Genomic DNA, 1153433 nt, shown 5'->3' with positions numbered 1-1153433 from the left:
TAGAGAGACGATTGCCCTGCAGGTTGGTGTAAAAAGCTTCTGACCATGAACATATTAAGCGCCTGCATTCTTAATGTGTAAATCATAGATAAGAGATTGAATAGTATAATGGCTGAAGCTAAATCAGAGGTGGGTAGTTCTGTAAAAGAAATAAAACAAAACAAAATTTCCGGTGAGACCGTGGTTTCTCTTGCTGAATTCAGTGCTTAACCTTTCAGTTGCCAAACTGTAAATTTAGCTGGTGCCAATAGGAAGTAAAGGATTGTATCTCCTGTGTTCCTAACAAAAGCCCAAGAAGTATGTCTTTTGCCCATCGAGCATCCCCAAATCGACCTTTATTCTGTCATAGAATACTGTTTCTAGAGGTGATAGAATCCTCAGAACATCTTTTGGTATCATCTTTTTTATTTATTTTTTTAGGTCTTCTTTCACAATTGGGGAAATAAATAATATAAATATGTATATATATATAATAATTTATTATATATATAATTTATTATATATATATAATTTATTATATATATATATATATATAATAATTTATTATATAAATAATTTTACCATAACCCATGAGGGTCAGTATTTTGTTTTAATGGCTGGAACTTACCTAACTTCCTCGCATTCCAGTTCTTATAAAGGTCAATGCCTGCATGATAAGTGACAGCCTTCATTTCTCCTTTGTAGAATAGAGACCTTTAGTTCCCACCACTCTTCTTTCCTGGCCTGATCTAGCTGACGCTGATGACGTTGAAGCTTGACTGACACGAGTCTGCCCCTTTGGTCTTGGAGAATGACTCCTCAGCCCGTAGTGCCAGTCGTGGTGGTTTCCTTATTCCCACCAGATACTAACCCTGCCTCCATCCTCCTTCCTGATCTGTGTGGAGTGAACTGAAGAAATCTCTCATTAGAGCAGTAAATGCCATGGAGTGCAACTACAGTATCTTTTTTTGTAAAACATGCTTTTGTGACTTTATCATAGGGAATATACTCTACTAGAGATGTCATCAGTCTATCTAGCATACTATTTTTGAGCAGGAAAGGATCTTCCTAGAGTCTCTGAAGGTGTCCCACAGAGATAATCACCTACTGTATCTCTCTCTCTGGTTAATTCTGTTCTGATCTCAAATGATCCCTAAAATATTGTCAGTGCAGTGTGCTGGTGTATCCAATTTTCAAATGACAAATGAGGCTAGAAGAGGGAAGAAGGCTCCCGTTTGGCTTAGGTGGTAATGATAGGCATGGAAGTGACAGAGTTCACTTCCCTTATCCAGATGTAGTGTAAACAATAAGCAACCAATTTGTCTCCAACTTCCCCAAGGTGAATGCAACAAACCATGTCTTTAACAATGAAGTCTAGAAAAGATCTTATAGTCTAGTTTTATAGAGAGAAAAAGCGTAGATGGTAGCTCTGAAAAACAATTTGAAAGAAGAGAAGAAAATCACACTCTAATTCGGAGCATGCAACTCTTTAGAAAAGGAAAATATATCAAAAGTATATAATGTTGTCTTCAAGGGGCAAAGGGGTGGTTTTACCCCCCAGGGAGTGGCCTTGTCTGAAGATGTTTTTGGGTCAGGAAGTTTCTACTGACAACTAATATGTAGAGGCGAGAGTTACCACTAAACCGCCTCCAGTGCCCAAGACAGCTCCTATAATGAGGAATTGTCAGCCCCAAGTGACAGTAGTACCGAGGTTGGGACTCTCTGCTTTAGAGTTCACCTGGTCCACCGTTTTTATCTTGCATATGAATAAGCTGGGGCTCACAGATATTAAATGACTTTTTTAAAGTTTTAGAAGTAATCGGAACTGACTGGGCCCGAACACAAAGCTTCTCTCTTTGAGGGCTGACTTTTCCACGCGTATACACTCTTTCCTAATGTTTGTATATTATTCTGAATTTCTTTTAAAAAGCTTTGTGATGCGCGGAAAGGGGATGACATTTTCTTTCTGTTTTTCTGTGTGTTTATATGATGTGTAAAACTCCTTCTTTTCATGGAACTAGATACTGTAAAGGAAGCTTCTGTTTGACAATGCCGGCCATGTAGGATGCTACAGGACATCCGAGTTATTCGTCTTTACCAGAAAGAAGCTGGTGGCCTTCCTGGGGAGAATGCGGCCAGCATTATGAGAAGGCATGTAACAGGTTCGGGGCTTAGGACTCACTGTCCCAGCTACACACGCTCTGCACTATTTCATTCCTGGGGTTACTTAATCATAGCTTTGTGTAGTTGCATCTGCCATTCTTGAGATCCGGTCCTCCACCCGGACTTCTTCATTAACTGTTGATTTTACTGAGGAAATCATCTTAATGTCATTATTTCCTGCCTTCCTTCCTCCTCCACATAATCACCTAATTATATATTAACAGGACTGTTTAGAACTCTGAACACAAGCTTTTAAGTTCTCATGTACCGATGTTCTTTCTTTGCTCACTTAGCTAGTTTTCAGGCCAAAATAAAACATGTTTGGATTTTAAATTTTAATTAAAATGGCATATGTACATTTTTCTATTTTTATTTTTTTTTTCACAGTGCCTGCCTTCAGAACATACTGTTGTCTTTATCGAGCACATACTATGTGCCAGATTAAGTTGTAAGCACAGGGGATTCTGTAGTGAATCCCACAGACAGAAGCCCTGTCATTATAGAGCCTCCATTCTTGCGAAGGATACAGATAATACAAAAAGTAAATATATAGTTCAGCAGCAAAACATGGCAGGTGCATAGAGATTGACAGCGCTTACTGCTTTAAATGAGGTGGTGGCGGTGACCTCTCTTAGCTGGGGTATCTGGAAAAAAAGAATGTTCATGGTGGGGAATAAAGAACTTAGAATAGGAATATTTTTGGTTCATTCAGGAAATAGCAGAAAGGCCTGTGTGGCCAGCATGGAGCAAAGATGTGAAGATAGTAGATGGGGATAGAGAGGGAGCCATGGGTAAGAAATACGGATCCTTGTGGGCTGGTAAGAATGTTCTGTTGTTTTCTAAAGATATTGAGAAGGTACTGATGGTTCTGGGCAGAAGAGCACCCTGACCTGCCTTGCATTTTGAAAGTACCACTTTTGCTGCTCTGAGTTGAAAGACTACAGGTGGAACAAGAGAGAAGTAGAAAAATCAGTTAAGAAACTATTGTAGTTATGTAATAATGATGGTGTGACTGTTTTTGTTTTCCTGAAAAAGCACTTCATATGAATATCTTACATTTGCTTTTGTGCTTGACAACGCTGTTTTCTAGACTCTGGAATATAACTTCCTGTTTTTCCATCCTGGATCCATCACTTATTAACAATTCAGTCTTAGAGCTATAAGTTAATCTGTTTGTGATTCAGTTTCCTCCTTTCTCAAATGAAGTTAATAATGGTATCCCCCATAAAGGGCTGTATGAGATGTATGTGTAAGGTCTTTGAATTGTTCCTGGCTTATATTAAGTACTATGCTATTATATTATTATTATTATTATTATTATTATTATTATTATTTTATTCTTCAAATGAACCAGTGAGATAAATATTCTTTTCTCCCCTAGAAGATGAGTATGTTTTAATATGGTATTTTTCAAGTTAAATACTTTTGTTTTATAGATGAAGACCATGATCAACAACTGATAGATGAGAGTCAGAACCCAGAACAAGGACTTCTGTCTCTAGAACCAGGGCTTCTTCCTCCATACTATACGGTGTTCAGGTTGTCAGATCTTCCTAAGGTCCTTGATGGACCCTGTGATTCTCCGTTCCCTGTTAACTTCTCAGTCAGATTCTACAAATTTCCAGCAAAAATCCCTTGGAATGACAAAAAACAGACCCATATCTGTCGTGAATATACCTTCAGAAATACTCAGTTAAAACAGTGCAGTATTGACAAGGGAATAGACCTATAGAACAATGGAATAGAACAGAGGACCCAGAAATAAGCTTACCTCAATGAATGAATCTTTGTCAGTAAATCTTTGACAAAGCTGCAAAACCAATTCAATGAAGGAAAGATTGCCTGTGTAACAAAGGCTGGTGTGTATTCATAGGGCAAAATAATAGAACCTCTACCTAAACCTTATAGGTTACACAAAAATAAACTCAAAATGGATCATATACTTACGTGTAAAATGTAAAACTAAAAAAAAAAAAAGTTTTAAAAAAACATAATATCTCTAAGATCTAGAAATAGGCAGAGTTCTTGTATGTCAAAAGAATAATCCATCAAAGGAAATGTTGATACATGAGACCTCATCAAAATTAAAAACTTGCTTTGTGAGAGAGCCTGTGAAGAGGTTGAAAAGACAAGCTATGGAATGGCGGGGGGGAGGGGTATATTTTCCAACAGCATCTCAGAGGAAGGACCTAGAATATGTGGGGAACTCTCAATATTAACAGTAATAAAATAAAACAATCCAAACCTGGTTGGGAGACATGAACAGACCTTTCACTGAAGACGAATTATATGTGGCAAATAACCACATGAAAAGATGTTCACCATCATTAGCTAGCGGTTCTGATTTCAGATTGTACTGTTGCTTTTCTCAAAGCATCACACGAATTGTCCCAATAAATTCTTGACTTTTCAGGTTGAGAAAAGAAAGAGTAAAGCTCCTAGATGTGAAAGCTCTCTGCACAGCAGTGCAAATAATTACTGATCATCTACACCCTGAGTCCACAGGCTAGAAGCGCAGGAGTCTGAGATGGCATGGGACATAGTATATATCCTCTGGGTTTGTGATTTCACAAATCAGATCATTGCTGTGAACTGGGAGTGGTCAGGGGAAGGCTTCCCAGTGAAAGGTAGAACCCAGAGTTCGGACCTCGCCGGTTGAAAAATATCTTATAAGGAAGGTTAGCGCTCTGCAGGCAAGGGGAGTGTGAAAAAGCATGGGATGGAAGTATCAGTGGCTCGGGGTAAGCAGGTTTATGGAGGAGAAACTGTCAGCGACTCCTTATGGAGTCTGCTCTTAGGTTCTCCAACTGAGGGGTAGCTGATATAAGAATAACACTGAAATCCTTCTGCCTTGGTCTATCTTAAAAACAGAACTGTGCTAGTCTCAGAAAAAGTTCAACGAAGGAGGTATATCTGAATAGAAGTGAATAGAGCCCAGCATGATATACATATATTTTTAGGTTTCATTCTCTTTTCTTCAGCTCTTGTGTGTACGTGCATGGCTGCAATGTGTGCAGCGCTGACAATTATTAAAACCATTCTTTACTCATAAACTGAGAATGTTTGACAACAGAGCTGAGGGAGAGAAGAAACGACTGGACCCCTACAGTGCATTTTCGTGCTACCCACTTTTTTTTTTTAAGATTTTTTTATTTATGTATTTGACAGAGGGAGAGAACGAGAGAGCAAGCCCAAGCAGGGGGAGCAGGACAGGGAAAAGCAGGCTCCCTGCTGAGCAGGAAGTCCGAGGAGGGACTCGATCCGAGGACCCTGAGATCATGACCTGAGCTGAAGGCTGACGCTTCACGGACCGAACCACCCAGACGCCCCATTCTACCCACTTTTAAGAGGATCTCTACCTGTCCCTGCCCACTAGCTTACATCTCATTCTCGAGTTACCTTTCTCTCAGGCAGATTAGTCACCTGCCTAAGCATTTGCGGCCCTGACTGAAGGCCAGGGAATGCTAACCATGCCCCCTGAATTGAAACGGTTCAGTAGGTGGAGGCAGACTCATCTCACTAATTATATTTTTTGGTAACCGATGGGAATATGTGGAAGGGTTTCCTCCTCGGATAATTGGATCTTTTCTGAATGACAACTCTTCCTATTTATTAGCTCCACGCGCCTTTGAAAAATGCGCTCGTGCGGGATCTCTCAAGAACGTGTTGGCCAGATGCGGAGCCGACCTTGGGTTAGCCAGTGACTTTCTGAAGCAGTTGGCAGCTCTCTCGGGTTTGTTTCCTGGGCCTGAGTTGTGCTCATGAAGTAGGGTCTTGCATGCTTTCAGGGAGCAGATTTCTTTGTTAAATGTGAACTGCAGAGCGGGAAGGATCTTTTTTCTTTATATTAATTATTTAAAGGGAGCTGATGGGAGGAGTAAAGGCTCCAGGGATTGGCTGCTTATGTGCAGATTCTGCTGACCATGGAGAATAAACGATAACTCTATTTTAAAAAGACACGTGCAGTAGTTTAATCATCTGTACTAGCTTTACTACTTAGGCTGTTTCAGGAAGTCGCAGTGAGATTCAGGGCAGGTGATGGGGTGGGGGCAAGTAAGAGAGGAGCAGATAAAGCAGTTATAAGGAAAGGGTAGATAGGATTTGGCTATGTGTGCCTGTTTGTAGTGAATCGTTTGGCTCTGCTTTGAGGTTTGTTGCAGGTTGACAAAGTGGAACCCTGGCGGGTTGGTTTCACCTGCGCTGCGATCATGCCGTGACTAAATAATGTAGAACTGAAGATGGAGATAATAGGAGGCTGACATCTGGCTAATTGCCATTCCAGTTGGGGGTTGCCTGACAGTTGAGTGGAATTGCTAGGCGATGAGGAACTTTCAGTGAACCGTGATGGGCAGAAGTGTCTGCTCAAAGAGGTAGAGGAGAGCTGGGCAGGACAGGGAGGGAAGTGCCCGCCCTATCCTCCCTCTCTTGTTTCCTCCTCCTGGGGTATCTCAGTAGAAAAGGCTACTCATTTAATGTCAAGTGGTTTGCAAAAAGAAAACAGAATAATCTTAGAGACAGAGCAGATTTTGCAAAGCCTCGTGCTGCATTAATTTGTCTTCACTTTGACGGCACCCAGAATCTACTTAGGCACCAGTCACCCAAAGGTCCCTTCCAGAGCCAGTGCCTGCAAGCTGCTCTGGACCCAGGCCCTCCAAAGCCTAACTTCCCAGTGCTGCCCTACACAGATGCGGCTCTGTGATCCTCCTACAAGCTCCAAGGCTGAGAAGTGACTTCGAGTCATCAAGCTTTTTCTGTGGCTACTCATTTCCGGTACCCTGCGGTGTCTGTGCTTGGTACTATAGTCAATAAATCTATGTTAATTTACTTAAGAACATTTCCTCCTTTACCTTTAACCACCCTCCCAGCAGAGGCTTCTCAGGTAATATGTATACAATTTATCTGCCTCAGTGTGGGGCCAACTTAAGACGACTAAGTGGAGTGATACTAATGGTAGAGTTTTCTGGAGATTTCTAAGTTGGTGGATAACGTCCCTAGAGGAGTAATATGTGGGCAGGTTGTGCTGTACGAAACCCCTCACATCTCCCCTGATTTGGGGAGGTAGCATACTTACTGATTCTATATGAACTTTGGCTCCTGTAATAATCATGGTTTTGCAGGTTGGATTTAAAGTACCTTCTGTGCTATGACTATGCATTTAAAATATGTATATATAGGCAATGATTCTTCTCATCTAGAATTTCTTAGTAATTGTTAGGGTTGGGGAATCGAACAATTCTTTCCGTTTTATAACGCTGTGGTTAAAAGTGCCAATAATATTTTGCGTTTTATGGCTTTGGTTGGTATTGTTTTCATGCGTAAGAGTTGCAGTGCTGTAGTTGAAGTCTGTGAACAAACTATGTGGCCTTACGTGCAGTTTTTTAAAATTGCTGTGTGCTTTCCAAAGAGTGAATTTCAGGTTTTATTTAAGTGTGCGAACTGAAAAGAAATGTTTAAGAAAAATAATGTATTTTACTGGTGTATTTCAAGCCAAAATATCTAATGAGGGATTTTGTTTTGTCTAGAAGTTTTGTCTAGAAGACAATCTTATTCTTTTCCTTACTTTGTGCATGGATATTCAGACTGTGATGCCCTGGTTTTGAGAAAAAACAGAAGGTGTACTTGATTTATAAGTATTTTTATTTGCGAGTTAATTAAATTAATACTTTGGGGGTAATTAGAATTTAATAAAATAAATTCTGCGTCTTATTTTTAACTGTGTGCACTAGTTTGGGGAAGGTGTACAAGATTCTGGGCTATAGCATTTGAACGAAGTTATCATGATTTTAAAACTAAACTGAGACAAGTGGAGGGTTTGCCCCATGAATTGTTTATTAATAAACCACAGTTTTCTCTTCTATGTTGACTAAAGGGGACATAAAACTTTATATTGGCTTCTAACCGCGCTCCAATCCCTCATCTTCATACTACATCTCCAGGCACGGTAAACCGCAGAGTTAAGGTGGCACTCAATAAATATTTGTTGGAGGAATTAATGAATAAATGAATAATTTAGGCAAAACATATCTATCAAGCCTTAAAAAAAAAATCTCAGTCCTCAATCTTATTCAATATGTATTCCCTGGAAGCCTGCTTTGTAAAGAGCAGTAAAGTAGAAATTCCCAAATGTTAAGAAGCTGAGGGCTTAGTGGGAAAACTAAGATATTAAGGGAACGACGAAGCAATCCTGAGGCAGGGTGCAAGATGAAGGCGTACTGTTGAGTTACTTGAAATAATGACATGTCTAGGGATGATTATCTCGCACCCATCCATGGCGGTACAACATCCGTGTAGCCCTACCATTTCCTTATCATTTTCATTTTATTCATACATCTTCACAGGTGTGTTGTCTCATTCTAGATGCCATGGCAGTGCTGGACATGCCCAACATTAGACAAAATGGCCAAGTTAGATTTTTCCTCTTGTGCTCTTTATTTTTAAAAATGTTTTTTCTAGTCACTTTATTGAAGAATAGTTTACAAATAAATGCTTAAATTTTAAGTGTGCATTTCAACAAGTTGAAATTTGACAAACCTATATACCTGTGTAAGTACCACCTCAGTCAATATAAGGGTATTTTTATCTCCCCAAAGAGTTCCTTGTACCCCATCCTAGTCCTTCTTTTTATTCCCCACAGTTCACTGGTGTTTGTTAATTTCTTGGGGACAGTGTCTTCTGGGTGCTTCCTAAAAGTTACATCAAATTCCCGAATGAGGCCCCGCCTACATCTGACCAAAATCCCTCTTTTTCTTTCTTCAAGCTGGGCTTGCCAAATAAAACAGAAGACACACCATTAAACTTAAATCTTGGATCAACAATAAACAAAGTATAAGAAAATTTTATAATGTTGCAATATTTAGGACACAGGATAAAAAAAAAAACTGATTTTCTGAAATATCAATTTAATGGGGCATCTCAGCTTTTTGTTTGTTGAATCAGGAAACCCTACCCCAATTGCCACTTTATCGTTGCATGTAATTTCACCAGCCCTTTAGAATATAGGAGTCTAATTGAAAAAAAAAAAAAGGGGGAAAACACATTCAGGTATCAATGCCTCGTAGCTAGATTAATATATGGTCAATATGGTCATTAAATTAAGTATATTCTTATAGTCCAAAGAGGAATTTGTTTATCCAGAGGATCAGTATTCTGGAGGTAAATTTTGATCAGAGGTATTTTATAGTGTTCCATGTCAAGAGAGCCATTAATATCTACTTTTCCTATTGAATAAGCAAGATGAGGTTAGGTAAGGTATTTCTTGGTAATCTTACAACACCAGGGGCAAGTTACTTGACCTCTTTGCACCTCAGTTTCCTTACTTATAAATTGGATATTATAATACTGCCTACTTCAGAGGTTTGATGTGAGAATTAAGTAAGTTAATATATTTCTGTACTGAGTGTGGGGTGTGGCCCATTGTAAGCGTGTGTTGGCCGTGGCCACCAACTATTTATTCACGTAATACCAGTAGAGACTAATCATTCACTGTCACATGCAATTTATTTATCTTTTTATTTACTTACTCTTCTCTAAAATGTGGAGAAAGAACACTGTATTAGGACTAAAGAATAATGCCTTTTAGTTTCAGATCTACTTCTGGTTTTTAGGTGACCTAAACTGGGCCTCAGTTTCTCATTCATAGACTCCACATAGTTGGATCTCAACTTTGCAGTACCTAAAACACATCTGAGGTGCTTGGGGGAAAGTGCAGGTTTCTAGGCTTCTCATCAGACATCTTGATTCTGGAAGCCTGGGGATGAGCCAGGGTAAAGAACATTTTTAATAAGCTTGCTAGAGAATCAGATGCAGGTGGCCCATGGACCACATACTGGGAAACATTGGACTAGATGCCCTCTCAATTTTCTCCCATTTAGTAGTTAAATGTAAACAGTGTGATTCAGAGCAATAAGCAAAATTGTCTATCCAGAGGTTTAAATATGTCTTATGAATGTCCTACCAAAAGCATGAAGGCCAGTTTCAAAAGCTGTATTAACTCTATATTGTGAATGCCCGTGGTTACTTGTTTATTGGGCAACTTAATCTAGAAAGGTTCTTTCATGAATTTTCATCAATTTTTTAACAAAGCTCTGTTGCAAATGGTGAATTATGCATTAACATATGTTCATGCTAATTTATACACTGGTGACAGATTTTTGGCATGGAATCAATAATTTACAATTATATTTTTAAAAAGTTTGTTTATTAATAACATCAAGGAATTTTGATTATCATTTAGATAACAATGCGTTGTTCGAATCCAACAAAAAATGAACAGAATTTGCAGTTCTCAGATGTCTGCATACTTGTCCAAGGAACAACAAATGAATCTGAAACTAACAAGATAAATATCTCCTGCTCTTCTCAAGTAATAGTTTTTATAGCCCTGTTGGATTCTACAGCCCTGTTGGATAAGCCCCAATATCTTGCCGTCAGATGGAAATGCAGGGTATTATTACACCAACTTTTTCTGATATCAAAATAATTATAGGCTAACTTAGTTGAGTCGTGAAACAAGACATAAATTATTTTGACTATCCTCTTGAAAAATTAATACAATTTGTACTTCTGAATATTTTTCAAAGTTAAGACAAAAAATTCCGATAAAGAAGTAAACATAAACCTATTAAGGAGCTTCATTAGTGTGCTTCTATCTCTCTAATGTACCTCTATTTAAACACACTTTTGAAAGTAAACCTTGTTTTGAGATGCCTTTATGTAGAAAAAAAAAACATTCTAATAAAATAAGTAAGTTAGAGGGTGATTGTATGATTAAAATTTTTTCTGCTTTAAAAATATTGTAGATCCTTTGAAGAAGCTCCTGCCCTATTATACTTAAATGTGATATCGCAAATGGTTATATGCTTAACTTTTTGGAAATATAATTGTTTTGTAAGTAGAGGTACAGCTTTTCTATACACAGCAATCATTTTATCACTCATTGCTATTAATTTGTAAAGAGATCAGCTCCTGGACCTGACAAATGTATTCCGAATATGGTTGAAGAAAATAAAGTTACTAAGACTGAATCAATGATATGCCCGCTTTATCCCTCCGGAACGGAGAAACCAGAGGGCTCGTGAGCTTCGATTATGCATGCTATACTTTCATATTAACATCTTTGCAAATATTCTTTGCTGGAGTGGGAGAGGTGGAGAAGAACAGAACACCTTTTTAAATTAGATTTTTAATACCAGGTAACCCATTCTGGTAGAAGGCCAAAGCAAATTATTCCTGTGATCATAATAGGGGTTTTTAAGTATTTTCATTTTTTTTAATCATAGAAGGAACATAATTTTGTATAGCAAAGAGAAATGATTTTAAATCTTCATTCTCTCAATTGTTAGTTGTGTCAAGTTATATAACTTCTCTGAGACTTTGCTTTTCATCTTTAAAATAAAGATTATAATGCTCTCTTTATTGGGTTGTTATAAGAATAAAGTAAAATTATTTTTACAAGTTCCTGAAACAGTATCTGGCATTTAGAAGTCAATCAATCAAGATTTCAGTGTTCATTTCCTTCCACTCTGCCATAGTAAAGACATCCCTGCGATACTTATTGAAGACCAAAGCTTTACCCCCATCCCCTTAACCCACTTCAATATTTAGTTTATAAGATATCATTCTGCCTCTGTTGGTAGGTTGCTTTGCATCCTGGTGGCAACTTGTCTCTTCTAAATTCATCTTCCAGTTTTTACACAGCCTACTTTCAACCATCTATAACAGTCTGTTTCAGGGGCTGGCAAACTATGGCCTTCTGGCCAAATCTAGCCACCCACCTGTTTTTGTAAACAAAATTCTTTTGAGACACGCAGCCATGCCCATTCACTTAAATAGTGTCTGTGGTGGTTCTTTTTTTCAGTTTAAGAACAGATTTGAGTAATTGTGTTAGAGACTTTACAGCCCACAAAGCCTAAGTTATTTACAATTTGTCCACTTAGCAGAAAAAGCTTGCAGACCCCCTAATACACCATGGATAGACTTTTAAAATGTAAATGATCAGAAAGTACTTGTTGACAAATAGATGCTCAATGAATGGAGAATAGAAAATAATTGATAGTTATCATAGAGATTTCTTAAATCTCTCCTATGCATGGTGACAGTGAGGACAAAGAAATAATATAATCGAGGAGAAATAACAGAGAAAGGTAGAAGCCAAAGGGGATGAGTTCTGCCATTAGCTACTACTGGACCTTAATTGAATTAAAGCTGTCTCTGTGAGCCTCAGTTTTTCTGTCAAGTGAAAATAATTTCTGTGAAACCTAACATCATAAGTTCATGTTGCACAAATTTGTGATATTTTCACATCATATAACCTTATTTTGTTTATGTGATAATGATCCTAATTAACACACCCTACATAAAGACAGAGTTCATAATTCATTCTTTTCAGAAATTTTGGGGGAAATGGTGTCCTTGGGGTAGAGCCAGGTATGAGTTAAGCAGAGATAAAGAATTTATCCTTAGAAAGCATTCAGGGATGTAGGAAAACGTGTTTCTCATGGAACAGCGTTTCTAGAGGGCCCAGTGGAGAGAGAAGGAAGAATGAAAGAGAAGAAAAAACACAGAGCTTGGAGAGAGAGGAACTGAGAGGAAGAGATAAATGGCCAGCGGTCTTGCAATGAGGATATTAAGCATGGTGAATTTAGTGGACAGGTGTTTCTAACCAACTTGGTGATAGCAATCCCTGGCACATGGGAGATAAGAGACAAGGTCTTCAGATACTGCTGGTGACTGTAGGGTAGAAGATGTGCTGCTTGATAAATGGCAATTCACGGCAGTCTGATCTTCAAGAGGCTCCTTATGTCCAGTGAAATGGACCCTGACCTAGGATTCAGAAGACCTAGTTTTGAGGCCAGAGTATTCTGCCTTGTGTCACTATGAGCAAGCCTCAGTTAATTCATCTGTAGATCTAGAGTATCATCCCTGTGTACTTTAAAGGAGTATTCAGAAAGTTTCATGAAATAATGTGCCTCAATGTGCTTAAAATACTCTTCAAATATATGCAATTTTATTGAATGTTATTTTTGAGTGACTTCAGAAGAACATGGGCTTTTAGTATATTTTCAGTAGAGTTGATGGATTTATATGCCTGTGCATGCACATTTGCACACGCACACACACGCACACACATGTGCAAACACAGGCACACTCATTTTATAGGTCAACCTTTTTAGGTAATATGGAAATAGGGATATAGTAAGATGCCCCCTTTGTGCTAGTCTTGTGGGTATTTTCCACTCACTACATTCCAAATACCTCCAGAAATCTTCAGAATATATCTTCAGGTGCTAATGTTTAAATACCCAAAGTCACACATCAACACCTTTTTACCCAGTGAGCAAAAGAAAGATCTTTCTAGAGAGGAATCCTTTTTTTTAAATATCACCGGACATGGAAAACACTCTGATAGGTGTGCGATCTAGGGCTTTTACTGGGTTCCATTTACCTGGATTAATGAAGAGCTACATTACAAATGCTTCTGTTTTCTCTGTGATGAAGGAAACACTCACTGAGAGGTGATATCATATCTTAAGAGTAAAACACTGCGTTTAGAGCAATTTGTTCTTCCTCTTTTTAACTCTACAGTAAATGGTATCCACATACTGTGTTCAGTCTGCCGGGGAGTGCGAAAGCAAATATGGTCTTTCTTTAAACAAAGGAGTTCTATGTAAGAATACATAAAACGATGATTCTTTTGTTATATTAAAAGCATAGCTAGGAATTCCACTGATGAGCAATTGGTTGGAAATGTTTTTATTGGTCATGATTTATGGATGACAAGTTTGAGTAATCATTGAGCTTAATTGCACTTAAATGAAGGATTTTTTTCCCCAATTGTTTATCTTCAGGGCAAGAATGGAAAGAAATGTGTTAGAAAAATGCAGAGTTCAGTGGTTGTTAAATGAGCTTCTTAATGTTTACATATGTAACAATTTAGATCATTAATATATCCGTGCTGGAGAAGCTGACCATCTCATCCAGTCTGCAGAAAATCCCGCACAAACTATTGCTATTTTGCTTTTGGGTAAACACACAGCCGTTCAATTTCAATCACAAGTTAAGGTTTTCCTGAGGTTAATTTTGGTCTATTTGAGTGGCTGGTAAAAGTATTTTCAAGAAAATGAAATCATTATGCTTATTTGGCCTGTAGTAGGGGCATTAGGTCAAGAGTATCTAGGCTCTGCCAGTTCTGGGGAAGGAGGGCAACTAGTCTGATCCCCAAGGGCATTGTCTTATTTCTACAGAATGATTTTCTAGGCAGCCCATTTTAGCTTTAATATGAAGGGTCAGCAAAGCAGATTTGCATGCTTTCGCAAAATAAATAAAACCACTGATTTTTTTAAGCTCTAAAATCTTGTTGTTGCTCCTTACAGCTAAAGATGATGTAGAATCCTGTCGCCGACATAATGGTGAGTGGCACAAGTGGTTTAAAGTTCTCAGATCAGTATACAGGTATAACGAACTGATCGTGGGTCAGGCTGGACTCTTGCGTAGGCAAACATTTCTCTCCTGTCATTTTTCCTTTATCTCGTTAGTTCTTTCATAAATACTTGTTGCACAAGCTAACATTCTTCAAAAATAAGGCCTCTCTTTGTCCCCCCCATATATATATATATATATGTATGTATATATAAGTGTGTGTGTGTGTGTGTGTGTGTGTGTGTGTGTGTGTACACTTTAAGATATGTTTCAAATACAGTGCACCAGGTGTTTTTTTGTTGCTAGGAACCAAGATTTACTCAGCTGACCTAAGAAATGGGAGACTTTTTATAAAGTACACATGAAAATAAAGAAGTCAGGAATTTTGACCCTTTATCTAGGTTTTCCATAAGAATTCAGAAAAATCTGCACCACCAGATTTCAAAGAAGAACAAGTGTAGTGAGTGGTACTGCCAATGTTTTAGTCTGTTCAGCTGCTGTAACAAATTCCCATGGACTGGACGGCTTACACAACAGGAATTTATTTCTCAGAGTTCTAGAGGCTGAAAGTCTGAGATCAGGGCACCATCATTGTCCGGTTCTGCTGAGAGCTCTCTTCCGGGTTGTAGACAGCCAATGTCCCAGTGTATCCTCATGTGATGGAAGAGGGGAAGGAGCTCTTCCATTTCTTTTGTTATAGGAACCCTATTCCATTCCTGAGGGCTCCACACTCATGACCGAATTACTTCCCAAAGGCCCACTTTCCTAATACCATCACATTTGGGGTTAGGATTTCAACATGTGACTTTGGGAGGGTGATGCAAACATTCATTCCCCAAGAGCAGTTTCAGAGAGACTGGGGCCTGGCTCAGGAAATGGAAATCAGTAACTGGACATAGAGCCTTTCAAGATTCATCAGCCCTAGTGACCTGTTCATGCTATAATTAACTTTGATCTCTGGGCTTTCCCACTTGCGGTTTCTGCTTACTCATAGTTTTTAGCACCTTGTGGATTCTCTTTACTATGTTAGGTCTATCTGTGTTTTGCACAAATTTTCTGATAGAAGATATGGTTGGTATAGTAAGACACCGATATCAAATTTAGGTCATACTTTCACCACTTAGGCAACCGGTCAGCACATAGACTTGTAACACTTGGATCACATGTCTAATATTTATCAGTCAGCTGATATAAATGATAAACTATGCCCACCTAGTACCATTCTGTACACAAGAGGCTATGGGCATTGTGAGGCTCAGCCTTTCTCTGCAGTGGGTTCTCTCCATTGCTTGTGATAATTAGAAGTGAACCAATATTCCAGCATTCATCTTTGTGCCTGGTTTTCCAAGAGAAGAAAACACAAATTTTCCTAATTTGTATTATTAAATATTCACAAACAATAATTAATATTCAGGATTGGGACTGGTTTCTCCAGGTAAGAGGAGGAGCAATCATATCCCTGTTACTGCTAGCATTTAAAACAGCTGTTTACAGCAGCAACACATTGCTGTTTCCTCAAGTTTCTCCAGGTTTCTTCAGAAGCCATTGATATCATCTGTTCCTCAGAGTCTCAGACTCTCATCTGTTATAGTCACTCATGCCAGTGGCTTACACATATAAGAATTATTCCTTATCATATACATTCTGCCCATAAGAAGAGACATCCACCTCTGCCTTCCTTCTTTGTCACTTCGTGGATACAATGATGATAATATCAGCTCCAGGCAGACTTCGGGTGCTGTGAATCAGAGAAAGGAACACCTCTACCCCTTCACCTATGTGCCTTTCTGGAAAAGTACCATGGTTGATCCTCCTCTCCAATCAAATAGAAAATTTCAACACATTTCTAAAATAAACAAAAACTGTAACAGAAAGTAGTAGTTAAAACTTTGAACACAGCTAAGACCTACTAATATAGTTCAGTGAAATAAGAATATTCTACTATGGCACCATATATTACATACTAATGAATTTTAAAATAGTATATTTTAAGCAATTTGTTACTGACAAATAATTTCATATGCATTGCTATGTTTCATTAAATAGAAAGTCCAAGAACATTATCTGTCTTTGAGGGGTGACACATATTTTACACACACACACACACACACACACACACACACACACACACACACTTGTGACATGGTTTGGTTTTGGAGCTGCATGAGGTCAAAAATAGTTAAGTCCTTTGTCTAACTTCATCAGCAAAAGAAGCAGGAAGGTGGAGTGAAGACTCTGATCATTTGAGAGCGTCTTTCTCTAGGTTTATGTCCTAATTGCACCAGTTTCTGGTCATGTGACTTTGGGGTAGTTACTAAACATTTCTAAGTAAGCCTCAGTTTTGTCATATGCAAAATGGGCATTGTTGCAGAGCTACAAAAACAGAGATAATGCATGTGAAGCATAATCGGTAGATGCCACTCAGGAAGGGTTCAATAGGTGGAACTAGGACTTTGGGCTTTATGGTCAGTGTTCTTCCTACTCCATCTTACTGGAAGAATTAAAAATATCATTTTGCAGAGAAAAGGAATGAAACTGTCAAAACCTAGAAAAAAAAAAGTCTTGATTATCTTTATCCCAGAACATTTACTTGGTGTCCAGAAACATTCAGAGACTAGCACTAGTAGGTACTGGAGGAGAATCCCTCAGATATACAGAGATCTGTTCCTTACTTTCCCAATGGATTTGGAAAACTGAGAAGAGCACGAGCTGGTACAGCTTCCAGTAACATCAGTCTAATCTATTTTTATTGGATTTAGTGACCCCAAAACAGGAAGGCAAGGGTTACAGATAAAAGACCTAGAAAGGTGGTCCCAGAAGTGAGAACCACTGAAATCTCACAAAGAGAGAATATAAAGGAATAAGGCAACTCATCCTCTAAACAGCTGCTATTTACTGCACAATTTCTGCTAATGTCACTGTCTTTGGGGTGTCCTTCTACATGTTCAGACATCTACTCTGAAGCTGTCACTGCTTATAAACAGCCTCCTGTTCTCTGGGCTATTTTGTGGGAAATTCCTTTTCTCCAGGGCTGCCTTGGAACTGATGAGTCAAGCAGTTACCTAGTGTTTTATCAATCCTACAAACTGCTCTGAAGTGTGTGATGCATATAAACAATAAAAAACCCAGGGCTTCTGTCTACAAGAATGCCACATTTACTCGTCTCCAGAAGATACAGAAGCTACTAGAAACCCTTGAAAAGCGGTTGAAAATGCTGGTTTTGTTTCACAACATTTGCCCCCAACATCATTCAAAACCAGCTTTAAAAAAATAAATATGATAGTCAAAAGATAAACCAGTTTAAGTATATTTAAAAAGTAAGGCCATATATTCATTACAATATAGTTTGGATATGGCATTTTAAAATACCATACTTACTTCCCTGGAGAATCATACTATATATCCTAAAAGTAGATAATTGAAATATGTTTCTCTCTCTCTGATCTATAGCCTGTGTGACCCCAGTAGCTTAATGAGTTTCCTTTGTTTTTTTTTTTTTTCTTTTTTTCCACTTGAACTCTTCTTGACTTGTGAAAATTACTCAATAATGCTGCTATATTAGAATATTTCAACCACCTCCTTTGACGCCCACATTCCTACATCCCTTTTATAGTTTCTCCTGCTTCATTGTTACCTATTGCCATCACTTTCTCTGAGGTTAGTGTCTTTACTAATACCTCTTAAGGTTTTCTGGAATAATCCAGCATGATCCATGTTTTATTCTTGATCTTAAAGAAAGAAAGAAATTAAATCCCCCAAACCAACCCACCGTCTTATGCAACTATTACTTTCTGTGAGCCAATCTCATTTCCATAACCACCTCCACTCTCTTACCTCACACAATGCAAAAGGTAGAGATTTTGCTGCAGTCTTTCTGACAGTGACATCATTACTCTCAGCCAGCATCAAGCGTATGGATATCCTAGTGTACTCTGTGCTTATGCATACATTTGTGGGAATGTGTGTAGAACTTAGTCTAAATTCAAAAGTGATGCCCATCCTCTAGTTTCTTCTACTGTAGGAAGAATATATTTATGCTGACACTTAGGGGGGAAAAAGACAAAAAATTCATACTGGGCATATGTCTTATGCATTATGACTCGTAAGAGGATTTCACACCAAAGCTAGATCTATTCTCTTGAGCGTTCCTTAGGGTATTTTTGTTTTTCTAAATTGTAGAAACTGGATAGTTCACATTTAAGTTTCACCAAGACTGGTTCTAGAACCTGACCCATTATTGCAAATTGTTGTATAGAGTGAGTGTTGTTTAAAGTCAAAATATTATTAACATTAATTTGAATTTGAATAATGTTTCTGTAGAAGGCAAATGACATTTTTAAAAGGCGTATTCTGGGAGCTGGATTTTCTGTTGAGGTGCTGCTCAATGGGGAGACAACAGCTGAGAAATGCGCATCACTACTGACTGAAGGATTCCTGTGTGGGAAGCCCATCTTTCAAAAGAGTAATTCATTGTAAATTAAGGGAGGGAATTTCTTGCCCAATGGGTGGTAGGAGACAGAAGAGAGTTATCTATAAATTCTTTCTTATCCTTTTTACCTTTTCACAAAGGCCACCTTCCCTAACCTAGAGACAAATTGCCAAGTGTGATGAGATCTAATTCATATAACGTAAGACTCATGCTTTTAAAGTGTACTGCTTTTGGGGAGCCTGGATGGCTCAGTTGGTTAAGCATCTGACTCTTGGTTTTGGCTCAGGCCATAATCTCATGGATCATGGGATCAAGCACTACATCTAGCTCTGTGCTCAGCTGGGAGTCTCCTTGAAGATTCTCTCCTACTCCTCCCTCACAAGCTCACTTGTGTTCTCTCTCTTTCTAAAATAAATAAATCTTTCAAAAAATTAAAAATAAATAAATAACTAAAGTATGCCACTTAGTGGTTTTTAGTATATTCACAGAGCTGTGCAATGAACACCACTATCTAATTGCATGCTATTTTCATCACTCTAAAGAGAAATGCCGTACACATTAGCAATCACACCCTTTCTCACCCTCTCTCCAGGCCCTATCTTGCTAATATACTCTATATTCGTATGGATTTGCCTTTTCTGGACATTTTATATAAGTAGAATCATACAATATGTGACCTTTAAAAAATGTAATAGGTATTCTTATTGAGATAATTATAGATTCACGTGACATCATAAGAAATAATACCCTGAGGCCCTGTGCATCCTTAATGCTAACAGCTTACATAAGTATAGTCCAATATCATGACTAGGATACTAACATTGAAAACAGCTACCAAAATATTCAGATTTCCCGTTTTACTTACAATCATTTGTGTGTGTGTGTGTGTGTGTGTGTGTGAGTTCATGTCCCTGTATTTAATTCTGAACAGTTTTGTCACGTGTGTAGGTGTATCAACCACTGAAGTCTAGACGCAGAAGAATTCCAAAGGGATCCTTGTAGTCTAGTGTTGCCCTTTGAATGCCCCCTCACCATTGCGACCACTCAGCAGGTCTCCATTTCTAAAGTGGTATCATTTCAAAAATGTATACATAGAATCAAACAATATTTAGGATTTTGGGATTGAACTTTTCTACTTAGCATGATTCTCTGGAGACCATCCAAGTTGTTGCAGATATCCATAGCCCATTTCTTTTTCTTTCTTTTTTTTTTTTTTTTAAAGATTTTATTTATTTATTTGACAGAGATAGAGACAGCCAGCGAGAGAGGGAACACAAGCAGGGGGAGTGGGAGAGGAAGAAGCAGGCTCATAGCAGAAGAGCCTGATGTGGGGCTGGATCCCAGAACGCCAGGATCACGCCCTGAGCCGAAGGCAGACGCTTAACCGCAGCGCCACCCAGGCGCCCCCCATTTCTTTTTCTTGCTGAGTCATACTCCATTCAACCATTTACCCACTGAAGGATAGTGGGCTGTTTGAAGTTTTTGGCCATTATGAATAAAGGTGCTATGAACATTCTTATAAAGGCTTTTGCATAAATTTTCATTTCTCTGGGATAGATGCTCAAGAGTACAGTTTACAAGTACAATATGGCAATTGTATGTAAGTTTGTAAGAACTTGCCAAACTGTTTTCCAGAGTGGCTGTATCACGCTAAGTTCTCATTGACAATGTATGAGCAGTGCAATTTCTTTGCATCCTCACCAGAATTTGATGCTGTCATTATTATTAATCTTTTTTAGCCATTTTGATAGGTATGTAGCAAATATGTTGCTTTTGTGACTTGCTTATTTCACTTAGCCCATTTCATGGTTCATCTATATTGTAGCTTGCATCAGTGTTTTAATTATTTTTTATTGCCAAATTAGGTTATATTGTATGGATAAACCACCTTTTGTTTATCAATACATGAACTAATGGAAGAGTATGTTTGAGAGTTAAAAAATTATTTCTGAAAAAAGTTTCCTATTAATGATATTAAAAGTATAGCTTCAATTTTAAAAAGCACCAGGCACTGTATTAGATGCTTCCAACGCATTCTCTCATATGAGTTTCATAATAACCATAGTCATGATGGACAAACTGGAAACTCACATATTAAGCTTATGGGAAAAATAAATCTATCAGGAAGACTTACTTAACTCAGCTAAATCAATTTTGAAAATGAAATTTTAATACCTTCAATTCACTCTAGACCCTACCATATGCATCCTTATCTCCCATTAGATTAATTCACATACTTGGCCTGCTTGGCCTCAGGAGGAATTTGAGTTTGCCAGACTGACTGACTTTCTAAGTCATCGTACAGATAAAGAGATTAAGGTTCATTCATTCACTGCACAAATATTTGTTGAGAGCCTAATATGCATTGGACCTGTAGTAGATGCTGTGATTCAGAAAGGCTAATTAACTTAGCTGAGGTCACAAATTTAGTAAATGGAATGATTAAATACTACATTTCATATTGAGAGTAAAATTTTGTCTTTAATGCTTATTTTCTCTGAATCCTAATTAAAGCGATCCAAGGAAATATTTTAAATTTAAGGTACTTCATTAGTGATCTTTAATGTTTCTTACATAAATGAAGTATTAAGTATTATTTTGAAAACATAATTTCTACTCAGCTTGTCAGATGCATCGTATTATTTTACTTTGTTGGCAAAGAATCTAATACCCAAGCTCCCTGACATGTTGGCTCCCCATTTTAAGTTTTGTCCAGCCTTATTATGGATAGCTGGAACACAGATATTGAGTACAATATATCATTAAGTCCACTAATAAACTTGAGTTGCTCCTTTACCACTTTTCTCCATCCCCCACTGTCAATGAGTAATTTATCTCCAGCAGCAATATGCATAAGTTGCCTTTGAAAAGAAGGGACATGCTATTATCAGTCACTACATGAACGAGTTATAGCCAGCTCCATCATAGGAGAGAACAGATGATTACAATCAATAATCAATCAAAGAACTAGTGACAGTAATCATACATCACCTTCTGTGGAAGCTTCACTCAAAGCTTAATATTGCTAGATCCAATTTCTGGTTATATTGGGTACTTTGCCATTATCCTGAGCCCGCTCCTTGCAGAGCAATGCTGAAATGTGGAACAGCTCTACTTGGGCCCTTTCCCTTTGGAGAGGTAAGAAGCAGTAGAAGCAGAATTGAATGTGTGAGAAGAAAACAGCAGCTCCAGACCTTGCCCGAGTCCTTATTACTCATTTACCCTATTTTCTGTACAGCTCAGGCTGTATTGGGTATATCCTTGCAATACAGTCCCCTGTTAAGCTGACGCATTTGTGAAATTAGGTGGCAGAAATTTTATAACTAGATGTTAAAATCATGTCCATTAAAACATGCTGTCCAGTAAAAGGCACGGTCTCTATAAAACCAGAATTAATTTGAGAAGATTGTCTGGGAGGTTTATTGGGCAGTGAATGTTTTTTAAAAACACTAAAACAATTCTTTAAGTGGAAACAATATAAAAATGCAAATGCCTTTCTCTTTAAAAGGAAAGGAATATATTCTGGGGAAGTTGGTTTGTAGTGATTTTACACATTCAGTCATTCAACAAACATTTGCTGAGCCCCTCCTGTGCACAAGGACAACATAGATCTGTGCCCTTCAGAACCAAAATATTGGGTAGAGGGGGGAAAATATCGGTGCCTGATGATACAGCACAAAGTGCTTAGGGCTGTTAAGAGTTTATGCAACATGCTTTGGATCACAGGGCCTGGGGCGGGGGGCGGGGAAGGGGGGAGTCTGGAGTCCTCCGGGGGAAGGAACTTTTAATTTGGGAATTGGGGGGAAAAAAGTGGAGAAAATTCATTTCAAACACAGAATCCAGGCAGGCAGTAAGGTAGGATAGGAGAACAAAAGAGCAAAGCATTTTCAAGCCAGAGTATAAAGGTCTGTGTAGTTGAAAAGTAGAGGAAGGGGCAGGGGACTTTGCCAGGATGGATGGTACATGGGAGAGAGGAGGAAATGGAGCCACACGGTTATGTGGGAGCTAGATTGTCGAAGGGGAAGGTGAATGGACCGATGTGGAATTTCAAGAAACCCCCTGACCATAAAAAGGGAGAAAAGACAGAAACGGAAAGTAGCAGGCTGTTTCTCCCTTAGGTATTTTACTCAGTGTAACTTTTTAACCTCCTCCAAAAAGGACCTCCTAGAGATGTGGGCTTCACCATAGGGTCTTCTCTTACAGGTCCAAGGGGAATTTTTGAAATTGGGAGCAGGACACTGTTTTATTCATGTAAGGATTTTTAGTAAAGCTCACAGCATCGATCGTATTAAAAAATTGAGTGGTGCCTGGGTGGCTCAGTTGGTTAAGCAACTACCTTCACTTCAGGTCATGATCCCGCGGTCCTGGGATCAAGCCCTACATGGGGCTCCTTGATCAGTGGGGAGCCTTCTCCCTCTCCCTCTGCCTGCCACTCTGCCTACTTGTGCCCTCTCTCTCTGTCAAATAAATAAATCTGTTTAAAAAAAATTAAGGGCGCCTGGGTGGCTCAGTCGTTAAGCGTCTGCCTTCGGCTCAGGGCGTGATCCCGGAGTTCTGGGATAGAGCCCCACATCAGGCTCTTCCGCTATGAGCCTGCTTCTTCCTCTCCCACTCCCCCTGCTTGTGTTCCTTCTCTCGCTGGCTGTCTCTCTCTCTCAAATAAATAAATAAAATCTTTAAAAAAAATAAAAAATTAAAAGTTGAGTGTTCCTCTGGAAGAGGTGGCTTCCATCTCACATAGGGCATAGGGCTCCCAATCTTAAAGACCAGGCCAAAGTGGCTGTGCTTGACTAAATCAAACTATATCTTTATCTAAATCTTCCTTAAAAAGGAGTTTGGAAATACCCCAAATTCCATTTTTTCCCCTATGACATGTCCCTTTTCTTTCAAGTTAGAATGCCTTTTTTTTCCTTTTATTACTGATTCTACTTCTATTTGAAGGATCATTTCAATGTTTTATAAAAGAGACTTCATTCCCAAGAAAACTCCTAGACATTTTGACAGAGACATTTGAGGCTCTTAAAACCATTTCTCCTTTAAAGTGCTGTATTGCTGACAGTGAGACCCTCTCAGAGAACCAGGTTTGATTATTATTTTCTTCATGTAAGGTTTAGACTCAGTGCCATGCCTTCCTGATTTTAATCATCCTGAAGGAGATAGATGTTGTCAGTAATAGGGTCCAGGAAGCCTTTGCTGTTTGAATGGAGGGTTATTGGACTTGATTCTTTTTATACTGGAGAGTTTAATCAGGAACTCTGAGTTTTCTTCCTCTGAGTTTCTCCTCAGGTCCTTGTCTCATCACGGGAAAGCCGTCTTCAGTCTGGAGGACAAACACCAGCGGAAACAATAAGTTGCCGTGCCTTTGCTTCAGGAAATATATAAATAAACACAATCATCAGTAAATAAACAGATCAAGTAATACTGAAAATCTTCCTTATGGTATTTTTAGACCTGGGCTGCAAAACATAAACAAGAAACCGTTGGGTAGAATTTTGAAATTATTAGCTTTCATGGGTTCTAAAATAAGGCTGCTGTGGGGTGGGTTTTCAGAAATTAGCTTTTTCAAAATGATGTTTCCCATTCAGTGTTGGAAAGTAAACACAGCTACTGTTGAGGCTGCTGCCTGGAGGCAAATACATAGTTAGCTGAAATCTTCTTCTTGGATATAAATATCTCCTGCGGTTTCTAAGTTAGAGAGTTAAAATTACAGTTCTAGAGGAGGGAACCACAGTCCGCAGCATGCATACATTTTTGGACCCCCTATAACCATCCCATCTCATCAGGTTTTATAGGTCTGGGGGGAAAGAAAAAGCAAATAACATAAAGAGGAAAAAAATGCAGATTCTTACAGAAAAGCATATGATTTTTCACTGTCTGTCAATGCAAAATGTTATGTTACCCCCCCCCCCCCGAGAAACTGTGATTATGTCTCATGCTGTTGTCCAAAACTGGTCAGTGGTCTCCCCACGTCTGTGCCCCTCTCTGCCCACCTTACAATCCTGTTTTGCATCTCTGACGAAGTACAGCTCTTAGTCACGAGTGCTAGAATTTTCTGACTTTTGCCCATCCCTGTAGGATTACCTTTTTTTTTTTTTTTTTCTTTCCCACAATCCAAATCTTATAGTTTTCTTCAGGTGCCAGCTATGACCACCTGACTGAGCTTACTACCCTGGATTCCATCTGTCCATGAGTCAGCACCAGGAGACTCTTCCTGAAACAGAACTAAACATTTCATTCCAGCATTCAAACAACTGTTAGATTTGGCAGGGTTTCCTCCATCCCCCACACGTCATCGGACCGCCACAACTGGATCCCAACCTCTGTGTCAGGTGTGCCCTCCTCACAAGCCTCTCTTGCTCACCTCCAGCTGCTGTCACACTACACAGGGCCCTGCCATCTGGTAATTTCCCAACTTCTTGCTGCCTTTCTGCCTTGTTCACACTGTGGAGTCAACCTGAGCTCTCTCTTTTCTTTTGCTACCCTTTTCAAATGCCAACGGTGGTGATGTCCTCTCCTCTCCCCTAACACCGCTATTCTTTTTTTTCACTTTTCTGAACCTTATCACATATTATTTTATAATTAAAAAACACACATGCAAATATATACACCTTTACCAACACCTATGAAATCTTTCCTGATGTTACCTGTTCGAACTGAGCGTCTTCCTTTTCTATTCTGGCTATATTTTGCCTCCATTATTTTTTACTACATAATAAACCTTGTCTTGTATTTTTGTTGGTTTTGTCTGTCTCCTTCCATCCCTCCTCACCTCAGACTGGAAGCAGCTTTAGGATACCTGCTGAGTCTTCGCATCTTTGTATTTCTAGTCACCCTTTCAAAAGGCCCGATCATAGGGCTTTGCTAGACTCATAACTCCCCAGAGAGCTGCTTGCCTTCCTGCAGTATCCTATTTGTCTTAACATAATTCCCTCTCTAGTAGTTTCTTGTAAACATGCGTTTTCTCTTAACCTTGTTTGTAAACTCCTTCATAGCAGTGTCTATCTGTTCTTCTTTTGTATCCTACTCTTCATGGCAGAGTAGGATTTTAATAAAATGTGTTGGGTGAATGAACGGTGTATGGTGGGCGGCACGGCATCAGTGCTAAGCTTGGCTGGCCTAGGGTTGACAGACATATGTGTAAAAAAAATTAAAATGAGCTTCTTTTTCTTTCCACATGGAAAGGGGTCTGATTCCAGCAATTATATGTGAATCAGCAATTTGGGTTTGGATGTTAAGATGTGAACTGGTGTTGGGATTTCTCCAACTCTTGTCTATGATTCAATGAAAGTTTTGAGTTCCTTCTTTAATGCAAGATTTTGTGGGGCTTCATTTATACTATTTTCAACTTGGAACCATAGAGAGATATTTTAAGAATCAATGAATCCCCAGGGAAAGTTCTGAGTTCTTGAAGGAAATAGTCTCTGTGAAAGCCCAAGGGAAGTGCAAGCTAAACCCATGGGAGGAGGGGAGAGCTTGATTTCAAAATTCAGTTATCTAGGTAGAAGACAGTGTGAAATCTTGGGATTTCTGGTCAAATTGGAATCTTAGCAGCTGTATTCACTTTTTTCTGGTCCTATGATATGACATTCAGCGGCATTATCTTAATATAAGTGGAATGATTCCTGTGTCATCGTTCCGGTTTTTTTTTTTTTTAAGGTACGCATTAGGAAGTTAATATCTCCCTGTATTTTAAAACCATGTCATACCCTTTTAGTTGACGTGATCACTTTGTCTTTGTTTTTTTAAAGGTCCTTCAATTTGAGTGGCACCAAGGAATTTGGTCTTAAGTATGGTTACTGCTCTTTTTCTGAAGAAAAGAGTTATTCACAACAATTGGGTCTAATTAACTTTGCTCTGTTAGTGAAGGGAAATAGGGAGCCTGGGACCTGAAACATACAATTATATTGCAATAAGTTGGTAATGAAAGATATATAGAATATCGAAAGGAAATCCTTTAAGAAGGAAGTTTTAAAAGTTAGTTATGGAAGGGTATGTTCCTTAGGTAATGTTACCTTAGCATGGCAGGGATGTGTTCTTATGTGTAATTGGTGTCTTCTTTCAGTGCCTAGCATAGGGCCTTGTTCAATGGCAAATCAAAAAAGCAAAATAAAAACCCAGCAAATAAATGGATATAATAAGAATTTGGGCAGAGAGTAAAAGAAGAGTGGGAACTATGATTCCCTACTAGCTTACCATCTGAAAAGGAGACACGCATTTAGCAATAATGGAGCAGTACCAAGCAGTGCACAATTAAATCCTTGGGGGAAATTGTGGACTGTCGTAGTCATGGAGATATCTATGGCTGAAACAGAGCTTGACGCAGAATTTGAAGGAAGTATAGAATAGGAATTAGCAGAATAGAAGAGGAAAATCACTCCAGAAAGGAGAAAGATGTAAGTAAAGCTATGGAAATAAGGGACAGTAGGGCTCTATGGGAAGTTCAGAGAGATGGCCATCATAATAGGGAATACAGGTTCAGGTTGAAAAGCAGTAAAAGATAAAATTATCTGGAAACTATACCTACCTATAAGTGGGGAGCTCGAATATCTACAGTGGATAAGCTTGATCTGATATGAGCAATGATTCATCTTTCTAGGCCTCTAATCTTTAAGTGTGTGTGATTAGAGGTAGATTTCTCATTTGTGTTATCCCTTGGAAATTATCTGGGACATAGTAGAGCCATTTTCCTCCATAGACAATGTAATAACACTTTTTGTAAGTGTGAGAGCCATCAGGATTAAAGTGTGTGTGTGTGTGTGTGTGTGTGTGTGTGTGTGTGTGTGTGTGTAAACCCCTGCATAATCCAGAATAGGTGGCTGAGCAAACATTTGACTAGAGAACTAGAGAGCCTATAACTATATGGGGGGGGGGGAGTCCTCATCAAAGTCCCCATGATTTTGATTTGGGGAGTGAAGTAAACAGAAAGAGAAAAATAAAGATGAGAAAAGGCAGGAATAATAGTCCTGTAATTTGGATAATTTTTCAACTACTTGAAGATCATAGAGATGAGTTTATCTCTTAGAGGGGAGGTTTTGGGTCTCAGTGTTTCAAGCACAGATCATGGAGAGCAGAGGAAGGAGTGTGGTAGGGACACCATAAAACAAGGTATCAGCTCCTGATTGGTATGAATCAGTGCCACACATCCTTTGGCTCTCGTTTTCCTCATGCACAGAATGAGGCCTTTCGAACTGATCCTTCAAGGACCCTGCCAGCCCTATAAATTCTAGAAATTGAATTGCCTTATTAAATTAAACACACTCTTCTGATTTCATCCTTTGTTTTAGTTGTGTTAGTCTCATTTCCACAATGAAATTATCATGGGATTCAGAGAACTGTGGTTCAATTGAATTAGTTTCTGTGCTAATGTCTCCCATCCTTTTAACAAGAACACACTTGTTCAGAAGATGGCCGATGATGGGAGAAGAGCCACCTCCTTTCTCATGTCAAAGGGTGAGATAAGGTCAGGCACACTCCAAGTTGAGTTTCAGGGCTTCCAAAAACCTGTGGCCATAGTGTTCTTAAAGTAGAATTCCGGAGTGATGTGTGGCAGATGGGAAAGTTTATGTGGCCTTCATGCTGTTGATTTCAGAGTCCAGTTAGGCTGGTTAAGCTTCTTTTCAGCAACCCTGTATATGTCAGCTGTTGTTTCACACACACACACAAAAATTCTTCGTTATGGTATGTTTCAGCCTATCACCTTTTCCCCCTTTCTCAGAGGTTGAGAGAGAGAGAGAGAGAATACAAGAATTGCTGATGGGCACAAAATGGAGAAAAATCATTGGTATAAAAGTATAAGCAAGAGTCAGCTTAAACCCTAATCTTGCGTATATCTAAAAACATCTTCTGCCCACAGTAACTTACTCATTCACCTACAAACTCTGTTCTGTAATTTATTATTCACCATTTGATGAGATTTTTATTAAAGTTGCATTATCACTTATAGAAAACTAAACTAGTATCATTGTTCTGTCATCAGTCAGGGTGTCTCTGTGGAGATTTTAGTCAGATTTTTATTTTGTTATGAGGGAAAATTTGGTGCTTTAATATATATATTACATTGATTATCTGTCATGAGTTGGCACCAAGTTTTCATGTTCCCAGAGAAATCTTTCCTTTTCATGCTTATGTTTCGTAAGCTGCTGGCTGGCCTGTCTTATGGCTGAGACCCATAAGAACAAGTAAAGTCTGCTTTTCTAGTAATTAGTCAAAAGACAATAAGTCAAGAGACAAAGCCAATGGGTAGACGCCCTAGTAGCATTTTCTCCTAGAAAATAACTGGGCAGCAGCAAGTTATAAGCATCAACCTGCTCTTGAGCAGTGTGTCATTGTCCCTAAACCCGTTCCAAAGGCCTTGTCTCATTTGGGCCACAAAATCACCCAGTGAGCCAAATAGAGCAAATGACATCATCTCTACTTTATGGATGACAATATGGTGGCTCATTGTCTTTATGAGACTTACCCAGATAGCATGGTACATAAGGAGAGGGAGCCAAAGGAGAGAGAGATCTTAATATTTCTAGTACAGTGTTCTTCCTGCCACTCTTGGCCATCTCACTCATAATTTCTTCTTGTTCAGTAGCCATATGGTCTTCTCCTTCTGCTCTAACAGGCAAGAGCAAATGAGCTCAGAACTGTGAAAGTAATTTTAATTATATCTTCTCATTGCCCCCAACACTGTTGATGATTCTTTTTAGTGCCAATAATAACAACAACAATGATAACAATAATCCTTGGAAAAATTAAAAACTTTAACCTTCACTTTCCACCATGGATAGAGATAGCTTTATAATCCTGGGAAGAGCAAATGTGAATTCTACTCTCAGATCTTCTGTATTCTAACTCCATTACCTTTGGAAAGGCATTTTGATTTTTGAGTGCTTGTTCTTAGAACTGGAGGATGATAGGGCATGAATAGATAAACACAAGGATCCTTTCTAACTTCAGTATTTGGTAAGATTTGGACCTGAGTTTTGCTATTTGTGGGGCAGAATAGAAGACTTTCCTTGGCCTTCAGCCTTTCTGAGTAGCCAGAACAAGGCTCTGCATCCTTGATATTCTTTGAAAATGCTGTCAGTGGCTTTCAAATTCATGTAACCTGGCCATTCTTCACTTTATTTTGTATTATATATTTTTTATATTATATATGTATACCTTGAACCCAGATCCTCTGGGAAGCTCTGAATGGGAAACACCTAGGTGTGAGGAGACGAGGTTAATGACTTTTGCTTCTAAAAAAGGTATATTTTTATCATTTTAGAGCCGCACTTTTATAGTATTATATCACCTATATACTTCACATAAGGATATACTAGGACCTGTATTGTTACGGTCAAATGGCTCCTAAAGTAAAAACATAATAAAATGTATAGTTTTTACTATAGAATAATTCAGCTCTCATCTTAGAGGTTGCCTCAACTTTGGGGAAAAAAAAAAACTTTAAAAATATTTTTTAGTAGCATTCACTTAAAAGCATTGAAATAATAAGTTTGTGTTGGGCAATGTTTAGAGTACATGATAAATGCTCACTATAGGCTTTGCAAACATTTGAAAATTGAATTAAAGGTCAGCAGAAATAAATTAAGCCATAGACCCAGTGTCTGACTATAAATATGGAGAATCAAGTATGTTGTGATACCACAGATGTTGCAGAATTTCTGTTTAAAAAGTACTATCAAACGTTCTAATGTATTGGGGGAGCAAGAGGTTATATTTTGGAACCCTAGTCTAAAGAACCAAGAAAATGAAGAGCATCCTGGAAGAGGATTTATGATATGATAGGAGGAGGTGAAGGTGTTGTGAATGTTTATCTTGGAGAAGTAATAGGGAGACATGATAAATACCATTGGATGTTTGGAGTTCTGCCAGAGAGTGTTGGCCTCAACTTGTTCTCTAGTTCCTTGAATTTCAGTCTGGAGTTTAAAAAGATGAGAAAGGACAGATTTCACCTCAACATAAGAAGTAACAGTTTATTGGTCAGGTCAGAAGAGTAGCTCCCTGGGGAGGCTGAGTTCCTGAGGTACTTCCTGGTGTTTGTGCACTTGTTGCTACCTGAGAGCCATTTTCTGCAGTAACTGTCAAGTGCAATCTTCTGCAGCGGTTTTTAAACTTTTATAGGTCATGTGTCCCTCTCAAAATTTGATGAACTCCATGAACCTTTTGTCATGGAAAACTGCGAAAGATTCAGAGAGTGGCCGTGGTCCACGGACTACCCTTCAAACTGTAAACGCTTAGGGTCTGTGGACCTGTGATTGACAGACGTGACCACCGTAACAATGGCCTATATTTTTTAGGAAGACCCTCTTGTTTTGGGGGGCCAGGGAGATGGGGAAGGAGGACATGGACAGACATACTTATCTCTTCCTTGCCTAAAGTAGGCCTCCTGGATGTGAACTGAAAGTTACCTGTTTTCCTTGTTTATTTTGCCAAGTCATTATGTTCTCTCTCAACTGTTTGAGGATTCTCCTGCTGTCACTGGCTCTCCCTGAAGTTCTCACCTTGTCACGCTGAGAGAAGAGCACCTGGTGATAACTAAATTGAAGCACTGAATGTTTTGACACCAGCCAAGGAACAAGCAGGTCATTTGGTCTATTTTTAATGTCATTCCAATCGGCATTTCCTTCTAGCTTTTTTCTTGTGGCACCTCAAGACGCTCTTCCCCTGCTGCCTGCACCCTGTTGTGAAAAATGCTCATGATCACACAGGTCACATCTTCTGTCAAGAACAATTGGCTTAGCATGCTGGGTCTTTGGTTCACTCCCCAGGTCTTGTTCTCCTGTGCTCTCCTATGCACATCAAGGTTTCAGAACAGGGAACAGAAAGACAACTCGTGGGGTTTAGTCCCCAGTGTAAAAAGTTCCCAGTTCATCTGGCATATATATTGGTGTATTTTCACTCTTTTAAAAAAAGAACTTCTTCCCTTGGATTGACTGAACGTTTTCTGGAAAACTGAAGAGATTGGCAACAGGTAACAGGTTTCTTTTTCTCCTGAGTTATAACCGTTATAATCGCCCATTAAACCTGATGAAGGTTGGGTTTTTGAGAGTGATACTGGGCTGTGTTATACTTTTTCAATTGCCACTGCAGCTCAGGTTGGAGAAGAACAATTAAGAACTGTTTTAAGACTGCTTAGCAGTTCAGAGTTGTGTGATAACTGAAGAAATGGGGGGGGCGGAATCTAAGAAGCCGACAGCACATCCAATCTGTAGGGAAGATAAGAGGCTCAGTTAGATTGTGGAAGGAAGGACCTCTTTCATTCAGTCATTTGCTATACCTTAAGGAGGGGTAGCTTTTTGGGATTTAGTCTGTCAGAGACTGTGAGAAATTGAGTCCGATTTGGAAGCTGCTCCGTCGGGATTGCAGGAATCAGAGACCCAAAGGCAATTCCTGAAATTGCCCTGGAAAGTTTAAGGGTGCCTTCCAGAGTCTGTAGAAGGTAAGAGAAGGTACTGGATAGAACAGGGCTTTTTGCTGTCCTGGTATTCCCCTGCAGTGTTACCCAGAGCCTGCAAATCAATGCATGTGCAATGTCAATTCCACGTCTATTGACTTATAACATTATATGAGTTCCAGGTGTGCAACATAATGATTCATTGTGAAATGATCACTGCAATAAGGCTTGAATTGACATCTATCACCAGACGCAGTTACAAATTCCTTTTTCTTGTGATAAAAACTTCTAAAATCTACTCAGCAACCTGACCTATTTTGCCCCCTGACCTATTCTTTGCCTCTGGCAACCATTAGTCCATGCTCTGTATCTGTGAGCTTGTATTTTATTTTTATTTTTTTTTCAGATTCCATATATATGTGAGAGCATGTGGTGTTTGTCTTTCTCTATGTTGCTTATTTCTCTTAGCATAATACCTTCAGGATCTATCCATGTTACAGCAAACAGTAGGATTTCCTTTTTTTAAAAAAAAATATATGGCTGAATAATTTTTCCCCTCTCTCTCTCTCTCTCTCTCTCTCTCTCTCTCAAAAACACACACATACACATTTTCTTTATTTATCCATGGATACTTGGGTTGTTTTCGTGTCTTGGCTATTATAAATAATGTTGCAGTGAACACGGGGGTGCACATATCTTTTCGAGTTAGTGTTTTCATTTCCTTTGAATCAATGCACAGATGTGAAAATATGGTATTACATGGTGATTCCATTTTAGTGTGGCTTTTTTTTTTTTTAAGGATGCAACCTCATAGGTGATCTCTTAGTACTTTTGTTATAGAATAAACCAGGTAAAATGTTCATTATCCTCATTAGAAGATTGGTCATTGGAAAATGTTTACTGATCACTGAAGAAAATAGTTCCCTTGTACCTGCATGATGGTATCAAATTACATAGAAGGCTTGGGAAATTACCACAGGTTATTCCAATAAGGATCATATTTGGAATTTTTCTGATTTCTCCCGTATAAATAGTTCTGTAAGAATATTATGAAACCGTGGGTCATGCATTTTCTAACTTTGTGTCTTACTAGTAAACTGTCATGTACCCTCTACAAATGAGTGTGAAATTCAGGAATAGAATGTAGCAACAGTTCGTTTTACTTTAACATCTCTACTCATTTGGGCAGCTTCTGATTTCAATGGTCACTCATAACAAAACTTTTCCAATTTTATATTATGTTAGATGCAGTCAGGAATAAAGAAAATAAGTAAATATCACCCCATGACGGCCATTTAAGTGTCAAATAAGCATCGCTTGTTTAGAATGTCCATATGCAAAATACTGTATTAGGTCCTATGAAGGGTTACTAAGAAAGCAAAAAGAAGATTCCTACGTTCAGAGGGCTTACACTGGAATTGCAGTGGGGATAGGGGTCTTCCTGAATGCATACACAGGAAATGCCAGTAAGAATCTACAAAACTCAAAATGAATACAAATAAGATTATGTCAAAAGGGACATGGCGGATCTGTAGTTAAAACAGAAGACAGGAAAGGTGTTGGTCAATGTCTCTGACATTCTTTAGATCTGGAATTTATAGAAGAGAACTCTAGATTGACAGAGAAGAGAGATTTGAGCGTGATAGTATAAAGAAGTACAGATAAATACCGTATTTATGGGGAGCAGCAAAGACCGGATTGGCCACAGCTGTTGAAGTAGATCGTTCTGCTGTTCTCGGACAACTCCTGCATTCCTCTGACAGTCCTTAGCTGTGGAAAGCTATCAGAATGGTGCCCACCACCCAGCGTGGGAACAGGATGGTAAATTGTTAGCACAGGACAGAGTGTGGAAGTCATTTGGGCCTGGTCTTATTCAGCAAATAGAGAAGTCAAGGCCCAGAGAAGATAAGTGATTTATTCTTGTTTATGAACACAAAACAAAAAGAACAAATAAGGAACCTTGTAAATATAAGCTGGGATCAGGACCCAAGTATCTTGAGACTTTGTGTGGAGCTCTTTTTATCATGTTAGTATTCTATTTTTCAGTTGAGACTTGGGCTGCTGGTTGGCCAATTCTCATGCTCCGTGAACCTATAAAGCAGATGGGAACTGCATGTAGCTTAGAGAAAGAAAGCCAAAGAAAAATTGCTTCTACCAAATTGCTTGCAACGGATCCAATTTAGAAGTCTGCCAGAATATGGGCAGCTAATAGAGATACACTCATAGCTTGGTTGGACCTTCCAGGTCAGTGAAGTGAAAAGAGCACTCTGTCTGGGGTCAGATGATTTGGTTTGACATACTAACTAGGTTGTCTTGTATGAACCATTTGGTTATTCTGCAGTTTCTTATCCATAAAACAATTAGATAAACTTAGAATCCCTGTGAAATAATAATTGTAATTCTAAAATACCATGGTGTTTATGCAGAAGTGGTTTTTGTTTTGAGTTCTTAACATCCAACGGCTGTCACAAACTGATTTTTTCAGTCCTCTCTTCGCCAGATTGGTGCTCTACGTTAGTACTGGCACTGCTACTTAACCATGCAGCAATATAGTTTACTGCGGCTTTTTTATTCTTGATCTTGTAAGTGAAGATGTCACTGCCCTGCCTTGTCTATGGAATTATTGCAAATTGGGAAGAGCAGAAAAAGAAGATACTCAGAGATTGCTGCTGGACACACATTAATGTCTAGCCACCTTACTACACTCTCTTATGCGTGCATGCCTGCATTCAGCAACTGTTTAGTGAGTGCCCATTAATATAAATATATTAGGCATTTTGGGAGATACAAATACAAAGATAAATTCTGCCCTCAAGGTGTTTATAGTCAAAGTGAACAAAACCAGTTTCATAAATAACTGTATATACCATAAGATAACTTGTTTAGGCTTTTGGAAGACCAGTGAAGGAATATTTACTCCTAGTTGGAAGCTTTAGAATGCTTCATAGGGAAAATGGATGTTTACAGGCTCCAGTGAGCATCATGGGGTATATTCTTGTGAAAATAAAGGGAAGGACATTTTAAGGTGAAGGAACAGCGTGAGCAAAGATAGGAAGTTAGAGATGTTGAGAGGCTCTGTGGGGGAACTGTAAATTAGTTCTACCAGGACAATAGTTGGCAAACACTTTTGGGAAAGGGCCAGAGAGAAAATATTATGGTCTTTTCAGGGTATACCATGTCTGACACACCTGCTCAACTCTGCCATAGAGCACACATGCAGCCATGGACAATCCGTAAATGTGTATGCGTGACTGGCTATGTCCTGATAATAAGACTTTATTTACAGAAGCAATCAGCACACTGGATTTGGCCCTCAGGCTGTAGTTTGCTGATCCCTGGATTCAGATATGGAGAGAGGGAACAGGAGTAGGCTGGAAATGGAAACCGGGTCAGAATATCTAGAGCCTTCTACTGCCTCCCCTAATTTCAGCATCCTGTTTGTTAATATGGCCTTTTCTTTCCTTTGTAGAGTGTCTTACTCAAATTTTTAATGCTTTGGCCCTTTTAAACATAAGCGTTCTTGTTCCCAAGATTATGCAGGCAATACTTCTTAACCTATCTTCAATATAGTACAATACCCCAGGGAACATTTGGGACATAACTTGAGCCGGGGGCTTTAATATAAATAATTAGTATGTGCTTCCACCAAATGTATTAGTGCTGGGGTAACCAACTGTACTGGTTTGTCAAAGACTGAAGGGTTTTCTGGGACACAGAGCTTTCAGGGCTAAAACCAGGACACCGCTGGGTAAACCAGGGTGCTTGGTTGGTTGGTTGGTTGGTCACCCTAATTAGTGAACATTAGCATCTCAAGTGGGAAGCAAGTGCCCAAGTCAGTTCCAGACTGGTGATACGTCCTTTGAGAGTGGGAGATTGCTGACTTTGCAGTTGTTTCACAGAAGCAACTTGTGCACGAAGAGAACAGGTGAGCCATGGAAAGCAGTTTCTGGTTTCAAAATAGTGGGAGGCAGCGCATGCCAAGTGCATGCATCGGTTACGTCTCTTAGAATCCCCAGTTGGGTGCTGTGAGCCTTGAAGGTGCTGAGGTCTAGCCTTGCATAACATTTCAGCAAAGATTTTCACACTTAAGTGGAATAATGGGCATTTAAATTATGTAGGAATTTTACATTTTTGTTGACAAGATATAAATAATTTGTTGAATATGTATCCAAAAAGTCTCTTCTTCTTTATAATTACTTATTTCTATGGGATGATGCAAAAAGTACATGTTTCAACGTTGAGCTTCTAGAAAGTTTTGCAGAATATTCCTCATTGATTAAAGGTTTTTGTTTGGAGCTGGAAATCTCTATATTGAATCCTTCCTAGTCATATTTTCCTTTTCTTTTAGAGGAAATCACTGTTGGGGTGCTAAAATATGTGATTAGGGGAAGTGAAGATATTAACCACAGTACACAGAGGTTTCTGATGTGGGACTCTGAATGTACTTTTTCTGACCTTCGCAATTTGAATTTTCAGTGGTGGGAACTGACCGAGTATTTGATTTTGGAGAGTGTATGTGTGTGCAAGTATAGGTGTGTACACACACACACACACACGCACACACACACACACAAACACACACAAACACATACATATATGAATTCAAGCCATGTTATATACTATAAACTCCAGCATTTAGTATCACATTCTCGACGTGACAAGTAGAATCACCCTTGTGCACACTGGAGATAGAGGAAATTCTGGCTTTGATGCATTTCATTTAAATAATCTTCTCTTCCCATTTTCAGCCAGCTCCTTCTGTCAAAAGCAGAAGTTTCTATCTTATACACCACCTTTTGGCCCCCTGTCTGGGTACTTATCTCTTGAGCACGGTACAGTTTTGTCCATGGTAACTTTATTCTTCCCACACCCTTGTCTCTGTACCGCTTTCCTAAGTATCTAATGAAAGAAGTTCTTATAACTATTTCTTTACCCAGTGAACCCGTATTTTTCTGCTTATCTGTACTGACTCATTCCTCTAGTTCTTCCTAAAATGAATAAGAGAATACTTAGAGTAGTAAGGTAAAGAACTATGATCTAGGACATTCATTTTAATGTTAATTTCAGGTTGGTGTCATAGCTTCTTCTATTTTATCGAACATATCAGTTAACTAAGAGTTGCATCTGGGGCACCTGGGTGGCTCAGTGGGTTAAGCCTCTACCTTCGGCTCAGGTCATGATCTCCAGGTCCTGGGATGCAGCTCCGCATCCTCTGCTTCTTCCTTTCCCTCTGCCCCTCCCTCCTGCCCGTGCACTTTCTCTCTCTTTCTCTCTCTCTCTCTTTTTCTCTCTCTCTCAAATAAATAAATAAAATGTTAAAAAAAAAAAAAAGTAAGTTGCATCTCTTACCATGTACGACGTTATCTGATATAGGACATATAAACTGTGACTCTCATGGCTGATAATTATTTTATACTTCTGTCTGTTCCAGGCACTACATCGATCTCTTTACATAGATTATTTAATTTAATCTTCATAAAAACCCCACATACTATGTACTATTGCAATTCCCATTTTATAGATGAAAAGCTGAGTTATAGAAAGCTTAAATTACCCATCAAGGCCATATGCCACAAAAAGACAGAGCCAGAATTTGAACCCAGCAAGCTGCTCCATGCTTCTAACTCTCTATACTAGATAGTCTTCCATTTTAAATGAAATTACTCAGGGCCCTGATCATTCAGAGTCCTCTATGCTCTAGAGTGATTGTCTTAAACCTCACTTTTCATCATGCCTTCTGCAGAAGAGATTAAAATATGAGCACTCAAAAAAATGTTATTCTCAGCTTAGTATACGGGAAAGAATTCCCTCAGCAACCTGTGATGTGGGGTTTTTAAAAGTGAATGGTAATCCATGAGCCCATACTGATATAAATCAATGATCAAATAAGTAAGTGGGGGGAAAGATAGATATCCCTTTCTGAAGAATTTTAAAAAGTTCACATAGATATTCCCTTCTCCCAATGAGGTAGAACATAACTCTTCACTCCTTAAGTGAGGACCACACATAGTGGTTTACTTCCAAAGAGTAAAATATGGAAAGAGAAGGGAAAGAGAATTTTATAGTAGAGAAGAGTGACAAGCGCTACCTCAGCCTAAGTGATGAAGGTGAGAGCGGGGAGAAGTCCTGTCCACAGTGTACACCCTTCTTGTGATGTGAAGAGAATGGCCCTTTATGAATGCAGTCTTCCTCCCCAAACCCATAACCCCAGTCTAGTCATGAGAAAAATATCAGACAAACCCCAGGTGAGGAGTATTCTACAAAATACCCGACCATTACTCCCCAAAACTATCAAGGCCAAAAACAACAACAAAAAAGGAAAATCTGAGAAACTCTCATAGCCACAAAGAGCCTAAGGAGACATAAGGATTAAATATAGTGTGGTATCCTGGATGGATCCTGGAACAGAAAATGGATATTAAATAAAGACTAAGGAAATCCGAATCAAGTATGGACTTTATATAATAACAATGTATCAATATTGGTCCATCAGTTGTGACAAATGTACCAGACCAGTTACAAGATGTTAACAGTGGGGAAACTAGTTGTGGGGTATATGAGGAATGCTCTATACTTATCTGACTTTTTTTTTTTTTTTTTGGTAAATCTAAAACAATTCTAAAATAAAAAGTTTATTTTTTAAAGAAATGAGTGATAAAGATAACGTAGAATGAGAGATATATAGATAGGAGGTAGGGACAAATACTTTTGTGTCTTTGTGAATAAAATTTTTCTGCTTTGAGAATTCAGAAACAATCCTGCTGTGTATAGCATAAAGCAAGGTCAAAGAAAAGAATGTTATGGAATTATCCAACAAGGAGAGAATCTGGTCAGTGGCAAAAGTATAGAACTGGTGCCAATGATGGAGGTCATGACAGAGCGGGCATAACGGGGACTTGGCAGGCATGTTCTCTTAATTGAAATGTCAGCTCTGTTGGGTACAATCTATGTAGGAAAGCACAGAACAGAAAAAAGGTGACAAGGTGGCATCATACTTCTGAAATATTAATAGTGGCAATGAACTTCAACTTGTCAATGAAATAGATAGTAATGCATTTAGGAGAAGATACAGAAAATTCAGAGGAAAGGAAACCTCAGTAAACCTCTATCATACATTGTAATATTGATATGATTATCTTTGAAGAAATACTTTAACTTTGGGTCATAAAATTGTGCTACCAAAAACATAAGATTTAACAGATCAAAAGTTCTTCTTTTGATAAGACAATGATCCAGTTCAAGAAGGGAAAAGATGTTCAAACTAAATTTTTAGTAGTAAAGCTGGTAATTTTTACAGGCAGTCTTTGAATAATGAAAGAGCATCTCATATTCATAAAGTGCTAAATTAGAATAACTTATGAAGGGTCATTCAGTTTCCCTTCCCATTACCAATACTCACTCCCTCCCCACCCCCACTATACTCTTTGCAGCATAAATTAATATTCCTAATAGAAGAGCCATTGAAAGAGGTAAAACAGCCTGTCCTGGTGGCATATTGTATTCCAAATGCTTAAACTGCAGACAAAATTTGTATCTTCCTCTTACTGTATGTACTAGGATATGTACCTTGGAAATTTGTGAGTTTGGTTTTGGTATACGAAGTATTGATATATGTCAGAGAAACAGAAGGTGGAAATGACATTTTCCGGGCTTTTAGATATCAAATCCAAGAGGCTTAGAGAAATAAATCATTGAAACAAAGAAGGCCAAGTGAGAAATCAGTTCATCCCGTAGTAGGATACATATAGATGTGGAGGTTTACAAAAAAGTGCTGGATTGATGGGTAGGTGCATGAAAATAGGTAGGAAAATGTGCTGAAGGTCAAACACACGTAGACTCTACCTTCAACATTAGGAGAATGGAGAACAACAGAAATTAGGAGGGCAAAGCAAAATGACCAAAGAATCATTCAAAGTCACTCAAAAGGGGTCCAAGAAAAGGGCTAAATATAACCTGAAATTTCTTACATGATTCTTGCTACCATTTAAAATCACTCTTGGGGCACTTGGGTAGCTCAGTCAGTTAAACGTCTGACTCTAGGTCTCAGCTCAGGTCTTGATCTCAGGTTCATGAGTTCAAGCCCCACATTGGACTCCCATGTTGGGCTTTTAAAAAAATAAAAAATAAAAAATAAAATAAAATATGGGGCACCTGGGTGGCTCAATCAGTTAAGCATCTGCCTTTGGTTCAGGTCATGATCCCAGAGTCCTGGGATCAAGCCCCACATTGGGCTTTCTGTTTGGTGGAGAGCCTGCTTCTCCCTCTGCCTTCTGTTCTGTCTACTTGTGCATGCTCGCTCCCTCTCTCTCTCTCTGTCAAATAAATAAATAAAATTTTTAAAAAATAAAGTAAAATCACTTTTGAGATATAGGCACCCCAGGACCCGAGGTGAGGATAGAAAGTTGAATATATGGGAAACAATACAGACTGATCTTAGTATGAGAAAAAATATAATAATAAAGAGCAAAGATTTTTTGAAATCATAGTTGAACTGTTTATAAAGAAACATAATGGAGAAGTGTCTGCTTATTAAATCACAAGTCACAGTTCATTTTTTAAAATCTGAGAAAGGAAAAACATCTACCAAAATTCAGAGCAACTATATAGGTATTTATTCCATTGCCTGCATTTTTCTACATATCACTTATGCAAGGAATAATCAAAGTAGTTAATTAACTGACTTAAGGCCAAAAATATCACCCTCATTTATCTCAGTAATTAAAATGACTCTTTGACCTGAAATATCAGAAAAATATTTTTAAATCTACATGTGTAGGTGCAGACTACATGTAAAGAAATAAGAAATAGGCTAGAGCCAGAAAACAAACAAAAAAGCCTAAACAAACAAAAAAACCTAAGTAAAAGTGTATTTATACTTCTCAAACTTTTCACTAGTGACATAATTTCTATAAGAAAGGTTGTGTATATGCACCAACAAAAATTTAAAACATAATGTTTATTTGCATTTAAGAGTTTAAAGAGATTATATGGAGTGCTACAAAAACATTATTGTGTTTAAAGCTTTAAGAGGAAATATCTTTTGAAAACATTGAAAAAAATTTTGGCACACTTAGTCCATTCTGAAAGGGTGAGAAAAAAATGGATGATGTACAGCTCAATGACCCAAATTTGGGTGGAGATTTTGAAAAGTTCTCGTGTTACTTCTAGTTAGAGCAAGAACAGAATCAAGGATCTGCCTGCAACTGATGGTATAATACTGAAGGGCACAGAGAGAAAGCAAAAGATCTCCACACCTGTGCTATTTCTGTTTCTTCTGCCAGGACCAAAAGGTCTTGGATTTGACTGTTGTACAATGAATATATGAAATATATAGATGGAGTAGGGCCTGCTGTGACATAGGGGCAAAGCGAGTGTAAGTTTTGAAGTTGCCCTGAATGAGTTCAAGTCAGCTTGGCCAGGTGACACAAAGAGAATGATCCATGAGATCAATGAACAACTGTCAAACATAAATTACTGTTCAATAAAAATTTATTATGCACCTCCAGGAGGCAGGCACTGTGCTATTTTCTGAGAATACAAAGATGAATGAGTGAGGAACCCCGCCTTCACCGAGTGAGTGCACACTCTGGGAAGAAAGCCAGAAATGGTAAACAATAATGACAGTGTAAGGAGGGCAATTATACAAGCTCAGAGGGGGTCTAGAGGAGGGCAATGAAGGATTAACAGAAAGGATGCTGTTTGCACTGGCTAAAAATGAATAAGAGGTTTCCATATGGTCCAGATGAGAAAGCCATTTCAAAGGAAAAATGTATCTAAATATATATGCAAAAGCCATATAACAACAATATATAACAAAGATATAACAATAGATGTTATGCAGTGCTACCTTACATCATGTGGTAACATCCGTCAAAACAAAAAAGAGCATAGGAGTTGGAGAAAATAATTCTAGATTCAATTTTCTATTCATACTTACTGGCTACTTCATTTGAGAAAGTTATTTTCTGAATCTCCATTTTTTTTTACCCATAAAATGGGGTAATAAGAGAGGCTAGGTCAAAGGGTTGTTGTACTAAGTGAAATATGTGCTCAGTAAATGTTATTATATTTAAGATATTATTATTATCAAGATTACTTATTGTTAGATCACAAAGTAGAAATGGCCTCATGTGAAAGGAAACATGGCAGATATAAACAAGAAGAAAGGATGCTCAGTGGGTTAGTAACTGAAGGAACGCCCCAAGGATTTGGATTAATGAGGTATTGTCCATTTTGACAGGACAAGTGTTAGTGACATGCTACAGGTTTTCTATCTATCGCTTTTAACATTTTAATCAACGTGGAGGAATGCTCATGACATTTGTAGATGACATGAAGCCAGAGGGGCTATGATGACTTGGGGTGATGTTTTCCAGCTACTACGTGATATTGACTAGCTTGCTGAAACAGTTGCTTCAATCTGAGAAGATCAAATTTAAAATTTATCATCATAGACTGGTGATGGGTAGTAAGGAGGGTACGTATTGCATGGTGCACTGGGTGTTAAACACAACTAATGAATCATCGAACTTTACATCAGAAACTGGGGATGTACTGTATGGTGACTAACATAATATAATAAAAAAAAACATTAAAAAAATTTGGCATGAATAATATAAAGTTTTAACTTAGAGTTTACCAAGGATCAGTGACAGAATGAGGTGAGATCTGTATTATCAGAACCATATGTGGAAAACAAATCATTAGGATTTTAGTCAAGGTGAATTTTGGCCAAGAATAAGAGAGCTAATGTGATTTGGATTACATAAAATAAAGGTGAAATATACCTGCAGTGATAAGGGTAGTGGTCTCATTTTTCTCTGTTTTTGCCAGAGCACATCTCCAATATCAAACTCTAAGAAAAATCTATAGATGAATTAACCAAATTCACAGGATTACCATTAGGATAGTAAAGGAACTTAGTTCTTTCATTTATGAAATGTAGATAAGGTCTGAAGAAGAGACAAAGGTAACATAATTTGTACCCTTAGACACCTTGAAGACTAGTCATGAAGAAAAGGAATTAAATGAATTTGGATAGAATCTGAGGGTAGACTGAGGATGAATGAATGAATGATAAAAGATAGATTAGGGCTGGCATAAGAAGTCAAATGAGTTCTAAAGATCGGAAGGTGGGAGGTAATGTGGTCAGCTAACAATGAAAGCTTCCAAGCATAGTCTAGTCATACCCGGTAAAGACTTTACAGCAGTAACTATTGTCAGGAGTGACTTGGGCTAGATGGCCTTTAAAGTTTCGCCGAAATCCAGAAATCTTGCGCTCTGTGATAATTATTAAGATTTCATAAAGAAAAATGTTAAGCCATAAGAGCAAAGTGACTGTTTTGGATGTGTACCTAGAGTTAGTCTGGTTTGGACTACTACTGTAAAACCAGGAGGAAGACTAAGCCCATCCATAATAAAAACCTTTCAAGGTCTTATGCTGTGGGGAATTCCAAGCAAAGGCTGAGGTCTAATTCAATTTACCATTTATGAATGATCTGGAAGAATTAATAACATGCACACCAAAGTCCCTAGATGTTTCCTTATTTTGGGAATACAGAATTATAGGCAGAAAATGAGGAACATTTATTTTTCCTTTGGGATGTCAGTGGAGCCCTATATGCTGAAAGAATGATCTAGATGATTTATTTACTTCTCATTTGCACAGCCTATATTTCTGTAGTAACAAAAATGATACGGTAAAGGCTGGGAGCATGATTTTTTGATACCAACTATTAGTGATGCTCATAGGAAGTCGAAGTATTCAGGGTTGCTCTTCAGTAGAGGTTTTGGTTTGTTAATTTGGCTCTAAGGAGACTTTGATTAAAAAAATGTTATCATTTAATTATATCAAACTAAAGGGTAGCATCTGGTTTTGATTCATTTAATCTTAATGGGAAAGAACAAGTCATTACTTAAAGAGTGTCTTATAGCCCGTGTTATTTCTAGTATTTTTAGAAATCATTTATTCCTCTTCAAATTGATGTGCTGTAATTATTCATTAATAATTCTTCTTGATGTCTCTGGAGTCATTCCATTACCCACAGCCATTATGCATCATTTTGTGAATGTTTGCTATGATATTGAGATATCTATAGCTCACTGAGTCATTACATCCATCGGTGTATATCCTTTTAGTGAAGAATATCTAATTTATTATGAATCAAATTTCATTGAAATATTTTCCAGGAACTTTAAAAGCTGCTCCTAAGTCCAGGGAGAAGAATATAGATATAACCTATAGATACCAACTCCTAGACATCTGTCGTAGAGATCTTGACCTCGGCTGGAGAATTCCAGCCTTGTTACTGGGTTAGTGACCCAGAGGAGATCTGTTAATCTCCTCCTGGGTTCTAAATTGTAACAGTAAGCAACATTCCGTGGAATCATTGTCATAACTATTTTATCCACTTAGTAGAAATTTGTATTATGAGCTCCATTATGGAGAGGCTCAAAAGGACCTTTAGTGAGAAGACCTAGTAACCTAAAAGAATATAATTTCTTCTGGATAATGACATTCTGGATTTTAAACAGCCACAACTCATTTATTAAATTAGGAAGAATGGCATTGCATCATAGGGTAAAATGTTTAGCAGGGTTGGATAATATTTGTTTTAAATTAGGATCTGCTCAAACTTTAAAATTCTTTTTTTTTTTTTTTTTGCTTTAATATCTTTTCCTCAGATGTTAAATCAATCTAATAGTGGATTAAGCACTTTCTAAATATTTATAAATAATTTTCCCCATTTCTTAGAAAATACCAGATATTAACGTCCTTCAAGCAAGTCCAATGGACAAAGGAAGGTTATAAAACAGATACTTTAGTGTATGATTACTCACATTACAAAAGGTTCTTTAGTTACAAAAGGATGGAATTTAGAGTTTCTTTAAATCTGAGCCTCCATTATGCATTTAAAACAGCATTTAGACATCCAAACCATCAAGAATAAATCTATTGTGTAAAGTAACGTATCCTTCTATTACCTTATTTGTGAACTTTGGTGAAATGAGTTATTCAGTAGCTGATTGACACAAGTCTGGCAGGAAGCGAGGAGTATGAAAAGCAGGAATTTCTGATTCTTGAAGCTGTCGTACAATCCTATATCTGCCTCTGTAAGAATATTCATAACTAGTTATTTTGAAATAACAGTAAAAATATTGATAGAGTATTTTAAAAATAGAAATTATAAAGCTTAGTTTCACCAGTCACATAGAAATTCCAGAAATATTTTTTTTAAAAAAAGAATACATTAATTCATTAAAAAATAATTATGAAGTGTACATTATTTGCTTGGCAATATTAAAACAACAATTAAAATTTTAAAAGCTATAGTAGGATATAAATATTAGTTTATAGTGGTTATCATTAGGTGATATTACTGTCTTAAATTCTGCATTGTGTGTTGTGTTCTTAAAAATAATGATAATTATTTTTAAGCAGAGGAAAACAAGAATAACAAACCATTTAAAATTTTTGAAAAATAAATATGCCTAATCCCTCTAATTAAAGCCAGTCTTTTTTTTTTGTTTGTTTTGTTTTGTTTTTTACTTTTTGGTAAATTCAGCTTCAAGTATTCTTATGTATTTGGTTTTTACTTTTTAAATAAAAATGTGAGCATATCATATATAAACTTTATGCTCTAATTTTTTTAGAAAAAATTAACTGTCAAGCTTTTTATACCATGTTACTATAAACTCTTTTATGATTATCATTTTAATGATCATGCCTAGCCATTTATTATTGGAAATGTAATGTTATAGGAAAAAATTACTGAAAAAATTATTATTTGGAAATAAGTAAGATTTTTGCTAGTATAAATAATGTTACAGGATAGCTTTCTAGAAGTAGAAATATTGGCTCAAAGGGTACTGAGCACGTTGAGGCTTATTCTGCACATATCGCCTAACTGCTTTGAAATGTTTTCCCTACTTTATAATAAGCATGCAAATATGCCTATTCCGTGAAATTGTCACCACTTGTATATGTGTGTGTGTGTTTTATACATACATATTTTAATGTATTTTATATACACACACTTTTTTTCTGAGTTACGGGTGAAAGATTAAGTAGTGTTTCTATAATTACAAGTGAAATGAACATTTTCCACTCAAGATTTCATATTTGCAGAATACTGTTTTTCTCTGTTTTGCCCATTTCATATTGTGATTTAATATAAAACTCCTAGGAACTTAGTGAAATCTATAGAAGAGGGCTCCTCAAACCCTCTTGGCAGAATGTCTTCTATTATCCAAGGACTGGTGTCCAGTCAGTGGAAGTGGGAAAGAGAATCTAGGTCTCCTGACTCCTGGTTGAATCATATATATCAGAATTTTAAGAAAAATAAAAAAAATAGATATACTAACTTTTGAGATGGAAAAGACATTTTCTAGTGATGAATAGGCTTATTATGTTTTCGTAAATTAATTGATGTTCAGAATAATTAGAAACACAGAATCTTAGAACTGGAAGAAACTCCAGCTAATGCAACCTCCCATTTGATAGAGAAAGAAACTAATGACTGGACAGGTAGTGTGGTTTTCTCCAGGTCAGGTTATGAATAAATGCAGAAATGAGAGTCATGGTCTCGCCTCCTGACTGCTGGCCTTTCCACTGCCCCAGATAAGCTGCGTTTTTTTTCTTTCTTTTATCCATATATTAATTTACTTCCTTACTAAGAGAGACTGTTTAAAAAAATCATTCTAACTCCATCAATTTGTTGGCATAGAAGGTTACTTATGAAACAGATACTCCCTTTCTCTTTTTCATGTTGTAAAAGAGTTAGACAGCCATAAAGCCTAGCATACAATGCTGACAAACTACACAAAAGAATCAAAATCAAATTAAGTGATCAAAAATGAAAACCAAAATGCCGCAGTGAGGATAACGTAAGTCATGTAAAGCAAGCATAAGTATAATACAAAGACCTATTTCTGTCTGATCCTCTCGCTCACTCATGTTTAGGTTACAAATAACTTATTCTTAGAAAAAGGGAGAGCCCCACATTTGATTTATTTTCCCATCCAAGTAAATTTTAGAAGACTGCCAAAGCTTTCCACATAAATCTCAAATATCTTCCCATATTGTGGAGGAGAGGGAGAGAAAGAGAGAAAAGAACTTACTATTTATGAAGGTGATCAGATGGGTGTAGGAGGAGTTAGCTTTTAACTTTTTCATTTATTATTTTCTAGGAGTTAATATTTCACAGAAAAGCAAACTATAAATGATGTCTTTGGAGAATTATGAACAAATAGCTTGGAGATTTTCTTTATTTAAAAAATATCTTCTTGAGTATAGTTGACACACAATGTTACATTAGTTTCAAGTGTGCTACATAATGCTTCAACTTCTCTATATGTTATGCTGTGCTCACCACAAGTGTAGCTCCCATCTGTCACCGAACAGTGCTATTACAGTATCGACTCTATTCCCTATGCTGTACCTTTTTTCTCATGACTTATTCATTCCATAACTGGAAGCCTCTATCTCCTACTTCCCTTCTCCTATTTTGCCCATTCCACCTCCCAACCCCCTCCAAAGCAACCATCAGTTTGTTTTCTGTATTTTTTTATAGTCTGATTCTGCTTTTTGTTTATTCATTTATTTTTTCTTTGTGTTTTTTTTTTGTTTTTGTTTTTGATTTAGCATATGAGTGAAATCATACGGTACACGTCTTTCCCATTTCACTTGGCATAGTACCCTCTAGGTCCATACGTGTTGTAGCAAATGGCAAGACTTCAGAGGATTTCCCATATTTTAAATTTATAGTTCATTATTGCATGTATACGTCCCCTCTCTTTCTCTCTTTTTTTTTTAATAGGGACAAATAAAAAGTAAAATTCCAACTTGATAGTTATTTATTGGATTAAGACAGGATCAGCAAACATTTTCCATAAAGGGACAGATAGTTATATAATACAAATTTCTGGTTTGGAGGGACACATGGTCAATGTTGCAGCTACTTGACTTGGGCTCTGTAGCAAGAAAGCAGCCACTGTAATAACTGGATGAACCAGTGTGACTACGCAACAATAAAATTTTACTTATGGACATGACATTTGAATTTCATATAATTTTATTTGTCATAAAATATTGTTCTTTTGATTTCTTTAATTTAAAACACATTAAAAAAGCATTCTGAGCTCACTGATACGAAAAGAGATGGCCAAAAATTAAAAAAAGAAAAAAGAAAAAAGAAAAAGAAAAGAGATGGCCAGTCAGATTTGCCCTGGGGCTGGAGTTTGCTGATGCCTGGTAAAACTGAGTATCTTCATCGCAAGGATTTTGGTAGCCACCCCTATGATCTCTTTAATAAACAAGTGAGCTTGTTTATGAACTAGTGAGCCTTTCACAAACTCTCACACTGCATCCTTCTACTGTGGAACAGAAAAGAGAAAGGAGGGAAGGAGGGGTGGGGGAGAGGGGAAGAGAGAGGGAAAAGGGGAGATAGAGGGAGAAAGCAACCAAGAAACATCTCATAAATCCTCCTTGACTTTGATCTTTCTTGAATAGTTATAGCTCCCTTTATAAACCCATACACCTAAGCTTGATTTTTTTTTTTTAAGGTGTTGTCTTTTTAAGATAAATGTTTACAGTGTATCAACTTTCTTTAAAATTCATCATTTTCTTCCCGGAGATGTTTGTGTATGTTACCTTTTGTTTGGATATGAAAATTGCAGTGTAATGTGTGTAAAATGGTGGTAAGTGGTTGTGACCTAAAATATTTGCTTCTTTTCTTAAATACACTAATTTCATCATTTTGAAAAATTCAAATGGCTAAACAAGAAGAATGATTCAGATATTGTATTTTATTTAATAGGTATCTGTATCACTTTTTCCATATAATTTCATCTCTACATGATTCTAAACATCTAGATATTTGGAAACAAGGTTGAACATTTCACTTTGTAATCTAGATGTTTGGTGTTATGCAAATATATATTAATAGAATATACTGAGCCATTGTTTTTGAAAGTTTTTATGGATTTCTTAATTATCCATAAAAATGATGATTTATCAACTTACAGATACTGAGAAATTTATATAGAGCTATTTGTAGGTATGGATGCCTAAAAAATTAAAATATCTATTCATATTTTAGAAAAAATATGTTGAGTGTTGGAATCGATCTCTGCCTTTTTCTTATTTGTACTTAGTTTATATATATTTTACATATTATAAGTGTGCCTGAAAATATCAATGTAGAAACACTGAGTAAATGAAACCTTAGTTTTTGAGCCAATAGCTGCTGTGAGCATTCATTGCAATGCAGTTACTTACTCCAGAAGTCAATCCAGGGTTTTCTCTTCAAAAAAAAGAACCTCATCCTTAGAACTTTGGTGGAATTTTATAGTGATATTCAGTAGGTGGTGGGTTTTACGTTAAATAAGAAAATGCGTCTGATGAGTGCTTTGTAAGTTAAAAAGTGCCGTACAAACATTAGTGATTATCTGTTTAATTTCCTTTAAGACACTCAATTCATTTTTCTCCATCTTGTTTCAGAAGCTATTTCTAAGTCGGATGATAAGTGTTATCATCACTGGTTTCCCTTTAGTAGGCTATGGATACATTCTAATTTTATTATTTTGCAACTGTTAATCAAGAATAATTTATTAAATGATGGGCTCCTGGGTGGCTCAGTCAGTTGAGCATCCAACTCTTGATTTCAGCTCAGGTCATGATCTCAGAGTCATGAGATCAAGCCCCGTATCAGGCTCCATGCTCAGTGTGGAGTCTGCTTGGGATTCTGTCTCTCCCTCTCCCTCTGCCCCTCTCCCCTCTCACATGCCCGCTTGCTCTCTCTTTCTCTAAAAGAAATAAATAAAATCTTTAAAAAAGAATTTATTAAATGAGTGCTCTATCTAGCCCCCTATTAAAGCACCATGCAGAAGACAGGTGTCACAGGAAGTAAAATTTCACAGGCGGGATACTGGATGTGGCAAAATCAGATTCACAGAAGAGTTAGAATTTTACCCTGGACCTAAAGGAGGGGAGGAGTTTGGGAAAGTGTTACCTGAATAGAAAATAATAATAATTATTATTATTATTAACAATTTGGTATGTTCTCCTGAAATGTTCTCTTGTTGAGACATGAGACATGAATTTTATGCAGAGATAACTGTACATTCTTATCAGAGCCTAAGCCAGCTTTGCTGACTACTAGCTGTAGGGAAATCATTTCCTGGGCCACAGGTTCCTTACTTTATGTATAAAGGGATTAGATCGCTTATACTGAAATAGCTGTTGTACTCTGTTTAGCCATGTAAACTTTTATTTACATGAATGGAAAACAGCAAATAAAAGTGACCTTGTTGAGTTTCAGAGGAATGAAAAAATGGCCAGGCAATCATTTTGTTAATTTTTAGTCTCCTTTTTACCTTTCTGTGAACAATTTTCAACACAGACGGTTCGTCCCACGGCATGATTTACATATTGGCATGATTAAGAGAAAGTGAGGCGATTAAGAGAAAGTGAAGATTACATATCGTCAAGTGTAAGCAAAGATGGTGTAAGATACATCTCTAAATATATTAAAGAATAAGACAAATGATAGTTTTGCTCATTTTCTTGGAACAAAAGTAGGAAAATGGAGTTCCTAAGTCAGCATCTGCCATGTGAATCCATTGGAGACTCACGTTAAACTTCAGGACAAAATTCTGACATTTCTTGACCAGCTCAAACATCAGTTTGTGAAAAAGAAACTCTTCGTCTCTTGTATAAGAAGCAGCAGTGTTCATCACATCCTCAGTAATTGAAAAGCATCTGTGCATGATGGGGAAAGGAAAGAGGCAGAGTGCAAATGAAGTCAAGTATTAGTTTTCCAAAACTGAGTCTATTTGGATAATCAAAACTACATATAAATATAGGTTTTTAATGCCAACTGCTGCTTTACAATAAATATTAATTTCACTTTAATTACAGCCATCATTACTGTCAGCTCGTTCAATTGTTCCTCCACACATGAATGTAGATTCAGAAGAAATCAAATCTTCAACTCTTCATGTTGTCAGAATTCATAAGTAGGAAAACATGTGCCCTGTCTTTAAAAATTAATTGACACTGGAGACACTTTGCCAAGTTCCTGCTCAAGCATTTCATTCAAATCCGAAGGAGGGATGTGTTTAAATAGGAGTATAATCCCTATGGTATATCAGCAGTAGTATGTTTAATACATTCTCTCTTAAGGAGGTGTAATGAAGTAAGGATGGGAAAGCTGACCTTGTGACATAAAGTTTTAGAATCTTTGAAAACACTGAGTTTAATGTCAGTTATTCTCTGATGACTCTGCCTCAGCTATGGTAACTATAGCTCTCTGCATGTGAATCTAATTAAAAGGGCCACTTGTCATTAAATAGGGCTTTGACAGTCTTTTGTAGGTTGCTTCAAAAATTACCGAGTTTGATTTTTTTCTCTACTTACATTCAACTAAGTCTTTAAAATGGTCTCCTACTAAAATTGCATTAGCACTTCCTCTTTCCTGGCATTTCTTCTAGTACATTCCATTTAGCTCATCTAATTGAGATCTGCTGCCTAACCTGTGGCCAAAGCCTGTAGTGCCACTCAGCAAGGTTCTGTGCCAAAATCCCAGGGAGCACCCCTTTTTTCTTAGTCAATGGACTTGCATCAGCAAAGTTTTGCGAACTGATGTGGGAGAACAGATCAATGGTCTTACGGAACATATTCCTAATAATAATAACTTTTAAATGCAGAGTGTCAGTACTCATCATTGTATTTCATGCTAGTTAGCATCCATTTCAGATTGTTCTGCTGTTCTCTGTTTCTTGTGACCTGGTTAAAATGAAATATGCCATCAATAGTATAGATTCTTTTTTTTTTTTTTCGTTTTGAGAACCTTTATTTTTATTTATTTTTATTTTTTTATTATAAACAACAATTATTTTATTGAGCTGTTAGAATTTTCATTGTGCCATACATACTCTTTGTCTTACCCTATGCTTGGAGAATAGATACAATATGCCTCTTGGCTCATTGAAATTGAAGACATCTGTGTTCTAATCTTATTTTGTTTCATGCAGCAAAGGTATATCAGGAGGGAGACATTTATTAGTTTATATATTAGCTTATGTTTATGTAGCTTGGTTCCATGTTCTTTGTGTTATTATTCCTTACTCCTATTATTATTTTCCCCTGTATACATCCTTGGGTTAGCTTTGCTTTTTTTTTTCCATAATAATATTTTTATTATATTATGTTATTCACCATACAGTATATCCCTGGTTTTTTATGTAAAGTTCAATGATTCATTAGTTGCGTATAACACCCAGTGCACCATGCAATACGTGCCCTCCTTACTACCCATCACCAGCCTATCCCGATCCCCCAACTCCCTCCCCTCTGAAGCCCTCAGTTTGTTTTTCAGAGTCCATAGTCTCTCATGCAGAATAGTATAGATTCTACATTTATAAGTTTTCTTACTGGATGTTTTCTTTTTCCAAAAGAATTCATGTTTGGAGAGTACTACAGAATACAATCACAAGAAATACAAGAGACTTTTATAGGAGAACAGGTGCTTCAATTTATACATTTCCATGATATTATTTACTTTATAGTCATTGTTCTAAATTGTCGAGTTGACTGAAATAAATTACTGGGCTGAGAATTCCTTGCATTTCTTGAAGTTGATTAAATATATGCTCTTCTTTTTGAGTTTCAAAATCCCTAAGTATTTGTTAATCATCATCTTCTTTTTCCTCGTGTTTTTAACTGTGGAAGTCAGAAGTCATTTGTACCTAATGTCATTATTATGTCCCCCAACTTTTAAAACACATTTTGACAAATTATATGTGCGTTTTCTTCAAACTGAAATTTTAAGAATGAGTAACTTCCATAACAGGGGGGAAAAAAATCTCTCCCAAGTTGAGATGATTCTTCTTTCATTGATCCCCTGAGCCTGCAGTACGGGGTATTTTTATTATAATATTTTTGAGGTGAGGGACTTCTTCCAGCATTTTGTAAGAGTTAGGTACGTGGACTCAAGAAAAACCTAGGTACGTACAAATATGTAAAATTGCAGAGGCTTCATGGAACCATCATTCAGGACCCTGGAACTCAGGGGGAGAAGCTCTAGTAGTTGAGAGTCTGAACATGTCCCTACCCAAGAGCACGGATTGCTTAGGGGACTGTACATCAGGACGGGTAGCTAGAGTTTATGATGGTGGTGTGACACTGGTTTCAGTAGAAGCTAAGCAGGGCTCGCAGAGGGGAGTGTGTTAAAATTAAAAGAAAATGCAAAGTTCATAAGGGACAAGAAGGACTTCTTGCCTGGAAAGAAGCTGGTCTTGGGTGAACAATTGATCTAGCCAGCTAGATGGGCTGTGGTGGACGGCTCCTCTTCTACCCTGGACCTAACTGTATTCTATGCACTTGAAACATCTGTCAGAATTACAATCACATTTTCTCAAAGTGGAAAAATCCTGTTGTAAAATAGTCTGTGTTCCATTTGGAAAGGTCAAAAATGATGTTGCTGCTGGGGGAGCTTACTTTAAAGCCAGGAATGGGGAAGTACAACATTCATGGGGCTACAAAGGCCAGAAAGACAGGGCTAGAGTCCTGGGAAATTGCAGCTAGGATCTCCCTGTGCAGGGCGGAGTATAATGATGACACAGTGTGGCTTGGACATGTTTCTCAATTATACCATGTACCAGAAAGGGGTATGAATGTGCATTTATAAAAGGCACAGAACAATAGAAGTGTTGCAATGCCTGAATTCACGTCAAAGCATAACAGGAAGGGACATGGGGTTTTCATGCATCTGAATCCGGGAGTTGCCTTTTATAATGATGCCAGCTTAAGAATATTAACTTTTATAAAACATCTAGGACAGTAAGACCTAAATGCTGATTGTTATTATAATTGGATTGGACCCCTATGAAATGGTGATATTCAGCTGCATTTTAATTTAAAGTTAGAATTTTATCAGTTTCGACCTAATATTACTTAAAATAGCAAAGAGAACTTTCATCACCTTTTCAAAATTTACTGACAAATATTTTTAAAATGAATTTAAGAGTCAAATAGTTACTAAATGAATAAATATCAATTTATTCACAAATGAAATGATTCCACTGTAATCTATTTTAGATGTTATTGTAAGTGCCGCCTTCTGTGAAGCGGCCAGACTGGGCGAGCGGCATGACATAGCGGGATGAGAATGGGTCCTGGCGCTGCTGAGACCACCTCATTCACCGGTGGGCTGAACTTGGGCTTGGGCCCTCTTCAATTTCTCTGTGCCTCAGGTTGTTCATGTATAACACAGAGATGAGAGAGTCCCTTTGCTGGGATGGAAAGGTTCTGTATATTGATTGTGATGGTTGTTATATAAATCTATACATGCGATAAGACGTCACAGAACCATATACACACACAGACCCAAAACACACCATGCACACAATGCAAAAGGTAAGGTCTGTAGTTTAATCATATTTTGCAAATGTCAATTTCTTGGAGTTCTTTTTAAGATTTTATTTATTCATTTGAGAGAGAGAGAGAAAGCACAAATGGTGGGGGGAGGCAGAGGGAGAGGGAGAAGCAGACTCCCTACTGAGCTAGGAGCCCAACTTGGGGCTCAATCCCAGGACCCTGGAGATCATGACCTGAGCCAAAGGCAGATGCTTAACCATCTGAGCCACCTACGCATCCTGATTTCTTGGTTTTGATAATGTTTTGTTTGGGTAATGATATTTCTGCAAGCTTTCAGCACAGAGCAGGAGAGCACATTGGGTGGTGGTTATGTAAGACCTTTCTGTACTATTTTTGCAGTCTCTATGATCCTTTATTTCAGAATAAAAAGTTAAAAAATACATTAATTGTATGAGCCATTAATCCCACATGTAGATATTTCCCCTGGGAATATGAAAACCTGTGCTCACACACACAAAACTCTATATGGATTTTTATAGCTGTTCTAATCCTCATCACCCCAAACTAGAAACAACCCCGATGTCCTTCAACAAGTGAATGGATAAACACTGGGGTATATCCATGCAGTGTAATACTCCTTAGCAATAAAAAGGAACAAACTTTTAATATAAGCAACAACAATCAAAAAACAAAACAAAACAAAGAGGTGAAAAGAATGATGGCCCCTCACCCAGTTGTTGCAATGATTAAATGAGATTGTATACACATGGAAGTTCTTGGAAGATGGGCTGATTCATAGTGAGTACTTTGTAAGTGTCCACTAATATTTGTTCTTCCAAAAACATATCCCATGTTCTGGACTTTTAATATATTTCCCATTTTTCTCCTAAGTTGGACAATTAGTATCTATAACTGTGTGTGTCATATGTTTACTGTAAGTCACTGTGTGGATGAGCTTATGGACACACCCCCACACTTCTCACTCAAGTATGCACGTATATACAAAGCATGGGTGAAGTGCTAGACCTCAGCAGGGAACATGCGAAATAGGGTCTCAAATCTCTGGAGCTCCAATTCTAGAAAAGTATTTTTTTTTAATGCCCAAGCTTTATTTAAAAAAAAAAATGTTTAAAATTCAAATTTAATAAGGGTTGAAAGAAACAACACTTATTGTGAGATTCTCTTGTGCATTATAAATACTATGATTATATCTATATCTATATCTATTTATATCTATATCTATATATCTGTATATCTATATATCTATATCTATATCTATATCTATATCTATATCTATATCCCTGATGTTGAGATACAGTACTAACATTTACCATATGTGCTGACTGTGCTAAGTCAGGCTTTTATGATGGAGTTGTTATATTTTGAGGAACATGCTTTGAATCATTTATAAGTCTGTGTAATAACAAGCTATATCATCACAGGATTTAGTGGACTTTTATTGCCACCTACACAGACAGCCAGTACTTATTCATCAATCTGTACTGTGTGTGAAGTGCTGAGCTGTAGAAAAGAGGAACGGGAGGCATTTGAGTCCAGGCTCTGGAGGAAGAGTCACCTGGGTTCAAATCCTAACACTGTAACTTGGCAGGTCTGTGGGTTTATACAAATCATCCAATTGATCTAATCCTCTGTTTCTTCCCCTCTAAGAGGAGCACAGGACAAATTAGCAAGTTCACAGAGTTTCAGTGAGGTAAAGGGCTTGTCCCAAGACCAAGCATATATAAGGTGCTCCGTATGTGTTAGCTGTCATTATTGTTATGTACGTAATAATTATTTGAGGAAACATGACTCCGAGACTTAACGAGAAAGAAATGCAAGATGGCGTAAGATCCCATGCTCTATAGAGAAGCTCTTTAAGGGGAGTATCAACTATATTCTAAGATACTTGCATTAAGCTTCACGGGCCATGCGGGGCTTCCTCGGGGTCATCAAGTACATGTGAGTTTCTGATTGGCACAGTGTGGGAGGAGATGGAAGTTTATTTAGTGACTACTAAAATTCTGGCACTGTACTTACAGAAGGGTAGTGTGAGCAAATGTCATCAAGAGAGGATATGAGTGGGGTGGGGCGGAGTTGGTGGAACAGGGAGCTAGGTCAATTTGACATCAGCTGTTTATGGTAGAGCTGCCTAGTTCATGAAGGACATGCTGGCCATGAAAAAGCCAGGGGCATCACACGTTACCCATCAGTGCTGTTTGTATTTTCCAACAACACGGGGATTCAATGCAATTTCTATAGCTTCAGTTATAGAGCACGGTTTTAAAGTCTGTAATCTTACAGAGTTGTAACTGCAAACAAAGGAGAAGGAGAATAAAATGGAGACAATGCACTGGATTAGAAGTCAGAATGCTAGGATCCAGTACCAGTGAACTGGTTCATCTCTAAGGTATCTAATCTCCTCACTTTTATATTTATCCATAGATTGAGATATCTATAGATAAAAGAGATAAATGTGTGTGTATGTATGTGCGTGGCTTTACACATATTTATCTCTTTATCAGTTGAGGGTGTTCTAATAGTTTTTTACTAATTTAAGTGGTAGGTGCTGGCCATTACTAATTTAATGTTATTTATTAAGCATATTTTATTTAAGTAATTCAAACTGCAGGCTTTGCAGAACTAGCAAACCTCTCACTAATGGTCTGGCAGTACTTTGAAGCAGCCATAATTATACGCATTCTTTCTATTGGATTGTCTGCTGTGGCTTGCTTGATGGCTTAAAAAAATTAAATGATGCTTAAATCAAAATTCCCATTGGTCTGCTTACATGAAGTAGGTATATCTCCCATTAATATAGAAATATTTAGATACTGAAAGCAAAGGAGATGTATCGTTTAAAATGCCTACTTGCTTTGAAACATTTCTGTGGCTTGTTGGTTTTGCATAAAACTTTAATGTTAAAGTTAAAATAGACCATCTCTTGATATTTCAGGGGGGGAAATACTTTAAATGTATTGATTCCTTTTAGTAAAATGGTTTCAAGGTTCATTAGTAATCATACTGCAACAGCAATTTTTAAGGAGTACCAGAAGTTAAAACAAGCCCGTTAGCATGATTTTCATATTTGTAGAAACTATTTTGATCTCCTATTATGATGTTGAAAACGGCGTTAGAAATTTGATCACAAGCAGCTCATTCTCACCATACTAAAATTCATTGCGATAGGTCCCTGCAGTCTGATTTAGTATAAAACATAAAATTGATGTTTCTTATAGATTTTGTAGACATGAGCTTGTGTGTTTGTGTGTTTTGACAATCATTATTATTTTGCTGAATGCCTTTCCTCTCTCCTTTTTTATCGTGTAGTTCTACAAAATGGGCATTGAAGTGGTTTGATGCCATTTTTTATTAAACTGTATTTAGGGAATGAAGGTATTTAAACATTTTCCAGTGGGCTGTGTTATGCTGAGCAGTTTTAGCATGTTTTAGGGATCACAGTTGGATCTATATATAGGGTAATGAAAGCTATATAAATATAATTTTGTAACTTAGATTCTTTGTTATTCTGTTGACTTCGGTCTTTTATGTCGTAATTAGTTGCAAAGACCAGGAAAAAAAGTTTATCTTAAGTGAAAAATAGACTTTATTCAAAGGACATGAGGAGATCTGTAGAACATAAACTTAGAGCCCTGCCAGGAATGTGACTCAGCTCCCCAGTCTCATTTGAAAATTCAAAATGGTCAGGAAGAAGAATCTGATAAAGAGAGAAAGAGAGTGCTGAGAGGATGTGACGAAGAGAGCTTATATATTGGGGGAAGCTCCTTATATATTACAGATAATTTCCTGAGAAAAGGGCATACGTGTTTCACTGCTTACATTGTTAATGGTTGCTTGTTCATGCAGCAAGACCAGGGTCCCTATTCTCTCTCTCATTTTGCAGTATTCTTTTCCAGACCTGCTTAAGAAAATCATTTGAGAGTCTCCAAACCCTTCCCTCTATCTTATTCTTGAAAATGACCATTAATTGCACCCTGGAATGCCACTGCAACCTTTCAGCCTTCAGTGGGCCTTGAGCTATTCCCCAGTGAGTGTGTTCAACTCTGTGAGCCTGTCTTTCCCATCAGTGATCCTGGACCCATCAATACCTTACCTTTGTGACCATAGGTATAAAACAGGTCAAGGGTGTTGAAGTTGTGGAGGGTGGTGAGGTATAGATATTGGGGCAGAAGCATACCAATATACCAATGGGACTCTGCATCAAGCCTGAGAAAGCATTCCGTGCCGGGGCCCCTTGGGTGCTGGCTCAGTTCTGCGCTTTCTGTTATTAGAAGCTTTAATGACTCCATCAGTTTGTCCACAGTCGTAACATACATGGCAGCAGGTACAGATTCCAAAGGATTGGGGTGTCTAAATGATTTAATAACGGGTACTCACTGGGTTTTTTTTTTTTGGCAAGTTGTCAATCCAATGGCAAGATCAAAACCCACTTAGAACATATATGTGGCAGAGAATGCACTGTGATTAAAGACAATAACAAAAAATATTTTGGAAGGACTTACCATTTATTTTTAGCAGTATGAAAAACATAAATTTTTGAACATCAGATTATGTGTCTCCTGTGGAGAAAACCTCATAGAAATAATTTGGGCTTTCGAGGCTTTTACAATCTAAATAGACATCCAGGGCCGACTGGCAATAAACAGTGACATTAAACCAAAGCCCAAGTAGGCGGCCCGTTATAAATATCACCCACATGGAAAGATCCACCGTGGGAGCTGGTGACTTAAACAGCATCAGAGAAGAGGGAAAGGGAGAATTGCCGGTCTTAAGTTTTTCGTTGCCCTGTCTCATTTTTCACCACTCTGCTTTCTGACTCTGCCTAATCGACATTTCAAGGCAGCCTGGACCTGTCTTTACCTGATTTCTGAGGTCTGAAGCTGATGACAGTCAAAGTGTGTTCCCTGACAGAATTCTGCCTCCTGGCAACATAGACACAGACTCCAGGGACACACTGTGTCAGAGCTTCTAGACCTCCTGTAGTCAAGAGACAGGCAGTCAAGGGTTTGAGCTGTGTTATTACCCATGAGGCTTTGCTTTAAAGCCATGCTAAGGGGGAGGGGGATTCCGGGCTTGCTCAGCGGTTGCTGCCTGTGTGACACCTCCAGCCTTTACTTGGGGACTGGAACACAGGCAGACCAAGACTCTTGTGTACATTTAGAAAGGTCAATGGGAAGAGCAAGCAAGCTTTCTTCTTGGGAGCAATATAGGTGTGTGGGGGTTGTGGGGGGTTTACATTAGGAATAATTGAATGTGGAGAATAATCCCTATTCCCTTGGGTACATTTTAATAATGCAGGTGACTGATCCACTTAATGTCTGCCTGATTTGAACTGTGCACTGCTTGGCTTTTCATTAATAATGAATTCACAGGTAAACAAATGCTTCACATTAAATGCCTCTTTAAACTGTTTAGTGTCTGCTGCCGGGAAACCTATTAAGCATTATGCTTTAGGAAAAGCAAAATTGAAGAGAAACTGTATGTGATACAATGAAAACAACCTTCTACTATTGTCTTATAATGGGAGAGTTCACACATACCCCTGTGCCATGTATTAGGGAAAATTCCAAATAATGTCTTACTCTCTTAGTAATAAGATAATAAAGTAAATATAATAAATAATATTTATTAATAATATGCAGTTTATTAATATATATGTATAAATTTATATTTAAATATAGATTTTAAAATAATAAATGCATGATGCTACTTCTCTACTCCATGGGTCTAGTTAATTAGAGGTCAGGGAAGACAACCAATATCTTTGTCCTCAGCATTTAAGTTGCTTGAACTAAATCATCCTCAAGGTTATTTCTTCTGAACTGCGACTAACTATGCAAACAGGTTTCAAGGATTTAAAAATAAGTAGCGCTTACTTAATAGATGCATTATAATTGTATTTTTACAACCAAATTCAAGAACCACTTCATTTACTAAATTACGTGAGGGTATATCAAAATCAGAAACTAAGATCTTAATTTCTTTTAGAATTCCATGTGCTTTGTTTTCCCTTTGGCTGACTCCCTCCCCTTTGCCAAAGCCTGAACTACCCTCTGATCGGATCATCTGCTGTGTATTCCCATTTAATTTGTTGGCCTGGCCCTGCAACTCTGTACATCTCCGATCAGGGAGTTTTCTAAATTTGGAAAGGCTTTTAAGATTATCTTGCCCAATGCTCCCCCTTATAAATGGGCAGAGAAATTAAGTAACTCAGTTAAGTGATTGGTGCCAGATCAGGCTAGTGTCAGGGTTTCTAGATTCTGTGTTTCCGGATTCCTAATTCCAGCTCTTTCTCTCACAGGATGACCACCTCATCCAATTTGCCAGTGATTTTCCCAGTTTTAGCACTGCAAGTCCCATGCTCCAAGAAATCCCTTATTCCCCAGGAAACCAGAATGGATGATTACCCAGCCCAGTCACCCCACTTCTTCTGATAGGGTTCCATGCTCTCTTCAGTCTCTTTTCTACCTCTGGTTTCTAAATAGCTTGTCTTGATATTTAATAGCTTATAAACCAGAAAATTTACTCTTCTGTCCAGTATGCATTTCTACAATTGACTATACCTCATATTCTTTTGCATATTTTTGTATCATATCAATCATTTATCCATTTGTTCATTTAGCGGATATTTGGATATCTACCATGTTGTTGATCACTTCATCAAATTTTATGTATATATGTATATATGTGTCTGTGTGTGTGTATATATATATATATATATATATATATATATATATATATATATATATATATCATGCTTCCCAGTTATCCATCCTCTGTGAAATGTTGGGTTTCTCTTTTAAATCCATCACGCTTATGAGTAAACATTTAGAAGAAGGAGTGTGTGAATGTGGAAACCTGCATTTGTGAATATGGGTGTGTATAAAATAAAAGTGAATTCTTTGGCAATGGTGACCAAAAACAAAAACAAAACATGGTATGAGATTCCTAACACACCATCAATATTAGCAGTATTTCTTCCCAGCAACACACTTTTTCCTTAAGTCCACTGAAGCATAAAATTAAAACTTCTTCATAAAGCTGTTAGAGCTGTGGAATAGTTCTTTAGAACCAAAAGTAGAAGACTCCAGAATTTGGGAAGTGAATTATAAAACTGAACTGATTTAAGTGTTAGAAGATATTGCACTCAAATAAATTCAACCCATGAGTCAAGGCAGTCATAGATTTAATGTAGTTTGAAACTATGAAACCTTTATAGTTTTAAGCCATGAAAGTAAGGAATGAATTCTCCTAAATACCTTTGTTGCTTTTTTCTTTTTCTTTCTTTTTCTTTCTTTTTCTTTTTTTTTTTTGGTCCTGGTTCACTGTTTTTAAGTCCCTCACTTTGTCCCCTTCTATCAACATAGTATATTAATGTTTTTGTGTCTAATGCATCAGCTAATAACAAAGAGAATAAGCTCAATGTAAGGACAACATTTAAATAGACTTCAATTATTTTTCACGTTTAAATAGACTTCCATAAAAATAAAGCACATTTTTATGAGGGTTTAGGATTTCATACTACTAGACCCTCCGAATCCAGGTGGACTACTCTTAACTCTGCGTGTGAGCTTGAGCAAGTCATTTAACTCTGAGAATCAAATTTCTGGACTCAGTGATGGGGGTTGGGGGAGTTATCATGAGGTTTTCATAAGGATTAGGGGCCATAACTTATCAAGACACCTGGAATTTAGCACCCTGTTCATGTGAGGCATTATTACTTTTTGTCTAATGTTGTAAGGGTAGGTGGCTTAGGGTTTTACTGAGTTATATCTTCCGGGACCAATTCTATTTTATTCTATTTTACCAGAACCAGCTTCTATCTATATCTATTCTGCAGAGAAACAGAACTCACTAAATAACCTTAGGGATTTTGATACTAAGTTACTAAAACACCAACGATGCAATGATGCCTACAACTCACTTGATGTGTCCATGTGGTCGTGGAAGTAAAGCTTCTGGAAGTGAAATGTTCTATTTTGTGCCTGGTTTCCTAATGTGTTCGTGTATCAGCTCCCCAATTTTCTTACTCTTTCCTATGATCAATCACTAAACATGATTTCCTACTATTCTTGGACCATTGAATTAGTTTCTTAGTTGCTTTTTTTCCTACCCTTGTAGAAAAATCACACTGTAGTGCAATTTTTTAGGAGGCTGGTGATAATAGTAGTAAGTGTAATTTATGGTTTCCATGGTAATTCACATGTATCATCTCATGTAATCCTCACAACTACTCTGTAAAATAGAATTGTGATTGCAGTTTATTGTTTCCGGCATACTTTAGGAATACAAAAACAAAGTTATGTATGTCCTGTTTACCTGATTCAATATACTTTTTGCCCTTGTAAATAACTCATGTCATTGAGGAAAGGTAGTAAGATAGTAATAATAAGGGCAGAGAGAATGTTTCTAGCAATGAACATAAATTAAAAATAAATAATTTAAGTAGACATTTGTGTTCTTTATTCAAAAGAGTAAGCTAAGTAAGATTTCGCCCCTAAACGTCATTATCATGAAGAAGGGATTATTACAGTGTCTCCTGTTAACAAATTTAACAACCTAGTCTGTTGTGATTCTCCAAGATTTTTGTGGCCTGGGGTCCAAAACATCAGTCAGTCATCTTCATGGTAGACAACTTCTTTGTGAGGAAAATGGAGAAAATAAATCCATTTCCACTCACTAGAAGCCATCATTGAATGCTCCTGAAGAGAAGAAACGTCCATGGATGAGAAGAAATGGGAAATGTCTACAATACAATACTAAACTATGAAACTAGGAACAGCAGTGGACAAGAGTTAGCTGTCTTCTGGTCCGGAAGTTTCCCCAGCCTTTTGTCATTGACAAGGGGACTGAAGTACAAATGGAGCTCGATGACTTTTTCCACTGTGAGCTAGAGCACATCTGCAGACTAATTATAAAGAAGGCATCTACGCAAATGCCATCGGGGTCAGGACCTGGAACGCTGCCAGCTCTCCAGAACCTAGTGTGTACTCCCTCCCACCTTATATTCACTACCTGTGGTTCATTCCTCACAAAAATAGTGTACCTTTGTCTCTTTTTATAACCGTGCTTTCTGTACCTCTCCTTGCACTTCTTTCACTCAGCATGTGTGTTGGTGCCATCCACATAGTATGTGTGGTTATGTTACATTTTTTTTTAAGATTTTATTTATTTATTTGACAGAGATAGAGACAGTCAGCGAGAGAGGGAACACAAGCAGGGGGAGTGGGAGAGGAAGAAGCAGGCTCATAGCGGAGGAGCCTGATGTGGGGCTCGATCCCATAACGCTGGGATCACGCCCTGAGCCGAAGGCAGACGCTTAACCGCTGTGCCACCCAGGCTCCCCATATTACATTTTTCTGACTGCATACTATTCCATTTTGGAATATATACTATAATGTGTCAACACAGTCATGATCTGGGTTTTTTCCAGTTTAGGGATCCTGCACACAGTGCAGCTCTGAACGTTTTCTGATATGTATTGACATACACGAGGGCAGATTCTTCAAATTATATACTTAGGAGATTCATTGCTGGTGTGTAGAGGAAGTACTCCTTCAACTTTTCCTATTTATGTTTCTACTCGCAGTGAATGACAGTTCCAATTGCTGCACATCTTTGCAATCACTTGCTTTGTCAGACATTTTAATTTTTGCCAATCTGGTGGATTGGTAATGCTCTCTCAAGGTGAATTTTAATTTGCATTTTGCTAATCACTAATGAGCTGAACACCTTTTCATATGCTTATTAATAACTAGGATTTCTGCTTTTTATGATGCCCTTCAGTATTATAGCTATTTTTTCCATTGGATGAACAGCATTATTAAGTAAAAAAACACCATTTGAGAGTTTCTCTTCTAACGGTTGCAATAGGGAGTTCAAGCAGAATCCCAAAGTTGAATTCTTAACTTGATGGTTCAATAGTTATTTTTGGCTGTCATATATTCAAAAACCTTTATTCCCTTCAAATTTCTTTTTCTTTTCCAGATAAAGTCTTGACAGTTCTTTTTCTCATCTTCTTATTCATTCCTCCTCCCCAACCCCCTCCGATGAAACAATGTAAGGTTAGTAATTTAGAGCTTAGAGCAGTCTCTAAGGAAAGGAGAAAAACAGGGAGATTGTCCTTGGCCCCAAACTTTAGAGCTTCTCCCACATTTCATTGGAAATAAGCAAAGATTACTAATCTTTTGGCAGAGATTACTGCTGTTTGAATTTCTTCTGAGGCTACTTATCTGGAGCTTAGGAAAGGGAAATTTTAAGATGCCAGACTTAATTTTAAAAACAAGTAGTTGGGCAGCCATTGAGCAAACGCGAAGAACATAATGACAGGTAAAGGGAAAGGAGGTGATTTCACCTACCAGTGCTAAAAATGTCTTGAGAATGATTTATAAGCCATCAACTCATTACACCCCTGACTATCACCAGGGATCACCAAGGCAACAAGGATGATGTTTCACAATATCCCTCAGGCTTTATCTCTGTCTTCTGAAGCAGTTTTGCTATTCCTTTCAACCTGATTATTTACACGTATATGGCAGTCTTTAGGTGGGGCAAAATGTGATAACCTATTGCCCTCCAGACCATGCAGATCTAACCTTAGACAGTCATACAACTCAGATGAAAACAGCAACAACTGTAATGTTTTATGATTATTGAGCACCATTTATAGCAGAAATGTGGCGAGGACTCTATTAGTTGAGTTCGCTAGACTTGGAGCCAGAAAGTCAGCCTCCACCCTACCTGTAAGTTATACTTGTTTTCTGCCCACATGTAATGTGGAGCAGAGTCAAACACACCCTATGTCAGTTCACTTAAGGAGCCAGTGAAGGATGGTGAATTTCATGAATTTAGATTTGCATATTCCCTGATAGAGATTTCTTTAGTTTTTATGTTTGTTTTAGGTTTTTTCATTTTTTTCATGTTTAGTTTTTGCTGTTTTCTGTGTATGCATGAAATTTGCATTCTTTGAAACTCTTACCACTCCGGATCTTATTACTGTGCTTTGCTTTGTTTTATTTTATTTCTAGTGTCCTTTGTTCTCCCTCTTCCTTCTTTTCAATTATGTTACTATTGTTAAGAGGTCTATGGCACTTGCCTTCTAGAACTATCCTCTTAAAGTATACTGTAAAACAAAATTACTATAAAAGCGTATTGCAAGACAAAATTAGAATAGATATCAGGTGATTAAGCAACTGAACTTTAGGTAATTTAGCCAACTGTATATAAATGTGCAAATTATCTTGTAATGGATAGCAAAATAAATTCAGATACTTAAGGCCAGCACTTCCTTTTTGTCTTTCTTTGTATTTTTTAAGAAAAGGAATAATTGGGCTGCTTTTTTTTTTTTTTTTTTTTTTTTTTTTTTTTTTGGTAAAGTGGTTGTAATCATTATTTTAGAAGCCAAAATGGAATGTTTCCATTTGCTTCCATGAGTATTTCAGTTCTCATGAGCCCCTTTTAAAAGTGTATCTTTTATGAATTTTGCCTTATTTATCTAGTTTTTAGGCTTCAACCTCTGTGAAGAGAAGGCAGATCAGAATTGACCCCTTCACCCCCAAGTCCCCATTTGCTTGCCTGTGTCCTGCCCGCCTGTCCCCAGACTGAGGACATGTCTGTCTCAGTACAACCCCCAGGCACCCAATGCAGGGACCAGGTCGAGGGGCTGCGAGATTGATTTCCTGTTACTTTTGTAATTACTTTTCCTTGGGAGATTTCTTTATTAAGATAAAAATACCCAAACATTCTCAAGAATGCTTTTTGGAATATTGAACTAGAGAGTCCTAGAGTGTCTTACCTGATAACGTCATAAGCACCAGAACAAAGACTAGAACAGTCTTTTTCTTTCTTCTTCCTCCCAGAATAGCAATAATAGTGATTTAACTTTTATTTTGTAGTTTATATGTGTGTGGGTATGTGTATGTCTCTGTGTATTTATAATTTTTGAAACACTGTTAAAGTAAGCTGAACAGATAATGGCCATATTTTATAAACAAAGAAACTAAGGCTTAAGATTAAGAGTATAGTTTGAACTCAAATCTTTAATCTGCATGCAGTCCCACATTGCCTTTACATATTAATGTGCTCCTATGGAGTTTGAGGATGAACCTACCTAGGAATTGTTAAGGCGTCAAAAATGTAAATTAAAAACCTTGAAATGATTAAAAGGTACAACCTTTAGGAAAGATCAAAAAAAAAAGGTACAAACAATTTTATCTGAGGAGAAATTATATCAAAATCCCTGTATTAGTACATAGAATAATTCTGGAAAACTGTACCAGATCAAGAAAGGAGAGGAAGAGTAAGGAAAATTTTTTAGTATATATTAGAAAAGAACAATGGATTGATAACAACACACATGTCAATGTACTGGACCTGTGTTTCTTCCTGACAGCCACCTTTCAGGTTTTGAGGACTATTGCAGTGCTTTTCTCTTGGGGAAACCAGACCTCCCCCCTCTACGCCCGCATGCCCCAGGTTGGCCTCCATTGCCAGTGGGTGGACTACTTAAGCAGCAAGAGACTATATCACAGCATCCTTTCTCCTGGCCCCCGTGAATGCTTCAGGGATGGCTGTTTGAGAGGGCTAGTCTGGAAAGGTGGCTATCTCAGAGGAAGAGACATGGCAAGAGAAGCAGAAACACAAGATGTCAGGAAACTCTCCTCTCTGTATCAGATCTGTTTTCCAGAAGTTTAAAAACAATCTCCTCATGGCCTTGATTCTGACTGGGTCATACAGCCACAGGGAATTGGGGTTAGGCCCTGGATTAAGCCACAGCTGAAGCCACCTCTACTAAGTATTTTAAAATTATATAGATTGATAAATTATCATTTCTGCATAAGACAGTGTTGTTTTATTACTCGAAAAAGAGAGAGTTATCATGTTACATAGCTTGGTAAGAATCTGGATGCCCGGAAGACCCTGATCAGGCTCCAGTTGGAAGACTCAGATCAGATAAAGGCAGGAGCACCAACACTGTCATTGTCACTACTGTCATCATCATGATCCTGGAACCTTCTAAGTGATATGGAATAACCTTTTTAATTCTCCCAGCAACTCTGAAGCAGGTACAATGACTATTTCCATTTTCCAGATGAGATTAACCTTGACTCTTAGCCATTGTGCTATACACACTAGAGCTAGGTTTCCAAGAATCAGTATCAGTAATAAATCTATTGAGTTGAATTCAGTGCTTTTTGGACACTTCATACTCCTCCTTGAAGTCTCTGTTCAATTTGTTTAATTCCAAAGCTTTTATCAAGTCCACTGTGGATCTGATCTCTCTTCCATCCAGTTGAAAAGGATGTCTGTTTATCCTATAGGCTCACTTAGCACTTTGGCCATTAATTGTAACTTTAAAAATATATTAAAAAATATAAATAAATAAATAAATAAATAAATAAATATAAATATATATATATATATATATGTATGTATTTGTATGATGTGTAAGTATACATGTATGTGTGTATATGTATTTGTATTTTATATTTAAGACATAGATTGGTGTCACTGCTCTATGAGAGTTGTATGATCTTGGGTGAGCTATTTAAGCTCTCTCTTTAGAAATATGGTGAAAATGATACTCAAGTTACAGTATTGCTGTGAAGATTAGATAATTTGAGGCAGAGCTTTACCACCTCCAAAGTTCCCTATAATATGAGAGATTATTATATTTTTTACCCACCACAGCACTATGCTCTGGATGCACTTGGAGCTCAATAAATATTTGTGAAACTGAATTCAATGAGGAGTGAGAGACCCCTTAAATAAGTAAGAAGTGAGATAAGTATTTGTCTTTGGCTTTGATGTCCTCCGCCTTCTTCATGCACGCTCACTTTTCTTCCCTTTACTTTCTTTCTTGTCATTCTTCACCTTTCCCATGCTGCTTAATATCCCTCCTTTTCTTCTAAAATTTTCAGCAACCATGGACATATTAGAGACATGTCAGTGATTTTCTAGATTAACAGGTTGGTGATAGGACTTAGAGTTTGCAAATTATTTCTTACCAATTACCAGATGCACAGACCATCTTTGGAATCGGTCCTAAAAACTTTCTGATCGGTAAGGTAGGTGCCCTTGCCCAGAAAATGTATTCCTGTGGCCAGAAACTACTCACTAGACTTAGGTTTGTGAATTAACTGCTGGTAGCCATTAGTGCACTTAATATACACCAGAGAACAATACACATACCAAGGTACCTCATCCCATTATCTTCTCCCCCATGCAGATTTTTATGATTCTTTTTATAGTCCATCAGGGTAATGTAGTATAAATAATCTAGACAAGGCAACTTCTGAAAGCTCTATTGATTCATCATAAATACACGCGTATGACAGGCCACATAGTGTAATTATCATTTCTGGACTCTAAATATTATAAGCTTAATTGGAACTCTTCAACCCATTTTCCCCCCTGTTCAAATCTGCACAGAGTTTTCCAGAGGTAGCCAGTTAATGAAGGATGTTTTTAATATCAGCCCAATATTACCATCCACGTGTTGTTAGAAAATGTCTCCTCTGGCCTCTCCTCCTTTAACCAGGAGCTGGTTTTCAGTTTGGCACTCGTGGTTCTCTCATGCTGATGCAGAACGTAGGTGGATTGTGAAGCTTAATGGCATTTAGAAGCATTACTCTCCCTACTCACGGTTATACTGGTTATTTAGCCAGGGGAGTTCTTGTCGAAATAAGCAGCGACTTGATTTAGAGCTGCAGAGCTCTAAGCTAGTGTACCTGTTTGAAGTGACCGTACCATGGGAGTGTTGGGCATCAGCTCTACACTTCAAATCAGAGCAAAGGGCTGGTGCTTGCAATAGTGCTGGCTTTCTTTGCATTTTTACTATCTAATTCTCCATCACTTTGCGGGAGCTAGATAAAAGATGACTCGGGACAGGGCCATTACTTCCCTTGACGGCTTCAATATATCAAAACAGGGCAAGCTTTCGTGTACAGTTCCCCAAATGGGGACACTCTCTTTTATAGCTAACCACCAGCTGTGAAATCGAGACTGGTCAGGAAGTCAGTGAGAAGGAGGGAATTTTAGGAGTGGCCCTGGGAAAGGAGGGAATGAAGAGAATGACAGCTCTTCTTCCTGATGTCTTTTAGAGTTTAATACAATTTCTTTAATGGTGGGACACATGAGATGTATGTGACATGATTTCAGAAAGCATTGTAAGAATCATTGTTAAGTCCGGTGTGTATGTTTCCAAACAACTAGCTTTGAGAATATGATCAATAGCATGGCAGTAATCATCAGGTATCTGAGATGGAGGATTTAGAAGGGCCCCTTTGCCATTGGCTCTCTCTTATGTCCTAAAAATGATCCCGAAACAACCTTTTTTATAAACAGACAATTAGAATAAGACCTAATATTTTGGGGAGTTTCATGAGAACGTGGAAATTTTTTTCTCTTTTCTTTCCCCTTGTTAATCTAGTCCCTGCAATAGTTGACATAAAATAGTCACTTTGTAAATACATGTTGATCAATTTGTAATAAAAACAAGGAGAGAAGTAGCTCATTTCACCTCCTTCCTTCTCAAAAGCACTTGATGCAAAATTCCCAGAAATAAATCTGCCTCTTTCCTATCAAGCAGTTTTTAAGGACTTTCAAAAAATGCTAGAGATAAGCTAATGGACATTTTACCAAGACAATTTTTTTAATTTACTTTTTTTTTTTTTTTTTACTTGTAAAAGGTAAAGAGTTATGTAAATTTGGAAGTATATATATATATGTGTGTGTGTGTGTGTGTGTGTGTGTATTCAAATGAGAAATTGCATTATAATCTGCTTCTAAATGTTGTCTGAATGGTGAGCTTTCCTTGGCAAAGTTTATCACTTATCAGTTTGGTTTAATATGAATATTATACCTTGTACTTTGAGTGATAATTTAGGATCATAGTTATAAGTTACAAAATTGAATGAGAAGTGGAAAGTAAACTGAATAAGAGTTAGCATTAATTTGGGTTGTTACAGATCTTCTCAGGTTTAACAATATAATATATGACTTATGTGAAGAAGGGTTTTGAAAAAAAAAAAATTTAACTTGACAAGGTTCCTCTAAATATAACTCACCTTGCATAGAAATGCTCCATTTCCATAACCTTAATTGCTTTCTCTTTCTTCCTTTTCTTTCGCTCTCATCTCTGTATTATTCTTTGAAAGTGTGTGTTTCATCAAGACTGCCTACATTCTATTGTTAATGCCTAGAAGCCTATAGTGAATGTCTCAAAATTTGTGTTTCTGGAAGTAGCATTTTCCTGTAGCTGAATTGTAATAATTTGAGAAGTCTGAAGTGTCTGAAGGTTGCAATAAGCTAGACAAAGAGATCTGGCTTCATTTGCCCAGCCAAAATATCAGCTGAGGGCTAATTTTCTTCCTGTGATGAATTGCACAATGTGAAAGATTTATAAAGTCAGTCGGATACCAGAAAGGAGTAAGGAACACGCATGGTAGTCTTGTTTTTATCCAGGAGAACAGAATTTGTCAACACACCAGCCCCTTTTGGGAAACTGCTCATTAAAGAGATATTTAGGTGCAAATAGGGGTATTAGATGCAGCATTATATATGAAGACATTAATTTAGTTAATGGAGAGAGAGAGAAAGAGAGGGAGTGGGAGAAGGAGACGGAGGAAAGGAGGACCAAGCTGGCTAAAGCAAAGAGAGATAGCAGTTGCAGGGACTCTTAGGAACCTCTTTGCAAAAGGCAGTGTAGTGCAGTGGGTTAAATCAGAGTATAGACACTGGAGCCAGAGAGCCTTGGTTCAAATTTCACTTCTCTTTACTAGTGACATGACCCTGGGCAAGTTATTGGCTCTCAGTTTTTCCATGTCTAAAAATGACCTTGGAGTGTTTTGTATGATAACTAAATGAAGGGTGAGATGTAAAATGCTGAGAACTTGGCATGTAATAAAAACTCACAACATGTAAACGATTACTTTTTTTTTTTTCTTACTCTGATGGTGAGAGGCTGTTGCTTGTTGGCCAAAAAAAAAAAAAAAAAGAGAGAGAGAGAGATTTAGACAAGTTCACCAAAGGTTTTTAGATGAACTTAGGGAGGCCTGGTCCTCCCCCTAACCTGTGAGGCAGCGACTACCTTTCCACCTAACACACGGTTATGTTGGAGGCAGTCCCTTTGTCTGATCCAGCATGTTGATGCTAGTAGGCTTGATTTTTTATAGACATATAATAGATGGTGTTAAAAGATAAACTTTGAAGCATATTAAAATTTTTAAGAGTTTATTTGAACAAAATTCCGTTTGAACCAGGCAGTATCCAATCAAGTAGATAAAAGGAGCGCCAAGGAGCTGTACGAAATGAAAGACTTTTCTAGGCAGAGGGGAACAGAAACAAGGAAGTTATACTAGGCAGAAAAGTAGGTTGGTCATTGCAAAGTTACTTTCCCTTAGGGGCTAGCATGGGTCTATCAGGCAGATTATCTAACTAGTTTTAATCAGGTGAATTGTGATTGGCTTAAGATTTCATTTCTGGGGGACGCCTGGGTGGCTCAGTCCTTAAGCGTCTGCCTTAGGCTCAGGGTGTGATCCTGGCGTTCTGGGATCTAGCCCCAGGTCAGGCTCCTCTGCTGGGAGCCTGCTTCTTCCTCCCACTCCCCCTGCCTGTGTTCCCTCTCTCTCTGGCTGTCTCTCTCTCTGTCAAATGAATAAATAAAATCTTAAAAAAAAAAAAAAAAAAGATTTTATTTCTGGGAGAGTCCATTGAAACTGTACTTAAGTCTTGGTTTGGTGATGTGGGGCTTATTATAAGTGATTCCATTTTGGAGCCAATGTGTTATTTTAAAAAAAGTGGTTATAAACCTAATAGTTTGTTTGACTGATCATCCATTTTGAGTAATTGGTTTGCTCTTTGAACAATGTAGTGTTTATGACATCCCTGACTAGACAGTCTGAAAGCCTACCCTTCTTGAGCTCAGTCCATTCTACCCTGTGGCTGTGGCTCCCCTTCTTTGCAGTCCATAGATATTTCTAGGAGGCAGAATGACTCCAAATTATCCTGTTGGCCCCCTTCCTGCAGAATAAGGACGATTAATTGCATCTCTTTCCTCCCTTAGCTCTTTACACAGTTATATTCAAAGACTTCACAGTTAACTCAGCTTTGCAACTCCCAAATCTCTCAAAGTTTTAGGGAATTTATATTAAAATATGGTTGAACTCTGCTTATTAGGTTCATTTATCTAATGGCAAGTATATTCTTTGCAGACTCAAGGTGTTAACTAGTGATTGGGTCTTCTGAAAATAGATAAGGGAAGAGATAGTCCACAATCTTCTGTACCAATCTTAGACCAGGAGTTGAGGGTGGCTCACATGTTAGAAATATCTTACTGATATGCTTTGGGTTGATAGATTTAATTTATTGCCATTAAAAAAAAAGGATCTTCTGCTTTTCTAATATCCTATATGGAAACCCCATTCCTTTTATTCATGAAAAAGATTCAGTGAAAAATACAATGTGGACTTGTTTTAGAATATCACTGTCTCTGAAGTTCCAGCATCTTTTCTGTCTGGCCACTACTATCTGTTTTGTATTCACCAAAGTAATCCTTCTCTCCCTAATCAAAGCACTACTCTTGCTTTAATTGATTGGATTATTTAATATAACTGTTTTCTTTAAATCAGCAACTAAATCAATTAATGAAAAATGTCTATTCTTGTCTTCTGCCCATTTTTAATTGGATTATTCATTTTTGGGGTGTTGAGTTTTATAAGTTCTTTATGTATTTTGGATACTAACACTTTATCGGATATATCATTTGTAAATAACTTCTCCCATTTGACAGATTGCCTTTTAGTTTTGTTGATTGTTTCCTTCACTGTGCAGAAACAGTTTATTTTGATGTTGTCCCAGTAGTTTATTTTTGCTTTTGCTTCCCTTATCTCAGGAGACCTATCTAGAAGGAAGTTGCCATGGCTGATGTCAAAGAGGTTATTGCCTGTGCCTTCCTCTAGGATTTGTATGGTTTCCTGTCTCACATTTAGGTCTTTCATTCATTTGAATTTAGTTTTATGTATGGTGTAAGACAGTGGTCCAGTTTCATTCCTTTGCATGTTGCTGTCCAGTTTTCCCAACACCACTTTTTGAAGAGATTGTCTTTTTCCCATTGGATAGTCTTTCCTGCTTTGTTGAATATTAACTGACCATATAGTTGTGGGTTCATTTCTGGATTTTCTGTTCCATTGATCTATGTGTCTATTTTTGTGTCAAGCACCATACTTAGATTACTACAGCTTGGTAATGTAATTTGAGGTCCAGAATTTGATGCCTTTAGCTTTGCTTTTCTTTTTCAAGGTTGCTTTGGCTATTTGGGGTTTTTTGTTATTCCATGCAAATTTTAGGACTGTTTGTTCTAGCTCTGTGAAAAATGCTGTTGGTATTTTGATAGGGATTGGATGAAATGTGTAAATTGCTTTGGGCAGTATAGACATTTTAACAATATTTATTCTTCCAGTCCATGAGCATGGAATGTTTTTCCATTTCTTTGTGTCATCTTCAATTTATTTCCTCGGTGTTTTATAGTTTTCAGAGTACAGGTCTTTTACTCTCTATGGTTAGGTTTATTCCTAGGTATCTTGTTTTTGATGCAGATGTGAACTTTCCAAAGATATAGAGATTGTCAACAAACACATGAAAAAATGCTCAGCATCACTGATCATCAGGAAAATACAAATCAAAACTACAATGAGCTATCACCTCACACCTGTCAGAATGGCTAAAACCAGCATACAAGAAAAACAGGTGCTGGCGAGGATGTAAAGAAAGGAGAACCCTCTTGCATTCTTGGTGGGAATGACAACTGGTGCAACCACTCTGGAGAACAGTTTGGAGGTTCCTCAAAAAGTTAAAAACCCAGCAACCTACAACCTAGCAATTGGATTACTAGGTATTTACTCAAAGAATACAAAAATACTAATTGAAAGGGATACATGTACCCCGATGTTTATAGCAGAATTATCTATAAATAGCCAAATTATGGAAATAGCCCAAGTATCCACTGACTGACGAATGAATAAAGAATTTGTGGTATAAATACACAATGGAATATTACTCAGCCATCAAAAATAAGGAAATCTTGTCATTTGCAACAACATGGGTGGAGCTAGAGGGTATATGCTAAGTGAAATAAGTCAGTCAGAGAAAGACAAATTCCATATGATTTCACCCATATGTGGAATTGAAGAAACAAAACAAATGAACAAGTGGGGGTGAGAAAGAAAGAGACTCTTAACTATAGAGAACAAATTGAAGGCTACCGGAGGAGAGGTGAGTGGGGGATGGGTAAAAGAGGTGATGGGGATTAAGGAGTGCATGTGTTATGATGAGCACCAGGTGTGGTATGGAAGTGCTGAATCACTATATCATACACCTGAACCTAGTATTATACTGTATGTTAACTGGAATTTAAAAACTTAAAAAAATAAATCGGTCAATGAGCAATATTAGTTAGGGTGCTACTATATAAGGCAAGGTTTTAAATGAGAAACAAGAAAATTACAACAGAATAAAAGATTCTGAGAATATTTTTTTCAATTTTATTTATTTGAGAGAGTGCGTATGCTTGCTCATACATGAGTGGGGGGAGAGGGAGAGGGAGAAGCAGACTCCCCACTGAGCAGGGAGCCTGACATAGGGCTCTGTCACAGGACCCTGAGATCATGACCTGAGCCTAGCTGGCTGAGCCATCCAGGTGTCCCTCAGAGATTTTGTTAAACTATTAAAGATGTGATAAATAAATTATCAATTAAAACGTAAGGAGAATCTTGTGTGTGTATATAGCAGTTAAATTTTCTTAAAAAATGTTTTTTTAATGGATAACCGAAAAAAAATGACTATTTGTGGACTCTTTTACCTACATACAGTATTATTTTTAGTATTTTGACCCACATGTGCATATACAGTCACGTATAAGTGAAAGTCATACCTGATTGAAGTTGATTTCTCTGTGTTAGGGTTTCAGTTCAAAAATGACATGAAATCAAAGAAAACAGTGCAGGTACGATAGAAAATATCAGGAAACATCACACATTGAAATTAAATTGTTAACGTAAATTTTTTGGGAAATTTAATCCCATAAATGCCATAGATCATCTAAAGTGGGAGTGAGGTAAGTGGCTTCCTGATGCTTAGTTCTAGGACATATCTCGGAAAGGCTGTGCCGCCATGCTTTTTTCCATTAATAGTAGGTATCGAATATATTAGAGCAAAAGAATAACAAACCATTTGTAGATTATTTTAAGGTCGCCTAATAATCTGTATGTATGTATGTATGTATAGGAGCTGTCCTTTATAATGTAAAGAAAGTGACAGCTTTTGTTCCCTGGAGCCTAACTGTAACACAGAATATCTAAGTTAATGTCAGTTGGTGATTTATAGAATCCTTGTTTTATATTAAGCTTTTTGCTAAATACTTTGCATATATTATCTTAATCCCTTCAAACGGGCATTATCACATACTCTATTTTGCACATGCACATATTGAGATACAGAGGTTAAATGACTCAAACAATGTTATGTAGCTAATACATGCAGAGCAGAAATCCAAAAAGAAATTAGCTTAATTTAAAAGTGCCCAGATAAACCACTACGCTGGACAGAAGTTGACCTCACTTCGCCACCTGCTACTATGTGTCCCTGGTTCTATGGCATAGACCCTGGACATATTCCCATACGTCACATTTCTCTATAAATCTTTTCATCTGCACTTAGCATCGGCACACAATAATTAATAAATGTCCGGAATTGCATTAGAGAATAGTAGTTTCCTTTTCCAGAGAATGTCTTGAATAGCTGAAGTGACACTTAGAGGAATTCTTTTACAAAGCACACGCTCACTGGAAAGGTGCTCACTTCATTTCTAATGCTTAAGGAATATACTGAAACTTAGCATTAAAAACATGCCTTAACCATGGCCTTCTTGGAAACCAACGTAGCACACAAACCTGCCAGGTGAAGAGTGCTTGCTCTGGGCAGACAGTTGTATTAGGAATTGAGACTCTGAAAGCATCAAAGGCATTCATTTTGTTTGTCGCCTTGCCCCAAAGCCGAGCATTTTTACATGGCCAGAGAGAAAGGATAAGAATAAATCTCTCCCCTCACTTTTCAGATATAAATTGCCACCTGTAACATTACTTTTAGATAAAGAGAACTCACATAGGTAAGAAGGGTTTAGGACAGAGTTGAAATAACCAAAGGAGGTTGGCTTCGTAACTAAAAATAATTAACAATTATACAAATTAGGAATTTGATGTGTTTTTTTCTATTGCAATGGCTAGTCATTTCTTCATTCAAAGAAGATATTTAGATAGATGTCATTATGGGAAACATTTGCTAAAAATGGGTCCTTGATAAAAAATGGTTAAGGAATATGAACACTCATATTCTTTGATGGACTTGTATGTCTAAGTTGAAGGTGGTTACCCCATCCTTCGTCACCCAACAATTAAAGTTGATAATAGAAGGTGAGAACAAGGATGATTCAAATAAATTTCTAAGTATTCTACTCTCCTACAGCATGTACTAGCTGTAGGGTAGCCAAATTAGATCACCAACATGGTCACACCTCACAGAGTCAAATGAATGGTAGATCGATAAATTCATGTTTTGAGCTGAATCTGAATAATCAGTATCAGCAGTAATGGAGAATGATTAACAGATTTATTTTCTTCTTATTTTCATTTACATTCTCAGTTGAAATGTGCTACTTCTATTTGAAATAAGAACCCCTAGTTTTATTGTGGTTTATATCTTTATTCTTAGTGGACAATGGCAGTAAGCCTAAATTTCACATATACAATTTTCACCTCTCTTACTTTATAACAGGAATTCAACTCTAATGCATAGTTTCTTTTTTTTTAAGATTTTATTTATTTGCGAGAGAGCGAGTGAGCACACATGAACGGGGGTGAGGGGCAGAGGGAGGGAAAAGCAGACTCCCCACTGAGCAGGGAAGCTGGACGCTGGTCCTGCTCCATCCCAGGACCCCAAGATCATGATCTGAGCAGAAGATAGACGCTTAACAGACTGAGCCACCTAGGCGCCCCTCTAATGAATATGTTTTAAGTAAACATTTAATTCAAAGCATGGCAGGGCTACTCCATTGTTCCACTCTGGACTTTATGACGTCTCACTTATCTGTCAATATACTAGTCATGTGCAAACCTAACAAATGATTTCTGCTATCGTAAAGCTCGGGGACTTTATATTCTTTCTGCTTTCTGTTCGGACTCACAACAAGGTACTTTTGTGATACCATTTTGCCTGTCAGATTCTTGCACTTTTAATGGAAACTCCTAATGACCTACTCTTATCCCAGAGGTTAAGTTTCTCATGGAATATTAAAATGTGAAAGGTAGATGGAGCACTTGGCTAAGAGGACCTTCTCCAGTTGGTGCCGAAGACAAGTTATATGGTGTGCACTCTACTTTGGTACCGGCCCTTCATGTGTAACTATTCCATAGTTTCTGGTCACCATTATTGATTCTCTACTTCTTGACAGTTGTCCTCTTACTATAAAATAATTTACTAGAAAATTTGTTTTGCTACATTGTACTTACACCATGCTGAGAATTTTCCACTCCATATTTCTGCTGTGGCTTCGATAAAAAGTAAACGAATGTTCACTTGCTGTATCCTGTCAGTTCTCCATAGTCTCTAGTGACAAAAGCTGCTTTTATAGCTTCATAGCATACCTGGTCATTTTAAGAGAATTCCTTCAGCTTTATGGAAGGGGCCTTTTGGGTAGGTCTATGGCTCAAAGAAGTCTATAGGTTTTGTTCCCTCTCAACTTGACCTCTCCAGGTAAGGATACCTATAAGAGGTAAATGAGAGTTACTTTTATTCAGTGATTCAATAAATATTATTGATTACAGAGTGGAAGCTATGCTAGATGCTGAGCTTATACTAGGGAACAAAAATCTCATTTTTTAAATAGTCTAGTGCAGAAGATAGATAAAAACAAATAACTACCACTAATGAGTGCATAGTTCCAAACAAGGCTATTGGTGGAAAGAAGGGTACTCTCAAGAGGGTTGCCTCTTTTCTGGATATTAGAAAAGTTTTTTTTTCTGGGGTGATGTTTAATTTGAAACCTCAAGGGTAGTTTTTTGGAGGAAAGATGCCTGTACTGAAGGACCAAGCAGGAGGAGTATGCATGTATAAAGACCCAGTGGGAGCAGGCATGGAGAAGCCCAGAACACAAAGGCATAGACATCCACTCTCATTTTTTTGTTTTGTTTTAGTTGGTGTGTGTGCACCGTGGCGTGCTGAACTTCTCCACTGAACTCAAAACACTTCCATAAAGGCACTCTCATCCATGAGTGATTGTCAGAAGCAGTGTTCTTTGTGGGGAAGATGATAGAAAATTCTTATTTTGCCATGTTGATGATGTCACTCTATCCTTTTCCAAAATTTAGTCTTTAACATCAAAGCAGTGAGAAGCCAGAAAAGGGCTTTATATTAAAGATACTTGAACAAAGTCTTCGGTACTACTTTTACTAATCTGGGACCCAAGTTTCTGAGTTATTTATTAGGCAATACCAGGCAATATAATTCATGGCTCACCCCTATGTTAATTTAAATCAATAGAACAGCAATTTGGACACCAGATTGACTTTGGAAAGTGTATATCCATGGAAAGAATAGGACATAGCTCCTATAGTTTTAGTCAAAAGGATATAGCTTTAGGGGCGCCTGGGTGGCACAGCGGTTAAGCGTCTGCCTTCGGCTCAGGGCGTGATCCTGGCGTTATGGGATCGAGCCCCACATCAGGCTCCTCCGCTATGAGCCTGCTTCTTCCTCTCCCACTCCCCCTGCTTGTGTTCCCTCTCTCGCTGGTTGTCTCTATCTCATAAATAAATTAAAAAAAAAAAAAAAAGGATATAGCTTTAATGTACTTTGAAAAAAATTGTGGACGTTGGCTCTGGATGATCTCAGTATTTGTGACTGACGAACTGTGTCTCTTTCAAATTTCATATGCTTTTTAGCAACTTGAAGAATGGTTATTGGGACTTGGAGGTCAATAAGACGGCTAGACAAAACAAAAAACAAAAAATACATACACATACACACACACAAAAATTCTTACAAATTTATGTAGAATGACACTCCCGAAAAAGTATGGGCTACAAACACTTCTCATTGGATGTTGAAGAGCGATAAAAGAGATGCGAGAAATAAAACAGTCACAGAAACTAATTTCTGCCATTGCGCAATGAATGTGGTGTTCTATGATGCAAATAACACAAATCTTCCCAAGAATGAGAACCCTCTAAGCTTTTGGGGTTATGTATTGAGTTTCCCTGAGGCCTTTGGATCCTTTTTGACAAGACGATCCATGTGCAGTATTTGGATCTGATCTGGAGTTGCACGTCCACAGTCCTCCTTTCTCTCTTGTGAGTCTGCAACACAGAGAAGGACGAGCCAACCCTGTGTTTAGTCATGCGTCTTCAGTGGGTTTTGCACAATCGTCTTCTCCGTTCTGCCTAATAACATGCTGCTAACATTTTACTTCATCTTAAATGCAGCTCAGAAATAAAAAGACCCTATAAGCCTTCTTCTGTTTATAGTGCCAATCAATTAGAGCCTTCAAGCAATTATTGACTAATTAATAGCTATCTTAGGGAAAACAGAGAACTTATTAGGGACTTACAGTAGAATTAAAGCAAGTTGTCTGTGTATAATTCTGTTGGTAGAACCAACATAGATAAGCTCTACAATATTGCTAAAGTTTGTAGAAATTACTTGAGTTCTAGGTTTTAAGGGGAAAAGAGAGATTCCTTGCTGAATTCTGTGTTGATGATCTATTGATTTGATCCCCTGGCTTGCAGGTGTGCTTTTGGAAAAAATCCAAGGTTTTTAAAGATAGATATTTTATATAATTAAATAGAATAGTGCTCTGAGGACAGTTTGAAGAACATGCTTTATTAAAGAAAAATAAAATGTGAAATTCTGTCCCAGGGTCTATTTATTCTTTTACAAAATTATCCACCAATCTTCCCTGGCTTAAATGTTATATATATAATGTGTTTTATGTATGTGTATATATATATATATATATATATATATATATATATATATATATATATACACACATATATATGTATTATATATATAATATTTTACTATAATGCATATATATTTTATATCGTATGAAAGTGGATATGGTTCTATTTTTAAAGCCTAAGCTATAGGTTAACATCATCCCATAGGTGGGTATCTCAGCACTTCAAAAACATTCATTACTCTAACCATGCCAAAGCAGTGCAATGTGTATGTTCATAATTTCTTTTATAATCAGTAAGCTAGACACTGTAGGGGGTAAAGAGAGTATATAAACACTTTCCCTGTCCTCAAGAAGTTAGCAGTTTATGTGAGGGAATAATGCCTCTTTAACAAGCTGATGATAAATTTGTACTTTTGGAGCTTTGCTGGTGTTGGCATATATCTGTTTCCTGAATTGTAGCTTTGTGTCTATAAGCAGGATGTGTAAGTGCTGAGAGTGTAGAGATCAAGTTCAACAGATGTGATTCTTGAACGGTTTGAGCAGTAGTGCAGCAGGGGCACTGGCCATCAGGATAGACATGGCCATCAACAGTCCATGTGGCCTTCCCAGTGCCCTGATACCTGGTGTTCCCGGCATTAGCCCTGATTTCTGTGCTAATAAGCATAGAGTAAGTTACTTGATAAATACTTGTGCTAAATTAAGCTCTACAAAGCAAGATACACAGATAAGTCCTTTTACCATCTCTGGGTGACCAAACAGGAGTTTATAATCTGAGTGGATTTTTCCCCCTAGTTAAAACACCATTAAGCTATTAATGTAATGGATTATACACTGTCGATTACAAGTAGGTAAATGTCTTCAAATAGGCTGTTCCTTTAAAAATCAATAGTGAACCCAATTCAGCCAGCATTAAAAATATTCTGCAGTTATATTATTAAAACACTGAAGTTTTAGACAAACTGCCAAAATAAATTTTTATTTTTTTGTTTATAGAAAATTTTCTACCATTGCTTCAAGTTGGATGTATTAGAAAACATTGATTCTATCAGAAACCAAATGCAGTTAGTACTAAGCTTCTATGACCTGAGTGGGTCATAAAAATTCTATTGGCTTTGAGATTATAATAATTTTTTAAAAATGCATGTTCATTATAGGAAAAATTAAATACATTTAATTTTAAAAGAATAAAATTGCTTGGTTAACTACCACGCATATGTAAGTACTACCAACTATTTTGATGTGTAACGTTGCATTCTTTTGAATATAAATTAAAATAAAATGGGTGCCTGGGTGGCTCGGTTGGGCATCTGCCTTCAGCTCAGGTCATGATCTCGGGTCCTTGGATCAAGCTCCGCATTGGGCTCTCTGCTCAGCAAGGAGTTTGCTTCTCCCTCTCACACTCCCTGTGTGCTCTCTCTCTCTCTCTCTCTCAAATAAATAAATAAAACCCAGAAATTAAAATAAATAAAACAAAATTTAAAAATGTCATTTTGCAAGCTGCTTTTTAAATTTATATTATTAAACATTGTTCTCAAAACATAATTCTTATTGGCTGTATGAAATGCAGTTTTAACCTGTTATTTCCAAAATTTTCACTTTTAAATATAAGACCTTATTTTTCATGCACTTCTTCTTTCATGGCTAGTTATCCTTAAAATAAATTCATGAAAAAAATGCAGTTGTTTGATCAAAGCATGTACATATCTTTAAGGTCTTCACTGTACACTGTCAAATTACTCCTTTCAAATTCCTAAGTATCTCTTACGCAGCCCTGTAGTCACTGACAGTGTTGATCACAGTCCTGTGTTACTCAAGGGAAAAGAGCAAAGTTTAAAAACAAGCATGCTCTAGTTTTTTTTTTTTTTTCCCGTTTTTTTCTGTTTTTTTTTTTAATCTGTGGTGGCAAAAGGTGGTTAAGATAAGAGAAGAGCTGGGCTCTCAATTTTTTCAACTACTCTTTTTCAGTTCACATCTGGAATTGAAATAATAATCCCTAAAAATAACCAGATCAGTAGTTCTCTAGGGCAATGCAGAAGGAGCACGTTCCAGAGGAAGGTAGGAAGCCTCTGAGTGAGCTCAGAAAGGACGGCGGTGTGTTTGACCTGGTGAGCTGTTCAGGGGCTTCTGTGATAGAAGTCAGATGCTATTGGTTAGGTTCCTGGTGGAATTCACCCTGCGGAAGCTCCCGCATTATCCCTCCTGCCCCGTGAGTGCAGAAACACTAAATAAGGACATAGAAATGGGGACAAGGCAGTGCCCTTGCATGTTTCACCATTATTCGAATTGCTTAATGAAATATGAAAGGGAAATGTTACGTCCACTATCAAGGCTTTATTTATTCACGGTGAAGGAAAGTTTTGTCCTATCGAGGTTTATTCCCTCGCCCAAATCCTCAGGGGCTAGTTACTGACAGAGACACTTACTCAATCACAGATTTGCAACTGGGGCTACGGACTGTGTTTTATGTATTTAAGTCTTCAAATGGGGGAGAAGGGGTAGGAACACCTTTTTTCACTCCCTCTAGTGTCTTATCCAAAATATTCTCAAACCTGAGATGATGGTCTAAATTTTTTCTCTTAAATCCACTTTCAATTTATTGAGTTTTTCAGAAGCCGATGTCCAGCCATTTTTTTGGAAATGTCCAAGTCAGAACTTTGTGAAGTAGACACATGGATTATTCACATGGTGTGGTCTGCACCCTTCCCTTACCCAAAGCTCCTTCAGCAGCAAACTCCCCCTGGTGCCCAGAACACAGATCGTTACAGCTAAGACTTGGGATGAACTGTTTTACCAAGAAATTCCCTCTTAAAATGGAAATGTATAGCTTTATCTGTTCACTGTTAACACACTTATCATTTGGTTCTTTTTGCTTTACATTATTCTTTCAAAACCAGGATTACTTTAATAATTTAAAAATGAATATGTACACATCTAGCCTGAGAACAATGCATTAATTATAAAACAAACTTTTTAATCACATATGGGAGGTTTTCTCAGCCAACCTCAGCACTGTTGGCTTTTGAGGCTGGATAATGTTTTGTTATGTGGAGGGCTAGGGCGGGGTGGGAGTGGGGTGTGTTCCTGTGATTGTATGATATTTAGTAACATTCTTGGCCTCTACCCACTGGATGACAGTTGCAATGCCCCTTACCCATTTTGGCAGCTGAGCATTTGTCCAGACATTGTCAGATGTCCCCTGAGGAGCACAATCACCCCTCTCTGGTTGAATCCACTGACCTAGAGGGAGTAAGGCACGGATTCACTCCTCCAGTCTGGATTGAGTACCTGAGGGACATGAATACCCAGAAGTTCCTGCCCCCATGGAATGTAGTGTATATTCCAGTGCATGTGAAAAATCTTGAAAAGTCAGAAAGCTCTGCAGGGCCACCATATAGACTGCACATCAATAATATGTTCCTGGACAAAATCGAGAATAAGCTCTTGGCTGGGAGGGGATCCCAAAGGGTCATTCCTTAATTAATTATTTCACCAAGAACTTGCCCTCTTCAAAGGAAAGTATGGTTATATTAAATCATAACCCCAGGAAAATTCTAAGAAAGAATGCACCCTGGATGGATATCAGGTAAAAGCTCGTGGCTTCTGGATGGCTTTAGATCCAGAACTGTCTCACATGTAGCTGGTTCTTTAGCAGTGGCCCAGAAAGAGAATGACCTATCAGGAGAAGTATTCAGATCACTACTGCATGCTGCTTGCTGTTTACTCATTCTTGTCTCCTGTTCCTTTGGCTATGTTTCCAAGCCCAAGAGCCCAGGTCTTCCTCTTGGTTTGGCTTACTGACACTCCCCCTCACATGTAGGTATATCTTAGTGACCTCCAGGTACCGACTTTGCACTGTCTGTTGGAGAGGAGCCATTGCTGAGGCCTCACTGCTTTTTCCTGTTACTTCCATGATCTAACCTTGGCTTTATTCTTCCTCACCGTTGGCTGCACGGGGCAGGATTCTAGGTCTGCTGCTTGTTTGAGAGCTTCTTTTTGTTGGGACCAGCCTAAGGATCAAGGAAGAGAGGATGCACCACTTCCCTCTTCCAATTCTCATGCAGGATAATTCTGCCAATGCCTCTTGCATCACAATAAGGCACAGTCCATCTCCAGCAAGGAAGAGCCCACTGAAGGACAGAAACTTAAAGACACACAGCTCACATGTTTTTGGCTAACGAGTCTTTGCTTCCAAGATAATCATGTCTTCTCAGGACTTCTTTATTCCATGCCTAAGGAAAGCCCAGTAAGAAGACCCCCCTTAACTGAATCCCTTGGGAATGTGCCAAGCTCTTAGTTGAGGTATTTCTTGAAATTTCTGGTAGTCTCTGGAGATGAACATTTAGTTAGTGGGTGCTACAGACTTTGTCTTGACTTTAGGTGGGGAACACCCTGATCCTCATTAGAGCGACGTTCCTGGAATCTGTGTTAGAATCGTCAAACCAAATTATTTTTTCTATTTCAGAAATTAGATTTCCTTTTCTTAACTGAACTTGCTTATTACTGACACATTTGTTAGCCCTGCTGCTGTAAGAACTGTGTTTCTCCTTTGTTCAAAAACACATACTCATTTTTAAACATGCCTACTCTCTCTATTTAATACTTTCAAGTAACCCTTCTCTTGGGGATTCAGCCTCCCCCAAATAAAAGTCCTCATTTTATCCCCTTATCATTACCTGGCAGGGTGTCTGTTTGCATTATAACCACCTACAATCATATTTTATTGATTCTGTCCCAGTTGGTATGAAATCATTTTCCAATTCACACACGTGTAAAAGCATGGATTTCTGGGGTAGATCTCTAAAAACACTGAATTCTGTATACATGTAAATCTACATACATGCAAATCTCTTAGCAAGAGCAAGGGAAAATATAGATCTAACTGGTAGATGTAGGAACAGAGCTTTTGAGTTCCAAATTTCAGCCATAAGAAATTCTTCTTTCGGATGCTTCTCTTAAAGACACCAGATTTAATACCAGTGTTTTGATCCATATTCAGGCACTTTAGAAAGGTTATAACCTGTACAGATTAGAGCTTTTATGGAATGGTGTATGTTTTATAACTATTGGCTTCAATTTGGATTACTCAGCACTTACCTTCTTTTTGGAATACATCTAGAAGGTAACAGTCTCTTGTTCACGTCATTTATTTATAGTGTTCACCTAATAGTGACCTTTTCAGGGCAGCCTTCTACCCATAAGAATTTCCAAGTAATGGAACTTACATTCTGTTACTGGATTACAGACACATTTATTCAGGAAACATATTTCAAATATAATGTGTCCAAGTAAACCAATCTGTGTGTTGCTATTTCAAGTGATGTCTAAATTATATCACCTCACTAATGAGTTCAACAGTGTTCTTGGAGCACATTGAATCTGTAGAGACCTTAGAAGTCATTTAACCCAGTAATTCTCAGTGTGATCCCTGGATATCACTAGGAGCTTGCTAGAAATGCAGTTTCGGGCCTGGCCCCCAGGTCTACTAAATCAGGGACTTTGGTGGGTGGGGCACAGGCAGTCCGTGTTTTAACTCGTCCTCCACATGATTCTGATACACACTTGGAACCAGTGATCTAACTTACTGTTTTTACCATTGAGAAACTGAAACCCGGTGTAATAAAATGGCCTGCTGACAGACATGGAACTACCTAGTGATAGTATCAGACTGAGAACAAATTCTAATACTCTTTCTGCTATCCTGTCCGCCAGTGAGGTTGCTCTCTGTACCTATCAGGGGTGAAATTGTTTCATTTTCAACAGCTAGTGCCAAATTCCTCCTTCATGGCCACTTTTTGAGCCCAAGTCAATACTCTTCCTACTGAAATCCGAATGCCACGAGGGCCCCATGCTTGTTTTGTCCCTGAGCTCCCCTTTCCCTGCTTGGGCATTTAGTTGAGCACCTAAGTACATGCAGCCACTTATTAAAACAAAACAAAACAAAAACTCCAGGTCTTCCTTTCCACAGGGGCTTTGTGATTGGTTTTTTCCTGTTTTATTTCACCACATGCTCTCCTTTTCAATCTGAACTTCCGCAAGCACCAAGAAAGACTTGGCGAAATTCTTTCTATTTTTGCCAGATAAGTCAAGCTAAATGCAATTCCATCTCCTAAAGTCAATTTGCAGAAGGTGTCTTTGAAACAGCCTATGAAATTGTGAGCAAATGAAGTTTCATCTTGCTGTTAACGAGATTGCCTTGCCAAACCTGTCAGCACTAGAGCTGACCCTTTTGTGTTATATTGTCTGCTCCAGCTGGTGCTATTGGCTGTTAATCAGAAGTGTTTATACTTTTTCATTCTCACTTGATTTCCACTAGCCTGCTCGACTTGGTATTCAGAGTTGGTTCATTGCAGAGAATATTGTCGCAGCCCTGTCCCCTGTCTTCACATTTTACTGTCAACTGTCAGTGATGGGTCAATATTGCTTCTACTAGTCTTCACGAAGTAGAAAATATGCGATCACACCAATTAGGTGGTTTAAGCATTTTTCTTTTTCTGTTCAGCCTTCCTTTTAGCTGCCAAAACCGGGCTAGAATTGAAAGGGAAGAAAAGGAGTTATTAGAGACCAAATCTTGGCTTAGGGTGCTAAGAAGATTAGCCTGGTGAAACACCAAAATCTTTAGGAGGGCAGAGATCAAAGTCCGGAACCCAGGGAACCTGTGCCCCCTTTTCCACTCTGCACACTGGTAGCAAATGGAATAATCGATCCTTTGGAAACAGTTTGCAGGAACTCAAGGCATATTATCATTAATGATTTTGAAGTGGCACATTGAGCAAAATGCTCTAGAGTCTTCCCAATATTCTCTGACCCATTTCATGGTTGTGGGCTTAATTGAAGGACTGGGGGATGATGTAGATGTTCCAGGGGTCTTGAACTTGTTTGTTTCTGACAGCACTGAATTGGTTGGGTGGCCTTCCATCATCAGTCTTCCCACGCTCATCATTCTTCCCCCCCCCCCCCCCGGCTTTTGACATCTGCCATGTTAGCTACATTTTTAAGTGGCATGACATTGGAAAATGCCCACATTTTGGAGTCGGTGAAAATTTTGGATCCAGTGAAAGCTGGGTAAATGCCAGCGTAGTCACTTTCATGAGCTTGTGTGGTCCTTGAGCAAGATATTAAAATTCTCTGAGCCTATTTATATCTGTAAATTTGGAATTAAAAAAACAGAATTAATAACATTTAGTTTGATGTACTTTTTTTTTTTTTTTTTTTTTTGCTATTTACTATGCATTATGCTAACTGCTGAGGCTAAGAATAAATATCTGCAAGAAGGCTAAGGAAACAGAGAAGAGGACCACATATTTCCACTCAAGCACCCCAGTATGACTTCCTCATGAAAATGAGATAGTAGCTGAGTTTTGAAAAGGAGATAGGTAAGTCAGTGTTGGGGAAGGCATTCCCAGCAGAAGATAGAGTCTAAAAATTGGGGATACACGGAAGCTCAGCACATGATGTGAACAGCTGATTATTGGCAGGTAGAATGGGTAGTGGGCAGTGAGTGGGAGCCAGAGATAAGCCTGGACAGCCAGCTCAGGGCCAATGGGGGATGCCGTAGAGCTCAGATTTCTCTTCTCTTGTGACATGCATGTAGCCCATGTAGCAACTTAAATATGGAGTTTCATAGTCAAATGCACATTCACATTTGACTATGAAATTTGTGTTTGGATTGAGCAGTTGGGTAGCAGGGTAGTTGGTGCTTTACAAGAGACCAGAGCCAGTGTGTTAGAAATGCTAGTTAACTGTAGGGATGTTGTGAGTAGTATATAAGGTAGCGGTGTAGTTCTTTACGAACCATGGGTGAGCACCCTTTTTCTCTGAGGAGCCAGACAATAAATATTTCTAGTTTTGTGGGCCGTATGGTCTCTATCACAACTACTCAGCTCTGCCCATGTAGCAGGAACGCAGCCACAGACAATATGAAAGGGAGTAAGTGTGGCTGTGTTCCAATAATCCAAATTTGAATTCCCCCAATTTTCACATGTCAAGAAATATTATCCTTGTTTTGATATTTTTTCAAATATTTAAAAATACAAACAGCATCCTTAGCTCACAGGCCATATGAAAATAAGCAACAACTGCTTTTGGCCTTTGCATGGTGCATTGCTGCCCCTGCCCTAAGTAATTATTCTGCCTTTCCCTATTTTCTCTGGCAACCATGCTATTCTCTTTTCAGGCTACTTAAAGGCCACCTTTTAAATAATTTAATGAAATTATATTTTTCAACCTTTTTTCTTTTTTCTTTTTTTTTTTTTTTTTGCTTTGTTCACGAAATCCTTTTATTTCCTATAATCGTTAAACTATTTTCCTACAGCTTATTTTTGTCTTGAAACTTCAAAATGCTGTTCTTTATATCTAGGCTTTCTGTTGACCTGGAATAGAGTTTTGAATACAAGGTGAAATTTAAATCTGATTTGCTTTTTCTCCCTCTATATTAATAACCAGCTTTCTCAGCTCCATTTACTGAAAGGACCATCTTTTCCCCACTGTTCCACAGTCCTGCTTCTGTCCTCTGTCAAATTTGGTAAACACATGAGCCTGGTTCTAATGATTTTCCTCTTATATCAGTCATTTGAATATCCTTTTGCTGATACCATGCTTTCTAATTATTATGGCTTTATTATAAATCTTGATAATTGGGAGAGTAAATATTCCAAACTGTGTATGTGTGTGTGTGTATTTTTTTTCGCCTCTTTAAGGCGAATTGCTTTTTCATAAGCATGTTAGAATCATCTCATCAGTTGCCACTAAAAAACTCGTTGTATTTTAACAGAGTTCTTTTTCATTAATAGGTTAATTTGGAGATAGCTAATATCTTTACAATATTGAGTCTTTTCATAGATGACCACTGTATGTATTACTTCATTTCTTGGGCCATCTTAATCACTTTCAATAAATCTTTATAATTTTTTCATAAAGATTTTGCACATTGTTGGCTATGGTTATTTTTTTTAACTAAGTAATTTGCTTTTTAGTTTTGCTTTAGCTTGTAAATATTCTTTGGATTTCAACGTGTTAAAAATTCTTGACCCCAGGGAGTAAATTTGATTTTTGGATATAGCCAGAAGTTATACAGTGCCAAGATTGTGAAAGAGATCCCGTTTTGGTTAAAATTAAGGTAGTGCAGTTCTTCCACAGAGAGAAGTTTTCACATAAGCTGCTTCTGAGTAGAATTTCAAAAAGAAAGCCCGGAAGTTTCATGAGAAGTTGGCAGTCATTTGACTAAGTTGCTGTTTTGTAAGGGCAAAAGTCTTATCTGGCTTTATTAATGTAGAAATTTTTTAAAGAAACAGTCTATTACACTGTATATATTATTATTATTATTTTTTAAAGATTTTATTTATTTATTCGACAGAGATAGAGACAGCCAGCGAGAGAGGAAACACAAGCAGGGGGAGTGGGAGAGGAAGAAGCAGGCTCATAGCGGAGGAGCCTGTTGTGGGGCTCGATCCCACAATGCCGGGATCACGCCCTGAGCCGAAGGCAGACGCTTAACCACTGTGCCACCCAGGTGCCCCTACACTGTATATATTATTGAATGCTCTTTATGCATACCTACATGAATATCTTACTATACTTGCGTGTTTCTCATTTAATCATAGTTCAAATTTCTGACATTAATGTATCTGAAATTTTGACCTAACTTTGTAGTGTACCACTTTCTTTGTCCTACGGAGAAGTGTTTATAGATTTCCTTGCTTACCTGCCTTTGCAAACATCTAATGTCTTGTCAGCTTTGCTCCCTTTGGCTGTCAGTATCCAAGTGTATTCAGTTTTCCTCAATGTGTCTTGACTTCTGGTTCTGAAGCCTCTAATGCCAAATTGAAGGTGTTTGTCATTTTCTCTTTTTCCTTCCTTTTGGTGTCACATATATGTGAACTTTTCTTCTCTAAGTCTTTGGCAACTTCTGAGGTTTGCAATTAATATTAAGAATTTCCCAAAGTGCCATGGTGGTTTAGGTAAACTGCTCCTCTATATTATCAACTGTCCTTTTAAAATTTGCAGGATGTGGGGCACCTGGGTGGCTCAGTCAGTTGAACATCCAACTCCTGGTTTCAGCCCAGGTCATGATCTCAGGGTGGTGAGATCGAGCCCTGTGTCTGGCTCTGCAATCAGTGCTGGAATCTGCTTCAGATTCTCTCTCCCTCTCCCTCTGCTTGTGCTCTCTCTCTCTCTCTCTCAAATAAATAAATCTTAAAAAAACAATCTTAAATCTTGCAGGAAGATGTGGCATAAATGCTTGTGCTCTTGGATCTTTTTGCATCACAGTATTATCACAAATGTACATATATTGTTCTGATCCATATTTTGCTTACCTCTAGCACAATATTAACTCTAAAACCTCTATATTCCACAGTCAGAAAATACTTACTCAGTCTTGAAATATTCAATCAACACATATCTCTGTAACTTCCACACTCTTTCAGCTTTTCTTATAATAAAGTGATGGCTTCATGACTTCTCCCATGCACTAAACACTTGCTCTTGAATGAATTTCCCTTAGTTTGGATCAGTGCTCATTACTGCGGTTTTGCAAAGAAATTAAAGGGAAGGGGGTTTCACATCTTTGATGCAGTGACCATGCACATGTGAATCTACCCAACATATATTTCATTCTCAAAATGAAAATATTCACGTATTTATGACCCAAGGGGAGATCTAATTCTGATGGACACACAGTGTATTAACTTGAATGTGTGATACTTTGTCGAACGTCTCTTTTGGTACCAGATTACTTTTGTAGATATTGTGGAAAAATGGAAAGCCCTGATTTATTCAAAGGATGAGACATTTTTATAAATGTATATTTCTGTGCAACTTATACTGTTAATCACACAGGGTCTTCAACTTTATTTTTTAGCGTTGTTAATTTTCTCAAATGTCTGTATCTGGTATTCCCCATACCAGCAAAGTATAATTTTGTAAAAATGGAAATAGGATTCAATTTGCAAAATATTTCTTTTAAGTGCTCATTTTTCCTCTTTCAACATTATGCCTACAATTTGAGTCATTGCCATAAAGGAATCAGTGACACCTGGTACAGTATACACATTCTACCTGCCAAGAATAACTCATAAATTAAATAAATTGTGTGCATAATACAACCAGTTAAACCTCTTCTTTAAGTATATGTCTTTATTAAAATAATGTATGTTCAAGAATGAGTCACCTTCTTTTCTTATTAATATTCTAAGGAAATACAGTGCAAATACAAAGAGATGAACATTTTTTCCAATTAAAAGGGCTCTAATAAACAAGATTTTACATAAGTTACTTCCTATTTATCCACTATTTATCATGATTTGGCTTATTTTGACTGTCAGCACTTGACAAAGGAGTGCCTCCTTTCCACATGCTTTGCATCTGTTTATTTAGGATTGCTTTCCGTAATTAAGAGGTGTGGCTTGTTGTCAAAGTTAACCTGAAATATTATCTAAACTTAGAAATCCTGCTGCCTGACATAATCCATATTATAGAAGATAGACAAGTTTTTTATACGTAACGATCAGTAGATACAAAAAGTCATACATTTATATTGACAAGAAAAGATTATTGAGTAGGTTTTTAGTTGAATCAAACTCAGTGCTTTTCAACATGCAGCTCACAAATCACTGCTTTAAAGTCACCTGGAGAGTATTTTTTAAAGTGCAATTTCCAGGGACTGACTCGAGACCTCCAAAATCAGAATCTCCAGGGATGAAGCCTGGAGCGCCCATGTTTAAAGTGAGATTACTGTAGGTAAACCATTGCATGCTAAATTTGAGACCATGTAGTGACTGTAGTCCAAATTCTAGCCTAGAATTGGGACCTTGAGCCACTCATTTATTTAGCTTTGGGCCTCTGCTTTCTCATCCATTGGCTCGAGAAGTGAGAGTGTGACCCCTAACTCCCTCTCAGCTCTGAAATTCTGTAGACAGGGCATTTTGAAAGATAGTAAAGAAAAAGAGGATCGGAAAACTAAGAAGACGGGAACACTAGATACATAGAACACAGATTTCATTAAAGCCATAGGGGGAAAAAGGAAAGTAAAAGCTAGTTGTTTTTTCATGTTGGACATGAAAACTTCTATTTTTAACAACCATGAAAATTTTTGAGAAACCCTAAACAGATAGGGAAGTTAGTACACACACACTTACAGACTTTATAGATTGTTTTAACCTAAATTGTAAATTGATAGCGCGGCATCGAGGACCAAAGCAAACCGCAAAACACATCTCAAGTTAAATGAAGAGAAAAGGAAACCGGAAGGAAGCAACACCACAAATATTGGACCTTATAAGGATTTTTTAATTTAATAAAGAGGAAAACCTTACAAAGATAGAACCTAAGCTTTTTCTATGGTATTTCACAAAGAAGAATATAAGCCTTTCTTTCTTTATTTCACACAGATGGCTTTAGTCTTCATTTTTACCTTTCATTTTATGTGTATTTACTAAGAAATTTGTAAGTGGGTTTTCTTTGGAATTTTTAACTTTGACCGTAATTTATATTAGGACTTTACTTTCCTTATCAATAATTGTTGGGTTTTATAGTAGCCTTTGGAAATGTATAAAAGGAAAAAAAAATGATGACCTCTAAAATGATGTAGAAAAGTTCTTAATTAATTAATTAGCTAAGCACTCCTTCTCACTCTCACTGCAAATTGGTTTTCTTAAAATGTGTTTTCTTCATGTAACTCTGCCGTTCAACAGCTGAGAGCCTCATCTTGGCATTTGAGGATTTCAGTAGTCTTGTTTTATCTCATCAACCAACCAAATGTCTCCTTCCTCATCAACTTCATTATCCCAACCCAGTCAGTCCCATCTCTGATGATAAGCTAGTAGAGAAAGCTTTTCGGGGAGCAGGGATGAGCTGAACGTCTGATAGCTTTTATGTGCATCAGTTACTGTTTTATTCAGCTGCAAGAAACAGCAATGGCTTAACCCTTAGTGGATATTTTTTTCTCACCCTGTAAGAAGTCTGGAGGAATGAATATGCTGTAATTATTTAAGCAATGGCCCTTCCCTCATTTTTGAAAAGTGGCAATGGCAGCTTCCCCTTATTTCTGAAGTGAGAGCAGAAAGAATAGAAAATGATCAAGAGTTGCACCATTTGTATCTGTCCCTTTATATTGGGAAGGGAAAGGTTTTAGCAGGAATCCTCTTCCTCAGATTTCCGTCTAGATTTCATAGGCCAGAGTCACACATCATATGACTACTTCTAGCTGCAAGGGAAGCTTGAGAGTGAAGCATTGGCTCTTTTGCTTTTACAGTGGGAAGTAGAGAAGAAGGGTGTGGGGATGGTAGGCATCCAATAGCCTGGCCCATGATAAGATCACTGTTACTCTTTTGCTTTGTTACATCTTATGCATTTTGTTACATTTATTATTCTTATAATTTGTTCCACTTGATCATGGTATAAATTGTCCCCTCAATTATGTTATATACTTTGCCAGAGCAGAAGTTAGTGTTCCCTGTTTGGATACCTCAAAGGGATTAGTCCAGAGTGGGCATTTAATAAATATTTGTTGACATATATATTTAATAAATACTGTTATCTATGTTTAGGCAGAATAGATTACTGTAAGAAGCTGAAGTTCTAGAATAAAGAGTGGAATTGAGTCATTAATCTCCTATTTAATAGCTATATCATGGTCACTGGCTTGTCATGTAACATCTCGGAGACTCATTCCCTTATCTGTAAAATGGGAGAAAAAGCTAAATTTAATTTATTAGCTTTGTTGAGACAGAAGCATGGATATGCATGTGTAAGCATATAGTAAACAATTAAACACTAGGTTAGAAAAAAATAGCCACCATTCTTAATAAAATACTTCTAGTATTCTGGGAGAAAAATAGGCTAAGTGACAGGTTCGCAAGAGGCAGAGGAAGTTATTCTCCTACTGTTATATGACATTTCTTTTAAAGTGGTACAACTAAACCAGGAAAGAGACAGCAATTACAACTAATAAGCTATTGCATTCAATTTGTTAGGCTTTCATGACTACTTCTACAGTTGCTAAGATTAACTTGCCATTTGTTCTGATATTATTACAGCACCAAGCAGCAGAAAAAGATGTGGCACTTTAGAAGAAATGTACAACTCCAGGAAATATAGTCTAATCAGAGGTCCTGCCTAATATGGAATTAAGAACACAGAGTGTGACAAATTTACAATTATGTGTGGACAGTAGCATTGAGCAATATATCGGTGTTCTGATTTAGGTACTAAATAGAGAGTGGAGCGCACCTTGTCTGATTGTAGTGGGTGGTGCTGCTGTGCTTACTGGAGTTCTTTTACTGTGCTGTACTTGATGGCTGAACTAGACTTGGCATATCAGAGTGAATGTACCTGAGTAAGGGCATCACTGATTCAGGATAACCAGAATAGTTACATTTTAATTCATCACTCGATCCACCTTTGCTTCCTTCTGAAATCCACTTAGTCTTATGCAACCTGACAGGGGTTGTAGTTGGGGCTAGGTTCACAGTGGTACTATCAATTAAAGAAATTGAAGAAAATGCTATAGCTTATGTCATTCAGATCAATTACAGTTTAATACTATTGTATTTCACCTATCCTAATTAAAAGATTCCAGGAAATATTTTAATATTCCTATCATGGATGTGTTCTGCAAATTTTATTTCTATTACTTGATTACTTGATTTTTAGGAAACAATATTAGAAACCCCTAAGTGGTCAAATCAATGTAATATTCTCATCAGGTTCTTTGGCAGAGAGGAGTGTGTGTGTGTGTGTGTGTGTGTGTGCTCACACACATGCACATGAACCCAGATTTAGCCCATGGCCAAACCAAGTCAAGACCATTCCTAATTTTATTTTATTTTATTTTATTTTTTTAAAGATTTTATTTATTTATTCGACAGAGATAGAGACAGCCAGCGAGAGAGGGAACACAAACAGGGGGAGTGGGAGAGGAAGAAGCAGGCTCATAGCAGAAGAGCCTGATGTGGGGCTTGATCCCAGAACGCCGGGATCACGCCCTGAGCCGAAGGCAGATGCTTAACGACTGAGCCACCCAGGCGCCCCAAGACCATTCCTAATTTTAAGAGGGGAGGGAAGCACTGTCATCTGAAGAGAATTAGATGTTTGGGAAATGTAGTAATGCCTATAATTATCTGTTCTTAGGGATTTAGATATGTAACATCATTTGATAAGTCTCTAATTTGCTCATTACATTTTTAAAAATGTGTCTATTCTCACTTGGAACTCATTTGTTTGCCATGGAGTCCAGATATATTCACACTGGATGTCAAACATGAATGTTATTACCTCTTATATTATCATTTGAAATCTGCCTTTCATTTCTAAGTGATGTGTGAACTGCCTGGCCTTAAAGAAGTGAGAAACAAGGGTGCCTGGGTGGCTCAGTTGGTTAAATGTCTGCCTTTGGCTCAGGTCATGATCCCTGAGTCTTGAGATCGAGCCTCACATTGGCTCCTTGCTGAGCGGGGAGCCTGCTTCTCTCTCTGCCTCCCACTACTACTGCTTGTGTTCTCTCTCTCCCTGTCAAATAAATAAATAAATAAATAAATAAATAAATAAATAAATACTTAAAAAAAAAGTGAGAAACAACTGAATCTCTTCTATAAGAATTGATATTTAAAGGTAAGACTAGAAAGTAGTTAACCAGATGATAAGTCAGCCATATTATGGTATACTTTTACCATGTTAAGTTGTTATGTAGGGGGGATGGGAGAAGTGTTTCAAACTTTGGAAGCTTGGAATCTATTAAATTAGCCAAAGTATTTAAATTTGTAGATAGCTTGTTTCTAAGATGTTAAAACACTTAACTTCATCAGTAAATCAATGCATTTTTACTGATGCAACATTCAAAATATCTGGGAACAGTGGAAAGGCATTTAATGTCATATTGCTCAAAGTTGTAATCCTAGCTTATATTATTGAATATAGGCCAAATGTTATATCTAATCAAGCAAAAAATTCTAAAAAACAAAAACCCACAAAACTTCAGTGACAACACAATACAAGTAGATTTCTTGATCATGTAAACTTCAATATAAACTCCTCCTGGCAATGGATGAGGTGAGAGTCTCTTCCATTCAGTCACTCAATGCATTTAGTGTCTCTAGCTTCTAGGAGATTCTGCCACTTCAACACAGAATGTTCAAGGTCACTTTAGATGTCACTTGGCGGTAGAGTGACAGGGGGAAAGAGAAAGGAGAATATCATGTGAGTGGTTTGATGAGCCAGGCTTGAAAGTAACCTACCAGAAGTTTTCTAAAACTCAAAGAAATTTCCACTTTCATCTTCAAGCACGCCTGGAAAATGTAGTCTAGCTCTGTGTCCAGGAGGAAAAGGAAATGCATTTTGGTGAACACAAAGCAATTGTTGCCACATAGTCCTACCATTTCCTATCTGTGTAGCATTGAGCAAATTGCTTAAACTCTCGGATCTGTTGTCTAGTTCATAAAAAAAGTGAAATAAAATAAAACATCATACTTGCCCGATTGGATTGTATACAGTTTATAGGAATGATGCATTTAAATACCAAATGCAGTGTCTGGCACAAATAGCTAAATACAATAGCTATCTCTGTAGAGATACCATATGGTACCATATGGTACTCAATAAGAAAGAAAATACATACATATATCATGATTCTCAATGACTTGACAATCTAGTTGAAGAGAAGGACATCGTAAGATGGCAAGATGCATGTAGGTATATTTACTGGATGCCAGAATATTACACAGTGGATAAGATCAGTGTTAACTAGGATTTTATTAAGAGGGGATTCATGGAAGAATTAAGATTTAAGTCAGGCCTCAAAGAAGGGTAGGATTCAGATGGAGAATTCAGATATTTTGTATTTGATATAGATTACTAAGGGGTATTTAGTTTGTGTCTTTATATCAGCATCTTTTTGCCACGAATGTGGGATTTTGGGAATACATTATTGGAGTAAGTTATGGGGAAAAGCAAATGAAGTAAGCGTATTGAACTAATGTAGGTCATTGGAAATATTTGGAAAGCAAAGTTGTGGCCAACCTGTGATAAAGCTATTGTTTGTAACTTCTTTCCTTTTCAACCCCTTTTGAAACTTCTGGGAACTGGCATCCCAGAGGAGAGAATAGACATTTGTATGAGTCTATGTATTTTCATGCATGTTGAAATGCTACAGGTGATTCTTGCTGTATTTGTCAGGATGGTCTGGGTTATACTGTAGTAACAAATAAATAACACCTCTCAGTAGCTCAACGCCACGAAGACCATGTGTCTGATATGGATGAGCAGGAACTCTGCTCCAAGTTATTGCTCACAGCTTCAAGCTAGCAGAGGCTCCAGGACTTGTGATGTCGTCATTTCAACCCAGGACCCTGTGGCCACGGTGGCCGGAAAGGAGAGGACCACTGTGAACTCCCTCAGAAGGGAAGTGGAGGCTACCACTCCCACTCAGGGACCATTGGTCAGAACTTGCCCCGTGGCCCCGGTCTGCAAAGGTTGAGGATGTCTCTCCTTGCACCCAGAATATCACAAGACAGTTACGTAAAGCGAGCACTTGAAGTCCCTACAACATGAATCCTACCACTTAAAGACTGCATCTCTGAGATCTAATTGGGCAAAGCGGGGTGGAATGAGCAGTCTTAAAATAAGCATACAGCTTTACTTTCTGAGAGGAAAATCTTCACTACCTACTCAGCCAGGGGTTCATAGCTCAAATCTGAATCAGACAAATCCTTAGGGTAAGGAAATGTCCTTTTTCAGAGTCTTTTCTGAAGGAAGTTAGTTGCTCAGACCTCATTTTCTTAGGTTTTTTAAATTTCTTTGATTTTAATGAAATCGCTTATATGTGCCTTGTACGTTGTCTAGCATCATGGGGACTATGAAGAAACTATGAGATTAGCCATCCCCTCTCTTAAATGTATAATATAGCTGAAAGAAGATTTGTACCCTATAATCGGTTATCAATTCAATGTGAAATAATGTGTAAAAATTATGTGAAAATCATTGGAAACAAAACAAAACAAAACATTAGATTTCTAGGTATCAGAGAAATGGAGACGCATTTCCAGGAGGAGATAACTTAAGTCGGGCCTTGAAATTGGATGAGCAGTAGGAAAGATTGATGGTATTTTAAAACAAGGGAAGCAATGTGTATTGTGGCATAAGTACAGGGATGATTATGACATGCTCCACTGAGGAGCCGGTTTGGAGCCTCCAGGTCCTATATTCAAGGATATTTTTTCCTATATTTTGAGGAGAACCTCTTCATAGGAAAGTGACTTTTCTGATAGTCTGTCTCATGACCATCTTTCTTCCCTCTGTTCCATGCCTTCACCCTCTTCCCTTTAAACTTCTCAATCTGTATCATACTGTTTACCATTTTCTTCCCTAAATCAGAAGTTGTGATGTCTAATAGTCTGTTGTAAGCAGTGGGAGCTCCATCTCACAAATATTCAGAGCACCTTGCGTGAGCAAAGTAAGGGGATTTGGAGAGCAATATACCACAGGCCTTGTTCTGAGCTCCATATGGTATAGTCAGGTTGGACCCTGTGCACGTAAATAAAGATTTCAGGAGAGAGATCAAAGCAGGGAGGGAGATGAGCTCACTGAGGGCATGGCCTTCCCAAGGGGGGCAGAGAGACCTCATGGAGATGATGATCTTTTAACTGAATCTTAGAGAAAGAGGAAGACTTAGCCACTTGAAGAGAAGAGTAGGAGAACACTGGGCAGAGGGGACTGTATGAATAAAGACATAGGGGTGCAAGCGATCCCTGGAAGTTAACCTATCAGTGATTTGGCTCATGAGTGTATAAGTAAGAATCAGGTTGGAGAAGTAGTTAGGAACCAATCATTGGAAAGCATTAAATGCCAGCTTACCAAACTTGAATTTTATGGGGGAGAAAGATGCACTTTGGAGCTACTTTTATGCTTAAACTCTCCACTCATGAACCATCCTAGATAAGCTTAAATTCTTGAATCTGTCTGAGAAGAAGGTAATTTCTAAAACTTAAATAATGATATATGTAAAAATCAAACTCTGCTTTGTGTCACCATCTGTCCTGAAATGTATCTACACCTCACACAACTTCATTACATCAAATTCTACTACCTGGCAATTGTCCTGTTTTCTCTGAATATGAATTCCTGAGAGTGGAGCAAGGCCCACAGATTCCAGCAAGTGCTTGTAGCATGCATATCTGACTGAGAGTCAGTGCAACATATTTCAATAAAATATGAATCCAGGCATGCACAGATTGAGACATATTACTTGCAAATGTAAATAAATATAAAGGTGAGTTTTTCTGTTTCTTGACAGAAAGGAATATTTGATTCATATGTTTAATATGTTTTACCTTTTTTGCAGGGGTACAAACTCAGGGAATGCAATTCATCATACAGGGGAATTTCAGAAACAAGTTTCTTAGAAATAGGAACTACAGATCAGAGGGTGAAAGGTAAAGAAACCGAATAGGGTTTATCCAAGGGGGGAATTTAGCTGTGTTGATAATTCTTCCTGTGTTTAGGGGTTTGGAGGAATATCAGAGGCTAAAGAGGAGAGGTCTTGATCTTATACCAGTGTAGCATCTGATTTTCTGGGTGGTTTAAGCAAACCACTCACTCCGTTTATAACTAAGATCCATTAAACATCCTCAGGTTTGACTCTGATGTTGAATTAGGTCTAGATGAACTCCATTCGATGAAGCCTGGTGCTAACAGGGCCAAAATTCTTTGCTTGGGACCTAGAAAGACCAATTTTCGCTGATACTTTATTCTAGTTTTCTGGGTATCCTGATTTTAAACATTCTTCTCTGTTGTCCCCTCCCCCCCCGAAAACAACTTTCCTCAGAATTTTCAATATGTATATAACATGCCATAGAGTTCTGATTATTTCTTATATCTGGAAGGGGACCTGAAAAAAAAAAATGTCAAATTGTCTGTTCTGAATTTCGTTGAGAAAACAAAGGACAAAAAATGCTAGAGGATGTAGGTGACTCAAATGAACTGAAATCTTTTTCAAGAATACAAGCTATCGAACAAGAATCGCATTCACGGTACGCTCGTGGTATTACCATTGTATAAATTAAACACAGAAATCTTCTTGTCTAGTTTTAAAAGAATTTTTACCACAGAAAAGACAAAATAGGAAATGTATCGTTCCTTAAAGAAGGTGTTCACAAATGCTTTTTTTCTTTAATTTTAAAATATTGTGTATTGTCTGTGAGGAAACTCAGTATATGCCTGGTAAGATTGACCATAGATTAGGCCTGCAAATGTATTAAGTCACTGAGTCACTGAACAAATTCTTTATTTTATTCAGAAGAACTAGGTCTAAGTCTACTGATTCCAAGGATGGGAAATTTTCTTTCTACGGAGAAATTTGCAAGAGAGTAATAATTGAAATTAACATGGACCTTCCCTACTAGGGATTGGCCACCTTTTTCTTAAACGGTCAGGTAGTAAGTATTTTAGGCTTTGGGGGCCATGTAGTCTTGGTGACAGCTGCTCTAGTCTGCTTCTGTAGCATGAAAACAGCCAGCCAGTATGCAAAGGAATGGATATGGCTGTGTTTTAATAAAATCTTATTTATGAGCCCTTACATTTGGATTTCATCAAATTTTTATATGTTATAAAATCTTCTTTTGATTTTGTTCCAACCGTTTAAAATTCCAAAACCCATTCTTAGCTCATGGGCTATACAAAAACAAGTGGTGGACTGATTTTACCAGCAAGCCATACTTCGTTGACCTGAGTTTACACTGTCAAATAGTTGGCTTTCTTCTTTAGGTTCTTTTGGTCTGTTTTAAGCATTGCTCCCTTTTGACAGCATTTAGGGATGGTTGTTGGTAAGGTGATTAGAATAAAGATCGGTAAAATGTTCTAACTATGCTTAATATATGGTGTTATTTTTTTTTTGTTTTAATTCTCACCTTTATTTATTCCTCTCATAAATGTCCAATGCCTTCCTCCTGACAACCATATCTGCATCAACCACTGTAAACTAATGCTGGTTTCAGTTCACAGCACGCATCTCCCAGGCCTGTGGTTCCCCTTGTAACAGGAAGAGAATTCCCTGCTTGTCATCTTTTCCCTGGAGGACTCCGGGCCCCATTCAATTCTCACACCCCTTTGAAATCTGCATAGCCATTCCTGAGCATACCTATAGTTACAACAGAGTCTAATATCTAATTACTTATATACTGTCACACATACTTTCCAATTCTCTATGGGAAAATTCATCCCTTTATTAATATGGTGGTTCATTCTTCAGCCATCCTTTGATACGAAGCATGTGTCTGAGCATACATTGGTGAGTAACACACTCAGATTGGCTGAAACAGATAGATTGCCCTTTTTCAAAACTTCCAACTATACCCTTTGTTACATTCTTATGTTGGGTGTGTCCTATTGGCTCTTTAAAAGAATTATGGAGAATAACAAAATGGTATTAAAAAGTGAAAAGGTAATAAATGTTTTAGTTATTTACACCTAGGATTTAGTTCTGACACTGTGTGACTTTAGGAAAGTTAAGTAAAATCTCTAAACCTCAATATCTCATCTGTAAAATAGGAATAGTGATTTTTACCTTGCAAAGCCATACAATAATTGAGGCTAAATTATATTACGTGCTATATGGTATATAATAGGGGCTCATAAATGGTAGCTATTATTAGCTTACTTCAATATGTAGTAGCATGGGAATATGAAAAATATACATGATCATATGTGATTTGGAAGAAAACTTCAGAGTTAAGTGAATAATACGTTAAAGGAAAAACAAACAGAAGGAGTTGATATACGTGTGTGTGTGTGTGTATTTAATTTTTTTTAAATCACTGAATGTTTTTGTTCTATGAGATTTCATTTTGTGGACATTCAGCTTCTGTGTACTAATGAATCTCAAATTTATGTGATTACTCAGACTTTTACTTTATTTTTTTTAAGATTTTATTTATTTATTTGACAGAGAGAGAGATAGCCAGTGAGAGAGGGAACACAAGCAGGGGGAGTGGGAGAGGAAGAAACAGGCTCCCAGCGGAGGAGCCCGATGTGGGGCTCAATCCCAGAACACCAGGATCACGCCCTGAGCTGAAGGCAGACGCTTAGCGACTGAGCCACTCAGGCGCCCCTAGACTTTTACTTTAGACTGATATATCCAGATACTCCATTCTAGACTTTTACTTTAGACTGATATATCCAGATACTCCATTCTAGACTTTTACTTTAGACTGATATATCCAGATACTCCATTCTAGACTTTTACTTTAGACTGATATATCCAGATACTCCATTCTAGACTTTTACTTTAGACTGATATATCCAGATACTCCATTCTAGACTTTTACTTTAGACTGATATATCCAGATACTCCATTCTAGACTTTTACTTTAGACTGATATATCCAGATACTCCATTCTAGACTTTTACTTTAGACTGATATATCCAGATACTCCATTCTAGACTTTTACTTTAGACTGATATATCCAGATACTCCATTTCTTTTCAGATACCTCAGTATTCCTCCTCACTCCAAACACCATCCTGTGCTAGAATCTTTAGCTCAGTCAGGTGGTGCCACCGTGCAATCACCTGCATGGTCCAGAGACCTGGGCATCTTTCCTGCCTCTTCCATCTTCTTCGTAACCCCTCCCTGCCAAATACCCAATTGTGAATTTCCAGGCATTTTACATCTCAGATATATTTCTTGCCTTTATTTGTTGTCATCACCTATCATATATCTATGCTTGTATACTCTGCAATTCACTTTCCCCACCATGGCCAACGTGCTGTTAACTTTTTAAAATTTTTAATAAAATTCTAACACGTCACTCTCTGTTCACAACCTTCCACTGAGTTTAATGGCTTTTAGGATGAATAACTTCCTCAGTTTGGCCTGAGAGGTCCTACAGGATTGGCCCCTGCTGTCTCCCTCACCAGTCTCTTTTTATCTCATCACCTTTGATCTCCTGCTTCTAGGCACACTGATCATATTTTATTGCTTGAATGAACCATACTTCTGGCTCTAGAGTCCTGGCAATTGTGTTACTTTTGTATCGCATGCCGCATTTCCTTAAATGGATTTGATCTTGGGAAATTTCCATTCCCTTAGAAAATACACCTCCTTAGTACATGTCAGCACTTCAAACACCTTGCTTATGGACTGGAGTGGTTAACGAGCCAATGACTGACCAGTTCTGTTGTTGAGAAACTAGGAAAGTCTACCTGTAGCATAGTATATAGTTTTGAGGTGTTTCCCATCAAATTCCTCAATGTTTGTCATCCATTCTGTTGCTATTGCTTTATCTATAAAAAGTATGAAACAAAAGGGTCCATATCTATCTAGAAGCTGTTCTTTTTTTCTCTCTCCTTCTGGGCTTACACATAGGATGGACTTAGTGTTGGCCAACGTATCTCTAGGCAACCTCTTCTGGGAATTGTCAGTAATAAGAGTGCTCTATTTGTGGGGCACCGGGGTGGCTTAGCCAATTAAGCATCTGACTCGTGATCTCAGCTCAGGTCTTGAGCTCAGTGTCTTGAGTTCAAGCCCTGTCTTGGGCTCTGTGCTGGGCATGGAGCCTACTTAAAAAAAAAAAAAAAAAAAAAAAAAAAAAAAAAAAAAGCTCTGTTTGTATGCTTATTTTTATTATTGTCTTCATATAATATATTTCATGGGATGACTCCAACAAAATTATAATGTGTGAAAAGGTATCATCATCATCATCATCATCATCATCATCATCATTATGTTTAAAAAACATGTGATGACACCTGTAAGGTATCTTCAGAGAGCTGGTATCTAGAAGGCACCAGATTAGAAACCAAGTAGCTTAAGAGCTTGTCTAACACTTTTCCACTTAAATCATTTGAACCCCTCATTTTTTCTTATCTATTTTCCAAAGAACCATGAGTGTCCTTAATTAAATCAGTAAACACTATGGTCACATCCAGATAGAGGAGAGACTGTCAACTCAGAGCAAACACAGGGACACACGTTGGCTCCTACACTGGTGACTTTATATCCAACCCCGGGAAGCTACCTCAGCATCATGTTGTTTCCAGAACACATGGAAACATCATCCTAATTAGAATAAAAATGTTGGGAAGTGTGTTTTTGTTTGTGCCAGGAGGTTAAGCTCAGAGCAGATGGATTCCAGACTGTTCCAGAATAGATGATCCAGTACCAACACTTTCCAAATTGGTTCCTCTTGCTTCTCTGCCAGTTTGGAATCAGACTGTAAAGTTGTAGCAACCCCTGCCCCCATCACTGACTGTCAACATTCCTGTTTGTGGAATAAATTTCCTATATGTTTAAAAAATATAATTTAATGCTAGTATTCAAATAAAATAATGATGACTCTCAGTTGGTCAGGAGGACAAACTGTGCTAGAATATGAGCTACTGACATTAAAGATCTCTTTTGAAGGTGACCTAATCAATGTGTGACCTTTGATCAGAACTCTTGGGTACACCTTTCAAAACAGATGAGCGTTATTCTCCAAAGATCTCTAAGGAAGGAGATTGCGTAACATCCATAGGCATCCTGCTTTTCTGAAAGTAAAGAAAGGGACACCTAGTAACCCAGTCTTTTCAGTCGCACCTAAAAATAGTGAGAACTTACTTCTGACAGCGTTGACAGCTGTGCCAGCAATTTGTCTAAGATATGCATTTTAACATTTACCTTGAGGATAATACCTCAGCCCTGCTTTCCTTTACTAGGACCTGAAGTTGCGTCTCTCCTTTTTTTCCCCCTTTAAATATGTCGGGGAGGAAAAGATGAAAAAGGAAAATTGGCAAACGTTTTCCCTGCCAATAATGAAAACAAGACCAGAGAGACAGTCCCATGGTGAATAAAAATCTTGAATATAAAGCATGTTATATCTGAAAAGTCTCAAATTTCAACAGCATGATGACATAAGTGTCTCTATAATGTATCCTCAGTTGATGGTATCAGGAGAACCTAAGACATCTGAGAAAATAGCAATATAAAAACGAGCATTGGGGCATGTCATCTAGAGTGGCAACTAAGAGAATCCTGTTTGTGGGCAGAAAGCTCTCCCTCCCTCTTCTCACTCCATCTCTAACTCAGCATTGAATTAAAAAGAAGGAAAGAGAAATAATTTCTTTTTCCCTTTCAGCAGAAAATGTCATGGAAATGTCAGAGTTCCTTCTGTGTGATCACTTCTCTCTTAAAAGTCGATAGCTGCAAATCATTGAAACACTAACTGTATTTGGAAATATTAATTCCAAGTAAAAGCATCATTTCCAAGAGAGGTGGGCTGGCTGTGAAACTTTGGAAAAGTGCTTCCGAAGAAAATGTAACCTGGAAGCACGATACTCCATGACAGATCCTTAGGTTCTGGTAGATTTATGTTCCGCACTGACAGATTTATGTAACTCTCTTTCTGTCCTGCCCTCAGGTCACATCCTTTGAGAGCTCCATTCATTGCTGTTTCTCTGCCATTTAAACATACTTGTAATTCTCTTTTCAAGATTCAAAGTGGTAGGAATGCCCCCTTTTGAAAATTGACATTCACACATAACACATGGGAAGAATGGGGCACGTTGAGAAGCTATTAAGTCTGCTCTCTGGCTTTAGGCAGAACTGATCTCATGTCATGCAAATCAGTATCTACTCACACTTTAAAGATCCCTGTGTCAGTGTTTTGATCTTTTTGTGTAACACAGATCTTATGTTAAGTTTGCTATCAGAAAGTCTCTCTTCACTGATGTTCCCGAACTGCAATGTATGCTAATTCATTTTCCGTATGTAACAGGATGGTGCATGGGGCTTTTAATTAGTTATCAAGGAAGTTTGAGGATAATCACAGATGAGTTCCCCTAGATTATTGAGATCCTGTGAGGAGCTCTTAAACATTCGTGAAAGGTAGCAGAAGTGGTCAGGTCAGGGGTGGGAGTGGGTAGAGAGAAGTTTAGAACTGGATGTGAGAACCCCTTTTTTTATTTGAAAGAAATTATGGATGGATGGATGGATGGATGGATGGATGGATGGATGGATAGTAGATAGATAGATCTACAGAAAAGTTACAAAGATACAAAAGAGGATTTCCATATACGCCTCACCCAGATTCCCCCATTGTTAACATCTTGTGTTACCATAATATATTTGTCAAAAGTAGGAAAGTAACATCGGTGCCTTACCAATAACACAATTCCAGACTTTATTTGGATTTCACCAGTTTTTTCTCTTTCTGTTCAGAAATCAAACCGGAGCACCACATTTCATGTAGTTGTCGTGTCTTCCAGTCTCCACCAATCTATGACAGTTTCTCATTCTTTCCTTGTTTTTTATGACGATGAGGAGTACTGGCCAGGTTTAAGATTCCAGTTTTATTAGACTGGACTGTCATGTACTAATACTGGTAAGCTAATCATAGTTGTTTACCTAAATGAGATTGTCTTCTAATTAAAAATGACCAGAAAGTCACAGGGGACAGATATGTCACCAAGGAAAGATTGAAAGAGGTGTGACAGAGTATGTTAGAAGGCAGTGTTTGAGAAAAATGAAGCCTTTTCCTACGTGTACCTTCATCGAGTTCAGAACATTGGATAAATTAATTACATTTGTATTAGGGAGGAGAGAAAAAAGACGATAGCCATTCCAAATATTAGAACTAGATACTATGGGCATTCAGAACGAGCCCATCCCTTAAGGAGTTTATAATCTAGTAGGGGATATAAAATGCGTACTATCTAATTCAAAATACAAACAGATAAATGCTGAGGCAATTGAGAAACAAGTATTATTTTCCCTTGAAAGGGAGGGAAGAATTTGAAAAGTTAAAGATGATGAAAAAGTACATTAGGTGGAAATTGGCTTGGAATGGGGGTGGGTGTGTGGACTGTTATTCTAAGCATGGGAACAAGAAAACATTGGGCTTATTTTTGGAGGTAGGCAGGGTATTGCAGAATAAGAAGCAGAAAGGTGATTTGTAGGAGAGACCAGAAAAGTAAGTTGATTAGAGGTTGAAATAAGGACTCTAAATATTTTCTGGGCTAATGACTTTTTCAGTAGACAGTGGGTTGGCCTTAAGAGAATGAGTCTAGGTGGATATTATGGTCAGAGCTTGCCTTAGGAATGGGAGTGTTGTGGGAGGGTATAGTGTGGCTTGGGGAAACATCAGAAGCTGAAGGGGAGACATTAAAAAACAAAGTGAAGTTGAGGGAGGGGAGCCCATTCTTAATAGTCCTCATTTTCTCATTATTGAGGAGATCACATTATCTGTAGAAGGTGAGAATGAGGGATACTGAATACATGTTTAGAATAATTGCTATGAGGAACAGCATGGGGGCTTAGTCGGTCTGAGGTTAAACATAAAGACTACTGGTAAAGATACATGACATTTAGGAAACCTAATCAGAGTAGCTTTTGACTCTCAACCGTCTTTTGAGTTTATGATTCCCAAGGTGAACCTTGGCTCACTTTCCCTATTTACCTTGGAGACCACTTTTTGTAGCTCCAGTTTGAGAGAAGGCCAGGAATGGGGTGCTTGTTTGCTTTTTATTGTCTTATCTTTGCTTTCCAAAGTTACCTTTAAAGAAAACAAACAAATCTACTACTAAGAAATGTGAGTTCATTTTTTTCCTTAAAAAATAGTAATAATGAAATAATAAACATCTGTAGTGCTATAGTTTGTCAGTGAGGCATGAAGGGAAGCTTATTTTGCTTACTATTTGAGGCAGTTTCCAATCTAGTATTTAATGGACTTGGTTTTGAAAAGATGACTGCCAGATCAAGCAACAACTCATTCATTTGATCTGTTTCTATATAGCCTAAGGCCAGGCCCAAAGGTATGACAAAATACCTAATATGAGAAATCTAATTGCATGACAGTAAATCCATGCAGGGTATTGGGCAAGGAATTACAGGGAAATAATTCCAATAACTATGTTAAGTATACAATTGTGTAAATATTTTACATTAGAGATCCCTTAGTCATTAAAGTAGTAGGCTTGCTATTACTGCCCATTTGTAAGCTAATATCATTATTGACCTGATTCCTATTAGAAAGAAAATTTCTCATCACTGCCACCATTCTTTAGAGTAGACAGAGTTATTCATAGAATCATAAAAAGTGCAATGGAAGAAACTTTTCATACCACAGGATCTAACCTCCTGACAAATCAACAAAACTTTTTTATTCCATTTACTTATTTATTTTTGAATCTTGGTCACAGCCTTCATGATTATGCATGAAATGATGCAGAATAAACTACTTATTTTGTTTAACTTTGTCCCTGGTTGAAGACCCTAAATCTATAGCTGCATCTTTGTAGATAGCCAAAAAAAGGTCCCTCTTTAACTTTAACCCATCTTTTGGATATGTACCAATAAATTTAATCATCATCCCAAAGCTCCTCATCAAATTTTATAAAAGAGCTTTTATTCACTTACTGGGCCATCTTTGCAAACTAAACAGCACCATTTCTTCCAACCATTTCTCAAACAATATAACTTCATCTTCATTGGAACAATCTTTAATCTCTCAGGTGCCACGTAAGAGTTTAATGACCAGAAATGACATAATTCCCCAGCTGTGTTCTAATATCTTTTATTCTCTAGCTTGTGTTTTATTAATACTGGCTACTGTTTTAGCTTCTTTAAAGAAGCCCCTCAGACTTTTAATGCAGACAGAACATTTGGTCAACAAATTCCCTAGATAGCTTTCACTTCAACTACTTGTCAAGACAGGATTCTCTTGGTTATATTTATCCAATTGATTTTTTTTTTTTACTCTAAAAATAAATCTTTACATTTATCTCTGCTACATTTCATCTTTTTTGCCATTGTTTCAGTCTATTGGGGGAGATTCTTGACAGTTTTGTTTGTATAAATATGTTTGACATTTTTGTTTCGGATGGATCCCCAAATAGAACATTCCATCCTAGATATGCTAGAGGTAGAGGTGCTAGAGATCCCAGATGTTTTTATTTTGTTTTGTTTTGTTTTTTGGCCATCTACTAATTTGACTGTGTTCTTCATAAAAATATCGCATTTGAACACAACGAAGGACAGAGCTCTGCTTTACTCCACTAGACAACAGCTTTAAGATTTTTATTTTTTAATTTTAATTATTTAATTTTGCTTGTTTTTTGTGGTAACGTTTGGAGCTCATGGTTTTTTAAACATTTCCCTTGAGCCGGAGTGAGTCCATAAGCCGATATTCTTTGGATGCAGTTGCTCAACATATTACAAATCCAACTAACTTTACTTTCATTTCACCAGTATTAGGCTATAAAATAAGACATTGTCAAAGATCTTTCAAAATAAAAATTAAAAAAATCAAGATTTGTGTTACAGATTTCCTTCTATAAATTCTTATCCTTGCTGAGAATAAAGCATCTGTGTCATGAAAGCTAGCAATGGCACGTGGACCAGTTTGCTCCATACAAAATCTAAGGCCCCTGTCATAACACTTTCTGATAACTTTTATCTTTGAAAGCAGCTACCTCCCAGTGGGAACCAGCATAGGCCACAGTCATAAATTAATGCCTAGGGCTGGATTATTAAAACTCTCACCTACTGTATTAGAGGAAAGATACCAGACACTAAAATGCTTGGATTAAATGGCTACTTCTCATCACAATTGTAGGTGTAACTAGAAGAGCCAAGGAGACCCCCCTGTTCTCAATCCCTTAACGTCTATGAAGAAAGTGAGATCCCCATTGGTTTTTGGATTTGCCAGTCAGTTAAATGACTGAGGCAGGTCGGGAACTGTCTTGTCTCCCAACTCCTGGTCTAGTGCTCTTCTGGCCCTAGATTTGGAGACTGAATTTACTCTTGGCTCTTGTCTAATTTTGGACAAATTCTGTACCTCTCAAGCACCTACTCTCCTTATCTGTGAAATGTGGGGTTGGATAATTATGAATAAAGCTTCCAAGTCCAGCTTCCTATTACTTGGGCAAAGGGAAAAGAAACTACAGTAACTGGAGGGTTTGACTTATTGAAATTCTTGGTAACGCTACAGAGGATAGCTTATAATTACATGCTCTAGACTCTGGTTCAGTAACTACCAAATGATGAGGACGTCTTGACTATGTTAAAATTAACCTATCTTCAGGGGGTTCTGTAATACAACTGCTGCTTAGCTAAATCTCTCCATAAGCCTATTTAAGGTTATATATAGATAATAATCAGAGTAACTCTTTAGTGAAGGAAATTCCTTTCTCAAAAAATTTTTTTTTTCTGGGGTGGTTTGACCTTCATTTAAATTTTAATTTTGGGGTTTTGTGTTTATTTTTACATTTTGAATTACCTTTCAGAGTAAACCTGAGCTAAATTAAGGTCATCCTACATTTTTTTTTTTCTGTCCCCTCTTTGCGATGTTTTCCCTCTGTCTTAAGTAGATAATTTGGGGGGAAATAGCTATGTTATTTGATCTTAGTATGTACAGATTGAATGAGCCATCATTTTCTGTGCTGTGGTGAGACACTACATAGAAGTGTCCTAGTCAAGAACTATAGGCAAGCATGGGATTTGCATTGGCCTCTGCATTTATACTGAAAGCCAATTATTTATTTTTAATTTCAAAAGTAGATTTCTCCAAGAATGGTGATGCTCCCCAAAACTGTTGATTCTCTCTCATTCTTTCCATCCAAGAATTGGTCAGAAGAAGCCTGGGTGAAGTGGTGGAGAAACAATTACTTTGGATCAAGACCACATTGCCACCCCTCAGGACGGTTCTTCTGTGAATGGCATTTATAGAGCATGGCTTGCGGCTGCTAGAGCGACTTCTTCATTTACAGTGTGGATGTTAACTATTGTTGCTTTTCTGTTTAACTTTGGCTAATATGTTTAGATGCTGCTTGGCTCCAAATGCAGGAAATCCAGCAAGCTGAATTAATCGATTTTCCTCTAACACGATTGTCCTAGAGAAATGGATATTGCCCCACCATACTGTGAGATGCTTAGTACAACACTGCTGGAATAACTGCACTGGCGATGAACTTGAGTTTGAAAAGGGGATTAGACCTCTGCTTCTGAAGGCTGCCAAAGGAGGAAATCTGCAGCGGAGTTTGGGTCTCGGGAGGGCTCATTAGACGAAAATTAAGTGAGGAAGTCCTGTCTTTTTTCCCCTCCCTCTTTGCAGTTACTCAGTGTGCCTTATTCCTTCCTACCCAAAGCTTACAACCTCGCTCTAATGTGCTTTCTGTGCTGTGGGTTTTGGCCACAGGCAGAAGAGTTGAGTAATTGCAAAGGGGAGTGCATTTTAGCATGAAGGCGATCATACTGACCATCTGATCAGCTTGGAGGGAGTGAGGACTCTTGCCGTCACGCACACACTTCTGTTTATTAGGTCTCTCGGTACTACACGGCAATTGATTCCCATCCGGACACAATTCAGAGTGTGAACTTGAATGTTTACAGGTCTCTCTGTTTTTGACCAGGGTTGCCTTGGAGCTGATAATTATGATACCTGAGGCTTTCTCACACCTTTCCTTTGAAGAGGTACTCATGCTTCATGTCATGTAGCCAGAATTACTTGCGCTGCCATAAAGGTGAAAAACAGCTCACCCAGAACAGTACTCAATTCCAGACGCCGTGCTGGGTTTTGACTTGGAGCCGAATATACTTTATGTAGTATGAGTTTACTCTACATTCTGTTATTCTTCGTCAGTAATAAAAATCTATTTTCATCCCATGTACACACTCACAGAAGAGAGAGATTAAAAGTAGATTAGGCCACAAAAAAAGGGGGGGTCAGAAGCTAGGCACATATGGAATGTAAAATTCGTCTTCAAATACAGATAAACTGCAATCCGAGATTCAGAATAACACTTTACTTTCTACCACTTTTTTGAGTTACTCTTTTTTTTTTTTCGTTTTTTACTAAAACCCAAAAATTCTCCACAAGAATATACAAGATCCTGATAACATTATTCTATTTGAACATAGGTACACGGCAGCTGAAAAGAATAGGAAATTCTCTAGAATAGTAAGTGATTCTAAAACCTGTGTATCAGGGTCATCTGGACGGTCTGTTAAAAGAGATTCCTGGGCCTCATCCTTATAATTTTTCAGTAGGATGGGGCAGGGGAAATGGGGGTGCTGAGAACTTGATTATCTAACAAGATCACAGGTGATTCTCATGCTGCTGATCCAGAGTCCAGCTATGAGAGCAAGTATTGTCTATTAGTAGCATCTCTATTAATAGATCCGTATGCCCTGTACTAGCTTTGTGGCCCATTGGGAGGATTAGAAGCCTTCTTTTTCTATTACTGCCCCCTATTATCACACTTCCTTCACTACCATACCTTTTATTAGGTTAGCAAAAGGTGATCAGAGCAGGAATATTTGGTCATGATTACTCTCACTTTCATGGATCCAGTCTCCTTAGTGACAGATGCATGTTTTACATCCACAAAGGACACGTCAAGAAAATAAATTCAATAATAAAATGTAGGGGCCCCAATTTCTTCTGAGATGTACCATCAATTATTTCCCCTTCTCTCATCTTTTAACCCAGGGATCTTCAAACCTACACCTTGAAAGCTGGCCATTTGTTTTTTAGATAAAGGTTTTCGGCACACACCCACTCTCATGCATTTACGTGTTGCCTGTGGCTGCAGTCGCCGAGTGGAGTAGTTGCACCTGAAAAAGAAAATGAAAACTTGGTAAGGTTTGGAGTTGGGAGTGAGGAGGAGATACTAGAATGTTTTCACCACGGTTTTTCTCAGGTACCAAGAGCGGGAACTCCAAGAAAGAGAGAATTCTCAGCAGAACTTGTCTTTCCCTTTAAAATCACATCATTCTTTCATCATAATGAAAAGAGCATTAGGAAGTGAGTAATGAAAGCAGACGCATTGTCTTCAAAACTGCACAGCTGGGAGAGGTTGGAGTTTGGCATCTGCATTATCAGGAGATCTTCCTTCCTAATTGTTTTGTTTTTGAATGGTGGCGGGAGAGAGGCACAGGATTATAATTGTCCATTTATTGCTTTCTTTGTTTTAGTCTTCCAACAAGCAGCAAGACAACCATGTTTTCTTACTGTGGTTTAATCTCATTACACAGTTTCTCTGTGACTAAAGCCTTAAGCTAACAGTTCATAACGGGATTACATAGATTGGCTTATTTTCCACAATTTTCTAAAACAAGGTTATTCAAGGATACTTCCTTGGGTTGTATTCTTTTCCCTTATGTTCTGTTTTCTTTCTCAATATTCAGGTCTTCCCCTTTCAATCTTTACCTCACATTTCTTTCCTTTGCCACTAACCTTCAGTTTAAGAGATTTTGTACAAGAAAAAGCTTTGCATGCTCTCCATCTCTCTCTCTCTCTTTCTCTCTCTCTAAGGCAGGGTTGCTTTAAAGCTTATCATAATGTCAGCAAGGATTTGAGCATTAATCAGCAATGCACATGTGTATATTGAATACACAGAGAAAGAGGTTTATGACAAGAAAGCCAAACAAGGTTTCTTTTAAATCTGCTGCTTTCCTCAGAAATGGTAGGTTATAGGATAGTATTGGCATCACCTTCACACCCATACAATGGATTCAACTTCAAGGGCAAATAATGATTTCTTATGTAATGAAAGGAACTTAACATATCCTCAGACAGTAAATCACACAGATGAGATCCCTCAATAAAGCATTTGTTTCAAAGGCAAACTATTAACCAAGTGCATCCCGTAAATTGAAACAAAATTAAATTAATCACAGGCTTGCATCCTGTAATTAAAATTCCATATATAAATTAATTCAAATAAAAATATCCAAATATAAATTACTTCTCTTCTGTTTTTGCACTCACTTTTTAATGAAAGTTGAGTAAAACAGTGTCTCTTGTTAGTAGTTTAGTGTAAGATGGAAAGACTCATCACCTTTCAGTCGTGGTATCACGAAATGTCTAGTGCTGCCCCAGTTTTATCATAAAGGTTGTAGAAGTCTAGTTATGGGGGAAAAATCTTAGGATTGGTTGGAAGTTTGTTTTTCTCACTGAAACTGAAGTGGGTTTTGGTATGTTGTACTTGAGGCCCCTCTTTTTTTGTTGGAACTCTCTTACAAGTAGATCGAGGATCAGTGGCTAGTGGTTTCAGTGGTATTACAGTCACACTTACTGCTTTGGTGACTACTATACATGTTTACAGTGCCTGAGAATGATAGTATTAGAGCTAGAAGCAACGTTAATATTACTAATGGTATTATAGAGTAAGACCTTGGAAAACTGACTCCAATTAATCAGTAAACATATCTATATCTATATATCTATATCTATCTGTTGAACATCTCTCCAATGATGACGAGCACGGAAGTATAGGTGGCCTTTGCATCTCATCAACTAGACAGGACACCCAGAGGCTTAAAGGCATAACTAGGCAAGGGGATGCCTGTGAAGTGACAGTTGGCATATGCAGAGAGTATTATGTGAACTCAGAAAAGGGAGAACGATGAGCTATGACTTTTTTTTTGGAATGATGTAAAACTTAAGACATTTCCTTATTTATTTATTTATTTATTTATTTATTTATTTATTTATTTTTAGAGTTTATTTATTTGAGAGAGAGAGAGAAGAGAAAGAGCACACGACCAGGGCAGGGTTGGGGGGAGAGCAGAGGTTAGAGGGAGAAGCAGAGTTCTAGTTGAGTAAGGATCCCGATACAGTCTCAATCCCAGGACTCCAGGATCATGACCTGAACCAAAGGCAGACACTTAACTGACTGAGCCACCTAGGTGCCCTGAGAAATTTTCTAAATTATTTAGATTGTGGGAAACAAACGGATATATTCATTCATCATTTATTCATTTAAGAACCATAGAGTACCTTCTGTGTGTGTTTCCCAAATCCCCCCCTTCCTTTCTGTTACAGTGAAATCCTGGTCCGTCTTCAGCTTGGAAGCGACGATCCCAACCCTCTTACCCTCTCCACTTATTTCACTCTGTTCATTGCCACTCTCAATTTCCTGTTTCCTTAATACCTCTCTCTCTACTCCATCTCTATAATCACGTGCTTTGGTATCATCCACCTTAAAATAAAAAGAAAGGAAACAAGCAAACCACCTCTTTGTTCTACACCCCACCCCAGACATTGCGTAGATCAGGCTCCCATTCACAGCAAAGCCTCTTGAAGGAGTGGTCCTCACACAGCTTCACTTCCCACTCTCGCTCAGCCCCTCCTATCAGATTTTGCAGCACACTCTTCTCAGGGTCGTGTGACTTCCCCGCACTGAATCCCACTGTCTGTTCTCCCCATCCTGCCTCACATCCCAGCATCTTTTAATGCAGGTGATCACATTCTCCTTGGCAAACTTTCCTTGAAGCTTTCCTCCAGTCTCTCGTTTCACTGGCAGTTCCTGTTCTGTCTTCCCTTCCTTTATTTGAATCCTAATATTTGCCGTAAATCGGGCGTGCTCTGGGCCCTCTTCTCCCTGTATATACACCCTGCCTGTGTGATCGTAATTGGCATCAAGGTAATGGACATCACTTAGAAGCTGGCGAGAGCCAGCACGTTTCTCTCCATCACTGCCCATTTCCTCGCAGTCTTGAAATTACCCAGCTGGACTGAAACCTTTCCACATGCCTAATAAACATCCCCAGCTCTGTCCAGAATGCAACTCTTGATTTCTTTTCACAATCTGTTCTTCCTACAAGTGTCACAGAGTTGGAAAGCCAAAAATGTCCCTTCCGTCTTGACCTGTGTGTATCCCGCATTCAGTTCACAAGCAGATCCTCTCAGATCTTCCTCTGAAACGCATCTCCAGTCTCTTCACTTCTCTCATGTTCGCTCCCATCTACCTCCCTGGTCCAAGCTAGTTGTCTTTCTCCTGGAATATTGGAACAGCCTTGTCAACTGGTCTCTGCTTCTTTTTTCACCCCACCTTTGCCACTCTCCATTTTTCTCCACGCAATAACCAGAGTGAGCTTTATAAGACTCAAATCAGATTATTTCCCTCTTAAAATCTTTCAGCCCCTCTCCACTGCATCTGAAAGCTGATCTCCACATAGGGCTTTATAGGACCTGGCAAATGCCTTGCACTTCCAGACAAGTATGAGCCATTTCTTTCTCAGTGCAGTGCATTCCTCTCACATTGCCTTCTTTCCTGTTCTTCAAACGTGCCAAGACCTTTTACGTTTCAGGGTCCTTGTCGTCTTGGGACAGATTTCCATATGCTTTCCTATCTTCGAGCTCCTGTTTGAAAACTTGTCTCCTCAGAGAGGTCTTTTCTGGTGGCTCTGTGATCTTAAGTAGAGTCCTGTTAATTCTAGACCCCACCATCTCCGTGTCCTTCACTGAGATTTTGCCATTTGCAATTATGATGTGGTTTTATTTGACTGTTGGCCACCTCCTTCCTCCAGAATTGAGCTCCGCAGGGGTGAGGAGGGGGTCTGCTTTGGTCACTGCTGTGTTCCAAGCACCCAGAATGGTGCTGAAGGGAGGCGGGTGGTCAGTTAATACTGGGGATGAACAAGATGCCTTCACAGTACTAGGGACATGGGCATGTGTGAGACTGCAGACCTGCCTTCGGGTCGCTGACAGACACACAGAACTTACTGCTTCTCCCTGAGCCTCAGATTCCCTCTATGGGAAATGAGCATAGTGGGCTTACAAGGTGTTGCTTATAAAGAGAGGACAGAACTGCAATTATCTTGTTGTATAAAGTCCATGTTGTTTACTGGGGCTTCCCCAGTTTAGCCCTGCTGAGAACAACTTCCTTCTCTCTGTAGAGATCAAAACCCCTGCTACTGGCTGCTTCTTGAGGAGCAGAGAGGAAAAGCGGTGCTTACTTCGGAGCGAGCAGAGGGCGGTCTTTGCACATGTTTATCTCTTTCAGGTCACTGAGCCTGAGTTTGGAAGCGCATCTGACCACTGGTTCGGTGCTACCACTCTATATAATCCACTCCCTCTCTGGTGGCACTTGGGTGACAGACACTCAGGTGTCCTGAGTCAGTCACTCCCTGCTTTGCTCTGTGTCCCAGCAGCTTCCCTGGTATCTCATACATTCCTAGTTCCCTCAGACCCTCTCTGTTTTTCCAGGAAACTGGTGTTCTGTGTAATGTGGTGGCTCCAGCTCGTGACGTATTTGATGTGCGGGTACAACTTTCTGAGGAAAAGCATTTGCCTTTAACCTTTCCAATTCTCGTTCTCTGTCTCCATGTTTGAGAGTGTATCATTGTGGGAAAGGGTCACATCTTTCCTTTGCTGTGAAGTCTTCCTAAGTTAGAGCGATTTCAGTTAGGGTGACTTTGGAGACTTTTTTTTTCCTATGTAACAAAATCATCAGAAATATTTGCTTTGTGCTTATAAAAAATTTAACATACTTGGAAACTTTTTTTTATTATGAAATTCCAAACACAATTATGATCATTATTAAGGCACTATTGTGCAAACCAGTGCAAGAGGACACCATCTAATGCCTCTTGCATTGTAAGCAAAGTAGGGTTTGTTTGTTTTGTTTTTTTGAGAGAGAGAAAGAGTGCCTGAGTGGTGTGGGGGCAGAGGGAGAGGGAAAGAGAGAGAACCATCTTAAGAATCTTTAGCAGGTTCTACCCCCAGTGTGGAGCCCAGGGTGGGGGCTTGCAGGGCTCGATCTCATGACCCTGAGATCATGACGTGAGCTGAAATCAAAAGTCAGACGCTCGACCAACTGAGCCACCCAGGTGCCCCAGCAAAGTGTTCTTTTAAATATGTCATTGCTTTGCCGGCCATATTCTGATATATAGTGTTTGTTTTTCAATAAACTAGGCAGCTGTGCCTGTTATAAGCTTGCCTTCATCTATGTGCAACCCCTTCATGCTGTCATTGAGTACCAGAGACTGTTGGCTGTGGGGACTTGTCAGTCCATTAGAGCTGGTCAATGTGCCAGGGATATCCAAGTGATAACCCCTCTTCCCCTGTCCCCCAGTTTTCCAAAATGAAGCTTCAGAGTCCTGTGAGGACAGAGGTCCACCTGGAAAAAGGGGTCCTGGCTGCTCTACAGGGAGCAGAATGAGGAGAGAGACAACCATGCTGTAAATGGAATGTGGTCTTCCATTGGTAGAGCTGGCCTAAATGATAGCGTCTTTGCCTCAGATTCAGTGCCACCCTATTGCATCGTGTTCCTGACACTACAGGTGTAGTTGACATTCACCTAAAGTGGGTGTCTGTGAGGACAGGATGGCAGGTGCCTATTGGGTGTCAGCGCCAACACACAGGCAGTGTCTGACCCCCCACGCACTCGTAAGGATCCTTTCTACTCTCTGAAGCCATTCTTCTCCGGTTGTGTCACTGAACAAATATATTTAAATTGGCACTGCCACGCTGATAGTACTATGAGGGAAAGAGGAGATCTAGGAGGAAGTGTGTCTGCTAGGTTTCAAATAATTCTGCCTTTTCAGGAAGTGGAAGGAATTTGAATTAATTAGACTTTGCAAGAATCTCAAAGTAGAACAATACATTATCTACCAATTTGTCCATCAGAATATTATGTTCAGTATTTTCTTCTAGCTTTGCCCTCAGCACGATGCCCTTCCTATTCATTGTAGAGTTTTTCATTAAAAATGGGGGGAGGGAATCCTCAAATCTTTTGGTTTTGCCAAGTGGGTTTCTTATATTGCTGTTGATATTGATTTTTTTTTTTTTTTTTTAGCTGAGAAAATAGAAACATGAACATTACCAAAACTTGGTCTGTTGGAACCCTATTCCCAGATACTTGGCGGGGGGGGGGGATTCACAAATGATGTGGGGTGAGATCACATATGAAATATTTCTAATTTAACAACTAAGAGAAGATATGCGAATGAAACCTATGCAGGAATAAAAACCACATACTTATCCAAATACTCTCTTAGAAACCTAGTCAGTTATGATTGAATGGAGACATAGAGTGTGTGTTTGGACAGTCCAGGAGCTCATTCTTCAAAAGTCTTCTCTACTGACTGAGATAGGGAAAGGCTATGAATTCTGGGAATTGGATTCCTTAGAACTCAACAGATTGATTAGAACATGAGGTATTAGGAAGCAAAATCTCCATCTTTCCACTTCATTTCTGGACTGTGGTTATGCAGTCTTAAGCAATTGACTTTATTTTACTGAGTCTCAACTTCCCTGTTGGTTACTGGGGATGACAGTAGTGTTGATATGAAGTTCAATGAAGATAATGTTTATGAAATTATGAAACAGTACTGCCTGGCACATAGGAAGGCACACAGTGAATGTCATCGTGCCAGAGAACGAATGAAATCAAGGGCAGGGCTACTTAGGTGAAATAAAATAAAGCTGATGTTTATTGGCTTCTGGGAAATCTCTGAGGACAGCTGCTATTTTCCTTTCTTGGTTAATCCTTACAAATCTCTTTAAAAAGCAGCAAGAAGCTAAGACTTGGACCAGAAGGTGATAGGATGGCAGGAAGTGATGCTCGAGCGTTTTCTCTGATTCCAGTGAGCTACCACGTACAAGGCACGTGAGGCGCATATGCATATGTACAAGGCACCCACATATAACTTTAAAAGGCCATTTACTTAGAGTTCCAAGTGACCTTTGAGCAGTGCCTTCTTACCAATGTCAATGTTCTAGAAACACATATCTGAAAGAAGTGCCTGAAATCCAGAAACTTTTGCAGTTTTGGGTGCTGTACACTTAGTATGCTATTTCTAGCTGTTCCTTTTTAATTGGTTTCCCCCCCCCCCCCCGCCCTTAGTGTTGCATGCTGGAGAAGAGGCACTCACACCAAGGCTTCTTTTCTCCTGACACTTGCTAGATATCTTAGGCCATTTGAAGTCCTGTTTTTCTATACCAACTTTGGCCTGAGGGGAGAGAGGAGGCAGTAGGGTGCAGGGGGGAGGGAGGGTACTCTATATTTGTTCTAATAAAACGGCTTAAAAATGAATGCATTGGGGGCATTGTTTTCTAACATTTATTGTTGCTAATATGCAGTTGTTATTTACTTGTATGTTTATATTAAATGTTCCTTATGCCGGTATGATAGCCATAGGCTTGACTAATAGAGGGAGAGAGAAAGTAGAAGAAGAATAAGCATAGAGGGAGAAGGCGCCAAAAAATGGAAATAAGATTGGTTATTTGAACAAGAGGTCTCCAAAATGGATAGTTTCCGGAGAAAGACAAAACCTTGCACAGCTAGTGGTTCTTTCTTGGCTCCCAGTCAATTTATACTCTAGGAAGCTATTGTTCTTTTCTTTTACAGCCTTGCTCAGTGAACAAATCTTAGTGGGGAAAAAAAAATGCTTGCCTTATTGTGAGGCTATCCCTTTTTCCTCATCTTCTGATTTGGTGTCTGGCCGGTTTCCTCAGAAGAGGAAGACTTCCCAGGGGTTTGGTATGCCACGCTTGTCTCTGCTGTGGCTTCCATTTTCAGGCTGGGTTTAACTAATTTTGTCACCATTGGTCTGAAAATAAGCTACGTTGGGTGACTTGTTTTTCAACTCAATGCAAATTAGTTTATGCTTGGAAATTTGCTGATCTTCTCACCTCAATTGGAAAAATGTCTGACTATATTGATTAGCAAAATGAAGGACTCAGCCAGGTCAAGTGCATTTTGGATGCTTCTTAAATTGTCCTCAGTCATCCCTTCTTGGAAAATGGAGTCTTGTGACAAAGGCATTAAGATAGAGAAAACAGCCCTACCCAGGTCTTCTCTACCTCCAGGGAGTCCTTCACTCCAATCTAAGGCCTTTATATATACAGTTTCTCCTGGAGGAATGTTCCATGCTAACTCCTTCAAGTCACTCCCATTCACCTGTTCAACGCAAACATCAGCATCATTCCTCCAGAGATGTCATTCCCCACTTCCCAGTCTGTGCTGCTGGCCTTTATCACGCCTTGTCATAGAACTGTTTCTTGCTAAGAACAAATTACCCAATTTGTGAGTATACATTCATCAGGCTGATAGTGTCTTAACTTGTTCCTGCTTCATCAACTACCTTGTAAATTCCAAGAAAACAGGGATTGCATCAGTTTTTGCTCATTGCTCTCTCCTCAGTAGTAAACACAAGGCTTGGCACATAGTAAGCAATCAGCAAACGTGTTGAACAAATGAAAGTTGTACAAGTGCACAGCCTACTAGATTTTGTATTGCAGATTGACTTGCGTGGGACAGAATAAGGAGCCAGGGTGTAGCCGGACCCTAATAAGATCAGTGTTAATTCAGTGGCTGCCAGTGAAATTGCTCTGCTCTGCTAGTTAGCACCTCTGTATGTACTGCTTCCAAGTTGAAATTCCTGTTCTACTCAGGTAGCTTTCAGTAAATTTAAAATAAACTAAAATTGAACTCATTAGTCATTTCATTATTGGCCGCTCCCTCCTTCTGTTACCCTTCTTAATGGATTCATCCTGCCTTCTTAGGGCTTAAATTTCTGCATTCTGATTGTGAGCATGCCTGTGGTTCCACACTCCTGTTTGTTCTTCTCTTCTGCTAATGATCCTTATAACTGTTTTCTGCTTATTTTTATAGATTGCCCAATCTTCTTTACTAGATTGTTTATATTTCTAAAAGCATCTGATTGATTGCGCTTCTCCTTGCATTCCTGCTAAACTTAATGGTCTCTGCTGCCCTTTTCATTTCTAAATTTTAACTGAGATGAATTTCAATTTTATTTTCAGGAACCACTTCTGAACTCTGGGAGTTTTCTTTATTTCTGACCAGGATCGTTCTCAGGAACAGTTAAAAATTTTCAAATAATTGGAAATTAGTAATCTTCATGCCGGTAAAAAGTAAATAAATAAATGAAAAGCATTATGGACCTTAGGACTTAAAATTTCATTTTGTTCCAAACTGTGTGTGTCTATCAGTCTGTCTATCTATCTATCTATCTATATCTATCTATCTATCTATCTATCTATCTATCTAAATACATATTTGAGAGCCAACCCCATTTGGGGCATCCATTCATGCTGTTTATTCTCAATCTGAAGCTTCTGTCTTCTGGTCCTTTGAAGGCAGAGCTAGCACCAGTGGACAGGAGGGTGGGATGTGGTGGTAGGAGGTAGGCTGACACTTAAGATGCCCAACGTTTTCTTTTCTTTTCCTTCTTCAAAAAAGCCAGTGCCATTGATGGAGGAACTCAAGCTGGGAATAAGGAATTGTCATCTTGGTTCTGCCACTAATTAGCTGGGTGTCCTTGTGTCAGGTCAGTTCCCCTTTACACACCTTAATTTGTCCATCTGCAAAATTGATGGGACAAAATTAAGTTAATTCAAAGACCCCACAGGTGCTAATGGTCTAAGACACTTAGAGAACTTTTGATATTTTCGCAACGAATCTTGGCTCATTTGCAACAATATTCAGTGGTTTCATTGTCAAATGACAGTTTCCCTAGAAGATACAACTCTGTCTTTGGAAGGTTTTACCCCCAGAGTTTGGCTCTTTTCCGCATGGCTCCAGAGAATGGAGTAGTTCCAACTTTCCTCTTCGTAGATCGTAACTCACCGCGATCAGAATTCCATGTGTGTTGGAAGGTGCAATCACAAAACAATAAGGCACTAGGTGATATCAAACTGGGATTTGTAGGGAGAGAAGACAGTGCTTTGATGCTAACTGTGCAAATATAAGACTGAGGCACAGAGAGTACACGGAGCAGCCCTAGCCATTGGCAGCTGGATGGAGCTGCGACCCCTTGACAGCCATGACACCCATGGAGCTGGAACTGTGGTAGATGGGGGATTCCTTTGTTTGGAGGAGTCACTCTCCCCAGCATTAAACATCTCATTAAGTGTCTTCCTTAATTTTAGTGATGTCCAGAAGCTTTCAGAGATAATCTGAGCAGTCAGTGAACTGATGTGTCTGCCAGGGCATGAATAGCATAGATTGTTCCATGTTTGCCCTGGGTCTATCAGCAGCAATAAATTTTAATCGGTTAGGCACTCTTCAAGCATGCTACTGTTTGCCAAACACTATTTTTGGCAGGCATCTGTAACAAAGCCTAATGCATTATGCATATTATTTCCACAGTATTTCATTGTATTAGCACATGTAGTATTTGTATGGAATTTTTGTAAATTCATTACCAAAGTATTATCATATTAATGACTCTGGTTAAAAAAGTATTAGAAAAATATTAATATTCATAGTGAGTATACATCATAGGACAGGGAAATGGGACTAATCTATTATCATTTGAATTTCAGAGAAATATTAGCATGTGTATAGGAAAAATAACATAAAGGTACACAGCAAACATGAAAAAAAAATTAAAAACCTGCATGGCTTTGATGCTTCCTTGAAGACTGAATGCTCAATTTCAGAATTGTAATGACAGTCATTATTACAGATTAAATTATAGTGAGGGATTAGTTTTATTTAACAGTATGATTTAGTGGTGGAGACCTGGAAAATTTATTTAACTTCTCTGTGTCTTATTTCTGTGATATCCTGATCTGCTAAATCATGCTTTCTCACTTCTCTTCCCTCCTGTTTCCATCCTTCCCTGCAGTGCAGAGGGCATTAGGCCTTTGAAACTTGTTCAACTCTTTCTCTTGCTATATGCTCAGAAAGGGAAAACATATACTGTGGTAAAATTACCTATCCAGACTGGAAGGTAACCCAGTAATTCAATTCTCCAGCGAAGTGTGGGATTTAGCTCTATTAAATGTCTCTTGGCATCACTCTTACCATTCTTACAAGATGGGGCCATAGAAATTAGTAATAAATTATTTTCTCTACCCTGCTGGAGATTGTATTATTTCCAGTGGTTCCTAGCACCTTGATTTGTCTTGTTCCTCTAAATTTGACAAATAATGTCTAGAGCACTCTTCCCTTTAGAAACTACTTTACAACACAATAGTTTCTCACTGTCAGGAAATGTTATAGCTATTCTTCTTTTCACAAGTTTTGATTCAGATAACACCTCTCTCCAAGAAGCTCAAAAGTCTCTACAAGTATTGCTTTCCATTGCTTCACAAGGGCCCATGAGCCCTTTGATGTAGGGCAATTTGTTCTCACTGCTATTAAAAAAATGAACAGTCATCTCCCAACACAGCACTGTGCTAGGCAACAAGTGACTGAAAGAACACTGAATTTACTATCCAGAAATAGAAACCGAAAGGCATCCTATTTGAATAGGCAGAAAGATAAAATGCACCCACTCTTCAACATCATATAAAATTACTATGATTTAAATTAGAAGAAAAAGTAATTCTTTTTAAGCAGAGACTTAACACATTTAAAAGGGTAATTAGTGTGTTTTTAAATATAGCTGAGTCATCCACATTTCTGGAGACCGTAAGTATTGAGTCTTCATTCCATGCCACTCACAGATGCGTAGCTAGTGCAAATTTTTGCTCAGTATTTCTACATAGATCCTCCTTTTTTTTTTTTTTAAGATTTTATTTATTTATTTGACAGAGAGACAGCCAGTGAGAGAGGGAACACAGCAGGGAAAGTGTGAGAGGAAGGAGCAGGCTCCTAGAAGAGGAGCCTGATTTGGGGCTCGATCCCTGAACGCCGGGATCACGCCCTGAGCCGAAGGCAGATGCTTAACGACTGCACCACCCAGGCGCCCCTAGATCCTCCTTCTTGACTCCTGTTCCATTTTGACTACAAAAAAAAAAAAAAAATCAATGAGACCCTGACCTTGCTGCTCCCATGTTTCATGTGCTAATTCTTAACTCGAATTAAACTCCCTCTGGGCAAAGAGCATTGCCATCTTACACTGCTTTCCCCCAAACTCAAAGTAACACACAAGGTACAAATATGGCACTTACCAAATATTTCTTGCTCCTTTTGTCCTCAATTTTTGTACTGCAATAAAAAAAATTCTGGAATTTAATAAAAATTTTTGAGAGCTTTCCTCAAACTATTTTCCTTTGAGGAAAAGGGAAGTTGGATCATTCAGTCAAACCCCGCACAGTAGTGTGTTTTGTAAACATCTGAAGGAAACCTCAATGTAAAGAGAAAAGAGACACGTTTTATGGATGGACAGAAAGCCACTTAAAAGGGGGAGGGGGAATCAATGTCTCCAGACCATTTGACACAGTCCCAGTGTTGGGTGTGATTTGAGGAGAGGATGCTCGCGCGCTGAAAACAATCGGATAGGAAAATTTTCTACCTGCAGTTTTCAAGCTGTTGACCCAGTTACCACAGGTGCCCTGGGATGCTTAAGAACTGACCTTCTCAAGGACATTTTCATGGTTTTTAGTCTGAAAATGCCACACTTACTTTCTCCTTGTAGTTTTATTCTCAAAGAGAGAAGAAGGGTAGAAGAAATCATGGAATATCGGAGTCTGCAATAACTCATCATCCTTAGTGACACCAATTAAAACTAGCCTACATGGTTTTTATTCTAAATTTTTTTCTTTTATTCCTAAATGATAATTTCTAAACTCCTAATTACCAACTAATTGTAGTCCCTGGCCTCCAGTCCTCCTACAGAGAGATGTCCACTCTTTAGTCGCTCATATATAAGATACAAGAAAACAGGAGTTTCAAGCCCCGAGACTTCTGTTACACAACTGAACGTATGAGCATCCCTGGACCCCCTTGGGCTGAATCAATATCAATTCTGCAGGCTTGTCTGTGCAGTTAGAGGCAGTGAACTGGTTAAGTGGCCGTGTCCACTGAAAATTAGTATAAATATTAGTGGAATTTGGTTGAGAGTGGCTTGACAGACTGCTCTGAAAAGCACATTCAGGAGCATTGACCCCCCCCTTTATGGCAGATTTGCATGGGAGGCTGCACCTCCTTTGAATGCATTTTATCTTCTATTTAGGAAAAACAAAACAAAACAAAAAACCCAAAAAACAAACAAAAACAAAGGAAAGTGTATGGTTGTGGCTCTCTGTTCATTTACTTTTGTAAGAAGACAATTTACCATCGATGCTGCATTTGCCTTGAGTTTTCTCGAGGTCTTGTATTTGAGTTTTCCCATCTGGTGTGTACCAGTGAGGCTGAGGGTTGATCAGATTTTGACTTAGATGCAAGTGAGCACTGGTGTGATGAAAACCAGAGTGCTTCTGGCCTGAGTAGTTCATTGCAACCAATAAGATGGGAAAATGCACATGGCCTAGATTTCTGTGGAAGAAATCACAATAATTCTCACTCTATAAAGGATGTGGAATGTTCTAGGGTTATTAAATTGTCTTCCCCCATTCACATAAATTATCCAACTAGTTGTTCTGCTTTCATGACAAATTTTTATTTCCACAATATGTATATTATGCCCAGAAGAGTACTGTAAAATTTCTTAATTCTCTCTCAAAAATTGCTTGCCAATATATTACTGGATTTAAAACAAAACGAAACAAAACAGCAAACATACAAGCAAAAGGAATGGGCAAGTTATGGAGTAAAAGGTCGTCCTCACGGGATAACATTTTTACCACACTTCATTTCAAAGAATGTGAAAGGATAATCCCAGGTACATCATGGGCATCATAAAGAGTAAAAACAAAAGCTTATTGGCATGTTTTAATTCTTGACTTCTACTCCAAGTTTATATCTGCCAGGTGGCCTGTACTAGATTTACAGCAGACAGATCAAAGGTTCAGTGAGTTCCTGACAGAGAATGAGCTCTAACAAGGAAAATTTACCTAAATTCACCGTTTCTGAAGTCAACTGAAAGAGCAACACTAGTTTAAAATATATGAGGCTTGACTCTAACAGACCTTCATTTTTGTCTTAATTAGTCAAGAGCTTCTACTTCCACATGATTGTTATCCCTCAAAGTATTTATCTTCGGAAGCTAGGTATTTATGCTTTTGGAATTGCTTTCAGATTTATGTCAGCTATGTTAGAAAAGGGTAACACATTATCTTAGAGCCATGTTTTTGCTTCAGTGTGCATGTTTGACAAAGTGGAAAGGAGCGAGAGGTTTGGGTTCAGGCAGTCGTGGGTTTGATCTGCGAGGCACTCACTAGTCTGGCCTGGGCCAAGTCATTAACCTGTCTGAGTCTCAGTTTCCTAACTGAGCACAGAGTAAAATGGCATGCATTGGTTTATCCCTATAGCGCAATCATAAGTGAGCTTTGTAATCATCCTGAAGTGCCTTTGAAGGTTTCATGAAATTATAATTTATGTAGCATTTTATAAGTGCTCATTTAACAAAAATATGTTGCTCCATATACAGTCAAAAATAGTAACTCCAATATTGACCTTCTCTCTTGAACGTGCTGGTGGAGAGTTTGTCATTGATGATAAGGCCAGACTCTTCTTCTGCCTTACTTCTCTGCCTCCTGGGAATGTCAGGCCTTGGTTTTAATTATTCCAGGCTTACAGGCTTCAGCTGCACCTTTTCAGCTTTTTGCATCGAGGCTAACATTTCCTGTGCATGTTGGGTACTCCTTCTGCCTGTCCAGCTTGCAGCCTGTAATAGCCTTCTATTCACAACTAAAGTGCTGAGGAAGGGTGTTGCCCCTTGTTCCCTTGTGTCTAGCTTCCCTGCTGGAGACTGGGTGTATCTCACAGCTGTGTTGTTAGTCCTGTCTTGCCACCTAGTGATAACTAAGGCTCATTGGTATTGCTGATCTAAATTTCTGTGGCAAGCCCAGGTTTCACGGGCAGGCCCAAAGCAGGAGATGCCCATCGCACGGACATCCTTTAGGTAGATCTGGAACCCAGTGCCAACTGGGCCTCTCCCACTCGGATTCCATCATTAACACCTGCAGTAGCCACTTTAGAAACATCATCACTTTGGCTCAATTTACTCTATTTCTGAACTTTTATCTGGCACAAACACAATACCAAAAATATAAACATGAATCAAACAGTGTCCTATCTTTATAGAATCCTCAATTTGGGAGAGGAGGGAGTACTTCTTGATATGACTTTGTAATGTTTTTCAAAGTAGGTTTAGTCAATATTTTATTCAGCGAACACTGATCTAACCCTTGCTGTGTTCAAGGGATTTTGCTACGTACGACAGAGAGCATGGAGAGTGTGGCACGTGCTGGGAAAAGGGAAACAAGACAAACATAGCCTTGTAAGCAATTAATGAATACGAGAAAAGAATAGAGTAAGAGTTAAGGAGAGATATGGTAAAGAGAAAATTGATTCTTATGTAAAAGATTCTGGTTTATGAAAGAGTTGGCATTAAGGCTGAATCTTGAATTATGAGTAGAAATTAGATGTGCAGAGAAAAGAAAGAAAAAGACTTTCCAGTTTAAGTAAAATGTGTGAGTGAAAGTGTAAAGGCAAGAACATCTGTGCCGTTACTTACAGATCGATGGAGTAAGTGGAATGCTGGGATAGCTCCTGTGAGCCCCCAAGGCTCAGCTGTGCACGTCTCTTCCGACTTGCTGTTCGGCGACATCATGTCTGTAGCTTGAAAACAGATCTGATGGGGTATTTACACCACGAAGTTGGTAAACTGCACTTTCTCTCTAGAGAAGCAGTCATTAAACGTTTTCTAGCATACCCTTGACTAGAGTGACCTTTTCCTCAAAGAAACATTCAGATAAAACTGCAGTTTCTATCATTTATCAGATGAAAACTCTGTGGCTCAGTTAGGTTAAATGACCCGCCCAGTATAGCATAGCTAAGTATAGAAGCAGACCTAGAACCCATGCTAACAAAATTCTTCTATAGGGATTTAATACCAGTGAGCTTTGTGATTCTGGATACATACCACTATGTCCAGATGCCAGAGAATGAGGACACCGGGTCCTAAAATTCTTAGTGGCTGTGCCAAAATCTGGGTGTCCCACGTGTCCTTTCATATACCTGCGCTTGAGACTGGATTGTGTGCCCAACCTCTGACGTCCATGTCTAGCTTTTACTAGGGTTGAAGGAAAAGGAACAAGAAAGAAGAGAGGGTAAACGTGGAAATTAACAACCTTAAGGACAAAAATGAGGCAACTTTAATAGAAAGAATCTGGGAAGATTAACTTCAAGACTCCACAACAGAAGAAATGCCTTGGAATTGGGAGACCTTTGGGATACAATTTTGTTAACCTATCTAGGTTTCAGTGTCCTGAAAAGGAGTGTGCATCTAGGTAGTTGCTTTGAAACATTACTGCTTTTCTGATTCTGTATCTTTCCTAAGCATTTCATATGGTATGATGAACAAGACATTAATGATAGAACAAAGACACTGAGGAGAGAGGGATAGACCAAGTGACTTCTCTCTCAATACCTGAAGTTGCCAAAATAGAAAATTTTCAGCTTATATATATAAATGATTTGGGGAACTTCAATTCCATCTCCTGGAAATTTATACCTTTTATCTCTGTGTTGATTGTTTCTGGCATTGTTAGAATTTGGATAATAGCCTAAGAAACAATGAGGTGAGGAATGGAGTGGGAGGATGAATTCTTAACAGCACTCTCAAAGGAAGGAGATCATAAACTTGGGTTTTGAATCTACAGTAGGAATACTTTACATGGTAGTAACCCAACTCTCCTAGGCGCTTAGGAAAGTGTACTGGTCTTCTGGGAACTGTTGTCTTCCATGCAGCTTCTGGAAAAACAGTAGCTGGTCAGGATTGGAGAATTAAATGCAAATGAATATCTGGTCATATATCACAATGGGAGAATATTGATGAATAAGGCCCCACTGACCCTATATGTCTTTAGCTCTATAAATTTGGCTGTGAGAATCCAATAAAGCTGATGGAGTAAGCCATCACTGAAATGTTCCTGATGATCAAAGAGAAGGAAAAGACAATTAAATGTAACACTCACACAATGGCTAAGGATTGGAACTCTAGAGGACAACAGATCGTGGTTTGATGCTCTATAATCTTAGGTAAAAGAGCCCTTTGAGCTTTATGATAAGAATAGTATTGAGGTATTAATTGATGTTAGGGCTAAAATAAGAAGGAGTTACCGTATGTAAAGAATCCAGCACAGTTCTTGGCTCTTAAAAAAAATATTTACTAAATGGCAATAAGTTAGGGTTCTAGAGTTAATGTTATGGTGATAATAAACATGGTCATCATCATGATGAGCTCCCTTGTCTCTTCCCCTCCCCCCTCCCCTGCCTTTCTCTCTCCCCTGCCTTCTATTCCCTTATCTCTTTGTTCTGTTTCCTTGTCCCAGCCGTCACCAGCATCACCTGAAAACCTTCACCATTCCCAGCCCTCAGTCCCCTTTTTACTGCTTCCCCTTCTCTATGCAGAAAAATGCACATCTCTGTCTGCACAACAAATCTGCACGTAATTCCAGGAGTGCATTAGTAATCTGTTCAAAATAAGTGGAGGAAATTTAACTAAAGATTAATTTAGTTCCAAATACTATATTGATTAAATAATATCTTTAAAAGGTTGCTTAGATACACAGGAGGGTCAATATAATGCTTCAGTTATTCAACAGTTTTATATATCTGTGTATATATACATATGTATATATACACACGTGTATACAGAACACACATACATATATATCCGTAAGTATTTGAAGTCTATTTCTTTTATCTGGTGTATGATACTGCATCATATCATACACATTTTTTTCATCCATTCCTAAATGATGAAGCAAATACATCACTTATTCATTTCAACAGCATTTGGCTAGTGCGTGTAGAGTGTCCATTCTGTTCCAGCCCTCGGGTGGTGTGAAATGCAGAGAGGAAGCTGACGCGGTAACTGCTTTAGGATCAGGGATGAGAAGATACTGGCACAATTCCAACCACTGTTATGTGAGGTAGAAAGATCAAGAAGAGGTGGAGGAATTAGCTGGCTTCGGTTTGCAAGAACTGCAGTGGGAGGATAAATAAGGCTTTGCAGACAAGGAAGCCTGGAGAATGGCACTCAAAAGAATTAGAGCAGGGGTCACAGCATGAGCAAGGTCGGGCTGGAGAGAGCAATGCAACCACAGGAAGCACATAGTGCTTCACTTGACTCAATTAAGAAGAGTGTTGAAAGTGCAGAAGAGGCAAGAAGGAGGCCTGACACAACAGGCCGAAGCTTAGACCTAATACGTCAGTCGATGCAGATTTTATCTTTGTGGTCATATGCTCATTGCCCAAGGAAGAAAAGCCCTTAGAAGAAGGCAGGAGGGAGGGGGGCTTAGAACATCCACGCTGGAGCCAAAGGGAACCTACCCATGAACAGCTGGGTGTTGAGGTTGCTGTGTGCAGGGTGAGGGCAGGTGTCTCACCTTGATAAAGAAATACCTCTTGTCTCCCTCCAAATGCAAAGAGCAAAAATCTCAGACCTTCTCCCACCCCGTTTTGTTGTAAGGACACAGCCAGCGTGTTCTGCCATTTTCATTTCTCTGGATATTCCGATATACTCACTGAAGTTCCTTCAGTCAGTTCAAGAAACCAAACATGTTATACCCTAGTTTGGACACAGTTACAGTGAGTCAAACAAGATTTTAGGAATGTGGGGCAGTGGGATAACCATGCTTCTGCAGCTCTGCATGGCCTTCCCATGGGCCCTTTGAATGTCTTAACCTCACTGTGCTTCGGCCTCCCTGGGTGCCTTAGCTCGGTCAGGCTGCTATATAAAAGATAACATAGACAGGGTGACTAAAGGAACAGAGATATATTTCTCACCAGGCTTGAGGCTGGGAAGTGTAAGATCAAAGCAGATTTGGTGTCTGGTGAGAACCCACTCCCACTTCCTGAATCATAGATGGCCATCTTCCTACTGTGTCCCTGCATGGCAGAAGAGGTGAGGGAACTCTCCAGGACCTCTTTTATAAGAACGCTAATTCCATCTAGGAGGGCTCCACTCTTGTGACTTCATCACCTGCAAAGACTCTACTTCTTACCATTATCCCATTGGGGGTTAACATTTCAACATAGGAATTTAGAGGGACAGAGACATTGAGTCCATAACACTGGGTTTGGCTCTGTCATTTGTCTTTTTATCTACTCACCTTGGTGAGCCAGAGGGAACGAGAATGCCTTTCAAGAAGATCAGTAAAGAGTGTGTGGGGGGAGGTAGTAGCAGTGACTACAGCAGTAACAGTAGTTTGGTTAGAAGGTGGCATGAAAATATGTGGTGGGACAATACTTCTAAATTTGTATCATGTCCTCCTTTCAGAAAATGGTCATTAGAGTACTGATTATGGGAGCATAGGCAGACTTCCCATGGGGACTGGGATATGCGAGTATCCAGAACTTACCTCCTGCTGGGAACTATCCAAGGTTCTGAGGGCACAGAGAATAATAAAATAGAAAATAATGAGGAAGGGTTAAGTGAATATAATTATTATATTTCATTGCTTCTAAGGCACACATTTTCATATTTTACCATCTTTGAATAGTCGTTGTTGGGCAGGGAGAAGGAGTGGCGGATGATCATAGTCTGAGCAAATGCACGCAGCCTTACTGATTTACTTCAGAGAGTTGGAGGACAACTCTGGACAGATTTGGGAAGCACTGTTTTAAGAAATACGGTATCACAGTTTTCCCTAATGTCAGAGAGCAGTATAACTATATGGAAAATTCACAGATAGCCACAATTCTGATTCAGAAAGTGATTAAGAAATCAGACTCTGAGTGTAAAGTTCTAGGAATAATTTACTCATACTTCTGCTTGTATTTTCCTTTTTATGTATGACCAGAGGGACATGTGATTAAAAAAAAATGTATAAACTAAAATTCTATGTGACAGGAAAGGATTGTGCCATGGTTCAGTTATCTTTCTTAGTGGCATAAAAATTATCAGTGCATCCCAAGTTAATGTTTTTAATTTAAATAGACAGTTACTACTACACAGTCTGATAAATGCCATATTTGAAATCTGCACAAAAGACTAGTGAACCATAGAGCTCCTGGACATTTGGGGTTTGCCAGAGGAGAGGACATAAGATTGAGGGAGTTGAAGGATGAGTAGGAGTTTTTCATTTAAGAAAGAACATTCCAAACAGAGGGTGAAATGTTGCCTTTCTTATCATCTGTCAGCTTATTTCCCATCGGCCAGTCACTCCAGGTTCTTTACCTCAACGTTATTGGAATATGGGTGTTGATTATTATTTTATACCTTTCAGCCTAAGACCAAGGATATTTAACCACGTAGCTTTTGTCCCTCTTTGATTGCCCAGGAGAATGCATGGAACAGCTAACTTTCAATCTCTTACATCTTAATCCATTTTTGAAGGTTTAGAGCTCCAAGCCTTTGTGTTCTTTCTCTTTAGGTGATAAAATCTAAGCTATATTTTTAAAGTAATGCATTTATGCCACTACTTTTCCTAGCTTACGTACACAGGACAACTCCTGCTGGATGAATTATTATTCCTTCATTTTATCAGAGGCTAAAGGAACATCTTTATTTGGAAACCTTGAAATTAGTACCAGGTTGCACCATTAAAGGATCAATTTCCCTGCATATTGTCAGTAGTACAATACATATCAATTCTTTTTTTTTTTTTTTTAGGATATTATCTATTTATTTGACAGAGAGAGAGAGATCACAAGTACGCAGAGAAGCGGGCAGAGGGAGAGGTAGAAGCAGGCTCCCTACTAAGCAGAGAGCCTGATGCAGGGCTCTATCCCAGGACCCTGGGATCATGACCTGAGCCAAAGGCAGACGCTTCACTGACTGAGCCACGCAGGTGCCCCAGTACATATCAATTCTTGCTACTGAAAGCCATGACAGGGTCTGTGATTTGGAGTTGTGGGCAGTCTGGTTAGGGAGAAAATACCTAATCACAAGGGCTATCATGAAGCAATAGAGAGTGGGGAAGAGGGAGTGGCTAAACAGATCCTTAGTTTAGTGGTGATTGGAGCCAGTAAGAAACCATCATCATGGACGAGGATAATGGCAGCAAAAGGACGGAGCAGGAAGCATCACCTTTCATACCGTCTTAGTGTACAAGGGTTGTCACAACAAAATAACACACATGGGATGATGCAAACAGCAGAGATTTATCTTCTCATGGTTCTAGAGGCTAGAGGTCTGAGAACAAGGTGTTGGCTGCATGGCTTCTTTTGAGGCCCCTCTCCTTCTTCTGGCGCATGGCCCCCTTCTCACAGTGCCTTGTGTGGTCTTTCCTCCGTGCACACACATCCCTATGTGCACACATGTCTCTGCGTCCACATTTCATCTTTTTATACAGACACCAGATTGAATTAGGGCCCACCGCAGCAGCCCATTTTAACTTCATACCTCTTTAAGGACCTGTCTCTAAATATAGTCCTATTCTGAGATTCTAGAGCTTAGGACTTCAATATTTTAATTTGGGGTGGGGGGGACAGAGACACACTTCAATCCATAACATACCTCCTCATCTCTTCGGGATTAAATTGTGAACCTAAATTGTGCAAGACCCCAAGCTTTATGCTCCAGGCATGAAAGTTTCTGCAGTAACTTGAAAATGCTTCATGTTACATCAAGACTAGGAACCCCTCTTTTTAGCAAAGGAGTCTCTTCCACCTGCTTCGCTCAATTGCTTTTATTGTTTATCTGCAGCTGCTATAAATATAAACCACCCAGCCTTAAATACTCCATGCAAGACTACAAAAATAAATTTATCCCTGCTGAATTGTGGAACTGGAGTTTTCCTAAAGGTGAATGTGCTGTATTGGATTGCGTCTGCACCTTTTCACGTTAATCCACTAATCACCTGCACCTTTAAACACCCACTCTGCCTTTGTCTGTATTTTTAAAGGGAGGAGGGAGAATACAGACCAAGAAGAGTAAATTAAAATTTATTCAAGCACAGTTGTTGTGGATGGAAAGCACAGATCTGCTTGGTGGAAGTGAGACACCAGGGACTTGGTGAGCCTACTTATTGTGGGTGAACATTGAGTCAGGCAGTCTTAAGAGGAGGTGAAACCTATCTTATTTAATGCATCGGCAAATTAACAATTGAGGTGTTGTGTTTCCTACCGTCATTGAAAATGGCAGGATCTAAGTGGAACCTTTGAAACAAAAAAGATTAAGTTTCCTTTCCTGTGACCTTGAGCAAATGGACAGTAGTTTCTGCAGTTTGATTCAGTGTCTTCTCTGAGCCATGGAAGGGATGATATTATTCTACTTTGCCTGTTATTGAAAACCTTCAAAACAAAAGAAAACAAAATGTTCATTGTTATTTAAGGCAATGTTAAAAAATAGCCTAGACAATCTGTTTTTTATATATAGATTCATTAAATAATGACTTTTTTTAAAAAAAACGGACACTCTATTACAAATAAAAGTTAACAAAATTTTTCTCCAATGAGAACTTAATAAAATTGTCTAAATTCTGTCTTGCAGGAAAATTAAAATAGTTCTTAAAAACAAAATAAAACACATTTCTTCGTAAAGTTTCAGTGATGCACTTCAATTTAGTGCCTTTGTCCCTATAAATAGGGTATGTATTATGTATCAATGTATTATATATTTTATAATATACATAAATTTATATAATGCATATATAAAATATAATACACAGAATGTATAATACATTGATACACAATATCTATTTATATATGCTGCATAAAATATTTCAGTATAATTGCTATTTTAGACATAATGTATTATATAGTGCTTACTATGCGTTATATATTATACATTATATGTATACATAGTAAAATATAGTGTGCAAAGTTAGTACAACTAATTACTAGCTTACTTTCATAAGATGATAATGTAAACTATCAAGTGGATACCAAGCCACACGATTCTTCACAATAGACATTTGAGACAGGGTACGTTTTTCATACACACGTAGCAAGCACTGATTGCAAAAATGTCAAAGGAGGGACCTGGGTTCTGATCTTGAGTGGTGTCTTGGCCTGTTCCCTGTGGGTGAATGATTTTCTTCATATCTGAAATTTCCTGCTTGCAAAATAGAATGAATATGTCCTCTCTCCACGCATGTCTACGAGGGTGTCTTGCAGGGGTTCTGTGTGGACAGTGCACTAGACATCCAAGAGAGAGGAGATGGATCGAGGGCCTGGCCTGATGAGCAGCATCCTTATTCTAACAATGCAATCCCATCTCCAGAGCTTATCCAGCATGCAGCGCACACTCAGGACAGATAGTTCCCTGCACTCAGCCCCCTTTCTTTCAGACACATCCGTGCCTTTACGTACCCTATTGTCGTTGCTCTGGTATTCCTTACTTCTCTCTCAGTTATTTAAATTCTATTCAGACTTAGGCTCTGATTCAACAACCACCCCCTCCGTGAGGCTTTTTCAGACTATCCTAAAACAGATGTGTCTCTCAGTTTAAATGTCCTATACCAATGTCATCCCGACCATGCAGCTGGGCCTGTGGATGTTTACTAATGTAATACAGATGGGACATGGCCGCACCTACTGGCCGATACACATATTGTCATGGCCAAATTCCATTTTATTTTATCTCATTTTATATCTCTGGGACGTTTATGTTTCTAGCAGCACACAACTCCTATCCATATAAGTGAAGCATCCCAGCACACTGATTTCCCCAAGAAAGTCCCCATAGACCTACCTTCAGAAATAAGAGCCCTCATGTCCTTGTGCTGTGGCTTTCTCCTGGACATCTGCAGGCCATTGGAGGGAGGCATCTATCTACTATATGTCATGGTGCCCACTGTGAGCTTCCTCACCTCGTAAGATTAATATTCAGAGAAGATATTATCACTGCTTCACTCCATTCCCTAGTCTCGCAAAGGCGTGACAGTTGAAAGTCCCTCTCCCATACACTGCACCACACATTGTCCGCATGGAGAGCACGGCTTCTGTCTAGCCTCCCTTGCTGTCCCTTGTCAAACATAGAGCAGTTTCCATGCACATGAAAAGAGAAGCAGAAGCAGTTTCTAGTGCTACCATCTAATTTGGGTCCACAAGGAGACTTATCACAACCCTGGCCTTGGGACACATGCTCAACAGAATAAGGCAAGGGCCTTGACTTTGTTACACATATAGTCTGTTATTTTTTCTTCATCTTTTCTTTTATTCCTATTATTAATTATAAGCACCATCAATTACCCCAAGGGTTTCCCAAGAGGATGGTATTAAGATTTATATTTGAAGTAAAAATCCATCCTTAGTACTAGAAAAAATAAATCAAAATGCATGTCCCCACGCATGAAGAGCCAGAAATGCCCTCTTCAGACCTCTCAGATAACACACTGTCCTATCATGACTCTCTTCTGAGGAGATACTTAGAAACTCTTGATTCTGCCCTCGTCTTACTTATAGAAGGTGAAATGCAGCGGATGTGGGCTGGCTGGGTCTGAGGCCCATCAGAGTTTGTCTTTTTTCGTCACGTATTGATAGAGACAAGGCAAAGTAGGAGAATAAAGTGAGTGACCCCATATTATGGAGCAAGATCGAGTCTATGCTGAGCCAGAAACCGGGCTGTGCTCTGAGCCCAGTGCGTGATTCACTGTGCCGCACTCTGTCTGATGTTCCCCACAGCGTGTGTGAAGCAAGTGCCAAATGCAGTTTCCTTCCGCACGAGCGCTCCAGTTGGCTGCGTCCCCTCTCCTCCTGGCTTCTTTGGGTCTGAGGATTGCTCATGGAGATTATGCTGCCGGACTTCGCCACATGGCAGTGGCTACATTTCAGTGTTAGCTGGAATCATTTCCTGGGATTCTGTACTAGAAAGAATTTTCTGAGGGTCCCCCTAGGCGAGGGTCAACATTTTCTCAGTGTAGGTGATCCCTGTATTATATTAATAGTCGGGATTTTATGTTAACCAGTGGGGCTCCAGCATTTTTCGTGGATACCTGCAATGCGCCTGAAGTGATGTTAAGTTTTCTTTCACTGCAATCTGCCCGTCTTGCTTCAAACAGATCTGTTTCACTTAAGGCCAAGTTTCAGTGTGTTAAAGACAGCTGGGTAGATGTAAATGCCACTGATAAACCAAGAGATGCATGTCCTAATCCCAGCTTGGCTAGAGAGGTTGCATTGTAATTCTGTGTTTATACATCAGTTTCTGCATGGGATAGAGACCACCTCCTGGGTGTGGACTGGATCTTCTTCTTCTTCCTATTGCCAGGAATCCTAAATATTGTGTCCGATGAACTGGATTGTACTAGCCAAGATCCCTTGCCTTTCACATACCCTCTCTAGGTCTCAACTTTTACAGCGTAAAATGGTGGAAGAACTGATTCATCATCACAGTCCCAATGTGACCATACTGTAATTCAACACTTTTGATTCTCTTTGACTAGAGGTGGTTTTGTCTTTAATTCTCAGCCGCGTAAGAGAGGCCCCACTTACTGTGCTATTTCCTATGCGCAGAATGGGATGAGTTCGATTTTGAGTTATCTGTTACAGAGGAAAGTAAAACTGAATATTCTTTAGTGTCACAAAACAAATTTATGGGGAAGGGGGGAGTGTTAATTCAGGTGAGGCCCCAATTACCGTTTTCCCTGCCAGAGCATCTCCTCTCGCAGATGTAGAAGCCATGACAAGGTTCATCCTCAGGGTTTTCTTTCAACTTGCAATTACTTCTCAAAAGGGCTTTGGTTCATGCAGCCATTGGCTTCTGTTTTTGAGTAGATGATCCGATAACCCAACTCCTATACATATATTCTTTATCTTTACATAAAGCCTTTTATCTGAATGACCCTGGCACAGCCTGGGCCCCATTCACCGTGTATCTGATTCAAAAGCATTTAAGTAGTCACACCTAAAAGGCTAAGTACTTTCGGTTTGTGTCAGTGACCCAGAACTCCAAAGTGATCTTCTTCTCACCTTCCGGTTCTACACCGTCCTGATTACAAAATTCTGCTTTCTAATTAATCTGAGAAGCGTGATGGGGTTAAAAGGTCGCTTCACATCACTTTAGGTCTGCACATCTTCCACTTCAGGTCAGTGGACTCCTTTCAACGAGAAGTAACTGTAGCAGGGTTTTGTTTTGTCTTCACATGTGTTTTCTGTAGAGTAATCGGGAATGGAAATGGTGAAAAGAGGTTACCTGGATCATCCATTCTGGACAAGACTAATTACTGCTTCAGAATATATTTCTTTTCTTTCTTTAACAATTTTATTTATTTATTTGAGAGAAAGAGAGAGAGAAAGAGTGGGGGGAGGGGCAGAGAAAAAGGGAGAGAGAGAAACCCAAGCAGGCTCTGCACTCCGTGTGGGGTCCGACACAGAGCTCAATCCCAGGACCCTAAGATCATGACCTGCGCCAAAATCTGGAGTCGGACACTTAGCCGACTGAGTCACCCAGGCGCCCCACTTCAGAGTATATTTCTGTTGGTATTTGAACATCCAAGCGACATTTATAGATTGACTCTCCTATGAGTTGTTTTTACTAATACCTTTAATCATTATGGAGGTTAAATCAACATTCCTTATTCAATATAATGCACTACTAGCTCTTCGAAAGCAGGTGTGTGTCTGCTTGCGTATTGAAAAAGGACCTTGATAATAATCTACAAACTAAAATGAAGATGCTTAACCTGCGGCAGTTGTCTACACCTGATCAACCTCCTGGCATTTTAATATTTGCCAGAATCTACCTTTCTATCTACCTTTAACTATTGCCAGGACAAAAAGGTGAAGCCCGAACAAATGAGTCTCAGTAAAGTGTTTAGACCGCAGCCAGATACCAGCTTTGTCCATGAAGTAGCTACAAATTAATGAATTGACGTACGAGGTTTAGAAATAAACCTCCCACTTGTGGAGTGAACGATAATGTAAAATACCATAGTGTTATCCTCCAGGATTCCACATAAAGAAAAGAATAGGACCGAGTTACCTAAAAATGTCACTGCCTGGAGGGAGCCACTGATTACCTTCCCTAGATCAGGCCTACAGAACATCTCATCCGGTGACCCTAAGTGACTCTCTGGTGGTGACAGAGCTTACTTGCATTCTCCCAATGCACCACTTTTTATTTGTGTTTATGCAGTGCTTCACTGACTTCAGCTATTTAAATTTTTAATCTAGAAAGTCATTCTGATAAGAACTCATATAGTCAGGAACCAAATGAACCAGGCCGAAACAAGTACAACTGTCGAACATGTGCAGATGCCCTGAGCTTTGGAATGTATTAAATAATTTAGCTTCCCAATTATGGAACGTTCACTTATGCTTTCACTAAAGCTCCACACACGCTTTTGTGCCACTAAACCCAATATATTTCTTGTTTTAGAATAAATTTTTTAAAGTTAAATTATAATTAAAAAAAAATAAAAGTGGAATGGGAAGGAGTACCGCAAGCCTTACAACAATACAGGTTCATCCTAACCAGCATAACCACTGATAATGGAGGTATACCAAGGACTAGTGACGCAAAGGTTATAAAGAACAAATGGAAAACTTATTTGGTACTTTGTAGTCTGTCATTCCTGTTTTACGGATTTGACCCATGAAATCCACAGTTTAAGTGATTTGCCTGAGTCTAACCATTTCAGGTTATATTAGAACTTGGAAGTGATTCAGAAGTTCTTGCCTTCTAAATCTTGGCTGGCCAGTCAATGGCACAGAACTGGGAGCCAGTTCTCTTGAGTCCCACCTCAGTGTTCTTTCTGTTCCACCACACCACACCTTTACTTGATTGGTAAATATATTAGTAGACTTGTGTTGTTTGTTTGTTTTTTAAAGATTTATTTATTTGAGAGAGAGAGAGAGAGCAGGGGGAGGGGCAGAGGGAGACAGAGAGAGAGACACATAACCAGACTGTGCACTGAGCATGGAGCCCGACGTGGGGCTCCATCAGGACCCTGAGATCATGACCTGAGGCAAAACCAAGCGTCAGATGCTTAACTGACTGCACCACCCAGACAGCCCTAGTAGCCTTGTATTTTAAAGGAGAAGTGAAGGAGGTCCTCACCAATTATTTTGCCCTATCTCTTCCCACAGCTGCTCAATCAGTACATTTTTCCTTGGCAACAAAGGGGATTTCCATAAATACGTAACTTTTCAATGCATGCTTCTATCCTACTCCCTCTTTCCAACCCCCACCCCCCGCCACTAAATGTTGTGAAAGGGAGAATCCATGAAAGGACTTATGGAACCACTGGGACCGGACAGGTAAAGCAGAAGGACCGTTTGATTGCGTGCTTCTGGGAGGCAACTGAACCAGTATTGACTGTCACATCATCCATGTGGCTGCGTTGCTCTGGTTCAAGTTTACAGCACCTTGGAGTCAACTTTTTAAAAGAGACTAAGGTGAATCTGAGGGTCACCTGGGTGACCCCAGGGTCAACGTGCCAAAGGTGTGACTTCAATCACATATAAAGGAGAAAAAAATCTTTCTTAACCATCAAATTTCAGATTTGAGTTTGTGTAGCCAGGTGTTCACTCACGCTGAGAGGGCAAGGCTCTTTCCTTTGACCATCAGGCAAACCTTATTGGAAAAAGTCTGGTGGGGAACAAATAATGACTTAATACTAAATGAGCCAGAGTGGCCTCAGAACCTCAGGAAGGCTCAGGAATCGAGGCAACAGGTGACTTTGATGGTGGAGATGCAGAAGGAAACAGAATGCAAGTAGAGTGAGTGGGACTGAATATGGAACATTAGACCTACAGACTGTCCATGATCCCATAGAGCTGAGCAATTAGATTTCCCCAGCTGCAGCAAAAGAGGGAGTACACACTTTCCAGAGGGATTAAGTCAGAGCGGGTCAGCATTTAGGGATCGCCAAAACAAATGGAGTGGGAATGAGGAATTGTACTGAGAATGGGGGATTAGGTGAAAGGTCTGCAAACTGGATGGTGATATCTCACAATCTCTCCATCCTTTTGGCTCTTCTCATGTTGGCAAATGGAATGTTTCCTCAGTACCGCCATAGGAGATTGGAGAATTCCTCTCTGAGAAATTGCTCTGCCCAAAGGAAAAAACCCAAGGTGCTGACCTTAGAAGTTGCCTACCAAACAGCTAGAGTGCAGCCTGCAGTTGACAAGGCCCATTTTTGTACACAAGATTTTCAGAAGATTTGTCTATTTATTTATTTATTTATTTATTTATTTATTTATTCATTCATTCATTTTTAAATAGATGCGGATGTTTAAGGATCACCAAATGCATGTAAAATCTTCTAAAATAAAGACTGCAAAAGCAGCAAATAGAAAGGAATCCAAGAGTCCAAAATCATGCAGGAAGCAGAAGGAATCTTAAAACAAGTGGAATAAAACTTAAATTAATATTCTGAGAGAGAGACAATATAAAGCAACCATGAAACAAGAACACTCAGTTATAAAATAAGAGGGAAAACTTAAAAAATAAGACAAAGTACTCAGAACTTAAAACCTGGTATTCCTGATGGAAGGGATGGAAAAAGCAATGGAAGAATTGGAAGATAATGTTGAGGAAGTTCCTCACAAACAGATGAAAAAACAAAAAAAAGGCAGAAGGTAGGAACAGCAACAACAAAAAATATTAGCGGATCAGCCTGAAATAGTGATTCTATAACTTTACTTGCACCAGAATCACCTGGAGGGCTTATTAACACACAGGTTGCTGGGCCCCTTCCGTAGAATTTCTGCTTCAGGTCTGGGGTGCCACCTGAGAAGGCACGTTTCCAAGTTCTCAGGTGATGCAGATGCAGCTGGTCGGGACTAGACCTTGAGAACCCTGTTCTGGGAGAGTCAACACCTGAATAACAGCAGTTCTCAACAGAGAAATCCAGAAAGCAGAGGGAGAGGAGATGGTGAAAGAAATAATTCAAGAAGGGCATGGATTTCCATATTGAAAGGGTACATTGACTGCCCAGCACAATCAATGAGAAAAGATTCACCACAAAGGGACATAATGATGACATTCCAAAACTTTGGGGATAAATACCTCAGGGATAAACATGCTCAGAAAAAAAAAAAAAAATTCACATACAAAGAGTAAGGAATCAAAGTGGACTCATACTTCTGAATAGCAATACTGATAAAACACTGACAGAATGCAGTGTATTAAGATAAATTATTTTCAAAGTGAAATTCTATGTGCAGCCAAATTTCAAATGAGCTTAAGGTCTTTCTAAACATTCATTTCTCAAAAATTTTATCTCCTCCTTTCTCACGGAACTACTTGAGAATGTGCTTCTACCAAAAGTATGTATGGAGGTGGGGGGGGGAGGCAAAAAAGAAGTCTCAGGATTGAGAAAAGATGCAAAGGGAATTCTCTGGACAATGCTAGAAGGAGAGCTTTCAGGTGACAACTGAGTGGCAGGCTGTCAAGCCTGGAGTGGACAGTAGCGGCACTTCTTAATGGACTCCATTGTGTTCAGCTTTATTGGAAAAAAAAAAGATGTAGTTCCCTAGAAGAGTTTAGAGGGTTAATTAATGAAAATTGCATAGAAAATTGGTCAAAAAATCATAGGAAATAAACTGAGCATTGCTGGAGGGGAGGGGGATGTATGGATGGGGTAATTGGGTGACGGACATTAAGGAGGGCATGTGATGTGATGAGCAGTGGGTATTATGTAAGACTGATGAATCACAGAGCTCTACCTCTGAAACCAGTAATACAATATGTGCTAATTAAAAAAAAATACAGTGTTAACCTTAAAAACAGAAAGAAAATTAGGCAAATAAAAAAAGTATTAACCCTAGCTAAAATTAAAATTTGTATAAGAAAACATACTTAATCATTGCACATTATGTGACCCTACAATGAACATAGTCATATTAATGTTTTAATGTATTTTTAAATTATGCTACATTTATGCAAGAAAGTAAGAAGAGAAGTATGTTTTAGATGGGGTGAGACAGTATTCAAAACAACTGCACTACGTTCTTACTTTGCATAGTAGAAAGTCGTTAAACAATTTTTAAAATGGAAAAAGTCAAGAAATCATTTTATTTAGAATGAGAAAAGAATCGGTAAGAGTTGAATGTGGTCCCTCCTGCAAGTGTAATTTTTATCTGAGTAGGGCTATGTCAGCAGATGGTTGTTTTATCATTATAGACTGGAAGTTTAATTTGACATTTACTGTGGGCATACATTGTTTTGCTGTTAATAAAAATTCTTAAAGGAAAGAAATAAACTTAATCTCAGGCATGGACAAGCTGGAGAAGCCTGAGAGGAAGGAGTGGGTGGAAGAGAGATCTGGATTCCTTCCAGAGATGCAGTGGGTCTCTGAAGATGAAGTCTAGAGAACGATTCTAGACAGCTACAGACTTGAGTCATCTGTGTAAGAGAGGGAGCCCATTTGTTCCAGTTCTTTTGAACTCTAATTTGGGGGGGGGGATATATTTTAAAATCATCTATCTGCTCTATAAATCAGTTCAGTGGTCCAGTTGTTTCAAAGCAAAAATCCTAGTGGCCCTATCTCCTTGTTACCATCATGGCTGGATGATGTGGGCATTAGTTTAATGGAGCCAGGGGTATGGAATGACTCCATTCAGATACAGCCCTTACCTCTGCCAAGGTCCTTCTTCCATCACTGAAGACAGAACAGCCTCTCAGATGCTGTCTTTCCACCATCTCCTCATCAAATTCCTGGCCCAAAGAAGTAAGGCAGACCAGTAGCAGTTTTATTGGCCCTGTTGGGACATGACTGTAGGATGTTGACTTCTCCTTATGGCCCTCTAGGTAACTGACTGTGCTCGTCAAGTTATGAGAAAGGCCATCTAGTGGTTGGACCTTCTTGTCCCTTTTCCAACTGCCAGCAAGCTGAAGGCAACACTATTAACATTTAGGTTGATGTGTGGTTTTAGCATGCAAAGCCCTCTTGTTTCCAACATCATCAAAAGCTGGGGGCTGATGAGCTAGAGTGTTTGGTTTTGCTCCACAATTTATTTACTGTAGCGGGGACACTTCTGGGTATGGCTTGCTGCTATCAGAAGAGCTGTGCTGTGCCTCAGAAAAGCTATTTGTTGATGAAACACTAATTGTAAAATAGTTACCTCAGAGAACCCAAATGTAATTACATTAAGTTTAATTACATATCATTAATTATATAAAATATTTAAATTGTTATGTGGAATTGTGCTGCACAAGTTGCTGTACATTTTTCTGGTGTGTGGAGCAGATGTGCTTGAAGAGTTTGGATGTCATCCAGAAGTTAGTGAATTGTAACTGTTTAGATAATCGGAGCCTGATTTATACCATCCATTGAAAAACAATAGCTACATATTTTCAGCAATGTGGCAATATCAAAGGTAAGGATAAAGTAACTTATGCCTAGGTGACATTTGATAATTACAGCCTAGTCCAAACTTTAAGTTTAGGCAGCCAAATATAGGGAAGTCAAAAGTCTAATTTCTCATGTAAATCAACAGCAGCTAAACAAGCTTTTCTTGTTTATACTGGGAGAGAGCCATTCCTTTCCCTGCTGTGAAACTGACATTTTATTTAGGATGCTGGGATTATGAAAAGAAGAATTAAATCATATGCTTTGTTCCTCAGACATTCTTACTTACTCAAAGTAATCCACCATTACTTTGAAAATGTTTATATACTTCACTTATATTCCACTCTCTCATTTGAAAGCGTGGTGAGGTTTCCATACAAGGAAAATAGAAGAACAGTCCTGGAAACTCACAATAGATTTTGTTTTTCCAGTCTGTGACTGGTACTTATTAGATCTGATACTAAATGCAATGATTGATCTTCAGTTTTGGTAAACACACAGAAGTACTGAAATTTGCTCTCTTAAGGGGTTTGTTTTCATATTTACACCAGTTTGGAGGAGAGCAAAGCAGAGAAACAGTCTTTAAATAGAAATGCTACAGAAAGGGAAAAAAATAATATTTATGACTTGGGGATTTCTGCCAATCAAATATTTAGTACAATTCAAAATTTTATTTTATTTTTGTTTACACAGACACTACTATTAACAGTACCTTTATTCATTCAACTTATTTTAACAAAATTTCACAAAATTTGGAAAAAGAAAATAACTCATTATTAGTACCTCACCAGTTGCCTGTCGTGATGTGTCACTTCCACCAGCTTTGGAGAGGATCTCTTTTACAGAAGTTCATTTTCAGGATGACCTGTACTTATAACTTATAACTTAAACTTTTTTTTAAAGATACCTCCCAAGTATTTTGATAGAAAATCTTTACGATTATATTTCAAATAATTGTGTATAGATATATGTTTACGTATGTGTTTGGTTTTATGGGGTCATCTAATAAGAAAATAATTGAATGCTATATACACGGTCTATGTCAACTATACCGCAAGGTACAACCTGAGTGTCCCAGTTTGGGGTGAGCGGCCAGAAGAAGGATTGCAGTCCCAAGGTAGAGTGTGGAATAGAGTGGACACCTGTCCAGACTGAAGATCAGGATGAATGAAGGCAGGGACGTTCAGAAGGTTTGTGCCCAGGAAGATCTGTAGAAGCTCTGGTGAAGCCCCTGCAGCCTACTAGCCTTCCCAGGGCTGAAGGGAACTTGGTAGTTGTAGGGGTTAATTCGCCTCTACCCCCACCCCCTAGTGGAGATCCAGTCAGGTACACCTGTTACAATGTCACTGGAGCAGCTGCAGCTTAATACTGCAGGTGATTCATGAAATAATTGTTATTATTGATAGATGTCATCTTGCCTATTTTGAACTGAAACTTGCCTTCCAACCCCAGAGTCAGTACAATCTGATTTCCTAAAGCTCTGTTCTAAGTCAGTCTTCCTGGCTCAGACCTCACAGGAGACTTTAGGGTCTCTTTGTCTTCAAGAGCAACAGGGGTGTCAGAGCTCATCTTAGAATCACCCCTCTTGCCTATGACAGTGTCAGGAAATAAGAACAATTTATCCCTGACAGCTTTAGAAACACTATCTACTAATTTATGCACTACTTCTCCTTGGATAATTGGGATCCAGACATGTTCTGCATAACAGCCCCTGGCTTTGGGAGGGCCCCAGCTTACCAACTGCTACCCCTGGAGGAGGAAGAGCCAGAGGGTGAGCAGATTGTGCCTTTTCAAAAAAAAAAAAAAAAAAAAAAAGAAATTAGGGGTGGTAAGGAGGTTGGAAGACAAAGGAGGAAGCATTTGATAGGTCATCTGTCAGTAGGCCTTGATAGAAGCTGGTAGAAGAACAATGGAAAGCCACTTCAAAGTGAACAATGCCACGCTGAGTATGTGCCAGTTTAATCGAACAAAAAGAAAGAAGACATGTCAGCTATTAAACACATTCATTAAAGGGTGTCCTTTTTTGTTTTTTTTTTAACTCTTTAGTTTTTCCCACTATTTTTCTCTTCTGAGCAGGTGGAAAAAATGAATGAGTCTATCAAAGCAGGAGGGAGGTGTAAGGTTGCCAACTTTCTGGAAAGTCAGGCAGGAATATTTGAATTAATTAAATATTTATTATTAGGATAGAGGTTGTTTAGAGAATGAAAAACAGGTAAAATTCTCTGGTTTCAAGTAATCTCACATGTTTGAAAATTTCACAGAGTAAGTGCCCCCTCCCCCAGCTTGTTTTATTTTCAGTTATATCCAAAATAAAGCAAGATCAAATGCTTAATTTGAGGTTTGGGAGAATTAAAAAATAAGAAGATTTCAGATTTTAAAGCTATGATTCATGAACAGGAGACAAAGGGAAAAAAGGGCATTTTCACATCCATGTTTTTGTGATAATTGGAAAAGAAAAAAAAAAGAGGCAAAAGAAAAATTTAATTAAGTGCTGTTAGTTCACAAATGATTTCTCATCTCGAAAGTGTCTGATGTGCTGGTCTATGCTATGAATTTAGAGATGAAAGAATAAATATCAAAATGTAATAAGAACATTCGGCTCTAAGAAATTCCATATGAGTTTAAGACAATGAGCTACTCAGCCGCAAATTCTGTCTTTGACAGTAGAGCAGAGTATGACTTTTTTTGTGTATGAACTTCTCAAATAATGGGAGATTTGATTAAAACTACTATTTCCAGTATCTGATCAATTCACTGGAGTTTCCTACTGAAGGCTTATGTTTCTGTAGTGAAGAACACTTCATCTTCCTGGCACCTGTCGGTTGGGTTTGAATCAGATGTAGAAGTACAACCGATTATTTTGCGCTCGACTCTTACCTCTTCAACTAGATATAAGTGCCTTGTGGCCGTGATTTGTGTCTCATCTGTCTTTTGCAGTGCTCCAAGGTAGGAAATTCATGATACATAGATTGGTTTAGGTGTTTATTCATTTATTTAGAAATACTGATTGAGTTCCTACTGTACCAGGCATGGTTCCTGATGTTGCTTATTTAAGAGAAAAACAAAATAAATATAAGTCCCACCTCCATGGGCTTATTCTTCTAGGGGGTGGGTGGTGACAGATGATACCTAGAGGATACATAAACCCAGAAGATAACAGGAGTGTTCAAAGTGCTTTGCAGAAAAAAAAAAAAAATATGATAAGGGAGTAGAGAGTGATGCGTGTGCTCCTTAGGACTGGTGGTCAGAAAGGGCAAGGCCTCTCTGCAGAAGTAACAATTGGGGAGATAATAAAATGAGATGAAGGGACTACCAGCCCAAATGTCTGGAGGAATAGAGCTTCCACAGAGGAATGAAGAGCCCCGAGGCTCTGAGGGAATTGGGCTTGATATGTTCCTCAAGAATCTAGGAGCCTCCGTTCAAGGTGAAGGAGGGAACAGGGGTATACCATGCAAGTCCTTCTGTGCCCTGACCTATATTTTCAAGTAAAAGATCTCAGCCCTTTACTCTTACTAGTATCAGTGTAACCCAGTCAAAGCCCACAACTCTTCCAGGACCAGGGACTATAGCAACTCTGAGGACGGAGTACCAGAGCAAGGTGACCAGTGTCCACTCTGGAGATGAGGACAGACTTCAGTGGCCAAGTCCTAACTGAAGTCAGGATGTATCTAAATGAAATGCCCGTGCCTCTGTTATGTTCGAATTATTTAAGTATAAAGTTTAAGTAAATCATTATTGGAAAATCATTCATTATTCATCAATAGATCTCTCCCCTATATATATTGATAGTATTTGAATAGTACACCAAACTCATGTGTATATAATTCTAAATGATAGTAGGCTGTAGACTGTCACGTTGTCAGACCTACACCAACAGGGAACGACCGGATTTTGAGTCTATGTGAAATACTACCATTATTGCTGAGAAATATTTTGTGTTTTCATCCAAAACTTCCCCAGCAGGGTCTTTGACATTACATATGTATATATTTTTTCCTCATGTTGTTAATGGAAATAGTGACTATATATTACAATAGAGCTTATATTTATCATTAGCTTAGTGACCCCTGCTGGGAGGCATAAGATAACCATCCTTAAATTCAAAGTTGTGTTTTCAACCACATAGATGCTTGGACCTCAAACATGAGTTCTTTATAATCCAGGATAATTGATTTTGCAAATTGATCACTATGCCTATCTCTGAAAGCTGTTATTCACTGTAGGGAAGAGCCCTTGTCATACAACTGAGAGTGTGACCAATTCTAAAAGTGACATATTTGAAATTAGCACATTCTTCCAGATTGTCTGTCTCTGTTCCCTCATGTTGCTAGGTCTATTTTATGTTATTCACCAAGTGGCACTTCTTGATCTCTTTCCAATATGCTTTAAAAAAAAAATCAAAAGGCACAGATGATGTCGTTTTCCATCAGAATCGTTTTTCTCCCATCACAATAGCATGATTCAGTATCATACGCCAACTTTTGTATCATCACATTTGCAGAACTAAACTCTTCAAAAGGGAGTAAACACCCCACAGAGCAGAGGCCTTCTACTATTATTTTCATGAATATTTAAAGAGCCAGATGCACTTTTGTCAAAGTGTAAGCTTTTATTTATGTAGACCTGTATAAATTTTTAGATTCTCCTCATCTCCATCCTAAACCATGTTGTCATACAAAATCAGTTTACATAAACCAATATGAATAGCATCCACTGACCTATGTTAATCTCTGTGCAACAGAAAAGTTACAATTCAATTAAGTTTATGCTACAGGGTAACAAAGGATTAGTACAGAATACTGATATGAAAAGATTTATGACTTCTGGGGCACCTGGGTGACTCAGTAGTTAAGTGTCTGTCCAGCTCTTGGTTTCAGCTCAGGTCATGATCTCAGGGTCCTGGGATTGAGCCCTGAGTCAAGCTCCCTGCTCAGTGGGGAGTCTGCTTGTCTCCCTTTCTCTCTACCACTCCCCCCACTTACCCTCTCTCTAAAAAATAAATAAACCTTGGGGGGGGGGACAGAAGATCTGTGACTTCTAAAAACTGACCTAAGCATATTTAATAAGAACACTTAAAAATGAATATTTATGTAAAATAGTTTTATTAAAAGTGATGTATGTGTGTGTGTACGCTTTATAGGCTAGTCACTTATAAGATGTCAATAGGTAAATTCAATTAACGAGACTCCAACTGTCTGAATCTTTCAACTATACAGTAAATGTTTTTGTTTGTTTTGTTTTGTTTTCTGTATATTCCAGTATTTATGGGAGATAGGTATAGGGGGAGATATGGAACCCTCCCTCCCTCCTTTCTTTTCTGCCTTCCTGCCTTCCATTCCTCTTTTACATTTTTGCCCTAGCTTTGAAGACTTTAGATTCAGTAACAATTCCACTGAATTTAGTGTATTCTGTGTCTAGATACATAATAAAATCTTGCAACTTAGGGTGGATAATGCACAGAAATGCTCCTCTCCTCTGTGTAGATAATACCTTTTATTTTTTAATTTCTCCTGTGGATTGGAAGGAGCTAATAACATTTGTTATGATATATGTCTCTCCCATTTTTAAACTAAACTGCAAACTTCATTTGGATTTCAACTCACTTTTCTTTCATTATTGTCCTCTCCCCGTTTAAAATTCAATCTAGAAGCCCACGTTGTATTCGGTTGTTATGTGTCCTTCTCCTTGGTATTCTCTGGTCGGTAATAGTTTCTCAGTCTTTTTAAAATTTTTCATGATCTCAGCAGTTTTGAGGAGCCCTAGTCAGGGATTTCGTAGAATGCCTTGTAATTTGGGATTGTCTGATGTTTATCTTTTCTGTTATGTGTTAGGTTTTCTAAGGAATGCCATAGAGATGAAGTGTCCTTCCTATAACCTCCTGTGGGAAGGTATATGAATCCATATGACTTATCTTGATGATGTTAACTTTCACCGCTTAGATAATAAGGTAGAGTTTGCAGTTTCTCCACTGTTAAGTAGTAATTTTCTTTTTCCATACTCTAGTGTTTGGAAGTGAGTCACTAAGTCTAGCTCATCCTCAAAGGTTGGAGGAAAGAGGGCCCTTTTTGGAACATGGGATGTACCCTCTGAAGAGGTAGAAAAGAATGGATGGATAAAAGCTATGGCTGGGTTTGGATCTCATTGTTAATATTTCACTGAGGACTTAAGACGTGCGAGAGGACACACTCTGCTCTTGGAAGTGGGTAGACTGCGATGGGGCAAACTCTTCTACCTTAGGTCATTAATCTTATTCATAGCTGCTGGTGCATGCATTAGGTTCTGGGCTCCACCACTGAGGACTGAGGTCAGCTACAATGGCTGAACTGGCTGGGCATCTCTCTTCTATAGTATTTGATACTCAAGGAGATTAGAATGTGCCCTTTCACATTACTACCTCAGATGTGCAAACCTTGCTTTGTCACACTTGCTGATGTGCCATGGACCAAAGCAAATCATTTGACCAAGTCCAGAGTTGATGCCAGAGGCACCATACAAAGGGATGAACACCCAGAAGTGTGATTCAGTGGGAAGCTTTCATGTAACAATCCACACATTTGAGTAACAACTAACTAGTTGAGAGTAGAACCCAAATCAGTCCTACTTCAGTATCCCTCTCCACTGTAGTATATTGAAGCCAAGACATGTATTTTGTTCTTCCATTATGTTTACTAAAGCAGGAAAAAAAAAAAAAAAAACAAACAACTGATACTTTCAGGTTTTCAGTAATAAAGGTTGACAAGAGTGTTCTGTTTAACCTTTTAGATAATTAGCACATTCAGTGGACCATATTCTTTCCTCAGCATTTTTACTATGTTAAAGTACGGAAAGAGTAAAAGGGCTAGAATAGGAATCAAACAGCTTGTGGACCGTATCTAGTTTTGACTACGTAGGTGGGCAACCTTTAACAAATGATTTACCCTTTTTTGGCCTGAGTTTAATTACCTGTAAAATGAGGATGTTCACTAGGCTTTAAAGATTTTTCAACTCTAGAAAGTCCTATGATGTGTTCTTTATTTTTAATCCACACATTTTCCTTTTTTAACTCATTGCTTATCAGAACAAGTGAGATGCTGAAGTCTGGCCAGGTCCAGGAATGGAACGGTTAGCAGAAGTAATCTGGGTGCGTGGTTAACAGCAAGACGCCTTCATAGTCAGAGGCAGAAAGAGATTCAAATCCCAACTCGGTCACCCGTAAACATTAAGTTCTCAGGTTTAAGCATTAAGAGTGACTATTTTGAGAGGATTAGACTGAGTTAGATAAATTAAGTTAGACACTCAGTAAGCCATGCCTCATATAGTAAGTGCTCAAGAAATGGTGTCTACCACTAGTTTTAGGATAACTACTATTGGTAATAGCAAATCAGACAACATTTTATCCCATAATATGTTAAATTTTGTCCTCTACTAATCAATATATGTGTGTAAAATGATCTGTACCCTAGGTGCCCGACTTGTATCTGAGAAAATTTTCACAAACCAGACCTTGCTCCTAGGAGATGGATTTGTGGGAGATTTTTCAGTCCATTTTACAGATGACTGAACTGAGGCCAAGTCTTTCTCTGCAAGTCTTATTTCTGTGCTGGGCACCTAGAAACAGAGTCAAATTAGACCTGCCATGGCCCTCTCCCAAGTCTAACGTTAGATGCTGGGGCAGGTTGATTTTTTTTTTTTTTTTTTTTTTTTTTTTTTTTTTGTTCTGTTGGTGTCGGTGTTGTTTTCTTTTCCTCTTTGGTTTGTTTTCTTTTAGGAGCTGTTGGGCCTTAATTCACACAGCTCAGGAAGTAGCACTTGACCTATTTTGTCACTCAATGATCTCTTCCTAGAGGTTGATTTCCTTCTGCCTTGAATTGAATTCATTTGGGGGTATAAATTTTATCTTCTTAGATTGCAGATGCCTTGGGGGTAAAGGAAGCATTTTTGATATCTTTGTTTTTCCCTAAGCACTTAATACAGAAACATGAACATAATGCATCCTCTAATAGGTTTCTAATGTAGCCCAAAGAGCTCTAAAAAGCAGTGAAATTTAACATCAAATAAGTTTAGCCACCATTCTGTGATAGCCATGACATCATGTATTTAATTTATGGGATGGACTTCAGTTCTTAGATGAGTTTCTTTAATTCTTAATACCAGGGTTTTAAATTTTTTTGTCTTTGAATAAATTCTTTAATCGCAAATATTGCCCATCCTTTCAACCAGGTGGCATATTTTAGTATCACTAAAGCTGATTCATTAATGCTGAAACTATCTTCGCCCTATAATTATGGGAGACTAAGTGTGCATACATTAAATAAGAGGAAGTAAGACTTGTAATGCCTATTCTTGAGCCTGTGCTGAGTGAGGCTCCAAGTACTTGGAAGAATCTTCCTGAACCACACATTGATAAACGTTATTGTAGCAGATGTTATGTCACATTGTTCTGCTATCCCTGTTCTGAGGCTCTTCTTATTGTTGTTCCTGTTATTATTTTTGTTGTTGTTGTTGTTCTTATTTTGCTTCAGTGTGTAAAGACATCCATCCTGCGCGATTTGGGAAACTGAACTCCTCGTTCATTGGTAAAGAAGGAAATGCCTTCGTTAGAGATGAAACCACTGGCGACTTCTCATAAGACTTGAGGGCAGGAGAAAATGTCCATGACAGACTCTCTCTTTCTGCTTTTCTCTCTCTCTCTCATTTTCTTTCTGACAAAATGGAAAAGAAAAAAAAAATGCCTTCCTCAAGAAACTGCTGCACTCCGTTGTTTTTGATTTTCCACATGAGAGGATTCTATTTAAGCACAGGAGGGTCTAGGAAGGCTGGCTTCTTGTTGAGCAGATGTATTAATACTTTTTCTCCTACAACTTGTAGCCTGATCAACTGCAATTATTTCAGGAGCCAGGATAACCCAGGATTCTGAAAACAAATACATCAAATGCTTTTTAAAGTCAAGACTCAGGCTAGATACAGAACGAACGAAAGGGAGGTATTTACTGCATGCGTTACTTTCCCGTGTAAGTGTTTACAAACTACAGGGACAGACATAAAAGAGTAACAGTGATGGAAGCACCATGTCATGCTTTGAATGGACTGTGTGTTCTTGATTATACTGATCAGCATTTGCCCTTTAGACTGACATCAGAAACTCCACCCACAACCTGCCCCAGGCTGCTGGAATCCATGTGACAGGATGGCAAGATTAACGTTAAAACACACAAAAGGCAGGAAACAAATAGCACTGCTGCCATCTTATTGGTTGGCGTCCTCCTGGGATGATCTATAATCATTTCTTCAGCTTAGAAATCAGCCTTGTGGTCTTGGGAGTATTATTGAAGCTCTCAAGCTCTGTGGGTTTTCTCCCCTCTATTGTTCATAAGAGTTCATTCATTTTGCCATTAATTTTAATAGAGAGAGAAGGTTTGTTTTTTCATTGCCAGTGTTAAATTTTGGAGAATATAAAGCAGAACAGTAAAAAGAGAACAAACTCTGGCTCCTAAAATTTATTTGCTGGTCAGTAGTGTTAAATTTCTTTCCATTCAACATGTAAGAAGCTTTAAAAAAAATATATCATCCTTTAAAAAAAATGTGCTCAAGCGTCAGTGTGAAAGGATGTTAGGAGAGAATCATTATCATCTCTGTGTGTTTACAAAGAACACACATGAGTATATACACACATAGTCAAAAAAGTAGTTCTTTAAGAATTCCATGCCACGAAAGATTTAATTAACCTTTTCACTAGGAAACCAATTCTGCTTGCTGCCTTCATTACCCCTTCCTTCTGTTTCCACCCCGTGGCTCTCACACTTTATTTCTTTCCTCTTCTTTTATTCCCCCTATCCTTTGGCCCATTCTTTCATCAATGATCCCATTGTTAAATCTGCCAGCTGGTGTTGGAGTCCCTTATTCCTCTCCATTTCCGACTGCAACAACATACTTCCATACTTGAGCTCTGGCCGCTACCTACTTTACTGCGTCTTCTATTCCTTCTCAATTTTTAATTGAAACACCCGTACCAACCCAGGAGTCTAAGGTCAGTTGAAAAGTTGGACAGTCTACAAGGAATAAGCCTTTGAAATACTATTTTTCCCACAGGGCGTAACAATTTGTCTTAAATGAATGTCTTTTAGGGAAGTGAAATCAAAGGAAATCCACTACAAACACACACACACCCACAAACTCCTTCATTTATTGGATGCTATATGAAGGAATTTATAATTATCCTAATTCTGCTATTGTTATGGTTTTTGTTTTAAGTTTGAGATATTAAAATAGACTCCGGAAACAAGGAAATATGCCCTCCTGCAAAGACTGAGGAAGATATTTAAATGACATGCAAATAAGCATTACATTTTTGAGTGTCTTCGTTCTCAAACTTTTAGAAGTTATCTTTTTTTGTTGTCGATGATGATTTATAGCTGTTTTCCTCCACTGCATTTCCTCCTATCTATTGTTAAAGGAGAGTGAGGGTGTATATTCATATAACCCCCATGCTTGTAATGCCTAGACATGTTGGTTGCTAGGTAACAGAATACTATGAGGGAAGCAGGGCGTGTAGTGTATATCTCTGATCTAGCAAAAATGCAGAAACCACCGCAGGAGGGAAGTTCTCTGCATTTCCTTGCATTTTTGCTGAACTAAACAGAATTATTATTGCATGACAAAGTACCACTTAGCCTTATGGAACTTCCTGGCAGTTACAGTTTAATCATTGCTATAAAGAATCCATAAGTCTTGCTTGGTTATTTCTACAGGATTGTATGGTAGGTTAACTCCACTGGATCAAAACTTTGTTGTCCATGTTCCTGCTCCCTTTGGTTCCTTTTAGGTTATTAAAGTTCACGTCACCAGGCACTTGAATTGAGGTGCTAGTTTCTAATGTGTTGCATTTGAATGGACTTTTCAGAAAATCCTCATATCTTGTTTAAACAAAACTGTAGCTAGAATATAAAGTCATCTAATCAGGGAAAATTGCTCAGAATTCCACCACTGTCAAAAAGAAAAAGAAAAATTTCTCTTCAAAAACCTTAATTCTTAACGCAAATGGGTTGCATGGAAGTGTTAGGCATCAAGAAAGAGTCAGAGATGGGTCAGTTCATTCTTGAAATATTTTCTGGGTGCCCAATATGTGCTTAGGTACCGGACACTGATGTTGCAGAAAATGAGACAGCATCCTGGCCTCCCCATACATGTGGGGAGAGATATACACAGATAATTACATTGTGGGAAACCTTGAAGCAGAGCATAAGGAGAGAGTTTTGGGAGGATGGGGTGGCAGCAACCAGCTAGCCCTGGGGGGTTCACAAGGCTTCAAGGAGTTGTGTCTTGAACTATGAGTGGTTTCCCAGAGAGGGAAGACAAGTGACCTTTACTGGCTTTCTCAGGACACTCATCCATCAGTACAGAACACTGTTGCTTAAGGATGCCTTTCTGGACTTGTTTATCCAGGTGGGATTCATTTATCATATATTCTCTCAGCTCCTTCCTTCCTTCAGTGGTTTTATCTCAGGTTTTAATCATATATTAAACAGATATATTTAATACCTTAATGGAGATCACCACCTTTCTACATCACAAGACTCTCTATGTTCCATCAAGGAAAGCGACATAGCTATTTCCTCACATTATCCTCATGGAACAACACAGTGTCTTGCGCGTAGTAAGAACTTAATAAATGTTGAATGAATGAGTGGGCAGACTCACAAATCATACCATTTAGGTAGCTGCCTTCTGTGCTTTCATGGTGTGAGTGGTCAAGCTCATATTCTCTGTCTTTGATATTCCTAAAAGAAAAACAACAACAACAACAACAACTATTCTTTAGTACACTGGCCTTCCTAAGTATACTATATATATTCTATCATAAATCTAAATCTAACAGATATATTCTATAGCTTTAGCCTTTGCCTAGTACACAGAACATGAAGGAGAACACTGTCAGATGAATTCTATAGATAGTTAAAACACAGAAAAAAATACTGGTACTTCTTCATTGTCCCAATTACAGTGTCTACAGTAATCTCCCAAGAGTCCATTAATAAATTACTGTGGGGGGTGGGGACAGGAGTGAGGATTGACATTCACTAAGTACTTAGTTTTTGTCAGACTTTAGAGTATTCCCTCCATCTATACAGTAGTCCCCCATTATCCATGGTTTTGCTTTCTCTGGTTTCAGTTACCCGCAGTCAGCTATGGTCTGGAAGCAGATCATCCTGACAATGAGAAGGTTAATAGTTGACTAATGCTACATCATAGTGCTTATGTCACTCACCTCACTTCATCTCATTGCATAGGCATTTTATCATCTCACATCACAAAAAGAAGGCTGAGTACAATACAGTGAGATATTTTGAGAGCAACAACATTCACAGAACTTATTACAGTGTATCGTTATAATTGTTCTATTTTGTTATTTATTGTTAATCTCTTATTGTGCCTAATTTATAAATTAAACTTTATCAGAGTATGCATATATGGGGAAAGAAAACATAGTATATATAGGGTTCAGTACTATCCATGGTTTCAGGCATCCACTGGGGGTCATGCACCATAACGCCTCCCACAGCATGATTTAGATATTCTTTTAGTCCCATTGTACAAAGAAGACTCGAAGGTCTAGAGAAGTTAAATGGTATTTTCTAAGCTCACAGTAAGCAAATAAGAGAACTGAATGTCAACTCCAGGTCAGTTTGACCCTAAAGCTATTTTCTATTCATTACTCCCTACTCCTCTTGCCATCATTCTTTACTATCTGAATCCTGAGAACCACTATATATATATATATATATATATATATATATATATATATATATATATATATATATATATATCAACTGTTTCTTGAATCCAGATTTGCCAGTTAATTTCCATGTCATCAGGGAAATTCTCTCAATAGGAGAATTTTGCATTAGGTAAAACTTCTCAGAAGTAGAAAAATTGTTATTTATTCGCTTATTCGAGGGAGAAAGTATGCTTTGTTGTCTCTTTATTTTTGTAAGCTTTTATTTTAATTCCAGTTAACGTACAGTGTAATATTAGTTTCAAGTGTACAATTTAGTTATTTAACACTTCCATACATCACCTGGTGCTCATCACAACAGATGCACTCCTTAACCCCATCCTCTATTTTCCCCATCCCCCCCACTTTCCTCCCCTCTGGTAACCATCAGTTTGTTCTTTATAGTGAAGAGTCTATTTTTTGGTTTGCTTTGCTCTCTCTCTCTCTCTCTGCCTCTTTGAAGCAAGGAGACTTACTGATTGGTCCTTTGTCAGCATATATTAAATATTGACGATTGGTGCTAACCCTGACTTAATTCAGGGACCGTCAGTTGGGTCCACAGTGAGTGCATTCCTGGGTTGAATTAGAATCAAGTTTTCTTTTCAGTCTGCTTGTGCAGCAATGTAAGTAGTGGACAATGTGAGGAACAGACAACGTGAGAAGACTGTTCCCTTCATAACAGAATGTAAAGTTAAGTGCCTCTTTTTTTGTAGCTGAAAACGTGAATATTTAACTTTCACAGTTTGTAAATAGGATCCTTTATCTTCTAAGAAAACACTGTAATTATATACTTTAAATATTTGTAGCCTAAATATATCTCACTTAAATCTAGGGAGTTAATAAATGTTTTCAATATGGTTTATACTAGAAGCTTTGAGAATCTGGTAACTTAATTTGCACTAAAAGCACTTAATTTTGTGAAAGCCATACCAAACTTGCCATTACTAGCTGCACAAATAGAGAGGGCAGTTTGCTAATGGGGTTCCATTTGTGGCAGTTTATGGACTACCTAACTACCCAATTTACTCACCAACGCACTTCCAAATATGAACCAGTCAATGTGAAACACTGACTGGCTTTTAATTCAATAGAACGCTTTACCTATTTAGATATAAATGAATAGAAACATCATATCAGAGTGACATTCACTCTATAGACCAGTTACTGGTGACACAAGAGTGAGCAGAGCAACAACAAGAAATCCTGCTATGACAAAACATATAATCTAGCAGGAGAAGCAAGTATTTATTAAAGGATTTCCAGGCAAATGCACCCCAAGCTTAGGAACGAGATAGTGGGATAGGAGGAATCCTGGTGTATTCAAGGAACATGAAGGAAGGTAATGAGCCTTGGAGAACCATGAGCAAGAGGATATGCTGTGGGAGTTGAGGCTGGAAGGTGAGAAAGCAGGAGCTAGACCATGCAGGACATTGCAGGAAATTGCTTCAGTCTGAATGATTGTGTCCCTCCAAATTCATATGTTGAAATCCTAATGCTCAACATGGTCATATTGGGAGGTAGAGGCCTTTGGGAGATGCTAATGTCATGAAGGTGGAGCCCTCATGAAAGGGACATGTGCTCTTATGGAAGATACTACAGAGCTCCTTACCCCCTTCCACCATGTGAGGATACAGCAAGAGGTCAGCAGTCTTAACAACTGGTCTTCATCAGAACTTGACCGCATTGGCAGTATGATCGCACACTTACAGCCTCCAGAACTGTAGGAAGTAAATGTCTGTTGTTTACAAGTCACCCAGTCTGTGGTATTTTGTCATAGCAGCCCAAATGGACTAAGACAGAATTTGTGCATTTAGTTTTTCAGTAAACACCAAGCATCTGCTATGAGGTGCTATTCTGGGGATATACAAGTGAACAAAACTGATTAATCTCTAAGAAAACAGATAATTAACAGCTAAGCTCATAAATAGAGAGTATGTCAGGTGGGAAATGTTATGAAGAAAACTAAGCAGGTGAGGAGGACAGAGAGTGGTGGTGGGGGAGCTGAGAGAAGTTACTGGTTTATGGAGAGCAGCTGGAAGGACAAGTTGACATTTGAATAGAGCTCTAGAGAAAGCGGGCCATGTTAAGGGTTTTAGTCTTTCTAAGAACAAGTGCTAAGTCATTGAAAGTTTTTTATGTAGAGATATGCCATGCATACCACACTCTAGAAGAATCAACCTTTCTGTAGGCTACAAAAATGATGAGAATTAGTAGAAATAGGAGACTAGTAAGAGAATTATTGCAGTTGCCTAGAAGGAGGTGATAGTAGTCCAGACCATGTAGGTGTAAGGGATGTGGCTGAATGTGGATGAATTTCATCCCCGGAGCTGGTTTTTAATTCCATGTGGTTGTAAGTGACGGTGCTGTCTGTCTTTGAAAAGGGTTCTGAGCTAGCAGTAGGAAGAAATGATTTTAAGTCTTTATCTGTTTCACCTTCAGCTCCTTTCTGTTTTATACCTTCTCTATAAAAGGAGGTAATGATGGTTGGGTGGTCTATCTCTTAAGCTTTTGTAAAGAACAGATATATAACAAAGGCTTAAAATTTGTAAAGGGCTATATCATATAAGGTGTAAGCAGTTGTTATTCACTATAAATATTATAACTGTATAAATAACTGTTTTTCTAGACTAGCAGATGTACAGCTTTTTATTCTTTTGAGTTTCCAGAGCGAATAAAGAGGTGATGCAAAGAAATCCACTATATAAATAATGAATATTGCAATTTAGATAGCATATGCATATGACTTAATATTAATTGACATATTGATTGAACTCAGCTGACACTGCAACAATTTCTAAACCAATGCCTATGTCCAAATTTAAGTTTAGATATGGAACTAAGTGTTCAGATTCATTCCCAGGTCTCGGGCCACTGAGCTTGTGAATAATCCTCTAAGAGCTCTCTTCGGAGATTCTCAAAAAAACCTGTTGGCTATAGGAAGGAGAGGAAAACACATTTCCAGATGTCAAGACCTCTCTAGTTTAGAATCCCTGCAACATTCCTCTGCAGAACCCATGGTTCAAAACATCTTCGTACTCTGAATCGGGAACTGGCAGAAATCTTTGTCTTATATACATTTACAGATGGAACATTCACACAGCCCCTAGTGGAAAAAACAACCAGTGGAATTCTTATATGCAGATTATATGAATTCATTTGAATAAAATTGGGCTGTTAACTTATTTTGGATGTTAGGAATCTCTAACCTCCAACTTGATATGAAATATATATGGTCCTCATCTGTACCATTTTGCTTTGCTTCTAACAGGGATTATACCACTGATGTGTTGATTTTGATGGTGCTCAACACACACAAACACACACACACACACACACACACACACACACAAAACAAAAAACAAAACACTTCATTTATTTGCTTTGTCAATACTGTTCTTCTAACTCCCTCTGCCCATTTATTAAACTAAACGTTTTGGACAGTGTGGTTTATTAGCTTTGCTATGAGGTTATATTCCACAGATATCTGACCTTTTGTAATCATTGCGTGGCCAAATGAAATAAAGCACATGCATTGAAGCAGTGAATAAGGTTTGGGGTTAGTGAGTTTGATGGAATCACAACCAGTAATTTTAAAATGTGACTGAATTCTTCCCACATTTAAAATCTTTCATTATGCTACTTCAAAGCTAATTTCTTTCTTGTTTTTCTGAATAGTTGCTTCCATTAATCTCACTTTAGGTAATGATGGTAATGATACAATTATATGTAATCATTGCCTGAATTCAATATGCAACACATCAGTCCCTTTATGTAGTGATTGTACAGCTCTCTACAATCTCTGGATTTGGAAAGTTTCCATCATGTCTTGCCAAGATGAGATTCAAAAGTCTCTGACATTTTGCATAACATCAGTCAAGACGGGCGTTCCAACTGTCCCTTGCAGTGATTGGGCAAACTCATCCATCTGGCTGGTGCTCATTGAAGCTATGGGTGAGGACATGAGACAGGCTGAGCAGGGTTTACTATTTACATAAATTCCAAAGCACTTAAACTATTCAGAAAAAAAATAAAAACAAAAAACTAAGAACAAGAGCTTTGAAAAAGGCTTGTAAGTGTGCAGGTGGCTAATCTGCTTAAACTGCTAATGACACAAATCATAATCTAAGTGAATTTATTATGCTTTTGTACGAAGTGAATATTTATTTCAAAAATTTTAAATCTATTTTCCTAAAATTTACAGTTACTATTACTATCAGCTGTCACTCGGTATTAGCCTGTTTCTCAAAGTACTGATAGGCAGATGTGTGCTTCTATTTCTTTCTGGTTTTGTGCTATGTAGATACAAATTTGTTTAAGTTCTGAAGACACATTTCGACACTTATTCAATTTAGTTCAATTAAGACTTACTATTTTCTGTATGTTCTGACCCAGTAGAGTTGAACATGCCCATATCTTCTAAGAATTAAATAATTAAATATGCAAATAGCTTTAAGGTACTAGCTGACTCTTTATTCCATGTTTAATTTTCTTTCTTTCTTTTTTTAAATCTCATTCTCTGAGGGTAAATACCAGGACTTCTTTGGTCTCCAGTAAATATTTACAATTCATCATTTTACCTTGACCCGATAAATTTGGTTTATTGATATATTTTTAAAGGATGCCGTTGGGACAGTGTGGTATGGGTCGCAGTGGGTGGGATGGCAGTCACCTTGATCCCCCAGTCTGAAATGGGCTTATTTCTTTTTAAAATCCCTTTTAGCACCTCTAAATAGATTTTCTCTCTAGTTCAGAAACATACCTTTTGTTATACTGATATCAGCTAGCTAATTAGCATCTATCTACTGGTTTTAAAGGTATATCAGATTTAACTTAACCAAATGGAAAACACTTGATTTTTCCCTCTTAAATTTAATCTTCCTCTTACTCATATCTGTAAACAGACACTACTATCGATGAGTGGCTCCAATCAAACAAGCAAGCAAACAAACAAACAATTAGAACGCTCCTGCTTCCTACTCTTCTCCATCTCCCCATCCCAGCCACTGGCAAGTCCTAGAAGCATGACATTGAAAACATAGCCTGCACTGCTTCCTGCCTGTATACTGTACCACGACCTTCTCCACGCCGCTACCACCTCTCCCCTGGTCTACTGGAATGATTATTAATTAGTGTCTTTGATTCTGTCTTTCCCTTAAGATCTGTTCACACTAATTGTTAAAAACATTATTTATTGTGTCTTTTCCTGTTGTAAGCTTGGAATAAAATCCAAATGCTTCAAATGGTCTTTTAAAGCTCATAGTAAGCTATCCCACCTTACTCTGCTAGTGCATCATTCTGCTCTCTACATTCTTTACTACTCTCCAGCCATATTGTCCCGTTTTGGATGTCCTTTTTGAACACCTCAAAACTGTTCTTGCCATAGGGCTTCAGCACTGTCTGTTCTCTCCATCCAGAATGCCCTTGTCCTGCATCCTCAGAGAGGCCTTCCCTGATCTGAAGTCACCTTTTATCATACCACCTTATGTTAATTTTCTGCAGAGCTTTGCTATTTTTTTTCTTGATTGATTGATTGATATCTTTTTTCTTCCATTAGAATGTAAGCTTCAAGAGAACAGGGACCCGATCTCTCATGTTTATTAATTATCACCAGTGTCTAGAGATACGCCTGGAACACAGAATGAGCCCAATAAATATTTGCTGAATAAATGGATAAGCCCTTAGGGGAACAGTTAATGCCACATATATTGGATGATGTACGTTGGAAAGAGGAGCAGACTCAAGTGAAATTTTCCTTCCAAGAGAATCTTTAGCCAACTCTTAAAGAGAAACCAGGGCACTACTGGAATAATAGCGTTTGCTTCCTCTTCAATCTCACTTCCCTCTCTTCCTCCCTCTGCTCTTCATTTCTTAAATATTTCTTTTTCAGGCACTGTTTTCAAATCATGACTGGGTAAGGTGGAAGGAATTCCAAGGTAAATTGGAAAAGATTCCTACACTCATAAAGCCCTCCCCTTCGAGGAAAAAAAAAAAAATAAGAGATGCACATGGATAGCTGTGACTCATATTAGAAAGCTGCTGTTACGGAAGCAGACACAATCCAAGCCTTCTCCCCAAGGGCCAGCTGAGAGTTTCTATGTCAGCATGGACACTGGAAAAAATCTTGCCTTAATTCATAGGGACGCAGGCCAGGCCACTGTGCCCCCACCCGGGATGTCTTCGTGCTCAGCACCACCAACGTCATTCAGTTTAGCTACTTCTCAGATCTTAGGAATTTTACTCCGGAGGCTTCTCTTACACTTCTTTCTGAACATGATGGCATTGGATGTTAATCTCTTCCTTTCCTTTCCATTTCCTTTCCTGGTCATGCACTCATTCCTGTTAAGTTTTTCCCGCCAACTGACTATATCTCATCAGGGCTACTTGGGCTGAAGCTTAATAAGGAAGTTTTACATACCTTACCAGAATCTCTTCTATCCTGGCCTCACTTTGTATAACTACTCATAACATGTCAAGTCTAAGCTTTAAGAAGATTTCCCTATTTTGGTATACTGATCAATTCCCTTTTCTTATGAAGGAAACAGAGTAGTAGCTGACAGTGTTTGGGTAGTCCGAGTGAGACGCTCTGAGATCATAGAAAATACATGTATTGGTCCATTTCCCTGGTTTGGGATACAGACCCCCTAAAACCCTTGTGCTTTTCTAAGTGATGAGAATAGTAGAAATATCGTTTGTTTTAGTATTTGTTCTTTGACCACAATTCCTGACACAGAGTTCTTAAATCCCTTGGAATTTTCTGGGAGGTAGGAAAACCATTTGTTCTAATGAGGCAACCCTTGGTGGGCTCCTGGGTGGGGTCTGGTCACAAGAAAGACTGAGCTATGACGAGAAGCTTGGGGTTCTTAGCTCTACCCCCCACAATTCTCCAAAAAGAGGGGAGGAGCTAGGAGTGGAGTTAGTGATTGATCATACCTACCTGGATGCAGCTCCATAAAAATCCGAGAAGTATGGTGTTCAGAGAGCATCTAGAGTTGGCGGATATGTGGAGGTGCTGGGAGAGTGGCTCAGAGAAAGCATGGAAGCTCTACACCCTCTTTACACATACCTTGCCGTACATATCTCTTCCATCTGACTATTCCTGAGTTATATCCTTTTATAATAAACTGCAATCCAATAAATAAACTGTTTTCCTGAGTTCTGTGAGCCATTCTAGCAAATTAATTCTCCCTCCCTGAGGAGCGAGTCATGGAAACCTCTAATTTATAGCCAGTTGGTCAGAAACAATCTGGATTTAAGACTGAGGTCTGAAGGTAGGGGATGAGGGGGGGAGAGTCTTATGGATTGAATCCTTAACCTGTGGGAATCTGATGTTCTGTTCATAGATAGTGTCAGAATTCGGATAAACTGTAGGACACCCAGCTAGCATCACAGAGAGTTGTTCGGTGTGGGAAAAACCTCCAATATTGGTGACCAGAAGTGTAAGAAGTGAAGTGTTCTGTATGAGTAGTAAAGGAGAACCACACAGGAAGAGTGAGTTTTTTCAAATAGTTGTTCAGGATGGAGTTAATGTCTCCTCTACTTTATCAGCCTATATTTCCAAGAACAGTGTCCCAAGCCCAGAAATACCTAATTAAGATCCTGAAGGAGAATCCTATCAGAATACATAAGATCTAGAGCCCCGTTAGATCAGCAAGTTATCACCACAGGGCAGCCTTTCTTATTTCCTGTCAACCATACCAGAGTTTCTTGAGTAGAACAAGTAAGTTCAGTATGATCCATGAGCTCCTTTGCACATAATTCTAAGAATGCCATAAGTCTCTCTGAGGTGGAATTAGGAGGACTGAAGATAAATCAACCACTGTTTGGGGCTGAGGTCCTAGCACTAATCTTCCTTATTGAGAACTTTTCTTAATGATATGTTTGCCGAATTTTTAGTCTTTCTCTGTAATTTCCCCCTGAGAACATGAATGTTTGGGCTAATCTGTGGAATCTGACTCAATGCCATTCTTGTCATACCCAGAACATAAATCATCTTGCCCTTCTGTGTAATTTCTTCCAAGAATCTTTCTTGGGGTCGTTCTACTCCAGCTTGGCCACAATCTTCCTTCTCTCTTCTTAGACACAGACTATAATTAATTCAGATTGAGACCCATGTCTCCTGACCCTCAGCTCAGCAATTTTTACTCTATAAATGAATCTCCTGCCCAAATCTATTGTAAATATTGATTCTAAAAAGACTTCAATGTAGTCCAGTTTGCTCAAGCAATATGGAGACAGCTTGAATTTCTCTTGGAATATTAGCTAAATACTTTGGAAGTATGTGAATATTTTTGCAAATAAATTTAGGTAATGTATATACACACAAGTTAAATATGCATCCTAAGACTATTTTCTTGCTACTATGGACTGTTACCAAGCAGAATAAAACAAAACAAAAGAAGACAACAATAATTCTAAAATTCAAAGCCAAATATTGTTACTCAGGTGTTTCATGGGAATTGGCAGTGTCAGCTAGAATCTAAATGTCTTTAGAAATCAGGAATCTATAGGCATTGTGGATGGGACACAGAGGACCGGTGTTGAAACACGTGAATATTCAAATGAAGCCTGTCAATCCAGAATAGCAATGGATTATTGCCCTCAAAGCAAAGATTACTGCACTCAAACAAATAAGAGAACAAAAATCCAGAGAACAGTGCTTTCATTTTCATTACTCTTCAGTTATCTTTGGCCATTCTTTTTTCTTAGCTTTTCTGCTTTGTAAGGGTCTTTGACTCAAGACTGTTTCATGATCCACTGAAATCTGGGGAAACCATGGGTCTCAATTTCCTACCATTTCCTCGAGTACACTGTCAGATGTGACCATCCAAGAAACCTTTGTAATAATGAAGTTTTTGAAAATATTTGGTGACTTTTTTTGTATTTTGATATATTGGACAATTAACAATAAATTTTCCCCATGGGTAAAACAATATAATTCCAATATTTCTTTAGAAAAATACCGAAAAGAGTAGAAGTGGTATAGGCACAGCTGCTGCTCAAAAGCAAATAATTGTATCCTCATCATAGGGAGGAGAAAAGGAAAGCTTAGAGTGATTGCAATTTGCCACATATTAGAATTTGTTTTATACAGGTCTGTGTGACTCTAAAGCCAGAATTATTTCCCAGACTTTAGGCTGTTTCAGGTATTCTATCTAAAGAATGCTGCAAATAACATTAGCTCTTTTGTATAGTTATGAAAAAATATGGAATATTTAACATTCCAGTTGCTCAGCTTCCACACTAAGCAACAGTAACTTATTAATCTCTCCAATAAATCCTAAATACAGAAAAGATTAAGGCAGTGTGCATTTATTTTGATTAAAATAATTTATGTAAATTTTAATTCAAATTAGGCTCAGCCTTAGGCACCTAGAATATTAATTCAGAATCTAGTCTTATTAGTCCCGATTCACATGCTCAGAGTTTTGGCCAAGGACATCGAAGCACCACTTTATCTTTATTAGCCATCAATTGGCAAGCATTTATTGAGTACCTTCAAAGCATTGGGGAGGAGCCGGAACCTCAAAGAAATTGCCATCTGTTTGGGGCAGCATGACTAAATCACTTGAAACCATTTGAAAAAGAAACAAGATAGTTCATAATTAAGTGTTAATTTGGTATAGAAATTCAAGGAAGCAGGAGGTTATTGAAAGCACCTGGATTCATTGAAAATTTTATGGAAGACTTTCCATTTTGGGTAGCCTTCAAAAATGTGGAGAAACTTTGGGTAAATGGAGAAGCATGAAGGAATTCATAGGTAATGAGTATGAAGGTGTGAAGTCATAGAATGAGGTCAGATAAATTGATGTATCAGATTCCAAAGAATGCTTGTGGTGTGTGTTGTCATCCTATAAACTGAGTTAAGAGTAAGGACTTGTGCTTCTTCGTCACCTTCTAGCTTATGCACAGGGCCTAGCTTGTTGTAGGGACCTAAAAATACAGTGTGGCTCTCCGATGTGAGAAGGCAGAAGAGTCTGGATTTGATATAGGAAATGGAAAATATAAATTAGAAAATATAAAAACAACTTGTTGTCTTATTTCGGTTGGCATATACTTGCTGATTTTATTGGTATCACTTTGCTGAAAAGATTTCGTTAACTGTGGATAAAAATTTATTCGCTCACTTATGTATACATAATAGCGGAGGTGAGGATAGAACAGATAATGATTGGATAGTTCATTTTGCTTCAGACTTCTTTATTGTATCATCTTTTCTGAATCAGATAAAGGTTAATGATTGGTTTGCATTCGCACTCCTGAGCACATTTTAGCAAAAGTAAAATCAAGTCTGTTTTGACTGGAAGAAGGAAAAAGCCCTGAGTGGAAAGTAGATTAAAGATAAACGTGACATTTTCCTTCATTCAGTCAGTCATTGCAGTAGCCAGTCTCCAAGATGACCCCCAGTTATCTCTGCCTCCTGGTATTGACACCCTTGTATAGTTTCTTCCTGTTGAGTATGGACAGGAATGATAGTATGCAACATGGAGATTAGATCATAAAAACCAATGTGACCTCTCTGTCTCTGTCTCTTTCCATCTCTGTAATCACTCTTTCTGGGGGATGCCAGCTTCCATACTGCGAGTTGCCCTATGCAGGAGTTCCATGTGAGAAGGAACTGAGGCTTCTTACCAACAGCCATGTGAATGAGCTTGGAAACAGACCCATCGCCCAGTCAAGCCTTCAGATGACTGTAGTTCCAACTGACATCTTGACTGCAGCCTCATGAGAGACCATGCACCAGAGATACTGGGCTAAGTCATGCTAATGTTAAGTCAGTCAACATATCTGGGAACACCATGTGAAAAGCATTGAGTGCTGTGGGGATATAGAGACATAAGACCTTGGATTCTGCCCTGAAGAACTTAACAGTTGAGTGCAGAAAATAACATACATGTACAAATACCTACCATAGGATTTCTGTACCGTAGAAAAAGGATTGATTGAGCAGCAGGGGCTTCATGGCAGAGGTCAAATTGGGGCTTGAAGGATGAGCATCGTTTACACAGATGAAGATCTTGAGGAGATATTGCATAAACTGTTCTATTGTGTGATAAGATTGACAGCATTGCAAAAATAGAGTGGCTGAAAGATCAAGTTGTTAATAACAACAACAATAATAATGACAACAATAACACTACAGTATATTTTTTTATTTTAACAGTATTTCCGCCAATAGCGATTTTTTTATCCCCACAAAAACCAAGCGAGATGGGAAGAATAGTCATTATTATTCTTTTTTTTTTTTTTTTTTTTTTTGGCTTCCTGGGTGGTTTCTTTTTTTTATTTATTTATTTATTTATTTATTTATTTATTTATTTTAATTAATAATGATTTTTTATTATATTATGTTAGTCACCATACAGTACATCCCCGGTTTTCGATGTAAGGCTCGATGATTCATTAGTTGTGTATAACACCCAGTGCACCATGCAATATGTGCCCTCCTTACTACCCATCACCAGTCTATCCCATTCCCCCACCCCCCTCCCCTCTGTAGCCCTCAGTTTGTTTCTCATAGTCCATAGTCTTTCATGTTTCATTCCCCCTTCTGATTACCCCCCCTTCCTTTATCCCTTTCTTCCCCTACTGATCATTCTAGTTCTTATGTTCCATAGATGAGAGAAATCATATGATAGTTGTCTTTCTCTGCTTGACTTATTTCACTAAGCATTATCTCCTCCAGTGCCGTCCATGTTGTAGCAAATGTTGAGAACTCATTCTTTCTGATTGCTGAGTAATATTCCATTGTATATATGGACCACAACTTCTTAATCCAGTCATCTGTTGCAGGGCATCTCGGCTCCTTCCACGATTTAGCTATTGTGGACATTGCTGCTATGAACATTGGGGTGCATATGGCCCTTCTCTTCACTACGTCTGTATCTTTGGGGTAAACACCCAGTAGTGCAATGGCTGGATCATAGGGTAGCTCAATTTTTAACTTTTTAAGGGACCTCCACACGGTTTTCCAGAGTGGCTGTACCAACTTGCATTCCCACCAACAATGTAGGAGGGATCCCCTTTCTCCACATCCTCTCCAACAATTGTTGTTTCTTGCCTTGTCTATTTTTGCCATTCTAACTGGCGTAAGGTGGTATCTCAGTGTGGTTTTGATTTGAATTTCCTTGATGGCTAATGATTTTGAACATTTTTTCATGTGTCTGTTAGCCATTTGTATGTCTTCATTGGAAAAGTGTCTGTTCATATCTTCTGCCCATTTTTTGATTTGTTTATTTGTTTCTCGTGTATTGAGTTTGAGAAGTTCTTTGTAGATCTTGGATACCAGTCCTTTATCTGTAGTGTCATTTGCAAATATATTCTCCCATTCCGTGGGCTGCCTCTTAGTTTTTCTGACTGTTTCCTTGGATGTGCAGAAACTTTTAATCTTGATGAAGTCCCATAAATTCATTTTATCTTTTGTTTCTCTTGCCTTTGGGGATGTGTCATGAAAAAGGTTGCTTTGGCTGATGTCGTAGAGGTTGCTGCCTATGTTCTCCTCTAGAATTTTGATGGATTCCTGTCTCACATCGAGGTCTTTCATCCATTTGGAGTTTATTTTTGTGTATGGTGTGAGATAGTGGTCAAGTTTCATTCTTTTGCATGTAGCTGTCCAATTTTCCCAGCACCATTTATTGAAGAGACTGTCTTTTTCCCACCAGATGTTTTTTCCTGCTTTATCAAATATTAGTTGCCCAAAGAGCTGAGGGTCCATTTCTGGGCTCTCTATTCTGTTCCATTGGTCTATGTGTCTGTTTTTGTGCCAGTACCATGCTGTCTTTGTGATCACAGCTTTGTAGTACAGCTCGAAATCCGGCATTGTGATGCCCCCAGCTTTGTTTTTCCTTTTCAACAGTTCCTTGGAGATTCGGGGTCTTTTCTGGTTCCATACAAATTTAAGGACTATTTGTTCCAGTTCTTTGAAAAACGTTCTCGGTATTTTGATCGGGATAGCATTGAAAGTGTAGATTGCTCTGGGTAGCATGGACATTTTAACTATGTTAATTCTTCCGATCCATGAGCATGGAATATCTTTCCATCTTTTTATGTCTTCCTCAATGTCTTTTAAGAGTGATTTATAGTTTCTAGAATAAAGGTCCTTTACGTCTCTGGTTAAGTTAATTCCAAGGTAACGTATGGTTTTTGGTGCTATTGTAAATGGGATGGATTCCCTGATTTCTCTTTCTTCGTTCTCGTTATTCGTGTACAGAAATGCAACTGATTTCTGAGCATTGATTTTGTATCCCGCCACGTTACTGAATTGCTCTATAACTTCTAATAGTTTGGGAGTGGCTTCTTTTGGGTTTTCCATATAGAGTATCATGTCATCTGCGAAGAGAGACATTTTGACTTCTTCTTTGCCGATTTGAATACCTTTGATCCCTTTTTGTTGTCTGATTGCTGTTGCAAGGACTTCTAGTACTATGTTGAATAATAGTGGCGAGAGTGGGCATCCTTGTCGTGTTCCTGATCTTAAGGGAAAGGCTTCCAGCTTTTCCCCATTGAGAATAATATTTGCAGTAGGCTTTTCATAGATGGCTTTTATGAGACTGAGAAATGTACCTTCTATTCCTACACTCTGAAGGGTTTTAATCAGGAAAGGATGCTGTATTTTGTCAAATGCTTTTTCGGCATCAATTGAGAGGATCATATGGTTCTTGAGTCTTTTCTTGTTGATATGATGTATCACGCTGATTGATTTGCGAATATTGAACCACGCTTGCATCCCAGGTATGAATCCCACTTGATCGTGGTGGATAATCCTTTTAATGAACTGTTGGATTCTATTAGCAAGTATCTTGTTGAGGATTTTGGCGTCCATATTCATTAGGGAAATCGGTCTGTAATTCTCCTTTTTGAGGGGGTCTTTGCCTGGTTTGGGGATCAAGGTAATATTGGCCTCATAGAATGAGTTTGGTAGCTTTCCTTCTGTTTCTATTTTTTGAAATAGCTTTAGGAGAATAGGTATTATTTCCTCTTTGAATGTTTGGTAGAATTCCCCAGGAAAACCGTCCGGGCCTGGAGTTTTGTTATTTGGAAGGTTGTTTATCACTGACTCAATTTCTTCATAATTAATTGGCCTGTTTAAGAAATCAATTTCTTCCTTTTTCAATCTTGGTAGTTTATAGGTTTCCAGGAAGGATTCCATCTCTTCCAGATTGCTTAGTTTATTGGCATATAGCTGTTGATAAAAATTTCTAATAATCCTTCCAATTTCAATGGTGTTCGTCGTGACCTCTCCTTTTTCATTCATAATTTTAATAATCTGGGTCCTTTCTCTTTTCTTTTGGATAAGTCTTGCCAGTGGTCTGTCAATTTTATTGATTCTCTCCAAGAACCAGCTTCTAGTCCTGTTGATCTGCTCTACTGTACTTCTGGTTTCTGCTTGATTGATTTCAGCTTTAATTTTGGTCAACTCCTTCCTTGTGCATGGATTAGGCCTGTCCCTCTGTTGCTGTTCCAGCTTCTTGAGGTGAGAATATAAAAACTGCATTTTAGATTTTTCTATTCTTTTGAGTGAGGCTTGGATGGCTATGTATTTCCCCCTTAGGACTGCCTTTGCAGTATCCCATAGGTTTTGGACTGTTGTATTTTCATTCTCATTGGTCTCCATAAATTGTTTAATTTGATTTTTGATTTCCTGGTTTATCGAGTCATTCCTGAGCAGGATGGTTCTTAGTCTCCAAGTGTTTGAGTTTCTTCCAAATTTTTCCTTGTGGTTGAGTTCCAATTTCAGAGCGTTGTGGTCTGAGAATATGCAGGGGATAATTTCAATCTTTTGGTATCGGCTGAGACCTGTTTTGTGTCCCAGAACATGGTCTATTCTTGAAAATGTTCCATGGGCATTAGAATAGAATGAGTATTCTTTGGTTCTGGGGTGTAGTGTTCTATATATATGTATGAGGTCCAACTCGTCGAGTATGACATTCAAAGCCTTTGATTCTTTGCTTAGTTTTTGCCAGGGTGTTCTGTCTATTGCTGATAGTGGAGTGTTGAGGTCCCCTACTATTAATGTATTTTTATCTATATGTCTCTTTATTCTGGTTAAGAGTTGGCTTTTGTATCTTGCTGCTCCCCTGTTGGGGGCATATATATTTATAATTGTCATATCCACTTGTTGAATACTTCCTTTAAGAATAATATAGTGCCCTTCTGCATCTCTAACTATAGTCTGTAGTTTAAAATCCAATTTATCTGATATGAGAATTGCTACCCCAGCTTTCTTTTGAGGTCCATTTGCGTGAAAGATGGTACTCCATCCCCTTACTCTCAGTCTGAATGCATCTTTGGGTTCGAAATGAGTCTCTTGTAGACAGCAAATGGATGGGTCATTTCTTTTTATCCAATCTGCAACCCTGTGGCGTTTGAAACCAGAATTCAAACCATTAATGTTCAGGCTGAGTACTAGAGATATGCTTTTAATTCTGCCATGTTGTCAGTAAAGTCTTTGTTTGTATTGGCTGTGACTTTCTGTTTTGTATCACTCTTGGGGCCTTTTTACTTTTATAGAACCCCCCGTAATACCTCCTGTAGGGCTGGTTTCGTGGTTACGAAATTGGCTAGTGACTGTCGATTCTGAAATGTCTTTATTTCTCCATCAATTCTGAATGACAGCCTTGCTGGATAAAGGATCCTTGGCTGCATGTTTTTCTCTGAAAGAGCTTTAAAAATGCTCCCCCAACCCTTTCTCTCATTCCAGGTCTGTGTAGACAGGTCTGATGTAATTCTGATGCCTTTGCCTTGGTACGTGAGAAATTTCTTTGCCCTGGCCGCTTTCAATACTGTTTCCTTGGATCTCATATTTGCGAATTGCACTATGACGTGACGTGGTGTAGGTCTGTCATGGTTGAGCTTGGGAGGGGTCCTCTCTGCCTCTTGGACACGAATTTTTGTTTCCCTTGCTAGATTAGGGAAGTTTTCAGCTACAATTTGTTCAAATATCTCTTCTAGACCTCTGTTTTTCTCCACCCCCTCAGGGATGCCGATGATTCTAACATTGGATCGTTTCGTTGAGTCAGTAATCTCCCGTAGCCAACATTCGTGGGCGTGGATTTTTTTAAGACCATCTTCTATTTTTATTTTTTCCTCTATTAACCCATCCTCCAATTCACTAACCCTTTCCTCCACTTCCGTGACCCTGGCCGTCAGAGCCTCTAGTTTTGCCTGCATTTGGCTCATAGAATTTTTAATTTCTGTCAAATTCGCTCTCATTTCCGCCCTTAGGGATTGTATATTCTCAGTAATATTTTCCTGAATACTTTTTTCAAGTCTACTCATTATCTTGACCATTGTTACTCTGAATTCCATTTCTGATAATTTGGTTACATCCATATCCGTTACTTCTGTGGCAGAGGCCCGTGACTCACTGTCTTTTCTTTGCTGGGGGGGGCTTCTCCTTCTTGTCATTCTGATGAAGAGAGGTTGCGGGGTTTCCAGAGCCCAAAATTATTGACTGGGTCCCAGGCCGTGCCTCTTGTTTTATAGGGATCTTAGAGATGTGGGCTTCTTCTTTAAAGATTTTATTTATTTACTTATCTGAGAGAGGGAGACAGACAGTCAGCAAGAACGAAACAGAAGCAGGGGAGTGAGAGAGGAAGAAGCAGGCTCCCAGCGGAGGAGCCCGATGAGGGACTCCTTTCCGGAACGCCGGGATCACGCCCTAAGCCGAAGACAGGCGCTCAATGACGGCGCCACCCAGGCGCCTCCGGTTGTGGGCTTCTTGATTTTTCAGCCTGCCTTCTGTGTTCTGGGGGAGGGGCCTGCCGCGCCGATACTCAGGCAACCCTGTTTGGTTAGAGTCTCCGTGTCCCCTGCGAGGGAGGATGGGGATGGGCACTCTCTGAGCCGGTATTTCCAGGCTTTTGTTCTCTGGCGGCTTTCCCTGGCGGCCCGCTATGCCTCTTCTGAGAGTCAGAGCAGCAGAGGCTGCATTGTCGCAGAACAGAGGGATTGCGGCCCGTTCTCCACTGATGTTCTGGCCACTTTAACTCTGTTACTGTTGGTGCTGCTCAACCCTGCGGAGTCCCGGGATGTGCGCCCCACACCCGGCGTCCCTGCCCTCACTTCCAGGGCCGGCGCGTCTCTGTCCTTTGTGTTTCTAATGCCGCCAGCCACCGGCCGCCCCGCGCGCTCCCGGGTCTCCCGGTCTCAGTCTATGCCCGGTGAGCACACCTCGATTCCGGAGTTTCGTGAGAAGCCTGGTGGCGCGCGCACCCGGTTCAGGGTCTCAGTCTGCTGTTTCGCGGGTGCCGACCGCGAGTCCGCCCGCTCCCCTGTGCAGGTGGCCCGCCAGCCGCCAGCCGCCCCACGCGCGCTCCGGGAGTTCCCGGTCTCAGTCTGGATCCCGTGAGCACACCGGGATTCCGGTGTTCCGGGAGATGCCTGGTGGCGCGCGCGTTCACGGCTCACTGGTCTCAGTCCGCTCTCTCGCGGGTGCCCTCTGTGTGTAGTCATTATTATTCTGACTTTATCAGCAGGGAAGTTAAGATTCTGAGGGACTCAACATTATCCCCACGATAAGACAGGCAGTAACTGGTAGAGATGGAGCTTATTAGGCTCCTTAAAAATAAGTGCAAAGTATAAGTCAGTGTATACAATGAAATAACCTTAATTAATTACAGAAAAAGTACTAGAAGGAGTCAGAAGGAAGTGAAATCCGTTCTGTAGAGTTCTAAAAAAAAAAAAAAAAGAGACAGAGAGAGAGTTGAATGGTATGAATGGTGCCTTAGTCAAGAAGATTGGCAGTTGTTTTCCAAAAGACTTCTCAGGGAGGTGAATTTACTGATGTCAGAAATCAGAGCTTTGTAAGCTCTCAAACCTGACGTAGCTATCACATAAGCAGGTCTGTCCCTCAGGGGAATATTTGTATTAGCAAAACACACAGACAAATTTATTAATTTGTAATGAGAAAGGTCACTACCATGTACTTTAGAATATTCTGTTGGCATAACTCGTACATTTATTCCCTTTAGGCAGGCATTAACAACTTGGCGATGCCCATGGGCTCAGGATGAAGAGAGTTGACTAGATGAGTGTAAGAGGCATTCCTTGGCCTGGGGTAAGGGTGGGAGATTGAGGCACTGTTTCCTCTTTAGAGATCACCTTGCCAGGAACATCAGTTCCCTGGCCAAGAGTGACTCATTTCTCAATAGAAATTCTTTCCAAAACTCTTTCTGTACCAGCTTCCTAGGGCTGGCTTTACAAAATACCAAAAACTGAATGGTTTGAAAGAGGCAGAAATTTATCCTTTCAGTTAGAAAGATGAAAAGTGTCAACGAGGCCATGCTCCCTCTGAAGTCTCTAGGAAAGAAGTTTCCCTTGCTTCTTTTGATTTTGGTGGCTCCCAACAATCTCTGGCATTCTTTGGTTTATAGCTGAATCATTCCTATCTAGAATTCCATAGACACAGAGTGTTTTTCCCTCCATGTGAGTTCTCTCCTTTTTGTATAAGGACACAAGTCATTGGATTCAGAGCCCACCCTAATCCAGTATGGCTTTCATCATAATTTGATTACATCTGCAAAGACCCTATTTGCAAATAATGTTACATTCATAGGTACCAGAATTAGGATTTGGGGGGAAGTTAGTTTTGGGGGAACATGGTTTAACCCACTCTACCCTCTTTCCCCATGCTTCTGCTCTTGACCAACCTCACACACACCCTATCCAGGTTAGAATCTTTCTGCATTCAAGTATAATTTGGGCCTGAGAATCTTTCTACCTCATTAAGGTATCTTTGCTCATAACTGACCTCACCTTAATTACTTTAGAGAAAAGAAGAGTAGGAGGGGTTGGAATATTCTTTCTTAATTAACTTGGTTTTTTAGTGATTTTTTTGTTCCAAACACCAAATCTTTCCTTTATTCCTGAATTCACAGATTATAATTCCTGCAATTGCTACTCTATCAAGAATCCACTGTTAGTCATGGGAGCTTGTGGGGATGGGTAGTAGTTTGGGAATCAGTGCCAGTGCCAACAGGGGGCTTGGGAGGAGGGTATTAGCCCCTTCTTCAAATCATCCAAACAGAAAGCAATAACATTCTTGGACAGGGTAATGCTGTTTGATTTTTCAATCTTACATCAAATGCAGACAAACGCACCTTTACCAGGTATCTTACTTTTTCTGTACAGTGTAAGTTGCTGCAAATAAAACTTCAAGGGAAGTTCCCTAGCCTCCACAGTAACCAGATGGTACCTTGTAAACCTCTAACATATAGAAGTTCCAGAATAGCTTCTGTTGTTAACTAGCTGCATTCTGAGCTTACTTTTTAGAAGCCCTTTTCATTTATCCCATTTCTAAATTCACAGTGGAAAGGTACTTGTAGTTATACCGTATGCATTTTCAGGTGAGTAAATCAAATTCACAAAATCGGAGGCCAAAAATAATAAGTGTGGTTACAGAAAACAAAACAAACAAACAAACAAAATTGTTGGATAGAAATGTGCTGTTTTAGAAAAAAGCGTCTCTGGCCTAGAAATCAGAAGACTTTGGTACTCCTGTTAGTTATGACCTTATACTAGCGACTTTTCCTCTCTCTGTATTGTCAACCTTCCTTTCTATACACGGTCTCTGTATGTATTCACTGGGCTTTCATAACAAAGTATATAGACAGGGTAGATTAAAAAACAAGCAAACAAAAAATATTTCCTCACAGTTCTGGAGACCATAAGTCTAAGATCAAGGTGTTGGCAGGTTGGTTTCTTCTGAGGCCTTTCTCCATAGCTGTTCTCCCTGTGTCTTCACGTTTTCTTTCCTCCATGAGTGCCTGTGTCCTAATTCCCTCTTCTTATGAGGACACTGGTCATATTGGATTAGAGTCCACACTCATGATCTCATTTTAACTTAATCATCTCTTTAAAGACCACATTTCCAAATAAGGTCACATTCTGAGGTACTGAGTATTAAGACTTCAACATACAAAGTTTGGGTAAGGAACAGAATTCCAGCCTTAATACATGGTGTGTGGTGAGAGTCAGATTTCCTAGTGTTAGAAAGTTACAGATAATCAAGGAGACTAGGCTGGAAAGGACCATATGGTATTGGTTTAGAATGGGAGTTATCAGTAAAAAGAAATTGATTAGTTGAATATAGATAGATATTCAGAAATAATTGTGTATGTGTGTGTACATGGGCCATCGTGCATACATCTGTGTCCAAGCTCAGTCTGTGGTGGGGGGCTAGAAGCAGTGACATGCCCATAGCAACAAGCACTTCCAGCACCTTGATTTTGGCTTCTAAACACCATTATGTAATGAAAGAAACCAGAGCTCCTTGGAAAAATAGCTGATTTTAAAGCTGGGCAGAGAAAGTGAAAGATGAACCTGGAGCATCCAGTAGTGCCAGAAAGCAAAGAAGTGCTCAGAAAATAAGAAGATGTCAAAGGAACACTGGAAACAACTCAGAAGATCTCCCAACTACCAGAACTGAGAACATTTGGGCAAGAAAATAAGTAGTGTGGTATTGGATTACAACCCAAATTTACATAACCCAAAGTATAAAAATATACATACATACACACAAGTACGTACTGATATAAATAAGCAGTTAATGAATAAATAAATATGGGGGGGGGGTCACAGATCCTTCTTATAACAGTATTCCAGATAATATAAATGTGGAGTAGACTTAGTTATCCTCGTCCAAACAGTAGAGTGTAGAAAGGGAAACGTCAGTAACTTCACCGTGGAAAGCCCCACCAGCCACTAGCTTAACCAAGTGATCAAGGTTATCACCATTAATAAGTTGTGTTAATAGCATGCACAGTAGGATGTGATGAAGAGGGAACTTCAACTCTGTGGTACTGCTCCCCAAACCTGTTTCCCCAGTCTAAGCATCAGAAAAGCATCAGGCAAACTGAGGGGCATTCTACAAAATACCTGACCAGTACTTTTCAAAACTGCCCAAGTCATAAAAAGAGAAAGACTAAGAAACTATCACAGACCAGTGGAGATTGAGGAGGCATGCCAACTGAATGCAGTGTGGAATCCTTAATTGAGTCCTGATAGAAAAAGAATACCCGTATAAAAATTGGTTACTCCAAATGAAATCTACAGTTCAGTTAGTAGTTAAAAAGAAAAAAAAAATAGGAAAGGCAAGACTTGGATCAAATGGTTCACTCTCCTGTGACTATAGAATTCCTAAATGTTCTAGATGTGAGGTTAACTGAGGACATGTCTCAAAGAAGGAACTTAAGGTCTTAGTGCTGGTTTTTTCTTCTTTCTTTCTTTTCTTTTTCTTTTTTTTTTTTTTTTCTATTTTTAAAATGCTTCTTCCTACAGATTTTCCTTCCATTCTTAAGAGAGGGAGAGTTGCAGAAGACTTCCCTGCAGGTAAAGGAGCCCTAGACACCAGGTGGCCAGCAAGAACAAGAATTCGAGGAGGGAGAGCTGAGAGCTGAGTAAGGAAAGGGTGGTCCTTAGAAGGGAGTCTCAGGGGAATCATATTCTAATCCTGACTGCCTATAGACGTGTGACCTTGGACAAGTTATATTTTTATGCCTTAATTTCTTGTCTGTAAACTGAGGAATTAGAAAATATCTAAGGTTCCAATTATAACATATAATTCTACTGACTCTATACATACATGCGGAACAATCTGAGAAATAGGGAATGTAATTTCTGGGGCAGGTCAGCGACGCTCTTTCATACACCACAGTGACACCTGCTGGGGGAACGGGGTTATCTCCCTGGGTTGGGTAGCTTGGAAAATCAGATCTTGTGTGAGAGAAAATCCTGTAGACTGGACATCAGCTGTAACTTAGATAAAACATTCCTTTTGAAAGGACTGACTTTTGCTGTTCTCTTTCTTGCCTCCTCTCCTCCTTTCAGGCATTATCTAGCATAGTTCTGGCACTGCCAAAAATTAACTATGACATCTTAGATGCAAATTACTTAACCTCTTTGGGCCTGGCTATCCTCAGTTTTAAAATGGGAATTAAAAATGAGGACTTTGCATTGCTTTATGAGCATGAATTGAGCAAATCCAATTCCAAGGCTGTGATTTGTTATGTAATTCTTTATTTAGGTGGATAACATGCAGACTTTTCTGCCCTGTGATACCCATCAAGTATTAAACGACAGTAGTCTGTTCATGTCAAATGACAGAAGGTCAAAGAGCAGAATCCTGGCTGTTCGTGTCTTCAATAAAACCCAGAATTATGTCAAGAGGAGAGATTTAATTTTTCTGAATGTGAACTGAAAAGATTGGAAGAGATAGTTTTAAGGTAGTATTTAGCAGCACATGATTTATGGTTCATAAATCAGCAATGTGCAAGTCGCTGACAGATTTTCTCCTGGGGGGACCTGAGCAGCAGGGGAGAAACACAGTTGTGGGGCCAGCCAGCATCCAGTGGGAGCCTTAGTGAAAGATTGATAACTTGGGAATATTTTCACCATGTGCGGATTTGTGTTAAATAGGTTTTCGAGAAAGTTTCTTCTCCAGCCCCGGCTTTACGTTGGCACATGTTCTTATTTTATTGTAAATTAGATTTTCTGTGATAAGCTGCTCAATTCTCTCTTCTGTGCATCTGCTCTCTTCTTTGTGGCCATGGGAAGGGAGGGATCAGCTGCAGGGTACCCTGGGGACTTAGGCTTCTGGCAGAATGGCTCATCTCAGGAAGGCTCCATCCCTTTTATACATTTTTTTAAACATATATTTTGAAGAGGTATTGAAAGTGGGATTATTTCCTTAGAACTCAGGGATCAGAAAGTATTCCCTGGAAACACTTCACTGAATGATGCTTCTCCATATAATGTAGGGTTTTATATATCCTAATTTAATGTAATGAAGTTCTCTTACCTACTTTTTCTTGTGATTCTTGCCAGGTCATGTGATACTCATCAGGCATTATTACTGTGTTCTCACGGAGCAGGGGACCGAGGCACAGAAAGGTTGCCCAAGTTAGTGATAGAGACAAGAACCTTCCAGGGTCCTTCAGTCTCTCGGTAGATAGCATCCCATGCCTCTGGAGTGACCCTGTCATTGCGTCTGGGAGACAGAAAGCCATTATTACTGAGATAGTCATCTAACTATTGTTGTTGCAGTAAGTTTCCTGCTTGTGTATATGTGTGTGTCCTTGTAACTCTGGCCTTTTACTCAGAAGTTTTCATCCTTATGTTCACAAATGATATTTAAATGTTTTTGATGGTAAGGATCTTCTAAAAAAATACTTTATATATATATATATATATATATTTCTGAGGAGAAATATTCTGACTTTACCAATTGTTTTTATTAAAGTCAAAATATCATGGACTAGGATAATCAAGAACCTCCGTTCTGTCTACAGAAGAAAAAAAAAAAAAAAAACCTCAAACTCTGTGGTCTTCTCACACTCTCCTTGAGCTGGTACAAACTGCCTTTTTAATGTTACTTTATCCTATTTCCCATCCCCACAAGATAACTCTCCAACTTGACTGTGCAGTGGATTCCTGGCCCCATCTCACACTTACAGAATCAGACAAATCTAGAAACTAGATTTTCAGCCACGTCCCCAAGTATGTCTGATGCAGCGAGCTTGTGAGTTGACTTAGTGGAACCTGTCAGTCCCACACGATCTGCTTTGCTCTAACGTGGTCTTTGTTTGCATAATTTGTTGCTATCACTGTGCCCGATCTTACTGCCCAAAAGACTACTTTTATTTCAAGACCCAGGTCAAATGACCTGGCATTCATGAAGCTTTGGCTAATCCTTTCTACTGCAATTAATTCTTCCTATGTCACCGTTTTAGAATATATTTGTGTGTTTCCATTTAGCTCTCATTGTTTATCTGGGTCTTTTCCCCCCAAATGAGAAGATGGAGACTCAGCCCCTAATGCCACATCCAGGACAGAGTTCTCAAGAAGGGTTGACAGGGTGTTGACTCTAAGTGTATGGGTAACTTTGGAGCACAGAGGTTCTAATGTTACTTCATTCTGGAGACAGAACCAAACTGATCAGGTCTTTCTGTTTTGCCCTCATTCTCAGAGTTTGGGGTTAGCTGTTATGGATTCCATTTAGCTCCATCCCTCTGCTCCAGATGTCCTGTTAAGCTTGAGCTACCACCTGACAGCCTAGTTTGTGGTTGAAGGAAAGAAATAAAGAAAAAGAAATAGATCATATTTATTAAGGAATTCTCTGGGCAGTTGCCTTGTTTAAATTAATCGATGAATGGTGGACTAGAAAGTCTTCAAAGCCCTGCATGATCCCACCTTTTGGTTCTTTATTAGATAAATGTGTCTAATTTTAAGGATGCTTCACACTTTGAAGACAATATTCATTAAATGCTGACAATTATTTTAAAACATATGTGTGAACATACTTTAGTGTGTGCATTTATCAAGAAATAGCATTTTTTTTTTATTTGTTTGAAGCTTTCATCTGAAAGTGCCTTCACACTGCCACAAATACACAAATAATTTAGCGTTCAGAATAAGGGTTTTGAGTACAGGATTTAAAAGTATTTAGATATAAGTGGATTGTTAAATAGAGAAATCACAAATGCCATACTACTAAACATAAAATTGAATATGAAATATAATTGTTGATCCAAGAGATTCCATTGAAGAACAGCTGTTTAAGCCTTCTGGAAGACATTTTTGGAAGTATGATTGAGAATCTATTTTGGATGTAACAGGCACCTTCTTATATTTTCCTATATTTTTCTTCATTATCATTAAAGGGTATCATCTGCTTTCAGTTTTGTATTTAATTTGAATTCACACTCATACAATAAGGTCACCTACCTTACTCATCTCTGTGAAATCTAATCTAATTTTGGAATAAGGCAGAAATCAAGGCCCAGATACCACTCTTCAAGTGTCAGAAGGCCTAGGTTGAATTGGGTGCCTTGTGTTAACTCCACTTCTGCTATGAAGAAATGATTCCTTTCATCCAATAAAATCTTTTAAGAAGTAATAATACAATTAGAAATTAAGCAGAAAGGTCAGCTGAGAAGTAGGAGGCATCCCTGAGCAGCAATGATGAATGGCTCTAATCGTCCTCATGTATGCATGTGTCCTTCTCAAAACACAAAACAGGACAAACTCTTTGAAGTTTTTTCTTAAGATAGAATTTTAGCAACACTTTCTCTAAATCCCAAATCACAAACATTTGAAAAAAAACCCTGATTTTAGAGAGGAAGTACATTTCCTTAGTCTCAGATAGCAACTAAATGATTTTAGGGAGTAAGTACTTTTCCTTAGTCTCAGATACCAACTAAATGATGCAAAGTCCCTCAGCCTTGTTACAACAGTCAGCTTTTGAACAATCTGAAATGCTCACAATGTTCAACAAAGACTCAGCATTTTTACTTGATCCAGTAATGTTGAGCTTCCTGAAAATTGTTTGCTGTGACTCTCTTTCATCCTTTAACTCTGTAAAGATTATTAACTTATCTCTGCCTCATTAAATAATGTGTCTGCATCAGAGCTGACCTGTTTAAGAAATAATACATAATTGTTTGGGAGCGAGGATGAATTGGTGAGATTTTCCTATCTCCTTTTTTTCTGAGGTAGTAAGGATCTCACCTCTGTCTCTGATTATCAGATGATGGTTTACAGAGTTGGTCTTTTTTCCAACCTCATTGGCATCTCTCACTCTCTCTTTATCATGCTCCCATGGTTCTTGAAAATATGTTATCTGGGGCGCCTGGGTGGCTCAGTCATTAAGCGTGTGCCTTTGGCTCAGGGCGTGATCCCAGAGTCCTGGGATCGAGCCCCACATCAGGCTTCTCCGCTGGGAGCCTGCTTCTTCCTCTCCCACTCCCCCTGCCTGTGTTCCCTCTCTCTCTGGCTGTCTCTGTCTCTGTCAAATAAATAAATAAAATCTTAAAAAAAAAAAAAACATATTTTCTTTTTTTAAATTTTTTTTTTAATCAACTATGTGAAAGATGAGGGTCTTAAAAAAGGACACTTCCAGGACATAGGAAATATAATGGCATGGCCATCCTTAGGACAGGACCAAATCATGTGGAGTGAGTTACATGTTCTTGAATAAATGAATAAATAAATAACAGAATGAATGTAAGAATTCTTCTCCTAGTATCAACTTTAAAGGAAAATGAATTCACAGAATTACCCCATGGCCTGAGTAAAATCTTCCATGCATATATAGAATCAGAAAATGTCAGTTCCAGAATTGGGTGAGGAGGGCAGCGTGTATAGGTTAACTTTACAGGCATGAGCCTCAGAGCTCTTAGAGCACAAGCTGGCTGGAAGTAGGCCCTGAGACCTTACCCTTAACCAACTGTGCAGCCATCAGGCTAGGGATGGCTTCATACTGAGGGTATCATGTCAAGAAATCCCATGTGGCCATGGATATTGTCATGGCATCTGAAGGGTTTTGTTCAGTAATTTTCTCTGAGATAGCTGAGGAGACTATATCCAGACCTACCCTCTCCCCATGCAAGGTTTAGCTGTCATGGCAGCACCAATGATAAGTCTGATGGTATAACTACCAGTATCCAAGTGCCTTTAGGAGGAAGAACTTCAAGATAGTTATTCATTCCAGATGTGTTGGATCATTCATGAATTTAGCAATCAGAATATCAGTGATTCAGGAAAAATGACAAGTGAAATGTAATGTGTAGGCTATTTGTTGGTGAATTCCCCAAACATGATTGTGCTTAATATCTATGGCAAATATAGTTAGTTGCCTTTTGTGGTGCTTGAGGGATAAGAAAGATAGGCACCTTGAGGTTTGTGGCAGGTTTTAATCATTTGCTACTTTGTATCCTGATTCTGTTAGGGTAATTAGGATTTTTTTTTTCCCTCTGAATTGGAAGCCAGCAGACATGATCTAGTCTCATATCCCCAGTTCTGTCCTTTTTTTGGTAACAGCTTTATCGATATATAACTCACATACCATACAATTCACATTCATTCATTTAACATGTACAATTCACTGGTTTTTAATATATTCACAAAGTTGTGTTATTTCTGTCCATTGAAGTATCTATATCACTTTGGATAAATCTGAGTCTGAGTTTCCTCATGTGTAAATTACGAGTGGGTCGATATATATTTTAGTCTTCTTTTGAGTGGTGAGTCTATAATTTCAAGACTCACCATAATCTATTTATGTAAAAAGTACACACATCATAAAATATAGTAAATGTTTTATAAGTTATCATTTTGGAAGATATCCTTCTCCCTCTCTCTCTCTCTCTCTCTCTCTCTCTCTCACACACACACACACACACACACACACACACACACACAAATTCTTCCCTCCATGGTCTCCAACTCAAACTTCCTCTATCATTCCACATCCACTTTATGTCCCACCTCTGTACTTACTAACTGAACTTTCTCCCCACAGGCCCCTTCTCATGAACATCCGCTATATTTTTTCTATCATGTACATAGATTGTCTCAGATATGGGCTAATACAGTTTTGTAGGTATAATTTTTCCCTAAGCAAGACTATAAACTTGATTCTTTTTATCCCACACATCACTTTCCACTCATACTCAATGAGTAGTTGTTGAGTCTCTTATATACAATTATTCAGAAATAAACTTGAAATCTTAAAATGTGGATGAGTTCTTCCTGGGCCAAATGCCAGAATCAGCTTACAAAGGCTCAGATATTTTGAAAATGGAAGCACGTTAGGAATTGCCAGGGCAGAGGTAATCATTGTGATTGCATCCGTGTACCTTAACATACAGGCACTTACTGCCCCAAGTAGCAGCACATGGTATTGATTGACTAGCATTGCCAGTGCACAATCACATATTGCTCCAATGGGAGTTAATAATTAAACCTGTACAAAGCTCTGTATAACAACCATATTGTCATGGTAAATTTCATCGGACATGGTGAGTTGTATCTATGATAGCCTCTGATCAATGACTAATATTGTTTGGGAGATTTTCTAGTTAAGCAACACATGGTGACTTCTGATAAGGACTTATCTAATATAATAGATGGCAGAAATCCATTTTTCAATACAATCAAGTATATATTGTATTAAAAAATCTTTCCAAGTATTTTCACCTTAACTTTGCTAATACAGTTAGAATTTTTTTTTTTTTTTTAATTTAACAAGGTCTGGTGCTTTTCTATTGCTGTCCTAGCTACAGTAGCATTGATACTTGAAATGTTATGTATCCTGAAAGAGGGTAGTGATAACAGCCTAGAAAATGGTTGTGTTCTCATTACCTGTGCCCAAAGGCCATAGCCTGGAGCTTCTTTCTCTGTGAGCCCAATAGGAAAACTATCAGCAGTTGGAAATACACACATAAGCTGTGGGAGTTTCCCTCCTCCCAACCCAGTAGGCAATATAATGAAAATGTAGATGCTGTAATAAACTATGGTAATATCATGTGTGACAAGCATATTTTCCCCCTTCACACCAGGTTACATGTTTTCTCTTAGTAAAGGAGAGAAGAGGCTGATCCTCATAAAATGTTTCTGAGACCAGTGCTTTTTCCACCTCTTAATTTTTGTGTAATGAAACAGTGCCCCTTTTGAATGGTTGCTGCTTCCGCTCCTAGTCCCTGTATACTGTGAGACACAAAATTATTGTATAGTCTTTATTATTTTTAGTTCTTCATCGTTTTCTTCTGACTGCTTCCCTTTTTCTGGCTCAATCCATTATCTCTTCTTTGATGTTCCTGCCATACTGTCATATAGACTCCAATCTTACTTGTAGTTGTCAACCCGCCTTGTCATCCCTCTCCCAAATTCACTGAGCGTTTACAATATAGCCCATGCTCATCCTCATCATCCCAACTCTTACTTGCATTGCGGACCATCCAAAAACTAGTCACAAGATCAAGTTCCTTAATCTTTGCCAGTCCAATGACTGTCTTCTCTGCACCCTTGAGTATGGTTCCTATATGTTCTACTTTTTCTGGGTTAGTCCTATTCATGCTTGTTGTCATGACATTGTTATTAATAACACTCTCTTTAATTCTCCAACATGTTATTTTTCCTGTCATATTTCTGTTTAATGTTCTTATTATTTCTCAGTACTGGAGTTTCTCTACTTAAAAAAAAAATGTGGTATATTTCCTTTCCATCTAGACCAGATCTGGTATGGCCCACTTCATCCCCTTTGTGTTGTCATCCCCAAATTCTTGCTCCTTTGGCCTTGTGGGGGTTTCACACTGCAAACTGTCATCCTTAAGTCAAGCCAATCATTTGCTTTCTAGGGTCTATAACTGCCTTCAGGACATTCAGCTGTTTATCAGAATTTTGCTACCACAAATCTATCGTCACCATCTTTCTTTGGCTTCCACAATACTGGACCATACATTTACAAGATATTGGTCCCCTTTTTTTAACAGCTATCTTAAAATCTCAAAGGAACTTTCTGCCTATTTTGTAATAAAAACTGAGGTAGATTCTTGGAGGTAAGCTATTTCATCTATCTATCATCATACATGGACACTTGTATACATTATCACCCACTTCACTACTTTTTCTCTAGGACTGGAGGGAGAGCTTTTCTTTCTCTAATCCATGGCCAGTCACTCTCACTGCACCCTTCTGCTCTTTCCTGCAACATTTCATCGATTATTCACTCTTTTTTTTTTTTTTTTAGTCTTTTAATTTCTGATATCTCATTCTCTACAGGCTCCTTCCCCATAGACATTACCTATGTTACTTCTACTCCAAAACAAAACAAAACAAAACAAAACAAAACAAAACAAAACAAAACAAAAATCTTTCTTGGCCCTAGCCTGTCCTTTATTTACTGCCTCATCTCCAGTCTTTCTTTTTAGACAGAAAAGTCTACCCTTCTTTATCCCTTGTAATTGGGTGCCTCCATCACCTCACTGGTTCTTTTCTAGAAAATAACATTAATGATTTTCCATTTGTCAAATCTGATGCTATCTTCACAGACCTCGTCTTACAGGCTATCTAATGACATTTTACGACACTGACCATCTAGTTTTATTTCCAATATGAAAATGGCCTTTCTCGTTAACCTCTTCACTCTTCCAAAACTCTACACAAAGTTATCAAGGCAAAGCCAGGTTTGAGCATCAGGGAGCACAGGTAAATGATAGGGGGCTGCGGGTAGCTCATAAAAATGTTTCTGGGAATGTCGGTGGATTTTATGGGTTTCGTCATCTTGTTTTCACACTGCTTCTTTGGAGGTTTTTTTTTGTTGTTGTTTTTGTTTTTTATTTTTTTTTTTATCATGTCAGGTCAATTTGTTACCTTAAAATTATTACAAAGGATTCTTTTTGGAAAATGTGTTCAGATGACATGACTTGTGTTAAAACTAAAAGGAAATGGAATCAAATGGAAAAGAAAAGAAAAAAAAAAACCTAGGCAGATAAAAAAAAGAACAACAACAAAAAAGTTTCTATGTTTCTCATGCTTAAATTGTGGACAGACATGGAAAGTCACTGCACAGGGCCCAAGGGTCTGTGAGTAGATCCCTAGGATCTGATATTCTCCCCCATTTTCCACTTCCCAGTGTCAATTTGGAATCAAAGAGCTATGTAGGAAATAGCTGATCTACATTCTTATACTAAGTCTGAGTAGTTGCATGCTACTAGTTAAGTTTCCTATTATTTAAGGATCCCTTATAATGCTAACATCCTATGATCCTATAAAACTAGGTCTAAAGTAGTTCAGAGATATGAGTGAGCTTTATAAATATAATGTGATACCATTTTGAGTCTCTGTCACTATACACATAAAACTTTCAACCCTTGTACATGATGAAATTCAAATATAATAATTATCTATCTTCTAACATTAAAGGAAAATATTCTGTTTTTGCATGACACAATTTATTATCTGCCCTATGTCCTTATAACATGGATAGCCCATTTGTTTAATAAAAAAAAAGATGACAGCTGGTAATTTATTTATTTACAAATTAGGGTCCTGACTTAATAAATAAATACTTGAGGCTTTCAAAGGCAGTCACAGTTATTTTTTTAAGGAAAATTATATAGAGACTGTTTCCAATTACATTTAGCATTTACGAGAGATGTTCTCCTCATATCCTCAAAGTTCAAGCTTTATTAAATGAAGATGGTGATTGAAAGCTTTTGCTCAAGAGCCTGAGCTTGTTGGAAGCACTTGGGTGTTGAAGCCCACGTTGCAAATGAAATAAATGGCATGCCCTCTTGATACACAAACAACACACTAACTATCAGCCATCGAGTCAGGATTATGGTGGTATTAAACAGGCTGGCCTTTATCTTTTTTTTTTTTTTTTTTTTTTTTTTTTGTCACACACGTAAATTATTTCTTACTCTGTGGCTTCAGAGTGCCCCTGCACACTTGGCTTCTTGCTTATACTGATGCCTTTTCAACCTTTGTGTCTGTTGGTATAAGAGACTTTTAGGATTTTCTTTCAATCTTTTTCTCTTAGCCTCCGTCATGTCTTTTCTTTGAGCTGGAAGATATGTTGCAGCCTGGCCATTTATATTCTGGCCCTAATTTATGACTAATCATGCCTCTGGTACTCTTCATGCATCTTAATATGAAGCTTTGGGGCACTTGGTTCCCAGGTGGTGAAATTATCCTGGGCATTGTGTCCACAGCTGTGTCTCTGGCATGGTCTCTAAGGATCCCCTTAAAGAATTATGCTATGCTAAGTGTGACTATAAAATAACAAGGCTGGCTTTCATACAACAATATAAATACTTGTCTCATTTCTTTCTGAGTACAGTTCATATCTATCCCTGTCTTAGAGATAGGAGTGGGTAATTATCAGTTTCTCAGATAAAGATGGCTGTCCCAATATGAATTTTGATCTCTGAAAATTCCCATTTTTCAGACTGATTAATTAAAGGTGGCAGCAACCTCAATATGCATTTTTGGGAGAATGAAAGGAGGCTAGGTGGCTAGAGGAATATTAGGAATTCTGATGCTTCTTACATGTGGTATTTGGGATTTTGTATTTGAAAGGAAGCTGACACGGGAAGAAAGATACATTACTGTTTGTGTGAAGATCCTTTCTAGTATGCGTTATCCCATTACCAGACACAACAGTCCTTTGATGCCCACGTTGGTAGTCTTCACAGAAGGGTGGGGTTTCTGTCAAATGTCTCTCTTAAGTAGATAATTGGTCTGAAAGAGAAAAATGGGGCCTACAGGAAGCACAGGGTCTCTTTGGAATGTGTCCAGTGGAAAGGGCACGAGACTGAGAATCTAAAAACGCAGATGTTGGTCTGACATTTATCATACTGAGCTGTGTGTTGGTGCACAGGTCACTTAGCTGAGTGCCCTGCTTAGAATGTGGCCTGACGCACAAAAGGTACTCAAAAAACTCTTGCCGAATGATAAATGAATTAATGATTTATTAAAAATCTATCATAGGATTAGACAACTGGGTTTCAAAGCGTAATCTTTTCTTTCCATACTAGACTAAAAGGACTTTACGTTCCAGTGTATCATCATAACAAAGACCCTAAGGCAGCTGGGTAACCTCTGCACAGGAAGGATTCCCCATTAGCTGACTGCTAAATTTTAGGATGGTAAAACATTGAGAGACATCGTAATGAGGCCGTGATCAAAGTCTGTTCTGTTCCTAGTGCCTGATGAGCTTCTGTCACTGAGAAAAGTGTAGATGTTATAAAGCGAAACTGACATCTAGACAATAATAAAATCCCAAAGTGGAAATTAATTCCATTTATATTAAAAAATTCATTGGAATTTTGAACTCTAGGGACATAGGTCTGGGTCAGATAATCCGGTGCATGAAGAGGCTTCTGGATCCTCACACAGTACTTAGAAAACAGCCCTGGGTTCATCATTGTCCTCTAGTTTCCCTCTCAAGAAGAGTCCCGCAGACCAAGACTTGATAATTATATTTATTATGAAAACCCAGGGTGTGATGGTTATATTTTAGGATTTTGTGAAATATTTTACAAGTATAATGAGGTTTCCATTATTTCTTGATAGCTATTTGTGAACATTGTTTCCTTGGACATTTTAAGTTTCTGGAAGGCTATTTTTGAATCCTGCTCATTTCTCTTCTTTATCACCAAGTTCTAGTCTAAGCTTCACCTCAAAGCAGATTATTTGCTAATCAAGAATAATTGAGGGTGCTGCCCGCTCCGGTCAAGCAGTACTTTCGTATGTACATCTTTTCATTTGTTTACTCATCCCTCCTCCACCCACAACCACCAAGCCTTGTACCGGGTCCCATGATACACACTGGGGAGAAAGAGATGAAAAACCCTAGGTGTTGGCCTTAAGAAGCTGACAAAGGGATAGTCACAGTGCGCAAACACAAACATATGGTGAGAAAAGTGCTCTGAGAAGAGCAAAGTATTAAACTCATACCTTTCTGAGCTTGAGGTGAGGAGCAAGGGATCAGAGGAGGTCTCACGAAGAGAGAGTGTCTGAGCTGAGATATAAATGAGGAGTGGAATTAAACAGGAGAGAAATGATGTGGAGGGGGGAGGGTACGGGGGACCGGGAAGTGAAGGTCTCTAGGCTGTATGAACAGCGTGTGCAAGGGCATGAAAGGGAGAAAGTCACGTGCTTTAACAAACTAGATGTGGAAACAGTAGGACTTTATTTTACTGTGACACAGGAGAGGAACAAGAAAAAAAGAAGGAATGAGAATATATTACTAACACTTCTCTATTTCTACTGTGATATTTAATTTTAAATGTATCGTTTATATGATTTATTATTATTTCTACATATTTGCTTAATAGCCATTGCTTGGATAGGGAGATAAGAGTCCTGCATTTTGGTGCTAGCTTTGACGATTTCTCAAAGAGTGATACAAAGTAAAGTTTGTGGTATCTGGCCCTCTTTTTCCCTTCTTATCTCTCCAAGTTAGTCTTGAATTGGCAAAAAATCTGTCATACTTTTTTACATGTAAAATTTCTGTAGCGTCAACATATTTGAAAAACGCTAACCCAGAATCCTGGGAGACAGGATCACATTCAGAACAGAGGCCCTGTGTCTAAAGAGGTCAACACTCATTTGCATAGACAACCTGCAGAGCAGTTGGGGCAGGTGTTAACAAAAAGAAGCTGTCATAGTCTCTGAAATGTTCTGAGTCTCAGCCATGAACTGTCCCAGCCACAGTCACGGTCACTGCATCTGAGTCTGTAGGTAGCTCAGCTTTAGAAGGTCAAAAATTTGTTTCCTGGCTCATATGAGTCCCAATCAACAATGTTCTAAAAGATAAATAAAAAGGCTAAAAGGAAAGAAGAGTGTATGTGAGAAAGCAAATCTGATTTTTTTTTTTTTTTTTTTTTTTTAAATGCTGTGATGCAATGGAATTGCAGCAAACCTACCAAGTAATCGAGCTCTCATATGAGCTAGAGGAAAAGGAGCCTGGGTTAAATGGTCCAAAAACCATGGTCTGGGAACACTTTCTGTATAGCCTCGTACCAAAAACTATCCCCTTGTCCACTGTTACTTGTTATAGTCTTAGGAATTGGAATGCTGATCAAGCTCACATAAGAAAGATTCCTTTTGTATTCAGTCTCTTTCTGGCATTTTGCTCCATTCTTTGTGTCCAGCCCTACCTTCCTACAACCAAGCCAGCAAAAGACTTTGTTGTTATTAAACTTGGAAGGGCACCTGGACTGCAAGATACCTATAATTATCTCCATTTTACAGGTGCGAAAACTCACCCTCAGAGGGTTCAAATAAGTAGTCCAAGGTCACATATCCTTTTGAAGAAGCTTTTTCAATTCAGCGAATAAACAAATTAATAAGATTTTTCATAGCAGTGAGATAGATTTTTTTTTTAATGATTGAAATAACAGAATTAAAGAGGATTAATGCATTTGTGCTCTTCAGAGTGTGGTGAAACAGGCATTCTCAGACATTGCTGGTGAGACTGCACTGGCCAAGTTTCCAGAAATCAATTTGGCAGTTTTATCAAAGGCCTTAAGAATGTTTGATATCCTTTTTCTTGATCCAGTATTTCTCATTCCAATCTATTTTAAGGAAATAATTAAAGATGTGGGCAGAACAGACATAAATAGATAGATAAATAGATAGATAGCTAGATAGATAGAAGCTGATTGCAGCTCTATTTTTAATAACGGTAAAAAATTAGAAATAGTCTACTTTGTCATCCATATGGACACGGCTGATTAAAGTATGGTGTAATCATAGGACAGAATATTATGCAGCTATTAAAATACCTTCGAAGAATTTTATTTTGCATGAGAATATACTAGTAGTGCTAAGGAGAGAAAATGCAAGATAATAGAATGTGCATTGTGACTTGTGTGAGTGCGTGCACACAAAAAAGAGAGAGACCCACTACAATATGCAGGGAGCACACCAATATGTTATTTGTAGTCTTCTTGGTGGATGAGAGTGCAATTTTAATTTTCTTCTTCATACTTTACTATCTTTTCCAAATTCTCTATAATAAGCAAGGATTTCTTTTAGCATATGGAAAAGAGATTTTACTAACCTTAGATTTAACTGCTTTGCATTTCCAGATGAACGTTCCCTGTTCCACCCCTAACATATAAGATAGAAGGATGGGAGAGAGGATGTTGGTTGGGAATAAAGGCTTACCAAGGACAGAAGCTGGTCTCCTTAAGACTTTATGTGATTGCTTAGGAAAAGATCTATGGCATCCAACAGCATAACTTTATTCTGCCAGGGAGCACAGAAAAGTCAAAGACTTAATTTTATACCGTATGGAAAACCACCCTACCCCAAATCAGCACGTCCTACCCTTGTTCCAGTCATTCTGTGCTGTGACCTTATGTGAAAGTGTATAGTATACCAGTTACTGTTATATTATAACTCTCAGTTTGTTGTCGATTGTTTCCCCTCGCTGGACTGTAAGGAACATAAGGGCACATACCTTGTCTGTCTCACTGCTCTATGCTCAATGCTGAGAACATGGCCTGACACACAGAAGTTCCTCGATAAACTTTTGTTGAATGATAACTGGAATAATTAATTCACTACCAATCTGTCAAAGGCTTTAACCTCTAGTCTTTGAAGTTTAATCTTTACTCACCAAGGCTGTTGGTACACTCTCAGACTTGACGTTGGCTACAGATTTAGATGTTGGGGAAGAAAATGGATGGCTCCAAGAATCATAGCATCTTTGACTGTGCTGCCTTTATTTGGGAGATGATGGGGGTGCTACTGTCCGACCACGGGCTCACTTTGTCCTTCTAACCCAGCAGGAAAGCACTGGGACAAGATGCCATTTTTCGGGTCCCTTGTGGCATCGGCCTATCATGTGTCCCACTCACTGCTAGTTTCTTCATAGGGAGTTTGGGAAATCACTGACCGTTCTGCGTGTCTGACCAGTACAGGCCGATTGATTATATATATTTAAATTTCACTGCAACAATAAGTCTTGCGCACATCTAGGAGGATGAGCAAAGTCATCAAAGTCAAATAAAGTACTTTCCCACCTACTTAATTTTCAAATTCACCAACTGTTAGGTAACACAATTAAGGGTACTTATTTATATTAAATTAATAAATAAATGTAATCTTATTGTTCTACTTATCATAACAACCATTTGTAAAACACTCACTATGTCAACATTATATTAAATGATTTACATGCATTACCTATTCAGCCTTCAGCATAACCTTATGACATATATGCTATTACCCCATTGTACAGATGAGAAAAATGAGTCTATTACAATGTAGGTGTGACTGATCATAAGGAGATATGATTCTATACATACTGCAAGTGAGAATCCTTAAGCACTAAGTATCCTAGACATTCCACAAACACTTAGAGCTGGAACTAAGGTCAGCACTCCACAGAAAAATATCAGGTCACATTGGGAAGCTTCGTTTTTCTGAAACATTCCTGCTGGCACTCTTCATTTTCATAATCCAGCATTACATAGTTACCAGTGTTGCCTTTCATCCTTACGTTATTTGATCATCTCATTGGTCTGCTTCAAACCTGTGGGCAAACTGCTTTGCAGAGGCAGAGGGGAGATCTGTGAAGAGACGTCTGTTTCAAAGGCTCAGAGTGTGATGAGTTGCTGAGTTTGTGTGAGCTCCTCCAAGTTGTCCCCCCGGCCTGTCACCTGTGGAAACATATTTTTGTTACTGTTGTTGAGTTGTCCTGACTCTCATCCTTTATACACTGACCTCCATTCCATCTTCTTGACTTTTGAATTAATTTTCCTAATTGGTAGAAATAAGACATTTGGGACATAAAGCCACTTGAGAGCCTAGCTGGGTTGTTTCTGAAAGCGCCAGCAATGGAGAGAACCCAGGGCTGTGAGGACATGATGCCAGATTCTTTCAGTGGCTCTAGGTCAGGCCTTTCCTCATGCACACCTTGTCTTTAACTTAACGATATTCAAATACTGCCACACACTAGGCAAGAGAGAAAGGACAGTAGCTAACTTGCGCTTACACAGCCATGCAAAAGAAGACCGGAGGACTTACACTTAGCAGTCACGGAGTTCAAGAAAACCATGGAAACCAGGGACCTGTTCAAAACTGAACTTTTGTTTCAGCAAGGGAGAGAGAACAAAAAATAAAAAGACCTAAAGCAAAAAGGGCAAAGCTTTAAGACACCAGTCTGGCCACCTGGGCACCCGTTGGGATTTTGGGTGCTTAATGGCCTGTTAATATTTTGAATCACAGTCTGCAGCATGAGAAGACACAAAATACTCCCTGGGGTAGCCCCCATGCACTTAATGGATCTTTTACTTTCAGCTTCCTGCCGGGAAGTGTTTAATTGCATCCATGATTGAGATGATCATTTTTATTGTGTTCAGCCCAGAGCTAGGGAGAGGGGGCCCCTCCTTGGGCAAGTTTTGAATTTCAGGTTATTTGTCATCTCTTAGCCATCATCAATGGTGCTGTTACTGTCATCATCATTATCATCAGAATGGGAGTGTTGAGCTTGTAATTGCATGTGGCACTGTGCTAAGTGCAGTACAAGGAAGGCACTTGGTTCTTGCTGGCCAGACGTGCATAATCAAAACCTACTCCATGCCGGAGCAGACCAGTGTTACAAGTTCATGCAAGAACTTGAAAGAAAGGAAGATGAAAACACTGAGTAAGCGAGCAGGTCTTAGGAGGATTTAACTGCCTGGGCTCTGTGTTAAGACTACAAACTATCATCTGGGGACTTTTAGTCTATTTAAGTACTACCACTAAACTGCTAGGTTCCTGACACTGTCCTAAGTACTTTGTGTGTGTTATATATAAACTCCTTGCAACAGCCTTAAGTGATAAATGCCATGATTATGCCCAGCCCACTCACCAGATGAGTCCACGCTATGAGTAGGAAGCAGAATGAAGATGCTAAACCGGTCTGTCTGACCTCAGGGTCCATGGCAAGGTAGCATTTAAACCCTGAGAAGTCACTGCCACATTTCGTAGGAAGTATAACTTTGGGACAGACTTTGATTGCATTGCATTATTATTTGAAAATTTCAGTTAGCACTGTGTTTATAATGATATAAAACCCAGCTAAAAAGACAAAGTGAGAAAGAGCAAACAAGAATGAAAGCAGTTGATTAAGCGTAGTAACTTTTTTAAAATTAGCTCCATAACATTTTTTTTAAGTGGGCTCCACACCCAGCCTGGAGATCTATGTGGGGCTTGAACTCATGACCCTAAGATCAAGACCTGAGCTGAGATCAGGAGTTGGATGCTTAACTGACTGAGCCACCCAGGTGCCTCATATATTTTTATTAATATCACAGTTTTTTTTTTTTTTTAAGGTTTAGAAATGGTTGTGTATTGTGTACTGAACTGGAAGGAATGTGCTACGTTGGGTGAAGGTATGATCCTATCTGGGTGCTGAGTGAGTTAAAACTTTTTGATAATTTAGATAAGTGTCTCGTCTATTTGAATTCTGATTATTTGTAGGCACACTCATCCCCTATTGCATTTTTGACTATTTATTAGATACTGGTTATCCCATTAATAGGATTCACTGGTTACATGTTACTTAAGGATTCCTTCTAAGTTGATACTATGTGTACTGATAATCCCATTTTCTCCCTCCTCCCCTCATACTTTCTCTCTTTCTCTCTCATAATTGCTCTTTGGGGGAGGTGGGTGGGTTGGAGGAGGAAACATGCCATTTAACCCCTTCTCCCTTCAATTTTCCTTTCTGAAGGATAGATTTATTTTTAATATAAAATTCTCCAATTCTTAATTTTATTAGGGCATTTGAACATGCAAAACGGTGTTACAAATCGTTCCATTATAGGAAATTCCTACTCTCATGGAATAATCCTACATGAAGAAGGCTCACTTTGGAGGGCCACTGAAAGTTCCTACAGTCCTCTCTCTACTCCTAATTAAAATAGCCCTCCTAAAATTGAATTGCTTCCGGCCAGTATGTTGGCTGTGCGTAGGTATGTTGGCTGTGCATAGGTTTCTTGCCCATTCATATAGTCTAAATGTATAATCCGCCACCCCCACCCCCAGTTACCTGCCGACACTCCATACTGGTTTGTTCTTGAGGGAGCTGCTTTTTTCTGGGTTTGGAGGCCATAAATACAGTAAAAGGTGTTCTAGCTTATGAGTCAGGTGAACTGGGTTCTCCTTCCAGCTGTGGCACTAATCAGGTGTGTGATCTGAATCAGGTAGTGACCCTTCCGTGCCTTTGTTTCCTCATCTGTAAAAAGAAGGAATGGCCCAGACATCTCAGTCCTTTCTCACTCTGTGGCTCAGTACTAGAGAGCAGATGCAGGGCTGGGGTCTTCGTTGCTCTCAGTTCACTGTTTACTGATTCACCCCTCTGGGGAGGCCCTTGCTAGGCCCTGGCTTGCCTGCCCCATGCCTGCAGGCTGTGTCTGCCTGTTTCAGAGCACAAGGTCCCCAGGGGCTCCTCTTTTCCTTCCTCCTTTGCATATGAAACAAGCAATCTGTTATGTTGGCAATCAGTTACACCTTGTGAACTCCAGGCTTCCTTGGGCACTGCCATTCTGAGGCTGTCCTCTCCCTCACCTGTCACCCATGATGGACAGTGGGGGGAGGGGCAGTGCTCCTGACCTCACTGGTGGACAGCAAGGAAGCTCTTGAAGATGTAATAGGATATGGCGGTGACAGCTGCTCACTGAACCCTCTGTAATCTCACACGTGGCTTATGATTGAGGGTCAGAATGTTGTGCTTGGCAAGGTCCTTTGTGTGACGGATGGTGAAGATAAATAAGTATGATGCCCAATTAGGAACACCATACAATTACCCTTGTCCATACTGGAGACACAGCTGTCACAAAATGGTTTCACCAGCAAGAGGGAGAAAGATGGGATTTTGTTTGGGGCTGTCATGAAAAAAAAAAAAAAATCAGCATCTTCCATATGATTTCATAACTCCTTATCTAAAGAGTATGTCCTAGCTCCCTGTTGCCCTCCTCACATGTGCATATGATTTTATTTCCCTTCAGTTTCTCTGAGAATTCTCCTATTTTAGTCATAGGCAACCATTTTTCCATTTTAAAACTCTCTGATCATCGTTTAATGAAGATTCTAGGGTATTAAAACAGGGCAGAGAATGGACTCATAGGTGGGAATCTAACTGGGATAACAAGTGACCGTGACCAAGAACCAGAGTATGAGATGTTCCCCTGCTCTGTGATCTGCCTATTCATCTGTGTAAACAGAACAAGAAGCCGAACGCAAACAGGAATCTTCTCCCTGGTGAGAAGTGACCACAAGAGGGCCCCAGGGAGCATAAGTCAATGGAGCTTCTGCAGATTGGCCAAGAGTCCTCTGGATTCGTAAACAGGATGAACAATACCATTCCACAACCTTTGGTGCAGAGGGGAATGTGATATTTAGTGGATCAAGGCCCATAAAGCTAAATAAAAATGTTTTATATTAGGTCATTAAACTGTATGTCATAGAACCTTTAAAACAGCACACAGTATAAATCAGAAGTTCACGTTTATAGGGTTGCTTTCATTTAATCGACACTATTGCGGCATTTGAAGCTTGGGTCACTCCTTACTTCTTTCTGGTTTAAAATAAGAGAATTTCTACATCTTGTTTGGTCCAGGAAGGAAACGTCTATCTGCTCGTGGGCTTCTGTGACGTCCAGCCCAGGGATCAGTCTCGGTGCTTCTCACAGTGGTCTCAGATCCTCGAATTTGAGTGCTCCATAACCACACACAGTGAACTTTGCCCACAGAGTGGAGGTGGTCAGCAGGGTAGTGATTCGAGAGGCTTAAAACTGCATTTATGGGTAATGCACACGTACATAACACACGGCTCCAGGGGCCTCTGAACCCGTAAAACCACCCATTTTAGAGTTTCACCGGTGCTCTTCTTCAATGGATAAAATACCTAAAAAGGCAATTACTTTTTGGCTCTTCTGAGACATGACTTGATTTAGCAGGTGCTAAATGGAAGACGTTGTACATGAAAGTGTATTCTGTAGGACTCAGTTTATACCAGATTCAAAAACAGACAGAACTTTTGATGCTACTGAATCAGACATTTCAAAGTGATGAACGTGGTAACTTTGATGGTGTGTATATTTTAGCAAACACACACACACACACACACACACGGACAAAAAACAAATAAAACCCAGCATAGTTTAGTGAGTTAGAAGCCATGAGAGGGGCTGCCATTGGTGCATCAGTGACTACAGTGGGGCAGGAGGGGAGCCTGGGGGTCAGCTAAGTCTCTGTCATCTGGGCACGGGCTACACCGGCGGTTCATTTTGTGAAGATTCTCCGAACTGCATATGCTATGGCTCGCGTACTTTTCTAGATCTGTGCTTTGCTTCAGTAAAACATATACCCCAAAAAAGTGCCCAATAAGTCTTAGTTGATCTAACTTAATTTGACTGGGGTGTTGGTCACAAGTGTGAAAATTAACTCTATTCTCCTGTTCCTGCAGGTATTTGGGCAGAGATAATTGAATAAAATTATGTCACTGCATAATATTTCTATTATTTCCTTATTGCAAAAATTGAATTAGTTTTAAGGAAAATAGGGCGAGATTTTGTCGGCATTTCAACCGCAACGCCGCCTACTCTCTATAGCTGCTTTCCTTCCGTGAAACTGTAAAGCATGTGCGGCTGTCGCCGTCAGTGCACTTAGTCTGTCAGCTGTGAGCAGCGGGACACGTATTCTGCTTCCCTCAAAAGTTCTGCCTCCGTGTCGTGCTGAGGAAGAGTGACTGTCCTTTTGTCCCGCAGAGGCCGGGGAACCATCTGAAGGGATGCTCTGCATCTGTATCGTGGGAAGCTTGAACAAAATAACCTATATGGCCCCCTTCATAATTCCCAAATTCCGATTCTTTTATTCCCCTATGTGTCTGTATGTGAATTTTCAAACTGACTTATGAATATGGGTCCTTATCTCTGGATCGGTTTCTTGTTCAGTAATTTTGTGAAAAAAGTCACAGTGGTTACGCAAGAACACCAGCGCTCTTAGACACTATTCATTTTCTAGCCTTGCCATAATGAGTTACCATGGATTAGGAGGCTTAAAACCAAAATTTATTCTCTCCCAGTTGTAGAGGCCAGAAGTCCAAAGTCAAGATGCCAGCAGGCCCACTCTCCCCCAAAATCCACAGGAGAGAAAACTTGCTTGCCTCTTCGAACTTCTGGTAGCTCCTGGTGATCCTTACTTAGCATTTCTTAGCTTGTAGCTGCTTCACTGCAGTCTCTGTGTTTGCCTTCGCATGGCTTCTTCCTTGTGAGTCTGTGTCTTTCTGTGTCCTCTACTCTTTTTATAAGGACATCAGTCATTGGATTTAGGGCCCACCTGAACAGGATGATTTCATTTCGAGATCCTCAATTACATTCACAAAGACTTTATTTCCATATAAGGTCACAGTCTGAGGTTCCAAGAGGATATCAATTTTGGTGGGGACACTCTTCAACCCACTATAGACACCTTCCTGAAAAGAAGATTTATTTATTTTTTTTTTAAATCAACCTTAAAAGTATGTGGTGGAGCTTGCAATAGATGTAAAGTGAGTGGTTAAGAGAATGGAGTTTTTTGACAGTTCCCAAGGGGGTCAGGGAGGGAGATTATACAGTCATCTCTTTGGACAGCATATTATTATTGTGCCCCTGAGTGTGCCAGGCACTCTATAGGCACTGAGTGTAGAGTGGGGACCATAAAGGAACGGAAGCCCTCCCCATGGCAATTATGGTCCGGGGGGAGCTCAACATAACTTACAAAACACAAGAACAAATCCGTCACTGCAAATTGTTAAGGAGGCGATACAGCATACCGTGAGAGAGAATTGTGTTGGGAGGAGGTCCTGCTTCTCATTTGCAGGCCTGTCAGGAAAATTTTCTCAGAGGAAAGGATATTTAAGCTGAACCAAAAGAGTGGTAGGAATTAGCCACGTACACATTTGGGAAGACCATTCCAGGTGGGTAGAGTGGTGAGTTCAAAAGGCAAAAAGGAGGCCTCTGAGGCTACTGCATGATGATGAAGGCAGAGGATGAAGAGCGGGTGCAGCAAGCTTGATCACGCACTTGTGGCGGTTCACATTCAGGATTCGTGGGACCCTGCGATAGGACTTTCTGAAAGGTTGAAACAGAGGAGTAGCATGCTCTGAATGTCTTTTTAAGGTGATCTCAGGTTGATGTATAGAGAAGAGAGAGGGAGAGAAAAATGACACCCATGGTCTGAATACAGAACAGTGGCATAGGCAGCCTGGGCAGAGACCTGGCTCCCCAGGAAACATGCCATATGTATTCCTGTGGCTGCAAGTGGTCAGGAGGATTCCTAAAGGTTTATTTCCAAGGCTGAAGGCAAGCCTGACTCAATAGAGATGTGTACAGCTCCACTGTGTATAAAGACTTGACTTTTAAAAAAAGATGAAATGAAAATAATTTTTGACTGCATCTTATCTAAAATTAACAAAGGAGATTTTACCATGTATCTCTGCTCATTTGCTATGAAATTTTTGAATTATAATTTTGAATTATGTAGGTCCAGAATTTGATTTATGCAGATGACATTGATTACTGAGATGACTAGTGTCAGCTAATTAGGATTTGGAAATACTGTCACAAAGGATGGGAAGGGCCTCCTAGAGAAGGGCGAGTCTCTCAGACCTAGAAATATTGGCTTGTGGTGCCTCTGAACCAGCGGGGTACCCCGCCTCCTACCAGAAAGCTGTGTGGCACCTTCCTTTTAAATATCAGTTGAGGCAACCTTTGCCAACAGCCTTTGTTTTCCATCTCCAGAGGACCTGGATTTTGGGTGCAAAAAATGAAGATCGAGATGAGATTAGATGTAAGGAAAGATGTCTCCTAACCATGAAAATAATACACCATTTAACTTGTTATTAGAAACCGGTTACATGCATGCAATCGTTTGAGCCAGTAAACATGTCTGCATCTCTCCCACTGGATTCCCTAACATGCTACCTCTTCCTGCTCCCTATGCACTTGGCTGGGGGAAGGCTAACATTTGACTATGGCAAATGAGTTCATTTCCTTGGCAGACAACCACATGCTCCTCACAGCAGAAGTCCCCTCATCTGAAGGATAACTAATGTTGTGAACACATCTTCTGTTCCAACCTGAGCCCCTCTTCCCTTAAGAAGACCGATAATCCTTACAAATTACATAAAAAGAATCTGGGTGCCAGAGGTGGTCCGGGGCAGAGATGGCCTTGGCAGAGAGCCCCAGCGCCACTGCCCCGTCTGCCTAGTATTAGCCACATGAGTAGGCTGCCTCCATCAAAATCAATAGGACCGTATGGCAATGTTCGGATCTGAAATTATTTCAAATGGGTTCCTGTATAGTTACAACTCTGTACTTTTGCAATCTCCGTGATTTCAATTTGGAAAGTCGTTCAAGTGCGTAATTTAATGTTGGGCTGTTCCTTCTGTTTTTCTGTCAAGCTCACAAAATTCTAAAAATAATGTTATCATGAAGCAAACTTTGTGCTTAACAGGACACTGAGGGGTTTATAGTACTATTTGCTCCGAGTATGAAAGATTGGTCAGATTTGACTTGATCACCACAGCTCTGGGTTTTATGAAGACAAGTCGTAGTTTTGTGAAGTTAACTTTTAACTCTCAGATTATGTCTTACCTCAAAAGAGAAAAGCTAAATTATCGATGAACATACAACTGGCCATTGTCCAAAGGCAAGGTGGGGAGGACTTCACTGAGGAAAATGTCACTTACTAAACTCCCAGTGACTCTCCTCATTCATGCCTATTAACCCCAGATTCTTCTCCATGCATGATGGTCTCCTGACCAGAGAAGTATCTCAAATCACATTTTAGAATTAGGCAAAGTGCATTTTCAAGCTGTGTAGGTACATGTTTTAAAGAGCTCTAGAGTTTTTCAGGGCTTGTTATAAAAATATTTCCTTGTCACTCACCTCAGCTCTTTTCCTCTTTAGAAGTAACCACATTGAAATCCTGATTTTTATGACATTTTTCTCCATATCTCTAAGTAACATGCTTATATTACTCCTTTTTAAAAATTTTTCCATTTGGGGCATTATCTACTGACCTCCTGCTGTGACAGATACAGAACTGACTTTTTTAAATACCTCTTCACCCATTCACCTCTACCATATATGTGCCCTGTTCTCATTCTTGGATGGCCAATAAAGTTCTATCTTAATTTTGTTTAAATGAGTATTCAGTGTTTATAATATGGAATCAGAGTATACTATGGTTACTTTTTGCCATTTGTATGGTTTTGTTTTTCTGTTTTCACGTACTTATCTTTTCATTATGAGCATAAGTATCCCTCCAGTTATCCAGGTTTATCTGTCATTGTTTCTTCCCGAGCTACTCTCTCCCAGAGACTCTTGGCCTGATCCAGTGTGGAATGGTTGACTCCTGCACAATGAGCAGCACTGTTATCCCAGGACCCTCTTTCACTACTGTTCTGAGAATCCCTCCACTTTCCCTTCTACATTGCAGCCCCCATTTCCTAAAGCTCATGCTCCCTTTATTGTCTGACTTTTGGTGGATTATATCGTTTAGCAGCTTCCTAAGACAGGGTTCATGGAAGAAGGGAGAGTTCTATTGCATGTCAGAAAATGTTTTTAGGGGCGCCTGGGTGGCTCAGCTGTTAAGCATCTGCCTTCGGCCCAGGGCATGATCCTGGCATTCTGGGATCGAGCCCCACATCAGGCTCCTCCACTGGGAGCCTGCTTCTCCCTCTCCCACTCCCCCTGCTGTGTTCCCTCTCTCGCTGGCTGTCTCTCTCTCTCTGTCAAATAAATAAATACAATCTTTTTTTTTAAAAAAATGTTTTTATTCTTTCCTCTCACTTTATGGGTAGTTTGGTTGGGTATAGAATTCCTATTAAGGGAAGGTTTTCCTCCAGAATTTGAGGGTATGACTCTATTGTTTTCTAGCTTCCAGAATTGCTTTGAAACATCTGATAAGTTCTGATACCTGATCCTATTAGGATCTCTGTCTCTTTGTTTCTCTTTTTTGGGTACTTCCAGGATGTTCTCTTTTTCTACAGTGATCTAAACTCCCATGATAGACCTTGTCATGGATGTTTGTCATAATGTGGGTATGGGCCTGTTTAATCTGGATTTGTACCCTTCAGTTCTGGGAGATTTTCTCGAATTACTCCATTAATAATGTCTTCTCTTCCAGTATCTCCATCAGCTGTCCTCAGGACTCTTTTTATTCAGTGATTGAAGTTCTAGAACTAATCTTCCTAATTTTGTTTCCTTATCATATTTTACATGTTTTTGTCTCTCTGCTTTAATTTCTAGACTGTTTTTAAATAATTAAATTATTTATTATCAATAAATAATTGTAAAAATCCAAAATGTAGCCATGATGAATTAGACATGATATTCAACACAGATAGAATTCGGAAGATCTACCACTGATTGTGCCATTATGGGTAGCACAAAATCTGTCTGTTGTCACCATGAGTGAAATAATTATTGCAGATCAGAGGTTAGGAGAACACTGAGCCATTGTATAACCTCAATGGTAGGCTGGAATGTAAACGAGGAATGCCTAGAAAAGAGCAGGCATGACTTTAGTAGTCCTTCATACCAAATTATCATCTCCAAAGGGACATGAAGACTGTACTTAAAAAACTCTGAGTTCCAGAGGGTGAGACTTGGCCATGGAAGATCCCTACAGCTAGCATATTTGAGGTAAGACAAATTATTCATCATGGCTCGGAGTGGTCTATCCGACTGGGGAGCTGGGCTCATAAGGACTTGTTTAGATTTTAAGGGCCTCGCCAAGTAAGCTATTGTTAAGGACTTTATGTACCAGAGTAAGGAATTGTTGCATAAATCAAGAAAACAGTACTAGAAACCCAAATCATACAGACAAGATAAATCGTAGAAGTGAAGGCATAAGTGATCCTAAGCCTCATCCTCAGACACCCTAATTCCTTGATTTATGGCAATGTGACTAATTCTAGACACACTAGCTTGTAAGCCTGAACACTTTAACCTGTCTGGTCAGCCTTGTCTCAGGACTGGGAAGGGTTGATTCTGTGAGCTGAAAATTGTCAAAGCCACAGCTGGATGGGCTGGGAAGAGGCAGACAGGGGGAGTTTTGAGCATTTTCAGATCTTCATGACTACCCATCACTTTCTCCACCAAATATCAACCAATATTTTTCCTTTAACTTACCCTGTTCCCTTGTTTTCATAGATTGTCCTCTTCTCTATTTTTTAAATCTAATCTTAATAGTTTTAGTTCACCTACACTTCATATTTTTTCTCTTACTTTGCAAATGTTGCCTGTTTCCTGTGGTAAGCCAGAATTCTTCACCTCTCCTCACCTTGAAATTGTAACTTAATCCAGAAATCTTCCCAAGATTTACAAAGAGAATAACTTGATCAGTACATCCCGGTTTTTTTTAGAAATCATGTGCATGTCTTTTAAATGTTGTCTCCCTTTTTCCATAGTAGCCTAAGTAGTCTTCTTGAAGGAAAGGCTATCTTCTCTCTCTCTTTTTTAAAAGATTTTATCTATTTATTAGAAAGAAAGCAGAACAAGAGAGAGACAGAGAGAGAGAGACAGAGAGCAGGAGCAGGGAAGAGGGGCAGAGGGGGCAAACAGCCCTGCTTAGCAGGGCGTCTGCCTTAGGGCTCAATCCCAGGACCCTGGGATCACTACCTGAGCCAAAGGCAGACTCTTTTTTTTTTTTTTTAAGATGGAATGCTTCACGAATTTGCGTGTCATCCTTGTGCAGGGGCCATGCTAATCTTCTCTGTATTGTTCCAATTTTAGTATATGTACTGCTGAAGCGAGCACCAAAGGCAGACTCTTAACCAACCGAGCCACCCAGGCACCCCCTATCTTCTCTTTATTATGCCACTCAAACACCTACACAGACCCAGCATGGGTACACCAGCACAGTGAGCATGTCTGGCTCCGTCTGGCCCTATCTACAAACTTGAGTGGAGCCTTCACCTTCCTTTATCTTACCTGCCATGAAAGAGTCATCTCAGGAAGGAATTAGAGTACAGTCCTTAACAAAGTTGTTACCTCTCCGAAGCCCACCAGACTACATCAGCTGAAGTCTCTGGTATAGTTTGGGATTGGTTAACCAGGAGATGCCTGCCCATGGGTGACCACACTTTCCCTGAGGTTGAGTCGTCTTTGGCAGGATAGAACAAATACTTAGTCTCAGGGTTAGGGCTCCTGACCAAAGAGAGCTCAGAAAGGCAACCCATGCCAGGGTCTGAGCAAAGCTGAGAGTCTAGATGGTAAGAACATACTTCATTCTCTGTTGTGCACGGCATTGTCTCCTAAAGTCTCTGCCCTGCTTTTGGTTGTAGGCACTATTGATCATTAACTTCACTTCTGGATCCCTTCCCTCTCTGGAGAATGGGGGTTGGGGCTGAAAATTCCAAGCTTCTAATCATGGCTTGGTCTTTCTGGTGACCAGTCCCTATCTAGAAGCCCACCAAGAGTCACCTCATTAAAATAAATGACATTGATATCACCCAAGAAATTATAAGAGTTCTGGAATTCTGCATTAGGAATCAGGATCAAAAACCAATTTTAAAATAAAAGATGCTCCCAGTACTCTTATCACTTAAGAAATTACAAGGAACTCTATGCCGGGAACTGAGGGCAGATATATATAGATATACAGATATATAGATAGACATATATCTATATATATATATGTGTATATATATGTGTATATGAATGTGTATGTATATGTATGTGTGTATATGTGTGTGTATTTGCAGGTGTATATGTGTGTATTGTTTTCTATTATTTCACCATGAGAGAGGATGGTTTTATCTAACTAGGAATGAACAATTAATGTGTTAAATGGAGTAGATAGTTTTTTTAATACTTTTTTTTTGAAGATTTTATTTATTTATTTGAGAGAAAGCAGAGAGCATAAGTGGTGGGGGTGGGGAGGGAAGAGGCAGAAGGAGAGGGAGAAGCAGACTCCCCGCTGAGCAGGGAGCCCAGTGTGGGGCTAGATCCCAAGACCCTGAGATCATGACCTGAGCTGAAGGGAAACACTTAACCAACTGAGCCACCCAGGCACCCCAAAGTAGATAGCTTTCATGGAGATGACATATCTAAAATATATTACAGAGTGGGAAGCAATAGACTAAGGCAATAGAGATGAGAAATGTTCTTTAGAAATGAAATGCATACCAGTTCCTCAGCTTTATTCCTTCCTTTCCTCAGTAGAGATCAGTCCAGACATGGAACACCATTGTTTGGATCAAATGTTCATGGTTGGGGGGTGCCTGGGTGGCTCAGTCAGTTAAGCATCTGCCTTTGGCTCAGGACACAATCCCAGGACCCTGGGATAGAGCCCCACATCCAGCTCCCTGCTCAGTGGGGAGCCTGCTTCTCCCTCTCCTCATCCCCCACTCCTTCTGTCTCTTCCTATCTCTTTCTCTCAAATAAACAAATAGAATCTTTAAAAAAAAAATGTTCATGGTTGGGTCTAACACTAGTAGGTCTGGATCCACTACCCCACCTCTATACACACTCATAATAACATTTTTATACTCTTCAGTATCTTTTTATGCACATTATCTCATTTAATCAGGTGGAATATGTTGAGCTTCTAATATAATTTTCATTTTAAAGATAAGTACATGGAATGACAGAGAAATAAAGTAACTTATTCAAGGTCATACGATGCTGAGTCATCAAATTCTGACCTATGTTGATCGTAATAAATGATCAACTGTTAAACACTCACTACAGGCACCATATAAATTCTTTATTTTAAAAAAAAATCCCAACAGCTTTAGCAAATGGGTAGTGATAATTATTCCTGCTGTATAGAAGAAAAAAGAGAGAGTAAGTAATTTGCTGAAGTCACATAGCTGGTCAGTGGCAGAGATTGGACTTAAATGTAGATATGCTTGCCTCTAGAGTCTGTGACCTTAACCATTACACTATGGCTTGTTTCCTTCTCCTGATGTCTAGTGAGTTTTGCATAGTATGGTCACTTCCTTGTTGAATCCCATCTCTCATCTTAGTTGATTTTGCCATTTGTAGCATCATCTCCCATCTTCTCTGCTGGTCCACCTATGTTCCTTTCATATCTTGTTTTCCATATGCCTCACTCTCACCTGGCGTCCCAAAACACTGGACCCTTCAGCATTGTCTGTGTATATCTCTCTTCTTTCCCTAGTTATTTGGAAATATTTAAGGCATGAACAATCTTTATAAATTTTATATTTTAATTCTTTGCACTGGAACTGAGGTCTCCCAACTACAAATGCAGTCTTCTGACCAAAATCAGTCTCCAGAATCAGAGTCAGGAAGATTCAAGTTCAAGCCCTGGCTCTACCACTGATTAGCAAGATGACAGTGGCCAAGTTATGTTGCCTCTTTGAGCCATAGTTTACTCATCTATAAAGTGGAGATAATGGTAGTAGCCACTTAAAAGTCAAATGTGAGGAATATTCTAGATAACGTGTAAGAGATTTTTAACATAGTGAGTAGCAGATACATGACTTGATAATCAAATTTGTTATTAGTGTTACCATCATTATTAATCCTAATTAGGAAAGGAAAACTACCAGCTTTGGGAAAGACCCCACACTTGAAGTTTCTCTTGCTTAGAAAATCCCTGGGTATTTCATAAGAGTCTAATAATAAATAAGAGTCCTTCTCATATAACTCAAAATAAAAGGTATGTTCATCTATTTTGATAGAAGCCATCCCTAGGTATGATATTAGAGGAGGTAGGTGTGTTGTTCCAGCAATAATAGATTTCACCATCATGAGAAAGCAGTAAGGGATGGAAATCCATAGTGATTAGTTATGGCAATTAAAATCTTCTTCTCTTCGCTGTGTGGGCAGGCAATCTTTCCTAGTCCTTTACCCTCATTGAATTTTAAAAATTGTGCTATTCTTTTGAAAATAACTATGGCTGATCAACATTTTTTTATATGGTCAACAGAAACATCTCTTATTTGTCTGAAACTGCTTTGGGTTAATAAATTATTGGGATAAGGACTTAGAAAACATGACAACCAGTTTTGATGTGAAGCTGACAGCGTAATGAATAACAGAGTTTCAGGATCCTGCAACTTTGATTGCTTTTCCTCCTCCTATTTGCTTTGTTCATCTCCGAGAAGAAAATGATCCACATTTGTAATATCACCTAATCCTGCTGTTGGACATTAAACATTTATTTTAAACATTAAAACTGCTGAGCTTGCAAGTTTATGACCCACCAATACTTTTATTTATTTATTTTTAAATTTTAATTTCTTCATGTTGAAATTGCCAAATCCACTGATTTGAAAGAAAATGAGCTCTGGAAGATGTGACTTTTCATGAAGTGTAACCAAATACAGCTGGTCAGGAGAGCAGGGAAGGGGGATTTTGCTGGTGGTGCTGGCTGGAATGGCAGGGCTGAAAATGCACACATTTGTTATTGAATGCTTTACAGTTTGGTTATGTTTGGATTATGGTTTTTAAAATATCTTTGGGTTTTGAAAACCCAGAACAATGTATTCATAACCCATGGCCCATCAGTTTTATTGTGGCGTTCATTTTTAGAGAAAGAGTGGTTTTGCATTTGCAATGAATCGGCTGTTTGCTTTCCCAACTCTCCCACTTCATTAGAGTGATGCAGTTTATTCACCTAATGGTAAACATTTTTCCTCCCAATTCCTGGTCAGTGCTTGGCTCGAACTAGAGGGTTGCATTTTCAGAGTGTTGGTGTGTAGTCACAAACCAGTATAGCTTTTCGATTGATGAGGATGTGGTTTCTGGGATTTATAAGTACTTTTCCTGTGTAATTATGTCTGCATGCCCTGCCTCTCTCTCCCTCTTTCTTAATGAATAAAATAGAGAGCTATTATGAGGGGATCACAAGCTACTGTAAAAGCATTCAGTAGCTGTTACTGATATAAATTATTTGGTGCCTGTGGCCTTAGAAATAAAGTTCTTTCTCTTACCGGAGGCCGCTAAAATGCGGTGACACTTAGAAGATATCTTACCAAGTGTGCAGACTAAGGATTTCTGTGTGTAGTTTTACCGCCATGCCCTCCATTTCTTAGGCCAAGGTAGTTTGCATGCCTTCTCCCAAGATTGTTATACATGAAAATATAAGGATCACTGTATATTGATGCATCTTCTAGAATGTTGAGAGGCAATGAAAAGAGACAGGTGCAAGCTATATGAAAGATGATCTCCTGAACCCTTTGTTGAGATAAACGTACTGTAAATGGGAATGCACTGTGGTATATCGTCAGGCGGGTCTTTCAGATCTCTGGATGTAGAGAATTATATTGTTGTGTCTCTGTCATGTCAGTTTATTTTGTACTCACATGAGCAATTGCAGGGATGCACAAACTAACATATCGGTTATGAGAGGGCCCAAATGAGGGCCTACGGATGGATGAGTTTCAATAGCCAATAGCTGACAGGGCTGAGAGTCCTGAAGGATGATTTCATGGACTTGTTGCATCTTTCATGCAAAAAAGGATTCGACAGCTGTCAAAAGGGCAGACTGGTCTCTCGAATCTCTAGGGATCTCTGGGAAGAGTGTGTATATTTGGAGAAGTGATTACAAATACTAATGGGCTCTGAGAATCACAAATCAGAAAGCACGTGCTTCCGAGACTTCACTGCCCATAGGGTCGAATTCAGGAAAATTGGATTTTTAACAATTACTTTTTTTTTTTTTTTACTAAGTATAGTTTCTACCTTGAATAAAAAAGTATTATAATGGGAAAAATGAAAGCTTTAGCACAACAGGCAATATATCGGGTTTGGTTTAATGGTCTGCTTGGTTGTTGTTGATTTGCTTACTTTTTAATCATTCCCAAGTCATTAGAGAAGACCTCACTAATCCTTGCTTCCTTGATGTTTCTGTCTCTAAAGAATCACAGAAATAGGAACTATTCCTACCTTTGCTAAGTTACATATTCAGATTTTAATGCTTGTAGTTTTTCTTCTTATGGGATTAGAATATTGGTCTATGCTAGGGTCAGTGAGCAACACTGCTCTGAGAGGGAAGGGCCACAAAGGTGGCCCATACTGGCTGGGATGTTTGGGGGGGCATGTGGACTGTCCTGGTTAAAGAGCTAAGCTATATGAGTCAGCTCTTCTAAATGTTAGACACGGCAGGGACTTGGAAGTCACTTTGTCCAAGCTCTTCACTTTGTCCAAGGCATTTATAAAATGTTGAAAGCCAAGAAACCTAAATTCTCTTCCTGATGATCCCATCCTGACTGCATGGCCTTGGACAGCTAATCTTCCTTTTTCTATATATCATTTACTTTCTCTTGGCTGAGTGAAATACACTTATTTCAAAGAGTATTTAATAACAAATTTTTTACATAATCAAATAATCTTTTGCAGTTTGCTGTAATTAACTTTTTTCTTTTTTCCTAAATGAACATTATGTATGGTTCTTGTACTGAAGGGTATAGGGCAGTGGTTCTCAACTGGAGATGATTTGGCCCCTCCCACATGGGAGAGGCATTGGTTGGTAATGTCTGGAGATGTTTTTGATTGTCGTGACTGGAAGAGGAGAAGACAGAATACTGGCATTTAGTGAGAAGAGAACAGGAATGCTGATGCACTTCCTACAATGCAGAGGGCAGCTCTCCACAACAAAGAATTATCCAGCCCCAAATGTCAGTAGCGCCAATGTTGAGAAACCGTGGTCTAGAGGCGTGCCCTTTGAAGAATGCCACAGCATCCTTTTCTCTTTTCTTTTTTCTCTTTTTTTCTTTTTTCTTTCTTTTTTCTTTTCTCCCTTCTTGTTTCTTGTCTCTTCTCTTCTTTCACTTTTTCCCTTCTTGCCTCACCCCATCCCACCCTGCATCTTCTATCTTCTCTTTTCTTCCTCTCCTCTTTCCTCCTCTCTTCCTCTCTTCTTTTCTCTCCCCTCCCTCCCCTCCCTCTTCTTCTCTTCTCTTCTCTTCTCTTCTCTTCTCTTCTCTTCTCTTCTCTTCTTTATCATGGCTCTAAGAAGAAATCCAGTAAGAACTGGGTTCCTGTGAACTCCAATACAAATATGTCTCTGCAATTGATATTTGCAAAACAAACAAACAAAAAAACTTTAAAAGTTTGTGAAATATTGAAGATATTTGTAAGTAGTGGGTCCCAAACATGAAACCCTTGTATATCGCCTCTTACATAATTAACAACTGGCACAGCTCAGCAACAATCAATCAGAACTGATCCTGGCAGGAAGCATGCAATATGGCTTGCAGGCTGACGCCGGCAGAATTCAGACCTTACGTGGATGAACACCATAGACGACCAGGAAGACCAGCTGAAATCTGGAAGAGAGGGAAGATGGCTGTGGGCGGCCTTGGTAGTTGCCTTCTCTTTTTCACATAAACTCTCATGGTTTCTTGAGGGAAATCAGATAACGCAGCAACTCTTTGCACCCAGGAATTAGGCATTTTCAGACCTCATTGGTTTTCGAGAGCAGTCTGCTTAATCTTTATCCCCTGTTGCAAACAAATCACTAGACAGGCACTACCACCCAACAAAGGGATAAAATTTGTCCATCTATCATTAAGATAATTGTTATTGATTAGTCTCCTTGTAATTTTCTGCTTTTTGTTTTTAGATGTTGGTTATAAATCACACTCACAACAGGCACTGAGCCTGTGTTTGTGTCTATTATGTGGTCCTGATAAGGCTGGTCAGCGTTGTTCACCTTCCTGATGCGAGTGATTGAGATTGATTGAAGCGCTTTGCTTGTCCTATCCTAGACACTGTGTAATTAATGTTTCATTATGTTAATACATGCAAATGTGAGAGTGTGTGTTTGATTGGGAGGTGAGAGAACAAAAAGGGATTAAAGAGTTCACTCCAAAGTACAAATTAATTTATTGCATTGCTAACTGGCCTCTGAGGAATGGGGGAGTAGGCTTCAAAATGAAAGGAAAAAAACCACACAAAAAGAAAGAACTGTTGAATGTCTGTGTTTTTCAGCAGTGGGATAGTTAACAACTACAAAAAGGCTGTTCAGTCATATGATGGAAGCCTTGTCCATGCGGTGACTTCAGCAGTCCATGTCTCCTTCTGTAGAGAAAGAGTTTAGGATGAGGAAACCACAGGTTATTTACTCTTTACATATACAGGCATTTATACGTATGCAGACCCCATTAGAACCACACTGAAGTATTAATGCAGCACAGTGATCTTTCAGACGCAGTGAGTGGTTGCTTATAATGACTTCGTGACCGTATTTACAATGTATCCAGAAGGAAATTTCACCCCAAACCGATCATCCACAGGTCTGTCCCAATTATTTGGTTATTATCGCATGTTTTTTCCTGTTCTTCACAGGGATCATTTTGATTATTTCCTAATATATCATTATCTTTAAGTTCTGTGATTTACTTATCTATTGCCCTAATATTAGGTAGGTAATATGTTTCTATTTAGCTGGATTTGCTATATCAAACACTGTAATTAGCCTTTTTTATGTGCAGTAATTCCTGTTCTATTGAGTTCTTTTCTTTTTTTTTTCTTTTTTAAAGATTTTATTTATTTATGTGACAGAGAGACAGCCAGAGAGAGAGGGAACACAGCAGGGGGAGTGGGAGAGGAAGAAGCAGGCTCACAGCGGAGGAGCCCGATGTGGGACTCGATCCCGGAACGCCGGGATCACGCCCTGAGCCGAAGGCAGACGCTTTAACGACTGCGCTACCCAGGCGCCCCTATTGAGTTATTTTCTTGAGGTAGATTCTTAGGAGTGGATTTCCTAGAACCTAAATGTTTTTAGGACTTTAGGTATACATTGCTTTCTTTAGAAACCTTCCCACTCCCAGTATCTAGCATATAGAGACTTAATAAATAGTTGCTGATTTAATTAAGCATACTACGAAACTTCAATAATTTCTAACATTGCTACATTAAGGTTTTTTTTTTTAAGATTTTTATTTATTTGACAAAGAGAAAGCATGAGCAGCGGGGAAGGGACAGAGGGATTTGCCCCCTCACTGAGCAGGGAGCCAGGTGAGGGGCTCTATGTGGGGCTTGATTCCAGGACTCTGAGATCATGATCTGATCCAAAGCCAGAGGCTTAACTGACTGAGCCACCTAGGAGCCCCACCACATTATGTTTTTTAACTAATCACACCTTAATATGGATAAAAGTTACTGAATCTTATCTTCCACTAGGTGACACTAGGTTTGAAAATGGGAAATTGAAGAAAGGAGCATTCAGAATATGACTCAGCAAAGAAGGGCAGGGGTGGATGGCATTTGGAGAGGAGAGCTGTGACTCTGGTAGGAAAGCTTTGGGTATCCAGGGGATGGAGGGCCTGGAAGGGGCAGGTTAGAGAATGCCAGAATAAACACCATTGTTTCCTATCCAGAATTTATATACTAGAGGTATTATAGGGGCATCGTTATAAGATATACTTAACTACTAGTGTTACATAATTTTATTTATTTTGTTTAGTTTCTTTGCTTTCATTTCTGATGATTACTTCGGAGCAGGGGATGGGGTGGGGATCTGTGGCATGCCCATTTCTTTTCATACTCTATGGCTGCTTTCCTGCTACAATGGTAGTTGCTCTACAAAGCCAAAAGTATTCACTCTCTGACCCTTTACAGAAAGGAGAAGAAAAAAATTTTAAGAACGCAGATTCCTAAGAAACAGGAAACAGAAACTCCTAGAGAAACAAATCTGACAGTGAGAAATGGAGTCTGGAGTCAAAGATATTATTTCAAATTCAGACTCATCCATTGGACAAATTATCATTTATCATAGACTTCAGTCTCAGTTTTCTCCTCCCCCAAATCAGCATAACAATAATTTCATTGAGTAGCTGAAAATTAAATCATGTGATGGGTTTCAGTATTAGTCCCTTTGTTCTTCCCACCCACAAAGGAAAAGTTTCAAAAAACATCATGAGTGTCTCCATTATGTAGTAGTTACTTTGTATACTGTCCTGATGTGGTCAATTGAAGATCCGTTCACGCTATGTAAATTAAAAAAAAAAAAAAAGTATTGTTTATGAATGAAATTAATGCAACCAAAAATACCTCAATCTTCTATAAGTATCCCCTGCTTTTAGCTATGGTCCTGCTAAACTGTTAGTTGCTGATGTCAGCATTGACTAGAAAAGGTTTTTGAACATATTTATCCATGTCAAAGCATTAACCCACGACTATTAAGCAAAAGGGCATAGAGTTGTGAGTCATTGAATGTGATGGAGCAGGGCTCTCCCCTATGATCCCACCTTTCATGCTTCATTCTGCCTTTATTCTTCATGGTCAAAGCCAGTGGAGTTAACAGTGTCTAAGTGGCCAGAGTTCCTTCTACCATGACTCATGTGTCATTTTTCACAGTCACTTTGTAGACCGACAGGGAGGTAGGATACTTTTTGGTTCACAGTCCTCTTCACTGAGACTTACCACATTTTTAATCATTTGTTTTCAGTTTCTTTCCAGCTACATGCCAGTCTGATGAGCCTTGAGCCATCCCTTTCCAGTTACCACCAGAAAGTATTCCAGTACACACTGGCCTTTTATACCCACCCAAAAAAGTTTCTTTCTTTCTTTTTTTCTTCCTTCAAAGGAGTTTCCATTAATGAGTAACCAACATTTAGAAGAGAATGAGGCAATAATTCTCTTTAGTTCCAAATTTATCTAAAATCCCAAAGCATGACAGTATATTATGCATTTCAGAAATAGAAGTGTATATACTATATTTTCAATATAGTTAATTCTGAATGCTTCTAGTGCCTGACAGGATTTCTCACTATCAGATAAAAATACAGATTTTGAAAAAGAGTGTCAGTATGAACATCTGTATCATCTTTAAAAAAGGGATAGGTTGAAGACCATACATCACAAATTGCCTAAAACAATTCTAATGTATACATATTGTCCCGGCATAATTACAAATTGGTCCCCTTTCAGTCTCGGAAGTATCTTATGTGATGATCTAGTCATCGCACCAGTGATTTAGCTTGAAATTAGCCAAGAGCGCAACACACAAATGTCATAATTAGCCTGTTCTCATATCATATACATTTTTTGGTTACATTTTACTTTGTTTTGCATTGATGGTAAAAATGATTGACACACTCTGATGTTCAACATCAATCCCATTTAAAAGCTACTTTCAAAACCTTCACCAGCTGTGTTACTGTGTCTATATTTTGGAGATGCCCAAGCGGGCATCCATAAATTCCTTTAATGTGTGGACCTGGCCTGATCTTCTTTGGGTCCTGCTTGCTCATACGTGAGGGGCCACAGTTGTGTCCTGCAGCCAATGAACTATACTTTAGACCTAGCGGAAGGTAATTACTAAAGGAAGCTCAAAATGTTCGTTCATTTTTCTTCATTTTCCTTTGGTTCATGTCAAAGATAGTAAGAGATTCTTCTTCCCTGAGATGAACACCATTCAGTGTTTTTGTTTGTTTATTTGTTGTTTTTGTTTGTTTGTTGTTTTTGTTTTTTTAATGTGTGTTCGTCAGTGTAAAATGGTGAAGCCATTTTACACCAAGTGATTTTGGGTATCACAGAATCATTGACTTTATCCCTCTTCCCAGATTACATAGTCACATGTCCAAAAGATTTCAGTGCCTAAACCCTGTTTGACAGATTTCCTGAAATAATGGTAGCTTAGGCACAGTCTGTATCAAATATTTCAATTAATACCATGTGTTTTTTTCTGTTCCACCTCTGAGCTGGTTTGGCCCTACCTGGCTATGTATTCTACTTTTATATAGTTTGAGAAAAAGAAAGGGTTTGGATAAAAAGCAGAAAGAAGGAGTCTTAAATTGAATTAAGACAAAGAGCTAGATTTTCTGAGCCATGTGACCTTGATCAAGATAGTTCTCCTCTCAACATTTTTTCCTGCCTGCAAAATAAAGTTAACAATCTCTTCCTGCTTAACAGGATCAAATGAGGCTGCCATGTAAATTCTAGGTATGTTACTAGAAATATAAGAAAAAAATAAACAGAGAAAGAATACAATGTTTGTAAGCCACAGTGCAAACCTTCAACAAGTCTTAATGCAACACTAACCTATGACTGAAATGGTGAATAAGCCCAGCCCCAATTCCCAGACCAGCCTATGCAAGAGAGAATGGATCTGGCTGTATGTAAGTGACTTTGATTGTTATCAGTTCTTTTCATGTCTGTATCACTCATTCCCCTGGATACACAATAGCAAGGACGTGTTTTTCATATATATATTTTTTAAGTGGAGAGAAAAAAAGGATTGGAACAGTAAGAGATTTCATTTTTTAATTATGCTGAAAAGATAGTAACATGTTTGGCAATATGATTTAACATGCATAATAATTATGGCTTTTAAAATTACAGTCTTGGGGCACCTGGATGGCTCAGTCAGTTAAGCTTCTGCCTTGGCTCAGGGCATGATCCTGGGGTCCTGGGATCCAGCAGATGTTGTCAGGGTCCCTGCTCAGTGGGGGGTCTGCTTCACCCTCTCCCTCCACCCCTCCTGCCTTCTCATGCTCCTGGGCTCTCTCTCAAATAAAAAAATAAATAAAATTACAGTCCTGGCTTATAGCATACAAATCAAAATGTTATATAACATAGAATAACCCCCTTTTATGTTCCAGTGACATCTAATAAGTCCCTGGCTTTTCCGACCTGGAATTACTGTGAGGGTAAAAGATCTGAGGACATTAGGAAAGAACCCGTAAGAGGGGCAGAATAAAAAAGGAAGCAGACATATTTGTCTGGGGTTCTGCATATCGGGGAGAAGGTGTCTACAGCTGATGAATTATGGGGGAGCCCACATTTGAGATGGAGACCGGTGTGCTACACTCCGTAAACTCAGCCCATTTTCTGCTCTTGGTTTTGCTTGTCAGCTGAGAGTTGTGTATAAATTTACTTCTGAGTGTTTTATGATAACACTTGGACTCTTTAATGAATTTACAGTTTCTATCATTCCAGGGAACCTGCTGTTTATTATTTAGATAAATTTTAGGTTTTTACTATTTCTAAATGGTGGCATAGACTATCATTGCTTTGGTTCTTATGATTTTTTTTTTTTTAATTAGTGACAATATGAAAGAAATTTGTTAAAGGTCAAATAAGATAAATATATGAAAAGTAATTGGATAGAAGCTTATCCAGGAATGGTAAAAAGCAGTTAAACAACCACAAGAACCCACAAGTTACTGTTGGTGACACTGTGACAGTTCCCTAGCTCTGAATTATGTAGACATCTTTTATTGTTTTTAAAGCCACTTTACTGAGGCATGCTTGATATACAAAAAGCTGTGCATATTTAATATACACTAGATGAGTTTGGAGATAAACATCAACCTGCGTAGCTGTCCCCACCATCAATGCCATAAACATAGCTATCACCTCCGAAAATTTCCTGTCACTCTCTTTTTTATTTTTTTAAATTTTTTGTGAGTAAAAACATTTAAGATATGTATGGCCTCTTTGCAAATGCTTAGGTATACAATACAATATTGTTAACTGTAGGCACTATGGTATATGGTAGATTTCCAGGATTTATTCATCAAGTATAACTGAAATTTTGTAGCCTTTTTAAAGCCAATGAAAAACTCAACTGTACTGGGGCAGCAGTGGGCTGCACTCTACTGGCTTAACTGCAATAAGGAAACAAAGTAACAGCTTTTCCCTTTACCTTGAATACTTATTCATGCAAGATGAAAAAAACTAACAAAGCTGTTTTGCCTTTATGGCTTTTTAGTAAATGATGATATGATAAGAGCATGTGTTTTATATATCATCAGCAATTATAAAAATATATTTTCCACAGAATTCCTCAATTCTGCCTGCTAAGCCTCTGGAATAGGTACAGCTGGCTGCAGGGACATTAGGCAACAGGGGGAGGGAGGAGAAGAGGGGCTGTATAAAGGGTCTGAACTGGAGGGCTGTTGGAAGGAATAAGGTAGCTGGAGAGCTACATAGGCATTTAACAGATGTTTAATAATATGTGTGAGTGAATGAATGAGTATAATGAAAAGTTCATCTGTGTGCACAGCCTATAGATTGGATATTCTTGTTAAAGCTCTTGTAAATGGTAAGTCCATTGCCAAGAAGAATGCAGTGTTGAAAGTAGTGAGTTCAGCACAAGGTGGCAGCTCCAGGCTTGAATCCCTGGTAACTATGAATCAGCAGTATCATCTTCCCAGAAGAGGGGTCGAGGACTACAGCCTGAGACAGGACCACACTCAGCCCTCTGCTTGTTTTTGTTTGTTTGTTTAATAACGGAGTATACATTTTTCACTAGTCACATGTTGAATCATCATGTAAGTTTCTATATAATATCCTCAGGGTTGCCTCTTGGCCCAGGAAGCTGAAAACCGTGTACCCTCTGGCTCTTGCCAGAAAAAGTTGGCCAACTTTGCCTCTGAATATGCAGGGAAATGTTATCAGTATGGATATTGATTTTGGTTTTATTAGCAGTCCTATCCAGTAATCTCTGTCATTCACAGCCAACTTAGGAGAATTAGGTCATGTATGTTATGATTCTCTTTTACCGATTTAAGGAATTTTCGTAAAGTATTCATGTTTTTGTTTATACAAGTTTATTCAATAAATATTTATTAAATACCTCTGAGATAGGTAAAGACTACTAAGGGTTGTGTGAGATAAACAAATACAATATATTTCTGCTTCCTTGAAGTTTTCAGTAGAATAAGGAAGAAGTTCTTATGAATATGCTATGTGATAGGAAGAGTAGAGCCTCAAGGGAAGTAGAATAAAATATTATCTCTCCAAGTGCTAGAACAGTCAGTCCTATTCAGTGAGACTTCCCATCTCTGTGAGGACTGTGTCTAACTTTTACATGTTGTAAAATGGGAACCTGATGAGAATTAGTGTTTATTACTTAATTGGCTTAAGATTTATAACTACTTCTAAGATATTATTGGAAGACACGCCGTATTGGAAATCAAGTCAGCTGAGAGTCACTTGTAATGAATATACCTCCTAGAGAAGTCTTTGTCCTGCGTTTGGTTCTGTAGTAGGGCTTGGCAAGCGAAGGATGTCTGAAAGATTCAGTCTACAGAAGTTTAAAGATTCTACCCAGGAGTCATGTTCTGGACATGCAGGTATCAACTTGATTTTATGCATTTGAATAATGCATTTTTTGAAATACCGAAATGGAAAGGTCAGTCATTCCGTGGCCCCCATGTTCAACCCTGAACCTCTGTGCAGGCACAGAGAACCAGCGATACTGGCCCTCTCCTGGTAGTATGGCAGGTCCAAGGTAATAACCACTGGATTCTAGGGAAGGTTAGAACATTTCAGGAAATTGCAACAACTAATTCATTCATGCAATAAGCCCTTTTTTTAAGGTAAGAAACACACTCGTTTCTTCATCTTTTAGGTCCTTTAGGTGAGGGACACATAAATAGTTCCTTCATCGTTGAAGTTCACATAGCTCACGCATATGTTCCATATTTAGGGTTCAGAAATCCCCTTATGGTTCTGATCTTCCAAAGAAACTTCATCCTTACTCCCCAAGTCATGCCCCATTAGCCTTGAATCACCAGTTAATAACATACAGTGTTTAATAAACACTGACCTGAACGTTTTAAAGCTCATTGGCTCTCAGTTCCAAAGTTTATATTTCTCTTATCATTATAGGTTTTCCTTCTTGATGTCATTCATGGACTAAGCAGGAAAATATCACTTTTCTGCTGAGACAGGATACAGTAAATATCACAACAAAATGAATGACAGCATGTTAATGAAACCCACTGTTTGGCCTCTGTTTTGAGAAAATGGGACTCATTATAACACAAATGTTTTATCAGTATGGGTCCCCACATCAGACTTTATACCGCAGTGTCAACCATGAGGTTTGCTGAATTTTTAAGGCTTTCTCTGGACCTGTCAGACCTTTATGGAATTAATCCTTTATATTAGTAACAGCAGTTTCCACAAGATGAATACTTCATTTCTCATGAATCATAATAAAGCTGCCGTGCTTTGTCGGTGGAGTGACCTCTGTGGTCTTTTATCTTCAAGGGAAAAGATTAGACTCTCCCTCTATTTATGGATAATGAGGTGGGTGGTTGTTGGTCTCTTGACACCTTCAGTAACTGCACCTCTTTGTGGACTCCTATAAGTCTGTGATAAACTGATCACAGGGTGATTATAGCAAATCTCTTCATATAACAAATTTTCTCCTTAAGAGTAAATTTTTTGTAAGTAGCAAAGTTAATAGGTATGAACTCATAAACTGCTTAATATTAGAGTTGAAGACACCTAGAAGTTAGCTAGTCCAACATCCTTGTTCTCTTAATGAGTAAATCTATTCCCAGTGGTGTGGCCCAGGCTTGGTGAGTGACAGAATTAGACAAAGAACTCAGGTCTCCTGACCCCTTGTGCTAAGAGCTTTCTTTTGCAACAGACAGTATGCCTTTTTTTGCATATAAATTGCATAAATTGCTCCATTGATCTACTTGGAGTCATCTGGGACTTTTTTTTTTTTAACAATGCACATTTAATCCCTCAACAACCCCATGACTCTACCTTCAATATGGATCCCGAATCTGACCATTTCTTACCACTTCCATTTCAGGGTTTTCATCTAAGTCCCATCATTTCTCACCTGGGTGTTGGAAGTAACTTGCTGACCTGTTTCCCGGCTTCTAATGACCCCTGTTCTCAACACAGCAACCGGGGTGACCTTTTGCAGTAGGGTTTCTCATCCTTAACATAGTGATGTTTGGGGCTGGAGAATTCTCTCTTGTGAGGGGCTGCCCTGTGCACTGTAGTCTATATAACAGCATCCCTGGCCTCTCCCCACTAGATGTCAATAGCACCTTCCCAGTTGTGACAACCAAAAATGTCTCTGGACATTTGCCAGATGTCTCCTCGGGGGCAAAACCTTTCCCTAATGAAAGCTACTGCTTTAAAACATAAGTTAGACCTTTTCACTTTTTGATCAAAAGGCTTCCATCATTTGTCAGACTTAAAATAAAGTTCTTTTGCTTGCCTTCAAGGTCCTACAGACCTCCCAGTGACCTCTCAACCTAATCTCCTTGAACTCTTCTTCTCCCTCAGACTGATCAGTCCTGTCCTGTAGGTCTTCCTACTGTTCCTGGGAAAGCCCGGTCACACCTCAGGACCTTAGCACATGCCCTTCACTCTCCATACAGAGTTCTTCCCCTAGACACCTGGTCTATGTTTGTTATGGACTAAATGTTTGTATTCCCCCAAAATTCATATGTTGAAGCCCTAACCCCCAGTGTGTATGTAGAGGTAGAGCCTTTGACAGGTAATTGGGTTTATTTGAGGTCATGAGGGCAGAGCCCCCATGATGAGATTAGAAGCCCTATAAGAAAGAGAGACCAGAGTGTGTGCACACTCTTATGAGTGAGTGGTCTCTCTCCCTCTGCCTCTATTTCTTTTTCTCTTAAATATTATTACAACCATGTGAATAATAAAGCAAATCACTATGAATCAAAAAATGAATCATTTCTCAGAAGGAAATGCACATAAACTTTTAACAGTGGCTTTCACCAAGTGAACAGGATTATAGGCAATTATTGTATTTGGTTTTGTGTCCACATTTGCTTGTTTGTGTACAGTAAATGTAAGTAACTTGATTAAAAGTCCGTTAGTTCCCTCAAAATTAATGGCATCTTCAAAGCTTGCCCACTCTTCACTGTCATCTGGATGGAGATATTCCTATGTGCTGGGTGCCCATTAACTGGCACTTTTTCTAAATACTCTGAATAGTCTTCCTTATTATTCTCGTTGACAGTTGTGCCTTCATGAAAAGCTGTCCATCCCTCTACTTTGAGAAAGACTGATGAAAAACACAAGGGTTGGAGAAAGCCAGCTTACATTTAACCAAAACGAGGGGGGGTTAAAGGTTCAAACCCAGGGCAGATTAAGCAGCACATCAAAGTTTCTCTTTTAAGTGTTAATTTTGCATGAAGCCAAGGGAATGATAACCTAGATGTCAGACTGTGTTACCTGTTGAGCTGAAAAAAAAAAAAAAAAAAAAAATCCCATTACAGTTTGCCCAGTATCACACAGCAAAATCAAGCTGTGGTTTAGAGATTTAGCTCTTAAAGCAGCAAAGGGATGAGGAAGCTACTCTCCCACTCTATCTTGGCCCTTCTCGGTTCTCTTTATTATTGGGTTTAGCCAGAGGACGCTCAGACAGTTGCCTGGGGCACACACTTCTCACCCTATAAAAACCTCAGATCTTAGCAAAGCTTCCTCTGCCTTGTGGAAGACGCCATGTGCTCAGCATGTGTGATGTGGAGCCTCTGTGTGGGCTCACTAAGCAATTTCTGCTGGGACAGTTGCTTCTTGCACTTCGAATCCTGTATTTATATTTCTGAGTTTTGCTCCCTGTCTTGTAAAGGGAAGAGAAAAGAAGAATCACTGTGTCAAGAACAAATCGAGTTCAACAACCTTTCTCCATGGATATTTGGTGGTTTTGGTCTAGGTCAGCAAACGTCCTGACATGAAAATCACTTTTCCTGATTCAATCATGGTAGCTTTCCAAGAGTTCACTCTTCTCTTCAGAGATGTGAGAACTGAGCGGAACAGGATGAGTTCATATACTATTTGGTTACTTTTGCCATGATTGCAAGGAAGTGAATTCATAGGGATACGAAAATACAGGATGCCCAGTTAAACGTGAATTTTGAGTAAGCAACAGATAATGTTTTCGTATAAGTATGCCCTGTGCAGTATTTATTTAATAGAAGTATTTAGGACATATTTATATGAAAACATTATTTGTTGTTTACCTGTATTCAAATATAACTGATATCTTTAATTTTTACTTGCTAAATCTGGCAACTGTAATGGGGGAGGAACTTGAAGTGTCCTTTAAAATTTTTAATTTAAATTTTCATCCAGAGCTTCCCTACATTTTAATGATACTTAATACATTGCCAGAGTAAAATGTACTTGTATTTCTTCCTGGCAAGTCTTCCTTTGCATTATTTAAATTAAGAAATAAATTCCACAACATCTAATTCACTTTTAATTCCCATCTGTTAGTGATAAAAAATTGTCTTGAAGTTGTACAGCTTCAAAATATGCTAGTCTTTAGCAAAGACTGGAAGGTACACGATTTTTTAAAAAATACAACCACATCTTTTGACAATTATTTTTACTTTGTCTCTTATCAAAGTGGAAAAAAAGGCACCGACACTTCATAGAAACCCCAGTGGTCATTGGTTCTTGTCTTTCAGTGAGATACATTGTCTTGCTCTGGGCTGGCTGACCTTAAAGTCTCGCATTTAGATAGAGCACTTCAAGTACCCCACCCCACCCCACCCCTCCCCTACCCCCGCCCAGGCTGCAGCAGAGTGAGTGCAATCCTGGTTTTACCCATCTAGATACTGAACTGAAGTGAGGTGTAGGTCAGTCAAGCAAGTGTCTAGCGTTCTAGTGGTTTAAAAGGCTACAATTATACCATGGAGATAAAATGTAATGAAAGAAGTACAATCTGATAAAGAATACTATATTTACCAAAACTTCTTTTGAGAGAGGATTGTAGCTATCATAGCTGATCAAAGGAAATCTTTTGACAGCTCCTTATATGAAGAACCAAGGATATCCCAAGGAGCACTTTAAATATTCAATAGACTAGAATTTAAATTTGGCTCAATGGAGTACAGCCCATTGGGGTCCGAACAAAGTGCTGGTTATGAAGTGGAAAGCTGAGGTATGGTCAACAATAACCCTCTTCCCTGGCCCTTTCTCCACTTTTCCTTAACCTTTCAAAGAGAAATGTGCTGCAAATGTTAATAAAATATGTGTTGAGAAGGTGTTCAGCTAATTGCCTTCTTGGATCACCCCCATAATTTCATCTCCCTACTTAGAAAAATAATTGACCCAAATTATGTACATTTCCCAAATATTGAAAATTATAAAAGGACAGTATAAAGAACACAAGGACCCCTATGCTCTAGGCCAGGCCACCAGATGTTTTGGAGAAGCAGTTGTCAAGATTTGGTGAATATGAAAATCCCCTGGGAGGCTAATTAAACCCTTTGGGACTGTACCCCCAAAGTTACTGATTAGGTAGGTCTGGGGTGGGGCCTGAGAATGTGCATTTCTAACAAGTTCCCAGTATTGCAGTTGCTAGTCTGGGAACCTTGGTTTGAGAATCACTGTTTCAGAATTTATATTCTGAAATCCTAAACCCAGTAAAGGTCACGTATAGTTAGGGGTTCTTTTAATTCTTTTGTTTTGTTTTGTTTTGTTTTACTTTGTTTTGGTTTCTTTGCTCTTTAAATTCCACATTCCAAACCAAACCCTCAGAAGCATTATAAACTTTCGTTAGGGCTGAAATCCAGAGTTATAATTGTACTTACAATAGGTGTTTAATGACTTAAGGGTATTCCACCATTCATAGAACAATTTTACTTTCCTTCAGTGGAGGTCTATTTCCTTAACTCAGGAAAAGCAGATGCAGTAGCATATATTTCTAAGAAGAGATAAAGATGGCAGAGTTTTCTGGGTTGATTACAAAAATTGGGGATCATCTGAATCTCCAAGCATCCCAAGTGAAAGTTTTGTAATTTGAAAGAGATAAAATTTTGCATAGCACGTTCTATGGGGACTTGTACGACATTTTATAATCTTAAAATCTTTTCAGGAGCTGCTTTTTACTTTTATGCTGCTTTTCATAAATTCCATTTTTTTTTTTTTTTTTTTTTAGCTTTTATTGCTTTAACCAGAAGCTTTTACATTTTGGACTTGGAAAGGAATTTCTGACTCCGTGAAGAATTATTTTTCACACTTAACAATGTTTGATACTGTAGATAAAATGTCATACTTTAAAAAAAAAACATTCTAAGTTAGTCTGTCTCTGTGACTGAATGGTCTTTGAAATTAAAAAGAATATGAGAAAGAGGGCATACACAAAGGAACTTAAACTAACAGAAAGATTTTTACTATTTGATTATTTGGGCGAGTTTCTAAAATACATTACAGATCTTTTCTATCTCTAGATACTCAATTAATATAAATTTTGAACAGCCTTGACAGTGTTATTTCTGATGTTTGTTTATGTCTGACAAAACCAAAGCAAATAAATGTTGGTATTTCTCCTTTGGGTCACCCCTCAAGCCCTCCTCTACATCTATATTGGAAAAACATTGAGGGATTTGATGTGTTATTATGTGCTTATAAAGTACAGTCTTTGAGGGGGCACCTGGGTGGCTCAGTCGTTAAACATCTGCCTTCGGCTCAGGGCGTGATCCCAGAGTCCTGGGATCAAGCCCCACATCGGGCTCCTCCGCTGAGAGCTGCTTCTTCCTCTCCCACTCCCCCTGCCCGTGTTTCCTCTCTTGCTGGCTGTCTCTCTCTGTCAAATAAATAAATAAAATCTTTAAAAAAAAAAATACAGTCTTTCAGAAGAAGATGAAAATAAAGAATCATGTCCAAGAACAATATGACACTATATTATTTTTTCTCATACTGACACAGATAAGAAAAGACCAATTGGTTAAATGCATCTTTGGCTCTATGCCTAATTCCTACCCAGAGAAGATCTAGAGATCTTCCCAAGCCAACACTTGGAGGGAGAAGAGGCCCTGAGACTCACTCATTCTAATCATGAACTCTGCTATCAGACTCAAACATTCAGATTTCTTAGTGGATGGTATTTAGGTACTCTCAAATATATTTCTCCAAAATATAATTAATTATGTAATTTTATAGCAGGCCAAAAGATCACTTCTTTTCTGAAGCAAGACAGAGAAATGTTACTATATAAAGAAAGGTTCAACAGAATGACCACCAGCATCTTAAAAATCAACCCAGACCAAAACAAACAAAAATTTCTCCAGTTGGCTTTCTTCTGGATGAAATCCCCACCATAGTCATTCTAATGTAAAATCCTCTGTAAAATTATAAAGTAGGTAGTTCCTGTTGACTCTTCAAAAGCATTCTTCTGTGGCTTTCTGAGTATTGCTTTCCCTCATTTCCCAGGGTATCTGTCCCCCATCCAACTCTGCCTGCCCAAATTCCAGCCACAACTTTCCGAGCTACAGGCTCCAAAAGTGATTTCTACTCCTTTGTCTTCTTCAGTTTTATCATCTATCTTTCTCTGTTCAAACATTAGATCAGTGTAGTTGATTTCAGATGGGGATTCTTTGATGAAACAATTGGATCAAAATGATTTCATATTAAAATATGATACACTGGTTGGCAAAATACCTCCAGGGGGAACTAGTACCCTAAGAGAAGAGGGAGGGGGGCAATCCAAATTGAAGTCAGTGTACTGTGTTAGGGGGACATCTCTTAAGCCCATGTAAAATATCTCCCAAGGGAGTGGAAGCAGCTTATGGCTCCATAGATTGGAACTTTGAAAAAAGGAACATTGGAGACAGATGTATTGCTTCTCAACAGATTCTATTGGCTTGAGTCCATCTTTTCTAAAAACTAAGTGACTCATGCAAGTTACTTAAAGCAGTGAGATACCTATATTCCACAGCAATGTATTAAAAATGTAATTGTTACAAGGAGTACAGAAGCTCAAATTGCCAGCAAAATGCAAGGATAGACGTTTTGAAGAAAAGTTAATCTTTATTTAACTTTCCTAAATTATGTACTCACAGCACTGAAAGCTGTCATAAACTCCTTGTTTCAGATTCAGTGGATTATTTATTTGTGATAATGGGCACATATACTCATTAACATGCTGTCGTAAACAGCTGCATTCAATGTATTATGTGTTCTGTGACATGAATAAGGTGTTCAATATGAGGTTGTTGTTTAAAATATAGGCCCCAGGAAGAACCAAAAAGCAATAAATGCTTTTCAATATAGGTGCCTGGTCTTGAATTCTAAATTTATTTCTACCCTATTAATGCCACTTGTATGGAAATTGCAGGTATTACTCTAGTGAAATATCTGGACATTCAAGGACATTGGAACTTCTCTCAGCTTTCCCATCCTCGGTATCTCAAGCTAGGCGTTCGCTGACTAGTGTTTCTTTTCTTGTCAAGGAGGGTATCATACACTTGGAGAAGTCATTTACAGCAACATCAGTCTGCATCTCAGTAAGTTCAGAGCAGGATTCACCTGATGGATGCCTTCAACCCATACTAGTTCTGAAAGTTTCCAAACTAGATGTTGAATTTAGAGATTGTTTAGTTCCGTGCCTTCATTTTACAGATGAAGGAACTGAGATCTTGAGGACTTGAAAGACGTGTTTGAGTCATGGATCTTTAAAAATGCCAGGACCAAGAGCTAAATACCCAGACCCCCAATTTGATATAGTTCCCACTAGAACAATAGGTAGTAAAAAGTAAGTTGGCTACACGAAAATGATTTGGGGGAGGGGGAGGGGGAGCTTACTGGGCAGTGAGGGGGCTAGGCTGTATCTTTTGAGATTTTTACCAATATTACTTATGGTAGACTTAAATGCTCACTGCTATTTTATAATTTATATTAATTTGAGCAAAGTTTCAGCTGCTTTCTTTGAGTGAATGGTCTCATTGGATGAAATGAGTGTATGATGATAAATGATGTGGTTTACTGGGGAAGTTCAACAGAGGAGCAAAAGTAAAAGATTTCAAATAGAAGGCTTAGAAAAATCGAGTATGACAGGTAACATTACAGAGGAACAGTGAGAAACTGTCCAGCTCTTATCTTAACTGGAAAGTGGGTATATACAAAATTAAGAAAGAATCTGTGCATTGGAGCTAGTATGGATCAACCCTTCATGAGAATATTGATGATGGCAATTTACATGCCTGCCTTTTAAATGACAGAAAACTAGAAAGTTTACACAAAGTACACATACGTACAAAATTGTTTCCATTACAGAAAAATTGAGGAAGCAAATGAAATTGAGGTTGTTATCCTGAAATACATGAAGGCTAAAACATAATTTAGGTGGTATTTTTAAAGAAATTAAATGCTTCAGAAGAATAAAGGGCTCTTAAAAGGAAATGTCCATCTCCTCTGCATTTTCACACAATGTAATTCAGGAAAAAATATGAGATTAAACAGAAACAAGAAAATTCAGTTATACTCTAAGAACAATGAAATATTAAAAACAACGTACCAAGAGCCATTGTAGAATACCTAGCCCCAGAAATGGTTAAAAGTGAAATTAAAAGTAATTCGACCAGAATTATTTAGGCATACAGCTGTTTGAGCAAAGGGTGAGCCCAATGACCTCCAAAAACCTTGCCAAAGCCTATGATTCAACAACCGAGCATTCTGCTAAATGCTATGTTGTGAGCCCTGAATATAATATATTTTAACTAATTATACTTGTTTCACCCCCTCAGGATTCTTAAATGACTTTCTCTTCCTCCTGTTGATTTCTTATGTTCATTTATGTTTATAAAGAAAAAAGAGAGAGAGAGAGAGAGAGAGACCGAATATAATATAATATTCACTTAGATTTCCTGGATCACGAGCAACATTCAGATGGAAATTAAGACACTTCAGGGATTTGTGATTTTAGGTAGTAACATTATTGACTTGCTTCTGCAAGTGGGGATTTCTTACCTATTTTAAAATTCACCAGAGCTTTGTTCCAAATAACTTTCCCTACAGTATTCAGAGTTGATTTTTGTTGTTGTTGTTGTTGTTAATGAAACACCATGCCTGAGTAGATTTTTTTCAAAAAATTAATGGGGGCTATAATCAAAATGCAGAGGTAGAAAAAAATCTCCCAAATCCTAGGGACACTACTACTACTGCTCCACTACTAACCATTGTTACTTTAAGATATCTAGTTTTATTTGGAAAATATTAGTTTTTTTCTATGTTTTTAAGCATTGACTTATAAGTGACAATGGCCATGTCTAGATTTGTATTAATTTTTAATTTCTCATATTATTACTTTTTGGGTCAATTGTTTCATTAATTTGGTTAGCTCAATTGGGCACTTTTTTTTGTTGTTGTTGTTCCTTTAGCAGAATATCATTTATTCTTTGGTATTTTTCAAAGGCCCCCACTTTTTTGAAAAAGTTTTGTAAAGAAGAGGCAGGGAATAAGAGCCTGTGATCTCTTTGAATAAGTGAACATATTTATTTTCCTATGCTTTCTTGTTCCAGGTTTCCAGATTAAGCCTTTCACATCACTGCGCTTCCTGTCAGAGCCTTCTGATGCCGTCACCATGCGGGGAGGAAATATCCTCCTGAACTGTTCTGCGGAGTCTGACCGAGGAGTCCCGGTTATCAAGTGGAAGAAAGATGGCGTCCACCTGGCCTTGGGAATGGATGAAAGGAAGCAGCAACTTCCAAATGGCTCTCTGTTGATACAAAACATACTTCACTCCAGGCATCATAAGCCAGATGAGGGACTTTACCAATGCGAGGCATCTTTAGGAGATTCTGGGTCAATTATTAGTCGGACAGCGAAAGTTGCAGTAGCAGGTAAGTGGATTCTTCCTTTTTCTCCTCTCGCTTCTTCATCTCTTCTTATTCCTTTTTGGGGGATAAGAAAACCATCTTTGCAGAAACAGTATACATTTTTAAGATAAGGGAACAATGTAAAAAAGATATATGCAAATTCCCTCATGGTTTTGACTTACTTTTTCCTTAATTGTTTGGAAAACAGTAGAAGGATCTCAACAACGAACATAGCATTATGAAAATTTTAGAAACAAAGACTGCCTCAAGTTGATGTACTACCTGTGTCTAGGGGCAAGGCTTTTCATTAGCTGAAAAATATTAGAAAAAATGATTTCCTAATTAATTTCATTTTACAGAATCACTAATGCTGAAATTTTGTAAAACTTTTTTATTTTTATTTTTTATTTTTTGCCTTCAGAGCAGTGAATTTTATTTTAATTATAATGGCTTGAACTGCAATGTATAGATTTCCAAATGAGAAAAAAAAATTGCAGTCGTGCATCCAAATATGCTTGGTAATATGTTGACTCAATAATTAAGTAATAAGATAAATAGTTTTTCCTTTCCATCTGAATATTTTCAAGTGGTATAGGCCCTGAAAAAAATAGTATAAGATGTTCTGGAATCCATGGATATTATGCTCTCTGCCCCACTTAATTTGGTTAGAGGGCTGCTTAATAATTATGATTATGATTATGGTTGTGATTATTTTGGCCCCTGAAATGTTGGACATGCAAGGAGAAGACTAGTTTTATTTGTTTCTGTAATGATTTGGCTCAAAGTGGGCTTTTTAAAAATTATTATTTTGACATGGGGTACAATGCAAGGCAAATGGATCCAACTTGAAGGAAGTTTAAGCTTTCAAATGGGTAAACAGGTTTGAAGGGTTACTTTCAAACTTAATCTTTAGTTCTCAGTACAAAATTAAACCAATAGGGCAACCATTTGATATGGGCTTCTTTTCCCAGGTCCCATTTTGTCTAAAGTCTAGAATACTGATAAGAATAAAAACTCATTTTCAGCAATAACACGTGCTAGGACAATTGGACAGGACCATCACTCCAGCACACAGTCTTCTACTGAGGGTGTGAGGAAATTCAAATCTGCAAGAGTTGTTCTTGTCAGGTGACAGCATAAAAAATTAGATTTTATCGATACACACTCGGTACAGAAATCCAGTTTCGTGCCACAAAGGAGTATCACAAACCAGACTGTGCCTGAGCAAAGATGTCTTGGTGGGCCAGGTCCTCACCTAGACATACAGGGGCCAACCATCCCGCTTTAAGCAGGATGGACCGGGCTTTAGCATTTACAAGTGCCATGCCCTAAGAACCAAGCCCTCAGTCTCAAGTAAAACTAGGATGGTTGGTTAACTCACCTGGCAGTACCCTGCCTGCTTTAGCAATGACAGACCAAAGCACGGTTGCAGAAAGTCCTCTTTACTCAGGAAACCCGTGAGGTGGCATTCTGATCATGCAAACCAAGGCTATCAGCCCCCTGGGTCCTTTGAGTGATGGGTGTCTGGAATTTGATTGATGAGCATAAAGTGTAGAGAGGACTGAAAGTCTATGTTAATTATGATTGATTAAAAGGAACTAGAGCTGGGGATTAAGGTAAAATCTGCTTTCCCAGAATATTCCAAGTGAAGTGGAAAGGGTGCAATTTGATTTTCTCTAGTGTAAGAATTTCTGGACTCTCAGATCCCACCCATCCGTCACCCATGCTGCTAAGGTAGTTCTGCCGACTTAAATGAGCGAGGCTGGCGTTGCGACACCCTATTCTCATCCGATGCATGTGTGCTGTTAATGAAAATGACCTGATTTGCTGTGGTTTCAGTCTCCCTGCAATCTAGATTCACTTTTACCTGCTCTGTTTCAATGGTGAAATGAAGAATGATCCCTTCCCTGTGAGATATTAAAACAAAGTGGCTTCAACTTTCCTATTCTGTAGAAGGATGGGCCGGCAGATTCAGTCACTGAGTTACAATCTAATATTAGATTGTATCATTTCAAGGCAATGAGGCTGTTCACAGCATTTTAAACACTTACCATGCTGTTTGGCAACACAGCATACATCAATGTTATGTCTGTCGAGGTTAAGATTGCCAAACCACTGGAATGCACGAGGGGCATATATCTTCCTTGTAATAAAGACCATGGGCCTGATTTAATCTCATTTTTAAAGCATTAGCAGTCAATAAACCAGTCACCGCTAAAAGGTAACAGTAAGCTTTACTTGAGTGAAAAAACAACAACAACAAAAAAAACCCAAAAAACAAAAAAACCCTGTTTTGTACCCTCAAGTGTGGTGTAGAGTCCATTTAAAATAATAATGCCTCTCTTCCATTTTTGCTTTCTCAAAGTGTCCTTTGAGAAAAAGAAATGTGGCAAGTGCAATCTGTCTTTAATCAGTCAGAGCATTTCATGTCGTGATCTTGCCATGCACCATTCATCCTATTTTATAGGAACTTCTCACATGTTCTTCAGACTCTTAAACCTAAGTGCACATTTAGCTGAAGCGGGAGGGGGAGTAGGAAAGATAAACGAAGGGCTACCATCCCATCCAATGTCTTATTAAAAGTCTCAGTGTGGGGCACCTGTGTGACTCGGTTGGTCGAGCTTCCCACTCTTGATTTCAGCTCAGGTCATGATCTCAGGGCTGTGAGATGGAGCCCTGAGTGCTGAGCATGGAGCCTGCTTAGGATTCTCTCTCCACTCCTCCCTTTGCCCCCCCCCCCCCTTTATCTCCCTCTGTCTTTAAAAAAAGTCTGAGTGTAACAAGCTACTGACTCTTGGTATTCCTGATAATTGCGAGTTCTATCAGTAAGGCTATTACTTCATTTGTAAGCAGCTTGGCCGGTACTGGCCGAAACTTGGGAATTTTATTTGTATCCAGTTGGCTCTAGTCTAAAATGGTGCAGTGTTTCTCTGATATGGATATTTCTGTTTAGCCGTCTAGATTGAGACTTTTAAAGAGAGAAGCAGAGCCAGACTTTATCTGCAAAGCTTCTCCTTCCCTTCTCTGCTCTGTACCTGTCAGTGTTGGGCGTATTTAGTAGTTATTCGTTAGATATTTGTTTTGCCAGTGAACACATGGAGCTTTATGCCATAGATGGGGAGGTTTCCATTGTCAGGGAGTAAGAATTTCTGTCCCTTTCAAGGGTCCATCTAACTAGACTAAGAATAAAATTGACATAAAACAGATTAACTGGAGAAAATGGAATTTAATGACATGCATACAGGGAATCCACACAGACATGGAAATCCCAAAGACACTCAGACAAAATGAGGTACATATGTTACTTTGAGCTAAGGAGTAGGGTAGGGATCTGGGATTTCAGAGAAAACGAATGTACTTCACAGGGCAATAAGAAGACGAACACAAGTTTGGTAGTTAGAGGTTTGCCCTGCCATATGGATGGCAAAAATTTTCAAATAAAATTTATTTCCTCTGATAACCCTTGTTCTGGGAAAGGCCTCCAATTTAGATTACTCTATATAGTTAAGGGAGGGGCAAAAGTTTCTCTTGAACCCATAGGGTCTCTATTGCTTTCTGCTCAGAATAATCTTCATGCCAAAGTGGTCCATGTTGGGGCAGCTTGTCCTTGGCTCCTACACTGTCAGTGTCATCTTTGTTTTCCTCTTCCTCCTCGACTTCTCTCTCTCTCTCTTTTTTATTTATTTTTTTGAACTTGATGAGATTAAACATAACTACTTGATGGACAGAGTTGGAATAATTTTATTTATATCTCAGTAGTTGATAAATTATTGGAATAATTTGATTTATATCTCAGTGGTCTATAAATTACTTAGCTCTTGAGGACTTTGAAAGTAGAAGGTGGACTGTGCTGGAATAGCCATATGCTACTTAAAAAAATAAAGGCACGTGCCCATTCCTCATTCCTTCTGAAATCCGAAACATCAAGGTGAGCGTGCATCTGGCCAAGCACATTTTCCCTACTCCAGGTGTTGCCAGCTTTCTGAGCCTCTGGATTCTCGTCCGTAAAATCGACATAAATAACCTACCTCTTAAGGCTGTTCTGGCTTTTAAATAACATTTAGCATGTAAAGCCCTGGCACAGAGTAGATTCTTATTCAATGACATCAGTAATAGTACAGATAGACCTAAAAATGGATATGATGATGTTATTACAATTAGTATTATTAGGAAATGACACCTTTGACTATTCCTTGTGATGTTACAGAACATTTTTGGAGGGGTTGGGAGAGAAAGAAATATAGGCTACAAATCGTGAGCTATAAATATTGTCATCTCGGATCAGATATCTGCTTTTGCAATCTACAAGCACACGCTGGCAAGCCCGAATTGAGTTTATAAAAAGTTGCATCTGTGCAGTTTGTTGGCAAGCTGTGCAGAAACCTGTTTGACTACAAGATTGACTTTTCACAATGTGATCTCGTGCTCTGTGCATGAAGCCAGTATAATCTGTACTGGTCAGACCAGGAGTTCCAGATCATGCAACTGCTGTTACCATTTCAGAAAAAGACGCCTGGCCATCTTCTCGACAGAGCCTCCTTAATGTCCTTCCAACTGAAAAAGATTCACTGAAGTTGAGTTCACTGGAGTGAGTCAGTCTGGACTGAGGGTTTATCATAACCCCCTCTCCTCTGGGGGAGAGGGGAGTCAATGCCGGTGTATAAGAAAACCAAATCACTGCTGAGCGCCTCTGAATAATCGTGAGAGCACCATCTTGTATATTTTCCCTGACACCACCACCGCCCATCCGCCACCCAACATGCCCGCCCAACCACCCCCTCCTTGCCCACCCACCTCCCCTGCAGGGCTATGAGGATCACACTTGGAACCTAAGTGCTACCTCTCCTTGTATTTACTCTCTTGGGGATGCAGTGGGATCCACTCGTTCTCCTCAGGTAAAGGGACGCTGATTGCAAGATACATCATAGAACATTTGCATCCAGGTAGATTCTTCTTTTGTTAATTTTTAAGCATTTACATCTTGACTATTAAAACCGCTGACTTTTATATAATATTTTCCTCTTTGTACATTATATTCATATGCATTAGCTCATAATGCTCAAAAAAGCTCTGTGATACAGATACCCAAATTGATAGAGAACAAACCTAAAAAAAAAAAAAGGTAGTGACTGTCTACAGGCAGAAACTGGAACCCACATTCTCTAACTCTGGCTTATTCCCTTATCACTTTGCTTCTCAATCTGAGAAGTAGATGGAAGGACACTGAATAGATTCCTACCTAGTCATTTATTTTTTAACCAATAAAACTCTCCAAAATATAAACAAAGGGAAATTAACAGTCATTGTCATAATAATAATATTATAATAGGTTTTATTTATCCATATAGGCCCTTGAAAATATCAGCTCCCTGTGGGAAAACACTATGATTTGGTTGTTTTCTTCTAAAAAGAGAGATTTTGTTACAAAAGCTGTATTTTAAATGATGACACATGATAAATCTCTCCTAAAATATAGAGAACATGTAACTTTAAAAATAAGCTTATATATACTCTTTATAGGGGCAAGATTTTTCTTATCTTTTAATCTTTGTAAGTGGTTTTATAATCGAGGCTCAGTTTGCATTTTTTTTTTTTTCTGTTTCTTGAAAATCAAGGAAATAAAAGGCCAACTAAATTGCCTTTACTTGAATTGTTATTTCATTCAGGAGCATATTTTTTTTTCTTCCCTATTACAATAGATGTTTCAAGATGCAAATTGTCACACACTGCTTTTAAATAACACAGGCATTATAATTAAAATTCCCCTGTGTTAAAAAAAAAAAAAATAATTAGTTACTTGCGGAGTTGTTGTAGTGAATTCCCTTCCAGAATGCCTCCCATTTAAATGAGTTATGAAATAATTAGTGAAAGCATATTATGGTGAGAGAAGCTAGAATCGCCTCGGCTGAATGGAGCATTTTGTGAAATGATAATCTGACCTTTACGTTTTTACTTAAAAGGAAACAGAAAAGGGAGCTTGTCTTAAGAGAAGGGAGAATAAACTACATTGCCTCAGGTCACTCAAATGTTATATAAAGGAAACAGCAAGAAAAATGCTCATATTCCTTTTCTCTGCAGGAACAAATATAAGAATCTTGCCTAGAAGGTCAAGTTCATCTGGTCAAGCAGCTTGGAAAATGTATCCCAAGGCCCTCGAATACTCTCAAAATTCTATTTTGGGAAGGTGCAGTTACAGAGCAAAGCTTTTTTATTTTAAACCAATAGGGGTAGTATTTATTTTCAAACAATAAGTAGGAAAATAAATTGTTCAGACTCCATAATTCCTAATGCTCTTAATTATCTCCAGTTAGCTAAATGTCCCTATTGTTTTGTGGTTAAAACATGAGAAAGAGAAAAAAAAAAATATATATATATATATATATATATGTATATATATATGAAAGAAGGAAATGTGGTGTTATAAGTAATTGTGTGCGTGCTAATCTTATAATTTTCTTTTAATTTTATTGCTAAATAAAACTGGGATAATCACCAACATTGCCCAATGCCTCCTTACCCGCATCCTCCCACACCCTCTACTTAAATAATTGCATTTTAAAGAATAGGTTTTTAGTTGCCTCCTTCCTAAGTCAATTAACTCTGCAATAAAATTAAAATAGAAATATATTCCTGAAAAATATGCACAGTGGAAAGACATCTTCTACATTATAAAAACTACAAAAGAGAACTTGACAGGGCTTTTTATAGTAGAAACATCAACAAAATAAATTTTAAAAATCGTCCTACCTTTCATTTCCTTTTCTTTGTTACGAATTCTAATTCATGTGACAATGGAAATAGCTAATTATTCATTCTAAAAATCATTATCTTAAGAGCACTGTTTTTTGTTTTTTGTTTTAAATTCAAACCTTAAGCTAGCTGCAGTGTGATTTTTCCTGCTACTATAATAAAAATGAAGGAGTAATATTTAAAATAACTCAGTGATAGTAACAGAAAACTGTTTTGCATTCTAGAAGACCCCTTTGGAATACAAAAGCTTGATTTTTTTTTTTTTTTGATAAATGTCAGACCTAACAAAGACTTAAAATCAGAGTACATAGATAGCTCAGATGGCATCACTGTAAATCTCTGATGCAATTATGACTAATAATAAATTTAATAAAGCATTTTTACTTTTATGTACCTATCACTTGTCCTGGTTTTTTTCCTATTATATTTTTTATGTCCGTGGTAAAATTTATTATTTAAATGTAATATTATATAAAGACCTTTGAATTGAGGTATTTATATGAGACATAAAGTTTTTCTACAAAGTAAGGAAATCTTGGAGCTTAGGGGATGTTCTAGAAACTATGTTAGGTAAAAGAAATAGAAAATCTCAGTGTATGTAGTCCCTAAATCATTTTAAATTTTTTCTGTTAGAATGTAGATGAAAGTACTGTTAGTGAAAGCAGTTACTCATCTCCCTTTAGGAAATTATTGTTTTTTAGTGGTCTAATTTTATACTTACCATCTATACAGATTCTGCAATAAGCAGTCTAACCCATTGGCCATTACTCTCTTGATTGTTAAAAAGCCTATTATTTAGTAGCTGTGAGAATTAGAATAGATCAGAAGAGTTGATTCCTAGTGAGTAGGGAGCCAGGGGGATACAGGAAGGGACCATGCATTTTTGATGTGGCAAATAACTTGTCTTCGACCTTGAATCCTGCATTTAGCATAAAACAACAACAAAACAATAATATTGCATATTTTTGATAGCAAATAAGTAAGCAGGGTAGGTCCCAAATCTGCCGTCTCATTTCCCAATACACTGGGGACACACACACACACACACACACACACACACACACACATACACACTTACATAATAAATAATGTAATATAGTATTAATATATATAAATCTCCCACTGCTATAGCTGAAAATTCTTTAGAGGCTTTTTTTTTTTTTTTTGAGGCTTTCTATTAAAAGACAAAAACTATTGCCTTAGCCCCAGAGCTCAGTGTTTTCAACTGAAAGGCAGGTTGGAAACCCTCTCAAAGCATCTGAGAAGCTGCTTTTGTTCACATAATTCATTTCAGGTTCTAAACTGGGGCTTGTCTCTAAATGCCTCTCAGGTATGGATGTTCCTGCTTTAACTGGACCATATAGAGCTCTGAGGCTGTGATACTGTGATTGATAATAAGAAATATATAAATGGCCTTCATCCTGTTTCTGGCACTGAGCTCCTAAAACCCTGGGTACTTCCTTAGTCCTGAGAGCTGTTAAGGTCTTTTGCTATGTTAATGAGGTTGACTTTGGGATCCCACTCTTGAATGGGGCCTGGTTAGCAGGAGAAACAACCAAGTGATTAGAGGGTTGAACTTTCAGTCCCACCCCCTTGATCTCCTAGGAGGGAAGAGGGGCTGGAAGTCCATCCAGTCAGTAGCTAAGGGTCAGTAATTGAAGCCTCCAAAGAAAGAAAAAAAAAAAAAAGGTCAGTGATTGAAGCCTCCATAAAAATCCAAAGTAGGTTCCAAGAGTTTCCCTGTTGGTGAACATGCAGAGGTGCTGAGACAACGGCACCTGGGAAGGGCATGAAAGCTCCACACCCTTCCCCACACTTTGTCCTGTATCTCTTCCTTCTGGCTGTCCCTGAGTTACACCCTTTTATGATAAGCCAGTGATCTAGTAGGTAAAATATTTCTCTGAGTTCTGTGAGCTGCTCCAATAGATTGATCTAACCTGAGGAGGAGGTGGTTGGAACCTCCAGGCTGTAGCCAGTGGGTCAGAACCTGGGCTTGTGACTAACTAGCCTCTGAAGTGGGGAGTGAGGAGAGGACAGTAGGACTGAATCCCTAACCTGTGGAATCTGATCTGTCTGCAGGTAGAATAGACATCAGAATTGAGTTGAATTATAAGAACAGCCAGTTGATGTCCAGAGAATTGTTGGTGCTGCAAAAGAACCTTCTCTACACATTGGAATTGGGTTCAGGAACCCAAAATAAGGACTTTAATTTCCTTAAGGCAGTGAAGCCCCTGGGGTAGTATGATTAATTGAGACTCTAGTGAGCAGGGGTCAGATGAATTGCATGTAAATAGTTCATTAAATATTGGTGCTGGTGGAGGATATGTGTGTGAGAGAGGGAGAACCTGTATTGTACTGTTTGCATGTTTTCCATGGTGATCTTTAAACAGGTTTATACTATCTATATTTCAACCTAGGTTGTCCAGAGATATTTAGACATAAATATACACCATAGAGACAATTGCACATACACTCACACACCTTTCCATTTAGATGGCTCTTCCTATCTAAGCCTCTATGTCTTAAATCCATTGATGAACACCGGAGTCATAAAACCTACTGTTTGATTTATAGCCCCTCTACTTTTGTTATTCTATTATACACATTGTTAAAAATTATATTTTACAAAAAAAAAAAAAAATCATTATCATTGTAATCCTGAAGCTCTACCACCCTTAAAAGGGGCTGCTCATGAGACTTCATTTGCTGAAATTTCACTTGGAGGATTTCACCAATTAGGAGTCTATTTAAGAAAGTGTGTTAAAGATTAATAAAGCCTATATATAGTCTCAACACTATGTTTCAGTGCTGGTTGGTTTTATTGGCCTAGATTTTGTGGCCCCTCTTGCAAGAAGACTTCATCTCCAAAGGCTGGAACATGACATAAAAAATCAGTATTTCTTTGATGCAAGCATTGGTTCCAGGGGCATCCTTTGGGTCCCATAGGGCATAGGGCACTCCGTGAGCAAGCATTGTGGCTATTTCTCTAAGCTTATTTCCAGTTGAGTCTCAGCCCTGGAGGTGCCTGTGTTTGAAGAATGTGGTTGTAGATAAAGTAAATGCCTGCTTTGAATACCCCACAACCCCCATAACATGCACACTGCATATATCTGGGGTTTGTTTGTTTTTATTATGCAGTAGTTCACATACCGTAAAATTTCACCTCTGAAAGCAGGTAATTCACTCATTGTTAGTATATTCATCAAGCTTTGCGGCATCTTCATCCCTCCCTTCATGCCCTGGCAACAGTGAATCTACTTTCTTATTATCCTTTTTTTTTTTTTTTTTTTAATTCCAGTGTAGTTAACGTACAATATTACGTTAGTTTCAGGTATACAATATAGTGATTCAGCAATTCTATACATCACCCAGTGCTCATCACAACAGATGCACACCTTAATCTCTTCGTTGTCTGTTTTTAACATAAGTGAAATTATCTGATTATCCTGTAAATATTCTGTAGCTTTTTTTTTAATACAGGGATGTATTTTTAAACTTTTCTCTATTCTAACAGATGAATCTCGTTTTTTAATTCCTGCATAAGATTTTCTAGTTTCCATCCATATATTGATATGGGTTTGTTTCTAATTTTCACTTTTGTTAATAACGCCTTCATGTATATTTGTGGATTCAGTGAATACTCTGTGGTGCCTGTCTTTTGCAAGTCTCTTAAGATCTACTCCTAGCAATGCAATCGTTCAGTCAAAGGGTATCTGCATTTTAGCAGATACTGGTAGATTCATTTTGTTAGCCTGGACCTAAAACATCAGAGGTCAGTGTTTGTTTTATTATCATTGAGCAAACAGAGCCGGCTTCTCCTTAACTTTTAAATATCACTGAAATCTGCTTACTCTAGTAGGCGTGGTGATGACACTGTCAGTGAACAGCTACAGGTATTTGCCTCACTTAAAAAAGAGAGAGAGAGAGAGAGAGAGAGAATCCTAAGTACAGCAACCTGGGAGAATATATCTCACCTGTGTCCTAAGGTTTTCCTGATACGTGTCTCTTCTGTCTTCTAGTAGTTGTCACTCCGTGACTTGGGGTTGAAGTGACCCTTATATAGAAACCAGAATTTCCTGGGGCGCCTGGGTGGCTCAGTCGTTAAGCGCCTGCCTTCCGCTCAGGGCGTGATCCCAGAGTCCTGGGATCAAGCCCCACATCAGGTTCCTCCGCTGGGAGCCTGCTTCTTCCTCTCCCACTCCCCCTGCCTGTGTTTCCTCTCTTGCTGGCTGTCTCTCTGCCAAATAAATAAATAAAATATTAAAAAAAAAAAAAAAAAAAAGAAACCAGAATTTCCTAAGCTTTATATATACCGTCAAAATGGCATTTGGTCATATGGGCATTTGGTCATATGGGAACTTTATCTAGTGTCCTAAAGACCCAGATTCTGGCCCCCGCTTGCTTCTCTAGCCCTGTGTATAACCCCATCCACACTCATTCCTTCAGTTTTTATAGAAGTTTCTTAAACATGCATATGCTAGTGCTCGTGACTTTGCACACTATTCTGTATGTCTTACTTTTTCATCCCTTGTGTTAACTCTTGCATTTTTTTTTTTTTTTACAAGATCATGCAGCCCATCTTTAAGAATCATTAACTAGCCCCTTGGGATCGGAGGGGCCCCATCTTCTGTGACCTCACAGTGACCTGGGTGTCTTCTTGTCAGAGCATGGAACATGCCCCACTGTATATTTATAATACACATACATACCTCAACTGCTCTAGTGTCATTGGCTTAGTGATGAGGCAGATATTATACTGTAACTCCCCTGGCTGAACAGACTCTTTAGAACCTGGCTAGTTGCACGGCATAGCACAGTGGTTAAGAGCATTGGGCTTCAGAGCCAGCCAGGCCAGGTCTTTGGATCCTATCTCTGTGCTTCACTAGTTCTGTAAACTTGGCCACCTATGGAAATATTCTGGGCTTTGTCTTCCGTCTATAAAACGGGCCTACCATAATATGGCTGCTGTGAAGATAACTAAGCAGTGCTTAGCAGAGGGCCTGGGACTTTGTAAAGGCACGGTAAATGAGGGCTTATGAACAACAAAATTGGGGTATTGTTGAAAATTCCCTGAGTAGCCTGCAGCAGAGGGGAAGAGAGAAGCTCTGTGAGGAAGCCTCCTTCTCCTCTATGGGGACACATATCTGTATGCCCTTGATGCTCTAACTGTCTGGCCTGTTTCCCATCCAGAGGCTTATCCTTCCCCATCCACACAGGCCCTGTGCAAACATGTGAGGTTCTGTGTGCCTCTTTAAAACTCTTAGCACCAATGCTGTGGGATCAGTACATCTTCCTGAGTAATCAGAGTTAATGAAATAATGACTGCACGACAAAGTACTTAGGTAATATTCAAGGTTTTGACTTTATTCTTTCATGATATTGAAACATAACACCTCTTAATTCTCACTTATCCACAGTCTGCAGTCAAGTTTGCCATGGCTTTGAAGAGCTTTCTGAGGACTAGCCAATGTTGGGACTCTTCTCTCTTCTGAGAAAGCATGTGACCTGCCAATTGGCAGGTTACCCCAGTTGGTATTTAACACATAGTGAAACTAAATTGTCATTACAGATATCAAAATATTGCTAGAGTTAAGAGATTCATGTTGGTAATCTGACTTGGGTTAATAGCCATGTTTTGTGGTTTTTTTTAAAGATTTTATTTATTTATGTGACAGAGAGACAGCCAGTGAGAGAGGGAACACAGCAGGGGAGTGGGAGAGGAAGAAGCAGGCTCCCAGTGGAGGAGCCCTATGTGGGACTCGATTCCGGAACTCTGGGATCACGCCCTGAGCCGAAGGCAGACGCTTAATGACTGTGCTACCCAGGTGCCCCAATAGCCATGCTTTTATACGAATCTTGATTATTTATAACAGACTTAGAAAATTATTCCCCCCCCCTTTTTTTTTTTTTGAAGTTTATTCACTTATTTAAGTAATCTCTGCGCTCAATGTGGGGCTCAAACTCACAACCCCGAGATCTAGAGTCACATGCTCTCTGGACCTAGGCAACCAGGGGCCCCCATCCCTCATTATGATGTTTGTTGTCTCCTCGTGTTCAAAAATGCAGGCAGTCATCCTGTTTTGCCAGAGGATTTAAATTTGTTTTCTCCAACGCTAGGCTGTCCTTTCTTTTTTCTCCCCTGGATTTGTATAAATATCTGCAGTAAAACTGTTTGTTTGTTTGTTTGTTTGTTTGTTTGTTTCTTTCTTTCTTTCTTTCTTTCTTTCTTTCTTTCTTTCTTTCTTTTTTTTAAAGGCCTTTTGAAAGACTCTTAGAAAGTATTTTAATGATCGGCATTATTTATGTTGCCTGTGTGGCTATGTAAATAATCCCATCCCTTTCTCCACCAGCACTCTTACAACCTAACATACCTTCAGAAAATGTGAATGCAATTATAAGGTAATGGTGCCCCAGTAAGCATGTCAGTGCTGGGGAAAGGAAACATGGGGTGTAGAGCTGAGCATGCCCATGCGAGGCCCGTGACGATAAAAAGGATGTTTATAAATGAAATAGTGCTACAAATGGCACCACACTTTGGAGGAGGGAAGCAATTTGGTGAAGTAAAAGATGTTAAATGTTTTAATTTTCTTCTATGCCAGTAAAATCTTGTAAAACAAGGTGACATATTAAATTTTCTATACTACAATGGCTCCAAGAGCCTGTCAACATTTTCATTATAAACTCCATTTTCGGAGCTTTATAACTCGGCTTTAAGAATTCACTCTGGCCTGACATTTGGAGTGCAAGGTCTTACCTGGGGGACATGTGTTTCACATGTTTGAGAAATTATGAGTTTATCCATTTTTCAGTTTATAATGAGTAACCTTTTCATACTTTTTCGCTTGGCTGCTGTGCCTCAGAAATTACAGGCAGAAAGAAGGCTTACATGCGGTGGGTCACCAATGGGGGAAAAAAACTACAAATATGGTCAACACAGGTCAGGGCTGCTGATTTTCATCACTAAGACGCCCAGTCATACTGGCCACTCTGCCTGTCCTACGGAAAGCAGAGAGAGCTCTACTACGCAGCCCTTAACAGTTTAGACTAAAGCGTGCTACCCGGGAGGTCTGCTATGCCAGATCTCTGCAGGGGAAACCCCGATTGACTGGAGAATTCTTAGTCCCCGCTCTGTTTATTTCCACATTTGTATTATTTTGTGGATGATTTAAGACCTTTTCCCTAAAGCTTTACTTCATTTTTTCAAATCTCTGTGTGGTTTGTTGTTAAATCTTCTTGGCAGTTGTGTTACTTTGTTTGATTGTTTTCCCTTCTATCGTATTTAGCACTCAGTAGGTACTCAGTCTATATTATTTAATTCTTTAATAATACAGGCACCCTTTGTATACTTCAGAATGTCTACAGTTAAATCTTTGAAACAACTACTTTTGGGGAAGGAAAGACCAAGGAGGAGGCAATAGAAGAGAAATCTGTATGTTACCATTTGGAATGGGGCTTTGAAATGTCCTGAGGACCTACTACATGGCATGGCTTACATAAAAGAGCAAACCATAAGCTCCCTTCTAGAAGAGGGTAGAGTATCTTCAATAAAACGTGTGATATAGGGGTGCCTGGGCAGCTCAGTCTGTTAAAAGTCTGCCTTCAGCTCAGGTCACTATCCCAGGGTCCTGGGATGGAGCCCTGCATCTGGCTCCCTGCTCAGCAGGGAGCCTGCTTCTCCCTCTCCCTCTGCTGCTCTCCCTGCTGTGCTCTCTCTTGCTCTCTCTGTCAAATAAATAAATAAATAAATAATCTTAACCAAATAAATAAATAAATAAAGGCTGTGGTATCAAGTGCCCAGTCATAGGTTGAGTTTCAGGAGAATTCAGGAAATCACCGCTTCTGGGCATGTATTCAGCATGATTTCACTCCCACGTAATTGTATTTTTATACAGCTGCCAAATTCATGTTACAATGTGAGAAGCACCCAGTGTATAATCCCAACACTTGCTTTTATGGTGTGAGGACCCACTTTGTGACACTTACCTAAAAAACAACATAATTTATGTCCCACCCAATCACCCTGAATGCCATATCCCTTAGGAGGAGACTGAGGCACAGTTTAAATAGTTTAGCCCACAGCTGATGAATATGCAAAGCAGGCTTGAAACCCAGGTCTTTTAGACTTCAAAATCACATTCTTCCCGCTAAGCCATCACGCTTTTTCTTAATGTGTACAAGGACATCTGTTTTTGTTTGCACTTTTCTATCAGAATCAAGCTATGCCTAGCCCATAAGTGGCTGACATTTTCCAATGAAACATGTTAGGAGATGCAGGCTAGACTCCAAATTAAAAAGAAAAAAAAAAAAAAAAGTTGGGGGAGGGGGTAGGACTAAAGGACTTGAATTAGTTTAAACCAGGAATCTGAATTTCTTTTCAATTTCTCTTGCCTCATTATCCTCTTTCTTGCCTCTTCCTGTAAGCCCCACTGCAGTGAATGACACCCCATCCGTTGAGTTGTCCAAGACAGAAACCTGGGCAATTTAATTTTTCTTCTCTCATCTACCTAAAATATTCTTATCCAATAGCAAGCCATGTCTAGTCTTTCTAAGAAACATTTCTTCCCCTTTTAAATAGACTTACTTTTTTAGAGGACTATGAAGTTCACAGCAAAATTGAATCGGAGGTACAGAGAGTTCCTGTAATATCCTATTTCCCCACACATACACAGCCTCTCCCATTACTGACATTCCACATTGGAGTGGTACGTTTATTACAATTGATGAGACTACACTGACATATCAATATCCCTCAAAGTCCATAGTTTACTTAAGGGTTCACTCTTGGTGTTGTACATTCTATTGGTTTTGACAAATATATAATGACATGTGTAACTACTGGCAACCACTGATGTTTTTTTACTATCTTTTTAATTTTACTTTTTTCGGAAAGTCATATGGTTGGAATCATATAGTATGTAGCCTTTTTAGATTGTCTTCTTTTACTTAATAATATCCATTTAACATTCCTCCATGTCTTTTAATGGGTTAAAGCTCATTTCTTTTTCATGCTGAATGATATTCCATTGTCTGGATGTACCACTGTTCATTTATCCCTTCACTGACCAAAGGACATCTTGCTTGCTTCTAAGTTTTAGCAAATATGAATAAAGCTGCTATAAACATTCATATGCTTTGTGTGGACTTAAGTTTCAGTTCATTTAGGTAAATACCAAGGAATGGGATTGCTAGATTGTATGGTAAAGGTATGTTTAGTTTTATAAGGAACTGCCAAAATGTCTTCCAAAGTAGCGAGCGGTACCATCTTGCATTTCCACCAGCGGTGAATGCGAGTTCCTGTCACTCTACACCCTCACTAGTATTCGGCATCATCAGTATTCTGGATTTTGGCATGTTAATAGGCATGTAGTGGTATCTTGTTTTAATTTGCATTTTCCTGATGACAGAGGACATGGGGCATCTTTTCATGTGCTTATTTGCCATCTGCATATCTTCTTTTGTGAAGTGTCTGTTCAGCACTTTTGCTCATTTTTTGAGTTGTCCATTTTCATATTGTTGAGTTTATATTTGGGATGACAGTGCTTTATCAGCTATGTCTTCTGCAAATATTTTCTCTCAGTCTGTGTTCTGTCTTCACATTCTCTTGACGGTGGCTTTCACAGAGCAGAAGTTTTTAATTTTAATGACAACCAGTTTATCTTTTTTTTCTTTTTTTTTTTTTCATGGATCGTACTTCTGGTGTCGTCTTAAAAGACACCACCATATCCAAGCTCATTTATGTGTTCTCCTATGTTATCCTTCAGGAGTTTTATAATTTTTTGCTTGACATTTAGATATATGATCTATTCTGAGTAGTTTTTTATAAAAGGTGTAAGGTGTGTCTGGATTCCTTATTTTTTATGTAGCTGCCCAGTTGTTCCAGCATCATTTGTTGAAAAGACTATCCTCTTTCCATAATTTTGCCTTTTCCACTTCGCTAAAGGTTAGTTGTCTCTCTACAACTGTTTATTTCTTGTTGTGCTTCTTTCTTTCTATGTCTACTGCCTCTAACTAAAAAGAAGCCACCATCATCCCTTGCCTGCTTCTCGTACAATTATCTGTTAATTAGATGACAATCTATTTTATATACAGAGGATAAAACAGTCTTTTAAAAATATGTGAAGTTGTTCAATCATGTCCTATGTTTCTAGGATCAGATCTAAACTCTGTAATGATCTAGAAGCCCTGCATGATCTGGCTTCCTCCTTCCATCCTTTCCCCCCATTTTCCTCTCCTTCCTCCACAGCCAACTTCATTCCTACTAGTTTCTATGCCACGCTCTAGTCATTATAATCTTTTTCAGTTCCTTGAGTAAGCTGTTTCCTCCCACACTGAGACTTGGATTATGGACTCATCTCCTGGAGATCCTTTCTTCAGTTCCTCTTGGTTAAGCTCATTCGTATTCATTCTGCAGAGTTCTGGGTTGTTTTTTTGTTTGTTTGTTTGTTTTTGTTGTTGTTGTTGTTTTTAAGATTTTACTTATTTATTAAAGAAAGAGAAAGAGAGAGAGAGAGAGAGACTGAGCAGGGGTGGGGAGGGACAGCAGGAGAGGGAGAAGCAGACTCCTTGCCGAGCAGGGAGCCCGATGCAGGACTCGATCCCCAGGACCCTGGGATCATGACCTGAGCCAAAGGCAGACATTTAACTGACTGAGCCACTCAGGCGTCTCAGAGTTATGTTTTGATGTCACTTTTTCTGGAATATCTGTTGTTCTTCCTAGGGCTCACTGCTAACTGCTCTCAGAGGACCATGCCTCAAGTGTCCTTCATAATGATTGCTGGTTATAATTTTATCATTATTTCTTTAGCATCTGCCTACCCCACTAAAATAGAAGCTTCCTAAGTGCAAGGGAAACCATGTCTGTCATCTTCCCTGATGTAGTCACAGTGGGCACAACATTACAGTGTCTCAGTGTCCAACCAGGGCTGTGGGCAGTAACTAAACAGGAATCATCACCAAGGGGTGGGAATTGCAGGGCAGGGGAGCTGATGGTTAAGTCCCTGATTCCTAGATCCCAGGACTTCTCTGTTTACCTGGGTGTCAGGTTATCAAATCATGAGTCAAAATATTTAGTTGTAGTATAGAAACAACCCAGACAGTGGGGATTTTGAGAATCACGGGAACTTATATTCAGAGAAGATCAAAGTCTTTATGTAGTAGTCAAAATATTTGTTCATGATCACAAACTGAGAGCATTAATGTATTCAGAGTTCATCTTCCACATCCTTCAAGGCTCCATAGTCCACAAATCATTTTGGTTCCTTTAGATGGCCCCTGAAATGCCAAGGAGGATAGGACAGTGAGTGTTCTTGGCCTCCCCTCCCATCAGGCCTTCACAGAGGAAAACTGGGGCTTTCTATCTTTTCTATTCTTAAGTAATAACTGCTTTCCCTTTCAGAAAGCAGTTTTCAAATGTTTCCCCATTTTAAGCCTCAGTAGGCCTTTTTTTAAAGAAAGATTTTATTTATTTATTTTAGAGAGAGCATGTGTGTGGGCAAATGGGGGGAGAGGCAGAGGGAAAAGGAGAGAGAAAATCTCATGCAGACTTCATGCTGAACACAGATCTCAGGACCCTGAGATCATGATCTGAGCCGAAATCAAGATTCATACACTTAACTGACTGAGCCACCCAGGTGCCCAAAGCCTCAGTGGGCCTTTTATTCAGGGTTTGGGAAGAGCTGAGCTCTGGGTGGCCCAATGTCAGCATGAGCAGCAGACCTCACTCACAAACCTGGAAGCAGGCATGAGATGGAGACCGTATATATATTTTTTCCAGTTAAGAAAAATTATTATGCGCAAAAAATGAATTCAATATTTAAGCTAAATGGATAAATTGATAATTATTTTTCAGTTCTGTTCAATTTTGAAAATTATTTATTCAAATTAAAAAGGAGCATGCCCAAGCCCCTTGTTAGCTGGTATTGCTGATTTCTCTAGCACGTTCTCCCTTCAGTAGCCTCTAGGCTTCTTTCAGATGTTGGATGTAGTCTCTCTTTTCTACCCTGTGCTCCAGGTGTGGACAGAGAGGCTGGAAACTTCCTCTGTGTAGAAACACTAGCGAGTCAGTATCCAGAACCCAAAGACATTTCGGAGCATTATACTCTCAAGAATATGGGGATGTAGATGGAGACGTTGTATCAGAGAGCTCTCTAAGAAGTTTTCTCTCGGTATTTTATCTATTTAAAATGAGAGGTAGGAATTTCTTTAATATCCAGAGCCTTCTGTAATGTTGATCTCTCTCTTCCCCTTTCATTACCTTTCTATTTTAACTAACTCCTAAGTGCAATGCTTTTTAAGGAACTTGGTAAAAATACCAGGTCCAGGCCTTGTCCTTCTTCAGTGAAGCTGTTTTCTTTATTAGCTCCCCAGATGATTCTGATATATACTGAAGCATAACATGTATGTTGTTTCAAGTTTACAAAAAATAGCACCATACCTTGTTACTCTATGATACCCCACTCTTTTATTTTATAATGTGGTTATTTATTCTGTGGTGCCTTCTTTTTACTTATTATAGTTGACTCTGGATTATTGGAAGCTATTAATTACCATATTTCCTTTATTAAATGGTATTGTAATAGCAAATACTTAAGTATATTGTAATTTTATCAATTCATGCTGAACACTTCTTAGTTAAGGAACTTCATGTTAATAGTTATTCTTTCAAGAATATCCCATTGTACCATGATTAAAAACAGTCAGTAAACCACGAATATCAGGAGAATAAGAGGTTTGTGAGAGTGTACTGTGGGGCACCAGCAATATATTTTTGAGAGAGACCCTGATTAAATGCATCTCTGTGGATTGTCATGGTTTATGGCAGAAGTGATGTGATGATTTGTGCTAGAGGTTTAATAAGTTTAGAGTTGAAAATTTATTCTGCTTTCATTCCCTTCCCTTTGGCTGATAGTTACTGTCTAAGATACTTCATCACAGAAACTACTGTGGGAAGGCCTAATAAGAAGCTATCATGCAAAGGGTAGAAGGAGGCCTTTACGGTCTGTATCAGAGCTGACTGTATTCTCTATTTGAAGAGATAAGAGGGGCGCCTGGGTGGCACAGCGGTTGAGCGTCTGCCTTCGGCTCAGGGCGTGATCCCAGCGTTCTGGGATCGAGCCCCACATCAGGCTTCTCTGCTATGAGCCTGCTTCTTCCTCTCCCACTCCCCCTGCTTGTGTTCCCTCTCTCGCTGGCTGTCTCTCTCTGTCGAATAAATAAATAAAATCTTTTTAAAAAAAAAAAAAAAAAAAGAAGAGATAAGAGCTCAGTTTAGAGAATGCCCTCCCTTCAAGGAAGTTTCAGTCCAGTAGAGCCTGTGATCCATCACAGTGATTTTATTTTGTTTTATTTTATTTTATTTTATTTTATTTTATTTTGGGGGGGTTGGTTGGTTGTTCTGCATGATAAAGACTTACTCAAAGCAGAAACTCTCCAAGGAGTGAGTCAGCATTATCTTTCCAATTTCTTGCCTCTAAAGGCAAAGTCATTACAGTACAGTACACATCTATCTCTGTCTTGCGTCTCCTGGAGATTTCCTACTTTAATACATATCCCAGTGTATGAAAATATTTTCATTGCCAAGAAAATGAACTTTGTGAATTGGTCCATTGCCTGGTTTTTAGAGTGCTTTGGGCATAATTCCTCAAATGTGGATTGAGAGCGTGGCCATGGATATCATGTTATGGTAGTTCAAACCTTTCGTACTTTTAATGGGGGTAGCATCCCTACCACGTCCTTGGGGCTGCTGGGAAGAATGGCAGCAACTGGAAAAAACTTTACAAAAGGAAGTAATTTCAATGCAAGAGCTTGGGTTTAAATTACTAGATCCCAGAAACTTACAACTTTTCTATTAAAGTTTAAGCTTTCAGTTAGACATCTGAAACTGGAATGTTGGCCTTTCAATACCTAATATTGAAGATGTTTCCTCTTACCTGATGAACACATCATATCAATTTTGTGATCTGAGTGCCAGTTAAGTTGATAGCCGAGGGGAAGGGGTCATCTTTATATTTTATATCTTTAACTGAGTTCCATTTGAAGATGACTTATTTACCAACCAAGCTTACATCTCTTCCCAAGAACACTTGAGGCACTGATAGAAAAAGTTTGTAAGAATTGGAAGGTACAACCCCAAAATAATAAAGAAAAAATGTGGGACATATGTATACAACAGATTGCAACAATCTGTAGACAGCAAAAGTCAGATGCAGGAGGGGAGAAATGAAGCAAGCCCAAAGAGGCTGCAGCCAACCAGTATTCCCTCATAATCATCTCTGGTGGGTAGGTGTACCAGTTTGAAATTATCAGAGTGATGTGGGACCTGGAGAGCAGTTCTGGAATGAGAGCCCCAGATGTGTGACAAGTTAGGTAAGCTGTGAGCAGTGGTTCAGAGTGATCCCTGATCAGCTCTATAAGCATCACATGGGAGCTGTTTAGAAATGCAAATTAACAGGCCCTGTCCCAGACCCATCGACTGAGGCTCTCGGGTGTTGCCTAGTGATCTGTGTTTTAACAGGTCCTCCAGGTGTTATAACAGTCAGTTTATAACCACTGGTCTAGTGCCCCCTGGGTGGATTACAGCTAAGGGTGGTGTTGATCTGCCTGGCAGAAGCTTGAGTACCGAGGAGAACTTCAAGGTAGGAGGGAGGGGGAGAAAAAAGAGGGAGAGGAGGAGGAGATATTAACAAAATGCCCAGTTGATTGTCTCTACAGCTGTCTTCTGCCCTACCCATTTGTGCAGAATGCCTAACAAATAGTCACTACTTCGTAAGTCAAACAGGAAGGCTCTTCTCTGAAAATATGAGTGGACTGTCTAGGGAGATATAGAACAGCAAAAACCTCTGCATTTTGGCATAGAGAGGTTCCCAGCACAATAGGGACGCCTCAGTCACTCTCACAGTAAAGTATTTTGACTCTGACAGTCTCTCCAACCTACAGAGACCCAGTAAATATTTCTGTTGGTTCACACTTGAATATAAATTTCACAGCAAAGGGTCACCAACCATTTTAAGGATTCTTACAGCACGATAAAGAAAGGCAATCATAAATAAATCTTAAAAATCAGAAAAATTAAGTCATTTGAAGATAATACAGGGAAACAGAGTTTTGAAATAACCACTGATGAATAATATTAGAGAAACTTAAGAAAACAATGTATTCATAAACCAGTAACAGTAACTCCAAAAAAGAAACAATTGGAGAAGGAAAACAATCTCTTAAAATATATATATATATATATATATATATATATATATATATATATATGTAAATTTTAAAAAATCAAAGGGTTAGAAGATGGAAGAGAGGGAATCTTTAAGACATTTCTCTTAAAAAGAAAGCTGGAAGGAAGCAAAGATAAGAGGAAGGGGTCAAGATTTCTAATATCTGGCTAATAGGAATACCAGAAGAGAGAAAAGATAAAACGGAAGGGGAACACACTTAAAAATATATAAAATAGTTTCCCTGATATGTCTTCTAATTAAAAAGACCTGTCAAGTGTTGAGTTAGATGAAAGAAAAAGGCTTACACTGAATCTGTTATACACTTTGAGAAAGTGGAGGACATAAGTTTCCGGAGGGACACACACACACACACACACACACCCTGACCCAAACAAGTCACCACCTGACTCAACAAACTGGATGCAAGAAGACACTAAAGCAAAACATCTTATTTATTTGGGAAGTTTTTTTTTTTTTTTCAACCTAGGAATCCTTAAAAATTTTATTAAGCTGTTGATCAAATGTAAGCATAAAATAAAGTCACTGTTAGATGTCCAAGGGCTTAGAAATTATATATCTCATACCTTTCCTAGGGAGTTACTTGTTATAACCAAGGGAGCCAAGAACTAGACAGTAGTTGACTAGCAGCAGGGCTGGACCAGGGTGAGTCCCAAAATATGTCCTACACATTTAGGCTCGGATTTCTCCTGTTTTTAAAATGTTGGTAGTTTTTTCATCATGGGTGTTCTGCATTCATTTAATTAAAAAACTGCATTTAAAACATCATTTTATCTTCAAATTGAGATTTTTGGTGCCCCATTAAGGTTTGTACCTAAGGCATCTGCCTCACTAACCTCATCAGCCCTGGCCCTGACTAGTGTGTTTCCTGAGCCTGCTGTAACAAAGTACCACAAACTGGGTGGCTCGTGTCAACACACGTTTATTCTCTTATAGTGATGGAGGCCAGAAGTTTGAAGTCAAGGTGTCAGCAGGGTCATCTTACCTCTGTAGGCTCTAGGGAGACTCTGTTGTTTGCTTCTTCCAGCTTATGTTGGCTCCAGGCATGGCTTGGCTTGTGACTGTATCGATTCACTCTGAATCCATGATAGCATCGCCTCCTCCTTACTTGGGGGTCTTTTTTGTTTGTGTCTAAACTCCCTCTACCTCTGTTTTGTAAGGACAGCTGTAATTGGAAGTAGGACCCACATGGATGATCCAAGGATGATCTTTTCATCTCAAGATTCTTAATTACATCTATAAAGACACTGTTTTAGGGATTAGGACATGCACGTATCTTTTTTGTTGGGAGGGTGGTGGGTAAAATCAAACCCACTACAAGTAACAGTGGATAAAAAGAGAAAACAATGAAGGAATACCCCAGAAGGACACGTATGCAGCTGACAAAGACAGCCACCAAGCCAGACTGCATCAGAAGGGACTTGGCGGATTTAATGGAATGTTTGAAGTAGAAAATGATATTATTAATGCAATTCTTTTTTTTCTTTTTTTTTAAAGAAGAAATATAAATGCCTAGAAAAATTTAAAAATAAGAGCAAAAAAAAAAAAAAAAAGCCATTATTGTATACTACTTGGCCCATCAGTAAGCAATACTTACATAATTTTGAAAATGTAAACAATTATTAATTTTGACCTTTTTGAATCAATGAACAAGACATTATTAAACCTCTCCTGAAAAGGTAAGAAAGTATCTGGCACACAGTAGATGACAAAAAGGAAGAGTGATTTAAAAAATAAACAACAACAACAACAAAAAAACAATGGATAGAGAGAGTAATGTTCTCTTGTTATGAACTATGAAGTCAGGAAATATGAAAGAAGAAGAAATAGAGTTATGGGTATTATACTACTTATAAGTTTCAATGGTAACCAATATGGATCATTTCAATAGCGATACACCAGAAGTGGAATGGTGGTATAAATCCTCAGCTATCATTGTGAGAAATCAATAAATAATGTCTAAAGTTGATAGATCAAGAAACAAACACACCCCTGTAGAGATATGAAAGAAGCTATAAGGAGAGTTTTTATAAGTTTGCTATGGGGTACATCTATTGCATTTAATATTAAGCCTTTTTCTTTGTTGTTGTTTTTTAAAGACTTATTTATTTATTTGGGGGGGTGGGAGGAGCAGAGGAAGAGAGCGATTCTCAAGTGGATTCCCCGCTAACCAGGGAGCCCAGCATGGGGCTTGATCCCATGACCCTGAGATCATGACCTGATCAGAAATCAAGAGTTAGATGCTTAATCAACAGAGCCACCCAGGTGCCCCTTCTCTTTGGTGTGTTAAATGTGCACTTAACACATCAAAGAAATAATGAAAGAACCCAAAACATTTTCTTGCATTCCGTGGTTTGAAAGTGTCTTTTAATGAATCATGGAGGATCTTTTCATGGATAGAATTATTTTTTAAATTAATTTTAAATTAATTTTAAATTAATTTTAAATTAATTTCATTACTATTTCACTACTTCTCAAACTCTGCAGATCATTCAGTTTTTTCTTAGGCATTAGCTGTTACTTTGGTAAAATACAGTGAATGAATTAATATAAAATAAAAAAAAAGGCATTTGATAAGCAAACATAATTTTTAAATTGGGCCCAGTAGACATAAATTTTCCATGTCCAATTTTTATAAAAGTTTCTAAAAACTTCCTCTCAATGTATCTACTTGCCATGTGACATACTGGTAACAGTGTTGACGACTTTGGACAATTTTAAGAGACACAATTTGAGCAATGGCCTAGTTTTAACTTTTTTCTTTCTTCTTCTTTTTTAAAAAAATTCCCTATCTCCCTCCCTCCCTCCCTCCTTCCCTTCCTTTTTAGTGTTGCTTTTTCCTGTCTTGCTTAAGCAATCCTGCCCCACTCCAAGATTGTCAAGATACTACTTTATTATCTCCTAAAAGTTTTATCATTTTTCTTTCTACACTTAGGCATTGACTGGGCCTGACTGTTAGATATGGCGGGAGGTATGGTTTTAATTTCATTGTTATCTTATCAATATCCCTTTCATTTTTCCCCTTATCGGTTGTCCTCTGCCCCTCCATTGACAGGATCATCCTTTTTTCACTGCTCTGCAGTACGTATAGCATCCCGTTAAAAAAACATCAAGGATCTATTAGTGTAGGCTATGTTTCTGGGCTCTGAACTCTCTGTCAGTGTTCTATATACCTCTCCTTGCATCAGCATGTCAGTTGGATTGCAGTAGCACTGAAATAGCTCTAAGCATATTTTCCTATTTTGCTCTTTATTTGAGTGTATTTTGGGTTTTGTTGGCCCTTTGCATTTGCATGAAATTTTAGTTGACTTTGAAAGTTTCTCCCAAGACGGGAGTTGAGACATTGATTAGAATGTACTAAACTGTAAATGTTTTTGGGAGGAATCATCTCTACAGTTTACATCTTTATATTTTTGGGCTTTCCAATATTGAATATGATTTTCTTTCTCTTTCTTTCTTTCTTTCTTTCTTTCTTTCTTTCTTTCGGTCTTTAAAATTCTATTTTGAAGTCTGTTTAATCATAGATATTATTTATATCTTTCTATAGATTTATTCCTAGTACATCATGTTTATGACTGCTGATGCTTTCAACAGTTTTTTAAACTATTTTATTTTATTTTATTTTATTTTATTTTATTTTATTTTATTTTTTTTACATAGGATTTGGTAGATTGATAAGGTATATAGAAATGTAGGCAGGTAGATAAAGAATCCAAAACCTGGCTCAATTCTTTTTCACTTTACTTGTTCAGCCTGACATTCTTTTGGACTTTACTATTTGAAAGTTAATAAAATTCATGGTCATCTTGTTAAAAAAATATTAATGCAGGTTGTTTATTAGACAACATCTTTCAAAAGAAATAGCCTATAGAGGGAAATACAAGGAAATAAGTCCTAGGTGATAGAAAGGTTGGGATCCACCAAACTGTGCTGTCTCTTCTGGATGAGTGCAAGTCATTGTAGAGAATTGAGTTTTATAGTCAGTATTTATTGAATACCTGTTTTATGTAGGTATCAGAATAACCACACTCCTCCTTTCAAGGAGCAGGAAGGATGGAGGAGTGTCATGGAAAGATACTCATTTTTTAACAAAGTCTTCATCAATTTGAGGCTGATGTTGTGCCCATCTATTTATATGTGAAAAGAGTAAAGAAAGCTTACATTACTTTGTTCTTTAAAGAGTTGGATAGTTGAAGAAAATGACTTTTTTTCATTACTGATTAAACACACAAGGAAAAACTTCAGCACTAAGAAACAATGTGTGGTTTTTTTTTTAAGAAAATAATTTCTGAACGATGAAAAGGATCATTTCCCATAAAGACAGGCAAGGTAACATACAATTGAGTAGAAGTCAGGAGGTAAAAGACTTTTTCAGTTAATGCATTTCCAGAACTAAGCACAAAGGTGCTTCCTAAACAAAAAGACCTTTATAAATGAGGGCGCACTTTAGACAGACTCTTTTCAAAGGACCCCTATTTAGTTCAACAGTCTCCTTCAAATGCATTGCATTTTAAAGGCTTAGAAAGTAATGATACTCTCTCTAGAATCCTGTGTTTAGTTTTATTATGAAAGTTTTGGTAACACAGGTTTGTAGCATCCTGCTTTGAAACAGTCTCATGGCTCTGAGAGGGGTGCTTATGATATTTAGAAGTCAGGAGAGGGGGGCGCCTCCTGGGTGGCTCATTCGGTTAAGTGTCTGCCTTTGGCTTGGTGTCATGATCCCGGGGTCCTGGGATCAAGCCCTGCATGGGCTCCCTGCTCAGTGGGGAGTCTGCTTTTCCCTCTGCCCCTCGCCCTTGCCCTGGCTTGTGCTCACTCTCGCTCTGTAAATAAATAAATAAATAAATAAATAAATAAATAAATAAATAAAATCTTTAAGAAACAGAAGTCAGGAGAGGAAATTTGAGTTTTTATATCTTGTTCTCCCAGCTTCCTCTGGTCTCCTGTGTTTCTCTTATCATCCCTTCCCTAAGACAGCTTCTGATGCTGGACACTCTAGTGTCCCACATCCGTTTCCCTTGGCTTTGATCCTACTTCTGGAAGTTGGTCTTTCTCCATGTGTATTCCCTACTATAGCTTCCTGGCTTGCTGGCCTCTGGATCTGACCTCTCATGAATGTGACTTCCTAGACCTTGGACGACTAGCTATCTCCTTCGAAGCTTAATTTGACCCCCCAGCTCCCAGGCTCACTTCTAAGTTACTTACAAGAGAAACATTTGCAAAGTTTTGTTTTTATCTCTAATACTCTGTTAAGAAAGAAGTAAATTCCAGAACAGTTTAGGGGAATTTATTCCCTATTATACTCCTCCTATAAACATTTTAATTTTAAAACCTGACTCTCTACCTAGAAGAATTAGGTGACAGATTTGCCCAGAAAGGTAAATCATCACTATTTTATTATATCACATAACACTGGTGAAAGGCTTAAATGTCTTTGGACAGATGGTGCCCTGTGAGATTCAGGGAAGCTGAAAACAAGAGACCATACTGATTCCCAGTGTGCAGATGTTTCTAAAATTATGTTGTGCGTCATGATGATAAACAGACCTACACTACAGATACTTTCTGAGAATAAGCATAGCTTTAAACTCTATTTTACATTTAAGTGAAGAATGAAAATCATGCAGGAAATTCAATTTATATAGGCTGTCATTTTGAATGAGTTGGGCATCCCTACTTGTTCCTTTGGAAAGAACTGCTCTAAAAAGTGGTTTTAACATCTATTTAAACTCTGTGAGTACCATAAGCATATGGTTATCCGGAACCCAAAATAATTTATTTTCACTCTGCGTCAACTTTTATAACACAAAGAAAATCAAAGTACATAAAAATGCTATTACTTCTCACAGGGCAGCCTACTTTTAGTCTCAGTATCCTCGGGCATGTATGATAAAGATTAATTGTTAATAATGTAACTTGGGGCCTGACAAGATCCTATAGTTCTTCCGAATCCTTCCAAAAATTAAGTTGTACGCATTATAATGTTGAGTGCATTTTATTGTATTTTCTGTAAAAGGCAACGTAGTGGTCCAAAAGATGATCCTGATACAATCCTTGCCTCTAGGCATTTGGCAAACAGTCACTTAACCAGCGTCTTCTCGCCCAACCCCTCCAAATATAGGACTTTACTGAAATTCCTTTAATGTTCTATTTTACTCTGCCTTATAGGGCAATATAGTTGTTGTTCTTTTTTTGGGGGGGGTGGGTTTTTTTGTTTGTTTATTTGTTTTTTTGGTTTGTTAGTTTTTTAAGTGACTTAGTATCAGGCTATGGCAAAGACTTGGCAAACGTCTCTATCCTGGCTGGAGGAAGTGGCAGACTAGGCTGGTTCATCAGAGAAACTTCCTAAGTACAGTGAAGCTTCTGTCCTTTGCTGAAACTCCAAATACCTTCTGAGTTGGGAGGAAGCTATTCAAATTGGTCAAGGATTTGTGTGCATGTATGTCCTTGAGCTTTTTTATAATGGGGAAAAAATGAAAGAGTTGAGTAAGGAGGGAAAAGAGATAACAGAAAGGAGGAGGAAGTGAGAAGAATAGACCATATTTAAAGTCAAAGACCACTGGGGCACCTGGGTGGCTCAGTTGGTTAAGTGTCTGATGCTTGATTTTGGTTCAGGTCATGATCTCAGGGATGTGAGATCAAGCCCCACATTGGGTCCCCTGCTCATTGGGGAGTTGGCTTGAGATTCTCTCTCTTCCTCTTCCTCTGCCCCTCCCCCTCCTCTCAAAATAAATAAATAAATCATTAAAGTCAAAGACAAAGTTTTCTTTCTTTTTTCTCTTTTTAATGTTTTTTTTTTTTTTAAAGATTTTATTTATTTATTTCACAGAGATAGAGACAGTCAGCGAGAGAGGGAACACAAGCAGGGGGAGTGGGAGAGGAAGAAGCAGGCTCATAGCAGAGGAGCCTGATGTGGGGCTCGATCCCCTAACACCGGGATCACGCCCTGAGCCGAAGGCAGACGCTTAACCGCTGTGCCACCCAGGCGCCCCATTTTCTCTTTTTAATGTTAAAAATAAAATAGGAACTGCTATTATAAACTCACATAAAATTTTTTTTGTGCTGTGAAGCTAAATAAATATATACATATTTCTTTTTCTTTCCTTTTTTTTTTCTTTTTAAGATTTTATTTTTAAGTAATCTCTCCACCCAACATGGGGCTTGAACTTACAACCCCGAGATCAAGAGTCACATGTTCTACTGACTGAGCCAGCCAGGCTCCCCAGTACATACATATTTCTAAAGCTCTTGAAATTAGAAACCGGCTAGCTATTCCATGGCTACTTGGTACTTTAATTAATTTGTAAACATTTAGCAAAGCACATGTTCTCATTCTTCATATGATGTATGTAGTAAATTGGGAAAAAACAGAATTTGAACCCAAGTCAGTCTCATGTCAAAGCACATGCTTGTTTATAACCATAGTAGGTTATAACCCAGTGATTTCAGCAGTTTTATCCAAATACCTAAAGTTAACTCTATTTTCAAAATACTCCTATGGAAACCAACTGGTACCCACTGGTCAACATGTGAGAAACTATTTTAAATGTCCTGGTGTCTAGGTGTGAAGATGGCTATTACAAGGATCATAGCATCATATTCATTTCTTAATAGTAGATAGAAAAAAATCTCCAGCTTATCCATACAGCTTAATTCCTGGTATTTCGTTTTATCTCTGTTAGTAACTAGTGATATGGTAAATAATGCCTATTACCGTAATTGAATCAATTATAGAGTCAATGGCTAGTATGGCTAATTACAAGGTTAGACTTGTTGTAAAGTGTTCAAATTTTCAATTCTGATTGTTCCTCAGATAAATAATTTTCTTTTTTCACTTGACTGGGAGCTCTTTGAGGGCAGGGGTAGTGTTCTTCACTTGGAATCATTAATGGCTGTCAAAGTTCTAAGACACAGTAAATATTAATGAACATTTGTTGAATTATTTTAAAAAATATTCCTGGAATATACTTTCACCGTAATATATGCTAATACTATTCATTTTCCTGTAGTGTTCAGTGAATTAATAAAATTAGTGTTGCAGAGTTCCTGATGAGAAAAGGCATCCATGGGTCCTACTCAATATGTACCTTCAGCAAAATTTGTTATGAAAGTCTAAGTGTTCCCTAGCTAATACTGTGATCCAAATGCCTGCAGAATTAAATGCAGTATGGCATGTGATGTTTTAAATGAGTCATGAAACAAAAAATGTATTCCAATATTTTGACTTTTTGTGCAGTCTTTAAGGGCAATGATGGGGTAAAATAGAGTATTCCTTTCTTTCTTTCTTTTTTTAATGAGAGATGTTGGGAGATGCTCTACAAAAAGACATTCCCAGTAATGTTTGAGCAGCATCTTATATTTGAAATGTATCTTTTATTCCTTGACTCAAGGTACAGTTCCTAAAGTATATAGGTGAATATGAAAATGTCAATATGTTAGGTATATAAAATTTTGTCCTTCTCATTTAAAAAAATGTATTGATGTTATGAGTAGGTGCATATATAAGCAAGTTTGAGAAAATCTTTGTGTGATAGCATTTTCAATTGCAAACAGATGTTGCATACTTCTACAGATCAGTGACTGCTCATAAATAGCAAAACATACATTTTATTAACATATCACATTGTATTCAGGAGTACATTTTGTTCTTGAGAGACTGCAGGCAGGGTAAAGCACCAACATTTTTTTGTTTGTTTTTGTGTTTTGGGTCCCCCCTCCCCCCAATGTATCAAATAGCTTTTGCTATATAGCAAACCATCTCAGAGCTCAGTGGCTTAAAACAACTGTTTATTTAATTCATGATTCATTAGATTAGCTGGGTGGTTCTGGTCTGAGCTAGCTGGACTGGTCTCCCTCATGTACTCATGGTCAGTTGGTGTATTGGTGGGAGTGGCTTGTTTATGATGACCTTGACTGGAAAGACAGGAACTTCTCTCCAGGTAGTCTTAGCCTTGAGCAGGATAGCTTGGGATGGTCCACATGAGGGAGCCATGGAGATCACAGGGTTCCAAGAGTTGAGAGTCCAGGAATACAAGGCCTGTTGTCCCTTGCTCCCTAGGTTGGAACTCACAGTGCAACTTTTGCCACATCCTGTTGGGCAAAACCCATCACAAAATGAGCTGAGATTCCAGAAATTAGAGAAACATACCCCTTTTGATAACATTGCAGTTCTCACACCAGCTTCCTCAAGAAGTTAGTATCTTTTAGTGGTAACCATAACCACAGCACAGCTAACACCTATGGGGGACTCCCCATGTGCCAGACATGGTGCTAAGTACTTTCCATGGATTAAGTCCATTTTCACAGTAACAATATAAAGTGGATGCTACTTTTTCTGATTTCATGGATAAGGAAACTTTGTTACAGAGGGGTTAACTATTTTACAAGATCTGAAAGTCCTCCAAAACAGAATCTTCTAGCCAAATAAATTTGGGAAATGCAAAGTTAAACAATAAAGAAGGCTCTATCTGTCTCTTCATCCATCCGTCCATCCTGTGAGACTTCTCAAAGTTTTGATTATAATAATTTGCATTGTGAATCTTACAGGGGGAAAGTGATGAGCCACATTTCCCAAATGTGGAACTTAGGAACCCTTCTTTTTATGGAGTATCTATTAACATCTTACAAGACAGCAGCATTCTGTGGACTCCACTTTGGTAAATTATATAATACTGTACTTAGGGTTCAGACGGGGAGCCAAATCACCCTGAATTTATAGCCAGTGTAGCTCTGTTATTGAGAATATAAAGATGTATGCAAAATGCTTAATTTTTTCCTCTCAGTTTGCTTGTTGGTATAAAAAACATAGACCCTATAGACGTAGAAAAATTAAGCCAGTTATAGCTCTGAATCACTTCAAGTTTTTTGATCCACGTTTATTTGCTTCTTAGTGTTCTGTTCCCTTCCCCTTCCCCTGCCTCTGCCTCCCCCCCTCTTTTAACCACCCCCTCTTCTCTTTGTATCGACACCGCCTGGAGCGGTAGCTCAGTGTTAACTGTGCTGACAGTTGGCAAATAGTACTACAGCGTGGCAGTGAGCTACTGAGGGAAGATTATACCTGTGTCAAATTGCTTCTGAATCATTTGCTTCAAAATAGTCAAATTAGAAAGACCTACCCCCACCCCACCCCACTACTTTCTACCCCCACAGCCACACAGATGAGGCAGTAGGTTGGGGAAAGTTAGGTCTAATCCTTTAGTGGTTAGTATTTACTATTTAACATCACTTTTGCCAGAGTAACAGCCTTGAGGAGGGGGATTCTAGAATCAAGTTTAGGCTATATATGGGAATTTAAATATTCAGGTAGAGGAAGTAAAATCTTAGCATGCAAAGCTCCATAAAAACAAACAAACAAAAACAGTGTGCCTGTGTGTGTTTGTGTGTGTGTGTGTGTAATTTGCCTTAGAGACATAGCATACTTATTTAACTCAGGTACTCATTTGGGACTTTATAAAATAATAAGTAATGACCTACAATTAACAAAGTAAATGCCAATATTTTACTTAGTCCTCAAAACAACCCAGTGGAATAGGTACTTTTATCTTAATTTTTATAGATGAAGACTAGGAGATTGGAAAGGTAGTATAAATCAGTTATAGTCACACAGGGAGTGAGAGGAAGGTGGGATTTGAACCCAAGTCTGTTCAACTAAAGAACCTGGGATTTAAGGAGTGTGTAGGATAATAAAGAGCAGTGCTGAACTACCTAAGTGTACACGATAGATGGAGTGGCCAAAGTCCCAGGTTGGCATGGGCTGAGCTGTGGTCTTAGGTGACCGTTCTTATTTTCACACGTGTTTGCACACTGCTTTCCTGGGCAAGAATCCCTTTGGCAAGAGGGATCACCTATGGGTGAATGGAGGAGGTTTGTTGCTGAGAGGAATGTAAGGGCTCCTTGAACCTGAACCCATTCTGATCCAACTATCCAGAGATTAAAAACAAACAAACAAACAAACAAACAAACAAACAAACAAGAAAACACATAATTATAAGACTGGGCATATGACCAGAAGGAACTCCTACAAAACTCAGAAGGCTGGGGCATCTGCTGGGAGACCGCTCCAGCTAAGCCTAACCCTAAGAGAAAAGCTTAAACCTCTTAATTCAGAGGAAAATGCTGATCTCTCTGTACTTCAGCCTGGAGGTGAAGGAGAGTTGGAAATTCAGCGGATCTTGAAGAAAATGTGAGAGGCAGCCACAGCTGGGTGTAGTCAAGGGCAGCCAGAGGTACGTGGGCAGCCAGAGGTAGGTGGGCAGCCAAGGCAGGTTCTGGGACTCCCAGAAGTAATTGGGAAGTGACTCAATGCACGTGCAAGGCACCTGGATCGCTATATAAGGGGGGGGGGGGGCTACTCACATACTAGTAACCACAATTGTGCCCATGGGCTGGGTAGGTCACATTGTTGATAAACACTGATACATACACACAAGTATGCCTCTGTATCACTTCTCTCTTACATCACCACTACGCCCAACACTGATTATTATTTTTAAATTCCCATTTGTCTTATTTGAGTTCAGAGATCTATCTCTATCTCTTCATCTCACTTTTTCTATTTAACATATTATTGACAATCAGTACATGCTCACTAAATGAATGTATGAATTAATAGGATAGATCTATGTATATTTATATATATTTATGCACTCAGTTGGCAAGAGATGTATATGAGGCCAATTTCTAAGCAGTCACCTATAAAATTAGAATTTAAAGACAGTTAATGGTTTTCTTCACCTCCACAGACTCAGGTAAGCGCCTAATAGCTCAAGGATAGAAAATTCTGTTTCTCAAGATGGTAGAATCATAGTCAAAGTATAATCTAGGGCCAACACCTTTTCACTCCACATAAATCAGCAGCTTTTCTTAGAAATGTGGGAGGAAATATTCTTTTTTGGTTATTCCAGAGGACGAAGATAAACCCGAGACTCTGATGAACCAGAGGGTTCATCAGAACCCTCTAATGGAAGTGTTGGGTTTGTTTCCCAGAGAGTTAATTCATTCAGAACTGACATCCTTCCCCAAAAACCGTAATACATGCATTCTTCTAAATTATTCCCTGTTTACAAAATAATCATCCTTCACACACAGTTTCAGAACTTCATACTATGTACTAATATCTCTATTCTGTTTTTTAAACCTTGGAGACATGAGCAAAGACACATTTGTTCATTTACATTTATTCTGCATTTCTATAAACAATTTTATTTTTATTTTTTTATAAAAACAATTTTAAAGTCTTAGATCATTGATTAGGAGAACAGCTGAGTGTGGCCACGTTAAAGATTGATAAGTGCTATTATAATGTTTCTCTGGAAGATCATCGTGGTTCTTCAAAAAGTACAGACAAGGAACCACAGTGATTGTTTCTGGACAGACCAAGTGGTCAGGAATCAGATGTGCAAAGCAGCACACTTTGGGAGATAGGCACTCAACCTTTATGAAAACCATGGATAATGATAACACTGAAATCACTTATAGTTGAATATATTTTAAAGCTAACAAAAGTAGGGGTTAGCACCTGCTTATCTTCCCACACTACAGAAGAGATTAAGCTGTAGGAGAGACAACAAAAGAGCATGCAGATTCCTCCTACTCTCCATTTTGCCAGTACCTGGGGTTTATAAAACAGATCTATAATCTCCACAGAAACGACGTGAATGCCCAAAATCTGTTTTCTAATCCAAGTTTTCTCAGGTGGTGGGTGTGAGGGTGGAGATAGGGGTAGGGGGGAAAGAGGAGAGAATTTCAAGATTTAAGCTTGGGATGGGAATTAGCACAGCTCCTGAGCTCCCCAACAACTCAACCATTCTTATTTGGTGTTTTCATTCTTGGTTTTGAAGGACCCTGATGAAGACAACATTACTGTATTTCACAACCCCAAGTGGCATAATTCATATCTGAGACTAGTGAATGAGATGTAGGCATACCCTGCATGGCCCTACATGGCAGCCTTGGTTGCAGAGGAGAGGTGAGCTGTGGCCACCCCCAACACTTCCAAAATGCAACAATTTAACAGTATCGATCATTACCTTTACTCACATCCCACCATGTGTTATTCACATTTCATGAGAACATGTTAAATACTCTGTATTCTTTATCTCTTCTAGTGCATACCACTTTGGAGATTAGTACCTGTTATTTCTGTTTCACCTGAAGAAACTGAGGTTAGAGGGATGTCTAACTTGACCAAGGTCACTCCATTTGTAAGTGTGATGGATGGGCCATGACTTACATCCAGACCATCTGTGCCCAAATCTGTGTTCTTCTTCATTGAACAGAACTCTCCCATTTACAAAATACTTTTGTATAAATTAACTCATCTAATCCTTACAACAAGTCAGCTGGATGGATCAGAAGGATCAGAGACTGACAGACAAGAAAGATGAGCATCAGAGAAGTTTGGTTATTTCCCTCAAGGTCACATAGCTATAAGTTCTTTAGCTCAAACCTGAAAATTTTAAGTTTTTTTTTTTTTTTTTTTTTTTTTTTTTTAATTAGTTGCTGTATTTCTTTCTTATGGCAAACTTTATATTTCCCAGCATAAGGTTTTTCAAATCTAGCCTTTGTTATTAAACCAATGTGTAACTTTAAGCAAATTACTTAACCTCTCTGAGTCTGTTCTTTTTTTTTTTTTTTTTTTTTTTCTAAGATAAGTATAACAATACAGACATGATTTACATTAAAATATCAGCAAACAGGTCTAGCCAAGTGCCTGGCATATTTTAGGTACTCTTGCTTTCCTTTATGCATTCCTTTTAACTCAAATGGGGTAGTTTCAGGACAAATAAAAACGCTACTTACACAAGCAAGTAAAAGATGTATTAACAACTGGCACCAAAATTTATCTTAGGAAGGGAAATTTATTTGTCAAAATATCTTAATAAGCGTTTGTGGAAGGTGTGACTCTGAGGGCATAGATATCAGCAGGAAGCCTACCTTTCACAATTTTTCTGGATAAGAAAATTATAGGAATTTGTGTTTTGTGCCCCATACAGGAGGAGATCAGAGGAAGGTGGGGAAGGTGGGGAGGAGAGGGAAGAACGAGAGAGATGGGGTGAAATAAGGGTGCATGAGCTGAGCAGCCAGGGATATTCTCCCACGGAAGGTTCTACAAGGACATTTTCAAAAATGGGAAGTCTATTGTTCAATTTAAAATCCTTTTCATTAATTGGATTTAGATTCTACCAAAAAAATCAAATTTCAATAAAGCCTACCAACTTATATGTTTTATGTCCCATCTGGTTTAGAACAGAAATGCATGGTTGGAAATAGAAGAGACCCTAATTATTATGGAAGTCATCTTGGCATTCTCAGAAATCTGGGACCCTTGAGGACCCAACACAGTTTTGGGGTGATCTCAAGAGACAGGCAGCCCCAGGGGGCATATGGGCTACACAATTAATTGAAAGTCCATTTAAAGTCAGTGGACCAAAACATGGTTCCAGTTTCAGCATGATTTAGATACATTTGGAAGGGACAAACCGAAGACCTTAAGATGCAGGTTATTAATCAGTTTTTGGCATATTCCAAACATACCCTCAAACCATTGACGTTGACAGAGAAAGAAGTAATGAAAAGTTCATTTCTGAATCTCCTTTATTTTTTCAATAGACTTTATTTTTACAGCAGTTTTAAATTTACTGCACAGCTGAGCAGAGAGTTCCCATATATCCCCAATCCTCACCCCAACTCCTGCCAATCTCTTCTACCATCTGTATCCCCCATCAGAGTAGTACTTTTGTAGTGTACAACCCATATTGGCACACCATTATCACCCAAAGTCCATAGTTTACATTACAGTTCACTCTGGGTGAATCTCCTTTATTTTCAAAGAAACTTGGTCCACCGAGACACCTGCCCCCATAGCACGGTGAGATGTCTCAGCATGTCTGGCTAGGTTGTCGATGAGTAAATGTAAAATGTAGCCATTTCCCTGACAGATGACCTGACTTGGCTGTGATCTTAATACATTCATTCATATTACGCATCTTGTCAAAGAGAAAGCCATATATATAAATACAAACATACGTACTTGATTGTTTAAAAAATGACAGCAATATCCAAAGCATAGCTATTAGTTTAGTAACAGGTCACAGAAAGAGGATGCTGGAGGCTTTCAAGGAAGGAGAAACATTATTACAACTTTGTCCTCAGGATCTGGCTTTTCATTAAATATCAGCCTGAAATAAATCAATTCCATCATATTCTTCTTTATTGCCCCTGGACTGGTTTTTACAAGATCCATAATAATCTTGTAACATTTGGTATTTTTACTGACTCTACTGCAAACAGGTGTTTATCCTTCTTGCAAAATGCTGTTTTAACATAGGTGCAGATTTAGGAGTTTAACGTGATTTTGTGTTCTCCTATTATGAGTGAGGAATATCCAATTACACACCTCCTTTCTCAGGCTTCCCAGGGAATGTATGGGAAATATTTCATTCACTAGTGGCTTGGTCCAGGACAATCCCAATCCCCTTTCATGTGTTAATTCTGACTGATGCCACGTTAAATGTCTCAGGGGCCTTGGCTCTGCTGTTGCTATGACCACTAATGCTTTGTGTGGCTAAAACCCACACTTAACTTCAGTTCTGAGGCTGTCATTTCACAGTTATTCCCTAGCAAGCTTTCCTTTATGTATGGGATTTCAGAAGCTTAGATGCCCTGAATGAGAACTGGTAGAAACACACGCGTTAGGGAGGTTGGGTTTTAGGCACTAGTTAGTGGAATGTATTGCTGTGTCTGAAAGGTTTTATTCTGGATTTTTAAATCAGAATATTAGTGTGATGTTGATTTTATCTCTTCATGTTGTTCTTTTACCAAATGTTTCCATATGACGTTTACCTACACTGTTAGGGAGTTTCATAGGTAACATTCTAGTGGACAGTCTGTAATTTTGACAGTGACTGATGCAATTAAGAGGACTTGTGTTTTGTTTTGTTTTGCACCTCCCCCCCTAGAATGTTTCAGAAGCCTAGACTGAGCTGTAACATTTGTAAAGAAGAACAAATGCAAAATAGAAAATAATTTCACAAATGTATCATTATTAAATACAAAATAGAAAACAATTTCATGATATTTCATGTTATTATTTTAAAAAGGAAAAATAAAACCAGCATGGTCAGAGAAAGGCATAGATGCTCCTTATTTTGGAAGGGACAAGGAAGAACACTATTCCCGAATCCATAAATCAAAGTAGTATCACCAAGGGAGTGTCTACTACCACCTGCTGGTTGTCAGGAAAGAGGTGGCTTTGTCCTATGGATCCCTTGCTTTACCTGCACCGTGACAGCTCTTAGGATGACCAAGCTGGTTAAGTGAAGGTGTTCTTAAATGTACCCCTGTTGTTTTTACTTACCTTTCCTTTCTTTTGATTGAGAGTTTCCTCTAGTCTTTGTTTTCTTTAATTTTCTAAATGTTTTTCTAGCTGATCTGGACCCCTGAGAGTTTAGAGCTTTTCAGTTGACTCATTAACCAATGAGAGCATTTCTTTGAGCTGTAGGTTTGCATGATGATCTTGCCTAAAACTGTATCTACTTCTTTCAACTCTAGGTTTGTGTCTACAAAAGCCTATCCCTATATAATCCTCATTTCTAGTGGATCAATAATTGTATTTCTGTTGGCATTATTGACCAGTTACCTCATATCTCACTGGTTCGGGTACAACAAGATCCAGAAAGAGCTGCCAAAAATGAGAGCTAGAAGTTTGAGGGAATTTTTGAAACATTCAAAGTTTGGCATTGTAGCAAAAACCATTATTGTTAATAATAAAATGATTATGATGATGGCTGCCAGTTTTGAAAATTTTGCCAAGGAAAGACCCTAAAATATAGTTACCCAAAATGAATCAGAGCTGCCACATGGTATCATCATTATTTTACTTAAAAAAAGGCTTTTTAACAACCCAAAAAGTAAAAGGAATATATTCTCAAAAAAAAAAATTCACTTAAATTAAAATGAAACAAATTGGATATATTTAGTTTACCAGAATTTCCCAATTTTTGAAAATTTTCTTCATGCACTAGGAGCTAGTGAGAGCTTCACCATGGACTCGCTTCTGAAGACAAAAGGAGAAAAACAGAGGGTGTGGGATGTAGATAAAAAAGTCTAAAGTTGAAAGGGGATCACAAACCACTAGCAGATGGGAAACTGCTTGTGTGAATGGGTGCTGAGTCTGGTGGTTGGTGCCTCCGAGAGAGGCACGTTGATTCAACACCTGAACAGGAAGGTAGATGAGTGACTCTAAAGACCAAACACCAGGGGTCTCAAATCTGAAGAGGCAGTGGTCCATACAGAGAAGGCAACATACAGGTAATTGATCAGCTAAAAAATGTGGCAAGTCATAGAATTCAGAGTGTGGACTTCATTAAAAAAAAAAAAAAAAGTATATGTTGCTAAAAAAACACCACCACCAACAATAAAAAGTGTTGAAACCCTCCCCACAAAGGATTAAATACACCATACAGATGAATGGCAGATTGTCATCATCTGTAGTTTCATGCAGGTTTTCTGAATAAAAATGACGACTTATGAATAATGTAACATAAGATTATTTCTACATGTTATCTATATTGACATAATAACTTTTTTCTTATCACTTTTAATTGTATTGAATATCTGATAAAAATACCAGATCAGTTTTATTGGTGATATCCATTAGTATGTTGGGTTAGCCACATAGATGGGCTCATCGATTTTAAAGAAAGCTGTCGTGATACAATTTAAGAGAAAATGCCCATGCTCAACAGCACTGGGTTGGTTAAAAGGAATAAAATTGGGCAAGGAACTTTTCTTACAGAAATTAATGTTGGAAAATGAAATTATATTGGGGAGGTGCTGATAACTTACTGAAATCACTGAGGAAAACAAATGTTTTCATTTAGGTTGCAGATAAATTTATTTTCATATGTTAAATTGTGTAGCTATTGGAATTCCTTTTTTTATACTAGAAAAGTAAACAATTTTAGCACTGCCAGCACAATCACACTCTTATTAAACATAAAAGAAAAGGAATCAATATGGTAAATTACAACAAGAGAACATATTTCTTTATAGTTTTTCATTATTTTTATCTAAGATCTGAATAGACAGATTTTAAAACATGCTTTTGCTTCAATCCCAGCTCTCATTCTTTTATGTAATTTACATCAATCACACTTTCAATTATCTCTATCTTATCAACAACAGACATTTGGTGAATCTGAGGAAAGAAAAAAACTGAATGCCTACCAAAATTCCAAATTACTCTAAGCATTCTTTTTTGAAATCTTAATTTATATTTTGTATTTTGAGAACTAAGCAAACCTGGAATTCTTTCAAACAGCAACTTTTAAGAATTTGCCACTAGTAAATTGGATTAGGATTTAGCACCAACAAGATCTATGAAAGTGATTTGAGAAGAAAAATAATCTGATTATCATAAGTAGAAGGCTTGTTGAGTTAGGAGAAAATCACTTAATATTTTAGAGGTTGACTGATAATGATTGAATTCAGTTTAGAGCATTTTTTTTCTTTCAATATGTAGGATTACAAAATGGAGTGTTTGTAACTCATCTCAAATACCCTTCCTGATATTATTTTTATTATATATTTTACGTGTATTTCACTTAAATTTTTTATAGGCTATCTCTTTTCTTAGAAAATTATTTTCTTTTCCCCATGATCAATGTGTATGCCCTACACACACACACACACACACACACACACACACACACACGTCTATAAATTGAGGTTGACAAATTAATTGTTATTTCAGGCAACAGGGAAGACAAGTACCTCTAGTACAACTAATATACTAGTTGTATACTACTAGACAACTAATAATTCATTTTATTAATATTTGTCTTCAAGGAGAGGATAAGGAATGTATCAGAAAGGCAGAAATTCACATATTGTACTCACCTAAGGTCTTAAATCCCAGAGAAGAGAGAAACTGGCAAGAAAGTATCATCCAAGAGCAGTTCTTTCATCTTAAAAAATAATGATTTAGTTGGATGGTCAAAACCTCAGTAGAACCCAAGATCATGTTTATTTTCAAAGCCTAAGGACATGCATTTCCAAAAAAACTCAGAGGCTTAAATAGTGCTTAAGAATTTCCATTTAATTAAAGTGGAGGCAGATAATCATGGTCTAGGTCTGAGCTGTCCTGCACTGCATACTTGCTGCTCTGGTGCTCGAAGGCAAAACTCCATTAAAATTCAACAGATCTTAACAACTGCTGAACATTCTTGGGTTGAGAGTTTGATAGTGTATCAGGTCGCAAACTTAAGCCTCTGGGTAAAGACAGGCCAGGATTCTGCGGGTGTTAGCAGTGATCACCAGCAATCAGCAGGCAGAAAACTCTGGTCTTCTGAAATTGCACAGCTTGGAGGGTCTTCACTGAGCTGTTCCACTATTTTTTTTTTTTTTTTTTTTTTTTGTAGAGAACAAAAATATGTAACTTACGAGACCCCAATACGTGGGCTTAGGATGTATATGTTTTAAAGAAAATAATGTAAGCTTTCCTTGGTTCTCTGTGATGAAGTTGAACTTAATGACCTCCAAAGATCTTGCCCTATAAAACATAATGATTCCAGGATAATCTTGTTTCTTAACCCTGTTTTCTAGTGCAGCTAGGCACTGGTGTCTAATCTTGGTTGCTGTTGCCTGTCACCAGAGACTGTCTTTTGTGGAGGAGGAAGAAATTTTCCTGAACCCTGTTAGGGTTCCTGACTAGGTTTGGAAATTAATAAGAACAGATTAACAGGAGAAAAGCAATCAGATTCGATTGGATTTTTACATACATGAGAACCCTCACAAGAGAATGAAGACCCAAAGAGGTGTCCAGAACAGGAAGCTTTTATAGCTTTTAGACAAAGAAACAGTATATTTGTGGAGAATTAATGAGACAAAGGTATTTGGGCTGGGAGTAGTAGATGATGAAATAACTAAGAAGATAAGGTTGAGTTTAACAAGATTTGTACAGATTTCTGGTGATAAGAATGTCTCCTCTCCTCCTGATTCAGGGAGCACACCTTTCATATGAGAGTTTTATGACCTGTTTCAGGGAAGAAGGGGGAGAGACAAGAGTGATTTTCCTGCCTCTGCTGTTTCCTCAGATTCCTTCAGATTAAAGTATTTAATATGCCAAGGTGCCATGTTTGGGGATAGCATGTCCTGAACCCCCTCAACTGCTTAATTTTAAAGAATGTTTAATGCCACATAAATGTGAATGCTCATTCCTGGAAGGAATTTGCTAGTATCAGTAGATGTTGTAGGTATGTTTACTGTTTCCTCAACAATAAAAATCATATAGTCTAGAAAAATCTTCATGAAAATATATCAGGAATGAATCTGTTCATTCACAGTGAAATACAAAATGTCTCTGGACGAAGGATATGTTTGAAAGACAATAAATTAGAGCATATTATCTGTAAATCTTTTATAAAGTGGTAGAGAGACAAGGACTTTTTTTTTTTTTAAATAAAAACAGTTAGTGCCTATAAGCACCTCCATTATGTAATTAAACAAAAAGTAGTGATATAAATTAATGAGTTACTAAAGGTGAATGATCATTAGCATGAATACAGTTGCATTTAATTGCAAGGAATAATACTATACCTACCATCTGTATCTCAAAGTTGAGGAAACTGAGCTCTGAGGCTTTGGATAAAATTGAATTTCACAAGTTGAGTATCTAGTAGACACTGCTAATATGCTCAGAGAAGATTTTTCCAGTCTCTATCATATAAGATCAGTAGTTTTCCGTGACCACAAAATCTAGGTGCTGTTGAATATCTACTGCCAAACCCAAGAAGCATCATGGGGATCCTATTTTAGTCCTGGAGCCAAAAAGATTTATAACAGAGCAAGAAGAACGATTTAATATGGATACTGAGTCAAAGATAGGAATTAAGTATTCAATGTAGGTGATATAAAGAATCTTACTAATTCTTTGAGGATTTTGTTGTATATTTAAGATATAACACTTTTTTAAAGACCTAAATCATGCAATAGTTATTGAAACATTTTTTTAAAAAAACAGGTCAACCACTGCTGTGAAAAGATCAGTTGAAGTGTAAATATATTAAGGTACATGAGGGGCAAAAAAATGATGGTTAGCAGGGAAGAGAGGCAATGTGTGATGTATAATGGTCATCCTCTGTGCATGATGGGTCCCATCTGGGCCACCAACTGTCAGGCACTAGGGATCAGAATGGATTCCACAGCATCACATGGCCTGGATTAAGGGATATACTTTAATAGGGGTCAATAAAAGGAAAAGAAGGTACAATGTGATGGTTAATGTTATGTGTCAATTTAACCGGGCCACGGGGTGCCCAGCTCTTTGACAAAACATTATTCTGGGTGCATCTGTGAGGATGTTTCTTGGTGAGATTAACATTTGAATTAGTAGACTGAATAAAACAGATTTCCCTTACTAATGTGGGTGGTCCTCATTCAATCAATTGAAGATCTGAATAGAACAAAAAAGGTTCAGAAAACTCTGCCTGCTTGACTGATTTAGCTGAGCCATTAGTCTTTTCTGGTCTTTGGATTCAGACTGTAATATCTGCTCTTCTTGGGTCTGGAGACTTTTGGATTATAGCTACACATCAGCATCCCTGGGTCTCTGTCTTGCCAGCTATGGGTCTTGGTACTTCTCAACCTCCATAATTACATGAACCAATTCCTTGCAGAGTGTGTGTGTATGGGGGGAGTGGGCAATGTGTTCTTTTTCTCTGGATAACCCTAATATACACATGTTCTCTATTCCTTCATCCTCCTAGAAGTGTGCTACAGTAAGGGCATCATGGGTTTGTATTTCCATGCAGGAATCCTGCCTGCCATACCTATCCTAGCCCCATGAGCCAAGTGTGAAGGCGGTCTTATCAGTGGAGGGACAAAGAAATCCCTTGGGTGCCAGCCAGTCTGGATTGGCTTAGGACTTGTATATAGAATTTTTCTGGTATGTTAGCAGCCCAGCTCCTGGAGATCTTGAGACCCATTGGAAGTTGCTAACTTCTTTTTTGTGGGAAAGAAGCCACAGATAGGTGAGCTTGCGTAAAGCCTGCCCTCTAAGATAAGTGGACCTCTGGTCCCAGTCACCTTATTTTCCATGTAATAGAGAGTAAGCATTACAGTCCTTTGTGTGTCTCTTGATCCTTGAGTCACACATTGCTGGATTACACTTGATGATCTTCACAAATGATATTGTGAAAATGCAGTCATTGGGAAGTTGTTGCATATTAGAAGAATTCAGGATAGAAAATAAAGATTAGTGAATAATAATAGATTAAAACACATTCTTGAGTATTTGCTCCAGATTTCTTTTTTTTTTTTTTTTTAAGATTTTATTTATTTATTTGACAGAGATAGAGACAGCCAGCTAGAGAGGGAACACAAGCAGGGGAGTGGGAGAGGAAGAAGCAGGCTCATAGTGGAGGAGCCTGATGTGGGGCTCGATCCCATAATGCCGGGATCACGCCCTGAGCCGAAGGCAGATGCCCAACGACTGCGCCACCCAGGTGCCCCTGCTCCAGATTTCTAATGCCATTCCCCTGAATTTTAGTTTATGGATGATTTGTGTTGAAAAGTAGTTGAAAATATAAACTAACTAGAATTCAAAGGCTTTGGAATGCCAAGGAGACTTTAATTCGATATGATGGACAGTGGGAAATGCAGACTTTTCAGCAAGTAATAAGATAAAAAGTAGGGTTATATTAGAAAGAGAAATTGTGCATGATTCTCTGGAGGGATGAGAACACAGGCAGAAGATTAGTTGGGATGCTGTTACAGTAATCCATCGAGTGATTAGGCCCTGGAATCAGGTGGTGACAGGGTTAATAAAAACGGGGGGATATTGCTGAGAGTTGCTTCAAAGGATAGGTCAATAAAATGTGGTGACTCACTGGAAATGGATGATAAAGGAGAGGGCATAAAGATAACTTCAAATTGCAAGAGTAAGCAACTAGAAAAAAATATGGTTTCAGTTAGGGCAATCACGTGGGTGTATCTGCTGTGGGCCATAGAAGATGAGTGATTTTGGTGGGGGAGTGACATCCAAGTAAACCTAAATACAGGCCTAATGATTATAATGAACCTTGGGACTGGTTAACATTTATTTGTCTAATGCTGAATGGAAATGAGGTAATTGCTTTAGGCTGAATTGTGTCCCCCTCTCCAAATTCATACGCTGAAGCCCTAATCTGCAATGTGACTGTATTTGGAGAAAGAGTCTATATGGTGATCATAGTTAAATGAGGTCATATGGATGAGTCCTTAATCCACTAGTGCTAGTGCCCTTATAAGAACAGAAAGAGACACAAGAGCTCTGTCTCTCTCTCCACTATGCAAAGGCATGGTGAAAAGTCAGCAGTCTGCAAGCCAGGAAGAGAGCTCTTACTAGACACTGAATCAGCTGGTACTTGACCTTACACTTTAAAGCCTCCAGAACTGTGAGAAAATAAATTTCCGTTAAGCCACTTAGTCTGTGGTATTTTGTTATGGCGGCCTAAACTAACTAATACAGTAATTTTCATGCTTAGAAAATAAGATAATTATGTTTTACTCTGCCTAATTAATTACTGTACTTAAGGCACAAAACAAGAGAGTAAGCATCAGAAAAGCAAAAGTAATAATAATCATTCATTATTAGATAATTATGCTATATCTTCAAATATATATATGAAGGCACAGAATGTAAATATCTTGGAAAGGACATTGACAACTTCAGTTGGATTTGCCTTTGGCATTTTTTGCTTCAGAATTATATAGAGATAGAGATCTATCCAAAGGCAACCAGTGTTTACACATTTGTAAGCAGGAACCACTTTGTTAGAGTGCTGATAGCAAGAAGAAGATAAACCCACCAATTAGTGAATAATAATAATAATAATAATAATAATAATAATAATAGAGACTAATAGTTAAGTACTTGCATTGTGCCGGGTATTTTTGGAGCATCTCATGTATATTCATTTAAATCATCTTTGTACAACCCTATTAGGCAGGTACTATTATTAAGCCCACTTTACAGAGGAGGAAAGTGAGACGCAGTGAGTATCAGTAAGCTGTTCACAATCACATAGCTGCAAAGGAAAGGGGAAGTAGTGAATGAGAAGAATCAGTGGCCATTCATAGATCTCAAAAGTAATCATTCTTGTGGAAGAGAAAATATTGCTAAATTTTTATGAGCTTTTGTTGAAAGGTAGTACTGAACCAAAGGATCTTGGAGAAAAGAGGCGGGAGCCTAAATCTCCACTCAGTGAAAGCATTTCCTCTTCCCGATGCTCTGACAGTTCATCCAGGCTCAGAGTGAATACTCCCAGCAAGAGAGTAGTTCTCTCTGCTTCCCCAAGAAGCCCTTTCCAAGGTGACAGTGCACCCAATGTTCCAGAATTCCTCAGTGTATTGAGCTCAGATCTCTCTCTGTAACTTTGGTACTTCTGTTTGTTTTCCTGTCCTATAGCTCTTTTCTTGAACCCCCACTGGGCTTCCTCCTGGCTAACTGAGCATTTTCCAGTGTTTTCTTGTTCAGTGTCACCAATGTGTGTTACCATTCCCACTTTACAAATGGAGAATATGAGGCTGAGAAAGTTTAACAACAAAACAAGGCACTGTATAACTCAAAGTGTACGGCTTAACCACACACAATAGGAATATCCAGTGACCACTGACTCCAGCAGCCACTTCACCCTCGTTGCCCTTTCCTGAATTCTCTAGTTAGCTGCGCTAGTATTAGCTAATATTCCAGATGTTGTATCACATTGGACTTTTATCTCTATCAATCCAAATACTCTATTTTTATAATTACCACTTAAGATAGCATTGATTTAAAAAAAATAACTTTTTATATTTAAAAAGCCATGTCCTTATTATGCAATATTAGGATGCAAAAATGAATAATAATACAAATTCTCTAGTATTCCTGATCAATCATTTTTTGTATGAATGTATCCATTGATGTATTTTCTTTTTTTTTTTTTTTGAGATTTTATTTATTTATTTGAGAGAGAGAGACAGAGAGGGAAAACACAGAGGGAGAGCGAGAGGGAGAAGCAGACTCTGCTGAGCAAGGAGCCCCATGTGGGGCTCGATCCTAGGACCCTGAGATCATGACCTGATCAGAAGGCAGACTTTTAACCAACTGTGCCACCACCCAGGTGCCCCTGTTTTCTATAAATATTTATTTTTACATTGGTGGCATTTATACCACATTGATTTTTGTGTGTCCTGCTTCTCTTCCTTAGTATCGATAACACCAACATTTTATAGATAACTCACGAACTGTTTGTGAACATGATTTTAATGACTGATATTCCATTATTAGCCCTTTTCATTTTGTTAATCTTTTAGTGTCCGTCTTCACAGAACAATACTAAATTTATTATAAATGATTTGGTGATTAGAATCTTTGTAAATATCTTGTGTTATTTATTTTTTTCCCCTGTATTTTAAGTTACTTTCTAAGGAAAATTTTCAGAAAAAAGACTTCTGGCTTAAAGAGTATTTGAGAACTAAAATTTTTAAGTCTCTCTCTCCACACTTGCATACACACACACACACACACACACACGTACACACACACACACACACACGTACACACACACAGATATTTATGTTTACTTTTTAATTTGGTTGAGTCTCTTGTCGAAGGATTTTTAATAATTTATTCTCCTAGATGCAATTTATGAAAGTGACTTTTTAAACTGTGTTCTTTCCAACAATTAACATTGCCATTTGGATGCTAGTTTTGGGGGGGAGGGTTGGCTTTTTTTTTTTTCTTTCTCTAGTTTTTTGTTTTGTTTTGTTTTAGCAATGTTTTTATACTGTTGAATTTGGCTCTTGATTTTATGATCAGCTGTGACTGCTCATATTTTTAAGAGTCTGATTTTTTTTTTCCTTTCTATATCTGTGTGTTATTTTTTAGAAAAATCTGGCTACCATGTATTGCTTCATCTTCCTCAAACATAACATGTAATTTGTTTACTGTACACCTTGTTCAGATTATTTCAGCTGTCTGAAAACTCTGGTATCTCTGAAAAAAAAGAGATACTACTCAAAGCCCTTTTAAAAGAGCACGCCCTCCATGTAGCCTCCTCTCTTAGAGCCAGGCAGGACTAGTTAGTCGTTGCTTTTTGTCTGCACTGTTTAAATCACCATTGCAGACTTCTTCATGTTGTATTCTAGCCACTTCTCTTTTTATCTAAACTAAAGTCTTCTTAAGGAGGAGTCACGGGTTCTCATGTTCCAAGTGTGAACACCTCAGCCCCCATTAAACCAAAATATTATGGCACATGGTATGCTTAATACATATGGGTTGAATGAATGAATTAAACCTTCGTTTCCTTGAAGCCCAATTGTTCAGAAATTCATTCTGACCAGAGCCTATCATGGAAATATGAACAGCAGCTCAATAGATCTGATACAATGACCAAACCTTCCTTAATTGCTGTTATACATAAATCTCACCTGGAATGTGTCAGTGTCTTTATCCCTATGTAGGGTTGTGTGGAGAATAGGGCACCTGGGGAGAGGAAGAAGGGAATCAGGTTAAAGCCACTTGGGGAAATAGTTTGCATACCATGCTAAGTGGGTTGTTATGCTGTTGATGGTATTTAAATGTCATGGGCAAGCATGAAATGCTGTATGTCCCTGTTTCCAAAAGGCAGTGATAATACTTTCTTGACCCAGTCCAATTTTATGTTCCTGGAGGAAGCAGGGTAATTAGAATTATTATTCATTCTAACACATAGGGGAAAAAAAGAAAAAGAAGGTGGAAATTTTATGTGTCCAGTAGACAACATTTTGACACTAAGAACAAGTGTAAAAGTGGTGAACTGTAAATGCCATTAATCACTTAATGTTGCTTGTTGCGTGTTTGGGTGTGAATGCTGCTCTGAGTTACTAAAAGGTAAAACACCGAATGAGACAAAGACCTAAACTAAGTGTACGAGAAAGATCATTAGGTCTGTGATCTACTGAGTATTTTATTTAGCTAGCATCTGAGATTCTGTTGTTTACCATCTTATGATAGGCTCTGTATTCCCACTCTTTGTGTACTAACCTCATAGCTGGCTGTCAGAACTTTCGGGGCACAGCATGCCAGGAAATGCATAATGCAGCTGACTTGAAGGGGTGTAATGGAAGCCAAAGCCAGTTGGTATGAGAAAGGCCTGTCACTTCCATAGCAGTGCCTGTTTTGAGACTATATGCAAAAGGATGGGTAGAGATTTGAAACATTTCACCTATTATATCTAGGATTCTCATTACTCAGTGCCTCATATTATTTATTCTAAGATGTATCATGCAGAGAATTAGAGGTTCGTGACTTACCACTGCCGTGTGAGGAAATAAGTGTTTAAGTGTACATTCCAGTATGGAAAAGGAGACAAAGAGATAGGGAGATAAAACTCCTGCCCCAGAGAAGATTACACTCTTTATACAGAAATATCTTGCAGATAAGTAGCCCCTAAATGAATATAGTATAATCAAGGACTTTGTTGTATTATTTAAAATGGATAGAAGGGTCATTGTGAATTATACTATCAAAATTGAAGCAAAGAAACAAAAAAAGATCAGAATAGAGCTAATAACTTTGCTCCTCCCAAATCGAGTTGCCTCTTTAGATCCCAAAATATGTTCTTGCTGATAAAACCCAGCAGGTTCATTTTCCCAGCTGTCGAGGGGGGGGGGGGGGAATAAACTGACAACATTTTCTCAGTTTTAAAATGTGTGCCAAACTTTTCTCTTAAAGTTTTGGTATCTGTGACTTGATGTCAAAATTCGAATCAAATATAAGGTAGCACATGAGTTACCCTAAAATTGCATATCACATTCTTTTAATTCTATCATATTTGTATCTCACGAACTCCAAAGAGCATAATGGTTCATGCCCGTGGTGCTCGTGTGGCTAACCTATAGCGTCTGCGTGCCTTTTCCTCTCTGAAAAAGTTAAAAAACCTGTCTCTTACTCTCTTATAATCCAGCTGCCAGTTATTAATAAGGTACCTTGTCTCACCCAGTATGTTTCTGAGTAAATTTCCTTTTTTGGAGAAAGATTGACTTGTGAACTTGCATATCATGTTGCCAGTGTGGGATGGGTGATGGTTATTGATAAAGCATTCCCAGCGGTGTCTATAGACATTCGGTTCTGTTCCCCCCACTTGACCCTCCATTGTCAAAGGATACTTGGATCTAGCAGTTCCTCCCACGAATTGGATATTTGTGAAGGTTAACAAGCAGACTAAAAGACTAAATACTTGCTATCATAGTTCCCAAACTCCAAGGATATATAAGCCATAAGCACCTTGGCGAGTGATAATGATGATCCTTTTCCACAGAAATAAAAATAGGATTAAAATGTCTTTGCCTAAGGTACATGGATATGCACACATAAATCCAAACACCTATGCACACTTCCTTGTTATTGTATTTTTAGAAAATTTAAAATTTTTTTTCTTTAAATAGGAAGATTCTAGGTCAGAAATATAAAATATCTTCAGTATTTTTGTAAGCAAGCCGCATATTCAAATGTTTTCACAAGATCCCTAAAGCCCATGAGTTGTTCCAGAGTTCTACTGAACTCTACAGGATAACTGGGCCCATTCAGATGGACTGTAAAATCTAATAGGAAGAATGAGGCAGCAATGTGATATGCCCAACTTGGGGCTGGCGAGAAATTCTGATATCCCGATACAGTCTTAAATTCACATGGGGTCAGGAAGTACGGCAGGAGAGTCATGGCGTATAGAAGGAGAAAAAAAAATTCACTGTGAGTGGCTTAGCGAAGGCACACAGCCGTCAACAAATGCCTTTGTTCAGGTCTAGAACCAGAGATGCTAACGACGGCAAGTTCGTTCAGAGTAGGAAAGGCAAAAACTGAGGAGTCTGGAACCTTCATGGCAAAATCCCTTTATGAAGAGCCTGCCCCACTCTCTGCCTTCTCAGTGCTGGCATCTGAATCGCTGAACTTGAAGAAAAAATCGCAAGACCTGGGACCTGTATCTGCCGGCAACACCAAGAGAAGCAATCCCACTGTTTCCCTGGTGAAGTTGCTTTCTGCTTCTGTGAGATTGCTTAACAGTTCCTGCTCTGTGAACTCTAGTAGGCTTTCTTCTTCCTCTTTCTTACCTGCTGTATTCACTTCTTAATTGTCAAGAAAAGGGAAGCAATCACGGAAGAGCATTCTCATTCTCTCAACACAAGACCTACCAACCTATTTGCATCCATGTCAATGCTGTTGCGTTCTACTCCCTGTCCTTCCCTGGGTGACCTGTCCTTGCTTCTGTCTAACCAACTACTCCATGTATATGCTTTACCTCCCTTCTCCACTTACCTCGCAAGGTGCATCCCCCTCCCTTCCTCCTGCACCATTTCTTTTATCATGCATTGGATCATTCTCATGAGCCCCAAAATATGTTGTAGTTGCTTCCATTCAAAAAAAAAAAAAAATCTGTTGGGGCACCTGGGTGGCTCAGTGGGGTAAGCATCTGCCTTCAGCTCAGGTCATGATCTCAGGGTCCTGGGATAGAGCCACAAGTCGAGCTCCCTGCTCAGTGGGGAGTCTCCTTCTCCCTCTGCCTCTGCCACTCCCCCTGCTTGTGCTTGTGCTCTCTCTCTCAAATAAATAAATATAATCTTTAAAAAAAATCTCTTGGCAGAGTATTTCCCTCAAGGTATTGTGCCATATCTGCACTTCTCTGTATAGAAAACTATTTTGATAGTGTTCCCTGTAGTATTGTCTTAATTTCCTCGTTGTTTCCCTTCTTTATCATTTATTCTGACATCAGTCCCTTTCAATGAGTTTTTCCTCCCATCCCTCCACTGGGAATGTTCTCTGAACGTCATCAATGACCTACATCTTGCCAAATCCAAAGGTCTGTCTCTGACCTTATTTTACTCAACTTCTCAGAAAACTTCTACAGTTGATTACTCCTTCTCTACTGGAATGCATCTAAATATTTATTTATTTATGAACCCGTTTGCTTGTTTGTTGTCTTTCTTCATCACTGCAATATAAGAGCAAGCACAGTACTGTATAACCCTAGGTCCTTGGTCAGCTTGTCATATCTCTGGTATTAGGGACTGTTGCCTCCCCAATGTCCGGAACAGTACCTGGCATATGCTGGGTGCTCAAATGCTACGTCATTTACAGAATTATTTAAGCTGATTTAACAGATTTGAGTAACAAGTACATGAGCTCATAAATACAGAGCTTATATGTGAAACCAAGATTTTAGGAGTTGGAATTCTCACTGCTTTTTCTTCTAGCACCAGAACAGGCTCTTAGTTTAAATTGAAAATTGAGCTTTGGAATCTCTTTATTTCCATTTGAAATGAATCCATCCAATATGTCCACTGAACCGCACAGCTTAGTGCGGACTTTCTTCAGTTGACTCAGGATAAATAAACATATTCAAAGAAGCCATTAATCTGGATTAGTATCCTGTGAAAACAAGACCACATCTCAGCTGCTTCTGTGGAACTATGGCTAAAAACGGGTGAGCCCTGTATTCTTGTGTTCATTCACAAGCAACACTTCTGAGATGTAGTAGCCCCTCTCCATGCTGAGATATGTGTCAACAAGAAGTAGAATGTGCAAAATATCGAATTACCGTCCCCGTGTCCTGCCGTCCCCAGCACATTCCAAAGGTCTCCATCCAGCTATTGACCTAAATAATCCACCTGGGTCTAGGCTTCAGCCAAGAAGTCTGTTTATAGTCCAGAGTAAGCTGATAGCTGAACTGGGAGGCCTTTTCTTATTTTTAATTATTTTCCCCTTGAGAACACAAGTAAGCTTGCGCATCCTAAATGTATGAAAATAATAAGTTACCCCCAATTCTAACCCTGTTTCTTTCCTCCGAACAAAAAGAAAATAAAGCTTTGAGAGATTGCATTCAAATAAAGTGCTCATTCAGGACTGTCAGAGACTCCCTCGGATGGAGATTGAGGAGAGCTTTGTGGGATCCCTGGGTTTTAGTGAAATCATTGCAGCCATGTGGCACTTCTTTGCCTGCAGATAAAAATGCTGGCCTTTATGATTAGGGCTGCAAAGTGAGTGGGAGATCTTGGGAGTTTTCTTAAGTTGTTCTGTTTGAAGAATTTAGCTACAAGGAGTTTGATTAAGATATATGTTTATGGATGCTTGACTATAGGATTTGTTCTAGCATTAGCATGCAGTCGAGACCATTTGGGGAAGATTGTTGAGATGTTTAAATTTTTTTTTTCCCAAGAAAATGTGTCAAAATGGGAAAAAATGAGTTCAAATAACTAGAACCTATAATCATATTTGTTTTTAATTCTTCTCCCCATTTGTTTTTAATTACATTGAACCAACATTTGCTGAAAACCTATGAATTCTGCTGAATTCTGGGTGAATTTATAAGTGGATGCCATAGTCTTTATTCTTAGGGTGTTTTGCTTCATGTATTGAAAAGATATATTTAGAATATATTGTTAAGCAATGTATTTATAGTGTGGTCTCTGATCAGAGATATGTAGCCTAATTTCCTCCACTTCCTGGGCAGTTATCTTTGAAAAGGAAAGATTTTCCAGGATTGCAGAATCCTATAAAAGCCAAAGAAATATTCTGTCTTGAGGTTACCTTCTATTTCACTTACTAAGGTGGGATATACCTTGTACATTTCACAAGGATTTTTTTTTAACAAGACTCAAATAAACAATCTTTTTATTGTGTTAATCATAAAATTCAAGGATCAGAATCATGGTTTTGATTGTAGTTGATGACTGTGAGATTTTCATATGTGGTATCTGTGGTTGACTGAGAATGGGCCAGACAACAAGGAGAGCATGAGGCGAGCACTTTCAAGTGGTAACCTGTCCAGGGGTGAGTAAAGGGCACCAGAATGAGAGGGATAAGAAGGCATGAGATGTTGATGTCAAGGGGGTGTCAGGTGTGACAGAACAACACGGGTGTATTACTGGTGAAGCTGGAATGCCTCTCAGTTGTTTGAGCCACCTGTGCTACTTGGAAATGAGTGAGAAGCATGAAACAAAATGGCATAAGCCATAAGCCCTTCTTTTTTTTTTTTTTTTTTTTTTTTTTTTTTTTTTAGATTTTATTTATTTATTCGACAGAGATAGAGACAGCCAGCGAGAGAGGGAACACAAGCAGGGGAGTGGGAGAGGAAGAAGCAGGCTCATAGCGGAGGAGCCTGATGTGGGGCTCGATCCCATAACACCAGGATCACGCCCTGAGCCGAAGGCAGACGCTTAACCACTGTGCCACCCAGGTGCCCCAGCCATAAGCCCTTCTTGCTAAACCTGGGAATGGAGGCCAGCAGAAACTAGTGAGATCATTCTTTCACAAAGGGTAAATTGCAACTCTGTGGCTACTTGGTATCTTTCCTTCTGAACTAATGTCTCTGGCTGACTTGATTTATTCTCAAGATTTTGGCACTCTGAAAAGTGGGTCACGTCCTCATCTTGATGAGAAATACACCACCAGTTTTCAATAAAGGGAAAAGTGACAAAGTCATTTCTCAACTTTAGTTCCACTAGACTCTCTAAAAGAACTCGAAAGTTATTTTGTTTCTTTTACTCCCCTCATGCCTCCTGAGTGATGACAGATCTACTTCAGAATTGTGAAGGAAGATAAACAGAGGTTAAAAAACATGAAGTGGTCTGTTTATTCTGCCCATTCATGAGAAATGTCCTGCAAAAGCTGTCTGAACTGTGGACTCTAGCTGTTCATCACGGGGTGCTGGCGGGCTTCATTCCCATAGGAAGTTATAGGGAATGTTCTTTTGATTGCTTTAAAACTGTATTCATAGCTAGTCTCTTGTGTGTGGTTGAACTTCAGAATGATTAGTCTTGAAGAAAAAAATATATATAAATAGATTTCCTAATGCTTGAGCATTGAAAGAGGAGAAAAACTAGAAGCTTAGGGTTTTAGAGCCTCTGTAATTTTAGAAATGACAAAACCTGCCATCGCAGATCTAATCAATGGAAGACTCAAAATATAAAAAGAGGACTTGCCTGTGGCACCCAGCTAGTTAGTGACTGAGTCATTCCTCAGTCTCTTGAGTTTAAGGCCAGTAATCTCTCCCTTTTGACATGCTGAAGAAGGCCTGACTACTGAAAACTGAACACAAGCAAGATGGGAATTAGGGAAAGGAAATCAAACTTGAAGCTCTGTTTTTCCATTCACCCCTTATACAGATGTTTCTTTAAAGTTAAGATTTTTGAATAAGCAATTTGTTATGGTAAATTTCTACTAAAAGATTCTAAGGATTAATCCTTCTCTTTGGAAAGGGAACATGGGATAGTAATGAGAATGGATTCAGACCATCCACACTTTACCTGTCCAACTGGGAGATATTGATCAACTTAACCTATCTCTTGGCTTCCTCCTTGTTAAAATGGTCATGACTCCACCTAACTCATAGGTTCTTATAAAGACTTAATTAAAACATGCATCCTAGGGCTCCGTGGTTGTCCTTGGCTCCAACTGCCCTTCTGTGGTCTCCCACCTGGCTCCTTGCCCTGAGCATCCCCCACCAGCCTTTGCACCTGTGACATCTGTCATGTCAGGTGCTCCCAGGTTCTAGCTACACAACAGTGGTTATATCATTTGGGCATGTCTCTGGGTGTCTCTCCTTCTTTACCCTCTTTGTCCACCTAGAGGAAAGTGCCTGGTGCTGGAGGTGTTTTTCATGCTTGGAAGACCTATTGGACTAAAGCAAGGCTACCATACTCATCCAGGTTCTGTCCCCATTGGTTTTTGTACAGCACTGCATTAAGAATTGTTTTCACATTTTTAAATGTTTAAAAAAATATTTCATGAAATTCAAATTGCAGGTTCCATAATCAAAGCTCTCCGGGAACACAGTAAAAAATGCATGTCATAGCTCAGGGTCTGCTAGAGGAAGCTGCTATATTATTGTTCTTCTTAAGTAAAATTAAACAATTCATAATTCTAAATTTTATAGTTTATATGAACTTGCATCTAACTTGTGGAAAGTGAGAGGAACAGCTTGAGGCTTGTTTGCTTTTTTGGTTAGGCTATTAATTTTATAAAGTTATATTGTATACTTTATACATTATAATGCATAATTATAATTTACAGTCTATAATGTACAATGGAAATTACCTGTGGTTTGTTTTTTTTTTTTAACTTAGTGACAATGGGTGCAAATAGTATAGCACAATATTCTGAAGAAGTATCTCTGCTCTTGAAATTTCTGATAAAGTTTCAACAACTAAATTTCAGACCCATGGGAAATATGATGTAAGTGATTTTTTTAAAATCAGTGTATATTTTAAAAGAATTGTGAATAAGCCATAAACTGCCCTGCCGTCCCACACACCTGGGAGTGAAAATCAGTGTTTCTTCTAAGAATTTTCATATATATTTCAGACAAAAGTTGTACCATGTTCACATTCCTCTAATTTGACCTATGGATGGTCAAAAATGCAAACCCAGAAGCCAGAATACTGAAGAAGTTGTGATGAGTTATAGTTTGGTAGGTTTGCCTCTACAACAAACATAATAATAATAATAATAATAATAATAATAATAATAATAATAGTATTGTTAGAGAAAATGCACAAGCTGAACCAAAGTTTCAAATAACTCTTTCTCCCAAGTCGTTCACAAGTTGTCCTTGACTTTTACTTTTCGATTTTAAAGAGCACTTGAATAATAAAATGTGTTACTATTGCTCTGTTTTTTCCTTGCAACTAAACTCAAAACATTTACTAAAGATACTATTTTAAGGTACCATTTCAAAAATTTTACCACTAGTTTGTAGATGATTTGTATTCAGTTGTGCAACACAATAGCAAACAGTATTTTCCCCTTCATTTCGGCATGGACCATCTATTTTTCTGCCAAAAGAACTGCAATGCCATTTGTCTTGTGAAAATTGTGTCAGGAAGGTATTTCAAGAGCAGTAAGGGCAAAGGGATAGGATTAGATGGTTGCGTGCCTACCCCCAGGAACACAGGTCCTGGGTTTCCTCCAAAGAGAAAATGTAGCTTTTTTCCTGCTGTTGGGTGACTCTTATACCTGGATCAACTTTCTGTTTCCCATCCAATAACGTACTTCATTCTTCTAATTTAAAGCATCCTCAAATCCAAACTCATGCCAGCATTTTGTCTAGGTGATTTCAGCTGGGAGACTGACTGTTCTTTCCTTAGATATCCGTGTTTGCCTGTGGCCTTCCCCATATTTCCAATACGCAGACTTGGAAAAGTCAGAAAAGTAGGAAACCAAACTACAAAACAAAATTAGCGCGTTAGTTGTAGAAAATGATCAGCCTTGCATCTGGAAGAAATGTGAAAAAGATACTGAGAATTTTCTCTGTATCAGTCAAAGGTATCTTCACAAAATATATCAGAATTTTAAGTCAAGAAGTGCCAGTTTTGGAAAGTGTCATTCATTGTGGAAACCTATACAATTTTGTCTTAGGCCTAACCATAGCTTAAAACATTTTGGAATCTTATCTTTGGTGATTGGGAAGGGAACATTCAGAATCTGTGTTTGTGGTTTTTGTTTTTGTTTTTTTTCTTTTTTAAATTCTTTTTATGGGAATAAGTCTTCTCCCTTTGAAGGAATCTTCTTCAAAAATAATCTATTGCATGTATGTTATGATCATCTTCAGCAATGGGGTTTTTCGATTTTTTTTAAAAAAATGAGGTAATTCTAGAATATAATAAATTTAACTTTCTTTTGTGGTTAATCATTTATTCACATGGCAAACATAATTGAGCTAATCACTCCAAGATGATGGTTTTTGAAAAAGCCAGAATGAGTTTTCATGGGTGAGATGCAGCATGGGTTTTAGAAATATAACTCTGTGTGTGTGTGTGTGTGTGTGTGTGTGTGTGTGTGTGTATCAGTATCAGTGGTCAGTTTAGCACACCCAATCAGGACCTGGAGGAAGAAGCTACTCCATCTCTGAGTTTATGTAGGTCCTTTAGGTTCATCCATCTCAAATAATGTTTTGTTATTTAAATTCCTTCTCTACCAGAGGTTCCTAACTCTTAGGAGTTACTGGAATCTTCTAGCAAGAACTTTTAATAACTACAAATTCCTGAGCCCCATCTTTGGGTACAGGGGCAGGAAATAGCATTTCAGGTTGCTTCACATGATTTTGATAGAGCACATCTACCAAATTTGTGAGTTTGCTTTTGGGAAATATATCCTTAGAGAATTTCTAAGCAACTGCCCTAGTCTTGTCTAACTAATAACCCAAAGTAGGTTTGAATACTTATAGTGACTACAAAATTACTACTTGCCTAAGTCCTCCATATTCTTTTGAGGAGGCTTGCCTGCATCAAAGAAACCAATATTAAATGAAAAAAATGTGTCTCTCTCCATTGGGATAAATTCTATTACTTGGGGGCCACGTAGAATAAATCTAATTCTTAATCCATATAGTAGCTTTTCAACTGTTGTGGGTCATGGCAGACACTACCATCTTAGTCATTTCTTACTTAGAAAATATCCCTAGTTCTTTAGGCATCTCTTTATGTGACTTGGTTTAAAATCTGCACATTCTCTTTGCTCTTCTCTGAATTTACCTCTGAGATTTTCCAGGAAGTGTAGTGGGTGTTTAGACTCAACACAAGTCCCAGTAGGGATGGCATCATGGATGTGTGACCAGCCTCTGCAATCTCACAGGACCCCCACATGTTTTGAAAAGCCCTCTGCTTAGTTTAATGCTCTGTGGTCACTGACTTCAAATTTGTAATGGTTTTTGAACAAGAGCCCCCACATTTCCGTTTTGCAGTCGGTCACACAAATTATGTAGTCAATCTATGTCCCGGCTCTGGTGTGATCGGTTGTCATTGCCCATGTGCACTGTAACTAATGTAGCTTGAATATATGTCATTTGCTCTTCAGCGGCCCCCTCACTCTTCAGTTCATAATCTGTTTACTACCAAATGTGACTCTGAGATCTGTTTTTACTATGTAGCTACGTCTCCTTCATGCTGGATTTTTGAAATCGTTGTTGGAAATGAATAGAAGATGCTGCATTAATTCCAGTTAAGCATGGACCCTTAAAGATTTAGTCCATGTCTCCAGACTATTGAGATCTTATTATGTTCTGATTGTGTCATCCAACCTTGTCCCTCTTTATTTCATGCCACCAAAAGACACTTATAATCCAGTCTCATAAAGAGATGGCAATATCATCGTAGGGGGAGTTTTTTAAAATTTGAGGGATAACAGTTTCAATAAATGTGATCAAATTGCTAAAGTTGGTTTAAAGGGATAATATCTCCAGTAGCGAGGGCATGATCTCTTCTTCTTATCTAAAGATACTTTTATAGTTCTTGTTGTTATCAAGAATTGGGATGTAAAATTAATACAATTGTGATGGAGATCACTGCTGAGGGAAGGCCCTGTCCCTAAAAAGATATTGCATTAAAGACAGCTCAGAATTGTAATTATTTAATGTTAATATTGAAAATCTGTGTTTCTGCCTGCATTGGCAGTGAAGTTTGGGTCGGAGCCTCTCATGTTACCAGTTCCTTTAGTTGATGCTTTAGTATGTGAGAGAAGATATTTTCAAGTGAGGAAGTTACATGAGATGTAAAGATGCACAACCACTTTTAATAAGTTATTTCCAAATTAAACAATATCTATCTATCTATCCATCTATCTATCTGTTTACTTATTTAAAGTCATCTCTACTCCCAGTATGGGGCTGGAACTCACAACACAAGATCAATAGTTGCTTGCTCTTCTGACTGACCCAGCCAGGCACCCTGAATTAAACAATTATTTACTTTTATATTAAGTTCACCATAGAAAATTTTAAGGAAAGTAAAACTTTTCCATATATGATGATGTCACTTTTTATCTCAGCCACCTTTATGGTCAGGTGATGAAATATAGATTAGTTTGCTCATCTAATGAATAAAAAAATTAGGTTGAATTAAATACTAGTGTGAATATCTGTAGTCTGATTAATTAGATTTAAAAAATATTTAGATAATTTATCTATTTCCCAATTTGTTCTGAATAATCATTTACTCAGAAATACAGGCCGAGAAACAATTTACATTTGGGCTGACTTTTATTTTCTCACAGAAAGCTATATGCAATAGGGAAGTCTTTTACCCAATATGTTTTCTGAAGTCTCTCACTGTGCAGTAACAGGTTCAAGAGTGAGTTTACAGTAAGATCACTGCACTGGTAGGAGCACCTTAGTTCTGTTTTTCAGTGTTGGAATAACTTGACAATTGACTTTACATTTATTATTTTCCCATCATCTCTAAAGCGAAGGACATATCATTGCCCCTCGGTGAAGTCTCTCTAATCTCCAACATTGTAGACATTTGTAAATTTGTGAAATGCCTCCAGAGAGATGGGACAGTATAAATGATTTATATTATTGATTAACTTGACACGTGGAAAGCCTAAGCTCAGAAATTAAGAAAAGAAAAAAAAAAAAAAAAGACAGTTCCTCTGTTATGGTCCCATAGTCTGAAGGAGTGACAGTACTCAAATCTCAAGAAATGCTTGGTAGCAGTCAAAATGATACTTTAAAAAAAGCACATGGGAATTGTGCCCACATGTGTATATATAGATATATGCACAGATGTATATCTGTACAGTTAGTCATTCATTCATCAAAAAGAATTTTGTGTGTAGTTTTGCCGGATATTGTTGTAGATGCCAGGGTTACCGTAGGGAGCACCACAGACAAATACCTGTCTTGATGGGCTTACACTCTGGGGGAGTGGGAGAGAAGACAGGTAACAAATAAGGTAACGAGGTAAAATATACTGTGCACTAAGTAAGATAATGAGGTGAGACTATTATATTAAAGCTGTAGCAAAATGTTAAGCAGCATATGCATGTGGGGGATCTAGGGAAGGGGATTTCCCTTTAAACATTGTGTCCAGAGAATTGCCTGCTGAGAAAACGACCAAGATCTGCAGGCAGTAAGGTGGGAGCCATAAAGATATATGAGGAAGGCTGCCCCAGGCAGAGCAGACAGAAAGTGCAAAGGTCTGGAGGTGGAAGCTCACGTGCTGTGTTTGAGACACAGCAAGTAAACCAGCATCGAGGGAGGTGAGTGCCAGAGGAAGATGAGAACCACACACCATGGGAAGCTGGATCTCATAAAATATTGTTGGCTGGTTTGAGGACTTCAGCTTTTGTTCTGAGTGAGCAACACTATTGCTCACTCACTATTGCTATTTGATAGAATTCCTGTGGCCATCGGGTTGAGAACAATCTAAGCAAAAGCAAAAGCAGCAGACCTGTTAGGAGGCGCTCGGATGACAATCCACAGTCAGATACTATCTTTTCATAGTTCCAATTACTGTCAACACCCTACATTATCTGCATCCTGGTCTTCTCGTGAGGAATTTATTCACTCACTTAAAGCTGTATTATAATTGTTGACCAATACAAATTGCTGTGGTAGTTGCTCTAGGTTGAAGTTATAGGATTTTGGCTGTTAAAGTACATGTGGCCTGAGATGCCTGTTTTCTCTACCTTCATAAACCCAGGACAATCCAGTTCAATCAGACAAGGGTTGACTGAGCACCTGCTTTATGCCAGGCACTGTTCCTATTATTTGGGATACATCAGTGAACAAAAGAGGCTAATAACCCTTCATAGAGCTGCATTTTAGAAGGGAGAAAACAGAAAAATAATGGAAAAATAATTGACACAGTAAATAAGTGATCAAACTTATTAGATGATTATGAGTGAAATTGAAACAAAAATAGAAAATATAGACCAAATTAAGGGGATAGGTCAAGTCTTGGTGTTAATCAGATATTCTGGATATTAAGAAAATGAAATATAAGCAATACTTCAAAGTATTGAAGAAAGTTAGTTTTTGGGATTTCTGGAAGAAGAAGATTTCAGGCAGAGAAAAACAAGCACTGACAAGCAAGAGGCAGTGCAAAAGCTCCAAGGCAGAAACTTGACTGTCAGTTTCAAAGTATAGCAAGCAGACGAGCATGTCTAGAGCAGAGGGAGCGGTGGAGAATTAGCAGGGGGTAAGCTATGAGTACATGTGAAAGCCAGATCATGTAGCTGCTTGAACGCCCTTGTAGAGATTTTGGATTTTGCTTTGCATGAAATGGGATGCCAAAAGAGGAAGAAGTATGATCTGACTTAAGCATATCATTCTGGCTTTTTGTGCTATACTAGGATACAGGAGGGCAGTCATGAAAGCAGAGAGGCCAGGTAAGAAGTTGTTACAATAGTACAGGTCAGAGATGATGAGGGCTCAGATGACGATGGTAACAGGAGAGGTAGTGAGAAGACTTCATATTCTGGTTATATTTTGAAGGTAGATCCAACAGGATTTGCTAACACACTGGATATGGGGTCTGAGGCCAAGATAAGAGAACAGTAACATTTTGGGGCCTGAGAGATTAGAAGGGTAGGATTGCTCCCACCAATGATGTGGAGGATTCTAACGATAGCATCAGGGGAAATATCAGTCATCTTATTGGAACAGGATATTCTTGGACATCTACATGGAGATGTTTATGTAGGCAGTTAGTCTATAAGTCTGCAGTAGGGATGAGGGTCAGTTACTGAAGATATAAATGAGAGAGTTATCACCTTAGAGTGGTATGAGCCGTGAGGCAGCATAAGGTCTTCAAACGAGTGTCTGGAGATAGAAAAAAGGTAAAGAGCCCTAAAATTCTCACTGCATGTTTTGGGAAAGAAAGAAAAGGAAGAGAGAGAGAGAGAGAGCGAGGAAACAGAGGGAGAGAGAGAGAAAGAAAGGAAGGAAGACAGGAAGGAAGGAAGGGAGGGAGGGAGGGAAACTTCTAATTGGACTTGATAACTTCTGGAATATCAGTCAAGGTCTGTTAAATAGCTTCAACTCATTTCAGATTGAAACTGTCCTTTACCCTTGTAGCATGTCACCTGACATGAGCACTCCAGTCACTTGGTGGTGACCATGTGGAATACAGTGCTACAGAAATTATGGTGGCTAGACATGGGTTCCATGGAGGAAAGAGCCCCATGATGGCATGGTGAGGTCTGCCAAGGGAGCAAAACAGGAGAAGGATAGCAGGCATGCCACGAGATGGCTCATCTTAGTCTGTACAAATCTCATAAATGAAAACTCTATTTAAGGATTCTTACTTTTGGGGTCAGACTTTCCTTAGGGTTACAAAGACTTCTTCCCAAGAAATCTGTATTTACCTGTGTACTCTCAAACAAAAACAAAAACCTATGTACCCCAAAATGTTTATATACAATTTTAGTCAGACTTTGGGGAGTCATCTATGGACTTTTTTTTTCTAGAACACCTTCTCTATCAAGTCAAAAGGTCTTATCAGATTAACAAATTTTCTTTCAAAATTCTTTCAGCTTCTATATTAATTAATTTGAAGTTTGGTACACTCTGTCCTATTTTGCATGAGTAGCAAATAGAAATGAAACACAGTTATTCCACTATTATCATTGTTATAACCACTTCATGGAGAAACTTGCCAAGAATAATTAAAAGTTATTTGCAACTTCATTGCCTTTTTATTGGCCATTGACTTTGTAAACAGAAACTAGCTCAGGCCAAGTGGCTCATGTTTCATATAGTTTTCTGGGTTTAGTGTGCTTATAAAATCTTTCATTACCAATGTAGTAAGCGGGACTAACTGAATTGATCCCCTGAAAGACAGATGGTAATTCCAAACATTACTAAACAGGGCTATATTTCTTTCCTAAAATTTTAAATTTATACATTAGTGATGTGAAACTACTCTTTGATTAGCTGTATCCATCACCTTCTGGCATACCAAAAAGAGAATAAATAGCCTCTTGTTTAATAGTGATATGATTTTGCCATCAAAAATTAGGCAAGGAATGAGACACATAGAACATTCTGGAATCTAAGTACTGCCAGAAAATGTGCCCTAGTTTTAATTAAACTAAAATAAAGCTCATTGTTGTGTGGCTTTCACATCTACCTAATCTACATTAATTACCTCCATATAGTAAGTCCTTCTCTCTGGGTACTTGGGACCCATTTTCAAAACAAATTCTTCCTGGTTATTACACTGATATGCCATGGTCTTCAAACTCAAAGATCCGTTGGAGGGCTAGTGAGGCTCTTTTAGAGCCTTAGGGGATGATTTGTAGCCAGCTGTTTTGAAATTCCAAACCAAAACATTTCTGCCACACTTTAAGTGTTCTAAACTCAAATCCTCCTGGGGTAAGGTGATTGTGAGGTTTGTCATGAATGGTGGGCACAGATTTGCCCAATGCCATTCAAGACATCCATACACTAAGGAGATCAGGCAGTCAGGTCACCAAGCTCCAGCTTGGAAGTTCCAGGTCCCGTGTGTTTAAGTGGGCACAAAGCAGCTTCTGAAGAAAACAGGTATCTCACCCATAGCTTACAGCTGTGGAGGAGGGCTGGGATACACACAGGTAGGGTTACACTGGCTTTGCAATCTTCATGATGGGAGCTTAGCCCCCATGTCCTCTTCTCTTTATAGCACAGGGATCTACTTTTAGTTAGCACAGCAGGGCATGGACTCTAAAGCCCTTCTTAAGAAGTGAGGTTTTATTTTATTTTATTTTTTATTTTGTTAGGGACTCCCAGGTCCCTAACAAAAAGGTCATTTATCAAAAAGAGGTCATTTTTACTTTTTTAAATAGTTTATCCCAGGAATTAGAAGAGCCCATGCTTAATATAATATTTTGTGAAATCCTCTTAGTTGTCTGCCCCAATTTCTCAATGCATTTCTCGGTCCTTTCTAGTTTGGCAGCGTAGCTATTCATATGCATTAGGAAGAAAGGTTTTAAAATAGTTTGAAGTCCAGTGTACCTGATATTTCAGTTTACAAATGTGACATTTAAGGAAGATTGTAGCGATGGTTGAAGTGCATAGACCAGAAGTATTAGCATTATTTGGGAACTCGCTAGAAGCTCCCATTCTGGACTGACTGAATCAGAAAGGGATAGGAATCCCAGGATGTACTGAATCATCTTGGGATGTAAACTAGCACTTTGTGTTTTCACAAGTCCTCAGCATTAGTCTAATGCTCCCTGAAGCTTGAGAACCACTGGTTTAGGTGGTGTTTCTCAAACTTTCATGTGCATAGGAACTGCCTGAAGAGCTTACAGAGGGTATGGCCGAGCATCTTTGCGTATAACACTGTAACAAACAGCCAAGCTGATGCGTCCCTTCTACACCAAAACATTTGTGACAATAGGTTTGGTGTAGTATGTATATGACTTTCTTTTACAAAGTAATTTAGAGCTTTGAACCAAACCACCAAAACTGTTATTTGAGAAACTGGAAAAGAAATATGCTTCTAAGGGACACCAATTTTTATCTCGATCCTATAACTGTGTGTTCTTTACTATGGTTAGATAAGATACCAAATCATCATAGTCTAATGCATTTAATAGATTTTATCTTATTTATTTTTTTGCATTTAAAAGATTTTAGAAAAAGAATAAGTGTTTTTATTGGGAAATTCTGTGTGTGTGTATATATATACACACACATACATATACACACACATATCTCACAGAGTATGTATGTGTGTATGTATATGTTTATATGCAAATATTGATATACATACGTATCCCACATGCCAACATATAACTGCATGTTCCTTTCATGTGACTGCCCATTGTTAAAAGGTTTTGTCCTTTGTAAATTCTGTGAAGCTGAAATCATTTGTGTTGTATTTCTTAATTTCTTTGTTTCATTTTTTTCATGGGGAAACAGCCCTTTAAGCATATTGACAATTGATTCACTGATAAAGATAACTGAATTCAGGCCATTTAACATTCTATGGATATTTTATAATTAATGAAGTCGGAATAGTGGGTTATTTATACAGTATCATGTATGGCCAAGGAAGAACTGACTGGCTGTTTTCATAAATCCTGAAAGAAACACAATTCATATTACAGTCCTTTTCTTTCCAAAACAGAAGAATAACTCAATTTTAAAGCACCACAGAGGTCGCCATACTATTTCAAAATGATTTACCTTCTCTGTTTTCCCCGCTTTCCAAACTTGTTTTCTTTTCATTTGAAAATGTGGATTTTTAACTAGGGAAAATGTTGCTGGTAGACATTTGATGCTATCACAGGTTATAATAAACCACTGCTGATTTCACCACATTGGAAATGTATAAGGTGGTATCTTGTGACTGAATATTTTTGGGAGGCAGGTTTTGTTTTGATTTTGGTTATGATACCTCATAAGATCCTATTCCAAGTCTATAATTTTGACCCTGAAACTGAAATTATGGCTTTACCAGTTCAGGCAGCTGTAAGAAAATATCATAGACTGGGAAACCTGTACACAGCAGAAATGTGTTGCTCACAGTTCTGGAAGCTCAGTAGTCCAACACCAAGGCCCTGTCTGATTCAGTGTCAGGCAAGGGTCTGCCTTCTGGTTCATGGATGGCTGTCTTTCTGCTGTGTCCTCACACGGAAGAAGAGGCAAGACAGCTCTCTGAGCTTCCTTTCATAAGGGCACTCACTCCACTCAGGCGTGCTCCACCCTCATGACTTACTGGCCTCCCAGAGGCCCCATCTCCTACTACCATCACAATGGGGGCAGCATTTCAACATATGAATTTTGGGAGGGGAGAGCACAAACATTCAATCCATAATTGGCTTCAAAGAGAAAAGAAATTTTCACTTTAACATAATGAAATATTTTCAAAGTAAATTTATTAAAAAATTAATCATTGTCCTCATGTGTATGTGTATATAAAATTCTGAAAAAAACTCTATTTTAATATGTATACATGTATGTAATACATATGTGTGTGTATACACTTAAAACTAAATGCATTCAAAACTGATTTTTTAAATGGATCTTCTGTCAAAGTCATTAGTGACTCCAGTTAAACATCTTTACAATATAATTTTTATTAAAAAATATGTTTTTGTCTTGGTGTAGAATTTAACAGCTTTTCAAAAAGGATTTAGATACACTCCATGGGAAAGAATAAAATAAAATTTGCATTTCTTTGTTTTGGACATTGCTCACCAGCCATTTTTAGAAGATCACTCTCTATCTGTCCTAGCTGTAAATTACATGATTTTTAGGAGAATTGAGGTTTTAAGGGATACTGTATTTTTATATAGGGAATTTTCTTCTGGTCCATCAAGAATACTTTTGCTTTGATATTTTTGTTGAAGAAATAATTTTTAAAATCTGGTTCTAATTCTTAGAAAATTAGATTTACTGATTGTATTTGAATCCCTTTCTGGTCATCAATGAATTTGTAGAGTTGTTCAAGATAATACTGGCATGTATTAGTAAGAAAAAAAAAAGTCCTGTGATTATACACAATGTCAGTGATCATGTTGGCTGTGTCTTTCCCATAGACAATTCCAGAGAAAAAAGGTGACCTAACTGGTAAGAAATGAATTATTATCCTATCAACTGTTTAATTTAAACCTCAAATACAATAATTGAACAAATATTTTTTGAATTCCTACTAGGAAGCAGATGTTATTCTGAACACAAGAATGAAACCTAAAACATAGTCCCTAACCTAAAGAATCTTGGCATTTTAAGAGTTGATCATATGGAAACATTAAATAATAATTCAAAGCATTGTATCTTACAAATGACAAATAGGCCAGGAAAACAGTTAAATTATGTAGGAGTTTAGAAAAATGGGAAGATGAACTACAATCAGAATATGGGACTTGAGTTCAAATTTGAAGAGAACCCTAGCAGATAGGTCAAATTTAGGGAAATGCAAGGAATGGGTTAAGAGGGTTCTATGAAGGGAAATAACTGGAGTAAAGATGTGAATGAACTTTATATATTTAACAGAAAGTGACAAATTATCTTGGTTAGATCAAGGGACATGTGGAGGGGTCACAGGAAAAAAAATATAGATATCGGCTATGTAGAATTAGGCCACATTTTGGGTTAAAAAGGCAGAAGAACTTGGAAAGCCCCTTAGCCATATTCTGGTTCCTATAAAACTCTTTTTATTTGCTATGAGAAAACATACAAATGAATGACCCATCCAATAATATATGAAAATAAAATGCCTTTGTTTTTAATTGATGCAAAAGTCGTCTCTCTGTTAAATAAAGTGATGAAGTGAGTACACGTGTATCCATGTACGCTCAAGCACATGTATTCGCAAGTGAGGGCTGGTTGGAGTTGTCATTTATCACAATAAAGTTTGCAGCTATCCAGCCAATTAGGCATGAGGAGAGCAAAGACTTGGTAAGGTGTGCTTTGTCTCACTTTGCTCCGGAGACGTCTCCGTCTCTTGTGCTAATCAACAGTGACATGTTAAGTCATCCTGAGTGACAATTACAGACCTCTCATTAGAGGAAATGATTGCGCAGCTAGGCAGATTGATGAGCTGATTGGTGTTTCCCCAGAAGCTGAGCTCCTCCCCACCAGCCTCCTTTTGACAACATTGCTGAATATTATCAAATATGTATTTAAGGCAATTCAGGTAAAGCATCTTCACTTGGCAAACAGGTTATGATTGCTTAGAAATTTATGCTGAGAGCAGAATCTAACATCTCTCTTTGAACTGTGATAATACTCATCATTCCGAGAATGCTGTACTTTTTTTGGAGTGCTTTCCCCCCTCAGTTTGTGCAACAGGATGTGTAGTGTTGAGGGTCAGGTCTCACGTTTTGTTGATACGTGGAAAAGGCAGTAGGTGGACAAAGCACTTCGCTGATGACTGCCTGGGCAATTAAAAGTGGAATGCCAGACTCCAATTTCTTTTCAAACCTTGTACTTCCAATTGTAGGTATCTTTAACTAAAATATGGTTCACTTTTTTCCACTACTAATTAGTTGACTCCAGCCCTGGAAAAGAGGTTCTCAAACTTGAACCCCCATCCGAATCACCTGCAGGTCATGATCAAACACAGAGCACTGGGGTCTATACCTAGGGTTTCTCATTTAGTAGGTCCGGGGTGGGCCCTGATTTACTTGCAGTTCTAAAAAGTTCCCGGGTAATGCTAATGTTGATGGTGATGCTGCTGGTCTGGAGACCAGGAACTGCTGCCTTAGAAAGACTATCAAATCAATCTCTCCTGAAGGAGTGACTTTTTGGTGATTGCTTTCTGTTGTCCAGATATTCAGCTTTTGAGTGTTCCCTTGGAATCTTTCCTAGCTTCCAGTCCTACATGACTCTGACATCTTTCTGGGCATTTTGCTCTTGTACCTGAATAAATGCTTTATTTCCTGCTTTGCTTTGACTTTCCAGCCATGCCTCATGGTCTCTCTCCATGAGGCAGACAGGCAATTCGATAGCTAGAATAAGTCGGCCAATTGTGTTTTCTTAGATTGGTTTTCTGATTTGCTGTTATCCAGGCACTGATACAGTTACACTGTGCTTAAATTCTCAGGGGCACCAATACTTGTAGAACCATTCTAAATGTAACTTTTGTCAAACTAATCAGCTCAGTCTGTCTTTTTGATGGATGGTTCCTCTGTCAAAACATAGATATATTCATTGTCCTCAAGAAATGATCGTAGATATGAATTATGCTGATTAGTCATGATCAGATTGAGTCTCAGGATCTTTCTAATCCAAAATGGCCATGCATGGCCTTAAGGAAAATAACTAAAAACCTGTCCTACAGCCACTCTAGCATTTGGAGGCTAAGTGGTAAAATATCACCCTCATTGAACTATGTACATTATCCACATATGTTTTCAAAAATATTTTATTTAACTCCTGCTATGTGCCAAACACTCTTCATTGGGCTGGGAACACAGCAGTGACCTGAAGAACAAGGTAGGCACTCATGGAACTCCTATTCTCATGGGGAGAAACACAATAAACAAGGAAATAGATTAAGAAGTCAGATCACTTCAGAGAGCTTAGATGCTATGAAGTAACTAAAACAAAAGATGACATGATACAGGGACCGGGGGGGTGGAGTATGATAGGTAGAAAGATCTATCCGGGTCTTTCTGAGAAGGTGGACTTTGGGCTGAGACCTGAAGGATACAAAGCAGTCATGCATCTGTATCTCTGTGTGGTAAAGGTAATGGTGAGGTTTGGAGGGATGGTAAAGGAAGAACTTTAGGAAGATGTTAACAGAAAGTTGCAAATGTTTTGAGTCTGAAAAAGCTGAGGCCTTGTTGCTATGGAAGAGAGTTTGATTTTCTTTTAAGAGAGAGAGAAACATGGAGAGGTGACAATGTCTGCTTTATATTAAAAAAAATTACTCTGATGCATGGAGAATGCATTGTAGGAGATTAATACTAGACAGGTTAAGAGGTGAGTTCATCAGGACTTTGTTTCAGACATTGACCTTGAACTTGCAGCTGCAGCTTCTTTAACTAAAAGGTTGCTAAGTTATGTCTACCCAAAGGTCTTAGATTGACCATACCAGGAATTTGGCTTTTGCCCTATATAAAACATTGTTAAAAAAAAAAAAAAAAAAAAAAAAGTAAAAGCCATTCTGGCTGAGGAAGGAATTGTCATCGGCTGAGAAATGACAGTGAACTGGAGTGTTAGCAGTGGATATAGTGAGAAGTGGTTAGATTCAGTACCTATTCTGAAAGTGAATCTGAAAAAGCTGGTTAAAAATGAACTTAGGGGGTAGGGCAGAAATTATCTGTGCCCTGTCCAGATATGCTTTGATAGTTGGTGAATCACCCTCTAGCTTTTGGGAGTATGAGCTATCAAGAGCTTACGTTGCCTTTCTGTTGATTGACAGAGAGACTGGGTGATTCCCAGTTCCATGTAAGACCTCCATTTATCTTCTCTTTCTTCCTACAACTGTGATTTTCCAAGTATGGTCTTGGGAAAAGTAGCATCAACACCAACTGGTAACATGTTAGAACTATAACTTCTCAGATTCCACCTTAGAAATTTCTACTTAGAAATTCCGGAGGTAGTGTCTAGTATTGAGTGTTTTAACAAGCCATGAAGGCGATTCTGAAGCCTTCTCAGGTTGAGAACCACTGCAATAAAGCAATCCCCCAATAAATCACTTGAACGGGAATTTCCTTTCACGTTCCATTACTGGGAAATGCAACCAAATCCAAAGAAAGAAGGAAAAACGAGAAATGAGAGCGAGTCCTAGGTTTGTGGCTTGAGCATCTAGCTGACTTATAGTTCAGTTAGCTAAGATGAGAAAGACTTACGGGGAAGATTGGAGAAGGCAAGCACTTGGTTGAGACTGAGGTACTTATGAGACATCCAAATGGGCACACCGGGTAGGTAATCAATATACAAGTCCAGAATTCATGTGTAAAGTTAGGACTGGGTTCTTTAATTTCAGAGCTTCCGCTATATGGATAATAAAACCTATGAGTAGATCCTAGACAGATAAGAAAAGAGGGTCGAAAGAACCTCTAATGTTTCCATGTATTGCAAACTATACACAGTAGGTCTATGTGACTTCTATGTCTAAGATTGTGTAAAATAATCACATTGGTTCCAAAACACTGTACATAGAAAAGAATAAGTAAGAGCTAAATGTATTAAGAATGTGGCTATCTGTAACATGTGTGTGCAAAGGGTTTAACAGTTTTTGCTAATTACTAATTAATTCAAAGTCGATTTGGCCATAAGGATGTATAAAGATTTTTTTCATCTGCTAGGTGGAGAGGGCTACTTATGGAAGATCACACATATACACATACACACACACCCACATCTGATGCCAGAAAAGCAGAACTTGGTGAGATATCATGAAGAAAATTCTGATCCATGCATCCACATGTGAAATGTGAGGCAGAGAAATAGAAAGATTGAAGCTGGAGGATATCCTGGAAATGGCAATTTTTGCACAAACATATACAAGGATGAAACTATTTCAATGATCATAAGGAAAGTGCTTCATTGAAAGAATTTTTATATTTTTATACAGTCACATTATTAAAAATTAAATTTAAGTGTGCCCAATAACTCTGTGAATGCCTTAAATACTGTTGCTTCTTTCTAACATCATTTCTAATTTTTGCTTTAGTCATGCGTTCAATAAGAGAAAGTAAATCTCATGATTTAAAAAAATCATACATCATACCCAGGATTTTTCATTACTCAAAAAGCCTATTAAAATACCACCCACATTGCACACATGCTAATGTCAATTGCATCAATTACTTACGATGCAAAATTTAACCCAGTTTCCAGAAGCAGATTGTTGGAACAGATTTTCAGTATTTTTCTGCTATTTAGGGACTAGCACAGGTGAGGCAGAACAGGAGACATGCAGGGAGCTTTCAGGACTGACTCATCTTCCAGGAGTGATTTTTCTGTAGGCAACTTGAGTTCTTCTTAGAACAACATTAGCATTATATTACATGGGACTTACAAGCATGGGTTCTGAAGCCAGATGTAATAACTTAGATCCACCACTCATCAGCTGTATGACCCCGGACAAGGGAATTGATCTCTCTCTGCTCAATTTTCTTGTCTAGTAAGTGACAACCTCATAGGTTTATTGTGAGGAGTAAACAGTATAACAGTTATAAGGCAGTTAGTGCATTTCTTGGAATATAGGAGGTCGTCAGTAACACCTTTAACTTCATACCCATTGCCCATAGTCTCTGAGCTACAGGAATACCCAGGCAAATGTATCATTAGATGAGAAGATGTCTGTCTGCTAAGAAGATAAACTTCTGTTAAGACTTTGTATGCTATTAATTGATGTGGAATAGTATAGTCCTTTTTTTTAAGCAAAGAAAATTTTATCATATTCTGTTTCTAACAAGCATCCAAGTTATGTTCACCTTCATTCTTTTTTATCATTTTATAATTAGAGTAATCTTATTTCTGTTTCTACTGAAACGGTAGAAGGAAGTAAGTCAAGAAACTATGTTTTCCTTAACCAGGTACAGTAGAACTGAAAATCATCATTTACCCAAGATTGATGTTTTGATTTTGTTTTATAATATTTCATGCCAAAGCATAAAATGGCAAACTAGCTTTACAGAGAGTTAATGTGGTATACTGACATGAACTATGGACTTGTAACTAGTAAATGTATATCCTGGCCTTCAGCTACCCTACATTCATTCATCTGTGTATTTAGCAAATATTTATCGAGTATGTGAATATATACTAGTCACTATTCTAGGTAATGCAGTAGTAGGCAAAACCAAGATCGCCTATCTCATGGAACTGGTGCTCTAGTGTCAGTATAGAGAAGTCAACAAATTAACAAATAAATATGCTGTATGCTGTACAGTGATTGAATGCTAAGAAAAATGCGAATCGGGTAAAGGATAGACATTGATGGAGAGTTTTCTGTTTGTTTGTTTTGTTTCGTTTTTAATAATTAATTGTCATTTGACCATACACATGCCATTCAGTCCTTCTGTTTTCTAGTTTCCCCACTTAGTGTATGTGTTTTGGGGGAAGAAGGGGACATGAGATTCTGGGGCCGTCCAGTTGTTAGTTGGGACTGACCCAGGATACTGTGTAATCACGTGATGTGGAATCATCCTCTGTTTAAGAAAAGTCATCTCCAGTTTGCTTTAGCTAATACCTGGCCCCCCTGCATTTTTTTCTACACGCACACATACTAGTTTGTTTCCTAACTCCCGCATTATTGTGTAGTACATTACAAAGCAGTTTGCAATCATTTTCTCACATTAACTCACCACTTTATTCATTGTTTCCTTCATTTAATATGTATTGAGGTAATACCATATGCCAAGAAGCATGCTGGAAGATTTAGATCAGTATGAGTATCCCCGTATCACAAAAAAGAAGTGGAGCAAATAAATATGAACTACTACAAAGATAAAGAGCAGATCCATGTAGAGTTAAATCTAGAATTCATCTCTGAACACATACTATGTTGCTTCTTTTATTCATGTGCTGTCCTTGTGAACTCAGAGAAGGACAGGCCTTCTTGATGTTTGTTGTCTCGGTGACATCTATGAGAGAAGATGGTCTGATTTTGGTCATTAGAAATCTCTGCATAAGAAGTTCTGTATGAATGGCTCAGGATTTATGCTCTATAAGTAATGTATTCCATGAAGTAACTGCAAAAAAAGAATCCTTTGGTCAAGGAAAGAGAAGAATTTGCCGTTAAAGAAAGTCGGTTTTCTGCCTAACACAATGAAAACATCTGTCCAAGAAGTATTCATCTGTGCTAACATCTGACCTCCTTCTTGAGAAGATGTCAGTGAAAAATGAACTCAGTGAGATGCATCCCAGTTCTCTTGGGGAAAGAAAGACCGAGAGGACACAGGAATAAGCTTGAAAGCAGACCCTAGGAGAAGACTGAGAGCCATTTCCAACAATATTTCTCATGTGTTACCAGGAAAAGACAATGCATCTTAAAGAAGACTGAGCTGTCCAGGCAGCTTACATTTCTTCATTGAACACCTCCCTGTGACCTACAGGTACTCTGAATACATTACCTACAGGTACTCTGAAAGAGAGCTTGTTATTGACACTTCTTTAAAGTGTGAGTGATAGTAAAAAGCAACAATCACCTATGGATGATCTCAGCAATTCTCCTTGACAGAATAGTGAAAGCCTTCTTAATGCAAAGCAACAATGGACCAAATGCAGCAATGGCCCCACTGAAATTATATTGTGATTCCAACAGGAGTCCATCCTCAATCCCCCAGGAAAAAGACCCTGCAAAACTCTGGAGTAAACCATTAGAGGCTGCGGGACTTACTCCAGTATCAGGTCAGGTACAACTTCTTGAAAATACAGGGAGGTCTCAGTTAAAATGCTCAGGTTCCATGTAAAATGCTAGTCCTCCATCAGAGGACATAGTATAGACCCAACAAAATAGCCCCTTCAATAGAAGCAATGGCAGATGGCATAAGTAATGGCATTAATTTCAGTCATCTTTTTTAGGAAGTTGATTAGTTTCCAGCAGGTAATAAACTTCTCCACGTGGTTCACTTCTCTCTCAGGAAGCATGCATTGAAGAAAAGATACCACCAGATTTCTTTAAGGACCATAGTGCTATGGAAGGGAAAATTTTTAATGAAGAGGCTCTGAACTTCAGAGACTTAAGCTTTAACTCTCCTCCTCTCCCCAACACACACATTGGTGGATGCTTCTTTTAGTCTTCCTTGCAGAGGTTGGAGACATTAGGAAGTGGTATACTTGGTCTGACCCTAATTGTCTCTTGTGGTAAGCTAGTCATAGGAAAATGCTGATGGCCGAGCTTCAGCTGGAATAAGGAGTGGTGGAGTGGGGGACTTCCAATGAAAATTCAACAGTCATTGAGATTGAAAGTGTGTGTGGGAGCGCCTGGGTGGCTCAGTCGGTTAAACATCTGCCTTCGTCTGCCTTAGGTCATGATCTTAGTGTCCTGGGATGGAGCTCCCTGCTCAGTGGGGAGCCTTCTTCTCCCTCTCGCTCTGCCTCTCCCCCTGCTGGTGCTGTCTCTGTCTCATGCACTGTCTCTCTCTCACTCAAATAAATCAATAAAATCTTACAAAAAAAAAAAAAAAAAAGAAAACTGTATGTGATGGAGATCTATGTAGAAGATCAATGAAAAAAGTGGATTGCTCAGAGATGTGTGCAAAATGTGATGTCTCATTCTGGGAGTGGGCACATAGATCTGCCCCAGGGTATAAATGCAGGGAATATCATCATGGGTTCTGACCTGCTATGCAGTTCAGAGTTGGCTTGTCTGACCTCTTTAGCAAATGACTGTTATGTTATAGAACCCTGACATCATAGGTAAAATGTATCCATTTAATTTTTTTTTTTTTTTTAAACATGGAACACTCTCTGCTGAGATGGGCTTCCACTCTGGAACCTGTTTTTGTCATTATTTTTCTTTCCATCTCTTTGTACGTGAAATCCTTCAAGTAACATGCATCCAGAAATGTTTTCTGTTCTCAGTTTAGATTTGGTTTGCAAGTTTTGCTACCTGGTCATCCTCTTCCTGCATTGATGTCTGTGTCTTAGACTTATCTTTGAACTTACATACTCAGAAGAATGGTCAAATGTTTGACATTCTGTAAAGTACAAGCACTGACCAATCAGAGTCAATGTCAACCATCTTGTTGGAGCAGAATCTGGAAACTCCCTGCTAACATGTCCTTGACCTATTGGTTTCTGTATATTGAGATATTGGTTTTTGTATATTGAGATGGTCCATGGAGGTATGAGGGTGTATGGGCATCACAACACTTGAAGGCTCAGATTAGAAACCATTTGATTATTAGAACAGAAATATTTCAATATTTTAGCAAACGGTATAGCCATAATGATGCATGAAATTTAGCTTTTTCAAATGGAAATTAGAAAGCCATCAAACTTGGCATCAAATTACTCACTAAATGACAATTTTGTGAATGCATAAAGATGCTGTCATCAGTTCATCTTTATGCCACTCCCTACCCCCACCCCAATATATACACTCCCAATTGGGCATATTCTTCAAGCAAGTCTAAAAATGCTAGGTTAAACCTAAGTTACAGGGAACAGGTGCAATTCCCAGTGATGAACCTCATATTAATTTATCTATGATTTTAATCTTTGAGAAGAGAGTAGTAACAAGAGAAGGGGAGGGGAAATAAAACTGCTTGAGTTCAGAACCTGGTTACCCACCATGTTAGCTATGACCTTGAATGAGTGCCTTCGTTTCCTCATAGGATTATACTGACAGCACTTTGTTTAATAGGTTGATGTATATAAAGTCTATACAATGATCTGGTTTGTAAAAAAAAGCTTGAAACGTGCTCTTATTAATAATTATTATTTCCCCGGTTTGACCATTAGATCAAGGTTTATTACCCCAACTACAGAATTGTTTCTTCTGCTTTGCTTTGCTAGTGTGAGGCAATCTTGTAACAGCATAATACCCCCCTTTGAATGATGCAAGCATTAATCAGCCCTGTGACATTGCGCAGGTCATTTGCCACTTTTTTTCATCCATAAAACATAAATAGGAAGCAGCAATTTCCAAGATATTGTGAATCTAACTGTAAGAATTAACACTAATTAGTGCCTGCTGATTACCCTGTCCCATAAATTACCTGGACATGGTAAAGCAGGTAATTTATGGTGAACAGTTTTTAAATTTAGAATTTTTTAATTTAATTTGATTTATAAATATTGTCTTTAATGGGTTCAGAATTTTGTGTACTAGTTGGAATGGCCTTCTCCTTTCCAAGATTATACAAGAATTCTTGGTTTATTCTAGTAATTGTTTAGTGTATTTATTTACAATTATATTTATATATTTTATCCATTGGAATTTATCTTGTTTAATTAGTTATGGTCAGGCTCTGACTTCATGAATATTTTCCAAGTGGCTACCCAGTTGTCCCAAGAACATTGATGTAATTATCCCTCTTTTCCTAATGGTTTGAGATTACACTTATTTTCCCATGTATGTTAAGTGATTTTTGGACTTTCAATTCAGTCCCATTTTCTTTCTTTATATTTACACTCAAATACTTTGTGTGGCAACTTACAATGTCAGGCACATCCTACAACTTCTTTATGATTAATTTTTTTAAAATTATTTTTAAAGGGGAGCGATGATACTGTGTACCTCAGAGATGTTGCAAACATGGAATTGAATAACACTTTTAAAAATTTAATATAATATCTGGCCCATTCTAAACTGTCAAAAATACTTGCTGCTATTACTGAATCACAGCATTATTGTGTTTTCTTCCTGCTGCTGAATTTCATTTCTATTTTGCAATCAGTTCTAATGCACTGTGTGTGTGTGTGTGTGTGTGTGTGTGTGTGTGTGTGTTTCCAGGATGTTTTTAGACAAATTAAGATAATTTAAAGTCATATAGTTTCTGAGAAAGCTTTCCCTCCTAATTCTTTGGGTTCATATGGCCCAGCGGGAACCTTTTTCTAGACAGTATGCTCTCCACTGGGCTGCTGTTGGCATCTGCCCTAGGTCAGCCCTGCCCTAGTTAATTATGTGTTGCTCTTCCCTCTTGAAAATAAGCTAGAGTGTCTCTCCTGCTTAAAACAAAGATTGATTCCCTGCTGGTCCCATTTTTACAAAACCTGGCAAAGTGGATAGAACTGGCCCTTTTTTTTTTTCTTCTTCCTCTAACTCTGCAAGGAAAACTTTACTTATAATCAAGAAAGGGAATAGTGCCCTTAGCTGAGCAGCTGAAATTAAATCTAGTAACTGTGAACTTGGTGTAGGGCATGAACAGTGTTGGAGAGATCAAGGCTCAAAAATTCACAGGCATCATATTATCCTTTGTACCTGCTCCCAAGCAGAATCTCAAGATTTTTTTTTTTTTAAATAAAGCATCATTGGCAACAAAAGATGCCCCCAAGCAGCAAAGCTCATAAAAACTAGCTTTTATAACCTGATTATTTATTAGAATGTTTTCCCATTTTTTAAGGGCAGAAAATCTAACATAGAATTTTGTAACAGAAGAAGGAGCCAAAGGGATATAGATTTCTTATGTACCAGCCAGTAAAATGAACTTTTGATTTCAGTATTCACATTTAGAAGGTTTAGCAGAGAGGCCACATGGACTTTTCAACTTTATTTGATTTGAGAGGTAAAAAAAAGATAAATATCCAAGCCCAGGAGTAAAGTCTTTTAGAACAACACAACCCCAAGGTCATGAGAGAACATTATTGCTCGTGGGTGAAATAGAATTGGAAGCAAATAGAACTAGAAATTATAGAATTTGATAGTTGTTGGGGTTTATTTGTTGGTTTTTAAATCTTCAATTCTGGATGGCTAGAAATAATTCTTTTTTCTTTCTATTCTGAAGTATGGAAGATCAGCTGCTAAGTCAGAAAATTATTTCCACATTTTTACTTTCAACCTGTGAAATACCTCTAACATCATGTGCCCAAGGGCAGAGCTATATGGAATATTTTCCATGGAAGTGGAGTAATCAGACAGTCAAAATTTGGAATCACTCCCAGTTCTTCGGAAGTAAAGTTAATTAATCTGGAAGCACATCATTTGTGTATAAGAAATTCGAGAGAAGTGTAATTAGTTCAGCAATTAGTTTTAACTTTTCAGAAACATTTCTCAAAAATAGGCATTAAAATCTTACCCCTCCTCCTTCTAACCGTATTTTTAACTGGTTTATTACAGCTGGTTGTTAAACGTGCTGTCTCATTGGTTGATCTTGTTGTAGAGGGAACAATCCATTGTCGGCTCTGTCTGTACAGTAAAGTTCTGCTTTATCTACATTCTCGATTGTGACTTATTGTTTGCTCCTAATGAGTGTGTGACTAGGATGTGCAGTGGACATTGTTTAACATCTTGAATAGAAAAGGAGTAATCATGCTTCCTTGAAAATTGTTTTTTTTTCCAGCCATCCCTTAGAACACACTTCCTCTGCTTATTCTCTAAGTGGAGTTTTGCCTACACCCATACACACCCAGATGATGATTTTGACAAAAGAACTGGAATAAAAGTTGTTCAGGAAGTGGGATTTAAATCATATTATGTATAAATTTTGAGACCTATTGTTTTCCCCAAGTTAACGTAACTTCTAGGGTCAGGTTTCATTTTGTGTTATTGAACACATTCTAAATCTAGATGGCTGTTTAACCAATTTTGGTCAGATAAATTAATGACTGCCATAAACACCTTTAATTTGATTTTTATCTTTTCTACATTAACATAATCATAGTGTTTCATGGGTTCAATATTCTCTTTCTCTCTCTCTTTTTAATTTCTCATGTTTCTAGAAGTGAATGAAGAAGGAATTAAACAGGATTTTTATTCTTATTATTTCAAAACTGCTAGGGGAAAGTCCACAGGTAGATGATAAGTAGATGATTACAACTAGTGGTATATTTATAATCTGTCAGCTCAAAGTCTATACTGTCTTTTTATTCAAAATGAAGTGACTGCCTCTCCCATTGTCTGTCACAGTGGGTTAAGAATGGAATTTGAAATTGTTACAATGTATCTAGCCCTTTTAAGACTGTATTTTCCCCATTTTTATATGTCTTGCTAATAGATTATCCTTTAAGTTTATGCAATTTTAGTAAAGTTTATTAAATACTATATACATTTTCTTAAAATATTTAAAACTTAGTCTAGAAATTATCACATTTCATATAGAGTAGGATTTCCAGGGCCGTGGAGTTCCAAACAGTCCACTGACTTCTGTGTGGCAGTGACTGCTGCACATCATAAACCTCTGATTAGACACTCTCTCCATCATTCCTTTCATTTTATATCGAGTTTGTAACCCTGAACTACAGAAAGATATTTGGTTAAAATTCCAGTCATAAAGTTGTGTGTGTGTGTGTGTGTGTGTGTTCGTTTCATTTTGAGTTATTCTACTTCTACTTTCCTGTAAACCATAATTTCCTAAACTCTCCTAGCCTGTTCCTCTTTTCCAAATAAATAGCAAATTGAGTTGAGGGAACCTGAAAATGGACGACGCCAAATCTAATATGCTGAAGGTCAATTGAATCTAAATGGATATATTAAAATAATAGCAGAATTTCAACAGTCAGCCATTCAACATATATTTGTTGAGCACCTACTCTGTGCTAGGATTTATTCAACTGCTGGATATTGGAAGAAATGTAGATAATAAACAATGGACCATAATGATGGAAGTATTGTTTTAACAACCAACTTTACTACAATTATAATCTTATAAAGAGCTTTTAACCAGCTACCAGATGATTGTCTCATATGTTATAGTAGCTTACCGTGCATGGAGTAGTTGGAATATGGAATATAGCTTTTTTTTTTTTTAATGCAATCTATACAGACCACACAAACATACATCCTTCTTTGGCCATTACAGTAAAAAAAAACTAATTGATTTTATGTTTTCATATATCAACCGCAGTCATGGTACCACTGAAATATATTTTAGCTGGAAATTGGCATTCTATCTCAAGAAAAAAAAAAAAAGCTAACATATAAAAAATAATTTCAAAACTCTCTAACTAGGCTTACAGGCATAACAAGAAAAGAAATCAAAATGATTATATTTTTATATTCAGGATTGCTAGTACTTTTTATATAAGCATATTGCTTCAAGGTACTCTCCAGCAATAATTTTTACTTTTCCATATTAATTTTTAAGGTAGACTTTAAAAAGATGAGATGATTGCTTCTTGTCTTTTCTCTCTCTCCCTCTCTCTCTCTCTCTTTAATTATATTTGCTCAACAAGTCGAGAATAACAAGATTTTGGAAGCCTAAAAACAAAAACAAAACAAAATCTCTGGGTACCTAGTATACTTTATGTAGGTTGATTTTCTAATGTCCTATGAGCAGGCAAATCAATACAAAGTGAATGTATTTTCTTTATTTCTATGGCTGTTGATAATATATCAAACTCAGTTGGTTTACTAATGTTAAATAGACCCTTGAGGTACATATAAATTTATTTTGAACAAATAATTCAAGAGGTATCAAGCATGTATTTTTTATATAGTTTCAGTGCTTAGATGAAATTTTTAAGCTTCTGTTCTTTTCCTGCAATTCACATAAGTAACAAGTATATGTATACTTAGATATCAGTTATGATGGGTAATAGTTGCTATTATTGAAAAGTCAACATTTATTAAATACTTATTGTCTATTCATTATATATTTATTATCTCCATTGGTAAGTGATTATAAAATGAGTCAAGGGCACAGTGATGTTTTTTCTATAGTTAAAAATTCAACATCTTGAAATACTCCATTTCTTTCTTCCCTAAAGTTTTTGATTTTGCATTCCTCATTTGCAAGTCATTAACTTAATTTCATCTTGGTTTTTCAGTTCCTCTCCTAAGATCAAATGGCAAGGCTGAGGCATTGAGACATAGTGACATAGTGTCAAGGAGTTTGGGCATAGGCAAAAGTAGAGACAAAATCCACAGTGAGAAGACTCCAGAGTTGAGCAGGACCAGGGCAACTGCTGGTGTACCTAGTAATTTGGGAATCCCGTGTTACTTTTGCAGACCAGGGAGCAGATGGTCAGGTTCAGAAGTTCAGTACCTAGCAGAGTGCTGAGCACAGAATCCATGCTCTGTAAGCATTTTGAATGAATAAGTGAATGATTGAGCAAAAGAAATTCATCTAAGACCATCCGGTCTTGAAATAGTTAGAAATCAGAATCAAGCAGCATTATTTTCTAACTACTTACTACATGCCAAATATTGTACCGTGAAACTTTTCATACCATACTGCAGTAAATTCTATAACCATTTTATGAAAGAGTCCACATTCAGGTGTGTAACTAGCAGGGAAACCAGATGTCCAGATTTCAGCAGGAAAGCTGAATAGATGGACTTAATCTATAGTAGAGAAGCAGTTGGGAAGGTGAAAGCGATACTGTCACTAGTCCTCAGGGCTTTGTCTGCCTTTGGAAATTAAGCTGATCAACACAGGAAACTAACAAATTGCCTGATTTTTAGAGCACAGAAGCAGAGATCCTAATATCCCAATATGCCGGGCTCTCACTGCTCATGGGTAAGGGACCAAGGCCACAGGTCTTGTGAGCAGGCAGGGTAGGGATGGGCCAACATGCAAAACAATCATAGTTGAATATTGCAGCATATGAGCAAGTCAGAGATGCACAGATGCAGGCTGCCTGATGAACTCAGGGGCAGGAGTCTCAGTGTTTGGGTTTTTTTCCTTATAAATGAGCAAAGTCAAGAGTTATAGTAAAAATTCAAAGCCCTAGGAGCAAGGAGTTTGGACTTGGCTCCCAATACACAAATCATTAGCTGTCCAGGTTTGGGCAAATAGCCTTCCTTGACCTCAGTTTACTGGATTTCTCAGCTGTAAAGTAGGAATGCTGAATACCAGGCTATATGGCAGAAGGAATTTTAATAGATTTCATAAGTAGACCTGAGGCTGTTGTATGTGGTCAGTGCCTCTAATTTCACATCCCAGTGAGAAGTACAGTTAATACTCTAAATATACAGGCTGATTTTACTTCTTTTGATCCTGTTTTGCATCATGAGGACAAATTATAACTGCTCATTTATTCAGTACTCATAAATCTGTATCTACTGAACTGAGACGGTTTCTGAAATACTTCTCATATTCTTGGAGTGATTGGTATGATGGTTGGATGGGTGTGTCTGTGGGGTAGAATGGGGAAGATGAAGGTAGAGGATTAACATTTCTCAGCCTTAGTCAAAATTAAAATCAAGGCTAAACCTATCTTAATCCATCATTAAGATTTAATGGAATTCTCTTTCCATGTTTTACTCTTGGAGTAATAAATAAATAAATAAATAAATAAATAAATAAATAAATGCACGCATATAGAATTAGAGTCAAGTGCTATTAATTCATCATTAACTGGGCATCCTACATCTAAAGCAGTTGATTTACTCACTAGGCTTACATGCACAGTAGACATGCCGCCAGCAGCCATTAATTCTTTTCAGTTTTTAACCGAGTATCAGCTCAAGAACACAGAATCACACTCAAAACACTTGCTTTTATTGAAGCTGTTTATTAGTTATCCATCACATAAAGGCCTCCAGCAGGGTTCGGGGCTATGTGTAACTCTAGAAAAGAAATCTTTGGTGTCTTCCTATCCAAAGGTGTTTCCACTGACTCATTAACAATGGGTATGCCTTTTGAGAGGCCTCCCAAGGACTGGCTGTGTTTCTGTTTGTCAGAGCAGAGATAATTGGCCCCCACAGGAATGAAAGCCATGACCTGGGTTTCTTAAGTGAAACTGTCAGAAATGGCTTCCCGGGTCAGACCTGCAGTCCAGGCAGCCTCGCAACTCATGCTGACAATGGAATGAAGAGGTAGTTTGCACAAGGATGTGATCTGCCCCCTTGAAATCAGGCAAACCATGGAGGGTCATGCTCCAGGCTGTGCATGGGTTTCCCTTTGCACTCTGCATGGGGCTGTTCTCTGTGAAGCAGCACAGCCATCCCCTTCTGCTCTCAACTCTTTTCACCCAGCTGCCAGTGCTCTCCCTACTCCCCGATCTGTCTCCCGAGGCCACTTCCAGGTTCTATTAATCTTTCCTCCTTATCCCAACTTTTCATCTTCACTCAGATCATCCGTGACAAAGTCTGGCAATTCCAATAATTTGATCTGAATGAGGATCAAGATTTAGACTAAAAGAGTAGATTTTTTTTTTTGTCATTACTTCTTTCCTCCCTATAATTTCTACATTCCAGAGACAATAGTAAGCAGAATGGGGTCCTATATATGTGTATGATTTTATAAAGTTTAAAAATGCTGTGTTAATCAATGACATACTCAATGACTTATTTTGTCAGTGAGGATGTGTCCGTGATGTGGTACAAAGATTACACACAGACTTTGGAATTAATAATGGCAGGTTTAGTTCCAGGTATACCAAGGATTTGGTACTATGGACCCAGGACTATGGTACTATGGATGAACCTCTGTAAGCCTCAGTTTTCTTATTTGTAGAATGGGAGTAACCCCCTGTACCCAATCAAGTTGCTAGTGTGATTGGAGAAAGTATACGGAAACCCTGAGTAAGGTGTTATTGTCAAAGGGGCATATGTATAATCTGGCCACATGGTTGTGAAGATGGTGACTGAGGAAGGCATTAGAGTCTAAATTCTTATGGAAGCTTGCTTTAACAATGAGTTAAGATGCTTATGATCACTCAACTCAGGACCACAGAAGTCTTTAAAAGATTTGAGCCAGTATTACAAAATCAGTTGCATGCCTTAAGCAGTTAATTTATTTTATTTATTTTTTTACAGATTTTAATTATTTATTTTAGAGAGAGAGAGCATGAGCAGGAGGGGCAGAGAGAGACAGAGAATCTCAAGCAAACTGTACTCTGAGTGCTCTATCCCAGGATCCCGAGATCATGACCTGAGCTGAAACCAACAGTTGGACGCTTAACCCACTGTGCCACCCAGGCACCCCTTTAAGCAGTCAATTTAAATATATTTGTGTATGCATGTGTATGTGTGTGTATATAAATGTAAATATACACATGTATATAATTTGATTTCTCCCGTTTACAAAGGCATCTTTTTGAGATTCTAATGGAACTTATGATAAGAGAATTATTGTTTTGATAGTCATAAATTAAAAAAGCAAAAACAAAGAAGTGGCATATCTGCTATTATGAATTTAGTAAACAAAATTAAATAAGATTTTGTTTTGTTAGTCATTATAGTATCTTTGCATTCCTGGAAAATAGTTTTGAATGTGCTTTGAAAGTCATATTAATAGGGGCGCCTGGGTGGCTCGGTCGGTTAAACATCTTCCTTCGGCTCAGGTCATGATCCCCGGGTCCTGGGATCGAGCACCATATCAGGCTCCCTGCTTTTGGGGAGCCTGCTTTTCCCTCTCCTCCCAGCTCAGCGCTCTCTGTCGCTCTCTCTCTCTCTCTTTCAAATAAATAAATAAAATATTTTTAAAAAGTCATATTGATAGCTTTGAGATAATGATCAATATATATATCAATTCATGGGCTTCTTTCTGGAACTGTAAAGCATGCACCACATTTACCCTGGAGTTCCTTGGTTTACAGATTAGGAATAACTGCTATACAACAAGCTATGTATAAATTAAAGGAAATTTTGGTTTTAACTACCAATTCTTACAGTTCGGGCTATTAGTGTGGATCTCAGCTCTACATCCGTGGGTTGCATTCTGCATGTTTAAGATGATTCACATCCTCTTCTTTTAATTTTCCTGTGTCACCAGTATTTTGTTATTCAACTGATCCGTCAACATTACACATGGATTTGGGGGAGAAAAAGGTATAAAAAGATATCATTTATATCCCTTCTTTAAAAGATTGTATTCTCTGCTAAAAACAAACACTAAGTAAATGCCTAATGGGGTGAATCTGGGAGGAAGTGCTTTTAGTAAATTCAGGCCATAGACATGTTTGAGTAACATTTTGCTATCTTTGCTCTAAAGACACAAGCTAATGGATGGGCTAGAGTAGCATTAATGAGCTCACTCCATTAAATTAGTTCTTTTTTCTTGTTAAATATCCAAAAGAGAAAGATGGTCCACTTAACTAGGAAAAAAAGTTTTCATTTTAGTGCAGTAGAAGCATGATGCATATTTCCTTTCTAATTTAATTTCTAACCATTAAGACTCAATTCTATAAATGACCCACTGAAGCACTTGGAGAGATTAGAGAAGTATAAACTGAATGTCATTTGAATTTGGCTGGCTAGACACCATGATGTTATATAGCATAATTCGAATTTAAAATCATGTTTTTATGAGGCCACCAAGTTGAAGCCCAGTGACTTCCATGAACAATTACTGAGAAGGCCCTCAAATGGAATATGAGAATTGATCTCTTCTCTGGTCACTGCTGTTATTAAGGGTCACATTGGTCAGGGCTTCCAGTCACAGTGATTTGAACTTTTGTTAAAATAGTCAGTTTTGCTCTCAGAATCATAGGAAAAGGTTACTTTCAGTCTGTGGGCTGAGGGAAAAGGATTACAGCTCTAATGAGCCAAATCTGTGCAAATGAGAAAATAATAATCTTCTCATAATTAGAACTTCCTTTTTTAGACTAAATGTTGGCCATGAATTTTTCAAAGGAAGAAAAATCATTTTATTATTTGGTTAAAAGAATATATGTAAATTAATGCCAAAGACCTTACTGGAAAGGGGGAATTGAAGTGGCTTTGGCTTGTTTTCACAAATACGTACATTGTTGGAATCTCATTCTGATTTTCTAGTCAAAACAATCATTGTTCTTTTCCATGTAGTCCAGACAGCAAGAACCAATATGTTGTCTATTCAGGAAGTACTTCATGGTTACTGCATAAAATAATCACTTTCAGTCTTTCTGAAAATTGCCCTGTGGGGAGCAGGGTGACTACACCCACTTTACAGGTGGAGGAATGGAATATGGCTTGCTCAATGTTTAAGCAAATTCTTTAATAGCAATTAGAATTTAGGAATGTTGGCTCCCTAGTCCTACCCGTGGGCCATGATAAGCAGCACTAACAGTTGCAACAGTGATGGTGGCAAGAATCGAGAGCAGAAATCATTTTATTAACCTAGCAGCGCTTGGTTTATGAGCAGATTTCATTTTGAACTCAAAACACAGAGAAGCATATGTGTATGTGGTGGTGGTTGGGTGCTCAGACCTACCCATAATGAGGTGACTTATTACTTAATAGAGACATACAATTCTGCCAGGAGTCCTGGGCTCCATTTTTTTTTTTTTTTTTTGGTTGGGGGGGGGGATCTTTGGACCCTTTGAGATCTGTATGTGAAGTTCCTTATCCCTCTGAAACCTGACCTATCCAAGGCTTGAGGCCAGGCAGTTTAGAAGTCAAGTTGGAGGTTAATAGCCATTTAGAAAACTTTTCTGGAAAGGGCAGTCCCAGAGGGGAACTAAAACTGAAAGGGAAGACAGTGAACATAGAGGAAGTGAGCCCTGTGGAAGTGAGCCCTGTGGAAGTGCACACCACAGCAGAGGAGGGCTCCAGACATTAAAAAATGGTGCGTGTGTGTGGGGAGGGTCACAATGGGGAGGCCCTGGAGTGGTGGGATGGGGTGGCAATGTTTGTTTGCTTGTATTGCTTGTAGGGGGTTTTGGAAAGCCAAAGTTCAAAAGTTGGGAACTTCCCATAATTAGAGTTATCCCCCTTTCCGTTCTCAAAGGAGTATCACTATATATTATCTTGATTAATCACCATGGCAAAGCAATAAGATAGTCTGACCAATAATCATATTGTTTCCCACATTTTAGAGATGTTAAAAATATCCCATAGTGGGGATGTGGTTGCCCCCCAAGATCACAAAACTGGTTGGTGCGAGACTGATCCTTTGTTGAGAACTAATTGGGTATTGGTCTAATACTTACTCACTTCACAAGAAGGAACAGGAGGCCCATCCCTGCCTTTGCTGGTTTTCGTGGCCTGTGATAGACCTGACTTATCACTCATGTCTAGTTGAACACGTCCAGAAAATGTAATAAAGTAAAAACCTCCGAGGCAGACTTTGGTAGTACTGACAGTTATTTCTAAGATAGATAAAACAACATTAATGAGCTGATCTAGTGATTATTTATGGTTATAACAGGGGTTACTGCTCCTAGAGACAGGGCTTTGATCAGATGGCGATGATTATAAGACCTTTAAAAAAACTTCTCCATTACTCTTTATTAGTTGTTTGGGCTCCTCTGTTCACTTCAGTTCAGAAATAGAAACTATAAAAAAATAAACTAGTATACTTTTATAGAATAACTAATGACAGAAGGCCTTTGGAAATTTTCCAGTTTAAGGTAAACTGTGTCAATCCTATCGATAACCTACTTGTAACTTCTTAATACTGTGAAGTTCATTGGAATCAGTGCCCCACTGAGTTCTAAATTCCTACAAAAATATTTCCATTTTCCCCACAAGTCCCACCCAAAGCCATCCTCAAATAAGCACACAATCTTAATATGAACAGGAGCAATTAGATAATTCTCTTAGTCTTCAAGAGTCAATTTTCCCTTCAGGACTTCCTCCTTCAACATTTGCTAAATTTGCCCTGCTCTCCATAGCACAGTCAATAGTAGAAGGGTGAGACAAAGTATCTCATTCACTCAACATAAAGCTGTTGAATCCCAGCCATATGTACGGATGCATAGTGGTTATCTTAGTTTTGAAAATAGAGCCACAATGCAGAAAATATGGAAAGATCAATTAGCAAAATGCAGACCAGCTTGTCCTAGAAGAGTGTAGAATGGCTTGGCCTATTTTAGGGTATTTCTTCACTTCCCCACTCAATCTGAATTAAAGCTTTAGCACTTATATCCTTCTGGCCCTGCCAAAGTATAGCCCTCAATCGGTGTGTAAACCTCATGGGTGTGAGGGGCTATCACTTGTTCAATGTTTTACCAACGTGAAGGTATACCGTGTCTATGAAAGCCTTTTGATTTACCAAGGGATAATGGACCAGTCAACGTGTGGAATAGTGCTAATGTGGCATGGCTTGATCTTTCTAAATTGCATTGCTGCCTCGTGGGCATTACGACAGTCAAGTTAAGAACCTAGTAGGTGGCATAAGTAACTTCGTGCTTGCCAGATGGACAGTATTGACGTAAGTGATTAAGTTTGGACGAAGAAGGGAAGGGACGGTTTTCCATGACTAGAATATGAGTATCTGCTGTCGAGTGGTTGTCCCTCAGTTCAAAATCCAATGAAATCAAGCTGATGAGATGAAGCATTTGTCCATACAGGGTTTAGAAAGGAAGGTTCATTATAAGGATTTGATCTAAGACTACTTTCTTTTATTTTCCTCTCTCTTACAGGCGTTTTTCTTTTTGTTCCCATGATCAGAACCAATGAGTATACTGCTCATGTTTTCATTCTGTGTCAGACAAAAACTCATATTTCATTGGTTGAGAGATGAAGATGAGGTCCTTATAGATATCTCTGGTATTAAAACACATGTCATAAACTTAATTAAACTGGCTACAATTTTCCCAGTGGATCAGGATTCAAATATACTCCTGTAGAATAAAACACAAACGCTATTAAGAATTAGATGTATTCAAAGAGATGAACCAAAATGTATCTTCTTATCTTATAAGCCAATTACTATTAACCATAGGCAAATAAGAACTCTCTTTATGGTTTAAAATAATCATGAAGGCCCACTTAACTTAAAATGATTTTCAGAAAAGCTGAATTCTAGCACCGAAAAATAATTAAGTCATCACAGGGACTTCCTTATAGTCAAAATTGACCACTGTCAATATTGGCATAGTATATAGATATTTAAATACAAAAGTAAAATTATTTTTGAGCTTATACTCCATTGTTGGTGCATTGTCATTCTTTATACCCAGCTGACTATGCTTGGGAAATGATGAATCCCCTTTGATGAAAAATTTTCAGGTTTACTTTTTCATCCAGTCCATGATCCTATCTAGATTATCTTTCCCTCATGGGTTCCTATTGCTGCCACGCATAAAGTTCGCTCTAACCACAGAACCAAAAAGTTGTGTTTTGGATTTTGAAACTTTTTTCCTGAAAAAAAAAAAAAAAAAAAAAAGCTACTTTCTATGATTCTTTGCTAGAACCAATAAAAATTTCCCCCAATGCATTTAAAAATTCTCTGCAACTCATCACTTCAACCTAGCCATCCAAGCAGCCCTGAATATAACGTGTTTTAGTTTTTTACTAAAGAAAATGCGGTCGCATTACAACCTGCCTGTCTTCCTCTGACAGGCAGAGATGTGAAATGCAAACATTGAATACAGTGTTCTCTGTACACTCATAAAACACCAAGAAACACATGCAGCAAATATAATAGTAGGGAATCAAAGAGAATTGCAGTCTCGAGTATCATCTCAGCTGTTGATAACAACTAAATTCGCAGTCAGGGAAGCTGTAGTATAAAACATCCATGTTGTTCCTGGTGCCGAAGCCACCTCTGGTTTAGGTGGAATTGCCAGTAAGGGGTTCCTAACAGTGCTGTGGTGCTCAGCCCTTAAAAATCCTTGGGAGGCTTCTGTATTTCTCAGGCTTGTGGTTCTCTTGCCATGCTACCCGATTTTCAAGGAGAAACAGCTAAACCTCATCAGAGATGACTGTGGTGTCTTCTGAAGACTTTCTTCTCCAAATTGAAGCTTTTTAAAAGAGAGGGAAATCTCTTTTTCATCAGTTGACTCTATTGGAACACCTGCCCAGGGATGAGGAAATCAGAGCCCATCAGGGCTTATTTGAAATACTTTAGACCCTGTGGGTGAGATAGAGCACAAATTAAAACAAGTCTTTCCATCCTTTCTTTCATTTCTTGCCACTTACTTGGTGTGTGTCCTGATGAACCTAGCGATTTATAGTTTATTGATCTGATATTCTTGGTAGCTTTAAGCAGATCCATTTTAGCACTGGTCTACACTCCTTTTCTCCATGTTAAATGTTATTTAGAGTCGTGTTAACTAATTTACTAGGATTATTATTATCATTTTTTTTTTACTACTAGGATTACTTATAATAATTGGTTTTTAACAGGTTTGGCCTACAAAATCATATTTTTTTTTTACTCGATTACTATATTATTGAACTATACATTATTAAGAAAGCCCTGTATTTAGATGAGATGTCAGAGTTTATAAAGAACATTTTTAAATTTATTTATTTATTTATTTATTTATTTATTTATTTATTTATTTATTTTTGGTGTGTAAAGAACATTTAGATGCATTTCCTCAAACTGCAGAACTGAGCTTTATGGTGGCAATTTCCATATTATAGGCCTTTAATCCTCTAGGGTTAATTCTGCATTTTAATGGCTAACAGAAAGAATGGTCTGGATCAGTGTTTCTCAAATTTTAATGTGCTTATGAATCCCTTGGGGATCTTTGTAAATGCAGATTCTGATTCAGTAGTCTGGGGTGAAGTCAAAGAGTCAGTCTCCAGCAGTCTTCAAAACAGGAATGTAGGGAGACCACATGCATAATTCTGGGGCGTTACTGTAGACATTCTGGCCTTCCATGCATCCCCTTTAAAAGTGCCTCCTCCTTTTGCTTTTGAACTGTCCCCTAAAATACTGACCTGCCAATTTGTTGTCTCTTGCCTCCGGCTCTCCAACCCCCTAGAGCAGCATTGCTGAATAAAACAAAATAAAACAAAAACAACAACCTAGGATGCCCAGTTAAATTTTAGTTTCAAATAAACAATGAATAACATTTTAATATAAGAACATCCAAAATACTGCATGGGACATACTTATACTAAATGCTCATTATTTATTTGAACCTCAAAATTAACCAAATATGCTGTGTTTTATCTGGTAAATTTACCCTTGAAACTAATGCTTTGATGTGGTTTGGTCAGATCAACCTCAATATGACTGATTTGGAGCCAGATAAGTCTTGTGTTGTGGAGGGGCTGCCTTGACTATGACAGGAGATTTAGTAGCATTCTTGGCTTCTACCCACTAAATGTCACAACTGGGAACAAGGTGAGGAGATGTCTGCAGGTATTGCCAGTGTCCTCTGGGGGAGCAAAATCACCCTGAGGTAAGATCCACTGATCTAGAAGAAGAGACTGTGTGTGTGTGTGTGTGTGTGTATGTGTGTGTGTGTGTGTATGTGTATAGATGTGTGTGTATTTGTTTCTAGCCAAAACTAAGATTTCAGGAAAGTTTTGATCATTTTTTTTTAGTCTAGTATGATATATAATGGGATTTTCCAAGGTCAGTGGAAATTATGAGATTATTGAAAAATTGAGAGGCAAATACTGTTATACATTTACTTATGAATCTGTTTTCTTATGCCCTGTCACCCCAACACATGCATCAATTTAACATTTAAATGATGAATTAATCATAATATTCATTATTCCATTTCCCGAGTATATTACCCCATTTTTATAGCCATGGAATATCCATTTGTGTTAAGTGCCTATGAGATTAAACTCACACTCTCTTCCCCAGCATCCCTGATTCCACTAACTCCTTCCTCCCTCTTCCCTCCACCCTCTCTCCTTTGGTTGTCCATCTGTCCCCTAACAGTTCTCTCTTGTTCACTTCATTTTGTAGTGCCCACCAGACTCACACCACTCAACGGTTGTGGTGTTGCACAGCATTTTCTGATTACATGTTTCCCTCATGTTGCCCCCCTTAACCTGCCTCATCACCATCTTTTCAAGCAGTCCATACCATGCACCTGTCACAAAACCCTATCTATTTCCTGAACCTGGAAGAATCACTCTCTCCTCTGGCACTTCTACTAACTGGGTCTCTCTCGTACGGCACAGCACACTTTCTCCCTTGGATTAGAAACGTTGGTTTTGACTCTATCCCTCTTCCTCACCTGAAAAGACCTTTAGAGTAGGTTTTGGGGTTGGTTCAGTGTTGCATCCTCTATGGGACCATTCACATGCAGTCCCCCAAGTGCTCCACCTCAAGGTCTTGGCTGGCTGTGTTTCGTCGCACAAAACCTCATGGCCTATTCCCTCACCTCTTTGAGCCCTTTCCTCGGTCAGGCCTTAGCTGAACTCCCTATCTAAAATCACCAGAGCTCCCAGCTTCCACTCACTTTACTCCCTTTCCTGACTTATTTTTGCCCCATGATAGTCTTCACCCTCTCTTATACTTAGGTTTTACTTGTTTGTTTATTATCTGATTCCCTTTACAAGTATATAGTTTTTATTAGGGCAGGATATTTTTATCTCTTTTGCTTATTATTCTTTCCTTGGCGCCTGGAACAATATCTAGCACATAGTAGATGCTCAGTGAACACTGCTTGAATACATAAATTAATGTACTAGAACACCTGAAAATACTTCAAAAGGAAGTAGTCTTAAGGATCTTTGGTACATGGGAATATACGTAGAATGACTGGTAGAAACAAAACTATTTTAGCCATTACCCAGACACAAACTCATCACTTTATAATTCTATCTTGCTTTTATGTCATACAGAAGCCTTAGGAGAAAAAGCTGCTAAATGACATTGATTGAAATTTGGAGGGAAGGGTCCTGAAAAGGGTTCCTTTGCTTAAACTTCTCTAATACCAGGTTCTGCAAAATTCTACAATCCCTGACATAACAAATACTATATTACTCGTTACCAGCTAAGTAGCTGTAGAGATCAAATTGGACCTAAAAGAAAGTGCAAGAAAGCTGTTTCACAAAGTGTTGCTTCTTTTTCCTTTTACCTCTTTTATTGTCTTCATAAAAGTTGCATTTAAAATAAGCAGGTGCCCTCTGGGGCTGTGTCTACATGGGATGTTAAGGTATTATGCGATCCTCTTTGTGCAATTAATCACACATATTAACTGCCCGATCGGTAGATTATCCTCCCAACCACATTGACCAACTGCACATGAAATCGACTAGTTCATTTAGAATTCCTGAGCCAGCATTGCCATAGACAGGAATCAGACTTTTTTTTTTTTTTTCCCTAAAGGACTAAATAGTAAATATTTCTGGATTTTCTAGTCATCTAGCCTCTGCTACAACTACACAACTCTGCCACTGTAGCTTGAAAACAGTCATAAACAATTGGGGGACGAATGGCCATGGCTAGCTTCCCATTAAACTTTGCTTTATGGAAACTTTGTTTTCTAAGGATATTTGAATTTCATATAACTTTCACATGTCATAAACTATTCCTTTTTTTATTTTATTCAGTCATCCTTACCCTGAGGGCTTTACAAAAACAGATGGCGGGCCAGATTTGGCCTGCAGGCTATAGTTTGCTGACCCCCGCCAGAGATGTTTTGTTTCAAGATGTCCTCCTAGGCTATTCTAGTGCAATCTGAGCAGGACAAGATCAGAGTAGCCATGATAAATGTGTGTGAGGCCAGGCCCACGTTAAATGAAAGAAAAGTAAGATTGTGAGTCAGACAGCCATTTGCAACAGGTTTTGCAAAACTGACTCTGAGTTTAAAATTCAGTTGAGACTTTGTAGATTCTCTGTGCTTTTATCTAAATCCTGTTCTCGCTCTGCGACTTCCAGGCTTAATCAATGCAAGCTCACCTACCCTTGAACTACCTTTTCCCCTAGCATTTTAAAGTTAGCATTAATATATATTTGTAGAAGTGGAGAGTCAAGCATGTTATTTTCTTCCTTTGTGCTGCTTAAAGCTTTAGGTTGTGTTTTTCTCAACCTGTATCATTTTAACTGCAAAGATAGTTCCAGCAAAAGGCAAAGAAAAGATGTTCAGAGTTTGATACTGTGCAATTAAGACTTAAAGGCAGTAATTGTATAAACTTCTGTTTCTAGATCTTGTCCACAATGATCATTTCCTTTCTCATCATTAACAAATGTTTAAATAAATTGCTTAAAACATATAATCTCCAATGCTTTTATAATACAATCTTTGTGGAAACCAGAGGCTGGCTCTCCCAATATATTTTAGGCAATTGTTTATCTCAACTTCCTAATTTTTTTTTCTCCAAGAATGTCAAAAGATGCATTTCCAAAACCTCATTGTATAGCTCCTCCAACTGTTACTGACCATTATTAATGTGGTCGTGACTGTTCAATCCAATTTATCTCAGAATTAGGCAGTTTACAGCCTCTAGACCAGACCAAACCATCTGCCCTTAGATGTGTTGGTTTTTCCAAGCAGGAGACCTTTCTGATGTTCCTTTCTGAAGACATGAGACTCATTTCATCTTGGCAGGAGGAGACTGGGTTTAGCCTTTGAAAAGAAATCTGTTAAGATGCTGATAATGCATTTTCAGTCAGTAAAATTAGCCTTTCCCTTAATAAATGAAACATTTTCTACCCACTTTATATCACAAAGGATGAAGACTTCTTGTCCTTTGTTTTAATTGTAGATTTAAAATATGTTTTCATCTAAATGCATTAGCACTGAGCTCCCCTACCTCCCCAACTTGTGCTTCCTGTTTGGAAAGCTGATTAAATGGTTTCATTGCTGATTGGCTGGAAGCCTATACAACTTCCTGGCTGCAGGCCATTAACACCCTGGCCAGAAGTGCTGACAGGAAGATGAAGAGATTTACACCCTCTGATTTCTGCATTAACAACAAGGACAAAACAGTATGTGGTCTTGTCAGTGGATAATACAATTTAAAGATATGATTTCTTTTTCCACAGGTGCATTTGTCTCTGAAAATTAGCAGTTCAGCTTGGTGTGAATAATAAGGCATCTTCTCTCATGTGTCTGAATCATATTAAAAATCTGTATTATGGATAAGTTCCTGATTTATAAGACTATTGCCATTTCTCTAAAGGATAGAATTGGAATCAGCTAATTTTTTTAGATTTTTATTCTAATAACTTGAAAAATTAGTGGGAAGGAACACGTATGGAAAGTGATATGCTTTTTAAAGGGCAAATACATACGTATAGATTAGTGGAGATGTAACTGTTAGTGATTTCAGTTATCTAAGACAGAACTGATTTGTAACAACCAAGAACAATGTACTATCATAATATGATTGCTTTGCCCAATTCATTCTCTCCTCATTTCAGTGATTAACTTACATTTTTGCAGGAATATATGTGAAGTTAAGTGTGCATGCATATATGTAAATTCACATGTAATATAGAGGGATATATGTGTGTATTTGACTATAGTTGTGTGTATGTAAGTATACACACACACACACCTCTCTATATCTGTATCTGTGTCTATGCAACATATATATACAGACACACACATACACAAACATATATGCAATTTATTAAGCATGTACATAAATACGCATATATGCATATGTCAGTATATCAGATATAGACATGCATTCAGCTGTAGAGAACCTCTAATAGATAAAAATTGGAAAAAAATCAGGGATGGGTTAAAAATAATAATTTTATATATTCAACTTTGCATTTTTGTATAAAATTGTTAATTTTGAATAATCTTGTATATTCATATATTTTTTCCATAAAACAAAATGATTGGATTTTTGTTGTCTCTAAAGCCTCTTCCAAATTTAAGTGATGAGTCTAAGATTTGTTTATCTTTTTGTCCCTCTCCTGAAACCACTTAAAAATTCTGGAAATTATGGTAGATAATTATTGGAGGATAGAAAGACCGTAGAAGTAAGACAGATGAAAGATCAGGCTTTCAATAATCAATTGGCCAATAGTCATTGACCACATGCTATAAAGACACTGTGCTGGACAGAAGGAAATACAAAGAACTGAAGTCTTATTCTTACTTTTAAGAAACTTAGAGAATAATTGTGGAAAGATATGTAGACATTGACATCAAAGCCATCAGTGTAAAACAAGGATTGATAAGTGAGTTAGAAAAATGCATAACCAAGTCCTACATTTCAGAATCAGGAGTGGGCACTTAAAAAAACATATAAATCTTGTTTCCACAATTAATTTCCTTACAAAACCTTTTCTTGATAGCTGTTTCAAAGATAAACAAATTCCTTGAAGTTTGATTGATGATAGATAAGTGGATAGATAGATAATCTAAATAGATACATAATCTAATTCTATAAGGTCTAAATTATTACAAGTTATAAGTTCTACACTGTTATAATGAGACTTTCCCATAAATTGAAGTCAGCACTAAAATACAGAGCAATGGAAAGTACCAGTCATAAAAATTTAAGATGAAATTAATCAACTGAGGCCAACTATTTTAGAATTTCCTCAATTGATGACCCTTTACCTAAACGGGCAAAACAAAAATAATCATTCCTGAATGTGATCAGACTTAAAACAAGAGTACTATTCAGTGTCTTCAGTATATATGACACTGTACCATGAATGTTCACCAAAAAAATAGAGCAATATATGTATCCTTGAGCAATCTAAAATTTAATTGGGTATAAGAAGGGATGCATGAAAATATAACAATACCAATAAATAGTTGATAATTACCAATGAATGCCACTGAGAATAAATTCAAAGAGATATTAGAGAAGAGAAGGGAAAAATAGTTTTGTTTGGGTCTAGGAGTTGAGTTGGGTTCAGATACTTTACTTGAGCATTCAACAAATATTTATTGAGAGCCTACTAAGTATCAGACACTGAGGATACAGCAATAAACAAATCCGGTCAAGGCTCAGCCCTCACGAGGTGTGAAAAAGTAAAGAAATCAGACAAGTAATGGAGAGCAGAAGGTAACAAAACTGAAGAGGTAGATGGGAAAGTACAAAGCCATGTTCAGGAGCTCAGTGGAAGGACCAGTTAAAATAGGACATATGGTTGTTAAGGAGATAAAGATAAGAAGTGAATGATCTCCTAAACCCAAGAAAAATATAAAACTATAAAATATATAAAATATAAAAATTTTATTTTTATATAAAAATGTAAAATATATAAAAATATAAAATATATAAAATATAAAAACCTAAAAAAATATATAAAATATAAAAAAATATATTCCCTATGATACATATCTGATAAGACATTTGGGAAATAATACTATGTTCTGAGATCCCCAAATTTAAGCTATATCAGGTTAATTCTTGGTAAATTTACAGGTGAGACGTTGCCTTAAAAATGTACCTCACCCATCTTTCATCAGATTGATGGACTTCATGGCATCTTACTAGATGGCTTTAGATCTAAGAATCAATTCAATAGCATATTTCTGGAAAGGACAAATGGAGATTACAGTAAAATGCCAATACGTGTCTCAGACACCATTCTGATGGAGAAATATCTGTAAATCACTCTAAAGACTGTCACAAATTCTCAAATGCTGAGGCCAAAAGAGTAAAATACATAAAAAGGGTTTACTTCAAAGAAAGTAAAATTGAAAGTGAATTGAAAGAACTTGGCAAAATTTAGGATAAATCTAGCTGTTTTAAATTTATACTTTTGATCTTCTGTCCATTGAAAGCTATATGACTTTAAAATAATAGTATTTTAGATAGTCATTAAGAACAAGAGTTTTATTTACACAAAGTAAATTAGGGTAAGTGACTCTAAATTAATGAAAAGCCTCAGTAAGTTATATAAGATAGTTTACTTGTGATTATAAACAGAGGGAAAAAAGGGTAATTCAAATTAACTTGAGTTGGTCACTTTTTGCAATTTTGGGCAAATTTTATTGGCATCTCTCAACCATAAATCTCCAAGCTTATGTTTAGGCCTCTGTTATGAATATTCATGATAAAAGCCTAGTAACTGCTGCATCTTCTGCTAGATTGGCAGCTTCCTTAGAAAAGTGATGAGGAATGTTTTATTTTGCCTCGATATCTCCAATGATTGCCGATATCTATTACTATTAGATTATTAGATTAATTTGGTTGAATTTTGGTTTAGGAATGTGAGGTCTGGCCACATATTAGGTTGTTTAAACATAGAATCACAAGGTTATATAATTTTATATATGCAAAGAACTTTGATGATCACATTTTCTAGTCCTTTCATTTTTGAGATTACAAGATTTAGATCCAATAACTTAGCTGATCTCTTACTCTGGTTCAGTGTTTAGTACCACATCTCTTATTCAAGTATCTTTTTGTTGTTGTTGTTACTTTCTTCCAAACCACCACATCTGACCCCACTTTAACCCAAGCAAAATCCCTTATGTCACAACCTAAATATTTTATGAAATCTGGGCTCATTCTTGACTTATCCCTTTCCTTCACAAACCACACTCAGCCTTCAACAGGTCCTTTTAATTATGCCTCAAAGTATACCTGCTCTCTCTTTTTCTTCATTTTCACTGTTACCTCATTTGCCCAAGCTGTGGAGCAGAACACTGTGCTCTGGTTATCAACCCCAGTGGAGGTCTCTGGGCACATCTGTCCACTGTATCTTGGTATCAGAATTGCCAAGGAACACATCACAGTCAAGCGCTGGTTAGAACAATGCTTTGCTCGCCTAGAGAAGAGACAGAGTAAGGTCAGCTCCGGTAGTGGGTGTCAGACGCCACAGCTTGTGAGTTCCCTGGCAGCTGATGCAGGGCAGGTGGTCTACTCTCACCCCTTCTGCACAGCAGCAGAAGGGCCCTAATCCCTCCTCTGTGGAGTCTTCGATACACTTTGCTGTGAGCGTGTCTGAGCGCCACTGACGTACACACTTAAGCAGAACAATGGAATACTCCTTGAGCCTGAAACAGAGAAAACTATCCTCATTCTAGGTTGTAAACTCAGTACAAGCTGTGTGGGCTCTTTGTCTCTTGGTAAGGAAGTGTTCAAGGTCCTAGGACCATTCTTATACAGCTGGGTAGGGTCTAGAGACTGAACGCTGGACTCCGCCTTTCCCAACATAAGCCATACTTCCTTTCACGTAGACTACCGTTATGTTCTAAGATTCCTGTTTCGTCCTTGCTTTCACGAACAACTGACACCCCACAAATATTCTCTGCACAACAGCCAGAATGATCTTCAAAAAATGTAAACCCAATCATGTATTTTCCTTGCTCAGAATCTCTTAATCATTTCTCAATGTAGTTGAAACGAAGTCCAAACCTACTGAGATGGTATAAGGCATCTGAATTGCCTACCCGTGCCTACATCTCCAGTCTGATCTCTTGCTGGGCTCCCCGTTGCTCAGTGCTCTTCAGAGCTCATGATCTATTAAACAACCAGGTTTTTGGTTTTGTTTCTTCAAGAAATACTTCTTAGTACTTTAATGCTTATTTACATTCGTAGTTCATAAGAACTGGCAAGATCAATATACAAGCTTAGAAGAAATTTTGTTGCTGATTCTATAAAAGCTGTTCAAGGATGCTAATACTTGAGGCTTAAAGCTATTCTGGAGGAATATTCTGTTTCCTACCGCACACACCCGTACCCCACTTCTGGCCCTCTTAGAACCAGGAGGGACACATGTCTGTGACTGCTCAGGCTTGCCTCCTTTTTTCATCTTTCTCCTTAGTCCAAGTAACATATGATACATTTGGGACCAGGAGAATGAGTTCACGACTACAAGATTATCAGGAAGGGTGATTTGCCATTCTCTCATTTGCTGAAATTCTCCTACAGTCAAGTGATTGCTGGGGAGTAAGTACGAAACAGATAAGTCTGAGTAAATGAGTATTTCAGACTCTTGTGGTGGGCTTTGGTTCAGGTGAGTCTGAGACACATCCCAAACTATGAATGTAGGTGTCAAACAACCTTTTTTGTTCTTCCTTTTGAGTGACTCATTATATCAGATATATTTGGTGACTCTGGCCCAAGCTACCAAAAAAATTGGTAATTCTTTAATTTTTTTTTTTTTTTTAAGATTTTATTTATCTATTCGACAGAGATAGAGACAGCCAGTGAGAGAGGGAACACAGCAGGGGGAGTGGGAGAGGAAGAAGCAGGCTCATAGCGGAGGAGCCTGATGTGGGGCTCGATCCCACAACGCCAGGATCACGCCCCGAGCCGAAGGCAGATGCTTAACCGCTGTGCCACCCAGGCGCCCCAAGATTTTATTTATTTATTTTGTCAGAGAGAGAGAGCGAGTACACAAGCAGGGGGAGCAGCTGGCTCCCTGCTGAGCAAGCAGCCAGATGTGGGACTGGATCCCAGGACTTAACTGACTGAGCCACCAAGGCATCTCTTTAAAAAGTTTTTATTTGCTCAGGGTCTCAGTACAAAAGGTAGAAAATCACACAAGCTCAGCAGTTAAGCTGAAATACCCTGGCTTTGCATTTTCGTTGTGCAAATGCCCAGCACGTGAAGTCATTTCACCAGCTCCAATTTTCTCCCAGTAGGTACTTCCAAATCAAAATGAAAATTACATAAATTTACCAGAAGTCTTTAATCTAAATTCTTATTTTTGCTGGGATTTCTTGATTCTCATGTTACTGATGGATTTGGTGGGGAGGAAAAACAAAGATATTAAATTATGAGAGAAAAAATGAATCATTTTGATATATTTGATGTGAATCTTAGCTATTATCAAATTAATTTTAATCAATTATGTACTGAAATAAAGGTAATGAGCTAACACTACTCTCTCTGCTGCCTAGTTGAATTGAAAACTTATTCCATTTTCATTTCTCCTTTCTTTGGTCTGTGTCTACAAGTTCTAAATATAGGACTCAGCTATGTATTTTTGACGGGAAAAAAACCAATCATTTTTACTGAGAGGTGGGTGGTCCTACCAGACAGAGAATACAACATATCGGCATAGAACTTCAGCAAGGCCCTTTACATCCATGTAAAGGTTATACTTTATATTACTATACCTAATAAAGTGTCTAATATGTACTCACTAAGTGCTACTGGTACTAACAAAAACAAGCATTTGAGTTAATAGATGAATAAGTAGATGGTAATTTAATCCTTTAGATAATATGCTCAGTTGAAAGTTTGAAACAATCATAACCCAATAGATTCTTATTTCAATAATCTTTCAAACATAGAATAATCCCTTGCTGAGTTTTTCTGCTTATTCACTGTTATTGGGGCTTTGTCATGTTTCACTCATGAAATATGCTGAATGTGAATCTCATTTTTCTCTTCTGAATTTCCAGAAGATTATTACCCAAATAGTAACTGTATATTAATATAAATATAAAATAGTGTAATTTGTTATATAACATGATATAGTGTGTTAACATAGCACACAAATATGTTATCAATTTTTTGTTCATTAATATGGAGATTAGTCAACGTTTATTGAATGCTATTTGTACCAGGGGAGTAATACTAAGTTATAGGAGTTACTGCTTCTGTCCTCATGGAGCTTATAGTAACTCTGTAGTCAAATACACATCATCTATGATAAAGTTAAAGAAGCTGACTTTGATACCAGTCTCTCATATATGGTAGAAAAAAGCAGTTATAGAGATGCCTTAGTGTTTTTTCCATTATCTGTGGAGTTATTTACCATAACTAAAAAATGTTATAGTCTTCAGATTAACCATTTCTTGTTTTGTTTTGTTTCTTTTCCCCACCTTGTTCTTCTATTGAAAATGTCCTTTTGGATCTTGGGCACCTATTGAATACCCATTCATTATTCAAGACCCAGCTCTTATTCCACCATTTCTGGGTCTCATTGCTTATTATTCCTTTTCCAACAGACATCACCAGGAATTATTTCTTCTCTGCTCCCACAATGCAGTGTATTTAGATAATATCATTCTTGTGTATTTGCTTTTCCAACCAGACTGTGAGCTGTTTGAGGAAAGAAGCTAGTATTAATTGTTAATTTTGTCATTGTATGCCTTAGACAATTAGGATGATGCCTGCCACACATTAGGTGTCCAGTGAATGTTGACAGATTATATTAGTTTGAGTTTTCCAGAGAAAAAGAACCAGTAGCATATATGACTTTTGAACATCATAGGTTTGAACTCTGTGGGTTCATTTATGCACAGATTTTTTTTATTTTATAAATGCAGTACAGTACTGTAAATGTACTTTATTTTCCTTATGATTTTCTTAATAACATTTTCTTTTCTACAGCTTACTTTATTGTAAGACTATACTATATAATACATATAAGATACAAAATATGTGTTAATTACCTATTTATGTTATCAGTAAGGCTTTTGGTCAACAGTAGTCTATTAGTAGTTAAGTTTGGAGGAATCAAAAGTTATACATGAATTTTTGATTATGCAGGCAGTTGGTACCCCTAACCTCCATGTTCTTCAAGGGTCATCTGTTCGTCTGTTTACTGTAAGGAATTGGCTCATGTGATTAAGGAGGCTGAGAATTCCAAGGACCTGTACGTGGCAAACTAGAGACTTAGGAAAGCCAATGGTGTGTGTTCTTGAGTCCAAAAATCTGAGAACCAGTAGAGAAGATGGTGTAAGTTCCAGTCTGAGTCTCAGTTCAAAGGCATGAGGAAACTTATGTTCAGCTTGAAGACAGGCAGAGAGTAAATCCTCTCTTACTCCACCTTTTTGTTCTATCAAGACCTTCAGTGGATTGGATGAGGCCCACTCACACTGGGGAGGGCAATCTGTTACTCAGTCTACTGATTCAAATGTTAACTCATCCAGAAATATCCTCAGAGATACACCCAGAGTATCTTTTTTTTTTTTTTTTTAAGATTTTATTTATTTATTTAACAGAGACAGGGAGAGAGGGAACACAAGCAGGGGGAGTGGGAGAGGAAGAAGCAGGCTCATAGAGGAGGAGCCTGATGTGGGGCTCGATCCCAGAATGCCGGGATCATGCCCTGAGCCGAAGGCAGACGCTTAACCGCTGTGCCACCCAGGCGCCCCCACCCAGAGTATCTTTTAACCAAATACACTGGCACCCTGCAGCCCAGCCAGGTTCATATATGAAATTAATCATCACATTGACTAACTGACTGAGTGAATGAGTGAATAATTTGGAAATCTCCATAAGGTGATATAATCAGTGGTGGAAGGGGTTCATGGCAGGGTTATCAGGAGAACCTAGACAAAGTAGGGAAGGGATGGTAACAATGACATGATATAAAACAAAATATCATACAACTCTAAGAGCTTGCTTTTTTGTTATTTCGGTTATTTGCCTGCTTTGAATTAAGTACAATTTACAAGTTGGCCCAACAAGTATCAGGCACATTCATAATCAACTTTCATGAGTGTTGTGACCATTCATTAGCCATGCATAATGAGATTAAACTTGATGGAAAGCCTAAGCCTGGATTCTGTAAAATTATTCATTACTATTGATTACAAACCAATCTCAGGATTTATAATAAGAACTTTATCTGCAAAGTAGGGAATGAAAATAAAGTTATGGTCAAAGCCTGTCAAGAGAAACATCTCTTCATGAAATCAATATGTTCTTGAAGAGTCACTTGCAATTGAATATAATACACTGAATAGAGCATTAGAATCATTAGCAAAATTTCCTTTTGCATATTTAAGATATGCTTATTTTAGAAAAAAAGAAAAATAATTTTCTCTCACTTTTAAGAATGTGTATTAATATAATTTTACATGGTTGTGTAATTTTTAGTACAGTGGGTATGCAATAATTTGCCTATGCAATCATCAGTTGTAAAATTAGCCCATTTTCTATCATTCACTATTTTAAACAATGATGTACTGAATTGTTTTATATATCTAACTCTTTTCTTCATATATTTATGGATAGATTCCTAGAAGCAGAGTTCTTGGATCAAATTGTTATGATGCACATTGCCAAATTACTTTTCAATGGTAGTATATCAATTCATACTTTCAGAAGCATTGTTAGTCATCATTTTGAAATCTTTGCAACATTAATAGGTTAAAATGCTATATTATTTTTGTTTATACAGTTGACCCTTGAACAACATAGATTTGAATTGCACAGGTCCACTTACATGCAGGGCTTTTTTTTCATAAATGCAGTGTAGTACTTTAAAATGTTTTCCTTATGATTTTCTTAATAACATTTTCTTTTCTCTAGCTTACTTTATTGTATGAATGCAGTATATGATACATATACAAAATACTTGTTAATCGACTGTTTATGCTATTGATAAGACTCTCAGCAAACAGTAGACTATTAGTAGTTAAGTTTTTGGGAAGTCAATATTATAGTCAAATTTTTGACTGCCCAGGGGGATTGGCACCCTTAACCCCTGCGCTGTTCATGAGTCAACCGTATTTTCAGTTTTTGATTTCTAACAAACACTTTTCTATATTGGAAGTTTATCCATTAAAAAATTCCATTAAAATACTATATGAAAATCTTATAATAAAATAAGCAAACAACCCCTAATTGATCTTCATTATAAATATGAGTTTCCACTTGGCTTAATATATCTATACAGGTAAGAGACCAGATTCAGTCATCAAAGATATGACAGTAAACCTAAGAGGAAAGGTAACCACCACTATCCAAGTGTTGCTATATAGCTCTTTCTGTAAAAATGGATTCTATTCTAACTTTCATGTAGAATAATGGCATTTATATTCAATATAATTTGATTAGATTTTATGAAGGATCTATATCCAAGAAGACAAGATCATGCAAGTTTAAGGAAAAGGTGGTAAAGCTTTCTTCATTATTTAATCTTGTGCTGAGAAATAGATATTCTGTAATAACTCAGATGAATGAAAGAAAAGCTATTAATGCTACCTAGATGAATGCTTCCAGAATCCACCTCTATTGACGTTGAAGTCAACAAAAGACATGGAGGGGCTGAATCATGCTTGTCCGATTGCTGATAATGAAATCAGGAGGAGCAGGGCGGATGGTACATGGTGTAATTCATATCTGAGAACAATCTCCAGAGAAGAGTTGGGGTGTGGAGCTGAAATCCAACTCTGGAATGCTGGCCAATCCTATGGAGCACCTTTTTAAACTTCATGCCTTCAAAGATCAAAGATCACTCTTTCCCAATTCTTATAAAGGCACCATGTAGGCTATCGGAGGTCCAAGCAATATTTTTTTTAAGAAAGATGGATTGGGAATCCTGAATTATTACATGGATTTGAAGACCAGGAGTCCAGCAAGGCTGCTTGGTGAGATTATGATAGAACAGCATTCAAACTGGCTCTTGATCTCCCATAGATTATAGGAAACCCCAAATAACCACCTGGTTCCAAGCCTTATGTCTAATTAGTCTTCAAGGATTGGGAAGTGTACCAGTCCTTCAGAGCATTTATAGTGGACAGACCTCTGGGGGGATTCTGAGCAACACTTACTGATGGCATGTCTCCTTGACGACTTTTTGCCTAGGGGATGAGTTCATTGTGTGCTGCCATTCTTGTAGAGCAGGACCGACAAACTGTGTAATTTGCCTGTACGATTTTCCTTTTCATTTCATACTTCTGTTACATCCTTCTGAGGTTCAACTAATTACCCACATGGATGTTTCTTATAAGATCACACACCAGGTGAGTATGGCTGGCACCCACCAGACATTCTCACTAGATTTGTTTCACAATGCCATGTTGGAGCAACTTTTCTTTAGCCAACTACCTAGAAGTCTGTAATTTTGCCAGTGAAAATGAAGCTAAAACAAAAATCTGGAAAAAATAAAGAAGGGAAATGATAATTCTCGGAGGGACATACTGGCAGAAATGTGCTATAACAAATTCTAAGAATCCTTTATTGGTCTTCTGGCTTCTGAAAAAGACCAAACCTGGAGAATTTCTCTTTAGATTACCTTAATTCTCTTCCCTTCAGCTAATTTGCGAATTAAACGAGGGCAAACAAGGTCCTGGCTTTGAAGGGACGTAGCCTTGAGGCTTTAATTTGGAGCAAACAAAGCATTTATAGCAGTTCTCTGGCAGGTGTAGAATATCGCCACGTTGCTGAATATTTAAAAGCGAGGCATGTTTCCAACCCCAAAGTCTGTCCCCCAATTGATAAGTCTCTTTTTATTAAATGAATTTTAATTACTTAATAATTAGACCTTCCATAGGAGGAGATGGGGATCCTGATAGTCTGCCAAAGAGGCTAGAGGGCAAATCAGAAGAATGTGCCATTTTCAGATTAGAATTTTAAAAAAGGAATAGGCCCAGTCTAGGGGTGTGCGGGTGGATGGGAGGCCTCCCTAGAGGCAAAGAGTCTTGGCATAAACCTGGACTGCAAAATGCTTTATTTCTACTTCTGCTTAAAAGCCAAAGTAGTTTAGAATTCAATGAATGAAAGCGCATGCTAAGATGTTCAAACTTTCTGACTGTCTGGATCCGATGGAAAGATTTCTCATAGTCTGTGTGGTGTGTGTATGCATGGGTGGAAGGGTCCAGAGAGACTATTGTTCTCATTATTTTAATTCTGGGAGCCTAACACTTTTGATGTCCCTGCAGATTTAGCAGCTTTTCATTCATTGCCATGGTGATATTTTACCTCATTTTTTTAGCATCACAAAGGAAAAGCCTAAATGAAAAATGTTTGCTGCTTTTGCTATTAACATTTCTACTGCCTCAGTGACAGCCAACAGTTTGGTTGTGCCTGGCTCCTGAGGAAATAGGTATTGGCTGGAACCTGATTGATGGTTGCAGCCATTGCTCAGGCTGTCCCAGCTGGGTGGGGGCTGGCCCGGGCACCACTGATAACGTTGTTCCTTGGGACAGTGATTTGCAAGGAAGGAAGGATGGGAAAATTTCATTCAAAATGTATATCACTAGTCGACAATTTAAACTTATGATGCTTGGTTAAAAGGTTCATGGATGCACTACGCATAGCCTCCCCCCCCCCCATACACAATCCATTTCAAATGAAAGGCTTCATGGTTTGACTTCATGTAAGTATATTAGCCTTTGCTGTTTTTCACATCCCCTGAAGAAATACCTGGTTTCTCCCATTCTGTATGCCTCCTTAGCCATTGCTGTCCTTCCTAGACTTCCCAGTGTTTGGAGTCTGGCATATTTGCCTAAACAAAATATCTTATGGATAATATATTTTTCATTCAACAAATATTTGATGGACAATGATATGTCATGTGCTCTGCTAAGTCTGAGTGCAGAATACAATAGACTTAGCCCTGCTTTTGTGGAATTTTACAGATTAGCCGGGAAGATGACTGTTAAATCAATGCCATAGCTAATTAATTACAGCTGAAGTAAGTGCTGCAAAGGAGACATACAGAGATGATTGGTTCTATCTAGGCTTGGGGGAGGCCTCTCTGAGGAACTGAGAATTCTGGTATGGCACTGGGCACTGTTAAATCGCAGGTATTCAAGTGCTGTGTTAGAGAAGAGCTTAAGAGAGTAAACTTTACTCCTTCTTGCATGGGTAGGTAGTAAATGTTCTAGGAAAGAATTGTGGTTGTGGCTGTTTAACAGGTCTTGAGCAACATTAACAAAGTAACATATATAAATGGACCCTTAATGAATCCTTTCACTGTTAAAATTAGTACTAAAGAATAACTGAAGGATCTTTTACAAAAATCCAAATAAACAGGGTGAGACCCATTTCTCCATGATACTTGCATAATGGTTGTATATCTCTTGCTAACAGCACTTAATGCTTACTGTACAACTATAATTAGGATAGTTGACGTCAATAAAATTTCTGATACTGAAGCTTAGGCAGTTTTACTGACTATTAGGAACTTATAAAATTTGAATTATAAGTGTCTGTGTTTATCATTTTTGGGACAGGAGATAAAATGGAGCTCCCATACATGTCTGACTTCTCCAAATGCAAAACAATGTGTTCTCTCCTTTTAATAGTTCCCAAAGTAATACCTCCCTAGTAGGTGCTGGTCTTTGCTAATGCATGGAGGTGCAGATATTGTGTGGACCTGCATTTTGACTGGTAGGGGACACTTCTAAGAGTCCAGGTATTGCTAGATTGAAAGTTGCCGTAGCATCCTGGGTCAGACCAAGTGTGAAGGTAGGAACCTTGACTGCAGTTCATTCTTGGAAACAGCCTTTTCTCCAAGGGTAACAGTGAAAGGCCTCCTGAAAGTATCAAAAATTAAGTTTGTAAAAAAAAAAAAAAAGAAAGAAAAGAAAAAGAAAAGAAAATGTGTGTGGTATTTTTAAAAGTGCCATATTTTAGGCTGGTTTGTCCCTGAGAGTACTTACTAAACAGCCGAGTTTACCCCACACTGTGCAGCTACTTAGGGATTGAGGAGTGCGGGGGTTACTGATCTATAGAAGAAACTCTACTTGAGACATTTCCATGGGTTGGGGAAATAAGGCGTTTTAAGAAATATGATAATTCAACACTAAAACTTAAAAAAACCAAACAATCATACATATTGTAAACGTTTGAATGAGTTTTGCTCCTATTCTAGTTCCATCTGTAGAGACAGTGACACTTACAGGTCTGTTGTGAGGATAAAGTGAGGTGATTTATAAAGGTACTTATAATAGTGCAAATGTTAAAACTGAGACCTTGCCCGAAGTTGTCCAGCTGGTTAAATGGTGAAGCAGAGAAGTGACCCCAGGTAATTTGACCAACCCATGTGTCTCCTTCTTTACCATCCCAGACTGCCACTGAGTATGCTAGGATGTGATAGAGCCAACACTCAAATGCAATTATCAACATTTATATATCTCAATGCTCTTTTTAAACATTTAGAGTCACCTAGAACCTCAACAAATATTTGTGTATTTTGTTTTTCTTGTTATACTCTGGAGGCATAAGATACCCCTGCCCCACCCCCAAAAGACCCCACATATACAAACCATAGATACTTTTCAGTCTTTTATTTGTATAACTGGCTTTGTCATGTTATCTGTAAATTATCACTGCTGTAAAAATTCAAAAAATTCTGAGATGATTTCCAGGAGGCAAGACTAGAGAAAAGGGTTTGTTTTTTGTTTTTTGTTTTTTTTTGAGTCAGTACCTTATGAATAACCACAGCTTTGATAGATAGATGTTTTCCTTTTTAGAGGAAACTTGAGAAATACAATTAAGAGGAAGCAGGTTTAGGGAGTAGACCAGTTCAATAGATCCAAGAATTATTTTGCAGGAGTTGTGGAAGATGAGCCTGGAAAGTACCTTGTGCTAGATGCTTGGGTAGCAGTATTTGGGGTATAAGACAATACTAGAAAAAAACTGGGACATTAGAGTTTCTTAAATGAAGCAAAAACTTTGGTGATTTAGAAACAGTGATCTTTTCCTATGTTTGGGATATAGTAGGGTGAGAAAAGAGTAGAGATAGGAAGACCACTTGCGCTATGATTACAATGGATCAGATGTGTTTGAATCCAACTTTTTTCAAGAAAAGGCTCTTGTGGATCAGGAAGCTATTTTTCACGAGGACCTAGTTAAAATTATACTTGTATCTCTCTATGAGTGAAGCACAGGAATCATTTGTATTGCCTAACAGCATAAAATGGCTCTTCTGAAAATACTGTATTTCATTCTTACGAGTTGCAGTGAGTTTAATGTTCATTACTAGGTGTTCATACTCATGCCTTAAAAATATAGTACTAAGGTGATAGCCTATAACTTCTTCTTTTAATACTGTTGCTGGGTTGTTACACCACCAAGAGATGTGAGTGCTAAAATTGGCACAATATTGGGAGCATTAATTTAAGCCATATAGAGCCTTGTAAACTTACAATTGCTTTTTGATGTGTTGGGTTTGCTTTGCAGATACAAAAAAGAAAAAGCTACAAATCATGTTTATAATTTCTCACTGTGTCAAATAATCAACTATTTGAAATTTTCAAACATTATTACATCATTAAATTTTAAATAGGATACAATTCTGACCTCATTTATTAAAATACGAAATAATCATAGAGTGCATACTAAAAAAGCATGTGGAATATTAACCAATTCCATTAAGTCTAATTATATTAATATACAGTCTTATGTCTTGTGTATGATCCTTCCAACTGGTTGAAGTTTACATAAAGGAACCAGTTGTTGAGTATCAGTTTGAATTCAACCATACCTCATTTTATTGCACTTTATTTTGCTTCCTAGATACTGCATTTTTTACAAATTGAAGGTTTGTGGCAATCCTGTGTCACACAAGTCTATTGGCCTCATTTCTCTAACAGTATTTGTTCACTTTGTGTCTCCATGTCACAGTTTGGTAATTCTTCCAATGTATCAAACTTTTTCATTATTATTATATTTGTTATGCTCATCTGTGATCAGTGATTCTGATGTTACTATTGTAGTTGTTTTGACACGCCATGACCTACACTCATATAAGATGGCAAACTTAATCTGTAAGTGTTCTGTGTGCTCTGAATGCTCCACCAATGGGCCATTCCTGCATCTTTTTTCCCTCTACTTGGGCCTCCCTATTCCCTGAGACACCATAATATTGATATTAGACCAATGAATAATCCTTCAGTTGTCTCTAAGTGTTCAAGTTAAAGGAAAAGTCATACATCTCTCATATATATATAAAAAAAAAAGCTAGAAATTATTAAGGTTAGTGAGGAAGGTACATCAGAAGCCAAGATAGGCCGAAAGGTAAGACTTTTGCCCCAATCAGCCAGATTGTGCATGCGGAGGAAAAGTTCTTGAAGGAATTTAAAAGTGCTATTCCCATGAACACACAAATGATAAGAAAGTGAAACAACCTTATTGCTGATATGGAGAAAATTTTGGTGGTCTGGATAAAAGGTCAAACCAGCCACAACATTCTCTTAAGCCAAAGCCTAATGCAGAGCAAGACCCTGAATCTCTTCAATTCTGTGAAGGCTGAGAAGTGGTAAAGAAGCTGCAGAAGAAAAGTTTGGAGCTAGCAGGCGTAGTTTGATGAAGTTTAAGGAAAGAATCCATCTCCATAATACCAAAATGTGAGGGGAAAGAGCAAATGGTGATATAGAAGCTGCAGCAAGTTATCCAGGTCTAGCTAAGATAATTAATGAAGGAGGCTACACTAGACAACAGATTTTTAATGTAGACAAAACAGCCTTCTATTGGAAGAAGATGTCATCTAGGATTTTCGTGGCTAGAGTGGGGAAGTCAAAGCTTCAAAGGACAGACTGACTCTCTTGTTAGGGGCTAACGTAGCTGGTGACTTTCAGTTGAAGCCAGGGCTCATTTACCATTCTGAAAATTCTAGGGCTCTTAAGAATTGTGCTAATTCCACTCTGCTCTATAAATGGAACAACAAAGCCTAGATAACAGCACATCTGTTTACAACATGGCTAGTGAATATTTTAAGCCTACTGTTGAGACATACTGCTCAGAAAAAAAAATCATTTCCTAAATATTACTGCTCTTTGACAAGGCACCTGGTCACTCAAGAGCTCTGGAGGAGACCACAACAAGATTAATTTTTTCATGCCTGCTAGCACAACATCCACTCTGCAGCCCATGGATCAAAGAGTCATTTTGACTTTCAAATCTTATTATTTAAGAAATACATTTTATAAGGCTATAGCTGCCATTGATAGTGACTCCTCTGATGCAACAGTGCAGTTAATTAAAAGTCTTCTAGAAGGAATTCACCATTCTAGATGCCACTAATCACATATATGATTCATGGGAAGAAGTCAAAATACCAACATTAATAGGAGTTTGGGAGAAGTTGATTCCAACACTCATGGATGAGTTGGAGGGGTTCAAGACTTCAGTAGAGGAAGTAACTATAGAAGTGGTGGAAATAACAAGGGAACTAGATTAGAAGTGGAGCCTGAAGATATGACTGAATTGTTGCAGTCTGATGATAAAACTTGAATGGATGAGGAGTCACTTCTTACAGATGAGCAAGGAAACTGGTTTTTCAAGATGGAATCTACTAATGGTGAAGATGCTGTGAAAATTATTGAAATGAAAATAAAGGATTTGGGATATTACATAAACTTGGTTGAAAAAGCAGCAGCAGAGTTTGAGGGGGCTGACTCCAATTTTGAAAGAAGTTCTCCGCTGGGTAAAATGCTATCAAACAGCATCACGTGCTACAGAGAAATCGTTCATGAAAGGAACAATCAATCAATGCGACAAACTTCATTGTTGTCTTATTTTAAGAAATTGCCACAGCCACCCCAGGCTTCAGCAGCCCAACCAGTCAGCAGCCAGCAACAGTGAGGCGAGACTCTCTACTAACAAAAACCAAAAAACAACAACAACAAAAATTGCCGAAAGCGCCAATGATGCTTAGCATTTTTAGCAATAAAGCACTTCTAAATTATATTATATAATGCTATTGCACACTTAATAGATTACAATAGAGGGTAAACATAACTTTTATATGAACCAGCAAACCAAAAATTCATCTGACTTATGTTATTACAATATCCACTTTATTGAGGTGCTTTAGAACTGAACCTAAAATATCACCAAGGTATGCTTATACCCTTTCATTTAATGTTTTATTCTCTTCTGTTGTGTTTATTATCTAGAATATAGTGAGTTTTTGAAACACCACAGACATTTAAATGTAAATTAGGTATTGAGAACTTTATCCATTGTGTATAACTTATACAAGAGTGTATAGCTGAAAATATGTAAGTATCCAGATATTTTACCAACTTATTAAAAATATTTTATTCTTATATTTTATAAAACATATAATTTGTGTGTATAGGTAAATTATTCCCAACTTTATTTCCTTAACTATAAAATAAAATATGGAAGTGGAGACCAAGAAGAAAACTATTAAATAAAAAAAAATTGTTTAAAATCTATTGTCCTACATAACCCTCACAACATCTGGCTAACTATCCATTGCAGTGTTGCCTTATGTAGTATATACGGCCATTCTCTGTTTAAGGACATGCTTTAAATCTATACTTTAGCAGTTATAGATTAATGTGCTTATTTTGAATAGACTCTAGACACTACACTACAAAGAGTATAGAAATTGGACTTTGAACAATGAGCTAGGACACAAGTTAACAGATTCCTTTTGGTCTTTACTCAGTGGTAAATCTAGCATAGTTATAGATTAATTCTGGATACTAAATAAGAATAGAATTATGCATGTGGCTGGCACCCCCTGTAGATATATTTGTAGTGTGGAGACAAACAAATCCATGGATCCAGATTCTAGAGCCTTACCTGGGGATCCAGATGACTAATTTTAGTACCTTACGTTTGGGATAGATTTCAATTGGTAAATTAATATTTGCACAAGTATGAATGGTTCTGCATGGTCTAGAATTAATCATTCTTACTAAAGAACAGCCTTAATATTGCATTTATAGATCTTCAGGTCTATTAATGTAAATGGAGGTATAATGAGTAGCAAACCATCTTTGGCAGCTTCTAACTATTCCATATGTGATATTGATATAATTTCCTGTTTCATAGATTCAATTATCTGGTGGTTTAAATACTCTGATCCCTGAAAGAGATATGAAATTCCACGTTCACCTAGGGAAGGAGGCTTCTTTATGGCATTTCTGATTGTCTCCCATATTTAATTATGATGTTTTAACTAAGTCATCTTGTCTTTCCCCTTTTGACTCCAACAAATTTTTTTTCAGATTGTAAGGAAATTTAGGTTTGTGAGAATTAACAGACCCAAAATAAAACTAATAGTAGTTAAAACTGAGCACAAGTAGAATTTGTTATTGACTACATATGGATGGGAAAATTATTGGTAAAATTTGATCCTGGGCCTAGGAAATTTTGACTTAATTAAAACAAATCTATAAAATTAAAAAAAATCACAATAACATAAAATATGATCAGGAAACCTTGAGGTGAACCCCAAAATGATGAATGAATTAAATTTTATTATGAAATTAACACACAATGAAAACAATTCCAGTAAGACTGAAGTGAAAATCAAAATATTGGAATATAACTGTAATGAATGAAACATGAATCAAGGAATTTAAAATTATTTAAATAAATGAACTCTAGAAAATAAAATTGCTAATGTTCTATCAGTGATGGCATAATTCATTCAAATATGTTTATGTTTAATCATTTAAAAAGTTTTCACAGTTGAAACACTAGAGTCATAAATATCCATCTAGTCACAAAAAGGGGGCTCAAGAGGGCAAGACCAAAATATTTTCTACCCTTCTCATGTAAAACATCATGATGTGGGAGACTTCTCTTTCACCATGCTCATAGTAATGGCCATTTATTTTCTTTTTGTCATTTCCTTTTTCCTTTTCCCTACATTTGCTTAATCATCATATGAATGCATCTTTTCCACGTGTTATTGTACATGAACATTACAATGGTTGTGTGAGTCGAGTTAGCTCTTATCCCATATTATAGCCCATAGAAACGAAAAAAAGTTACCAAAGGAATCATACAGAGTGGATCACCAGCCAGGCTAGACACACAAGCTAATCTAGTTCATTTTCTCAGTTTACCACAACTATAACTGGCAAATACTGATGATCATTTACCTTAGGCAGTCAACCCATACGAGAGTGTTCTGTTACTATAATTGGTGGTTAATGGCACCCATTTTTCTTGAAATTGCTGTAGGCTATGCCATATGGCCAGTCCTTCGTGAATCTCCTTAACTTCATAGTCCTCTGTCCAAAGCCATGTACTTGGAAGCACATAGGACCAGGATTCAAAAGAACTAGATTGTGGGGTGCCTGGCTGGCTCAGTCAGTAGAGCGCATAACTCTAAATCTCAGGGTCATGAGTTCAAGTCCCACATTGGGCTTGGAGCCTACTTTAAAAAAACAGAGCAAAACAAAAAAAGAACCAGGTCTTATTTGCAGGATTGTGTGAACTTGTGTGTAGGATTCTATTTCTCTGAACCTCGATTTTCTTGTGTGTAAAATTAGGATGATCTTGTGTATTCTGTTTATTTTACAAAGCTGTTTTATGAACGAAGACTAACAAAATAGTAAGCTTCTAGAGATTAATAGCAATTTTTTTATCATTTTTTAGCCACAGAAACTATTGTGATATCAGACACATAATGCACCAAAATATGAAGAACAAGTGAGATGAAATTTGACAAAACATAAAATACAATTTTCTATAAAGAATACAGGTGTGATTATTTTTATTGGTGGTTATTCTGTCTTATCTGAAAGATTTATCCTTTCTTCTTTGTTTTTCCCCTAGGACCACTAAGGTTCCTATCCCAGACAGAATCTGTCACAGCTTTTATGGGAGACACAGTGCTACTCAAGTGTGAAGTCCTTGGGGAGCCTATGCCAACAATACATTGGCAAAAAAACCAACAAGACCTGACTCCTATCCCAGGAGATTCCCGAGTGGTGGTCTTGCCCTCTGGCGCCTTGCAGATCAGCAGACTTCAACCGGGGGACATTGGAATCTATCGATGCTTAGCTCGGAATCCCGCCAGCTCAAGAACAGGAAATGAAGCAGAAGTCAGAATTCTGTCAGGTATGACTGTCCTCTTTATTTTCTTCAGAATTATATTCTTTGGAGTAGTTTGAACAACAATTTTCCCTTCAACAAATGCTTTGTGATTGTTTTTAAGTTCTGGGGGTTTGCTTTACATTTCCCCCCCTTCTTTCTAAATGAGCCATTAGCTGAGGGTAAGCCAAAAGTTTTTTCTTACTCTTCCCAGTCTTGTATTTGAAGTTTCCAGAGAAATACATATTTTCCTTATATATCTGGCTTCATTCATGGATGCATTCACACATCCATTAATACACAATGAGTGCTTCTTACTGTAAAGCTCACTGCTAAGCATTGTTAATGTATTATTTTATTTTCCCCTGATAGCATTCTAAGTAGTGACTATTATCCCCATTTTCAAAGGATGAAGGTGAGGCTCTGCAAGGTTAAGAACCTTCCCCAGGTTAATACTGAAGATTCATTTACTCATTAATTCATATACTCATTTCTGAGAAACACTGTGCTATGTACAGGGATGTAGCAATGATTAAGACTGACACAGAGCCTGGCTTGTTAGAGTTTGGGTGACATGGACATGTAAATCATTACAATATAGTGTGACTGATACTATGATAAGGAAAGTAGTTTCTCTCTATCTCTTCTCTTCCTTTCTCTTCTCTGGCAAATGTATGACTGTGGGCTCCTTTTCATCTCCTAAACAACCAGAGGTTAGACTGGAGATTTTCTAACATCTCTTCTCTTGCAATAACTGCTACTATCTTCTATCTATGTAATATCTACTTTCTCATTTAATAGCACTTGGAGGGTTTACAAAGACTCACTTGTGAGAATCACAAAGAAGACACACACTTGAGTCATTGTGACAGACTCCCTATCAAAGCATTGATGTTGGCTCTTGTCTCTGCATGCTGTGTATAGTTACCACAAGTCCTTCAGCTAGGTAGAGGGTAACATTCCTATGTCTCTTCAAAAGTAAACTGACAATTTGAACATTCCCAGGTACTTTGATAAGGACATCTTTGAAGCCTCTTCTAATTCTTTTGTGTACTCTTTCCTCCATCAGTCACAGGGATACTGACTTCAGTGTGTCAATATCCATCAGCACCACGATTTCCTTCCATCCACTAGGCAGTGACAGATGCAAATGTAGCATTTATTCCCAACACACACATGCATCTATTTAGGCATCCATTAGCTACACAAAAATTTTAAATATTTATATTCACATGTCCTTAATAATGCATCTAAGTCAATCAGATGGGAAGCCTAGGTAAGCCACATAGAAAATTGGCAAGACTATGTTAGCCTATCTTAATATGACTGAACGGTCTGTTTTCCAGAAGTATTAAGGGATAATGTTGGACTAATTAAATATTAAATCTGAAATAGGAAGTTTTGAAAGACACAGAGACATAAGCATTAAATCACCACTTACATTTATTTGTTCACCTTGTAAGACACATTTGCATTATAATCTGTGGAGATTTATTTAAAGCCAAATTTCATATTGTTAATTTGGCTAAAATCAAGAATATGTTGGGGTACTTTGGAGGTGTATGGATATTTTTTATCTGAATGGAAACAAATTTTTTGAAGTTATTAGAGCTAATGAGAAATTTTCTCCAAGTTCTGTGAATTCAAATACAAACTTTAAAAAGGACTTATGAGCTGAAGTAATACACACACACACACACACACACACACACACACACACTCATTATTGTTGTACTTGGTTAAACCTGTCTCCTATACTATTGACCATGTAGAGGATCTGCTGAAGGAGCATATGTTTGTCCCATTTATCACTGAGTTTGCAAGTTGGTTTAGAGGTCAAATACACAAATCCATGACAAGTACAAAATTGAGTAAGAGAATGGATGGATGGATGGATGGATGGATGGTCAATCCCAGTTTCTTTTAATTGCCATTTATGATTTTCTCATTTGTAAAATCTTGCTAATCTTTTCTGACTCAATTTCTGTTTTCTGTAAGTACTGATTTGAGGAAATAATAAATTACATAGATAGATGACCCACTCTCAATTCTAATGCTAATTTAATCAGGTAAGAAGGAGTCAGTTAAAATAAGAAAACATCAGATTATTAATATGTGTTATAAGCATTAAAGTCATATCAGAATAGTCACCATTCTTTAAAAATATATTCTTCTTCATGGTCATTTAAGTACCATCTTGACTGATGATGTTATCTATCTGTTAGTTTGAAACGTAAATGCTAATGTGTGTAGAGAATTATCTACTACTAATTAATATATAATTTGGTATTCCTACTCAAGTTCATATAAAATAAAAGTTGCCCCTTTTATATATTAAGTGCTTGATATCACCAAGTAACTGAGATCCATTAAATTCAGATTTTAAGAATCAAATAGTTGTTTCAAAATGTTGCTTTTCAATGTATTCACTAAATAATTCAACAAACTTTTGAGTGAATTTTATATACCTGCCATCATGCTGGTTGCTAAGAATACAAACTTGGGAGACTGTGCCCTAAAACAGCAATAGCGTAGTGGGGAAAACATGGGGCGCCTAGGTGGCTCAGTTGGTTAAGCGTCTGCCTCCAGCTCAGGTCATGATCCCAGGATCCTGGGATTGAGGCCCGCATTGGGCTCTCTGCTCAGTGGGGAACCTCCTTCTCCCTGTCCCTCTGCCAGCTGCTTCCCCTGCTTGTGCTCTCTCTTACTCTATCAAATAAATAAATAAAATCTTTAAAAAAATAGACAAAGGAAGTAGACTGTACTGTGAAGGAAGAAATATAGTGGTTCCCTCACATAGAAACTCCAGCTGCCGATTTTGAAAAGCAAGGAAGTGCACAGCAGGTCAGAAGAGCAGAATCAGCACAGCACAGAGAAAGGAGACATAATAGCTTTTCAGGGGACCTGCACTTCATCTTTTTAACAAGGCCATAGGGCACAGGAAGTGTTGGAGTGGAAAACCTGGAGGTAAGGAAGATAAACTGAAGCGAGGAAGGTAAGGTAGAATGTGCGGAATTAACCTGGAGAGCATTGACCCATAGTGGTATCAGCCAAGATTCGGAAGCGAAGATGAGGGACGAGATCTTAATTAAGGTAGTTCTCGAAAACACACCACGTAGGGCATATGAGGGAGAGGATAGAATCCGGGCTCAGTAAAAGCTAGGGGGTGGCACGTTTCTCTGGGATTGGGTGTGGAATAGTGGTGCTAAGATGTTCAAAATAAATTGCAAACTTTGAAATGTCATACCTGGTTAAAATTTCCCCATAACATTTTATATTTTCCAGATTAAATGAATAATTACTTATTTCATTCAAAGGTAGGGAAATCAGTAACTATTTTGATCAATGTTTTAAGACAGAAATTGAATTCTTATGCGGAATTTACATTTTTAACAGAGTAAGTTAGTAGTAAATTGTCGTAAAGGGTTTTTGTTGTTGTTGTTGAAATATTGATAATACAACACTAAGTAAGATTGAGATGGTTTGAAGTATTTTGTTGCATGTGATGGGGAACGTACGAGGTATTGAGGGCCACTGGGATCGTCAGGTTCACTTTATTCGGTTCTCATGACATCTGAGTGCCAAGCGGTAGATTGAATTGCTGAATTATAAATCTGCTTTGGGCACTAGGTTGACTGAAATAACTGGCCCGTACACTGAAACTCTTATTTCAGTTTTCTTAATGGCCTAATTGAATTGATCAATTGGTAATTCAATCTATTGTTCATTCGTTTAACTGCGATTAAATGACTCTGGGTCCTGGATAGACCTGAACTCTGAATATCGGTACGATTAGAAGCGTTGGCTTTTAATGGAATCAGTTGGACTAAAGTATATTTTGAATGATTTTTCTCTATAATATTCATTTTTCTTGAAATGCATTTTAACAGAAATATTTCAAAATTCATATTGTTTAAAGGAGAACTATTTTTTTTGTTTTAAAACAAACGGTTTCTGAATTGTGTTCATCACCAAGAATTTATTATTATAACATTTTTAGTTTGACTAAATATTACTTATATTACAAAATTAATTACATTTTGCTACTATTTGTTTTATAATTTCTGCAGAATAATAGTTTGTAGGAAAAAACAAAGAAGACACATTCTTTGTTTTGAAATATACCATTAAGCAGAGAGTTCATTCATGTAGCCATATGACTAACAGAAGGCCAGGAATGGCAAATTCAGGTAAGTATATCTAGTTCCAAATCAGCACAGACAAGGAATAAGTCAGTTCTAGGTGGAAAATTTGCAGACTCCTTGTAGAGATGATTCTTTTGCTAGATATTCAGGAGATAACCATTTGTAGAATGATAGCAGATGATAAATCTGGAAGGAGAAGTTGAACCTATTTTTATGGAGAGCATTGAATCCCATGTCTAGGAATTTAGACTTGATTCTATTCACTTTATTGATGGCTGGGAATCCTTGAAGGTTTTTGAATAATATATATCATGATATAAACATACACACAGAAAAACAGAAATAAGAAAGCTGAGAGCAAATCAGATTAACGTATTACTGGTATTACTGATATTTTTGTATCATATTCAATGTTTTTCACTGCACTAAAGGATTTTCCCATAGTTAGCTTCTTCTTCTTCTTTTTTTTTTTCTTTTGGCTAGTTTTGAATAAAACTATTTCTTATGCCATGCTATAAATAGAACACTATTAACCTTTCATAGATCTAAGTTGGATAAAATTGTTTCCTTTGTTTCTCTCTTACATGTACATAGAAAAGAATGAAATATAAGATGATATTATAATTGAACCATGTGAAGTCCACGTTTCCTAAATATTAGACTTAATTCAGGCTGCATGAAGGAGTCAGCATGTGGACTACTATAGTCCATTTCCTATTGAGTTAATATTGATCTATTGAGCCATTATTACAATAAGTTGCTAAAAGCATGGAGTATGATACCAGACTAAGTATAAATCTCCGTCATACCACTTACTAGTGGTGCAATTTAGGGCAGGTTACTTAATCTAAATCTTTATTTATTTTACAAAATGTAGAGAGTAATGTCACATATTTCTAAGGGTTGTTATGAGGTTTTAACTTAAGAGGCCAAATATAATGTTTGGAATTGCTAAGTCCTTAGTAACTATTATAATTACTTTCAAATATTAGAATTCAGTCTTAAAGAATTTGATTCTTATGTCAAGATTATTCATCTGAGAGTAAATTACCTGATTTTGATTCTGGATATCTAAGTGTTCATTTTTTAGTGGTAGTTACACGTATTTTATGCTATTTACCCACAGTACTGTGTCTCTGCGTTTGTTTTTCACATCCATTAAAAGGCAGAGTATAGTCAACTATTCCTTCTCTAGTAATGCATTGCTACGTGGTTTTCACCCTAAACTTTCCATCAACATCATTTTGTTTGCTATACAAAATATTGCAGAAGTCACTGGCTTAGAAATAAGAGAAGATAAATAAGACTTCTGGTATTTGATCTTTATTAGTAATTAACAATTCACTGAATCTTCTAAAATCCTTTGTTTCCTTATTTGTTAAGAGAAAAGGTTGGCCTGGAACAGCCTTTCCAGAATTTCTGCCAGGGCTCTCATTTATTATTTAATTCCACATTCATCTCCAACTCCACCTTTGTAATTATGGCATTTAAGAGTTCAAGTTTGCTAGACAAACTCTAATTATTAGAAACTGGGGCTCCTGGGTGGTTCAGTCGGTTGAGCATCTGACTTGATTTTGGTTCAGATCATGATCTCATGGTTGTGAGATTGAGCCCCGTGTTGGGCTCTGTGCTGGGATTGGAACCTGAATAAGATTCTATCCCTTTCTCTCTGCCCCTCCCATCCTCCCCCAGCTCATAAATAAATAAATAAATAAATAAATAAATAAATAAATAAAGGGAGGTGCCTGGGTACCTCAGTCATTTGAACAGCCAACTCTTAATTTCGGCTCAGGTCATGATCTCAAGGTCCAGGGATTGAGCCCCACATCAGGCTCCACACTTGACAGGGAGTCTCCTTGAGGATTTCTCTCCCTCTCCCTCTCCCCCTTCCCTCACTCACTCTCCTCTCTCTCTCTCAAATAAATAAATAAATCTTTAAAAAAACACAGAATTGGGGTGCCTGGGTGGCTCAGTTGGTTAAGCATCTGCCTTTGGCTCAGGTCATGATCCCAGGGTCTAGGGATCAAGAACCACATTGGGGGGGGGGGGGTCCTTGCTCAGCAGGGAGTCTGCTTCTCCCTCTGCCCTTCACCCCATTTGTGCTCTCTCTCTCTCACTCTCTCTGTCTCTCTCAAATAAATAAATAAAATGTTAAAAAAAACTATAAGGCCATGCAAAAACACAATCATTGTGTCAAAATCAATCTCATAAAATGAGACTATCCTACTTTTAAATTAAATTGAATAAAATGGTTTTTAGCTAGTTTATATTGTCATAAAAAACACACCAAAAGAAAATTGGATACCTTTTATTGTATACAACTGGCCATGTAGTGAAATGACCAAGTTCCATATCATGATATGCTCTACCCGCCAACCCCCAACCATGATAGCTTTAGCTTGCCCTCTTTGGGAACCAGGGCTGGGCAGAACATGGAAGCCAATGGACAGTCATGGTATATTAGAATTAGTTATTGTAACTCAGGTCTTTTAACCAATGTGAGATAGTAGAGATAATCAGTGTTTTGTATACACTTGATGAAATTCCATTCAGATACACAAAGTTGATATGTTAGTAAGCCTAGGCTGACTTGGAGTGGATAAATAGACAGTGTCTCTTTGATTCTTGAATTTGTTAAAAAAGAAAACATGTCTTCATTTCTCAGTGCTGTTTTGGGGACATCGGTCTCGTCCAGAATTCCAAGGTAAAAGTATTTGAAATACTGGGTGATCTATTACATTTTTCTTGCCATGCCTATTATTCTAATGTCACTAGTGATCTCTCCTGCAGCAGTTCCACTAATTTTTCTATTTTCATTCTTGACCTGGAATGATATTAGATATTGTTTATGTGATCTCCTCTTAACTCCCGTCCCCTGATGCGTTGCTATTTCTTGTAAGGTCAAAAGCAAAAACGGTATACTTCGGAGTATCCTCTATAGGAAGGAATAAAGATTCCTTGAAAAAGAGATAGTCTCTCTTTTCCCAGGAGTCTTTTAGGACTGATATATGGTCAGCTGTGCATTTACTAGGAATATGACACTAAGTAGCCCCAGCATGGGTGACTGAAGATTCCAGCAGTCTGCCCTGACTCATAAACAAGGGGCTTTCTCTGAGTGTGTGTAGAAGCTAAACCTAAAACCTGTGAGGGCAAAAGTCACAAAAATCAATGAAGGAACTGGTAGAGCTTCCTTCTCTGGTCCTGCTTGATATCAGTTTATTCCTAGAGCTTAAAAAAGACATATAGTCATGAGTTATGGGCATACCTTTATTTTTTCAACATTGGCTAAATAGGAAATAACCCAAGTACTTTTTTTGATTCTTTAACAAAAACAAGAGTTAGAATAGGCGTGTCTGGGTGGCTCAGTCAGTTAAGCATCTGCCTTTGGCTTTGATCATGATCCTGGGTCCTAGGATTGAACCCTGCACCTACTCAGTGAAGAGCCTGCTTCTCCTTCTCCTCCCTGCTCCTGCTCTCTCTTGATATCTCTGTCACGATCTCTGTCTCTCTCTCTCTCAAATAAAAATAAAATCTTTTTTAAAAAGAATCTTAAAAAGTAAAAAAAAAAAAATCTTAAAAAATATAAAATAAATAATTACTTTTCTAGAAAATTTTAAATGCTACTTTATGCATTTATATAAGTTATGAAGATTTCTGGGTTCCCTAAACTAAGTTTGACACATCATAATGACAGCATTTGTTTTCTAGGACTCTACTGTCGGCTGTAAAATTACAAAAAAAAAAAAATATATATATATATATATATATATATATATATATTCTATAAATTAAAAACTACTTCCTTCAATCCTGCTACAAAATGAAACTGATAGACTTAAAATTTGCCTGTGAGACAGAAGAGATATAACCATATGCCAATGATAAGAATAGACACTCCGCTTTCTTCTTCCAAACTCTATCTACAAATAGCAGTATGTGTGTGTACATGGAGAAAGAAAGAGGAAATATGAACAGATGTAGGAATATTTACAGAGAGGGAACGTCATTTTTAGTACTGAATTGGTGTAAATGAGGAAGGGAAGTAATAGAATTGTGGAGTGATGACTACTAACTCCTGAGAAATGGTTCTCTTCTCTGTTCAAAGCTCCTTGGCTTTCAGCCAGATGGAGGGTTTTTTTTTTCTTTTTTTATTAAATAAATTTTGATTCCTGTGATCAGTCTGGATTAAACTGGTTTTTAATAAAAGACACTCTAAACACAGAGTTAGAAGGAGTTTGATGGAATTTTTCACTCCAAGCACATATTATTATACCTGCTTGTGTTTGAAGACACAGGGTACCTGCTGAATTTCCTGAAACAGAACTAGATGGGGGGTGGCTAAGGATCCAGCAGGTGAACAGTAGGTTAGCTTGAAATTGAGGATGCAGACAGAAAACTCGCTCTGTGAAGTTAAATTAATTTGTAACTCTTAAGCCTGGGAAGAAATCAAAGAGAATATCCCACAGTAGCCTGCAGTGTCCTTTCATTTCCAATTGGAAAAGTGTTTGATATTCCATTGGGACAGTCATTTAATAAAGAAAACCAAAGAGTATACAACAAGGAAAAAAAAAAGGTTTGCATTCAGAAAGCATAAAAATTAAAAGCAAGTACTGGTTATTTTGAGGAAGATAGTTATTAAGTTGTGAGAACTGTTTTTTGTTTGTTTGTTTTTGTTTTTGTTTTGCTGACACGGATGCCAACAGTCCATAATTAAATTTCTCTCTGCCTCAGTTATCCTTTAGACTCAGCCATGAAAGTTCAGTGTTGATATTCATAAACAGGAATAGAGGAAAATGGCCCCATGAAAAGAAGGTCATTGTCATCACGGGGTGAGCATGCTTTCCACTGTGCACGGGATAGTGCCAGGGACATCTAATGTCCTAGAATAATTATAAAGAGAGTTACCTTTCACTCTGCAACATACCCAGTGTTGGATAATATATGTAGTGAGCCGTATCTATCATGAGGTAAGACAAATTCATGTGGCTTTAACATATTTGGGAAAACCTGAAAATGCAGAGTCAAATTTAGCTTCTATTGGGGCGCCTGGGTGGCTCAGTCGTTAAGCATCTGCCTTCGGCTCAGGGCGTGATCCCTGCGTTCTGGGATCGAGTGAGTCCCACATCGGGCTCCTCGGCTGGGAGCCTGCTTCTTCCTCCCCCTCTCCCCTGCTGTGTTCCCTCTGTCACTGGCTGTCTCTCTGTCACATAAATAAATAAAATCTTAAAAAAAAAAATTTTTAGCTTCTAGCTGGCCTCACAGACTCAGTTAATTTGGCTACTGTAACATCTAATAGAAACGTTTTCTTTAATTGAAATGCCCTAAAAATAGAAAATATTCTCTCTCTCCGTTTACCCGTGTTCCTTCTCCATGACTCTTTGAGTAATGGACCCTGAAGACAGTTGAGTTCTTATTTCTAAATATGTGAAATGTAGGTAAATGTGTCAGGTTATGTGATCCAAAATACTGTTGACTTTTAATAATCTATTGCTGAAAGACGGTGACTGGAAATACTTAAGTTTTTCACTGCCTTTACAAATGAAAGTAATAATAATGATAATAATAGCAAGAAGAAGGAGGAGGAGGAGGGGAATGACATTTACCTTTTTTTTTTTTTTTTTTAAGTAGGCTCCACACCCAGCATGGAGCCCAACACAGGGCTTGAACTGAGATCAAGACCTGAGCTGAGACCAAGAATCAGATACTTAACCAACTGAGCCCCCCAGACACCCCTACTTTATCAATTACTACTTCAAGGATACAAACCTATTCCCATGTTGAAAGGAAATGTGCTTCCTGAATATCTCAGAAGATAGGCTTATTTGTTTAAACTGTCTACATCAGGGGCGCCTGGGTGGCTCAGTCGTTAGGCGTCTGCCTTCAGCTCAGGGCATGATCCCAGCATTCTAGGATCGAGCCCACATCAAGCTCCTCTGCTGGGAGCCTGCTTCTTCCTCTCCCACTCCCTCTGCCTGTGTTCCCTCTCTCCCTGGCTGTCTCTCTCTCTGTCAAATAAATAAATAGAATCTTAAAAAAAAAAAAAAAAAAAAAGACTTAGTTTAAAAAAAAATAAAAAAATAAACTTACTACATCAGTTCTCAAAGATTGGTCTAAGGATGCTTAGTGTTTCTCGAGATGCTTTCAAGGGATCTGCAGGTTCAAACCTATTTTAGTGACAATACAATTTTTTTTCATATTGTTTCACCATGTTGACTAAGAATACCTTTCATGAAGCAATAAAAATTATTAACTTTATTAATTCTTAATCCTTAAGTTCATATATCTTTCAATATTCTGAATATCTAAAGAGGAAATACATATGAAGGACGTCTCAGTACATTAGTTTTTGATTTTTGCGATCATTTGAGTTTCAGGCTGAATTAGCTCCTTTTTTTTTTTTTTTTATGAAACACCATTTTTACTTGAAAGGGCAATCAACAGAAAAACTGTAGCTATTCAGACTTGGGTACTAGTTAGACATTTTCTCAAAAATGAACAACGTGAGCCAGTCGGTTTAAGGAAAATAGTATCTGCTGCCAAGAATGAAATTCAAGATTTTAAGTTAAAATTAGAAATTTGGAAAACTTGTATCTGCCACTAGGAGCTTGATAGCATCACAACATTAAAAGACCTTTCTGAGGGGATTGGTGGTGATAGTAACAAATGGGATTTTTTTTTTTTAAAGATTTTATTTATTTATTCGACAGAGGTAGAGACAGCCAGCGAGAGAGGGAACACAGCAGGGGGAGTGGGAGAGGAAGAAGCAGGCTCATAGTGGAGGAGCCTGATGTGGGGCTTGATCCCAGAACGCCGGGATCACGCCCTGAGCCGAAGGCAGACGCTTAACCGCTGTGCCACCCAGGCGCCCCCAAATGGGATTTTTTTGATACCGTATAATGAAATGTGTCAACATTGAGAAGATCTGTCTAATTCCCTGTGCCATCCCAAATGACCACAGATCGATGGACCAGTATCATGCACGGGTAAAAAGATCTGTTCAAAATGCAGGATAGACCAACAGATTTTTATGTAACAGTGCAAAATGTTTATCAATATGGGGTCAGAGTCTGCATTCCAACTTACTTGCAAGAAACTACTTACTGGTGTAGTGTTAAAGGATAAAGTCTACAATTATTTGAAAAGGTTATTAAAATATACCTTACTTTTCCAATTATATATGTTTGACATCAGATTATTTTCATATAACTCAACCAAACCAACATATCAGAACAAAGTGAATGCAGAAACTAACACACCAGTCTAGTTATTCTCTATTAAACCACTCGTTAAAGAAATTCACAAAACTCAGGGCGCCTGGCTGGCTCGGTCAGTAGAACATGTGAGTCTTGATCATGGGGTTGTGAGTTCGAGCCCCATGTTGTGTGTAGAGATTGCTTAAAATTAAAATCTTTAAAAAAATTTGTAAAAGTATGAAGTATTACCCATCTTCTCAGTAATATTTTTATTTTGGAAATTGCAGTTTTAAAAAATACACATACTATGGTAAGTTATAAATAAAAATTTAATATTTTTAAAAATCTCTCAATTTTGAGTTTTAATATGTTAAATATTTATAGCTATAACCTACATAAACAAAAATTCTTAAGGGTCCTCAATAGTTTTTAAGAGTACGTTGGTTCCTGAACCCACACAGTTGTGAGATCCACTGTCTACATCATGAATCATTTTCCTAATGATTATAGATTAGTCCCCTCCAACTCAGATAACAGGTTAAGCTAAATAGGCTAAATTTTCCATTCAAAAAAGAAGGAAGGAAGGAAGGAAGGAAGGAAGGAAGGAAGGAAGGAAGGAGAGGAAGGAAAGGAAGGCAGGAAGGAAGGAGACTCTTGCTCTCTCAGATTAGCTCTTTTGCTACCAGGATGACAATGAGATCAGGTCAATGAGATAGGTCAGATGGAGAATCATGCCAATACTCCCCACCCCCCAACAGGAAGAAGCTAAACGGGCTCTTAGTCTAAGCAAATCAGACTGCTTGTAATCAATTCAGAAAAACCGTTGCATATTTGTTTGCATTCACTTCCATGAGTATCATACAAAAGAGGTCTGCTTCTTTTTTTTTAGTTTTTAATAAAAAAAAGAGGAAAAAAATCCATTTTTGCTGGTTTGATTTTAAAGCTATTGCCCAATATGTTTTCTCATATCTACCATTGCATTATCCTCTCATTTTTATTTTAAAACATACAGCACATACATAAAAGCATATGAAATGTATGTGCAGTTTAAAGAGTAAACATAAAATGGCCATTTGTATACCTATCACCCAGTTTATGAAAGAGAGTATTACAAACTGATATTTGATGCCATTTCCTGTGATGAAATCATACTCATTAAGTAACTGGAAAAAATTGCCGTGTTCAGCCTATTAGCTGAACAATTTCATTTGGATATGAGTAGTCAATGCCCATATAGCAAGAACAAAAACTATTTTTATGAATATTTCCTAATGCCATCTTAGTCCCAGTAAAATCAATTTAGTCAACAGAAGTCATGACCTAAAATTTCGAGTTTATTCTTTCCAGGGCTTTTCCATCTGTACTATTTTAGAGCCTAGAGAGAAAACTTTCATCTGATCTTAAATACATGCTTTGTGTTTTAATCATTGACTCTTATAATTTCTTTGTTCCTTGTATAATTGTTATCCACCTTGCAACACTAGAATTTAAAAAACACTCTACTCTAAAAATAATATGTTTCTTAAAAAAAACTTTGAAAATGGAGAAAAATCCTAAGATGTAAATAAAATCCACTCATGATTCTGTCACACAAAGATAAGCTTGGCCATTGTATCTCCATCCTCCCTCTTTTAAAACATAAATCTACTTTCTTGATACTCCTCTTTAAAAAAAAATCACATTTTAGGGAAGAAAAATAAGGCAAATATCTATTGCTACATAAAAAAAAAACACTCCAAAATTTAGTGAATTGAAATAATTTATGATCTCTTATAATCCTGCAATGTATCTCAGCAATTCCTCTCCTGGTTTCACTTTGGCACCCTTGTGTACATTTGGCTGAAGTGGAAGGTTCAAGATGGCCACAATCACATGTCTGTCAGTTGGTGGTGGTTTTTGGTGTGGGGGACTCCATTATTCTCCATGTGTCTTCTTCAGGTAGCTAGACTAAGATGCTAGTCTCAGAAAGAGTCATGGCAGAAGCTGTAAAATCTCTTGAGGTCTTGGCTCCAGAGCTCATACGGTGGGTATGATGCCCACCATAATCTATTGGTCAAAGCACAACACAGCACCAGGCCAGATGTGAATCATAGGGAACTAGACACTCCATTCTGGATTGGAGGAACTCACACAATTTGTGATCGTATTTAATCCATCACAACATTGTGAAACATATGAACTACTTACTATTAAAGAACATTTCTATTAGCTTTTTGGGGAATTTCCATAATCTTAGAATTTATGAGGTTATATATTTATAGATAATTATCTTTGGAGAAATAAAACTGAATTTCTGTAGCAACAGCTGACATTTTTATACCTATCATCAGGTCACAAATACTAATGCCTCCAATGAAGCTACAAAGATAATAAACATAACTGAAATGGGCCAGGCAGAGATTGAAGTCATCTGGAATATATACGCTCTGTCTAAAAAAGTAATAGCAGATGGTTACTCAGTGGCAATACGAGCCCAGTGATGCCTGAACTACTGATATTTTAAGATAAAGATAAAATCCCAATGAGTTAACGTTATTTTGTGTATCTTCATAAATTGATTTAGAAGTTTTTATGGAAAGACAGGAGACCTAGAATAGTGAGAATAATACTGAAGAAGAAAGTCAGAGGATGCATACTGCCTGATACCAAAACTCATTATAAAGCTACTACAGTCAAGATGGTGTGATATTGGCAAAATAGGCACACAGATCAATGGAACAAAATAGAACACCCAGAAACAGACCCACAAAAATGGTCAACTGATCTTTCACAAAGGAACAAGATCAAGTCAATGGAGAAAGGATAGCCTAATGGTGCTGGAACAATTGGACAGTCTTATGAAAAAAACAAAACAAAACAGGGGCGCCTGGGTGGCTCAGTCATTAAGCATCTGCCTTCAGCTCAGGGCATGATCCTGGCGTTGTGGGATCGAGCCCCACATCTGGCTCCTCTGCTGGGAGCCTGCTTCTTCCTCTTCCACTCCCCCTGCTTGTGTTCCCTCTCTCGCTGGCTGTCTCTCTCTCTGTAAAATAAATAAATAAAATCTTTTTTTAAAAAAATGTTTTTATTCTTTCCTCTCACTTTATGGGTAGTTTGGTTGGCTGTCTCTTTCTCTGTCAGATAAATAAAATCTTTAAAACAAACAAACCAACAAACAAACAAACCCCTAGTCAGAGACCTTATACCTTTTTCTAAAAAAAGTAATTAAAAATGGATCATAGACCTAAATGTAAAACATAAAACTATAAAAACTACTAGACAATAACAGGAGAAAATGTAGGTGATCTTGGGTTTGACAATGAATTTTTAGACTTACAAAATAGTCTAAAATAGACTATTTTACAAAATAGAAAGGAAAAATTGGTAAGTTGTGATAGTGATAATTTCTGCTTGGCAAAAGACAATGTTAAGAGAAAGTAAAAACACGCCACAGACAGAAAGTATTTGCAAAATACACATCTGATAGAGGACTTGTATCCAAAATATACAAGCACCAGAAACTCAATGATAAGAAAACAAACAAATTAATTTAAAAAATAGACAAATATCTGAACACACACCTTATTGAAAAGGATCTAAAAGATGGAAACCAAACATATGAAATATGCTCAAGATTATATGTCATTGGATAATTGCAAGTTAGAGCAATTATAATGCTAGACACCTATTAAAGTGGCTAATATCCAAACAGTGGCCATACTAAATGCTTAGGAGGATGAGAAGTAACAGGACATTCATTGTTCTTGGGATTGCAAAATTGCAGAGGAACTTTGGAAGACAGTTTGGGAGTTTCTTACAAAGGTAAATAGTTTCACTGTACATTATAGCAATCACTTTTTAAGGTACTTACCCAATTGAGTTGAAAAGTTATGACCAGACAAAAATCTGCACATGGACATTTATAGCAGATTTGTTCATAATTACCAAGTGATCAAGGTATCCTTCATAGGTGAATAGATAAACAAACTATGGTATACCCATATAAGGGAATACTATCCAGCAAGAAGAGCAAATGAACAAACGAACCCCCCAAAGATATAGAGGGACCCTAAATGCATATTACGAAGTGAGATAAATCAGTTATCAGAAGACTATATTCTGTATAATTCCAACTATAGGAAAAGGTACAACTATAGAAATAGCAGAGAAACCAGTAATTTTCTGGGGTTTGAGTTAGGCATGGTGGGGGTATGAAGAATAGGTAAAGCTTAGGGGATTTTAAGGGTGGTGAAACTATATGACACTACAATGCTGAACACATGACATTATGCATTTTTCAAAACCCATGCAACTGTACAACACAAAGAGTGAACCTAATGTATACTATTGACTTTATAATAATGTATCAATATCAATTAATTGTAACAAATGTACCACCCTGGAGTAAGTTGTTAGTCATAGGGGAAACAATGTCAAGGGATGGGGAACTGGTATATGGAAACTCCATACTCTTCAATTTTTTAGTAAATTAAAATTAAAAAATAACAAGCACAAACAATCTGTTGATTTTGTTTTCTAATAAAAGAAAATATAGTTGAGTTGAATTATTGGCTCTTTTATGGATAAGAGGTAAATTTCCTTTTAGACATAAGATCAAAATAAGTAGATCTTACTTGATGTTGTGGATAGTAGTATTAGAGTGTGTGTGTGTGTGTGTGTGTGTGTGTGTAGAATAGTATAGTAGCATATTATGCAATATATGCCGTTGGAACATTTCTGCTGAGGAAGAGGTGATGGAAGTAAAGCATTCAAATAGATAAGACTTCGTTATGAAGATAGCTATTTATAAATGTACATTTTGGAAATTGTCCATTTCAGGAAATTTATTGTTAAGTAACATTATCCTTCAAACCATTCTCATTTGATTTGAAAAGTCACTTTCAAAAAGGGAAATGACACATACCACCAGCACCTTTTTAAGCTTTTGAGACTTTTTTTCCTACAATATTGGCTTAATAAGTATTAACACATTTCAAAAATTCTTTCAATATTTTCATTGTGAAGAGTATTTATTTTTGTTGCTGTAACAACCAGAAAGAGATGCGAGAAAACCGAAAAAGTGTGTATTTGTCTTTCTCCACACGGACTACTTTAGATGACAGTTACCATTCTAACCATTAACTGGAGAGTTGGTATTCTTTTATTAACCTAAGCTCAAGCTGTGTGGAGTTGGGTCAGGTCAAGGAAGATTAACAGCAGTGTTAAAATGTGTCCCAGATCTCCTACCTCACTTCCTCTCTGCTCCTCTATGCCTCACACTATGACACACTTGGGTTTAATTTTCCTTGGCAATTCTCCATCCACCCCAATGCTAGTTTTTTAAGATTTCATGGCCTCATTTTCTCTGCTTCAAGATTGTGCTTTGCGTTTGAAAAATGGCAGATTACGTGTTAATTCCATAATGCATTAAGTTGAAAATAGCCAAATCAAACTTCCATAGAGGGATGCAGATTTTAATAGGGATGTGGAAATATAGCATCTTAATCTTAAATGAACTTTGAGTGATAGAAGTTTAGTCAGCAAGCAGGTCAGAGGACAACACCATGGCTGGGATATCCTAACCCTAGACTGCTATTGGTGTGTCCCAGGCTTTAGGAGTGATATATATGTGGTAGGTGGAAGAGGAGCTCTTAACTCTCATTGAGTTTTCTCTTGACTATGTTGAACCAGGATTTTGTAATTTTTTTTTTTTTTTTTTTTTTTTTGCTTGTTCCACCTGATACAATTTTAGCAACTTTGGAACAAATAAGTTCTAAGGTGAATGGAATGAGTCTTTAGGTTGAAAAGACACTGTTTCAGTTACCTGCTAGTAAAAATGAATAATGTTGGGGTGCCTGGGTAGCTCAGCAGGTTAAGCATCCAGCTCTTGATTTCAGCTCAGGTCATGATCTCAGGATCGTGAGACGGAGCCCGTGTTGGGCTCTGCACTGAGCATGAAGGCTGCTTGGGATTCTCTCTCTTTCTCACCCCCCAGTCCCACTCACTTGCTCTCTCTTCTTCTGTGAAACAAACAAACAAACAAACAAACAAACAAACAAACAAATAAGTTAAATGAATAATGTGGGTTATATAGAGCTAGAAAATGCATTGGGTGAGGTAGGAGGATACAGGAGCTCTTCATCTGCAGAGTCTGGGCTCTAGGGACAAACTCTTTGGAATGTTGTTAAAAATTAAAAAAATGAAGAGAAGGCTTAGAAACAGCCTAACTTAATGTATACAAAACAAAATTTAATGTAAGGTCTATTTGGAAGACAGCAGATTTTTTTTTTCAGTACCTTCTACATTCTTTTTTTTTTAAATACTAATTTTTTATTATATTATGTTAGTCACCATACAGTCCATCCCTACTTTTGATGTAAAGTTCCATGATTCATTATTTGCATATAACACTCAATGCTCCATGCAATATGTGCCCTCCTTAATACTCATCACCATCCCCCTCCCCTCTGAAGTACCTTCTACATTCTACCTTCTCAAGACTTGCATGTTATTTAACACAGTTCTAACAGCCACAGAAGCAAGAGACCAAGCAGAAGGAAGTGACATAGATATTAGTGGCAGACAAATTGAACATATCAGAAAGTTACAGGAGATCATGTTTAGAAAAATTATTGATCATATTGTCTTGTTCTCTAATGAGAAGTTCACAAGTCCTGCAGCCCACATGAGTGACTTGTCACCTCAAGCTTCTGCCTGTTGCCTTATACCATGATGTCATCAACAGCTAAGAATATTCTATCATGGCCCTGGAAACTAGGGATGGAGAAACCTTTTAAGAGTCTAGTTGATACGTTTCACTGGTAACTTCACAGTTTTTCTTTCCTTCTTCTCTATTAGAGTGTCTTATTAGGAAAAAAAAATGGTTCAATCTACATCATTTATCTTTACGGTGTTTTTCATAAAAGATGTTGATCCTGTGTTTTCTTTCCACAGACCCAGGACTGCATAGACAGCTATATTTTCTGCAAAGACCATCCAATGTGGTAGCCATTGAAGGAAAAGACGCCATCCTGGAGTGTTGTGTTTCTGGCTATCCTCCCCCGAGTTTTACCTGGTTACGAGGAGAGGAAGGCATCCAACCCAGGTATCACAAACTGAAGACTTCCGAGAAGTATATGTCACTGTTTCTCTTTCTCTAATTTGATATAGGTACTGAGAAATACTAGAGTTTTTGATGATAAGTGATTTTTCCCCTGCATTCCTTGACATTATACAGTATGTGAAAGACATTTACCCAATGGAATAAAGAGATGGGGAACAGAGTCAAATCTACGAGATCAATTCAGAAAAGAAATTTAGAAAGCCAGTGCTGCTGTTGAAAACGCCTTGTCCAAAAACTATTCCGCAAAGATACTTTGGAGGATCTCATCCTAAGGAAGTGGTATAGAGAGTGAAATATTTATCAAGAAATTAAAGTTTTCTTTTTAATTTTTTTAAAGATTTTATTTATTTCTTTGATAGAGAGAACACAGGTAGACAGAGCGGCAGGCAGAGGGAGAGGGAGAAGCAGGCTTGCCACTGAGCAGAGAGTTCAACGTGGGGCTCGATTCCAGGACCCTGGGATCATGACCTGAAACGAAGGCAGACGCTTAACTGGCTGAGTCACCCTGGCACCCCAAGAAATTAATGTTTTCTGAATTGAAATATATAGCATGTCATTATAGGGTCTCTGCAACTTTTTTCAGCTCCAGTTATACCTTTCACAATCCAGATGTAACAATTATTTAAGATAAGGCAAAAGGAAACCATGGCTGGCTTTGAATTATTAGACGTTCATATTAAAGCATAGTTAGAAAGTAAACTCTTAATAGAATGGAACACTTAGCCCGGAATGTTTTGATTAAATGGATTTCACTTAAGAAATTAATTTCATTGATTTGGAGGTCTGGTGTGCTCCTTTTTAGCATATCCGTTTTCTATGATGAGATAGGTTCATGGACAATAACTTCAATCTTTAAATTTCATCTCCCCTCTATATTTATATAACAACACTGTATGCTATGGTGTCACTCTACTTCTTAGAATATTAAAGCATGTGAGAAATCTGGTTGCAGCTTTAGCATGTCAAAACATGTTTTCTGAATGTAGCCAGACTTTCTTGGTACAGTATGAAAAGTGGGGCTGTACCACCGTTATTAAATCAGATGTCAGGACACAAGACATTGACTTCCACTGTGGGGAATCACTTTCTCTGGAGCTTGTGGTCCTCATATCCAAAATGAGAAAATTACACCAGATTATCTGTAAGCTTCTTTTCAGTACTAATCTTGGTTCCAGGTTTAATCTATTTAATTTCTTTGATGACTGCACATAGCCTTCCAGTGGGAGCGGTTTATCTTGAATGAATTTTTGATCAATAAATGTGATGTTACCAAGGTCCCCCAAATAGAGTTTCTTTCTAATTTTATAATTTGGTCTCTTGTGGAGTTTATTTAAACCTCCGAGTACCTTGCCTGGTATACACATAGATATCTGCACATTAATCTACTCTCTAATTTTATATGCCTGTGTCTTACAGGTCCAAAAAGTATTCCTTATTGGGTGGAAGCAACTTGCTTATCTCCAATGTGACAGATGATGATAGTGGAACTTACACCTGTGTTGTTACATATAAAAATGAGAATATTAGTGCCTCTGCAGAGCTCTCAGTCTTGGGTAAGTCAATGTCTCGAGATTAGTTTACACTGTCCTTTTCAAAATACATCACCGTGACACTTTAAATGCTTATCCCCGAATTGCCTCCTGCGTTTATTAGTATGAAATTGCAAAGTCCCAATATTACGTACATGTCCTTACTCTACTTTGATTAATTGCATAGGGGTTAAAAGCAGTGTTTGAATACTTGTTTGTTGACTAAATTCTAGATGCAGCACTCTTTAGTCTAATTATTCCAATGATACAACTGAAACTTTTGAAAAATTATTATTTAGCAAATGTGTTAAACAGCAAATGAGTTAAACAACAAATGAGAGATTCCTGAATATCTTATCTGGGGAAAATAAATGAAGGAGTGAATGAAAGAAATTGTATAAACAATATGTGCTTGAGTAGAAAAGTCTGGTATCATTTGAGAGATGATGACAGGTTTCCTGATATTAAATTCAAATGTCTTGGTAAGATTGTTTTGTTAATATGGAAATACTGTAGATGTTATGTTGAAGGTGAACCAATAAAATCAAATATATCTAAGGAAAACACCATAGAAAGAATCTAATTTTAAAAAGTTAAGGGCACGGATGGTACATATTATTCAGAAAGGTAGGGTCACCGCCTATCATTGTAAATTAATAATTGTTATGTGGTAGTTACTCAAGTAGATATTTTATCATCTACCCCAGATTTTTTTTTTTTTTAGTCAGTTTCATTTGAATCATGTAATTTGGAGAAAGTGCTTTACCATTTGAATTCCAATTGCTTTTTCCTGTAACAGCAACAACAACAACAAAAAATTGTTTACCAGTCTTTGGATTTTTCCCTCTGGAATAAATCATTTTACCTTGTAAAGAGTACAGGAAAAATCATAGGCTCTTTAAAAGTTATTCAGTAGAAATGGAAAGGTATGGTATGCTGATTATATCTGCTAACCTGTACCATAATAGTATTATGCTATCCATTTTACTTTTTGGCTTTCAAGTTTATTCAGAAAATGCTTTCATCTTCAGATAAGGTAATAATGTATGTGATGGGTGAGACAATGGAGTTGTTTGTTCTTTGATCAAACCATAAATATTAAACTAAGAATAGGCAAAGGATTTTAATTCTTTGGTTTTAGAGGTAGCGTTATTCTAACTAAAATAGCTTGTCTTTAAAATGAGAGCAATTTAACATAGTCATTTTATATGGAAGTTTTTGTTGAAACAAAGAACTTTTACATTTGTAACATCAAAGTACAGCAACATAGAATGACTATATAGAAATTATTTTGTAATGTATACTACTGATCATAAGGCAAATGCAGTTATAGAATCACCTAGAATTTATAGTGATCATGGGTAAACTTCTAATTGCAAATATGTGAGATCAAATGTACATCAAATTAATACACAATATTTGGACATGTGATGCATCATTGAGATCTAAGCCAATTGTATACCATTATGATTTCTAAGTAACTTAGCCGAGAAATATATGTAGGAATATACATATATGCACACATATTTACATCCATAGCATCTTCTTCTGTATGTTCCTGTACTCATGTGTATGTTCTCCAGCTCTTTATTGTTGAGCATTATTTTGTTTCCAAGTTCTATTTAAAAAGCACACACAAAGAACAAAAACACTGAGATGATCATTCTGTATCTTTGTCATTTATTTGCTTATATGCTACGGAAAAATATCACAGCAACGTTTATACTCACACCAGCAGTGCCAGAGCTGCCTGTTTCCAAAAGAATGCATTTCTCTCAGGGTGCCTAGGGGGCTCAGTGGGTTAAGCATCTGCTTTTGGCTCAGGTCATGATCCCAGGGTCTTGGGATCCAGCCCTGCATTGGGCTCCCTGCTCAGCGGGGAGTCTGCTTCTCCCTCTGCCTCTCCCTCTCTTTCTGCCTCTCCCCTCTGCTTGTGTTCTCTCTCTCTTAAATAAATGAGTAATAAAAAAAAATACATTTCTTTTCTACCAATATTCACCTAACAGTTTTATAAAATGGACTCTCTTTGTTCTAATTTTCACTCTTATTTAATTTAGATTTATTTTTATAGTCTTACTGGACATTTGCATTTTATATTTTGTGAGTTAGCTATCAATCTTTTTGACCTTTATACATTTATTAAAATATTCATCTTTATTTGGTTGATTTGCAGGAACTCTTAATATAGGAAGAAAAGTAACTGTTCTATATATGCTCTGTGTGTATGTATTTTGTCGTTTCTGTTTTTTTTATTTTTATTTTACATTTTGCATAGGGTACCAAGTATTTTTCTATACAGCTCCTGGCTTTGCTGCTGTTAGACTCACATTTTTATTATAAACTAATCACCTTATTTCCAAGTATTTCATTATAGATTACACGATGAATGTGTAAATTAGAAGAATTATTCATTTAAAAAATAGAGTTGTGTTTATGTCTTGTGTAATTCTCTTGGTAACTGGGTATACATTTTAAAGATCTTCCACATACGTAGTATGATCTGTAACTATTATAAAAGGCATGATTTCATTCAGGAAATGATCATAATATTGTTTTAACTATTCTACCCAGGCTTTAAAATGAATGTTGATATAATAAAATCTTTGATATAGTCTTTGACTATTCTAATGTAAAGTTAAGCTCATCCTGTAAGACTGAGTTTATATGGAAAATGTAATTTATTACTTTTACTTAAAAGATGGCAATGGGGAGGCACCTGGGTGGCTCAGTTGGTTAAGTGTCTGCCTTCTGTTCAGGTCATGATCCCAGGGTCCTGGGATCGAGCCCCACATTGGGCTCCCCGCTCAGCAAGGAACCTGCTTCTCCCTCTGCCTCTGCCTGTTGCTCCCCTTACTTGTGTTCTTTCTCTCTCTGTCAAATAAATAAATAAAATCTTAAAAAAACAAAAACAAAAAAAGAGATGGGGGTGGGGAGCCTGGGTGGCTCAGTTGGTTATACTTCTGCCTTTGGCTCAGGTCATTATCTCAGGGTTCTGGGATAGAGCCCCACGTTGCGTAGGGCTCTCTGCTCAATGGGGAATCTGCTTGTCCCTCTGCCCCTCCCCCGCACTTGTGAGTTCTCTCTCTCAAATAAATAAATAAACAAACAAACAAATAAATAAAATCTTAAAAAGATGGGGAGAAAAGAACTTTATTATCAGTGTTATTCAAATACTTTTCATCAGTTTTAAAAATTCAACCTTAATATAATTCTTCAAAAGATAAAATCCCACAAGAAATCCAAGCTTGTGCTTTTAAGTTTTAAGTATGCATTTTATCAGACTTTTGTTTTGCCTTTCAAATCATGGTCCTTTCTTGCACTTAGACTGCCTTTGAATGTGAGCCTACATGAACTAACAGATTTTTCAAGTATGATACCATTTTATATACAACAAGAGAAATTCTGTGGTCTTCCTCAAGACTTTCAGAATTAGTAAACATTAAATATAAATTAAAGCATTTACACTATAAAATGAATATTGAAAGTTCCATAATAATTAAACTTCTTGGGGAGATCTGTAATCGATGAGATTAAGGACAACTTGTCTAAACTACATGAAATATAATAAATACATAGGTGTGTTCTTAATTGTAACCATGTATGTTAATGTTTCTGATCTATTAGAATATTCATCAATATAGTACTGGTGGATGTATTTTGGCTACATGTACTGCACTAGGTTCTGGGAAGGCTACAAAAGGTTTGAATATGGGCTTGTAGTATAATTATAAATTCACACAATCAATTGCCCTAATCAATTGCTTGCCTTCGGAGTAGGTTTTTTTTTTTCTCTGTTTTAAGTGTTAACATGAACTCTGTGAAGATATGAAGAGTTGATAGTCTTTGCTCTCATGAAAGTCAGAACCTAAAGAAGAGATGGCAGGAGGAAGTGCTGAAAAGGGGGTTGCAGAGGGAGGTTTTCTGAATGCTGTTGCCAGCTTACATTCTGTTTAAATCACTAGCGCCATGATTTTTTTTAACTCTTTTTTTTTCTTAAGAACTAAAGAATCGTTTTCTGTCCATTATTATTTTCCAAATAACAGCTTTTTGACTCAAGAATTATAATTACCCTTAATAAACAGGAGATTTGCCACTGCCTTAGGTCTAGATGTGATGTCTGAATCAATACAGAAACGCATACTTTATTTTTATTTTTTTAATGTTTTTTAAGATTTTATTAATTTGTCAGAAAGAGAGCACACAGCAGGGGTAGAGGCAGGCAGAGTATGAAGCAGGTTCCTCGCTGAGCAAGGAACCCAATGTGGGACTGAATCCGAGGACCCTGGGACCATGACCTGAGCCGAAGACAGATGTTTAACCAACTGATCCACCCAGGTGTCCCAAAATGCATACTTTAAAAAAAATATTTGATCTTTAACCAAGGAAGTGCCCAGCCTTGGACAAACTCTGTGCATTGCCCATGCACACACTGGAGATAGGTGGAAAGTTCACTCTTGAGGAGAAGCCATTAGGTCTAACATTGATGACAAAATGAAAACAGTTTAGAACCTTTAGATTCTAGAATGCTTTTAAAAGCAATCTGCAGCAATATAAGCAAGATACTATTAAAAGTTTACTTTAGTGTGTAGGTTTTCTCTCATTTCTAGAGAAATGTTGGCTAGAATTGATACAATCTGGCTTTTTAGACACAAATGAGTCTGCTAGGTCAGTCCTTGGCACATAATTGAAAACCTGTAACCAAATCTAAGAGTTCTCCGTATCTTTCCCCCGGCTCCCATGAGTAGCATACTTCACTTCACGTGGTGTACGAGTTTATATTTCTCCCAAGAAAACACCTCTAAAGAAAGTCCTTTGAGGCAGGTGTTTTGCCCATCTGAGACTTCTCCTTAAGGGACAGGGATCCATGGGTCACCCTCTTGCAATGTGTTCAGAATGGCTCTCTACTGACCTAGAGCATGTCTACCTCACACAGATATGTTCTTTAAGCCCAATGGCAGTGGATTCAGAATATTAAATTCTATTTTAATGTCTATAATATAGATACATTCATATATATGTACATGCATATACATACCATATACATGTATAACATACATATATTTCCTATTTCTAAGAAAATTTCTCTTCATAATCCCTTCCCATATTCTTTTAAATGCATATGGTTGCCTCAACCATTACATAATGTACTGATTCTGCAAATAGATAATAGATCAATCTATTCAGGAAGTTTTAGAAAAATCACCTTAAAAGCAAGTTAAGAAGATAGCAGATAAAGATATATAGAAGAAGTTAAAAACCCCCGTTAAAAACTATCATTTTGTAATGTAGTGAGACAGGAAAGTCCCATCAGTAGCTCGCTTTCTTCTCAAGATGCTTAATAATAATAAAAAAGATGGCTGGGTATGTAGTGAGCTAATCAAGTATGGTTTCTAGGCCGAGATATACAACTGAACCACCGCGTCCATACTGACAAAGCAGCTGGCAGTGAGTGTATCTTCTGTACTCTTCCAGCCACTCTTTGGACATAGAAAGATGCATATGGCACCAGTCTTGACTTCAAAGACTAGGCAAACATGCAAGAAATAGAAGAGCCAAAGAAAAGTTGGGAAAGAGGGAGGTGAGGGGCCCCGCGTATAACAGTTCAACAAAGATGAAGGAAGGGAGTCAGGGTTTGGGACGAGGGCTGAGGAGAGAAGGGCAGAGGAAGGAAGCGGGAAAAGGTTTGGGATAAGCAAGGGATGGGGAAGGGGAAGTAATCTGATATGACTGAAGATTGTAGGTCCAATGGGAAACTGATAGGGGACTGGAAAAGTGGTATAGCTCCTGAGTGGTTTGCTAATGTGATTAGGTTTTTGTCTTAAGGGTAATGGAAAGACATAGGTTGATTTTTGGGTTGTGGCTTATTAGCTGTTTCATCTTGGCCAATTATTTAACTTGCTAATCCTCAATCCCTTCATTTGTAAAGAATGATAATTACTTCCTCCCATAGGGCTTGACGATTGCTTAGGTGTGAAATTTGGGAGAGGCGGCTTACAGAATAGGAGGCATGGCTTTGGGTGATGTGGGAAAGAAAGAAATAGAAGATGCTCTTCTACACTTCAGCAGAAGCCTAAAGCATAGTTGCAAAAATTAAGCAAAAACAAAACAACAAAATGCCACAAATATTAAAACTTCCTATGTACCCTCTTTATACCCAGTTTTACTCACCTATAATATGTACAAAGCAACTAGTCCCTCCATAATTCTCATGAATCCTGGAAGAATCATACAATGATGTCCTAATGATGCACAGAAAAAATTTTGGCATATTGGAAACATAGACAAATATGACGTTTGTGGCTCAAGGATGGCATCCAAATTTGTGAAGCATTTTATGCTTTCTTAGCTTCCTCTGTGCCCCTATAGCCTGCCATCCATGCTTTCTTCCCAGCTAGATCGTGAGAAAAAACAGACGTCATGTCTTGTTCGTCTTGGCCACCCAAAGCCTTGTTTTGTTCTCTGGCTCATCTGAATTGTAAACATAAGAAAGACAATTATAGGGGCGCCTGGGTGGCACAGCGGTTAAGCGTCTGCCTTCGGCTCAGGGCGTGATCCCAGCGTTATGGGATCGAGCCCCACATCAGTCTCCTCCGCTATGAGCCTGCTTCTTCCTCTCCCACTCCCCCTGCTTGTGTTCCCTCTCTGGCTGGCTGTCTCTATCTCTGTCGAATAAATAAATAAAATCTTAAAAAAAAAAAAAAAGAAAGACAATTATACGTACATTGTATATAAGTTATCTAGCTTTCTATCAAAATATTTTATAAGCTCTTTATGGAGACTCATGTGTTTTTAGAGAACATTGTTATGGACTGAATTGTTTTCCCCCAAATTCATAGGTTGAAGCCTTAATCACTACCAATGTGACTGTATTTGGAGATAGGACCTTTAAGTAAGGTGGTAATTAAGGTTCAATGAATCTCAAGAATGGGGCCCTAATCTAATAGGAATGGCGTCTTTATAAGAAGAGGAAGAGGCATGAGTGCATTCTCCTCTCAGTGCAAACACACAGAAAACGGGGTACGTGGGGACAGAAGGCATCATCTCCAAGCCAAGGAGAGATGTCTCACCAGAAATCAACCCTGCTGGCACCTTCATCTTAAACTTCCAGACTCCGGAATTGTGAAAAAATAGGTTTATGTTGTCTAAGCCACCGAGTCCGTGATGATATTTTGTGATAGCTGCTGGAGCAGACGACTATAACCACGGAAACTGTACTGTGGATTATACTGTTAAAGAGATTGCTGATTAGTTTCATAGAGACATGCACCACAACAGAGAAGTATATTACCAACATTTCTTACATATTGTTAATATGACAATCTCAGGTTTCCACAAGTGTGAAAAAATGTCCCTTTTATAAGAGCAATGAATCGAAAGACATTTCTCTGTTTATATACTAGGTTATGTGTAGTTCAAAGATCTAAATGCCCCCTTGTTTATTTTTCTCTTTAGTATCATCGTCTTCTTATTTCGTAATTTAAAAGGTTAACGTCCTACTGACATTTTAGATCCTATAATTCTGAATGATCTGTTCCAATTTTAATAATAAACATATCATTAACTATGAAGAAAATACGTTTTCTGTTTTTTTAACCCAATTCTTAAATATAAATTTAATTTACTACAACAAGCATGCAGATGTCCCCACTCCATCAACTCTCAGATGTGTCTAAGTAATGGAAGGAAGATATGATAATTAAAAATTGATAGGGCTTTGTGTCCTTTTATTTTTTGCATATCTTTAGTTTTATCATTTTGTTTTGTTTTGGTTTTTTACTGAGACATATTGGATGTGGCGCTACTTTCTGAGCACGTAGAGTTGGTCAAGTAGGGAACTGACCCATCCATTTGTTTGGAGAGTAACTGGCACGTCCACCTCCATTAAGGTGTTCAGTTGCCTCCTTTACAATTTTGCTGTTGGATCACCCATGTTGGGTTTTTGCCTTAGGTTCTTAGCTATAAACAGAAAATAGTTATCATAAAATATATTAATAAAGATAATGAACACCTCTATTACAATGTGTAACTCTTTGAATGGAGTTCTCCTGAATTTACTACATCACTGCTTCCCCCCAAGTAGCTGTCCTTAAATTTCATGTCTCTCCATAATTGGCCTTTATTAGCAGTGACCACCCCCCCAGCCATATGCATTTAACGGTCATAGCCATAAAAGCAGTGTCTTAGGTAAGTTTATATTGATTATCTTTCACAGGGTAATTGCCAAATGGATCATAATGAAATTAGTTAAGAGTTTTTGTTTTTTTTTTTTTCCTCCACTTAGGGGTCTGATCCCAAATGTATGATAAAAATGCATAATATAAGGTAGAATTAAATTTAAAAAAATCAAAATCATCTATTTGCTGTTCCTTCCTATAACTATGTTCATTTCTTATCATCATTACTTTTCTCACCTGAAATCATAGCCATTGTGAGAGTATGCCAAAGTTCTATGCAAACTGGTGTGTAGGAGATTCTGGTGAATGCATATATATATTAGAAGAAGACGGATGGTATGTCCAGGCTGTTAATGTAAAATGAGTTGGTATGACAATTGCGGTTGTACTGTACATAGAAATACTAGTTGAATTCGTGACGGGATTTATTTATTCATTGCACAGATATTTATTTAAAGACCTACTATGTGGATCTCTCTTCTCCTTCCCTCTTTCATTGGAGAAAGCAATTTGAACAGTTTTTTGAGTTTATCCTTGAGATGGCTGTGGATCTAACTTTTTTTCTTCTTTCTCAGAAAGGTGAGGAAGGAAGTAGAGGCTCCAGAGGGAAAGGCAAAGGCTATGTGCTAATTCAGAGCATTAAAAAGGCGATCTAAGGCTGTGATTTTCATTAGCCCTAACAGTCTCAGCAAGGTGAATGGAGCATCTGTGGTTTAGAAGGAGGAGAACTGCTGACAGTGGTGGAAAGCTGCCCAAAAGGGCGTGCTATGCCCAAGTTTTTCTGAAGTACCTGAACTCCACATTATCCCAGAAGGAGTTTGACTGTTACAGGACTCAAACTAAATTAGACAGGAGCGTTTTAATTAAAGTTAGCAAGCGTTAGCCTCAGTTGTGCTTGCCAATTTTGAAAGGCCAGAGAGCAAAGCGTGGCATTTCTTTCTATACTTTCCAAGGACTTTTATTTCTTTCTGATTTATTATTTCATATATCTAGATATAATCATTTTAGGGATTATTTTACATAGTAAGGTATGGACTTATCTTTAGTATGATCTGGTATATTTGAGCAGGAAGCCACCAGAGTATACCTGTATTCATAGTCCTGAAATTTGTACCGAAGACCAAGGTCCTTTCCACCACTTGGTGGCAGTGCGCCTAAGGGCAAAAAGCACCGACTTGAAAACATGTCTTTAAATGGCAGAATCTATTCAAGTAAAGCATTTGGAGTTCGATCTATACATTTGTTGATTTATTTATCACTTATTCAACAAATGTGTATTGAAAATGCAGTAAGTTTCTTGCCTAATGCTGTAAAACAGCTTTATTGAGATACCATCCACTACAATTCACATACCAGACAACTTCACATTAAACCGTATAATTTACTGGTTTCAGCAGTCACAGATGTTTGCAACCATATCTGACCATAGTGAATTTTACAACACCTTCATCATCTCGAAAGAAACCTTGCACCCATTAACTGTTGTTCCCCTATCCTCTTATTTTCTAATGTCTCTCTACCTTGCAACAGCCCTAGGCAACCACCAGTCTACTTTCTGTCTCTGTAGTGAATTCACTATTATGGACATTTTACAAAAATGGAATCATAGGGTATGTTGTGTTTTGTGATTTGTTTCTTTAGCTCAGTATAACATTTTCAAGTTCAACGTTATTGTACTGTGTATCAGTAATTCATTTCTTCTTATGGCCAAATAATATTCCATTGTATAGATGTACCACATTTTATTTATTCATTAGGATGATGTTGGGCACTGGGATTGTCTCTACTTTTGTCTATTATTAATAATTCTGTATAAGTATTTATGTACAAGTTTTTACGTGGATCTATATTTTCTCTTATCTTGAGTATATACCTAGGAGTGGAACCACTGAGTCATATGGTAATTCTATATTCTATCATTTGAGGAACTACCAGTTGTTTTCTAAAGAGACTATACCATTTTGTATTCCTACCAGCAGTGCATGGGCATTTCTATTTTTCTATATCCTTATCAATACTTGTTACTAGCTAACTTTTTTTGCTCTAACTAGCCTCGTGGGTGTGAAGTGGTATCTCGTTGTGAGTTTGATTTGCATTTCATTAATGACTAATGATGTAGAGTATCTTTTCATGGATTTATTCACCATTTGTATGTCTTTCTTGAGGAAGTGTCTTTTCAGATCCTTTGCCCATTTTAAATTGGGTTATTTGTCTTTTTAGTATTGAGTTGTAATGGCTTTGTATGGGCATATGTGTGTGAGGTAAGGTATACCAATTTCATAGAAACAAGCTAAATGGAATGCCGCACAGGGGAAGTACTGAGGTCACTGGGTATCTGGGCAAAAACCTCTGAGTTCACAAAGACTTGATTTTGTGTGTGTGCTTTGTGGTTCTTTCAAACCAATGGTGTGTCACATATGTACAATGCTTTTTGATCATTGGATCTGACATCATGTGCACCCATGTGGCAACTCCTCTCCCTTCCCCGTGCTTCCATAATTTCTTGCTAATTCCACGATTAACACTTCACATGTTGGTTAGGCAGTTTATCAAGGGGGAGGGGTTGTATCTCAGTCATTGTCATGTCCCCAGTGTTTTGCATACTAGTTGGCATGCATTAAGCATTTAAGAAATATGTAAGAAATGTACAGTTTTTTTCTCTCAGAATTGAATCTGGATTTTCATCCATCCTGAATGTTGAATTTCAGTATGTGAAAAAAAAAGTCTCATTAAGTCCTTCTTGTGACCAAAAAAAAAAAAAAACAACAACAACAACAAAACTTGGTACACAATCCTCAGACTCAGAGAAAGTGTTCTTTCTTATTTTAACCATATTCTTGTTCAGAAAAGCTGTTGCTATGCAATAGTAATATGAATTGTGCTCTTCTAAATAGCAGTAGCAATATTTCAGCAGTTATTCCTTGCAAAACACATTTTGGGTACAAGTTTGGTATGAATAAAATGGACGAAGTTAAAGAGGCAACAACTGTGCGATCAAGTGAGGCATCTAGTAAAGATGAAAGCCAGACATTCTTGTTCACCAACATGCCCCAAGCTGTTTGTGTATTATTAGCTACTCCTTAAAAAAATGAAAAAAACAGAATAAGGCAAAACAAAATATCATCTGTGATTACCTAAATTTGGAAAATGTTGACTCAAACAAAATTAACTTAAACAGGTACATACTACAGGACTTCTTAGAATCTCTAACAGGCTTATGTTTGGGAAATGCTATGTGCAATTAGGAAAGGCTCTAAGGTTGAAACTTTTTTTTTTCTTATATTTGTAAACTGAAGGAGAGCTTCAGGTGAAGAATCTCCTGCTATCAGCAGTAAAGCTCTCCCACTTTGGCTTATATGTGTAGTGGCTACTTACTGTATACATTTCTATGGAAACTGCTTACCCAATTAAAAGGGGATTTTTACCGTAGTTAATGGGTGTACCTGCTTTTTTGTTCTTGCAGTTCAGACCCATTACACATTCTGTAAGAAGCAACATGATGCCACTTTAATCACAGACCCGTTCTCCTCTCCTGCTAAGAAAAATAAATGTGATATTTGTGAGTTCCCATCCATTGCTTCTTTAGAGGACCAGCAAAGAAAATAATTAGCCCAAGTGATTACATTATATAATTCAGTTTTCCCTTGGTATATTCTTACTGACATTCAAAAAGTAGTTAGTGAATCCAACTGCCAAATGCTCAGTAATAACACTTTATCACCAATTTACAGTGCATGAAAACAAAAGAAATTTCAAATGAGCTGGGGGATTGTGGGGGGGGGAGGGTGTGTGTGCGTGTGTGCGATTTTTAAAGGATGGTTAGCCAGATAGATGGGGGGATTGTGCATGTAATACTGTTTTTCCTTTGGAATGATAATTTAGCTTGCAAAATACCTAGGGAATTACAATGACACAGGGTCATTATGTAGATATATGTAGGAAGGGAAAGTCACAGCAGGTGCATTTTCCTTGTTTGATTTTTAAAACAATAATAAAATAATAATAAATGTAATTCTGGCCTCAGAAGAAGATATCAGTAAGTGAGTTTTTCTCCTCACCACCTTTTCACTCCCTTCCATGTAAACGGAGGAGCAAGTTTGTTCTCATTTTCTACTTCTACTGCAAGCTGTGTGTTTCTCTTCTTTTTGGCTGATCATGTAGACAGTGTATAGTGCCTCCCCTAAAAGCAGGAATGTTTGTGTGATTATGACTCTCATCTTTCCTTCTATTCACACCTCCTCATTCTACCTACCATCTTGTTCCCCTTTCTCCTCCTCCAATCTGCTCCAGGTTAGGCTTGAGGGTGCCACTGGGGGTGGGGTGGTTATGAGCACAACCCTCCATGTCTAATATTGTCTGTGCAATGGTCCAGGACATCTAGCCTGCGGAGTTCAGAGTAAGCAAAATGATGCATGTTCAGTGCAGCTCCAGGACAGTGCCTGGAACAGAGCAGACCCTCGGTAAGTGACATTGTCATCATTACTGGTATTAACAACAGGTGTCTGTATGTTAACGTGCATTCTCCTTGATTACCCAAACTCAGATGAGGAAGTCTCGTTCAGATCTTGTGTTGTCAATTGCACAGTTCTTGCCATCTCCTGACATTTCGGAGAAGCTCAAGGAGAAAGAAATTGTGATAAAGAAACATACTAGAACAGTGGAACTTAAAGCAAGGTGGTACAGTTTATCGTAAACACATAGGATCGCTGAACCGAAGTAGTAGAAGTGGAAATTCTACAACTTTGGCTCAGCGATCCTGTGTGATCTTAGTGAGAGAAGATGAGTAAATTTTCCCAGTTTGGGTGGGCTGTAAAGTCTAGTGATTTGGGCATGAATCAGGGTCTGGTACATATAAAGCATTAAATAAATATTAGCTAGTATTATTTAAAAAATAATTTGACCTAAAAATTTTACAAGCTTTCTGGAGGGAGCTTAAGACGTATGCTACCATTATTTACACTTTACCAAAGACTATGAAAAATGTCAACTTTGTAAGTTATTAGGAAAATCACCCAGAAAATAAGTATTCACAATTAAATTAGCTTCAGATAAGAAGAAATATTTATCATTCACATATACAATACATACAAAAACTGTCAAAATAAGTAAAGAGAGTTTGGTTTAATGAATATAGCCTCAGTGTTGCAATATATCAAACCCAGTCATCAGCTTTGAGCCCTCTTTTTTTATACCTTGAATTAAATCCATGGCAGTTCAACTTCCAGAACGTATTTAAAATATACCCACTTCTCTCCATCCTGACTTCCCTCACCCTAAATCCAGCTACTCTCCTCTGTTGTCTAGACCAGACCTAGAACCTCCTGTCCGTCTTCTAGTTTTGCCTTATTGCAACCCGTTCTTACCCAGAATGATCTTGTTAACATGTTAATCAGAATGTAGCGTGCCCCTTCCTAGAAATTAAAACCCTCAAAGTCTTTCTGTTTTTCTTAGACCAAACGAGAAACTCCTTAACACACCCTGCCAACCTCTGTGGGAGTTAGCCTGTGTTTACTTCTTTCTTAATTTCAGCGCATTCTTCCTCTGTTTATTAGTTTCCACCGATGCGACCTGCTGCTTTTTCATTGAACAAACCAAACAATTTCCAGTCTCAAAACATTTCTTTGGGCAGTTTCCCATGTCAGCGATTCTCTTCCTCCAGCTCTTCTTCACATGGCTGCTCCTTGCTTAGATGAAACTGCAAATGCCACCTTCCTGTAGAGTTTGCCCCTCTCCATTCTGACGAAATCAGCCTCTCCCAGTTACTCTGTTCTGTTCTTTCTTTGTTCTTTTTCCTTGGTAGTACTTACTGTAATCTGTTATTATCTGTGTACTCATTCCTGTCTCTGTCTCCCCCAGGGCAGAATCCATATCTGTTTTGCTCACTACTTATGTTCCCCCAAACTAATCAATCAGTCTATTAAATTAATGATATTCTGCCATCGTCATCTGCATTGATGGCCTCATACCCCACATTTATTGGGCACACATTATGTGCCAGGCATCATGCAAAGTGCTGTGCTTTCTCAGTCAATAGTTTCAGAAATTTATAAGGGATGTACTATTTTTATCTCCACTTAAAGATGAGGAAATTGAGGCTCATTATCATTGCCATTGTCATCGTCATCATCAGCATCATTTCAAGAAGCAGAATTAGAATTGGTATTGTTTCTCTTCCTCATACAGTGGTTAGAGGAAAGAATAGGGTCCTGAGATGTAGAAAAGCCCATCAAGACAACCCATATGAGCTGGTCGGATGGGTGGATCATCAAGGGATGCCTCTGGCAAACAAAAAAAATAAATGGAAATCATGGAAGTTGTGTGATTCTCAAAGCGTGGTCTCTAGGCCAACAGCATTGGCATCATTTGTGAGCCTGTTAGAAATGCAGAGTTGTTGACCTTGCCCTGGCCTAATAATACTGAATCAGAGTCTCTAGGGTTGGGGCCAGGAAGCTATAGCTTGATAAGCCTTCCAGGTGATTCTTAACCACTGCTTTTGGAAAAGGAAGGCTGACCTGGCAGTTAGCAAAGGAAGCAAGAGTAAGGAAAAGCATTTTATTTAAAAACCAAACCAACAAAAGTAGGGTGAACAGACCACATACAAAGACACAGACCTGTTATTAAAATAAGAGTATGAGGGAGGGGCTTGGTTATAAGGAAGACTAGTCAAGGTAGGGAACAGGATGGGAAGTCCAAGTTGGACTAGGTAGCATCCAGGTGAACATGATCTTCTCACCTGTAGCACTTGCTCAAGTTTTTGAAATTCCCCTCTGGTATGCAGGACTAGTATCAGAGCATGAGGTTGGACTAAGCCAAAAGTGGAGTAAATACATACTACTCCACCACGGCTCCAGTGATAGCAACTGGAAGAATGTGGGCCTGGGGAGGAAGGTTAGCTGTATGACTGTCCTGAGACAGATCTCTGAGTTTGCAGATGACTCGGAAGGGGTTCAAAACTGGTGAGATGGATGGGCCCTGCAGGAACATTTTGTAATGCAGTGTGAATAGGCCAGATAATAGTGGATGAATTTCAGGTGTGGAGAGTAGAAGGTAATGTATTTGGGGAAGTATAATCCAAACTATGTTGATAAAAGGGAACACTCTCTATTACTTGTGTTTAGAAAAAAAAGATATCTGAATCTATGTCAACTATTTCTTGAAGCCCATCCAGTGTAGAGTAGCAGTTCAGAAAGTTCAACCGAATGCCAGAGATAACCATGATAAAATTGCAAAAACAGTATTATGTAATTTTGTTAAGTCTTTGAACAGAAATAATATTTTTGCACTTGGAGTAGAGTTCATAGTTTGATTCAGTGCATTCCATTAAAGCCATAAAACAGTTAGAACAGCCTGAAAGGTTAATGGAAATGATCAAAGGAATGAAATAGTAAGACCGGATCAGAAATTTTCAGTTCAGAAAAATAATGGGTGAAAAGGGACACAATTAAATTCATGTCCATGAAGGATATTAGTAAGTGGAACATGGACATGTTCAACGAATTCAAGAATACCATGCCTAGGAGAACTCTCGAAGCTTGAAGGTAATTTTAGGACCAAAAAGAAAAAAAAAAGTGTAGGATTTCTTTATATACCTGGTGGAAAATATATTGGTGTTATTCCCCACAGAAGAGTTCGCAGACTGGGAGTTCCTGGGTGACTCAGTTGCTTAAGCATCTGCCTTCGGCTCAGGGTCCTGGGATTGAAATCCGCTTTGGGCTCCCTGCTCAGCAAGAAGTCTGCTTCTCCCTCTCTCTCTGACTGTTGCTCCCCCTGCTTGTGCTCTCTCATTTGCTCTCTCTCTCTCAAATAAATAAATAAAATCTTAAAGGAAAAAAAAAAAAAAAAGAGGGGCACCTGGGTGTCTCGGTTGAGCATCTGCCTTCAGCTCGGGTCATGATCTCAAGGTCCTGGGATTGAGCCCCATGTCAGACTCCCTGTTCAGTGGGGAGCCTGCTTCTCCCCCTCCCTCTGCTTGTGCTCTCTCTACCTCTCTTTCTCTCTCTCAAATGAATAAATAAAATCTTTAAAAAAATAAAAAATTTAAAAAAAGAGGTCATAAACTAGAAAGATAATGATGAACACAAATTAATATTTATGGAAGATGAGATTCAAAATGGTTTATAAAAGGGAAGTTTTTACATTATTCTGGATATTTCCTTAGTGTTTAAAAAAGGCATTATTTGTCCTCATGAAGCACAAAGTCCAGGAATAAGTGACCGCTGCAGTATTAGAGTTTTAAAATACTCTTTAACATATATGTGTATGCGTGTGTATATATATGTATATATATATATATATATATATGCATACACACGCATACACATATATGTGTACACATGTATAGATTTATATTTGCTTTTTTTGAAAATAAAATCTGTTTTGTCATTATGAAAGACATATACACATTATGAAAGACATGTATGCATTAATTGGAGATACATTTGAAAATAAAGAGTAGTAGGGGCGCCTGGGTGGCTCAGTCAGTTGAACGTCTGCCTTTGGCTCAGGCCATGATCTCAGGGTCCTGGGACTGAGCCCCATGTATAGTTAGGCTCTCTGCTCAGCGGGGAGCCTACTTCTCCCTCTTTCTCTGCTCTTCCCCCAGCTCCTGCTCTCTCGCATGCTCTCTCTCAAATAAATAAATAAAATCTTTAAAAAAAATATATAGTAGACCAAAAAAAGAAAAAATCACAGATAACCTTTTTACCAAAGATAACTACTATTAATACTTTACTATTCTAATTCTCTATACAGGTTTATACTTTTTTGGTTTTTTCTGATTTTTACAAGTATTTACTGACTGTAGGATTTTGCCACTCTGTAGATGTGAGAATACTAATATTCTGTGAAATTCAGTTTGCCAGTATATAGGATTTTTGCTTTATATGTATGATGAGTTTTAAATATGAACTTTTTTTGTTTTCTTTTTAAATTCCGTCTTAGTATTCAAGTTTATTACACTCATGAAACTAAGTAGTTTTCTAATTCTATATCATACATAAAATACGTTTTATTTTTAATGTCTTTTATGTGTCTTAATACTATCCTATTTAGTATGTACAGCTATTTAAGGTGTATCTTTTACTGTCATGTGGGTGTCTCCTGTGTTTGTGCATATCTACCCAGTTCGAAATATTTTGCCTTTTCCAGGAGCGCCTGGGTGGCTCAGTGGGTTAAATGTCTGCCTTCAGCTCAGGTCACGATCCCGTGGTCCTGGGATTGAGAACCATGTTGGGCTCCATGCTCAGCAGAAATCCTGCTTCTCCCTATCCTCCCTACTTGTGCTCTCTCTCTCTCAAATAAATAAATATAATCTTAAAAAAAAAAAAAAAAAGACTTAAAAAATTTTGTCTTTTCGAAGGTGGGTTTCACTTACATTTTTGTCATCACAGTTTATTCTCATGAGATATTTGAAACAAATACAGTCTGAATTTGAATATTGGCACTGTTAGCTAACTATATTACAAAATTGTATCAAGACTTAGATAGTAGGTTTAAAACAGTAGCATTCTTGGCACAGAGGAAGCATTCAAATTATTATTGTTGTTGTGATTATCTCCTCTGTCTTATTTTATACCTCTGACTTTCATTTTAATACCATCTTGGTATTTTCTTTGCTTATATCTACTACTATGTAGATTTTTTGTTTGCTTTAATTTTTGGAGTAATTCAGAAGATGGAAATGCTGCTGCATATTTTCATAGGCAATTGATTAAATTAATAAAAACAGTTGTTATATAAATTGGTACTTCCAAAATCTGAATGTTTTGTGGGAAATTTAGAATGCCAACATTTCTTCTGCCTTTCCCCTTTGGATCTCACTGATGTGGGTATTTTGGTGCCATTTAAATTTCACTTATCTAAAATTGTTGCGTCATTTGCCTTTGATTTTTCATCTTATCTGCTATAATAATTATGTGTACTTTAATTACGTCCATGTAAGCATTGTAATTGTTCACTGATAGACATAGAAGGTAACAAGTACATGCAATGTCTGATATTTAGTGAAATACATGCAAAATGCAGCTGGAAGTTCAATGTACAAATAATGAAAATGTTTGTCTCTAGTTATACCCTTATGATTTTTTTTTTTTAGTGGGGTGAGGGGCAGAGGGTGAGGGAGAGAGAGAATCTTAAGCAGGCTTCATGCTCAGTGCAGAGCCTGATGCAGGGCTCCATCTCATGACCCTGAGATCATGACCTGAGCCGAAACCAAGAGTTGGACGCTTAACCAACTGAGCTACACAGGCTCCCCTCATTATGATCTTTTAATTGATGTGTGAAAGCATTTTCTGTGTCATTTACACAGGACCCGTATATATTTACAGTTAAAATGTAAGTTCTTTGAGAAAAGAATGAATGTTTCTTACTTACTCTCATTTTTTTAACATTCAGAAAAACAGGAGGACTTTGTGTTGTTACTGGTAAATTTTTTAGAGGACTAAGTTGTGATGGTTAGAGAATATCAGAGTTTGACAACAAGCCTGGGCTTTTAAATAGCCATAAAAACCTGATTCTGGTGAATGCCATATTCCATCTCACTTTACACAAGGAAGGAAAAAACTGATGGAAGCAAGGGTGCTTCCTTGGTAATGTGGGTTTTTGGAAAAACATATTTGCCATCTCAAGATGACAGTGAAATTTTGGAAGCCTGAGAAGGGACTGAAGAGTGTTAGAAATGTCTGTGGAATTGTCCATACTTCATGATAAATGATGCCTTGATGTCCTGATTTCTGTAAGTCCAAACAAGTTAAAGACAGAATCTCTAAGGACCAGAGCCCTCAACACTGGTTCTGCTTCCCAAACTGGCTGTGTGATTGCTGCTAATAAAGGGCTAAGCCTAGAGGCACAATCATGGTCTGAAGCAGTAAGATGAGAAGACTTAGTTTTCTGCGAGCATTTTATAAGCGAGAGCACGTGGAAAGCATTGATAAATCATAGGCGAAGGAGTAGGAGTTAGAAAATATATTTTAAAAAGACAGAAGGAAGGAAGGAAGAAATGAAGGAAGAAGGGTGAGAGGGAAGAGGGATAGAAGGAGGAAAGGGAGGACGGAAGAGGGAAAGGCTGATAGCAGTGGCGATTAAAATATGATTTCTGGACCAGCAACAGCAACATCACCTGAGAATATGTTAGAAATTCAAAATCTTGTTTTCCAGCCCAAACCTACTGAAAAAAAAAAAAAAAAAACTGTAGAGGAAGGAGACCAATAATCTGTGTTCCCATGGGATGATTCTGATACAGAAGAACCATCAGGCTGCAGACTAGATCAAAGGCCATTTCATACATGGCTCGACAATCCCATCTCCTACCGTAGCCACGGAAGGCAAGTTGCATTATAGCATAATATGCTATTCATGAGGCGAAACTTCAAGAATCCAAGGTTTTGCTTTACCTGTCTGTTTATTTTAGTCTAGTCTGTTTAAGAAGGCAGATAAATTATGTAATAGATCTTAGATAGCTTCTCATCAACTTTCTTGGGGGCATTTGAAGTTGTAACCTCCAACTATGAAAAACATTTGTGTTCGTAGAATACCAAATTCCTCCGTAATGCTAGATAAATATCATGTTACCATATTGTGGTGTATTATTTATAAATGAAGAGCACTTACGCAGTCCTGCTAAACTTGACATTTATCCTCCCAACCCCCAAACCACCTTCCACTGTTGGTGCTATTGTTTGCAGATAGGTTTAGATTTTGACAAGAAAAAAAAAAATACTGTTCGAAGATTTATACGAATAATACCAAAGATGGATAATTTTTATACAAAGGTACATCTGTTATATTTTGAAAATACATTTTCCTTTATTACGCAAATTTAATAGTGAAAATATAGGAGCATAATCTGCTTTCCTAAAAAAAATATTACGAATTGTTATTATTCCTAGACTGAAATATGCATAGTTGTTAAAGGAAACATGCTATCTAGCATATTAGGGAGAGACAGTGTCTGAAATTACAGATAATTAAAAGTGCATTTTCTATGACTTTAGATGTTTTCATTATGTTTATTATTACTTTGTTGTTATTAAGAGATGGAAATTGATGAAAGAAACATGCCCTTCAGTGACTTTGAGCAAATTGGAAAAAAAAAAAAAAAGACAAAGAAAAAGAACATGCATTCCTCCCAGTTGCACCAGCACTGCCAGGGAGCACTGGCTTGGAGGGCTGAGCTGAAGGCAAGATCTCAGTACCGCCCACCCCTGAGAGGGGGCTATCGTGCCCTGTCCAAGCTGGCTGTCTCCTGATTTCCTACCAATTGGTTAACCTCAAACTGGAAATCCAAGGTTTAAATGTGGCCCATGGTCTGATTATTTGTTTGTTGGGTCTGGGGACTTTCTTGCCTGTGCAGTAGGTAGAAACAGCTTGAATTAATGGCCACTATTTTAACATTGTGAAACTTTTTTGAAGAATAATCTAGATTTCTCTTGAAAGCCAGAAGACAGGATAACACTGAGCTTCCAATTTTTACCTACTAACAATTAGCTAGAGCTGAAGAGCTTCTCTCTCTGTAGGTAATGTGTGCCCTGCAGTGCCACGGTCCCTGTCTGAACTTCTTTATTTCCCTGGGCGAGCATCTGGGTTTACTTCCATATAATAATCAGCTCTTCCATTAAATCTTTTCTCTCTAGTAGGTTTGATAACTTATTAAACTCTGTGCCTCTTGTACCAAATGCAGATTTGCCTTTCAGCACTCTTAACAGCTAATTGCATCTACTCATTCATAGACTTTCTCCTACTATGCAGTAAACTTCTGAACCACAAAGACCAGCATTTTAAACCATCTCTGAAAACCCAGTGCCTATCACATTGTAGTTGCATAATGGATGTTTGTAAATAGATGAAATGGATTATTATTTATAAAAAAAAAAAGTATGAGAGGTAGAGAAGCATATTTCCTACCTCCCCTCTCTACTACTCAGAGTTGCTAGAGTAATGCTATATAACAAACTACCTGCAAACCTCACTGGTTTAAAACAACAGTAGTGGGGGTGCCTGTGTGGCTCAGTCATTAAGCGTCTGCCTTGGGCTCGGGGCGTGATCCCAGAGTCCTGGGATCGAGCCCTGCATCAGGCTTCTCGGCTGGGAGCCTGCTTCTTCCTCTCCCACTCCCTCTGCTTGTGTTCCCTCTCTTGTTGGCTGTCTCTCTCTCTGTCAAATAAATAAAATCTTTAAACAACAACAACAACAACAACAGCAACACAAAACAGTAATAATTTCCTAAGATCATGGGTCTGTAGGTGGTGGCAACTCATCTAGCCTGCAGGATTCAAATTGCAGGTTGGGTTCAAGTTTGTTCCACATCTTCTGGGCTTAGGTATCAGGGGTTGTAGCTTCCTAAGACATTCTCTGTTCATGATGATGGCAGGAATGCAAGAAGGAAAACCCTGTCCTGCAAACAACTTCAAGCTCTGCTCACATCCTATTTGCTAACATCCATGTTGGCCAAAGCAAGTCACATGGTAAAACCCAAATGCCAGGGGTACAAAGTACCTTCTACTCAGCTAAAAAACAGCAGGAATGTTGACATGGGCATGTGAATAATTGCAGCCAATAACCCAAACCAGGGCCAAAATTAGGATCAGGCATCTGAGGCACTTGCCTCGGATATAAAATTTGAGGGGAAACTTAAAAACTCAGCAATCAAGATAAGTAGTACTTTAATGCTATATTTTAAGAACTCAAAATTACTGCAACAATCTATGATAAACTAAATAGCAAAATATTAGGGGAAAAAAAGTATCTGATCACACATTTGCATGTATCACCTTATTTATCTCGCCTTGGTCTGGGCCCTATTGGGTCTTATTCCCACCATTGAGCCCATCAAAAATACTCCCCTTGGCAGCAGTTGTCCAACTATCGCTTGAATGTTGACTCTGTGCATTGGTATGTATATTTGTAATGAAACATTAGAAATCCAAGTCTCCAGGAGATAGATAGATAGATAGATAGATAGATAGATAGATAGATAGATAGATATAAAATTTATCCCCAGAACAAAATGATTTAGGGCAAGTAGCTTTTAACATAAAACATCTTTAATTTGAAAAAAAAAAAAAAAAAAATATATATATATATATATATATATATATATATATGTAAAGTAGCATATTCCACCAGAAACCTTTTATATCAGTTTAGTAGAAAAGCATGCTTTGCTATTAAATAATGTAAAATGTCTGCAAGTTTATATTAGTCAACTCCTTGTGTTGTCTAAATCTTGAATTTGGTTGCCTAAGCAAGAGCACCTTGGCATCAGGCTGCAGACTGATAGAAATAACTGAAAATCTTCCGTAGTTGGAGGTGAGGGGAGTAGTAGGAGAGCAAGTACGGCAGTAATTTTCTGGCCCACTTAAGGACTTTTCACTAAGTTATTCAAGATGTAACCGATCTCATTAAGTGGAGGGATAACCACAGGTGTTTGTCCCTCAGGTGAGGGAGGCAAATAAGAAACCAAACCTCTTATATCCAAGTCTTTGAATGTTTTATTACCTTTGCAACCCACTGGAGGTTGCAAACTGGGCTCAGCTTGCTTATGTGAGGATACTTGTGGGATACATTTTATAGAAGGGGCTATCCCATGTCATGCTGTCAGAGATGACAGTTATGCTACATCTGGTGACTTGGGTCCCCTAAAGCCCATGTCCAGTCCGGGACAACATTCTGGCTGAAGTCACTGTTCAAGAATCTGTTAAGGATTCCTACTGCATTTCAAACTTAGAGTACATTTCGGTGATGGTTGTAAGGAGATAATTGGAACATATTTGAAAGGGACTGATAAAGGTAAGACCTGTAAGATAAGAGTCAGCAACTCCAATCTTTTGCAAGTAGAAAAGCATCTAATCTTTTTCTTTTTAATTTTAATTATTATTAAGGAGTAAACACAGAAGTCTCTACCTGTAGGTATTCTAGTTAAATTAAGTAAAATAACATTAGTAGCACGAATGTCTTCAAAAGAAGGAGAGTAAAGTTCTAAGAGATGATTAGGATTATGATTGATTCAGAATATATAAAGTATTTTCAGTGTCATGTTATTCTGTGTGCTACCATGACTGTTCTGTTTTAGTGTACAGTAACTTCATAAGGACTCCCTAGAAATCATTCCCGATCCGTGTCTTTTGCCAAAACCATTATATTTAATGAAGTCTTAGGTTAGTTTCTCACCCCCCAATTCTTTCTGTCATTGTGTGTGTGTGTGTGTGTGTGTGTGTGTGTGTGTAGCATTCTGAGCAACTGGGACATGGAACGACTCAGGAGAGGCACTCCTGAAGTTGTGACTGATACTGAATAAGAGCTATCATTTATCAAGCACCTTATGAATACCAGACGGCGTGCTGTGTATTCCACACGGACGTATGCTTCTCTTCACTACAACCCAATAAAGTACGCATCCTTATCCTTATTTCACAAATTAGAAAGCTGAGATTGAAAAAAGATTAAATGGCTTGCCCACACAGCTAAGAGGTGTTCAAGTCAAGATGCAAATCCAGGTCCTTCCTCTCCCCAACATGAGTCCTTGGGGCAGGGCTCCCTGCTGCTGCTTGCAGCCTCCTAAGTCTGTCCGGCTGCTCAGCGGCTTTCCTCTCAGCAAATTAACAAACTATGTTCATTCCAGGATGACTCACAACTAGACCCGTGCTTCACAGAAACAAGTCTTACCTCTTCTCATCCTCACACAATAGGAGGCATTATCATTGCCCCCATTTTGTAGCTATGAAAACTAAAGTTCTGAGAGCTTAAGTAAATCCCCTGGGGCCCACATCCAGAAAATGGCCAAATCAAGTTTCACATTCACATCGGTATCAGTGCGCCTTCGATATCATGCTCTGAACCATGATGCAAAAGGGCCTCAGGTCACGCCACATTTCCAACTGTGATGCTAGGAAAACTGCTAGATTCATGAAGAGTCTCAGACATCAGGTTTCTGTCCCAGACGTGCTATCGTCCAGTCCTGTTTCTTCATCTGTAAAACTACGTTGAATAGCCCCTGCCCTGTTTAAGTTCTATCTTTCCTGGGAAACTTGAGCCAGCAACTTCAAAGGGCACGCTCTAACCACAAGTCACTGCTCAGACTTGGTCAGCAGCCTGAGAGGCTGGGACGGCTGTTACTGGTGACTGTTGTATCTCACACAAGCCTAGAAGATTCCTTGATGCTGAAGGTTTTCAGGACCTGGACAGAAAGCAAATGAACATAAACTGTTTTGGTAAGAGACAAGTCAAGGGCGTTTCTTGGAAGTGAGCATAGGTGTCTCTTTCCCGCTCTTCTTAGGGGCAGAACCAGCCCCAAAGGTCATTAAGAAGATTCTGAAGAAGAACAGAATATTCAGGAACTCATTCCTCAGTAATACGTTTCCTATTATATGTTTTAGTGCATTTTTCCCCCATTTTCCTCCCAAATTCATTGTTTCTTAGAGTGAAAAGGAAGCAAGTTTAACACCAGGGGCTTCTGGTTTCTACAAATAATCCTTAGGACTAACACCCATGTTCAGACAACAGCTTTCCTCTGCCTTTGTGGTGGCTTTCAGCACAGTCCTGGCCCAAGGCTTATGAAATTCTCTACAGGGCAGTCGGTGGCAACGCATGTGTTAAGGAGGCAAGAGTCTAAGCTTCTAACATCTCGGTAGTAATATATTTTTGCCTTCCTTATTCCAAAACACTTCATTTAATGATTTCAGAGCTTTGATAAACATATGCAGGTGTTTCTGGCTTTCTTTTTTCAAACTGCCTCTCCTCCTCTCTCCTTAGTCTTGATTTGGATTTATTTCCATCATAGAAACAAGAACTAGAAGTCCAAAGCCCCATCAGTAATAGTTAGGGACACTTCCTCCATTTGATCGATATTTCTTGAGAACCTACTTGCAGAGATAACCCTGCCGAGTACTGGGGGCACAATTTGCTGGTTTCTGTCCTTGAAAGGCTGAAATTTTCTATCTCACCCTATATTGTTTAGAGGCTAATATTGTTATCTTCACATTCGTCTACACAATATTTTGAAAATTTTCCCCATCAATTATTTCGCATTTCTCACTTCACCCATTCTCTTCCATCAAGTTACCCCTGAATTACAGGCTTTAAGGGAATTTTCACAGGAACGTGAATGTCCTACTCCCTTTGTATTATATTTAATTTTTTAAAATTTTTATTGTGGTTGGAACACTTAACATGAGATCTGCCATCTTCACAAATTTTTAAGTGTACAATACATTACCGTTGCCTCTAGGTACAATGTTAGGTAGCACATCTCTAGCCCTTACTCATCTTGCTTAACTGAAACTTTGTGCCCATTGAATGTTAAGTCCTGATTTCCGCCTCCCCCCAGCCCCTGCCAGTCACTGTTCCACCCTTTCATTCTATGAACTTAATTATTTTAGATGCCTTAGATAAGTAGAGTCATGCAGAAATTGTCTTTCTGTGGCTGACTTATTTCACCTACTATGATCTACGAAAGGATCGTCCATATCGTCACATACTCTTTTGATTGAAAACAAATTATTTTGTTTCTGGAGTTACTCTCTGGCTATGTCTACACAAGCTCACAAATGGTCTTTTTGCTGTGCTGGCCCATGTCATACACCTGGGCTGATGGATCGTTCCTTTTAATAAATCAACTCTTTGAAAACCGTTGCCACATGGTAATACCTCAGGATCAGCTGTCTGACAACCAAATATAATTTGATTGCAGAAGGTTCTAAACAGGTTCCTTTCAAATAAGAGATGTGTAGCTTATATATCTGACACCCAAAGATGTTTAAGGCAAAAATGTGTGGTCGTGTCACTCTCAAGATCAAATCCATTTCCCCAGCAATGGCTATCTTGAAATGGATAACCAGCTTTTTCCCCTAAAATTGCGGATTTTTATTTCCGACTGCTACCTTGCTTGTTGCTCACGCCTGCATTGCCAGTGGGCGAGAAGACCCTGCACATTATTGCTACAGTTGAGCATGCTTGGGCTCAGGAAGGTTAAATAGTTGGCTCTCGGTCACAGGGAACAGGTCCGCTACTGAGATGGAAACCTCTATTTTCGGAGTTCTAGCCCAGGACTTTCTATCATACTAAGCTGTCTCCATAGGGCATATTTATTTTACAAGTTGTTTGAAAGTAAATTTGTATTTTCAAAGCAGTATGTAGACTCCTAAGGGGAAACTATCATTTCAAGTCGAAGATAATTCTGAGAATTTTAAACATACTGATTAAAATGTTCTATTATTCTCCAAATATGTCATTACATTTCCATAGTATTATGTTTAGTGTTATATCAGATGGCTTACATTGCAAAATACTCTTACAATTTTTGTTATTATTACTAATAATGAGGCAGATAGGCACATATGCTCATTCCCATGATAAATAGAAAACATCCAAGTGTAGGTATTTTCAGTGGATTGAAGTATGCCCAACGACTGCACATGATAGAGGGTAGAATTTTTCATGAGTATATGCATCTTTGCCTGGACTATAGATGTAGATAAATATTATTTGGGGGGTTATTTGATTCTGCATTGAGGGTGATTTATTTACTGTTGAAGTAGATCAAACCTATATGTTATGATCAAGTGATTCTGCCCATTTATCGCTGCCTGACATACTTTTCCATGTAATGTACTCCTTTTATATTCCAGGTAGAATATACCCTTTCCTTTTTCTCTGTATCTTACATTGTCTGTCCTTATTTTCCTTATTTTATGTCTCCCCTCTCCCCAGATATTTTCTTTTGATTGTTCTTAATTAAAAAAGGAGTATATAATCACTAAAAAACTTCAAATAGTTCAGCATTATCTAAAGTGAAGTGTGAATTCATTCTTTCTGGTAATGTCCTATTCCCATTGGCTAGAGACAGACACCCTTATGAGTTTCTCAGATCTTCAACAATCTTTTCTAGAGACTACATGATCAGGAGAAAAGCCCCTGTTGTACCTGAAAGGAGAAGATCCTAATTCAAAATATCATTTTTCTATCATGACCTTAAGACTGGCATTAGATATCTCAAGGAATCTCATTTTTTTAATTGTAAAATTGGTTAATAAATTTTCCCTTACTTGCATGCTCGTTGTGACGAGCACATAAAATAGGGTATACAAGGGAAGTTAAAAGTCCATACAAATTTAAGTTACTGCACTAGTCATATAAAAACCATCCTACTCTTATAGCTTTAGGCTTTGTTGAGCTTATGTTCGTCCTCATGCGTTGAACCAATGTCCTTGTTTATATATTAACAATCACTTTTAATCAACCAGAGTAATTTCTCACTTATTTAAAACCCCGTAGTATTGCTTTCATGCCTCTCTTAGCTTTCTCCACCATTCCCCTCTAATCTATTTTTATCTGTTTCGGGATCCCAAATAGATCTCTGGCTTGACACCCATCCAACAGCATCCAACATTCCTTTCCAATAAGATAAGCTCGTCAAATACTTAAGTTTTAAACGAATTAATAAACCTGATGGGTGAGTTATGGAAGTATTTCAGAGTCATCGTGGCCATTCATTCTCATCCCTTAGATCACAGGCTTTAATGTCAAGAGCTGAAGTGTCCGTACATGTGCTCAGCCCACCCCACCAGTGACCACTGCTGCTGTTAGAACAGTCTTAAAGCGGGACATCAGTGCATAGCACTGACTGCCTCCTCTGGGTCTACTGCCTCTTTGACCTGGCCCAAATTCCCCACATAATATCCTGAGTGCTTCCTACTGTAGGCAACCTGTATCTGCCAGTTCCGTTTACCAGTGGAGTCCTTTGGCCCTTGCAGAGCCGTGGCCTGTCTGTGCCTACTGAGCCATTCAAGTACCACACTGAAGACAGGGCATATAGCTTATCCATTTGTATCACTGACTTTCAAAGCTGCCTGAACACATGTTTCTGGCTGGACTTATTTCAAAGCATTGACTGAAGCAGACAGAAAGCTTCCTGCCAGGCAGTTATATTTACCACACAAATTTGTCAGCTTAACCAAACATTCCAATGTGTTAGGAGCAGAAATTTGAGCTGATTGATCTAAAGGGCTCAAACACTGTGAAAGAGATGAAGGTGTATCAGACGACAGAAGGGTCTGCATGACTCCACAGCGATCACGAGATAAGTGTTGTTTCTTGGACTGTGCTACTGCCCCCTGCCCCGCATCATGCAGGGTTCACCAAAGCAACTGGGGAACTTTTGTTGAGCGTTGGCATGTTTAGGCCAAAACACAATGGTGGTGTTAGCAGCAATCTTGAGATGTCCCTAATCTGCTTAAATTACACAGCAAAAATGTGATTATAAATCCTCAGCAAAATCACAGGATACAGTGATCCTCAAATTCTTATTTTCAGCTTTAACATAACCTCCATGTTGCATGGGTCTGTGCTGGACTTCTCTTTCTATAAAATGGGAATTACTCTTTTGTTGTCATTTTGCCTCACCCTGTTTTCATAATTTAGCACTGGGCTTGCAACAAAGGTCTTCACAACCCAATGCCACAGGACCTCCTCCTCATAGGTGTAAACCTAGAAAATGTAGGAAAACTGATCATTCAAGAAGAAATAACAATTTTGATATGCTGAAAAAATATATCACTAGTTAGTTGTTTAATATCTTTTAGAGGTAAGATAATCATACGGGTGTAATGGTATATTACACAAATTACATAAAGCAGTTATCAGCTTTATATAACTTGTCATTTCACCTTTTCCTATGCATGTAATTTAATTTTGTCTGACTTCTTTTATTCTGTCAGTAGTCTGTTGGGGAAAAATTAAATAAGCAAAACAATTTTCGAACACTGAAAACTGCATTGAGACAATAAACATTTATCTTGCAAGTGGGTCTGGGGACACTCTCAGAGAAAAGTGGGGACATATTTGAGGAAGGTCTGATGTTACCACATAGACTTTGCAATCCACAAGGCAGAATAATCGCCCAATTCTTTCCAAGGGACTACTGCCAAATTTTATACATATGATCACTCAAGAAACAATGTATTTGTTTATTTATTTATTCATCCATTGATTGATTGATTGTGAGAGAGAGGGAGAACATGTGTGTGTACAAGCGAGGGGAGGAGGGGCACAAGGAGAGGGAGAGAGAGAGCTCAATGCAGGGCTTGATCTAGGGACCCTGAGATCATGACCTGGGCCAAAATAAAGAGTTGGACACTTAACCGAGTGAGCCACCAGGTGCCCCTCAAGAAACACTTTTTAAAGCCACATTACTTTAATAACAGTATAAATGGAGCAAATGGAATTTGTTCTTTTCTTAGTCTCTTATATTTATTCATTAGGTACAGAGAAGAACCATATAAATATTTTAATTTCAGTATCTCAAAACTATAACTGAAGAACAGCTTAAGTTAAGCTTGTACGTTTTAACTACATTTTTTTCAATTAATAAACTTCATGTTTTAGAGCAGTTTTAGGTTCACCAAAAGTTGAACAAAAAGTACAGAGGGTTCCCATATACCCCTGACCCCACACATGCACAAACTTTCTCACTGTGGCCATCCTCCACCATGGTGGTGCGTTTGTTATAACTGATGAACCTTCAATGATGCATCAAAGTCGTCAAGATCTGCAGTTTGCATTAAGTTTCATTCTTGCTGTTGTACATTCTATGGATTAAAAAATGTGTAATGATTTGTATCCATCATTGTAGTAGTGTACAGAATAATTTCACTGCCCTGAAATTCCTCTGTGTTCTTCATATTCATCACTCTGTCCTCTGTAACTCTTGGTAACCACAAATCTTTTTACTGTCTCCATAGTTTTGCCATTTCTAGAATGTTATATAGTTGGAATCATATAGTGTGTAATCTTTTCACATTTGATTCTTTCACTTAATAGTATGTATTTAAATGTCTTCCATGACTTTTCTTGGCTTGATGGCTCATTTCTTTTAAGCGATGAATAATATTCCATTGTCTAAATGTACCACAATTTATTTATCCATTCACCTACTGAAGGACATCTTGGTTGCTTCCAAGTTTGGGCAATTATGAATAGAGCTGCTTTAAATATCCCCTTGTAGGGTTTTGTGTGGACAAGTTTTCAGTTCCCTTGGGTAAATACCAAGGAACACAAACACTGGATCACATGGTAATAGTACATTTGGGATTGTAAAAACTGTCAAGCTGTCTTCCAAATTGTCTATGAATTTTGCATTCCCACCAGCAGTGAATGATTATTTATGTTATTGCACATCCCCACTAGCATTTGGTGCTGTCAGTGTTTTGGATTTGGGACGTTCAAATAGATGTGGTAGGTGGTATCTTGTGGTTTTAGCTTGCAATTTCCTAATGACATATGATGTTGAACATCTTTTCATATGCTCACTTGCTGTTTGTATATCTTTTTTGGTGAGGTGTCTTAGTCTTCTGCCCATTTTTTTAAATCGAGTTATTGATTTTCTTGTTGTTGAGTTTCTAGAGCTATTTGTGTATTTAACAGTCTTTTATCATGTGTGTCTTATGCATATAATTTCTCTCAATCTGTGACCTGTCTCCTCATTCTCTTCAAGTTTTTAATTTCAGTGTAGTCCAGCTTATCAATTATTTTTTTTATGGATTGTGCCTTCAGTGTTGTATCAAAGAAGTCATTGCTATACCCAAAGTAATCTAGATTTTATCCTATGTTATCTTGTAGGAGTTTCATAGTTTTGTGGGTCTATGATTACTTTTGAGTCAATTCTTGTGAAGGATGTAAGAGATACATCTAGGTTCCTTTTTTTTTCATGTCCAGTTTGTTCAGCACCGTTTGTTGAAAAGAATATCTTTATTCTGCTATATCACCTTTGCACATTTGTCACTTTTTTGTGGGTTTATTTTTGGACTCTGTTGGGTTCCATTGATCTATTTGTTCTATCTGTTCTTTCACCAATACTACACAGTCTTCATTATTGTAGCTTTATAGTCTTAAAGTCAGGTAGTGTCAATATTCTGACTTTGTTCAATATTGAGTCTGCTAATCTGGATCTTTTGCCTCTTGATATAAACTTTAGACTCAGTTTGTCAATATCCACAAAATAATAACTTGCTGGGATTTTTATTTGGATTGTGTCAAATCTATAGATCAAGTTGCGACACATTCATATCTTGACAATGTTGACTCTTTTATCCATGACCATGAGATATCTCTCCATTTATTTAGTTCTTCTTTGATATCTTTTATCGTATTTTCAATTATGGGTTCATAATCATGGTTTCAATCATGGTTTTATTCATAAAAGGTTTATTTGTAAAGTTATGATTTATTTAAAAGGCAATATTTTCCTCTATAAAACTTAAATTTGATTGTAAAATGACAAGAATTAAAATGATTACAATGAAAGAAATAGGTATTAGTGGAGTGTAATATGCTGGTTTTCCAAGTTGAATTCAGTTTATGTTTAGCAAAGCAAAAAACAGCCATATGTCTTTGAATCTCTTGCTACTTCAGTGCCCAAGGATTGCTGGAAGTATCTAATCATTCCTGGATGCAGATAAATTTCTCCACAGAGGAGTAAAATATTTTTTGATATGTACTTTGTTAAGGTGTTGAAATAAGAAGAGGAAAAAAAAAAAAGGATGAACAATCCAATGGTGAAGATATGTAAGAGGATACGCTGTTCAAATTGAAATCGTAAAGGTTTACTGATCTGCAGTGAAATTGGGAAAATGTGTTGTTGTTGTTCTATGACCTTTTTTATGTGCATCCCAGTAAGGACCTAATATCAGTCATTTGGTTGTTCATAGTCTTTAGATCATATATCTCATCATTAAATGTGTACTAAGAGCCTATTACATATTACCAATACGGTAGATTACAATTTAGCTGGAGAGATAGACATGTATAAATTATGATATGTCCCACTGGAGGTGGGACAGTTGATATTTTAAAAAGTAGTGGTCATGTGAGCTGTTCCTTAAAATATGAATAGAGTTTTTATCAGCAGAGTGAAGAAGCTAAGGAGATGCAAGATAGGGGTCTAATGTTCTCAACAGATATTTACGGAACACATGTTAAATACCATTTATATAATTAACAGGTTCATACTATCTCAAATTTTATAGAGGTATTATCTAGTGATCTCACACTTCACAATTAAATATGGCAAATGTGACTATAAGAGAAGAGTGTAGAAGTGACTGTACATAGAGGAAAGCTATCTCATTCTAATGTGGGCTTTCAGGTCCCTCTGAGAGATTGGTTTACAGACTAATGTCTGTGGGAACAGGAAGAGCAAAGGCCAGGAGGTGTGGAGAGTACTATGTGCTCCGGGAGCTAGGGCCTCAATAGAATGTGAAGGGGATAAATGATAGGAAATGAGGCTGAACAGGCAAGGAGGGACATCACGCAGAGCCTTGCAAACTACATTAAAAACAACAAGGTGCTGTGGGATAGTTGTAGCAAGGAAGTAATGTGCTCAGATGAGCATTTAACACAAGAACACTTACTTTATAATGAAGCACAGATTGGGAGGGGAGACAAGATTAGGAGCATGGACACCAATAAGGCTATTGCGCTGATTCAAGATATCATGATTTTTTGAATTAGAATAGTGGTGTGGGAAATTGAGTGCGGTAGAAAGGCAGGCAGTAAAAAAACGTGATTATTAGAAACACAGGATCTGGAGGCAGAAAGCTTGGTTTAATTCTTTTTCAAATCAGCCTGTTCTTTTTTATTATTACTATTGTTTTGTTTTCTTTTAAAATTATAGTTTCTATGTCTTTTATCCTTTCATTATTTAGCACTTATTTATTTTATAGAGTCTTTAGGTTTTCTATAATCTGCAGTTTTTATGGTGCTCATCTCCAGTTTGTTGAGTTTTCTGACGCTCCTATAGTGTTCCTTAATAGTGAGATTGTCTTCAATGGGGAATATCTTTCTGTGGTAATGTCACATGTCCTGAGTTGTGAAAGTTTCATATAGAGTGGTGGTGTTTTATCTTCTAGGTCTTAGGGATTCAATGTTTTGAATAATTTTCTATTAATTTCTTGGCTTCTGATTCTTGTACTTCAAAATACAGTTTTTTTGTTTGTTTGTTTTGTCAGGTTAAAAATCTTAGGACAGGGGTGCCTGACTGACTCAGTCAGTAGAGTGTGTGACTCTTGATTTCGGGGTTGTAAGTTCAAGCTCCAAGTTGGGTCTAGAGATTACTTAAAAAACAATTTAAATCTTGGGACAAATTGCTTCCTCCTCGTCTTCCTCTCCCTGGTCATATATTTTATCTAGTGCTATGTGTGTTCAACAGTTGCAAGTAGTGAGCATTTGACATGGCCTATCTGCATCAGCAGAATTTACCATTATCAGGAGAATACCTATTTTGTTGGAATCTTGGCTTTGGTTTTCCTTATTAGCTATATAATCTTCTGTGTTGGAATGTAGAAATGCATTCAATGCATGTAAAGTTTTTTTTTTTTTTTTTTTAATTGATATTATTCCTCTGTAAACAGTGTAACTTGGAAATATGTACTTAGGAAGGCATTGTGAGAGAGACATCTGAAGTGAGGACAGGACCATATAGGTAAAAAAGAATCAACAATAGTTTTTAGTAAGTAATGTATTTTCAAAAGATAGTTTTGAAGAATGGCTAAGATATGGGTTGGTATTAGGATACAGGAGGGAGGAGATGTTAGGGGAAATTTCTAACATCTAGGAATCTATGATTGATCACTTAAACTGGGCAGTGGTGATAAAAGTGGAGACGCAGAAACACACCAAAGACAAACTAAATAGGATGTGGTGAGCATAGACCTTTAGGATGAAGGAAGATGAAGATTTATAGATGACTCACTTAAGTGACAAAAGAGGGGTGATAATCAGCTGGAGAACATAGAAGGAGGAGAGATCCATGGGCATGAATGGATAGTAAAGAGTTTGTTCATACTCAGGTTGAAGAGTTCACAGTTTTAGTTTCAGAGTTTCAGAAAGAGGTTGAAGTTAGAAATAAGGGTTTAGAAGTCTTCAGGGTTTTTTTGTTTTTATTTTTTAAGATTTTATTTATTTGACAGAGAGAGACACAGCGAGAGAGGGAACGCAAGCAGGGGGAATGGGAGAGGGAGAAGCAGGCTTCCCACCAAGCAGGGAGCCCAATGCAGGGCTCTATCCCAAGACCCTGGGATCATGACCTGAGCCAAAGGCAGACACTTAATGACTGAGCCACCCAGGCACCCCTAGAAGTCTTCAGTTTTGTTTAATGCTCAGGAATAAGTATCATTTCCCTGGAAAAGACTGCTCATGAGATGGTTAAGAATGGAATACTAAGGATTAAAGTAAAAACAGAGTTTTAAAGGAGTTTGGTTGGCTGGAGTCAATCTTACAAATCACAGGGAATTAAGTAGGTGGAGATTGGTTTGCTTTTCTGAATACCCATGGGTCAGCCATCCCCACAAAAACGCCTTGTTTTAACTGAGTTTCACAGGAGATGGAAAGTCACTTAAACCACTGAATTCACTAGCTCTATGCTCCTGGATAGGTTTTTGAGCCCTCTAAATTTAAGTGTTCTTAACTTTTAAATGTGGAAAATAAAACCATGTTTATAATCACTTGCAAGTGCTTGTTATAATTTAATTGTTTTTCGTAATTCCTGAAGCATGGGCGGTACACAATAAATACTGGTTTTAATAATAGTACTGGTAATAAAATGATTGCCCAGCAGAACAGGATATACCTGTTGGCTTCTCTAAACATCTGGTTTACTAAGGAATTAACGTGCTACTAGAAGATTAACATGGGTTCAGAAGACTGTTGGTAATCGATTGATGGAAAAGTTTAGCTGGGGTACTTGGGTGGTGATTCTCAATCCGGGCTGCAGCTATATACCTGCTCTGAAATTTTGAGTTTTATGTGCACAGATTCTTGAGCCTGCCCTGGTCTTCACTGACTTTAGGCCAAACACTGAAAAAATCATCAAAACACAACAAAATGAAGGGCATTGCCCCTGCTATCAGTGCCTTCATTCAGGCAGAGGATGTACATGTAAAGTGCAATATTGGTGAGAGGACATCAGCCATTCAAGGGAATGTTCCTGATTTGATGATTCAAGACTCAATAGATGTTTCAAACGAGGCACAGTTAGAGACGAGTGGTGTTTGTCCAACCCTGGTCTACCTCTTTCTTCCACTTCTGCATCCTTAACTCAATCTTTATTTACCATGTCCTTATACATAATGTAGGTGCTCAAAATTTCCCTGGGCCCCACACCCATAGACCTGTGAATATTTCTAGTTTTTTTTTTTTTAAGTTTATTTATTTATTTAAGTAATCTCTACACCCAACATGGGGCTCGAACTCATACTTCAATGTTTCTAGTTTTTGCATATAACATTCCCCATACAGTATTACAGAATGGCAGATTAAGGAGGGAAAATGTTTATCAAGTGATTATCTCTGAAGCTTCTTCCTGTAATTAAATTTTTTAACATTTGTAATAAATTACGTAAATCATCACATTTTGTACTGCCAGCAGAAATAGATTTAGAGTTTTATAGCTTCCAACTTCTAAGTCTGTCACTTATTTATTTTACTTCTACATTTTGGATAGTGCTTTGGGCTTTCTTCTCTCTTCTTTACTAATTAGCATACATTCACTTTTCTTTTTTATTTTACCCATTTGAGAAGCTCATCTGCTTTTCTTCAATTGTCTTTAAATAAACTCACCATGATTCATCACAGTTCATTATCCAGTGACTTCAAAAACAAAATGGCATGTCCAAGGTGAATGTTATCACGTTTCAGCCACCCTTAGAAAACATTCACAGAGGATCAAAGTATACCCAGCTTTATGATATTATCTCATACTCTTACCTGTCTTTATTAATAAATTGAACTTTATATTATGGCTTTTCTACTCCCCCCTTTTTATCCCTCCAACACAGTTATTCTTGCAAGACAAGTCAGATTCACTTTTTGTGAACTCTAAGGAATTGTTCAAAATCAAGAATTTATTGATTGACTGATGTTTGAAGTAAGTGAATGATAGGCTTAAAAGTATTTTGGTCTTACAGTGATATTCTTTTATAAAAATCATATTTTAGCGGTAAGACTAAAGTAGGCCAAAAGCTGAATTTGATGACCTTCCGCAGAGGTCAGTAAAATTTCATGGATTCCTGCAATCAGAACCGATGCTACTCATAAACATATGGTGATATATTAATTGAGGGCACTTAAAAAATCTGCTAAAATAAAGTATGAGATACAGCACTAGCACACATCTGAAATGTTATTGTGTGTAAAGAAGTTATTTCTTAAGAAAGCCTCAGTGTGAAAGAGGTTTCCTGGGAGAATAACATTGAGTTGACACAAGTATTAACAAGTCAACACAGATTTCTTTAAAAGAGAAAGCAGAATGCCAGACTGTGGAGCAGAGCTCTGCACTCGAAGTCCAATCTGGTGAACAAAGGAGAGGTGGACTGCACAAAATTACAGAGCAGTCTGAGGAAGGCAGGCATGGGCCAAACAGGGAATGTGTCCTGGGAAATAATGGAGCAGGATGAGGGCATCAGGGCTTCTCTCCAGTAGGAGGATGTTATGAAGGCCAGATTGAAAGGGCAAGTGTAGAAATACAAAGGGTAAAGGATGTTCAACCTTAACAGGGTGGCCCAAGGTAAGCACCTCTATTTTAAACCATATTTTGCTTTGGAGCCACTTCTTGTATTATCTGGTGCATATTGACAGCTATTTCTGGATGTCTTTAGCTTTTTATATATATTTTTTCAGATTCCCTGAGCACTCTCAGGTATATTATAATCTTAACCTATGCAAAGATTAATTAATTCCAAAAACATTTATTTAGTGCTTACCTGGCACAAGCCTTGGGAGATAAAAAGGTACATAAAAATGATGCCTGACCTTAAAAAACTTGTAGTCTAATTAGATGCTAATGTACAGAGACAGCCTTGGAAATAAATAATTATAATATGGTGTGATAAGAGCTGTTTAGAGAAAGATGTCTATTCAGGAGCTACAGAGTATGGAGGCAGTAGTCATTTTCATCAATAGTCAATTGCACATTACCTTTTTTAGGAGCCAACTTAAGGAGAATTAGAAAGAGGGCCAAGAATTCCTTCTAATCCATCATGAGTATTCTTCAATTCAGGAAGGATGTCCCAAGAAAGGGATAAATTTAGAAATAGTTTACCAACATCATAGTTAGCGACAACATGTCTAATGAATCTAAAAATTATTTTCTGCCTTGTCCACTGATAAGTCTTCATAGAAAAAAATGGGATGGTACAAAATTCAACAGAAAAAGTAAAGCATTCCTATGAATTCATGAGGGTGCCTACAAATGGTGATAGAAAACCCTATGTATTCTTTTGCTTGTGTGAGTTTGTAAATTTTTTTATCTCAGATTTTTTTTAAGAATCATATATAGGATGCCTGGGTGGCTCAGTTGGTTAAGTGTCTGCCTCTGGCTCAGGTCATGATCCCAGAGTCCTGGCATAGAGTTCCATGTTGGACTCCCTGCAGGGAGTCTGCTTCTCCCTTTGCCCCTCCCCTAACTTGTTCTCCCCATCTCTCTCTCTCTCTCTCAAATAAGTAAATAAAATCTTTTTTAAAAAAGAACTATATATAAAACTTTTGTAGGGCTTACCATTTTGCAAGTCAATGACTAGATGACTTAGTAATACTTGGGGGACTGAGTGTACTATTCCTTATCCATGCACTTCACAACTTTCTATTACAGAATATGAAATCATCAGAGATTTATTACATAATTATATGTTTATTTCTTTGGTTAATGGAGATTTGTAGGTCTTTCCAGAAGACCCTATTTAAAATATTCTTAGAATTTCTACTCACTACTACTGCTTATAAACAAATTGCCACAAATTTAATGGCTTAAGACAAAGGAATTTTATTATTTTATAGTTCTGGAGAACTGAAGTCAGAAGTAAGTTTCACTGGGCTACAGTTAAGGTGTCAGTAGAATACCTTTTTTTGGAGACTCTAGGGGAGAATTTCACTTGCCTTCTCCCGCTTGGAGGCTGCCTACATTGCTTGACTAACGGTCTCCTCCTCCACCTCGAAAGCCAACAGTGTAACATCTTCTTTCCTCTCTGACTTCAGCTTCCATCCCTACATCTTTTCTTTCTCTGATTGGCATCCTCCTTCTCATAAAGTTCCTTGTGATTATGTTTTTTTTTCCGACCTGGACAGTTCATGCTAATCCCCCCATTTCAAAATCCTTACCTTAATCATATCTGCAAAGTTTCATTCATCATGGATGGTAAAATATTCAGAGGCTCTAGGGATTAGGTGATAAATATCTTTGGGGGGCCATCATTCAACCTATCACAAATATTAGACTGTGATCTATGAATATTATCTTAGAGAAAATCTTTATAAGGAGAAAGGTTCTTGGAAAAACAGACCCAATACTGGAGCTATAAACTGAGAAAAAGAAAAAGGGAACCACTACAAGAGGGTAAAAGGAAAATTTCCCTCTCAAATAAAAAAATCCACACTGTACAACTATATCAAGGGCAAAGTCCAAAGCAATGACAGGGCCAAAGCTCCACCCCTTTTTCTTTAGCTGATACTGTCTCAGTACAACTTATACATTTGGAATTCTGTGAATTCCAAAATCAGATTTAAAAATACGGTCAGAAAAAAAGTACATACCCAGAGAAAGGTAATTATTTTATTTTATTTTATTTTATTTTATTTTATTTTATTTATCCTTTCTCCATTGCTTATGCTTCAAAAGGGTATCTGATTTTTTCAGTGAATGCCTTTTGAATTTAGATCTAATTTTTAAAGTTATCTTGAGAAGGACATTGGAAATAAACTAACACAGACTTTTATAGAGAATACAGTGTGTTACAAAGAATTTACATTTCTAGTCTGAGATTATATTACTACTTTAGTGGTAGACCCAAACCTCGTTTACCAAACCCAGATTTCCTGTCTTCTAATTCAGTTCTCTTTCCACTAAATCTATTAGCTCGGTGATTTGCATTTGAGTTTAGCTCTCAGTGCAACGTACAAACTACCCATGAGTCTCTTCCTTTCATAAACCAGTTAATCTGTGAGCCAGGAGCATTTTTTTTAGTACATTCAATAAAATACATTGATGGGCTCAGATCTGCGGGGAGTCATAAAGGAAGGTCATGCTCATCATACAGAAGTGCTTCTCTCTATTGCTAAAGAACTTCAAAATACCCGAGATAGACTGCTAGGAATTTTTTTCCAAAAAAAAAATCCATACATCATTTCCCATAATAAGCAAGGAAGCCTATCTAACGAGTTTCCCTTGCTATTATGAAGCTAAAATTTGCCCTAAAGCAAAAAGTTGTTTGAGCCAGGGGTTATTCCATGGCCACAAATAAAGAGACATTGCTTATATAGTCTGACAACTTGAACGATTTACTTTCCAAAAATGAATAGCAGAAGGAGAGCATTTATTTATTTATGCTTTAAAACACCCAAGAGAGCAAAAAATAGTTTTTGTACTGTTTTTGAATTGCTCAGGCATTCCATACGCTTTTGAGAACTGGCTAATATCCTGAACAATCTCAATTTATTGTCTATTTACTCCGCCTCAAAGTCATTCTTTGTTCATCTCTACCATGCAATGTGACCCAGGAGGTTGACCCCTTGGAACTGCATCGAACAGGTGCTCTTGTCAGCTGGCTTCTGCTGTGTTTGTCCAAATGAGAGGCAGCAGCGGGAGAAGATAAGTAGGGGGGTAGAAGGAAAGATTGTTGGAGCTTTTCTTTTTCACTTCCTATTGGGCTGTACCCTCCATGAGTACAGCCGTTCCAGGGACCCACTGCTCATGGCTCCCACTGTTAAAGAAAAAATGATTCCTTCTGACACTGTTAAAGATTATAAAGAAGACTTTATTCAATGGGGGAGAGACTACTATAATGGGGCTTGTATTAAGGGAGAGAAATGAGGCTCAACTTTGAATGCCACAAGGAAAAGTAGAGGATTTTGTAGCCAAGGAGCAGGGTCAGGGGGTCAGTGGTTAGAAAATGGTGAATGGGACCTTAGGGGTAAAGGTATTCTGGCTAACCCACCCTCATAGGATTCTTGATGAAGGCAGGCCAGAGTGGTCAAACATTATCTGGGAGCTGGTGGAGGACGAGGAACATAATGAGACATGCAGAGTGGGGATACTGCCTAAGCTGACTTAGAAGGATTCTTCCTAAATTTGGCAATGCTGAGACTAACTTGGAAGACTAGTTAAGAAGTGACTTCAGAGGGCCCTGGCTACAGTTTGGTTAAGAGACTCTTTGTTACCGCTCTTGGTGGTGTCCAGATGGGAACTACTTTTCTTCCCTTTGCTCCTTCAAGCTTACCAGTGTTTATGACTGCTCTGTTTCTAATCTCTAGGTATGTGCCTTGATCCAGCCTGCACATCTGTAAACATTAGTCTCTTTATTAAACCTTTGCATTTCAATCACCTGAATTGTGTTTTGTTTTTAATAAGCCTAAGTCAGTGATGCACATTTTCCCCTGTGTGTGGGAGGAAACTCAATTGCCATTTGAACATCTTTATAGGGAACCTGTGCTCTGTCCCTAGCCTACTCTTCTCCTCCCTCTAACTGGTCCAGCTTGCAGTGATGGTGGGCAGGGAGACAATCTCAAAAATCCCTCTGAGATCAGCTGAGTCTTTTCCGGATCCAGGATCCCTCATTTCTACAGTTTTAAGCTCTGGTGAATTGCATAGCACAGACAATGTGAAAGTAGCATGATTTATTACTTCGGCTGTTTAGATCAGAGCGCCAGAGTCACCAGGATAGAGTACAGGTGGGCAACCCCAACCTTATTTTAATCTTTTTTAACATAAATCCTATTGCTTCCCTTCATGGCCTCATTCTTTTTCTATGGAACAAACCCAACCCAAACTGCTCTATGGAACTTCCCTGAACACAGTTAGCCCTATTTTCAATGTTGTTTATTTGATTTGCAAGCAGTTTTCTTCATGACAGTGTGATTACCCAAATGTTGGGAGTTTTTTGACAGGGCAACTAAGTGTGGAATATATACAGTAAAGTTTTGAACAGGACGTTGACTCAATTTGGTCATTCTATTTCAGTACTCCGGACAATAAATAAATCTTGCAGTGAAAAGAATCCAGGCCATTCCAAGGTTTTGCCTTTTAAAAAATTGTCCTCTTTGTATTGTATATCTCTTTTTACAAAGCCTGACTCTCTCCTCAAGTTCTGGGATCTGTAGTTTCTCCTACATTTACCCTGTTAATTTCCTGCTGCTTTTCCCTCTTCTAATGTATTAGATATTCCTGTAAACAATTTTTCCATTCGATATGCTCACCTCTTGATAACTTCAAGAGGTATACTTATGGAGATGCATCCCATAAGTAACAACACAAAATGAAATACAGGAGACTGGATTTTTCAGCAGTATAACTAAGGCACTGTTCTATATCTTTTATGAAAGTAAAAACTAGAAAATGTTAATTATGCATGATATCTGATGCGATATATGTCCACATGTTTATATAGCTGTTTCAGGTATCTGTGCTTGGGTTTGAATAGATCTTAAATTTATTTTGTCTAGCAGACATTAGATTCTTGAAGTTCCCCTATGTGTGGTTATGATAGCCAATAAAAGAGAGTAAAGGAAGTTGGTGGCAAAGGGTATGTTATTCTTCCATCATTTATTTACCACCCACTCTGGTCCAAGAATCAGGCTAGATTTTGGGATTATACAGTTTAATAAAGCAGGATCCTGTCCTCTAGCTGCCCCCCGAGGAGTCAGAGATATTTAAAATAATTACAATATAAAGTCTAAAGCATCATGGTAGAAGTTAGAGTGACAGAGTAATGAGGGTTGACAGGGGTGTTTCCTATAAACGGTGTGGGTGTGGAAGGATGAATGGCAGGGCATCAGGCAGGGATAAAGGGAAGGATTACATTGTAAAGGGGTCCAAGCTAAAATTAATTAATTAATTAAAAAAAAAAAAGAAGAAGAAGAAGACATACAGATAACAAAGAGACTTGTCCAGGCCTGGCTGTGGGTAGGTGGGGGTGGAGCGGTTATGTTCCTTACTCAGTATCCTACCCTCTCCTCTTCCATTGGTTCTATCTTTTCCTTCTTTCCCTCTTTTCCTCCCTAAAGAGGCTCTGGGTCCCACTCTAAATGTTGCCCTATATTTCCCCCTTCCCATTACAGCAAAGATTTCAAAAGAGTATTTTGATTTTAGGATTTTATTCTTTGCCCCTTATGCATCCTCTTCTCCCATGATGACTAGATTTAAACAATCCAATAAAATTATTTTGTAAATATTGTTAATGAAGGCTGATCTTTCCAGAGGCAATGGAATCTTTACAGTTCTCATATAATTTGACTAGGGTTGCCAGACAAAATACAGGATACCTTATACTTTAATTAGTACATTTAACTTTAATTAGTAAAATTTTAATTTCAGATAAAATTTTTTATTTTTTTCGTATAATCACATTTAATGTACTATTTGAGATATGCTAAAATTATTTGCTGTTTATCTGAAATTCCACTTCAGCTGGGAATCCTGTATTTTAACTTACCAAGTCTGGCAACCTTAAAATTTCCCTCTGTGCAGATGAGATATGGACCACTCACTACTATGGACCACTCACTACTATGGACCACTCACTACTGTCTTTCCTTGGCTTATAGTTCCGCTTATCTGTGACACTTGTCTTATCTATCTTCTGCTCTTCCTCTAACAACCCAAACCAAATTGTTATCATTACCCAGGGCTCTATTCTTTGTTCTTTTTTATTCCAACACCCTTTTCCTAAGCAATCTGATTTCCTTTCTTGGTGTTAATTACTGTTCACCTGTGACTCCTAAATCTCTACCTGCAGCCAAGACCTTTTCTTTGACTTCTGGACCTATATAACCAGTGCCTACTGGGCATTTTCTTGTGGATGTCCTAAAGGCATTTAAACCCCCACAAACCCAAAATAAGCATATTACCCTTATCCCCAAACTGCTTCTTCTGCAAATTTTTCATGTCAACAAAGGGCACCACCACCAACTCAATTCCAAAGTAGAAACCTGGGTATCATTTTAGACTCTTTCTTCCCTCCCACTTCCACTTTTCATTGCCAACAATGACTCGTTATAGTTTTCCTTAACATAACTTAATTTGTCCCATCTTCTAGAAGTTCCCTGGAACCTTCGTACTTTACTTCCTTATCATCTCAACCAGAATATTAGATTTTCCTACAATGCAATTCTCCATTCTGTGTGTACACACACACACACACACACACACATACATTCTCTAAGATTTCAAATTTGAATATATTTTTTATTGTTTAATGTTCTTCAGTAACTTATTATGTTCTGCAAGATAGGCTTGAGACATTAAATTTGGATCATACTTTCCAGAATCGGCCATCTGTCAGCCTCTCAAGTCTTATCTCTGAAGGATAAAAGTACGCATATGGTATGGCTTCTCCATTGCTTCATGCCCGGATGTAGTAGGCATACATGTTCATTGTATGAATGAGAAAATGAGAGAATTTTCAGAGTGGAATCTGTTTGTAATATTGTCAGGGATAAGGACATTCAACGTCCACTAATGAGATAGTTCTCACATTTGAGGGACTTTATATGACACGTGGTATTTGAAAAATTATAAAGAATCATGATTTTGTGGGATTTATATATGAATATGCATATAAATATTTAATATGTATAAGCATTACATGTCCCTAAGAAGGTATATGTTTATATAAATATTTAAATACATTGAACCTGCTTTACTATTTGGCATAATCAAGAAATGTTGACATCCTGATCGCTTGGATCTTCTGAATAATTAATCACCATTTTTCTAACATTTATAATAGATTGAAATACAATCCACACTACAATTTTATGGAGCTTAATGAAACCTTTGTCACATCATCCCACCCACAATTCAGAGGACTGTGCATTTTATTTATCTATGATAACCATTTTTATTTATGAGAAAACAGAGAAACCTGTTTGCAGACTACAGGTATCCATTCAGTGTTCCAAAACTCAAAGATATCAATCCCACAATACATAAACTAACCTCTAAAGTACATATCAGTATTATTCTCAATGATTTTAATTAACTAATAGAGATTTTCCCCAGTGGTAAGCCAAAAAACATTTTATTTAGGGCATGGTGGAAATAAATGGCTCTTGCAAAGTTTCAGGACTGCTCAAAGCATTGATATCTACTAAACATGTGTGGCAAATTTAATTTAACCTTCCAGATAATGTGTGTGAATGAAAAGAAATTGCAAATGGACGAGGGAGGATTACTTGCCATTAATAAGTGAATTCCTTTTGGCAGGGAATAGCCTAAGCATTGGTGGAGTTCATGTTGGAAAACACAGTTCCATTGGAAGCCTCTGTAGAATTATTTCTATTTAGTTAGTAACAAGTGGAGCTTGGGGTATTATTAGGCAAAATTACAATAGCAGTGCACTGCTGTGCAGAGAAAGATCAGGGCATTTCCTCTAAGCAGCATCTTTAAAAGTCTGGCTCCTAAAACTAATGTTGTGAAGCTTCAGTTCTTTTGAATTGAGACTCCAGGGAATGAGAAAGGGTCATAATTATTAGCTAGGAATTGATGCTAAATTTGTTTATTCACTGATTTCCCACCACTTTCTATAGTATGTAAATGAGATTTTTACTTAGAAAAAGCATTCCCACTCTGAGACAGATGACAGCTGTGCAAGCCCAGGGGAGAAAGAAAACACAGCTTTTTCCTTGGCCTTTTTCTTCTTTAGCACAGCTTCTAAAGCCTCGCTGAATTTTCCCAGAATTCCCTCAACAGGAGCTTTCACATTCTGATTGATTAGTCATCATATCAGAGCTTACCACTTTGTAGCTCCCCTGCTACCAATTGAACATTATGAACTGGGCCCAGAAAATTAGCTTGCTCAGCACCGTTGGGATTATGACCTGTTTAGCAATGGATGTCTAATTCCCTATGACTCTCGTTAGTGGAACTGGAATCAGAGTGATAGGAGTAGAAAGCCTTCAGAAAGGAGTCTGAACACCTTTTCAAAGTTTACAGGGCTACCACAAGATGCAGGGAGGCACACACACATTCTCTTCCAGATCGACAGCAAGGGGGTTTATTTATTGGCTGGAGTAGGGGTCACACTCTCAGATCTCACTCTTAGGGAAAGCTCCTTAGGCAGAGAGAAGTCAGGTTATCACTGATTGCTGATCCCTGGCAGTGACAATCAGTAGCAGCTGGAACATTTGTCTCCTCTTCTCTTGTCCCTAAACTCTTAGTCCCCAAACTTTAGCATCCTGTACAAACTTCCAGAAAATGCCTGCATCTCCCCAACAATGTCAGAAACCCATTGTCCTCTGTACTCATAGAAGTCGAGCTCAGAAAGTAATCCACTTGAAGGCACTGATGGCTAATTTGAAGTTAATATGTGACCTCCCCCGAAATGATATGGATTTAAAGCAGGCTGGGAGGTGAGAAAATAGATGAACATAAAGGAAAAAAAAGTCAAGCCAAGTGCTCAAATATAATCAGCTCAGTAGCTGTCTGGAAGAGAAATTATAGAGCAGGGGAGACATGTCCCTTTTTCTTCAAATTTTAAGTCATAGGCAAGTATTAGTAACAGTAAAATATTATATTTGTGTATATATACACACATATGTATATATTGATGTGATATGTATAACTTATTTATAATAAATAATATTTATAAATTGAGTCATTCAGTTTTGCCTTCGCAAATAAGTTGCCTCGGGTGGATTTTGTAACATGGCACTAATTAAAAGACAAGTAAGTAAACATCAGTAGGCTAAAACTCTTACTAGCCTTAAACTGCTGCTTCGCTTGAGAATAAAACAGATCTACAGGGAGATAAGCTCCACAGCCCTCAAATCAACCAGTGCATGTTTCATCAGCCATTTTAAACATACTACTGTGTTAAGAGACATAGACATTTGTGTACATGAAAATGTCTCCCACGTTTCCTTTTAAGAGCAATCCTGTGATAGTTTTTATTCCATGTACATATCAAGTTGGATATGACGTGTAGTAAAATGCATGTTCATACATTAACCTATATGCACATGTGAATACTGGGCCAAAAAATGTGAAACCTCTGGCCCTGGAGAAAGAAAGTCCGCCCTGGACGATGTTTTCCTCTCCCTTCAGTGCTGTTAGCACAAATGTGCTTTCCATCCGAGGGCACACGACAGAGCAGCTGCCAGCCCTTCTGAGGGGTACTCAATGATGCTGTTGAAGAGGAGACCTACTACTTATTGGGTGCTCAGGGTTAGGATTGCTTGGCATGCACTGCTGCTTTACGTTACCCTCAGACACATCAGCGAATGCAGTTTTGAATGGTTCTCTGTTATATATCATTTTTATGTGGGTGCACTGGGCTGTGCAGTGTGCAGCCACTGCATTCCAAATATAATCCAGCCACAGAGAAATAGGCCTGGTGCCAACGCAGAACAGGGCAGACTTAACATTAATGTTCTGCTCGGCCACTTAGAGTTTTCATGCTGACGCAGGGCTGGAGCCTAGTAGACGCTCAATAAATGATGAATTGGTAAATGAGCGATGAATAGATCCATTATGTGACTTCAGTTGGGTGTTTCTTTACCTGGATCTTCAATATAACGTGGTCTAAATAGGATGAGGTGATAACAATAGATATTTTTATTAATGATAAATATTTAATGCTTTTAATTAAGGGAGTCACAAAATCTCCAAATGAAGAAAAAGGTAAAGTTTTTTTTTTTAACTTAACACGCATCAGTGTGAATTTTTACATCGCTATCAAAGCTTATTAAATTTGTATCTGCATTTTATATATATTTCATATTGTGGTGTGCAAAATACTGGCTGTCTATCCTGCTTCTCTAATCACACGTGCCTGGGAAAGTAGGCCCTTGTTCTTCCTCTCCCATCATTGTGCTCTCTGAATGAAATGTTACCTCTCTGCACCTTTCATTTCCAGAGCTCCAACTCTGTGCTCATCTCTAATTAGGCTAGTGCGGGATTTCCTTTCTTCCCACATGTACTGTTTCAGGTGAGTTCACAGAGAGACACATCTTAACATCTGAAGAGACTATAGTGATCTGTAGTCTGGCACGCTGACTGTAGTCAGGAAGGTACCATTTTCATCAGTTTATAGAAAAAATCCTTGGGAGGCCTAGAGAGAAAATGTGTGAGATTCAGAAGGTGCTAGGAATGGTATGGGGAAGAAGCTAGAATTTCAGGACTTTCCTCCTCTTCCTCCCCCTCCCCTCCCCTCATCCCTCCCTTCCCCTCCCTCTCCCTTCCCCTTCCCCTTGCCCCCCCTCCTCCCCCTCCTCCTCCTCCTTTTCTTCTTCTTCCTCTTCTTTTAACAACACATGTTTTTTTGAGCCCTCTTTATTTTTCATTTCTGTAAGTGACAAAACTAAGTGTTTAAAAAATTCATTCAGTTGTTCAAAGATTCATTGAGTGTCTTATCCTGGTTTAAGTGTTGGCACATTCATGTGCTGTGTGTGTATTTTATTTTATTTTATTTTTTAAATATTTTATGTATTTATTTGTCAGAGAGTGAGAGAGAGAGGACAAGCAATGGGAGCTGCAGGCAGAGGGAGAGGGAGAAGCAGGCTCCCTGATGGGCAAGGAGCTTGATGTGGGGCTTGATCCCAGGACCCTGGGGTCATGACCTGAGCTGAAGGCAGATGGTTAACCGACTGAGCCACCCAGGCGTCCTTCTGTTGTGTATTTTAGATGATGACAGATGGTACTTTATACTAGATACGGAACATAGATAAACGTTAAGCTTAGGGTGTTAACATTTTTTATGCCAATGAAAAATATTTTTAAATGAAAACTCTCCTACATTCTAAAGAGTATATTATGTATGTATATTATACAGGTTTTATTTTTATTTCAATAATAAAGCAAAAATTTGAGATACTAAGATGTATTCAATTAAGGGCAAGCCTGGCACCAATGTTAAGGCAGCTTGAGCTTCTGGTCTGCTTGGATATCCTTAGTAGAATCTGGCAGTGTGCAGAGTCGGACATAAAGAAAGCTTCGTCTAATTTTCTTCATGTAAGTAGCATGATGTCATGAAAGCTCAAGACACCTGAGTCTTTTATCTGTTGCTAATACTAACTGGGTAGGAGATGGGTGTGTGTGTGTGTGTGTGTGTGTGTGTGTGTGTGTGTGTGTGTGAAATAGGTCGTCATTAAGGTCTATTCCAGCTTTAACAAGCTATTAATGAAATGTTGATTGTCAAATAGAAAATGTGCATTTTGTTTTCTGAAGGAGCTACATTTGCATGAGGCTGCCCCAACCACTCTGAATGTTAATAAGAGCCGGAGGACTTGGGCAAATCAAAACACAAGTGCTGCTAAAATGAATTTATAAGAAAAAGAATGATTATTTTGCTCGAAAAAGCCACAGGGTGGCCTGTAGAATCTAATGCAGGGAGGCTTGGAGAATATATGAGAATCAACACGAATGGTGTTATCTGAGCCTACATTGTAAGGAGAGTCCAAACGATCCAATATGTTCCCCCTGTCATTTTGCACTTGCAAGGGAGACAGCTAATTTTTATTTTTCAGTTTTCATTTTAAAACCAAACTGAGTAGCGATGACTGCAGTAGAAGGCCCAAGGCTGTTGGGAGGGAATTACAGCGTGGCACGTCGTCTTGAACTTTAAAAGGTATAATTGACTTGTAATAATTTTATGTGAAGCTGTATTTCGCCGTGAGTTAGATCCCATGCAAAAATACTCCGGACATGCACCATGGGTATGTGAAAAATCTGCTGGGTTTTATTTCCAGGTAATTCCATGTAATGTGTTTCTAGCCCGTGTCACACTCTGCCTCCTGAACAGTCTCTGTTGGAAGCAGGGGAAGAGTCTCGGTGCTTGTTTGGAAGTCTCTGTGGCCTTCCTGCTGTCTCATTGCTGAGGCTAAAGAAAAAAAAGCTCACTTTTGTATCAGTCTGCAAGGGCTGCTGTAACAGAATACACATCCTGAGTAACTTAAACCACAGACATTTATTATCTCACAGTTCTTGAGGTTGGAGTCCCAGATCATAGTGCTGGCGGGTCTCATGCACGTGTGGAGGGAGGGGCGGTCTCTTGTGCCCTGGTGTCTTTTTCTATAGGAATGCCCATCCTATTGGATTAGGGGTCCCAGCCCTTCTGACCTCATATAACTTTAATTAGTCCCTTAAATACAATCACATTGGGACCTAGGACTTCAATATGTGAATTTGGGAGGACACAATTCTGCTTATAAAAAACTTTAAAATTATTTTCAGTTATAATCCTTACTCTGCTGAAAATCTCTTAATTCAGTAACTGAAGATATTTTCTACATTTTCTTTCTTAATCTGACTCTAGTCAGAAAATATAATGCAGGAGGATTTTTTCCCCCCCTGAGGGAGTTCTATTTTGGTATTCAAATTTTATTTTATTTATTTATTTAAGATTTTATTATTGATTTGACAGAGAGAGAGAGAGAGAGAGCACAAGCCGGGGGAACGGGAGAGGGAGAAGCAGTCTCCCTGCTGAGCAGGGAGCCCGATGCGGGGTTCAGTCCCAGGGTCCTGGGATCATGACCTGAACTGAAGGCAGAGGCTTAACCAACTGAGCCACCCAGGCACCCCAGTATTCAAATTTTAAATGTAAATTCACCTCCTAAAGGAGAGAAATAGTCATCATCTGCTTCTGTTGTTTTACAAATGCAAACACACAGAACTTACTTCTGAGTCTATATTGTAAAAGGTACGCAGCTCTCCATATGAAAGCTATAGAAAGAGATACAATGTTTTGTAGTACTCTTGGATGTTCTTTTAAGGATTAAGACACTTTGATTCATTAATTCATTCTGGTATATTATAAATAAATAAATAAATAAATAAATAAATAAATAAATAAATGGTGTCAGTCACTATTCTAGGCACTAGCATGGCAAGAGAGAGCAAAATTTCCTCTCAAAAGAAGCTCAGAGTGCCCTAGTCTGGATAAGAAAATATATGGTCATTCTTTCTCACACAGAAAAAACTTTTCTATTCTTTCTCACACAGAATAAACTTTTCTGTGTTCACCTACGGTTCCTGTCTTATGCCATCTTTTTGCTTAGCGCTCATTGCCAACCTCAGTCATTTTTGTTGAGGCAAAAATACGAAGGGGGAAATGAAGTCAACTGTGTTATAATACGTTCATTCGTAAAATGATGGGTTAGACTAGACCAGTGGTTTTCGACCTTGTCTATCCATTATAATCACCCAGGGAGTTTTAAAAATACACACTGGACCCCAGAGATTTTCGTTGACTTGGTCTCTGATGGGTCCCGACTATTGATACCTTTTAAAATATATCCGGGTGATTCTTATGTGCAGCCAGAATTGAGAGCATCTGAACTAGATGATCACTAAGACTCCTCACTGACCTAAATGTTGTGTCTCCATGGATTCTTAGATTTTCTCCCCAAATCTGGAATGATGCTACAGAGTAAGCTGGGAGAGTTATTTACACTCCTCAGCATGTGTGTGTGAAAGAGGCTGTTGGTATTTCTATGAGCGAATCTCTGCTCTCAAGGAGAATGAATCAAATTCAAGTTGTTTAAATGTAGCTTAAGCGTGGGGAACCCAGAGAGAGTGACATGATATTAAACTGGGCAGGTAGAGAGGACCTTGTCCAGCGTGCTGAGTGGTTCAGAGTCTGCCTTGAAGGTGATGTTTTGTTATTGAGAAAATGTCATGCAGTGGATACAACTAAAGAGGTCGATGGTTTAGAAAGATCAGAAGGGAACCCAAGTGGGGAGAATGGATGGAAAGGAGCAAAAGGCAAGATAGTTAAAAACTTGGAGGCCAAAAGAATTTAAACAGATAAAAAACAAAATAAGTACTTGGGTCTCTCAAAGGAAATTAGAGGGGCACCCAGGTGGCTTGGTCTGTTAAGCATGCATCTGACTCTTTTTGTTTTGTTTTGTTTTTTAATAATTTGAAGTTATTTATAAGGCCCAAAGTGTGAGAACTTCAAACTGGGCATTTTTTTTTTTAATGTCCAGAACTTAATCCTCTTGCATAACTGAAACCCTGTACTCTTTGACCAGTATCTCTCTATTTCTCCTCCCCCGGCCCCTGCCACCCAACATTCTACTCTGCTTCTATGAGTTCAATTATTTTATATTTACATATACGTAAAATCATGCAGCATTTGTCAAAAACAAAAACAAAAGAACTTGGGAGGCCATTATAACAATGCAGAGAGGGAATGATGAGTGTCTAACCTAAGCAGTGGGATGGAGACAGAATAGATTTGTATCAAGAGAAATCTTGAAAGACTTGATAGAATTTATGGCAAATAAAGCAATCTCTGCCTTCAATTTTGGCACATGGCTGGTTTGGTGAAAGTTCGTTGAAAAACAAAACAAAGGCAGAAGATAGGAGGGGCAGATCTAGATAAAGATGTTAAAACCTGCTGAGTTTGTAAGGCATTCAAGGAAAGTTATTTAGTGTAGTCAGATCCTTAAGGAAAGGTTTAAGCTACAGAAAAAAAAAAATGTGGTTTTGTGGTTATATTGGAAATAAAGAAGATGGATGAAGTTGCTTCCAGAGAGTGTGTAGTTCAGGAGGAAGGCGTGGACAGATCCTTAGTTTTAGAAAAGTAGAGAGAAAAAAAAAATAGAAACAGACATCAGAAACAAAAAGGTAAGCACAATCTTAAAGTGATATCCTGGAGGTTGAACGAGAAGAGAATTTCAACAAGGAGGACGTGGTCAGCAGTGTCAAACTCAGCAGAATGGATGAGTACTAATAGCTACCTGTTTGGGGTGCCAATTTTCTAGTTGCTTTCTGTGTGAGCTTCACCTCATTCTTTTAATAATTCCGGGGGGGGTATTATTTTCACTCCATTTTATAGGTGAGGAAACCAATGTGCAGCTAGTGTCTTGCCAAAGACCACACAGTTAATAAATGGCACGGTGAGGGTGTGAATATGGGGAGTGTGACCCCAGAATTCATGCTCTCAAGGATCCCTCTGAATAGGTAGTAAGGGGAGGACTGAGGACTGCACAGCATCCAGTAGGAGGTTGGCCGTGAGCTTGGTGAGATCAGCGTTCAGTCAATGGTATGGGAGTGGGGGTGGAAGAGAGAGTTAGGGACAAGGAAATGTGCTCTTTGTAGCTTTCTCGTGTGAAGGAAAGGGCATCATAAGGTAATTCCTGAGGGTGACTTAGTATAAAAGAATGATTCTATTTAAAGATGGGAGAGGTGGGATGTCTTTATAGTCTGTCGAGAAATAGCCAAGAGAAATGCAGAAGGTAGGGTTACTGAAGGAAGTTTCACATGAAGAGGAAGGAGGACGGAGGACCAGAATACTAAAGGGTAAGAGTCATGACTGACTGCCTCTTCCCATGAGAGAAGAAAGAGGATGTGGGAAGTAACAGCATAGAAGGGTAGGAAAGTTGTGAAGGAGTATTTACACAAAGACCACTTCCATTCCTCCCCCAAGAGATAAGAAGCACAGGGTCTCCTCAGCCGGGGTGCCCACCCTTGGACGGCATACATTGCCGTGCTCTACAGGCATTGACGTTGCTAACTCACGCACTCGGCACAGAGCCGTCTTTCTCAGCACAGTCTTCAAGTTTTACTTATGGAATTCAGTTAATATTTCCTCCCCTCAGTGAGGAGGAAAGCCAGTCCAAGCAAAAAATCCCTCTCAATCAAATAGCAAAGGACAGGATCTCGCATAGCTTCTGTCTGGAGCGACCCACCCGGGGTCTGAGATTGATTTGCACTCTGCTGCTCCCTCTCAGTGAACTGAATTAGAGGAGAACCAACGGGTAACACATCCAGTCAGATTGGCAGTGATCGGCCTGCCTGTGGAAAGGATGCGAACTGAATGAATAACGCTTCCAACTTAAGCAGAAAGAACCTTGGAGGAAAGATGTCTTCAAATGAAATCCCAAATGCAGACTTTCTCCCCCTCTCACTGAACAGGCGGAGTGGTTGCAAAGGGCAACTCCAACAACTTTCTACGGGCAGCCCAGTCACTGTCAATCTAACTTGAAAAGGAAAGGGGATGTCAGTTCTCCAGAAAGCACACATCCCCGGAGACACAGGCACGGCTTTCGTGTTCAATCACTGTATTTAATTCAATTATCTGCCCCCGCCACCCCCAACTGTCTGCCTTACAAGGAAGGTTGGGGAGAGAGTGATGCTTGATGCTTCTGCAAGTCCCCAAAGATGTGCATTCTTTAACAGGGAATTCAATAAAGGATGAGCTCTTCCTCACCCAGCTGCTTCCTCTGGGAAGTTGTCATGGGGCTCCATCTGCTTACAGCAGGAGGATGACCAGGTCTTTGCAATGAATTAATTTTTTTTTTTTTTTTTTTTTTTAGATTGGATACAGTTGTCTTTTTAAAAGGAAGGCTTATTTCAACTACACTTAAATAAATGTCATGTTTCTGGGTATGGAAACCACCACAGAATCCTGTTCAGTTCTAGAATGTTCAGTATCTAGTTATCCAGGTGGAGCTATAATTAGGTCTAAGGATTTTCCTTTCTTTCTTTGTCTTATCTGTCTTCCTGTTTTCCTGTTCCAAGGGACTGTTTACATTTAGAATCTCTATGAGAAGATGAGGAAGAGGAGAAAAACTGTGTGTTAGGCACAGTTTGCCTAAGTGTGTTAATTTTATTTTAGCAATGATCCTAATGAAACAATGCAATAAAAAAATCAGTGAGGTTAAAACTGCAAAGTTGTTATAAAGTAAAATAAGTCTTTTGAAATTTATAAAACCATGTGTTTTCTTAGATTAATGAATGCACACCCTTGACAATAAATGAGTCATTCGGTGGTTAAACTTCTCTTGACTAAAATAATCAAAACTGGTTGGTTGGTGAAGAGATTTGCCTCTTTATGTCATATAACAGGTAACTCATGAAGTGGAGAAAAAGAACGAATAGGCCATACCAAAGACCATCAATTCCAGAAAGCGAGGCTAAGCTGATTTTAGCATTAACAAGTCACAGACATTCTAATTGTTTCAGAGTTCAAGTACATTGTTACTATTTTTGATTAAAATAGACCAGTAATGTCCATGAAGATGTATTATAAGCCAGCATTTCCCGATTTGTCTCTACAGAACCTTTTTAAGAAAAGAAATTCTCAGACCCTCAATAACGTGCTCTCATTCTGAGAAATGTTGGTGAAGGAGTCTAAGCCTCAGTCAATGAAAATATCTTTTAACTGCAAAGAATCATGACAAGATACAAAATTTATCCTTATAATGGTAAAATTCATTTTGGCTTCCAGTTGCAATGAAAACTAGAAAGCAGAACCACAGAACATAAAACTTTGCGGACCTCAAGTTTATGCCTGCAGACTCAACTTGAAAAACACTACCTGAAGCACTATTTAACCAAAACTTGAAACTTTCCAAGGATTTTCTTTTTCATATATGTGTTAAATTGCCAACTTTCTCTGAGCTTTATATTTAATTCAGTCTAAATCCTGCTCCCAAGCTTTCCCCATCCTTGTAGGATCTGAACAGTAATGAAAGGGTTGGCAACAAAAATAAGTATCTTCTGAAACTCTTTCCCCAAGGGGTTGGCAAGCCTCTTTCTTTTTTCCTTCCACTTCAGACTGGGGGGAAAAAAGTGTCTCCTTTGAAAGTTGATCTCATTAGGAGCTTATTTAGTCACAGATATGTCTCTGGGTGGGTCACCCACAACATACATTTATTAAATACCAGTAAATACGAGTAAGGGTGGCACAATTACTGTTCCAGGCGATTGGTGGGTAATATTTCTTGAACATCTTTGTGAATAATTTACCATTAAGTAAGTTTACCAAAAGAAGGTACTTTGTAAGATGCAAATTCCTATTTTTCCTTAAGTATTTTTTTTTATCTCGATTAGATTAGGGTTGGCACATCAGAAGATAATGATCAACACATGTAAACGAGTCATGAAGTGAACAGATATAAGGGTACAGGAGAGATGTGTTGGAGGAAAGTGAAACTTAAGCAAGGTTGTGGAAGAAAAGTAGGATTGGGATAGACAAAACGGAGGCAGGAAAATATCGTAGGCAGGACCCACCAAAGAGAGGCAGGAAATCTTATTTGGAGGACAAAGATAGTGAAATAAGTCAATCAAAGAAAGACAATTATCATATGATTTCACTCATGTGGAAATTAAGAAACGAAACAGAGGATCATAGGGGAAGGGAGGGGAAAATAAAATAAGAGGAAATCAGAGAGGGAGACAAACCATAAGAAACTATTAATCATAGGAAACAAACTGAGGGCTGCTGGAGGGGAGGGGAGTGGGGGTTGGTGTAGTTGAATGATAGGCATTAAGGAAGGCACTAGATGGAATGAGCACTGGGTGTTATATGCAACTGACAAATCACTAAACTCTACCTCTGAAACTAGTAATACACTATATGTTAATTAATTGAATTTAAAACAAACAAACAAAACAAAACAACAAGATGGCTGAAGCGAGATGCGCATAGAAAAACTTTCCAAAACAGCTTCCGAGAGTCTCAGCATTTAGATGCTGGTGGTGTTTGATCAGGGCAGTGAAATGAAGAAAGGAGTGCTTCTGGGTAATTAACTTGGCAGTGGTGGGAGGAAGGATGTCAAACAAAAAAGGAAGTGGAAGATTCAATTCAGAGAATTTGCTTATTTTTGTTTTCTACAGTAAAATGCTTCAAGGAGGGTGTAGACACAGAATTATCTTTCATGTGTTGCTGTTTCTTCAGTAACAGGCACTAATGAGAGCAGCAAGCCCATGAGCGGACTCATCGAGGATGGCCATGAAATCATGCGTTCCCAACCAAAGGCTTCACCACACAGCTGCGTGGTAGACGCCATAAATCCAAACACCACACATATGGGCGGCCTTTATTCTTTATGCCCTTCTTGCCCATTCCCTACATCCCTTGCTTGGGCATTTATTTCTCAACATTGACACTCTTCACATTTGGGCCTGGGTGATTCTTTGTTCTGAGAAGGTGTCCCGTCCCTGGTCTCTCCCTGCTAGATGCCAGGAGCACCCTCCCCTGCCTTCCCAAATTGTAACAACCAAAGAGGTCTCCAGACATTGCCAGATGTCCCCCAGGGGACAAAATCACCCCCTATTGAGAACCAGGGGCTCAGAAAAACACAGATTATATTACTAAATGATAAGCATCTGTGGCAGAAGAAGAGAAATTTTGTCCCTTCTCCAATATTACCAGGGTTTTGTGAGTACTGGGGGCAGCTGAGAACCACAGACGTCAGCCATGCAGTTCGAAATAGCTTCTTCACTGGCATATCCCAACCTACTCTCTTCTTCTACCATGCAACCATAATGTGAAACTGTCCAGGTAACTAATGGATTGTCTGTAAGTCCTGGTTTGCCTGAGAGAATCTTGGCTTATACCTATTTTTTTAGATGGTAAATTATATGATCAATCTAATATAGAAGTTACTAAAACTATGAAGGAACAAGCAGGAAGCGCTAAAGATGGAGGAAGCCTAGAGGCAAATTGTCCCTTGGGCTGCTCCGGGTAGAGTTTCCTGGTGAAGACGCTGAAGTTAAGGCTTAATAGGCTGGTGATGGGTATTAAGGAGAGCACGTGTTGCACGGTGCACTGGGTGTTATACACAAGTAATGAGTCATGGAACTTTACATCAAAAACTAGGGATGTACTGTATGGTGACTAACATAATATGATAAAAAAAAAATGGCATTAGGAATGAACCAGGGAAAGGGGCAGAGGGCCTTGCAAGGCAGAGGCAACAGGAGTTTTGTAGGGTGAGACACTGAAAATAAAGAAATAAAGAGTTAGACCAACAGGCTAATATGAGACTCCAAACTTCACTTTGCAGACTTCAATTTTGAATCTACCCATGAAATTGTTATCCTATCTGGCACAATGGGCAGCGGCAGTTTGAAACTATAAATTCTAAATGTGACAAACAGTTATCTCTTAAAAAAGAAGAAGGATTGATTGCTAGGAATTGTCCAAAAGGAGCAGAGGGTCAGTCTCCCAGCTGTGGGTTTTCATATGTGGTGATAACGCACACCCATCCCTTTTCTTTTTTTTTTAATCTGAATGTTTGTAGCTGAGACGTCACTACAGAGGATCCAGCACACCACTACATATATAGATTTCAAAGACTTGGGAAGAAATCTTATTTCAGCATCTGTAGTTGGTTTTATTAAAAGCAGTTTAAATTCCCCTGCCTAGAGCAGTTTGGAATTATAGAGATGGGCTGCAGAAATTTACATTTTAATTGAGGCAGAAGACAAAATAGGGCATGGTGCAGCATTCACACATTACAAGGAAGAATAAATAAGATATGTATCAGCTGGGAGAAAAGAAATGGCTGGTCGTTTTTCATTGCCTCCTGCACTTAATTTTTTTTTTTCATATGGCAGTGAGCTGAGTTAGGCTTGCTACACAAAGACAGTTTTTCCAGTCAAAATGTTTACCATTTCAGAGTTGTCTTTGCGTTGAAATATCTTCACACTGTGGAGTAAATATGCAAATACTCAAACAGGCATGGGTATGTGTGTGCCAGTGTGTCTGGTGGTGTCTGTAAATACAGTATTTCCAATATCTGTAAATATAAATAACATGTCAATAAACTACAATGGAAATTATTTTAACGTGCGAGGTATAACTGAGAATTATCGACAAATATAATTGATTTGTTAAGTACTATAATTTGAGCTGTTGTTAAGTTTAATGGAAATTTATAGAATTTTTCTCTGCGGAAACTTTCTGTCCTGTGATCAGTGTTGGGGGGGGACCCACATTTTCAAACTTGAAGATTTACCTGTGTTGGGCAATCTCTTTGAGAAAATACCCAGTTGATTTTTTTTTCCCATACTCTTTTTCCGTTTGACTCATTCTTAGAAAATTAAGTTAAGCATGCAGTTCTCATGAAGGAAGAAATATATACTTAAAAGTTATGTTTTAATAAGGGCTTTCTTAAAAGTAATGTATTATCGATGATTTTCAGAAAATAGCTGTAATTAAGCATATTCACACTTTTCCTTAAACCTTCATCAATTTTATGGTATTTTCCATCAACTATACACGTATTTTTACATTCCTAACATGTTCTTTTAAACCATAATTGTAATTATGGTTTAATTACATATTATATATTAATTATAAAATTGAAAAGCAATAAATGACACATTATTGTGTCAGGCTTAAGAGCTAGGTACTGTGACTGGACCCATGAAAAGGAAATGTAATTCTTTGTCCCCAAGCATGTGCCTCTCCAGAGTGGAGGTCAAATTAATGCTCTACTTTTAGCCACCAAAACTTCTTAATTTGCCTTATATTTTGACTATGAATTTCCCCTTTCCTTTTTCTGGAATTTTAAAATGACACTTGATAGCCTATAAAAAAGTAAAGGCCTGCCTGTACCTTGTCACTGATTGCTCTTTTCTTAATCATATATTATTATTAAAGTGAAAAGGCATTTTTCTTAAGGACATGTTTTTTGTTTTTTGGGTTTTTTTGCCTTGGAACCATCTGGATCACTATTCTAATTTGTGGTGATATTTCTTTTAGTTCTACCTCATAACAGTCACCTTAGGATGGTTTTTGTTTTTATTTTTTGTTTTCCCCCGTTTCACTCCTAGCCCAGTATTATCTGGGTATGCTTGTTATGTTTTGATATATGTTTGTCTCTTCCATGTTTGGGTTTCCCTTTTCATTTTTTTGCCTTTCTTTCTTTTGGACAGCCGTAAGTAATGTTTTAGAAACCATTTGGAAAGTGAATGTTTTAAGTCCTTGTATACACCAAATGTCATTAGTTTGTCATCATAATTGTAGTAGTGTGTAACAGTATGGCTGAAAGTAGATTTTGAAGTTCACAATTATTTTTCCTCAGAATTTTGAAGGCATTCCTTTATTGTCTTGTAACATTCAGCATTACTGATGAGAAATGTAATGCCAATTTGATCCCCATCTCCTTGTAGATAGGCAGCTTTTCCTTTTGGAGGCTTTTATAATCTCTGAATCTTTGGAGACATGACATTTCATTGAGTTATCAGTAGGTGTGGGTCTTGCTGGGCACTTAACCACATAATAACCACTTTATTTTGAAGAGCTTTGTTATTTTTCAGTTCTGATGGTTTATTATCCTATTCTTTTATTTGAGTTTTTTTCAGCCCTTCCATTTTCTACGTCTTCTCTTCTTAAAATTTTTATTAAATGGATGTTGGCATGCTGGGTTAATTCTCTATGTCTCTCTCTCTTTCTCTTTCTCTTTTTTTATTCTACTTATTCACCTTTTTGTTCAGTGCAAAAATGAGAGTTCCCAATTTATAGATTTTTAATCTCCTAGAACTCTTTATTCTTGGATTTCTTTTTATCATATCACCTTGTTCTAATTTATAGGTGCAACAATTTCTCAAAGCATTGACAGGAATAAAGTAAAGTTTTTTGTTTTTTTTTCTTTCTTGCATTAACTTAATGCCTCTTAAGGTCAGCTGTTATCTTGGCTCATTTTGGATCTTTTGCATTGTGTTGTTAATTTTCTCAATGTATTTGCTAATCATTGATTGTTCATTCATATTTATGAAAGAAATATGACCTGGTAGTGACCTGGCTGGTTTCACTGTAGAGTGGAAGGAGAGGTAACAGAAAGATACATTAGAAAGCTTGCAAAATGAGAATGGCGTAAGCCTCAACCCTACATATGAAAGTCATTAAATTTCTTTAGAGAGTAATCTTAAAATTTTAGAAAGTCAAGGACATCTTATTGGTAATGGTCTTTGAGCCGATACCAGACAGTGGTAGGTGACAAGTGGTATAGATATTCCTTAGACAGACTTGCCTCATTTTCCTGCCCCACTTTCTATATTTACTCTGCATATCTGGGTCTTTGTTATAAAGAATAGCTCCCACCTCCTTACAGGCTTTGTCTTATTAATGTTTCAAGTCTTAGTTTCACCTGCTTTGTTTAAAACATCAGTATCATCTTTCTCATTTTCTCTCTTCCAGATATTTATCCCCAAAAAGCTACTCCTTGAGACCTAACCATCTCCTCAACCCATTATTATTTCAGAGCTCCAATTGTTTTATTATGTTTTGATCTCTCCCCTCTAATTTCAGTAAGATTTTGGGAAGGCAATAAAAAACACCTAGTATTTTGTACCAGGAACAAGATTTTCAAAGTAAAAACAAAATCCAACGACTGTTCACCCTCCCCCCCCCTTTTCTATCTCTATTAACCCTCTGATTAAGAAGCACTGAAGGCAATCACGATTTCCACCAGGACAGTGAGCTCTAGGATTCTCAGTTCTGGTGCATCTGTCTATGCACAATGGCTACCAGATAAAACAGATAAGGCAAAATGGCAAAACAGTGTAGAGATTCCAGGCCCAGACCATCATCTAGGGACTCTGTCATTTGTTGACTGCATAATCGGTCTCAAACATAATCGGTCTCAAACCACAAACATGGTGTAACTTAGGGAAACATTTGTGTTTTGATTCTTGATTCATTTCATTCATTTCCATGTAGGTTTCTCATTATAATACCATTAATTATAATACATGGAACTATACCTGGGCAGTGGGGCCCAAATGGTCCAGTTTCAATGGCCCTCTACTGCAGTTGGTTGACTATGTCTTTGTATGTAGGCTACCATACTCCTGTGTTCACAAGTGTCTAGACACTAAGCAGCCCTCACTGGCATTTCCATTTTTCTGACTGTCCTGAATTCCCTGATTTACCACATTCTGTTTGTATGGACATAACATGAAAAGTATTTCCAAACTGTCTGAACAAATGCATTTCATATAATTATTACTTAAGCTAATGCATTTCTTTCTGCCGATATAATAGTTTTCCCTTCTTATCAGTATTGCCCAGCAAGAAAGCTCAAGCTATTTAACCAGCAAAACTGCCAATATTTACAACCTTTTAAGTCAGTAGAGGAATTTAGGTAATTTGTTTTTTAGTGTTTACTGGTTACTTAATGAATATTGTGCTCAGGGTTTTACATATTTATACTCTATCTCATTCCAAAAATAATATGAAGTGTCTTGAACATTACAGAATATAAAATGTAAAGAATTAGAATCTGAACACTGTATAATGAAAGCAAATTTTTACCAAAATTAGCTTACCAAATAGGGAAACTCTGGAGGTTTATATAATGTTATACATATTTTAAAGTTCTGGGTGTTACTGTTACAAAAATCAACCCTTCCTCTTTCTTATACAATTATTAAAGAATGATAAAACGGAAAGTTTATATATGTAGATCTATCTAGTTTATACCTGAAACATTCAGATTGACATTTTTTCTTCTATTTATGGAAGGATTGATCCTCTGTGGACTTAACCAAAATCATGTCACTCTGCCCATTTCAAGGACTTGTCAGTGGGCCATAGGTAGTAAGGAAAATTAATTTTTCTTTTGCCTTTGTTTCCCACATCATTATCCATAAAGCTTTCTTGATTTCTTAGATCTACACCATTCTATTGTTTCTATGGCAATCCCGGAGGCTGTGGCATGTAGCACAGAGTTTAAACATACAATCAGGTAGCTTGCCTATCCTTGTCTCCTATGTTCTTTGTGTCTTGTTTTACCCAAGTGTTGTTTACTCAGGAGACTAAATTTTTTTAGAAAAAATATGGATTCTATTTACTTATTTTGTTCTGTGCATTATAAATGCCAAGTTATATTGGACAGACTGTGGTTGTTACCCATACTTATTGATTGATTGAGTGATTGAAGGGCATTTTAGGAGAGTAAAGGGAAGTAATAACAGATTCAGTTAAATAAGGTTGTACTTGTTCTGGCTTTCTAGATGTTTCTTCCTCCAATGCCAACTCCTAGCATTGCCCCAGCTTCTAAGTTGAACTTCTGCTCCTTTCTGCCTATAGTGATGCCTCTTGCTTCTTTCCCTGAATTTCACCCATTCTTTCTTTGTGAAGACTTCAAAAACTTCACATTCAGCTCTGTCTTTTCATTTATCCTTAGATCACTTCTGCGGGGTGCTTCGTACTTAAACTTATCATATGGAAAGTGAATTCATTATTTATCTTTATAAAGTAAAACATGCCTGCTTCTCAACTACCTGTGCGACTCAGTAGCATCACAGTTTGTGAGGCCCTGGGGTAGTGCTCATTTGGAGTAATTTACCAAACACTGGGTGCCAGAAACTACACGCGCAGGACAAAGGAGAAATAAGTCATCATTCTCTCCTTAGGTAGCAGGTAAATAAGATGATTGTTAGAACCCAAGGTGAGATGCTTTACCCTAGAAATAAATCCATGTAGAAACTCATGACAATCACTGTTTGCATTTGTATAGATCCTAAAATTTACTAAACAATTGTGTATGCAAGGTTAGTCTTTGAAACAACCCTATGAGGTACTGTTACTGCCTATGGATTCTGAGGATCCAAGGGACTTGCCTAAGTGCTTCCCTGTCTTAGTCCATTCAGGCTGCTATAACAAAAATACCATAGACTGGATGGCTTATAAACAACAGAAATTTATTTCTCACAGCTCTGGAAGATGGGAAGTCCAAGATCAATGTGCCAACAGATTTAGTGTCTAATTGGGACCTGCTTGTTGGGTCCTTACCTGGTGAGAGGGAGGAGGGAGCTCTCTGAAACATCTTTTATAAGGGCACCGATCCCATTTGTGAGGGCTCCACCCTCATGATGTAATCATCTCTCCAAAACCCCACCTTCTAATACCCCCATGCTGGGGATTAGGATATCAACATATGAATTTGAGAGGACACAAGCATTGAGTCCTTAGCACCTCCTCAGTGAGTGGTGAGAGCATGGCTGTTGCCTACCTCTCAGTGGTTCTCTGTTTCCTCTGTGCTTCCTTTGCCCCTCCACAACACGGAAGGAGAACACATGTTTCATATGTCCTTGAATACCACTGCAGTACTCAATACAGGGCTGATGCACAGGGGGTCCCCTCCCCAAGTGTTTGTTATTTTATAAGCAGAATTAAATTCAGTGTGTTGAAACTGAAGACAGATTATAGCTCCCTTTCCATGAGAATTTTCATCTACGTCATCTAGAAATAGAATGGATTGCCTCATCTGTAGAAGTCTTAAGCAGGTTCTGGATGAGCCCTTTTGGGGGAGGTGGGCAGGATTTATGCATATGGTAAAATATTTGAATAAGTGACTTCTAAGATTCCTTCCAGCTCTGCATTTCTGTGATTAGTTTCTTTATCTAATGCCTCTGCCTCTATAGACTGAGTTTGGTTTTATCTTCTTTCATAAAAAATGCCTAATACCACTTCCCTCAGCCACTAATTCTCGAGACAAAGATTTGCTATTTAAAACAGTTGTGCAAACTCATCATCAATCAGTACAACTCAGAGTGCATGATATTCTTGAACCCTCCCTCTGACAACTTAATTTAGGACATCTTGTGTAGAACGAGTTCATTACCACCCTTGGCATGCTGCAGTATCTTGTTAGAGGACTGAACCTGGAAATCATCATCTTTTTTCCTAAATGATTGTTCCAGTTTCCATAAAGGTAATTTAAATAAAGCTAGAATTAGAAAACATCCCTGGCAGAAAAGGACAATTATTTTATGACATCTAATGAGACCTGGAAAACTTTGAAGAGTTGCTGTGAGGCTTGATGGGGTAGTCAAAGGCAAGAAGGATATGCAAAGTTCTTTGCTGCTTTCATTTCACATTGGGAGTTTTAAGTGGGTTCTGACTCCAGTGTACAAGAATGTTTGGCAAATGTACAAGAATATGCTTAGCAAGGGAAATAAGTATAAGTGGAGCACATTGTAAGTCTAGAATATTCTAACTACTGAATAAAATGGAATGGAATAAATGGAATGAGTGTATTTTTTTCATAATAATGGCCACCTCTAAAATAAGACCTTCACTTATTTTTCTTTGAATGATTGCAACATGAAAAAATGTATTTCACACAGATGGCCAAGTTGACAGTCTTCCACACTAGCAAAACTATTCAGCTCAGTATGTTAACACAAAAGAACTCTTAACCTAGGTGCACGTAGCAAGTGTACATCAGGAATAGTCATAGTGCTTACATCTCTTTCAAAATGCTGAAATTAACATTGCCCATCAGATTTTCTATAAAAATGCAACCATTCTAGTTTCATTGTTTTCTTCTTCTTACTTGGATTTATTGATATGATATTCTTTTTTAAAAACTATCTTTGAAAGAAGTGAATAAAACAGTAGATTCTTGGCAAATCAGTCTCAAAATGTCCACCCATTTCGGGATATGAGGGAAGTACAAGAGAAAAGGCAATCTTTACTTCAATTACTTACTTCCCTTGAGAATAAAATGTCCTCTTTTCTTTATTATTTTTAAAATGAGGAAAAAAAGAATCCATACATTAAAAAAAAAAAAAATCAGAGTATCCTGAGCATACTCTAGTTGTATTTTAGTGAAACACGTATTCTAGTGAAACATGAACACATGATACTCAAACTTGTATTATGTAGGCATGACCTTAGTGGCAATGAATATAAAATCAGTTGTAGATATAGCTTTCGCTTTACATAATACAAATTTAATTTAGTTGGAAAAGTAATTCTAATTAAATGTTTTAATTAGAAGCCTTTTGACTATTCCGTAACTTAATAAACAACACACTTCTAGTAGCCAATGTGCCAAATTTATTTTTAGAAAGGTTTCAGTGGATTGAATTTCTCATTGCAAATAAATCTAATAAATCTGATTACTCCATGCAGGTTTTTCTTTCTTTGTTTTGTTTTTAACATTCATAGGCAATTAGGTCTTTCTATGAGAATGGGGACGTGGTTGAAAGATGTTGTGAGTTGGTTTTTTGGGTTTTTTTTTTTTTTTTTTGGTCCCACGCCTTGTCATTTATTCAGTAATAGTCATAGCATCAGCAAATAATAAATATTCCCATAGCAAATATTTATTTACCAAATATGGGCCCCAAATATATTTTAAAGCAGTAACATTTTAAGAGGTTAAACCCATCTAAACAAGGTGACTTTTAAATAGTAACAAAATTAATATGAATTTAATTAGCTATCTATGAAAATATTATTTAAGAAGACAGACATCTCCGTTGTCAGCTATTGGTTGCTCAGCATGTAACAGGGACCCAGAACTACTTTAAGTGAATATATGGTAGAGAATTCCTTGGTCTTTTATGGCACATGTCAGGTTCTCTCTTAACCAAAAGTCAAGAAAGGAGGTTTAGAGTAAGCAGCAAGAGGTAGTAAAATTGGACCTGACTTTTATCTCAGCTAAACTATTAACAGCTTAATCTTGAGAAGAAACTTAACTTTGCCATATTTCCATTTTGTCTTCCATAAAATGCTGAAAGTAATATCAACGTTGCATGATTATGGAGAACTTGTTTTTGCAAAGCCCCTAACACAGTGCTTGCTTTGTTTAGTTAATATTCCCTCTATATTCCCCTCCCCCTGACCTTCACTACCGTCTAGTGAAGGTCAGAAGAAGACTTGGACATGCAGAGCCCAGGTTCCCTGTCCAATTAGCTCTGAACCCTCCTCTGTGGAGACTGATCACCTTTTAGAGAATCTGCATCCACTACTTAAACTATAGTGTTCTTCCTCTGCTGCTATAGCCCTTCTACTGAGAACTACAAAAGAACACTTGGCCCATAACAACTTTGTCCACATTCTTGTACTAGGAAACTTAAACACTAGCATAATCTCTCACAGTTCAAGGCTGTGAACCTAGGCCCCTAAAGTTTCTACCTGAGAAAGCTCCTAGCTGACAAAAGAATTTACTGTTTATTCCAGTCAACACCTGAAAATGAGGCCCTGTCTCCCAGTCTGTGTGGAAGGGTAGGAGCTTAACTTTGATAAGTGCCAGTTAACAAACCCAAGTGACCTAACCACATGGACCAAATCCCCCTTTTGTCCTCTACTGCCTTTCCCCCAGCACATACCAGTCTTTCAAAAGGCTGTGTTTCGTTTCAATGAGGTCGAGTCGATTTCACAGTGGGCTCCCTTCCCTATTGCAGTAGTTATTACTGGGTAAAGCTTGTCCACACCACTTTAACTAGTGTCTTGCTTTAACTATCTTTGATACTACCCAAAAGTATTTTCCATATCATTTCTGTCCCCATGTCAAATGGAAGCTCGTTGGGCAGAGGAATAGGGGGAGATTGCATTGTTAGGGGAACATACTTTATTACTGCATAGCCATGGATCAAAGCATAAAAATCACAAAACACATATACCATACACCATTCAACGACCTCAGTATTTTACATCTGTACTTTAAGAAATTTTATTTGATATAATAATTGGATTGTTTTCCATAATTATATTTTAGTCACATCATTGTTTAGCAGAATGATTTCAACAAAACTTGCTGTAAATTTCATCTTTGAGGGAAAGCTTCATAAATCTTCATGTGGTTTACATTTTGGTTTAGGGAAACTAGTTTTGAAGTAGGATGACAATTGTTTAGATGACGTTTTTGGATATATTTATCAACACAGTTTAACTTCATGTTCATTAAATATTTTTGAGAAATTGTATGCGAGCAGTTATTCTTAACTGATAGTTTATTTCAAATTCCAGAAATTTTTAATCCTAAATTTTCCATTATTTTTCTTGATACCATCATGTTGTTTCATGAAGACACTAATACACTAATGATTGCTAAGAGAACCATATATAAATTGATTAAATACTGTCAGAGTCAAATATTTAGGAAACAAAACAAAATCTTGATGCTTATTTCATGTTTTAAAGTGGTAAGTCCTGTCTCACCATCACCTGCCATGTTCTCCACTTTATTTTCTCTCCAAATACAATCACCTTTTTCTTGTTTTGACTCTCTGAAGTTAGAAACACACACACACACACACACACACACACACACACACTCTCTCTCTCTCTCTCTCTCTCTCTCTCTCTTCTTTCTCCTTGTCTCTCTCCCCATGCTTCCGAAATCTGATTTGGCTCATGATGTTCCAAGCTGTGAACATTTCGGTAGACAACAATTTTTGATGAAGACACATAGCATTCAACTATTAACAAGGCTGTCAGTTTATCCATGTATACCAGATTCTTAGTCTCTTCAGAAGATGAGCCAAGTCTCATCTTTACACTTTTGTATCCCGGAGTCCACAGTAGCAACTGGTTAAAAAACAAAAGCAAAAAAGTCAAACCAAAAGAAAATCTTCAGGAAAATATGTTTTGTGCCGAACTAAAACAAATATACAGTGTGTTCATTAAGTAAATAAGGAAGGCACAGACCAAATGTGTGTACTTGAAAAGGTAGTCCAGGAATCTTAGTCCTGATGACTCACCTTGATACTCAGCCATCTCTGACAGCTCTCAGCAGGCTCTACCCCTTTCCCAACCTAATTAGATTTTTGTCTTTTAACACTGATGTGGACTGCTTTTCATAATTAAAATGCAACACAGAGTTGGATAGAAAATTTAATCCAGAATTTATCCAAAGAAGACTTACTCAACATTTGAAAAAATCTTCAAAGTCTTAACTATGTTTTTTAAATTACTATTATTATCTAGACAAACTGTAATAGGCACATAAAATCCTACATCTTAGTTCAGAAACTCACATTTTCCAATTACGATAGGAGAGGCTTGACTTACTAGCACTTAGGCTGAGAATTTATAGAATTCTTTTAATTAAATGTAAACTTAAATTGAGCCATTTTTTCTGCCATGAACATCAATTTGAGATTCAGATACACATTTTGAAGCATAGTATTCAAATAAGGAAAGAAACAGTCTCACATTTTTTCTACGTATCAAAATAAATTGTGTACACAATATGTTTTAAAAACAAATTTTATGACGGCTGTGAGGAAAATGGAGTTTATACTCAACACCACACAGCCAGATTTTATGTCCAAACTGGTATTTGAATTCTTTGTTCTCAGTAGGCTCATTTGTGCTTTTGTGTCTTTATGATTTTATTTGTTGGGTTTTTTTGTTGTTTTTTCTTTTTTGGTTTTCCTTGAATGCTTTCTTCCCTTCATCACCTGGTTAATTCAGCACCAAGACCCAGCTCAGACATCACCTCCTCAGAATAACTAACATGGCTACTACCTAGTCTCTCAGTTCAACACTTCTCTGCTAAGATCAAGTATTTATTATTATATTAGGTCATGTATGGGTCTGACTATTTCACCAAACTTAAACTGTCCATTGCAGTAGCCATTGCCATATATGGCAACTTAAGTAAAATTATATAAAATTAAAAATTCAGTTTTTCGATTACCCTATCACATCTCACATGTTCAGTGGCTACATGTGGCTAGTGGTGGCCATATTGGCCAGTGCAGATATAAAGTATTTACATTATTGCAGAAAGTCCTTTTGGCCCCAGAACAGCACTAGACTGAGCCCCTTAGAATAGATTTTTCTTTCCCTGATTTCTGCTCCCTTATTACCTGGGGTGGTATTTGGCACATGGAAGATAGCCAGTAGCAAACTACTAAACACAACTGAACTGAGAAATAGTGGGTGTGCTAATGTGGAAAGTAGAATCAGATTGAGTTTGTGTTGCTCAAGACATGAGGATAGAATTTCTAATGCATGGAGGTATCATGGAGGCAGATTTGAGTTCAGATTGAAAAGCAGCTTTCTCTCAGTAAACCTATTGGAAAACGAAATAAGCTTCCTTGTTAGATATTTAGCTCAGGCCCCAAAGTCATTCCGTTAAAGCTGATGATTATCTTTCAGGACTCCAGTGTAACAGATTCTTGGTTTGGGGGGTAAGAATTGTCACCAGAAGAGAATAATTGAGTTTCAGTCACATTCTCATGAACATTTTGAGAAAGTTTTGTGAAACTGTTCAGAAACTTTGACTACCTGTCACATTGCAGTCCCGACTGTCAGCGGTGATCCCTGCTTTAGAGTATCTCAGGTGAATACATTCTCTTCCTAGGACAGTGTTTACTAAACTATCGTAGCTCTAACATTTTCCTAGTTTTTCTTGTTTTAAGGAAGCCTGAATTCGGAGTTAAATGTTGTCACACACACTAAAAGCAGTAAACAAAGAATAATTGAGAAAACAGTATCATGTCAGATTCCTGCATCATTGGGGGGGGGCAAATGTGAAATTTCAAAATATTTGAACTCAGCTGCATTTGGGGGCCTTGTGCATTGGGGGCACACAATAGCCAGTGTGAAGAGACTGAATGTAACTGGCCTGAGTTTTCAAGCCCATGATGATGTGTTGGGTGAAAGCCCTACATATTAATTGATCCATTTTAAAAACTTGTTTCTTTTTTGGAATATATTTTGTATGTTTATCTCTGGCTTCAAACATAACATGGTTCTAACTATAAAATATGCTTAAATTATGAAAAATTAGCTGAGAAACAATGGATGTTTTGTAGATTTCAACTATTTGTGTCACTGAAGGATCAAGCAAAATGTACATTTTTATGCATGAGATTAGATGATCTTTGGGATAAGAACAGTTCACTTCATTTGTTACAGGATGCACGTACTTTCTTGTGTTTAGAAGGGGCTGTAGTGCTAAAAGAACATACCCGGAACGGCACTGAGCAAAAGGCTTCAGAGAGGAAGAAAGTGCACTTGGGCTTTAAAAGGAATCCTAGCTTTAAATCTGACAACATTCTAGGCTCTTCTTTTACCGCACTGGAAATTTGGGGCATTTTTTTTCCCTTCTTTCAGTAACTCCGTTTCTTTCTCTATTATATGGGAATACAAATCTCCTCCCTTTCAAAACAACAAAATGATGACATTGACCTAAAAATTCCTTTGGGTAGAAAGGCCTCAAATATAGGAGCGATCATTATCATCCATAATTTATTAAACTATTAATTTAACATCTGTTAAGGTTTAAACTGTGTCATCCAAAAAAGATATGTTGAAGCCTAATGCCCAGTACTCAGAATGTGACCTTGTTTGGAAATAGGGTTGTTGCAGATGTCCTTAGTTAAAATGAGGTCATACTGCAGTATTAGAAGCTCTTAATCCAGCCTAACTTGTATCTAGCTAAGAGGACAAACACACAGGGAGAATGCCATGATGCCAGAGACAGAGACTGACTGGAGTGATGAAACTATAAGCCAAGGATTGCTCAGGACCAATGGCCAGCAACAGGAGCTAGTGAGAGGCAAGGAAGGATTCCACTCAGAGTCTCAGAAGGACATGGCCCTGCCAACACCTTGATGAAGACTTCTTGCCTTCAGAATTGTGAGAAGTGCATTTCTATTGTTTGGAGCCACCTAATTTATGGTATTTTGGAGGGAAGCTAATTCCACACCCAAATAGATTAGCCAGACAGTTTCTTATTTCTAAGTCAGGTACTTAAAAACTAATTGGAGGGAAATAAATTTTGTGATTGTGTAGCAATGTCCTTTGATGAGGCTCCCCTGTCCCCCTTTTTCCTCTAATGGCTCTTGTCACCATTTCCCTATCACTTGCATGCTCACCCAGTCATGGCTGTAGGAGTGGGAAGAGGGCAGGCAACAACTCCTTGCAGATATAAGCAAAATTTGGTAAATGTTTGTGTAAGTACAACTTTCTGAGGCTGGAGTTCTATAGTTTCTATCAGACTCTCTAAGGAGAGTCTAAGAACTAGGAACCTTTCCTCTCTTTTAACACTGCAGATCCAGAACACGCATCTTGTTGGAAATAAGCTGCCTGAATTGATTTAACACATAGAATCCACCAGACCAAGAGGTCAGGGACAGGAACTCAGTCAGAGCCAACAATGTGTTGCAGCCATCTGATAACAGCTTGTGAGAGCCAATTGGTAAATTTTCAGGATTTTTGCAAGCTGGTAGTTAAACACAGCCATTATTAAAATTAAATTATATAAACTTATACTTAAATGCATTATATTAAAATCAAGGTAAAAACTACTTACAACTCACTACTTTCTAATTATTTTTACTACATTGTGCTATGACCTATGTTCTTGGGGTTATTTATATCTTTTGAATCTCTATGACAGACATACTATATAAGATATGTTTCTGTGCATCTCTTCTATGCTACTAAAGGGGGCTTTCACATCTCTAACCCCAAACCAAGATAGTCGATAATCTTTACCAGCCTACCACTGGTTTAGACTTACCTACTTGTCTACTTCTTGTATCCCTGGGGGTTTTAATGACTTTGGGTATTATATAAGAAAGTTGGATTAAACTACAAGGAAGGGACCTTGGAAAAGGTTAAACAGGGCTATTTTTCTTTTAATAAGAGAGTTCACAGAAGGTCTGACAACAGTGCTTTTAGTCTAGATCTGACCTTTATGAATATAGAGTATTTGTCAGTTTTCCAATTACAAATTTTGTCAGGGAACTAGATGCCACCATCTTTCTTATGCCTTATCATGACCAAGTGTTCTCCTAAGAGATAAGAGTAAAAATTTTTATAACCTTCTGAAGATTTTTTCCCTTCTGGATCCCAGATTTTACATGATTGAGTGGCAATTTATAAAAACAATGAGTCACACTTTGCCTCTGAAATATGACCCTTTTCTCTTGGTTGACCTTCTAAAAAGTTACAATACTATCTCTAACCTACCGGAGACTGTTTCTTGATTCATTATGTTATGCTGATAAATTTCTCTAGGTTATTTGAAATAAACTATATATTTTTGTTATTTTTTTTTTAGTGTCTTTCCCCCTCTTAAACAAAAGTAATGAGTTGGGATATACTATAACTCGGACTTAATTTTATTTGAGTGAGATCTGGAGGAAATCCACCTTTAACTTTAATTTTTCTTTAGTTCTTTTTCTTGGGATTGTCCATGAGTGTGACCATATGATGGAAACTCACTCTGGTCACCTAGTGCATCTCTTTCAAAATTGTTTTTCTGTAATTTCATTAACCTGTATTGTCCAACAACTGTGTATCACAATCTGAGAAAATTACCAGTCATAAATATATATATATATATATATAGAGAGAGAGAGAGAGAGAGAGAGAGAGGTAGCTTTTATCCCAAGAGAAATAGTTTTTAAAAATATATTTCTTTTATTTTCATGGTGTTATAACTCAAATAGAAAAGCAGATGAGCAAATTATCCAAGATGCAATTATTTTGTTGTTAACACCTGCTGTCTGGAGTTGGCAGGACTATCCATGACACAGCTAATGTAAATGTAGTGTAAATATCCTTTAGTTCCCCAGCTTATGCACATTTTGACACTATTCCTATGCTCAAGCTTCCTGTATTACACACTGCAACAGAGTGTTCTCGGGCAACATGAGTGAACGCTTCTTCTGCATTATAGACGAGCTGAAATGGCATTGTCTTCTCTGGTGGGAAAAGTCATTTCATCATCATGATGAAATATTACATTTTAAAACGAAATACGTTCGCTACACATGCAGTTGACATGGCCAAGAATTGTGAATTTCCTCTTTAGATAATCCAGCTTGCCTCCTTTTGTAGTCAAGATGGCAGCACTGTACTGTTTTTGCTTGTCGTAGGCAAAGAGACCAGGGATATCAGAGATGAGTAATTCCCAATAAACCAGTGATTACTTTTGGCTTTTGGTGAGATTCAAAATCAACTCATTTCTAATTAAACACTGCACGTCTGCGCATTATTCCTTTAATTACATCCCTTTTCTGTTGTTTTTCTCAGAACTTTGATAATAAGCACACGAGAGATGTTTAAAAAGCATTTGTTTTTGGAGTGGCATTAGCCTTGAAAAGACAAATGGGAGAGGTCGGGAGGACAGAAGGATGGATTTGCACCTGATATATTCACAGGCAGAACTGAATGGCTGTCCAGTGAGGAACTGTATTAACACACGGTCTTTACAAACGCTAGGAATGGAAGTGGTCAATTTGCTTTTGTTTTTATTTCTTTGTCTGGTACCAACATTTTAGGGAGACTGCCTGTCAAGGCCTCTCAGGAGAGAAAGGAAACTCTGCCCTTAGGATACATCTTGTGTTTTACAGAAGCCAAGGGTACATAGCTTTAGGGAAAAGAAAATTGACGTATGCTGGAAACAAAGCTTTATAACTGGACTGTGACTAGACTTAGGTTAAGTATAAGGAATGCCATCAATGGTGCAGGTGTGAGAGGTGACATGGCAGGCTTCCCACTGTATCTTCTTCCGTTTCCTCAGCAACTTGGCTTCTTGATGCTCAGACCTCAGATAACTAATTAAAGTGTTGGAAGAAGTCATTATTCTTTAATTAAATAATGGATTATTGAAGGCAAAACATTCAATACATGATTGAAACTGCTGTTAAACTAAGAGATTCCTTCCTTTTGGATCTGTAATAACATTGATCCCAATCATACACCCCCAGGGCCAGTGGTAGAGCTCATGCGGATCTGAGGGGAGAAGAGTTTAGATGGAACTCCCTAGATTCAGTAAAATGGATCAAATGCTACCTCTCTTGTGACATGCATGCTCTCTATATGATCTCTCAGTGTTGTTCATAGGTTCTAGGTGTTATTAGTCGTGAAGGCTGTAAAGCCCTAGGAGCTGACACGCACTCTTCTTCATTTTCTAAGAAAGAGATAAAAGAGAGTGGCCATCACTAAGGTTTCTGTCTCTATCTCTGTGCCTATTGTAGACATTGGACTTCAGGCTCTAATTAATGGTGATGGTCCAAGGCAGGGAAGAGGTACATTTTTCTTTTATGCATGGTTTTAAAAAGCTATAAGAGAAGAATCACAAAAGTCATCTATAAGAACACACACACACATCTCTGATATTCACCTCCTGTTAGGCATTCACAAGTTACTAGTGTTCGTATTAAATCCATACCGTGTTTGGCTTCATTCCAATGTTTGTATCACTCAAAGCTCTAAAATTATATCTATCTCAGCTTTAATTCTTATATATAAACATAATACATATATTTTATACAACTGATATGTGTGTTTTTATATACATACACACACATTTTATGTAAATGTATGTATAGACATTTTCCTTTCTCTTTTCTTTCTTCCTTCCTCTCCCTCCCCCTCCTGCTTCCTTCTTTACCTCTTCCCTTCCTGTCTCCCATCCTTCCTTTTTTCTACACATACCAAAATGATGTATAAAATATCACTGATCTGTGTCTAAATATCAGAAATATAGAGCGTTGATGATTACACATTAAAATGTAATTCTAATGGGAGAGTAAATTAGGAAGAAAGGCACATTAGAGAGGTTTTTATTTCACAGTATGTCCACTAACAAATAATTGAGACAATTATGTATTTATTTGAAGAATATGATTCTGTTGACACTGGAATTTTTTTTTTTTTTTAAGAATGATTCACCACTCCTTCTCCTTTTAACTTTAATTATACTATAAGTAAGTAAATCAGTTGTCTTCAAGTTTTCCTACATGGATACCCCTTTGGTTGAACTTATAATTATGAGTGATAAAGGTTGTATTTGAAATCTACCACTTATAAAGAACTTTATGTATTATAGTTGCTTTTTGGTCAGCCACCCCAAACACCATTTGGGTCTGATGGGTATTAATATGCACATAACACTTTATATCTTTGCTTCTCTTTCCTGTTCTACCCTCACTGATGAAGCATCTTCATGTTGGAACTTATAAATAAATCAGTGGAATTCCAATGGCATCTTCCTCTCCTAGTGGCAGTTTATTAAGGAAGAGTCAAGTATTCTGGGTGAAACAATGACGAAATCAGGAAAGATGGTTCCAAAAAGCTCATCTCTGGTTATAGGTTTGGCATTTTCTCAGCCCACAGACATGCTTTCAGTCATTATGTAAAAATAATAGTCATAGCATTTTTATGACCATTTTCTTTGTGTTCTTATGTGAACATCCAAAATACTTTTGCTGGTATAAAGAACAATGAATATCCAAACTGTCTCAGTATCCCATAATAAACAAGTAGAGTTGTCTTGTCAACTTTCCAAAATGAGATTTGTAAATTGTATAAACCAGATTTGAAGTGTCCAGGCAGCTATCTTCTATAAGGTTGATTAATTAAGGAGTAATTCTTCTTAGGCGTGTCAATGCTTATTTCAAATCTGTCCCTGTCCTCTGGGTTGATGTTAACTATAAAGCAAGTGTACGCATTTTAACCAATGAAAATGCTATCTAGGAAAATGAAAAGTGATGGCATAAATGGAAGGACCAGCAAAATAAGAATGACTTTGGGTTTGTTTGTGTGTGTATGTGTGTGTGTGTGTGTGTATGTATAATTCATATAATTTTTATTTTTTGCAGCTTTGTTGAGATATAATTACCATATAACTTGTGGAAATTCAGGGTGGACCATGTAATGATTTGATATGTGTACATATTGCAAATGATTATCATAATACGGTTGGTTAACACATCCATCACTGAACAATTACAACCTTTATTATTATTTTTTTATGGTGAGAACATTTAAGATCTGCTCTCAGCAAATTTCGAATATACCATACAGTACTGTTAACTATAGTCATTATGTAGTACATTATATCGTCAGTGCTTATACATCTCAGAACTGAAAGTTTTCACCTTTTGGCCACCTTCACCCATTTTCTCTGTCCTTGCTCCCCCCATCTAATCCCTGGCAACTACCAATCTGTTTTTGTTGTTGTTGTTTTAGAATCTACCTATAAGTGAGATCATACAGTATATGTCTTTCTCTGTCTGGATTGTTTCACTTAGCATGATGCCCTCAAGGTTCACTCATGTTGCCGCAAATATCAGGGTTTCCTTCTTTTTATGGCTGAATATTTCATTACACACACACAACACATAACACACACACACACACACACACACACACACACACACAACACATGTTTTTTATCCATTCATCCACTGATGGCTACTTAGGTTGTTTCCCTGTCTTGGCTGTTGTAAATAATGTTACAATAAACATGGGGTGCAGATATCACCTCAAGATTGTGCTATTATTTCCTTTGGACATATTTCCAGAAGTTGAATGGCTGGATAATATGGCAGTTCTATTTTTAGTTTTTTGAGGAACCTCCATACTGTTTCCAGTAATGGCTGCACCAGCTTGTATTCCCATCAGCAGTGCACAAAGATTCCCTTTTTGCTATATCCACACAAGCATTTGTTATCTCTTATGATTTTGATAGTAGCCACTATAACAGGTATGAGGTGATACCTCACCGTGGTTTTGATTTTCATTTTGCTAATGATTAGTGATGTTGAACCCTTTTTCATGTGTCTGTTGGCCATTTGAATATCTTCTTTGTAAAAATGTTTATTCAGGTCCTTTGTCTATTTTTTAACTGGATCATTTATTATTATCATTATTTTTGGTGTTGAGTAGGGCTTTGTAATAGCTTCTGGTCTGCAAGGTCATAGGCTGTGTTTCCTGTCAGTGTGATACCACTGGTTGGACTCCATGACTGAGCAGGGCTACAGGCTGGGCTCCATAGTCACTTCTGGTTGGGTGGGGTCTCAGGCTGTGCTCCCCAACAAGGATGGTGCCACTGGCTACATTCCATGTTCAGGTGAGTCACAGGCAGAGCTCTGTGGCCCGATATGGCCTCAGTCTGTGCTCTGTGATCAGGTGGGACAGGAGGCTATTCTCAGAGTTAAGGCAAGGACACTGGCCAGACTTTGTCATTGGGAGGGTCCTTCAGCTAGATCCTACAGTGGGTGGGGCTAAAGACTGTACTCCTTGGTCACACAGGGTTGCTGTTAGGGCTTCTTTATCCAGTAGGGCCACAGGCTATGCTCTGTGATTGGGAAGATTCCCTGCCAAGGTTCCCTGCCTAGGCAAGGCCACAGGCTGTGTTCAGCAATTGGGCGGGCCGTAGCCTATGTGCAGCTCAGGGTTGTAGGCTGGGCCCCAAAACATCCCAGGGGCTCTGTTTAGGCTCCCTGGTTATGTGGGGCCACAGGTTATGCTGAACAGTTGGGCGGGGCTGCTAGCTTGTCTCCCTGTCCAAGTGGGGCTTTAGGATGGGCTCCAGGGCTGCCAGGGTTCTTTCTGGCTAGGCTTCTTGATGGCGTTTGTCAGGGCAGGAATTAGCTTCCCTGCCTAGGTCAGGCTGCAGAATGGGCTCCAGAGCCAATAAAGTTCGTTGGCTAGGGACTCAAATTAGAACTGCCGGGTGAACTTCCTGGCCATGTGGGGCCATTGGCTTGGTTCTACAGATGTCATGCCCACTAGGTGGGATCTCATACTGGGTAATCTTAAAAGCAAGAATACAGTCTGCCAAGATCTGAGTGCTGGTTTCGGTAAACCCAGCCAGTTTCTCCATCTGTACTTGATACCCCATGGTTGAGTCCTGCAGATTCCTCTAGGGATTTCTGTGTGGTGAGACCCAACTGAGCTTCCCAGAAAGCATCCTACAATGACAGGGAAACTAGATATCCACCTGGGCTTTTTTCCCCCCCACAGGAAAAACTGTAGGCCCAAGGGGCCCTTCTGTGTGGCACAGTGCTGGCCTAAAGACGGGGTAATGTAGTCAGAATGTAGCCTCCTCTCTTACTTTTCTAATGTGATCCTTATTCTCTGTTGTCCAAGGGGTGCTTCAGCCTCACCACAGTTTGCTGGGATTCTCACAATGGTGTCTTGTCTATGGGTAGTTGGTAGTTTGTCTTATTGTGAAGGGAACTAAAATGGAGAATGACTTATGTTGCCATCTGGATGATGTCATGGAAATCCATTTTTATGATAAAAGTATTTTGCAGGAAAACATAAACTTAGAGGTAAATATGCATGCCTACCTCCAACATAGAGATGTTGAATCCAAGAATCTCAGATGAACATAAGACTGTATGCTGATATCAATGTTAGTTTGTTAAAATGAAACTATGCCATGTTCATTTTGGTACATTGTTCGTTTTGACCTGTATAGAGGTTGGTCATTCATATAAGCCAGGCAAGAGGCAGAGAATATGTCAAACCATCATATAAGCACAGCTCTTTGAATTAGTTTCTTTATTACCTGTGAGCTACTCTGACCTTGTCATTTCTGGTGAGTAGAGCACGTAAGTCTTGAGTCCTGTCAATAAATATCTGGCAGCTGATCCACTTCCAACAGGGCATGACAAGGTCATGGTGTTTTTTGCGGTCTCCTCTTCCTACAAACAGTAATGTCCATGGATTCCAAAGAGATTGCTTTACAACATGTGATGTTACCATCAAAATGGTGTATTCAACTGGAACTTATTAATCGTTGTAGGCTGATTTGAAGCAGATGATAGACTAGGTCTGTGGGAATGCCAAGGAGATTTAAAAACAACAACAAAACAAAAACAAAAACAAATCTCTAGCTGAAGTGAAGCAACTGATTAAGTTGTTTGTATGGACTCCAAGCTTCATACTTAGAACAAAATTAGCTGCATCTGGCATTTTGGAACTTAACTATCTAGCCTCAGTTGAAAAATTCACTGAGGTTGAATTATAATGGCTATGATAATTTAGAGAGATGTGGTTACTTGTAGAGAAACCCAAGTTGACAATGATAAATTTCATAATAAATTTATGGAAAGTTTGGATGTGGGTGTTAGCCAATTAAATGAGCAATCAGAATTCAAATAAAATTACTTTCCTTTGAACTGCCAACTCCATGGAGAGCCCCATTACTTGGCAAAAACAGACAACTTATAGAAGAAATCCATCAAAATATATTGTCTGGAACTAAACAAGAGCTGAGGTAGCAACTGTGTTAGAGGGAAAAGAAACCTAATTTGGAATCAACAGCAACTATTAAGTTTTAAGTAAAATATGCTGAAAGTCAGAGGCAAGTTAAAGGCTCGAAAGTAGAAACTACACCTCACATTTTTTTCTGAATATATGCATATACATATATAATATTTTATTTACACACACATGAAGCAAGGTAATTATTGGTTCCCAATATGATAAAATTTAAGTCCAGAAGTTGTAAATTAAAATACCTATAGGGCCAGAAATTTAACATTAATATTAATGTAAAGTACTCATGTTATATAGTAGTGAATGTTGGGGACTATGGCTAACAAGGGAGCTCATGACTTATCTAAAGTCATTTCCATTCAGTTTTCTGATTTAGAAATCTTTTTTGGCCAATTTAGATGCTGGTGATTTTGACCAGTAGACCTCCAGATGTGAGAGCTCATTCTGAAACTATTAAGTAATTATCAGAACCAAATCTGCCTTAAAGATATATTATGTAAAGGTGAGAGAGATTTTACGAGTCCAAGATTGAAAATATGAAGTAGCCCCAGAATTTGTGCAGAATACTATTTAAAAATGCATCTGTAAAAAAATAAAATAATAAAATAAAATAAAATAAAATAAAAATAAAATAAAATAAAATAAAATAAAATAAAATAAAATAAAATAAAATACATGTGAATCACATATGTAGAAATGGTGTTGAGTTCTCACCTAAGAATCAGGCTATAGTAGGTATTAACATTTTAGCACTGTACATTGAATTTCTTGGTTAAAGTTGCTCAGCTAACACATTTCATTCAATTGACTTAGATCACACTTTTATGTTTATTGATAGCTAGCACTTCACTTTGCTTATTATTTTGCTGACTCATGGGCCATTTTTACCATTGATTATTAGTATCTATTGTGCCTAATTACACTTCTGTTGATATCTCAGTAATTTCTACCTAACTTACTTCCAAGGAAGTGTTGGGAAACTGAAACCTTTAACCATTTCTGTTGCTCCAGGATATGCTCTGTCTGGTACTATTTATCTATTTTCAATAGAGAATATATTCTATGGAGAGAATAATTAGAAGCCTTTACTGTACAACCTAATGAGTACTTGGCCACAAAACTTAAATTTAGTTCTAAGTGAATTCTCAGGATTTAAAATATACCCATATAAATTAAGTTGGTAATAAACTCATTGCATAATTGTAACATATTTTAAGCTATGTCACATTTTTCTAAATTACCCATTTTACTAACATTGTCTACATTTTTGGAATTTGCCATTATTACTTGATAAATATTTATAAGTAAATGGATGAGTGGATGGGTATATTATACTTACAGCTATTATGAACAAAAATTGTAAAGTATAAATTTAGAAGAAATTTCTCAATAAACACTATTAGTAAAAAGAAACAGCATCAATTTTGATATGGGCAGAAGGTGAAAGCAATACCAAATAACACTAGTAATTCTTAAATGAACAGGTTACAAGTGAATCTCTACTTGCATCAGTAATGCCAGAAGTAATGATTATAGTAAGTGGCGTTTATTAGAACTCCCATCCCATATTCCTAACCCTCAAATTCAGAATTATATTGAAGAAGGAGTTTTAAACAGACCTGGAAAGATTAGATCAGGACGTATAGGTTAGGGTAATGGGAGTAGAATGATACAATCCTCATTAATAATCCTTTTGCCACTCTGGATTCTTGTCTCATATGATTTATGGGTGCTAGGAGGAATTATTTATATCTGAACTGACCATATTTTTGAGCCCATATACTGAAGCAGCCTCATTTATTTAGAACTCAGCCTGAAAAGAAAATACAAGAAGCTAAAAGATATTATTCTGTGATTCTTTAAACCCATTGTTTTAAGTAAAAGATGGTTGTGATATTAAAAATACTCAGGGATATTCCTCAAATCCAGAATCCTTGGTCACTATATTAAATTGTCCCTGGCATTATCATTGGAGGCCTGGGATTTGCTATATATATGATAACATCTGTAAGACACCAAAACAGTCTCCCCATTATGTTGATTGTATGGTTAGGGAAATGGTGCTCGTGGTTCAGAGTTAGGGTAAAAGCAAAAAAGAGCAAAAGTCAATATAAGAAATCTTTGAAAGCTCTGAATTCAGATTTGGCAACTAGGTGAATTCTTTTTAGATCATAAATTAGAGATTTGTACCTATAAATATTTCTCCATCATATGTTCTTGGATGGTGGAGCAAGTCTCTTCTGCATATATACTATTAACAAGGTATAATAAAATTTGTTGGCATTTTGGTTAAGTTTTGGCATTTAGTTTAGTTAGCTTTAGTTAGGTTAGTTAGGTTTTGTTCAAAATTCCTGGTTAGATAATTTGGGAATTTAAAAAAGCAGTCACATTTTCTTATGCTCTGAAGTGAACACCCAACAGTAAAAGTTTTAATTCCAATATGCTTCACCTAAAGGCTAACTCAATTGAAAACATCTACCCTGGTAGCTCTCAGAGTCAATGACATTGTCACTGGTCTAAGCAAGCCTTGAACTTGATTGTTGAACCCCCAGAGTGCTTCTCTAGGTAGAGGCAATGAAACAGCAGGAGTAACTCTGGGAAATACATGTGACAGATGTTGTAAAAATCAAATCCATCAAATATTACTGCTTTAAATTCACTCAAAATTGATTAGACCCACTTGTGTGATCTTGCCTCACACTGATTTTGTTTAGTTTAGTTAATGTTGCAATTAATCTTTGCAAAAATCTAATTCATCCCCAAGCTTCTTTCATGCTATGATCTGTTTGCGTAAATCTTCTGAAACAAAATACCCTAATTTGATCTGTTGTCATGACTGAAAATAGTAAGTTGATATTGCTTTGTTTCTACAGTGATATAATTAAGATGCCCACGCTTTTCTAATTAATCTAATCTAAAATTGCTTTGGCTATTAGATATCCTAATAGAATATAATGCATTGTTTTTCTTTCTTATCTCTGTCATTAGTCAAGAGAATTAATTTCACCAAGTTTGAAACATACCCAATGTTTATTTGCATATTCAGATTTCAAACTGAGCCAGACTTCTTTGTCAAAGATGATCCATCATTTACTAAATAGTAATAGTCCCAAGAATCATTTTAACAATCTTTAAAGTATAATATATAATAATAAATAATGCTATATCATTTGTAATTATAATACATATTTATTTATATTTACATCTTAAATGTATTTAAATACTTATAGTATATAGCTTAGTTAATATATTTAGGGTTAGGTAGTATAATATGTATATAATATATTTAATGCATTACCTTAAACAATATATTGCATATAGTAATATATTTAGGTATAAATACATATATAATATACCCTGAATAATTATATATAATACCTATAATATGTTATTGATTCTATTCTAGATAAGCAAATAAGCACACTTTTCACTGAACATTATAATGGAATAACAGATAAAAAATAAACATCTAAATCAGGCAAATTAATATATAGCCATTTCATTTTGAATTTATTAATGGTCATTATAGCTCATGGTTAATATTTAGAAATAAAAAACGAATGTTCATATTCCATCAAAATTATTTTAGAGTATAAAACTGTAAACAGGAAAAAGGAGTTGTATGTTAAGTCTTCATTACCATTCCTTATATAAATAAAATTTACAATTAAAATTAGCAATGAGATATTTATTCTAAATTTTTCTAGATTTAGCGTTCAAAGAAAGAGAAATATATTTGTAGGTAGACATGCACCTAGAAATTTTAAATTTCAAATTAACCTTTATATTAATAAAAAATAGGAATAAGGAAGGCTTTAGAAAACCATGAATAATTATCTCTGATTTTTTCTCTTAGTGATACATTGTGCAAATCAGAATTTCTGTTGTCTAGCATATGGCAAATATTATTTTTAGAAACAGTCAATGCAAATATTAGAATTAAAAGAGGTTTTTTTGTTTGTTTGTTTTTTGAATGAGAAAGTCACATTAGATTTGTTAATGAAATGATTTAGTAACGAAACTAAAAAGGGAAAGTCCATTAAGCAACATTCGAATGTAGCTCTACCATCTTCAAAGAAAATTGGCCTGATTATTACTCTGGGATGTTTAAATCTGATATTAAATAATTGCACTTACATTAAAAGTATAAATTTAATTAGATGACTCATAGTAATTTAAATTCATACTACATTTTAATATGCTGATAAAACTATTCTTTAAAAAATATCCCTAAACTCATTTTGCTAGTACTCTGACTGAAAGCATATAGAAGAGTATATAAATGATAGTTTACTCAATATATCAATTGTTGGTACTAAGACATTTTAATAGATTTTTTGGTTGTTTACATATAATCGAAAGAAGTCAGTATTATACTCCGAGATGCTTGCATCTCAGGAAAACTCTTTTTAAGCATTCTATTTGGAAACAATTTTGTTTTACATTAATTTTGAACATCTTTGTCATGCATTTCAATGTTTAAAATATTCCTTTTCTAAAAACATAATCTATTCTCCATATGTTTTCAGCTTTGACTATATTTTCCTCCTTTATACCTAAATTTAGTATTTTAATTTTATTTCCCAAGGTTATATGTATATTTTTAATTTTGCAAAGAGGGTTATATCTTCAGCTCAAAAATAAGCCTTACATGACTAAAGACTTAAAAATCAGTCCCTTTAAAACAAATGCCTTTAATGAAAATTTTATTCATAATAAATTACATGAATGGAAAAACTTGTAATACTGAGATAAAATTGCTATGGAAAAACATTTTTGATGAGTAAATATATTTCCTAATTGCATGTGTTTAGGGCAAAACTCAGATTAATTTGAATTAAAGGCATTCTGCAGCTAAATAGGAATAGATAAACCCTCCCTTCCTACTAATTAAACTCATGGAGGCTACCTTAACTTTTTCTACCAAGGTATTCCAACTTTCACATATTTTCCACATTAACCTATATAACACAGATTTAACCAGTTCTTGACCATGTTGTGTATTCATATTATAATGAATATAGATAGATATAATAACTTTTTTAAAAGTTTAAAAAATAATGTGGACTCTATTGATGCTGTGAAGAAAACCATATGGAAAACTGTTCAAAATCCTTAGTCGTGGAAATGCAAATTAAACAATAATGAAATAAGCAACAATGAAATATCCTTCCATTCACACCAGGATGCTTAAATTACAAAGACTGATAATACAAAATATTGACAAGGATGTGGAACAACTGGTAGACTCATACATTGTTGGTGGAAATGCAAATGTGAAACTAACAATTTGGAAAGTCATTTGACAATTTCTAACAAACCTATGCCTTCCTTATGGACCAGCAATTCCACTTCTAGCTATATATCTAAGAGATATGCATATATGTGCACAAAATGATTCACAGAGGGATATCCATAGTAGCACAAACTGGAAACAACCCAAGTATGCAAGAACAGGAAAATAAACAAATTGTTTTAGAGTCAAACAATAGAATACTGAAGAACAATTAAAAAGAATACAAATTGTTGTAACTATAATGCGGGTAGATCTCAAATCCATTATTTTAAGAAAAAGAAATTTAAAAAGTACGTACTGTATGAATCTATTCATATGAAATTCAAGAAAAGGCAAACTTCTTGATCGTGATAGAAGTCTGAATAGAAGTTACCTCTTGAGGTCAGATTTTTGACTAAAAAGGAGTCCAGTGGAAGTTTAGGTGAAAAGAAATGTTTTATATCTTGATTTTGGTGGAGTATACATACACACATATAACCATATTTATGCACACATAGATATTAATCCTGTGATACAGTTAAGTTTTGTACGTTTTACCAAATATAAATTGTACCTTAAGAAGTAAAAGAAACATGTTACTGTCGATTATTATTATATAGAAAAAAAATTAGGATGTTTTCATGAGTATTCATTGTACTAAAACAAAACTAGATAAAGGCCTTAAAATCTGAGTTTAATTCATCTTCAGCCTGACTACCCTTGCTTTCTACCAAACTCTTATCCATAGCTTTCTTAAGAATTGTTTTTGTCCCACAGCACACTTTAATTAAAGCTCAAAAACTCCACCAATATCATGGGGGGGAAAGGGAACAGTTTATATAATCAGAAGTTGCCTACCTCTATCACTGAGTTACTGTATTTGAAAAATGGTACAAGGGTTAATGACTAGAATAATAATCTGTAGATACATACTTGTATATGCCAAGACTGTGCCAAGTGTTCTTACATGGACCATTTCACTATTCCTCATAACAAGATTGATGAAATGGGTACTACTGTTTAATCTTAATGATCCTAGAGTTGGATCTCAAACCCAGGCACAGTGAGTTTAGAGAACCTGTCCTTAACAACGTATTATTTGTATACTGGATGTTCTGAGTGTGATGATTATATGACCAAAACAGCTGGTCTGTTGTGAGTCACTCTGCATTTGGGCCATTAGAAAGAATGAGATGAATCACTTGCTTATTAGCAGGTCAACCACTGCAATTTCTGAGACATACATTTGAAGTTTAACTAGTTCTTTGGAAAATGTAGATAATTTTTTTATGCTCTGGACACTTTAAGATCAGATACAGATATAGATACTTTAAGTAGGATGTTTCTCTATCTTTGAATGAAGCAGATTAGCATTATGGAATATAAATGGAAGATGCAGGAAGGCACATATAAAAAGACTCTGGAGAAAAGATCATTGGATTTGAATTTGAAATGACCAAAGGAAATCTTAGAAAGAGTGGCTGAGGTGCTGCATAAGCATCTGAGGTTGGAAAGAGGAAATAGTTGGGAAATCAAAGTGAAGGTGGCCCTGGAAGTACTTTCTGGCGAAATCTGTATGATGCAGTATTGGGAAGGAATGTGGTTCTCCATTTAACTAAATTCCCTAGGGAATAAAAAATTACCTTACAGATCTTATTTAAAATGCTTTTTTCCCCTCAGATAATTAAGATTAGAATGTAACTAATACTCTACTAAGAGAAGGAAAATTCAGATGTAAAATCATCATCCTTTCAATTACTTTAGAAGTTTGACCAGAGGGAAGGAATGTCAACAACTACGCTCAGATTCTAGGGTATTACTAAATTTCCTCTCTATAATTTTCCAGGATAATGATTGATGATAAGAAGTTTAACAAAGTGAGTTCATAACTAATTTTTAAATTCATTTATAAAATTATATATTTTATGTGTATATATGTACACATATACATATACACACACATATCTATGTGTGTATGTATGTGTGTATATATATATCCCAAATGTGGAAAGAGCTGGAATCTTTCTTATCTGCCAACTAGGCAAAACCTTAGAACATAGAGTTTTAGGATGAACATAAACTTCATTTATTTAGCTGAATTAAACAACATTCAGCTTGGATGAATGTGATTAATCTTAGGCTCTGTTAAGTACAAATGCAATTTAAGATTTTCTCCAGCTCAAGTTTATTGACATTTTTCTCTCATGTAGATTAACCTTACTTGGTTGTGCTGAGTTGCTGGTGGATTTAGGTGTCCCTTATGTCAGTCATATTTAACGTGTGTGCACGCAAGTGAGAGGAGAAAGCTTGTAAAGTTTTGTCAGCTACCTTAGATAGACCTATTTTTCCCTGCAAGTTTGAGAAGGTTATATACTTATACAAGCATTATGTTTACAATGAGTTTTTTTAAAGAAAATGCTTATTTTTTTAACTGCAGCAATAATGGAGATCCAGAGACTTATTCTATCATATGACAGGCAAAAGCTAAAATTATTACTTGTGAAGTTATTACAAGTTTAAAAAGATTTTTTTAACTGCATTTTAAACAAACCTATGCATAGTCACAGATGAAGAAAGTTCCATTACATTCTATAGATGAAGCTATTTCAACCATTGGCAAATTTCTTAAAAACTTGTACATTACTAAGACATGTCTCTCTCACCAAAACACATGGAAATATATGGGGAATAATTTTCTAAAACTTATGGAATTGAGTATGAGGATCCACAGAATCAAATTTATCACTGTTTAATTTTAGTCCGTGACTGAATAGTGGAAGAAAATTAATTGGACCAAGAAATTGTCACTCTTAAGAATACCTCTCTCTTCAAAACAACAGCAACAACAACGACAACAAAAAAGAGAAATTATTCACATTTCCCCTTATCTTTTTTTTCATCTCAAGATCCATTAAAGTAGAAAATATATGGAGGTGAATGAGAATTTAGGGGTTAAACTACTCCTTTTGTGTAGTTGCAAATCAGTTCTTAATTCAGATCCTGTTCAAATTTTGACTCCATGTTTAAAACTATCAAACCAGAGAGGCAAACATTGCTCACTGAAAACATTGATAAAGATGTTGTACCCGTATAGAGCAAAAGAGGATATGTCTTTGAAAAAGTTGATCTGATATTGTAGCTAGAAAAATGTGTTTGAGAATTGTTGCCCTTGTCCTTTACATAACTTTAATAATTGTGATCAAATTTAAAATAACAAAAACTGCAAAAATTGGTTATGTGAATTCCCACTGTATATCATCCATTAGAAATAATGAAAGTAGGGGTGCCTGGGTGGCTCAGTCGTTAAGCGTCTGCCTTCGGCTCAGGGCGTGATCCCGGCATTATGGGATCGAGCCCCACATCAGGCTCCTCCGCTATGAGCCTGCTTCTTCCTCTCCACGCCCCCTGCTTGTGTTCCCTCTCTCGCTGGCTGTCTCTCTCTCTGTCAAATAAATAAATAAAATCTTAAAAAAAAAAAAAAAGAAAGAAAAAAAAAAGAAATAATGGAAGTAAAGTATGTTACCTCACATTCTTTAAAGTCACAACCTACCAAAATGGGGCAACTATACAGTAAAAACTTAGTTCTTCTATTTGCTTAATTGCTTAAAGGAAGTCGCAGAGTATTTAGCTTCTCAAGACCAGGGAAATAACTATCCGTGAAAATGCTGTAAAATCAGTTTTGCCACTGTGTCAAATTATAGAAGCAATGAGCAAAGAATAAGTATGTTTGTTTTCCAAATATTTTTCACATGTCTGCTCTTTAATATTTGGAGCTTTTCAGCAACTAAAAAATTGAGTCAAGTATTTATGGTAAACTGGGTTTTACGGAAGTATGTTTGCTGGTTGATAAGGATTTCCTCTACAAGAGGCTAAAATGTAGCAAGTCCTCTTGAGCCAAAGGTACATTTTATGTCAGTGTGCAGTGGAGTACTTTGAAAAATGGTTTATAGCAGTTCTTACTTTAGTTTTACAAAATGGCATGTTCTATTTTTTAAGACTGGTGGGGAGTTCACAAATGTTCATTTTACTATTATGTTTCATAGCATGAAATATATGTTACTTATATATGACTTTATGCATCAACTACTTCCAATAAAAATTTAAATTAATAATATGCTATTAACCATTCTAAAGGAACGCATAATTTAAGTAGAGAGCTAACTCTATTTCAATCTTTAGTAAAGTGTGATTTCCCCCCCCCCCCCCACTGGTTTTGTCTGCAGTTATCTAATTATTTTAGCTCCATATAGTTTAGAAAGAGATAAACCCAACCTTAGAAGTGTGTGAATTATCTCAATATCCATAGGAAATCCTCACTCTCTAGTTATGGTTACAGTTAATCTTAAATTGGTACTTCCATTCATGAGGTAGTCAAGGTATATTTAGAGCAATGGTACATAAACTTATAGGGACTGAAAACAGAAGGGCTTATCACCACCCCATCCCAGAAAAAAATGGATATGTTTATACATACATTAAAAAATAAAGTTTAATAGTTAATATAACGTTAATATAATAGTTTAATATAAATATAAATCCATCCATCGCTGGTAGATGTACCACCATTGACTCTCAGTGTGCAACAAAACCAATTGTAGCACTTCTTTTTCTAATACTGTAGGTTCCCCAAAGTCGCTCCTGATGCAGACTTATAGGACTTGTTTAGTTTCATGTTGCCTGAGTTCCCTCATGTTAATTCCTGCATAGTGGTCTTTCAGTCTATTTCTATTACCTGTCCTTAATCCCTGTGTTTAGAGGATTTGAGTTAAAACAGGCATGTATCCACACAGAAGCACAATCTGTATTCCACTGATGTGTGCATATTCCTGTCTTGATCTTTAATGTTAAATGTGACTTTCAGGTCTTAATAAAATTGTTTAAGAGTATCCAAGGGATTGAAAGCCGTCATTATATTATCCTACCTAAGCCCAATGATACCAACTCATGGGTAAACAACACATACATACAAATAAATATTGACATAGCAATGTGCAGTACACAACAGCATCAAGCTTCAACGGCGTTGGCCTTACCCAGACTCTGGATAGAAGAATTACCTTAGGTGTTCCCAACCCAGCTTTAAGGGATGAGCATTCTTCACTAGCTTCTTTGCCTCCCTGATTTATTTTTTCCAGGGTGTTCACGTATTCTGTTCTCACCATAAGGGACATTCCTGTCTTACCCACTGTAATTTTGTTTTGCTTGCTTCAATTTACCCTTAATACTTCAACTTCAACATTTCTTCCTCAGAGTCACTTTTTCTGAACATGTCCTTTTTCTGTCATAGCATGAAATTCATTTTTCCCCCAAAATTCAAAAGAACAGAGTAGTATGATGCCTAGAACATTGCATGTGCTCAAACAACATTCATTGTTGAACAGTAAATGTATGAATGAATGAATGAATGAATGAATGCTATATTCTAGTGTATATTCAAAATACACCTGCTTGATAAGTTAAGGTTGTCCTTCACTTTTGATTCTAGAGTTGCTCAAGTCAAAAACTGAAATAATTGATTTTACACTTTTCTATATATAATATAGGTACAAGTCCTGTTGTATTATACCTAAATTATGATTGTCTATTTTTTTTTATATTTTATTTATTTCTTAGAGAGAGTGGGAGGGCGAGAGAATGTGTACACAAGCAGGGGGGAGGGACAGTGGGAGAGGGAGAAGCAGACTCCGAGCTGAGCAGGAAGCCTGACAGGGGGCTTGATCCCAGGATGCCGGGGTCATGACCTGAGCCAAAGGCAGACACTTAACCGATTGAGCCACCCAGGTGACCCATGATTGTCCATTATTTTATACAATGTCTTTTCAATATATTTTCTTCATTTAATTTCCTTCCTTCTTATAAGCATTTAAGACTAGAGTGCAGTACCATGAAGAATTCCAGGTCGGTTTGAGCAAAGAACGTGATGCTTGAATTTACCTATGTGAAAACTAGCAACTTGCTGTAATGGATGTTAAGCACTGTTGTTGCCCTGAGTAGGTCTTACACTATCTAGAACAATTCTTTCAAATAGTTTCATTTTTACAAATAAGATAGCTAAAATCTTTCAATAATTCAAGAGCAGACCCCAAAATTGAGGGTGTTTTTCTATAACTCACTACCTTTTTGACATCTATTTGAACCTATAGCTCTTATAACTGGTATCAAGGCTAAATGTCTCCCTTTTGCTTGTATGGTTCATTGGCATTTAAAAGTCAATACCTCCTAATTTTGCAGGAAATGTTGGAAATGGCCTTGTGATTTGAGAATAAGTTCTGGGGTAGGAAATTTTGTATTTTAAAAATTGAAGAGAAGCCGGAGACTCTGCCATGAGCTACTTTTCCTGAGTTGTAATCTCTAGAACACTTATAGTTACATGTATGTGTACTTCTAATCTGTCATTTCTTTGTTCTTGGGATCTACATACTCTTAATGGTTCCTCTCACCAGCCTTATCCACTTCCTTCATCCTTAAGCCTCCCTCCTTCCTGTTCGTAAAACATCAAATCCACAAATGAGATTCCTAGGGTACGATATAATGTCTTTCGCCATGATATATTACAGATTCTCTGATTCTTTACATCAGGGGTTTGGAAACTATGGACTGTGGATCAAATTTAGCCCACCACTCATTCTTTAAAACAAAGTTTTATTGGATCTCAACCATGCTTATTTGTTTATATATTATCTATGGCTGCATGCATGCTACAAGAACAGGGCAGAAACAGAAACCCTATGGCTTACAAAGCTTGAAATATTTACTCTCTGGCCCTTGACAGAAAAGAGCCTTTACTGACCCCTGGTTTGGACACAGGGAAATATTAGGAGCAGTTTTCAGTAACATATTAGAGAGAGTGAAGTTTCCTGGATACTAGGAATCACAGACTACAAAGATTGTGGCTGCATGCAGGTAAACTAAAAGTGAATCAGACTCGTCAGAAACAGAATGATGGAGAGACTGTGGGAAATTGGCAGGTGCACATTTGTTTAAGAAATGCCACTATGACCCAGCCCCATGGCAGTTTGCCATTGTGGACCATTATCAACCTAATTTTTCAAGAGAAGCCAGAAATTTATGTTCTTATATGAAAACTTCAAAATAAAATTAAAAAAAAAAAAAACCTTAGTAAATATTCTAGGACAATTTGTGCCAAAAACAGGACAAAACTTGAATTTTGCCACAGATCACCAATTGTAATCACTGCTTTAAAAAAAATTCAAGTTTTCCCTTATAAATCTAAGATTGAACCATATTATAGCACTAGGGAGATATTAATAAATTATAAATATTTTTGTGAATCACTCTTAAAATATAATAGAATTTCCAACACTTAAATTAACATATTTATAAGCTAATAGAAGTGTTACTGATCAAGCTTATGAGGGTTTTCTTCAAAATTGAAACCTGCACCAAAAGTTATTAGAACCAGCAATAATCAAAAAGAGAAAGGTCACACACTATTCCTAATCAATGTGGTATGCTCCACACTCCTTATTAGTTCTTAACCCTCAATGTAAATGTTAATGAAATCTAATTAGCCTTGGGTGAACACCTGCCAATATTTATTGAGGCAAAGAGAAAACTGTAACAAATACCTTAATCGTGTCTTCATGCATCTTTGCTTTTACAAAAACTTTTCAGGACAACAAATATCCCATTTGGAAGGGTACGAATAAGTCAAGATCCTGACTCCTTTGTCTGGGAATTGAGTAAAATTTAATAAAAGGGCTGTTTAAACAAAAGGGGCGATAGTTTAGGGTATAATAGAGAGTACAGAGACCACCTCTAGGCCATTGGAGGTAAAAGGAGAACCAGGTTATAAGAATCTAGAGTGAGAGTTCTCTGACCACCTGATGAGGGATATTGGTAGAGAGACATAACCAACCAGCTGTGGCTTACAAGCCCAGGGAACAGGGAGATAAACATCCCTTTCTTCCTCCTCCCTCTGGTTCTTCCCATTGCCGAACTCACCAGAAAACTTACAGCAAGGCAGCCTGTAGAGACAGTTCATAAAGGTCAGCGTGCTGGGGCACAGATCCGAGTGAAGAAGGTGAAGATTGGCCATGCACAAGCAAAGAGGGAATTCTCAGCTCGGTGGTCTTCCTCTCTTGTCGCGTGAAGTGTTCTCTCTAACCTTTGAAAATTGTAAAGTCTTCTAAAGCTGAAAACATAGTAATGTAGAACCTGAATTGGAGGGTTTTCTATAAAGCAATTGAAGTGAATGAGCTGTGAGTGGATACTTGCGCAGAGAGCATCAAATGTGTCTGTTAATGACTATTATTATATCTTGTTCTATTATGTGTCTGGTGAGCTGAGAAGTCAAGTGAGGGTGACAGACACAGTGGAAACTGAAATATCGTACCCCTTCTAGCATCCTCTGTGGCAAAATATCGAGCAGACAATTGCTATTCTAAATAAGCTTGCATGTATGTGCTTTGAAGGAAGGATTTCCATGGAGAACAGGATAAGAAGTTATGTGGTTATATATTGGAGCATTCCCCACTGCTGAACTCAACTGACTAATTTTGAAGTTCAGTTGATTGCTTTAATCAGACCATGTTGTTGCAGGTGTTACTATAATCGAGGGAAATAAAGCACTTCACCATTAATTCTAGTTGTAGGCTGGCCTGATAAGGAAAATAAAGTTGGATGACTTGATGGATATTGCACAATTCTGGAAAACCTTAATTAGTGTTTTGGGAAAAGCAAGCATTTGGCTACATTTGGCTTTATCTGAACTTTAGTCAAAAGCCCTGGCTTCACCTACACATAACTGCATGGAATATTTTGCTAAATATTGATTTCAGTAATTAAATTACAATTGAAATAGTGGAAAAGCTATATTTTTTCAGCTGTTTCCAGGTTATATTAATAGGATTAATATTTTGGTCTTAAAAAATATGTGCATTAAGGCATTCCAGCACATAAATTTATCTAAATGCTTTTTTAGTTCAAAATCTTTTTATTTATTTTAATACATACATTTGAGAGTATTCTTTAAGGAAAATTAACACAAATATCAAGAATTTAGCATGAATATAAATTTATAGTAACAGATTTTAAAAAGGGTTAACCTAAAATTGGATATTCTCATTAAAAGATGGATTAAGGACGTAAGCTTCAGAGTCACAATATCTAGCTTGATCCCTGATCTGCCACTTAGTTCTGTGAACTTGTCTCACTTTCCTTATCAGTAAAATAAAGCTGATAATACTGTCTCTCTCCTGAGATTGCTGTTAAGAGCTAAGAATTAATAATTACAAAGTACTTAGAACAGTGCCTGGAACATAGGGAACATTCATTAAATCTTAACGACTGTTACATGTTCACTAAGAAGGAACAATAACAAAATTATGAAAACCTTTGTGAAAACTAGGAACTATAAATTTATTTGAAAAGAGAGTGATATGAGTAAAAATATTAGAAAGTGTCACTAGGATGCAAATTATCATTTTTTTTTCTTCACTCTTGATAGAACTACTCAATTCTATTATGTAGAGGTTTGTAAAAATCATTGGTAAGCTGAATATTTATTGGTAAGCCTTTCCTGCTGTGCTTAATTTGTGAGATTCAAATTTGATGACTATAAGAAATCCTGAGGATGAAAAAAAAAAAAAAGAAACAATAATAAATTTAATTCTTTTTAACAACCAAAGAAATAAATTACTTGTTCCAATATTTTAATTTAACTGAAGATAATTTATATTAATAGATTAAAGAGTAAATTAATTAATAATAATTAATAAATAATTAAAGAGTAAATAAATTACATATTAAAGAGTAAATGATTTTAAATGTATATTGGATTGTAATGTCCTTTACCAGAGTTAAGGAAAGGGGATTTCATGGAAATCACTGTCTACCTTTCAGACAACTTGTTGCAAGAACAATTGTTTATTCTATCTAAAAAACATTAAAAGTTTATATAAGGAAAATTAATAAAAGATAAAGAAGTATCTTTTAAATATTCAGATTCATTGTTAGTCTTTTTACTCTAAGAAAAATTACAAATAATTCAGCTATTATATAATTTTGAGAGCAAATATGAAAGAGAGCTATTCTTAGAGGTGTGTCCCATGAAATTGCATACCAGTGACCACAACAGGCTAGTTTTCAGAGTCTTGCTTTTCATTAAAAAAATTCAAGAATTGGGGTCCCTGGGTGGCTCAGATGGTTAAGTGTCTACCTTTGGCTCAGGTCATGATCCCAGGGTTCTGGGATCGACCCCCACTTCAGGCCCCACTTCGGGCTTTACCGGGCTTTCCGCTCAGCAGGGAGTCTGCTTCTCCCTCTCCCTCTGCTGCCCCACCCCCGCTTGTGCTCTCTCTGTCAAATAAATAAATAAAATCTTTTAAAAAAATTCAAGCATTTGTTAAATCAATAAAGCAGTAAAAACAGACTTATATCTTCTAGGAACAAACCCTTATAGCAATTATAAGAAAGTAATGACATGTCTTCTGCTATGAAAACACAATCAAGTTAAAAGAATGTTTATGTTTATTATTTGTATAATAGTTTCTTTAAAATCTCCCCTTCGACATTCATAAAGAAACAATTCAAAACATGAAATTCTACACTATTGTCTGTTCTAGCTCTTGAGAGCTGAAATGTGCATATACCTCTATTCTCAAGTTCATGTTCAATGGCATCACCTTGAAAGTTGTAAGTAGACAATGAGGGAAGTATTTATATAACATAAATTGGCTAACAATATCAATCTGTTTTTTTTTTTTTTGAGAGCTAGTTGTTATACATTTTATCAACATACCACTACATATTCCTCACACTTGAAGAGTCTAGTTGAATTCCACTGTGTTTCCATTCATTTTTTTCTATTTTTCTTTAATAATTAATGCACCATATTGATTACTATCAAGCAGTACAGAAGTTTTTACTGGTTCGTGAGAAAGCTGTTGACATAACCACAAAAAAATCCTTTGGGAAAAACAATTTCAAGATTTTTCTAAGGAGATATCTATCTATCTATCATCTATCTATCTATCTATCTATCATCTATCTATCTATCATCTATCTATCATCTATATAGTCTTACAAGTAGGTTGATCTTTAATACTAGATTGTTTCTAAAGTATACTTTTTTTTTATAGGATTCTGCTTCTGCACTCCGGGATTTGGTAGTATGTTACCAAAGTTAAAAATTTAGAACCTGGAGCTAGTCAAAACTCTATTTGAAGTGTGGTTTGCATTGACCAACTGAATGACTTTCAGCAACTTTTTTGTCCTTTCTGATATTTTGATCTTTACAGTGGATGTGCAGTAACAATATAGAGCTTATGAGGCATTATGGCAATGCTGTCCCTAGAGTTTACCACAGTGACTGGCACTGCAAAACCTCACTCATATGTTTATTGATTTGACAACCGCGGTGTAATAGGATATATGGAGTTGTACTTGGCTGGGTCAACCTTTACCATACCAACTGCAGATGCCCTAAATTCCATTTGATCATCTAGTCAGTGAAGTTATTTTACAACTGCTAACCTGTACATTGAGTCTAAAATGTGCATTTATATGTAGGGTATCATTACATTTAGAAGGATGTTTTGATTGTTAGAATGGTGGAATCAATAACTCCATAACTTGGTCAGGGAGCAGGTAGGAAATTAAGCAAAAACATATTTAGATTGGAGAGGATAGACTCTGAGAAAAAAATTGTAGGGATGCCTGGGCGGCTCAGTCGGTTAAGTATCTGCCTTCGGCTCAGGTCATGATCCCAGGGTCCTGGGATTGTGTCCCACATCGGGGTCCTTGCACAGCTGGGAGCCTGCTTCTCCCTCTGCCTGCTCTGCCTGCCACTTCCCCTGCTTGTGCTATTTTTGGTTATATTTTTTTCTTAAAAGAGTTAACTCCAAAGAGTTTTACAAGAGATATACAAAAGATGAGAATCACATAGTTAACAGCAAGAAAACTCTTAGCAATCAGAAGAAATGAATCTGTTATGCTTTTGGGGCACAACTTTGTGCAGGCCACTTCACCAGTCTTTGGTGACCTTTGTTCACCTCCTTCATAATCTCAAAAGTTTGAGATTTCCATTCTAAAAGTCCAAAGAATTATTTATGAGGATAATCTGTGAAGTTACTGTTAATTCATTGCATTTGCATAGTTCTTAGTACTCTTCAAATGCTTTTCACATACATTAGTCAAGGGAAACTGCCCATGAGCCAAAGAGCTCATCAAAGTAATGAAGAAGGTGGAAGATGAGCAGAAGTATTACCCACTGAATCACTAGGAATGGGAAACAAATCTTTGACTCAGCAAAGGAGACCCAGTAGTCCCTGGCAGCTAAACCAAGGGCTATTCCATTTCAACTGGTCTCCAATGGATTCCTAGTCCTTTGATCAGCTTTTGAGTAATAACAACACTGTAACTACCAGCCTAATTTAAAATTCCTAAGCCTTGTGAAATATGGAAGTGTTAAATGTTAATTTTTTATCAGCAATGTGTAAAGGGATTGCAGTTGTTTCTTAATAGATATAAGGTTGGTGGGTCTTTTGTAGTTAATGACACTAACAATTTGCTGTAGTACTACGTGAAAAATAAACCACTCTACTCTCGTATCTCCTTTCTTTTATCCACCATCTTCACAGAAGTAGGGGGACATTATCATTATAGATTTTTCCTCTCTTTAAGTATATTTTTATTTACATAAGTAATATATGAACACATGCAACTTGTACTAAAAAATTAAAACATTACACAGAAGATTGATTCTTTGAAAAAAAAAATGTCTTGATTTCTCACAAAAGATAAAGAACTTCAATCTATGATCTATGAGTTTGGCCTTAGTCTGGATAACACTTTTGGAAAGACATAGTTAACAAATAATGTGTGAATATTTACTGAGGGGTCACCTGGAGCAGATGAAGTTTCATGAAAAACAAGCTATTTAAAATTATTCTCCTGTCATTTTTAAATGATATTAGTAGGTTGAGATTCTTTAGAAATCTCCCTCCAGCTCCCAGCCCTCCAAAATTCCTCATGTTATCCTTCCGAAAAAAAAAAAAAAAAAGAAGACAGTGGACTAATAGAGTGGACATTTAATGATACATGAGTATAACCTGGAAGGAAAGAATGATGAATTGATATCAGCTGAAATGTTCACTTCAGGGCTCTTATCTTGGCCCTTCCCTGTTTGTTCATTGGTGGTGTGATGTCACTTGGGCTGCAGCCACCTAGTACACATAAGGTAGAACTGGTGGTGTGGAAGTATGGTTCGCAGTAGTAGGGGTATGCCAGTCCTTATTTATGGCATGCTTATTCCAAAATAAGATTCTCATATTTGACTCTGATGCCCAATTTTAGGATGTTTTATTCCACAATATATTTAGAATGTTTTGCCATAGACAGTGGATATAAATGAAAACCATGCTTTTTGAGGGAAATAAAGAAAGACATTTTGGAGAATTGGAGATTAAATAGGCAAAAAGTATCTTATATAAAGAACTTCCATATTGGAGAGTTAAACTGTAAAATGTATCTTTCTTGGTGGAGTAAATTAAGACTGAGTACAGGCTATAAATAACTTACTTTTGTTGAATATAAGAAAAAAATATTTATAGTGTTCATAACTAGAATAGCTCCCTTGTTTGGGAACGATCTTCTGAGATCCATCTCAGTTTGGAGGATAACTTTTCAGGGTAATAGGTCATAGGATTGGGGTGGGTTAATTGAATAATATCAAGGGATTTTGAAACCCTGAGTTTCCCCCCTCTCCCACACCTACCTATGGAGGCTATGCATTAAATTATTATGAAAGGTTGATGAAGTTATTGACATTTAATTTTCTTTATTTTAATGTGAGTTCATAAACATGAGAAAATTAGAGAAAAAAAGAGAAAAAATAGCCTAGTAACACCAATACAACATTTTATTTTATTTTTTTAAATAATATGAAAAGGCACTTCTTTAATCTTTTATATTTTATCCATGTTCCCTCTAAGGACACAGTCTTCTTAGGCATCATTTAAAAACTGTGTTATAAAAAAAAAAAAAAAGAAATATTGTCAACTTTTCATCTCTTTGCTGGGAATCAATTTTTTCCCCCTAGTCCTACAATTTAACACTTGGTTATATCCTATTAAAATCCCCTTTCACTTTAGAAAACGTAGCCTGGATTTTTAACTTACATCTGGGGAATCCTCCTGCCATGCTACCCCAGCCCACTCTTTCTTTAAAGACAAATTTTGAAGAAGTCTTACACAAATCTGTCAGGTTTTTTCTAATCTCTAATGACATCTCATCCTTGAAAGAATTTTTCTTATCTCTTTCAGTCGCCAGAGCTTATCTAAAAGATTGTGATTATCCAAAACCTATATTACTCACTTAAAAAAATTCAACACAGATAATGGTTTCCTGGGCACCTTTAAGCTGGCAGAGTGCTATTTGTCTTTCTCCTGTATCTTGTTCTTGACCATAACTGCCTAGAAAAACATACAGGATGATTAGGTTCTCCCCTTTTTCTAGCAGACCACATACAGAAGTCAACAAAGTCTGGTGAACTTACCTGGAGGAATAGAGACATCTGGTTCCTATTTTTAGTAAGGATGCTGGGATAAATCCACTGTGTATTGTGAATATAGAGACTGTCACAGCTAAGCAATGAATAGGCCTCAAAGAATCCATACAGATGAGACACCTCATAAAGGCCCATCTAGTTCAATAACAACAATAACATTAGCATCAAGAGACAGTGATATAGTCCATTTCAGTTTGTAAAAAGCTCTAAATGTGCTGAGTAATGTTATTCTCAAAACCACTCCGATGTTGTACATACTATATAAACAATTTCTGGACTAACCCCTAAGCCGGGGTTCACAGAATATCAGTGTTGTGCTTAAAGTCACACAGCTGCAAACTCGGGGCAGAAAACCACATGACTTGAGACCAGATCACATTTTCTCTTTATCTTTGATGTCACCCCCCACCCCCAGTCAGATACTGAGTTTTCCAGCAACTGGGCTCCCAGTCCATGCTTGAATCCTTCCAGTTCTTTTTAGCAACCAAGCACCTTAGCTCTGATGAATGCTTTATGGTATTGATTAGACTGAGAGCAAGCCAACTACTGTGGTCTTTTCCTTTGCTTGATTTTAATGGGACTGCTTTGAATATTCAGTCATTAAAGAATTTTATCTATTCGTTTAAGAAAATTTTTTTTTAAATCATGATAGTTTTTCTTTAATTTACTAGAAATTGCTTAAAATAATGCATTTTTGTGTCTTCTGAAATGATCATATACTTTTTCCTTACCATGAAACCATCCTTGTATTTTTGGTGATAAATACTTTTTGCATCAGTTTTCATACATAAGTTTTTAATTTAATCATTTTTAATTATTACTCTTATATTTTCATTTCAAGTTTATACTAGTTTAATTAGATAAATTGAGAATTTTTTCCCATCTTTTTCTTACCCTATAACAATTTAATTCATATAAAAATCATCTGTTTCTTGAAAATTGGAAGTAAGTCACTTGTAGAGATAGTGATGATTGGACTAGGCAGCATTTTCGTAGGTAAACGTTGATATTTTTCTCAATTTCTTTAGTTTTTGTATTTCTTACGGCAGTTTTGTGACTTTTATTTTTGTATCTAAACACAAACTTTATGATGCTAGTAATTATAGAGTCCTAAGGATGTTTCCTTAGCATTTTTTTGTTCCCTCACCTCTCTTCTTCCATCTGCCTTTGGTGCTTCTAATATTCCACATTCTCACTCATGATTCAACTGTTGATTCTTCGATTTCCTTTCTCTTCTGTAGTCTAGTTCATTATTTTCCACCTTCATGTTCCTTCATTGTTTCCTTCAGTCCTCTTTATTGTTGTTGTTGGTTTTTTTGTTGGTTAACTTTTGAGTTAAACTTTAAGATGGTTGATTTATCCTTATTTATGCTTTCCTATAAAATGTGGACATTTAAGACTATGAATGTTTTTCCTAAGTACAATTTTGATAGCTTCCTATACATTTTGATACGTGGTATTCTTGCTGTATTTAAATTCTAATATGCATAATTATAGCTTCGGCATCTTCTTGAGTACAATGTTTATTTAGAAGAGTGAATTTTAATCCCAGCATGGTTCTTTTTTCGTTCGTTTGTTGTTTGTTGGTTTTTATGATCAAATGAAATGAATCCCTAGAATGTATCCTGTATACTTTTGTCTTTGTTGAAGTTTTTGAAATGGCACTAACTTTAGGAAATTCTTCAAGTTGACAGAATAAAAACTGACTTTCCTGTCTTCCAAGAACTGACTTTATTCTTCATTCTGTGCTCATCCAGGATAAGTCTGTCCCCTCTTTAAATACTTCAATGCATCATCATTTCCTCATTGTGTCTCATCTCTCCCAAACTAATATTTGTTTGTTTCTGATAACCTTTCCCTTATAATACTTAGAATACTACTACTCTCTTCCCTTTCTAAACTACAATGACAAAAAGATTTATTTTCCTTGAAATAAGAGATGATTCATATGGACACTCTAACTACGGCAACAATGTGGAATAGTCTTTATAAATGGTTGTAATCTTATTTAGACTCGGATAATCATGACAAGAGAGACAGAGACAGGTAGTGATCCCTGTAGCATTGCCTCTCCCTTATTGGCTCTTTTTCTTTTCTTTTTTATTTTTCTTAAATTAAAAAGTATCTCTTGTGATCAATTGGTTATTTTGTATGCCAAAAATAGCTTCAAATTCCATGATAGCTAACCTATGTGTCCTAATAAAGTTACCATTTGTTGAATTTTGAACTATACAGTTGGTGTGTTCTCTAACGTTCCTTGTCAACCTCCTCCCTACCCAAAAATACACTCATTACCCTGCAAGATCTCTGTAGCAGGATTTCCTCTCATTCTGGAAAATGATAGGAAAACTGAGGCAGTATGCAAAGCACCTATGAACTTAGGTCTGGAATTATGCTCACTGGGTCTAAATCTTGTTTCTCCTGCTCATGGCCTAGGTGACCTTTGCAAGTTTTACAAATTCAGCTTCCCCGTTCATAAACTGGCAAGAGTAGTGGCATCTCTTTCCTAGGTCTTTGGTATGAATAAGTGAGAAAATTCGTCAAAGGCTCAGCATATCATAGGCACTCATAATTATTAACAAATGTATTTGTGGTTCTATTATTTTGGGTTCACAATCAATGTTTATTAAATACCATGTAAATGGGTTTGTTAACCTTTTTGATTCCTTTTGATGCGTCTTATTTTAAACCAGTTATCAAAAAACAAGTTTTGATGATTTTATCATAAAAAAAGAACATTGAGTCAACATTTTTGAAGCCAGCATTTTCCTAGGTACTTAGGAAAAAAAAAAAATACCATGACTTTCCATCCTACAAAAAACATTCATTGGAAGAATTATTCTGTACAAAGTTATTCACGCCTAGTTAGCAAATGCTCAAAATGAATTGACGCTTTTTGCGTGTTTTCTGTTACTACCCTATCTATGGCTGCTAGGCTTCCAATATTCCACCTCCTCCCCTGATCATAGTGATGACTGCAAAACAAAAATAAAGAGAAAGCTGATGAGTCTGTTCTTCTAACAAAGAGAAAATGACAATGCGCTAAACCCTGAAGACTTTTTAATTAGCCCCAAGGTAAGCAAATTATGTAGCCTGGATGAGTAAATATTGTCAAACAGAGAGTGGGTCTATAATTACAACATAGTAATACTCTGGCTGATAAAACACGTTTTTTTTTTTCTCAAGTACTTGTAAATTTATAATTTAATTTTAACCTCATAACAACTCTGCCTAATAGGGAGAGAACACCCACATTTTACACACCGATGCTAATGGATAGTGAGTGATAATGGGAACAACTGAACATCCTCCAATGGACAGTGGTAGACCCAGGCTTTAAATCCAAATTTCCTTGAGGAAAAAAACAAAATAAACAAACAGTGGATAAAACCACTGATTACTGTGGGGAAGATTGACTCATTTTATCTAGCTGTTAAATACCCGTGGAGTTATGACAACCTATGATAAATCTGGGTTGGAAAAGAAGTTTTTGATTTCTGGCTTTACATATTACTCATTGCCTTATCACGTTTCTGCTGAACTTTCCTCTATAAAGAATAAATAAATATTTTATCAACTTGTGAGATAGGATTGCAATGGTCTAATAGAAGATCACTCCCAGAGCCTCCAAAATATTATAACCGTTTGGAGTCACCTTCTATTTTCAGCTGCAGTCATCATAGGAAAGTATGGTAGTACCTTATGTATTATTTTTTGGCAAGCAGTAAAAAGCTGAGATGACCTTCAGTGTTTTTAAATTCAGTGTTTCCCACCAAATAGAAATGTGGAAGAGGTAGAAGAGATAATTTGTATCAATCATCCATTTAATTAATTATAAATCACTGTGCACCTGTTGGTTACAACAGGCTAAGTTAAATATAAGCATCATTATTGTTATTATTATTATTGTTATTTTGCTTAATGAACCAATATTTGATGATGTTTATCTTTCCAGGCAGATGTCACATTAAATCCTAGTAATATAACAGGAAACTTAAATTCTTTCTTAAGTAGCCAAAATTATACACCTTACTGATCCCAATTTAAAATGTTGCAAGTGATTTTCTATCAGAAGTTAGGATATTTTCTGTAGCTTTCCAGTTTATCAAATGGCATTTAAATTATTATAGATATTTTATTATGGTATTACTCATCAGGATTATTTCATAATGCTTGTTATTAGCTTGAATACAGGTATAGATCTCTTTGTACAATAAATCTGAACCCAAAAAGTTATGACTAGATTAACTCTTTTCAAAACATCAGATGGCTTAACTATCCAATATTAGATAGAGGGTAACTATCATGTTACTTAACATTTTTATACTATAAATCTTTCTGCAAAATAAAGACACATCTTTATCATTGTTTTGAACACAGATTTTTATGTGTAGTGTTTGCTTTAAGGGAGATGTAGCTCTGTATTCTCAATTACACCCCAGTCAAAACATTGTCTTGGAACCCAGGATTTGGGCTGGGCTCTCAGGGTTTTCAAAATAGATCTCTTTTTCTCTCCATCCTCTTCACCTTCTTATTCATGAAGACACTTACCATTTCCCCATAAACCCAGAAATATCATTGCTATAACCCACCCAATCACACTAATAAAGTAATAGTAGTTCTTATTTCACGGTACTGTTATAGCTGACACACAAATCCCGTAAATTATTAATCATTACACACGTACTGCATGCAAAGCTCACTCCACAACCACAGAGTTTACAAAAATGAAACTTTCTTTCTTATATCTGACCTTAATTATTCTTTTGAAATGAGCTTTATCTTATTGAAGATGGAAACTTAGTCTCACTCACCCTGGGGGTGGAAACAGGGCCAGGGTTAGGAAGCGGGGTTAGTCATGTTGCTGTGGTCATCTCTGTGTTCCAGCATTCATGGAAACTGCCTTGTTTCTAGCTGGTTGTCTGACTGTGATCTGTGAAGGCAGCTGCTGCATCACCCGTCTTTAATAACCTGATGACTCTTCAGGTCTACTGACTAGCCAGCCTTGACCAACGTACTTAGGACAGGTGGACAAGGATGGAAGAGAACTCCTCTTGCCCTCCAGTTTTCTGTTCTTCCCAACCCAATGGAGAATCGTTATCCAGTAGTGAGTGTGAGAAAGAGACCCATCATGTTTGGTTTGTTTGTTTTTTTCCCTCTGTCCAGAGTCCCTTGAGTTTCTAGCCTGTTGAAACTCCAAAGCCTTTTCTTTGCTTTTACGTGAAACATCCCTTCCTTGAGATAATGAATGTTTTACTCTCTAGCTAGCCAAACTCAGAGAGGATCAAAAGGTAATGTGGGCGGTGGGAGAAACCAATTAATATTTCAGAGTAGTATTCTTCTTCACTTTCATTATAACTCTCTGGACTTGTAGGAGTGTTTTACGTCGACTGTGGTGAGGAATTTTGATTGGGATGTTTGGTCTGGTGTTGGTGCTTTAGAATTTTACATGGAATGCTCTCTGAGAAAACATTTCAAGAGTATAGTTTATATAGAATGCTCTCTTCTTTTTTTACCAGTTAAGCAGGCATACAGCATACTCAAAAACCCAAAATATCACTGTACATTTTAAAGCAACATTTAAAACTTAAATGTGATGACATTTGTAATGATTAAATTAAACTTTGCTCAGTACTACTAAGGATATTCAACTGTACTTTGAACAGGGAATTTCCATGCTTTGGTCTGTAGGCAGGTGGCAGTTTCCTTTTGAAGGCAGGAAGTCTGTAGTAGGAAAGGAGTAATGTCCAGAGAAGAGAGGACTGGCACTGAGCCGGTAACACAATAGATGCCCATCTACTGGAAACAGCTGCAGACCAAGAGGGCCTTAGAGGAAATGAGGCTTTGGGTCCATTGGGTCCACAGGAAAAGTCAATGTTCTGTGAAATTGTAGTTAGGGTTATAGATATTTGGGGGCATCTGAGGGAGTCCCACATAACAAGGACTGTTTTCATTCTATCCTCTTCTGTCTGCTTTTCCTCTTTCCCTCTCCCCTCTTTTTTTTTTTCTCTCTCTCTCTCAATTCTAGTCTCTTAACTTTTTTACAGCTCTACTTCTTCCTTTCCTACTGATGGTAGCATTAAACCGCACATAGCTCTGTCTCACGGCAAAAGCAGTTCATATTTTTCCATTCAGTCTCCTATGGATATCTGGTCAAAGGGACAGAAAGCATTATAAAGTACAGGATCCTTGGCTTCTTACGAGAGAGTAAGGTGGTCTTAGGGTTGAGGTGAGGACAGAGTTTAATATTATGAAGGGTAGTGATGAAGGCCAGAATAGTAGTATACTTAGGAATACTGATAAAGACATATTAAGGAACATTTAAAGGTAATCTCATAGTAACAGTCAGTAAGGGAAATGGACATTTTTATCAAAGCCCAGAGAGCCAGTCTTAAATACACTGTGCCCAAGTAATAACATCCCAGAAAACACATTGCCTGTGTTGCCTATACAGCCAAGTTTGGCTCTGAAATTTATGCCAAAAATGATCATTGGAGATGCTATTATCCAAATCAGGGCGTGCATGATGTACAACTAACAGCAGCACTTTTTGTTTTGTTTTGTTTTGTTTTTTGCTTTCTCAACTTTAGAATTTACATTATTTTTATTAAAATTAGTCTTGCATTAAAAATACATCTAATAACCACATTTATCTCTTAGTCTGTTAGTGATGCCCTTGTCCCTCAACTAAATGCCCTTGGCTCTTTCCATACTTAATTGCTAAAAGTAGAGAAAAAAATCATACAAATAGCTTTTTCACTGCATAAAATTATTCTATGTATGCATTATATTCAAAGACCTTTGCCAGAAACAATGTAGCTGTACTGTTATCAATCATGTAAGGCAGCTGAGTTGTTAAAACTCAAAATCCTTAAACGATTATTCCAGTTAAGCTGACTTAAATCTTTCACAACTTCTTAGCCTACCAGTTCTTTTACTGATCATTGGTAACATGGATTTTTAACCATTTCTCATTGCAGTTTCATATGAAAACTTCCAACAAAGGTAGGTCTCCATATTAAACAACAGAAAATAATTCTGCTGGAGGTTCTGTGATTTCCAAATCTACCTAAATGACCCACCATGCCTGCACTACTACCATTGCGATTGCAAAGTGTAGCATTGATGAAAACAATTACCACAGTGCAACCGAATCTCAAAATGGCTCTCGTTATACCACATTGTATCCCGCCATGTAGTGTAGAATTTTTGGAATTAGAAAAAATTACTCGTCCTGGAAAGAGCTTCACGTTTTTTTCTTCTATCGTTTAAGTTATAACTCAATTGCGTATTAGGAGGGGGAAATGCATATGAGCCACATTTTGTCTTTTTCAATTAATTCGTAAAGAAATAAACTAAAATTCCTCCAAATGTGGACTTTTAGATAGCTGTACATAATTCGCAAATATTAGTGCTTGGTTGAGGAAAGAATCTCATTAGATTCTGAAACTTGCCTTAATTTAATACAGTGGAACAAAAGAAACATTTATTATTTGTCATACGTAAATCATTCAGCTGAGACTTTTTCTAGATACATTCGCAGTAGAAATAATCATTGGACAGAGTGTATCATGCCTCCTCCATGAAGCCAGAGCAATGTAGAAATGCCCGATATGTAGCCTGTACCATCCTCGATGGAAATTATCTATCTCTAAGCAATTGCTGTCGTTAGATTGTGACTACCTTGAAGGCAGATACTATGTGTGTGTCTTCTTCATCTTTGTGTATCTACACCAACTCAGAGGTACAACAAATATATTTCTTTACTTCTCTCAAATCAAATTAACTTTAAAACCCTTTCTATTAGATTGAGGGGATGTTTCATCTATGCCATTCATGGCCTTCCTTCCCTCTTGTAGGGTTAGGGTTACTCAACAGCTCCAAGAAACTTGCTAAGACAGAATGTTTGGAGAGAGTCCTTTAATTTGCTCCATCCTGATCACTGTTGGTCATTGTCCTAGCTTGCCTAGACTCTTAAAAAGGTGTGTGCCCCCCTTGATTTTATGCTAAATTTGCATACTGGAGTATTTTCTAACGTTGGGAACCTTGACCTCTAGAATCTAGCATACCTAGATACTTCATGTAGCTATTCACTTCTCACATTCTGCCATCTTCCCAGAACAGAGGAGTGACTTTCCGATATTGAATCTTAAATCCATCCCCCAGATTGACTCACGTCACCCTCCAAACTTCCTTTTCTTCCTCAATCCTCTTGGAATGTCTAGCACAATTCATTTAGTTTTAGGTTTTAAAACAAAAGACAAGAAAAGAGATAGTCTTGAGGAAATGTAGACTTTCAGTCAATAATCATGCCCCCACTCTACCCCCATTGAAGCAGGGACCAGAAAGTTCTGGTTGCCTTCAAGGAGAAGAGAGACAAAAATGCAAGAGAAATAAGCACACACTGATGTCTCAGTGTATTTCCTAACCATATTAACATGCTTAGTGCAAAGAAAATTCTTCTACATAATAGATGCTCAGTAAAGAATGTTGAGTGGCTGAGTAAGTGAACAGGGCTCTTTTTGATGTAAAGAACAAGGGCTCTTCTGTTTCCATTTCTATTTTAATATTCTACTTGGCAGTCAGGATTAATATTATGGGTGGCAAGAAGCACTCTTTTTTAGCTGAGAATATTATTCTCTTAATTATATCAAAACTTACCTATGCTTGGACCCATTACTATGGGTCCCTACCCTATCTTGGTAATAGCCTGAGACTATGTTATAATAACTGTCCTCAAATTAACGTATGCATTTTCTTTCTAGATTAAGTTTAGTGGGTACCACATTCTAACTCAAAAGAAAGATATTCCTGATGGGACTTTTAGTCACTGTAGGAGTGGAAAGGATATTTTGTAGCAGAGCACAGTATTATTGCTCCATTCCACTGAGACCTACCAGTAGCAACTCTATTGAAACACATGAAGTGGAAGACATATATCAGCACTCTAGAAATCAGGGGACCTGATTTTATCTATCACCCTTTTGAACAGTAGTGTTACATCCAAGAATGAGGCTCCATAACCCTTATATTGGGTCATGAGTATCTCTTTAAATCCTTTCTGACATATTATTTCAGCCTGTACTTTTTAAAATCTTGATGAAATTATTTCCTACTAGACACAATATGAACCTATTTTTGTGTGGTATATTATATTAGGGTTTTCCAAATTTTATGATTAAAATTATGTTTGGTTCATCCTGAAATATTATTTGAGAGTTGAAAGTTGTTAAAAGTGCAAATCCTAGAGTATTAGAGATGAGGTTCCATTTTGTTCCCATTGTAAAAGTGATGACTGATTTGCCATCTATCCATAGACTCCAATCATTTGGCTTATTCAAATTTTGAATACATAATTAAGTTTGAGTTTAAGGAAAAAAAATTAAGGTTTACAGAATAACTAGTTAAAAAAAAACAGTTTCAGGGTAAAATAAGATAAAATGCATACAGTGTTGGGATTTGCCAAAATTATATATTCTAGATATCAAACTAAAATTACTTTTAAAGACTTTGACTTTTTCAGTATGTTTAATTATTGTGAAAAGATAAGAAAGGACTCCTAAAGGGTCTTAAACTCCCTAGACTATGTGCTTTACTTATATTGAAAATTATAAACCAGTATACAGGTGTGTATGTGTGTATGCATGTTTAATTAATTTTAACTTCCGGTTAAGCTATTTTCTTTCTTTTCTTTTTTCTTTCTTTCTTTCTTTCTTTCTTTCTTTCTTTTTTTTTTTTTTTTTTTTTTTTTTTTTTTTTTGAGAGAGAGAGAGAGAGCATTTGCACATGAGTGAGGGGAGGGACAGAGGGAGACGGAGAGAATCTCAAGTAGACTCCCCGCTGAGCACTGAGCTTGGAGCCTGACACCACCAGAGGGCCTCGATCCATCTCAGGAGCCTGAGATCTTGACCTGAGCTGAAATGAAAAGTCAGATGCTTAACCAACTGAGCCACCAAGGCACCCTGTTAAGCTATTTTTCAATAGAGGACAATTCAATGTTCTTTGGGGAATTGCTTTGGGGATAAAAGAATGTTATATTCTAGTAAATATGCAAGCTGATGGCAGAGAGTGTTATTTTGTGAAATACATAGATCCTGTTTTGGGGGTCAGTCACAAACTTTCCTATTGTTTGGATACCAAAAGAAAATGTTATCACAGAGCAATTATTTATATACATCTTTTCAGAATCATGTTTTTAATGCTGCAAAGACTTAGAATCCTTCTCCCTAAATTGGGGGGGGGGGAGCCTAGTAGAACCAAAGGGAGAGAAAGAAATAGAAAGACATAATTGTTTCTGATTTTCTCTGTATAAATTCCTTTTCAGGAGGAATAGAAAGAAAAGAAAGCATATTAGAGAAGCCCTTTTACTTGAGAGAAAGATAATTTCCTGGCCAAGAATTAGACCAAGTGTGTATTTTTTCCATTTGATTTTTCTGTTGTCAGCTCTTTGGATGTGATAGAGGCACGTATTGATCTAACCTTTCTCTCATGATATATGAGGTTATTTGTGTTTTGAGAAACATATTTTGCATGCATGGCATGAGTTTATTTTGAAGAATAGTTGAATGGATAGGTACATTGTCTTTGATGTGAAAATATTTCTAGGGGTTAGAAAACTACAGTTCTATTTTATATTGGTGGAAATAGGGAAATCTCAAACTCCCACATACAATACTTTTGCATTCATATGGAAAAATGGGTCAGAAAAACATGCTCATTGTCACCCTTTAGGGATAAAGATCTACTGGTCCATGGGTTACTGAAGGAGCTTCAGGGTACAGAGTGCACAGAACATATAGGATTCTTTTCTGAGCAGAATTTTTAGCATTGAAGCTGAGTGCTGGGGAAGGAGGTTAATAATAATGAAGAAACCTTGCCGTTTCTGTCAGACTTGAGGAGGAAATGGTGACTATTCCAGAAAACTCCCTCTGGCTCTAAGTCTGACTTTTTTCGGCAACCCACATAAAGTCTTAAAACATTTAATGGCATACCCAGTTCCTTCACGTAAGGCCTCTTAATGAGTTGAGAACTCTCCCCTTTAGTATGTCTTACATCCAGTTATAAAAGAAAATCTCCAATAAAGTTAGAACTCCTTCTGCAGCAAGTAACTGAAGACTCCCACACTGACTTTACCCAAAAGGGAATATAATGCCTTATAGAAATAAAACAAAATTGTGGCTGGAGAAAGCTTCAAGTGGAGCATGATGAAGGAGCTCAACTGGCAAAACACAGCCCCAGTTAAACCTGATTTTTACCCAGTCTGCCCTTGAATCCCTGAAGCCAAATGTGACTGGAGAAAAAGGCAGGACCTTTTGTTGACTTGTCTCTCTTAATTATGGTGACTGTCAGCTTCAAGTGGGCTTTTATGGTGCTTGGTCATCTGCCCACATCCCCTGACTCCATTTGATCTCCCACACACCTATAAAACTATTTCACAATGTAGCCTTTCTCCTTATCCATTCACAACCTCTTTCCTACCCCAATCTCAGCTGATGATGTTGCTTTCCATTTCACTAATAAAAGAGAAGCCACCAGAAGAGAACATCCATGTGGTCTACATTTATCAGACCAGCATTTTGCTCCATTGTTTGCTTTCCTTCTATATGAGCAGACCTAACACTCACTGCTCCATTCATGCACTTGGTTCCATCCCTTCTTGAGTACCTAAGAATTGCTTCAGCAATTGTCCTCTCTCTTTTCTGCATCAACTATTTCCCTCTGTCTGATAGATCATTTCCAACCAACACACAAATGTGTTCCTTCTCCTGTCTCAAAACAACCCCCCCAAAACAAAAAAGAACCTACAGGTATCACTTCATTCCTTTGTTGCTTTGTTTTACTGCCAAACATGGCTGATAAACACACCTTCCTAAAACTTAATCTTCATATCTCTGTCAGGATACCTCACTGGACACTCTTTTTGTTTTTTTTTAAGATTTACTTATTTTATATGTAGAGAGAGACTATATGAGTGGGGGAAGGGGCAGAGGGAGATGGAAAGAGAGAGAGATAATCTTGAAGCAAACATCCCATTGTGCACTGAGCCCAACACAGGGCTTGATCTCAGAACCCTGAGATCATGACCTGAGCTGAAATCAAGAGTTGGCCACTTAACTTACTGAGCCACCCAGGTGCCCCTGGACACTCCTTTTCAATCTCATTATTAGTTTTAGCTCATCTCCCTGGTGCCAAATGATGAATTTTCCCATCACTCAGTTCTCACTCCTCTTCTCATCTTTTGCTACCCAGATGATATCCACCGGTCTCTTTACCTTAGATACTATCTGTGTATTGATAGCCTTTTAATTGTTTATTTCTGTCCCAGAACTCTTCCCTAAGCTTCAGACTCACACATACTCTCCTTAGATGTCTAACAGACATCTTACATGTAACACAATGACTGCATTTCTCATCTCTCCTCACAGCCTCCCTATCCAGAATCTTCCCATCTCCGTATATACCAAATGCATCATTCTAGTTGTATGGGCCAAAAAACCACAGTCACTTGCAATATTATTTTTTGTTTCCCCGTTGCAACTCACCTCCAGTGTAATCACAAACCCTGTTGGCTCTAACTCAGAAATGTAGTTAGAATCTGGAGCTGCCACTGTCATTGTGCCACACCCAGCCTGCTGCAGCAGCCTTCTAATTGACTTTCTTAGTTTTACCCTTAGTCCTGTACATTCTATCCTTAAGAGTCATCATAGTAAATCTAAGACATATTAGGTTACTTCGTCAGACCTTGTTGATACTTTTCTTACTCCGTCAGAGTGGAAGCCAAAGCCCTTAAAATACTCAGGATGGCTTGAGAGATCTCTTCTCTGTGAGCTCATCTCCTGTTCTCTTTCCCCTTGCTCGTGTTTCTCCAGTCACGCAGGACACATTCATTGTTGGTATTTAAACACACACGTGCCTCAGTCTTTGCTGTTCCCTTTACCTCCAGTGTTACTGCCCCATAAATACTCCCTTCTCACTAAACTAGCTAGTCCTTCTCAATCTCCCACAAGACTCTTTAGACTTCCTTTCCTTATTTACATACTGTTTTGTTTTGTTTTTGTTTTGTAACACTTAACCATCCCTCATTGTCTTTTTTTTTTTTTTAAGATTTTATTTATTTGACACAGAGAGAGAGAGAGCACAAGCAGGGGAGCAGCAGAGGCAGAGGGAGAAGCAGACTCCCTGCTGAGCAGGGAGCCCGACATGGGGCCCATGACCTGAGCTGAAGGCAGATGCTTAACCTAGTGAGCCACTTAGGCACCCCACTCATTTTATTTTCTATCTTAACTAAAGTAGAATGGAAGCCTCCTGACAGGAACTTTGTTTATTTTGTTTTCTGTTACAGCTTTAGTGCCTAGAACAGTGATGAGAGCAGAACATTAAGATCATGATTTTAGATCTGGTCTGAAGATTCTTCATTTCACTATCTGTAGTCTTATCTGGTCAATATTGATGTAATTAGACTCTCCAGTACTATTTGGTAAATGGAATTAAATTTATCTTATAATTCAAAATTCAATATAGTTATAATTTAGGAGTTATCAAAAGCTCAAGATCTGTCTCTCAAATATGCTTGTATTCTTGCTCAAAGAGTAACCGTTTAACAATATAAGGGAAGCTGGAAACAACATAAATGAACAATGATGGGGCTGCCTCCATTCTTTGATACATTTGTATAATGGGATACTAGGCAGCCTTTACCAATGACAGTATAATTTTTAGTGGCTTTATATTCATTCGTAATTGATTAATCCAGTCATTGTAAGATATATTTGATACAATGTTTCACCTGTATAAGTAACAGTAATGAACATCCCTCTATATACTTTTCTTTACATTGGCCTAATCATTTCCATGGTGTTCATTCCTAGAGTTCTTGCCAAAATTGTATACAAATTTTTAGAAAAATACATCATTAGCCTGAACTTTTTCCTGTAAATCACTTTTTTTTTGGGCAGGGGGTCATTGTTTAGCCATTCTTTACTTAGAGCATTTAATATTTCACTGTTACAAATAATACTTCAGTGAACACCCATGTTCATAAATCATTGTCTCCAACTATGCTTATTTCCATAGGCTACATTCCTACATGCTGGATTACTTAGTGAAAGAGAATATACATACATCTAGTTCTAAAAAGGACTCTTTATACATCTTACAAAATCACCTTATAAGAAAATAGTATCAATTTATCTTTTTTTCAGAATTTTATAATCATGTCTGTTTGATTTCAACCTTACAAATATTTTGTATCTGTACAAAAGAAAAACATATTTTTAAGAAGATATTAAAGATTCCAAAAATCTTTACCCAAATCGATCAGGAAATATATCTACATAATTTCTGGTAGAGTTGTGTTATAATGTTTGTTTTGAAAATGTGGACTTGTTCCAAGGTAATCAATATATTAAGGAACAATTTAAGCATAAAAGAGTTTGCATTTTTCTATATGTGATTTCATCTGCAAGAGATGATAGGTGAAGAGAGAAAATTGTGCCCAGCTGAACCTATCCAATCCAGGAATGCAAAACTCAGCAATCTACTAACTTAGTTCACCATATGTGTTCTGAGACACACCTATCCATACCTGATATTACAACTTTCTATCTGATTTCAGATAACACTCCTTCTCCATCACGTTATTATAGCATGGTAGTTTTTTGACGAGCACATATGTCTCATTATAGCAAAACTGACTGTATATAAATTCAACTTACATCAGAGTTTACATCTACACTAGTGTTATTTGTGTTTGTTAATAGCCTACATAAGTAGTATTCTATTTTAGAAACTTTCTGAATCACTGGTGAAGACACTAGTGAATCTTTCATTCAGTATGTGTCCCTAGCCTCCTATCTGCTCCTTAATTGTGCATGGAGAAGGAAAACTTGAGACAGCAGAAATGGAAATGGAAAAAGAAGTATTCCGAGCATTTGGTGTAAGCAATATTAGAACTGAATATCTGTTTGAAAAATATGCTTTAGAGTCTGGGAGATGAGATCTTTCAAGCATTGCTTCCCATCTTGGGTACAGTTGAATCCTTCAGCTCCTTGGAAAGATAAAGATTAGTCCAAACTTGAATGTGTTTTCAAGGTAGCAGGGACATGAGTACTTTTCAAGCAGGTAGTAGATCAGGGTCCATATCAATCCTTCAAGACTCAGCAAAGAGAATTATTTTTACCAGTTTTAAACAACAAAGCTGACATTCTGTTTAGACAGAGTAAATGACTGGGGAGGGGGGCATCAGAAAAGACCCTTTGCTCAAAGAAGCATTGCCAACTTAATCAATGATGCCTAAATAGTCCCATGTTACAGTTAGAGATTAACTTCAAGTGCAGCCATCCCAGGATTTGATTTCTTTGCATTCCTATTTAGATTCATTGCAAATGGCATCAAGTCCACCTAGGAAAATTTTGAGGATAAGGGAACTGGCATTGAGTTGAAAAAAAAAAAAACCCGAGAGGGACTCCATTGGAAATAAGCATGGATACAGAAGAAGCAACATATATCACCTGCTTAACCAGCAGACCTCGATCTGTCCTTCAATATAGCACTACATCTGCATGAAGGTGCCAGAAAAACCTGAAACCTGAGATGACTTTTTTTTTTTTTTTTTATGGTCATGAACAGTATTTACACCATCTTGTTCTATTATTACTTTTCATCTTTGCTTCCTGGTCTCTTAAGAATCTTTATCATATGCCTTGACTTGAAAATTATAGGAAAGTGTTATTTAAAATGCTGAACCCCTAAAATTTGCCAACTCAGCGGGAATGAACCATGCTGGTATAGAAAGTAAAAAGAAGGGGCACTGGGGTGGCTCTGTTGGTTGAGCATCTGACTCTTGATTTTGGCTCAGGTCATGAGATCAAGCCGCATGTTGGGCTTGGCACTCAGCACAGAGTCTGCTTGAGGGATTCTCTCTCTCCCTCTCCCTCTGCTCCTCCCCCAGCTCACACTATAAATAAATAAATAAATAAATAAATAAATAAATAAATAAATAAATAAAAATTAAAAAAAAAAAGGAAGTACAAAGAATAGGTAGCAACAAATGTAGCCTCTGATAAAGTAAAAGACCATATGGTGCTATTTGAAAACATGACCTTTGAAGTCAAGAAGATGGGGCTTCGTCCCAGCTCTCCACTTAGGGGTTCACAAAATGGAGGAATTCATTTAGCCATCTTGAGCTTCACTTTCTTCATCTGTAAATTAGAACTGATAAGAACACTTGGAGGGATTTTTTTCAAATATTAAATAAGAGAAAGTTGTGTGAAAATATTCTATGATGTTCAGCACTTGCAAAGGTGAAAAGTGGAGGCTACCTAAGAATAAGAAGAAACAAAAAAATAAAAATCATAGATCTGGAAACAGTCTATCTCCAGAGATGGCCAGGTGGTGCAATCCCAAAGTAAAAACAAACAAATTTGAGCTCATGATCAACATTTAGCACTATTATTTTTTGATTCATGCATGCACTCATTTACTTGTCAACAAGTATTTGAGTGACTATTTACAAGGCACTAAGCTACATTGCAAGGGATAAAACAGAGTAGCAGACGAGACCTTGTTCTCCATGTTCTCATCTGTAAGGCTAGGAAATTAGGACAGGTGATCAATTAGTTCTCTTTAATTTTTGATATTTTAGGATTCTGATTATTACTGGTACTAATAATATGTGTATAATAATTTCCTATTGTCTTATCTTGAGTGGCTATAACAAAATACCATAGAGTGGGTGGTTTAAAAGAGGAACATTTATTTCTCATAGTTTTGGAGGCTGAGAAGTTCAAGATCAAGGTGTCAACAGATTTGGTTCTTGGTTCTGGCTTACAGATGGTCACATCTTGCGATGTGTTCATATGACTTTGTGTGTGTGTGTGTGTGTGTGTGTGTGTGTGTGTGTATGAGAGAGAGAGAGAGAGAGAGGAGAGAGAGAGATCTGCCTGTCTTCCTCTTCTTATAGGGGTGTCAATCCCATCATGAGGGCTCCATCCTCATGACCTAATCTAAACCTAATTAGCTTCCAAAGTTCCTACTTTAAATATCATCACTTTGGGGGTTAGGACTTCTAACATATGAATTTGGGAGGGGGACAAAAACATTCAGCCCATAACACCTATATATTATATTTAGGGCAGAACCTTTATAGGATTTTCTCTTACCCTTAAGATAATCTCCATTAGATAGCTATCAGTATGCTCATTTTACAGATAGAAGCTGAGACTCTAAAGAGGTGAATTAATTGACCCAGAATCCCATAGCTACTGAGTATCAGGGGCAGAATTCTGACCGACAGTTGCCTGTGTGATTATTCAACTTGGGCTCTTTCAACCATCCAAAACTGTGCCTTTTAATACCATTAAAATAAGATTCACAAAGCTTCATTTGGATGAGATGTTGATAGAGGTCAACCATTTGGTGGAGGTGGAACTATTCTTTGAATGCGTAGAAACACATTTTCTAAAAATCTAAACATATAAAGAAGTACACTTTGTATTAGAAAATATGACATTTCTCGGTTGTTTCTCACCCAGTCAGCTGTCACTTCAGGGAAAAAAAAATACCTTCAAGAACTGTTGAGGTCACTAAAGCAGAGAGCTTTGTAACTGATCCATTCTGTCCTACACGCATCCCATTAGTCTTAGAGGCTTTTGGATAGATTTATTACAGAATGTCTATGTCTGTAGCTTCCAGAAATGTGGATTTTTTTTTTCTTCCAAAGTCCACTGATCAAACTTTACATTTACTTTTTTCCTAGTATACCATATTTTAACATTCAGGTCTCTGGATGATATCAAGATTGTGCAATTCTAAGGAAATAACTTGTAAATTTTGTTCTCAGACATGTATTCTCCAGTTACTATTTTTCCATACAAATGGGAATATTTATACAAATTCTGCATTTTTTTTATAGTTTCAAAAGATGGAAATTACAAAGCTCCATCTTTGAATTTTCTATGGTACTTAATCTTGATCATCCATAAGGAATATTGGCCAGATGAATATCCATACTGTGCTTTCCTAGCCAAATATATTCTTAGAGGAAATGGAGACAATATTTTGTTCATATTTGTGATTTTTGTTTGTTGCGGGGTAGGCTTGGGTCCCAAATTGTTTATACCAAGTCCACATTGTGGTAGAGATTGGAAAAGGCTTTCTGATCCCATTTATGCCCAAGCCACAGTGCGGGCTCTTCCTGCTATGTCCCCTTAGGTCTTACCTCCACATTTTCGTATCTTAGGCATGGATTATCAGTCATTCTGTCTTCTCTTATTTGGTGGGAGCCCAGAGAATGTCAGATCCTCATCACAAGGGACATCAAAATTGTCAAATCCTGTGGATCTTTTTTTTTTTTTAATGTTCCTACGTACCCTACTGCCCTTCTGTTATAGCAATTATCACACCATGTGGATTTTAAAAGTATGTTCCTTCTCTTCCCCATTAGATTATCCATACCTTGAGTGCATATCTATGGTCCTTGCATCCTCAGTTCCTAACACAATTCCTAACATGTAGGTGCTCTGGAGCATTTGCTAAAGTAAGTTAAATTGGATTGCCAAAGTAACGGCAATAGCAGTAGAGACAGCAAAAAGACAGCAGATATTACTGAGATGGAATGGCAAAGCTTGATGATGCTTAAATGCAGGGTATGAAAGAAAGAAAAAGAATCAAGGGTAAAAAAAAATATATTGGAATGACAGAGGTAAAAGACGGCAATAGATTTAATAAGACATAATAGCTACAGTTTATTAAACAATTACTATGTGCTAGACACTCTGCTAAGTGCTTTCCATGTATTATCTCACTGAATCTCAATAAAAAGCCAGTTTTGCTAATGAGGAACTTAATCAAAATGCTAAGTAATTGGTAAGGCCAGAATTTGAATGAAGCCCTAGTTCTCTGTATTCCATGAAATCAGAGTTTCCCAAAGTGTGATCTAAGAACTCACCAAATCAAAAATCACATAGTGGTTAAAAAGTATTCCTGTATCCCACTGCAAACATGCCACTGTTAGTGTCAAGAAACCAAGGAATGTGCATGTTTAAAAGCACACCAAGCAACTCTTATGCCAGCTAAAGCTTGATAAACGTTGTATTTAATTCAATTCAGTAAACCTTTATGAAACTGCTATAATATTGTAGAACTTGGCCCAGACTCTGCAGATATAGAAATAAACAACATAATTTATTCCCTCTGGGAGCTTCTAGACTAATGAGAGAAAGAAAGAAAGGGAGTGGAAAGGGAGGGAGGAAGAGGAGGAGAAGGAGAAGGGAAAGTGGAAGAGGAGGAGGAGACTTCGATCAGGAAAACACATAGTTATAAATGCTTCAGTGGTTATGGGAGCACCTAATAGGGGAACTAGTAATGCTGGCCAATGGTAGGTTTGAAGTGACAGGCAGAGACACAGAGTTGCAAACAGCAGCCAGTTAGTTCTAAATGTGGGACTCATGAGATAAACCAGAATTAAATATGGTAGTCATCCATTTAGCAATGAAAGTGGAAAGGTTTAGAAGGTGAGAATGACCAGGAAAAGATTTAAAAAGCAGGAAGACCAGGAAAATATCTTTGGAGACTTCTTCTCATCTGACATTTTCTTCTTTAAAGCATATTTCCTTGAGTAAGCAAATCAGTTATTGGCACAACCAATGAAATTGCCCTTTTGAATGGCCTAGAAACTTCAGAACAGTTTGTGAGTTTTCCTTGCCAAAGGAGAATTTTGAAAGTGATTTGACTAACTTAAGTTTTAAGCTGACTTGACTTAAGAAGAATATGCTATACCACTGAATGGCAGAGTTGCATTTTAGATCGTTTATTCCCAAATCTGTGCATTACTAGATTCATTATCCTAACTTAACTATATTAGATGCCTTTGTACTACCAAATTCTAGTAAACAATCATTATGTGCATAACTAAGATTCCACCCCGGCTATTCCTCTGTATCACCCCATCTACTCACTAGTATAGGATGCCATTTAACCCCGCCATCTCTGTGCAGCTACTGTGTTTGCAATTGCCTAGCTGAGGGCAGGACAAGCTTGAACTGAACCAACAAATTCTGAATGTTCTCTGATCAGAATAGGTAATAGTACTGATAGCTTCAAATACATTTCATACAGACTCAGTATTATGGTTCTTGCCTATTCATATTAGGACATATTGAAGAATTAATAAAAAATAATTGCATTTGAAAATAAAAAAACTACACATAGACATAACAATAAGGAAGATTGTTGGGAATCCTTTCAAAGACACAACAGTAAGTAAAATCGCTGGGAAGCAAGCATCTTAAAAACATGACAGAAGAGAATTTTGGAATTGGTATCATTCGCCTTCCATGTTTGCTTGTTGTATAAGGCAAAGCAAGATAGTCTCTATTCTAGTTGGGAGAAAAAAAGGGGGAAATGAACATTTTCCCTGTCCAGAAATCATGAAGTGACTGTATAGGCCATTGAAATATTTTGATAACTTACTTGATATATATTTTTTAAATTATTTTATTTTAATTCCAGTGTGGTTAACATACAGTGTTTTATTAATTTCAGGTGTGAGTATAGCCATTCAACAATTCTGTGTTACTCAGTGCTCACCAAGATAATTATACTCTTAATTCCTTCCACCTATTTCACCCATCACCTACCCACCTCCTCTCTGGTTACCATCAGTTTGTTGTCTGTAGTTAAGAATCTGTTTTTTGGTTTGTCTCTTTATCTCTTCATTTGTTTTGTTTCTTAAATTCCACATGTAAGTGAAATCGTATGGTATTTGTCTTTCTCTACACTCTATAGCTCCATTCCTGTTGTTGCAAATGGCCAAATTCCATTCTTTTTTATGGCTGAGTAACATTTCATTGTACACACACACACACACACACACACACACACACACACACATCTTCTTTATCCATTCATCTATTGATGGACACTTGGGCTGCTTCCATAATTTGGCTATTGTAAGTAATATCACAATAACATAAGGGGTTACTATGTGGAGTGCATGTCTTTCACCTCTTTGGTTAAGTTTATTACTAGGTATCTTATTATTTTGGTGCAAATGTAAATGGGATTGTTTTCTTAATTTCTCTTTCTGTTGCTTCATTATTAGTTATAGAAATACTGTAGATTTCTGTACAATGATTTTGTATCCTGTGACTTTGCTGAATTCATTTATTAGTTCTAGTAGTTTTTTGGTGGAGTCTTTAGGGTTTTCTATATATAGTATCATGTCATCTGCAAATAGTCATCTAATTTGAATGCCTTTATTTCTTTTTGTTGTCTGATTGCTGTCGCTAGGACTTCCAGTGCTCTGTTGAATAAAAGTGGTGGAAGTGGACATCCTTGTCTTGTTCCTGACCTTAAGAGAAAAGCTCTCAATTTTCCCCATTGAGATTAATGTTAGTTGTGGGTTTTTCATATGTGGTTATGTTAAGGTATGTTCTCTCTAAACCTACTTTGAGGGTTTTTATCATGAATAGGTGTTGTCAAATGCTTTTTCTGAATCTATTGAAAAGGTCATATGGTTTTTATCCTCTCTCTTATCGATGTGATGTATCACATTGATTGCTTCGTGAATATTGAGCCTCCCTCGTATCCCAGGAATAAATTCCACTTGATTGTGGTGAATGATTTGTTTAGTGTATTTTTGGATTCGGTTTAGCAATGTTTTCTTGAGGATTTTTGCATCTGTGTTCAACAAAGATATTGGCCTGTAGTTCTCTTTTTTGTGTGTGTGGTGTTGTTATCTGGTTTTGGTATCAGGGTAATGCTTGCCTCATAGAATGAATTTGGAAGTTTTCCTTCCTCTTCTATTTTTTGGAGCAGTTTGAGAAGAATAAATATTAACTCTTCTTTAAATGTTTGGTTGAATTCACCATTCACCTGTGAAGCCATCTGGTTCTGGACTTTTGTTTGCTGGGAGTTTTTTTGATGACATAGGGTGACAAAATGGATAAAAAAATAATAATAAGACTTATCATGCTGCCTACAAGAGATGCGTTTCAGACCTAAATATTCATGCAGACTGAAATTGAAGGGATAGAGAAGCATTTGTCATTGCCAATGGATGTCAAAAGAAAGCTGGGGTAGAAATACTTAGACAAAACAGACTTTAAAATAAAGACTGTAACAAGAGACAAGGACACTATAGAATAATAAAGGGGTCAATCCAGTTAGAAGATATAACAATTCCAAGTATTTATGCACCCAACACGGGAGCACCCAAGTACTTAACAGTTAAAAACAAATATAACAGGAACTAACAACAAACATAAAAGAACTAATAGTAAGGGACTTTAATACCTCACATCAGTGGACAGATCATCCAAACAGAAAATCAACAGGAAACAGTGACTTGGAATGACATACTAGACCAGATGGATTTAACAAATATATTCAGAACATTCAGTTCTAAAGAAGCAGAATACACGTTATTCTCAAGTGCACATGGAATGTTCTCCAGAATAGATCACATATTAGATCACAAAAGAAGTCTCAACAAATTCAGAAAGATCGAAGTCATACCATGCGTCTTTTCTGAACACAATGCTATGAAACTAGAAATCCAACACAAGGAAAAAATCTGGGAAAAACACAAATACATGGAAGTTAAATAACATGCTACTAAAAAATGAATGGGTCAACCAAAAAAGCAAAGAAATAAAGAATTACATGGAGAAAAATGAAAGTACAATGATATATATCTCTGTGATGCAGCAAAAGTGGGTCTGAGAGAGAAGTTTATAGCAATACAGGCCTACCTCAAGAAGCAAGAAAAATCTTAAGTAAACAACCTAACCTTACACCTAAAGGAGCTAGAAAAAGAAGAACAAACAAAATCCAAAACTAGCAGAAAGAAGGACATAATAAAAATTAGAACACAAATAAATGATATAGGGGTGTCTGGATGACTTAGTTGATTAAGCATCTGCCTTTGGTTCAGGTCATGATCCCGGGGTCCTGGGACAAGCCCCACATCAGGCTCCCTGCTCAGTGGGGATTCTGCTTCTTCTCTGCCCCTCCCCCCTACTTGTGCATTCTCACTCTCAAACAAATGAATCTTAAAAAAAAAGGGGGGGGGTGATATGGAAACAACAACAACAACAAACCAATAAAACAGGTCAATGAAACCAGGAGCTAGTTCTTTGAAAATATCAAAAATTAAACCTCTAGCTATACTCATAATAAAAAGAGAGAGAGAGATTGAGAGAGGACACAAAATCACAAATAAAAGAGGAGAAATAACAACTGACACCACAGAAATACAAAAGATTTTAAGACATTATGAAAAATATGCCAATGCATTGGACATCCTAAAAAAAAGAGATAAATTCCTAGAAATATAACCTACCAAACCTGAAGTAAGTAGAAAGAGAAAATTTGAACAGACTGATTACCAGCAATGAAATTGAATCAGTAATTGATATGTATTTTTAAATCTAGTTTGGTAAAAGGATAGGCCATTGGTTAAAATTCAGGAAGCTTGAGCTCTGATATTGCTTTTTATTTTTTTTAAAGATTTATTTATTTGAGAGAGAGGGAGAGCAGGGGGAAGGGCAGAGGGAGAGGGAGAGAGAGAATCTCAAGCAGACTCCAAGATGAGCACGAAGCCCTGACTTAGGGAAGGATCTCATGAACTTGATTTCATGACTTGAGCCAAAACCAAGAGTCAGACACTTAACCAACTGCACCACCCAGGTGCTCCCTGATACTGCTTTTGATATATATTTTGATATTTCTTAGCTGTGTTATGCCATAGAAATGTCATTTATCCTTAATTTCTCCTCATAACATGTAAGGATGGAACTAGATCTCTAAGATAATTTATAGCTCCCATCAATCAATCAATCAATCAATTAGTCAAATTAGCATTTATTCATCATTCATTATATTTTAAGATATAAATTAGTAAATAATTAGGTAGAGTTCTAGCCTCAGGGTACTCACAGCTTATATTTCTATTCTACCTGAAGTTTGGGTTTATTGAAAAAGCAAAAACAAATAAAAGAATGGATCTTTCTATGTAACTTATATCTTGACTTGTAACTTGATTGATTTGTTTTTTCCACAATGCAGAAATTTTGTATCAGCTCTTAAAAAATATGTACATAAAAGCAGAAAGAATTTTCAGATTTCAGGTTGTACTTTTGTTACAAGTGTATCTGTGAGTATAAAAGCATTCAAGGGCATATATCTGGCTGTGGAATATAGGCATTTGTATACACACACATACACACACACACATACACACACACACACACACACAGTTAATCATGAAGTAAAGACGTGTTGATTTATATGACTTTCTATGTTTGGCAAATGAACAAGAATTAAATGTATATATAAGAACAAACATAAAGTAGGGGCGCCTGGGTGGCACACCGGTTGGGCGTCTGCCTTCGGTTCAGGGCGTGATCCCGGCGTTGTGGGATCGAGCCCCACATCAGGCTCCTCCCCTATGAGCCTGCTTCTTCCTCTCCCACTCCCCCTGCTTGTGTTCCCTCTCTCGCTGGCTGTCTCTCTGTCGAATAAATAAATAAAATCTTTAAAAAAAAAAAAGAACAAACATAAAGTAAATATATATGAGAACTATGGAAAATATACCAAGAACTTATTTTTTTTTTTAGATTTTATTTATTTATTTGACAGAGATAGAGACAGCCAGTGAGAGAGGGAACACAAGCAGGGGGAGTGGGAGAGGAAGAAGGAGGCTCACAGCGGAGGAGCCTGATGTGGGGCTCGATCCCACAACGCCGGGATCACGCCCTGAGCTGAAGGCAGATGCTTAACCGCTGTGCCACCCAGGCGCCCCTATACCAAGAACTTTTTAAAAGCTTCTGAAAAAAACATATGTTTTTTAATTAGAATCAATGGATGGATTATAACCAGTTTGCTTTTAATTGATAGTCATATGGTAAGTAAAATATGCAAATACTTCTGAGAATGAGAAAGGATAGGAAAGATTCTGTAATATTTAAAGAATTACATGACATATTTCCTCAAGCTTTTCTTTCCAACCATTTCCCAGTGAGCTTTTGTGTGTAACAAGATTTCACTATGAAATACAGAGACAGAAAGGTAAGAACACAGTACTTCTTAGCCTTACATTTGGCTCTTGTATTTGGTGAGTAGAGGGGAGGCAATGAAGAAGTGTTTCCCTGAGGTTTGAAGAGTATCATTTACAGAAGAGGGTGTTTAGGGTAACAAATTGTTCTGTGCCAGCACTGACTGCCAGATCCCAGGTGATAAAGTTACCCAAACATTCCTTAACACACACATCCACATACCTGCACATATATATGTGTGTATTTGTTTATGGTATGCAGGGTAACTTGCATGAAGTGTTAAGACCCAGGGCATGTTTCAAAGATTAGAGGTCTTAGCAGTCAACAAAAATTCCTAGATCCCTTTTGATATAAACTTCTGTTCAATATATACTAGATTTTGCTGTTTTTATTCTAATGCATGCCTTTATCATTTGCCCTTAATACATTATATTTTAATATTTGATACCAGTTCTTCCCAACTGGGATGAATTTTATGAAATCTGAGTTTTTAAATCCAACTTAGCACTATGAATTGCACACAAACTTTATAAGCATTCCTTCTTGATTTTTAAATATCAGGCAAAATGTTCAAAAAGAATGTTTCCATTTACCATGCAAGAAGCCATTCCAGTTTCTATGGGTTCTTTATGTGGTAAGATTTTATGAATCTTAACACACGTGCGCACGCACACACACACACACACACACACACACACATTTTTCCATGGTTCCTGATATCCACACTTATAAAGCAGTGAAATTATCATGGAGTTTTGTCTTATCTGTAGGGAGATAGCTAAGGTCTCTTGAGGCCAGAATGCAGGAATGAAAAAGGCAGATAGAGTCTCAAAATTAGAATATAATCAATGCCGGAAGGACTCTTTTACCAAGTAGTCTTAAAAGTAAGTCATTTAAAAGTGTTAGTATGAAAGGAATACTGTCATTTTGCAGCAAGGCATTGAACTAATTACCCTTGACCTGCCTTTGAGTCACTTTCTGTGATTTTTATGAGACGTTTAGGTTGGTATTTATTGTTTCAAGTAATGCATTAATGCTAGCCAAATATTATTTTAGTGGCAGAATAAAAAGCAAACTGACAACTTTATTTTCCCTGTTCTTTCTTTGCTAAATCAACTCTGTATAAACTGTTCATGCTGAACAGCATTGGACTAGCCATATATACTCTTGTGTTAGACTCACAAAATTTTAAAGTGGGGAAAAAAAGCTTGGGGATAATTTACTTTCTTTGTTTTAGCAGCAGAAAATGTTCTCATGCAGCTTTCAGTTAATACAGAAGCTCAGTATTTATAGTTGGTCAACATGGTGCTTTTTCCTTGAAGGGATTACAGGGCTGGAGAGTAACACAACCATCCCCTCCCCAGTAACACTTGAAGGAATTCCGAAGAATTTGAAAATAAGGATTTCATTCAATCTTCTAAGTTTTCAGACTAAGAAACTGAAGTCAAGAAAAGTTCAGTTAATTACCCATTGTCCTTATCGCCCTACAATAGAAGCAGAGTCAGGAGTGAGAGTTCTGACTGTTCTTGCTGTCATACAGCAATTTGCAAAAGTCACCCTGTAAATAGTCTCCCTTCAGCAAATTTGAGGTAGAAAAGCTTACATTGCTCTTTCCTCTACATGACTTCCCTTAAGGGTTGATGTGTTCTTGTCACCAGCAACAAGTTCCTCTAAAGTTTTTCTAAGCCCCAGTGGAGAAGTATGATTTAAAAAAAAAAAAAAAAAAAGAGGATAAATATGTTTATCATATGTACCATTTATGCAAGCTCTTAGAATTTCCAGTGGGGGAAGGAGGAGTTAAGATGGCAGAGGAGTAGGGGGCCCCTTTTTCAGCCAGTCCCCTGAGTCGAGCTGGATAGGTACCAGACCAGCCTGAACATCCACGGAATCAGCCTGAGATGCAGGAAGATACATCTGGATCTCTACAAATGAACATCTGCAGCGCTGAGTATTGACGTACAAAGCGGGGAGCGGTGAAACCGCACACAGATATTGGAAGATAAACGGAAGGGGGAGGGAGTCACTGCGTTCGGGCACCGGGAAGCGGTAGCCACTGGCACGGGGAGCGGGCAGACTCGTGGACACGCACCCGCGAGAGAACAGACTGAGACCGTGAGCCGGGGAGTGCGCCACCAGACTTCTCACGGAGCTCCGGTGCACTCACTGGAACCAGACTGAGACTGGTAGCTCCGGGAGGGTGCAGGGGTGGCTGGCGGCTGGCAGTGTTAGAAACACAAAGGACAGAGACTCACTGGCCCTGGAAGTGAGGGCTGGGACGCCGGGTGTGGGGCGCACATCCCGGGATGCTGCAGGGTTGAGCAGCACCAACAGAAACAGAGTTAAAGTGGCCAGAACATCAGGGGAGAATGGTCCACGATCCCTCTGTTATGAGACAGAGGCTGAGATTCGGCCACTGCTGCTCTGACTCTCAGAAGAGGCACAGCAAACCGCCAGGGAAAGCTGCCAGAAAACAAAGGCCTGGAAATACCAGCTCACAGTGTGCCCACCCCCATCCCCCCTCGCAGGGGACACGGAGACTGTACCCAAACAGGGTTGCCTGAGTATCGGTGCGGCAGGCCCCTCCCCCAGAAGGCAGGCTGAAAAATCAAGAAGCCCAATTCCCTAAGATCCCTATAAAACAAGGGCGCACAGCCTGGGTCCCGGGCAATAATTTGGGCTCTGGACAACCCCGCAACCTCTCCTCATCAGAATGATGAGAAGGAGAAATCCCCCCCAAGCAAAGAAAAGACAATGAGTCTGTGGCCTCTGCCACAGAACTAATGGATATGGATATAACCAAATTATCAGAAATGGAATTCAGAGTAACAATGGTCAAGATGATGTGTAGATTTGAAAGAAGTATTATCGAAAATATTAATGAGAATATAGAATCTCTAAGGGCGGAAATGAGAGCGAATCTGGCAGAAATTAAAAATTCTATGAGCCAAATGCAGTCAAAACTAGAGGCTCTGACGGCCAGGGTGAATGAGGCAGAAGAACGTATCAGAGAATTGGAGGATGGATTAGTAGAAGACAAAGCTAAAATAGAATCTGGACTTAAAAAAATCCATGCTCAAGAATGTAGGTTACGGGAGATTACTGACTCAATGAAATGTTCCAATGTCAGAATCATCGGCATCCCCGAGGGGGTGGAGAAAAACAGAGGTCTAGAAGAGATATTTGAACAAATTGTAGCTGAAAACTTCCCTAATCTAGCAAGGGAAACAAACATTCGTGTCCAAGAGGCAGAGAGACCCCTCCCAAGCTCAACCATGACAAACCTACGCCACGTCACGTCATAGTGCAATTCACAAATATTAGATCCAAGGATACAGTATTGAAAGCGGCCAGGGCAAAGAAATTTCTCACATACCAAGGCAAAAGTATCAGAATTACATCAGACCTATCTACACAGACCTGGAATGAGAGAAAGGGTTGGGGGGCATTTTTAAAGCTCTTTCAGAGAAAAACATGTAGTCAAGGATCCTTTATCCAGCAAGGCTGTCATTCAGAATTGATGGAGAAATAAAGACCTTCCAGAATCGCCAGTCATTGACCAGTTTCGTAACCATGAAACCAGCCCTACAGGAGATATTAAGGGGGGTTCTATAAAGGTAAAAAGGCCCCAAGAGTGATACAGAACAGAAAGTCACAATCGATAGAAACAAAGACTTTACTGGCAACATGGCATCATTAAAATCATATCTCTCAATAATCAGTCTCAATGTAAACGGCCTAAATGCTCCCATAAAACTCCACAGGGTGGCAGATTGGATAAAAAGACATGACCCATCCATTTGCTGTCTACAAGAGACTCATTTTGAACCTAAAGATACATTCAGACTGAAAGTAAAGGGATGGAATACCATCTTTCATGCCAATGGACCTCAAAAGAAAGCTGGGGTAGCAATTCTCACAACAGACAGATTGGATTTTAAACTAAAGACTATAGTTAGAGACACAGAAGGGCACTATATTATTCTTAAAGGATGTATCCAACAAGTGGATATGACAATTATAAATATATATGCCCCCACCAGGGGAGCAGCAAGATATACAAGCCAACTCTTAACCAGAATAAAGAGACATATAGATAAAAATACGTTAATAGTAGGGTACCTCAACACTCCACTATCAGAAAGAGACAGAGCACCCATGCAGAAAATCGACAAAGAAACAAGGGCTTTGAATGCCATACTCGACGAGTTGGACCTCATAGATATATATATATATAGAACACTACACCCCAGAACCAAAGAATACTCATTCTATTCTAATGCCCATGGAACATTCTCAAGAATAGACCATGTTCTGGGACACAAAACAGGTCTCGACTGATACCAAAAGACTGAAATTATTTCCTGCATATTCTCAGACTACAATGCTTTGAAATTGGAACTCAATAACAAGGAAAAATATGGAAGAAACTCAAACACTTGAAGACTAAGAACCATCCTGCTCAAGAATGATTTGATAAACCAGGAAATCAAAAATCAATTTAAACAATTTATGGAGACCAACAAGAATGAAAATACAACAGTCCAAAACCTATGGGATAGTGCAAAGGCAGTCCTAAGGGGGAAATACATAGCCATCCAAGCCTCACTCAAAAGTATAGAAAAATCTAAAATGCAGTTTTTATATTCTCACCTCAAGAAGGTGGAACAGCAACAGAGGGACAGGCCTAATCCACACACGAGAAAGCAGTTGATCAAGATTACAGCAGAAATCAATGATTTAAAAACCAGGACTACAGTAGAGCAGATCAATAGAGCTAGAAGCTGTTTCTTTGAGAGAATCAATAAAATTGACAAACCGCTGGCAAGACTTATCCAAAAGAATAGAGAAAGGACCCAAATTAATAAAATTATGAATGAAAAAGGAGAGGTCACAACCAAAACCAATGAAATTGGAAGGATTATTAGAAGCTTTTATCAACACCTTTATGCCAATAAATTAAGCAATCTGGAAGAGATAGAGGACTTCCTGGAAACCTATAAACTTCTAAGACTGAAACAGGAAGAAATTGATTTTTTAAACAGGCCAATTAATTATGAAGAGATTGAGTCAGTGATAAATAACCTTCCAAGAAACAAAACTCCAGGCCCGGATGGCTTTCCTGGGGAATTCTACCAAACATTCAAAGAAGAAATAATACCTATTCTCCTAAAGCTATTTCAAAAAATAGAAGCAGAAGGAAAGCTACCAAACTCATTCTATGAGGCTTATATTACCTTGATACCCAAAACCAGGCAAAGACCCCATCAAAAAGGAGAATTGCAGACTGGTTTCCCTAATGAATATGGATGCCAAAATCCTCAACAAGATCCTGGCTAATAGAATCCAACAGTCCATTAAAAGGATTATGCATCATGACCAAGTGGGATTCATCCCTGGGATGCAAGGGTGGTTCAACATTTGCAAATCGATCAGGGTCTTAGATTTTATCCAGAAAGAAAAATTCAGAAATCATATGATTCTCTCAATAGATGCAGAAAAGCATTTGACAAAATACAGCATCCTTTCCTGATTAAAACCCTTCTGAGTGTAGGGATAAAGGGTACATTCCTCAATCTCATAAAAACCATCTATGAAAAGCCTACAGCAAATATCATTCTTAATGGGGAAAAGTTGGAAGCCTTTCCCTTAAGATCAGGAACACGACAAGGATGCCCACTCTCGCCACTATTATTCAACATAGTACTAGAAGTCCTTGCAACAGCAATCAGACAACAAAAAGGGATAAAAGGTATCCAAATCGGCAAAGAAGAAGTCAAAATGTCTCTCTTCGCAGATGACATGATACTCTATATGGAAAACCCAAAAGAATCCATTCCCAAACTATTAGAAGTTATAGAGCAATTCAATAAGGTGGCGGGATACAAAATCAATGCTCAGAAATCAGTTGCATTTCTATACGCGAATAATGGGACTGAAGAAAGAGAAATTAGGGAATCCATCCCATTTACAATAGCACCAAAAACCATACCTTACCTTGGAATTAACTTAACCCGAGACGTAAAGGATATATATTCTAGAAACTATAAATCTCTCCTGAAAGACATTGAGGAAGACACAAAAAGATGGAAAAATATTCCATGCTCATGGATCGGAAGAATTAACATAGTTAAAATGTCCATGCTACCCAGAGCAATCTACACTTTCAATGCTATCCCGATCAAATACCGAGGACATTTTTCAGAGAACTGGAACAAATAGCCCTTAAATTTGTATGGAACCAGAAAAGGCCCTGAATCGCCAAGGAACTATTGAAAAGGAAAAACAAAGCTGGGGGCATCACAATGCCGGATTTCGAGCTGTACTACAAAGCTGTGATCACAAAGACAGCATGGTAGTGGCACAAAAACAGACACATAGACCAATGGAACAGAATAGAGAACCCAGAAATGGACCCTCGGCTCTTTGGGCAACTAATATTTGATAAAGCAGGAAAAAACCTCCGGTGGAAAAAAGACAGTCTGTCTCTTCAATATATGGTGCTGGGAAAATTGGACAGCTACATGCAAAAGAATGAAACTTGAACACTCTCTCACACCATACACAAAGATAAACTCCAAATGGATGAAAGACCTCAATGTGAGACAGGAATCCATCAAAATCCTAAAGGAGAACATAGGCAGCAACCTCTATGACATCGGCCACAGCAACATTTTTCATGACACATCTCCAAGGCAAGAGAAACAAAAGATAAAATGAACTTGTGGGACTTCATCAAAATAGAAAGCTTCTGCACAGCCAAGGAAACAGTCAAAAAAAAACTAAGAGGCAGCCCACGGAATGGGAGAAGATATTTGCAAATGATGCTACAGATAAAAGACTGGTATCCAAGATCTACAAAGAACTTCTCAAACTCAATATGCGAGAAACAAATAAACAAATCATAAAATGGGCAGAAGATATTAACAAACACTTTTCCAATGAAGACATACAAATGGCTAAGAGACACATGAAAAAATGTTCAAAATCCTTAGCCATCAGGGAAATTCAAATCAAAACCACACTAAGATACCACCTTATGCCAGTTAGAATGGCAAAAGTTGACAAGGCAAGAAACAACAATTGCTGGAGAGGGTGTCGAGAAAGGGGATCCCTCCTACATTGTTGGTGGGAATGCAAGTTGGTACAGCCACTCTGGAAAACAGTGTGGAGGTCCCATAAAAAGTTAAAAATTGAGCTACCCTATGACCCAGCCATTGCACTACTGAGTATTTACCCTAAAGATACAGACGTAGTGAAGAGAAGGGCCATATGCACCCCAATGTTCATAGCAGCATTGTCCACAATAGCCAAATCGTGGAAAGAACCAAGATGCCCTTCAACAGATGACTGGATTAAGAAGTTGTGGTCCATATATACAATGGAATATTACTATCAGCTATCAGAAAGAACGAGTTCTCAACATTTGTTGCAACATGGATGGCACTGGAGGAGATAATGCTAAGTGAAACAAGTCAAGCAGAGAAAGACAATCATCATATGATTTCTCTCATCTATGGAACATAAGAACTAGGAAGATCAGTAGGGGAAGAAAGGGATAAAGAAAGGGGGTGTAATCAGAAGGGGGAATGAAGCATGAGAGACTATGGACTCTGAGAAACAAACTGAGGGCTTCAGAGGGGAGGGGGTGGGGGAATGGGATAGACTGCTGATGGGTAGTAAGGAGGGCACGTATTGCATGGTGCACTGGGTGTTATACACAACTAATGAATCATCGAACTTTACATCAGAAACCAGGGATGTACTGTATGGTGACTAACATAATATAATAAAAAAACATTAAGATAATAAAAAAAAAAAAAGTGGGACTAAGAGTTCCACTGTCCAAAGCAAAGGCAGGAGTGCCAGGATGGTCTCCATCACAATCGTTGAGTCAAGCCTCTCTAGAAGGGTGGTACCTCCAGCTGCTCTCAAGAGCATCATTTCCTGAGCTAGGAATTCTCGTTTCATTCACTAGATGAGAAGTCTTGGAAACAAGTGCTGAGAATGATTTGAGGCCGCAGAGCCCCACATTCATCATAATCCATGACAGTGTTTGAAGAGAAACGATGAAGACTTGGAGCATGTCAGGAGCCACAGAGGCTTTGGTTTCCCACTTTCAGAAAGGGGAACTACAGCTCCCTCCCCGAGGGATACATAAGCATCAGAGTTCATGTAAATAAAGGACCTGGCATCTATGAGGCGCTTGTTACCTGGAAGCTTGGCTCCCACCCCAGGAAGGGCACCTGCTTCTGCTTTCCAGAGCTCAGCAGTGCAGAGCCCCCTTATTCAACTCACTCTCCCTGGGTGATGTTGGACAAAGCCTTACTTTTCTCATCTGTAAAATATCATGCTAATAACAGTACCTACTTTAAAAGTGTGTTTGAAAGATTAGTAATAGAATATTGGTAAAGTGCTTTAGCATGGCTCCTGGCACAGGGATATGCTTAATAAATGTCAGCTCCTATTACTGTTCAAAAAACAAAAACAAAAAATCTTCCCAAGTCTCAGTATCCCCTATGTCCTTCTATGTACATGAATAGTTGAATGGCTAGGTAGAAATACATTTATGACAGTGTCATGCAGCTGTAGATACTGCTTTTTGTCTTTGTAAATTCATGTTTTATTTAAGGGCAGAACAGATTAAATTCCTACCATAAAGGCAGGAATGCCTTCACAGCAGGACTTCACTCAACTCTCATTCCCCACCTTTTGATTTTAGTAGTTATAATGCTGGTTGTCTCCTGTTCGGGTCATAACAATTGAATTCTCTTCAGTAATTTTATTTTCATTGTGTTTATTTTATTCCTGTATAGAGATATTTTCGATATTCATCACATTCATCAGGATGTCTAACTTTTTATTTTGATGGTACTCTTAATTGCCTGGATTTTGTTGTCAGACTTGCTTTAGAAAGTGTTATATATTTTTTAAAAAAGAAAGAAAGCAACAAAGAAACAAAGAGCAAGCTATATTTTCTGAGTACTTTCATAATTGAGAAAGTGGTTTTGGATAGAAAGGTTCATATATAATATTTTTGGGTAATATTGCTCCATTGTCTTCTGACATTGGATATTACTATATGGACATCTGATTCCCCCTTACCTCATACAGATTGTTTTGATTTTGATTTTTCTGTCTGGATGTTCAGATAATTCTTTATCCTCCAGAGTCAGTAGCCCAAATGAGATATGTCTCTCTATCGGGAATTATGTGTTCAATTTCCTAGGAACGTGGTATAGTCTTTGATTCTGAAATTTCTGATTTATTTTTCAGGGAAAATGTCCTATTATTTTATCTTTGGATATATATTGTGTTCCATTTGTGGGTTTATGCATCAGAATTCCAGTTATCTTAATATTTGATCATTTCTGCTTGTCCTCTTTCTATACAAGCTTTGTGTTATTTTAGTCCTTTGGCTTTTTTCATCTACATTTACTGTGATTATCTCAAGTCTCCTCTATGTTGGTAATATGATTTTTAGTAGTTTTTTTTTTAAAATGTTACTTGTACTTTATAATTTATATATTGGCTCTCTAATGATGTTGTTTTGGTCCTTGCTTTATTTCTTAGGTCCACTATCTCTTTCTGTTTCATTCTGTTATTTTGTCATCTAGTCTTTGACCTCTAGTTATATTGAATTTATTCTCATATGAAGTGAATCCATTGTGTAATGCACCTTGAGCAATTTCTCCTCCTACCCTTGTATTTCTTCTGGGTTGAGTGCTTTGTTTTCCTCTATCCCTTCGCCCAACTACCTTTCTCTGTGCCTCTGTGTTTTTCTGTCTCTCATTATTGTTGGCTGTAATGTATTTTCATATATTTCAAATATGTCTTTTATCTTGCTCATGTGTGGGTGGCTCTGTCTAGACACTATTTGCTCTAATACAATAAAAGTTACTTGTAGACTTGTTTACCACCCTGCCTTAGACCCATTGGGCTCCCGTTAGAAGGCTGGAGATTTCAGGTTTTGTGCCTTTTTTAAAGAACCAACAGGAATGATTGGGGAATAGGTATAATTGAAGCAACATACTGTGTTGGCTGGTGCTGCTCCCATTCCCTTCTAGAGTAGAGGGGCTGGTCCTTAGGTTTCTGGTCAAGTCTTCAGCTCACTGTTAGCCCAAGAGCTTTCATCGTAGTGAGCCCCACCTCCTGTATGTCTCTTCAACAGCCTTCCAGCTTCTCTTCTCTCAGTAAAGGAGAAACATAAGGCTATTTCCATAGGTTTTGCATTGATCCAAGTTTGGAGGTATTACTGAGAATTCTTAGGCTTTTGCCCCAAACTTCAGGGCCATTTCTGTGTCTAAAGGACAGATAAGGAACTCAATCCTAATCCACCTTTCTGCTCCAAAAATATCTGTTTCTTTTTTTTTTCAATTGTCTATGCTTCCTTTTCTTTATTTGTTGTTGTTGATTTTTATGTCCCTGTTTGTATGTACTAGGACTGATGTTTATTTCGTTAGCTGTTGAGGGAGAGAAATTAGTTGTGTGTTAGAATCCATCATTTTCTTAGTTAAATATGCTGAAAGATTCCCTCATTGAGTATTTACTACTAATAAGAAACTTGAAAAACAAATTTTCTACTGTAATTTATTATAATTCTTCAAAATACATTTGAAAATACACAGAAATAGCTCTCATGCATGGCAGAAACATTTTTTCTAGACTTTTAGAATATCCACATCTTTTACTCTCAAATACCAAGAAGGCATGGTAGAAAACATTTAACTGAGGAAAAAATGCTAGCTCTCAAATTCCTGTCAGTACGCAATGTTAGGAATTGGATAACTTATTTTTTAGATATATTATTTCTGTCATTATACAACATACATGACAACATTTTTATCTTGTTTTAACATGTTTTCATTTCCTTCACAGCTAAAATTAAAAATTGGCAAAGAAAGATGTTTATAAATTGTATATCTGTGAATGTATAATTTTCTGTGTTTACGTGTATACGTGACATTTTAAACATGAGTATTTTAGGTGATTATATAGTTTACATAGATGTTTATGGGAATACAAATATGTGATATAGAAGTACATATATTAAAATATGTGTTTATATTTAGATATACATACACATACATATTTGCATGTGTGTGTGTATACACACTAACCTAATTGTTGCATAGTTGCCAATATCCACCTAAGTCTTGATTGATAGCACAAAAATCATTCCTTTGGGGCACCTGGGTGGCGCAGTCATTAAGCGTCTGCCTTCGGCTCAGGGCATGATCCCGGCGTTCTGGGATCGAGCCCCACATCAGGCTCCTCTGCTGGGAGCCTGCTTCTTCCTCTCCCACTCCCCCTGCTTGTGTTCCCTCTCTCGCTGGCTGCCTCTATCTCTGTCAAATAAATAAATAAAATCTTAAAAAAAAATCATTCCAAAGGTATGACAATAACATCAGGAAGCGTATAGAATTAGGACTTTGAGGTAATCCTCCTATTATTTTTATCACGGGTTTGAGCCTCATAGCATCATTCTGCCAATTTGGTCCTAGGCTCCACAACTAAAGAGAGAAATGGGAAGCTCAGTCTGTATTTATAGAGAAGCAAACCCTGATTACAAAAAGAGCTGTAGCTGAGGAAGGGTAATGGGATTATTTGTCTGGATAAAGAAAATTGTGAGGAGAGGTCTAGAATAGTTTTCAAGCATATATAAAGAACTCTAAAGTAAAGGTTGAAGATCAGATGTTCTTCATAGACCAGAATTTTTAGATGGGAGGAAGAATTTTTTAGCATATTGTAGCCACAATAAGAAGTACTGATGGTGTAGGAAATGAAATCAAAAGGTCTTCATATCTCTAAGGTGATTAAAATACTATCTTTGCCAACTATAGCAGAGTAGCTTATTATAGTTGATGTTTCTAATATTCTGTTGCTGTAATTGTTATTACTTTGAAGAAAAGTATACTCGTATGTCTTAAACGTTGTTCATCATCTAGCTTTTTCATAGCTGTTCCTCAGTTGCAGCTAGGAAGTGACTGAATGTGAAAGAATTATCCTATGAAGACACTCAGGCCTCAATAATGTATAAACATTATTGTATAATGTATAATGTATAAACACCTATCCTGTGCTTGGCCTCGAGGACACAAATTTGGAAAAGGCAGTCCCTGTCCTTAAGAAGCTAGTAGCTTAGTGGATTCACAACCAGATTGATGTCACAATGAAAGGAATTGTTGTTTTACCTGCTTTTTCTTGTCAGTTAGTTTTTAATGATGATATATTTACTTCTGTGGGAGGAAAAAATTATATATATATAAATCTCCTGTTCTCTGCCCCTCTTTCTCTCTCTGTGGAAATGATCACTGATGGACTAGATTGAAACCCCTCTTTGAATGGAAAATGCTAAGAATAAAATCCATAACTTAAAAAAAAAACAACTTTTTTTTTTTCCAGAAGAGTGGGACCCAGCCCCAGTCAATATTAATAGTTAAAACTCAAGTGAGCTTTTACTTCCAATGCAGAATGCATTCTAGTCATTTAAGGCTAGAACCCAACCTAAATTTTTTAGGAGAGTACAGACATGTATGGGTGAGAGACAACTTAAATAGAAAATGAAATGCAAATCTCAACACCCTTCCTACGGGGGAGGACAGATGTGTAGGTAGGAAAGAGCAAACTAGAGAGAAATATTCAGCAGATTTGAAGTTACTTGTCACATAAGACCTGGAAAGAAGTGTTGGATTGGCCAGAGATACATCACATAGCTCCTTGTTAAAAAGGGAGAAGGAGGATTATGCATTTAGAGATCAAGTTAGCTGAAAGAAAGTTACTTTGGCAACAAAAGTTAGTGCAAGAAGAATTGAATTGAAACTATGAGGTAAGAGAACAATTCCTCATCTATAAATTGAGCAGTCCCTTAGAAACATTGTTCTATAAAACTAGGAATTGGCTGAGGTATGTTTAGCATGAAAGCCTGAATTTATAAAGACGATTTCCCCCACTAGGACATGTTATCTCTAAACCTACATTCAATGCCCAGTGGCCTTCTTTACAGATCTGAATGTGATTACATATGAAACTATGGCTCCTTAAGGTGAAATTATCTATTGATACAATTGTGATAGTGCACTTGAAAGAACCATTTCTTTTGGGTACAGAGGTAATCCAATTTGGCAGCAAACGTATTTTTGACATTTAGTGGGGTCTGTCTCTTTAGATATTTGTTTTCAAGAGGAGACTGATAGGGTTATGTCCACTATTTTAGCAACAAATTAACTAACCTCAAAGGGCTTGGGAACTTCGAGAGAGCTGTCCTGTCTGAGAGCTGTACTTAGAGTAGAAATGCAGCCACTCAAGGATCATGCTAATTTTTCCTTTCTTCCTAATAAAAGCTCACCAATCTGTCCTTTTTTTTTTTCTTTTTCTCTCCATTCTTGTTAATCATTCACCAAAGTGATTTGTGCTGCCTTGTGTTTATTTAAGCCATGGGCATGGCTTTAAAAATGCATTCTCTGCCATTTCAGAATTGTGGTGAATCTTTAGAATATATAGAATCTTCTCAAAATCAAGGTAATACAGAGTATTAGTTAATTATTAATTATATGCATTAGAGCAGTATTTTACAATTAACCTACTTTTATTACATACTTAAATAACTGGAAAAGAGTAGCTGTAAGTAACTTACCTAAAAATAAAAATATTAGAGGGGTGTCTGGGTGGCTCAGTCGTTAAGCGTCTGCCTTCGGCTCAGGGCGTGATTGCAGAGTTCTGGGATCGAGCCCCACATCGGGCTCCTCCGCTGGAAGCCTGCTTCTTCCTCTCCCACTCCCCCTGCTTGTGTTCCCTCTCACGCTGGCTGTCTCTGTCTCTGTCAAATAAATAAATAAAATCTTAAAAAAAAAATACTAGAAGCCAAATCAAAAAAGGTTAGGGAGTGATATGGGACATTCCTGAAAATACTTGTGAGGCATCTGTTATATGAAATAAAACTCATAAAACTATTTAGATTATTGTTGATGGCTTTGGGGTTGAAATTACAGAAGAAATCTCACTCTATAAAATTCAAATGATTAGTCATAGCATAGAAAGTCCTAGGAGAAAACCAGATAAATTTACAAAAAACTTTAACTCAAATTTAAGGTTTAGTTATACAAGTCTAATGATTTCAGGATAGAGGGTTTTCTCATCTATTAGTTATTTCAAGGTATGATAAACACTTTCAAGAACAAATTATATTTTTTCCATATTTCTGTTGCTTATTAGTCATTTTTGGTCATTTTTCCTTATTCCCTCAGCCCCCAAATTAAAATAATTCTTTGTATATGTACTATAAGTCCTGTAGAAGATCCTGAGAAAGTAACATCTGAGGGAAATGTAAGTAATTTATTTCTGGTCATAAATTTTTATTCTATCCAAAGAGAGTATAACTAAAATCAGTATCTTGCTTGAAATTGTTGTAGCATTGTACGTGTATGTTAAGCAGTTCTCTGAAATGGATTAATACTATGTAAATGGCACAATTTGATAAACTTGAAAATTCATGGTACTTCATTTTTATTAGTCATTAAGAAGTTGCTACCCATCAAATAGTTTAAAGTAGTGAAATTATTCCTTCCATGAGAGTGGAAGGGAGAGGGTATTGTGTAATATTCAAAGAAAATTAAAAGAGAAAGTGTATGCTTCAGATCCCATCTGTAAGAATCATATGGTGGTTGGTAAATAATGATATATGTGAAAGATATCTTAAAATAATAAGTAGTATGAAAACTGGGCACAAAGAGAGAGAGCACTATAAGAAGCAGGAAAGTCCATTATTAGATTCACAAAAGATAAAATGTCATGGGGAAAGGAATATTTGAGTTTCCTCTTACTGAATAAATAGAATTTGTATCATCTGAGGAATGTAATTCCAGGCAAGAATCCACGATCAGAAAAATGCTGATAAAACATACCTACATCCACTGATAAATCATATTCCTTCTTTCATCCCAGTTGCAATTTGTGTTAAGAATATAGGACTCCAGAGCTGTGAAAGGTATAATGTGATTATACCTAGATCCTAAATCCCAGGCAGCAGATTCTAGTTTGTTCATCACAGAAAAAGACAAAGGGCTCAAATAAGAAGAGAAAAACTGGGTAAACTTAATTTGTTCACTTTCTCCCAGAAGAGTGTCAACATCAAAAATATATTAAACAATGGGTTAAATTGATGTTAGTGTGGCAGAACTTCTTCCCCCAACAAGTTATAAACTACTGTTCAGGTAACCATGTCAAGTGCCATAAAATCAGTAAAAATAGTACCAGTGGGATTTCTAAAAGGAGAGAGAATTTTACAAGAAGAAAAATTAAGGTGACCTTTTGGAGAAGTGGATTCATGATGGATAGGTAGGATGTCTACAGTCTAAGACAAAATGGAAAACAGTTCAGGAAGAGAAAACAAAATGAACAAAGACAGAATCAGAAAAGGGTGGGGCACAGTTGTTAAGTTGAGCCCTCCTGTGTATATAAGGGATGTGTGGATGGGAGCTTCGGGAAAACAGGTAGCTGTTTGGTTATGCATTATTTAAAGCAAGATTGAAAAGCTTTTACCTGATTTCTAATCCAACCGGGCTTATGTATTTAGACCTCTTGAAGACTTTCTCCTAAATTCTGTATTTATTTTAATTCCTTTTGCTCAAACAGGGAAGAGCTTTAAGCCTTTTGGAAAGGTATCCAATATAACAGATACTTACTCCTTTCTGCTACACCATGCTTTGTTCTTTCTTGTTTTTTCTCATCATTCATTGACATTTTATTTTCCAAGACAATAAAGTAGTATGTTGTTAGACATGTGGTTTCCATGACATTGTTCAAACTCTTCCTCATCATCTTATATTCATATTGCCACAGAAAACATAAAAATGTGTATTTTATTGCTTGAGTTTGTATAAGCATCATCAGCAAATCTTTGCTGAGATGTGCCGAGGATGAAGCAGTGTAGGAGGCATTAATAATGAAGAGAAATCATTAGCCCTTATCTGTACCACAAAAATTACTCATGACTGGCTATAGAAATGAAGGTATTAAGACAGCCAGGGAAGATAGGTATCCAGTGTAAGGAATAAGAGAAAAATCACAAAATATAGATCATGGCTCACATATGTATTTGGAAGTAGAAATAATTTTTGAAGCATCCTTGGTATTACTGTTATACAATAATAATTACATATTTAAGTCAAATTATCCCTTTAACTAATCACAAGTAACTTTTTAATTTAATTTGATTTAATTTAATTTAATTTAATTTAATTATTTTTTAAAGTAATCTCTACACCCAGTGCTGAGCTTAAACTCACAACCTCAAGATCAAGAGTTGCACACTCTACCAACTGAGCCAGCCAGGTGCCCCAGAGGTCACTATATCTTATTAATCAATAAAACAGAAGGTTTTGAGAATTCACTATGATCAGCTTTGGCTTATTTAGGTCCATTGAGAGGTAATAAACAGGAAGATTATTTCTCAAATTGAGGAAATAGAATGAATCTACCCAAAACTATTAGAAAATAGCCACCATTTAATTTTAGTTGTTTGTGTTTAAGAAATTTTGCTATGCAAAATACCCTATTTTGGACATTGAGACTACAAAAGGGCAAGAGGGCAAGTCAAACTGGAGAATCACACATACCCATATATATTTACATATTTATGTATATATGTGTATATTTTTATATATTTCTATATACATATGTGTATTTCTATACACATATATACAATAATCAGTTTGTTGTGGGCAATATACTCAGATATACTTTTCTATTTATTGTTTTTCTTTAAAATACAGTTATGCACTGTATTTTGTGCATTCATTGTCCTCAATTTTTATCTCCAGGTTATAGACGAGGACAGTAACTGAAGCACTTGCAGTGAGTGGAATGGCTGGGACTTAAGCCCAGGCAATCTGGCTCCATCATGTGGGCTCCTGGAACTTCACTTTTCTTTGCTTTTCTTCTGTATAGATCTGATAGTCTTTCCTCTTCTTTTTCTCTTACTCCTAACCCTTTTTATTTCTGTTCTACTCTCCCCCCACCACCCCTGCTCTCTAAATAGATAGTTACTATACACATACACACACACCTCAGGCATATATCAGTCAATAAATAGGCATACCTCTCTCTCTCACACATATGTGTGTGTGTGTATATATGTGTGTATACATGTATGTATGTATGTGTATGTATATGTCCATGTGTGTATATACACATAAATGCGTATCTGTGTATGTGTGTATATATTTTCTCCCAGATCCCATAATAAACTGAATATGGCAATAAAGTGAGTCAAATGAATCTTTTGGTTTTCTGCTGCATATAAAATTATGTTTACATTATACTGTAGTTTATTAAATGTACAATGGCATTAAGTCTAAAAAACATGTACATACCTTAATTTTAAAATATTTTATTGTTTAAAAAATGCTAACCATCACCTGAGCTTTCGGTGAGTTGTAATCTTTCTGCTGGTGGAGGGTCTTTCTTCAGTGCTGATGGCTGCTGACTGATCAGGGTGATGGTTGCTAAAGGCTAGGGTGGCAATTTCTCAAATAAGACAACAGTGAAGTTTACTGCAACAATTGATGCTTCCTTTCATGAATGATTTCTCTGTAGCATGTGATGCTGTTTGATAGCATTTTGCCCAGAGTAAAACTTCTTTCAAAATTGGAGTCACTCCTCACAAACACTGAGGCTGGTTTATCAACTAAGTTTATGTAATATTCCAAATCTTTTATTGTCATTTCAACAATCTTCACAGCATCTTCACCAAGAGTAGATTCCATCTTAAGAAACCACTTTTTTTTGCTCATCCATAAGAAGCAACTTCTCTTCTATTCAAATGTGATCATGAAATTACAGCAATTCACTCCCATCTTCAGGCTCCACTTCTAATTCTAGTTCTCGGGATGCCTGGGAGGCTTAGCCATGAAGCATCTGCCTTCAGCTCAGGTCATGATCCCAGATCCTGGGATCGAGCCCCTCATTGGCCTCCCTGCTCAGCAGGAAGCCTGTTTCTCCCTCTCACACTCCCCTTGCTTGTGTTCCCTCTCTTCCTGTCTCTCTCCATCAAATAAGTAAATAAAATCTTTTTAAAACTCTATTTATAATTCTAGTTCTCTTGCTGTTTCCACCACATCTGCAGTGCCTTCCTCCACTGAGGTTCTGAGCTCTCTCCAAGTCATCCATGAGGATTGGAATCAACTTCTTCCAAACTCCTGTTTTAGTGTTGGTATTTTGACCTTTTCCCATGAATCACAAGTGTTTCTAATGGCATCTAGATGATGAATCCTTTCCCAAATATTTTCAGTTGACTTTGCCTAGATCCTTCAGAGGAGGCACTATCTGTGGTAGTTATAGCCTTACAAAATGTATTTCTTAAATCATAAGACTTGAAAGTCAAAATTACTCATTGGTCCATGGTTTACAGAATGGATGTTGTATTAGCAGGCAGGAAAACACCACTAATCTCACTGTACATCTCCATCAAGAGCTCTTGGGTGACCAGGTACATTGTCAAAGAGCAGTAATATTTTGAAAGGAATCTTTTTTTCCTCCACAGTTGGCTTAAAATATTCAGTAAGCCATGTTATAAACAGATGTGCTGTCATCCAGACTGTTGTTCCCTTTATAGAGCATAGACAGCTTAGACTGAGCATAATTCTTAAGGTTCCTAAGAGTTTTGGAATAGCTAATGAGCACTGGCCTCAACTTCAAGTCACCAGCTACATCAGCCCCTAACAAGAGAGTCAGGCATTGAAGCTTTTTGAAGCCAGGCATTGACTTCTCCTCTCTAGCTATGAAAGTCCTAGGTGGCATCTTCTAATACATGGCTGTTTTGTCTGTATTGAAAAGCTCTCATTCAATGTAGACATCTCCATTGATGATCTTAGCTAGATCTTCTGAAGAACTTGCTGTAGCTTCTGTATTACCACGTGCTGCTTCCCTTGCACTTTTATGTTGTGCAGAGGGCTTCTTTCCTTAAACCTCGTGAACCAACCTCTGCTAGCTCCAGAGTTTTCTTCTGTAGCTTCCTCACCTCTCAGCCTTTACAGAATTGAAGAGAGTTAGGGCCTTGCTCTGAATTAAGGTTTGGTTTAAGGGAATAATGTGGCTGGCTTGATCTTCTATCCAGACCACTAAAACTTTCTCCGTATCAGTGATAAGACTCTATCACTTTCTTATCATTTGTGTGTTTACTGGAGTAGCTCTTTTAATTTCCTTCAAGAACTTTTCATTTGCATTCATAAACTTGGCCGTTTGGCGCAAAACTTTCAGGCTATCTCAGCTTTCACCATGCCTTCCTCTATAAGCTTAATCACTTCTAGCAGTTGATTTAAAGGGAGAGACATGAGTGACTCTTCCTCTCACATGAACACTTAGAGGCCATTATAGGGTTATTAAATGAACTAATTTCAATATTGTTGTGTCTCAGGGAATAGGGAGGCCCAAAGAGGAGAGACAGGGGAAAGGTGGTCTGTGGAACAGTCAGAACATATACAACATTTATTTATTCAGTCTGCCATCATGTATGTGTGTGGTTTTTGGTGTCCCAAAACAATTACAAATTAACATCAGAGATTACTGATCACAGATCACTGTAACAAATATAATAATGAAAAAGTTCAAAATATTGCAAGAATTACCAAAATTGACACAGAGACATGAAGTGAGCAAATGCTGTTGGAAAAATGGTGCCAAGGGGCACCTGGGTGGCTCAGTCAGTTAAACATCCAACTCTTGATTTCAGCTTGGGTCATGATCTCAGGGTCCTGGGATCAAGCCCCACATCAGGCACCATGCTCAGTAGGGAGTTTGTTTGAGATTCTCTCTCTCTCTCTGCCCTTCCCCCCACTCTCATTCTCTCTCTCTCTCTCTCTCTCTCTCTCAAATGGATGGCTAAATCTTAAAAAAAAAAAAAAAAATGGTGCCAATAGGCTTGCTTGATGCTGGGTTGCCAAAAAACCTTTAATGTGTAAAAAATCCAATATCTGTGAAGCACAATAAAATTAAACTCAATTAAATGAAGTGCAATAAAATGGAGTATAACTGGATTTATGTGTGTATATATGTATATGTTTATGTATATTTACATACTATGCATATGTATATGTTTATGTATATTTACACGCATACATATGTAAACTGTAGTCTCAACTCCAAAAATGAATTTCAAATTTCACTGATGGATACCAGTCAAAATTTGAAAACTTTGATATAGGCCTAAATGATATCATGAATTCTGATGAAAGTGAATACTAGGAATGGGCAGACTCTGGCAGTTTTCTCGGCCCCAGGGTAGAAGGTCTTAAAGGGGGAAGAGAAATAGACAATATGGTGTTATATTTTTAATAGTTCTAATTACTTATTCCATTATCTTTGAGGCTTCGGAAATGTTAATGAGTTATTCTTCCACCTGAATTTTCAAGTGGCAAAGAGACAATTGTTAGAAAGCAATTCAGGATGTAGGAGAGGAGTCAGCCTGTCTGGCTCCACAATCTATAGGTTGTATGACTTGGAGAAAGTTGCTTCAACTCCTTGCACCTCAGCATCTTTGTAAAATGGGAATCACAGAGTCTCAGAGAGGTGTGGTGAATATAATAAATATAAAGTGCTTAGACTAATAAATTATACATGGTCAGCTCTCAATAAATATTGGGTATTTGCTAGTAAACAAATAGTTGATCGAAATCTATAATGAAATCGGGAACAGAATCAAGTAGACAGCTAATATATCTGCTCAGAGGCATTCAGAAATATTTCTGATGCCTTTCCGTTCATTGTCAGTGCATTTGGGTAAGGAATAAAAAATAGTCTCTCACTAATATTATCAATTATAAATAAATAATTTCAGCTCTGTATACAATGGAGACATCCTCTCTTTAGAAAAGCTCTCTGACATTTTTTTCATGCATTTAGTCTGTGAATATTAATGCATCGAGCTGTGAGTCATATAAATCAATTCGCCCATGTGAAAGTTCGAATAATTTTAAAGTTGTTTTTTCCTAGAGGTCCAAATATTTAGTTAAAAATCAGGAAAATAGGGAGGGAGGAGGAAGAGAGAGGAGAGAGAAAGAGGTAGAGGAAAAGGGAGAGAGAGATTAAGATTTCTAAGATCTTCAGTAGAAAAAGTAAGAACTTTCCACAGGCTCTCCCATTTTTCTAGAACATTCATCAGTGTTTACAAGTTGACTTTGAAGTCAGGAGTGGTCAGAGACAGCAAAATAAAGCGTTAATCCAAATGAGCAAAAATTAGCACTCCTTACTCACTGAAATAACAACAACAATGACAAAAGAAAATGCAATCTAACTTTAAAAATGGCTACTAAAAATGCATGTCCATGTCCTACCTGAAACGAGATCAAGACAGCTATTTCACTGTAAATTTAACCTGAGTCTCAGGAAACATGAATATTCAAATCTGGCATCATTGTAAGATTCCCAGTGGAAGAGAATGAAGATTTCTTTTTAAAATTTCCCTTTCCTAGGCAGGGTTTTGAGGGACTAAGCCTGAGAGATTCATTAGCAAAGCTGTGTTATATTTTATTTGTAATTTTCTTTCAATTACAAATTTCCATCATGAAGTAACTAGTATTATGGCAATTAAGACATTAAATTAAATTAGTATATCACGTATCATGCTGGGAAAATAATAATGCAGTATAGCAATGCACCACAATAGATAATTGCTAAGACAATAGGAATGTGTCCACAGTAAAGATGATAGCCATTTTTTGTGACTATCACCATAGCCAGTTTCAACAGGGAATGAGCCCATCACTGTAACTAAATCCCAATGAAATTCTAGAATTACAGAGACACTAAGCTTTCTTGTCTTACATTCTGGGTTGTCTCAGAATTATCAGCTTCCCTTTATTTACTTTATCAGCATAGCTTCCATAGCTTTATGCACTGTTCAGTATCTTTTATGTAAGTCAATTGGATACAAACACTCGGTTTTCAGAATGTTTACTAGATGTTTTATTTCTTTTCCAAAGTGTTTTTGTTTTCTTTCCCGAGGCAAAACACCACTAACTACAACTATTTAACTGTGTTTGGGGTGGTGGGGGGTGGGGAGGGGGTGGGGGAGGCGTTCAGCAGCGGTTCCTGTATAATAAACTCAGGGTTTCGGGGAATTATTGGATTACAAATATTCTCTCTACTTGTGCAGTGTTTCTAGCTGGGCAAAGATCTTAGCACGAAGGTTCACTTTCCCACCCACTCACTTTCGTTTTCTGTCTTTGCAGTTCCGCCATGGTTTTTAAATCACCCTTCCAACCTGTATGCCTATGAAAGCATGGATATTGAGTTTGAATGTTCAGTTTCTGGAAAGCCTGTGCCCACTGTGAATTGGATGAAGAATGGAGATGTGGTCATTCCTAGTGATTATTTTCAGATAGTGGTAATTATCTTTTTTTTTTTTTTTTCGTAATAGCTATACAATCCCATTCATTGTTTACTCTATTTTCAGTTGCTTTTCCTTCCTTGGAAGAAGGTTCTTATTGGGAATTTTTATGGTGTGTTAAGAAAATTGTTCCAATAGAGCAAATGATTTTCTAAACCTAACAATTTTTAAGCTGACGAAGAGCGATCAAACAGCCCAGCCCCCTTGCTTTACAGACAAGGTTTTTTGAAACAAACACACAATGAAAAAAACAGAGGACCTAAGAGACTATCTTTCCAAGTATCCTCATTCCTGGTTCTTGGGAAAACAGAATTTAGAACCTAGTTTTAGACTATCTGAAGCCAACAATCTCTTACTTCTTTCACTTTTACCCATTATAACAAAGTTTCAGTATGATGTGCAACTATGATTATGGTTGTCTTACTTTTGTAATACAGACAAGTTTTCTCTGCTACCCTTCCAGATAGGACAGTTGATCCTACATGAACAGTAGGAAAGCATGTGGTGACAGTGACAAGTGGTAGTGGCAGGACTAGGACGCCATGGAGACCCAGCGTTCACATGGCATTGCGCTTTTGAACATTGGAAAAAATTGAAGCTAAGCATAATAGTTCTTATAGTTTCTCTAAGTTCTAGTGTACTCAATGCCCCATGGGGGATCACAGGGATAATGGTATATTGTATTCACTAAGTTGTTTTCCTGGTACACAGTGAGCACTCAATGCCTATCATTGCTATCACTCCTTTTGCTGTTACCAGCGGAATTCTTTGCTCATTTAAAAACACTCCGAAAACTCTCCTTTAGGTGTAGGTTAGCATTGGAGGTTCTGAATTCAAGGATATGAATATATGAGAAATATGAAAAGCACTTTCCAAATATCAAAGAACTTCGTAGTTAAAGAAGGAGGATTTAGGTCCACTTGTCTTATGTTTGAGACACAGACATGATCTGTCAAAAAAGAGTGTCTATACCAAGTCTTCTGGCAGAAGGGGCCCTGCCAGTCCAGGCACATGCTCTCCTTAACCTTGCACTGGCTCTCATTGGTGGATCCACCTCTTTGAGGTTGGATCAGTTGACTTTCACAAATTTCCATAACCTCTTTATGCATGCATTTAGTCATACTATAAGAGTTCTTAAGGAATACATCCCTAAAGCATAACTTTATTACTTTTATCACCACTGTATTTTCACTTTTAGTTGCATTTATTTAATTGGTTGGGAATAGAGTAAGAAAGGGGAAAAAAATGTAACTTTTCAATGCCATGCCAATCCATTAGTTCCTTTAAGTGCAATGCTATTTCTACTACCACTGAATTAAAAATGACCTGCCACGGGGCAACTTGAAATGTGTTGTGTCCGCCTAGAATATATGCTACTTGCATATAAAGGAAAGTGTTGAGTGCCCTTAAGGACACATGATAAAATACAACATTTATTTTTTTTTATAGTTTGAATAATCTTTCTCCCAGAATGACTCATTACAGCCAACCTATTTAAATGTTTCTTTTCTTAAGGTGAAAAGAAAATGTACAGTATGAGACCTCTTCACAAGAAATTGTGCTTAAAAATATTTCCCCAGTAGCTCCAGAAATCTGAGAGCCATTGGCTGTCACACAGTAACATTTAACACAAATAGTAACTTATATGAGAATTGTTAATTAGAAGTTAGTCAGCTTTATCTCAGAATTTTACATCAACGGAGAATTGACTACAAGACACTAAAAACAATTAAGAATTCCCCATGAGGTAATATTTATCTCTTAATGACTTCAGGGGAAGTGATTTAACACGTCTCACTTACTGAACTAATTCTTACACTAATATTGAAGAAAAACTGAGTCAGTATAATTAAATGCTATTTCCAGATTATTTTATCATCCATCCTTGAAAAAGATGGTGGCTCAATTTATATAAAACAGGAGATGACATTGCTGTGTTTAATTTATGGATTACTGAAGATAAAGCATTTTGGCCATATAACAAGAATGACACGGTATGAAATACCATTGCTCCAAATCCCAAAAGGGTACATGTCAAAGCAATTACAATTTTAAAAGGATTTTCAGATTTTTTTTCTTAGTAAACACTTCCAGAAAATATCCAACCTAGATTTCTTATCTTTTAGAAGCTGCAAAAATCAGTGTTTCTTTTTGTTTCCCCAGCAGCTGCTAAACACAATTTTCCTTCAATAACAAGTGAAAGAATGAAATTTCTTTTGACGCTAACCTTTGTTTCTTGCCTATTTAATCAAAGAGCTCTCTGTTTGCTGCTCGTTTAGATATCGAGGATGTTGTGTACTTGTGTGAGTATAGCTTTCATTGCAGAACTGGGTTAAATGTATACACGTGGATTCAACAGTGTTGGGAATCCGTGACATTTCCCAAGTGACCTAGGACATATCTGCGAGACCAAGAACCCTCATGGCTTTCTTGCTTGCTTCCTCTGTGAAATTTTTATCAAAATTTTATGTTCATTTTGTCTCTGAGTTTTTTGCTTTTTTAAAATATTGTACCTGCTTCTTTCTTCTCTCTAGGGTGGAAGCAACCTACGAATCCTCGGAGTGGTGAAGTCAGACGAAGGCTTTTATCAATGTGTAGCTGAAAATGAGGCTGGAAATGCCCAGACCAGTGCACAGCTCATTGTCCCTAAGCCCGGTAAGTTGAGGGGAACTTTGTTCTGGGACTGGTAGCTACCTCTATGCTTGGTCCACTTGCGAAATCCATATTGTTTTTCCTATCTTTCAACGTCAATTGCAAATTATTGAAGTATTTAGTTTATCAAGGAGTACATTTATGTGTTGATGTTGTATTCTTTCTAGAAAACTAGGTATGTGTCTCCATCCAGTGAGATAGAGTCATCATGAACAGTAGGTACTTCTGGTTGTCAAGTTAGCAACCACTAAATTACTACATTCTCCCCTCTTCTGTGGCTTGCCTTTCTTCCGGTATTTCAGGTATACGTAGAATATATGGAGAGATGGAGTACATACATATACATTTATATGTTATATACGTGTGTATATATGTCCATACATAAGTATACATACATACATACCCACCAGAAGACAGACACAGCCCAGCAGGGAGCTGAGCTGGGGAGCTGGTGCAGAGGGCCCGCGAGGCCATGCAGAAAGTCCAGTGCGGGGATTCCTAGGGTGGGGGCGGGAGTCTCTGAAGAAGCACAGAGCTGCCTCACAAAAAAGAAGCTTGTGATGCTTTCCACTTTTGAAAACAAGTCTGTCCTCTTCTTTCTGATCCTGGAGAAGCCCTCATTAGAGGGGAAAAATTCGACCTAAGAAACTGAAAAATCAAGTGACAGACAGTCCTCCTGCTTCGTCCTCACTTTTGGTCTCAGGAAGAAACTTTACATGAACATCATTTTAATATTTTGATTTAGATCTTACTGTGTGTGTGTGTGTGTGTGTGTGTGTGTGTGTGCGTGTTGTTACTATTTGTTGTTTTTAGTACCTGAAGATAAGTCTTTTTAAATATTTTAAGGTGACCAGGACTAGAGGATTGGTCCAGATTGCTATCAGGATTGGGGAAGTAGATCTGACAGGGTGTGTATGAAGGTGGACCACAGGACAACACAAAACTGTTTCCTCTTAATATCCTAGCAGTTCAGCTCATTCAATAAACCAGTTACTAGCATCTGGTGTCAGTTCTTCTGGCAAGGTTTCATTTCAAAGGGTAACCATTTGTCACTGGGATCCTGCGTTCCACCTGGGCCCTGAGTCATTTAGGTCTAAGTGACCGTACAGAGCAAGACTCTCCTCAGCCAGAGAGCCATTTACCTCCTCACTAGGGCAAGCCTCTGAGAATCTGGGTAATTCATTCTTCCGCGTAGATAGTAAAGTATTATCAGTGGGTTCTGCACTCTTGGTCGGTGTTCATTGTATTTGGCAACGGATTAGAATGAAAATAAAAGCAAATGAAGATAAAAATCTGAAAGTGTGACAGGACACTATTGTGACTGTCTTACATCCCCCCTTATAAATGATGGATTGCTTTTTCCTGGCTATTCCGTCAGGTCTTCAAATCATGCTTCTCCAGCTCCTTGGAGATGCAGTGGAGGCCACATGCACAGATGGTGGAGAGGCCCAGCTATAAATGTAAATTCAGCAGTGAGGCTGACCATGGTAGGGAGAACATAGCCCTTTCTGTTTAAGTTTCAACAATAAACGGCCACCATGTATTTTGAGGCACGTTGTGGGCCCACATTGCCAGCTGCTCAGCTTTGGGCTGTGCACAGGCTTGTGGCGGAGAGTTCCTCTTGGCAGCCATAACAATCTGCTCCTCACTGAAGCACACACAATGACCCATTCCAGCCAGTGTCCATTGTTAATGGATATTTACATAAGCCTAATGAAGTTTCAACATAGTCTTTTATGTACAGTTAGCTATTCCCACTTTAGCAATTAGTGACTTAGGAAATAAAGTAAACATAATCTACTAAATTAAACTGAGTTAATGACTTGTTTTGCTCTCCAGAAAATAAGTTTAGGAAAAATATTCAGATGTGTGTACTGTAACATGTGAAATGTATACATGGTTTCCTCTAGGCAAAGACCAAGAAGATCAATGGCAATTTAAACAGTCATGATACTATAGGAAATCCTGTCAATAACAGTATATATGTAACACTGAAACACCATAAACACTGATCCAGACTGCTGCCTCCCTCTCTCTTTTTCTCTCTCTCTCTCTCTCACACACACACAGGATGCATGAAAAGCCTGCAATCTTAAGACTTTGTGCATACATCAAAAAGACTTAGTCATATTATGTAAGTGGTGGCGAATGGAAATTAAAATACTTCAGCTGACTTATATTACTTGCATTATCTATTCATCTCTTCTAATAGCTAAAGAAAAGTTTTATTGTTGTTGCTTGTTTTAGTGTATTTATTTACTTTTTTGGGGGCGGGGGAGGGCACATTGGTTTAAGAAGTTGCCTTTCCAAATAAACTGAAGCTCCAAGTCCATCATTCAGTGAAGAGACCAGCCAGAAAGTATCAAGAATCAATGTGTGAGGCATCATAAGAACACGAAGGATTCAGTAGCTACGTTTGCAAACATGTGAGCAGAAGATTAGGATCCAGTTGGTGTATCAGAGCTGATGAACAACTATTTAGCATCAAGTTATCTAGTAAACTGTAGTATGGGCAGGTAGTAATTAAATTAAGAAAACTATTTGATAGCTGGGTGGAAAAGTTAGCAATTTTCTTTTGCTGAGGGTGTGTGGGATAGGGAACAAGTCAGGAAAGATAAGATAGATATAAGATATCAATTATCTCTGAGTTGGTTTTCCTTGCTCCAGCTGCTGGGTAGTGTTCAGTTTCCTGGCAGTGGTCTGCAGTGAAGGTCACTGAAAATACTTAACTGTTGTCCAGGGTGTGGAAGGCCAGGGAACTGGGAATGAATGTGGTAACGATCGGGAAATAGGTTGTCTGGAATATTTTTAATTTAATGGCAGAAATAGGTAAAGATAGAATAAAGTTTTCATGGGAAGAAATAATGTATTCTGCATATTCCTTTTTTTGCATTCTTCATATTCTAATGTGCACAAAAAAAGCTACATGGTCAAAATGCATACACGCCATTATAAATATTCCCTAAGTATAGATTTGCTTAGGCAAGACACCATATTACTCCTTCCATAGAAGAAGTAATTATGGACTATGTGTCTCATGTTAATATTGAATGCTTTCTAATCTGGTTTTGTTTAATTTTTTTTCCCTCCAATATTGGTGACAAAATAGACTTTTCCACTATAGGAGGGGAAATATATTGGCTAGGCATTTAGGAAAATGTGAGCTGTTATCAATTCCCTGTCCTCCTTTGGAAAAGGTTATTGGTCACAAATAACATCAAATTTTCAAACAGTTTATTAGGGCAATATATCGTATAGCCTAAAATTAGCAAAAGTATTTAAGTCTGGTCATGAATACTTTCATAAAATCAGAAGTTTTGTTTTGGGTTTTGGGTTTTTTTTTTCTTTTTTGATCTGTTTTTGTGACTTCTTCCCTATCCATGTGAGAAGAATACCTTGAAATCCAAACGGACAAGAGGAATATTTGGATGCTCACCCATGTAATTGTATATTAACTGCAACTAATTATAGTGTTTCTTACTAAAGATTGACTCTTACATAGTAAATTCAGTGGTATTGTGTGAAGCAATGAAAAGTTGTACAATTAGTCTTAGCACTCAAAATCTGTTAGAATTTGTCAGTGTAATAGCACGTAAGTGACTAGATAAGATAGAATGTAACAAAAGCAAACAGGAAGTACTTCTCAATCTCTTATTAGTCACTGGTGGTCAATTGAGTTGAATTTTTGTCTCTCATATAATAAGGGTTACTATGATTTAAATGCTCAGTTGTATTTAGTGTGGGATCACATTGTTCCTGGAATTTTGTAAATAATTTAGAAGAGCCAATGCCATGTGCTAGACTAACATGTTTGTGGATCCAAACTAGAAAATAAGTCACTGGACAACTTCCTTATACAAACTGAGATGCTCATTGAAACGACAATCCTTCTCTTTTGTTTTCCATCCCTGAGTCTAAATGAATAAAGGTCAATTTAATGTTTTTGAAACATATTACCAGTGTGGTGATATTATAGCTCATAAGTTTTCCAGGAACATTTTCCCTTGTGAATCTTGGTAATTAACTGTAGCTAATAGGATACAGAATCAGAATTTTCAAGGTAGTTTATAATGTCAGCGTATATGGCCATGAATGTATTCAATCTACTGATATGTTATTTTTGCTTGCCAAGGTGAAGATAAAATCGGAAGATGGTAGTCTATGCTCTTTTATTTTCTACCTCAAAGTCCCCTTTCCTTAGAGTGTTGACACTCAAACTAATACTTTTCCTGAGGGGTTCATAGTTTGTCATAAATCAGTCATTGGATCCTTTATCATATAAGATTATGCGCTAGACAAGATGCATCTAAATCTCATCTCTATAGCTTTTGCTAGTTTACCTACACGGATTTAAAAACATAATGGACGGGGAACCTCGGTGGCTCTGTTGGTTAAAGAGTCCAACTCATGATTTTGGCTCAGGTCATGATCTAATGGGTCATGAGACTGAGCCCTGCCTTGGGCTCTGAGCTCAGTGCGGAATCTGTTTGAGATTCTCTCCCTCTGCCTCCTCCCTCCATTCATGCTTGCTCTCTCCCTGTCTCTCTCATATAAATAAATAGATCATTAAAAAAAAACATAACGGAATATAGAATATATGTATGGACAGAATCACAGACAATGTTGCCTAACCTTTCCAAGTCTACATTTCCTCAGCTGTACAGTGCAGTGGATAATTGTCTCAAAGATTTATTGCAATAAATGTATGTAAAAGAGATTTGTAGGCTCTAAATTGCTACACAAATATTAGCTATTATAAAGTCTTCTGTTGGTTTCTTTTCTCAAGAAAAATAGCAGGCATTTATTGGGGTGAATACAATGATAGCTTTCTTCTGGCATATTTTCCCATCCTCCAAGAAAAGAATTAATAAGCAAATATTTCAACAACAGTGTCCATTCGAAGTTTAAGTTTTTAGCCCAGTGGACAAGGTTAAGGGAAAAGGTCTGTTTCAAAATGACTGCTAGTGGAAAGGTTTGCTGCAAGGTTTGCAGTATCAGTTTAATGACTTGCTCATTCCAGTTTTATGTCGGCAGAGGTTTCTCAGCAAATAAAGGCTTGTCATTCACCTTGTCCTTGGTTCAGCATGTGCTTCAAGTAGGAAGCTAGCTCAGTGCTAATCAGGAGGATATGGCTGTATGGCAGACTTTGAAATGAGAAATGAATTCTTCAGTAATGTGAAGTATCCTGAGACCAGTGATAACTATAAATCCATACAATATGGAAGGCTTGATAGATTCATAAATATTGATCATATCATATTTTGGTGGTGAACACACCAAAGAGTGCTACTCTGCATCTTTTTTTTTAACTCTATAGTGTGGAAGTAGAAAAGAAGAATCTTGATTTTTACAGGGAACCCAAATGATTGTATGCTTGCTGTATTTTTCTATCTTTTACATATAAATCACCCTTTGATAACACATGCAAATATATATATTCCTTCCCATATATGTATGTATATACACATATATATACACATATATCTATTTGTATATGTGTGTATATATATACACAAATATATATATCCCTTCCTATATATGTATGTATATACATACATATATATGTATATATATCATATATAGTTATATATGTTGTATATATTGTTATATATTATATATAGTTATATATTATTATATATATTGTTATATATATCTGATTATCAATGTAATAATTAGGAAGTACATATAATTAAATAGTTAAAATTATATAGGTCTAATTTTTAATTATGGAGGTGATAATATCAACATTGATAGAACTATAATGAAATGGCATTCATTTGCACAGTTTGAAATAATAATTACAATTACAATACAGTCACAACGAAGCCCTCAGATGATCCCAGTAGAAGCTTTGAAACTGGGTTAGCCTGAGGAGCTATCTATCTATCCCCAGAAATGGGTGTGACCTTGAGTGAGGTATTCTCTTTAGCTAAAGGCAATCACTGGAAATGGATTCAGTAGGGAGCCTTCAGCCACTATCACTCCCTCCAGCTGGACGAATGAGTGCTATAGTCCTGAAAGGGAGCACGGATGGTATACCACTCCCTCTACTATGGTCCTACCCTTGTGCCACTCAAATCTATTTGCTTCATGTAATAAATTTTGGAAATAACTATTCCAGAATCTGAGTTGGTCTTATTCCCTGGGGAAAAGAAGAAGGTTAGAGGTGTGAATTAATCCCCTTCCAGTGCAACTGCAACTGGTCTCACGGCTGAAACTGGAACTCATTCTTTCTATCTTCCTATCCATTAGGCATTCCTCTCACCCCCAGCTAGCATCTCTGCCAGTCCATCTGGCTTATCAAGTCAGACTCAAACTCCTATCCCTTCACAGGTCATAGAAAACATAGTTGTCTACTTACCATCAAAATTGGGGAAGAGTACCAAGAGACACCTCCAGTAGATCACCTGAGTGCCAATAGTAGTCTTTCCTGTTTTCCCTCCTCCTCTTGATGATGACCTGGGTAATTATTCTTGCCTTGCCTACTGGTATTTTGGCACAAGAAGCCTGAAAGGACCAGGCAGCAGTGATCACTCAAGTTCAGTGACGTCTCCTCTGAGAACTAGGACCTTTAAGTCCATAGAGCCTAGAGTTGCAGGGATAAGGAGCACACATACTCCAGCTGGGTCACTGGGAGTGATGGTAAGCAGGACCACACCTACTTCAATCTCTTGTATCCACGCACTCTTCCTGTTGAGGACACGGTAATGTATAGTGGTCACTGGTTTGGAGTATACACCATACCCTAGAGGAAGGCACTCCATCTTAGGATATCATCTCCAGTTTGTTTCCTCACTTGGTCCTCCAAAAGGCTATACTTTTGCTATATCAAGTCAACAGTTTTGCAGTGGTTGGTATATGATAGGACGAGGAGATCCTATGGTCATGTATTCATCCCCACACCTCTTTTGCTTTAAATGAGTTACTTAATCTTTCACAGTGTTATGCAGGATCTCATGTTGGTGGCTTGGATCCTTTGTGAGCTCTCAGACAGTGCTGCAGGCTGAAGCCTGAGAGCAGGAAAGGAAGAACATGTGTATATTCTGGTCAAGACGAATTTCTGCACCTTCCAGAAGAGGTTTAATATAAACAATATGTCACCAATAGGCTGGTTGGTCTCATCAAGGAATGGTGTTTCATTGGGTGCTCAGCATTTGTCTTGTGTGCTAGTGGATTAAATATACGACAGCAGCAGTAGTTGCTGGCGAACAGCAGCAGCTTTGTTGGGTTTGAGCCCATGCTACTGGGCAATGTGTAGATTCCATCATGGACACTATTGCCTCTTCATTCATGTACTTTTGTGCCACCCCTGGAACCTGGCTGATGCCAGCTGGCTGAACTGTTCCCTCTACTTGATCGTTTAGTGCCTCTTTTTTGGAGGATACAATCTGATGTTTACGTGTGATTCAAAGATCTTTACACTTGGTTTTCACTCTCATATGCCCACCTATATGCCTCTTTTCCAGACCTCCCTGTCCCTGATCCTCCAGTCACTCTCCCTCCAGACCTTTAGTCAATCAGCCAAACCATCTGACTTTATTCATAGTCCATATGTATATTCTTACTCTGGGCCATTTTTCTTTTCATATAAGGTAGATGACCTGGTATACTCAACACTCTGCCTTCCAGGGAACGTTCTCTTACTGCCTTCCTTTAGGGCTATAACTAAGTGAGGCTATAGTACAGCAGCCTTCTGTTTTGAGTGCGCCACGTACCCACTACATACCAAGCTGACAGGGCTTGGTCTTCTTCCTCCTCAGTCACTTGCCCATAAGTATGAGTTGAAGGGAAAGATACTTATACAACAGTGATTGCAAATGTGGTTGTCTGGGTTATCTGCCATTATGTCCTCTGGTCATCTTATGCCTGATGCCAAATATAACACTTCAATCTTACTCAGGTTGATGATGGTGCCACCTGACCTTTTGACTTGATCCATTTCCAATAACCTAGTTCATTATGAGCAATTACAGCCACTTGGTCAGGTGATTATCCCATGGTTGGGCATTCTTATTCCAGCAGGGTCCAATATTCTGCCAGAACCCATTTTATAAATGGTGTGTAATTCTCAGCTGCAGATGGCATGACTTTACAATAGAACCCTAAGGGTTCATGTTGTGATTCCCTTATTAGGGCCTGCCATTATCTCCACACACATTTTTTTTTAATCTACCCTTAATACTTCTAATACTTCAGAGTAAACTGGGTTGTATGTAGTACCACTGGCATCAAAGCCTGGACTGGTTACAATACCTGTTTCTACTCTGGATACCCTACTCAAAGGTGACAGTCGTTCATATTACCTGATAAATGAGTCAGAGCAGAATATGCTGCTTGCAGAACCCAAATGTCTGAGAGATATTGTGCTTTTTTTTTCGTGTTTGGAGATATGAAATCCAGTAATTTGTCCCTATTTATAGGACTTGTCTTGCCATGTTCCAAACAATGTGTCCCTAAAACTTTCACTGATGTTATGGGCCACTGTAACTGCATAGGATTTGTCTGCCACATATGCTGAAGCATATGTGTTTTACTAAAAATCTTCCATATATTTGCCCTTTCTTACTGAGCTTGTCTGATTAACATGATGTCCTTAACACAATTGACAAATGAAATATGCTACAAAATATCTGGATGGTCCAGATCCCTTTGGACTATTTGACAACAGAACATGGAAGACTTAACATAGCTCTGGGACATGACTAAAAATGAATAATTTTTTTTCCTTTTTATTCCTAGTGCATGAGAAATGTTCTGAGTGTCCTTTCTTATAGGGATAGAAAAGAACACATCACTATGGCTAACTATATTGTACTGGAAGTTTTGTCAATCTGCTCACACAAACGTACAGCATCTGGCACAGCAGATGGAACGGGAACTACCACTTAGTTAAATTTGTAGTTGCCCACTATCATTCTCCAGGTTTGCTCTGATTTTTGTAGGGATCGTGTTGGGAAATTAACTTAGAATATGATAGGAATTACCATTCTTTAGGACTCAGCCATTCCCCCAGGATATGACATGCTGTGGTGGTAAGTGGAATATAAAATATAAGTAATGGAATATTAATATATAGTGGAACAAATATATATAATATATATAATATATAAATAGTGGAATAAAATATAAAAAGTAGAATATAATTATTGTTATACAATATTGACCCTCCACTTTTAAAATAAGTTTAAATCTAAATCTATCTCTATATTTATAATTCAGAAAACTACCCAATTATTTTTATTTTAGAAATCAAAGTACATGGGTCCTAAGAAAGCATCAAACAACAAGCAATATATCCTAAAGTATGGCAAGGGTTTTAGAAATGTAAGTGTGATTTCGCCTTTGATTTCAGCCACCAAATAAACTACTTAGACTATTCTCTGTTTCTTGGGGCACTTAAGAGGTACTAGGAGCTAACGCTTGTGTATTTTATTATTTTAAATCTAACAAGAAATTTAGAAATACAAAAAAATAAACACCATTTTAATTACGGGAGGATATGCCAATAGAGCTCTAATCAGCCCTGCTTTGAGTAAGATTCGAATAAATACAGAAGAAAAGGAAAACGCAGAAGAGAATAGCATTTTCAAAAACCTTGTGTCAGGTAAGCGCTTCATATACATCATTCCATTGTCTTCTATGATAAGCTGGTCCAGAATATATTCCTATTCTCACTTCACAGACTGGAAGATTATGCTTCAAAGAGGTCAGATACCATGCTAATACCAAACAGCTATAAAGTGGCGGAGCCTGATTTGAAAAACACTATTGAATCTTTACTAGTGGGTCCCATGTTGAGTCAGGGCTTTACAAAACCATATTAATTGATTCTTCTTAAAAATCCTATAGAGGAGATATAGTTCTTTCCCCCTTACTTGGTGGGTGAGGAAAGTGCTGCTCAAGGAAGTTAGCTAACTTATCAAGCCCACTCAGCTAGCACAGTCCGACTTTCCCACCTGCTGTCTCGGCCACTCTGCCATAATGTGGCTGTCCCCCACACTCGGTCTACCACATCGAGGCTGTCAGGGAAATGGATGATGTTTAATATTTATTTGAGTCTAATCAGACTAGTTTGGGAGTTACTAATAAAGGAGAGGAGCTTGGAATTAATGAAAATGCCTAAGATTCTGCCTCATAAATGATATCTGCCTGAATTCCCAGTGTGCTGGAAGTCATTGCTAAGTGTGGGCCAGTGGTAGAATGTGACCTGAGTATTAATGGTGAATATCGCATAACTCCTGGTACCCAGAAATCTGTAGTTTAACCAAAAATAAAATCTGACACAACTAATCCTAATTATCAAATACAATTAAGACAGAGTGATTTGTAATGAGTATACTAATTATTTAACATTTACCAAATACCTAGAATATGTATGAAAGCTCCTGAAACTGAAATGAAAATTAAGAGATGGCAGATGTCCTTTAAAGAGAGTTTAATTCTTTGTATTAATATTCCTGAAATTCTAACACAGCCAGTGCTTCATCGACTATGTGTTTTGTTCAAACCCTCTTTGAGGAGGACAGAAGTACCACTTGTCATGCAGACCGACAAGGCTTCTGTTGTTTAGAAAAGTTCTTTCACTTACTGTTTTATTTTGTCCCCTATTTTAACAGAGAAGTTCCAGGTTCCAAAATAGGTTTAAAAAAAAGGAGGGAGGGGAACAGTTTTCTTTCATATAAATAACTACACAGAAGTCTTTACCTTATAATGTAGTTCTGTTTAAAAAAAATTAATAAGCCTAAATGACTAGTGTATGTGGTGTGTAGCTGTCCTTGTTATTTTGTATTGACAAATACCCACTAAGAATCCCTAGTTAACTTTAACTTTCCCTGACAATATTGACAAAACATTTCTTCTATTTAGATTATGTCTGAGTTTGATATATTGTAGAACATAAGAAAATTCACTTGAAATAAAAAATAACCCATCCTCAAAGTAAAACATGCATTGTAAACCAAGAAAAGTCAAATAGAAAAGCCGTTTTCACCTATTTCCTGATATTTTTCAGTTCCAGTTCCTATTTAAATGATGAGTTACCTGATAATCAGGTAAAATATTCTTTGGTTATGAAAGATGTCAACTGAGTTTATGTATGTGAAAATGTACAAAAGCAAAATACACCATTTTGAATGGAGAAGAATGATTCTTTCTCTAAATGATTTTCTCCTAACAGCATGGCAGTTATTTGGAAGAAGAAAAAAGTGAAAATACTATGTAGCTTATTTTGTATCCTACTCTTCTTGCCTTGTCTTCTTGATTTCATAAATAGAAAGAGGCAAGAGATAACGGAATTGGTGGCCCATACATAGCCTTTGGATCTCATGATTGCCATGTCTGATTTCTGACACACAGATCGCTTGCTTTCCTTTCATACGTGAGCCTTACTTCTCATTATTTAATATGAGCCTTTGGGCCAGATTCTGATCAGATATTTTAGGTCTTTACCACACTTGCCTTGGAAAGGATAACATGACCCTTGGGGAAATTCAATTGAGTGAAGTGGTAAATACCTTTTGCTTTTTATATCAAGAACAATAACAACAGTAATAAAACCTCATTCCAAGTATGTAGTTTCTTGCACGTAAAACATTACCCTAGAAGTTATTCCTATTTTCTCAATGCATATGCTAAGTAAAATCGCTCAAGCTTCTAGTCTAATAGAGAAGTTTGGAGCAGAATAAATCATTACCATGAGTCCCTAGAGTATGTAAATTCAAGATGAAGGGGGTAGCACAATGGAGAGCTTAAGCAGTTCTTTCTATGGGAATCAGAGGAACTCATTGCTGAGGATATGACATCTGAGCTGAGATGGGCCTTGAAGTAGAAATATGATTTTGCCAAGCTGTCAAGAAGGGCAAAGAAATGTCTGATAGAAGAAATGTTACACCCAAAGCCTAGGGAAATAGCACAGAAGCAGAAGTGTATGTTCACAGAAGTATGTGTGGTTCAGTAAAACTGAAGAGAGATGTAGGGGCTGGATCACAGAGTCTCTTTTCGAATATGCAAAGAAAATTGGGCTTTTTGTCTAGGCTATGTGGGATACTGATGTCTAGAATATAAAGGATGCTATTGGTGTTTTTAAAAGATAACTCGGGAAGTAGTATGGATGGACACTATCTTGGCAGTGACAGGAGGAAGGACTGGAAATAGCAAGATGAATTGGGAAAGTGTATCAGTAAGAGGCAAAGCAAGACAGAATAAGGCCACCTACCGCAGCAGGACAGAAAGAGTGAGCAGATATATGAGAAGATCTTCACAACGTGGAGATTGTCTATTAGTATATAGAGAATGTTTAAGAACCTGGGATGATTCCTAGATTCTTGATTTAACTAAATAAATGACAATGTCATTGCTTCCAAAGTGGAACACCACAAAGAGTAACTTAAGTGGATTTTGACAGGAAGAGCCTGGATTTTGAGTTCACCGAGGTTTCTTGTCTTGATCATCTCTGCATTTTCAGCACCTGGTGAAGGGCAGACTCGCAATTACTCATTACTAGTTAACTGATAAGCAGAGTAGTATAAATTATGATAGAGCAGAAATTGAGGCAAAAGAGGTAAATATTTAAAAGATCTCAGAGCATATAATTGAAATAGGCAAAATTAATTGTCTGACTGAAAAACAATATTCTGTCATGTATGTGAGAAATATTGGAGCAGAAGAAAAAAAAAAAAAAAAACCGCAGGTATTTTGTAATATCCCCAGAGGAAAATAGTTGTGGTTTGAACTGAGTGGCAACTCTGCTTCTAGAGAGAAAGATAAATTCAAAGAATAATATGGAAGAGGAAATGATTAGCAGTTTGCATTTGAATTGAAAAGGAGCATTTGATGCTGACTGGAAATCCTGTAAGTTATTGGCATTGCTGATGGTAATGAAAAGCTTAAGGGAGAGTTGACGGGGCCGTATTACATATCCCTAGTTCCTTGATGGGATGTAAGTGAATCATTCTCCCACTGATGAGTCAATTCCTCCTTGCTGAACGTATTTTACCCAGCTTTGAAGAATGGACTCATCGTGCTGCCATCTTGGAAGAATGAGTTAAAGGGTTATGCATGAACATAAGATAATCACTGAGTACTGTCACTGCCAGGACTGGAACATATTGATTTGATTAGCCCTTAACTATCAGAAGAGTAAAAGTGATCACTTCTTTTTATTCTCTCTGTTCTTTGTCTCTCCTTCTGTCTGTGGCAGACGCAGATTAGAAACAAGAAATAAATTAGAAATAAAAGGACTAACTTTGGCTCCCTGCCATCTGGAAATAAAATCCATTTAATTTACCCTGACTATCCTTGTTATAGTGTTAAATATAGACTAAATAGTTTAATATGGATTTATGTAATGAGTTTACGAATTGATTTTACAGTGTATATCTGCTCTAGGAAACAAACATCTGCTTACCATGGCTTGAATGCCATACCTATATGAATGTGGACTCACTCTGATATGACAGATTTCCTTAAAAAATAAGAAATTTAATCTGTGATAATTTTATCATCTTAGTATATTTTAAATGCACAGTCAAAAACAAACAAAACAGTGATTTAGGAACTCCAGTTATCTCCTAGCGGAAGCAGTCTCTATTGGTTGGTGATGCTAATGTCCCATCTCTGAGTGACAGGATGAAAAATAAGAGACCTCGACCCTGTGTCTGTGAAGCCTCCACTTCTTCTTTTCCCTTGTTCAAGAAAGTCATCTCCACTTTATTTAAATATTAATTATTTAACCTGAACTGTATGCGACAAATTTGTAAAATAAAATCCTTGCAAGTTTGAAGATGAATCTGGAGAGGTGCCTCTCTTAGCTAGGCCCCCACCTTCCCTACCTCGGGTGGCCGAATTTGATGAAATTGTAATTGGTGACGGGACATGTCAGCCAATCATTCTCGGAATGGCTACTAAGATTTGTAATTATAATGTCCTTTATTCTATTTAAATTCAACAGTGTCTTCGCATTACTATTCCTTCTCTTGAAACATGGGAATTTGGGTGTGGGGGTTGGGGATGGTTAAGAGACAGGGTTTTGCTTTCTTAAAATCTACACTTTTTCACAGTCTGTCCTGTCTCTCTAAGGCACCATAGGCAGGGGAGGCCCGCTATCAAGAATGGTAATTTACAATCTAAGAGTGCTTAATCTAAAATCTGTCCTTGTCAAAGGAGAACACATTGGTCCCCATGCAGCAGTAATGGGAATTTTATTTCAGCATAAGATTCAATGTGGGCTTTCAATTGTATTCTTTAAACTACCCCGTCCTATCAATTTATGCAATGTACAGGCCTTGTGGGTCTTTAACCTCATTCTACTTTTAAAATAGAAAACACTAAATGTGGTAAATAGTTTAATCCACATCTGAAAACGTATAAACTAACCTTGTAAACTGGCTGTAAACAGAACAACAAAAAAATTGTATATAGTTATGATGGAATCTATCTTTATCATTAATCATTTCTCCTGGTGATTAAAATTTAACTCTTCAAAGAGACCTTTTTCCCCAACAGACTGGTCTCTCTTTCACTGTTACCATTTTATATTCTAAAATTAATTTACTTAATTTCCACTTTCATATACATTAGAGTTTTGCCTACCAGGGCTCTTAACAAAAATCACAGTTGTGGAATATAATACTTTAAAGTAAAAATTGCCTCAGGTAACCAAGAATTGAAATAAATATATAAAGTCTGTATAACTATTTTTTCATTAACAAATCACAAAGCAACACGCTAAGTAAAGTCAGTATCAAAGACATTTTAAATTAGTAATCATGGATATTTTGCTTTAACTCTATCAACCCTTGTTTTTTAGAAACATTTAAGGATGTCTCACCCTCATAGTTCCCATGTGGTGTATGTAAAATTGTTTGTTTTGCTTCAGCAAACTCATATTGTAACTTTATTGCCCCTGGTTTTCTGGCCTAGGATCAGTTAACTAGCAATATCTGGCTTATGAGCCCTGCCTCATTGGGTTTCTATTCGCTCATTCCTTATATATCATATTTATACCTGCTTCTGTGGGTCCCTAAATTCTGCACCTCACTGGTTTCTACATCTTCCTACCCCTATAACACTGGCCCATTCCTTCCTTCATAACAGATTTTACTAGGGAGCAATTAATTGTGAAATCTTTTCACCTTGACTTTTTATTCCACTAACTTTCCCAAGGCACCATGGACCAACAAAACATGACCAAAAAAAAACCACCAAAAAAACCCCATAATCATCACATGATGATCTCCCCTTCCTCCTCCTCCTCCTCCTCATCTTCACACCATATATTTTCCTCTTCCGGATTTTAACACAATGTTCCCTCCCCAAACCTCCATTCCTCAGTTTTCCAATTGTCCCAAATGGGAGTGACAATTAGTGAACTGGAGGTGGCATAGTGATGACTGTGGCTGAGATATACATGTTATATTCCATATGTTCTTACTGTGGGAGGTCATGTATCCAAGTTGCCTTCGCAATGACGTGATTTCTGACATGTGAAACCCTCCGTGCCTGGGGAAGCATAGCACAGGTATAGTTTAGATGGTTAGCAACATGGATGAGCACTGATAATATTAAAAGTGTATACTGTATGTTGGGTCAGTTTCTCCTAAAGTTTATGTTGCTGTCAGGAATACTAGAACCAGAGGAATAAATAAGACCCCCTTTTTGTTGACTACTTGTTAGATTCATCCAAGGAACATTTTGTATTCTGAAAAATATTACTGACTCAAATGTATTATCCATAACTAGCAAGATTCCTTGCACACTAGTTGTTAGAATGACTGCATTTTAACTTTCTTTGCTATTCACAATAAATTTAAAGACATAAAGATACCAAGGGTTTATGATAATATGCTACTATCTAGAGAGAGTCATGTGGAAAATATAGGAGTTTTTTTTCACCTATGCATAGAGACTTGATGAACATTTTGGAGTATTCATGTCAACAGTCCAGTTCCCCTACTATGTTTCCAGATACTTGAGACTTTCTGGGGAAAATGAATGTCTGTAGTGATGGCAGCAGGAATTGTTGTTTACAGCCTTTTTCTGTGGCACAGACATCTCAATATCAAAACATGGATGTGGTAGATTTTTTACTGCATCAGTTTAGTCAGGCTGAAACAAAACTTCCCAGGATTTCCTCCTTGAATGGTTCTAGGTTAGTGTAGGTCCAAGGAGAAATTTTGTATGGGATTTGGCAGGTAGACACAGAGACATAGCCACACTTCTCTATGATTTGGGGGTGGTTGCAGGGCACATGCTGTTGCTCAACTCTTTGCTCCCCTCGTGGCACAAGACAGCAGCCTTACCTTCTGCGTCAGCTTCTCCAACTCTTGGGCTAAGTGCTGTTTACATAGGAGATGGAGACGGTGAAAGGTTGATGTGGATTCCAGTCTGTTTCATCTAAGCTTACCAGATTCTGTCTCATTCTTGCATTCTGTGGTTCACATCCCTTTTCCCTTCTCAACTCCCTGCCCTGATAACTTCAACCTCAAGGACCAGACTCAGAAATAACAGCCTTACTTATACTGTGTAACCTACCCCTTAGAACTGTGTATTATTTCATCAACTAATAACCACCTCCTTTCACCCTTTGACTGTAATGCTCTTATCAAAGCCGGATTGCTACAGTAGAAAAATGATAGAAGCAATAAAAGTGGCCAAGAAATTTAGGAAATGGGTGAACACCTACTAAAGAGAAGGACCCTTGGATGACTTTGCTAAGACACACCCTAACAATATTTCCTCTTTCTCCTGTAAATTAAAAACTGTTTTAAAATTTTCCTTATCTCCTAGAATTCTAAGCCTTAAAATTCAAGTCTGAACATGTAAGGGTCCCAGAAAGAAAGGAATAGCATACTTAATTCAAGGAAGGTTTAATGAAGGAACTGTTAACAAAGGTGTAAGCAGAGTGAATGAGAACACAGGAGATAGTGCAGTGCTGAGGGGCTCTTAACAGTGGAGCTGTTTTCATTTTTGGGTCAAAGGGGGAACTTGATGAAGCAACTACCAGAGGTGGAAGAAAGAGAGGCTCACAAAGAGGGTTATTTTGAAAGGCATTGTGACTTGCAATGGAGGAAAGTAGTTAGCCTCAGACAAACCTGCACAGTGTTGAAACAGGCAGGAATAAATATTCTGATATACACTTAGCTCTCATTCAGAATACTTTCCATGCTCAACATTGGGTGTACTCAAAGAAGCCTTTTGAGGGGTCAGCCTCTCAGAGTTGGATGGAGAGGAGTACAGAGTACACTTGTGTGAAAACAAAACACGTCCATCACAGGGTCTTAACCAGCCAACCAACCAACAAGCTTGTTCTTTTTAGTCAAAAAGATCTGAGATTAAGAAAGGGTAGACAGGGAGTCATAGACATTCAGAGTAAATGCTCGCTCTTGTACTCAGAATAGTGCTGCCCTCATGAGTCCATATCCTAATCTTTAGATTCTTTGGATGTATTACATTATGTTGCAAAAGGAAATTAAAGTTGCAGATGGAATGAAGGTTAGTAATCAGCTGACCTTAAAATATGGAGATTATCCTGGATTATCCAAGTGGACCTAATAGAATCACAAGAGTCCTTAAAAGTGGAGGAGGAAGGCAGAAGAATAGGTCAGAGCGATGTGATGGGGAAAGGACATAGACTGAAATTATTGGCTTTGAAGAAGGATGAAAGGCCTACAAGTCAAGGAATGTGAGTGAACAGACTCTATAAGCTGGAAAAGAAAAGGAGGTGATTCATCTTTAGAGCCTCCAGAAAGGAGCACAGCTTTGCCAACACCTTGATTTTAACACAGTGGGAGCCATTCAAGCTTTCTAGCCTCCAGAACTACAGAATAACAAATATGTGTTTTTCTAAGCCACTAAATTTGTGGTTGCTAGAGCAACAGAACATAAGTACATTCAGACTCGAATTTCTTGAATTGATTTTGCCTCTATGTTCTGGTCAGCTTGGATAATTCTTACAGAAGTCGTACAACATTGAACAGACAGTAATTTTATGTTAATGCTCAGGACTATCATTGCTGAGGAACGCTGTCTCCATATTTTGCAAGAAGAGTAAGAAGAATTCCCTACGGAATTACAGAAATGAGGCTTCCTTTGCGGTTCTTACTCTAGGAAGAGAATTCTTGCCAAGCAGTTTAAAACCTCCCTTATCGTCCCAGTACTCAGAATCCTTTCCAGAACAGGAAAATGTAGTCCCCACCAGATGGAAACAGAAGTCAGGAAGCCCTAGGGTGTTAATCTCAGGGTAGGTGGATGAGAGCTCTCGTGTTCAACAGCTCTTCCTGGAATTAATAAGTGAAGGCCAATGACTCTCATAAAGATCTGAAGCAAGAACTGAGCACCAGGGAGGCCATACAGAAGAAGAAAAATGTGTACAGGAAAACATTCCAAATCATACCGAGTCAGAGATTTTTTTTTTTTTTTTAGCTCAAATAGTTAAGGATCTTTACAATTTCCTTAGTAAAGAATTGTATCAGAACCCTGTCCTTGTCCTTGTTTCTCTTATGTATAAGAAACTGGATTCAACAGTGTTGAGTACTCATTACGATTTGTAACTTAAGTAAGCTCCCCAAATCACCTAGTCATCTTCTTAAAGAAAAGACCCTACATGGTGTTATTATAAGAACTTACCTGGATTGTTTAAACCCTACCTAATCAGAATAATCAAATTCTAGTGTCAGGAGTAGAGAAACCATTAAACAATTCCTCTTAGAACATTCTGTGTAACCAGGCTGTCTTCTACGTTTCTTTTCAATAAAACAGGACCATGAAGCTAACTTTTAACAGGTAGAAGAATCACCACAGCTCCCTGTAAAACCACAGTATTGATGCTGGTTCTTGAGCTTAGACAGTACAAAGTTATTCATTAATTCTAGATGAATTCAGATGTTTGCCAAAATGGCTGTCCTTTAAAAAATAATCTGTCTTATGGACTCAGTAATCATGGAAAAACAAACAATCAGTCATTCAAGCAGGATAAACTGAGCACTTTTTCTTTACACAAAATCCTTATCTATGCCATGTTAGCGTCTGGTGGCCTGTTTTCTTACCTCATTGCTTCCTAGTACTTCTTAATAATGATGCTAAATGATAATAAAATGTTATCATTCCCAGCAATGATTTCCTATTAGTTTGCATTGTATTTAAATTGGTCTTCTTAAGAAGCAAGTTAAAGATCATATAGCTCTCATTTTGAATATTAAAACAGATTGGCCAGCAATGACCATGAGCCCAATACTTGAAAAGTGTGATGCTTGATAATATGACTATTCTCTAAAAGGAACTCTAACCAGTTGTGTGTCGTTTATAATAAATGCGGCCAGGCTTTCCTCATAGTGATACGACTAGCCTAGTTTCATAAAGCTACGCAAGGCTTATATTCATATATATTTTAATAATTCTTTTTCCCCTCATGCCTCTGCTGTTCTTCTCTAATTTTCTCTGGAAAAGAGGAGAAGAAAAGGTGTGAGATGTGATAGGACACAAAAACATAAAAAATACCATTCTCAGTACCTCCCCGCTCTGCAGTAAATTCAGACCTTCTTATAGCCAGGGCTGCACACAGTATCCATGGCCCAGGGGCACTTTTGCCTTTGTAGATCTCTTTCTCCTTAAAAAAAAAAAAAAAAAAAAAAAACATTAAGAATTATTCTTTGTAACTGTATTAGTATAAAGGCTAATATAATCCAGGCTGGATTATATAACTTCTTCCCCTGCTGCTGGTTAAAAAAAATAAGCAAATAAAGGGGCGCCTGGGTGGCACAGCGGTTAAGCGTCTGCCTTTGGCTCAGGGCGTGATCCCGGCGATCTGGGATCGAGCCCCACATCAGGCTCTTCTGCTATGAGCCTGCTTCTTCCTCTCCCACTCCCCCTGCTTGTGTTCCCTCTCTCGCTGGCTGTCTCTCTCTCTGTCAAATAAATAAATAAATAAATCTTAAAAAAAAAAAAAAAAAAGCAAATAAAGCATCATCCTTGGTCCTTAAGAGTCCCATAGGCCCTTGGCACTGTACCTACCATATCCAATGGATAAGTCAGCCCTGTTACAGCCACACAATGGTTACATTTTAGCAGATTTGGCCTACCTTTCTAAGTGCTCTGAAGTCTTTTGATACGTGACAGTTAATCAATTGTTTCATTATCCCAATTTTCATATTACTTAGTAAATCATTTTTATTTTAAAATCATTTTTATATCATAGGTCTATTCGGTAAGGTTTTGCCAATGAACTTTTTAATCAATGGAATCATTCTTTTTCATTAACCTGTGTTATTACCACAAAGGTATTGAATTTTTATTTCATATCAATTCCCAATTCAAATAGCACCTACCTCTTGAGCTTTGAGAATTTTGACTTCTAATTTCTTACCACTGCCTTTGGACTATTGACACACAGTTTTGTACTAGACCTCATGTTCTGTCACGTATACTTGTGAAAGGTGTTAAAATTTAGAAAATCTTTTACGAACAAAAGTGATTATCTCAACTTATCTGTGATGTCACTTGTACTGCTAATGTTTCTGGTTTTTTTCCTTGAGAAATATAAGAAGACATTTTAAATATCCTTAATATTGCTCTTTAGAGGCAAATAGTAATCTACATTATTTAAGGAACAAATAGATCTCTGAATACCAGTTCATAAGGTTAGTACATGCTCTTGCTGTCTGATAATTAAAACTATCCTTTCAGCATGCTAGACCTTGGCTTGATACTCTATGCTATGCAAAAAAGTATTCCAGAGCTGGTGGTCTGAGGGGTGTTTTAAGGAATGTGCAGTGTTTCTTGATGTGAAGACTATCCTAACCAGTTCAACCAAGTTACGAAGGTTAATGATTTTTCACAGTTTATCGAGAGTGTCTTAGAGTTTAGGAAAATTTGGGGGTAAACTCTGGTGGGGTGTTCCACAGTTAATTTACAGCCTTGCTCTGTGGACTACATGTCCTGGGGTCATCCTGTCCCCAGTGCCGATGGCAGCCGCATCCTAATGGAATGTCAGGAGTTGCTGTAGAATCCCAACGTCATTTGCACACCCTCAAGCAGTAATTCATTCACAAGGGGGTCTATCTCAGCAGGAGTTGGGCCCCAAATACCTACCGCATGTGGATATAAGAGAGATGGGCTAGTGGGTGCATGCTAAGGTGGAAACTGTAAATCAAAGACTTCCAATAAATTTGATGTTCAGTGTACTTCGAATTCATACAGCTATTGTAAATCCAAGCTGTTTCAGCTAGCTTTTCATCTCTAAAATACTGGAGAGGGGATAATATTCAAAAGAATAACATAAAGAAATATATATATTTAGTTTGGCCCTTTGACAAAACAACAAAAACCAAACCAAAACAAAAACCTCTTTCCTTTTTAATAGTCTTTCCCTATTGGTTAACAAAACTCTATTGGACTGAAATTTTCACTGATTTCTCATTTTAGACTTTGAAGTCATTAGGAACTCTGCGAGCAATCTTTACTATGAGAATTCTGAAAATTCTAAGAGATTTAGTACAATGGTAGATTGCTATAGAATAACTTTTTGTTATTCATAGACTCATTACACTGGTGATCAAAGTGATTTCTTAGACTTCAAAATTTAGAGAAGGTGTTAGTGTTAATCTTAACTAGAACACATATAAAAAGGTTTTTAAAAATCATTTATCATTAGGATACCTAGTATTTTTGGTTTTGTTTTTTAGTGCACGCAGAAAGATGTATTTTTTTTTAAAGATTTTATTTATTTATTCGACAGAGATAGAGACAGCCAGCGAGAGAGGGAACACAAGCAGGGGGAGTGGGAGAGGAAGAAGCAGGCTCCCAGCAGAGGAGCCTGATGTGGGGCTCGATCCCATAATGCCAGGATCACGTCCTGAGCCGAAGGCAGACGCTTAACCGCTGTGCCACCCAGGCGCCCCAGAAAGATGTATTTTTAACAAGCAACCCAGGTGACTCTTAAAATGAAGCAAGTTTTGGAGCCAGTGCCTTCAAGTGAGCTATATAAATATTGTATTCTGTCCCCTTCTTTTCTGCTTTGCTTCTGATCTCCCCCCAAGAGATGTATATAAATACATAATAAATTATTAGATTAGACGATTAGTCCATGATTAGAAAATGGACATTATTAACCAAGCACACCGTCCTATACTTATTATATCATGAAACAGTGTTTTCTTATAACTCAGCAATCTATTTGAGGAATAGAAATTTCCTAGGTAGATATTTTGCAGAGTAAGGAAGAAGGTGAGTCTGTAACTATTCTGTAAATGTTTTGGTATTCATGAAACTCAAGATCTAACATGTGAAACTCCTTTCAATGTGGCATTAAATGCCACTATTTGGAGGGATTATACTTCAAATATTTCTTTTACTTATAATTATCAGTCTACTTGTCTATCTCTCTTTGAAATAAGGGGCCCTTATTTTTCTTCCATATATCCATGCCAGTAACCGTCACAGAATCTGTTATATTATATTATAGATTCTGGAACACTTGCTGACAAAGTGAATTACTGCTCATTGTGTATAAACACATGAGCATACACAATCTAGTGTTTCTTATATACTATATATACTAGCAACTGAACCACATGAATAGAATCAAAGGTGCATTCTTTCTCTAACATGAACAGCTCTGTTACTGTTAAATGTGCATACTATAACATTGCTATATTACTGTTATATTACTATTCATATGACTATTCACGTTAAAGTGTGTTTGCATACGGGCTTTCATCTTTCAATCACAAAACACTGTGAAGAATTTATTACAACTGCATCACACATCTTATCACTCTAAGTAAGAGCGAGATACACAGCATTTGCCAACAGATATCAAAAGATTGTCAGCCCTGGAAAATAATCATCAGAAGACGGGCTGAGGGTCTTCCCAGCTCAATACATTTGAGCCCATGACATATTTTGAACTCTGACCTCAGAGAAGGAAGCTGGGGGCATGTTACCAGGATAGATCGGCCAAATCCCATCTGTCTGATCTTATTAGGACACCCTCAGGATTTAGGTTCTGACCTTCTATAATTATTGACACCTATTTAATTTATCTTTTCATCCATAGCCAAGCCTAGTACAGCTGCGATGGCACATGTAAATACATCACTGTTGCCAGCACTGGCTGATTGGCATTCATGCTTGAGTGTCTTTTTTATTTTCTCCTTGGCTGCTGGGAGTAGCCTGAGCAGCGTGGAAACTAAAGAGCTTCGTCTATTAGGCATGACAGATTTGTATTCAGCGGTAAACGCCTGACCTTGCTCTACTGCCTCATCCATTCCCATCATCCTCTCGCCAGATGAAAGAGTCTGCTGAGCTCCTGCTTCCTGGCTGTTTCCTTGGCAACAATAACAGAGTCAATCTGAGAGAATAACTAATAGAATACCCTGGTAGTAGGATTAAGTGCTAACATAAAATAAATAAATTAATAAAAAAAAATCACCCACAGAATTATAAATGAGGACAGTTTAAACTGAGATGTAAAAAAAAAAAAAATACCCATCAGTGAAATTATGGTTTTATTATTAACCTGTTTCACTTTGTGGTAATACAGATTTTCCCCAAGGTAGGGCTAGCCTAAGAACAGAGTTTTTAAGCTTTTAGCATCCATTTGAGTTATTTAATAAAAACAGGTTAGTTTTGTCAAAGCTCATATTGTTTTAGATGTTGAGTGAGTGGGGGGAAGATGTGTACAGACAGTGTCTTGACTGGAGAACTGTGCAATGAAATGTGCACGATTTTCCCCTTTTTCTGAACGCGATATGCCGTTTTAACGTATTAGCCCTGGAAGATCAGAAACCTGCAAGTTTCATTTTCCTTTAGGATTCTGTCACTTTTAGCCCCAATTCTTACTATCTGAAAAGATTCATCAGCATTCTTGCTTTGTGTTATTTTTTTGACAACACATCACAAGGTTGTCAAAAGTCCAAGAATCCCTGTGGAATTCTTAAATTTGCAGGGAAATTCATAGCGTCAGCTGAAAACTAAACTCCTAAATTGTTCAGTGAAACTTGATGGAATTTTATAGAATGATTCCAGATGACTTTATGTCTTAATAAGAATGCATGCAACTAAGAAAACGAGGACAGAGAGATCCAGCGGAGACTGTAGGATATTTGGATAAAATATTTTCTATTCTGGAGATCCCTAATGATTGCATCATTCTTTTTTACTTTTGCCTTGAGTAAAGAGAAATTTTAAATGATTTCCAAAAACTCTAATTTCTTTTATTCTAAACTTATTTTTCTACTCATACTTAATATTTGCTAAGGCTTTTTAATGTTTAGATGTACTTACCTGGGTCTGATAACTAATAGAGGATAGTAATAATGTAATACCACTAATTTAGATAATCTCCTACTCTTGAACTCTGTATTAAATAAAAGTTTAGCATTATTTGTATTATAATTACGTATCACTATTACTACAAATTCTGAGAGTGTAGTTAACTTTTATAATAAAAATCATAATTACAGTTGGCAGCAAAACTTAACAAGGCTTATTTACCTGTTTTCTAATTAAAGTAAAATATCAGACTCATGTTTAATGTCCTTGATTAGAATGGACATTTTGCTTTGTAGTCTTTTATAAAGGTTAAATATAAAATATATTCCAATTGTCATTGCTGGTGCTCTTTTTGGGAGCTCTGATTAATCACAAAATAAAGTCTGAAGAAGATGAAGATCCCTCAGTGCCAGGTCAAAACATAGACATGACTGCTCACCCATCTTCAGAAAGACACGGGATTGGATGGTCTCTTCCCGTGGGCACCCTCTGTCCATCACAGAGGAAGCAACTGCCTTTGGTGGTAGAACTCATAAGGGAAAGGCTTTCAGATAGTGTTTTTGAGTTGTTCTAAGAAAATGGAACAAAACTCTGTTTTCTACTGCTGCTGTAACATATTACCACACTGTAAGTGGCTTAAAGCCAACACAAATGTATTATCTCACAGGTCTGGAAATTAGAAGTCAAAATGAGCCTAACTAGGCAAATGTCAAGGTGTTGACAGGGATGATTCCTTCTGAAACCTTAGGGAGAATCATTTTATTGCCTTTTTCAGCTTGAAGAAGCAGTTGGCATTCTTTGGCCCCTGCTCATGACCCCTTCCTCATTATATCAAACTCTAGCTTCTGTTGTCACTTCTACTACTCACTTTGACTCCCGTCCTTCTTTTATAAGGATCCTTGTGATTGCAATGGGCTCACGTAGATAATCCAGAGTAATCTCCCCATCTCAGCATCCTTAATGTGTTCACATCTGTAAAGTCTCTTTTACCATGCAATGAACATATTCATACTTTCCAGGGATTAAAATTAGGATGGACATCTGTATTTGGGGGTGGAGGAGCCTTGTTCTGTCTACCACAGGCACAAACAGGTTAGTCTTCTAAAAAGCATGCAGAGTAGGCTCTTAACAAATATTTCTCAAATGAATAAGTGAGAATGAATACACAGAGATGTACAAGAAGTAATATTATGAAAATGCACAGGAGTTTGTAATTTTTATCAAAAGGAGAAGTACAGCTTTCAGGTGAGCCATGCACAATCACATGGTCAGATCTCCCGTTGAGTATCACAGGGGACGAAAAGCAGACTTTCCGTTTGTAGTTGTTTGGTTAGTTGTCCTAGCATCTAATTTATTCTTATTATTGTTTTTAGATCTTTAATATTTCTCTTATTTTCATGGGAAACCCAAAATGAAAGGGTAGAGAAAGTATAAGCTGTAAAATATGACAATTAAAGACATCTAAAGAAATGTAATGAAAGGGTTGTACTTTTTATTGGAGTTTATAGTTTTATGGTGGGTTCTAGATCCTCTTTAACTTCATTCCAGGATATATTAATAAGGAGAGAGGGAGGCAGGATAGGAAAAGAGAGATTAAGCAGAGACCCCAAGCAATTGTTTAAAAATCAGCTTACGGTTTATGATATGATAATTATTATTATGATCCTTGTCTGTGATAGCATTACCATAATTATCATGCTAAAAATATCATAACTACTCTGTCATGAAGTAAAATATATTAATATTTAGTGTGGTGCATTTTACACAAAACACATTCTCCAAAGATTTATAAAGCTAAATAATGTAGTTAGAAACATATATCAACAGAAAGAAAGAAAAGGGGAAAAGTTTAAAAAAAAAAAAAAAGATGAAGCACAAAGGAAAGGTGGCTTTTATGGTATTTGAAATGAGTTTTTAGGGAATGATATCAAAAAGTTTGAAGGAAGAACGAACTAGTATGACAAAAATAGAGTTACAGTATACATTTATTTGTTCATTCAATAATAAATCACTTGATAGATTCAATTTTATGTCCAAGTGGTTAACTACTGTAGACAATCTTTGGTTTAAATTTATACACCTTCTATATTGTTTTCTCCAGTTTGAACACATTCATAGATGGAGAGTGAGTCACTTGTTGGTCAATGAAGAAGCAAGCCTTTTGCTTCCCTCTGTCCCTTTCCTTCTCTGGTCCACATGGGCCATCATTCTGCTCACACTACATCCTTCTGCTGCCCATAAGCTCTTCTGCCTTCACCTTGACCAACCATAAAGATATTTATACAAAGAAAATCAAGAGTGTCTACCAAGTATATGCCTGGCATGATGTCAAATTAAAGAAATATCTACCTGTAAGATGAACAGACTTGACTGAGGGAGATCAACAAAGACGCCAATAAATTAGAAAAACCAGACCAAAATATATGCATTCAATATTCAATCATCTTTTAAGGCCCAAGTATATCCAGTCTGTATTACAATCCTTTATTAGCCTGCTTGGGTTGCCGTAACAAAATACCACAGACTGGGTGGCTTATAAGCAACAAAAATTTACTTCTTACAGTCCTGGAGGCTGGAAGTCCAAGATCAGGGTGCTAGCAGGTCTGGTGAGGACTCTCTTCTGGGTTGCAGAATTCTTGTATTATCTTCATATGGGGAAAGGGTCGGGGATCTCTCTGAGGAGTCCTTTATAAGGGTGCTAATCCCATTTATGAGGGCCCTGCCCTCATGACCTAATCACCTCCCAAAGTCCCTGTCTACTAATACCATCACAGTGATCATCAGATTTTCAACATGTGAAATGTAGAGTGACATGGACATTCAGACCATAACGTTTTGATATTCACATCCTATATTTAGCCAGTAAGAGTCCTTCTAGATATTTATTGTGTCCTTTTGACATGTTCTAATTTCACTGTAATCTGAATAATTTCTAAGATACTTAATCACAGTGCCCCAAATAATGCAATGAAATCACATGATATCACATAGAATTGAGTTTCAATTCTGGCATTGCTAGTTCCTAGCTGTGCAGGCTTAGCAAGTAAAACCTGAGTCTCGGAGTGCTGATCTAAGAAATGGGAAAGAGGATTAATGAGAAAGCCTACATAAAGCAAGTATCCTAGAGCTTAATATAATAATAATAATAATAATGGTAATAGCAACTAATATTTATTCAGCACCATATATTTCTCCTATAATCCTGCAAGATAGATAGGATTAAGTAATCTGTTCTTGGATATAAAATTAGTAACTTCCTGAAGAAGTTTTGGAATCCAGAAAAAGTGGCTTTAGAACCAAAGCAAGAAGGTAATAAATGTAAATTCAGTTATTATTAAATGTTATTTTTATTTTAATGAAAGTGGAAATAACTAAGATTTATCTTTATTTATAAAATAGCAGTGGCCGCCCCTAATTTCAGTTACAGGATAGTAGCTTAGGAGCCTTCAACCACCCCCACCCCACCTCTTAAACACAAGATTACAAGAGAATAAGAGGAGTGTGTCTGTGATTTAGCAGAGTATCAGGAGAGAGGTATTATTCATTTATATTCTCTAAAATCTGTTCTAATTAAATAAGAATGTTTGGCAATCTCTTAGTTTCAAATGCCATGCCAGTCACAGGAAAGAAGAAAGGAGAGAGAAAGTGTTTTAGGTATTTCAGTAGAGTCAGGGGAGAGAGACAGAAGAACACAGGTGAGGACAAGGGGGAGGGAAAACCCAGCTGCCTGTGAGAAGAACACCGTTGTTTCAGGGGTCGGATGCCCGGTGGTACCAATGTCATCTCTGACAAACCCTGAGCACTTACGTCACCTGTGTAGTAAAAAATATAATTCTAATACTTAGCTTCCAAGAAGAGTTTTGCAAACAAAAGCAGGGGGAATGGAGAGGGCCTATTTTAAAAGAGGGAGACGGCTACCATCCTTTTTTCTCATTGTCCACAAACAGAATGGTCTTAGGAACTCACTTTTGACATAGTAGCTGTCAGTACTATTCAGACCCTAGTGGTGGAGGAGATGTACCATTTATCCCATAACCCCTTCACCTTGATCCTGTTCTATAAGCATTTGTTTAGGTGGCCACCTTCTTGACTTCCCTTACAAGAGTACAGTCTTGCTTTACAGGTCAGATACAGCAGGAATCGATTAAACTGGGAAGAATTATGATCTTGAAATTGCCTTAAAGAGGGATCTCCTTCCAGCTAGTGACAAAACATCAGAGCCCAAGGTTGATTCCAAATACTAAGGATGGATGACATATCTGTCCTCTCCCTGAAGGTGTGCTGGTGGGCACACACACTTGTACGTGCACTTGGCAGTGTGCTCATTCACGATGCCAAGGAAAGCTGTGATATCACAAAGTCAAGGAGACAAGTAGATGCTGACTTAAAAAGTTGGTTATATTAACACTTGGGGACTGTTCCATGAAATTCCTGCATGGGACAGAATGAGAGGCGTGATCAGTGCTAAATCCACAGACCTTCTTGGACCCTTTAACAGCAGTGCTAACCCTAAATCTGATTAGCCCTAAAAAAAATAGGCCAGGTGATCTTTACATTAAGTATTCTCTGGACTGCTACTCACACACCAGTATACTGGGAACAATAAGTACACAGAGGTATTCAAAATATTTTATTTCCCGTATGGCTACTTAGCTAAGAAAACATAGAGGACAGCTCACTTTTTTACTGACATGTTTGTTGTCTTTTGTTCCATAGCCATCCTCCCAGGATGGGGATAAAATGCGGAGTCTTGATTCTAAGACACTTTGTTTATGTGGGAGATGCCATCTAGCTCCTGGTGATTCCCTGGGACAAGGGGCCATGCTTCCCGACACTACCACTGGGCTGTTTTCTTCAGAGTGTTGACATTGATTTCTTTCCTCTTGGCATGTAGAAGTCCCAAGTGCCCCACTGACCCATTACCTGAGACTGTAATTATTCCAGGAGCAGGGAATGAAAAGAGCATATCTCCTCTGCTCTCAGGGAATGACAGACTCAGGGATAGAAGCAGGTCCTGTATTAAGGCAAATCTCTCCGGAGAGCTTCATGACTCCAGAGCCGTGATTCATTCATTTTTGCATCCGTAGAGGCCAGGCTCATTATCACTGAAGGCGGCAGGAGTTGAGGAGTTGGCCCATGACTCTGAAACTGCTTCATCATAAAGATAGATCCTAATGTCCATATTGGAAACCCAGACACACGAAAAAATGTGATTAGTATAACTAGCTAGCATCCCTTTTCCAGAGTACCACTATTTAGTGAGTGCTTTCCTATGTCATTTGAAAAAAGAAATGTTCATGATATATTGTTCAAAAGCCATTTTTAGAGACACATTGATTCTTAAAAAGCATTTTTAAGCAATACGAGTGGTCATTCCACATATTTTTATTCCTCAGAGCATATGAGATCTAGAAGATTTTATAATTTTGCGAAATCCATTTCCAAACTCTACAAGGTTTTCTAGACATTATATTAAAATAACTCTACCTAATTTTTAAAAGTGTGTGTATTTCCAGCCTAATATTCAGGCTATATTCCTGTGAGTGAATGAGCTTTGCTCCCTCAAACAGATAGTCTGCTTAGCTGATTTTTAAAGTTAATTATGGTGCAGTGAAATTTAAAGGTCAGACCATGTCTATTTTCCTGGCTTGCTCAATGCTGTGGGCATATGGACAGCAGATAAATCCCTTCACTGCTGACCCAACTAATAACTTTTCTGTACACTTTAACCTTTTTCCTGTCCAGGTTTCTAGAATATTTAGTCTGTTTTAGAGTCTTCAGAATGGATTATTATGGTGCATACCACCCAAGAATTCCGTGAAGACCCCCTTAGGAATATCAAATCATAAAACATAAGGCAGTCATTCTACAATGTGCCCTCAAGTTATCTACATATTTCACAAATTGCCTGGCTTATTTTGTTTTGTCCTTACTACTCAAGATGAAAATCAAATGTCGAAGAGAATTTTGAAAAACATGTAATTCTTAGGGTTAATTCCTTAGGGATGGTTAGCTCATAGTTCTGCAAATTGTCTTCTTATTTATTTGTTCGATCACTCTATTCACTCATCTATCCATTCATTCAGTGACTTCTCACCGAGCTACTAAGTAATCGTCTGGGCACATCATCATGCTAAATTCCGTGAAATACAAGAACACAAGAGACATAGAACCTGAAGTAAGCATGTGATTATAACCTGAACTAGAAATCCAGACCCAGCTTTTATTTTTTAAGATTTATTTTACTTATTTTAGACAGAGAGTGAGGGGTGGGGTGGTGAGAGAGAAAGAGAGAGAATCTCAAGCAGACTCCCCACTGAGTGCAGAACCTGACCGTGCCTGATCTCAGAATCCATGAGATCATGACCTGAGCGGAAATCAAGAACCAGTCCTTAACTGACTGAGTCACACAGGGGCCCCTCAGACACAGCTGTACCAGTGAGACACGGAGTCACAGTACACACCCTCTACAGTCTATGACAGCAGGAGCTTGAGGGGGTTCAAAAGGATTCAGGAAGAGGGGACCATGAGGGGATGAGAACGGGGGTGTGATATAAAGCAGTCTATTTTGGTTTTGTTTATAGTGTGAAGCTCTTCTTTGAAGTAACCCGAAATAGTCACAAATAGTTAAAGTATGATGCTATGATCCCATGAAAATCGGAGGCCAATTGTAGTAAAATTGTATTCTAACTGTTCATACATCAGCTGTCCCCAAAATCACTTGTGGTGTGCTTTCTTTGAATGAAAGGTTTATCTTTCTTCCACTTTAGAGAAGTCATTCTCTACTATTGCGACAGCAGTATTAAAAACACAGCGGTTTCTGACTAAATGCTATTAGGTAGTTTGTTTTCTCTGTCACAATTTGAACACAAATATTCTCAAATTAGGGGAGGTAAAGCATGTGTGTATTGATTTCTTTGCCTCTGTGCAACTGGACCAATACATGTGAGCTTAGAGACGTGATCTAGAAATAAGGCTGGGACTAACGTGAGGCAACTGAGGCTCTTGCCTAGGTACAAAATTTAAGGGTGTGCCAAAGTGTTTGTTAATTAAGACAACATTTTAATGCAATAATTTCCCAAAATCAAAATTAATGCAAAAATCCATGACAAGCAAAATATAAAAATTTTAAATACAGAATTTGAATTCCCAAATTTCCTCTTGTTTCAGCCTCTCACGTGACTTAGCATGATTCCACTCTAGAATAGTTGTAGACCCAAGCTAGACACTTGTGTTCTATAACAGCCATAAATCTTTAACTCCAGGTTACATCAGATTTTTTTAAAGACCTGCCTACTTGAATTTCTGGTGATCCTACAAAAGAGATTATTTGTCATTGGAATGTTTCTACTAATAGACGTGGAATTTAAATATATTAGAAGTAGAAGTGCCCCTGGAGGTCAAATGGCAGTCCAACAATTATGGACTCACTAACAAGTGAATAAGCAGCAGTGTTTGGTCTAGAACCTCTCTTCTAACTCCCAGTCTAGTGTCTCGCTAAGTCATCATACTGCCTGGGGCCTGTGTGTTTAAGAAGTAGAAGTAGGTTATTTATCATTTAGAGCTTCTGTCTGTGAAATCTCCTAGAGACATTCAATGGAAATTCAATTTAACCTTCTAACACAAAATGAATACACCACATGGGAGTAGACAAAGAACAGATAAATTAATTCCCATCTATGATTATGTAAATGCATTCTGGTTTTCATGCATGCATTTAATGGGTTAGCAATCTTAATTTTAAATACTGTACTAAGAAATGGCATCATTTGGAGATTTGTTAATTAAATGTGTTCATGTATTAACTGGCATTTTTAGAATTCCAGATCTTGGACAAATAGGGTGAGAAGAAGCTCTAACTAAAGCGGTTAATGTATGAGGAAAATGTGTTCTCTCTGATGCTATTTCTTGCCACAAAAGTCCCTTAGCAAGCAGCTTGGGTTTCCTTAGTAGAGAAAGCCAGGGCCCTTCCTGGGGTGCTTGGATGAAATACTGGGAGCCACAAGCTGCTCTTGTTGGTAACTGGAAATGTACAGGTTCTCATGCTACTCCAAGGGCCATATGTTTTCTGCAATTATCGGTCTCTAGAGATCCTATTCCCAGAGTATCCAGCTCAAAATCCCCAAATTTTATTTCATCTCATAGTCCTTGCTTTATCTTGGGTCCTAGAATGGGAAAGGATGAATATGCTTATTTATTTGAATATTGTTAAATAATCAGAGTTCGGACTATACACGTAGGATCCAATTTAAAAGAGATAAATACTCATATTCGTGATAAGTGGATTATTTTGAAAGGGTTGTGATTTTATTCATACTCTAACTTCATCAGAACGGTGACAAACTATGTCTCTTATAAGTTACCTGATTTCACTCACCCATTCTGGTCCCCTCCCCTCTGCACATCCCATTTTTATAAAGCATTTCCAGGGCCTTGAAAATAGAATGCATTTTTTTGTAGGTAATAGGTTATTTTCTTATCAGTCTCTGACAATTTGTAGTCTCACACCCTTGCTTTCTGCCATCATGCCTGCCGGAAAGAATCATTCTAGTGTGACCAACTTTTGAATGTCCTCTTTTAGTATATTTCCGAGGGCTGCCCCAGGCATTTTGTCTGTTCGCCTTCTTTCACACCTCCCTCTGACCTGAGATGAGAGAGTAATCTGAGAAGCAGAAGCACACGAGACTGTTTGAAACCCTAGCCTGGCTTTACTTGATTTCTGTCATTTTTTATTTTATTTGACCGTGGCAGTTTCATGGGTATATCAGAGCTTTCGGATATCACTTAGGGGAAGCTAATAAAATCCCTGACAGATCCGATTGTTTTCTGTTTCTTTCTATTGAACTTTATGGCAATTGGGCTTGATGGGTTAAAACGCAAAGGAGGTGTCTTATTTCCCATTGCTACCTAAATTAGATTCTTAGCTAAGGACAGATATAACTTCTTAGCGCCTTTTGCCATGTGCAAAATGCAGAGTGGAATGTCTTAGCTTTCTGTCATGTGCCTGGTTCTTGCTTGCTCACAGAACACAATCCGCTTGCTTGGTCCTGTCAGATATATAGGGCATTTCATTGTATGCCAGAAGTCTGGACACACTATACTCTCTAGGGCTGGAATATATTTTTACTTGCCTTAAAAATCTGTTTAATGTGGGTGCTGATTTGAAAACAGGTCTGATTTGGCTTGGCCACCTGGTAGTCAAAATGTAACAAGAGGAGGTAATTCACTCTAGACTTCTAGTTAAGGCTCAACAATTGAAGATCTAACAGAAGACCTCAGGCGCTACTCTGAATGGAGAAGAAAAAGACTCAAACCTTGAACAAAGATCAAAGATTATACCAGAACAGAAGGAAACACTGAGACATGTTAAAGACTAATCACAGAGAGCCACTTTACCCACTACATGTCATATATGTAGACATACAATAATCTTCTCACTTCTGCCATCTTGTGTGGTCTTCAGTTGGCTTCATTTTCCTGGGCTTTCTAAAGAAAACTTTTGTTCGACACCGAGTTCTAGTCTCAAAAAGTTAAAGGACTATTGTAGAGAGCAGAGTGGGATTTGATACTCTCTTACCCTTAGAATCGTTGCTTTCCAAAATGGAAATACAGAAAAAAGATGAGACCTGATTCCTAACCTCGAAGAGCTTGTACTAAATTTGTCTTTCCTCTTTAATCAGAATTTACCTGGAGGTATTGCCAGATGGCTAGTTAATCTGATGAAGAAATTGAACTATTTGTTGGTGACCATGTGTTTCTTCCCAAAGGTAACATGAGAGACTGTCTGCCTCATGGTGCCATGAAGTTTTAAATGGTAGTTCGTGCTCGAGTGGGTAGACTTTGAAGGAAATAGGGGAACATGAGGGTTATGATTTTCCTTTGATTTATTTGTGCTCAATATATATTTAATCTATTGTTTTATTTCATCTTTTATATTTAGGTTTTATCTTCTTTACTTCTGTCTAGGGTTGTGTATTTATATTCATCTTACTGTTCTCCCTTGCTTATCTGTTTATTATTTTTCCCCTTACTATCCTCAAGTAGATAATCACTAGAGTAGTAATGCATCAGAGTAAAAGAAACTAACTATAAAACTCAAATAAAAAAATCTCAGAGATTTAGAAACTTTAAATTTATAGCAATAGCTTTTTGTATGGTTGCTTTCTTTTATATCTTTTCTATTATGAACTAAAGACTTAAGAGAATGATGCTCAATCGCAGGCTCACACACCCAAGCAACTCAATGAATTCTCACTTGATTCCCTCAAATCAAGAACTAGAGCACTGCCAGCTGTCCAGAGTCCATCATGACCTTCCTAATCGCTTACCTCTGTTTCCCACCAAAGGAAGACACTCTGCTGAATCGTACTGAAACCACTTCCTTACTTGTCATCAGAGTTGTACTTCTGAAGCAAGGCTCTCTAAACATTATAGTTTCGTTGTTCTTATTTTTAAGGTATATGTTAATGAAATCACAACATAAGCATTCTCTTGTGTCCAGCCTTTTCTCTGGGCATTGTGTTTATGAGAGTCATCCATGTTTTTACGTAGCTGTAGTTTGCTTAATTTATTACTATTTAGTGTTCCATAGTATCAGTATATCTTAATTTACTTATCCATTCTATGAAGGATGGATACTTGGATTGTTCCCAGTTTGTGACTGTTCTGCTAGTCAGAACATAGTTGGGCATGTCTCTCTTGACTCACAGGCACATGCTTTTATTCGGTGTGTATCTAGTTGTAGAATTGCACATTTTCAGCCTCAGTAGATAATGTTAACCTGTTGGTCCAAGTGGTTTTTAGCAATTTATACTCATGCCCACTATTATGAGAGTCACTGTTATTCCACATTTTCACAAACACTTCCAGTCTTTTAATTTTAGCCTTTCTTGTGTGTAAGTACTGGTTTTATTTCATTGTGCTTTTCAGTGCATTTTCTTGAGAACTAATGAGGGTGGTTACCTTTTTATATATTTATTGACCATTTGGGTATTCTCTTGAGAGATGCATATTCAGATCCTTTGTCCATTAGTTGTCTTTTTGTATTGAATCTATTGATAAGTTTGAGGAGACATCATATAATTACAATATTGACCATTTTGATACCAGTACTTGATACAGTATCTCCTATGCTTATTTTTTGCAATATTGAGTACTTACATGTTCTAAAACTTTAATATTTATTAGATCCTCTTTACATTTCCTAAACATTTTATGGTGTTCTATGTAAAAATCATGCCCATCTTGCATTAAATTCATTCTGGAGTTTTCAGCCTTCCTCCCATCCATCCATCCATCCTCCCCTCCCTCCCTCCCTCTCTCCCTCCTTTTCTTCCTTCCTTCCTCCCTCCCTCCCTTCTTTCCTTCCTTCCTTCCTTCCTTCCTTCCTTCCTTCCTTCCTTCCTTCCTTTCTATTTTCTTTATTTATCATCTGGACATTCCAGTGAACCAGAGCACTGGTGCACAACCCAGGGCAGTTTTGTACCCCAGGAGAGATCTGACATGTATAGACATTTTTGATGTCACAACTCGAGGAATGCTATGGGCACCTAGTGGATAGAGGCCAGTTATGCTGCCAGATATCCATAATGCACATGCCACCCTCCACAACAACAACAACAAAAAGTCTGACCTCAAATGCCATTAATGCCCAAATCGGGTAACTCTGTAGTATAGTGTTGTATAGGTATGACAGTCGTGGACATGGTTGCCTTGTTTGGATAGCAAAGTAAAAGCTTTTAATATTTAACCAATCAGTATAATGTATATTACAGGCTTTCAGTAAATAACTTTTATTGAATAAAGGCCATTTTCTTCTATTCCTACTTTGCTGAGTGAGAGCTCTTATTGTGTGACAGCCATCATATCTTCAAAAACGTTTAGAAAGCAAATTGAGACCTAAAAAGATGTTATCTTTCTCCAATGAAAACTCACCTTGCTTCTGCCATAAGATCCCCATCTGCAGGGATTGAGATAAATAAAAACTGAGCTCCAATCTATACTTCTGTATACTTCTGATTTGTGCTTACTCATTGGGTATAGCATGCATATCTCTATATCTCTGTATATTTGCCTATAAGTCAAAATTAGGAATGCTTATTAGGGCTCCTCCAACAACCCATTCCCTGCCCCTAGGCACAAATCCTTGTAGCCTTAGTTCATCAAGGTTGTCCAAAGCAGCACCATCCCCAGGGCCTCTTACTCTCTCCCCATTGAAAATAATAAGTCTCCTGGAGTAAAACGGGGTCCTAAACTCTGAGATCATTTCCCTCTGACTCTATTTTCCCCTTTCTCAGTAATACTTCACTCTGTGTTGTAGCTCTCCAGCGCCTTCAAGTAGACTAGTATTTGTTTTGTCCCCTCCCCAATTTGTTTCCTAGAGGTTCTCAATGAGAATATTGTTCTGAATTATCTAGTCTACCATTACAGGAAGCAGAATTCTTGTTTTAATTGTATATGCATTTGTTGTTTCTAGATAAGACCGAAAGGAAATCAGCATTGAAAATTTTGAAGTCATTTCTAGGAAGTAGTGCATATTCATCTGTAAACTATTAAAAATGTTGAGATACAATGCTCATATTTCACACATAAAAAATTATTCTTATTTGAATGAAAACGTTGAACCATTTTTTCCCCTCTAATTGCTATAATCACAATTCACATACTTAAGCAAAAGAGATGTCCACCTACACTCACCATCCCTCAACTGGAATAATTAAATGATTAAAAAGTAATTCTGAAATACAGGGAGGTGACTTGGAGCTCCCAGTTTTTCAGCTGAATTAGCACAGCTTTATTAATTGGCATGTCAATATCATCAATAAGATGTGTAGACATATATGCAAAGACCACTGTTGGCATTTTCTCTCTTCTCTGTATTATGCAGATACATTAAAAGACTTCTTTATCTTAGAAGTAGATTGGAGGCTGAGTGAAATCAGATAATTAAGCAATCAGCAAGTTTTAAACTTTTGGGGACTTTCATATCTGACCAGGGAGACGCAATCAGATTCTTGCCACTTTGGACCAAGTATAAGAGAAAAGTAAATCTAAGCAGCCCCCAATTTTAGATTTCACTTGTCTATCCTAGTTGTATACGGTAACTCAGAAAAACATCTACTCTGTATCTCGGCTTTCCTCACAAACAAGGATTTTACAATCTGGGCTTATTAGTCTGCCTTCTGACAGCACAAAAGCTTATTTAAATTGCTTTAAAGGAGGAAGAAAAAAAATGACTCTTAGGATGTTTAGACTCTCAATCTTAATTCTAAGCATTTATACTGACAGGATGAATATATGTCCATTTTCTAAATTTTCCCTGCAAACCTGTGACCCTGTTGGAATTAATTGAATAACTGCATATGTAGTAGAATCTCTGAGGATAATGAATCTGAAAAGAAATGAGAAAAATGGAAATTCAACCGAGCGCCAGTCATTTTAGACATTTAGTTGTTTTGCAATTTGTAGTTTCAATTGCTGAAAATTCTCTTGAATGCTTCATTGTCTCACTGATCTACCAGGAAGTGAGAGCAGTGTTAAGGGGATGGGGGGCAGGGAGAAGAAAACACCCATTTCACTGTGGCCTGAATATTGGTCTGACTGGGTACTAGATATTGTTTTCACTGTTTCTTTTCTCCCACACTAAGTGACTCTAACGATGCATTTAGAAGCCCCTACACCAAAAAAAAAAAAAAAAAAAATCCCCTAAAATAAGTAAAACCTTGTGTTATATGTGGGTGGTGTTATACCAAAAATGTATTTGAATATTTTTGGAACATTGAAGTACTGCTAACTTTGGAAGAAGGAAAATAATGGTGGCTTTATACTAGTAGCTCATTTCCCTGTAGCAATCAACTCCTTGACATAATATTAAAAATATCAATAAAAGATAACATTTAATGGATGTTCATGCTGCTAAGTACTTATCATTCATTTTTCCTACCATTTAATCCTCACAACACTACTATGAGAGAGGTTCTACTGCACAGTTGAAGAAAAGGAAGCTTAAAGTAGTGAAATAATTTGCCAGTTACCTGGAAATAAATGGCAACATCCGAATTTGAACCCAGATCTGGCTTTATTATCAACTGCAGTGCTACTATATCATATGTTGGGGGGCTATCCAATGACTGACTCATGGGGATCTGAACAACGAAATAAACATATGAGAGTAATCTATAAACTATAAGATTTTAGGAATCCTTACATAAGGGGAAGGAACTTGAAACATATTTATTAGACTCTGGGGGGACATCCTTAAAAGTATGGGAAGAAAATTTATTTTGTTTCAATTTATTTCGATATGGGTCCCACATTGACAGGATTCTTCTGGTAGAATTGCGTGTTAGTCACATTCAAAGATCACTGGGCAGTGAAAATAGAAAAGCAACAGATACGGTGACTTAGCTCTGTTTGTACTATTATAAAAGTATTCTAGCTTTCAGCATCCAAATGTGTACCTGCTATGCATATTATTTGTCATTATTACTTATAGGGCTTGTCACTTAATTTCAAAATTGAAATTAGAATAGTGACTTACATTTCAAAAATCCCCTAAAATTTATCCTCTTTCACTTGGATTCTTGCTCATGACTGATTCATAGAATCAATCATATGCAGGGCCAGTATTTTAAGAGGTTTTCTTTTAAATGAGTTTCTAGGGCTCCAATGATTCAAAAAAAATCCCATTAAAATATATTTTAAAAATTAAACTGAACCCAACAAATAATACATCCCAGAATGCTTATTTGAAAACAATGTAAAAGAGAAGGTTAAAGAAGTTGATGTATATTTTATTATTTTTAAAATATTTATATGGGACAAAAATTCAGTGAGTTAGAATCTTTTATTCAGAGGCCGCTCAGTAAATAAACTACAGAATGTGTACGATTCATTTTTACGTAGTTAGATATAATTTATTAATTCCATTCCAAAACCAGTGAGAGGCTTCGAATAGTTTAATGATTAACATGATAAATTATAAAATATGTGTTTTCCTCATTTACTTCTCTTTTGGAAATCTCATAAGCTTACCCCTACATAATGATTTGCATTAGCCCTGATCTATTTTTCCTAAAAAAAAAATGCCCCAGATCTTGTTATTCTCTTTCCCTGTATTTGTTTTCTTATTTATTTAGCAACAGCTTTATTGGGATATAATTTACATACCATAGATCCTATTCTTTTTTTAGTTACATGGGAAGTAAAAGTTGACCTTATGTCAGATGGACACATGTTGTAATTAAAAAAAGTTTGGAATGTAGGTCATTTTTAGAATTATCAAAGCAAAAACCTTCATTTTTTACCAAAGCCTGAATCTCATTTAGAAATAATAGATGCACTTCTTCACAACAAACTAATTATAAATCCCAAGTGTTAAGCTTACATAATCTAATCTAACCACTTTCTTTTCTTTATTTCTTAAGTTTTGAAGACTGTTTTTTAGAATAGTTTTATGTTCACAGCAAAGTTGAGAGAGAGGTACAGAGATTTTCCATATACTCCCCATGCCCCTACACGTGCATAACCTCCCCCATTACCAACATCCCCTACCAGAACTATAGATTTGTTAGAATTGATGAACCTACATTAACCATCATAGTCACCCAAAGTCATAGCTTACATTAGGATTCACTCTTGATATTATACTTTCTATGGGTTTGGACAAATGTATAATGACATGTAGTCATCATCGTAGTATCATACAGAGTAGTTTCACTGTCCTAAAATTTCTATGTGTTCTGCCTAGTCATCCCTACGTCCCAAACACTGGCAACTCCTAATCTTTTTATTGGCTTCCTAGTTTTGTCTTTTCTAGAATGCTTTGTAGTTGCAATCATATAGTAGTCTTTTCAGATGGGCTGCTTTCACTTAGTAATATGCATATAAGACTTCTCCAGGTTTTTTCATGGCCTGATAACTTGTTTATGTTTAACGGTGGATAATATTCCAGCGTCTGGATATTTCAGTGTTTTTATCTATTCAGCTACCAAAGGACATCTTGGTTGCTTCTAAGTTTTGACAATTATAAATAAAACTGATATAAACATTGCGTGTACATTTTTGTGCAGACTTCAGTTTTTCACTTTTATAGGTAAACAGCAAGGAGTGAGATTGCTGGATCATACGGTAATGTTAGGTTTAGTTTTGTAAGAAACTGCCAGTCTTGTCCAAAGTGGCTGTCCCATTCTGCCTCCCCACCATCAGTGAATGAGAGTTACTGTCATTTCATATCCTCATCAGGATTTGGTGTTGTTAGTGTTTTGGACTGTGGCCATTCGAATAGCTGTATAGTGGTATCTCATCTTAGTCTTAATTTGTATTTCCCTGATGACATATGATGTGGAGCATCTTTTCATATGCTTATTTGCCATCTGTATATTCTTTGGGTATTCTTAAGGTCTTTGGACGTTATTTGATCAGGTTGTTTATTTTCTTATTGTTGAGTTTTAAGAGTCCTTTAACATATGTCTCTTTTGCAAATATTGTCATCTAGTCAGTAGCTTGTCTTCTCATTCTCTTGACATTGTCTTTTACAGAGTGTAAGTTTTAAATTTTAATAAAGTCCCACTTGTCAGTTGTTTCTTTCATGGATCGTGCCTTTGGTGTTAGTTATATCTTAAAAAGTCACTGGCATGCCCACAGTCACCTAGGTTTTCTCCTACATTATCCTTTAAGAGTCTTACAGTTTTGCATTTTATATTTAGGTCTATGATCCATCTTGAGTTAATTTTTGTGAACTGTATAAGCTCTGTGTCTCAATTCATTGTTTTGCATGTAGATGGCCAGTTATTCTAGCACTATTTGTTCAGAAAACCTATCTTTGCTCCATTGTATTGGCTTTGTTCTTTTGCGATAATCAGTTGACTGTATGTATGTGGGTCTATTTCTGAGCTCTCTGCTCTGTTCTAGTGATATATTTGACTATTCTTTCACCCATACCACACTGTCCTGATTACTGTAGCTTTATAGTAAGTCTTGAAATCAGGTAATATGAGTCTTCCAACTTTGTCCTTTTCAATATTGTGTTGACTTTTATTGTATATTTTTTAAAGATCTATTTATTTATTTGAGAGAGAGAGAGAGAGTGAGAGCATGAGTGGGGGAGGGTGCAGAGGGAGAGATACTCAAGCAGACTCCCCGCTTAGCACGGAGCCTGACACAGGGCTCAGTCTCAGGACCCTGAGATCATGACCTGAGCCAAAATCAAGAGTAGGACACTTAACTGACTGAGCCACCCAGGTGCCCCAATAGTTTGTTGACTTTTAAAGTTCTGGGTCTATTCTGGGTCTTTTGCCTTTCTTTTATGTTTAATTAGTGAAATTTTGAGCCATGTTGCTTCATTTCTGTCACTTCGTAATGTAATCTTAATTAAATCTTTCCAATGGTGTTTTGATTACACCTTTATTATTAAATTAGACTCACATTTTCTTTGTTGCTCTACATTTCTGAATTTTCTGAAGTTTTCATTTTCTCTAAATTTCAAATGTATTTTTTTCTTCTTTTCAAAATTAAAGTTGTGGATGTGACGATAGATTGAAAATTACTAATTATCAAAGAAAGACAAGGTGGTATCCTATGACTCTTGGCCATCATGACTTTTACACTGATAGTCATGTGTATATAAATGACATCCTATGAAATAGTCACATGTAGTACCAGTTGGTAGCATTTGTACTGAATCTTGATAATGTTTTATTTCTAAATCTTACCCATTTCTTAAATAACCCCCCCATTTTAATGCCTTTGAAAGACAATGTCAAGAATGCAAATGATTTGAAATAGTTGAGATTTCTTCATAAAATATTTAACATTCAAGGGGCGCCTGGCCAACTCAGTTGGTGGAGCATGCGACTCTTGATTTTGGGATTGTGGGTTCCAGCCCCACATTGGGTATAGAGATTACTCTAAAATAAAATCTTGAAAAAAAAAAAAAAGATATTTAGCATTCAAAAGAAAAATGACAGCCTGGCAACTGTGTAACGCACTCTCTCCTGAGATTCAGAACTTGCATATGCTAACAGAAAACACATTAAAAAGTAATTCTGTGTATAAAACAAATTCAAAAGGTGTTTTTCTTCTACCTTAGTTTCATATTTGTTAAAATCTGGTATGCCATTGAGAAGTGGGTTTTGATTTTTTTTTTTTTTTTCCTTTAAGGGAAGCTACAGTTTTCAAAAAGTCCAGGTGTGTTACGGAGTGCACGTACTGAGCTACAGGGCAGGGAGGGAGCATCACTGCAAGCTAAAGTGGTGGTTTATTTACATGCAGAACAGCCACTCTGGGCTGAGTGGCCCCCACAAAGAATAGCTCAGGACTTCAAATCACTTTCAAAAGACCAGGCCAGGACTATAGATTTCTGTGGACCCTTGTTTCTTGATTACATTTATGGTTGGATTCACAAATTTATAAAAATGAGCCAGTTCGCTTATTTGGGCCCAAATGGAATACAGATGAAGAAATTTTTATACACTTGATGAAAGAAATGTGTCCAAATGCAATTATTATTTTGAACTTTGAAAGCAAGACTTTGCTTTCAATGCCAAAGCATGAACCGTTGCATTCTCTGCCTGGCAAGCTGAGCTTCTGTTTGAAATGAACTCTTAAGATTCTCCCTTACTTCAGGCAAACATTAGAATGTTCAAGTTTTACTCCTTAAAAAATACTTAATATTTATTATCTAACCAATGATTCGGAGAAAATAGACTTTTAAAGAGAGGGGATAAAATTACACTTATGGATTATTGGTGGTATCATCAAATACATAATTTGTTGTAGGGCCCAGTAGAGCAAACTAGTTTCCTGGTTTTTAACAAATGGTGGTTTTCTGAAGTATGCAAAATGCACTGAAATCTTTCTATATATATTTTAAAAAGGATTAACACAAGAAATGTGCATAAAATAAAATTAAAAAGCAGCATTTCCACAATAATATCTAATATTATTTCCTTTTAGTCCTAGATATCTATAAGTCTTCTAAGAAGTAGTTTTTTTGCGTTTTTACCCAACATATTAAAGTTGGTGTGTGTGTGTGTGTGTGTGTGTGTGTGCATATTGTATTTAGTTAAGGGAGGGGGGAGAATGGAAAGCTGTAGTGGCCTAACTTAATGAAATGACTAGCAGCCATCTTTCTAAATTCTTTTCAAAACTGGGCCATTGAATCTCTCTCTTAGATTTGATTCACCCATCTGATTATTACAATTTAGCCAGTAGTTGTGAAAAATATAAACACTAAAATGGTTGTATTTTCATAAGTAAGGCAATATTTGACTTACAAAAAAGAGTTTATATAACTCTTTTGGACATAAAACTGATAGGCATTTTCTTTGACGATTAGGTCCATGTTAGGATTTTCATTCATTTAACATATTTGTTTCGTTCTTTAGCGTTAAAAGTAACATCAACATGGAATTGAAACAAATTATTGTGTTTGCTAAGATGACATTATGGGATGTCTTAATGGGAGGATTAACAATTTTCTTTGAAGAAATTTTTTTCTCACTACTTCTTATTCTGTGGTGACAGTTTCTACCAGATTAGTAATCTCAGGAATATAAACTATGAGTTGTAGGAAATGTAGAAAGATGGACCAGGGAAAATAAGTCAGAGATGATAAACTGATGGATTAGTTGAATTCTCATCGTGGGCTGAAGGAACATATCACATAATGTTATATATAATATGATAATAATATATGTAACATAATAATATAATAATGCTGACCTGTTATTTAGTAAAAAATCTAGATGGAGCCAGATTTGCAACAATGGAGTGATTTGAATTTAGTTCAGTGGTTTTATTTGTCACTGTTTTATAAAGTTAATTCTGCCATTTTTTGATGTGTTATACATGGTTCCAGCTATTCATTATTGAATTTTTAACATAATCATGAAAGTATTCCTGAGTTTCAGATCAAGAATTATTAAAAATGGTTTGCAGCAAAAGATTGAGTTTTATATCCTGTTCAATATCATATACTGCTAATTTGTTCTTAGCAAAAAATTAATCTTTCAGAGACTATCAATTTCAAGATTTCTTACCTCTTCTTAATTTATAGTATATATAGCTAACCTTTAAAAAAAACCGTCCACATTTATCTCACCCACTTCCCTAATTCCTACATCTAGACCTAAAGGGCAGATATCCTATATTAAGTTAGCTTTGAAAAAGTAAAATACATTTCTTTTCTCTTGTGACTGGAATAGTTTAGTTTTTCAACCAGCCCATCAAGTGAACTTTTAAATAACCAAATTCACATTGAACTATTTGTGAGATGGAAAGTTATAATCAATGAAAACCCAGTCAAATGCATATATAAATCCTTCAAATGTCAAAACAAAGTATCTGATCTAAGCTTTAAAATACAAAACATTTTAAGCATTTTCAATTTAAAGCATCTATATTTCATTAAAATTCGCTTATATGAGATAATTTAATTCATTTCTAAATTGGGAGTTATTTCGGCTGCGTAGTCAGAAACTGCCTTTGTAGTATAGGAGCAGGGAAAGTTTCCCTTCTTCTAGATTCTTTGGCTGGTCTAATAATTAAGTTGATGTAAGACATATTAACAGGAGAAAAACAAACACATTTCCTAAGTACAGGAGCCCCATAAAAATATGAGACCTGGAGGGCAGCCGGTAATTGAGGCTTATGTAACATCCTGAGCTGAAGACAGGGGTAGGGGCTTGGGGATACAGAGGAAAAGAAGATGATTCACAAAAAGATGTTTGGAAAACAGAGGTTGCCCTCTTCTGTAGGTAAGTTTCTTATGTAAAAAGGTTTCTCTGATGATAGCTTCCGGTACAGGCCCCCCTTCTAATGTAAATTTAGGCAGTTGAGGGAGACTGATAAGAGTTTTTCCTAAATCAGCTGAGTTTCTGTTGCCTTTAGCTCAAAATAATCTTTATGCCAAAGAGACGTATTTTGCGGTGGCAAAATCTGTTCCCTTTTGGCAATTTTGTCCCCTAAGTTTACTTGCGCTATATGAAATTGCCAGTATTGGATGGTTTTTGACCTAAGAAAACATCAATTCCATTTGGATCAGACTACAACTACCCATTCTAAGCTCCATTTAAGAATAAGAGTGGAGGAGGATGGGTCAGAAAGAAGCTTCAGGGTTAAGATCTAGTTCACTACTCGTTCTGCCCCCACCCTGTTTGAAGCAGTCTCTTTGCTGCTGGCTATTTGGGGCTGTTTAGGTGTCCAATTTGTATCGCTTTTTCAAAGTCCATGGTTTCTCACTTGCCACTTATATCTGGACGGCTGTCAGAGAATAAGAGAACTTTTAAGCTTGAAGGATCCTAAAGATTGAATTAGGGATATTCAAATTCAGCCAGGTTTTTTTGTTTGTTTGTTTGTCTTTAATTCCAGTATAGTCAACATACAGTTACATTAGTTTCAGGTGTACAATATAATGATTCAACAATTCTGTACTTTCCTCAGTGCTCATCAAGGTAAGTGTACTCTTAATCCCCTTCACCTATTTCACCCCCCTCCCACCTTCCTTTTGGTAACAATCTGTTCTCTATAGTTAAGAGTCTGTTTTTTTATTTGTCTTTTGTTTCCCTTTGTTTGTTTTGTTTCTTAAATTCCACATATGAGTGAAATCATATGGTATTCATCTTTCTTTGGATGGCTTATTTCGCTTAGCATTATACTCTCCAGAGGCATCTACGTTGTTGCAGATGGCAACAAATTCATTATACACACACACACACACACACACACACACACACACACCCCACATCTTCTTTATCCATTTATTTATGGAGGGATATTGCGGCTGCTTCCATAATTTGGCTGTTGTAAATAATGCTGCAATAAACATGAGGATGCATATATTCTTGCGAATTAGTGTTTTCATATTCTTTGGGTAAATACCCAGTAGTGCAGTTACTGGTTCATAGGGTAGTTCTATTTTTAACTTTTGGAGGAACCTCTATAATATTTTCCCCAATAGCTACACCAACTTGCATTCCTACCAGCAGTTCACGAGGGTTCCTTTTCCTCCACAACCTCATGAACAGTTGTGGTTTCCTGTATTTTTGGTTTTAGCCACTCTGACAGGTATGAAATGATATCTCATTGTGATTTTGGCTTGCATTTCCCTGATGATAAGTGACATTGAGCATCTTTTCATGTGTCTGTTGGCCATCTGTATGTCTACTTTGGAGAAATGTTTCTTCATGTCTTCTTCCCATTTTTTAATTGGATTATTTGTGAGTTTTTTTGGTGTTGAGTTGTATAATTTCTTTATATATTTTGGATACTTCAACTAGGTTTCAATTAAAATGATTCCCCTACAGCAGGGGTCAGCAAACTTGTTCTGTAAAGGCCAAATAGAAAATATTTTGGGGGGCACCTGTGTGGCTCAGTCGGTTAAGCATCTGCGTTAGGCTCAGGTCATGATCCCAGGGTCCTGGGATCGAGCCCCATATCAGGCTCCTTGCTCAGTGTGAAGCCTGCTTCTCCTTCTCCCTCTGCCTACTGCTCCCCCTGCTTGTACTCTCTCTCTTTCTGTATCAAATAAATAAATAAAGTCATATATATATATATTGGGCTTTTGTAGGCCTTATGGTCTCTGTTACAACTACTTAACTCTGCCGTTATTGAGCAAAAGCAACCATAGAAATCAGGTTAAAAGAATAGATATGCTTGCATTCCAATTGAACATTATTTATGGACACTGAAATTTGAATTTCATATCATTGTCACCTGTCATGAAATACTATTCTTTTGATTTCCCCCCCAACCAATTAAATATGTAAAAATCCTTCCTATCTCACAGGCTACATAGACAGGCAGCCAGATGGATTTCTTCCATAGGCCATCCTTTACCAACCCCTGCTTCACGGCAGCTCTGACATGGGTCATCCAATATCATCATAAACACCTCTTTTGATTGGAAGATGACACGAGTGAGCACATTCCACATGCTTCATTTTGATACTGAACAGGTCCCTTGGGCTCTCTAAAAACAGAAATTGAGAAGAGGCTAAATGGGAGTTCCAGGCAAAGCTTTATTGGGACTTAGGCTGGAGCACCAGGGAGACAGCGCAAAGGGAAGAGTCCTCAGGCTAGCTCCCTGAGGAGAGGTTGGGGAGAGTTCTATGTGGGAAAAGGGTAAGGCTGAATGTGCAAAGGTGGGGATTTTTGGCCCTTGCACACCTAAGGTCATACTTCTTCGTGTGTCACATGTCCAATTAGTATGTTAAAGCTCCATCCCTAGGTATGATATGAAGTATGAAAATGAAGGAGGAAGTCAGTGAAAGGCCAGTGCTGGGATCCATCTTAGTGCAGACTGATTCTTGCCCTGGGGCTTCCTCTTTGGGTGAAGAGCCTATTTCCATATTACTGTGAAATATAATACTGAGGAACACATGGTTTTGCTCTTCCTTCCGTAGGTCTAGCCAAGGGATGGTGGATTTTGCAGTTAGGGATGAGCAGACCTACATCCAGTCCCTGCTCTACCTCAATTTGAATTTATTATAGATGTAGTATAACCATATTATAAAGCCTATTTGAATCAAGCAAAAGAAAAGAAGGACTCTAATAATATTATCTTAGTAACATAATTATCATTAATGTCTGGCAATATTTTCTTCCAAATCATTTCCTACGTGTATTTTCAGATCACTGCAATTATAATGTATATGTTTTGCATACTGCTTTTGTCATATAACACTGCATCATAAATATTTTCTATAAAGTGCATAATTTTATAACTGTAATTTTAGATGTCTTGATTAAAAAAACCTTATTTGAGTGACTATTCCATGTCATAGTTTTACCAAATTTTGGACACTTCTGTTGCTTTCAGCTTTTTTACTAAGATGATTGCCTTTGTGCATATTGTTAAAATTTTCACTGTTTAAATTAATTCCTTTGGGAAGATTTCCAGAAGTGGGATTACTGAGTCTGAGTGAATGATCATTATAATTGTTCAATTTACTAAAAGGTTATGGTGCTTGTATTAATGGATATGGTACATTAAATCCTTTATATGTGGCAGCCAATGCACTGAGTATTGTAAATATATTATCTCATTGAATCCGCATCATAACTCTATGAAATAAATGTCGTTTCCCCTGCTTATAGAAAAGAAAAACCATGACTGGTATTGATAGAGTCCAAAATAGGACTTAGGTCTTTTTGACACCAAAACCTATACTGAGGCATTTTATTGCCTCTTACCAACTTATAAATGTGCAATGCCCATGTGCCCACATGATAGAATGGTATTTTTAGTTTTGTTTGTTTGTTTGTTTTCCTCTCTTTTTCTATCAGATAATATTCTTCTTACCCTTCAGGTCTTATTTTAATGTTACATCTTCCATGAATCCCTCCCCCCACCCCGTGAGGCAGGATGTGTCATTCCTCTTGCACTTCCAAAGAATTATTACACTGTATTGTTTTTAGCATTTTAAGGAAGATACTGCAGTGTATATATGCAGTACCCCTTGAATTATCTATCACAAACATTGCACAAAGAAATCAATAAATACCCATTGAATGTAACTATAATGGGTCATGATATGCTTTTGGAAGCTTGGTCCCATTGGCACAAGTCCTCCGTCTCTGCTACAAAGAGAAATCTATTCTATCAAGCACTTTGGTCTTATCTTTGCTTTACTACCTTTGCCTTCTTTTCAGATGCTTACTACTCAACTTCTCATCCCTATATTGTCCTGACAATCTTATCTCTTGCATACTTAGCTTTCTTTGGGATGTGCCCTGGCCCAGCTCCTTTACCAGCAAGTAGCATGTGGCTGACCAAGGCCTCCATCTTCAGCATCAGTCTGCTCAGGAAGAGTGGAGTAAGATCAGTGTTACCCCTGTAGAAATTAGAACCCTCAGCAGACAGCTGACAGATTTTTACCTTCCGCATTGTTATTTAAACATCCTGAAATTCTGACAGTTATAATTTGAGTCAGAATTGATTTGGAAAGGTATGTGATAAATATATTTCAGTGTTTGGGTTCTGATTCTATCAGTTTTCCTTGTGGAGAGTTTCATATATCCATCAAAATTGTTCTTGATCTGCTCCATTGTCATTGTCTTATCATCATTGTCACGTTATTGTAAAATGTGTAGTAACCTCTTAGGCAATTGAATAGGAGGGTCGCATCATCATAGTTGGTGTTCCTTAATTTAGTGTTTTTATCTCTTTACATATTGTGTATTGTTTTCTCTGCTCTCACTAACCTCTATATCCTATAATCTTGGAAAGGATGAGATTGAGAAAAGGAAGGTCCAAATTTACCCATATAATATGGAAATTGAACAATCCAATGTTAAATGATAACTATTAATTCAACTTTGCTTTAGAAAAAAATGGATTGAAAATTGCATGCCAAGCAACTTTACTACCCTGAAATTTTTAATGAATTGAGTTTTATCAGAAATTTAAACGGTGTACAAATTGTGCTATGTATCTAGCTATATTTCAACATTAATTACCTTTTTCAAATTCTGGAAATCTCTAAACATAAACTTCAACAGGTTAATTTTATGTAAGGAATCTTAGTAGTTTCTACAAATTCTGAAATGAGAATATATCATATCTGAAATCTTTGCATGTTTTGCTTTATGGTCATATGTGTGTGTATGTATGTGTGTGTGTATGTATGAAGAGTTTTGTCTTATAAAATACTATCCATTTTCCTCAATTAGCCTGAAATATAATTAAAATGCACTTCAGATTTATAATATAATCTTAAAAGGGGAATGTTGATTTTAATTGGTGTAGATTTTCTTTAAAAGAAGTGCATCAGGCAATTTGCAATTGGATAAGACTATCTTCAGTTAAATAAAATGTTATATCTTCATTTTTTAACACAGGTAAGAATCAACTCTTACTTAGTAACCAAAAGCTATATGTACACTAATGAGAAGGTTACATAACGCAGTTTAACTCTATGCTCTGCTTACCTTTATGCTCAGCAAAAGTGAATTTACAAGGAAGTCAGAGGAAAAATTGCTCTGCTAATAAGCACAGTAATGATTATGAATAATGAATATTGGAATGCTATTATAGAATAAAGCCACAAGCCATGATGTATCTTGCTGCTAAATTATTTAAAATGCTGCCTGATAATTATAGACTTGTTTTAAGTCTACATCTGTACATGTTAAAGCTGGAATCACAGTTTCTAATCAGTACCCTTTTTTCCTTCTTGGTTGGGTGGGAGGAGAATGTTCTTGATAGAAAATATGTTTTACTGTTAGAATGTTTAAAAGGAAACTATATTTAAATTAATAGATGTTTGTTTGGGGCAAGTTACGCCGGGGCAAGGATTACTGAAATTTTAGAAGTACATTGAAGTAAGACTATCATGATTACTGGAATTGTCACTTACCATATTCTATGGAAAGTATTAAGGGAGGAAATACATTTTATCGTTAAGGAAACAAAATATGAATTGCATATTTAACACTTCATTAAATATGTAGATTGCTGTGAAATCTGGTGAGAAAGTTAAGGATAGTGAGATGCCGTAAAGCCATCTTCCCACACACATTTCATTTGTTTCATATGTGATAAAGTTAGAAAATTAGAAAGGAACCAAAGAAGAGCCAGAGTTGGTTAGACGTGAAAAATGAGAGATTGGAAACAAAAGCACATTATTAGTGACGTATCTTTCCAAAGGTAAATTAAGGGCCATTTAAGCCTCTTTTAATACAAAGTATTATTTCAACAAACTACATGTGAAATAATGTGAGCTGCACCTAAGGGTGAAAATTTCATTAAATATTATAGCACATGCCAAATGAAGTGATGTGTCACCACTCATTTCTTGCATTTTTGACGTATGTGCTCATTTCCTCGTGCCACCCTGTTCATATTCATGAGCCTCTGTCTCAAATGCATTATGTAAACTTACAATTATATGCACATATTTGGTGATTTTGATTTGAACTAATACTTCCATCATCTCTCTCTCTTTTTTTTTTTTTAAGTATTTTACCTGCTAAGATAATACTTACATATCTACTTTTTAAATTTTGGGGGATGTCAAAACTATCATTTTTAAACTTCACATTTTTGCCCTTTTTGCAAATATAATGCAATATAAATAATATCAGCTGATTATTATGTTCAAAACTGTGGTTAATAGTTTCTCATATATTATCTTTTATAATATTAATAATAAATCTTTAATTTATACAAATTTTACTGATGGAAAATCTATGAGCCAGAGAAGCTAAGAAACTTGCCTTGAGGTACAGACTTTATGCTGGGTGCTTGTTGGCCTGTAAATCTCACTCTGACTAATTCTATTAATGAAAAGCTGTTACATTTTTATAAAATGATTTATTGGATGCTTTGCGGATCCACTTGATGCTGAACACGTTGAGGTTCTATGCAGAAACTATACTGAGAAAGAGAATAATTCAAAAACCCCCTTCTAAATTCCTCACGGCAACCTTATGTTTTAGAATTAATAAGTGAAGTTATTCAATTGTTCCTTCTCTAATTGTTTGTATCCAATTGCTACATGAGTTTTGACTAGTTGAGTGAATGATTTCATACTTTTCAATTTTCAAGCTGACTTATATGTAAATTAAATCCAAGAGGTTATTTGCGTAACTGAAGACTTGTGGCCTGAAATGTTGTAATTGGTGACAGCTATGACACTAAGCACTGATTTTACTATAGTAGATACAGGAATAGAAATGAAAGTATTTTTTTATTCTTTTATTTCGAAAGAACTTTTTTTTTCATCCAGATTTGTGGCGTCTGGTAACAGTGTAAACAAATACATTATCATCTCTTGAAAAAAGGAACAGGAATTAATGCAGGTGTATAGATAGTATCCCGCCTACCATTTCTCTCACAATTGCATTTCTTCTCGTCTGTGAAAAACTGTTGTTTTAATGGGGAACACAGCATTTCATTAAGATATAGATTTCCTCTGCCGGTTCTCCCTTATTTCTGTAAAATTCAATAGTCTAGAAAAAACTTTATCTTAGAAAACATGTAGTAAACATGATTGACCATATTAGCTTTGCTCTACCATTAGGCCATGAGACTGGACCCTTTAGCTGCCAGAATCAATTCAGGATTTAATTAAATTGCCCTATGGTCTGACCTTAAGGAGGGAATGTCACAGGACTTCTCAGGTATTAACATCATGGTTATTTTTGAAGCAGATAGAAAGGGAGGATTTTTTAAAAAATAACTAGCTATTACAAAAGCCCTAACTTGATTATTTCCCACGTTTTGCAAAGGCCAGCTATTTCTGACATTTAGCCTTCCTGTGATTATTCTAACAGTTTTATCTCCTTTTTGAATACACATCCTTGTTAAATGCTCCTTCTTCTATCTCTGATATTCAGTCATTTTCTTGTGAATTCAGCAATCACAAAATATAATTATTACATGTGTGTAATATGGGCTAAGGCCCATAAGGATGTAGGACCTCTCAGAATGAGCAAAACAGACTTTGCATCTGGACTCATAGAGCTTATATTCTAGTGTGGGAGACAGATGTCAGTCAAAAAACCCTTCACATATATTATTAGAGCTGTTGTAATTACTGCAAATATATATATAGTGGAGGGTGTTGGAAGAATATATCATAATATATAAATAAATTGGAGAATGTTGGGAGAATTTTGTAAAGGCGATTGGACACAGACTTTCCTGGGGAAATACATTCTTGCTGAGGTCTCAAAGAGGCACAAAAGGTACTTGGGTAAAGTGGAGGGAATGATGGGTGAGGTGCTGGTAATTCAGGACTGGGGACCAATATGGACCAAGACCTGAGAGGGGAAGAAGCAGAACCTTCAAGAACTAAAGGACCTTGAGCGGGGAGTAGTAGGGGCCTGGTGGTGGGTGTTGGGGTCTGAAGGAAATGGAGAGATGATCAGTACCCTATCCAGAGGCCCTGCATGATGCTCTAGGGCTTTGGAATCCATTCTCTTCAAATCTGAGCTCACTAGGGGTCACCTGCGTGGTTCAGTCTGTTAAGCATCTGACTCTTGGTTTCTGCTCAGGTCATGATCTTGCTGTTGGTGAATCCGTTGGTGTGGGATCAAGCCCCATTGGTGGTGGGATTGAGCCCCACTGGTGGTGGGACCGAGCCCTACCTGGGGCTCTGTGAGGCTTGTGCTCAGTGTAGAGTGTAGAGTCTGCTTCAGAAGCTTTCTCTCTCTCCTTCTCCCTCCCCACTCATGCGCTCTCTCTCATGAATGAATGAATGAATGAATGAATGAATGAATTGTCTCACTCGGAAGTTCTATGAGCAATCACCTCTAATAAGGTTCTCTCAATACCTTCTTATTTTTTTTTCTCTTGAGATAATTTAAGGATGCATAGTTATTTATATATATATTTTTAAATAGGACTGACCTTTCTTATGAAGACATTTTCCTTTTAGAATTTTTGAAAATTAGGTCATGTTTACTATCTTTGATTTTCTTGATTTCATTCTTTCTATCCTTTCTTCCATCTTTCCTGCTTTTTTAAAAGATCATTTCCATGTCTAGTCAAGGTCTCCATCCCTTCCATCCATGGTTATAGCACTCCAGTAGGATATGGCCCTTTTCTCCAAGTGTTCCTCTTACATCCATCTCATCTTCCTGTTCTTTCTCCTTGGCTGGAATTAAGTCCCAAGTAGCCATTTTGCTCATCATTTTCTTTGCTTTCTGGATGATGAAATCACCAGTTAAATCACAAGTTAAAACCATAATTTGGTAATTATTTGCCCAGGGTTTTAAGATAGGAGTTGATGGGTAACTAATCAATACAGTGCATGATTGAAGGTGATGGTGATAAGGATAAAAATGTGCTACTAAAGATATCCAATCATCCCCCCCCTTTTTTTTTAATCTTTTTTAGGTGTAACTTTATTATTTAATGAATGTTCAGTCTTTAGAATGCTGTGGTTAATTGTTCCACATTAAGGGACTGGTTAAAGACAAGCTTCACAAGTTAAAACCATAATTTTGTAGATATGTAATGTTTACTGGAAAGCATTTCTAAGTTAAAGATGAAAAAATGTACATACTGCATACATAATCAAATACCAGTCCATTTCAAATACTATCAGGCTCGTAGTCATCAATGGAGTTCTTTGGAGTTCTTCAAAATCTTTTGTTAAATTTGCAAATTTGTTTTTGGTGGCAAAGGAAAGTAATGAAAAACCTCCCACTCACCCCAGCCCTACCGCAATTTTTAAGCTCTATCCATTCTTATGATACCGCTTGTGGTGTCTTTAAGGTGGAAGGTTACTTTTTCAGGGAATCCATCTCTCTGTAAGATAGTCCAAAGAGAGTGGGAAAGAAGGTCAGTGCTCAGATGTTCATTCTGGGCCTCTTGCAGCTCCCAGAATAATATGGTATCTTCATTATAATCATTTCCATTTTTTAAAGAATGCTTCCAAACATAAAAAAACATTATGGAGGTTTTGAATAATTTTGATCAATTACACTTATATCTTGAAACCCTTTTTTTTTTTTTAAAACCTGGAAGTTTAACACTAATGGTAAGCCACTCCATTTTAAGCAGCACCTCAAATAACTTTGGGAAGTAATATTTTATCGAACATCTAGTGCATGATAATTTGCTGATCTGAGAAAGTTGGATGGATTTTACTGAAACAGTAGTTCGTGATGTTAGGAGCTTTATTTCATTATCTCTTTTGCAAAATTGCACCTTTCTCTTTCATGGAGCATGTCTTCTCTCATTAACATTGTGTCAGGTAACTCTGTTTGTGATAACTGTCACAACCCTAAGGACACTATGAAGCGTCATTTTGACTCTTACTCTGCCAGATGCAACTTGCATTTTCTTTGCTTCAAAAATTCTTTCATTGGGCTCCCTTGCCACATCTTCCCATTCTCTGAAATTGCATGTTCTCATTATTATTTCTTCTAGCAATTTTCCTATAATTAGTACTCACTCTTATAGATCCTTCCAACCTTTGCTGGGTTTGATGTTTGGCCCCAAATGGTCACCAAACAAGTGACCATCAGGGATTTTCCACACCAAATGATTACAAGCAATTGAATAAGCAGTAGAATAAGCTCTCATGGTACTGAAGGTGCCTTCATTCCCAACTATCTGGTTCTTGGGCACCAAGCAGTACATCTGTAACCAGGCCAAACCAGCAACTTAGACCACAACCCCGAAGTGCACATACAGACACGATGATCTTTTTATATTATTATTGTGTGACTTGACACATGAGTTCTCAGAGGACAGCACATAACGTACAAGAAGGAGTGGATGTGTCTGCTGGCAGAGAGCTTGCTGAACGGGGAACAGACACACTGAACATGTAGTAGTAAATCATTGTGTGTATTAAGAAGAAATGCATGAGAATAGGTGGCCTTATAAGAAAGGGGGCCTTCCCTAGCAATGCACTTTCAAGAGGAAGAGATGTTTCAAAGAGACCTGAGGGGGAAGTACTAGTTAACTAGATAAAGAGACTGGGGTAAGAAGGTGCAGGGGTGGGTTAGAGATAAAGACAATTATATGGGTGAATCCAAAATGACACAGTGTTCAAAAAGCATTCTGTACAAGCTGAGAATCTTTAATTAACAATTCTTGAATTTATTTTCCTTTTAACAGAAAGGTTTCTTTTTGCAGACCACTTCTTTGTTTTCAACCTCTGGGATCTTATTTGTGCCTAGAATTTTTAAGCAAGAAAGCATTTCTACATTGTCCCCCACTCTCTTTAGCTAATACATTGCTTAACAAAAATAAGACAGCCTAGTAGATGATGCAACTTTTATAAGCTTGGAAGTACTTTCCTTTTATTTTATTATGAAATTGGGTTACTCATTGTGACAGTTACTTGAGACACTGTGTTGAGCTGTTGCTAGGAGCAGTTAGTATTATCTTTTCAGGCTTTAAAACATAAGAAACAGCTGGGGGAAAACACAGGTATTTTGGAACAGCACACATATTCTGGACTGCTCATTGATTTTCCTATTGATGTCATTTGTCCACCTGTTTGTTCTGGATAAATACAAAATATGTGGAGAATAAAAAGGAGCACAGACTAATACCTATCAGTGAGAACTGTTCCTTTTGAAGTTCATGTTCTTTGTTGTCACTGTTTTCTTGTAATGCCGACATCATCCAGATGCTTGGGTCAAATGAGAGCCTAAGTAAGAAAGAAATAGCTATGGCATTTGAGTTGACAAGCATCATTCTGAAACGTAGAAATCACTGGGCAGAAAAACAAAAATTGAAAATCACAAATGAGAGCTTAAAATGAGACTCATGCTGTCTACTTCAGAATTTTTTTATTATATACCCAGTATTTTATGCCAAATTTGCCTGGCTTTAGAGAATTGAGGACACAAGAGAAAAAAGGTGACTACTCGGAGGGGTCCTAGGAAACAAAGTCTGGCAAAGTGGTGACTCATCTCTTTCAGACTCAACACCTGTGAGATAGAGATCAGTCTTAGCAATGATTTTTGGAAGGATTTACTAAGAGATGCCCCCAAAAGACAGGACTGGCTGCTAGTTGTTAATGACCGGGAGGATTATTGGCACTGGCTCATACTTTCCCTCATACTTTCCTGGAAATGGCCAAACTTGGAAGCCCTACAGTTTGCCTTGGTGCTCTTTATTAAACTGGATTCTAAATCTTAACACTGTTTTCTGAGTCTACAGGGACTTGGAAATCTACATTCAATGGTGCTGAATCTAGCAAATGCTAGAGAACCACTCCGATCCCTACTGTCACCAGCACCATTTAAGGATTTTTGTTTTTAATTTGTATCATTTGGATCTGCTGATGCTTGGCAGACATAAAATGTAGCTTTGAACTAATGAGAACTTCGCCACCAAAAACATTGATTAACTTCAATGTCTGCATGAATGTTTTCCTTCCAAGTAGTTACTTTGGAAAATGACTTTGTTTTTGGAACTCTGCCTTTAAAAGTAACTCCAGTTAGCGCACAAGCCTATAGTTAAACACTGTCACTGCTTTATAGTTATACCTTGTTTTCCCCATAAATGCAAAGTGAGCCATTCAGCTGGAACACCAAACTATCCAATGCATATGGCACCAAATTATTGTTTTGCTTTTTGTTTTCTCTTAAAATCTTAAGAGCACCAAAATCTCTCATAATTTATTTATATACAACAAACTCTAAACACAATTTCCAAAAGAAGTTCCAAAAAATTGTTTTAATAACTTCAACTTCTTTGGAATATTTGCATTAGCTACAAAGGCGGCTTGTTGAAAAAGACAGCACTCTTTGAGTGTTAAGCAATGATTAATTTTGTTAAACATGTGAATAATATAAACCTAAGGTCACATCAGCCATATGTCCTGATGGTAATGGACTCAACCTCTTTTCTTATTTACCTTAATGAGGAAGATTGCTTACTTTTTTTAAACATCTGTTCTATACCATGAACTTTGCTGATTTTACATAAATATGTTTATTTTCCCCTAAGCTTTTCATTTTATTTTGCTAAAAGTAATATGGCCAACCTTGAAGAGAGATGTAACGCAGAAAACGAGTGCATAGACTCAGCTCAACTTGGCTTAGAAGCACATCCTTCCATCCAACGTCTGATGGTAATATGGAGACTTTTCTCGTCTCCTTTTTTCCATCCTTGCCTCTGTCCTATCCTAATGATATCAGTGACGTCTGAAGATAGATTGTTATCAACTATTAGAATTTGCAAACCATTTCTTGTGAAACTTTCAATACTCAGTGCCCTCAATGAAAGCTAATTTTCTTGTTTTGGTTTGCTCTCTTTAATGCATTAACTTTTTTTCTTTGATTTTATTAAGTGTTTTCTTTTAATGCCAGTATCGTTAACGTACGACATTATATCAGTTTCAGGTGTACAATATAGTGATTCAACAATTCTGTGCAGCCCCCAGTGCTCATTATGACAAGTACACTCCTTAATCCCCATCACCTATTTCACCCCTCCCCCCAGCCACCTCCCTTGTGGTAACCATCAGTTTGTTCTCTATAGTTAAGAATCTATTTTTTGGTTTCTCTCTCTCTCTCTCTTTTTTTCCTTTTTTCATTTGTTTCATTTCTTAAATTGCACAGATAAATGAAATCATATGGTATTTGTCTTTCTCTGATGACTTATTTTGCTTTGCATTATACTCTCTAGCTCCAACCCTGTCAGTGCAAATGGCAAGATTTCATCTTTTTTATGGTTGAATAATAATTCATTGTATGTATATACCACATTTTCTTTATCCATTCATCTTTCAGTGGACACTTGGGCTGCTTCCATAATTTGGCTATTGTAAATAATGGTGCAATAAACAAAAAGGTGCAGATATCCTTTTGAATTAGTGTTTTTGTATTTTGGGGGTACATACGCAGTAGTGTGATTACTGGATCATAGGGTGGTTCTATTTTTAGGAAATTCCATACTGTTTTCCACAGTGACTGCACCATTTTGCATTCCCACCAACAGCATATGGGGGTTCCTTTTTCTCCATATCCTCACCAACACCGTTGTTTCTTGTGTTTTTGATTTTAGCTGTTCTTATAGGTATAAGGTGATATCTCATTGAGGTTTTGATTTGAATTTCCCGACTGATGAATGATGTTGAGCATCTTTTCATGTCTGTAGGTCATCTGTATATCTTCTTTGGAGAAATGTCTGTTCATGTCTTCTGTTACATTAACTTTTAAAATTAGTTTTATTGTTATGAAAGACAATATTAAAAAAACATATTTTTGAAAGGTTATTAAAGTCAGAAGGAAGGGAAGAGAAATGGAGGAAGGGAACATGGAAAAACCAAGATGCTTTCAACCTAGACAACTTACCCCTCTGAGATAATCATTTTCAAAGTTTTAGTTGTTTCTTCTAATATTTGCCTCTATATATGAAATGATATACATGTATAGCTATCACTTTTAAGATATTACATCTTGATTTCCTATTATGGCAGATTAATTTTTAGCTATCCTACACCTCACCCTTTCTCTTCTCCATTACTTTGCTTTTCAAAAAAAATGGTGCATAATTAATTTGTAATACAATGCATTTTTATATACCTATGTAACTACCACTCAAAACAGGATATAGAAGATTTATATCCCTCCAGAATTTTCTTTCATGGTCTCACTGAGTTAGTTTTCTACTCCCTTTCCCTTTTTACACATGCACCATTCTGTGGTTTCTGACACCATACGGTAATTTTTTTGCCTGTATTTAGATTTCATATCAATGGAATCAAGGAGTATTGCCTCTTTTGATATGGCTTTTTTTCCTTTTACCTAAAGTTTTTGAGGTTCATCCTTGTTGTTATGTGTATCAATAATTCATTCTTATTTTATTGCTAAGTAGCATTTCACTGTATAGATAAGTCACATTTTCTTCTATCGACTGGACCATTTCCAATTTTTTACTGTTACCAATAAAGCAGCTTACAAACATTCACAAATAGGTCTTTGTTACTATGTATGTTCTCATTTCTCTTGGAAAATACTGACGAATAGATTTGCTAGGTCATATGGAAGACACATATTTAACTTTATAAAAAACTCCAAAATAGTTCTCCAAAGTGGTTAAAATCAAATACCATCTTGCAATCCCTCCAGCAATGTATGAGGGTTCTATCCATAATCTTCATTATTTGGTGTTTGATTTTAGCCATTATTCCTGATTTATTTCCCTGTTTGCTCTGTTTCATATCTTATCTATATTTCCCTCAGTTTCCCCTTTACTTTTTGTCTGTCCCTTTCTTGCCAGAGGGATTTCTCAGATTCTAGAAATCCTAGGCTAAAAATCCATATTTAAAAGCGAAGCACTAAAAATGTATTGAAAACATTGTGTTTATAGAAAGGAAGATTAAATTATAGACTTCACTTTAAGACAATCAAGTGGCCATCTGTCTTTTGAGAGTGTTCTCTTAAAGAGTAGCTTCTTTTAGTCTTTACCACACAGTGGTTCAAATTATCCAGAGATCCTCTTATCTTATACTTTAGGTTTATAAATTTGGTTCTCAGGTTCTGGAGTCAAGCGGGTGAAGAGGTGTGAGACTTCTCCTGTACAGTATGTAGATTTTATTTAATGTTTCTGTTTCCAATCTCATACTTAGCTCTGCTGATTCTCTGTATTTGGTATTCCCAAGTCTAGAGTTTTTCTCATTAAGTTTCTCCACAGGCTATACCTCTTTTCTCCTGCTCAGGTAACAGAGAACTGGTAACTTGACTATCCTATGTGGAGGTGGTAGTAGAGAGGGCTAGGTGTGCTTAACACAAGATTGTAAACAACTCTTCTGTTTGCAGCCCTACATCGCCATGGTCTTCTATAGTACTAGGCTATCCTGGGAGCTGTGGGGTGAGTCATTTGCTTATCATCAGAGTCTTAGATGCACTTAGGTTCGCTGTTCCTCTGCTCTGCTAAGTCCTGTGCCATTCTCCATGCATCTTCTCTTTATCTTTGGTTGTAGATATGTCCTGTTTTCCTGAATGATATCACTTGTATTTGATTTCCATGTGTTTTTAATTTTCAGTTGTACATAGTTCCATGCAAGATGTTCAAATTACCCTGTACTTGAGGCCTGAGGGAGAGTGAGTGAGAGGAAAACTGTAGTATTTGCTGATGAAGAGCAAATTTAGTATTTCTGAAGAGCTGAATCTTATGGGGGCACTCAGTTTATTTTCAAGAATGTTTAAAAGACTGCTTTAGAAAATGAAACAAAAGAACTTCAGAACCCCAGAATAGGGGTGGCACCCAGTCTCTCTTCATCACCATAAGGGTTTTGAGGGTAAAAGTTCAAACAAAAGATACATTCACCTTTTAAAATGTAAATGAACTGCAACATCAGCATAATTTTCTTGTCCTACCTTTGAAAAAAATAAAAGTAAGTACATTCACAGTTTTTTCTTTATCCTCTCAAGAAGGGCTTTGAAAACCCATAATTATAGAATTTATTAAGGGAAAAATAACTAATAAATATGTTGGAGAAGAATACTCGAAGGTTTAAGGATTGCTGGGCAAAATATCTTTATTTTTAGACTATCTTGGAAGGATGCTGAAGTTGTTGTTCACTGACAAAGATAAAGACAAGTTATAAATTAAGCATATTGGAAGCAACAGAGAGGGTAAGAGCTGACAAATTATTGACCTTGCCGGAGACACCCAAGGAAGGATGTGCCAAAATGACATTTTGATGATCTGGCTGCAAGTGTGACTGTTGATGTGTATTACCAGTAGGGAAAATATCCCGACTGCACTGATCAGCATATATAATCAAGAACCTATGACTTGCTAGCCATGGTGCAGGCTATCAAGAAATATGAGCACATCCATGATTTCAAAAGAGATTTGTTTGGTCGTAGAGGCACACTCAAAAAGTCATAAAGGAACAGACACTGAGTATCAATTAAGTGATACAGACAATAAATACCACCTTATCTCAGAAGGATCAGAGAAAGTCACAGGTAGATGGGGAATGGAGTCTGCACAGGAGAGGCAGAATTTGCCATTGGTCTTAAAAATAAATCAGTGTGAATCAACATGGATGATCTAAATTTTGTAGTTTATAAAGGAATTAGAAAACACGGTATCATTGTCCCTGAGTTCTTTCTTTTTTCTTTTTTTGTTTTTATAGCTACCTTATATTTTGGCTGAAATAAAAATTCATGCAACTCATCCTGGTCTAGTAGGTAGCAAGTTGTTTAGATACTTTTATAGTGAAGGTATGTCTTTTTGCTCTTTCTATATACTTACATGATCATCTTTGGCAGCGTGATCACGAACTACCAAATTTGGGGACTTTGGCAGATGGAGACAATGTTATATTCAATTGTGGTATTTTTTTTTCTTTTAATAAGCAAAATTCCCAGGGAGAATTCAGAATGTAAGAGAATCAACTAGTGATGTGAGGATAAGGAAGACATCCATGATTTGTAGCATTGACTGATTTGTGTGGTGTGAATATTCCCATCATGGCCAATTTCAAGCTGCCAAACTCTAGCTTACTGAATCCTGACTTGGGAACAGTTAAGCTCAGTGAGCTGTCCTGAGCTGGAGCAAAGCTCCCTCTAGCACGCTGCCCAAACTCTCAGGCTTTCAGAATCCATCCAGTGAAATGTGGGTAGGGATGGTATTCCACATGTTAGCTCTTCTTTTCCCAGTCTAATCCATTCTCAGTCTTCCTATCATTCTTCCTTTCCAGGTAGATGACTCCTGTGACAACATCATCGCAGTCAAAGTTACTTTATCCTAATGTGTCTCTTGTTCATTTAAGCTGTCAAATGTAATGTAGTTTTGTTACTGGGAGCAGCAGCGTCTTGCTGCCCGAGCAGACCGGTGGCAGGGATGCGAAGAGCAGAGAGGCACGGGGACCTACGTGCAGTGCAGGTGTGGTGCAGTTGTGGATTGTGGACTTACTTCGGAGACAAGCTGTTCACTCCAGGGTTCCTCTTCTGAACATTGGGGCAATAGTCCCAGAGCTCTCCACAGATTGTGGGTAAGAAGCCAAAATTACATAACTCTGAAGGCATGCCAAGGTCAAATATTTTATGTGAGGCTTCATTGCCCTTAATGGGTCTGGGACAGACTATGTAGAGATGGTCAGAAGCCATGAGTGCCGACACCATTAGGGGGCATCGCGGTATAAAGCCTGACCAAGTCAGGTGTTTACCCAGAACCCTGTGAAGCAGAGTAATCCACTGGTGAGTGAGAATTCAGTTAGAGCTTGTTTTGCCAAAGGCCAGTACTCACCAGTACTATTAAGGAAATACATCCTTCCTCTAAATTTCCACACATTTGTGGGCGTCTAGTAATCCTCTCAGCTGCTACATGGCATTTACCATTTCCTTGCTTTCTGCATTGTCTGCTGCTATAATGTCACTAGATCTGTCAGAGCCTGTGCCAAAGTGCAGCTGCCCCGACTGGTCTTGTTGATGCGTGGGAAGCTCCTAGGGAGACCCAGGTGTTGCTTAACAGTCATTCCAGGGCAGACCATCCACACTCGCATGACTGGATTTAATACAAATGATGTAAATTCATAATTATCCCTGAGATTTTAGTGGAAAATCCGGAGACTTTTAGTTATTTGTCTTTTCTTTTGCTGAGAACTCTTTCTAAAGATTCAGCAGAGTCCACAGGGCTGGGCTAAGTCCTGTGCATCACAGACTCTATACCCCTTCTGTAATGAGAGAGTTTCCTAGAAGTGTACCTCCATGTCTTACCCCTTCTCTCAGGGTATTATTCCTTCTCTGAGATTCTCCTTTTGAGAATCCACCACTCAGTAAGATCAGTAAGATCATCCCCTCCTTTCATAGGCCACACAGATTTTATAAAGATCGTGAAAGAGATGAGAGAGAAAGCGGTTCCTGGCACATTAACTACTTCACCCTCTTCCTTGCCACTGAAAACACTGAACAGAAGGGCACACCGGTTTAGAGAACCATTGCCCTAAAAGACGCGTCCTTGAGTCTCTAAAAATCTTTAAATAGGAAACCACTTATTCAAGAGAAGTTTAGATAAAGCCAAGGGTCAGAGCCAGGGATACAGTGATATTGCCAGTTATGAAGAACTGGGGGGGGGGGCGGGGGGTCATACAGAGAATAAAATTGAGAGTTGAGATGCTGGAGTCAGGAATGAATGTGAGTTGGGATGACATGAATGGTTAAGTGGGGGAAGCCATGAATATTGTCAGAGAGCAAGAGACCATTTTTATGGAGTTCCAGCTAGGTTAATGGAGTCGGGCAGGGTGGGATGTGTGAGCTATGTACAAGTATTTATTACCAGCCAGTTGGGGCAAGTTGAGGCTGCTTCTCTTTTTGGAGTATCTGCATTTTAAAGATGTTTCTGCATTTTGCTGTACTTCGCGTTTGTTAGAACATCAGCATATGTGTTGACAAGGCAAAGGTGTGTTAAATATCTTTATGGGTAGTCGATCCTAATAAAGCAGGACATACACTTAATTATAGTCATTTGACGGTAGCTTTTCTACATTAATTATAGTTTTATATAATCTGTGCTTGATTTAGCTGAATAATAATGAAGTAGCATTCATATGCCATGTATGAAGAGGCTTTTGGACCCTGTATGCTTATGAATTACACTCAATCTAAATATATAAGCATATGTAAATAATATACATGCTTTTCAAAAAATATCACATTCCTGGAGCTTCACACTTAAATATAAACAAGATTTCTTTGCAGGTCATTGAAGATACAGAGTAACATTGAGTGACACAGTTTTTATACACAGATGTGGATTTCATTTACCCTGTTGGTAGGTCAAAACCTAAGGGCCCAATGAATGGCTTATTCCAGTTCAGAATTTGACTCTGGGGTGAGAAGACTATAGTTAAAAGAAATTATTTTTCTGACATTTTGTCACAATGTTATTTCCTTATAGTGATTTACCTGGTACATTTACTTGCACCCAGAGATTTCAAAGGAAAGATATATTTAACCCAGTTTCTGACTGTAGCTAGAGGTGGGATTTGCAGAAGAGTGATATTCTCCATCAGCAAATGCAGGTGACGTTTGCAAACATCAGAGTCAAGATTGGAAATTCTCTTTGCCCATTCCCTGGCAGCGTACTCTCACTCCTTCATGCCAGGGTTATAACTGTCGTCACCCTTTAGAGTCCCTCTGCGGTATTAGTGCTAGATTGCTAGTGGTTCTGTTAGGCATCATTTCTGGCAAGAAAAATAACACCAGGAACCCATAATTGCTTGGAAATTTTCATTCATTTGTTATTGCTTGTTGAAGACACATTTGTGTAATGGATTCTCTAAATCTGTTCACTAGACATGTTCCCTGAACCTCTGCTTCTCAGCCTATTGGGATGACTGAAGCAAAAACTATGCCACTCTGAGTTCCAAGAGCTGAACTTTGGTGGTAGTGGGGAAATTGGGGGAGGGGCCACGTAAGAAAAAAGTTTCCTTCCAAAGATGATGTACCCAAACTGGCAACCTTAAGCTCATGAGATGAGGGTGGGGAGAAAGATGAAATAAGAACTTGGAAAGTCAAAATTCATCATTCCAAATGCATCCACGTTAAGATTTGAGGATTAAGGATCATAGGACAAGAATGCCAGCTAAAAATTCATGTTTATTGCATGAAGAAAAGACAATGAAATATGACATTTGCTTTTTATATCCTACATTCTATGTCTGGATAAAATTCTCTAGCATTGTAGGAATCTTTTTTTTTTTTTTTTTTTTTTTTTTTTTTTTTTTTTTTTTGTGAGTGTTGCTGGTGATTTTTAATCCATTCTTCCTTTTCTAATGTGATTACAGTTGGGGGTACTGTCACCTGGAGCTGAGAGCTGCTTTCAGCTAGACAAGATTTTGTGTTTTTCTTTTCTCCCCAAAAGGATCCCAGGTCTCTTGTATTTGTTTGTGTATTTTAGTTTGCATGAATGGGAGAAGAAAATAATGTTCAGCAAATCAAACGTGGCTGAATGGAATAACAGACTTTTCATTTCCTGAGGGAACATTTGAGGGTGATTGAACTGCTCTCAATCTACAAGCCATGTTTTTACACCATTTTTCTACTTGACTAATTGATTATGACAGGTGTCACCCAAGCTCTGCTGCTCAGTGTGGCCTGATGTTAAGGCAGAGGCAGAGCAAGTAACCTCTGTTGATGAAATAGAAAGGATATGCATGGACATTTTTCTTATTGATTTTTCTAGTATATGATGTCAGTTAATTACTGAGAGCCATTCACTGCATAAATGTAAGCAGTCATTATGACCTTATTTCCAATTGATTCTGTCCCCTGCAAATATGATCAGCGATTTGTTCATTTTGAGCCAAGCAGAAATTGAAATATCTATGGTTGTAAAATATATATAAGCATTAGATAATGGTGAATATCATATGCCTGTAAAGAGTCAACCCCTTGCAATATATACACGGGTGTGTTTGAGTGAATGCAGAAGGAGCAGCACACAGCATTGCCATATTGGCTCTTGTAGTCATGATACCAAAAGATGGATTGCTAAGATACTGAGTTTTAAGGGCACTGCTTTTTCAGTTTCACAACATGATGAAAAAAATTTAGAGGATCCACATTGTATCAAGTGAAAGAGGCCAAACACCCAAAAAATTGCATGCATATGAGTCCACATATATGAAATTCTAGAAAATGCAAACTGAATCTGTAGCGACAGGAAGCAGATCACAGGTTGCCAGGAACTGGAGGTGACAGGAGGAATAGCTATAGGGTACAGGAGGAAACTTTTGGAGTTGACCAGTAGGATCTGTTTCATGATTCTGATGGTAATATTATGGGTTTATACATCTGTCATAACGTGTCAAATTATATACTTCAAATGGGTGCAGTCCATTGCACAGAAACATACCTCAATAAAAGTTGTTTTAAAAAATGAAAAGATCTATTTCTCATCACTTAGGCACTATTTAGAGAATTAACATAGATTTACCATGTCTCTAATAATACTAAACCATTTGTGAATGTGAATGAAAACTTCATATTGCTCCGAATGTACTCTTAGGAGAAATTGAATTGATAATATCCTTGATGTATATTGAATATTCAGGCTCCAAAGGGCCATTCTGAAGACAATTGAAATTTTCTCTAGTGGGCTTGATAATGTCTGCTGTCGTAGGAAGAGGAGAGGCATAACTGACCTTTGAGAAGTTTCTCATATTGACCTGTATGATAGGTTGCTATATTAGTTTCCCATTGCTGTATAATAAATTACCATAAACGTAGCAATTTAATATGATACACATTTATTATCTCTCAGGTTCCATGGGTCAGGAGCCCAAGCGTAGCTTTGTTGAGTTCTCTGCTTTAGGATCTCACCAGAGTACAATTCAGATACTAGTCAGAGTTGAGGTCTCATCAGAGCTTGACTAGGGGTCAAGCTTGACCCACCTCCAAGCTCCTAGGTTATTGGCAGAATTTGTCTGTGGCTACAGGATTAAGATGTCCATTTTCTTCCTGGCCATTACCCAATGGTTACCCTTAGATCATAGAGGCTACTCATATTTCTCTGCCATATGGCCCATTTCATAGGCAGTTCAAATATGGCAGCTCATTTCTCCAAGGCCAGAAGGAGAAGCTCTTTTAGTCTACTAAGACAGAGATTTATAAGATGTTACCTAATCATGAGAGTACTCCATCACCTCTGCCAAATAATGTTAAGGGAATGCCTGTCTCCTCAGTTTTGCCATATTCTATTGACTACAAGTCCAACTATACTCAATGGAAGTACAGTCAGCTTAGATGATATGGGTCACCTTAGGAAATAGTCATCACAGTTGTTTAAGAGAGGTCCCCTTAAATATATAATTATCTAATAATATGCTTAAACAAACAAATAATATATCTTTAGGTAAATTTGTATGTATGTATTTCCGAACAGCTTAAGCAGTGTGTGATTTGATTTTAAGTAACAGTGTTATTGGTACACTTAAATTTTGAGTTAATTTATCCTGGTTTGGTTTTTATACAAAATCCCAGGACAATTGCTATGGTACAGAATCAAGCATGTCCTTACAGGCTGCATCAGGCTTGGAAGGAGTTAATGTGCTTCCCTAAAGTTGTCGATTTCCTTCTTCCTCATCAGTAGAATAAGACCTATAATTTGCAAAATGAATCTACATTCTTGAACAGTGACTGAATATAAAAATGGAGTATTTTAATAATTAGCTATTCAATTATCTTATGGTTGCCTACTGTTCATAAAATCAAAAACATAATGTAAAATAACATAGATCATAATATTAGTTACAGATGTCAGCTTCTTCCTTTTTTCCTGAAGAAAAGGTGTTAATGAATTACTCTAGACTGATTTCTGACATAATTGCCAGGATTGTACAATATAGCATTCTACATTTATGCCAGCAAATTAGCATCTGTGATTCATACAGTGGTAGCTCTCTTAATTTTATCATGTACTAAATACACGTTGTTTAGGTTTTCAAAATAACAGGTGGCTCTATACCTTCTAGACTGAAAAGAATTTACAATTCTGTCATTGAATTAGTGAATATTTCAAAGATGACACTAACAATATGCCTGTGGGTTTACAGTAAAATAAGGCTGCAACTCTGACAAGCTACTAAGTACTGCAAATGCATCAATAATTTTAACCTGAGAAATATGACTTTTAATAATTTTTTCTATCTAATATATTTTTCATGACAGGTACACAACACTCAGCACTTAATATTCATTTTTTAATATCAGGAAGGCAGCTACATATGGTGTCAGTAGAAGTTTGTAATATCCTCTGTTCTTGTACAAACTATATGGTTTTATTGCAGCCAAAAGCTTGGGTTTGCAACATTCTCTGCCACTGATCATTGACCTCAGGTGCATTCCTGAACTACCCAAATTCTCTCGTGATGCAAAATTCCAGTAGATACCACTTGATGTGTATAAACTGATTTGCACAATACCTGATACATAGGGATCATTCAAAAACAGCGATGATACAGTCCCTTATCAAACTAAACCATGGATGTCCAGTGTTTTTCCAACCTAAACCCTCACCTAGAGCTAGCAACTAATGGGGCAAAAAGCAGCAGAGTGTGTTATTTCTAATTATACAGTTTTCTTCTGTAATCGGGAAGTCATTTGGACTCACTCTACCCAAATGAAAGAGGCAGTGGAAGTTTATCTTATTGTATTTGTCTTTAAAATGAGAAAACAGAAGCAAAGCAAGATTAAAGTGTCTGCCCAATGAGGTGCACCGGTGAAATTGGAATCAGTAAGCACTGTCTCGTGATGTAATTCCTAGTCGTTGTTCTGTTTTTTTGTTTTCCTCTTTTTTTCCTCTCGGACATCTACTTTATTTAAAAGAAGCTTATGGAGTGCTTCCTTTCAGACAGGCATTCTTTTTTTTTTTTTTTTAAAGATTTTATTTATTTATTTGACAGAGATAGGGACAGCCAGCGAGAGAGGGAACACAAGCAGGGGGAGTGGAAGAGGAAGAAGCAGGCTTATAGCGGAGGAGCCTGATGTGGGGCTCGATCCCATAACGCCGGGATCACGCCCTGAGCCGAAGGCAGACGCTTAACTGCTGTGCCACCCAGGCGCCCCTCAGACAGGCGTTCTTGAACATGTTTTATAAATTGGCACTCAGTTAACTCTCGAAATAGCCTCAGGGGTTAAAGCAGTCTTAGGGTTTAGATTCTGCTGTTATCATCCACATTCTATAGGTGAGAAAACTGAGGTCAGAAAGGTGACTTAACTTATTGAGAACACATACCTCGTGTGTAGCAAAAGCAATCTAGCTGTGAAATCTTTACTTAATCACTGTCCTTTGCTGCCTTTAATTTTTAGATGTAACTTCTTTTTTTTTTTCCCTCTAAGCCAAAAACACATCGAATAATACCTCACTTTCTCACTCTGTAATCACTACAGCTTCTACTTTATTTAACATTCAATAATCAGTCACCAAGGAAGGTGCAAATGAAGATTGTGAGCTCCAAGAGTGCAGGGCGTTATCTTTTCTATTTCATTTCTATCACCTAGAATGCTGCCTGTTACATAAAAGGTGCTCAGCAAAAATATTTTGAATGAACAAATGATCAAATAGATAAATGAATGGATAAATGTACAAATTGGATAAGTGCCTTATTAGAATGGAGTTTTTAGTCTAAGAAGACAAACCATAATTCAGATAAATAAAAGGTTTTATGTCTTTTTATTCTCTTCAGATTGTTCAAAGGATCTTTCTATATATAAAACTATTCCAGTCCGGGTGAAACAGATTTGCTCAGTTTTAAAATGTATATTAGAAAAACATATGGTAAAATCCAAATTAAACAAGCTTTTATCTGCATGGCTCAGTCTCAATCCAGATTAATTTGGTAGAAGTGAAAATGAATTCTTTCACAGAAGTTATCTTGCCATATTTTAGCATGACGTTTCCGTATGGATGACATTTTTATGAGAGGAAACTGAGAAGCAGAACTAAGAATGGGAAAGAGGGGATGTTGAAGGTGACTTCGTCTTAAATACACCCCCCAACATACCAGAATCGAAAGAGATCAATAACACGCAGAGGTTAATAGAAAGGATTTGGTAGACGAGTTTCCATCCCCTTATCATTATAGAAAAAAATAATGTCATGTTTGTGTTTTAGAAACTGTGGGCCGTTCAATTTGCTCAAAGATGGAGATAAAGGTAGGCATGTTCAAGAAGGGAAGCTAATATAATCAATAGAGGGGAATGGGGTTTGTATAAAGACTAATACATGCTAAGGGAAAAGAGGAAGAAAATGTCAGTGTGCAGTAATAGAGGGAGTTGGGATTATGTTTTTAAGATTGGAAAGATAAGGTCTGAGAGGGGAGTTTTATAAAAATGTATAAAACCAAGAAGAATATGGAATGTGGTCATTGATTTATCCAATAGATCCCAGTACCCTACACTCCAAGTATCTACTCAAAATTTAGAAGTGGTTATTTTAGCATGAGTTATAAATATATTTCATAGCATATAATGGATTTTCAGAGTGGAAATGACACAGGAAATTCCCTAATAAGTCATTAAGATAACTTATGACATTTTTAATATACATCCCTAAATTTTGCAATCAGTACCATGAGAGTCAGTCAAATGTTTATATAGCACGGTCCCTGGTGAAACCTCCATTAGAGAAAAATCTGCCAGACTCGTTGATATTGAGTTGATAACTATAGCTTTCTTTAGAGGAGATTATTATGGAGACAAAATTATGGTGAAATTGCCTAGTGACTTATTTTGTGGTATATAACCAGCTAAAAATGGTGAAATTATCTGAATATAAGGGATGGGAAAGTAAGAGAGTAAGAATAGACACAGGTAGGTATCCTCTAAAAAGAAAAAACAAAACAAAATTAAGGCTATGTTTTTGAGCCAAGATGCATGAAGCAGGGGGCAAATATGAGTAAGTGTGAAGTGAAATTTAGTATTATTTATCATAACTGCTAATAGTCAAAAATGGGAAAAAGGCCTTGGAGGAGAAAGAATTTGAAATTGCTAACCAGAATGGAGTTTATAGATATGCTGGAATCATAAATTGCCATATGTAAAGGGCATATTAAGTTATCTGGAAGTTCATCCTAGATTTCAGTGATCTGTGATATTCTTACTCTGGACTAGCAAGATCTGTGATATATAAGTTTTTAGAAATATTATTTTAATTGCCTAGATTTTATTAATTCTTTTGGTTATTCAATCTTTTCACCTGAGTCATTGGTGTACAAGTGTTCCCTTCAATAAATTTTAGTTTCCTAGGCTTCCCTCAACAAGTTATTCTCCTCATTCCCTCTCCCCTCTGTTCTCTCCATGGTTATGCATTTACAAAAAGCAAACTTCCCACCCATAACTTTGAATTTTATTGCCTTGGTCATTATTACTTTTTCTTAGCATCCTTTATCAAATATTCGGTATTTCTCAGGGAAGCACATAGAACACCGAGCCACCCTAGGTATGGTGCCTGTAAAACCAATTGAGTACAAATGTCAAACTTCTTACCTGAGAATTTCCCCACATGACAAGTGTGGTGATTAGCTAGGTCCATGCTCTCTGGGAATTTATTGTGTCCACTTAAGCAAGGCTGTTTTTCCATTCTGTCCTCTTTAATTTTATTAGCTATTAGCTGCTAAATAGGTGAAAAATGAAACAAGAATCTAGTTGGAATCCAATGCATTACTTCCTAGAATAAAATACAAAGTGGACACACACCTAGACTGGTGCCAGGTGATACAGAAGCATCAGCATGAATCATAAGTACTCTGGGTGGGATGACAATTTCCAGATCGATGGCCACAATCTGAATGCTTTGTCTCTCGAGCCCATGTTCGGAAGTCAGTGTGGTGCGTATCCCTTTCAACCCTCCAGAATTAATCTTTTCTCACTGACCGATAGATGTTAGGTCTGACCACACTAAGAATCCTAAAAGTTTACACTGTCCTTGTTTATTTTTTTTCTAATTCTTCACTCAGAATGAAATGATGCACTCCTAATAGATAAGCTTCCTTTTGTCACATGTCTTCATGGAGTCTACTTTCAGCTAAAATTAAACAAACAAAAAAAAAGTGCTAAGGGCATTAGGGTTGATCTATCAACTAGAATTGAAGCCACAGCTCCTCCTGTTTTCTTAATTATATATATAGTGGAATAATTTTTGACTTACAGAAAATTTGTGAAGATATTACAGAGCTCCTGTATACCCTTCACCCATTGTCTCCACTGTTAACATCCCCCATTACCATGTTATGTTTGTCAAAATGGGAAAACAAAAAACAAAAACAAAACCACAGCATTGGGACCAGGACATCTGGGGAAGATGATCGAGTAGGACCATCTAGAACTCACCTCATCCCATAGACAAAACTAGATAGCATGCACATCAACGTAAATAACCAAGAAAACTACCCAAAGACTGACAAAACAGACTCTCCACAGCTAAATGTAGAAAAGAGTCCACATTAAAAAGGGTCTAAAGGCAGAGATGCAGTCAGGAGCCAAATGGATCTATGGGACTGTCCATGGGAGGAAAGGATGCTATGGGCACAGGGAAGGGAGAAGACCAGACCCCCGGTCTGGCATCCCAGGCACTGGAGACACATATGGGAGAGGTGAATCCCCATAGCATTTGATTTTGAAAACCAGAGGGGCCTAATAATCAGTGGAGCTTAACACCAGAAACATTAAATATCAGCAAGCAGAGTCAGGAAGGCAGAGTCCCGCCTCTAAAGAGACAGCACAACAAACAGCCCTGCTGAGATATAGTACAAAAGCTGCAGTTCAAAAAATGCCTGGAGTATAGATGGAGGAGATTTATTTACTAATCTCAGAGTGAGTGCTGGAAGGGCAGGGATCTTTGGCAGACTTCTCTAAGAATAAAAGTTCTGGTGGCACCATTTCCCTCCCTAACCCCCCAGCTGAGACATACAGATATGTATTGCCAGAACCAGCATAGCAGAAATGCTCTCCACCTAACTTATTAACAGCACACCCCACCCTTGTTCTGCAGACACACTGCCTCCATGCCAGCCTGGGCAGGAGTTTTCTCTGGTGGCTGTAGGACCCCTCCCATAGTGGACCTATGCAGAACTTGTGTGGTGCTTCATACCCCACCCTTGCATTCTCCTGTGGGCCTACTTTCTCCAATACGTCCTTAGCCAGAGCCCTTTCAAAGCAATGCTGCAAGCCTGGCAGTGTGCAAGCAGCCCCAGTGGGCCAGAATCACTCCCGAGTGACTTATGACCCAGGGAGAGGGGATGATAACCACACATACCAGTCCCACTGCAGCCCCACAGTGGGCTGGGTGCACCTATCAGGTCTGACTCCAGGCCTTATCCACCTACTAAAGCTTCTCAGGAGACAACACAGGGAAAGTGCCTTACAATCCAGTGCTCCTACATCTCTGGCAAATGCCTTGTCTGACTCAACTGAAGCCCAAGGTGGCCTCAGACTCACCCACTATAGGAACCACACCCTGCCCATAACTAGCAAAAGACCCACTGCAAATGAGTGGACTGAAGACAAAAGCAGCTCAGCCACAAAAGTAGGATACACACAATACACAGGAGACACTTTGGTAAGTTCTGGCAAACGGGACATTGCAGGGCACCACCGGTCCAATTCTTATAAGGCCACTACTTACAAGAGCAGGAGACATAGCTGACTTTCCTAACATAGAAACAGACATAGAGAGTTAGATAAAATGAGATAGAAATATGTCCCAAATGAAAGAACAGAACAAAAGCACAGCCAGAGAGCTAAACAAAATGGAGATTATGTAATATGTCTGATAAAGAATTTAAAGTAATAGCCATAAAGATACTTACTGGCCTTGTGAAAAAGTAGAGGACCTCAGGGAGACTCTCAAACAAGAGATAGAAAACATAAAAAAGAACCAATCGGAGATGAAGAAGTCAATAACTAAAATTAAGAATATACTAGATGGAATAAATAGTGGACTAGAGATATCAGAAGCATGGGTCAGCAACCTGCAGAATAATGGAAAGCAATCCAGCTGAACAGGAAAAAGAAAAAATAAATAAAAATACATAGTGAACACAGCAACATCATCAAGCATAATAGCATTTGTATTTTTGGGGTCCCAGAAGAAGAGAGAGAAAAGGGGCAGAAAATTTATTTGAAGAAATAATAGAGGAAAATTCCCAAATCTGAAGAAGGAAACAGAAATCTATATCCAGGATGCACAGAGAACCCCAACAAAATCAACCCACGGAAGTCCACACAAAGGCATAGTAATTAAAGTGGCAAAAAGTAGTGATGAAGAGAGAATTTTAAAAGCAGCAAGAGAAAATAAAACAGTTACATACAAGGAAAACCTTAAAAGGCTATCCGCTTATTTTTTGAAAGAAAGTTGCAGGCCCAAAGAGAGTGACATGATATAATCAAAATGCTGAAAGAAAATATAACCTGCAATAAAAAATACTCCATCCAGCAAAGCTGTCATTCAGAATAGAAGGAATGATAGAGTTTCCCAGACAAACAAAAGTTAAAAGAACTCATGACCACTAAACCAGCTCTCAAGAAATGTTAATGGGGACTCTGGGTGGAAAGGAAAGATGATAAGCAGGAGTAAGAAAAGTAAGAAGCACAAATGCAGTAAAATTAAGTATAGCTATAAATATCAGTCAAGGGATTCATAGAATGAAAGGAGGTAAAGTATAACACCATATCCCTAAAAAGTGGGGGGTAGGGAAGAGTAAAGAATGGGTTCAGACTTAAGCAACCATCATCTTAATATAGACTGCTATATGCATAAGAGGTTAAATATAAACCTAATGGTACCTACAAATCAAAAACTAGTAATAGATATGCAAAAAATAGAAAGGAATCCAAGTATATCATTAAAGAAAGTCAGCAAACTATGAGAGAAGAGCAAGAGAAGAAAAGAACAAAGAAAAACTACAAAATCAACCATAAGACAAGTAACAAAATGGCAATAAGTACATACTTATCAATAATTACTTTGAATGTAAATGGACTAAACACTCCAATCAAAAGACATAGGGTGACAGAATGGATAAAAAAGCAAGACCCATCTATATGCTGTCTACTAGAGACTGACTTCAGACCTAAAGACACAGGCATATTGAAAATGAAGGGATGGAACAGCATTTATCATGCAAATGGTAGTAAAGAGAAAGCTAAGATAGCAATACTGATATCAGACCAAAAAAAGACTTTAAAACTAAGACTGTAACAAGAGACAAAGAAGGACACATATAATTATCCAACAAGATGATTTAACAATTACAAATATTTATACACCCAACATGGGAGAAATCAAATACATAAAGCAGGTAGTGCAAACATAATTGATAGTAATGCAATAATAGTAGGGCACTTTAACACCTTACTTGCATTGATGGATTGATCATCCAAACAGAAAATCAACAAGAAAACTGGTTTTGAATGACACATTGGACCAGATAGATTTAACGGATATATTCAGAACATCCCTTCCTAAAACAGCAGAAAACACATTCTTTTCAAGTGTACATGGAACATTCTCCAGAAGAGATCACATGTTAGGCCACAAAACAAGTCTCCCCAAATTAAAATGATTGGAATCATACCATGCACCTTTTCTGACCATGACATTATGAAATTAGAAAGCAATCACAAGAAAAATATCTGGAAAGAACACAAATACACGGAGGTTAAATAACAGGCTATTAAACAGTGAATCAAAGAGGAAGTCAAAAAATACACAGAAACAAATGAAAATGAAATGGACCAAAATCTTTGGGATGCAACAAAAGCTTTTCTAAGAGGGAAATTTATAGCAATACAGGCCTACCTCAGGAAGCAAGAAAAGTTTCAGGTAAACAATGTAACCTGTACCTAAGGGAGTAAACTAGCAGAAGGAAGAAAATAATAAAGATTGGGCAGCAATAAAAGAAACAGAAACTAAATAACAACCACCACAACAACAATAACACCACCAACAAAAAACAGTAGAACAGTTCAATGAAACCAGGAGCTGGTTCTTTGAAAAGATTGACAAAATTGATAAACCTTTAGCCAGACTCATCAAAAAAAAAAAAAAAAGAGAGAGAGAGAGAGAGGGAGAGAGAGAGAGAAACAAAGAGGACATAAATAAATAAAATCAGAAATGGAAGTGGAGAAAAAAAGTGACCCCACAGAAATATAAAAGATTATAAGAGAATAATATGCGAACTTTTATACCAACGTATTGGACAACCTAGAAGAAATGGATAAATTCCTAGAAGCATATAACTTCCCAAAACTAAACCAGAAAGAAATAAAAAATTTGAATAGACTGATGACCAGTAATGAAATTGAATCAGTAATCAAAAAACTTCCAACAAACAGAAGTCCAGGATCAGATGGCTTCCACAGGTGAATTCTACCAAACATTTAAAGAAGAGTTAATACTTATTCTTCTCATACTGCCCAAAAATACAGAAGAAGGAAAGCTTCTAAATTCATTCAGTGAGGCAAGCATTACCCTGATACCAAAGCCAGATAAAGCACTACCAAAAAAAGAGAACTGCAAAGTGGACTGTGAAGCTGCCATTGGGTTCCAAATTCTGTCTCAAATTTGGATGAATCAACTTCAGAGAAAGAAAGAGAGAAATAAATAAGTAGAAAAACAAACAGGAGAAAGAGACAAAGGTGGAAGATATTGTTGCTTCCCAGCATGATAGAACCCTAGTGGTAGCAATCTTACAACCTACCTTACCCTAGAAGTTATCTGTCAAGCTGCTGACTGAAAGACAATACAGCCTCCGTTCTAATTGCAATCCTAGGATTCTTTTCACTTTGCTCCAGAAAAAAAAAAAAAAAAAATGTTATCCATCATACACCTCTTGATGATGATAAATGTGAATATAGGTTAAACATATATTTTGCTTTAGTTATAATAGCAACCAAGAATCAAACTTGAAATACATACATTTATTATCATAGTTGAATACCTGTATCCTGTATTTCAAAATAACACATGCCCTATGTTATATTTGGAATTATTCAATAGATTTACCAACCATAATTCAAATTGATATGGGCCTTTGGGTAAATCAACACATGTATTGATTATTTAAAAAAATCATACAAGACTTTGTAAAAGACCCATCTTTTCAGTAGGAATTAAGAATGTTCTATTTAGAGTGACCAAAAAAGGTTACTGGAACTTGATTCACAGCCACAATTTACGATTACATAATTGTTTTTATTACTTAATCCATCATCTCTGATGGTTATTCCTTTTGTTTGCCTACTTAATGGATTTGAAGTATGAGTGCTTGGTTCAGGCCACTAAGCCTCTTCTATGGTTTACAGCTTTATTATCATTTTCCTTACTTCAGTACATTAAAAAAGAAAAAAAAAAAAGGTGAGTTTATGTGAGTGATCACTCAACTGTAGCTGCAAGTTCTCCATGCTCATCATGCCACTTCCCAGAAAGGGCACTAGAATGGAATTGGACTGCCTCTCTTGCTCGTGCTCTCCTCTCTCTCTCGTTCTCTTTCTCTGCTGTATCGAACTCAAAAAGAAACCGGATTAGGAAACATCTTTCATATGCATTCTGTGCCCCCCCCCATAGTTTTTCAGTGGCTTCATAGTGGTGATATAAGGCTCGACTTGTATTAACTTAATTGGAATAAGTAATAATTTATCTTCGTTTTATATCCTCTTTTATTCTTTTTTATTTCCCTTTAATATGTTTTGGAGGCTATAAAATTTGAAGATGAGTATGTGGGGGTTAGAACCTAGCGTACTACACACGGATGCTTAATAAACCTCCATGCCCTGTCAATGCACTCCTGGCCTGAGATGCTGCCTCCCACACTCTTTCTCTTCTTGTCTACCAGAAACATGGCATGTGGTTAGTGGGCTGTTCTGAAATTCTGATTCTCAGAGACATTTCAGAATACTGAAACTAGCCCATCCTGGCAATGAGCATTTCCACGGGTACGCTTATACAATAACTTTAAATAAAGTATTTTATTTTAAATCCCATGGACAGAATTGGAAGTTTGCCATTAGTAGAACTCACTGAGCCATCAAACGAGATGGCAGCTTTATTTATTTATTTATTTATTTGAGCAGGGGTGACTTAGTATCCAGAAACAGTAAAAGCAGTTCTTAATAGTATTTACATTACTAAAGAGAGTAGTTTAAATTTCTAGTTCTTCCTATTTAATTTGTATTATTTTCAACTTACTTTTACTTGAGTTTCTTACCAGAAAAATTCAGTTACTTAAAAAAAAAATTAAGACTACCTAGCACTGATTCAATTATTTTTTTCTTAACAACACAGATTGTTAGCTATTTTATTTTGGTAGTGCCTTATTACCAAAGGAAATCACATGAAAAAACACTGCTTCTTAAAGCTTACCTAAATGCTGATTTGTAGCGGCAGTGCATGTGTTCTTTAGATGTTCTTCACGGCTGGAGAAGAGGATTGCATGGCAGCCCGGGACAAAGCGCCATATGGCTGGGATAAGGTGAATGTTGATAAAGGCACATGAGAGATGGGAGGGGAGATGTCACAGCTTGTCAGTCTTTATCCCTAGAGGAAGCTCTGGTGACAGGGGAATGATTGAAATGGCACATTTGAGGTCCCTGGGCATGGAGAAGGGATAAATAATGACTAGAAATTCAATGACATAAACTCAAGGGAAAGATGGAAACAAAGGGAGCTGGGGATGGGGTAGAAGCGGAGCTTTCCTACAGTTGGTAAAAGATGCCAGGAAGAGACATTGATGAGAGAGATGATTAAAGGTGGCCTCACAATTCTTGAATAGTGACAGATGGGAAGGGTACAACGATTAGTAAGAAAATACAGAGAGAGAAGAAACCTGAAATGAAGTACATTCTTGCTAAAGTAGAGATGTGGGATGACAAAAGAGGGAAAACAAAGGATGAATTTTCTCTACCTGACAAAGGAAACAGGGAGAGATATTGAGCTGACCAAGTCCTATCCTTGCATGGAAGAAGCATGCTTGTCCTCAACTCACTTGACCTATCAGATTTAGCCCAAATCCTTCCCAAAGCCCTTCCACTAGCGATCCTAGATTTCCAACCAGATACCATGAAACCGGGCCAGCAGAAGCAGATTTTCTGCATTCTGGATCTGAAGACAGATAAATAACAATAACCATTCACTGAGTATATATATCATATGCCAGGTACTGTGAGCAGCCCGTGAACACAATTTGCATCATCACTTAGCCCTGCATGTCAAATAAATTGGATCAGTTTTTAAATGTGGAGTGTAGGGCTCAGAGAAGCTAAATAGCTTTCCAAGTCACATAGTCACAGAGTAACAGAGCAGGGAGCCAACCCCCATCTATTTAATTGCAGTTTTCTAGTCGAATCCACCAGTTTACATAAATGATGGACTAGCCACCTTCCCAAGCTGCCTGAGGTCTGCTCCATTTTGGATAAAACCCTTTTAAAAGGTACTTTCTTAAATAAACAAAGTGAAAATAAAGAATATAATTGGTTCACACATGTGTAGGTTGACCAGGTTACCAGATATTATTTTCCTCTTATTTTGTCTTTTGAAAAGACTTCAAACCCTGAGAGATGTAGTTATCTCTGCTGATATGATAATACCTTCTAGAATTTTTTTTTTCATCTTATATCTTTGTGTGGCCGTAGGTAATTCTTCTTACCATGCAACCTTGTCCTGGCAATTCTCTCTGATATATGCTTTGGGGATAAGAATCGCACTTCCTATAACAGATTCCCAGGTTCTTTTCTGGATGCATAGATCAGCTCAAACTTCTGAGGCTTCTGCTCTGCTTCTTAATGAAAGCATTATTTCTCTTAGGAATTATTCCTATATGAACACATCTTCTACATTGTTTGGCATGTAATTGGATTTTAGGAATATGTCCCCCTCTCATTTGGTCTGAAATGAAGTAGTCTCATCATAAATCTACATTCCCTTGGAACCTTCCTCAGAGTTTAGCTTTTTAATCTTCTTTGTAATTTTTTAGCAGAATAATGATTAGCATGACCAGCTTGTAGTAATAGCTCAGTCCCCTCCCACTACATAATAGCAAATACCCATTTTTGAGGGTTCTGAGAGGGAATTTTTTAATCAAAGTCTCAACATTATAATTTCACAATTTTGCAATACCTTTCATTGAGCTAACACTACAAGAATGTATTGGATGCCTGGGACGTCACTAAACATACAGTACTGGATTTCGGGATTAGATTGGTAAACCGTGTAGACTTGGCTTCTACTCTTCCAAGAGAATATAATTTGGTGTAGGATACCAAAAAAAAAAAAAAAAAGGTCTAGACCGTTAGAGTTCAGTGTAGGAAGTTTCCAGAGGGGACTTCTCCTATTCCTGTGAAAGTCCAGAATTAGAGACTCCTAAGCCAGGGCAGGAATCAGTGAGGTAACATCTAAGTAGAGGTCTGAAGGAAAAGCCTAGGTCAGAGCAGCAGACAGATGGAGGGAGGTATTCCAGCTCGCATTGCAGCCCACATAAGTGGCAGAGGCGAAAGCATGAGGTCTTCATGGAACCGATTACAGTCAGTGACCCCAGAGACCTTCCCCCGTGCCCTTCTCAGGCTTACCCTTGCCCAAGACAACTGAGAACATAGAACTGGGATGGGAGAAGCAATGTAAGAAGTGGGAAGAGATAGGTCCTTGTCAGTGAAGCTGGGGCAGGGAGAATTATCAATGGCTGAACTGGGTTTCCTCTCTGGAATTGGGAGATGGATTTAAAAAGGCCTTCACACAATGCCTTACACATAGTAATCCCTCCATGGATATTGAGTGGATTAATGATTGGATACATAATTGATTTACCAAAGAAAATTCGTACATGTAGGATCCAATTCCATACCACTACTACTATGATAGTTTGTAAAAGATAAATTAAATAGGTTTCTGGGAACAGAATAGAAATGATTTAGTGAGAAAATGTATTCTGATTTCTAAACAAACACCCTACTGAAACTTTAGGATGGAACTTATTTATAAATAAGAGACTACCTCAGTCTTAGTAATTGTCTTAAATGTATACACGTTCTGTCTTAAAAATAGTTCCCTACTCTCTTAGGGAAAGGTCCACAGTTTAAAAATATTATTTTTTTTTTGTGGGGGTGCACCATTCCTGGAAATACTGCAATACCAAGTCCGTGTGCACAATGGACCGGGCAAGGTCCTATTCCATCACCCTGCTCCAAAAACCCATTGAATACGTTGTCCTGGATAGAGGACGTATCAGATATTAAACTTATAAGAACAGATACTACACTTGATCTTTGCTAAAAGGCCGAGAAGCAATTAAAATAATTCTTCACTTCAAGCGTAACAGTAGGAACTTGATAGACATTCAATAAATATTGATTATTCCATTTTGGAAACTAACCCAATAAATTCTTTTACGTAAAGATTAAGATTTAATGAAATATTATGGAGATCATTAACTGCTATCTTATATTAATTTAAAATAAAAAGTGGTTTCAAATCATTATTTTTTTCAAATTCACATTTCTTAGTTTTACTAAAGTTCTCAATATACTAGCTAGAAAGCCATGATTTTGAATATTTAAAATAACATGAAACTTTAGGAAAAAAATTGTTATTCTTGTAATTTCAATCATATACAGCCAGGCATCTTTTTGGTAAGTTTGCAAAATTACTTTGTGAACTATAAAAACTTTAAGCCAAAATGTAAATTTTATCTACTTCTTCGTTTAGACAATTAAAAGCTAGAGTTTAGGGTCAAGGGAACAATGATAAGAAAAAAATACAAAGGGAAAAGAAATAAAGTTTACCCTGAGAACGATTAAATGTTCCTTTAATTTCCCTGATGTTACCTATTTATATTTTACTTAAATCTTCAGGCTAATAAAGAGATGATGTGAATAAAACATCTACTTGATCTGGTGGCTGCATTTATAGTATTTTAGTTAACAATATGGGGAATGACAAGGAAATAAGCCTATTGGTTGTTTGATGTTTAATGCAAATTAAATATTTTTGTGTTTTTGCAAAGAAGTCTTATCATCATTCATGTGCCTCAGAGGGAATGGAGGTCAGGCAGTTAATAAGCTCAGGGAAAAATTAGTGTCTGTAAACATTATATAGTAAATTTCTAAGGTAAACAAACTCTGGTATCTAGACAGGACATGGCTTTATAGAAAAATTAAACAATAATGTAATTGTTACCAAGGCTATTGCACTGACATCATAAAATAGTAGTAGTAGTAGTTGTAGTAGTAGTAGTAGTAGTAGTAGTAGTAGTAGTAGTAGTAACTAGTAGCTTAGAAACCAAAGTTCCAAACTATTCTTTGAATTTTTAGTATTTTCAGAAATCACTTCCTTTTTCTGGATTTTACTATGATAATTTTTTTTTGTAAAGAGATTCTTACAAAAAAAAAAAAAAGGCTGTTATAGTATGGTAAATTCGCCTCTTCTCCATGACAACAGATAAAGAAGCTGTAACCATGGCAACAGTAATGGGCCAGGGAGATTAGGGCCAGACTGGAGATTAGGCCTCCAAGAGCAAAGAAAAAAAGTCCTGATTGGTTCCTTATTGAGACCTTATGTGAAGAGGAGTTACTGTTGAGAGAAAGCATGGAGGATTAGTAAGAACAAAATTAATTCCCTGTATAAAGAAAGAAGCCATCCCTTTGTTAAAAATGTGTCTGTTCCTTTTCATACGAGGGCTGTTAAAACTGAGGTAAAAGAGTCCATGATTAATTCTATTCTGAGCTTTATCTGTGTCATCTGCGTCTAGACTGGCTCTGTGAGAAGGCACTCCTGGAAGCCTGAGGAGAAAAGCATCCGTGTGCAGACTCCCCTTGCTCTCCCTCTTGGCAGCCCCTGAATAGGTGGGCAAACCACCTCATTTCTGCTGTGATACCATCTCTAAGTGAGGTGCTTTGGGGGGGAAAGGAATTGGAAATTTCTCTCCTGTTCTTTTAAAACTAATTTGTCTAACTTCTTGAGAATTCTCAGAAGATTTTTACAAGTCCTCATGGATCACGTTCTGTTTTTAGAAAATGTTTTGTAAAGAAAAAAAAATCTAATAATGACCGCATTTGCTTTAAGCTGGCAAAATGTGTCAGTATTACATTTTGAGAAAATGAGCTATGATTTTGCAAGGATGCATGGCTAAAGGGGTTGCTTGGGGTGTTTTAGATGATAAATTTATAAACCCGAGAATGGTCAGATGATATGAATATTTTTCATTTTAAGGGATTTTGCCAAATTAACTGTCAAAAAGACTGTCCTCTTACAAACTTCAACTGACAGTGTAAGAGAGTGTCACATCCTGGCCAACCCTAGATACTAACATTCTTTGAAGTCTTGCTACTCTGACAGATTTTTTTCCTAATACACTTTATTCTGACAGACTTTTTAGATTTTATTTTAATGCACATTTCTTTTACTGTCAGGTTGAACCCTGCTTTAAAATAAGATTCTTTATTTTTTCTTGATTTTTGGATTTGTTTTTAAATATTATAGATATTAACTATCATCTGTTGGATATTTTGCAAATACTTTGGGTCATTCTTTCCAGAGGAAATAACACTAACACTAGACTCAGGGAAGGGGGACAGCAGGAGTTAGGGGGACCAGATGGGTCTGTTAGAGTGGGTGCTGCTGTGGGAAGCCTTTGGGGAATTGCCCGTGGAACCTCATGGGGAAAGCCTGCTTCGTGTGAGCAGCAAAAAGCCAGGGAGCCTCCAGATCCTCTTGTCATTCACAGGTGTGAAGATTAGGTGTTCATGCTGTTGTGTGGTATGTTCTCACTCAAACCTTGTCATGAACTCAGCACATCCCTCATCTGATTGGGGGGGAGGGGAGAAAATCCAGGGAGCCTCCATGTGAGCTTCATGAGGAATGCCCTCATCTATTTTTTGCCCTTGACTCCTCTGTACCTAGAAGGGCTGGCATTGGATAGGCCAGCCCTGAATATTTTGGGGGGTGAGTAGAGCTAATGGATGCTGCTTACTGTGGAAACTTTGTAAGCCTCTCCCCAGAGTGGTATTTTTCTGGCCACAGGAACACACTAGGCTGTTAGGCAGGATGGCCCTTGGAGTCACTCTCAATCAGTGGCAGGGGGAGTGGTGGATAAATACCTCAGCCTGCTTCTTTCAAGACAGATAACCTAGAGGCCGGACCACACTGGCCCGCAGAGTCCCCCGTGGAGTTGCCGTCCAGTTTCCCGCAGTGCTAACTGCCAGATAAGTCACTTTTTCTAGCTTTCTTTCCCTGCTGTGATCCCTTCCTCGGATCACCTTCCAAAGAAACTATTTGCACTTAAGTCCGCTTTTTAGAGCCTCCTCGTGGAGGAAGCCAAACTAAGAAAAGTGATAAACAGGAGCCAGGCCAGTAGGCCCATTTCAAAGTTTGGAGATTCCCTGAGGATAAATAAAGAGTAGAGTAATATGACCAGAGGTGTCTTTTTACAAGCTTATTCAGGATGCTGTCTGTACAGAGAATGCTTTTGAGGGAGATGAGTGGAAGGAAAGCAGGGGAGCTGGAGAAAGCTGAGACAGCTGTGGCAGTTCTAGGAAGACGGAATAATGGTTCGGTGGTGGAGCTAACACGGAGTAGATTTACCAGATGTCCAGGAGGGGAATCCTAGAAAGGATGAGTGAGAGAGTCAGGGGTAGGGGATGCCTTTCGGGTTTCTGGGCTATACAGTTGCGAGGACAGCACAGATACAACGAGTTGTATCCAGGAGGAGAAGCAGACTGAGTGGACAGTGAAGGGCTTGGGGGGGGTAGTTTGAGATGTCCATGGTGTGTGGAAATACAGGCTTTTTGTCAAGAGGCTTAACATCACCCACATTTTTGAGACAGATGCTACGTGTCCAGGCATCAATTTTCTTCCTCTTCACCACTTTGCCCAAAAGATTGACTAACTTGCTGCTGGTCTACCCTTTGTTTCAATGATTTGTTGACCAAAAATGCAAGGGACAATTTGACCTATGAAGAAGTTGGCTAAGAATATATGGAGCAAGAAATAACTTTGAAAGCTTTCTGCAGTTCTTGAAAGCTTCTTTCTCTTTGTAACTGGTATGTATTGTCAATTGATAATGTTTCTGGAACCATGGGGAAATGAGATAGCTGCCCTCACCCCTGTGGATTTTCCAGCCAACAGGAGTGTAGTGCACAGCAAGAACAGCGACTGAGCCAGGCCCTGGAGAAAGTGAATGCAAGGATGGAGACTAATTTTGATAAGAACTAGAGAAAATGGCCCACAAAAGCCAGTTTGAAGATTAAACGTAGGCAAATGGCTCCTTGTGTGTTGGGGTTAGAAATCACCTGTCAAAATGAAACATATGTTTCCTACCCTTAGGAACTTGAAAAAATAAGAAGATGAATTATGAATATACACATTTAATAGAAAATTCTATTATAGATTGTAAATGCCCCCAAATATTTAAAAAACGAGTCCTTCAATTGTGGATGATTTATTCCTGGGAATAACACTTGTTAAGTTTTGCCATCCAGGCAGCGATGCTCGACAAGCTTGGGACAATTGTATATCTTTATGTCTGGTAGAATTCTTTTTCTGTTAGCCCCTTTCTAGCAGGTAGTCTGTAAGAGCTCTTTCTACTTGTGGTTAGCTTCCATCGACTGTGATTTGCTGTTCCTTTCAATTGTATCTAATGCAGGATAAACAGGCTCTGAGTGGAATAAGGTTTTATAGTAACTGCTTGGTTACCTGAGGCATTTATCCATGGCTATGTTTGTCTGCGTCATGCCTAAACAGAACATTTTTTAATTGTTATGAATCCCGTGAGTAATGGAAATTGGACATATATGCAGTAGAATCATATATGTTATGAGTTAGCCACCCTTTGATAAGCTCCAAGAAATTCTAATATCTCTTTGATTCCATTTACAGTTTGCTTGCTTTCCCTTGTTTTTCTTCCTTCTTTCAGAATGGACCATTCAATGTTTGCTCCTAGGTCTGTTTTGCCTTCTTGCACATTTCCCACCCATGACACCACCACCTCTGACAGCCTCCTCTTCTTCCTTCCTAGCTATCCCAAGCTCCAGTGTCCTCCCTTCTGCTCCCAGAGATGTGGTCCCCGTGTTGGTTTCCAGTCGGTTCATTCGTCTCAGCTGGCGCCCACCTGCAGAAGCAAAAGGGAACATTCAAACCTTCACGGTCTTCTTCTCCAGAGAAGGTGACAACAGGTAGGTGCTACCAGGACCTAATCTGCCATCTCTTTAGATGTATACAGTGGCCTAAACGCACCTGCAGGAGATTTGAGTAGGGGCTTTGGAGACCATGTGGAATCTCAGCTCTGCCCATCACTCATCACTATGCAGAGATAATATATCGCCATGGCTTGTGTGTGTTTTTTAAAGTAGGATTGTTTATAGACTCAGATAAAGTCATTTATAGGAAACTTCCTTGAAAAAAGACAAACATGTGAATATATAGTAACCAGGTGTTTTTTTTTTATTTCCTTGATTTTCAAAATGATAAACAGAATAGAATCAGGCTGTGTATTAATAGAATTGGATATGAAAGAACCACAGTGGCCAGGTTGTAATCCCAACTCTGTCATTGACATCATGTGATCTCAAGAAAACCACTTAACTTCTCTGAGCCTGACTTTACTGTATAATAAAAAGTCAATAATAACACTTAGCTCTCAAAGTTTTTGTTAGGATTAAATTAGGTTGCATATGTAAACATCATACAAGAGTATCTAATATTTGTTAGAAATGTTTTGTTTCTCTCTTTTTTAAAGATTTTACTTATTTATTATTTAGAAAGACAGAGTGGGTGGGGGAGGACCAGAGGGAGAGGGAGAGAGAGAATCTGGAGCAGACTCCAAGCTGAGTGTGGAAACTGATGCAGGCCTGGATCTCAGGACCCTGTGATCATGACCTGAGCTGAAATCAAGAGTCCAGCAGAGCTACCCAGGCCCCCCATGTTGTTCCTCTTTTCACTTCTCACTTGTAGGCAAACATCTTCTGTATATGTCTGGTTTCAAGATTACAATCTATTATTGTTCTTTATTTTTCTCAACACTTTCTGCTTGAAATATTTCACGATTTTAAGACTTTGAAGTTTGATTTGTAAGCCTAACCTTGATATTGGATAAATCCCAACTTTTTCTATAAGAATAAATTGTGGGAGCACCTGGGTGGCGCAGTCAATTAGGCATCCAACTCTTGGTTTCAGCTCAGGTTGTAATCTCAGGGTTGTGAGATAGAGCCCCACATCAGGCTCTGTGCTCAAGTTCAGAGTCTGTTTAAAACTCTCTCCCTCTCCCTCTGCCCATGCCCCCCACTGTCTGTCTGTCTGTCTCTCTCAAATAAATAAAAAATTTAAACAAATAAAAACATAAATTAATAAAAGAAGAAACTATGCAATATCTATTTTTATTTCTTTAAATTTATTAAACTTATTTATTTTGTATTCCATGTTTGATTATTCTAATATCTATTGTCTTCGTGAGTCTGATTCAGTGACTTGTTTCTGCTGATTCTTCCTCATAGGGGCTTGTTTGTTTTTATGTGTGGGTGATTCTTGATTGTTAACTCTAATTCTTAGAAATTTCTCCGAGGGAATTTTTTTTGAAGATTTTATTTATTTATTTGACAGAGAGAGAGAGGGAGACAAGGAGAGAGCACAAGCAGGGGATCAGCAGGCAGAGGCGGAGGGAGAAGCAGGCTCCTAGCAAGCAGGGAGCCCAATGCGGGGCTCCATCCCAGGACCCCTGGGATCATGACCTGAGCTGAAGGCAGATGTTTAACCAATTGAGCCACCCAGGTGCCATCTCTGAGGGAATTTTTGACACCAAGTATTAAAGAACAGTCTTATGGGAGGATGTGCTTTACCAAAATGAAAGCATGTTAAACCAGAATTTTGTTAAGTTTTATTTGGTCCATACCAGTCTCATGTTGATATTTTATTGCTTATGAGAAAGTACATTAAATATGATAACATTTGTTTTTTCTGCCATTTTTAACACATCAACTCACATGGGTAAATGCAGACTTGTGGTAAGGAATTCTCAGACTTTTTGTTGTTCTGTTTCCAATTAAGCTAAGCTGAGATTGTATGTTCTCCAGTTCTCTCAGGAGGCGAATTTCATTTTCTAGTTCACCCACTGAGGTTTGCTCTTTTAGGAACCTGGCTGATGCGAGGTTCTCTAATCAGACCGTACACCCTACTTTATCTGCAAGCTTCATTTCCTATTCTCTTCTCCTATTGGTTTCTAAAACTCCCAGGCCCAGACTTCTATTGAGAGGCACATACCCTCAGGCAAATATCAGCTCCACAGGTCTGCTTTCTCGCCATGATAATTCTCTTATTTTGCTGCCAGTATATTATAGATAAAAACCACTCTTTTAAATAAAAAAGGTTTTGAATAATTTACCCAGCATTTTAGATGTGCTATAACAGAAGGGTTTTTCATATAATATCTAGTTTGCATTATCATTTGAAATGGCATTTTGAAATATTTATTTGAATCCATGTATTATTGGTATCATTATTATACATCATTAATTATTGACAGTTGAGCAAGTACATTTGAATATAAGCATGTTCAATGTTTGGGAAATTTTATTTAAGATTAAAGCATAGGGGCACCTGCGTGGCTCAGTCGGCTACGTGTCTACCTTTGGCTCAGGTCATGATCCCAGGGTCCCGGGATTGAGTCCAACATCAGGCTTCCTGCTCAGTGGGGAGTCTGCTTCTCCCACTCCTTCTGCCTGCTTGTGCCCTCTCTGTCAAATAAATAAATAAAATCCTAAAAAAAAAAAAAAGACTAAAGCATAAAGCCATTCTGTAAACATTTCCCTTAGAAGGAATCAGACACCAAAACTAATATTACACTGTATGTTAACTAACTGAAATTTAATAAAAACTTTTAAAAAAAGAAGGAATCAAAAAAGCAAGGCAGCTTTCTTAATAGACCTTTCCATTCTATTCCTTGGGCATTTTTTACTTTCTCTCCTCATCAACGTTTGGGTTTTCTGTATTGCCAATTAAAGGCAGCCAAAGAGATCAACATATAAAAGCTCAGTTTGCTTCAGAGAAACACTGTGTTACCAAATCCCAAAATTCTGTAGAGAACAATACCTATTTACAAATGTGCTCTGCAAACCTACTGGGCCCCTCACATAAAGATGGAATGTCATCATTAGGCTCCTCAAGAGATGAAGATTTTGGTAAGGCAGCTAGGGTCTACATAAACATCGGTCTGTTGATTTGGCTGAGTCCTCAGATCCACATCTTTTCTTCCACATTAAACCTCCTATATAGAACCAATGGACCCCCATTGGTAGGCAGGGGTTTCTTCTTTCATCCTTGAATACGGACTGCATTCACTTTCTGTAAAGTTTACCAGCCAAGGGAAATGTAACCTGTTTAATGCATCTACATAGATAGAATATTTGGGGGAGGGGGTGGCAGCTTGGGGGAAGTAGAGAGGGAGAGTGAAAAAGAAAGCGATAGGGAGAAGTAGAGGGAAAGACAGAGATAAATGGTAAGTGCCTTCGTGGGACCCACTTATTCACAGAGTGGAGTTCGCACTAATCCTGGCTTCACCATTCATCTGTAGAAGAATGAAATAGATGGCTGTCTCGAGTGTTCCAGTGTCAACTGAGGTACCAATAGAAAGAGTATGGGGAGAAGCCAGGATTCAAGTGTGAGGCTTAGTCTAGTCGCTCCAGTGTGTGAGTGCTTCAAACTCGTAGTTATCTTTAGGAACCCGTCAGGATCCAAAAGGGACAATATAGCTTGGGCTGGCCAGAGTGGTCTTTAAGGCAGTGTGATAACGGGAAGGAACAGTACAACTTCGTTCATGCTGTATCTCAGAATGCTTTCCTTTCTAGTCCACAGCAATAAAGTATATCATTTTTAAGTTTCTCTTTTGACCTGACTTTAAAGTGAAAAAAATAAACATAGTACACATATAGCCTATGTTCCCTAAAATCACTCATTATCAAAAAGAAGTAGGCATTCGTTTTAGTCTCATCTGCAGCTCTTTAGCTCTGTGACCTTATCAATGAGCCTGGTGGTCTCTGGATCTCAGTGTGTGCAGCTAAGAAAACTGGAGGTAATGATTCTTGCCCAGTTGTCTTCGTGTAGCCATATGGATTTCCTGGAGCCACCTTAAATTTACCCTGCCCCAAACCATACTCACTGTCTCCTCCTTAAATATATTTTCCTCTCTTTTCTTGGTATATGTTAGTACCTTCCATCCTGTTGACCAAACAAAAAGCCCAAGTCATATTTTACTCCTCCCAGCCTCTCAGCTCTGCCATTAGTCATTCTATCTTGTCAGGTCTACCTCGGCCACAGCTCAGCTATGCCCCCTTTACACTATCATCTTCATCATCACCAGTCTGATCTCTGACAATAGCTTCTTGCCTTCTAATCCATCCTCCTCACCATCTCTAGTTATCTTTCTGAAATACAGTTAGGATCACTCACTCTACTGTGAAAAAAATGTGAATGTTCTTAAATTTAAATATGATAAAATTTCTATATAAAGACATGTGCATAATAACTTACAAAGTCTTTTGAATGGAAGTCTATATCCAATCTATACATAGGTAGAGTGTGGGTCCCATAACCTATAATGGTTAAACATAAGTCTAAATGGCTGGATTTGAAAATGGTACTACTGTTCATCAGATGCGTGACTTTTGTGCATTTAGTTATGTGAAAGATGGGAATAAGGTCTCTCCGGTATGATGGCTGGAGGGAAGATGAATTATACCTTTCTGAATTGCTACGAGAACTAATTGAAGGAATTGAAGCAAAGGATCCAGGGAAGTCACTACATATAGGCAGAATGGAGGGGCTCAGAAGAGTGTGGACTCAGAGACGATATGGCAAAGAGGCTGAAAATAAAGTTCAGAGGTGATAATTATCCTCATCATCATCCTCATCACCATCATCATCATCTGACCTAGCTACCCAATGTGTCTTTCAGCATATATCTCCTCAAATTTCTATAAAACACTGCCCATACTCTTAACAAATAAGGCCAAACTTCACTTATGCACTGGATCCCATCCTTTCTTTAAACAAAAGAACAAAGCTTCAGCTATTCCTTCTCTCCCCTCATTATCATTTTTTTTTCCCACTCTGGTGGATCATGTCCATTAACATACAAGCATGCAGTTGTATTTTCCATCTCAACAAATTTTCCCTCAGTCCCATTTCTCCCTCCTCTACCACTCTGTTCTGTATTCCCTTGTAGAGCAAATCTCCTTGAGTTGTCTAACTTCACCCCAATACCTTACTTCATATTTCAATCATGATTCTGTCCCTGATAGTTCAAACAACTGCTCTTATCTAGGTTCACCAGTGACTTCCATGTTGCTAAATTCAATAGTCAAGTCCCAGTCCTCAGATTACTTGGGCAGTAAGCAAATTTTGTCATATTTGATCACTTCCCCTTTCGTGACAGTTATCATTCCCTTGAGTTCTATTACACACACTTTCCCAGTTCTACTCTAATCCCTCTGGCCACTCATTTTTAACTTATACTTTTCACTTCAAATCTCCCTGACCTGTGAATATTGGGTTGCCCCAGGGTTCAGGCTTTGAAGATCTCTTTTTATCCAGTTTGTGACTTTATATTTTGTCAGTATGCTGATGTCTTCCAAATTTGTATTTCTGGTCTTGACATTTTACCTGCACTCCTGAATCATATATCCAAATTCTGTCTTGGTTTCTTAACTTTTGATTTCTTATGAACATCTACAGCTTATTGACAAAACCAAATACCTGTTTTCCTTCAACCCCCCTCCAAATACTTTATTATTGCAGAGATTGCCCCATCTCAGTGAAATCTACATATTTCTCGTTACTCAGGCCAAAATCCTTGGAATAATTGTTAATTCTTTTCTTTTTCTTATGTCCTATAACCAAAAACATCATCAAGTCTTAGCAGCACTGTCAAAATGCTTCCTGAATCCAGGAAACAATATAATACTTGGTATTTGTTATAAAATAATACTGAAGATTTTCAGTTTTGTGCCGAGTGATGGAAATAAAGTGGTTCGTTGTATTATTCTGTATAGTTTTTTGTTGCTTAAAATTTTCCATGATAAAAAGCAAAGCCAAATAAATAAAAATAAAACATATACTGAGTCTTACCTCTTCTTGCCCCTTTTTATTCCCATCAAGTCTCATCTGAACTATTGCAATAACCTCAAGGCTGTTCTCCCCATAGCAACAGGAATAAATCTTTTAAAACATACCTTAGATCCTGTTATCCTTCTGCTTCAAAACCCTCCAATGACTTTCTATCTCATTTAGAGACTAAGCAGATATCCTTCCTGAGCTGGCTCCTTGTCATCTTCCTAGACTCATCACTTATTCTTACCGTTTACCTATTTGCTCACTTCTCTCCAGTCTCACTGGCTTCCTGTGTTTCCTGAATATACCAGGAATCATCCTCCCTCAGGGTTTTGTACTTGCTGAACAGCCTGCTAGAATGTTCCTTCCCTTGACATCCATGGGGATCATTCTGTAACTTTGATGAAGTGGCCCCTTCTTCTGGATGTCTTTCCTCACTGATGATTATCAATTTTCATTCATATTTTTTTCCACAGCTTTATCACCTTGTACTTATTGTTTCCCGAATCCCCTTTCTTGATGCCAGAATATTAGCTTCCTGTGGGCAGGGCTGTTCTTATCTCCCTTATTCACTGAGCTATTCTTAGCACCTAGAGCAATATGTAACCCATAGTAAACACTCACAAAATATTTGTTGAATTGAAGCCCTAACTGAAATGTCAACTACTATGGGAATCTCTCCACAGTCCTCCAGCTCAAAAGTCATCAATTTTCCCTTTATCCTCCCCTTATACTTTGATTACTATTATATTATTCCTACCTTTTGTCCAGTTTTGTATTTGTTGGAGTACACGCATGTTTCCCTTCCTGCTGATGGAAACTGGATCTTATTTATAATTCCATTCCCAAGTGTCTAGGACCATGACTTCTGTAGACATTTACTGATTGGAACTAGTAGGATAAACTAGCAGAGAGACAGATGTGGTATTCTTAATAGATAGTTCCTTAACCAATAAAACAAACTGTGTTACTGGGGAGGATGAGTAAGCTGACTGAAGTTCAATAAAAACTTTTTTTAATTGAGAAAAAATAAAAGTTGATTTTGAAATTTGATTCCAATATCCCTGTTCATTTTCTCACTCTCAACTAGAGCAAATATATGCCATATGTCTCTGAGCGGTTAGCTGCGATGCTTATTTGCTCATATAAGTTTATTTAGCTCCTTAACACAATAGCTTTTTAAAAGGTGGTGGATTTAACATTTGCCTCAGACTAGTAATGACTTTGTCAGGCAAATTACTCTAGCTCAGATTATCATTAATCTGTCTGACTGGTTAATGGTGTCAATAATGCAAGTGTCATAGTTAACATCTTTTTTTTTTTTTTTTTTTTTTTCCTAATTCAACCTTGGGTGCTTTCATTTCGTAAGTCAGGGAGCAGCATAAATTCCAGAACCTGAAAGCCAGGATTCACAGAGATGCAGTTGCTTCACAGATATCCAGCTCTCCCCTCCTTGTACCTAAAAATCATTAAAGTGAAAGTGATCTTTGGAATCATATTACGACTTTCTGCTACTTAAACATTTAGCAACTGATGCTCAGGGGAGGAGTAAGTCTCATGCCAAAGGCCACAGAGTAAGCATTCATATGAGAGCAAGCATTTATTGAATACTTACTGTGCCAGATGCCAGGCTAAGCATCTCTTACATAAATTATCTTATCTCATCCTCACAACAAAACATTATCCACATGAGGCTTAAAAAAGACATTTTCATCTCTGATATACAGCTAGTAAGTGGTAGAACCGGGATATAATGCAGGCCTGATTCCAAAGCAGGTGTTCTCAACCACTACACCAACTTGCTCTTAACATAGTTGTTGGATTAACCTGGAAGAGAATCAGACTTTCTTGATATTTTCGGAATTATGACATGAATTTCTTCTATAGGTTTCTTTCCAGTAATTTTCTGACTTACTGGCTAAGTTGATTTGCATCATTTATTTAACAGTTATAAACACTGTAGCAAACTTTTATGTATGTATAGAACATTATACTTCCCACTGGATAATCCAGAGTTACTTATGGAGTGTGACACAGTGTAGCCAGAAGCTTAAGGTAAGGTGGCTATGGAGTTCAACTGCATGGGTTTCAATCCTGGCTCAGAATTTTGCTAGCTGTGTGGCCCTCATGTGGGATAGATTCCTCATGTGGGATAATAATCATAACTGGCATGTAAGGTTATGACAACTTTAAAAATTGTTAGTACCTAAAACATTTGCTTATTGTCTGGTGCTCCAAAAGCACTCAGTTCTTGTCAGCCAGTGCTATGTCCAAATGATTGTGTGTATTAGAAATGAAAAGCAATGAAAGCCAGGTGTTTCTCAATTTATATTTAGAGAGGACTTTATCACTTTATAAATGTTAGCCCATTTGATCCTCAGATAAGGCAGATATGATAATTTCCATTTTACGGATCAGCACGCCTCACTCTGTTCAGAAAATTAACAACAACAACAAAAAACACTGCCTAAGAAGCTACGCAGCTAGTAAATATTAGAAGAAAGGTTTATTTATTTTTTATTTTTTTTAATGGTTTTTTATTATGTTATGTTAGTCACCATACAGTACATCCCCGGTTTCCGATGTAAGGCTCGATGATTCATTAGTTGCATATAATACCCAGTGCACCATGCAATACGTGCCCTCCTTACTACCCATCACCGGTCTATCCCATTCTCCCACCCCCCTTCCCTCTGAGGCCTTCAGTTTGTTTCTCATAGTCCATAGTCTCTCATGTTTCATTCCCCCTTCTGATTACCCCCCCTTCTTTATCCCTTTCTTCCCCTACTGATCATCCTAGTTCTTATGTTCCATAGATGAGAGAAATCATATGATAGTTGTCTTTCTCTGCTTGACTTATTTCACTTAGCATTATCTCCTCCAGTGCCATCCACGTTGCAGCAAATGTTGAGAACTCGTTTTTTCTGATAGCTGAGTAATATTCCATTGTATATATGGACCACAACTTCTTAATCCAGTCATCTGTTGAAGGGCATCTCGGCTCCTTCCATGATTTAGCTATTGTGGACATTGTTGCTATGAACATTGGGGTGCATATGGCCCTTCTCTTTACTACGTCTGTATCTTTGGGGTAAACACCCAGTAGTGCAATGGCTGGATCATAGGGTAGCTCAATTTTTAACTTTTTAAGGGACCTCCACACTGTTTTCCAGAGTGGCTGTACCAACTTGCATTCCCACCAACAATGTAGGAGGGATCCCCTTTCTCCACATCCTCTCCAACAATTGTTGTTTCTTGCCTTGTCTATTTTGCCATAGAAGAAAGGTTTAAATGCAAGGTTTCTAGTCCAGTGATTTTTTCACTGTACCATACAAAGTAAAAGATAGTCCCTAAAAGAGGTACATATAAAGTACTGTGGGAGTTCAGATGAGAGAATTAAAACATTTTCATGAGCATCATTCAATTTAATCCTCACAATAACCCTGAGAGGTAGGCAGATAAGGGACTGGTATCTTCATTTTGCAAATGAAGCAGGGAAGGCTCCAAGATAGCCCCTGACTTGCTCAAGGTCACACACCTATTCTGTGGCAGAACAAAAGCTGGACTGGATCTTCCAACTTGCAGCCCTGTATGCATTACATGGCATTATGCTGCCTCGGAAAACCTGTGCTCACTGTTCAGGATTAAAGGACCACCTTTGCATGATTGACATGGAGGATTCATTTTAGAATTCATCGTGCATTACATTTTCAACATGGTGTTTACATCTTCTTTCCCCACTCTGCAGCGCTGAGGCTGTGCAGCTGATGAAGCTCGTTATGAAGGGAGGGTGTTGTGAAGGAAAGAGAACAACACTCAGAATCCAAAGCTCCACATTCTGGTCCTGGCTTACAGCCTGGCAAAGTTAGCCCCCCTTTCACTCTGCTTCTCTGTAAAAATGTAAAACCCTGTCCTTTCTACCTCAAACTGTCCTTAGATCATTGAATAAGAGAATAGTGATTTAATTCTTCCAGTGGACTTAATGTATACTGAAAAATAAAACATGCCCTCTATAAATGCCATATACAAATGAATGACCCATTATTCACTTGTGAGTTGACTGTGTGTCTGGCTCTGTGTTGGGAATAATAGAGAAGCCTCTTTGGAGGCAGTTTAATAATGTCGGGGGAATCATTCTACTGAAGAATATATAACTACACACTGAATTAAGAGCTCTAAAGGAAAGGAACATTCTTCTGTGAGAGAAGACATGTGTGCATAGTGTCTATGCCAGAATGAGATCTGTATTTTGAAAAGACGGCTGGAGCTGCAGAGTGGAAGTTAGACCCAAGTGGTCAGCCCGGTGGATGCAGAGAAGCCATTTAGACTATTGCAGAAGTCCAGGCGAGAAATGATGAAGGCTGGATCAGTGGAGATGGCGCGGTAGAAACATATTATTCTAGAGATATTTAGGAAGCAAAATTGATAGGAGCAGCTGACAGATTGGCAGTCATGGTGAGACAACGATGTTTACAAGGATAGCGCCTAGTTTTCTGGCTTATTTAAATGGAAGGATGGTAGGGTAACTAACTGACATTAGGATGCTGGAAAAGACCCAGGTTTGAGAATGAAGATCATATATTCAGCTTCAGACAAGTTTTTTACATACAGTCAAATGGGAATGTCAAGTAGGGCCTTCCGAATAAGGAGCCTGGCTGGAGCTCAGAGGAGTTTGGGCCTGAAAATGTAAATATATCGGGAATTTCTCAGCATATGGATGATAACTGCAGCTTTCAAAGGACCCCCCAAAAAAGAAACTAAAATAAAACCAAGAAGAGGACCCAGAACTGAGTCATCTTTATTAAGAGACAGAGGCTGGAACTAAACAAAATTAACAATTCGAAACAAAAAGCTTTTTTTCCATGAAAAGATAGTTGTTAAAAATGTTTAATTACAATAGCTATTTCTTATATAACTACTCTCTTGAATGTGTACTAGATGCTGAAACAGAGATTATAGTAAAATAAAATTTTTAAAAGTCTGTTCCTCAGACTATGCTTTTTAACAATTCAAGAAAAAAAGGAATTTTTAGCCAAAATTTAATCAGAATACCTCTGACCAACTAACTAGACGATCTCCATTTCCCATTATGCTTTACCTGGTGGCAAGTCACCTGTGAACCTACTTTTCCTTCAAGATAGCTCTTCATTTCAAACTTTATGGCTCTGGGGTAAAAAAGAGTGTAGCATTGGGTAGCTGTTGCTGCTGTCATTTTGAGCCCTATTCAAGTAGACAACCATATTTCAGTTTTGAAATCTCCTCATCATTGTACCATTCTTGTCATTGAAGAAATAAACCAGGATGTTTTAGTGGATAAAAACAGGTTGCTAAAAATCTTTCCATTAAAAGTAACATAGTTCCTTCCCTATAAAGCACCAATAATGTAACTCATCCCCCTTGACGCAACTAATTAGGTGTTTGATACCTCAAAACAGCATTTTTTGCTCACCTCACAGCTGTAACTAAATGTTAACACCCTGGTGCACTTGGGCAAGACAATATGTATTTACTTAATATGTATACTAGCGACATGTTGTTACAAATGATCTGGTGAGAAACAGTATCATGCTTAATCTTTAAAAGTCTACTTACTTCTGAAATGTAAATACAGAAGAGCTGAATTCAGTTCACACACACACACACACACACACACACACACTATTTTTTATTCCCAACAGAGAATATTAGATTATAAAGGCTCCTTTGAGTAGATCCCACTCTGTTTTCAAATAATGAAAACAAAACCCAAGAAGGGTTGGATTAGAAACTAAGGGACTAAGTTGGGATAGAAAAATGTAACCAGATCCTGCTCTCTAAACGTTTTGGAGATGACAGTATGTGGACATGTTATGCAATTTTCCATTAACATTTTTACATCTATTTATGTATTCATTTAAAAATTTGTGAGTACTGGCAACATAGCCATTTTTATATTCAATGGGTATATATGCTGAGTGCCAATAAAATGTGAATGGAATATGGCTTCTCTTCTAAAGTAATTCACAACTGAGTCAAAGATAGATGTGCCTATTTAATACAATGTGATATATGCTACAATGGATCTATAAACCAAGAGCACCAAAAGCATGAAAGAGTATTTAATGCTGCTGGAATCAGAGGATATGATAGTAGGAAAGTTCCAGTCAAGAGATTTTATTTGAATTGGGTTTGAAGAGTGAATGAGCTTTTGCCAAACTGAGAAGGAACTGTGAGTCAGGAGAAGGTAACTCCAGGGTAATTGAAACAAAACAAACCTAAACCAAACTAATGAAAGGGAGAATGGCAACAGACCAAGAAGGAGAGATGGATATGGTGTTGTGGGGCAGGGTTACTCATTGTAAATGAGTGTGAAAAGGTTTAGGCCACATCTTGAAGGTCTTGGATCTTCAAGATGTGCCCCAAACCATAGAATGGCAGCCAGCACAAAGTTTGGGACATGGAGTTGACAGATTACAGATGTTGGAAGAGTATCTTCATCACTAGAAGAAAGAACTGGGAAGACCAATGACAAAAACAAATGAACAAACAAACAAACAAACAAAAAAACAGGAAAAGCTGTTATTATAATACAGTATATTGTAAGTACAAACCAGAACAGGGATGCGTTTCAGGCACAGGAGAATATAGCCTAACCAGAGTTAGGTCTTACTGCAACATGTACAAAGGTTCATTCTATGCTACCATCTTGGACTTCATGCCTCAAAATATACTAGCACCTAAGACTTCACCATCTGATCTCAGAAAAGGAACAGCATTGTCTTTATTAGGTCAAAGAGTGTGGAGTGTGCTTCTATTTATTTTTTTAAGATTTCATTTATTTATTTGAGAGAGAGAGAAAAAGAAAGTAGGGGGAGGGTAAAGGGGGAGAGAGTACCAGCAGACTCCATGCTGACCACCAAGGCCAACTCGGGGCTCGATCTCATGACCTTGAGATCATGACCTAAACCAAAACCCAGAGTCAGACACTTCACTGACTGAGCCATGCAGGTGCCCCAAGAGTATGCATTTAAAACATAGATGTTATTGTCTAAGAAACCTCCACCAGGTGACCTAAAGCACCTAAAACTAGAGCTTACAAGGAAGAAATTTCTCCTATTTGTGAACTCTTCCTGGTCTCCATGTTAAGGTCAAAGAAGGCAAATTGCCTACAGTTGTTTTCAGCCAGTAGGAGGAGACAGACTTTTTATATTTATATTCTTTGTGAATTTTCAGTGGATGAAGTTAGAGTGAATGGATTCTAGAAAGCACAGGTGACTTGTTCCCTTTACTTCAGTCAACTAATCTTGAACCTGCCCGAACCCCACACTAACAACTGAGAGTCAGGGGAACAGAAGTGAAGTAATGAAGCTTTGTCGGACAATATATCCAATGCCACAGACCATGCCTCTGAGCTCTGTGAATTTGAAGACAATTATGTCTTCAGAGTCATAGGGGAGAACTTCACCAAGAGAAAGCTGGTCTGGGCCCCTGCTGCTTTTTTCCAGGGGTAGTCAGTGCAATGGCAGGCAGAACACTCCAACACAATCATTGGGCAAACTCCTAACAGCGACTGGTCTCTGTTCTTCAGCACCTAGTGTGTTTATCTGCCCATTTACAGAGGAGCATGGACCAGAATGCACAGAAAGAAAATCCTAATTACCAACTGGTCCAAGTGGAGGCTCGGGAGAGTGTAACCACTTCCGGTGGCTGCCATTGGCTTATTGGGAGACCAGAGAAACACAGAGTAATAAATTACCCTTCCAAACTCAGGCTTTACTTGTTGGGAAATGATTTGTGATGTTCTATTTTTCAACTATTAAAGCTGAAAGGAGTGACCAAAAGCCTCCTGTGAATCTCTGGGGCTTGAACTGAACAAATCTGTGAAGGACGACAGGCAGGAAATGCCAACTTCCCAGAATGCATTTGTATGCCTTTAGCAGTTTGAAGAGCCCCCTCGTAGGACCCAAGGAAGCACCAGAGCAGCCTGGCAGCAAAGCCCAGGCACCAGCAGTGTGGACATCACATTTCACAGGGCTGTTCAGCTACACTGTGGAACTCAGGGAACACCAATTCCTTCTCAGCTTGCGGTCATTGAAGCCTCCCCCTTTTAAAGATATTACTATTTTCATTATCAGAACTTATTCAATACCTCTAGTTATAACCACTTTTACAATTTAACTTATCTTGGAAAACAAATTTAATCTTACAGAAAATATCAAAAAACAGTGTTTTGTTTTGTTTGAGGGGAGTAATGGGGGAGCAGACCCATAGAGCTCAATGAGATCTATTTATGTATTTTTTTCTTTGTGACTATACCTCCTATTAATTTCTCTCCTCAAATTCCTAGTTCTAAAAACTTTGTGGAAAAGTCCTCTTCTTAGAGTCAAGGCTGCTTATTTCTTATGAGGTCGTGGTGATATTCTGTTATAATAATAAAAATAACAGCAGTAACTACCATGTATACGAGACTCCATGTTGACTCACAGGCAACCTGCCTCCTGTCTTATGTAGTTTACATACAGCATCTCATTTAGTTCTTGAGAAACTCTACAAGGTAAACATTTTCATGGCACCAATCAGCACCTGAGGAATCAGGCTCAGATAACTTCATTAGAAAGTCAAAATAACAATCCCAGACTGAAGAATGCTGAATCCACCCCACAGCGTCCAAAGCATTTTGATGCAACCTCACTTTGATAAGATGAGCCGATTCCTGAAAAGTGGCACATAAATTTGAAATGTTTAGATTAAATCATTGTTTTAAGCCATTAAGAGCCTACATTGAAGAAACTAGTGGTCACTCCAGGGCAGTACTAGCATGTGATGAGAATAGAGGTATAGAGTTGTGTTGAAGGTAGTTGTGGAAAAACACACTATATTTGCTTAAATTGTATTTTTTTTCCAGATTGCTACCATAGAAGTATTTTCTAAAAATGCTTTGTTCACACTTTATGTAATACGGAGGAAGCATCAGTTGTTCATATCAGTGAACATACTTTTTTTCATGACTATTATTAATTTGGAATACTTTTTGGAGGCTGATAGAGATTATGGGAACCTAAAACTCCCTTCCTCATAATAAAATCCAGCATCTACTTTTACATGTGACTGATATTTTCATTATATGATCTTGGACATTCTTACATGGGCATACCCAGATTTTCTTGCCTCTTTTCCTCTGAAGAATGCCTGTTCAAGAGATTAGGCCAGCATGTCCCAGAACACAGCTCCTTCAACTCAGTTCTTTAGTAGTGCGTGAATAAAGTCAATTATGAAAGCTGTCTTTCCTTATAGATACCCAAGAAGTTTGGTATGGAGATCTGACCTTCAATGACAACTATGTTGCTTGGATGGCTAGAAAAGATATAGTAGCAGGTGACAGACTCATCTCACAGTGATTTCTGAATGCCTAGCATCCCTTCTACTCCTTTGGAAACTTATGTCTTCTACCCAAAGTGTCCATGATCCAAATAGGCCCCACAAATGTTTCCCCACAATTGTTGAGTGATATCAATACTGGATTTAAAGGATGAAGCCCCAGGTTCCATTTTTAATTCTGCTATCCACTAACTATGAGTCCTTTGAAAAAAAAATAAATAACGATGTTTTTCCAAATTACACTTTTGCATCTGTAAGATGATGATAAAATCATCCTGTCTATATAAAAGGGCTGCATGAGGCAATGTATCTTAAAGTTCTTCTGCTAAAGAAAAATAAATCAGATGCAAAAATCCATATATACACAAGGTATGCAATCTGATTATGAATATTTTCTTTTACAAAGCAACGTGTTGGCCTAAATAATCTTAGGTGGGTAGAATAAAGCAGTGTGATATGTGGTATGTGGGAGCATTATCTGATGTCTTACCTCTACCTACTTTCAGTTGCTGTTGAATCCCACCGAGACCCTGCCTCCCCCCCGCCCCCCGCCAGTAAGTCACAGTTCAGCCTTGCAGTAACTTAACAGAGCACTCCTAAAAAAGTACATAAACCTTAGGCTGTATTAAGATTCATACAGGGTATTTGTTTGGTTGGTTTTTATTGTGGTAAATATATATAACATAATATTTGCAGTTTTAACCATTTTTAAGTATGGAGTTCTGTGGTATTAAGTGCATTCAAAGAACTATAACCACACGCTATCTCCAGAACTTTTTCATCTTCCCCAATTGAAACTCTGTACCCACTGAATAACTTCCTCTTCCTCGCTCACCCGAGACTCTGGTAACCACTTAGGGTATATATTTTAATTATTAGAGGTACTGGATAAAATAACACCAACTGCTATCTAAAACAAACAAACCCTGAAATTTATAGTGACTCAAAACTGTTTGATTCTATAAAGTAGAAAAGGGATGTTCCTGACTGACAGGCAGTTCTTCTCCCACCTTTTCTCCAGAATTCTTGCAAATATTGACTCCTCTATCATCAGTATATGGCTCCCAAAGTAGCCACCCCAAGCCCATGGGTGAAGGAAGAGAGCACAGAGGTAACCACATGCGCAGTTTTTCTGGACCAGGCCTGAAATCAGCACATGTGCTGTACACTCACATTCACTGTGTAGACTGAGTCACATGCCTTCATCTTGACCTCACAGGAAATCCCATCCAGCATGTGAAGAAGAAGAAATGGGTTTGAGGATGACTCAGCCAGTCTCTGTCATATCTGTCAAATTCAGATTGCATACATGCCCAAGAATCACCATGAATGCCCTTACAACTTTGTTTTTATTTTTCTTTTTGGAAACCTACTTTGCCCTCACAGAAAACTAGGTTTCATTTTAAATATCTCCCCAGACAAAATAAAACCAAATGGCAAAATTAAAATGTACATATAATCCCACTAAGATGCAAGAGATACTCTCTAGAAACAGAAACCTTAAGAAACAAGTGAGTAGCTTAGAAGTTCCTTCTTCACCTGCCCGTCAATTATCTGAGACCGACGAGGATACAAGTGTCTACAATCATGGGTATCTTTAAAGAATACTTTAGTAGTTATTGTTTCTTATATGTTAGCATCTATATCTCTTAATATGTACTACAAATTGCACCAGGATCAGGAAATTAATTTTTTTGGAACCACTGAGGAAGCTTTTGGTTGGGACATGAACTGGCCACATGTAGATGTGGCTTGAAGAACAAGACAAGTAGACATGTGTTGCAGTTTCTCCTCACGTAGAGAGGAATCACCCTCCTTCACTAATTGCACTTAACTTAACCACAGGAGCTCAAACTCCATGCGCACTGGCACTTAGCATCTGCCTTTTCCTTTCATACAATGAGAGAACATGCATAAATGCATTTGTTGGCAATACTGACAAAGACCGATTTGTGGAATAATTGAAACCTTGATTTCTGTCATTAGCCGGATGTTTACGAAATGCATCTTCCTGTCTACATTCCAGATGTTTGTTCTTATTTTAATAGCTCTTTGTCATGAGTTTTGAATTCTAAATTGTCAAGTGTCTAGGGAAAAGACTTTCGTTTGCGAGTTTCATGGGAATGCCATGAACGTGAGCTTCCCCCAAACCCTGCAGTGTTTATGTGGAGGCCCTTGGTCCTGCAAACCTGCAAACCTTGGCCCACCTCACTGCTTTGGCACCTTGAATAAAGGTTTGGCTAAAAGTATTGATGTTAGAATAATCTTTCCCTGAAACTTTTATTTCCCAGGGAACGAGCATTGAACACATCCCAGCCTGGGTCCCTTCAGCTTACTGTGGGAAACCTGAAGCCAGAAGCCATGTATACCTTCCGAGTTGTGGCCTACAATGAGTGGGGACCAGGGGAGAGTTCTCAACCCATCAAAGTGGCCACTCAGCCTGAATGTGAGTATTAACATGGAAGGACACATTAAGAAAGTATTTCTTTTTTGCTGGCAATACCCTTGAATCCTCTCATAGAAATTAAGGTGACAAAATGGAAGGAATATTTCTGGAAGCAACATATTTAACTTGAGGATTTTAAAGGTAAGATAACTTTTTAACAAAATGGCCTCCCCACTTAGGCTGTAATGGCGAATTAACAGCTAGCAAGGCCTAATCCATCCATCCAGTCCCTATGTTCACTTCCCAAGTGATTTCCGCTGCCAGCCAGGCCTTGATCGTCAGCACCAGGTTTCAGCCACCTCCACTGACTTTTTAGGTTTCCCAGGTTTGTCTGTGAAGAACACCAAAGGTGAAAGAACAAGCACACAGGACTTCCAAATACAGGGACTTGTTAAAGAACTTAAACATGCACTAGATGCCCTTAGGAGATTCCCAAAGCCAAACTCCACTCAAGAAATGTAAAGAGATAATCTCTATTGGGCAATCTCACTATCCTCTAACTTAAATCACTATGTTAAGCTACATCATCACCAAGTAAAGCAGTTGAATGTTCTTTGACCACGTTATAATTCAGTGATTTCTACTTTATAAAAGAATAGCTCCAAGGCTGTACGTTTGAAGGATATCAATCTTATAAAATTTTGGGTTTTTTTCTACAAACCTCTAATGTTATTTGAAAAGATTGATTACTGATGAGCAGTTTGCCAGTGTTATTTTGTTAAAAATTTTAAAAATTATAATCTAAAGCCTAAAGGAAGGGACTACCTATAACAAACGACATGAGTTAGACACCTCGGCAAATCTACTCCTTTTTCTTTTTATTAATGATACCGTTCTGCTTGGATTCCTATTCATTTTATTTAAAACAAGGTTTCATTTTAGAATCATCTCATATGCTTTTGGAAGACGGTGAAGTAGAAATATTAGAAATATTTTAATTGGTAAATATGAGGAAATAATCTTTGCATTATGTCACTTCTTGAGTATTTTATTGTAATTTTTTAAAAGATCTTATTTATTTATTTGAGAGAGAGAGTGTGTGCATGAGTGGGGGGAGGGGCAGAGGGCAAAGGAGAAGCAGACTCCCCACTGAGTGTATGCTGGGCTCCATCCCAGGACCCTGAGATCATGACCTGAGCTGAAGTCAGACACTTAACCAGCTGAGCCACCCAGGCACCCCTACTTCTTGGGTACTTTAAATCACCATGTCGAAGAACAGAGAGCGGTAACCCTCTGATAGGTAGGTAGCTGGGTGCTGGTATCATGTTCTACATTTGGCAAAATCTACATTTTTTTTTCCACTTAGCCAAGGCTACAAAGAAAAGAAGATAAGAAAATTGGAATAAAATATGCCTAAACTGTACAAATCTTAGAAATATTTGCTTCACAGAAATGAAACCTCAGATAGCATCTTTAAAGGCATAGTAATGTATAGGTTTCAGATAATGTTTAGGACATATGGACTCCCAGGCAGGACCCAGAAGCTACAGGTAGGGCGTTAAGCCCCATTCCGTGCAGGACCTTGTGCAACATCGCTGGCTGTTATGCCCATGAACGAGACTGGTTCTACTTCCAAGTTTCTGTTCTTGAGAATGTTTTTAAATGTTTGGATTTAAATCACTAAATAATGCCAATTTCCACTTCACAATGTCTATGTTTTAGTCATCAGTTTCTTCACTGACTTACTCTTAATAGATCATATAGAAAGAGAATCAATAACTTTTATGACTATTTGGTATTTGTAATCAAGAAAGTTAAATCAAAATTAAATCAAAGTACATATTTTTTTAAAAATGGTATATGCCATGTTGTTTGTAGACTGACAATTAAAAAACTCATCAAAAATTCTCTAAAGGGGTTGGAACTGGAGGGTATTATGCTAAGTAAAATAAGTTCAATCAGAGAAAGACAATTACCATACAGTTTCACTCATATGTGGAATATAAGGAATAGTGCAGAGGACAATAGGGGAAGGGAGGGAAAAACTGAATGGGAAGAAATCCGAGCGGGAGACAAACCACAGGAGACTCTTAACTCTGGGAAACATACTGAGGGTTGTGGAAAGGGAGGTGGGTGGGGGGATGGGGTAACTGGGTGATGGGCATGAAGGAGAGCATGTGATGTGATGAGCATTGAGTGTTATGTGCAACTGATGAATCATCGAACATTATATCAAAACTAATGATGTACTATATGTTGGCTAATTGAATTTAAATTTTTAAAAAATGAAAAAAGTTCTCTAAAGGAAAATCTCATTCAATTTTCTAGTGGTAGAACTTAAACTTTAAAGTATGCTCATTTTCAAAAGATCCAATTTCTATGAATTATCTGAATTCTTCACTTCCTAATTTTAATGTTATCCCTAGAATTGTTTCAGTGTACATTTCAAGGCTGACTGGCCATGATTACATTACAGTCTGGTAAAAACCCTAAGTAGTCAGCCTTGTTTTCTAAGATTGAGCAACATTAGTTTTTCTTCTATCAATCCCATTGTTTCTAAGTCTCTAGCTTAAAAAATCAATTTCCAGAGGGTTTTTCTTTTTTAAATTCCCTTTCTTTTATGCCAACTTTTCGAAGCCAAAGGACAAGAAAGTAATTTTAATTTGACACCAACTAAAAATAATGCCTCATTTCATGAAAATATTACTCATCATATAACATTTTCTGCCATATCTAGTATCATTAATAAAAAGAAAATCAGACAGTGATTATTGGTATCATGCATATGGCCTTAACTTATAAAAAAAAAAAATGCCATAATTCAATTTATAAGTATGTTTAATGAACATCTGCAATGTTCCCAATGCTGTTCCCTGCCATCTGAGGCATGTTAGAAAAGCATATGTGTGTAATGAAATAACAGCGCTTACAGATCTCAGAAGCTTCTTGAAGAAGCAAATATTCTAAATGTGTAACAATAATAAATGAGTAAGGAAACTTGTAAGAAGTTGTTAAGTAAAATATTACCATCTCAATCATGGATATACATGTGGGCCCATTACCTGTGATGGCTGAGGCATAGTGTCTAGTTATTTTTGTATGCCTAAATCACATTGTGTCAGCCTCCTCAAACAAGTGTATTTCAAAGACAGCTGCTCAGACCTTTGTATGTCTTCCATTCCTCCTCATTCAGAAAGTTGTCTAAGAATTTGTGTGGAGGACCTCACTGGGTGCTTGTCTCTTTAAGCATTTACTTTGCTTAGAAATTAGCATAAATGATGATAAAACTAAATGCCTGACTGCACAAAGCATGCTACTTGTTAGTACTGCTGTCTCATATAATTTATCTTTTCCCCAGAAAATGAAATGTAAAATCTTTCTGCTTTAGTAACATGAAGGAGCTTTGAATTCTTTTCATTAAGGGCAGTGATAATGGCCTTAGAATTCTAACCATACTGTGGCCTTTAGTAACAGCACTATTTATTAAATCACTTCTGTTCTTATGACTATATGGAGTAAGAATTCTTTCCTTTGCAAGCCATTGTTTACTTGGGTGGTGACCTGATTCTGTTTTGTTGAGAATTACCTTGGATAATTCACCTCTTATTCCCTAGATAGGTAGATAGAAACTAATCAGCCTAGATATACAGTACATTCAGAATATCCTTTAGATGTGCAAAACAGTTAGCCATCTCCTTCAATTCATTTAGATTAAGAATACTGTGTAGCTCACTTGCTGTCTTTATTACAGACATTAGGATAAATAAATTATGTTGTCATGACTAATAGGTACTGCATGTGTATTTTATCTTCTGTTGTTAACACAAAATGCCATTTTGGCAATTTAAAAATATGTCTAGGATGAGGAACACTTCATCTTCTTCAAGCCTGCTCAATAGTATACCAACTGCTGAGGAAGATAGAACATTCTAGATATCCCGTGCTTCATTTCTTCTCCTCTTCTCTCCTCTCTTCCCCTTCCCTTAGCTTTCTCCCTTCTTTCCACTTGCCTCCCCCTCCCCCTCACTGAGCCTACTGTTCTCTGTTTTTAGAGGAAGTTCAAAGGCTGATTTTATTATTTGGCTGGAATTTCAGAATTTAGAGGCAAGGGGTAGGGGGAGGGGACATTTCTATCTTTATTTCTTTCCCTGACAAAATGTTCTTATCTTTTGAAAATGTGTCTCATCTGGGTATGTGTTCGGTTGCTCCTTTTATCACTGTTTTTCCAAATACGATGTAGTAATTGTACACTAAAATTACATAGCTTTCATACAAATTGAATTTCAAGTTTTCCATAATATTTGAAAATATCAACTCTATTATGAAAACCATATTCTCAAGGAATAAACACTAATGGAAAATATGTCTGAAATATAAATCAGCCAGCAACTGTTTCTAAAAGTGCATACATTTTGTAGTAATCATTTAAAGAGATCAACAGCCCAAGATCCAGTTTATGAAATAATCACCCAGAATAGAAAAGCTTGATTTATAGGAAGGTTTATGTCCCCTGATTATATCTTCCTTTTGCTAAACCCTTGCTTCTTTCCCCTGCCTTTATGGTGTATAATTTCTCCACTGTATTATCAGCTAGATTTAAGCCCCTGCCTGCTTAAGACTTGTCTAATCTTTTCATACCACATGTGAAGAGTTTTTGAATTATTATTGGGGTCCTTTAAGATGCTGTTAAGGCAGTTTAATCATGAAGGATGCTAAAATGGACCACATACTGCCTGGAGGCTTCAGTTAGAATGGGAAGCCTATTTGCTAGACCACAACCCAATTATCCACAAAACTTTTATATTTGAGTTATGAGTAATATTCTTAGTCTATTATATTTATACTGAAAAGATGAGGGAGAGCTACTCCCCAAGCTGAGTCACTTTAGAATACAGTATCTAGAGGAATAGGCATATTTGCTTTTATCCTCCTTCCCTGGAGAGAGAGAGAGAGAGAGAGAGAGAGAGAGATCTCCAAGGTATATATTATATCTTCCTGGAATATATATATATATCTCCCTACATATATGGTTGTTATGGAGGGAACTGATAAGTCTCTGAACATTATCTGTCCAAACATTACTACCTGCATCCTAGGTCAAGTTTCTTAATCCTTGAGACCTCAGTTTCCCCCAACAGTAAACAGGAAATATGGTTTATTCCTCCTCTTCCTAGGTTGTGAAGAATAAATGTGATAACATATGGGAAGCTCCTGAGTCTTACCTGGCATCTAGTAGGCAGTCAATAGAGAGAAGCTCCCTGACCTTAACAGGATCAGATGGAAACATAATCCCAATTGCCTTGCACTTACAAACAAAGTGGGACACTCAGTAGATAATAAAGCTAATATAATACCTTATTGATATTTTGGAACTTATTCGATTACTATACAATCAGGCATTTATATATTTTATTACTTTTCCCCTAATTATCCTCTGCCTGTAATTTACCAGGCTATTATAGACCAGTTTTTCCTCTAATTTTGCCCAATATGCATCTTTGCATCCCTAACTAAATTTGGGGGTCTTTAGATCAGAAAATACTCTTATTGTCCCATAAAATGTGTCACAACATTGCCATTTTATAAATAGCTGGCTGCTTAAAATTTGCTGGTAGAATCTGATCCATACTTAATGTATGGCCGAGATAGTAAATATCAGTTATATTTATTTCATCATGCTTCTATAAATTAAACAAATCAAGTAAATCATAGTTCTGTCTAACTCATTTATTTTATCATGTGAGTTGGTTTTTGACCATTAAGTGCACTGTGTGGTGATTTGAGTGAATATTTGGGATGACTGTGGTAGGAAAGTTGACCATGAACCAGTGAAAAATGGTCCAGTTGCATGGTCACGTGCATGACTGTAGGTTAATCATAGAAAGAATTAATGACAGGTACTGACATTCCATCTTTTCTTGGTAGCACACAAATGCTAATTCAATTTAAAAGGTCTCTCATTGCAAAACATGCTTTTAGGTATACAAATACAAGATGAGAGACATTAAAGGCTTATAGTTTGGCATCCTCAGCAACAGAAGACTTAAGTAATCCATTTGGATTTAATGGTCAATTAGGTGAGGTATTATATCTTTTATAATGAAATATAGTAGTGGAAGAATTAGAGGTAGGCTTGGGAGGATGGGTTGTTTAATCACACTAGAAGAGCTCAAAGCAAATGCAAGTCACTCTATAGTTCATTCATGCGTTTATTCGTTCAATCAAAAATGATTCTTTTGTGCTAAGTTCTAGACCTTCACTATCCAGTACAGTAACTATTAGTCGCTTGTGTTTATTTAAGTTTAAGTGCATTGAAGTAAAACAAAATTCAGAATTCAGGCACGTTAGCCGTATTTCAACTGTTAAGTTGCGCTTAAAATTTAAATAAAGTTGGAAACTAAAAATTCAATTCCTTGGCCTCATTAGCCACATTTCAATGGTCGATATATGCTATTGGCTACCACGTGGGATGGCACAGAGGACATTTCCATTATTGCACACAGTTCAATTGGACACCATTAATCTAGACACTAGCCTAGTACATGAGGTTACAAAAGCAAGTCGGATATTATTCTGGCTTTCAAGGACTGGTAGTCTAGTGGCAACTGCTCTAAACAGAACATTAAGAATGTTTAACAGATTAATCCTCTTTGAATGTTGAAAAATTAAATATAAAAGATTTATTTTTAAAAGCCCACAGAATCTAGATCTGAACATATTCTCTGGTTACTTACTTAAAGGTATCTAAATATTTTCTCAGGTTAAAAACAGGTAAGTGTCTCTCAAAGCACAATTAAAGATGAAGGACAAAGATTACCTATTGCTTGAGCTCAACATTGGGACAGTGTATGTTCCATTCACCCAAAAGCTTCTGTTGACTCACTGTTATTTTCTTTTACTCTGAGCACAAAGCATAATTCAAGACTCTTCCACTGGTATAATCAAACATCTAGAGAAGCAATCTGCTTGGTAGAAATTATATAAGTTATAATATCTATATTATATAGATATTACCTATCTATATAATATCTATATAATATCTATCAATATTATCTATGTTATATACATATATATATAACTATATATAGATATAGATATAGATATAGATATAGATATATAATAATATAGAGAGATATTAGTATGAAGAAAGAGGACATGGAAATATAATAATAATGAGAAGTTTTTGAGAAGAATGGGTATCCAGCCTGGGGTAAAGAGCATTCCCCTAAAGAGAGATTGATTGTGGGTTTAATTGCCTAGTTTGGTTATACACCCTACTAAAAATCAAAGTAGGTTGCTTGCTAAACTGAATTAGAGCAAACTGGAGCTTGGGCATCTTTAGGGTTATTGTTATCATGCTGGGGCAGCCAAATAAAACTACTCCAAAGATAAAACAGCTAAGCTGAGCATTTTTATGGAATTCCTTCAGTTATATCTTATTCTGTAAAGAGCTAGTGAATGTGGCTAGTGAAAAATAAAGACAGAAGGAGAGTACACTATTTTTACATGTCTGTATTTGTACCTTTTCTCATCTTGAGAAGCTTTTTTAGTCTATGAAGTCTATAAAAGCATTTATTGAACACATACTACATGCCCAAGCCTCTATAAGGTGCTAGGGATCGAAAGTAAAATAAGATGGGTAGAATAATACCAAAAGAATTAGGGATGAAATTTTTGATGAAAATATATCTGTAAGATACATTGTTCTAAATCATACTGTGGGATCAAATTATTTCCTCTTTCTTTTTTACCTAAAGTTACAGTTACAAGGTATTAGTGTATAAGTACTATATAATTTAATGCATATATAAGTTATGTTATTACAACATATAACATATGTTATATATAGCACATATGCTATTTAATACACATATATGTTATACACACATATATATGTTGTGTTCTAGTGTGCAATATTAATGTATTTTAGAAAGGATCACATCAAGAAACTTGTAGTTAACCAACCTGATATGATACCCAACCAAAATTAAATCACTTCACTATTTTATGGATTATTTTTTGCTGTGGCTTGTATTCTGCCTGCTGTAATATATGGTAAATCTTATGTGCTACACAAAAAGGCAATAATGTGACTATTGTTCTCTAACTCCAATATTCCTGCGGTATTATATTGTTTTAATAAATATAATATTTCTACTTTGTAGGAAGAAACCTAGGGAAAGGAAACCCATAACAGGCCCCTATTATATGAAAACTCTTTTCTGTCTCAGCCCAATCTTCCCACCTTGGGAAGCCCCAAATCATATTCAATATAGGAGTTGAGTTGGGCCAGAATTTCTGGTTACAGAATATTTGACAGGTACAGGGGATTGCCATGGGTTGAAATTATAGATTTTAAGTGATGACACACAATTACTGTGTTAGATTGTAGCTGTTAAAATCGGAGTCAAGATGTTGCCCATCAGTGTTCAGGAGGAAATCATCATGGAGTTTGTATCAACTGAAAGTCAAACAGTGGAACTCTGAGCCCATGGCTAATGCAAAAAACTTGTTAATTACCACCTTATTTAAATCTATAATTGGTGTCCCAGGTCTTCCAAATGGAAGGAGAGTGAAAGTGGTTAAGAACAATATTCAGAAGTTAGGCTGGTGTTGAATTCTGGCTTTTTCACCGTTTCCTCAGACGTAAAAGAGAGACATCTTCCAGGAATGTTATAAAATTTAAAAGAAAATCTGTAAAATGGATCACAATACATCGTCAAAAGATTATTCAGAAGATTAAGTGAGATGATTAGTGTAAAATACTTAGCCTGATCTCTGGTACTTTGCCAGTCCTCATTAATGGTAGCTCTTATAATCGTGCATTCCTCCATTGCTGGATTCTAATCATTCCTCGTGTAATCATGTTCCTTAACACTGCACATAATGTGTTCATTTCTATCTCTGTGCTTTTCATGTGTGTTTGAAATGATCTCCTTTTCTCTTTAGGCTCTTTTGTAAGTCTCTTCTATTTCTTTTTTAGGACTTTACTTAAGATTTCTAAGAGGAGAAAGCCTACTCTAATTAAGCCACCACATGGATCAGTCTCTTAGCTTGCATAACCTCATTTTTCACTCTCCAAATTTGTTTGAATTCTGTCATGCTATTCATTCATTCATTCATTCATTCATTCATTCAACAAATATTCATTGTGTGCCCACAATGAGCTACCCTGTATTTCCCAGTACTGGGAATTCAGCAGTAAAAAAGAAAGATGGAATACTTATCCTCATGATGTATTTATTTCAGTGATAGGGAGATACAATAAACAAACAAAAATAAAACATGCAAAAGAATAAAACAGCTTATAGGGGTATAGAATGAGGAGGATGGAGATGATTCTAGAAAGGAAAGTCAGGAAAGCTTTTCTGGAGAAAGGGCATTTAAGAGGACATCTGAATGAATTTGGAGGGGTGCCAGCAAAGATCTTGGGTGGAGACATTTCAGGCAGAGACCATAGCAAGTGCCATGGCCCTGGAGAGGAAGCACAAGAAGGCCACCATGCTTCAGAAGAGCAAGGGAGAGGGAGAATGGGTTGACAGGTAGCAGGGCCCAGCTGGGAAAAGCCTTGGAAGACACAATAAGGAAGGTAGATTTAATCCTCAGTGCAGAGGCATCTGTGGAGGAGAGAGTAACATAATCTAATTTTCATTTTTAAAGTGGTAGTGAGACCAGAGGGGAGGCTAATATAGTAGTTTAGTCAAGAGATGTTGGTAGCTCAAGTTTTGGCTTTAGATTCAGGATTCTTTTGAAAAGTAGGGACTAGACTTGGTGCAGGGCATGGGATGGGAGAAAAGACAGGAGTCAAATTTACTCCTAGGTTTTTGGCCTCAGAAACTAGGTCAATCATGGGGCCGTTTGTGGAATCAGAAGACTAGGGAAGGAGCTGGCTTGGAGGGTATATGGGACAAATCAAGAATTATTTTGTGATACATTAGGTTTGAATATTAAATGCATGCAGGTTTTATTTTCTAATTAGACTGCGTTTGAAGAAAGTGCCTAGTATTTTGAATATAAAAATAAGAGAAAAATGCCACATACTGCTAGGACAATGGCCAAATGCAATGTGGTATTTAGCTTCTAATAGTGGCAAAGCTGAACAATTGTTGGAAAAACATGGAAGAATTTCCCATGCTGTAAACTGTAAAACATCTGTGCCCAAATGTCCCTAATGAATGCACTACAGGGATATATGCACACTGCCATGCACAGCAGAATTTGTCCATCATAGAGAAGCTTCCTTCTTAGAAAGCCTCCCTAAAGACCAGTGAAGTATAATTTGATGTGGCTGCTACCAGCAAGAAGTGCCTAAAAGGAGCCTCTGATCTCGGAACCTCTGATCTGTAGCCCAGTCTCCCAACTGCCAAGACTTTAAGAGGAACTGATCCAAAAGGGACAAGTTAGTGCCAAAATAAATGTTGTCCCAGAACCAGCTTGTTTTCTGACATGTACTTTGCCTGTGTTCACTAAACAGGAGAGGGGATTCTAATGGGATGTCTGTTCACAGGAGATCCTGAGGTTGAGTCACCTTATCGCTCTGAGACTGCATTGGGATTTTACCAGCAGAAGCTGGGTTTAGGCCCAAGTGGAGACCACAGAATTAAGGAGGAATTTGCCTTTTGTCTTCCAACATCCATCTTCTTTATCCTTTTCTCTTTCTGTTTATATCCCTCATTACCTCAGAGCACCCAGAGTCTAAAACATTTACCTGATGATCTGAAACATAATGTTGAAACCACAGTAGCTTTGACATAGTTGATCCCAATGTCGGAATTATGCAAAGAGTAAACTTTGGAACTCAGAGAATTGAGACCAGTCCCAGGGTGGGTCAGTGCACTGGTGACATCCATAGGCCTCTGTCTAGATTCCTGACCCAGGGTTTTTATGTTAAACAACTCTGCTGGCAAAAATCATGTGTTTGCTTTTGTTCATGTTTTTATTTTCTGAAAATGGATACACTGCTAAACCAATAAGCAAAAGACATGGGTTTAGGACTGATGTGTTCTCTATATCCTGCTGTATATTTTTGAGAAAATCCCTTACTTTATTGCTTTTTTGTTTTTTGGTTTTTGGTTTTTTTGTTTTGTTTTGTTTTGTTTTGTTTTTTTAAGCAGACTTCATGCTCAGCATGGAGCCCAGTGTGAGGCTTGAACTCATGACCTGGAGATAAAGACCTGAACTGAGATCAGGGTCAGCTGTTTAACCACCTGAGCTACCCAGGCGCCCCATCACTTCCTTTTTCTGATTCTCAATTTCTTCTTATAAAATGGGGATCATATTGGCTGTATTACTTTCTTAGGCATGCTGTGACAAAGTGCCACAAATTAGGTTGTTTAAAACAGAAATGTATTCTCTGACAGTTCTGGAGACTAGAAATCTGAAATAAGGGTGTTAGCAGAACCATGCTCCCTCTGTAAGTGTTAGAGAAAAATCATTCCCAGTTGCTGGCGGGTTTTGGCAGCCCTTCTCCTGTGTCCATGTCTTTGTGTCTCTTTGCCTCTTTTCATAAGAACATCCGTGATATTAGATTTAGAAACCACCCCAACATAGTATGACTTCATTTAATTTAGCTAATTGTATCTGCAAAGGCCTTTCTGGGTAGACATGAATTTTGGGGGGATACTATCCAATCCAGTACATATGCACTGCCCTACAAACCACACAGATTGTTAATAAGTTTCCTAGTAATCTGAGTGAGGACTGAGCAAACCGTGAAGTATATATGTGTGTGTGTGTGTGTGTGTGTGTGTATATATATATATATATATATATATATATATATATATACTTTTAATTATAGAAGAAGTTACCTTTCCATTAAAAAAATAAATTATCTCTCAAGCAGAGAAGTACTAAGAAACCTCCTTAGTTTCCTTAAAATCATACTTGATTGTACTCCTACCTTCTCCCTTTCTCCAGAATTCTAATCCTGCTTTGTAGGCTGTGGGACATAGTGTTTTCTGAATATTAAGGACTGCAAACCATTCAGGTGGCCCTAGAGGGACTAACATGTGAAAAGAATCATCTGGATAATGAAGTTTGCAGAAGCTGCCAGTGAGAACGGTTACCAACTATGTGCTCAGATTCCCACAGTTTGCTCTTCAGTTGCTAAAAATCCCACAAGCATTTCCTCCTGAACAGTGATGGCAACATGTTGACTGTGATTTTAACAGCTACAACCTAAAGAAGTAATTGTGCGTCATCACATTAACATCTTATGAGTTCGACCCATAGCAATCCCCTGTACCTATGAAATGTCCTGTGAGCGAGATTTCTGGCCCAACACAACTCTCTTGATAGAAATCATAAAATTAAATGTGTCAAAATTAACACTGTCAGAGCTTGGATTTGAACCTAGTAACATTCCTGCCACAATGCCAATGTGCGAGTGCGTGTGTGCGCGTGTACGCATGAGTGCGTGTACAAACTAAGTTTAGTGATGATCATTTCAATGCAATAAAAAAATAATTAATTGAAAGTTAACTGCATTTTAACAGTTCTTTAATGAGTTAAAATTCTTATTACTTAAAAAAACATAGCCATGATGGGATAATGTTTTTTTTTAAAAATCCCAACATTATTGTGCTTAAGCCAATCTGAATGAGTTATGCTAACTCTACTGCTGAGGAACATGCTAGGTATATAATTTCTACTTCCTGTTACAAATCACTTACTTGATCTTAACCTTCTGCTAAGGTCTGCTGCCTTGATTCAAAATCTTACCCACAGCCTTGCAAGGAAATAAAAAATAATTATTATTACTTCCATTTTTCAGTGGGGCTCGTTGGCTTGTAGTTCATGCAAGCTCTTCACAAAAATACTTAAGACTTCCAGAAGTAACTTGCTGCTACTTCTGAAGTTATGTTTCATCATTTAATATATTTAACCACAAATAAAAATATAATAATTGATTTAACATATCACTGACTTATTTTAGATTATGCCAATAGCTTGATTGTTTTTATCACTTTGAATGTGTTTTGTTCTATATCCTTTATAATTTAATGTTCTTACGGTAAATCCATGAGTTCTTGAATTAGCCTAGTAGCACTGCCTATATCTGCCATGTTCAGTATGGTAGTTACTAGCCATAAGTGGCTGTTGAGCATTTGAACTATGGCTTGCCCAAACTGAGGTGTAAATATAAAAATAAACACAGATGTTAAAGACTTAGCATGGGAAAAGTGTAAAATATCACATTAACAAATCTTATATTGATTATAGTTTGAAATGATAACATTTTAGATATATTGGGTTAACCGTATATTATTAAAATTAATTTTACTTATTTTTTACTTTTTGAATGTGGCTACTAGAAAGTTTAAACTACTATGAGCATTCATGGCTCACATTATATTTATACTGAACAGCGATGACTTCGATGTATATACTCTTCTGTCTTACGTCCAACTAGGAGGACGTCAGAAGATGGCCAATCTGATATTAAATTGAGCTTGAGAGTTACTGAAACACAGTGGTTAAATTTAACCCTCCTCAAAGAAATATTTCTCAAAGTCTTACCTAAATAGCATTCATAGTTAACCATTATTTTCCTTATTTGAGTCCACATTAATGGACATCATAATCAATAGCCTTTGAATGTTTGAGTCAAAGGCATTTTTTTCCTATTGGTCTGACACTGTACAGGACCAGTGAAAATAAAAGCAAAGGGCGTGGGCTTGGGGAGAGAAAGGAAGCCTTTGATCCACAGCAGTGCACCAGTGTCCCTGTGTTGAGTTTTATTTAAAGTCGTTGTCCAACTTCTGTGAGACGATTTACTGCTGAAGTCTTATTTGTCTTCCTGCTGCTATCTCTGAGCAAGCCTAAATCTTCCATGTGGTTAATAAACTTCTTATCTTTTGAATACTGAAAATAAAATAAACTTAATCCTCAGGGTGGTTCAGTCAGCAGACCGGGAGCCTTTTAGATGCTTCTTAGAGATAGAGGACAACTAGGTTTTCTGCCCTGTGCGATTATCAATCTTCCCCTTGCATGCGTGTATGTGTAAGGGCGTTAAAGGTGCTTCTCAGTGATAAATGTCAGTGGAATCGCAAAGTGAATATTAATTTCAGTATTGTCAAGGTCAGATGTGTACCCAGGTTCATTGTTATTGGAATTTTTATTGTTGCTGCTGTTAGGAAAGATATTTTATCTTGGGCTGTTTTTGCAAGAGTCAGGAGAAAAAGGGAACAAAATTTCTTAACATGCATATATGTTACTCAGAGAAAGGTGCCTTGGCACAGCCTGGTCTGTTAATTGGGGTGATTATTTTGAGTGCCGTAAGAAAGATCAAAGTGTGGGTTCACCGTAGCTAAGTAAGGTGGGAACAGATCAAACAGATGATCACAAAACCTTGAGACTAGCTGATGCTCCTGAAAAGTGACTGACAACGTATGTGGAAAAAGAAAGAAAAAAATTCAGGAGAAATAAAGAAAGAAGAGGGAAGGGTGTGATGAGGCCATTCATCAATGTCGGTTATGACATTAGCTAGCTAGGAGCTCAAGAAATTAAAAGAGAAATGAAAATGAAGAAAAAGATTAGATTATGACTATCCGGGGATCCATAAGCCACTGGACATGTCTGTATAGAGTGAATGACCGCAGACCACAGTGGGAACTAGCACTGCGATATGCATCTGCCAACACATCAACACACCTGATGGGTCTAATTTTAGTCTAGTGTTAATGATCTTCAGTGAACAACACCAGAAACATCCAGCTATGCAAGTTAGAAATACAGGAGTCACTCCTGGTGCCTCCACCCTCCTCACTACCCTCTCTCCAGTACATCCACTGCTGCTGATTTTACCTTCCACACAGCTCTCGAATCCCTCCCCGCTACCATTGTTCTAATTCGAGCTATTAACCATCGTCTTCTGTACTATAGAATATTCTCCCAACTGGGTGCCCAATACTCACATTCACCCCCTTCAATTTACTCTTTATGTAACTGACAGAGTACAAAATGCTTAAACTCATCAATTCTGTTGTGATTCTTAGGATAAATGATCAAAATCTTCCCAAGGAAAAAAAATTAAAAAAAAAAAAATCTTCCCAAGACTTTTAAGATCCAGTATGGTCTCACCCCAACAATGTCTCTCACCTCATCTGAATCCCTCTTCTGGCTCCTCGTGTCCTTCAACCTTAGACTGTAAATTCTATGGAATTTTTCACTGTTTACCCCGTCAATTCTTCCAGTGCTCTCCACAACAAAGTCATGGGGTGTTTGTAATAACCCCAATTTTAAGATAAGAAAAATTAAACTCAAAGATATTAAGTAGCTTGACCCCAGCCACCTAGCCCTGAGCAAGGGTACTGGATTTGAACCCAGGTCTTTCATTCTGGAGACCATACTCTTTACTGTTAATCCCTCTCCACAAAGCTTAATAGATGGGATCTGTTGGCATCTCCTGCATCAGACAAGCCTGGATCTCCAACTTCTGTGAAACCTATGTGTTAGGAAAATAGAGTTCTAAATTTCTTCCTTAACTTATGGTCCCTCCCAAAAGAGCCAGTTTACCCAAGGCAGTTCCTTATCTTTTAAAGCCTAGAAATAGATAAACAATAAATTTCTTCCCCAAAGAGATAGTATCTTTTTAAGATAGGATCTTTTCGTCATAATGTGGAAAAACCTGCTCACTTGACTATCTGAAAAAGATTGCCACTTCCTTCTTCTCTAATAAATGGCAGCAGGGCTCTTTTATAAAAGCAATCTATACAAGTCATTTATTGCTCTATTAAAACTACAAACATCAAATATTGATTCTTCCCATACTGACCATAATACAAGCCAACTTTGAGAAAGGGTGCTGGGATTTAGTTACATTATCACCATGGGAAACACTCCGGGTTGCACGTAAGCTGAAGTTACCTGCTTCTCTGATGCATATCTATTTATAGAGAACTGATATTTTTGTGTGTAGAAATACAATCCTGAGGTATATATGAGTCTCAAGTGTGAGGCAAGCAAGAGGTCTGTGCGTGCCCTTCCTAGGAATTTCTGCTTGCGAATCTTCTGTAAGAATTAAACATAGAATTATGGTCTGTATAATAACAGTAGAAGTAACTCTATGTGGAATATTTATGAGGAGGTTGAAAGGCTTAACTTTAATATGTTGTTATGACACAGCAGGCAAATCTCCACTCTCTTATAAGACACTCTCTCAGCCACATTTGATTTGTAAACATAATCCTGATTCAGGACTCTTGCCATACTTTACACAACTGTGGAATGCTATGTTTCCTATTTCCCTGTCACATTCATCATTTCCTCATGGTCTTCCAACAATCTTGAGTATTAAGAAGAGCAAATATTCTTTCCTCCAATTGTCTGATGAGGGAACCAAACTATAGAAAAGTTTAAGGGACTTGAGTCCGGGTAACAGTAATATTAACTACAATGTTACCTGGAACACTTGCTTCTCTATATAGCCTCATATAATCCTAGTTTAATCCTAGATGGTTTTTACCTTTCCGTTATTTCTATTTAGAATTTCTTAAAAGTTCCTGACAACTTCTTGGAAAATTCAAGTTGATTTTTTTTTTCTGAACACTTGTTCCCAAACTGAAGTTTTAGAGACATATATTTTTAAATAAAATGGATGAATTTTTAAACTTTCTTCAAGTATCTTGTGACATACCATATTTTCTTAAAACTGGTAGAATATTATTTGATTTGCTGATGATACTAACGAAATAGAAAAACAATTTAATTATTGATAATTCTATTGTTCTGGTCGTTTGCCCGATATGAGATCAATTGTGTCATCTTTAATTTAGTTCACTTTGGAATTCTTCATTGTTGGGAGGCTTCTCCAAGCTATATAGCAGTTTTTCTATTTATCAGCTTGTAAATTCTATTCTGAAAAAGCTAATTTCAAGGCCATTACCCATCAAATTCATTCACATCCATGTATCACACTCATCAGATTCTTTCTTCGTACCTGAACTTCCTTGTCCTTCCTTTTCCAGCAGTGCAATTCTTTTTTTCTTAATTAGATTATTTATTTGAGAGAGAGATTGCATGCCTGTGAGGCAGGGTGCAGAGGGAGAGGAGACTGCCTTCTGAGCATAGAGCCCTAGCTAGGCTTGATCCTGTAACCCTGAGATCATGACCTGAGTGGAAATCAAGAGTCTAACACCCAACTGACTGAGCCACACAGGCACCCCCATCAGTGCAATTCTTAACTGTTCTTCAAGAAACATTCTTGACCAAATTCCTATAACCATCCCTAATTACTATCTACTCCATCAATAGATATATGTCTAGAATTCTTATGTACTACATTGTCTGCCCAGAAAGGTTTTAATCTTGGGCATATATGATCTTTTTTCATATCTAGGTGTTTCCTGTGTGTGTGTTTTCTCTACTAAATTCCTTGAAAATTTCTACCATAGCAAAACATTTCACAATAGTGGAGGTAGCACTATATCCTAAACACACAAAAAATATGATTAGACTTTAAAATCAGCTGGCACTTTTATCTAAAGTGGAATGTAACACAATGAAAAGTAACTGAACCCAAGCTATTCTGGGAAAAAAATTATAAGGTGGGGGGGGGAAGTCAGTGTGATTAAGTTTATAATACATCTAGCCTTCAGGAACATGGAAACTTAAGCACATTTGGATAAAAATTTAAGTTTTTAGCCTCAGTGTTTGGTATCTTGTAAGCAATTTTCCTAGATCATAAAAACAATTGCTTTTGACACGACTTAGAAATCTCCGGTTTAAATGGTTTGAGACCTCAATCATGCAGTCAGGAATCTACATTCTCCATTACATTTTACATTTCTAGGCCTTGCCTGTTTTCTAAAGTGAAGTTTAAAATACTCTGCATACTTTACCAAGGCTATTTACTACTTGACTATGTCAGGAAAAACCGGAGCTACCCCACTGAAAAGACCTTATCTTGAAGTCAATTTCTGAAACCACTTTCATTATCAAACTGCTTCTACTTCGAGTCCTAGGAAGATTACTTTCAGTACTATTATTTTTCAGAGGGACTCATTAAAGTTCTTTTCTAGTACTCTGTCAAAAATATCCATCACTTGACATATTAGCATATATGTGTGTGTATGTATGTGTGTGTATATATATAAATGTATATATATGTAATGTGTAAGTCATATATGTCACACGTCATATATATGTATGTGTGTATATAGATGTCTCTCTATTTCTCTACACACACAATGACATAGTTGAGTATATTGTGAGTTAGCAGATACCACCTATTAAAACTCTAAATAAAATGATCAGGTAATAACCATTTCCTCCAACCGAGTCTAGTCAGACCTCTGTGGTTTTGTAATAGAAACCCACCCCATAGTTTGTGCTTCCTTCTTGCCAAATTGCTGTCATATCTCCTAACTACGTATAGTTCAGTCAAGAAGGGGTTTCATTATGTTAATAATTACATTGCCCGCAGGCTTTTTGATGTTGCATTCCCCATACAGAATAGAAACAGATTTCATAGAAATATCATTAAAGCTGTTAACTACAGGAGGAAAAAAAATCAAAGAGGCAATCAAAGCATGCACTTTATTATCAATAAATGCAAATCATTTCAGAAATGGCTTGCATTTGAAACACATTCAGTTAGGAGATCATCTGCAACGGAAGCCGCTGTTTAAATAAGAGCTTTGTGGCCTAAATCCATTTAGATCACTACAGACAATTACTTAGATCCGTTGCTATCCATTTTAAACAATGAACTCAAGAATAATTTTTAAATTAACAAATGAATAAGAAGGTAAAATCATGCTCAGAATTTTGGCCTGATTTGAGGACATGTGAATTATAGCTCATTATTTGAATGACAACACATGTGATTTTTTTTCCCAAATGCACTAGTACTTTAGTTCCATTAAAAAAAAAAAAAAGATTTGGTAGCTGTTAAATTGATGATTTAGGAACAGTAGGACACATTGTACTACACAGTCATTTTGAAAAGACTTTAAATATTCAAATGTTCAGCTACATATTCTCTGACACTAACATTTGTCTTCATTTCGGACTTCCAGCTGAGAAACATCAGTATAATGGTGAAAAGACATCAGCCTCATTCAGTATTACGAAGGCAGCAGCATCTTGATCCTTCTAAAGCTTTTTCTATGAAAATCTTATATTTACATTCTTATTTAGAAGGGATTATTTAAACTCCCAAAATATTTTTAGAACTTTGTTTGATCAGTCATAATTTAGATTTTAGACTGATTAATACAAATATCAAATTACTTACAGTAAAGAGATGTCAGGAAGGTAGACATGTAGAGAGAGAGAATAGAAACAGCAAGAGAAAGGAAGAAAAAGAGAAAAAGGATATTCGTATATGCTGTGTGACTTCTTGATCAGCAAAAGCTCTAACATTTTGAAAACCTAAAATATTTGATGAATTAAACCAGATTAATTCATATGCCTTGAGTTGCCCATGATTTGGAAAATGAAATAGAAAACATGTTAAACATGTTTCAGGTTTCGAATTTTATTGAAAGTTGAAGATGTCTCTTTAAACTGAAATTATTGCCATATTTCCCATCATAAAGTAATTAACAATCATTGCAAATGAATTGATATTAAGGAATCATTGGTTTGGGTGCTGGGTGGCTCAGCTGGTTAAGCGTGACTCTTGGTTTCAGCTCAGATCATGATCCCATGAGTCAGGAGATCCAGGCCTGCGTGGGGCTCTGTGCTCAGTGGGAAGTCTGCTTGAAGTGTCTCTACTTCTGCCCCTCCCTTCACTCATGCAGGCGCTCTCTCTCTCTCCCCCTCCCTCTCTCAAATAAATAAATAAATCTTAAAAAAAAAATCATTGGTTTTCAAAGCCAAAAGAAGCCAGATATGTGGTCTAATCCATTGAGAGCTACCACTTAGGGAATCATAGATGCCAATGATGGAAACTATGGACGCTACACCTAAAAAATGCACACAGTACATTCTTGAAAGTGTACTTACAATTTCTGGGGCTCCATGGACTCCTTGTTGCCAATGACTGGTCTTTATTATAAGTAGAGTAGGGGCAAGAAACTATACCTTCTGACCCTCCTCTTGATCAATTATAGTTCATTAAACTGATACTCTCTCCTCTTCCACTTTCTCTCTATCTCTTGCACTTCTGCACACACATACACTCTTACATATACAATAAAAACATACATTCTGTCTTCAGTATGATTATATATGATAAATGATGCTGTATTAAAGATTCAGCTAACTTTTATATGCCACGTTGGGGGTTAATATCCAATAAGATCTCATTATAAAGTGCTTTGTTATACCATAAATTTATATATATAGTGAGAAATTACTGTCCCCAGTGCAAATAGTGACATGTAATACATCTCATTTAGTCCAACATAAGTATTTAATTTGTTCTTAGGTACAGGTGTTATAATGAATTTCTACTGAAATGCAATACTGAAATTTAAAAAGGTGGTTGGTTAAGCTGACATTGATTGATGAGTTACTTGCATAGATTATGCATCTATTCTGAAATCTTGCCATTCTTTGAAGAAATAGGTAACTTGAATAGAGATGAAGAGAAATTAGATTCAGTTTGCCACAAAATTATTGTCCAACTGAGGGGATCAGTGGGGATTATTGAAGACATCTTGGAAATGATGAGCAGTTAAGGCCATTAAGTTTCTTGACTGACATACTAAAATGTAATGAAATGGAAGGCTGAAGCTGTTAACTGTATCGATTTCACATATAATTCCCATTGTTGAACGTTTTTTGTTTCCCTTTTTTCTTTCTCTCCTTCTAATATGCATATAATAAATCACATATATAAAACTATATAAGCTTGCTTAAATATATAAGTATAGATCTGAATAAATACACAAGTATATACATGCATACCTCCACAATTAACATAAAACACACTATATTATCCACAGACCTATATTTGGGTTACAATTCAAAAGGAAAATATTAGAGAATTCACGAGTTTGAATGCATAGCATTGTTGTGAAGAAAAATAAGCATGTACTAGCTTAAGTGAAATACTCTTGACACTAGCTGGGAATGTTGTAAAGAAAAATATCCCATATGCAGGCAGTATTTTGATATATGATGACTATATCATTTGATGTTAATTCTTTGATGTTTTAATGTTTATATTTACTTGGAGCAATAACAACAACATCATGGTATTTCAATTTTAATACATGACAGTGTTAAAGAAAATCAACCAGTGCAATCAGATCATAAAACAAATTATATTTAAAACAAAAAGTTGAAGTAGGAAATAGTTTAGTACTAAGATGCAATCCTTTCTCAGAAAAAGCCAAGTGGAAACCTTACAACAACAAATAGAATGTTATCATTTGGCTGGAATTGGTGAAAACACATACTGCTGTTAGTGCACACTTACACTAAGTGCTCTGAATGCTCTTTTTTTTTTTTTACTTGCGGTGTCTGTTATCTCTGCTTAAAATTCTTCTGGAATCCCAAGCACATGTTTTTTCCCTGATACTGTCTAATGACCATTAGGAAGGAAGAATAATTCAATTGTGAACAGACAATCAGAGTAAGCATTACCAGTGTGAATTGAATCTCAATTACTTACCACCTGATGTTGTCTTATAGGCAACAAAGCTATATATGCATATAAACAAATTACACAGTGGGCAAAGTGTACCCAGGTTCACGGATGTACAACAAACAAGGACATATATACCAACTTTAGTTCTCATCAGGTATGTTAGGAAGACACTGTTTTCTGATCATTTGCAGTAACAATCCTGAATTAACAAAATCAAATGAGTTAGGCTATGCAGAGTAGCTATTTTTATTTTAGACTTGGTATTTAAGGATTTTATTTATTTGTCAGAAAGTGAGAGAGAGAGAGAGAGAGCACAAGCAGGGCTAGCAGCAGGTGGAGGGAGAAGCGGGATCCCCGTTGAGCAAGGAGCCCATCACAGGGCTCAATCCCAGGACCCTGGGATCAATCGTGACCTGAGCCGAAGGCAGACACTTAACCAACTGAGCCACCTAGGCATCCCTATGCTTGATATTTAGGGTAACATTTGATAATTGTATATAAACTGTATACATTTGATGCATGCTTATTGAATATGTTGCATATGCCTAGCATTGTGCATATCCCCTGTGGAGAAGAAACTAAGTGGAGTATTTTGACCGTTCTCTGGACAAGGAGACTGGACACTAAGCAGCCTTCACTGGGCTTGTCAGGAGAGGAGTATGGCCTATTGGTAGTCTTTGTGGGGACGCTGCCTTGAGCTGTGGACATCTGGGTAGCCTGTCTATTTTCCCCATGATGCCTGATGGAAGTGGCTATGAGGTTGGCATATCTGATTGCCATGTACTCAGAGTCCAAGTCTGTTGGACTGTGCACTCCCACCCCCACTGTGCTAGGCAACTCCCTTAGCTTGGCCTTCTAGGTCTTCGGGTGGCTTGCTCTTCTTCCCATTACCCCCTGGTGTTCCAGAAGCAGATGAGCAGAAACTTCCCAAACGTTGTCTTCCCTTCCTTTCTCCAACAAAGGGAGACTCACTCATCTCCTAGGCCTCTTGGAGTTATTCTGCCTTAGGAAACCTTCCTTGAATGTGGGAGGATGGCCTTGGATATTGGCCATTTTTAAATCTTAGTCTTGGATTCCAGAATGAGCCATGTTTTTAGTAAGCAGTATCCTTTCATTTTAGCCACAGGAGAGCTAAAAGGAGCACATTCAGTTGATACTTTATATATCACTGGGCCACAAGGATATGCTCTGTGAGATTTCAAAATCCTGGTTATGTCACATTCAACATATAACTTAAGCAGGTCATTCAGTCTCAATTCTCTTGCTCCTTTCTTTGTCTCTCTTCCTTAGAAAAATAATAGATTGCAAATCAGAAAACCTCCCCTCTTAAAATGTTGCACTGTCATTGTGAATATATCAGTAATCATAGAAGCATGAAAATTATAGTTTTTTTATTAATGTTCTTTAAAACATTGTACTTTGAAAATCCAGTTGAACAATGTTAGTGGGCAAGTTTTTCTTTTGCCTTTCCCCCCTCCCATGGAGAAAAATGTCTGCTTCATTATAATACAGTTCTAATTGTATCACTATGAACTTTGACACAGTCAAGACTCCCCATTGTTGTATAGTATTGTCTACTGAAGTCCCCTTTGTGAAATAAGGAACTCTCCATAGGAAAATTACCCCTTCCTGGAAAAGTACCAAGGTGAGGACACTCTTATAAAGCATCTGTGAGAATACAACTTTTTGGGAACCAGAGTTCTCCTTATGGAAGAAAGGACATAAAAGGAATGGGGAACGCAAGAACAAACCCTGTAGAGATGAATTAGAATGGGAGGTATCTCTGTAGAGTTATAAAAAATGTACATGTGGGGATGCCTGGGTGGCACAGTCGTTGGGCGGCTGCCTTCGGCTCAGGGCGTGATCCTGGCGTTCCGGGATCGAGTCCCACATCGGGCTCCTCCGCTGGGAGCCTGCTTCTTCCTCTCCCACTCCCCCTGCTTGTGTTCCCTCTCTCGCTGGCTGTCTCTCTGTCACATAAATAAATTTTAAAAAATAAAATAAAAAAAAATTAAAAAAAATGTACATGTGTACCTGTATACTTGAGTATATGTATGCATGAATGCATTTCTGTATGTATAAGTGTATATACATTCCTGTTTCTCATTCACCAAAAGGATCTAGAAGCAAGACACCCAAATAGCAATGAACACAGCTAACACCTAGAGCTTTGTCTTGAATACCATTCCCCACTAAAAGGAAGGAGACATCTCTGGAGAAATGTTTAATTCCAGAACTGGGGTAGGATCAAGATGAGCTTGGAATATATTATGCTAAGAAGACAGGAAGTGTTCCAGTAAATGATAGGGCATGTTACGAGGACAGAGGAACCAACTTAGAGAGGACCTCACTGGCCAAATTCAAACTGGACAATTGGACCACCAAATTATTAAGGACAGTTATGAATTATAGACCATAAAAAAGTAGAAATCCATTGCCCATACCAATAAGAGATACATAAATAGAAATGTGGGTTCTTGGGGCATCTGGGTGGCTCAGTCGGTTAAGCATCAGACTCTTGATTTCAGGTCAGGTCATAATCTCACTGTTGGGAGATCAGGAGCCACCTGGGGAGCTTGTTTGTCCCTCTCTCTCTGCTCCTACCCCCACTTGCTCTCTTTCTCTCTGAAGCAAATAAATAGATAAAATCTTTTTTAAAAAATGCAGGTTCTTGCTTACAATAGAATGTTGAGTGACAAGTGGTTATGTGGAGGAAGCGCTTGAATAAAAAAAAAAAACACACAACAATTTGTAACCACCATGCTAAAAATTGGTTTATCAAAAACTATTAATAGGTGCTAATTCTAAGGGATTTTGATAAATAATATGATATTTATGACATAGTATCTCCCCCAAAATTGCTTATTGGTTTTAAGGAGTGGAGCAGGGGCTTGAGGTTGGGAGGAATACAGGGGAAACAGTTAGCTCTACGATGGAGAAATCTGGCAGCACCTTGACCAGTATTCAGAACTAATATGACAAACCAGGGAGAGAAAGAGGTCTTATGCCTCTGGACATGATGCCCTAAGGAGACAGATATCACACATGTTTCATTTTAGTCTAGAATGCATAACCAAAATCCAACACAAAGAAACAAAAACAAAACCCAAATAAGTAATATTCTATTAATTTTAAAAAAGGACTATAGTCTTCAAAAGTGTAAATGACCAAAAAGATAGAGATGGGCTTTGGAACTGTTCCAGCATAAAGCCAACTAAAGAGATAATGACAGTGAAATGGATGCATAGAGAGTCATGTATGTGTAGCTTAATCTGAATAGATAGATTCAGATTCCCTGTCTCTGTCTCTGTATCCCTCTGTCTCTCTCTATACAATAAATATGATAAATGCAATATATATGTATATATATATAGAGAGAGAGAGAGAATATGTATGTATGTATATATATATAGAGAGAGAGAGAATATGTATACTTGAATAAAGGAACATGGGTGTTCTATGTACTACTTTCATTCTAAAAATTTTCTGTAGTTCTAAAATGATTTTCAAGTAAGTTTTTAAGAAATTGTTAGCAATTAAGACACCTGGGTGGCTCAGTGGGTTAAACATCTGCCTTCAGCTCAGGTCATGATCTTAGGGTCCTGGGATCAAGCCCCATGTTGGGCTCCTTGCTCAGCGGGGAGCCTGCTTCTCCATCTGCCTTCCATTCCTCCTGCTTGTGCTCTCTCTCTCTCTCTCTCTCTGACAAATAAATAAATAAATAAATCTTTAAAAAAAAAAAAGAAATTGATTGTTAGCAATCATTTGTTAAGGTGAAATAATGCAAATGTCAATAACAGGGATACTCAAGATCTGGGGACTGGTGGGAAATATGTGAAGGTGATAAATAAAATATATGTAAAATATGTAATTAATATATATATTATTATATATATTTTATTATATATATATATATATTTTTTTTTCTCCAAACGATTGCGTGAGCAGCGGTGCCTTAAGGAGGCTGGATACCATGGAGTAAATTCTGAGAAATGACTGATTCAGGGACACAGGTGCAGCACTGGTCTAAGGAGTTGTGTTTTCAGATCTCTGTCAGCCAAGTTTTCACAGACTGTTTTACTCTGGACATTCACAAAATTCCGTTAAAGCCTTAAAATGTGCATCTGTTCAAATCTAGGTGGTATTTAAGGCTGAGGAAAATGTACAGTGTGTTTTAGATAAAATTGTTATTATACTTGCTATGATGAAACCATTTAATTTAGATTATGATAACTAACATGGGTATTGGATTTTTGGTTTACAAACCATACATTTATATCCAGGTACATAAATAAAAAATTATGCACAAATTCAAAATGTGCACATCTGGAATTTGAAAGAGTTTCTTAACTCATGTCATACTCAAACCTGATCTGACCTTATGCTTTGCTATGTATAGTCTTTAATAATTCTGTCGGATGTGAATATCACATATTTTGCTGCAAATACATGATTCGATAACAGGGTGCTACCATAGACCCCACCTGGGGTGTTAAATATCGTTATATTGTTATATTGGGGTGTTAAATATGTCCATATTACCTTCCTAAAATCTGAAAATTTCTAGATCTCAAAACATATCTGGACATAAGTGTTTTGGTGAAGGGATTGTGGACCTGTGCTATATAATGTCTTTAATGAATAAGGTACTTATTCTCAATTAAGTAAAGTAGCAGTTATGAGAAAATGGAATACTAGAAAATGGAATTGAAAATTGATGCCAAAATTAATTTAAAGGACTCAGAATTGGTCAAGATTTTAAAATGCTGACATAAATAAAGATGTGGTGAGTTATCCATAGCTATGCTGCTTATTTGAATTATAAGTAAAATCATGATGTACAAGTATTCTAATTGTATTTTGTCTTTTTCCTTCTGTGGTCATTAGTCCTACACAAGCAAAGGCATACTGTCATAGTGGAAAATTTTCCATACTCAGAATTTAGATTAAGAATCCACCTCTTTTTCTGTCATTTTCCTAGTCATTTAGACTCCTCGACCTCTTTCCTCCACTGTAAAAATGGAATAAGTAATTTAGATTAATATAAGTCCCTGCCTGAATTTCAAAATGAAATGATTCTAAACTTCATTATTTTATATTTACATTTTATTTTCTTATCCCATTTGTTTCTAAAAATAGTACATAGGGCTATATAATATCCTTAAGCTGTGAAAGAAGTGTTTTGCTGGTTTTGAAAAAGAGAACCCTCTTAGACTAATCAATTTCTTTTGTACACAGTGCAAGTTCCAGGGCCAATAGAAAACCTGCAAGCTGTATCTACCTCACCTACCTCAATTCTTATTACCTGGGAACCCCCTGCCTATGCAAACGGTCCAGTCCAAGGTTACAGATTGTTCTGCACTGAGGTGTCCACGGGAAAGGAACAGGTAGGCAAGGGAATGGGCCCAATGCTGCCACTTATTGGATGGTCCTAGGACCAGAGCCAAAGGAGGATATCTGCAAACTCAGTCCAGTCCAGCATGTTAACTGGATAGCTGGTCAGTTTTAAAGTACTTGTTATCAGAAACTTGAAGCGATTTAATTGAATTCTGATTGTAAGAGAGGCAATTGGGCAATGATATAAAGTCACTATAAAGGATGTGTTCTTTTTTTTTTTTTTTTTTGTCTGAGTAGGTAGGGGTCTGGGCCAGCATAGCCACATTTGTATTAACTCGTCTGGTCCTAGAAAGCATTTGCATCATTAGTCCTTATCTTAAGGGTGATCTGTCTTTTGTTCAATGACCTCAGTCAACTTGCATTTTTCATTCTTTTGTATTTGAGTTATTTCTGTCTTCTCACCATCAGGTTGTAGTCCTCTATCACTTTTCATTGTTTTCAGGAAACCTCACTCCAGAGGCTCCTTGCCTCCCTCTTACATTCTGCTTCTAATCTGTGGTTTGCACAGACCCCACAAAATAGGAAAATTAAATTTTCAGATAAGTATTTAGGGGGACACACATGAAACTCAGCAATTCTGTTTTGTGACACATATAGGACTACTGAGATATCTTTACTTCCAGATTCTCGACTTCAAGTGTAAAAAGATATATAGACAAGTGCACAGTTAAATAAGAAAAACGAAGATCCCACCTTGGGATAACAGAGTTCTTCGAATGTGTTATGAAGCTTGCCAAGCGTACAGTGGTCTTCATGCTCCCACATAAACTGCATGATAGAGATTTTGCTTTTTAAAAAAAAAAAATGTTTTGCAACAGTCCTATTCAGACATAGTTCAAGCCCTAAGTTATATTGCACAATAGGAATCACTAAGATCTCCTTCTATATAATTATCCATCCCATCTTTTATTTATTTGCTGTCCTCATGCAATTTAGCTCTTGCTTCCATCTTTCTGTTCTCTCCATTTTCAACGTGTTTTTGGCTTTTCCATAATGGATTTCACCAACCCACTTAAATTTAGAAATGATGTTACCCGAGACAAACATGAGTGTGAGCATCACTGTGGAAAGTGAAATAATGGGTCTTCCAGAACACACCAGCTCTGATTTCTCAATGACCTTCCCCTCTAGTACCTCATTTCTGTAGCTGTGAAGTACTGAAAACTGTTCCAAACCACCTCACAGCCTTGTGAGACACAAAGATTGTGGCAAAGTATCTGTCAGTTTCAAGAACTGTGGTTATGTTTCAGCAAGGGGAGGAAGAAATCTACTGTTTCTTAGTGAATTATTCCATTTCAGTAGAGCAGCAACTCTCTATTCCTGTGGATTCACAGGCTGCCTTCTGCCTGTCAGCGTTTCGGTGTGGGTGGAATACGGCACACCATTCAATGTATTGGGCGGTGTTAAACATATTGGAACTTAATGACTGTAAAAATAGCACGATGGTATTTTAACTAGGAGTCTGCAGAATGGTTTGGGATTTAGTGGGGGAGTGTGTGTCACAAGCTAGGTTTTACAACAACTCATTATAAGGCTAGAGCATAGTTTTGTGAGTAAGAGTCTAATACCCAATTCACTTATTGCACAGAATGGCTGCCATTTCTGCTTTAATATTACTCCTGAATAACAGTTTGGCATTTTATGTCTCCAGAATATAGAAGTTGATGGACTATCTTATAAGCTGGAAGGCCTGAAAAAATTCACGGAATATACTCTTCGATTCCTAGCTTATAATCGCTATGGGCCAGGAGTATCTACTGACGACATAACAGTGGTTACACTTTCTGATGGTAAGTTACAGACCGTGAAACTTGACTCACATATTTGATAATGATGGCATAATATTGCTCGTATGTGATAGATTGCATCTTTAAGGCTCTCTGATTAAAACTTTATGACATATATTAGCATAAATTAAGAATTTGACTTGTTCACTCAAGCTATCTATTACAGTTCAATTTAAACTTTCAAAAGGTATGTTATATAGTCTGTGTCAGGATGTCCTAATAGGTGATCTTCAAAAGTGTGACTACTGCCTAAGAGTTCAAATCATTGGTGCGGGGTAGGAGTCTCTATATGTCTATAAACACAAACACATTTGTGGGTGTGTGTGGACTAATCTACATCGGTTTGTTACTTTTTATTTCTGTTCTGAAGGAGGGGTGGGTGATTAAAACTGTAAACAATGGACAGTCCTCCTACATATACCACTTAATTTGAAAATACATTGTAAGGATGTAGGCCAAATAATCCAGCATTGAAGGTATTAAAACTAAATGGGACAATGCATAATTTTAGTTGTACCTTGCCTAACAAGTGAAATATTAGACATATTTTCTGTAATATCATAAAAGAGAGGAAGAACTCTTAAGAAAAAGATGGATTTGGCAAAGCAGTAGCAGAGGAAACTAGAGCTTTAAGAAAAGGATAAGGAAATGTTGGGAAATTTAATGACAAGTGAAAATAAAGGGCAGCAGAGTATATGATGTGGAGCCAGTGGAAATTCAGGCAGGTGTAGAAATGCAGAGATGGCCTCCATGAATATTAAAAAGGCAACAAGCTATCTCTTTTCAGCAACGGTTTCCATGTTGTTGTATATAATTCTATAAATTATTGATCTTCTGAATTTCAAGGAAAAAAAAAGACTAACTTGTGCTTCTTTAACCAATCCATCATTGTTTAATCTGGAAAAGTATCTGGGTGGGTCTTTCACACAATATCAGTGGATCGAGGAAGGTCATGCATGTTATTAAGGATAGCACAGCAAAGACACAGGAGTGATGCTCATTTGCAATTTCAACTTAAAAAAAATATTTTATATGTGACACTGCTTCAGTATCATTTTTAATGCCCATCCGTCTGATTCTGTTATTGAAGACAGAATAGAATATTTATTGGCAGAATAAATTACTTCACAACTTATAATTATAAAAATAAAAGGAAAACAAATGAAAATGAATATTTTACATAATTTATGTAGATTTCATTCACACTCTGAACTGTAATACTGTGGCCTTATTCTCCACTTTGGTTTTAAATGCCATAAGTGAGAGAGAGAGAGAGATTATTACTCATTAGTCTAAGAATTATTATCTCTAAGTGTTGAAACAGTTAGGACTTAGAAAATGCCTGTCACTAAATAAAAGGATTTCATGACCCTAACCCAACAAACGTCACTGTGCAAAGGATGCCACCTTGTCTTTATCGATGCATTTGATAGGAGAAAGCAGGAACTGAATGGCCCCCTCGGACTGGGCTCCTGGACCTGGTCTGCATTCCTCTTCACAATGAATTCATCTCTTTTGATTTCCAACAAAACCCCTTACACTCTTGGCTTTCCTTTCTTGTTATCCAGTCCCCTTCTTTCTGCTCAATCTGATATCTTCACTCTATGGGAGCTGACCATGAGGAGGTCACACATCATACAGAGATGTATTTCATACATTTCCTAGCCTCCTACTTCCCAGTCTTCAGTCATGAAGCTGTCTTCTCCTTGACTTTCTGGATGTTATAAAAGGGAGATGTTGTGGAAATTAAATGGGCTAATCCATGTGAGCACATAAAATATAAGCATGGCATAGATTTAAGTGTTCAATAAATGTTATCTATGACAAGGTACATGTCATTTTTTCTCCTATACTACATGTTCCTTAATGTGAGAGATGCTGTTATATTCGTCTCTGTATTCATCATCTCAGTATTTACTGAATTAATCAGACAGTTCAACAAAACAATACAATTGTTAGTATGTATAGACTTATCTTTAGGACTTCCCATTTATGTGACTAATTTGATAGATGGCTGTGTCTAAATGCATCTGTGTTATAGAGAATACCGTGTTTCTTATCAGGTCAGAGAAACCCTTACCATAAAAATTTGTATTGGGACCGTAAAAAAATGGAACAAAAACAAAATAAAATGCAAATAATTTTTTTTCTGAATTAATTATCCAAATGGTATTCCTGTTCACGCTAAAATGCTTGTGAAGATGTTTATCCTGATAAGCTGTCATCTCTAACTTAGCCATCTTTAATTGTTTTTCTGGGAGGAAAGATTGTTTTTCATTCAGATTCCTCCACTTATGGTATCTTTTTTACAACAATCTACTTCTTTAAACCATTTGGGATTTTAGAACATCAGATCTAGGGAGCCTAATATTTAGTGTGGAATGTAACTAATTTTGCCTGTTTGTTCTCAAACACTGTCTCTTGAAGTAGTTGACAACTGTAGGTCATTAAAATATTTTCTGAATCAATTAATATTTATGAATTTCCTTGCCAGTTTGCTCAGTGCCCAAAAGTGGAAGGACCCAATTTCATAGGCAAGCTTAACTATAAGAATGTACTTCTTGCTGTTGTCACTGGTATTTGCTGAGTACTTATTAGTGCAAGGCCCTGCTCTAATCACTTAGCATTATTAACCTTTAATCCTCATGATACTCTAATTTTTTTCCTACTTTACAGATAACAAAGCTAATACTAGAAAGAGGTCAAAGCTAGTAAGCTGCAGAGCCAGGTCACATAAGCTAGTAAGAAAAGAAGCAAGATTTACTGTGAAAAAATCTTGAGTTTCTCTTATTCTGTAATGAATTTCTCATAATAATTGCTTAAAGTGCAAAGCTCATAATTATATATCAGTTATTTCAATCCATAAATTATGGGTACAGGACAGCACACATTTGGTAAGGGGAGGAATTCAAGTGCCTGTCTATATGGAGATTCATTTACAAATGTTGTAATTTCATCTACTCTACAGAAAGCATCATCATCATAGGTATCAAACCAACATGTTTCACCATATTGAGGGGAGTTTCTGGACCAAAAGTCTCTGATTGGCTTTAATGAACCAATTGTAAATGATAAATTTCTTGACATTTTGAAGAGAAAATAATGAACTATGGCCTTCCTCTTCCCCTAATGAGACAATGTAACATCTTGGGAGATCAAATAAAGAAAAGCCCAAATAAATGTGGATTCCATTTGCTTCCACCACGCATCTAATCCTATCCACTATTTCTCAATAATAGGGGAATTGATAGTGAGAGGGGTGGAGTGGAGATTGAGAACTAAAAATGCTCTAGGAGAAATGCTCTACTTTCTTTCCTGATCATATGAGGCAAGAACAGCCAGTGTGTTCCAAGTTTGTGAAGTTATGTGATGGAGCACTTAGCATTTTTTTCAGTCGGTGCCTATTTTAATTTTCAATTCTTTACAGAATAATTTGAATATGGATTGTATTAAATTCTTCTTCATTGTGAGGATCTCATTCTGTGTAGTTTTTCTGATCACACACATTGTTATTATTTCCAACCTACTCTAATATTTCCTCTTTTAAAAAAGAGAATATGGAGATGGTCTTGTTAAAGCCTCTGCATTCTTCCCTTCCCTGAAAACTGGACTGGGATGTCCGCCAGTCTATGAAGGTAGTTTGGGGAAGTCCGTCTCATTAATGTAACATTTGGGAAGAATCGAGAAGATAGGAAGGTTGCCAAATGCAAAAGAGCCCTTCTGACTATTTTAGCTTCAGAGAAAAAAATCTTAATGTTTTAATCATAGTAACATGAACATGGAATATAAGATATAAAAGAATGAAAATTTGAGAAATGAGTTTTGAAGGAAACTGGTCTGTTTAAAAAAAAAAAACCACACACATACTTTAAGAACTCCAGAAAAAAGGACATCCAAATGCCACCAAACAAGTGAAAAGATGCTTCACATGGCTGGTCCTCAGGGAAAAGCAAATAAAAGCACTACATACCTACCAAATGACTAAAATGAAAAAGATCCAGAAAAAAAAAAAAAGTTGGTAAGAATAATGGAAATTCTGGAAATTTGCTATATTTAACATATACATAACACCGATAGGGATTTCTACTGCTACTGGGATTTCCAGTCCTAGGTATATAATGAAGGAAATGAGTACCGTTGTTCATCAGAAACCATGTACAAAAGTTTTCATAGCAGATTTAGTCTCATAGCCGCAAACTGAAAGTAATCCAATGCCATTCAAGAATAGAATGAGTGAATATTAAACAGAATGGTCCTGTCTTAGGATACATAGGACCAATTAAAAACCCCAAAGAACTGAAACTACTACAAGATGCACCAGAAAGAATAATCCCGAGAAATAATAATGAGCAAGAGAAACCAGCCTGAACAAAATCACAGATTTCATTTGTAGTAAGCTAATCAATTGTATTAGAAGTCAGAATAGTGGATACCCTTAGAAGGGTATTGATTGGGAAGGGACCCAAGTGAACTTTCCAGGATACTGAAAATATTCTATATCTTGATCTAGGTGGGGTTTTAATGTGAGCACACCCACAGACATATAACTTTATCCAATCATGCGTACACGATTTGTGCATTATACCGTATGTGTATCATACATTAATTTAAAAAAATAAAACTGCAAAAAGAAAGCTTGTTATGACTAAAACCCCGAGTATGAAAAACTTTTTATGTCTTATAATCTCTCTGTTAATTAATTAATTAATTAATTCAACACATATTTGCTGCATGTGACCCACATACTTAATATTCTTATTGATACTGAGGATTCAGCATCAAAAGGGACACAAATCCTGGACCCTGTGGGGATTATATTCTGTATTTGAAAAGAAATATAATATGAACTAAAAAAAGTTGAAATATTTTCTGAGAGCTTGTTGACCTAATTCATGAAAACAAGCCTCTGGTGAGTGTTTTGTTTTTGTTTTGTTTTGTTTTGTTTTGTTTTGTTTTGTTTTGTCACAAGCTACATTGCCCACAACCTTCACCAAGTACTAAGATAAGAAGTTCAAAATTGAAACAGAGTAAGTGATTATAATTCCTATGGTGTCCAGAAAGGCCTAGGAGCTAATATTTAAGTAAGTATTTATTTGCTCATGTAGTCATTGAGTCAGTAGCTATTAATTAAGTGTCAGTTTGGGGGCTGTAAAGATTAATCAGACATGTACCATGCCCTCATGGTGATTACTTTTCAGAAGGTAAACTCAGAGTAGGGCATAAATGAATTCAGGGTAAAATATAAGTACCCTCAAGATATGTAGCTATTGTCCAAGTTCAAGTTAAAGAAGAGGCAACATGACAGAAAGGGCCCTTAAATTCTTGAAAATGCTGAGAGCATTTCTTCTCTGTTAAATTAATCAAATTGTCATGAACCAAATAGGGACTACTCATTTTACAGATTAATACGTGTTAAGCATTTATTGAATGGTACTTCTATTTCTTTTGTGGGGGCAGAAAGTTTTATTTTGTTCATGATTCATCTAAGACATCTAGGAAGTATCTGGCACATCACAGCCATTTAGTGAATGGTGTCTTTGAATCACTCACGTGATAGAATACTCACTTTTTGATATAGTAAATACTCACTACAAGTGTAATAAAGAAAGTTGCACCTGTTCTTCCTTCTTCCATGAAGGAACGGAGCAATCAAAATTCAGGTAAGAGAAAAAAATACCAAGAAAATCCACAAAGAAAAATAGACTGTTTGTTGTTGTTGTTGTTGTTGTTGTTAATGGAATTGATTCAGTGAAAGCTATTTGATAACCTGCTGGCATCTATCACACATAGGTTTAATTACACACAGATAAAAAGACAGGTGTATTTCTTCTTTTCACTTTTTAAGAGATAATAAAGATTGCGGTAAGGGGATTAAGCAACATGAGTGACCATTAGAATGACATATTTTATAATAAAACCATGCAGATCCTGAAATACACAATATCTTAAGCCTTTAAAACCACTCTAGGAAATCTCCTGTGTGTTTTTATTGGCTTCTCTGGGAAGGTTATAACAAGAAAGCCGTAATTAAATAGCAGTGTTTGGTATCACGGCAGGTGCTCTCTTGCCTAACAGTTTGGAGAAGGGAGCTCCCTATATGGATGCCTGGCTTTACCAAGTGAGAAAAAATAAACAGAGGCAGTTATTTCTCATCTCTCCAGGAAAATTTTGAAGTGCCACCTGGATCAGCTACCTAATTACCATCATGAACAGTGAAAGTCACGCTTTCTCTTTTCAGAGAGGGTTGTAGTTTCTCTTTTCTGACTTTGGCAGTAACAGTCTCACCTTGTTTTGTTCCTTTTAGTGCCAAGTGCCCCGCCTCAGAACGTCTCCCTGGAAGTAGTTAATTCAAGGGTAAGTCATGGAAAGGTTCACTGTTTCATTCCCTGTACATGTAATTTTCGCTTGCCCCATTCATTCACCTCCTTGGGTGCATGGTGGTTTCCACGTGGAGGAATGTTCCAGAACAGCACAGTGAGTGAGCAGCATGGATTCAGTATCTTCTTCAACCACACTTGAGTTAATTAAAGAAAGGATTGGTTTACTAATAGCAGACAGCTTTATAAATGTGACAACGATTAAAGGCTATCCCATCAGGAAGCTAAGATGTCTGTTTACTTATCTTTACCAGTATAGGACATCATGTGCTAGACGCCACAACTGATTGAAGGAATGAACAAAACCTTCACCTTGAAAGAGATGGAGTAGAGAGACTTTGCTTCCTGACTGATTAATTAGAATGGGATATTTCATCATCATCCCTATTTTCCACTTATAAATATAGACACCAAAGGCCCTTCTTGAGGTCCAATAAGGTTATATTTATGAAGCAGTGTTATCCAGTGATGAATGTTTTCCTGGCATGGAAAGCTGATATAACTTTCAAAAGGACTTAAATTAGGCTAGGTGTGGCTGAAGATAAGGAGCCTAATGCCAGAAGTCAATTCTCTAGAAACATCTCCTTATTTCAAGTGTACCTTGGGGTTAAAAATAAGCTAAAGCCATATAGTCCAGTGAAGCAAACAAGGATTGGGTTGGCTTGACTCTTTCATCACTTGGTTGTGTGCTATCATGGAAGTTGCTTCACTGTCCCTGGGCCTCAGTGAGGCAGGGGATCAGCCTAACTGGTGTCTAAGCTCTGGGAGACGGCAAGAAAATCTTACGAGTCTTAGAGAAAGTCATACTCTGGTTTTTATTCTAGCTTTCTCTTTTAATTACTGTATGTGATCTTAGAAAAGTTTCTGACCTCAGCAAGCCTCAGTTTCTGTATTCATGGAGTATGAATGTTAATGCTTTCCTTATCGATTTACCATGAAGAAGTAGTAATAGAACATATACAAAGGATCTAACTTTGTGTCAGTAGCTATTCACTCAATGTATGATTCCTTGCCATATTTTGCAAAAATCTCCAATGAAGCCCTATTTTGTGACTGTGATCAGATTTGCCTCTGTCAAATGAATTTGTCTTTTGGAACAAGTGAAATGTCTCTAAAATCGTTGGCCTCTTGTGTTTTTAGTCCCCATATTGGATAAGAACTAGTAAAATAAACTTAAAATTAGAAGGGGTAAAATAAGTGAACTTAGGGAGAAAAAAATGAGCTAAAGGAAAGTAACCCGAAATAAATATCCCCTAAAAACTGTATTATTATTTGCAACAACATTAAATGTTTTACAGATGTGACACTCAAATTAAGAGATTGCCAAATCATAGTCAAGTAGATTTTTACAATTATTGTAGGTTGTTAATGGATGAAATTTGGAAAATGTGTTATGATTTCTCTTGTTTTAATGGCTTATTTTTATTAGGGTTTTCACGAGCATCTTTCCTCCAGAACAGAACATAGAAATTGATAGAAACAGTTTTGTGCGTATGCGTGTGTGATCATATTCTTCAAAAGTCTACTCTAGTAAAGGATGAGTGTTTTCTTCTGAAATGTGAATAAGGCATTATTGAATGACCTTGGAGGCTGGCTGTATTTAAATATGGATTTTTACCTCCCTGAAAAGGGAATTCCTGTTTTGCAAAATTGGATTTTCAACTGATTTCTATATATGTACACGAATATCCCAGCCTGTACTCTTCTGTAATATGCAATGCTTGCTACAACCAAATATAAGCACTCCTGTTTCTATCCTCCTGTGGTTATATCTGGAACATTGCACTGCTAGAAAATTTAACTTGTTCATTAGCTTTTCAGAATGAATACAGCAGGCCCAGGCCCTGAAAACCACTTATTTGCCTCTCCTTTCTGTTATCCTTTTTCCTAGCTTTGAAGGAATTATAAAATATGAGTTTGGTTTCTTCTTGGATTCTTCTTGGTTTGTTGTCAAGGAGAAAGAAACCGGGTGGTCAAAACACGTTGTTGTTGTTGTTGTTGTTGTTGTTGTTTAGTCCCAGTGTTGAAGAGAAAGACGAAAACAATACTGTATTTTGATGTTCTCCTTATGTTTGAAACAAAAGTTCTTAAATTTATTGATGTTTACCCCATTACCATTTTAAGAAACAAAATTTATTTTAAAAAGGGTATTTTAGTTGAATAATTAGTAGTATTTTCAACTAAAAGAATTATAGCATTTATGTTATTCATTTTACTTGAGATTTTTATTTAATATAGAACAGAGCCATATTTAAAATTTTTATTCTATATAATATTTACAATTACTGAACATAATTGATCATTTTATTGACAGTCAATGAGAAAATTTGGTAGTGCTAATACGTTTGCACATAGATAGCTAGGATTTCTGTACATAGAATTAAGAAGTCACTATAAGGTATAGAATGGCCATTTATAGCTACTTGCTAAGGTTCTGGCTACCAATAAGCCAACAGGACTGAGAAATCATGTCCCAAGTTATGCGAACAGTAAGATTCTGTTTATATACATTTATATTAAAGAACCAAAAGAAACTCTGTTACTATATTGTTCTTCAAACCCCCATAGAGCAGATTACTTTTATATAGCTATAGTCATAGAACAGACTTGTTCCCTTTCTGCAGGCTTACTGTGAACACAAATTTTGTTCTAGAGGAATGGCTTTACCTATAGATACTAATTTTAGGTAATAATGAGTCATGATTATATGGTTATTTCTCATAGTAAAATTGCTTTACAAGAAATAACATCTTCATAAGAAAAGAGAAAATAATGATTTACAGAATGGACTTTAAAATGTGACTGTTTTATTGAGAAAACTTTATAGGAATAATTTTCTTAAGATTTTATTTTAAAATTCAATTATTATTTAAAGAAATAAATATTACAACTTAATTAGTTGGGTAGGATATAAAGCATAAGTTGTAGACTGGGAAGAGCTTATGTTGGTACTTGACTATTCTCCTATTTTCCAATATAAAAGTTCTGAGAATAATAACATTTAGAGAATGCTACGATTCAAGATGCTTGGGCTCCTTTCCTAGCTCTTTGAAATCTTGGAAAGTCAAGATCAGTTTCATTGATTCATTCAACGTTTACATATAGTAGATAGTATATCTACTATATACTGTATACATACATACACATGCATATATATATACATACACACTGCAAATACACCTACTATATGACTCTATATACCTAAGTGACCCAGTCTTTGTCTTCATGGAACTCAGACTTTAATAGGAAAACATAGGAGAGAAAATTCACTTTTAATATAACCAAATTTAATTGATTATAAGTCCTCAAAGTTGACATCATTTTCTCATTGATAAAACGAGAGAGTTGGAGAGACAATCTCTAAAATCTCTGACTCCAGACATCTAGGACTCTATTTTCACTTGTCAGACCTTTTCACAATCATTTTATCTTTACTGAGTTAGAGAAAATGGCATATGTATATTGATTAAAGAATACTGGATTCAATTCACATGTTCAGTTATTTATTGATTGATTACCAAGAATGAAATTTTAAAAAATAAATAAAATCCAAGTGAATCACCAGGCATGGATCCTTGTGCAGGTTTAGATTTTTTTTAATGCAGAAGAGTGGATCACTCTTGTTCTATCATTGCACCTTTCTAGTGTTAAAATTCTTATTCTTGCACACCAGGTGCGGATGTAATTTTGTTGCATTCCTGAAAGCTAATACCCAGTTAGTCACTCACAGTTTGATAGTGTATGTGATGTGTTAATTAAAACAGTAGAAAAAGTGACTAGTGTCTTCCTGTATCTTAGTGCCTCACTCCCTCGTGGGTGAGCATATTTTTGGCATGCTTAAATAACCTGAAAATTAGTTTAGTGATCATACCATTCCCTTTACCTAGAAACTACCCAAAGGGATAATTAAAAAACAGCAGTTTCCACCTCCAGAAAACATACTGATCATTTTTGTCCCAGATATTTTAACATCTTTCTTTTCTTTCTTTTCTCCTTTTCTCTTTCTTTAAAAACAAAGCAAAGCAAGAAACAAACAAAAACAATGCAGAGGTAATCTAAGGACCATATCATTGGGTAACCTCAGAGGGGCATGCTTCTTGAAGATGTGGTGTGGCAGAATGGGTTTGACTCAGGTCTCTGTCCTCTGTCATTGGGCTGGTTCTCGTATCAACATAACATGATTGTCAAGTAGACAGCTGGGTGAGTCATTTGCATTTAACTCCCAACTGGGATACACACTTGTTAGGGACTGTGAACAAAAGTATAAAAGTGAGGAGAGGGGAGAGAGTGAGGATTGTGAAACAAAGACGCAGTGTGAGTTACAATATTAATTTGCAGATCTTCTGTCCCCCCTCACTGGGGGTTTCTTCTCTTGGTTGTCCAGAGGGCACTGGAATTCACACCACTTCCTGCTGCATTGCACCCCCTGAAAACACACTGCTCACACAGGTGTTCTAGACCCTCTTCTTCAGTCTGACCATGCTTCCTCTGAATGTTGATCTTCCCCTTATATGTTGAACATAGGCGGAGGCCTCAGATAGCTCATGAAAACAAACATTTTTTTTGTTTCTCTCCCAGTCATCCTAAATCCTTCATAAAATACACTTTGGCCACTGAATTATTTGGACCCAGAGCTCTGAGTCCTCCCCACAACAGATAGAGTTGGTGTCTGAAATTCATTCAATGTAGAGAGAGAGGACATGCAGGAATCCTTAGGTGATTGATATCATGCAAAGATAAATACGAAACTGGCATTTACAATAATATTTACACTTCAGAATTCACACTGGTGTTTTTATGCAATCATAATACACAGAGCATTTCTACTTGATTATAGTGTCTGGTCCAGTTATTTGTCAATTCAGTTCAAGTGGATATAGATCTCTTGTATTTATTTTGGTTATTGATCTCTTCATTGATGCATTATCTGAGTGTTCTTTGAGTATAGACAATGTCCAGAGAGCTATGATTGAAACAGTCTTGGGAAGGGTGTGAGGGTAAAAGCATAATTATAAGGAAGACAATGTATCCTAATAGTTCTTCCAGTCTAGTCTTTCTGTTTTTGCCTAGAATTTGTAGAATAGACTGGCTATAAATTTTTATGTTATGTTAAAATTGGACAACATGTAATTCATGAGAACTCCCTCAAGAATAAAAATATTTAGTCTGTAATTTAGAAAGAACCTGTCTTCAGACATCTGCTGCCCTGCTTACATTTTTTTAAAAATCAATACTTTTTTATCGTAGTAAAATACATATAAAATTTACCATTCTAACATTTTTTAAGTGTATGGTTAGTGGCATAAGTACTTTCACATTGTTGTGGAATCATCACCAGCACCCACTCTCAGAGCACTTTTTATCTCCTTAAACTGAAACTCTGTCCTCATTAAATAATAATACTCCATTTCTTCCCTTTCTCCAGGCTCTGGCAACCAACATTCTCCTTTCTGCTTCTTGACTAATTTTATAAAAAGTAAGGAGACTGATTCATAGGAAAAAATGTGATTGAGATATGAGAACATTTTTAAAGTTTTACATCTTCACAGGGAAATGAAGGATCTAATGAATATAGGCAGATGCTTTAATTGGCTGGAAGAAACACCTCACTTCCCATTATCAATATTGCTTTCAGAATAATTGTTCCAAGGTCCCATATTTTTAAATTATTTTTTAAAAAATCTACTGACAAAACCAACTGCTATAGTTAATAATAACAAACCAGAAGTATATGCTTGGGATTGTTCTGGAGTAACTCTGAATATAACTTTGGTCACCAACATCAGTTTCATATGCCATTACAGTTTAGACCAGAGCTCCGAACCAGTAGCTAATTTTTTTTTTTTAAGTTCCAATTGAGTCAACAGTTTCCAACCCCTCCTCCCCGCCCCCCCCCCGCCCAGTGAAAACACAGTGAATGGATAAACTAAGATGGGGAGGATATTAGGATAGTGTAAAAAAAAATAGATAACCAATTTTTAAATAACAAATGCACCATGCCAATTTAAATGCATTGTGTAAGTAAGTTCAATAAGAGAATATACTGTGAGGGGCGCCTGGGTGGCACAGAGGTTAAGCATCTGCCTTCGGCTCAGGGCGTGATCCCGGCATTATGGGATCAAGCCCCACATCAGGCTCCTCCGCTATGAGCCTGCTTCTTCCTCTCCCACTCCCCCTGCTTGTGTTCCCTCTCTCGCTGGCTGTCTCTGTCTCTGTCGAATAAATAAATTAAAAAAAACTTTAAAAAAAAAAAAAGAGAATACACTGTGAATTCAAAGGATATCTTCATATCACACTATCATTCATTCTCTTAGAGCTGTTCGTAGAGAATACTGACTCATGGAACTTTCCCAAGCAATGATGTTGCGTGGTTTTAAATGTGAGAAATGTAAGTCCACTATTAGAGATACTAAGGGCTGTGAAAGTATTTGTTTAACTCTGTTTTGGTCAAATGATTTCTTTCAATAGATGCCTTTTATACTAAATTCTATCCTTAAAACTTGTTCTGTGTTACTTATCTTGGTAACATCATATACATTCCAAATAAGAACAATGTAATCTAGGGGCGCCTGGGTGGCACAGCGGTTAAGTGTCTGCCTTCAGCTCAGGGCGTGATCCCGGCGTTATGGGATTGAGCCCCACATCAGGCTCCTCTGCTATGAGCCTGCTTCTTCCTCTCCCACTCCCCCTGCTTGTGTTCCCTCTCTCGCTGGCTGTCTCTATCTCTGTCAAATAAATAAATAAAATCTTAAAAAAAAAAAAAAGAACAATGTAGTCTATAAGTTGAGCTAACTCATCTCCACAAAAAAAAGTACATTCTTACATGAATTAATTTCAAATAAAAATATAAATTAAGTGGAAAAAAGAGAGAAGAAAAAAATAAATCTCTGAAAAACTAGAAGTGAATCTAAGAACAGTCTTTACAAAGGACCTACGTGCGCAACTATGGAATAGGGAGTCGAGAATGACCTATGACCTCTCTTACAGGATTTGAATAAATAAGAGGCATGTTTAAATCTCCATGTCTATGTGAACTTTTTATAATGTAAAGAGGATTAGAAAAGCATTTCCTAGAATGTTTCAAATACTTACATGTATCATTTTTTGTTGTGTGTTTTGGGGTTATTATACTTTGTTCTTTCCAAATTCGTTCTTGTTACCGCCATCTAGGATACTGCACGAAGGATTTGGACAAAGAGACTAAAGTAGGTGGTGGAATACCACACTCTGTGTGTTCTAGCCCCACTTTAACATCACCTTGTAATTTGTACTTCATCACACACATTTCTAATGGCTCCATTTGTGGTTGGCTCTGAAGGCAAAGCTCACTTTCACCTCTCCATGAAGTTTAATGAGATTTCCCTCAAGTCATACATTTTTGAAAAGTGGGAGGTTTAATAATGGGCTTAAATTAAATGAACCTAGGTCTAGTGATAAGGTCTCTGATTTTAATTTACTTCAAGAAAGTCGACCTTATATTTGGAATGGTTGATTAGATAGGGGACATGAATAGGTTCAGTCTTACCAGTTGGTAAAAGCAGTCGCTAACTATGTGATTTGAATTTAGAGATGTTGAAACATTCACCTACATGCAAAAAACTTAATTTTCTTGTCTAGCTTAAAATATTGCTTATCATAGCAAACAACTGTTAGTATACAAATCCTTCATCTGAAATACTTAAGATATTAGCATGAGTTATTTTAATTAACATTCCTGATACATATTAAAGAAACACCTAATAATAATAATAATGATAATGGTAGTAACTAAATTTTTCAGCAGGTATTTTGTACCTGGCAATGTGCTAAGCAATTAAAACACTACTTTATTTACTTCTTATAATAGCCCTATAAGATAAGTATTAGTTGTTAAACTGATTACTGGAATACTAACTTTGAGCTGAGCTTATTGCTAGAAAAGCTATAATGAAGGCAGTCAAATCTCCTTTCCTGGAGCTTACTTAAATCCAAATACAGAGAGGTAGATTGATAAGCAAACAAAGACCTGAGCAATTAACAAACGAGAATGATGAGTTATGTGAAGAAAATTAAACACAATAATACAATAGAGAAGGACCTAACTTAAATCAGATTATCAGAGAAAAGCCTTTTAAGGAGGTGACACTTGAGCTGAGTCAAGAATATGAAAAAGGGCCAGTTTCTTTGCCCATTTAGGAGAAAGCATTCCAAGGAAAGCTCCCAGCTAGTACAAAAGCCTTGACAAGTGAACTGTCTGTGCGTGATTGAAATAACAGCCATATGCATGGATCACAGATCTCTGGGTCAGGGCCAGATCATGTGGGGCTTTATAGGGCATGGTAAAAATTAGAATTTCATTCTGTGGATGATGAAAAGAGGCTTGAAAGGGGAGTGATCTCTTTTTAAAAGATCACATTGGCTGCTGTGAGGAAAATTATTAGGGAGGGGGCAGCGTGGAAGCAGGGAGACCGTTTAGGAGACAATTGAGTGATCTGTATGAAATGATTGTAGCTGGGACTTGGGAGTCATTACAGCAGATGGAGAGAGAAATGGGAAAAATCATGATGTGTGTTGCATTTAGAGCCAATAAGATTGGCTAATGGATTGGACATAAAGGGCAGGGGAAAGAGAAGGATCAAGGATAGAGACTAGATTTTTGCTACAGCAAATGAGTGCCCCGTGGGGCTGTTTAATGAGATAAGGATGAGTGCAGAAAAAGATTGGTTTAGAGGGAACAATCAATTAGATTTTGGACATTTTGAATTTGAGATAACTACTGGACATACAATTAGGGATGTCAATCATGTAGACAATCTGGCGTATGAGACCAGAGGTCTGATGACAGGTCATGACAGGAGATATAAATTTAGGAGTCATTGTCATATCAATGACACCTAGGGAGAGATTACAGTTAGAAAACCAAATGGCTGCATCTTGAGATACTGCACATTTAGAGATTGGACAGATGAGAAGAAGCAGGAATGGTAGGAGAAAACAAAGAGGGATGGAATCACAGAAGCTGGGGGGAGGGGGGCTGGGGTTAAGGGTGCTGCTAAACCATATCGATGCTGATGAAAAATAGAGTAAAATAATGACAACAGGGGCGCCTGGGTGGCACAGCGGTTAAGCGTCTGCCTTCGGCTCAGGGCGTGATCCCAGCGTTATGGGATTGAGCCCCACATCAGGCTCCTCCGCTAGGAGCCTGCTTCTTCCTCTCCCACTCCCCCTGCTTGTGTTCCCTCTCTCGCTGTCTCTATCTCTGTTGAATAAATAAATTAAAAAAAAAATCTTAAAAAAAAAAAAAATAATGACAACAATGTGGCCGCTTGGGAGGGAGCATGAAAATGGAGAGGAAGATAAGAGAACTGCAGAGCATGACCGCAGATGTTTTTGAGAAGTTTTATTCTGAAATGCAACAAAGAAATGGACGGTAACTTTAAGAGGTGGTAGGCTTAAGGGAGGTTTTATCGCCTGTTTTATTTATTTACTGTTGTTTCCTTTTCGAACATAGGAGACACTGCAACTTTTGTAAATAGTGCAGCCTAGAGATTAGTGATGCTGAAGAGAGAGTGGAAAATTGCAAGAGTGCAAATCTTTGTGTAGGCAACGAAGGCAGAGAATCCAGCATGCAGGTGCAGGGGAACAAATGCTTCAGTCTTGGGAAGGTGAGCCAAGGCAGAGGGAGTGGGCATGGATGCAGTTATGTCAGTAGCTGAGATGAGAAGTATGATGAAAGGCCTTTACCAGCCTGTGAAGTCTTGGAAGATCAAGTTTTGAGAGTTTGAAGATGGGGAACAAGATGAGAAATAGTTATTTCAGATTGTAGGAAAGAGAATCATAAAGTATGTGGACTTATGCTTGCTGAGCAATGTGGATTGGCCATTTGAGAGTTGTTGTCATGAATTTAAAGTGAAACTAGCCAACACAATTGTGTTTGTTTCCCTCTCCGGGGTGTGGTTGCTTGGTTGCTGGCCTGGGTTAGGCAGATAGTTGGGTTTTATTTTGTTTGGAGTTTTCCAGGGGAGTAGGGGTGGAGTGGCAAAGAGGTTTTGCAAGGGAATGATTAAAAAGAAGACCCACTTCTTCGAAGCTAAGGAAGGAAAGGAGGGTACAGGGGCAGGGGTGACAGATAATGAAAAAGTGGTTAAAGGCAGTGGATTATATAATTATTATTGTATAATTGTATAGTAATTGAATGATTATTATTAACATACCCCATTTTTCCAGAGAGATCACTGAGATTTAGAGAGGCTAGGTAATGAACCCCATTGCCACACAGGGAGGAATTGGCAACATGAGGATTCGAACCCAGGCTAAGGTTGCTGGTCATTTGGCCACACTGCATCGTATATATAGGGCCTTATGAGAGAAGGGGTTGAAGATAAGATTGGCCTTCAAGTGGTTTAAGTTCTCAGTAGGAATAGTTTCCAGGCAGAAGGTAAGGTCTAGATCAGAAGCTGGAAGATGGCTTAATCCCTCAAGTGGCCAACAGAACTAGGTGTGGAAAGTGTCAAAAGACATGGGTATAAATGTCAAGAAAGGAGGTCATAAATGTTAAGAAAGGAGATCTCCTGAGAAGGAAGTTGAAAAACACGTGTCTGGCTCCTCATTGTCTCCCTGATTGAAGCTACCTGTAAGATTCTATTCCTCAAAACTGTGTATTTCTCCCTGATGAGCCTAAAAAACACCTAGAGTAGCTGTAGATTGCTCATTGAGTAAAGCTGATACCTCTGAAACTTTATTAAACAATTTTAAAGACTTCTGGCATTTCCAAAAGTAATTCTAACTTTTTCTCAATTCCAAGTTGTAGAATATATTTATTAAAGCAACTTTGAAAGGGAAAAAATGATATCATAGAGAAGAGCTTTACCTCAACTCTCAAGATTTGTTGGCAATAAAACAAAACCTGCAATTTTTTTTTTATTTTATTTTGTTTAGCAGCAGCAGCAATGGTCTGAAACCATTAGGAAATGTATGTAAGGTTTGTGAAAATGCAAATCAGAACACTTGCCATACATTTTATTAGCAAACATGGTTAATTTAAATAATAAACAAAACTAAACCAGATGGGCATAAATTAGATAAGAAGCCTAGAGCAAGTGTTGCCAGGTAATAGTGCAACTATCTAATAAGAGTGTTATTTTAAGATATAGCTGCTTTAGCAACCAAACTAAGTCTAATGTATCATTGCCCTGAAGTCATTTTAGTTTAATCTCATTAAAAAGCCCACTAACATTTTGCAATTTCAATATATACTCTAAATAACACTGAACACTGAAATCTACTTATTTCATTTATTATGGTGCTCTTTCACATAGAAAATAGCTTCCATTAGTTTTCCAAAGCTGTCCAAAACATCACTCAGTCCACTGGAAAACTCTCTACATGAAATTGACAATCTAAAAGCATCATCTTCATGTTTCCTAAACATTTTTAGAAAATACTCTACATACTGTATTGAATACAGATGGATTTTCCAAATACATTGAAAAGTATGTAATAGTAGGGTCAAAAGTATGGAAGAACAGGGGCTCCTGGGTGGCTCAGTCGGGTAAGTGTCCAAATCTTGATTGCGGCTCAGGCCATGATCTCAGGGTCAAGAGGTTAAACTCTGCGCTTGAGATCCTCTCCCTCTGCCCCTCCCCCAGCTCGCGTGCCCTCACACGCACATGCGCTCTGTCTCTCTCTCTCAAATAAATAAACAAAATAAATCTTTAAAAGTATGGATGAACAATTTAATATTTTCAGGAAATTAACTTATGATCATATTACGTATCTAATCTTCACGGAACTAGGAGAAATTACTTGTGTCTTCTACAAATTCCTTTGTTCCAAGGCAAATGAGAAATTCCGTTTTTTTTTTTTATTGTAATAACTCAAGTTCCTCCTACCTACCTAAACATTTCTCGTACTTCAGAGAAATCTATTTGACAAACCATTTTGTGTTTTAGCTGAGAGGCAGTAGCTATTAACTCGATAGTTGTCTATTTTATTTTTACACGGATAAAGTTGAAGAGACACACACACACAAGGGATTTATATGTGAAGAAATGCCCCATACTGACTTTAAATAAAATTCATAATTTTTAAAATATGAAGCTGACTGTAGATTTTTATTTTTATGCATAGATGAATCTAAATGGCGCAAAGAATATATATGTCTAAATCCATAGCTGTGATATCAACACGTACTTTCCAGAGATGTCTATATTTCTAACATTTCCAAGTTAAGGGATTTTTTTGTACTTCAAAGAAAGAGCATATTTCTGTCTCATTTAGATGCTACTGTACATAATTCTCTTGATGAAATAAAATATAATGACATTTAAAGGAAACATTGTCCGTTCAAAAAAATCCAAGTGATTTCTTCATTTGGAGGTTTTATTAGCAAAAAGGGAACAAAAATTTTAAAAGTTTTTTCTGTTATAAACTTGGGTTAATTTTTCATGTGTTTATTCATTTGTGCATTCATTTATTCATAGGTTTGCTTAATAATAAATATTCATTGAGTATATACCATGTGACAGACACTAGCTAGACACTTCCATTCTGCCAGTTTAATAAGAGGCCTCCCTGGTTGCTTGTCAGTCAGGAAGCCTCAACACCTCTATGAGTAGAAGCAATGAATGAGAAACTGACAAGTGACAGCCCCTGACATCGAATAGAGTTTCAGCTCGTGTAGAAGAAATTAAGTTCTCTATCTGTGATCATGGAGCAGTTGCTTGCCCCTTGCCTGTTGTTGAGGGGCGGTTGGGATGTTTTTTGATTATACTTAGCTTTGATATAATCAGAGATGTTGTGGCTTGATGGACGAGAGACCAGGCTTATGAAGCTGCACCTGAGCTCCAGGTGGGACGGAATCTGCTCATTGCCTTGCTGTCCTGGAGTGGAAGCCGAGTGTGACAGAATCAGCCAGTGAAGGCTCACAGTTGCAGCTTGGAGAAAAAAGAAGGCGGCTCCAAGTTAAAGTTCTCAAACTTTAAAGAGCATGAAAATCCTATAAGGCAGTACTTCTTTAAAATGAAGAAACCCTTCCCCACCTCCTAGCACATGCACTTTTGATACAGTAGGTTTCCTGTCCAGGAAACTTGTGTGTTCAGATAGCAGATGACAGTTTCAGTGTTTAATCCAGAAGGCAGTCCGTCCATCTTCAGTGATCATGATGAACGATAAACACCTCTGTACCTTCTTTGAAATGTAAGTGACCATCTTACATAATAAAGCTCATGTTTAGCATTTACTTTAGCAAATTAGAGACTTTTCCCTACTCTCTATTACGGACACTTTTGTCTTTAACACTAATTTATAACTTGAGATGTCCCCAAAGTAGAAGTAGTACACAGTTTCTTTAAGTATATCTTTATAATAAATATAAGTCATTTCCTTAGTAATGGATTATTTGAGGCTTTTAAAACTGAAATGATCAGAATTTTTTAGTGATATTCACAAAACAGAGTTGCTTTTTTCTTAAGGGATTCCATTATCTAATTTTACTAATAATGTGTAGTTTTGTGTCTGTTACTCAGCCATTTACTCATTAATTTTTCTTGATTCATTTACTCAACAAAGAGTTATCGTACACCTATTAACTGCCAGATACTGGCATCCCTTAAGAGGCCTTATCAATAAATACTCTGAAATTTAGATCATTGAGGTAAACCATCTGAATTGCAGTATGATGAGCTAAATACACCAGTGTGTACTTTTTTTTTTCTTTTTTAAAATTATATATAAAGGGAGCAAATGCTTGCCTTAAAAATCTTCACTTAAAGATTACAAAATATTTAGAAATTCTGTATATTCAGTGTAGAATACCAGAGGAAAAGTTTGTTTCAAGCAATCATTTGTATGATTTCTCTCTATAACTGACAGTAGATACCATGATTTTTAGAAATATCTGCATGTAGTTTGAAACCTAATTTTCCTTGATGTGTATGTAAGCATGTAGACTTGGCTTGAGTTAATGAGTATCCCTTTTCCAGAGCCTTTGTTAGAATCCTATTTTGATTTTCCGAATTGATTTTTTCCTCCATCCCAAGGAGGACACGTGTGTCAAGAACTTTACTATGGGATACAACTTGACAGAGTGACACACACAGGAGTCAAATGTTATCAGTGAGAAAATACACTTATTCTCTGACATGTGGGTCTTGTGAGGAACTGACATTGATGGGAAGCGATGCTCTTTAGCCAAAGGGAAATATATCTATCATGCTGTCACATCAGATTTACTTCAAACTAAAGTAAACATTGTGTTATGTTGCTATTCTTGGGAAATATACTTCTGAATATGCTCTTGGCTCTTTGGATGAGAAGTCATAAATAACTTTAAAGTGCATAAAAGAGTACCTGTCATAGTAAGCACACGATAAAAGAAATTTATACTTATTATAACTATCAATTGCTGTACCCATAAAATAGACTATGAAGTAAGTATCTCAACAATGCAGCACACCCTGTCTTTACCTAATGCCAGCAATCAGGGCTCCTTTGCCTGACTTTGCAGAGAACTGTGACTAATGATGTAACTGGTTTGAGCAGGCTCTTTTTTTTTTTTTAAATGAACTTGAGATTTATTTCAATTCTGAATTTTATAGTTGATGAACTGATTTTTCAAAGCCCAACTAATAACATTTATGTGAGTATTAATTGGATTGAAACTTTTAAATGTATGTTTTATACAAATTCTATTTAATCCTCAGGATGTTAGAAGGATCTCACAGTATTAACATTTTTAATTCATTCCGCGTTCACTAATCTATGGTCTCCTCTACCACATACACAACAACAACAACAAAAACCCCAGAATCACCAAGAATTTATCTCGAACCTGTATTTTTATTTTTGGTGCTTCAGAAAATAAGTGCGGAAAGGCTCTTAAAAGCCAGGTTCTCCCATCTTCCATCTGTTATACAAATCCCCTTGATAAAACATTCTTCTAGCTCATGCCGGAACTGTTCTGCTGACAGGGAACTTATTCCCCCCCTCTGCAAGCAGCCATTTTTGTCATATGTAGGTCTAAATTTCAGAAATTTATATTCAAAAGGAATTGCTCTATCTCCCTATAACTTCCAATCATTTGTCATAATTATTTCCCCTGGGACTATAAAGAACAAATCAAGTGAGTCTAGTGACTTCTCTTATGGCACGACTCTAAATATTTGAAGATGTCTGTCAAGCTTCCCTTCCCTCCACCAATTCTTCTCGGAGCTAAATGTCCTTAGTTTCTACAAATATTTCTCGTTTGCTTGTCAGCTCCCCACGTGATATGTCACCCTCCTCTGCACAGTTTACAGATGGCATGTGATTATTAAACATCCCTTTAGGGTACCTTCCTCGCCTTCATACTCCATTATTATTCATATCATCTACGATCACACTGGTGTTGTGGGTGCTCACAGTGTCTTGTGGACTGCTTATCGAGTTGAGTCTCCACTAAAACATTAAAGTATTTCATGAATGATGCTCAGAACTGCATCCACCTCACTCTGTTCGTGCCAGCCTTTGTCTTATTGACATGCAAGACCTCTTTATTTATTTTTATTACATTCTGTCTCAGGTTAAATCCATTACAACAACCTCTCAAGGTCCCTTGGAATCTTCATGCCCTTATTCACCACCAATAAACAAAGATTGGTTGCACACCTGGTACGTGTCAGGCAGTGTGCAAGATGTTAATTCTGTGGTCCATTTATTTGATATACCACCCAACTCCAATTGGCCTCTTCACTCCAGGGGCGATTTTCCCTCCCACTTTAATTCATCCACCGCCCCTACATCATGCTGTAACCTTGTTTTCTTCCCCTTGACAGGACGTACATTAAAAACGTTCAACTTTAATACCATCCTAGGTAATTGTTACTCTTCCTTTCAGATCGCTGTTGTCTTCACTCTCAATAAACTGATGAACCTCATAAACACTTCCACCTTGATCCCTTCATTTTCACAACCATTTATCATTTTCTGCATTATCTCACTCTCGTTCTCAAACTGGACCTTGTGGTTGATCATGGGACTGGCCATATTCAGCACCCTCGAGATTATCCGTATTCTGTTTTGTTTTGCATTAATACTATTCTCATTTATATCTTATCCCTTCTGTCAACTCCCTTGCGTGTTCCCAAAGTCAAGCTAATGAGAGCTATGGGAGAAAATCCTAGAATGGCTGACATGCCATTGTTTCAGGATCCAAAACAAGCCACTAATTTTATTTTTCCCTTATGGTAACATTCTCCAGTTCTATTTAGTTATCACATCAGTTTTTAATCTAATATTCCTTTAGTTTTCCCTATGTTTCTCCATGTCATGCACAAATTCAGATACTTATTCTGCTTCAACCAAAGTCCACATTTTTACCCATATGCAAAAGGTCAATTAATATGCAGGGGTTGGGTTCCATTGATGTAGCCCTTTCTCATCCAAACTAAAATTATGCCAAGAAATGGTTTTTCTATACATTTTTGAAAGTATTTGAACTGATGTCTTCACGCAATTATTTAGGTTCTCATTTTATCTCATCTCCTGTACCTTCAGGGTTAATGTGTTCATCATATCATATTCTCATTCAAAGCCACAGCAAAAGGAGTTGATAAAAAAGAAAATGGTTCTCATGCTTCACTTGCTGGTTTTTCAACTAATTGTATCTGATTTTACTTACAACTATTCTTTTCTTTTAAGATTTTATTTATTTACTTGACAAAGAGATAGAGAGCATAAGTAGGCAGAGTGGCAGGCAGAGGGAGAGGGAGAAGCAGGCTCCCCACAGAGCAGGGAGCCCGACATGAGGCTCGATCCCAGGACCCTGGGATCATGACCTGAGCCGAAGGCAGATGCTTAGCCGAATGAGCCACCCAGGTGCCCCTACTTAAAACTATTCTAAAATTACTTTTGACACCAAACATATAGAGCAGTGCTTACAACTTCATGATTGGTATAAATATTATTTTATATGGAATGGTTCAGGTATCCACACAAAAGCAAGAAGAAACAGAAAAGAAGTAAATCTTTTTCCCATTCTTTCTAGTCTCAAAATGTAGTATTGGCCAACCAGCCTTTTTTTTTTTCCTTTATGACCGATGTACCACACGTATCTAGGTATACCCTACAAAAAAACATTATTCTCTTAACATGACTTAATGACATATTTGGAAGAACTTTAGAGATAAATAAAATAATCCAAGCCCCTCATTTAAAAAAAAAAATAAAATAATCCAAACCCCTCATTTAAAAAAAAAAAAACTGTATAAGATATAGACAGTCCAAATCCCTCAGCAATTTAGTACCAGACTCCAGCCGTCTGGTGAAACTAGTGCTTACTCTGTTTTGTACCGAAAGGAGAAACAGATGCACGCTCACTGATTCTCAATGAGATGATAGTGCCTTTTAATACCTAGATCTCTCAAAAAAATAACAATTTGTTTAATAATGATTGCTTTAAAATGGAAGCTTTGATAATCAGATGATTTGGTCCTTTCTTCTTCTCTTCTTCCTTATAAATATATTCATTTTATTACTTACAGAAGACAAATACGTGTAACAAAGAGAGAGTCACATAATTTCTGTTTGACAGACCTCGCGAGTATGAGGAAGGACGGCCTCTAGATAGCCGATTTCCGTTCTTTTCTTTCTAATGTTAATGATGTTATTTAAACTTATTGGATGCACAGCATCAAATGACATTATTTCAAGTGACTTCATGACACAGAGGGTACACTGTGTAAGGAATATCAAGTAGAAGTTCTCAGGTGTTTTTTCTCTTTAAAATGCAAAAGAAGAAATGCAATTACTATTTATTATTTAGTTACCTAATGCCTGCCCATCATGTCTTTTTGAATTTGGCCCACTAACTTATAATTAAAAGAATCATTATCTCTGCTGGATGTGGGCACAGAGTCACATTATTTCCGTGAAAGCCTGTCTGCTGTCTCACTTTAATGAAAATTTAAACCTCTTAGAATGGCATGTGGTACCTAGGATGATTTTTCCTTTGTCTGAACAGAGTTACAAAGGGAAAGAACCCCTAGACATATAAGTCCCTGTTCCTTTCCATAGACTCTTGTCTTCCAATCATCCATTTTCTGTTTTTGAGATTGATGAACACAGTATCTATACAGTGCCTTAAGATTATAACTTAGTAGTGCAGAAACAGAACAATTGGACTTCCTCCCACTTTCAACCCAGATTTATTTGGCTTTTTTTTTTAATCATGGTAAAATATGCATAGCGTAAGGTGCACCATTTTAATCATTCTTTAGTGTATGACTCACTGGCATTAAGTTTACTCATGGTTGTACAGTTACTACCACTGTCTATCTCCAGAACCTTTTCATCACCCCAAACAAAAACTCTATCCCCATTAATCAGTAACTCCCCATTCCCTTCCTTTCTTAGGCCGTGGTAACCACTGTTCTTTTTGTCACCATGATTTTGCCTACTGTAAGTTACCTCATCTAAATGGAATCATAGAATATTTGCCCTTTTGTAACTGTCTTATTTCTCTTATCATCACGTTTCTGAGATCCATCTATTTGTGGTGTATTACAATAATTTGTTCTTTTTTTATTGCTAAGTATAATTTCATTGCATAGATACACATCTTACGCTTTTCTATTCCCCTGTTTATGAATATTAGATGGTGTTTAATTTGGGGCTGTTATAAAGAAAACTGCTACAACATTTTAAACAAGTCTTTTATTGACACAAACTTCCTCTGGGATAAGTATCTGGAGGGAGAACTCTTGGGTCAGAACTTAGATAAATGTCTTACTGGATTTGAAACAGTTTTCCAAAAGTTTTTGCTAATTTGAGTTCCCAGCAGCAGTGTATGAAAGTCCTGGTTGTCTAATCTTAACCAGCACATGTACTGTTTGTATTGTTTGACTTGTTAATCTTAGCAAATCTAAGGGGTATGTAGCCATATGTTGTTGTGTCTATAATTTGTCTTTCTCTTACAACTAAAGATGTTGAACATCATTTCATATGTTTCTTGGACATTTGAACATTTTATTTTTCCCATTTTTTAAAAAGTTAGGTTGTTAATCTTTTAAATTATTGATTTGTCAGAATTCTTTAGCATTCAGTAAACAAGCCAAATAGATTTTTGTATTGTAAATGTTTTCTCCAATCTGAGACTTAACCTTTTCAATTTCTTAATGGTGTCTTCTGATGAGCAGAATTTTCCAATTTTGTTGAAGTCCAAGATATTTTTTTCTTTTGGTATTAATGCCATTTATGAGCCAAGAAACCTTTGTTTACCCAAGGTATGGAGCTAATCTGTGTTTATTAACTTTTCTATTTAGCCCTATGACCCATCTTGAATTAATTTTTGTATGTGACTCGAAGAGGCCAAGATTTTTTTTTCTATATAAATACTCAGTTTTATTAGCACCATTTGTTAAAAGACTCCCCTTTCCTCTTTGAATTATTTAGTGTCTTTGCTGAAAACAAATGACATAAATGTTTGTATCTATTTATGGACCCTGTTCTGTTCCATTGATCCATTTGTTTATTCCTATGCTAATACCATGTTGTCTTAATTACTGTACATTTATAGCTAGTCTTGAAATCAGGTCGTGTAAGTTTGCCAATGTTGCTGTTCTTCTTCAAGATAGAATATTACTATTTCCTTTTTAGACCGTTATTCTGCATAAAAAGCATATAATCTTAGTAGGAAAATGTTCTAAATTCCCAGTAGGACCTAGACCATTAGATTCTCCTTCATAATTGAGTAAGAACTTTCTGCTACGTACGTGTATACATGGGTGATTGAGATAAAGCTAGAAGAGGGTTAATGTTTTTTGGAGCGATTTTTTTTTTTTTAAGTAGACTCCACACCCAGTGTGGGCCCAATGTGAAGCTTGAATTTATGATCCTGAAATCAAGATCTAAGCTGAGATCAAGAGTCTGACACTTAACCAGCTGAGCCTCCAAGACACCCCTGAAGTGCCTTTTATAACCAGGCATTCTGAAAAAGTTCTTTCCAGATCTTGTCATATTTAAATTTAACTCTCACAACAAACTGTCTGATTTATTATTTCCATTAGTAGATGAATAAACTGAGGGTTAGAGAAGTTGAACCCAAAGGTTCAACTGGATTTCCTTTCATTCTTGATGATCATGGCCAACAGTAATCATCCTGAATGATAACATAGGGTGCCTGTACTATGGTGGACAATTGGATTTTCAGCTAGAGGCAGGTGTGTCTATACTTCCTAGACAGTTGTCACATTGAATATACGTATAATTCAAAGAGTAGTTTTAATAATTCCATAACAACTTAGTGGCCCCTCCAAAAAATCATATCCAAACTGATGAAGTACTAAATTCTACCCCTGATAGTAATAATACACTATATGTCAACTAAATTGAATTTAAATAAAAAATTTAAAAATATATATATCCAAGAGTACTTTATTTAAAAGTAAGTGGTATATGTATCTACAATGTAATATTATTCAGCCATAAAAAAAGAATGACATCTTGCCATTTGCAATGACAGGGATGGATCCTAGAGAATATAAAGCTAAGCGAAATAAATCAGAGAAAGACAAATACCATATGATTTCACTCATATGTGGAATTTAAGAAACAAAGCAAATAGGCAAAGGAAAAGAGAGAGAGACAATTCAAGAAACATACTCTTATCTATAGAGAACAAAGTGATGGTTCCCATGGAGGGGTGAGTAAAGAGATGGGTGAAATTAGATGATGGGGATTAAGGAGTACACTTGTCGTGATGAGTACCAGGTGATGTGTGGAAGTATTGAATCACTAGATTGTACACCTAAAACTAATATAATACTGTATGTTAACTACACTGGAATTAAAATGTTTTAAAAGCCAAGATTAAAAAAAATAGTAAATAACTGAATTACGTAACAGATTCATCCTCCAGATATTGAGACTAAAAATGACAATACATACATACATACGTAAATAAATAAATAAATAAATAAATAAGAGTGGGGTTGCGATAGAAGTCATATTCTGATTCCCATTGTTTTTCAAAATCACTATTGACTGTAAAAAGTCATATAAAAATAGCCCTTTTTTCTGCCAAAAATATCTGACAAATTGAGCTGACAGCTTTAAGCATTGATAGTTGCAAAATTACCATCTTATTCACATAATCGATTTAAATAAACAACTAGATGATTATCTGCTTGCCACCACTGATAAAGACCTTAACACACAATTGGGCTTAACCTTTAAATCTATTACTTACTGAGAAGTCCTAAGAAAACAAGTTGCCTAAAACGTTTAAATCAATTACTTCCTGAAAGAGCCTATTGAAACACTGTGCTTGATTTTCACATGGGAAACTCTGTGTTTCTCATATTCTTTGAATTTATCTAGTTTCTAGAGCTGACACATTTTTTCATATCGGCTATTTTTACTTATGGAGAAATGCGCCATATATAGGAAAATTTTTGTTTGCTTTTTACTCTTAACCGATCTTCCAATTTATAATTAGAGGATATAGTGTGCTGAGTTCTAGATGTTCTGGGTGAATCTAGGTGAAATACGGCTTCTAGCATTATGCAATGTGAATGCCTTTTGATGTTAAATGTTAAACTGATACACTGTGGTTAAATTACATAAAATTTAAATATTTTAGAAAAGCCTCGTAAGTATGATAAATAATAAAACAGTCATCTTGTAAGTATGCACCTTAATCCTTGCAAAAATTCTGTGACAGAATTAAAATATTACTATTTCCATTAAAGATGAGGAAATAGAGAGTCAGAGATATTGATGATTTATTTGTCCAAGCTCACACACATTGCAGGGGGTCCTATTTTCCTTATGAGCCTTACAATAGTAGCAGCCTCTAAAAATGATATATAAGATGTAACATTACAGCTAAGGAACTCACCGCCTAGGGGGGATGAGACAAGCAGCCAAACATGTAAAATTGAATTTGGAAAATGCTATGAAAGTGGCACGCTAAGAGGAGAGAACCCGACCCGCAGTATGGGGGACATTAACCCACAGAAGGTGAACTCTGAGAACTTAGACAGCTAATATTTATTGAAAGGACCTTCAAATGTCTGTTATGTGCCATGTGCATTCAATATACCTGAACTTCTTTAACCTTCACAAAAATCCAGCAAAGCCCATTACTATTTTCCATTTTATAGTTGCAGAGACTGGAGGAAAGTAAAGCCCAAAGAAGAGAAAATATGAAATGACCCTTCAAAGCTTCTCCCAGGTGTATCATTCTGTGGTTCTTCAAACTTCCAATAGCCATGAATCATGGCAGTTTTCTTCCTTGTTTCCAGTTATTAATGTGCTCTGCTATAAGCTCTTTAGTGGTGGCTCATGTTGAAAGAGGCCGTGAACCAGAGCTGACTGGTATTCTGATAAATGAGGGAATTCACAAGCAGAGCTTGTAGTGAGGGGGAAATATACCTACAGGAAGGCCCTCGGTCGATTACTGTGTCATCAGGCCCTTTGATTGGAGTTTTCGACATGATTACCGAGAAAAATGCCCCCAAATGTCAAACAATACCTCATAGATTTCCTGCCTTGAGTAAAAGAATTCAAATGTTGTGAACACAATATTACACCCCAGGAATTAGAAAGTTAAGGGGAAAGACCTCTGTTTTTGTTTTTTGGTTTTTTGGTTTTTTGGTTTTGCTTCGGGGGGGATGGAAATGATAAAATGATTTACAGAATTTCAGATGGTCTATTAGAAGAATCCCTTTATTTTGAATACCCAAGGGCTGATATAATACTATAATTTAGGGTTCTTATCTTAGCATGTGAAAGTGCCACATAAGCAAAATGGTAACATCATACACATTTTAATCAGAACTAAGAGCAACAAAGATTATGCTTATAATTTTACTTCTGTTAGTGAAGAATGGTAACGAAAGAAGTAAAAATATTTAGACACCCAAAATTTTAGTTCTAGAGTCAGAAAAACACTATTTTCTCATCAATGTACAATATACAATGAGAAACAGTCATGCTTCCACTGCTTTCCAGAAGGATAAATAACAGAGTTTTAATTATTTTTATATTAGACAATTTTTTCTCTGGGGATTTCTTTTTTAAAGGGAAGTGATGTCAGATGAAATTATAGACAAATGCTGGTATTTAAAATGTAAATTAAGAAACAACAAGCACAAGTGCACAGAAAGCTTTCCATCTTCAATTATTCCTTACGTGGAATACTTTTGCGTTTCTGAGGTGGCCTCAGCCCACCCTGAGCCCTACCGAAAATCTGCTCTAACTGCTGTGGGATCAACAATTGTCTCTGTGATTGCCGTAGTTACGGTCAATTTTATATATGAAAAGCAAAGAAATAATATAACTTACCAATCCTGGTTCCATTGTCCAAAGGATCAGAAATAGAGCTATCGGGGCGCCTGGGTGGCACAGCGGTTAAGCGTCTGCCTTCGGCTCAGGGCGTGACCCCGGCGTTATGTGATCGAGCCCCACATCAGGCTCCTCCGCTATGAGCCTGCTTCTTCCTCTCCCACTCCCCTGCTTGTGTTCCCTCTCTCGCTGGCTGTCTCTATCTCTGTCAAATAAATAAATAAAATCTTTAAAAAAAAAAAAAAAGAAATAGAGCTATCAATTGTATCTAGGTAGGAATATTTGTAGAATATGTGTTAGACAATGATCTTCAAGGCATAATAGACTTTGGTGTCAAACAGACCTGATATTAAGTCTCTCTTTTCAGTGACACCTCTATATAGTTAATTCGTCATTTATCCATCTATCAGTACATGAGACTAATACTGGGTCCTCACTCTCATGAGACTGTTGCTCAAATTAAAATATTGTCTCTAAATGCACAGTACCTTGCAAAGGTTCTTATCATCTTCATTATTAATATTTTCATTTGTCTCTCAGGCTATTTCTTCTCTCCAAAACCCATTTCTCAAAATCACTTTTTACAAGCTTGCATTCTGTTAACTCATTTTTAAGATATTTGTAATAATGACAGATATTTTCATTTCCACAGAGTTTTGTTCCATTGTGTGTATATGTTGCTTAAATGCCTCGAAGAAATATCCTAAGAGCCTTACCCTGTGCTCTTAATGCAAAAGAACCATCGAAAAGTTGTATGGGGTTGGGAAGACCTCAGAAATGTTGCCTCTTTGACAATAGAGATTTTTGAGCTTCTGAAAGGACCTTAGTTCGTACACATTATTGGGCTGTGAAGTGAGGGCATTCCAGTAGGATGCGTCTGAATGATCCAGTGCAGAAAGACAGCAAGGTGTGGTGCAGTCAAAATCTGGAACTCAGAAAGGTCACCTGGTATCTTAAATGTATGAGTGTCAAAGGCTTGGCTGACCTGGAGAGAACGGAGCTGCTAGGTGTCAGAGTGTCCCATCAAGACAAAAGGCCAAAATGGAAGTAACCTTCAAGTCTTTAGTCGCTTTGCTGCAATAATATAAGCAAGAGGCAAACCAGAGGTAGCACCTGACTCTCCCTGCTCCGTTTTCCCCCCGGAATGGCACCTGCTCCGTTTTCCCCCCGGAATGGCACCTGCTTCATTTTCCCCCCGGAATGGCACCAGCTCCGTTTTCCCCCCGGAATGGCACCCGTGAACGTCGGTTGGATCAGCACAGACACTGTGCTGTCTCGCTGCCGTTGGAGGGTTGTCTCACTGCCAAGGGAGCGGTTCCTGCAGTTTTGTGGACCTTGGAGCTGGAGGTTGGGAGAAAGGGCTAAAAGAGGAAAGGTGCTGAGTACTGAGTCAGAGTGGAGAAAAGTGTTTGCATGGCTTGTCTTCTTTCTGCAGAAGGTGGCCTGCACACAGGTGCCTGAGGAAAAGATATTTGTTTGAGGCCCCAAAGAAAAAAGCCTCTGTATGAAGGTGTCTGGGCTGGAAATGCAGAGATGCGTCGGAGCCCTGCCATTGCCAGCTAGGGGTCCTGAGGCCTTGACTGCGACTGCCTTCAGAGGCTAGAGTGCATTGGCTGGGCCAAGTAGCATGCGGGAGGGCAGCTTCCCTCCAGGGGTCTTCCAGGGAAAGCCTTTGTAATCCCCTATGGTCAGGCCTGAAAAAAATCATGTAGGGTTTTAACCAGAAGCCAGACTCCTTAATGAGAAGCAGTTCCGTAGGTATCCAGGAATAGTGAAAACAGGAACTTCTTACAACTGGCCCAGCCCTTTGGCTTTCCCTCTTCTCTTGACTTGCAGTAAAATTTGTAAAGCAGAAAAGGAGCTGTGGATTTATATTAAAGAAGAAATTACGGAAGAATACTAGGAAGACTGAGATCCAGTACATGGTGAGGAATAAGGAAGAATCTACAGTAGCTGCAAATTTCAGAGCAAGAGGAGTTATGTTAAGTCTGACTTAGACAGCAAAAGAGACTGAATTAGCTACCGTGGAGCCTTCAAAAGGACCGTCAGTTTAACAATATATGTTTCCAATGGGGAAGGCAGGAAGCTACAGTTTGTTGTTCTAGATTGCATTTAGGATTAAATGAAATGACATATAAAGAGCACCTTGTACATTATCTGAAACAGTATTTGCTCAATCAATATCTGTTCCATTTTCCCAGGAAAGTGGGAGAGGAGTGGATGGAAAAATAATCTAATCAACAAATATGTATTAGAGACCTAGTCCTGCAAGATTTATTCTTGATCAAAACAACTAAACAAATACTATAAAACAAGGTTCTTGCCTGTAGAGAATATTTACTCTTATCGGGGAGATGGAAAATGAAATTTAACTCTATCACGGTAGTTTTTAGGAACTAAATGATTTTGAGAAGTAACATGATACCACTGTCAATGACAACTCATTGTTGGGGTTAAGAATTTAAATGACTTTGCAACATATGTCAGATAGTCCCCATACAGACTACTGGTCAGGTTTGTTATTTTTTGTTTGTTTTTGTTTTTGTTCTTGGTGTTTTTGTTTTTGTTTTTTGGGGGTTTTTTTTGTTTTTGTTTTTGTTTTTGTTTTTTTGAAATTGGCCCCTATCCCATTCTCCAGCCTCTCAATGAAACACACATCATTCTTAGGAAATAAAATCCCTTTTATTCCCCAAAGATGTCCAGACCTACCCTTTGGTGTAGAGGAGAATGATGAGGGTGCGTGTGTGGTCCCTGACACCTGGCCGGTGAGCCTGTAAGGTTGAGACACTCACTTTGCATCCCTCATTTTGAGATATGACACCACGGTGAGTGGTAAGGAAGAGGACCCTAAAGTTATAAAAGCCGCCCGACTGTGATTTAAGAAGGAACAATTTCAACATGTTGAACTGATGTGATTCTAAGCTGTAGGTATTTCTGGATTCAAAAGAGAAGCAGAATGATGAGAAAAGCCATCTTACTTTGGTGACTGTGGCACAGGGGCTGGCACTGAAGGAAATGTCACTTGAGCTGTCAAGAAGTTGGGTCCTCGGGGCGCCTGGGTGGCGCAGCGGTTAAGCGTCTGCCTTCGGCTCAGGGCGTGATCCCAGCATTCTGGGATCGAGCCCCACATCAGGCTCTTCCACTAGGAGCCTGCTTCTTCCTCTCCCACTCCCCCTGCTTGTGTTCCCTCTCTCGCTGGCTGTCTCTATCTCTGTCGAATAAATAAAATCTTAAAAAAAAATTTAAAAAAAAAAAAAAAAAAAAAAAAAAAAAAGAAGTTGGGTCCTCATTAGGAATGTGAAGACAACTTCTGGCTGTAGTGTAGGTTTTTGGGGAAAAAAAAAAATCTCTCTGTTAAAGAATTATCATGCAGTACAGCTGGGGGAAGACACTTCAACAGTGACCACAGGGAAACAAATCAATCCAAAGCCTGAGAGTTCAAGATGACATTGGTACTTGGCTGCTATCTTTAGCAATCATGTGTTAAGGATCTTCTTGTGCCAGACGCTGAAAATCATTTCAAATGTCTACCAAGGAGACTACGCTCTAAGCAACCAGAGGCTAACAAATGAGAGGAGGCAGGGACCAGTTGTCACTTTGTTTCTGAACTATTCACGGGAGTTTTCATATCAATGTAATCAAAAGATGTACACTTGGTAGACTCATGGAATGATACTTCAGGGTGCTCTCAGGAAGGAGTTAGAATAATTTACTGGCAGCCCATGTGGCGTAAGAGGCTGCAAGGAAACGTTAGACTCTGGGAAGTTTGTTGACTATGGAAAAGCAGGATTCAGGCTCCACCTTTAAGTGAGAGTTTCATGGAGTGTTAGCCATATAATATTCACATGTACAACATGGTTATTCAGCTGTGGTGAAAGGGTGTGAAAAGCTATTCTGTCTCTACAAATTCAACTGCTTTTTTTTTTAGAAGAAATCTAGTCCTAAAAAAATGTTCTCTTTATTGTTCTTAATTTTTTTTTAATTAAATCTGCAGTGGATTCAGCACTCAAGCAAGCTTGTTAGGAGAAAGAGAACAAGATGTGAGTTGTTCTCAGGTTAATTTGTCAAGTGCAGTGCCCTAACATTCTCAGCAAAACATTACAAGACACAAAATAGTCTCCCTTACAATTATGAAAAGTATGAGCTGGCTTTTGCATCTTAGACACAGTTTTGTATCAATGAACAGTCAAGTTATTTTGCTGCCGCAGATGTAACCAGATTTAATCCACTTTCTCCTGGCACACTGAGCGTTATTCTATCCACCATGGGAAGCTGAAGGTTCTTCATGGGAAGTTTGATATTTTAGTACTTCAATTTCACTTTGTGCACTTGAGAAATACTTCCCTTCAAAATATGAACCACCCACAGAAAAGTTGATGTTCCAATTCTAGTATCTACGACTCTACAGACTTAGACTTCTAATCAGGGGTGAGGTGCCTATGACCGATTAATGCCATGTGATCTTCAGAATAACTTCACAGGACTTGAACCAAACGTTCTAGTACAGATACGTTTTTGTTATATATTGTGTAACAAACCATCCAAAACCTTAGTAGCTTAAAACAATAACTATGTGGTTATCTCTTGTGATTCTGTGGGTTGACTGTAGTCAGCTGTGTAGTTTTTCTGTTCTGTGTGATGTGGGAGGGTTGGCATCTGACAGAATCACCCAAGGTGGCTTACTTGCACTGCTGGCTGTTGGCTTGAGCTTGCTGGGAACTTGATGGGGACTGTTGATTTCTGTGCCTCTGTTCTCCTAATGTGACCTGTCCATGAAGCTTGAACTTCTCACAGTATGGCCACTGGATTTTAAAAGGGAGTGCACCCGGTGGGATGGGACTACACAAGGGTCTGGTTCATTGGGGCCCATTTTTAGAGACCAGAAAACACCAGTTGGATCTGGCTTATCTATACCCAATATGTATATATCCCAGAATCATGGTATGTGGGACTGTCCACAAGATACCAAAATTGAGATTGCCCACGTTATATTCACTAATTCACCTGACTTTGGGGGTCTAAGCAAGATATCCTATTATTTTAAATGATTAGTTGAACTTTTTCATAATTTCATTCTAAAATGTGAATTAACATCAGGGGTGGTTTGCTTACTTAGGACATTAAATAGTTTTCTCACTTGTGCCTGAACCTCAGTATCCTGAGAAAATATAATTAGAGCTATGCCTTTGGGATGTCAAAAATGTCATATTACCATAGCCCATGCTACAGGGAATCTTAGAATCCATCTAAGTCACCTCCTGTGTTGTTACAGAAGAAAAGCTGAGACCTGCGAGGTTATATTTGCTCATATCCCTCTTCCCCGCTTCTCTCAGCACTGTTTCTCCATTGTTTGCTTCATGGATTGTGGCTCAGGTATGATTTTATTTGGAGTCCAAGTCCAAAATAAAATAAAATTTGGAAAAGAGGCAACATAGAGAGTGGCTAAGTGCAGGCTCCAGAGCCAGACTGCCTTGGGCTGTGACTGAAATCCTGTGTCTCAGTTTCCTCATTCATTTTATAAAGGAAAGTAACAGGACCTGCCTCGTGGAGTTTTTATGAGGATTGCATGAGTTTATATTGATAAAGTGCTTGGAACTACTCCTGGCCCATGAACAGCATTATGTAAACGTTAGTGAACTAAATGCTTTGCACCAGAGATAAAGGAAAATGAAAAGAAACATCAGATGTGTCAGCTTATTCTTCAAATTCAGGTCCTAGTAGTGACCTGTTCCCTCTGATGATGTTGTGTTTTTAGACACGAAAACGGTCTCCTTAAGCAAAACTCTCTAAGAAATTATCACCTGCTCCCACTAATAATAAATATTTCATGGTTAGCCTTAAATTTCACTTAGGATGCCATAGACTGTAAGTCACTGAAAACCCTATTCAGTAGCCTCAAAAATAAGGGATATCTTATCTGCTGTCTCTGAGCATAACCCACAAAGTCAGTCATGCCTTGACTTCCTGTTTCTAGGCCTCCATAAGTCACTTACGTCTACTTCATTCCAACTTCCTGGCTGCCTCAGGGGTCTAAGCCTGTCACTGTAGCTCCTGGAGGTGTGTGGCATCCTGCAGCCCTCCCAGGTCTGTCTGGGTGTGGGTTCTGCTGCACTCTCTCGGGTCCTTGTCTGCCACCATTTCTGGTACACCATATAGCATGCCGGTGGTGTTGAGTAGTTCTCCATGGGGCTTGTTAACACCGTGGCCTTCACCCAGGTATGAAAGACTAGGTCCCTTCATCTTTCAGATTTCCCCTGAACCTCTAGAGTCTCTGTCATTTGCCACCACTATTTCCAGACTTGGCCCAGGGGCCAGGCTCCAGGACCCTTCTCTGGAATGATCCAAATCTAGCCTCTTTCTCCTTTACCCAGTTAATCATTATTGTCGAGCAGGGGTTTCTTGCCTATTCACTTAATTTACTTTCAGTCTTATATTTACAGCCCTAACTATAAACTGGTTCCCTTTATGGCTTTGTCTTTAGCATATGAAAATACTCAGCTTTCTTTGTCTGTATGGAGCTGGGAGTTGTCAGAACATGGTTACTTGGATATGGGCAGGGTCACACAATAAGGAAATGAAATAATAAATATCTCAACTAGTATTTCCTAATTTTATCTGGACCAACTAATGCGGTCACTTATAGTGCAAAGGAAAATAAATAGGTGAATTAAAGCAACAAAAGCGTTAAATACATCAGGACAACAATATAGAAGATACCTCAACCTATTTAAACTGCAAACTTAAAGAGTTGCAGACGGTTACTACAAAAATTCAGGATTTACTTCAGGACTAAATTGGTTAAGGAGGGCCTTACGGAGAAAGTGGGATTTTTATCTGGGTCATGAACAATGAGTAGGAGTTGAAGGAGAATGGAGGATCTCTCAGGGCACATTTCTAAGTGGAGGAATAGGAAGAGTAATCCCATAAAGCCTGGATTATAAAGTGTGTTTGGATGGTAACAGAGTGAACATCTGCCTGTAGTTCCAAATTTATGGAGAGCAGTCAAAGCTGGGACTCTAAAGGAGGTTAGAAAAGAAGATAAAATTCGATGTATCCTATAAAAGGTGGGTGACTTTCCTAAGGTGATCAAGTCAGGGAGTTCTTATGTTCTAAGTAAAGGAAACATCAGGGATAGAGGCACAGAAGTGATAGAGTTTGGGGAGGCTCAGAGAATAGAGAGCACTCATTTTTACTGCAGTAAAGACTACATGGTAGAGTATTATGGATTATGAAGCTGTATAGATTGGGCCTGGACAGTGGCACAGGTTACTTTTAGGAACCAACCCGGAAGTGGCTATCTCTTCCCCATTCTGTAGACTGAAATATAATCAAATGGCCCTCAGTCTAACTATCAGGGAAACTGAGAAATGGTCTTTCTGGGTGCCCAGGAGGAAGAAACAGTATGGCAAGTAATATCATACGAACTTCCTGAATTTTTATATCTAAAATAATGTTCTGTGAGAAGAGGACAAGGAAAGGCATCTCAAAGTAAAGTTGTATTTTTTGGTGCAAATGTGTCCATTTCCAGGAAAATCATATGTACCTACAAGTAGTAAGATTATTTTGGCAAGCTGACATTAAATTCACCTACTTACATATTTCAATCTCACAAACATCACAACACAGACATATAATTAAAGAGGGAAAAATAATAACATGGACACTAGCACTTTTGGTTTGGTTTTATTCTGTTTTGAATGGCAGGTCATATAAAAGATCATGACCAAAGTTGATTTGTTATAGCCATTAAATTAAATCATTTTATAAGCTGTCATTGTTTTAAAAAATCTTATTGTCTGAAGCTGACTATTTGCCCAATTACTTAATGGAGACTGACTTGAGATTGCTCTTGCTTGGGACTTAGTCATGTTTGGTTTGGTTACCCTCAACAGGGTTTCCTTTAAAGTCTATTGAACTACAAAAAATCTGCTTTTCTTCTTAACACAGTCATAGAATTCTTTTCCTACCTTTTAGCCCTGAACCAGAGAGCTTTACTACCCATGTGGACACCCTACTTAATATTCTAGTTTAACAATTTTTTTACTTTCTCAGATCTAGTGGCCTTTCAACCCATTAACTGGTCTGCAGCTGCTCTTTTATCCCTTGGCTTTGTAGACTGCAAGGAACATAGTAGATGCTCAGTAAACATTCACTGGATGAATAAATGGATTGATGTTGGATGCTCCATAAATACAGAATAGATGCAAATGAACTGTTGTTTGTCGACCAGTATCCATCCCACTCTTTGTCTTTAAACAGCACCTTGATTTTAATTGCATATCCAAACCTCTCTGGCACTTTCCATATAGTTTAGGAGGTGCTGACCCCAATGTAAGATTCAGAGATGGGTCCAGATCAGTCTATGACAATTTTGGTAATCCTACACCCTTGTCAACGATTGCTTACAGAATGGTTCTGTGAACAAATTCTGGCCAATGAGAGTTGAGGAAAGGATTATGAAGGGATTTTAAGAAAATCTTTCCTTGTTCTTAGAATGAAAAACCACTTTTACTTTCTTCCACTGGAAGCGATTAAGAACACATGTGGTCTTAGTTGCTTGCTGGTGGCACCTAACTTATGACCCTGAAGGAAGCCACATTGAGGACGAAGTCTCTCCATGGAAGATAATTGAGCCTGGAATATATCCAAGAAACAAAGCCAGAGCTGGGGTCCTACCAGGTGGGAAGTTCCCACCCCCATCCTACCTCCGCACTTCCAGTTACATAAGCCAGTTAAACTCCTTATTGTTTATGCCAGTTTGAATAAGGTTGCTGGTTACTTAATATCAAAAGTACCATCATGTTATAAAAATTCCTAGCCAGTTAGGAAAATTAGATGGTGAGTTTATTTTTTCAGTTTTTATTTCAATTTTTTTATTTAAATTATAGTTAACATATGTGGTAAAATTGGTTTCAGGTGTAGAATTTAGTGATTCATCACTTACATATAACACCCAGTACACATCCCAAGTGCCCTCCTTAATACTACTATTCTGTTATATATATAAATATATGTATATATTTATACATTCTTCTTTATTCATTCATCAGTCGATGGACATTTGAACTCTTTGTATGATTTGGCTATTGTTGATAATGCTGCTATAAACATCAGAGCACATGTGCCCCTTCGAATCAGTATTTTTGTGTCCTTTGTGTACATAGCCAGTCTGCAATCGCTGGGTCATAAGGTAGTTGTATTTTTAAATTTTTGAGGAACCTCCGTACTGTGTTCCAGAGTGTCTACATCCAGAGTGTCTGCACCGTTTGCATTCCAACCAACAGTGTAAGGATCCCCCTTTCTCCTCATCCTCGCCAACACCTGTTGTTTCCTGACTTGTTCATTTTAGCCGTTCTGACTGGCATGAGGTGGTATCTCATCGTGGTTTTGATTTGTATTTCCCTGATGCCAAGTGACATTGAGCATATTTCATGTGTCTGTTGGCCATCTGGGTGTCTTGGGGAAAATGTGTGTTCATGTCTTCTGCCCATTTCTTAGCTGGATTATTTATTTTTGGGGTGTGAAGTTTGATAAGTTCTTTATAGATTTTGGATACTAATCCATTATTAGATATGTCATTTGCAAATATCTTCTCCCCTTATATAGGTTGCCTTTTCATTTTGTGGATTGTTTCCTTTGCTGGGCAGAAGCTTTTTATCTTGATGAAGTCCCAGTAGTTCATTTTTTGTTATTGTTTCCCTGTGTCAGGAGACGTGTCTAGTAAGAAGTTGGTACAGCTGAGGTCAAAGAGGTTGCTTTAAAAGAAGACAATAAAGCTTCCCTCCTTTGCTGCCCTGCAGGGATTGAGAAATATGCTTTTTTTGTCTGTGTATGACCACTAAATAAAAAATACAAATATTTGAATAATTCAAAGAAAATTGACAACTAAGTATGTGTTTCTGGGAAAGGTACTTTTTGGCAGTTCAGAGCAAATGTCTTTGCTTGAAAGTTCCCAATTTACCCTCTGTGGATAGAAAATCAGGATGACTGCTCTTGCTTCTTTTTGGCACTTTCAGGAGTTAGTTTGTATTTCTTTAACATAAAAAATTTCAGCACAGAGATTTCTCTGGTTTCCTGCCGAGTTTTCTTGCATTAGGACAGCTGGATCAGGCCCGGTGAGAATGTGTGCTTTGAGTCGCCACAGTTATGAGATTTAAGAACTTATATAATTTGCAGAGATGTTCCTTACATTTTCTATTCTATCATTTAGTTAAAAAAAAAACCTGTTTTCTTTTATTTGAACAGACAGTTCTTATGATGTTATAATTAGCTTTTAACAGAAACAAAAATAAATTGTCAATGCGAACAGTGTATTCTAAAGTAACCTGGCTCGATACCTCTCCCAGAGACGTCTCAATACTAAATGTTGGCAGAAGGTTCTATTAAGTCACTTGTTTTTGACATTTTTCGTAATTAGCTTTTTATGACATATCAAGGGCTGCTTATGTAAGTTTGGGGTATTTGGAGTCTATTCTATGAAGGAAAGAAGGATGAAAATATATGTGCAAATTAATGAAGATAAAGCAGAAATCTTTGCCCTGGAAATGTGCAGTAGAGTTAGCTACTTGCTTATTGTGCCACATTTGACTCTGAGCTTCTTACTGTCCAAGGCATAAAGTAAACAAAAGAAACATAGCAAACATATGTTCGCTGTAATAGAAGCATGGCAGTTGAAAGATACGTTTTTCCCAAGTGCTAAATTTCAAAGGGAACTTATTACACGGATAGTTTCTTTCTGGGTAGATTTTACCAAAAACATAGCCATGTGGTTATAGGGTTAGCATTCATATCAATATTCAATAAACACTAATGGCATCATAATTAATTGTAAACCTCTGACGACATTGATAAGGGAGCTAAAATAATAACTTCCAGGTATATTATTCTCTTATGATCAGAATCTTATAGGCATTAAATCAAATTATATTTTCCATCATGGAATAATCTCCTGAAAGTGTGACTGGGTTTTTGATGAGAGCTAGAGAAAGAAAATTTGAAAATAAAGCCCCTCACATGGATCTGAAGTACAGATCTTCTAGGGTGCTGAAAAATCAATAACATCATAAAAATCAGACTCGTGATGGAATTCTGTCTCTAAGAAAGAAGTTTTCCAAGTATTCGAAGAAAAAAAAAAAAGGATGAAGTTGAACTTCCCTCAGGAAGTGGTTTTTGATATATGTTGATGATCAGATTAAGTGGTTTCTATTACTATATCAATGGTTAAAAATTCACTGTATAGAATATTTGCATTCTGGATTCCACGAAAGAAATAATAGGGTTTTGCTGTAAAAACATCCATTTTTTTATTAAAAACAAAAAAAGAAAAAAATTCAGAGTAAATAATGAATGCAGAATGCAATGAAATAAATTACTCCATCCTGAAGAGCCGACGTTGGAGTTGCAGCTCCACTGCTAACAGAGGTTATGTCTTGGGACAAGCAACTTGGCCATCAGCTGTTTCTAGCTGATCCAGCCATCCTTCCTATACTTCAGATCCTTCTGCATTGTTTCCCTCCAACCTGGCCTGGTGCCTACCCAGCTCCCTGACCTACAGGTTAGGCAGCATCGTCCCCATTCTCTTCTCCTTCCTTCCCCAGGTTTCTGGAAGACCCATCCTTTCTAGCGTCCATCCCTCTCCCTGTGTTCCATAGCTTCCAGAGTCCTCAAAGATCTCATGTCTCACTCTGATTATCCTCTCACTCTCTTAGATCTTCAACTTCTCCATCAGTAGCCTCTTCATTTACATTTGACATAATCAACTTTCTAACACAGTAACAAAAGGTGTGTTTTAACTTCTTGTCCTCTGTCCTTCACTTCACAGCAGTGATTTTTAAAGGCATCCACACTCAGTGTCTCCAATTCCTGTGCCCCTCCTAACTCTGCAAACCACGCTATCAGACTGTTGCTGCATTATTTCCTGAATCTATTCTCATGAAGGTCATCTATGACTTCTGTGTTGTTCTTTCTTAATTGTTGAGCCTGGTTTATCACTCCCTTTTCCTGGAATGCATCTTGTCCTTCTGTTCATCCTTCTGCATCTCCTTCGTGGCCTCCCTTCCCTTTATCTACCCCTTGAATGGGGACTACTTGGTCTCTTATATAGTTGTTTCCAGTCCCATCCCGTGATCTTTTTATTGGACTCCATCCCTTTTCCTCCTGATTTCTGACTGATGTGACTAAAGCACCTCTATGATTATATCTTTCCTGCTCGAAAGTCCCCATAAATTTTCCCCATTGCCTGCAAACAGCCTGATTTGAGCCTGACAGAGTCAGCTTTACCACGATCAGCTTTTATCCCACCACACAAAACCTCTGTCTTCTATTTTTAGCGTGCCTTCTTTCCTATTTCACATTAACCCCCTCCCCATTTTGCATTTCCACGTCTTTTAGTTAGGATTAATTCATTTACATGGACATGAGCATTGTGCTATGTGTTCTATTGATATAATTAACAATAACATGAATATGGTTCCTGAATTAAGGCATTAAATAATCAATAACTCATCCAGATCGTACCTATAAACTCAAATCCCAGTTCGCAAGGAATCTTCCTACCCTTTACATAATCCTAATCCCTGTTGAGAATAAATTTGAATTTTCTCTGAAATCACATACATTTATTAAGAGTATTTACAGCTACATAGAGTACTATCCATGTTGTGTACAGGTACTTCAACGAAGAGATATAGGAATGACCAATAACAATAAGAAGGGATGTTCAATATCATTAATCATTAGGGTAGTGAGCTCATTGATGAAGCACTTACCCCACCGTCATCTATGATTTGTCATCTTCAGTACACTGAAGTGGGTAATAAATGCATCTTCTCCCCTATTACTTTGATATTCTCCCTCCCACCTTAGATTCCCACAACACTACCTGTTTCAGGGGAGTCACCAAATGCCTCTTTCTGTTGAGGTTTCTTCGTCTCAACCCACTAGGCTGGGTCTGGAATAACCCCAGGAAGATGTTATCTGAGATGGCCCACCTCCTCCACAAGAAACATGTATATTTGGCCTGCCAAATAGGGAGTGCAACCCTCCATTCTGAAACTACAGATAAAACAAAGAAAATTATAAAATCTCTTTGAAAAATCTTTCATTTTTTTTTAAAAAAATTAAGCATAGAAAGAAGGCAGAATCCTATAAGAAAATGAGCTCCATACTAAAAGTTGGTTGTTATAGTTGCAGAATTATGTATAAATATCTGCAATTACCCTTATAGATTTCTAATATCCTATTGGTGGATATATTTTCCAAAAAAAGCAATCAAAATAGGAGCCAAGAAAAAGTTGTTTGATTTAAACCAAATGATTTTGTCTAGTAAAAAACCTCAACCATGCTGCTTCAGACCCTTCTTCGCTATATTTGACCTATGGTTTTTGCAAGAAACCTCTTCAGATGCTATGTTGCCTGTGTCTCTATGTATATTTGCAGGTGCTTATTTATATGCTGCATAGGATGAGATGGTCTACAGTAAAAAGAAAAAAAACAAAATAAAAATAAAGTATTAGGACATGATAAAAATAGACTTCTTACATGAGAAAAATGACAAGGAAAGACTAGACTTAATCACTCTCCGGGTTTCAGGTGGTTGGTGTGTAGAGTATTCACAGACAGAAAAATAATTGTAAAATCAGGTTTCACAAAAATACGTGAAATGTGAAATTTATTGTTCAGACAACACTTACTTTGCAGACCCCAAGAGGCATTGTAAAGGTCTCTAGGTCAGCAAGTCAGCATAATCGTAAAGGGTTCAAAAATTCTCTGAGAAAGAATGAGCCATTGCTAGACCCAGCAATAGGAACAGTGAGTACAATCCATCACCAAGTGTCTTGCTAGGTCCTTCTCTATGCCCAGAACTAGGAGAAGGGCCGTGCAACATTGAAGGAGAAGTGGAAGCCCTAGTCACTGAGTTCAGGAAGTTGACTGATCCATGCATTGGGGAGAAAGGCACTCAGAAGACTCGATTATTGATCAAGACAGAGCAGACTAAATTGAGTTAATTAAGCAGTTTGGAAAGAAATCTTATATTTTTAAAATCTCAATTTATGGCTATAGCTTTCATTTGTATAGTATTTTTCACTCCATCCAATCCTCTCATATTGCTTTCATAAAATGAGGTGAGGAAACTAAGAGATGGAGTCATGTCGCTACTGATGATAATAGGATTAGCGCTTAAATTTCCTGACTCCTAATCCATTCTCTCATTCACTCATTTATTTTACTTATTTTTTTAAGATTTTATTTTATTTTATTTGTTTGGCGGGGGGAGGGAGAGGGATGGAGAGAGAAGCAGGGAGAAGCAGACTCCCCACTGAGCAGACAGCCTGACTCCGGGCTCGGTCCCAAGACCCCCAGTATCATGACCTGAGCCAAAGACAGACGCTCAACTGACTGAGCCACCCAGGTGCCCCTCACTCATTTATTTATACTCATTTTATTCACATTTCTTTCTCTAGTAGTTAATTGAAAATACCACCATATACCAGAAAATAATATAGATAGGTAAATAGATATGAAAAAAATTAGCTTACTTCAACCACAGATATAAATGACCAGAACTCAGACAGCCAGATGAGTCTGAAATGTTTTGATAACCTACCACTGCTGATTCTTACCTACACAGTAGTCCTCCCTTATCCACGGAGAATACGTTCCAAGACCCCAGATGGATGTCTGAAACCACACATAGTACCGAACTCTATATATAGTATGCTTTTTACCTATACATGCCCACCTATATACAGATTAACTTATAACTTAGGCACAGTAACAGATTAATAGTAATAACATAGTAAAATACAACAGTTATAACAATATACATGTAATAAAAGCTATGTGAATATGGTCTCTCCCTAAATATCTTATGGTACTGTACTTTTCTTTCTTCTTGTGATGATGCGAGGTGATAAAACGCTTACTTGATGAGATAAAATGGGGTAAATGAGGTAGACATGGTGACGTGCTATTAGGCTACTCTTGACCTTCTGGATTCATCAGAGGGGTAATTATCTGCTTCCAGACTGCAGTTGACCACAGGTAACTGAAGCCATAGAAAGTGAAACCAAGGATAAGGGGGATTACTGTACTTTTTGAAGCTGTGAAGGTTCCCATTTATCTATCTTCCTAAATTAATGGCCAATATGTATTGAAATCTTATTTTATTTCAGGCAGGATTGTAAGCACCTTATTGTTTCACTTCGATCTCAAAAAACCCCATGAGGTAGCATTTGTTATTCTCTCCATGTTGCAGATGAGGAAATAGAGCAAGATTAAAGAAATTGTCCAAGGCTGCTCCAATAATAGATATCAGAATGAGGATTTAAATTAGAGGTGATTTTTTAATGTCACCTTCAGTTGGGGACTATCTAACTCCAGACCCGGTGCCATGTTGCTTCAATAAGGTACAGAGTAGTTTGGTCTCATTACAACTATTCTCTGAGGAGTTGACAAGTACTCTGAAGAAATTAGCTAATTAACCATCATGTCAACTGTATTGTATTATCGTTCTTTTAATGGAAAGCATCGTGAGCTTTCTCAAAGCCAGCTTAGTGGGAGTGTCATAAAGAAAATACGGATCAAATTTCTCAAACTAAGAATTCTCTCGCACAGATTTAAGGAGTATGATTGAAGCTAATTATAAATCCATGACATTTTTATTTACCTTGGTATGAGAAATCATCCCTCTCCCTCCCCCACCCAATGCCATTCTACATGACTAATGAGTTAATTTAAGAACTGATGCTTCGTCTGAGACAGGGCAATGAAGGATATATAGGAATCAGAGTTAGGTGGCAGGTGTCTAAACAATGCCTGATTAGAGGAAATGTGTTTTCCTTCAAATATGTATTAGCATAAAGTGTCAAATAGCCTCAGAAGTCAAAAACATCCAGGCAGTTTTCAAAGCTAATGAGTGAAGGGATATTTCCAGGGTTCCCTCATTATAAAAGTGAATTATTACTTAGTGTAGGAGAACAGCTAGATGTATTTCTTTTATCAAGCAAATATCTTCACCCTGAGCATAAAAAACAATCATCTGCGAGATAAGCAAAAGGGTTTACTTAAAGCTACTGTGGCTCTTTGCTCTGAAATGATAATATTTCCTTCTGGAAGTACAGAACCCAGTCAGCAAACATGAGAGAAGAGAATGGGCTCAGATTTACCCATCACTAAAGTGGTCATGAATGCCTGAGTGGATGTTACAGGCCGATTATGTCCCCCCAAAATTTATATGTTGAAACCCTATCCTTCTGATGCGATAGTACTAGGAAGTAGAGAATTAGGAGAGGATGTAATTAGGATTAGATGAGGGTGAAGCCCTCATGAATGGGATTAGTGCCCTTATAAAAGTCATGAGAGAGCTTGCTTCCTTTCTGCTCTCTACCATGTGGGCATCCAAAGAGAAAGTGGAAGTCTACAGCCCAGAAGAGGGCTCTCACCAGAGCCCAACCATACTGGCACACTGATCTTACTCTCCCAGCCTCCAAAACTGTGAGAAATAAATGTTAATTGTTTCAGCCACACTGTCTACCATCCTTTGTTATAGCAGCCCAAACGAAGATAGTAAAGTCTGCCTCTGGGATGGCATTTTCCCCAAGTTGTACTGGACTTCTTAGCTAGCATCCCTAATGAGAGAGATTCAAGAGCTACCAGCAACCACATCACCATTAAAATGTAAATTCAGTGCCCACTCCAGTCCAAGTAATCAGAATCAGATGGGATTTCCATTTCTGGCTATCTTTGTGCTTCCCCTTGTCCCCAAGAGGTTCTTAATCAGCAGTGTAATGCTCTTCTAAAATACACATGCCCAGCCCACTACGCTCACCTCTGTCCCGATGCAGGAAACTTATACTCATTTTTTTGTTCTTTGTAAGAACCTAAAATTGAATCAAATAAGACAAGTGTAGGTACAGGCCTATAGACCAAACACTCTCTTTTGCAAATTGTGTTATTCAAGAATCCATTCTATGGTGGTATATAAAAAACACCCTGACATCATTTCTATCTTCAATACGATGTGTAGATACAATGTGTTTTATGTAATTCATTGTCCCTGGTTCTTCTTGGCCAGATATTTAAAGCTAACATCCTGTCTGATTCTAAACACCTTATAATACTTTCAGAAGAGATGATAATTTTCATGCACACATTCAAATGTGTACTGAGAATCGTTCCCCAGGGAGATATTGCACACAACTCAAAGGGTTCCATAATTTAATAGATATTCTCCTCCTCTTTATATAATGAAGAACACTGATAAATTCTAAAAGATAAATAAAAACACTTTGCTGCATAGACATTCTTCCTTAGTCCTTGATTAGAGGTTTACTGGGTGTTTTGAATTTTAAAGAAGGGTGCAAAGTGGCAAATAATCCTAAGTATCTTCAAGAGGTCAATAAATTCATTTCTCTGAAATAAAGAACTCCGTTTATGCCTAGAACAAATCTCATGTTATTTCCATAAGATGAGGAGAGTTGTTTATTTGTAACAAAAGATTGCAAGTATTAGATGGCGATTTTTTTTGAAGTTTTTAAGAATGCAATACGTGTATCTGCGTATTTCTTGGTCTTTCACTGATAAGCATTAAAAATGAAAATCTCCATTGAGAACAGGGTAGGTATATGGGAGAATCAGCTTATGGCCATTCTAACAAAATTAATATGAATATATATCGGAACATTAACCAAAATTAATCTCTGTTACTCTGAATGAGTTCAATATTATATAGAATGCGTACTTTTAAAACATATATCTATATCTTGTTTAACTTTTGCACATTATTTTTGGAAAATAGAAATTTGAAGACATGTTTAATAAAAGCTTTCATTAAGTTTGAGTTAGGAGCAGAAGTATATCTCAGGATGCAAAGGATTGTGACCACTCTTAATACTGCATTTAAAATAATAATGATGAAAAAAATAAATAAAAAACAAAATAAAATAAAATGATAATGATGGAGCAGCCAATGTGTGTACCAAACATCTTCAACATAAAAAACAAAGGAGTTTTGTACTAGGTGCACAATATAGTTTTTATTTGGTTTTATATTTTTTAAATAAAGGCCAATCAAATATTTACTGGATTAGACACCATGTTTAGTAGCTTTAAATGTTACTTTCATACTTCTTGTAATTATACTGTATAAAATTTAAATAATTTCATAATAAACTCTGTCCCTACAGATAGTTTTCTTAATTTTCAACTGTTCTTTTTAGGAACTTTTAAATCATTATTTGTTTTAAGAGAGAGGTACACAGAGTTGAAATGATTTAAACTTTCTATAAGGTATATTCTCTGATTTTAAGTGGAGTATAGTGATTCATAAAGTGTATTCTTTGAATAAGGGATAAATATATTTGGAAAATTTCCTCTCCTTTGTTCTTAAAATTCACAAATCCTATTTCCTATATTTTGCTTCTAATATTCACAAATCCCATCAGCATAGGAAACATTCTGAGGAGTCTTATGGTAGTAAAACCTCTTCAAATTTGTCGCAATAGTCTATAAATTCCTTTTACCGCGAAACTCTTTTACACAGAATGTTGGGAAGTGTTATTAAGAAGAACACCGCTTCGTCATACCTAGTGAGCGATCCCCAACGAACAGTCTTGGCTCAGAGTTTAACTGTCATTAATTGTCTTCTTCCATCATCCCATAGATGGAGTCAGAGCACCTCTGATTCTCTTCTAAATTTGGAAAAGCTGGCATCAGTCCTTCAAGTTCAGTAGCAGTAAGACCTGCTGCTCAACACTTAACTCATTATAAAGTAGTTGTCAGATGGCTCTCCCTTTAGCTCAATAATTCTCATCATTTTTCACTGAATAGAATAAGGGTGAAAAAATCAGCATGGACAAAGCAATATGCCATAAAGTCAAGTAATACGATAGGAACATCTTTCATATCCTGAAAAAGAAATTGTAGCTACTTTCAGAGAGCATGCTTGAGAACTATTATGTAATATTTAGAGAAAGAGGAATCTTACAACTTTTGTTTCAGGATTTCTTATTTAAAGAGTATTATATCATCATTCATCAAGTAATTGTTAAGGATGTTCTATTCACACGATGCCCAGTAGGTGCCCGGAAAGCCAGCTTATGCTTTTGTTCGTAGGAAAGTGCTTCTGTCCTAAACTAAGCATACTCCCTGTCACAAGCAACCAGATGGTATTAGGGATACAGTCTATGGAAAATAGTGTGCTTTTCTTTCCTTCGCTAATGCTAACTAATGAGAACCTAGGTCCTTGGCCTCATTAGCACTAAGTTTTCTGAGCTATAACCCGGCTCAATATTCCTAATAGAAGTGACAGCCTATGAGAAATTAGAGGGGAAAGGTGAATTTTTGCATGTCATAAATAATTTCTGGGTGATGAATTTCAGTCCTAAGAGTGTACTGTGCTTTGAAGAAATATGCTAGGTATAAAGGGGACCTAGAAAGTGGTTGACTGATCATTATCAGATTCAAAATAGATGTGATGATTGACAGCAAAAGCAGTTTCTTCTGCTAGAGAGAATGTTTCGAGAATTTGGAGACCATTTTTATTTTCCTTCTACCTAACTGACCACAGCCTCTTATTTTTCTGAATCTTAGTCTATTCAAGTTTAATCGTTCTACTTCCTTGACCTTCCAATAATAATGGGAAATGAGAAAGTAAAGTTGCTCACTTGTTACATAGTTCCAGAAGTAAATTTAATCACTAAAAATGTCAAGGCTACACACGCTAATGACTCCTAATAGTAATCCTCAGCTCTGACCTCTTACCTGGGCCTTTCAGAGGCTTACAGGTCTCCTCCCCATCACATCAAACCCAGAAGCAATGATCTTCCCCACAAAATTGGCTCTATTCCCAAGAATCCATTTTCTGATGGTGACACCTCTGCTCTTCCAGATTCCTCTGTTAAATACATTGGACTCATCATTCAAGACTCTCAGTGGTTCATGCCACCTTTCCAATCCTCTCGTCGCTCGCCATTCTCTCACTGGAGTTCTGCTTTAGGCTTCTTACTTCCATGGGTGTGCCATGCAGTTTCCTACCTCTGGGCCTTGTTTATGCCCTTTCTTGCTCTACCACATCTTCCCTACTTCTTCCCATCTGTCGAAATCTAAACCAACCATTGAGTCAGGGATCTCAAATCCACAGCAATCTAGGATTTCTATGAAGTTCTACTTCTTATTTTCTTTTTTCTTTGTTTTTTAAGTAATTTTTTTTAATTCCAGCATAGCTAGCATGCAGTGTTATATTAGTTTCAGGTGTACAGTAGAGCAATGCAGCACTTCCGTACATCACCCCGTGCTCATCGTGACAAGTGCACTCCTTAATCCCCATCACCTATTTCACCCACCTCCCTTCCGGTAACCATCTGTTTGTTCTCTATAGTTAAGAATCTGTTTCTTGGCTTGTCTCTCTCTCTCTTTTTCCCCCCTTGCTCATTTGTTTTGTTTCTTACATTACACATATGAGTGAAATCATACGGTATTTGTCTTTTATGACTGGCTTATTTCACTTAGCATAATACTCTCTAGCTCCATCCATGTCATTGCAAATGGCAAGATTTCATTTTTTATGGCTGAATAATATTACATTGTATATATATACCACCTCTTCTTTATCCATTCATCTTTGGATAGACTGTTGGGCTGTTTCCACTGTTTGGCTATTATAAATAATGCTGTAATAAACGTAAGGGTGCATATATCCTTTTGAATTACTGCTTTCATATTCTTCAGGTAAATATCCAGTAGCACAATTATTGGATTGTAAGATAGTTCTGTTTTTAACCTTTTAAAGACACTCCATACTCTTTTCTATAGGGACTGCACCAGTTTGCATTCCCATCAACAGTGCACAAGGGTTCCTTTTTTTCCACATTCTGGCAAATACCTGCTGGTTCTTGTGTTGTTGATTTTAGCCATTTTGACAGGTGTGAGGTGATATCTCATTGTAGTTTTTATTTGCATTTCCCTGATGGTAAGTGATGGTGAACATCTTTTCATGTGTTTATTGGCCATCTGTATGTCTTCTTTGGAGAAATATCCTTTAATGTTTTCTGCCCATTTTTTAATTGGGTTATTTGGTTTTGGGGTGTTTAGTTGTATAAGTTCTTTATGTATTTTGGATACTAACCCGTTATCAGTTTTGTCATTTGCAAATATCTTCTTCAATTCCATAGGTTGCCTTTTAGTTTTGTTGACTGTTTCCTTCACTGTGAAGAAGATTTTATTCTGATGGAGTCCCAGTAGTTTATTTTTGCTTTTGTTTTTGTTACCTCAGGGGACCTCTCTAGAAAAAAAGTTGCCATGGCTGATGTCAAAGAAATTACTGCCTGTGTTCTCTTCTAGGATTTTTATGGTTTAAGGTCTCACATTTAGGTCTTAAATCCATTTTGTGTTTATTTTTGTGCTTGGTGTAAGAAAGTAGCCCAGTTTCATTCTTTTGCATGTAGCTGACCAGTTTTCCCAACTCCATTTTATGAAGAGACTGTCTTTCCCCTATTGGATATACTTTCTTGCTTTGTTGAAAATTGCTTGACCATATAATTGTGGGGTTATTTCTGCGTTTTCCATTCTGTTCTGTTGATCTATGTGTTTATTTTTGTGCCAGTACCATACTGTCTTGATCATTACAGCTTTGTAATATAACTTGAAGTCTGCAATTGTGATGTCTCCAGCTTTGCCTTTCTATTTCAAGATTGCTTTGGTTATTCAGGGTCTTTTGTGGTTCCATATAAATTTTAAGATTGATTGTTCTAGTTCTCTGAAAAATGCTATTGGTATTTTGATAAGGATTGCATTAGAAGTTCTACTTCTTTTATAATTGTCATATATTTTAGTACCTGATCTCACATTATCCTCTGTCTCTTGTGTTCCTCTACAACTCATCTTTATATTCTTGCTGTCCTTTCTTCGAGATGTTTTTATTGCATTCCTCACAAATTGCACAGGCCATAAAGTAGGTGCTCTGTGAATATTTGGAAAGACAAAGCTTGAAACAAATAGAGGAGATTATCTCACCTGGTATTTTCTTTTTCATTACTTGTATGTTTTGGTTTTAGTTTTTTCAATGCTAAGGATAAAATGTGACTGAGAGGCTGAAAGTTGTTCAAGAATATGCAAACCTGGGGGGCGCCTGGGTGGCACAGCAGTTAAGCGTCTGCCTTCGGCTCAGGACATGATCCCGGCATTATGGGATTGAGCCCCACATCAGGATCCTCCGCTATGAGCCTGCTTCTTCCTCTCCCACTCCCCCTGCTTGTGTTCCCTCTCTCGCTGGCTGTCTCTCTCTCTGTCAAATAAATAAATAAAATCTTTAAAAAAAAAAAAGAATATGCAAACCTGGGACATCTGGTTGGCTCAGTTGGTTGAACATCCAACTCTAGGTTTTTGCTCAGGTCATGATTGGGCCTCAGGTCTCAGGCTCTGTTCTCAGCACAGCCTCTGCTTGAGATTCTCTCCCTCTCCCCCTGCCCCTCGTCTATCTATCTCTCTTTCTCTCTCAAATAAATAAATCTTTTTAAAAAAAGAATGTGCAAACCTGAGACCCAGACCACCCCAAAGTTCCTGATCCCTTTCCTGTGTTCTTTGTTTTTTTTTAAATAGCTTTGTTTGTTCTCTATAGTTAAGAATGTTTTTTGATTTGTCTCTCTTTTTTCCCCTTGTTTATTTGGTTTCTTAAATTCCACATATGAGTGAAATCAAACGGTCTTTGTCTTTCTCTAACTGGCTTATTTTACTTAGCATTATACTCTAACCCTCTTCATGTCATTGCAAATGGCAAGATTTCATTCCTTTTTATGGCTGAATAATAGTCCGTTGTATGTATATATACCTCTTCTTTATCCATTCATCCGTTGATGGACACTTGGACTGTTTCCATAGTTTGGTTATATTGTAAATAATGCTGCAATAAACATAAGGGTACGTATAATCTTTCAAATCAGTTTTTCATATTTTGGGGGTAAATACCCAGTAGTGCAATTACTGAATTATAGAGTAGTTCTGTTTTTAATTTTTTGAGGAACCTCCGTACTGTCTTCCACAGTGACTATACCAGTTTGCATTCCCACCAACCATGCAGGAAGGTTCCTTTTTCTCCACATCCTTGCCAATACTTGTTGTTTCTTGAGTTTTTATTCCACCCATTTTGACAGGTATGGGGTGATATCTATGCTTTTTTTTTTAAAACACTAACTTTTCTCTTACTTGACTGACTGTGTATTTTTATTTTAATACTCGAAAATGAGTATATCTCCAAGAGAGCCACATGTCTATCTTGGACCCCTTTGGAAAGGAGTAATGAAATATTTTCCTTTATTTACTATTATGCCTATATTCCTCAATGAGAGAACCTTGGCTAGATTAAAACCTTTGACCAGAATTTTTAAAATCTCATGTTCAAATCTCACCATTCAAAGTGCAAAGCACCTAAATCCAGCTATTGTTACTGCTGAACATGACTGCATGGTTTCCTCATATGCTAGGTTTGGGCTGGATAAGATTCCTGGTCATTTTTTTCTCATTCTACATCTGACACTTGCCGAAAATTTATCACTTACTTTATTCAGAGCTATGAAAGTTAGGATCTTGTAGTTTCAAATGTTTGCTTCCAAGCACATCTGCAATATTGTTAATGAGGAATGGGCAATACTTTATGTTTCAGATTTGTCAAGTTGAGTGGACATATTTCAAACACATTTAGCTCTGTGAATAACAGATTTCCAAAGTGTAATACTTAATAAAATCCAAACCTGGCACAGATTGGCTACATCCAAAGAAGATTCATTTATATTATAACCACAGATATAATTATTTTGTAGGCATAAAAAGGTAAGCACTTCAAAGCATTCTGAGATTCCCCTGTGAGAAAACTGTATTGCAAACTTATTACTTTGAGGGTAGCTGATAGCTTCCATTGTATCTATAATACTTGATTTCCACTTGAACACAGGCAGCAAAAATGAGTTTGTAGGTCTCTGAAGTAAGTTTAGTCTGAAACAAGATTAATATTAAGTGTTGTTGTTGGCTTTCTTTCAAAGGATTTGTTTTCCACTAGGGAGGGGGTCATTTCTTTTGTACCCTGAAGCATCATGATTTTATAGATTTATAAAAAAAAAAAAAAGATTTTAACAATTCAAATTAGAATTAATATGATTCACACATACTTAAGTAAATAGAACATGTAGTAAATAGATTGAATTTATTAAGTAGCCTCACATAGATTTTAGGAGGAAGGAAAACATGTACTTCTATGTTAATACAGTTTAAAATCAAAAGCATCATGGCTTTACTAGGCATATTGGATTAAAATTAAGAAATATCTTTCTTTCTTTCACCCAGGAAAATGTTAAGATATAAAATACCTTCTTACATATTCAATAAGCTCTTCTCAAGAATGTGTCTAATCAGGATTTCTCAGCCTTCAATTTTCTCATCTGCAATGCCATTCTAATCTTCCTTCTTCCTTCCCTTTGTTATTCGGCCTTAAAAATGACAAGATTCATATCTCTGTCCAACTGCTGAACTGTCATAAGTTTAAGATGGCAATATTTTTATAGGGGAATCGTGGTGCTGTCACATTGATTTCAGGGAGCCTCGTTCCATTCTATTTTCCCTGTCTTTAAGACGACAACTGGAACAGGGTAAGCGGCCACAAATGCCGGCAATGTGTGTCAGCCAAAGAGCAGAGGACCGGACGCGGCCTGTGGAGAGGAGTTGTACAGAATGAGGATGGATGAGTGGAGGGGGAAGTAGGATTGCAAAAACCACCTTTGGGATAGAGGGCAATTGCTCTTTATAGACTGTAGTCTCCAGGTCATTTATACTAGAAATGTGTTTTCAGAGGAGATAATATTGTCTATTAGTGAGCTGATGGTTTCAGTAAGAAAAGCATCTCAGAGACAAGTTTTACTCAAGTTTAGAGTTCAGAACAAAAATACCTAGTTTATTATTCTGGTAGAGGTGTGTATGTGTGTGTGTATTGTGTGCTCGCAAATGTGTACATGCATTAACATTTTATTTTGCTTGACCAGTTTGATGAAATAGTGTGTCTTCCATTTATTTGTTACAAAATGATAACATATGATTTTAACAAAAACATAAATTTTTGTCTTCTCTATTATTCTTTAACAACACACATATATTAATTATTCTTGCATTTGCCAAATTGAAAGAGGTTTCATTCTGATGTGCTGAGTTTAGTAGTAATGTTCTATTTTACACTAAAACCTAGTCGTCATTCTTGGGCACAAAGTTCCATCCAAGGTGATTGTTTCAACTATACCCTCCCCTCCGCAGCATATCAATGCAAGTTGTAGGAGAAAAAGCAAAGGAGAACGTTTTTGTCTTGCATGCAAGAAATAGGAGAAGAGAAAGCCATAGAATGTTTACAACAGCAGTGATAACACTAAAGGCAATAACTTCAACCATTAATGTCTTCTGAGAACCTGTGTTTTGCCAGGCACAATGCTAAGTGGTCTGTGCAAATTATATTATTGTTTCTCTTAGCAGCTCCACATGGCCATGACTATTATTAACCCCATTTTACAGTTGAGGAAGCAGAGGCAAAGACCTTTTTAGAAACAATGCCCAAATGCACTGCTGGCTGCAAATCCAGAAATCATATATGGATAACCTGACTTTAGAGTCCATCTCTAATTCTTTGTGCTTTCATTTCTTAACACAAACACAAAATATCCATAGTTCACCCACTTGCCTCAGAGTACTACCCATAAGTTCCTGGCTCCATGGTGCTTTTGTTCAAACATAGAGGATTTGAGAAATCTATTTAAGATATTGCAAGTTGCTTTGAAAATGTTGGTCCAAATACTTTAACTGTAATAAATAGATTTTTGTGATTCTTTGCTTTTTTATTTGGGGAGGGGGCAGAGTGCTGAAGATTATTGTATAAAAAGAGCGGGATATTCAAAATCACCTTAAAAACCTAATTATATGTGATCAGTTATGTGGTCTCAATCCTGGAATTTAGACAGACCTTATCATTGAAATGGTTGATTTGAAGGCTTGTTTAAAGAGATGAATGTCAGCCTGCTTCCTGGGATCCATCTACTGGGAGACTTTGCCCTAAAACAATTAGAAGCAATTTTGAAATAAAAGGCTCACTACTTCTTACAATTTTATCATATGTCTCATGACGCAGAAAATGTAATTCCCTCCAAAATACCATATGGCACACTGGTACCAATTGTTAGCCTTTGAGAATTATGTTTTATCCCCCTAACTTCTACAGATTTGAACTCTGCAGATTTATCTGAAGTTCTTCCTCTTATTATGAACATGCTTCTAAGATTTGGGTCTTATAATTTCCATTGACTATTAAGAGAAAACTCTTCAGGATTTCTTTTCCAATATAAGCAAGTAATACCTACATAGTGCTTACTATATCTCAGGGACTATTGTAAGTACATTAAATTTGGTTAATTCATTTAATTCTCACAGTACCCTGTGAGGTAGGTACTATTCCCCATTTTACTGGTGAGAGAAATGAAACACAAATTTTTTAATAACTAGCACAGGGGAACATAGCTCTTATATATCAGAGCCTAGTGTTGAATCCAGGCAATTTGACCTAGAGACTTTGTTGCTCCCTACTCTACTACCCTTTCAGGCTAAGCGTCAAACCGTATGTCAAGCATATATAATGCTGGAGTATTCTGCTCGGTATTTATGAGCACTTATTTGCCTACAATCTAGAGAAGCACTACTGAATGCAACTTTCCCAAACATTCTACCATCAGAGATACAGATGAGGTATCTGAAGGTGACTTTTAATTCTGTCACTGCCTGTGAATTGAAGGAAGCAATGTGAGATAGTTATCTAGTGTTGCATAACAAAATGTCCCAAAACTTAGTGACTTAAAGCCACGAACATGTATTATCTTCCAGTCTCTGTGAGTCAGGAATCCAGGGACAATTTAGCTCCGTGTCTTCGGCTCAGGGTCTCTCACAGGACTTGTTATGAACATGTGGACTGGAGTTGTGGTCTCATCTCCAAGCTTGACTGGGGAGGATCTGCTTCGAAGCTCACTTGGGTGGCAGTGGGCAGTTCCCAGTGCCCCATGACCTCTCCATGGGGCAGTTTACAGCATGGCAGCTGCCTCAGTGAAAGCCAGCAAGAGAGGCAACTCAAGACAGAAGCCACAGTTTTTCTGTGACCATCACTCTTGCTGTATCCCATGTATTGAAAGCCAGTCAGCAAATCCAGTCTAGACTCTAGGGGAGGGGATTACACAGCACATAAATATCAAGCAGCGGGACTCACTGGGCTCTATTTTTGAGGTTGCTGGTCAACCAATGTGCCTCCTCTTGTCAGCTTAAGTTAATTTAGAATTGCTATGGAATAATGAAAGACCAGTGAATCTGTAGTCTCCTTGCCTGTTTATATAGTTCATGGACGCAGCAATTTCCTATTTAAAGCTTCTTTTTTTTAGAAAAAGGCTGTTTGTGTACCCTCCATTAATTTCACACCAATTTTGCTCAGTTTGCTTTGCTATGAAAAGATGTTTTAATTATACATTCTCTGCTTCAGGGTGACTGGTCTTCTTTGCAGGGATAGGAGAACTTAGTATTTTGGCAGAATTGACTGGTTAATTTGTTTAAACAAGTAGCTAATTCAAGCAAGAAACCGACTTGACTGATCTGAGTCCATTTAGTAATGCCTGTTTGGCTGAGTTAATCAGATGGCATGCTCATTTAGCTTTAAGTCGAAAAGGTCTGAGAAGTACAGTGTGTTTTCCCTAACCTATTTTTCAGATCCCAAATAAGGGGGAAATATAGGATTAACTAATAAATATTTCAGGAAGACAGCAGATTACAAATTGTACTTTTCTATGTAAGAATATTTTTGGTAACTGTTTTTCCTCATCAGACTATATCAGGTTTGAGTTTTGAAACACATCCTTTCTCAAGGAACTATCCATTGTTACTCTTTGCCAAAATATTTTTTCAGTGATATATGCATTTTTCTTCTAGTTATCATTACAAAATGATCCTGATTTGTAGGGGGAATTGGTAATGGATCTACTAATGTCACATTTGTTCTTATCTCAGATAATTTTTATTTTTTGTAGAATTCATTAATTTGCCAGTCATTTATTAATTCAGCAATTGCTTATAGAATGCCTACTCTGGGCCAAACATAATTCTAAACACTTCAGTTCAATTCTAGCCATTGCATCTTTTTCAAAAAATCTTTTCAAGTATGAGAATATTTAGTATCTTGCAAAGGTTTGAGGTAGCAATACTTCTTCAAATTTTCATTAGGAAATGAGCTTCAAATAATTATGTGATCTTTTTATTGTTTCAGAAAAGCTGTTCTCTTAAAGAGTATTTTAAATGTCACCAAAAATTAATATATGATTCTCTAAGAATGATGCTTCGTAAGGATATTAAAAAAAAAAAAAAAGCTCAACACAGATATAGAAATATAAATTACCCTAGTGAGAAAAGAACACAATTATTGATTGGATCCGAACCTTGATTATGAGTCAGTAGCAAATAGTAAAAGAGGGATAATGATCCATTACTAAATGGAAATAATTTAGCTTGATTATTTCTGCATTTTCAAGTGCAGCAAGATCAGCCACATGCAGACAAGTGGTACAGAGTTGTAAATTAAATGTAGTGATGTTGCGATTATATTTAAGATATCTTAATCTCATTTAGTCCCACAGAGCTGAAAGTATGAGCTCTTATGAATAATAATCACCTTATGATTTTTTTTTTTCCTAATAAGAAATTATACGTGAGCCCCTGAATTCTCTTACGGTTGGTGAGAATTGTCCCTTCGCTATTGGTGGTTGATGTAGTTCCCTGTGCATGTACAGGCAATGTCTGACCTAATTCACCATTATAGATAGATCATGGGTGGGTAGATAGATAGATGATAGATAGATAGATAGATAGATAGATAGATAGATAGATAGATAGTAATGGCTAAATGGCTATATTGAATGGTAGTTAATTGACGTCTGATGGGCAGAATTAGCAAATTGTGAACTTGTTAGGATTTTTTTTTAATGATTTTATTTATTTTTATGACAGAGATAGAGAGAGCCAGAGCATAGCAGGGGGAGCGGCAGGCAGAGAGAGAGGGAGAAGCAGGCTCCCCGCTGAGCAGGAAGCCTGATGATGCAGGGCTCAATCCCAGGCCCCTGGGATCATGACCTGAGCTGAAGGCAGACACTTAACCGACTGAGCCACCCAGGCGCCCCTGAACTTTAGGATTTTAAAAGCAAATATCATTTAAATAGTTAAAAAAAATAACCTCAAGTGATTCAATTAATAGTCTTTTATGTCAAGACAATCATTCGGTGCTGAATTCCAGTTAAAAAATTAAATATTAAATTCCAAGAATGTTGCCTGAGAGCTGGCTATTTGCAAATAAATTCTGGGTTTGTTTCACTGGGCTCCTATGCCATTGAAATTATTATTGTTCTACACTTTCCATCCTTTTTCCCCATAATTCATCTCCTTAGGACACATCTATTTCTGCTACTCTCTCTCTTTTTCTTTTTTCTTTTTCCAACCAAATCACTTCAGTGTGAATCTTCTTTTCAACTCAGCAGCACTTGAGGGGCTCACTCCTCTTGTCCAAGTGAGTCATTTCAGTTGAGTCCACACATGACACGTGTGGTCCTGGCACATCTGTGAGATGCCAGCGCATGTGCTCCACAGTCATCACAAAGCAGCTCCTTTCCACTGATAACATTGTGCAGGAGGAAGAAATCAATAGGGCCCCAGGCAAGCCTGAGGAAAAGAGTTAATTAAGGGATGTGGAAAAGAGAAACATCATTGACAAGCTGCAAGATAAGTTTGAAAGGAATGTTTCCAAATGTATTTAAAATGAGAAAAGGGGGGGTGGAGGATGGGGCACCGTGGGAGAAAACCATGCTCTAACGTTCTGAAGACACAGGCATATATTTAATTGTTCAATAAATTATATATATGTAAATGTATGTTAATAATTTTTAAGTTCCCTGATAATTCTGTGAGGACAATGGGTGTGAGGGCCATTACTGATCCTACAGAAGAATCATAGCATGTGATATCCATCATGGATGGTGAACAGGGGCTAAATCATCCTATCTGGAACAAACTTGCTGTGGTAGGCAGTGTGATGTTTATAAAGATGTTCAGTGGAATATTTTCCAGTATGCCGTCATTACATGTGATTTCTATGTATGAAGGAAGTGTGCGGGACATGGAGGCAATCACACAATTTGCATCTCTGTTCTTTACCATGTGCTTCGTGATTCCAGTGGGACTGGAGAGTATTTGGGATACCAGCAGGCACTGAGTGCTGAGTTTTTAAAGAAACTACATATGAATTGTCGGTGTAGATAAGATTTTTTTTTTTTTTTTTTTTTTTTTGGCATTCTAGACCAGCCCCATTATAGAACTTATGGGGGAAACTTAAGTACTTGCCCTTCTTGGTAACATATTCTCTTCAGTGGTGGAGAGGGGCAGGTGGGAGGAATCTCAAAGCTTTTTGTGGAACAGTTATGGATCTTCTTTTGTTTCCTAACACTTCTGATGGTCTTGCATCATGTTGGTGGCATCGATAGCATCACTTCTTTTTGGCGTTTTTGTACTCGATTTCTCCTCTTTTTGCTCCTCCTGTGCCTCCCACATTTTCTTCAAGCATCTGACATGTCAGTAATTAACACTGCCTTTTTCAGTACTAAGGATCTTCACACTCGCTGTTCTTCAACTTGGAAAGCCTTCCTCCAAATCTTCAGACGTGCACCTCCCTCTTATTCGGGTTTCAGATCACATGAGTATCACTTCTCAGGAAGATCTTACCCAACCTCCTAGCTACCAGCATTGCTGTCTCCACCATGACTCTCAACCACGTTACCCTGATCTATCATCTTCACAGAGCATATCAGTAGTTGAAATAGTCTTTTGTGTCTATGTGTGTCTCTCCATACCAAAATGTAAGTTCCTGGAAACAAGGACTCTGTATTGATAACCTTAATAATCCATAGAAGTCAGAATCAAGCCAAAGGAATGAATTAATGCATAGCTGTCTCCATAGACTGTAGTTTTAACTACAATACTGATGCAGGCAGTCAGGGTCTGAGGACCCAGTGGGGGGGGAGGGCGGGGGAGTCCCCACAGGACCCACCAAGAGGGTCCTTGGCTTCATGGAGGATGGAAATCAAATGTGCACCCACAGAAGGCGAAAGCAGAGTTGATTGAAGATACAGAGAGAAACAGACTAAGCATCTGGAGGCTTGGAAAGGGAAAGAGGGAGTCTCTTCTTTGTTCCAGGCCTGGGGATTTTTACTGACGACTATGGTCTGATGCACATGTCCTCTTGGGCATCCAGGGACTGGTCAGAATGAGGACAAGGTCCAGGTGTCCATCATAAGTCACTTATTCCCTGAAGCCAGGGGTCCTGGCGTCGAGATGTCTAGTGACAGTGGTGTAGAATATGCGTATGACAGCTTTGGCTGGTCATTCTCACCTGGTCCTTCCCTAGATGTTACATGTTCTGGGGAAATCTTTAACTCCTTGCCCCTTACAGGGAGGACGTATGCTATTTGCATTCTGAGGAATGTGTAGAGTGGGCTGGGGATGCCGGTCCTAGCAAGGATAGAAGACAAGAAGCAAAGGAAAAAACAAAACAAAGCAAAACAGCTTTTTCTCTCATGGGGTCTCTTCGGTTTCCCTGTTTCAATACTATTTGCTTCAATATAATTGGGTACATAGCCCCAATTCCTGCAGGAGCCAAGGGAGGAGAAACAGTTACCTAAAGCATGAATGTCGGGGGAGAGGTAGATCACGGAAGCTTCAAGGAGAATGTAACATTTGAACTGATACTAAAGAAGGAAACAGAACAGTGGAGAAGTAGAAGAAATGTTTTCCAGGTATGGGGGAAATTATTAACTTCAACCAAGTAAATCTGTGTGCCGGGTGAGTAATGGCACCTGGTGAGAAGGGAAAAATGTGATTGAGTGGTAGTTTACGTACAGTTTACAAAAGCCATGGATGGCAAGGTGAGAAGATGAAATGTCTCTCTGTGGGCACAGATGTCACTGCAAGTTGTACAGAAGGCTAGATAGAGCCACTCCTAGAATTAGTTTGGATTTTCGGAAGCATATTCTTAATGAAATAAGGAGGGATTAGTTGGAAAAGCCCAATTGAACTCCTAACCATATTACAGATGGCTGTGCTTCCTGTTCTTATTCAGAAACCAGAAGCCCAAAATGGATCGCCACTTGCTTTTAAAACAAACTACCTAAGTGTAGTTGGTCAAAAGCATTTTCTCTTGGGCCACAGCATCAGCATAAGCATGACCTAGGATCTCCTTAGAAACACAGTCTCAGGTTTCAGATTCATCCAACTGAATCCGAATCTGCATTTAACAAGATTCTCCATATGATTCTTGTGCATCGATTGAGCAAAGCACTGCATTCTTGTGCAAAGCATTGAGGCCTAGAAAATTGCATCTTGGGTAGGGTGTATTCTAAAGGGCAGAAGAGAACCATTTCTGCTATAAGGAAGCAACTCTGAAATCTTGTCCTCTAGCTGGAAAACCAAACTACAATGAAAATTTCAAATACCAACCAATGCAAATAAAGATAATTAGTATTTGATACCTCCAGTGCATGCTCAGGATAGTGAGGAATGCCCAGAAAGTAAAGGAAAGATCTCAGCTCTGCAGAACAGTGGAATTACTTAACTGCAGTTGCCTTCCCATTATAGACGATAAAACATGCATTCTAAAAATGATTAGAGAACAGTGTAAGCCCATATTTAGTCAAGTGCTAGATTCTGAGCTTAAGGCTATCACTGTTACACAGGTTTTGAGAAGGTAGAGATCATTATACAGTGGAGCTGGAGAAAGTTTGACTTCTTTTTTTTTTCTCTCTCAGTCATCACTGCAATTGCTACAAAATCATACTGACCTTTGTAATACCCAGTGAACCCTTTGACCTCCCTTGGCCCTAAATTCTACAATCTGACTATGTCACAGAGAGAGAATTCTTTTTAATTGTTTTTAAATTGGTAGTCCTTTCATTCAGCTCTTCTGTTGCCTTCCTTTATTTCATTGGGTTTCTTTTTAATTTTTTTTTAATTTTTTTATTTTAATGTTTTTTTTATTATATTATGTTAGTCACCATACGGTACATCCCTGGTTTCTGATGTTAAGTTCGATGATTCATTAGTTGCGTATTAACACCCAGTGCACCATGCAATACGTGCCCTCCTTGATACCTTTATTTCATTGTATTATATGTAGCACAGAAAAATGGGAGCAAAAAGGTTTTCCAAAGACTGTGATTGTAGTCAAGTTAAAAAGATGGCTATTTTGAGAAATTGGTCGTGATGCTACAGTGAGCAACAACCCACCAAAAAATGAAGCGGCAGTGCTAAATATCTCTTCTGATTAATTTCCTGTCCGTTTCACTTTTCAGGTAGGTCTATTTCCAGAGCTAATGTGATAGTAGATACAAGACAGTTATCACTGGTAATGTGAATGACCAAATTTTATTGACTTTATTTTTTTTAAATCCAGCTTCCTTTTAAAAAAATTATTTGAGAGAGAGTGAGCAGATAGCAAGCCGGGCAGAGGAAGAGGGAGAGAAAGAATCCTAAAGCATACTTCGCACCCAGCGCAGAGCTCGACTCGGGTCTCAATCTCACGACCCTGAGATCACAATCTGAACTGAAACCAAGAATCAGATGCTTAACTGAATGCTACAATGCCCCTAAATCTAGCTTCAGTAATAGCTTTTCTCCCTTCTATATTATGCCACCAATGCAAACGAGGACACTCTTCATGAGTTAAAGCAGGTTTTCCTAATAATCAGTTACTTTTAAGCCATTGGTAAAGCATAATTTTCAAAAAATTAAAAATATGACTCCATATAAATATAAAATGAACATATCAAACATTTTATTCATCTCATTAATTAATGACAGAACTAGGAAGATGGCAAGGCCAGTATTTATGGACACTTTAATAAAGGAATGTTAGAATAAAATCGCTAGGATAGTTATGAAATTGGTTAATGTTCATTGAGGTAATAAACTATAAACTGACATTTTTTCCCCTGCTGCACAGAAATTACTTGCATTTGTACTGAACAGGATATCTACAAGTTAACCTATAACTTCACTAGGCTAGAGTCCTTTAATTAATAGTAAATAGTAAGTTTAATAAAGTACATTTCCCTAGAAAATGGAATGATCCTTGTATAGGCCTGTTATATCCCCATGGAAAATAAAACCTATCTTTTTTTTTTCTTATTTTCAAGTTTTAAATATATATTTTTAAATATCCCTATTGGTTTTTATACAGATCACAAGTGAATTCTAGGTCACTGTTTATTCTCTTTGCTTTATTTTGATCAGAGTCAATGAAGGATAATTTGGTTCTTCAGATTCCTTGGAAGATAAGAGCAATACCAAATTACTCTAAACATCTTCCTCCTATCAGTGATCTTTCCACGTTAGGACACTTCCTGTCCCATATGACCCCATACAATTTTAGACCCACTGCAGTTTATGAATGTGGCTCAAGTGAGTGATGATTGGAGCAGAACCAGGCTTATGATTGTGCAGATAGAAAAGAAGGGATGAGATCTATCTAGAAAATAAAATCAATAGGACTCATGCCGCTTGAGCACAAAGAAGTCTGTGAGAGGAGAGCCAAAATTGATCATGGGATTATACTAGGAATAAAAATGATCTTTGACATTTTGGATTTATGGTACTAATGAGACATAGAAGTTAAGATGTTGATAAGGCAGTTAAAAATTTTACTCTGGGACTTGGGTCAATATTGGAGCTAGGCATACGCTTTGCTAGGCACCCATTGATGGTGATAGTTGATCCATGTGAACTGATTTAAGAATAGTCACCCATAGAGGTGACTGATAGGAATACAGGACCTAAGAGCAAACCCAACTTCATCAGTGCTAGAAAAAGAAGAGGCAGTGAAGAAAGGGCAGTCAGGTATTAAGATAATTACGACATGGCAATCTAAATGCACACAGCCCGCTTTGAATGTATGAGTAAAGAAATATAGTACTTTTTTAAAAGATTTTATTTATTTATTTATTTGAGAGGGAGAGGGAGGGAGGGAGAGAGAGGTAGCAACAGAGAGCACAAGTGGGGAGGAGAGGGAGAAGCAGGCTCCCCGCTGATGCAAGGCTGGATGCAAGACCCTGGGATCATGACCTGAGCTGAAGGCCAATACTTAACCAACTGAGCCACCCAGGCGCCCCAATATGGTACTTTCAACACAGATACAGAAATTAATTTTCAAATATTATATTTCCTGCTTCTTTCTAAATCACTACAAACAATTTTGTAAGGTATTTTAGCATCTCTAGTAAGTCCATAGATTGTTAGAGTGGAAATGAGGTGAACAGACCTGTGATTTTCCTTTAAAACAAAAGCTGATTGAGACTTACTTGAGAGGGCTGGGAAAAGAAGGTAAACATGAAATTCAAGGGATATAGGTGGCCATAGAGTCAACCACCAGGCAGTGTTTGGGGAATTTGGGCCCTGTATTTGATGTACTTAGATTGGATTTGGCTACGCTATGTATGCTATTTGAATTGACTGTCGAGAGCACAGGAAACTCTAGGTAGATAATTATTTTATCAGTTATATTTAATTAGAGATAATAGCCCAAGACACTTACTGTCCACCTTAAATGTCAGCAGTTGATATAGGCAAGAATAGACTCGTAAGACTATGTTGCCAAGGAACTGCGGGATACGTGTTGGCCTACAGCTCCTACAGACTGGGACTCCCAGCTAGTCACCTCATTCAGTAATCTCATGGCGTTCCATTTACTTTGTCTTTGGGTTGAATGGGGATGATCCTGGGTTGCTTGTTATTCTGTTCACTCCCCACATTTGCTTGCCAAATGTGAGCACGACCTGAGAATTCATCCAGCAACTGTCAATTTTACTACTGCTTCCACATTCCAATAGTTGACTTGACAGCAGATATAATTTTGACAGAATTAGAAAATCTTATGGAATGGGTCTGTCTCATTCGATTTCTGACAGAGTTGTTAAAGAATTGTTGCCCTGCCCCCGACTCTCCTCCCGTTTGCAATCTGGATGATACCGTGGAACAGAAAATCAGGGAGCTGGTCTCCCAGTGAAGTCTTTCCTTTTTCAATGGTCTGTGCCCAGGTGATCCTTTGATCATCTAGAGAAGTAAAGCCCTCACTCTCCAGAAAACCTCAGCTCCACAGGGCCTCAGCTCACAGAGCACATCAACAGCCATGCTAGCGTATTTATAGCCAGTGGGAATCTGGGTTGCTCCACACATTTGTAAAGCCACCAGCTATGATGATAGTCCATGTGACAGCAATTTGCCACTGCTGAAAAATTCCCACACAGGCATTCAGAAAGGAAGAGAATGTTATATTCCAGGATCTTGGCTGTAATACTTTTGCTTTTTTAAAGAAATAAGGGTGAATATGTTTTTGGTTTTGTTTTTTCCAGTTGGATATTCTGCACTTGCATAAATAATTGGAAACGCAACAAATATTTTGCTTTTCTTTTTCTTTAAAAGAAGAACAGAGAATAATCTGGCTTTCTTTTAAGTAAATTTGATCTTAATAAATAACCAAAATCAAAAAATATGCACAGACACATGACTGCACAAATAGGGTGCATGTGATTCTAAAGATCTGAGCAAAAAGTACAAACATGCAGATATTTGGCATTATGGATATAAGCCATCTGAATAATTAATCTCATGGCTCTTTCATTGACATACTTGGGAATTGTATGGGCCCAGGATGTGGGAACAGGTACTGATCTCATTTGCATGAAAAGACCAGACTTTTCCTTTACATAGAGAGAAAAATGTTCATTCAGATTGGAGCTACTATTCACTTTGTGCAGTAACACTGCCACAGAGGGTTTTTGTTTTTCTTTTTTTGTGGGTTTTTTTTTAGATTTTATTTATCTATTTGACGGAAAGGGAGAACACAAGCAGGAGGAGGGGCGGAGGGACAAGCAGACTCCCTGCTAAGCGGAGAGCCCATCAAGGGGCTCAATACCAGGACTCTGAGATCATGACCTGAGCTGAAATCAGGTGCTTAACCTACTGAGCCATCCAGGGGCCCCAGAAGGTTTTTACATGATTCTTAGATGAGCAAAATATTAATTTAATGCACCATACCATCTTTTTTTTAAAGATTTTGTTTATATACTTGTTAGAGAGAAAGGGAAAAAGAGAGAAAGAGAAAGACAGAGTGCAAACACTGGGGAGAAGCAGAGGAAGAAGGGAAGGCAGACTCTGTGCTGAGCGTGGAGTCCCACATGGGGCTCAATCCCAGGAACTGGGATCATGACCTGAGCTGAAATCAAGAGTCGGGTACTTAACTGACTGAGCCACCCAGGAGCCCCACAGCATACCATCTTTATTCTGTGCAGGAACAGGCTTCATTATAAAGGTCTGTGTTAACTCCTTTAGTGGACAGGATTAATATTTACTGTTTCTGCATGAATGTGGTAGAGCAATTTCTCTTTCTTACACTTTCTCTGCTCCTTCTGCTCCCTCTCCTTTTCTGTTGTTAATTTTCAAAAGTCCTTCTTGATGAAAAGAAGATATTGCCCAGTGACATGACTCTGTCATTTCTTCACATAATTAATTTCAGTGTCTTCTGTTGAGAACTCATTTTTTGACTGACGTTTAGCCTCACACAGTGGTTGGAATAGTATACTCATAAACGCTTTACATTGCTTCTCCTTCGAGGCTCATAATACAGTGAAGTTGGTGTCGTGATTCCCATTGTGTAGATAGGAAAGTGAGCCACAGAGAGGGTAAATAACTTGCACCCAAGAACTCCCAGTTGTTAAGTGTTAAAACAGAGATTCAAATCTAGGCTCTTTTATAAGCTTGCAGATTAATCTCTTTATGACACTGCTCTTGATTGTTGATTGAATGAATATGAAACCTAGAAGTTCGATCACAGGAGATACAATCTCGTTATATGCAAAGTGCCATTTTTATTTTCTACAAGCATTGAGATTCAGTACTTATTTCCTTTCCCAGTATTGGATTTATTTGGTAATAGCCTAGTCTCATTACCGTCTACATTTCAGAGATTTTTACGGGTTTTGTTGTTTGTTTTAGAACAATATATTGAGATAGTAAGATGTTCATGAAGTTGAGGAGAGGGTCATTTCATATTGTAATGCCAGATCTTGTTCCTCACCTCAAACCTTCGGATGCCCATCTGATTTGAATTTCTTTCTGAAGAACCTTGGGTAGGATAAACGAACATGCTCTGGACTTCCCAGGAATTTTGTTCTTTTTTATGACCTTCCCCCATTTTATTTATGTTAGTCTGGAGCTTCTGGCACAAGTGACTTCCTCTTTTACAGATGTCCTATGGTATGGGATTTTTTTTTTTCTCTCTCAAAATCAATATGAATTAACACGTTGAAAAGACTGAACGAATCTGATTATTTTGGTCCATAATATTGCCCTTATGAAAAATTTCTGAAACATCTCAGCTGAAACGTCTAAAATGTCCATGAAGCCTCTATTTCCTTAATCAAAACCTGGAAAGGTAGGACTAGATAAAGAATAAAAACGATTTTACTCATGTGAACTATATGAAATCCCATTTTTAGGTAAAAAAAAATTGATTGTTTACCATTTCATATGGCTTAATGTAAGACAACTATTTCATAATTTGATGTTAAATATTTGTATGTATTTATAAAGACCTTAGTTGTTTTCAAGGACCAGCAAACTATAAGATTAAGGTGGTATTTGATGATTTCACTCTAAATTTAATAGTCATAACATCTGTACTGATTTTAATAGAAATTAAGATTAAAATATTGTGTGGTGATCTGAGTTTCAGTTTGTCCATCTATGAGTATCTCTTGATTGCTAAGTAGTAGCGGAGGTTAAAAACTTTGAATCAAACAAAGGCCTTGTCCACAAGGACTTTGCAGTCAGTGTTAAGGTTGAGTCCGTGCACACTCGTCCCAATTTGACATGTGGACCTGTGTCTATTTGTTGACACACTGGCTTCATATTCCTTTTTGGTATGTGTTGGAGCCAGCTGGGACTGGCTCATAAGAGCCAATTCTTAAATATTCAAGAATTTTGCAAGTGATTATGAAACCATTGGTAGCTTGAAATCAGCCATGGTAGAAGTATTAACCTGCAGAAACTGGCAAATACTACCGATGAGGGCTTTTCTAATCAGAAAGCTGATGTCCCAGTCCACTGCAGGAATTCACATGGCTGGCAGGTACAGTAGAATTCTCAGAAAGCTTTACATCTGATTATTATACATGGACAGTTAATTGAAAGCCCACAGCAGAACTCTGAAACGTTGTGCACAAGGAGTTGGAGTAGAATAAAGAGAAGTTGGAGAGCTGTAATTTAGACAAAACACTTTCAAAATGAAAACAACTGTTCCCAGTTTAGAGAGTGGGTTCAGTTTCTTTTTGCCAGTCTTTTCAGGGACACTGATAACGTCAGGGGAAGAGATGACTCAATTCACCACCTACTACATGGCTCACTTTGATAAGTATTATCATGTATTAATTCTCACAGGCATCCTGTTAGGTTATTACTTCCAATTGTTTGTTCTTATGTGTGTGTGTGTGTGTGTTTACATATCCCACTTACAAAACAAAGTTTAAAGCACAGGTGTGTCGTATGGTGGCAAAGTGGCAGTAAATGGGATTTAAACCGAGGCCCCACTGATTTCAAGGCTGTCCTCTCTCTACCTCACCGTTGCCTAGTTAAGAGCACCTGATGAGTAGAACCATGACCAGAGCGCCATCTCCTCTCTTCCCTCTTACAACATATACTCCCAGATAAGAGAGCACACATCAATGACACAAGAACAGTTCTTGTAGAAAGTTTCTTAAGTAGGGATTTAGAAAATCAATGAATTTTGTAATCCATACCCAAAGAACCAAGAGTAACTTTGCCGCTGTAGCCTCATTTGCACAATACCTATGATAAAGGAAACTGAGCAGGAAAAGTTACTTAATATCTTTGGACTTTATTATAGTACTAAAGCGTTTCTTAAATGTGGCGTATTGGACGTTGATCCTCTCTGCCTGTTAACATTTCTCTACACCCTTCCTGCTATTCCCCACTTTCAGGTCATTTTTTAAAAATATTTATGTTTTTAAAGGGAGAAACAACAGAATGAAATAGGGACTCTATTTTCATCTCTAAGTTAAGATATATGCAGATGATGGTGCTTAATTAGCCTCGTGTTATTGAATTTGTGCAAGGAGCAAAAAAGACATCTAATTAAACAAATGCTACTGAGTACGAAATTGAAAGGCCTGCACTGAATGACCGTAGTCATTAATCCTAAAAAAAGAAAATCAATGTGTAAAGAATGTCGTCTGGTGACTTCTGGTCGTTTACCTTTCCCAGAATATTCAGTGGCTATCTCCCACAATCTTTACATAATTTGCTAATGAACAAAAGAATAAGAGAAGACATAAAAGAAGGAATCAGCAAGTCAGCACTGACCTAATTATTGCAAAGTGAATGTCTTTACAACTGACCAGCAGGCAAATCAGGAGTGGGGAAATATTTTTGGTTAAACATTTCAATATTTCATATGAATCATAAAGCTTAGAGCAAAAAGAAAAGAGTTCAGCCAGAATTCATGAGTAAGGTAAAACCTGAGTTTAAAGGGTAGAAATGTTTACCTGTACGTTGGCTTTATCATGATAAACTGGGATAGAAAGACGACATTGCCATCTGCTTTGTCACTGACAAGCGTATTCTGATGTATTCCAGAGAAGAAAAAAGAGCTTTCTTTTCTTTCTTTCTTTCTTTCATTTCATTTCATTTCATTTCATTTCATTTCATTTCATTTCATTTCATTTCAGACTCAGTGTCTTCATTTAAGACATTGATTTAGGAAGGGATTACTGATTTGATCCATATTATTTTAAAGATGTTTTCATAATATTTCAATGTAATTTTGAAAGCAAAAACAATAGGTAATAAGTGAAGATAAAAAATTAAAAGTAGAGAGTCAAAAGATAACCTTTTAGTTATGCTTCTTCTGTTCTTCTAGACTTCTTCCTTCATACCGCAGCACAGAAATTGAGAAGGAAAATTAAACCATGGGCCAGTATTACAATTGTGTATAATCAATGTGTGTGTGTGTGTACCATGGTTTTACTTGTTTGACATTTACTTAAATTAATTTTCATTAATGGTAATTATGTGCACACCCTGCTTCATCAGCACCCAGCTTGATAACTTTATAGCCACATGACCCCCCCATCATGACTTGCCCTCCTCCCAGGTCCTATGGACTCCATGCTTTTCTCTCCCTTTCAACACTCTCCCTCCGAACATACCCTCCTTCTTACCCCAGATGTCTGAGGAGATTACTTGGTGGAAGTTATGGAGAAACTAATTCAAATTGTTTTTTGTTTTTTTATCACAATTTATTTCACTGAGTCTAGGTAATCATTTTCTCTCTCACAAGAGCCCTCTCACTTCTCAGCCCCCTTCTTTTTTTTTTCTTCAAACTTTTGTCAGGGGTCTCATGAGCTATCACCCCTTCTATCTGGCATTCCTTTATTTCTTCCTTCATCGCACCTGTGAGCCCAAATCAGGCCCACACAATGTCTTTTAGGTGTAATGGAAATACTGTGGATATTCTGGTAACAAGGAAAAGGAATGTATTATGATTTGAAGTGAAATTTGATTAAATGAAGAACTAATTCCATCAAAATCCTTCTTTATTAATTAATTCAACAACTATTTATTGAATATATTCTAAGTTTTAGACATTACTGTTGGCACTAGGGATCCCACAGTAAGAAATAGAAAAGTTGATGAGCTTAAGTTCTAAGGAACTAAAGAGACATTAATCAGATAATCAAACAAATACAGAACTGTGATGAGCACTGTCAGAAAAAGCACTTAGCCCATGAAAACATTACATATATTCTCATTGAATTTTCTTGGGCTTAAGTAAATAAATAAGCATATAAAAGATTTTTTATGAGACCTTTGATCAACTTCAACCTATTCAGCCATTCACTTGTATGCAATAGTTTCTCAACCCCCATCCCCCTAAAGAAATCCTATGTAGGCTGGAACCATGTTTCGCCGTCTAGTTTTGTTACATAAGAATCATTTTTAAAAGGAGTTGGACTGGAGCCTCCACAAATTCCCCATGGGCTTTATTAGAGCTCTTAACGAATTGAGCTCTTTGCAGATGCTTTAGCCCCTAACCATACGTTACTTCCTAAATGTCCTCAAAAGAAGCACTTTTAAAAAGCAATGGAGTGTGACTCTACCGCGCTCTACACTGCCTCCTCCTGGAGGCCATACTTGTTCAGTCTGTCACCACTGCCATCTATAAACATTTGTGAGTACCATACGTACAGAGCATCATATCAGGGATGAGTATTAAAAATAGATTGTATTCAGGTCCCTCCGGAATGTACCTCTCATTTATGGGGAGACCCATACACATAGGTGCATTTCTCCACTTTACAGGATTTCTTTAAATAAATCTCAGTTTAGAGGGCTTAGTAAATACATATAATAAGAGTGGAAAGAAATTGATCTTTTGAAGTCAAAGTGATGGGCATATTGGTGTTCATTATACTAATCTAATTTTTGTGATGCAGTTACTTTTGTAACATCTTTATATAATCCACATACCACAGAATTCACCCATTTAAAGTTATGCATGCATCATCACAGTTCATTGTATAACATTTGACCTTCCCTAAAAAACTCCTCTACCCTTTAGCAGTACCCCTCATTTCCTTCCTATCCCTTTCCTCCATCGGTCGTAGGCGATCTCTAATCTAATTTTTGTCTCTAAGATGCGCATTTCATATAAATGGAATACACCATGTGGTCTCTTGTGAGTGACTTCTTTCAACTAGCATAATGTTTTCATGGTTCATCCATGTTGTAGCATCCATCAATACTTTATTGCTTCCTATGGTCATATAATAGTCCATGGTATGGATATGCTATATTTTGTTTATCTATTCATCAGACGGTGGGCATTTGGGTTGTTTCTACTTTTTTTTTTTTTTTTGCTATTATGAATAATGCTGCTATGAACATTTGTGTATAAATTTTTGTGTGAATGTACGTTTTCATTTTTTTGGAGAATACCTAGAAAGAAATTGCTGAGTCATAGTTAACTCTACATTTAGCCTTTTGAAGAACTGCCAGATTATTTTTCAAAGCAGCTGCACCAGTTTACATCCCTACCAGCAGTATATGAAGATTCTAATTTCTCCACATCCTCACCAATATTGTTATTATCTGTCTTTTTGATCGTAGCCATCCTGGTGATTGTGAAATGATATACTATTCTAATTTTGTCTTTGCATGAAACGTTTTATAATAGAGCTACAAAAAGGAAATAAATATCAAACTCTCTGTTTAAAACAGCCACTTGCACAAATATTTCATTTATACTAAAAAAAGGTTGTAAAAAAACTTACAAAGCTCATGCATCAATCCCTTTTTTGAAGTCCTAAATTCTAAAAGAAATATGATGTAATAGTATGAAATTGTGAAGAATATTTTTTTAAGTTTGGAAGAGTTGTTGGTTCTAAGAATTGCTACCAATCCTCTCTTGGAATACCAAAGTGAAAACACATGGTATTTTGCACACCGGAGTGTTTGCAACTATTACCTAGTTTTAAGATATTTTAGTTCAAAATTGACTTTCTCTTTTTAAAAACCTATGTTTGAAACAATTATGTACGTTCTTTTTGTGCCTAAAGAATACAGTCCAAGATCTCTTTTGAAGATGATTGTTGATGGGTCTGTCATATTCATGACAAAGGATCAACATATCTTTCCATTTCTAAAACATGAATATTTAAAAAGCAAGTTAGAAATGGGGCTCTATTGTTATCTATTGTTATTTAGGATCTTCTTTTTCATGCTTATTGTTCTGATGGACAATGGCTTATTCTGAAGTACTTCCACATCTTCCAGGAAAATGGCAGATTAGTTACATTAAAAAAAATCATTGGTTAGCTTCTCTCCATATTGTATAATTTAAGAAAAATCTATTACCATTGCTTAAAATAAAAACATTAAAAATGTTTTATTGAATTGGTTTTAATCTCATTTTTAATAGAACTAATTATTCTGGAATTGTTTTATTCTTTTCTTTATAATCCAATGGTGTTCATGCAGATATCATTTTAAGTAATCAGCCATAGTGTAATCAGTAATTAAAATTATAGCCAACTACAGGTGCTGCTAATTGTTAATCAATTAGACACATAATGAATGCATATCTAATTGAAATACTGATTGAAGTATTGATAGTTACCCATATTTTTTTTTTCAAAAGTAAACTATCTCTTACTGTTCTTAAATTAGAATGAGTTACTGAGATGGTGTTCCTAACTACTCTGAGTAGCTTCTTGGAACTTTAGTGAGAAATGGACCAGTTCTTTCTGCATGTATAGATAAAATTGGTACAGTTGATCAGAATTGACCTGAGTGGCTGTTGAATAATTCTGTGAATCTTAATTGGTTTATTAGCATATTAACAGGCAACATTCTGCAGATGGTTCTGTGGACCCTGAGTATCTGGATTTGGCAAATCCAGGGACTATTATATAGGAATGTAACAGTCATTAAACACTGATGGAATCCCTGTTTTGCCAGGAGGCTGCAGTTGGTATCACTGTCAGCCTGCTGATCAGTCTTTATAGGAATTAATTAGCTCACATATTTGTAGCAATTTGGTAGTTATAATATCTGCATGACAAAAAAAAAGATTTGACATTTATTCTTTTTGAAAAATAATTGTTGAAGTTCACAAGACAGGCTAAAGTTTAGAAAAGAATATTTTGTCTATGCCATCACAATTGAACATTATTTTATACTTTCTAATCATTGAATCACATGAACAGAGGCATCTTAGCAAGAATAAGCAAAGGCTGAGCAATACTGTTTGCATTTCATGTTTCATCAAATAATGACCAATCCAATTTAAAGGCATAAACTCTGAATGTAAAGCCAGAATTTATTTAACCAAAAGGAGAGCATAGTATGGTATGTCTATTAAACTTAATAGATTAATAAGGCCAATCTACCAACAGTATCATAGAATCTATCACTGGAAAGGATCATGCTCTTCAAGAAAAGTGTTTTAGGTGAATATGACTCTGTGGTAACACCATGCCTGGAACATAGCAGGCATTAGGGATGTTTGTTGAATAAACTAATAAAGCAATGCATATAAATAATGATGAGATTTGCTTTGGGCCTTAATCCAAAGAGAACAGATGATTAGGAAACCAAAAAGTTTTTTAATTTTAATTTTTAAAATCAGCGATGTAGTAATGAGAGCACTGAGCTCTTCATTATTCATAATATCATGATGTTTCAGATGTAACTAGCACAGAATCCTCTTCTGTTGGCTGCCATAATTCACTTGTTAGGCTAACTAAGAATTTCCAAGTATAATTATGGGATGAAGGGAAGAAACTTGGAAAACACACAACTTTGAAATTTTACTACATATTTAAGAATGTGAAAATCTGAACAAATACCATTTTTTATCAAAATAATAGAAATGGAAAACAGAAGGCCTGCTACTTTATTATTCTGTCTAGTTGTATGGTGTATCATTTATTAATACATTATACATGACCTTGTTTGTAATCTAGCAACTCTGTTGACACCTGGACATTCATGCTTTGTATGTAAAGTGTACATAGTAAATTATATTATTGGTTTGTCTTCTGGCATTACCTGAACATTGAAATTGAGAACAATTCCACTCACTCATTCTTAGAAGGAATATTTCTCAAACCTTCATTTCTAATAAGAGAGCGCCACAAAACACTTGTGATTCTGGAAGCAGCCAGCTGTTAATATGAGTTATGTCAATCTGACCTGTAATCTCACCTGACATTTGGAACTCAAATATTTTCCCTTATTTCTCCAACACAATTAAAATATTTAGTCTCACTTCATTTTATGAGACATAAATAGCTATGTAAGTACTCTGTAATTACTGTACATTGTAACAAATGACCTCATAAATACATTGTAATGTCCCATGTAATTACATGGTAAGTCATGTCTTTGAGATGGTTGCTCTGAGATTGAAAGCCTGCTGGTTTCAGAGATTAATTACTTAGGGCCTAATTTGACAGTTTGCTTGAAGATATGCCTCTGTTAAATAGCCACTTCTGCATTTTTTTAAGAAAATTGCTTCATAGTAATATTTTCCCTTATTTAATATAGACCCAGCTGTATGTGTTTATCCCACAATATTGGCCATGCCTAAATTTTATTTTATTTTTTTATTATTTTTTTTTAAAGATTTTATTTATTTATTTATTTGACAGAGAGAGAGACAGCCAGCAAGAGAGGGAACACAACCAGGGGGAGTGGGAGAGGAAGAAGCAGGCTCCTAGTGGATCAGGGAGCCCAATGTGGGGCTCGATCCCAGGACCCTGGGATCAGGCCCTGAGCCAAAGGCAGATGCTTAAGGACTGAGCCACCCAGGCGCCCCTAAATGTTAATGTACATTTAAGCACAGAAGGCATTGTTCTGTATAGGATGAGACTCATTTGCAGTCATATTTATTCTATCAAACATTAGATACAAATTGTTTTTGTGATAAAGGCTCTGGTTTTGTCACTAAAACAATTTTTAGTATATAGCATTATAAAAACTTGGTTTTTATTCTCTTACTGAGTACTGTACAACCTTTAAACTAATATTTCATTTTTTAAGGGACCAATTGGTATATCATGATTATTTTAACATGAGTGCATTATTGCAATACTGTTAGTTCCTACTGGTTGTTTTTGATAAATGCATTTTATCCCATATGTGAAAAAAATTTCATTTGGTATAAATCAGTATTTAAACTCTTATCTCTTGCCTCAGTTGCTTAAATATTTGGTGAAATAAATTAATCTGAAGTTATGCCATTCACCTTACTGCTCGAATAAAATCTTGGTTTCCATGTTCTAAAACAAACCAACAAAAGAAGTGAGAAATAAGTGGACACTGTATTTTCTGCCTTAAATTGTATATTGGTCTATTTTCTTGTGCCTTTGAAGGGTATAATTTTACATATAACTCTGCTGATGTATTTGTGTTCTGGCTTTCCTAACTCTAGTTCCTGCATCAAGGCTATTACATTGCTTTTAGTAGTTTTATTTAGTAGAAATGAATAGTCTGAGAAAGGACCTAGTGATCTGAAGGAGTTAATGAGCCTCCCTAAACATCCAGCTTACTTCCAGGGAATGACTTGGGTACTGGAGAATAAAGTCTATTGATACTGACAAATTCTGAAATGTATTACTCGTAAGATCGCTTTATCATGAACTCCAGGGAACAACCAAATTGCTTTATCGTAATGGAATTTTGTCAAAATGTGAATACCTCCTAGAAATTACATCCCCAGTTTCTAGCACCTAGAATAAAACAGGCCTGGCTACCAGGCTATGCATAGCAAATTATCGTGTGGGGGAAAAAAAAAAACCTCTTTTAAATCCTAGAGTTTACCAAAAAAAGATGCTAGATACATCCAATTCTACCTTTCTTTTTTTGTTCCCTTTAGTGTAGACTATAGTCTATATTTGGGGGTGATTTTCCTGGTTGGCTTTGGAATATTCAGTTAATTTTATTTAGTTGGCCAAGAAAGCCTGGCTAGCAGGAAAAAATAATTGATTTTTCTTCATTTTTCTTCCAGTAATAGAGACCATACATAGTTACATACCCGAGAATCAACTCCAACAGTGGTTTTGTAATCAATGGAGAAAGCACTGTTTATGAGCCACTCAACAGAATATGGTAAAATCTATCATAAGAAAACCACCTTTTTACACATTGCACTGAATGGTTTTTGGGTGGCAAAGAAAGTTGTTTTCCAGGGAAATGTAATCTAGTTGTTGTGATCAGATGAAGTGTTTATGAAGATAATTCTGCCTCGTTAAGAATCATTCATTCGTTTATGTATTATGTCTTCGATACACAATCATAGAAGCCAAAGTGACCTGATAACTCAAGAATTGTAAAATGAAAAAAATAATTTAAATAAGAGTAGAACTTTGTATTTTGCAGTGTTTTTACATTTCTGAACTCTTTCTCACTGATCACCCCTCGACAATTAGGTGAGAGAAAGAGTGGCCGTGTGATGTAAAATCCATGCACTTGGGTCAATGAGTCCTAACAACACTTAGCAAATTAAGGAAAAGCTGAGAGTATGCTTTCTGTCGTCCATCTTATTATACTTATTGAATATCTTTTAATTACAAAATACTAGTCTCTCTTTTCTCTAAATGACAATTCAGGACTGCATGCTAGACAAAAATCCAGTAAGATTTTTTTAAGCACAAGTTATAAGAATCAAGGAAGTTTGAAGTATATTTCCATCTACCTGTGCCTAGGATTTAAGCTTTAGTTAACATTTGGAGTTAATTCTTAAATAGATGACTGGTAGTTATTGTGTAGAATAGGTATGCGAATTTGGGACCAGAGCTGAATTAGCGACACCACTGGGAAAGAGTCTGTGGACCACACAGGGCTGTTGTCCCCTTTTCTTCTGATAGACTTTTGTGCCTCATCTTTATATTACATAGGAATTTTTCTTTAAATATTGCTCTGAAAGTATCCAAAATACTAACTTAGCCGACTGCCAAATTACCAGTATAACATGGGATGCCTTGTGTCTCCTTGGATGGTGATGGATTGATGCTCTCACAGTGTAGGTTTGGAAACCTATTTGACCTTAATTTACTGGTTCAATTCCCCTATGCTACTAAAATGAAGTAGGTTAGATAAGTGATTAGTTTCCCCTTTTTTCCTTGGAATCGTGAAGGTTGAGCTCTCAGAATTTGATTAAAAGAGCAGAGAAGAGTGGTGGCATGTCAATTTCTCAGCATCAAATTAAATTTAGCCCAGTTTACTTTAACTAAGAAATATAAAAATGGAACATGTAAGAAATAGAGCATATTCCAGATGCCATTTCTCACTGTGTGCATTTTTTTTTAATCTTATATGTGCCCACTGTCTACACCTGAAAAAGACAGTTCTGTGGGGTGAATGGGTGTGGAATTCAGATCCAGTATCAGGAGGGCTGTGCCCCTAAATCAGGAGTAAGGAACATGATTAGGGATGCTCCTTCAGGAAGACCAGTCACAGTATCCAAACAAACAGAGTAGTAAATAGCAGCTGTACCTGGTGGGTGGAGTCAGAAAGAGCTGACGAGGACTTTTGGGCATTATAGCAGAAGACCAGAGGTTTGGGCAGTCCAGAGTGTGAAAGCAGGTAATGGCTAGATTCAGAGAAGTGAGTAACAATTGTCAGGGAAGTCTCCCAGACTCAGAGATTCACAAAGGAGACACTAGCTGCTGGAGGACTCAGTCAACTTGGGTGTTTTGGAAGAACCAGGCAGATTACCAAAGTAAAAGAACATTGACAAAGATACATGGCAACATCCCTCCGAGATATACCCAGTCACTAAAACTAAGACCCAACTCAAAGTGGATTTGCAGGCTACGATTTGAAGTTGAGCAACCTGAGAAAAAATCCCAATGTGGCTTAGCACAACATAACCAGGAACAGGATTTTTCCAGAGTAGATCAGGTAGGGTTTAATCCTCAGGGAGGAGTCCCACTGGCACCATCTATAGAGATCCAGGGGCTACCAGGGAGGGCAGAGATAAAAGGAAGACAATTCTACAACTAAGCTAACCTATTGATGATGAAATGTTCCTATCATTTCAAAGCCATTAAACAAGATCACAACAGGCTAGATTTCCTCATTTTTTAAATAAAACAAAGCAATGTGACTTGCCTGAATTTGGGACATAAAATTTTGTTTAAAGTCAAGTATTTTTCAATTTGTATATAAACATACTTTTATTATTGCACAAATATTTACTTAGACTTGAGTGATACTAACAGACTTCACTCTGGAAATGTGTCACACAAAGTATTTGCTAACATGGCTTTATGTCTTTTTGGATAACAGTTGCCTACACGAACTCAAGAATGCCAATTTTAGTATGCTACCCAGTTTTCTAACTTCACTTATCACAAGAGATTGCATATTTATGATAGTGAAGTAAAAACATGGCAGATCTGCAAGAATAGTATATAACTGGAGGGAAAATATATAAGGCCTTCATAATATTTTATTGACATCTTATCAGTTCCATAGTTGGTTAGTCCCATAAAGTATATAGATTTATAAAAAAGCCAAACACATTTGGAAAATTGTTCACATAATTATACACATAATAAAATTTAAAATACTGTTTAATTAGTGAGTTAAGTTCTATTCCAGTTTGAAGTTCAATTCAGTTTATTTCAGCACCAATGAAATATTTACCAACTATTTAGATAAATATCAAAGGTTAAGCATTAGATGTTGTTATTGTATAATTTTGGTATTATTAAGATATCATTTATTCTAAATGATAAAATTAAAAAATGCCCTTCCCAGACTTAACTGGAATATTATTAATATGGGTAGCCTTTGTTTCTGCATCTTCTGTGAAGTGTCATTTATTGATACTACTGGAAGGTCCAGTTAACTTTTTTTTTTTTTTCTGGAAATGTATTGTTTTTCAGACAGCCTTATCCCCGTAAATGCATTATCATCTACTGAGTTGCTTATGCCAGAAACCTGGGTCAATATTGATGACTTGTCCTTCTTTACACCTGACATTTAATGAATCACGGTGTCCTGTCAAGTCTACCTCCAAAAATATACATAGCATTTCTTCACTTTTTCACATTCCTCTAGTCTCCATTGTATTCCAAGGTCTCTTCTTTACCACCCATGCCAGAAAGTTCTGTGGGATACCCCAAGAAATGTGAATTGCCCTCTACAGAGTAAATTGCTCAGTAAATATTCATGGAAGAAAAGGAGTTTAAAAAGTGTTATTAGGTGACTTATCTCTCTCAATGTTCCTAATGCGTGGAAGAAAAATTGTTGAGTCAGCATACAAGTAAGTAGGTCCGCGCTGTGAGAGCATCATTGTTTGCTCTATTCCTTCGGACCCTCGTTTACTTTTGTCTTTATTTTCCCCCTCTCCATCTCTTAAACTCTTGACCTCTTGCCTCACTTTTTCTCTTTCCTCCTTCCCTCCCTTGAAGTTCCAAGCATGTTCCCATCATCTGCTTTTAATCCACACCACAATCCTCTGACGTAGGTATTTCTCGTATTGCAGATGAGAAAACCAACTCAGAGAACTTAAGTGACCCATCACCTGATCAGGAAGATAACGGATATGGGTGTAAAGAGGGTGACACCCAGAGGCAGGGGGATCAGTTAGTGAGCTGTGGCAATATTCTGGGCAATGGTAATTAAGGTCTGAGTTGGGGCAGTGGCAGAGGGAATGTAAATAAGGAGACAGATCAGGGATACAATAAAAAGAGATTCTTTAAAAGTGCCAATGGCACTCTTTAATAAAAAGCTATAGGGTGTCATGGGTACGGAAAGCATATTTCATTCTTCAAGCAACATGAGATTCAACAAGTCACCAGAAATACACAAGCAGAAATAAGGGGCAGAGTTCAAAACTTATTTTCAATTAAGTTTCAAGATCCTTAGATTCCTGCTGTGTTGGCCATGGCATTCTTATTTGCCGTAAGAACCTTCTTTCAAGTGGTGCCCTTCAATTCCCTTCTATGGGAATGCTATCCAGATGAAATCACTTAAAAAAAAAAAAAAAGTCTTTACTACAGTCCCTGCATATGTTTGGAATGGGGCTTGTCTTCCTCTGCAGTCCATTCTAGAGAGAGTAAAGCAAAATGCCAATGTGCAGTGGGATATGGTGAATTAAAAACAGAAGCTTATGAAATGTGGCTTCTAAGAAAAATTTGGGGTGGCAGACTTACCATTTTTTTTTTGTTTTGTTACTTATTACTCATACGCTAAAGGAAAAGTAAAGAAAGGAATAAATGGAGCCCATGAAAAGGATAATACCACATCACCAAATGGAATTGGGTTGTCTCAAAAAGTTAGAAAATAATGGCCAAGGAGATCTTTTCTTTTCAATCAGTAAACCTAACTGCTCCCACCAAGCTAACTTGGAAACGAATTCATTTTTATGATAATCAAAAAGGAGAGGGAAGGATTTGGGGAAGCTAAATTTTACAGTTTTTCTTTTATTTCAGATCTGGAAAAAAAAGCGAAATTAATACTTGAATCAAAATAGAACATTGGCAACAGCTTGAAAATTTCACCCTCTCAAGTACTGAAAGAACCAAAAGTCAAGTCACAGCTATTAGAATTGATTTTTCAAATGTCAAAGGTCATGTGTTAAGTATTTTTAATAAAAATAATTACCAGGCTTACCCATGAAGACTAGGTACAAGATTGTTCCCATAACAGTGACAGCTTTAGTTGGCTTTGTGGGGGGATGGGCAATGAAGTCTGAGCTACTGAGCACTGACAGAACAGGTCCCATACAGAAAATAAGATACATTATGCTATTGAGTATGAAAAATTTACTGAATACTTTTAATTAACTTCCCAAACCAATATAATTTGGGACATCTAGCCATATCTGCAGAAGGAGAACCTACAAGGAAAGAATTTGACCATTTGAGCCTTTGCCTTCTGCTGGTTCTTGCTTGAAACCAATGAGAAAGCATAAAAGATGCTAATAAACTTAGCTGCTGCCCATCTATGATAATGAATACACATGATGAAATTACTTCCAAAATGAATGATAACCATTGAGGGGCTTTGCCTCCTGGCATGTAGAGTGTATAACTGATTCTATTAATTAATGCTGCTAGGCATTGATATTAAGGTATTGGCTATGTGGGAATAATTTATACAATCACTGAAAATCCTCAAATATGATCAAGAAAAATTACTACCTGTCAAAAACTAAGTATTGCTCATGTAATCATTAGTATAATTAAGTTATCCAGGCTTAGTAAGTGATTTACAACCACTTGTAGACATACTAAAGCACAATTATTTTCCTTGTTTCAATATGTGCATTGAGATTAGAGTCATTTATAAGACTTAAAAGAGGTCTCTCAACAAAGACATAGCAAAGTAGTAACTGGAAATCATAAGGTTCTATCTCTTGGTCAAAGTTTAATGTCTTCATTTGTATTTTTTTTTTTCAATTTGAATTTACTTTTAACTTTAAAAAATAAACTTGTAGTCCATAGAAAATAACACTTCTTGATTTGCCAAGGGCTACTTATAGGAAGGCCAATTGGATGTATTAAAAACTAATTATTTAAATTCAGATTTTATTTCTTTCAAGAATATTTTGTAGGAGAATTTAGGTGAGTAGAATTGCTGAGTAGAAGTTCTATGATTATTTTAGCATAAAGTAATACAAATGTTAGGCCCAAACATTGGATGATCTTTCTGTGATAGTACAAGATGACTTCTGTCCATCATTTAACTCTGCGCCTCAATTTCCTCTTTTGTCAAATTGTAAAATAGTAATAATATCTGTCATGGCTACCTTGAAGCGTTGAAAAATAAAAGTAAGATAAGTAGTGGAATATAAATACAAGTTATGACTCTTCATCAAATCTGGTTTTCTTTACTAGTTTCTAAAACACTTGAAAACAAAGAACACAGCCACTCAGGAGCATGTATGTGTGTGAGGGGAGGTGGGGGAGAGAAGGGATAGGTGAGTGTATGTTATTTAAGGCTATGTATTCTTTTGGGTCCAGGGACATTATACAACTATTTTATTTGCTAGTTTGTCTCTTTAGCCAAATGCCTTAAATGAGCACACTGATCTAACATATGTCTCCTTGGCATGTCCCAAAAGACTTTTAACTTTTTTCCGGTCTATCTTTCCATTGCATTGTCCTATATGTCCCATTGGCTCTAGCCATTAAGGGACTACTTGACCTTCACTTGAAGGTGCTGTACATTGTCATGACATCTTGAGTTTGCTCTTAATATCCCCTTTGTCTTATCTTTTCTACCCCTCCATAAAGTTCTACTCATATTTGAAGTTTTTCTTGATTCATATTGGAAGTCATTCTTGACCATGTGAGACAGAATTAATTTTTCCCTCTATTGTATTTCCATTTTATTTTCTGGGACTCTGTGTTTTAGTATTTAACACTTTGTGTTTTCATTGAGTTTATGTATCTATTCCTAAGCCAGAATGGATATACCATAACTTATCTGGGTGTTTCTATAGTTCCAAAGAAAGTGTTTGCTACACAGCAGAGATGCAGTTAATATATTTTGAATGAGTGATAATTGAATGTATTAGACTCTAGCCTCTTGAACTCCCATGGGAGGCAATATTAAATAGTAAAGAATCCCATCTTCAAATTATATGATCTCTGTTCAAATACTGCCTCTATCACATGGTGGCCACATAGGTTCAAGGTACTTACCCATCTGTATCCTAATTTATATGATTGTACAAAAAATGTGACAACAGACCTTAACTCATAGGGTCATTGTGAGGATAAAAAACCTAACTGACATGGACATATAGGGTGCTCAGACCATTCCCGGGTCTATAGTAAGGACACAAAATATTATTAACAATTATTCTTAAGAGTGGCATTTAGTTTGCCACATTTTAAGCGTAATGAGGGTGAGATAAATTGTCTCAGTAGGGTCATACTCTTTCAGATATATTCTGACTTAAATCATCAGATTAATTCTATTTATCTAAGTTCCTCTAAAATTATTAAAATGTATTTGTTATATAATTACACTTGATCCTTATTATTTTCAGTCTGTATTTGCAGATTCACCTACTTGCCAGAATGTATTGGTAACTCCAAATCAACACCCACAATACCCTCCCCGTCATTTGCAGACTTACACACATACTGAATCATGGAACAATTGTAATCTCCAGAAGCACACATTCCCAGCTGAGGTTGAACAAGGAAACACTTCTTTTATTGTAACCAAGTGTCCTTTTTGTGGTCAAATAAATGCCACTTTTTTTTTATTTATTTGTTTACTTTTGCATTTATTTGTTTACTTTTGCTTTCTGTTGGTGATTTTGCTATTTAAAATGCTCCCCAAGCATAATGCTGAAGTGCTGTGTAGTATCACTTATTGCAAGAGACTGTGATGTGCCTTAGGGAGAAAATCCATGTGTTAGATAAACTTCATTCTGGCATGAGTTATAGTGCTATTGGCCACGAGTTCAATGTTAATGTATCAACAATAATATTAGATAAGATGTCTTTAAGCAGAAACATACATAAAACAAGGTTATGTATTGATGAGTTGATAAAAGTGTTGTAAAAAAAGACTTGTAAGAACCTAAACCTGTATTTTTTTTAAAGATGTTATTTATTTATTTGACAGAGAGAGAGACAGCCAGTGAGAGAGGGAACACAAGCAGGGGGAGTGGGAGAGGAAGAAGTAGGCTTCTTGCTGAGCAGGGAGCCTGATGTGGGGCTCCATCCCAGAACGCTGAGATCATGACCTGAGCAGAAGGCAGACGCTTAATGACTGAGTCACCCAGACACCCATGTATTTTCCCTAGGAGCAATATTACCATATTTACAAATTCAGTGTTTGTGGCAATGTTATGGAACATGGCTACTGCAAATTGTGAGAACCGACTGTAGTTGGCATGTCATTGACATTTTAAAAATGCTTAGCCGGTAACTGACTTTACGTAATTTTTTAAATATTTTAACAAAGGCACTTAGTCATTTGTAGAGCGATAGCTAATTTGTAGTAATCTAAAAGAAGAGGCTAAGACTTCAGTCTCCCTGGAGAATACTGCCCTGCCTCTGCTACACTTCCGCACTTCCACGTGATTGAAACAATACCACAGTGTTCCTGTGGTTGTGGCAGGGACTTAGAAATCCATTCCCTGACTTTGTGTCTGGCCTCTTTCTGATACTCATTTATTTCTACCACCTCAAAAGAACAACTGTGTATGTTTATTTTAAAAATTAATTTAGGGGGCCTGGGTGGTTCAGTCGGTCAAGTGTCCAACTCTTGATGTCAGCTCAAGTCAGAGTCTTGAGATGGAGCCCCCCCGCCAAACGGGCTCCATGCTCAGCACGGAGTCTGCTTGAGATTCTCTTTCTCCTTCTTCCTCTGCCCGTTCACCCACTCACTAAATAAATAAATAAAATCTTAAAAAATAATTAATTTAAATGTTCATCTAAGTATTACATGCACATTATTTTTTCAAAAATAATTTTTCCCTCCAGACTCCCACGTTCATCACTCTTTCTTTTTTGGGATTTACCTTCATGGTTTTCAATAATGTGCTCAGGTAGCTGTTCCTTAATTCCTTAGCTTTAATTCACCAGTTTTAGATATCACCTGCTGATTTATTTTTATGTCAGGATTTAGCAGTCTTGTACATGTCCATCCCTATTCTCCTTCACCAATCTTCTTCCTAGTTTTCTCCTCCTACTCTTCCTTCTCCTCCTCTTCATTTTCATTCTAGTCCTACTTCTTCTTGGAGGTGTAATTAAAATTAAAGTGAAATGCACACATCTTCAATGTTTATTTCTATGATTGTATTATTTCACTACAGCTGCCATAGCAAACACCACAGATGAGGAAACCTAAACAAACCCAGATAGTTGTTTTCTTAGAGTTCAAGGTATCAGCAGAGTTATTTTTTCCAAGTCCTCTCTCCTTGACTTATAAATGGCTCTCTTCTTCCACTGTCTTTACATGGTCTTCTTCTGTGTGTGTCTCCAAATCTCCATTTCTTATAATGACACCAGTCAGATTAGATTAGGTCCCATGCTAATTGACCTCATTTAACCTAATGATTTCTTCAAAGTCCCTACCTCCAAATACACTCAGAATCTGAGGTATTGGGGATTTAAACTTCAACATGTAGGGGCGCCTGGGTGGCACAGCGGTTAAGCGTCTGCCTTCGGCTCAGGGCGTGATCCCGGCATTATGGGATCGAGCCCCACATCAGGCTCCTCCGCTATGAGCCTGCTTCTTCCTCTCCCACTCCCCCTGCTTGTGTTCCCTCTCTCGCTGGCTGTCTCTATCTCTGTCGAATAAATAAATAAAATCTTTAAAAAAAAAATAAATAAATAAACTTCAACATGTAAATTTAGAACAGGGGCACAATTCACCCCATAATGATATATTTTGACAATTGTATCCACCCATGTAACAAACGTAAAATAAAGATGCAGAATGTTTCCACCACACTGAAGAGTCTCCTTCTTCCCATAGCCAGTCAGTCCCCCAGTACAACTGCCATGGGCAACTGCTGGTCTGCTTTGTATTACTATAAATTAGTTTTGCCTATTCTTGAACTTCATCTGAACAGAATTACACAGTATGTACTCTTTTCAGTTTATGTCTCATTATATCCAATCTTATATTAAAAATTTCTTTACTGTATTCCTGAGAATTCCATTTTTTTTCTCTTTTGGAGTCTCTATTTCTTGGATTTCATATCTTTTTCTCTGTGTTTGCACTCTTCATTTTCCCAAAGCATACCCTCATTAGTCTCCCGATAAAGGGAATCCAGATGGATATCTTTGAAACCATGTATTTCTGAAAAGTCCCTATACTTGTATAAGCATGTATTCTTATACTTGTGTTATATTTTTCTTATACTTGATGATTTGTTTGCATAGCCTTGGAAGTTCAGGTTTAGAATCTTTTAGGATTAGAATTTTATAAGTACTGTTCTATTGTTTCTAATTTGAAGTGTTGTTGAGAAATCTTACTTATTACTATTTTTACTCCTGATCATTTTTTATGTGACCTGCTTTTTTTTTTTTTTTTTCCTCCATTCTGGAAACTTTTGGATCCTCTCTCCCCCTGAGGCTCTAGTGTTTCACAGTAATGTGCCTTAATGTAGTTTTTTGTGTTTTTTTTTTCCCACACATGATGTCAGACATTCCATAATCCCTTTTAGACTAAAGTCTCAAATCTTCCAGTTCTGCAAGGTTTTTATTGGGGGAAAGGTGTTTTGTTTTTGTTTTTGTTCTTTGGTAATTTTCTGCCTTCTATTTTTCCTATTTTTTTCATTATTTCATCTTATTAGTTGGATGTTGGAAATTATGCATTAAACTTCTAATTTCTTATCTTTTCTCTCCAAATTTCTATGATCATCTTTTTTTTTTCCCCCACTGAATTTTAGGAGATTTCTTTTAATTTATCTTCCAACTTATTTATTGAATATTTAACTGGTGCAACCAAATTATAAATGTTATAATATTTTTTTAAAATCTTTTATTTTTTTCTGTATTTTTATTCTTTTCACAGATGTAATGTCTTCTCTTAGATTATCTAGGTATTAAAGACAGCTTTTTGAATCCTTTCTCTGCTCTAAGCAGAAACAGCATTCTGTTTCCTTCAAGGGCCATTTTGCTATGTATTTTTCCTCTGTCTTTTAGAGTAAAGGCTTTTTTTAAAATGTCTGATAGTCTTAAATTGTTGGTTTACATTAAAATGAAATATGTCCTAAAAAGCTGATTTCAAAGTGTAAGTTCTAGTGCATGAGTGGGGTTATTAAGTGGGAGCCTCATTATTGGGGGATTAATCAGAAACCTGGCTGTTGTTTTCTCTAGGGCCAAACTTACAATTTTCTCTAGAGAATTATTACCTGATATTCTGCCTGGGGAATATACACCTGCTTGTCATTGCTCTGAATGCAGATGAAGAAAGAAGACTTGGGTGTCTTTGACTTAATAAGTCAAAAATAAGTCCCTTGACCTCATCTCTACTCTCTTCTGTGCCTGATATCTCTGAATCTGTGGATTCTGTTCCAATATCCCTAGAGGATAAAACTCCCAGCTACTCCCAGGTCACTGAGGGTTAGTAGATTGATTTTACTGGATGTGGGTAGGACCTCAGTCCATCTTTTATTTCAGCACCATGCTTCAGTTTTGTCTTTCAAGGTATTTAGGAAGCAACAATTTCTAGTCCTCTTTGAACTTTGCCATGTAAATCACCTTGTTTTTCATTAATATCTCTTAAGGGGTAATTTAGGTTTCATCTTTCCCCTTTGGCTCAGCCACCACACTTCCCTCAGTTTGCATCTCTTAAATATTTGTTAACATCTTTCATCCATTAGATTCCTATTCTCTATTTCCTCATAGGTTTATACCTTTTAGAATATTTTACTGTCATTTTAGTGGCATTTACAAAGGAGAGGTGATAATGCATGTAATCAATCAAATAAATTGTGTATTTTTGTCCAAAATCATACAAAGAGGAATACTGTCGGATAGTAAGAATGGGTTTCATTTGGTTCTGCAGGGTAATCCCTAGCACTTCTTACCTCTCTGCTTTACTCACACTTAGGTTTGGGTCATTTCTTTGACCCCATCCTGTCTTCCTTACTTTCTCCAGTGTTTTAATTTACATCTATTATTCTGCAGAGTATCAAAGTAAGCTGGCTGCCTCCTCCATCAGGCACACAAAATGGATTTATTACCGGCTATAAAATTCGACACAGAAAGACAACCCGCAGGGGTGAGATGGAAACATTGGAGCCCAACAACCTCTGGTACCTATTCACAGGTCAGTGTTCACATGGTGTCGTGTTGCAAGGTTTTGATGAATTAAATGCTTTAAGAATAAAATATACTCTCACTTCCAGGGAACAATTTTTTTTTGTTTTGTTTCCTGACAGGTGACATTTATTGGTCTGAACAAGAATAACCTTTATATTCTCTATAATGCTTTCAGAGCAGATGTTGCTTCTGGATCATCATCTTAATAAATGTATCAGATTTTTTTTAATCCATATTAGCTTCTCAGCATTGCTGATTCAACAACAGCTCCACTTGTCAAATAACTTTTAACTTTTTAACTAATAACTTTAAAAAACCATCAAATCAAATGGTTCCAAGTTTAGGTTGCTTTGATCTCTCTTCCCCTAATCCCCAGCAGTGAGGATGGGGTTGGAAAATTTGGAGAACGGTAGTTTGGGAAATAAACAGATTATTCTACTTTCCATAAACATAAAAGTAAATTCACTTTGGTAGCAAATACTGGTGGAGCTCATAGTAAGTCAAGCTTCTTTATGAAAATTGGACGCAGTTTCTGTGCAGTATTTAGAGAATATGTGATTTATTTCATAAAATGAATAATCATGGGATTATTTTAACTCTTGAAAGCCTTAATTCATGTCAAGCCAGGTTCCTAGAAAAGAGAGTCTGAAGTATGCTTTCAAGGCAGTGCCTCTGGGGGGTGCAAGCCCAGGAAAGCACCAGTGAGGGAACAAAGAAAGTGAGCAGGAGAGAAGAAAAATCAATGATGGTGGCATATCATTGAGCTGGCCACAAGTTCAGAGCAAACACAGAGTTTGCTTGGCCTCCCGGGGTGTCTCCTGAGAGGCCACATGAAGTACTATGTATCAGAGTCAGTGGCTGGATTGGAAGCCTGTCACTGGTCAAAGTCCACCAATAGGCTGTTATCTATTCTGTATCCCCAAACAGCACCTAAGAAGTCAGAGCATCTGGTGAGTATGCAAACATGGAATTCTCCCCTTGTCAGTAAGTACTTTATGTGGTGGTTCCTTGGTCTAGGGTAGCAACAGGACTCAAGAGGGCTCTTTAGCTCTAAGAAGAGCATAACTATTGCCAGGGACTTGGGAAGCAAAGCACATGGCAGTGGCTCATGATCAGAACTGGTGGGTGAAGCTGAGCAAATCTGGAATGGCACATAAACTGGGTCCAGGAAAATATACAAACTGAAACTCATAACTTACAGCTAATAGATAAAGTATCACTGCAGATGAGAAAAGAAGAAAGTAAACCCTTTTTTACTCCTTTCTCTATACCAAATACTCAGTAAATTTCCATTTGAAATCATAGTGTGTACACACACACAACACATCCATCGTAAGCTACTTGTTCAGCCCACACTCTGAGACCTGATCAAAACCTGTTCCCCCCCCCCTTCAGGTTTGTTTTTTTTCTTTTATGCCTATAAAATTTTAGCATAATGGTGAGAATGCTTCCAAGGTAGGTTGTCAATCACATTACTTGTTCTATATCTGTACAAAATCGCTTAGGCAGGTATTATTGCCTGTAAGAGAAAGTTATGGCATTCTACCACATCATTTAAACAGCTTAGAAAAGCCAAGATCCTGTGTCTTTTTTCCTGATGTGATTACGGGAAGAAGGTAACAATAACTTAAGTTGAGGTGAAGCGTATGTGCTCAATGGGATACTTAGTATGACGTGTAGTTTATTTTAAAAGAAATAGCAAGATTGAAAAAACCTTGCTGAAAACTTTTTAGTATAATTCCCAAGATATAATATTAGACTAGAAGAACAGCCTCTAAGGATAATTATATCCAAGCCTTTTCCCCCCAGTTTTATTGAGGTATGATTGTCATATGTTGCTGTGTAAGTTTAAGGTATACAACGTAATGGTTTGACTTGTGTTTATTGTGAAATTATTGCCACCATCAGTTTAGTTAGCAGCCATTATCTCAGATAGATACAAGAAAAAGAAAAAAAAATTCCATGTGATTAGAACTCTTAGGATCTACTTTCTTAAAATTTTGATGTATATCATACAAAATGTGTAATGCTTCACGAATTTGCAAGTCATCCTCATACAGGGCCATGCTAATCTTCTCCAAGATCATTCCAGTTTTAGTATGTGTGCTGCTGGAGCAAGCACCATGCCTTATTTTTTAGTGGATATTGGCATTGGAAGCCCTGAAACCATTTTCTAAATTTATTTTCCTTCTCAAATGGAAAAGGTTAAAAATATAAAATAAAATTTTTATACAATAATTAAAGGATGAGTGTTCTGATTGAAAAACTAAGGATTGAATACTCAATTTATAGAACTATAAATAGACAATATGCATGACAAAATGTTCAAACTCATTAGTAGAGAAATGCAAATTGAAACAAAAATGAGTTAGCATTTTCTTTTGATTAAAGTAATAAAGATATAAATGAATGATGATACCCTGTTCTGGAAAGCATATGAGAGAAATAATAAATACTCATGTACTGCTGTGGGCCAGAAGATTCTAGACTCTCTCTGGAAAGCAATGTGGAGATATGTGTTATAGACAGGTGTAAATATGTGTGTGTGTGAGAGAGAGATCTTCATAGATGCATGATCTAAGTTTCCTACTAGGAATTTATTCCATTCTGCAGCCATATTTTCTGCAAAGTTTTTAACTATAAGCATAGTCAGTGCATTGTTACTTTAATAGCAAATTATAAGAAGAAGAGACCTCAAGTATCCAAATATAGGCAGTTACCTAAAAAAATTCATCAAAATCATATCATGGAATACTGTATATCTATTGAAAATGATATAATGTAAAAATACTGAATCGCATGTTAAATATTTAAAACATACTGTTACGTGAATAACTAGACTTTAAACCAACATTAATGTGTGAATTCATATTTATAAATAAAAAAATATGAATTTGTAGGAAAATATTTAGAGTAATATATGTATACCAAAATATTGATAGTGATTGTTACTTATTTGTAACAACAATAAAATATGTATTTTAAAATTGTATATATAAAGTGAAAAACAAAATGTCAAGACTCTAATGTTATATTATGACTTTTGGTTGCCAAAATTGAAAATTCCTACCAGTAAAGCCAATTCTATGCCCACTGAACAGCTAAATGGCGAGTGATCCAGAAAATAAATGAAAAATAGTAGCCACATGGCCAGAAGAAACTGCTGGTATGAACTGCTTAGTATTTACAATATTTGTGGCAAATGGAATTTAATACATTCAACTCAGTATTATCAAACAGATATTTTGATGCCCTAAACATACAAACTTTTAGGATCTTCACTCTACAGAAAGTGAAATCATTTAAAAAAAAAAAAAGTCTGAAATAAAGGTGTGAGCAAGTTGGTTCCTGCTGGAGGTTCTAAGAGAGAACTCATCCATGTTTCTTTCCTAACCTCTGGTGGTCGCTGGCAATCCTTGTCATTCCTTGGCTTGTAGATATGCCTCTCCTATCTCTGCATAAGGACATCACTCATTGGATAGACCCCGCTTTAAATCCAGGATGGTTTCATCTCAAGATTCTTAACTGCTTGTATTCATAAAGATTCTATTTCTAAGTAAGGTCACATTCTGAAGTTCCAGGTATACAAGAGTTTTGAGGTGGACGCTATTCAGCTCGCTACAGACTCCCTTTATTTTTCCTCTCAAGGACAATCATTTTTAATTATATTCTTTAATAAACTTTATTCAAAAATAAGTAATTCAGTCCTATATTTTAATTCATCTAAAATATATCAGACAATTTGAGCTTTTAATTAGCATGAGATGTAACCCATTACCACTCTGGTTTAATACCATTCTGGCCAAAAGCAAAGAAATAGGGTGAATTAATTAGCTTGTTATTAGAATAGCTCACAAATGCCCATTCCCATTTTTATAGATTTGTACGAATCTGAACTCCAAATTTGAATCCCTCATTCATACTGATCCTTCTTCATTTCAATAATTATAAAGTGAATTTGGGAAGACAAACAATCTGGGCAGTTATGTTTGTAAGTTTACATGATATTTATTATAAAACAAAGTCACACAGACTCCATTTTTAATTTGAAATGAAGAAATAAAAGTCTTCAGGGAATAGTCTCATATCCTTAAAACATTAAAAGCAAGTTTTGCAGAGCCTCTGCCTTACTCTCCCCTGATGTGTGACCCAACTTCGGTAATGCCTGTTGCATTTCTAGATGTTGTGGGAATGTCTTCAGTGCTACAAGGTATCAAGCGGCCAGAAAGTACTACACACTGGTAGACTGACTGTGGTTTTAACTTGTCCCCAGGATATATTTAGTAATTTATGCAATTTCTAGTTCGCAGAAGTAATTGATTTTCTGTATGAATCTACAGTACTTTACAATGTAAGGATTTGACCCCATGTTTCCAATACCTTTAAGATATGTGAATATATTGATTTGTCTATTAGAAAATTGGAAATGCCAGAATGCTTTATTTGGATGATATAAATATTCAGGTGTAGAGACTCAAGCATTTTTTTTTATAATCTTCTTTCTGCTAGGTGTTTTTGTTGTATGCGTTTTTTACTAGGATAATGAGGCATCTGCAATAACAACGTAATTCAGAGTTATAACAAGGATTTTAAATCACTGCTATCAGTTTCATTGTGGGATCCCATGTCAACTAAATTTCAAAGTGTTGTTTTTAATTTTTGAGTGCTCTTCAGAGAAGGTTGGTTTGAATTGAATTAAAGAGTTTTCTTATGTTTCATGGCAATATAGAATAAACATAATGATAAGCATGTATCGGTATTTTATGGACTGAAAAATGAAACAATAGCATAGAATTTTACAACAAGGTTAACATTAGGGGAATAAAGGGAAATTATATTCTTTGAATAATGCACCATCTCTTACCATAAGTCCTATAAAATTAGAAATAGAACAGAATTACAGAGATTGAAGGCACTTAGTATTGGGGATAGAAACAGGCAGAAGACAATCTGCCTTCAACAATATATTTTTTAACAGCTAAGAAAAGCATTGCTACTTACACCATACTTTTTTTGAATAAAATTATACTTAGAAGCAGCTACGAAACACACATCCACAAGCATCCATACATACAGGCACAAGCATACACACACATGCCCATCCCACATACATGTTGAGATTGAACTATAGTCCCTGACAAACAGTGGGAAATACACCATTCATCTCATGCACAGCCCTTGTTTTGCAGAAGAGGTAACTGAGATCTGAAGAGTGACATTGCTAAGATCTACCAACTAGACTGTAAGCATTTCAACTCCTAGTTATGCCCTCATTGGACTACACAATATTGTCATCTTTAGCTCGCTGTATTGTGAATGACTCTGGCTATCATATGAATCTGTAAAAGATCATTGGTATTAAAACAATTTTAACATTTACAACAATAACACCAACATGAACTTTGACAACAACCACTATGTTGAAAACAGTATGGAGATTCTTCAAAAAATTAAAAATAGAACTGCCATATGATCCAGCTATCCCGCACCTGGGAACATATCCAAAAGAATTAAAATCAGGAACTAGAACAGGTATCTGCACTCACATGTTCATTGTAGCACTATTCACAGCAGCCAAGATAAGACAAACAATTCAAATGTCCACTGACAGACAAATAGATAAAGAAAATGTGGTATATATAGATACACAATGGAATATTATTCAATCTTAAAAAAATAAGGAAAGCCTGCCATTTGCAACAACATAGATGGACCTGGAAGATGTTATGCTAAGTGAAATAAGGCAGTCACAGATGGACAAATACCGCATGATTTCTTTTATATGATATGAGCTATCTAGAATAGTCAAACTCATGAAAGCAGAGAATAGAATGGTGGTTGCCAGGGGAGAAGGGGTGGGTGAAATGGGAAGTTGTTCAATGGGTATAAAGTGACAGTTATACAACAGGAATAAATTCTAGAGATCTGCTATACAACAATATTGTATTAATTAAAACAATTAAAAATTGTTAAGAAAGTAGATCTCATGCTAAGTGTTTCTACCATTACCAAAAAAAAAAAAAAAGAGGACTCGAGAAATATTTTGGAAATGGTGGATATGTTTATTACCTTGCTTGTGGTGATGGTCTCCTGAATGTATGCATGTGTCCAAACTCATCAAAACGAATACATTAAATATGTCCAATTTTGGTGTATTAAGTATACCTTAACAAAGCTGAAAAACCTCTATAGGAAAAAAGCACTTTATGTTTTTTTTTCAAATTTAGTCTTCGTAACAATTTTTTATGTATATATTCCCATTTTATTAATGAGAAAACTTAGGCAAAGAAGGAGGGTAAGCAAGCTTTTCAAGGTCATATATCTCATGAGCAGTGGAGTAAAACTAATTTTGCCTGAATTGAAAAACCTATACTCCTAGCTCTTAAACTGTAGGTAATGTGTTTCTGACCACAGACAATGAATGTGTGATTTTCTGTGTATAAAGGGATACACGAAGTGGAATAAATAAAGTGGGAAAATGCGCAATTGAAAAAGGTATCTGTTGGATAATAAAAATTGAATATTAGTTTTGCAGATGAAGGAGCTGCATAACTCTAGAAGAAATTAAATCAAAGCTTTCCTATTTCTTTAAAAAATGCTATTTAAATTTTCTACTGACCCAACACAGGGAACACATCCCAGAAAACAACTTTTAGAAATACATGCACAAAAAAGAGTTTGATTCCAAACAGGCTTCCCTTTACCCCACCTTCAGTGAATGGGTGGATGGATGGATGGATAGATAGATAGATAGATAAATGATGATAGATAGATAGATAGATAGATAGATGATAGGTAGATAGATAGATAGATAGATAGATAGATAGATAGATAGATAGATGATAGATAGATACTGTTTTGAAAGATCTTTAGATATCAGCTATAAGGTTTGGGGCTCAAAAAATTGCTTGTTCATGGTGATTGTTGCTATAACTTTTGAAGATACCCCCTCTTTCGAATGGCAACATTTTTTCTAAGTGAGAAAAAAACTTAATTCTACACTGAATTTGAAGTTTTATTGAACTCTTAGGTTGATCCATTGCCAAAATTACAGAATCATGGATTCTTTCCTGCCTCCCTGTTCATTTTTCAGTTCCGGATGTAGTATTTTAGACAACAGTTCCTTGCATATTTGCACAGGGCTTTATGTTTGCTACTGATGTCCCTCTAAGGTCCCAGGCTTGGCCAGGTAGGTCTGTGAAGACAATGTTTCTGGGGTCCCAACAGGAGATAGGACAGAACCAAGAGTCTTCACCCAAGAGCAGTCCAGGTTGTGATTAAAGCTCCACATAGTAACCTTGCTTAATATCTCTGAACCTTATTATCCTTGTCTCTAGACTGGGAGTAATAATGTATTCTGTGGCAGAATCATAGAGTATGTGAAAATTAAGTCAGAAAATAATTTGCATATGTTATCTTTATATCTATTAAATGTTTAATTATATAAACTATTTTAAAAGCAATTTGTCATTTGATTCTCAAAAGAACATTATAAGATGGAAAAACAATTATTACTTAATTACTTTATATGGGAAGTTGAGATTAAAAGAGCTTTCAGTACATCTAAAACTTGCCCAGGCAAGCACCCCTCACAACAAAAAAGCAGGAACATTGTGGTCTAGAATTCTGGAGGTAATATCTGGAATGCCTCTCCGAAAAGCCAAAATGTCTGGTTCTACTTACCACTGCACACTTCTCTAAGCATAGAAGGGTGTCATAGGTTTCACTCTGTTGGTACAGGTTTCAGAAGACAGAATGTAGATTCAGAAGACTTGGGTAAAGGTATTTTAAGAGAGGAATTTAGTTTTCTTTTATCCCTACTATATAAAACTAGGGTTTATCTGTAGACAATACTATAGTAAAGCAGATTCAGTGCAATCTAAGGAAGAACTTCTCTAACAAGGAAAACCGTTGAGGAAGTGCCCTCCCTTGGTGAATTTCTCTTTCCAAAGGTATTCATGCTTTATTTACAAGATCACTTTGTTAGATATACATCTAAATAACACTAGATAGGTCATCTGAATAAACATTGACTAAGATCTCTTTTGATATTGGGATTATATGTATATATTTAATTTTTTTAAATTCTTAATCTAGAATTCCTAGGTGTTTCTTGTGAGAGAGATTACACAGGTATATTCTAGAATAAAATGCAAATAAAAAATTTTAAGCTAAAACATAATAGTTCAAGGAAATTTGTCAGGATTTTCAGAGTGACCTAAGCACTATTGTATACAGAATGTTAAACCTTCATTATAGATGTCAGAGAGGATGGTATCAATAGCTTCTCTTTCCTGGTTGGAAGGGATACTCTGATCAGTAGGTTAGGCTGGTCAGGCAAGACTCCATTGGAGAAATACTTGATGGGTGGTCTCTAAATGGCCTCATAATTTCACTCCAAACTGTTAGTAGGTTTTGTTTTATTCAAAACCGAATTAGTGATACTGGCAAATACTCAACACAATATATACAAATAAAAATTTGGCAAAATTAGGAGAAATCTTTCTCCTTTCCAGTGAGATATTTTTAGTACTCATTTCTGCTTTCTAGTGGGATGTTTTAATACATTCCTACTAAAAATTAATAGATTCTGCACACAAAAAGTTACTTGACTTAAAGTCAAATGAATGGAACAGAATATTGGGCATTCAAAAAGATTTCCATTTATATGTCAAATATTGCATGTGATAAGTTGATATGTCAGTCAGGGTTCAACAAGATAAACAGAACCTGTGGTGATGTGTACTAAGACATTTATTACAAGAAATTGGCTTAATTAATTGTGATGGCTGGCTAGGTGATTCCAAATCTATAGGGCAGGCCATTAGGAAAGGTAGGTGGAAACTCTGGAGCTGAAGTTGCTGTCTACATGTGAAATTTCTTCTTCAGAGAAGCCTTACTTCTGCTCTTAAGACCTTTCACCAGGTTGAATCTGCCCCCCTCCATATAATCTAGGATCATATCCCTTACTTAGAGTCAACTGAATATGGACTTCAGACACATCTATAAAATAACCTTCACAGCAACACCTAGATTAGTATTTGATGGAAAAGTGGGGACTTTAGTCTGGCCAAGTTGACACATAAAACTGACCAACACAGATGATATTCCTAATCATTGTTGGAGATGGTATTAACACAACTGTCAATCCATTTCAAAGAAAAATAAAGTTAAATTTCTAATTAATACAAAAGAATATTCTTGATGGTCTAAACCATGTCAGATAAGACCACTATGAAAGTCATGAGTTATAATGATTAGGTAAGCATTTCTTCCCAGAATTCTCTCCCTACTATTTTTAATTTTCTGGAAGAGCTCTTTAATCTCTCTGCCTCAGTCATCAACCATGGTGCCTATGAAAGGGTGCAGAATGTTAGCAAATTCAGATCAGTGTCATGTGAACTCAGAGACAAACCAAAGTGAGCACCAGCCTACCTGATAACGTTGGCTATTGTATTTTAACCTCATGTTTTCATGCGTGTTAAGCAACACCGTAGTGGATCTTTCAACAGCTGCTTTGTGTGTGCCTTCCATGTGTCAGGCAGTGTAGTAGGATCTGTGGTTATACAAATTAAACACCAGCAATAACAAAAACAATACCAGTACTAACCTTTCTCAGTCCATTTCTTCATGGAGCTTCGAGGCAATCTTAAAAAATTAGAAGCCTCTTGAGAAGATAGCATTTTATGTCATAGATACTTTTGTGTGGGTGAGTTTATCAAATTTTCTTCTCTAATAATATAATTTATTAACAGTAACTGCCCTGGACATTAACAAGTCCATTCTAACCATTACTTAACATCTCCAAGTAATAGTAAGTTAAAATTCCCCTTAGAACCAAGATTTACTCCTCTCCCTCTGCAAAAAAAATCTATAAATATGTAACTTTGTACATGATAAGCATCATTTCTCCAATACTTCATTTTCTTTTTTTTTTTAAGATTTTATTTATTTATTTGACAGAAATAGCCAGCGAGAGAGGGAACACAAGCAGGGGGAGTGGGAGAGGAAGAAGCAGGCTCCCAGAGGAGGAGCCTGATGTGGGGCTTGATCCCAGAACGCCAGGATCACGCCCTGAGCCGTAGGCAGACCCTTACCGACTGAGCCACCCAGGCGCCCCTCCAATACTTCATTTTCTTTACGAATTTTTTTGTTAACAAATATTTATGCCACTTTAGATTAACAGAAAAAATAAAGAGAGATTACATTTTGAACTTTATTAGGGTTTTTTAATTCCTTGAGGTTTAAGGACTAGTTGGTTTAAGCCCAGTCCTCAATGTCTCAAAAAAAAAGTCACATGGGTTTTTTAACAAGTGTCATTTGCTTTACAATAATTTGTCATGGTAATGAGCCACTTTGTGATTTAGTTAAAAAGAATATTAATTAGATAAAAATTTACATATATCACACTAGTGATACATAGGCCATTTCTCATCAACCTGTGTTCTCTGTGCTCTCTAAACTAAGCCCTGATGTCATCACTGTGTCCAGTATTTTACGTCCAAGTTATTGTGGAGATAGACTTTCTTCGTGCTTCTATTATGGAAAGTGATGCAAAACAAAGTATATTTTGTGATGGTTTTGAAACACAAAAGATCTAGTATTTTCTGCTTAAGTGCAGTGGCTTGGAGTCTTCTTTCTTGGCCCAAAGAAAACATAATCACTGACCTTGAATAAATGATGGAGACATAAATTTTTAGAATGACTGCTCTTGATTTATAGGCAGGCCTCTTGATTCACAGGCAGGCTGTGAGAAAAAATGATCCTTGCTATTTTTGATTATTTCTTCATCATTCATATTTTATATTCTGCATCTGCCCAGAAGCTATTTTCAGGGATACAATTTTATAAACTAGAAAAAAATAAATGAGAATATATGAAAAATAATTTGATTTCTTGCCATAATACTCCTGCCCTTTTAGCCAAAATAATAATAATTACAACAATCACAAGCCATGTAAAGTGTGTCTACTGCTGTTAAAATTTTACCAAAACTTCTGAAACCCAGCTAGAAATACTTGTTAATAACTTTTTTCCCCCTTTATGGAAAATTCTCTCATAGGACTGGAGAAAGGAAGTCAGTACAGTTTTCAAGTGTCGGCCATGACGGTTAATGGCACTGGACCGCCTTCCAACTGGTACACAGCAGAGACTCCCGAGAATGATCTAGATGGTAAGACCTATCTCCAATCTCTATCGTTCTGATTTCTATCTTCTTTGTTACTTCAGCTTCAAAGAGTCCCTTAATAGAAGCTGATGAATTCCAGCACTGGGGGTATTTATTCGTCCTAGATCCTTCCATCCAAAACAAAACAAAGCAAAACAAAATACAAAATCCTCAGTAGGTTCTTCAACAATACCACATAAAATTATGCATTAATTATAGGCTTCATAAGTTATTTTTTTCAAGATAATTTAAAATAATCTTTTTAAAATTTATTTTATTGAATAACCAACCTTTAAATTTTCTTCACAGGAACTGCTACAATTTCTGATAATAATCATGAAATATAATTACTTCACTAGCTTCTCTTGCTCTTTTTTGATGCTTCAGCAAAACAGCAATATATATTTTTTGCTTGCTTGTGATATGGTCATTAATATTTGACACTTCATCTTTTTTTTACATAAGGAACAATCTGCCTTATTTACTTAATTGATAGTTGTCTTGAGACATGTGTGTATGAGATATGGAGATTTGCATAAAAGTCACTATCACTAATTTAAATATAAGCAAAACCTTCAAAATTAGCTGATGAGAAGGTTTTTGAAATAAAAATATCATGACTAATAAGAAAATAAAATTCAAGAGAAATGGGTAATAGAAGCGACAGGAAAAAAGTAATAAAGCAGAAATATACCATATAGAATTAGAGTTATAAATGAAATAAGTAGAAATTCATGAAAACAAGAGGTACTTGAAAAAGTTCATTATGATCAGTAAACTTCAAGCTAAGCGATTAAAACTGGGACCTAGGAAAAGTGACTAAAAGAATAAACATGCATGTATTGAAGATGTGAGGCACCAGATGACTGTCAAAATCACTGACAATGAAATCCTCTTATTCCTTCCCTGATAGACCTGAAAGCATCCAAGTTACTGCAAAGTAAAAATGCTATGTCCCTACCTTTTCCTCTCCCTTTTACTCTCTCCCCTTCCCTCATTTTTATTTATTTTTTTAAAGATTTTATCCATTTATTTGAGAGAGAGAATGAGAGAGAGTACAAGAAGGGCAGAGGGGGTCACTGGGGCGCCTGGGTGGCACAGCGGTTAAGCGTCTGCCTTCGGCTCAGGGCGTGATCCCGGCGTTGTGGGATCGAGCCCCACATCAGGCTCCTCCACTATGAGCCTACTTCTTCCTCTCCCACTCCTCCTGCTTGTGTTCCCTCTCTCGCTGGCTATCTCTATCTCTGTCAAAGAAAGAAAAGAAAAGAAAAGAAAAGAAAAGAAAAGAAAAGAAAAGAAAAGAAAAGAAAAGAAAGAAAAAGAAAGAAAGAAAGAAAGAAAGAAAGAAAGAAAGAAAGAAAGAAAGGCAGAGGGAGAAGCAGACTCCCTGCTGAGCGGGGAGCCTGATGTGGGACTCGAACCTGAGACTCTGGGATCATGACCCGAGCTGAAGGCAGACACTTAACCAACTGAGCCACCCAGGTGTCCTCCTTCCCTCATTTTTATTCTTGTCTCAGTTCTTGCAGTGTCCCTTCTCTGGTTTGTCCTCCCTTCTTCTTTGAACTCTTCCTTCTCATTTTTCTCCTTCTTGATCTTTCCCTTCTCTAAGTAATTCACCATCACTTGTGATTTTCATATAGTCATAGATTCTGTTTCACAAAATAATGTGGCAGGGAAACAAGCAACAAATGCCATTTCCACAATAATGGTAATTCCTACCGGCACATTAAAGAATATTCATAGGAAACTTACTAAGTCTTGGGCACTGTGCTTAGCTCTGAGAGTATAATAGTAGATAAAAGACATGTTCCTCTCCTTGTGGAGCTTAGAACATGCAAAGAAAAACAGACATTCCAGGTGAAGTCATAGGAAATTGCCATTTCCTAGGTCAAAACTGGTTGAATATTGGTAGTATCCAATCTATCAACATAGAATGAATAGATAGATTGATAGGCAAACAGACATATAGAAGGTTTACCTTTAAATCGAGACTGGAAGGATGAACAGGAGTTTGCTGTGGAAAAGCATAAATTCCAGACTGAGGAAGGAAATGTGGAGGGCAAGGTGAATGCAGGTCTGCAGTCAAGACAGACCATGACATTATTCAAGACCTGAAGAAAAAAAAAAGACCATCAGGACTGAAGCACAAAGATGAAGTGTGTTGAGGTTTGAGAGATAGTGGGTTCTAAATCTGGCAAGACCAAATTAAGGGTTTTGAACTTTGTCCTAAGAATGTCATTAAAGCAATAATGTGCTTTATACTAAGCAAGTCATTAAAGGATTGTTTTAAAATAGTGACTTAATTATATTTGCATTTTGTAGAGATTACCCTGGTTGAAGCATAAACAATTGTCTCAGATTAGACAACCATGGGCCATCTCAGGACAACTGTAGAAATAATGTCAGATTTTATGGAAAAGTAACTGGGGGCTTAGAAGATGTTGTTTGACTTGTCTTAGGCATTATAAATCGAAAAGTTGTAGATAGAGCTACACAAAGTCACACTTCATAAAGCTTATATCCTTCACTAATACATTAGGAAACATTCATGTATTTATTTACTCAACATATATTTCTTTTATGAAGATCCATATACTACATATATCAGGCATTATTTTAGGTACCAGGGGTAAAGCAATAAATAAGGTTCCTACTCTAGGGATATAAATTTTATTGAGATAGAGATGGATAGTGATAAATGCTGTGAAGAAAAATAAAGCATCATGGAATAGAAAGATTAGGGTGTTCTGTTTAATGTAGGGTGTTGAGAAGATCTCTCTGATTAGGTAAAATATCAACACAGACCTTAACACATTGAGGAAGACAGCCACATGAATAGGTCCGGCAAGAGCCCTCCAGGAAGAATAACAAGAACAGACGTCCTGAAGCTGTAGCCCAATTGGTGGTGGAAGTACCAGCGGGGTCAGGGTGGCCAGGGTCTAAAGTCACGAGGATGTGCTCTGTCTTATTTAAAGAATAAAGACAGTTAGGATAAGCTACACAAATACCTTATTTTTCTATATATTTAAGAAATAACTTTTAAAGTTTATATACTTGTCCTTTATCCTTTCACTTACCTTTATGAGGTATATATTATTAGACTTACTTTTAAAGGAAAGTAAGTTAAGCTAAGAAAATTTAACTAACTTAATCAAGTCACTAAGCTGGTAATCGCAGATCTGAAACTCAGGACCAGGTTTTGTCAGTCCACTGGCTAATACAGAATATTGGAGGAAGACCTCCTCGAATCCTCTAGAACTGACCCAGTGACAATAAAAGACAGTGATTCAAGGCAGAAGATTCTAAGAAATGAGGTCATATCATTTACCCAAACCTAAGGGACTATATCTCTTACTGGAAGGAGTGAAAATAAATGGAGCAGAGGTGCCGAAGGTCCTATAAAATATCCAGGATGAATGGGGCTCTCCACTTGACTTATGAGCTCTTTCTCCTCACTCCAAATGACTCACAGTCTAGTGAAACCAAAATGTAAAATCACAGCCCCTGGGACGGCACAAACTTTCTATTTAACTGTATGCTTTTCATATCCATGCAATCTTAATATAATCCCATCCATACATCTATTTTAATCAAGAATCTCTATGCTGTGTTCATAAACAAAGTCTTAATAAATGCCGCTTAATTGGATTTGTTCGAAGGCTTCTGTACTCTTGGCTTTACAATGTCCCTCTTCTACGTGCACCATTCTTGTTTACTTTTTCCTTTCTTGAGTATTGACGTAGTTACTATGAAATATAATTAAGAACCCATCGTGTGCCCAGTCATGGGGAGTACAAACATGAGATAGGAACAGTTCTCTTGAGAGATAGATAATGGCTGCACTGATTGAAAAGACTTCATGAAAACGAATAGTACTTCAATGAAAAACTTCAGGAAAAGGAGGTTGACTGAGGTTACAAGGAAGTGTGCATGGCACAGCATAGTAGATATTCTTCAAAAAGAATGCCTTTAGGAAAATTATTTCTGCCACGGTTAGTTTAAAATGTGTCCTCACTCATCCAAGTGTTCCTCATTTGCCAGTCGATTATCTTAACACATTTCAACACATTTCAAATAATGCCTCTTTTCTCTTTCTTTCAGTTCCTTATTTGGATTGTAATTGTTGAGGCAGCTCTTGTCCTTGTTCATAATGTACACATTAGCAATCTAAAAAGATAAAAAATTAATAGACAAAAACTAGTGGAGTTGATGCTTCTTGTACATAATACTGTTATGGATTATGACTTGAAATTGTTCACTCTTTTTTTTTTAAGATTAATTTATTCGAGAGAGAAAGAGAGTGAGAGAGAGCACAAATGGGAAGGGAAGAAGGAGAGGGAGGGAGAGTCTCAAGCAAACTCTTCACTGAACACAGAGCCCATCCCGGGACTTGATCTCAGGGGCCTGAGATCACGACCTGAGCCAAAACCAAGCGTTGGATACTTAACTGACTGCACCACCCATGCGACCTGAAATTGTTCACTCTTAAAAGATGATGGAAACAGCCATTTTAGGGTATATAAGTATATGCGTGTGGGACAGATACATTTTACTAACTTTGTAAAACAAAGCATTTTATCAGCTGTAAGAAATTAATAAGATCATACATATTTGGTCCTAAGCCTTTTTAATTTATTGACCCATAACCTCTTTTCACTGAGTTACTCCTCTAAACTTATTTCAATTTCGCTTCCTTCCTCCTATTTCTCTTACTTTGAATGCATCATCGAAATATTAAAAAGCGTTACCCTTGGGATGCCTGGGTGGCTCAGTCGGTTAAGCGTCTGACTTCGGCTCAGGTCATGATCCCCAGGTCCTGGGATGGAGCCCAGCATCAGGCTCCTTGCTCAGCAGGGAGCCTGCCTCTCCCTCTGCCTGCCGCTCCCCCTGATTGTGCTCTCTCTCTCTGATAAATAAATAAAATCTTAAAAAACGAAAATAAACAAAAAAACACAAATATTAAAAAGTGTCACCCTTGATAGGAATCAATGTTTGGACAACGGACAATCTCCGAAGTGATTGTGAGTAGCTCCAAAGAATACACAGCCTGATGGCTTGTTCTATTTCCATCAGAATATATATATACATATAATATATATTATATATACATATAATATATATACATATAATATATACATGTAATATATATTATATATACATATAATATAATATATACATATAATATAATATATATAATAAATATAAATATTTATATTTAAGTTAAGGGGAGTTTCTTTGAATATTCATGTCATTTAATTTATTCATGTAGATGTTTAAATCATAAGATATAAGTGACTTCTCCTAAAGCTTTCATAGTTAATGTACTAAGTTTTGAGTCCTAAAGTCAGAAATTTCCGTATAGAATTGTTCTGATTTGCCTTAAATTATAGCTAAGGGGGAAGCAGCCATTTTGAAAACCAACTGGAATAGGAAGCATTCTTTGCAGTAGTGGAAGAAACCTCTCTTGGGAGGGAACTGCAATGTTTGCCCTCCCTAGGTGCATTATGTTGCACAACTTTTCTCTCTTGCTTTTGAGTCTCCTGCTGAACTCCAAGGGAGTGATCTACTCATTAGTTGGTAATGAGCCCTGCAAGTCACTAAGGAGAAGCAGTGGGAAGTGCAAATAGTTAAAAGCAATCCCCTCTCCTTCTGTGACTTTTGTGGTTCCTCTTGCCTTCTCTGTTTGGCTTAAGGGCGTGAAGATCAACAGTAACTTGGAGAAATACTCCAATTCCTTATGGATTGCCCTTTTAATTAGGATGTTTTGTTAAAATAATTACAGACCCAAACCTCACTGTTTGTTCAGGGCTCTCTGAAAGCATGTTTGCTGTTGTTACCAACAGCTGGAAAGTTTTAAGATATTTATTTTGTGCCTCAGAATTTCAACTTAAAAAAACAAGATCATTAGAATTCCCCAAAGTTTCTTATGTGAATCTCTTGCATAAGGATATGAGAGAATTTGTGATGAAGATCACCAAGGTATCCTCCAGGAAGTTGAGCTTGGGGATATCAGTTTGTGCTGCCTTTTTCCCCCTAATATTGAAGTGAACAGGTAGAAATTGTGAAGTGCCATCAATAATGAAGTAATTTAAAATGAAACTTCTACCCTAAAATGGAGGAGCTTGGCCAAAATTAGCAACACAGAGGGACTGGTGAAAATGCAGCTAGGTGATATAGCAAAAACTGTGACCCTAGGAGGAGACTCTAATTTCCTGCCCTCAGGAAAGAGATAATTAGTCCTATTAGCCTGATTAAGAGTATAATGGGATTACTGCAAATTCACTTCACATGAGAAGTCAACCACGAAGTAATTCCTGTGTTTTGGAACCTGCATGATATTTGATATTCGCCAAGAACATGGCTCTGAGAAGGAATATGTGAAAGCTTACTTTCAGAATAATAATAAAATCTAAAATGATGATGATGTAGGTAAGATCTTGGGGTTCGGAGTCCACAGCCAAGAAAGAATTCTTTAGACGTCTTCCATGCAAAAAGGTGGTTTTATTACAGCATGGAGACAGGAGCCGTGGGCAGAAAGAACTGCACTGGGGTCCTGGGAGTGGCCCACTATATACTTTCAAGTCGGGAGGGGGTCAGGGATAGCGCAAGCCTCCAAGGTGTTTTGGAAACAAGGTTACCAAGACCTTGAGGGGGCCAGCTATTGTTAGGAAAAGGTCATTGATTACAGTTTAGTAAAAACTCAGTCACGAGACCCTTCAGATGTATATCGCTGGGTCATATGCTTGGGGGTGATTGCCAACATATATCTTGGGGGGGGGGAGTAAAGATAAAGGAAGTTTCCAAAGGAATTTTTATTTGTTGACATAGATTTATAGGATCCTGGGGTGGGACTGAGATGCCTTTTGCCCTTAGCATAGTAATGTTGAGGCAGCTGAGTTCCTAGAGGAAGGTCACTCTGCCTGTTTCAAGGACTTGCCAGTGACTGTAAGTAGTAAGGCAATTTAATTTTTCTTTTGCCTTTGTTTCCCACATCAATGAGACCACCCTGAACGAAAAAATACTACCTATAAAATTGTCCTCCTTCAAAAACTAGGGTATGAAAAGTGCAAAATCTAAGAATGGGCAGAAGAACGAAAAATGAGAAAAACAAGTTTTTGGCTAATTGGAAGAAATTGAAGAATAGAAAAAGGAAGGAGAGGAGGATGGAAGGAAAGATGGAAGGAAGGCCAGTGAAACATACATCTGAGTTACCATAGGCTGAAGTATGGCTTCCGTCCCCAAAATGTCCATATCCTAATCCCTGGAATCTATGTTACTTTACATGGCAAAGGAGATTTTGCAGATGTTATTAAATTAAGGATTGTGAGATAGGGGATTATCCAGGTGGGCCCAAGGTATTCGCAAGGGCTCTTCTAACAGGGAGGCAGGAAGAGTGACAGAGCTATGTGTGACAACAGAAGCAGAAGTTGGGGTGTTGTGAGGCCAGGAGCCAAGGAAGGTGGGCAATCTCTAGAAGTTGGAGAAGGCAAGAAACCACATCATTCCTAGAGCCTCAAGAAGGAACATGCGCCTGCTGACATCGGTATATTTGCTCCCCAAGAATGATATTGGAGTTCTAACATCCAGAAATGTGACATAAAGAATTTGTGTTGTTGTGAGTCCCTAAACTTGTGATAATTTAAACCACTAAGTATAGCAGAAATAGGAAACTAGTACAGTTGCCAGAGAAAAACATTTTCGTGTCATTTGAGTAATTGACAAAGTACAGTGAACCCTTGAACAATGGCAGGGTTAGGGACACTGTTCCCCACACAGGTGAAAATTCACATATAACTTTTGTTTCTCCAAAACTTAACTACTAACAGCCCCCTGTTGACTGTAAGGCTTACCGATAACATAAATGGTGAACACATATTTTGTATGTTTTTTTATTATATACTGTATTCTTACAATAAAGTAAGCTAGAGGAAAGAAAATGTTTTCAAGAAAATTATAAGGAAAATACATTGACAGTACTGTATTTATGGGAAAAAAAATCTGTGTGTAAGTGGAACTGTGCAGTACAAACCCACATTGTTCAAGGGCCAACAGTATGCTTGTATCAATATAAAGTTTGCATAAAATAATATAAACCAGTCAGTTTGTGTTTTATTTTAGTTTCATATTAGCCAAAGGTTTTGAGGCCAAAAGGTATGAAAACAGTAAGTACTAAGGTTGAAATAGAAAAGTAGGTCAAGGAAAGGGAAAAATAATATTCTATAGAAATGAGAGGCTCAAAAATCTGGAATTTCAGAGTCTGAACATTTAAGGAAAGCTTCATTTTATCAATCCGAGATATGTTCCATGATGAGAGTCTTACCTAATAGATACCTAAAGAAATAAGTGAAGGCCCCAAATTGTTGATTTGATGGGAGACAAACACCATGGCAAATTGCATATCTACCCAAGAATTGCTTTTCAAAAAAAAATTTTTAAATATGTACTTTCTAAATTATTGGAAAAATAAAAATAAGTATGTTATAAGCAAAGTACAGAAATAGAAAAGAAAATAAAGTTACTAGAAAGGAAAAATGGAAAATATTTTTAGTGAGAGAAATTCTAAAATTGAACAAAACTGAATTAACCTCTTTTGTAGAAGGGAGAGACTTTCAGATCCTGTTAAAAACAAGATGAAACTATGTGTTTTTAAAACAAAGGAAAAAATATTGGAGAAATGAAAATTAGTCAAAGGATTAACAGGGTACAAATTAATAGGATTCCAGGGTGATAATAACAATACATACATGCATGCATACGTATGTACATACATGCATACATACATACACAGACACACGTGCACATGTATGCATACACACATGCATATATACACATGCATACAGATATACAATATATACACACATGCATACACGTACACATGCGTACATACACACAGAGGCATACACATATATCCCACATATACATACACATGTGCGTACACAGACAGACATACACACAGGCAAATATACATACATATATACACATATACATGTTCAGTACAGACACACATACATATACACATATAAACATGAATGAAATGGATGAATAATTTCATATTGATAACTACAAATAAAGACACAAGTCATGAAACATTAAATCTCAAACATGTAACACTTAAAATATGTAAACAATATGTCTTCCAAAAAATTCAGATCAAACCAGATCTGAGAAAGAATCCTTTTAAATGCTTGGAACAGCGTAAAAATACACACAGAAAAAAATAAGAGAACGTAAAAGACAAAACATGGACTGAGAAAGTTTAACATGCTTCAACACAATTCGAAAAGAAAATAAAGAATGGAGGAGAAATAATTTTAGAAGAGATAAGAGAGTTTTCCAGAATTGGTGAAATACATGGATTATCAGATTCAGGACCAATGCTTTACCTTTGATACATTGTATACCAAAGATAAAGACAAAAGAAGAGCTTAACCTGCCTCTAGGAGAGATTACTTCTTTAGGGACTACAATTATATTGATGAAGACTCCCCAATAGCGACAATTAAAGCAGAAAACAATGAATATCCTCAAAGTGCTGATTTAAAAAATTACTCTCATTAAAGAATTGTATATCCAACTAAATAATTATTCAAGGAAAGGAAACACATAAACACCCTTTACAAAAAGAAAAATAGACTTTACCACCACTATCCGTTTTGTAAAGAATGTACTTAAAAAAAAAAAAAAAAAGAGGAGAAAGAGAGAAAGAAAATAACCAGAGTGACTATTAGAGAAAGTGAATAAACAAAATAATATAACATATGGGTACAACTGAACAAATTGTGATTGCCTAAAATGAAAATCGTATTTTGGAGAATTTAAAAAGTTGGTGAATATGAGGTGGTAATGAAAAGGAGATTGTGGAAGTTAAACAGCTTTGAAATTGTTTTTATAATGTTCTTGTGAAAAGTAAAGATATAATTAACTTTAGACTACAATATATATGTGATCTCAAAACTGAAAATATTACAGCCAGAAGGATATAGATTATATTATTTCTTACATGGTAGAAAAGAAAAAAAAAAAAAAACAGGGGGAGGGGCTTTTCAGCCAATACAAATGAAATCATAAAAAAATAAAAATAACTTGTTATGAACAAAAAGAAAATTAAAAGTGCATGATAAAATCATATAAATTAATTTTAATATATAATAACAATAAATATAAGTATACTAAACTCACCAGTTCAAGGATAGATTACTAAGTGAAATTTTGAAAACATCCAGATCTATAGTATTTACAACTGACAATATTTACAAATGTTAAGATTTGAAAATAGATGGGGAAAAATAGCAGTCATCCTAATAAAAAACAAGTGTAGGGGTTTTTTTGGTAACTTTCTTAAGGCCAACAACTTCTTTAGGGGTAGGCAGTCGCTACATAATGATAAAAGGATTGATTTATTAAAAATATATAAGTTGTCAAAGAAATATGTATTACTTATAAATATATGGCTTTTATAACATAAATTCGTACTACTTAAGCAAATCTTGACAGATCTTTATAGAAAAATTTGCAAACCCACACTAACATTTGAGTACACATTCATCATTATAGAAGCAGTAGGTATACAGTTGTAAGTGGAAAATACAGACAACAAAGCAACACAAGTCTCACCATCCAAAGATGATCAGATTATCACACTTAACACTCTAATGCATATCCTCTAATTTCTCTCTTTATACACACGTAAATATATGCATGCATATGTAAAATAGGTATATATTATAATGAAAAAATATAGATATAACTCAAATGAGAACATATGATGCTTAACTGTTCTTCAGACTTTTGTTTTCAGTTCTTTTCATTTTTATTTTTGCAGATTATGATTTTACCTAAAATCCTGATCATATTCCAATTTCTTCAGTGGACCCCAAGAAACTTTCTTTACAGATCATTTGTATAAACAAGAATTGAATCTAGGATCACACACTGTATACAGTTTTTAATTTATTTTTTCTTTTCAACTTCTTATTTAAATTCTAATTAGATAACATACAGTGCAATGTTGGTTTCAGGAGTCAAATTCAGTGGTTCATCACTTACGTACAACACCCAGTGCTCATTATAACAAGTGTCCTCCTTAATATTCATCACCCATCTAGCCCATCCCCCACCCACCTGCCTCAAACCTCAGTTTGTTCTCTTATAATTAAGAGTCTCTTATGGTTTGTTTCTCTCTCTTTTTCTCCCCCTCCCATATGTTCATCTATTTTGTTTCTTAAATTCCACATATGAGTGAAATCATATGGTATTTGCCTTTCTCTGGCTGCCTTATTTCGCTTCGCATAATACACTCTAGTTCCATCCACATCATTGCAAATGGCAAGATATTATTCTTTTTGATGGCTGAGTAATATTCTATTGTACATATATACCTCATGTTCTTTATCCATTCATCAGTCAATGGACATCTGGGCTCTTTCCATAATTTGACTATTGTATTTGTATCCCCTCAGGCTCTTGATCTAACCCAATTCCTTTTTTCCTACTTGGATTTATTAAAAAGTGTAGCTTTTTGTCCTCTAGTTTCAACAGCCCTAATATTTGTTTTTGTCTAATTATTTCTTGTGATTTTATTAAACTTGTTTCTCTAGTTTCTGTAGGTTTGTAAACTGGAAGTTGTATATAAAGACCAATGTTACATTCACGGATTTTTACACATCTCTCTCAGAATTGGAAAAAAAAATTTAAACAGAAGGAATTCTGCAGATTTACCTATCACAACTGAAATATTCACACAGTTAGAGGGTCACGTTTTTTTTTCCCTAAGCATCCAAAGAATATTTAGTGCTTGGCTGTAAGAAAACGGATATTAAAGTTCTTGGATAATACTAAACACCTTCATTGATCACAATGTAATTAAACTAATAATCAATAATATGATATCCAATACACTTGGAAATATAAAAACATATTTTCAAATAATTCATTGGTCCAAAAGAAATCATATTATATCTAGAATATCACTTTTAGCACCTAATATCTAAGCAATCTTGTTTACTTATATATCTACTAGATTAAAAAATACTAGGGAAAGTTTTAAAAAATGGATTTTTTTTCTTTTACTTTCAACAAATGCAGAAATTATTTTTGCTTGCCTATTATTTGATAAAATTCTTGGTGAAAGCCAATGACATGCTGTTAAAATACATTCAAGTTAAAGATATCAATTTGAGGGTAAGAAGTAGGGTTTACTCCAGTGAGCTCACAAATGTAGCCCTCTGGAGATATAACGATGTTAGAATGTGATTTTATGCACAGAGGAATGTAGGTCTAAGTGGCATGTCATGAAAAAGGATTTCTTTCACATGGGCTTTTGACAGGAGCCATCCATGATATTCTGGGTTACTGGTTGACAAAAAGACTTGCGAATGAGATGAGCTATTGATATAGCAGGCAATCCGTCATGAAATTGAAGAATCTAGGCCCTTATTCTCATTCAAGTCGAATTCATCTTACCTATAAGGAGTGTTGTAGGCAAAGCCAAACTGTGTGTTGAAACCAATTTAAAATCTGCTTTAGTTCTTGGGCAAGTGGTTGTTCAAAATCTTAGAGCTCCACTATACAAAGGGTGGCACAAATTATTTAGACTTGGATAAATGTTCAAAGAAGTTTCAAATCCTTTCCTTCACCATAGCAGACTTTTTAATATAGTCATGAAATGTTTGATCCCTTTATGACTTCCTTGACTTTTTCTAAGTGTAACGTAGTGGATAAGGTTCTCGGCTCTGAAGTCCTAATAACTGGAATTGAATTCTGCTCCACTCACTGTATTATCATGCACAAGTAACTTAACTTCCCTAAGACCTGAGTTTTCTCTTCTGTAAATAGGGTGTAACAACAGTATCCATCTCAACAGATCTGTGTGAGAATTAGCTATGATAACGGCAAGAAAGTACTAAGCAATGTGTCTGATACATATGAAGCACTCAACAAATGCTTATTGTTGTTGCTGGTTTTCATAAATTAGATCTCAGGGATATGAAATACTAATAACTACTTGCTTTATGAAGCTTCTTCTTGTTCATGATGATAAAACTTTATTGCCTGCATTAGAGGAATAGGGGAATAGATGTATTCTCTTCTGATACAAAAGCAGGGAATATATTCAATATGTCTTAAAAGCCCATCATCTAATTAAAAGGGCATTGTCATATAATTATATCATAATATATCATAATAATTTAAAGGGTCATTGCCATATAATTATATCAATATATGCAAGAACACATTTTGTAAAATTAGGCAGTCATTATCAATTTTTTAAAACTCATGTTAATATGTGAATATAAGGAAACCTTTGAAATGTTATTGTTTTGTAAAAACTAAAAGCAAGCATTCTGCTAATAACAAAATACTAAATACATTGTCTTTAAGATTCAAACAAACCACAGATGTTTCCTACTATTTCTGTTATTTAACAAAGTGTAGAGGTTTTGGTGAGAAATAAACAAACACATAAAAAAAATTTAAAAAGCTATAACATTTTATTACAGAAGGAAAGAAATGTTATTTTTATAAACAGTGTGATTGCGTATTTGGAAATTCCAAGAAACTATACTAAAAACCTATTAGAATTTATAAGGAAATTTAATAGGGCAATATATACATAAATGCACACACAATAGCTTTATCTTATACTGACGATAATTAGTTCAAACCTTAAAAAGAAAAGAAATGCATTCATATGGCAACCTAAATTATAATATCTAAGACTAAATTAAACAAACTAAATAAATGTAGATGAAGAAAATGACATTTTATTTAAAGATACAATATAAGACATGAATAAATAGGAATATATTTTTGATACAAAATGTTACCATTATATAAATGCTAGTTCTTCCCAAATGAATGATTAATACACTTCCAATCAGAATTAACTTCATATGGAAGAATAAATGTAAAAGAATTTCGAGAAAATTTGAAAAGTAGAATAAACCTTAACATTTACAATAAAGCCTGATTTAAAATCAATATAGTACTGTCTGGCATAGAAATAGACAAGTTAGATCAGTGTAACAGAATATAGAGGACAGAAATATTTCTTGCTATATTTGAGAAATAAACTTTAAAATGAAGTTGGCATTTCAACCAGCACATTATTCAATAAATGTTGAGACTATTCCCAGTACTTCTGGTAGAACATAAAGTTTTCCTTCCCTTATATCAAACTAGTTGGCAGTGGTTGATTCTAGTGATGGGATTGAAGGCAAAAGAGAGCAAAGTTATCACTTCTTATATAAATCAAAAATAGAAGGGTCAAGGATGGTTTTAAAGATTTTGTTGTTTTTTCTTTTGGTAGTTTCAAGTGTAATAAAGATGGAGGGCTCAAACACCCATCCTTTTGTGCAATTAGAGGTTGTGAGATGAGATGATCTCTTAAGGTATCATTCCTACTATAGAAGATTGTGTCCTCCCTCCTGTGTTCTTCACATTGGGAGTGGTACCCATATCCACCAGTCATCCAAGTCAGCAGATTCCCTGTCCTCAATTCCTCCATTATTGCTCACTACCCATATACCCCAAGCCTGTCATTTCTACTTCCCTAACAGACTTGGAATCCATCCTCTCCTCTCCAGTCCCACCATTCTATTTTATGTCAGGCTGTCATCCTTTGTCAACTGAAAATAGCCTCCCACCTGGTCTTCTGACACCAGTTTGCTCCTCTCTAGATTCCATCATGCTGCCAGAGTGATTTTTCATAACCAGATCTGATGATGTCATTTCTCTATTCAGATCATTCCTGTTGTGGTCCTGCCCATATCCTCTAGTCTGACATTCCATGACATCTTTGCATATGTATGCATCTCTCCAGATGCACTCCATCATATCTCATACTTTCACACTTAGTGTTTCTTTTGCCAGAGTGCCCTTCACAGGACTTTACATCTACTTGTCCTTCAAAACTCGCTGGATGTTTAACTTCTAGGAAGCTTTTCCTATCTGAGTTTCATTCAGATGTCTTTCCTCTAAGTCTGCTCTTGGGCATGCCATGAGCATCTATCCCACTCTTCTCAGCAGACTAGAAGCAAGACTATGCTTTATTTGATTTGAACTTCTCGCTGCTTGGCATGGTGCCTTAGGCTACATCGTAGATGTTCAATTAATATTGAATAGATGGGTCAATATGTAAGCATTCATAGCCAGGTATTAGTTATGTTTAACTCATACAATTTATATAGTTTGATTCTCTATTAATGTCCATTCTTACAGTCAAAAACAATTTCAGATGAATGAGAGCTAGAAACATGCTTTGCTTTATTTGGTATATTTTTATTTACATGTAGAAATGCATTACCTTTTCTTCAAGTAAGATGTTAAAATGAAAACTCAAGTTTTCTAGTGAGCTGCTTGGCATAAGATTTTAGAGATACTGAGCTTCTTGTTTTTAGGGTTTTTTGGAGTAAATTAGTCTATAGTTTTGAGAAAGTAGGGTTTTTTTTTTTTAAGATTATTTATTTATTTATTTATTTGACAGAGATAGCCAGCGAGAGAGGGAACACAAGCAGGGGGAGTGGGAGAGGAAGAAGCAGGCTCCTAGCAGAGGAGCCTGATGTGGGGCGCGATCCCAGAATGCTGGGATCACACCCTGAGCCGAAGGCAGACGCTTAACGACTGCGCCACCCAGGCGCCCCGAGAGTAGGGTTTTAATCCAGTTGGAGGAAAATGAGCCTGAAAAATTCATGGAAGTACATCCTTTGGCAAGGACTGAGACCCTACTCCCCATGCCCTGTTAAAGAATAAGATTTATTATCTGAATAATAATAATTATCTCCAAATCTGGAGATTATTCAGTATGAGGTAGCTGATAAAAGTCATCATGGTAGGAAGACATAAGATTCTAGTGAGATTCTATGTTTTTTGAAGTTGGTGTCCCTGAACTCTAAATTGAGAAAATAAATCTCCCAGATATTGATAGGCTCTGATCCCACAGCGGTCTTAGAAAGCCACATCAAGCGTGTCGCCTCTCACTATCAAGCTTTGGTTTTCCCACTCAAGAACTCAGGAGTTGTAAATAAAATTGACTTCATTGTGTTTTTTCCTGTATTCTATTTGACATGCCAACCTCCTCCCTAGACAGGTATCTTAACTTTCTGTTGGTATTTGTCAAATCAAGAACTCAACAGATGGAGGCCATTTTCCTCAACACTGGAAGGAAAAAGGACAGTTTGAGGGTGATGGAACTGTTTTGTCCCATGATGGGAGTGGTGGATACATGACTCCACTTGCATACCACTGAGTGAATTTGCTGCATATAAATTTTTAAAATAAAAAGTAAATAGTTAATACTGAAAAGATGGTAGGAGTAAAGCAAAAATAAATAAGTAAATGAACAAACAAAATAAAAAGAAGGTGTAGTTTATTGGTAAATAGAAGTGATTATTCACTACAATAAATAAACAAATAACATTCAAAGTTTATAGACATTAGTGGCTTGAGGAAGCTGATGTCTGTTGGTGAGAACAGACCCCACCAACAGAAATAACACATAAGTATGTATCCGAATGGTCTGGAAAGATAGAATATGGCTCTATCAATTGCCGTATGTAATTCCCTGTAAAGAAATATAGGCTATTAAGGACTAGAAAAAAACTCTAACAAAATGACCCATAAAATGCAGCACACTAAATCGAGAACAGATATGTGAGTATTTGTCAAAAGCACCCGCTGCCTGACGCCGCATGGTAGAGCCGTCCATAGCAGACGGTACACAACAGCAATCACTTTCATTAGCAGGAGCCAGCAGACACAAATCTCTCTGGCCACTAAGAGAAAACAACTTTAATAACTGTGTTTTCATCTTGTTTCATTTCTCTCTTATTTCCTTTTTTTCTTAAAATTCTTAACGTGAGAGAGCTATATAAAATTTTGGTAATTTTATAGTTAATGACAGTCATGTAATAACAGTTATATTGAACCTTATAGAAAGTGTAGATGTTGCTCACGTATTTTTGAGCACGTTGTGTCAGGAACTGTTCTAGGTACAGGAGTTAGAGAATTTATGGAAGGAGATGAGACAAAGAATAATGAAATAATCACATTAAATAGGAAGCCCAATTAATGGCAATAAATCCTAAGGGGAAAAAAAAGATAAGACAGGTGATTATTAGATTAGAGATTAGGGAAAGATTGCAATTTTAAATACGGTACCCAGGGAAGGCTGAAGTTGGAAATTAAATAACAGAGACCTGAAGGGGATAAGGGAAGAAGACATATCTGAGAGAGAGCTTCCCAGAAAGATGGTAGAGCAAACACAGATGCCCTGAGGCCAGAGCATGCTTGGCATGTTTGAGGAACAACAAAGTGTCCGGTGTGTAGAAGATGGCTGGGGTAAGGTGAGCAAAGGGGAAAGTGGTTGGAGATGAAGATAGAGAGCTAAGGCGGAAGGGAGTAGATCATACACGACCTTTTAGGCCATGGTAAGGAATTGGACCTTACAATGTACTATGGGAAGACTTGAAGGAGTTTGGAGTGGTATTATTTATTTGACATGATCTTATTTGCATTTTGTTTACATACATGCTCACACTATATCTCTATTCATGCACATTTATTTTCAATACCATCTATATGTTGATGACTTTCACATCTGTGTATCTGACCATGGCCTTTCACTACAACCCCAAACTTACATACCCATGTACGTCCCTGAGATAGCCACAGATATGACTAATAGGCATCTCAAATCTAACATGACCCAAGAACTTCCTTGTTTGTCTTCATCTCAGTAGCTCATCCACCCAAAACCACCCAAGCCAAAGATCTGTGAGTTGTCATTGAGTCTCTTTCCCACACCATTCACATCCAGTTTATACCTCTGTGGATTTCACCTCCCAAATGTCCCAAATATGCATACTACATTTCCACAATGGCCACCCAGACAAGTAAAAATACATATTTAGGATTTCCTAATTTTTAAAATTGTTTTAAAATGCACATAACATAAAAGTAACCATCTTAACTATTTTCAAGTGTACAGTTCAGTGTCTTTAAGTACATTCACACTGTTGTGTGACCATTATCAAAACCACTCTCTTCCAAAACTCTTTTTGTCTTGCAAAACTGGAACTCTACCCATTAAACAATAACTCCCTACTCCACCCTCCTCTCAACCCCTAGCAATCACCATTCTACTTTCTATCTCAGAACTTGACTACTCTGGGTATCTCATAGAAGCGGAATCATACAATTTTAGTCCTTTTGTGACCAGCTTATTTCACTTACCATAATGTCCTAAAGGCTCACCCATGTTATAGCATGTGTCAGAATTTCCTTCTTTTGAAAGCTGAAAAATATGCCATTGTATATATATATAGCCCAATTTGTTTATCCATTCATCTGTTGATGGATACCTGAGTCTCACCTACTTTTTGGCTATTGTGAATGACTATGCTGTGAATACAGGTGTACAAATACCTGTTTGAGTCCTTGCTTTCAATTCTTTGGTGAATATCCCAGAAGTGGAATTGTTGGATCTTATGGTAATTCTATTTTTTAAACTGCCATTCTGTCTTTCATAGCATTTGTACCATTTTACATTCCCACTGGGTAACTTTCTTTCTCTCTTCTTCATTTCTCTTCTTAGTCCAGGCACAACGACCTTTTTCGATTTCTCCAAATGCCGAGCTCATTCTTGCTATGCAGCCTTTGTAGTATTTATTCCCTCTTCCAGCCTGCTGTTTGCTTGACTGGCTCCTCCTGGTCATTCACCTTAGACTCTACCAGGAATACCTTACTATTCCATCAGCATAGCACTTAACAAGATCTCCCAATTTCCTTGTGTGTTTATTCTTATTTTATTAGTCTTACTTCCCAAACAACTATATCCCCAGTACCTAGAACTATGACTGGCACATAGGAGATGCACAATAATTTTTGAAACATCATGGGGATTAATATGATAAATTTCCTAATGTGCTATCTGTGAACACTGTACTCATTAGTGAAAATTGCAATTGTCACTCAAAAAATAATAACTATTCTTTAGGAACAAATTAAACCAAGACTGAATCCATAATTTCATAGTGTAATCAAGAATGGCAGTTGACCTAGTTACTGTGATAATTCAGATTTCAGTAGAAATTTGGGGCTCATTAATTTGGATATTTCAGGCAAAATGTGTTCTTTGGTTTCATATTATTTCAATAGTTACCTTAATACTTCCGTATGCTTTATATACTCAGGCAAAAAGTTCTTTGGTTTCAAATTATTTCCATAATTACCTTAATACTTTCGTATGCTTTATATACTCAGGCAAAAAGTTCTTTGGTTTCAAATTATTTCCATAATTACCTTAATACTTTCGTATGCTTTGTATACTGAATTATTGTCCTAGAGATACTTGTAAAATCTTTCGTGTACTTCTGAGTAGTGAATTTCAGTTTCAGCCTTCAAACATGTCACATACTTTCATGGCAAATTTTCTAAATTGATGTTTTATAGTTCATTCCAGTAGTAACCATTTTCCTAATCCATAAGGTCATCTGTGTTAGAGAAAACTGACTCAGGTTGCATAAAAGGAAAATGTCATTTCTGTCTTTACATTAAGAAGTGAGGAGCTGGGTACAAACTGGCTATTCCGGGTTATGAACCATCTCCTAACACAGTTATCTTTATGACGACGCCATATATTATAAATGGCTTAAGTCTACTGCTGCCTTGATGGGCACCCTTTCTTATGGCCCTATGATCCTACAGGGGTGGTAAAGCCCATTAAGAATTTTGCTGGGGAGACAGCATATATTCTTATGTATTGACACCCTTATTTTTATCATGTTAAAATTGTTATAAGGTTTGGATCTAGGATTGAAACTACTTTTATGCAGTGAAAAAAAAAAAGATAAGTATTATGTACCAAGAGTCCCTCTTCTTCAAGAGTGTTTGTGCACTCATTACCCTATTTGCTTTATAAAGCTCTAAGGGATCCAATTCTGTATTATACTGACCTAACTAACTTGTAGGGGAGCTACTGTATGGTTTGCAGAAAGATGGAGAAGTTATTGTTCAGAAAACATTTTAAATATTTTTTTCTTTTATTCTAAAAGATATTGAAAATTGTCATTAAAATCATTAGGTTTTCATATTGTTTTTAAGAAGTCATTGCATTTAGTTCATTTTCTAAATATAAGATCAGACAGATTTTCTTGTTGTTTTCGGTAATTATTGCAAAAGCTTCAAAAGTGTTCAACAGAATTCACTGTAGAGCCCATTACATTTCAAGGACACTGGAGAGCCTCTGTGGCAATAGAGTTGAAAAGTATTAATCCATTCCTTTTATCTCTTTTATTACTTCTCCTTAAGGTTTATAGTAGAAAATCCTTCACAAACATTGTGTTTCTGTTGTTAAGGTTTATATCCACATTTTGAGATAATTTTTTATGACACCTTTGCATATTATGTCACAGGCTTCTTTAGGGCAGACAAATAAAAGCTTGTCCCATTTTGTTCACAAATGGGCATCTTCAGAAAAAAAAAGCTACTTTAGAAAATGCTGCTGATACAGCATCTTTAGAATGTAGTGTCTTTTGAAAAACTGTTAGTATGGGACCTAATTTAAAAACTTTAATAAAAGACATGCTTCCATATATCACTTAAGCTAGAAGCATGTGTGTTGGAGGTGGCTAAAGTTGGTAAAAGATTTTATCACCTTTTGCTATTACATCAAGGAAAAAATATATTTTAATATTACCTTTAGTCATCAAACTCTTGCATAATCTGACATATGTTACCTTTAGAGATTATCAGTTAAGAAAGAAATAATGAACACAAGTAGTTTGAATAAGGTTCACATCACTTATATTTTTGAGTACCCATCAATCGCCAGGTACGGTGCCAAACACTTAATGGACTACTGAAGTTTAGATGGGCACATTCTTTCTTAAATTTCTTTCCAGAATACTTCTGTGATTTTCAAAAAAATAGGGTATATATGCTTGTATTAGTCCTATCAAAATATGTATCATAGTATATTATAACTACCTTTTTACTTGTCTTTCCCATGAAAGTGTAAACTCCAAAGGTGCATGTTTTATGCTGGCCATATTCACTCTGTCCTGCATCCTAATCATCGTGGGTACCCTGCCCCACTCCCCAAACATAGTAGGTGCTCTATAAATATTTATTAAGTGAATGATGATAATCATCGAGAAAATGCATCATTTCTTTAGGGATGGTATCAGAGGGAAGAAGGATGATTTAAAGCCAGAATTCCAATTTATTAATTTTCAACACATAATCTCCTTCAAAGAAAATTTATGTCCAGGTAGCACATACATTTACTCCCTAACAGCTAACATCAGTCGGTACTATTCATAATGAGAGCACTTTTATGCATTATCTCATTAAATCTTCTCAGCATCCTATGAGACCATTGCTATCTTTGGCCTCATTCTACACATGAGGAAAAGGAGACAGGATGAATAAGGTCTTAAGGTTTCTCTGAGATGGTGAGTATACAGTACAAATTGAAACTCTTACTTCCAGAGCTCAAGCTTTGAGGCAATCAGTATTTGGAATGCCAATTTAAGTAGAAGGTAATCTCAGAGAAGATAAATAACTTCATGAGAGTGCACAGCTAGTAAATGACAGAGCCTGGTTTGAAACCAAGTTTGCACACTCCAAAGGTTGTGTGGCTGCAATCCCAGCCACTGTCTCCTTTCCTTTAACAATGAATGTGCTTTTCAGAGATGCACTAAATTATGGGTCAAGGGCAATCCTATTCATGCTGAGCAAATCATGGCCCTAAACTGTCTCTCCTGACAATTTAAGAAAAGACTGCTCTACTTTTGTTTTTTAGTTAAATCAGAGTAAATAATCCTTGAGCAAGACCACTTTGACATTTCATTTCCCTTTCTATTATTCTTACATCCTCTCTGATTTTACTCAGTATTGATGATACCTAAGAAGATTTATGGGGGGGAGGGGCAGCCCAAGGAAAAAACTATTAGAATAAAGATGCATGATGCTACGTGTCTATGGAAGGAACTCAATGCCCTCTGTGTTTAAGAAACTATGTGAAAGTCAAGTCAAACATGGAAAATGTATCACGTGCTGACATAAGGAGGAATTGGGCAGTAAGTGATGAACCATTTGAGGGTCTATGGAATATGATATTAAGTCTTGCCTAAATGGGAAGTATTAGCGTGCTCTATGTTCTAGTATGAGACAGACGACTGATGCCTCTTCTTGAATTCTAGAGTCTCAAGTCCCTGACCAACCGAGCTCTCTTCACGTGAGGCCCCAGACCAACTGCATCATCATGAGTTGGACTCCGCCCTTGAACCCAAACATCGTGGTGCGAGGTTACATTATTGGTTATGGTGTTGGGAGCCCTTATGCCGAGACAGTGCGTGTGGATAGTAAACAACGGTATTATTCCATTGAGAGGTTAGGTGAGTAGCTGTGATTTTTATTCTATTAAGGGAAATAAATAATTTATTTGAAATTATTTTCTTTCTTAGAAACTTGTTCTTTGGAATTTTATTTTAATTTGTGACACATATTAATTCATAAAACAAGTCTCTCTCTTTTTCTATCTTCTGTCAATCTATACATACACACACACACACACACGCACACATGCACACACGCACACACACCCCATGTTTTTCCTCTCTGGATTTTCAATTGGGGAATTTTATCTAGAGATATTCACAGCGGTGGGTGCTCTGCTGTATACTTTTGCTTATAAGTCATAGAATACAAAAAGAGAATTGTATTATTTTTTTTCCCACTGGTTAATGGAAACTTCTAATCTTAATAATTCTTATAAAAAGAAAGTCAACACATTTTTTTTCATTTTTGTCTCACTAGGAAGATATTCTGTCAATTTTTCTTTCTTTTTCTTTTTTTTTATATTTTATTTATTTGACTGAAAGAGAGAGAGAGCAAAAGAGCACAAGCAGGGGAAGCAGCAGGCAGAGGGAGAAGCAGGCTCCCCACTGAGCAAGGAGCCCAATGCGGGACTCCATCCCAGGACCTTGGGATCACGACCTGAGCTGAAGGCAGATGCTTAACCAACTGAGCCACGCAGGCATCCCTGTCAATTTTTCTTTAACACTAAATTATCTAGTTACCTTGCCTTCTTTTCCCTTAACATTTATAAGTAAAACTTTGTGGCTATGCCATTATGACTATAAAACAAAAGGTGAATCAGGAATTTTCAATCAAGCCTGTAAACTTAGTTATCAAACCGCTGTCTGCATACATTGCAAGGTCTCTTATCATACTCAACCTCATTTTAATAAATACAATACTTGAATTATGACATTTCTGAATTCATTGAAAACTTGTTTATTCAGAGAGGGCTAACATAGTGTAAAAGTGTTCATATCCATTTTATATCTGATTTTCCATAGTATCATAAGGGATTATATCAGTAACAGAAATCAAAGAAATGTATGTCGTATATAGGGTGTCAAGAAATTAAATTATTCTCATAAAGCACAGAGCAGGTTGATTCTACCTGTTGATTTAACACCATATTATTTGCAATGAAGTACACTGACCTCACGGGGAATGCAACCTGATTGGTGGGGGTGGGGGTGCTACTTATTTGTAATGTCTTTCACAAACAGAACATTTGTGATGAGAAGCTTGATTTGAATTTGAATACCTTTGCTTGTAGTAGCAAGAAAAGATTTTCCCAGTGCAGGAGGAAAATTGCTCTGACCCATTCTCTCTATAATTGCCTCAAACACTAGTAAGAGAAGTGCCTACTGAAAATCTCCACAATTCTCATTAGCTTGGCATTTAGAAATAATATTCTCTCAGTCAGTCCCCGAGTTTGAATGTTAAGGCAATCCCAGAACATGTTTTATGGCCATCAAACCTGTGTCAGGGAACTGTCATTTATCCATTATTCAGTGGGTGTCATCTCTGACAGTCGATCTTGAAGCCATCCAGCAGAGGGGGTTCCCTGTGGCCACGCCCAGGCTCCCCAGCAGTGAGAACGTGGTGCAAATGCAGAATGAAGTCATGAAGCAAAACCGCATTGCTTCACAAAGTCCTTTAGGTAATGATGTTCCTTACTACAAGCAGACTTTCCAGGAGTCTCCAAGGCTCACAAAGTTGAGGCTTTTGGGAGATTAACACTGGCAAATTCTCTTCAAAAGCTTACGAAAACAAGAAGTTTCCCTTAATAAGCTAGGAAAACTGGTACAGTTAAATGGATATGAACCTAGCTCCATGATAGGTAATCATGTGTTTATTACACTTTAAAATGTATCCGGAAAGAGATTTACACACATATATTTGCATACACACATGTGCACACACATATGTGTATATGCACATGTATTTAAGTTCTACCAGCTGATACTCTTCTAACATACTTCCATGTCTTAACATAAAATATGAAATAAAATAGTGTTTTATTGTTATTGTTCAAGTATCTGTATAGTTACACAAAGAAACTGGTATTTTTTCAACATGTGTTTTGCTATTTACCCAAAGTGTATGTTAAACATATCTTAATATAGATGAAATAGGAACAGTTTTAGATATACATATAAAAATATATAAAATGCCTAGACAACTTTGTATTTCTAAAGCTTTAAAAATTATACTTTAAATACCTTTCAAAAAGATATTATGAAACTGGTATGCTTAATGTTTAATAGGATAAATAAAACAGTTGGTTGGGGGGCGCCTGGGTGGCTCAGTCGTTAAGCATCTGCCTTCAGCCCAGGGCGTGATCCCAAGGTCCTGGGATCTCCTCTCCCACTCCCCCTGCTTGTGTTCCTTCTCTCAATGGCTGTCTCTCTCTGTCAAATAAATAAATAAAATCTTAAAAAACAAAAAAAAAAAACAACAATTGGTGGTTTCTTTGCTAAGTTTGAATGTGGGTTTGAATGAATCCTTTATCTTTTTAAAAGTTAGAACTTAAGATATGTCTAACATAAACTTCAGCTAAATCGGGGAATATATATTTTAAGGACTGTATAACAGTTACACAATTAAAAATGAATTAAGGAAAGTTATCATCTGTTAAAGCGTAGCATCAGCTATAACTTCAAGTGTCATGGTTGTATTTTTGACTATAAAAAAGCTATCTGTTTTATAATTGACCAATAAACTTCCCCCTCTCTTTGATGACAGACCAGAACGTTCAAATAGCATTTTGTTTATCAGGCATAATAATTGAGTATTTAGATACCAGGCACTGTGACCTGCTTCAGGACTACAAAACAAAGCTTACCTAGTGCACACATAGTCATTAACCAACGCTTGTACTGTGAGATGTTTATCCTTAATCTTTCGACTCCATACTCCTTTTAGTTTCAGAGCCCTAAATGAATATGAATATATATATATATATATATATGTGTGTGTATTTATTAAATTTAGTCCCTTTTTCTATGTGTGTGTGTATGAATGGGATTGTTCACGTGTATTCTCCCGCGTTGGTGCTAGAGTAGAAGAATACAGTTGGTTTTAAGCATTCATCTTGTACCCTAGCCCTGTTAAATCCACCTATTTGTGTTACTAGAGAATGCTCTAAGAGTTTGCATGTAAACAAGCGTATCATAGGTAAATAGGAAGAGTTTTACAGTTAACTTCTGACCTCCCGCCTTTTATTTCTTTCCTTTGCCTTCTTAAGATCTCTAGTAAAATGTTCACTACACATGGTGGAAGCACGCATTTTTGCCTTGTTCCTGATCGTAGGGGAGGCATGAAATAGGGGGTTAGATTCAGGTTCTTCATATGTGTCTCATCAGATTGAGGAAGTTTTCTACTTTTTCTAGCTTTCTGGGAACTTTTTACCATGAGTATTTGTTGAATTTTTCTGAAATAGTTTTTCTCCTTTTCGTCCTCTATGAGTATTTTTTAATTTGGTGAATTACATTGATTGATTTCTGAAGGGTAGCTGATCTTGACTTTCTCATTTAGAAACTACATGGTCACGATGTATTACCCTTTTCTTGTATTGTTGGATTTGATTTGTTAATATTTATTAAGGATTTTTTGTACCTATATTCGTGAGGTATATTTGCCTACTCTATTCATGAAGTTTACTTATCTACAGTTTCCTTTTCATGTAATGACTTTATCCAGTTTATTATTTTTTTTATTTAAGTTATACTGGTCTCATAAAATTAGTTGGACAGTTTGTTCTTCTGTCACTGGAAAAGTGTGTGTAAAATTTATATTATTTATTCCTAGAATAATTGATAGAATTCACTAACAAAACCATCTGGATCTGAGATTTCCTTTTTAGGAAGGCTTTTCATAATGAATTTAACTTCTTTAGCATATGTACATCTATTTATATTTTATATTTTTTTCTTATATTGATTTTACTAAGTTAAAATTGTCATGACCTTTTTCTACTTCATTTTGTCACATTTGTTGGCATAGCATTGTTCATTCATGATGGTCTCTTATCTGTGGTGATAACTGCTATTTCATTTCTGATATTATCTATGTCCTCTCTCTTTTTCCTGATCAGCCTAGATAGGGGTTTACCAATTTTGTTGATCTTTGAAGCTTTAACAGTACTATTTATCTCTACTCTGTCTCTATTTTATTTCTTTCATATCTGCTTTTATCTTGACTGTTTTCCTTCTTGTACTTACTGTAGCCATACTTGCTCTCTATTTCTAATTTCTTAAGGAGGAACCTCATTCTGTAGGTTTTTAAAACTATTTCAGTTCTCTAAGCACTCCTTCCCTTGTATCTCACAGATTTTGATATGCCATCTATTCATTATCATTTAATTCAAAATATTTTATAATTGTCCTTAATTTCTTTTTTCCTGTGAGGTATTAGTTGTGTTGCTTACTTTTCAAATTTTTTTCTCCTAGACATCTTGTTATTGTTGATTTTTAATTTTATTTTATCATGAATGGAAAATATACTGACTTCAACATCTTTATCTTTTTTTAAGATTTTATTACTTATTTGACAGAGACAGACAGACAGACAGTGAGAGAGGGAACACAAGCAGGGGAGTGGGAGAGGGAGAAGCAGGCTTCTCACTGAGCAGGGAGTCCAGTGCAGGGCTTGATCCCAGGACCCTGAGATCATGACCTGAGCCAAAGGCAGATGCTTAAGGACTAAACCACCCAGGCACCCCTGACTTTCAACATCTTTAAACTTATCATGACCTGTTTTCATTTTGTTGAATTACTACATGAACTTAAAAATCATGTGTAGTCTGCAGTTATTAGATACAGAGTTCTGTAAATATTGATTAGATCAAGGTCTTTGATAGTATTTCTTAGGTCATATATGTTTTTATTAAATTTTTTAATCATTAGTTTGTGAATCACTCAGATTAAGTGTCCAAATCACCTCTTATAAACATCACCTATGTCTCCCTTTAATTCTGTCAGTTTGTTTGCTTCTGTTTATTTTGGGAGTCTATTATTAAGCTGATAAACATGTATAATTATTGTCTTAGTAAATCACCTCATTTAGCATTACAGAAGCCTCTCTCTATTTCTGGTAGTACTCATGGTCTTCAAGATGATTATATCTGTTATTTATATAGCTCATAAATATATACTTCTATCTTTCTTATACTTACAGTTTACATGACATATCTTTTTCCATGTTAGTTTCATCCTGTGTCTTTTTTTTTTAAAGATTGTTTATTAGAGAGAGAGAAATGTGGAGGGGAGAGGGAGAGAGAGAATCTCAAGCAGACTCCCTGCTGAGCACAAAAACCTACTGGGGCTCTACTAGGCCTAGATCTCAGGACCCTGAGATCACGATCTGAGCCAAAACCAAGAGCAGGATGCTTAACCAACTGTGCCGCCCAGGCACCCCAGACTATGTCTTTATATTTAAAGTTTTTCTGTGTCTTGTAGGGAGTTTATAGTTGAGTCTTGCTATTTTATGCTCTCTGAAGAATTCTGCCTTTTAATTGGAGTTTTTAGGCTGTTAGAATTTAGTGTAAAATGTAATGTTAATGTATAATATATAATATAATTTATATTATATTATAGATTAAATTTATAATATATAAATGGTTGAATTTAGGTCTATCATTTTATTTTTGTTTTCTGTTTCTCCCATCTCTTTTTCATTTACTCTTACAAACTCCTAAGCTCAGAGAACAAAAGTGATTATGTATAAATGTCTAGATGCAGTCATTGCTTTTCCAACTGATAGTCCTACAAGGATTTTTGTTCCTCCTCATCTAATCAACCCACTTAAAACTATCTCATATCTTAAGGAGAACTGGTTAAAATCTTTCACCACCACCCATTTGGATTAGCAAAGATTTACAGGGGACTAATGTTCATAAACTTTGGCTTTACCCTATAAAAGGAAGAATGTACGATTAAAAGAGTTTTAATGATCATCTGTTACTTCTTTTCAAGTGTTTTAACCCTAGTAGAAAAAGATATTTGTAGAGTTATTTTTGCAATTATCATTTGCTTTCATTCTTATCCTTTCACTGATGTACTTTAGAGAATATGGTTTTAATAGACTCCTATTTTCAAAAACATAGTTTAAGCATACTAAAAAGCAAATAACAATGGAATTTATTGTCATTCTGGTTATAGGTTCAGTTCCATATCTTTCTCTCTGCCACAGTGTTTAATCTTGGGGAAAATATTTGAACTCTGAATTGTAGTATTTCAGTGAAAATGGAGAATAAGAGTATCTTTTATTCCCAATTTTATGCTGTCAGAGAATTAACAGATACTGAAAAAAGTTAATAGAAGTGGAGAAGTTGGTGTTTCCAGAGATACAGATATCAAACTTTGGTTGTGATTGCTGAAAAAATATCAGTTTTGCCTTAATTAAAAATACTCATCTTTTTAAGGTAAATCTATTACATGTTTCTAAGTACTATCAAAAATCCTTTTTATTAACAGTGTTTGGAAATATTTTACTTTGGTCTGGAAAGAAAGAAAGAAAAGAAAAGAAAGAAAAAGAAAAGAAAGAGAAAGAAAGGGGGAAAGAGGAAAAGAGAAAGAGAGAGAGGGTGAGGAAGGAAGGAAGGAAGGAAGGAAGGAAGGAAGGAAGGAAGGAAGGAAGGAAAAAGAGAAAGAAAGGAAAAAGAAAGAAAGAAAGAAAGAAAGAAAGAAAGAAAGAAAGAAAGAGAGGAAGAGAGCGGGAGAGGAAGGAAGGAAGGAAGGAAGGAAGGAAGGAGAGGGAAGGAGGGTGAGAGGGGGTGGAAGAGGGAGGGAGGGGGGAAAGCAGGAAGGAAAGGGAGGGAGGGAGGGAGGAAGGAAGGAAGGAAGGAAGGAAGGAAGGAAGGAAGGAAGGAAGAAAATGGGTGTTCCCTTTGTGATTAATTTGTTCAGAATCCAATGGTATCAAACGTGGGTTTAAGTTCCATCTTTAACAATGGATTATCGGTCATCTGCACAGTAGCCTTTACATCCCACACTCTGGGACTCTTAAAGCCTCAGTTTTCTCATCTGTGAAGCAGGACTGTATGCTACCTTACAAACTTTCTATGAGATTCCATTTAGATAATAAAAGTAACGCCATTGGTAATTCTTTAAAAAGTTGGAAACATTATGCACATGTGAATAAGTCATTGTTCTATTATCATTTGGTATATCAGTGGTTTAGCAAATATAAAAAATTCAGTTCCATAAGATTTGAATTATGTGTTTTTATAAACTTTGAAGTTTATATTGTTCTGGTTTATCCTCTATACCTAAAAGTAGACTATATCAAATACGACTTACAAAATAGTTAAGGATTCCAGCGTTTTAAACTCCAATAATTCACCAACTGTGTAACATTATATAAAATGGATTTTTTTACTGAAATTAATAGGAATCACAAATCTAAACAACACAGTGACATTCAATTCACTGTGAAAGACAAAAATGTAAACTCCTGTTTTCAGCTATAATAGAATGCTGATTAAAAATCCTGAGTGGGGGGCGCCTGGGTGGCAGAGCGGTTAAGCGTCTGCCTTCGGCTCAGGGCGTGATCCCGGCGTTGTGGGATCAAGCCCCACATCAGGCTTCTCTGCTATGAGCCTGCTTCTTCCTCTCCCACTCCCCCTGCTTGTGTTCCCTCTCGCTGGCTGTCTCTCTCTCTGTCAAATAAATAAATAAAATCTTTAAAAAAAAAAAAAATCCTGAGTGGGAGAGTTAGATTCATTCCACATGAACACTGGTTGCTTGGAGAGGAGTGAGAGGGGAAGAGAAAAGGTCATTCCATGAGATCATTACTTAGAATATATCAGGAAGAATAGATTTTATCTTTTATGATTTTTTTTTGTTTCCTGAGGTTAGTGTCTTCTAAACCTATAGGCATTTTCTAGCAATCTTTAAGGGCAGACTTAGGGTGATTCATTAATAATACATATCATTCTATTTGTAACTCTTTTCTCACTTCTACTCCCCAAGGTCCAAAGCAGATGCTTTGTTTTATACCTGGTAAATTTTCTAAGGCTATTTAGAAGAATCTATTACAAAAGATGAATACTATTATTGAACTCAAACAGAAAAGATCTCATTAGAATAAATATATATATTCTCATGGAGTGTGTATTCATGGAGTAAATATGTATGTGTGTGAGTATATATATATTTTTTTCATTAAAAATCTCCAATCTCCCCTCTTTGTTCTCCTTTTTCTATAACTCTTCCACGTTTTACCTTGTGTTTTACAACCTGAGTTGTTATTTGTAAAATCAAATTGGTAAAATTAAGGACTGTGTGGGTCATTTATTCTACCAATATTAAATTCAAACATTCAATCAAGAACTTTTTCTTCATCAGAGGCACCTGGGTTGTGCAGGTGGTTGGTTGTCTGACTCTTGGTTTTGGCTCAGGTGGTGATCTCAGGGTCTTGAGATCAAGCCCAGTGTTGGGCTCTGAACTCAAAGTGGAGTCTGTCTGGGACTCTGTCTCCCTCTCTCTCTGCCCCTCCCCTCCCTGTTCTCTGTCTCTCTCAAATAAATAAATAAATCTTTTAAAAAAATTTTTTTCTCCATCTTCTGTATTTTTCTAGAAAATGTTTTATTTGGGTCAGAACAACCCAGATTTCCCCTTAATTTTCTATGTCATTTAGTGTTTAAAGACAGCTGCTTAGTACATTTCTTCCAAGTAATTTACAAATACCAAATTATTTCTTCACCCCCTCCATTATGTTAGTGTCAGCTATCATCCCAATTTTACAAATGAGGGAAAACAGCAAGAAAACTAAAATAAGAAAAATCAAAGCTAATTTTTTAATGAAAAATGTTAAATGTTACATTAACACACTCAGATAAATATTATCCTAAACAGCAAAGACCTGACTCTTTAGTATGGAGAGAGGAGGGTAGGACCCAATCCCAGCCTAATCAAGGCTTGCACTAGAACACATTACTGCAGGGAAGTTTTACTTCCTATAGGGAAAAAACAAGGTGTTCTGGTAAAATTAAATCCCTTTAATCCAACAACAAAATAATACAATCTAGGGACACATTCCTAAAATTTCTGATCAAAAAACAAGTCATACTTCAGGTATGAATCCAAGAGCTTACCCATGAATGTCTGTGAATTGTTATCCTGTGAGCTAGGGTGAGAGCTGATATGGAGAGAAAAGAGAGAAAACCAGATGTCTGGACATTTTGCTTTATTAAGCAGTTATACCTGTGGATTATTATTTATCCTCTTCTATCAGTTTCTGCCCCCATGTAGTTTGAAGCTCTGTTACTAGTTGCAAAATTCTTGATGATTATTTTGTCCTCTTGATGAATTAACATCTTCATTGTTTATGAACTATTTCTCTTTATCAGCAGTAATATTTTTTGGTCTGAAATCTACTTTGTGTCTGATATTCATATAACAACTCCAGTCTAATTTTTGTTTGTGTGTTAGCATGATATATATTTTCCATTATCAAACTATTTAGGTCTTTATATTTAAAGTGTTTTGTTTTTTTTTTTTTGTAGCCTGCATATAGTTGGGTCTTACTTTTTTATCTAATATGACCATCTCTGACTTTTAATTGAGGTGTTTGGGCCATTTATATTTAATGAGACTACCGATATGTTTGGGTTTATACTATCATCCTGCTGCTTGTATTTCATTTGTTGCTTGACTGACCCATCTGATCTTTGTGTCTTTTTTTCTTTCTGCCTTTTTTTTTGAAATTAATTATTTTTAATAATTTATCTTACATCCTTTCTGGGCTCATTAGCTATAACTCTTTTGCCTCCTTAGTGATTTCTTTAGAATTTATGGTGTGTATCTTTATTACTATTTACCTTACAAAAATAATATGTCAGTTCACAAAACATTTTTTTCTTTAAACAATAAAATATACTTTAAAGTTTAAAAATAAGAAAAAAGTTGTATTTTATCTCTTAACTACACAGTTGCCATTTTAGTGTTGTTTATTCATTTCTGTTAATCCATATGTTCAACTGGTATTATTTTTCTTTCTTCCTGAATGACTTCCTTAGGGTTTCTTATAATGGAATTATGCTGGTGGTATTTTTTTTTTAAAGCTTTGTACATCTGCAAAGATTTCATTTGTCTTTGTTTTTTAAATACATTTGCACTGGAGATGGAATTCTAAGTCAACAATTTTTTCCCTATATTTAATGATAACTCCTTCACCATCTCCTATGTTACCTTGTTTTTAACAAGACTACAGCAATCATTCTTATCTTTATATCTGTGTACACAATGTGTCTTTTTTTCTCTGGCTACTTTGAAGGGTTTTTTTCCTTGCCACTAATTTTACACAATTATATTATTATGTCTCTGTCTAGTTTTCTTTATATTTCTTCTGCTTGGTGCTTGCTGACATTCTTGGATCTGTGAAATGATTGGGTTCATCAAATTTGGAAAAATTTTGGCTATTATTTCTTCAAATAGTTTTCTTTTTCCTACTCTCACTCCTCTCAATCAGAGACTTTACATGTATGTAATGGTGCTTTAGGTTATACCACAGCTCACTGATTTTTTTGTTTATTCTTTTACAGTCTTTCTTGTTTGTCTGTTTCATTTTGGATAGTTCCTATGACTATATCCTTAAAGCCACTATTTTCCCCCCTGATGTGGCTGATCTGATCTTAATACAATGCAGTGTATTTTTTCATGTTATACATGGTAGTGTTCATCTCTAGATGGGGTCTTTTCTATATATTCCACATTAACCTTCTCAGTCTCTCCTCTACCTTCTTAAACATATGGAATATAGTTAGAATAACTCTTTAAGTATTCTCATCTAAAGATTCTGTTATCTGTGTCATTTCTGAGTCTGTTTCTATTGATATTTTGCCTCATTATGGATTTTATTTACCTCCTTTTTGCACGTTTTGCTATTTTTGCATGCTTCTTACAAATTGTATGTATCTTATGGGATACTGGAGATTTTTGTGTTTTTAAAAATATTCTTGAGTTTTGTTCTAGGATGCAGTGACTTGGAAAAACTTAACCCCTTTTGAAGCTGGCTTTTAAGTTATTTCATGATACCAAAGCCCTGGTGCCATCTAATAGCATCAGTCTAATTTGCCCTGATTCTGAGGTAATACCTTCTGAGTACTGTACCCAAAATCCCATGAACTACATGTTTGTCCATCTGACTTCTGGAGACCCACTTTTTCCTGGCCCTCAGTGAGCACCAAAGATTTTTTTTTCTTTGCTTCTGTTGGATGGTTTTCTCCACCCCTGGGAAATTTTCTCATAAGCATGCACTGATAAGTACTCCAATGAAGACTCAAGAGAGACACTCAGTAGACCTCCAAAATGCCTCTTCCATGCATTTTTCTCTTCTCTTCCTTACAAACTCCAATTGCTTTGGTCATCTCATACTTCTAACCTCATGTCCTTAATTCAGGGAGACCACTGGACTCCTTTAGGTTTTCCCTTTCTCTTCTGCAGCTTGGAAACTTTCTTAAGGCAATAAGATGGGGAAATCAATGGACTCATTTTGTTTCTCTTTTCTCAGAGATCACTGACCTGCTCTGCTTGATGTCAAATATCTGAAAACTGTTGTTTCATATATTTTGTCTCTTTGTTTCTTTTGTTTTTGTTTTGTTTTGTGTTGGTCCGGGTAGGAAGGTAAATTTAGTCTTTATTAACCTATTTTGATCAGAAATGGAAGTCCTTTAATAAATAATTAAACATTATCATTTTATAATTTCAGTATGCCAAAACTTTCAGCTTTACATAAATGCCAAAAATGCCAGACTGCATCATATCTGTTTCCTGATTTCTGTCACAAATCTAATCAAGAATGAATCCTAACTGTCATACTGTATTTTTGGAGAATAAATTTAACTTGAGTGCTCTTAGAAATGGGACTCAAAGCCTGGGGAGAAATGAACCTTTATAACTCCCAGAGTGCGTTCTGAGTTCAGTGAATACAATGTAAATTATAATGTTAACCTCAGCATCACCCCCCCATCAAAAAAATCCATTCATGCATGGAATATAGAAGTTTTAGGTTTATGACATGCCAACATTTTAAATCAGAAAAATCAATGCACTGTAGCAGCTTTAGGAATAGTTGACATACATGAATAAAAAATGAGTAAGCACCCTGTAGAGAACATTTTATTATTTTGAATTGAAGTGCGTTATAGGTGTTAGTTAACAAAATTCAGTTTTGTATTTTTTGAAGCAGAGTGTAGGAAGAATTGTGGAAAATGATTTTTGACCCAAAGTCTGAAATGCCTGATCACAAAAAACCCATTGAAATAAGTCATTTAATGGTAAAGAAAATAAAAAGGGGGTAGATTTACCCCCTTCTTTATCCCCAATTATCTTATTCAGAGCATTTATGTACAGTGAAGCAATAGTGAACATAACTCCAGCTGTGTTTCAGACTGGAGGATCAGAATAGATCATTGAAATATTGTATTCTGTATAAACTACATCAGAAGGAAATTAACTTACCTGGTGGTTGTTATTATTTTGTAATCTTGTTATTTACACAGGGAATTTCTCCTTATTTTCAAATTAATATTAGTAATTTTATAATACAATGTTATTCTGACAGTTTTAATGAATGAGTTCTAAGATGGAATTTCTATAGGAACATGTGAATGCCTGTCATTTATCTCAGATTTGATTGTATATGCCTCTTATTTTTGCTGTGTATTGCTGATAGCTATATTCTAAATTTGTGAATGGAACATGACTAATGAATCTAAAGAACAATATAGCTTCTTATTTTCTTGGCACTTCATAATCTCGTCGAAATTCATCTTGGTCGGTTTCAATGCTTTTATTTTATGTAGATGAATTCAATATAACATAATGCATATTATCTAAATTATAATTTCATTTTCAAATGTTGACCATTTAGTTCACATTAATCAAAACACTAAATGGATGAATTTTCCATAGTGCAGGCAGTTATTTAATTAGGAAAAAATACATCTCTCTTGTGGTAGATAGTATGTTAAAAGACCAAATAGTTGTATCATTTGTCACCAAAGTTATTGCATATAATTATTAATTGAGTGACTGTTAAGCATTAAGACACCATGTTGAGGATAGTGAAGGCTACTAAGAAGTGTAAGAAATATGCTAGGCTCCCAAAGTCTCATATGATAAGCAGAACAGAATTTCTTAAAAAGAACAAGTGAGGTCAAAGGTTTCTACAAGAATGGTAATTGCATTGGTATGTTGGAACCTTACTTAGATATGAGGTTGTTAGAAGAGTTTTGGTAGAAATACTGGCTTGAGAATTTTGATTTAAAGGATGGATAGGATTCATTCTCATGGGAAAAGATACAATGTGGTATGTACAAGGCTACAAAGTCAAAAGAAAGCAAATGAGGTGTAGATCTAGTGAATTAATTTTAGCTAGCTGGGCAGTTATGCTCTATACATTGGTCATTCTCTTTAAATGCTCTGTTCAATATCCAGAATTCTCAAGGTGGAGCACTTGACATGCTTGTGAAGACATTTGGAGTCTAACTTCTGCCACCCTTACTTACTTTGGAGCATTCTGACTCAATACGCAGTTGAGTAACACCTGACTTCGTGTCATCTTCACATTATATCCTGGCTTCTTCCCTGTATGCAAGTGGCTAGTGATGATATAAATCTTGTTATCTTTCTCAGGACTGTGTCTGGGTGCTTAATTGTTTTGAGGTAGGGGTAGGGGGAGACCAGGATGTGGGACAGATAGTTGAGATTTAGATAATTAAGATTTATATAGTTAAGAATTTAAAGAAATCCATATTTTAAAAGAGGCAAATCCTGTCATTAGATAATGCATCTACAAATGTTTGTTTTTCTGGTATTCTACATGTGTGGGTGTGGGTGCATGTGTTTTAATGATCAGTATTCCACCGGACAAACATGGAGGAGAAGACATATAGTAGTCATGAGACTAGTACAGATAAATTAACAAATTAAGGATAGTAATAGAATAGAATCTGTTAATTCTAGTAATATCTACCCTGAAACATATTAATCAGTTAATCAAGTAATCAGATAGATATCCAATATGTAAATTATTAACACTGTCATTTGGGAGGGGCCATTGGTTATACATAGCCTAAATTTTAGAACAACACTTTAATCGTACTTGGAAATATATGTTATCTTAAATTCTACTCACTCAGTTAGAATAGCTTGTTCCCTGAATAAGCATTATACTATTTCCTTAGAATAAGAAAAAAAATGTCCCTATAGTTCAGAAATAACAAATCTTTAAAGAAAACATAGCAAGTTGAGTTGTATTTCTCCTGCTCTATTGTATGCTAATTTATGTAAACAGTAAGTAAAGCAGAACTATGACAAGGCTTTCACCCCCTTAAACATCTTGTGTAAACCACTTCTTTCATTAGTAAGAATTAAATATTTGTGCTGCTAGCCTAGAGTATTTCTGAGAAGTCATAATGTTATGAACCAAGGGATCATTTTTTTTTCTAGAAGCATTTAAGTGAATGTCACCATAGCTTTCTTAACAATTAGCAGAAAAGTGACATTTTAGAAGTTATTGATTTCTTAGCTATGCTTCTATATAAGGTATAATGGTTTGAATAGGAACCCCACCAAAAATATGTCCACCTCCTAACCCCCAGAACCTATAAATAAGAAAAAGAACATTTTCAACCTTCTTCGGAAAAGGAGTTTTGCAGATGTAATTAAGTTAAGGATTTCTGGATAAGAGTCTCCTGGATTATTAGGAGGGCCCTGAGTTCAGGGACATGTCCTTATAAGAGACACACAGAGTAGAGGCACAAGGAAAAGAGAAGGTCATGTGAAGACAGAAGCAGAGATCGGGACAATGGCGCCAGGAGTAATGCTGGCCGGCACTAGAAGCTAGAAAAGGCAAGGAATGATTTTCCCTTGAGCCTCCAGAGCATGTGGCCCTACAGAAGGACGCCTCCTACAAATGTGTTCTGGACATCTAGTCCTCAGAACTGTGAGACAATAGATTTCTAAACTTAAGCCACCAAGTTTGTGTAAATTGTTACAGCGGCCCTAAGAAAGCTATTAAAAAGGTAACTCTATTTTCATTGCTTTTACTTAACCTCCTTCTATTTTTTTTTTTTTAATTTCTGAATCAGATCCTATCTACTTTCTAAAGCAGCATGACCAATATTAAAACAAATAATAATAATAATGAAAAGTTAAGAAAGAATTCAAAACAAAAGGCAATGTTATTGGCAAAATTAGAGTAGCAGGAAATGACGTGTGAAGATTCTTCGTGGTGGCATTAGATGCCTAAGATGGATGGTCTCACTTTGTAGTCAAGGGAATATTACCTCAGTTATCCAAAGGAATTGTGTTCTTCTGGCTAGTCAGCTGCGCCTCTAACGCTAATGTTTGGAAGCAAATTGTAAACTGAATATGGACCTTGCATTTGTCCCTGTCTACCTTTTCTGTGATCTGGCAAGGCCTTTGTTTTTCAGAAAGAGACAGAAAAGACACTCGGATGGAATACAATGATGACTGCACAGAGGGTTTTGTTTGGTTGGTTTTTGGTTTTGGTTTGTTATTTATTTATTTATTTATTTATTTTTGCTAGCTAAGAGCAGAGCAAAGAAATCAAATTAGTTCTAAATAAATAAATAAAAGCAGAGCCAGGAATTATACCCACCAGAATAAAAGTAAATGATTTATCTTTGTGGTAATCTAATTCACAAGTCTTACCCATCAATTAGTCACTTCTGCACAGAAATCAGAAAACAGTATAAAATTACTGGACAAAACCGTATTTATTTATGGAGAGGTTGTAGGAATGGGGCAGAAAGATGATGATTTTCTGCTTATGCTTGACCTTAATCCTATCACTGTCCTTTACTACGATGTTATCTCACAATTGTGAGTAATAATTCCATTCTTAATTGTTACTTTCTATTTTTCTCACATCTCTTCTATTAGTGCCACGCCATCTTTTATTCTTTGAGCTTGCTGTGAAATTTTAGAGACTATTATTTGGACCACAACTGTGGGATATGTGTTTTGATGTCCAAAAGCATGGACACATGTATTGTCAAATGGAATATATTTAAAGAATTTTTTATAACAAATAGTATGAGATTCCATCTCTTGACAATGCCAGGGTGAAAATGCCCATTTTCCCACTTGGTGCTTTCCTTGTCTGAATGGCAGTGTGAAGTGTTTTTAAGTTCCAAAATGCCAGTGCATTCGTCACAGTGATTTTTCTGTTGTTGGTCAAATTACTTAGCTATGTGTCCTGGATTCCTCCATCTGTCAAATGAGCATAACAAACACTCCAGGCCTTCACAGGAACAAGTGTGGGAGGAGAAGAGAGGTCCCGCCAGTGTGATAGAGGATGAGGTTATTTTTGAAACCAGTCTCGTGTGTCTTCAGGAACCAAATTTGGTTTAAGATTTTTTTTTTCTCTTTTCTGAATAGGCTATGCCTGTAAACCTTTGAAACCTTTTAATGTGAAGACTGTACTTTTATTTTCTGTGAACTATATTTGATTAATAGACCTTGAGGAGAAAATAAGGGGAAACAGATACTAATAATGTTCAATAAAACAAACATATTGTTTATGCTGCTATATATTAAACCCTTAAGAAACTCCCTTAATATGTGCCTTAGAAATACTAGAAGGCTTGCACAGCCCATAATAATGGCAAAGAATAGCATTTATTGAACACTTAGTATCTGCCATGATCTCTATATTCTATTGCCCTGCTTCACTGGATCTTCACAATAATCCCAGGAGAAGGGTGCACTGACTGACGCCACCTTACAGATGGCTTAACACGAATTAGATAAAGTTAAACTGAGGCAAAGAAGGCTTAAATGACTTACACCATGTCTCTTAGTACATAAGTGACAGAACTAGGACTGCAACCACTCGACTCACAGCGTTTCATAACCACTTGACCATATTACCTCAGGTGAAGTATCTTCCACAAGCTATCTTGTGAAAGTCAAGCACAGCTTTGAAAAACACCTAGCAAATGGAGCCAATCCAACTGAAGTTCTAGAATATATTGAATTGAATAATGACGGCTTGTACAGTAAATTATAAGTAGAACAATTTGTTTTCTCTAAAAACACGTTGCCTCTTAGGGAAGTATGGGCCTCCAGTGCTTTGCCTGGTTCCCTAAGAGTCAATGAACAGATAAGAATTGGTTATTATCAGAGAGATACATTCAAAGGTACAAAAATCATAATAAATAAATTGTTCAATATCATTAACATTATAACAGCAAAATAAAATTACTTGGCTAAGACAATTCAGCTAATTAGATAGCGTTATTGGAGCGTTAGTGTGTTTAGAGTTTAATGCTGTAAATCAGCAATTCTATCAACATCTATCAAATGCCAAAGAGAGAAGCAATATTGCCCGTCATGGCTGAATAGAAGGAACACTAAACTTGGAATCAAAGACTTAATTTAGAATCTGGACTTTTTCTTTTTATTAACTGGAAGAACATTGACAAATAATAGAGTTTTTCTAAGCCTCAGTCTCCACATGCCAACTAAAACAAATGCTGGTTTCTTGAGGTTATTTTCAGGTTAAAGAAGTAAAGTATATAAAACCACTTAACATATATTTTTATAAAGTCTCTCTCTTTTTCTTTCTCTTCTTTCATATTTAAAGAAAAATCATCCCCATTTTCTTGTGAGACCATAGCTACAGATTTGGGAAATGTTACCTTTATTCTGCCAAAACCCAGCACATGTTCATGGATTTTCTGATGGGAGGAACAAGTGGAGAATGGACAGAAGGAGAACACTCTATTAGGGCTTTTTAGAGAAAGGGAATCAACAGGAGATATATATTGTATATAAGGCATGCACCTTCACAGGGGCACACACACACACGAGCTAGAGAGCCAGGAAGGTTGGCAGGCTAGTGATAGAATCCAGTCCAAGTTCAAAGGCCTGAGAATTAGGGCAGCCAATGCTGTAAATCTAGTCTGATGGTAGAAAAAGATGAGCTGAAATGTCGAAGCTCAACTAGTGAGGCAGGAAGAAGAAGGAGAATGAATTCCTCTTTCCTCTACATTGTTCTATTCAAGCCCTCAATGGGATGGGTGATGCCCACACACATTGCAGAGAGTAATATGCTTTACTCAGTCCAACAACTCACGTGTTAGTATCGTTGGAAAACACACACACACACACACACACACAATCCAGAAATGATGTTTAATCTGAGCACTTTGTGGCCAGTCAAGTTGACACAGAATATTAACCATCTCAAACACTAAGGGTTTTCCCGACTATATCTACCATATTATAAAATGCAAAGTAACTTGGAGAATTCAAAAATCCCAACTTTAATGAAACACATAAATAAAGTAAAAATAATTTGGGGGAAATATTTTTATATTTGTTCAAATTGTCTTTAACTTTCTCTTTTCACATATGTGCAAATAATGTCATGACATCTCTATTTTTCCAAATATCGCATTTACTAACTTCTTTTCCCACGCACATTGTTTCACAACTCTCAAATTTGTAAATGTTAGACATAGTCGTTGAATTCTTATGCAGCTCTCCTTATGAGTACACACACACACACACACACACACACACACACACACGCACACATCCTCACCATGATGTTTCTCACACCATTGGAAATGTTGTCCTATGTTAAATATTCAGCACACTCTCTCTGAATTCTACCTTCAAGGATAAAGGAAAAGCAGCAAACTTTTCATTTCCTGAGTGAGCATTAATACTTAAAACCATGGATGGGAGCCCAGTTAGTCCATTACCAGATTTAATGGTTTTTGAAGGGATCAGTTCAGAAATCATTATAGTTGATGGGTAAAGGATGAGACCAGGAATACGTGAGTGTTCTAGTATTGAGCATTTGTTAAAACAGCCATTAATCAGGTGTTAACCTTACTATTTATAATCATAAGCAAAAATGCAGCACATTAGAAATGAGCCTACTTGTTAGAATTATTCATTCGAAAATCAGTCAACCACAGACTTCCCTGACATCAAAAAGGCTGAGAGAACACTGGGTGATTGCTTAGGAAATTTATGAGACCAACATGAGTATCTTTCACATTCCACAAAAGAAATACAACAAATCCTTTGCTGATAAAGCTGTAGTCATTATAGATTTTATATTTCAGTTTACAGAGGAAGAGCTTCTCTCAAGCAGATGGCTTGTTTTATCACAGGAACTTTTTTTTTACAGGAGAATTGCTTAGAAGAGAAACTTCAAATAGATTTGGGTTGAATTCTGACTCTACCAGATATAAGCTGTTTGACCTTGGCAAAGATATTTAATCTTTTTGAGGATCGGTTTTTTACCTTTAAATTTCTTCATTTAGCCATTAATTTTTCATTCAACAAATAGTTTTCAAGTGCTTACTACATACCAGAAACTTTGGTTTCTGGGTATAAGAATAGAGAAAAATGGCCCCTGGCTTCAAAGTGAATAAGGATGCTCATCTCTTACAGATGATGTGCATTAAAGGAGGGAACGTGTATAAATAATTACCACTGTTCTGAATCATCCTGGTAATTATCTCATTCCCTTTTGGAAAGAACTTTCCATGGATTGTCTCTTCTCATTTCATCCAAAGGCAACGACTTTAGTAGTAGACCCATCTACCTGATTTTAGCAAGATACTTTGTCACCTAGCCAAAGACGAGTTTCATGTGTGACCTTCTTTACAGTTGTGGATGGCTGCATGGGTAAGTTCTGGCCAATGCAGAAAGGTAAATTTGAAAGTTCCATGCTCAGGCTTTGTCCCATCACAGAGATGCATGAGCACACGTGAGCACTCAGACACCTTTCTTTTTCTTGCTAGCTGGGGGATGCCTGGGAATTAGCGATGGAAGTCACAGAGAGTGGCAAAGCCACAGGACCAGCACTGCTCTGCTCACTTCTAGACTGTTATTTCTGCTTTACTTAAGATGCTGTATTTTGGTCTTTCTTAATCATAACAGCTTGATCTGTACCCTAACACAATATATTTGTGACAAATACAGTTTATACTGTATTCATCATCTTGAATCCTAGAAAGGACATCAATGATGAATGTTAACATTCATCACTGAAAAAACTTTTTTTGAAAAATATTTCTTGATTCGTCTTTGAAACTACTACTGTGCTATTGAATATCGCTCTCTAATTATACTTCCCTACTTTATTATTTTATCTTTGAGCCAAATTATCTTGTAATAATTACAGTGCAGGAAAAATTGCTTACACTCACAAAGGAAAAAAATCTTAGTCTTTGTTGATAGCTCTCCTATTTCAAGTAATGCCCAATAAAGTAAAATTCATGAACAACAAAATAATTAGAGCATTCTCTTGAAATCTGAACCCTTTATTACATTTTTATAATATTTTAAAATTTGATCTTTGCCTTTTCCGCAATGCATTAAAACTTCTAAATGTAATGGGCTGAAATAAATATAACATAAAAATGAGAATATTCCTTTCAGCAGTGTAACGTGGATAGGTTCACACAGTGAACGTATTATGATGTTTAGCCAACAGAATAAAATTTATAGAAACAAGTGAGTGCTTCCCTATCTGAGTTGATTCCTTAAGATTTTAAACATTTTCTCATTGATATTGCTATTGACAGTGTCTTTTAGAAATCTCTGTTGGAAAAGGCTTTCAGAATGTAGAGCACATCCTTTTGAATTTCTTCCTTGACAGAAATTTGTTATTAGTAGATTTGATTTAACATACCAACTAACAATGATTCAAGGTGAAATCTTATAAATAAGATGAACACAAATTATAAACCAATATTTCAGATGAATAAAAAAAAGTCTAAAGATGGTGAGATTATCCTTGGACTTGCAGCTTGTTTTAAGTTTTGTTTCACCTGTAAATGATATATTCAAATAGCCAGTAGCCAACACCAGCGACATCTCTTCCTTTATAAATCAGGGTTAGGTCATCTGGTCTGAAATATAATCCCAGCCCAGGATTTTCAAAGGAGATGGGGCTGATGAGTGTCAGAAGGAGAAAAAGTGACCAGTCCTGGAAGCATGATTGTGTTTCTTTTTGTAACCTACAGATTCAGATGAGCATCTATCCTCATTGTTTTTGCATAGGCATGGAAGTGGTGAAGTAATGCTTTTGCTCGCAGCTACACCAGAGTGATGGTTCTTGCAGGCCTTTAAGAGAGGGAATAGGCATCAAAGAGAAAGTTAGGACCCTAAAAAAAAGTGAACAAAGTTTTAATTAAATATATAATTAACAGTTATAAGAGGTGGCATTTGATATAGGTCATAATAATAAAACAAATACCATTGATTGAATGTTGACCCATTGACTAGTAATTTTAAAATACAGTATCAATAATATGTATCTCAAATAAAGAGACTACAGTTCACACTAACAGATTAAAAAAATAACAACAACAAAGACGGAGCTTAGAAAATTGGTCAAGAGTATGTATGTATCTTCTAGATAGTCAAACTCATTTTAAACTCAGGTGTGCTTGGGGACACCTGGGTGGCACAGTCATTAAGCGTCTGCCTTCGGCTCAGGGTGTGATCCCAGCATTCTGGGATCGAGCCCCACATCAGGCTCCTCTGCTAGGAGCCTGCTTCTTCCTCTCCCACTCCCCCTGCTTGTGTTCCCTCTCTCACTGGCTGTCTCTTTCAAATAAATAAATAAAATCTTTTAAAAAAAATAAAAAAATAAAAATAAACTCAGGTGTGCTTAATCCTGGGGCCATGCCTTACCACTCTGAATTCTCACTGAGTTTTCACATTTTTAGGGTAAAATCTGTCCTGAGAGGAAGAACTCTGTCCTTTTGACCCTTCACTCTAAGAGCTCAGTGGTTCTCTGTGAAAGTCAGGGGCCCTGTGAATTCAGTAAGGTCATACTTAGCAGAGTTCTAGGTCGGTAGCCCCTTTAGAGTTTACATGTCTAAATGTTCTCCCCTAGCTAGTTACCCTCTTCTTGGGTCTCTCTCATTAAGCAAGATGCCAAAGACAGGCCAAGCTTACCCACATGCTTGTCTCCCTGCAACTGGATAGGTTGCTATTCACTATTTCCCTTTGCCTACAGTCTTTCAGCAGAATTTTCCATTCATTCAGCTGTATTACAGTCAAGGTCCATTTAAAGCAACAATATACAAACCTGTCAATTATGATCCAAATCTATATCAGTAATATTATAAATCAATATATTTTGCTGGAACCAAAGAGCCTGTTTCAGTAGTTTCCTGATATAGACAGCATTTTTTACTTTTCCCATACATGTCCTGAATATTACCATTAATGCTGACATTTAGTTGACTCATGGCTCAGCTCATTTTTAGTCTATTTGATTTTGTCTAATTTTTTTTTTCTCTCCCTCTCCTACCCACTCATCCCAAGACAATCCAAGTGGGTAATTAAAATGCTAGTTGATTTTCTTGGGAACGTAGGTCAGAAGCTATATTTGTTTTTGATCAAATGGTCTAAAGCTTTTTCTTGTGCCATTTATCATTGGTAGCTATTATTTTTACCAGGTCTTTATTCTTACCTAATTATTCTGACTTTATTCCTTCATGTTTTATTAAAGCATGAGGTTAAAAATGAGTTCAATTTTACAGTTACCTTAGAATTATCATTAATTTAATGTTCCTTTCCATTATTAACATCGTTATTTTCCATCTGGTCATATTTTCTTGAGTTGAGTATATAATTAAACGAGCAACAAGTCCCAGTTTTAGAGCACAGAACTGACAACTACAAGTACTTGAAAGTTTTCATCAGTTGTGTCAATCTTAGTACCATGGGCATAGAAATTAATTAAGATGTATTTAAGATATTGAATCGTATACAAGGCAAATGCTTTCTGTTTACCTTCAAGTGTGATATATGCATGCAGCCTATTAAATTAAGGTTCCAACCAGGCTATAAAATCATAGCATGTATAGGTAGTGTTATTTCATATTCTAAGAGAAAAATAGCAGCAGAGACCCTCACAGTGAATCTGCTCCATCTGCTCTTTACATTGTCCACAAGCCTCTAGTAACCATGGCAACGCCAAGGGAGAGAAAGGTAAACGGAGCTTCTATATAGGTATATTGTCCAACATGGAAGGCAATAGGCACGCATGGCTCTTTAAACTTAAATTAATCAAAATTAAATAAATTTAAAAAATCAGTTCCTCAGTCACATTTTAAGTGCTCAAAGGCCAAAACTGACTAGTAACTACCATACTGGATAGCATAGGTAGGGAACATCTGCATCATCAAAGAAAGTGCCATGGAACAGTGCTGTTTTATAGTACTTCATGTGTTGTCTTAAATGGGGCTTAGTCTGAAGGCAATGAGGAAAGCAGCAGCAACAGTACATGGAGAAATGATAACAATGGTTGTAACTAAATGCACCCATAAATGCATGTAAGCTGCACGTCACTGGAGTGTTTGAGTATCATCTATTTGGCATACCGGGTAACTAAAGGTCAGCGTTCAGATAACAAAAGGTATTGTCCAGATGAAGGCAGGAACTTGAGTGAATATAGAACCTGACGGATTGAACAGGCTACTTTGATACACATACATGTACATACACACACACAGTTTTAGACACATGCATGGTGAAGTCCCCAAATTACTTCTGTTCGTGTCTTTATTTCTACTTTTCCATTTCAAAGAGAGTGCAAACTATTTGGGGCCTCTTGACCATGATGTCTTATTCAGTCTTTATCCCGCAATGACCCAAGGATAGTAGGACAGTCCTGGCTTTGAATTCAAGCACTGCTTCTTAATGAGTCCTGTGACCATCACTAAGTCTGAACTTTCTCATCTCTTGAGTGGGGACAAATCACTGTACCCACCTCTTAGGGTTCCTGTGAAGATAAGCATGTGAAGAAAAGCCTGGCAGGGTTGGTATCCAGGGCACCAAGTGCCCATAAACTAGGACTCGGAGCATTATGGTAGCATCTACTGTCTTTCCCCAGGACCTATGTATTCATATGCTTATCATTCTTTCTCTGCATATCTTCTCTTTTCCATTCTTTTCTACTTTCTTGTTCCCTTTGCCCCCCCCCTAGAATTCAAAGGAATGAGTCAGGAGAGTAAGCCCAGGAAGTAAAGAAAAAGGAGAAAGGAGGTAGGAAGAGGGGAAGGAATGACAAGCATCTGTAAAAGGGAAAGGTATTCTTCCTCTTTCAGTTCCTAACCAAAAGACTTTAATGTATTTTCTTTTTCTCTTTATGTTAGGGAGTCAGTTTGACTTTTTAAATCAAATTAATGATTTGTTTCCTGGAATTAACTAAATGAACAGTGTTGGTGTTTTTTTATTAAGTCCTTAGGTGGTCCTATTAACAGTAACATCTTGTCTTTTATCTAATCCATTTTGTTTTTCTTCAAAACATATGAACACAAGAGGAAAACTTGTATCTGTTTGGTTATGTTGTCTCTGGAAATTTCCTAATGTAAAGCTTCGTTGAGAAATTATTTCATTAAGTCCTCCATTTGTGAGCTGTTGGTAGTGCTTCATAATCTAAGCATTTACTCTGTCATTTTTCCCGACTCTGAGTGCTCTCTGCCAAAGCACACCTCACTAACTGCATTAACTGAAGCCGGCGAAGAGTTTATTCTGCTAGAGTTTATTCCTCTCTAGTTGGTGACCAAAGGCTGCCCTGCAGAATGGTCAGAGAAAACCCTAGACCTTCTTGTCCGGGCACTATGGAGGAACAAACCTGAGCACATAGAAGGCACTCAGCTCTTCCTGTGTCTTCTCTGGCTTAAATGATTACAACGAGACCTCAGTGTCTCCGTTTCTAAAATGGAAATGATTACCCCTGCCCTATCTACTGTGATATTTTTTAGTTACTTGATTAGAAAATTATTTTTAAAATCAAAGCTCCCTACACATGAAAGAGCTTGCTTCTCCTCAATGTGATGGAAGATACTGTGTGAATTTGGTAGCACTCGCCAGGTAGAGCCAATAATTCTAAGGAGATAATCTCTAGTCTGAGCCTAGAAACACCAAGACAACTAGTTAGTTCAGTGGGGGGGAAAGTAGAAAAGCAATTATTTGGGAGATTATTTGGAAGATTATTTGGAAGATTATTATGTATTGCCTTCCCAAGGCTTAAAGTAAGAGTCCTTCCCAGCACAGATTATGTATATACAATTCTTACACCAGGACCAAAGCCCAGAATAGCCAGTCTGTTTTATCTGTGATGCCACCTCCTCTTTATACCAAATAAGACAGAAACTGAATTTTTTCTCATCCTTCTTGACTTTCTAGTCCCAGCAACAAGCTCATCTCACTACCAGACTCAAAATCTAGGAGTCATTCTTGAGTTTTCCCTTTCCCCACCTTCCTTCCAAACACATCTACAAATTTTATTATTCAGACCCATCTTTTGCTCTTCGTTTGTACTAGAATACTCCAGTCCAGGACCTTGAGATTTTCACCCTGACAATTACAGTAGCTTCTGAGATATACCCACTTGCAGTCTCGTTTTCATCTTTCCTCGACTGCATAGTTCTGTGGATTTAATATCCCTAAAGGCCCAATTCAAAATGTGTAAAAAATGTTCTTCAACTCACCACCTCTTATTCAGTAAAAAGAAAGTAGTACGGAGGATAAGAACTTTGAAATTAAAAATTCTCTATGTACTTATAAAAGGAGGATAATCATTCATCGATTCAACAAATATTTATTGAGTACTTTCCGTATGTCAGACACTGGATTAAGGTATGGATTACATAAAGTAAAGGGTGTGAGTTAGTTAAGAAAGGGCCTAGTTAGACATCCAATAAAGGTTAGTGTTAGGAGGAGGAGAAACTGTTAACTGTCTTCAAGTTTTGGTCCTAGCTTGTGCAATGCTACAACCACTGTGAGTTTGTACTTGTTCATTCCACTCTCTATTCTTTTTTTTTTCATAATAATATTTTTATTATATTATGTTAGTCACCATACAGTACATCCCCGGTTTCTGATGTAAAGTTCGATGATTCATTAGTTGCGTATAACACCCAGTGCACCATGCAATATGTGCCCTCCTCACTACCCATCACCAGCCTATCCCATTCCCCCCACCGCCCTCCCCTCTGAAGCCCTCAGTTTGTTTCTCAGTCCACTCTTTATTCTTAACCTTTCTTCACCAAAGGATTCAGCAAAATTTTCATCTTCCCTTCAAAGCCTCCCTCTGATTGTAGAACACTTTACTCTGATTTATTTTAACTTCCAACACAGCTTCTTCATTAAGAGATTCAACAAATGGCCAGTATCAAAAAGACAAGGGATAACAAATGCCAGCATGGATGTGGAGAAAAGGGAACCCTTCTGGACAGTTGATGGGACTGTAAGTTGGTGCAGCCACAATAGAAAACACTATGGTGGATCCTCAAAACATTAAAAATAGAATTACCATATGATCTAACAATCCCACTTCTGGAATATATCCAAAAGCAATGCAAACACTAACTCAAAAAGATCTGCACTCCCATGTTCATAATGGTATTATTTACTATAGTATCATAGCCAAGACATGGAAATAATCTAAGTACCCATCGATGGATGAATGGATAAAGAAGCTGTTACATATTTTGTGTGTGTGTGTGTGTATACAAGCATATTATTCAGCCCTAAAAAATGAGGAATTTTACCATCTGCAACAACATGGATGGACCTTGAGGCATTATGCTAAGTGAAATAAGTCTGACAAAGACAAACTATATGATCTCGTTTATATGTGGAACCTTAAAAAAAAAAAAACTCATAAAATAGAGTTCAGACTTGTGGTCACCAGATGAAGAGTGGAGGAGGAATTGGAGGAAGCTGGTCAAAAGGTATAAATGTCCAGTTGCAGGATAAATACGTACTGGGGCTCTTACATACCACGTGATGACTAGAGCTAATGCTGCTATAGGGTATACAGGAAAGTTGTTAAGAGAATAAATCCTAAGAGTTCTCATCACAAGGAGATTTTCTTTTTTCTTTTCTTTTTTTATTGTATTTATATGAGAAGATGGGTGTTACCTCAACCTATTTTGGTAATCATTTCACAATATATATAGATCAATTAATCATGCCGCATGCCTTCAACTTATACGATAATCTGTGTCAATTATTTCTCAATAACACTGGGGGAAAAAAGAAAAAAGATTCATCAAGGCCGGTAAGGGGTTTTTTCCCCCCTTAATCTTTAGATACTCTAGAAAACTTAAAACCATGTCTCAGACACAGAAGATGCTCAATAATGATTGATAAATGAATAAACGAATGGATGAGGAATAGTTGAATGTGAATTTGCAAGTGAGAAGGGGAAACGTTGTACAATCTCATTGGACTAGTTTTTCATGAACCTACAGGTTTCAGAAGGTACCGTTCAGGATCAAGAAATCTCAATTCTGCATTCAGATTGATAAGGGGTTTGCTGTTTAAACTTCATTAAGTAATATAGCCTTGCTGTGTCTCATACATTCATCAATTCGACAAACACTTGTTAAGCATCTTCTATCTGCCAAGCACTAAAACATTTCTTTAAAAGTTTATTTTTACCTGACTTCTCTCCTGGTGAGTGATAGACTTTGGTAGGTTAAAAAAGAAATACAATCATACTTCAGATACTCACACAGACTAGCTGAGTATCTGGTACCTGTAGAGACTGGTTAATGAACAAGTCATGTTATAATCTGACTAGTCTTTGGACAGCGCTCCTAGCAAAGGAAAAACAAAAAGAAACAAAACAAAACCTTCATAAGAGTGCTGGTTAGATTAGCTATTAATTAAATTTGCAAAGAAGTATATGTAATGAAATAGAATTGACGATTGAATGTATTATATACATTGCATCTTTCTCGAATATGAATTACTCATCCTTTTAGGAGATCAATGCAATCAGATCTATTTGCTATATACCCATTACACTTAATTAAATGGTTCAGGTCCAGTGGGGTCAGAGGTGTCCAATAACGTTTACCATCCGACAACCATCCAGTGGCCTGGACTCTGTGCACACGGTAGCCCTGGTTTCCTGCAACGAGCAGGCTTCTGCATTAGGAAAAACAGCTACCACTCTAATGTTCTCTAATTGACTTGTTGGCAGTGCTAATGGGGAGGGCAAAAGATGCAGGGACATGGAGAATGGGCCCTGACAAGCCCTTGGCATGAAGGGGGGCCACTGAGTGAAGTACATAATCTGTAATGAGTAAAGGACTATAGGCTGTCAATGTGGCACATGCCAGTAGCATTTAATTCACACCAAATATTAATTAAAAATAATGATGTTCTTCTCGTTGGCTTTTGTTACCAAGTACAGCATCTTGGTCTAGTCCCCGAGGAGCTTTCCACAGGTCTTTTGATTCACTCCCTCTGCCCTAGAGAGCCATTCATCTCACTACCTTCAAGAAAGGCTCAACAAAAGCTCTTAGAATAATGGGTCTCTCACCTACCAACTCTCTGGGGAAAGAGAATCTAGAATTCTATTACCCATCACTTGTCTTTACAACCCCTATAATCGGTAAATATGCATTCATTCCTCTTTTTTCCTGGTCACAAAGAAGATACTGGCCAGGAGCCATGTGTTTTAGAAGCTCAAAGAGTTATTAAGTATTTTTTTCAGCCTCCTTTATCCCAATCCAATGTATTCTGTAAGAAAAGTTGGCCAAATAGTGATGAAAAGCTGATCAATAATTTGAAATCTGTGGAATCACTCACAATATCCATAATTAAAAATAATTCCCATGGACATCCACCAAAATCCAAGTTATTTCAGTGCGATTCGATCACAGTAAATTCAAATGAAAAAATACTGCCGTACTTTATTTTCCAGAGGCAACTGATACATTTTCAAGCCATGTATCTGCATCATTTCAGTAAATCCAAAAACTAAATTTACTGTCATAATTGTCATTAAGTGTATTCCTGAACAATAGGGTCTGACCATAATTAATGATTAATTCATTTGGAATTCATTATGATATTAAATGTGTTTAACTCATTTGATTCTTCTATAGAGGGAGCAATTCCAGGCAAGTCTTTTTGTGGTTTACTGGTTTTAAAGTTTAAAAGCTCTGAGCATGTGCAGGAAAATAGCTCCACATTGCCCTCTAGTGGTGTGCCAATAAATGACACTCTCCTTTTGTAGGGGGAGAAACCCCTCATTCTCAGTTCCTCCCAGCATCTTTCCCCCTCAACACACAATAAAGATGCCAATATCACAACATGAAAGGGGATCAAAGCATTATAGCCCACTGTCCACTGTTATCCAATAACTGAGTAATATTTTTGTTATTGTTGTTTAGGCTGATTCAGTTCTGAATCAAGCTTTGTGGGGGCATGAAATATTCCTGTTACTTCTTAGGAGATCCAGGAGCATTTGGATCTTTACAGAGGCCAGAGGAAGCTCAAAAGATGTTAATGAGCAGGTAGACTATGAAGAACATAAAGGAAAGATGTTTTTTTTTTTTCATAAGAAGAAGGAGGAAAGGGTAGACAAAAAAGATTGTAGGGTTGACCTAGGTCTTTCATTTCCTTGGTAATTCTATGTTACTTTAGAAAAGTCAATGAACTTACCTGAGCCTTAAATGACTAACTGAAAACAGGAGAAGACCAGACCGAATCATCTGCAAGACCGCTCGCTCTGATGGTATTCTTATACCAGTTACAATTCCATAGCAAATCTATTTCCCTTTCCCAAGGCTAAGCCATTACCAGGTTTTATTTAAATTAAAGCTAGGTCTCCCCTCAGGTGTGCACAGCACAGGTGGGATCTGTGGAATTTAGCAATTTGTGTAATTCATTAATCCAACAGCTAAGGAATTATAAAACTCCAGATTCTTAGCCAACGTATCCCATACCATGGCTAGAGATCAAGTGGAAGAAGCTATCATTACTCAGACCATCAGAGACTTATAAGCAAGCGTCGGCACTGAAATGACATTTAGCTCACATTTCCTATGGGGGAGAGATTAAGAAATGATGAATACTGCTCAGGAGCCAGAGAGCAGCTAGATGAGGTGCACATGTTGTTACAATTCAGATTGAAATAAAAATTCAAACTAGTAAAGTGAAAATGAACCAGTTAAGATACATTTTTTTTGAAATTTTATTTGTTTATTTATTTGAGAGTGTGTGCACGCAGACCAGCAGGGGAGCAGCTGAGGGAGAGGGAGAAGCAGGCTCCCCGCTGAGCAGAGAGCCCAATTTGGGGCTCATCCCAGGGCCCTGAGATCATGACCTGAGCTGAAGGCAGACGCTTAACAGACTGAGCCACCCAGCCCCCACCCCCATTTTTTCCCTCTTAAATTAGAAATAATATGCACTCCAAAAGACAGAAAGCCAATAGTGCACAAATGTTGCAGAGGCTTTCAGAGCATGTTTTCTAAGCAGGTATAAGCTGGGCAGCTGGGAGGAGGGGAAAGAGTGGTGAAGGCATGAATTCAATGTCTCATAGACCATACTATAGTGAGCTTCAGCTCTTAACTCTGAGCAGGTAGTGAAGAGCCTCTGATCAAATCAGACAGTCTTCACTCTGAATTCCAAGTGGAGAAGTCAGCATGAAACAATCATATTTAATTACCTTGTATAAATGAGACCTGCTTTATTATTTTATTGCACCCTCCTTACTTCCTTAGTACAGTTCCTAATTTGTTGCTGTTGACCTTATGGTTGACATGTTGACTAAGGAAGCCCAGACTTTGTCATTTATTTTTCCATGAATATGTGTAGATTTGCATGCATCTGTGTATGTAGGAATCTGAGGTGACAGATTTGTGGCTTACCTTCCATATGCTGATAGACTAGAAGACTGCCTTCCATATGCTAATAACATCTTGGAGTGGTGGCTCCTTTCCTTAGGTGAATTACTTAGAGGAATTACTGTCTAGCACCCTCTCATACCCTGTGACTAAATCTCTCCCCCCCTCTCTCTTTCTACCTCTCTTCCTTTCTCCTCTTCTCTCTCCTTCGGATTTAAAAAGTAAAACCAAACCAAACCAAACCAAAATCAAAACCCAACCCCCAAGCGTACGACTTCTGGAATTGCTGACCTCTCTCTCACTCCCTTGATAAACAAATACATAGATAAATGCAAATATGTGCTATATGTGTATGTGAAACCAAATGCAATTTGACCCACAGAAAGGCAATTTTATGGAGCTTGACCATAATGCAAATGTTTACATTGTACTTGTATAGATAAATCATGTTTGAAATCAGGCTTTGTCTCCACTCCAGTAAGTATAAAGGATGTTTCCTAGTAGAGAAGGATTTTTGCTGACCCATCTAACTGTATTTTTGACATACACCTTTTTCCTGAGATTCTTTTCTACTTCCTATCATCCTTCTATTTCTAAAGACTACCCATACCTTCAAACCCTAGTACCAAGTCCATATCTGCCAAGAAGTCTTAGATGACCCTACCCCTCACTTATTTTCCAGGCTTCTAAACTCACATAACATTCACAAGTTGTATCACACACTGTACTGCTTAATTTTATGTGGTCTTTCATTGTTCATTGTTTTCTCTGCCCAGAATTATGTACGATTGTAAGCTGACAATAGAGGTCCATCTTTTACATATGCTCCAAGTGCATTTAGCACTTGCTGACTAATTACTTTCTTATTAGTAAACTAGGTTAACAGCAAAAATTAATAAATAAATATCCCCTCTTGTAGGGGAAGCAATTCACTTAATAGAAGCCCTTTGACTACATTAAACATAATTTTATTTTATTCCTCTTGCTATATTGTGGCTCTCATGTCGTTGTGGTTTGGCATGTCAATATCTCAAATGCTAATATTTGGGACACATAAAATCTCATGAAGAAAAAGCCATCTAATCAATTTTCAAAGAATACTCCCTGTCAGAGATAAATCCACTCATTTTAAAAACTTTTTTTAATTGTAAAATAAAAGACAGATACAGAAAACTACAAGCAACAAATATATAGCTTAATGAATTATCGTAAGTTGGACTTGAACTGTTTCTTTGCTCTATTTCCTGCAAAATGGCATTTGGATCTAGAGGTTTAATCAGACTAAGTAGGTTCAGTCCCTTGGGAAGACTCTAGAAGGAGTGTGTTCTTTCTTTAGAAGATACCTAAAGCCTAGGTTTCTCTATTTGTCTTAGCAATCATGAATGCTTAATGCCCAGATCCATTTGTTCATTGGGGTGCAAAATAGTAATATTTGAATTCCATCATTGAGTTTTTACTTATTAGTTGGAATAATATTATAAGTGTATGCTTCCCCTCACATGCTGTGTGGTTACGCAGTTGTAGAGTTTATTTAAGAAAAACATAATAAATATTTGATTCATGGGGCGCCTGGGTGGCGCAGTCATTGAGCGTCTGCCTTCGGCTCAGGGCGTGATCCTGGCATTATGGGATCGAGCCCCACATCAGGCTCCTCCACTATGAGCCTGCTTCTTCCTCTCCCACTCCCCCTGCTTGTGTTCCCTCTCTCACTGGCTGTCTCTATCTCTGTCAAATAAATGAAATAAAATCTTTAAAAAAGAAAGAAAGAAAAAGAAAGAAGGAAAGAAAGAAAGAAAGAAAGAAAGAAAGAAAGAAAGAAAGAAAGAAAAGAAATATTTAATTCTTTACCTGGTTTTCAAGATAATAATTTCATTCTCTGTCAACCTCAGAAGTGACCAACTTTTTTTATTTTTTAAAAATATCTTTATGAACTCATACATCCATGTCTATTTGTTGGGTTTCAATTCATTGCAACTCTTACCTTTACTGAAGCTCAGATTGTCTTCATCTTTGGTCAGTGGAGCCTCTTTGATTTGATTCCTGAATCCATTTGACATGAGCCTTTTAGTCTTTGGTTGTTTCCTTTCTATCTGGTTACATCAAGATGTTTCAGGCTCAACTGATATGTGTCCTACCTCAGGCCAAGAATCACCCAGTTTTACAAGAACCCCTTGTTTTTTGCAGTGCAAAAAAAAAAAATTTTTTTTTTCAAAATCCCAATCTGGGCATTAGGGGTACTTGTTATTGACAATGTCTCTAGACTTCTTCAGTGGATAGAACTAGGGCAGACATAAAATGCCTTTTGAGTTTAAACTGATTTTCCGATGAAATTTTAGGAACTAAGACTTTACATATCTCTTTTGTTTTACATCACTATGTCCTTTCATCCACACTAATCTTCTGGTTCTCAAGGACACAGGAGATGATAGAATTATAATATCTCAAGATTATTCATTTGCTTTATCCCATATTACATTAGTCTCAGAATAACAATAATAGTAGCATCACCATCAATCATAATTATTGAAACATTGACTTGTGCATACACTACCTCTGTTTTCCCTTATTTTTGACTTATGATTATAGGACAGCTACAATATCAGAACATGTAGACATTACAAAATAAAATTTCCCCTTTTAACTCTCACTTACTCTTAGCTCCTACCGTTCGTTGTTCACCAGTTTACTATTGGGGTATCTTCCCTGGTCATTTAGGAGCTCATTTCTCAGTAGTTCAGTAGTTCTCAGGATCACAGGAGCAATACTCTGTCATTGCTTATATGTCGACCACAGCTTGGGTGTGCCATTTATATTTAACTTTTGTTAACTATAAAATCCTTGAATCACATTTTCTTACCTTGGATATCTCAAATACATTACTTCAGTTCCTTCCGGCATAAAGTGTGGCTGTCCAAAAATATGATTTTTAACTCAGCAAAAATTTCTTGCATTGCACTTTTTATTATTTGTCCTGTTCCCTTTCTTTGGTTTTCCTCCTCAAGGAGAACTATTGCTCGTTGGTTAGACCTTTCTTCTCTTCTATTCATCACTCTCTCCCGAATTCTCTTTTACTCTCTCTGAATTTCTTTTTGTTTTTCCTTGTGCTTGTTTGTTCGTCTAGTTACTCTTTATTTTTAAAATTATTTTTTTATTTAGTCTTTCTTGAGTGATACCACCTCCTTTCTGAGGGTTTTTTTTTTTTTCTAATTCTGATTTATGTTACTCTTGTATATCTGGCATTTAATTTTCGTAATGTTGTTTAGCTCATTTCGAAATAATAAATTTCCAAAGTTTGATCTACTTTTCTTGTGTATTTTCGATCTCTTTTTGGGGATGTGCTTGTCTATGGGAATGGTATTCTCCTGTTTATTTTGTAAAGTATTTAGCCTCCACTGATTTTTGTTGCTTGCTTTCTTTCACATGACCTGTTTCCCTATGTTCCCAGATGCTCAAATAGCTTTTCTAAATACACAGAGCTCCCTCTCCTGTTTTCATTAGACCAGAGCTGAGGGCTCAGCAAACTATAGCCTGTGGGTCACATCTGGCCCAGGTCCTATTTTTGTTTGAACCCCACTGAACTAAGAACAATTTTTACATTTTTGAAGAGATGCAAACAAACAAATGCAGGTGAATACATGACAGAGATAATATGGGCTGCAGAGCTTCATATTTACTATCTGGGTGTTTTACAAGAAAAGTTGGCCAACTCTGATATGCACTAAAAGCTATATGATAACACGCTTCCCAAGTTTTCATGACTTTCCTCTCTTCTACTTTTCTCTGGACTTTCTCTTCCCTTCGTTTCTGTTGCTTTTGTCTGTTCAAATTTTAACTCTGTTCCTGGCAGTTTGTCCCCCGTGTATGTCCTGTCCTGGAGAGGAGATTTTGCAGGCTAGTTTTGAGTTTTATGTTTACTATCCTCAGATTGGCCTGCTGCATTTTCTAGGATTAGCTGATGATTATTTTAGAATTAACCTGTTTTGAAGCTTCTCTCTGATTTCTCCTATGCAGATGCTGATAACTCACAAGTCCTAAGGTAGTTGGCAGTTTGTCCACATGCTATTGTATTTCGGGGTTTGAGAGTATAGCTCATCACCTACTTTTGTTGTAATTGTCCAAACGCTTGTGGTTGTGTATTTAGTCATTCAGTCTCTTTTTATGTGGATATTTAGGAAGATTAAAAATTGTATTGTCAGCACTGCCACTTTCTTCCCAGAATCAAACTCACTCATTTTTAAACAACAACTTACTTAATAGATCTATATTGAATTTTATTGCAGGAAAATGTTTACCCTGGATATTTCAGTACACTAAATAAATCAACGTGTTTATTTTCTTTCTGTTTTTCTCCAGAGTCAAGTTCCCATTACGTAATCTCCCTAAAAGCTTTTAACAATGCAGGAGAAGGAGTTCCACTTTATGAAAGTGCCACCACCAGATCTATAACAGGTAAGCTGAAATAGTTCATCCTCTTATGATAAGGTAGCCAGTGTGTGAGTTGTGGTGGGAAAAAACAAAAACAAAAACAAAAAACCTAAACAAAATAAAACAAAATACAAAGGAAAAAAACAAACAAACAAAACATATGTCGTCATGTTCTGAGCCTTGAGTGTGTATGTGTGCATGCATATCTGTGTATACGTGTGTATACACATACACACACATAGTCATTATTTTCTTGGCGTACAAAATTAAGTGAGAGGAAGTCAGTCTATTAATTAGTATGTGGACTTAGAGAATATAGATGTCTCCTTCTCTGTCTTCTCTCAGTAGCTCATATTTCGGTGGCCCGATACCACTCTTCATTCTCCTGAGCATCTTGTCTCATCTTGCAAATCAGTGCAATTGAGGCAGGAAAGTTTCTGCACAAAAGCCACCAAATACCCAAATGGCCACTTGCTTCTCTACAGAGGATCCTTCAAACTAGTATGACAAGGAAGGGCCGAACTCCTGGGACTGATTTGGACTAGGCTGCGTCACAGGTCGCCTTTTCCTGAGCCAGGCCTATAGGTCATCCCAACAGTGCCCAGAGCCTTATGACATTGAAAGGACTGGCTGCTTCCAGGGTTTCACACCTCTAGGAATTCTTATGTGAGTTGGACCATAAAGGCAGCACACAAGAGAAAAGGAGCCCAAGGAACTCAGAAAGGAATGGGTAAGAGAGTGAGATTCAGGACATTTACAGAGATAATTTGTGAGCAAGGCTGGGCTTACTCAAAAATAGAATAGCTACCACCCCTGGGGGGTTTTCAAAGTCACTGGAAAGTCACACAACCATCCCCAATAGCCTTATGTCTGAAATCCGAAAGTAAAACCCAGGAGATCCATCTTCTTAATGAATTCTTTGATCCTGGCTCCTTTCTAAACCCACAAGCCTCAGACATCATTTAACTCATCAGTTAGTTTCACCTTAATGAGAATAAAGGATCTGAGAGCAAGATTTCACAGCGAACTCTAAAGAATATGGAAAACTACTGGGTGCCTGAGTAGGAAGTCCTGACAAGGAGGAATAAATCAACATAGAATAAATAGTGGGATCTGTGACTTCTGCTACATCCTAAATTTATGTAAACTTTGTACAGATTTTTTCCAAACCCACGAACTCCATTCATGGACTATGTTGAGAATACACAGTTGTAAAGTGAATTCACAGTTGTTAACATGATGGTTTCCGAATATACCATCACTTAATTGATTTCAACCAGATTTTCTTGTAAGGCAAAGTTGTTGTTCCAGAGTTTGCTCGAATCTTTGGCTGCTGTTTTCAAGTCTATGATCTGCCTAAAATGGTACGCAAAATGTTGGGTATGTGTCAATGTATTCATTTATCTGTGGAGACACTATGGCTCTCTCATTGTGTTATCAGAAGTGCTCATGTCTCCCCAAATGGGCAAATAAGAAGTATCACCCAAGAGAATGTCTACTATCAAACATCTAAATAAGATGAGGCATATGGAGGTCCAGAATAGGAAACCATAAGATAACATGAGGGAGGGTGTCTAGAATTTTCACTTCCCCTTATTTTCTTGTTCCGCCAGCAGCAGGGTTCTTTGAGAGACAGCAGGCCACTTTAGCTGTACTTATCCTTTCCACAATTTGTATTTAGTAAGCCATCTCTTTCCTGTCTATGATAAAAGATGTTGAGCACCTGCTCACCAATGTGTCCTTGGGCTTGTGATCAGGCCACACAAATTATACTATGGCTAGTCTTTCCAAACACTACTTTCGTACCAAAACTAAGCCCACAAAAAGGGGACACTCAGGTTACCAAAAAAAAAAAAAAAAAAAAAAAAATCAATTTTGAGCAGAAAGCTGTAGTAGAAGTAGAGTTTACATAAACCAAAGATAAGCTGTTCACAAAGCACCATTTGGGACATTAACTTCTGCCTTCAATTTATTGTCATTCTTTAATCCTTGGCATATGACATTCCCAGAGTAGTTTCTAAAACACCAGTGATCCATAAGACTATTTTTTCGCTGATAGGACTCTAATCCTAATGGATCTGGGGGAACGAATGGATACCAAAAGTTGGAAATTGTGTGAGGCATTTTCTTATTGAAGTAAAGTCAGTAGGGGATTGAAGAGGAATGAATAAAACCAGTCCTTTCTAAAGGGAAAGCATATACTTTTCCTGAATGTGGCAGACTTATTTTATTGTGTTTCCACCACATCATGGAGAACAAAGGGCAAATAAACGGAATCAAAGGTTAAGGTTCTGGGAGAAATTCTATCAATAAATGTGTCATAGTGCCACAGAGAAGACATTCTCTGTCTCTGAGTTCTGCAAGTATTCCCATGAGAAGACTTGGAAGAGGCCAGCATAAAGTAAATAAAAAATCAGAGGCAATAAATGCATCAGGTTGGAGTAAGTACCAGGCCGTGATGATTTCCACCAACACCTGCTCTTACGTGGAGCCTCATCCCTGGGGCCTCATCTCATCCTGAACATATTAGTATTAGAGCTGAGGAAAGTTTCCCCAGGTCAAATGGGCATGTTAAGAGTTTTATTTTTGCAGTAGAGCTTTTTAGTTCTTATTGTTGCAAGAACAAGACATTTTGAGCCTGTAGAAGGGAAGAAGGCAGGGGAATAAGGTGTGTTGTTTGAATTTGTTTATTCTCAACTGTTTTATCAATGTCTGAATGAAGTATAATCCAGCCATGTAAAATTATGTCATTGTTTTGAACTTTAGTGTGTGAACTGAAAATTCATGAACTCTTACCAAAATATTTATTAGGAATTGAATAGGCTTCTCTTCTTAGCAAAAGGTTTGAGGCTATGTTTTGTCTTTTTAATTTTTAATTCATTTAGTTTTTACTCTTGAATATAACCACTGCAAATCAACAGCATAGAAGGCACCTGAAAACTGGAAAAAAGTTATTTAGCAAGAAAAAAAAAATTTTTAACAAAAAAATGCTTTTAATTTAACTACTCAGTTTCTGTGCTGAGAGAAAGATAATTAGCAGTGTATGTAGTATATATGTATTTAGAGCAGGGCTCGCTACCTGCTGGAACAGTCTGCTTTGTTGGAAAAGCTCTAGGTCTGTACTCTCCAAGATGATGGATTGGCTTATATGGCCATGGGATACTTAAAATTGGCCGGTGCCACAGAGGAAGTGATTTTTAAATTGTATTTAATTTTAATAATTTAAATTTAAATTGTCCGTGTAATTAGTGGCTCTTGTACTAGGCAGTACAGATCAAAAGGAGGTGGCAAGTAGAATGACAAGCCATTCCTGAAAACAGATTCCCTAAAAAAGTCAAGAAACACTTGGCCAGGGACAGAAATTCTTTAATTATGTTAAGTCCATAGATAAATACCAACAAACATTACTTGAAATTTGAGGGACGCATTCTGGAACGGAGACTCCAAGAAACTCCACAAGTCATGAAAAACAGACTATTGTAAAACCCAGAAACATCCAGATGGAGGGTTAGCATTCCTTGAAGTAGAATCACGGCTTTTCAAAACCTTATATATGGCACCTGTGACTATTATTAAATTCATATCGGTTTAAAAACCAGGTTAAGCAAAGAAACAACAAATGTGGTACAACACATTCTGTAGGCTGGGCAAAAAAGAGGTTTGTGAATCAGAATAGTCTTCCTGTGTGTATAACATTCTTCTTGGAAAGTCCGCTAAGAATAGAAACAAGGGAGGCAGCACCTGCTTCAGTTTGCCCAAAACACCTGTCACCGATGCACCAACCTGATGACTGATCGGGATCCTCCTGGAGGCTCTTCAGCTCCCCCTTCATCATTTCATAAATCCATTTGGGTTTAAAGGAGCCCTTAATAAAAAGACACGTCAAAGGAAATGTGGAAAGCCTGGGCTCTGTCATTAAATTTTAAACACACATTTTTCTTTCTCTCTCTTTCTCTTTTTTTTTTCTTTCCTTTTGTTCTGTTTTTGTTTTCAGGTTTTATATTTTGCTCCAAAGACCACAGCCCAGTAAACTACTAAATAATTCATTGGAAAACAGAGCGATGAGTAGGGGATAGGTATTTGAGATACAGTGGACAAAGTGAAGTAATCATCAAAACCAGCCAGCAGCTGCTGTGCTTGGAACTAGGCTATTTAAAAATATAAACTCTGTACATACCCCGCCTCAGACACTCTACATCTTAGCAGGTCAGCTCCCCAAATGTCATCATATGCCCAGCCTGAGGGCTTTTTTTTTTTTTTTTTTTTTTGGTTAGTGAGAATACATATGACATGATTTAAAGGTAAAATTTCAAAAACTGAAAAGTCTTAGGTATAAAATAAAAGCCTCAAAATTGGACTCTTACTATGGCCACAAGATAAACTCCTCTGATTCTGATATCCACAGCATAAAAATGATATACATATAAAATTTTTCTAGAGAATTTTCGAAAACCACACACGTCATCAGGCAGGTTCTGATTATGTTAATCAGGATGAAAGCCTGTGTGTGCCTCACGCAGTTCATTCCGTCTCCCCAGTCCATAACGTAGTCTTCCCATGGAACTTGACATTTTGGAACAAGTAATATAGAATAGAGGTATGTTTTAAGAGCCTTAGTTAATTACTCTGTGGGAAAGTGGGTAAAACAGATACTTCCATACTTTCTTTAAGGATTTCAGTCCAAGACAACCTGCCACACCAAGTGCTAGGAGAAACCTACTTATCAACCATATCACTGGACCACACGGACCATGGACTTGGTCAGTCTGGCTTTACACAATCATAGCCATAGACGGATTGCTGTAGACCACAGAGCCCTTTGGGCTTTATTATTTGTTTCTTGCCTAAACAATATTTATGCAGATATAAGCTAAGCAATAACGTAAGCATTAGAGAAACCAAGTCAAGTTAGAAAAGGAGAAAAATGAAAAAACATAAAAAACAGATATTGGATAGCTATTTATTTCCTTAACAGGAGGAAATAAACCAGACACTCCTTTTGATCTTGTTAGTTTAAGTTATCTGTATAGTTATAAAACTGAGAAGCTCTAGACTAGACCTTTTAAGAAGCAATGTGCAACACTCCAAGAAGAAATGGACTTTTAAAATATATAGCTAGAAGTGACCACCAAAAGTGGAGTTGATAAAAACACTACAGGGAAACGAGTGAATTACAGAAAATAGTTATTTTTGTGATATAGCAATACTGTTTCTAATGAGTTTTCCGATTGAATTAATTGTATTTTTTTCTGTTCTTCTCATGTTCCCTTTCATCATTATTGCCATGCATTTAACTCATTGTGATGTGTTACCACTGATATTTATTTTTTTAACTCTTTTATTTATGTCTTTATTTGTTTGTTTCATTTGGCGGGTTTTTAAACCCAGATCCCACTGACCCAGTTGATTATTATCCTTTGCTTGATGATTTCCCCACCTCGGTCCCAGATGTCTCCACCCCCATGCTCCCACCAGTAGGTGTACAGGCTGTGGCTCTTACCCACGATGCCGTGAGGGTCAGCTGGGCAGACAACTCTGTCCCTAAGAACCAAAAAACATCTGAAGTGCGACTTTACACTGTCCGGTGGAGGACCAGCTTTTCTGCGAATGCGAAATACAAGGTGAAGTTCTAATTGATAGTGTAAAATTTAAAATGAATTGTCATTTGCTTAATACATTGTTTTAAATGCTTCCTGGACTGTCGTGAGTCATTTCGCTGCAGTGGCACTAAATGGAAAACAAAGCATTTTAATAACTCAATATCTAGAATTAGAATGGGAATGATTGTGTCTTAGGAAGCAGTTCTAAGGCAAGGTAGAACAACCTCAAGAAATGTAAAATGTTCTTCGAGTTCCACCAGATGCTGTGTTTGTATGAATGATTTGATTCTGTACAAGGGAATGCCATTTCCTTGGAAAATAGCAGGGCTCCACATTCATTTTCGGGATAGATTTTTCTTTTCATTTGGAATCTAGATGGACACCAAAGGCAACCCTGTTAATGTTACAGAGACCCATTTTATAGTGCATGTGCCCAGGACCACAGCTGGAAGATTTTGTTACAAAGTCCTTAGAAAGCACTCTGAGCCATTAGCATCTACTTCCGCAGTTAGCCTTGAAACACACTCATGTGGTAAAGAAAACCATAGTGCACACTTCCCTTTAACTAATATGAATTAGACCAACCCCTTTCACTACAACCTTACTAAGAGCTCAGTAGAGACAGGTATTGGAGGCCTTGTCTTTACTACTTTACTACCTGCTAAGCCTGCCACAATGTTAGTATATGCAAACAACCCACAAAATGTGGTCTAACATGAGAAAATCAGCAAGTGACTATCAGGTACCTACTAGGTACCTAGAACTGTACTAGATTATAGAGCACTTACACACAGTTTCATTGTTGCTAATTAACATATTATTTATAACTTTGGAATGAGTAAGACACTCAGTTCCATTGATACACTTCAAAGAATTCATAAGTTATTCAAGTGAGATAATATATGAAAACACATTGAAAACAAAGCTTCACAAGATGATGATTGGGGTGAAGAAGATAGTTTTAAAAATAAAATCATACTTGTTACCCAGTAACCAAGGAACCAATAGTTCAATCCTGGCCCTCCAGCTTCAGATGACCCTTATCTGAGAAGAGAAGGTCCCTTCTCTTTACCACTCCCCTGGGGTAGCTCTCAGAGAGAATTTGAATCTCCTGATATTTTATCCAGTGTTTTTTCCACTAAACTGCCATCTTGCTTAATCTAGCATGTAGCCAGTGGTGATTTCAGGATGACAATTTCCTTTGGGGTGTCTGACTCTAAAGACCCTGGAGATAAAGCCAAATCCCACCAATAATATTGTAAATCTGCCTCTTTCTTCCTGTAGGCATGCTGGATCTGCTTCTAGTCTCTTTCAACTTTTAAGTGGTATAAAATTCACATCTCATCATAAATCTGTTTTTAGTTGAAACCATTTTAAAAAGCTTTCTTTGGGACTGTCACCCTGCTAGATCAGGTATTTGGGAAAACTCTCCAGGCAAGTCAAATAGTATCATTGCTATAACATATGTTTTAAGTACCCTATCCATCTCCTTGCAGTATTAGATTTAAGACTCAGCAGAACGATAAATAAAGATAACATTATCAGATAAGACAACCAATGAAACATAAGTCTCTCTTTATATACAGATTGCCCAATTCTAAGTTTACTTTTAAAAGACTACTTTAAAAATTTTATGCTCATAATTGCTGTACTTTGGTGATACATTCATTTCACAGAATGGCCATGGGTACTTTGCCAGTATGTGAAAGGTTCTGAAGGACAATGATTGTTCTCTGCAGAATGGCTTAAGTTCCAGAATTTCTTGAGGCAAATTATTTCAGTTGAATAGTTAATACAGCAAACATGGAATTATTGAGTCTCATGAAGAATGTCTGTAAAGTAAGACTCAGCCCCAAAACTAGTCCTTATAAGCGGTGGCTGACTTCTCTCACGGACTGAAGTTTGGGAATAGAAAAGAGATTTTGAATGTTTCTCTTCCCATCATCTTCCCCGACCTAAGGCTTTCAGTTAGTAACATTCTGTCCCCCATTGTACACACCCACACTCCACATCCTCACCCTGAGAAGAAGAGTGTTAGAGGAAGGGTGGGGTAAGTTGGATAGCAAGGATAAATGCAGACCACATCAAGCCCACTAGACAGTAATACAATAAGCTTACCTTTTACAAATAATGGTAATAGAATGCTTTGGTTTTACATTGTGAACTTCTCAAACTACCTTCATAGCTATTACTTCATCTCACTCCCCAATACCGCTTTATAAGGTAGGCAGAACATATACAAGATGGGGGGGGATAAATACATGGAGTCTAATGACCTCAGGGCAAGACTTGGCTTTGCTGTGTCCTGCCATGCCATTGAACTTGCTCGATCTCATTTTTCTCATCTGTATGATTGAAATACTCACATCTACTGTAAAAAGAGTAAGATTTTCCATAGTTGAGCATGTGTGTAGATCCCTTTATGAAGACATCAGTAGGTTGTATAACTTGAAAATTTTCCCATGAAACTACAGCTGGAGCGCAGGTGACCTAATGGCATTATACAAGGCTATCGCCACCAGGAGTACCCTTCTACTTCATTTAATCCCAAATCAAGCCATATTCCAGACATTTATATTTTGATTGTCTAAAACTCTGTTTTGATTTTCCTTATCAGAAGGAGGAATTTTCTGTAATTTACTTTCTATTGAAATGGTTAATCACATGATGTTTTATATAAATTTCTATGTGAAATACATTCACTGAGTGTTGACTAATGCTTACCAGATACATCATGGCTATTACAGAAGATACAAAGTTGTGCAAGACTCAGTCATGCCCTCAAGATACTTAGAATTCAATAGGGAACTTAACATATGCCTAAATTTATGTATCACATTAGACAATGAATGAAATACTGTAGCTTACATTTATTTAATAAGTTCCCTGGACCAGATACTATGTAAATAATGCTAGGAGGTCAGTGCTATGGTTATCACCATTTTATGGTTGAGGAAGTTGAGGCTCAGAGAGGCAGTACCTGTTGTATTCTGTACTCACAAAAATAACTGGCCATGATTTTCCAAAGTGCTTCCAGGCTAGTGATTTATTCTGAGCGATAACCTTCCATGAAGTTCCTGAGAAAACCCAGTGAATTCATGGTATTTACAGAATTCACGTGTGTTATTCTGAAACACAAACAAGGACAGGATTGCTTACTGGCCTCCCAAACGCCAGTGATGTTTATGCTCAAAGAAACTAGTTTTATAAAAGTATGATCTTTTCCTCCTAGCTGAAATATTTCCCGTTGTCCCATTTCTCCCCTTATTTCCATTTCTAAGACTTAGAGGTGTTCATGATAGTGAGGGAAGACAGGGTTGGAAGTTATATTTCAGCCTGTCAGAGCCTACGTGCCCATGTTGTGTTTTATTTGATGAAATTCTATCTTCCTGAGTCTACACAGTACTTTTACATTTACTTAGGGCCCACGTTTTTACAGCAATTTTAAAGAAGAGCTTCTGATAGATGTTTATGAGGTCATCACTTTAATAGGATGGATGGGCACATCATCAAAATGTTATTAGTACAGTTAAATAGTTATTTGGTTTTGTAATAAAATATAGGATTTTCATACCTATAATCTAAGGATTCATAGTAGAATAAAAAAGATATACTACACTACAGTAGTATAGGAAGAGATAGGTGGGGAAAAAGAGCTTTCCTTGATTTTCTAAACAGAGATATATAACAAATGTAATAAATATAAAAGTGAAGATAAATATTAAATTTTGGAAAAGGATCAATATCTAGATACCAAGCATAAATTGATACTTAGAAGAGGTATAAATAGGCAAAATTTGTCTGATCATATGGAAAATATTCATTAACCTGGAAGATTAACCTGTTTTTTTCTTCATTACCATTTTGATCTCTTGAGTAAGCAATGAAAATAGGTACTTTATTTTCTACTAAAATGTCTTTAACCTGCTATTCAAAAGACAAAGAATGAATTCAAAAGACAAATAATACTAACACAATTATAATCTTTTAATACTTATCCAACTTGTTGTTCCCTTCCTAATCAATTGCTCCAGTGACCACACTTAAATGTGTGTTTAATGTGAACTTTGCATAAAAAGAAAACCACACAATACAACATTGCTTTTGTTTATTTTCTTTATAATAGCCAAACAGATTCTGGAATCACTAAAATGTGTGCTATAAATAACAATAAATAAATAAATACATAAATAAATTAATAAATAAACAGCAGATCTCAAAAAAATTAATTTTATTACTAGTGGAAAATAATCATGATGATCTATTTAAAATATATAAATTAAAATTTCTGGAAAAAAAAGATTTTGATTATTACAAACAAAGTTAAAGTCAGTGCAGATTAGCTTAAAAATGGAATTGACAGAAGCAAGCAGAATTGGTGCTGACACAGTGGTTATTGCCCTACTTGGGAAAATTGATCAGCTACCACTCTGAACAACACTGCATCTGATTTGATCCATCATGTTTTGGATGTACAACCAGCCAGTGTAAACTGGTTGACAGAAAGAAAGTAGAGCCATGCTGTGTCCTAGGTTTATGCTATTTGGAAACAGACTCCTTGTTTGTTATTTGGTCGTCTCTTTACATGCTTTGACTTACCCGGTTGATAGACTTCATCTTTTTCTCTTTGCTTATTCCCCACTGGTACAGTCAGAAGACACAACATCTCTGAGTTACACAGCAACAGGCCTCAAACCCAACACAATGTATGAGTTCTCGGTCATGGTAACAAAAAACAGAAGGTCAAGCACATGGAGCATGACTGCCCATGCCACGACATATGAAGCAGGTATGTGAAGAGACCCTTGCTTCCAAATTTCTACTTTTGATGGTGTTTCCCAGATTTTGTGGGAGTTGGAACATATGTGCACCATGATGGCTAAGTTACGCCTTATCCTGCAGAAAATCTTTTATACTCTGTAGTTCAAAGCACTTTTATACCTAGTATTATCCTCCCCACTCTAGAAAAGAAGAAAATGAGTCCCCAGTGGTTTGAATAATCTGGTTTTAATCTGGGCATTAACTCCGGAGATCTGAATATAAATCTTTTTTTCAATACCTTCAAGTAAAGGCAGAAGTCCATGCACTGAACTCTGTCTAAAACATTTGGGTCTTTGATCAGCAAGCAGTCATAGTGGGCATTTACTTTTTTGGAAAGAAATTAGGTACAATGCATTAGAACCATAATCACATTGATGTTTACCATAAATAACCCCAGCTGGGTATGGAAAGAAGTTTCTGGGTGGTTATGATCACTGCTTAGAAATAAGACAACGCAATGGAAAAACCTTCATGCAATTTGAAATAGTTCAAATCACAGGAAAATGTAATTCACTGTAAATTTTACCAGTCACATTTACTATGGATCATAAATGCTGAATTCATAACCTTAACAGACATGCAGTGCACTTGGCTTTTACAGTTCACAGAAATTCAACATCTGAAGAATACGGGGTCTAACCTGCTGTTTGATTGGTTTCATGGTAGTCTACTTAGGGGTAAACTACACCACACACTTCCAAATTTAAAAAAATACATACCAATAAAACTCTCTGGTAAGTTGAATTTCTTTTTCCATTAGAATTTGTCCCATGGCATTGCAGTTCATTTATTCCAAGCTACTACCTTAACTCGGGGAGTTCACTGTTAATATTTTTTACATTTTTGTAGATACTTCTTTCTGTAACAAGTTTTCTAGTTTGTCTGATTTAATTTCAGCATTCTTCTTTTTTTATCTTCTTCTATTTTACATGTTTACATATATTAACTCTTTCTCCTAGAATTCTGCCCTAGATGCCAATATTCGCAGCTTCTTAGGAAGAATAATGCGGAATGGGTTATATCCTATGGGGAGATTAAGGGCCCTGCTCTTCCTTTTTACTTAAAAGGAGATGAAAGGAGTTAAACACAAACCAGTAAGACGTTTAGGTCTTGTCTGAGTGAAAGAGAAGGAACAGTAATTTCCTCTTAAAGCAAGCAAATTCATTCATTTTTCCCTTTCATAAACATAAAGTGCACCCTAACATCTGGCTTGATAAATATATCCTATTCATTTCTCATCAACTGCCTAGCCTTGTAGGGACACCAACAGTGAGATCCATTGCTGAAAAAAAGATATTAACTGCTAGAGAGGGGTTAGTAGGAAGGTGATTGTCAAAACAGATAATGATCTGGACAAAAGTGTAAATAGCATGTGGGTGAGATCCCTGGGTGATGATGAGAAGCAAGAAGTAATTCACAAGTGTCTGCAGACTTTATAGCTGTGAGAAGGAAATGAAGTGAATGAAATAATTCTAGGTCTGCTTCTACTTCTGCAGTAACATAAAGACTGTGTGGGATTGCACAGTTATGCGCTTGTGCTGAAATTGCTTGTGATAAAGGTAAGAGTGGTTAGCAAATCCTTGAAATAAAACATTTCATTCTGTCCAGGTGATAAATCCTTCATTTTATTCCAGTTAAGTAAAATAGAAAAAATTGGAAAGACACATGAAGTAATACAGAAAAAAAGCCAAAAGTCCTGAAGTAACATAGGAAATACAACCACAGAGTTTTGGCCAAGTTGGAATCTGAACAAACAGATCCTGGGATAAATTTTGTCTGGAAAAATAAAGGGAAGTTTCACAAAAGAAATAATAATTGAGCAATGGCCTGGGTGGATCATCAGGTACCCATTCTGGGGACTTCAGAGGAAAGGAGCAGCATGTACAAAAGTACACAAGCAAGTATTAGAACGATGTCTTCCATAGACATTTATGAATGGTTCAGAGTGAGTGGAGCACAGAATTCATTGGACAACAAGAGGAGATGAACCTGTAAAAGAGAATGCAGTAAATTCCAGGGCCTTTCATTTATTATTTGTTATTTATTTACATTTATAAGACTTTATTTATTTATTTGAGAGAGAGAGAGAACAGGCGAGAGAGCAAGCAAGAGAGAGCAGGAGCAGTGGGGGAGGGGCAGAGGGAGAGGGAGAAGCAGACTTTCTGCTGAGCAGGGAGCCTGACTCAGGGCTGGACCCCAGAACCCTGAGATCATGACCTGAGCCAAAACCAAGAGTCAGATGCTTAATTGACTGCACCACTCAGGTGCCCCTCTTATTACTTGTTTATTTACATTTACTCCATAGAAAATCGGTAGTCAATAAAGAATTTCTGAAAGGTCACCTCCAGGCAGAACCCGTGAGATTGGAGAGGAACAGACCAGAACCATTCTGCTTGACTCAGTAGGAATCCCTGAGGTCGTGGGGGCCACATTCCTGTCCAAATAGTGTTCCGCTTATATGATATTTAAACTACTGATTCCAATACCAGAACCCCTATTCACCAACACTCACAGGGCTTGAGGAAAAAGAAGAACTTGCACATCGCCTAAAATAGATTAGTGGTTAGACTGGTTTTTTTGAAAAATAACCACCTCTTCGGTGTATTGTTTTACTAGGTGAAGTTGAAGTCATTTCATCTTTTTTGAATACCGTAACAGATTCAGTGAAGCAATCTAATCATCACCATTTAACTATTTTCTAAATAAGCATCAATTTGAACTTTAACCTAGTTAAGAAAAAACAGATTGTTCTGACTATTTAGAAAAACAGATCTTTTAATTACTTCCATAATCGAACAATTCCTTATTATGCTTGGTATAATATTCTAAGTCAATTTGTGACCATATTAGCTTCCTGTCTATGGCTTAGGAAATTTCTTGAATGAACTCTTTATGAGAATAACCCTTCCCAAGGTAGTTGCCTCTTTGGTATTTTGCTACAACAAATCTTCTTTTCCTGCAAGAATGTCCTTGTTCTCTCGTTAAAACCATACACATATGCAGTTTCTTTACTCAGGATTCAACTACACTATACTTACGTACACTCCTCCTTCTGCTTCCTTTCTTTTTTTTTTTTTTCCCCTTACTTTAAACATATTCAGTACCTTGTTAAGATATTATGATTAGCTACAGCTTTGGTTAACCTGGAATGCTAGTGGCTTTGAGAATCAGGGCATTGGAAATAAAATGTTATGATCCATGGAAATATTTGGTGTCTCCTCCATTTAAAACTATATTCAGGAAGAGAAATGGAAATAGGGTTGCTGAGATTCTGTATGATAGGGCTAACAGAAAAGCCAAAGAGAATGGGAAGAGAGAAGAGTTCAGAATTAGGACCAAGTTGTATCTATCTCGTAATATAGAAGCATTCTTATGCAGAGATCTGGAAATTCCTCCAGAACCCAACCATAGAACTTACTTAGACAGGTTCTGAAATGTCCCATGTCAAATTAAAGGTAACGAAAAGAGACTGTTAATAAATAACTTGGCGTATTATGCCTTGCCTAGAAGGAAAACTCACTGCATTTCAAAGCATAGTGAGAAAGCAGACCTAAAGAAGCCTAGAAGGTACTGGACTGGCTTGGCCAGTTTACTGCCGGCTTCAAAATATATTTAAAATTTTGTTGAGCACAACGTAGGAGGAAAAATAATTTTCTCTTTCCTTTTCTAGGTCCTTGGCTGAGACCCCGCTGTAATAAAAGATAGATTAACAGCAGAAAAACAAACAGGAGTTTAATAACATGTATACCTCCTGGATACATGGAGGATACCCAGGAACACTGAGTAACTCCCTGAAATGTAACTCCAGCTGAAAACAAAGAATTCATTGGGGTTTGGGAGCCAGTTATAGGAGGTTTTCAGGCAAATCACAATAAACAACTGTGTTGTTATTATGCAGATTTAAGTTCTTGCCTTCTCCTTAATTAGAGTTTCTAGAGATTTTATCATTCTCCTCTTCCTGGTACAAAGAGGGAGACACTCATAAGTACAAATTTCTCTTATAAAAGGGTAACATCTAAGTTTTCAGAGCTTTTCCTGTGTCTACTGTTTCTTAAAAATAATCAGCCTAAAATAATTGTTATGCCAAAGAGGCATATTCTGGGGTGACAAACTCTGGTCTCTTTCAACAACATTTGGAAAAAGTAGCTCTAAGACCCTCATGGTCTCATGCTTTCTCATTCCATGTCAGGCTGATACTAAGACCTTCACAGGTTCCTTACCTCCTCTATTTTCAAATACTCCTTTGCCTTCTTGCTAAAAAATATCTAGTATGTTTACCTAAGCAAGATATTTTAACCTGCATTTAAATTCATTCTTTTTTTCTTCTTCTTCCTGCTTTTAAAAAAATATAGAATTAGGTGACATTTTTGTTTTAAAATCCTACAATTGTAACAGGACTGTGTCTCTTGGAGACATGTAGCCATCAATCTCACTAAGTATGTGTACATTTCTTTGTTCTTATAATGATTCTTACATGTTTAGTGTGGCGCTCCCTTGGAAATATCCATTATACTTTTCTCCTCTGTATTCATGCATATTCTGTTCTCCTCTCTATATTTACACCTTTGGAAGTCATTTAACTTCCATGGAAGAACATTCATTTCTATATATTTGTTTGGTTGCTTGTTTAATTAAAATACTTGAAATAAATCGTAAATGGTAAGATCAGCGTGATACACTGCGTGATGGATTCTGAGTGTCAACATCGTGATTAGAAGTCCCATAAATGTCTGCCTTCTTTCACATCCAATGACAAGGCCTTGTCTCTGTTTCATCTCACAGCCCCGACCTCTGCTCCCAAGGATTTGACAGTCATTACTCGAGAAGGGAAGCCTCGCGCTGTCACCGTGAGTTGGCAGCCTCCCTTGGAAGCCAATGGGAAAATTACTGGTAAGCATCTCTGCTTTACTTCCAGCATTGCTCTGCTTGGCTCGCGATTGCTTACCCCACGTGCATGGCTCATGCCTTCTGTGTATTAGTTTTCTGTCCCAGCATCTCAGTGGACTTCCCAACCCTCTCTGATTGTCTCTTCTTGCCCCCCACTAACTATGAAATTCCTACTAATGGTGCCTACAAATACATGCACATACACATTTCATTTGAGTTGCTTCCCGAAGGATGTACATTTCAATTAGTTTAGACCTTTTGTTTTTTATCTTGCGGAGCATTAGGACAACCTTCTAATGGAATGTCTCTGAGCATAAATGATTAAAAAGAAGCCGGTTGTTTGGCAATTATAAAATACAAAAGACACCTAATGACCATGTATTTTTGAATGGCACATACAAAGAAGGTTTGTCTGGGGGTTTTTAGTTTCTCACTTAGCTTTTAGCTTCTTACTTAAATCATAAGGTTCGTAAAATACTTAATATTGACTGACAGAAATTGAACTTAATGAATATTTCACAGTGACAGATTTTATTTTGCCAAATATTGCTGATAACATCAATGCCTAATTAAAGCATCCATTAGAAGCCTGTAATGTTAATTTAGTATGAAAAATATAATGGAGTTCTATCAGGGATTTTGCATTAAATGATCACTGTAGGCTTTTAATAGATGTCTCCATAGCATGTAATTATTATGAAAAATATTGTATAACTAAAAATGTGCACATTATAGTCTAATTAACTTGAACCATTGGGTTACGCACATGTAAGAGTCACTCCTTTTTCTTCTTTTTTTTGCATACAAGAAGTAGATAGCACTATTATAAATTAACAAAGTAATTCAGTCCTTCTGTGATAACAGAGATAAGCACAGAAATTATAGTTCGGATGGCACACTTACTTTGTGTGAGTTACTTTCTGAATTTTCCAAAATGAAAAGATAATGTGAAAATTCCAAATGTGATTTAAATTTAAGCTGAAGACTTGTTTTCTCTAGGAAATTGTTCTAAGTGCAATAGCAAACAGAAATTTCATTTGAGCTGACAAATATGGAAAAAGAAGAGGGATATTAAGTCTCCCCAAAATTGTATATGCTTAGTTGTCACTCTGCCAGGCTTTTTAAAACTGAGGCTGGCTCATTCCAATTTTCTTTTTCTTTTTCCCCCCAATGTTATGATTTATTTTCATTGGTTCTATTTCAGTACTTTTGTAGACTTTGATTTGTTTACATGATGACTTTTTTATTATGTTATAAACAGTAATTTGTAAGCATATGGTAAATCAATAGATAATAAGTTTAAGAAGAAAAAAAATAGAATAGAAGTTGTCTAAATAAATGCGAGTTCTGATGGAAAAAAATATATTTTTTGGTAAAGGATCAAATAAGCCATATAGTACCCAAATTCTCCTCTCTTATTTAAATAAATCTCATCTAATAGTCAATGTAAACAATAGAATGTGTTTTCACCTCTGGAAGAAGCTTAGTTTTGCTTTTTGAAGAAAAAAAAAAAGGAAGTCTCCCCCATATTAAGAAATGCAAATGAATCTGAGCAATAAAATGCCATGTGCCCAAATCTCAGTGCATGTATAAGAAACCTCCTCCACGTATTTTATTTAGAGTTGTATGTTCAGTATCCCTTCTCTCACAATGATAAAGTAGAAGTATGGGAGACAATACTTTTTACCTTTAAGGGCCTGGCTCATTTATTAAAACCAAATTGTTACTGTCAAGTTGAGATATTTTGACTCAAGTAAACAAGAGCAAACGCTAAGAACTCTTTTTTTTAAAATAATATTTTTTATTATATTATGTTAATCACCATACAGTACATCCATAGTTTTTGATGTAAAGTTCCATGATTCATTACTTGTTTTTAACACCCAGTGCACCATGCAATACATGCCCTGCTTAATACCCATCACCGGCCTCTCCCATTCCCCCACCCCCCTCCCCTCTGAAGCCCTCAGTTTGTTTCCCAAAGTCCATAGTCTCTCATGGTTCATCCCCCTTCTCTTCCCCCCCCCTTTCTTTTTCCCTTTCTTCTCCTACCGATCTTCCTACTTCTTATGTTCCATAAATGAGTGAAACCATATGATAATTGTTTTTCTCTGCGTGACTTATTTCACCTAGCATTATCTCCTCCAGTCCCGTCCATGTTGCAGCAAATGTTGAGAAATCGTTCTTTTTGATGGCTGAGTAATATTCCATTGTATATATGGACCACATCTTCTTAATCCAGTCATCTGTTGAAGGGCATCTCGGTTCCTTCCACGATTTAACTATTGTGGACAATGCTGCTATGAACATTGGGGTGCATATGGCCCTTCTCTTCACTACGTCTGTATCTTTGGGGTAAATACCCAGTAGTGCAATTGCTGGATCATAGAGTAGCTCAATTTTTAACTTTAATGCTAAGAACTCTTAAGACAACTTCTCTTGCATATATATTTTGATTCTTCCAGTCAAATTACTTCCAGAAAACACGATGATAAAATATTCAAAATTCCATATAGCAGAGGGCCCAGATTTACAACACTCAGTTTCTCATTAAAGTGCAAAGGAAACGGGAACTCCTTTCCAGTGTGTCAGAGCATGTGTGTGCCTATGTGGAAGAAGCATATTTATATTTACATATATTTATATTTTTATTAAATATATTTATATATTTATATTTCTTTGTTTAACCACGTCCCTGCATGTACATAGCTACAAAGCAGGGTGGTTAAGAACCCAAGCTTCTGAGGGAGATGGGTAAGTTAACTTTCCTAAGTTCACTTTCTCATCTATAAAATAAGGATAGTCATAGAACCTCTTTTGTAGAAGGTAATAATGAAGTGCTGAGAAAAGTCTCTGATGTCCAGTGAGAACTAAAACAAATGAACTATTATTATTCCCATTTGAAATCCATTCTAAGGTGAGGCTTATTAATGTACTCTGCATAGAAACCGGATCATCAACTTGTAAATATATATACTTCAAAAAGATGAAACAAAAAAAAGAGGACAAAGAAGGAGATCTAGATAATGCCAGGGCTTACATTCCTTGATTATAAACTGGCAGTTTAGGAATTTGGACTGACATTTTCAGGAGAGAATGGCTCGGAATGAATTAAGCATTCCTTATATGCTTGGCATCCTGCTAAGCACTTTAGTATTATGAAGTGATCCTATCTTCCTGTTATTCCATGTTGAAACAAAAAGATGAGGGGTTTCTAGGGTTAATAACTTCCCCGAAGTCAAATAACCAAGAAGTAACAGAGCTGGGATTTAAAACCCACGTTCAGACTCTTCACTATTACACTATGTTTTGCTCCAGCTTATTAGTATTCAACTAGTCCGAATCAGTGATTCTTAACTGATTTATGATTTAATTTATCTGAGGAAGGATTGAGCATGCTATATTTTAAAAGCTCCCCAAGTGATTTTAATGTGCAGCTAGGGTTTTGAAACATTGATCTAGATAAATGCAACATCCAACATTATTTATGATCAGAGACCAACATAGTTCGAAGAGTTAGGTCTTCAGAGATTGTTTCCTTATCAGTACTATCCAATGGATAAGATTATGTTATCTTTTTTGTGTGTGTCATGTGATACTCTAATCCAATTCCCCTTTCCTGAAATTCTCTTCTTTCTTGACTTTTTAAAGATCACCTACCCACTTTTCTTCCCAATTTCAGCCTACAACTTCTCGGTCTTGTTAGCGGACATTTCTTCCACCTGTTTCTTAAGTGGATCTTTTTAGTCCCTTTGTTACTTTCTCTGACAAAGTGTGTATAGTATAGCCAGGGCTTCAGTGAACACGAACTTATGTCTCTGAAATCTGTGTCTCCATCCAAGGAATTCTAAATGCATATATTCTGCCTCATATTGTACATTTCCATTCGCCTGTCTTATTGGTACCTCTTTCTATTCCCCAATCCTTCTTTCTCTCCCTTCTTCCTCTTCTTTTCTTTTCTTTTTATTTTTTTGTTTGTTTATGGGGCTTTTTTGTTGTTTTTTTGGTTTTGGTTTTGGGTTTTTTTTTGCCTATCCCCCACTATAACCAGCCAAATAATGTACTATTATATTCTATAATAGGTTGTAAGACCATCTGGGATTGTGGACCCAGCTGGGCACTCACTGCAATCATATGGTCTAAATATTCTTACTCCCATCATATAAAAATTTTTCATGTTTACCCAGTTGCAAAAGTCAGAAATTTAGCCATCTAGACTTATTTCTCTATGTCCTCTTCTCATATAATCAGGAGAGAAAAATCTAAATGGTCATAACACAGGGCTGAAAATTCTATGAAAACAGGTTTCAGATTTTGTCAATGCTTTCTCTTTAGTGTCAATATTCTTGACACTTAGTAGGTAATTAATAAATATTGGTTAAGTAGAATAATCATTGAATTGTTATTAAATCTATTGTTTGACTTGAAATCAAAGTTTCAGGTCTTCCAAATATACTTCCTTAAACTTTACTAATATTAAGAAAGAAAGAAGGGAAAAAGGAAGAAAGGAAAGAAAGAAAAAATGTAGAATTTACTAAGTAGTCAGTATATAGAAGATAATATAATAGGTATACCCACATATATTAATTTCTTAAAATACATTATCTCACAGCAACTTATTTTCAGATGAGAAAATGGAGGCATACTTAGATTAAGCAAGTTGCTCAAGGTTGCAAAGCCAAGAAATGACAGACCTATGAGTTGAGGTCAGGTCTTCCCAAATGCATAGCCTGTTATTTTTTAATATATTTTTTTTACCACGAAGAAGGAAGAAATGGGTCCTTCATTATGTATTTATTGATAGACATGATTATCAGAATCAATTTTTGAAAGATGAGGAGCTCTCCCTGGGCTGAGCTCCTTGTTGGTAGGCATCATCCCAGTCTTCCTGGTACTTAGCCCCTGAACCATGGAAGAGAATCAGTGATCTGTGGGAAGAAGTATGGAAAAAAACAGAGGACAGAGGTGGAATTGACACTTTCTGACACTTTCCTTTTATAATTACAACTACCTCTTTGTAGAAGTAGTCAAAATGACATACGTATGATGTTACATTTTATATGTATTTAGACAAATGTAATTCTAATGTGGGAGTGCCCACTTGAGTGGTCTTACCACCTATGACAGGAGATAGTTCTCATTATTTGGCTAGTTATGGTGAGTAAGAGACATAAATGAAGTAGAAAAAAGTAAGAGGAAAGCATGAAGAAAGAAACTTGGACATGGGGAAATGGACATATAGATACAGAAAGGTCCCGAGAAACCAATGAATTTGTTCCAACCTATGTGGTTATGGAAATCTCTACAGTAAGACTTCAATAATGGATTTAATATTCTCTAAACACACCAAACTCATATATCCAGATGAAATTGTATGCTTTCTCTAAGGCCGATTTTTAAAGTTTTGAATATGTGCTAGTATATTTTGATTCTGCATCTCAGTTCTCAAATTTACACACACACACACACACATAAGATTGGCTTCCCCATAAATACCAGGAAATCACTTCAAATACAGTTTGGAATTGTCAGTACCTGATGCTTGCATCTTCAATTGTACTTACTTGATGCCAGAACTGTCATTTTTAAATGCTTAATTGAATACTTCTTACAAAGAAAAAAACCCCAAAACCCAAGGAGGGCAAATATTTTATTCCAATTTGACAAATCAAGAAAATCAGGAATAAATGTAGCTGACCTGGGATGAGAACAATTCTCCCAACTTTCAATGTCATTGGGCACTTACAACAGCCCATGATAACTCTACAATTGCATTAAATGTCATGAATGCAAAGCATCTGTGCTTACTGGCTAGAGGATTTCATTCAATAAGTGAGTTTCAATACCTATTATGTGAAGACAATTTTATTGGTTTCTCTGAAGAATAAAAGGTAATATAAGATATGGCTCTTGAACTGAAGGAATGTTTTTATCCTTTTGAAGAGATAAAACACGCACATAATAAAAGTTTAAAAAGAAAAAAGTATTACCGGTACCAGGGTCTTCTATTCAGTAGATGTGATTCTTTGGGGACAAGAATGGAGTCTACTCTGACTCAAAACATATTAGAAGATTTTTATTGATATTGATCATGGGGGCTGTTATAAATGAGTCAGAAACAACTCCTTTGCCCAGTGATATTTCACAATCCCGTTTGAATTATAGTATTTAAATTTTAATATTAACCAGAGAGTCCTACAACCTTTGTTAAGTTTTACAGAATTCTTTACCTTGGTCTTTTATCCTTTACTGAGCTCTCTGCATCCTAAGACATTCATAGCTGCAGCAGCATCTCAGCAAATGCCCAAAATATACAGATTCCACGTCTCGACTAAAGCAGTGATTCCTGACCTTGCTTGAACACAGAAATCACCTGAGGTGCAGATTGCCAAGGTCACCATTAGCCTATTATGGTATCTACTGCTGTGTAACAGTATCACCACGAATTTAGCAGCTTAAAACACCACACATTTGTTATCTCAGTGTTTCTATCAGTCAGGAATCCTTGCACAGGATTTACAGGCATCAGAATCCTCGTATTTTTAAAGATGGCGGATATTTTTATTTTGAAGGGTCTATTCCATTCTCAGATTCTGCACATTGAGGCAATGATTTGTCTAATCTTTGCAGTATCAAAAGAAATCATTACTTGCTTAACGGAATACTGTAGTTTATAGATTGTGAATGTATAATTATCATTGCCAATTATATTTGAGAAATATGAGTGTTTAAAAGTAGAAGTATAGCATACGGTCAGGACACTAAACACAGTCGCATTTGTGTGTTTCTGCAGCTTACATCTTGTTTTATACCTTGGACAAGAACATACCAATTGACGACTGGGTGATGGAAACAATCAGTGGTGATCGGCTTACTCACCAAATCATGGATCTCAACCTTGACACAATGTACTACTTTCGAATCCAAGCAAGAAATGCAAAAGGAGTGGGGCCTCTCTCTGATCCGATCCTCTTCAGGACTCTGAAAGGTTTGAATCATTTCCTAGTATAGCAGTGCCTTTCCTTTCCTGTGGGATTGTTGTAAAATACTTATGGAGTCTGCATTAGGAACTGTCTTTGCCTTCTCTGTTGGCAACGTGACTACAATGGACATTCAAAATAAATTAAAATGTACCTTTTCATGCTGAAAGCCAGCATGTTAGAGAAAGATCTATTGTGTTATCACATTTTCTGCCTTCAACACAAGGCAGGTATATTTAACTTAACTTTTTTTCCCCCCATTTACAATCCTTTTGGAATTTTGTATTGATTTCACGTATATTGGTTCTATTCAAAATATAATGAAACTTTTTAGTCATTTTATGTAAGGAAATAAAAATTAAAAAGCATTGAATTATATGAACGTCCTACTGCTGCCAACTTTAAATGTTTTCTTTGAGGAACTATTGTCCTTATATATAAAAAGAAAATTTGATATGGCAAGACAGAAAATCTCAAACAAAATGAATGTGTTTATTTTAAGGACCTAGGATAGCAACAAGGGAAATAAAGAGTCCTACAGTACTATTACTAGAAGAAAACGCCCCATGCTTGCAAGAGTAAAAATAGCTGCTCAATTCAAACATAGTTATTGTTCATACAGAAAAAATGCTAAGACCCTAGAACAGCGACTACCTCAAAATAATCTTCATGTTAGTCCTTACTATTTTAGAACAGTGTTATTTTTCTGGAGGACAAATGGCCTCTGTTATTTAGCAATTGAAAAAAATTGAATGCTTCATAGCTGGTATTTAAAGATGTATATTTAGGCATGACGCGTGTTGTTCTGAAGGATACTTGGCTCTTATATCTGTGACCACATTGTGTCGATCTATATATCTGGCTGAGAAGTTGATCATACATGATGGCAAACAACTGAGGATGATTGACATTTTCACCCAGGTGCTTGACATATTAAGAGAAGAGTCTTAGAATAATTGTATAGTCATTCTATTTCCCTAGGAAAGGTACCCTAATAAATAGTGGACTTCTGAATTCTGGTGAGGGAGCTAGCCATTCAAAGCTGGACTTGGTAACAGCTAATCTGAAAGTTCGCCAAGAACACACAAACAAGCATTCAGCCTAAGCTTTCGTGACGGTTCTTAGCGACAGAGTAGAAGATGGGGAGGGAGAAAGGAGGAAATGAGCTAATCTTCTCTCTGGGTTTTTAGGACTTCATGTCTAAATCAGGTTTCACTCTAAATGAGCAATCGAAAGGAAACTGGTTATTCATTTTGTGGGAGCATGAAATGTAACTAGATACTGTTTCACAAATGCTCCATCTTTATCTATAGACAAGTGCCAAATTAATTTCATGCTCGCATGGTGTGCCAACTAGAGATCTCAGGGAGGGTTTAGGATGACTTAAGGCATCCAAATGTATTAAGCAGCAGAGTGATGAGTTATCACAGGCTTTACAGGCCCACAGTGATAACCATCCTAGAGATTATTTAATGAACTCCATATCTCATTTGGTACTGTTTACCATAAGTGCCCTGAACTCATCTATGAAATGATGTTCAGAACTGAGAACAAATTAAGGAATTTGTTATGTTGTAATAGTTCACAAGAATTATTTCTCATATCCTGATTTGAATGTTTAATATTGTCTATCCTCAGTATGTCATGCTCAATTAATAGTCAATTAGATTTTAAAACAAATCTTGCTCATATGGCAAACCAAGTTTCAGATGTCTTGGTTGCATTCTAAATTATTTACAGATACTGATCTTGCCCATGTTTATCAATAATTGACATTGTACATGCATGCATCCTGCGTGTTACAATGACAAATACTCTAAGGCAAATAAATTACTCTTAAGGGACTCGAAGCCGCAGTGAACCAAATCTACACGTCATGCTACTGCTCTCTGATTTAAGATTTCCAGTTTCCAAAGCTGTTCAAAACATAAGGCCTCTGTTCATCAGAATGTAACTTTGTTTGACAGCAAGAAAGGCTCACATGTTATCCTGAAGCTGAGAAAACTCTCAGTAGTCTACTGGGTAACAGGCAAGTGTTTCATTGCAAATCATGCCCCAGGCAGGTGTCTACAAGCTTCATTCTTTCATATGCAGTCTTTGCAAAGACAGGAGCGCTTACTACTAGAGACTAGAGTTTTGTCTTTGGTTTTAGCCACCAGCAAGAGAGGTATAGGAAACTCAATCCGTAATCACTGGTTAATGAAAAGGACATTTATAATTAAAAAGGGATTAAATTACAATACCCTTGTGTACATGCATGTATGTGGTACATCTGATTGTTTCTTTAGAATGTTAATTAAAAGAATCTTGAATTTGATTCTCTGACCACACAGGACTCTGCAAATACACACCTCTCTTGCCCCAAATATTCCCCTTTGGATACCCACATACAGTGAAATCCTTGGAAGATGTACAAGAGGCATGTCAATCTCTGCCTCTCACATGGGTCGTTCTCTCGGGTAAACTGAGCTTCTCCATGTTGGCCTGTCAAATAATAGGAAGAAAGGATGCTTCTGCTGAAACAGACCAAAGTGGAATTCTATAGTGGGACAGAGTCACCTCCTACACACAAAAAAGCAGAGTCTTCAGCAATGAAAGAGTACTAGAGTATAGTCTGCTCTCTGGGCATCTTTAATCATCATTCCGAAATGTGCATCTTTCCCATCCAAGGATATAGACCTGAAAGTTCCATACCAGAACACAGGAAAGTTTTAGTCTTCACATTATTTTTGACAAAATACATGATTTTCTTGACAAATGGCAGGAGCAAATAAAAAGTCAAGACACAAATTATGATACTTTTAAGCAAGTATTTGTCTTTAATAAAAAGTAACCTTTAGGATATATGTTATCCCCGTTGGAAAATACTCTTTAGTTGATAACTTTTCTTGAGACATTCAGAATTTCTCAAGTCATATGCAGTCCAGATTACTAACAGTAAAACAAATCCAGAAGGTAAGAATGAGGATGACATTGTTGCCCATAATGTATATTCATTTGTCACTTAATAAAAATTTTCTTAGTCTATAGATAATGTGTGTGTATAATTAAAGATGAAGGGAGAAATGAAGAATGAAAATGGGATGAGATTGATTTTCTTCTCTCTCTCTTTCTTTTTTGATGTCATTCCAAACATATCTCCCCTAAATATGAGATGCTAAGTAGGATAGTTTCTCAAGTGTTTCCTGTTCTGGCTGCCAAACATTTACCCGTCCTGGATTTCATGGTCGCATGTGATCCCTACACATCCTCCTCATTCTTACCAGACACCTGGTTTGGCACTTACTGACATAGTATCTTTTCTCAAAATCTACATTAGGATCTCAGTGAAAACCCTATCCCTATCTATAAACTACAGATAATGCAATTGCCTATCAAAAGCACCTGTCATCAATAATCCCCCAATATTGTAATAAAATGTACCTTGAGAAGCCATTAGTCTTTAATGGGAAACAGGAGAGGAAATCAAGTTTAAAATTGCACTGTGACTTACACTAGGAAAGATTAGGTTGGACAGCTTAGTGAATTAAAAAAAAAATAGTATTAAAAAAATCTTGAGGAGCTACAATGACATTTATAAAAGTTATTTAAAACTGGTAGAATCTTAATATAATAAGCACTCTTGTATGTATACTGTTTTCCAAAGAGTCATTCAGAGTTCAAAGTCTACTACTCATTAAGATAACCTTTCTTGGTCTATCCTTTTTCATAGAATATGTTTACATATTATTTTAAAAGGAAAGAAATTGTAAGTGATAGAAATTTGTAACTAAGTTTAGAATTTGTCCTTCTATGAGGTGACATTCATAAACCCTGTTCATCTGAAAGGGGTTTTTATGAACAGTATCATTTGTTGAGTATTCCCGTTCTGCATATTCTTTTGGGCAATGCTATGTCCCATCAATTAGTAAAGGAAGGACTACCACGTCTAAGACCTTCGCTTTATCTTTCAAACAGTAATAATGGATTTGCTGTGAGACTGCAACCCAGAACGAGAGGACCAGGGTGCTTAGGTTCTAGGTTGCTGCCCATGGGAATACTATCATATTTTTCTCTGTGTGAGTTTAACTGAGACATGTAAAGAAGCCAACAGCAAGTGTAGTAGCCTAAATGTCGTCAAGTTTTAGTGCAGATGAGTTCAATAAACCCAGAAGACTTGAAGCTAGAAGAAACTCAAGTGTAGGGGAAATAATTCTAATTGATGGAGATTGACAAAGATCTACATTGGTCAAAATATCCTACCACAATTTCTGTAAAAGCAAGGATATTGTAGCTTTACCTTCTATACAGTTATATTTGGTCAATAGAAAAGAAGCCACTTAAAAAATTTAAAGATATTTTTTAAATTAAAAAATGTCATTTTCAAGAACATTATTCACAATGCACCTGAAGTTGTGAACAGGTAAGAATTCTCTTCATAAGGTCTAAAAATTTATTAAACTATTTAGATTAAAACACATTTATGGTATTCTGTTATTTTACCCTATGTGAGAATTGATTTCGTTCTCTGGTTGGAAAAAAAAAAAATTGAGGACAGGAAAATAGCCTCTTTACCTTATTTAAAATATATGGGTGATAATTACTTGGTGATCGCATGAGTTTTTATGTATTATATTTTTAATTAAACTTACATGATGGTCGTTTTGAGTTGATGTGTAGAGGAATGAAACAAATAACGTATTTTTAAGAACATGTATCGCCAAAACCATTTTCAATTTTTCTCCTCTGACTACTGTTTAATAGAAATAATCACATCAACCTTGGTTCCTTATCAATTTTATTTCAACAGGGCTTTGGCCTTGATATGGAAACTTGCTAACAAAACTGTCGATTCGAAGTGTCAGCTTTCTTGCTAGGAAGTGTCAATGTCTAATAATATTTCTTTCTCCCCCACAGTAGAACACCCTGACAAAATGGCTAATGACCAAGGTATGGTGGCTCAATCTGTCATCCTTTCTCTCCTTGAATCAATTCTATCTGTTAGAAATGTCAGTCATTATTTTGTATTCCTTTTTTCACCTGGGCCATACACCTGATGAAGCAGACACTGGTGTGATAATTAATCTTGTTAATGAAGTTCTGTTTGGCTGAAGCTGCAGGTCTGTTGGGGAAGATGTAAATTTTCTTGAGAGGAAATTGTTTTGTCTCTATTCTGAAGGACCAATTAAAATGTCAAGCTTCTTTGTATGAAATAAATTTTTAGTCTCTGTCTGCACTTCTGAATAATTCACATTAAGTATAATTAAGCTCAGCATAATTTTCAAGCTGCTCTTACACCCTTTCATGAGCTGTGGATTAAAGTTCTGTAGCTCTACAGAGAAAAACCATAAATCAAGTGTGCTTTTTCTCTACAGTGAGCTTCTTTTAATAAATAAAAACAAAGTTAGGACAACTTTTTTAGGGCATTGCTGTTGTTCCTGTTGAAGTCAGAAAGCTTTCACTCCGTGGATCCGATGCTGGTTCGACTGAGAGTATTTTATTCTCCTTCCATTCTTTTGCTAAAAGCTGATTCGTGTAGAGAAATAGGCATGGCTTTACACAAAGGAAAATGGAGATAAATAAGAGTTATCCATCAATTCACAGGTAGATAAGAATTTGCTATTACCATGATTTGCAGACTGATAAATTATTTTTACACTAAAGGTAATTGGTAGCATTCTAGAGGAGAAAAAGAATAGCTTATGAGCTGTATTTTTTCAGCCTGTTATAGTCTTTAAAGAAGGGAGAGTTGGAAAGTATTTTGCAACTTGTTGTAGTCGGTTGATGTCCGGATTTTGTCCTTATTTGTTGGCTCAGAGTCTACAATTTGTATCGTTGTCTCCTGCATTGGACAATCTCTTGTCAGCAGAACCTGCTTGCAGGCATCATGTCTTAGAAGCCACCATCTTGTAAGATGGAGGAACACATTCTTTTCAATAAGAATACTTTTTAACTTCTAAATATTAAGCATCTGGATATTATGGCTCACTAACAAAGATTGTCTACATGAGTGGTATTTTATTTAATGATTCTGTGTTCAGATTTGTCCCTGGGTCCTTACATCACACCTCCGCTTTAGAGAACGTGGCTGGGACTTCACACATGGAAGTAATAAAAGTGAACAATACACAGAAATACCTACCCAGAGTTCACATTTGCATGAATCACCTAAACTTACTTCCTGCTTACTTCTCCTTAAAATATTTTTGTAAGATCAATATCTACTAAATGGTAATATTTGTAAACTATTAATGATGAATACTGATCAGTTAGCCTGTATTTACTTAGGTAAATTAAATATTAGTGCTGGCCAGATCCAAAGCTGGAAAAATTAACTAGCAGAAGTAGTTTTATTATTTCATTTATAAAATAATTGAAACAACTTTGCATAGCCTTCTTAACTTAAATGAGTTTAGAACTTCCGCAGGCAGATAATTCCTAATTTTTGAAATTATATTTAGAGAAATATATAGAGAAAGAGAGAGAAAACATACCCAAAAAAAATTTTAAGTCAGTGAGCCAGATGAAATGTTACATTATTAGCTACTTGGGCAACGAGGTTCATGCCCAAGGTTCTGAATAAATGGATTTTTCTGCTATTTTTTAGTTAACTGTTTTTGTTTAATATTATTTTAAGCTACCAAAAGTATGTTTTGTAAATTGGCCCTTTTATAAAAGGAAAAAAAAGAGTGAATTATTCCCCAGTCTCTCTGATCACACACTCTCCATGGATTTTTCTCAGATTTTCATATCAATAGTGAAATCAGATCTGTTATCAGGGAAAAAAGTAATTCTCAAGAATTATTGCCAGTGGCTAAGTCTATTAATATTATTGGGGCAGTTGTTCTTTTTCTTAAAACCACTTAAAAGATTCTGTTGCATATTATACCACTTGGTGCCTTATTCAATCACAGCTGGTATACAGTTGTTCAAACTGATAGGTTCTAAATTTTACATCAAACTCAAATCACTTGTACAATTGAGAGGAACTGACAACAGATAATCTCGTGGTTATAAATAAGATCTTTAAATTCTTACAAAGAAAGCATATAAAATTTACTGGCCATCAAAAGCTCTTTGTAAACAAAATCAGTCTTCTGCGTTGATGACCGTGTAGAAGAAAAATAACCCAGATTGAAGATCCTTCTAAGACTGATGAAAATAAGAGGAAAAAAGCCATTCTGAATGTTCCCACTCTTAGCACAGAGCAAATCATTTGAATATGTTTTACGGTGCCCACTGTTAGACCTCTTTACCCCTCCCCATGATGAAGTGATCCCACTGTTACATCTATGACAGGAGCTGAATTTCTGTTGAGAGAAAATTCAACACCTTGGGTCAGAGTGAACCTTGCAAAGATGAATCCTAAATAGAAAAACAGGGGGTCGAATTTAATTTACATGCAAGAGAGGAGGGAAAGTTTTGATCATTTTCATGAAGTATCTTTGTAGACTTTTGTCACAATTACTTTTTCTTCGAATCTGATACACGTCCTGAAGTACATAAATGGAAAAACAAGAAGTCAGTTATATTTGAATCCGCTGTGATTTGAGGAAAATATTTTCTCCCGAGTAATAGCAGTAGTAGTTTGAAAATGATAGACAATTTGCATTGAACTCTTTTTTTTTTCCCCTTGTGTAGTTATAAATTGATCATAGATAGCATTTTCTTCTCTCTCTAATCTCAGCCTCCTCTGGAATTCCGTTTTTTGCAGCCCCTTATCTCTTGTTACACATCCTGATTTTTTTCTCTAGTCTCTTCCAGGCACAAGTGACTAATAAGTTTGAAGGTAATCATGAGATTTTAGAGATAAACCACAGAGTTTAATTTTTAGGAAGGTCAGGTAGGATAGAGAAATTGTATGGGCTATGTGAAGTGAGTGCAGAGGACATAGAAATGCTGTGCTTTTCCCCCTCTTTTTTATTTTTCATATTTTGGTAAAAACCCTGTCAATTTGTGTGTGTGTGTGTGTGTGTGTGTGTGTGTGTGTGTGTACGGGTGTAATGGTAAAATGAACTCTTGTGAAGCCCTGCCACTGTCTCTGTTCACAGAATTCTCATTTAATCCTCACTGTGAGATAGAGTTATTGTTCTCATCTTAGCAATGAAGAAGCCGAAGCTCAGAGAGTTTCAGTCACTTGTCTGTAGACACACAGCTAGTAAGTAGCAAGGCCATGATTCAAACCCTGTTCTTAACCACAGAGTATGTTCGTCCCGTATATGTGTATGGGTGCCTACACAACCACACACTCATGTTTAACAGGTATTTGTAAGGTTGCTATATCTGAGTTTGTGTGTGGTTATCTTCCCAGTATCCGCTCTCCTTTCCCCATCTCTGTGAATAATCCAAAGAACAAAGAATCAAACAGCTTTCACTCTGGGGTCATCTTGTTAGTGGGAAGTCACAGCACTAAGTATGTGATCCTGACAGTCAGGTATCTTGGGAAACACAGGGATGGTGCTAATTCCACTGCCTTAGTCAGCTCAGGCTGCTTATACAAAATGCCACAGACTGGGTGGATTAAACAACAGAAATCTACTTCTCACAGTTCTAGAGGCCGGAAGTCCCAGATCAAGGTCCAGCCGAGCTGGTTGCTGATGAGAGCGTGCTTCCTGGCTTGCAGACAGGTGTCTTCTTGCTGTGTCCTCATATGGCACAGGGAGAGCCGGCTCTCTCATATCTCTTTCCCTCAGATCAGGGCCCTACCCTTGTGACCTCATTTAGCCTTAATTACTTTCAGAGGGCCTCGCACTGGGTGTTAGGAATTCAGCATATGATTCTGGGGGGCTGAGGGGGAGCACAACGCAGTTCACAGCATCCACCTTCAAAAAGAAAGCTGTTCTACCGCTCTCACTGATTGTCTCCCCGGTGTTTCAGATGAGGAGGCAGAAGGCAGTGCTTTGCCTAAGGTCACACAAATAGAGCTGTGGGCAGAGTGGGTGCCACCATGTCTTTCTCTGACTCCCGGAGTGTGGTCTGTCCACTGTAGACTGCTCTCTGTGTGAAACAATGTGGCTCTTTGATTTTCTGTAATGAGATTAAACCTTTTAGAGTTTCTCACAGAAGCATTTATTAAAGCCTCTGTTTGGGGTTGCAATGGAGGATAGCTCTAACAATAAAATATGACCAGTCCTCAGAAGTGATTATCAGATCAAACTTTTAATCTTAAAGGATTGTTTTTACATCCTTATATTCTGTTTAACCCCCAGATGTTGTTCTCCACTATGAGGTGTCCGTGTGTAAAACGTGGCCATCTTAGCATGAGCAAAGACGTCTACAAGGTCATGTGTATTTCCGTATCTGCCCACTGAGGCACGCACAGTAAGTGCTAGGGCCGCGTCACAGGACCTGAAAGAGGGCAGGAAACTTTATTAAATGATCTGTGTCATCGCTGAGATGAATCAGGAAGAAAATGCTTGCTTCAGGCACTCTCAAGTGTCTCTCTGTCTCCATAGCCTGCAGAGGGGTGATCTAAAACCCCAGGGCTACAAAGGAGGTGGAAATTCATAGGCCAGTTTATAGCTGTAGATGCGTGTGGCCTACTGAGCACTGCCCTCCCACCAGGAGGAAGAATTACTCACTTCTGAATCATGGTGACGGCAGATAATGGCCTGGCTTTCCCATCAGCACTCAGTGGGTACTCCAAGAGTGGTGGAATGGGCTTGGAGACCTCAAATTCTAGTGCCATCTTGCCACTGGGACCTCTTGTGTGACTTTGGGCATGTGACTGACCTCTCTCAGCATCCTCACCAGTCAAATGATGACTTTAACCCAAAATATCTTTTGTTTTCTTTCAAGATTTCAGATGATCAAACTTGAGGGTTGGGGGTTAAGATAAAAAAGCCAGGCATAGCATCTTCACATAGCGTAGTGCTTCACATTTTTAGCATTCCCAGGATGCATCAATCATTCTTCTATGCACTGTTCGTGTGCTATCACATCTTCATAACATCCTTCCAGATATAGAAAATGAGACACAGAGATGCTCAAACTTGCCCAAACACTCACAGTACGTAAAAGATTAGCCCGAGATACAGACCCCGGTTAAATAATTTGAGAGCCTCTGCCCTTAACTGCTGTATAATTTCTGGAAATGCAGTGAGTTAATTGGTTCCTACTTTGTTATCAAGAAACTAAAACCTAAATGGCATCACCATACATTCACCTAGTTTGAAGTTCTTTGTCTTTCCTCAGTAGGGTATTCAGGCAAAGTACTTAACACTACACCTGCCATTTTACACCTCAACGGGTTTTATCTCATGAATAAACAGAACGTTAATTGTTTCCAATTTCAAGGAAATAGGGTTTTCAAGGCAGTCTAGTCAAGCTTGGAATTTAGTTAATGTAATCCAGACTTCGCAGGGTTTGGATTACACCAGCCAGGGTGCTATTTGAAAAATTGAAGCCTTTAGCACCTTTTGATGGGAGCTGTTTAATTGAAAATTAAAACCTCTTTTTACCCTATTATTGCTCATAGTTTCAACTACTTTATTATTCAATTGCTGCTACACCCCCTTGAAAGAGAGCTATTCTCACCTCTGCTTTTCTCGGGTCCAAAATTTTGCAATTCTAGAAATTATGATTACGGTGTAAAAGTAGGGGTGAAAAACGAGTAGTGTGCTTTCGATAAAGTGTTGAGGTGCTTCTCGTGTTCCCAGCAAGCAGTCAAGTAGCTGCATAAATCAACCTCTCAGGAGCTTTTATGTTTCAATACGTAACTTTGAAAGAAAACACATACTCAGTACTCGTAAGAATTGATGTGATTCATGGCATAATTGTAACTTTCTTAGACCCGAAAGATAGACAGTTTTGTTAACAAGCCCTCAAAAAGATTTCTTAAACAAGTTCTTTTTGTAAGAACCTCTCTGTTGCTGAATGTCCTTCTTTGCTGTAGACATTAGCCAAATACCAGGTTCCCGGCTTGATTTTTCTTCTCACTACTATTAGACCTGGACTCTGCCTCCTCGATTTTCTCTCCAAATAGATGGCTCACCAGTCCTTATGGAATAAAGTCAGTTCTTTGACACTAAGACCCCAACTGCCCTTTTTAGGCTCAAGACTAGTTCATCCCTCCACATACATCACAGTCTATTAGCAAAAATGTATAAATCACTTGGGAAAGGTGCGTTTTCCCAACTCCATGCTCTAACTGGTACCATCCTCTCAGCTTTAACCATACTTTCTGTCTTTCTCTGAGTCAGGTCCTCATCTTCTAAGGCTCCTTTTACCATTCTGCTTTTTTCCAAGAAACCTTTCTTGCCCTTCCAGTCTTTTGTTCTTCTGTATGTCCATAACACCCAACTTATTCCTTGCTCTGTTCTTCGTTTCTTATAGTTTGCTATTTATATCCCCAACCTCTGGGCCAGGTTGTAAATTCCTTGATGGCAGAGGACTGGTCTGAGTCACACTGTCATCCCACCTCCCAGTCTCTAATTGAGAGTCTGTCATATTGTAGTTCCTTGGTAAGCGTTTGTTGAACTGAATTAGAACACACGTCTTTGAGGAAACAGTCACAGAGTAATCTGGAAAGAAAGATTACTATCTGACCAAAAGTATAGTTTGGACCTAAAAGCAATAATGCTCAGGGCTATGGATACTGTGTATGTTACTGATCTTGGGGAAGATGAAAAACAATGTGAAAATATGTTTCCAATAAGGCAAAAATATCTTGAATATTCATCTATTAAGTTAAAGCTAAACAGGAAAACAAGTTCTCTTTAATTCAGAAAATGGTGGTCACATTTGTAGATGATTCTGACCTCCTGTGCATTTTTCTTGATCTCTACCCTTCCTGTCATTTCTTATTAGCAGAAAATTTATTTTTCTTGCATTTCTCTGGCTGCTTGTAATTCTGAGTACAGAAAGGAGAAAAATCAAAACTAATGGGTGTTGATAAGGTTTTAAAATTTCAAACATGAAGTATGAAAAGAATTGGACTCACTCTGACAGCGTGCTGGTAACTATGTACCTAGCATTGTGCTGGATGGGACGAAGCATGAGAAAGAAGTACAGTTCTGTGGGTCTGTTTTCAAGAAGCATGCAATGTAGTTGGGAGGAGTATGAAAATACTCTCAGCCCAACATTAAAAATACAAAATGTGTAATTAAGTGGTACCATCTCATATATATCGTTATTATAGGGTTTGAGATGGGCAATCACTATCGATAATAGCAGAAAAGACTCCTTAAACCCAAGACTGGACTTTCAATATATGAATAGAACTGGATTCAACACAAATGACTGTGGAGGGAAAGATTATTTGAGCCTTTATTTAGAGAAATCCTAGAATTGGAAAATCAAAATGCCAAGAAGCTGCTCAAAGAGTGAGGATGCAAGATGCATTCAGGGGACAGTTAGGGTACCACTGTGCAGAATAAGGCACAGTGGTAGAGAGAGGGAGAGAGAGAGAGAGAAATTGGTGAGGCTTTTGCTTTTTCCCTCTGCTCGAACACAGCGGTTCTCTGGCTTTCCTACTTGTCAACACATCAGGTATCTACGATCCACACTAGCCACTGAAGATCAGCGTGCTTACCTGGATCCAGAACCCTGCAAACTGCATCCACTCTTGGCTGCTCACACCTTGCTTCCTGGTGGAGGGGGATGTGAGAGTGTGGGGCAGAAGAGGAAAGGAAGATGTGGAATAGGAATAGGAAGAGGGCCTAAGTATCCCTGATCTTTGAAGAGTTTTCCTAGCCTTATTCGCCCACTTCTGCTGTGCCCTTCTGAACTGTCGCCTTTACTTGTCCCAGTGCTCAGCATGCTTACAAACTGAAATAGTTCCTTTTTCTTCCAAAACCTGTGGTGTTCTGTGTGTCCTATTGAAAATGAAGCTACCATTTCAAGTCACAAACCACAATCAACTTTGAGAGATGCTCTAATTTTTGTCCAACTCATGTCCCGGTCCTTCTTTTATTTATTAATTCACCCACTAATAGTAAAATCATCATCATCAGAGTCAGTCCTATTCAGCTGCTTAAAATGAGTATACTTTTTAGTCTTTCTGAGCCACAGTTTACTCACCCATAAAATGGAACGAAAAATGTCTGCCTCGTGGATTCATAATTAATATTATTCTCATGCTACTTATTACAGCAGTCTCTTATAATTTGTTCTTCACATTCAGCCATAGTACTTTTTCTAAAACACATACTTAATTGAGTCGCTTTTCTGCATAAAATATCTGTAATGGACCTCTGTCTTCTGAGGATAAGTTCTAGATTCTTTGGTGGAGCATATAGGGAGTTTAATTATTTCATACCTGCCTGTCTTTCTAAGCTTACCCACCTCACTCTTTTCTACCTGATCTACTCATCTTTTAATTCTCAATTCAGATGTCACCCCTAAAAAGTCTTTCATCATTTTACTAGGCATAAATGGTCAATCATCCCGTTTTTCCATTGTGGCACCCTACTTACAATATTTTTAAAACTTTTGGCCATACAATATAGTTATTATTACTCAACACTTTTCCCTCACTAATTAATGAGCCTTTGCAATAGTCATTTTATATCCCCAATACTTAGAACAATGGGTCCATTCAATACATTTGTTGGCTAGATGGATGGAGCATGAGCTGATACATGAATGAAAAATTGTGCTCCAACAGTGTCATTATTTATATATACTAGCAGCACAACCAGTGTGACCCTGACATTCTAGTGTTTTCCTACTGTAGTTGCAACTTCCTGACACACAGTCACTTGGAGAAGAAAGAGCTTTCATGCTGTTTTGTTACTTCTCCTTGCACTGTTTGGTAACTTCACTCAGACACAAGCATATTTCACACTGCCTTTGGGATAAGCTTGTGGACCATCCAGGTAGGGGAGATTTTCATGATCATTCAGTGGCTTTTGAGAACAGTTGTTCTTTTATAATCCATGAAAGATTCTTTCTCATCCTCCATGTTTTAGTCTGGTGAATGATCTAGCTCTTGGGAAGATCAAGTCATCCAAGAGAGTGCCCAAGTTTAGAGAAATAGGAGGGTTTTTAGATTTTGATAAAGAAAAGGCTGCATCTAAAAGTGATGTCTTAGACCCATATACTGGCCATTATTCCAGATATAGTATAGGCAAGAATGCATACAAGGAGAGAGGACAAAACTCCACAATCACCATATCATTGTTATTGTATATGTATTTTTTTTTCTTTTCATCTCATTGGCTGACATCTATCATCATGTTCAGGAATCCAGATACCAGTTAGTCTGGCATAGTGCTGCTTTACTCTGATGCTTGCAAAGGAAGAAGAAGGCAATGTTTGCAAGCTTTTTTCCGACCTTAGAACATTTCTCAGGTAGCTCTTCTTCACCTGTCAATTGCCACACTGCAAAAAACTTCAGGAAGTCAGGACCCAAAATCAAACTGAGATGTCAACCAAGAGCCAGGAATCAGGAGGTTCATTTATTGAAATCGTTTATGTCTACGATGACTATAATTTCCATTTTGCAGTGTCCTGATTAATACCTAGATCTAGGCAAAATTGACAATAGGACCCTCTTTCATTCTTAAAGTGGCCTGATATATCGTAACTATATGGTCACCCAACTCATGACGTTTGTAGGTAGAAAAATAATCTTAGATTTTAGATTGATTTCTCAGGATTTTAAAAATGAATTTGCTTTTCATTGTAGTCTCTTCTGTCCATATTTTATTGTGTAAAGTCAGAAGTTGGAACTCCAAAAAAAAAGTGCTTCTCATGGTCAAGGAAAAGATGGACAATCACATATCTTACATTGTGTCTAATTCAGAGTAGGTCACCAAATACATTCCCATTCTCTTGCCACAGGTGCCAAATATAAGATGTTTTGAAAAAGGAAGGCAGAAAGGATTTGTTGAGCACTGAGTCTCAATATGTGGCAGACACGTTAGCTTCTCTTACATATGAAGTAGTAGCATTCTAGTTTCTTTCAATCAATGAGCTTTCTTTCATGTTTACTTGAAAACAATGTGTTGAGGAAAGCTCATTAATTCTTTTCCATTAATATATGTTTGAAATATCCTAGGCATGAGTTATGATTTCCCTCCCTGGCTTTTAGATATCCTGATGCCTTTGTTCAAAGTCAGCAGTTTTATCAACTGCATGATGAATTGATCTCTTAGACACTTTTCCAGCCTCTGAAAAATCATCTGCTTCAAGATAGATCTCCATATGATCTGTGTATTAGACTGTAAAACTGTATTCAGGTGTTATTAATAGATATCCTTTATCCAGTAGTACACAGGACACAAAATCAATTCAATTTCCATCATTATCACCAGAATTATTTTCAGAGAACTAATTCTAAGATCAAGAAGATACCTCAGTGCTCTGCATCCTTGGGAGAATGTCTAGCGAACATTTGTTAGATGACCAATCTGTTCATTCGATTTAGATTATGGACCATATGTTTTTCTCAGGATTGATTGTGTCGGTACCCTTCTGGAGGATCCTCTCCTAGCCCCACTCAGGGAAGGTAGATTAAGGAATATTTCAGAACTACCACTTCCAGTTTTCTCCATGTCCTCCGCACATTGATTTTCCATTAAGTCCTCCCTGAATTTGTAAACATCTACTCAGAAAAACCAGACTGTAGAAATCCCAATTGAATTCATCTTTGCTAGGTGCTGATAAATTTTTTTTATCATGGGAAATATTCTCCATCTGCCCATGATTGTTAAAAGTAGGGACTTAATGTAAACAATAATGTTTCATTTTACACAAACACACACACAGACACACAACACAATAAAAATATAAATCAATATTTTAAGGGATATGTAGGAACAAGAACATAGAAAATAACTTATATAAGAGTTATGACTTAAACTCTTGTTCACATTAATAATATATCATTGAGCATTGTAACTCACATTAGTCATCAAGCCCTGAGAACACTGTATACATGTCACTTTGGTAAACACCAAGGAGTATCACAATAAGCACATTTCCTACAGGAAGTCGTATTACCTCTGCCCACTTTTCCCCTGAATCCAGAGAGCAAATGGCAGGGAAATCATGGAGATTTTTTAACTTGTGCCCAAGGAAGCGTATGTCTCTTGCCAAAATAAAAAACAAACAAACAAAAAAAGATGAAAAGAAGTCTTCTACTGAGATCTATCCTTTATCCTTAAAGAAAATATAAAAGTTTACTCTTTAAATGACTTTATACTTTATAATACTATAAAAATGCAGATCAAGAGGAGGGACATGAAATTTCTGGTGTGGACTCACCTAATACGTACCTATATAAAATAAATTTAGAAATATATAAATAATTTTAATAACTCTTAAAATAGTTATACACTTCCTCTTTTCAAAGTTAACCATTTGTTTTATTGTTCTTTCAGAACGTACCATTTCCTGGTTTCAAAACCTAAGGAAAAGTAGAAAACATCTGTTTTAATTATCAAAAATTTCTTGAAGAAGTGATTTTTGGTAGAAATTATCTGGATAAAATACCTAGTTGGTTATATGATATATGAATTCATTACTCTTTAGCATCTTGATTCCTTTCCTCACCCTCCTTTCCATTACTAAGAAAATATGGGTACAGAATAACACAAGAATTCTTCAGATTCTTCAGAATATAATATTTTATTCTTAAAGTACATTCTGATTACTGTCACATAAAGTCATGATACTAATTCTATAAAAAAGAAAAAAAAAGAAAATCTGCCCGTTTCCAATTTTTTGAACCATATTGAGCTTTATTTGAATACAAAAAAGTCAGTATACATTAAAATATTACATTATTTCTAGAAATGTTATATATAAATTTCATATACCTATTGGGAATTTTTAATTTTGAAAAATGTTAGAGATTTAATGCAGTATGCAAAAAAAATCAGGAGTTTTAACCTAATATAGCTGTAGAACACATAAGACTGAAAATAATACATTATTTTCATTTGCATGTAGTTCTTTCAACAAGACTAGACAAATAAAAAAAAATTTGTTATTAAACCTAATAGTGATTTTTATAGTAAAAGAAGGGTTAAGTTGTTCTTAAATCTTTGAAGTCAGCACAAATTAAAAACCATCTGCAGCTGGTGTTTAGATCCTATATAGGATTGGGATACAGTGAACCAACTCGATCTGTCATGGCAGGATCCTCCCTTAATACATGTTTTTATATTATCACTTCCCTGAGGATCTAAGACTGTGCCTTGCATTTAGCAGGCCCTTAATAAATTCTGAATGAATTATTGCCAGTTTTATGCTCCACTAATAAAACAAAGACCTCTGGGATCAGACAGTACTTTATACTTTTGCGTCAACTGACTTTCCATCTTGCAGAATCGCGTTCATCTTCTGTTTCCCTAGATCAATGCTTATGAAATTAACCAAGTTAACTAAACACACTCAGTGTTTGATCCACATCAAAAAGCCCTTAAAAAGGGCTTTTGAAGTACACTGACACTCAGTGTCCTCTTTGGTCTTCAGTGTCCCCTCATTTGACAACTTTGTGGTTCTTGACTTGGAGCAATGGGAGGGTCTTTTTTTGGTTTGTGTTAGCTTATTATTTTCCCCACAAAGGAAGCCTTTCTGGAAGTTAAAACACATATTTTAGAGAATAGAAACATACTAGCACACAGTTAAAATTTTATTCTCACGTCTTTAGATGAAGAGATCCCCGGTCTCACCAATACCCCAGAAATGAGTTTTGTGTTTCCTTACTGAAGTGGTTCAAGGACTCTAAATTACCATAAATCCAATCTTGCTTGCTGATGATATCAAGTTTCTTTAAAGTACTTTTGTTGGGTTGTGTTAAGAGTTACTTAATTTTCTTTTGTGGTATCAATCTAATTATAACCAACAAAAAGTTAAGCAGTGTCAATACACTAGATTGCGTGGGTAGAATGCTCACGTTTTAGGCTGCCCTCTGTTATGTAGAAAGCATTTCTAGAATACCTTTATCTGACATAGAGCTCTAACCATATGATACTTGATTTTCTCCTACCTATTGAAATTCACAGTGTAATCAATAGCCTCGCTAAATCCAGGGGGTGCTCTACCCATAGAGCTTTATGTCTGAGTAATATATGGATGTGTTTGTGGGCTTGTTTTTGCGTCTTCCCACAAACTAGCTGGGAGACGGAGAAACTTCATTAAAAAGACATTTGTCAGGATGCTAGAGGAAAAGGAAAATCCTCCATAGACTATTTACCTAATTTCCAGCCAATACAGGATTACTCCCACCAGGAATCATTTATTGCTTTACTGGCCTAAGTGATGGGACTGTTAGCATCTCTTTTGGCTGACTGCCTTGGAATCGAGTTGCTTTCAGATGGGAGAAAAGCTATCTTAATATTCATACAGAACTTCCGTCTCACTTCATTTCTTCTAACATTGATCTTACACTGTCCCGTGGGCAAAGCATATCCTCTGTTCGTTGAAACCCCAAATGTGTCAGAGTCACACAAACAAGGTATTTGGGAAAAGGCTTGTCCACATTTTAGTCAGCCCACCAAAATATTCACATTTGCTGCTTATTTCATTTGCTTCTCTCCTGCCTTTCCCCAGGGGAGCCTTCATCCTAATTCCTGCCTTATATAGACTCACAGTCACTGGCCAGCAGATTTTAAATTTACCCATTTATGCTGAAAACAGAAGATGATGTGATTGGATTAATGTATGCATTGCTTGTTGGAAGCTTGACATCCTAACTTCAGCTCTGGCTTGATAGGAAAAGAATTTCTAAAATTCCGAATGTATGGTCTGTTAACAAGATTGAAGTTGTTCCCTCATAACTGTTTTGCAAATAAAACGATGAGATCTTGGGAAAGCATTAGCAAGAGGAGTGTTCCGGGAGGCCAAAGAGTATCACAAGAGCAGGACTTGAAAGTCTTAAAGAAGAAGAAAACTAGGGGCGCCTGGGCGGTGCAGTTGATTAAGCATCTGACTCTTGGTTTTGGCTCAGGTCTTGATCTCAGGGTCCTGGGTCTGACTCTTGGTTTCGGCTCAGGTCATGATTTCAGGGTCCTCAGATCAAGCCCCGCCTCAGACTCCATGCTCATTGCGGAGTCTGCTTGAGATTTGCTCTCTCCCTCTGCTCCTCCCACTTATACTCTGTCTCAAATAAATGAAAATCTTAAAAAAAAAAAAAAAGAAGAAGAAGAAGAAGAAAAATAAAACTATGCCTGTGAGCAGACGACCTATGTTATTGTGGCTGACTGGTCAGTCGCCTTCCTCTACATTGTCCGCTGATTGTAACTGCTCTCAGAAATAACTCTCTGAAGTGAATAAACGGATTATTAGCTGTATTCTTGTATGTGCTTGCATATAAATTCAACTCCCAAATGTGTTCCTATAAATTGTCAACCTAATAGATATTCTAGAATTCAAAATCTAATAAAATAATTACAGGTCTACAAGTGTGCCAATAGAAAAAGGTATTACCTGCGGTGAAATACCATTAATTAAATTTGGATGATGGTACAATTCTGGTTATTTCCTGGCTCAATCCTCTTAAATACTGCTTTCACAACTGTTGCACACCTACTGGAAAGCAGTGTTTGCAATAATGTGATATGAAAGAAGCCTTCTTCCTTCCCTGCTGTGTTTGTAAGAAATATTCAGAACAGGTGTATGTGAGGTTCCCTATCTAATACCTCATTCCCAGGCACCTATTTGGCACAGATCACAAGGACTGCTCAAAACCCATTTATAAGACAAAATGTGCTGCTGTCCCCTTGTAGATTAATACTGCTAATTTGCCACAAAGTCATGTCAGATGGATGGACCTCTTGCAGCATGGAAGTCGGGGGCTCTACCTCTCTAGGAGCCATGACCAGCACCCTTTCTGTTCTGAGATGTTCAGGAAAGCAACATTGAGACTCCTACCCCTACTTCTGGGGACACTTTTTGCAAGAAGATTGGAAGAAAAAAAAAAGAGGAGCGGGGATGACTTTTCAGAGAGGAATTGAATTTAGCTTAAATTTTAACTTTAAAAGAGTCTCTATTCGTGACAGATTTTCTTACACATAGAAAATAACATTTTCTCAGAAAGTATACTGGAATTAATATTCTCAGCCTTTCTCTGAGGTGGCCAAAACACCTTGTTCAATTGTTTGTGTGTTTTAAAATATTTATTATTTCTGTCTGTTCTCTTTCATTGTGCTTTCATGCTCTCTATCCACTAACATTCTTATGTTTTTCCCACGAACAGGTCGTCATGGAGATGGAGGTTATTGGCCAGTTGATACTAATTTGATTGATAGAAGCACTCTCAATGGTAAGTCTATCAATTAGGGTCTACTGGATTCGTTATATTCATTAAATGGTTAATTCCAGAGTGTCTGAGGCAATTTTTTTTTTTATTTACTGAAAGTGTTAAGAACCCCAGACCTAGGGTTTTAGTGGGGATAATAGAAATATGAAGTTATTAGCAAACCTGTAGCATATTCTACCAGCAGACAATGCCAATGACAGTCAACAAGAGCACAAAAAGAGTCAGAAAAATTTAGAAAAATCACTTCTAATAAATGATGCAGGGTTTTAACAATATAATATCTAGATTTTTAAGTGTTATATGTATTTAAAATGTTTCCAAAAATTTATTATTATTAGAGAGAGGCGATATCTAAGGTAGTTTGAACTAAACCCCCTCAGTTTCCTAAAATTAAAGTCCCTGGGACCTTTTGCATGGAGAGTTTACTCTTCAAAATCCTCTAGCACCTTATTGCTAATTTTTCTTCCCACTCTCAAGGTTAAACATTTATTTCTGCTCATTCTAATGGCTCATTCACATGCTTCGGGGTTAACCAGACAGAGGTAATATCTGAACTGCACAGAAGAAGCAGATTGGTGTTGGAACTGGCTTTTAGGATCTTGTCCTCAGTTTTGCTGAAGTGGAAACTGCGGGAGAATGGAATAACACTAGCCAAACTCCCAAGAGACTGATGTATATATGCTAAGTTCCTTTTATAGTTTTTTTAAAAATTGTTCCAGTTGCAGTTGTTTGGTTTGGTTTACTATAAATACATTTAATAGATTCAAAATACAAATATGAATGCTTGTGTACCCATCAGCAAGGTTAAGATATAAAATATTCAATACACAATGGAAATCTCTTATATGTCTCTGACTTACCACCCGCTCACCACCATTTCCTCCATTCCTCATTGATGTAACCATTCTCCCAAATGTGGTGTTTACTGTATAGATATATATCCTTAAAAGTTGTATTATTATACATGTTTATCACTTTATAGAAATGGCATCATACTGTATCTTGTTGCAACTTGCATTCATCTTTAATTTTGTTTTTAAGATTTATCCATGTATTTACAAATACCTCTCCTTCATTTATCTTTACTGCTGTATAGTATTTTATTTTATGAAAATAACACAATATGTGTATATAACTGTTTTGGCAGGTTTCCATGAGAAATTTGGTTACTAATTAGATAAATATTCATTTAGGTGACCTCCTATTAAAAAATCCATATGGGAGGGGCGCCTGGGTGGCACAGCGGTTAAGCGTCTGCCTTCGGCTCAGGGCGTGATCCTGGCGTTGCGGGATCAAGCCCCACATCAGGCTCTTCCGCTATGAGCCTGCTTCTTCCTCTCCCACTCCCCCTGCTTGTGTTCCCTCTCTCGCTGGCTGTCTCTATCTCTGTCAAATAAATAAATAAAATCTTTAAAAAAAAAAATCCATATGGGAAGACAAAGTTGCAATCTAAAAATTCCTTGCTGAGTAAGAAATTGGAATAAGGGGGTGAATTACATGATTATTTCCTATTATAGGCTATGATAACCTAATGCATCTATTTTCTCAAAGAGGACATATGCGTCTGTGGAGTAGACCAGATGCTCCAGTTAAAGACTCAGTGTCCCCTCTCTGGCCAGTGGTGGACTCAGGAACATATTTTTACCTCTCCACTCTTCTTTTGTAATTGCCAGGCATACCCTCCTCTGCTAATAATGTATTTACTTAACCAGACAAGTATAATTTCTTACATTTAAACTTCCTCAATATATTCCAATCAGACCTGTCTAAGGTTATATCCAGAATGCTCTTTTCAGATTGCTACAATCCTCACCACTTCCTATTGTCATGTGCACAGATCCTCTTCCCTCATTAAGTAACATTATCTCCTATAGGTATTTGAGGTTTAGACACCTGCTATAGCTAGTACCTGGCTCTGGTAGTTTCTAGGCTCTCATACACTCAAGGGACACTTTAGGGAGCTCACAGCATCCAGATGAGAGGAGGGATGTGTTGGGACTGAAAACAGACCAAGGGTGTGCTCTTTAAATAGGTTTAGATAATGGTGGTTCCCTTCCCAAAACTGTGCAGGTTTTATCAACTCATTCTTTTGCTTCAAATTTTATCTTAACTCTCAACAATATGCCAAACACATTTCATGCATTCAAGCAGCCAGTTAAGAAATGCTACTAAGCCCTCACTGCGTGCAGGGAGCTTGCTATAAGCTATGCCCACAGATTGAAAACTAGACCCCCACAGGAGCAACAAACGAAGAGGGAGAATTACCCAGGTGGGCAAGGCAGAGAAATACACTCCAGGAAGATGAAACAGAGTGGGACAAATCCCGGGGATGTGAGGGGGAGGGTAAAAGAAGGTCATTGTTGAAGCTGGGTGGGGAAACAACATTACAGCGTCTTTTGCCCTGAGTTAGAGAGCTTCTAGGTTTAGAGTCCATGCCAGGAATGAACGTCATCTCCTTTAGAATCATCCTGCAGGGCTGATTTTCAGATGCTGTTCTACAGAGAGTTTCAAATTGGAATTCATCCACAGCTAAGGGCATGACTATCTATATTGGCACAGAGTGCCAGGAAATTAAGAGAGAGTCAGAATGGATAATTGAGAAGGAACAATTGTCCCTTCACCATTCCTACCCTCTACTAAGCGGTGGTTATGCATGTTAAAGGTGGAGCAGGCATAAGCCACAGACATAGAACAAAGTATTCTCTTAAACTGCGCATCCTACAGAGCTCTCATTTTGGATAGAATTACCAAATTCAGCAACTCAAAATAGAGGAGGCCCAGTAGAATGTGAATCATTTTGAATTGCCTCTAAAGATGAGATAAAGGAAAATATTGCAAAGAATTTCTATTTCAATGTACATATGCATCTCAGGCTACATATGTATAGGCAACTGGAAATACTTGAAATTTAACTGAGCCTCCTGTTTTTTTAATTACTAAATCTAGCAGTCCTAATTTGGATCAAGTTTAAAAGTTGGGTATTAAGTATCTGAACTTGTCCTTCAAAACAAAGAAAAGAAACCCCATACCAAATTGGACACTAACAGGTAAGTCAACCAGAACTTTACACAGGACTCAGACCTCAGATGGGGAGAATGACAGTGACAGTAACTGAGGGAAATGTAGGTCATTGTATTTTTTTTTTACCGTTGAAGATTCCTCATGAGAAAGATAATTGTAGTTTGATTGAGTAAAGTAGAGGAATGGCAGCCAGTGACTTTGAACTGGTTTAGATAGATTATTGTCATCACTCCTTTTCACTTTTCTGCATCACTTAATGACGTTTTAGGAATAATGTTAAATGAATGAGATGAACAAAGCACTTGAATCATTTCTAGAATCCTTACTGGAATAACGAATTATTACAGGCTACTTGACTAATTAAGGTGAATTGGTAACTTCCGAGAGACATGGACAGTGGAGAGCAAACTCAATCTGTTTCCCATTCTATTTTGCTAACCAGTAAATGATGGTAAATATGTAATTTAACTTTAGCTTGGTTTATTACAAGCCAATCAGCTAAGGCATCTTGAAAAACCCTACCTTCCTAACTAAAGTTCTGCTAATGTCTTAAGCCTTAAGAAGGGGGTATAATTTCCAAATCGATGTATAAATAAAGCCTTGACTGATACAACTCCAACCACTCCTGATCTACGCTGCATCAACAAAAGCATTTTAAAATCTGGGTTTTTGAACCTTATAACCATGGAAAATTTCATACATCTCTTAGAGTGACAGAATTATAAAGTCTTCCTATCTCTACCTCCTACACTTCCTGAATTCATCCTTCAAAGAATTACAATAGAATAATGGCTTATTGTCAGTATGCTCAAGCTGGTTGCAAATAAATTTAGAACTCACTAATCACTTACTCTCTCTTACAGGATGCCACTCTTTTAAAAATACACTCTTGGAATTCAAATAAAGAAAAACAAAGCTATAGTTCATGTTTACTCTTGTAGTTGGAAGCCCTTAATTAAATTGAGGAAACTGAAGAGGCATACTAAATTATTTTCTGATGGCAGGTAGAATCAAAGCTAATATGTACTGATATGCTAGTATTTTACTTTCATGGTGCATTCAATTTTATGGTCCACATTCTTAAAGCAGGAAAATCTTCAACTTTTGAAAATGTGATTTTAGAGCTTATGTTTGTATGAATAAGAACAACAGTGACAATTACTTCCATCCTGCTTTTCTCATTGTGGAAGATAAATCACCAATTTCTTTTTGTCGGTGGTTCTTCCTACCATTTGTGAAATTAGTAATTTTGGCTAAGAGATCTACGATCCCTCCAAAGACGTTGCCATATTGATCTCAACCTTTAAAAACCAATTAAGTTTGAAAGGTATTGATGCTTTGGTGAAATATTATTGAAAAGTGAATATCATTAATTTTTTAAATATTCAAACTCATATTGGGTGTTCTGTAAAACATGACTTACACTTTGTGTTTAGGAGAAAAGACCATGATTTGCCCCCTACTTTTGAAAAATTTTGTTTTATTATTTTCAGAATTCAATAACATTTTATTCAATAACACTTTAATCCAAATAAAGTCTGCATTAAAACTCTTCCATATTTGCATGAAATGATCATTCTAAGGTTGGTGAGCCATTATAAAATATTGAACAGACACCTTAATGTCAGGAGAAAAGTCCAGAAATAAAACTTTATGTTGTTTCCCTGATAGAAAGTAATTGGAGTGGTCCAGGGTCTCAAGTTCTAGTCTACAAGAGGCTCTGCCTACCTACCATCCAACCATTATCTATGGCAAATTATTTTAAAGATTCCGGATTAATCACAAACCCCAGGTTCTAGAAGACTTTGCCAGGAATTAGTACTGTATGAATCAAGTCACTTAAAGCCTTGGGATCTCAGTTTTTCATCTGAACATAGAAAGTATTAAGCTATATCAGGGTTTCTCAACCTCAGAACTACTGCCATTTGAGGCTGGATAATTCTTTGTTGTGGGTCCCGTCCTATGCAATGTAGAATCCCTGGCCTTTACACACTAGATGCCAGGAGTATTTCCCTTCTACCCTGTTGTAACAACCAAAAATATCTCTATACTTTGCCAGATTTCCCCTTGGGGAGCAAAATCTCCCCAGTTAAAAACCACTGATCTAGATCACCATCCCCCAAAGGTTGTTCCAAGGTAAATGGGCCCATGAGAAGCTCTGAGGGGAAAAAAGGAAGTGTTCTTTTGTCAAATAAGTATTGGGAACCTTGTTGGGCCACTCGTGTCTCTTTTGTCAGATCCTCCCCTTCTACTTGAATACTAGAAGTATTAGTCTTGAAAAAGCATCTCTGCTGACTCTCTCCTCTTGACTCGGTGACCTCACTCACTCCCATCTATGTGCCAACTCCCAAATGTATATTTCTAACACAGACCTTCTGGCTGCCTCTTTATAATTTATCATAAGATCTCAACCCTAACGTAGTCAAGACTGAACTCCTGTTCTTCCCTCGCTCATCTTTCATCTTCTCCCTCACCGCAGACATAGAGCTACGGCTTAAGTCTGAACCTGACACTTCCTTTCTTTTCCTCCCCCACATGCAGTCTGCTTTGCTCATTTCCTTTCAGACTGTGTGTCTGTCTACTTTGCTTGACTGCCATCGCCACCAACTCCGTTGAAGGTATCACTGTCTCTCACCTGGAGAACGTTAACATCCTCTTGGCCGGTCTCTCCACTTCCACCATCAACTCCCTTCTTCCAGAAAGCCCTTAAATACTCCGTGATTGTTCTGAGGATAACTGAGTGTGATCTACAAGGCTCTTGAAGGAACTGGGTCTTGTTTCTCTTTCCAGCCTCATTTTGTGCCAGTTCTCTTTTGCTCCCAGTGCTCCAGACGCATAACCTGCTCTCAGTTCCCCTGTAAAGAACCAGGAGCTAACTCCAAGGGTACTCCATGATTCTGCCTAAATGTTACTTCTGAGGTCTTTCATTATGACCTTCCTCCTCCTCCAATGTGATGTTATGTTTTCATATTACATCTTTCCTTTGAACCCTACTGTTTTTTAAAATAACAATTGTAGTTGTAATTTCATATGTATTTACTTCATGATTTGTTTAATATGTCTTTTCCAGTAAATTGTAATCTCCATGATGTCGACAATCATGCCTCTTTTTTGAGAGGCGTGTGGGGGGTGGGAGCAATCACAATATTCTAATTTGATACTTACCTAGTTGTATCCCTTGGATGAGACAAACCTAGGATCCTCCTACTCTGCTGCCATCCCATAATATTCTAATTTGGAAACTGTTATCAAACCACAGAATATACAAGAAGACAATGATGTGCAAATTATTATGAAACAATGTAAGTGTGGCCCTATAAATACTTTCTAATGGTTCCATAGCCTGGCTATTGCTCCCTCTCTGCTCTTCCAGAAAAACAGCTCAGAAGTGGAGCTTTCACAACTCCCTTCTAACAGTTATGGGTTGATCCCAGGTGAGAAGTAACCTGACATTCTACTCAGGTCACAATGATCCAGACAAGGTACATGTTTTAGGTTTGGAAGAGATAGGCCATTTAATATATATTGATTTTTTCCCTTCTCTGGTTTAACCAGTTGGGCAGACTTATGGCTACATCACAACTGTATGTGCCTCTTATAGTTTCCTTTCTGCCTGCTTGAATCCTTTCATGAATTCTCTCCCCCTACCCTCCCCCCAGCTTAACTGAGGTATAATAGACGTATAACATTGCGTGAGTTTAAGGTATGCAATGGGTTAATTTGATACACTATATATCTCAAAACAATCACCACCATAGAATTAGCTGACACCCCCCTCACATCACATAATTACTATTTATTTTTTGTAATAAGAAAATTCAATATCTACACTCTGAGCAACTTTCAAGTATATAGTACAGTATTAACTATAATCACCATGATGTATATTGTAACCCCAGAATTTATTCTTCTGGTAACTGGAAATTTATACCCTTTGGCCAGTATCTCCTCATTTCCCCCAACACCCACTCTTGATAGCCACCATTTTTCTGTCTGTTTCTATGAGTTCACCTTTTTCAGATTCCAGATACAAGTGATATTATAGAGTATTTGTCTTTCTCTGTCTGATTCATTTCATTAGCATAGGGCCCTCAAAGTCCATCCATGTTTTGATCACAGCATCACATCCCCAGCACCTACCTGGATCTTCAATACATTTTTCTGGAATAATTCAATATATTCTTTACCATCCCTGCCCTATCTCTCCTGGCAATTCACGGCTCACATTAGCATGTTCAAAATTCTGAGATTTGAGAAAAGAAATATGTTTTCCAACTTAATTGACCAAGGAACTTCCTCCCCACCCCATAATGCTGATTAATATTTCATTTAAGGGAGCATTGGGCTAGATTATCTGTGAAATTTCTTCCAGCTGATTGACTATATAGCACCTTATTTCAGCAGGAAATGCTTTGAAATATTCAATGCCATAGGAATTTCTGTTCAAATTCAAAGACCTGTAAAATTATTGAGACATATGTTGAGCTCAAAGTGTTCTAATAACAAAACTGTTATCAGGGAAGACTGCAATTGTAGGAAAGAAGTCCAGTCCCTGAGCAATCATTGGATTTGTTCTCTCCCAAGTACTATAAAAATTAAAGACATTATTATTTCACAAAACCAATTTTCCAATCATTCCTAAGACTTTAGGCCCATCAGATTATGAAATATATATTTGTTTTTATTGAATTTAGTAGAGAAAGGATGAAACCTTTTATGGTAATCGAACATCATGAAAATAAAAAGTGGATGGAATGCCCGTGTGACTTTGAAAAATTTGATTCTCTCTTTACCAATTTTAACGAAACACATGTAGGTCTTTGATTATTCAGATAATGGATACCCATGCTATTACGGTAACACCAAGAAAAGATGCATAAGACAGTGTATTTTTCTTTCATTTGGAAAAATCACATAGAATGAATTACATTAAATGACATCATAATGTCTATTGAGTGCCAGCTCTGTGCCAGGGCCTGTGGCCAGTGTGTTACATCCATTATCTCATGAAATAATCACAGTGTTCTGGAGGATATTTGCAAATCTCTGAACTACATCATGCAGCTTCCCCTCTGAAGCCTACAAGGTGGTAAGTGTCATCTGGCCTCTTCTGGAGTCAGGCTGTCTGTCATTCAGAACTCTTAACTGTAGAGGTCTAGGTTTGTGAGCTCTAATTTTTTTTTTTTTCCTAATTTGGAGGAGTCTTTTGATGGGTCCAGATACATGGTTGATGGCCATTACTTGCAGATTCTGCATTTGTAAATTTACCTACCGCTAAAATTTATTTTTAACCACCAAAATCAGTACCCGTGGAGCTTTTTTGGTCCTTTGTGGACATGTGCAGAGCAGGCAAAACTTTAAATAGCTCAATGCTCACAAACTCGGCCAAAATGGGACAAGGGGACCCTTTGCCTTATTGTTTCGGCTCTTGCAGTGTAAACAAGTGTCCTTTCGACAGTGTATTTAGTGCCAATTTTTCACATTTTTGTGGGTTTTCTGGTGGCAGATTCGGTGTTTAAAGTGGCCCTTAAATGTATGCAGAAGTGCTGCTTAGCATCCCTGCGTGCGAACGGCTGTGTGCCGCACCTTGTGGAGAGAATGTGTGTTAATTAAGCTTCACTCAAGCATGAGTTGTAATGTTGTTGACTGTGAGTTCAATGTTAATGAATGCACATTATATATTCAATAAAGTGTCTTTAAACAGAACCACACATAAAACAAGGCTATGTATTGACTGATAAAAATGTGGTAACCAGAGGCTCCCAGGAACCTAACACTGAATTGCCTCTAGAAGCAATACTTAGGATTCCTTAATTCAGTGTTTACAGCAACTTTATAGAACAAATTAGTACAAATAATGAGGGTCAACTACATCAAAAGATTCCATTCCACTTGACTTTCTGAACTGCCCATTTGATGGCAAATATTCTGATTATTCAGCCTTTGAATTGAGATTGGGAAATTAATGAAAGACCTTGAATACCAAGTTTTAAACTGATGGGAACTTTTATGAGGAAGTCATAAAGGCCTGGAATCAAAGATTTATAATGGGAGTCCTCATGATCCCTAACTCTCCAAGGCAAATGGCACCAATATAATCTCACTAATGCTCAATGGAGTCCAGAGTCATTACTTTCTGACTTGAAATGTGATGTTCTTCTGGGTGGAAAGGAAAAAAAAATGAGTAGAAATTTTAAAAATTCTAGTTTACAAGGTTTTAAAAATATTCATAAGGTGTATTGCTCTGTAGGAATCTAAGTTGGTCAGAAATGGTGAACTGTTAAATTTAAGTCATGCTAATAAAAATCTATGCTATCTACAACTGTCTTCATTGTAAGTTCTCACATAAAAGGTTAATTTATTCCAATCAATTAATTTATTAAGCACAGAAAGGGCATATTGAGATACTACTGTAAAATGACTTTTTAAACCGTAAGTAAAATCATGCTACAGAAAGTTCTGACCTTTCATTACTTGCCTCATTCCTTTGTAGTAAATGTAAAAATCACTTCAAGGAAATCTTATTTCTTTCACTTAGAAGCCGAATCTTTTAACAGAAAGTGCTATTTAAACACTTTGGATGGGTTCCTCCCCTGAGATTCAAGTTATATCAGAAGTGCTTAATATTTTTCCAATAATAATGACTCAGCAATAACTTAAATTTAGGTGACCATTGTTTCAAAAAAGCAATGATTCTTATTACTGTCAAAAGATAGTGTTTTGGTTTTGAAGCAAGAACTGAGTTCTCTAGTCATTTGTGAGAAGTTAATTTATTTTTCACATTGGGTATTATTTCTAACAATTTTGTAGTTTGGAAGTCTACACCGGAAGTATCCCAAATGGATTATTAATTTAGGCAATATTTTATTTGATGTTTCAGTAGTATAATGATATAAGCACTTACTCCCTGTCAGGTGCTAAGATGATTATTTTGTATGTATTTTCTCTATTTCTGACCATAGCTGTATATAATAAGTATTATTATTTCCATTTTATAGGCAAAGGCACTGAGGGTCCAACCTAAATATTTCACTCAGGAGGTATAGAAAGTTAATATAGCTTGTTAAAGAAACATTCAAACTTAGGTCTAGGAAAACATCCGAACTCATTGCTTTCTGCTACTTTTTAAATTAACTGATAAATAAAATAAGATAATGTTTACTTTTTAAAACAATGACTTTTAATGAATCACATAATGTATAGAACATAGTATTTCTAATTGATCACTGAGAGTTTAAAGAAAGCTATTTAAAGGGTCATTAGCCATTCTCCCTTACATAAGCAAACTATAAAAAATGTCTTATTAGTCTGTTATTTTCACCTAAATATGTCTACCCTGAGGTACTGTTACAACACAGGAGAGCATGTATATCGGGACTTTATGACACTTTCAAACCCAGTGATTGCCTTTTAAGTGGGATTCATACACTGTAAATAGGTTAAAATTAAATGTGTTTTGTAGGTATCTTCTTTTTTAAAAAAAAGGAAATAAATTGTGAGTGATTGGCATCAAATAGTTTGTCTTTCACACCATCTAATAAAAAAACATATTCTCATAAAGTACACCCTCCTGTGATTCTCATCACCCTGGAACATTCACAGTACAAAGTAGCCTTCTTCCTCTTTTCCCCACTTTCTACTCAATATGGTAGGTTAATTCTTTTCTAAAAACAGACTTAGCTATAATTCAGATACCATAAGTTCACCCTCTGAAAGTGCACCAAGTCAGTGGTCTTTAGTATATCCACAGGCTGTGCCACCAGCACCACTATCTAGTTCCAGAACATTTTCACCATCCGCAAGGGAAAACCTATACCCATTCGCAGTCCTTCCCCATTCACTCCTCCCATCCACTGGCAAACACTAATCTACTTCCTGTCTCTATAGATTTTCCTATTCTGGATATTTCACATAAGTGGCATCATACAATATAGCCCTTTTGTGTCTGGCTTCTTTCCCTTAGAATACCGTCTTTAAGGTACATGCATACTGCAGCGTGTCTCACGTATCAGTTCCTTATTATGGCTGGGTAATATTCCCTCGTATGGAACTACCACATTTTTGTTCATCCGTTCTTCAGTCAATGGATATTTGGGCTGTTTCCACTTTGGGCTGTTCCGAACCATGCTGCTGTGAATGTTTCTGTACAAGATTTTGTGTGGACATAGATTTCATTTATCTTAGGTAGATAAACTTCGATCTTTCCTCTCATTTTTCATTGCATTTTTCCCCAGCTTCAGGAATGCCCAGAACAATAGGAACTTCCACATCCTTAACAGCTTGATAAAGACCAAGCTGTCATATCTCCCTCAATCTGATCTGCATTTGCCTGTCTTTTCCCAGAGCCACCCATTGGCCAGATGCACCCCCCACACGGCAGCGTCACTCCTCAGAAGAACAGCAACCTGCTTGTGGTCCTTGTGACCACCGTTGGCGTCATCACAGTGCTGGTGGCAGTGATCGTGGCTGTGATTTGCACCCGGCGCTCTTCAGCCCAGCAGAGAAAGTAGGTAACAGCTGGTTCCTAAGAGGAGAGAGGTCGCTGTTTGACCTATCGCCTTCTCGAGTTATATTTTTGACAAGTCTCTTCCTGTGTTCTTTCATAAATCACCGCATTTCCTTTATCCTCCGACGTGAGCAAAACCTTGCTTTTTGTTGATTCCAGGCCCGTAACTTGAGTGAGTGAGGGCCAGACTTGCAGACTTAATAATAGAATCCACCTGGACACCCACTTGGAATTTCTGCTTGATTTTACTCCTCTGGGCCAGATTCTTCCTTTCAGGTGAGGGCAGGTGTTCCTTTAGCAACATTTAGAGAATGGACTTCATCAGGTTCCAATTCATGGCCCTCTGAACAATTATGTATAAAATGTTGGAGATGTGTGTTCCACTAAAAGTATTTCCCCTTTCTGGCAAGGAGGATTGTAGGCATTGGATCAATGCTTGTGGCATGAATGCCTGCCAAACTCCATCTAGTTACAATACTGTGGAGTGTTTAGTTCGGAGATAGTAGTTGGGATAGAAGAGAGATTCTAGAAATTTAGAACAGTTCCGATTTCCTGGTTGTGGTTGATTCTCAGAAATTAAACTTTTTGAGGGGTTTAAAAATATTCTAATATTATGCAGTTCTAGGTTATAGCACATACAGAGGATGATACTTCAAAGTCAAAGTTTAGAATGGAAAGATGGTTTTAATTCAGCTTATCCCCTTCCAGCAACATCCATAACCAGCATATTAACCTTGTGTCAGCCAGTTGTGGGAATCAGCAATAATCTCCTGGTTATTCTCTGCCTCTCTGCCTCTCTAGCACTTTTCAAATCTTGCCTGATGTGTCCCTTTCAGCTATACTTTCTCACTGAATTGGCTATAATAAGCTCTTCCCTTGAATTTTTGTCTCCCTTTGGCCTCAGGCATGGTGCCGGCTCTGAAAGCCTGAGGCATGGGCCCATCGGTGGCTGGTTTGACAACTATATGCTACACACAGTGTCAGAGAAAGATTCTCTAACAAATAATTGTTCCTCTTCCCTTGCTAATATCTTAGTTTCTGTCTCTTTAAAAAAAAAAAAATCCTATGACCCTTTTGCTGATCTGTATTATATTTTCCAGCCTTTTGAAGTGAGGTGTTTAGAAATAGGGTCCAGGAAGATGTACAAACTGAAGAAAGTGACTTAGGGGTGTCGAAGCAGTCTTTGTATTAAATTGATTAGATGGCAGGGCACATTTGATATCTGGCTGTGTTTATGAGACGGGGGTGTCTGTCTTCCAGCTGGTGCCGGCTAGCGTGCTAATGCTTTGTGCTTACGCAAGAAACCAGGCCCACCGAGCTTAACTGATTCTCATGTGTTCACATTCTGGGAAATCATAATTACCCACAGAACTTCCACATGCTCGACCCTCAGTGAGGCTCTGGAACAAACAGAACTGTAACTGAGTAAGGCCTCGAACAGTCTCTCGGTGGAGCTATCCCAGGAAGGGGGCTGGGCAGACAGAGCAGTCAAACACCAGTGCTCTCTAAAGCAGAGCGACAAAGATTCACAGTCACGGAAGTGGGGAAGGCATCAAAGCTAAACCGGGCCTCTTTCATGAGGGCTTTAAAAACGTGGATGCATTCGCTAAACTAGGTTTAATTCACTAAACCATCTGTATGTGGCAGGGTGTTTTGTTTGTTCCGTTTTCATCCCTGTGAGAAGAATGTGGGAGGGTTATATTGACCTGGTGAGCCGGATTCCTGGGCACGTTGCTTCCTCACAGAGAAAATGCCAGTCTTCTCAAAGTGCAAAAGTGGGATTTGATGCTATGTTGAGAAACTCTTAAATTGTCTTAAATCCCACTCTAAGTACTATGTTAAGAGCTTGAAGGTTTTATTTAGAGAGAGTAGAGGCCGAGCCCAGGGTATGACTTGTTTTTAAAATTAGGAAATGGATGAAGGAATAAATCACTCGATGTTTGACTGGAAACCAATGACAGTGGATTTATAGCTTCTGTGCTCCTGCTACTTCAATTTTTCCTCAGCCTTCACCCAAAGTCTCTTAATATTTACTTGGCATATTTTCACAATTTGCTTCATATATCTTTCTCCTGTAACAGACCCATTGGCATTCATCGCGGTCTCTTTGTAATGTTCACAGAGGAAAAAAAGAAAAATTTTTCTCCTTCAAGATAATCCTGAGATTTAATTGAGCTTTTCTTGATTTCACTGAGGATCCTTCCTCCTGATACCACCACCACGGAGTCTTTTAGAGCAAATTAAGTGATGTAGAGGAAAGCAAAATCAATTCCAATCTGAGACAGAAATAATGTCCCTTACAGAACTCTCAGAAAAAATGAGAGTTTAATGTAATTAATAAAGTGAAATAAGAAACACTTTCATGGGCTTCCTCAATAACTCTTTATCTGTTGGAGCTGGAGAATGTAACTTTCTGTGTTTGCTTGGGGCTCTTGAATTACGTCCAACGGATTTGAAACATGTTTTTGTGTACTATTGGTAACACTTTATTCAACTTAGTGTCCACACATTTATATATCCATTTAATAATGATATAGTTATCTGATTGATTCACATTCCAGTTGGTACGATTTTGTTTTTATAATATAAAATAACTAACAGAAGTTAGAACCCAAGTTCTAGTTCTAATTCCCCACTTCCTGAATTAAATTAGTGGTGTTTAAGCCTAAAGGAAGACGTAATTCCTGAATGTCAGTTTCGTCAAATGAGAAGCAAGGCTAAATACTTTGTATCATTCTCTCTATCTTAAAACATTGAAATTCCCCATGGAATACTATCAAATTACAGAACTGTATGGTAGCTCTTAGCTTCAAATTAATATGGAATAAAAATAATTTTGCCTTTCTTTTTAATTATTAAATTTTTTTACTACTTTGAAGAGAATCCCCTTACACATTTTGAATTAGTGGAATTATAGTAGAATATCATAATATAGAAAAAATATGTTTATGAAAGCTTAAGCTAAAGGGGTTCTGTGCCTCTTAATAAACTAATAACATTTTCCTAGCCAAAATATAAAACATGTGTCACAATAAGTTAGAATGTATCTCTAGATACTAAAAACAAAATATTTGACATTGAGAATATCCTGAAAATCCAGGATATACAGTTATCACATTTCTAAGGCAGTTACCTGGGTAGATAATCAACAACTTGTCTGAATACATTAAATTTAAATACATAAATAAAATTCAAGGTTCACCTGATAGAGTCGCTGGTTGACTAAGCCTCCTATTTGATTTTAAAAGTATATAGCAGGTTTTAAATATTAGTCCACATTCAAATCTTGACAAAAAATCATTATCTCCAGTATTGACAATCAAATGTTTAAACTCCTAAATGAAATCTGTAGTTTAGGTTACTTTCACTGATTTTTCAAATTTTTAACATTTTCATTGTTTTTCAGTGTTCCACGGAGCCTACCCCTTAGGTCTTCGATATAACTTAATTCTGCCACAGAAAATTCAGGTTTATTTGAGTATCTAGGACACTTGTTCCTGAGATCGCAATACAAGTTTTTTTGGTGTGTTTTTTGGGTGTGTGTGGTTGTTGTTATTGTTGTTGTTGTTTGTATGTTTTTGCTTTTAATAGCAGTTAGTAGAATAAAAATAATCAATATCGAGAATTAGGAAGCTGAAAACCTTTGGGAAAGATTTGGATGGAAGAAGTAGGGTGGGTACTTCTGCATCCCAATATACTTTTCCCCGTGAACCTGAATCATTCTTCACACTCAGTTCAGGCCTTCTTCCTTTCTGAAATCTTCTGTAAATCCCCAGTGGGGCAGAGTGTCCTTGCCTCAACCTCCTAGTAGATCTTGGCACATGTGTAGCTGACCAGGAGAAGTAGTACAGAGCTATTTGCCCCCTGTGAACAACTTGAGCAGAGGGTGCCTAAGCACAGAGGGGAATTTAATAATTTCTTACAATGTGGCAAAAGAATCTGTGAGATGATAGTAGTATTTTAGAATTTCAAAGGGCACAGTCTTGAATAAAATGGGTCCTAACCCACTGTTGGTTTTTACCCCTTCACGTCCCAATTAAAAGTGAAAAGGAAACAGACTTCTCTTATAGTAATAAGTCATGTGCAAAGTAAGAAACAGGCCAATAAAGAATCAGAACCTTGCAAAAAAAAAAAATCCTTCCAAGTTGATAATGAAAAATTCTTACTATTTAAGTCAGGAAATTACTATGTGCAAATTAGTATGTGATCTGCATGATACAAAGTAACAAATCTGAGTAACGTTAACTCTTGAGCTAAAGATCTTTCTGCAATTCCCCACTGACTTCCTGATATTATTAAAAATGTTTCTGTTGGAAGCAAGTCCTCCTATGTCTTGGTCCCTCTACTTTTTCAGCTTTACCAACTGCCAGTTGCAGTGGTTGCTCCTTACTCCAACAGTGCAGAAATCCACAGTAGTCATGCCATTGTCCATTCATTTATTAAGCTTCCAATGTCTCACCTATCTTTGCATTTCTAGTGCTTAGCAAATTTCTTGACACATGCTCAGTATTCTGTAAATGTTCACTGAGTAAATACATGAATAAATGTTGTAAAACAATGGATGTTGTTGGACAAGTGAAAGAAACAGAATTTACTCCAGTATCATGAGGAAACCAGTTTACATCTCAGAGCATCTGGCCAGCTCAGTAAGACAGACAGTAATCAATGCAAGATGAGTGGTAAAGAAAGAGACAAGGAAAGTGACTTAGATATGCTAAGATTACACAGACTTAACATGGTCAAGAAGGCTTCCTAAAGAAGAGAGGCTTGAAGAAAATCTTTAAGTAAGTAGTTTGTAAGTAAATAGGATTGTGAAGGCATTCTGGGCAAAAGTATGATGCGATAGATGAGAGAGAGAGGGCAAGAGAGAAGGGGAAAGAGAGAGAGGGAGAGAGAGAACAAAAACCACCAGCACTTGATTATGCTGTGAACAGAGAGCCTTTATTCAAGAATTCATGGGGTGGGAAGAGACCCTCCCATCCTACAGCCATTTTTTGGAAGCTGAAAGATTACCAGTACCTGTGAAAAAAGATGCATGTAGGGAGGGATAAACATGTGACATAGTCTATATCTTATACAAAAACTACGTTTAAAATAAAAACAAAACCACATTCACTAAGACAGTGTTTCTCAAACTTTAGGTGCATCTGATTTCCCTTGAGGGCTGTTAAAGCACAGATTGCTGGGCCTTGCCCTCTCACAAACGCCCAACACCTGCAAGTTTCTGATCTGGGGTGGACTGAGACCGTGCACTTCCAACAGGTTCCCGGTGCTGCTGATACTGGGACCCTACTTCGGGATCTGTTGCGTTAGGTTCATCTGCACACAAATGTTGAAGATTCTCTTGGTGAGACAGACAAGCTAGGGGGCCACTATGGGCAGCAGTCATTATGTCAGAGAACCAGCAGATGGACAGAAGGCTGGGATGACAATGTTCCTGCAGGTTTTAAGACAAATTTCAGGCAATTTAGTTATGAGCAGATGTCCGTTTTATTACAAACCTGCTGCATGGGCGGCTGGGCTACCACTAGCAGGGAAAGGAGGCCTCTCCAAGGTCAAAGACTTCTCTCTTGAGAAGACACATTATAGAGAAAACAAAAGTAGTTAGTAGATGGTGTTTCACAGAATATATACAAAAAGGAAATAAAGTCTGTTTAGAGTCTTTAGATTCTTGACTGATAGCTGAGTGGATGAGTAGCTTCTCAGAAAAGGTCTTGATCTGATTAAAATCCATCAGAAAAACGTGTACTCATTTTATCGGGAATGATAATTTTTTTCCCCCAGGTGAGGTGATAAATCACAACATACAAAAAGGTTCTACCTCAGTCAGGTTTGGAATTTTTTTTTAATAAAATACATCTGGGGAAGCTTGGTACTGAGGTTATGGGGGCTGGTGAATGAATGAATGAATGAATGAATGAATGAATCATGTGTGTCAACGAGAGGAAAACAGAATTCATAACTTATTTTTAGTTTCAGAGATTATTTGACACATTTTCCCCCACAGGCTATTTAAATATTGAGTTATTATGAAAAGGTTGACTGTCTTATCCTGGATGTGGGAACTGGCACTTCTCTGTATACAGTCTTGTAGGCACTGGGATTAAAAAGTTATTTAGCATTTTGATTTGTTAGAAAGATAACAGGGTGAAATCTCCAAGTTTGAAAATGACATTAAATTGTTCTAAGAAGTTACCAGGGGAAGATTACACAGAGAGCTGTGTGTGACTTGCAGATTGTTTCCTGTGGGCAGGTGAAGTAGAAGGAAATGAATTCAGGGAACGGATGGTTAGCAGAGAGTTATTATCTTAGACACAAGAAAATGATCTAAGGGTTATTACAGACCATTGTCTAGAGTCAGTGTGGGACCGCTGCCAGGAAATCAGCAAAATGTAGGTAGTTGTAGGGAAAACATTAGAACGGAAAATACTGTGCTATTTCTCTGCTAAACTACTCGATAAATATTAAGTCTGGCATTCTTTGTCTCCAGTCCTTATCAGCATGCTTCAAAAAAGACCAAAAAATGTAAAACAAAACAACAACAAAAAAAGCGAGTCACACCACTAAACGTTCATTAATTGCCTCATAGGCATAAAGGTCCTTTTCGGCATAGGAAAATAAAGCCCCTCGCAGTGGCCTTGTACAGGTTACAGAGTTTTCGCCCAAGTGGTTCGTTGGAACCATTTAGCAACCATGAAAACAGTTGATCCTCATAATCCATTCATTGCAAGTGAGGAAGTAAGAGGGAGTTACTTCTCTGGGGTTCTATCAGAGGTTAGATTTTAACTATCTGAATTCTGTCTTAGAAAAGACATTATTACCTTAAAAAAAAATAGAAGCTACAAATGGAGATTTTTAAAAACGGAGAACTATAAAGCAGAGGTTGAAAACTTTTTGAAAAGGGACAAATAGTAAATATTTGAGGCTTCGTGAGACATGTGGGACACATGGTCTTTGTTACAGCTACTCAATACACTGCAGTGTGAAAATAAATGAGCTCAGTAGGATTCCAATAAAATTTTATTTACAAAATCAGGCCGTGGGTGGATTTGGTCTATAGGCCATAGCTTACTGACCCCTACTGTAGAGAACAGTGGGCAGGAATATCATGCTACTTTACTTAGCAGGCAGGGAACATTTGAAACTCACTAGCCCCCGAAGAGTCTACCACTGAAAAATGAATTTGTGGTTGCAAAATTCTTACTGAGGAAAATAAGAGATATTCGAAGCCTCATTCTAATCTGTATTCTTCTCTCTTCAAAGGATGGGTCTTAGACTGTGTTCGCATCCAGATACTTAGTGACTCCAAGGCATAGGTGTTTATTCTCCTTAGAATGTCCCCATACTGCCTTTCGTCTGCAAATAGCATATTAAATTATACAGCTGAGCTATAGACTTTCTTTTAAACCCCAATCTTGGCTGGCACAAATTCTGGCCTTTTTATTTCTATTTGCCCTTTCAAAGCAACTCCTTCATTTATCTCCTAAACAGATGTTTCAGTCAAGTGCCTTATGACTTGCTCCAAAGATTGGCATATGGCTCCCTCTAACCCATTGTCACCTTGTGTGAGAATTTGTAGCTGGTGAAGTTAGAGTCAGGCACTCTCTGGCAGGCAGCCGAGGCCTTGGGGATTCAGCACCGCTGCTCCTATAATGTGGTGAAGCTCCGGGAGAGAGGAGGAAAGGCAGCCAAGACATGCCCACCAATTCTTGGATTTCATAGGTTTCCTCCTGGGAGCACTCTTGTATCCTTTCCTGCTTCTCACTTGAATTTACTGAGAAAAGAGAGGAAAGACCATTGAATAGAGGCACTCACATTCGCCTTCTAATTTTTTCGTTCCATAGGAAACGGGCCACCCACAGTGTTAGCAAGAGGAAGGGCAGCCAGAAGGACCTCAGGCCCCCTGATCTTTGGATACATCACGAAGAAATGGAGATGAAAAATATCGAGAAGCCATCGGGTACTGACCCTACAGGAAGGGACTCTCCCATCCAAAGTTGCCAAGACCTCACACCAGTCAGCCACAGCCAGTCAGAAACCCAACTGGGGAGCAAAAGCACGTCTCATTCAGGTAACTCTGTCCTCTTGGGCATCAAGACAAGCCCCCCATTCTGAACCACACGGGAGTTTTCCACTCCCTCTTTGATGGAGGCACCCTTCCCTTCAATCTGCAGGTCCTTTACCAATAGTTTAAATAATCTGATGTAAATTTGGTTGATTAAGTAGTTTCTTTCCCATCATCCTATTACCTGCTTTTTATAATTGCAACGCTTCTTAAAACTTCTAAGAGGTAACAGGTGGTACACTTGGGAAATACTGAAATGTAAAAGCCAAATGAATTTATTGCTTTTTGTTAAATCTTGAACGAAAGCTTTGTCAAAGAAAATTTGAAGCTGTTCTATTTTTTTTTTAATTCCTTATGTCTATGGACAATTCTAAGTTGATTTTAAATTTTCTCTCAATTTCTTGCATTAAAAAAATCACATTAGGGACATATGACATATGAACACATAGACTCTTCTGTTACTTCAGCCTCGATTACTGTGAAGATCAACTTTTATCCCCGTGCAATCACATTATATGGTCACTAGCCTGGTTTGGTGGAGTCTGTGTGCAGGCTGTGTTATCTACAAAGTGATCGGAAGAAGAAAGCCTACTCTTTGGTGCAGAACAATCCATGTGCAGGAATAACTAAGAAATCTAGAAAGTGGTTGTAAGATACTTCATTTTCTGTTGATCCTCATATTGTAAAAATGCTTATGGGAAGCAGAATAACCAACCAAACACGCACACACACACACACAAAACCTCTTGGTCTACTTATGATGTGTTTGTAGAATGAGTAGCTGTTATTTTTAAACTGAATTAAAATATGTTAGTTATTTGGTTGTGTAACTGGTTTACTAGATTTTTTCAGCTTAAACAAGAAATTCACTTACCGGTTTTCAATCATGAGTTGTTGAGTGTTCTTTTTCTAGCTCTTAAATAATATCTCAAGGAGTTTCCCTACATTTTCCATCATTTTCAGTTGTTAAACTACATTCTAGTTCATTAAAAACTGCAATCGGAAATTTAAATTTAAGTTTCTCCCTCCCTTATGGCCAGCTAGACTTTTGGCTCTGAGGACTGGGGTTATAATTTGTTGTTTAAAGCCTCCAGTACCTTGGAAGGAAATGGAGCGGTGGGGGTGGGAAAGGAGGGGGCACAGTCTGTTTCGGAAACCCCTTTGCTTATTCCTCCTACCTGTCTATATAGGAGGACAGGGAGGGGAAATGAAGAGCAGAGAGGCAGGGAGGGAGGAGAGAAAGGATAGTTTGAAGTTTGGCGATGCTTTTTATGCACATGGGCTTTCTTCATGTGACATTCAAATTCTTGGTCTTTTGTGAAACATAAGCATGAGTTCTTTTGAGACCCTGTGGGATTCTTCCACTGGCCAATTACATGATGTGAGATATCAAGTCAGGGCTTAACCCGCTCCTACCAGGAACAGCTCTGTCAACCTCACTGTCCTCTGGTGGGTCAGCTGCACTTGAGTGAATTCCAGGGAGATGACTCAAGCTTGAACAACTTTCCAAGTGCTCACTTGACCCAGAAGAAGTACCTACATCTTTGCCAGGCCAAATGATGAGAGAGCTTGTACTCCAGTCTTTCAGTCTTGCTCTCCTTAATAACCTCTTCCCCTGTTTAAATAGACACAGGGTAGATCAGCAAGCCTGCTGCCTGAGCAGACTAATACCTGAAGAAAAAATGAAAGGCAGATCTTTTTGCAGGAAACTCCACACTTTACAGTTGCTTATTCTGACCTTTTTGATTCCTAGAGGGCATCAGGAGGACAGCATAGTTCTGCCTCCCACTGGAGGGGATAGAATTGCCTCTCAGCCCTCAGAAGGTTTTACCAATTATTTCCAGGATTTTTCCTTCTTTACATTTCCCTTTATCTTTTATACACTGAAGTGACATTTTGGGGCAGCTAGACTACTTTTGATCATTTAATAAGTCCTGGGAGAAGCTTAACTCCAAACAATGGCTAATTTCTTTAGAATGAGAGGATACTTGTGCCTATCTGTTTTTATTTGAGGACCTACTTGCCAACTCTATAGCAAAAGGAAAGTAGCACTCAAAATCCTGCTGGTTATATTTTACATTACATCAAGCGTTCTCTACACTCTCCTGGTTAAAAGAACAAAACTCCATGTCAATGACTAGGATACTTGTAAGTGCTCTGGTCTACTAGGAAACTTTAAAAATATTTTTACATTTGAGGCAGACTTTCTCCTTTTGTTGATGATTTTAGGTCAGTCTTAGGAGGCTTATTCCCCTCTTTTCTCTTTTGTTTAGTTTTCTCAAATATTCAACTTCCCACAAAGACTTTGTGGCAGCAACTTGAGTCATAGCTTGGCTGGAAAATATTACTTATTTCTGTACTTTCAGGAGATTCAAAGTTTGTTGTGTTCTCTCTCTTTAGTTGTGCTGTAGGGGTATAATTTGCATAGTTTTATTGTCTTACGTGGTCTGTGTAGTTTTTTGGAGGATGTGTGGACAGATTCAGATCTAGGCAGTTATCATTATCTTGGCTGTGTAGAAATTTCCCCCAGCATTATTTTAAATTTTGAATTTTATTAACTACTATTTTAACCAAGAAAAGAACTCACGTATGTAATTTTAAAAGAAGGAAAATAATACAAAAAATTGTGAAGAATAATACCGAAAGGAAGAAACAGTATGTTTGCCTTTTTACCATCCCAGATTCCTTATCCCTTTCGTGAAAGAAAGACAATATTAAGAATTTTGTGGTGTAACCTTTCTATACAAATATACATGCATACACATTAATGCAGATATATAAACACACCATATATACATGTATATTATATACAGATATATAACACATATATACATATATTATATACAGATATATATGAATACACACACACACAGAGAAATGTGTATATACACAGTATGCTTTTATGTGTATATTACACAAATGGGCATATATGATACTGTTCAGAACTTCAGTTTTATTGTTCTCAACATATATTTTTGTTCACATTTTAAATATACACATATCATTCTTTCTAATTATTTTTGATGACTCTTTAGTGTGGTATTTTATGGAATCATAATAAATTTATATAAATATAGGTAGCCTTACTTTTGAAAAATAGAGTTCATTTCCTGTGTTTTTATAATAAGATATAATGCCTTTGGGCCTTAAGTACTAGTTGCATAAATTGTGGTAAATTCATACAATAGGATATTTATGGAACTGTTAAAAATGATAAAACTGGGGCACCTGGCTGGCTGGCCCAGTCAATAGAGCATGTGACTCTTGATCTTAGAGTCTTGATCTTGGGGTTCAAGCCCCACATTGGGCATCCAGTATACTTAAAAAAATAAAATAAAATAAATAAAATAAAATGGGTGGTGCTCGTGAATATAGAAGTATGAGGGGTTTTAAATAAATAAATATTATAAAACTGACTTGACAGAAAAGATGTTCATAGTATTTTCTTAAGAAGGTAACAAAATAGTATGGATGGGGGGCGCCTGGATGGCACAGCGGTTAAGCGTCTGCCTTCGGCTCAGGGCGTGATCCTGGCGTTATGGGATCGAGCCCCACATCAGGCTCCTCCGCTATGAGCCTGCTTCTTCCTCTCCCGCTCCCCCTGCTTGTGTTCCCTCTCTTGCTGGCTGTCTCTGTCTCTGTCAAATAAATAAATAAAATCTTTAAAAAAAAAAATAGTATGGATGGGAAAATGTCACTTAAGTACAAAATATGTATATTAATATATACCTTCTCATTTTCACATATAAACACATAGGCAAACCTTATAAAGAACAATATAAATAATGGATCTTTCTGAATAACGGGGTTATGGTAAATTTTTTTAATGTTTGTGCAATGAGACTCTATGGATTGGGTAGCCAAAAAAGTAGATATAATTATTTAAAACCTCAATAAAATGAAAAAGGCATCAACATGGCTCGCTAGAAATTATGTAAAGATTGTTTCATTGAAGAAGGTGTGTCTCTCAGAATATTGTTTTTCTTGTAGGTCAAGACACTGAAGAAGCAGGGAGCTCCATGTCCACTCTGGAAAGGTCACTGGCTGCACGTCGAGCCACTCGGGCCAAGCTTATGATTCCTATGGATGCCCAGTCCAACAATCCTGGTGGGTAAATATTGGTACCACAAGGAATAAATGTAGTGTTTTCTGTTTTCATCTTTTCTGTCTCAAAGTATCAAAAATATTTAGAATTTTCTCTGAATTTTCTGGGCAATTGGACAAAATGAAGAATGACTAAAACCATATCGTTTATAATTTGAAGTCAAATTTTTACTTATTGTATTTGTTGTGTGCAATCCAGTGGTCTCTCTGTTGCAAAACAGATGGCTACATAGTTAAGAAGTTGTTAAAAATATGAATCGAAAAGCTGAAACTTCCGTCACTATTATTGGTTTTATTCTAATGATCACATCTTCATAGTTGTTTGTGTGTGCCTTTTTAATAGGTCCAATTTCTAGATTTAAATACTCTAGCACCCTTGAAGCAAGTGTTAACAGATATCCACTTACTACCCTCTTCTTGTTGGAAGTTTTCTGTCATATTCCCATATTAACTGAAGATATTAGCACACCTGGGGATCACTTCCTTTCCAATTACCTCTATGATTAATCTTGGTAATTATAATATCCATGCAGGTAATTCATCCAATGCCCTAGACTGTTAGTTCCTTTATGGTACCTGCAATGATATTGGCTCCTTCCCACCTCAATTCATCAATTCTGTGTCACCCCTAAAGCAATCATTGTAACCCCTACAAGCCTCAGTTTCTATCAGCCCTTTTTCTATACTCTCTTACTTTTCTGCTCACTTATTTTATTCCCTCTTTGCCAGCAATTCTTCAATCCCACCTCCAATCAGTTAACTCTGCCACCTTCCCACCATCCCTCAACTGCCTCATGTCCTCATTTACCTCCAAACTCAACTGAGAATTCATAGTCATTTATTATCCTCAGTCCCTTGCAAACACCCTCATCTCCCCTGGTCTTCTTTCCCCATCATACTCACCCGAAAAAAAAAAAAAAAAAACTCATCCCTGATTAAATCAGCTCTACTACCAGCTCTCACCATGTATCCTAACAGCTGATTTTATCTGGAGAAAAACACATGACTTGCTTGCCAGGCATTAATGACTGCAAATCCAAGGCCAGCAGTTATGTTTTTGGAAATGCCATTCATTTCTCTAGTCATTCGTTGTTTCGTGTCTTATATCTATTCTTACTTCTCAGACTCCCCACACCTCTCTTCTTTCCCTATGCTCAGCTAATAATCTGGCTTATGATATTACCAAGAAGAGAGAATCACTGAGAAATGGTATCCTTATCCTTCCATCAAATCTGGTTGATGTGTTTATGCTCCTTTCTGAAGCCAGCTCTTTCCTCTGTTGTCATCCTTTCCCATCCACTTGGGGACCCTTGTAGTTATCCCTTCCCTTTCCTGTATCATTCATTTTCTCTCTTTATGGATAACTCCAATAGGCATACAAGCATTCTGTCACAACTCTTCTTTCAAAACACCCTTATTGGATACCACTTTCCCCTCCAACTGAAGCTCATCCCTCTCCCTTCCTGAAAAACGCCTTTAAAATGTGTCTATACCCACTTTTTCCTCTTCGTAATCTCCCTTATTAGTTTTAATGAGATTTTCACAGTTTCTCTCCACTGAAAACACAGTTGCAAGGTGATCAATAATCTCCACACTGTCAAAATAAATCATCAATTTTCAGATGCTCAGCAAAATTTGACATAACTTCTTTTTTTCTTTCTTTTTTACTTATTCCTCCTCTTACTCCAATGTCAGAGTCAAAGCGTGCCCCGGGGCTGTCTTCAGCCTTTTCTCTTCTGCCTACCTAGCTCTTTTGATGATGTCATCTGGTTCTGATGGCCTAATGCCATTTAAATGTTGATAAATCCCAAATTTTATCTCTAATTTACTCTCTTATCCGAATCCATATCACCTTTCATATCAACAACTGACTCAGTTTCTCCATATAGCTGTGTAATAGGCAAGACCGCTATGTTCAGGATGGAAATCCTGCTTTATATATTTCCCTTTCTGCCTCCAAACTTGACCCTCCTACTGTTTTCCCTATTTCAATAAATGGTATCACAGTTCCTCCATTTACTCTTGTTCAGAGCTCTAGTTTCATGTTCTTTTATCCAAATTTCATCACATCCCAAATTCAGTCTTTCATCAATCCTGTAGTTCTTGCTCATAATACCTGTCCCCAAGCTGATCTCTCCTTCCCATCTCTACTGCTCGTCCTCAACTATGCCACCACCAACTATTTCAGATTATAGGCTATAGCTCTACACTCATAACTCGTCACTTTGCTTTAGCTCTTTCTCCTATACTAAGTTATCTACAGAGCAGCCTTTCAATGTTTGAATTAAATCATGTCACTCCTCTTGACTTCCCATCATATGTAGAATGAAATTCATGATTTCACCATGTCCTACGAGACCCCATGTGATAAAGCCTCTGGACACATCCCTCACTTCATCTGCTGCAACTATAATCTATTTCAGCCTCATAGCCTTCGTCTCTGTTCTTTGGATAATAACACACATCCAAACTCAAGGACTTTTCACTTGCTGTTCTCTTTTCCTGGAATTTCTTTTCATAGGTATTTACATGGCTTTTTCTTAATTCCATTCAAGTCTGTTTTCAATGGCCACCACCACAGGTCTTCCCTGACCATTGTCTAACACAGCATTTGGGGTCACTCTCTGCTCTATTTATTCTGCTTTATTTTTCTTTATTAATGTGGATGACCATCCTGCTTGCATTTTTGTGTTTGTTTATTTCTTTTGTGTTCCCCATATTGTCATCTCTAGGAGGGTAGAGACTTTGCCTCTTTGATCACCTTATATCCTCAATGCTCAGAACAGAGCCTGGTGCAATTGGCAGGCTCCAGTGGAGACCGCTTAGGTGAATGAATTAACGGCTGCTTCTTTCTACTTTACTATATGTCATGTTTCCTCCATGCTCTAATAGCTCTCAGTCTTACTCTAATAAGTACAAAAATTTTTATGGAATTTATAATGAATTCCAACTGTTCAACTCATGGGTTAGATATAACTATTATGCCTATTTCACTAATAAGGGAACTGAGGCTTGGAGAGTTTAAGTACCTAGCTTTTAGTCATACAGCAACTAAGTGGCAGAACCAGAATTTGGACTCAGAAAGTCTGGCTTCAGAGTTCTGAGCTCCTACTAATCACTAAGCTCCCTGCTGCACTACTCTGTGAAGCCATTGTCCTTCCTTCATTCCTTTTACTACATAGAGAGGCACTGTACCCTGAGCTGCCTCTCTTTGCCCCTCCAACTACTTTCCTCTTGTAATGAAGTTTTATCTGTGCCAATCTTCTATAGCTTTCTTCTTAAAAATAATTGTGGTTCATGTGTCAACTATACTCAAATTAAAAAAAAAAAATCCTCTGTGGGCCTTTATGTTCCATGTATAACTTCCTTATCCAATAAGTTCCTATATCTTGTTGATTTGATTTTTCTTCCACAATATCTTTTCAATTCCTGGCTACCTTCCTATTCCCCAGAGTCAATGTTAATTCTCTTTTTTATAACCTCACACCTGAACTGTCAAAACAGCTTCATAATGAGTCTTAGCCCCTTCTAGCATCTTCTAGACTCCCACGTATCCTGCTTGTCAGATGTCTTATTAAAACAACTTAAATATGACATTCATTCTATAAATTTCTCCAAAGGCTCCCCATTGTCTGCCAAGAAAAAACAACTACAAACCACTGAGCATCTCACATCTGAGACTACATTTCTAGTTTCCTGTTGCTATGCCTAGGTGGATGTATAGAAGGATGGATGGATGGATAGATAGATAGATAGATAGATAGATAGATAGATAGATAGATAGATATAGAAATATATATCTGAGACTCCTGCCAGGCTAGACTAATTCCAGTCCATAAATATAATTGCCCCTTCTTTGTTTTTTCCGTCTGAACATTGCTCTCCTTTTGGAATGACTCAGTGGCTATCTCTACCTAACAAAGTTGTATGCATCACTTTGAAAGTGATGCTCTCATACATTCTTTCTCTTCTGAATGTTGTACCCAGAAATGATGGCTTCCTTTCTCATGTTTGAATAACATTTCTTTCTACTGCATTTGTGGCATTAATTACACATACTGCTGCCTCATATGCTTAGGTATTCAAGGCCAAATATTTCTTCTTCTAACAGGTTGTGAATTACTTCATGATAGGGAGGGAATGTATCTAATTCATCTTCACATTCATACATTGTATAGCTCAGTACTAACACAGAATTGGTGCTTGCTAAATATCTGTCAAACAACTGAATGAATAAGTAGGTGCATTATAAGAATGCCTTGTATTTGCGAAACACCAGTTTAGGAACCTCTTTTTAAAATCAATTATAGTTAGAATATCTTCTAAGATTTTATGATATATTAAGGGCAGTTAAAATTATTTTCATTAAATAGGAAAGGAACTAATGAGCTTAGAAAGAAGGAAAAATGAAATGAACTCTAATAAATATTGAGAATTTCTGAATATTATTCACTTGCTAAATACCTTGCTAATTACTACTTCTTTAAATCTTCATAATATTATCATGTGGTGAGATTATCCTGATTTTACAGACAGCCAACAAAGACTCAAACAGCTTACTGACTCACTCCAGGAGACACCTGGGCAACCTCTGCACTTCTATGGTATACTGCTCTTTCAAGGATAAAGATGCCTTGCATGCCTCGGATTATTTATATCCTTTTTTTTTTTTAAGTTTTTTTGACAGTAGCATCTCCAATTTACAAACATGCAAGCGAAGATTCTGAGAGTATGAACCCGAAACGTGGGCCTGATCTGGCCACCACGTTGTGCTGTCTTATGCTGTCACCTGGAGCTCAAGGTTGCTCTATTTTGTTGCCTAAAACAGAAACCCTTCCTTATCCCTAGTGTCTTACTCTACATGAATGGGCCCCACAATGACCAGCAATTAATTTTGCTGTTATTTTAAAAATTATCATATATGATGGGTACATTATTTTAACCAGTTAAATAGTTTTACAAAATGTATAAGGATTTTGTGACCCAGCGATCCTATTCTTACACCTATTTCGCTCTTGAAATACATGATATGTTCACCAAAAGACACATACAAGAATGTGCGTGGCAGTCCTTCTCCTCCTATCACATCTTTATTACATTGTAACATATTCACACAGTGGAATGCCATGCAGCAATGAACATGAACAAATTAAAATGCCACAAACAATAGTTGGTAAGACAGAAACCTAACACAGCTGTGTGATTCAATTTATGTTAAATTTAAAAACGGGCAAAATAATCTATGGGGTTAGAATTCTGAAGAGGAGTTACTCTTGCTGGGAGGTGATTAGTGACCAGAAGAGAACATGGGAAACTTCTGATAATGTTCTGTTTCATGACCCGGATGATGGTTACAAGGCATTTCACTTTGGAAAATCACTGAGCACTACTTTGGATAATACACGTTTCCAGTACGTATATTGTACTTAAATAAAACTTCAGTAAGAAAGGAAGAGTTGATAGAAAATGTATCTTTTGAAATAACTTTGTCACATTACATTCTTTGTCATCTCCAAGTTCTGTGTTGGTAAAACTATCTAACGAAAGGAAATGACTTCAACATATAATCAAAGTTGCTTTTAAAATAAATTCTTCAGCTTTCTGATAAATAAAGTAAGTTCTTTGCAGCTGACATGACTGATAGGCCTTACATAGCTCTGCTGAACAAATTGTAGATCTCTATCTTGGCAGAGCAATGATTTCCTGCAGGATAGTAGATACATTTTCTGATGGCCCCACTTGCAGTTACTTAGATTCATCAAGTCTTATCTGTCGAGTCTTCTATAAACCACATCATAGCGGCATGCTGATTTCTAGTCACGTGTAGGAAGATGTTCACCATTCCACTTAAGAATCATTAGTTGTAAGACTGTTTTTCCTCTCTTCCTTGACATTTCTCATCATGCTCTATAAAATGTAAATTAGCAGATCAAATATAGACTCTCTGAAGTGCTTTTTCGTTTTTCAAATCCATGGGGAAATGTATTTAATTTCATTGGAGTGCAAAATCTGTGTATTTGTCTAAGATTTGTCAACTTATTGGTTGAAAACATTATGTGGCATATGTGGCTCCTTACCCCTGAACACATTTCACAGCTAAGTAAGCTAATGCTTGTGAGGAACATACCAGTCAGAGCACAGGCAAGAGAACCCAGGGATTTTGATTTTCTGATCTGCTTTGTTGTAAAATGGTGGCAAAGGCTGACTATTTTTACAGTGGCCAAAGAATTATACTACAAATGAAATTACTTATAAGAAAGCAGAAGCATCAAGTATAACTTTTCTGAATTTGTAAAGGGTATATAAGGGTCAGATGCTGGGTTTCCAGGAATCAGACTCTGAGACAGAATTTCAAATACAGGCAATTTATTAGCAAGTGCTTTCTGGAAGAACACCTGTGAGGGTAAGGGATGCAGGATTGGGAGGAGGGAGAAATGAAACTGGTGGTGCAGTTTAATGGGGGCTTCAGCTGACCCCACAATTTGTTCTGGTGATGAACTGTCCTTCAGAGTTGTCCCAAAGGAGGCTTCTAGACTTTGTCTCGAAACTTTGGCCTTTGGTGCAGGCTACCCCCCCCCCACAAGAAGTGGGGTGTAATCTTGGGAGAGCAACTTCTTTGACTAAGAACCATTCCTGGAAAGATGTAGATTTACTTAGATTTCTAGTATTTTATTACTTGATGGAACATAAGTATTTGTTTGACCTTAGATTCCCTTTCCATTTCAACCTGTGTTTTCTTCTAGAAAATGCTGGAGGAGAGGAAGGGAATCAGAACTAGGAGAGGCATAGATTGAAGCAGATGACGTTTAAGATCACATGAGTTATAAAATTCTGATAATTTAATGTATGAGAGTTCGTTAAGCAGAATTCTCTTGAATTTCATTTTTTGTTTGTTTCCCTGTACATCTTTTAGGGGAAAAAATATAATATCTGCTTTTAAAGGAAAAAAAAATAGTCTCAAAAAGTGGCCTGAAGCCTCTAGTAAAAAGACTGAGGCAAAGGAAGGGATACAGTTTTGTTTTTGTGATAGCTTAGGAACTGCTTATGACTCCTGGTTTGGGGCTTTCTAGAACATTTACTGTGAAAGCCAACTCTTTTTTCCCCCATTCCCACCATGTGCTTTAGGCACTTGATTGCGGAACTCAAATAATGGTTTGGAGAAGCTATTGAGAAGTGAAAGCTGCATGAGAAAAAGCAGATTTTAAAAACTAGAGTTCTGTTGGCTCAGGGCACTGTACTACCAGAAGGCCATCTTGTACACAGATATGAGGATAACTCTAACCTCTGAGACGTTTGATTCTAAGTCAGAATCCTTGTGTGAACCTTGCATTCATGGTATAAGAAGCCAGTACCCTAAGACTGGTCCCCAGCTTAGCAGGTTCTAGAACTGGGCACTCACTCCATTGCCTTGCAGCCTCTGCGAATGCCCACATCTGACCAAGAGTGCTTTTCTTAGGAGTAATGAGTGCAAACAACTGTTCTGGTACCACCGTAAACACCAACGCATACAAATGTTCAGCTATTCAGAACTGTGGGTGCAGTGGCAAGAAAGAGAAGGTTAAGAGCTCATTTAAGTTTGCATTAGAAATGATGTCATTGTCTAATATGTTTGTGACTCCAAATAATAATTTGATCATTACATTATTAAGATCAGTTTTTGTTCTTTGAGTCTTGAGTGGCATACTTCATTCCTCCTCTTACTGTGAGTTTCTGCAGAAGGCAGTATTTTTTATGAACCTCTCTAGCTCCCACAGTGCTGTGTAAATGGCTTTGTATAATGAGAGTTGAAAACCCAGAGGTTGTGTCTCGGTAGTTCCATGAACAAATGACTTGTTAAATAAAATTAATTGATTGGTAATTCTACTGGACGATCAAAATCAGCAGGTCAGTAGGATTGTGCAGACAAGGTTAAGATATGGCTTTTTAAGCCCAAAAAAGGTACCGCTGGTGTGTACGCAATTGTGTTTTTAGGGAGGACTTTGCAAGGCAAAAGAAAAGGGCTTGTCAGAGATATAGAAATAATCAAAAATGGTTCTGATGAAGAATTGTAAAGGTAAAGAATTTTGGATGATGGAGTACAAAAGGAACACAAACATAGCTTTTGGAAAGGTTTCCTAGAGCAATATGAAAAATAAGAGTCACTTGCTTTTTAAGCAAGTGTGTCACCTAATTCTTTTCTCATTCCTAATGTCTTAGAGATTTCTACAACAAAGTACACCATCTTTTATTCCAAGACCTTTCTCATCTGAGTATGTCTTTTGGGCAGTCCGGGGTAACTTGTAAAAGACGAAGGCAGATATTCTCACCGTGTCTTGAGAAAGTCACTGGTCTGCAGAAAAGGGACCAGGGTGGTGCCTCAAGCTCATCTCAAAGGATTCCTTTGGACCCAGATCAGAGGCTCCCTTTCCTGCGGTCTCCTGTTCTGTCAGATACTCATGGTGTCAACATGTACACTCGGATATCGACTCAGATTTCCAGACTTCATAGCTGTATCTCGTTTGAGAAAATCTCAGTTGAGAAGGGTCAGACAGGAGTGAGCAAGGCTGTCAGAAGCTGTAAGCGTTTTCAAGTCCACCACTCACAGTGTCCTCCATCTGATGTCAGTACATCGTCAGTCACACTGTAGTGGGCAGTGGTCTGGTCACCTCCACATCAAACCTCATCTTTGGGCTGGCGAGGTCTAAATAAAGGAAGCCTTCCTTTAGCTCATAAAGGACAGAACATATTCTGAGCCTACATTTTGTTTTACAATCGTAATTCCAGTTATTTTCCCCTGCCAGGGGAATCTCAAAAATCTTAGCATCATATTTCCCTTGGGTTCAAATTTGAGTTAAAACCTACCATTTAGGGGCACCTGGGTGGCTCAGTTGGTTAAGTGTCTGCCTTCTGCTCAGGTCATGATCCCAGCAGGGTCCCGAGTCGGGCTCCCTGCCCAGGGGGGAGTCTCCTTCTCCCTCTCCCTCTGCTCCTCCCCTGCTCGTGCTTATTCTCTCTCTCGAATAAATAAATAAATAAAATCTTAAAAAAAAGAAACCTACCATTTAATTACCCAGTTACCTCTATCTTAATGTATTGAACTTTTTTCTTGAATGTAAGACAGGACATTTTTGGTTTTTTATAGAACTATTTATGTTTTTGGCAATGACAACAATTTTCAGCATCTTGGTAAAATATTCAGTTCATCTTTTAAGTGGTCATATTTTAAATTGTGGATTTTTTAAAAGATTTATTTATTTGGTGGTGGGGGGGCGGATAGAGAAGAAAAGAATCCCAAGCAGACTCCATGCTGAGCCCTGACACTGGGCTCAATCTCCCAACCCTGAGATCATGACCTGAACCAAAACCAAGAGCTTAATCGACAGTGCCACCCAGGTGCCCCTAATTTGGGGGTTATTTTTACAGATTTATTGAGGTATAATTAATATACACAAAACTGTACATATTTAATGTATACAATTTGATAAGTTCGGACATATGCATAGACACATGAAACCATCACCATGATTAAGGTAATACACCTGTAAGAGGAGTATTTTAAACATCATTTCCTATTACGTGACATTTGGTTCAATCTTAGGATCTGTTGGATCCCTGAGATTGATAACAATAACCAGCATTGTTGAAGGGCTGACTCCTGACCCTCCAGGCTTTTGTACTTAATCTGTGGATAATCTCTTCAATCCACACCATAACATTGGTACTATTATCTCCACTTTACAATGAGAAAACTAAGAAACAGTGACCTTAAATAACTTGCTCGGGTTAATGCATAGTTCTCTATTACGGCATAACACACTACCTCCGAAACGTAGCAACATAAAACAGTCACTCATTTTCTCAAAGGCTTCTGTTGTGTCCACACATTTGCCAGCATGTCCTCAAGACATGACTCCTGGCTCCCTCCAGGATGAGTGATCTAAAAGAGTGAGAGAGAGGGACACCTGGGCGGCTCAGTCGGTTAAGCGTCTGCCTTTGGCTCAGGTCATGATCCCACGGCCCTGGGATGGAGCCCCGCATCAGGCTCCCTGCTCAGTGGGGAACCTGCTTCTCCCTCTGCTCCTTCCCCTGCTTGTGCTCTCTCTCTCTCCAACAAATAAATAAATAAGATCTTTTAATAAAAATAAAGAGTGACAAAGAGAGGACAATCTTTTTCTTTGAATGTCTTTATTTCACATCAGAAAACCAATTTTAATGAATGCTTTCATATAAAAATGCCATTGTTCAGAGAACAAAGGTTTTTTTTTGTTTTTTTTTTAACTTTTTAATTTAAATTAAATTTAATTAACATAGACTGTATTACTAGTTTCAGAGGTAGAATTTAGTGTCATCAGTTGCTTATAATACCCAGTACTCATTACTTGAAGTGCCCTCCTTAATGTCCATCACCCAGTTACTCCATCTCTCCACCCACCTCCCCTCCAGCAACCCTCAGTTTGTTTCCTATAGTTAAGAGTCTCTTGTGGTTTGCCTCCCTCTCTGTTTTCATCTTCTCTTACTTTTCCTTCCTTTCCCCTATGTTTATCTGTTTTGTTTCTTAAATTCTACATAGGAGTAAAACCATATGGTATCTGTCTTTCTCTGACTGACTTATTTCACTTAGCATAATACCCTCCAGTTCTATCCATGTCATTGCAAATGGCAAGATTTCATTCTTTTTGTTGGCAGAGTAATATTCCATTATATATATACACCACATCTTCTCTATCCATTCATGTGTCGATGGACATCTGGGCTCTTTCCATAGTTTGGCTATTGTGGACATTGCTGTTATAACCATTGGGGTACAGGTGCCCCTTCAGATCACTATGTTTGTATCCTTTAGGTAAATACCTAGTAGTGAAATTGCTGGCTTGTAGGGTAGTTCTATTTTTAACTTTTTGAGGAACCTCCATACTGTTTTCCAGAGGGGCTGTACCAGTTTGCATTCCCACTGACAGTGCAAGATGGTTCCCCTTTCTCCATATCCTCGCCAACATTTGTTTCTTGAGTTGTTAATTTTAACCATTCTGACTGCTGTGAGGTGATATCTCATTGTGTTATCTCATTGTGGTTTTGACATGTATTTCCCTGATGCCAAGTGATATTGAGCATTTTTTCATGTGTCTGTTGGCCATTTGTTGGTCTTTGTTAACCTGATTTTGGAAGTGGAATTTCTTCTGTATTTGTGCTGCATTCCAATGGTCACCAGACCAACCCTGGTGAAATGTGGCAGGGAACTCCACAAGGATGTGAACACCATGCAGTGGGACTCAATCGGAGGCATCTCAGATACTGGCTGTAACATGTACTCACTACCAAGAGCCAGAACTAGATCATGAACCCAGGCAGTCTGACCCCAGTGCTTGGGCTCTTTACCACAATGTTGAGAATAACTACAGAACACACATTTGTGAACATTCATATATTTCCTAAGGGGAGTATGAGAATATTGGTGGAGTTCATGGATATTCCATGGCAAGCACTTGTCAAAGAACACCTGAAAATGTGAAGGAGAGGAAAATATTTATCAAGGCCAATAGACACTAAATTTCCAAAGAGTCCAGATGATATATAGGTCATTGCAGAAATGATGTGGTAAGGAGAAGCAGAATGAGAAACCGTTTCACTTAAATTCTCTCACTTCAAAATATTATCTTTACTTCTATTTTTCTACCTCTCTTCTTCAACACATCTCTCGACTCTGTCAAGTGCCATATTGAGAAATACCTACAGAGCGATTTATTTCTTGAAATTGTAGCTTAAAAAAAATCTCTACTTTAGATTTCCTATCGGTTGCATTTCATGCCAACATTTTTAAGAATGTTGTAAAAGCTTTCAAATAACAATATGCTCTGTTCAAAGAGCTAAGTAATTTGGTGAGGGAATTTCTACTTGAAAAATCTTTGTGCATCAGTGTGAGATATAAATTCAATTGTCAGCAAGCTGTGTCAGAGCAGATTTCTTGTCATATTGGGCCACAGAGCAGAGATTTATTGAAAATTCTTGATCATATCGGTTTCTGAGTTGTTTTACATAAACATAGCAGTGCAGTGAATGCTTTGAACTGTAGTGTGAGGGAGAGAGATAGAGAGAATGTGCGTGTGTGTGTGTGTGTGTGTGTGTGTGTGTGTGTGTGTGTGTATTTCTGGCTCTCAACCCTGACATGTAGGAGAAAAATACCAAACGGCATTTCAATACACAGAGTTGTATCCAACTTACTTTAGAATGATTATTTCTGCAACAGCTATCTTCTAAGTAGGTGTAGACTTCCGTGCCCTTTTAGAAATGAATCATGAATCAAAATACTTCAAAACCAAAGCTTTGGAAGACAGACTATTCTATTTCATGCCACGGAATAGAACAATGGGAATTGTTGAGATGCAGAAACATACAATAGATATATTATTTTTTAAAGAACTTTTATTATTTGTGAGCCATTTGTACCCAGGTCAGTAGTGAAAATGCAAAACTTAGAAAGGAAAATTCCTTTCTTCAGTAATGAAAGACTTGGAGCTGGAATATAAATTTAGTCTCTTGGGTTCTCTTAGTTCTCTGATTTTATATTCCGTGGCTTACCAAATTATTTTATGTTTCTCCATTCAAGTTTATTCAGCTCCAACCAGGAGATATTTATGAAATTCTTTTTCTAAATGTATTATAAAATATTGGTTAAGTTCGCATAATAATATTGATAAGGAAATGTGTGCAATTTGTGGAGTGGGTGCCTTCTATAGCTAAGGGAAACTATCATTGTCACATTTATTCATGGGTAAAAATTGTCAACACAGAGACAGCTTTACAATCTGGCAATCAACATTAATGACTATGCAGTGATCCCATATGATCAGTAAGATGGGTGAAATCATTAAACTGACTGCCTGGAGACTGGGTTTATATTTCCCAAATATAGACATTATATTATTGTATGGCTCTTATTTACAAATGTATTCAAGTCCATTATTATTACTATTATTACTATAGTAACTGTACACCCCAGGAAACTAAAAAACACATCAAACCACTTAAATAGTCTCCAGTGGGTTAAAATGACAGATTTCTAAATATTACTTCTAGAAAATCCTTCTTATTAACTCACTTGAAAAATATGAAGTATCTCTAGGACTGCACTGTGAGAGATGCAAAGACTACAAAATTATAACCTCTTTCTTTAAGGAACTTATAATCATTTTAGCTGCTATCTGGCTTGAATCTCTGATTCTTTTTTTAATTTTCCCTGTCACCTTTTTTCTTTTCCTTTTTCTGAAGTCTGTTCATGTGTTTATCTACAATTTACTCTTTATAAAATATCTTTATAAGACATTGTGCTATATACCACTTATTCTCAAATTTTCATTCAATTCTTCCCAAAAATAATTTAGAAAACTTTGTGGCACCTGAAACATTTTGAATTTAACATTTAAAACAGTTTGTTATAAATATCTGTGAAGGATATCATTTCTTTGGTATACCACTCTCTTAAATAAATCAAAATGCATAGATACACCATAGCAATTTGATATCCACCATCATCTATTTACAAAATACATGAGGAACCTTCTCTTTAACAGAGAAAAACTTAACATATGTTTCTCCTTGAACTAGTACCTACAATTCACTCTCCCAACAGAATAATATACAAATGTCACCTGTCTTTATGCCTTTTCTTGATCATCTATCTTATTTCTTTGCAATATAATATTTTCGTAAACTGAAATTATTTGTTTATTGTTATAAACTTATTTTGAGCATAAGTTTAGGTTTAACCGCTGGGGTTTTTTCTTCGGGGTTGAGTTAACATTACAATTAGTATTTCTGTGCAATTGTGTATAAAGTAAGATTTTATTAGAATTCTATCACTTAATGACATAAATGAGGCTTTTCTGTACAGTTATTGCATACATCTGTGGGTAAATGTTACTTTTTGCATAAATTCTATTCCAGTGTTTTATTTATCTAAACACTGAGAAACTTTGTTTGCGTATATATGTGTGGGTGAATGTTACAACAATGAGATTTTTATAGCAGTCACTCATGATTTGAACTTCCAAATTACGTGCCCAGATCACACTGTGAACTCTCACCTGAAGTTATTTTTTATAATATTTCAACTAACTAGATATTGTCCTCCAATTATGCTGGAAGTAAAAATTTTAGAAACTGCCTTTCAAAAGTATTTGTTACTCATTCAAGTTATTTGCTTTCTCATTTTTAAGAGATATACCCATGAAAAACTTTACCAAGATTTACAGGGTAATTATAAAATACATCTGCAAATTTTTTCCACTAAGGAGTATTTCATATAATACGGTGTGTTATGACAGGATTGGAAGCATTGAAATATCATTTACGATATACTGTTATCAATGTAATTTTTTGAAAAATGTTTTTGTTCTATTAAAATCTATGTAGTTTGTATTCATTACACGGAAAACACCATCGTTTAACTTACTTAAATGAGTTAGTCCTTATTGTGAAACCAATAGTTTTTTTAAATTTTTCAATTCAAATAAACATGTTAATATACATTTCAAGGAATATTATAAATACACTGAAAAATAAATTCCAGATTGCAATTTCAAAAGCTATTTTACTAGAAGCAGCCCTTTTGATTTAAAGTGTTGGATATTCAATGTAATGGATCTGCATTTTAAGTTAGAAAAAAAAATTTCAAATCCACATGTGTTTCTAACTAATTTAAAATAATGTTAGAAGGGGGAATGAACCATGAGAGACTATGGACTCTGGGAAACAAACTGAGGGCTTTAGAGGGAAGGTGGGTGGGGGATCGGGATAGGCTGGCGATGGGTAGTAAGGAGGGCACGTATTGCATGGTGCACTGGGTGTTATACGCAAGTAATGAATCATGGAACTTCACATCGAAAACTTGGAATGTACTGTATGGTGATTAACATAACATAATAAAAAATTTTATTAAAAAGTAAAATAAAATAAAATAAAAAATGTAATATAATCTGTATCCATGATCATGAAGTTACTTACGTAAGAGGAATATGATAAAAAGAAAGGTTTTCCTTTGGTAAGTGTGCATGCTTATGCATGTTAAACTCCAGTGATTGGTATTAGAGTGTAATTAAAAATAATGCATATAATAGAACTAACTGTATTGATGTAATAGACAGAAATAAACTGCTGAAGGTCATTCTAGTAGCTAGTTTAAATTGTATTTTTGTTAATAAGAGGGAATACTAAACATTTTGTAAGTTGAAGATCGACTACAATTAGAATAAATATTTTATAATGTGACATGATTTAATAGATATTGAATAATGGAATTGAATAATGCTCAATACACCTAGGAAATATTATGTAAGACATTGATCTGTGGGTTTACGCCAGTACTACTAAAAAATGGTCGGTATTCCCTGACATTTAGTTATATTTAAATTAATGTGTCACTAAACTGTACTGTTTTGCTGTGCGAAGGCATTTTCTTTCCATTTAAATAAAAATCCTAAGTATGATTTTTGAGACCATACCTTGCTTTTCTGTCTCCAGGCTATCTCTCAAGAGCATTACATTCCTGCACAGAATGAACAGAAAATTTCTATTTCCGTAGCTCACTTTACACAATGTATTCAGTTTCTAAACAACCCCAAAATTTCTAACGCCACAGTTCTTGCTTGGGAGAAAGAAAAAGGCAAAAACAAAACAAAACAAAACACAACAAAACAAAAACCAGAGAGCCTTAGCATGGCTTGATGCTGGCTTGATTCATTGTTTCTTTCTTTGAAACTGTGGGAAGTTCGAAATCTCAGGGTAATGCTCTGTAGTAAGGTGCTGGAGGAGGGAGCTTTTTTAGAGTAAGAAAGAGACTTTGTGGAAAGAGGCAAGTAAAGGAACCTACAGGATACTATGAAGAGTATGCATGGGTTTGAAGATGTGAAAATTTAGCCCTTTCCTTTTTTGTTTGTTAGGTGGCTACCTAAGATAAATAATAATAATAGCAACATCTTTGTTTTTGCAGCTGTCGTGAGTGCCATCCCTGTGCCAACCCTGGAAAGTGCCCAGTACCCAGGAATCCTGCCATCTCCCACGTGCGGGTACCCCCACCCGCAGTTTACCCTCCGGCCTGTGCCATTCCCCACACTGTCTGTGGACCGAGGTTTCGGAGCAGGAAAAAGTCAGTGTAATGCATTTCCCTTTCTTTTTACTAAGAACAAATGAATAATAACCAAGGAGGTTGTGTTAAATGTATAGCATTTAGATGCTCTCATCCCTTGGAAAAACTGGTTTATGTCTGCCCTGGCTCACAGTCAGAGGACTGATTCTCTGAGTCTTTCCAAAGCACATTCTGCAGACAATATGGGAAGCTGTGGGGAAACAAAGGTTAACTGGTTCAGTAAAGCAATGATGTGATGGGTGCTTGAAATGAATATGTTCTGTCAACTAGGAAATGAATAATCAAGTGACTGTTCTCCAACATATTCTTGTGTAAGTGTCCATTGGTTATATTTAAAGGTGTCTCATTGATTCCTGGTGAGCCAGTAGTTAAATGAATGCTTTAGTTTCTTTAGTTAAACCAATTAAGCAATATCTTTTGATTTTTAAGTAATAATTGTTGGAGAAAAAGATTTCCAAAGGAGGATTTCATTTGTTTTTGTTCATTTATTTATTTTTCCGATTTTAATGAGATATAGTTGACATACAACATTGTGTAAATTTAAGATTTACAGTGTGTTGATTTGATACACTACGTATTACAAAATGATTACCACCATAAAATTAGTCAATACCCCCCTCATGTCACATAATTGCCATTTCTTTTTTTTTTTTTGTGGTGAGAATGTTTTAAATCTACCTTCTTAGCAACTTTCAAGTAGATAATACTGTATTATTAGCTATAATCACTATGCTGTACATTAGATGCCCAGAACTTAATCATCTCATACCGGAAGTTTGTACTCTTAAACCAACATCTCTTTTTTCCCTCTACCTCAGACCCTGGTAACCACAGTCCTGGTCTCTATTTTTATGAGTTTGTCTTTTTTAGATTCTACATATAAGGGATATCCTATAGTATCTGTCTTTCTGTTCCTGACTTATTTCACTTAGCATAATGCCCTCAAGGTCCATCCATATTGCTGCCAACAGCAAGGTGTCCTTCTTTCTCATAGCTGAATAATACTCCATTGTATATATATCACATCTTCTTTAACCGTCTATCCATTGATGGATCCTTAGCTTGTTTCCATATCTTGGCTATTGTGAATAATGCTACAGTGAGCACGAGACTGTGTATATGTCTTTAAGATCCCGTTTTCACTTCCTTTGGGTATACACCCAGAAGTGAGATTGCTGGATTATATAGTAGTTCTATTTTTAACTTTTTTAGGAATCTTCATACTGTTTTCCATAGTAGCTGCACCAATTGCCATTTTTGGCAACAGTGCACAAGGGTTCTCTTTTGTCCACATTCTTACAAACATTTCTCTCTTGTCTTTTTGATGATGGCCATTCCAACAGATATGAAGAGATATCCCATTGTAATTTTGATTTGCATTTCCCTGGTAATTAGTAAGGTCAAATACTTTTTCCACATATTTGCTGACTGTCTATATGTATTCTTTGGAAAAATGTATATTCAGTTCTTCTGCACATTTTTAATCGAATTTTTTTTTTGCTAATGTATGACTGTGTTACATATTTTGGATATTAACCCCTTATCAGATATGTGGTTGGCAAATATTTCCTCCCATTCTGTAAACTGCTTTTCATTTTGTTAATAGTTTTCTTTTAGCTGTACAGAAGCTTTTTAATTTGATATAATCCCATTTGTTTATTTTTGCTTTTGTTGCCTTTGTTTTTTGGTGTCAAATCCAGAAAGTCATTGCCAAAACCAATGTCAAGCCCCCTATGTTTTCTTCTAGGAGTTTTACAGTTTCAGGTCTTAAGTTCAAGTCTTTAATCCATTTGAGTTCATTTTTGTTTGCAACATAAGGAATCCAGTTTCATTCTTTTGCAAGAGGTAATTCAATCTTCTCAATGCCATTTATTAAAGAGACCGTTACCCCCACCTCCTGTATATTTTGGGCTCTTTGGCATAAACTAATTGACCATGTATACATGGGTTTATTTCCAGGCTCTCCATTCTGTTCTATTGGTCTGTGTGCCTGTTTCTATGCCATACCATACTGTTTGACCATTACAGCTTTGTAATATAGTTTGAAATCTGGAAATGTGATGCCTCCAGCTTGCTCTTCTTTCTCAATATTGGTTTAGCTATTTAGGGTCTTTTCTGGGTTCATACCAATTTTGGGATTGTTTGTTCTATTTCCGTGAAAAATGCCATTGGAATTTTGATAGGAATTGCATTGACTCTGTAGATCACTTTGGGTAGTATGGACATTTTAACAGTATTAATTCTTTCAAACCATGAGCATGGACCATCTTTCCTTTTATTTATGTCTTATTCCATTTCTTTCATTGACCTCTTATAGTTTTTAGTGTAAAGATCTTTTACCTCCTTGGTTAAATTTATTCCCAAGCGTTTTATTCTTTTTGACACAATCGTAAATGAGATTGTTTTCTTAATTTCTCTTTCTGATAGTTCATTGGTAGCATATATAAGTGTAACTGATTTTTGTGTATCAATTGTATATCCTGAAAGTAATATCTCATTTGTTTTAAGGAGAGTAGGTATAGAGAGAGACTCTCAATCTGTTATATACACCCTGGTGGTTTCTCCTATGCCATTTGACTTTTTTTTTCTTCAAGCACAGCATTTTAAAATCGATTTTATGGCTTTCTTCTCTTAGTTAGGAACAGGTGACTCAGCAGCTCATGTAAGATAGGATGTTTTGTAATAGATAAGATGATAACAGCAATAAAATATATTTGTGAGATAAGCTATATTTTTTCCAACCCAACAGGGACAGCTCTAAGAAATCATAAATCGTCTAGATGTAGCAAGGTTAGAATTAAAAGGCACCAAAAATCTGCCAAGAGAGAATTAGATTTATTTTCCCTTTTCTCACTACACATCATGTCTACAGAATAGAGTTGTGTGCAGAAACTCAAGGAAAAATAGTTCCCCAAACCATATTGGAGAGAATTAAATGAGAAAGATATGGGAAGTCCAAAAACCAGAAATTTTCAAATCTCAGGACAACTAGGAAGGTGATTCCAGTCAAAGAATTCAGAACCTACGGTCCCTTCTTCAGCTTCTGAAATGAACTTTCCCCAACAGAAAAGAAAGGATTATAGTTTTTGCTTAGTTTTTGCCTCATCGGATCACTGTCTACTATTTTCTGATTTCATTTATATTCTCTGACTTTAAAAGTATGAGAGAATGTGTACAATGACCTTTCTCTCTTCACTACACAAGACCAAGTCCAGCCAAAGTTCACTATGTTTTTTTAAGGAAATTAACTATTTTATTTTATTCATGATGTATTCCTGTCATTTCTTTTTCTCTTTAAAGGCATGGTCTCCTTCTGAGAACTCAGCATCCCATTTACTCTTCTCTTTTCCTCTTGATTTGGGGCAACATTCAAACCTGTCTCATTGAATCATAGGCATAATCATTCCAAAAGTTAAGTTTCAATGAAAAAGAAAATAATAAGTGAGCTAGCATAATTTTCTTTTCCTTTCCCCGTTGGCTGAAATCAGTTATTGGAGAAGCTCGGTACCATGGGATGGAGAAGAATATGAACTAGAGAATTCACATGGGGAAGGGCAGGAAGGGTGAGTTGTGAACCAATAATACAGTTTATCAGATTACCATTCACCATCAGGACTTTGTGTGAGTCACGGTTCTCATCTCAGATTCTTCTACCGTGGATGTATTTATTTCTTAGGCTGCCATCATAAGGTACCATAAAATGATGGTGGTTTAAAATGACAGGGATTTATTCTCTCATAGTTCTGGAGACAAGAACTCCAAAATCAAGGTGTTGTCAGGGTTATGTTCCCCCCAAAGTCTCTAGAGTGGATCCATCTTTACCTCCTCCAGCTTCTGGGTATCCCTTGGCTGTGGCAGCATAACTCCCGATATCTGCCTCCTTCCCATGGCCGTCCTCCCTCTGCCTGAAGAGGTCTTATAGACCCAGACCTCTAAGGACATATTTGGGGGCCAGAGAGCAAACTTTTATGAAGAGAATTGTGTCTCCCAAAAAGATACGTTGAGGTTCTAACCTCTAATACCTGTGAATGCGACCTTATTTAGAAATAGCATCTTTTCCTCTGTTACCAAGTTAAGGTGAGTTCATGCTGAGTGGGTCCTAATCCAATCTGCCTTGTATCCCTAGAAGAGAGGAGACTCAGACACACAGGGAGAAGATGGCCATGTGACAACAGAGGCAGAGATTGGAGTGATGCATGCACAAGCCAAAGAACCATAAATGAACTAGGATAAAATGTGTTTTTATTTGTGGTTAAATAATTTGTTTATATCTGTGGTCAGAGTCTCATGGACCACTCTGGTACAGGACTTTGATAGAAGAGCAAGCCGTGTATATGTGGGGACAGAGGGTACACCGGAAATCTCTGTACCTTCCACTCAGTTTTTCAGTGAACCTAAAACTGCTCTATTAAAAATAAATAAATGAATGAATGAATAAGTAAAGAAATAAATGAATGAAAGAAAAATGTAGCCTCTTTAGTAATGCTAAAAATTTTGTTGACTTATTTAAAGGTAAGGATTATTAAATAAGGGTAGTTATATAACTATAATAGATAATGTAAACATAAAATATATAATGCAACTATTATATAAAGTTATATAAATAAGGGATTCCTACAGAGTGCTTAGCTTAATTTTTGAACTTGATCTAAAATCAAAAGGCACGGACATACTACTCCTGGCCAAAACGTCACAGCTTTTTTAAAATATATATTCAGTCATACATCAGGCAATTTTTGAGCAAAAGGAATGTGCAGTGCAAAAGAAATAGGCACAAATATGTGTTTCCACGTGATGGCTTAGAAAAGGAAAAGAAATAAGCACCCTCTTTTCTAGGAAACCAAATATTCTCTAAATCACTGTCAGAAACAGTTAACGTCCAGCCATTCAGTATCGGTTTCTAAATGCCTTGGAGACCACTAAACATCCCTGTTCTTTCCCAAGCAGAAAACATTTCATGACTCTGGCTGGAGATGTCTTATTAGTCACCTTGAGAAACAACGAAAGTCACACATAGGAAAAGAAAAATCTGTGCCAAGTGTGGAGACTCTCCTTCCTCCAAAGTTATCTGAAAGACCTTTGAGTTGTGCAAGAAATGAATCGCTAAAACTCTGCTCCCGAAGAGCTGCTCCTTCCTGAAAGTCACAAATAAAGCTGGATTTCTCTCCTACCATAAGAAAAAGAAAGATCTAGGATATTGTACCTTTGCATCACGCACATTCGGTGATCCACTGAGAAAGATTTATATAGTTCTGATGGACAAATACCTCCCCTTCCTAATAATAAACTGTAGTTCGGGTCTTAGCCTCAATAGGCAAACTGTCCCTGGGGAACAAGAAACAGTGCCATCTTTTGAAAACTTCAACCAATGGATAGTCTTGAGGCCCCATTTCTACAAGTCACTAAAAACTTGGTGCCCCCATTTTCTTATCCTTGAAACAGGTAGATACCAGAGGTTCGATGATTTTTACCATTCCTTTCGGTTTGGGTATTGTCTTAGTTAGTGAGAAGGCTGGTCAACCTCACCCATGTTATTTTTCTGTGCCAGCTCTCCCCCAACTTGGAACTCAAATAATAAATCAAATAAATACATAAAACAGATAATGACTTGACCTAGATAGAATCACGGGCACAGTGGAGTTACTGAATTTCTCTCTAGGGTCTGTGCAGAAGTTCACGCTGTCAGGAGCGGGGGCTACTTGGGAATATTGCACACTTGTTTGTTCTGAGATTAAGGAGTGAATTGGGTTCCTTAAGTGTTCATGTCTCAAAGTCTTTGCACAGAGTTACTGGCATGTTATATTTCTTTCAAATACTACAATTTGAGATAGAAGAAAAACCTCATTTCCGTTTTTGCAATATTTTTGCCAGTTATTCTGTACCAATTATGTATGTGTTGACATTAATTATTATAAAGTGCCTTGAAATTGGACTCTGCTGTGTAATTGTACGCTATTTGTACAATGGATTCCCACTATTTCATCATTTGAAAACGAGTGCCTTGCCAGCACTTGCTTGATTCTCCCTTTACTTTCTGAATTGCAGGAAGGCTGTGCTTCATGGGCAAAGGGAGGTTTTCTTTGCTTTCCAAGCTCTGAAATACCATGTCACTGAGCCAGTTCGCTTCACATAGGTGTCCTCATCTGACATGAGGGCTTTGCTCTGGTGGAGCCATGGCTATTGCATCTAAAAGCTTTTGACTGCCTCAAATGTCAACCAGTTCTGAAAAGCATTTCTTGTGCTCCACAGAAAATATAAGAATTATGAATTGACTATGGAAAATATGTAGCTTGTCCATTGTATTAGATATTAAGCAAACTTGCCATTTTTGAACAAAACAGAACTAGTCCTTTATGGATTAGCGACGTTCAGTCTCCGCATTCACACCTAGCACGTTAGATTAGGCACGTCTCTTCCATCATGTGTGGTACTAAGGATTGATTTTGCCAAAGAGCTGGTCCATCTGTGTGGAGCTACCATTACTTCGCTCAGGTATGTTCCCAGTGGGAACCATTGTGACCACCTGAAGACCCGGGCATGGAGGACTGGACATGAGGAGAATTTGTGTTTATAGAGATGCCAGTGAGCAGTGCCATTAAAGAGAATAGGAATGGGAGTGACCCCCAAACATTGTGTGATGTCATCAAAATTCCTGTGAAGCCTGAGGTTCTTGAGAAACTAAATTTTAGAAAACTAAAAGAGTGCATGTCAATTTTATTAAGCCTAATGTCACAGTAATATCTTAACATAAATCTTTTTCATTTCAAAAATATGGAAGAAATAGAGAAGGAAAATATGAAGGAAGGAATAAAGAAGCACATCACACAATATATCATTATTTCTTTAATGGCTAAAGCAGTTTTTAAAATATGATATGGTGGGGCGCCTGGGTGGCACAGTGGTTAAGCGTCTGCCTTCGGCTCAGGGCGTGATCCCGGCGTTATGGGATCGAGCCCCACATCAGGCTCCTCTGCTATGAGCCTGCTTCTTCCTCTCCCACTCCTCCTGCTTGTGTTCCCTCTCTCACTGGTTGTCTCTATCTCTGTCGAATAAATAAATAAAATCTTTAAAAAAAAATAAAAAATAAAATACAATATGGATTTATTACAATCCACCTTCAATAGAATTACTGAAGGCAGATTCCTATGGAAAACTGTGAAATTTCTTTACCTTGGAAGATATTTTTAATACGGTGGTATGGATCTGTAATAAAAACTGGCCCATTGGTAATGAAGAGGGACCAAGATATAGGTTCCTACAGACTCTTCTCTCTGATCTAGAGCTAAGAGATACTGTGTTTTTATTTGGATATTGACAATTGGTCATTTTCTCTTTTAGATTAAATATGAGTCCAGAGTAAAACCAGGATAATTTTCTTTTCTTATAAAACCGTACTGTCAACCATCTCATTATGCAGTCTTTAAAGTTTTTGTTTGTTTATGTGTTTGTTTGTAATCTCTGCGCCCAACATGGGGCTCAGACTCAATGATCCTGAGATCAAGAGTTGCATGTTCCTCGACTGACCCAGCCAGGCCCCACCCTCTCCTTTATATTCTTACAAGCAGTTTGGCTCCTTATAAACACCTACCTGAAGCCCCCATCCCTTTTCCCTTATCTGAGAACCTAGATCACCAAGGATGTGCCTTAACGTTTTCCTTGCAGCCCCACCTTTTAATGCTGATATTTTCATGCATGTGCCCCTTCCCTCCATGATAGGACTTCCTAGCTTAGAGACAAGGCACTTCTGGAAACTCCTCTTGCCAGGGTTCTATCCAGTTTGCTGTCTTGATTATATTTTCTTTGTTTGAAGAAATCTTTTATCAAGTGTTTGCCTGTTGACTAGCTCTGGTGGCTAGGTGGCTATATCCTGTCCTCAGCCAACCCTATGTCTCCCCTGCCTCTATCTTTGAATGGGGTAAGCCCAGAGGCTTCTTAGTGACCCAGAGGATCTCTAACCCTTTCTGAATATAGAAAAATGAGACTTAATATCAAATACCCTCTGAAGGCACATTTCACTTCTGCATATCTTTAATATAATGTTTTGATCTCTGGTATCTTTAATCTCTACTCCCCTCGGCATTATCAAATTTTCTTTCTAGCTCCTCTGCCCTTTGCTGACCTCACTGAGCCTCCCAGAGAGTTGTCTCAAAATTATCTCACAAACTAATTATCTCAAAATATTTCCTGGTTAAAAATTCTCTTTCAAAAGTGAGATAGTATCTTCTTCCACTGCATTTTTTCCACTTACCCAATAGAACAAAAATAAATCATCAGAAATACCTTATTTCATCAACACTTATACCTCCAATGCAGCTCTTTGCATTTGCAGTTTCACCTGGACCTGTTGATTTTGAATACGAATGATAAAGTCAAGTCACAGTGTTCTTATCATAAGAAACTGGCTTGCCAATATTTTAGTCCCACTCAACTGTGTTCTCTGGAAAAAAAGTGTGTTTCTGTAGACAGAGCTGTCCAAATGCCCAAAGGCAGTCACAAACCACTATGGGAAACCTCTTCAACTACAGTAATCTGCCTGAAAATCACAAGGTTTGCAACCAAAGAGGAAAAATGACAATTCTGTATTCAGGCAACTTGTTCCAGCAAAGTCATCTCTCATCTAACTTTTGAGCTGGATGTGCTTCTTTTTAGTTATGGAAGACAATGATAGTGGCTATTATTTGTATCATTTTATTAGCAATGCCTTGAACACCTGGTAACTCTGATTTGTTTGACAGTTGACATGGCATGTTTAAATCGCAGAAAAAAATGGCATATTGGCTAGTAGATAATAATGCAGCTGTAGCTGGGTTTAGGATATTGAATTTCACTGGCATTGCTACTTATGAAAGGAGAAATAACTCTTTTTTTCTTGCTTCATCACTTATGATTACAGGGCCCTGCCAGTTCAAGCAATAGAGTCAATGCTGTAAATATTTTACTATTCTTCCTGCAAGAGAGATCCCTGTCTTGCTGGATCTGTTTCCACTGTTTAAAGGGGACGTGCTATTATTTCCCAGAAATATATGAAGGAAGAGAAGGAGAATGTTCATAACTTGAAGAGGAGATTGGCCTGATTCTGACATATTTCTCTAAACGCATCCAGAGGCCCTGCCGCTGATTTAGGGAAAGCAAGCTTTGTCCTGGAATAATGAATGGCTTTTCTTGTCTCCATTGCAGCAGTGGTGAGTGAAGGACCAGCCCCCCAACAGCCGCCCATGTTGCCCCCAGCACAGCCTGAGCATCCCAGCAATGAGGAGGCACCAAGCAGAACCATCCCCACGGCCTGTGTTCGACCAACTCACCCACTCCGCAGCTTTGCTAACCCCTTGCTACCTCCACCAATGAGTGCAATAGAACCGAAAGTCCCTTACACACCACTCTTGTCTCAGCCAGGTAAATGCCCATTTGTTCACATTTAAAATAGTTGTTATCCTCCGTGCCTCTCCTTAAGTGCGTGAGGGTTCCTGAGGAAGAGGGATGCAATCTATCTGTTCATTGGCGGCATGCCCAGCGTGCTCCTGTCTGGTACTGATGTTTGTAAGTATCTGCCTTGGCAAGCAGCTGGCTGCTTTACGTGCCTTTCATGCCTTTGGAAAGTCATTCATTGATCCTGAACACTGCTGGAAAAGTTCCTGGTTCGTTAGTCTGCCACATGGATCCTAGAATTTAAGGCTAGGCACTAAGCCTAGAGGTAAAGGTACAAAAGCCTGAAAAAAACACTTTTTAGAGATATGCGCGTAATCCTGTAATTCTGCGTTGAGCCTTTCAATGGTCATCTTCCAGAGGTAATTCTTACTTAGGAGTTCCAGGGCAAGGAAGGAGTGTCAAGACTGAGGTAGAGACCAACTTCCTAATTTTAGAAATGACAAAAACTTAGGAAGTAACATCATATGGTAACTGTGATATTGTGATTTATGAGAAATATATATTTGATCATTCAGATGACCAAAATATAGTTCTCATTTATGTTAGGTCTTCCTCCACAGTTTCTGGGTACTCTGGAGCTCACAGCTGCCAAACCCTTAGGATTTCCTTAGTGATAAGGGAATAAAGGTATCTTTAGTTATGTTAATGAATGTGACTTTTGGTGGGTTTTGTTTGTTTGTTTGCTTATGAATATGACTTTTGGAAGACACCCTCAACGATGGGGGTTGGTTGCCAGAAAGACCAACCACATGATTAGAAAGTTGGAACTTTCGGGGCGCCTCGGTGGCGCAGTCGTTAAGCATCTGCCTTCAGCTCAGGGCGTGATCCCAGCGTTCTGGGATCGAGCCCGCATCAGGCTCCCCCACTGGGAGCCTGCTTCTTCCTCTCCCACTCCCCCTGCTTGTGTTCCCTCTCTCGCAGGCTGTCTCTCTCTCTGCCAAATGAATAAATAAAATCTTTAAAAAAAAAAAAAAGTTGGAACTTTCAGTCCCACTCTCAGCCTCCTGGGAGGGGAGAGGGGCTGGAGGTGGAATCTACCCATGCCCAATGACTTAGTCAAGTATGACTATGTAATGAAGTTCTATAAAAATCTAAGAGGACAGGGTTTGGAGGGCTTCCAGGTTGGTTTACATGCAGAGATTCGGGAAGAATGATGTGACTAGAGAGGGGATGGAAACTCCATGCCCTTTCTCCAGACCTCGCTCTATGTATCTCTTCATCTGGCTGTTGATTCATATCCTTTATCATAGCCTTTAATAAACTGGCAAACATGTTTCCCTGAGTTCTGTGAGCCACTCTAGCAAATTAATTGAACCTGAGGGGAAGGTCCTTGGAACTGCCAGTCTGTAGCCAGTAGGTCAAAAGCACAGCTAGCAGCCTGGAGCTTGCGAGTAGCACCTGTAGTCGGGGGTGGGAGGCAGGTTTGTATGGCTGAATCCTTACCCTGTGGAATCTGATACTCTTTCCAGGTAGAATGTCAGAATTGAGTTGAATTCTTAGACACCCTGCTGGTGTCTGAGAATTGGTTGGTATTGGTGGGGGAACCCCCTACCTCCAACATTGGAATTCGGAACACTAACCTTAAAGAATGCCTTTCTAAGAAGATCAGTTGGCAGTGATGAGAAGCAGGGTCCCCTATTCCCAATGCAGTGTTCATTTTATCACCTCAGTTGGTATCCAGTGGTGTTAATCCAGAGTTCGTCTTTGTTTCTGTTAGGGATTAGGGGGGAGAAGGGAGGGCAGAGAGGGAGAGAAGAAGAGGAAGGAGAAGGAGGAGAAAGAGAAGAAGAAAGAGGAAGAGCAACAGATAGGTTAAAAGATAGGCCAATAGATAGATAAGTAGAGACATAAAGAACTATGTAGTCCTTAAAATTATTTGAACTATTAGAATAATTCTTAACAGCCCCAATACATCAAACATAGGATAGCAAAGTTCAGTGGTCCCAAGTAAATAGGGGTGGATAGACACAGCTGGATTGGCCAATCTGCCATTCGGCAAGTAAGTGTAAGTTTCTGTTACTCAGATCCATACCCACAGCAACTGTAGTCACTGCATTAGTTTATAAGGTTTACGATGATTGCAAAAACTAGAAAAGATACAATTGCAGTTATGAACATTATCTTAATATTAAGAACATTTCTTGTTCCTGGTACCATATTGAGTGATTTGTGTTTGTGCCCTCTGGTATTCTGCCTTTCCTCTGGTGTGTGGTCTGGATACTCAGCTATCAGCTGACACCGGGAGGTGAGGTGGAGCACAGGACTGATATGGGATTCCATCCCTTGGGGTGTACGAAGGACGTCTTCTCTGACACATTGGCTCAATGGATGCCATGACTTTGTTTCACAGGAAATAGCTCTTCTAACCCGAAAGAAGCCCACACTGAGATTTAAAGCAGATCCATACTGCCCAAACCCCTCTCCCCATCCCTCACATCCATATACTCCACACACATTATGGACAGAGTCTGCTACTCTGCAGTGCCCTGAAACTATGAAGTCTTTGCTCATTGAGACAAGGGTAGTGGAAGCAAGAGAATTCACTTAATGAAATTCCTGTGTCAGGAGCTCCCTGCCTGCTGATTTCTGGTTGCACTGTTTCCCACTGCAGTAGCAACCAAGAGAATAGACCTTGGGAGTGACTCGTATTCAACCCTTTATTGAGCATGTGTTCTATGCCTGGCATGCTTCTGAAGGCTTGTAACATCACATTTGATGCTCAGAGCAACTTTGTGAGGTAGCTACTGTCTTAACCCCCGTTCATGGCTACGGAAACTGTGACGCAGGTAATTGAAGTCACATAGTTAAGTCTGCACTGCTACTGAGATGAATCTGTTCCCACTCTTTCTGACCACAGAAAGCACACGTTCTGAAATGTTAGGGACTCATTTGCACCTGTTAGTTTGTGTCTAACTTATTCAATGACAAAAACAAAAAACATTTTTAAAACATTACATCAAATCATTCCAAAACTGATAAAAAGAAAAATGAGAAACATCTGAAATAATTTTGAGTTGAGGGATACTATTTCCTCACAAGCCTTCCTCACTCACATTTTAATGAGGAAAGGTAAGAGGTTTAACTATTTAATGCAGAAAAAGCCCAATTATATAATATCAAAAAACTAGTGTGCCAAAACCCTTTATACTGTTAACTACTCTCTCTAGTTGGAAGTAAAGATTAACTATGTTATCACAGTGAAAAAAAAAAAAAGGTGAAAATAAAATTCTGAAGTTGCTTTTAAACAAAATTTTACTGTGGCAGAAATATTTGCCTTGGAACACGACGTTTGGAAATCAACCCGTGCTCCAGAGAACTATGGTAACAAAGAACCCTAATTTTAGAAAGAACATCTGACAATAGACAGAACAAAGCACTGGCATTGTTATTTACTACTTATTGTTTTCTTCCAGTTACAATAATAGGAAAGCGACCTTAAACAAAGTCTGACACAATGTAACATAAATAAGCGTATTATGTCTTTAAAAGATGGGAAATGGAGTCCTTTCTGCTGTCTCTACACCTGTTCTCTCAAAAAATAAGCATATCTGAAGAACCGTTCTCTGATCTGACGCCATGCAAGCAAAATCTCATTTTCTTTTATTTCCATTGTACACTTAAGAGCCCTATACTTTTGATTAACTCTCTATCTCGTTTTAACTATCATTCTTGTTTTTATTTAAACTATTTCTTAAAAACCATCTCTTCTTTTATATTTTCCAACATCTTTGGGTTTTGGGTGATTATTATTTTTCATGGTTCTCCTTTAAATGCCATCCTCCCCCACTCACCTTGAGGCATATCCTGCCATCACTTTGGAATTATTAAATGCCTTTCCTTTTCATGTTTCTCCTTCATTGTCTCCCTGTGATTCCTGTTCATTTCATAATGTCTTACCTCATGATTTTCAAATAAGTTCTCCCTGCATTGCTTCTGACACATGGTAAATAGTATGCTTTTAAGAAAGGGCTGATGTTTGCTTATTCTAATAGAAAAAGAAAATTAGCAGACTGACAAATGTATTAGCTGTGACATTAACTACATGCTTCTTAGCCTAAAAGACGAAATACTTAGAGCTTTCAACAAATTTTAATTCTAAGAAAATCATTACTTTAGTCAAACTGATTGATGAAGCCAAGTCATTCTCTTGTCGGCTTAAAAAAAAATACCTCAAATAATTTTACTTCGGATTTCACAATAAAGGACTGAGTAATTTCTAATGAATTTATCTTTACTTACTGCAAGAAATTACTTTAGAATATGGTAATGCGAGGCATTGCTGTAATTTTTAAAGATCACACCAAATGAGAAGCTCCTTCTGCTTTGAAACCGTTTAAATAAGGATCAGTGAAGAAGCTCTTTCCCTACTCATATTCCTGCGTGTGGTTTTTTTAAGGGCGGCATTGTTGATCTGTGCCTCAGTTGGACTTCCAGTAAGGCGTGCGGAGCTGTGTTTGCAGGGTATGAGGTATAAGGCAGTGCATACTACGCAGTAACTGTCTCCACGGAACTGGGGAGACTTTGGCGGTACTTTTATAGTAAGTGGTAATTAGAAAGTCAGCCGTTGTCATAACGACTGAAATTCTGCCTACCTGAAAACACAGATTCATTCTTGCATTTTTTTTCTTTCTTTCCACCTGCCCAGTTAAAATTTAGCTTGCTAGACTAGAATGCTTTATGGCGTTTCTTACAATTTCATCATCCCCTCATGATAAAATGGTCCATTTCTTAATGCTTCTCTGTGAATAACTGTGCGGTCTTTACGCATTTCAGGGAGGCTACAATCACTGCACTTTGCAAATCACAGATGTGGACATGTAAGTGATTTGGCTTCGTCCCCTTTCAGGTTAAATAGAAAATGTTTGATGGAGTGTTGCGTTTATGGCATTATAGATCTGACATAAATTCTACAAAGGGCCAAGGTAGGGTGTGTTTTTTTTCTTCACTAGTGAAAATTCGTTTTAGCTGTGAAATGATCAGCTGCACTTTAAATGAACCTGGATTAGGAAACCATTTGTCTTCTGAGGCTGTAATTCTAAAGAGAAAGAAAATGTGACCTCTTAACTAGTGACTTTTATACTAAATAGTGACTGTTTCACAACGTGAGTCCCCTGGAATTCTTGTATCTTTGTAAAGGGGCCCACGTGCTGTATTGTCCATTTACACATTGCATTTCCACAGGTTTTCATTTATAAAAGCAAAAACCTAGAACATTCTGATCTTTCCAATCTTTGAGGGATCAATATGTCAGTGGACATGACGAGACCAAAACTCACTTCATTGTACTACGAAATTGAGTTTGATTTTCCCTCTGCAAATTGTGGCATGTACTTTAATTTGTCTGGGGACTGAGGACAAGGAGTGGGTGGAGGTGGCTGACAGTGGACAGGAAAGGCATCTGATTTATATTTTATGGCTGGTTGGGAAATCATGTGTTCCTGCTATAACCTGATCTTTTTGACAGGCCTCATTTCAGTAAATATGCTATCACACGAAACTGCCAATAAATTACTATAACACGTTAATACAATTGCTTCCCTGAGCCACTTGTAGGCCACCGTTGGGGGTGTTCATCAATGATACCACTGGAGTGTTCCGTTCTGCTGAAATCAGTCACAGGCAGAGGTCATGGGAGATCAGACATCCTTACACAGGTGAAACAAGAGGGTCACTTTTCAGGCCAGTCAGGTCAAACAAATCATTGGCACAGCCAAGAGGGAGAAATGCGTTGATTTGACGTTATTGGGGCCAATACCCCTAATGAATTCCGATGGGGAAAATGAGACTATCTTCTGTTACATTTCATCTCATATATAAGATCATCTGTGTTTTCGTTTGTTTCTGCGGGTAGTTCCTTGAAGTTGTCCTGTCCTCATCCCTAACAGATTTTTTTGATAGATGAAATCTAATTTCATTTGGTCTAGTCATCCTTAATTATCCCTGAGGAAAAGTAAGTCAAAATTACCTTATATATCACCAGTGTTTTTGACTCTGGAGCCTACGTGGTGTTTTAATAAAGTACTATTTCCTCTCGTATGGGGATTCCAGTATTTAAATAGGAAAGAGCTCTTCTAATTGCCTCAAAGGGAGGGAAATGATTGCTAGAGGAAACATTACGAGTAAGTCACGTGACTGATGTGTCATTTATAAATAACAAAACCAAAGCCTAAAAGACTAAACAGCTTGCCCAAGGTCAACACTTGAGCTAATGGCCAAGTGTAAGAATTCAGAGAAATAGAACATTGAAGAGAAACAAAGGATTTTATTTAACTTTTTTGTGGTGTGACTAGGTATTCTCAGATTAACCTTTTTCCCCGCTGTAAGAGGGCTTCTAGGATGTTCCTAGTTATTAAATATCCTTTGGAAAGAATTGTTTCATAGAAGGTAGTTTGAGTTATCTAGCTTAGCATTCGAGTAAATGTTTTATTCCTTCATGTAGGCTAGATGGAGGAAAGAAGTTCTAGCAAGAGTAGTGAGTAGCGAGGGACTGAGAACTAGCTCCTGTCCCCTTAAACTCACTTGTCCAATCTGTCAATGTCCCTCTGCAGGATGGTAGGGAGCCAGGAAGCTGACATCTGTTGCTTTCAGTACCACACACCACAGGTAGCCAGGGCTTTGGAGCCCAATAATAAAAATAAAGAAGAATAGAAGGAAGTGTAAAATGAAAATAAAAGTTAAGGCGCATGAGAATATTATTCAGATTGTGGGTTAGAGAATGTCAGGGACAATGAGCATGAAAAACAAACAGCTGGTATTTCTTTAGAATTGCAAAAATCTGTTGGGAAGAGGGAGGACAGATGAGTCAAAATCTGAGTCCTTTCAACCAAACTTCCGCTCGATTAAAAAAAATAGAAAATATTGCACCAGAAACGGTTATGTCAATATATGAAATTGAGGTTAATTATCAACTTAATACAGTTAAACTCTGGGATTAAAGTACTGAGTTGCCACCTACATAATCATAAGAGAAAATGAAAAATATCTGTTTTCAGAACTTTGTTACTAAGTAGACTACATAATTTGAAACACGATTTAAGAACGTCCTTGGATTTTACTGGGGAGTGGGTGGCCGCCTGAGTGCCAGAGAATGACAAGGAAAAGGGTGAGCAATAGGTTGTTTTCAAAGCAGCAAACATTCCTTTCACATTTCCTAAGAATGTCATAGGTCACATGCTTAGCTTCTGCTATATAAATTTTGTTTTTTATGAAATATCTTGAGGATCGAAGTGTCTTTTTTTTTTAAATAAGCTTGTGTAAAATTAATAAGGTTAAGGCTTTAGATTTTGCCACCTTTTACAGTTTATAAAGGACATTTCCAAGTGAATTCATGCCTAGCAGAGAAGTAACCATAATCACCATTATTGATGCAGAGGGAGACATTCAGAGAGGTTGAATAACTTGCAACTTCTCTAGGATCACGTGTCATTATCCTTGGGACCTTTATATAAGCCACAGTGGGCACTCAATAAATATTTGTGGAGCTGATCAGAATAGAATAATAAAGGTAAGAGCCAGAAATTGAATTCAGGGCTTCAATTTCAAGTCGAATGATGACGACAGGTGGAGCTAAGCAACTTGAGAGTTGGCAAAAGGATTTGATAAGCCGAAAAAAATTTTCAAAGTCACAACCATTTGATCCTAATATATTATGTTCTGAACTATGAATAACATCTTATTCCAAAGCTGAATTAAATTGCATTGAATGGAAAAAATGATAATGAAGCCATCACCCCTGGAAAGTCTATTCACTAATTTAACATCCATACTACAATGGAGAATGGCATCCGCTTTGTTCATAAGAAGAGGGAGCGCAGCTTAGTGGAAATAGAGTCCTGAGTCTTTCCATTAAGCCAATTTTGGAATTAAATTTGCTCCCCCAAATCCTACTTATTTTCATCTGTGAAATTTGGTAGTCTTTCATCTTTAAAGAGGAATGAAACATACAAAATTCTAGGAGTCTTAATTTAAATCTTAATTACTGAAGAAACGAGGGTGGATATTCTCTCTGTATTTTTTTCTTTGCTTTGTGAAAAAGTTACGAGTAAGAGAAGAGGTCTCACTCAAGTGGATTCTGAACTGCATAGTGTGCGTTGTCAGTATTCTAAGTAGATGATAGAGTTCCTTATAGTTCATCAATTAGTACCAGGTTTCAGTTGCTTTGGGAGCAAGGGGAAATTTTGAAACAAATAAAAAGTGTTCACATAAACCTCTGTGTTAATGGACTATTGAAAATGTGTTGTGAAAAATCTAACACAATGAAAACAAAATATCTCTGTGATATTAAAATAAAGTAAGAAAACCATTGTTAAAACCATTTAGAGCTCTGAGACTCCTTCTGAATGTTTATGTTATCTTACTGGCAGGGACTTAATGGAGAATCCAAGTGCCCTGTTAAGCATCCTGCGTATTTCATAGCTAGGGTTGATTTTCTTATTGCCAGAGTCTCTTTATTTACCAGAATGTCACAACTCTCAGGAAAGAATGCCTTTATCTTTTGTGGTAAAGGGATTCTAGCAAGCTGCTGCTGTTTCTTCTCCTTCCTCACCTTCTCTTCTCTCACCTTCTTCTCTTCCTTTTCCTCCTTTCCTCCTTGTTCTTCTTCTCCTCCTCCTCCCCTTCCTCCTCCTTCTTTTCCTCCTCCTGCTTCTTCCGTTACTCCTCCTACTCTTTCTTCTCTCTCTCATTCTCCTTCTTCTTTTTTTGGTGAAAAACAATGATAAGTAAGCCCTATTGGTTTCAAACTGAGAGACATATTATGACATAGTTGCAGGTAGAGGCTTATAGGAATTGGGAATAATGATATTCATAACAACACTCTTTTCACATCTACTCCAAAGAGCCCTCCTTAAACATCTTTCTTTCACATATCCCATCCTTTTACCCGGTTGTTTATTATCTTTGTACTTCTGTGGTCAGCTGAGCCGTAATTTTTAATAGAAACAGTATATTTCCAACTAGGGTTGGCCTAGTCTGCCTTTCAAGGTTGAGTTTGCTAATTTAAATATGAGTTTCAGTCAGTGTTGCATGTAAAATTATAGATATTTGTTTGTTCTCTTTTCAGCTACTCTCAGTTAGTTCATAGACATAGGCTGCTTTGTGCCCATGCTCTGCAGTCATGCCTACCCCAGTGCAGGACTAAGGCAGGACGGTGGTGCCGTGTGATAAGGAGTATGCGCCAATCTTCCCGGGCTCTTCTCTGGCAGGAGTCAAGTAGGACTAAAAGAGCATTTACAGGAAGAAAATAAGAAAACTCCAGGACCCAGCTTCCTTGCTTATTGGGTGGGCTAGTGTCAAATAAGTCATTTCACCTCTTTATGCTTCCATGTCTCACAACTATAAATGGTGAAAATAAAATCTAGTCTGGAAAGGGTTTGTTCATGTAAACATGAATTATGCTAGTTAAAAATATTAGGACTGCATCCAAGAGCTTCTGACTTGATATAAGCTGGAAAGCACATTGCCTTATAAATTGGGCCTGATGAAGTCTGCAGCACTTATATTCAGGAGCTGTAGGATCATGTGGAAGGGGGCTTAAAAGTAAATTTTAATGGTTTAGGGGCTGGTGAAACAAGATCTAACTCGAGAATGTTGTATTTCACCACCAGTGTATGCACCAGGGAGAGGCCAGCCCTCGCACAGGGACGGAATGGCGAACAGACGAGAGCAGAGTGTCTGCTCAGGGCTGTCTGAATGTTGTTTCCTGAGTCTAGAGAGAACCATGGCCTCCTCCAGTGGGACAGGTCTTGTTTTCAAATTGTAAATATGTCCCACGGCCAAGAAGCTCCCATCAGCCCCTTTAAATGACCAAACTGCATTAAATAGCATCCCCCCTCCAGTTTCTTAATCCATTTCCACCAATTGGTATGAAAGCCCATTCCTCAAACCCAGGAAGGATTTATGTCCAAACGCTGTATAGATCTGGTGGTCACTTGCCCGACTTTCTCTCTCAGAAACCCTGCATTTCCTGATTTGCTTCTCAGGACCAACCGGCTTAACGTGACTAAAGCCTATGGAATTTCCCAGACCCCAGCTCTAATATCTGACTTAGCTATTCCCTGCATTAACTCTCTGCAAAGGGAATAGCAGGGCAAGGAAGAATACGAAGTGAGGAGCAAGAATTGAACTATCAAAAGTGGGAAAAAAGTTATTTCTCATTGACTATATGTAAAACGTTACTGTCACTTTTGTCTTCTCATTTATGAATAATATATTTTATTTTATTAGGAATATTACATATAGTATGATTCATTTCCAAATGTGATTTGACATGTAAGTCTTTAATTCTAAACTCTCCATGAACATGACTATCCAAAGATGTACTTCTTAAATTTTATACGACTGGGAATCACTTGCAGATCTTATTAAAATGCAGGTTCTGATTCAGGGGCTCTGAAGGAGAGCCTGAGAGTCCGCATTTCTAAGAGGCTTCCAGAAGATGCTAACGCTGCCACTTTGTAGGTCACAGTTTGAGTAGCGAGGTTCTAGAACATACCACGTGCCCTTCACCTGCAGTTCATGGAAGAACTCAAGGGTTTTGTAACTCACTTGAAATTGCATTCACGTGTGTGTGTGTGTGTGTGTGTGTGTGTGTGTGTGTGTGTGTATGTGAGCGAGCACATGCACATTTTTCCCAGTGAGTGCATTTACAGCTTTTGTTAGAGTCTCAAACTGTTCATAATCTATAACAAGTTAAGGACCACTTAACCTGCCACTTTGTCATCATCCTGCATTTAGTCTCAGTTGTGCAATGTAAACAACAAAGTGTTTTGGGTTTTTTTTTTGCTTCATTTGTTTTTGTTTTTTTAGACCAATCCAAAAGCCTTTAGTGAAGTAACTTCCTAGACTCTAAGGCCAAGAGCTGAACACATTGGCCCTGCTCAAATGAAATTCTGCAAAATTAAGTCATTCATTTTCTTGTGCAAACACCTGGGGCCTTCGGGTATATTTGTCAATGGCTGATGAAGGAATTAAGTTAATATTTTAATGCCTTAAAAGAGATCCCACTTCTGAAACTGTCTCTTTTGGTTGTTTTTTAAATGAAGACTAATAGATAAGATTCATAACCGTCTGTGATAAATTTTCTCCAGAAAAAGGAGGTTCTGTGGGAAACTGAGATTTGTTGTCATTTAAGGAGGTCATCATAACCTGTCCGTGGCATCCCATGTTCTGGTGTGCGATGGAAAGTGCTTCAGCAGACACTGAATGATTACACACACATTTCCTCAACCGTGACTCATTGTACAGTGAAAATGTCAGATTCAGCCAGCGCCATACCAGGATGACGAGCATATGAAATATATAAAAAATATTTTTAAAAATATTTGCTGATGGTCCGTAAGTGAACCTATACACAGTTGTAATATAAATCACAGAGAATGGCTGGTAATAAAAGAAATGCTTATTTGAATAGTGAAGACGTTAGGTTGTACTATATGATATCCTGAAAAATACCATCATAAATCATTTATTGGGCAATAAATCATTCTAAGGAGTAAATATATGTTTGAGGAGGCTTTGTTATAGTAAAGAGCTGGTGGAAGAGAGGGGAGTTTTTAAAGAAAAAGAACCTGCTTGTCTAACAAATGTTTGAGCAATGAAAGTCTTCCTCCCTCCCTCTGTGCCCGCTCTTTCCCCTTCGCTCCATCTCCCCACTGACCTCTTTCTTTTTCTCTCTTTTGCATTAAAAGTTTGTTTAGTTGTTCTACACCGCCCCCCATATCACAGCTTCTTAGTGTAAATGGTAACAGGTCCTAAACAAACACCTGCCGGTACCTGAGTATTTGAATTTGAGAAATTACAGATCAGAGAGAGGAACAATAATAAAATATTGGAAAGTACCATGAGAAAAATGCTTAAGGACTTTTTTCCTAGATTTCTTGATGTTTTTAATGTTTGAGAAATTCTGCACATATTTACCTTTCTCCTTGAACTCTTGGGTTGGATGGATGGTGCAGGGTCCTGTTCCTGAAACCTGTGACAGTCGGGGTCCACGTCTGCCGCTCCGGCTCCGTCCCTCTGTCCTCCTCCAGCTCCAATGCACTCACTGTCTTCTAGCTGCCGCACAGTCAGTCCCTTCTTAGTTAGTTCCTGCATGTATTCTTAGATTTTATCTCTTTATTTGTTCTACATGTATTATGATTCTAATGAAATGTTTTACACTTACATGACTTATCATCCCAAACCAAGATTTAATATTGTAATAGACACCAATTTTCAATATTCTTTAATATGACAATCAGGCCTAATATGTGCTGGGTCCCAGTAGATACTCAAGAAAAAAATGAACTGATTCTAACTATGGTGGTCTGTTTGCAAACTTCATTATTGACAATTGTCATTAGCAAGCGCTTAACTGTGAATTTGCTATCTTATATAATGTTCACAGAAATACAAAGAGGAAAGCAGTGATTCATGAGGAACCTTGGGATCAGAGAAGATAAAATAATTAATTCAGTGTTACATTTTATCAAATTGTCAGGGCCGAGATTTGAACCTAGGACTTTCTGAAACCAAAGCCTGCTTTTCTGAAGAACTATGTAATAATACATATACATAAAGGGCCAATGTTTATGTAATTAGTAATGTCACAAGTAATAAACACTCCACTTACATTTTAGCATCTCCCTTAACATGTAAATATATATGATATATATATATTTATATTTATATTATATATATATATATAGAGAGAGAGAGAGAGATTATTTTTTCCAGAGATAGTCTAACACTACTCCATGACATAAAACTCCAGATACATTCACAGGAGGAAATGGGAAAAAAATGGACTTTGTTTATTTCTGTTTTCTCCATGTATTATTTACATTTGCATTAGCTTTTATTTTGTCATTTTTTTCATTTTCCTTTCCAAATATGTATTGATTACATATTTTTCATACTTGAATTGGCCCAACACATCTAACCAGAGAAAGTTTTATTTCTCGTTAGAAGACTAAAATAAATATCTATAGAAATGTCAAAAACCCAGAGATACTATGGGCTTATTTCTTAACCCATTAAAAGATATCCAATAGCCTATTTTTCAGAACTAGCTTCCAATCATCTTATAGATATGAAATATTCAGAAACTTCATGCTGCAGAACATGTCAAATATTGAAAAGTTATGGAACATTGCATAACAACATATTTCCCTTATAAATAATTTCCCATATATGGACTCAAAGAGATATTTCTGGCCCAGCATGACAAGGATTAGTCAGAATTTTTCATTGACATTTTGTTCCACTGCAAATAAAGAATAAAATCTCAATTAACTAGTGTCTTTGGGGAATAGACTGTTCTCAGGGAATTGTATTTCTGGATAGCTCGGGGTAAAATACAAATCATTTTATAATAAAAAAAGTTTTCAGTTGGCAATCCTTGATAGCTATAAACTAAGGACTATGAAGAATGCCATTCGGCACAAGTCTCATCTGTAATCCCACACCATCTCTGCAAAGTAGACCATGTCATTTTATATGCAATGGACCCAGAGTATAGGAGAATTGAATAACATCTGCAAGGTCACAGTTACGAAAGTGCAGGGACAGGATGTACGGCCAGTTCTTCATGATGGCAAACATCTTTCCTTGATTGCTGGAGAATCACAAAAGTGTACCAGGAAGGACCAGAGTGAGGAAAATGCCAGGGATGGGAAAGTACATGTTTTCAGAGTCTGCAGGTAATGCTCTTTTGCTAGAGAGAATGATTCCCAGAGTAATCACAAGATAATAAGCTGGGGAAAGGCAGGTTAGTGATTTAGGAGAATCAAATCTCAAACTGAGATGAAGACGGAAAGTGTGTAATGTAGATTGATGGAAGTGAGAACTGATGGCAGAGACAGCTGCAGGACTTACCTTCCGAAAGAAGAAACAGGCAATTGAGTGAATAATTGGCTATGAAGAATGGGAGAGAAAGTGAGGTCCAAGGTGACTCAGTTGTTTGAATCCTGCGTCTTGAGGAACATAGTTATAAACAAACAGAAAGAGGGAAGTGAGCTGAGAAGGTATTCCGTGAGAGGAAAGGACAGTCGGAGAGAGTAGAGTTTGTTGAACCCGAAGAGGGAGGGGACATCTCAGTGGAACTAGACAGAGGATGTGGGGAAATGGAACGAATTCAACAGAGAGTCACAAATGAGTGGATTAGAGAATCATTTTCAAAGAGGTGAAAGCTTTAGCACATGGTAGATAGATGACAACTCCCAGAGAACGAATTTGAAGGAAAAGAAGTAAATTTGAAAAATTAAATTTAAGGTAATCTACCTTTTATGAGGGAGTAAAGAAAGAGGTACTAGAGATAGGAGAACAATGATAGCATAATTTTTCAGAAGCCAAGAAGGGAGAGCATTTCAAGGAAAAGGCAGTTGGTTTTTGTTTTGTTTTGTTTTGTTTTGTTTTTAATGATTCTTTATTATATTGTGTTAGTCACCATACAGTACCTCCCCGGATTCCGATGTAAAGTTCGATGCTTCATTAGTTGTGTATAACACCCAGTGCACCATGCAATACGTGCCCTCCTTACTACCCATCACCGGTCTATCCCAATCCCCCACCCCCCTCCCCTCTGAGGCCCTCAGTTTGTTTCTCAGAGTCCATAGTCTCTCATGTTTCATTCCCCCTTCTGATTACCCCCCTTCTTTATCCCTTTCTTCCCCTAGTTCTACTCCTAGTTCTTATGTTCCATAGATGAGAGAAATCATATGATAATTCTCTTTCTCTGCTTGACTTATTTCACTAAGCATTATCTCCTCCAGTGCCATCCATGTTGCAGCAAATGTTGAGAATTCGTTCTTTCTGATAGCTGAGTAATATTCCATTGTATATATGGACCACAGCTTCTTTATCCATTCATCTGTAGAAGGGCATCTCGGCTCCTTCCACGCTTTAGCTATTGTGGAAAATGCTGCTATGAACATTGGGGTGCATATAGCCCTTCTCTTCACTACATCTGTATCTTTGGGGTAAACACCCAGTAGTGCAATGGCTGGATCATATGGTAGGTCAATTTTTAACTTTTTAAGGGACCTCCACACTGTTTTCCAGAGTGGCTGTACTAACTTGCATTCCCACCAACAATGTAGGAGGGATCCCCTTTCTTAACATTCTCTCCAACAATTGTTGTTTCTTGCCTTGTGAATTTTTGCCATTCTAACTGGCATAAGGTGATATCTCAGTGTGGTTTTGATTTGAATTTCCCTGATGGCTGATGATTTTGAACATTTTTTCATGTGTCTGTTAGCCATTTGTATGTCTTCATTGGAAAAGTGTCTGTTCATAGCTTCTGCCCATTTTTTGATTTGTTTATTTGTTTCTTGTGTATTGAGTTTGAGAAGTTCTTTGTAGATCTTGGATACCAGTCCTTTATCTGTAGTGTCCTTTGCAAATATATTCTCCCATTCTGTGGGCTGCCTCTTAGTTTTTTTTTTGATTGTTTCCTTGGCTGTGCAGAAGCTTTTTACCTTGATGAAGTCCCATAAGTTCATTTTATCTTTTGTTTCTCTTGCCTTTGGAGATGTGTCATGAAAAAGGTTGCTTTGGCCGATGTCGTAGAGGTTGCTGCCTATGTTCTCCTCTAGAATTTTGATGGATTCCTGTCTCACATTGAGGTCTTTCATCCATTTGGAGTTTATTTTTGTGGATGGTGTGAGAGAGTGGTCAAGTTTCATTCTTTTGCATGTAGCTGTCCAATTTTCCCAGCACCATTTATTGAAGAGACTGTCTTTTTCCCACCGGATGTTTTTTCCTGCTTTATCAAATATTAGTTGCCCAAAGAGCCGAGGGTCCATTTCTGAGTTCTCTATTCTGTTCCATTGGTCTATGTGTCTGTTTTTGTGCCAGTACCAGGATGTCTTTGTGATCACAGCTTTGTAGTACAGCCTGAAATCCGGTATTGTGATGCCCCCAGCGTTGTTTTTCCTTTTCAACAGTTCCTTGGAAATTCGGGGCCTTTTCTGGTTCCATACAAATTTAAGGACTCTCTGTTCCAGTTCTTTGGAAAATGTCCTCGGTATTTTGATCGGGATAGCATTGAAAGTGTAGATTGCTCTGGGTAGCATGGACATTTTAACTATGTTAATTCTACCGATCCATGGAAAAGGCAGTTTTAAACACAATAGTTCCTTGATTCAAAGTTGCCATCATTTTTTCCTTCCAATATTTTATAATAAGAATATTAAATGCTCAGAAAAATTGTACAGTGAACTTCCCTATACCCATCACCTACATTCTATAATTAACATGTTTATAATTATAGTTTTGCCTCATATTTATTCATTTATCCATCCACCTTAATTTTTGATGCATTTCAAAGGAAATTGCAGACATCAGTTCACTTTACCCCTAAATACCTCAGCAGGTATATAAAGATGCTTTTGCCTTTGGAGTATTTCATTGATTTAGTTGTATAATTTTAAGGGAAAAAAATAAAAACTATAATAATTGTACAGAATCAATTGTAAGAAGCATTCTGGTTTCAGGAATATTGCTGTGAATCTTAGAACTGAGAAAACTTAATACTAATAAATCCTGTAGAGAGATTTATAAGGCAGACACCAATTAGGCTGAAAAATTATGATAGTATTTATGACCTTTATATGTGGCATTTCTATAGATTGGTGAGGTCAAAAGCCAGGTGTCTGAGAGAGCCATGGTGAATAAATAAATAGGTAATGTGCAAGTGTAGACAGCCCTTAAAAGTATGGCAGCAAAATACAGAAAAGAAGTTGGCTTCTCAATGGAGAAAATGGAAATGCTTATTTAAATTACTTTCCTCAATGGCACACATGTTCTTTGGGGTGGAAGTGGTGATGGTGTTTAACTTACAGTTGAAAATATTTTTAGATTTTATGATCATTGACTTAATGTGATCACCTCATTGACTAAGTAAGTTACTCTGAGTTTTTAAAATGTTCTTGTGCCATGAATACTATTCATGTTGTGCTTTGGTCAGTCTGAAAGGTAAACTTGTAGAAGTTAGAAGAGATTGGGTTAATATCTAGTGCACTAACCCCAGAATGTAATCTGGAAGTTATATTTCTGGCCACAGTGTCTTAATATCCGTGTGTGTGTGTGTGAGAAAGAGACAGAGGGAGAGAGACAAAGACAGAGAGAGACAAAGAGATTTGATGACTTCTATTAAAAAACAAAACCAGATTTTAAAAACCAGGTATCTCAGGATATTAAGAAATCTGGGTCTGAATAATCAAGATTATACTATAAAGACAGAATCCTCTGTGGCTAATTGTCTTTATAAAAGGAAATATTTCCAATATGGACAAAATAAATTCATTTTTGGAAAGTAAAAATCATTATATTTATACATCCTGTGAAATAGCCCTGAACGCGATCTGTCGCACGCTAGCGTGGAGGAATTTGGGGATGGTGATATTCTACGTGGGGTACGTAAGTATAAAAGTTGGATGAGACTAGTGTTGGATTTCTGCATTGTTTCTGCATTTTCTGAGGTTTTCATGAAACGATATGGAAACGCTATGCAGTGTCACTTGTCTTTATGAATTCAGAATATAGTTCCTTTGAAGTTTGATCACTAGAATATCAGCAAAACTGAGGTAATACAAGAAGGGTTTTTAAGCCTAGTTTCGGTAAAAAATAGAATTGACAATTTTCCTCCTATGAGCACAAAACAGCTCAATGGATGAATTGATGTAAATAAAGAGCTCAAAGCTGTTGCTTCTTGTTGCAAATAGAGTAGTAAGAGTTAGAAAAAAAATAAAGAATCGTTTGGGAGGAGGACACAAATGTCCCTTTAATAACAAACTATCTAAAAGTGATCTGGAATATCCATGAAATTAACTGAGAGGCCTCTTGACTTTGACATTATATGCAAAGAACATAGGAAGTCGCTGACCTATTAACTTGTGCTGTGGGTGCCGGCCAATAAACAACACGGGTGTTTACTTTTGATTTTGTAGTTTTTGTTTTGTTAATACGTGATGTGGGAACCTCCAAAAAGCATCCAAAGAAAGGGGAGACCTAGAAGTCTTTTGGTGAATTCCTTTCTCAAGATCATTGATGATTTTCCTGAAACCTTTCTTATTCCAGAAGGTCTCTAAATCGAGCAGCAGCAGAAAGAAGCAGAATTATGAGTGCAGAGTCTCGGCAGCCTCCTCTGCATATTGTTGTCTTGTTTCCAGGAACAAATGCTACAAAGGATGATGTCAGCTCTACTCTGTATCAATTAGGCACTGACGTAGGTCCTAAGGACAAAAAGACACATTAGACAATGTTTTTGTCCTTGAGGGCTTCTTGTCCATCCTCTTCTTAGTCATTATTTCCCAACACAAACATTGTAGAATGACTCTTTATCAAACTTAGCTCCCTATAATTCCTTCCGTAAGGCTCTCCCTTACCCATTATAAATGGAAAATAAACGCCTCCTCTGTATACAGGATTTTTATGGATTCAAAGCCATCTGGGACAATATTGACTTCATGTCTTCAACCCAGTTGGTCACCTCATCAACACATCCTCAGTGTTTCCCTTATTTTTGAAGAGAGATGGGAAGTTTAGGAAAAGAACACAAAGCTTCCATCCCCAGAAGTGACATTGAGGTATGTTCCTCACCTTTAAAATAGAATACACATAGTAGACTAAATGCTTTAAGATTCATACTAAAGCTTAAGTACTTCAAATGCGATCACTCAGGAGGAATGCCTGAGGCTGTTGTATCTAGGTACACACAGCTACTTGCTTTTTGTCCAATATATTGTCAACATGAAAAGGTAGAGAGTATTTCACATTTCCCATGTACATGTTTCTTATTTCTGCCAGAGCTCAAAAGCTGCTTGTGTGTAAGAAGTGTGTATAACTCTATACTTCCATTTCCCCCCAGACATCCTGAGCCTGTACAGAGTTGTTATTTAATAGTAAATATGTGTTAGAGTGATAGTATGGTTCACACAGAAACTAGACCGAGACAGGCCATTTCATTTGTCAGAACGGGTCAGAGACCAAGTGGAGATGTGAACCCAAGCCTCTTCAAAACTACCCATTTTATCTGTATTCTTAAGGGTGACGAAGTGGAAAATGAGGTAGGAAATAGGAAAGAGTGGGCAAGGATGGGAAAATTAATATTGAAATCAAAATCATGCTGCCCACTGGCCTCTGATTTGACCCGCGGGACTCCGTTCACTCCAGGCTTGCTGCAGCCGTATTCCAGCATTTTCACCAAGAATCACTTTACTTGGGAGAACCGTCTGCAGAGAGATGCGAGCAGGAGTTTGCACCTGGCAGTCATACATTATGTACCTAATGAGCAAATGAAATGTTTAATAACTGTACTGTGAAAATAAAGCTTAAAACAGTAAATTCCTGCCGAGGCCGCGTAGCTACACCTGACGCGCACGGCGGGGCCATCGCAGATCTTCGGCTTCATTCGTAGTTTATCCCCTCGGTGGGTCCTGCTGAGGAGAGTAACGTTAAAACCAAAGCAGTGCTCACTTAATTAGTTGTGTATCGGCGTAGACCCATTTATTTAGCATATCAGCATCATGTGTTCTACCTAGGGGTCTCCTGAAACACTTCTTCAACGCGCACCCTGGGCAGGGGAAAATCTATGGTGGTTTCAGATGGCGCATTTGTAAATTTAAATTCTTCAATTAATCATGGATAATGTAAACTTGCTGTAATGCAACACTGCCTATTTTTAGTTGAACTGTCTATTGTTAGTTTGAAATAAGAAAGCGAAACAACCACAATTGTTATGCTTTTCATTAATAACTTTAAGACAAAATGATAGGGCATTTTTTTTTCTAGAAAATACCAGTGTAACTCATAAGTTACTGTAATTGGATTTTAAGGATTTACTTGCTAGAGATTTCTTTGGATTCATTTTTTTTTTTACCATGGATTAACTAGTGCTTCCTGTGTCTTAGGGAGAGCAAAGAAATCCAAATGTAAAGTTCAGTATGGGTAGAGTAGCTGTATTCTCCTTCCTTGTATAATGTTACAGTTAATAGCTTAAAGATTAAATTGTTTGACCTTTCCAGCTATAAAGAAATCGAAACCCAAAGAAGGTAGGCTGTTGAGCCAAGGTTACAAAACTATATGACTGGGTCTCCTAAGTTCCAGGTTAGGACTCTTCCTCAATATTTAGATATTTATTTGAATGCACACTCTGTGCTTGGAATTTATTATGTAGACCTTACATATTTTACTCATGGGGGAAAAAAGTAAATAATACAGGAAATCAGAAACCGTTTGTCATGAAGACCAGCCTGGTCTTCAGGATTGGGAAACCCCTCATCTCTCAAAGGCCTGTCTGCAGAGAGACAGTTTTTCAGACCTCCCCCCCCCCCCCCAGTGCCAACACTCTTATCACTTGCTGCCACTCTCAGCTTTGCTCACATCCTCTCTGAAAGTGACACGGGTGTTCGTGTTCACATCTGAAAGTCGTTCTTCATATTTGATCACAGAGGATCTTGACTGCCAGGTTAAGATTATAGTAAATTAATGGCTGAGAGCCATGAAAAGAATTCTTTTAACTTTTGTCTTTCGTTTGCTTTTGCTTTGATATATTGCTCTGATAAAACCTGTAGAAGTTTCATTGAAATTTTTTTTGTGTTTAGACCAATTATCAACAGAAGTTCAGTTCTCCAAAGCAAAGAAATAAATACAAAGACTTCTCTGTTGGTTACTCCTTAGGTCTACAAATAATAGGGAAAACTCTCAAAAACTCTATCGTTGCTCAACATTGAAGAACAGAAGTTTAATACCCTGATGTAAATGTTTTTATCTAGTTCTTACTGTTTCCATTAGTTCTTTGGGAAGGTAAGATTGTGGTTCTCTTTCAGTGTGTCAAAACACCACTGGGCACAACAAAGGCTACCGTGCCTTAAGGCGGCCATGAAGAGGAATGAGTACACAGAGAATGGGGGGACCAGGGCTGTAAGAACAAAGTTGGCTTTTAAACTGGTTTTTGAGAGCAGTATAGAAAAGGCCAAATAGCAGCAGAGGAAATGTGTCAGTGACACCCCCCCACCCCATTACTGAAATCTAGGAAGGTTCAATATGAAGGAAAGGACTCAAAATAAATGGTGCCCCAACAATCACAATTCCTCAGTAGGTGAGAGGCAGCAAGACGGTTCCCAGAGTCCTCTTCAGATTAGACTGAGCTCCTAGCTGTCACTTGCTAATATGAATGCTAAACGATTACACTGCTTTCTCACCTGAGCACAGCTCATGCCATGAGACTGGTGACTTTATATAAAGATGTTTGCTTGGTTTGAATGGCGTAGAAAATGGATTCAGAATTTAACCATTGGGGCAAGCCACTGGCAAGGTCTCCAGCACAAGGTGAAGGATTAAAGGCACGTCTCATGGGCCTGTGGAAGGATAGGGATGCAGACTAGAAAATCCAGACGGGAGCCACTAACACATGGTGAACTACAAGTACATAAGGAGGGAAGCTCAGCTTGGGGAGCTTGTAAGGACCCAAGGTTCACCAGGGTCCAGGCTTGAAACATGGGTGGTTCAGAGTAGAAAATGCTGAATCTACCCAAACACAAACAGCATAGGAGCAGAGTTAATGTCCACCCAAAAGCATGGCCATCAGCCTATGAATACAGCATGTTTTCATAGAAGTCTTTGTTTTACATCTGCTCCCCTTTACTAAAGGGCAGTTTTGAGACCAAATTTATCTTTTTGGCTATTGGTAAATCTCTGCTGCGAAATGTCCTTCATAGTCTTTTCTTAATTCCCCATCCAGGGAAAGGAAAGAAAAATATTTAAGGCCATAAAGTACATCAGACAAATCCTGCTAATAATGAACTCTAAAAACTGTTCAAATTCTTCGCCTATACTGGAATTTTATTGAAATTAATTTGAGCTCGATCCTTTGGTCTCCAGGGACCTTGGTGTTCTCTTCAGCAAAATAAAGGGATGGTCACTAGATGAACCCAAGAGCCCTCGAGGGGACAGCATTCTGAATTTCTTTGCATCTGTGAATATTACTTGAGAAAAGGCAGTCACTTGAGGTTTAAACACTCTGTGTGGTCTTTGAAGCCGAGACAATGTCTTTAGTTCCTTTTGTAAAATGCAGTGTCTTGTATATTGTTCAGCACTCAGGAGGTTCTGAATGTATAACTGCTGCCTGGACACCGGAGAAAATCAATTATAATGATCTTCTTTCTAATAGGGCTGAGTTATGGTACTCTCTAGGCGTACTCGCATCATATTGTAATGCTGTAAGTATTTTAGATGCAGTATAATACACTGTGGATCTGCCCAAGTGGTTAGGATCCAGGACAGAAAATACACCATTAAAATATACTTTTATAGTGAGAACTATAACTTTTCCACATGCAAAACTACAAAAAAGGTAGTCAAATAAATATTGGGGAATTTTGCAAAACGGTCTAATAAATTGTAAAATAATCTTTATTTTTGTATGTTTCCTGGTATAAAACAGGCCCCGCTTGTTTGAATTTCCTACATAATAAGCTCTGCCTTTGTCCTTGACTTCTTGTGCCATTCTCTGTAGATTCTATGTTAAAGTGAATTGATTGGCAATATGCATTAGATATATACTGCATGTGCTTAAGAGTCAAATTATAAATTTTTCACACATAGTTTAGTTTATTAAAAATTTTACAGCTGGGGAAGCCTGGGTGGCACAGTCGGTTGAGTGTCCAACTCTTAGTTTCATCTCCGGTCAGGGTCATGAGATCGAGCCCCTGTTGGGTTCAGTGCAGAGTCTGCTTGAGATTCTCTCTCCCTCTTCCTCTGCCCCTCCCTCTCATACTCCTCTCTCTCTCTCTCTCAAATAAATAAATAAATCTTTAAATATATATATATATAAAATAAAAATTTTAAAGCTAAAAAAATTTAAAATAAATAAAACAAATTTCATAAATAAGAATACCTAAGTCAAAATTGTAGCAAAAAGATATGTACAGAAATCTGTGTTAGTTTTTTAAAATGCACCTACTCTATTAAATATAGGGAAGGAAGAGGTGGCTCATGGAATGTTCTAAGAGAAGCAGCTTTCTATGGCAATAAAGTTAAACTCAGGTTTAAGCAGAACATGGTGAACATTCTAGAAGGGAAGATAAGCATAATTCAGGAAATGTAATTCAAACTAGGGGTTCAATAGATAGATTCTCAAAGTTCACCAGTCCTCTATGAAAATTCCTCATTAAACTTTGTGCTTTCACTTAAATAATTATCTACAATATTAATGTGAATTATACATATTGGAGCACCTGGAGAGCCATTTTATAGCATCACTTTGCCGGGGGTTTTCGTTCCTGCCTTTGTATTTTAATTTAGAACTAAGTTAGCTCCAGGAACATTGCATTCACAGTCAGAAGCTAAAGAGAAAATGATAGAAGTAGACTTAATATACAAAGAGTTTGTTCACATCCAATGGAGACCAGCTGGCATTACTTTCTCCAGAAGAAAGAAGGTTATCCTCTTATTCAACCAGAGGAAATTGGTAGTCCTAAACTGAGCGTATAAGACAAACCACACAAAATGACTTGTGCCATAGCAGTCAGTACCACATTTATATGGCTGTTTTGTTTTAGCCAAACCAACTCATTCATCATATTAAATTAATGATGTTAATTCACATTGTGCTATTTTTTATAGGACTTTGCTATTTAATTTTAAATGTGTTTTGGTTTTATAGCATAGTATAAGAATTACAAGTTTATAAAAGCTATGCCATGTATTATGCTTGTATATATTTAAATAACATTGTAATAAAAGTAGTTTAAATCAATGCTAGAGTTTATTAGAATGTTGTTTTCCCCTTTATGTTAAAACCCAATTCAACCATGAGAAAATACAGAACAATATAATAAATAGTCTCTACCCTGAGGTTACGTATAGTCTTTGAACTAGATTCACGTTTTTTACATTGCTTCTTCAAAAAGCTAATTTAAACTGGACGGGCTAGATCAACATATTAATGATAAACACTTAATTTGCTCAGTGGCCTTGAACAGATCTTGGTACAAAACTGCCTGCCCTTTCCTAAATGTGTGAACTCGGGTAAGTTACTTTGTTTCTTCTCTCCACTTTAACATCCTCATATGTGAACTGAAAATTCACATATTATTTTGACAATTTAATATTATTAAATAGTTTGCCCTCTTTGAACAAGTTATAGGGATCAGCCACTTTAATTATATAATCTTATTTAAACCTCACAAATTATCATTCCCATGTTAGAGAAGAAGAGACAGGCAAGAGAAGTTAAGTCAGTTGACCAAGGGATTACATGGCTAGTACATAGCTGAGCTTTCCAGGATCTGAATGTAGACTGGACTGCTAAATCCCAAATTCTTCCCCACTATGTTTTTTGGCCTAAAATGACTTAAAGTACTTACCAGAGGTCTGGAGCTTAGTAGATACTCAGTAAATATTATTTCCTCTCTTAAAAAAAATGATTCACATTCCTCCTGTTTCTATATTTCTTTTCATCTGAGCTACCAAAAACTTAAGATCACCCTCTAGTGATAAATCACTCCAACTGCAAACTTTTGATCCCTGAAGTTTAAGAGTGAAAGAATATAAGCATGAAGGAATTCATGCTAGGCCATATATATATGAAAGTAGGAGAAAAGGTGCTATGTTACGATTTATCATCATTTTGTCTAGCATATACCCAATTGCTGGCCTCTTAGACTGTTCGCGTTATTTTTTCCCAATAAGCAGATGCCCACAATTTCTTTGGAAAATAACCTTTGACTTTTATTAGCTAGAATTATATTTACCAATGTATGATCAAAACGGAAGTTTTCCCGAAATGCATATTAATAGGCCATGAGGATCATTAGAACACAAATGTCATGGTTAATGATACAAAAGAGCTCAGACAAACTTCCTTTCGTGGTTTGACTCAATACCCATGGTTAATCCAGAGCTAAGAATGCAGCAAAGTCCTGAGGTATGCGAGGTATGCTAGCTGATTCAATAAGCCTTCATAAAACCTTTATTTTAGACTATAAGGACAAATTATATTACTGCTATAAGCTAAGCAGGATTTATAAGGCAAATTTCAGACCCAAAAAGAAAAGGTAGCCATTGTTTATAACGGACAGAAATGTCATCTAGTAGAAACTCAGCGATTCCCACAAATGATTTTATTTTATTGAGAGAAGCTATACTGATCAGGACAGAATAATATCTTTTTTTTTCCCAAAAGAGAATTAGTAATGAGATTCTATGAGTTTAGTCAGTAGGACTTTCTTTTACTGTAACATCTAATAGTCATTTATAGATCAAGAGCGACCATCAATCACTTTTAATTGCACAGATGTTCCTTGGTACTGTTAAACAATCCAGGCTTTATTTAGGCAAGCTGGGACAGGCACCAGATGAGTTCCACTGACACTTTGTAGGGTGCGATGAACGGTCCGGAGCTCCCGGGCAACCTTTCACAGTGTGATTTGGAATCCACTTGAAATTACGTATGACTGGTGGGGCTTCGTCTAGAGAGGCCTAATCAGAATCTGTCTTCCATTCAATAGAAATAAAACGAGACCATTCATTGGGTCGTAATTCATCTCTATACTACAGAATGAACAATAACCTAAAATCAATGCCAACCCACTGGAGCTGGCTTGCACGCTTGAGAGATTGTTCCCCAGAATGTTTTATACATTCCTTTCATCGCTCTGTGTTTTCTATTTCAGGGCCTACTCTTCCCAAGACTCATGTTAAAACAGCCTCTCTTGGGTTGGCTGGAAAGGCAAGATCTCCTTTGCTTCCTGTATCTGTGCCGACAGCCCCTGAAGTATCCGAGGAGAGCCACAAAGCCACAGAGGATCCAGCCAACGTAAGGCCATCTTTGAAATTTATGCTGAGTCAGGGGAAGCAGTGACTATCGCTATACTTAAAAAGCAATCTGAAAAATCAAGCGGACGACTAAAGAATGTGTAACTTAACAAATCTGCACATATATATATAGACACAGATATGTCTATAGATGTATATATGTATTTCCTTCCAGTGGGTAGAAATACCCTGGCATTTGACCACATATATGATGATTCTTTAAAACAAAAAAGTAGTAACAAAAAGCTATCCTCTGAAAACTTTTCTGAAGTTATCAGATGTGTCACTTCTAAAATCATACAGTAGCCTAGAAATATAGAATTGAGAAGAAGAAAATACACAATGAAGAAATGAAGGAAGGAGTTTAAGAAGAAAAAAGAGAAGAAACTGACATATTTAGAAAATAAGAGGAGAAAATTTGGTTGTTTGAGAGAAAATATTCGCTAACCCCGAGGAAGAAGCTAAAATGTGATCAAATTAGAAAACTCAGAAAAATCAATGGAGACCAAAAAAAAAATCTAAATTTTGAGAGCAAAAGAGTTCTCCCAAAAATGCATTATAAAGGAGATGTGAAAAGATATTGCCTAAAGACAGAGATTTAGAAAACTCTGGAGTGTTTCTGAATATAATTCAAGAGAAAGCATTTAAAAGGAGAACAAGGAACTAGCATAACATTTACCTTGAAAAAATCACAGTGGAAGGGGGGGAAAAGATGAGGAAAAAAAAGTTAGAATCATCTCATTTGAATGAACAATAAATTTTTTCTTGACTTTATCATTTTTGGTACTGCAAGCAATAAGATATTTTAGTGACATGGAAACCAAGGAATCTGGATATGTGTTTGTGTATGAACTTTGGCAGGAGTATGTAATATGATTAATATACTTTTTGTATACTTCAAAAAGATTCAAATTTATAGGAATCTATTGCACTACTTTGTCAGGATTTGGCTAGTTAGAGCAATATTTGTTTAGTCTCAGGGTTGTTGGCCATGTCTCAAATCAGGTCAAATTCCTAAATTTATGTAATATGTCCCATCTCATAAGGAATTATGTCAGGTGGCCCATATTTGCATTTAAGGTTGATTCTAAAGAGTGACAGCCAAAGCTATAATGTTAAAAGCAGTAGGGGGCGCCTGGGTAGTGCAGTCGTTAAGCGTCTGCCTTCGGCTCAGGGCGTGATCCTGGCGTTCCGGGATCGAGTCCCACATCAGGCTCCTGGGCTGGGAGCCTGCTTCTTCCTCTCCCTCTCCCCTGCTGTGTTCCCTCTCTCGCTGGCTGTCTCTCTGTCACATAAATAAATAAAATCTTTAAAAAAAAAAAATGTTAAAAGCAGTAAGATTATACACTAAAGGATATACAGAATTAAGGCAAATTAACTACATCAGCACCGTCTATAGAAATCTTTTGTGAACTACATGTGTAATCTTAAATTTCCTAGAAGCCACATTAAGAGATGTAAAAATAAATGAGATTATTTTAATACCATCTTTCCTCTAACCCAATATTTCCAAAACGTTATCATTTCAACATGCAATAAATATAAAAAATTGTCAAAAAGATATTTTACATTTTTGTACTAAGTGTTCAGAATCTGGTGTGTATTTTATATATATAGCACATTTCAGTTCAGACTAGTCACGTTTCAGAAATCCGTGGCCGCATGTTGCTAGAGGTTGCTGTGTTGGACAATGGTATGTAGATAATTCAAGAAAAACACCCCAAACAATGTTTAGGAAATGAGTTACCAACTGATCACTTCTCTTGGAGCTCTGCCTTCATATGTAGACCAGTCTTTTGAGCCAAATGGGCTACTTGTCAATCCCCATTAAGATCTGGATTTTATGTGCTATATGACCATTCCCTGGTATGCTGAGATTTCTATAAGAAATTACCATTTTCAACATATTTAATACTATGCATTCTGAACTGTTTCCTTAGTGGCTAGAGTGAGTTAGTGCCCATCCCCCATATAATCTCCAGTGTGTGCTCTTGGGATCAACGGTATTTATTTGGCAGGATTAGATACACATTCTGACCAGGTAGTGAGTAATGCTTTCCATCCTACACAGAGCTAGAAATCATGACTCAGGCCTCATTGTATCAATAACTTAATCAAATTAACGGCCAAGAATAATCAAGTAGAACAGGTCTATATTAGTCAAAATAAAGGGTATGTTGAGAAAAGAAAAGAAGAACATTTATTGGGTAGGTAATACCCATCAACACTGACTTACTGAATCCTCCCAGCTACCCAGTGAGGCAAGCTTGTTATTCCCATCTGACACGTAAGGAGACAGACTCAAAAAGAGCAAGTATATGAAAGAACTGGGATTCAAATCAAGACCACAGCCTTATTTCCCCCACTAGCTAGCCATCAAAATTACTTGGAGAGCTTTAAAAAGAGAGAGAGAGAGAGAGAGATTCTAACCATCTTATGCTTAACTGCATCAGAATTCCTGAGCCAGCAATGAGGGTCTCTGTGATAACTAATGATCCAGCATTACTAATGACCCGATCCTCGTGACTTCCAAGACTTCCTCAGTTCAACCTCTTCATTGTACCCACCAGTCAAATGTGCTAGAAGATTGCCTTTACAACTGTGCAGACAGGCAGTTCTGGTTTGGGGTGAGAATTTTGTTTCCACACACAAAGTCAAGTCATAATCCTCAGACCTTTCATTGGTCAAGGCAAAGCCCATGAAACTCCCACACCAAAATGTACCTATGTAGTGTTATGGAAAAAAGGAGCATGGTGATGTGCATTCTGTTCAGATCCTGCTGGGTGACCCCCAGGAAAGGGAAAAGGAGTAACATATTGAATATGCACCATGTGCTGGCCACTGTGACAGTCACTAAGCAGGCCACGCGATGCTCAGAATAGCCTATGAAATAGACGATCACCGTCATTTGATAGCTGAGGAGAGCTGTGCATCAGAGAGGCTCGTTAACTTATCCGAGACCACACAGTTCTATGCTGGTAGAACTTGATGGGAAATGAGATTTTTTTTACTTTATTAATTAATTAATTTATTAATTTATTTATTTAGTAAACTCTAAAGCTTTTTCCTCCACACAGGGATGAAGTTAATGAAACACGATGCATCATTCCTCTCGTCACCACCTCTTTTATTACCAGCATCTTCATTCGATGATTATATTCTGAGCCCGCCTCTTGCTATGGCTGTGGGCCACTGTGTCATGCTTGGTAATACAAAGTAGACCAACTAGATGTGGCCACTGCCTTCGTAAAAGGAGGTATCGATATTCACCTGTCCTAATTCTTTGTTCTCGTTCTTTCTGCAGGTGTATGAACAGGATGATTTGAGTGAACAAATGGCAAGCTTGGAAGGGCTAATGAAGCAACTTAATGCCATCACAGGCTCGGCCTTTTAACACATCTTACCCTATCGATGAGGTGTATTTTCCGGAAACTTTGCAGCATACCAATTACCCGTAAACAGCACACCTGTGTCCAAGAACTCTTAACCAGTGTACAGGTCAACCATCAGGACCACTCAGTTATGGACCACGCAGTTCAGAAGGAATAAGCGTCCCTTCTTTCATAGGCATCAAGAATTTCACAATGATTACTACGGGGTCCCTAAACAAAAGCAAAGATATATTCTCACTGCAATGTCAAAGCTGAAGCTGCTAGCCTAGTCTGGGGTCTTTGCCACTGCAGTGACCACACTGTCATAACTAAGGCTTCGGTTTTCCTTCATCGAGGCCTGTCATTTCCTTTCTGTGTAGGTCTAGTCTTACAAAATGCAAGTGCATTCTCGGAGCCTGTACCATGCCATGGCAAATCAGTGCCAGCTCAGTATTTTGTTTTCAACTTCAAAGTACAAAGCACCCATGGAAATTCTCTCACTGCATAGCACCAAAGGATTGGATGTTTTCTTGACAGCACAAAAAGTAAATAAGTAAACAAACAAAAGGCAACGAATGCTTGTTGTGTAACTCAGACATTCATCTTGCACAAGTGGTGGATATTAGCCAGTGGCTGTAAAATTCACCCATTTTAGCAAGTATTTGTAAATCCACCCTTGGTTAATATTTATGTCTGGAGAACAGGAACATAAAAAGCTGCAACTAGTGGCATCCTGCCAGCAGCAGTCCGTTTCCTGAAAGAGGATACAATATGCAATCTTCTCAGACACACGGTAATTACGTGCTTAAGCTTGTAATAGGACACTTTTCAATTTGGGTGGCTTTTGTGCCATATCACACTGTGATGACATTTCAAAGCTTCACCACAGCCACCTTCCTCAGAAGTCTGGCCAGAAGAGCTCCCCCCCTTCGTCCTGTCCCTCCCTGAGTTCTCCTTGGCAGCCAGTCCTGGGCGAGGTGGCCAGCTCCACACATCACTTGGCCTCCTGACCAACATCCCTGTCACCCTCTGGGGAAATGGCCGACTCCCTGAGAACAGGCCCTGAGGAAGGGAAGGAACATGGAAGGCAGTTTCAAACAGTACCTGCTCTTGAGTGATGGCACTTCTGCCGGTAGGCTCCTCACTGACTTAGAGGGGGCAGTATTGGTCAGTGGCGACCAGCAGGCCCTATTGTCAAGGGAACCTTCTACACTATGCCCAGAATCAGAGAGGAGCAGAGGGGAAGGTGCCACTTGATACTTCTGACACATTATAAATCCAGTGGATGCTTTTCAGAGCTGCATCTTCATTGTGAACTAGAATTTTAAACTTCTAACGCCATGTTTATCTACAGCTTGGAACTAGGTGAAATTAAGAACATTTTGTGTGCGCCCTTTTAGTTTCTGAATTTTCAGCAGCATTTGGAGTTAATCCCTGTTTATGCAGCTGAGTTGCCAAAAGGGAGCTAGTTTGCATATTTATCAGTTAGGCGACTTGAAAACCCAATAAGAGAGTTTCAGCTGAATTATTCCTTTCAGCTCTGTCTTTGATTTCAAGCTTGAGTAGGTCATAATTTTAAAAGAGCATGGAAGGGATAGGATCTTTACAACCTAATAGCTCCTTTTATTAGGTGGGTAATTATATATGAATCCCTGAATAAAATATTTTGAGCAAAATGGCACTGTAACAGAAGTAATAATTCAGATTATTTTTTTTACAGTTTTATGTCGGGAAGGAAATCTGATGTCAAAGAGAGGGCTTGTTCAAATGGTTCATTAGAAAGTCCGGTCCATTTGTGAAATTGTTCCTTCAACAAGAGTGCTTATTCAATTTACTAAGATTTTCTTGAAGTTTTTCTGAAGAGCTATGTGACGTTATTCTATGGGGAAGATTACTCTTCTTCAAAATCTGGGCACTTAGGTAGACAACCCTCCACTGACCAGGAACAAGGCATTTCCTAACATAATGTTGAATCTTGCAGAAATAATTCATTACTTCAGAAAATGTTCATTAGGCTGGCTTTACCCTCTCGAGGTCCTAGAATCCCCCCCCCCATTTCTAATACTAATAAACAAGGAACATTCTCAGATGATATTTGTTATCCAAGGAATGTCATCCTGAGTGCTGTGTTCGGCATGGGCTACAAATCTCAAATTTCAGATTGAGTCACAACTTCAATCTATAGACTGTATCTGGACAATCAAGAGAAGTAGCATTCTTCACAAAATTTTCGATGACTCTAGTCAAAGTCACTGACCTTAACAAATAAAAATTTTTAAAACTACATGAAAATATGCATTATTTGTTTTCAGCGAGAGGTACATTTCTGGTGCATGCTCCTGAAGCTATCTTCATTAAAGAAATACAATGGTTTATTTTAGTAAACGGTAATGCTAATAATTCTTCGCTTCATGCCTTGAAGATATAGTAGAATCCATTTAAATTCTCTCAAGAGACTCTCTCGTGTGCTTTACGCAACGATTTTAATATGCAGTGGCTTTGCCACAACTTTCGTAAAGCTCTGCTCCCCACTCTCTCAAAGAGTTCACGTATGTAAATAACTGCCTGCTCAAGTTTTCAGGTAAACTTTTTAATTTCCCAGTCTTCTGATCTCTTGACAAGAAGCAATCTGCGAAGACTGCAAGATAGCCTCTATTTTGTTCCTACTCCGAGCCTAGTTCATAACATACAGGGCTCTTTAAGCTCATAAATCTCTCTGACTCCCACAGGGCGATGCTTGACAGCCGACCAGCAGCTCTGCCACCAGGACTCATTTCTCCCTGAAAAAGAAGAAAATAAAACTTGGCAGGGCGTGCTCAGGCCTCCCCTGCACCGGGCTGAACTGTCAGCGAGAGCCTGCTCTTGAAAAAGTTTGGTATTTTTCTTTTGTACTCCATACCGATGAGAAAGCTATTTTTCTTTCCTCTAGAAATCTCTGCATTCGTTAAACTCCCAAAAATGCAGATAGTTCAAAATGCATAAGGCATATTTGGAGGATGCTCTAGCCAGAAGTTAAATATTTCTTAGTGACTCATATTCAGTTAAAAAAAAAAAAAAGAGTCATAGCTACCTCTTTGTTGAATAGTGCTATAAGTTTCTAGAATATTTAAACAATGGAACTTCACATTTGGATATTATCAAATGCACACTCAATTGAACAATCCGTGGGGGGTGGGGGGAAGGAGAGAAACAGATCAAGCCAGGGATATAAGAGGTGAATTTACTGAAGTTTCCCATAGGGATACATAACATTGTTCTCTTCAAAATAAGGGGTGCTTGAAATATGTGTTTGGTCCCCTGCCTCAGTGGGAGCTGCAAAAGGAGAGTGGCCCAGCATTAGTGTGTCATTCCATCAATATTTGGAAACTTTAAAGTTTGGCACTCATGGCTTTTCCAATAAAGAATCTCTAAGTATAGGTTTTTCTGGAAGCCTTTCATAGTCTGTGTTTGAAGATGGTTGCTCATTCTTATCCACCCTTTTGAGACATCGGTCTGTTGACTTTGTTTAGAGAAACATCTAAAGTCTTCTCTAAATTTAGTAGAGGGTTTCATATGGCAGCTGGACGGTAACCCCAACAAAAAAATATCACCTCTAAAGAAATCACCTTACCATTTCAGATGAAATTGTATTCCAGACTCAGACGTCTTGTGGTTCTGGAATTTCCATCTCTAGTCCACAAGAGAGAGACAAATAGAAAAAATTCCCTAGTGTTAGGTGTGTTTAGAGAAAACACAATCATCTAAATTTTCAAATAGATGTGGAACAAGGTTGCTTTCCCTCCCTCAATCAACCAGTTTACGTCATACAATCACAGACTGTCCTGAAGGCCAGAGGCTAGCACCCCTCGCCTGTTCCTAATCATATATACAATACAGAGCCCATCACCTAGTGGAGCCACGGAAGCAGGCACATCCACTCACACCTGCCATCTCTCCCTCTTTAAAATTACTTTCAAAGCAACATTTTACTCATGATGTCTATTTCTCTCGTGACTTTCAGAAATCACTTAAATATTGCACAGAAGAGCTTTTCACATGATTCCACTGTTTTAAATTACATTAGATACTTAGAAAATCACAAATATTTTGTGTGCTCTGCCATACCAATGAAGAATTCGCATTCCCCTACCTCAGTGTAATTTGCTATCCAAATACCTGCTTCCAAAAGGTAATGATGACAAGCAATGCCTATTCCCTGGTCAGTGAGGTTACATAAGAAACCAATTCCATGCCCATATCAGCAAATAAATATTACTTCTGGGCTCTGCATTGCCGCCGCTGGGTAACGTTCACTTGGCAACTTCCGGCTGCACTCCCTGAAGGATTTCTTCTCCTGCTCTCAGTAGAGAGCCTTTGTACAGTGTCATCCTATAATTTTTTGTTGGCTGGAGAGCAACAGCAAAACTCTGCAAGATGTCACAGATGCATGGGCCAAGGGATCTCACTGTGTGCTGAAAGTGTTATTTTCAGATGCAAGAAAGGAATGTTGGAGAGGAGGAGAAAGGCTGTTTTTTATTATTGTAGGGTAAACCTGACAATTCTGACCTTGGTGAATTGTCAGCTTGTTTGGGGGATGGGTGGGTGGGTCTGGGGTGTACTTTTTATAAGTAATATTTAATTTATTATTTAGAGTGGCTTCTTTTTGGATAATTTATGATAAAAAGGGAGATCTGGTTGGGAATCTAGATATGGCTATTAAAGCTGCAGTGTTCCATATCTCAGAGGGACCACTTTGGAAATGAATTGTCCATTGCTGAGTATGAGGATACGTCCAGGCAAAGCCTCCGCTGAAGCTTCATCATTACCACCTTCTCCCTTTCCAGGGTCATTCAAACAAGATAACACCAAATCTGAAATATTCTGCTAGCATTTTGCAGATCAATGCTACTCATTCTCTCAAAGGGCTTTGCAATTCAAATTGTTAGTGTGCTAGTGGTAGGTTTATTTGGTAGAAATGGGTATACTACAGCTTTAACTAGCCTTAGTGGAAAAAGAAATTTTTTGTTGCTACAAAACACCTTTTTAAAAAAGGGTATTTTGAGTCTACAAAGAGTTTCTTTAAATTGTCAAGACTCTAGCATTGTTAACCAAATTAGACTAGTGATTGCAATATTTAAGTGTAAATCTTGTTCTATGAGAAAGGATACTTGCTTACAGTTTAAAACAATGACTGTTTCTACACACGATCTTGTATACTACCACGCGAGGAAAAAGGGGTTTTGTAATCACTGTAGAACAGTCTCATATTCATTTTTTATAGAAATGTTATTCCAATGGTGCATTTTTTGTTTAATAAATAAAGTTTTGATACAAAGTTCTTTCTTCAAGTTATTTATATTAAATGGCTGGCACTAGAGGCGCCCGGCCGCCATCCCTGCCTATTCTTATCCTCAGGATACATACTGTTCTTTCTGACATCTGTGTCCGAGGCTGCAGTGCTCTGCTATATCCCCTAGGACCCTTCTACCATTTTCATGCACACGCGCAGTATGGCTGCAATCCCAACAGCCAAAAGCTACAACTTTTTGTTGGGGGGGCTGCCTCAGGCTGCCAGAACCCACTTTGCCTGCAGGCACAGGAGAGCCGGAAATCCCTGATCACACCTCAGCAATAGCTGTGGAATCCTCTGGCCCTTTTGCCCCTGACTGGGACAACTCTGTGGTGTAACCCGACTTACCTCTAGAGTTCCTGTGCAGGACTGAGCCGAAGTAACTCTGAGGAGAGACAGTGCTCCACAATATTGCACCCTAGACATGCTACCCTTGCTTGGCTTGCCTCCTTTCTCTTCCCCTCTTCCCCCATTCCCTAATGGTCTCTCCTGGGAGCACTTCATAATAAATCACTTTCTTCAGCTCTTCATGTCGGGGTCAGTTTGGGGGGAATTAACCCAAGACAAGACCCTTCTATTTTAATTTCCATTTGAACACACCAATACCAAATAAATGTAATGCTCTCTCCCTCCTCCAGATACTGCATTCTTACAGTATGGATAGCAGAACGGGGGATGCATATGCATTGAACGATATATGGCTAGGAGTACTGAAAGATTAAGTTGGGCATGTAATCTGTTTTCTACGAGAAAGCCACGTATTAATAGAAGTTTTATTAACTCTTTGGGGCAAGTAGAGAACTACTCAGTAAGCTCTTTCTTGCAGGCAATGCATCACAGGTGACAAGAAAGGTAGGGTTTTAAAGGTCACCTAGATCTTCCTGTCTTCCTCAATCATAATCATTCCATCTGGAGAAGAAAAAAAAAATATGTTGAAGATCGCCAAGACCCTGGAGAGATTGGAACCCTTGTGCATGACTAGTGGGAATGCAAACTAATGCAGCCACTGTGGAAAACAAGATGGTGGTTCCTCCAAAAATTAAACATAGATGACCAAATGATTGGCAAATCCACTCTCCAAACAAATCGAAAGCAGGGACTTGAACAGATATTTGGATACCTATGTTCATAGCAGCATTATTCACAATAGCCAAAAGATGAAAGCAACCCAAGGATGCATCAACAGATGAAAGAATAAACAAAATGTGGTTTATGCATACAGTGGAATATTACACAGCTTTAAAAAGGAGGGACATTCTGACACATGCTACCACGTGGGTGAAACTTGAAGACTTATGCTTTGTGAAATAAGCCTGTCAAGAGAGTACGATTGGTGTATAATTCCATTTATATGAGGTACATAGAGTAGTCAAATTCATAGAGACAGAGTAGAATGATGGTTGCCATTGGCTAGGAAAATGGGATGGGGAATAATTGCTTAACTGGCATCAAGTTTCAGGTTTGGAGGATGAAAAAAGTTCTGGTAGTGATGATGGTTGCACAACATGAATGTACTTAATGTTACTGAACTGTACACTTAAAAATGGTTAAACAGATAAATTTTATGTTATGTCTATTTTAGCACAATTTTTAAAAAAATCTCCAAATAAGGACATTCCAGAGCCATCTGCTATAAATGTTGATATTTATTCTTTGACTCCTGAAATATAAATATGTTAACACTAAAATGTTAAAGGAGATCGATATGCAAGAAATAGAAGCAACATATTTACCACAGTCTATTTTCTCACACACGTTTTACACTACCGTCTTCAACTGGTGTAACCATATCTCACCAAAGAATGTTGTGCTACCATAGCAACTATCACAGATGAGGATTTCCATGGAAAACTGGTTATTTGAAGAAAAATAAAATGGATTACTGGTGTCTGATGTAGAGAGGAGAAGGCTAAGAGATTAATTACTCTCTGCAATGCAAATACTTTTATGGAAGAGATTTTTGGAGTGGTCTAAGAATGAAATGCTCTCTATCTTAAATGCCCTATGATGCTTCATTAGATAGATATTAAATTGCATTAATATGCATGCAGGTGAGTTTAACAGGTCTGAAGGAAGGTGGAATGTCAGAGAGGTCCACCCAGAGCTGAAATCCAGAAAGGTTAACATTGCCTCTCTTTCATGGAAATTTTCTTCAATTTATTGATCACTTGTCTATTCCATTTATTCTGATGTGTTTTAATGGTGTACCTACAATTATTTTTTTTTTAAGATTTTTTAATTTATTTGTCAGAGAGAGAGAGAGAGGGCACAAGCAAGGGGAGCAGCAGGCAGAGAGAGAAGCAGGTTTCCCGCTGAGCAAGGAGCCCGATTTGGATGGAACTCGTTTCCAGGACCCTGGGATGGTGACCCAAGCCAAAGGCAGATGCTTAACTGACTGAGCCACTCAGGTGTCCCAACAATTCTTAAAAATTCTTCCTGATCTCCATCCGATCATTCCACGTCCTCATTTCTTTCATGCATTACTCTTTTCCTAAACATTATTTGCAGCCTCTCGGTTGCATTCACATACCGATTCTTTGTTTGTAAAGCTAAAGCTGTCTTTTCTTCCTCCAATAATGGTTTTAATTCTGCAAGGGCATTTTTAATTTCCTTGTGACTTTTCCTTTTCTTACCCATCTCCTTCTTTATTTCATCATGTGGTCTTTTTATCCCTTATTTCATCATGTGGTCTTTTTATCCCATCCCATTCGCTCCTGATTATATTCCAATTCTGTTTCATAGAGCCGATATTTCTTTATACACTTGAAAAATGCCAGTTTTCTTTAAAAGAAACTCCTTCTGGTTTTGTAAAAGAATTATCCTCTAAGCCCGTCATGTCTCATTACTTCAGGCTATTTTTATCTTTATTTTAGATTTAAGTATTTTTAATCTATTTACTCTGAGATGAAGGAAAATCTATTCAGATCAATGTGTGTCAACGCTCTGTGTGTGTGAATGGCTCGTGGCCCCATTTTATGACCCCTTGTATTCTGTGAGACTCCTTACTGAGGCACACAGAGCCAGTGGCAGGTCCCAGCAAAGCTGCCACCGTCTCACTGGATTTCATCTAGTGTCCTCCCTTTTGTCTACCTGGCTCTTACCCTGCCAACCGGAGCACAACTCAAGAAGAAACAGATGCCCCATCTCCTCTCTACCTCAACCCCTACGCGGAAGGCTGTAGACACGAGAAATTACCCAAGCTCATTAGTTCCTCTCTTACCCTTTCTGCCCAGTCTTGTCCTGGCAGTTTGTGGTAACGAATGTACTGAAGAGAGAGGTCAGAGGGAGGAATAAGTAATTGCTGTGGGCCTCATGCCTTTTGAGGCCAGGAGAGTGCTACTGGCCTGGATTTCTGGTTGGTATAAACTTTTCACTTGTGAACTGAAGATCCTTTTGCAGGAAATCATTGGCAATATGGTGAGGATTGTCCATCTTTTGTGCTTTCTTAACATTTTCTTGACCTTACAGTCAGGGAAAAAAAAAAAAAAAAACCTTCCTTGATTCTGCAGAGAAGTCCAGCTTTTCAGTAATACTGCCTTCTTCTTCCTCTTCTCCCTCCTCCTCTTCCTTCAAATATCTATTTTCTAAGTCCCCAGATGTATTATTGGGAAAGTGGGATGAACTGTGAGGGACAAGTGTCCAGATGCCATTGTAATTGATGAACCCTAGGTATTTTTTAAGTGCCTACGCTTTATCCTACTTTCTATTTACCCCAGTCTAAGCTTAACCTATATTTTATTTACCGATTTCTTATTTCTATGTTGCTACGTTTTTTCTTTCATCTGTGACTAATCTCTCTCCTTCACCTTAACTTTAGAAACTCATAATTTGATACAATAAATACTAAGCAATTATTCCTGAGATAATCCAAATGCTCTCATTAGCAGTTCAAAAGATTTCTTGAAATAAATAACAGAAGTAATTTTTCCCAGATTCCTTTTGGGTTTTAATTAACATTCTTCTTTATAAATTAATGACAGTCCTTTAATTTCCCTGTCTTTGCTAATATCTATTCTGACTCTTTATGTAAGTTTGACAAAATACCCTTTAGTAGAACAATTTTTCACCTTCTCAATATTTCTTTAGGATTTAATTCTTATAATATTCTTTGAGTCCGTGGTGGATTCCCTTAGCTACTTTTCTTTTTATTCAACTGAAAATTGTTCTTTGGTGTGGAACTCTCTTAGCAATGGTGACATTTTAATTTTGTAAATATGACTCCTTATTTGTCATGGATTATTTCTATTTTTTCCCTAAATCGGATGTTTCAAAAAATTATCACATTTACTTTATAGAGATGTTGTAGGCTTAAACTTAAATTAGACAATGTAAATAAAGTTCTTAGTATAATTTCTAGTATTTGGCAAAAGCCTAACACATGCTACTTCTGTTCCTTCTGTCTCTGCACTCAATCTTTCCCTTTAACATTTATGAACATTTTCATGTGTTTTAAAAAAATATAGATGGGAATTTAGCAAATTCGTGGTTTGGGAGTGGTTCTAACTTTTTAAGTATTATTTATAGCATGCACGCAGATGTCAAAAGCAGTTTGCAAAAGGATGGTACTATTACAAAATAGTTTCCCCTTTTTAACATATACATCCAGTATTTATTTAGTGCTTTTATTCACATGAAAGACATGGTACTAAGGGAACCGAAGGATAAATCCATGCATCTTATGTATTTATACGCTAACAGACAAGAAAAAAGTGTGGGTTTATGTGCATATATACATACATACGTGAGGATAGTTCAGATGGCACAGATAGTCTTGGATAGGTAAAGACAAAATTTCAACAGACCACAGAGCATCAGACTAAGGCTGATAGGGAAGGCAGTCTGTGGGAAGAGCTTTAAATAATAAATAAAACTACAATCTTCAGAGATTGAAAAGGGCTATTCAGATCAAAAAACTTCATGAGCAAAAAGATACAAAGGTAAGAATTTACAGGACAAAAAAATGTAACTAATAAGTATCTCAGGGTTTTTTGTTAAGTATGTGGATTGTGGAAAAAAGTAGGAAGTATATTTACAAAGTCAATGGAAGTTATGTAATGGTGATCTAAGATATTTAACTTAATTCTGTAACTAATAAGGAAACATTGAAAATGGATGTTTTAGTTTCTTCATTCACAAATGTCTGTGAAATATTTACTATGTACAAATGACTGAGCTGGTACTGGAAAAGCAGCAGTGACCAGTATGAATATGATTGCTGCCCTTACAGAGTTTATAATTTACTTGTGGGGACAAAGAACAGATAGGTGCAATAATTGTAATGAGTGCTATAAAATAAGATTATAATATGAAATATTATATCTTTAGGAATTATCCACAATTATTGATGGGGAATGGAAACATTTATTTTAGATATGGAAAGACTTCCTCATAGAGGTAACATTTAAACTGAAACTACAGAATACCAAAGAGCCATCCATGTCAATATTGGGAACACAGAACATTCCAGAAGGAGGGGAAAAACTGAGCAAAGACCCAGGTTGGGAATAGAGTTTGGCTTATCCAAGGGCTGGACAGATGGTTAGTGCAGTTGCATTTCATTGAGCAGGAAGAAAAATAGAATGAAGAGATTAAGGATTTAGAACTAGGCCAGGGGCGCCTGGGTGGCTCAGTGGTCAAGCGTCTGCCTTTGGCTCAGGGCATGATCCCGGTGTTGTGGGATCGAGCCCCGCATCAGGCTCCTCTGCTGGGAGCCTGCTTCTTCCTCTCTCACTTCCCCTGCTTGTGTTCCCTCTCTCACTGGCTGTCTCTCTCTCTGTCAAATAAATAAAGGAAATCTTAAAAAAAAAAAAAAAAAAAAAAAAAAAAAACTAGGCCAGATCACTCTGCACACTGCAGTGCTTGCTACTGAGTTTAGATTCCAAAGGAAATAGTAGCAACTGAAGGCACAAAGAAGAGAGTTAAGATCTAATTTACGTGTGTCAAGATTAAAAAAGAAAAAAAGGTGCACACTACCTCAGATGTGCAAGATTATGTAGCATTCTTTATCGTCTATAATTGCTTCTGTCTTGCTCATGTTCCCGATTCTTATTGGGTGATGAGATAAAGCTCAATCTTGCCAGTGAAAAGAGTCTGTTATTTGTTTTTCATTTAAAGCAGCTTCTTTCTATTTAAGTCCTTTTGGATAAAATCACTAAATTCAAAGTTCTAACTCCACGCCACAGCTTTGTTTCTCTTCCCAAAGTTCCCTACCATTGCCAATCCCTCTCAAGATGGCTTCTGGGGAAGCAGGTATGTTCTCATGTTGTGCTTGACCAAATATGGGTCCTCTCTGCTTCCAGTGAGTGACCCTTTATTCCATCTCATCTCTTGGAACTCTGTTGGCCTTTAGCACCAAGGTTTGCATCTGGAGACACTGAGAATCTTTTCTCTCAGCACAGTAGAATCCCATGACTCTCCTCACTGATTTGGCTCAATCTAAGCTCTTTTTTGGCACTATTAAATCTCAGCCTTATCTTCCACCTGGCCCCCAGCTAGGCTGTCTACTACATAACCTCTATTTAAAGTCACTTCTCCTTTGCCCTCTATAATCCTAAGGTAGATGCAACTTTCAACTTCAGTATCTCACAAATGCCCTGCAGAGAGCATACTGGAATAACTGGGTTCCTTACTTGTCATATATAAGTGGTACCACCAGTGCTCTTTCTGCCTAGCACAGCAAGACACCACTTTTTTCTGTAGTAGTGGCCAGCCTTCTGGGATGTTCCTTTCCAAGAACGCTGTAGGCCACAACAAATAAGAGTCCTCTGGTTTTGGCCTCACTCCTTACCTGCCTAGATTTTCTATGAGCCTTTGCCTCCTTGCCCCAGGGTTTTACCTCATAGAGGTGTGCCAGAACCCTTCTTAATATTAACTTCTTAATATTTTCATTTCTCTTTGCACACCCATGCCTGCTGATAGGCCATGTCTTGTCTAATAGAAACTTTCTGTCTTCTTTTCAGGTCTGGTCAAAATTCTCCTTTGTCATATCTTAGAAATCTTCATTATTTGTGTATTATATTAGTATCTTCATTTCCTCTGAAGCACTGAAACCACTTGGTCAATGGTTATGAAGCCACAAAGCATCAAGATTTAAAGTGAATAGAAATTTTATTAATTTAATATTTACAAAAATAATATATCAGATGTGTGTGTGTGTGTGTGTGTGCATTAAAAATCAATCAGGCTATTGTGTAGGGAATGAATTCCAAGTGGCAAAAATGAAAAAAAAAAAACTGCAGGGAAAGTTTGATGGTTGATTCAATTGTGGTGAAGAGATAGAAATTTAGTGGGGTACATTTGAACTGTGCTTTAGAGGTAGGAATAAGCACATATGCTAACGGACAGGATGGGGTGGGTTTCTGGTTTACACTTTTAAGTTGGTAGTAACTTTTTCTCCACACAGCAGGCTGGGAGAGAAACAGTTTTGGTATGGTATATATAGGGAGATAAAAGTATAATTTTTAAAGAGCCTGTGTGATATCCAAGAGGAGATATCAAAATGTAGACAAATATTTGAATCTGGGAACATATAAGAAAGATCAGGTCTAGAGACATAAATGCAGAAATTTCCAACATATGAATGGCATCTAAAGCCATAGGAATATACATGGCAGAGACAGAAAGTTGGACCTAAACTGAGCCCTGAGAGAATCAAGAATATAGATAATGGGTAGAGAAGGAGAAATCAGGTAAGCAGGCTTACGAAGCATGGCCAAAGACAAGCAAAACTGGGGAAAACGTTCAGGAGTTTTCTGCTAGAGGAAAATAATAGAAAAAAACATTGGTATGCCAGAAGAAGAGAGAAAAAGCATTGGAAACAGAAGAAGGGTTCAGCTGTGTTAATAAGTTGGGGGAATACTGGGTAAGACAAAAATAAAATAGTGTGTATTGAATTACTCAATGTGAAGATCATACAAAGGGTAACCAGGACCCCTAGTTTTCCCGGGATGACCCAAGTTTATGTACCGTTCCCTCAGTTAATTTCTAGAATAGTAGTCAACATAATATAGTGTCTACTTTCACTTTCAAAATTTCCTCATTTGGATGATAGTTTATATAGTCATGCTAGCTATTGGTGACTAAAGCAAGAGCAATTTCAGTGAAAAGGCGGTGATGGAAGCCAGATAATAATGGATCATAAATGGAATGGGAACTCATGAAGTAAATATAATGCATGTACAATAACTGTGAAGAAGTTATATTATGAAGAACAGCAGAAAAATGGGAAGTAATTGGAAGGATAACTGGGTCTTACATGCTTTCAAAAATGAACTGCAAAAATCACTTACAAAGATCCTTCTAGAAAATTGAGCAACTTCCAAATCAAATTCATCTGTGCCATAAATCTTCAGGGTGAATAGCAGTATGATTTAAGAAAATACCTTCAGGCTATGTACAATAATTAAACACTCCAGAGAGTGTTGCATGACAGTGAGGGTTGCCATGGTTTAGAGCTGGAAATGCAACTCTTTTCAACCAAAGGCAAAGGACATGCAGAGTGTAATAAGCTGACATCATGGTGACAAATCCTAATGCACCAGATCCTAACACCTACAACCTGAAAATTGTACCTTGTATGGAATGGAAAAGGAGTCTTTCTCAACGTAATTAAGTTAAAGGTTCTGAGATGGGGAGATGATCTTGGATAATTTGGATGGGCTTTAAATGCAATCACAAGTGTTCTTAAAGGAAACACAGAGGGAATTTTGTCACAGACATAGAAGAGGAGGAAACAATGTGACCACAGAGGCAGAAATTGCCATGACGTAGCCACAAACCAGGGAATGGTGGCAGTCACTAGAAGCTTGAAGAGGCAGAGAACAGATTCTCCCCTAGAGGCTTTGGAAGGAGTTCATCCTCACCGACATCTTGATTTCAATTCCAATTTCAGACTCTGGCTTACAGAACTATGGGTGAATACACTTCTGTTGTTTTAAGCCATTAAATTTGTGGGAACTCGTTATAACAGCTACAGGAAACCAATATGGCAGGACTGAGTAAAGCTCAGTTCCCACAAGACCATGAAGTCTAAAATACAACAAATAAATTTTTTAAAAAGACAAATGCCAAATCCAAAGAGATTAAAGGAGATATCTTGGTGGAGACAGGGAGATGGAGTGTAGAGTTTCAATGTTACTGCACAGATAGGTTGGGTTCAAGTGTTTAAAGGTATGGCATAAATGAGGGTCCTCGGTTATTGTCCAGAGGATCAGCTAAGGTTCAGCCACTGGGAGGATGAATCTGGAATGATACAGATCCCAGTCAAAAGCAGTAACCTTAGGGTTGTCGGCCACTGGGCATTGAACAGATGCCTAATTTCTCTGAGTTTGAGTTTGTCTGTTTTCCCTATATTTTTATCTATAACACAAAGATAATGATAACTGTCTTGCCTATCTCACAGATTTCTTATGTGCATCACAGCAGATACCATATGTAAAAACACTTTATTTTTATAAAGTGCTATTTTATAGCTTACAAAGCTCCAGTGGTATTCATTATCAAATCTTGCACCCAGAAAATGGTGACCTACTCACCCATCAAGATCTAAAATATAAGTGAGTGGATGCATCTGCAGGGGATTTTACCAGAAATCCCATACCTGATTAGGATCCAAGTCCTTCCTGAATGTTTCTGTGAACTTCCAGAGGGGTGGAGTGGGACATGACTCAGGTTCTTGTTGGTGTACAACCAGGTTCTGTTGGCCATCTCATTAACTCAACTATTTCCTCATTAAAAACAAAACAAAAACATAGACATGTAAGTAGCAGACTTTACTTGACATTGGGTTGAAGACAGAACAGAAAGGGTGGAAGTGCATTTCACATTAGCTGTAGCAATGCAAACATTCCAATGTAAAAATGTTCTTCAGCCATTTTCTCAGAAGGAAAGTTCCACCGACCCAGAAACCGTGCAGTCCCTGTCCTTACACATCTCCCAGGCTCTTCTCTTCCCCTTCCCTTCTTTGTCTCTCTGTTCTGTTCTGTTCTGTTCTAGTCCTTTCTTCCTGGAGCAGAAATACAAATTCCTCCCATTCTTTCCCAGGGATTATCATTGACTTTTTTTGTTCAGCCTATTGCTGACAGAGCTTTAGACTCTTACCTCCTAACCCGAGGGGTTATTTAAGGTTCTTTCTCCCTAAAGACCATTTCCTCTATGGAAGGAATTCTGTAGCCAGCTGTTATGATAATATAGTGCTTACCCTGCTATCTGGTAAAATAAAATGAAAACTTTCCCCAGCTTTCTCACATTTATCTAAGTGTGAGGGAAGACTTCACAGCAAAGAAACCATTATTTCTTCTTCCTCTGGATCATCTTGTGTTCTTTCCTTGAAGCTGAAGTTATGAAAGGTGATTCCTTTCAGACTAACTTTTTGCCCTTCTCAAATGTATTTTGCAGACCAAAAGTCTGTTCATATTGCATATGGAGATCAAACTGACTGATGAACTGAATGAATGAATGAATGAATTTATAGAATGAATGAATGAATTTATAGAATGAATGAATGAATTTAATTAAATTTATTGTTTTATCAACTGTGAAAAATAAAGTACCATGTAAAGTCAAGACCCAAGTATTTTTTAAAATAACCTAATTCATAGATTTATCGATGTCGGGTATAACTCATTGTTCAGTTCTATCTGATTTATGTTCAATAGTGAAGGTATGACTCAAGTCTCACTTTGAGCTATTTGCCAATGTTTCACAAGAATTTGACTTATGCTTAAAAACAAATTCAACAATATAATAAACACTAATGAAATTAAATACCAGGTACATACAACATGCTGTGTTAAGAACCTTATATACCTTATCTCATTTACTACGCAAAACAACTCTTTGATGTGTGCAATACTATTATTGCTACTTTATTGGTGAGACACACTAAACTGCTACTTTATCTTGCCATAAGTCACCTATTTAGTGAAAACTGAGTCCTAAACCCACTTCTGTTCTGTTCTTTTTATCACCAAATTGAATAATATTCAATGGCTAGTTCTAAGAAATTCCTTAAGAGAGTGTTTCACAAACTTTAGTGATTATAAAATCCACCTGGAACTCTTGTTAAAATAATAAATCCTAGGGCCCTGTTGTAGAGATACTGATTCAATTGGTCTGGGATAGGTCTGAGAATCTGTAACTTTAACAAGCTCCCTGGATGATTTCTATTCTCATATCATGTATCAGTAAGAACTCTGTCTACTGCTCTCAATAGAAAATCCAATATGAACTCCTAACTCAAATCTTTAAAAAGAAAATATATTGGCTTAGATACCTGAACAACTTCGGGTAGACTAACTTCAGACACATCTTTATTGTCAGATTGTACCAACAGTTCCAGAATTGACTTCCTTGGCCCTGGCTGGCCAGGTGTAGATCATAGGTCCATCCCTGAACCAAGCGCTATAATCAAGTGAATGGAATTTGCCATTTTCTTGATTTTGCTCATTCACTCCTTCCTTGAAGCCCAGGCTTGGTGTCAACTGTCTTGAAGCCCATGGAGTGAAAAGAGGTGGGAGGGAAGATATAATGGGTCATTATCAGAAGGAAGGGGAAGTGGATGCTGGGTGGCAAAAATAACAGATATACACTAGACTTCCCTAGTAAAATTATAAGTTCATAAGAATACACTGTCAGCTGCTTTGAGAAACTATCAAAATCATATGACTGGAAAGTTTTCCTTATCATAGAAAAAATAACTTGATTGCTAAGGTACTGTCCTCCAATCCTGTACGTTCAGATTACTCCAAAAACCATCAGTATTATTCATATTATCTTTATGTCTGGAGGAGATAACATTTTATTATATTCTTGGACATACACTCTTATCCAATGCAGAGAGAAGGGAAATGGAGCAATGGACCAAAATGAGTCTTCTCATTTTGCAGAATGAGTCTATCTCAATTCTCTTTTGCTTACATATTTAAAAAAATCCAATACTTTTTTGGTAAAGTTTACTGGATATATGTTAAATTATAAACTGAGCTTTTTAGAAATTCACATCTTGGAGTTTTTGCTTCAGTTTGAAGAAGGAAAATGTTTACTAAATTAAGATGAAATAGCTTTACTGCCTATTTGCAACTCTCATTTAAAATCGAATATACTTTATCACTGAATATTTCCTAAAATAAAACTTTATAACCATCTGGATTCAGTGTTTTCTTGCTGATATTTCTTATAGGTAAATGGTTTCTTAATGACTCTTACGATCCCAAAGGATGTATTAGACTCCAAAATTATGTGTTTCGATAACCCAAAAAGAACCAATTTGATTTCTGCAGCTTCTTTACCTATAATTGCATTTCAAAATTTTAAGGATCCCAGAGTATTTTTTTCTCAGAAGTTCTGAATCCCCCAAAAAACCCATAGCCAATATTATTGTTCTTTGTTATTTTATATATATATATATGATATATATATTGTTATATATATATATGATATATATTATTGTTCTCCTTTATTGACCTATTCTTCTTTTTCGAGATGGCTGTTGTCCCACCTGCTTTTTGCTCTTCAACTCTACTTTGCATCCATGGAGGTACAGAAAACACTGAAGAAATATTAATTTTCACATGTTGAATAAAGCTATCAATTAATGTTTTCTTCAAGTCATAATGAAATCAGATCTAGAATAAATACAGAGCTTTCTAAAGTTATCTCAAGATTTCTTATACAGGAGAACAGCTCTTATTAATTCTCTCTACAACTGTCTTTTTAGATAAACAATTCAATGTAGATAAATGTTATTTGAAGAACAGTAGCTAAGACTATGCTACAAATATGAGCTGTAAGTCACTGTTAATATCTATGGATATGCAAAGCACCCGAGTTACATAATTTCCCTCCCTTTCTAGCTTACATTTTAATGTTAATACTAGATGGAGTGAATTAGAGATAATATTTCAGGTAATTACTTTCAACACAGATGAACCTCAGAGTTTAAGCCACTAAAAATAGAGCCCCTGAACATCAGTTTCGTATGTGTAAAAGTTAGGAAGTGACAGCTAATGCCAGTTACTTTTGAACTTCGGATCTACAAACGTGCTCACGGCACAGAATACTCATTCCACACTTTCTAAACATCTTTCAGTTTTGCTCCTTCTGCTACTGACAAATATCGCATCTTAGTGCAGAATTACACAAAATAATTTTAGCATCCAAGTATGAAAAAAGAAAATAGAAAAGTAAAACTTTTCTCCTCAAAACATAAGAATTAAAGGACAATAAAATGCAATAAATTGAAAGTGACTTTGAATCTTCTAGACCAATCTTCAAGAATGTTCAAGACTTGGGTGAAATAGATAAAAGGAGATTAAGAGTACACATAGTGATGAGCCCTGAAAAATGTATAGAATTGTTGGATCATTGTATTGTACACCTGAAGCTAATATAACACTGTATAGTAGTTATACTTTAATAAAAAAATAAATGAATCTGCAGTTTAAAAACTAAAATTGAATTGAATTGAATTGAAAAAAAATAACGAATGTCCAAGATGTGAAAGCTAACACTTCTAACAGTCTAATGGTGTCTCTTTCAGTTTGTAGGGATCAAAACTGAACTCGAATAAAAGTGGGAAGTTTGTTGGTGCATATAATTAAACCTCAGTAACATTAGAAAGCACGTAAGCAAACCAGGCACCAAAGGTGCTCCAGCAGATTAGCCATTCCAACAAGACTGGACTATGTCTGCAGCTGCTATTGGATTGTATCCTCGGAGCCTTGCACCAGCTGCAATTAATGCAATCTGTGGGAAGAGCCCTTTGATCTACCTTGGGGATCATGCCCTTACGTGGACCAAGCATTGTGGGCAGGTGGCCTAGTCTGGGCCAAGTGGCCACACCTGTGCCTAGGGAGAAAGTCCTGTGCTTAGCAACTGCACCCAAAACGACATAGCTGGGGAGGGGCCGGTGATGAAGAATGGAGGAAGGAAAAGCAGGTTGGATAAAGGGAGAGAGAGGTACCCTTTCTACAACATGCTCTTTCTACAAGACAGTCCTCTTTCTAGAAGAAAGTACTCCAGAGTAGAAAAATTCAACACTGTCCACTTCAGCATTTATGTATTAAAGTCTAAATTTATACCACAGAATACCAAAATAGATTGTGAAAATAAATGAGAAAAAAATCGTAAAAAAATGGACTTTTGGGGCACCTATGTGGCTCAGCCGCTTAAGTGTCCGACTCTTGATTTCAGCTCAGGTCATGACCTCAGGGTTGTGAGATTGACCCTGTGTTAGGCTCCATGCTGGGCGTAGACCCTGCTTAAGAGTCTCCCTCTCCCTCTGCCCCTCCTCCAACTCGTTATCCCTCTCTTAAAAAAAAATAGATTTGTGTGTTGAACAACACATTTAATATAAAGGAGAGATGAAAATATTTCTATTCATAATTTTTCTTTTCCTGTATCATCAAAATGCCCAAAGGTCTCAAACAGCCAAGGAAATTTGTCCTGATGAAGTCCTGTTGTTTTTCTAGTAAATTTCCCTCTTAGGCATTGGCATTCCCCAGAGTGCTAAGAACCTCCAAATCTCATTCAAAATGAGCATCATCTATCAGGAAAAAATAAAAATTTATTGATGCTTTGTGTTCATGAATTTTTCTTCAATATTTGAATAGTAAATGCCAGTAAGTAACAGTCTGATTTCAGAATCTTCAGTCATTGCATGTAGGCTACTGCCAAAAGTGCTGTATTCATTATTCTAACCCCATGAATCTTTCCACATATTAGAATCCCTTGGGGAATTTATTCCTGATTATCCACTGTATGCTCTGGGAATGCTTGATCGCCTGAGACAGACACTGTCCTGAATGCACAGAGCTTCTATTTCCTGGGTTTGGGCCCAGATTTACAGAGTCATGGAGGGTGTGGCAGAGAACGTAATGTGTAAGCTGAGACTTATAAGAGGAGTTCTGCATGCAACATAGCTTTATCTCACATACGAGAGGAAAGAAACACTGAAACATGCTGGAGTGTGTCAATTTGGCAAATTTTCAGCACTGGGTTTACAGTTGGCTTAAGAGGAAAGCATGACAGCACATATGGGACATTGTTTATATACTCTTCATCCTTTAAATGTGTTTTTCTAAGAGATGGGTACTTGAAAAATACCTAATCATTCATTTAACAAGCATTGTTAAACGTCCAGCAGGAGTCTCATATATTGGGTTTATCTGATCAGAGTTTCCTATATCAAATGTTGTTTGGTTACAGATGGAAGTATAATATTGTGAACACTGCTGACAATTCATTTATTCACTTAATGTTTCTTGAGCAGCTTCTCCATGTGAGGCACCATAGGAAGCACTGGGAACACTAACATAATCTTAGCGTCGTAGTAAGAGTAGCAACAGGCATGTCAGAAGCATTACATTTGAGTCCCAGGTGTCTCATTCAATAGTTTGGGCAAGTCACTTAACCCACCTCCCTTCTCCATAAAATGCAGCCAATAACCCCTGCCGCCTCATGGGTTTATTGCAAGGATCACTTAAGAAAAGAAAAAAACACAAAACAATTTCTAAGCTATAAAATGCTATACACATCATTGGTATGTTATTGTTATTATCAATATAGCATTTTATACTTCTGAAGTATTTGGTTTTTCTTCCCATTCTTCTGCATGGTGCTTGTTCATAGAAGATCTATCTTCTGTCCCTCGGTTAAGCAAAAGGAAGGCATTAAAGGTCCTCCATTCTCTGCCCAGTAGCTGACTCATTCTGTTTATCAGCCCCTCTTAGCCCATCACACAAGTAACCTGCATCGTGGGATTTGAATAACTGCTCTGGCCTCTTGCCGTCTGTTAAGTGGAAAGTGTGCCAAATTACTCAAGCAGAACTTGCCTGTGGGGTCACATATACAGTGCGAAGAGGGACAGGGCTCAGCCAGTGCCAGGAAGCAAAGCAAGAAGACATAGGGCTCTGTTACATTTCCCGTTAACTTTGTTGATATGGCCCTACTTGACCTTTCCTTGGCTGTGTCTCCCTGCTGCCCCCTCAGCCGAGGAAAAGGCTGCTAGGTCTCCCAATGACTCTGACCACATGTGTACTACGGGTTAGCAGGCGGTCAGGAGGCCTGCTGGGTACTAGTCAGAGCAGCCATCCACAAGCACTAATAAGGCACATTTGAACCCAAAGAGCTATTGTGCTTTCAGCAACCCTGTGGCTATTTTTAAATACAATTTTTGTTAGTAACCAAATTCAAGTTATTGCTCTTAATTGGGCAGTGCAATCAGCAATTCAAGAATCCAAATATGACTTTCCTGTGGGAACTGGCAGTTAGGCCTTAAAAAAAAGAAATACCTCCATTACAGAAGTTGGTATGTGCCTGCAGCGGTGCCTGCAATTCTGGGGTGACTGATTTTGAAAACATGTGTGACTTCTCCAGAGTACCAATAGCTTTCACGAAGAGATCTTTTCCTCTTCCACTTATTCTTAATCAACTTTGATGAGATATATTGCTACAGTGGGTTGAATACTGTCCCAATACACTGTCCTCCCCAAATTTATGTCTACCTACAACCTCAGAATATGACCTTACTTGGAAAGAGGGTCTTTGTAGGGATAATCAAGTTAAAGTGAATGGAGCTCTAATCAATGGTTGGTGTCCTTTTAACAAAAGGGAAGTTTGGACACAGAGACACCAAGAGGAAAAGGCCATGTATAAATAGAGCAGAATGGGGTTATGTGGCTACCAGCTGAGGAACCCCTAAGATTGCCTGCAGACACCAGAGATGGAAGAGCCAAGGAAAGATTCTTCCCTAGATCCTTCAGAAGCAGCAGGTGCCTGCAACACCTTGACTTGGGACGTCTAGCTTCCAGAACTCTGAATAAATTTCCATTGCTTTAAGCCACCCAGTTTGTGGCAGCCCTAGGAAACTAATATCATTACATAAAATAATATGCGCCAGTTTTAAGTGGGCAGTCCGATGACTTTTGACAAATATATACACCATGTAACCCCTACCAAAATCAAGGTAGAGAATATTTTTATGAGCCTAAAGAGTTTCCCTTTGCCTCTTCCCAGTCTGTCCCCCCAATGGTCTCCTGACATATATCCAGCCTCAGAAAACTTCTGGCTGCATTCTGTCATTAGGTCTATTCTAGAATATCCTAGAAATGGAATCGCATAGTGTGTACTTTTCTGTGTCTAGCATTCAGCACACTAGTTTTAAGATCCATCCCTGTTGTGTGTAGCAGTTTGTTCCTTTTTATTGCTGAGTAGCTTTCCAGGGCATGGGAACACTCCAATTTGCTTATTTATTCACCCGTCGATAGACATTTTTGTTCTTCCTGTCTGAACTATTATGAATAAAACTGCTATAAATATTTAAACACAAGTTTTTTTGTGTGGACATGTTTTCATTTCTCTTAGGAAATTTCTAGGAAAATAAGATCATATGGGTCACACAGTACTTATATGTCTAATTTTATAAGAAACTGATGAACTGTTTTCCAAAATGGCTCTACTATTTGATATTCCCACCAGCAAGTTTTGAGAGTTCTGGTTGTTCACCTCCTTACCAGTAGCTGATATTGTCAGTCTCCTTAATTTGAGCCATTCCATTGTGTGTGTAAGGGTCTATCACTGTGGTTTTAATTTTCATTTTTTGGTGGTTGAATATCTTTTATGTGCCATTTGCATATCTTCTGTTTTGAAGTCCCTGTCTAATATTTTACTCATTTATTTAATTGGGCTGCTTATCTTCTTTTTGTTGAGTTGTAAGTGTTCTTTATAAATTCTGGATCAGTGCTTTGTCTGATACATATGTACAAATGGCCCCCTCTGTGTATTTTTCAACTTCACCATAGTATAACATGACAACAACTGGCACACTGACAGCCATTCTGGATTCATACAACATTCCTTTCTTCACTTTTAGTGTCGTCTTCGATACATTACATGAGATAGCCAATGCTTTATTATAAACCAGGTTTTATGTAAGATGATTTTTCCCAATTGTAGGTGAATGTAAGGGTTCTGAGCTTGTTTAAGGAAGGCTAGGCTAAGCTATGATGTTTGGTAGGCTAGGTATATTAAATGAATATTTGACTTAAGATATTTTCAATTAGGGGCACCTGGGTGGCTCAGTCGTTAAGTGTCTGCCTTCGGCCCAAGGCGTGATCCCAGGGTCCTGGGATCTAGCCCCGTGTCGGGCTCCCTGATCCTCTGGGAGCCTGCTTCTTCCTCTCCCACTCCCCCTGCCTGTGTTCCCTTTCTCGCTGGCTGTGTCTCTCTCTGTCAAATAAACAAATAAAATCTTTAAAAAAAAAAGACATTTTCAATTAATGATGGGTTTATGGGAACATAACCCCATCATAAATCAAGGAAGATCTGTAGTGGGATACTCTCTCCAAATCTGGCTTTCCCTTTCTTTTCTTCATTGTGTATTTCAAAAAGCAAAAGCTTTAAATTTTGATAAAGCTAATTTATCAATGTTTTTCATTTATTGTGTATGCATTTTATGTTCTCTGAGAGCATGGGGGAAATATATATCTATATCTCTATATCTATCTCTATATCTATCTATCTATATCTATATCTATATCTATATCTATATCTATATATATCTGCCCCCAGTTCCTCTCACAGAGCTCCTGAAACACTTGAAATTCCCTAAGTGATAAGAGCACCAGGAGCATCTTTTGTTCTAATATTTGGTCTTTGTTTCCAGTTCTTTATACAGGACTCCCGAAGCCCTTGTAATTTCCTGGGTGATAGGAGTGTCTTTTGTTCTTATGTGGTAGGTAATTCAGAGTGGGCTCCTTGACAGCTCCTGGATGAGGGTTGGTCACCAGAAGACCAAGCCGTGATTAGAAGCTTGGAATTTTCAGGGGCGCTTGGGTGGCTCAGTCGTTAAGCGTCTACCTTCAGCTCAGGTCATGATCCCTGCTCAGCGGGAAGCCTGCTTCTCCCTCTCCCACTCCCCCTGTGTTCCCTCTCTTGCTGCCTCTCTCTCTGTCAAATAAATAAATAAAATAAAATCTTTAAAAAAAAAAAAAAGCAGCAGCAGCAGCTTGGAATTTTCAGCCCCATCCGTCTTTGTCTTGAGAAGGGAGAAGGGCTGAAATGGAGTTAATGATTGATCCTACCTAGTGATGAAGCCTTCACAAAATCACAAATGTATGGAGTTTGGAGAGCTTCTGGGTACCCATGGGAGATGCTGGAGAGGGGTGTAGCTGGAGTGAGAATCTAGGTGACCCTTCCCACAACCCTTGCCCTATGCATCTCTTCTGAATGTTCACCTGTATCCTTTATATCCTTTTATAATAAACCAGTACACGTCAATAAACTGTTTTCCTGAGTTCTGTGTGCTGCTGTAGCAAATTAATTGAACCCAGGAGAGGGTTGTTGGAACGTCTGGCTTCTTCTAGCCAGTCAGAAACACAGGTGACAATCCCGACTTGTGACTTGCATCTGATGGGGGTGAGGGTGGTCTTGTGGGACTGAGCCCTTAACCTGTGGGATCTGACTTTATCTCTAAGAAGATGGTGTCAGAAGTAAGTTGTAGGACACGCAGCTGCATGTCCTACATGTGGAATTGCTTGGTGTGGAATAAATTCACATCCATTTGATGACCAGAAGTGTCAGAAGTGAAGTATTATGTGTAAAAGGAGAGACACACAGGAGGAAGGAACTGAGGTTTTGAGAAAAACCTCATGAGAACATGAGAAAAACTGGATGGTGTTTCTAATACATGTCCTAAGAAATTGTTTCTACCCCAAGGCTACAACTATTAAGCCTCATTTTCTTATTAAAGTTTTATAGTTTTAGCTTTGTATTTAGTTCTATGATCCACTTAAATTTAATTTTTATGTTTGGTGTGAGTTACGGTCAAAATTCACTTTCTTTTTTCCATATGGATAGTCAATACTTAAAGCAACACTTATTTTAAAAATAGACTTTCTTCATTGAATAACTTGGTCAACTTTGTTAAAAAAAATCAATCAACTACATATGTATGAGCCTATTTTTGGACTCTAAATTCTGTTTCAGTGATCGGGATATTTTTCCTTTTTTTTTAAACATAATTTGTCTTGACAGTGAACATGTTAAAATGACCCTCCTTTATTTGTATGCTGCTCAATTCTACAAATATTTAAGAACCAACTTATGTTCAAGACATTATAGCAGACACTGTGAAGTATGTAAAATTGATTAAGAGGAGATCACAGTTCTCAAGAATGCGATACTTTTACAACAGGGTCCAGAATCCATGTATTGAGATGATTATATCTGTGTGGGGTTGGGGAGGGGTTGTTGGGTGATGGGTTTATGATGCACCGAAATTTTATTCAAAATCTGGTATATGTGTGCCTTTGTACCTTTTGTTAGATTCTCAAAGGAGTAGGAGAAACTGTACCCCAAAGAACAACCTATCTTGCAGATATATCTACTGCAAAGGATAAAAAAAATGTTGCTGTCACCTCTCTCAAGATGCATAATGGCAGAATTAGGAAGAGCAGAATTAGGAATGGCAGAAAGCCAGTTAATTGATGTGATTTTTTTCTTAAAAAAATCAGTGCACTGAATAAAATTTTTTTTGCTCTCTTATGGACTTTAAACAAAATGGTTTGCATCTATAGACAGCTAATCTGATTTCATTTCTTTTAGATAATTCTTTAGCTAAGACATTTCTAGTCAATGTACACACTTACCAGTCTTCTCTGGCTTATGACAGGTATTTTCTCTGAGCTAATCTTCCTTTGACATATTTCTGAAACATAAAAGGAAACCAACCTAAACTCTCATGTCAAAAACAAATCCACAATATGGATACTTAATTGATGTCGAGAGAAAATTAGCAGTAACAAGTTCAATGTTATTTACTTAAGAAATGAAGTTGAGATACTCAGTGACAACAGCAATTAGCAAAAAGCAGAGAAGCTACAGTGCAAAACAGCAATGTCTCTTCCATCTCATTGAAGTGCAGTTCAAAGCACGGCATTGTTGTGGACTAAATGTGCCACAAGACACACATGAGTATAACGAATACCTATGTCCTCCTGGAAATAGCTACATAAAAATACTAGTATGGGAGAGAATAGAAAGTTTATTCTATTAGAGAAAAATAATGCTGACTTACATAGCTATTCTGACCTCTGTGCCTATATGGTGTTAAATATCCTCTGGTTAAAATCCCCCTTTCCATGTTCTTCTGACAAGACATTATCTCAAGTCTCAGAAAATTATATTAAGCAGTATCATAAATCTCGAGTTTTTGTACCTATTAAACCAGGCTCCATCCCTGTTCTACTGCCTCAAAATGATCTTCATCTTTCCACAAGTTAATGTATAAAATCTATGTAATTTTGGAATGTATCTGTCATGAGGAAGGTCCCAAACCATACCTTTGTATCTGAGATGTCCTTCCTTGTCTATGGAGGAATTCTCGGAGATTATAAAGAAAATAAAATGTGTCTTCTAAGAATAAACATTACATAATTTCTGGGGGTGTTTTCTACTGGGGGTGTTCACTACTCTTCTTTCTCCTAATAACATTCCTTTTTCTGCCTCTGCACCTTCTGAGTGTGATGAGATGTATATATGTTTTGAAGTGACAAGATGGGGATTTAGAAACAGATGATCAAAATTTGGGCCAATTTAGTAAGTGGGTCCTGATGTACCAATTAAGTTTTTTTCAGTGTTAATGAAGACTTTTGACATGGGCATGAGCTGTCACACTGTGAACCTCCCTACATGAGGGTAATAAGGACAACACCCCAAAATAACAACCATTAATTGGCTTGTGGTGTCTTTAAGTAGTACCATGTTCCAGGGGCCATTACAACCATAAATCCTTGTGTCACTAAGTGAAATTAATCAAAATAGTCACCCAAGAGTTATTTCTGAATGTAGTCCAACATTTTATTTCTGCCTACATATCTGAATAAGATTTTTTTGAGAGGAAAAAAATAACCCACTGCATATGACCCAAACATATTCTATATATAGAAAAAAACTTCACTGATTGGAACCACTGGGAAGACAATCATTAGTATACCAGAGCAGTTATGTAATATTTTCAAAAAGTGCAGGTTAATGACTTTTAAGTAAATATAGTAACTTGAAGAAGGTTAACAAATCGTTGTCAAGCAGAATTCTTTGATGATCAGCCTAATGAATGGATAATAAGTAGACTGCTTTCAAAGGAACACAGCAATTATTTGTATGTTAATGATACTTCTAAAGTGCTTTAAATCAGGCAGTCCTACAAAATAGGCTAAACATTTGCCCTACAATCTTAATTGTACGATTAATTTGCTTAGATATCATTTGATTTTAAATTTTAAATGCATAGCATAAAAGTGAATTTTATGTAATGTAAATAAATTCTTCATACCAATACCCAATAGTTCCAGATTTCATAACAGGCAGTCAAAATTAAATAGGTTCATGATGATTCTGACTGTCCTTGATGTTTCCACAAAAGTTACATGAAGACAGTTTCTATAGGTAGTTGTCTATCAGGAAAAAACTACTTAAAGTTTCATGCTTTGGGAATCGCCATTTCTCTGGAATACACATTTTTACATATTGTCAAATGACAAATTAAATTGAGAGATCGGAATGGTAGAGTAGAATTCAGGCTTGAAAACAGGCAGACACAGTGCAATACCAGCTCCGATGTCAGGAAACTGTGATCTTAAGCCAGGTATTTAACTTCCATAAGCCTTAATTTCCTCATTTACAAAATGGGAATCACCATGCAGAAATGTTTATAAGGATGAAAAGCGTTGATTATAAAGCTCCTACCATGATGAGTGGCAGACATTAGATAGTCAGCAAACGGTAGCTAATGCTCTTCTCAAATTGTTGGTTTTGTGGTTATTTTATAGAATACGAAGAATGAGAAGAAAATGAAAATGAACAAACAAAATAACTCTGATGCCCCTTCCCAGACATGCAGAGGCACTGAACATTTCTAATGTGCAATTTTAACATTTGCTCTAAACTAGGAGAGAAATTATGTAGAATGTACAAATGTGTCAAGCCATGCACATGAATAAAAATGAAAATTTTATGCTTTCAAGTTATTAGAAAAACAATACATGAATGGCTGAGAAAGTGCAGAGCGACCAGACCTGAACAAACTCTCCAACATGGCAGTCAGTCAGATTTCAGAGGTAGTAACAGGCACTATCTTGTTGTCTTTATCTGCTGAGCTGATTTACGCAAATAAAATTCACTTCATTTGGCTACATGAATGTCTGAAATGAATAAAATTTATTAGCACCAGGGAGAAATGCCATCTTTTTGTATATAAAATATAATATCCTCTCTTGACCAATAAAACACCAACCCATGATAAATTTATTAGAAAACCACCATTTTAAATTCAGGCTAAAGCTTTAGCACGTGCTATTTATCATGAGTTAGTTTATTCTCCCATCATATCTCTCTGTGTTTAAATGTGATCTAATAGAAAATGCTTTTATTAATCCCCTCTGACATACTCCAGTAAAATTTCCAAGGTCTCTGAAACACAGAAAGGGAAGTGGTAGTTCAGAACAGCATTCTCAGGTCTATCCTCGGTCATTGTTTCGAGATAATGGCAGGGAAAGAGAACATTCATGCAGGATAATGGTCACCTGCTGTTAGAGTACTGCTGAAATAAAGAATTTTTTCAAATCAAAAAAGGCAAAGCAGGGACATTTATTTTCAAAGTGGAGATCTTGTTTCTCTAAGAATGTTCTCTTTACCACTCACACATCATTTCTTTTTCATAAATTCCAACAAAAAAGTTTTCTCTTTCAACCCTGTCTCTTGGAATCGCCATGTGTTTGATTCATGAAGGAGTAAATCAAATTTGGTACAGCCCTGAGGAACATAATTATACCTGAGACTTACCTTATGCTTGGTCCACTGTTTAGACACCTGTGATGGTCTTTTTTGATGTGTCATCCTGGCTAGCCTACACTTCTCAGTCATTTAGCCAAGCACGAATCCAGGTGTTGCTGTGAAGGTATTCTGTAGACATGATTACACTCTGTTAGCAGTTGACCTTAAGTTAAGGGTGAGCCTGATTCAATCAACTGAAAAGTCTTTTTTAAAAGTAGAACTGAGGCCTCTCTGAAAAGGAAGAAATTGGGCCTGTGGACAGTACCTTCAGCCTGTGCCTGAGAATTCCAGGCTATTGTTCTTGATGGCCTGACCTACCAATTTCCAACTTACCCAGCCAGCCCCATAATCAATTCCTTGCAACAAATCTCTTAATATACATTTCCTACTGATTCGGTTTCTTTGATTGAACCCTGACTGACCCCATATCCTTTTTGAAAATGCCGATTTAAAAATCCAACTTGAGGTTGGTCCAGTTCATTCCACTAATATGAGGCCTGAAGTTTATAAAACTACTTATTTAGCATATATTGAGAAAAAAAGTTAGAAATGATTGATTAGCTGCAGTCTATTGAATATTTAAGTCTATTAAATTCAGTATTTCTGAATCCAGCCTACCATATAGTCTTCTAAATATGGGGAAATATGACCTCATGAAGATTGATGAAACCTTTTTTAACCAAAGTTATGTGTTCTAATGCCACAGGAGGTGTTAACTTGACACATAAACTGTCTAACTATAGGGTTTTATAGCCCTTTGATCTGACCAAACTTTTCAAGTTTAACCTCAGATTCCATCATCTGACGCCCTTTGGTAGCATGAATAGATCAGTTAATATATGTGGGGGTATATTTATAATTATAAACTAAGAAAAGAAATTCAGCAGACTCATGACCACTGACATACTAGTCTTACTTTAGTCAGGATCAGTTCCAATATTTACAAATCATTCTAATTTCTTTAATTATTAGCTTGAGGCCAGAAGGCAATAGTAATCATTTTACAGTAAAACAGTTTATAATTTTTAAAAAAAATCAACACTAACCTGGCATGGCCAATTTTCCTTCTGTTTTCTTTCTGATGACAGCAAGACATCTCCCTAAGAATGAAAGTGGGTTGCACTGCTCCTATCTGACAAAACTTATCCAGCCCCTGTCACTCCACGAGGTAAGCAGCTCTTTGGATCCAAACACTCCCATTAATACTGATGGCCGGTGTCTCTGTAAACAAGTGTATTTTCCTTCATGTGTACAGTTTTCACCCCTCCTCTGGAATTTGGCAAATGGGCTTTTTTACTCTCTTTCATTTTGTTACTTAGATCTTGAGAACTTGGCCTGTTCAAATGTTGCACCTGCAGCTCCTTGAAAGCAAATGTTTCACATGTTAAAGGCGATTGATGAAACTGGAAGAGGCAATTCAGGCCTAAAAACACAAAAAGAGGCCAAAGAAGTGGAGAGAATATGCCAACTGCCTTCCTACCTCATTAGTTTTTCTTGTCTGTTGAAGGCAAATACCAGCTAAACTCTGAAGAAAGGTAGAACAAGCAGACAATTCGATTTCTGCTACTGTTTCTTCCATCAACGCTAATTATATGTCAGTTCGAAACTAAGACATATTTTAATTGGTCTTCAGAGACTACAAGGAAACTAAAGCATATTTACTTTTAATAAGAAATTTTAATTTCCTTACATTGCAATTCATGGCAGAGAACAAATCTTAGCTAACTCTGTTGGAATTTGTCGATTTATAGAAAGAGAGCTTCTTAAGCAAATATATGCCTATGTCAGGGAATATTGGGTTATAAGCAAAAGAAACACACTTGAACCATCATAAGCAAAAAGGAGTCTTCATTATAAGTTTTATCAAATACATCGCAGATCCCAGGTACATCATAAAACTCAGAATCAGAAAAAGTCAGAAGCCTAGCCAACCTCTGCCTCCACTTTTTCTGGAGCAGATGGAATTACTATTCTGCCTGGCTCTACATGTCTTCTTCGTTCTTTCTTCCTACAGCAGAGCAACATTCCTTGTGTTGACATTGACACAATCATCTTTGTCTTGCTTTACATGATCTTTCAGCTTAAAATGCTAACAGACTTTAGCCAGGATCTCTGAATCCCAATTTTAAATTGTTTTAAATAACTAACTAACTAACTAACTAACTAAATAAATAAATAAATAAATAACTTTGTAAATAAATCATCTGGCCCACCTTGGGCCCAAATCCATCTCTAGTTCAGTTCAGTGCACCTCAATTTGTAGTTTTGGCTAGAAAGGGCAGGGGTCATGACTCAGAATTTTCCAAGAATAAACCACAGAAAAGAATGTGGAAAGAGTAGTTTTCAGAGAAAAAAAAATGGGAGCTGGGTGGCTAATCCCAAAAGATGTCTATCCAACGAAGTATGCATAGAATCATAATCACTGAATTTGGGAAACCGTATGTCCTGATTTCCTGAGAAATTTCCACTTTATACCTGTTGCTCCAGTATAATGATAAATAGTATTCTCTTTCACTCAAAACTATCTCAGTTTGGGTGACAAACATAGGTTTGATTCAGATATTTACTGAATCAAACAAATTTCTCTTTATTACAAGGTGATGTTGATAAACTATTGATGTTAGTTAAGTAGGCTGATATGTGACATGACTCCTTCCCACTGTAAATATATTTAAAGAAATCATTAAATACATAAAGTGATCTGAGTGACTTGAAAGTCAGTAGACCTGCCATACCTGACACTGAGACATATGTGATAGCTACAGAAATACGGGGTTTCAGAGAGCAAATGGACTCCAACTATCAGAATAGTTGGGAAAGAAATCTCACTGGGAGGAATCTGCTGACATCACGGTCTGCTGTCCTTTCTGAGCCTGGGCTCTCTGCAGAGACTCTTGGGAGAAGTGGTCAAGCAGCTGGTGAGAAACATGAGCATGGGGCAACCTTCACCGAGAGGAGAAAAATGTTTCAAATGCACTTATTTCACCTGATCCATTTGTTTCTACAATGGCTTTTATAATGAGACTTTCTTATAAATTCAGAGATGGTCAATTTCCCCAAAGTATAGTATATAGGACTCTCAGGAGTTCTTTCTTGCATTTTTCCTAATTATAGAATTGCTCACACTGGGAAGGTCAACTACCCTTCTTACTGAATGCAATCTTCCCTTGGGAAGGTATTGAGTCATCACCTGTAACAATGAAATCACAGTATTTAGTAGTAAATGTCAAAGTGAATAATTTGGGCTCAATTTGCTTTTAATGCAAACAAATAAAAACATGTGTACAGGCTCACTACAAATGCACATTTTGATTCCAGCATAGATGTCAAATAAGAAGAATTATTCTGGATCCCCTGAGCTGGGTGGCATTTCTGTCAGATGAGAAGCCAAATCCTAGTAAGGCTTATGCTTAAGCCTCCTTAGCAAACAGAAATAAACTTTCAATAATTAAAGGTGATGAATACACACAATCACTCTGAGACACACACTGCATCCTTAAGTCAGTTTAGACAAGAGACCCTGGGGGGACCTTAGCACTGGTTATCATGCATAATTAGTCTTTGGCAAGTCAAAGGGAACTAGTTCTGACCATTGCCCTCAAACCTGATTTATGTTGCTCTGTTCTTTCTCCTTTCCCTCTACTCTTTCTCCAACTATCTTCTGTCTCATTTGGCCTCCTTGAGAGAAAACAAGGGAGCTACACGTTCATAGTCAGGAGCCATAGACTTGAGAAGACTTTTCTACAATGTATATGGATGAGAAAACTGCTAGAGTAGAAACATACCACACTTGGAAAGCCCTATGTGTCAGTCGGAACTCTTGGCTCCAAGTAACATCAACTCAAGTTGTTCCACAGAAGAAAAAATATGCTTGAAGGGTATATATAAAATATACTGGAGGTATTTTTTGTAACAGCAGGAAGGTTAGTTACCTCAACACCTACTGAAATCCAGGACTTAAATGCTGAACGATTCTCATCTCTCTTATCTCCACAGATCAGCCTCATATTCTCCTGTTGCAAACTGGTTGTCTTCATGTGCTAGAGAACATGGTGGCTGGCAGTTCCTAAACACGACTTCCCACAGTGCTCCCCACCAGAGAGGAGCTGATTTATATTCCCTCCATCTTCCCAAGCTCAAAAACTCCAAGAGGCAGCTATGATTTGTCCTATTGTGTCAGATGCTTACCTTTGTACCATCAACTACAGTCTAATATGAAGGCTGCAAGAACACAGCAGCCACCATTTTGTCCACTATGATTGGACTAGAGATAGAAGATAAGACACTGGGAGTATTTTCTTAAAAAAAATACCCTGCTGGTCTCAGAAGGTGGCAGGGGCACTGAGCAAATAAAATTATGCAAGACCCTATAGCACAGAAAAATTTAAAATAATCTTGAAATACAAGTCAAAGTTGGAAAATAAAGGAGAGAATACCATTGATTCCCTAGTGAAAGGTGTGATAGAGCCTGATGTGTTCAATCACTAGGGCATTCATTCCTCTGGGCCACAAACACTAGCCTGGAACACTGGAGAAAGGCATCTCTGGAGTCAATAAGATGGAATAACACATTAGCTCAGAGGTTTTCAAGATTCTCCAGGCAACAGACAATGTCAAAGACAGATACTTTGGACACCACCCAGCACATACATTCCTTGATTGTTCCTATTAAAATCATTCTTGTGACCAAATGAAAATAGATATTTCTTTGAACAAAATATCAACACAAGGAAAAATATATTTTAGGCATAAAGTATTTTTCAGACATAAAAATTTATTCTAGTCTATGGAGGTACCAACACTTGGACATATAAATGGGAGGTACCATCCATGATCTCATGCTCTCCAGAGCAATCTACAGTCATAACCAGTCATTTGCAGGTTCTAGAACAAAGTTTATCTTAATGTGCATCTCTCCCCTTCCTGCCTCCAAAACACACACACTCTCTCTCACCTTACAAACTGAAGACACATGCTCTCTCTCTCTTTTTTTTTTCTCTCTCTCCTTACAGACAAACTGAAGGTTTTGAATTGCAAATGGTGGAATTTTAGGCACGGTAGGTGGTATATTATCAGTCCTTTCAAATATTGAAGGATGGCCCTGTTAATGAGGGATTCTTCACAGGTTAAAAGAAAGAATCATTTTGAAGAAGCCCAGAGGAATTCCAGGTGTCAAAGCTGCATTTTTCACTCTATATAATCATTAGGCCCCATGAACAGGAACTTAAAATTATAAGACAACAGGAGATAATGGGGATTTCTAATTTACTGAATTCAAATGGCCTAGGCTATTTCTATGATATTATACTGCAGTTAATAAGGTGAAACAAAAGATCACTTAATCCATGAATTTCAAAGACATGGTCTCAGGTTCCCTAAGCCTCCTTTTTACCCATAACGTAGATGTTTCAGGAGCCCCTGCTGAGAAATAGATAATGTCTTTGTCTTACTAAGTATCTTAGAATCATAGCTCAGATAGTAGGCATTTTAATATAAATATTCATTTTTTGATCCATAAAGAGATACTCCTGATTATGCTCATTATTTACTTTGCTCCTAGAGTAGGTGAGAATACCTTCACAGGTTATGTTTTCTTGATGCAAAAATATCCATTGCATACACACACACACACACACACACACCATCAGACAGCAATGTCTTCATGACATCTGGTGATATAGTAACCTCTGTCAGCTTCAGTTTTGTTTTTCTTTTTTTTAGATCTCCTGTAGGACCCTTGGGATCATAAATATATGCTGTCAATATTAGGACTCTCCTTAGGTATTCTTAAGTCTCTCACACAGAAAAGGTATATACAGGAGAGAGACATCTATGTAGGTCTGCCTCCTTTTCATCAAAATCACAAGAGTTCTTTGAAAGTCTAAGGTGAAATTGCATTTTTGTGCACTAATGTATTTGTCTAATGGTTGCAATTACGGTGGAAATCCACCAGATGGCAAAATGGCAAAATTATGTGACTGTAGACAGCAAATGGCTCTTCCTTTGAGAGCTTCCTTTTTTTTCATTACAAAAATAAACAACAACAAAAGCAACTTGGCCTAGGACTGCCTGGGTGGGTGGGACCCTAAGACATTGGCTGGTCCTTGTAATGGTCAGACTTTGGCCTTGAGCCATTCCAGGAATGTGTTCTAAAGGTTCTCAGGTGAGGTCATCTCAAGATCATAAACCAGAGTTTTGAACCATTCCTTCATGCAAAATGATGGCATCTAGAATATTAGAAAATGACTTGGGTTAGTACTTGGAGGGCTCAAAACAGTGGGTTAGAGAGTGAGAAAGAGGATATAGAAATCTCTAGCCTCTGGGAAAGCATTATTTAAAATCTCTAGAAAAGATGGCTCCTCAAAAATCCCATTTCTGTGTTAAATCATTCTCTCATTTGAGCATTTGTCTTCATAACTAATTCAAATCTCTCTAATTTCAGTTTAAGCCTTTATCTTTCCTCCATTCCCCCATTTCCTTAGGGACTTTGACACAGATTCTCTTTAAAAATTATTTGCGAGGCTCATGGTAGAATCCCTAGCATACCACTTCACATATCAGATGCATTAACTTACTCATATTTTATGTATATAATTTTATATATCTGTTAGGGTCCAGAAAAATCATTCTAGAGATCTATGTGAATCACTTATAATTTAAATCATAATCTAAATAATTTTGCTGTTATTCAAGATTCATTTTGAATATGTTTAATTTTAGCTTTAAAAGTACATTGTATTTGGTTTAAATGGAGTAACAAAAGCAGAGGAACTATTCTAATATAACTCTATTAATCATAAATGTAAAAGTAGGTTTAAGATTTTCTTAATTCAGCAAATAAATAATTTCCAAACCGGATTATTCAGACTAATAGTGATTTATAAAATAACATGAGTTAGCGAATCTATTTTCATTATTTGAGGAAGTAGAACAGAAATTGAGCAGTTAACCAGAATAAGTCTCTGTCAGATAAACTTAAATTTTTCTGTTTTGGCATAGAATTATATCAGCTCAATTCAGTGTGAACTATTTGCAGTGATGCTATGAGGCAGGACATTTCCATTTTATAAATGTAATAAATGAGTTTGGGTGCCCTTTATTATTTGCATATGATTTTAATACTCTTGCTCCTAATATTTAAGCCTTAGTACTGTAAGTATTTTTGGAATAATGACTCATTGGAAGCTCTCTGACAATTTTATATGAATTTAGATAGATTTTTCATTTTTTCATTGAGTAAATACAGAGTAGTCACAAATTTCATTACATAAAATACATAAGAGTAGCATTTTTAAATCAATACTTAATTTGATAAAGTTTAGAAAACTGCCATAGACAGTAAAGACATAGGGCTCAGTGAAGAGATGTTGATTGGCAAGAACTTTCCCCAATCCCAAAGTTTAGTGGGCTGGGTAAAACTAATCTGGCTCTCCATTTTATAGGAATGAAAAAACTATTGACCCTCAAAATAAGAGACCCAAAACAGTAAGAGTCTAACTTGTATGTTGGATATCGTAAGGGGGGAAATGGCTTATATTTTTCTCATTCTCTTCAGCTTTTTCTTTTTTTCTTCTCATTTTGAAGATATTTTCTCAAACTCATCTTCCACATTTTCTTTTTTTTTAATTTTCTGTTACAACTTTTTGAGTTGCAAAATATCTTCTTGATTTCTTTAAGCTCACTTTTTATAGTCTTTTGATTTTGTGAGTACAATAAACTATTTTCTCTCCTAAGATATAAATGAATTTTGTTGAAATTTTCTTCTGTTCACCACATCGTCTACTTGCTCCAACTTTTTTTTCTCCTATCAATTTGTTTTGGTTTAAGTCTTCTATATTAGAAGTTTTGCTCTAATGTCTGATAATCATTGCTCTCTGTTCCTATTTTTAACATTTTTAACTTTTAAATAGTTTATTGAAGCATATCACCAGAAAGTAAGTACATAAACATGTAATAATAAATTATTACAATAGAATACCAATGTATAACCTTTATGAATGTCAAGAAAGAGATCATTATCAGCACTTCGGAAGCCCTACTTTGCCTGTTGCCAATCACTATACTCTTCCTCTTTATTCAGAGGTGATCACTAGTTAGCTTTTAACATTGTTGATTACTTTTGCTTTAAAAAAATGTGTATAGGGGCGCCTGGGTGGCACAGCGGTTAAGCGTCTGCCTTTGGCTCAGGGCGTGATCCCGGTGTTATGGGATCGAGCCCCACATCAGGCTCCTCTGCTATGAGCCTGCTTCTTCCTCTCCCACTCCCCCTGCTTGTGTTCCCTCTCTCGCTGGCTGTCTCTGTCTCTGTCGAATAAATAAATAAAATCTTTTAAAAAAATAAATAAATAAATAAAAATAAAAAAAAATAAAAAAATGTGTATAATGGAATCATGCAGTAGGTATTATTTTATGTCAAGCTTTTCTCACTCCATTTGTGGTATTTATCCACACTGTGTCATATGACTATAGTTCTTCATTTAATTGCTCACTAGTGTATCATTCTACTACTGCTATGTATTTGGCTTCTAGTGTGGAGGTTTTATGAAAGGTGCAAATGTGAACATTTTTATACTCAGTGTTGGTGTGTATGTGCACACATTTCTGTGGCTATATATCCAGAGTAAAAATAATTGATCACTGGATATGCAAATGTTCAACTTCAGTAAAGAGTGCCTAAGAGTTTTTCGAAGTTGTGCTTTTACAAGCTGTTTGTAAGCGTTCTAAATTTTCTACACTGTCCACAAATTTGGCAAAACTCTGTATCATGTAACTTTGTATCAAGAGTCTTTGTATCATGTAACTTTGATTTATATTTTCTTCATTATTAATGATTTGTGAACTTTTTAATATATTTATTGGCCATTTTGATATCTTCTTTTGTGAAATACTTTCCAAGTCCATTGTCCCTATTTCTACTAGGTTAAAAAGAGTTAGGAGTTATGCCTCCTTTTGTCTATTCCCTGGAAGAGCTTGTATTAATTTAATACTAATGATGAAGCCATTTTAAGCTGCAGATATAATTTCTTGAATAACTACAAGATTACATAAATTTTGATTTCTGCTAGTTTCAGTTTTTGTACGTTGTGTGTGTGTGTGTTTAATTTGTCCACTTCTAAATTTTCAAATTTATTTATAATATTTCATTTTTTCAATATCTGTAGAATTGGTATTATATCACTGTTTTATTAGTGTTATTGATTTTTTTGTGTATTTCTCTTTTTCTCCTAAGTTTTCATGGATGTTATTAGTTTGGTTTTTGTTCCTAAGAAATCATTTCAGTTTTGTTTACCCTATTGTAGGTTTGTGTTCTACATCACTAACATCTACTCTATGTAATTTTGTCCTTTCTTTTCTATTGCTTTTGTTGTTATTTTTCTAACTTATTGAGATAAAAAATTAGATCATTGCTCTCCAGCTTTTTTCTTTTTCAATATCTGCATTTATGTTATAAATTCCCTCTATGCTTGCCTTTTGTTAAATCCCCCAAGTTTTAATATATAGTATTTTTCTTATAACCAAGTGCCAAATATTTTCTATTTCCATTTTTATTTTCTTATTCACCCATGTATTATTTGGAAGTAAACTTCTTAAATTTCAAACTTGTCAAGATTTTACAGTTATCTTTTTGTTATTAATTTCCATTTTAATTCTACTATATTCAAAGAATATACTACTCTGAATTGTTTTAACCCTTTGAAACTTGCAGACAGAACCCAGCATATGGTTAATTTTGGTAAATGCTCCTTGTGTACTTAGGGCAAATATGTATTCTGCTTTTACTGTGTGTAGTGTTCTTTTTGTGTCAGTTGGGCCAAGTTTGTTAATGACATCATTCAAATCTTTATCCTTAAGAATTATTTGGTCCATTTGTTCTTTCATGTGCTGAGTAACATGGGTTAAAATTTCCCACTATTTCTCCTCTTAGTTCTTTGTTTGGTAATGCTGTGTTATACTTTTCTCATGGACTAAACCTTTTATCATTATGAAATCTCTCTCTAAACTTGAAGAGTTTTCGCCTTCAAATCCTCTTTGTCTGATATTAATATAGTTGCAGCTTTATTTTGGATAATGTTTGTATGGTACAATTTTTTTCATGTACTTAATTTCAATTTTTCTGGATGCTTATATTTAAAGTGTGGCTCTTAGAGTCAGAATAAAATTGGGTCTTTTTATTTTGTTATCTTGTCTAACACTCTAACTTCTAATCGGTATTTATTCTATTTACATGTAATGTAATGTCATTAAAGGTATGTTTGTGATTAAGACTTCCATCTTACTATTTGCTTCTCATTTTCTCGATAACACTCTGGTCCTTTTTTTGCTCCCTTTCTGTTTGGTTTCCTTTTTTTCCCCATTTTTTCCCACTTGCCTGCTTTGGTAGTATTTTTTTAAAATCTGTTCTTTTAGTGTTTACTCTAGATTTTTCTAAATGCAATTTCAATGTATCAAGTGTGATATACATTAGTATTTTTGCCACTTCCCAAACAATGCAGAGACATTAGAACATTTAATTCTAAGTAATACTATCCTGAATCACATGTTTTTACTGTAGTATATTTTTATTCTAAACATATTTTAAACCCATAAAATATGATGATGATTTTATAGCATCAATATTCATTTATGTAACTAACTTATTAGATTCTTCTACTGCTCATTTTTCTTTTATTTTTAAGCTTCAAACTTCTTTTTTAACTAGTTTACTGGTGAAAAATCTCTTATTTTCTGTTTTAACAAATAATGCCTCATTTCATCTTTATTCTAGAAGAAAGAGCAGCATTTTTCAGTGAAGAGGCAAATAGTATTTTTTTTTGGCTTTGAGTCATAATATCCCATATATTCAACTCTCTTTCTATAGTGTGAAAACATTCATAGATAATAGATTAATGAAGGAGCATAGCTGTTTCTTAAAAAAAAAAAAACTAAACTTTGTTTACAAAAATGAACAAAAAGCTGGATTTTCCCTGTAAGTCATAGTTTGCTGACCACCTTATTAGAATAATAAATTTACTCAATATGACATTTTAGGTAAGGGGGGTTGGGGTGACTTTTTTTCAGAGTACTCTGAAAATATTATTCTATTTTCTTCAAGCTTACACCATTTCTTTTGAGAAATAACTCTTAGTCTCACTGCTATTTCCTTTAAGGTAAACTTTTTTCCCCTTCTTTCTAGCTGCTGTTAGACCTCCACCACATTAATTTCTGCAATTTTACTAACATTTTCCTACTTTTTCGTCTTGTTTTGTTTTCTTTTTTTCTTTTAAACTATTTGGAATATGTAGCTATTCTGAAATTTGTGGATTGATGTTATTTTGTCATTTTGGAACATTTTTAGCCATTAACTCTTCAAATAACAATTTTGCTCTTTATTTTTCTCTTCTTTTCTTCTGGGACTCCTCTTATCCATACATTAGACCTTTCTAATAGGTCATGTATCTTATATGCACAGTATCCCCTCTCCATCAATTTTCTGAGTTTCATTCTTCAGCTCTGTATATTCTATTGTTGAACCCATTCTATGAGTTCTTAATTTCAATTATTTCATTTTTCAGTTCTAGAATTTTTTTATATAACTTCCAGTTCTCAGCCTAAAATTCTCAATCTGTATCCTATTTTCTGCAACATATTTATTTCCTTGGACATATTTTCAAATTGGTTTCTTATTATTCCATTATCATATTCCCTGCAGGTCCATTTATATTGTCACTAGTTTGTCTTGTTTTTGCACCATTTAACCTTGTCTCTTTCTCTTTTTTTTAATTTTTATGTTTTTTTATTATATTATGTTAGTCACCATACAGTACATCCCTGGTTTCTGATGTAAAGTTCGATGATTCATTAGTTGCGTGTAACACCCAGTGCACCATGCAATACGTGCCCTCCTTACTACCCATCACCAGCCTATCCAATTCCCCCCTCCCACCTCCCCTCTGAAGCCCTCAGTTTGTTTCTCAGAGTCCATAGTTTCTCATGCTTCATTCCCCCTTCTGTTTACCCCCCTTCCTTTATCTCTTTCTTCCCCTACCGATCTTCCTAGTTCTTATGTTCCATAGATGAGAGAAATCATATGATAGTTGTCTTTCTCTGCTTGACTTATTTCACTTAGCATTATCTCCTCCAGTGCCATCCATGTTGCAGCAAATGTTGAGAACTCGTTCTTTCTGATCGCTGAGTAATATTCCATTGTATATATGGACCACAACTTCTTAATCCAGTCATCTGTTGAAGGGCATCTCGGTTCTTCCACGATTTAGCTATTGTGGACAATGCTGCTATGAACATTGGGGTGCATATGGCCCTTCTCTTCACTACATCTGTATCTTTGGGGTAAATACCCAGTAGTGCAATGGCTGGGTCATAGGGTAGCTCAATTTTTAACTTTTTAAGGGACCTCCACACGTTTTCCAGAGTGGCTGTACCAACCTGCCTTCCCACCAACAATGAGGAGGAATCCCCTTTCTCCACATCCTCTCCAGCAATTGTTTTTTCTTGCCTTGTCAATTTTTGCCATTCTAACTGGCATAAGGTGCTATTTTAGTGTGGTTTTGATATGAATTTCCCTGATGACTAACGATTTTGAACATTTTTTCATGTGTCTGTTAGCCATTTGTATGTCTTCTTTGGAAAAGTGTCTGTTCATATCTTCTGCCCATTTTATGATTTGTTTATTTGTTTCTCGCATATTGAGTTTGAGAAGTTCTTTGTAGATCTTGGATACGAGACTTTTATCTGTAGTATCATTAGCAAATATATTCTCCCATTCCGTGGGCTGCCTCTTAGTTTTTTTGACTGTTTCCTTGGCTGTGCAGAAGCTTTTTATCTTGATGTAGTCCCACAAGTTCATTTTATCTTTTGTTTCTCTTGCCTTTGGAGATGTGTCATGAAAAAGGTTGCTTTGGCCGATGTCGTAGAGGTTGCTGCCTATGTTCTCCTCTAGGATTTTGATGGATTCCTGTCTCACATCGAGGTCTTCCATCCATTTGGAGTTTATCTTTGTGTGTGAGAGAGTGGTCAAGTTTCATTCTTTTGCATGTAGCTGTCCAATTTTCCCAACACCATTTATTGAAGAGACTGTCTTTTTTCCACCGGATGTTTTTTCCTGCTTTATCAAAGATTAGTTGCCCAAAGAGCCGAGGGTCCATTTCTGGGTTCTCTATTCTGTTCCATTGGTCTGTGTGTCTGTTTTTGTGCCAGTACCATGCTGTCTTTGTGATCACAGCTTTGTAGTACAGCTTGAAATCCAGCATTGTGATGCCCCCAGCTTTGTTTTTCCTTTTCAACAGTTACTTGGCGATTTGGGGCCTTTTCTGTTTCCATACAAATTTAAGGACTGTTTGTTCCAGTTCTTTGAAAAATGTCATTGGTGTTTTGATGGGGATAGCATTGAAAGTGTAGATTGCTCTGGGTAGCATGGACATTTTAACTGTGTTAATTCTTCTGATCCATGAGCATGGAATATTTTTCCATCTTTTTGTGTCTTCTTCAATGTCTTCCAGGAGTGATTTATAGTTTCTAGAATATAGATCCTGTACGTCTCTGGTTAAGTTAATTCCAAGGTAACGTATGGTTTTTGGTGCTATTGTAAATGGGATGGATTCCCTAATTTCTCTTTCTTCAGTCTCACTATTCATGTATAGAAATGCAACTGATTTCTGAGAATTGATTTCGTATCCCGCCACATTACTGAATTGCTCTATAACTTCTAATAGTTTGGGAGTGGATTCTTTTGGGTTTTCCATATAGAGTATCATGTCATCTGCGAAGAGAGACAGTTTGACTTCTTCTTTGCCAGTTTGGATACCTTTTATCCCTTTTTGTTGTCTGATTGCTGTTGCAAGGACTTCTAGTACTGTGTTGACTAATAGTGGCGAGGGTGGGCATCCTTGTCGTGTTCCTGATCTTAAGGGAAAGGCTTCCAGCTTTTCCCCATTGAGAATGATATTTCCTGTAGGCTTTTCATAGATGGTTTTTATGAGATTGAGGAATGCACCCTCTATCCCTACACTCTGAAGGGTTTTAATCAGGAAAGGATGCTGTATTTTGTCAAATGCTTTTCTGCATCTATTGAGAGAATCATATGATTTTTGAATTTTTCCTTCTGGACAAAATCTAAGACACTGATCGATTTGCAAATGTTGAACCACCCTTGCATCCCAGGGATGAATCCCACTTGGTCATGATGGATAATCCTTTTAATGTACTGTTGGATTCTATTAGCCAGGATCTTGTTGAAGACTTGGCATCCATATTCATTAGGGAAATTGGTCTGTAATTCTCCTTTTTGATGGGGTCTTTTCCTGGTTTGGGGATCAAGGTAATATTGGCCTCATAGAATGAGTTTGGTAGCTTTCCTCCTGTTTCTATTTTTTGAAATAGCTTTAGGAGAATAGGTATTATTTCTTCTGTGAATGTTTGGTAGAATACCCCAGGAAAACCGTCTGGGCCTGGAGTTTTGATTTTTGGAATGTTGTTTATCCCTGATTCAATCTCTTCATAATTAATTGGCCTGTTTAAAAAATCAATTTCTTCCTGTTTCAGTCTTGGTAGTTTATAGGTTTCCAGGAAGTCCTCCATCTCTTCCAGATTGCTTAATTTATTGGCATAAAGCTGTTGATAAAAGTTTCTAATAATCCTTCCAATTTCATCAGTGTTGGTTGTGACCTCTCACTTTTCATTCATAATTTTATTAATTTGGGTCCTTTCTCTATTCTTTTGGATAAGTCTTGCCAGTGGTCTGCCAATTTTATTTATTCTTTCAAAGAACCAGCTTCTAGTTCTGTTCATCTGCTCTACTGTACTCCTGGTTTCTAATTCATTGATTTCTGCTCTAATCTTGATCAACTGCTTTCTCGTGTGTGGATTAGGCCTGTCCCTCTGTTGCTGTTGCAGCTTCTTGAGGTGAGAATATAAAAACGGCATTTTAGATTTTTCTATTCTTTTGAGTGAGGCTTGGATGGCTATGTATTTCCCCCTTAGGACTGCCTTTGCAGTTATCCCATAGGTTTTGGACCGTTGTGTTTTCATTCTCGTTGGTCTCCATAAATTGTTTAAATTGATTTTTTATTTCCTGGTTTATCAAATCATTCCTGAGCAGGATGGTTCTTAGTCTCCAAGTGTTTGAGTTTCTTCCCAATTTTTCCTATGGTTGAGTTCCAATTTCAAAGTGTTGTGCTCTGGGAATATGCAGGGAATAATTTCAGTCTTTTGGTATCAGTTGAGACCTGTTTTGTGTCCCAGAACATGGTCTATTCTTGAGAATGTTCCATGAGCATTAGAATAGAATGAGTATTCTTTGGTTCTGGGGTGTAGTGTTCTCTATATATCTATGAGGTCCAACTCGTCGAGTATGGCATTCAAAGCTCTTGTTTCTATGTTGGTTTTCTGCTCCGGTGCTCTATCGCTGATAGTGGAGTGTTGAGGTCCCCTACTATTAACGTATTTTTATCTATATGTCTCTTTATTCTGGTTAAGAGTTGGCTTTTGTATCTTGCTGCTCCCCTGGTGGGGGCATATATATTTATAATTGTCATATCCACTTGTTGGATACATCCTTTAAGAATAATATAGTGCCCTTCTGTGTCTCTAGCTATAGTCTTTAGTTTAAAATCCAATCTGTCTGATATGAGAATTGCTACCCCAGCTTTCTTTTGAGGTCCATTGGCGTGAAAGATGGTATTCCATCCCTTTACTTTCAGTCTGAATGTATCTTTAGGTTCGAAATGAGTCTCTTGTAGACAGCAAATGGATGGGTCATGTCTTTTTATCCAATCTGCAACCCTGTGGCGTTTATGGGAGCATTGAGACTGATTATTGAGAGATATGATTTTAATGATGCCATGTTGCCAATAAAGTCTTTGTGTCTATAGATTGTGACTTTCTGTTCTGTATCACTCTTGGGGCCTTTTTACTTTTATAGAACCCCCCGTAATATCTCCTGTAGGGCTGGTTTCGTGGTTATGAAATTGGTCAATGATTGGCGATTCTGGAAGGTCTTTATTTTCCATCAATTCTGAATGACAGCCTTGCTGGATAAAGGATCCTTGGCTGCATGTTTTTCTCTGAAAGAACTTTAAAAATGCCCCCCCAACCCTTTCTCTCATTCCAGGTCTGTGTAGACAGGTCTGACGTAATTCTAATACCTTTGCCTTGGTACATGAGAAATTTCTTTGCCCTGGCCGCTTTCAGTACTGTATCCTTGGATCTAATATTTGCGAATTGCACTATGATGTGACGTGGTGTAGGTTTGTCGCGGATGAGCTTGGGAGGGGTCCTCTTTGTCTCATGGACACAAATTTTTTTTCCCTTGCTAGATTAGGGAAGTGTTCAGCTACAATTTGTTCAAATATCTCTTCTAGACCTCTGTTTTTCTCCACCCCCTCGGGGATGCCAATGATTCTGACATTGGAATGTTTCATTGAGTCAGTAATCTCCCGTAACCTACATTCTTGAGCGTGGATTTTTTTGAGTCCAGATTCTATTTTAGCTTTCTCTTCTACTAACCCATCCTCCAATTCACTGATATGTTCTTCTGTTCTTCTGCCTCATTCACCCTGGCCGTCAGAGCCTCTAGTTTTGACTGCATTTGGCTCATAGAATTTTTAATTTCTGCCAGATTCACTCTCGTTTCCACCCTTAGAGATTCTATATTCTCATTAACATTTTCATTAATACTTTTTTCAAGTCTACACATCATCTTGACCATTGTTACTCTGAATTCCATTTCTGATAATTTGGTTATATCTATATCCATTAGTTCTGTGGCAGAGGCCACAGAGTCATTGTCTTTTCTTTGCTGTGGGGGATTTCTCCTTCCCGTCATTCTGATGAGGAGAGGTTGCGGGGTTGTCCAGAGCCCAAATTATTGCCCGGGACCCAGGCTGTGCACCCTTGTTTTATAGGGATCTTAGGGATGTGGGCTTCTTGATTTTTCAGCCTGCCTTCTGGGGGAGGGGCCTGCCATGCCGATACTCAGGCAACCCTGTTTGGGTAGAGTCTCTGTGTCCCCTGCGAGGAGGGATGGGGGATGGGGTGGGCACACTGTGAGTTGGTATTTCCAGGCTTTTATTCTCTGGCAGGTTTCCCTGGCAGTTTGCTGTGCCTCTTCTGAGAGTCAGAGCAGCAGTGGCCGAATCTCAGCCTCTGTCTCAGAACAGAGGGATCGCGGCCCCTTCTCCACTGATGTTCTGGCCACTTTAAATCTGTTTCTGTTGGTGCTGCTCAACCCTGCAGCGTCCCAGGATGTGCACCCCACACCTGGCGTCCCAGCCCTCACTTCCAGGGCCGGCTCGTCTCTGTCCTTTGTGTTTCTAACACCGCCAGCTGCCAGCAGCCCCCGCGCACTCCTGGAGCTCCTGGTCTCAGTCTGGTTCCAGTGAGCGCACCGGAGCTCCGTTTCAGTCTGGTGGCGCGCGCGCCCCGGCTCACGGTCTCAGTCCGCTCTCTTGCCGGTGCCGTCCGTGAGTCCGCCCGCTCCCCCGTGCAGGTGGCTACCACTTCCCGGCGCCCGAACGTGGCGGCTCCCTCCCCCTTCCGTTTATCTTCCGATATCTGTGCGCGGTTTCATGGCTCCCCGCTTCATACCTCAATACTCATCGCTGGAGATGTTCATTTGTAGAGATCCAGATGTATCTTCCTGCGTCCCAGGCTGATTCCGTGGATGTTCAGGCTGGTCTGGTACCTATCCAGCTCGACTCAGGGGACTGGCTGAAAAAGAGGTCCCCTGCTCTCCCGCCATCTTAACTCCCTATCCCTTGTCTCTTTCTGTAGTTAGAAAACTTTATATAAATATATATATTTAATAATATATATTTATTTATATAAATATAAATATTTGATAAAATATTTATTTATATAAATATAAATATTTGATAAAATATTTATTTATTTATATTTAAAAGTATTTATTCGAGGCTATGAATAATCATATTATCCTCTTGGTAGAATTTATGTTTGCTTTAAGAAGGCTAGGCTAGTGGCAGGAACCATGACAGATCAAGTTAATCCAATCAGGGTAAAGATGGTTTGAAGCTAGGCTTTGTCCATTTGAGAACTAGCCTACTTCTACTTTACCCTTATTTCTAAGATACAGCCCTTTGGGGTGCAAACCCAAGTCTCAAAAATTTACCAATCCTTCTTTGTGCCTTTAACTCTATATTTTGTTCTAGCACTGAGTATTTGGAAGCTCTTGTCAGCCACTTCTTCCATAATTCACAAATACTTTTAGAGCAGGCATCAGCCAACTATTGCCCAGAAGTCAAATCTTTTGTAAATGAAATTTTACTGAAACATAATCATGCCCATTTGTTTACATATTGTCCATGGCTGTTTTTAGGCTACAAGAGCAGAGTTGATTAGTTGAGGCAATGACCATATAAACCACAAAACCAAAAATATTTACTATATGGCCCTTTACAGAAGGTTGCCAACCTCTGTTTTAGAAGAAACAGGCCCCCCAAAATGCTGAAAACTTCCTCAGATTAGGCTTTGGACCCATACTCTGTTATTATCTTGGGGGCCTTTCATGCATTCAAATAGAATTTTGGAAACATTTTGCCTGGCTTTTGCAGTTGTCCTCAGTGAAAGACTTGTTCCAAAATAAGTAGTCCATCATTACTAGAAATAGGAAAACTGTGAATCTGTATTTAAGTTCCATTGCATTAAAAATCAGTGGAGGGGCACCTGGGTGGCTCAGTTGGTTAAGTCCATCTCTTGATTTTGGCTCAGGTCATGATCTCAGGGTCATGAGGTCAAGCCCCAAGTCAGGTTCCACACTCAGGGTGGAGTCTACTTGAGATTCTCTCTCTCCCTCTCCATCTGCCCTTCCCCTTGCTCACATGCTCTCTCTAAATAAATAAATAAATAAATAAATCTTTTAAAAAATCTGAAATAAATAAATAAATCTTTTAAAAAATCTGAGTGGAAACTCTATATATGCAAATGTGGAGAGGCGGCTAGTTCTCAGAAAAAATATCTGAGATAGGCTAGGATATTTTATTATTAAAACTCCAAACTGTCAGTATTCAGAGAGCTTGTCTTTTGGGTTTATTAGTTTTCCCAGACAGTCATAATCTATACTCTCTTCTGGGAGGTGAGTTAAAGGAAGATGGGGGATAGTGAGAAGTTCTAAAATCCCATATATCAATGTCCAGCTGTTGTTCTACTATGCTTCATGTGTACTCCAAGCCCAGAACACTTAAGGTACACTCTCTGTATAAAGCAAACTTCTATTTCTGTTCACACACAGATGGCTTAGCTGTCTGGGTGAAATGAGTATATCCAAGGACTTAAGGGCTCCTACTGAGACTTAGAACCTAATACTTTTAATCCCATCCTATACTGCCAACTTTATAAATTACTGCTATGTTGAATTCCTAAGCTTTTCTGAGTTTCCATAGGCAGTTGGATGTGAATTTTCTTTATTCTCTCATGTCAGTTACCTTCCTACTTGTCCATTTACATTCCCAATATCACATTTTTTGAAGGGGGAAGGGCAGAGGGAGAGGGAGAGAGAGAATCTCAAGCAGGCTCCATGCCCAGCATGGAGATCAATGAGGGACTCAATCCCACAACACTGAGATCATGACCTGAGCCAAAATCAACAGTTGGACATATAACTGACTGAGGCATCCAGGCACCCCAGCCAATACCAAATTTTTTAGGGGAATATTTGATATAGCACTGTCACTTTTTCCATTCTCCAGCTCCTTTTGAATTTATGCTTATTTTTAAAATTATTATTTTAGTGAGTTTCTCGAATAAGCAAACATAAAAACATATGTTCACTTACATATTTAAATGGAAGTTCTTAAATCTTTACTATGAAAGCTGCATGCCTTGGAATGTATCTTCATAATTTCATTAGGCATAAACTGTTAATTGTTTCTGTAATAGAAATAGTAATAAAGCAAACTGTACTACTTCATAGCCATAATAACTGATGCGTATAAAAATATGTAAAGACATTTTTACCTAAAATATATTAAGTAAATATATTACCTAAAAATGTATTATGGGAGCTCGTAATAACATGACTCCCTTTGGATTTGTTCCTTTAACCTAGTGTATTGTTTCTATTGCTGCACAATAAATTACCATAAACTTAATAAAACAACACACATTTATTGATTCACAGTTTCTGTGTGTCAGGCATCGGGGCATGTTTAGTTGAGTCCTCTACCTGAAGATCTCACTATGCTGCAATCCACATGTCCGCTGGGGCTGCAGTCTCATCAGAGATTCAACTGGGGAAGGCTATACCTCCAAACTCTCACAGGTTTTTGGCAGAATTCATTTCCTTGAGGCTATAGAACTAGGGGCTTTAATTACTTGCTAGATGTCTCCTTCAGCTTCTAGAGGATTCTGCAGTTCTTTGCTATAGAGGCTCCTCCAACATGACCACTTACTTCATGACAGCAAATGTCAGCAAATGTCAGCAAAAGGAGATTGCTGTCATGGGTCTTCTAACAAGATGGAGTTTTATGTAATGTAACAATCATGGAAGTGACATCCACCATCAAGTGGACCACTTGATATTTTATTGTTTAAAAGGAAGTTGTAAAGGAGGGGATTATACAAGGGCATGAATCTCAAGAAGTGATGATCATGGGGCCCACCTAAAGTCTGCCTACCGCATCAAGGTTATAGTAATGAAATTAATGACAGATTATCATTATATTTTTCTTACAATGCTTTATACTTCTAAAATGTCTTCACAAATACATGTTTGCTTCTATAAATACATGTATTAGAGGAGCCAACACAAGCTTAAGCTGTGTTTAGTCTAGGACTCAGGCAGTTCTGAGTACGCTCAGGGAATCAGTGGGACAGAATCTTCAGGGAGCCATTTATATGAAGGATGAGGGAGCCTCCTGGTGAATAAGAGATACTCAGTTTGGTTCAAGGACAACTGGATAGCACTGATGAGATGGCATGGTTTTAAAATATGCCATAGCAGTGTTACCCAAACTATGCCATAGCTTCAGGACCTAATCAAAGTTTTAGGAAATCTCAATAGAAAAGTGAAGAAAAAAATTAAAGCTACTTTTTTCCTTTAATCTCTATGGGACATTTAGAATGTGCGGCATCAGCAATGACAATAATAGCAGTGCTGATGAAAGTGCCATTAGAACCACAGCATTAGGCTGGTGACTATACCAACAGCCACCAGCGGCACCCCCACATTAGGAACGAGTGCCCTCAGACAGACATTTTTGCCCTTGGTCTTGGGTGTCATCAGCCCCCATGTAGACATCAGCATCAACCAGGATAACAGCCTGACTTTGGTGGGCTCATATTTCACTTGCTACTTTTTAGCAGGGACATTTATCAAAGAGAAAACAACCTAAAAGAGAAGAGGAAAATGACAGATGACCCAGAGTTAAACCTGGGGACTAATTATTGGTGCACAACTCAAATATTACAGAATGTTCTCAGAATACTCTCTGGAAGGACCTTAAGGCAAATTACATTTCTCAAAGCATGGTAGTGAAGCAGGAAAATATGGATTTTATATCTTATTCTTATATTTCCAGTTAATATTTCTTGGGAAAGAATATGTTCTGTATATTATCTTAATTACTGCTTACCATTATACTGTAAGGTAAATATTTTTCATTCCCACTGTCATTTGACAGATTAGAAAACTAAGTCTCAAACAGGATAAGGAACATGTTCATTGAAACATAGCTATAAAGTAGTTGACCTAGTAAGTATTATCTATAAAAGACTCATTCACTTATAGCTCCCGGGACTAAACTCAGGATCATTGTCACATGTAGCCCAGAACCAGTATTAAGTAAAGCTGTGAAGGAAGTGACAATCTCCATTCTCTTGCCCTAAAATTTCATTTCCCTTTTTCTTAACTTACATAATTCCTACCTATCCACAATTGCTTGTCTAAAGTAAGAAGCAACTCTTCTCTTAAAGACTTCTCAAGTATTACACAGCAGAATTCATCATTTTCTTTCTTCAGAGAAAGCATCTTGAAAACATTAAGTTCTCAAATATATCACTTGATCCTCACAACAATCCTTTAAAATTGGAAGCGAGGAAACTGTACCTACATTTTATATATGAAGAAAGTAATGTTCAGAGAATTTCAAGGACTTGTCCAAGGTAGCATGGTTTAGACCAATGGTTCTCAAACTCCAAAGTGCAGCAAGATCACTTGAAATAGATCTGGGGTGAGGCCCAGAAACTTGCATTTCTAATGTGATTCCAGGTGATGCCAGTGCTCCTGCTGGCTTATATTTAACTCTATTTAGCATTTTAGTAATATTTTTGGGATATAGAAAATCTTTAGAAAACGAGATTCAAGAGTTTCTGGTTTCCATATAAGCCTTCTACCTGAGAAAGTACCAAAGACATTTATATTATCTGTCTTCATGTGTGCATAGATTAACCCATCAAATTATCTGCTTGTCATCTTGGAAAGCACAATTAACCTTTTCCTTAGAAGATCTACAGGACAGGTGGCTTTTAGTGAGAAGAAAGCATCCTAACTAAAAACTGAAAGGGAGACGGGATATGTAAAAATAAGCAAAGACCACCCCAATGAGAGAACAGACAGAGGTTTTTTATTCAGAGCCTGCTCTAGCAAGAGAGTCAGTTACCATCACTCATGTTTGGTGGAAACTGAAAGGCAGGCAACGCAGTGGGAAGGCTTTATAGCGGCCAGAAAAGAATATTTGTTGGAATGCTCTGATCGAGGTCACTGGCGTGGCATTGACGGAGTCACCAAAAACAGGCTAACTAGAAGTGGAATATCCCATGTGATTGATTTGGCGAGCATATTTAACTTTCTCTGGTTCCTTCTGAATTGGAAGCAAGGACAAAAGATAGGGAAGCTCACAGTTATTGACCAACTCATAACCATTTGGGGCCCATTGCTGCAGAGGTTGTGACTGGCACCTCGTGAGGTTGTGGGATGTGGTTCTACTGATTATATATGAACTGGCCATTGTCTATTTGTAACTCAATTTCTCAGGAGCATACAGGGGTGTCTATCAGAGCAGGCAGTCCCTGGCTGTAGGGCTAACTTATCTACCAGGCATAGTAGTTCTTATGTCAAGGGCCCATGATAGTTTTAGGAGCCTACAAAAATATTTCTATTTCTTTTGAAATCAGAAGGAAACAAATGAGCATTTTGGTTAACTTTTTTAATGTAAAGCGTCAATACATTTGTCGTTATGCTAACTCAGTGTTCTAAGAATGTAAATGTTGGATATGGTAAAGAAGTTGTTTATACTCACAGGTCCCAGAGAGGGGGTCCCTTCATACCATGCAGGGTCACAGGGGAAAGCAGCAGTGTTGGTCAGGAAACAGAAAGGAGCAAGGAGAAAGGCTCCGCCAGAGCCTTTGCTGGGGTTTCTGAAAGGAAAGAAAAGGCAAGACAAGGCAGAATGAACAGTTTACAATTGGCTTGTTTGAAATACAGGAAGGCTTTGGGCTATAGGGGTGGTCTCTAGTTGCCTGATACCTGGCCCTTGGATGGTTTAGGACAAGAGAAATATTGGCTTCGTGTATGAGAGTTAGATAAGGAGGTAGTTGGGTATACAGACTGAGGATTGGCTGGTTTGTTGTTATCATTTTTAGGAAGCAGCTGGCTCTGCGAGGAGCAGCCTGTCTTTGGGTCTGTAAGTCTCCTAAATGCCACAGCAAGAGTATAGTTACTATAAGAAGACACATCTCATTTTATTGCACTTTGCCTTATTGTGCTTTTCAGGTATTACATTTTTTACAGATTGAGGGTCTGTGGCAACCCTGGATCTAGCAAGTGTTGGTATTTTCCCAACATCATTTGCTCACTTTGTGTCTCTGTGTCACATTTTGGTAATCCTCACAGTATTTCAAACTTTTCATTACTATTATGCTTGTCCTGCTGATCTGCAATCAGTGATTATGTCTTGTGTCTCACTGAAAGCCCAGACGATGGCTAGCACTTTTTAGCAATAAAATATTTCTAAATTAAGGTTTGTACACTTTATTTTAGACACAATGCTATCACACACTTAATAAACCATAGTATAGTGAACATATAATGTTTATATGCACTGGAAAACCAAAACATTCATTTGACTCACTTTATTGAGCTATTTGCTTTATTGCGGTGATCTGGAACTGACCCCCACTACCTCTGAGGTATGCTTATATTGGTTCTGTGATGAATGGATGACAACAGGCAAATACAGAATCTGCGAAAACACAGAACACGCATTCATTAAATAAAATTTTTGGCATTTTTTTTGTGTAAGAAAATGTCCACGAAATCATAATGTAGGCCATCTGGGCTGCATGATCTGGGTGAAACTTCAGGGGGCTAAAGGGTTTGCATGAGGAATGTAAGAAAAACACGTACACAGGTAGTAAGAAATGAACTGACAGCACAACTTCTGACTGCCCTACTGGGCCCATGAAATCAGCTTCCTCATTCGTTTTGTTGATCTCTTCCTTATACTTATTCCACAATATTGGCTTTTGCATGTAGACACAATGATTTTCTGGCTTCTACGTAGTTCTCCTGGTTCTTAAACTTCTTTCTTAAAACCAACCCTGATATTTGTCTTGACATCACTGGCTTAGCCACTCAGGTATTCTCTGAGCCACATGGTAAATATTAAGAATAGGAAGTGTTTGTGTTTGTTGGTTTTGCAGGGGTTTTTTTAATGGAACAAAACCTTTCTGAAGTTGCATTTAAAATTTCATGAACTACTCAGTATATAATATTTATTATTCCTGAAGAGAATGCTGAATTAAGTCAATTTTAATTGTGTACCTTATTGTGTTTATGAACTGTTATACTTGTATACAGTTAGGGATATATAATTTTACAAACAAGCATAAGCAAGTATAATGGGTTTTTTTTTTAGAAATGTTTTATTTTGTGTTCTTTCATTTAATTTGACTTTTACTGCTTTCATGTTGTAATTTGTCTAGTCTCCCTTCTTCATACATACATGAAAAATCAGTTCTAAATTATGAAGATGCTATGAAGTATAATCTTCAATTCAGACACTGTACTTTATTGTGGTCACAAGGCTTTAGTCATTGACTGAAGGCTTGAAAATCATTATTTTCTGTCTTTCTATTGCAGCAAAAAAAAATGTCAAGTTATACTTCTTTACTCTGCAAACTTCAGAAAATATTTATTTTCAGATAAGTAGCCTGGAGTTTACCCCTTCAATAATCAAACAAACACAACACCATTTTCAACCTTTCAACTCCACTCAGAAACTTTCAGTAGCTTAACAGCTGAGTGTCACCAGTTTTTGTAGAAAGCAATTGAATATTTTAAATGTTCTTAACATTCTTCCATGCAGTATCTGAAATCACAAAAGAGAAAGAGGAGGGTGAGTGGAGAGTAGATATTGTAGATACTATTAAATTGTTCTCTTTAATACATGGTTTTGGGAAAACTGGACTGCCATATGCAAAAGAATGAAACTAGATTCCTCTCTTACATCATACACAAAAATCAACTCAAAATGGATTGAGGACTTAAATTTAAAACATGGAACTGTAAAGCTCCTAGAATAGAACATAGGCAGTAAGTTCCTTGACATCAATCTTGGCAGTGAGTTTTTGGTTTTGACACCAAAAGCAAAGGCAACAAAGCAGAAGTTTTAAAAGGTAAGACAACATTAAACTAAACATCTTCTGCTCAGCAAAGGAAACTATGAACAAGCAAAAAGGTAACCTATGGAATGAGGGCAAATATTTGCAAACATATATCCAATAAGAGGTTCATATCTAAAATACACAAAGAATTCATACAACTCAATAGCAAAACCACAAATAATCCAATTAAATAATGGACAAAGGACCTGAACAAACATTTTTCCAAAGAAGATATATAAATGGCCAACATACACATGAGAAGGTGCTCAACATCACTAATCATCAGGAAAATACAAATCAAAGCCACAATGAGATATCACTTTACACCTGTTAGGATGGCTATTATCTAAAGACAAGAGATAACAAATGTTTGGAGAATGTGGAGGAAAGGAAATCCTTGTGCACTTGGTGGGAAGGTAAACTGGTGTAGTCACTATGGAAAACTATATGGAGTTTCCTCAATGAATTAAAAATAGAAGTACCATACGACCCAGCAATTCCAATTACATATGTAACCCAATTCTTTGGGTTACATATGTAAAGAAAGTGTATCTCTGGGATGCCTGGCTGGCTCAGTCAGTTAAGCATCTGCCTTCGGCTCAGGTCATGATCCCAGGTCCTGGGATAGAGTCCCACATCAGGCTCCTTGCTCAGAGGGGAGTCTGCTTCTCCCTCTCCCTCTGTCTGCTGCTCCCACTGCTTGTGCTCCCTCGCTCTGACAAATCAATAAATAAAATCTTTAAAAAAAAGTGTATCTCCTAGAGATATCTGCACTCCTACGTTCATTGCAGCATTATTTACAATAGCCAAGGTTTAGAAATAATCTATGTGTCCGTCAATGGATGAATGGGTCAAGAAAATGTGATTATCTATCTATATCTATCTATCTATCTATCTATCTATCTATCTATCTATCTATCATCTATCTATCTATCTATCTTTCATCTATCTATCTAATGGAATCTTATTCAGCCTTAAAAAGAAAGAAATTCTGTAATTTGCTACAACATGGATAAACCTGAATGGAATCATACTAAGTGAAATAAGCACACAAAGAAAGTCAAATACTGTATTTATCATTTATATGTGGAATCTGAAAAAAAAATAGAACTCAAAGAAACAGAGAGTAGAAAAGCAGTTGCTAGAGGTTGGAGGGTGGGGGAAATAGGGAGAGGTTGGTAAAAGAGTACAAAGTTTCATTATAAGATAAATAAGTTCTGAGGATCTAAGGTATAATCCGATGACTATATTTAATAACACTCTATTGTATAATTAAACTTTCTAAGAGAGTAGAACTGAAATGTCCTCACCAAAGGAAGAGGAGGAGGAAGAGGAGAATGATGACAACAAGAAGGATGAGGAGGGGAGATGGAGGAGGAAGTGAAGGAGGAGAAGGAAGAAAAATAGGTAAGGTGATAGATGTATTAACTAGATTGGAGAATCCTTCACAATGTATACAAACATTTATCAAATCATCACATTGTACAATTTAAGAATCTTATTATTTTGTCAATTATATCCCAATACAGCTGAAAAAAACCCTTTTCCCTATTTTACAAGCCCTTGTAAGTCAGTTTTTTTAAACTGACATCTAAATTTTATTTCTAATTAATACTATGTAGCTGGACCTCCATCTTGATTCAACCAAATGAGTACCACACCCACCTATATTGGGCTTCTGAGTAACATTTTGTCTAAGAAAGTTTCACCACTTGGAAACTTTGGAAAGCACAACATAAAGGAATACCAAATATGGCAATCATTCTTCTAGACTTGCTTCTCCATGACTCAATGATTTGACAAAGACAACTAAGAAAATTTGTGAAAAGCTATTAATACATTTTGTCACTAAGGACCTGAGGGAGAGTTGTTTCAGGCAGTGGCTGGGGATGGGTGGGGTTGTATTGTGGAAGTTGAAGAGAGCAAGGATGCTGAGAAAGTAGAGACAAAATGTTTAAGCCATTCCTTCAAAAAGCTTGGAGGTGAAGAAAAAGAGGATATGGTTCAGGGTTGAGGATTATGTTTTTCAGAGGAACATAGAAGAATGAGTTTCTAAGATGAGGGAAAGTACACTGAATAGAAGAAGGCATGGTTCCAGAGGAAGGAAATAGTCAATGGAGTGATGTCCAACTTCAATGAATTTCACGTATTCTAGTCATTGAAGACACAGCGTTAAAGACCCTGCTGATATTTTAGAAACTGAAATATGCTGAATTAAAAAGGAAATTTATGCATCTAGAGACTGAATAGAGACATTCCATATTTTTTAACACCACAAAAATGGAGATGTACAAGTCTGGAGCATTTTCATAAGGTTATTATTCAAGAAAAAAAAAGAGTAGAAAAGTTTGGGGTTTTTTAAAATCCACTACTATGATTTACGTAGGAATACTTTCTATAAATAATAATGAGTCTGACAATATGTTCATAATATCTTCTTTTAAGAACTTTTTGGATTTCCTTTTTACTAGGAAACTTTTAACTTTGAAACAGCAAGTAGTATTTTTCTCCCTGAAACCTCTGCGGTGCCAGCAATGCATTGAAGTTTGATTAAAAGGACAGTTAACGCAAACATAAATCCCTTAAAATATTTAGAGCACACAAGTCTCAACCCATCTTGTATTTATAAGACAACATTTTAAAATGAATATCTCTTAAGAAAGGAGGCTATTAGGTTGAGCAATGCTTTCTCTTCCCAATGGAGTATTAGACAAGCTGAATATATAAATCTGCTTTATGTTACTGTATCAATGGTTGATGTTCAATGGACTTTTGGTATTAGGACTATAAATATCTGACAATGGAATAAACATCATGTGGAAGGAAATTGACTCTAACTGAGGAAGGTGCTCTAAATAGGCCTCCTTGGAATTATCTGCTCAATCTTTGAGACTTTTGTTTTGGCTTTGTGACTTTTGAGGGTGTAATGATTTTTCTCATGCAGTGCTGGTTTGGAAGGACTTCAGGGGTGAAGTCCTGTGCCCTCATCATCCACACCGATAGTTATCAGGCCTGTTGTTAAACCTCATGTGTGATGTCCATCCAGAAATCTACTTAAAAATGTTGAGCCAACAATGGAGAGGCTGATATTTATAACCTTTCTACTTCCCCAATACAATTTTACTACATGTCCCCTTATTGTTTTTTGGAGGTTATAGATAACAACTGATCACAATAAACAAGCCTATCTTCTCTTTCTTCTCCTCCTTTCTTTTCTCCATCTCTCTCACTACACTTGGCTTGATTCAACACCTCCTGCCAGGGGTGGCTTTTAGGAACACTGAGGCTGGAATTAAAATACTCACTGTGGTTCCCATGGTGAGTGGCTATGGGTAGTGAGGACTACTTGCCCTTTGTTATTGTGTGTGTGTGTGTGTGTGTGTGTGTGTGTGTGTGTGTGTTTTAATCCTTTCCAAACCAGAACTATTCTATAATCTATTTGAAAAAGGCATGGAAAACATTAATCGATCACTGCATATACAAGTGATCAAGTATTATGTCATGAAGCTCGGGTGATGGCTGTTGGGGAGAGGTCAAAGGAATGTAGACAAGAAACTTTGTGGAGGATATTGTGCAGGTACTTGGAAAAGGGGTAGGAAGATGGATGGTAGATGGCAGAAGATCAAATACATTAAGGACCTGTTTCTTCCCTTTAGAGAGTTAGCTGATTGAAATTGCCCTATTGCCATGATCAACCAATGAAGAGTACCATCTTAAAGTGGCTTGCTTTTAGAGAGGCAGCATTGTTAAGGCAGGGGATCTAAACTGAGGACCATGCAATGGGTGCAAGAGGTCTATGAAATCCCTAAATTGTTGTACAGAGATTTATAAAAATAACCTCTCTCCCTCACCCCCAGGGAAAGATGTGTATACTATTCAGGGAAGTCTGATCTAATTCCATTCTATACAGCATCTCTCCTTTATAAAGTTTAGGAAGCTAAGACCCCAATGACAGAACTTGTATGCCTGTTGTCATAGCTAGTGAGTAACTGTTCCTAGATAATTCCTAGAGTCCTGTGGTCTAATCCGTGCTCTATATCCTCATATTCACAACTTCCTTTGGTGGAACATCTGCTGTAGGTCATTTTATTAGTTTCTTCGGATTGCTATAATAAAGTACCACAAGCTTGGTCAGTCAAAACATGAGAATTATTTTTCCACAGTTCTGGAGCCCAGATGTCTGAAATCAAGGTGTTAGCAAGGCCATACTCCCTCTAAGACTTTCGGTAGAATCCTTCCTTGCTTCTCTTAGCTTCTGGTGGTGGCCATCAATCCTTGACATTCCTTGGCTTCACTCCAATCTCTCCCTCTGTCCACACATGGCGTTTTCCTTGTGTGTCTCTGTCTTCACAGGACATTTTTCTCTTTTTATAATGACAATACTATTGGATTAGGGCCCACTCTCATGATCTGATCTTAACTTGATTACATCTGCAAAGACTATATCTAAATACGGTCACATTCACAGGTACTGACGTTTAGGACATAAGCTCATCTTTTTGGGCAACACAATTCAACTCATAAGGGTAATCTAGATTTCTCTCCATTTTCCTCCCTAAAACAACTGTTCCCCTTTAGCTTTGCAAGACTGTTATTCCAAAAATAATTGACTCCACCCTACTCAACTTCATCAGTTGAGTTTCAGGTCAATCATTTTGCTAAGTCATCAGCAAATTATCCTAAATTCTAAGGGAATATGATGTGACATTGTTCTGCATTGTGAACTTCAGCTACACCTAGAAAGCTTCCCAATGGGCTCTGGTATGTTGACTCTGAATCATTGATAAGTAGTCTCTTGGACCTCCAAACATCTGACATCTGACATAAATAAACAACAATATTTTTTCTGACTTGTTTATGAGCATATCTTGGGGAGCAAAGTCAAAGCCTTCCTGAAGGAAAGATATATTATACCTATTGCTTTTTCCATCTACAAAGCTGGTCACTCCATCATAAAAGAAAATTAGATTGGTCTGACATTTCTCCTTCCTATGGCTGAGTTGACTACAATTCAATCCTCTTTGCTAGTTTGGGAATCCAAAGAATAAAAATGCAGAGAGATACAATATTTTGCTTAAAATGTAAGGCTGCCCAAATTTTATGTGCTATTTCCTTATTAGATAGGTATTTTGACCTTCTTAAGTAGATGGGTATTTTGGGCCTCTTTGGCCTTGATAAGAAACTTCACAGTTCTCATGGGAAATTACAAACTTCTGACCACATTGACCCACAGAAAGAATCCATCACTTTATCCTATTACTTCCTTATCTTACCCTGAAATTCCCTTGTTGAACTGTGCAATAGAAACTCATATAAAGATAGGGTGTCAAAACTTAGAAGACAGAACAAGTAGTCTACATCAAATAAGTGAATTGCTTAATTGCTCTGTAACACCATTTATCCACTTTAATGCTATAACATAAAAGTTATATGTTGATATCATCTATCTTTCATTTTGGAAAGAAAGCTCACTCTTAAGTTGAATGAGATTATGCCATTTTTCACTCATGGCTGGTTTTGACCTTGCAATGATACTTAGTGAATTCAGGAAGAATAGAATTTTAGTCACTAAATTTCACTACCTACAAATTACCTGAAAACTTTGGGTTATCTAGAAGGTCATTAGTAGCTTGTCACTGCATGTGGCATATGCCTATGTACATGGCTGAGTGTGAAGGGGTCCTGATAAATTTACTTTGAAAGGTAGTCCAAACCATTTAATTTCACCTTGGCAACCTCACTTCTGGGACCACATTCCTTCTGAGAGCAAACTTCACTATCTTGATCTTAGATTAAAGGCTGTCTCCTGACCTCTCTTCTAGCCTCCCTTTCTACAACAGATATGTGGCATTGATATCTACATTTGCCTCCACTCATGTCTTTATTCTCTGTCATGTCTTCTCATTCATCCCACTTGTTGGTCTCTCAAATGACTCCATTCAACCTATTTCTGGAAAAGACTTCCTGAGGCTCCATGGATGGTCACTAAGTTACTGGACACTCAATTTTAGCTATGTATTCTAATAATAGCCACCAACAAATGATAAGAAACTGCACTGTCTTGAATCTTTAAACCCTACAGCATTTTCAAACTCCATATAGCAATACCTATATCTCTACCATTCAGTTCTTGGCTCTATTATTTGTTTTTTTTTTTTCAAAACTTGCAACTATCTGAAACACAGAGGATTGATTTCTCAGCAATATGAACAAACATGAGTTTGACATTCTCAGATATTCAGAATTATCTCGGCATGTGCATCAAAACCTGAACTAAAAATTAGCAATTGAATGAAACAACAAGATACTTTAACAAAAATGAATATGTGCATCAAGAATAATAAAATAAGGGGCGCCTGGGTGGCGCAGTCGTTAAGCGTCTGCCTTCGGCTCAGGGCGTGATCCCGGCGTTCTAGGGTCGAGTCCCACATTGGGCTCCTCCACTGGGAGCCTGCTTCTTCCTCTCCCACTCCTCTGCTGTGTTCCCTCTCTCACTGGCTGTCTCTCTGTCACATAAATAAATAAAATCTTTAAAAAAAAAGAATAATAAAATAATAAATTGGTATTGATCTGACAGAAAAATTCTTTCAAAATGAGAAACACAGTGGACCCAATTTCAATGAGAAAAGAAATCTTTGATTGTTGAACACCGAATGGGTAAAACAAACATTTGTTGCTTTGAAGTTTTTATTGCTTTTATTCTTATTTGTGCTCTTAGGGTAAAGCCCACATTTCTTTAAAAGGCCCTCTACATTTTCAGTCCTTCCTACCTCACCCCTCTACAACCTCGTACCCTATGTCCGAGCAAACTGAACGCCTTACATTTTACAAACAACAATGTGCAATTCTAAGCCTTTCCATAGATTGTTTTGATCTGCCTAGAATAGCTTTCCCATGTCTTTACATTTTTATTTCCTTAAGATCTCACTTAATATATCATTTCTTCCAAGAAGCTTTCCCTGAGTCATTAACTATGTGAGGTGCCACTATTCTCTACTCCCATACAACATTCCACGGCCCATAACCCGCACTTGACACCAAGTATTGTGATGACCTCTCTCTTATCTCACTCCTTTCTTGCCCATGAACCCTGTGAGAGCACAGACCAGCCTATAACATCAATCAATACATGTACAAGGACACTGCCAGGTACATAAACAAGGATTAAGTATTATTTAATGAGCAAAAGCTCATCAAAATAGATACGAAGGTAGGAACAGATTTGCTTTCCAAAAGAGAAAAATCTCTTAGAATACTTAAACTACTCAGTTGAAACCAAAAATTCACTTTTTAAAATTAACATTTGAGACATAAAATTGGACCTCAAATCTGCATCTCTAGCATTCATTTTTGTCTTGAACTTATACACCTGAGGTCCTCTTAACCATTTTCATTGGCTGTCTAATTTCAAACTGAACATATGCAAGAGAATTCTTTACCATTCTCCCACAAACCTGATCTACCCGTAGTTGTTCCCATCTCTGTACTGGCAATTACATAGGCACACATGTGCGCGCTCACACACACACACACACACACACACACACACACACACAGTCTGTACAATGGTCAAGGCCAAAATCTTGGACTCGTCTTTGACTCTTCTCCTCAACTGTCCCCAACATTCGATGCCTCCACAAAGTTCCTTATGTCCACCTTAAAATATATCCAAATTTGACAATTCCTCATCATTTTCCAAGCTATCACCTCTTCTTACCTGTATTATCGCAATGACCTCCTACCTGGTCTCCTTACTTTCACTCTTGTCCACCTGCAGTCTACCTTCACAGAATCAGAGTGACTCTTAAAACATACTCATGCTCAGAACCTTCCAATGGCTTCTCATTGAGAACACAAATTCAGGAACTTAGAGCGGCCCACAAAGCTTTCTGTGATCTGGACTCCTTAGCCTCCCTGACCTCTCTCCTACTCTCTCTCCCAACCACACTTCAGGGACATGAGCGTCCTTGCTGTGCCTTCAGTGGGTTGGGCATGCTCCCACTTCAGGCCTTCTGCCATCTGTACACCCTGTACCAGGAATGGCCTTCTCTCAGCTGTCACAGTCCCACACTTCCTTCAAGTCTGCTCAGATGTCACCTTTTCAGGGAGGCCTTTCTGAACCACCTTTTTTAAAGCCACAATTACCTTCTACCATTCCTGGTTTTTTTTAACCCGGTACACATGACCTTCTAATACATTACAAGATTTACTTTTTATTTTGTTTCTTACCTGTCTTCTCTCTCTGGACTAGAAGTTCCATGGGACAGGGATTGTTGTCTCTTTTGTTAACTGTAGTGTTCCCAGTGACTAGACAGGCTTAACATATAACAGACATTGAATAATATTTGTTAAAGAATGAATTTGTGAGATTCTAGAGCTAAAACCCAAGTCAGGTTTGTTCCGTGCCTGCGAGAAGTTTAATGTAAGTGAAATCTAAAAAACGCCCTTGTTCCCAATGAGACAACAGACATTTCTAGAGAGTAATATTCTGATGTTTCTACCCATTCAGTTTGTCTTAACTTTAAAATATAAATTTCCCATGTGGCCTCCATGTAGCAGCTGACCTATGAAAGGCACAAGCTAGAATCCAATTGCAGGATAATTCTGCCTAGTCAAGTTGAAAAGTTCTTTTGCCCTTGAATTTAGGTATCCCAGACCCATGGATATATTTTTTTTCCACAATGCAAATTGCTCCCAAGCTCTCAAAAGGAGTCTCTTTCAAGAGGCAATTTTGTGATTGTGTGTTTCGTGGTTTTTTTCCCAGCCCTGAAATTCTGAGATCCCCTAACTCTAGGGCAGGTATGTAGCCACATGAGAAGCTTAACCGTGATTCAATAATAACTAACTTTCATTTTTCTGGGCCATGGCTTAATGGGAACTCTTTCCCCAGTGGCCCCTGAGTGTGGAACAAGTATTGCCTGGCCACAGGTGTGCTTTGCCATAGCTGGTAATGAGAGAAGCAGGAAATTCTCAAGGCAGGATGAGTAGAGAGTGAATTAGCTGGTTCTGTTCAGAGACCATAGCTCAAAAAACAGGCACCATCTGCAGTACTCACTCCCCACTTTTCAATGTTGAAACCCCATTAAAGAAACCACTAGAGCATTGGCATAAATATTTCAAATAGAAGTTTGCAGGAAAAGACTGTTATTGAAAAACAATAGACTTGGAAACTTACTATTTGATCAAGCCCTAAGGAAGATAATTCAAGCCAAGACATTTCTCTACCATGTGATTTACTGGGAGAGGATTTTCTTGCTTGATTTTGTTTAAGCCATATGGCTATTTTAAAAAACCCATATATTTAGTGTCTAGGAACTAACTAAATTTATAACCAAAGAATCAATCTTTCTTGATTTTGTTTCCAAATATTTTGCCATTTGGAAACACTGCTTCAAAGCGGCCTGTATAGTGGGGCTGGTGGTGGTCATTAGGGAATTCCACCTGCAATTCTATTGCTGCCACCGCCTGCAATAGAAACCCTCTAAATTGAACGGAGACTTGTCCTATTGCTATTTACACTTTAACAGGCTTAGTGGTTGTTGAAATTGTGGCAGAGTGGTCAAGGGACTAGCCAGGCCAGGCGACCATCCTCTCCTGAAGTGCTGGCAGCAGCCTGGCTCTGATGAAACACGAATACAAATGCTGTCCTCACCACCTGTCATCGGGCACCTCACTCTTTCAAACACTCCGCTGCATTACACAGAGTGCCTTGATTACCGACTGTGAACAAAGCAAGAAAACAAAGGGGGAGGGAATTCGAGCTGCAAAGCCAAAATAATGTTCACTTTGGCTATTTATGCTGGTTCCATCCATTTCCTTAGGAGCACAACGTTAGATGGTTCTTTCCTAAAAGGCATGGCACAAATTAAATGCAGAGGGAAACAGGCAAGCTTTTTGTTTTTGTGGGGAGAAGAAAACACAAAACACAGTTTACCGGCATACTTCCTCACTGGAGAAGTTACGATTGACCACAGAGCTCCCCGTCTCTTGCATGCTTCCAGAATGAAGCTTGGAGAAGAGCCCTGACAGGACCCATGGTGGTGATCCCAGTGCTGAGTGTGCAGCAGGTGCTCCAGCGAGGACGGTGTGCACGACCCCTGTTCCCACAGTCACAGCAGAGACCCGAGGGCTGCGAAGTCAGGCTGACCTTTTTCTCTTCGAACTAGATTTTGTTAGCCTGGAGTTTCAATTTCTTTCTTTCCAGGATGGCTAGCAACTTAAAGTACTTCATTTCTTCTCCCCATTTTCTCTCACTCTCCTTCTGCTTCTTTTCATTCTTTCTTCTCTCTTTTAATTCCTATTTAGAGCTATTTTTAAAGGCTGATTTGGGAAGAATACATGAAAGCATTTTTAGGTTCACATTTGTATTCAAGAAGCAAGAAATTATCAAGCACTTATAAAAGGCCAGGTTTTGTGAGAGTTAATAAAAATAGAAAGATGACAAAGGTGAAGATTCCGCCAGCATGAGAGGGAGTGGAGGGTAATCGCTCATGGCTAGGGTTATAACAGGATAATGTGAGTACCTGGCAAGGTGTGGTGGGTGCTGCGAGCTGCCCATCTCAGGTCTCCTATCCCTTCTACCTGGTGAGTCAAGTCAAAGGGCCAGGTGTGCAGCCCTGGAGAACAAGTCTGCTTGGCTGGCATCTCTTAGCAGCAGCAGATGGACATGTGCCTCAGTTCCAACCAAAGAAATGGGCATGGAAGTCTACCAGGGGTTTCTAGAAAAGCTTTTGTATTTTTGGTAAAAGAAAATAGATGTGGCTAGAGCCCTACATTCCCCTTTCTTACTAAGTTGAGTGAAGGTTTGATGTCTGAAGCAGCAACAGTTTATTTCAACCATGAGGTGAAAATCCAGGTCCCTAAGGATCAAGGGAATTGAGAACCAGAAAACAGCCTGGACCCTTCATGAAAGCAGTGAGCCTGTGAACCAATCATACCACTGCCTACTCCTAAACATTTTCTGAAAATAAACTCATATTTATTTTAAACTATTTGCAAAAAACTATTTCTGACAATTGCATCTTTTAAAAAAACTTCATAGCAAGTCAATGTAGTGGCAAGAAGATCACATGGAGTATGACTATGGTTATTATAGTGGAGATCCGCAAGTTTGTAAGGAGTCCAGTCATTAGGTCTCTTGTCTGCCAGGACAAATCTGAGATTTCTTGGAAAAGAGGAAAGCAAAAGAGTGACATCTTGTTGGGAGAATGGACAGTGTGAATTAAATCTGTAGTCTGAAAGTCTGACCTTAGAGATATTCTCATTGGCTTGAAGACACTGCGTCCATAAGTTCTCTGTTTCAATGGAAATAATTCTGGAAGAGATAAAGCATTTTGCCATAGCTAACATGGGATAGGGAAAATTCTTTGGAATATTCTTGATATGGACTAAAATCTGCCTTTCCTCTCATTATCTGTGTGGCATTGGACATGTCACTGTGCCTCTCTAAGGCTCTGTCTCCTGATCTCAATCAATGAAGAATTGATACTGGCTTTGCAGAGAAGTTGATAAAGCTAAAGATTATACACACAGCGTACTCGGCAAATGAATAGTGTATGTTAGCCACTCCAAACATGCTAGCTGTACGTTATTATTATTATTATTATTATTATTATTATTATTATTATTATAGCTTAGCAAGGATCAGTTTATCAGGTTGCTTGCCAAGATGACGGTGAGCACAGAGAAGAGAAAACACCAGACAGGGACATTTAGGTAGGCGAGAACAAAGCACTGAAGGGAGAAACTTTTCTATTTTATCCATACTGTGGATAGAATTTTCCCCTTACTGTTTGTGCAGCAGACAGCTGAAATACAATACCTAGAGAAAGTTGCCCCACGGATGCAATGCCAAAAAGGAATGTTGCCCTGGTAAGTGATGGACATGGAGCTGGGTCTGGTGAGAGCTGCACAGGGATTTCCAAATCAGAAATCAAAGACAACTCTGAGTTTTGGCTTTTCGTGGTTGTTCTGTTTGTTTGTTTTTATTCTGAATGATTTGCTGGATGATAATACCATTCACCCAGAAAGCAAGTGTTGGTACCAGAGCAGGTCTGGGGAAGGAAGGAGCTTCAGCTTAGTGCAAGCGAGGTACTTTGAGGTACCTGCAGAATACTCATGTCGGCACTGGGGTGAATCTGACAACAAGAAGAATAAGAAAGGAAAACAGTTCGATACCAGAACTAAGCTTTTTTCCATTTTAAAGAGCCAAACTGAGAAAAAAAAAAAAGATTAGAGAATAAGCATTAAGAAAAGCAGAAGGGAAATCCGTAGATTTTAGTATTATTAAGAAAGGTAGTTAAGAATTTTAGAGAAAAGGGCACGGTAAAAATAAATACATACTTAATATAGCATGTTTAAAAGACTGCTTTCTTTAGTCATTGCAGTTAGAAGCGAAATAGTCAATATTAAAGTCTCTACAAAGATTTTCATTAACTTAATCATTACACAAACTACATATATTTAAATATATTACATTTTATCCAATTCAATAGCTTATAGTCCAGTTCCACTTAGATGAACAAATATTTGACTCAACATAATATTAGATAAAACCAGTACTTTATGATTTGCACTTGAATTTGTAAAATTACCATAATATTGAAGTGTGTCCCAAAAGTAACAGAATTTATTTTTACAAATACATCATCCAAATAAATATTGCCCTTAATTTCATCACCTAGATAGATCATGCACTTGTGCCTTCATGTCACCCTTACCCATGACGGTTAAATCATTTGCAAAGTATTATTTCGGAAATACGTAAGGAGTGGAAAGAGCATGAGTTTTAGATTTATATAATTCCTGTTTTTATGTTTTTGTATTATATCATGTTAGTCACCATACAGTACATCCCCGGTTTCCGATGTAAGGCTCGATGATTCATTAGTTGCGTATAACACCCAGTGCACCATGCAATACGTGCCCTCCTTACTACCCATCACCAGTATATAATTCTAAATTTGAAATCTTACATTGCTTTTTGCTATGTGACCTTGAGAATGTTATGAAAGCCTTTGAGTCTCATTATTTTCATCTGAATTATGCAAAACATAATAGTGAGTTGCTGTGAAGATTAAACAAAAGGGTATGAATTAAGTACATAATACAGTGGCTGGAAAATCCTAGAACCTTAGCAAGTTCTTGTCGATACTAGTATTATTAGTCTAGGTGTGTTGGCAACTTCTCATTTCTTTGTAATTGTGTGTTAAAATTGTATGGCAACTCTGCTTCTTGTCATCAGAATAAGAATTTTTAACCCTCCACCTTATTCCATAGATTTGGTTCTGAATGACTTTGAGTGCTCTCTAATACTCAAATCCATTTTCAAATAGGTGAAGAATGAACACAGTGGCTAAACTTTTATGAGTGTTTCAAAGAATATGAAGAAAATTTCAAAAAAGGAGTTCAAAAATATTTTGGGTCCCAACAACACTGTTGCAATAAATATAAAATATCCAAGTGACCTCTTTTAAAAGCTCAAGGTAATTCACATTTGAAATTATATTTTTAAAAAGAGAATAAATCCTATTACCTTATAACCATACCTCAACCTTTACCTTAAGCTTTTAAAAGAAAAGAAAAAAGCTTACCTTGAAAGTTAACTATGTATAATCAATTGAAATATTTGTCCCAAGTATTCCTCAAGCACATGATTTATTTTGTAGGTGCAATTACTACTCATTGTAACATTTTGATGTCAAAGGTGCTAAATGTTTTTAAAAAGGAATGAATATGATGAACCTGTATTATTCTGAACCCATTTTTATGTGAATCTCCATTAAAATATATCAATTAAACACAAATAAAAATTAGGACTACATCTTATACATTATATAACATCTATATATGGGATGGAGAAACTAAGCAATTTATCCATTTAATTTTTTTTATTTTATTTTTTGAGAGTTGGGGTGAAAGAGGGAGAGGAAGAGAAGAGCTTCAAGCAGACTCCCCACTGAGTGAAGCCAGACTTGATCTCAACACCCTGAGATCGTGACCTGAGCTGAAACCAGGAGTCGGATGCTTAACTGACTGAGTCACCCAGGCGCCCTCATTTAATTTCTTTCTATTTTCCAAATAGACAGGTTTTGTAAAGTGTTCCACCTTAGTGCACAAGTGTGATTAAAATGTTTAAATTTCATCAAATTTACAGGCAATTTTTGTATTTGATTTTATTATATGGAGCCAGGTTCAATCAATACCACTTACTGACATAAGTTTTATTTAAATTCCTACACTTCAACCTTTCCTAGGGACTTGATTAACATTTTAATCAAGGTGTTTGGTGTGGATTATATATTTCTCATTTTATTCTAACAAAAACATTGTTAAGTAGGCTTTATGATTGAAGGGTGAGAAACTCAGAGTTTAGAGATGAAGAATTTTGTTCCAAATGACACAAGTTCTGTAAGATAGAGCTGGGAATTAAATTCCAGAGCCTTTCCATATTCAAACAGAAATTTCAACTGTCTGGCCAGAAGGAAAAACAGAAATAAAAATGGTGACAATGATTTTATCTTTTAAAGGCTGCTAATGAATTAGTGCTTCTTGAAATATTCTGAAAATACAAAGCCTGACAGGAGCAAGCCTATCCTTTAATCCTAAACCGACACTGAGCTAGTCACCCAGCCTGGCACAGGGTTTGGGGCAAAGGCTTGGCCAAGTCTCGAACCTGCTTCCTGTCTGGTAGCCATCTGACCTTCAACAGATGACTCCACTTATCTGGGCTCCAGTTTCCTCATCTATAAAATGGGAAAGATACTAATACCTAATAGAATTGTCATGAGGGTTCAGTAAGTATTGGTTAAAATCACTTAGAATACTGTCTGTCACATAATAAATACTATGTAAATACGTATTAATAACGATCATCTGAAAATTTTATGGGAGTACGGTCAACTCAGCCAGAGCCTATTTCATGTACTAAGTTGACAGATTTTGTTTATGCCCCTAGGGAAGATTTATTTTTCAGGATAAATCACTGGAAGGAATGGCCTTTAAGTTTTTTCAGAGTAAACATTAATTAGATGATTTACCCACTGATTGTATTTGCTAATTTCCATATTTTTCAAAGTATCTTGCACTCTCATTTTAACCAAAAACAAAGAGGCAATTTAAATGGAGAAATAAAATATATTCAAAACTAAATCTCCTTATTCTAACATCTGCCACCTGAAGTGATTTTTTCATGAGTGAATGTAGCGTATCAGCTCCCATTGAACATCTCGATGGGTTCCAGATCGTGTGCTTTGCGGGGTATGCCTCCATGCAAGAGCCAACAAAACATCATACTTCGCTGACTTTTCTTCCCTCAGCCAGAGCTGTATAGGTTTAACAACAACAACAACAAAAGTACCCCATGGTTTTCAAAGAGTCCACCAGAAATTCAAGACAATCAAAAATAATCAGAACAGACCACTCTCTAGAAAATAGGAAAAAGAAAAAAGAAATGGCAAGAAAATGTCAGAAAGATCCTGAAGACTGTCCATGATGTGTCAATTGTCTGATTTTTCCTGATAGATGAATCACGCCCTGTGCCATACGGAGGCCACTAGCCACTTACAGCTGTTCAAATTAATTCAAATTTTAAAAATTTCATCATAGCAGCCGCATATCAAGCGTTCTGTAGCCACGTGTGGCGGGTGGCTACCGTATTGGACAAAGCAGATACAGAACAGCTCTCCCAGACCCTGAGTCACAATCTGCATTTTAACAAAATCCTCCAGGTGAGCTGCAAACTCAAAATTTGAAAAGCACTGCCTAACCTATGACCTGTCTCTGGCTTCACAGTCCTGAGGTACAAACTCTGAACTGATTTGCAGTACAGACAAGTACTGATGATGTCCGAGTCTTATGAGAAAGGCATATTCAATTACTTTTAATTACCTGTTCTAATAGTAGGAAAAACACACCACCTTGGATTTCTAGAAACTATTTTATTTTGTTTCCTACAAATTAATTAGGTTTTCTTCCTTTTTTTTCTTTATTTTTTTTTTGTTCCCTCCTCCACAGCCAATTTTCATAAGGACTAGTGAGAAAGTACCCAGAATCTCTAAATTTGGAGTCTTTGTTCTCATTTTACTGTTGATTCTTCTGATATTCTGCTGCATGTATTTATAAGAAAAGATATAGAGTAACTAAAAAATAAGGCTCCCATCAAAATGCATGTAAATATAGTAAGCAAGTGAGAAAGGCCGGAGCCTGGAAAGTGCTGATTCTACTAGTAACATAGACATTGTGTATTTAAGGACATTGCCAAGGTTTCTCCTCAAGACATTTTCAGATCCAATTCTTCATGTCATTCTATGAAAACTGAGAGGGCAGAACTGGTGAGATCCTTCAACGAAATGACAAGAACTAATGCCATTTTGAAAACAGAAATGGCTTCAACAATGGGAATCTATGGGACTCAGTGTTCTCACAAACACTGTCTCACGCGGCTGTGAATGCCTCCATGAGCCATGCGTCCCTGAAGACAGCGACCGTATCTTCCATTTCTGTATGTCAAATGCCTATACTAGTGTTTGACACAGAGTAGACATTCAATAAATATTTGTTAGATTAAATTCATGGAATTCTTCTCAGGTGAGGGATGGGAAAGAGAAAAGGACTTTCTATTCTATCCTGCCTGTCTACCTGAGACAAACATATCAAATCTAATAGAACATTTGATTATGTTCAAGTATCTCATTTTATTTCATTTCTTAAAGATGTATTTATTTATTTGAGAGAGAGAGCAAGAGTGAGCATGAGTTGGGGAAAGGGTAGAGGGAGAGAATCACAAGCAGACCCCCACGCTGAGCACAGAGCCCGAGATGCAGGGCTCCATCTCACAATCCGTGAGATCATGACCTGACACGAGATCACAAGTCAGATGCTTAACTGACTGAGGCACGCAGGCGCCCTTCAGGTATCTCATTAAGAAAAAAAAAAAAAAATGTTACCTAGAATAAAAATTTTAAACTACCCTACTTCAGAAAAAGAAGTAAAAATAGAATTATCTGCATAAAACCTACATCAAATTAATGTAGCTTTTTCCACCACTTATATTCATGAAATAAATTGCTGAATAATTTTGTTAATTTTTCTTCTGTCAAATATATAAAGCTCACAGAAAGATTGCGTCTCTTTGCTGTGGTTTCTTCTTTTCTCGACTAATGAAACACAAAGCTTCAAAAATATTTGAGGTAATTTTTTTCAAATTCACGTTTCTATCTCTGTTATCATACTTCTTTTTCTGAGTAGCAAAAATATTAAGGAATTCATTATTAGTAAAAGCAACGTTCAGATGTTTTGGCAGGAGAGAGGAGCCTTCTGATACAAATTTGACTTTTACTATTTCTAATATTTGTTGAGTTGTTCGACAAGTAATAACGTGTGGGCATCAGCAGTAATTCAATTCATACTGGATGGAAAATATGCCCAGAGTGCTGGGCATGCAGAAATGCTAAGCGTAAGGCCAGATGTCAGCATCAAGACAGGATCTTGATGAATCATCATTGATTGTCCTGCTATTGATGTTTTCTCTTGATGTACATGGTGATTTCTCTCCATCACTTCCCTCCCTGACCTTGGACCATGCGCAATGGCTCTCATTCAGTTTCCTCATCTGAAAGGGGCTGGATGATAAAAGGGACAAGGAAATGATGTAAAAAGATGATAACCACCCCCAGATGGGGGGAAAGTGAACTAAGCCCGTGTCCTCAGAGCACTCCATAAATGCAAACTTTGTTTACTTCTCAGATTCTAGACAGATATCCTGTCACCAGGCTCTCATCCTACCTTCATATTCTTCTTGAAAATACAACTTGAAAGCGAAGCACAAATGGAAGTCTTTCTAAAAAGAGCAACAATGAGCATTAATAGAATCAACTCTCAGTTCTCTTAAAGCAGATTATCCTTGGCAAATCTTGCCAGCGAAAACAATATTCCACTTCACTGCTTATTTTGTTAACAGCTCACATCTATTTATTCTTAACTTGGCGTGTAGCTTGCATTCAACCTCTAAAGTCATTTAGAAATGTGAAATTCATAGACTATTGTGGATGGAAGGGCCTTTAAAAATCATCTAGGCCTATCATCAATCTGAATGACTCCTAGAAGCTTAAAACAATCCCAGTGATGTGGAATTCACTACTCCCTGAGGCAACCTATTCTATCTTTGGACCAAATCTATGGTCTAGGACGAAGGAAAATGATAGTTGTGTTTAAGCTACATTTTCATGCCAGTCTGATTCACAAACTCTCCTTTCCTAGCCTAGAGTGGGTTGCAGGAAGGAGTTGAGAGCATTTAAGGAACGAAATACGTGGTTTCCTATTCAGATTATCTTGACAAAGAGAGACCCAAACCTTCCAACAATCACAGAATATATAAAATGTTCACCATATCATAAACAACCATATATCAATAGTAATGGAACTTCTTTTCCAAAACCAATTAACAGATTATTATAGACTCTGCCTGTGATCAGCCATATTGTATCTTATACCGCCACTTTTTACAGGCCTTAAGATACCACCTCCAAGATGAAGCATGAACACGTAGCAAGAAATTAATTATCTCTTTCCTCCCTGGTCCCTATTGGTTACCTCCAGTTGCTAATACACACACAAGCTCTTATTCCATCTTTATCCCCCTAAAACTGCAATGCTAAAACTTCTTTCCATTCTTTTTCATCCTTAATTCTCCAGACTGTTTTACTCTTGCTATCTCTACTTCATTGCCATGCTTTCACTCTAACTCATTGCCACCTAACTTTTATCCTCACTACTGTACTAACACTACTCTTCAAATCACCCACCAATTCCTAAATGGCAAATCCAAAGAACATTTTTAAGATCCAAACCTTAAGAGAGCTCAGAAATACACCTAATCCTGCTGACTGCTAGCTTTGTCTTGAACCCCATCCCTTTGTGCCTGTTCTGTCCACCCGCAACTTTTCATTTTGTTCTGCCTCTCCATTAAGTGTTGGTACTTTCCAAGGAACCGCCTTTGGCAATTTTCTCTTTTGCCTCCTGTGTTCTCCCTGAGAAATTCCATCTATTTTGAGATTTCACTAATTGCTTACATACCTCTAGCCCTGACGTGCTCCATAAGCTTCAGGCTCATTCGCCCCCACGAAAGGAATGAAATATGAGATGTTATCCAAAGGATAAGTAATAATTAGTAAAGAGAGGTGGCTGGAAGGATATCCGGGGAAGAAGAAAACTGCAAGAAGATAGAACAGCCTATTTTAAAAACTGGAGGCAGAAAAAAAAAGTGATATATCCAAAGAATTAAGTGAAGATCACCCTCACGAAGGCATAGATAGAGAAAGGGTAGATTTGAGAAATCAGGTGATGGTACAGAAGAGCTGGGTCACATGAGGCTTTGTAATCCATGTGAGAGAGTTTGGAACTTTATTTTAAAGGTAATAGAAAATAGAGGCAATCAAAGGCATTATATGACCATATTTGCATTTTTTAGAAAAATCTCCATAGTAACAGAGGGATTAGATCAAGGGACCAAGGGAGGAGTGTGGAGCATTTTGGGGGGTATTTAGAAGCCTGTTCAAAAGTGCTGAGGAGGTCAGGCTAAGAGAGTGTGGTAGTGGGGAAAGAGAGCAAAAGTGGATGGACTTGGATCTTATTTACTAAGTAAAATGGCTGACTTCATTGCAGATTGAATTTGCAAGAGAAAGGAGTCAAGAAGCCTCCCCAGAATTCTCAGGCTATGTTGATGGAAGCTGGCCCCTTCCACCGACAGGGCATGCCAGAAGGAGAGGAAGTTTGGGGCCAAAAATGTGAGTTCACTTTTCAACATATACATCAAACTATCTTTTGGACATCCTCATCTGGTTATCCCCTTGGCACCTCAGAATAAATAAGTCTAAACTGCACAGGAGAGTGTGGGAGGAAGATTCATTGAAAGAGAAAGGAAGTCCGAGGTGCTGGGACTAGAGGACGGTGAAGTACAGACTGGACAAGCTGTTGTCCTCACGTCCCTCTCAAAAACCACGGTCACCCTCTAGTTCTGTCCTTTCGTTTTTGACATTTCCTCAATTTCCCATTAGTCTCTTTCTAAGAATACAGCCTTTACGTTGCCTCATGAGGAGACCGCGTTCAGGAAGAGGTGGCTCTTTGTAAAGAATCATTTTGACACATTACTCCCCTGCCCCCAGATCTTCCCTAGTCCCACCACTGTCTGCCAAATGATATCCAGATCCCTTCGGTCTTTGGTGTTCCGTCTTCCTGTTCACTTTTCCAGGTCACGTCGCCAGATTCCCTACGCAAACACCTTATGAGGCCATAACAGCTTGCAGATCCACCCAAAAAGTTCTGAGGCTTTCCTACTTCTGTGCTTAGAACATGTGACATTCCATTTGATCCTCCTGCAATGCCTCGTCACGCTCTAGCTGTCCTTCAAGTGCAGTTCACGTGCGCATGTCTATCCACGAAGCCTTCCTAAATTGCTCCTATCAGAAGTGATGGCCCTCACGCAGCGTTCTCACACACACTGTGGAAGTTGTTCAGGCTTGAGCCAGCATACAGATAGACAATGGCAAGGGGGAACATTAGATCAAGCAACTAATTATTTCTTAGTATTTGACTTATTTCAAGCAATGCCTTATGATGATTTTGAACAGTCCTGTGCTCCGGGAGGGCAACAAAAGTTGGGAAATAATCTCACTCCCTTCTATTGTGGCCACTTATAGCAAAAGACCCCCTGCCTTAGCATATTCCAAAGATAAGTCCAATATCCATTCTTTTTCAGTAACCCCAATGAGCCCCAGCTCCACACGTCCTCACAACTCTACTTGCCTTGATAAAACTCTGGGTTTTCTCACTCTTCTTTGAGTCATTTCTCACTAACGAATGTTCTCCCTATTTTAATAGCCTAAATAAAATAATCTCATTATTTGTCCTGTGCATTTTGTCTTTCACACTGGTTTGTTTCGAGGGATTGAATATACAAAAGGACAATGATTAGACTCTACATAAAAAGAGACCTCTGACCCACAACCTGCAGCAACCTGCCCCAGGAACCAAGCCATTATCTGCAATAACAAGCCCAAGGAAGCCAGCCTGCTCTAAGGCAGACTTGTAAGAAGTCAGACTGTTACTGCTAGCAACCATTCCGGAAGCCAAACAATATTCCCTGTGGCAACCAGCTCCAAATGGCTGGCGCTTGATCAACAGCTTTCTTGTCAGTTTCCTGTCCGTGCTTCCAGTTTAGGGCCAACAACAGAAACCCAAACATGCATCCCTAACTAATCCCACAGGATGCCCTGCCTCTAGGTGGCCCACCTTCCTGTGTCCACAGCCTCCAATCAGAACATACTTGAAGCTTTTCCTTTTTCCACTATAGATAGAGCTTTCCTGCCCCCCTCCTGCCTTTGAGTCTCTGCCAAAAGGCAAGTGACTGTGGCTGACTCTCTCTGAATAAATAGCCTTTGCTTGTTCTCACTTGGTTTAGTTTTCATTTGTTTTCATAGCTTGACAGAATTATACCAGTAAATTTCTAAATCTCTTTGCATGAATAATAATGTCACAAACATGAGTGATATCAAAATGATTTCACTACAACCTTCCATAAACGGTCAAGCATGTGGTCCTGCTCTTTTGCATATATGTTTTTCAAGTACCTTTATTTTAATGCACTGCCCTTAAGTATATAAAAGGAGCGGATTAATAAATATGACGGGTAGCTAATTTCTTGGATTCTCTTTTTTCAAATATTTACTGCCATATAATTTTTCATTCTCTTTTTTAAAAAATTGTTGTTTTAATCCCAGTTGGTTAACATAGAGTGTTATATTAGTTGCAGGCATACAATATAGTGATTCCACACTTCCATACATCACCCAGTGCTCATCAGCGCAGTGCGCTCCTTGATCCCCCATCACCTATTTCTCCCATCCCCCACCCACCTCCCCTCTGGTAACCATCAGCTTGTTCTCTACAATTAAGAGTCTGTTTCTTGGTTTGCCTCTTTTTTTTTTTCTCTTTGCTAGTTTTTTTGCTTCTTACATTGCGCATATGAGTGAAATCATATGGTATTTGTCTTTCTCTAACTGACTTATTTCACTTAGCAGTATATTCTCTAGCTCCATCTATGCCGTTGCATATAACTTTTCATTTTCAATAAATGTTTGGCAGGAGCTCTTTTCTTACGCATAACAGAACAGTTTTCAGTGAAACTGACACTACATTATGCCATCTTATTTTCTTCAGATTAATATGATTTAATTAAGGGGGGAAACGTTAGTTTAAATCATTCCTATCATACCTCCAAATATTTTGCATTCAATTGTTCTCCATAAAAGGTGTCTATGGAACAACTTAACTAATTTATGGTAATCTCCAGCAAGTGCCTTGGTTGAACAGTCAGACCTATTCTGTTTTTCTCCTCTACCTAAGTAGTACTTCAAAATTCGCAAGATAAATTCTTGTCATCTGGGGAAGAACATTCATTGTTATTGCTTTCTTCTTTTGCTCCTACTGTGACACTTCTGCCTGTTCTCCTCAGATGGAAGCGTAAATGATAATAGGAATAATAATCCATGTCATGCTAGGAGAAGCAGCATCTGCTAACCCCTCCAGCGCTTCTGCTGCTCTAGCATGGGCTAGAGATATCATGGGCTCATTTTCATTTTCCAAGTAATACAGGACTTTGGTTACCTCTGTGAAAAGTTTAAAATCTGATGAGTTGATTATGGATAAGAAAGATTATATGATCAATTATATGATCAATACTTAATTTCTTAAATTTCAGTCATTTTTCTAGATCTAAGAAAAAAGACAAAGAAAAGCCATTGTTGTTTGCACTTCCAGTCGATTTCCTTTCCAACAGGCTGCTGTTTTGTGAAATTGATTTAACCCCAACTTGTTTTGAGTGTTAAGCTTTGGAGAGGCAAAGAGACATTTTTGGACAATTGCTTGACGTAGGCATGGAAAGGAATTTGGATAATTTTCTATTGCCATATAAGCATATGTCATGGAGGAAATGTCAGCTAAAGTCTCCTATACAGAAAAATCAGTAATGCGCCTCTCTGGATGGGTCTGAGAGTCCACATTTACCACTCAAAAATAAGTCGGGGAGGCCAGTGCTCATGAGCCTTAGCCAAGTAAGGATTTGGATTCCTATCCAAATCAGTTGTTTCATGAAATCAAAATCCTAATGATGCTTATCATTTTTTATCATTTTAAGAAACAGATTCATCAACCAGCAAAACGAACTAAATCAGCTCAAATTTGGTCCTTAGATCAAATCTGAGGTCAGATTTTGATATTTGGAGGTACATCACTGTTGTCGCCATCCTTTTAATTATTAAGCATGTTGTGTTAAATTGTGCACAAACACTTTGGACCTATGCCAGTTCTCTACGCCTTTGTGATCTAAGAATGACAAATTTACATGAACACAAGGCACAGTGTGTCTTGTTTCTGATCTAGTGTGTACATGACCAAACAATTCAAGACAATGAGGTTCAGAAATAATTAGAATGGTAATAGTTTCATGGGCATGGAGTTTCACTTTCACAAGATGGAAAGTGTTCTGGAGACTGGTGGCCGCACAACAATGTGAAGGTACTTAATGCTACTGAACTGTACATGTAAAAATGCTTAAGATGGTAAATTTTATATAGTGTATATTTCACCATAATTGCACATTTAAAAAAACAGAATGAGTTCTTTAACAACTACCAGCTTAATAAAGTCCCTGAATAATGCCCCTCCCCTCCATGTGTACAATCCATCACGTGAGTCCCTCAACTCCAAGTCTATCGCTAGTCTTACCTTGCACTGAACCTGAAAATCATCTTTAAACCTCATTCCCGACCTCCTACCACACGAACTATATCGTCCTGACATTTTCAGACTGCCCGGCAATCAGGGTCGAAGCAACCTCTTATCTAGATCAGTTAAGGATCTCTTTCCTTAGGAAATTCTTACTGTTTTATGTGACGTTGGTGGGTTATTGTTGAGAAAGAAAAAGAGAGCGTGGGAGAGAAGGAAGTTGATAAACTGCCGGAGAGTGTGCCTGGTGCTTCAGACTTCTTTCTTTCCTTCCTGAGTTTAGGCTTACCCAAGATAGAAGCCTCACTAAAAAGTTTACATCTCCCACAGAGCTTAAAGGGCTCTGGGCAACTGAGCTGTGTGTTTCTAACCCAGAGAAGATAGAAGAAACACAAATACGTGGGAAAATTGGGCTCTTTTGCTGACAGTCTTACTCGATTTTTCTCAAGTTCTACTCCCTCTATTTTATGGCGACGTGTTTTATAAAACCCATTCACATCTATTATCTCGTTAAGTCTCTACTACAGTTCTGAGATAGATATTGTCTTTATCTCATAGGTAAGTATTTTATATTCAGAAGAGTTCCTTGCCTGACTACAAACAGCGAGAAAGTGGCATAGAATCTCCTCTTATTTTTTAACTCCAAATCCACTTTACTTTCCACTCTACCTAGAGTAACACCTGCTGTTTAGTCTTTGTTTAAGTTTTCCCAACAGGTACAAAAGTGTCTGATCTTTAGTGTTGATCATTTATTTGCCATAACGGAAAAATGTCTCCACTGACAAAAATGAGTGTGATATATAAACCGATAAGATGATTGCTATACCTAATCTGGAGTTTGCTGTATCTAGGTAAGTGCTCACTTGACACACCATGAACAAAGGGTGATTTATTATAAGCGCTCAGGGGAGATTTCCCAGAGCTTACAAAGGCAAGCGTTGCAGCTGGGTCTGGCTTTGACCTGGATCTGGAATTGGAAAGCATGAGGGAACCTGGAAGTTGCCTATCCTGACTCTGCTTCTGGGGCCACAGCTGTTCAGTTTTCCTAATTCTGTCCGTACCACCCTGCCCCACCATGCTCTACCCTTCTCAGTTCCCAAAATAGATGCTCAAATACACAACTGCAGTCCCAACACCAACCTACAAATCTAGTGTTCTCAAACAGGGGACCCAGGTGTTCAAATTCTCAGTTTCTAAAAGAGAGAAATAGAGGGAATCGAAATCCAGAGAATCAGCTCAGGTCAACACTCTAGCACTGATTTTGTGTGTATCCGCTCTAATGATCAGAGCGAACGATCATTTCGGCAGGTGAACTGAATGAGCATGCCTTCTGTGCTACTGGCCTACTTCGGCATCCACGTATCACTTCAGATCACGGTACGGTTTGCACTTAAAAAATAAAATAAAAAAATCCGATGACTCACTGTTACAAACGGGGCTGTAATGAACATCAGAAAAATGCAATTTAAAGTGAAATTCTAATTAACAGTCATCACATCGGCAAAAATTGAGAAGTCTACAAATATCAAGCAGGCAGGGAGATGGGAAAATAGGAATCTTATATTCTGGTCTACCCATAGTGGTGGAAAATTGGGCAGTATCTATAAAAGTAGGCACTGTGCTTCAGTACCATTTCAAAATACCGCCAATTCTAGTCCCTTAGCGAACTCTTGCCCATGTACGGTACACACGAAGTAGAGGAATACATATAAAATGTCATAGTGGTGCTTCTGGGAGACAGAACTTTGGAACTTGAGAAAGTAGCCAGGGAGACCATCAATGATTGCATTTTACCTTCTTTACATGTAACATATTTGAAGATAAAATCATAAAATATTAACCTTCATTAACTCTGGGTGGAAAACACAAGATTATTAACACATTCCCCATGTATTTCTATATTTTGTAAGCTTTATAATAAAAATAAATAGGAAAATAAACAGAGCCCTTTAAAAATAAGAGAAACAAGTATTTTCTCGCATAACTTGCCCATCTTTCCCCAAGGATTGTGCCCACCTCTCCAACCTTGGGCTCCACCATTCTCAGCCCCTGAGACGCCAACGCAGAAGTGAGCAACATGATGAAGGAGAAGCTGTACGCAATCCATTCTGCTTCTTTAAGTGTGGGAAGCAAGAAGTGGTCTGTCAAGGCCAGGTTCCTGATGCAGAAGTGGCATTGGCGCTGATGGGATTTATAGTTGCCATAAAGTAGACTTGCAGGCAGCAGAACCAACTACCGCATCCAGCCCGCGGTTGCATAAGAAGCAGTAGCAACGCCATTTCCCCTGTCGGAGAGATCTGTGGTGTGGTTTTAACATTTTTTTTTTCACTTCAAGTTAGTGCTCTACTTCTCTCAAAATTTTGGGAGCCACTCAATATCTTTTTGTTAAACTTTTCTATTATAAAATGTAATGCAGATTCATAAAAATGCACACTAAATTATAACTTAGAGAATTATTACAATGATAACCTTTGTAATCACTACTCAGGGCAAGAAGTAGAACTTACCATATACTCTAGAGGGCAATCACCATCCCTCCTTCCTCCTCAAAAGAAACCACTGATCTGACTTTTAAAATAATTATTTCCTTGGATTCTTTATAGTTTGATTACTGGAATGTGCATTCCCAAAATAATATAGTTTACTCATTTTTACAAATGTTATCTTTTAAATCTTCCTATCCCTCCTTTCTTCATCTCCCTCCTCTTTCTCTTTCTCTCTCTCTCTCTCTCCTCCCTCCCTACAATGTGTGTATTATATAACTGGTTTATTCAAGCCTGTTGAGTTTCACAAAACACTGTATGTGCTTTGCTGATTATATCTCCATGGTATAGATTCACATGCTGTACCGTTTCCTACAGTTCCTATAAATTCAAGTTACATATAAAGAATTGGTCATATTCTGATTTGATGATTTTTTTAAGGAATTTCCTCAGAGTTGATGTTGCGTTCTTCCATCAGGGGACCCACAGAGTTGTCTTTCATTTTAGGAGATTACCAGCAACTGATTCTCAAAGCCTGTTAGGCTTTGCAAATGGCGATACGCTAATTCACTCATCGCTTCTGCAATTATTAGCTGGAATGCCTCTACAGAGAGACATTTCTCTGCATCTACTCTGGAGCTCCCCAGTAAAACAACTCATAAAGAGTAATACTTAGACCTTTTCCTTTGTTTACCAAGCTTCAAAATATGGAGTTGTTTTCTTATCTTCTGAAACTGAACAATTACTTTCTTTATAAAGTTGCATTTTGAACTCCTGTATTGAAACATATTTGATGTCTTCAAACCATTACAGTTAGTACAGTTGTTGACATATGAATTTCCGCATCTTTAGACACCAGGAGCCTCTTCAAGCTGGCTCTAAGTCCTTCAGCTCTGACCCTTGTAGTCTCGGATAGCTCTGTTCATGGTTCATGTCTGCAGTGACAAGGTGTCTCACAATTATCTGCAACGCTTCTGACCCAGGCAGCTAGAATCAGACATCACTCCAAAAACGCTTGTGTTTGTTTGCTTCTTTTAGGAAGGAAATCACATTTACTGAGGACCATCTGAGCTCCAGGGACTCTCACTACTGTTGGACTAGTCATTATTTTGATCTTTTCAGTGGTTAGAACTAGAATACACACACATATATTTTCAAGAGAAAACATCTCATGAATTTACAATAATTCTTTCAATTCAATTTCAGAATGTCAGGATTTTGACTTACCTTTGTCTATCGTACACCTGTATCTCACGTCTCCTCCCTGAGAACCTGGTTTTCGACATCACTAGGGAAGGAAATTAAAATGTCACATAATTATATACAGTTGACTTTTGAACGATGCAGGGCTTAGGGGTACCGATCCCCCCCCAACAGTTGAAAATCCTAGTATAACTTTTTAATCCCCTAAAATTTAACTACTAATAGCCTACTATTAACTAGAAGCCTTACCAATAACATAAACAGTTAATATATATTTTGTATATTATATGTATTATATGCCAGATTCTTACAATAAAGTAAGCTAGAGAAAAGAAAAATGTTATTAAGAACACCATAAGAGAGGAGGAGTTAAGATGGCAGAGGAGTAGGAGACACCTTTTTCAGCTGGTCCCCCGAGTCGAGCTGGATAGGTAACAGACCAGCCTAAACAACCACGGAACCAGTCTGAGACGCAGGAAGATGCATCTGGATCTCTACAAATGAACATCTCCAGCGCTGAGTATTGAGGTACGAAGTGGGGAGCCATGAAACCGTGCACAGATATCGGAAGATAAACGGAAGGGGGAGGGAGCCACCGTGTTCGGGTGCCGGGAAGCGGTAGCCACTTGCACAGGGGAGCAGGCGGGCTCGTGGTTGGCACCCGCAAAACAGCAGACTGAGACCGTGAGCCGGGTGCGCGCCACCAGGCATCTCGCGGAACTCCGGAATCCCGGTGCGCTCACTGGAAATAGAGTGAGACCGGGAGCTCCGGAGCGCGCGGGGGTGGCTGGCGGCTGGCGGCTGGCAGCATTAGAAACACAAAGGACAGAGACGCGCCGGCCCTGGAAGTGAGGGCTGGGACGCCGGGTGTGGGGTGCACATCCCGGACGCTGCAGGGTTGAGCAGCACCAACAGAAACAGAGTTAAAGTGGCCAGAACATTAGTAGAGAACCGGCCGCAATCCCTCTGTTCTGAGACAGAGGCTGAAATTCGGCCGCTGCTGCTCTGACTCTCAGAAGAGGCACAGCAAACCGCCAGGGAAAGCCGCCAGAGAACAAAAGCCTGGAAATACCGGCTCAGGGAGTGCCCATCCCCATCCCCCCTCGCAGGGGACGCCGAGACTCTACCCAAACAGGGCTGCCTGAGTATCGGCGTGGCAGGCCCCTCCCCCAGAACACAGAAGGCAGGCTGAAAAATCAAGAAGCCCACAGCCCGGGCGCCTGGGTGGCGCAGTCATTGAGCGCCTGTCTCCGGCTTAGGGCGTGATCCCGGCGTTCCGGAAAGGAGTCCCTCATCGGGCTCCTCCACTGGGAGCCTGCTTCTTCCTCTCCCACTCCCCTGCTTCTGTTCCCTCTCTTGCTGGTTGGCTGCCACATAAATAAATAAATAAAATCTTTAAAGAAGAAGCCCACATCCCTAAGATCCGTATAAAACAAGGGGCACGGCCTGGGACCCAGTCAATAATTTGGGTTCTGGACAACCCCGTAACCTCTCCTCATCAGAATGACAAGAAGGGGAAGCCCCCCCCCCCAGCAAAGAAAAGACAGTGAGTCTGTGGACTCTGCCACAGAACTAATGGATATGGATGTAACCAAAGTATCAGAAATGGAATTCAGAGTAACGATGGTCAAAATGATGAGTAGAATTGAAAAAAGTATTAACGAAAAGGTTACTGAGAATATAGAATCCCTAAGGACAGAAATGAGAGCGAATCTGACAGAAATTAAAAATTCTATGAGCCAAATGCAGGCAAAACTATAGGCTCTGATGGCCACGGTCACCGAAGCAGAGGAACATATTAGTGAATTGGAGGATGGGTTAATAGAGGAAAAAACCAAAATAGAAGCTGGTCTTAAAAAAATCCATGCCCACGAATGTAGGTTACAGGAGATTGCTGACTCAATGAAATGATCCAATGTCAGAATCATCGGCATCCCCGAGGGGGTGGAGAAAAACAGAGGTCTAGAAGAGATATTTGAACAAATTGTAGCTGAAAACTTCCCTAATCTAGCGAGGGAAACAAACATTCGTGTCCAAGAGGCAGAGAGAACCCCTCCCAAGCTCAACCACGACAAACCTATGCCACGTCACATCATAGTGCATTTCACAAATATTAGATCCAAGGATACAGTATTGAAAGTGGCCAGGGCAAAGAAATTTCTCACGTACCAAGGAAAAGGCATCAGAATTACGTCAGACCTGTCTACACAGACCTGGAATGAGAGAAAGGGTTGGGGGGACATTTTTAAAGCTCTTTCAGAGAAAAACATGCAGCCAAGCATCCTTTATACAGCAAGGCTGTCATTCAGAATTGATGGAGAAATAAAGACATTCCAGAATTGCCAGTCATTAACCAATTTCGTAACCACGAAACCAGCCCTACAGGAGATATTAAGGGGGGTTCTATAAAGGTAAAAAGGCCCCAAGAGTGATACAGAACAGAAAGTCACAACCGATACAAACAAAGACTTTACTGGCAACATGGCATCATTAAAATTCTATCTCTCAGTTCTTAGTGTCAATGTAAATGGTTTAAATGCTCCCATAAACACCACAGGGTTGCAGATTGGATAAAAAGAAATGACCCATCCATTTGCTGTCTACAAGAGACTCATTTCGAACCCAAAGATGCATTCAGACTGAGAGTAAGGGGATGGAGTACCATCTTTCATGCAAATGGACCTCAAAAGAAAGCTGGGGTAGCAATTCTCCTATCAGATAGATTGGATTTTAAACTAGAGACTATAGTTAGAGACGCAGTAGGCACTATATTATTCTTAAGGGAAGTATTCAACAAGTGGATATGACAATTATAAATATATATGCCCCCACCAGGGGAGCAGCAAGATACACAAGCCAACTCTTAACCAGAATAAAGAGACATACAGATAAAAATGCATTAATAGTAGGGGACCTCAACACTCCACTATCAGAAATAGACTTTACACCCTGGCAAAAATTAAGCAAAGAATCAAAGGCTTTGAATGCCATACTCGACGAGTTGGACCTCATAGATATATATAGAACACTACACCCCAGAACCAAAGAATACTTATTCTATTCTAATGCCCATGGAACATTCTCAAGAATAGACCATGTTGTGGGACATAAAACAGGTCTCAACTGATACCAAAAGATTGAAATTATCCCCTGCATATTCTCAGACCACAATGCTCTGAAATTGGAACTCAACCACAAGGAAAAAATTGGAAGAAACTCAAACACTTGGAGACTAAGAACCATCCTGCTCAGGAATGATTCGATAAACCAGGAAATAAAAAATCAAATTAAACAATTTATGGAGACCAATGAGAATGAAAACACAACAGTCCAAAACCTATGGGATAACTGCAAAGGCAGTCCTAAGGGGGAAATACATAGCCATCCAAGCCTCACTCAAAAGAATAGAAAAATCTAAAATGCAGTTTTTATATTCTCACCTCAAGAAGCTGGAACAGCAAAAGAGGGACAGGCCTAATCCACTCACGAGGAAGCAGTTGACCAAGATGAGAGCAGAAATCAATGAATTAGAAACCAGGAGTACAGTAGAGCAAATCAACAGGTTAGAAACTGGTTCTTTGAGAGAATCAATAAAATTGACAGACCACTGGCAAGACTTATCCAAGAGAAAAGAGAAAGGACCCAAATTATCAAAATTATGAATGAAAAAGGAGAGGTCAAGACCAACACCAATGAAATTGGAAGGATTATTAGAAACTATTATCAACAGCTATATGCCAAAAAACTAAGCAATCTGGAAGAGATGGAGGACTTCCTGGAAACCTATAAACTACCAAGACTGAAACAAGAAGAAATTGATTTCTTAAACAGGCCAATTAATTATGAAGAGATTGAGTCAGTGATAAACAACCTTCCAAATAACAAAACTCCAGGCCCGGATGGTTTTCCTGGGGAATTCTAGCAAACATTCAAAGAAGAAATAATACCTATTCTCCTAAAGCTATTTCAAAAAATAGAAACAGGAGGAAAGCTACCAAACTCATTCTATGAGGCCAATATTACCTTGATCCCCAAACCAGGCAAAGACCCCATCAAAAAGGAGAATTACAGACTGATTTCCCTAATGAATATGGACGCAAAAATCCTCAAGAAGATCCTTGCTAATAGAATCCAACAGTACATTAAAAGGATTATCCATCATGACCAAGTGGGATTCATACCTGGGATGCAAGGGTGGTTCAACATTCGCAAATCGATCAGTGTGATACATCATATCAACAAGAAAAGACTCAGGAACCATATGATCCTCTCAATTGATGCAGAAAAAGCATTTGACAAAATACAGCATCCTTTCCTGATTAAAACCCTTCAGAGTGTAGGAATAGAGGGTACATTTCTCAATCTCATAAAAGCCATCTATGAAAAGCCTACAGCAAATATTATTCTCAATGGGGAAAAGCTGGAAGCCTTTCCCTTAAGATCAGGAACACGACAAGGATGCCCACTCTCGCCACTATTATTCAATATAGTACTAGAAGTCCTTGCAACAGCAATCAGACATAAAAAGGGATAAACGGTATCCAAATCGGCAGAGAAGAAGTCAAAATGTCTCTCTTCGCAGATGACATGATACTCTATATGGAAAACCCAAAAGAATCCACTCCCAAACTATTAGAAGTTATAGAGCAATTCAGTAACGTGGCAGGATACAAAATCAATACTCAGAAATCAGTTGCATTTCTATACACGAATAACAAGACTGAAGAAAGAGAAATTAGGGAATCCATCCCATTTACAATAGCACCAAAAACCATACGTTACCTTGGAATTAACTTAACCAGAGACATAAAGGACCTATAATCTAGAAACTATAAATCACTCCTGAAAGACATTGAGGAAGACATAAAAAGATGGAAAAATATTCCATGCTCATGGATTGGAAGAATTAACATAGTTAAAATGTCCATGCTACCCAGAGCAATCTACACTTTCAATGCTATCCCCATCAAAACACCAATGACATTTTTCAAAGAACTGGAACAAATAGTCCTTAAATTTGTATGGAACCAGAAAAGGCCCCAAATGCCAACGAACTGTTGAAAAGGAAAAACAAAGCTGGGGGGCATCACAATGCCAGATTTTGAGCTGTACTACAAAGCTGTGATCACAAAGACAGCATGGTACTGGCACAAAAACAGACACATAGACCAATGGAACAGAATAGAGAACCCAGAAATGGACCCTCGGCTCTTTGGGCAACTAATCTTTGATAAAGCAGGAAAAAACATCCGGTGGAAAAAAGACAGTCTCTTCAATAAATGGTGTTGGGAAAATTGGACAGCTACATGCAAAAGAATGAAACTTGACCACTCTCTCACACCATACACAAAAATAAACTCCAAATGGATGAAAGACCTTGATGTGAGATAGGAATCCATCAAAATTCTAGAGGAGAACATAGGCAGCAACCTCTACGACATCGGCCAAAGCAACCTTTTTCATGACACATCCCCAAAGGCAAGAGAAACAAAAGATAAAATGAACTTATGGGACTTCATCAAGATTAAAAGCTTCTGCACAGCCAAGGAAACAGTCAAAAAAACTAAGAGGCAGCCCACAGAATGGGAGAATATATTTGCAAATGACAGTACAGATAAAGGACTGGTATCCAAGATCTACAAAGAACTTCTCAAACTCAATACATGAGAAACAAATAAACAAATCATAAAATGGGCAGAACATATGAACAGGCACTTTTCCAAAGAAGACATACAAATGGCTAACAGACACATGAAAAAATGTTCAAAATCATTAGCCATCAGGGAAATTCAAATCAAAACCACACTGAGATACCACCTTACACCAGTTAGAATGGCAAAAATAGACAAGGCAAGAAACAACAATTGCTGGAGAGGATGTGGAGAAAGGGGATCCCTCCTACATTGTTGGTGGGAATGCAAGTTGGTACAGCCACTCTGGAAAACAATGTGGAGGTCCCTTAAAAAGTTAAAAATTGAGCTACCCTATGATCCAGCCATTGCACCTCTGGGTGTTTACTCCAAAGATACAGACGTAGTGAAGAGAAGGGCCATATGCACCCCAATGTTCATAGCAGCAGTGTCCACAATAGCTAAATCATGGAAGGAACCGAGATGCCCTTCAACAGATGACTGGATTAAGAAGTTGTGGTCCATATATACAATGGAATATTACTCAGCTATCAGAAAGAACGAATTCTCAACATTTGCTGCAACATGGACGGCACTGGAGGAGATAATTCTAAGTGAAATAAGTCAAGTAGAGAAAGACAACTATCATATAATTTCTCTCATCTATGGAACATAAGAACTAGGATGATCGGTAGGGGAAGAAAGGAATAAAGAAAGGGGTGGTAATCAGAAGGGGGAATGAAACATGAGAGACTATGGACTCTGAGAAACAAACTGAGGGCCTCAGAGGGGAGGGGGGTGGGGGAATGGGATAGGCTGGTGATGGGTAGTAAGGAGGGCACGTATTGCATGATGCACTGGGTGTTATACGCAACTAATGAATCATCGAGCTTTACATCGGAAACCGGGGATGTACTGTATGGTGACTAACATAATATAATAAAAAATCATAAAAAAAAAGAACACCATAAGAAAAATACATTTACAGTGCTATAAAAAAATGTGCATATAAGTGAATCAGAGCGGTTCAAACCTGTGTTGTTCAAGGGACAACTGTATGCTCAATCCCACATTCTATTCACAGCAACCTCAAAATAATAATACCAATATTAACATAATCAAAGTGATTCTTGAAAGCAGTTGAGTATTTTTGTTTACATTTTCCCCATTCTCTCTCAATTTCTGCTTATTTACATTGTCAGAGCATATAGACATTACATACTATATTCTTTCCTTTATAGTCCTGATTTAGTATTACTTGTATGAACAAATAAACAACTAACGTTTACCCCCAGTCTTCACATCAATGCCTCTGGCCATTTTGTTTACAGCTCACATTCTAGTAAATTCCACAGGAGGAGCTTAGAACAACTATATTTCCTGAACTCTTGCATACAGGTAAGAGTCTGCCTGTAGCCTTTATACTGGAAAGTCAGTTTGCCTTGATTTAATCATTGACTCACATTTTCTTTACATGAATATCTTAAATGTGATACTTCAATTATCTTGGTATAAAGTTTTGCTATTTACAAGCTGATGACAATCTGAGTTTCTTTCCCTTGTAAGTAACTGGGCATTCTTTCTGGATGTTTAATAATTATTTTTCCTTTTTCTTTAATATGTTATAATTTTACTAGAATGTATCTAGATATTGGATGTTCTGGGTCAGTTTTCTCAAGTAGTAAAGTATCCTTTCAAACTGTAATTTAAAATTTTTTCTTTTTTAATTTTAGGAATTTTAATTATACCTACTGTAACAGTTACTAAATGTAACTATTCTGTCTTCTTCCATTCTGGGGACAGTGAGAGTTGGAGGACCACTATAATACATACTTCAGGATATTTTTGGTTTATCTTTTTTTCACTCAAATATTTTTATTACATTGTTTTTTGAAAACTTTATTTTTACTTTCTACCTTTTAAAAAAGATTTTATTTCTTTATTTGAGAGAGAGGGAGCTCACCTGCATGAGAGCATGAGCGGGGGCAGGGGGCAGAGGGAGAGGGACAAGCAGACTCCCCACTGAATGTGGAACCCTATGCACCACTCAATCCCAGGACGCAGAGATCATGATCTGAGCCAAAGTCAGACATCTTTCTGTGGACATGTCTTTACGGCACGCTTTATATTGGCTGGGGATGCTAGTCTTCTCCTTGAAAGAAGATGTCAACTACCTTTAACCTCAGTCTATACCTTCTTTTCTTTTTTTTAAGATTTTATTTATTTGAGAGAGAGAATGTACACAAGCAAGGGGGTGGAGCAGAGGGAGAAGGAGAAGCAGACTCCCTGCTGAGCAGGGAGCTTGACGTGGGGCTGGATCCAGGACCCTGAGACCATGACTTGAGCTGAAGGCAGATGCATAACTGACTGAGCCACCCAGATGCCACTCAGTCTGTACTTTCCAATTAAGTTCTTCTTTCTAGCTTATCTCTTAACTCAGGCAAAAGACCCTGAGGGCAAAGCAACTCCAGATAGAAACCAAAACTAACCTCTCAAGAAATAGGGACTGCCCTGATGCCAGCCAGACCCTGCATGACGGACCCCAAGACAATGTTCGATCTGACCTTTACTGCCCACTTGCACGTACCCACCGACCTTTGTCTCACATTTTCCTTATATAAATCTAGAAGTTTTTTGGCACTTGGAAGACAGTCTTTGAGATGTTAGTCCACTATTGCCCCGGTGGTGGTCTCACTGAAATAAATCCTCTCCTGTTTCACCACCCTCTTTGGATTTCCCTGCCTTTGGATTTTGTCAGTGGTGAGTGGCCAAACCTGGTTTGTTTGGGACCCCCGGAGCCAGGGGCTCTTATACCCCTGTGCCCTGGCTACATCCTCTTCTTCTAATAACACTGCAAGGAATCTGACCTCTATCCTTTCTGTTGCTCTTTTCACGTGAACTTAGTTTTCTTGAACTACAGTGAAAAGCTTGGTCCGATAGCATTTCAAAACTCACAGCTGCATAAAATTCCCTGTGGTGATGTTTTCCCAAAGTGTCACAAAATACAACAGCCTCCGTTTTGGCTTCGTTCACCTCCCCAACTTTGACCTGGACATTCTCTCCCACTTCGTCTCCATTTTCCCTGTGGGACTCAATTTAAATTCGATTCCCACGAGTTCATCTTAGCATGGGGCTTTGTCCTGGAAGGGGGCTTTCGACGGTTTCTTCCGAGACCTCAGAGGGTAGGAGCGATGCGGGCCCCTCCCGACATGTCCAGCGACTCCTTGCATTCATTCCCTATTGAGTGTGCAGAAGTTCTCAGTTTTGGCTACTGATCCCAAACGGGCCCTCTTAGCACTTCAGGGAGGATCTGATGGCTATTCGAGGATTTTGGGGGCTTTAGCTGCCCCAGCGCTGCTTCTTACACAGATACTGACAACATGCTTGCCTTGTAGCTGTCATTGATTTGTCTCCATCTAGTCAAATTTGGAAATTGATGAGGATCTCTGTGGATTTTTGATTTGCTAATCAAGTTTGTGTGTTTTTATAAGGAGAGGAATTCTAGGAGATTCAAAATCGATAGTGCTGTTATTATCTTGTTATAATCCAAGAACCCTATACGAATCTTTTTAAGTAAGTTTATTGAGGTATAATTCACATGCAATTTATACAATATACCAGTCTATAATTTTCGACAAATATATAGAGTTATGTAGCCACTACCACAGTGAAAACAGAACAGATCCTTCACCTCCAACAATCCCTTCATAAGTATCCCTTTTTCATCTCCTCTTCCCAGAACTCCAACCCTTTGCAACCACTGAGCTGTTTCCTGCCCTAACGGTTTATTTAGCCTTTTGAGTCTGGATTCTTTCACAGACCATAATGCAACTGAAACCGCCACGACCTCCACTCCCGTTTTTGTTGGTACTAAATCCTGTATCTTAGAGGGTGGGGCTTTCTCAGAGATCTGGTCCCTTCTCTAGTGTTTTGAGACCTTAGTCGGGGTCCAAAGCCATTTCCAACCCTTCCCCAGGAGAATAGGATGCTTTCCTTATACTCTAGCCCCAGGTGCAATGAAATTTTACCTGTGCTTCCATGGGTGGGGCGGTAGTACAGGTGTACTGCCCTTCCCCTAGCAGCTTAAGGTTTTTTTCCCTCCAGGGCAAAGGAGCCAAGTGGACTTCTGCTCAGAGGCTTTGTCTTCAGTCTTGCTTCTGAGTGCCAGTGACTTCCAGAAAAGCCCCCGAAGGCAGGTGTGAATTTCCCTCAGGAGTAACCGTTCCAATGATTCTATACCCTCATGCTAGCCCACACTCTGCTCTTACCTATTTGAAAGCCTTTTTACCTTCTTAAAACATGTGTGGAGGCCTTGTCTTCCTCCCACTGTCACAGGAGAAACGGTGCTCACACCCTGCTCGTCCTTGGCGGTGCACACCCGAGGAATTCGGGCTAGTTGGGTACACTGCAACCGCAGCTCTCTCGTGGGTTCAAGAAAAGTTATGATTTTGCACATTATCTGGCTTTTCTTGTGATTCGTTGGAGGTCAGGCTCTATCCAGCTTCTATACCTTAGGTGGAAGCCAGAGATGTCAGTATGTCTTTAATGCATCTCTTGTCTGCTTTATCAGCCAGCGTCCACTCTTCGGGGACATAGCTAAGAGTCGTGACAAATGAAGTGGAAAAATTTAAAAGATCCTCAAAATGCAGTGGAGCGGAATTTAAGTTCAGTTCAGTTTGACGTGACTGACATTAAAAATACCTTATGAACTATCACTACCCCTCACGCTACCCACATTTTGTGATGTTTCACAATTATCTAAGAATGTCTCACAAACTCTGACTTCTTGCAGATTTACTACCTACATGGGTCAAAACAATCTGAGTAAATCATTTGTCAGCAAGAACATCTTCTGTTTCCTTACAAAAAAAGAAGGAAACTACTACAGCAATTCGTAATTATAATAACACAGCATAGCCAAATTCAACCTTACTTAAAACCTTTATTTTAACCTGATTGCCCTACTACTTACAGTTTACTTGGTCATAAATTTGCTTTTTTATCAGAAAAGAAACGGGTACAGCACAGTATTTGAATACACAAATTACTCTGAGGTCTCAGAAAATTGATACTAGTCTAACTCTCTTCTTCAAGATGACTCACATTTCTGAATACGTATTTTCCCTCTTCAAAGAGGGGCCTTCTATTATTCGACACTTATCAATACCAGACTGCATGAGGAATTGGAACCAAGAACTGGGAGCTCTCCAGGTACCCAGACCTGCATCTTGGCTTTGCCTCTCTATGCATTTCACTCCTTTTTCTCTGCGACTAGTTCTGCTTGCTTCGCTATGCATGTGGTTAAGCATTATCACAACTGAGCCTGCAAGTTGGCATTTCCCACAATCAGGTGGATAACCAGACAGGAAGTGAAATCAAGTTCAGAGTTTGTTCTTCTTGGGAGAGGATCTTAGTTTGGGTCAGCATTTGACCTCTGGCCTACCATCTGTGCCCAAGGTGCCAGGGTCATGGTTAATGGTGGTTGGTACCTTATGGGAGGAGGGGCGTGGACAAGATACACCAAGATGCTTCCTGTATTTTGTGTTGCCTTTGACCATGTCCTTTGTATTCAGTCCTGCATGGATGGCACTTTGAGCTTGTAGGAGAACTGATTTGATGAAATTAACTAGGTTTAATGGGCTTATTTGGTGTTATTTCTTTTCCCTATGTAAATAAACAAAAAAAATTGTGTTTCCATTGAAAACTATGCCTCATCTACAGCACACCCTTCTCAGTTATCATGTTCTAGCTCTGTTGATTGTCTTTATTCATTGTTCATTTGTCAAATCTTTGTATATTGTAGGCAATGGATAGTACTTTTAATTGACTTCCTCCATCCTGTGGAAAATCCAGTTTTGTCTCCATTTGCAATTTATTGCAACATTCCTTTATTCCACGTAAATGTGTGCTCCTTTGTCTTTTCCACTGACTACGTTAAACATTTTCTAGTGCCCTGAGTAAAATATCATGTCATAGGAGTTCAATATTTTATATCTGTATGACTCATGATTTTGTCTTTTCCTGAAAATTATCCTCTGTCACCAAGATCACTTTTCTGAGCTCTCTTTTTGCTTGGTCAGACTTACGGTAACCCCAGCATTCTTATTTATCAGAAGGTTCTTTATCTTAAAGAAGATACTACTTTGTGAGGACATGGGTCACAAATCAAGAAATCTTGAACATAATTAGAACTGAAAAAAAATCCATTACCCTTGTGGCTCCAATCTTTTGTGGAAATTGTTGCTACTGATTTACGCATTCTAAGGGCCTTAAACAATTCATAACATGTGTTCAATAATGTTTGGTAAATTTAATTATGAATATAAACTTTAAAAGTAGTTTTCTACTACACATAACTTAAAAAAAAAAAAGAGTTGGTTAGTTAAATCAAAATGTTCAAGCCTAATTTTTATCATACCAAAATGATATGGGAGAGGGACAAGGAAAAACAAATACAGTGAGTTCAATGAAAAGTAGCTATATAAAGCAACATTAACTTAAAATAAAAACCAAACGTTGAGAAAAGTCAGAACTACCTAATTCCCCAACATTTAAAGGGAGAGATTGGGGAGGAGTGGCAAAGCTTATTTAAAAAAACAAAAACAAAAACAGAACAAACCTTGCTGGTGTTTTCTCACCATTGAAGCAGAACTGTGAAATTCGAACGGAAAGAATGATCCCGTATTTCTCCTGTGAAGAAATGTAGGAAGAAGATAGTAAGGCCTTTTTCTCGTCTGGGTATTTTTGTTAAGTTAAATAATGTTTTTCTGTTCTCTCTCGGCTTCCGTAGAGGCATTCCATTTTCTTTTTTCCCCTAGTAATATTTTAAAATTAAACCCAGAATTTTTTTCTCTGTCCTCTTAGAGAAATCTGTTTCGTTTCTCCCAAGAGAGGTGAGCAGGCCCTGAAGTCTGGAAAGGGACCCGATATGCAAAGCTAGCAGACGATTTGCCTGTCAGGGTAATTAGCACTTTGCTGTATCACAGAGATTATGCTTAACTTTAAGATGTAAAAAAATCCCTTGTTTACTGAAGTAAATCAGCAGAGACTTAACATTTTTTGAATATTTATAGTGGTATCACTTTAAACAAAATATTCTCTTCGATTCTAATGTTGTCACTATATTAAGAAAGCATCTGTCCCATCTAACCGAATCTGTTAATAAAGAAGAGAAAGAAGAGCAGGAGAAAGACGAAAAGGAGTAACAGTCTATTTGAAAATTTTTAAACTTCTAAACTGCTTCAAAAATGACTCGTTTTATCTTTATTACCTTTAGTTGAAGAAAATGGTAAATCATGATTCATGCAGATACAAAAATAATCATGTGATATGAGAGAACCAAACAGATGTTATTACTGGTTGAGAAGAAAAGCCAAAAAAGAGCACAAAATTGTATGATGTAAAGGAACGTCAAGATGAACTGCAAATGGGGACAAAACTGGATTTTCCAGAAGGGAGGAAATAATTAAAATCACTACCAAACAGGACATTATTTACCTATCTATTAGTTACCTGTAACTGATAAATAATTGAAAACTAGTTCAAAGACAATGAACAGAGCAAGAATTAATAACCTGGAAGAATATGCTGTAGATAGTGCAGTTTTCTATTGAAACACACACAAAATTCTACAGTGATTGCCTATCACTGTAAATGCAGCGAAAAGGTACAAAAAGTAGCTGGGTACTAAAGGGGGTTACGTTGTACTTAATGTCACTTTTTTTTAATATTTGCGAAGAACACCCCCCCAAAAAAGTAATGTTTTATTGATCTACTCCTGGCTTTACTTTTATCACTTCCCCCATGTTCCCAATTTCAGTTTTAATTACTTCTTTCTCTATAATACATGCAAAGGAAGACTAAGGGACCAACAAGCAATTTGGTGTAAAATCAAAAAGAGTAAATACATAGCAATAAGAAAAGAATAAAAACACATACAGTTATGAATATGTTCTGAACTCAAAATACTCTACTTTGGGGAAATAAGCTTGACCAAAATAGCCTTTCCTAACTACAAAAAGAAAATGGCAGAAATTAAATCAAGTAAAGTGTTTTTGGGGGTCAGTGATCCATTGCAAATTGACCATCATGAGCTATAAAGGAACCCAATATTAAGTAACACTAGACTGGTTTGGGCTATGTATTGGTTTATTTGGTTGGTTGATTAGATGTTTGTTCTGTTGCACTTTTATGGACTCCAGAGACTCCTACTTTACCCAATACCTTCAAGGATAAAAGCTAAAGGAATGAAAATGAATGGGAGCTTAAGTGATTTAGAAAAAGACCAAAATATATTTTGAAATCTCATTTTATACAGACAAACATACATAGATTATGTTGACAAATGACAAATGATCAGCCTTTTTAAATGGCTGATTTAGATTAGTATAGAATTGATTTGAACACTTTGTGTCACCGGAATAAGGCAGAAGGATGAGGGCCAACAAAATCATCATTAGAGATTATGTGGTTGCCCAGGTGGATTTTCAGGTCTTAAGGGGGGCTACAGTGACCTTTCAGTATTTTTCATGTAACTTGTAGATCCTTTAAATCTGTTATTTACAAGATGTGTGTTGGGGGGGGGGGATTTAACATATTTTATTTTACTATTACCAAATGGAGTTATACCTCTCATAGGAATCGTATGAGAAACCATTACATCCATTTCTCAGCCTGCAAATACAGTTTTAAACTACCCAATAAATAGGGAGGATATCTGGAATGGGATGATAAATACTTATCACAAATGGCTATGTCCATGGCAGGCATTGCTAACTGAGCCCAGCATTCTTTAGCATTCAGCTGGGATGTGTTCTCAGAATCATTTATTTAATACAAGGCTCCGGTCAGCTTCTGCTACTAAGCCATCGGAGTTGGCAGGCAAGTTTAAACCTATTTGCAACCACTGACTTAGATGATCAATAACTGATTATATACCACAGAGATCAGAGCTAGAAGAACCAGTAAATCCAACACCTGACCGGGAAAGAATACGAGTTCTATCTTCTATGTTTTCACAAACAGCTTTTTATTGGTTTCACATTGCCTTGGTTGAAGGTCCATTTGGTGTTCTAACAATTATTACTGAATCCCACAGACGCTCCTGCAGGGGTCTTGGAGGAGCACCCTAGGAAACTTGAAATAGCAAGAACTCAAGTGATGGTAAGTAGGTAAATCTGACAATGCTTAATTGGTCAACATCTATATTTAGCTTCTCACAATGGGAGACCACCTCCTCTAAAACCACTCAATTGGAAATTTAGTAGTTTCTCTTCATAGGTATTTTTCTTTCAAACTGCAGTCAGAGCCTGTCTGATGTTGTCAGATATCGCCGCGTGAAGTCAGGCTCGTATTACCACCCTGTTGCTAAATTCTCCCTGAATCACCGGGCGTCACAACACACCGGCTTCTCTCTCATACGGTGAGAAACATGGGTATCTACGTTGATTCACTGGCACCCCCTTTTGAATCCCTCTTTCTTTTTTTTTTTTAAGACGTATTTACTTGTTTGAGAGAGAGAGAGAGAGTGCGCCTGTGCATAAGCAGGGGGGAGGGGCAGAGGGAGAGGGAGAAGCAGACTCCCCAGTGAGCAGGGAGCCCAATGCGGAGCTTGATCCCAGGACCCCTGGATCATGACCTGAGCGGAAGGCAGATGCTTAACCAACTGAGCCACCCAGGCGCCCCCCTCTTTTTTCATAGTATTGCATAGCAACTCAACACATAGTTATGCTTTTCATCCTCATTTTTCATTTCTAAATATAATTCTTAAATTTTATACATGTACATTTTGGCTCATGATGGTTTTCTTTTCTGTTCATGTTCATTTTCATGTTCATTTTTCACTCTGCCATTCCCCAACAGTTACAGTGAGGTGTTAATCTGTGGGCCAATCATAAACTGAGGGTAGTGACACAGGGAACATCCAAGCTGGATGGTGCCAGTGACTTAAATTATGTATTCTATTTCATAAGACATATGCTGCTAGCCTCCTCCCTATAAAATAATTCTGTCCTTGGTGTTTCCCTGGAGATTAGCCTCAAGGCCCTTTCTTTTTTTCTTTTCAATTTTGTAACATGAGGGGTACCTGGGTGGCTCAGTCAGTTAAGCCTTTGCCTTCAGCTCGGGTCATGATCTCAGGGTCCTGGGATCGAGCCCTGCGACGGGCTTCCTGCTCAGTGGGGAGTCTGTTCCTTCCCCTGCCTCTTGCCCACCCTCGACCCCATGCTCATTCTCTCTTTCTCTCTCTCTCTCTCAAATAAATAAATAAATCTTCAAAAAAAATTTTGTAATGTATTTAAATCCCCTTCTTACGTCAGCAGTCCTTGAAACCCTAGCACTTTCCTCCTTTCTGTCCATTTTTCTTGTCTTCTGTTCCCTTCCTTCTTCAAAGATTTGTAAATATGTGGAATGTGCTAGAACTGGTACATAGAAGAGAGGATAGAGTACTGACATTCAGGGCTTCTTAGTCCTGTGGAGAAAACAGATATCTAAAAAATAATTAGAATTGAGGCACTATTATAAGTATTGTTATAGTAAAAACTTTAAAATGCTCTGTGGAGGCCAAGCAGAAGGAATGCTTACACAAAATCTAGATACATCAGAGAAAACCTTGGTTTTTATTTTTTGGTTTTATCATCTATACTATGATATTAAATTTCTAAAACATCATTTTAGGTTCAAGAGTATTTTTGTGTCTTTCTTCTTAATTCACCTCCAGTCTTCTTTCTCTTTCTCTTTCTCTCTGTATTAACCGTGTCTTTTATTGTCCACATTCTGATGTTTTGACGTCTGGAGACTCGCTGACCCTGGAGGGACTGCCCCTTCCAAAGGTAGCCAATTCCTAGAGATAAAAAAACAACTCACTCAAGACTGTACTTTGCAAATACAAATCAACCCATCCAGAGCCCAACCACCCCTCCATCAGGCTGTCACACTCTGGGCCACTACCTACCTACCCTAATCACCCTAGGCTCAGTGCCAGACGACGAAGGACAGCCCCTCTACACTGAAATTATTCAAACTAGCCACTCCTAAACCTGCCTATCCTGCTGTGCCCATCCTTCTGAAGAAACCACAATAGAGGTTCTCGCCCACAGTTTTCCCTCTCCTTCCATCTCCTACCAGAAGGTGGTACTTCCCCGTGTGGGCGCCTCCATGGCATGGTGTGTTCTTGCCTCTCAGGAACGGAGAACAACTATGGCAGTAATTTTCTAATCTATTGGTCCTGCTATATCTCAGGTTTTCTACTAACATATTATATTTTAAAACACTTTCTCTGTCCCATTTTCTGTCCCCCTCCTACTTCCTGTCCTCTCTATTTCACTTTTGTTAGTATAGATTGATTTAAAAAAAAAAAATCCTGTTATAAAAAAAATATGGCTCTTCACACACAACACGTAATTCTCGTCAACTACTTCCCTTAAAGAGTACTCTATTCTTCATACTGTTCGTTAGAATGATAGAGAAGAAATCATCTCTTTTGCCAAAAACAAGTAAAAATATGACATATACTGATAGATGTTTAAACTTGATTTGTTTAATTTTTAAAAAGAAATTATATTTGAGCAGCTACTGTTTTAAAACTGAAAACCATAAATGAATCAAAGATCTTAGTCTGTGAAGTTAACTAGACGCACATGAGCGTGTGTGCATGCATGCGTGTGCACACACACACACGCACACACACACGTGCACACACACACACACACACACACACACACAGTAGAGGTGAGTCATCGGTGGATGTTACAGTGGAGGGAATGTGTTCAATCCCTTTAAATGAAGCAGATACAAAGATGAACTCCTGACTTCTATGAAAGAAGAATTCTACTCCTGTAGAATTCTCGGTCTGGAAAATCACGGTCTGTTAAGGAAAGAAAAAAATTGAAAACACTTATTCAGCTTCCATTCTAAAACATTAGCTAAACACACCAAGTGTTTTATGTACAAACAGCTATAAATTGAGATGAAAAAAAAACAGAAACAAAACAAAGAAAAACCCACAAAACAACACAACTAAAACAAGCAGGAAAAAACTCTTCTGCATTACATGCAAAGATCCCCTCTGGATACCCCCGCCTGCTGGTATTGAAAAACAAATACAGTCTAGCAATTCCAGAAAGAACCTATTAAGCCCAGAGAGTGTCTCACTACCCATTGGCATCAAAAGTTCAAGAGCCCTCAAGCTCTTCTAACACTTCCTTAAAAAGAGCAATGAACTGAGAAATCTCAACTGGGGCCAAGGATTCTACAGAGGTTCAGAAGCAACTTACGGCAGACTTGCCCACCAGTGCCACAGCTCATTAAGGGGTTTTGACTTCAAGTGAAGTCAACAAGAAAATACCACCACTCTTCTCATGTGAAATGGAAAGAATGTGAGTGATCAAGCATCATTAAAATAAAAAGAAGCTAAAAATAAGTCTCCATGACCGAACAGCCACTTGCAACCTGAAACATACACTTGGCCATATCTTACCTTGTAAAGCACATCAGGCAAAGAGCATTCATTATTGTGAAGGGCCAGTGCTCTACTTCATCATCAGTCAGGCTGAGCCCTAGCCTGAATCGACAAGCACAAGTGAGTTTGATGGGATTCAGTAGTTTAAAAAAAAAAAAAAAAGCAACCTGGAAGAGAAGGAAGAGGGGGGCTTGTAGGTCTTACCCAAGTTTTAGCTTTATTAGCCATGTGGCTTTAAGTGAGTAATTTAGTCTCCATGCCTGTTACTTCACATATAAATGAGATTAAAAACTAGTTCACTGCCTTCTTCACTGTATATAAAAGTATGTTGTAAACTGGTTGGTTCTATAGAATTGACAGCTTTCTTATCTATAGTTTATGAAAATAAAATCAGATTATTTGGATTTACAGGAGAAATACATTATACCAAATATAACTAAATATATCGAGTTTCATATTTCTGTTCAGATCGCTATCACAAGGCTAGGTAAACAACTGTTTCTTGAGTTATTACCTAATGATCAAGTTATCATTCTAGCATATCACTAAAGTGCACACTCACTCACCTACTTTGCTCCCTTAATAATACCTAAAGGATATCTTTGCCTTTACTGTTCTCTTTTAGTGCTCACAGGATGTCCACCCCTAATATCCTTCAGCCATCCAACTTCGGTGAAACCTTTCACAGAGACTCGTCAAATTCAGCCAGCAGACATGAGGAGACCACTCTGGATGTGTTTTCTCTAACCAGATGTCCGCTCAAGCTACACTGACCAAAACTGCAGGTCTTGAACGATCATGATCCTTTCTTTGGAACTGTAAGAGAATTTAAACTTCATTATTGATGAAGTAATTTTTAAACTAATTTTTATCATCATTAATCTTCCCCAAATGATAAATGAATAAACAGACTTTAAGCCTCGTGTGGGTGATGGCCTGGTGAGACCAAAGAAAATACCCCCAGACGGCAATCGAGACATAGGTTGACTGGGGGAACAGGGACTCCAGGAGTGACTGACTAGACAAGGCATCCCCTGCCAGGATCTACGTGCAGCAAGATTATGTATCATAGTAACTCTCAGTGGCCCATCCCCCTCCCTGCATGACCAGCATTTCCAAGGAGAATAAAGCCTGCCACCTGGACACTCTTCGTTAGAAGGGAGATGCCCTGGGTTGGCCACCGGGGGAGCCCCTGACCTTGAACACTAAACGACATGTTCTTCTGCACATTATGCTTGATGGGAAGAGAGATGGAAGACAGGGTCTTTACATTTTCAAGATAGTGATTAACAGGGGCATTCAAGATACGCTTGCACAAACTCATATATCATAGAGTTGTTACGTCTCTTAAGTTATCCCCCGCCCCAGCTTTTCATTGTGGAGTTCAGATATACAGAAAAGTTGGAAGGATAGTACAATGGTCACCAATGTACATACCACTTAGATTCAAACTTTGCTTATATTTTGCCATGTTTATCATGTGTATATTATGTACCATGTTTTCTAATAAACTATTTGAGAGTAAAGTTTAGACACCATGATATTTTATCCCTAAATACTTCAACCATGCATCTCCTAAAAAAGTTATTTTTCTTACTAAGCTGCAATTTCATTAGCATGTAAGAAAACTAACATTTTTCCTCATATTTCCTAATAGTCTATATCAAATTTCCTCAAACACAAAATGCCTTTTATACCTTTTATATATTTTTTTGCATTCCTAATTTTGCACAGAATTAAACCTTTTATACTCAAAAAAATCCAAGGGTCCAACCAGGGTTTACATATTGCAATCGGCTGCTTTGTTTTTTTATTTTCTTTTACTTTAGAATGGCCGTCCCCCCTTACTTTTTTTTAATGACATTGACATCTTGAAGAGTTCAGGCCAGAGGTTCTTATAAACTAGAGGTAAAAGATTTATTTAGATTCAGGTAATTTTGGTGCACATTAGGGTAGTTTATTCCACTCCAAGTAATTTAAGGTTGATCCCTTGGTTAAGGTGGTAACCTCCTGATAACTGTACTGTAAAGGTATATTTTCTCCTTTGTGTGATGTAAATATTCTACCTTGTAACAACTTTTCCATACTACTTTAGGCATACTCCAATAATCCCTTGCCTCAGCCAATTATTTCATGGAGTCTTGCATAATGTTGATTTCTAATTCTATTCTTTCTTCTATATTTATTAGCTGTCTTTTTTGGGGGGGGGGGAGCTTTCTATTATCAATTTGAACTGAGATATCTTTCCTCCCCAAGAGACAAAGTAAATGATTAATTCCTTCCCTTTAATTAGCAATTTTCAGAGTAAAGATTTAGTGGAAGATTTACCTCCAAGGGTGGCAAATGAGTTTTATTCTTTTGATTAGCTACTATTGGGTTCATAGATTTTAATTTGTTCAATGCTTTACAATCAGAGTCATTATTCTTTTTGATATTCAAATTATCACAAATTTGGCTAGTGGGAATCCCAGCAAGTTCAGTCTTTGAGTGTTTTCTTGTTTTCTGGAATGAGATACCCTAGGTTCCCCTGCTCCAGACTGACAATCACCTCTTTCTCCAAGAAGCCCTGGTTCCTTCTGGTGGGGAAACTAGGTATGGTCCTCAGTACTGGAGTGTCATTCCTTCATGAGCCATTTCAGTGAGCAGACCTAGGAAATACACGTTAAAAATCACAATTTTGTATTGAAATTTCTAATCTCTTTTATCTTCTTCCAAGTATATTGTTGAGAAAATTTTGGATCCTAATAACATTATCATGGGTTTTTTTTATCCTAAAGTATTTATAAAACAGTTTCAAATTAGCTAAACAAATAAAACTAGTAGCAATGAAACTAGTGAGTTCAGTTTTTCCCCTTAGAATATACTCCAGTAAGAAAGTACTATCAGAGTGAAAGGTATCTTGGAATTATTTGTTCCTCTGTGATTATGTTATGATTTACATATAGTTTTATCTTAGTTTATTTTCAGTTATGGGTTTGTCTTCCTCTTTGAATTTATTCAAGTTTTGAATATACAAAACATTTCTTATTTCTCTCCCTCCTTATTTATCCATATACATTGTACTGAACCTTGGTTCTTTTCCCTTTAAAATGCATTCTAGAGGGGTGCCTGGGTAGCTCAGTTGGTCAAGCATCTGACTCTTGGTTTCATCTCAGTTCATGATCTCAGGGTGATAAGATGGAGCCCCACATTGGGTGCCAAGCTCAGCGCAGAGTCTGCTTGAGATTCTCTCTCCCTCTCCTTCTGCCCCTTCCCCTTCTCTCTCTCTCTCTCAAATAAATAAATAAATCTTAAAAACATGTGTTCTAGAGATCACTCAAAACTAGTTCATAGGAATATTTTATTCTTATTTTTATGACTTTGAGAACGCCATTCTGTGAATAATCCATAGTTTATTCAACAGTGATTAACACTGGATTTACTTCTAGTCTTTTGTTCCTAAAAAAGAATGTGTGTGATATATATAATGCATATTTGTGGTGGTGTATTTTCAGGGAAAGCAACAATAATATTAAGCAGAGTCAAAAGACAACTGAACACTTGGGGATAACAACTGCCCTGTACATTACACATACAATTTTAGCCTCTGATATATAAAACAGAGCTCGTAAAAGCCGAAAATTAAAAGTAACTCACTCCCCAAAATTGATGGAAAGAAGTGGACAAAAATATGAATAAGTAATTCATAAGGAAAGAAAGACAAATGAGCTTAAACATATTTTAAAATGTTCTGTTTCCCTTATGATAAAAGAAATGAAGATTAAAATGCATAAGTCTGACAATATACTCTGGAGCACCTGTGGAAAAAAAACTCTCATGCCTTGATAGTAAGAATGCAAAGGTATACAACCCATTTAAAGGGGAATTTGGAAAATTTTTAATCATTCTGAACCAATGTTTGTTAGGTATCCCTCATGTAAGCAGCATCAAATTGAGCTTTGTTTGGGGAGCCCTCTAAAAGCCTTTTTTTTTTAAGTGAATTAAACCCACTTGCATTTATTCATAGGATTCATGCATTTAGCCTCATTTCTATTCTATTATTTTATTTTGAATATTTTCAGTGTATTATATTTATTGTGTTTTTCACTATTGGTTCTTTGTCTTTGTTTTTTAAAATTTGCTTTGCTTGGTATTTTAAAACATATATATATTTGTTTAAATGACTTTAACTAATAACTTAATATAATGCCCTCATTCAACCTTTTTTATTACTCAGTCCAATATTACTCCATTTGTTAGCATTAAATGGTATCTTTATTCTCTTGCACTGCCCGTGCAGCATTCACTGAGTTCCTCATACTTTCCCTTTGCCTCTTTCCTTTCTTCTCCAAGTTTTAAGTTGTGTTTTTTTCCTTTCTTCAAGAGCTTATGGATTTATTCCACCCTCAGAACCACTTTTGTTTTAGGTTTATATTTATGGTAGAACATATTCAATACCCCACAGTTCTCTTGCGAATTTCCCCAATGATCATTTGGTTGACCCAAGCTCATCCTCCAGTTAATTCCTTGGGGAAGGCTTATGATTAGAATATTCCTGCCAATTTTAAACCAATTTTTCTATAGCCTTGATACTATAAGACGAATTTGCCTGGACATAAAATCTCTGGCTTTTTATTTTCTTTCTTGGATTTAAAATATTGCTCTTTTATGTTTACTTTTTATGTTCTCATTGAAAACTCTCACACCAAATGGATTATTTCCTTTGTTGATTATTTGGATTTTTATTGTTTGTTTTTGGTTTGCATGCACAGAGGAAATGTATTTAAATTTACTTTATTTATGTTTTGATTTTACTAGAATATGTCTTAAAATTGACCCATAGGTCTTATCTATCTGAATACATCTATTCAGATCTTATTTCATTTCTTTCATTGTATTGACAGAGTTTCTTTAAATATCCTTTTAAATATTTGTTCTGTCATCATTATTCTAGTCTTTGGCCACTCCAATTATATACACATTGGATCTTCTTTGCCTATTTTCTCAATTAGTAACTTTTTATGTGATCCCTGTTATCTTTTCTCTTATGTTACACTTAAGCCCTTTTTATTGGACTCTTATCTCCTTGACTGCATTGCTATTTTCTGTGCTACTTATTGTATTTTAATCATATGTTATTCTCCCCTGGTCATTTAATCAATACATTAATAATTAATTTAATATAGTCTGGTGTATATTCTAATATATTCTTATCTTTTCATGTTTTTCTTGAGTTTGATCATCTGTTTATATCTTCCTGTTTTTTAATTTCTATTTTGATTTGTCTAATTACATTTAATTTACAGTGTTGCATTATAGCTTTTCTTTATGCCTTCTTTTGATTGTTGGTATTTCTAGTGTTTTTGTCTCATGTTGTGTTTTCTTCCTATATAAATTCCACATGGATATTAAATTTTCTTTATTTTAATTTATAGTTAGTTTTTATTGGAATAGTAGGCATTCCAAAGGGAGAAGTTGGTATGACTTATTTGGTTTCTTAGTTTAAGAGCATCTTCTTCTGTAGCTGTAGTAAAGTACAATTTTTTAAATTAAAAATAGCATCATTTTTGTTGATTTACTTCTGCATTCTTCTTAGTGTGTTTTACTATGGAATTTAACTACCATTGCCTCCTTCTTTCCCTTTACCTCCATCCTTCAAGAGGTACTCCTCTTTCCAAGATGGCTCCCTTTTCTACAGAACTGTTATTTTTTAGGACCACTCAGCCTATTTAATAATTCCAAACCTTTTCCCATTGCACTCCCTAGGAACCAGTACACTGCTCTACCAGCTTGCAGAATTGTTCTTGAAGTTTTTCAGACTCCGGGTACGACCCTTTCCTTCTAGGAATGAACTCTGGCTCGTGCTGTGTTCTATTAGTAGAACCTCACCAAACTCTCCTGTCTTCAACACAGTTGCTGCCTTTTTGCCAAACAGGCTCCAGAGATCACTCTGCTGGTTTAGGCCATTCAGTTTCTTCTTACATGTGAATCTAATTTCCCAGAATTCTCTTCCCTTAGTTACAGTGTAGTTATGGAGTATGGCTTTATTGAGTTTATATGGACAGATTATAGTCTTCTGCCATCATTCTAATGATTCCATACTCTCAAGTCTCTTTTAATGTAGCTCAAACTCTTTCTTTATTTCCTTTTTTTTTTTTTTTTTTTTTTTTTTTTTTGGAAACGGCGTTCACCTATTGAAGAAACCAGAGCAGCTGTCATGAAGAAAGAAAATACCTTATGGAATGATCTGATTGTTTTTATTGTTTTGTTTGGCTTCTTTCTGGAGCACAATAAGAAAATTTCTTAGGGCCTTCATATCACTGTATTAATAGGCTCGCACCTTCTCTCTTATACTCTACTAGTAGCAAAAAACAATTCCTTCAGTTCTTTATACAGAGCAGCTTCACTGTTTTTTGGTTGTGGTCTCATTTAGCTATGTCCTGGGATCTCAACTTTTGCATAAAAGGGTTTATTATAAATATATTTCAAATCCTGAAAAGAGTCAATTCTATTCATGAGATCATTTTGGTAGCAGCTTCTTAATAATAATAATAGGTAACATGTATTGTTATGTTTTGTTATTGTTCTTGGTGGTGATGGTGGCAGTAGTAACTATTGTTAGTGCCAAGTCTATGCAACTGCTTTATACATTCCTAACACCTCTGTCAAATAGGTTATATTACATCATTTAATAAATAAAAAAAACCGGAAGCACAGAAAATTTAAGTACTTTGTGCAAGGTTATGTAGAAGTTAAGTGGGAGGAATGCGGCAAAATTTAATTTTAGGCACTGTGGCTTTCTAGCTCTTCCCAACTCAGCCACTGGCATGTACTCCCTCTTCATAACATTCTCATTGTTACACAAGGATTACAAATCACTTTTTAGGATATGAATGTGTACTGAGAAGGGAAGGATATAACAGACATATATATGTCAATCTGATTGAAGAAAGCAAACTGTCAAGATCACATGTATATTAGTATAAGTTTTTAAAAACGTATCTGTAGGGGCACCTGGGTGGCTCAGATGGTTAAGCATCTGCCTTCAGCTCAAGTCATGATCTCAGGGTCCTGAGACTGAGCCCCATGTCAGGCTCCCAGCTCAGTGGGGAGTCTGCTTCTCCCTCTCCCTTTGCCTCTCCCCCAGTTTGTGCTCTCTCTGTCTCTCTCTCTCTCTCAAATGAATAAATAAAGTCTTAAAAAAATTATCTTTAATGATTTGGGAACAAAGGTATTATAAGATGATATGGCTAATATTCTTTAAGCAGAGATTAAATTAAAAAATTAAATTTTAGTTTAAAATGATGATAATAAAAGTCTAATCCAGAGAAAAAGAACAGACAGAATAAAACTTTAAAGAACTAAATAAGAAAAAATATAAAGATATTTAGCAATGGGAGAAGCCTGTGGACCCAGGTAGTCTGTGAGATTGCAGATAATTTTGTGAGGACCCTGGGACATTTTCCAGTGTCTCGTTGGGAGCAATATTACAGTGACAAGGTTAGGGCTGAGAGAGACTCTGTCTAGAGTTCTAGTTTTGAATAAGGAAAGGGTTAAGGTATAGACAGGGAGAGGTAGGGGGCCCCTGGCTGGGCTCTGAAACTATTCCTGGCAGGCAGAAGTGCTAAGCCAGAGTGAACAAGAGATAAAGAAACAGACCACCTGCCCTCCGATGGTCGATGGTCGGGAGTGTTTTTCTTTGGCGGCTACAGTGTATCATAGGAAATGGCTAAACCTGAAAGAATTAAGTCATGAACGGTGTTATCAATAGTCCGTGCTCAAACCAAGACGGCACAAGAAACTCACTGCCACAAGTTTCCCAGTCAATTCTCAATGAAAGACTGCCACTAAAAGCCCTCCGTGGTCACCCATCAGGACCCCTCTCACTCTAGAGTTTTTTCTGTCTCCAGGTTTAATAAAACTCTATCACTTTGCTCACTCTCCTTTGTCCACAAGATTCATTCTTTGACTTCAAGAAACAAGAACCCTGCGTTTCTGTAACAGTGTCACCTACTTTGACCAGGCAAATTACTTAATTTCTCTGTGCCTGAGTTCCCTAATCTGTCAACCAGTGAAATAACAGGATTGACCTGAGACTGAGGAACTGAGGGCTGTGCGTGCAGAGCACTCAGACGCATACCCGGTCCTAATAAACAAGCCGTGGTGGTTACAACCGTTTTCGGAGTCCACGCAGTTTATCAGGATGCCGACTCAACGGTGAACTCACTTTCATCTTTGGTTTCACGGTCCAGGCATCCACATCCCCTCAAATCCTGCTGTGCCCTGCTAAGCGAAAGTTGTGGAACTAAACAGAAAAATAAAGAACGTTACAAGTACACGCCGCTAAGGTCAGCACTGTCTCATTACTGAACTTAAACATATCACCCCCCGGCATTTTTTCCCAACCAGAAAGTCCTCCTCTCTTTCTTTTGCCTAGTTCTACGCTGTGTATGTTTGCAGACTTGGCTCAAGACCCATGACATTTGCCAGCATCCCAGTGCCCTCAATGCTGACTCTCAGAATTTGTTGTATTTGGTCTAGAAGTTAATAACGCATTCTACTGTCTTGTCTCATCTTTTTCATTTTATGTGTGTATTTCTGCTACCATTTCATGTATGTACATCTATTCTCTGCATTTGGAAAATAAACTCAGTGAGGTCATTTCAAACCTGTTTACAGTCCCTACAGCAGGGGTGAAATGCCACGTACTTGTAGGTGTTTGATAAATGACATTTATTTGTTCTTTTTTTTCCCCTAGTTTGAATAGAATCTGAAAAAGCTTGGAAATCTGGTACTCAGCTAGCCCCCCAGTGCCTTCAGATTAGACTGAGCTCATCCCCTTTGCAGTTTCGCAGTTCAGGATGTGTGATGTGTGAGGCCGAGATGTGGCTGCTCTCTGAAGAGCCAGTCCGAGATTTTCTGCCAAATCAACAGAGTGACGGGGTTTAGCAGCACGTTTTCTTTTTGATGCCACTGAGGAGAGTTGCTTCACTTCTGGGTCTGACTTTTGGTGTCATTTGAGAACTCACAACCCCATTCTTTTCGGGACATTGGTTCATCCTGGATCCTGAAAATGGTTTTGAGTTTCCGGATGCCAGTTTTTGAGGACTGAAACTCTCATCCTGCACACCTCTTAACTTTGGCTCCCATTCAATAAAAGAGAACTTCCTTAGATTTTTTTTGTTGTTGCGGCTGCAGTTATGATTTACAATGTAAGTTTTGTACAGAACGCAGTGTGCTTTCCTTAAATAAGGAGAACATAAATCAAGCTCAGATTTTATAGTGTTAATGACTACCATTCAGTTGTAATAGCCAACTCTACCCATATGGCCATTTGAGAGAAAGAGAAAGAGTGTGTGTGTGTGTGTGTGTGTGTGTGTGTGTGTGTGTGAGCGTGTACACATGCCCAAGGCATAGAGCAAAACTCAGAACTCAGCACGTCTAGTTAGCAAGTTCAGGTGGTAGGTTTATGGACTCAAATGTAGCAAGTTTCTTAAGTCCGTGCCCCAGTGCCAGCTCTGAGCTGATGTTATTCTTAAATAAAATGAAACAGTACAAGCCAGAAGCAAAATGTAACAGATTTGCCAGCTGTGAGCATACTGTTTACAGATTGAACTTGGGACCAAAACCGTTACACAGTATAATTTATGACAACTCAAGAAAATATGTTTTGACAAACAAAGGTCTTATTAAAAAAATAAGCAGGTGCAAAGGAGATCTTTCTTCTCAGTAGAGTGCAAACATTCTACAGTGCTTTCTTCCCTCTCCCAACCAGCTCAGTTTAGATTTGGTCAGAGTAGAGAATGGTTTTCTCTAGTAGGAACAAGCAGGACTTAGACATATATAAGGTATATATATCTTGATAGATAGATAGATAGGTCTTTATATATATATGTCTTTATATGTATATGTCTTTATACATATCTTTATATAAATTATTGCTTATAATTATAATTGCAATATATATATTTCTTCTGTGTTTCTGGGAACCACAGCCTCATTTTAAATGGTGCCGGGAAAATGATAAGGATTAAAAGCTTGATTATTTCCCATTGTCCTTGACTGTGAATTGTTTTTCAGTTTGGATAAACAGAATATATTTAGGCAGCTGAGCTGTACATGTCACTAAGTATTTTTTTAAAGAAGTTATAAATTGTATTTGCAATAATCTTGAACTTAGGAGTGAAGCCATTTAATAAAACAGGAAAGAGATCCTAGAGCAATTATAAGAATGATTCTGATAGTTTTCATCAATTATTTGGGTAGTTCATATATTGGTAGACATGTATTCAGTATATTAAAACTAGTTCTAGAGTGAAAATGTTGCTTTAGGAAATTGAACACAATTTTGTTTATTGCCTGCTATGATATCGCTACTGAGTGAAGCACAAGGAGCACAAACATTTATAAGATGCCACCTTTCTCTAAGTGGCTCAGCGTCTATTGGGTTATTTGTGTAAGTCCTTCATTCCACATTTCATATGCAGATCTTCTGTGACTTACCATGGGTTATGCCCTGATAAACCCATCATAAGTTGAAAATATTGTAAGTTAAAAGTGCATCTAATACATCTACCCTACCAAACACCACGGCTTAGCCTACCCTACCTTAAACAAGCTCAGAGCGCTTACATTAACTTGTCATAGGGCAAAATCACCTAACGCCAAGCCTGTTTTATAGTAAAGCATTGACTGTCTCATGCAATGTATTGACTACTGCACTGAAAGTGAAGAACAGGATGGTGTATGGGTACAGATGGTTGTCAGTGTACCAACTGTTTACCTTATTGCTCATGGCTGACAGAGCTGCAGCCACTGCCCCTGCCCAGCATCACAGGAGAGGATCCCACTGCGTATCACTAGCCCAGGAAAAGATGCACATCCAAAATTCAAAGGATGGTTTCTACCGAATGTACAACACTTTTGCACCATTGTGAAGTTGCAAAATCATAAATTGAACCACTGTAAGTCGGGGACCACTGGTATACCCAAGAGTAAATCTTTAGAGAAGTCATAGAAGCATGTGATTTAAAGATAGTAGCCATCTTAATTGTTCAGGGACATGGATTAAAGAGAAGAGGGAAAACGTACAGCTGTACATAAAATTAAAGACATTCCTTTCTTCTATTCCTTTCGACACAGAGATAAAACATCTTGAAAAGAGAAAAATGTATTCTTTAAGATTTTATTTATTTGTCAGAGAGAGAGCACAAACAAAGGAGTGGCAGGCAGAGGGAGAAGCAGGCTCCTCGCTAAGCAGGAAACCGACGCAGGACTCGGTCCCAGGACCCTGGGACCATGACCTGAGCTAACGCAGATGCTTAACCAGCTGAGCCACCAGGCACCCCAGAAAAAACGTTTATTGCCGTCTTCATTATATGAGTTACTTGAATATGCTATTAAATAAATAAAGCCCTGGCTACAGTTGAGAAATAACTTAAGACCACCAGTTATGTTTGAATAGGATCAATGTCTTCCATGTTGCCGATACAGATGTCGGACAACTGAAATTCACTGTACATTTCCCAAAAACATCTTAATTCATAATCTCCCATTGTCTTTACTCTGCTGTAGAAGTCCTGTTAATCGTACAGTTCCTTCAAGAATTGAAGAAACGGAAAACACAGTATTGGAGGATGTCTTTTTACCTTACTTCGATCAAGTAATGCAGTCTACAGATATTGGAAATTCTAAAAATTAAAACAAATGTAATACTTTAAAGTTAAAAAATTAGCACCTAAAATTAAAAGTAAAAATTAGGGTAAACACATTTGCTGAAGAGTTATTTGATTCTTCACAGAAAATTTCAAGGTTTGGCAGTGTAGCGAACTAATTATACACGGTGTGAAGAGTAACAAAATCCCCACCCTTCCTACCAGAGAAAAAGTGTCATAAGATATCAAAGGTTCAGGTTAAAGCACTATTACAAGGCAAACGTATGTTATATTTTGCCTATAATTAGTATTTTAGTTGACATTAATTAAGAAAACAGTTGTCTAGGTTAAGCGTTTGCCTTCGGCTCAGGGCGTGATCCCGGCGTTATGGGATCGAGCCCCGCATCGGGCTCCTCCGCTATGAGCCTGCTTCTTCCTCTCCCACTCCCCCTGCTTGTGTTCCCTCTCTCGCTGGCTGTCTCTGTCTCTGTCGAATAAATAAATAAAATCTTTAAAAAAAAAAAAAAACCAGTTGTCTATCTGATGCAGCATGAGATCACAAGATAAGCAGGCTTTGCAAGGAGAAGTGGTCCATGGCATTCAGTAATAATCTTGAAACATTTTGTTCATATACATCATCTTGAGGATGTAACTTCCACCATATTGTAAGTATTAATGCTTTGAAGTAATTGTATCACTTCCTTAAATGTATTCAATAGGATGTAAATAGCATAGCAATTGGACACTCACCATCAACCATTTTAAGTCAATGCATGAACAATTTTATATTTTATTTGTACACTTCAAAATCATATTTTCATTTTATTTCCTCCACAAAATGCCATTCTAATATAATGTTTATATTTGAAAGTGTTATTGGGCATCTATAATATATTTCTTTGCAAGAACAACCAAATATATATATATCTTTTTTTTTCCTGTGAAACTAAGGTTCTAGGATGTCATAAAAAATTCATTTGGATTGAGGTTTATTATAATTATTGTTATTATACAATTATTCAAAACAAATAAATGCAAAACACTTTTTAACCTAAAAACAGAATGGAAAATGCATTTCTTAATGATATGGGTGGAAGTGGAGATTATGATCTCTTGATTAGAGGGGATTTTAAATTATCCTTTTATGTGGTCTTTTTATTTTTTTATTTTTTTATTTATTTTTTTATTTTAAAGATTTTATTTATTTATTTGACAGAGATAGAGACAGCCAGCGAGAGAGGGAACACAAGCAGGGGGAGTGGGAGAGGAAGAAGCAGGCTCATAGCAGAGGAGCCTGATGTGGGGCTCGATCCCATAACGCCAGGATCACGCCCTGAGCCGAAGGCAGACGCTTAACCGCTGTGCCACCCAGGCGCCCCTTATGTGGTCTTTTTAAAATTTTATTTATTTTTTGAGAGAGAGAGCATGAGCTGGGGAAGGGCAGAGGGAGAGGAAGAAGCAGAGTCCCTGCTGAGCAGGAAGCATAACGCAGAGCTCCATCCCAGGGTCCTGGGATCATGACCAGAGCTGAGAGCAGATGCTTAACCAACTGAGCCACCCAGGTGCCCCTGGTGTTTGTTTTGTGTTGTTTTGTTTTGTTTTGTTTTGTTTTGTTTTTTTGGCAATGGACCATAGTAAGACTCTGGATGCGTGAAATGAAAGGGGAAAAGTAATATGGAATGTGGAGAAGAATTCACATTCCAGTTGTAGATACTCTGGGCAAATCATATGGAAACTAAAATTCTGGAAACTGATTCACTTAATATTATTCATACCAGGGTACCTCTAAGAGAATTTTCATGCACTCTGAGAGACAGGAATACCTTAATACCTCAGTTTGAAGTGTTGGCATAGGGTACAATCTAGGAAAGCATTCTGGAGACTTTTTTTGCTGGGAGTGGTTGGTATCAACTTAAGAGTATCTTAAATACAGATAGATTGAGAAAGGAGAGTGGTGCTGAACAGGAGGAAGGTCCACCAATGAAGAACTCAACAATATCACAATTTTACCACTTTTTACCCTACTTGCCTTGACTTCCCTGCATGTTTATCTATTTTGTACTCTTTTTTTTAAGTTTTTATTTATTTATGAAAGAAAGCGCACGCACAAGCGGAGAGGGAGGGAGAGGGAGAAGCAGACTCCCTTGCTGAGCAGGGAGCCCAACGTGGGACTCGATCCCAGGACCCTGGGATCAGAACCTGAGCTGAAGGCAGATGCTTAACCAACTGAGCCACCCAGGCACCCTCCATTTTGTACTCTTAAGCAGGAAACAAATGAGTTCCTTGCAGTCCTTGAGAAGAGATTAAATGAAATAAGCCCAAATATGAAAGGGGAAACACAAAATAAGGGAAAATTCACCTCTTAGGGACATACTCTGGAAACCTTATTTAGAGAATCGTTTATTAGATTTAATGTTTGCTATCTGACCTTATTTTTTCTTCGGCTAAAAGGAATACCAGAGGGCTTCAAATTCCATCATTTATCTTATGTCTTGTCACAACTAGACTTAATTATCTTTCCATCAATTATTTTAAAACCACTTTGCCCTCCAGCCTTGTATGTAAGCTGTGTTGGCATGGTTACCCAACACATTATTCCAAGTGTATTGATCGTATAACTCTTCAAAGCAATAAATTCCTTTTCTAATACCAGTTGAATCAAGATTCAAAATGATAGACCATGATATCAGTTTCTGGGTATAGAAATTCATTACCATGATGAGCTTTTTGAAACTAATGGCTAATTTCTCTAAATGGCTATTAAAGATTCAACAGAAAATATTAAAGAGGGAACACACAGGAGGCACCAAGTCTTACAGACAGCTGAATTAATAATGGTCCAAAGGATGTCTTTTATAAACATATCAACTGTCAAAACCAGCATTCCCCCAAAAGCCCTGGCCTCAATTCTAAAGCAAATATTCTTTCAAGCTAGGAGTACTAGGTTTGTACATGCCTGATTTATCCTAGCCCTAAATTTGCCCTCAAATTTTGCCTTTTTAGGACAAAAAAACAGGTCTTAGAAGTGTATTTTCTGGAAGAGGTATGGAAGGTTGGGAGATATAATTGTTGCCAGGATCAGGTATTTTTATTAAGCAAAATATAAAGAAAAGAAATGATCTGGGGCGCCTGGGTAGCGCAGTCGTTAAGCATCTGCCTCCAGCTCAGGGCGTGATCCCGGCGTTCCAGGATCGAGTCCCACATCGGGCTCCTCCACTGGGAGCCTGCTTCTTCCTCTCCCACTCCCCTGCTGTGTTCCCTCTCTCGCTGGCTGTCTCTCTGTCACATAAATAAATAAAAGCTTAAAAAAAAAAAAAAAGAAAGAAAGAAATGATCCTTTTCAAACAACATTGCACAGGTAAAGAACCCAGGTTGGGAACAAATGTCCTAACTCAACAGCTATGCCACTGCAGTCCTGTCTCATGGTTTCTCTGCATCTCAATTATTTTATGTAGAGCACTGGTTTTCATTTGGGAGTGGTTTGCCCCCACAGGGGACACTAGCAATGTTTAGAGACATTCTTGGTTGTCGCAACTTTGGAGAGAAGTTACTACTAGCATCTAGAGGATGGAGACTAGGGATGCGCCTATACATCCTACAATGAACAGGACAGTCCCTACAAGCAAGAAGTATCTCGCCCAACATCTCTATTGTCCTAAGACAGAGAAACCCTGATAGGGAGGATAGACAGGTTCAACCAACCCTGCTTGTACTGAGGATTTACTAGAAGATAAAAGAGAAAAGGATATGAATATTTTAGGAATCCATAAAATTATATAATTGATGGTGTTATTATCATAGTATTTTGTTCCCATTTCCCCTTAGAATTCCTTCCTCCTGACAAAGAGTCCACTGCCCTCATAGTTCACCCTTTCCAGGATGTGTCAGCCCCTTCCATCCAGCTCCCTGTTCAGGTCCTTCTCTTTAGAGCCTGGCTCTCCTTTCCAAATTTCCGTGCTTCATTAAAAAATACACTTATTAAATGTTCTAGTTTCTCTGGATATATTTTGATAATTAAGTCTTCTGAGAAACTGCTTTGAATTGATGGTTCAAAATATAATTGTTATTAATAGTTTAATATGTATCCAAATGGAGTAAAATTTTTTAGACATGAAGAGAGTCTAGGTATCATTTTTTTGCAGTGATTTTCTAAATGCAGGTGGTAGAATCCTAAAGTTCTGGGGAAGCATCACAATGGAAACAATGGGGGGGGGGCAAGAGAAAAAGTAGAACAGCCTTCCTCCTAAGTCTTCTGCCCTCTTTCTCATTAAAATGACTCAACTTTTCCTTATTTGACATATTGTGGCCTTTCACAAACTTTAATTTGACAAAAAGAGTTCCACTAATAAGTAAATACCCCAGAAAGCCACTAATCTCATCTGTTTCCTTTTTATAAAGAAGCAACCTGAGGCTCCAGGAGTCTCAGAGATGGATAACAAGAGGTGAGAAATACAATAAATCACAGAACCAGGTTTTCTGACTCCCAGTCCAATGACCTTTCCAATCTGCCATGTTGGCTCGTAGATAATGACTGCATTTGAACATGAGGCTTTCATGGCCTAATGCAGAACAAATGAGTCATGTGAGATTTTTTGGGTGAGCAGTGAGACACGCATTTCCGAGCAGTCTTTTAGTGCCTTCAAATTACACACAGCATCTCCTGACCCTGCCAATAGTCTGGATTAGGAAGTCAAGCTATCTTAATATGGAATAAATTAACTCCCTGCTTCTTCCTTCTTCTTTCCCAATCATTCCTTTTTGTGACAAAGGAATGGACACAGTCAGGCCTCCCATGTTTGTCTGCATCATGTGTCCCTGAACCAACCGTCTCATAAAAATCACCCGGGCAACCATGTTGTTGTAGAGCTACCAGGGTCTATGCCTCACAAGCAGAGTCAGAATCTCCAGGGCTGGGGGCCCAGAAATCTGTATTTTGGCTTGGCAATCACTAACCAGTACCACATACCATCAATTAGTTAAAAATGGAAGTTTTTAAGCTGGGAGAAGTAAATAGCTGATTTGACCCACCTTTGATATTGTCGTTGAATCCAATAATTGTTCTAGTATGTATTATGTATTGACTGAGCTATATAAAGGACATATCTCACCCTGCAGAGATGTCCATGAAGCTGCCAATGTGTCCTTCTCCACAGCTGGCTCAGTCCCAGATGGAGCGACCGGGGCACATGCTACCCCTCCTTTTGGCATGCCTCCTATGGGATTTAAAGCCTCTAACCACAAATTTTGAGCATCCATATGGCACTTTATATCTGTACAATGTGTTATATTCATTTTTATTGGTCATTTCTGAAAATAACTCTCCAAGGTACATTCGTGTCATCACCTTAGATGACAGATGAAGAAACAGAACCACGTGCAAGGTCTGGGTCACAGAGCAGGGACAAGACTCATTCTGTTTCCATGCTTTAGCTGCTTCCACCTAATCTACCCTGCATTGCTTGGCTGGGTAGCCTCTACTTGCCTGTCTAGATCCATTCTCCTCTGTCTGGGGATGCTCACCTATGTCAATGGATTCCTTTACCTCTGTTTTACATTTGAATTTGGCTATTGCAGAAAAATGGGAAAAAATCACAGGGATGGAGAAAATGATGGTTGAAGCATTTATTTTCCCAGTTCTCTTTCTAGGGGTGCATAAGAACAGCTGCAACCCTGGACCAAAAGTCACTGCTCCTTTCAAGGTCATGACTTTCTCCTTGGGATTGTAGTAATGGATTTCTCCCCTTGCTCATTCAGGCCTAGAAGTGGTAATGACTCCTCCTCCCCCATTACTCCTCCCTGGGTGTTGTATTATTCGTTTTGCTTTCCTCGACTCTATCTGTACATTTGTAAATACTTCCTTGTTAAATATTCCTCAAACTTCTCTGAGTATGCCACCTATTTCTTTCTGGGGCCCTACTGACTTAATAAATGTCCACCTAAGGCTGCCATATATTTGCAAGTATAACTTGTTTTAAGCAAATCTGATATATGAAAATTTATACTTATCAAATCATAAAAGTTTTAAGGCAAAATGAATGCATCCGTTTTAGAATTTCATGAAAGCTATGCTGTCTTCGCCCAAGGCTCATATGCATGAGCAAGCACAAGCACGTGCGTACACACACACACACACACACACACACACTTTTACTTAACAATGGTTTCACAGACCTTCTGAAGAAGAACCCAGGTTATGGACACAAGCTCTAGAAATGGCCTTGCATTCAACAGCCTCGTTTTATGCATGAGGAATCAGAGACAGCTGTCCCAGGTGAAATGGATAATTACTAGCAGAAATTGGACTAGAAATCAGACCTGCCTTTGGATTTCCAGTCTAAAATTTTTCCTCTACAATGATCATAAATGTTAAATTGAGACTCATTTTTTTTTAAAAATCACTGAGGGATTAATGTGAGTAGCACACTTCTCAGGTATGTTTACATTTTAAAAACTGATTTTTAGTGGAACAAGCTAACTAGTTCATAAAAGAAGGGCCACTTGTAGGCATTCACTTTCACAATAAATAGATCAGAGCAGGGAAGTAAGACTAGAAAAACACGGGAAGCTGGCGTTTTACTTTCTGGGTTATTTGATGATCCGCCAAAACTCAACTGTGACTTTTATCTTTTTGGTAAGTTCAGGACTGCCGAAGAGGAAAGCACATTTACTTACCCAGAAACGTGTGGGAAAAGCTGCCCTTATCTGAGAGCAGAGACAGAGGAAGAGTAGCAGTGAACTCCTGTCTCCAAAATCCAGTGGCAGCTTTATGATGACTTATAATAGAGAGGGCCTAGATAGGGGAAAATCAACCTCTCCTGTTACACCTGCCTGGCACCATCTGCAGCTCTGCATACCCCAGGGGACAGGGCCATGGGGAACACTGGCATAGGCGAGCTGTTATGTGGGATGACTCTCCCAAGATGGCAGTTGTGAGTCTTGTCACCAAATAAGGGAGCCTGGGCAGCTGCTAGTAAGAATGGGCTGATTATCTGAGGCCAATATGAATGGAGGAGTGCATGGAGAATGGTCCTACCCATAACTTCAAAATCAAAGATCTCAGAAAAACAATTATTTTTTTTGCAAGTTTGATGCAAACTCATTTGGAGGCAAAATCTGACCTGAATTGAGTTGAGGCTATATATATATTCAGATACTATGTTTATCCCACTTAGGGTAAATGAGCATAATTTTCACTGTGAAGATATTATTTTGGTTACTGGGTATTGCTTCAGACTCTACTAGTGATTTTATAATATATACGGCTTATATATTGTGTTACTTTTTTAAACAATAGACTTTATTTTTTAGAGTAGTTTTAGGTTCATGGCAAGATTGAGAAGAAGGTAGAGATTTTCCACATATTCCCTGTCCCTTCACACAGGTAGCCTCCCCTGTTATCAACAACCAGCACAAGTGGTACATCTGCTACAATCAATGAACTTGCACTGACACATCATTATTGCCCAAAGTCCATAGTTGCATTAGGGTTCCCTCCTGGTGGTGTACATTCTGTTTCTTTGGACAAACATATAATGACAGGTGTCCACCATGAACGTATCATGCAGAGTAGTTTCACTGCCCTAAAAATCCTCTGGGTTCCTTCTATTCATTGTATTTTCTTTCAAAAAAATGAATTCTGAAAAACATCAGGCTCTGAGGTTTCAGATTAGGTATAACAGATCTGTATTTTCTACGGGCTACAGAGCTAGAAGTCTCAGGAACAGAAAGGGAAAAGAAAGACTTTCGGGTTAGCTAAATTTAGGAACAAAAAGTCATCAATAGGAGCCTTGAAAAGCCTGTTATATGTCAACTATCCATTCTTAATATCTGAAATTCAACAATTTTAACTCATGCCCTAATTTCTTTTAATTTTGCCTATTGAATAGACTCTAGATGTCATAGAAAGGAAACTGAAAGCCCATAGGTCATTGACCTTAGTGTAAGTTTCAAAAAGGACAGGAGTTCAGAAGTATATCTACTGCCTGACAGAATAGAGGATGTGCCTTTGTGGAGGACAGAAACTATAAACTGTTGAAATGGGAGGCTAGCTCATTCTACCAGCTGGGGACCAGTAGATCTGTTCCAGGAAATCAAAGCATTACCCACTTGACCTCATTCTGATCAGAATTTTACCTGTTAAAGTATATATGTGTATATAATTATATATATATATATATATATAATTATAATAACTACAACACTATTAATAATTATAAATTACGCATAATATATAAAATCATTAATATTAATATTATAGCTTAAGAAAAAATACATATTCATAGGTGAATCCTGGAGGTGGAAACAGTACTCCCATACTCCCACGGGCTGAGGCTAATGACCCATAAGCTCAAGGAGGTCGGGAGACTCACTAAGCGGACCGAAGGACAGGTGAGCCACATTTGATTGTTACATAAATTCAAATATAAACCTCCTGCATTCCTGGATAACCTTTTCAAAGGCCCTCTGAGAATGAAAATCTACTACTACTAAAAACAAAAAAAGTAAAGGAAATAAATGAAGAATTCACGGTACCTTTCTTTCCCGTTTTCTTGTCTGGAACATTTGGTGGACACAACTAGAGAAATTTGCTGTGAAGAAGGGATGTCCAAACAGAGAATTTGGGGGTTTCGTCCTCTTTGTCTTTCCTAAGGCACTCACTCCCTAGTGGGTGATTCCCAAAAGCAGAAATGCAAAGACCAAGTGTTCTTCCATTCTCCCTCCTCCCATCACCTTCTATCCCAATCCCTTCTCTTTCCTGTCCACCAGAGAGTCACATTCTCCAAACAGCCTCACCCGTGCAGGCACCACATCTTCATTTCCTTATTTCCAAACAAAACTCTGAGTCCTTAGGCATCGTTCTGATCAAGGAGATTCATACTAACAGAGAGTGACGTTTGTTCATTCTCAAGCATCATCTGTATTTCCAAGGAAGAGCTTGCTAATCAAACTGGATATCTTAATTAGAGGCAGTGTGGAAAAGATTTTCAAGCAAGGGGATTTTTCAGACCGTTAGTCATTTTGAGCCTCTCTCTACTCCTCTTCAACTTTTCTCTGACAGGCTTTGCCACCAATAACAAATACAAAAATAGCTTTAAGACAGGGAGAATTCAGTCCCCTCCTCAACATAGTTTTACTAAAAAGTTGTGTGTATAGAGATCCATGAAAGAAGATATTTCTTGGGAGAAGGTGGCTGGTATTGAAACTGTCCTTTAAATTAACAAATCCAGGGGTGCCTGGGTAGCGCAGTGGTTAAGCATCTGCCTTCGGCTCAGGGCGTGATCCCAGCATTCTGGGTTCGAGCCCCACATCAGGCTCCTCCACTAAGAGCCTGCTTCTTCCTCTCCCACTCCCCCTGCTTGTGTTCCCTCTCTCGCTGGCTGTCTCTCTCTGTCAAATAAATAAATAAAATCTTTAAAAAAAATTAATAAATCCAGGGGAATATTTCATAATTGAGACTATATTTCTTACTAGTAAAACTCTCTTTCATATTAATTATGCATCATAATTTGCTCTAAATTTTTACTTTAAAAAAAAACCTTCAAAGTTCAAATACTTTAATACACTCAGAGCAGAGTGATAGATTCATAAAGATTAGGACTGCAAGAGAAAGAATCTAAACTGGGGGTTTTCAACCTTAACGCTATTGCCATTTGGAGCTGGATAATTCCGTGTTGTGGGAAGCTGCCTTGTGCACTGTACAATATTTCTCAGCATCTCTAGGCTTTACCCATGAGATGCCAGCAAGCCCTCTTGCTCAACGATAGACCCGAATAGTTATTTCTTATTGCACCTTCTTGAGACATTGACAATGACTGGAACATTCCAACTGCCAGACCAGAAAAACACTAATAGCAATGGAATACCCAGAAGACTACACCACACGCATCCCCTTCACTGCCCATGATCTTGGGCTGAACACATACCGTACCCATGATCACATATTCCCTGCCTCCTCTCTTCCCCAACCTGTCTCTATACAACTCTAGTTGTCCATCTCACAGCCAGAAAAGGTGGTTGTGATGGCTTGAGCCTTCCACCTCCCCCAGCTGCCAACACCCAAAATAAATTTCTCCCTTTCTCTTTTCCAAACCCTCATCTCTTGAGTTACTGGCTTCTCTTGCAACAAGTTTATCCAAGTTTGTTTGGCAACAGAGCTAGCCAACCCAGCCTGGAGTGTGCTCTGGATTTGTTCAGTGCCCTTGGGATTCTCCAGGATGGAGCAGTTGGCAACGAAAGCACCAGGGCTCACCTGTTTGTTTCCTGATTTAGCAACTATGATAGATCATCTGGTAACATCAGCATCACTCTCACTTGTGACAACCAAAGTGTCTGCAGACATTGCCAATAGTCCCCTGAGAGCAAAACTGCCCCAACTTGAGAATGACTGATACAGTCCAACCTCCTCATCTGAAGATAAGCTATCTAAAATCCAGATAAGAGGAGGAGACATCACCACATTTACACCTCTAGTTAGAAACAGAGTCAGAAGTATATCATAGTTTATCCCAATTCCCAGTCAAGTATTCATTCGAGTCCTTATTTCATTCATTATGTCCTTGAAAATGATTCTGCTCCAATATATTCTTTCTGGCTTAAGCATATTTTATATTTATATCACAAGAACTGATAATTAAAAAACACTCTTGATTTCTAAATTTTGAAGGAAGATGAGCATTGTCTTATATTTGCCATTGGAGTACAACACAACTGATAGAATACACCACACACACACACACACACACTGATTTGGCTCCTGTGGTTATGGAGCTTTTCAAGTCCCACACTCTACTGTCTACAAAATAGCAACCTAGGAAAGCGGGTGGTATATTAAGAAGACCTGAGAGCCAGAGAGCCCATGATATAGATTCCAGTCTGAGTCTGAAGGCTTGAGAACCCGCAGCACCAAGAACAAGAGAAAATCAATGCCCTAGCTCAACTAGTCAGGCAAAGAACCAATCCTTCCTCCACCTTTGTGTTCAATTCATACTCTCAGGGGATTAGATGATGTGCACCCACACTGGGGAGGGCAATTTGCTTTATTCAATCTACTGATTCAAATGCTAATTTCACCTGGAAACAGCCTCCAAGAGACACCCAGAAATAATAACCAACCATCTGGGCACCCTGCGTCCCAGTCAGTTTGACACATAAAATTAATGATCACAGTGAATAAATCCAATAAGCAAAAAAGGGAAGAGAATAGGGCAAATACCTTCAGCCACTTGTAACCCATCTCATTTCTAGATCCTCATGTCACCTAATTAGTAGTCACTGTTCTATAAGAGCTTTGCTTTCCTCCTGAGCATTTCAAATTCCCACACCCAAATCAAAATTCCCACATCAATCCTGAAGACATTTCCCCGAAGAAAGAGTAGCAACTGATCATTTCCCTATTAAATTCCCCCAAACCAAAATGCCTTATCTAAATAAGAAAGAAGCTGGTATCAAGTGCAGAATATACCTTAAGGAAGCTACTTTTCAGGTCGTTTTCTTTTTAATCTTTGGGGACCCACCCAGCATGTACATAGGTTGTTCCATTTTTACGACGCAATGCTTCGCACTGTTACCTGCTGGTGGTAGCAATACCACCCAGAACACCACCCAGAAGCAGACAGTGCTGCTTCTCCGATTCATGGACCATGATCCTAAGATGCTCTTGACATTTCACAAAGACCAAATTTCCTCATTTGATAATACAAAGGCATTCGTTGAAGAAAATGTCAATTGGCCAAGCAGTATTGCCCGTAACCAAGGGGACATGCTCCACCACCATGAACAGAAATCGGGGTGAAAGACAATGAGGACTGAGTAGTAGCCACTTGGAAGCAGCGCTGAATGTGCACAACAAGCCAAAGGCTGCCCGTAAAGACAATCCAGGTGATCATGCCCTAACATTTTCTGAATTCTTCAGCATGTAAAGAGGGGCCAAACAGATTAGTGACAATCAGAAAACAGCACACTGATCTTCAAAGAGCTACCAATCTAGTGGAGGAAATTAGGCCAAAATCCTTGGAAAGCAAGTAATTCATTCAGCAGGGCCCCAACAGGAGCCAATGATCATATCTCAACCGGTATCATCAGCATGAAAGTGAGACAGGTCAGGCAGGATTAAATAAGAAAAATTCCTGCAGGAAAAAAATTCAGAACCAGCTAATTCAAGATATGAGAGAAGAGCCTCATGTTTTAATTCTTTTTGAAATAATTCCATTTGAAAGCTGCATATAAATGAAACTGAAACCACCCTGGAACAATATATTGTCTACTTTTACATTTTTGAAGAAGGCTCTTTCTTCTCTACTAAATTGAGCAATTCTTCGTTGTCATTGTAGTTTATATTTCCCACAATATTCCTCTTTATCTCATAATACGGTGTGAATCTTACAGCACTGAAAGGAAATAGATTTCCTAGAAGTGTCCACTTATTTACTCTAAGTAGATGGCAATCAGAAAGTGCCCTAGGATAAGTCCCTGTGAATTGCTGGGTTCTGAAGGGGTTCTTACTTGAAGTCATAAGTCAAACCCTCATATAAAGGAAAAAAAAAAAGGTACTAAATTGCTTTTTGTAAGTGGCTCAGATTTTCTTCCAAAAGACGAACAAATGAGTGGAGTTTCTGCTCTCCCTCTCCCTTCCCCACTAGCTAAATGAAACCAGCTATCAAATAGATGCGTGAAGTGAGGGCTCCATCTGAAATGGGTGATACATAATTTCCTACCGAATGAAAAGAGCTGAGAAAACATGTTTCATTCATTGTGTAAAATTTATAGTGTCTTCCATTCTGTTGAAGTCCCATAAATTTTTCTTTGAAAACTTGCAATATATCCGTAAGAGCAATCTTATGCTCCATCAGCTGAATCAAGATGTATCAATTTTTTTATACACACCGAAGACTCTTGAAGCGTCAGACCCAAGACATATTAAGTGGCCAGATGAGACTGGGAAGAGATAGGAACAAGTTACAGATGGCCTAAGTTAATGTTGTCAACAGAGAATCGAGCTTTTGAGAGCTCGACTGACAGCTCGGATGTGCTCCTTTGAGACGATTTCTTTGCTGTTGTTTTTAGGAACTCCATTTTCAAGTCAGTTATGGCAACCACTCAAAAGTCTTTCTTAAAAGAGAGCGTGTATTGCTTCCCGTCAATCTAACATTCAGTAGGCCAATGTTTGATGAGCAAGATGTTAGGATAATAATCCTGCAATTATGCTATCTGAATTGGTCAAAATTATGCTTTCCCTCCCCTCCCAGCTGGTCTCAATAAAGGTAAATATCTTGAAAAGGACACGTTTGCAGAATCTGCCACTAGGATTAGGTCTGCTTCAGAGCCACATTTAAATCCTGATTGATTTGAGAAGAACCTTCTTCAGTTGTTTCTGTTATTTAAAACAGGACCTTTGGGGGTGGGGGGAGAGGCCAAAAACAGAAATACAAGTAAGAATGGAAAACAAACACATAATAACATCATTCTTTTAAGATCTAATAAAGAATTCAGAAACTACATTTTATAATTACTAATGTAGGCATGAGACTAACAAGTTCTATGAAAGACATCAGTTTAAGCGCTGCTTTCCTTTCCGTCACTCTCACTGAAATATAATATTCTCCTGGTATTTTTATTTGAACAGACAACAGTAAACCTCATCTCTAAAGAATTACCTTTCCACTGTATTTTGTAAACAATCACAAATTTGGTGGTAACTGAGATGTTTTGATCCCACAGTAGCTGGACTCTGGAAAATGCTTTTCAGCTTTTTGAATAGCCCATTGTATTATGCGTTGTTGGAACATGTGACTGTGTCTGGATGTGGAAGAAAAGCTCACAGCCACATGATATATTGATTTGACATCACAATTCTGAATCCTGGGATGTAGAATTCAATAAATTATTACTTTTTTCTTCTGCAGATTTTTTAAAAAGTCTCTCTCTACAGCCTACAGATTAGATGTATGAAAATGCAATTTAGGAACTATCTTAAGTAAGATATTATATGAATATAAAATGGAAAACAAGATATTTTAAACTGAAGATGAGAAATAAAAATACATTAAAGATATATATGATATATATACATATATAAAGATATATGTGATATATATACAGATATAAAGATATATATATGATATATATACAGATACAAAGATATATATGTGTACATACATATACACATGTACACATAAAGCAATATTTCTCAAGTCTAGGTGTATAGACACCTCTTCCAAAGCGAAAAATATAGTAGACTTCTATTGTTGGTATAAATTTGTTAAACATATACAGACATAAAACTAACCTTATTTCTTCACTCTTACACAACTGTAAACTTAAAACAAATCTATAAATTAAAAACAGTTATGAAACCAATAAAAATCAAATAAGTAACAATAATTTAATGTTATGTACAATACTTCGCTGTACCTACATTGCCATTTACAATGTGAATATTGTATTGAATAGGAATTTGTACAGAATCATTTGGGTTTGATCTGTCTACTCTATGTTGCATCATTTGGTGACTCATTTTTAAAAATGCTTTTTCCCATTCAATTTATTGCAAAACCTTTTTCATATGGAATTCATTAAGTGAATCATTAAGTATTATCAGACCTACCTCTTTAGTTTTTTTCTTACTAGCAAGTGATACTAAATTAATTCATTAAAAGTTTCATCATGATCATAAATACAAATGAAAATACAGGTACTAAAATCATATGCCTGTACTCTCTTTTAAGATAGCTTTCCATGTGATTATGTATATGCTTATATCAAGAGTCTGATTATTGACCTAACCATTCAAAATTCAAATATTCTCATGAATAACTCAAGGATTTCTAAGAATAAGTTAAAGGAAGTGTTTATATGTGTGTGTGATTGCTTCCTTTAAGGTTCTACCTAAGTATTCTTGTAATTTTCTTATTCAGATTGTGGTCTTTTTCAGCAGCTGTATTACTACTGTGGACACAATGCAATCAACTTTTTCTTCCTCTTTCTTTGCTGGTCATTAGATCCCAGGTTGGATTATAAAAGTTTCCTGAGTGGTGGTAGTCCTACAAATAGGGGAAAACAAACTTACATGTTCTTCTAGAGGGCTGGCAGTGTAAAAACAAGTAGGCAGCCACCTCCTTGCTAAACTACCTAGAAGAATTTTCTCCAACTTCAGGTAATTAATTATTGTCTCAATTTCCAAAAAAAAAAAAAAAAGGATGTAGCTTGTCCATCTTACTTCTCCAGACACCTGGGGTCCAGAGAGTTCATGTACGAGTCCATTGCTAATCTTCCCCCAGAGACCCTCAGTTGTATGTGGATAAACTCTTCCTAAAATCCACCCACCTTTGGTCTTGCAGTTCCTGACGGAAGGATGCAGATACTCATCCAGCCTTTGGATAAGAAAGCTGTGAACCAGTGCTTTTGGTGGGGACTTCCCTTCAACAGTCTAAGGTCCCACTTGTACCCAGTTACCTATAGGCCCCAGGAGATATTTGCCTCTAAAGAAGAAATAGATCAGAATTGGATGGAACAGGGGTGCCTGGGTAGCGCAGTCGTTAAGCGTCTGCCTTCGGCTCAGGGCGTGATCCCAGCATTCTGGGATCGAGTCCCACATCAGGCTCCTCCGCTAAGAGCCTGCTTCTTCCTCTCCCACTCCCCCTGCTTGCGTTCCCTCTCTCGCTGGCTGTCTCTCTCTGTCAAATAAATAAATAAAATCTTAAAAAGAAAGAAAAGAATTGGATGGAACAGAGGGGAGAAGAATCTTTGGATCCCTCTTTCCCTCAACCACTTTCTGAGATCTCACAAGTTACACATGGGATGATGTATGTACTAGTCACATTAAGCTCTAACAGCTTGATCACTTAGCACTTTCATAACACAATACATAATACAAATCAAAATAATCACTGTTTTGGTTAAATCAAGTTTTCGTTGATAGTCAACAGAACAAAACAGCTTATTCTTTTTCTAACTTCTTCCCTGTTAATTCAACACACTTTATAATTCAAAGAAAAACAACAAAAGCATTTACTCCAATGCTTTTTCTATATCTTACTCTAATTATTTCTCCAAGTAATGTCATTGGAACCTGAAAATCTTTTTTTTTTTTTCTGGTTGGTTGATTCTATAGCTTAATTTTATTTTTCCCCTAACTGCTTTATAAAAATATTATTCTTGTTATAACATATATCTTGTAATTTGAGATCTACTTTGTTTTGTTTCAAAGCCTTAACCAGTATTAAATTATTAATGTGTTAATACATTAATATTAATATATTATGGAGAGTATTAATAAGAATGGTCTATAATTCATGAGAGTGATCTGAGTGCTTGGTCTGTAGATCCTCTAATCGTTTAAAAAATGGACTTGTAAATAAATTACATAAATGGCAGAAAATAATGTTTCCCCTGATTCTTATAAAACAATATTTAAACCCACCATTTCTATTGGAAATGACATATTCTGTGGACCTGGCATTAATTAACCAATAATTTTAGCTGTGATGACCCAACTCAGTGAACCTAGAAATGCAACATTTTTTATCAGATGAATATAACCAAAATACTGACCTAAAATAAAAAGAATATGAGAGGACGATATTGTTTCAAAATCTGGAAGTTCAAGCGAATGATCACAATGAACTTGAAACTGAAACTTAGCACCGTCTTTGATGAGGTATACAACTTACACGAATTGCTTGTTTTTAAATTATTCAGCTTTTTATCTACTATTCAGGGTACTTATCATCACCATTGTCACTAAGCATTTATCACATCTTGAACATTGTATAATGCGATAGAGCATAAAAGAAGTCTGGAACTTTGTATTAGGGTATGCTTAACTGACAAATATGTATCAATCCCCCAGTGTAAGTGTCCAAATACTATTAACATTTATTTTCTCTTCACATACATTACAGAGCATCTCCGGTCGGCAGGGAGTTATGCTCCATGCAGTCTCTCAGGGAACCAGGCTAGCAGGGACTCCACCATATTTAACACTGGTTATGACCATTTGGGCACATAGAAAGGGGAAAAGATCATGGTGGAGCTCTCATGGAAATTATTATAGCTTAGGCCTGAAAGAGGACTATTAAACTTCTATTCCATTAGCAAGAACTTTGTTTCAAAGTCACACAACTGCAAAGGCAGTTGAGAATTTAGTCTCAGTAACTAGGGAGAAAAAGAAAATGGATTTGGTGGTTAGCTAGGAGACTTTGCCACAGAATGTAAGTCATGACCATGAGGAATTTACAATCCAGGGGAGACAGAATACAGCAACACGATGGAACATATGCTGAGCAATAATTTAACCTTAGAGATAATAAATACTATAGGCATCCAAAGGAAGGGAAAATAATCAAAATTAAAGCTTTATAGAAAAAAATATGTCTAATCTAAAGGAGGTTAGATGGGTTTTCAGCAGAGTCAAAGGAGCCATTACACATTCATGGGAATGATTAGTGTTTTTATTCATACTGGGGAGGCGTAGCAGTAAAGTAGAACTTTGAAGACAAATGGTCCTGAGTTTAAACGCCAACTCTTTCTAGCTGTGTGACCTTGGGCAGGTCATTTAACCACTCTGATTGTACCAAGTTTTGGTAAAACTATGTTATCTTCTTTAATTTTTACATCAACCTTTATTTAGCTTATATCTTCAGGATAACAACAGGAATTTTCTTTAATCAGAAAAAGAGGGATCTGAAAATCTGCTCTTTAATAAAAATTCCAGGAGATGCTCACAACCGGTCAGTTTAAAAAATATTGCAGGGGCACCTGGGTGGCACAGCGGTTAAGCGTCTGCCTTCGGCTCAGGGCGTGATCCCGGCGTTATGGGATCGAGCCCCACATCAGGCTCTTCCGCTATGAGCCTGCTTCTTCCTCTCCCACTCCCCCTGCTTGTGTTCCCTCTCTCGCTGGCTGTTTCTATCTCTGTCGAATAAATAATAAATAATAAAAATCTTTAAAAAAATATTGCAAATATGTAATGCTCAATTATTATCACTGTTTTCAGAAAGAAAGCTTGTAGAGGAATCAGAATAGAAATGTTGAAATTAGACAAACTGAGTTTGAATCTCAATTCTACCATTTGCTAGCCGATTAGCTTCTGAGCCTACTAAATACTGATAATTCCGACCTTAAAAAGTGGTCCGCATGTTTTGTTTTTATTTTTCCTTGGCCATCTCGTTGTTTTCCAGTATTTTGCCCTTAACCTATAAATGTTACAGCTTCTCAGAAACCATTGTGGACTTTTCTATTTCTCTCTTATATGTGTGGTCCCAGATGAACTCATTCTTTCAGGCATTGTGAAATGCTAATTCTGTGCACTTTCTTCCTAAACAGTATCTTCAGCTCAGCCTTCTGATATCTGAAATGCAGATTCATAGGCAACCATCTAATACTATTCCACCAAAAGAGTTCAGAAGCATGTCAAAGTTGACATGTGTTTCTAAACCAGATTCTAAATTTCCACCTCATCCACCCCTATTACATGCATAAACACACACACAGGCATACACACACGTTCCTCCCTCAGTCTTCCCCATATGAGCACATGACAGCAGCAGCATCTGACTCATTACTTAAGGAAACCCTGCAAGTCGCTCTTCTGATTTCCTGAACTCACCCTTACACATATAATCAATCCATCACCAAAATATATCTTAAGCCTGACTGGTTCTTTCCATCTTTACAGCCATCACCCTAGACCTAGCCACCATCAACACATCTTTTCTGATCTATTAAAATAACTTCCTAACTGGTCTCTTTCCTTTATTCTTATCCATCCTGTGTCCATTGTCCATAGCTGCCAAAGTGACCTTTATAGACCTGAAAGGAATCATGTCACTCCCTTGCTTAAAACCCTTCAATAGTTTTCCATTATTCTGGCAAAACAATTCAAACTCCATAGCTTACAAAATCCTGAAATAATCTGATTTCTCTTTCCTTCTTCAATTTCACATTGTGCCATTCTCTCCTACATTGTATCTACTGTGGTTTTCTTTCTATTCTCTTAGAAACCAAGATCATTGCTGTCCAAGGGCTTTTGAGCTTTCTACTTGGCTGGATCCTTCATTTCCTTCAGGTCATAGTTCAGATATTACCTTCTCAGAAAATCTCTTCTGACCTCTAATCTGAAGTAGACAACCATACATTAGAGCATGCTTTGTCACCTACATCACTTGTCCCAATTTGTAATTATATATCCATGTGTTTATTTCCTTGGTTTTTTTTTTTTTTTTGGTCTGCCCACTTTGTCTATTATAATTTATTTTTTAAAAAATTTTATTTATTTATCTGAGAGAGACAAAGAACACACGCCACACACATGAGTGGGGGGGAGAGGCAGAGGGAGGAGGAGAGGGAAAATCCCAAGCAGACCCATGCTGAACACAGCGCCAGACCTGGGCTTGATCCCATGACCCTGGGATTATGACCTGAGCTAAACCAAGAGTCAGACCCTTAACTGACTGAACCACCCAGGCACCCCTATTACAGCTTATTTTATCAATATACATATATATCCAGTGCTTGCAATTGCCTAGCATTTATGGGTGCTCCAAATATACATATTTAGTGTATGAATGAATTCAATTAATAGTAGATGAGGTTTTCTTGCCCCACTATCCACAGTGCAGTAGAGTGGTAAAATGAAAAGAATCCAAACCTGGATTCTAAATCTGGGTTTCACAACTTTCAACTGAAACTACTATTTTGAAATACAGTGCGAAATATAGTGCATTAATAAAAAATGTGAGGTATTGCAAAGCCAACAGATAAGAGACAACAGCCATTAAAAAGATACTTTATTGGGGCACCTGGGTGGCTCAGTCAGTTAAGTGGCTGCCTTCAACTCAGGTCAACATCCTGGGATTGAGGTCTGGCTCCCTGCTGAGTGGGGAGTCTGCTTCTTCCTCTCCCTTTGCCCTTCCCAACTCTCCCCCACCCAAGTGCACTCACTCGCTCTCTCAAATAAATAAATAAATAAAATCTTAAAAAAAAAAAAAGATCCCTTATTCCTCATAGTTCCCGAGAGGAGAGGCATGACATGCCAGGAGGACCCACACTGGGAATCATCGAGGTTGGTAAGGAGGTAGAGGGAGAAGAAAGAACTACGGCAGGATCCTGTATTGTGGTTTTTGCAGGAAGGAACTACTGAGAGGCAGGGATAGCAGGCTTACAACTGGCGAGTTTGAACAATTTCAACAGGCCCTGGAGCATAGGGGCTGTCCCTAGTTGTCTAGTACCTGGCCCTGGTGTGATTAGGGCCAGTGGATAGTATTTCAGAGCGTGAGAGCCTGATAGAGGGGCTATTTGGGGTGTGGGCTCTGGAAAGGGTGGCTTGTATCTGAAAAGCACACTCACAAGTGAGTTGTTTCCTATCTCTAGGAATTGTCAATCCCCAGGAGGAGCCCTCTAAGGCCAGCAAGGCCCCAGATGTCAGAGCATCAGCAATACAGAAAATAAAGACATGGTTAATACAACTGTTTTGATGGTAAACCTCTTGACATCACTAAATTTCAGATCTCACATCTGAAAAATGGAGGTAATAATGTTCTTTACCGCCAAAAATTGGCGGATAATAGATATGAAGGCACTTTGAAAACACTAACCCCATTTATGAAGATAGTTTATGCTTTTGTAAAGAACAGCCCATCAAGAAAGCATGAGAAGTGCATTTTCTTTCCATACCATTGATGTGTTTGTGGTCACGTTTGCTCTGCTCTACGCCATCCACCTTGTGAGACTAATGATCTCCTTTTGTGAGAAAGTTGAGCAGAGGAGGAGGAGAGAGGTCAGTTTGAAGCCAGAGAGGAGAGACACTAAGCAAACCTCATTAGCATCATCCCTTAAATTGTGAGGTAAGCAGCAGCCACTGTCATGACCACTGGACATGACACGAGAGGGGTCCAAACTACGTATACGTAGTGGCTATTTGAAAGCATTCTTTATTCACCATGAAACTTCATTACAAGAAGTCAGTGAAAGATCAAATAAAACAAGCAGAAATGATAGTAGAGGAATTTTCTAATTATTTAAGGCAATAGAATATTTATATTAAAAAGAATTTATAGAAATTTGACGAGGTTATGAATATTTATGTAAAAAGTAAGTGGAGAATGGGAACTCCAATCCATCAGCACCTCTCATTTCTTCACTCTCCTTGTTACGAAGTTCACATTCTATGGTAATCACTAACTTGAGTTTTTGGTCTCAGGGAAGTGGGAAATTTCTCTCAGAGGACTTCTACTTTCTCTAGAAAGTAGGAGGGGCTTTCATTTCTGAGCAGGTAGTGGGAGGAAGCAAAGGATTAGAACTCTGGGGAGAGGGGAAAGTCTGAAATAAGCATGACCAGCGGGAGGAGAGAATGAGGTGCTAAGATTGTTGACTTATTAGAGGATCTAGTCTGTTGTGTTGTGTAACTAATATTCTTGTACATTCCCAACTTCCTTTTCCCCTCCAACCCTGTGTGAGTTGAACTCTGCCCTGAACAGCTGAGCTTTGAGGAAATGACACAACACAAGATTAGAACTTCTAAAAAAACAGCAACCTTACTTGAGACCTTCATTACACCTAGAAATCCTATTGTGCTTGTCTGGTTAATTCAGTCTCTCCTTCTGAACTCTCTACAAGCTGACCGCAAATCTTCCCCTCTTCTCAAGATTTTGACCATTGTCTTTCTACCACCCATTCAAGTAGGTGAATTTGTAAAGAAAATAGAAACTCTCAGATAGAAACATGTCCATTTCCTTGAGACCAAGCATGCAAACTTACTTCAACTGCACCCATTCTATTCTCTCCTATTTCAGATGAGAACTAGCTCCGATCCAAGACCAATCTAGTTCCTTCTCAGGAACATACATGTTACTCTATGATTCAACCTCTTCTTCCCATGTAGTTCCTTTTCACGGTTATTAAGTGATCTCAATCTGTCCCATTAAAACACACAAACAGAAAGTAAAGCAAAAATCCCTCAACCTTTCAATATCATTTGGTAACATACTCTCTTTTCACAACCGTATTTCTCAAAACTCATCAATACCCTATGTTTTAATTTCTAATTTTCCGTGCACTGTTCAATAATTTTCAACCTGGTCTTCTGCGTATTTATCTCCCAGTAGTGTTCTTCCATGGATCACCTCTAAAAACCCTGTGGATTTTTCCTACTCCTCATCTTACCTCACTTATAGTCGACATCCACATTTGCTCAGTACACCCTTTTAAGTATAGTTATCTTTTGAGGGATTCCTTGATAAATACTCTCCAGATTTTTTCCTACTGCTCTGATAATCTTTGTCAAATTTTCAAGTTTGTCTCCTCCTGCCTGGGCCAGGAGTTCTTCAGGACTCAGCCTTGATTTCTCGTATCTTCTCACCCAATGTGCTGTCCCTGAGAAATCTCATTTATAGCTGCCACTTTAATTTCACAGGACTCCCAAATACCTGTCTTCAGCCTAAACTTCTTTTCTTAACTACAGACCTGCCTATCCAAATGCCATCTTGTGATTCCTCTTAAATAACTCATAGAAATGTCGAAGTAAACAAGGTCAAAACCAAATCTCCTGATCTTCCTCTCTGAACTTGACTCTCTTCCAGAGTTTTCCATCACAGTAAAGGGCTCACGATTCACCCAACTGTACAAACCAGAAGTGTAAGAGTCTTCACTTGTTTCCCTCACACTCTTCCTCACTGTGAGTTTTATCACCTACTTCTTTAATCTACCCATTCCTTTCCCCGTTATCATCACTCTGATGGAAGCTACCACCATCTTTTACTTGACTATGCTAATAGCACACTCACTCATTTATTTGCATCCACTCTGACCCCTCTCTAAGTCCCAAGATAACACTTCACCCTCATTTCCTGACTATCCCTGATAGGCAGGATTCCTTAAGATGGCTTAGGGGTCCCTGCATGAACTTCCTCCAAACTCCTGCCCAGTCTGGTCCTGTCCTACATGTCGCTGCACTCTCCTAACTGGTCCCTGGCTTACCTCCAGATCATGACCTCCCAGTACTCTCTCACAGTCTGGGTTTTGCATACACCTGTCCCTTTTCCCAGACTGTTTTTCCTTCTTCAAATTCCTTCCATACCTCCTGCTTATCCTTCTGATCTCCGCTCTTTATCACAACATTTATCACTTCTTTAGAGGAGCTTTTCAGAACCTTTCTGACTGCGTAAAAACACTACCAATACCATTATAAAGTTTTACAGCACTGTTTTGCCTCAATATCACATTTGGGGAGGCTTTATTTGATTAATGTCTCTTTCCCCACTATAGTATAAGTTGCACATGGGCAGGATTCATGTTTGCTTTCCTCTTTATTTTATCAATATCATTTATCATGGTGTTACATTTCACATAGTTCCTGACATTCATGCATTCATTTCACAAACATTATCCATATTCATATTATAAATGAATATGCATAAATGTTAAATATTATAAACATCTGTGTATATAGGCACATACACATATACACACCTATATTAACTTATAATAAATCTGGGCACTAGAGTGTTTTGTCTGAGGTGCCATAGCTAGTAAATGTCAGACATGATTCAAACTCCAGTTTCAAAGCCAGTAGCTTCCCTGATACGACACAGGCCCATAAACCAAGTGTAATTTGTCCCCCGTACTGAAGTAGATCCTTACCTTGGCCTCATGTCGGAATCACCTAAGAAGCTTTTAAAAATGTTGATACCCAGGTCCCAGTCCCAGAGATTCGATGTTTTGATTAGTTTAAGGTTAGGCCTGCGTATCTGTAGTTTATCAAGCTGCCCAGCTGATTCTTATATGTAGCCAGGGTGGAAAATATTTGTTAGACTGACAAAACTAATTAAGTGGAGAGGGTAGCCTAAGATAATAGTGATGAAAATACAATTTTAAAAATAGGAAATTAAGAAAACGAATGGAAATTGAAGTTAGTGGCCTATGATTTTCCCTTTTATTTCTTTTTAATTAGTTGTTGTGATTACCCTCTCTTACCTGGTTAATAGCCATCCAATGTCTTCGGGTCCTTTTCCCTGAAACCTATAAATGTTCTCTCACAAGAGAAGGGAAATCTTTGCAGATTCAATTAAATTAAGGATCTTGATGTGGGGCGATTCTCCTGGATTATCCAGATGGGCCCTAAATCCATCCACAAGTGTCCATGAAAGAGAGAGACAGAGGGAGAGTTGCACAGACAGAAGAGGAGAAGGCGATGTGAAGGAGGAGCAGAGGCTTCAGCGATTAGACCCCAAGGAGCCACAGAGCCCAGAAGCCACAAGGAAGAGTCTCCACCAGAGCCCATGGGGGAAGTGAGGCTCCACTGCCATGTGACATTGAGTTCAGACTTCTGGCCTCCAGAACCTGAGAGAAAAAAATTCCTGTTGTTTTAACCCTTCAAGTTTGTGGAAATTGGCTATAGCAGCCATAGGAAACTAATACACCTGGGTGATGATAATTTGACTAAAATATACTATCTACCTATAACAAATTTTTCTAAAGTCATATGTTCTACAGAAGGGGGAATGAACCATGAGAGACTATGGACTCTGGGAAACAAACTGAGGGCTTCAGAGGGGAAGGGGGTGAGGGATTGGGATAAGCCGGTGATGGGTAGTAAGGAGGGCACGTATTGTATGGTGCACTGGGTGTTATATGCAAGTAATGAATCATGGAATATTACATCAAAAACTAGGGATGTACTGTATGGTGACTAACATAGTTTAATAAAAAATTAATATAAAAAAAGAGTAAAGTGACAATAAGGGTATCCCTGTCTCAGCCCTCTTCTGCTCTTTTTAAGCTCAAGCCTCTCCAAGCATTCTTCCCAAATAGTCCTGGGATTCCCCTGGGCTGTCTCACAAATGTCCTGAGAATTGGCTGCCTTGTCTCTTAGACGATATTTTTCATTTCCCACCTGGCATGCCCATAGCACTGTGGCAATGTCTCTGATCACAGGCAACCCAACAGGCTGCCTTCCAAGAGTGCCATGGTCATGGCTGATATCTGTCTGTATGAGTGAAGACGAGGCTAAAACTGGAACCCATGATCTGAGCCAGTGGGAGGTCCATTGGATTGTTGTTTTCCAACTATCTCCTTGATTACACTTAAAGTTACATTTAAAAGGGCAGCGTAAATTTGAGATAAGACAAATTAACTGGTTTCAGAAATGCTACCCACACATTACAAACATATTAGTGATTTCTCTGAGAACATAAAACCTTACTCTAATTGTGAAATGGCCCATTGCCTCGTAATTCTAATGTCACTATCACCAAGATTTGGATCCCCCACTGGAATAATTTAAAAATCTACATCTTCTTGGGGCACCTGAGTGGCTCAGTTGATTAAGCATCTGCCTTCCGCTCAGGTCATGATCTCAGGGTCCTGGGATCCAGCCCTGTGTCAGGCTCACTGCTCAGCGGGGAGCCTGCTTCTCCCTCTCCCTCTGCCTGCCGCTCTGTCTACTTACACTCTCTCTGTCAAATAACTAAATAAAATCTTTAATAGAAAAAAAAAGAGAGAAAAATCTACAGCTTCTTATCCATTGTTATTTACTGGATTTTTTGAAATTACAGCTCTATGGCCACTTGCGATCCAGAAACAAAGGATTATTCGGGTTTTATCTATAATCACAGCTGAGGATCCATATTTTGAAATGTCAGCCGTTACTGATAAGGCTTTTTCCTGTTAATTTTAAGTTCAGTGTGTTTATTTTGCTTCTTCTTGTAAAGGAGATCTATATTTCATTGATAAATTATCAAGTGATCACTCAAGAACTAAATTTACAGACTAAATCTGCCACTTGTCAGAGTCTTTCAGTGTCTCTCCATTCCGAAATGATTGATCCCCCTGGCTTACAGGACACACACATCCACATCCTAGAATCAGATCATTAATAACACCATCATTAACATGTTTTATATTTAATTCTAGTGGTAGGCACGAGGCATTTTTTCCTTTAAGTTTAAACCTCAATCACATTAATTCCCATTTATCAATTTATTATTCATCCTTAGAATTGATCATCAAAGTATTTATCTGACCCCATTTCCTGCCTAGGTCTGTAATATCTGGCAATATAATTAATTCTTACACTGATATTCTGTAAAAGCACAACAATATTAAAAGCATTAGACAAATACACTGCTTCTATGTACCTTAATAATTATAATATTTTCTAGACATTAGAACTTCCAATAGTTGAAAGAAGTGCCTGAGAAAAAAAATCTATAAATACAAAATAAATAACAAAATATAAAACCAAGATATTATTGTCACAGCTAAAGATTATTTTCCTTTCCATCTCACATTTGCTAATAAAAGATATATTCTGAGAAGATGAGATTGAGGTGAATGATGGGACAGTTTCTCAATATTCTGAAAAGAATGCAAGTTCTGGAAACATAGGCCAGCACGGGCAGGATGTATAAGACAGATGAGAATCCTATAAGTGGTCCAAAAAATGTTGAAAATTATCCCTAATGAGAGGATATCTAATGAGAGTAAACAAAGAAGTGTTCTATCTTCAGGTGAATCCTGGGAAACTGAGAAGTAGAACGGCGGGTGGGGGAGCTAATTCTCATCCCTTTACTGAAAAGCTGATGTCATCAATAAAAATGAAATAATCAGGAGCACAGGGGTGGCTCAGTAGTTAAGTGTCTGACTTTCGATTTCAGCTCAGGTCACGATGCCAGGGATGTGAGATCAAGCCCCATCTTGGGCTCAGCACTGGGCATGGAGCCTGCTTGGGATTCTTGCTCTCCTTCTCCCTCTGCCCCTCCAGCCTGTAATTTTTTTTTTTTAACGTAATAATCATAATGGCTGGTTTGGCTGATCGGATTGTTGATCATGAGAGGTACATGTTTACTCTCTAAATAAAGTTAGGGTTTGTAGGAACTTTTATAAATATACCATCAATGAGGGCTGTGAAATGTTAATACAACATTCACTAAGCATCTAGGAAGAATTAACCCAGTTGCAAGGGGGATTAATTAAAAGATTAGGAACTGGAATGATCTGGCTCAAGATTGCTGAGATAAAAGTAAAAGACAAGTTATATCATTTCTATTTTGGATGTAGAAATGTTGAGCTGAAGGAAAATTAATTATCTTCCCTGGAGGACACCAGAGAACAGAAATAGACTACAGATTTGACTTCTGCCCTTTGCGATTTTAAGACATTTAAGGTAACCTTGACACATTAGAAAATCTTTCACATTTTGTTTCATTCTATGTTTCCTGATTTTTTTAAACTGAAGAGCTAATCACTCTTCAATATGATTCTCCAACTCCCCCTTAGCTTCAGATTCATTTATGCAGTCGGTTTTCTAATTGACATCTCTACCTGAATGTTGTGCAGGAAATCCTACCTCAATATAATGAAAATGGGACTGCCCCCCAAAGTAGATGCCTATGGGCCCAAATGTCCACACACGCACACACTGCCAAACCTTCTTCACTTCTCCTTTATCAGGAGGCTTCTCGGTCGGACATCTACCCAGTCACTCAAGCTGGGAATCTGCTACCTCCACCACTGGCTCCCTTTCCCACACCCTCCAAAATCCAATTTCTGTCTATGCTTCTTAATTTTTCCCTTCGAAAGCATGGCAGATAAGTGCATGAAAAGCATTCCACCACCTACACGCCCCTGCTAAGCCTGTGCAGACATAATTAAACAATCACAATACCCATTGCTGCGAATCCTGAATACACCCCCATGTAATTCCTCAAAACAATGCTCCTCGCAGACCCATCAGGAAACTTGTCTTCCCAGTCCTTGATGTTTCTATTTCTTCCTCCGTATCATGACTTCCTCACTTCTGGATTATCTTATTTCTTTTCTGAACTACTTCAACGACCCCTTTGTTGTTCTCCCTACCTCTGGTCTCAACCCTGTATGATTTACTCTCAGTATTGCTGCCAGAAGGATCCCTCTAAAAATGCAAATACGTCTGTGCCAGATTCGGAAAGAAAGAAAGAGAGAAAGAGAGAAAGAGAGAAAGAGAGAAAAAGAAAGAAAGAAAGAAAGAAAGAAAGAAAGAAAGAAAGAAAGAAAGAAAGAAAGAAAGAAAGAAAAGGAAAAAATCCGTCATTTCCCCATTGTAGAATTTAAAGTCTTTAGTTGCCAGAAGGGAGGTGGGTGGGAGGATGGGTTGAGTGGGTGTTGGGGATTAAGGAGCACACTTGTGGTGAGCACTGCGTAACGTATGGAAGTGCTGAATCACTGTGTTGTATACCTGCAACTAATTTACACTGTGTGCTAACTAACTGGAATTTAAATAATAGCTTCAAGTCTTTATTATAGTTTACAGCACAAAGTTCTCCATATCCTGCGTATACCTACCTGCCCATTCTAATCTCACCACTTCCTGCCACCTTCCTGCCTTAATGCTTTAGTGTAACCAAACTATTTTCAATACCATAACTTTTTCATGCTGCTTCCCCCATCACACCTTTGCTCATGCTTTCTCCATTGCCAGAAACATCCTTTTTACCCCCCGTGCCACCTAATTTACACTTTCTTTACCTTTAAGTCTCAACTGAAACATGGATTTCTCATAAAAATCATTCTCTGGTCCTTGGTATTTCCCCACTCCATATGCACACTCCTTTTGGATTAGAGTTTCTGTCTCTGCTTCTATTGTTCCCGTTCATGCCTCTGTCAAGGCACTGAAAATATCTTCCTGTGGTTATTTATTTAGTGATACTATCTTCCGGGCTACCCCCATAAGGATAAGGATTGGTACATGTGAACTTTTAGAGTCTGTAAAATTCCAGAGTCTATTTAATCGGGGACCCAATAAATGTTTATTAAAGTGAACTGAATGGAAACTAAGGCAAGTATTCCAATATCAAACTTCCTATGTAGAAGTTGACTACATTGGAATTATTCAATAGAATGGATAAGGAAGATGTGGTATATATGTATACAGTGGAACACTGTGCAGCCATAAAAAAAGGATGAGATCATGTCGTTTGCAACAACATGGATGGACCTAGAGGGTGTTACGCTAAGTGAAATAAGTCAGACAGAGAAAGATGAATGTATTATTTCACTCATCTGTGGAATCTAAAAAAACCCAAATGAATAAACAAACAAACAAAAAGCAGAATCAGACCTATAAAGACAGAGAACAAACTGATGGTTGCCAGAGAGGAGGGAGAATGGGGGGATGGGAAAAATGGGTGAAGGGGAGTGAGAGATCTTCTGGTTATGGAATAAGTAAGTCACAAGAATAAAAGGCACCTCATAAAGAGTATAGTCAATGATATTATAACAGTGTTGTATGGTGACAGACGGTAGCTACACTTGTGGTGAGCACAGCATACTGTATAAACTTGAATCACTGTGTTGTATCCTACAACTACACTGAAATAAAAACATTTTAAAAAAAGAAATTATTCAACCATAAAAAAGAATGAAATCTTGCCATTTATGATAATAGAGGTGCACCTTGAGGGCATTATGCTAACTGAAATAAGTCAGACAGAGAAAGACAAATACCAGATGATCTCTCTTATGGGTAGAGTCTAAAAAGCAAACAATAACAACAACAAAAAACAAACAAGCTCATAAATACAGGGAACAGTTTGGTAGTTGCCAGAGGCAAGGGTTGAAGGATGGGAAAAATGGATAAAGGGGGTCAAGATATTAAAAATAAATAAATATTTTAAAAATTTAATATAGTGAACAACAAATATTTCTGGGAGACAGGAAATGAGGAAAGGAAAGGCAGAACAAAGGTTTATTGACTAAATCAAATTCTGCTGTAATCATTTATTTATAAGTTTAAAAAAAGTAGAACTTGCCAATCTATTAGTATTTGCTTAGCATTATTTTATAACTATGGAGGTAACTGTTCTTTTCTAATTTTTTCTAAGCAAAGTTACTGTAGCAGAAGCTCAGGCTGTGATATTTGACTCTCTACCAGGTAGTGGAAACAGTGCCACATGGTGAAAAGGTGCTTTACTTTGCTAGGGCCATCATAACAAAACATCACAGACTGGGTGAAATTCAGTCTCACAGTGATAGAGGCCTGAAGTCCAAGATCGAGATGTTGGCAGGTTTGGTTTCTTCTGAACCTTCTCTCCTTGGCTTGCTTACAGCCACTTCTCACTGCGTCCTCACATGATCACCTAATCATCTGTGTGTGGGTCCTGATCTCCTCTTTTTATACAGACACCAGTCATAGTAGATAAGGGCCTGCCTTATGATCTCATTTAATTTAAATACTACTTTAAAGGCCGTATCTCTAAATACCATCATGTTCTGAGAAACTAAGGATCGGGGCTTCAACGTATGAATTTTGGAAGAACACAAGAAGGCAATAGATGTCAGGAATTTTCTTTAGCAAGGATCCCCCTAATAAATAACTAAAAATATGATAGGAATACATGTGTCATAAATTAATCTCATCAGTATAGTATCTATAAATCAAAAAAGGCTAAGTTCCTCGGGATGCCCTCCCACAGTATATTTACGGGAAAGCCATCGGACAGAGTTTGGTGCTAGTCCACTTTATCAACTTCTACTTAAGTGCTCTGAATATAAATTTCCATTTCTACTCATTATTATTTTTTTTCTTCTTGGAAAAATCACGTGATGGCTATTTACACAATGCTTAAACATCTAGACAATGTTTTCTTCTCATTGGTCCATATGAACAATTATTTCATGGACTTAAATGCTTTCAAATTGCTGTAACCAGTCAAGTCAGAGACATTGGCAAAGCTTGTTAATAAGCGAGTTCTTCGGATATTAACATGGGACAACAGCATTAGCAAAAATCTTTAATGCTCCAATAGGTTAAGCAATTTGTATTTATAAACTCAAAACAGACCTGAGAAACTGCTCCTTAAAATTAGTTACAAAATCTAAAATGTATTTTAAAAATTAAGTGAGCTAATTAAATTCAGAATCAGTTTTTAAAAAGCACTTTCAAAACCTGGAGCCAATCTGTTTGTTATTGTTGTTTTTTCCTTCTTAGATAGATAATGCATCGTTCATTTTGGAAAATTATAGCAAAGAAAGGAATAGAAATTAAATTCACACCTCTCTTAACACTATGTGATATTTTTGGGCAATGACAGAGGTTCTAGAGTCTGAGTTACATCCTCTCTAGAGATCTAAGTAGATTTGTGGGGGGTATTTGTATGTGTTTTTGATGCTAATATTAAATAATATTCATAATATATTAGGTTAAAAGCCATACGTATCCACTTCCAGGTATTTGCCCAAGTGAAATAAAAACCTATGTTCCCACAAAAGCATATTCACAAGATATTTATGGTAGCCTTGTTCTAAATACTTACTTATTTATTTCTTTTAAGTAGGCTCCATGCCCAGCATGGGGCCCACTATGGAGCTTGAACTCATGACCCTGAAATTAAAGCCTGGATGTTTAACAACTGAGACACCCAGGAATCCCTATAATAGTTTTGTTTTTAATCACCAAATCTGGAAATAGCCCAGATGTCCCTCAGCTGGGAAATGGGTAAATTGTGATACATCCATACAATGGAACACTATTTAGCAATAAAAACAAACTTTCAACATATAGAACACAGAGGAATCTCAAATACATATTGCTGGGTGAAAGAACCAAAAAGGTTACATACTGTATGATTCCATTTACCTGATACTCTGGAAACGCCAAAACTACAGAGAGGAAAACAAATTCGTGGACTCTAGAAGATAAAGAAAGGTTGAGGGAGGATTTGACAAACAAGGGAAAAAAGAAACAAACCACAAAACACTCTTAACTATAGAGAACAAACTGATGGTTAGCATGAGGGAAGGGGGGCAGAGGGTGGGTGAAATAGGTTATGGGGATTAAGAGTTCACTGATCTTGATGAGCACTGAGTAATATATGGAATTGTTGAATCACTATATTGTGATTAATATAATACCGTATGTTAATTACACTGGAATTACAATTTAAAAAGAGAGAGGCAGGTGCCTGGGTGGCTCAGTTGGTTAAATGTCTGACTACGGTTCAGATCATGATCTTGGGGTTCTAAGATCCAGCCCCGCATTGGGCTCCTCACTTAGCGTGGAGTCTGCTTGTCCCTCTGCTGCTCCCCCTGCTTTCTCTCTCTCTCTTTCTCTCTCAAATACATAAATAAAATCTTTAAGAAATAAAATTTAAAAAAGAGGTCTTGGGGGATCATTTTTGGGGAGAAGAGTAATAGAATTGTTCTGTACTTCGATTATGTTGTTTGCATGACTATCATTTGTTGAAACTCATAGAACTGCACATCAAAAATAGTGAATTTTACCATATGGAAATTAAAAATAAATGTAAAACATATTATGCAGAGGAGTATCTATGTTATGTGTTCCCTTAGGGTTTTGTTTATATAAATGATACCTGTAATATATATATCACAAAATTCACACATGCTCATACATGTGTATAAACCATTTCCAGCACTTACCAAGAAACTGAGAGGTTGCCACTGAGGAAGAATAGAGGCCCCAGAGTGTGGGGAGAATCTTGATTTTCATCGTGCATAATCTTATTACTGTTTGAGTTGTTTACCATATCCATATAGCACTTTCCAATTAAAGAAACACTAAACTAAAAGAATATATAAACATTCCAGTCTTGCAATCTTGGAGGCTATTTAGGTAAATTTTCCTTTCTCACCAGACAGATGAAATATCCTCTTTCCTTGAATATGGATACAATTAGGTTATAAAAAATTTCTGCAGGTTACATGGGCAACAAAAGCTGTGTGAACACTGGGGTTGCAGGGTTTCCCTGGTCCATAAGGGATTCTAACAATTACTCTCTGGTGAGAAGCACGAGCCAAAAATCAATGAAGGTAAAAGCAGAAGGTTGTTCCATGGTGGGAACAGCCTCTGTTTCACCGATAGCTGTCAGCACAATCTTTGGAAGTAAAAAGGACTCCGAAAACTATGGGAGCTTAGTATCTAGGATGCCCAAGATGGCTGCCAGCCAAAACTTTATACATACAGGGATGTCTATTAAATTTTCCACATTTAAACTGCCAACGAAACATATTAGAGCTGTAGAATTCACTTGTAATCAAGAAACCTTTAAACAATATGCTGTTTAAACAGGGCTTTGCCGAGTCTTAAATGACTGGACATAACAATGGTCTTCTCCAGGGCTATGCAGGATGCAGATAGAGTGACTGCCTCACCGGTCATGCATCTCAGACATCCTACAGACTTTATCATGTTCTGAGAAGGAGGTACTACAACATCTTAATAAAAAGTAACATAAAGTGGGAACCTGGGTGGCACAGTCGTTAAGCTCAGGTCATGATCCCGAAGTCCTGGGAGCGAGCCCCATGTTGGGCTTCTCATCAGGGAGTCTGCTTCTCAGTCTCCCTCTGCTCCTCCCCTGCTCGCACTTGCTCTCACTCTCAAATAAATAAATAAAATCTTCAAAAATTTTTAAAAAATAGTATTTGCTAATGGAAACATGATGCTGGAAATTTGGAAGAGTTTTGCCATTTTTGTTTGTTTTAACCTTTAATTAGGAAGTTTAATTCTCACACAGAAGAGTGCATGGGATATAAATGAAGAACTCCATATTATAATTTCTGAGGATATAAATGCTTTATCAGATATGTGTGTTATAAATATTTCTCCTAGCTCCTTACTTGCCTTTTCATTTTTTGAATATCTTTTAAAAAGCATCACTGTTGATTTCCACTAAAAACAATTTATCTGCTTTTTAGGTAGTCAGGTCTAATATATATTTGCCTATTTCATGTTTACAAAGATACTCTGCTATGTTTTCTTCCAGAACCATTACAGTTTTAGTCTTTATGTTGAAGGTTATCAAATTTGTGGGCATGGAGTTGTTCGTAGTACTGCTTTATTATCATTTCAATGGACACGAGATCTGCACTGATATTTTTTCTTTCATTTCTAAATTAGTTATTTGTGTCCTCTCTTTTTTCTCAGTTAATGTGTCTGAAGGCTTACCAACTTTATTGACCTTTTCAAAGAACCAGCTTTTGGTTTTATTGATTCTATTGATTCTGTCTATTGATTTCCCATTTTTAATTTCACTGATTTCTGCTTCACTTTTTATTGTCTTCTTCCTTTTCTTTCTCCTCTTCTCTCTTCTCCTTCTTCTTATTCTTCTACTTCCTCTTCTTTTTTTTCCTTACTTTGGATTTAATTTGCTCTTCTTTTTCTAGTTCCTAAAGTAGAACTTAGATTATTGATTTTAGATCTTTCTTCTTTTAAATATATGTATTCAAATCCCACAAACATTGATGCTACATTTTCATTTTCATTGGAGATTTCTTCTTTGACTCGTATTATTTTAAAATGTGTTGTTTGATCTCCAAGTATTTTTGTCTTTTCTAGATACCTTTCTGTGATTGAGATCTAGGTTAATTCCACTGTTTTCTGACAGAAGACATTATATGATTTCTGTTGCTTTAAATCTTTTATGGTGTGTTTTAGGGTCCAGCATGTGGACTAGTTTGGTGAATGCTCCATGTGAGCTCTTGTTGGATGAATTAGTCTATAAATGGCCATTACATTCAGCTGATTGATGGTGGTGGTGTGTTAAACTATGTCCTCAATGATTTTCTACCTATTAGATCTATCCATTTCTGAAAGAAGGTGGTTGGTATATCCAGCAATAATATTTCTCCTTGTAGTTCTATTACTTTTTTATTCACGTATTTTTATGTTTCTTTTAGGCACATACATGTTATACCTTCTTAAAGAACTGACCACTCCATCATTATGTAATGCTCCATTTTATCCTATATATATGTATGAATTCATCCATGTGACTGGGGAACATACTCTTCCATATGATTCTAATTCTTGGAAGTTTGTTGAGATTTGCTTTATGATCCAATCTATGGTCAATTTTTATAAATATTCTCTGTGTGTTTGGGGGAAAAAAGCCTTTTGCACTTGTCGAATAGGATATTCTATTAGGTTGATTTTGGTAATTTTTTTGTGACCTTGCTCTTCAATTAATTCATATTTTTTAACTATTGAGAGTAGGGTGTTTAAAATAGCTTATTATGATTAATTTACTGCCATTTTGGCCTAATGTACATTTTAAGGGCATGTTATTAAGTACGTAAAACTATACAGTTGTATTTTTCTAATAATCATTCAATGAAAGAATGATATTTTCATCAGATTCATTTCCTTAAGTTTGGTGTCTGGCTTTCTCCTTGTTCTCCTGGATTTAATATGTAACCACTTGTTTCAAAATCATTTAATATCACCAAGGAAATACTGAGGGAAGAGAGTATGAAGCCACATACTTATTATGATAATATATACCTAACAAGTAATTAAATTACATGTTTCATCCCTTTATTATTTGGTTATAACTGTATAACAAACCACTGAAAAATGTATTATCATAAAATAATAAGCATCTGTTATTAAATATGGATCTGCAGATCATTTGCACAATTATTGGGATTTTAGCTGGCTCACTCACACATCTACTGTCAGCTGGCTGATCATCTGTGGGCTAGTCAGTCTTGAAGAGGATCAGGTCCTTCCTCCATGTGGTCTCTCATTCTCCAGCAGGCTTGCTCTTGTGTCAGTGGCCAACGTTCAAAGAGAAGTTGGAAATAGTGCCATTCTATTGTTGGAATTGGCACACCATCATTTCTATTGAATTTATTGGCCAAAGCTAGTAACAAGGACGGACTAGACGAGAGTTGGGGAAATAGACCACCTCTTGATTGGAGGAACTGCAAATTACATTGCAAAGTGTGGAGGTAGAAGAAAGGATAAAGAACTTGGAACAGATTTGCAATCAGTCAATAGCATACTCAAATCTTTGAGGATGTGCAATGTAAGAGAAATGAAAGGGGTCAAAATAATTTATTTTCAATTATGTTACATGATTCCTCCTCCTTGTAACATGTAATTATATCTGAATTATCTCTATAATTAAGTATATTAACAGAGGAAATTTTGGACCAAAAAATATGCAAAAGAGAATGGAGAGGTCATCTCAAACCTACATTTTTTACAAATTTTACCAACGCTAGGAATGCTTTTCCATCTTTCCTGGTACATAAGATTTAATTTGGAATTCTTCACTTCAGATGAGATTATCTAATGCTACTTTAGGTTTAACCTGGACTAGCTACTGTGTTTCCTGGGGACCATGCCAAAAACTCAAATATATATAAAGTCCCAGAGGATGAAGGTATCTAAGACTTCTGTTTAGAAGAAGAGTAAAAGAATTGGACAGAATCCTGGCTCCTAAAGTGCCCTGAGGGACTCTTGCCTTTGCTGTGACATAATCCTCCCAAGACCTTCACCTCTAAATCTCTAATTGTCTTGAAATGGCTGGTTATGGCTCAGCCATCCAGGGATTTATCTAAACCCTTATTTAACCCATTTAAACTTTCAGCCAGTACAATCTTCTGGGAATATCGAGTTTCATATGTGTTTTGAGAGTTCTCAACTCTTCAGCTGTAATTATATTCCCTTGAGTCCAACAGAAAAGTACTTGGTACTTGTGGCTTTAAAATCCATTTACAGAAAAGACTACAGTCCTATAGCTTCTATTAGACCCAAAAAGAAAAAAAAAATCGTGTGTGAGTGTGTGTGTGTCTGTCTGTCTGTCTACTGGCTTTTGTATTTTATAATATGAATTAAGATTCAGATTATTTTCTCCTTAAAATTCTTTATTAACCTAACTTGTTGCCCATATGTTAATAAAATTGGTAAAACTTTCTTTCCTCAAGCTATAAAAAAGCAAAATTGTTCTTCATTTAAGTTTTCCCCATGTTCCTTCGGCTTTGGTACAGGAACATAATGCAGGGTGTTACCATTTTATAATTTTATTTTTATTCCTCTTTTAGGATTATTTTCATTTTTTTTTCCTATTGGAAATGTGCAGGAAAAAAGAAACTCATAACTTCCTCACTTCCTGTGGGAGTTAACGGCTGCTAAGGATAATAACCAGCAGAGTACTGTACGGTATATTAATGTTTCTACAGTTGCCACAATGAAATAATTTGATAATCAAGAATTTGAACTATCAAGTTTAAGTGGTAAAAATTAAATAAAAATAAAAGTTTTAATAGATGATGAGGATCATTAGAATGGAGATAGATTGATAGACGATAGATAGATGATTGATAGGTGATTGGTTGGTAGATAAGATTTTTTTGGTATTTTTTGTATTTGTAGATGATCATATTTAGGGACTAGCCCATTTGGGGGATTTTTCCTTTATTTCTGAGTTTTATTTCAAATATTGGTTATATTAACAAAACACCAGGGCTTTAGGTCATAGTGACAGATTCCAGGCACAATTTACTCCTGACTCTAAGACTTTGAAGGAAAAAACAATGATTCCATCTATCTCCCCTGTTGTTCTCCTCTACTATAAATTATGTTCTGGTGAGGGGGGAAAAAAAGAAAGTTATGATAAATTCGAGCTGGGATATTTCAGAAAGCAGAATTTTGCCAAGTGTGTTTGATGAAAGTGTATTGGAAGACTCCAGTCCTGAAAATAAATCTTGTAGTGTGCAAATGGTAAAACGTGGCAGAATTGAGAGTCCACGCATGAGTCAGGAGACCCTTCCCCATTCCCACCTCACATCAGAACTCTCCCTGACTCAGAAAATATGTGCATTACAAAGCACTGAAAATTTGGCATAGCTCTGTGACATTCCCTACTCATCAGACTGGATAAACGTATCTGCAGTGCTTTATGCATTTCATGAGGGAAATGGCAGCAATCAAGGAAAGAAGGGAATTTGAGACTGAATTATTGCATTGCTATTTCCCATTGCCCGGACTCACCTAATAGGTTGCTAACCCTCAGCATTCTTCCAAAAATCTAAGTAATCTCTATTCATAAAGGAAGCTTTGTTGTTAAAAGTCCAAATATTCTTATGTATTCAGCTTGATGTGAGTTGCACTAGCATACTGGGAACATTAAGGCTGGGCGGTTTCCATTTCAAAACGAAAATAGGGAGAATACATTTAGTTGTAAATCTAGAGGAGAAAAACAGTTGAGAAAATGATGAACACTTCATTGATTATTAATTCCAAATCTAAGCTAAAACGATTGAGAAGTGCCATTCCTTTAAAATGCGCCTTCGAAGGAAAAAGAAAAGGCCTATTTCTAAATCATTCAGAGACATTTGTATTGATGAAGTTACAAGGATAGGTACTAAAGTTTTGATTTCACTTTTCTGTATAGTCATAACTTCAGGGTTAACCTTGATTAAGAATGTTAAGAGTATTTTCATACAGTTTGCCACCCTAGGCCAAAACTGGAGATGTTGATGATGAAGGCTTCAAGTCCAAGTTTACGCTGTAATGAACTCACTTACTTCCCAAGTCCCCTTGAGTGCAATAGTTAAGTGCAACTGACACTTGCGGTTTTCAGAAGGTCTCAGAGAAAAGAACCCACCCTTTACAACCCAGATGCAAAACTGGTATATACAATACCCCTAACATTTCTTCTTCCCCGAAATATGCAGGGATAAGGAGAATATAGTCAAGCATGGCTACATTCAGCATCATCATTGGCATAAATATAAAATATGGCCCAGTGATAGCAAGAAGTCTTCCTAAGGCACCTCTGAAAGGTGCTGCTTATCTGGGCCTCTGGATCCAGTAAGAAGTTTCCTTACCTTGATATTATATGATTAATACAAACAAACAAATTAGCAAAAAATTCATTAAGAAGCTGTTAACCTATTGTAGAATAAGCCACATTCTATTTTCCAATAAAATAAAGCGTAAACATAGATACTATACATGTACATGTATAAGAAGGTACAGACACGTGTTTATGTATATATTTGTGCTTGTGTGTGTGCACGTGTGTATATGCAGACAGAGACAGAGAGATATCTGAAACTACAAGAAGAAAATTAAACTGGTAGTGAGAGTATTAATTCAAATCCATCTTCAGGAATGGTTGTAGGAAGTATCTGTTGTGGATTTTCCTTGTTTTGTTGTTTGCTCTTTAGTTTTTTTGGTTATACATCATTTACGTTTGCATTAAGTATGTCAACTCCCCTAACCCTTACCATTCTGCATCTAAATATTCACCTTCATGCTTTTAAGTATGTGGATTAATTATAGGGATTTCAATCTTCAGTTTTTTTGTCTGAAACTGTTTAAAGTTCATATTTTATTTTCAGCGTCCTTCAAATATTCTTCTAAAGTTTTAGTTATTGATTTCCTAAATTGCCTCTCAACTTAGAAATTCCTGTAATGAAAAAACGGAAAGATGTTCCCTGTCCTCCGCAATGCCCTCTAATTCTAAAAATGCTCCTCATGTATGGCTATTATTACATCATCCACTTGATGCTTTCACCACCTTGTGGTTGAATCTCCTTATAATATATTAATTCATTACTCAAGCCTATACCTGGCCAATTTAGTTATCCAACAGCAATCTCTCTCTTCCTCTCCCTCTGTCTCTCTCCCTTTTTCCTTCTTCTCTCTCCACACCCCTCACTCTCCTCTCTGTTTTTCTTTCTTCCCTTTTGCCACTGAAATTACCTATGAACCAAAGAAACTTATTTAGAACAAAGAAAATCATCTCTGTTTCTAAATGCCAAGCTAACACAAGTGAAGAATCCAATCCACCAACATCAGCCCCCATTTTAGGCTACGATTTTTGTCACTGAAAACTAATCTCACAAAGATTTGAAGATGTTCTTTTCTGGTGTGTGTGCTTGTTTTGTTTTGAGGAAAAATAACCTCATTGCTTTTAATAGTATAATAAGTTAGGGAAGTATTCGACTTGGGCTTCTAAATATTCAGTTCCTAAGTAAGGATTCGTACTTATTTTTTGTTGTTGTTGACATTAGCAGTGACTAACATTTATTAAGCACTTACCATGGGCCACTGACTGTTCTAAGTATTTTATATGCACTATTCTACTTACCCCCAAAATAGCTGTATAAACTCTATGTAAATTTGAAATCATACTTAATTTTTATTCACAAAATTTATTTATTATTCTGGCCTCCACGTCAGAGTATCTGAATCAGAAAGAGATCTCTCACCTTTGAAAAATGCTGTGCCCAAATAATTCTTCCCTTCGTGATGTAGGCAGTCATAAATCCAAGCCACCAATCAGAATTTTCATTTGTTATAAGATGAATTCCTTTTTGGGCTCTCTGGGGCCTTAGCTGGGGCCATCCTAATCTACCACAGAAGTTCATTATGATAATGGTGAATCTCAAGAGGAAACTGGTGGGTGTCTTGATCATTTTCTTCCCAAGAGGATCCTTATCACTTGTGCAAATTTATCTACTTCTACATGCTCATTTCTGTATACCAAGGAAAACCGATGCCTTCGTCAAACCACAAGATGATTCTGTTTTATATTTCCCCTAAAGCAATGGGTACCAACTTACCTAAAATTATTTGTATGCAATTGATTCTTCCCATAATTGTACAAATCTGCTCTATGGTGGCTTACTGTCTGCAGTTCTAGACATAGAAGTGGGGAGCACAATTTTATTTTATTTTTGAAAAGTTGAAGAGTGAATGCATTATATTTCATGATACCATATTTTCAATTTACATTTTCTTTATAGCAAGCTCAAAATGTTTACAATTAATTTGCTATTTAAACATATTTTCAGGAGTGCATGGGTGGCTCAGTCAGTTAAGTGTCTGCCTTCAGCTCAGGTCATGATCTCAGAGTCCTGGGATTAAGCCTTCGAGGGGAGTCTGCTTCTCCCTCTCCTCCTGCCCCTCCCCCACCCTCCTGTGCGCACGCTCTCTCTCTTTCTCAAATAAATAAATAAAATTTTTAAAAAATATTTTTAAATTTAGAAAGTATATCCATAGGTCTTTTTTAAATATTGCCTTCATCTTTCTTTTTTTAAGTTTTTATTTAAATTCAATTTAGTTAACATACAGTGTATTATTAGTTTCAGGGGTAGAATTTAGTGATTCAACAGTTGCATATAATACCCAGTGCTCATTACATCACGTGCCCTCCTTAACGCCCATCACCAAATTACGCCGTCCCCCGACCCACCTCCCCTCTAGCAATTCTGTTTGTTTCATAGAGTAGCACTGAGTGTTATACACAACTGATGAATCATTGAACACTATATCGGAAACTAATGATGTACTATATGGTGGCTATTGAATTTAAATTTTAAAAAAAATCTCTTATGGTTCACCCCCTCTGTTTTTATCTTATTTTATTTTTCCTTCCCTTCCCCTCTGTGCATCTGTTTTGTTTCTTACACTGCACCTATGAGTCAAATCATATGGTATTTGTCTTTCTCTGTTTTATTTTGCTTAGCATAATACCTTCTAGTTTTATCCATGTCATTGAAAATGACAAGATTTCATTCTTTTTGATGGCTGAGTATTATTCCATGGTATATATACCACCTCTTCTTTATCCATTCATCTATCAATGGACATCTGGGCTCTTTCCATATTTTGGCTATTGTGGACATTGCTGCTATAAACATTGGGGCGCAGGTGCCCCTTCGAATCACTATGTATCCTTTGGATAAATATATCGTAGTGCAATTGCTGGGTTGTAGGGTAGTTCTATTTTTAACTTTTTGAGGAATCTTCATACTGTTTTCCAGAGTGGCTGTAGCAATTTGCATTCCCGCCAATAGTGTAAGAGAGTTCCCCTTTCTCCATATCCTTGCCAACATCTGTTGTTTCCTCAGATGTTAATTTTAGCCATTCTGACTGGTGTGAGGTGATATCTCTCTGCAGTATCTCACTGTAGTTTTGATTTGTAGTTCCCTGATGCCGAGTGACATTGAGCATTTTTTCATGTATCTGTTGGTCATCTGTATGTCTTCTTTGGAGAAGTGTCTGTTCATGTCTTCTGCCCATTTCTTGACTAGATTTTTTGGGTTTGGGGTGTTGAATTTGGTAAGTTCTTTACAGATTTTGGATAATGGCCCTTTATCTGATGTGTCATTTGTGAATATCTTCTCCCATTCTGTAGGTTGCCTTTTAGTTTTGTTGATTGTTTCCTTTGCTGTGCAAAAGCTTTTATCATGATGAAATCCCAATAGTTCATTTTTGCTTTTGTTTCTCTAGCCTTTGGAGACATGTCTAGCAAGAAGTTGCTGCGGCCAAGGTCAAAGAGGTTGCTGCCTGGGTTCTCCTCTAGGATTTTGATGGATTCCTCCTCACATTTAGGCTTTAATACATTTTGAGTTTATTTTTGTGTATGATGTAAGAAAGTAGTCCAGTTTCATTCTTCTGCATGTGGCTGTCCAATTTTCCCAACACCATTTGTTGAAGACACTATCTTTTTCAAGAATGGATATTCTTTCCTGTTTTGTCGAAGAACCCATTTCTGGGTTCTCTATTCTGTTCCATTGATCCATGTGTCTGTTTTTGTGCCAGTACCATACTGTCTTGATGATTACAGCTTTGTAATATAGCTTGAAGTCTGGTATTGTGATGCCTCCAGCTTTGGTTTTCTTTTTCAACATTAATTTGGCTATGCGGGACCTTTTTTGGTTCCATATATATTTTAGAATTGTTTGTTCCAGCTCTGTGAAAAATGCTGATGGTATTTTGATAGGGATTGCATTGAAAGTGAAGATTGCTTTGGCTAACATAGACAGTTTAACATCTTCCAATCCACGATCATGGAATGTTTTTCCATTTCTTTGTGTCTTCCTCAATTTCTTTTGTAAGTGTTCTATAGTTTTCAGAGTACAAATCTTTTACCCCTTTGGTTGGGTTTATTCCTAGGTATCCAGTGGGTTTTGGTGCAGTTGTAAATGGGATCGATTCCTTGATTTCTCTTTCTGCTGCTTCATTGTTAGTGTATAGAAATGCAACAGACCTTAGGAGAGCATAATTTTAAATTCTGCCTTGCTGCCTTGCTGATCCACATTCCATGGGGACCATGACAGTTCCTCCAAACCATTTTCAAGTTAGAGTACACATAAAAAAATTATTGTATCTGTATGAGAACAGGGACAACCTGGAATGGATTTGGGAATATCTATACAGGACTTGGCTGGGGGGAAATTACATTCTTAACGTAAGATAACAATGTTAGAAAAGTCAAATAAAAGTGATAGAAAGAGTATTAACTATTGAATTTATATAAAACTTCAAAATAAAGACTTTTCATTTTTTTCTTTAATGAGAAACTTGAGCTTGCTTTTATAAAAATAGATTTTTATGTTTGATTTTATGATTAAGCTGGATACAGGCAATTCCTAATCATGATTTTTACAGTGATCTTTCTTCAAATCCTTGAGAGTCACATCAAATAAAAAACTTTGTTCACATATAGATAATAAAAAATTTTAAAGCCATTTTCCCATTTTTATAGCTCTTTAAAAACTAGCAAATTGAAATTATATTTTTAAAAAATCCAAAAGCACTTCCTTTACTCTCATTTACTAATGTCATGTTGAAATTTCTTACAGTAATCCAAATGTATTTCAAACCCAAATAAACTTTTTTTAGAGATTTATTTATTTTACAGAGAGAGAGAGAGCATGAGCGTGGGAGGAGCAGAGGGACACGGAGAGAGAGAATCCTCAGGCAGACTCCCTGCTGAACACGGACCCTCCCCACCACCACCACCTCCCCAACAGAGGCTTGATCCCAGGACCCTGAGATCATGACCTGACCCAAAATCAAGAGTTGACTGCTTAACTGATTGATCCACCCAGATGTTCCCCACCCCCAAATAAACTTTTGTAAATGAGATATTCTAAACTAATGGAGAACATCTTTGCAAAAAATGCATCCATTTTTAGAATGGTCATACTGAAGCTAGATTGTATATACTGACAAAAGATATGTCACAGACAGATTGAGGCGCCCACTTCTAAAATAATCTCCTCCAGATTTCTTTTCCTCTCTGACCCTCATCTCTTTGCAATTCACCTTGAGCTGTAGTCTGTGTTCTGAATGTAATCTCTTCCAGCAGCAACCTGGGCTGCTTTAGCTGGATGCTGAAGTAGATTTCTACAAAGTAGAGCATCCCCTGAGTGCTTAGCAGGCATATTAGAGCAAGCTCTGCCAGATGTGGCTCCTTGAGCTCCTGTTTGATGACTCAAAGGAGTTCTTCAAATGTGGTCCCCAAACCAACAGCAGCAGCAACAGCACTAAAAACTTGCTAGAAATGTAAATTCTCAGGCCCCACTTGAGACAGAAGCTCTGTGTATGTTAACAAGCTTTCTAGGCTTTTTGATTCATGCTTCAGTTTGAGAATCAATCGGACAGAGGGATCGATGTTTCAGGGAACATCCCTAAACTATTCAAAGCACAGATGTTGGGAAGCCCCATGTAGGTTTTATTGTTGTTGCTGTTGTTTAAATAACACAGATTTCTCAACTTTTTGTATGAAAAATCTTCAAGGTGGAGGGCCATATCAAGAAGTCTAGGCACTGTGTCAAAGTCATTATCTGCATTACTCCATATAGAGCCACACTGTCAAACTTGGTTCAGTGGCCCAGAGTTCTACAGCTACACATTCCATGCCTATTTATATATGGACAAGAGAAGCAGAATAAGTCCCTGCCCAGGTAATGATATCCAAGAAGGACCACGAAAACATTTATTCCAGACCTGAATATGCCAGAATTAAAAATCCTAATTTGGGGTAGGGCATTCCACCTCCAGAATTACTCCTTTAAGATGCAAATATCTTTGTGATATGGAAACTATGGCAATTATCCACCAACACCTTAGTTTGTAAGATTAATTCTGGACACTTGGAAACACTTGGAGAGAATGGAATATAGGACAAGAATGGCTGGTATTCGGTGAAGTGGGAAAGAAGATTAAAAAGAAGGCAGAACAGAAAAATCACAGCAAAAGACAGCTTGAATATGAAGACTGCTCAGCATGGCACCTTAATGAGCTAAGAGGCAGTATAACATGGATCAAGCCCCACATTGGGCTTCTCCCTATGCCCCTCTCCCCTGCTTGTGCTCTCTTGCTCGCTCTTTCTCTCAAATAGATAAGTAAAATCTTAAAACAACAATTTTGGTTGTTTAGTGTATACTGAAGTGATAAGAAGTTGAGAGAGAGAGAGGGAGAGAGATTTTCACTTGTGAGTTTTCTTTCATACCAGCTCTGGTTCAATCCTTCATTTTCCCTACCATTCACAATGGTAAACGTTAACTTGCCTACCTGCTTATCATCCACTACAAATATGTTTTCACCTTAGAGAGCCTTTACTTAAAAGATAGGAAGAATTAGATCAAAATAGCTTATTCCTTGCAAATATTAGCTATCCCTAGAACATCGGGAGCTGAATTATTCTTCACACTGTGAAGCTGAGTGTTCAGAACACTGAACTCTGCCTATTTGCTTGTCCTCAAGCCACAACTTCTCTCTAGAATTCTCAAAGTGAATGGGAGAAATGTGAGAATCCACAGGTGGAATGAAAACTAATGGAGAAGGTGAGGCATTCTAGTGGAGAACACACTGGAAATTTCACTGTTGTTTGACTTATTTACCAGAAAGCATTAGCAGGATTTATTTGCATGTATATTGTATTTAATGGCAAGGACATTTATTTTGGTTTCAGGCACTCTGAAAACAAAAATGTATTTCAGTTATTTTAAAAACAAAGCATCTCCCAATAATGCATTTCTAGGGGTACCTGGGTGGCTCAGTCAGTTAAGCATTTTCCTTCGGCTAAGTTCATGATTCAGGGTCCTGGGATTGAGCCCCACATTGGGCTCCCTGCTCAGTGGGGAGCCTGCTTCTCCCTCTCCCTTTGTTGCTCCCCCTGCTTGTGCTCTCTCATTCTGTCAAATAAATAAAATCTTTAAAAAATAATAATGCATTTCTAACCTTCCATTTCTGGTCTCCATGAGAAACATACACCCACCACCACCAGTGCTATCAAACTTAAACACTGGTAGCCAAAGCCACGCACTGCACTATCAGGAGAGAAAAGTTGGCAGAACCAGGTCTGAATAGTATCAGTTTCAAGCCTACACCAGCTTGGGCACAGTTTTCATCAAACAAAACATTTAAGATGTGAATAAGACAAGAGTGGAACTACAAAGTGAGCCACTGAATGAAACTTTATTCTCTGAAACAGATGCAGCTTGTGAGTTACTGGAGCCAGACCCACCACCTATAAATAGTCCTTACTGTGAGTTCCCTTTCCATCAAGTCTGCTGCCCTGGCCAAATGGTATTTGAGAAGTAACAAGAAAGGGGTAGGAAATGGTAGAAAGTATTTCTCAGTTTTGTTGCCACAGGGCTGGCTGGATTGTCACGTACCTTTTATCTTTAGGCTCAAAGGATCTCAACACCACCAGCAAGAGAGCAATTTCTTCCAAAGGCTCCTTACAAGTCCTAACACTCAGTCTGCTCACTGGCAGATCGAATCACGTGCTCTCTGACCCATGGTGTGGAATATATGCACAGGCTTAGACCAGAGTTCTAGTGTCGGGGCTCCTGGGTGGCTCAGTCAGTTAAGCATCTGACTTTGGCTCAGGTCATGATCTTAGGGTCCCAGGATCGAGTCCCACAACAGGCTCCCTACTCAATGGGGAGTCTGCTTCTCCCTCTCTCTCTGCCCCTACCCCCTGCTTGTGCTCATGCTCTCTATCACAAATACATAAAATCTTTTAAAAAAAAGTCCCAGGGTTGAATGGGCAGAGGGTGTTTCTCCAACTGTTTTACACCATGCCCACGACTAGTTCTTTCCTAGGATAACCTAAGCCCATATTTATTCTCATAGATTCTCTTTGGGTCTAAGTGAGTTTGCTTGGTGTCCTTTCCTGTCTGCTGATCTCTAAGGGTTTCTTATGTTCACAATATTCTTTTCTTTTTTAAAGATTTAATTAATTTATTTATTTACTTATTTATTTAATCTATTTATTTGACAGAGAGAGAGAGCACAAGTAGGGGGAGCAGGACAGGGAGAAGTGAGCCTGACTCAGGGCTTGATCCCAGGACCCTGGGATCATGACCTGAGCCGAAGGCAAACATTTAACCGACTGAGCCACCCAGGCACCCCAATGTTCACAATATTCTAACATTCAGTCTCCACCCCCTAAAAAAGCCTATATCAAGGTCTTAGCCTTTTTCTTCCCACAAGTCTTCTTGGCTCATTATGAAAGCTAACATACCCTCTTCCCCAGTAGCCTCTAAGCTCTATACACCGAAGCGTAAGGAGGGATAGTCCCTTGTCATGAGGGAAAAAGTTCTCTTGTATCTTTTCCTGGACTCATATTTGCCTTGTAATACTGAAATGAAACTTGAGAGTTTTTTTCCAAGTGAAAATAATAACAGAGCATTTATTTCTAAGTGTTGATACCCCCAACATAGAAATCAATGGTCTGGAAACTTAAATGGAAACTCTGTAGCTAAATCCTAGTGAAAATAGGCTTAACTTTCTAAGCACCTGATGACTAAGTGCTAAATCTGAATCTCCCTCCCTTCCTCCCTCCCTCCCTCTGTCTCTGTCTCTGTCTCAGTCTCTCTCTCTCTCTCTCTCTCTCTCACACACACACACACACACATACACACACGAAAAATAGGAAACAGCTGATTGATCAGGGAAAGAAAAATATTTTGAGCATTGCTGAGTGGCTGCTTGAGTTAAAATACTCAAGGCTAGATTTAATTTTCCGTTTTTTTGTTTTTTTTTTTTTAACAGGCAAAAGGCACATATGTCAGGACACCTCTAATCAGAGGGTTCTTTTGATACCCTTATATTTGCTTGCACCAAACATCATACAGCATATTGTTTGGCAAATCAATTCTGCTTTCAGCATTTGCCTTATATGGTTGCAATTCTCTGTATGTGGTTTGAACTTTTTTTTTCATATGTCTAATCCAAATTAGACTCTCCACCAGTCTGTGAGGCCGACTCTTGAGGAGTTCTTGCCTCCCATCAGACAATCTGCTTCAAGAGGGTGTAGCTTCCTGACCCCTCTTATGACCTGTCCTCTGGTGGCAATGACTGTGGTGATGACATCCTGTAGGAACTCCATCACCGCCTTTGAGGAGGATTTTACAGCCATTCTTCAGCTGCAACATTAAACACTAATCTGGCACAGATTTTGCATATAGACTTCTCATTGCGAACATTTTTATAACTCCATTTGTTTCAATACCATAAAAGCCATCTTTTTTCGAAGCATTCACACAGATCTTTGTCAGCCCTGCTTGAGGACAAGAGTTTATCAGCACTTTTCATCGCTATCATCTTCCCAAGAGACAAAAATTTACTAAATGTGCTATAAACATTAGGGAACTTCATTCTGTAAGGGCAATTTAAACAACAGTTACTGAAAAATTCCACATCAATACTTTTCTTATTGATTTAAGAATCAATAAGATATCTCGGAAAGACAACATTTTCTTTGTTCTGACTATTTTTTTCTATCTGGAACACTTTTCCACAAGATATATATTATCTACCCTGTCTTTCTCTTTAAGTTCTTTGCTCAAATGTCACCTTTTAATAAAATCTAACCTGACCACAACATGAAAATTTATCGTTCCCCAGAATTCCAATCTGCCTTGCCTTGCTGTATTTTCCCCAAAACACTTATCATCTTTTAATATAACCAACAATACAATTATTTAATAAGTTTGATGCCTGTTGTCTGTCTCTATGTTCTTCAATGAATGCTCTATGAAAGCAGGGATTGGATGAGATTGGTCAGTAATGTATCCCCACTTAATAGTACTGTGGTTTGATGCACCCCAACGTTCATAGCAGCAATGTCCACAACAGCCAAACTGCGGAAGGAGCCAAGATGTCCTTCAACAGATGACTGGATAAAGAATATGTGGTTCATATATACAATGGAATATTACTCAGCCATCAGAAAGGATGAATACCCAACATTTGCATGGACATGGTTAGAACTGGAAGAGATTATGCTAAGTGAAATAAGTCAAGCAGAGAAAGACAATTATATGATTTCACTCATATGTGGAACATAAGGAATAGCGCAGAGGACCACAGGGGAAGGGAGGGAAAACTGAATGGGAAGAAATCAGAGAGGGAGACGAACCATGAGAGACTCTGGACTCCGGGAAACAAACTGAGGGGTGAAGAGGGGAGGGGGTAACCAGGTGATGGGTATTAAGGAGGGCACATGTTGTGATGAGCACTGGCTGTTATACGCAACTAATGAATCATTGAACACTGCATCAAAAACTAATGATGTACTATATGTTGGCTAAATGAACATAATAAAAAAAATAGTACTGTGCTTGGCATATGGCAGTCACTCAATAAGAAATTTGTTGCGTGAATGAATGAATGCATGAATGAATGAATGAGCAAACTAAAAACAAAAAAGAATGGTGACAAGTTACTGCTTTTTGGAAAGAGTTTGGTTTGATAGTAAACTGTTGAAACAATAAGATATGATTTAACAAGAAAAGGAAATTGGAGCTGTCAAATGAAGCTACCTTTTATTTTTATAGCTTGTAGAGCACCATTTAAAAGTAGAAGTGATCAAATAAATTAGTTAAATTAAAAAAAAATTTTAGAAGTAGAAGTGATCATTAATAGTGGAATATATATTTCCCTTACTGGTGGCCTTTTTGACCCATAAAAATTATATATATTTAAAGTATACAAATTGATACTTTGATGTATGTATACATCGTGAAAAGACCAGTACCATCAAGCTAAATAACATATCCGGCACCTCCACAATGTGTATTGAGAAGATTCAGTGTAGGATCTATCAGTTGGGGCTCCATAAACAAAATATTTCTGTAAAGATTTTGAGTACACTATTACATCATTACCCTCATTGTGCTGTATATTAGATCTCTATAACGTATTCATCTTGCATAACTGACACTTTGTAACTTTTGACCAATATCACTCCATTTCCCCTTCCTCTAGTCCCTGGCAAACACCAGGGAGCTTTTTAATTTATAATTTTGGGTCTCTCCCTTTTTGTGCTCACATTTTAATATAAAGTCCAACATTTTAAACTTTTCTGTTTGCTGGGTCCAGGAATGATATTCTTAGCCCTTGAGATTCTTGACTCACAGGAGGACTGAGTGTGTGTGTGTGTTGTTAAGTAAGAAGTGTTACTACTCATTAGGATCTTCGTATCCTTGTGTTCGGAGGCTCCCATAGGTTCTAACAGTTACAGATATTGATTCAATTAAATGAACATACAGGATTATTTAACTCTATGCTATAATTTTAAATTTTCTTAGTTTTCTAGATTTGCTGAGATGATTTTAAATTATTTTGTTAATTATTTTTATTCAATTTATCATCTTAGATATTGGGCACGGGCAGCATGTAGGACAGCCTGGCTGGTTTTCAGCAGCCTGAGCAGCATAAGTCAAAGCCACAAGCCCGCATATGGCCCCCACAGCCACACTCCTCTAGTCAGAAGTGGCTATTTCATCTCAAACTGTTGTCTTAATCAAATATTATATCTGGGTTATCCTATCATTATTTTTCAAAGATTTATTTTTTATCTATGGGGAGCAATTTAGATGCTCAAATAGTTAACCTTTATATATGAAGAATAGCCTTAGTATTCACCGGATAAAACTATCATGGTACCTTCTCTATCTTACCAAATCTACAAATTTGATGATTTTACCTCAGTTTTACATGTTTTAATTTCTGGGCAGTCAACATATTTTAAATTCATTATTACATAACACTGACATAATGCTTTCAATATAAAAGTGACAAAATTAACAATCAGTATAGCATTTTTAAAAGATACTACATACACTTTACATGTTTATACATCTTCTGTGACTGCTAGCCTATTGTATGAAACTCAGTGTATGACATGTAACAACATATAGCATTTTAGTAAACATTACTGGAAACTCACACATGCCTTTCTTTTAGAACCTTTTATAATACTTGTCCTTTTAGAGTATCAGAGTGGGCAAACAGTCTTTATAGATTTCACCTGTTCCCTCTGTCTACAAATCTAATTATTACTGCTTGGTCACTTGAAATCTCTTCAAGTCCATTTCCCTGTCCTTTTTATACTACCCTCAGATATGTTCAAAAGCATTTGGACAGGAAAATAAAAATTCTTTTTGAGTTGAACTATACCCTAAAAAGCTCTGGTTTTAATTAGTGGAAAATCATATTAAAAATCAAAATCTGAGTGCTAGGGGCTCACATTGTATTATTTCACATGAGCATAGTTAGGAAATCAGTTGCTATATTCTCATCCAACAATTGTATCCTTTGGTAAGAAAAAGAAATTTTTTCTCAGGAATACATCAGAAAATACAAAGACATAGCATTTTAGACAGCATCAGCACACTCTTAATAGAGGGAAAAAGTGAGAAAGGAGAATAGGTGTAGTCAGTTCTTTGAAATATCTATTTTCCATTAAGTTTTCACTTTGCCACAAAATATAGACTAGAATGCATATGCTAGTGTGTGTGTGATTTAGAACAGTTGTGAAATCAGTCCATCTCACTCACACACACACACACACACACACACACACACAATGCTGCAACCAATTAAGGAAGTGGTGAACTTTAGAATTTTGGTATAAAGGCTAGTTTAGGGAAATTTTAAAGTTACAACTGTATCAGCTCTGGTAATTTTAGTTTTTATGTAAGAGTCTGAGTTCATGGATTAAAATATGTCATATTTGTATTTCTGTTTTGCATTCAGTGACAAATGCCCCTTTACTTCAGTAAGGAAATGCAGATTATCTGAAAAAATTAAGATTCCCCTCCAAATTAAATTACCAATAGAAATGTTATTGTTTTAGTCTAGAAATTTTATTCTAGAAGCATGAGTTAAGGAAATCTTTAAATCAAGAAGTCATGAATTTCTCAAATTTGTTAAATACATATATTTTTAATCTTCATTTTAGTGTAAATTTCTATAGGTTTGGAATCAGAAACCTCCAAAATAAATTTCCACTGTATTTACCAAAGAAGTGATGTGACAGCTGCATCTCTGATTTAGGGCTCAAATCTGGGGGATGGGTGAAGAGAGATCAGCTATGTCTTAGCATGCTGTCGTACTATGTACACTGTCCAATTCAAGATGACTGTCAAGTTCCAGAATAGTTACTCAGAAATTAAATTTCATTTTGAGTGTAAGATTAGAATGAAAAACAAATTATTGGTTTAAAACATAGTTTAGGGGGACCTGGGTGGCTCAGTCGATTAAGCGTCTGACTTTGGCTCAGGTCATGATCCCAGAGTCCTGGGACTAAGCCGCAGTCAGGCTCCCTTTCAGCGGGGAGTCTGCTTCTCCCTCTACCCCTCCCCACTGCGCTCTCTTTCTCTCTCTGTCTCTCTCAAGTAAATAAATAAATAAATAAACAAACAACTAAATAAATGAATAAAATAACAGCTTATTTCTTGACTCCATTTCAGTGGACTGCTTTGAATCCTTCTAAAAATAAAGGTAACAATTCTTCAAAAATTTGCTTAGTCACCTGTACACATGTATTCATTCAGAACAGTAAAATTTTTATACTTAAAAAAGGTTTTTACACTTTTGCTGGTACAACTTTGTGTCTAAGTGCATTAAAAAAAATTGCACTTAAAAAGAATTACCTTTCCTAATACATGTGATCTTCTCAGCTAAAAGCGAAATGAAAGAAAACAAAGAGAGAAAGAAAAGCTACCCAGGTTTTTCTCCCTGCCTTTGCCTGCCAGCAATCGCACACAAGAGCCCCACAAACCCCAGAAGAGCTGCGGGAGAAATAGGTTTAGATTTAATATTATTCCCTGTGTTCTGCATCCCCAGCAAGTCCGGGACGGCTACCGGTACAGCTCAACGCTTAAAATCTGCCGAGGCCCCCAGACCACACTCTGCCTGTGCCTGCCTCCTGCCTCACTACCACACTGTGGACAGCTGACCCCTTTCTCTAGACTAGACCTGAATTTTAGGATACTTAATGTCAGCAGGTGGCAGAAATTTCAAGATACCAAGGGACCCAGAGACCAGTTAAATTGCCATTCTACTGGCCTTATATTCTCTATAAATACATTACATAACATTTAGATAATCTTAATATCACTCCACCTATTCACAGAATTTGACAAAGTTATTTCCTCCTTCTTCAAACACTTCTCATGGTTTTTATGATACCCATTTACTCAGTTCTTCTTCAAGCTCTGCTGGTTTTCCTCATCTTCTCAAACTATAAAATTTTGAGTGCCCCAGGCTCATTATAAATTCATTCCTTAGGTAATCTAATAAATCCATGGCTCCAAAGACTATCACTGACACAAATTTGCATTTGCAGTCCAAATGCTTCTGAATTCCAGGCACCCGATCATTAAATAGCACCAGCATCTCCATTTGGATGTCCAACAGGCACCTGGTCCTCAATAAGCTCAAACTTGAACCCTGGATCTCAGCCATCACCACCGCTTCCCACAGTCCCTGGGATACCCCCCAAGGACTTCGTTCTTAGGAAATGAAACTTGTCTCTTCTGGTTACTCAAGCCAAAGACACTGCTTTCATCGTGGACTCCACTATTTCTCCCAGGACCCGATCCGTCAGGAGATCTTATTAGCTCTGTCTTCAAAGTGCACTAAGAACCTTCCCACTTCTCACTACATCTACCACTACCCTATAGTCCAATTCAGCATTATCGCAAAAGCCTCCTAGCTGGTCTCCCTTTATCTACCTTTGCCTTCCCTCCATTTCATTCTCATTCTTCTTTCAACATACAATTAGATCACAACACTCCTCTGGCCAAAAGCCTCGGTGATCCCCCATTTCACTCAGCATCAAAGCTAAAACCTTGACAAGGTCCTGTATGATTTTCCCTCTTTACTTCTGATTCCATCTTCTACAACCGTCCTGATTGACTCTATTCCAATCACACTGGTAAGGCCAACCCTTACCCATGCCAGAGCCATTTACGTCCTGTTTTCTCTCAGGAAATGGTGTCCCTCCATGTGTAACTGAATCGCTCCTTCACTTCCTTCAGATCCCTATGTCAATATAACCTTTCAGAAAAGTACCCCTGAGCACCATATTTAGAAATCCTACTCAGGACCCTCTCCCTTTACCTACCCTTTTCCCCCATAGCCCTTGTCATCATCTGGTATATTTATATTTGACTTACTGACTTTCTCCATCCCTTCCCAGGACTAGGCTATAAACTCTATAAAAACAGAGCCTTTATTCAAGATTGTATCCTTACACGTACAATAATGCCTGGCACGTGGTGGATGTTTTTTCATAAATCTGAGCCAGAGGAAGATTTACTGCAAAGTTAATGGAGCTTAACCTTCACCCCCCTCACTTGACACGGACCCCTTGCAAGTATTGGGAATTGCTGGAAGGTGTTCAGTGTTCTAGGTGGTGAGAGGGAGGCCAGGTTAGAATTATGAAATACATAAGCATGAATGGAAAATTGCCTGAAGGAATGTCAGATAAGACCTCAATTGCTAAGCCTTCAGTAAGCTGTCATGAGTTCTTTACTCATTCTAAATAAACAATTATTCTCATCCCAAATTGTGTTTACATCATTTTGTATTTTCTTAAGTGACTCCTCCCATTTATATGAAGCCCCACAAAACCAGCATTTGCCAAGATAGATCACTCAGATTTCCAGGAAGCAGAGAGAGGAGCAGTTTGCATGCATTCAAGTACCCTCTTCACAGGAGAATATTTAGACTGCAAGTGACCACTCTTGGATCAGAAATTACATATCCTGGGGCGCCTGGGTGGCGCAGTCGTTAAAGCGTCTGCCTTCGGCTCAGGGCGTGATCCCGGCGTACCGGGATCGAGTCCCACATCGGGCTCCTCCGCTATGAGCCTGCTTCTTCCTCTCCCACTCCCCCTGCTGTGTTCCCTCTCTCGCTGGCTGTCTCTCTGTTAAATAAATAAATAAAATCTTTAAAAAAAAAAAAAAAGAAATTACATATCCTAGCAGCATTTCCATGGCAAAGTAGGTTTATCTTATTGTATTGTATTTTATTTTAGGGAGTGAGAGAGAAGGGGGGAGGGTAGAGGGAGAGGGAGAATCTTAAACAGGTTCCATGTCAAGTGTGGAGCCTGTCCTGGGGCTCCATCTCACAACCCTGAGATCATGACCTGAGCCAAAATCAAGAGTCGGCCACTTAACCAACTGAGCCACCCAGGTGCCCCAGCAAAGTAGGTTTAATTGGCAGGTCTCTCTTCAGTAGCACCAACATTAAAGAGTAAATTAGTATGCATCTTATACAAAGGTTCCTATAGGAAATTTGTAAATATTCCATGTATCTTTGGTTGCAATAATATGAATTACAAATGCAGGCCATGGTAGAACTCATTTTTAAAAAGGAGTAAACAGTCACAATTTTTAATTTTCATCTTTTTCTAAAAAGGTAGAGAAAACAAATAATTAAAATACATGACGAATATTTTTTAAAGATTTTATTTATCTTAGAGAGAGAGTTAGAGCACACATGCAAGTTGAGGGAGGGGTAAAGGGAGATAATCTTCAAACAGACTCCCCACTGAGTGCGGAGTCCTATGAGGAGCATAATCCCACAACCCATTAGGTCATGACCTGAGCCAAAACCAAGAGTTGGACTCTCAACTGACTGAGACACCCTGGTGCCCCAAAACTATGATGAATATTAAAAAAATCTTCAGGTCCATAAAGTAAAATTTATCCAAACATGTTTTCCTTAAATTATGGACTTTTCAGAACTTTTCAGAATTTTCTACATTTTATTGTTTGCATGTATATGTCAAACAGTTCTAATTTTTGTTTTATTTTGTTTTCTAAGTCATAAATTCTGCTTTGTTTTTCTTTTGCTTGTTTATCACGGTGAACATGAATGGTTAGTTCCTTTATTTTCATTCTTTTATTATTACTAATGAAATTATGTAAGGCTAGACATTAAATTTCAAATAACTTGTGTTCTGTAAGTTTTAACATGTGGTTTTCTTTAGATGGGGTTTTTGTTTTGTTTTAAATTTATCTTGAAGTTCAAGTAAATGGACTTTTGGGTTATTTTTGAGCAAAGAGTTATATGGAAGTATTTTTTCCCTACATTTTCATAAGTATTGTGTGCAGAAAGTTCTGAGGAGCAAAGACACCTGTAGGAATGAATATACTCGATGTAGAGATGTGAGTCCTTAATGAAGGGAACCGGAGATTCCTGGAGAAATGGCTGATTCCAATGGGGAACACAGTGAGCCTGGAACATATTGTGCCAGAAAGAGAGGAAATGAGGAAAAAAAAAAAAAAAAAGATGGAAGCATGCCCCAAGGAGGCAAGAGCCAGTTTAAAGGAGTTCCCACTGGCCAAATCTAGGACAATTTGAGCACCCAATTAAGGTACAATAATTGACGGGCACCTGCTGGCTCAGTCAGTTAGGTGTCTGCCTTCAGCTCAGGTCATGATCCCAGCATCCTGGGATCAAGCTCCATGTCAGGCTCCTTGCTCAGCAAGGAGTCTGCTTCTCCCTCTCACCCCCTCTTGTGCTCTCTCGCTATCTCTGTCTCTCTCTCTCAAATAAATAAATAAAACCTTTTTTTAAAAACTGCAATAATTGATCAAAGATCTTTTTAAAAATAGGAATCCGTAGGTTCATTTTGATAACAGGTAGATAAGTAAATGAGTAGGAGAGAAGGGAGGACCTTCCTTATAGTGGAATGCCAAATACTGACTGGTAAATATGAAGAGAACGCTGGAATTGGAACATCTTCATTTTGTAGATATCATAGTAAAGATTATGAGAAGACTCACCAATCTATACTAAATGTACGGGGAAACTGTGCTGAGCATAGGACATGTATACCATTTTAAAGTGTCTCCCCATGTGTTACTTTTTGTCGACAATGGAAAAAAGGATAAATAGTGAGAAAATGTAGACCTTAATCAGGTGGTTAAAATTAACATCACTACTGAAGCGTAAGCAGACATGGTGTGCATTGGGATGTGACACCCTGAGAAGGACACCATATCGCTAATGTATTATTCTGCCCTAGAATGTCTAATCCGAATCTAACCATGAGGAAACATCAAGCAGGCCAATAAAGGTCATTATATTAAAAACAAAGGCGGGGAGAGACTATCCTTCAAAAGCAGCAATGTCATCAAAGACAAAGAGTGTGGAAATGTTTTAGATTAAAGAAGACATCACAAACAAAAGCAACATCAGATCCTAGAATGAATCCTTCGCTGGAGGGAAAACATATGCTGTAAAGGATAGTATAGAATTATCTGACAAAATGGAAATATGGGTTGTAGATTAGGTAAAATCATTGTGTTAATATGACACTTACTGAAGTTGATAATCATACCGTGGATACATCTGAGAACTCTCTTATTCTTAGGAAATATTCACTGAGATATTTAATGGTCACTTAGAAGTAAAGAGCCTTGATGTATGCAACTAACTCCAAAACAGTTCAGACAAGGAACAGTATACACATGCACCCACACAGAGCAAATGCAAATGATGAAAAATAAAGCAAAGGGGAAACATTTTCACCATAGATGAATCTGGGTAAAAGGATGAATGAATATTCTATGTGCTCTTATTTTTGCAGCTTTTTCATAAGTTTCAGATGGTTTTCAAACAAAATGCTAAAATTCCAAAAATGTTTTCATGAGGTTGGGGTTTTTCTTTTATCTATTTTATGCAACTGTTGCTAGTTTAATATTTGGTGGTCAGAAATTGTGGCCTGTAAGACATCTGCTTTTTGACATTTGTTGGCATTTTGAGAGTCGATTTTTATAAACATCTACGGATACTTGAAAAGCAGTTGTTCTTAGTTTGTAGAAATAATTTTTTCTTTGTTTACAGAAACTTTATGAGAGTTATGGTATATTGTATGAAGAATACTTGCTCACAAATCTTATACTGTCAGTGTGAATTTAACCATTATAAAGTACTATGCTTTGTCTTATTTAATACTGTTTTGGTTTGACTACCTGGTCTAATATCAAGATCCTGACCTCTGCTTTCTTTTGGTCATTACCATCTTTGTTCAATTTTAGTTTACAGTTAAATATAGTCAAGACTTACCCTAAGTCTTTTTGTTAAAATTTCACTGATTATCTCTTGATGACTAATGCTTACCTGTTAGCAGATTTCTCATAATGATCCATGGGAATGCTTCCTCAGTTCCTCTATGTTTAAAATTGTTTTTCTGGGGGCACCTGGGTGGCTCAGTCAGTTAAGTGTCTGCCTTCAGCTTAGGCCATGATCTCAAGATCCTGGGATTGAGCCCCACATCAGGCTCCCTGCTCAGTAGGGAGTCTACTTCTCCCTCTCCCTCATCCCCTACCCCTGCTCACATGCTCTCTCTCTCCCTCAAGTAAGTAAATAAATAAATCATTAAAATAAAATAAAATAAAATAAAATAAAATAAAATAAAATGTTTATCTATAGCCCTTTATTTAAGAGGCAGCTTGGTGGAATCTAAAATCCTTGGTTCACACTCTTTCGTGAGTATCTTATTAGTGTTTTTCCACTGTGCTCTGGCCTTGAGTGTTGAGCTTATTCTGTTGCTTATGGTGTTTTGGTCATACTTACATAAAACTTGGGGTTGGTAAGTTTTCCTTCTTCTCTTACCTTCTAGAGATGAATTCTGTGGGTTTATTTTTCTTATTTTCTCATCTGTGGTAGTAAGTGGGAAGTAGGAATTGAGTTGCTATCAGTATCCTACCACAACCAGAACCGTGGGCAATTTTCTAACCTCTTATTTCAATTTCTGTGTCCCTAAAACATGGACACCCACTTCATAAGGTTACATGAGAATTAAGTAAGACACCTATGTTAGAAACTGCTTGGCACACAGAAAATACTCAATGCACGTTAGTTCTGTTTAGTCACTGGTAACAGTGTTAGGTTGAGGTCAAATCTTCATTCATCAAGACATGACCTGTAGTTTAGGCTCTTCTAGTCACTTAAAATAGTATTTTTGAAGAAAACAAATGTAGACACAATTTACTTCCTGACATTAAGAATCATATTTGGTTTTCTGGAGACCAACACGTCAATGCCAACTCAAGTTATGTGACTGAGCCTGAGGGACCCACTACGTTCCTTTGAATGGGCTTAGATTCTATCTGGAAAGGGAATCATTAGAAACTATGGTATTTATGTACAGTCTGTAATATTTAGCAAAAGTCTTGGTCTTTAAATATTGAGGATTTCTTAGTGAAATTGGGTGCTTCGTGGTTGAAGCAGTGGGGAGGTTACTGAAAAAAATGAACAGTAAGAATATTAGTTTCCTTTAGTAAATGAATGCTTACTATTTCAGAGATTACTTTTCATTGCTTTTGACATCTTGACTGCCATCGGGCACAAAGGTTTCCCCATATAGTGAAAGGCAGATTACACCACACAACTCTAGATTAACTATGATCAAGTGACACAGTTGCTAACATATTTGTTTAAAAAATTAACTTCTTCAAGGAGATGATTAACAGGGGCCATGCATGCTCTTTCCAAGGGCTTTCAGAAAAAAATCCTACTGTGTCTCTTCCAGCAATGCTTGGCATTCCCTGGCTCTGAGATGATACATCACTCCAATCACATGACTGTCTTCTTCCCCCGTGTCTGTACATGTGTCTGTCACTGTATCCCCTTTTTTATACCCCAGTTATATGGGATTAGGACCCAACCTAAAGACCTCATTTTAACTTGATTTCCTCTGTAAAGATCCTATCTCCAAATAAGATTACATTCACAGGTACTAGGGGCCAGGATTTTAACACATCTTTTGGAAGAGATAAAATTCACCCTGTAAGAGCTGCCTTCTAGTAAATATGATTTTTTCTTCTTTAAAATATTGAAAAGTGCATTTAAATGTGAAACACTCTCAGAAATATCATTTGGAAATGTAATATCCACAAATGCTTCCTTTTTAATAGTAAAGTACATATATAAATCTACCTTAGAATAAGAGCCTTTTAGCTATTGTAAGACAGGAGAAGGGAAGGAGTGTTAACATGACATCTGGGTTGTCCTGATTATTAGTTGGTTCTTTCACATTCATTTAAGATTCCAGGAGCTGAGATCTGCATAACTACCACGTCTAGGCCTTCAGAATAATCCCTTCTTCTAAACTAAGTCTTGAGCTGGGACAGTTTTCCTCATTAAAAACCTCACAAACATAATTATCTCAGTGCCTGAAATAGTTTGTGCCAGAATTTGAGGAGGGAAATCATCAATGCCTTCCTCATTAAAGTAAACGGATCCAACACAATTAATTCCAAGTTTGCTTAATATGCTCTACTAATGGGAGGATGGGGCAGTATGAGAAACTTCTCACTATCTGGTAGGTTTTATTTATACCAAACAGATGTTACTGCAATGTCTTGGCACTAGCAAAAAAAGAGAAAAAATGTCTTCATAAAAAATACCCTTGTTTGGTAGTCTTTGCTGAGCTTTTTAGGCACAAGTTTAGAATATATTATCCCAAAGGTCTTTGGATTATACTTAGTTGATGGGAAACCAAAAAATAAAATGTTATAACAAAATCACAAGAGAAAGGACTGTCATATTTGGAAGCTTCTCACGTTTATAATATTACTCCAAACACACACGGACTTCAGAACACTACCTCATCCTAGTTTTTCTTAAATAACAAGGAGTGACCTACAATCTTAAGAGGACCGAGTAGATTCTAGATGTAGTTCATTCTCTATTCCTAGAACAGTTGCACAATAAAAAGATCTTTCATTCTCAAAGGAAAGTTACAAAATTTTACAGAAATATACACACTGACCAACCACATGCCAAGTTAAAATGATTCCCAATATAGTTCAGCATTGAGGGAAAAATTCAAACACATGATATTTCTTCAGGGTTAAAAAGCACTGATTCAGTGAGAAGTAAATGGGAATTTTATGATAAAAGGGCTACATAGCCAGCAAGTTTGGGAAAGGGGGCCAAGTCATCCCTACTGAGAGATTCAAAACACTACTGATTGGCACACTAAAACTTTGGGAAACTCTACAGTAAAGAAATTCTCTCTCTCTCTCCCTCTGTCTTTTTAAAGATTTTATTTATTTGACAGAGAGAGAAAGAGAGAGAAAGAATGAGTGCACAAGCAGGGGGAGCAGGAAGCAGAGGGAGACGGAGAAGGAGGCTCTCCACAGAGCAGGGAGCCCAATGCAGCTCGATCTGGATCATGACCTGAGGGGAAGGCAGACGCTTAACCATCTGAGCCATTCAGGCTCCTCAGGCTCTCCTCTCTCTCTCCCTCTCTCTCTCTCTCTCTCTCAATTCCTTTTAATTCTAGCATTTGGAAACCATTTGTCTAGAAAACCAAATAGGCTTTTATTTAACACCCACTGATATCTCATATTCTAGAAAAAGAACAGGCCAGAGTATTTCCTTTTTGATTTTAAGCAGCTTCTAAGACTCATCAGTCCACGAATAAGCTGACTGTGTAGCTCTGTCTATACTCACTTCTGTTTCTGTCTGAATCTCAGCATCAGGTGACTTCCTATTTCTTATGCACTTTCTACATTAAGAGGGGAAGAAATCTTACACTATAATTTATACTTCCACTAAAATTCAGTAAAGCCAGCACAAACTCTCCAGGAGATTTGCATTGTAAAACCTTTGATCTCCTAGTAACCTATCTACTGTTTTAGCAAGTTCAGGCAGTATCAGCAGGAATCAGAGATTTGATGTGTTTTGGGGGCAGGAAGGAGACCTGGGAGAAGAGGAGGATTGGGAGAGTGCAAATGTAGACTTCTCTCCTCCTCCATCCCTGCTCTGATTGGATACCCAGGTCCTGCCTGGGGGTTCTTCTCTTCTTCCCGCTACTCCAACACCCTCCTTAGTACAGACCCTCACGCCCCAGCCATCTCATTTCAACCTGCGCTGCAGGTCTCCATGAAAACATGACTTCCTTTGGGATGCAGTTCTAAAGCCCCCACGTCTGAGTTACATCTCCTGCCCTCCTATTCTTTCTCATAGCACAGAAATAATTTCCCCCCTTTTGATACTAATCACATCTCCATTGTGCCTATTTACCTCTCTGTCTCTCCCCAAGAGACCTGATTTCAACAGTGAGACCTTTATCTCCCCCACTGTTTATGGCGGGTACCCAGCACAGTGCTTGGCAAGTGAAATGTGCCCAGAAAATCCCTGTTGAGTGTGATTGTCTCTGAACTTCTGCTATAGCCCTCGCTGGCTCTAGATTTAAATCTGGGAAATGGGTCAGAATTGCCAGCAGGAGTGGCACAGGCAGGCCTCTTTCTCTCCTTCATTCCCTCTCCTTCCACCATACTGTTCTCTTTTCTGCCCTCTACTCCCTTGTCAAAAGCAGTTGTTTGCATTTCTTCTGGGCTGGTCCATTTTCCCTCCTTCCTCCAGGCACTTCCAGAGTCTTTGCCACTGCAAACAGGTCACTGTTTCCATCTCTCTGATCTCTCCATCTCTCTGGTCTCCTAAACTACAGAGGAGGGCTGGGGAGGGAGGCAGCTGCTCAAGAATCCCTCAAGTGAGAAATGAGAGCTGTAAGGGCAAAACCAGGGAAGCACTGAGCAAAAGGGCTCCAGGTGGAGAAAATTAGGGTGAGGTTCTTTACCTTGTAATGTGTATGTGCGTGTTAGGGATGATGGGTGGCAAAGAGGACTATAAATGGCATATTGAGTTGAGTCAGGGAGTCAGTATTAGCAGAAATTACACATATTACAGGAATAACAATAAGATAAGAAAACTCAAAATTTGATTTGTCCGTGTAAAACTAAGAAAATACTATTTGCAATAATACGCTCATTGGGATAATGTATGTGCTTAATTACCACACATTAATCATCATTAAATATCAGAATAAACTGTTATTTTTACTTGATTACACTGGTTCATGCAATTCATATATAAGTATATAAATGCATGCAAGTACAAATTATACAATTACATAATTATATAATAATGTATTGTGTATATTTACAACATTGTATTATTCTCACACACATCTGTTGGGCATTTTCATGCACAGTGAACAGTGTATCTGAATTTAGGGAAGGTAGCAGCAGAGCTGAGAAGGGAAAATTAAATTTTATAGATGTTCCAAAAAAAGAAACTTCAAAACTTATACATAGTATCAGACATCAGATATAGATATAGTGGAGGAAAGGTAAAAATCATACACATCTCCAAAGTGTCTACCCTGCAAGATTGGGTGTGTGGGCCTCAGTCTCCACACTGGGATGGGATTGTAATGGCAGAATCATTAGAAGGGAATTAGATCTTGATAACAGGACACTTTCAGGTCCCTCCCTTTTCTCCCCTACACTCAAAAATATGCCTTTACTAGAAGTCCCCTTGGCATGTGAAAAATGGAGAAGCAAGAAAGTAAAGGATCAAGTTCTCCTGGTCCATCCAAGGTAAGCTATTCAGAGTATTATGGTGTCTATTCAGAATATGACGCCCAATAAGGAAGTTTTAATTACACTGACAGTCTGATGGAAAAGCAGAATTGATAAGAAGATGGATAGAACATATAAGATTTTGAAGACTATTAACCTTGAGATGGAGAAAAATACAGCATGTTGAAATAAGCAATTTAGCAACCTTGACCACATAGCATTGCTAGTTACTTATAAGCCAAATACAGAAGATACTTATAAAAGGGTAGGGAAGGAAAGGGGGGGCATCAGTTAGATAGTTTTCATGGATAAAGAGTTCAGATAAGCAGAGAGCTTAGACAGTGTACTGAAAGAGAAGAAAAGTCAATGGATGATAGGTGAAAATGAATGTCTATTATACATAAGAGAAAAAATTGATTGATAATTGAAGACTTGTGTTGATAGAAATATTGTATAGAAAATTTACGATGTGGATAATACATAGATAAGTAAGAGATGGGTAATATGAAACCATGTCTACAGCAAATCATTTTTATTTCCTGTTTAACAGACAAAATTGCATTGGTGGGGTCCAATTGCTAAGTGGCACAAATTATAGACTTCCTAGGATACCAGAAGATACCATTAGAAAAGATGGAGCTTCCTGATATTTCTTTTATTTTTTTAAAGATTTTTATTAATTTATTTGAGAGGGAGAAAGAGAGAATGAGTGGGAGGAGGAGCAGAGGGAGAAGCAGGCTCCCCACCGAGCAGGGAGCCTGACTTTGGGACTCAGTCCTAGGACCCTGGGGATCATGACCTGAGCCAAACACAGACGCTTAACTAACTGAGCAACCCAGGCGCCCACTTCCTGATATTTCTACTTGTAGGTTCAAAGACAGCTGCAGCTTCATGATGAATAATCCCTTCCCTTTAACATTCAACACGTACTCTGCTGGAAACTTCTCCACATCATGGAAGAAAATCCATCTATTTGAAGAAATCTGCCTTGACATCCCAGAAACATTTCCACCTATAAATTCTGAGGTCTTATAATTAGAATCTGCTACCAATACTTTACAATATATATAAGTTCTAGGAAAACCCCAGCAAAGCATACAGTAACTACAGTGGCATAAGCTATGAGTATTAATAGGTTTAAGTTCTGGGATAAATAGTAGTAGCAACATTTTTTAAGCAGCAAATTTTGTTAATTTCTAATAAAACTTGTATGATAAGAATAGATGATCTTTAAAATCATTTTTCTTGAATAGATAAATGGGGACAGGAGCAAAACAGTAAATGAGAAAAAAATTATTTGGATATGAGTCCTGTATTTTGGCAAGCAATTAATCAGAAGGAGAATATGTTGCTTAAGAGTATTAATTACCTTGCTTGCCTTTGACTACACTACAGTGGACCTGTTTTCTAACTTCCAGATCCCTGGAAATGAGAAGCAAAAAAGATCTTTGTAAAACTGTCTTAATTATATTTGTAGATTATGACTACTTTAAGTATTTTTCTAAGCTTTAGAAATAGCTGGGACAATCATATTTTCTTTCTTGTCTTTCCTGTTTTATCATTTTTTTTTCTTCTTCTGAAAACAGGAAATCCAAACCGTCAGATGGAACTCCTGGTATTCTTAGTTTTCACTTTTTCCTTTATAAAATTCAGAAAACTGAGATTAAATCTTACCAGTTTCCCTCCAAAATAACAAGTCAATTTCCCAAACTAGGTCCTAGACCAGAGATTCTCAAACGTGGCTGCCGCACATCTGAGTAAACAGTTGTTTGTTTGGTTTTTTTTAATATGGGCCATGGGCACTTCCTCAGAGATTTCAGTCAGGTTGGTCCACTGTGGAGCCTGAGTATCAATATATTTTTTAAGCAGCCAGGACTGATAATCACCACCCTAGACCAGTGGTTTTCACACTCAGGAAGGAAGAAAGGAAGGTGAGCCATGGGAGCTTTAAAAGAACTGTCTTCCATTTCCCAGGTGCACAAGGTCCAAATGTACTCTTTTAAAACTGAATGCCTGAGGATGGGACTGGGGTTAAGGCATCAGGATGAGTTTCTTTCCTATTTTCTTTCACAACCACCCTTCAAAGAGGCTCCCCTCGTACCCATTGAGAATCTTCCAGGTATGATGTGTTGCCCTGAGGAGTATAACTTCTGGTGAAGCAAACAGAATATTGGAAATACATGACCTAGGTTAAGCCTCCTTTAACCCAAAAATGATTAATTACCTCCATCCAGCTCATTAACAGATGTGTTGACTTATTAAGTTTGGATAATTACTTCTCAAAATTTGAAATGTATTTCAACCAATTTGATCAATTGTGTGCTAATTATAATTATAGAGATAATTCAATCAAGAAGAAAAAAGGAACACTTACAGACTTATGTAGCAGTGATATTAATAGATAAGAAATCTATATTTCAAAGTATTTTCATATTTCACTTGTCAGGAAATATTAGTGTGATTACCAAAAGACCTCCAAGCATAAATATATTTTAAATTACCATAAAATTATGCAGGTGTCGTAGGATGAATTTACAAATTCAAAAGAAATGGAAAGAATGCATATTTTATATTGTTAAAGAATAGTTTCGGGGTTGTTTTTTTTTTAGTTTTAGTTTCATTGTTTTAATTTACATATAATAAAATGACTTATCTAATGTATACAGGTAACTGTGTACAGCCATGTATCCTCCAATCTAATTAAGATATAGACCAGTTCCATCACACTAAAAGGTGTCCTCCTTTCCTTTCCAACACAGCTCCTCTAATCCCCAAGCCCTACAACCTCTCATCTGCTTTAGCTCACTCTGGTTTCATACTCTCTTGGATTTCATATAAATGAATCTTAAATGGAACATAGATCTTGTTGACTTTTTAACTTATCACGATGTTTTTGGATCCATGGATGTCGTATCATACCTTTTTAAGCCTAAGCAGAATACCAGTGTGTTTGTCCATTCCCCAGCTAAAGAACAACTGAATTATTTCCAATTCAGAATATGTGACAATATTCAATTTCAAATCTTTGTGTGAATATATGCTTTCATTTCTCTTAGATAGATATGTAGGAGCAGGATTGCTGGATCATATATTAAGTGTATGTTTAACTTTGTTAGATACTGCCATATTATTTTCCAAAATGGTTTTGCCATTTTGCATTCCCAAGAGTAATGTATGAGAGTTCCTGTTGCTTCACAGTCTCACCAATATTTGGTATCGACAGCGTTTTTAACTTCAGCTATTCTAGTAGGCATGCAGTAGTATCTCATTTTGGTTGTGATTTGCATTTCCTTCATGACTAGTGATGCTGATCACCTTTCTTGTGCTTATTGATGATGCATGTATTGTATCTTGTGAAGAGTCCGTTCAGATCTTTCTGCCGTTCTCACATTGGGTTGTCTTTGTATTATTGAGTTGTTAGAGTTTTTTATGTACCATAAATACAAACCCATTATCAAATACTTTTTGCAAATACTTTTTCCAAGTGATGGCTTGTCTTTTTACGCTCTTAACCATGAATTTTGAAGAGCAAAATTTTAATTTCACTGAAGTCCATTTTGCCAATTATTCTTTTATAGTTTATGCTTTTCACATCTTATTGAAGGAATTTTTGCCTAACCCAATGTCACAAAGATGTTTTCTTATGGTTTCTTCTAGATTTAATGGTTTTGGCTCTTATATAAGGCCTATGATCAATTTCCAGTGTCCTAAAAAGGTTTTTTTTTAACAATTTTATTGAATGTTACCATAACTTGTGGCAGGAGGATTTTCTGTATATCTTATTCTACTATTCTGAAAACTCTGGCTCCAAATAGTTTTAAAATGTTGCTATTTTCTATTCACCTGAATTCACCTATATCTTTTACAACTATTTAAACTTCTGGTGAAAAACTGTAGGTGTCATTAGTGCATCTAGGGTGTTTCATTTAAAAAGGTACTTGAGCAAAAATATTTGAAGAGTTATTCTAAACCATTTATCTTTGGTTCCAGTGGCAAATAGAGGTGCTATGTGGCAGTGCAGAGCCTTCGTCCTTTTGGTTTTTTTCCTTCTTTTTCTGAACCATTCTCATCTGCTGAAACTTTCTTAACATGGGATTTATATCAAACACAAGCACAAAAAAAATCAAAATTGGATAAACTGAAAAGTTGTGATATGAAAATGTGTTTATGATATAACATGAGAGCTACAGGAGTCTGGACTCATGATTGATTGTGAAAACCTCCATCAAACAACATGAGACCATATGTAAGTAGCCTCGAATAACAAAAGCTTATGGCTTAAAGTCATCCAGACCAATTTCCAGCTTGTGGCTGTATTCTTTTTATAAATAACTTAGAAGTCCTCTGGATGCTATTATACTCATATTCAGAGAATATTGACCATTAGAAAATTCTGTCTCATATTAGGCCAAAACATGTCTGCTTCTAAATTTCCATGAGTTCTAGGATTAATCTCTATAGACACAAAAACAAATTCAGTCTCTTCTTTATTTAGCATTCTTATGATATTTTAAGATGGTTGTCATAATCTCCTTTCTCCAGGCTGAGACCTCTCCGAGTCCTTCAATTGTTCCTTGGTTTCAAGGAATTTTATCATTAACTGATCTCTTCTGGAAGCTTCTAATTTCCACTGATTCATTTTCATGTTGGTTCTCTATACTCTGGCCCTATATTCCCTTTGGATTTCAGCTTCCTAACTCCCTGATATGCACACCTGAGTTGTAACATGAAGCTCCGCGGAGATCTATATTTCATTATCTCTATAATAATGGCTGTTGCTTCTTATATACCTGGAATATCTATAAAAAATTTTTTTAAAGATTTTATTTATTTATTTGACAGAGATAGAGACAGCCAGCGAGAGAGGGAACACAGCAGGGGGAGTGGGAGAGGAAGAAGCAGGCTCATAGCGGAAGAGCCTGATATGGGGCTGGATCCCGTAACGCCGGGATCACGCCCTGAGCCGAAGGCAGATGCTTAACCTCTGTGCCACCCAGGCGCCCCATGGAATATCTATAAAATTTAAGGTATCTATGCAAAATCCTGCTCCACGGTTTAAAAATCTAACTGTAGAAGTACATAACAGAGAAAACTGGGCTTAATAAAAGTATATGATTGAAAAGCCACAAGGACTTCATTTCATTTACAAGCAATATGATGGAGTTCAGAAATTAACAATCATCTAGCAACAACTTACACGCAAGACGCGGTAATAGATGTTTTGTTTTCCATAAACCATGCAGGAAGCTTTTTTTTTTTTTTTTCATTTTACATATGAAAAGTCCTAGAATCTTTCCAATTTCAGCTCTGACAAGTAAAGAGCTTGGAAGTTATCACGCCCATGTTTATAATAAGAAAATAGCTGAACACATAGAAAATCAGTGACTTGTCTTGGGCCCCTCGGAGAATTGAGGCAAAATACCCGGGCAAACCGCCATCCTGAAATCTGGAGAAATAGATGAATACAGAGAATCGCAGCTGAGATGGGCTTACCTGGAGCCATAAACTGACAGAAACAGTTACGTGACAGCTTTCAAGAATTTTTAGAGGCAGAGTGAAGACTGGCTTGAGAGCAAGAAACTCATGGGGGCCTCCGGTTTAGTGGGTTTTCCTTCCAGAAACCCTACAGGTTCTCACATACTGGATGCTGTATTTTTGAGGTGTTTTATGTGATAAGAACAGGGATCAATCAGAACTAACCAATCTCAATGAATTTATAGCACCCAACAATAAAAATGTTAGGTGTGCCAAAGGCATGCAGCCTTGATTCAAGAATGGATTGGCATCACAGTGATTCCAAGATACCCAGGAACTAGAAGCTATGTTGGGTCCATAAGCTCAGTTTCCTAATCTTTCAGGCTGGCTACCCTTTTCTGAATCTTTCAGAACCATGTCAATGCTTTAGGGTCAAGAAACATAAAGCATTTCTAAGGGCTCTACATTTATTTTGACAAACTGCCCAAACTTTATAGTTCTATTATGTGGATGTTTAAAGACTACGATACTTATGATCCCTTTAATTCCAGAGTTATCAGAAAGGTGAGAAAATCCCTTCTAGACCTAATCTAGGTGGCACTGGAGAAGAGAGGGCTGATGGAAAATTCTGTGGTCTTAGGGAATGGCACAGGTTTCGTGGGCACCCTTGGAGGCTAAGAAGAAAAAAGAAACTGGTTCTTTGGGGGATTTTAAGAGAATTTAAGAAAATCTAAGGGAAAATCATCTGGTTAAGTAAGATTGGTGGTGATTTATTTTCCTTTTCCTTTCTCCATTTTTTTTCTTAGAGTTTTGCCTCTGTTTTATATAGCTAATGTGTTTTTCCATTAAAGATTAATTTGGGGGTAATAATTTTACCTTCCCCTTATTTGACAGAGCTTTGAGGGTGATGTCATGTTGAGGTTAAGCATTAATTGAACTATCTTTCCTACATTCTTTTATCTTTTAAATAATCCCTTTTAAACCTCCACTTTCTTAAAGTTGCCACTTTTCCCCATTAGATAGGTAGGGTGCATGTCATTCTGTCTCTCTCATCTATTGATGAAGAACATAGAGCAAGAGCTGCAAGACCAGATATATAGCTAAGTATAACCAGATGCTGAGAGTTCTCAAAGAGGAACAAGAAGGGAGATGCTGATCAAACATCTCCAGAAAAAAGAGACCCCAGTGATAAGCTGATTTTTTTCTCATTTTCCCTGACATTGTGCCCCATAATATCTATCATATAAGATGGATTTTTATTTAGGAAAGAGCCAAAATTAAAATGGGATTGTAAACAATAAAGAAATATTTTTTCATGTAAATTTTGTTTATAATATTATCACATGACCACCATATAAATAATAACAATATTGGACTTAGACTGATGGAATGACCAGACACAGACTCTAAATAAGTTAAACAGGGCAAATTAAATAAAATTTACATATGCAGATGTATGGAGGAAGGTTAACACAGTCAGGACACATGGAAGAGACATGTAAGCATGTTAGCTTCTAGGACCAGGAGGTATACAGATCCCGAAATCTTCCCGGCATGCATATCCATAAAGGTTACTGTCTGTGTGATTAAGGTCCATTTCAGGTTTTTTGATGCCCGGCCATTTTCCATTAAGTCCAGATCAAAATTGCACATAAGCTGGTCTGGATTTGAGCCACAATCAGCCCACGTGAGCTGGTGTACCTCATCGATCTTGGAGTTATGTGATCAATACGTGAATGGATTACAAGTCACAGTACAGGTCACTCAGCATAATCACAGTTCACATTTATCATCCTCAGCTTTATTAGACCAACACAGTTGACTGCAAGTATGTCTCTCAGCACCATACAGCGGAAGTACAACGACGGTCAGTCACCCATACGTTTCAAAGAGTCTTGCCACAAGACTTGCCAATAGATGCCAAGGCCTATTTTGAAGTTACTCTTTTACTAAGCTGTCAATGTACATACTTTCATTTCTGTATCATCCCCACAAGCAAGATGCAACAAATGTATTCTCTGAAGATTCTGATTCAAGCCAGACTATGAATTCCTTACTGTCACCTTAGAAGCCCACAGAAGCCTACTAGTAAAAAGTGGATCCTGGTCCTCCTAAGATGCCACTAAGCATTCAAAACAGAGCTAGTAGTTGTGGGACCCTAGGAAAGTTGACAAAATCTTGTTTGAGGTTACACACAGTCATTGAACATTTCTCCTTTGCACCACAAAACCATGCCTAACAGAACCCTAAACACACCTGGCACAGAGTATCTGTCCCTCTTATTCCTGCCCAGGAAGATATATCCACATCCACATCCACATCTGTACGTCTATATCTATCTTACAGGGAGTCACATGTTCAGACACTCACACATATATGTATACATATATATAACACATGTATTACAAATACATATAACATGTAAGTATTACACTTATATGATACCTGTACTATGCCATATTATGTAACTTTTATGTGTTACACTTTTATCATAATTCCCGGGATTAATGAATGAGCATAGTAATAAAAGTTATATCTTGTTAAGCAACTATTTATAGATAAGCTCATCAATACTGTACATGGTAAAAAAAATTCCTAACAGATATTCTGAGACTATTGAGTGTACCAGTAGTTTTGAGCAGTGACTAAGCCTCTTTATGGCATTTCTAGTAGCCTAACATTTTCTCATGCCCACAACAGGTTCAAAGGAAAACCTTCTTAACCTCAAGTTCTAGGACCACATCGAGTTAATTCAGTTCCAGCCTTGCTACTGGCACAAGTTCACTTCCTATTTATCTGACAATTACAGGGATTTCTTTTTTTTTTTAAAGATTTTATTTATTTATTTGACAGAGATAGAGACAGCGAGCGAGAGAGGGAACACAAGCAGGGGGAGTGGCAGAGGAAGAAGCAGGCTCATAGCGGAGGAGCCTGATGTTGGGGCTCGATCCCATAACGCCGGGATCACACCCTGAGCCGAAGGCAGACGCTTAACCGCTGTGCCACCCAGGCGCACCAACTACAGGGATTTCTTCAGATGGTTACTTTTGGTGGGGGAGTAAGACAGTAAACCTTGTCAGGCACACTCAAAGGACAAACCAACCCTTGAAATTCAGGAGGTGGGAAAGGAGGGTGTGAGAATATGATAAACACATTATGTTCAGAGCCCTTAGAAAAGAATTGTGATGTGATGGGGACGCCTAGGTGGCTCAGCTGGTTAAGTGTCTGCCGTCAGCTTGGGCCATGATCCCAGGGTCCTGGGACCGAGTCCTGAGTTGGGCTCCTTGCTCAGTGGGGAGTCTATTTCTCCCTCTGCCTGCCACTTCCCTGCTTGTGTGCTCATTCTCTCTCTCTCTCTCTCTGACAAATAAATAAATAAAAACTTTAAAAAAAACTATAAATAAAAAAAAGGAAAAGAATTGTGATGGTTGAGAGATGTGTATCCCCATAAAGTGTGAGCCTCTGTGCTTACCTGGGTCTGCTCTGTGGTGGCCCTGGGCTTCTAATCACTTATTGAAGAGAACCATATCCCTGGAATAGCCAGCCAGACAAGCGGCAAAATTAAAGGTGATGGGGTAACTAAATCATTTCTGAAAGCTCATTGTCCCTTTCCTTTCTCTCTAGTCCCTATCTTCAGCTGATTAATTATCTGGTTACAGTAATGCTAAGGTATTATGCAAACAATTGTTGAACATCACCATTACAACCTCTCTAGAGATGAGCTGTTTTGGGGTTGGAACAAGCTTGTTACCCCAGATGAACTGCTAATCCTAGGGGTTCTTATTACTTAGCAAATACAGACAGACACTCCAGTCAAGATAATAGAGGTTTGTAATTAGAGAACTGGTTTCCAAAAGAAACAGCTGTTGAATTTCCTCTTCATTATATTAAGAAGGCAGTATCTCAACCAAAATAATTATTTCATACTTTTTGGCTAGTTGATAGTTTTTGAGACTTACCAGATACCAGACCCTTGTTACGTGCTGTGATAAAGGAGCAAATAAGATGTAGTCCTTACCTGAAGTTAACATTTCAAAAACATTCCTTAAAATCAGCATTAAGTGTCTTTTTTCAAAGGGAAATCTTAATTCGAAATGTTTAATTTTACTGAATGTTTGTGTTTCCACAAAATTCATATGTTGAAACCCTACTACCCCCCCCCCCATGTGATGATATTAGGAAGTGGGGCTACTGGGAAGGAATGAGGGTTAGAGAGGTCATGTGGGTGGACCTCCCAGGATGGAATTCGTGCCTTTGTAAGAAGATAAGGCAGACCTTGCTCTCCCTCTCTCCACCAGGTGAGGGTAACAGCAAGAGGGCAGCCCTCTGCAAACCAGGAAGAGAATAAGGAACCAAAATCTGCTGGCACCCTGATCTTGGACTTTCCTGCTTCCAGAACCAAGAGAAATAAACTGTGGTTTGAGCCGCCTGCTCTATGGTATCCTGTGATAGCAGGCCAAGCTGACTGGGAAAAGTATATAAAGGAAGACTTTTTTACAAACTTTTCAAAAATAAAGGATGGATTTCAAAGGAAGAGAGACTCATCGGTCATTCACTGCACAGCATTCGCTGGGCTCCTGCTCTGGGTCCAGGCATTGTGCTCAACACTGGAGAAATGGGCACCCATTTAACACCATTTTCAGAATAAGAAATTGAAAATTGTCATTAGCTTAAAAACTTGTGTGCCCTCCTCAAACTAATCTCTCTGCCTCTGCGCCAGAAGTAATTGACATCCTGACTTGCATATTAAAGATCAGGGTTTTTTCCCTCTTACACTGTTGGTGGGAATGCAAGTTGGTACAGCCACTCCGGAAAACAGTGTGGAGGTCCCTTAAAAAGTTAAAAATTGAGGTACCCTATGATCCAGCAATTGCACTACTGGGTATTTACCCCAAAGATACAGACGTAGTGAAGAGAAGGGCCGTATGCACCCCAATGTTCATAGCAACATTGTCCACAATAGCTAAATTGTGGAAGGAGCCGAGATGCCCTTCAACAGATGACTAGATTAAGAAGACGTGGTCCATATATACAATGGAATATTACTCAGCCATCAGAAAGAACGATTTCTCAACATTTGTAGCAACATGGACAGGACTGGAGGAGATTATGCTAAGTGAAATAAGTCATGCAGAGAAAGACAATTATCATATGGTTTCACTCATTTATGGAACATAAGAAATAGGAAGATCGGTAGGAGAAGGAAGGGAAGAATGAAGGGGGAGTAAACAGAAGGGGGAATGAACCACGAGAGACTGTGGACTCTGGGAAACAAACTGAGGGCTTCAGAGGGGAGGGGGGTGGGGGATTGGGATAGGCTGGTGATGGGTATTAAGGAGGGCACATATTGCATGGTGCGCTGGGTGTTACATGCAAATAATGAATCATGGAACATTACATCAAGAACTAAGGATATACTGTATGGTGACTAACATAACATAAAAAATTATTATAAAAAACTAGAATAAACATCAGGGTTTTTGCTTATAGTTTTCACATTTAGATTTCCCAAATAATACACTTTTTAGTTTTACAAGTCTTTGAATCTGTATAAATAGAACCATATGACTTACTTCTTTTACTCGAAAGTACATTCGTGAGATCCGTGATGATGCCCATAGCTAGAGTTTCTTTCTCATAGATACATAATATAGTGTTGTGAAAATGTATCACAGTGTATGTGTCTAATCTACTGATAATGGACATTCAGATTATTTCCTTTTTTTGGTTAATAAAAAAATGGCTATCAGCATTTCTGTGCATGCTCACTTGAACATCGTTTCATAAGTTTAATGACCACTTGGATTTATCCTTTTATGTAGTACCTATTTAAGGCTTCTGTTGAGTTTGTTCTCTTGAGTTTTTCCATTCCCTACTGATTTGTTGAAGTTCCTTATACATCCTGGATATGTGTATTCCTTGGTTATATATCTTTTCCCAGTTTCTGCCTTTTTTTTCTCTTTTGGTTGTTGGTTTTCCCCCATAGTGCCTTTAGATTAACAGAAGTTTTGAAAATCATTTTAATGTAATCATACTTTAGCAATTTATTTTTTTATTGGTTAGTGGGGTTTGTGCCTTTAAAAAGAAATTCCCCTGTCTTACGATCATGAAGATATTCTTAGATATCAACTTCTGAAAACTTTAATAGCTTTGGATTTTACAAAAGGTCTATAATTCACTTGGAGTGGACATTACTACTAATGTTTTATATGATAGATGTTTATATAGATTTGCACACACGTTTGCTATTTTCTGCACTTTTTATTCTTGAATCTCTGACCTTCTATCTTATATCATTTTCCTTCTGTCTCAAGTATATCCTTCAGCGTTTCTTTTACTGGAAGTCTGATGGTAAAAAAAACTATCTCCAGTTCCTTTTTAGTGACAAAGTGTTTATTGCACTATCCTACCTTAAAGGTAGGATAAAATTGCTGGTTATGCAATTTTGTATCGGTAGGTACTTTCTCTTAGCACATCATTTCACGATCTTTTGCCTTCCTTTGTTGCTAAGAAAAAGTTATATGTATTTCTAAGTCTTTCCTCAATGCCTGCTTTTAAAATCATCTTATATTTGTTGCTTTGTCTAGTTCCCAATTTTTTTTTTCAATCTGCCTAAGATTTGGTGGACTCCTAGAAATTAAAGATTGGCGCCTTCCCAGTTCTTAGAGAATTTTCTGCCACTGTCTTTTCAAATACGGCCTCAGCCCATTCTTTATCTTTTTCCCCCTGGAACTGCATTTAGACATTTTGTAGATATCCACACTCTATCCTCCATATCCCCGAACTTATTTTTTATATTTTCCAGAGCTTTATCTCTTTGCTAGGTTATACATCGTTTTTTTTTTTTTTTTTTAGTTGATAATTTCTTTTCAGTTTCCTTTTTTTGTTTGTTTGTTTCAGTTCTACTATAATGTTCTCTTCTTCCACGGGGTTTTTATTTTTGATATTATTGTTTTTATTTCTAAGAGTTCTGCTTGATTCTTTATCATATATGCTTGATTATTCTTTATTATTTTTGTCCCATGCACATAATTTTAAGCTTATCTTTTAAGTACAGTAAGCATAGATATTTTATATTCTGCATCTGAAAATTACAATATCTGAGGCTTGGGGTTTTTTTTCTGATGGTTCTTGCTCATGGTACTTTGTGACTTTCTGTCCTTAGTTATTAGTGTGGGAAACACAGGAGATGACTAAGATGAAAATGAGCTCCTTTAAGTTCGACATTTGCCTCTGCCAAGTGCGTGGGGAAATTATCAGTCAGCAATCCTTTTACTTTATATGTTTATATTTCAATGGCAACATAAATTTAGGTTTCAAAGCTGCATGAGGTCAGTCTGGTGTTTCTGAATGTTTACTAATGATATCCTCCACCCCATCTCAGTGCCATATTTAGGTAACGAATTTCTCTTGTGGTCCCACTTGACAGTGGCAGAGAAGATGATTTCTGGATTACTATTATACAAACATTAGAGTACCAGCTTTAAGACATAAGGGTTTCACATTAGATCCCCCACCTTAGACAAGTCCTGGATTTCAGGTTTTTTCCCCCAAATTTTGAGAGTTCTTCAAAGTACAGCCCAAGTTCCCAGGCCCAGCAAGTGCCTACATGCGAAAGTTAGTTTCACTGTTTTCTTTACATCTTTGGGTTCCTGCCTTTGATTAGTGTTTTTTTAACCTGAGAAGTCCTTGCTTTCCTGCAACTCATCAGTTCATTTAATATTTATCCAGGATTATTCTTTCTTAGATGGAGGTCTGCTCAGCTATGTAATCTACAATATTATTGAAAATGAATCCCTTAAATAAATTTTTAATTCTCTTAAATTCTGTATTTGACCATACTATATTTTCGTTTGGATTTTTCTATTTTATCAAATTAAGCAAGTGGAAAATTTAACTGATTTTGACAAGCAAAGGAGAATTTTTTTCTTAAGTATTCTATAGACCTTATATAGCTAGACATTCCATTATTCCCTATAAAATCTGGTTAACTTTATGACTTTGTATCACTTACTCTTCTTAGATATTTTCTCAATATATGTTTTATAAATTACTTCAATCTCCTTTTTATTCCTTGACCAATTAATTAGTCTAAATCTTTTAAGACTATACTTATCTTCCTCTTAATGATTTTATGTGGTGAATACTCATAAAATATTCTGACCTGATCTCAATTTTAAGGGCATAAAACCTCCAAAGGTCTATTTTTATGTCATTTACAATATTTCTTCTAATGTGTCCTAAAATGCTTTTGGAATAGGCATATCCTTAAGATCTTCCTAACTTCTTCATCCACTGATTCATTGATTCATTCATTCATTCATTCATTCACTCAATTACTGTTGGCTGGGGAATTTAAAGGCAGAAATCAATGTTTGTGGAACCACTAAATTATATGAGACAGGTATTCTTTTGGCTATTAAGATGAATTAATTCAGTGTGTTCCAGTTAATATTTTGCACACACACACACACACATCTCACACAAAAAGACAGAAATTTAAAGTCTGAAAAAAATTCCATTTAATTTTTGTAACTACAGCCAATGCTAGCAAAAGCATCAGTGGTGACCAGCTAGTCAAGTTAACTTGGTCCAGAGGACACATTCAAATTATATTAAGACAAGGCCCAACTCAAAGTCAAATTAGAAAACAACAGAAATCATTCGTAAGTAGAAGTTTTTATAAATAACCCTTCCGTGCCATCCTTGATTAAAAGGCTAGATTCCTCTGTTGAAAGAGGGAGTCCCTTTAGATTGCTCTTTTCTGCTCTATTTTCAGGTACCAGAAACAAACCTATCCTAGCCCGAGGCATGTCTTTTCCAAACCCATATCAATGATCTCAGGCATTCAAGACTTTTCTGGATCTTCCTGAAAGGATCAAAGTTCACAAGAGGCAGACTCTTTCGCCTCTGCAAGTCTTTGTAAACACCATCAAATTCTAGGTATATGCATCCTCCTTAGTCAACCAGACAGGAAGAAAGCAGAACAGCCCGACATTTAGGTATCTGGGACCAAAATTTTGACCTTTGCTGGTGAATTTCCTTTCTCTATTTTGCAACCTAGTGATGTAACAACAGAATGAGAAGAAAAGCGAATTACTTGGCCCTAGGATTCCTGAGGTGAACACCACAGTTAGTGGGCAGGGCTGTAACTGTCTGAACGGTCCACTGGCACAGAACTGAATTATCTCGAAGGGCCAGGTCACTTACCCTGCAAATGGCAACGACATTTAAAGAATGGTTGTAAATTGCAGTCTGAGGTTAGGTTTAGAGGCTGGGCAACAGAGAAATGAGCACCCAAAGGCTCCATGAAAGGAGCTGAGTAAATCTCTTTGACTTGGCTCATCAGAAAGCATGGCCAGAGACAGAAGCCTATTTATCACTCCTATGAAGCGGATGCCCAGAAAACCAACCTAATTAAATACTTGATTTCTGCTTCCAAATTTAACATGGTTGACTAGGTCTAGTCTTTGCCTGAAAATCATCTATTCTCTTCAGTTTGTTTTTTCCCTGGTACCCAGAGATTTCACTCTTCCCTCAGAGATTAAACCATTTGCAAGTATTCTGCGGCTTGGCAGCATTCTGCACTAGTGTTTCTGACACAGGATCCTTAAATATAATTGTTAAGACCAAATATTAACTTCTTAATTGCAAAGAAGAAAACAAAAAATGCTGATGTTTTCCATGCATCCAAATTTTAAGGTATGCCAGAAGAGTGTCAGGACATTAATTTGATGGCTCAGTTGCTTCTATTATATCACATATATTAATTAGCAGTGTGTTGTTATTTTCTCTTCTGAACGGAAATGAAGCTAAGAAGAATTATACTATGGTAAGATGTTCAGTGTTTCCATCACAATGCTAAGAAGTGCAAAGGAAATCTTCTAAATACCTTTATCATCACTACTTCATTGCTCAGATCAAAATTCTACTTAGGTCTTTTTTTCTCTTTGCCATCCTTATTAACATTTGAATCAGATAATTAAAATATTCTTGGAAAAAGACGTTAATCCTTATGTAAAAGAGATACATGAGCATTGGGTTTATTCTGGTAAATGTCACAGGCTCACCTACTGGGTCTTTGACCTGGTTACTGCAACCATAGTAATCTCTTCCAGTTTTTAGGATTCCCATAAAGGCTTGTGATGAGTGGAAAATGCATCAGAGCCTCCTTCTGAAATTACAGATGCAAAACATTGGGGAATCTTAATCTTTTTTTTTAAGATTTTATTTATTTATTTGAGACAGAAAGAGATAGAGAGAGAGATAGCACAAGCAGGGAGGGAGGGTGAGGGAGAAGCAGACTCCCCTGCTGAGCAGGGAGCCTGATGTGGGGCTTGATCCCAGACCCTGGGTTCATGACCTGAGCTGAAGGCAGACGCTTAACCAACTGAGCCACCCAGGCATCCCGAATCTTAATGTAATGATTATACAAATTAAAAATGTATTCCTTCCCACTCTTGTTTCTTATTGTATCTCATTAGATAATACTCTACATACATTAGCTACAGTTCTTATGCTGAACTTTTAAATCTCACTTTAATTTTCTACTCTCTGTGTAAAGTAGGTATATTAATTTCCTAGGGCTGCCATAATGAAAGTGGCATAAACTAGGTGTCTTAAAACAACAGACATTTATTATCTCATAATTCTGGAGGCTAGAAGTCTGAAATCAAAGCGTTGGCAAGGTTAGTTCATTCTGAGGGCTCTAAGGGAGAATAGGTTTCATGCCTCTCTCCTAGCTTCTAGTGGTTGCTGGTAATCCTTGGATTCCTTGGCTTACAAAGAATCTCTGCCTTAAACTGAGACTTGAAACTGTAAAATTCCTATAAGAAGCACAGGGTAAAGCTCTTGACATTTGCCTCGGCAATAATCTTTTGGATGTAATGCCAAAAGCACAGGCAACAAAAACAAACATAGACAAGAGGGATTATGTCAAACTAAAAAGCTTCTGCACAGCCAAGGAAACAATCAACAAAATAAAAAGGCAACTTATGGAGTCAGAGAAAATATTTTGTAAATCATATATCTGATAAACGGTTATTGTCCAAAATATATAAGTAACTCAAATAATTCAGGAGAAAAAAAAATCCAATTAAAAAATGAGCAAAGAAACTGAATAGACATTTCTCCAAAGAAGACATACAAATGACCAACAGGTGTATAAAAAGGTGATTAACACCATTAATCACCAGGGAAATGTAAATCAAAACCATAATGATAGATTACCTCACACCTGTTAGGATGGGTTATTACAAAAAATGGAAAGGATAGTAAGTATTGTCGAGGATGTAGAGAAAAGGGAACCTTCATACACTGTTGGTAGAAATGAAATTCAGGGCAGCCACTATGGAAAACTGTATGGAGATTCCTCAAAATATTAAAAACTGAACTACCAAAGAATCCAGCATTTCCACTTCTAAGTATATATCCAAAGGAACTGAAATCAGGACTGAAGAACTCTCTGTATTCCCATGTTCACTGCAGCATGATTCACAGAGCCAAGACATGGAAGCAACCAACATGTCCAAGATGGATGAAGAGATGGAGAAAATATGGTATATACATACAATGGAACATTATTCAGCCTTAAAAAGAAAAAAAAAAAAAAAAGAAATCCTGTCATTTGGCACAACACAGATGAACCCGGAACCTAACTAAAGTAGGCCAGGTACAGGACAGATAGTACATGGTACCACTTGCATGAGGACTCTGAAAGAGTCAAAATCATGGAGGCAGAGAGTAGAGTAGTGGTTGCCAGGGGCTGAGGGGAGGGGAAAGGGGGAGTATTAGCCAAAAGGCATAAAATTTTAGTTATACAAGATAAGTAAGTCCTAGCAATCTACTGTTCCCCACAGTGCCCATGGCTGGCAAATTTTTAAGTGCACAATACAGTATTATTCAGATAGCAGACCTCATGTTAAGTGTTCTTGTTACAAAATTAATAAGGCCAAGAAGGAAGGCAGAGCAAACCGGAGATGATGGATATGTTTATGGCTTATATTGTGGTAATGGTTTCAAAGTATGTATTTCTCTTTAGGCCCATCAAGTTCATGTACCTTAAATAGGTACAGCTTTTTGTATGTCAATTATACCTCAATAAAGTGGTTGGGAAAAAAACAAAATTAAAAGATAGAAAAATGCAATTTAAAATAATTGCAGGAAACTCTGTGCTCTTGTCATTTTTGTAAATAAAAGAATCTTACAAGAAATGAGGGGGGAAAGTCCACTCTAACCCAGTATGACCTTATTTCAGCTTGATTATATTGGCAAAGATTCTATTTCTGAGTAAGGTCATATGCTGAGGTTCCGAGTGGACCTCAAGTTGGGGGTAACGCTATTCAACCCAGTTCACTGGGTAAAATCAATCTCACTTTCAGAAAGGAGGAAGCAGAGAAATAAAGAGAGCACTAAGCTCGCCATTGGGGGGGATCCAGGATGAACACCATTCCCCCGAGCTGAGGCCAGGACTCTTTCAGACATAGCACGCACTGAGAAGCTGCCATACTCCAAAGGATTTTCAGAGCATGACTTTGGCTCTATTTTCAAACACATACACCTGAAACACCCTCTTCCAATTATTTCAGCTCTTTATTCTTTCCTCATTTTTGAACCGTTTTTCCCTCTGTTCTGTGAGTTTCTCATCCATAGCTTTCTCACCCCATCTCCCAAAATGAGAGCAGAGAAAACCACTTTACAGCTATCTGCTATAGCTTGTGATAAAACCTAGAGGAACTTCAGGGCAAATGGGGGTGCTTGCCATTTTATGATATTGATTCTGATATGCATATGTGTCTATTTGTTTATTTTTCTCTTTCGGCACTCACTAAACTTATTTTATTCTTCTAATACATTCTGGCAGCAAAAGCTTCAAAGGATCACGCCAGCAAAAATACGACCAAAAAAATTTAAGATCGAGGGTGCATCGGACTCTATTTTAACATGCCTGTGAATTGTCCAACACAGTTCCCAGAAGCATAAAGCACTCTTCATCAGGAAAAACAAGTTATTTTATTATACATTTGGTGCAACTAGCCATAGACAACCATTTTTCAACACAAACTGAAATCAGGAAGCAATTTTATTTTTGTTTTCTGTTGTTTCTCCCATTCCAAGTCAGTTTCTTATCTGTGGTCCCTTTGTTCTTCTGTGGGTGTACTTAAACTCTGTAACTTATGTCCACAAAAGATGTTCCGCAGCCTCCCGCCCACACAGATACCAACAATGGCGCCACTGTAGTCTCTTGCTTGTAGCAATTATTTTACAAATCACTTATTTTAAAAGGGTTTGCATTAGAGAAACCAACTCTCCCCATGACTATTATATGACTCATGATTTTAAAAGTTTCATTTTTTTTAGCAAAGCTATCAATGTGGTTTAAAATAGGCAAATGACTCTTTAAACAATTGATACTGATTTTGCTTTTTGTGTCTCAGTTCTGGACTATCCAATTTCTTTTCTCTGCACATCGAAACAACACCAGCACTCACATTTATGTGTTTTTATATACAACATAATTTGGTAATCAAGTATTATAAGAAGCTATGTTTCTGAAGCATGAAATTGATATCTAAGTACAGATCTGTGACCTGTAACATCCAATTTTAAGTCTTTTCTCCAGAAATAATGCCCTAACAGGTAACTCGAGATTGAACTGTATGCATTCAAAAATATTAAACATGTAAAGTGAATTGGGGAAGATTTATTTGTCCTGCAGAGTAAGGGAAGATAATAGCATACATATATTTTTAAAAATCTTTATTCCTAAAGTTGTATCTTTGGGCTTTTTAAAAATAATATCTTATATTAAAGGAAATAAAAGACTATTAAAGAATAGGTATCCATGGGCATGCATTCTGAAATTATTAATAAAATACTTCCTATGTCAATTCATGTGACCCTGCTTGGGGGCTAAAGAAACACAGGGCTCAAACCAACTGAACTTACAGTCCATACAAGAATATGTAGGGCCAACTTATAACTAACTCATGAATTTTATATTCCATTGCCCTTTAGAAGTATTGCAAGTATACTGAGTGTTCTCACCCTGCTTCCTCTTGCTTCCATATGCCCAGGATGCTGAGTATGCCAGGAATGAGCACATTTCTATTTCCTACCATCAAAATAAAAGTTGACCTGTCCATCTATATGGATACCTGTTTGCTTTAAAGAAATGGACAGCTTGATTTTTAATGTCCAGTCTATAGGTCAAAATTATTTTACAATTTAGTATCTTTCCTATAATATGTAAGTATTTATAGATGTCCAAAAGCCTTAATTAACTCAAATTAGTATGGCCTGTGAGAATCTCAGATAACAGGGAATGGCCCCCAGTGAGACACTGAAAGACAGGGCTGGTCCTGTAGTTGTAGGGAGCTGGGTCTTTTTTGGATGAAGGAAGGGGGCTTTGAACATTTGTCACACATATTTTATATCCGTATGTGCTTGGTAAAGGTAAAGGCAAACAATTCACCCATTCCTGAAATACTCCTGGCATCTGCAATCCAAAGCATGCAATTCATTCCTTCACCCTACCCCACCACCATCAGAGATGATGGCAAGCACAGACCTTGCCTAAGAACTGAAACAAGTTCTTGTAAGAGTAATTTTATCACTAGGTCTGGGGAGTGAGAGTTATGTGCTCTTGGGTCAGGACTGCCCATATTTTTTAATGCCGGTGATTCATGAATTATGCAATTTTAAAAGCACGAAGGAAGAATTGCAAATGAAAGAAATCAGTCCTGCTCTGCGTAGCAAGGTGAAAGGGGATCTCCATTGTGAGAGTTACCCCCAGGGCTGGTGCCGGGATTAACTGAGCTAATGTGAGCAAAATGCATGTGACCCAGAGGCATTCCATTAAGACAATATCCATAAAAAATATTTTTAAGTTACTGCTGTATAATTGGAAAAAATAAAGAAGTGTATCTCCAACACATTCCAGAAAAGAGAATTCAAAGGGAATCAAACTATGTCCACCCTGTACTGTATCTGTAGAAACTGGAAAACCAAAGCAAGCCCATGGCCCTATTTCTTTACCAGCTGTCGATCTGCCCAAGGTAACCATGCTTTTCACTGCTAAATAACGCGCACTTGGAAAATGTACTGGAGCTAGTTAGTTGGATTCAGATAATTAGAACTGGGTTCTCCTCGCAATAGAGAGAAGTATCACGATTTAAATACATGAGAGTTTATATTTCCCCTCAAAGCAAACTGCCGTATCTTATAGGGTAGCCTCACGGTATCTGGTGCTTTCAACCTTTCTATCTTACCATTCTCAATGTTAGCTTTTCTCCTCATGTCCCCACAATGGTCCAAGATGACTGCTCAAGTTCCAGCCATACAGCTGAGCACTAGGCAAGAAGTAGCAGGAGGGAAGAAAGCCAAAAATCACATGTCACTTATCTGAGTAAGTCATCCTTAAAAATGTTTCTCAAAAGTCCCATCAAACACTACTACATGGCTCTCTTCACCACTCTAGATACGAGGAAGTGCAGGAAGGGTACATTTTCAGCTGGACATATTATATCAAATAAATTCCGGGTTGTATTGCTAAGGAAGAAAGAGAGGATGATTATTGCTTAACAATTAGTATTCTCAAGCACAGTGAACAGAGAAGGAATTTTCCCAAGGGCTTGTAGAAATTGGCACCACGCATGACAGGAAAGAGGTAGTCCCACAGAGCGGGCAGCAGAGCTAATTTTGGAAAAGCAGCTGCACACAAGGGATACCCAGAGAAGGGTTTAAATTCTTGGCTGTTTCTCCCTTGGACCAGAAGAAAAGCCATGTATGGCTTCCTGCTCTAGATATTTTCCCTACCCTACAATCATAATTCCCTTCCATCATGTAGTTTCTGCAGCGGTATTTAAGAACAAAGGAAAATCCACAGCCATCGCTGGCTGGAGGCAGGGTGAGAGACACACATGCTACTTCACAAACACTGCATCCATCCTCCCCCCAACACAGCACCTGTGCAGTGGACGCAGCCTTATTTCAAGGGGACTGTGTTGAACAGGAGCTACCATGGTGACTGGTGGTAATATGAGCAAGAGGCAGGAGGTCTTGGGGGTGGGGGCTATGAGCACCTGGGACAACAGCACAGACCTTTAACAACAAACAACAACGGCCAAATGAACAACAGGGGAGGGGGTCACAGAACTGGTTCCCCACCCCCATCCGTAGCCTCTTTTCTCAATGTGCTAAGTTTGATGACCTTTACAGGCGCAAGGAAAACGAATTCTTGAGTTACAGGCTCCATTCTTCGCACTGGAATTATTTTAGTTTTCTACTATTTTATTGTCAATGTAACAGTCATGCAGGCAAACAGTTTAAAAACATGGAAACAATAGAGAGTATACCAACTGAGGAGTAAAAGCATCTCCACACCCAGCAATTGTGACACTCACGGAGATAACCACTGTTTATATGTTCTTATACACACTTTCAGAATTTGTATGCATACACAAAAAATAAAGTTTTAATAAAAAGGATGGAGAGAGAAACAATTATATATGTAGTTTTACAAAAATGCCATCTTATTATGTATTACTCACTTCTGTGCCTTGGAATTTCTTAGAACATATTCTCCCAGATCTTTCTACATCAGCATGTATACATTTACCTCAATTAGTTTAAATTCTGTAGCATTTTGTTGTATGCATAATATAACATAATAGAGTAGCGCTCGGCTGAGGAGTTTAGATGGACTTTGATCCTTTCTCTTATTAATGATTCAACAATCACCCCTGGAGTTGTACAATGTGTATGAATGGTAAATTCCTGGCAATTAAAATCTAGGGTTAAAAGATATGTGCCTTCTTAAATTAATGTAATTAAACATTTTTTGTGTATATGAAAATTAATTTTAAAAGATTGCCGTAAGTTTCTCCGAAGAGATTATTCCAATTTTCACTGCCACGGGAGTGCACAAATGAATGTGATAACTCACACCAGGTCATGTATGATTGGTATAATTTTTGCCAATATAAGAGATACAAAATAATTTTTCCTTGTTATGACTTAGATTTTATTTATGGTATTTTGGGGAAAACCCACTGGTTTTTATCAGCTACCTGTTCAAATTCAGTAGAACATCTCCTTCCCACTTAAAATAAAAAGTCCTAAAGAGGGGGAGAGGGATTCCCTTTTGGGGGTGCACAAAGTTTGTGACAACTATTCCTTTCCTTACAGCTGAGGGAGAGCGGGAAAGTAGGGCCCGCTTATTATTTTGTTGTTGGTGTTAGAGCCAGAAGGGATGATTGTGACCTTCTCCGTATCTGGATGTTTGCTGGACCAAGGCCTAGCGCCTTCAGTAAGAAAGACAAAGACAACACCTGCCTGCCCTGTACCTCTACAGACAGCTCCTGGGAACAAGCATAACAAACCTGTGCTAATGGAAGTAATGGTGAGAAATGAGTTGGTAGTTACCAAAATTAGCCTGAAATATCGCTAAGGTCCATCTGGTGATGGAGGAGTTTTGACAAAACAAAGTTAGACATATTTATTTGAAAACATAAGAAAAGAAATCTTTCTTATTCATTCTCTTTGAGACCCCTCCAACTTTTTGCCTAAGCATGAGTATAATTTCCTATTTGTGTATGTGTAAATACACAAAAGTCTGTGTGTGTGTGTGTGTGTGTGTGTATTTCTATGTATGTATTAGTGTAAGCACATCGTCATTTTGCTCCATGCAACCCCATTTTTTAGTCCATTGGAAAATCACCTTGATTATCTTAAGTAGTTTTATATTTTCTCATTCTAAATTGTACCTATGGTCTTCCTAGCAACATCTAATTGCTACCTCACTAGCCCAAGCTTCAACCTGAAATCAAAAGCTCAGAAGTCCCTTTGAAGCAGGAGACTGGAAATCAGACAGACAGCACCTACTGAGTGTGTATGTGTTAAAACACTGAATTTTTTTATACTAGTTGGGAAATGTTTGCTGTTTGAATTCTCTGTCTCCCTTGCCCATTCAAGCCATACTAGCTCTTCTGACATTTGCAGAACTTCCCCATAATCCAGTCAAAACTGGGTTAATGCCTTAGACCCTGTGAAGCTACCGCCAGTGTCCATTCAGATTAATTACGTCATTACATATTTTAAATGTCAAAGCTCTCTGAACGATTATATACAGCAGCATCTAGATTACTAGAGGAAAGCGTTCAAATGAACAAAGATCATTTTAATTTTACAAAAACTAAAAGTCATTTACCAGTTTGGAGTTTTACCAGAATTCCACATTTAAACAACTGTCTACAATTAAATAATTTGTTAGTTTTTATAAAGTGCTGTCATTCTGAAGGTAGAGTAAACTGAATGGATCTTTAGCAAGATTTTTGTGTTCATTTAAAAAAACTGATAGCATTGTGCATTCACATATGGTAAATGAGCCTTTAGGTTCCCAAGGCAATTTGATCACATAAGTAGAACAAAATTCTTCAATAAATGGGACTGCCTATTCTGTATCAGTTCTTTAGCTTAGCATTTCAGTTATTCCCAACCTAGATATTCATCCTTAGGGATTCACATATCTTGATAAATCCCCAAGTTGTTGTTGATAAAAGATGAGAAACAGGGGCGCCTGGGTGGCACAGTCATTAAGCGTCTGCCTTCAGCTCAGGGCGTGATCCCAGCGTTCTGGGATCGAGCCCCGCATCAGGCTCCTCTGCCAGGAGCCTGCTTCTTCCTCTCCCACTCCCCTGCTTGTGTTCCCTCTCTCGCTGGCTGTCTCTCTCTCTCTCTCTCAAATAAATAAATAAATAAATAAATAAATAAATAAATCTTTAATATTTTTACAAATGTGTTATTCACAAGCCACTTCATTAATTTCATTCCCTGCTTAATATCCTGCCCCCCAGTTGGAGGCACAATGATCTATGGAAGTGTCTCAAACATACATGGCCTGACCCAGCCTACTACAAGATTCTGCTCTAGCAGGATTCAGGTGATGCCCTGGCAGGGTTAACTTTTAAGTCTCCTCAGGGAATTTGGTGTGCTTGAAAGATATACCCCCAACTAGACTGTGGTCAAACCAGAGGAGATCAATCTATTGTAGAAACATCAGTCAGTAAACTAAAATCAGAACAAAATGAAATGGTCCCATGACCAAGCACAGATGTCCCTTTCACAGGGACCAGAGTTCATGAACCCACAGAGTTGGGAGGTTCTTCCTTGCACTGCTGGGGGTGGACAATAAGCACTTTTATCTCTTTGAGCATCCCAGTTCTATGCCTCCCATATTCAATCTTCAAACCGGATGTACTCTAATCAATTAGATTTCCAACTTCCAACTTATTCATTCATATCCTTACTCCCTAAAATGATAACCAGGTTGTCTTGATTGAAGCTCAGGGTTGTCCCAAATGCTAGACTCAATCATCAGTAAGTAAACTCTTTAATTAATTCCATGGATGATTAATCATATCTATCCATGAGAGCAGGGACTATGTCTGTTTTAACACTTAGTGCTTACAACTGTGCTTGGCATACATTGGGCATCAACAAATATCTGGAGAAAATATGCCTAGAGATTTCACTAGCTTAATCCAAAGAAACTAACCTAATTTCCCATATCTTTAAGTTTTTAGGGGAAGCTATAGCATGTTCTCATGCATGGACAACATGAACCATTTAATCTGATTGGCTAAATAAATTAGCAGATAGAAAAAAGTATTGAAATCAATAGGAGAGTCAGATACTTAATGTATATAAGTTCTATCTCTTATCCTGTTGATATATTGGGATAAACATAGGCACTGAGACTTAATAATTTTTAGGCATGTTTAGATGAAACTTTGAAATAGTATACATAAAGATTTCCTTTCCAGCATACATAGTAGCAAAGAAATAAATAAACCAAAACAAAGAAAAGAAGCAAACAATAACAGAGAAGGAGTAAACTAAATGTTCAATAGTGTTCAATAGTAGAAGATTGATTAAGTAAACACGGTATGTTCTACTCAATGGAATACTGTGTAGTTATTAGAATTTATCAAGGCTATGAAATAATATCAAATGAAAAGGTATGACATAAAATTATAAATACACTATTTTTACAACTATGTTAAAGCACTTGTCTAAAAGGAAAAGACATAAACCAAAGAGTAAACAAACCCACATATTAATAGTAGTGGTGCTAGGATAGTAGGGGAGTATACTTTTTTCCTTTTTCCTTTTTATAAAGTTATTTACAAATTCTTAGAAGATACTTGTTAATTGCTATGCCAGCTTCTATTTCGCATTCCTACAGGACCCTGGATTTTCCATCAGGTGGTTTAGGCTGAACTGATTTACCCCAGCTCCAGGAGCGAGTCTTGACTGGTGTAAGGTTGCAGCATATTCCATCCACCTAGGTAGTCACTGGTTCAGGAATAAGTATATTCACTCATAATTATATCCTTAGGATTAGTTTTTGGAACCCCATGCTTGGTAACAGTTGGCCACAAAATAGAGACATTATCCTGGATTATCCATTTGGGGCCAGTATAATCATATTATTCCTTAAAGGCAGAGAGACATGGCAGAGAAGTCAGAGATATCTGAAGCATGAGCAGGACTCAACTTGCTGTTGCTGGCTTTAAGCTGGAGTGGACCCGTGGAAACATGAGAAAGAACTAAATTCAGACAATGTCCCGAACAAGCTTTGAAGCAAGATTCTACCTCAGAGCCTCTAATCATGAACACAGCTCTGTCAAAATCTTGATGTTGGCCTCCTGAGACCATACACAGAAAGACCAGTCGAGCCACACTGTGGCCAGACTTCTGCTCCATGAAAACGGTGAGATAATAAACTCTAAGCCACCACTAAGATCGGGGTGATTGGTTATGGCAGCAATAGTAAACTTGTACAGTGAGTCAACGTTTTGTAAGCCTGGGAGAGAAGTGGTGCTTTAAATCAAAATACAAAAGCCAAAGAAGAGATGAATTTCCTTAGTTTCTTGTAAAATAATAATCTTCCTTTCAATTTAAAATAAAATTTGATGAGAAATTTATACTAAATCATAATCACTTATTGGCAGAGTCTAGAAGAAAGCTACTCAGAGATCAATGTAACCTATCATTCTTAATTTGAGCATTTTTCCCTCATCAGATAAAATCAAGACAGTTTGGAGAGGAGAAGAAAAGAATGCTCTTGCAAATCTATTTACTGTGATAGGTTGTAGCTATGAAATGGACCTTGGAAAAGAATAAAACCTTTTTTTGAATATGTGTTTAAGTAATTTGTTTGAAGCTTAGATTATTTGATTGCTACCAAAATTTGCCCATTATCTAACAGGAAAATGCAAGAGTCAACTGCATTAGAGCATTGTCCCAAATTGCAAACAGACTCACGTTTTAGCCATAAAAAATTATTTTTGAAAACAACTAGGATTGCAATCACAATTGCTATAAGAAAAGGAAATCATATCCCTTCATAGTATGTTTTGTGGTTAATAAGTATTTTCTACTTATATAAGTATATTTCTACTTATATAAGTATATTTCTACTTAATATAGTTTTACAAAACAAGTTAGAAATACTAGATAATTAGTTTTTGTACCTCCTTGAAGACACAACAATCCAGTTAAAAGTCTACACCAAAAACAGCTTACAACAGATATTCTGAATCCTGCAGAGCGTTACAAATTATAATTAAGTTAAAAAAAAGTTAAATACTTTTTTCAGTTTTATTGAGGTATAATTAACAAGAAGCACTGTAAATTTAAGGTGTTCACCATAATGACACGACATACATACATTGCAAGAGGATTACCACAATAAGTTTAGTTAACATGTATTACCTTATATAATTATACCCTCCCTCAACGTTTGTCCTTGTGAAAACGTTTTAGTATCTACTGTCTTAGCAACTTTCAAATACACCACACAGCAATGTTAACTATATTCATCATGTTGTACATTACATCCCCAGTATCTAATTTATAAATATTTTACCTAGTTAATAGTCTTCATAGTTGAGCTGGAAACCTTCCATTCGTTTACTCCACTTCAAATTTTTTAGCTGGGAATTGAAAATCTATTCTTTCCACTCTGCCAAGGTCTTTCCCCAAAAGGGAAAATTCTATCCCAGTTTCTAACTTTCTCTCATTCAATGCTTAATAAATTAAGAGGAAACATTAATGTTCTAATGATACCAATCTCATTAAGTGGCATTAATTGTAAAATATACATACTTCCACATTCAACTATTCTCACATCGAATATAGCAGGTAACCTATTTTAACAGAATTATTGCTAATGAAAATCTAATAGAGATGGCCTCAAGTTGACTAGCAGTTACCACCTCAATGAATAATTTCCTGGTTAATTCACATCATCATTAAAAGGGCAAACTTCCTTTTGTCAAGAACTTGCCTCTGAGGAGCTGAAAACTCTGTAAGGGTGTAAACGATACTGATCATCAGCCTGAGGAGAAAACAGGTTTAGTTAACACCATTTTCACCAACAGAAAACGCAAATGGTTGAGGACGTATGAGGAAATAGGAGGACAGAGTTTCCAATATCAGAACATTTCAAACAGCCCGATTTCACCTTAGGTTGTTAAGTAACTGAGAGAAAATGGGCACTCACCCTAAACTATCTTTTCTGGTTGGTTCCACAGTCTAAAATCCCTTGATAATTACCCATCCATTTCCTGAGTACCTCAGCCTGAAATCACTTTCTCCTCTGGGATCTTAGAACACGTACCACCTGAACCACTCACTCAGCAGATACGGCTTTCTATTGCCAGTTACATTTTATATCGAGATATCTTTTCACTTCTAGTTCATTGTAAACAGGAGTAAAGGGAGAAATGGGAAGGTAATTGGTATTTTTTGAGTGGCTAGTATGTTGCAGGCACTTTTAATATGTGGGAAATGGATTTCCTTAGGGCTGTCTCACCCCAGAAAGTTTGAGGCAGTAACACGCTGCTTTAAGATGCCTGGGCAGTAACTCTGATTTCTCCCTGTAGAAAGATGGGTCCTGTGTGACTCTGAGGTTAGTCCAAGTACCTGGAAATTGCAAGTTTTGTTAACATGCCCACAAAGGAAAGTGGATAAACTGATAATGCCATTTCTTCCTTTATGTTTATAGAAATACTAATAGCTAGCATTTACTGAGTACTTTCTGTGGGGCAGGCACTATTCTAAAGTACTTTACATGATTGTCTCATTTAATTCCCACAACTACCATAGAAATACTTACTATTTTTGTACCCATTTTCATTTAAGGAAACTGAGATGCAGCAAGGTTACGTAACTCCTCTAAGGTTTCCTGACAGGTAAGTGGTAGAGAATTTAAATATTGTCCGCATGGGTCTAGAGCCCTTGCAACTAACCACTACTCATGGGTCCCAATGTAAGTCCCTGGTACAGAATGGCAGTCATGTAGGGAGAGACTGAGCTTCCCAGGTCTGACAAGACTAATGACATGCACAGTGTCACCAGCAGCTGTGGGCCATCTCCTCATGCCTCCATACTACTGGGGTCCCCCATGCTCAGTCAGGAATTTGGGACTGAGAGAAGCTATCCGACAGTGACATAGGCTTCTCCTCTGTACGTTTCATGTCAGCCTTTTCTGACGAGATTGACGTGATATCTATAAGTGGGTATGCTTTCTTCCTTTGAGTGTGGGCTGGATTTTGTGACTCACTTCTAATGAACAGAATATAGTAGAAGTGACAGGATGTCACTTCTGAGATGAAGTTATAAAGACTCTGTCCTCTGTCTTAAGTGCACTCTCTCACTCTCTTAGATTGTGTTGCTGCATGGAAAGCCAGCTGCCATGTTGTAAGGCCACACTGAGGAGAACACTGCCAATTGCCATGTGAGTGAGCTCAGAAGGAGATCCCTCAAGCTGAGCCTAGAGATGACAGCAGCTCTGGCCAACACCTTGACTGAAGCCTCATAAAGGACTCCAACAGGAACCAGTGGCTCAGCGGCTTCTGAAACCTTGACCCACAGAAACTGTACCATAATAAATGTCACTGTTTTCAGCCTTTAAGTTTTGGAATAACTTTTTTGTTATTGTGACTTATTGTTACATAGCAATAGATAACTGCAACATATCATAAGGAACATTTTTTATGCATCAGAGGGGGTGCTAAGCCCTCTGCCTCTCATTTGCTTTTCACAACAACCCCATAAAATAGGTATTATGATTATCATCCTTTTCCATATTAGGAAACTGGAATACAAAGAAGTAGAATAGCCAGGCAAGGCCCATCTGGCTTGTAAATGGAATACTTGGGGGTTTATCAAAGAATGTCCAAATCCAGGGTCTAGCATGTAGTATGTACCATTGAATCTATGTTGACTGATTGACTCATCATGATCATGTCCAAATAATATGTTAGAACAGACAACAAGTTCTGTTATTTATAGTCAATGGAAACAGACCAAAGGGAAGTAGATTATCCCACGAAGACTTACTTAGCATGCCTCTTTTAATGCAGTGTGGGAGTCATGATCCTCCATACCCAAGAAGGGATATAAAGCTGGCCAGAGACCCAGCAGTCCCTGTCGTTCACTACACCTGACTATAGACATGGAACCATGGTGGAAGACTAGGGGGATGAAGGCAGCATTACTTCCATGACTCCTTGACCCTCTTCTGGTCCTGCCTTGTTCTTCCATTTTCTTCATCCTTTATATTTCCATTGTTTGGGACACACAGTCTCTTACAAATTCAGTCCCTTACAAGTTCCCAATCTTGACTTTAAGCCAAGGTGCTTTGAGGAAGTTCTGACCCCAAGTGCTTGGGCTTATCATCATGGTTAGTTGTCAAAGCCCAATTAAACATGAGCTAGAACCCTGTAATTGGGGGCGCCTGGGTGGCACAGCGGTTAAGCATCTGCCTTCGGCTCAGGGCGTGATCCCGGCATTATGGGATCCAGCCCCACATCAGGCTCTTCCGCTATGAGCCTGCTTCTTCCTCTCTCACTCCCCCTGCTTGTGTTCCTTCTCTCACTGGCTGTCTCTCTCTCTGTGTCAAATAAATAAATAAAATCTTAAAAAAAAAAAAAAAAGGAACCCTGTAATTGGTCTCTGCCCAAATCCCAAATTTCTCCATCTGGTTACTTTTAATAAAGGTATGAACCTTATTTTTTTAAGTTTTTTTTTAAATTCTAGTTAGTTAACATACAGTATATTGTTAATTTCAGGTGTACAATATAGTGATTCAACATTTCCATAAAACACCCAGTGCTCATCACAACAAGTGTACTCCTTAATCCCCATCACCTATTTAACCCGTCCTCCCCATACACCTTCCTCTGGTAACCATCAGTTTGTTCTCTATAGTTAAGAGTCTATTTCTTAATTTGCTCACTCTCTCTCTTTTATTTTTCCCTTTGCTTGTTTGTTTTGCTTCTTAAATTCCACATATGAGTGAAATCATATGGTATTTGCCTTTCTCTGAATGCCTCATTTCACTTAGTATAATACTCTCTAGCTCCATCCATGTCATTGCAAATGGCTAGATTTCATTATTTTGATGGCTGAATAATATTCCATTGTATTTATATATACCACATTGTCTTTATCCATTCATCAGTTGAGCACACTTGGGCTGTTTCCATAATTTGGCTATTGTAAATAATGGGCTTGAGCCTTTTTAAAAAAAATTCTATATCCTCTCTAGTTACACATTATATGTGTGTGGCCTAGTTTGGCCATGCCAGTCCACATCTAGAATTAAGAGCCCTGTGTTCTGCTTTTACCATACACCCTGTGGCCAGCAGACAAGCTTGGATAAATGACTTTTTCATGTAGACAGCCCACCTACCTATCTGCTAAGACTCCCAACCACTGCCTCCTCATAACTGTGCTTTTCCTACAATGGTACTATCTTTTAGTCTATCTTGAATCTCCATCATCTACTACTTGCCTGAGCAATGTGAATATAAAACCCCTTGGGTGTTCATTGTACTGTACCCAACACCTTGAACTTTCCTTCAACCCTGTCTGGAACAAGTATCTAAGACAGATGATTATATGTATTAGTGTTATCATTAGTAAAAAGAATATGAAAATATTGGTTTATTAAATGCCAAGAACTGTGCTAACTCTATGCATATTTTATTTATTTCATCTAACATTAAGGTAGTTTGGGGTGCCTGGGTGGCTCAGTCATTAAGCGTCTGCCTTTGTCTCAGGGCGTGATCCCGGTGTTCTGGGATCGAGCCCCGCATCAGGCTCCTCCGCTATGAGCCTGCTTCTTCCTCTCCCACTCCCCCTGCTTGTGTTCCCTCTCTCACTGGCTGTCTCTCTCTCTGTCAAATAAATAAATAAAATCTTTAAAAAAAAAATTTAAGGTAGTTTGTACTGAATCCATTTTGAAATGAGCAAACTCAGATTCATTAAGCTTAGAAAGTTGCCCTGTATCAAAGCCAATCAGTGGAAGAGACAAATCTCTATCCCAGCCTTCTACTTTGGCTATGATGGAATACTTGGTATCATACAAAATCTCTTGTCATAACAATTGTAAAAGCTTAGTGAAATTCAAACCAGCTAAATGAAGGCATTGGAGAGCAACCAAGATATTGAGATGTTGAGACAAGGCCAAAATATGTTATTTTAGAGAGTAAAATGTTGGTTTTCAGGGGTTGGGGTGTCAAAAAGTACCTTCAGTTTTGAAGACGAACAGGTTGTAGGTGACTATAGTTAATAATATTGTATTGCATACTTAAAATTTACCAAAAGAGTAAATCTTAAGTATTCTTATCACAAACACATACATGCACGTGCACACACACACACACACACACACACACAAAGGTTAAGAAAAAAAAAAGTGCTGTTATTTTTACCCCTCAGGACTTATGCCACTATCACAGCAGGGCATAGAAGCTAAGAGTTACTGGTAGTCTTTCTGGTCTGGGAAAGCAAAAACTGAAAATCAGAATTATTGCGGCAGCCAGGGCTTAAGGCGCCAACCCCTGGAGAATAGAGAACTCCAGGGGAAGCAAGCTTGACATACTGGGCACAATTTCCCCTCGAGGCATCTGCCAACTCATGGCCAAGAATGCATCTGGCGTAACATATGAAAAGCCAAACAAAACATAGCTGCTAAGAGGCTAAAGAACTAAGTAGATATTTCCCAGTATCACAGTTCTTGGGAAACAAAATTGGAATACAGAATTTGCCAAAAAGGAGCAAACACTAAAAATAGCCCCAGCTTTTCAGTTGAGCCACTGAAGGGCCAAGCTCAAGGAATAAGGGAAAGCCTGTAATAGACACATCCTGATTGGGTTAAGGTGACCTACCTAAATCTAACTACCTGCCAGGAAAAAAAAAAATTAAATCCTTTCTGGAATAAATAATGTCATCCAGATCCTCTATAAATTTTCATGATCACTTCAGGCATTTGGTCAAAATATCAGCTGGCATGCCAGGAAACACCAAATGAGCAAAATGGGGGGAAAAAAACGGAAAAGGGAAAAACTCACAGTGATTCGGAGTTATACATAGGCATTGAAATAACTGTGGTCTGTACGCTAAAGAAATTAAATGAAAGGATGGAAATATCACTCAAGAATTGGAATGCATGTTAAAAACCAATGGAAATCCTAAAAATGGAAAAAATAAAATAGCAAATTAAGAATCTGATAGTTGGATTTAACAGCAGAGTAGACAGAGAAGAAAGGAGAATTAGCTAGAAAATAGATCAAATTGAAGCACAGAGATAAAAAGGATGAAATATACAAAATAGAGGGCAAGAGAAATCTGAGACATAGTGGAAAGCTTTAACAAAAATGAAACTGGAGATGCAAAAAGAGCAGACAAAGAATAGAGAATCAGAAATATTTAAACAGTTACTGGAAATGGAGAGGCTGGCCTTGAACTACTGAGGCCAGAAAAAAGACAAGGATGCCAACTATCATCAAATCCACCCAGCATTATATTGGAAGATTTAGCCACTGTAGTAAGAAAATGAAAACAACAAAAGAACAGGAAGGCAGGGAGGGAAGAAGAGCGAGTAAGAGGGAGGAAAAAAGAACAAGTAAAATATGAAGATTTAGAAGGAAAGAAATAAAGCTCTCATTATTTGCAGATGAAATGATTGTGTGCGAGAAAATCCAAAAGATTTTACAGATCAACTGCTAGAATTAATACATGTCTTTATCAGGATCTCTGGAAAAAAATCAATTTATGAAAATAAATTACATTTCTCTATACTGGCAACAAACACTTTAAATGTTTCATTTAAAAATAACTGTATTTACAGGAATAAAAACCTCTTACATATCTAGAAATATCTAATGAAAGATGTGTAAGACAACTATTGAAAAAAATTATAAAAAGTACTGAAATAAACTAAAAAGACCCAAATAAATGGAGGATATACCATATTCATGGATTATAATACTCAATATTATAAAGACATCAATTTTTTCCCAACTGACTTATAGATAAATCAAAATCCAAATCAACAGAGTAGCAAGATCTCTGTTGCATGTGTGTGTCAGTAAGTATGGTCATTGACTCTAAAAATATATGAAAATAACAATGGCCAAAAAGATCAAAAACAATTGTCAAGAACAAAATTGCATAATAACACTACTATATATCAATGATTATAAAACTAAAAACATTATTTAGTGTATTTTGTCACAAGCATAGATAAATAGACCCACAGAACAAAATAGAGAGACCAGAACAGATGAGCTCATATAATGTCACCTAACTCATGACAAAGATCCCACTATAACAGAAAGAGGAAAATGATCTTTTCATTAAGTGATAATGGATCAGATCAATATATATCTGGGAAGGAGGGGGGAAGGAATTTTAACCTCTATGTCATCCTATGCACATTAAAAAATTCCAGATGGATAAGGTAAAACAATAAAGTAACTAGAAGAAAACATAAGAAAATACCTGTGTGACATTTAGATAAGGAAAAACTATATATCTAAGGCATAAAAAAAAAAAGTCACTGACCATAATGGACAAAAATAGAAAATCAGACTTCCCTAAACTTAAGAGCTTCTATTCATCAAAAGACTCAGAGGAAGAGTAAAAGAGCGGACCATAGAGTGGAAAAGGATATTTGGAATGCCTAAATCTTACAAATAATTCCTATCTTCAATACATGTTAGGAGATCTAACAGGTCAATAAGATAAAATCAGATGATCCCATTAAAACTGTGTCAAAGAATGGAACAGACACTTCACAAAAAAGAATGTTCCAATGGTCAATCAGAATACTAAAATAGTCTCAGCATCATTAGTCATCAGGGGAATGCTAATTAAAACCATAATAAGATACCATTCTGCACCCACTAGAATAGCTAATAATGAAAAAGTAAAAGAAAAATTGATAATATCAAATATCGACTCAATTATGAACCTGTTGGAATGTCCATACACTTAAGCAGTTGGGTAGTCAATATCTGCTCAAGTTAAAAACATACAAACCCTATGAGGCAGCAAGTCCTCTCCTAGGTGTATACTCCTCCGACATGAATACGTTTGTGCACCAGCAATGCCCCCAGCAGCATTAGTTGTAAGTCAAACTGGAAACAACTCAGATACCCACCAACAGAAAATAAAAGAAATGCAGTGGAATCAGACAAGGCAGCAGCGCAGAAATGAAATACAAGACAGATGAAGCTCAGCAACAGTGAAGGAAGCCACAGACAGAAGACTACATCAAATATGATTCCATTTAGACTACCCTCAGACCCAGGTTGAACGATCCTATGGAAATGAACGTTGGGAGAGTGGTCACTTTTGAGGCATGTTGGGGGGCGGGCAGCAGAAGGGAGGCTGCTGGGGTGCTGGTAATATTCTGTATCTTGATCTGCATAGTGGATTCACAGATGTAATCACCTTGCAAAGCTTCATCAGGCAGTGCCTTTAAAATCACTACATTTTGGAGGCACCTGGGTGGCTCAGTTGGGTAAGAGTCTACCTTCGGCTCAGGTCATGATCCCACGGTCCTGGGATCAAGCCCCACATCAGTCTCCCTGCTCAGCTCACTTGCAATCTCTGTGGCTATCTTTGTCTCTCTCTCTCAAATAACTAAATACAATCTTTAAATTAAAAAAAATTAAGTTAAAATAAAATCACTACATTTTCTCTTGTGTATGTTATATTCAACAGTAATTTTTACCAAACAGAAACTTCCATCACAGCACCCGCTTTCTCACCGGGCTCTGTTGCCTCTTGAGTTCCCTGACGAAAGAAACCAGGCAATTCTTAGTGAACTGCCTCTGTGCCTGCTCTCCGCCTACTGTCCCCTGCTTTATGGAACCTCCTTACAATGTACCTTTGCCTTTCAATAATTAATTGTCTTCCAGTCTTTCCATCTGCTCCCATGCCAGATTCCTGAGTCTGCCTCTCTCAGGTTCGTTATCAGCACGAGCTCGAGCTAAGCAGGGAACTGCAGAGCAAGTGCAGATCTTCAGATGAAACGAGAAAGTGCAAGGTTTCTCCCAATCCTCCTGACAGAGTAACAGTCATAGTCTCCAAGGGAAAAGTTCACTTCAAAGTGCTCCCAAACCAATCCGAATACTACTTCGGCCGGAAGAACACACTTACACAGCACTGAGCGCATCGCGGACAATTTACAAATACTTATTGGCTAAGCCAGTGCATTTGTCGACTTAATAAAATTCTCTGAAAATGCTTTTTTTTTTTTTTTTTTTTTTTTTTGTATCCTGTATCTTTAATCCTAGGGAACTTTCCGCTTCTCAGCACCAGTTTGCTGGAGCTGGAATATGAACTGGGGACTTGACCACAGGGGGAAAAGTACAGTAATTATGCCTGTTCTCCTGTTAGGAGAAACAGCAATCCCTGCATTTCACATTTAGTTGGCTTAGTTTACTTTAAATTTGCCTCTCTATATAAATCATGCCTGTTTCTAATGCAACTGGGAGAAAAGGAGGTGAAGGCAAGGAGAAGTTAACAGGAACACAATATTATTCAACTAAATTAGAACTCTGTGGAAAAGTACTGCTGATTAGGGATGGTAAAGTCATTCCGGGTGAGCTCATCGATTTAACCTGCACAACTATGTGCCCGGGCACTAATTTACTCTGATAAAATGTTACTAATAAAATGATGGAGCTCGAACCTAATTCCCTGAGCCTGGCACATCAGAGAGAGACCCTCCGTCAGTGAAATGGCAGACCTCCTACTGTCGCATTATATCCTTGGAATCCAAAGGCCCCACTGAAGCAAAGCCTATAATGGAATTATCACAGCTTGCTGCCTCTCCAGTCCGCATTCACGCCTCCTTCTCCAGTGTCATAGCCACATACTAATTACCTGCTCACTCTGTTTCATTTAATAATAATCCCAAACAAAGAGGCCAATGCTAAAAGAAGCAAGGAGGGGTGAGGAGAAGAGAAGGGGATGGAAGGATGTAGATTGCTGTGTGTGGTAACAAATAAGGTTTAATCAAACAGGACTACACGCCCAGAAAAATAGCAAAGGGAAGTCAAATAAATGCAAATAAATCCAAAGGCAAATAATTGCATTTCTAAAATGAATGCTCATGAATTTAGACAAAATTGGGCCTCTATTTCTGTTATGGTAGATTTTTGTAGGCGCTGCAAAGACCACCCCAAGGGAAATGGCCAACATTGCTTTTGTCCCATGCGCCTCATGTTCTGTCCCTGCGGGCTCATCAAACCCGGTCCCAACGTGGAATGGGAATACTGCTTGCTGCTCCCATTTCTGAAGCTGACTCTGCCAAGAGGAAGCTGAGTTCCAAGCACCGTGAACGCAGTTCTTGTATCTACCTTAGCAAATCTCTACCACATGTCCCAGGCACATTTGCTAGTACCTAGTTCTTATTTTAATGACTCCATGGGCTGAAAACCAGTCGTGGGGTGCAGCCTACTTAATGGCCTTTCACCATATTTTTGCTGATTTCTGTTCCCAAAGTCAGGGTATCTTTCCTATTCCTATAATATCTGGGCTGGCTGTGCACCGCCTCCCCCCCACCCCAATAGTTCCCTCATGGCTCTGGGCTTAGGTATAAATTCTCCACCTGTTAAAAAGGAATTTCTCCACATGCCTCCTTCCACTACAATTTGAAATTCCATTCTCGAATATTTCCCAGGTTTCTGGTCTTTTGTCTCATTTAGAGAACCGTCCTCACTACTACTAAGTCCTTTCTAACAAATGTTCAGTTCGATAGCCTTTTAGGTTTTCATCTTCACTTTCCTCCCAGGATATCGTCACATAAGTTGTCACCCCCTCTGCTGCAGTGAAATTTTGGGCGCCCTGACCTACTCTGGTCCAAATTCATGAGAGAGTGCAACCCAGCCTAGGACCTGAAGCTGAGAACTTCAGGTTTTTATTTGTTTAGGAAGACAGCTTGTATATGTGTTCCATAAATCTCCTTGAAATAGTCTTCTTATTGTATGACTCAAATACACCAAATACAAGAGACATGCCCCCGCTAGAATGTCTGATCCCTGTCTGTTATGGACTGAATGTGTGTGTCCCCCTCAAACTCAAAGATTGAAGCCCTAAACCCCCAAGTGGTAGAGATAGGGTCTTTGGGAGGTAATCAGGTTAGCTTAGGTCCTGAAGGTAGGGCTCTCAAGATGAGATTGGGGCCTTCCAAGAAGAGGAAGAAAGGCCTCTCTGCTCACATACACATGCACACAGAGGGAAAGCCACATGAGGACGACACAGTAAGTGGTGGCCATTTGCAAGCCAGGAAGAGCTCTCTCACTCTCTCACCAGAATTCGATTCAGCCTGACCTTGATCCGGGACTTTTCAGCCTTCCTAACTGTGAGAAAATAAATATCCTTTGTTTAAGCCACCAGCCAGCCTGTCGTACCTTGTTAACGGCAGCCGGGCTCATACACCATCCTGCCCCTTTGGATGTTTAATGGCGCTTCCTGCATTGCCTTGGTCTGCTTCCTTAGCCCTAATCCTGACTGAGGAAATTTGGCCAGCGCTTTCTTGCTGCTGTCACCAGAGTATGCTGTGTGAGTTGGGCTACTTTGTCTATGGACTTCTCAGAGGACTGCGAGGAGTCTTAGGGCATCTCGGCTGTGCTTTTGCATGGAATCCAGTGATGCTGACATGTGGTGTGGTCTGATGCACTCAAGTCAAGGAGAGCGGCCACCAAGACAATAAAGTATCTGAAAGCTCCCTGTGTGCGAATATCAAAATATGACTAATTCTCCACATGATATGGTTCATTTTATTTTTTTCAGAATGAGAGAAAGTGTGTGCAAGCCGGGGGTGGGGGGGAATCTTAAGTTTGCTTCAAGCCCAGTGTGGAGCCAGACTCAGGGCTTGATGTCACAACCCTGAGATCATGACCAGAGCCAAAATCAAGAGTCAGACACTCAACCCACTGGGTCACCCAGGCTCCCCCAATCCGGTACATTTTAAATGCTTTCTCCTCTGCTTTTGGTCAGCCTCCCACGCCACCACTGCACACCTCCCTTTTAGGAAGTCAATGTGTTCAGGTATGGAAAACTCAGCCTCTAAAATCAAACATTATAAGTTTATAAATCCCTCAAAACACCATATATATTTTTACCTCATTGTTTGACAGATGGTTTTCTTTGTTTAAGATCTTTGCACAATGGAATTTTATAAACCACGTTCTCTATACCCTAAATGGTTTTATTTTCATATTATAATGGCTACAATTTATAAAAATGGACTATATCGCTAGTACGGATTGAGTACTCTCCGTATGTTGTTAATTGAATATTATAATTACACTCCATGAATTGGATTTTATTTATCCTTGTTTTGTAGATGAGAAAACTGAGACTCAGAAAATTTAGATTAATCAGCATACAATCAGAAAGAACTACTGAGCAATAAATAATTAAAAGCAATAAATAAATAAAGCCATAATGCATGTTCTTTCTTTTAAGTCAGTTTTCAAGCCTAAGTGTGTGCTTATGGATCCTCTTGGAAGCTTCTTTGTCATTCACATTCCCAGGACACTCCTTGCCCACCGACCCCCACCCCCAACACAAACACACCCACCAGATTCTGATTCAGGAGGCTTTCCTTTATTTGTTTGTTTAATATCCAATCAATTCTGATGCAGATTATCTGGTGACCAAACATTGATAAATGCAACGAATTCCTTTAACTCCTCCCCTTTATCTCCCTATTCCCACAACTTACCAAGTTTTCTCTCAGGTATATTTTGTGGTATTCAAGTTCTTCCCTATGACCTTAACCTCTGACTACTGAAATACCCTCTTTACCTTTAATGTTAAGGGAGTCACATCCTTTGTCCTACCAGCTAATTACACTCCTCCTACTGTTGGTAATCACCAGATCAATGTGCTCACCGAGGAGCTCTGATCTTTTCCTACTCCTGGCTATAAAATCTTTCAGCAGCTTAAAAGTTCAATTTCGGGGCGCCTGGGTGGCACAGCAGTTAGGCGTCTGCCTTCGGCTCAGGGCATGATCCCGGCATTGTGGGATCGAGCCCCACATCGGGCTCTTCCACTATGAGCCTGCTTCTTCTTCTCCCACTCCCCCTGCTTGTGTTCCCTCTCTCGCTGGCTATCTCTATCTCTGTCAAATAAATAAATAAAATCTTTAAAAAAAAAAGTTCAATTTCATTTAAGGTTTTCCATATTCTGATCCAAGCCTCCTGAGGTTGTCCTAGATAAGAGAGACGTCTATCCCATTTATCTATTTTTCTAATCTCATCTAGTGATTTCCTCATTCATGCTGTTGTACTGTTTTCCATTTTTCTATTCAAGGTCTCCCTGCTTCTAGCCTTTTCCACAGGCAATATATGCCTTTTCCAAAGATTTTCTGCCTCAAAATCTGCAAAATCTCTAATTGCCCTCAGAAGGAAATAGAAACCTCCTGTGCTGATCACGAAGAGCCTCCACAGTCTCCTATTTACATGCCCAACCTCATCTCCCGCTGGAACTTGACCACCTCTCTGCTCACTGCCACCCAAATATGCCTTAATAACCCTACCTTTGTCCTCATATTCTATTTTCTTCTGTAGAACCCCGGTCCCTCTTTTTGTCTGCCTACCCAAAGCCCCTTCTCCTTGAACTGTAACTTCTAATATAAGACCTCCCTCATTTACGAAATATCCCCAGGCCACAGCAGCCTTCCCTCTTCGAGCAGAGAGTATTTACTACCTTTTTGGACTATAAAACATGCCTCTTGTAGTGCTATCCGTGTTGCTCTGTAACCTTCCACATTAAAATGAAAAACCAAAAAATCCTTAGTGTCAAGGATCTGGGAATTTTAGGTGAATAGATCTTTTGGTTCAAATAATCTGAATAATAACTTCAAGTCACCACTGAGGCAACTGACATAGATACATCATCTAAGCTTTAGTTGGCAAGTCAACTTACATTAGTCATCAGGCAAGTATTACCCAGGCCGGTCCATTTATGCAACATAATATAGACAGAGTCACTCTCCATTCATCTCTGGATAATTATCTCCTTATTTGTAATTTCTCATTGGAGTATTAGATGTTAATTTCTATACACAGGATGTATAGTAGCAGATAATATCTCTGTAATTGAAGAGATAATAAGTACCCTCAACTCAGAATGTATGGCTTTGTTCAACTTCTGTCATGTCTTTTTAAACGTCTCTTCAATATCACTTTCTACTTATGTAATAGACTTTTATAACCAAAGAACAAAGTCTTGTCTAATAGAAATGTAAATTTCAAATAATATAACACTTATTTCTAATATAGACTGTAATAGAATGTTCCAAAAGTTGAAGTTATGCTCCCAGTAACAATTATAATCTCTCTCTAGCAAGGTCAGTGGTGGGACTAAGGTTCTTTGGGACTCTCTGGAGGACAGAGAAGAGTGAAAGCCTAATATGAGATCCAGGGTCTCCTGTGATGTTAAACTTAATTTAATCATTAAGACATCAGAGAATTAGAATAAAATTAGAATAAAATCTAATTAACTAAGGGAAAAATCGACTTTTTATCACTAACAATATGATTCAATTTCTTGGGACAACTAAGGCATATAATCTATGGAGACATGCTCACCAAGTGTACCATCTCTCACAAGATGTTCTAAATTGTACTTTATCCAAAGGCCAAAATGAAAATTGTTTTTCCCCTTTGCCATGATCACATCTGAGCTCTTTACAGAACATTTCAGCAACTAAATGGACTCTGATATTTATAGCTAATAGAATGTTTTACACATTGCTTTCTCAGTAGATTTTTAACCATGTATTGAGATGATCTGTCTGGTTTCCCCTCCTGTCTAACTGTGGTAATTGAACCTAAAACCCATTAGTATACTCATCTCACACCAAACTCTGAAACCAGCCTTCCAGTCAGTATAGAAATTTTTTTAAAGACTTGAAATTCTCTGTTTTAGCATAAGGAAAAAGCTGAACTCAACTTTCCTTTTGGTCAAGACCCTATCTTACTTTCTCAGACTCCTGAGGACTAGCCCTTGACCTCTAGATCCTGGCAGCTCCTCCCCAGACATTCCTAATTCCTCCTCCTGACCACTTGGAACTGGTCGAAATGGCTGTTATTTAGACTTCTACCATTCACTTTCCCACATTTACTATATTATTTAATAATATTAGCTACTATAAATATATATTTATTACTATACTTATTATATATTATTTTTATATATTTATTTCTCACTTCATATATTTATTTCTCACTTATGTAAATTCTAAAACAGCTGTTCCTAACACATAGCTGCCTCCTAAGAGAGCACAGTGCCTCCTAAGAGAGATTTGGAGGCCAATCTTCTCCCATCTTGTGGACCCTTCCAAGGGTGCTGTGCTCATCTGCATCAATTCTACAGAAAGGAGAGGGTGGGAAAAGGCCACTTGCTTCTAAAGTTTCTTGGCCTACAGGTGACATTCCTCACTTCCGGTCATGCCTTGCTTCTGGTGAGAACTGTCATATGACCCTACCTAGACGCAAGAGAGAAGAGGGAAGCACAGTTCCTAGCTGGGAACCTGTTCCATAGCAACAATTCTCTATTACATAAAGGAAGGCACAAATTTTGGTACACATTTAGCTGTCTGAGCTCCCTCCCACGTGTCCTTTTCTTTTGAACTAACCTGCTGATCTTGTATCAGCTTTCTAGATCCATGAATTAGTTTTCAACCCAAAAATAGCCTGAATGCGAACATATCTTTAGACAGTTCTCTTTTTCCAGACTCTATCTGACTCTACTGGCTTTATGGAATGTCCAACCTTGCCTGTCCTTCCATGGTCTGGCCTATCCTACTCCTCACTAAGCTCCTTATGTAAGTCTTTTTTCTTAAGATATGTCATAGTTTGAGGAATAAGCTCATGAGAAAAGTCATGTCCAAGAAAACATCTTAAAAATGAAAAGTGCGATGTGTGTGTATTCGTTCATTTAATTTCATCAGAGCCACAGAAACATAGTAGGAAAGGAGAATCAGAGTATAAACTTTTCACTCAATACTTCTCATAGTAACCCTCATAGGAAAGGAGTATTGAGATAAAGGTCAACAGCAAAATAAAAACAAGTAAAAAATTACTGAAACATCTAAATAGTGAAGATAAAGGCAAAAGAGGACTGTAAGTGGGTCCTTTCAGGGATATCCAAATTAAATGAAATTAAGATGATATAAGTATATCAGTAATTTAAAGAGTTTCACAATGTGCATGATTACTGATTTTATGACTCATTGAAATCTAGATTAAAAGCAGAATTACACTTGTCATATATTTGTATTCAGTTAGAAATACATGTGCATGCATGTGTGTGTGTGTGAGAAAGAGTTCTGTGTAGACCATACATATACATATAGGATATATGTTAGGAAGGGAGGTTTCGCTTAGAACTTAGATTTACTCGGTAGGAAATAATGATGAACAGTCAACCCCAAAGTCAAGGTGCAGTCATAAGCCTTATTCAGTATGTATTACTCATCCAGGAGTTCTTTACAGAACAAAATACAATATCGAATGATCAGGGTGAGGCAACTCCAATTCCCAGCATACACCAACTTTCACACTTTCGTTTCAAAGAATTACAAAGATGTTACTTGAAAATAAGCCTCAGAAACAGAAAACAAATTCCATGAGCACATTAGCAATAATGCAGTAGGTAGTGCACGCAAAGAACAGAAACAGGAAGGAGGAAAGGGCACACTGCAGCTGGCTTCAGCTCCCCAGGTTGTTGGGACTGAGAGTGAGCAGCTAAAGAGAACGCCAAGAGAACTCAGAAGGCAGAATGTCTTTTATCTGTAGTGTCATTTGCAAATATATTCTCCCATTCCGTGGGCTGCCTCTTAGTTTTTTTTGACTGTTTCCTTGGCTGTGCAGAAGCTTTTTATCTTGATGAAGCCCCACAAGTTCATTTTATCTTTTATTTCTCTTGCCTTTAGAGATGTGTCATGAAAAAGGTTGCTGTGGCCGATGTCGTACAGGTTGCTGCCTATGTTCTCCTCTAGGATTTTGACGGATTCCTGTCTCACATCGAGGTCTTTCATCCATTTGGAGTTTATCTTTGTGTATGGTGTGAGAGAGTGGTCAGGTTTCATTCTTTTGCATGTAGCTGCCCAATTTTCCCAGCACCATTTATTGAAGAGACTGTCTTTTTTCCACGGGATGTTTTTTCCTGCTTTATCAAAGATTAGTTGCCCAAAGAGCCGAGGGTCCATTTCTGGGTTCTCTGTTCTGTTCCATTGGTCTATGTGTATGTTTTTGTGCCAGTACCACGATGTCTTTGTGATCACAGCTTTGTAGTACAACTTGAAATCTGGCATTGTGATGCCCCCTGCTTTGTTTTTCCTTTTCAACACTTCCTTGGCGATTCGTGGCCTTTTCTGGTTCCACACAAATTTAAGGGCTGTTTGCTCCAGTTCTTTGAAAAATGTCATTGGTATTTTGATCGGGATAGCATTGAAAGTGTAGATTGCTCTGGGTAGCATGGACATTTTAACTATGTTAATTCTTCTGATCCATGAGCATGGAATATTTTTCCATCTTTTTGTGTCTTCTTCAATGTCTTTCAAGAGTGATTTGTAGTTTCTAGAATATAGATCCTTTACATCTCTGGTTAAGTTAATTCCAAGATAACATATGATTTTTGGTGCTGGTATCCAAGATCTACAAAGAACTTCCCGAACTTAATACACAAGAAACAAATAAACAAATCATAAAATGGGCAGAAGATATGAATAGACACTTTTCCAATGAAGACATACAAATGGCTAACAGACACATGAAAAAATATTCAAAATCATTACCCAGCAGGGAAATTCAAATCAAACCCATACTGAAATACCACCTTACACCAGTTAGAATGGCAAAAATTGACAAGGCAAGAAACAACAATTGCTGGAGAGGATGTGGAGAAAGGGGATCCCTCTTACACTGTTGGTGGAAATGCCAGTTGGTACAGCCACTCTGGAAAACAGTGTGGAGGTCCCTTAAAAAGTTAAAAATTGAGCTACCCTATGACCCAGCCATTGCACTACTGGGTATTTACCCCAAAGATACAGACGTAGTGAAGAGAAGGGCCATATGCACCCCAATGTTCATAGCAGCATTGTCCACAATAGCTAAATTGTGGAAAGAGCTGAGATGCCCTTCAACAGATGACTGGATTAAGAAGATGTGGTCCATATATACAATGGAATATTACTCAACTATCAAAAAGAACGATTTCTCAACATTTGCAGCAACATGGACAGCACTGAAGGAGATAATTCCAAGTGAAATAAGTCAAGCAGAGAAAGACAATTATCATATGGTTTCTCTCATTTATGGAACATAAGAACTAGGAAGATTGGTAGGAGAAGAAAGGAATAAAGGAAAGGGGGGTAATCAGAAGGGGGAATGAAGCATGAGAGACTATGGACTCTGAGAAACAAACTGAGGGCTTCAGAGGGGAGGGGGGTGGGGGAATGGGATAGGCTGGTGATGGGTAGTAAGGAGGGCACGTATTGCATGGTGCGCTGGGTGTTACATGCAACTAATGAATCATCGAACTTTACATCAAAAACCAGGGATGTACTGTATGGTGACTAACATAATAAAAAAATATTATTATAAAAAAAAAAAAAGAAGAAGGCAGAATGTGCCCCTGGGCCAGTCTCAGAAAAGGCCAGAGAGGAGTGGGGCAAATGATGAGAGGTAAAGAGAATCCAGAAAGTCCCTTCCCCTAGAGGGCAACAGTTCCCATCGCCATCTTCAACAACATTAAACGATTTTCCCCAGATGACCAGAGTCCTCGTCCCCACCCTTCTTACCTATTACTTATGCCAGACAAGCATTCTTAACTCAATTTCATAAAGAATTGAACTAGTGTAAAATTATTATATCAAACTTTAAGTGAATAAAGTACAAAGAAACCCTAAAAATAGCTGGGTGAATCCCAGTCTAAAAATCCACATCTCTCACTCGCCATCTTTGACATTTTGTCCTTTTTTTTATAGCTGGAATAGAAGTATTTTACAGGCACAATTTTCCCTCTTCAGAGAATACTTTTCTGGGATTGCTGTTTACATTAACGCTTACACTCAACAAAACCCACATGGAATATGTGACCAAGCTACTAAGACAGAGCTCTCTTACCTAGGATGAGCGCTAACACACAACACAAACATAGCCAGGAAATCTCAGAACTAGGTGAGCAGCCATTTTTCTTCTCAGCCACCGCTGCCCACAACTCCTGGATGTTCCTGCATCTTTTCACTTTCTGTCTCCAGTAAGTTATGATCACAAAACCCCCACAGCCTGCTTAACTCATGTTACATACTTTTGACCTATGGCTCCCTTGTCACTGATACCCTTTCTAACCTTGGTGAAAAAACATAATTCAATTCCCCTTGATTCTCTTTCTTTCTATAGCTTTTCCTTTCTTTCCCCAAATGATTTATAATTCCCATCAACTTCTTCCATTGGCTTCCAGTAATATGAAAGGACTATTCCTCAGACTCCAGTGTACGATCTGAAAATCTAGAAGCTAGTAGCAAAAGGTTCTAATAGCACCTTTAAAGTCATCTAGAAGCAATGCTTCTTTGAGCAAATTCCAATTAAGCTAAAATGCAATATATTTATATGCATATTGTATAGGCAGTATAGTTATAAGTGATGAACAGTATTAATCAAAGAGATAATGCTAAGATATTTCTTATTATTCAAGTGTTCACAAATAAATGGCATTCTTATTCATTAAAATTCAAATTCAGATAAATAGCCTCCTCCACTCATAACTGAACTTTAACCATGCAGGTCATAAAAAAAGCTACCAGAATTCTGAAGTTATCCTCAATTTAAAGCTGCAAAAGAAAGTAATTAGGGCGAAGAGAAGCTATGGCTTCAAAACAAGGATTGATAGTCATTTTAAATAACAAAATGTCAATATTTGCAGAAAACCGAGAACCTTCACAAATAATAAACAGTGCTATTCTCTCCATGAATAGTGGGCCAGCTATAATAAATATTGAAATCCAACAATTCATCACCAGAACTATCCTTTATTTTAGCTACTTTCATCTGGCAGTAAATAGAAATTACATTTGTTGGATAAAGCTAGGCGAAGGAGAAACCTCTCTGCCCTTTATTTTTCTTGATGAATTTGGCCCAGGACAAGAATATCAAATTATATGTTGACAGAGAAAATAACTTGGCATCCTGAAGGACCAAAAGATGTTACAAACATAATTATCTCAGTATCAGCACCACATGGTAACATTGTCAGACTGAGAGGGGGGAAATATCCCACGAGATAGAAAATGCAAACAGGTGATCTTGCCAATAAAAAGATGGATCTGTGTGCATCTTTACGATGGCCAAATTTTTTAACCTGTTTCTAATTTTTTTTTTGAAACTTCATTTTTATTCCTCTATTGTCTTTTATCTGACCATCAAGATGGATTCCATCTTCCTTCAACAATCTTGGCAAAGCATGAGGTCATTAGCACATGCTGACAAAAAAGAGCAAGAAAGAGTTACCAGCCACGTGTAAATATTCTCTAAGCCTTATATTTCCACTTCTAACAGGATGCCCTGCTGTTCCTGGGTGGACTGTGTTGTCAACGGAGAATCAAAGTTGTAGAACAATCCATCTGTTACTGATAGAGCTGTCAGCAAGCCCACAGGGAAACTCACTAGCCATCATTATCTAAACATTTCCCCAATACACCCAAATTCAGTGTTAACATTTTTTTTAAGTCCTAGAATTATGAGGCGGTTTTTGTTTTTGTTTCTACTAATCCTATAGCTCTCTCTCTATGTGGTGATCCAAGGTTCTAAAATACACAGAAAGGCAAGACAAGCTGCCCTTCTCTCCTCAGTAACAGCAAGACTTAGAAAAAAGGCGTCTAGCAACTCTACGGAGGCACACTGGAGCCGCCATGCTAGGCACAGGACAGCGACGGACTGAACTGCTCTGCCCAGGGAGTGAGAAGATGCATCCCCTGTCCAACGTACACCATCAAACTGCAGAAGAGAGCTCCTGGCACCCGCAGAGGGACAGCTGTGCTACCAGCTCTCTGGCTGGAATAAAAAGGAAAAAAAGTTACAAAGGAGTGATATAAATAGCAGAATGGAGATTTCCATCCAAATGTTATTTATGATGAAGAGGTGACTCAAATAAAAATTTATGTCTAAAGTGTATTAAGTAAAGTATTAAATTCTTATTTTTTTATTCTAATAAACAGAGTTTGGCTCCTTGAAACTTTGATTTGTCTTCATTTCATAACTTTCTTCTCCAGTCAAAGAAAACTAGACTCAGGTTGATGTGGTCACTCCATCATTTGTGCCAACAGAAATGATGAAAGACCAATTCGGAGGGCTTTCCTTGTAAGCCACCTGCTGGACCTCAAAGGTAGGGCTCTCTCTCCACTTAAATTCCCTGCCCTTTCTGTTTCCCTCAAAAAGGAGCACTAGTCACTCTGTGAAAGGACCTCTCATAGGCGATTACAGCTAGATTATTGCGTAGGCTCTTATACATTTTTCACATTCAAAATCAGGCAATTTTAGGTAATATTGGGTACACTAGGTACCATATATGATTGTACTAATTAGAAAAGAATGCACCTGGAATTCAAAATTTTCCAAACTGTATTAATGGACTCCCCTGCTCCATCCCAGAAAATGATACCTCCCACTTGTTTGCGCAAGTCAGAAATTTGTGCATCGTTCTTTATTTCTCCCTCTTTACCTATGAATCTAATCAGTCAGATTCCTCTAGATGGCAGCTCACAACAATTTCCCATAACTCTCTATTCCAGCATCATTACCTCGGTTCAGTCCTTTATAGTTTCTCCATGAAGCATTTTAGTGGCATCTTTGCTGGATGACTATTCATACTTTTCCTCTGTTTGTGTGAATGGTTGACACTTGGGGGCCAAAGTGTTCTATTATCTGGGACTCACTGCTGTAGGACAGGGAATTTACCAAGAATTTTCATACCAAGAGCACCGTGGAGTCCCCACCTTCAACATCACTGTCACCATGACTATGAAGACACTGGTCCTGCTGACGGGCAAAGAAGGTCCATGGTGGTATGATCAACAAGCAATGTTATGAAATGGCCTCCCACCTGTGGCATTCCCAGTACTGTCTTCATTTGTCCCTTCTAATACTTCCTTCCCCACTTTTTACTGTTTCAGTGATTTTCATTCTATATCATACATTTTTTCCTCTCTATTGGACAAACTACTCCAAAACTTCCTTAAAATAACTATGTATTAGCTCATGGTTCTGCAGTCTGGGCTGGGCTCAACTGGGTGATTCTTTGCATGCATTACCTGGAGTCACTCATACAGTTACAGTTACCTAGAGGGCTGCCCAGAGCTGGACCTCTGTGACGGCTTCACCCATGTGTCTGACCTCAACTGGAAGGAAGGCTGCAACAGCGGAAGTCTAGCGAGGCATGTCCCCACAGCACCCTTCTGTCTCCACCATGGTAGCCCAAACTCTTTACAAGATAGTTTGGGACTCCAAGAGGAAGAAAGGAGGGGCTGACAGCTTCTTAAGACCTAGGCTTTCCTGGGGCACCTGGGTGGCTCAGTCAGTCAGGCATTTGCTTTTGGCTCAGGTCATCTCAGGATCCTGGGATTGAGCCCTGCGTCAGGCTCCCTGCTCAGCGGAGAGTCTGCTCCCTGCTCATGCTCTCTCAGTCTCTAAAATAAATAAATAAATCTTAAAAAAAAAAAAAAAAAAGACCTAGGCCTTCCTTTAGATACTGGCACTCACATGTACAGATTTTAATTGTCTTTTTATTTTAATTTTTCTCTTCAGTTTTATTTTTGTTTATGTCATCTCTACACCCAATGTGGGGCTCAAACTCACAACCCCAAGATCAAGAGTCACATGCTCTTCCCACTGAGCCCACCAGGCACCCCTTAATTGTCTTTTTAGCATCTTGCTCTTAAATATGATCAGATTATCCAAGGCAGTCAAGAAAACCATTAATGTTAAAGTCAGGAACCAAAACAAAACAACAGAAAAAAATCAACTTGGAGGAGTCATAGATGATATAAAGAGGAAAATAAATAAATAAGTAAATAAATAAATAATCATCACTATCCTCAGAGTTAAAAGAACAGAGTTCCATCTTAAAAGATAAATATTCTAAGAAATACTGTCTTAAGAAATAATAAACTCTACAAAAGGGTTAGCAGGTAAAGTTAAGAAATATCCCAGAAAAAGATCATAAGGTAAAGAAAAACATAAATAAGAAAATCAGAGGACCAACCCAAGAGGTTCAAAACCCAAATATTAGGATCCCAGAAATAAATGTTAAAGAAATATTGAAAGAAAAAAGCATCAAAGAAATATGAACAACAATAACAATAAAAATCCCCAAATTTCCATATCAAATAGGCCTATAAAGGCCTCAGAACAATGGATAAAATTAGAATATACACAGGTACATCACTGTGAAATTTCAGAATACTGGGGATAAAAGATCACACAAGCTTTGGAAGAGAGAAAAAAACAGATATCACACAAAGATCAAGTTTCAAAATATCATCAGACTTCTCTACAACCTTCCCCTAAAAGTTGTGAAAATTGAGAAATGTCTTCAAAGTTCTGAGAAAAATAACTTCCAATCGACAATGTTTTGCCCAAACTCTTAATCACAGTGGAGGACAGAATAAAGATAGTTTTTGCCCCTGTAAGATCTTTAAAAATGTACTTTGCATGCATAAATTTGTAGGAAGATATTGTAAGACATGCTCTACCAAAATGAGGAAGTAAACCAAATAGGGAAAACGTGGATCAGGAAACAAAGATTCTATCACCAACAATAGGCAAAGGCAATCTCTAGGCTGATAGTAAAAAAGCAGCTCTCAAGATGGCATATATATAACATTTCTGGAAATCAATTAATTTAAACAGGAGCAGATCTAAAGGCCCTTTAAGAGATTTTTTTTTCCAGTAAAATGAAATTGATAAAATATCTAAAGTGTTTTAATATACTGATAGGAAATTAGAGTTCATTATGTGGAGAGAAAGAATTATGTAAAAAGAATAACCATAGTATACTACCTGCTCAGCCAGTTACAGTGTTACCTATATAAACACTGAATAATATTCTCACTATTTACTAAAATCATGATATACTTATACTGGGAGTATGTGGCTGGGGACAGGAAATATACACGTGTAGCCTAGGGAGTGAAAGGATAAAAGAAAGTTAAATTCTCATCTTCCACAGTAGGGAGTAAACAGGTGATGCTTAAAACTGATCAGTCAGGGGCGCCTGGGTGGCACAGCGGTTAAGCGTCTGCCTTCAGCTCAGGGCGTGATCCCGGCGTTATGGGATCGAGCCCCACACTGGGCTTCTCTGCTAGGAGCCTGCTTCTTCCTCTCCCACTCCCCCTGCTTGTGTTCCCTCTCTCGCTGGCTGTCTCTATCTCTGTCACATAAATAAATAAAATCTTTAAAAAAAAAAAACTGATCAATCAAAAGGTAGTAATGCACGCATGTTATTCGTAAATACAGACGTACATATCAAACACATCAACAGACAGAATTCAAAGCAATTGATTTGGGAAGTGGGAAATGGTGGGGGGCAGGGAAATTATTTTTATATCAAACCTTAGAGAACTGTCTATTTAAATCTATAACTTTGAGAAAAAAAACAGACAAAATTAGTTACCTTTGGAAATTTCTACCGCACATATATTCCACCTTTATTTTATTTCTAGTAGCAGATACTGCTGCGAGTGTGGCAAATACGGCTTTAAAAAACCTCAATTCATTTTTTTGCGGCCATTACATTCTTGAACATTTACACTTAGTTTGCCAACTCCTCTTCTCTCTATATATATTTATTCCTGGACAATCAGTGCTCAAATGATGTATAAGGTGTCAAAAACTAAACGAATGTGAAGTGACAGATTGTCTGTAAATAGGGAAGCTGGCTGATAA

The 1153433-nt window shown here is 37.6% G+C and overlaps 1 protein-coding gene and 4 non-coding genes across 5 annotated transcripts; 2 read left to right on the top strand and 3 right to left on the bottom strand.

Annotated features, from left to right (window-relative positions):
* Nucleotides 1-206241: 206241 nt before the first annotated feature.
* Nucleotides 206242-206348, bottom strand: LOC113253579 (U6 spliceosomal RNA). The gene has a single exon (XR_003315470.1). It is a non-coding gene; the product is annotated as a U6 spliceosomal RNA (small nuclear RNA).
* Nucleotides 206349-229913: 23565 nt separating this feature from the next.
* DCC (DCC netrin 1 receptor) lies at nt 229914-926945 on the top strand. The gene is made up of 29 exons (XM_048218577.2): nt 229914-229983; nt 230543-230866; nt 346279-346563; nt 364808-364958; nt 366393-366529; nt 512247-512401; nt 514939-515059; nt 601258-601414; nt 618986-619140; nt 645863-646011; nt 647673-647811; nt 654113-654162; nt 736823-736964; nt 748020-748130; nt 770327-770521; nt 805507-805602; nt 810967-811199; nt 815829-815967; nt 820782-820889; nt 827680-827874; nt 832763-832795; nt 847992-848057; nt 859419-859581; nt 867426-867652; nt 871637-871753; nt 887715-887870; nt 897051-897263; nt 922952-923094; nt 926398-926945. The coding sequence occupies exons 1-29, from the start codon at nt 229914-229916 to the stop codon at nt 926485-926487; spliced, it is 4320 nt and encodes a 1439-aa protein (XP_048074534.1). The 3' UTR covers nt 926488-926945.
* On the bottom strand, nt 596346-596535 carry LOC113253574 (U2 spliceosomal RNA). Its single transcript, XR_003315468.1, has one exon. It is a non-coding gene; the product is annotated as a U2 spliceosomal RNA (small nuclear RNA).
* On the top strand, nt 598950-599052 carry LOC113253611 (small nucleolar RNA U13). The gene has a single exon (XR_003315498.1). It is a non-coding gene; the product is annotated as a small nucleolar RNA U13 (small nucleolar RNA).
* LOC113253597 (U6 spliceosomal RNA) lies at nt 738973-739079 on the bottom strand. The gene has a single exon (XR_003315486.2). It is a non-coding gene; the product is annotated as a U6 spliceosomal RNA (small nuclear RNA).
* Nucleotides 926946-1153433: the final 226488 nt, after the last annotated feature.

This window comes from Ursus arctos, unplaced genomic scaffold (genome assembly GCF_023065955.2).
Source record: "Ursus arctos isolate Adak ecotype North America unplaced genomic scaffold, UrsArc2.0 scaffold_17, whole genome shotgun sequence".
NCBI lineage: Eukaryota > Metazoa > Chordata > Mammalia > Carnivora > Ursidae > Ursus > Ursus arctos.
Note: the sequence above shows the minus strand (reverse complement) of the source record. Positions and strands in the feature narration are given on the sequence as shown.

Excerpts from the sequence above, each read along its gene's own strand:
- DCC (XM_048218577.2), top strand. The coding sequence starts at position 229,914 with ATGGAAATTAAGACACTTCAGGGATTTGTGATTTTAGGTAGTAACATT. Across the intron at positions 601,415-618,985 it reads TCCAGAGAAGGTGACAACAG|GGAACGAGCATTGAACACAT; the intron begins GTAGGTGCTACC and ends TTTATTTCCCAG. Across the intron at positions 811,200-815,828 it reads CTGCGAATGCGAAATACAAG|TCAGAAGACACAACATCTCT; the intron begins GTGAAGTTCTAA and ends CCACTGGTACAG.